At 44.3% G+C, this 1,032,232-nt stretch overlaps 2 protein-coding genes across 3 annotated transcripts; one reads left to right on the top strand and one right to left on the bottom strand.

Annotated features, from left to right (window-relative positions):
* Window positions 1-156,487: 156,487 nt before the first annotated feature.
* DLGAP2 (DLG associated protein 2) lies at window positions 156,488-957,048 on the bottom strand. Of its 2 annotated transcripts, XM_086926407.1 has the most exons (12): window positions 955,987-957,048; window positions 794,390-794,601; window positions 681,587-681,734; window positions 649,915-649,974; window positions 524,088-524,307; window positions 462,452-462,798; window positions 442,305-442,387; window positions 421,617-422,032; window positions 285,056-285,147; window positions 231,011-231,163; window positions 189,674-189,748; window positions 156,488-156,748 (listed from the first exon to the last, which is right to left on the bottom strand). In XM_086926407.1, the coding sequence occupies exons 1-12, from the start codon at window positions 956,983-956,985 to the stop codon at window positions 156,530-156,532; spliced, it is 3,024 nt and encodes a 1,007-aa protein (XP_086782533.1). In that variant the 5' UTR covers window positions 956,986-957,048; the 3' UTR covers window positions 156,488-156,529. The 2 variants fall into 2 exon arrangements, with proteins under 2 accessions (XP_086782533.1, XP_086782534.1); XM_086926408.1 differs by lacking the exon at window positions 649,915-649,974 and having other exon boundaries at window positions 955,987-957,045.
* On the top strand, window positions 547,049-640,295 carry LOC147707368 (uncharacterized). The gene is made up of 3 exons (XM_086925092.1): window positions 547,049-547,475; window positions 547,754-548,321; window positions 640,196-640,295. The coding sequence occupies exons 1-3, from the start codon at window positions 547,049-547,051 to the stop codon at window positions 640,293-640,295; spliced, it is 1,095 nt and encodes a 364-aa protein (XP_086781218.1).
* Window positions 957,049-1,032,232: the final 75,184 nt, after the last annotated feature.

The following is a 1,032,232-nucleotide window of genomic DNA, read 5'->3' as shown; positions in this document are numbered from 1 at the left end:
GGGCAAAAAAGTGGAAGTGTTTATTATTCCTTCCGCCGCTAGATGCATAGCACTACTCACACGCTGTTTCTGCGAAGAGTCGGCAACAGGGAGAGCTGAGCCGTGGCTCGGCTCTGGCTCTTCACGGACGAAGTTTTCAAAATAATTAGCTTGTCATTTAAACAGTAAACATGTTCGAATATGATACGGTGTCTACGAAATTCAAAACACAGCGTATTTCTTTAAAAGGCTAATGCGTTTCACTTTATCATAATATCACAGCATAGAGTAGTATTTATTGAATGTTAGAGTTTTTAAACGTGTACCGAGAAACATTCCTGCCCACACCCTGATGACAATGGTGTTAGTGAAGTAAGAGGCACTTCAGTTTTCGTATATACCCTAGGGTTGCTGCCTGACAAGTTTTCTACCGGCAACACTGGTATTTTAAGCAAAATCACCTCCCTAGCCCAAATCTGTGCATAGCAGAATATATAAATAGGAAGCAATTTTAGATTTGTTTTAGAAATGTTGATTAACCTTGACTAATAATTAAAGGGTAGAAAGGTTGTGTTAGAAATAAATATATATATTGTTGTTTATTTAAAGCCCTTATAGTATCATGTCTGGGCCTTTGCAGAATCTTAAAACAACAAATTGTGTTTTTCTCTTGGAATCGTGGCCCTATAAAATGACCATTCAACAGACTTTTACTCCTTCCCAGTTGGAAACCTAGCTCACAGGGTATTAATAATAAATACATATACTGTGGTAGAAGGGGGGCGCTCTTAACTGGATTTGTGTATCTGCCAAGCGCTTTTGATTACGATACAATAGAAAACTGTGGAGCACCATGGGGTAGTTAGGGCTTTGACCCTGAGACTGTCAACTTGTTGAGTGAGATCTATACAGCCACCACTGCAAAGGCCTTTAATGTCAACAGGGGTGTTAGGTAGGGCTGTGCGGTGGCACCCTTTCTTTTTACTTTATATAACAACAGATTAGAAACGTTGCTGATGGATGCATTTGCCACAGATTGGTCATTGCCCTGTTCCTGCCCTCCTACACGCAGATGATGCTGTCCTCATGGCACTCTCATGCATATGTTTTGCAGCTGGTCCTAAGTGTCCTTACCAGCTTCATAGCAAATTTATATCTGAAAGTTAATCCAACCAAGTCCTTTATTATGTATTTTTTTCCAGCTAAAACTAAATGTTGTCCTATGATTCTCACTGCTGTTCAGTTAAGTCTTGTATCCTCATTTGCTTAACTTGTGGTGCAGTTCTATTCTAGGGCTAAATGGAATCAGCTACATAAGGTATGGTAACTTTAACATAAAACAATCAGTCTCAGCAGTGTTTAGGTTTTCTAGGACACTTTGTGAAAAACAATAAAAGAAATCATTCAAATTTGTAAGACAAAGGGCATCAGCATGGTTATATACGAGGCAGGAGTGGGGGCTATGCAAATATACGTACTAGTATGAGGGTGTTAGAAGATCAATTCTTGAGAAGATTATTGGCAGTTTCCAAGTTCTGCTCCTTATGTGTCAGCCACAAAGAGTTGGGCATGCTGTTTTAGGAGGATCTTATGTGGAAGTGCCCTCTCTTATTGTGACATAAGATTTGGAAATTAGAGAAGGCCTCTTTCAATAGACTTAGGGCCTGCTTTGGATCTCGGCAGACAGATTACTTCTTCGCAATGGTGATGGATATGCCATCAGCTAAAATATAAATCCCCATAGGATATAATGAGGTTTATATTTCAGAAGACTGGGTATCCGTCACTGTTATGACAGAGTAACCTCTCCACCCAGATCTAAATTAGGCCCTAAGTGTTCAATATTGCCAATCCCTGGACTGTGCCTTATATCCCCTGGCTGAAAATCATAAAGGTCTTGTGTGAAAGAATGGGTTGATCTGATATTTATGATGACCCAGAGAAGTTAAAAGAGATCAGTAAAACACCCGTGTTTACATAATTTTGAGGAAGAAAGACGCAAGAAAGAACTCCTTAACCATAGTGTGGCCTCTCCCCTCGAAGTTACTCAAAAAGAGGGATTAGAGCCATAATTGGGGTGGGCACCAAATACTGATCAAAGGTTTTTTTTACTCAGTGGCTGCTCTTCCACTAAGGCAGAGGAGCATTGCCAAACTGCTTTTAAGCAGTTTTATTTATTTTTGTGTTTTACAAAGCGCAAACTACACCCGTAAGGGTATCGGAGCGCTTTACAGGATTGACAAGTGGTATACAAAATACTTAGGAAGGGTGGATACATTTGGGATAAAAATAGGTGCCGGGTGGATATCACTCGGAAAAATCATGGTGAGGCTGTAATAGGAGGTAGAACAAAGTCGCTGAGGAGATAGTACTGCAAGAGTTAGGGGAGGAATTTGCCCATTAGAAAGGTTTTGGCCTCCTTTTTAAAAAAAACTTTTTATTGTTATTTCGTATTCATACATGTCTATACATCAATAAACAGTAATCATCTCCATCTGCAGTTAATTGGTACACAGCACATTGCATTGCATACACGACAATTCTACCTCAACACCGAAATAGTACATTATAACAGGTGACACAATTTTCCCAGTATCTCTCCCATACCTGCATCATCTAGACATATTTATTGCACAGTCTACTCGACCCCTTCTTTATTCATCGGCTACCTTCAGGGGTTGATGCCGTTTGCGGAGGTTCACAGATATTCCCCCGGGATTCATTCCAGTTCCCCCATATTCTGGACCATTTTTTGGGACATCCTGTGGCGGCGTCCATGTCATTTTCCCATTGCTGCTATGTAGGTAACACCCCTGAGCCCCAGTTCTTGGCTATATTTCGCTTAGCAATCGTTGTCCCGAGCGTAGCCCAGTTCTGTAGTGCAAAGTTTAAGTCAGTAGGTTGCCAAATATTTAGGAGGCAGCATCTGGGATCTTGCTGAACCTCTGTCCCCCCCCCCCCCCCCCCCCCCTCCAAGATCTCATTCATCACGCGTTCCCAGTAGGATTGTTATATTTGGACAGTCCCATATTATGTGATAAAATGTTCCAACTTGTCCACAACCTCTGAGGCAGAGTGAATCGGGTGTGTGCCCGAGTTTGTGTAATGTGGTGCGAGGGTAATATATGCGATGTAGCACTTTGAGTTGTATGAGTTTTAGCCTAGATGGGATTGCTGCCTCTCGGGCCGATGCCAGTGCGTCCTTCCAGTCTGAATCCTCCATGTCTCCTAAGTCTGTTTGCCATTTTCCCCTCAATGCTACCATGGGGTCTGGTTAATTATTGACCAGCTTACGGGAGGTCTGTGATATGGCTTTTTTGTCCATGTAGTCCGTGAGGAGTCTGTCTTCCAGGGGCGAAGACTCTGCTAATTGGGCGCCTAGGGGGATAGCGCTCTGGAGAGCGTGTCTAATTTGGACATAACAATAGAGTTCAGTTTCTGCAATCCCATACTTTTCTTGCAGAGTTGCAAAGGTAAGGATCTCTCCCTTCACCCAGAGATCACTGATCTTAGTAATGCCTATGAGGTCCCATTGCCTAAATCCTTTAGTGTTCGCAAGGGTACCCAAACGTCAAGTCTCCCAAAGTGGGGTGGCTAGTGTCAGCACTCCTTCACAACCCAGCACCCTTTGTGCAGTGTGCCAAATTTTAATCATGTGTGCCGTTGGACCTGTGAGTGTATGTCGCCTCTTGTTGGTGTAAAGGCCTTCATCAAGTGGTCTATGGGTAGCAGATTCCTGTCTAGTCTGAATGAAGGTTCATCCTGCGGGACATGTATCCATTGATTTATTACCATTAGTTGTGAGGCCCAATAATATAGTTTAACGTTTGGTAAGGCAATTCCCCCATCGTACCAGCTACGTACTAATTTATGTTGCGATATGCGGGCTGGTTTTCCGTCCCATAGCAGTGAGGAAATTTCTGCTTCAATTGCTTTAAAGTAGGAGAGGGGGACCTGAAATGGGGTATTCTGGAGTGCGTTGGCCTTCTTTTTAAAGTGTGCCAGAGGTGGAATTCTTCTAATGGCGGGCGGAAGTGAGTTCCATATTCTTGGTGCTGCCCCAGAGAAGGCCCGATTGTATGTTTTTTTTTTTCCGCAAGCATGCTGGTTGGAGTAAGAGGTCTTTGGCGGACCAAGAGTTTATAGCTCCTCCGGATACCACAAGTTTCTGGGTGAGAAATGCAGGGAAATTAGTGTATAGAGTCTTGTGAGTGATGTAGGCCAGCTTAAGTTGGATTCTGGCCTCGAGAGGAAGCCAGTTTAGAGCTTCAAGGTATGGAGAGATGTGGTCGAATTTCTTTGAACCTGTAAGGAGTCTGGCTGCAGCATTGAGGCAAGCTTTTAATGGGGCCAGGGAGACCTGCGAGGGTAGAGCATCCATATTCCAGTCTGGAGATGACTAGTGCCTGGATTGCCATTTTTAGGTCGGGAGTGTCAAGGAAAGGTTTCAGGTTTCTTAGGTAGCTAAGGTGAAATCTGGCAGTTTTGGCCATCGAGTTGATGTGGCCGGCATATTCAAGCAGCAGTCTAGGGTTATTTCAAGGGATTTAGCAGAGTCCACTATGGTTGGTGGACAGTTTAATGCTGTGATCGCCTTGATCTATTCCTGAATGTCAGGATTGGTTTTGGGTGGAGAGATTAGAAGAAATTCAGTTTTGTTTTGCGTTCCGTTTGAGCTGGTTAGAGGTGAGCCAATGGATACTCAGCTTCAAGGCCTCATTCAGGGAAAGAATGTCCTCAGGAGAAGAGATTTTGATGTAGATCTAAGTGTCGTCGGCATACATGTGGTAGGAGATATTGGCGGTGCGTAGCAATTCTGCAAGCGGTTTAAGGTAAAGATTAAGGAGGGTAGGGGACAGGGTTGATCCTTGGGGGACTCCCTCCGTGATCGGAGAGGGAGCGGACAAGTTACCGTTGATTAGGAGTCTCTGAGTGCGGTTCTGGAGGAAGGACCTAAACCATTCAAGAACGGGCCATCCAATCCCATCCTGATTTTGAGGCTTTCAAGGAATTTTCCGTGGTTGACCATATCGAAAGCCGAGGAGAGATCTAGGAGGATTAGGAGACATGTTTTGCCTTGGTCATCATCCACGATGTGGAGGAGGGTGGTTTTAGTGCAGTGTCCAGGTCTGAACCCAGATTGGAAGTCGTCTAGTAGGTGGAAGTTGGTGATGTGTTGGCTCAACTGCTGTTGCACACATTTCTCCAGAACTTTAGCTAGGAGTGGAATATTGGATATAGATCTATAGTTGTCAGGGGAAGGAGGATCCAGCATAGATTGTTTTAAGATGGGGATGACTTGGCCGGCTTTAAGAGAGTCAGGTATCGATCCCTGTATGAGAGAGGCATTGAATATTGCAGTCCAAGTAAGGATGATAGCCTGAGAGGCAGCGGCTAAGCAGTTAGACGGGAGAGGGTCATTAAAGTGGCTGTTCGGGTTTAAGGAGGATAGAATTTTGGAGACGGAATGTTCGTCATAAACTTTGAAGTTAGACCAGTGCACTTGATTTTTGGGTGATGTCTGGGAGGGGGGGGGGGGGGGGGGTCGCGCGGAGAGATGAGGCATAGCCAGAGGGGTTTGGGAGTAGGTGGCAGAAGTTTGTTTCCTAAGGCAGTGATTTTGTCAGATAAGAAGGAGGAAAATTCCTCGCATGATCGTGACCCCTTCACTGCACAGACTAGTTTCTTCGACTGCCCCCCCCCACATTGTTATCAGTCTTTTCCGTGGAGGAGAACTGCATCGCCCAGAATCTGATGAGGGGAACTCCCTTGCCTTTCCGTTGTGAGGGTGACCGATCGCGAGGGGGTTAGTAGAGACTTGATTAGAGGCTAAAGATTGCAGGGTAGAAACGTCTGTGTTTCAGAGTTGTCCGCGGAGCCCTCTTTGCATTGCATTTTTATGTTTTACAGTTTAATATAGCGGGAACTTGACCTGGACGTATTGGAGCGCCTTACATGAGTCCCAGTTAGTTACATTACACATTCTTTTTTTCTAGGCATGGGGTGATTAAGTAATTTGCTCAGAATCACAGGATGTTGCCCCGACACGGAGACTCGAACATGATTCCCCAGGTCCAAAGTTAGCAGCTCTGGCCTTAACGCCACATCCTCCACAAGTAATAGTCCAGCTTCGTGACAATGCCTTCTTCAGCGATGCTGTGTTCTCGTTTTCGTTCCCAGAAGACTGCTTATCTCATTGCCATCTAAATACGTAACCTTTGCCGGATAATGAGCGGAGCGCGATGTTTGTGAGCTCATACACACTGTGTTAAACAGATCTCCACTGCAGAGCTAAGGCACACATGCTCTCAGTGAGGCTTTTAATATTTATTTTTCAGGATCTTGTGTCAGTGAAAAAACAAGTTACAGTGTAGCTGTGAGGATAATAGCGGTGTTCAGTTTTAAAGCTGTGTGGATTTCCCAATTTATTTGTCTTTAGCTGGAGATTCGTTGCCTAGTGAAATCACAAAGTTTATTACATTCGTTAGTGATGATGAATGTGTGTCAATGTTTTCACTATCTAGTTATTTTTGCCAGTTACATCCAAAATGGAACATAGACAGCTATTCCTGCTGTACATTAGCTCTAGATGACCATGTTTCAGTTTGTAAGCTTTTATTAGCTGTCGAGAATAAAAATAAACCTCAGGAAAGAAATACAATTTGACAATGGCCCACCCCCAAGCCATTTTTAGGTCTCGCCTACGCAGTGCTCATACGCTACTTAGGAGAGAGACCTAATACCATCAGCACAGCTTTGGGGTAAAAAAGTGCACACATTGCATTGCTTGCAATGGCAACGCGTGCACGTCCGCCGATTTCCTTACGGGAGCTCGCTGCGCCATATGGTTGCACGCTCCCACAAGGGAATCGCAAGCCCCACGCTCTGATTTAGGAAAGACTTTAGTCTTTAAGGGTAAAAGAAAAACACGGTAGCGCGCGGCAACCACCACGGCGCTCCGCGGGGCAAATCGCATTGAGGATTCTACCTTAACGGATGCCAACCGCAGCCGAGGACGCTGATACATTGGAAACCCTGGCAGGAAACGGGAGCCCTCGCAGCGAGCAGCAACACTCCAGCTCAGAAGAACAACGAACAGGAAACTGTAGAATTACGCGCAACAGAGTGCACGCACCGTTGGCTGAAATACCTCCCCCCAGAGGATCATGGGAGATGTAGTTTCTACATGTAATGCAGGCACAGCTGCGTGAAATCCTGACAGTTTTGTCTACTCCTACACACTGTTTACATTTTTACTATAGACAGCTTTACCTGTCTGTTGTGAGGGATGTCGTCAACAATATATCCAATATATCGAAAAGTATCAGAAAGTGTAGGGAGTGAATTAACTTTTGTTCAGATCTCATCAGCTATTGGTTTTCATGGTTTTCAAAGGCATGGTATTTTTAGGATGTTTACATTTTCCATATTTGCTCTCATCAGTTTAGTTGATAGGATCAAGAATTCCCTTTTATAAAACGGCAGATACAACACGACTCGTGGCTTGAAATGGAGGCCTTGTGCATATTCTTTGATGTAGTTATTTTGCTGACGCAACAACATTTAAATTGCTGATTTACATCTTTACTGCTTGCTGTTTTGATGCCCTAGCCGGTCACCAAATAAAGGCACACTGCTTGTCACTAGTTCTAGTGTATTCTTTTCTTTTACTTAGCATTCTTGATAACATGATGGGTTTACATTTGTTTTTGTTCACAAAGTGAAGACGTGTGGGCAGGCTTTATAAAAGATGCAACAAACATACTGGCCTTTTCATCAAAAGTATATACTATGCAATATATATATATATATATATTAATTTTTTTTTTTTTATGTTACAGAGTTTTATGTAGCGCGAAATTGAACTGTATCGGGTATCAGAGCGCTATACATAGCACCATTTGCGTTACGTGAGGACCACAATATTGTGGTGTTTATGCCTATTTAAGTTGACCAGGTACTCTTTCAGAGGGTTCAGCTTAATTCAGCTGTTAAAGAGGGCCCTTGTTAGTTTTCTTAATATTTTTTATATTTTATTTTGTGGTAATAGTGGTATTAATAGCAGTAATCGTTTTAGAAGTAGTACTAATATTATGATGAAAAAGCACCTTGCAAGGTTACTGTTGATCATACCAACTGAAAGCCGTGGGCAAACAAGGAAAAGGAATGAGAGCAAAACAATGGACTGGATATGACTTTCGGAATGGACTGTCACAGACTGGAAGGGCTCATTCCAACTTCAGTGTTTAAAACCGTAAATATCCTTGCAGTTCTGACAAAAAATTCCAAACTATCTAATTTCACAGAATATTAAAATGTAATATAGTCATCAGAGGCAGCTATGTGTTAAGCGAAAGACATCTCAGGAAGTTGACCTGGGAATGCATTCTGCCCGTCTCTTGCCATTGGCTTTATAACTGACTCTTTCTTGCTGGCTTTATTTTCTTGAGGTTCAGTTCATCCCGCCCGATGAGAAACCTGTGTATCACTGTATTCTTCCACAAACTCGTATTCTTTATGAGGATGTCTGAGTGATTAGTATCCCTTCGGGGAGCCAACTTTTTTTGCACTGCCTCGGAGTCTGTTTTGGTCATTAGTGTCTTTTGTTTCTGCAGTTCGCCTTACTGATAGCCATGGCCTAATGTTATGCCACAGGCGCTGACAGAATAAACGCTCTGGTCTACACGCAAAATGTCAAGACACTTCCCTTATATATCACGTGACAACTTAACATTCTTCCAACCACACACTCCTTAGGACATAGAGTACTATTTATCTGCGAACAAAATACAATTACCAATGCTCCAGTCATGGCTTTAATTTAAAAACTATAGCTGCCTAGTGTATTGGTGCCATTGTACAAACTGAAGCGAGTAATGTACCTATCTAGTTCCATGGCATCCGCACACTGTGTTTCCACTCATGGGTTATTCCAGCCATGTAAACAACACATTAATTGTAAACATGAAGTCCTAATTACATTGAGCTGCCTATTAGGTCTTGGAGTGAACCAAAGCTACAATTCCCAGAATGCCTTAATTAGCTTTTTCCTAGTGAGGTATGTATGCTTTCACATGGATTCTGAAGGTTTCCTTACAGGAAGTCTCTGAATTCCTTCGATAAAGAGTAGTAAAAGTATATTTTAGGATTCTTATTAGACAATCCAGCATTGTTCTTGTTGGAGTTTCTATACGTAAATAGGATGGTCTACTGTAAGGTTGCCAGAAAACTCTTTATGGTATGTGACGTCATCTGGAAACCGTCCCGTGAGTTAAGTAAACAAGCATTGGCATAGCCAATATTTCTCGCTTTTGGGACCTTATAAGTACTTAGTTATGCAGCACAATATCCTTGGTGCAACAACATCAACTGTGGCATGGCTAAACACTTATAAGTGCCCAAAGGCGAGACCTATTGGCTATGCCAATGCTTGTTGTTTTAGAGTGGGTCAGTGTTCCATTACAGTATAATGCATGCCTGAGAAATGAACACCCCGGTTCTTGATAACAAGCATTTGCAATGCAATAGGTCTCGCATTTACATGAGTTTAAGCTATCGGCATTGCAAATAGCAATGCCTTTTATGTATGTTTTAAAAAATGGAAACAAAAATAAAAGGCATTGTCATTTACAATGTCAATAGCTCAAACTCACATAAATGCGAGACCTACTTCATTGCAAATGCTTGTTTATTAGACTACCTGTCAATTCTTACAATGTTATAATTGGGAGGGACTAAGAGGTCTAAGCAGGGCGATGAGGATTAATTGAGCCAAGAATCGTTCAAGTTCGCCAAGTCATATTTTTGGCTCAGGATGAGATCGGCGACATCCGCGACATGCTTTACTGCTGAGCGGCAGTTAATTAGGAGGCCGGACAGTGGGGGGTCAGAGTGAGTGCCGAGAGCAGTGTTACGAAAAGTAAAATGATAACAACTCAATGTTATTATCATTTTATTTTTTCTTGTAGAGGGTGTGGCAGCTTTGTGGGGTGGGGATTTTCTGCTGATAGAGCAGTGAAGGGGAGGAGTGATTTTCACTCTCAATGTGCACATAAATGTTTGGCTGGCCATCTCGGCCAGCCAATCATTCATGTTCAAAAGCGGACTCATTAGTAAATAATTCATTATAGAAAACATGATAGTTTGATTCTGTCATTCAAACCTTGTGGCTGCAGACCGACCATTTTACAAATCCAGAAATATTCAGCTCTCAATCTCTGCTTGTGTGGGTCTCTGTCTGGTTGTGGTTTAATTACCTCAAGGATGGTGAATCTTAGCTGTGCGATGTTTTCTATAATGAATTATTTACTAATGAGTCTGCTTTTGGTTTCCTGTGTTCAACGGTGGCCTCCACAACCCACTCCAAGATGGCTGCCATTTTTAGAACATTCACATATGACCGAAAGTATTGTTCATTTTAATTATTGTATATTGTGTTTATTTTGATTGATCTTTATTGTCACCGAGTGCACAGCTTTAAGAGTCATTTGGTTCCGAAAAAAATGTTTTTCATTTTGTACTCTTTTTGTTCTAATCAAGAGATAATGACCCCGCAGCTAAATCCAGTCGATGTAAAATATTGTCTCCTATTTTCGAATCTGTGCAGTTATTTGGACATTTTTCGAGTTCAGTACATTGCGATCACGTGATCGCAACTTAAACCTATCAGAGAGCGTATTTAAGACTCAGGGCTCGAGGGCCAGTTAGTCGATTTCCCATTGGCTAAAGGAACGGGACATGCTGTAAGATCACATTTGTGTAAGTAGATTTCCCCCGCCGTAACCGAAAAGTGAATGTGTAGAAACTTAGCGCGTTTTTATAACTGAGAAAGATGTCAACTTTTTGCTTTAGACTCGAGTTTAGGCATGTATAAAACTAAGAAGTGGCTGGCATTGGGTAGAATTGTGTCATCGGAAGGAGTCCGATTAGATGTTATATTTTTTGAGCTATACTTTCTTTTGAGTTGTTTAATTGGTCATGTGTAATGTAGAGCCCTAACTTAGAGCTTTAAGTCGACCAGGATTGTATGATATGATGTTTTACTGATATATTTACAGTGTACCATCAACAGAAAACGTTTAATTCATGTTGAGCATTCAAAATGTTTAGTATCGCATGTTAGATGATCAGGCCGGACGGCTCACAGTATTTTCCTTGTTTGTTTCTATTTAGACCCCTGAGGAAGGGTCCCAGATGACCCGAAATGCATTGGGAAGACATAAATTGTGTTTCGTGATGATGTGAAAATCACTAACAGAAAGTTCAGAAAGAAAAATTACAGAGAAAAGAAATTAATGAATAAACACATATGGTTTGAAACTAGTTTTGGATTTGAATAAATTTATTTTGAACAAAGATTAAGACCTTCGAGGTCTGTGTATCAAAGTGCACACCACCTCTGAAAGCGGCAGCACCGCTTTCCTCCAATCACAGTTTTCAGAACAGTGTGTTTAGACAGCACACTAGGTAGGATGAGCACACAAACAAAGTACTGAAAAAATACTTAAGCATATGAAAAAAAGGAGTGCCGGATGGATTATCAGTAAGTTTTACACTTTCGAATTAACATCATGCATATTCATGCTACAATTCCCTGGGCTGAATGACTGGACCAGCGCTGATACATGATGCTCGTGTGACAGGCTCTCATCTTAAAACACCTTTCATTTTGTCCTTCTCTGTAATTATTATGGAACATGCAGAAGAAAGTTAATCAAGCTGTTGCTATCAGCTCACTATGCGTAAGACAGCCAAGCTTTTTACGTCAGAAGGGGAATGGAGGGATTTTAGAGTATTTTAAAGTGATGATCTGTCCCAGCAGTCTTATAAACATAATGGTTTTGAACAGACTGACATTTAGAAAAGGTATCAATGTTTAATTGAAAAATGTTGGTGCTTTAATTTGCTTTGAAGGAAGCAGGAGTTACATTTCCTTTTTAATAAGCGTTGTCTGCCCAGTTGTATTTGGGTGTGGGTGTTTGTCTGTGATATTTTATGCTATTGATGTACTTTTATGGTTTTCAGGCACGGAAACCCAATACATTTTTTATTTAATCGAGTTAAGTAAAAGAGATGAACTGGACTGATGGATTACATTCTTGAAAAATATGCAAAACCACCGCAAGATTTAAGTGGTTTTTGCAAATGTTTCTCTGCAAATTCCAGTTCACAGCTTGGATCCGGATAGGCCGAACACATCCTTTCAAGACTGTTGTTGTTACCATTGAGTTGATGAATAAAAAATTGCAAAGTTATCATGCGTCAGGCATGAGAAATACATCCTGGCATGGGTTTTACTTTGCATTCTGGCTCACGTAGTTTGTTTTGCTCACCATAAATGCAGAACAGAAGCGCTAAAAACATTGGGAAAAAGACCTACTCACACCTGGCATGGGAAAACCACAGAGCGTTGTGTTACCTTCTCCATCAAAACTCCATCCTTGTTGGTTTGTCAATTCTCAGGAGTCTATTGTTTGAGCGTTTCATGTTGTTCCAAGAATAGATGCCACCTTTAGGCTGCTTTAGAGGGCTTTGTGATAAGAATATATACAATTTTACAAGATTACAACAATACAACTCCAAGAAACACGGACAGATAAGGTATAGTTTATTACGCATCTTTGATCTGGCTACGGAAAAATCCATCCAGCCGACACATCCGTTATACCTGATACTGAAATTATATTAAACAAGATGTCCTTGAAAGCAATTTTGCAGTGGAGTAACAGAAAATGTTGTCCCCAGCAGGAAACGGTGATGCGCCACTCAGTATTACATATCTAACAAATATTCATAGGCCTTGGGCTGAGCGGAGACCCCTGAAGTGTGGTGCCCTCCTGTGCCACAGGGGCAGCAGGATGCTACAAAATACCCCTGATGTGTGGTAGCCCTCCTGTGCCACAGAGGCAGCAGGATGCTACAAAACACCCCTGCAATGCGATTTTGGGTTAAAAAAAAAGTTCGAGAAAGTGACCAGTGTGGCATGGGAAATTACTGGGGCAAGTCATCTCAAGAGTAAGGAAGAGAAGTCCAGGCCTGCACATTAATGAAGCTCTTCTACCACAGGCTATTCCGCTGCCCGCGTCCCCCACAGGGGGACATCAGCAGGGCAGCCCCCTTAGTGCCCATTAGTGGGAGCCCCCCCGCCAGTCCTCTTAGAGGGGGGAGGCTCGGGCAGTTCACCAGCCCCTTCCCTGGCCGGGTGCACCAGTGACGTGCATCCGGGGGAGGGCACGTTTGGGGGCGGGCCAGGTATTTAGGATCCCTGCCGCCCAGTACGCGACCACTTTGGCGGTCGTTCTGCCCTGCCTACCGCGCTGCATGACCTTGTTGAGTAGCGTTGGACTTCCCCCCTCGTGCCCGCTCCCCCCCTTCTGGGGGTCGCAGCTGGGCCGGGCGGCCCGCTTATCTGCGGGCCGCTGAGGTTGGGGCGGCTGGCAGGGCCTATAAAGATTGGATTACGGTTGGCCCGGAGCCCGTGGATATCCCCCCTCGTCGTCGCGCTGTCTCCGGGTCATTTCGTCGTTGGTGCGGGGGGAACAGGCCGGGATCTTGGCTGGAAGCCGGTGGCATTGTTGACCATCATGGTGGAGCAAGCCCTTGGTTGTTGCGAGGTGAGTGCAGAAACCCTCCCACTGCCTCGCTCCTAGCCGTGCCATCACTAACCGTCGTGCCCAGAGGCCAGCTGGCGGAGGCCACCGTTGGGGAGCTGCTGACATGGAGCAGCGTGGCCCGAGCGGGCTGGCGAGTAGAATCGGGGGGGGGGGGGCACAAGACCCGGAACCCGAGCCTCTAACGCCAAGGCCTAGGGCTGGCGAAAGACCCTCGGTTCCCACGCCTGCTTCGGTGCGTGAGCAACAGGCCCCAGGTGGGTATCGCTTAATGCTATAGATGCTTACAGTGCCTGTGAATGCATTCCTTCCTGCCAATGGAATGGACCGCTAACACGAGTGATGGAATGCTGTGTGTAATGTTACTCCGTTACACACACGCATGTTCGTGAGGCACTTTCAATGGTTAATTTTGCGCAGGCCACCCCAAAAGCATACACACAGTGGGCATCGCAGGGATTGGGCCGGGGTTGCTTGCCCCTGTAGCGCGTTGCAGTCCGCTTCCCCCAGCCTCCTGAGCGAGGCTAGGCCGCACCACCCTCCACAACGGGACCAGACATCCCCGGAGGTTTCCCTCCTCGCTTTCCCCACCAGCCGTTGCCCCTGGGGGTGGTGCTTGCGTTAGGGTATAGCATGGGGTTCCTCGTATACCATCCCTTCCGTCCCGAGGCGCTATGAACTTGCTCGCCACTGCGGGCAAGATTGCCGAGTGGGCTGAATGCTCACTGTGTTGGACGGCGAGTTTGAATCTGCTTGATTTCAAGTGTGTGTGGGGGGGGGGGGAGACACCACCGCGTTTCCGTTTCCAGTTGGGGGAGCGAGTTGGTCGGAGGTCGCGCCTTCTGGGCGATGGGTTGTTCCTTAACTTCCCCTGGGGGAAGCCGCGCTTCAGTCGGGTGGCTCGGGTTCGGAGCTTCCTTGCTGCGTTGTTGGCGGTGCCCCCTCCCCTCCGCCCCCCACCTCCCCTCGAAGCAAAGGGCTTTCCTTGGATATTCTAGTCTCCAGATGCGCTCCCGTCCTTAGAAGAGGGACTGCGCTAAACGGGTATTAGTAGGATGCAGGATTGTGAATTGAACCCCTTATTGATAGGTACCTGGCTTAAAACCTGACACCATCCCCCAATGGTCCACGGAAAGTGTCAAAGGCTAAACGTACAATGTTTGCACAATTCCGCCTGCTGTGGGCGTCCTGGTCTTGCACCTCGCTCGATTCAAATCAGCACAGCGAGGGGGCGTGCGACCCCAAGGCCCCAGGTTCGGATCGCGGGAGCACCCTTGAGCCTGGATCCCCTTAGGCTCACCACGTGCGCTCTGCAAATGGATTATGCTTGCTCGGATGCAGATGATGCACGTACCCTGCTGGCGCCGGGACCCAAAACCCATGTGACCACCATACGAAGCCCCTGCCGCATGGCAATCTAGCCTCCCGAGTTGCTTAGGGAGCGCGAAAAGGAGGCGCCCCCGACCTCTTTGTTCCACCGCTACTTTACGCCACCGCAAATCTCCCTGCCAACCCTGTGCAACTGCGGCAACTGGGCCGGGTGGCAACACCCATTCCGCTAGCCAGGGACAACCAGAGGGGGCCGGGTGGCAACATCTATCCCGCTAGCCAGGGACAACCAGAGGAAATCAGCACAGCGAGGGGGTGTGCAGAATCCCCGGGTGCTCCTGCCGTGAGGGACGGCCAACCGGTTCGGGGAGCGTGGGGGGAAACGACCACCCCTTGGGTTAGGGGGCTGTCAGCTCTGCTCGCCTTTGCTGGGATGCGGCAGTTTGGCCATGCACCTCCCCTGCTTCCGTGGGGCTCGGAGTCCGCTGCCGCCGGGGGGCTCTCTACCACCTGGGGCAAACTGAAGCACCAGGGGTCAGACCGCCTGACTCACCTCGTGCAGCCTGCAAATTGTTCCCGGCCCTCCAGGACTGGGGAGGGGCCGTGGGATTAAGGCCGCGAAAGTGCGGGGTATCCTACACTACTTTACAATGGGAACAGAAAAAAGAACGGGCGGTAGTGTTCCCAAAAGGGAAATGTCCGCACACACCCTACATGAACAATTGTTTTTTCCTTCTTATATTAAGTACACATTGTATGAAAGCAGCGTAATCATTAGGGTGCTTAATAACCTCAAGGCACCTACCACCTGAAGATGCCGTTAGTACACACTGGGAAGTGCGTCACATGAAATAAACCAAATAAAGCGGATAGCACTCCTATAAAGCAATAATTATAACAGTTAGGGCAAAAATAAGTAGCCCCTAGTATGTGAAACTCTAGTATTTATAGAGTAAACACAGAAACATGCAATAAGATAACATTCAATGGCAATAATTCAGATATAGAGTTTTGAGATATAGTCCACTTGTTTTTTATAATCTTCAATCTTTATTCTTATGATTCCAAAGCACAGGTTATTCCAGCAGGATTAAACATCACCAACACGTGTTTCGTCCTACACAAGGACTTTTTCAAGGCTTGTAAAAGGTGAGCTAAGCTGTCCGATGGGTGTCCAAAATAGTGGTGAGCCAAAAATGTGGAAAAGAATAGGATGTCTAGAATTAAATGGTGAAAATTAGAATACGTGAAGTAACATCTAGCAATTTTCCGGTCCAAAGAAACAGTTACGAAGGTCACATAAGACCTGGCTAGTACGCAAGCTGCACAATTAAGCAAAAGTTGTATGAAAGTCGGGTTCTCATGAACGAACACACGAGCATGGACCAGGATAAATGCAGTAGTAGAAGACGACAACCATGATAAGTTGAGACGCCTAAGTTAGGACTGTTACATGACCTCAATCAGACAGTATCTGGAGCGCTCCAGATACTGTCTGATTGAGGTCATGTAACTTTGGACCGGAAAATTGCTAGATGTTACTTCACGTATTCTACTGCTGGAATAACCTGTGCTTTGGAATCATAAGAATAAAGATTGAAGATTATAAAAAACAAGTGGACTATATCTCAAAACTCTATATCTGAATTATTGCCATTGAATGTTATCTTATTGCATGTTTCTGTGTTTACTCTATAAATACTAGAGTTTCACATACTAGGGGCTACTTATTTTTGCCCTAACTGTTATAATTATTGCTTTATAGGAGTGCTATCCTCTTTATTTGGTTTACTACTTTACAATGGAGCTGAAAGTAACTGCAATTCTCAGCACTTATACAATACATCGATTTAGTGAGAAGTGTCTGAACTTTCGAGGAGACACCGGGTACTATGGTTTCTCAGTACCAGGTCTGCTCCATTTTAACACTGTCCCACAGGCAATAAACCCTGTGAGCTGTAGAAGAGCACCCATCCCAGTCTTTTGAAGCAAAAGCGAGCTGGCACCAGTGCACCATCTGCCGCATCCGAACTCAACTGGATGAACAAGAGTAGAAATGCGCTGATCACGGTTGACAAGCTGTGAGGGGGTGGTGGGGGTGGCTAGGCTTCAGGCGTAACCACCGCTCGTAAACTTCTCGATTGTCTTAGGGGAGGCAGGCACTGTCATCATGCCAGTGACGAGGTTTGAAAATCTAGTGGGGCTTAACGTTTAATTGCACGTTCGCGCACTATCAGGTTCGCCGCCGCGCTGGGAGCCTGCTGCCCCCCATAAGCGAGGGGGGTAAAGGGGGAAGACATGCCCTTACTCCAGGGATGAGGCCGCTCGTTGCATGGGTAATGGCAGTGTCAGTGGCAATGCAAGCATTTTATTTGGGATTTATAGAAAGGATGTCTTAGTCCAGCACACTTTGCCACAGGCCCGCATGCGTCGTTGGGATTGTGCAGACCAGGCCAGATGGGACAGGTCCCTAAAGCTGGGATCCATACTGCGCTTCGGTTGCTGTTCAGTCTCATGGCCCCAGATCGGGCACAGGCTGGAAATCAGTGTCAGCTAGGTCTCAAGGGAGCCGAGTGTTCGTAGCCTTCCTGGTGTGAGTATATTGGTTACAGTGCTGCCGGAGAGAGACCACAATGATTTGGTCGATTGGGAACAGACACAGCGCATGGACAGAAGCTTATGGTTTAAGTGACGGGATACAGTTTAATCTGCATTTCGTGGTGTGCCTCTAAATTCTCGGTTAATGGGGCACATAACTGATGCCCTTCGTTGTTTGGGTGCAGTGTATAGTCAGGTCTAAGTGAAATGGGTGCTTTAGTTCCTGTTCGGTACAAGCTCCGTCCACTGTGTCGTCACATGAATATTTCAGTGCACACACCGTGGGGGTGGTGAGGGTTTCGTAGCGGCTCCCGAGTGTCTAATTAGTTTGGCTAGAAGCTAATTTAATATTGGCTTGGGGTGTTTTAGGGACCTGTTTGGAAATATATAGGCAAACACTTAATGAGGTAAAAAGGCCAAAACGGGATAACGCATATTTGTAATGACATAGTGAATGGAAGTTTGGAATTGCTCGCCCACTGTACAAGATTTGGCTATCCGTACGGAAGGCAAGTTGGGCAAAGCTACCTCCCTGGCTTGGCGCCAGCACTATGAGTATTAAAGTTCGGTTACACATTTTGTAGGAGGCAGCTTGTCAGGAGTATGAAGTAGCATGAACAATGGCATTGTCACCGCTTAAATCGATTTCCCAGGGTGACTTCTTCAGATGGACAACGCTATGGCCGGTCAGCAAGCATTAGAGTGCCACAGAGAAGGCAGTGGGGGAGTGACTCTATCATCTTTACCCTACCCTATAAGTTACAGGAGACGGGTACAGTGCTGTTGACTGTACACAGTCGCATTTTTGGCCATTTCGCATCAGTTACAATATTCCATCAACATAGAGGAGGTACTGTTTCTGTCACAGGAATCTGTTTGACCTGCACATGTAACTCTTGGCAGGTAAAAGTGGTGGTATTCACACAAGCCACACCACTCAGAACTCCTCCAGGTGTCTACGGTTCAGAAATTTGTAGGGTTGGTTTTCTTGGTGGCAACAACCTGGGGCTCCAATAATGCAACTACCTGCTTAAAAAAAAACGAAGAAAAAAAAAACCTAAGCCCAACCTTCGTTCCTCTGCTTTCCACCGTAATGCTCTTAGGCATTTTTCCTGTCCAGGGCAATGTGTTGGTGGGCACACTCTTTTGGCCCTTATTTAGCGCAGATGTACCCGTAGGTGTCGGAGCGCGTCTCAATAGGTACAGAGCTGATGCATGAGTGCACCACAAGTGAACACCTCACAAAAGATAACGCTTAGTTACATGAAGAAAGTGACATAAGTGAGCAAACAATACTATAAGTAGCAAAGGGTTCATTACAGGAGGAAAAAGTGACATGAATGCTAGTTACAGAAGCGGACTAAATACAAGTAGAGGTAAAATACTGGAGTGCATGGCAGGCAGTCAAAGACAAGTACTGAAGATTAGAAAGGCAATGGTGGCACTGGTGCAAGTACCGGAAACAAAAAACAAGATTAAGAGGTAGAATACAGTGTGTTACAAGAGTAAATTGACGGGCGCATGTCACATAAAGAGTGCCTAACACAGGTAGAAGGATAATTCTGCAGTCAATGGCACACACTCAAACACAAGAACACACTAGGAGGACACTCCCATAGTCAAGGAGATTGGAACTTGCTATAACGAAAGATCTTCCTTCAGAATAGAGAGGGCATATATTGATTTTGGAAGTGCCTTTCAAGGAGGAGAACGGTGAGGACAGTTTGTAGGCCTGGGATCTTGAGGTGTTCTGGGTAGAATGGTAAAGGGGTCGAGTTATGATGTGATTCTAAGCACACACACCTAAGTGCTATGGCCATTATCAGCTTCGCATTTGAATAATTGACTTAGTAGTAAGACACATCACTACACTACTGCCTCAGGCGCTGGATGTACGCGAATGTTTGCACCGCCCAACTCCTACGAGCATGTAATATGCACTAACTAGTTCTCGTAACTGACAGACAGGCTTGGCCCTGGTAGCAAGGGGGCAGTCATAGCCCCGGTCTCATTGTAAAGAATTCATATTGTTAGATTAGGGGGGGGCGGGGCTTCTAATGGTTGTTTTACGTCTCAAATGCAGGAACCACGCTGCAGAACCGCCCTCTCTCATGGGGGGCCGCCTGAACTAGCAACAGGTAGAAGGGTCATAGCACACTGTTTCCCTGTGAAAACAACTGTTGAGTCTGGGCAAGTTGTTGATGTACTAGGCAAGTATTGTGGGGTTCTATTGGTAAACGATGGCAGAGTGTGAGCAAATCTGGCATCCCCTGTGACAAAATTGGAACGTTTTTCCTTTAAACATTGAGGTGGCTGGACTGATCCTGCACCCATGTGCAATAATGGAATGGGTTCTTTTACAGCAACTGGTAAGGGGATCTGATCCTGGTGATCGAGGTAGCGAGAGGCTTACCGGTCAATGCTGATTAGGGCTGTTTTCATGGATTTGTTCTCTCTTCCAGAAACGCACGGGTTTCGTCCCATAATGATCAAACAACGCCTAGTAGAAAGGCCTGCCAGGGTTTGGAGCAGGACAATAGAATCAAGTACACAGGCACCACTCGGAGAAGGACAGGTGGGAACGGAAATAGGATTTGCCTGGCCGTGCTCCGGGCCAGGAGCCGGAATGCTGTTCCGGGTTAAGTGCTCTTGGGGGTCAAGGTGGCAACTTGGTTCAGATTTCTCGTAGGGGAGAAGTAGAAGCAGTGTTTAGTATAGCGTTTGTGCAATTGACGTTGACATCCTTGCACATCAGCTCAGTTGTGCTCAATTGCCGCTGTCAGCCACTGGCCCCAACCCATAGATGACAGGAGGGTTAACCACACAGGTGATTGGCAGAAGACTGGTATGGTAATTATTAGGGGGTGCCCAGGGGTCTTTCCCAGAAGTTATCTGAAGGTCAGTACGGGTGACACCCTGTTGGGATTGCGCACAGTGGGGAGAGGGCCTGTCCAGGGGCATCGTCCCTCGATTGTCACTAAATAGCACTGTCTGGCTTCCAGAGAAGACTGCTACAACAGCCACGGGGTAAGTCAAGATCATTGGTGACTATTACCTTTGGTTTATTGTAAATTCTGGTGCCCAGAATAGTCACACACTTACGGGCACGTTACGGCCAGATAGGGTTGTGTCTTAGCAGGAGAGCCTGCAATTGATTTGGCTGGGTTTCACTTGTAGGGTCCAGATGGGGGAAGGTAATAAACACAGTCTTAAAACGAAATGCTGGGATTCACAGGCAGTGGAGGGCCCTTGGCTATGTGCACTAGTAACCGTTCGACCTGAGTCGGATTTATTTGGTCGTTATTTAGGACCTGAGGTGGGAAGGTCATAGGCAGTATCTCCACGCCGGGAAGTACACAGTGAGAAGGTAGTAGTGCCCGAAGTTGCCCAACTTGTTATATACATTGGTTAATAGCCACCTTGGGCCCAACGAGTGTCCGACCGGGGTGACTGGTCAAGAGACAGACATTAACAGTCACTCGGCACGGTGTACTGGAAGGGAGATTGCCTAAGTGGGTCCCAACTAGCCTTATACGCTGGATGGTGACAATTATCGACATGCCTAAGAGTAAGCCTTGTGTTGTAGGGATGGGATCCCAAGGGAGACAGCCTTGTCAGCCTACACAGGCAGGTGATCTCAGCAGGGGCTTAGTTAAGCCTGCGGCCAGGCAGGGGCGTGCCCAACCAAGGTGATTACAGTAAGGGCGAGCACGCACCAAGTGATGGATGCCAAGTCCATTCGAGACAGACAATAACACCTGCGCAAGAGCCAGGGATCTAGGCAGTGGTGGTAGCTGCCAGTTAAATTGTGGGTTGCGGTGCAATAACCTGAGGGAACGAGGGGTCAACATACTTTGGTTACAATGATTGATATTTAATTAATTAATCAATAAGTAATGTGTGCAGTGTTTTTCAAACAAATAAACAGAGCGGCAAGAGGGCACCCCCTTTTACTCATCAGGTTGTCAGTAGCACAGGAACCGGTCTGGAGCAAAGCTTCCCATTAAATGTAGACGTATTTGTAAAGCGCACTGATACCCCGGCAAGCAGTGTGTCCTGGCGCTGTACTCATACCGCTAGGGAACCCGTCCTGGCTTTTTCCCCGTGAAATGTCCACTCCTCGACATCCCCGGGGTGCAACCAGGCATCCCCAGTGCTGTAGGGGGCCGTTGTGAAGGCTAAGCAAGCTATTGCCCAGAGTTGCAGCGTGGGACCCATGATTAGAATAGGCACTGAGGCGAGAATATCCAGTCAGCGGAATTTATGAGCCAGAGACCCGCCAAGGCGGGAATCGAACCCTGGTCCCTGGCCAGAACTCTGCATCAAGGTCTGCCGCTCTAACCATTGAGCCACACTCCTCCACCAGGGGTTCCCCGCCCATTGTCTTGATTATCCATTGGGTGGCAATGACTTGGTGACCATGGGGAGGAGGGCACTTATACAGGCCATGGTAATTGACCTCGCCGCAATCAGTAATAGATGGGGGCCGTGCGAGATATGGTTGTCAGAGATTGTTCCAAGGAAGGAGTGGCAGGGGGCCAGGTCCATAGCTGCAGTAGAGCATTCACGAGAAAAAATGGTATGCACTTGTCAAAATTCGGTACGGATATGTTTATCCACGATGTGCAGGATGCACTTGAAACTGCGGGATGCAAATAGGGAACTCTGAAAGGGGGGGCTCTGTCATCGACGATAGCCTCCTCCAGAGCTGTGGCGGAGTTACAGGGCGATCTGGAGGCAGACGGGTACAGTAAGGGTACCTCTGCGGCAGACTGGTACAGTAAGGGTACCTCTGCCTGGCACAGTAAGGGTGTCTGAGCCAAAGACCTGGAGCCGCAGGGAGGTTCCGGGAAAACCGTTAGTCCTTTGGGCGGTTGGGGGCCCTGACTAACCGGGGGTGTGCCATACCACGCTCTGCCCTGAAAGGGGCGGAGTATAAGACATGATCACGTGATCCGGAAGGGGATCTGCAAAGGTGCTGCACTGTCTGGGCGTCGACCGACCGTGCCGGCTGGCTCATAGGGCGGGCGGGGCAGCGAGGGGCTGCCTGCCCTGGATCGCCCGTAAGATAACCCACTAAAACGTCATACTTTTGTTGTATGAAAATAAACCTGCAGCAGTTCTTTACCCATAAACAATGTGTCCGGTGTAATCATTATATGGGCAAATGTAAAATGTGCAGGGGGGAGCGGATGATGGTGTGGGCACTATCAGCCACATGCATCAAGTGATTTAGGAATCGCAAACGGTGCGAATCGCAAAAATCAGCCGTTTGCGATTGCTTAATTACTATTTGGGATGCATCAATCCAAAATACATGAAATCACTATTTTTTGCGATTTCTAAAAATGCAATGCATGACACCTAAAAAAATTGCGAATTCGCAATTAGGAGGAACAAATTACCATGAGGTTGGACCTCATGGTAATTTGCGAAAATTCTGAAAAATGCAATTTTGTGCATTTTTCAAATTGTCATGTTGTGCACACACATGCCCTTAGGGCAAGTGTGTACACAACATATGTGCATAGATTGATTTCAGGGGTGCAACAGGGTGTCCTTTGGACACCCCTGCACCCTTGAAATCGCAATCTCAATTTGCGATTAGCTAATTGCGAATCGCAAATTGAGATTGTCTTCCCATTCATTCCTATGTGCCTTTTGGCCCATAGGAATCAATGGGAAGGGATTCCTTAATTGCGATTCGCAAATTGTGAATCGCAATTAAGGAAAAATAAGGAATCGCAAAAAAATTTGCGATTTTTTGACGCATTGCTGTTTGCGATTCTTTAATAGCGATTCCTTAATTTTCGCAATTAAGGAATCGCAAACGGCACCAATGATGCATGTACCATTATGTGTTGGCAGAGGTTATGTGTTGGCGCTGGTGTTCAGACATATTTTCTTTCCAAAATAATCGCTGTTTGTTAAGATTACGATATTTTTCTTCGAAAGAGGGAGCAATCCCTCCATTGCTCCAGCACTGAGCAGGTGTCTGGCAGGTTTCAATGTGGCACTGCAGGTTTTGAGATCAGTGATCTTCTTTCATGGTATGTTATTGGGCTCTAATTCTGCTCTTCGTTTGTCATTCACTGAAATATTGAAATAAAAACTATACAGAAACACGATCTCTCAGTTTATAGCCTATGCCTTCATACCAGTCTGTTCCATGATCAGCTTATGAAGTGCTGCCACTTGCATTTGAAAGGTCTTTTTGAATGGTCTTACGCAGCGGCCGGAGAAGTAAGAACAGCCCTTGCAGGCGGGAACGCTCTTGTCTCAGGCACGGGTGCACCGCACAGGCTGCAGCAATGCTAACTGTACCCCTGGACAAAAGTACAGTGCCCTCAATGCCATCAGCACTTCACCTTGTGAGGTGAGCGTGAACTCTTCTGGGTAGGGGCAGGAGGAGGCGCACAACATGATGTAACTGCTCGGTCTGGCCAATTGTTATTCTGCATGTGACAGTGGCTCGCTCGGCAGACAGAATGACATTGGGCCGGTCGACAGTCTGTGCCGGGACGAGGAGGGGCTGCTGAAGCCTCTTGAATTTAAAGAAGCAGACCGAGCAGCATTGATAAAAATAAGAGAAAGCAAGCATTTTCAATGCAATAGGTCTCGCATTACTAAAAGTTTAAGCTATTGGCATTGCTAATAATAATGCAACGCCAATAGCGCAAACATTCAGTAATGAGAGACCTATTGCATTGCAAATGTTTGTTTAGTATAACTAATGCTTCTGAACTGTTATACATTTCTTAAACCACATGCATTAATAATCCCTGAAGTTCTTCAGTCGTGTGCTTTTATGGACTAGAATTATGTGATTTTTTTGGGTAAAACATTCTAAAATGTTTGATAAATAGTGTAAAAAAAGTAACAACAAAGGGTGGTATACAGGGATACAGGCTGTTGAATTTCTAGGAAGATGCAAGGCAGAGCAAAACCAAGGTTCTGGATTTTTTTGTAGATTTATATAGCACGGATTCGACCCGAAGGTACTGGAGCACTTTACATGAGCACCAGTTACGTTACATAAGGAGACAGTCATTAGTTTGGTAGGCACTGGAGATTAAGTGATTTGCCCAGTAACACAGGATGCTAAGTCGACACGAAGGCTCGAACCTGGTTCCCCAGCTCTAAAGTCAGCAGCTCTGGTCGTAGGGTAAAGTATGAGCCGAGTCATGAAAGCATTCAGCATGTAAATGATGCATCACACGTCTTGTAAAAACACGATAAGGCGCCATAAAGGTGCAGAATGGAGGGTAAAGTGCACTGGTTGAATGCGGTGCAGACGTGTAATACCTGCATCTTTAAACCAATAGAAATTCTAACCTGGTGCTCATATTTCTATAATTGCAGAACCAAATAGAAAACGAAATACCTTTTTACAAAAATCTGCAAACTGGATGAAAATTAATTTGACATTTTAAATATAAAAAAATACACTATGAACGATATTTTTAAAACAACAATTTTTGTATATCCATGTTCAGTATAACAAAACTAACAATACATGAAGATACAGCGTATGAAGCTCCATTCACCACGCTCCTTAAGTCGTACACAACAGGTTCATGTTTCAGAATGTGCATAAAAATTACATTGTACAGAATAAATCGGGGAGTGCACACAGGAAAGAAACGGTGACTTTGACGTTAAATATTTTGAGGCTCTAAATAAACTGGGATATTTTTGGGCCTGATTTTGTGTCTGGTAGGACTTTCATGGAGGTAGACATGAGGAGGAAAGGCTTCAGACACATTCATTCAGTTTTCATTCAAAAATATTCTGCAGTCTTCAACCCTGTCCTGCGGTCTGCCTGAGAATCAATGGAAACATGGCGTGATTTAGTTTGCTGCTTGCATATGGCAGGCGATACAATTATTGCTGCTTTATTGGCAGGAAACTGCTGCTAAAGCGGCGATAATGGGCTTGATAATATGCCCTTGTGAATTCCCATTAGCAGCCCAGGTTAACACCAGGACCTGGGCTGCTATGGGAATTCACAAGGACATATTATCAAGCCCATTATCGCTGCTTTAGCGGCAGTTTCCTGCCGATAAAGCGGTGATAATTTTATCGCCTGTTCTTGTTAATATGCCCTTATGTTAGTAATGTGGAACTATGTAAGGCAGGGCTTTAAGTGGGATGAAAAAACTTAGGGGGGTCTCTCAAAGGGGCGTGACCCGGCCCACTTAAAGACCTGATGTAAGGAGAACATTGTTTATACCATTATACTTGCGTTATATATTCAGGCTGAAGATGCCACTGGCCGCTACGGGGAAGCACCTTTGTTTCGTTAGGTGAGCACCACACATTGCCCAGCCTTAGTTGGTTATTGGAACATTCACTGATAGCCTTGGCTATGTGTGCATAGGCAAAGCAAAGCTGGCAGGGCCTCAGAAAAAAAGAGCCTTGGCAAAGCCAAAAGAGCTAAAACGTAAACATAAAGCTCAGTGTCCCTATAGCTAGCGGCACTCTTATCTTTGGAAGTAAAAAAAAAGCGGAAATATATAGCTGATGTCCCTGAAGCGGGCGCCACGCTGAGCTTTAAAGTAAAAAAAAACTAAAACAAAGCTCAGTTTCCCTGAAGCAAGTGCCGCCTAGAGCTTTAAAATAAAAAAAAACTGAAACATAAAGCGGTGTCCCTGAAGAGGGCACCGCGCTGGCCTGTAAAGTTAAAAAAACATAGAAACATAAAGCATGGTGTCCCTGAAGCGGGCGCTGCACTGAGCTTTAAAGTAAAAAGAAGCTGCAACATAAAGCACGGTACCCCTGAAGCGTAAAGTAAAAAAAAACAAAAAACAACAGCACTAATAAAGCAGCAAAAGGAGACAGGGCTGTAGCAGAAAGGAGAAGCAAAACTAAGCAAGCAGTGACTCGCAGAAAGCAACATTTATAAAAAGAGTTCTCGCAAACAGCACATAAAGAATGGTTGCGTATGGAAACTGTAATTTGCAGGTGCTCCTCACCCTTAAAGGGAAGTGAGCTTTTGACTGCAGTAACGAATCAGGAGCAGGGGCGGCCTTAGGCATGTGCAAGCTGTGCACCTGCACAGGGCCACCAAACCACAGGGGCCACCATGCCAAAATATATCCTTAATATAATAATCCTCTGAAGATGGATACATATTTGCGTGGCGGCCTCTGGCAGGGATTTGGTGGCCTCTGGCTCTGTTCCACTTCCATACACCCTGACCCCCCTCTTCACTGGCCTCAGCCCCGCCCGAATCCCCTCTTCCGGGGCCCCCTACCTACGCTCCCTGCCCAGGGCCACCATGAGCCTAGAGCCGCCCCTGTCAGGAGGCAGGAAAGAAGACAGACGCTGCACTGAGCCTACGGTAAGCAGCATGCAGGGACTAGAGTAGTAGTATTGATCACAGCAGGTCTTGCAGAAAGCGCATGCACGCCGCCTAGACGTGAACAAAAAAAGGCCCACATCTGCCTCAGGCATTCAACCTCAAGCAGTGGTGAATAGCCACATGCATGTCTGCATGGAATGAGTTGCTTGCGAGCACATGACTAATCCCAAAAACCAATAACCACTGGATCACCCACTAACCTTGGATTATGGAGGAGCATCCTGTCCAGTATAAAGCACCTCAACGCCTTGTCAGAAGTAATAAGCGCTATATAAATGCAAATACAATATAATACGTTTGCTAGATTCTTATTATTGATGAAGCAACATAACATGTAATCTATTAAATCAAACACAAGACATGTTTGTACAGGCTTATACTGAACTCACTTATTTGAAGGTCGGCTGATATGTGATAATGAACAGAAGGAGGCTTGGTGGAGTCAAGTATTTGCCTAGAATCATACAGTTTTGTCATGCAGGGAAGAAATTGTTTGATCCCAGGCTTTCCAGTTTCATGCTTTGCAAGTCCACTTCTAAATGGGTGTCTTGTTCTGGCATCAAATGTGATTGTACTGGCCTTAACTCTTGGAGGATGAGATTAGCAGAAGGATGACATGCAGAAGCCACATTTATTTTTTGGGCAGTTTAACATAGCATGAACCTTGCTCAAGGACATGAGAACACTTCACATGAGGCTGGATTGTGCTTTTTTTGGGGAGGCGCAGGGAGATTTGCCAGGATTTTCAGGATACTGAGCCGAGGCTAGGATTCAAAGCTGATTGCTTGTGTTATGTGGTCTGCATCTGGACCCATCAAGTCACATATCCTCCTCTGAAAAAACGGCTTATCTTGGGCTCGAGTTTTCAAAACGGCCTTGTGTTGAGGCAGAGCCAGGCATCTGGCTTGAGTCTGGTTCGAGCTTTCACTGACTCACCCACCTCTGGCTTCTGTGGGCATAGGCTGAATAAGAAACACTGACTACCTCTTCATCCAGTCGTTGGCTAATTAGCAGTGATACTTTATTCTGCTGCCAGTGAAGAAATGGCTGACTGAAGTCATTATTTATCTGAGAACTGGCTGAGAAGACACTTCCAAAGATGCTTTCTTTAAACAGAGTATGGTCCAAAAAGCTGTTGTCCTTTATTGTATTGTATTGTATTGTAATTCCATTTGTATAGCGCTTACTACCCCTGACAAGGTGTCGAAGCGCTTTTTCGACGAGTAGCACGTTACTCGGAGACACATAGAGTATTAATGTGGAATTAGTATAGTGAAACATGCAAGTGCATTTTAAGTGGTGGATAGGCTAGTCAGTTATTTGGATTCGGAAGTATAGCAGAAGGATAGAAGAGGAAAAAAGGTTTGTATTTATAAAGCGCTTGTTACCCCTGATGGGGTCTTGAAGCACGCTACTCTGGAAACCCATAAAGGATTAATGGTGAATTAGTATGGTGAAATATGAAAGTAATTTGAGTGGTGGATATTAGTCAGTTATTTGGAGTGAGAAGGATAGTGGAGTGATAGAAGGGGAAGAAAGGTTTGCATTCATATAGCACCTATTACCCCTGAGGTGTTGAAGCGCTTTTCTGGCGAGTAGCACACTACTCCGAAACCCATAAAGGTTTAGTGTTGAAAATTAGTATAGTGAAATATGAAGTAATTTGAGTAGTGGATATGTTATTCAGTTATTTGGATAGAAAAGGGTAGGTGGTGGGATAGAAGAGGGATAAGAGTTATGTATTTATATAGCGCTTGCTACCCCTGATGGGGTTTTGGTCGCTTTTGTGGCGAGTAGCACTCTACTCTGCAACCCTTAAGGATTAGTGTTGAATTAGTATGGTGAAACATGAAATTAATTTGAGTGGTGGATATGTTAGTCAGTTATTTGGATTGAGAAGGGTTGGGGAGGGGTACAAAAGGGAAAAAGGTTTGCATTTATATAGCGCTTGTAACCTTGATGGGGTGTTGAAACGCTTTATCGACGAGTAGCACGCTACCCTGGAACTCTTAAAGGATTAGTGGTGAATTATTATGGTGGTATATGGAAGTGAACATGTTAGTCTGTTATTTTGATTGAAAAGGATAGTGGAGGAATAGAAGAGTGGATGATTTCTTTTTTTTTAGTAATGTGGTTGCACCCCCATGCATTTGGGGTGTGTCCCCCGGGCTCCTTTAAATCCTCGTGAAGTAGAGGTTCAATAAGTTCATAACAAATTTTGGTAGTTAGGTTTCACATTTTATTTCTCATTTCTCACTGGTCATTTCATTCATAAACCAATGTTTTCATTTTCATTATTGTACTGAACATTTCATCTCTCCCAATGCATTTCGGCACATCACATGCCTTCTTCCAAGGGATATTTCTACAAAAACAAAATAACGCAACATTTACCGTTTGTTTCATGGGACTATACACAATACATGTTAAAATGAACCATGTTTTACCCTGGGGATTCCTGTAACTGTCTGAACTCCAAAACAGTCATAACGAAATAATCTGAAAACAATCTTGCATACGTAACACAGTGTTCTCCTGTCGAGTATCCATGTGAAGTGTGTATAAACTGAATGTTGAAACGTGATGCGCGTTGATTAAACAAAAAAACTCTTTAGTTACCTAAATTCGCCGAACGAGTTCTAAGAACTAAACTGCACAAGTTTAAACCCTAGAGTTCCTTGAATACTCAAATTAACACATTAACAACATAATTATTTTCAAACAGGAAAGTAACATCCTGAGCAACAAACAGCCACAGCAACAAGCATAGTCCACACTAACAGCAGTCTCAAAGCTCCTCCCCGTCCTCTCCACCTCCCACAAACACACTCAACACAGGCTCAAGCCAACACGTGCCCTATCCCAATGTGGAGCAAACCCCAGACCCCTTCAGGGCCAGAACACCCAGCACAAAAAAAGCCCACACTACAACCACAAAACTCTCCACAAAGAAACACGTCTACACAAGACAACAGGCAAACCCAAACCAGCGTGCGCACACAATGAGCGAGACCGCTAGCAAAAACGACGTGCTCATGTCAACAAAAGAAAACAAGAAACCCAACATGGCACACACTAGTGTCAGCACACCTGATTCAGTCCCTACATATGGATGTTCTATGGTCCCAAGCAAAGTTCAGTTCCTGAGCAGAATCCCTGTAGCACTGCTGCTTTTTTATTCCTACTTGGCACAGCATGTTGCTGCACTTTCTACTACTCTGCACAGCACACTGCTGCTCTGCTTGGTCCATCATCCACCACGCAGTGCACTGCACTCTGCGTCTTCTTCCACCACAGCATGCTGCGCTGGGTCCTTCTCCTACGCACAGCATGCTGCTGCCCAGGTGCATAGGAAGGGGTGCAGTGGGTGCGGACCACCCCGTGTGTCATCACTGAGGGGGGTGACAAAATGGCAAAAATATGTGTTTTAAAAACATATTTTTGACATTTTGTCAAGCCGGGGGTGAAAAGAAATTTTCCGCACTGGGTACCACCTGACATTGCTACACGACTGCTGCTGCCCCTTAAACTCACCTTCAGATGCCCGATGGAGCTACCTGGTTTAGCTATAGGGGAGACAGGCCAGGGATTCCCTCCTTGGACGTCACCTACCTAGTCAGTCTTTAGACAGACTTCCTTTCGTCTCACCTGTCGTCTCTTCCCTCATCCTCCTTTTCTCACCTCCCCTGCCCCATCCACTACTTTTCTCTCTCCTTTCTCTCCTCTCCTAATTGTATAGCCTATTTTTTGAAGTATTATGTAATTGTTGATCTTTTTCTGTTACATTGTTGATTCTCATGTAAAGCGCTCTGATACCTTCGGGTCTAGCCAGCGCTACTCTTCTCCACTTTCCTGCTACTGACCTTTGCCCTCACCTGTCCTGGCCCTTAGTCCCCACCCTGTTTATCTGTGAACTTTCCCTCGTAAATTGAGACCTAGCTATTTTGTCTGATGCCCGATGGAGCTACCTGGTTTAGCTATAGGGGAGACAGGTCAGGGATTCCCTCCTTGGACGTCACCTACCTAGTCAGTCTTTAGACAGACTTCCTTTCGTCTCACTTGTCGTCTCTTCCCTCATCCTCCCTTTCTCACCTCCCCTGCCCCATCCACTACTTTTCTCTCTCCTTTCTCTCCTCTCCTAATTGTATTGCCTATTTTTTATGTATTATGTAATTGTTGATCTTTTTCTGTTACATTGTTGATTCTCATGTAAAGCGCTCTGATACCTTCGGGTCTAGCCAGCGCTATATAAAACTCTTTAAATAAATAAATAAATAAATTGGCGTGCACTGTGGTCGTCTTTTGAGAGCTGCTGCTGACAGACTCATTTTCTTGCGATCCCTTCCCCTGAAGTTATCGAGCAGCCACTTTCTATATTGGGATTGAACACGTGTCATTTTCAGTTTTAGAAAAAACACACCAATTACTAGTGCATTTACCGTCCCTACAAAAAATTATTGCAATTCGATCAGGGCTACTGAAATTATGCAATATTGCAGCTGCAGCATTTGTTTTGCAAACTTATGGATTTGCGGCATTTGCCGCATAGTTCATCGTCTGTTATTACAAGAAACAACGGTCCTGTGCTAATAAATAATTTTTGAGAACACTAATGATATATAGACCACAATGAGTACAATATATGATTTTCCAATGCCCAGCCGGACAAAGGATTTTAATTCAATTAGTTTTCAAGATTAGAGTAAAGGAATATAAGTACATACAGTTATACAGGGGCACAATCCTGTACCCCACATGAGGAAGAAGGTGAGAGGAGAGGACAATAAACTAGTGCACAAAAACAAAAATAGAAATAGAAATAGTCAGGCAAACATTTTGGAGCAAAATAGGCTTGCCTATAAAATATAGTAATGCAAACTCTATAAAACAATATTCCACATCAATATCATTCAATGGTTAATATGTGGTATTGTTTCAAAACAGTCGACGTTTCGATCCCTAGCTCCTAGGTGATTGGGATCATCATCAGGACTAATTTGAATTACAATTGCCTGTTTATTCACGTTGATGCCTGTTGAAATAAAGGGATACGAAAACAGGGGAGAAAGGAAACCTATCAGAAGTATTTACATAAAGAGTTCAACATTATTTCTTTATATCCGTATGCGTGACCTGCACCACAGTTATAAAAACAACTTCAAGTTGGCATCTTCAATATTCAGCACGGCCACCTGTGACATTTATCTAATACTGGCTGTTATCTTCAACATTCACACATGGTGTCATGGTTATCGTGCATAAGTGCGTGGTGAGTGACAGGGCTGGAGACAGACCTATTATGCGATATGCACCAGCGTACCAAGGAGCCCAAGATCAGAGTTAACGTGTTCTAGTGAGTAAGGACTTAAAACGGTGCCTAATGCAAGCTGAGGGTGTGAGAACCAGGAACGTCAGTTCCTAATCTAGAGGAATAGTAAACCTTACCCGGAGTCAGGCGTAGGGTAACGCGTGGGCGGGTGTTCCTGGGGGAGATCTCGCCGCGTTGGGATTATCTAATGAAATTAAGGAGAAGCTTTGGTGTCTGAATAGTAGAGTGGGGGGAAGACAGAAGTGGTCTGTGGGAGCCTTAGATTTACCTCTTCTTCACTGAAAGTGGTCCTGGGATGGTTTCCAAACAGTGATTTCAAACAGGCTGACGGAAAGGTTTCCAGGGAGCCAAGAAGGTACAGACCGCCACGCTGATTAGCGGGTGTGGGGCTGTGGTAGAGCTAGGGAAAGAAAAGGCAATGAGCGGTTCTTATCGGAGACGGGCGCCTAAACAGGGAATTGGACGCGTGACTAGGCTTACCTCTGATGAGTCTCCTTGGTGTATAGTCGATACGATGTCCACCGCGCGATTGCAGGAACATGTGTGCTCACGGGTCAGCGTGTTTTTATGCTGTCTCAAAATTCACATCATAGAGATCGATGACGGTCGAAAGTGAGGACATATGTCGGCCATCTTGGAGTGGTGGTTCGATTTCATGCAAGGATGTGCAAATGGTGGAATGGAGTGGCGGCCACCTTGAGACGGGTCATTCTATACTCGTCACCTGCCCCAGGGCTGGCAGTAGAAGGGGAAGGTAGTTTGCCCTGGCAAGAGTGATTGATAGTTGTGATTTCTATTTGGACCCAGTGGGGGTAAACTGAAATAAAGTGCTGGTGTAGCTATACGATTATTTTCATAAACATCTTGACATGTGGACATACCATTTACTGTATGAGGGACAGAAACATTTTCATATTCTCGCAGTGCACTTACATGGATGACCTGCATCCAGAATTTATAGAGTCTTTTCAATAAAATATTTACATACATGAATAGTTAGACTAGCAGAATACCAGGTACAAGAAAGGCAAAGGGCACAAATTGGTGACATATGCGGAAAGTAAGTTCTGGTACCATAGTTGCCTCTCCCTCTTAAATCTGCCAATTCCCTTCTGGCTTTCAGAAAACTCCTGAAAACTCACCTCTTCACACAGACTGGCTAGACCCCCGTCTCTTCATCTCATTGGCACTCAGCCAGCGCCAGGAAACCTTTCGGTGTCAGTGCGCTATACAAGAATCCCCTAAGATAAGATAAGATAAGATAGTGGAGTGGTGTGGCTCAATGGTTAGAGGCGGCAGACCCGGAAGCAGAGAACGGCCCGGGACCAGGGTTCAATTCCTGAAGCGGCAGGGTTGTGGACCAGGGTCAGCGGACTCGATAATTCTCGCCTCGGTGCCTACTCTAACCAGGGATCACACTCGGCAACTCTGGGCATTAGCTTGCCTCATCTCTACAACGGCCCCCCACATTCGCCGGGGATGCCTGGTTTCACTTTGGAGATACCCAGTAGGGACCATCTCACAGAAACAGCCAGGACGGGTTCCCCAGCGGTCTACAGCGCCACGACGCCTCAGGGCAGCAGTGCGCTTTACAAGACTATTACATTACATTACATTACGTGGCCAATGTTTATAGTAACGTAGTCCAATCCTCCATCCTGTTCAGTCCATTTCTTATTGTGTCAAATTGAATTATTGATTTTAGTTCTTCTCTGTTTAGAAGTTGTGCCATGTTGCCGCCCCTAGGCGGAAGCTTCAAGACTTTTAAGATGGTCCAACGAATGTCATCTTCTCCAAGGTTTGATTCAGTCAAATGGTCCACCAGCGGGGCATTCTGTGTCCTACACCTGATCCGGCTTCTGTGCTGCCCAATCCTGGTTTTGACCTTTTGTGATGTTTGGCCGATGTACAGTTTATTGCATGGACATTGTATTACGTGGATAACGTTGCTGGTATTACAGTTTGACAACATACGGCAATGAATTGTGATATTGTTAAATGGCAGACTTTTACCTTCAATCGTAAATGTACATACATTACAACAACCACATTTTACATGCCCCACAGGTGGGGTTAGACACCATACTGAATCAAGAGTAGCATATTGAGCGTTAGTGGGTAGAGAAGCCCTGACCAAATTATCTTTTAGGTTTTTACTTTTGCGGAATGCAAAGAGGGGACGTTCTATTTTCAGCACTCCTGCATTTATCATTGGCCAGTATTTGATTATCGTTTTTCGTAAGTGGTTGGAGACAGGAGAGAAAGTGGTGACACAGGGTGTACTTTCTAGTTCTTTCTTTGGTTTTGGTGTTCCTTTGGTGTTGGACCTCCCTGGGGCAATACCATGCTCTTTTTGAAGCATTTTTAACAATTCTCCTAGGGTATCCTCGATTTTTTTGTTTGGAGGCTAATGTATTCGCTTCTTTGAAATAGTCCTCTTTGCAGGAGCAATTCCTTCTAATCCTCAAAAACTGAGAGTATGGAAGGGAGTCCATCAAGGCTCTGGGATGGTTACTCGTGTAACTGAGAAGTGTGTTCCGTTCTGTTGGTTTTCTGAACAAACGTGTCTAGAGTTCACCATCTGAGTGGAAGATTGTGAGATCAAGGAAATCAATTGATCTTTTGTCAGTGGGTATAGTAAAAGAAAGGCCTGAGCAGTTTTGATTGAGCCAATTGAGAAACTTGTCTAAAATCGATGTTTCATACTTCCAGATGATGAAAATATCATCTATGTATCTTCTCCAGATGCAGATGCCTGGGAAGAATGGGTTTGTGTCGATGAGAATGGTTTCAGTTTCCAAGCAGTCCATGAACAGAATGGCTAGGTTGGGGGCAAAAATAGCCCCATAGATGTCCCCTTAACCTGTTGGTAAAAATGATCATTAAAGGTAAAGAAGTTCTTGGTTAGACATAGTTCAAGGAGCTGTAAAATAAATAATGTCGGGACTGTGTGGGGGCGTGCCTTGAGTCCCCCATAAATGTTTCTAGCACTGATTGATTAAAAATACTAAACATAACGACACGTGTTCCTGCGAACTAGAAGGCCCTTCACAAAGTTTGACTGGTCATCTCTCAGTTGCTTATTGGTGCATGTGGGTGTTAACATTGGTATTAATCAGGTAAAGCCTTTCAGGACTGTGTTACTATGTGTAAAAATAAAAAAATAATTTGCCTTTCCTTGATGCATAAATTATTCAACCATGCACCATAATTTGGTCTTCCTCTGTGCATTATTCCAGTGGCCCTGAATTTAATACAGTTCGAAAACCTAACATATCAAATCTAAGTAACTTCAGAGGTGCACTAGGAACGCAACTGATGATGTTTTACTTTCCAGAATATATCTTAAGAGCAGCATCTAGTGGCCATTAAAGTAGCTCTCTGGGTGTCTCTAGCAATAATGTAGCATCAGGTAAGAGACGTGAAGTTGCATCTAATGTGAGTGCTCTACTCCCGCCCTCCTAGTGATTTCTAGGTCCCAGGTGAGCAATTGGAGGAGAAGGATGGTAAGCTAAGTGGAAAGCAGGAAGAACAAGCAAACTGGTGTGATAGCATGTTCAAGTTCAAGTTCCAAAATTTGTGTAGCGCACTACTCACCCAGAGGGTCTCAAGGCGCTTGAGGGAGGAAGGTGTTTTACTTATCGAATATCCAAGTTTTTAGTTGCTTTCTGAAGGAGAGGTGGTTCTGTGTAAGGCGGAGGTGGGTGGTGAGAGAATTCCAGGTTTTGGCCGCTAAGTAGGAGTAGGATCTTCCCCCCATGGTGGATCTGTGGATGCGCGGAATTGCGGCAAGGGCTTGATTGGACGATCGTAGTTGTCGGGAGGGGGTGTAGAAGGATAGACGCGTGTTGAGGCATTCGGGTCCTAGGTCGTAGAGGGCTTTGTGTGCGTGGGTGAGGAGACGGAACGTTATTCTCTTGTTGACAGGGAGCCAATGGAGGTCTCAATGGATGTATAGTGAGAAGAGAGCCGACTAGTGGGGAGAAATGGCAGACTACGGGAGAGTGAGCAAAATGCTGGAGTAGCTGGCAAAAAGGGTGGGATTAGGTGTCAAATGTTAGGCTAAGTGCTGAGACGGTAGGCTGAGGAGGGAATGAGCAGAAAGACTGAAGGGGCGAGCAGGTGGGCTGAGGAGGTTAGTGGTTACCCTGAGAGGAGGGCATGGGTAGGCTCAAGGAGTACCTACCCAGGCAAGCTGAGTACAGAGAAGGCAGAACAAGCAGATTGGAAATCAAGTGGTCATGCTTGGAAGGGAGTGAGCAGACTAGAGGATAGCTGGCTTACTGGGCTAAGGGGACACTTGACAGCCTGAACTTGGCAGAGCGTTAGAGGATAAGTAAGCTGATGGGTTTACCGGATGAGCTAAGGGAAATGTGGAAATCCAAGATGAAAGCTGGAAGGCTGAAGGGGAAGCAGGCAGTCTTCAGGGGGACAGTGGGCAGGCAGAGAGAAGAAGTGGCAAACATAGAAAAAGTGGACACAATGATAGTGATAGGAGAGTGGGCAGTCTGAGGAGTTGAGAATGGGAGAGTTGATAGGCTGAGGGGAAAGAGGGAGAAAAACCAGACAGTGGGGGCCAGGTATACTGTAAGGAGAGCAGGCAGGCTATGAGGAGAAGCTGGCTGAGTGTTAGAACAGCTAGGAGAGTGGCTGTTTTAAGGGCATAATCAAGCAGGCTGTTGGGGAGAGTGGTCAGGGTGAAGGAGTGATCAGACAGACTGAGGTGAGAGTGGTTTGGCTTTGGGAGAGTGGTGAAGCTGGAGAGTGAGTATGAGGTGCGAGTAGGGAGAACAGTCACCTAGAGGGAGATGCTCAGGAATTAAGAGAAGGTGGTTATACTGGGAGCTGAGTGAGCAGGTTGAGAAGTGGTAGACTGGAGGAGAAGGAAGGAATGAAGGATGGCACATCCTGGATGAACAACAGCTGCCTAAAGCTCAACTTGGAGAAGACAGAGGTCCTCTTCCTCGGACCCTCACTCTGTGTGGGAAAACACCTGGTGGCTCACCACCCTCGGCAGCCCTCCGTCCCCCATGGACCACGCCCAAAACCTCTGCATCGTACTCGACTCCTCCCTCTCCATGAACCGACAGGTCAACACCGTCACCTCCAGCTGCTTCAACACCCTCCACATCCTCTGAAAGACCTTCAAATGGATCCCCCTGATTCAAGAAAGGCCGCTACCCAGGCACTCATAACCAGCAGACTGGGCTACGGAAACGTCCTCTATGCCAGGATCAACAAGTCTCTGCTCTGCAAGCCCCAGACAATACAGAGCACTGCAGCCAGACTCATCCTCGACAATCCTCGACACAAACACATCACCCAACACCTGCAGAACCTCCACTGGCTCCCCATTGAGAAGAGAGTTACTTTCAAGATACTCACCCACACCTACAAATGCCTCCACAACACCGGACCACTATACCTCAATGTGAGAATCTCCTTCCATGTACCTAAGAGAAACATCTGATCCACCCACCTCATCCTCACTGAAACCCCACACATCCGCAGAGCCAGAACAGGTGGCAGAGCCTTCTCCTACATCTCTGCCAAGAACTGGATTGAGCTCCCAATCGGCATCAGACGCGCCCCAGGAAGATACTCAAGGCCTAGCTCTTTGACAAGCTGCTTACCCTCCCCCGCGCCTTGAGACCCTCACGGGTGAGTAGGGTGCTTACAATTCCCCTGATTGATTGATTGATTGAAGTTATGAGCAGACAGGCCGAGGAGAAAGTGGGTAGGCTAAGGAGAAAGCAGGCATGGTTGGGAGGAGCAGGGAGAGCACGTAGATTGGATTAGATTGGTTTGGGGCAGAACATACTGGGAGGAGAGTGGACAGGAGTCAGTAGTCTGGTGCAGAGCTGGCAAGAAGGGAAAGAGTAGCTATAACAAGCAGACTGGGGAAGCAGTTTGATGGGCAGTGGGCAAGCTGCCTTTTTGGGGAATAGGCAGGCTGAGGGAGGAGTGGGAAGGCAGGCAAGGATAATAGTCTGGCTGGAGGAGAGTGGGTTTGCTTAGGGAACTTGGAAGAGGGAGAGTGAAAAATAAGCAGCCTGGGAGGAGAATTGGCATTTCTGGAAGCGAGTGGGCATCGTGTGAGGAGAGCTGGCAGGCTGAGGGGAGAACTGAAAGACAGAGGGAGAGCAGGATAGTGTTTGAAAAGCTGGGACATTGAGCAGGCCAATTTGAGCTGCCCTTATGAGGTAGTGCAAAAACCACAGTTGATGGACAGAATGCAGAACAATGTCATACATTCACCCCAGTACAGAGATCTGGGCCTAAATCCATCGTTTTTTTGCACTCCACACCACCCCATTTCAGACATGGCCATATGCAAATCAGTCTGACCCTGTGCCTCATGGGAACAGTCCAGCCCGAACTGCCAAGCCATGCCTTCCCTGGACTGGAAACAAGCTTCCGAGGACCGGTTTCTGGCATTCCAGCCGTCTTCAGCCCGGCTTGCTTGAATCCAGTGGTGTGGAGAGCATGGGACTCACGTCTTAGCATACCCATCCCACTCGGGGTGACAAATGCAAAAACCACAGTTGATGGACAGAATGCAGAACAATGTCATACATTCAACCCAGTACAGAGATCTGGGCCTAAATCCATCGTTTTTTTGTACTCCACACCACCCCAGTTCAGACATGACCAGATGCAAATCAGTCTGACCCTGTGCCTCATGGGAACAGTCCAGCCCAAACTGCCAAGCCATGCCTTCCCTGGACCGGAAACAAGCTTCCGAGGACCGGTTTCTGGCATTCCAGCCGTCTTCAGCCCGGCTTGCTTGAATCCAGTAGTGTGGAGAGCATGGGACTCGCGTCTGAGCCTACCCATCCCACTCGGGGTGACAAATGCAAAAACCACAGTTGATGGACAGAATGCAGAACAATGTCATACATTCACCCCAGTACAGAGATCTGGGCCTAAATCCATCGTTTTTTTGCACTCCACACCACCCCAGTTCAGACATGGCCATATGCAAATCAGTCTGACCCTGTGCCTCATAGGAACAGTCCAGCCCGAACTGCCAAGCCATGCCTTCCCTGGACTGGAAACAAGCTTCCGAGGACCGGTTTCTGGCATTCCAGTCGTCTTCAGCCCGGCTTGCTTGAATCCAGTGGTGTGGAGAGCATGGGACTCACGTCTTAGCATACCCATCCCACTCGGGGTGACAAATGCAAAAACCACAGTTGATGGACAGAATGCAGAACAATGTCATACATTCACCCCAGTACAGAGATCTGGGCCTAAATCCATCGTTTTTTTGCACTCCACACCACCCTTGTAAAGGAGGTAGTGAGCAAGAGTGTCATGAAGAGCTTGAGCAGAGAAGCCGAGGAAGAGATCAGGCAGGCTGAGAGGGTTGTTGGACAGGCTTTGGAGAGAGCCAGTATGTCCAGGGAGCATAAAATAAAAATCACCTGGCCTCCAGTTAATTTCTTTTTTCAAAAGAATGATGAAGATATAAATTTCGACTTGGAAGTCGCTTCCTCACTCTTCCAGTTTATTGCTTTCCACTTTTGCGTCTTTCTTTTTTTATCAGGGCCAACATTGTATTGTGCAGGTCATCTTGATAGCATTAGGCGAACTTCATTTCTTCCAGCACTCGTCAGCCGTGTAACCGAACAAACACATATGTGTGTTTGTTCGATTACACGGCTGAAAAAAGAAATGGGCATTGGAAACAAGGAACAAACATGAGTGTTAACACTAAGTACACGTGAAGAATAGAAGAAAAATACCGAATGAGAGCGAGATAATTTAAGGAATATAAGATTACACCGTGGTCCAGACGGGAGGATAATCCCCTAATAAACAGGGGGATTGGAAACGTGTCAGCTTTTTCCTTCTTCGTTTACGAGGGATTCACATTGAATGGAACTCCTGTGAGGGTGTAATAACTTAAAGTATTCCCCCAGAGAGAACCAAAAAAGACCTATTTCCCCGTAGAGAGTCTGTCCTGTGCATCATAAAGCAAATAAGTGAAAATAGTTTTAGCACAGGCAGACTGCTTGTCTATAGTATTGACTGGTGTAATGACAACATTTACAAAAAAAAATGTTGAAGTGATATGGTTTTAATGTTTTTGGTTATTTATTTTTGCACACACTTTCGTTATTGAATAAGTAAATTATGTTGTGAAGAATGAAATGTGTAACCTCAAATGCATCAATTAAGAATAAGTGTTGTTCAAAGGTTATTGCAACAAGGTACAATTGTTAAAGTAAGATACAATGACTAAATGTATTGTATTTCAAATCTGCTGATTTATTAAGCAGGATTTTTGTACTGGAGGCCAGGTGATTTTTATTTTATAGTCATTTGGCACGTCCTACCGGGTCTCCATAATGGACGTAACCCCTATGGAATAAAACAGTATGTTCAGGTAGGGCAGGCAGGCTGAGTGAGATTGAGCTGCTTGAGGGAAGAATTGGTGGACTGGAGAAAACTGGCACAGTGTTAGAGTAGGTTGGCTGAGGGGGTAAGTGAGCTGGATGCAGGGTAGGTGGTGTTGACTCATTAGAAAAGGAAAGTAACACTTCAAGGCTCTACCATCCACACACTGAGATAGGCTTTCGACCAGTGACAGCCTTCCCTTGGAAACAGAAATGTCTGTCCTTGTGTACAGAAAAACACCACTACTCCTAATTAGTTCTAATTCACAACTAGGCTATCAAGGACCATAAAAAGTTTTCCCTTAAACCTCCACTGACACTTTATCAAACTTGAGCTCTTCAATATCCAAACTTTTCCATTAAGTCACATAAAATCAACAATCCTCTTCAATAAAACCCACACATTATAACACATCACAAATACAATTCCATCTGCAAGAAAAAGATACCATGACATAACACGAATACAATCTCCAAAACACACAACTCATCAAAAAAGTTTCATTGTCCGAAACCCTACTAATGCTCACCAATCCAATTCATTAGACCACTGCTATGGGAACTCCGACAATACTCAGATCACCTTCCAGATTCACCAACTCCAAAATAACCTACATTTTTGTTAATTATCTTAATTAGTGTGATTAGCTTAACTAATTAATCTGTTGCCCGCATTCTCCCCTAAAATTAGTCATAAATTTGGTCCCAGGCATTCAATACAATTTGCAGATGACAAGATTCCAAGTTATTAACCTCATGGGTTTATTTAAAGAAAATAATTACTGAAAGCAAAAAGTAAGTTAGTTAATCAAGGAATTAGTATGATCATAAGTATCAAAGTCAAAAAAGAGACTGACATAGAGTTTGCCTTCATAGGAAAATCTCTGGCTTGTCTCCATATTAACACGTCTTTTATAGACTTTTAGCTACAGAAGGCATAAACATTTTGTGGTATGACATGTTAGAACTGGGATTTCTAGTTGGCTGAGGCAGTTACCTAAGTCCAAATAGGGACCCTTGCTTCTAGTCCGGGAACGGCGGAACCCCCTCTTGGATAACCCCTGCTCACCCCCTTGTAGGTTGGCACGAGCAGCCAGGCTTATCATCAAAGCAATGTGTAAAGTATTGACAACCACACTCACAGTGACACAGTGATAACACCACAAATGGACACCACACTGATCTATGAAAATAGCGGTATCTTTATCAAGAAGAAAAGTACGCTAAGACCAAACAATAAAAATCCAACATATCCGTATTCATAATATTTCCCTTTGACGGTTATTAGGCCAACAAACACTTGTAGGTTCTTGTAGTATTACTGAGCAATTCCCGATGTTCAAATGCAGTCCTAATGCATTGCGAGGCAGTTCGTAATGCAGTTCATATTATCAGACTAATGCAGTTCATAATGCAAGAATAATGCAATCCTCAATGCAAGTAATCAGGCAGTTCGGAAAGCAAGAATAATGCAATCCTCAATGCATGTAATCAGGCAGTTTGTAATGCAAGAATAATGCAATCCTCAATGACTAAAATCAGGCAGCTTGTAATGTAGGAATAATACAATCCTTAATGCAAGTAATAAGGCAGTTCGTAATGCAGAAATAATTCCAGGCCAATCAACGCGATTAGTGAAGGCATCACTAGGCCCCAGCCACAGACAATCAGTCCTGAACTTCCGAGGGGGGCCCTTAGTCCTGCCGTGCAGGTCCGGGCCGCTCGAGGACTCAGCATGTCTAATGCGATGCAGTGGGAGAGAGACAGGAGCACTCCTTTACTCCTCCTGCGCCTCCCCAGGCCACACATGCTTGCAGCTCCCAATCAGAGTCCAAGCCTTACCTGGGGGATGCGCTGCCTCGCTCTCTCTCTCTCCTCGCTCGTCGGACGTCCTGCTGGGTGTTCTCGATGATGACGCTGCTCCGATGCAAGGCCATGCTGTAGCCAGACAGGTTACGGTGCTGCCTTCTCCGTTGCTGACGATCTTGGGCAGATTTGTCTTGCGCACAACGATCAGGATTACCTCACGACTTCCTTAGCTTTACAAAATCTTTCAGCACGTTGCGTTTCGGACCAGCAGCGGCCATCTTGATCAGCAGCCTCCTGGATGATGACGGCTCGGGCTACAAACAGCTCCACAGCAGTGTGGACGGTGATTCACGCTGCGGGGGAACTGCAGTCACGGGGCACTTTCCAACCAGCACCACGGACCCCACGGCAGACTCAGGCTGAATGCTGAGACTCACTTGGGTTTTGGGCCACACACTCCCGGGGCAATGCTTACGAAGATCTCAGGCTGCAAAAAGCACACACACAGCATCACTGAGAAACACTTGGAAACTTTTATGTTCCTGAGTTTCTACAACAGGGAGCCAGCTCTCCTCGGGCCCTTGGGGACAAGTTACTTCGGGACACAGCACACAGCAAAGTCCTTTCAAGCAGGGGGACACAGTACACAGCAAAGTCCCTTAGCCTCTCCTTGGTTAAATCAGCAAACTGCAGGCCAGCCCCAGAACACATAGCAAGTGTCAGTCCTTTGTTTCAGTTTCTTCAGCTGTTGTTCCTTCGCTGAGGTTCCTCTTGACCACAAAGGAGTTTTAATCCTTTTCAGTCTTGATCAGTCCTGGAGTTGGAGCCATTCTTTTATGGCAACAGCCCAGGCTTCTTCACATCCAAGGGACTTCCCCTCCCCCCTACACTCCAGATGCAGGTGAGCCTGTGGCTGTCTCACCTACGCCTCCCCTGGGTCAAGACATTTCCCAGATCCTATCACATTCAAATCCAGACAGTCAATCCACAGCCAGGCAGAGACACACAGAATTGTTACGACAAAAAATTGGTTACAACTCCCTGTGCCAACTAAGCTACTCCACTGATACTTCCTGGAAGTCCGGCCCCTTAGGGGTGCTTGTCGCCGGCCAACTCCAGGCGAGGTTACCCTGATGACTTCTGGGGGACCCAGCCCATCTGGCTGGGCCCTAGCCCACGGGTTCTCCCAAGGGGGCACAGCTTCCCCCCTTAACCTTCCATTTAGATTTCTCTGCCTGCCATTTAGGAATGGCAACCACAAACGTCTGAACCGTGGGAGCTCTGGTGACAGACGCCCCACATTCTCCTTATGCTAGGTGTTCTTCCTCACACAGTTGGCAAGTAGGTCCTAGGCCTCCAACCTCCAGTCTCTGGGGTGGGGTTGTGGACCCCCGGGGATGCCGCTTACACTCTCTCCCTCTCCTTTGAGACAGGGTTTTAGCCTGCACGCCTCCCCCCACTGCTCTGAGACCCAACTGCTCTACTTCGCTTCTCTTCCTCCCTAATGCCTCTTCAAACCCTTGGTCCCTTGAGTAGAGGTCGGCTCTTGTGCAAGCTCCCGGGAATCAAAGAGCTCGGACCCTAACAAGTGTTGGCGCAACCCTGGAAAATAATTACTGAGCCTAGGCTCCCTGGAGGGCAAATCGAGCAACCCCTTCAAATCATTTGCCATGCTAACCATCACCCAATCATCCAGTGCACAAGTGTTCTGATCCATACTTGGCACTCGCTGTGCGCTGCCACCATTTGAACTGGACTCCACTTGTTTAGCCTGAATGTCCAGTTCCCTAATGCTTAGTACATGAGCCAAGAGAATCTTGCTCTCTTCCAAGGCGAGAGCTTTCTTGCTCTCCCCTGTTCGCTTTTCACTTTCAATGAGCAACTTCTTCTCCTCTGCTTGGGCCTTAAGTTTTAAAACATCCAACTCATGCGCTCTGACCCTTTGGTTTTCCCCCAGCTCCTCTGGGGAAAAACTCCGCCCGAAATGGTCACTACCAGCCCCTAAGGCTGGCCTGCCCACAGGCAAATCCTGTATGCCAAATCCATTCCCTGGGTCATCCTCATCCACCTCAGCATCACTGGTCTCCTGAGCATCCTTGGCTTCCCACCAGGCCCTCAAGGCCATTTGCAGCGCCTCCTTCTTGGCGCTACTTTTCATGGGATATCCCAAAGCTCTGCAGAATTGCCTCAATTGATCAACTTTGTAGGTAAGCAATGCCTCAATGTCGAACCCTAATTCTGTAACCTCACTGGCTACTTCACTCCTCTGAGACATGATGTGTGGCTTAAAAGTCGCTCAAAAATAGAACCAAAAATCAAAAACACGATATGTGGTTGCGTTGTGGTCTGAGCTAAAAACCAGTGATGTACACCAATCACTGTGAGTGAATTGCAAATACTTGTTCCAATCCCCTACCGCTGACCACCAATGTTAGAACTGGGGTCTCTAGTTGGCTGAGGCAGTTACCTTAGTCCAAATAGGGACCGTTGCTTCTAGTCAGGGAAAGGAGGGAACCCCTCGTGGATAACCCCTGCTCACCCCCTGGTGGCTTGGCACGAGCAGCCAGGCTTATCTTTTTTTTAATTTTGAGTTTATTGGAGAAATAAAAGATTAGAAAGGGAGGGAGAAAGTGAAGCAACAGAAAAAATTATAATTTATTAGGTTACATAATAATAAGGAAATGTTGTAGTCATAAAATATAAATAGGCAAATGAAAGGCATTCAAAAACTTATAGAAGAAAACAAAGCAAGCATAATAATTTACAATACGAAATAAAGTGAGTAATACATTAGATACACAGTAAGTAACAATCAATAATAAGTAATGAGGGAAAAAGGCAAGCTGAGAATCAAGGTGGTTTTCGTAACTTCAACAGAACTAGGGTCAGGGGTGGTGATTGAAGGAGCAGATGAGGAGAGATAAGTTACCAAAGGAAGCCAAATTAGGTCTCTCTTAATTGCCAGAGAAAAGGGGAAACATAATTAGTGTCTAAACGATGATGAAAACATACTGCATTCCACCAGGAACGGAATGAGACATTAGTGGCTTGTTTCCAATTAGAAGTAATAAGATGAAAGGCAACAGCTATCAAAAGGTCAATGAGAAAGTAATGGTGGTGGGATTGGGGAAGGTCAGGAGACAGGGAACTAGAAAAATGTGAGAAGGAGAAAAGGGGACTTGAAAGTGGAATATCTTTTGGAGTTGGAGCCAAACTAGATTCCAAAACTGAAGTATGGGAGGACAATCAAAAAGCATATGATTTAAATCTGCAGAAAGACAAGGATATGACCAGCAAGTAGAGGGAGTGTCTGCGGAGAAAGTTGATAAGTCTCGTGGAGTAAATAAAATTCTATTATAGATAAAATAAAGTGTTTGGGTGGTATTAGCAGCTCTAGAGGTCTTATGAATCTTAGACCAAATCTTATCCCAGAAGGGAATCGGCCAATCTTGAGATAAATCAGTCTACCAGGCAAGCTCAATTTTAGTTTTGGATCTATCCGCAAGGAAACAAAAAGAGTTATAAAGAACGGATGCAGAGGGAGAGGAATCTATCACCGAGGATATGGATCTGTGAGCTGTAGGAATGTCATTGGAAAGAGGTAACGATTGAAGATATTGAATGAGAATAGGGTACAACAAATTATACTGTGAGCGAGAGCTAGGGGGAAGAGAGAATTGGGATTGAAGGTCCGAAAAGGAAAGGGGAGTGTTATGAGAGAGAAGTTGAGAAATCCAGCGTATGCCATGAGAATGGCAGGTCCTCCAGAAAAAGGTACGATCACGAATTTTAAGCCGTTTGTTATACCAGATAGGTTGTTCATGTGTCGAAGGAAGTGAAGGGTAAGATGAAGACAAAAAAGGAAGAAGAAGCTTATGAGAATGAGAAATTATAGGATTATGAAGACGAGTCAAGTTGGACGTAAAAGATAAAATTTCACGAAAGTCAAAAGGTGATATAAAAAAAGACTCTATTTTTAGCCAAAGAGGAGGATGGAAAGGAAGATCAGTTGAGAGCCAGGGAGATGATTGTTTCAGACAGAAAGCACGGTGGTAAGTTTTAAAATCAGGGAAGGGAACACCAGCTTGAATTTTGTCTTTCCGAAGAGAGGCAATAGCAATACGAGAACGTTTACCATTCCATAAAAATTTCAATAAAATGGAGTCAACCTTTTTAAAATAATAATCCGGAATGCGTATTGGAATCATAGAAATAGTATATAATAGAAGAGGTGAAAGCATAATTTTATAGAGTTCAAATGACCCCACCAAGACAAAAAGAGTGGATTCCACCGGGTGATGGCCGCATCTAGCTTCTTAGAAAAATATTCAACATTTATTTTGAGAATGTCGGATGGGAGGGGAGCAAACCAAACGCCTAAGTATTTTATCTTAGTTGGCTGCCATGAGAAACCAGAATGGACGAAAAGATGTTTTTGGCATAGAGAATTGAAAGGGAGAATTTCACATTTGTCAGCATTAAGAAGATAACCAGACACCGCGGAAAAAGAGGAAACTTGTTGAAGAAAAGAAGGAAGAGAAGAGAGCAGTAAAAAAGGATATCATCAGCATACACCGAAAGTTTGACCTGTTGAGAACCAAAGTGGAAGCCAGAAATGGTATCATCCTGACTGATTTTAGCGAGAAAGGGTTCCAGAGCTAAAACAAACAATAAAGGAGATAATGGGCAACCTCGTCGCACACCTCTTTGGAGAGCAAAATAGTCTGAAACCATACCGTTAACAAGATGCATGCTTGGGGGTTAGAGTAGAGTAAGGAGATAATAGAAATGAATTTGGGAGGGAAACCTGCCCAGGTGAGAGCCTGAAACATGAAATCCCAACCAATCCTATCAAAGGCTTTCTCAGCATCCAGGGAGATAGCAGCTATAGGAAGGTCTAGAGAGGATGCTTTACTAAGGATGTTAAAAAAGACTCAAGAATTATCGGAGGATAGACGGCCTTTTAAAAGCCCGATTGTTCAGGGCTGATCAATTCGGGTAAAAAAGGATCCATCCTTAGAGCTAGAATCTTGGCAAGTATTTTGTAATTCGTATTGACCAAAGAGATGGGTCTGTAATTCTTACATAAGGAGTGATCCTTATCGTCCTTAGGGATTAAGCATATTAAAGCTTGCTGAAAAGAACCGCTCGATAGACCAGCATCAAGAAAGGATTGAAATAAAAATAAAAGTTTTGGTAAGAGAAGAGAGGCAAAGTGACTGTAAAATTCGATAGTAAACCCGTCTGGGCCAGGAGCTTTACCGTGACGTAGTTTCGAGACAGCACAAGAAATTTTAGTAAGCGTGATATCAGGATCCAGAGGACCGAAATCCACATGAGACGAAGAAGGGGAAGGACAGCCGTGGTGTGTCCATTGGGGCGTGGGGGCGTAGCCCCACTAAGCCTGCCCTGGACGCACCGAGGCAAGTGAAGTTACGATAAACATTCTCTTCAATCAATTATAGCGCCACAGCGCAGTGCGGTACACACAGGGATAATTAATTATTTATTACGGTGCGGGTGCGGTCCGGAGTGCGCAGGGGGGGGGTCGGGGCTGCTGGTCTGCTGCTGTGAGGGACAGTCTCTGCAGCAGGCCAGCAGCATGAGAAATACTGGGCTGTGACTTGCCCGAGCATGCGCAGATGTGCTGACAAACAGTGAGGCATAGAGAGAGGGTCAAAAGGGGCCGGGGTGCTGTTTCAGCCGGCCCCCGGGTTTTACAAGGGCCGCCAGGGCGAGTACACAATTTGCCCCCCTTACCAATCCGGGTGCTGCATGCAGCGCCAGGATTGGCTGGTCCACCGCGCAACATCCATTATTGGATGCCGCGCGTGGGTGGGGGCAGAGTGCCAGACACTGCTCTCAGCACTTTAATAGATGTGGCCAATCACTGTGTGAATTCGGCATGAAGCAAGCAGTGATTGGCCATTCATTCGGGACGCGCGCGCCACCGTGACGTTGTAGTTACTGTTTCTATTCTAACAGAACAGAACTACTGTTGTCGCCGCCACGTGCAGATTGACTGACTGACTGTGTGACTACTAGTAGAGCCACTGAGCCTGCCAGCAGCCGCCTGAGCCCAGCAGCAGACGTTCGACCAGCGGTCCACACCCCCGCCCCCGGTCACCACACAAGACAACACAGCAGAGAGTCACGTCGTCCACTCGTCAGACTCCTCAGTTGAATCACACAGGTGGGTGCATGCTGCCCATGTCGTCACTGTGGCAGCAGGCCAAAAGGGCTTGTCTCCTTTGTGTGTGTAAAATGTGAGCAGATACAGGCTTGAAGCCATATTTCAACATCCGCCCGTCTTTCGTCGTCTGCATTCCACACTGTAAATTATGGGGTGTCAGCAGCCCTTCCGGAGTTACAAGGAGCGGGACAAAAAGAGTTCAGTGTTTCAAAAGTAGGACTCGAACGTACCACATTGCTGAGTGAGAAGCTGAAATTGAGCCACAAGTGCGTGCCCGGTTCTACTTTCACAGAATCGCCATTAGATAATTTTCGGTTTGCTGAAGTCGGTATCCGCACCAGTGTCAGCACTTGCTTCCACTTCTAGAAAATATTGATTTTGTATTCAGGGTGGGGAACCATTTTATGCTGGAAAGCACTTCTGTATATAATATATGTATACCATTCACATCTATCACTTTCCTAGCTACAGAGAAACGGAGCACTGTACAGGAGAGGAGTATACAATACGGGCTGGATAGCAGCATGGGCTGGTGTGGGACAAACGTGTGGAAAGGAGGGGTTATGATAAGGCGAAAAAGAGGTGATCAGGCGAAGGGTGTGGCAGGAAGAGGGTTATAACAGAGTAATGTCATTCCTGGTTGAGCGAAGAGAGGGTGGTAGTGCGGTTGAAGTAGTAAAATAGGGAGGGGGAGGAGTTGAGAAAATTGAAATAGGATGACAGACACAAAAGAAGAAGCGATGGAGGGCGGGAGACTGCAAGCCCATGGAAGGGCAGGGGAAAGATTTGAGCCAGGATTACTTGAGAGCCATTTGCTGGTAGTGATGATTATTAAGAGCAATATTAGCACGGAAGAAAATGTCATTGTGCTGCTTATTACTTTCTCTACTATACTGACCGAAAGTTAAATGTAGTCTATGGAATGTGCCATTAACTGTGCCTTCTTCATAACGACGTGTATTTTTTTGATGGAACACAATCTCTTTCAGTAATCAATGTTTTATATTGCTTCCTTTTATGTCTTTCTTGAACGTTTTATTCAAGATATATTCCACAGCCATTGATAGTGATGTAAAGTTGATGCTGTGCTATGTAGTGAATATATGAATGAATGGAAACAATATAATAATCTGTCAGTTACACCATAATACACGGGTTAAGTCTCTGTTGTCACACAGGTGTACACTGTCTCAAAATTTAAGATCCCTTGGAGGCGCACTCTTCAAATCTGTTGTACTCCTATTAGTTTGAGAGCCGCTGCCTCCACTATGAGATGCCAAGCTGATTACATTGCTCCATTTACATCCTTAATTGTGTAGAAAGGTACAATGAGTTCACATGAACACAGCAGGTGCGAGAAAGCACAGGAAATTCTAAATGGCTGCCTCAGGGATGCACCCGGTGTGTGCAGAGGCAGGAGGGGTGCAAAGGGATAGTGCAGCAAGAGGAGGCAGAGCACATCAAGTCTGCAGACTGCATACGGAGCAAGACAAAGTACACGAACACAGGCAGGATACAGAAAAGCAGGCCTACCCATGGTAGAGAGACGGGGAATCCCAGAGAATACCGGAAGCAGCTGGACAGGGCAGTAGGTAAGCAGGCAGACATGAAAGTAAGTAGGTAGGTAAGTTGTCAACTAATGTCTGTTTGATGGTTGTATCAAGCGGCAGGCAGAAGGCGAGCTTTGCACATTGGTGTATGTCAGTGACTGGAGTCATGTCTGCAGAGGGGTATACGTCCAGGAAAGGCTGAAAGGTTCCCATTGCCCTGCTTTTGGTGGTCCGTAGACAGGGAAAGAGACAGTTGTTTGAAGATGGACCCTGTGGTATGGGGTTAGTGTGGGCAGGGGAGTGGTTGGCAAATCCAGAGAGGAGGCGCCTGCAGACAGGATGATTAGACATTGCACAGTTGCATCAGTACCCCTGCAAGAGTGGCACTTCTAGGGGCGTGGGGGGCGCTTGTTAACGGGACACAGACTGGCTTAGTTTGCAGTACAGAAAACAGACAGGCCTTCTGCAAGAGAGAGGGTGTGGCTGCAAGCAGACAGGGAGGTTGGGAAGGAGAGAGCTCCAAGAGACACTCCCTAAAACACTACAAAAATAGAGAGAAGCACTCAAAATTCTATGCAACCCTTCAACGCTTTATCAAAATAAAATTCATTAAAATGTCCACACATTGATTGACACTGATAGGGCTGACACATTGATTGTGACAAGTTGAAACGTAAATTGAAGAATAAAACAAAAACATGTTACAGTAGACTGTGGTTGGGATTTGTTGGGTGGGTCCCACAAGACCTGGAATGTTCTTATAGTATCACCAGCAGTTGGAAATGGGATGCATTTTATCTTGATAAAGTGACTAACGGGAGTTTAAGTGTTTCTCTCTATGGGTGCACCGATTGCAGTTTTGTTTCTTAAAGGGGTGCGTTGGCAGGTGAGCCTCGGGGGTTAAGCACCATATTAATGAGCTCTAGACCTCTGTGATAAAATAGTGCCACTGCTGCCAAATGTGTTGATTATTATACTCCCTAAAAAAAGTCAGGAAGAGTTATGCAGAGAGGCGAGCGGATCGTCATAAGGAGGCGAAAAAACATATGCCCACAGGCATCAAGGTATTTAGGAGTCGCAAACGGTGTGAATCGGTAAATTCGGCCGTTTGAGATTCCTAAATATCTTTTTTGGATGCATCAAACATTTTTGGGAAAATCGCTATTTTTAGCGAATTCCAAAAATGCGATTGCTTTTAAGGAATCGCAAATTTGCGATTCCTTTAAAGCAATGCATGATTGGTTTTTAAATTGTGAATTCGCAATTAGGGGGTGCAAATTACCACGAGGGTGAACCTCGTGGTAATTTGCGAAAAAGTTTAAAAATGCTCAAAATTGCATTTTAAACACTGTAATGTTACAGACACACATGTCCTTAGGACATGTGTGTGTGAAACATGCACTTAAAAATGAATTTCAGGGGTGCAGGGGGGGACATTTGGACCCCCCCCTGCACCCATGTAATGCATTAACATTTTACGAATCGCAAATAGAAATTCGCAAAATGTCAATGCCTTCCCATTGATTCCTATGGGCCTTTTGGCCCATAGGAATCAATGGGAATTGCAAAATCGCAATTTAGAATTCGCATAATCCTTGCGATTCGGTAAAAATTGCGATTTTCACCGAATCACAAAAATTATGCGAATAAATTGATGCATCCCATTTTGCGATTCCTTATTTGCGATTCCCTATTTTTCGCAAATAAGGAATCACAAAATGTCCCGATGATGCATGTGGCCGATAATGCATTCTGTCTGCAGACAAACTTCTCCGTCCCAGGGGTCAGTACTCGGCAGAGAGTGGGTACGTGGAGAGAGAGAGAGAGGGGGGGGAGCAGACAGGGATGGGGAGGGATGGAGGGTACCTGGCTTAGACAAAGAGCCTGCCTGAGATTCAGAGGCACTGACGCGCTTAAAGAGAGAGAGTGAAAGACAGGGAGAAGCAGACAGGGATGGAACGCACGTTAGACATACAGCATGAGATTAGAGGCACTGACGGGGAGAGAAGAAGAATTAGACAGCCATTCTGAGTATAGAGGCACTGACGGACTGAGAGAGTCAGAGAGAATAATGGTGCTAGCAGCAGACAATCTGCTAGGGCTATGCTGTCTGTGCTACCTATGTTATGCCATCTATTAATGTAATAACTGCACTTTCAAGATTACTTTATTAACCTTCCTGCTTTCTCAAATTTGCTTGAAAATGCACGATTTTTCTTCTCTTTTTTAAAAAATTTCTCAGGGGGGTAACCCCCCCAAACTCCCCTTATGGGGTTTGGGATCGCTCACTGCGCTCGCTCGCTACGGTGCAGTATGCAAATCAGTTTGCGCCCCACCACTTTCAAATGTCACCAGCCGCCCATGGGGAAGGAATATGTTGGAAATAGGAAAGGAGATCTGCCAGGGCAGGAACATGTTCTGGGGTATAGAGAGTTTTGTAAAAATTGACAAATTCAGTGAGAATGTCCTTATCTTTAAATCGAGATTCGCCTGAAGAAGTCTTAATTGATTCAATTTTGGTACGCTCCTTCCTAATTTTGAGATAATTAGTAAGTAGTTTCCCCATTTTATTGTGACCACCATAGTATCGAGAACTGCATTTCAATAAAAGATTAGAGGCAGCGTCTGTGATACATTTATTAAAAGAAATTTTGGCTTCAATAAGTTCTTTAAGGGAGGATTCAGAGTTAGAGGAATGGTAAGCAATTTCAAGTTGTTTGATATCAGCAAGTAGTTGAGTAGATTTGGCTTCTCTGAGCTACTTTCCCTGCGACACAACATTCATAATAAAACCCCTAGAGGCTGCTTTAAAAGAATTTCAAACCATAACAAAAGGGGAATCGGGGGTCTGATTAAGTAGAAAAATTCAGTGGCAAATGTAGTACATTCAATACAAAAAGTGGGATCAAGAAGTAAAGTGTTGTTAAATCTCCATCTGCCAGAGTGAGGGGAAAAGGGAAGGAGATCAATATCAACCAGCACGGGAGCATGGTCCGAAATTAAAATGGAAACAATGTCAGAGCGGATGGCATGTTGGGTCTATGATTTACTAAGAAAAATATAATCAATGCGGGACTGTGAGTGGTGAGATGGAGAGTAAAAGCTATATTCTCTGAGGTCGGGATTACATAACCTCCAGATGTCTACTAATGCATTGTTCTGAACTGCTTTGGTAAACTGGGAGTGCATCTTGGACGGGAGGAACTTAACCTTCGAGTGACGGTCAAGAAAAGGGTCATATATTTGGTTGCAGTCACCACCAAAAATGATGTAATCATCAGTAAGTGAGGCTAACTTATCTGAAATGGAGGGCCAGAAGGATTTGTCAATACCGGTGGGAGCATAAACGTTGAAAATCACAAGGGGGATATTATCTATAAGTAATTTAACAAGCCAACGACCATTAGTATCACATTCATGCGAAATAGAAGAAACATTTACCTTTTTATGAAACAGAACCAAAACTCCATTTTTCTTATCCACAGCAGGAGAAAAGAATACATGACCCACCCAGCAACGTTTAAGTTTCAAAGCCTCAATCTCTGAGAGGTGGGATTCCTGTAAAAGGGCAACATCAGTTTTAAGTCTGGCGAGATGGGACAACACCCGTTGCCTTTTAATTGGATTATTCAATCCTTTAACGTTCCTAGTAGTAACACGGAAGGTAAAACCAAGAAAAGGTAAGTAGTAATAATATGCTTACTATGTTCAAAGAGAAGAAGGGTAAAGAACATTGCAAAATCAGTAATGAAAGAGAAGAAGAAGCGATGAGAAAGACGAAAGGAAAGGAGAGAGAGAGCCAGAAGAAAAAGAAAGGAGAGGGAAAGAAGAGAAATAGATAGAAAGCAAGAAGACAGTACACGTCCAAAATAGACGACTGAAGATCATACTTATGAACACAAAACTCAAAACGAAAACTAGGGTGGTGGCATCAAAAGACGACGGCGACAACATCAAGAGTGAGCACCAGGCCTCCGCCTCCAGGAATCCAAAAAGCAGCATACAGAAACAATATGACACATCAGGATAGTAAGAAAGAGGGAACATCTGTAAAGAGGAGAGGAATAGAATAATGAATATAGTGATTGTGAAATAGAGGTAAACATGAAGTCAGGATAATTCAAAAGAGAGGGTAAATTTAAAAGGGTAAGACAACTTCAAAAATTGGGACGAGATGAGAACAGAATCAGCATAACCAAAGTATCATCAGGTCCAATTAAACATGTCTGGAGGTGTCCATGGCGTCTGCTCCGTGATGACGAAGGAATTCTTGTAGAGCTGCAGGATCTTCAAACGTGGTGGTTTTATCTTTATAAGTAACCTTAAAAAGACACGGATGAAGAAGACCATATCTAGTGTTAAGAGCTCTCAGCTGTGGACACATGTCCAGAAATGTCTTCGACGGTCAGCAGTGGCCTTGGAAACATCTTGTAACAGGAAAAGACGATGACCATCCCATGTAATTTGTTTCTTGAGTTTGGCGGCTCAAAGAACCTGTAGGAGATCTGTGTATTGTAGAAACAGCATGATGACTCCTCTAGGTTTAGTAGAAACTTTAGGACCAAGACGCTGTGCTCTCTGTATATTGATAGAAGATAGGGCTGGTGCGTCCGAGTTTCAGAAGGAAAGATTGGAAAAAAGTAGTAGGGTTAGACTCCTCCGTAAGTTCAGGAAGTCCGTATAGGCGAAGGTTATTCCTACGATTCCTATTTTCCAAATCCTCCATCTGCCGTTTAAGATGTAGTATTTCAGCCTCCTTAGAGAGTATATGAGAGCAGGAGGATTGAAGAGATTCCGTTGATTGTTCCAAGATTAGAACACCTGAATCCATGGACGACCATTTGTCATGCATAGTCTGTAATGTCTTAGTGGTTGCTTCCATAAAGGGCTTGAGGGCACGCAGTTCCTCCAAGATAAGATCCATGGATGAAGAGGATGAGGCGCTTCGAGGAGAAGGAGGATCTTTTTTGAGGCGTTTAGTAGAAGCTGAAGTTGATGGTAATTTGCTACCATTATGGGATTTGGGAATAGCGCCAGGCATCGTGTCAGGTTTAGACAAAGTGTTATCGTCCATATCCTGAAGTGGAGAGTCTGAGTCTGAACAAGCAAGAACTTTGGTAGCTGTAGAGAGCTTCAAGTTGCGAAGTTTCCCCATGAAGGAGTTCAATAAATTGATTGAGAATAAAGCAGCTGCCACCAATGGTTTGTAGTGTAGTCATAGTTCGATGTACATGGGAAGGGTTTAGAAATGTGATTGAAAATCCATGAACAAAATGGCGCGAAACCCAGTTATGACAGGAATTCCATTGAAGAAAGAGCAATAAGCCATAAATCCCAATGAGCAGAGGGGGTAAGCCCAAAAAACAAGAAAAAGTTGCAGAAAAAATCACCCAGAGGTCAGGGTCGTGATATGGAACAAAGGTAGCATTTCGCACTACATTGAGAGATAGCGAGCTTGAGGAAAACAAAATGGCGTCCAGGATCAAAAGACCCGAGTCGCTGTAGAAAAACAACAGAAATTTCAGCACTTGTTGCTTGAAGAAGGTGCTGGGCTCACCTCAGTTCCAGGGAGCATGTCAGCTTAATGAAGGAAGGTATTTAGGCATTCGTAGAAGATCAGGGAGGATGAAGCGCGATATAAGCGCAAAATGGGGGCCGGAGCTGTGAGACCCGAGTCGCGGCGTTAATCTGCCGAAAATGCACAAAAAAGGAAGAGAATGAGGGCGCTGGGCTCACCTCATGATCCCAAGTCCCAAACAGCAATTGGCGTCAGGAAGCTGCTGGTAAATCCGCCGAAATGTGCAGGAACGCGGAGGCCGATGTCGGAGCTCTGACGCTACGCCGCCATCTTGGCCGACGCGCAAGCCACACCCCCAGCCAGACTTATCTTGAAGGCAATGTGTATAGTATTTGCAACCACACTCTCAGTGACACAGTGATAACACCACAAATAGACACCAGACTGATGTTTGAAAATAGCGGTATCTTTATCAAGGAGAAAAATACGGTAAGAGCAAACGATAACAATCCAACATATGCATATTCATAATGTTTCCCTTGGCCGGTTATTAGGCCAACAAATACTGTTAGGTTCTTGCGGTATTAATGAGCAGTTCACGATGTTCAAATGCAGTCCTAATGCAATGTGATGCAGTTCATAATGCAGTTCGTATTATCAGACTAATATAGTTCATAATGCAAGAATATTGCAATACTCAATGCATGTAATCAGGCAGTTTGTAATGCAAGTATAACGCACTCCTTAATGCAAGTAATAAGGCAGTTCATAATGCGACAATAATTCAATACTCAATGCACATAATCAAGCAGTTCGTAATGCAGGAATAATATAATCCCTAATGCAAGTAATAAGCCAGTTCGTAATGCAGGAATAATACAATCCCTAATGCAAGTAATAAGGCAGTTCGCAATGCTGGAATAATTCCAGGCCAATTGACGTGATTAGCGTGGGAACCACTAGGCCCCAACCACAGACAATCAGTCCTGAACTTCCAATGACTCAGCGCGGCTAACGTGATGCAGCGGGAAAGAGACGGGAGCACTCCTGTACTCCTCTGGCGCCTCCCAAGGCCACACACACTTGCGGCTCCCGACCGGAGTCCAAGCCTTACCTGGGGGATGCACTACCTTGCTCTCTCTCTCTTTCCACGCTCATCGGATGTCCTGCAAAGGCGCTCTTGATGACGACGCAGGTCTGATGCAAGGCAACGCAGTAGCCGGACAGGTTATGGCGCTGCCTTCTCTGTTGCTGACGATTTGGGGCAGATTACTCTTGCGAACAACGATCATGATTACCTCATGACTTCCTTAGCTTTACGAAATACTTCAGCACGTTGCGGCGCGGGCCGGCAGCAGTGATCCTGATCCGCAGCCTCCGTTACGATGATGGCTCGGGCCACAAACAGCTACAGAGCAGCGTGGACGAGGATTCACGCTGTGGGGGCACTGCAGTCAGAGGGCACTTTCCAACCAGCACCACGGACACCGCAGCAGTCTTATGCTGCACACGCACAAAGTGTCGCTGAGACTCACTTGGGTTTCGGGCCACACAGTCCCAGTACAATGCTTACGAAGGTCTCAGGCTGCAAAAAGCACAAACACACAGCGTAGTTGAGAAACACTTGGAAACTATTATGTTCCTGAGTTTCCACAACGGAGCCAGCCCTCCTCGGGCCCTTGGGGACAAGTTACTTCAGGACACAGCACACAGCAAAGTCCTTCCAAGTAGGGGAGCACAGCACACAGCAAAATCCCTTAGCCTCTCCTTAGTTAAATCAGAAAACTACAGGCCAGCCCCAGAACACTCAGCAAGGGTCAGTCCTTTTCTTCAGTCTTTTCAGTTGTTCTTCCTTGGCAGAGGATTCTCTTGACCACAAAGTAGTTTCAAACCTTTTCAGTCTTGATCAGTCCTGATCAGTCCAACGTTCAGAGGTTTCATCTCTCATAGTTATACCCCTAAATGTCTTTGAAGTCTTTGTGTTCAGGGGCACTGACCCCTGTCCAAACCATTTCTGGGTGTCTCCTTGCCAGTGACACCTTCTTCTTTTGTTAGTGGGGGTCTGGTTCCTCAATCACTCAGCAGGAGTTGGAGCCATTCTTTTATGGCAGCAGCCCAGGCCTCTTCACATCCAGGGGGCTTCTCCTCCCCCCTACACTCCAGATGCAGGTCAGCCTGTGGCTGTCACACCTACGCCTCCCCTGGGTCAAGACATTTCCCAGATCCTATCACATTCAAATCCAGACAGTCAATTCACAGCCAGGCAGAGACACACATAATTGTTACAACATAAAAAACAGTCACTTCTAAAAGTGTGGTTTCTAAACACACAATTCAAAAACCACCTTCACAAAAGAATGTGTTTTTAAATTTTGAGATAAGCCACGGTAAACTTCACCTCTCCATCTTAAGCCTATGGGAATATAGGCTGGAAACATATTACACAGCCTTCCCCGTTCTGTCATATGGGCAATATGGCCTTGCAACAGTGAAAAACGAAATGGAGAGTATTACACTATTAGGACATGGTACACACCTCAGTAAATGTCATACCTTTCACAGACACTGCACCCTGCCCAGGGGGTTACCTTGGGCTTACCATAGGGTTGTGTGATGTGCATGGAAATGGAAGGGTAAGGCCTGGCAAGTGGGTGCACTTGTCAGGACAACATGGCAGTTAGCAAACTGCACGTAGGCACTGCAGTGGCAGGCCTAAGTTCTCTCTTTAGGGCTACTTGTTTGGGTGGCACAATTAGGGCTGCAGGCCCACTAGTATCATTTGCATTACCAGCCCTGGCACACATAGTGCACTTTACTAGGGACTTTACTAGTAAGGCAAACATACCAATTATAGACAGCCAAACATACCCTTTAGGAGTGTAATGAGATACAGGCATATTGGGGATTGATTGTGGGGAGCTCAATCACATATTGGAAGCCAAAATAGAACTGGAGCCGCAGTTTCTCCTTTTGCGAATTCCGACAGAAGTAGATATCCCTAGGCCCAAGCTTATTCTCTCTAATCTGGGGTTGATAGTAGCTAAGCGGGATATAGCTAAACTCTGGGGGGCCCGGCAAATACCTACCCTTAACAAATGGAGGGCAAGTCTTTATTTGTAAATGGTGGCGGAACTGGTGACATACAAGGCTCGGGCTACCCCAAGAAGTTCCGTAAAATATGGGCCCGTGGATCAAAGATTACGGTCTGGAGGTGGAGGGAGAAACAGAGGGTGGGAGTCAGTTGGTTGAAGGACCGGGGAAAGAGCCTTGAAAGAGGTACAGTTTGTTCCAAGTAAATGTAACTATGAGAATTGTAACTGTGATTTTGCTTTTTCTTGCTCCCAAGCCCCCCAAGCCCATTTGCAGATGCAATCGGGATGGACATTCTGTTATATAACTGCCCTACACGGCCAATGTGGAATGTTGTGCAAGGTGTATTGTGTATTCATGCTTTGTTTAATGTTTTGTTTTATTTTAAAAAAACGAAATAAAAATAATTTTAAAAAAATGTATGGACAGCCAATTACCATAACACTTTATACAGGGAACACTTGTACTTTGTCACTGATCAGCAGTTGCAAAGTGCCCAAAGCATCTAAGTCGGCAACATAATGTCAGAAAAAGGTCTAGGAGAAAGGCAAAAAGTTTAAGGTACTTTAGCCACAAAGGGCCAAGTCCAACAACATGAAATAGAAGGATTGGGTTAGCAATAACACCCTTGCAGTACCTAATAACTATCATAGCCTATTGGTTATGGTTATGCATAGTTAGGTAATGATATGAGCTTATGTATTATTAAGCACAGGAATACAATGGCTTGTTTAACTAAGGTGAAATTTGGCTTGATAGCTGGAAAGTGGCAATTGAAGAAACATCATGCACAGACAGCTCATCAGAGAGAAAAGCAAAACACAACCTTTGCTTTAGAACAAAGACCATAGCGGAGAAAGTATTTTCCATGATTTTCTGAAAAAGATGAAGACACATTATCTTAGAACGCTCATTTACAAAAAAGAACACACTTTTTCTTCAATGAAATGTACAATGCAGTAGGCTAAAGCCTAGTCATGCCTAACATATGTTTATCTTAATTAATCGTTATTTTCAAGTTAATTAAAACTCTCTGAATCTGGGTAGACTTTAGGCGTCCCACGCACATAGGCTGGGGAGAGCGAGCAAGCCTAGCAGTAAGTAAGAAGAACAAGCAGACTTGGAAGGGAGCAGGCATACTGAGATGAGAGCTGTGGGGAGAAGTGGCAGAGAGTGACTGCAATGGTAGAAGAGCAGATATATCCTGAGGCTGTGAGCCAGCAGTTTGAGGGTGGAGTGAGCATAGTATTACATTATAATAATTGTCTAGTTGAGGGGTGAGTGGGCTGATGTTTCAACTTGTTTGGGGGACCAATTGGCAAGAAGTGGTACTGGTGATTTGGACAAAATTATAATGGTTGAGGCCTTTAGCCACTGCTATCCTTGGGGCTGACCTATGGCACTACAGACTGAACACTAACAACACCTTTCAGCACTTGACATTTAGAATAGCAGGGTTGGGAGGCAATGAGGGGGGCTAGAGATGTAGAGCTCTTCAATTACCAAAAAGCATGCAATAAGGGTTGTCCGATACAGTGCTTAAAAGATAAGTACTTTATTAGACCAAAACGAAATCCTTTGTAAAAGAATATGCCCATGAGTACAGGGTTCTTTAACAGGACTGTGAGAGGGTCGGGTGGAAAAAGAAACGAAAAGGTCTTATTCTTGGATCAATGATGACGTGATTTTATTGTCAGGGGTCAACAAAACACACAAAAAAGCAGGTAAGTGTCTCAAGGGTTATCCGCGTGGTTGATGTCCTTCTTCCTTCCGTCCTCCCTCCTCCAGGCGAGTGATAGCGACGTCCCTGGGTACCGAGGGAAGAGAAGAGATAGAAGGCGGTAAGTTTAACTCTCCAATGCAACTGGGATTATGAAAAGAGAAGACTACCTGTGTGTACTGAGCAGGGTAGAAGTGCTGGTTGGAAGAAAGATTGAGAGGCACGGGGAAGTGAAAATAGTAAGTTTCCCAAACATCTGCCCCTTAATTTCAGTAGGCGAGGAGAAAACGAGCCTAAATAGGTAAAGTCCGAATGAAAGCAAAGGAGGATTGCATTAGCCCTCCGAAGCCCCGAAGTCAGATGATCTCTTTTGGCGTGTGCCCAACCACGTAAAATAACAGCCTGCCCCGTGCTCACCCCCCCCAATAACAAGGAAAACAGACCCGATACTACCAGGTCTCCGTGTTCAACAAAACCCTCCAACTCCCTTCACTCCCACCCTTCTCCCGGACGACGTACCGCGGGAGCTGTAACTCTCCGGAGTTACCGCGGCGTGAAGGCACCTTCAGGGGCTGTCCACCAGTCCTCTGACCAGATCTCAGGTTCAGCATGCATGTCTTCTGCTTCCTCCTCGCTGCCGGTGCCTGTCCTAGATCCTTCGTCCTTTTGTCCCGGTGCGCAGGGAATCCCTTCTTCTGTCACTGTCCTCACTAGGCTTCCTCCTTCCTTCTCTAATCACCTTCCTCCTTCCTCTCTCTGATGTCTTCTGGGTCTTCTCCTTGAGGAGGACGTCCTTCCTTTCTATTTGCCGAGAGCTCTTTCCATTGGCTCTCTTCCTTCCTGGGGTGTTCCCGTTCCTGCATTGGAGAGGAGTCCGGGTTAGTTAACCTTTGCTTGTTTGATTTACTCCCCTCGGCAGAGGACAGGTTGTTCTGTACGTTGGGGTTAGGCGTCATGATGGGGGTAAAGACAGGCTCCTCCTCACATCCCCCTTCCCTAACTTTCTTGCCAGCAAGAATAGAGTCAAGCGGGTATCTGGACAGGTAGTCAGCTTTAGCTTGTTTTTCCCTTTTCTGTGCAAGGTTTGGAACCGATAAGGTTGGAGGGCGAAGAACTACCTTAATATTCTGTCTTTGTGCCCTTTGTTTCTGGACAACCACTGTAGAGGATCGTGATCTGTGTACAAGGTGAACTCTCGCCCTTCTAAGTAGTATCTGAGGGAGTCTACTGACCACTTAATAGCGAGGGCCTCCTTTTCGATAACTGCATATCTCTTCACACGGGGGAACAGTTTTCTCCTTATGTAAAGAATAGGTCTTTCTTGTCCTTGGGGTCGATTTGAGATAGCACGGCACCTAGGCCTGCATCCGATGCATCTGTCTGTAAAATAAAAGGCCAAGAGTAGTTGGGACTTAGTAGAACTGGCCTAGAGGTAAGGGCATGTTTTAGTCAGTGAAAAATCTGAAGGAGGGATGAGGGGTATTATAGCTCTTTCTCAGTTTTTATATTCTTTTGGAGGAGATCTGTCATAGGGGCGGCCATTTGTGAACAATTAGGAATAAACCTCCTATAGTACCTCAGAACCCCAATGAATGCTCTTAGCTCTTTCTTAGTCTGAGGAAACAAGATGGCAGTAATAGCCACTAACTTTTCTTCTTGCGGTTTTATGTACCCTTCCCCCAGAAGGTAACCTAGGTATTTCACAGAACGTGCGGCTAGTCTGCTCTTAGCTGGGTTTATTGTTAGCCTGCTGTCAGGTAGAGCCTGTACGACCTTGGTCAAATGTGTCAGGTGTTCTTCCCATGATGAGCTGTGAATAACAATGTCATCAATGTAGGCTGTCGCAAAAGCGGCACAGGGTTTTAGTACCTGGTTCATAAGTCTTTGGAAAGTGGCAGGGGCCCCATGAAGACCGAAAGGAAGTATGGTGAAGTGGTACAGGTCGCTGGTAGTGGAAAAGGCATTTTTTTCCCAGTCATGCAGTTTTAGGGGCACCTGCCAGTATCCTTTGCATAGATCCAAAGTACTGTACCAGCGGATCGAGCCCCCAAGCTGACGGGCCTGATGGCGACAATCCAAAGCTCATGAGAGGGGCTGGTGGTTAAAATAGACTCTGTAGCCATCGACATGAACTTCCTGTGAACCACAGTCAGAAAAGTGGCAGACAGAGTCACTGAGACGGGGGGGGGGACCGTATCAGAGCTCAAATATGAGATGCAGCAGTTTAAAGATTCTGTGTCTATGTTAAAAAAAAGTTTCAGCACCACTGGAGGACAGAATGGAGGATGGCAGGTCGAGATGTAACAATTTGCATTCTTGGAGGACTGGATCATAAATGTTCTTCGGCCCAAAAGATTGTCAAAATTCTGTAACATATAAATTGCACGCAGGGCGTAAGCCCCACCACCACTGCTGGGGCGCCCCCTAGGGCAATCTTAGCATGCATGTTTAATTTACGAGACCAGGATATTATCTTGCAACATGTCCGAGTACAGAGGCCGCCACAGTTCGAGGGCAAAATCATCTCCATCTTCCGGTACTACACTAAAAAAGTGCAAGGTCTGTGCAGAAATTACATAACAGACAAAAAGTGGCTGTTGGACTACGCCCTTTTTGCAGGGTCATTCCTGAACTTTTTGTCTTCTTCCTGTATTGTTTCTGACCTGTTTTTGTTGGTTTTAGGACTCTGGCACTTTACTACTGCTGATCAGTGCTAAAGTGAATATGCTCTCTGTGTAAAATGTTATTGTAATTGGTTGTCCTTAATTGGTATGTTTGCCTTACTATTAAAGTCCTAAGTAAAGTGCACTATGTGTGCCAGGGCGGGTAATGCAAATGCTACTTGTGGGCCTGAAGCACTAATTGTGCCACCTACATAAGTAGCCCTAAAGAGAGAACTCTGGCCTGCCACTGCAGAGCCTGCACGCAGTTTGCTAACTGCCATGTTGTCCTGACAAGTGCACCCACTTGCCAGGCCTTACCCTTCCCTTTCCATGCACATCAGACACCCCTATGGTAGGCCCAATGTACCCCCCTGGGCAAGGTGCAGTGTTTGTGAAAGGTAGGACATTTACTGAGGTGTGTACCATGTTCTAAAAGTGAAATACTCTCCATTTCGTTTTTCACTGTTGCAAGGACATCCTGCCCATAGGACAGAATGGGGAAGGCTGTGTAATATGATTCCAGCCTATCTTCCCATAGGCTTCAGATGGAGAGGTGAAGTTTAGTCTGCCTGAACTCACAGTTTAATAACACATCTTTTTGTGAAGGTGGTTTTTGAATTGTGGGTTTAGAAACCATGCTTTTCGAAGTGGCTGTTTTTTTGTTGTAACAATTCTGTGTGTCTCTGCCTGGCTGTGGATTGAATTTCTGGATTTGAATGTGATAGGATCTGGGAAATGTCTTGATTCAGGGGAGGCGTGGGTGAGACAGCCACAGGCTGACCACCATCTATAGTATAGGGGGTAGGAGAAGCCCCCTGGATGTGAAGAGGCCTGGGCTGCTGCCATAAAAGAATGGCTCCACCTCCTGCTGAGTGATTGAGGAACCAGACCCCCACTATCAAAGGAAGAAGGTGTCACTGGCATGGTGACACCCAGACTGGGTTGTACAGGGGCCAGTGCCCCCTGAACACAAAGACTTCAAAGACATTTAGGGGTATAACTATGAGAGCTGAACCCCCTGAACGTTGGACTGATCAGGACTGAACAAGAGTGAAAAGGATTGAAACTGCTTTGTGGTCAAGAGGAACCTCTGCCAAGGAGGAAAAACAGCTGAAGAGACTGAAGAAAAGGACTGACCCTTGCTGTGTGTTCTGGGGCTGTCCTGCAGTTTGCTGATTTAACTAAGGAGAGGCTAAGGGACTTTGCTGTGTGCTGTGTCCCCCTGCTTTAAAGGAATTTGCTGTGTGCTGTGTCCCGACGTAACATGTCCCCAAGGGCCCGAGGAGAGCTGGCTAACTGTTGTGGAAACTCAGGAACATAAAAGTTTCCAAGTGTGTCTTAGCGACGCTGTGTGTGTGTGCTTTTTGCAGCCTGAGACCTTCGTAAGCATTGCCCCGGGTCTGTGTGGCGCAAAACCCAAGTGAGTCTCAGTGACGCTTTGTGTATGTGCATGTGCAGCCTGAGTCTGCCGTGGGATCCGTGGTGCTGGTTGGAAAGTGCCCCATGACTGCAGAGCCCCGCAATGTGACTCATTGTCCACGCTGCTGTGTAGCCGTTTGTGGCCAGAGCAGTCATTGTAACGGAGGCTGCAAATCAAGATCGCCGCCGCCGGCCTGAGCCGCAACGTGCTCAAGGATTTCGGAAAGCTAAGGAAATCGTGAGGTAATCATTGTTTACAAGAGGAATCTGCCCAAGCTCATCAACAACAGAGAAGGCAGTGCCATAATATGTCCGCTACAGCGTCGCCTTGCATCGGAGCTGCGTCGTTATTGAGAGCGCCCAGCAGGATATCCGATGAGCGGGAAGAGAGAGAGAGAGAGGCAGCACAGCCCCCAGCTAAGGCTTGGACTCTGGTTCGGAGTCACAACTGTGTGTGGCCTTAGGGAGGTGAAGGAGGAGTACAAGAGTGCTCCAGTCTCTCTCCCACTGCATTGCGTTAGACGCTCTGAGCCCTCGAGCGGCCGGGATCTTCCCGGCAGTACCGGGGTTGCCCTCAGAAGTTCAGAACTGATTTTTTGTGGTTGAGGCCTAGTGGTGCCCTCGCTAATCGCTTTGATTGGTCTGGAATTATTCCTGCATTACGAACTGCCTTATTACTTTCATTAGGGCTTGTATTATTCCTGCATTACGAACTGCCATATTACTTGCGTTACGGATTATATTATTCCTGCATTACGAACTGCCTGATTATGTGCACAGAGGATTCAATTATTCCCGCATTACGAACTGCCTTATTACTTGCATTAAGGCGTGCGTTATATTTGCATTACGAACTACATGATTACGTGCATTGAGGATTGCATTATTCTTGCATTACAAACTGCCTGAATACATGCATTGAGGATTGCATTATTCTTGCATTACGAACTGCCTGATTGCTTGCACTGAGGATTGCATTATTCTTGCATTACGAACTGCATTAGTCTGATAATACGAACTGTATTAAGAACTGCATTGCATTGTATTAGGACTGCATTTGAACATTACAAACTGCTCATTAATAACGCAAGAACCTACAAGTGTTTGTTGGCCTAATAGCCGGCCAAAGGAAATATTATGAATACGCATATGTTGGATTTCTATAGTTTGGTCTTACCGTATTTCTATTCTTGCTAAAGATACCGCTATTTTCATACATCAATGTGGGGTCCATTTGTGGTGTTATCACTGTGTCACTGGGAGTGGTGTTGTAAATACTTTACACATTGACTTGAAGATAAGCCTGGCTGTTCACGCCAAGCTACCAGGGGGTGAGCAGTAGTTATCCAGGAGGGGGTCCCTCCTTTCCCTGGCTAGAAGCAAGGGTCCCTATTTGGACTAAGGTAACTGCTTTATCCAACTAGAGACCCCCAGTTCTAACAGTGGCTATGTGACCTGAGTTAGAAACATAGTCTGATGTACCCAGCACAATTGTGTGTACTGCACAAAGGGAAAGTGTGGTCCTTTTACACACCAGAAGAGTCAAATGACTGGCTGGACACGCTGAAATGGACCCTCACGGATGGACTCAACAGAGCACGATGCAACAGTCAACAAACTGAGGAGACGGACCACACCATCGGCAATCCAGGATATCTCAAGAAGGATGAGGCATATTGTTGTCTGTCCTGATGGTACCTATGTAGATATGGAGGTGGCTCCAGACACGGGGGATTCATTTTCAAGACACAGGGGAGACCTGTGGGTTAGGCAGCAACAGCATGGACATGGGACTGCCTTAAATCCAAGCTGCTTGTTAAAGGTACTCTGGAACACCAGGGACAGCACATGGGAGTGCCTTGAGTAGATATATTTGGAGCGTTGTTCCGGACTGGCCTGCACCCACTGGTAGGAAGCTATTGAGCGGCATGAACATGGGAGACCTGTATATAAAAAAACAATAGCCAATATAGACCTTTTATGAAATAACTGCTCAGGAGACCGGAGCGAAAGTGAGGCCTGTGAACAGGGGAGATAGGCCTGAGGACTGCCGGCCTCACCGCTCCCTCTAGACTGCATATCATTTGCAAACCACAAGTTCCAGTTGGGAGAGAGTTTTGGGTTACTGGAAGGAGGGGATGGGGCGGTGGATGATGTTCCCCAAACTTTTTGTTAGTAGGGTGGGTTGTTTGCATATACTGTTCAAGGGAGCCAATTGGTTGGGGAGAAGTTGGTACAATTTTAGTTTCTTGTTTGTGTGAATTTTCGTGGACTGTTCATGTATGATTTTAATTACACATTTCAGCCTGGGCAGGAAGCGTGGCTAATGGAACCTGTGGAGTCCAGTGCCCTTCAAGACTGTTGGACTGAGCCCTTTGAAATAGTTGACAGGAAGGGGAAGGTCACCTACCTGGTGGACCTCAAGACCCTCAGGCACACCCACAGGGTGCTCCATATCAACCGTCTCAGACCACACTTTGAAAGGTCTGAGGTCACCATGTTGCTGGTGACAGATGGATAGGAGGCAGAGGAGAGTGACACTCTCCCTGATCTCTTAGCCTGCAAAGAGAAAGATGGGTCAGTGGAAGGTGTGAACCCCTTTCCTACTCTGACTTCAGAAAAGCAGAGGGACAGTCGCCAGTTAATGGGGCAATTCTGCTTTCTATGTACTCATGATGTGGACACAGGAGACAGTCTCCCTGTCAAGAATAAAATATGCAGTCTGTGTGACAAAATAAGGGCCAGCATCAAAGATGAGATTTCTACGATTCTGGAGTTAGGGGTGATTAAACCCTCTAGCAGCCCCTGATCCAGCCCCATGATGCTGGTCCTAAAAGCTGCCTCACCAGGCACCACACCAGAACTTGGTCTGTGTTGATTACAGGGAGCTCAATTCAGTATCCAAGACTGATTCTTATCCAGTCCCCTTGGCTGATGAGCTGATTGATAGCTTAGGAGCTTCTCAGTTACTGAGTACCTTTGTCCTTACTTCAGGGTACTGAAGGACTGCCATAAGTGAAGGAGCAAAGAAAGGTCCGCCTTCTCCACTTCAGAAGGCCACTACCAATTCAGAGCGATGCCCTTTGGATTAACAAATGCCCCTGCCACCTTCCAAAAGCTGGTGAATCAGGTTTCGGCTGGTATGAAGGTCATCAGTGCTGCTTAGCTGGATGGCATAGCTGTCTTCAGTAGAATCTGGAAGGATCACCTTTTTCTCCTGCAGAAGTTCTTCAGGCTCCGCAAGAGGCAGACCTGACCATCTAAGCTAGTAAGTGCCAGATAGGGCAGAGGTCTGTGTTGTGCTTGGTACGCCTGGTGGGCAGGGGTAAGGTACAGCCCCTACAGGCCCAAGATAGAGACTGTCATGCTCTGTGAGCCCCCCAAAACCCAACCTGAGGTAAGAGACTTCTTAGGCCTCACTGGGATATGGTACCATTGTTGCCCCCTTGACAAAGCTGATTTCAAAGAAGCAGCTCATAAATGTGATTTGGACAGAGGCATGCCAAAAAGCATTTCACTCCCTAAAGAAGGCCATGTGCACAGCCTCTATGCTCAAGGCCCCTGACTTTTCCAGGGAATTCATTGTACAGACAGATGCTTCAGAACATGGCATAGGGGCAATTCTATCTCAGCTAAATGACGAGGGCCTAGAATAACCTTTAGCTTTCATTTACAGGAGGTTACTTCCCAGGGAACAGAGGTAGAATGCTATTGAAAAGGAAGCCTTTGCTGTGGTCTGGGCACTGAAGAAGTTGGGACCATACCAGTTTCGGAGTCACTTCCCGATTCAGACAGACCACAGACCCCTCAGGTGGCTAATGGAAATAAGGGATGAGAATTCAACATTTTTGAAGTGGAATATCTCACTGCAGGGAATGGACTGTATGGTAGAACACAGACCTGGGATCGACCATGCCAATGCTGATGGTCTTTCCAGGTTCTTCCACCTTAGTGATGAGAACTCTGAAGAGGTTAGACAACTCTCCCTACTTTCAGCTGGGGGGACATATGTTAGACCTGGCAGCCTTAGGGTAATTTTTTCCAAATGTTTTACCTGTTTGCCTCACATTTTTGCTGATTTCTTTTTGTTGGCCTTAAGACTCTGAGTACTTTGCCATTGACAGCCAGTTCTAAAGTGTATGTCCTTCTCCACTAAAACATGGTTTGCTTGACGTATCCACAATTGGCATATTTAATTTACCTATAGGTTTCTAGAAGAGTGCACTACATGTGACAAGCACCTGTAACTTAAATGCTACTAGTGCGCCTGCAGCACTGATATTTCAACCCACACAAGTGGCACTTTAAACATGTATCAGGTCTGCCACTGCAGAGTCTGTGTGTGCAGTTGCACTTCCATGTCCACTTAGCATTTAAAAACCCCTTGCCATGCCTGAAACTCCCCTTTTATTACACACACATCACTCCTAAGGTAGGCTACATGGCAGGGTGCTGTGTAATTAAAAGGTAGGACATGTACATTTAAGATTTAGATATCCTGAAAGTGAAAAACTCCCAAATTCGTTTTTCACTACTAAGAGGCCTACCCCTCGCATAAGTTAACTTTGGATTCCTTCTTATACTTATAAGCTGTAATTCCTGATTTAGAAGAAATAGATTTGTCATGTTTCATATAATTAGAATGGTAGTGATAAATCCTCTTTACTGGTAAACTTGAATTTATCACTTCAGTTAGACCTGGCATCCTTGGCATTGTTTACCTTGAAGTTTTGCCTTCGGACCTCCTGTTTTTACTGTTTTTGCTGACTTTGTTTTTGCTGGCTTTAGGAACCTGGGCACTACACTGCTGACCAGTGCTAAAGTGCATGTGCTCTTTTCTTAAAACATGGTAACATGGCTTATCCGCAATAAAGTGCACTACATGTGTCCAAGGCATGTCATTTAATCACTACTAATGGGCCTGCAAAACAAACACAAGTCACATAACTGGGTTGAATCCATCATCGTTCTTTAGCTTACTTTGCCATCTAGACCCTGTTACTCATGGGAACAGTCCAGCCCCGGACTTCCAAACCAGGTCTTCTCTGGACGGGAAACAAGCATCCTGAGACCGGTTCTGGTGTAACACCCCTTTTAGGCCAGGCTAGCTTGAACCCAGTGTCAAAGTGAATACAGGAACCATGGCTGGGCATACCATGCAAACGTAGGGTGAACAAAACAAACACAAGGAGGTGATGGAAGGAGCGCTGAAACTTTTCCGACACTCACCCCCAGTCACAGATCTGGGTTGAATCTATCATTGTTCTTTAACTCACTTCACCATCTAGACTCTGTTCCTCATGAGAACAGTCCAGTCCGAACTTCCAAGCCAGGTCTTCTCTGGACTGGAAACAAGCATCCTGAGACCTGTTCTGGGATAACACGAAATATCACACGGACAACAAGAAATCCACAACGATATATACAATGGGGGGATTTTCATTGGAGTGGTCGACGGTGTTTCGATCTTTACTTAGTCAAGATCATCATCAGGACAGGGTGAGCAGTCTAAAACTAGAGTAAGAAATTAGCTTATGTTAGCAATGTGCCCTACTGTACATTGCTTCAATCGGTTCAGTGAATTAGAGGCAGTTGACTGACTTTCAGAACATAAAGAGGCCCTACAGTCCCCCTTATCCCTATTCACCCTTAGTAAGCTAATGGATAGTAGAGGAAACCAGTCACCCCTTGATATGAGTACAAGGAAGGAAAGTGAAAAAAGGCCACTGAATAAAAATGAAACCACAAATTTGACTAATACCTTGTGGAGGGAGAATACAAAATGTAATGGAGTAGACACCAGGAATAATGGAAAGCAAACCGCTGTAGATACTAATACCCCCAGAAATACTAAATCTGTAAATCAGGGGAAGGAAATAGGTAATGTTGGTATGGACCTAAACAAAGACATATGGACTTTGATGTTTTGGAATGTGGCAGGTTTGAAACTGAAAATTACCAATCCTTCCTGGGAAACTGTTACAAATGGCCTGGACATTATGGCCGTTCAAGAAACTTGGGCTATAGACCCCATACACTTAAACGGCTATAAAACATTTTGTACCCCGGCAGTAGGTGGCGCATATGGGAGACCTAAGGGTGGCTTAATCACGTACCTCTCCAATTGTTTAATGTACGAGAAGGTACGCTTTTATTCTAAATGTAATTTCTACCATAAATTAGCGATAGATACTAAAATAGGATTGCGCATTGTAATTATAAATCTTTATGATAATATCCCAGGTAATATGACGCGGGATATTTTTAAAATGTTAGCCAATGATTTACAATGTGAAATAGACAGAAAGGAGAAAGAAGTAATGATTTTATGGGGGGGTGATTTTAACTGTCCATTATGCAAAAAAGGCCAAAAAGGCATTTGTGGATTAATGTTGGAGCAGGACATTAACCTCACACATTGTAATAATACTCAAACCGGGGACTTATTGAATGAATTATTGTTTGATTACGATTTGGGTTTTGTAAATGAAATGACTCAACAACCAACACCATTTGTACCAACTTTTATTGGGAGGGGAGGATCCACTACCATTGACTTTAGCCTCTGCTCAAATGGTTACGGTCATAAGATAGGTAGTTTTAACATTTTGGACGCACCAATGAGTGACCACTTACCTCAAATACTCGAAATTGAGAACCTTTTTGTGGCACGACGAAACGATCTGACCCTAGCGCAGGCTGCATCAGATGTGCCGCTAGGCAGGCAAAACAGGTATACACTCAAGTGGAGCAAGGTGGTACCGGAAGAATTCTTTAAAAAGTTGGTAAATACCTTTGCCGATAGTTTTAAAATTTGTCTGGGCGAAGACTCTGATAGTGAAAGCATAATAGAGCACTTTAACATCATTGCATCCACTATCAAAGAGAATTTGAAATTAGTGTTAAAGAATGGGTCTAAGAATACCACAAGATGGTTCGACAGGACTTGCACCAAGGCCCTTACAGAACTCAAACATGCAATACATAAGGTGCCCCGAGATACTGCTCAAATAAGAAATCTAAGGAAATGTTATAATCAGGCACTAACAGATAGGAAGAATGCCATTAAAAGGGTGGTATGGGAAGAACTATGTGCAGCCTCACAAACTAAAGATACATCAGCCTTCTGGAGGGTGGTAAATGCCCCCCTACCCTATGAAAACACCAACGCTCGCTTGGAAATCGCGATCAATGAGGAGGACTGGGTTGCACACTTTTCCACTCTTTATATGTCCATAGATGATATTCAAGATATAGGTTTAAACTCAGTAGATGAGTCAGGAGACGAGGCATGTAAACTGATGGTAACTTTACCCGAGGTCTTAACAAGTCTGGAAGCCACAAAGGGCAGTAAGGCGGCTGGTCCAGATGGGATCCCGGCAGATTTGTACAAGGCGAATAGCGAAATCTGGGGCCCGATGCTTGTACAACTCTTCAATGCAGCCCTAGTAAGGGGACTGAGTCCATCTTGGTTTACATCAATCATTGTACCTATTTACAAGAAGGGAGACAGACAAAATTGTGCCTGTTATAGGCCAATATCCCTTCTTGATTCATCAATAAAGATCCTTGGTAGAGTCATTTTAGCTAAATTACAAAACTGGGCAGAGGAGTTTGGGGTAATAAGCGACCTACAATTCGGATTTCAAAAGGGCATAGGAACAATGGAGCAGGGTCTAAATTTATTTATGATCCAGCAGAAATATACTATGATAAAAAGGGAGCGTTTGTACTTTACATTTGTTGATCTTACATTGGCTTTCGACTTTGTGTCTCATTCTAAATTATGGGACCTGATGTCAAGGCTGGGCGTAGAAAAGCCGACAATTCAATTCCTAAGGGAGTTATATTCAGGAGCCACTGCTATTGTACGCTATGGAAAAGGGGGGGAATGCAGTAGGCCTTTTGGGATAGGGCGTGGCGTACGCCAGGGGTGCGTTTTGGCCCCCTTTTTATTCCTTATCTACATAAATGGCCTTGAAAGATGTCTGTTGCAAGAGTGTGGGGATATGCCTAAGGTTGGAAAAAGGTCTATCCCTGCACTCTTGTATGCAGACGACGCTGTTTTAATGGCCCTTACCCCCATGGCCCTGCAAAAACTGATAACATCTTTTAACAGGTTTATGCTCAGCTTAGACTTAAAAATAAATTGTAGCAAGACTTTTTCAATGAGCTGTGGCACACGCACTAAGAAGCAAATGAAAACGATGTATATAAATAACGCCCCTTTAGAAAGAATATCTACCTTCCCTTATCTAGGAATCTTGTTCCACGAGACCGGCTCTTGGTCAAGTGCGGTGAAGGCGAGAATGTTCCTGTTCTCTAAGACAATAATGGCACTAAAGAGTTTCATAAGAAAACTGGGGAAAAACCGATTAGGGAAATTTTAACTATTTATAATGCAACGTGTGTATCGGTGGCATTGTACGGAGCAGGGCTCTGGGGCTACTCCAATATAAAATCACTCCAAACAGTTGAAAATAAATTTTTACGGCATATCCTGTCAATACCAGAAAGTACAGCGACATTTATTTGCCATGCGGAGCTGGGGTTGCCGTATATTTCAGACATAATTAGAATACAGCCCATTCTTCTGTGGCACAGGGTTTGGACTGTAAATGAATGTGTATTAAATCGCGCCATACTCTAGGATGTGCTAAAACTTGGAAAAGTAAATGGACTTGAATGGTTAAATTACATCAGAACATTCCTGATGGAAATTGGCCGCTCACAATATTACGATGATCCATCTACTATGGTACACATTCCCAGAAAAACATTGAAAAAACTGTGTATGGAGTATTTGAGAAAAAAGACTGCTTGAAGAAACTAAGAAAAAGACTTTCCTCGCATCAGCTAATTTTAACCAGAGACAAATTACAGCCATACCTAACCCTACCTATGCCTAATTATGATAGATCCTCTTAACACGTTTCAGATTTAATATTGTTTTTAGATTATTTACTTTTCCTGAAATGAACTCATGGTCCAATGAATTGCCTGTATGCCCTTGTGATGAATTATCCGTACAATCTAATATGCATGTTTTATTCTTTTGTAAATTTTATACTCTGCCCCGTAGGAAGCTTATTGTCCCTATCCTAAAAGAGATGAACTTGTATAGATGTCGCCCAGCGTTTTTAGAATTACAAAAAATGGACAATGTTTTTACTGTTGCTTCATTATCTGAGTTTTTTAAACAGGTTTTTAAATATCGGAAATCAATTTGTCTGGATGAAATTTAATACTGTAAATACTATGGATTACATGAACTGTGATAACTTCTCCCTTTACAAACAGCTGTTCTATTAATCATCGTAAATGTACTTCTTTTTATCTGTTGCTTTTATGGGTATTGACTTTTAACCGAATAAAGTACTTTTTGAACTTTGAACACTCCTAAGGTAGGCCATTGGTAGGCCACAGGGCAGGGTGCTGTGTAATTAAAAGCTAGGACGCTTCCCGCCCTCCCTCACTATTTAAGGAGTGTTAGTTATTGTGGTAACTGACTACTTGTTTTCCCCTGAGGCGGAAGCCGGGGGCATTTTGCTTTCTTTTCTAAATACTAAATTCGAACCTGTATGATTGTGTGCTCATAAACTGTTTGTGTGGTGACATATGACCTGTATGCAGTCGCGCTGACCTTATTTTAAACACTGTAATTATTTTAATTGTGGCTATTTTAAAAATCGGTTACTGACCACCTGTATGTTTGGACGAGATTAAATCGTCACAGGGGTCCCGATCTCCACTTCTTCACCGGTGCAGCCGAGCACAGCGCTCTCGCCGGCTGGGCAAAGCGGAACCGCCATCTTGGGGGGAGGCAGGGTAGCGCTCCAGCTCCTGGACGCTTCCCGCCCTCCCTCACTATTTAAGGAGTGTTAGTTATTGTGGTAACTGACTACTTGTTTTCCCCTGAGGCGGAAGCCGGGGGCATTTTGCTTTCTTTTCTAAATACTAAATTCGAACCTGTATGATTGTGTGCTCATAAACTGTTTGTGTGGTGACATATGACCTGTATGCAGTCGCGCTGACCTTATTTTAAACACTGTAATTATTTTAATTGTGGCTATTTTAAAAATCGGTTACTGACCACCTGTATGTTTGGACGAGATTAAATCGTCACAGGGGTCCCGATCTCCACTTCTTCACCGGTGCAGCCGAGCACAGCGCTCTCGCCGGCTGGGCAAAGCGGAACCGCCATCTTGGGGGGAGGCAGGGTAGCGCTCCAGCTCCTGGACGCTTCCCACCCTCCTCCCACTCCTTTCACGCTATGGATATAAAGAAACGTTTTTCCCGTCCGCGCAGCGGGCGCGCCGATGGCGCGCCGAAGGCGCGCCTAAGGCAAGCCCGTCTGCGCCCGTCCGCGCCGGACCCGCGCCCAGCGCCAGTCCCCCTGCCTCTCATACCGGCATGATCACCTGGCCCTCGGAGCAACTTATATTGCTACGCCGTAATACTTGCAACCCGCACAAACTTTGTAACCCCCAAACTTTGGACTACTGCTCTTATTCTTGCCCTGAGTGTAATCTTTTTATTCCCGCTTGCATTACACGGTGTTCACCACCCAACAATGGTACTCACTGTTCTTCTTCGCCTACCATTCATGCTGGCTTAATTAACTGCCGATCTCTTCCTGCACATGCATCTGATATTTGGCTTCTACTAGATACAAACAAGTGGGATATTTTATTCCTTACTGAAACATGGCTTAAAGATTCGTCCATGCCAGATATCAACTTGGCCATTCCCTCCGGCTTTCGTGTGGTAAGCATTAATCGTGATGGCACTAAACCTGGAGGGGGTCTGGCGATTGTTGCTAAATCTCACTTGACTTTGAGCTCGACCAAAATTATTAACCTCGGCTCGATCGAGGCCATGTATTTTGTAATTAAGGACGCCGCCTGCACTATCTTTGCTGGTATCCTTGTATATAACCCTCCTCCTGTTACTGCCAGTTCTCTCAGTGCCCTTGTGCACACAATTGCGGACTTTTCCCTTAAACACTCGCACTTCACAGTGCTGGGAGATTTTAATCTTCATATAGATAGTCCTTCTTGTGTTCAAGCCTCTTCAATGCAGGAATCCCTTCAAGGACTGACCTTGTCCCAACTAGTTAAAGGCCCTACGCATAAAGCCGGTCATACTTTAGATTTGATTTTTTCAAATCATCCTTGCATTACTATTTCTCCTTCTCTCCCTCTTACCTGGTCCGACCACTTTCTTATCCCTTTTCATATTGACAGACCTCCCCTTCCCCCTACCTCTTCTCTTAGCAGAGATAGTGGTCGTAAATGGGTCAAGGTGACCTGTGAAGCCATTGAGTCTCAATTTCAGTTCCATTTTAATCAAATGGTGGATCTGGACATGGAAACGGCAAGATACAACTCGGTCCTTACCTCAGCACTTGATTCCATTGCTCCTCTTGCTCCCCTGGCATCTGCCAGATCTCGCCCTTCGGCTCCCTGGTTCACCCCCCTCCTTCGCGAGGAAAAAAGCAAATGCAAAAGGCTAGAACGCATGTGGCGTCAGAAATATGATCCAGAGGCTAAACTGGCCTATAAATCTGCATTAAATAAATTTCAAATGCTCAAACGTTCCTCCATGAGATCTTACTACTCCAACCGTATTCAACAGGCACAGAATTCATCAAAAACTCTTTTTTCAATTGTGAAAGATTTTGTTACTCCTCAGGCCATAAAAACTCAATGCAGCCCTACCCAAGATCTTTGCAATGGCCTCTCTGATTTTTTTCAGGACAAAATAGCTAAACTTGCTTCTTCATTTGTTTCAGCTATGCCCAATTCAATTCCAGACCCTTCTTCCCCTACGCTAAGTTCCTTCAACTCTTTTAATGAATTATCATTTGAGTCTGCTTTATCTCTTCTTCAGCAAGTCAAGTCTGGCTCACCTATAGACCCTGTTCCTGCTAAAATAATGGGCAATCTTGCCCCTGTCTTAATTAACCCCCTTCTTTCCATTTGGAATGCCTCCCTGACCCAGGGTCTTTTTCCTTCAGCTTGGAAACAGGCTAGACTGCTTCCCATTCTAAAAAAACCTAATGCAGATCCTTCCCTGTTCTGCAGTTACCGACCCATCTCGCTTTTGCCTAAGCCAGCTAAGATATTGGAGAAAGTTGTTCAGAAGCAAATGGCCCAGTTCTTGGAAACAAACAAATTGCTTCACGATTCTCAATCTGGGTTTCGTACTGGCTACAGCACTGAGACAGCGTTGCTGGAAGTCTCAGAGACAATTAGGGAATCGGTGGATAGGGGTGAGGAGGCCATGCTGGTTCTCCTCGACCTATCCGCCGCATTTGATACGGTTTCCCATGTCATTCTTACATCTAGACTTCAGCAACTAGGGATTGGGGGCACTGTCCTAGCATGGATCAAATCCTTTTTATCCGGACGGACCCAAAGGGTACTGTTGCATCCTTACCAATCTGAAGATAAACCCCTGCTGTGTGGCGTACCCCAGGGCTCAGCTTTGAGCCCTTTATTGTTTAATGTTTACCTGGCCCCCCTTGCCAAGGTAGTTGAGTCTTACGGAGTCAGGGTGGTCTCTTATGCTGATGATACTCAGCTTGTTTTTTCATTTAGAGACCATTCTGACTCCCTCTTTTCCAACTTTCGAAGCTGCCTTGGCAATATTTGCACTTGGATGGCTGCTAACCATCTTGCCCTCAACACTGAAAAAACAGAGGTCCTTTTCTTCAGCCAGAAAACTGCTCCCCCTTCAACCCTCTGGTGGCCTACCATTCTGGACCCTCCTCCTGTACCAGTGCATTCAGCCCGCAACCTGGGCTTTATATTTGACAATACTTTGTCGGGAAAAATCCAAGTTAATAAAGTGGCGGCTGCTTGCTTCAATAAACTTCGCATGATTAGGAAGATATTTCCCTATCTCCCCCAGTCTTCACGCAGAACAGTGGTTCAGGGACTCATTACGTCTCACCTTGATTATGCCAACTGCCTCTATGCCGGTGCCCCCCAATACCTCATTGATCGACTCCAGATTATACAAAATGCGGCTGCTAGGCTGATTGGCAACATCCCTCCACGCAACTCGGTCAGAGCCTATCGAGAGGAGCTTCATTGGCTCCCAATTGCTCGCCGCATTGATTTTAAGGTTCTGACCCTTGCCTTTAGGGCAGTTAATGGCATTGGCCCCTGCTATTTGAGCAAAAGGCTTAAAATAGCGTCTTCAGTAAGGCATCTGAGATCTAATAGTTTACGCCTGATGACGGTTCCTCGCTTTAGACTCATGCGTACTGGTGGCAGAACCTTTACTGTTGTGTCCGCTAAGCTTTGGAACAGCCTTCCTTTGGATCTCAGGTTTTCCGAATCAGAGCAAGTCTTCCGCCGTAAACTGAAAACTTGGCTGTTTTCTAAACACTAGCCTACAAAGCTTTTGCACACTTTTAGTTTTTTTCATGAACTCAGTATCCCCTCTGTGACAATCAAGTAGTCTTAGCGCCGGGACACCCCCTTTGGAGGTAGCCGTGCGCTTTATAAAATTCTAAATAAATAAATAAATAAATAATAGGACATGTACATTTAAGATTTAGATATCCTGAAAGTGAAAAACTCCCAAATTCGTTTTTCACTACTAAGAGGCCTACCCCTCGCATAAGTTAACTTTGGATTCCTTCTTATACTTATAAGCTGTAATTCCTGATTTAGAAGGAATAGATCTGTCATGTTTCATTAATTAGAATGGTAGTGATAAATCCTCTTTACTGGTAAACTTGATTTTACCACTTCAGTTAGACCTGGCATCCTTGGCATTGTTTCCGTTGACGTTTTGCCTTCGGACCTCCTGTTTTTACTGTTTTTGCTGACTTTGTTTTTGCTGGCTTTAGGAACCTGGGCACTACACTGCTGACCAGTGCTAAAGTGCATGTGCTCTTTACTTAAAACATGGTAACATGGCTTATCCGCAACTGGCATGCTTAATTTACTTATTAGTCCCTAATAAAGTGCACTACATGTGTCCAAGGCCTGTAATTTAATCGCTACTAATGGGCCTGCAAAACAAACACAAGTCACAGATCTGGGTTGAATCCATCATCGTTCTTTAGCTTACTTTGCCATCTAGACCCTGTTACTCATGGGAACAGTCCAGCCCGAACTTCCAAACCAGGTCTTCTCTAGACGGGAAACAAGCATCCTGAGACCGGTTCTGGTGTAACACCCCTTATAGGCCAGGCTAGCTTGAACCCAGTGTCAAAGTGAATACAGGAACCATGGCTGGGCATACCATGCAAACATAGGGCGAACAAAACAAACACAAGGAGGTGATGGAAGGAGCGCTGAAACTTTTCCGACACTCACCCCCAGTCACAGATCTGGGTTGAATCTATCATCGTTCTTTAACTCACTTCACCATCTAGACTCTGTTCCTCATGAGAACAGTCCAGTCCGAACTTCCAAGACAGGTCTTCTCTGGACTGGAAACAAGCATCCTGAGACCTGTTCTGGGATAACACGAAATATCACACAGACAACAAGAAATCCACAACGATATATACAATGGAGGGATTTTCATTGGAGTGGTCGACGGTGTTTCGATCTTTACTTAGTCAAGATCATCATCAGGACAGGGTGAGCAGTCTGAAACTAGAGTGAGAAATGAGCTTATGTTAGCACTGTCCCCTACTGTACATTGCTTCAATCGGTTCAGTGAATTTGAGGCAGTTGACTGACTTTCAGAACATAAAGAGGCCCTACAGTCCCCCTTATCCCTATCCACCCTTAGTAAGCTAATGGATAGTAGAGGAAACCAGTCACCCCTTGATATGAGTACAAGGAAGGCAAGTGAAAAAAGGCCACTGAATAAAAATGAAACCACAAATTTGACTAATACCTTGTGGAGGGAGAATAAAAAATGTAATGGAGTAGACACCAGGAATAATGGAAAGCAAACCGCTGTAGATACTAATACCCCCAGAAATACTAAATCTGTAAATCAGGGGAAGGAAATAGGTAATGTTGGTATGGACCTAAACAAAGACATATGTACTTTGATGTTTTGGAATGTGGCAGGTTTGAAACTGAAAATTACCAATCTTTCCTGGGAAACTGTTACAAATGGCCTGGACATTATGGCCGTTCAAGAAACTTGGGCTATAGACCCCATACACTTAAACAGCTATAAAACATTTTGTACCCCGGCAGTAGGTGGCGCATATGGGAGACCTAAGGGTGGCTTAATCACGTACCTCTCCAATTGTTTAATGTACGAGAAGGTACGCTTTTATTCTAAATGTAATTTCTACCATAAATTAGCGATAGATACTAAAATAGGATTGCGCATTGTAATTATAAATCTTTATGATAATATCCCAGGTAATATGACGCGGGATATTTTTAAAATGTTAGCCAATGATTTACAATGTGAAATAGACAGCAAGGAGAAGGAAGTAATGATTTTATGGGGTGGTGATTTTAACTGTCCATTATGCAAAAAAGGCCAAAAAGGCATTTGTGGATTAATGTTAAGAGCAGGACATTAACCTCACACATTGTAATCATACTCAAACCGGGGACTTATTGAATGAATTATTGTTTGATTACGATTTGGGTTTTGTAAATGAAATGACTCAACAACCAACACCATTTGTACCAACTTTTATTGGGAGGGGAGCATCCACTACCATTGACTTTAGCCTCTGCTCAAATGGTTACGGTCATAAGATAGGTAGTTTTAAAATTTTGGACGCACCAATGAGTGACCACTTACCTCAAATACTCGAAATTGAGAACCTTTTTGTGGCACGACGAAACGATCTGACCCTAGCGCAGGCTGCATCAGATGTGGCGCTAGGCAGGCAAAACAGGTATACACTCAAGTGGAGCAAGGTGGTACCGGAAGAATTCTTTAAAAAGTTGGTAAATACCTTTGCCGATAGTTTTAAAATTTGTCTGGGCGAAGACTCTGATAGTGAAAGCATAATAGAGCACTTTAACATCATTGCATCCACTATCAAAGAGAATTTGAAATTAGTGTTAAAGAATGGGTCTAAGAATACCACAAGATGGTTCGACAGGACTTGCACCAAGGCCCTTACAGAACTCAAACATGCAATACATAAGGTGCCCCGAGATACTGCTCAAATAAGAAATCTAAGGAAATGTTATAATCAGGCACTAACAGATAGGAAGAATGCCATTAAAAGGGTGGTATGGGAAGAACTATGTGCAGCCTCACAAACTAAAGATACATCAGCCTTCTGGAGGGTGGTAAATGCCCCCCTACCCTATGAAAACACCAAAGCTCGCTTGGAAATCTCGATCAATGAGGAGGACTGGGTTGCACACTTTTCCACTCTTTATATGTCCATAGATGATATTCAAGATATAGGTTTAAACTCGGTAGATGAGTCAGGAGACGAGGCACATAAACTGATGGTAACTTTACCCGAGGTCTTAACAAGTCTGGAAGCCACAAAGGGCAGTAAGGCGGCTGGTCCAGACGGGATCCCGGCAGATTTGTACAAGGCGAATAGCGAAATCTGGGGCCCGATGCTTGTACAACTCTTCAATGCAGCCCTAGTAAGGGTACTGAGTCCATCTTGGTTTACATCAATCATTGTACCTATTTACAAGAAGGGAGACAGACAAAATTGTGCCTGTTATAGGCCAATATCCCTTCTTGATTCATCAATAAAGATCCTTGGTAGAGTCATTTTAGCTAAATTACAAAACTGGGCAGAGGAGTTTGGGGTAATAAGCGACCTACAATTCGGATTTCAAAAGGGCATAGGAACAACGGAGCAGGGTCTAAATTTATTTATGATCCAGCAGAAATATACTATGATAAAAAGGGAGCGTTTGTACTTTACATTTGTTGATCTTACATTGGTTTTTGACTGTGTGTCTCATTCTAAATTATGGGAATTATCCGTACAATCTAATATGCATGTTTTATTCTTTTGTAAATGTTATACTCTGCCCCGTAGGAAACGTATTGTCCCTATCCTAAAAGAGATGAACTTGTATAGATGTCGCCCAGCGTTTTTAGAATTACAAAAAATGGACAATGTTTTTACTGTTGCTTCATTATCTGAGTTTTTTAAACAGGTTTTTAAATATCGGAAATCAATTTGTCTGGATGAAATTTAATACTGTATATACTATGGATTACATGAACTGTGATAACTTCTCATTTTACAAACAGCTGTTATATTAATTATTGTAAATGTGCTTCTTTTTATCTGTTGCTTTTATGGTTATTGACTTTTAACCTAATTAAGTACTTTTTGAACTTTGAACTTTGAACACTCCTAAGGTAGGCCATTGGTAGGCCACAGGGCAGGGTGCTGTGTAATTAAAAGGTAGGGCATATACATTTAAGATTTAGATATCCTGATAGTGAAAAACTCCCAAATTCGTTTTTCACTACTAAGAGGCCTACCCCTCGCATAAGTTAACTTTGGTTTCCTTCTTATACTTATAAGCTGTAATTCCTGATTTAGAAGGAATAGATCTGTCATGTTTCTTATAATTAGAATGGTAGTGATAAATCCTCTTTACTGGTAAACTTGATTTTATCACTTCAGTTAGACCTGGCATCCTTGGCATTGTTTCCCTTGACGTTTTGCCTTCGGACCTCCTGTTTTTACTGTTTTTGCTGACTTTGTTTTTGCTGGCTTTAGGAACCTGGGCACTACACTGCTGACCAGTGCTAAAGTGCATGTGCTCTTTACTTAAAACATGGTAACATGGCTTATCCGCAACTGGCATGCTTAATTTACTTATTAGTCCCTAATAAAGTGCACTACATGTGTCCAAGGCCTGTAATTTAATCGCTACTAATGGGCCTGCAAAACAAACACAAGTCACAGATCTGGGTTGAATCCATCATCGTTCTTTAGCTTACTTTGCCATCTAGACCCTGTTCCTCATGGGAACAGTCCAGCCCGAACTTCCAAACCAGGTCTTCTCTAGACGGGAAACAAGCATCCTGAGACCGGTTCTGGTGTAACACCCCTTATAGGCCAGGCTAGCTTGAACCCAGTGTCAAAGTGAATACAGGAACCATGGCTGGGCATACCATGCAACCTTAGGGCGAACAAAACAAACACAAGGAGGTGATGGAAGGAGTGCTGAAACTTTTCCGACACTCACCCCCAGTCACAGATCTGGGTTGAATCTATCATCGTTCTTTAACTCACTTCACCATCTAGACTCTGTTTCTCATGAGAACAGTCCAGTCCGAACTTCCAAGCCAGGTCTTCTCTGGACTGGAAACAAGCATCCTGAGACCTGTTCTGGGATAACACGAAATATCACACGGACAATAAGAAATCCACAATGATATATACAATGGGGGGATTTTCATTGGAGTGGTCGACGGTGTTTCGATCTTTACTTAGTCAAGATCATCATCAGGACAGGGTGAGCAGTCTGAAACCAGAGTAAGAAATGAGCTTATGTTAGCAATGTGCCCTACTGTACATTTAAGTAATACTGTGCCTGTGTGCTCCCAGTGCCAGAGTAATTACAGTTGCCATGCATTTGGTTATGTATAGAGTTTTAATTACATAAAACATCCTAGGGTGCGGGAAGGGATTATAACTAATGCATGCTGGAGTATTTGGGGTAATGATACCAGGGTGACCATCACACTAAGCGCTGTGTCGCATACCTGCACTTACCAATTAAGGGAGCAGGTAAATGGAGAGGAGGAGTGTCTTGTGCACTCTATGTAGGTTCAGTCTCTTCATAGCCTGGTTAATGTATCACTCGAGTATGGGGAGGATCTGGGTTGAGCAAGACAAAAAATAAAACCCAACAAACTGACAAAACTGGTGAGAAAACATTGGTCTTTTAAAAGAGGGCACAACCTAAAAGATCACTTAGTTAGGCCGTCTCCTCCAGTCAGAAAAAATAACACTATTGAGGCTTGTTTCAATATGCCACCAATCGTTGGACACTACAAATGTAATCACTGCATGGCATGCGACTCCACAAATAACACAAAAGTTTTTGAATATGATGACTGTATGCATGTTCTTAAGTCATTTACCAACTGCAATTCCAAAAATGTAATCTACTGCATCAAGTGTCCATGTCAACTATATTACATCAGTCAGACTACACAGCAGATCAAGACCCGAATCTCACAACACAGAAACCGAATCCTTTGCAGAGTACTCACGGCACCACTGGTGGAACATTTTCTGGCCCTGGGACACTCAGAAACGGACTTCACCTGGCAGGTGATAGACAGCCTGGTACCCAGCACAAAACCAAATGCATGCCAACTGTTATTACTCTGGCACTGGGAGCACACAGGCACAGTATTAATTAAATGTACAGTAGGGGACAGTGCTAGCATAAGCTCATTTCTTACTCTAGTTTCAAACTGCTCACCCTGTCCTGATGATGATCTTGACTAAGTAAAGATCGAAACACCGTCGACCCCCCAATAAAATCCCCCCATTATATATATCGTTGTGGATTTCTTGTTGTTGTCCGTGTGATATTTCGTAGATCTTCACTCTCACCTAGTCACGTTATGCACTTTTTTCACTCATGTGAGCACCTGAACGTACTTGTGTAAAACCAACTTGCTATCATAATGATAAAAAAGTACACATGTTGCCCTACATTCTCTGCTCCCTAATGTATTCAATATATAGACAAAATAACTTTTCCTTGTATCCTTGGACCTAACTAGGCCACCCCTGAACCATTTTTCTTTCTATATACTTTTCCCTCTAGTGGGCCTGAAGCACTGATTGTGCCATCCACTTAAGTAGCCGTTTAAACATGTATCAGGCCTACCTCCAGAGCCTGTGTGTGCAGTTTTAAACTGCCATGTTCACCTGGCGAATTAACCTACTTGCCAATTTCAAACCTTACTTTTTATAACGTATAAATCACCCCTAAGGTAGGCCCTGAGCAGCCATGGGCGGGGTGCAGTCTAATTAAAAAGTAGGACATGACATTTTAAGTTTAACATGTCTTGTGGTTCTGGGCACATTACTTAATTTCCCTGTGCTTACAAATGTGCAACTAGTTTGGTTCTCTTGTAAAGTTTTTTAATGCAATTCGGTCAACTTGTTGATCATTAAAACTGCCCAAAAAGATATTTGTAGGGCATACATTTTGAACTCACATATTCTAAGATGCTCTCCAATGTGATAATGAATTATGAATGTAAAAAGGATCCTCAGTGAAATAAAATATTTGCTTAGGTTGACACAATTTAGTCAAGCTAGAATGCTGGGATTGACCCCAGTGTTTCTGTTTACAAATTGTGCAATTCAGCCTCTTGATGGGTATCTCCTTCTTCCCCTTGTCTTACATCAAAGGTACTGCTTTGAGAGCTATGGCGGAGAACATGGCAGCAGCTAGTTGAGCTGCCGCTACACCCGGAGGTCCCGCTCACCTTCTCGCCTTCCTGCTGAATGTAGAGGGGATTTTCTTCACCTGACTGGCGTGTTGGGCTTCCCCGCTCGGTCCGAGCGGCGTAGGGGAGGTTTTCCTTCGCGTGTTGCCTGCGTTTCCTTGGTCGATTCCATCGCCGGCTCCCACGCTTTCGCCTCGCTCCATTACGGATGTGCTTCCCCATGTTACGCCTCTTTTAGCTTCCCCCAGTTTCCCCAAGCTTCCCTCATAGGCATACCGGACCTTGAGGTTGATAAAGTTAGAAAGTTAGAGTTCAAAAGGAAAAAAAATAAAATCTTCTATGCAGTAAAATAAAAAGGAAAGATACAAAAGATAAAAATAAATAAATAAATAAATTATATAGATATACACAAATAAATAAATGAATAATAAAAATGTGTGCATAGGACAGGGTTTTTCCCTTCATTAGTCTTTCCTATCCTGCTGTAGCCAGGACAGGTCAGGGTAAGTTAGGTTTTTCTTTTTTTTATCCCTTAGTATTTTCGGCTTTCTTTGTTACAAGGAAGGGGGAGGGGGTGGGCACCTCCGGGGTGCGACTATCTGGACTCCATTTGTCCAGATGATTGGGGGTAGGGTTCTCCAAGGGTGGGGGTGGGTTGGGGGGCACAAGAGAAGAAGGGGTGCAACAGGGGATAAAAATAAAAATAATCATCATTTCCACTATTTTTGATTTGTCCAACTCTAAATTGAAGGATAAGGGCATTGGTAGGGGGACAATCTGTGTGTTGGTGCTGGTGTCAGTGCCTCAAACTTTGGTTCTGGTGGATAAGCGAAATTTTGAGCCACCATGAGTTCCTTCCAGATTCTCTCCTGGAACCGGCCGGCACACTAGACCGAGAAGAGATAAGATTGTACAATATCTACGGGACTCTCCAGCACAGGTCATTGTCCTCCAGGATACTCATTTACTTGAGGAAGAGACGACCTCTCTATTTAAGTGCCTAAGTTGGGTAGGCTTGTTCGTATGCACTAGCCAGTCAGCAAATATTAGAGGGGTCTTAATTCTATTTAAGAAATCAGCCAGGGACCATATCCTATTTCAGTTAAGAGACCCAAAAGTTGTTATAATGGAGACCTTGCTAACTTTGATCGGATAATATGGTCCCAACCATGATGACCCCTCTAGCCTTAAGGCTATTTTTTCTTCTTTACTCGACTTCCCGGAACCAATGGTTCTGGCAGGAGACTTTAACATTGTTTTGAACCCCTTACTGGACAAATCTCCAAACAATAGAGCTGTAGTCCCTTCCAAATCTCTGGAGTATCTGCTCGGGGTAATGAGGCAGTTCACCTTATCGGATATCTGAATAGATAGATCAGGGCAGCAGTTAGGGGTGTCATATCGAAACTATAATATCGTCACCAATCAAGAATCGACTTTGCTCTGGTCAGCTTCTCGTTAAGAGGCCAGGTCAAGAATATCTGGCACCCCATCTTTCAGATCATTCTGGGGTTCTCCTGGGGATGAAGTGTCCAGTATCTAGTTCAATCAGGACATGGTCTTTTAACCCTGCCCTACTTTTGGAGGAGGAGGAAATCTCCTTTCTCTCACAAGAAGTGGAATGGTTCTTGGAGGTGAATTCTGGCACAACTCCAATAACCTCAGTTTGGGATTCTTTAAAAGCCTTCTTGCAAGGCCAAATCACCAGCAGGTCCTGTTATAGAAACAAAAAGTACAAAGAAGAGATCATGGATATTGAAAACAGGTTGAAGGACGCGGAAATAGATCTATCGAGTCTAGTACCCCTTGAAGTACAGCAAGAGCGGCAGGACAAGGTTAATAGATTAAAAGTCCAGCTTGAAAATGTCTTGAACACCAGGCTTACTCGAAGATGAGAAGCCAGTAAGATCTCCCACTTTGAGTATGGAGAAGGAGTGGGCAAGCTCCTTGCATGGAAGAGTAAATCGGACCGAGCAAGGAGCTACATTAAGGAAATTATTAATGATAACGGCACTCTTTCCCCTGATGAGGAAATCTGTGATGCCTACCAGGCTTTTTTTCAAGCTATTTATTGGGAGGACGACAGCGTAGATAGCCATACCGCACAGAGTGGATGTATTCCTCTTCCTTCTCCCACGCTGAGGTAAGGGACGCTATCTCAGGATGCAAGAACGGTAAGGTTCCGGGCACGAATGGGCTCCCAGCCGAGATATACAGAAAGATAAGCGATAAGATCGTTCCCATCATGATGTACCTCTTTAACCAGATATTGCAAGAAGGCCAAAATAAACCAGATTCATGGAACAATGCCACCATAGTTCTGATCTTGAAACCAGGGAAAGTGCCATCTAGTTGTGGGTCTTATAGGCCCATATCCCTCCTGAATGCAGTTTATAAAATTTTTACTTCAATATTGGCAACAATATTGGGACTGGTGGCAAGAGACATTCTGCATTTAGATCAGAAGAGCTTTGTTAAGGGTCGACAGCTCTCACACCTTACATATGACTTAATCGGAGCGATCGATCTGGCTTCTACATACTCTATCCCTTTGGCAGCCATGACCTTGGATGCTACTAAGGCCTTCGACAGGGTGACCTGTCGGAGGTCTTGAAAAAATTCTACTTTGGAGAGAAATTGCGCCGTACAATACAGTCTATCTACCAGAGACCAACGGCCAGACTTCCTGTAAACGGCAATATCACTGGCTCTTTTAATATCTCTAGGGGGACTAGACAGGGCTGCCCACTCTCCCCTCTCCTCTTTGATTTTCTATATCGAGCCATTTGCTCAACTGCTTAGAGAGGACCCTAACTTCCAGTCTTTCAAATATGGGTAGTGGGAGAGAAGGCAGCCCTTTATGCTGATGATATTTTAATTTTTACAGCCAATTTATATACTGCATTTCCAACTGTCATCAGGCTAGCTCAGGAGTTTGGATTAGTTTCAGGCTATGAAATTAATGCTACAAAGACGGAGGTCATGGTCTGGAATCAGGAGTTTAACCGGATCAGCACCAGATAAGCTCCAGAATGAGATATCTGGGGGTAAACATCTTGCAAGACATCACCAAGATAGCTGAGACCAATATGACCATGGTGGCAAAGGAGTGTTTTAAGCTAATGAAATCTTGGGCTTCCCCTCCCTCTTTCTATCATTGGCAAAGTCAATATGGTCAAAATGTCAATACTCCAGAAAATTACTTTTGTCTTTAATTGTATTCCCCTTAATTTGGAGAAATCGCTAATTGATAAAATTCAGAGATATCAACTTGTTTGTTTGGGGGTACAAATTTGTCTGTCAGGGGCCTTGCAAGATCGCTGTTTTTTTTACGCCATCCTCCTAGCTAGAAGACAGATTTGCATGAAATGGACATACCCCACTCCCATCCCCTCCTTTTTAGATTTTTAGTCCTCAGTCTTGGCAGTTTCCAGGTTAGATCTTATGAGATCTGGCAGCAAGAAGAAGAGAACATTTTGGAATGTTTTGCAATCAAGATGGGGCCCGGAGCTAATTGTTTGATTTTTTTCTCTCTTTGGCTGGGTCCTATGATTATGCTGCCTCAGTACTCTATGGGCCATGTCGGATACTTTCAGTCCGGGACTGGTAGATCTAAGACGAGGGTCATCTAGCTCCTGGAGCTTGGAAAAAGAGTTATCTCAGCTGGTTTCTATATTAGCACATAAGCAAGTTCATGTACCGATAGGCGGGTTCTTCCATTCCCAGACGCCTACGCCTCTCAGCTTGCTGAGTGTAAGTACCGACAACTTGAGTGGGCATTGAAGTGAGATTGGTTGCGAATGAGGATAAAAAAATAATTTTCAAAAATGTAAAAAATTAAAGGTACTGCTTTATCTTCAACTCGTGGCGCATGGCGTTAAAGCACTAGTGGTAAGTAGAAGCTGCATGAACGCTGGGTCCAAAAAGACCTAGAGTTGAGCCAGAGTTAGGCATCAGGCTTACTGGCTCACCCACCTATAGTTTATATGTGACAGGTAAGATTTGCACCCTGCTGGTACTTTGAATGCTTCCAGGAATGTCTGACTAAATATCAAACGTATGTGACATGACTGACTGGGCAAGCCCTATCTCTCATGGCACGGAGAGGCTTTGGTGCTGCTGTGTACACCACTGCCACACTAGGCTATACCTATCATATAGCTCCTCTGTAATTGCATGTTGGGTATTATAGCAGTTTCAGGAACTTCTGTTTCAACTTTCACAGAGTGGATTTTATACAGCTATTATTGATTTCCAGTGACTTGCTTTATTATCTGCAAGACTTTTATGATGCTTATGGCCAATGGTTTAACAGAATAGGCTGTTGCCGACTGTTTTCACTGTACCATCAATGCACTTTCTGACATGGGACTGATAGGTCCTTATTTGAGAGCACACAGTGCCGTTTCTTCCTGTCTCTCATATGCATTTTTCTTCCCAACCGTGACTTTCGTAGGGTGGAACAAGTCTCACATTTAACACCCAAACTGCTGAGGCTTTTCTACTGGCAGTGCTAAGCTCTTTATTTATGTTTCGGCTCTTTGGGCTTAGGCTTTTTTTCTTTACTTTTTGCCCCAAAAGGTATGGAGGCCAAATGTGCGTTCTTTTTTCCCACACTTTATGGATTTTAAAGATACTCATGATTAGTGGATTATGTAGTGAGCGCTCTAGTCTCGCACGTCACGTAATTACGTGACGTGCAGCGGCCATTTTAGGATGCGCGCGCAGCAAGGGCAGATGCGCGAGGGCCGGCTGAATGAAAGACGTGCTCGGCGCTCCTTGTAACGATAATGGTGAAATAAATATAGCGAACAGAAACCCGGCTCCTGAGTATTATTGGGGGAGAAGAAGGACCACCACAGTGGCGACGAGGGTGGGATCCAGCAGCCCCCAACCCCCCACAACATCAAAAAAAAAAAAAAAAAAAAAAGAACGACGATACTGGGAGAACAGGACAGGACCACGCAGCAGAGTGCCCAGAAGGCCAGAAGGGTACACACAGCGAAGATACATAAATCGTGCACCACAAGGAGCGTGGCAGAGCCAACGAGAGCACTGAGGAGTGAACAGTGGACCCGCAGTGAGTATCCTGCCTGGAACTGCGACGAAAAGCGCGCCAAAAGTAAGCCACGACCACGGCCTACAGGGAACCGCACTGGCTACTCCACCCAAGCGGGAAGGGGCTGAAAGGGACAGCCCCCCACCCCTAGTGAGCGGGGAAGAGCAAGACAACGCGCCAGGGAGCCCGGGAGGCCTGGGAAGTACGCTACCTACAGCTAAGGGCGAGAAGATGAGCGTGCAAGCAGGGTTCGCGACGGCGCCCGTCCAGTTCCTTCCCAGACCAGGGGAACCCCTCATGAAATGGGAGGACTGGAAGGAATACATAGACAATTTCATAGAAGTCCTAGAAGATGAAAGCGAAGAAAAGTTCAAACCACCGAGAAAGAAACGTATCTTACTGTTAAACTTGGGCCCGGAAGGCCTGAGGATCTATAAAAGCCTGGTTCCTAAAAAGAGAGAAGCTACAGACGACGATGTGTACGCACACGCAATGGAAGACCTGGACGAACACTTCAAACCATCGATATGTGTCTCAGTGGACAGGTTTAACTTTCAACAAAGAAAACAACAACCAGGAGAGACGGTGGAGGAGTATGTGGCGGCACTGAGGAAGCTGGCGTCCTCATGCAGATACGCCAACTGGGAGAATGAATTTATAAAAGATCAAGTGGTGATGCACACCACGTGCACGAACGTACAAGACAAGCTATGGGCTGCAGGCGACACTTCGCTTAAAGACGTACTGGTCATTGTCAAAAGGGCTGAGTTGGCGCGCCGATGCGCGGCGGCTACGAAGAAAGAAACAGCGCCCAGCGTCGTAGTGAACAAAGTGGACAATGAAGAGTACCGCAGGGACCACCTGACCCGGAGGGCGTCGGAGAAGGGTCCGGGCAGGTGGCAAAGTAATCCAGGCCCCTCTGGTAAACCGGCGGGAAGCAACAAGAGGTCATGCTACAGGTGCGGAAGCTGGTCGCACGAGGCGCACGACCGGAAGTGCCCCGCGTTCCGCGCCAAATGTATGTTTTGCGGCATAGTCGGCCACTATGAGAAGGTGTGTCGGAAGAAATCCTCCAAGAGCACTGTGAAGTACGTCGGCCAAGAAGGGGATGAACAGGAAGAAGTGGCCGAGGAGGAAGTAGTGACGGTGCTCTGCATCTACGATGAAGTCCTAAGTGTGGAAGGACAAGTCCTGGGAGTCGACGGAAGGAGGACGATGAAACCAATTCTGGAGATGACGATAGGAGGTGTCGAAATTCAAGTAGTGGCAGACACCGGATCACCCTACACCATAGTCCAAAGAACCGTATGGGAGGAGAAATTCGCACCACAAATGGGCCCCGAACTGGAGAGATTGGACATCCGCCCTGTCACATACAATGGGGACCGCATACCCATGGCAGGGGACAGGAAACTGAACTTTGAATTCAGAGGAAGATCCGCCCAGTGCAAGTTATACGTGTCCGAAAAAGGCCCCTCAGTCCTAGGGTGGCTCGACCAAGGCGACTTAGGCATCATATTGGACCCAGGAGGCAAGGAACAAATTCTGCTAACGGAACAGGAAAGCGGACCGGACATGGATAAATGGATCAAAGACTTCCCAACTGTCTTCGGGGGCACGGTGGGTAGACTGGAAAAATTTGCGCACAAGATTATTCTCAAGGAAGGTGCAGTACCAGTGGCCCACAAGGTGAGAAACATCCCGTTGGCGGTGAGGGACGACGTGAAGATCGAGCTACAGGAGCTAGAGAAGAAGGGGATCATCGAGCCTATCACGTGCGCCGAATGGCTGGCGCCACTAGTAGTGGTGAAGAAACCCAGCGGCAAGGTCCGTCTGTGCGTCGACCTGCGCGAGTTGAATAAGAACATTGTAGTGGAGAGATTCCCTTTACCCCGAATAGAGGAGATGTTGGCCAGCACGAGGGGCATCAGATGGTACTCCACCATAGACTTAACATCGGCCTATCACCAAATTGCCCTGCACCCGGAGAGTAGAAAACTGGCCTCGTTCATTACCCCATTTGGATGCTACCAATTTCGTCGCATGCCATTTGGGCTAGCCTCAGCAGCGGCAGTTTTCCAAAAACTTATGCATCAATTATTTAAGGACAGGCCTGGCGTCCAATACTTCCAGGACGACATCTTAGTGATGGGGCGAGACAGAACCGATCATGACAGGAAGTTAAGTGATGTACTGGGAATCCTGGAAAAGAAGGGCCTCACGGCGGAATGGACCAAGTGCAGGATAGGAATGGAAAAAGTGACATACTTGGGGCACGAAATCAGTGTACGGGGAGTAACCCTTAAGGCCGAAAACGTGAAGGCGATCTGTGACGCGCCCCCACCGGCTAATAAGGAGGAAGTCCGATCGTTCCTGGGAATGGCAGAGTACTACGGGAAGTTTGTGCAGCACTTCGCCTCCAAGACTCACCACATGAGGCTACTCACGGGAGAAAATAGTGAATTCCGATGGTCGGAGGAGGCTCAGGAAGAGTTTGAGAGAGTAAAAAAGGAAGTGGCAGGAGCCGTCCCATTGCAAGGATTTGACCCTCAAGGAAGCACGGTACTCACAACTGATGCAAGCGACAAAGGATTGGGAGCCGTCCTCATGCAAGACCGAGGTCAAGGAGGATTAGAAACAATAAGCTTCGCATCCCGCACCCTGAGTGACACTGAGAAGAAATACAGTGTGATTGAGAAGGAAATGCTGGCAGTGGTGTGGGCCATGTCTAGGTTCAGACAATTTCTATGGGGCACCAGGTTCCGTTTGAGAACGGACCACAAGCCCCTGCTTAAGGTCCTCACGTCAAGCGGTCATGCCGATGCAACACCGAGGATCTCCAAGATGTCGCTTAAACTAATGGAGTTCAGATATGACGTGGAATACATCCCAGGCAACAAGAACAGAGTGGCGGACTACTTAAGCAGGGCAGCAGCAATGGAGCCCAGTGCGGAAGACAGCATGGGGACAGAAGAATGGGTGGCACTCACAGAAGACCAAGAAATGACCATCAGTCGACAAGAGTGAAAACAGGCATACGAAGAGGACCTGGTGCTTGAAGAAGTAAAATCACACGTGACAAGGGGCTGGCCTGACAAGAACAAGACCCGGCGAGAACTCAACCCGTATTTTGAAGTTAGAGGAGAACTATCGATGGATGACCAGGGCATATTCATGTTCAGGGGTGAGAAAGTCATACCACCCGCCAACATCATCCCCAAGCTGCTGGACACGTTACATGATGGACACCTAGGTGTTGGCAAGTTGAAATTGAGGGCCAAGCAGAACTATTGGTGGCCGGGAATGGACATAAGAGGTGAGAGGCATGTCAGGGAATGCCCGAGGTGCCAAGGTGCAGACAAAACACTCAAGCCATTGCGCCCAGCCATGGGTAAGTTTGACCCCCCGAAGAATCCATGGGAGGAGCTGTCCATAGACATCTTAGGCCCTGTCTTGAACGCCCAAGGGATACAGAAATACATCTGCGTCATGGTAGACCGATATTCCAAGTGGCCGGAGCTGAGAATTGAGGAAGCAATGGACACAGAGACTATTGTGGGTTTCATGGCTGAAACGTTTGTGAGGGAAGGCATTCCTAAAAGTGTCCTCAGTGACAACGGCCCCCAATTTCGATCTGAAAAATGGTCCCAATTCATGCAGAGGAACGGCATCACAGCGAAACACACGTCCGTCTACCACCCTGCCGGGAACGGGTTGGTGGAACGGTTCAATAGAGTGGTGATGGGTTCGATACAAGCTGCCATCTCAGACAACAAGGACTGGGAATCAGAGATATGGCACATGGTGTGGGCTTACAGAATAACCCCCACAAGCACTGGCTACAGTCCATTCCAGATACTCAGAGGCCGTGAGCCGTTCACCCAAGACAACAGGGTATGGAAAGAGAAGATAATAAAGAGTGAGTGGTCACCGGCTGTGGTACAAGCCAACTTGGAAAGAGCCCAAGCAGTATACACCAAGCACTATGACACGCGAAGGAATGTGAAGAACACAGCATTGGAAAAAGGAGAGTGGGTGACAGTTAAACTGGCCACACTGCAAAGGAAGGGTGAAAGCAAGTACAGCAAGCCCATGCAGGTGAAGGAAGTCAGGGGCAGGGCGGCCCTACTGAGCGATGGTAACGTCTGGTCGCAAGACCGCATGGCCAGATGCAATAAAATATTATGCTGGAATGATAACAGGAATGATGGAGGAAATGAGGATGGAAGTGAGACCCCCCGTGAATATGGGGGAGAGGACTTGGACATTGGTGAGGCACAACAAGAGACAGAGACTGAAGGCTCCAGCCTGGAGCAGCAGAATGAGGTGGATCGGAGTAGTGGTGAGACTAGTGCGGCTGCGCTAGGGAGTGATAGCAGAAGTGAAGCAGCAACCGCCATGACCCCGGTAAGACTGACCAGGAGGGGAAGGGCGGTGGTCCAGCCGGCGAGATTCAGAGACTATGACATGAGCGAGGACTTGTACATATAGTTATGTTGGGAAAAAAGGGAGATATGTAGTGAGCGCTCTAGTCTCACACGTCACGTAATTACGTGACGTGCAGCGGCCATTTTAGGATGCGCGCGCAGCAAGGGCAGAAGCGCGAGGGCCGGCTGAATGAAAGACGTGCTCGGCGCTCCTTGTAACGATAATGGTGAAATAAATATAGCGAACAGAAACCCGGCTCCTGAGTATTATTGGGGGAGAAGAAGGAACACCACAGATTCCTCCGGCTGAAACCTAGAAAATAGTCAAAATATCGTAAAAATAGTTTTAGGTGGAAAACTAGAACAAAATCCTGTGCAAGAAAGCATGTGTTCTCTTTTTCAAAAATGGCATCAGCAAAAGGTTTGCAGAGTTGTAAAACAAAACAAAACACAGTTAAGACATTTAATTCTGCCCAGCTGATTAAAATTGGTGGAATTAGAGGTTAGTGTTCACTGCCGGTCACTGCCAGAAAAACACCGACAATAGGAGACATTGAAAACTGCTAAATTCTCAACCCGCCGTGGGAGATGACTTCCATGGCGAGGGGAGCATTGTCTTTTTTTATTTTCAAACTACAAATCCGATTTTGGGATTTTCTTTTTGAAAATCAAAAAAAGAAATCTGTTTGGTGCAGGGCTACATCATGTTGACGAAGCCCTTCACCAAACAGTGAAATGCATTGAGAGGAACCGCTGTGGCGGTGGTTTCTGGCAATTAATTTTTTATGACCGCCAGCTTCACGGTCATTTATAAATCTGTTAGGCGTTCCCTCCACTAAGGCAACACTTCTTTGCCCTGGTGCAACAAAGGGCTGTCCTAAAGAAAGTAATCAGTGAATAAAAAAACAATGAAAATAAGTAGGAAAAACAGCCATTCATGACAACAAATCTGTAATATTTGGTTGGATGGCCGACATAAACATAATGATTTGTATAAGCATCCTGCCTACAACGCATACTTTTACCACGCATACCATTACAACGCGGTATTTACAACGAATACCGTTACAACGCATAGCGCTTAGAGGTGCTGGATAGTGGTAAGTATAATTTTATATTCCAACTCCAGTCCCCGTGGACACTAGGGAAGGTGTTGGATATAAAATTATACTTATTCCCTATCCTAGAGCGCCCCCCAGCGCAATGCGTTGTAATGGTATGCGTGGTAATGCCTGCGTTGTAATGGTAGTGCGTTGTAAAAACTTCGTTGTAACAGTTGTATACCCCCGCAACCACATCCTATGGGACCTCTGATTTGCTGTCAGAGTTAGTCGTTGTATCTCCACGTATGAACAATGGTCCAAAATAGTCCTGCCATTTGGTGATAATTGCAGGGGCAGACTCTTGCGGTGTAGATAAGGTCCTCCTGTTTTGCACAACAGTCTACTCCTGTCTGCCATTCGGATAGCATAGGGGTGTTTGGGGATTTCATCTTACACGCAATGTCTCTTTTTAGCGACCAGTGTTGCCGGACCCACCATTGTGCAGTCTCCAAGAGAACCTTCAATGTTTTCCAGGAAACCCAACAGGGCGGCTTTGGGTGTCAAGTCAATGGGCCGCTCAATGATTTGGGAAAAGCTTTTGGCAATTCCCTGCCAGTTTTGAGTCAACTTGGGACATTGTAATAACATATGAATTAAGTCGGCCTCCTGACTTGGACATCAGATAAAATTGGGCTCCGAAAGGATGTCTGTGCGCCAGAGCCATTGGGTGTGATGTTGCTCTCTTGCAAATAGTGTCATTGAATCATCCACAGGAGGGCAGAGTTGGCAATTTCACTAGGGGCCATACGTGTGGCCCGCCATTTAGTATCTTCTAGGCTGTCCATCTAATGCTCCCACTTCTGTTGAAGATCCTAAGAGTGTCTCCGGGACATGACAAGCCAGGGAACGGTAGATCTGGGAGATGCTACCTCCACTCAGATGGACCATCAATAGTTTGACCTCTTGCGGGTTGTACTCTGGGATGTCAATGAGGACCGCCTGGTGATGCACATGTCAGAGCTGTAGATATTTGTGAAATTGGGCATATGGGAGTTAAAAGTGAGTTTGTAGGCCGTGAAATGCTTTTATGTATGATCTGGTCCAAAGTTGTGCTGTGTGACTCTGCCAACAGCCTGGCCAGAGAGGAGTCTGTTGTGTCAGGTTCTTGTTCCAGACCATAATTCTGTTCACCACTCACCAGGTGAGAAAGATCATCTTAGTGACCTCTATAGTGTTAGATGGGATGGGGTGGCCGTAAATGATATTCATTACATTATTGAGACCGAGGCAAGACAAATCCAACTGATATGCAGGGTCCCTCCAGCCTCCATTCATCCAGTCATTGATAACAAGGAGTTGGGATGCCCAGTGATACAAGTGAAGTCTGCAGTCCACATATATACTAACAGGAGGGGGGAGAGAGAGAGAGTCAGTGGATTCAGTCTCCCGAGTCATATACATAAACAAAGTGGAATCCACTTAGGTGATAGTGATCCCTAAAGTGATGGGGAACACACAGTGTTGTATAAATGCCCCTCACACACCAACAGGCCCCTTGGTGTCATGCTTCATCATCGGGGCCTTCGCACCCCTCTACGGGATGCGGCGTGCTACGACTCGCGAATACGCAGGAGCACTTGACGTGAACTATGTGTGGGGGTGTGTGTTTTATATAAGAATGTGAGTGGGGTGAGGTGAAAAAGTGAGTGGTTAAAAAATACCTGGCACGTGGGAAGAAAAAAACTTGATTAAATCCCCGGCTGGTATTAGTAAAATTAAAAGTGCAGAGCGTGGTTATAAAAAGATACGGATTATGGTATCAAACCACTGTATTAAAAGTCAACATGTTTCGGAGGTCAAAGCCCCCTTCTTCAGGACAAGGGTGTATGCACTTACCCTCCCCTTACTCACATGTAAAAATGTAAAAGTGAAAAAATTAAAATTACCACAATGTGTAATGTTCCTCACAATGTTATATATAAGAGTGAGTGTCGTTGCGCCCAGTTGGCGTAATAACCTGTGGAGACAAAACCATATATAAACATACAGTATATCACAGGTTTAGGGGAGAAGGATAATTCTTCTCTGAAAAAACATCAGGTGAAACCAAAAAAATAATTGGAATCCTGGGAAGAGAAAAAGGAAAAAAAGAAGACACTACACACACATACACACGCATACCAACACAAATTATTGCTCAATTGGAGCAGAACACAGTGAACAAAAGATCTTACTTAAATTTCACAATTAGAGAACTTCATGAGCCTTTAACGTGTATAGGGGAATCCTTCCTAATCAGAAGCCTAGAAAATCAAAGGTTCAGTGATTCAGTCAGAGAACTCAGTTCTGAGCGCCATAAGCACAAAGTGAAAATGCTACTCTCGCAGGTCTACAAAACTCACGGTTACAGCAACAGCAAATCGCCTGCCATCCCTCAACGCGGCTCCGATGAAGTGAGCAGGAGAGGGATTCGGGCCTTTAAATACACTAATCTGAGGATAATTAGTGAGGGTTAATTGATTAACGCAAACCGGTATCTGCCCAAATACGGAGAGAAAACTCCAAATGCCCGGTGTTGCGCTAGAATCCTACACTGATTTCTCGCGCATGCGCGCACGGGATTAAAGCAGGCGCATGCGCGGTAGGCTAATGCGGTGCGCATGCGCACAGCGGAACGCTTCGTGCAAGACGCGAAGCTAGCGATGTTTAGGAAACTGCAGGCTCTAGAGCGCATGCGCACCTAAAAAAGCTTCGTTAATGGACACGAAGCGATAGAAATTATGCTGAAGTGCTCGGTGACGGCCTGGATTAGTTCCAGAAGCCACAGTTAAAAAACCCGATTTAAGGGGTGTGCCTACCATTCTTAAAGGGATAGTTTTTAAGAAAGAAGGGGTGAGGCCAGGTCCATTAAGGGTACAACATACGTCTAAAAACGATGGTATCAAGTTGTGCTGATATAATTCACCCTTATGGTCCACAACAAATTTAATAAGTAACCATATGAGTATGATGACACAAGATCTTAGTAAAGAGTTGGCAGATCTAGTGATTATCTGAGAAGGTTCCATGGTATGGAATCGTTCAATCCAGTGGTGTCGGTCCCCAGCCGAAACACCCACCGTTGTTCCTTTTCCAGCAGACCTGTCTCAGAGGGCAGTTGTTCAATAACTGTCCACTGTAGCTCATTAACACAGTGTTGATTTTCAATGAAGTGGGTGGACATTTTGGTAGTTTGTTTTTTGCACCTGATGTTACTCTTGTGTTCATTCAGCCTGACCCTGACCGGTCTAGTGGTCATTCCCACATATTCCTTTCCACACGGGCAGGTGATTAAATAAACTACATTTTTGCTGTTACAGTTAGTAAATGCACGCTGTTCCCATGTAGTGCCATTGGAAAAGGTTAGGTTCTGCGATTTTGTTGTGAGGTGGCAGTTATTACAGTTGCCACATGGGTGATGCCCATGTATGCCTTGCAGCCTAGTCTGAACTTGGGCAGGAGGGGATGGTCGAGTGTGGACCAGTATGTCCCTCAAGTTCCTACCTCTCCTGTGTGCAAAGAGTGGTTTTTCCAAATTCAAGCCACCACTCGTCAAAGTGCGCCAATGTTTGTGGACCAGTTTAGTAACTTGGTTGCTGACCGGGCTGTATGTGGTGACACAGACCGTCCTGTCGGCGGTTTTCTCCCTTGGTGGATTGTCCTCCAAAAGGGCATCCCGGTTGTTGTTACGTGCTCTGATACAGGCTTTTTGGATTACCCTTTCCGGGTATTTTCTCTGTCTCAATTTGGCACTCAGATCTTTTGCTTGAGTTTTGTATCTGGCCACATCGGTGCAGTTGCGCCGGAGGCGGAGGAACTGCCCATATGGAAGGTTCTCTCTCAGATGACGAGGGTGAAAACTGTCAAATCTGAGGAGACAGTTCTTAGCCGTGGGTTTGAAATGTGTTTCAGTCTTTAACATGCCGGCTTCGTGGTAGATACTCAAATCCAAGAACACCATGTTGGTATTAGATGCCTGGTAAGTGAATTTTAAAAAGGGATTCTGATTGTTGAGCCAGGTGACGAAATCAGTTATCATGGTCGCATCCCCATCCCAGATCACCAGGACATCGTCTATATACCTACGCCATGAACGAATCCTTGTCCTGTATGGATTGTCCTGGTGTAGGATTTTGGTGGTTTCCAAATGGTGGACATAAAGTCCAGCTAGGCTCGGGGCAAAAGTGCTGCCCATGCTGGTCCCATGCTTCTGCCAAAAAAGAGTGCCCTCGTATTCGAAAAAGTTCTTTGTCAGTGCCAGAGAGATACACTCCATCACTACATTCCGTGGGGTGTGGTATTCCCAAGCTGTGGAATGCAGTACCTCCTCAATGATTTGAATGGTCTCATCGTGGGGGAGACTCGTATAGAGGCTCTCCACATCCAGGCTAAGCAGCATTTGCGAAGTTGGGTCAAATGGCTGGTTGTTCAGTATTTGCAATACTGCTTTCGTGTCACGTAAATAGGTGTCAGTGGCCTGTACCAGAGGTCTCAAAAAGGCATCGGCAAACTTGGACAAGGGTTCCAGGATAGATGAAATTCCCGAAACAATGGGGCGTCCAGGTGGATTCACCAGGTCCTTATGCACCTTCGGGATAGTATAAAAGTAAGGGGTGCGAGGGTTCTTCTGGGTCAGAAATTCTGACTCCTTTTTCGTAATCCAGTCATGTGTGAGAGCCTCTTCCACCATACCACCAATCTGAATTCTTAGAGATTCTGTTGGATCCTCGATAAGGATCTGGTAGTTCCTGTTGTCTGAAAGAAGCCGCCTGCATTCTTTATCATAGGCTGTGGCTGTTTGAATGACCACTGCACCCCCCTTGTCTGCTGGTTTAATAATCAAATTTTTGTTCATTGCCAGTTCTTTTATGGCCTCGGTTTCTGTTCTACTCATATTCTGGAAGACCTTCTGACTAGTTTCAAGGCCCTTCAATTCCTGCATCATGGCCTTTTCGAAAGCCAGAACCTCCACTGGAAGCTGGTTATCTAGTGGAGTGAATGTTGACTTGGGTCTCAGACCAGTGTCAGAAGGTTCCGTTGGTAGATCCTTATCTTTGAAGAATGCCCGCAATTTTATGGTTCTTATAAACTCCTGCATTTCCTTATGTAGTAGGAAAATGTCTGGTCTGTTGGTGGGGACGTAACCCAAGCCTCTGTTCAGTACCTCCTTTTGCAGGTCTGTCAAAGGCCACGGGGTTATATTGATGACTAAGTCCCCCTGTGGCTTGTCGACGCCTGATTGGCTGCCATGCTCCTGGTTACGACACGTGGGTCTGCCTCCTCTGTGGGCTGCCAATCCACATTGTTGCCCTTCTTGTTCCGCCCTCTGCGGGATCCCTGGCCCCAAGATAAAAAAGGTTGTTGATTCTGGGGTACATTACTTTGATCTGGGACCCACTGGGGGTACATTGGCCCTATTTGGGGTGGGACAAACTGATACTGCGGGAATTGAAAAGGAGGTTGATAAGGGTTAAACTGAGGGCCTTGGAAACCACGCCAACCTCTTTGTCGTGGGAATTGGGAAACCCTCTTGGGTTACGTCCCCACCAACAGACCAGACATTTTCCTACTACATAAGGAAATGCAGGAGTTTATAAGAACCATAAAATTGCGGGCATTCTTCAAAGATAAGGATCTACCAACGGAACCTTCTGACACTGGTCTGAGACCCAAGTCAACATTCACTCCACTAGATAACCTGCTTCCAGTGGAGGTTCTGGCTTTCGAAAAGGCCATGATGCAGGAATTGAAGGGCCTTGAAACTAGTCAGAAGGTCTTCCAGAATATGAGTAGAACAGAAACCGAGGCCATAAAAGAACTGGCAATGAACAAAAATTTGATTATTAAACCAGCAGACAAGGGGGGTGCAGTGGTCATTCAAACAGCCACAGCCTATGATAAAGAATGCAGGCGGCTTCTTTCAGACAACAGGAACTACCAGATCCTTATCGAGGATCCAACAGAATCTCTAAGAATTCAGATTGGTGGTATGGTGGAAGAGGCTCTCACACATGACTGGATTACGAAAAAGGAGTCAGAATTTCTGACCCAGAAGAACCCTCGCACCCCTTACTTTTATACTATCCCGAAGGTGCATAAGGACCTGGTGAATCCACCTGGACGCCCCATTGTTTCGGGAATTTCATCTATCCTGGAACCCTTGTCCAAGTTTGCCGATGCCTTTTTGAGACCTCTGGTACAGGCCACTGACACCTATTTACGTGACACGAAAGCAGTATTGCAAATACTGAACAACCAGCCATTTGACCCAACTTCGCAAATGCTGCTTAGCCTGGATGTGGAGAGCCTCTATACGAGTCTCCCCCACGATGAGACCATTCAAATCATTGAGGAGGTACTGCATTCCACAGCTTGGGAATACCACACCCCACGGAATGTAGTGATGGAGTGTATCTCTCTGGCACTGACAAAGAACTTTTTCGAATACGAGGGCACTCTTTTTTGGCAGAAGCATGGGACCAGCATGGGCAGCACTTTTGCCCCGAGCCTAGCTGGACTTTATGTCCACCATTTGGAAACCACCAAAATCCTACACCAGGACAATCCATACAGGACAAGGATTCGTTCATGGCGTAGGTATATAGACGATGTCCTGGTGATCTGGGATGGGGATGCGACCATGATAACTGATTTCGTCACCTGGCTCAACAATCAGAATCCCTTTTTAAAATTCACTTACCAGGCATCTAATACCAACATGGTGTTCTTGGATTTGAGTATCTACCACGAAGCCGGCATGTTAAAGACTGAAACACATTTCAAACCCACGGCTAAGAACTGTCTCCTCAGATTTGACAGTTTTCACCCTCGTCATCTGAGAGAGAACCTTCCATATGGGCAGTTCCTCCGCCTCCGGCGCAACTGCACCGATGTGGCCAGATACAAAACTCAAGCAAAAGATCTGAGTGCCAAATTGAGACAGAGAAAATACCCGGAAAGGGTAATCCAAAAAGCCTGTATCAGAGCACGTAACAACAACCGGGATGCCCTTTTGGAGGACAATCCACCAAGGGAGAAAACCGCCGACAGGACGGTCTGTGTCACCACATACAGCCCGGTCAGCAACCAAGTTACTAAACTGGTCCACAAACATTGGCGCACTTTGACGAGTGGTGGCTTGAATTTGGAAAAACCACTCTTTGCACACAGGAGAGGTATGAACTTGAGGGACATACTGGTCCACACTCGACCATCCCCTCCTGCCCAAGTTCAGACTAGGCTGCAAGGCATACATGGGCATCACCCATGTGGCAACTGTAATAACTGCCACCTCACAACAAAATCGCAGAACCTAACCTTTTCCAATGGCACTACATGGGAACAGCGTGCATTTACTAACTGTAACAGCAAAAATGTAGTTTATTTAATCACCTGCCCGTGTGGAAAGGAATATGTGGGAATGACCACTAGACCGGTCAGGGTCAGGCTGAATGAACACAAGAGTAACATCAGGTGCAAAAAACAAACTACCAAAATGTCCACCCACTTCATTGAAAATCAACACTGTGTTAATGAGCTACAGTGGACAGTTATTGAACAACTGCCCTCTGAGACAGGTCTGCTGGAAAAGGAACAACGGTGGGTGTTTCGGCTGGGGACCGACACCACTGGATTGAACGATTCCATACCATGGAACCTTCTCAGATAATCACTAGATCTGCCAACTCTTTACTAAGATCTTGTGTCATCATACTCATATGGTTACTTATTAAATTTGTTGTGGACCATAAGGGTGAATTATATCAGCACAACTTGATACCATCGTTTTTAGACGTATGTTGTACCCTTAATGGACCTGGCCTCACCCCTTCTTTCTTAAAAACTATCCCTTTAAGAATGGTAGGCACACCCCTTAAATCGGGTTTTTTAACTGTGGCTTCTGGAACTAATCCAGGCCGTCACCGAGCACTTCAGCATAATTTCTATCGCTTCGTGTCCATTAACGAAGCTTTTTTAGGTGCGCATGCGCTCTAGAGCCTGCAGTTTCCTAAACATCGCTAGCTTCGCGTCTTGCACGAAGCGTTCCGCTGTGCGCATGCGCACCGCATTAGCCTACCGCGCATGCGCCTGCTTTAATCCCGTGCGCGCATGCGCGAGAAATCAGTGTAGGATTCTAGCGCAACACCGGGCATTTGGAGTTTTCTCTCCGTATTTGGGCAGATACCGGTTTGCGTTAATCAATTAACCCTCACTAATTATCCTCAGATTAGTGTATTTAAAGGCCCGAATCCCTCTCCTGCTCACTTCATCGGAGCCGCGTTGAGGGATGGCAGGCGATTTGCTGTTGCTGTAACCGTGAGTTTTGTAGACCTGCGAGAGTAGCATTTTCACTTTGTGCTTATGGCGCTCAGAACTGAGTTCTCTGACTGAATCACTGAACCTTTGATTTTCTAGGCTTCTGATTAGGAAGGATTCCCCTATACACGTTAAAGGCTCATGAAGTTCTCTAATTGTGAAATTTAAGTAAGATCTTTTGTTCACTGTGTTCTGCTCCAATTGAGCAATAATTTGTGTTGGTATGCGTGTGTATGTGTGTGTAGTGTCTTCTTTTTTTCCTTTTTCTCTTCCCAGGATTCCAATTATTTTTTTGGTTTCACCTGATGTTTTTTCAGAGAAGAATTATCCTTCTCCCCTAAACCTGTGATATACTGTATGTTTATATATGGTTTTGTCTCCACAGGTTATTACGCCAACTGGGCGCAACGACACTCACTCTTATATATAACATTGTGAGGAACATTACACATTGTGGTAATTTTAATTTTTTCACTTTTACATTTTTACATGTGAGTAAGGGGAGGGTAAGTGCATACACCCTTGTCCTGAAGAAGGGGGCTTTGACCTCCGAAACATGTTGACTTTTAATACAGTGGTTTGATACCATAATCCGTATCTTTTTATAACCACGCTCTGCACTTTTAATTTTACTAATACCAGCCGGGGATTTAATAAAGTTTTTTTCTTCCCACGTGCCAGGTATTTTTTAACCACTCACTTTTTCACCTCACCCCACTCACATTCTTATATAAAACACACACCCCCACACATAGTTCACGTCAAGTGCTCCTGCGTATTCGCGAGTCGTAGCACGCCGCATCCCGTAGAGGGGTGCGAAGGCCCCGATGATGAAGCATGACACCAAGGGGCCTGTTGGTGTGTGAGGGGCATTTATACAACACTGTGTGTTCCCCATCACTTTAGGGATCACTATCACCTAAGTTGTCTGCAGTCCACAGGCACCCGTCGTAGACTGATCTATGGCATTTGTGGAGGGCTGTGCGCAGGGAACGATGGAAAAGAGTGACGCAATGCCACAACGTCCGTGAACCATGACTTAGGAATGGGAAGTGGAAAGTTCTTTAGTGCATATAGGAAGTGTGGAAGTGTCATCATTTTGGGGAGCACATACACCCCATGATATTCAGTGGGAGTTTGATTCCTACATGTAGGTTGGCTTTAGTTGCATTGAGAAGGCGGGGAGGTTGAAAGTACAAGTGAGGTTCTGGTATAGTAACTATATGGTTTCCTTGGTACTTCAAGTTTAGCAGCGACTAGGGATGGCTGATTGCCAGGCAGCTGTGGTGTTGTCTCCTGATAGAGGGACAAGAAGTGATTTGACCCAGTTCTAACAAAGGCAAAAGGCCTCCTCAAAAACGTTCAGGATATCTAGGACCGGAGGGCCGGACATTGAGGCGACCGTGAGAAGTAAAAGAATGTTGTCTGCGTATAATGCAATCCTGTCTTTTATCACCCCCTCGCAGTACAAACCTATCGGAGCATCGCCCCAAATGATTTAGGCAAGGGGTTAAATAACCATGGCAAAAAAATAGGAGTTGGGATAGTATGCACCCCACCTGTCCCTTGTATAATTGGAACTGTGTGGGATAACTCATCATTTATAAGTATTTGTGCCGATATTTCTCAGTAGAGGAGGCCGATTTACCTTCAGAAAACAGAGGCAAAGCGCTTGCCTTGGAGGAAAGGGTCCAGGTATGTCCAATTGACCGTGTGAAAGGGTTTTTCAATGTCAACGAGCAGGAGTGCCATGGAATTGGCTGCCTCTATACGTGGGCGTGTGCAGGGTGGAGGCATCTAATGCAATGGTGGGTCTTGCGGTTGGGCATAAAACCGCATTATTTAGGGTGTAATAATGTACCAAGGATCTACTGGATCCTAGTCGTTAGTGCCTTGGCGAAGATTTTAATGTCTGTGTTTATCAGAGCTATGGGCAGTATGAGTCATTGCTGTCTGTTGGGTGGCACAGACTGGATAGCACCATAATGCTAGCAAAGTCAAGGTAGGTGGAAAAGAATCTTTCTGTACTGCTTCGGTATAAATTTGGAGTAGGAGTGGGGCAATGGTATCTTTAAATTTACAGAAGTACTCCAGGGAAAACCCTTTCGGGGCCTTGAGTTTTCCCAATTTTAAGCCTGTTTATTTCATACATTATTTTGTCTTCCATGTGTCTAGGTCCATGCGTTGAGGTGTAGTTAGAAGGGGGCTAGCTTATTCCTGGCAGGCCTCGGTTGGTGGGTGTACAATTTTTCACTGTAATCCGCGAAGGCTTCTGCTATTTTAGTCAGTGTGTGCAGCGGGCATCCTGAGGGGTCCATGATAGAGGGGATCAATTTAGAGCGACATCCCCAGTGGCTATCCAGTGAACGGGTTTGCTGCTGTTATCACCATAGTCATCAAAGCTTAGGGAGGCTTCCTTCCAGCATTGATGCGCTTCATTAAATGCTAAGAGTCACAGCAACAACCAGTGAAGCTCAAGGTGTCGACAGAGGGAGTCAGAAGCATTAGAGGCAGCCACTGTCTCTAACTGCAAGATACAGGTTTCAAGCTGTCACAGGGTTGAATTTGATACTGGTGGAGTGTGTGAGATATGTTTTTGCCAACCCTTGGAGAGTTCCCTGTCTTGGCAACCGATCCAGTGTTCAGCTTGAAGTAGGAGTCGAGCTGCATGGCTAGGTACTCCACAAACTTCTTGTCCACAAGGAACCAGGCATTATCCCACCAAAGGGGCTGTTTGTGACATGTAGGGGTCCCCTCTTGAAGGTTGACTAGTTAATGATCGGAGATCTGTCGTGGGAGAATTGCCGATGTCGGTGGCTTGGAGAAGTATGAGGTTAATGTGGGATGAGATTTTGACCCTTGTGGCTGTGTGTGTGTATGCTCTTTTCTTTGGGTGCCACATCCACCATGCATCACAAAGTCCCAGGGAATCCATCCATGATGCTAGTGCCCTAGATCTGTCTGCTCGGTGTCTGGTGGAGGGGGCCAGACACACCATCTCCTGGTTTAAGTGTAGTGTTGAAGCCTCCGCGTATGAATGATGTCCCAGGTGGGAGGTCAGTGATTGTCATAGTTAGCTCTTCAAGGGTTTGCCCCGTAGCTGCGGCCATACATAAATGCTAAGAATGTTGTATGGTTTCCCTTCTAGTGTCCCCTCCAACCTGGCATATCAGCCCTGTCAGTCACAAATGATTTGTGTAACCACCAGTAGGAAATGCTTGTGAAGTAAACTGGCTATCCCTATGGAACCCCTAATAACACCTGTGTGGAAGACATGGTCATATCCAAATCTACACCGGAAGTGGCATTTGGAGCCTAATAGGTGGGTCTCTTGTAGCAAGGCAATGTCTGGTTGGTGACATTTAACACAGCGGAGGACCACTGTGTGCTTGATGCGGTCGAGGAGACCTTTCATATTCCAGGAGAGAAGATGAAAGCCATGAGGTCTATAGGTGGTGTGACTAGTATCCCATGGTTCTATATGGAGGCGTGCGATGTACAGTCTCAGAGCTGGACTGGCTGTAATGGGCACCAGGCGTTTTCCAGGTGAGTTAGAAGGGTGGGGTCAGTTTTGGACCTGTGGAGGGCGTTTTTGTTACTGGGGGCTGATTTTGTAACAAAAGCAGCAGCAGTGTTTCCCAACAGCATCCCACCAACCCCTTCTCCCTGGCCAGTCCAACTAAATTGCCAGGGCTGATTGGCGTTCTCAGTCCGGCCCTGTCGGAACTCAAAACATTCCGATTCCCCCAATAGTAACGGCCCCCCACCCCATACTTCCACACCAGAAGTATCTGTCACCTTGAAACTTCTATAGGAACAAGGAAGAATAGTACATTTAGGGATGTTCAAGGTGGACCTCTGCCTTTGTAGGATCAAACATTTAAAGCTGGTGGACAACCTAGTCCCTGAGTTGGCGATTGTGCTTAGAGCCCGTTGTCTGAATCATCTGCACTGCAGCTCCATCAACACAGGGACCCGTTCTCATCTGGGAGAACCGAAGGTTGTGTTTCATGAGTATTGTGGGGTGTCGGGGGACAGTGGTGAAGTGGTCCCTCTGTTCGGGAGTAATTGCGGCCGGTGTTGGAGGAATCAGGGGAGCATATACATGGGCCGCGACCAGTACAGGACTTGAGCAATCGACGTTACTTGGGTAGATTAATATCCTTCACCCCCGACGAGGGGACCCCACTGCTGACCAGACTGGGTGGGTTGTGGCAGATCAATGCTCTCTTTTCCACCACCCTGTCCTAGGCCTCCTCGGGGTTGTAGAAGAAGTATAAGCAGAATTAATGGATCACTACCAGCTTTGCAGGGAAGAGCAGCATGTTACAAAAGGATATCTTTTCAGTTTTGTTTTAACTATTGCAAATGTTTTGCGTTGTTTCTGAACTGCCCTCATTTAGTCTGGAAAAATCACTACCTGAGCCAATTGGAAGGATATTTTCCCCTCGGCGCGTGCTGCTTGCTGAATAGCGTCTCGATCATAATACCTATATAAGAACACACATACAGACATACATACATACATACTGCTTCCTGTGAGGTTTGGATGGCCTGCAGGATTTGTAAGACCTGTGTGGCAGCGAGGAGTTTTTGGTAATGGGGGTCTCAGCATGTTGTTTGGTGGCTTCCGTGGAGATGGTGGTATATTAGTAGATTCTGACTTCAGCGTGTGTGGTTGGGGCCTAATCTTTCCCCATGTTTGCAACAGGTGAACTGGATCACAGATCGATGGGCCACCCAGGCTCTTGTATTTATAGCAGAGAGGTAGTATGGAACATCATGCTTTGTATAGGAGAGATGTGCCCATCTCTTGATATAAAGGCACGCTTTTTGGCAGGCACAGGGGGGGCCCACCCACCCAGCACAGTAAGGCTGCTAGAAGGGCCACCCACTCAGTACAAGCTGATCACCTACGCCCTCTGGCCCTCTTACCCCACAGAGGTAGCAAGAACAGCTGGCAGCCTATATACCGTTGGTTTTAATTTGCCCGGGTGGGGGAGGGGTTGAAACACGATGCAGTGGGCTCCTTCTCTGCCCCTCTGACACTTCTGGGTCCGGGCACTGCACGATGTAGAGAGGGAGGCACCCTGGAAGAAACGCTGCCACCGGCCTGCTCACCGCCTGAAGTGGAGAAGGGAGGGGTTGCACCAGTGGCGGGTATAGGAAAGTAGGATCTCTCTGGCATAGTGCCCACTTTTTTGCCTGGTGTCTTTGTGTTTAGACTACTACCCAAGACCCCAGTGAAGGCACTCTCTCCTCTAAAGAGACTGGTATGTAATTTGTACACCTCACAATTGGCATACTGGTGTACCCCTATAAGTCATTAGTATATGGTACTGAGGTACCTAGGGCATTGGTACGCCAGGAATCTCCCATGGGTTGCAGCATGTATTATGCCACCCATGAGAGTTCATGCAAACTGTGTTTGCAGGTCTGCCATTTCAGCCGGCGTGGAATGGAACATGCACCTTTCACCCCACATATAAGGTTTAGCCTTATATCCTGATCATTACACTTTCAACCTTTTTTCCTCCTAAGGTAGGCCCTTGACCCTAAGGGCAGGGTGCAAGGTATTACGTGTGAGGGTGCCCCTTACAAACACTGGCCATGTTGAGATGTCCAGCTACATAATGGCTTCACTGAACCCAGTCATGTTTGGTATTAAACATGCTGGAATCATGCAACTACATTGATTCCAGTGTTAGTTGCATGATACCATGTACTGGGGGTCTCCTTAGAGGACCCTCCATGTTACTTGTGTAGCCTTGCCGGGCCTGCTTGTAAGCCAGTGCTGCCACTTACCCCAGAAACTGTTCTACCCTCCTTCTGGTGAGCTTAACTCAGGAAGGGGAAGCAGGACAATAGATTTCTTGTTGCGCAGAGGTATAGCCCCTTCTCCTTTAGAAATAGGTGCCTCTGTGCTAGGGTGGATATTCCTCCTGGTGCACAAGACTGCTTTGAAGGGCACAGATGGTGCCGTCCTTGCATAAACCAGTTTGCTCCCGTGAAGGGTCCAACCCTCTTACTGGGTTACGTAAGGGACCCTCTAAGGATGGGTTCTTAGATTTGCCTGGAATAAGGATTCCTCTTCAAGACTCAACCTCAGGATCCTGCACAGGATTCTTCTGCTTCTGGACACTGGCCTCTGCTGTTGGGCTGTGCCAGACTCAAGACAAGACTGCTCCTGGTAGGAAGTCTCCCACCTCAACTTTGTCTCTGTGCTCGGAAACCATCTTGCAACATCTGTGGCTGTGCATCCTCCTGAGTAACAAGGACTTTGAGGGCATCAAGCAAGAAGGAATCTCACTTGGAGTGAAGGGGTCAATCCCTTCAACCGCAGGCATCTCATCGACGACTACCGGGTTGTGGATCTTGCTGTCTCTCTGCAACACAGGTGGTGGTTTGGTGGTTCTCCAATGGCCTGACCTGTCTTCTCCAAAACTTGGAAGGGTGTAATCCCCCATGAAGCTGCCTGAACTGTGTCCCTATTCGTCAATGACTACTGTTGCCATGGCTTGTTGACTTGCCAATCTAAAGATCTTCGAGTTCCAAGAAGCCTCAGCCTCGAGCAGCACACAGCTACAAAAGCGACAGCCTCACTGCATCTCCTTCGACATGGGACTCCATCTTCCGTGTGCTGCTGAGGTCTCCCCGTGTCTCACTGTACCTGCTGCAAGAGGGTCCCTGTGAGGTCTCCATCTATTCCTACTGGCTCTCCTGCTGACTGATGGCCAGCTCTGACTTACCTGTCATGGGTGAGTCCCTCTGACATTTCTAGTCTGCAACTCTGCAAGTTCTACTGCAACACATCTGTTGAGTTTTCCCGGTCTTGTTGGTGGTCCTCTGGCCACTGACCCTCCTGTAATTTTTCTACCAGTGTGGGACAGCTCGTGGATGGCTGCTGTGCTCCAACAACTTTGCCTGGACTCCACAGCTGCATCTCCAATGCCTCCATCCTATAGTGAGGGACCCTCAAGAAGGCCTGACATCATGCTCCTGCACCTACTGGGCAACTCCGGGTAGCTTGGACTCTGTCTCCTCTCACTACAGGTACACTTCATTCAGAATAAATACCTGGGTTCCACCAACCTGGTCCTTGTGTTGCTGTAGTAGCTGGACAGCCTAGGTTCCCCATTGAATTTAACGGGCAGTTCTGACATACTTTAACACTTATTCACCCGGGCTCCCTGGTTTAGGTATCCGGCTCCTCTGAGAATTTCCTAGTTAGGGGTGCTCTCCAACCTCCCTGGCTACAACAGGTTTCCTAACAGTCCTCTGGGAAGTTAAGGAATCCATAACACTCCAACCATGACTTCGCATGTTCTTCTATGGACACCGATCCTGGGTATCACCTTTGCATACTGGCGCCTAAGGTCTCATAGCCACTTACCTGTGGAGGTTCTGTGCTTCCCCAGTCTTAAAGATCCTTGGGCGGTAGTCTTAGTTGGGTACTCAACTCGCATTCCATTTTCTTAGTATATGATTTGCCCTCCCCCATTGGGGACCATGTGTTTATATATACTTACTTACCTGTTTTTAAGATATATTAATTGTGTGTTAATATCTGCGGGTAGGAGATATACCAAAGTAGCTTTAGTGTTGGTGTGCTATAAATACTACAGTATTTTTCTAACACTGGTGTGGTCTTTTCTTGTGTGAGCATCACTGACTGTCTTTTGTGGTAAATGCACCGGCCTTACACACTCCTGAATAAATTTTGTTTCTCTCGGCAGCTACCCCTTCAGAGCTTTGGTTATCAGGGACCACTTCTACTATCACTAAAGGTTACCTGGACTCTGTGCCGAGTGAATCACCAATAGGTGTGGACCATATAATGAGCCAGCCTCCCGCAGCGGTTGCTCCCTGAATCTTCTGCGGGCCCTCTGCTGATCAGGGCTGGCTAGACACACTGTCAACAGACAGCTCTATTGGGTGTATCCACCCCCAAGATAGAGCAGGGTTGGGGAGGGGCGAAACCACAGTTCTGCTGCACACCACTAGGTGGCTGTAACGAGGTCGGGAAGGGAGGCCGGGAGGACTGGTGGACCCCTGATGGTATTTCCCCTTCTACTCTACAGACTAAAAGAGCGAGGGATGAGTGGGAGCTTCCGCAGGACGAGAGCGAAGAAGCGTCCCCGGGTGCCTTTAAGTGGGCGTATAGCTCCGAAGAGGGATCCCCGCCTCCTGATGACGTCTACTCTCCCGGATGGATGAATTCGGGGGAAGTCCTCTACACGGCATGTGACGACACCGGAACAGCGAGGACCGGACCAGGCGAGGAGAGGAAAACGGAGACGCGAGCCGAGGACGGAGAAACCGAAGGAATCGACTGTGGAGGAAAGCCAGGAGGCCAACGGTTCTACGTTCCGCCGTGCCATACTCCCGAGGGAGGAGTATGGCTTAGCCAGGTACGGCGGCGTTTGGCGGGCTGGTTGGGGAAGGGTGCCCCTGTCGCTAGCGTAAAGCATTCTTAAGCGTGTGACCGTCTTCCGCAATTCCCACCCCCTCTTACCGCTGCCCGTTCCTTGTACCTTTTCCCTTACCCCTGTACCGCACACGTCTCCTCCCTCTCCAGAGCACGTTAGTAAATACGGGTGCCCCCTGCACATACACCGGGTTCCTTTGGGCATACGCGATAAGGAAGTAGTGGCTAACGGCGTCCCTCTCCTTCTTCTCTTTCCATGACCGGAGCCCTGAGACCTCACTGCAGTGAGAGACGACCCAGGAGGAAGATCAGTACCCCGGGACCATAGAAAGGCAACGAAGACCACCACCACGGATAACTCCGTATTCGCGAGGGAGAGACTAACTTATAGAACACGTCGTACCATAAAAATAAAACCCAGCTTAAAAAAATATACTGGTCAGCCTCTTACTGCTGTAACACCTGTTCCTATCCCGGAGACTGTCCCTAGCACCCCTCCCACGCCTACAGTGGTGTCAGAAGTGGGATCTTGCCCCTCAGTGACAGAGGTGGCCATGGAACAGGTGGTGCAGCAGCTTATAGAAGGACAACAGAAATTAGAATGGGCCATCGGTCAACAGATGTCGGCGGCCGATGCCGACCGCGACATGTTTAAAAACACCATAGCAGCCCAAATTGAGGGACTCCAAAAAGTAGTACAGAACCCTGGAGTGCCTATTCCACTGGAAAGACGGAGTTTTGGTCCCCATCCTTCAGGAATGCAGCTACAAAAATACGTGCCAGGAGAAGACCCGGACGCCTTTCTTCTCAATTTTGAGCGGGCAGCCAGAGCCTGTGGGTGGCCTGAGGAGAAATGGCCTTTCTTTCTAGCACCCTTGTTGTCTGGTGAGGCGCAAGCGGCTTACCAAGTGGCCAACCATGCGGGGGTAACACCATATGCAACAATTAAGGCGGTGATCTTAGACCATTTAGGACTTGATACCGAAGCCTACAGACTGCGGTTCAGAAAAGAGAAAGGGATCGCTGGTGAACACCCTAAGACTTTATATCTGCGACTAAAGATGGCCGCTGATAAGTGGCTAAAACCCGAGAGTAGGAGCAAGGAGGAAGTGATGTCCAGCATATACCTGGAACAATTTATGGAGGCGTTGCCTTATGGTACACAGCGGTGGCTCAGACAACATTCAGGCCTGACCGCTGAACAGGCCATTGAGATGGCTTCGAACTATAACAGAGCCATGCCCCGTACTTTTCCCTGGGAAACAGAAAAAAGTCCCAAAGGAATCCCAGGAACAGCAAAACAAGAAAAAAAACCGAAACAAGCATCAGAGACATTGAAGTTACGCCCTATGAGATTTGAGACCCCACCCACAAGAGGACCTCAGTGTTTTGAGTGTGGGGAGTGGGGGCATATAGCCAGAATGTGTCCCCGGAAAAGGCCAACAGAAGAACCTATGGAGGTCGGATACATCCCGAAGGCCGTGATGTACACTGCAGAGATGGGACGGTCGTTTTACGTAAGGGTACAAGTAAACAGCAAATGTGTAAAAGCCCTTTTAGATTCTGGCTGTAAACAGTCGGTTGTCAAGAAGCAGTTAGTTAGACCCTCCCAGATAGGCCCCAACATGGTGGTGCACATTAGATGTGTACACGGCGACGTGAAGCCCTACCCTGTGGCTCAACTGTCCATAAGACCCCTGGGAGGGAACCCCTGTACAGTAAAGGTGGGAGTAGTGGATACGTTGCCTGAAGACCTCATCTTAGGGGTAGATAATCCAGATTTTTTGAGTCTCTTCAAGAAGAAGATAGAACAGACCAGAGGGATATACTTAACTACAGAACCTTGGGAATTAGACCGGGGTTTCAAATTCGCTCAAAGCAATGACCCCACCCTTCTGAATGCATGGGAGGCAGCTCACATCGGGGAGACCACCCAGAAACAAGGATACCCCAGATTCCGAATTATAAACGACCTGTTGTACAGGGAAGGAAAAGCAGACGAACCACCTCAACTGGTTGTTCCAAACGACTTTAGAGAACAGATACTGTTCTATGCCCACACACATTTAACAGCAGGACATAGCGGAGCTGAGAAAACTCTTCAAAATATCACCAGACTGTTCTTTTGGCCTGGGATTTATAAAGCAGCAGAGGTCTATTGTCGACAATGCGAGGTATGCCAAAAGAAAAATATGTACCGACCACCAGCAGTACCCCTTCAACCCCTTCCCATCATTGGCCACCCTTTTGAGAGGGTGGGGATGGATCTCATCGGTCCCCTCCCTCGTACAACTAGGGGACATACCTATGCTTTGGTTGTTGTGGACTACAACACCAGGTTCCCAAAAGCTTTTGCCCTCAGCGCCCCTACAACCAGAAATGTGGCGAATAAGTTAATCAAACTATTCTCAAGGGTAGGATTCCCCAGGGAAATACTTACAGATCAGGGAACCCCCTTCGTTTCTAAAATGATGGCTGAGGTGTGCAAGACCCTAGAGCTCAGGCATATACGGACTTCAGCTTACCATCCCCAGACGGATGGGTTAGTTGAAAGGTACAACCGTACACTGAAGACAACCCTCAAAAAAATGTTAACAGCAGAGAACAAGGACTGGGACAAGTTATTGCCTCTGGCTCTATATGTCCTAAGAGCTCAAGTACAGAGCAGTCTAGGGTATTCCCCATTTGAGTTGTTATACGGGCGTCAGCCAAGATCCCTCTTGGAAATAACAAAGGAAGCCTGGGAGAAGGAGGAGATGGCAGAACAAAGATCTCTGCTGGAGTACACGAACCAGTTGAAATCCAGACTAGGGAAGCTAAGGGACCTAGCTTACTCCAACCTGGAGAAATCCCAAGAGAGTCAGAGGTATCAATATGACAAGGGCAAGAAATGGAGAGTACTGAACAAGGGTGATTGGGCATTGGTCCTTCTTCCATCGTCCACTCAAAAATTCAGAAGTGAATGGAAAGGGCCATATGAAGTGGTAGAGACTATAGGAAAAACAACCTACCGCCTACAGGTTTCACCAGGAAGACAAAAAACCTTTCATATCAATATCCTGAAGAAATGGATAGGGTCCCCCCCCAAATCAGCAAACCTAACGTTGCCAATAGCAGATAAAAGCAGTACTCTGGAGATGCTTCCCATTAATCCAGAATTGTCAACAGCTGAAAAAAGAGAACTATTACATAAACTACAAAAGTTCTCCCCCATGTTTTCGGATGTACCAGGCCGAACACATCTAGCAGAACACTGCATAGACACTGAACCAGGCAAGATAGTCAAACAGAGGGCCTACCATATTCCGGCGGCACGTAGAGTTGATGTGAAAAGGGAAGTCAGGGATATGCTTCAACTAGGAGTCATTAGACCTTCAAGAAGCCACTGGAGCTCCCCCATAGTGATGGTACCGAAACCGGATGGGTCCACCCGGTTTTGTATGGACTTCCGCGCTCTAAACGCTATATCCTCTTTTGATGCGTTTCCTATTCCCAGAGTAGATGAGTTGATAGAGAGGATAGGAGAAGCCAGGTACATCACGACTCTAGATTTAACCAAGGGTTATTGGCAGGTCCCACTAAGAGAAAAGGACCGACATAAAACTGCCTTTGCCACCGATGATGGGTTGTTCGAGTTCACCGTACTACCTTTTGGACTCCATGGAGCCCCAGCAACTTTCCAGAGGCTAATGAACACGGTGTTGGCTCCACACACTGAGTATAGTTCGGTGTATCTAGATGATATTGTCATCTTCAGCCAGACCTGGGAGGGACACCTAGAACACTTAGAACGTATACTACTGGACTTACAAACCGCCGGGTTACATGTTAACTCAAAAAAATCAAGGGCGGCTTTCCCCAGGGTCAAGTATCTGGGTTTCATGTTGGGAGAGGGGGTCATCGCCCCTCAGGAGGAAAAAATAAGAGCTATCACGAGTACACCCTTTCCATCCTCGAAGAAGGAACTCCGGGCCTTTCTTGGGCTGATAGGATACTACCGGCGGTTCATCATGAATTTTGCTGTGATTGCCGCCCCTCTAACAGATCTCTTAAAAAACAACACCAAAAACAGCATAGGGAAGTGCCCGTCCCAGGAAGCCACCTCAGCCTTTGAAGTGTTAAAAAAGGCCATTACCTCAAGCCCTGTGTTAATACCACCAAACTTTGAGAACACTTTCTCCCTCTCCACAGACGCCTCCGATGTGGGCATAGGGGCAGTTCTGTCACAAACGGGCGAGGATGGATTGGAACATCCCATCCTCTTCATAAGCAGGAAACTCCACCCCAGGGAATGCAAATACCCAACAGTCGAAAAAGAGTGTCTGGCAATCCGCTGGGCGGTGGACAAGTTGAGATATTACTTGGAGGGTAAACCATTCACTCTCTTCTCAGACCACGCGCCCTTGCAGTGGATGCAGAAAAACATGACTCAGAATTCCAGGGTGTTAAGATGGTTTTTGTTTCTCCAGCCCTTTTCGTTCAGGATTGTGCACAAAAAAGGGACTGACAATGGAAACGCTGACTACCTGTCGAGGGCACCCATTCTCCCCGATCGGGAGAATCCAGGGGGGGAGGAGTGTAACGAGGTCGGGAAGGGAGGCCGGGAGTACTGGTGGACCCCTGATGGTATTTCCCCTTCTACTCTACAGACTGAAAGAGCGAGGGATGAGTGGGAGCTTCCGCAGGACGAGAGCGAAGAAGCGTCCCCGGGTGCCTTTAAGTGGGCGTATAGCTACGAAGAGGGATCCCCGCCTCCTGATGACGTCTACTCTCCCGGATGGATGAATTCGGGGGAAGTCCTCTACACGGCGTGTGACGACACCGGAAAAGCGAGGACCGGACCAGGCGAGGAGAGGAAAATGGAGACGCGAGCCGAGGACGGAGAAACCGAAGGAATCGACTGTGGAGGAAAGCCAGGAGGCCAACGGTTCTACGTTCCGCCGTGCCATACTCCCGAGGGAGGAGTATGGCTTAGCCAGGTACGGCGGCGTTTGGCGGGCTGGTTGGGGAAGGGTGCCCCTGTCGCTAGCGTAAAGCATTCTTAAGCGTGTGACCGTCTTCCGCAATTCCCACCCCCTCTTACCGCTACCCGTTCCTTGTACCTTTTCCCTTACCCCTGTACCGCACACGTCTCCTCCCTCTCCAGAGCACGTTAGTAAATACGGGTGCCCCCTGCACATACACCGGGTTCCTTTGGGCATACGCGATAAGGAAGTAGTGGCTAACGGCGTCCCTCTCCTTCTTCTCTTTCCATGACCGGAGCCCTGAGACCTCACTGCAGTGAGAGACGACCCAGGAGGAAAATCAGTACCCCGGGACCATAGAAAGGCAACGAAGACCACCACCACGGATAACTCCGTATTCGCGAGGGAGAGACTAACTTATAGAACACGTCGTACCATAAAAATAAAACCCAGCTTAAAAAAATATACTGGTCAGCCTCTTACTGCTGTAACACCTGTTCCTATCCCGGAGACTGTCCCTAGCACCCCTCCCACGCCTACAGTGGCCCAGCCGCACTCCACACGTAGCACAAGCTTTATCTGATAAGGACCAATCTGGAGGCCTGATCGCCCCACGTGCAGGCCCCCTTTCCACCCATCAGCGAACATCCACTAAAAGAGGTCAGCTCAAGAAACTTGGATCTCCATGGCTAGGTCTCCATGTCAGCGTGATAGTGGCAAATGGCAAAGGAGGTCCAGGAGCATTTTAAAATGGCATCTTGGCCACAATGGCCATGCATCCCCATCAGATCATTCTCACTGCAGAAATAGTGTTTATTGGTTGTGCAAAAACAGGCATTTCCTAGAGCAAATAACTGAACCACAGCTTTAAATGATATGTCATTGTGTACCGGCCATGCAGTCATTTATCTAGTAAAAACCTATTAAATGAAAAATGGGTATGGAGGAAAATTGTGTTTTTGATGCTGAGTTTAAAAGTAGTGGGTATTTGTAAATGTGAAATTGGGATTTCCCACACCATCATGATTCAGAAGACCGTTTGCAAAATATGTAAATGTGGCGTATTTGTATAGTGCGAACAGTGACCCGGAGGCATCCCGGCGCTTGTACTCCTACCACAAGGGAACCCCTCCTGGCTTTTCCTTGTGGGGTGTCCACTCCTGGGCATCCCATGGTGAAACCAGGCATCCCTTGTGTATCAGGGGGCCTTTGTGGAGACTAAGCAAGCTATTGCCCAGAGTTGCAGCGTGGGACCCATGCTTAGAATCGGCAATGAGGCGAGAATATCCAGTCAGAGGAATTTAAGCCCGAAACCCGCTGAGGCGGGAATCGAACCCTGGTCCCTGGCCAGCGTTCTGCATCAAGGTCTGCCGCTCTAAGCATTGAGCCACACTTCTCCATATGTTTTTTCTTGCACTCTAGCTAACGTTTGGAAGCCAAAAATGAAGAAAAATCCAATTGGTAATATCAAATGTTCTACTAGTCTGTGTTTCCACACTTCTACTGATGAAAATGGCACCTAACTTGCATGGCTGGGCCTAGTGCCCATAGTAGGAAAGGCCCTAAGATGCATCATAGAGACATCAAATGTTGGCATTAAAACAGCCTATTTTGGTGACGTAGGTAGATGTGGGATTTGGGTCCAAGCTTCACCACCACCATGGAATTCTATCAACCCAGATATTTCGATAAATTTGATACCCAGTGGAGTCCTGGTTAGGGTGACTTGAGTGGAACTGATGACGTTTTCACAGTGACCTGCAAATTTCAAACTTTGGCTAAAATCGAGCCTTTTTCCTCAATTTCTGTGAGAGAAAGATTTGGAATCCGTGGGCTGCCACAACAATCCTATCTACTAGCATTTCTGCATTTCTCATGATACAAATGGCATCCCACTTGTGCGGGTGGGCCTGTCGTCCACACACAAAGGAAGACTCCAAAACACAACGTGAAAACATAGCATTTTTGAAGATGAAGTTGATTTTGCATGGTCCCTGGTTTAATCTGTAGCTGGCACAGGTGCTAGACTCAACCACATAAGTAGGATACTCTTTTTATTGGGAAAAGTGTAGAAAAGCTGGCTGGTAGAAATGTAATGGATGCCTACAGATTCCAAATGTTTCCCTCACAGAAATATGATGAAAATATGAGTTTTTAGGCAAAGTTTAAGGATGGCTAGGTATTCTACGTAAGAAAATGTAGTGGGGTCCATGCAGGTCACCTTGGACTTACCTGGGTGCTGACATTTCAGAAAAGTCCGAGTTTGACAGGGTTCCCTAGGTGGCAGCCGAGCCTGGATCAAACTAATCACAGCTTCCCACAGTAGGTCGATTTTGATGCGGAAAATATGGTCTCTCTACATTGAGTTTTGGTGTCTATACTGTCGTGGGTGCTAGGCCTAGCCACACATGTGGAATAACATTTTTATCTGAAGAAGTGTGGTGATTTTGTGGTGTGTCCAAGATGGTGGGTGGGACAGTTTGCTGATTTTGAGCTTCAACCCACCACTGCATTTATCTGGTTCCATCCCCTCTCTCATTTGCTATTGGTGCGTTGGGGGCCCAGATTAGATTCCAGGAGGTAAGAGCTCCCTGCCCGGCTCTCTCTGACCATGCTGCTTGGGGCAGAGGGGACCCAACATGATGGCAACAAGAGTGCAACAAGCTGCAGCTAAAGAGGAGATCTGGAGCTGTGCGGGACCAACCTCCTTTATTTCGCTTGCATAGAGGCAGTTCCACTGGAGGAACTGGAGCAGTGAGGGTGAGCTGAGTGCTATGCAAGCAGAGTCAACAAAAGCCCCTGCATCGAGGCAGATGGAACACCACCTGTTCATGCCTATATGCATCTCTGGCCTAAACATGGCTGACCACCATTGACTATCTGCCCGGAGTCAGTGCACTGTAGTGGTACAAGGGCATCATACGCACATTTGATGAATGCATTGTAGCCCCAGCACTGAGATGGACGATCCCCACTATCTTGTCACCCGGTGGCAGCATCGTTGAGCCCTGCAAGAACACAGTGCCTGGAGCATGAGCACACCGACAGGCCCCAGATGAGCTCAAGTATTGGGGCGGCAGGCATTCCATGTGCGGCAGGCATTTTGCGTGTCATTACCCAATGTTTTGTTGCACCTTGCACTCGCACCTGAGAGAGTATCCCCATTACTTCGGACTTCATGCCCTTCACATGCAGATCTATGTGGTCTATATCAGCGGGGCTCTGGTGGGCAAATGTAGTTGGACGGAGTACCTGAGCAGGACGTTGTCTGACCCTTGCCCGTTGAGACTAACTTTCTTGTGGGGGTGGCCCGACTGGTGTTACGCACATGGCGTTTACAACCATTGTCATCATCTGACACATTGTTTCGAGAACATGTGGAGGAATACACTCAGGACGGGTTCTACGATTTTTGGGCCCTGGGCTAAAAGGGAATGTGCAAGGCCCCTCTAATTTCCATACACAACATATTCAGGGATCCAGAAGCTGCTTTGTTCAGACTTCTCCAGGGCCGTAGCTCCTCTGCTCAGCCTCCTACAAGCACCTCTTTTACAGCTCATATCAGGCTGAAAGTGTGAGAATTGCTTGGGGCTGAGAGTTAAACCTGTGGGCACTAAAGTGCTGACAATGGGCATCCTGCAGTGTCTCTGAATGGGCAGCCGGGCAGGAGTCCTAATTGCAGGACAAACCTGCAAAATGCATCTCCATCCATCCCTAAGAGGTCCGGGGAGGTTCCCCTCCCCTCCCTCTCATGGGCCGAATTGCAAAGAGATGCCTTTCTTTCAATTGAATCTGCAGGAGTACAAGAGAGCGCTGGTGGTGTGTTAAAATGGCGTGTAGCAGTATGGAAATAGCGTGCCCTGGTGGGGTCTGTCCCCTTTGGCACTCCTAATTCCCCATCAGCTCGGGTTGATTAGGTATTCATTGTAGAGCATAAATGAAATACAAAAATAACCTTCATTGGTTTTACGACATTTAATAGTTTATTTTCTTATTGAATCCAATTTTCATTTTTTGCTTAATATCAACAATGATGTACATCCATAAGGCTGTTAATGCACAATTCTCTTTCCTTCTTAATCATCCCTCACAATGCATTTCAGACAACCAGCCCTTCATCAGGGGATAGTTCTAGGAATAGTTCTAGAGGAATACATATGTTGAATCAAATGAGGGAAACCAAATCATCAAAATATCAAAATAATCCATGATAATCCGGCATACGTATACGCTGGTGAGGTGAACCCTAATTGCGGGCTAACATAGTGCTGGGACAGCAAGTATTGAATGTTAAGCGTGATAACCTGCTTCATCCGGCAAATATACTAATAGGTCCTTTGAACATGGTTTAATTGCTGCATGTCTCATATCTTGTATTACGTTTATCATCGCACAGACGACGTGAGGCTCATTAAGTTAACATGATGGAGGTTGTTTTTTAGCTAAAAATTACGATGGTCTTTACACTAACACAACCACGATTATTACCTTGCACAACACACTCGTTCCTCGTGATTTTCAACCTTGCCACTTCACCGGTCTTCATCAGTTTTCTTACATGGATTGAATACACGGTTGTACAGCAGTGAGGGCTGATAGTACTTTCACTTCATTGGTTCTTGTTACATACGTTTAGTCTCACAGAATGCACCCGGCTGTAAGGATAATCCGCTTGCTTGATTTATGTGATATCTTTTAATATAGCTATGTTTAGAGACATGGCTAGAAAATTGAGGCATTGGTATGATTGAGTCACTATATTCATCATGGTTCTGACTTGGACCTTTTAGTATATTTGCCGCACGAAGCAAGTTATCACGCTTAACATTTAAGACTTGCTGTCACAGCACTACGTTAGCCCGCAATTACGGTTCACCCCGACAGCGTATGCTGGATTATCATGGATTATTTTGATGTTTTGGTTCCCCTTATCTTATTGAACCTATGTATTTCTCTAGAACTATCCCCTGACGAAGGACTGGTTGCTCGAAATGTATCAGGAGGGATAAGTAAGAAGGAAAGAGAATTGTGCCTTAACAGCGTTATGGAAGGACATGATTGCTGATATTAAGCAACAAATGAAAATTAAATTTAGTAAGAAAATAAATGATTAAACGTTGTAAAACCAATGAAGAATATTTTGTATTTCATTTATGCTCTACATTGAATAACTAATCAACCCCATCTGATGGGGATTTAGGAGTGCCAAGGGGGCCGGACCCTACAAGGGCTCCCTGCTTCCATATTGATCTCTACACTCTTGGATCAGAGAGTGATTCACCATGTGCACACCACAAACTGAATATTTTGGACATCTCATATAAAAAGTTGTGCATGGTCACCTACCCATTTTTTGTTTTTAACTGCTTCTGATCAATTGAACACAGTACACTGTAATAATTATGCACGGCAGAGAAGTGTTAAAACCCTTCTATGGAGGTCGATGGAGGAAAACATGGCGGCAGCTAGCTAGGCTGCTGCGGTGCTCCGGTCCGAGCTACCGTCAAGATTTGCCCAGCTGCATTAATGATCGTAATTTTGGAGGGGTGAGCTAGCGGAACCACAGCGGATTACAGCCATATCAGTATTTGCTCCCTTTTTGCCCCCTTTGAAGAAAACACCTACTGTTACTTTTAGAGTCTTGGTGGGATGCAGGGCTGCGTCCCTTTGTTGGAGGAGTCTGGCCCAGCAGTCCGCTCTCTATGCGTATGCGGCGTATGCGGCTCTGCTGAGGACGGAGAAGGAGACCGACGGGATCGCTGGTTTCACGTTGTTTGTCCCGGGGGCTTAAACGCTCAGACCTGTATACATAAGCTGCTTGGGGATTTTCCCAGCGTTTTCTACCCCTGGGAGGCTCCTGAATTCCCCACTGGTTCTACTTCGCAGATGTCCCTGCCAAAACCGCCAAGGCCGTGGCTATGGCTCTGGTCTGCCGCGCTGGAGCTGAGGAGGGGAAGAAAGCTGCAGAGCCTGGGGCAGCCTTTCCGTGGTGCATCTTTTGCGTCTTTTGCGCTCCGGGCAAAGCAACTCCTAAGGAAGCTCAGAAACAACCTTAGTCACCAGCATCAGCAGCTGATACAGTGGAGGGGTTAACAGCTTTGGAAGGCGGTAAGGTTATTGTTTGTTAACGAACCTCCCACTGTGTTAACATCAGGGCCATTAGGGCCACCAGGCGCGGCAGTTTACCATAGTACATCTGAGGGGTTGTTACCTACCCCCAACAAGGATTACTGTAAGCGGGCCGAAAAATGAAAGTTGCCTCGTTAGAGGGTAAGTCTGTAGAGTCTGGTGAGTCTGGTGTGGATGTGGATTTTAGCTCTGAGGTGCCGGCTAGAAAGAAATCCTCTTCCTATCTAAACACAGAGGTAAAGTCCAGAGGCACCAAACACAAGGCAAATTCCAAGTCTAAGGCCAAATGCCCTAAAACTGTATTATTTACAGGGTCAAAAATTACTCCATCGCTCCGCTCCTACTTTAAAGTGGTTCCTCAAATATGGCACCTGTCGGAAGATCGTACTATGGCATCGGTCTTGGACTCTCCTTCCCCCACCCTTGAGATATCATCTCCCCTACCAGTGGTTGTTCCTGAGGCTGAAGAAGGGGTAATAACATTTGTCGCTCATACTTCTACTCACGGAGGAGAGGAAGGTGTTCAGCTTCAGCAAGGGATTGGAGCAGACCAGGAGGAGGAAATGGGGCTACAGCCCCCTCCGGGCATAGAAACTCAGAGCTCACCGGAGCCGGGCCTCTCACAGAATCAGACCCTGCTTGTAGGGCCAGCTTCTGGAACTCCCTTAGCGGTCCTATCAGGGATGGAAGTTGGTGCCACAGGAGGAGAATGGGGTGATGTGGAGACTGTCTGTGGGCAGCAAGAGGATTGTCCCGACCAAGTTGGCTCTTGGGCAGAGGCCTGTATTACTGCAGCTTCCCTACTGGGAAGGTTTTCTGCCCTTACAATGGAGATAAGAAAGGGTTTTGCTGAGACTTCAGCGAACCAAGCTGAAATAAGGAAATACTGCGAATCTCTGGATAATAAGATCGACGGGCTTACCATAAGAACATGTGTCCTGGAAGAGACATCATCAGTACTTACGACTCATCTGGATCAGGCGAAACTTGATATTCAGAAGCTTTCCAGGGAAGAACAAGCGCTCAGTGAAAGGATGGAGTCGCTGGAAAACAACGCGAGGCGGGGGAATATTCGCATCCTCAATGTTCCAGAAGGGTCAGAGGGCTCAGACATAAAACAGTTTATCACCGTTTTGTTGAAGGAGTCCCTACGCTTAGAGCATCCAATTGAAGAACTGGCTATGGATATCCAAAGAGTTCATAGAGAACCCTTCAGGCGAAATCCCCAGAGAACTAAGCTGCGTATAATTCTAGACAACTTCCACACCTATGTGTTGAAAGAGCATATTCTTAATCTGGCACTCAAACGAAAATCATTGGCCGGGAAGGAGTTTACTTTCCTAATTAGATCCGATCTCTCCAGAGAAACCTTGGAGAAACAATGGGAATTTGGGAGGCGCTTGGATGCTTTTAGGTGCAACAGCCCAGCTTACAATTCCGGCTGCCCTGAAAATTATGCATAATAATAAGAAGTTCAACATCAGATCGGTGCAGGCAGCCGATGAACTACTAATGGAGCTAGGCAATAAGAGTAAAGAGTAAAGAGAGCAGGCAGCATAGGTAGCTGACTACTGTATGCTTAACATCTCTCAGCCAATTTGATACTAGTGACGCTTCCTTGTGCCTTTGTTAAATATTACCACATTTATTGAACAATTGTATGCGATTTTAAATAAATGCTCTCTAGATTTAATCCTTCTGATCATTGAAGAATTATCAAAAATCCTAGAAGACCTCTCAAAAGAGATACAAATAAAAACTGAATTGAACAACACCATGGAAGCTGAAGATTGGTCTAAAAAATTGGCAGACATCAACACCCAACTAACCAAGTATACACAAGAGATCAATGAGAGGAAGATTAGTAAATTCAAGCGAGACACCATTGACTATAAGTTGGGGGAAGTGTATAGTTGGGCAGAAATATATGCCAAACGGTGACAGAACAGACCATATAACTAAAATTCTGAGACTGAAACATCCTCTTCGGACAGTGAAGCCAGTGGTCAACATTGTAGAAAACCAATAGAACAGCCTTCCATCCACACAACAATTGAACAACCACAAACATCGGGTGTCTCTTTTTTAGAGATACAAACGACCCAGGAGGGGAAAAGGAAAAAGAAAAAGAAAAGGAGAATCTAGAGAGAAAGAACATGAAATTAAATGAAATTAAATTAAATTTATAAAGCGCATGGCTGCCCGAAAGCGTCCCAGTGCGAACAGAAAATAGAACAAAAAGCAAACTGAGGATGAAACCAATGATTAGGGGACCTTGGGAAAAAGAATAGTTTTAAGTGCCTTTCGAAACTTAAGATGACAGGGTTTTGCGCGGATCCAGTTGGGGAGAGAGTTCCAATTTTTTGCTGCATTTAAGGAAAAACGGCGACCTCCTGTGCATGCCTTCATAACTCTGGGGACCCTTGCAAGATTACCACGGTCCGACCGGAGAGCCCGGGATGATTTATACGGGCATATCAGGCTCCTGAGAATCGGAGGTCCTTTGCCCTGCAGAGCCCTATGGGTGACGCATAGCGCTTTAAAGATGACTCTTTCGCGTATTAGCAGCCAATGGAGTGCTCTCAGGGCCGGTCTGGCCAAAGATCTTCTTGACGTACCTGCAAGCATCCTGGCTGCTGCATTCTGCACCCGTTGAAGAATGTTAAAGGTGGCTTCAGGGGCTGCCAGAAACAGGGCGTTACTATAGTCAAGCCTCGATAGTATTAACCCCTGAATCAGAAGTGTCCTGGACTGGGGAGGCAAGAGAGGGAGAACTTTCCGCACTGATCGGAGCAGTCCGAAGCAGGTCCCTGCCACTTTCTGTGCATCAGTCTTAAAAGTCAGATCGGGCTCAAGCCACACCCCTAGGCTTTTAATTTTGTCTTTTGGTATGGGCAGCTCACCTAGGCAGGAGGGCCAGGCGGCTTTAGGGAAAGATGTAAGATGATGACCGAGGAGCATAATCTCTGTTTTCGCTCCATTGAGTTTGAGCCGCGAACTGGACATCCAGGAAAATATCTCAACAAGGCAGGCGGAGAGATTATCCAAACATCCTTCTTGTTGGGTTAGCGAGACGACTAGTTGGGTGTCGTCGCATAGGTGACTGTTTTAATCCCAAAGGGGGCGACTACTTCCTCCAGTGGGGCCATATAAACGTTGAACAAAGTAGGGCTCAATGAAGAGCCCTGAGGGACACCACACTGGAGGGGGGTGGATTTAGACAGCAGACCACCTTCCCAGACTCTGAAAGAGCGGTTATTCAGAAAGGATGTAAGCCACTTAAGGGCCATTCCTGCAACGCCCAGTTTGGCGAGACGGTGCGTTAGAATTTTATGATCCACCGTATCAAATGCAGCGCTTAGATCCAGGAGGATCATAACAGCGGATCCTCCTGAATCTAAGATGCACCTTGCCTCTTCTGCTACCACTAAAAGAGATGTGTCCGTCCCTTGCCCCGGACGAAAGCCGGTTTGAGAATTATTCAGCAGCTGATTGTTTTCCAGGAATCCTGAGAGCTGCTGATTCACCATTTTTTCAGCGATCTTACTTAGGCCGGGTAACAGTGAAATCGGGCGGAAATTGGCCAGGTCCAAGGGGTCAAGCCCCGGTTTTTTTAAAAGGGTTTTGACCCTTGCCTGTTTCCAGCTGGGTGGCACGACCCCACTGATTCACATACCAACTACAGGGAAGAGAACGAAGGGAAAGAATACATAGAGCAGAATAACCTTGTGATAAACATTTCATCTTAACAATTTAGCCCAATAGAAATGAGGACACTTTAAAAAGGAGTGTCTTTTGGCCCGACTTGCCAAACTAATAGCCTTGAACTGGAGATGAGTTTATTTAAATTGACGCACAACTTGCACTTAAGGAATGTTTTCAAAAACGTTGTTGATGAGCGCAACAAAGAAGACGAAGAATTATTAAAAGGCCTGAAAATGAAAAGCACTTACATGGCTCTGGTCAGACATCACTTTTGAGCGCCTTGTTAAACATGACATTCAGAAATTCAATTTCCAAAGTAAATCTAGGAATAGAAATCTAACCACAAGGAATATGGAATTTTGAAGAAAATAGCTGACAACGCCACCATCGTTTGTCAAAAAGCGGACAAGGGAGGTTCATTAGTAGTAATCGATACCAGTTTGCTACAAACAATAAATTGAGGCTCATGTATCTGACCCTGAGACGTATTCCAGATTAGACTACAATCCAACAGTACCATTTGTGGATTTACTGAAGACAATACTGCAGAGGGCTGTAAACAATGGCATTATATCTGAAAAAGTTAGGCAATTCCTCACTCAACATCACCCCAGTAGTCTGCAGATGTACATGCTGCCCATGGTACATAAAGACTTACACAACCCACCTTTTAGACCCATTGTATCCACCAGAGGGAGTCTGCATGAACATATGGGGAAGTTTCCTTGATAAACATCTGCAACCATTCGTACTGAGGAAGAGCACTTACATCAAGGACACAACAGAATTTCTGTCCACGATCAATCAAATTATTTTTACAGAGGAAATACTATTGCGCACAATAGATGTGAAATCTCTGTACACGTCTATACCCCACAACCTTGGAATGGAAGCAATTGAACAAGTGCTAGTTCACTCCAACCTTGAGCAACACTTACAAACATTCCTAATGGAATTGTTACAGTTTATGTTATGTCAAAGCTACTTCAAATGGGATGACCAATGGTATTTCAACTCACGGAAACTTCCATGGGCAACTGCGCTGCTCCGGTGTACGCTAATCTCTTCATGGGTAAATCTGAGGAAGATAACATCTTGATGACCACCACTTGGAAAACACATGCCACCCTTTTTTTAGATATATAGATGACATAATCATTTTGTGGAAGGGATCGCAGGAGGAACTCAGCATTGCCCTTACCAACCTGAATACTATAAATGACAGAATTCAATTTACTTTCAACATTGATGAGAACTCTATCACTTTTCTCTAGATGTACAAGTTAGTAAAACGAACAACAGACTGGAAACCAGCATCTTTAGAAAACCTACTGATTGGAACAACATGCTTCACTATAACAGCTTTCATCAAAAGTCATTAAAAAATCATCTTCCATATTCTAAATTACCCAGAGCCTAAAGAATAGTTTCCAATCCAGATACATCAGACAAACAAATGGAAATAACGTTGAAAAGATTTGAAGATCGCAGAAGCACCCATCCTTGCTTATCAAAGAGGTAGAAACATTAAAGAAATACTGTCTCAAAAGAAAGAGAATCCACAGAGAACAGGTTACGAAGGCACAACCCCCTGTTACAATTGTGTGAGGAGTCCGATGATCAGCCAGCCCTGAAGTGGGAGGAAATCAGGCAGAACACGCACCTAACTTGAGAGGCAGTCAGTGGTCTAGCGGTACTGTGGAAGAGGACGGAAGTATCCATGACGTCATCGGTGGGAGACAAACAAAGAGAGAGAGATCCGGAAGGAAAAGACGACGATGGTGGAAGGAGCGTTGCGTAGAAGTCCAACACGGAGGCAGCAGTGTGAGGAGAAGTAAATGGAGTGACTTAGGAGCTCGAGGCAGAAAGAGTCGGCAGACACGAGATCACAGGAGCAGCGGATATAAGGAGCGAACCCGGCGGCCTAGAGAAGAGGGAGGACGCCCTGGGCCCCTACTCCACGGCCTAGAGTGTGGGTCGCGGCACAAGGCGAGTACCGTTAGGTGGAGCATTCTGGTGGGGTTGGTGGGAAGGTGCGGGATCCTAAGACACGGTGTTACGTTTAAAGCTGTAAGCGGGCCAACCCTCACTGCTCACCTTGTTCCTTTCCCACACGACGTCTGCTGGTGATGGCACCAGTGTACATAAGCAAAGAGCTTGACTTTAAACCACGTTTATCCTTTGTTTTTTCCTCTTCCCTAGTATATGTGGGTAAAACCAAAAGGAAAATTAAAATAAGAGTCAATGAACATAAGAGTAGCATACGTAACAGAAAAATGAAGTCCGCTGTAGCCAGCCATTTTGGAGAAAATACCCACAATGTGAGCCAACTCAAATTTTTGATCCTAGAGATCATAGAGAAGAAAGAAAGCAGAGACAACAACAATACTCTGCTCTAGAGGCGAAACGTCTGGATTAAACATCTCAATGCCTTGAAGCCCAACGGTATGAATGACAGGATTGAATTTTTATGTTATCTTTAGAATAACTTGCTTGCCCTTTGATTGTCAACTGTACTGTTACATTTTTGTATTGTTGGTTCTTTTTTGTTCAAAATTCATGCCCATCCTGGCCCTCAACTGCATACCTGTTCACACGTTCATACTATTACAATTGTTCACATTTTCAGCTCCACTGATGGCTCTTTATCACTGTCAAATGTCCACCCTTAAACATTCAGACATATTTTCATGCTTCCCTGTTGAGCCTTGTTCAAAGTACCCATCATATTCCACTCCTGGTTTCTGATTACATACCACTTCCAAGTCCCCTCAGGCCTACAAACTTGTTTTGTCCTTTACTTACCACCTTCCAAAATGGTCCCCAAACCTGCTCTCCCTGCAACACAGTCAACTTAACAGTCCGTTTTCTTTGGTCATTACTCCAATGCCATAACCCCATGAGCGCCCTGTGCTCCTTGCTAACGATATCCCGACAAAGTTGATTTTAAGCCATCTCTTGTACTAGTACCAGCTAAATGATGCGCGTTTCCACGCCATGTGTAATCTGTATTTCATGCATGTATTAGCCACTTTTTAAATCATTTTATCTGTGTTATTCATCTCCAGCATTCTAGACATATGTGTGTAATTTTTTAAATCACTGAACACACTTTAAGCGTAACCAAGCTTATACTTGTCTCCTGTGAACATTGTTTAATTGTTGCATGCACCATATCTTGTATTACATTTATCACTGCACAGACGATTTGAGGCTCATTAAGTTAACATGTATAGCGCCGGGACGCCCCTTTGCTGGGGCAGCCGCGCGCTATACAAATCACCATAACATTAACATTAACATTAACATGATGGAGGTCGTTTTTCAGCTAACAACCACGATGGTCTTTACACTAACACAACAATGATTATTACCTTGCGCAGCACACTCGTCACACGTGAATTTCAATCTTGCCACTTCACCGGTCTTCATCAGTTTTCTTGCATGGATTCAATACAGGTTTGCACTGCAGTGAGGGCTGATAATACTTGTACCTCATTTTTTGTTTTAAACTTGTGTGAAGATTAATGCTGGTGGTCTGAGTGCGAGGCACTGGGCAGCTGCCCACACTGCCACTGCCTAGTGCCCTCGAAGAATACACTGATAGATATTTTGTCGCCAATGAGGAGTCTGCAATGGATGGGGTGGTGGAATGGTGGTTCCTTCAAGGTGGTGGAATGGAATGGCGCTTTCAAGGAGGTGATTCGGGAGTATGCATGACTGCACATATGGTATGAGGAAAGGTCCAAGGAAGGAAGTATTGGGTCTTGAAGACAACAGCAGAAAGGGAATCGGCGGCTGACGCCGCACTGTACCACATGTTAGCGGATATCAAAGTGGAATACAAATAGGCATTTCAATGGTTATCTAACCTTAATCATAAGGAATATGTTATGTGCCATCAGGAAATGGGCAATAAAGCCAGTGGGTATTGCCTTGGTTCTTGAGCACCGAACAGCCATGCTCCCCTATAGGTGCAATTTGGTCAAGGGAAAGGCCCATGGTGAACTCCCAGTTAGCAATTACTGAGGAAATTGAGGCCTACTACAGGGAAATATAGAGGGCTCCCAGGGAAGTGTACCATGGGGCAATCTCGGCCTACTTCGGAACCACAGAGACCCTTTTCCTGGATCCATTACAAAGACAGGAGCTAGACGCCCCTTTGATACTTGAGGAGATCAAGCTGGCCATCAAGCAAATGGCCATGGGCAAGACACTGAGCACTGGTGGGCTGCCAATTAAGTTGTGCACCACATATGGAGCGCAACTGACTCCCTGGCTCCTACGGGTATATGAACAGGCCAGGGAACATGGTTGGCTCTAAAACACCATGATTGAGGCTTTGATTGCCGTGCTACTGAAACCCTGACAAGATCCGCTTGAGTTGGCCTGCTTCTGCCCCCTCTCTTTGCTTAATCTTGATTATTAGGTACTGGTGAAGATACTGGCAAAGAGGTTGAAGCCTCTGGTCCAGAATGTAATCCACTCAGACTAGAATGGATTCATCCTGGGCAGGAGTACATTTCTGAATCTCTGAGGCCTATTGTGTCATGGAATGGGCACACTAAACAGGCACACACTGCTTAGTGGCGTCATTAAATATTGATAAGGTGTTCTAATCCCTCAGGTGAGCCTACATGCAGTCTGTGTTGTAAAAACTGTGGATTGGTCCGGAGTTTCACAGATGGATAGGAGTCTTATTTGAGTCCCCTTTGGCCAGTGTGCGTACAGTGAGATCATCTCCAGAAGTTTCAACTTCAGGCGGGGCACAAGTCAAGGTTACCCCCTCATTCCCCCTGTTGTTCACCCTGGCCATGGAGCCACTGGATTGTGTGCTATACGCTCCTGCCCATTAGTGGGATGTGTGGGTTGCTGGTCACCCTCATGTGGTGTCCATGTATGCCTATGACACCTTGATATATTTGAAGGCAGATCCATTTATTCTTCCTGACATCATGGAAGTTTTGGATGACTTTGGGAACATTTCTGAGCTCTGTATCAACTGGGGAAAGTCGTGTCTGTTCCCTCTATTGCAGACGCCCGAACTCATGCCCAGTGTGGACAGGACTGACTCCTTGCATTGGCAATACGATACCATCAAGTACTTAGAAGTCCAGATATACCACACAGGTAGAGGGTAATTTGGATAAAGCACTTACAACAATTTGACAGACATTGCCCTTTTGGACACAGTTACCCCTGTCACCCACGGATGGAGTGTCAATAGTGAAATATGCTGATTCTCCCCTGGATCCTTTACTTCTTGTGGTGTTGACAGTGGTACTGAAGAAACTGGATCTGCATCACCTGCTCACCTCCTTGATCTGGGGAACAGGAGCCATAAGGTAGTGATTGCTACTTTGTTAGCTGCTTTTGAGGATGTGGGCTTGGAGAGACCTAATTATGAGCTGTATTACGCTGAGGCCCATCTCCAGTAGCCATTACAGTGGATGAGGGATGTAACGAACCCTGAACGGGATATGCTTGGCTTTAATTTTCAGGGTAAACCGCTGCTGGAGTGGTTTCTAGAATATCTCCCTTTCCGTTGCCTAGACACATGAAAATTCCTACTCTATTCAGCCCTGTGCGGTGGCAGTTAAAATGTTGGGTTTTGATGGTGACTTGCCTTTGGAGGCCGGCCCATTGGAAATGATAGTGGCCTCAGCCTCAGCTGGCAGGGAGCTGGCAGGCAGGGGGCAAGTGATGTCAGGTCTTTATGAAGCTCTGCTGAAAGGCCCCATTAATGTGGGTACTCAGGCACTTAAGGGGTAGTGGAAGGAACAATTGGCAATAGAATTTTCAGAGCCTGAATGGAAGAGACGCTTGGGATCAGTTTGGACGGTCACATGGAAAGCCCACTTCTGATTCACTCAGTTCAACTACATACACCGAACCAACACACCAGACAGGATAGGGAAGGCATACCAGGGATGTCTGTCCTAGATTTCAGAGGTTTAAGACAGACTTTTTTCATATGACATGGGCCTGCTCTGTGATTGTTGACTTTTGGCGGGAGGTGATCCATGCTGCTTTCCTATGGTGTGGTAACTTAACAGATGAAACAGCTGGCTGGGTTTCAGGGCTTAGCTCTGGTGCTCACAAAATGCTGCACCGCCATGTCCTGGAAGACGGCATTGACCCCACCTGTTCAGTTTTAGCAGAGGGCTATGGTCCGCTGGGCCTCAGCTAAGTTATCAGTGCATGCTGATGCCAGGGCTAGGGATGAGAGATGCCACCTCATGGATCGATGGGTTGATTTCTTAGAGTGACTGAATGGGATACTTACCAAAGAGACCCATGACAACAATGGTTAATTGCTGTGCCAAGTAGAGATTTATGATCTGGGGTGGCACGCCCTTCACTACCATCCAAGGACTTCTTTAGTAAGAAAGCACATATGATGCCTGTGCATGACAGTAGGAAAACCGCTTGGGGACGCTGGCAGAGGATTCGTGAGGGCTGCAGAATAGGAGTTTTGTACTGCTGATACAGAGGTGCGGATGATGCATATATACACTTATAACGTGATGGGAGAGAGTGTAGGGGGAGATGAGCAATGGGAACTAGTTTTTGTTGTGTTATTTGGATGCTTTGCTGTGATAAAGTGACACTTATTCTGGGGAAGAAGACTGGGAACCTTCTCCACATATAAACTATATGTTCCATTTTATGATACTGGAGAGCCATCCATGTGATCTAAATATAAATAACTTTTTAGGTCAAACAGAGAAGGAACCATATGAACACATCTCTATCCCCAGAGGGGGAACACACTGATTGCAGCTTTTCAAAAATAGAGCTTGGACACTGTACAACTCAACGAATCTTAGCACTTTTGAGATTCTGTGTAAAAAGCTACCTGAATTGTTGTTAAAAATCTTTTTCTTTAACAATCGCTTACTTTTATATAGTCTTGTCATTTGTGTTGAATTTTTTGTCTATTATATTATTTATTGTTTATATTTGTTATATATTTTTTAGACTTCGGATGAAGAAACTGATATAAAATGAATACATCTTTGGAAAAAACGATATAGAATAAAACATTGTGATTAATACAAAAACACACTGGATTCAATTGGATGTTATGTTTTGAAAAGTGTTATATGTTGATGGCCATATGCTGTTTCTAAATATTGTACTGTAACATTGATCCCTCCCCATAGTGTTGGCCTTATTAGATAGTACCCCCTTTTTAGTGGAGTAGGACCCAGGTAAGCAGAAAGACAATTGTGGCTATCAGTGGGAGGATAAACCTGATTCCTTGGCGGTCTATCCACACCGCATATTTGTTTCCTAATAAAATATATAACTATATTTATGTCACTGGTGTCTAAGGGGCATTCTGCCAGGAACTTCTGCAGGGCTGATTGTATTAATCCTAGTTAGTTTAGAAACGTTTCAGGCCCATAGCTCTAGCCTTGCGAGGCTGAAGAATTAACCAACCATGGTGCGATTGATGTGTAAAAGTTGCAACATTAGCGTTTATTCCAGGGCACTGTACCAGCAGTAAATTACAAAGATGGTTTTGCGGTGAAGAAGTTCCATGATGAAGGAAGTAAAACACATTGGCTGTTGACTTTTTAATGTGTTTAAGGAAGAATAAAAAATCAACAACCTTCAAACGGAAACAAGCATTCAAACTTTTATTGAGCGATGGACTCTTCATTGATACTTTGATGTACACATTACTCTGCTTTTCAGGATGCACTAAAGAGTACCTCCAGCACTAAGGCTGTTATTAGTTTTGTTTTAGAGCGCATTACCATCAAAGAAAGCAACACACAACCCTTTGACAACATAGCAGCACACAGTTATATTATGTTAAAGTATTTATATAGCGCATGGCTGTCTCAGCATCGGGGCATCCCAGTGCTAACGTTGAACACAGTGTGAGGAGACACAGAGAAAAAAATTACAGTGGGAGAAAAGCCAGGTCTTCACCAGCCATCTGAAGGTCATGTGATCAAGGTTGCTATGGATGTGGAGAGGGAGGGAGTTCCAATGGTGGGAGCCAACAGCTTGAAGGATCGAGCACCCACTCTGGCCCTCTGTATCTGAGTGACTCTGGCCAGGAGCAGATCTGCCACTCAAGTGTGTGCATAGTAAGAACATAAATTACTCACGATTCTTGTGCCTATGCGAAAGAGAATCTAATGAGTGATACACAGCGTTTTGAAGCACACTCTCTGTTCTAGAGGTAGGCAATGTAGGAGTTTGGAAACATAATGGTGTTTAGGAAGAGCGAAGATAGCGCGGGCAGCAGCGTTCTAAACGCACTGCAATCTTTTGATCACGGATTTGTTGGCACCCAGAAATAGCACCCAGAAATAGTCCAATCTGGCCAGGATGGACGGTTGAATGATCAGCTGCTGAGTTTGAGAACCTAAAAGACCTCGTATTGGCTTTAGGCCACGCAACAGTCCAAAACATTTCCTTGCCACTGATTTGGCATGGACCTCAAAGGTGAGATCTTCACCTATAATTATTCCTAAATTCTCCACCACCGGTTTGAGTATGGGGGTATTCCAAGAGCATCACTCATTGCCCCAGAGATGGGAATCCCTGCATACCAGAAGGATCTCGGATTTGGTTGAATTTAGCTGCAAATAATTAGCAGCCATCCACTCCGAGATGGCTATTAGATCCTCTTTAAATTTTTCCCAGTACTGGCTGGGATTGTTGGAGAAGGCGATCACCAGCTGGGTGTCATCTACGTATGACACCAGGGAGATGCCCCGGGCTTTGGCCAGCAGAGCCAATGGTATTACATATACGTTGAATAAGGTAGGTCTCAATGCTGACTCCTGGGGCACCCCCCAGCATAATGGGTGAGTATGGGAGACAAAAGGAGGGGCAATAACTTGAAAGGTCTGACCGTCTAGAAGGATGAAAACCAGGAAAGAGCTTTGTTATTGACACTGACCTCCCCCTTTCCCTGTCGCTCTACTCAGACTACTCCTTACATAACAAGCGATGAGGGCCAGGGCTGGTATGGTCACAGAATCCTCAGAGAGCCAGGTCTGTCTTAAGACTAAGACCTCACGGGACGGTTCCTGAAGGAGATCAAACACCTCAGCGTGATGTTTATAGTCGGGAAGCAGCAATTTAGGCTGCGAATAGTATATGTTGTGGCGTTGGAGCCAGAGTCTGTGAAGCACACGCGGGGGCTAGACCCAAAGGTGCTCTGACTACAATGAGTGGGGCAAACCTCCGGGGACCACCTGTGTTCCCCGCATGCTGCCTCACCTTGCAGAGAGACCAAAACTTCACGGGAATAAACTCGTCTTTGGGACAAGGGTGGAGAAGAGTGCCCGGCACGGAAGGGCACAGATGGGCTTGCCTTTGGCGCGCCAGCGGCGCGTCCGCGCTGTGACGTGCATTAAAAACCTGGGGGGCACAACTGGCGATGGGCCAGGTTTTTATTAGTTGTTTACTTCAAGAGCATAGTTGAAATAGAAGGGGATTCCAGAGTCCTGGAGGTGCTACAGAAAAAGCAGTCTACCGACCATATATTACACGTTTGAGGTATGAGTAGCAAAAAGTCGACTGGATGATCGTTTGTTTTATACATTTAAATACTATTGTCATTTGGGGCGACTCCGGGGCTAAGGAAGAGGATCGTCGACCCACTGCTCTCAGAGCACGGAAAAATAAAAATAAAATGATAACATCGGTATTATTTTATTTTTCGGAGATATGGGGCTGGGTTGGGGTGGTGGGGCTGGGTGGGACTGGTGCTTGAATCGATTTACTCACATAGTCCCCATTCATTCTACTGCCAATTGCATTTGGCAACATTTGTAAGAATGGGTTTCGAATGAAAAACATGTTATCGATATTGCAGGCTCCTTTTGGGGTATCAGCTGTCTTTTGACGCACGTTGTCTCACCCAGTTGTGTTGCTCCCCTCTCTCGCTTTCCTGCTTCGCTTTAGTTTCGTTCCCTTACACTCACTCTGCAGGCTCACAAATCCTGTTATCGGAAGCCTGGGAGCTTTATGGTAACCTCTTTAATGGACCTCTCAAGGCCTGACACTACCAATGTTTATCGAGGCACCGCAGGCACAAACTTCACACTTGCCACCTCAGAGCAGATGGTGCATCACAGCCGCTTAAATCATTCCATTTTCTTTCCTAAATGACAAGCCTGTGAGCTGCTGTGACATTTGGCAATCTTGGGGTGTATTCTTGGTGTCTGTGCTAAATTTAGTTGCTATTCTGTTGTTGCTCAAGCTCATGGGTAGCTTTTGATTTTATTTCTGCAGTTTGGCTGCCGTTCTAATCCTCTGTGGTTTGTTCCCTTTCTTTGTAATCCTATGTGAACGCTTGCTGAGTACGGAAATCGTCTCACTGTTTAGTGTCTTGCTCTTCGTATACACAGTAATCGGTGTGCTCATGGTTTGCACACTATATTATATTGCCATCGTTTTTTCTAGATAAGTCATTCATCATGTGCTTTTTAGCATCAAGCAACCTTTATAATGCTTTCTTGCCCTGTTATGTTTTACTAAATTGCCCTGTTATGTTTTGCTCATTTGCAGCAGGAAACTCAGTGGAGAACAGCCTTCTGAAGTTTCTCTGGTTTTTCTGCTGGAGGTATGATAAAGACCATAGTAGCAAGGTTGAGGATGATGAGACTTTACAGTTTTTATCCATTGTTGTTGCGGTATGAGTCTGTTGCTTTTTTATTTCTTGCTTGTAGAATCTGACCTTTAGTTTCAGCTCCTATCTGCTTTCTTGACAGTCAGTTATGCATTTTTAATTTGTGTCTCTATATGCAAATTCAGGGACTTCCTATATTCCGTTTGCTTATTCTGGTCTTTAATTTACTTACAATGACACTTTAATAACTAATAAGATCAGTTTTATGTTGTTATGCTAGTGTAAGAAATTGGAATATTTGTTGATAGGGGAGGGGAGTAAGAGTCCACCTCAAATATCAATCATGGTCTTGCCAGGGTGAACCACTAAAGCTACTAAACAAACCTTTGGTTAACTCTCTGATAGCTTGGCACAAAGCAGCCAGACCTAACGTAGAAGCAATGTGTAAAGTATTTGGGCAGTGTAAAATGGCAACATAACAAAAGAAAAACTCAAGAGCATTTCAATAAATACAATTAGATCAAAACTACAAATATCCAATAAGCAGAACCAGAGATATGAACTTTTAATTTTTAATTGAAAATAGTGCCAAAAAGCATAAAGCACAAACTGCTTCATCTGGTTGCACTAAGCCAGGTCAAAGTCAAAAGTTAAGACTGACCTCAATCGAGTGCAATTTGTCTACAGGGACAAAGGCTCCTCCCAGCGGAAAGTTTACCTTCTGAATTAGAAACGCTCATGAAGGAAAAAGTGGCAGTCAACTAGTTGTTGGCAGGGCAAGCTGGATTTGAAGCAGGGCCCAACGACAGTAGATTACTGAAGAGCAGGGTTCAGATGTTAAAGTTCAGAGAAGACAATGTCCAAAGTCTGTGCCCAGGAAGGCTTTGATGTTGATTGGTTGCTGCTCAGTGTCAGTTCAACATTGGTGGCAGCGTCGTCAATCGCAATCCTGGTCTCTGACAGTTCTCCAGGCGGAAAGTTGACAAAAAGGTTCTAAGTCCTATTTCTTGCAATTTGGTACAGGAGGTCTTCACAGCCAATGGTCCAGGACCTGGGGCACCCTTGGGCATTAGGACACACTTGAGAAGAATACAACAGCAGGGTCCAGGGCAGGTCCAGTTGGAACTCTTCAGCCAAGCAACCCTTGGATTCACTTCTGCGTTCCTGGGTTCAATGCAAGCAGGCACAGTCTTCCTTCAGGTTTTTCAGACAGCAGGGCAGCCCTTCTGATTCCTCACATTTCTAGTAGAATTCTGAGGGGAGGTCTGCTAGGTTCACATTTATGCCTAGTGCCAACCTGTGGTTGGAGGGCAAGCATTTGTCCAGCTTGTAAATCACTTCTGGTCATTTCCTTTACATCTACTGGGTTTGATACTAGCCTGACTAAAGAGAGACAAAGTAGAGGCAGACCTTGATATGACTTTCAACTGCCAATGACAAGGTCGGCATCCTTTAAAGCTCAGAACGGGGCTGTGCAAAGCCCCATACCATCCTTCCCTTTTTCCACTGCCAGGGAGCAATACACACCTCACCACAGGAGAGCCATCAGGGGTCAGGGTACAGCTGGACACTGTCTGGAAAGCCCTTTGGCTGGAAAATGACAACTTTCTAAAAGGGTATAATCAAAATGTTTTTTGCATTTGCACAGCCTCAATTTTGTATTGGGATTCGAAAGAATTTGTACTTTTTGACGTGCTCCGGGGTATCACTCTCTGATCGTGAGCGTAAAAGTAATACTGAATGTTAGTTCAACCCCCAAAGAATGGGGTGAATCCCCCTAGGCACAATCACTGCCCTAAAAAGGGTGTAGAACTATTTCTGATATCTGGTAGTGAAGACACGTAATCACATTTTATGTTAAAAAAAGTTGTATTTTGAAATGAAGATGGACTTAAATTCAATCCATGATGCTTCAATCTCGGTGAAGTTCACAATACGATGTATTACATGTAATATTCAAAAAGCAATCCAATGCATTTCAGGCATCGGGCCCTTCATCAGGGAAAACTCTTTGTGGAGGCTGTTGAGAGGAGGCCCTGCCCTGCCACTTCCTGGCGCTGATAGGTGCAGGATGGGTCTACCCTTAGCCCGTGCTTTGCACTAATGAGGTGTATGGCAATTTTACAATGTTTGAAAGGGAGAGAATAAGCAGTTTACCACTGGTTATGAGGGCTAATGTGCGCTGAGTCCTAAAAGCCAACAAAAATGGGTTCAGTAAAATGAGGCAAACATCTGGGGTGATCCTGCAGAAAAGGCAAATTCCCAACAGCCAGTTAACTGCTAAATGGAATACTTTTTCTACTTGTGTTGTATAAAATAATACAGATAAAAATAAAAAAAATATCAGTGTTACATTTGGTATTTATATTCTTCTGATGGTCTGTAAAATGATAGGGAAATATTCCCACAGACAATCCAATGTCCATTCGTTCATCTGTTGTTGCCATGAACATCGTGTTGGACTCTCACTAGCATTTCAATTGGGATGTCATAACCTATCATTTAGTCTTCTTTAACATCTAAATAAAGGTAGAAACTTCAGATCTGTAGTAGAACCTTCTGATCAATACAAAACTCTTTGTCTACCGAAATGTGCCTTGAAAATTAAGATTGTCAGTCCACACTATGTGCATATAATGTAATAAATGTTATTATTGTTAATGTGTTTTCAAATGGAATTTAAAACAATTCAAGGAGTGTGTTTACACGGTCCATGCCTGCTGACAGAGGTCACTGGAAGAGATATTTTACTGTAAAGACTATTGCTGTCTAAATCTCCCTAGTTGCTAACAGATACTGATATCTTCTACAAATGCATGATGACCTCTTATAGTAGTAAATGATGAACTAGAGGCACCTTCATAAAAGTGAGATTCATTTTGAATGGTATAAAGGGTGTGAGCAATCATCTCCAGCTGAAATAAATTGAATAATATACTCTAATATAGAACCCCCACATCCATCAATTAATGCCTTTTGAATTAATGTATAACATTTTAACACAGTACATGGCAGCCTAATGATAAATGTTAACTATCTCTGAGAAACCTACCCACCAAAAAGAAATATTTTTAACACATCCCATTTTGTAAGAGCACCAGACAATTCAGTATGAGAATACAATATATTAAGCATTGATGTATAAATGGGGTAATAAATTGCATGTTTTGAGGAAAAGAAAGCAAAAAGAATAAAATCAAGATGATGACTCAAAGGCTTATGTGACATTCACATCAATGCAAAAACTATCACCTATAATTCTTTTTCCTCATTCATATCTCACTATTATTCACCCGTGCAACCAACATCACCAGTTATGTCTGAGGATTTGAACACTCTGGACATGCTCCAAATTCCCTGTTATTCAATATAACGACATTACTCCGCATTTTCTCAATCTTCCTTTGACACGCAAGTTGCAATTGTCTTTCCTAACTACCTAGGTTTTTCACACACATCCAGTCTCCACAACGCTACTCATTTTCCAGACATTCTTTTTATCATCATACCTCGTATCATATTATTGCTGGTACCGCACAATCAAAACACAATCAGAGCAGTGGAATGAGCTCCGATACTTTCTAGTGTTGTACAAACCTTGATCACTCAATTGGTTCTCTCCACTCCACTGGCCTGGAGAGAAAATACTTTTCTAAGATGTTCCACAGTCATACTTTAAAAAAAATCCCACATCTTCAGAAATACATTTTGCCCTATTATCAGAGATAATAGCCCTCCCTCACTACCTCGTCCTTCAGAAAGGCAATGGATGTTGCTATAGAGCTGTAGTTTTTGCCAACTCCCACTTAAAGTAGTAATCAAGAGACACCAAACTATTCCCCCACTAGCTGGTAACAAGTCTGATAAGTTGAAGGGGACCTTGATATCCAACCCAAGTTTACACCAAAGAATCATTGAGAATTCAACCGAGGACATAGGCCCTTCATATGTTATGTTAAATTTGTCCCAGCATTACACTGATGGCATTCTGTCACAAACTCCACCGCCATAGCACCCATCTCAGTCATGTAGTAAATGTCTTTCACATTCCCTTTATTTTATTTATTTATTTTATTGTTAGTGTTTTGTATAGCGCAAACAAGACCCTTGCCGGTATCAGAGCACTTTACAGGGTAGATATAGGCGGTAGACATAAGCATAATAATACAGTTAGTTAGATAAATACAGAAATGGTAGCTAATATAGTTAAGCACATATATACATGAAAGTAAAAATAGTTCTGGAGAATTTGGCCAAAGTGATTGCTTTCACTTTTTTTTAAAAAAATGTCATGGAGGGGTTCAGTCTCGTTTTCAGGAGGCAAGGCGTTCCAAATCCTGGGGGCCATTCCTAAGAAGGTACGGTTGTATGTTTTCTTTTTGGAAATTCGTTGTGATTTCAGTAGAAGGTTATCGGAATTCCTGGTAGTTCTGATACCACCCGGAGTTTTGTAGTGCTGTGCCTTGTATGTCATGCAGGCAATTTTCAATTGGATTCTGGCTGCGAGAGGTAGCCAGTTGAGGTCACGAAGATCCGGGGAGATGTGAGAATTTCTTTTGGAGTCTGTGATGAGTCTAGCGGCTGATTTGATTTAGGCTCTAAGGGGGATGTCGTAGATCTGGGAAGGCCGCAGAGAGCAACACACCCATAGTCCACTCTGGGAATTACAAGAGTCTGAACTGCCTGTTTAGAGTCATATGCGGGTATGAAGGGTTTCAATCTTCTCAGAGTATTCACCTGAAAATGTGCTCCTTTCCTAGCTGCATGGATGTGATTCTGCATATTAAGCTTATTATCCAAAGTTATTCCTAGTGATTTCAGAGAGTCTATAAGTCGAGGCTGGCCGTTTAGTGAAGATAGGTGTTTCATTCATTTGCGGATGATGGTTGTTTGGCTGGGGGGGAGGGGTGATTAGGAGGAATTCTGTTTTGAGGGTGTTTAGCTTTAAGTGGTTTTTGGCGAGCCAGGTCTGTGTTTTCTGTAGCGTCAAGTTAAGAGACTTGATGACTTCAAGTGAGTGGACCTTAATGTAGAGTTGTATGTCGTCTGCGTACATGTGATATTGGCCATTTGAGGAGTTGAGAAGCACTGTGAGTGGTTCCATTAACAGATTGCGTAGTGTTGGAGACAGAGAAAAACCCTGGGGTACTCCTAGAGTGACAGGGGTGGACTTGGATAAAGATTGATTGATCTTGACTCTTTGTGTTCTGTTTTGGAGGAAGGAAGTGAACCAGTCTATAACTGTTCCAGGTAGTCCCATTCTAAGTTTCAGGAGTTCTTGTAGGTTTTCTTGTTTGACGGTATAAAAAGGCTGAGGATAGGTCAAGCAGGGTTAGCAAACAAGCTTTGTTTTCGTCCAATATTTGTAATGCGTCATCTATAATGTGGGTCATGGCTGATTCAGTACTGTACCCGGTCTGAAAACCAGATTGGAATTGATCGAGCAAGTTGAATTGGTCTATGTGGTTGCTAAGCTGATTGTAAACACATTTTTCTAATAGTTTGGCCAGGGTAGGGATGTTGGATATAGGGCGATAGTTATTCAGGTCAGACGTGTCAGCCAAAGGTTTCTACAGGATGGGGGAAACCTGTCCAGCTTTGTGGATATCGGGGATGGCTCTTTGGAGAAGTGACCCTAGTCCATAGAGGCACTCACATTGGAATGAAGACTTTTAGGTAGGTTGCTGGTAGAAGGTCAATAACGTGATTGGAGGGATTCAGAGTTGTGAGTGTTTTTGGGATATTTTCTTGGTTGTAGAGTTTGAAAGCTACCCAAGAGGCATTGTTTTTGAGGTCATACTTTGCTGGATAAGTAAGCAAGGTTTTCAGCGAGGTCAATGAGGTGAGCATGTATGGGATAGTGGATCGTTAAGAAGCTCAATCTTTATGTTATCGGTCTTGGTTGTGAAAAAGGAGGCAAATTCCTCGCAATTGGGGAGTGTTTCTGAATCGATTTGGGGGGAGTAGGCGACGCCCTTAGATTGAGATTTAATTATTTCGAATATTCTTTTGGGATGATTCTGGCCTGGTTTAATTGTTTGCTAATGAAGTCAGTTTTAGATCATCTAATCTTTCTGTAATAAGAGTTTCTCGTGCTTCTTAAAAGTTTGAGGTGGTCGGATTATGGTGCAGCTCTCCATTGTCATTCAATTGCTCTAAGTGCTTTTCTTTCTTCATTTAGCCTACCATCATACCAGGGGTTTGATACTTTAGAGGTGACTCTTTTCAATTGTAGTGGAGCTAGATTGTCTAATACCAAGTTCATAGCATGGAAGTAGTGATTAGTCAGATCAAGAACATTTTTTAATCCATCAGGTGGGGACAAGAGGGTCGGACAAGCGGTTGCGAGTGAGACAGGATTTACGTTATTTATATTTCTTTTCCATATTTTCGATCTCGTAGTTTGGACAGAGAGTAGTTTAATAGTTTCATTGATATGGAAAGTGATGATGTGATGGTCAGACCAGTCACAGGGGTGGATCGATTCCAGCTGGGTGGAGTCCGTTTTGGAAATTACTAGATCCAACCTTGAACCTTTATCATGGGTGGGACTATCACAAATTTGGGACAGGTTAAGGTCGGATAGGAATACTTTGAGGCTATTGACCTCTGGGTCATCAAGGTCATTCCAGTGGAGGTTGAAGTCCTTCAGGAAAATCTGAGTGTTCCGTTGTCCATCATTAGTAGCTATGATATCTGTTAGAAGGGAACTCTGAGGGTCGGCCGAGCAAGGGGGAAGAGGCCTCCAGGCGAGGGCCCTCTCCTAGGATCGTACAGTCGAGACACCACCCCCCTACAGATGGACACCACAGAAAGGTAGGTTCTTAACACTTTTATCAGTACTTTTAGGCAGGTTATCGTACGATACAGAGGAACAGGATTCAGGGATCCTCTCGAACCTAGTCTTTGTGGGAAGGGGGTAGCGGGACAGTCTTGGTACCGGTCTGGTACAGGGATATCTTGCGCACAGCTCACAATCCTCGAGCTGGAGGGTTCTTTGGTAGGGGCCGCGGCAGCGCCAGCAGGACTCCAAGGATGGTTCACGAAGATGGGCCGCGGCAGCGCCAGCAGGACTCCAAGGATGGTTCACGAAGATGTGCCGCGGCAGCGCCAGCAGGACTCCAAGGATGGTTCATGAAGATGGGCCGCGGCAGCGCCAGCAGGACTCCAAGGATGGTTCACGAAGATGGGCCGCGGCAGCGCCAGCAGGACTCCAAGGATGGTTCACGAAGATGAGTTTGTCTCGGTGTCTCTCGACTCCAGGATACAACTCCCGACCTGCTCTGGAGCTGCCCCAGTTATAGGTCTGGGGTCCTTTGATGTCCGGACCCTCGCACTTGGAGGTCGAAGGGTCCGGGATGTGCGAGTCCAGACACCTAGCAGGGGGGTGGAGCCAGCGCCCAGGGAGGCTGGGGGTGATCGAAACCAGGCGGATGGGGGGACCATCGAAACTCCTTCCCCCATTGATGCGTCAAGTGGTCTCTTTACCCCCTGGTTGGATCGTGGTGCCTCGATGTCGGGGCTTTGCTGGGTCTGTGGTTGAGTTCGGGCCGAGGCCACGAGGCCTGGTCGTGGAGGGTCCAAGATGGCGGCTGGGCCGGAGATGGTGGTCCTTGAATGGGTCCTGGCCAGCCGAGGGGGTTGAGGAGAGGAGGTCGAGTTCCACCGGGGAAGAGCTGGGGGCTGCCCGGAGGGGCGGCACTCGCGGAGGGTGGATGGTGCTGCTCTTGGCCGGGGAACAGGGGTCGAGGTAGTCCGGGACCCGCCATGCGGGAGGAGGGGGCCACGCCACGAGGCCAGGTCCAACACGCGTCCCCCCCAGCTGAAGGCAGGGAGAGTCACCCATCTCCTTGGGTATTCTCCTCACCGAGGCGGAAGAAGAGGGACAGGCCGTCTGCGTTGGCGTGGTCGTTGCCTGGGCGATGCTCCACAGTGAAGTCCATCCCTTGCAGGGAGATGGACCAGCGCAACAGCTTCGGATTCTCCCCTCGCATCTGCATCAGCCATTGCAGAGGTCGGTGGTCAGTTTGTACCCGGAAGCTTCTTGAGAGCCCACACCACGGCGAAGGCCTCCCGCTCGATGATGCTCCAGCGCTGTTCTCGGGCCAGCAGACGTCGGCTAATGAAGGCTACTGGCTGGCCAATTCCCTCGGTATTGCTTTGGGAGAGAACTGCTCCGACGCCATTATCGGAGGCATCGGTTTGTACTATAAATTCCCGGCTGTAGTCGGGGGCTTGGAGCACTGGTGCGGTGCACATTGCTGTCTTGAGGGTCTCAAAGGCGGCCTGACACTAGGGTGTCCAGTGTACCTTCGGTGGGTGTTTCTTTGACGTGAGTTCTGTGAGGGGGCCCACAATACTGCCGTAGTCTTTTACGAAGCGCCGGTAATATCCCGTGAGCCCCAGGAAGGCTCGGACCTCTGTTTGGGTGACCGGGGGTTCCCAGGCCATGATGGCGGCGATCTTGGGTTGGAGGGGGGCCACCTGGCCACTTCCCACCTGGTGCCCCAGGTAGGTCACGGACCCTTGGCCGATCTGGCACTTGCTGGCTTTTATTGTTAGTCCTGCCCGTCGGAGGGCGGCCAAGACCTCCCGGAGGTGTTGGAGGTGTTCAGCCCAGTGGAGACTGTACACCGCGATATCGTCCAGGTAGGCGGCGCTGAACTCCTCGAGCCCCGCCAACACCTTATTCACCAGTCTCTGGAACGTGGCGGGGGCGTTTTTCATCCCGAAGGGCATCACCCGGAAGTGGTAGTGGCCATCAGGGGTGGAGAAGGCGGATCGCTCCTGTGCGCCCGGGGTGAGTCCGATCTGCCAGTAGCCCGCGGTGAGGTCGAAGGTGCTCAGGTAGCAGGCTGCCCCCAGGCGGTCGATCAGTTCATCAGCCTGAGGGATGGGGTGAGCGTCTGTTAGGGTGACAGCATTCAGACACCGGTAGTCCACACAAAACCTGAGTTCGGGGGCTACGCCAGGGGCGGCGGCCTTGGGGACCAGCACGACCGGGCTCGCCCATGGGCTGTCGGAGGGCTCGATCACCCCTAGAGCCAGCATCTTGGACACTTCCGACTGGATGCAGGCGCGTACCCGATCGGGAACTCGGTAGGCCCGGTGCCGTATAGGTGGGCTATCCTCAGTGTCGACATCGTGGAGGCACCATGGGGTGACCCCGGGGGTGAGAGAGAATAGATCGGCAAACTGTCGTAATAAGTCTTGGCAACTTTGGCGTTGTGCTGGGGTCAGGGTGGAAGAGAGGTTGACTCCTTCCACGGAGCCGTCTTTTTCGAGGGTCTTCAGGAGGTCGGGTAGTGGCTCGGAGTCCTCTTCAGCCCCACTGTCGGTAGCCATCAGGAGGCTAAGTTCTGAGCGGACAAAGTGAGGCTTAAGTCGGTTGGCATGGAGGACCCGGAGGGGGTTCCTGGGGGACTCCATGTCCACCAGGTATGTGACAGGGCCCTTGCGCTCTACCACTTTGAAGGGCCCAGGCCATTTGTCCTGGAGGGCGCAGGGTTCGACCGGGGACATGACCCAGACCTGTTGTCCCGGCTCGAACTCAATGGACGAGGCGTTTTGATCATACCAGCGCTTCATGTCTTCTTGACTGGCTTCGAGGTTGGCTTTGGCAAGTTCCCGGAACCACCGAGTCTAATTCCAGAGGGTCAGGAGGTAGCGGTACACATCAGGAGGAGCATTTTGGGTGGTCACCTCCTACCCTTCTTTGAACAGGCTTAGGGGACCCCGGACGGGGTGCCCATACAATAGTTCGAAGGGGCTGAATCCCAGGGACTTCTGGGGGACCTCCCGATAGGCAAATAGGAGGCAGGGCAGCAACACGTCCCATTGGTGTCGTTAGGGCTCCGCCAGGCCCATGATCATACCCTTGAGGGTGCGATTGAAGCGTTCCACCAGTCCGTTCCCTTGAGGGTGGTAGGGGGTCGTAAATTTGTACGTGACCCCGCACCGTTGCCATCGGGACTTCATGTATCGGGAGATGAAGTTCGTGCCCCGATCACTGACGACTTCTCGGGGGAAGCCCACCCGGGAGAAAATCCCCATTAGGGCCCAGCCCACCACGGGCGCGGTCACGGTCCGGAGAGGAATGGCTTGGGTATAGCGAGTGGCATGGTCCACCAGGACGAGTATGAACCGGTGACCTTGTGATGTGCGGGGCTCCAGGGTCCCCACAATGTCAATCCCTACTTGCTCGAAGGGAGTGTTGACGACTGGGAAGGGTTGCAGGGGGACTTTTAGTTTTCTGCCGCTCTTCCCGCTGGCCTGGCAGGTGGGGCAGGCTCGGCAGTGGTTGATCACATCGTTCCTCATCTTGGGCCAGTAGAAGTGGGTCACCAGGCGGCTGTAAGTTTTGTCCTGCCCCAGGTGCCCGGCGAGAGGTACATCATGGGCCAGGTTCAGGAGGAAGTCTCTGAATCGGAGGGGGACTACCAGCACACGGCTGGCCCCGAGCTCGGAAATCTTCTGCTCACTGTAGAGGAGCTCATTGTCCCAATATACCCAGTGGGTCCCCGAGGTATCCCCTGCGCTCTGGGCTGCGGCCTGCTGTCGGGTCCCCTCGAGGGAGGGACACGTTTTTTGCTCTTGGCGGAACTGTTCTTGGGTGGGGCCACCTTCTTGGCGCCACTGGGCCAGCTCCGGGAGGTCGCGGAGCGGGGCAGTAGTCCGGGACCCACCACATGCGGGAGGAGGGGGCCACGCCACGAGGCCAGGTCCCACAATATCCATTATGTGTTCAATTAAAGTCAGGTTATTGCCTGGTGTATGGTAAAATGCATGTGGTGAACATATTGGCTTGTTATGGTTAGTGAGATCTAAGCATAGGTATTCACAGGACGAGAGAACATGTGAGTTGGAGTGGGTCACATCGAGGTAGTTTCAATGTATGCAGGCGATGCCCCCGCCTAGCCTGCCAATTCTATCTAGTCTTGTGATGTGATAGTTTGGGGGAACTTGAATGTCTAGGATATGTGTGGATGATTCATTAAGCCAAGTTTCGGTAAAAATGATGAGGTCAGGTTCATTCGTTAGTATGAGGTCAGCTATTTCTGCGGCATGGAGTGCGGCCGACCTTCAGTTTAGTAGGATACATTTTAGCCAGGTCTTGGTAAGAGTAGTGTTGTGATCATCTAAGATGGGTACTCTCTTGAAATTACTTACCACAACACCTCTGGGAATATGTCTTGTAACTCTAGAGGCATTGGGAGGGATGGGTTGAGTTATGGATGATTTCTGTGTGTTACCCCTTGGTTATACTCCTCCCTAAACGACCTTCATGTGTAAGTTTTGCAAACTTTTCAATCAGTACAACCAATGGAAATATTCTCTCTCCCCAGCCTGATTTCTACTTACATTTATTTATTCTCTCATGCTCCAAAATTCCTCATCTCCATCTCTCAACTTATTCCTGGATGGCCAACGCTGCATTTCCCTATTTCTCTCTTTTCAACACTTCATCACTAACCAGTGCCTTGTGCCACTGTTCTTCACATATAGCTGTTTCTCTCACCCACACAATCTTCTCCCCACACTCTTCTCTCTGATTGCCATACTCTTCACTGCCTATAGGAAACGCCAACGTGCAGTCCGTAACGTACAATTTTATTTTTGCCTCAAGTCCTCACATTGCTCTTGAAGCAAACATAATAACTACCTCCCATTTCTAGTTAATCTGCATTAAAACCACTTCTAACACTTTCCGACCTTCATCAGTAGTTAGTACTATCATCTCTTTCACATCAAACCTATTAAAATTTGTAGTGTTAGCAATCCTATTCTTAGTAATACCAATGGCTTACTGATATTCCTCCGTCCACTCTAACACAACTCTTTTCTTCATCAGTCTTAGCAGAGAACTAACAATGCTTGCAAAATCCCTGACAGACCTAGAGTAATACTCTGCAACGCCCAAAATTGTATAATGCCCCCTTTAATTTAGGGTCCCAGCCCTCTGATACTACCTCTTCCAGGTTCACTCTCCACTAATGATGTGACATAAATTTTTAACTGAGCATATTCTAAACTGAAATGTCTCTGCTTTTACAGGCAAGTCACTCTTATCCAGTCTTCTCAGAACATTTGTCAAAATTGAGTCTTGTCCCCCCACACTATCACTATAACTAAAATGTAATATTGGAAGTACACTGCATTGTCAATGTCAGTCAACATGTTTTTAATGTTGAAATACAACTGCTTCTTCCAGCAGCACCTGATGGAAGGTAGATGACAAATGCATCAAGCTAAAGCAACTTGCAAATTCCAGTACAGTCAAGGCCTCTGAAATATTTGGAAGAGGATATTGCTGTACCCAGTATTTTATTAGAATCATGTAGGTCTATATGTAAGCAAATGCCTTATCTGTCAGAACTATTGGCACCAACCACTCTGATACCTCTATCTCATTGTTATTTGCCTTTAGTAGCATTGCTAGTTCAGTCTCTACTGATATTCCATAAGATGTGGCATTGGCTTTACTTTGTGCACTACTGGTTTGGCCCCCGTTTAAGCATAGTCCCATCCTTAAATCCCCAGAAATCCTACGTCATAGCTTAAAAAAAGGTTGATGGAATGCCTTCGCCCTTAAGTCCTCAATAACAACATTAAAGCTCCTTGGTTGTCAGGTTCACTGTTGTCCCAGGGTCTAGCTGATGTTGCTGGACGCATAAGTTATAACAGTTCTTGGCGACATACACCGTCTCTGTTGTTTTTCGTCTCTGGAACTTTGCTTCCATACATAACGTGCCTTCTAAATCAATGCTGCTTTTCCCTTTTACTTCTGGAATAATTCCTGCACCTCCAAATTTACTTCCACATTTACAAAATTCTTTCTCAAACTCCTTGTCTCCTGCCACCGTGTACTAAGATGCAGAATCTCCCACCACTTTATTTTCTCATCCAATTTTATTTGACGTTGTGGCTTAATCACTCATGTTCCTCTTCACCTCCCACATATTTCACCAAGATAAACTTTTTGTCGTCTCTCACCTCATTAATTTCCCCTTTTACCAGATCAACTTTATTCATCCTCCGAACTCCGGCATAGTTTCCCTTCTTTCCTCATGTTTTTCACATTGAGTTGATGTGTATGAGTGAACCTGAGTAATTGAGGCCTGTGGGGTTCAATGTGGATGCCCCAGGCATGGCCTTGAATGAGATGGAGAGTGGCGACTGTAATCCTAAACAGTGGAATTATGGTGCCTGCAATACTGTAGCTGCAAAGTGGAGCACTCCCTTTACAAATACCATGAGGCTTTTTTGGTAGCAAAGATCTCCTGATTAGTCTTCCTGATCACTGACATTTCATGGATAGTAGGGGCAATTGGTGGAACTGCAGTTTTTATTGTGAGAGGTGAGGATGTTTCTAGCGGAGGCCTGCTATTTTGTTTGTCTGTAATTGCACCTTCAGTTAGGCTGATGCCAGCCAGGTGCAGAAACCTCACACTTTTTTGAGCCTCTCTTGTGGGTGCTTCAGGTTGGGGACAGTCCCAGTGCATCACTCTGCTCAAATACTGTTAAGAGAGTGACCCGGAGAAGTCACTTGAAAGAAGAACAACACCAAATCGGTTCTACAGTTTGATATAGTGGACCCACTCCCTCAGTCAAGAATTTGTGTATGAAAGTTTGACTCAAACCTTTCCCCTTAGCAAGTCATTTAAGACCAGAGAATGGCGTGCTCAGCAGAGTACCTAAATGGCAGCAGTACAAAAAAAGCTGGTATCTTAAAGGTAAGGTGACATCACCTGAAGTCTGCACTTTCTCCTGGGGAGCTGTGAATCTACACTGAAGCATCTAGAAGCCTGCTTAACTAGGGAAGAAGACTCAAATAATGATCCTCATAGGCCAAGCTATGAGCTTCAACTGCATGATAGTCATGTGCCTGGGTCAAGGCTGCACCTCCCTGTAGTCCGATCGGGAACGCAACCTGCTGTGATCACAATTCACCTAGCTCAGACTGCAGCTATCCTCGATCTAGGTGTAACCACCTAATCGCAACCATTCAAGACCACTGTGGTCGGGTCTGCACCTGGGTAGGTGCTGGAAAGGCTTCACAAGCTGAGGCTGGACATGTGTGATGATGGATGTGGCTTACACCATGCTTTCCCTGCAACCCAATGTAGTTACGGCTTGCTACTGACCTTGCAGGACGGCTGCCAAATAACCTAGAGTCAAACAAGGACTCAAATGTGCTACCTATTACTGAGGGGTTAAGGCTGAGTGTGAATTTTATTGTGGGCCTTAAAGCTGCCTTTGCACTAGATTTCCGCTGTCTCCTGATTCCTAAAGAGGGGCAACCAAAGCTGGGGGGGCAGCTGGGAGGGATTAGCAGAGGGGTTAGGATGTGTAGATGATATACAAATTTTTGTTCTGTTAAACATATTTTCCTTATCCTTGTATGCATTTAATATAATGTTGTTCAAATGTGAACCATGAAACACTACCTGTTAGTAGTATGTAGGGCCCTATTAGGGCTCAAATGAAGGGCAATGATAAAAAAATATTAATTTACTGTTATTTCCTTACAAAGGCCTGTTATAGAGTTGGGAGGTAAGGTAAAATCCTCTGATTTGAGGTAGAAAACAGCATTACCTCAGCCATGCTATTCCTCTGGTAGCAGTTATAGCCCTCGAGGATCTCCACTAGTATGGATATACCAATTTGTGACTCAAGTCACTGGATTGATCATTACCACCCAAATCTAAATTGATCAATCAGTCGTAATGCATGATTACATGACTTTCATAATATGATGAGAGCAATGACTCATTTTTGTTTAATTAAAATGAGGAAGAGCAGTAGCAATTCTTTTATTGACACTGATGTTTTTTGATGGAGGAGCTGTATCTCAGAAGAGTTGTGGCTTGTCTAAAAATATTAATTTTATAAAAAAAATTATAGGGATTTTGATTCATTTATCCTAATGTAAAGGATGAAATTTGGACATTTGTTTTTCACTTAGCCACCATGCCGATCCAGTTTTGTAAGACTTTTTTTGGAATGTTGGTTTGTTATAAGATTAGGCATGACATCCTCAAAACCTCATAAAATGATGAACATTTTAAATCATATATGATTTTTACCTAAAGATGTATGCGCAAAACGTTCATAAGTTACAATTTACAGAAATCTCATTCTAAATCTGAGGGTAAATGCTCATCTTATTCTATTGAATCCAGAACATCAGTGTTCAGGTTTGGTTTGTAATGCCAATTAGAGATTCTTTTTATTAAGCTTGAGCTTTGTGGCGTTCTGTAGAGAACACTGTACTGTCTAGGAGGTATTAAAATGAATTGGTAAACTACATTAATAACATGGTTAAATGGAGGATATGTGAAATTACTGAAAAAGCAACACTTTCCAAAGGTACGTGATGATTGATGTGTCTCCGATAATATACAGAAAACATTAATTAAAAAACATTTCAAATTACACTTAGAATTAGGTTAATAGAAAATCATATTTATGGTATTGTTTCCAAGATTGGCTGAATTACTATTTTCTTTCCATGCTAATTTTGAAATCTTGCTCCGGGTAAACTGTGGTGATAAAAGTCTTTGCCATGATCTCAATAAAGGCTCATGGTGCATCCATTTAATCTTGAGAAGCATTTGGAGGAGGCGCGGCTGAGTGAATTGAAACACAAATATTATAAACATCTGTTTTATTTTTTCAGCTAAGTAAATATACAATACATAGATAAACATGGCTTATTATCTGCCTATACTGATAGAATGTTACCTATGCACAAAGTTGAATATATTGCACTTTAAAAATGTAATATGCACTGATAGCATTTTACCATAGGAAATAGGCTTTTTAGAAATATCGCCCTTTGGAACATAGAAAGACAAATAGGTAATTCTCTGTTTCCAAAGGAGTATATTTGTAATATCATAATTAATAAATACATGACCATTCTGAAACTTTGTAGTTCTGATTTGTTCGTAGGACCTTCTTTAGCCCAAGAGTAGCTTGTCCAGCGAAAATATAGTGAAAACAAAATACCTGAAATATTCAATATATGGTATCAAATTAAACATCTTTGTGGACTGCGCCAAGTTAGCACTGTAACATAAAGTTTTAATTTCAGATTGAACAGCTACAATCAGTTTTTACAATAATCTTTCTTTGTACAAATTTTCTATATATTTCAAAGGAAAATAGATGAGATACATGTTAATTGAATCAATTTATGTTTCCCACATCTGGGAAATATCTGTGTTCATAGTTTATCTGTGAATGACTAATTAGCAGCTTAACTTTCAGTAAAATATCATTCCAGCATTAAAAACATCAGTTCCTCTCCTGTACCTCCAAATAAATGTTTTCAAAAAAGAATAACTAATGTAGGAAACACGTTTCAGTGTACACGTTTTGCATTTGTCACCTTCTTGAAAATAACTGAATACCATGGATTATGTTCTAATTTATAGCTGATCTTTAAGGGATTGTTATTCATCTCTGACAATTATACATTCATCTTTAATTGCTTTTCTATGTGTCCAACTGTCATAAGGCTGTTTGGTAATATATATGTATATCTACATATGTTTCAGGAAAGCGATTCATTTTAGAGGCTTTCTTCTAACTGAAATCTCAACCACTGAACTTGATAAATTCATATTTTAAGCTAAAATCATGCCTATATCCGCTGTGGGCAAATATAACTCATGCTTAATTGTACATATTGTGTCCCAGAAAAAGTAATATAAGGAAGCTGTCTAGTATATGCTATATTATGCACAGTTCAGGATGTTTTGACTATATATTTAAAGTGCTCATCAAGTTAAATAAACAAAAGTGCTGGAGTATAATAACGTTTCTCTTTTGCCTATGGGTAACTGAAAGGATTTATCAAAGGAATGAGAGGATTGTTTTGAAAGACACAGTTTTCTTTGTTTACAGTAAGTGGTAATCTGCAGTCATAGTAATAGTCCCCAAGCATCTTGGTCTGTGAGTTATGGGATATGTAGTGTATAATTATTTTAAGAATTGTGATGCAAAATGATGTAAAGAAAGCAGATTAACATTTAAGGACTAGTGATGGTCAGTCTACTGTTACCCCCCTTTTGTATCAGTGAATAACACTCTAATCTAGATTTGCCAATTTTATCATTCTATGAGTCGGAGTTCAACAGGGCTCAGGTAAGCTTTTAATATGTTGATCATATTTTGATATGGTTTGAACATATTTTATATGTGCAGCTCACATCTTCATTTTTCACAAGATCATTTTGGATGGAATGAGGTACTTCTGAAACTTGGCAGACATTCGAGTACAATTTCAGTTTCATATTGAACTTTCACCAAATGATATGGTAACTGTTTAAATTGCAGGAACAGACTATGACCATGATGAAGGAATGTTCAGGTCTGGAGTCTACAATATGGAAACCTCAAGTCAGAATCCAAATGGCTTGGCGATTTTTAAAGAACACTGCCTCTACCCCTTGGATGAAAGGGGGTGGGGAGCAGGTATCTGAACTGGCTTTTTCTAGGACTAACAATGACAACCTCAAAGGGAAAAGGTCAAAATCTTTGGACTGTGGTGATTTACGTATTTGTTTGTGTTACTCAGGGATATAACACTAAATAACACTTTAGATTCAATAGCTGGAAGTCTTTTGCTAAGTTTTGAATTCTTTTCGGTAGGTCTTAAACAAGGGAGTCTTGCTTTGTGACACTGCATAGGAAAATGATTTCTGAAAAAATACAAATGTAAAGCACATTGCACCTTCACTGTACCTTAAAATAACCATTTAAACTTAGATTTACTTACCACTTACATTCATAATTTTTAAACTGGCTAATACAATATCACAACTGGTATTTTAAACAAGCAAACATTCATATTTTTCAAGGATACCCTGGCAAATCAATTGATAAAGCATTGTCTGAGATTTAAATTCACATATAGCTCAAAAGAAAACAATGACTGTATAAAAAGTAAAAAAAGAAACTGTGCAAAATTAACAAATAATGGACAACCAAAATATAAATAAGAAATGAATGTTCTATAGGAGTAAGTATAGCTTTCCACTTCACACTTCTTGCTACAGAAAACCAAAATGTTTAAGGCATTCATTTCCCTTTCGCCCTTCCCCTTAAGTCCCCTTGCATTAAAATTACACATATATATTTATATATATATTTATAAATTGTATAAGTGTTATGAAACAGTATCCAGCAAACATTATACACGACATATTCCTGATAGACCCACCCCTGTACGCTTCTCATTCTGAACCACCTGATAGTGGTGTATGATTGGCTTCAGAACCATGCTCAGTTCCACGGGTTGGATGTGATATCGGAGACTGGCTGTGGCTTCGCAGTAGGAGCTTGGCAGAATACAAAGGGCGAGTTCTTCAGCTGGATTCCAAGAAAGAAAGCTAGAGGTCAGAAATATCGATGGGCTCTTTCTCTCCTGCACTTAAGATGTGTAGCACCTTCTACTGGAATAGCTAATGCCTCAAGAGGATGGTGAGATGCACCCATTTAGTTTGGTATTCCTATTCCTAATTGTCACATGATTTTTTATAAAAATATAAATAACCAAAAACGTTAAGCCGGGTTCCATCTCAGCAGGTGTATTCCGTTGTCCTCTGAGAATGTACTGGATAAGTAGTGCCTCTTGAAGCCCTATCTATTGTTGCTTGTTGTAATGTTTGATACTAAATACAAAAGGTTGTAGTCATTGCAGTGAGCTCCACTAGCTCTGAGAAAATCAAAAGACTCCCACTGCACTTTTGGCACAAAGGACACAATAGCAAGGGCATATTCAGTGGAAGGAATATGACAAAAATGACGAAGGAACTGATAAACTTTATAGATATGTTTTTGTTTTTTAAAAAAGGAGTTTTTTTCAGTGCTGCACTTTCAAAGCCTAGTTTGAGCTTCCGGGATATAGATTTCAATGCTGTCTGCACGGTCTGAGGCTGAATTTTGTCGGAAAGAGGCTGCTCTCTTGACAGCCATTAGCCGTCTCCTTGCCTCCTGGCGCTGTCGGTCAGGTAAGTCTAATGACTTCTCTCTTGTGATGGGGAACTTTCCCCGTGGAGGCTTCTTTGGTATCGGAGGAGGAATCTTCTTGTCATCCTAGCAAAATATATGAAAAGAGAAACATATTAGTCTCACAATCACCACAAAAATACATAATGCCCTTTTAGATGATTATTTGCAACATCACAATAGCGCCCAGATCATGAAAGGTGTCACGGAACGCAGCGCAGCAGCCAAAAATACTGTGCTGCGTTGCGTGACAGGGACAGCGCAGGAGAGTGCCATATTCACAGAGATATGGCTCTCACTTCCCCTGTCCCTAGAGCCAGTGCTGATTTCAGCTGCTGTGCGCCAGGCACACACCTTGTGCCATAGTGCTAGAGTGTGTGCCTGAGTCTACAGTAGGTTTTGTACAGGAATGTTCCCCTTCCTGTACAAAATACTATGGCTAGACACACCTTAAAGCTTTTCCTACTTTGTATGTATGATGCACAGTGCGGCACGGATGCAAACTTGGAAAAAAAGGAGAAATGAAAACATTTCTCCTTTTAACACCTGCATTCCAGTGGCATTAGTTTTTGGCACTAAACCCTGTCTACTTAAGTTAGTATATAGGGTTTAGCGTCAAAGAGCATGGGTGGTTGCATGGGAGCACCCATATACCATCCATGTGACTCCCCCTAGATGCAAGGTAATGCAAAACAGCATTTCGCACAGCTTTGCGCTACTTTCCCATACAAACCAATACTAAATCCGATCAGCGTTGGTTTGTTAAACCCCGAAGAGGTTTAGCCTCAATGTTAGCTTAATAAAGCTACACTAAACCAACGATAAACCTTTGTGAATCTGGGACTATATGCGCCATAGAACAGAACTTTTCAGAGCAGTGCACATGTGCCCATCTGCATGAGTACATGCACTAATGCACATTGGCATTGTCTTCAGTACTGTCATACATTTGGCAGATAAAAGAGCATCCTATAAGGAACATTTGCATACACACTTATCAGTACTTTATGCAAATATAACTACTGGGACCTTGTGTTGTGTCTAGGCCTGTGTGTAAGCTTTTGTGTAATTTTTGTAATGTTCTCCCTGAAATTTTAACCGAAATGTTGCAAAACATCTCTTAAAATTAGGGGCGAGGCAGAAAAGTTTTTGGGAAAATATCACTGAATACTTTCCTATGTGAGGACATACCCCGAGATACCAGCAGTAGACTGAGTAGAGCATAAAATGTCTTTCATCAAAATATTTTCTGCTTACACCAGCCTTATGATAACCTTCAAGGGGCAGATTTATGACCCGGTATGCATTGCGTTTGGACCACGCAACGGTGTACGTGCGCAAGCAAACCTAAGTGAGATTTATGATGCTATGCAAGGTCACTTTGCATGGCCCTGAGTGGCTCCATAAACCTGGAGTAGAGCTCCCATGGATTTTGATGTGTTCCCAAATTTACCAGAGTTGTGAAACCTGGGAATGCGCCAAAACGATACGCCTTCACAGGGGAGGTGTAAGGAGGAAAAATATATTTATTTCTCCTTGTTACTTCCTGTTTCTGTGTGTGCTGCGTGTGCAGCACACACAGAAAGAGAAATATGCCTCAGGAGATTGGTTTTGTGCAGGAAGGTGCCTCTTCCTGCACAAAAACAATCATTCATGCAACAGAGGCACCCTTGCACCATGGTTAAAGGGTGGCTGAGTTTGCGCTAGGCTGCCAAAAGGGTGCCAGAGCAAGAGGAAAGACAGGAATGCAATGTATTGACCTAAATACTGTACATTTATGCCATTTCCTTGTCATGCAGCGAGGCACAGGTGACTTGCTATGCTGTACTGTGTGGCAATTTTGTAAATATGCCCCCAAGTGTATACCCGCCTAATAAAATGCCATGGTGTGCGCAAATAGCAATGACAAAGTAGGGCAAAGAACAAGTTTCCTGCTTTGTATCTCTAATTCTTTCCAAGGATTGTCACTGTATGAATTACACTTTTTCTTTGGAAAGCCCAAAACTATATAAAAAACTTGTATAAAGGCATAAACGAGGGAAGAATAATCGCATGCCCCTACTCCAGCTAGCAGGGCCGTACATGTACTTCTAAACACATCAGATTCAAGATGTCTGGATCTCAAGTAAGTCAGTTCAACAATATGCTAGAAAGCAGTGATCAGACAGCATATGAGAAGAAGTAATGCCTTCACAAGTTCTTGTTCTTTCCATGCATTCAGTTATTTCCATTAATTTTCACTTTTGCAACTAAATGTTGAGTAATGTCTCATATGAGAAGGCCGATGTGCTGCATGGCATCTTTCTATCCAAAATCGTTTTCTGAAAGGGGGTTATTGTTAACCCATTGTGTGTACCTCAAATTTTGTCTGCTTGAACTAAATAAAGTATTAAAATCACCAGCTTTTCACTGATAGTCTGTGTAAATCCAACAATCCCGCCCTTAACATGGACTTTTTGTAAACCTCACGTTTCAAATGTACACCCACTTGCCATCCAATCCCGTGAATATTGGAAGCTGTCAGGATCTTTTTTAGGATGGGGGCTGCAAGATCAAGTGAAACCTTGGAGTCCTCGGAGTGCGTTAACAATTTACTTATGAACAATGGATTTCAGTACAAGTTAATATGCCATTCGTAATGAGTTTAACTTAGCAAAAATACCCTCCTTCTTCAGTAAATCAGCAGACTAAATGAAAGAAAGCATGCCACATATGAATGTAAAAACTGTTTAAGGAGGGAAAACAACACTTAGGAAAACCTTGAAACATATTTTGTGGGAAAACGGAAGTTAATGAAATGCATATGACTAACAGCTGTATGAGAATCAGGTAGTTGCGAACTTTTGCTGGAGAAGCATTCAAACCACCTTTCACAGACAGCAGGATATTGAACTGGGGAGGGATCTGGCTATGGCCCTCAGTAGTACTAGTCATTTCTGAATCTGGTTTGGTTTATTTAGCCTTCAGAAGATACCCTGTTATACTTTTATACTATATAGGGGATTGATGGATGGGAGAGGGAGGCTGCGGTCTTGGTATGAGCTGTGACAGTGCTCCCACCACGTGAAAACAATCTGAATTCTTGCAGTAAAACAATATGAAACCTTGTGCTTACCCCTGGGAGCTTGGCGCAATCACAAGAATGTCACTGATAACAATGCCTGTGTTACATTTTCAAAAATTCTAAGACAAGATTACAATTAGCAAATAAATAACACAATTTCCAACCAATTTAGCAATAGACAGAAATATGTCATGAGAAAATCTCAGCAAATTGAGGAAAAATGATTGTTAAACTGAAGAGGCGTCATTATTGCAGTAAAGACCATTCTATAGAAGTAATAGGAACTCAAAAATAAATGTTTATAATGCTGATGAGAGCCTTGATCCAATCATGCAAGATGAGAGACTTGGGGGAATATTCACAAGAAAATGTCTGAGGTGCGCCAAACTTGGCAGCGCCGCGCTCCGACATTTTCAAACTTTAAGGATGCACCATATTCACAAGGATCCGGTGCACCCCTGTGTTTCCCCTAGCGCTGCTGCAATAAAAGCTGCCTAGCGCCAGTGCAGGCACCCTGCTGCCTTGTTGCAAGGGTGCCTGTGCTGCAGACACAATTGTTTATGAGCAGGAATGGACACCTTCCCACACATAAACAATCAATAATGGCAATTTCCACATCCTTGTGTGCTGCAGAATGCAGACACAGGGAAAGAGCAAAAAGAGGTGAAATTAATCACTTCTCCTCGTTCTGCCATTTTAATGCCTGGTATTCAATGGCGTTCGTTTTTGGCACTGCCTCAGCTTTGTAAAGCTGAGGCAGCGTCAAAAGGCAATAAGTGTTACAGTGGAATGCCCACAGCATCACCCATTGCATGCCCCTTTGCCGCAGAAGACTGCAAGTGAAAAAGGCATATTTACAAGTTGGCATTAAGCCATGCAAAGTGGCTTAGTGTCACCTTGTAAATATGGAAAATGTCTCTGAGGGGCTTGTAAATATGCCCCTAGGTGTTCTAAACAGTACAATCGGCCCTGACTTTACCACAGTTGTTGACCTCACTGGGCACTCTGGAGGGGGTACAGTTTCAAGCTAAAATACCTGTTAACGGGGGCAAATCAAAGAGTCAAGGGGGAAGAGGAAGAAAGTGGACGTGGTAAAATCTAAGACACAGTGTCCCGGACCCATGTTTTACTGCAAAGCCCAGGACTAGACCCTAGCTGTAACAGGATGAGCAAATTAAGGGACTTGGGGCCGGATGTAGGTCGGTCGGTAACGGCCGAAAATCGGTATTTTCGGCCGTTACCGACCGAGATTCACAAAATGGTATGTAGGGCCACATATTTTACAGATTCGGTAAATTTACCGATCGGTAAATTTACCGAATCTGTGAAATACCGAATCGGTATTTTTACCGATTCGGTAACAATGAGATGTAGGTGGGACTCTTCTGAGTCCCACAAGCCTTACAGAATCGGTATTTTAGCATGAAATCCAACTTCATGGTAAAATACCGATTCCGGTGTGCATGCACATGTGTGCATGCACACCTGTGCCATATGACAGGCAGACCTGCCCTTAGGGCAGGTATGCCTGCCACATGGCCCCCGAATCTTTTTTGGGGGTGCTAGAGGGTGTCAAAGTGACACCCCCTGCACCCTTGTCAAAATCGGTATTTACCGATTCGGTAAATACCGACCGGTAATGCCCCATTTATTCCTATGGGCTTCGAAGCCCATAGGAATGAATGGGGCATTACCGGTCGGTATTTACCGAATCGGTAAATACAGATATTTACCGATTCGGTAAAAGGAACATCTGGATGTTCCTACATATCCACCCCTAAGATTTACCGATTTTTAATTACTGATTCGGTAGAATTCGGTAATTAAAATTCGGTAAATCTATTTTACCTACATCTGGGCCTTGGTACATGACTTAGTTAAGGAGATTTTTAAGTGTGTGTTAACATCTTTTACTACAGCCTTGAGGCTGATTTTATCTCGAGTTCAGAAAATCAAGGAAGTATTAACCAACTTGATCATCGCTTTCATGGAACATCATTCTGCAGGGTTACCTCCTCCCGACTCTGGGGGCCCCTCTTCCGATCACAGTGCCATCCACCCTCTTGTGCACTCCAGCACCTCTGCTGGCTGGATCAACCAATCAAGAGGGGACAGACACGAACCTGTGGTGTCTCAGCCGACAAGGCAGCCTGGATGGGAGAAATGGAGATCCGGAGCAAACTAAAGGGCCCTGTGGCTCGATGAAGAACAGATCTGGATGTACTCAAGAGCCCTTGCGCTTGAAGCTCCCTCACAAAGACATTTTAAGCAGGTTCAGCTTTATGGAGTATACTTTTTTCGCCAGTTGAAGCACTCCAACTGGGCTTTTTTTATGGACCCCTTGGCAGAACTACATGAATGAATGAATGAATGAAGGAACATTTGGAGAGCGCGTGGTTACCCAGGGGCATCCCAGCGCTAAGACACCAGGTAAGCTACGAAGGAATTACTGGAAGAAAAAAGTTTTCACAAGTTTTCTGAACTTAAGGTGGTCAGGTTCAGAGTGTATATACAATGGAAAACCATTTCAGAGTCTGGCACCATTATAAGAAAACAATCGGCCTCCGCTGCTTGCATATTTGAACTTAGGCACACAGATTAAACCTTTTTTTCCCTGACCTGACGGTTCTGTTAGGAACGTACGGTTGACTCCAGGTACGGATCAGGGGCGGACCCTTTATTGCCAATGATTTGTAGATAATACAAAGAGCTTTAAATTGTACTCTTTTCTGGACAGGGAGCCAGTGAAGAATGGCCAGGGTCAGCCTAGCAGAAGTACGCTTGGGAGCATTCATCAACATGCTCGCCGCACAATTCTGTATGATTTGTAATCTTTTGATAGTTGCAAGGGGGGCTCCCAGGTATAGCGCATTGGCGTAATCAAGCCGCGACAGTACGCTGGCCTGTACCAATAATCGTCTTGCTGCAAACGGAAGCATTGGATGTATCTATCTAAACCTTCTGAGCAATCCGTAGCAGTTTGCTGCCACTATGCAAGATTGATCTCTAAAATCTAGGTTGAAGTCAATCCATACTCCTAAGCTCTTGACTCGATTTTTCGGGACCGGGGGGACGCCCAAGCAGTTAGGCCACAGATTATCAATATTTACAGTAGCAGATTTTCCAAAGAGCATGAGCTCAGTCTTGGATCCGTTAAGCTTCAAGAAGGAGCTGCTCATCCATCCAAAAACCTTCTAAAGGCAGGTGGCCAAATCAGGGTCTAATCGGTTAGATAGCTTTAGGGAGACAATCAATTGAGTATCGTCGGCATGAGAAATGACCTGTACCCCAAATGGGACTACTATTTCTGCCAACAAACTCATATAAACATTGAACATCGTGGGGCTCAGGAAGGATCCCTGAGGCACCCCACAAGTCAATTAAATGGGTTTTGAAGAGCATTCTCCTTCAAAAACCGAATACACCCTATCCTGGAGAAAGGACTGTAACCACCCAAGTGCCAGTCCTGTCACTCCAGCATCCCTCAGTCTTTGTATCATGAGGTGATGGTTGACGGTATCAAAGGCTGCGCTGAGATCCAACAGGATAAGAACAGCACAGCCTCCACCGTCAAGGGTCTTCTTGATTTCTTCTACTGCAGCCAAAATGTCAGTCTCTGTTCCTTTTTGGGGTCTAAAACCAGTCTGTATAACATATAGACAATTATTATTTTCCAGGAATGCCAATAAGATTGTGTTAGTATATTTTTCCGCTAATTTACTAACCCCTGTGTCAGAAGTCGGAGGGACTTGACAGAGTTCTTCCAAGCCAAATGTCTTCCCCTTAAACCCCCCTTTCTTGTCTTCCCAGCCCTCTGATGCTGATATCCCCTGGACTGAGCTCGAGTGGCCTCCGTGTTACTGGCCCTTTAACTGGGAGCAGGAACCAGTCTTCATTGCAACCCTGGAGGCGGGGCCTCGAGTGACGACAGGACTCAAAGAGCCGCCAGCCAATGAGTACGAGGTCATCGTCGAGAGGAAGCAGGAAGCGTCAGTTGCTGCGGACCCAAGAACCGAAGCTGTAGGACCCGAGCCGTGCTGTGGGACGCCGGAGACGCCAGGAGGAGACTGCCGGTTCCAGAGCCAGGAGGCCAACATCGCTGAACACGCCGAAGAGTACTCAGGCGGCTGTATCCCTTGGCGGCACTGGAACTCTCACCGGAAGCAGCGGTCAAGAGGAGAAAGGTCTCTACACCTGGCCTCAAGAAAGAGACTTTCTTTTGTTTAATTCCCCTACTTTTGTTTGTGGTGTTAACTGATCGAGACTTACCTTAATAAACCACTTATAGACATCATAGTGACTACGTCCTCCTCCCTGCCCCTGCCTCCATGGCGGCTTCAACCTGTGCAGATTCAAATGTAATCCAGAACCGAGCACACCCAGGACTTAATCTGCTCCTGGCTATGCCATCTTCCGGATTGGAGACTGAAATGAGTGACGTGATAGCAGCAATATACAGATGCCCTGTTGGGAAAGCTCCTGGCCGGATGGGATACTGGCCAATCTTTTTAAGGCAAACATACTGTTGTGGGCTCCCCTTTTGACAAACGTTCTTAAGGCCATCTTAATAACAGGTCCACCAAAGGTTTGGTCCCATGCAACCATTATCCATATGTTTAAAAAATGTTCAAAGGGAAACCAGCAGTGTTACCACCCAATATCAATGATGAACTCAACTGTCAAGATAATGGGTAGAATGTTGCTGGAACGTCTGCAAACTTGGGTAAAGTGCACAATGTGCTCTCAGAGCTCCAATTTGGTTTTTGCCCTGACTTAGGGACAATTGAGCTTTGCCTCAATTTATGTCTCGTAATAAATAAATATACAGTGGCCAAGAAAGACAAGCTGTACCTAGCATTCATGGATCTGAGCTCAGCCTTTGATTCTGTAAACAGGACCAAACTGTGGAGTATTATGCTAGATCTTGGATTATAGCCAAATATTGTCAATTTCCTGAGAGAACTTAATATAGAGGTGACCGCAAGTGTGAGGTACGGTCTGGGGGTCGGGGGGAAACAGAATCTTTCAAACTTGCCAGAGGTGTACGCCAGGGCTGTGTCTTGGCCTCCTTTCTCCTCATATGTAAATGGCTTAGAAATACCACTTTTGGAACTTAATGTTGATTGTCCGCCTAGGCAACCGCAGTGCCCTGGCACTAATTTATGCCGACAACACAGTTTTAATAGCCAGGGCGGCAACTGACCTACAGTGATTGCTTGACGGATTTCGCACATTTATGGCTAGTTTGGACTTTTTAGACAATCAGGCAAAAAATCCATGTAATGGATTTTGGATCCAGAAAAAAGGAACGTATTGCCTTCAGAGTGAATAATAATGAAGTTAGCACTTTTCCCACATTCTCTTATCTTGGGATACATTTGATGAGAAACTTATTTGGGGTCCACTGAAGTCTATTAAGGCTGCTGCTCTCACAGAGCCACAGAGGCAGTTCTTAGCTTTGCCACCAGGCTAGGAAAAAAGCCCACTAGAGAGCTCACTACTATATATAAAGCTAAATGTTGTACAAATGCCAGCTTTGGGGCTGGTGTCTGGGGATTCAGTGACCAAACTGGGTTAGAGAGGATCGAAAAGGGCTTCATTAAGAGGTTATTGGCTGTTCCAAAATCCACTAACTCCTTTTCCTGTTGCTCTGAAACTGGATTAGGGTTTATTTGTGGTACTATAAAGATGCAGCCACTTCTTCTCCGATTTAAGATCTGGACAAAGAGCGAAAACTCTTTTAACTGGGCGGTCCTTACTGACTGCCTGAAGCTGGATCATTGTCTGAATTCACTTGACTCGGTACGTTTACAATTTCTGCATTAACCTGAACTTTTAGGATCGCTCCAAGAACCCAGGAATATTAGAATCTAGTTTCCTGAACACTTTGAAGACAAAATTTTTAGCCAAATGCAGAGACAAGAGACTGCGGATGGATGCTTCTAAGCCCACTGTTCAGGCATATGCTGGAATCTGCACTAGCAATGGTATTGAGATGAATTTAACTTTGGTTAGCAATCTGCATCATAGGTTCCTGCTAGTGAGGTTGAGATTGAATAATGTTCGTTTTTTAGTGGCCCATCTTATGCAAGGTACCTATAATGGCAATTTACCCTGTGATTGTTGCTCTGTACAAAGCACATTGCCCTTTATGTTCTTTTGTAAATTCTATGCCTCACTGAGAAAGCTGTATATTTTACCTTTTTTAAAACAAGCCAACATTAGATTCTTTAGGGCCACTTTAACATTTGTCCAGTTATTGTCAACAGCGAGGATTTGCTTTTTAACCGCTACTTATATTCAATGCGCTATACGGCAGAGGGCATCTGTCATATTGTGAACAACTTTTTTTATATGTATTCTATACTGAAATGTTTTTAGATGTATTTTTTGTTTTATGATTCTTTTATGATCACATGTTGATTGAATAAAGGTTGTCAAATGAATGCTAGTCTATGCAGCGCAGTACATTGGTACCAGGATACCCAAAAAAGTTGACATGTTTGTATTAAAGTTGGTGGTTTATTAAATTCAAACGTTATGGAGAACAGAGACCTAAACACCTTTTGCAGGTGACCAGTGATGGAGAGGGGCTAGGGAAGAGTTGGTGTTTCACCTTATTGAAGTATTTATTTCCCCCTTGTATTTAGCAAATTTCTTGTTTGTTGGGCAAAGCCTGAAGCTGTATCCAGGTGATGCTTCGAAAGCTTTAATAATCCCATTTCGCCATCCTGCAGTAGCCTCTCAAACTTTGTAGTCATAAGCTGCGAGTGGGAGAAGGTCCAGAAATTTAGTTAGAGTGACTATTTTTAATTAGTTTGCCTCCTTGTCCCATTCCTTTACAGATAAAACGTTTTTATGTTCCAACTTAAAAAATAAAAAAAAGACGTCCTGTATCTCCTCTCTTTCATTTTCAAAAGTCTCGAGACTTAAGAGAAGGTTTGTTGGACATCAGGCCATGGCCAAAAGGTGCAGGAAGTTCTTATCAAACTGTCCAATTACAACTGTTGCCTTGATTTCTTCTTCAGCAGCTTAAACAACAGGAGCCTCTGGTGTGGTGTCTCTGGCTCTATGCACACATATTGTAGAAATGACCACACTGACTCAGCATACTCGGGGACTGGAACTGGCCCAGGGCACATGCGCCTGGCCTCTTTTATTTGCAGGGTCACCTGACTGGTGACGCCTTTGTTGGATGGGTGTTAGTGTAAGTGTTGTACAGGGTGAAACACTAGAACGTGTCCAGACGGATACTGCATCTGGGGCTTTCTTCGCTCTCCAAGCACAGGGGATTTTTTACATATCTTTAGCTTGAACTAGCTTAAGCATATACAAATGTCCTTGTACCCAACTTACTGGTTCTCCTCCAGGTAGGCATTTCATCCTGTGACTCCAGGTCTGGCTGCACTATTTACCTTCATGAGAGACATTCCAGATGCCAATAAGTTATTTGGGTCAGGACCTCATCCCCTGTTTCTATGAAGAGACCAAGATGCTACCTTTCGTAACACTTGGAGCAGCTTTCCAACCCAAGGGATTTATGATTGAGATGAAGACCTAATTCCTCCACAGTCCAGGCAGATAGGAACTTTAAGAAAGTGAGTTATTAGTCTGGAAGTATGTGAGTCCTTCACAAGTAATACGCCTGCAACCTTCTATCAACTGGGAATCAAGTACCCCTTTGTAGCACTTGGTTCTCTCAGGGTAGTGAGGAAAAGCAGTTCATGGCCTACTCAGGGTAAATGATCTGGGCTAGTACCACAGTCAGCCATCATGCAATAAACACCACCCAATAAATCATTGTCCAGTCACTGCTCTACTGTATGATTCCGCACTGTGCAATACCATGCCTTAATTTACAAATATATACATGAAGTCTGGGGGAAAAACCTATGGTGATTCCCCTCCTGTAAGTTCACACCCCTCGTGATCGCTGAACCCCATAATCAAAATACTCTTCCACCTATACTAGACACAATATAAAGGGGTGTAGTTATAAAGAGTAAGGTCTACTGTTTTGTGAATGTGCCACCATTGTAATGAATGAAGCTATACGTCAAAATGACCCAATGCAAAACCATTATAATACGTAAGGAAGGTACCATCTTACAATGAAACCCATTAGGACATGTAATGTTTCACTGTTAGCTTTGTATTTTTTTCTTTTAAATGACCTTGATTAATACATATCAATTTGTCATTAAACCACTTTCATGCCCTCAAATAAGACATAAGGATTCACTGTTACCTTTGTCACCATCAATAAAGCATTTCATTTGTTGAATAATCTGATTGCATATGTCTTTCACCTTCTTGTATCAGGCTGCAGGGCACCTATAGGAATTGCAATCTGGGTCCCGGAACGTCAGCTTCAGCTCCAGGAGTGCTTGAAAATGCAGCTTACTTCTCCTGGGGTATCTAGTTTGGCCCCTTGGGAAACTTATGGTGGCTTTTTTAACTAGTAACAGGGCGCACCAGTGAAGGCCACTCTACTCCTGGTATCCTCCCAAAAACACTCCTCAACCATCGGGAGTGCCCCTGTCCCTACAATCATTAAAAAGTAATGGGGTAACCCAGTACCTCACAGAACCATGGGGAACTGCAACAGTATACAATAGTGGTTGGTTGTGTCAAGTAAGCCTGAATTTCTTTAGAACTTGTAGTTCCTTTACCCCCCCCCCCCCCTTTTCAAATTTTTCATCCCACAGTGCTTGGTGTGCATGTTGTTAAGGCCTGCGCCACAGACAGGAAATTCATTTCTATTACCTGTTAACCTGCAGATATCACGATCCTTCCCGGTTTGTCTCTCTGGCACTTTTGGCAGACCCATCCATTGGGCTCCATAGGTCCCGGTACAGTTAGTCGAACATACGGTCACCTCTCAGATGAGAAATGTACCTATTCTCACAGATCTGATATAATCTAGTATTGTGACACTCAGCTCCTAAATTCCCATCTTTTTACCATACAAGCTATCCCCCATTACATTCCCAGTCCTGAAGAAGACCTGTGGAGATGTTTTTCACTAACACTCTTGTTCTAAGGGCCGAAACGTCAACGTACTGAACAAGACGTCCCACACTAGCATTCCATATAGTGATGCCTAACAATAAGGCTGTATGTGTTAAATAAGGTGCTAATTGACTGCGGATGCCTAGGGAAGCTTTCTTTACCTTTCCCCTCCCCACTGTGTACTGTACCTGTTTAATGTTGTTTCTTGTATACTGCACAACATTATGTATGCAAATGTTTGTATATGATTTTCTGCTTGTATACATTTGTATGTATGTTTTTTTAATTTTTTTAATTTGTTTTTATTGTTGCATCATCAAACATGGGTACAGAGTAGATCATCTGCTGGCGTGGCGTCAACATTCAGCCGCGGTCAGCCATTCGCGCAACTTTTCTGTACATAAACCTCTGCAATTTGGCATTTCATCCACTGAACATTACAGACCAATCAGACAAATATTCAGGCTGGGACACAGGAAACAAACTCCGCAAGGGAGAAGGAAGATTAACAATAGACATTTGAGTCCCGGCCATAGGGGTCGTTGGATCGGGGCCTGTATAGTTTGCACAGCGGTGTTGCCAGGTAACTGGGGGGACGGAACTGTGGGAGGGAGCATGTAGGCGTAGCAAGAGCACAGCAGAAGTAGACGGGTGTCAGGTGTCGGGTGGCAAGGGGGTCCACAGTATTCGCTCACAGTGAGGTAGAGCGGCCAGAGGGTGGAGGCATCCCATGCATGTGGGTAGCAGGACGGTCGACATTGGGGCGGGGTGTTGACGAAGAGGCATGGAGCACTGGAGTCCGGTACAAGTAAAAGGGCGTCAGTCAAAGGTTATGGTCTCGCTCGGGCGGGGGGGGGAATGGTCGGGGCCTGTGTTGGGGGGGGTGTAGGTGTAGGCGGGTCATCAGTGCGCAAGGACTGCCGGAAGCTATGGAGGAGCATGGCCCATTCCATAGAGATGGGATGTTTACGTGCGCCCTTGGCCTCCTCTTCCCGAAGGGCATCTTCCTCTGCCGCCGCCCACTTACAGACTGCCCCTGTCCATGCCGCTATGGGGGGACCTTCCGGAGATCGCCAATGCACAGCTATACATCTTTTCGCCAGTAGCAACGCTAGGGATACAAAGCGTCTGCGTGCCGGGACCTGTTTAGGGATGTGAAAAATGCCTAGTGCGCTGGATTCCCAGGAGGCCAGGGTTGCGAGGCCTGTGATATCTTTCAGTGTGCCATATACCGTCTGCCACAGGAATTGGAGGTCGGGGCAGCTCCAAAACATGTGGCGGAAATCTGCGTTGGGGGAATGACATCTGGGGCATAGGAATTGTGTTGTGGGATAAAACTTTTTCAGTTGCGCCGGTGTGAGGTATGCCCTGTGTAGTATGTAGTATTGGATGTTTTTGAAACGGGCGTTCCTAGAGACGCGTTTCGGGGCCTCAAGCGCCTTGGTCCACTCCGAATCATGAAATGCGTGCCCGACGTCCTCCTCCCATGTGGCCCGCAGGGCCGCCAGGGGAGCGTGCGAGAGTTCTCGGATCGATTTATACAGCCAGGTGACTAAGTGGCGTCCCGTTCCCATGCGCAGGATAGTGTGTATAACTGGATGCGTGTCAGGTTCGCCAGCCTGGAGATTATGGTAAGGACGGAAACCCTCAAGTAGCTGTCGGTATCTGAGGAATTGACCTGGGGGAAGTTCGAACTCGGCGACCAACCGGTCGATCGATTTCAGCTGACCCTCCTCAAAGAGCGACTCCATGTCCGTGATGTCGCAGTGCGTCCATTCAGCGAGCATAGGAGCCGAGAAATAGGAATCCCGTCTGGGGCAACCAACCAGCGGTAGTAACGGAGAGTACGGGGTCCTCCCGGGGGATATCCGGTGGATCCGCATCATGCATTGACGCGCTATCGCGACTTGAAGGGGGTATGTACGTCGTGGTTTGGTGGCCGGGAGGAGAAGACGGGTGAGCTTCGGGGTCGTGACTCTGCCGGTCAGGGTGTAAGCCTCCTGGGTATGTCGGTCCGCCGTCCAATACGACAGCCATTGGAGCTGCGCCGCCAGGAAATAGGATTCAAAGGAGGGAGCTCCGAGCCCGCCCTGTGTTGTGGGGAGTTGGAGGATTTTCAGGGCCACTCTGTGTCGACCTGAGCCCCATATAAGGGTGCCAAGGAGAGAGTTGAGGTCTCGGAAGAAGGACCTAGGTGGCACCACTGGCAGGCTAGTGAAATGATAGAGAAGCCGGGGGAGCATCACCATTTTTGCCAGGGCTATCCGCCCTATCGGGGCTAGTGGGAGCTTGGACCAGAAGGCAACAGTCGGGCGAAGGCCAGCTAGCGCTTTACGGTGATTACCGTCGAAGATGTCGTCCGGAGAGTGATACAGGCGGACACCGAGGTACCGGGGGGCCTTCGCGGACCATGAGAGTCTATGAGTCCCCAGCCTAACGTCACGGGCCGGCAAATCCAGGTGGAAGGGGTAGATCGTGGACTTGTCCCAGTTCAGTCGGAGTCCCGAGGCATCTGCGAACTCAGTGAGCGTCACCCCTATGGGGGTGAGGTCAGTTTTAATGTCCCGGATGTAGATGAGGAGGTCGTCTGCGTACATAGAGACGCAGTGTGTGACGTCCGCGAGCCGGATGCCCCAGTGTATTCCCTCCTGGCGCAGTCTGATCGCCAACGGTTCGACGGCTAGGGCAAAAAGGAGAGGTGATAGGGGGCACCCTTGTCTTGTGCCATGCCGGACCTCAAATGCAGGTGAAATGTGTTTCCCAATCCGGACTCGTGTTGTCAGATCGGTGTATAGAAGGCGTGTGTATGCTATGAGTATCGGGCCAACGTTGAGACGACGTAGGACCGAGAAAAGGTACGGCCAGGTGAGGGTGTCGAACGCCTTCTCCAGATCTAAGATGAGGCAGGCGGCGCGAGGGAATCTGTCCCGTACCTGGTCCTGGACATGGAAGACTCGGCGGATGTTCTGTGAGGTGTTCCTCCCCGGAACGAATCCGCATTGGTCCGGGTGGATCAGTGGGCATATGACCTGGGCGTATCTGTCAGCCAGTATCTTCCCGAGAATCTTACAGTCCGCCGATAAGAGCGTGATGGGGCGATACGAACCCATGTGGTGTGGGTCTCTGTGTGGTTTGGGAAAGGTAACGATCACTGATTCTCGCAATGAACCGGGTAACACTCCTAGATCTAGGGCCGCAGCGAACACCTGAGCCAGGCGAGGGACCACTAGGGGGGAAAACGTCAAGTAGTATTCTAGCGGGAAGCCGTCTAGACCCGGGGCTTTATTACGAGACAGGGCATGCAGTGCTTGGGTGATATCTGAGGGTGCTATTTTAGCGTCGAGCGTACGCTTGTCAGCATCTGATATCATGGGCAACGACAGTGGACCGAGGAAGTGGTCCACGAATGACAGAGAGAACCGGGTTGGGGCCCCGTACACCTTAGCGTAATAGTGTTGAAATGCCAGGAGGATCTCAGCTTGAGATCGCACTAGTACACCCTCCAGGTTGATGATGTCCGTGATCGGTTTAATCTCAGTGTCTTGTCTCGCCATCCAGGCAAGTAGCGCTCCCGTTTTGTCTCTGTCTTTATGGACTCTGGTGGCATAGGCCCTAAAATTATATTTCCTGAGATCAGCACAGGCTGCCTGATATGTTGACTTCGCCTCGGCTGTGAGCGCGGCATGTTCTTCTGAGTTATCGGTTTGTTTGGTGAGTGTAGCTAGGCGCTGTTCCGTGGCTGAGAGTGCCTGCTCCAATGTGCGGCGAGCCCCTGCGATCTGTTTGATGCATTCCCCCGTGCCACCACCTTAAACGCATCCCATTCCACTAATGCCGATGATGCCGTGTTTGCATTGTGTGAAAAGTAGTCTTGTATGCTGTTTTTGTGTGCGTCCCTGAACACCTGGTCTGCCAAACAGTCCTTAGGAAGTCGCCAAGTGGGGACGGGCGGGTGCGGGGGCGCCAGGCCAGTCGCAGTATATGGGCGTCATGGTCCGAGAGGATCCGACCTAGGTAGTCCGAGGAGATTATTTTAGGGAGGATTGGTGCAGAGCATAAGAATCTGTCCAGGCAGACCCGAAGGTTGTGGGGTATCGAGTGGAATGAGTAAATGCGGGCATGAGGATGTAAGTGTCGCCAAGCGTCAGTAAGCGCCCAGTGCGTGGTCCATGCTCTTAATAGCTCCGCTTGCCGGGGGACTGGGGAACGTGCAGGGGGGGTGTGTGATTGGTCCAATGTAGGGTCCAACGTGCAGTTGTAGTCACCCCCTAAGACCCAAGGAACGGTAGTGAACTGGGCCATTTATCCTGCTCAGTATTAGGGGCGTAAATGCTACCCAGGAGGATCCCCTGTCCATCTAAGAGTCCTTCTAGTAGTGCATATCTGCCTTCCTTGTCCACCACCCATCTAAGTGCTCGGAAGGGGGTGCCTGGCCTAACCCGTATTAAGGCGCCGCGCGCAAATGCTGAGTATGTCGTGGCACAAAAGGTCCCCCGCCATTTGGCCTGTAACCGGCCTAATTCAGTAGCATTAATATGTGTCTCTTGTAAAAGAGCGATACTAGCTGTCATGCGCTTTATGTAGGAGTAGACGGAATAGCATTTGCTGGGCGTGTGGAGGCACCGCACATTTAGCGTGAGGACATTAACGTCCGAACGTGGAGCCGTCATTACTAAGGGATCGTGTATGCGATCGGGCCCCCCTGCAGTCCCCGAGGACATTGTGGTCATGTGTTTCGCGTTAGCTCTTGCGCGCCATGCTTCCATAGGTATGGGGGGGGGGGAACTGTCGGGAGTAAAAACAGGTAGAACCAAGGGTGGGAAACAGTCCCAATACAGGGGATATATCACCGGGGCGGCATATCCAAACTAGTGTCCCACTAGGGGAGAAATATAACTGCGGGGGTGGCAGCATGTGTTACCGCTAGGCTGTGCGCGGATCGGGCTTTTGTAGGAGATGTCCTTATCGCGTGCTAGCGCACACAGTTAATCGGTCATGTAGCTTTGGCTCACAAACAACACATAGAGCGACCAAGAAAAGAGGATACAGTAATTGTCTTTCCGCCCATCATGAAGAGGTGCCGGGTTGTTCAGTCAGGGTAGCGTCCACCGTGTGTGCGACAATGAGAGGGGAAGAGATTGGGCCAAACCCCGACATTGTGCCATCGCTGTCTCGGTCTTTCTCAGGGGTGAACAGATGCGGTTGGCGTTCCAGGTCCGGTGCAAGGGGAGATAGGTGTAGTTCAGCCACCGCCCTTAAAGCGTCTCGTCTCTCCCGTATGATTGCGTAAAGTCGGGTGAGCCCGAGGGGGAGGATGCTTGGCTTTTAGATAGGCCCGTCTGGGTACGTTTCGTGTCCCGTCTTCTGGATCGGCGTGAATCGCTGTTGTGTTCCCGTTGGGGCCCGGCTTTGGGGATCAGCGGACAGTGGAACTCAGCCCAGTCCCGTGCCTCATCCGCAGTGGTGAAGAATATGGCCTTTCCTTTGCGCAGCACCTTGAGGTGGGCCGGAAACAGCAAGGAGTATTGGATATCATTTGCGCGGAGGCGTCTTTTAACATCCAGAAAGGCAGACCTCTGCTGTTGGACTTCTCGGGCATAGTCTGGGAACACCATGATCTGTTGGTCCTCCACCTGCAGGGGACCCGCCGTCCGGGCTGCACGAAGCACCGCATCATGGTCTCGGAAGTGTAGGAACTTGGCCAGCATGGGACGTGGAGGGAGACCCGGCTTAGGTTTCCGGGCGGGGACCCTGTGGGCTCTTTCGATAGAGAAGAATGCCGAGCGCTCCGACTCGGGGGTGAATGATCTGGTCCATGATTCCATGTAGCTCAGGGGGTCTGAGTTCTCGATTCCTTCCGGCAGACCCAGGACGCGGATGTTACATCGCCTCGAGCGTCCCTTCAAATCAACCGTGTGTTCCTCGAGGGCCGCCACGCGGCGCAGGACCCCCTGCAGGTCCGTCTCCTGAGTTTTCACCGTGGGTTGTAATGCGGCCACAATCTGCTCCCCCTCCTTCACCCTGTCCGCCAGCTTACGGTGGTCGTCACGAATCAGGCTGATGTCTGTCGTCAGGACACCCAATCAATCCTGCATTGAGAGTCGGGACAGTTCTATAGCTGCCAGCACCTGGTCCAGTTTCGCCGATAACGAGGGGTCAGTGTGTGACGTGTTGACCTGCATCCAGGCCCGTGTGCGGCATGTTCTCAATGGCCGTTTCAGGGACGGCGGTCACCTGCGAGCCTTTCGTTTTCCCCATGGGGCCGGTGGGAAGGGCCTTGCACCGCTGTGCAGTCAGGGAACAGCGGGCCGCCAAACACCAGTTCGCTGGGGCAGATATCAGCTCGGTAGGGGTTGGTTAGGCAGTCTTCGTTGGTGGTTAGGAGCTCGCCCGCTTAGTGGTCTCACCCCAGCGGTGTGCCGTGTAGTAGAAGGGCGCTGATAGCGGAGCAGTAGGTGCTCAGATGCGGCCAGGCAGCTCTGTCCTCCCGGTAGTCCAGGATCACGGGAGGTGGGACCAGGGGGCCTAGATCCAGAGTGTGCCGGCGGTACGCAGCCGTTGGTGGCTTCCGTGGCGTATTAGGGGGTTATGTGCGTATCCACGGGCCCGCACGGTCTGGGAGCTCTACCCCACTGTCAGGTTTCTCCAGAGGAAGGGGGCCCTTCGCCGCCCGCGATGATGCTGTGTGAAGGCGGCAGGTTCCCGCCCCCCTTTCTGGCACTCAAAGAAGTTCTTGCACCGGTCGCTGGGGCCAGGGGTCAAGTGGTAAGGCCCCAAGGGTCCGGGTGTCGTGGTGGGTCGTCCTCGGTGTGGCGGGCGGCCGCCGCTGATCCAGGGGGCGCCGCCGCTCTCAGAGTGGGAATGTGGCAGCACGCACCGAGCCCGGCGCTTGGGTTCCCGCAGGCACCATGTTGGGGTCAGGCGCCACAACCCGGAGAGCTGCCTGTGGGTCCAGGAATGTCTCGGCCCGCCCGCCCGGGTGATGTAGGGGCGGGTGTCCTCCGATGAGCCCCGGAGAGTGCAGGAGGTAGCTGGAGCACTGGAGCTGGAATCCCCGGGGGGACAGGCACTCACCGCCTACAAGGGCTGCGGTCGTCAGGAGGGTCCGGTGCCGTGCAGTAGGTGTGACCGCAGGCCCAGTCAGTCCGCGGTGGCAGGCGGGGTTGATGCAGGAGTCGGGTCAAACTCCCGTCTGGGAAGGGGCGCTGGTGATGTGGATCCTCGGAGCTGCGGCCGCCATCTTGCGCCCAAACGTGCGGCTCCGGTAGAGAGCCCAATTGCGGCTTCACCTCAGGGGGCTGGATACACCTCACCGCTTGAATCTCTGTGGCGGCCGGCCGGCCGCACCGCTCAGGGCCACCGATCGGGTGACACAGGTGCACAGTGGCGCAGGCATCAGTGGAACGGAGCCGCGACCGCCATTTTGTAGTTCGGCGCGCGGCTCCGGTGGAAGGTGTCTCTGATGGTTCCACACGGTAGCGGGATTCGTGCCACACCAGGGGGGTGCCGCTTGAGGTGGGGGCACTCCAAGTGCCGAATCTGGATGTTGAGGCTCCCGGCGATCGCTGAAACTGGGCAAGATGCTAGCCCGATCGCGGAGCCTCAGCAGAACACAGCCGCCATTGTGGCTTGCTAAGCCACGCCCACTACATTTGTATGTATGGTATGAGATATGATATGTGACGAATAATATATTGGTCACTTTCTAGAGTTTATTTTGTCAGTCTCAGTTTGTCTGGTTTTCAATATGGTATAGGAACTTTATACCATTGATTGGTTTTTCCTACTGATCAGGACAAATACCTGTCCCTACTATAACACCACATGTGTGAGAAAATATACAAATTTATGAAGTCTATGCAGGGGCTTATGGGCTCTTCAATAGCCCTGCTAATTGCCCAACAGTGCACTCTTTGAGCAGGCTGCATACTTTCCTTCTTTAATTTTTTTTTAATGTGGCCTCAGGCTGCGTCTTTCTCAATCAGGTGTCTCTCACATATATTGGGCACCCGGATGTCTCCGAACCTTGGTCCTCACAGGTACCCAATAATGCGTGACCCATGCGGCTCAACATTTGGCCCTCTGTGTGTGGTGCAGGACCCTGAAGCTTTGCTTCTTGTTGGCATCCATTTCGACAGGTGATGATGGCAGTGTTCTCCCCTCAGACACGGGCACAAGGAGTGGGGGGAGCACACCATAATGGTCCTGGGGCCCGGGCTCCCCAGGAGCAGATATTGTAATGATGCTGTGGCACTCCCTCTCCTTTTCCTGTGAACTGGGGTTTCCAAGGGATGCCATAAATTGGTGAGCACAGCAGCACACATTTCTCCTTCATCATGCATCGATCCCTGGGAACTGCGGGCCCCGGAAACATAAAATAGTAAATTCCCGTAAGAGATTCTAAGACATCAGGTGGGGTGACACTTTGCTCTTGGTGGCCAGCTCTATCCACCAGTACAATTAATTGTTGGCTTCCTGGCCTCTAAAATTTCTAAATTTAATTGGAAGCTTGCATTTCCTCCACTTTAGCTCTGCATTCTGGACCTGTCCTGTGTCCAGAGCTTGTTGTTCTCTTTAGCCTTGGGCAACTTTCAGCAGCACTCCACACACTTCAAGGCAGAGTAGCCGCTGTGCCAGCCCTTTCAGGCCATGTTGCCTTCTTGACCACATGGAGGGCACCTGTGTGATAGCAGATGTCAGGGTGCTGACATCTGATAAGGATTACTCTCTGCTGGCACAGTCCACAGAAGTTCCATGGAAACCCTTCTCTTCCACAGTCCCCCAGCAGGTATATTCCTCTGCTATCTTTCACAGGGTGTAAAGGAACCAGTGCCACTGGCTGTAGAAATGTGAATCCACTGAGTCCCTTCCAGGCTAAGTCCATGGTGCTCGAGCCCCCCAGATGGGTAAAATCTTCTTCAGGGTCCTGTGAAAATGTGAAATCTATCTTCACCTACTCTCTCCCCTGTGCAGAGGCTTTTATGACGGGATGGAAAGTCCAATACTGGGATGACACATCATCAGGCCAACCCTATACCAACCCTCGTATAAAGAACTTTGGGAGATTTCAAAATGGCGACCTAAAATGTTGAAAGACCTTGTCTCAGTGTCACTCCAAAAAGTTCCTGTTCCATTCCCTCCACCACATTAAATAGAAGCCCCTTCCATGACTGGGTCCAGATGTCTGGTCTTTCCCCTTGTCCTCCAAGGGCTGAGCTTTCCCAGGCGTGGTGTAGATAAAAAAGTAATTATCACTTGCAGATTCTGCCCCCATTCTTCACAGGAAAAGGTACGAGCAATGGCAAATAGCCCTATTGTGTGATCCTCCAGCTGGCCAGCACAGTAATTAACTTTACCCAGCAGATTGAATAAATTAATGTATAATGTATTTATAAAGTACAAACTGCTGCTGAACGATCTGCAAGGACGCCATTCAAGAAATCGCAGACCTGGATGAAAACTAAAATAGAAGGGGAGAGAAGTAGCTTGAATTCTATTGTGGAGCCCATAGAAAGGAAAAAGACTTGCCTAGGTTTGAAGACCACCAAAAATCAACTACAACTTAGGACTGTACTCGGAACATAAGTTTATATTAGTTTGGCAAAGAGACTGGTAGATAGGCAGCAGATCCAGGTATTTACATAGTGACTTTAATAAGCAAAAACATCTTACTGACCTAAAAGAAAGGCAGAGATCAAATTGTATCCCTAAATTACTAACTACATCCAAAGATTACTAACCCGGGGATCAACTTTTATTAGAGGTGACAAAAAGTATAATCTCTGTTTTACTTGAATTGGGTTGTGGGTAGATTGCATGCATCCAATTAGCGGTGGCTGAGAGACATTTTATTAAACGCTTTTGTGTGTCTGAGCTCAGGTCAGAGATTGAAAAGCCAAATGATTGCACTAATTTTGCTGTAGGAGCAAGACGGGCATTGTTATGGGTCAGGCTTCAATATAATTCTTGCACACTTCGATGTTTTGGTATTGTTGAATTATACCCCAATTGGTCTGCAGAGGAAACTCAATGCCCTGGCATCTTATAGTAAGCAGAACCAGCTCTGCATTAATCTAGAAAAGAGTTTTTCCTGGTATATAGATTCACAGGTGGAGCAAGTGGATCAATATAAAAACCTGGGTTTAATTTTTAGGAGAAATCTGAATTGGGGTGTGCATTGGGATGCCATTAAGCAGCAATCCCTATTGCAGGCATGCTGTCTGACCGGATTCAATGGGAGATTTGGGCGGCTATCCCATATCCCATTACTAAAGGCCTTTGAAGGGAAAATTACACCGTTAGGCCTGTATGGGGAGAGGTATTTTCTCTTGAACCAACCTATGAATGGGACAGACTGGAAGGGGTAGTGCTTAAAGACTTCTATCACTTCCCCAAGGTACCATGGTCCAGGCTATAAGGAGAGAGTGCAGTCTGGTCTCTTGGAGTATGGCGGCCTCTACTCGGGTTTTACGATACTTTAACACAGTGTTGGAGGATGATGAGGTGGTTAAAGTCTCCAAATGTTTTTGGGAAGAGATCCAAAGTAGTCAAACAATGTGGGCAAAGGCTGCTAGAACCAGAATAATTGCAATTAAGAACCTCCATTTAAATAGTGGCACAGTCACATCTTGGCTCACCTTTCCAGGCAAATGAGCACTGAGAGAATCCACTGTTATGGCGTCAGAATCAATCGATCTATTGTATTTAAAGAAGAAAACATCCTTTAGCTTCTGGTTTGCTTCATTTGGCTAAGATAGTGTCTTCCCGTATTCATCACGGTTACCAGACCCAGGTTTGAGAAAAGAAATTTTAAGGGTTCGGTGAGATGTAATCCAATGTACTCATCCCACCCACATAGGACTAGTGTGCAGAATAATAGAGGTCTCTGCCCGCATATTCTTATGGACTGCGTCTTTTATCTCGCAAATCGAATTAAGTTTTTAAGACCTCTGTTTTTTAAATATGATGCTCTTAGGAGCAAAGCGATGGCGTTATTGCCTGAGATGCGACATCTAGATGGGACAGTTGGGATTGTTCGGTTTTTACAATCTGTCAAACAAAATTAAAAAAATTAAATGTAGTGGGTTGGGGGGCGGGGCTGGGCGCGGCAGCGAGGAGGTGGGTTCATTCAAAGGTTTTAATTGTTAATTGTGTTTTTAGAATGTTTTATGGACAATTGTCTACATAAACTTGTTTCTGAACCTTGAACATTGCACACTTCTTGTTTAATCATAGTTTTTGTTGACTTATACAGCTCCAGCATCACATGCACCCGGTTATAAAAGACTGAATCCTTTTTAAAGCAATGGAGGAAAATCTAATTATCAGTCGTCGAGGCAGAAAAATATGACAAATCCTTTCATTCCAAAATGGAGTGCAGATATGACAAACATGACATTGATTCGGCACACATTGTTAATTTTTCAGCTTATGATCAGTAGTTACAGCCAATCTGCCTCTTACCCCAACTGCACAACAGTGGGCTCTGTTTTAAAAAGCAGACACCCATAGCTAATACTCCAGAACTGAGTTTACAATGACTGAGACTCAGTAATGAGACTTGTAGTAAAAGTCTAAGAACTACTGATGACGGATGATATCCAGAAACATATGTCTAGAGATTTACAGCACTAACCTGCACCAACTTTGATGGAACACTCCAGTAAATATTCAAGTAAGTATGTACCATGAACTACATTTACCAGAATTCTAAGGGGTGAACTGTGCTGGGAGGTGAAGCAGTGTGCTCCCACCCCTTTCTGTTTGAAAAGGCTCCCTTGAGCCATTGAGCTGGCAAGCTTGTGGAGATGTGCCTGTGAGAGGTACTGAGACCTAAAAGGATTGTGGCAGCCTGCTCAGCAACCCCAGAATTAATTTGTTTTTATCTCTACTGATGACAGATGACATCCAGAAACTCGTGTCTAGTGATTTACAGCACTAACCTGCACCAACTTTGGTGGAACACTCCAGTAAATGATCAAGTAAGAATGTACCATGAACTGCATTTACCATAATGCTAAGGGGCGAAATGTGCTGGGAGGTGAAGCAGTGTGCTCCCACCCCTTTGTGTTTAAGAACCGGAAAGTCCAAAAGCAAAAAACTCCAAAGAGTTAAATGTATTGGATCCCATTTTTCTTTGGGAATTCTTTGAGCAGAAGTAGTTTTCTTCTTTTGTATGAGGAAGCTCTCTTTTCCACAAAGAGTGCAAATGTGACAAAAGTGACATTGGATCTGCATTCATGATCTGTTTTTAGCATGTTATCTGTAGGTGCAACCAGCCCACCTCCTACCCCAGCTGTGTGATGGTGGGTCTTGTTTTAAACGGCATCTAATATTTTGGATCCATTTTAACAGAGTTTACAGTGAGTGAGACTCTGTGTAACTTGTTGTAAAAGTCTACAAGCCGAGCAGTCCAAAAGCAAAAATCCAAAGGGTATCTGGTCCCATTTTCCTTCAGAAGCTCTTCAAGCAGAAGCCATTTTCTTCTTTTGTACAAGGCATCTCTCCCTTTGAGCATGGACATGGTCATGTAGTACTTTTTAAAAAGACTAAACTAATTTATGATTTGTAAAAACTTCTAAGCAAAAAAAGCTTTGCTAATATTTTCAGCATTGTGACTCTATTCCGATGGATCTGCTTTCTGGCTTTAACTAGCCCAGAGTTTTTTTTTAATTCATGAAGTCTGATTCCCTTCTTTTCAACTCTGGTTAGATCATTATGCCTTTCCTTTTTCCTTCGCGCTTCCACTATCACACAAAACTTTGAACAAGGGGAATAGAAAAGTACTTAAAAGAAACTACAACTGTATTAATAAGGGCTCTCCCTTCATGGCCCTTAGCAACCTTCATTGGACCAATCAATATTACGCCAATTTGGCATCTACAGAGTATTTGAACTGGTTTACGACAGCTATCGACTCCCTCACCCCCCTTAAAGAACATAATGTAGGCAGAAATAGATCCCATTGCTCTCTGGTTTTCAGAGAAGTTGAAGAAACTTAGATAAACCTGCCGCTACCAAGAGGGTCTGGCTGCGACATCTTGACCCGATCGAAAGAGATAGTCACAAAAAGAAGCTCAGGGAATACAAAACAGCCATCAAAGAAGAAAAATCATTATTTTACTCTCGAAAGACAGAATCGCTCAAATCCCCTAGGGAACTATTTAATGTGATCAACTTTCTCGCTTCTCCTCTTGTTCCACTATACAAGGACAGTTTGCAGGACTTCTGTGACAAGATGGCCAAATACTTCCACTCACAAATCCTAGAAATCTTTTCCTCCTTAGACAATCTTCAATCAAAGCTTTCTAACACGACTCAATCACTAACTATCTCTGAATCTTATAACCCTCCTAAATCAGACGAGAGTGAAGCCACACTGCACCTTCTTTCCCCTGTCCCATGAGCAGATGGATCATCTCTTAGGGGGAAATACATCTGGGTCCCCTTTGGAACCCTGCCCCCTGAAGATTATGAAATTAGGAAGGGAGATGATTGTCCCTCATCCAAGGTCCACGCCTAATCTGGCCATCTCATCTGGGCATTTTCCATTCAGCTGGAAAACAGCAGTGGTCAAGACTCTACTAAAGAAAACCAACTTGGACCCTTCAGAACCTAAAACCTATCTGTCCTCATTTCTCACAGATAGGTCACAAGAAGTAAAGATGGACCAATTTTATTCTGAGTACATTCCCACTTTCTGTGGAGTTCCACAGGGTTCCTCATTGAATCCTACTTTATTCAACATTTATGTCTCTCCGTTGGCCAAGGTAATCAGATATTTCGGGCTCGAGGCTCCATCTTATGCTGATGACACACAAATAATTGTGTCCGTCACTATCGGTATTGAGGCATCCGCAGCAAATTTCAACAGCTGCATGCGGGTCATGGCTGCCTGGATGGTAAACAACTATTTACGACTCAATAGGGGACAAAACAGAGGCCCTGGTCTTTGGCAACCAACAATCCATTTGGTCTCACGCCTGGTGGCCTGAAATGTTTGGACCATGCCACTGCCCTGCTGTATAAGCAAAGAATATTGGTGTTATGGTCGTCAATTCACTCTCTTTTTAGCCCCAGGTCAACAAAGCTGCTTCTACCTGTTTTGGGGTTATCAGGATCCTGAGGATGATCTTTCCATGTCTTTCTTTCTCTTCTCAAAAGCAGGCAGCTGTTGCCCTGATTTTGTCCTGGCTGGACTATTGTAACGCTCTCTACCTGGACATTATCAAGGGATCTATCCATAAACTGCAACTTGTACAGAATGCAGCAGCGAGACTCATAATGGATCTTCCTAAATTCCACACGGTCTCTGCTGCAATTTGCAAACTACATTAGCTTCCTCTAGTAAAGAGAATTGTGCTGAAGGCCCTATGCATTGTTGAAAGGGATCTTCAGAATTCTGGCCCTGAAAGAATCAAAAAACTCTTCCAACGGTACGTCCCCACAAAACAGCTGTAGTCTGCCAATAAAAATTGACTGGTAGTCCCCAGGTTTAGGAGGGCTAGGTGGGGGGGGGAAGAACCTTTGCCGTCCCCGCTTCTAAGCACTGGAACACTCTCCCTCTAACGATCTCTTGCCAAGAGTCATATCTACCCTTTCACAAGTCTTCAAAAATATTGCTCTTTGCACTTTAATATTTGAAAGCCTCATCCCCACTACTCATGACCCCTGGTTATATCCCTAGCCTTAACGCCTTTGGGCAAAGTTCGTGCTCTACAAGATGATCATGCATTCATTCATTCATTCTGCTTCTCTTTCTTTTTTCTATCACTCTCTCTCTCTCCAAACTCCTCCTATGGCCTTCGAAATTCTACATATGAACAGTAAACAAATTTCTTTACGTACCCCCAAGTATCATCAGTTCCTGTCACATGCTGTGCGTGGAGTCACTTGTCTGAAGGTGGCCTATATCGATAAAGATACCATATCTTGTCTCTTTTTTTCCAGAGTTTTATATAGCGCGACCTTGGCCTGTAGGTATCAGAGCGCCTTACATGAGCACCAGTTGCATTACGCAAGTACACATTCATTGTTTTTGTTTTTGTTAGGCACAGGGAAATTGAGTGATTTGCTCTAAATCACAGGATATTGAGCATCGTTGTTGAGACTCGAACCCTGTGCCCCAGATTTTTGGTTTACTGCCCTAGCTGTTGGGCCACATCCTCTCCACAGCCTTTTTTTAACAAAGAAATGTGAAACATCTGTGTGAATATGTTCCCTTTCTTTCTGCAGTCTTTTGTATGAGCGGGTATCTAAACCCATAGATATGGCCACTCTAGCACTTTGCTAATACTGTACCAAATCTTCAGGCAGACAAAATGATAGGCTATAAACATACAACAAATAATGTGGGTGATCAAAATCTAATTTGTTTTTGCTCAACAAATTTAAGTTTTCTTTAGCAGCTACAGCAAACAACATAATCTTGTTAGTGAACATATGTCATTTCCCAGGAGACACCATGAGAAAAAAAGATTTGATAAGAGAAGTAATAAAAACCCCAGTATCCCCTCTTTGCCGCTTTACCTGAATCATTCTTTTTGTCTAGCAGATGCACCTACATTTATTTTATAAGTTAAATCAGGTCTAGGACCCACCTTTGAATCAACGTTTATCTTCCTTTTATTTGTGAACAGCTGCAGACACCATTACTGGCAGGATGGGAGTTGGGAGTTGGGCACAGCCTTATTTACTATTGAATCAGCTGTGTCCTGCCTAGACACAAAGGACTGTACAATCCCTGTAAATAGTCTGGTGCAAGGGCAGGGAAGACATGAAGTCTGTCTACTTCAAAGAGAATTTTTAGAAGCTTCTCCCACCTTCCAGAGGTCCAGCACCAGTTATAAAGATTGTATTTCAGACACCACCTCTTTAGTATACTTCTGGGCCTGATGATACTCTACCAGGAAGAGGGACTACAGTGCTGCTGAAAGGACTGCCACTCTGCTGGACAGCTTCTTCAAAGGAACTGCTGCCCTGCTGCAATGGCCTGCTGCCTTCTTACCTGGGTGAGAAGGACTGGACCTGCATCTGTTGAACCCAGGGCCCCGAAGGGACTCCAAAGTTTAGTTGGCAGGCATCCTGACTTGATCGTCATGGACAAGGCTCCAACAACCTTGAACCCAGCACCTGGACTCTGCCATCTGTGAGTCCTACCCTGCTAAGTGGTACCATTTATTTATTTATTTATTACATTTCTAAAGCGCACTATCATCTTGCAGGCATCCTGGCGCTAGCAATTTCAGAGTCACCACAGTATTGAGCCGCACTGCAGAGGACCGCCTAAATCTTTAGGAACAACCATGTTTTAAGTCTTCTCCTAAAAGGGAGAAGGTCACTAACTTGTCTAAGTTCCAGAGGCAGAGCATTCCAAAGCTTCGCGGCTGAGACCCCAAAGGATCAGCCACCTGCTCTCACCTTCCTAAATCTAGGTATCTTTACTAGCTTTGCCCCTGAAGAGCGCAAAGTTCTAGTAGGAACATACCATTCAAATTTTCTTTGGAAGGAGACAGGCCCCCACCCATGCAGGGCTTTAAACACTAGACAGAGAGACTTGAACTGAACTCTCTGTCTCAGTGGGAGCCAGTGCAACTGGGCCAGGGCCAAGGAAGAAGAGGACCTTCTGGACCAGCCAAGCACTAATTTGGCTGCTGTAGACTGAATCCTCTGCAGCCTGTCAAGAAGGAAGTTCGGAGAGTCATGTTACAGGGCATTGCAGTAATCTAATCTGCTAAGTATTGTGCTGCGTGCAATTAGCGCATGCACCAAAGGGAGCAGCAAAGGGAAAATCTTTCGCAAAGATCTCTGTGACCCTGTTCCTCATGGGAACAGTCCAGCCCGAACTGCCAAGCCATGCCTTCCCTGGACCCTGAAACAAGCTTCTGAGGACCGGTTTCTGGCATTTCAGCCGTCTTCAGCCTGGCTTGCTTGAATCCAGTAGCAAAGTGAGCAAGGGACTCACATCTGAGCATACCCTGCCAACTTATGGCGAACAAAGCGGTACAAAAGGGGGTGGTGATGGGGTGGTGAGCTGCTCAATCCTGAGCACAACCAATGCATCACCTCGGCTGCAGGGTTTCTCTCAACTCAATGCATCGACCCCACACCCTGCATTGGAGCAGCTACCTGTGCAGGACCTCACATTGCAAATCTCTCATCAACGGCAGCCTTGATAATGATGCTGTTTCTCCCATTGCAGTAGGATAGGAGCAAGGGAACCCTACTCACGGGGAACCAGGGTAATAAACTCATTATTAAAAAGACAAAGGCTTCTGTGGACACTTAATGAAGTAATCTCAATGTATATGAGCACAATGGCAATATATTGAGTAATAGTGATACTGGAGAGTGAAGGAAGCAAATACACCTCTGATTTGTTTTTGAATCAAAAATATTTATAGAATCCTTGAAATTAAATACTGTTACAAAGTAATACATTTGAACATATAGTTCTGAGTGAAAGGTGTCCTAGTGAAAAACGGAACCTAGAAAATTAGTAACATATATGTGAAATATATACAAGGTTTCCAAAGCTTCATATAAACAACCATTACATATATATGTACAGTATACAGCGTAAGATACAGTGATTAGTGCTGGTGCACCATGGTTCATTTATGCAACTTTCTGACGCCATTTCGGCCCTGTGTGCAGAGTAGGGTCTCTTCAGGACCTATGATCCTAGGGACACCTGAAGGGTAATGGACCGGCTCCTGTGGAGGGTGTGGCACCGTGCAAAGGATAAGAAAGTGAAACTCACATGGGTCCCAGCCGGGAGCCTAGGTGTGAGGTGGGTGGTGAGTAGGCTATTACGTGAATGCGCACAATGTAAGGATACGCGTGTGTGGAAGATGGCACGATCAAAGCGCTGTCAAGATGGGTTGAATTCCTGAGCAGACAGACACATGCTGTCCTGCTACTTGGAAGAATTGCCACATGCTGCAGTTGATTCATTCTCCATGAGAGACACCAAAGTGAGAATATTCTCACCCTCCATATGAAAAAAGTATGGCCTTGTTGTGATTGACGACAGAAGGAAGTAGCAAGCTTCCATGCATGCGCTCAGAATCGGAACATCCCGCAGTAGATGGGGAAGTTGTCCCCAAAGAAACTCCCGTACACTTGGAAGCACATTAAGATATTCGGACACAAGACTAAATAGTCTACCTCTCCAGGCACAGAAATTATAGGAGCCCCTTCCGGGTTGGAATTATCACAGGAACTAAGAGACTACATGAAACTGACCTCAGCCCTGAAGAAGTCACAGGGTAATCCCCTTTAACAGCGACAAAACACGTGTTGGATAAGAAGGCTTAAGATCTTGAATTAAAAACATCTTACAATACAAAGACAAGCATCATTGTGATATTTTATGAAACTTTATGTATTTACTTTCAAACGTGTGCAGAGGATTTGTATATAAATAAATGTGAGGCCCATGTAAACGTGCATTTGGGTTTATGTTGCCCCATTACTCTTTCTTAGGGTTAGGTTTAGGAACTCAGATTTCTATTGGTTTATCTAAATCCCTGGCACTATTGAAAATGCTATTAATGTGCAGTCAGTCAAAATTTTGGGTAAGTCAAAGTCAAGAGTCTGTAGTCCACGCCAACATGATTCTAAGGATCCTGTCCTTTTGCTGTATTTGAAAGACAAATAGTTTGACAGCGAAATGAAACAGAAGTGGGGCGGAGGCAAACCAACCATGTCCCTCTTTATAGATCAATAGGTTTCAGTGGAAGACCATTTACTAATATTCTGCCTTCTAGACCTTTGTAACCAGCCAGGATCAATCACTTCATGCTTGGACCAATACAAGTCTTATCCAGTAGTTATTCTGAGTATCAATATCTAACCCAATGAAATGCCTCTTCAGCATCAAGGCTGGTGTTGCAAGGATGGTGCTGCATTACCAGTGGTTGGACATGTCCGGTGCTCAACTTACTCTAACTTTGAGCTGAAGTCATTTTTTTACTATTTTGGGTACCCTTTTGGCTGTAATAACTTTAAAAGTGCAGTTTCTGAATGGCAATGGGCTTACTCTTTTGTGGGAGGGTAAATATACCTTCCAAATCCCTCCCACGCCCCCTGAGCCTCTCCGTAAACCCCTCTTTTCTCCTCTCTAAACCCCTCCCATTTAGTAGTAAGTATGTCCCTTTTTCCAGCCAGTCCCCCGGTTCCTGCCACATTTACAACTAAGTAACAAACTCACATGTGTAAGAATCTCCCCATAGAAAAGATAAGAGAGGTGGAGGTGAAGATTTACACTCGTAGGTTTGTGAATAAAATTTTATAGCATATTAGTAGTACTATTGAAGTACTGCTAAAGTACTACAAAATGGAGTTTGTGGATAGACAACATCATTTTCTGGGAAAGGAAGATATAGTCAATGTGGGTGTGGGACCTGTGCACATGTAAAAAGACAGAATAATTTTGTATGTTAGGATATATAGTTCATCACATGTCTTCAAAAGCCCTGGAAGCTCCAACATAGCTCTTTCAAGGCTATTCCTAATCTCTACCCGCTGGTGGTCATCCTATCAAGGTCAAGGATCCATTTCCTGTTAAGATCCCCTCCCAGGATTCCCCACTGTGTCATCTATGAACTTGTCTTGCCTTAGTTTGGTACATATGTATTTATAATAGTGATTGCGAAATGAGCAAGTCACATCTGAATCTTAATAAATCTACATTTGGGATCCTTGGTTATCGACCTTTCTCCACTTCATGGTACCTGGGACAGCCTACAGATGATGGTGTCCTGTTTGGAATTGTGAATAGGACACCAGCAGCTGACTATACCTCCACACCTTGAATTTTGCAAAGCTGAAGGCTGACCATGCCCCGTGTTGTGTTTGTAATTGTGAACTGAACACTGAGGCAGCTGCCAGCTGCTACAAACTTATAACTCCTTCACTGACCTGGCCCTCCTTCAACTTAAAAAAAGTGATGTGTTGGAGGCACAAGCTGTCCAGTTGATGATCATTCTGGGGACTCACTCCCTTGGGCATGGAAAGGGTGTGTGCACACTAACCCCTCCCCATCACTCCCCCGTCCTTTGGCTAGACAGGGAAATGAATAGTGGAGACAGAGACAACCAATACTCAAATTGACCAACTGGCAGGGCAAGTGAGGAATTATTGTATCTCCCAGCCCCTTTGATAATAGCAGGATGTTTTTAACCCCTTCTGTTCCTGATCAGGCTGCAGTGGCGGGCTTGAAGGTCCATTTCAATTTTTGAACTTTCACCGGTTTGTCATGCAGGCCAGGGAGAGAACTGCATAAGTGGGAAAATTCAATGTTGGGGAAACAGAATAGTTTCCCTTAGAAAATATGTAGAGTGGTTCCAGCCAATCAGATTGTGTGAATTCTCTAATGTCTATGAACATTTGGAAAATTTGGTCAGCCAGAATGCTTCCTTGATTTTTTAAAACATTACTGATGATAGCGAACATCCAATGGGTGTATAGATATACCAGGCCTGCTTAGTGGCTACCTACATTTTGGGTTATGCATTCAAAACCGCTAAATATAAATACATCAAATTGCACATGCACCAAATGGTAATACCACTAGGTGCCAATTATGTTTTTATGTTTCCATTCAATAATTTTTCTGTTTTTTGTATGTGTATGCCGTTCCTACGTTCGGTGTGAATTGATTGATTGGGTAACAGAGCTATTAATGAAAAACGAAACAATCCTATTGCAAACATATGGAGTAGGGCAACGGAGGTCCAGCAGCAAACTAAAAGCTTTGACCCTTTATCTTTGAACTACTGCAATGGAATGAATATGAACCACTAGTACATTACCACAGTTAATCCCAAAACATTACATTTTTCAACACTTGGTATCAGTAGCCACTGTAGAATATTCATACAAAATACACGTTGCTTTATTATTAAAAAATAATAATTGCTTCCAATACTTGCCCATGAAAATGCTGTATCTGCAAAACTGCGTGCTGTCACAACCCCAAAGCTCGGACAAGGGGTAGTTGGTGAGATCTGAGGGGGAAAGCATGGTCACTGTGATTTGTTGATGGGCAAACTTGACATTTGTATCTAAAGCATTAGTGGGCTCTCAGTTGTAAAAGCCCTAAGCAGTTGGTGGAATTTAAGGTACATTTCTTTTTTTTTTTTGTCACAGGTTTCCATTTAGCATTGCTAATCCCAATATGACTCGAAGGCCAGTCTTGACAAGTTGCACAATGGGATTTCACATTAAATGCTGCCCGAGAGCAGCACTCGTGCTCACCACAATCATCACCGACACAGAAACGAGTACTTCAGGCACGCTAATTCAACCGACACCAAGCTGAAAATGGTTCAACGACACATATTCCACAAACATGAATTGACACTGAGGGAGTACGGCTGTTTTCCATGAATGGTGACTCTCCTCTCTTAGGCTTTCGGTTGAAGTAATAGGACCGGAAAGAGGTGTCTACGTATTTGTATATGTTTTTGCAGAAGCTGCTCCCGAAGGAGGATAGAGAGTGCAGGCGCCATAACGGTTGCCGTGCCCCTGGACCAAACCAGATTTTTGGCCAGTTTTTGGTGCGCAAAGTGCCCAAGTACGAAAACACCCTTGCCGCCGCCTAAGAGGTGCCGGCCCCCCGGCCAATAGGAGCCCAGGCGGCATACGAACCCCGCAATAGGGGGAAGGCACCCAACTAGGCAGGAAAGCAAAATGGGTCGATATAAGCTAAGCTCCTATATTCACGGAGCGGGGAGCAGCACCGACGCAAGAACCTTTTTTGTCCCACCCACCCACACCTAAGGGGTAGTAATGTCGCAGGGCTGAGAAGCAGATAGTACTTGGCAAAGAACTACACGGATAATGGTTGATACGGAGACACACCGCAGGGCGGTGTGCCAGAATAGGACAACTCACCTTAAGATGCCTCACGGCTGGGTGAGTTGGCCTAAGGACAGCGTGTAGGACCACTCACTTTGGGATGCCTCACGGCTGGGTGAGGTGGCCTACCAAAGAGGGGGGTAGCAAACGGAGACGGCGCTTGCAGCCCATTCCCTGCTGGATACATCAAGAATCGGACAAGGTAGAGAGTTGTGGCCTAACACCTGGGACAGAAGCTACTCCCTTCCCGCGTAAAGAGAGCACAAACACAGCCTACCAAAGAAAGCGACCCAGAAGGGCCAAAAGACACTATGCACCAGTACGATATTTGCCAAGGAAAGAATAATGATAGAAGATACAAAGTATATACATGTTTTCATTGTATTCCTAATAAACTGCAGCCAAGAAATGACCACCACAAGACAAACGTGTATGTTGGTTTTTGCATTATGAGGAATACAGAATGGGAATGTTGCATATGGGGGGAGTGGGGCAGAGTGCGGGGGTTAAGGTGAAGCTTGCGATATGGTGGAATATGTTGACATGTAAAGGAACCAGCAAGACAGACAGCCCTAGCCACCTCAGTAGAAAGCACCAGGAAACTTGTCCGGCTAGGATTATTCAATCCGGAGCATACATGCTACATGCTTGTGTTTAACTGCAATCTAAAATCTTATATAGTGCTACGACTCGGTGTCGCAAGGAAACAATGGTAGAGCCAAGACTCTCCCTCACGGGTGAGCTGAATGTTAAGTCCACCTCTTTAGTGGATCGATATTTTTCACCCAAAATAGCTATTAGCTCATGATATGCAGTTAAGGATGAGTCGTAACCCGTACAGTGTAGCATTTGTACATTACATACAATTACTACTTATTCCTACTGCTGTGGGAAAGTTCGCCTTTGGTAGCCTTCCGGTAAGTTTGCTCTTTCACTCATTGTTGACAGCACTCACTGCTGCACTTCTAGTTGTAGTTGGCTCAAACAAACGTTGCCCTAACCTTCGAGAATGCGCAAATTAGCTAAACGGAAATCTGAATTAAATTTGTGATGTCCAGTTGACATGGGCCGCCCATTCAGACATCTGCAGCAGTGGTTGGGCACCAACACATGCTGTTTCTTCACTGGCTCAATTGGATGCTTAGCACCAAAGTCATTTGATCACTCGCAGAGCATGCGCAAGGCGCGAGTGAGCGCCAGCGCCAGCACATAATTATAATACATGCATCACTCCCAATCAGAATCATTGCTGCTAAAAAACACGGTGTAACTGTTCACCGAGTGCTATCAATGACAATCTATACATTATCTCGCACATTAGAAAGTGAGATGGCAGCTAAAAATCTGCGTGCACAGCTAGTGACTTGTGAGGATCTTCATTAAGTGATCAGGCTACTTAATATAAGTAGCTTATACAATTTCTATTGAATTAATCATCTTTAGCCTCAAATAGGAGTGAGATGATTCTGCTGTCTAGCAACCATCTAGTGCATTAATCAAGGTGCCAGGTGTATCGAGCACACACTGAAAATCACCCTAAAGATATTTGGTGCAAAGGCATCTGCCTCCAGTACACATATGAAACTTTCAATTCAAAGGATGTGGAGTATGATATGGATTATGCATGTATTTGGTGCACATATTCTTATTAACTCAAAGTACATAATAGTATAAGTTATTTTTGAGCGTAAACAGCAGTCCGTTATAAGATGCTGATGACACAATGGTTGCGATAAGCAGCGGATGTTGGCTGTGACAGCATCTGCATTGAGAAAAAAAATGTCCCGCCTCCTTCTCCTTGCATGTCGGTTCATTGGTTAACATGGGCAGCACTGACTTTATGGAATCCAACATTTCTTTTCTGACACATACCAATAAGGGGAAGACAACCTGTTATGATGACTTGAGACACATTACACACCTTTGGGCTGTTCTTATTTTTCTTTAGCAAACTGCAGCTTTGAGTGTTCTAATCGCTGTCTTAAGCTTATATACACAGTGACTTACGACATTCTAGAGGTACAATATTTTCAAATAACAGTAGGCATAAAACAAACAATAAACAGTGAGATTTTCAATAAAGCAATAAAGCAAAATTAAAATAAATTGAGATTTTTTCAAAATGTAGCTTTGACAATTTCCCAATTTGTTGAGTCAGTGATGAACCATTGTCCCACGACAATGCAGCATTTTGCAAAAATGCGTTTTGAATATTTGTTTTATTGTATTTATTGACTTCAGCAGTTAGCCCTTGTAATACATATTATTAACAGTGGTACATAGGAGCATGGTCTAGATTGGGTGGCTAACATAAAGAAGATGTAAGGGCAGATGAAATTTGTGTTGATGATGACACAAGACAGATATCGACATATGTAAATTTTTTTAAATTAGTGTATATTTGTGTAACGTAGGCGTTGTCAGCAGGAGTGGGACTGTTAGACCTGTCATCCTTAAGTTGGTATAGGAAAGAATCCCAAAAAATAAATTCCGACTTGCAAAATAAATTAAAATGACAATTTGCCATACACTTTTAAAAATTACCCATAGACATATGGAATATGTTTTTAACTAAGAATAATTATTAAACATGTGTGCAGTGGTAGTGTATAGTTTTTATTTTTATTACCTTAACTCAACATTGTTAAAGAGAATTGCACAAGAGCAGTGACAACTAAATAGAAATAATGGCTTGTAGCTCGCTGGGAAGAAGTTTAATTTGATCTTGCAGATAAATGTGCAGTGAAATAGAGATGCTAAGTATGACCTCAGAACCTTACTGATATCTTAAAGCCTCATGTATTTATTGTAGAAATATAACGCACACAAATTTCACAATGCATTGCCACAATCTGTCTGTTGTAATTGTTTCTGTTTAAATAATAATTTGCTCTTTCAGCTAATGTAATGTGTTTAGTCAGAATAACACAGTTAGGAAATGAAATAATTTGAACTAAATTTCAAATGTGCTGAGAGTACAAAGCGATAGCTAGCGCCTGATGAATTATGTGTGGACAGGAAGAAGGGGGAATATGTGCCTTCCGGAGAAAACTGGATTTCAATTGGAGAAGACAAGAACAGACCATATGTTTTGTAACATTTTACCATTTATACACCTGTTCCTAGATTAGGAGTTTCCGAACTAGAGGGACTGACTTGCAGACCTGAGAAGGAGAGGGGCTGAGAGGAGATGCTGTGCAGACTTCGATTCAGAAGAGGCCCGGGGAGAAGATGGGTTTCCTTTAGACTAAGAACAGATTTAGCTGAAGTGGGAGAGGCAGACCTGCAAAGCAGAACAACAGGCTGTGTGTCGTTTTTGATATTTATTAAAATCCCAAGCTTAATGCTTTGACTAATTGGATTTACCAAGGTGTATTTGCTCCATGCTTTATTTTCTCTTTACCGGAAACTCTGCAGTTAATAATTATTAATTTTAGCTTCATGCTAATCTCACTCTTGTCATTATTTTTTAACTCTCCATGGGTTCTGACTGACATCATTTGTGCCCATTTCTTAGAATAGGGATTCTTTCCTTAATGGAACACACTTTCAGGTCCAACTGACTGACATCATTTGTGCCCATTTCTTAGAATAGGGATTCTTTCCTTAATGGAACACACTTTCAGGTCCAACTTTCAGGTCCAAGCCCGGAAGGTAGCAGGGACTGGTTATGCCCTCATGAGAGCCCTCAGAAAGGTCCTAGGAGTACTTCCCTTTGAAGCTAGAAGGATCCTAGTACAAAGTCTGATACTATCACGACTAGATTACTCCAACGCAGTCTATCTGGGTGCCCCTAAAGGGACAATTAAGATCCTTCAGACCATCCAAAACTGTGCTGCCCGACTGCTACTAAATATCCCACGCAGAACCTCTGCCAAACCAGCATTGAGGCAACTACACTGGTTGCCTGTGCAACAAAGAATTGAATTTAAAGCAATGACTATTGCCCATAAAGCCCTGCATAACTCCGGAGCAGACATTCTAGCACCTTTGTTTACTCCTTATCAAACATCTAGAACCCTGAGATCCAGTAATAAGAATCTACTGGCAATCCCCAAGACTAGGAGATCACGGACCGGGGGCAGACGTTTCTCTCTACAGGCCGCAAAGCTTTGGAATAATCTACCAGATGCTATTCGCATGGAGGAGAACCATCTCAGGTTCAGAAAGTTGCTGAAAACCTTCCTATTCTGCTAAAATCATTGGTGCCGACTGGACCACGTAAGCGCTGGGATGCCTCAGGGTAACCATGCGCTATAGAAATGGGTAATCATTCATCATTCATTCATTCATTCATTCATTCATTCACACAGTATGTTTCTTATAATATGATCTGCACTAATTGAATTTTTCTATTATCAGTTCTGTAACCTATTGATATTTGACTAATCAATAAAGACTCTGAGAAACTTCTGTCTTTAATTATAAAATAAAACCATTTAAATTACTCACAACCTCTCATCATTGACTCAATATTAAGAACTTTATAGTTGATGATGCATAATGTGTGTGTTCTATTTTAGTTGTTGCTCCTTCAGAAAACAGCAGCAAAGGTCCATTGGCCTGAAGGGAAGCTATTAGGATTTCCAAAGGACAAAATCTGTAAGCTGGGGTCTTTAGTCTTAAATACTCATTTGGTCAAATCCTCAAAGAACGTTTCCTGCAGTGGACTTCCCCTAACTTTTTGCCTGCTTACCAACATTTTTTGCTGTATCTTTTTGTTAGCCTTAGGACTCAGAGCACTTTACCACTGCTAATCAGTGCTAAAGTGCATGTGATTCTACCTTAAACATGGTGACATGAGAAAAGAGTTGTAGTAAAGAATGTTCATCTCAGTCACTTTTCTTTATATGTGAATTGTATTATATACCCCTTTATATAATACAGGTTTTTACATACATTTGTACTTTAACAAGTATAACCCCTTTCTGTATTGTTTATTTCTCTTGAACCGTCTTCTGTTTTGCGATTGATTCGCTTTAAAGTGAAATAATTCATTTAGAAAATTAATTATAATAAGCTACTAATTAGGGCTTAAGATAATACATTTCTTAAACCACCAAAGATTTTGATACTAAAAAGAATCCTATATAGGCACTGTTACCTGACTTTTAGAAAGTAGACAGTTATCTGCTCCAAACTTTGCTCTGTGTGCCTGCAGCCTGTCTTCAATACATGTCTGGGCAAGGTGATAGCAACACTTTGTGCATTCCCTCTAGACAGCCACAAACACAGGAAGGTGGGGCTCATCTGTATTCTAAGCACTCATTTGTATTCATCTGCATTCTGATGGATCTTCCTGGGCAGGGAGGAATGGGAGAGGCTGACATACTTCAATAGGTACTGTCCTGTTCACACTAGGAGTGGGTGGTGAACTCCGCTTCACCAGCAGAGTTTGCTGGAGTTTTGCCAACTCTGTGCTCCACTGGGAGCATGGAGTTTGGTTAAAAAAACTCTGATTCCGCAGAATGGCGTAGTTTCACCCCACTGCCCACCCCTCAGGTGGGTGAGTGCTGACCGGGAGTGGCGGGAGCTGAACCTAATATATGTCTGCTATGCATGCATCTACGGGGGCACCTAGTGGCCCTCGAGGAAGGACAAGTGCTGCAACGACCACAAGGAGCGAACAGTGCCACATGCATAGCTCCTCAGCAAATATGCATAGGTGTGTCCTTTATGAGCCACACATGCTTGGACCCCAGTACTGATCTCCATCTGGTGGATACCTCATACATGGGCAAGTGCTGAAATTTTCTTCTGGTAACACTATGCACCCCCTCATGTTGAGTTGACCACTAGCTTAGTGAGACTTTGTTCATTCACAGGATGTTGAGTGTTCTGCGAGTTCGGGAGATTTTGACAGTGCCGGCCACTACCCCATGGATATCTCATTCATTCACCGGTGCTGAGATATTTTGCAGAGGGTTATGGAAGCCGCTTACTCTTCTGGTCACTCCCTCAGGAGACCATGCTCTATCATAGCGGGTGGAGATATTGGAGCACAGCACTGAATTTACCAAACACTACCTCCTGGATGCCTCATGCGCGTGCAGGTGTTGGAATGTTCAGCAGGAGGCAGTAGTGGTCGGGTCACCCTCTGTGTCAATATCTCCTACACTTGGAGGTGCCACCATACCTGCAGAAGGCATTGAGGTCCGGTCACTGACTTTGGGGGTGCCACAGCAGCCCTGCACCTCTATTTCAGCATCTATGGAAGGTACGACCCTTGGCAGCTAATTCAAGCCCTTGTTTGCTGAGACTCTGCAGGCAAAGGATAGGCTATTTTTATTTTCTCACTGCTAACATTTTCTACACTCAGCTACAAGTTAATATCTGTGCTTGCTAGGGCTGCATAGAGATGGTTTAGACAGGTGTCTGCAGTCCAGCACCACATAGTTGGGTGAGCATTACGTTATTTTTGGCAAAGTGCATTGATTCTAGCTCATTTATCAATACATCTAAAATAAATAAGACCACGCAGGTGTTTAATTTGAAATTAAATGTATGTACATAATTTACAATAGAGAGCAATGAGTTAAACATAAGTTCCATTCATGGGAACTTTTCCAGAGAGGTCTGTAAACACGGTGCAGCAGCAACAGCTGAGAAACTGGACAAGCCTAAAGGGTGAAAGTGAATCAATGAAGGACTAAAATCCTTCCTTGCAGTGTATGGAGGTAGAAAGAGGACTAACATTGCATCTCTCTTCCCTGAATGTGGTAAAACTGCTGCCATGAACCCTCAGTACAGCAACCCGCTTACGAGAGGAGGGAGGAGGATTGCATCCCTGAGACTGAGCGACTTCTGCTTGGATGCTGCTAGTAACTGGGGCTGCAGCAGCTTTCACTGGGGCGTTTCATTCGCATGCTCTGCCACACAAGAGCAGGAAGTGGGCTTAAATGAACTTTGGTGGGTAAAAGGCAAACATGGCAGCAACAGTGAGGAGTGGGTGGAGTGGACCTGCATTTAGATCGCTTTGCAGAAGGTACTGGTACTATGGACTGCTGCCAGTCCCAGGCCAGTTAGTGGTGTGTGCTGATACCAGGGCTGCTGCTCTTAAGAAAAGAGGTCAGTCAATAAATACATGATGCTGTTTGCACTACTGGACCTGTAAAGAACTCTGCTGGAGTAAAGACTGCAGTGCTGTAAGGATTGCCACTTTTCTAGGCTTACTGTTCTGATTAATTGGTTCTCTGCTTTACTGAGCTGCCCTGCTACCTGATGATCTATGCCCTGCTGAGGACAAGGCTGGAGGCATCCCACTAGAACTCAGAGCGACTCCAAGGGCTTGTTGGCTCGCCTCCTATATTCTGAAGTCTCAGGAACACAAAAGACTTCCTGCAATCCAGTTCGTGCTGCTGTCCTCTGCCATCTGCGAGTCTTACCCTTGTCTGAGGGACTTCCTCCAGTCCAGAGACTAATTTGTGGGTTCTGCAGCTGTTTTGCTACAAAGCTTAGGCATCATTACCACTGTGCCAGTCGAACCAACACATATTCCCTTCGGTGACGATCCAGAGGCTGTCGATGATTCCGAACCACAGCCTGCGCATCCCGATCACAACGCTCTGCATGGCTCAATGACAAAGCAGTGCATTCTTCTCCATGGAGCTCAACGACGATGCAGAAACCCCGCTGCATGAATCGGAACAGACGCATCATTCTTTCGACATCAATGCTTGCTGCATCCAAGGTACTTTTCAGCGAGACCTAATTGAGTCTCACACCAAGCTTACCCTCCATTGCAGTCGGCCTAAACTGTGGACCTCACGACCTCAAGTAACCTTTTGACCACTAGTGACTTCTAAGCACTATATTTGCATTTATTCTTTAAAAATGAATATCCTGACTTCTTGGAGTTTTGTTGTTTTGGTCTTGTTTTCATCAGATACATTTTCTCTATTTTTGTAAACCTGTGCAGAGTCCTTTTGTGGTGTATTCACATTGTGTTACTGTGTGTGTGTGTGTGTGTGTGTGTGTGTGTGTGTGTTCATTGCACAAATACTTAAAACATTGCCTCTTAAGTCAATCCTGCCTGCTCTGTGCCAAGCTACCAGAGGGTGGGCACAGGTTAATTTAAAATGTGTATTTAGCTTATCCTGACTAGGATTGTGGTCCCTACTTGGACAGGGTGCAAACCTCTGCCAACTAGAGATCCAGGTTCTAACACTGGCGATGAGCAGTGAGGATATGACTTGTGTTTGTACAATACCATTTAGTAATTCATAGTTCACTACAACTCTAAACCTCGGACTAACTCAAGCCTTTTTCAATTCTTCCTGTTTGGCCTTTCTGATTTTTCTGTTATATTATGTCTGTACTCTGGAGAATCCGCACCTGCACCTGCACCTGCACCTGCAGGAATTGAGTTTGAGCTAGCCCGGTTAGAATACTACACTGTGCAGCAGCTGAAAGATTTCTACAAGGACTTCAAAGTTGCTCCAAGGGGCTTCACCAGGAAGGTGTACCTACGGAAAGCTTTGATGGCCTGGGCAGAGACTCACAATGTATGGAATGCCATCCCAGAGGAGGAGCAGGAGATCCATGAGGAGTAGTGTGACCTGAATCTGGAGTCTGAAGTAGCTCTGGAACTGCATGCAGAGGGAGCCAACAACTTGCCAGTAGCAGTAGTGGTTACGAGAAAACGGAGCAGTGTCTCCTCAAAAAGCCTGTCCCCAGAGGAGCTGGCAGACAGGAGGGAAAAAATAAAATTAAAGTTAAAGCTTGCCAAGTTGGAGCAGATTCGTCAAGAGATGAAACTGGGCATGTAGGAGAGGAAACTTACCCCTGAGCTCCACCTCAGAGAGCTGGACATATGATCCAACAAGTGGGGTTCAACAACAACAATGGTTGCAGCACAACTGCAGTGGCTGCTGGTGAGACCAGAGTCTGGATCCAAAAGGATTTGGTGGCAAGTTATGTGGTGGGAGATGACATTGATAAATGGGTTGCAGCCTATGAAGAGGCTCTGAGAGTGCATAAGGTCCCAGAGAAGTTCTGGGGTGGACGTTTGTGGCGGTTTATGCCCATGGTGGGCTGGGACACACTCCTTACACTATAGGTGGAGGACCGGACATGTTACACTGCAATGAAGGCACACTAGTCAGCAAGTTTGGACTGGACCCTGAGATGTATAGGCTCAGGTTATGGGCAGCCACAAGATCTCTTTACAGACATGGGTGGATTTCTTGGATTATGCCAGCAAGGCATTGAAGGGCTGGGTGAGAAGCAGCAAGGTTAATGGTTATTCAGTGCTATACAACTTGATTTTGACAGAGCACATGCTTGATATTTGTTTTCCAACGCTGTGTCACCACCTAGTGAATAACAATTTAATTGACCCCAGAAAATCTGCTGAGGAGGCAGACATCTGGGTCAGCACATGAGTGTCCAAAAAGGCATCTGGGGGGGGGGGAGGGCAAAATGGTGGTCAGGGTTCCCACCAGAAGAAGGAGGGGGAGATAATAAGACAGTATTCTCTAAAGGCCCCCAAAACAACTCACAGGGAAAAGTGTCATTGCCAATCTGGCCACCAGAGGAAAACTACCCTGACAAAGGTCAGCAACCCAAGCCCATAAAGTGCTATGAGGGCTACGAGTATGGACAATACAAGGGGGATACCAAGTGTCTAAAAAGAGCACCACCTCCCAATGGAGGAAAAAATTCAGGTGTGGCTGTTGTAGTGCTGGGGGAAGGGTTTGCCCCAGTTAACTAGGGGAGTATAGTGGGATTACCCTAGTTTCCCTCAGTGATCACGAGATGGTGCCTAAGATCCATATGCCCTCAAATACTACAACATATAGGCCATGGCACCCAACAATGGGCATGCTGTTAAGGCTCTGAGAGATACAAGAGCCAGTATGCCTATGGTAAGGAGTCAGCTGGATCCCCAGAGCAGGTAATTTCTAATGTATTTTACCAGGTTGGGGTGGCTGACAACAGAGAGGGTAACTATCCTCTAACCCTGTCTCCATTTGACAGGGAGGGAGATTTCAGGTCTTTTGAAAGTTGCTGTGAGCCCTGCCATACATGTGGAATATTTTTTTGGGTAATGACCTCGAATACACTATCTGGAAAGAGACAGAGCTCATGGCTCATGTGGATACAAGATCACCCGGAAGGACCGCGTCAACTAGACGGGAGGAGGCATCGCCATCGTACACAAGAACACCATCCGCATCTCAACTAACTCCGACGAAATCTTCACCGCCGCCGAACACCTGCACTTCCAGATATACACTGACCCCAAGACCACCCTCCGCGGCACCCTCATCTACAGACCACCGGGACCACGCACACAATTCAGCGAAGACATCGCAGACTTCATCAGCCCGCACGCCCTTCCCTCCGCCGACTACATCCTCCTAGGAGACCTCAACTTTCACCTGGAGAACAACGACAGAAACACCACCGCCCTGCTGGACAACCTCGCCAACCTCGGACTCAAGCAACTGGTGAACACCCCCACCCACTACGCCGGCCACACGCTTGACCCAGTCTTCTCATTCAGCAAGCACATCTCCTTCAGCCACGCCACCGGACTCCACTGGACCGACCACAGCTGCGTCCACTTCAGCTTCAAAAAAACTACGACCCACCACCACCCGCAACAGGTCCCCCGCCGATGCTGGAGCAAGATCACCGCCGAGCAGCTCACCGCCTCCCTCAGCCAGAACACTCCCACCAGCACAACGGACCCCAACAAAGCAGCCAGCAACCTCACCAAGTGGCTGACCGCCTGCGCCGATGACCTCGCACCACTAAAGAACCCTCCCAGCAGACACGGCAGCAAGAAAACCCCCTGGTTCACCGACGAACTCAAGGAATCCAAGAAGAACTGCCGCACCCTCGAGAAAGCCTGGCGGCTCGACCACACCACAGACAACAGGACCGCCCTCAATCACGTCATCCGCAAACACCATCAGCTGATCCGCACCACCAAGAAGACAGCACTCAAAGAACGACTGGACAACAACACCCACGACAGCAAGGAACTCTTCAGCATCGTCAAAGAGTTCTCCAACCCCAGCGCCGGAAACAACGACATCACTACCTCGCAAGACCTCTGCAACTCACTCGCCTCGTTCTTCCACCGCAAGATCGCCGACATACACAACAGCTTCGACGCACAGACCACGCACCCTACCACCGAACCAAGGCCCGCCACCACCACCCTCTGCAACTGGACCCCGATCAGCACCGAAGACACCACCTGCACGATGAACTCCATCCACTCCGGATCACCAACCGACCCATGCCCACACCACGTCTTCAACAAAGCCGACGCCACCACCGCACCCCATCTCCGAGACACCATCAACTCCTCCTTCCACACCGCCACCTTCCCGGAGAGCTGGAAGCACGCCGAGCTGACCGCCCTCCTGAAGAAACCAACGGCGGACCCCACCGACCTCAAGAACTACCGTCCCATCTCGCTCCTTCCTTTTCCGGCCAAAGTCATCGAGAAGACCGTCAACAAACAGCTGGCCACCTTCCTTGAGACGAACGGATCCCTCGACCCCTCGCAGTCCGGGTTTCGGGGCAACCACAGCACCGAGACCGCCCTGATCGCAGCCACCGACGACATCAGAACCCTGATCGACAACGGGGAAACAGCGGCCCTCATCCTCCTGGACCTCTCTGTGGCATTCGACACCGTCTGCCACCGAACTCTAGTGAAGCGCCTCAGCAACATCGGAATTCGAGAAAAAGCGCTGGAGTGGATCATCTCGTTCCTCACCGGAAGAACCCAGAGAATCCGCCTCCCTCCGTTCAGATCCGAGGCCTCCGAAGTCATCTGCGGCATACCACAAGGATCTTCACTCAGCCCAACCCTCTTCAATGTCTACATGAGCCCCCTCGCAGCCATCGCACGCCAGCACAACCTCAACATCATCTCCTACGCCGACGACACCCAGCTCATCCTCTCCCTCACCAGCGACCCCACCACCGCCAGAGCCAATCTACACGAAGGGATGAAAGACGTCGCCGACTGGATGAGGAACAGCCGCCTTAAACTGAACTCGGACAAGACGGAAGTTCTCATCCTGGGATCATCACCCTCTGCCTGGGACGACTCCTGGTGGCCCCCGGCCCTGGGCACCGCTCCCAAACCGACAGACCACGCACGCAACCTGGGCTTCATCCTGGACTCCTCCCTGTCAATGACCAGACAAGTCAACGCCGTCTCATCCTCGTGCTTCAACACCCTGCGCATGCTCCGCAAGATCTTCAGATGGATCCCCACAGAAACCAGGAAGACAGTCACCCAGGCACTCGTCACCAGCCGACTGGACTACGGGAACACCCTCTACGCCGGAACCACAGCGAAACTTCAAAAAAGACTCCAACGCATCCAGAACGCCTCCGCTCGACTCATCCTCGACATCCCCCGACACAGCCACATCACCGGACACCTGAGAGACCTGCACTGGCTCCCCGTCAGCAAGAGAATCACGTTCAGACTCCTCACCCACGCACACAAGGCTCTCCACGACCTGGGCTCTCCACGACCGCATGACCTTCTACACGCCCACCCGCCAGCTACGATCGACCGGCCACGCACTCGCCACCGTACCACGCATCCGCAGAGCCACCGCCGAAGGAAGATCCTTCTCCTACCTGGCAGCCAAGATGTGGAACTCCCTCCCCACCCACCTTCGGCGAACCCAAGACCATCTCGCCTTCAGGAAGCAGCTCAAGATCTGGCTGTTCGAGCAGTAACTTTCCCCTCCCCCAGCACCTTGAGACCCTCCCGGGTGAGTAGTGCGCTATACAAATGACGTGATTGATTGATTGATTGAGATGTTGGGGTTACCTGATTGGATCTATGAAACATCATGGTCCCAGGATGGAAGTCAAAAAGGGCTGGAGTCTGGAACAATGGCCCGGCCCGATGTTAAGATAGGGAAAGGCAGAGGGTGTGGTAAAACAGCCCTTGAGTGCTTTTCTAGTGAGGTATATGGAACACCTGCAGTGGCCACCCTGGAGCCCATTGAGGAGGGCACTGCTTCCCTTAGTGAAATGCCTACTCTTGCTGGATGCCATGTTGAAGGAGGAACAACCAAGGAGGAGTTATTTAGGGCACAGAGGGAGTGTCCAACCCTTGTGGGCATGAAGAAACAGATTAAGCCCAAGAAGCAGGTGATATCTCTGGGAGTTATCATATTTACTGAGAGGACAACCTCCTTTACAGTGAGCCTAGGGCTCCTGTGCATGGAACAACAAGGTTCCTGGTGGTCCCCTAATGCTACAGGGCCTTGCTACTGGAACTGGCTCACTAGATACCCATGTCAGTACACTTTGACCAAGACAAGACCTTTGCAAGGCTTGTCCCACATTTATTTTGGTCCACGATCAGGACATCCTCAGATACATTCTGCACAACCTGTGTAACCTGCCAGGCTAGTGGAAAGACAGGGCAATAATTTAAAGTCCTCCATAACCCGCTACCAGTTGTTGCCACACACCTTGAGAGGGTGGGTATCGACATTATAGGGCATATGGATACCCAGACTGCTTCAACCAACATGTTCATTCTGCTTCTTGTAGATCATGCCCCTATTTACTCAAAGGCAATCCCTCTGAGGTCCATGACAGATGGGGAGTTTTACCAGAGTGGGTTTCCCCAAGGAAGTTGTGTCTGACAGGGACACGAACTTCATGTCTGCTTATATGCATTCAATATGGAAAGAGTGTGAAGTAACATAAGTTCTCCACTCCCCACCAACCACAACAAATGGGCTTATTGAGAGATTCAACAAGACTCTTAAAGGCATAATTAGAGGTCTTCCTGAAGCCATGAGAAATAAGTGGGACATCCTCTTCCCATGCCTATTGTTTACCTACATGGAGGTACCACAAAAGCCTTCAGAAGCCAGATGGCTAAGTTGTGGAAGCGAGCTTCTGACAGCTTAGAAGCCAGTCAGGCTGTGATGAAAGAGTGTTATGACCAAAGTTCTACCACAGTGGAATTACATCCTGGGCAGAAAGTGTGGGTGATGGAACAGGTGGAGCCCAGGGCCCAGCTGCGGCTGCTGTATAAGGAGGCAGGGGACGCCCCACCCCTCCTTTTAAGGCTCGTAATATAAACGTATTTATAAAATGAAGATACAAAATGAAGATACGAAAAGTGGGAATTATTTCGAATTTTCTGAAGGCCTTCTGTGCCTCCGTGAGCATGTGCCTGATTAAGCACTGCTAGGGCTTGCCCACGCACAGCCCTGGTCTTTTCTCACAGCGCTGTTACATCAGTCTCATTTCTCCACCTTCCCCTAGAGCGCTGCTTAAAAACAGCCTCGGGCGTTTGCTTCGGAGCCTGGGCTTTACAAGTCTGCATGCCACTCAACAGTAGTAACTCCACCCTTCACCATCTCTCCACAGGGTGAGGTGTGGCCCTTAAGCTTCACTGATCAAGCCCATCCTGTGACGTGATGGGAAAGAGTGGATTTTGGAAGCATGCGAAAGACGCCACAGACAAATATATTTCGTAAGTTGGGGTGTCAGATTACCTTTTATTTAGTGTATTTCAGATCCAAAAAGGAGCCCCTTTTATAATCTGTAGAGCACGCACATGAATCCTAGATTCGATCATGCTTTGGTGATGTGACCAATACCCGCCACATGACGAGATAAGCAGCTGTCTCTAAAACAAGTAAGTTGGGAGAAGTAAACTCTGTTTCCTCTCATCTTTCCATTTCTAACTGATGCTCTTTTCCTCTGCAGCAACAATGGGTTCAGAGCTAAACTCTTTACTGCCAAAACTACATGTGCTTGTTTTTATCTCCAGTGCCGTTTATATGTGCTTATTGTTGGGACAGTGGGACATCTAGGTGGAATCTGCAGGCAGAATAAAACCAGCACTAGCAAAGCCACAAAGTGCAGCTCGGTACCCAATGAGTGATGTGTTTTGTGTGTTTGCGTAAATGGGTAAGTTATTGAATGTGGAGGGTTGACTGAGTGGGTAGGTAAAATGTGATGACTGGTTACATGAATTGGGTAAATGATAGTGGGAAGCTTGATGCACATGGGTGAATATAAGTAGGTAGGTTATTGATGTAAGGTGGGTGAAAGTAAATGGATTTTTGAATGTGTATAGGTTGGTGTGTATAATGTATAGGTGCTTGTGACTGATCTTAAGTAGTTGAGTAAGTAACTGAGCGGCTGACTAGGTTGACTAGGCATGATAGGGCGGTTAGACAAAAGCTCATGAATTGACTGGAATAAAACCTGCTGCCTACAATAATATATTTTAATAAATGAAAGTAAAACAGTGAGTGTGTGAGACTATGTGAATTAAGTCAATGAGTGGTATGGTAGATATGAATGCTTGATTGAGTGAATGAATGAGTGCAGTGAGAGGGTAAATGGCAGAATGGGTGGGTGTGTTGATGGGAGTGTATGGTTTAGTTGGGGATTGGGAGTGTGTGGGTGGAGGTATAAATGTGAGTTTATGAGAAATGGTGCAAAGCATAAGCTGGTAATACTGGTGAAGGTTTGAAGGGAATCTAGTCAGTCACTAGCTCTTGCCACTTAGCTGACTCTGAAGGGTCACTAGACTAATGCATCCACTAAGCCTTCCGACAGGGCTGCTGATCTGTATTTCACCCCATGGTTTGAACTTCAGCTCCCCACTCAGTCTTTCATCCTCTTAAGGTCGATATAAAAGACTATTGAGTTGGGTAAAAATGAATATCTGTGTTTATCTTCCCACCCTACCACTTTTTACAATCACCAGCCGCCACTGCCAGGGCCCTCCAGTATTGTTGGAATGGGCCCTATGAGATTATTGAGAAGGGTAAGGCTACCTGCCTGGTGGACCTTAAGACCCCAGACATTTCCGCTGGGTGTTTCATATCAATCGCCTCAACCCCACTTTGTGAGGTCTGAGCTCACCATGCTGTTGGTGACAGATGGAGAAGGATGGGTCTGTGGAAGGAGTGATCCTTTCCCCCACTCTAACTCCTGAACAGCAGATTGACTTTCGCCAAGTGTTAGGGCAGTACTTCTCACTTTTATCCCTTACTCCTGGGACTACCCATGTGTGTGTACCCATGATGTGAACATAGGGGACAACCTAGCCTGTTAAGAATAAATCTTAATGTTTGTTGGATAAGGTGAGGGCCAGCATTAAAAATGAAGTCTTTAATATGTTGGAATTGGGGTCATAGAACCCTCCAGTAGCCCCTGGTCCAGTCCTGGGGTTCTGGTACCAAAAGCTTCCCCAGCGGGCAGCACACCTGATGTTCTGAGTGGATTATAGAGGGCTAAATTCTGTGACAAAGACTGATGCTCCTCCCACCTCTAGACCGCCTGAGCTGATTGACAGGTTAGTCTTACGCACCTTTGATCTTACATCAGGGTACTGGCGGATAACCCTTACAGAAAGTGCCAAGGAGAGGTCAACCTTCTCCACCCCAGGGGCCACTATCGGTTTATATTGATGCCCTTTGGACTCAAGAATGCCCCTAGTAACTTCCAGAGGCAGGTGATCAGGTACTCGCTGGTATGAAGGCCTTCTCGGCTAAAACTGGATAACATGGCTGTCTTCAGTAGCAGTTGGATGGACCACCTTTTTCACCTTCAGGAAGTACTTTGGGTTCTGCAACAGGCAGGTCTGGCTATCAAGGCCAGTAAGTGCCAGATAGGGCAGGGGTCTGTGGTGTACTTGGGACACCTGGTGGGAAGGGGAATGTGCAGCTCCTCTAGGCCAAGATAGAGACTATCATGGCCTGGGAGCCCCCCCCACCAAACACAGACTGAGTTCAGATGATTCTTGGGCCTCCTGGATACTACAGAAGGTTTGTCACAGCATACGGCACCATTGTTGCTCCGTTGAAAGAGCTGCCTTCTAAGAAGCAACCTAGAAATGTGATTTGGACAAAGGCATGCCAAACTTCATTTGACTCCCTAAAGCATGCTATGTGCACAGCCCCTGTGCTCACGGCCCCTGACTTCTCGAAGGAGTTTATCGTCCAAACTGATGCCCCAGAACATGCCATAGGGGCAGTGTTATAACACTTAAATGAAGATGGCCTGGGCCAACCTGTAGCCTCCATCTTCAGCAGGATACTTCACAGGGAACAGAGATGGAGTGCTATAGAAAGAGAAAATTTTGCTTTGGTGTCGGCATTAAAGAAGTTGCAGCCATACCTGTTTGGCACTCACTTTCTGATTCAGACTGACCACAGGTCCCTCAGGTGGCTCATGCATATGCAGGGTGAGAATCCAAAATTGTTGAGGTGGTCCATTTCCATACAAGTTTTGTACTTTAGGGTGGAACACAGACTATGAGTAGACCATGCCAATGCTGAAGGTCTGTCCAGGTTTTTGCTCCTTAGTGGTGAGAACTCCCTAGAGGTTGAGAAGAACTTTCCAATTTCAGCAGGGGTTCATGTGTTAGACCTGTTACCTTCGGGTGGTCTTCCCCCAACATTTTGTCTGCGTACCTCCACGTTTTGCTGTATCTTTTTGTTGGCCTTTGGACCACTGGTAACCAGTGCTAGAGTGCATGTGCTTCTCTCCTAAACATGGTGACATTGGTATATACCTAATTGGCATATTCAGTTTGCTGATAAGTCCCTTGAAAAGTGGTATACCAGCTATCAAGGGCCTGTGATCTGAATGCAACTAGTGAGCCTGCAGCACTGACTGTGCCACGCATACAAGTAGCTTTTCAAACCTGTCTCATGTCTGACATTGCAAGGTCTGTGTATGCAGTTTTATTCCATTTTGACTTGACATTTAAAACTATTTGCCAAGTCTTAAACCCCCCTTTTATTATACATAGGCCACCCCTAAGGGAGGCCTTAGGTATCCCTAAAGACAGGATGCTGTGTAACTAAAAGGTAGGACATGTACATGTATGTTTTACATGTCCTGGTAGTGACAAACTGCTACATTTGTTTTTTCGCTACTTTGAGACCTACTCCTCTCATAGGCTACCATCGAAAATTCCTACAACACTTTTAAGCTGTAATTCCTGTTTACAAAGGAGTAGCTCAATCATGTTACATATCTTTGGAATGGTAATGATAAATCCTCTTTAGTGGCAACGTTGGATTGATAATGCTATTTTCGAAATGCCACTTTAAGAAAGTGTATATTTTTCTGCTCTAAACTTTGCTCTATGTGCCTGCACCCTGTTTCAAATGCATGCATGGGCTGGGTGACTGCTACACTTTGTGCATTTCCTCTAGACAGCCACAAACAGAAAGGGTGGGTTTGAAAGAGGACTCATTTACATTCATCCGCATTCTGATAGCCTTCTCGGGCAGGAAGGGGGAGCGGGAACTCACACTTATATATGAATTGGCTGTGTCCTGTTCTCACACAAAGGACTGATTATCCCCCCTCAATCCACCCCCTCCCCCCACAGATAGCCTGGAAGTGAGAGTTAGGATGAAAGTAGACCTGTGAACTTCAAGGAGCTGCTATGAATTTACCTCCCCCCTCCCACTTCAAAGGTACATTTGGATCTTGATATTGGGGTTCTGACCCAGCCAAATCAGTACACTACTGGACTTACAAAGATCTCTGCTGGAGTAAAGTCTGCTGTGTTGTAAGGATTACCACTTTGCCTTGACTGACTGTTCCGAGTAATTGCTTCCCTGCTGTTTTGCTGAGCTGCCCTGCTGCCTGCTGATCTCTGCCCTCCTAAGAACAAGGAGTGGACCCATTTCACTCACACCCAGAGTGATTCCAAGGGCTTGTTGGCTTGCCTCCTGTTTTCTGAAGTCTCAGGGAGACAAAATACTTCCTACAATCCTGCTGGTGCTGCTGGACTCTGCCATCTGGGAGTGCTACCCTTGCCTGAGGTGCCCACTCCAGACCTGGGCCTCAGAGGTAAGTTATGCAGCAGATTTTCTATAAATTCTAGCACAAAACCAAAATAAAGTTGGTATCCAGTTTGCACTTTGAGTACTATAATACTTCAGAAATATTATCCTCTTTAAACGTAATGAATAGGGGCCCTGATTCAAAAGGCACACTTTGTAGAATTATGTGTGGTTAAAAGTGGATTCACATTGAAACCCTAAAACAACTTTTGTGTAATATATATCGTGTGAATCACAAGAACAAAGTATAGAACATGGCACCCGAAACAACTGTTCAATCATGTGAAGAATAAATTATGTAACAGGTGAGACCCTGGTGTGATGTCATAGATGTCGCAATTTCAAACACGCCGGGCAGGAAAGGAATATCTTTTGAAAAGAAAGGAGAAACAATAATGAGCAACTGATCATACGTGTTATGCGTTGGACGCAAATGGAGGATATGGGTATAGCAAGGCTATGATTTGTTTACAATTGAAAGACCTCTACATTGTGCATTCTATTTAAATACAGTTATTCCAGGGTGAGGTAGGGTGAGATGTTATGTGATAGTTGAGCATTTTCTAAATGTCTGCTTTAACATATGATTAATATTGCATTTTTGTACTGTGCTGCAGGGGCGGCTCCTCCACTATGGAGGAGGAGCGTCGCCCCACTGCTTTCTCGCAGTGCGAGAAGCAGAAACATAAAATGGTAAAACTGCCATTTTATGTTTCTGCTTCTCACACTGGGAGAAAGCAGAAGTGTTTGTTTGGGGCGGGCGGGTCTGTTCTAGGGCAGGGCAGGAGTGGCTTGTCCACTGCGGAGGGCACTGACTGTTTGGTCGGCCCTCTGGAGCCGACCAAACCAGTCATGCGCACTGTGCCTTTTCTACATGTAGGCTGCAGGCAGTCTACATGGAGAAAATGGCCTTCCCATAGGCGCCTAGCTGGGAGCTGTCCTGACCAATCCTAACGCCGCCATTGCAGCATTGCGATTCGTTTAGGGGAGGGATGGCATCTGCCTGCTTCCTTCTCCTGCCAAAGACAGTAAAGCAGGAGCAGACCGAGCAGTGAAGACGCGGGACACTGAAAAGGTAAGTTTGATTTTTTTAAAATTTATTATTCAAACCTCCCCGCTCGACGACTCACCCGTACTCCCCACACCACGCGACCCTCCGAAAACCCACTCACCCATGAGCTATGCCGGCCGCGACTGACGTGTTGAGATACCATCATATGGTACATTATTCTTTAGAATGCTTTTGTCCAATAAGCTCTAATGAGAGATGCCAAAGGTATCTGCACAGCAACACAAAACAATCATATGTTGCTAGGTTTTAGGAAAGGTCTTGGAAGCAAGTTATTTTGCGATGGAGGACGAACAACCAGATGGAAAGGAACACCAAATTTGGCATTGAGTTAACACATCGATTGTTTGTGAAATAATGTTGAAGCTGCATAAGCTTCGAGATTCACTTGACACATGAAATAAAGAATTCATATTAACTAGACAGCCTGCAACAAGTGGCGAATTTGGAATGCTTTTACGCTATCCTCAAAACCTAAAGTTCACCACAGTCTGATGCATGGTGTATAAGACTGGCCCAGGCGGTGCCATTTAGAACATTCGGTGATTTAGACTACCTGGAAGCCTCAATTTTCATCACCTAAACAGTGTCGCTGTACAGCCAAAAAAGCAACTATATAATCAGGGTACCAACACACCATCAAGTACTGGTAAGAAAATACTTGATTCGCAGACGAATTGTATGTTTTATTACAGCACGATCATAAATGTATTCTGTTTACCATGTCTCATGTGGAGTTTCAAAAGTCCCAGTTATCCATCAAGGGGGAATGTATGTACTTTAAAACTGCACTTATACTACAATATATTTGTGTCAACGTGAAGGTCACCAAAACTGTGAGCAATGTTTTAAAAAATTGGAACGTCATAACAAAGTGGAATGGCAGCTTTCAGTCCACACTCTCCTTATTTTCATCTGTACAGCTAAAGGTGATTACACTGTCTTTCATCATTTAATATGACTGTGCATTACAGCTAGAAGTGAAGCCTCTTCAAGGAAAAGTAACATGGTCTCATGAATTATATGCTGGTACATAACTGTCCCTTCTGTGCATACCTGCACCTGTAAGGCACTGCATAGAGCCGGTGAGTGATAATGTCTCACATGCATGGAAATTGTTCATGACTTGTAGGTTGTTAGTGATGTCTGCATAAAATTATCCTTTCATTCTTTTAGCTACCGCTTAGATAATGCCTATTTTTAGCAGAGTGCAGAACATTTCCACACAGTTTCCCTGGTTACTTTGGAGAGAGTGTGTCATTTCATGAGGAAAAAAAACGGGAAGTGATACCAACCATTGCTATCACCTCCACCTTGGCCTAGCATAGAATCGCATTCTAACTCCTACCACCCCTATGAATGTTTGACAATGACTGTGTGCCCCTAATAAATGCACCGATGTATATGTATTATTACTAACATCAACCACGCATTTTGGGACATCATACAACATCCCTCTGTAAATAACATCTCTCTCACTTGAGCATAGGAAGAGTAAACAGACTTCCTGTTTTTTGAGATAGTCGTCCCACCGACGGCGGCCATCTTGAGGTTGCGCTCTAGTGGTTACCGGCACCATCTCACCGAGATGACAATGCAGATTGAACAGGTATAAAGGATGCCAAACACAGCACACCAGAGATCCTCGGAGCAGCACAGGGGTAGGGATAAGGCATTGTTCTTATGCGGTCAATGTAAGTAATAGACTCTGACCATGAGTCTCTAAAAACTTAGTACATGGAACATCAACCCATTACGGCCAAAATCTGTAATTGACAATAGGGTGCGGTTTTGTTTTTCAGTTTACCGCTTTGAATACCCTTCGACTGCAAGCTCATGAGGCTTGGAACATTTGTTGGAATAGTATGTATAACATCTTTACTATGGCCTTACCGATTTCTGTTAAGACTGTCTTTTAACCTTCAGGCTCCCAACCTTCCTCCCAGTAGGGGCTGTTTGTTTGTTTGTATCGAGTCACTGGTTTGTTTTTGAAAAATGATGACGCTACCCTCTAACAAGTAGTGTTATCTAAGACACGTTCGAGTAAAATCTTTCTCGTTCATCTGTCCACAAAGCGCAACACGCTTCACCAGCGAAACACCACTCATAATGAGGGTGGTGATTCTGAATGTTTGTGCTATATGAAACCAATGTGTAATGACATAGTTATGTTTTGTTTTCTTTTTTTTCCCATTTTCCTTTACAGAGACCGCAATAGGTCAATATTTTTGACAATACTGGTAATTTCAACATGCTTCACTAGGGCCAGCTCACGCCCAGAAGCTCAAATAGGCAGCCTATTTTTGCTGCTTGTTTGTAGGACTTTAGGCTTACCAGTTTATAACCGAGCATTGTGTAGTAGGGACCATTAGATGGTCCTGATGAGTAAGCAGTAGGGGACTGCTTATCAAACATGTCGACCTGGTAGTAAGCTACTGCTCTACCTCAAAACCCCCTTCTTAACGTTCCCAGCTAGAGAAGCGAATAAAATATATTTTTTCTACTAGCCAGAGAATTTTTAACCCTTTTATCCTCTCTTTTTCACTAACATATTAGGTCCCTACACTTCACTGACACCTCCTGCACTGACACATAGCCTTCTGTCACAATAACTGAGTGCTCCCGCGTAGCTCCTAGGTCGCAGCACGCCCCGCCCCGTTCGAGGGACGGGAAGACCCCCATGATGAAGCATGACACTAAAGGACTTTTTAGTGTGTGAGGGGTATTCAAAAAAGCACACAGTGCTCTCGTCTTTTCAGATCTAAGAGAGAGCCTAGTATCCCACTAGACACAACAAATATAAAAAATTTTTTAAAAAACAATCACTACCCCCATTGATAGAATCTCTTTGTTTATCCAAGTTTGCCAGGAGGGTGATTCTATCAGTACCTCTACACTTCCTCTATTGTTTTGGAGTGATAATGACTCACATGCATGGAAATTGTTCATGACTTGTAAGTTGTTAGTGATGTCTGCATAAAATTATCCTTTCATTCTTTTAGCTACCGCTTAGATAATGCCTATTTTTAGCAGAGTGCAGAACACTTCCACACAGTTTCCCTGGTTACTTTGGAGAGAGTGTGTCATTTCATGAGGAAAGGATTTCACATCTACGTAGTGGAATAGATATCTCTCCATATTTACCATTGGACCTGTGTCCCACTATATCTTTCACAAAGCCTGTCAGGATCCTGAAGACCATCTTATAACGGACTCTAATTTAAAGGAAAAGGCGATGGAATTGATGGACAACAGGTGTTAGAAGGCTGGTACATTCTTCTTCCCAAAAGATCATATAGAGTCTAATCCTTTAATGAGTTTACCAACCCTCCGTTTTGTGATCGAAGTTTCCCTGAATGCACACTACAGCAATGTGTGAGAAAGAGCACCGTCTCTGAAGGTTGCCACTGGCCACACTACTGTGCTGACTTACTGTGCCTGACTAAAGAGTGATAACATTGTGATCATTATAAAAGTGGACTTAATTTGTTCCTGTGGATCCTTATGGCTTCGGCAAACTTTTTTCAGGCAAATTATTCCATGGTTAAGAAAAACAAAAAGAAGCCTTGGAGTTGCCCTATGGTTTTAGTTGACTACATGTCAGACCTGACATCCTTGGCAAGGTATTTCCCCAGACATTTTGCCTTCACTTCCCTATTTTGCTGAACTTGTTTTGTTGGCTTTCGGACTCTGTCACTTTACCCCTGCTAACCAGCGGTAAAGTGCTTGTGCTCTCTCCCTTATACATGGTAAAATTGGCCTACATCTAATTGCCACATTTAATTTGCTTGTAATTTTCAAGTAAATGGTACTACATGTAACCAGGGCCTGAAAAAAATGCTACTAGTGGGGTGCATGATACGATTGTTCCACCGACTGAAGCAACACTGTAAAACATGTCTAAGACCTGCCACTGCAGCCTGTTGTGCAATTTTAGACTGTCATTTCAACATGTAATGTAATATAATGTAATGTAAATGTAATGTAATGTAAATTGATACTTGTATAGCGCACTACTCACCCGCAAGGGTCTCAAGGCGCTTGTACGAATACCGCTGTGGAACCTGTCCTGGCTTTCCCTGTGAGGCGTCCACTCCTGGGCACCCCCAGGGTGAAGGCCAGGCATCCTTAGCGTTGTGGGGGCCGTTGTGCATGGAAAAATAAACCTTTTACCAGGCTGAAACCTTCCTTTTTGATGAACATTAGTCACTCCTAAATTACTTCCTACACCCACATAGGGCAGGGTGAATGATATTTAATAAGTAGAGCATGTGTACCTAAGCTTTACATGTCCTAGCTGTGAAAACCTCCCAAAGTCGTTTTTCATTGTAGCAAGACTAACAGTGGTTTACCCTATTACACTTATTAAGTGATAACATCCGTTTGGGAACACATATGATAATACTACTCACTTGGATTCTAATTTAAAATCCTCTTTAATGGTAAAGTCACATTTTAAGTTCTTGTTTTTAAAAATACCTCTTTTAGAAAGTTGGCTTTTTTCTACCTACACCAAATATACCTTTCTGCTAGTGCTCAGGGTCACAAGACTATGTACATCTCTCCCGTGGTGTGCTGTATATTTCTTTTAAACAAAGAAAATGAGCCTTCACAACCACTTAGTTTGAACAATTATTTTGAATGGAAATAAACGCAAATTAATCCGTTATTCCTAGCCTTTGATTTAGGCTACTTTAGTATTTAATTATTCAACATTTTTGTAAAGAGAAGGATATGTAATCAACTCAACAGAGAATACATTTTGATGATGTCCTGCTAGAAAAACACAAAGCAACTAAACAGATAACAAATCAATTATACCATTTACAGAAAAAAATATACACAAAAATCACAAATCTTATCCACAACAGCAACTATAGCGTGTAGTGATCTAATCAACTACCTGACGAAAACAGTTGAAACATGATGAAACCATTCTTGCGTGTTTACACAATTCATAACACAAAAAAATGCAACTGTTATGAGTACAATTACAAATTGATGCAAAGATTTCTTGTCATTCGAGATTCAAGCTGTACTTAATCTAGTGGCCACTATTTGATTTGTTATCTGTTTAGTTGCTTTGTGTTTTTCTAGCAGGACATCATCAAAATGTATTCTCTGTTGAGTTGATTACATATCCTTCTCTTTACAAAAATGTTGAATAATTAAATACTAAAGTAGCCTAAATCAAAGGCTAGGAATAACGGATTAATTTGCGTTTATTTCCATTCAAAATAATTGTTCAAACTAAGTGGTTGTGAAGGCTCATTTTCTTTGTTTAGCAATAATCGGCCCTGCCTTCCTTCCCCAACCTTGCTGGGCCAATCCCCTCCTTTGAATATCGTATATTTCTTTTAGACATGAGGGCAAAAAGGGACTTTCGTGTGGGACTGGGATGGGTGTTCCTCTCATGAGCAGGATGGCCTGGGGGGTTGTACTCAGCCCCACCTGAGCTTCAAAGGGTAGCCTGAGGACTGTGTCCACCCCCTTCCAGATCTCTAAAGCTGCCTCCCCTGCTACTTACAAATGCTGGCCGTCTGCCTTTGCTCCCTAGACAAATTGGAGCTAATCCCAGGAAATAGGGAAGGTTAGACAAAGAGGGCATTCCGCACCCACAGACTGGCACTGGGTATAAGAATGGCAGCCTCTTAAGCTCTCATCAGAACACTCCTGGACTTGTGGATGCTTCAGGAGGAGTGCTGGACCTGCCTTAGCCCTGCGGCTGGCCACTGTTGGAGTGTGCCCTGATCCTCAAGAGGTGTCCCCTAGATTCTGAACCTTTGGCTGGCATTAGAGTGTACTTCTACTTCAAAACTGAGCTGCAGGTGGTAAAATCCAGAGCACGGCTCTTCGCGACAGCGAGGGGGCTCCTCACATCAGCAACTATTGCAGTGGCTCCCGCCAATGCAAAGTTCTGATGGCAAAGAAGGAAGAAAGTTTTATCACTGTAAGCATGTTTGTGAAATACAACGAGGAGACTCGCAATGTAGTGGTTTCCATGATGTATTGGGCTCAATGTAGTAGTATGTCTATGTGCTGCTCTCTGTGTATTTGTGGTACACACGGTACACATTACTGGTGATAACGCGGCTAGAATGGTGTGTCAAATGCTGTATGCTGCACTTACAAAAAGATAGTTGTAGGATTAAGTGGCACATAACTTTTAGGGCCTGTATAGGCTGTGACCTGCCATGAGACACGTGTCACAGAAACCGGGCAGAGACAGGAAACACCTAAATCATGTTTGCAAGCTTTAGGAAAAGAAAATACCAGCAGTCTTTAGCAGACCTATGGTAGACATCCACCCTGATTCTGATGGTATGGGAATGTGTAGTCAAGGTTAAGAATGTGCTGTGGAGAAACTTAAACCAATCATTAATCTAGGATTCAATCATAGGTGCAAATGACAGCACATGGACATTAAACGGGGCAGCACATGAAACAAATTATGAATGGAGAAAGTTTTGGCGGAGACAGTTGGCACGAAATTTAGGGACAATACAAATAAAATATGGAACATATGTAAAATTGTACCTGGAATCTCTGGGCATATGCAACCATTTATAAACTGTAGCAAGAATAACACATCACAACAACATTTACGTTTAATAATTCATGTTATTTTTGCTAATTGATATTACAATAAACTACTTCTCAAAAAATGTACAAGAGAAATGTTTGATATGTCCATTTATATAGAAAATCTGATCAGCCACTTTGTACCACACTTACCTTACATTTTGAATGTCTAGTAGCTTACCTTTGTTGGAAACTGAAGTGAGCAGAAACCGAATGCATTTTGTAAGTGGTTTGCCCTTTCTACCATCAATGGCATGGTAACACAGGAATGACCTTAAATTTTACAGGTCAACAGGTTTTGGCACCAAAGTGTTACTATTAATAAACTGTAAATTGTAAATTGGCCGTTCATGTGCAGAACTAGCTCTGTTTGGTATACTTGTGTTAAGCAGAGCAATATTTAAATGTGTTCTATGCCCTAACATTGCCTCTGTGTAAACATTGCCGCTTTGAAAGATATTTCATCTACAGGCCACATGAAAGCCTCTTCTAAAATAATATTCCTACAGGTATCTAACTTATGATGAGTGTTCACTTGAGACTTCATCTATGAAAGCAATATAGACTTTGAAATAAAGCTCTCAAATTAAATGCATGGGCAATTAGGCTAAATTATGTTTGCACTATACACAGCCAATACTTCTAATCCACAAAGTGTTGAGGCCACAGCATGGAGTGAAGGAAAGAATAAAATTCAGCTACTACTCCTGAAAGAGGGAACCGTTTCTTAACAGTAACATACTTCTAACCGGAGGGGATAAAGGAGAGAAACCTTAGTCAGTTCTGATTAACTGACAATTCATGCAAAGAATACATGATAAAGGTGTGTAACATCCCCATTCTTCTTCCAAGGAATATGCTTGAACTGCACCTAGGGGTGCTCGATAAAGGTGGTGATAGTCAGACTTATAAGCAGGAATGTTGCAGGCCTCAAATCAACCTTAAAATGCAAAAAGAACAATTGATGGACAGAATGCAGAACAATGTCATACATTCACCCCAGTACAGAGATCTGGGCCTAAATCCATCTTTTTTCTGTTCCCCCCCCCAACCCCCCCAGTTTAGACATGGCCATATGCAAATCAGCCTTGACCCTGTGCAACCTAAGCATGTGTGAGATTCCTATAAGTGGAAAGACCATTTGGAGTTACATTAGTGGGAAAACTGCCTAGGACAGAGGTTTTTTTTCATAATGGGAGACCTCAGCTAACTTGGGGGTAGTGGTGGGATGCTGCTATTGATAGGTCCGTGATTGATGTCAACTGTCACAGACGTTTGGTTAAAACACTGTGTAGTGAAAGGTGATGTTGGTCAGTTCAGGGATATAGGGGTATTTGTCGAGAGTTTTTTTTTAATAAACGCATAGCTTTTTCTTGTAAACTTGCTTTAATGGACCCACTGACCTTTTTACATGCATGGACAAAGCTTGCTACTCCTTAGTTTGTGAAAATGAAGAGCGCTGTCCCTCATGGACTAAGAATTTAGTATCAGGTCTACAGAATTTAGCCTCCCGACATCACTACTAAGCCCACGGTGGGCTGTACTGGCCTTCATCCCGCTGTTTGGAGCCAAAGTACCTAAAGCTTAAAGGTGCATTCTCAGTCACTTATATTACTGAAATAATTGGAAGCCTTACAGATATTCTCACAGGTCCAGTCTTCATGGATGGTAACAAACATTTTTGGACCTCTTTTAATTTATATTTATTTTTATTTATTTTATCAATTTATAGGGCGCAACAGCTACCCAAAAAGGGTTTCCCGGCGCCTAGACACAGCTAGTTTGAGGGCAGAAAAAGGGGGCGATGGCTGTTAAGTGTTTATTGTTCAAACAGCCAGGTCTTAACAAGCTTTCTGAACCTAAAATAATTTCCTTCCTTTCGGATACAGGGGGGAAGCGTGTTCCAAAGGGAGGGTCCCAGATAGGCAAAAGATCTGCCTCCTGTTCTTGCCCGTTTGAATCTAGGTACGCAGAAACAGGCTGCTGTCTGCGACCGGAGGTTTCTCTTGGGGGTATAGAGGTAGGCAAGGGTTTGAAGATATTTGGGCGCTGTTCCTGCTTTAATTCTGAAGATATATAGTTCAGTGCCTTAAAGCGGATTCTGCTTTCGATCCTGAGCCAATGAAGATTCCGACGATGGTTCGAGACTCCGGAATTCTTCGGAATATTACAGAGTAGCCGGACCGCTGCGTTTTGCGCCACCTGCAGTCGTCCGATCACAGATTTGTTTGCGCCCAAGTACAGAATATTGCCGTAGTCAAGCCTTGATGTAATAAGGGCATTGACTACGGTCTTTTGCATTGACACTGGCAGCATCCAGAGGATCTTCCTCAACCATTTCACTATGGTGAGACATAGGCCAGTCACTTTACTGACCTGTTTGTTCATAGATAGGGAACTGTCCAGTATAAAGCCCAAGTTTCGGGCGTGGGTCACCGGGGTAGGGAAGGCGCCCATCTGGTCAGGCCAGTGTACGGGTTTCCAGAGATCTTGATCTTTTCCCAGAATCAATATTTCCGTCTTGTCGCCGTTTAGTTTTAACTGGTTTTTTGTCATCCAGTTCAAGATTTTTAAGAGTCCTTCCTTGAGTAACGAGGGGGAGTGAGGACAAGAATCAGATAGGGAAAAGATGATTTGGGAGTCGTCGGCGTAGTTCATAAGCGTTAGACCTGATTGTTCAACAAGGTCGACCAGGGGTTTGAGGTATATATTGAAGAACAAAGGGCTTAGAATGGACCCCTGGGGCACTCCATGCGATGCAGGCAGGGTGTCTGAGACGGCTCGTGAAGATGCGATCTGGAAAGTTCGGCTAGCCAGGAAGGATCGGATCCACTCCAATGCCATTCCTCGTACGCCATTTTTATGCAACTCTTTAGAAAGAGTTTCATGGGAGATGGTGTCGAACGCCGCACTTAGGTCCAATAGCACAAGTGCGACCGTCTGACCTTGGTCGAGAAGCTTTCTGATGTGTTCAGTGACTCCAAGCAGGGCGGTTTCTGTAGAGAAACCAGCCCTGAAACCAGATTGCAAAGAATGAAGTAGAGAGTTTTCTTCTGCAAAGGCGGCTAAAGCAGAGTGTACGTGTCTCTCTAGACATTTAGAAAATGCTGGGAGCAGAGATATGGGTCTATAATTGGCCAGCATTTCCGGGTTTGCAGTCGGCTTTTTCAGAAGGGGCGTCACCATGGCGTGCTTCCATAGGGCTGGGACAGTGGCGAGGTCAAGGGATGAGTTTAGAAGATTTGCAATGATCTCCAATGAGTGGTCATCCAGTTTTTTAATGATTTTGATAGGGATGGGGTCTCTAGGGGAGCCTGATTTGATGCTTTTGAGAATTACTTTCAGTTTATCTAATGAAAGAACAGGCCAGGATTCCAGTAAGTTTCCACCCAGAAGAGTAGGTATTGAGTCAGAGGGAGGGGATGATTCTATGTCAGTATTTTCTGCCTTGATATCTAAGATGATTTTATCGATTTTCTCGGAAAAAAAGCATGCTAACGCCTGACATTGTTGCGTGTTTAATGGGGGTGCAGCTAACCAGACAAACTATCCTTTAGTCGACTGGGTTTGGTGAACCAGTCCAGAAGTTGTCCAGAAAATGATTTAGAAAGCACTGTTGCAAGTGATCAAATAATGCTGGATAGTAATTATACAGCTGAGCAAAAATAACGTCTGTGTTTGAACAATCCGGTGCCTGATGGGACCCAGTGGAAGACCTCTTAAAAAAGATTAAACATTTCCAAACTGTACAACTGTCTTGACTCGCTCACTGAAAATCTGTGTCTGCAAAATCTGCCCAAAATGAGATCCTGTGATAGCAATCTGGACTTGTGACTTATTTGTGATTCCCTGCTTGAATACCCCTTTTCAGTGACTACTAGCCCTAACTGAGCTACAGAAATTCTTCGAAACAGAAGGGACAAAGTGAAGGCTTCAGAAGCAAATGGTGTCTTTGCATTGTGCACTGGGCTTGTAAATGTATCTTTTACTGTCTAGAGCTTTTGTTTTGAATGTATGTCTTGCTTCAGTTAACCCTACTCAAGGTATCTGGAGCCCTAAAATTTGGTTGGATATGGCCAGCAATATTTCCCCAATTAACTGATTTTTGCCTCACACTGAAGCCTAAAGGCCTGATTGTGAGCTTAATGGATGGTACTCTGTCCATCAGGGTGCTGGAGGACTTTTTCTTATGTCCGTCAAATTTAGAGATGACGAGAAACCAATGTCACAGCAGTTCCTTTCAATGTACAAAAGTTTAGTGGACATCTGCCATCGTGTTTAATGGCTGTATACCATGTATTTTCCAATTATTTTTATTTAAAAAAAATAAAAGTTTGTTTAAGAAAAACAAAATATTATTGAACCCAATACCCTAGTAGTTTTCTTTCAGGGTTTGTGGTCATTATTGTTTCCTATTCCTCACTTCCCGGTTATGATGGTGATGATGGACAAGACAGAAAAGATACTACACCGCCTACCCTAAATAAGCAGGCAGTGTAATATCCTTCCTCTGATGGCCTCTACTCTGTCAGGCTTCTGGAATACTTTTTCCAATCCACGGACCCCATGGGTGCTCTGTTGACGGAAAACCGAATGTCCACCCATCTCTAAATGGGGAGGTCATAACGAGGGTTCGGTGATAAGGGTACTCAGTCACATTTCTATGTATAAACCTATGAGCATATATTAGTACATTTTAAAATATGTTTTTGTTTCTTGACATTCCATTGTTAAAATGTTTTGTTTTCAGTTGAAGGGATTTAATTTTTTTTATTAATGCCAAGATTTGGACCTTTACGCCTTTCATCTCTTAAATATACTACTGATTTAAGCATGTGTTGATACATTTCACCCTTTTGTAAGCTTCAAAAGGAGAAACTCTCTGGGTTTAGCCAAGCTACTAAATTGTGAGATAGAGAATACCCTAAGGGAAAAAGTCTTCTTTCTTTCTTGGGTGTCAATGAGTGTGGGTGTATTGCCATTGGGCACACCAAGTCTTTGGCTTCTCTACCTATAAGCATGCCAAAAGGATTTCTTAAAAATGTAATTTTCACTCATTGGTCATCAGATGAAAGCGTTCCTCACAAAGGAGATTCATAGCTTAAAAAAATAAGGATAACCACTACCTACAGGACTTTACTAGTGGTGCAAATTTATTTCCTCCACTGGTGTAGTATTCAAGGTGTTTGGCCTTGTTCTGGGAGCTTTGTTGCAGACAGCTTGGTCACTTCCCAGCTACAGGTCCACAGCACCAAGTAAGCCTGCTCTATCATACTGAGGCATTTCTCACTCCATCTGCAGATGATGAAATTGATTGGAGTTCCTAGGGCGCGTACCAGGGCCATATCACCCCAGACATCTCCAGAAGCCGGAAACTGAAGAGTACAACTCAAGGTCTATCCCTTACCCACCATCCTCGCCATGCAGCCTGGCCACATGATAGGACAGGCAAACGTTATCTGGGGAATGTACAGGCTTCACTTGCCAGTAAATGATTGAAGGCTGAGGTGGACAGGCTTCTTCAATGAAATCCTACAGGTTCTGTGCTGGTTTTTGAGGATTAATGAAAGTTCCTGAGCCACTGCTTCCTCCAGTCATCATGTTCGTGCATGGACCAATGATCACCTACCACAACCTGGCATCAGGGGCATGAGGTGAAAAGCCTATACAAGCCATCTGCTTCATAACATTGGTAGGCCTGGCTTGTTTCTGCAGCTGTCTGCCCGACTTATTGTTAGCAATGCTTAAAAATATACACAGAGTGGGATCTGGCTCCACACAGAGCAATATTTTTGTCTCACTTCATGCTATTAGTTGTTTGGTGTAGCAAGCCACGTCCTTTTGAGTGTCTGCACTGCAGTGCCTGAGGAATTATCTCACATCTCAAAAGTACACTGAGCAATCACATGGAAAAATCTTATCTCATAGATGCACTACAAACATAAAACAATAGTTTTATGTTTTTCTTTTCACTATGATTGGCGTTTTTAGAATGTATTAGTGGGTAGCCAAAATGAACGCCAGACCTACTGAATTAGCCAGTGCTCCCCAAGCATGCTTTTCCTCCTCTTTACACTTCCTGCCACTGGTCATCCTACCATACCTGCTCGTTTTTTTTTATTTCTTTGCCACCTCAGATTGTGCAGTGCTCATCTCCATCTCGTTTTTCTGTCTCTCAGTTTTATGGTCACCAGTCCCAGCCCCTCACCCCCTTTCCATTCTGTCACCTCATTTCCTCCTAAGGTTGGGAATGCACTGCACTTGTGGAAAGGGAAGACCACTCGGTCCCCCCGAACGTATGGATGGGTGCCCCGATCCCCCCCGGGAAACCATTTTGGGCGGGGGCGTGGTTCGGCTGGTATGCCCAAAGCGGCGTAGCCGGAGCACGCCCTTCCCGCCCAGGAGGGGTTGTCCTAGACACCCACCTGGAAGACCGAGCCCCGTGGGCGTACCTGAGGAGGGTCCCCGCCCTCCCGCAGACGGATAAAAGAGCGGGAATCCAAAGAAGCGTCCTCTTGTTCCAGTGCTCTGAAGGCTGCACCATCTCGTTGCTCGTGAGCCCTCGACGGAACAAGCGGCAATTTTGAGAACTTGTAATCTTGTTGTTTCTCTTTCAGTTATCTGGAGTGCGAAGGATCTGGGACCTCGTTGATTGACTAGAGCGGAGTAAACGAAGCTATGGCCGGCAAAAAAGCGGGAAAGAGCTCTGAGCTGGAGAAGGTACTGCGCACCTTGTCGAACCGAATAGCGATCATGGACCGAAAACTCGGTAAAGTAGATTCGATCGGTCGAGGTTTGGCCGAAGTTAAAAAGCAGTTAGCGGCCCAGAACAACCCCTCAGGCCGTCCTAAGAAGGTAATAGGCCCGGCCTTGCTGGGAGTCGTCCCTGAGGGTAGGGGGAAGCGTATTAAGAAGAGGGCGGTTTCCGGGGAGAATCCGGTTCCTGAGGTGCCCCCAGCCTCCCCATCACACCGGCAGACAGCCCGGTACCGAGTCCAGATATAGGTCTACCAATCCCGGTTGTAATTACCCCTGTTAATGATGATCAGATGCCCCCGGAACTGGCCATCCAGTTAGCGGCAGTGTTACCCTGGCTCAAGAAGAAAGCGGGGGGGGGGCAGTGGCCGCGGGGGACCCGGCCGAGGAGGCTAGACTAATAATCGAGCAGTTACGGCAGTCGAGAGAAGCCGGGATGGCGAATGTTCCTTTTGTTCCCCCACAGGTGGCGCCAGGAGTACCTACGGTTAGCCGGGAAAAGGCAGCAGACACGACGGTTGAACCCGGTAAGCACCCATTGCCAATGGCGGGGGAAGGTTCATTACCTTCAAGGCGCGAAAGGGTGGCCCAGCACATCCCTGCTGCCACAAAGGAAATTATATGGGGGGAAAAATATGTGAATATGTTTTCATTGTTGACTGACCATCGCGAGATGGAATATGCAAAATCCCAGAAAGATTTATGGCACCCCAGTGTATGGCGGGCCAAGATGGCGGAATTTAGGGTCGATGAGACCGTAGCGAACTGGGTAAAGGCCTTTTCGATATTTACGGCAGTCATGGGTGAACAAAAGCCGGAAGTGATGACCGAGTTGTCCTGTTACCAGAACAGGATTATGGATTTTTATACCATGTATGAGGGGGACGAGTGGAAAGGATATGACATGAAATTCTGAAAAGCGAAAGAGTTTGATGCAACTTTGACCTGGGACTGCCTTGACTCGGTGTCATGGCACAAGCAGCTCTTGCCTGGTGCGGCGGGTACGTCCTCGCCGGGCGGAAGCGGGCCGGGGTCCGTTCGCCAAAAGCCTGCGTTGCCCTTTCGAGCAAGCGCGGGTGGGGAATTTCAGCCCAAGACCGGCGGAAATGGCGGCAAGCGGCGGGATTGTTGGGGCTTCAATAGAGGCAACTGTAACAGGCCCCAGGGAATATGTAGGTTCAGGCATGCGTGTGCGGGCTGTGGGAACTCCTCACACCCGGAGAGTAGCTGTAGATCAAAGAACAGCGGAACGGGAGGAAAAGGGGGGTCTAAGCAAGAGTGAGGTGATGCTTGGGAACCGATTGCCTACACCTGTCGATTTCATGGCTTTGACTCCTTGGTTGAACAAATACCCTGATCATGTATCCGCCGGGGTATTGAGGAATGGATTCCTATATGGCTTCAACATCCCGGCGGGGGATTTTCGGGGGGACTCCTTTTGTAAAAATCAGTTATCTGTCCAACATAATCCAAGCGTAGCAGCAAAGAAAATTTCCAAAGAAGTCAGCTTGGGGCGGGTGGCGGGGCCTTTTCAATGCCCGCCGGTGGCGGATTTCGTGTGTTCACCGCTAGGAGTGGTTCCAAAGAAAGACCCAGGGGAGTTTAGACTCATTCACAACTTGTCTGCCCCAAGGGGTTCCTCGGTGAACGAAGCCATTAACCCGGATATTTGTTCGGTTCGGTACGCATCGTTCGACGATGCCGTTGCCATATTGAATCATCTGGGCCCCAGAGCGCTGATGGCGAAATCGGACATCGAATCGGCATTCAGGTTGCTCCCGGTACACCCGCGGGACCAGCGCTTGCTAGGTTTTGCGTTTCAAGGGAGTTATTACATGGATAAATGCATGCCTATGGGTTGCTCTATTTCTTGTGCCTATTTTGAAATGTTCAGCTGTTTTTTAGAGTGGGCGTTCACCGAGACCACAGGGCATAGGCACGTTATGCACTATCTAGATGACTTCCTGTTCTTGGGAGCGGCCTGCAATACGGAATGTGCCCAGGCACTGCAGGACTTCTGCATCCTCATGCGGGAGTTCGGAGTCCCATTGGCACCAGGTAAGACGGTTGGACCATCTACTTCACTGGAGTTTCTGGGAATTGAGCTCGATTCTGTGGAAGGATGTTTCCGTTTACCAATGGAAAAGGTGGCCAAGTTTAGGGCTTCCTTGACGCAATGCCTGAGCAAGGAGAAAGTGACCCTGCACCAGTTACAGCAAACAGTGGGTCAGCTTAACTTTGCCTTATGGGTGATACCAATGGCCCGCCCCTTCTCACGCTCTATTGCACAAGCTATGGTTGGCCTCAAGGAGGGACACCACCGTACGAGACTGTCGGCAGAGGTTCGCCAGGATATGCGCATTTGGTTGGCATTTCTGGCGGACTTCAACGGTCGAGTTGTGTGGAACAAACCACCAGCATCATCGGATGAACTAGGTTTGTGGACCGATTCAGCTGGGAGCGTGGGATTTGGCGCCATCTTTGGTAATCGATGGTCAGCGCAAGTATGGCCGACGTGGTGGCACTCCAGCGGTCTGACAGGTAACATTGGGTTCTTGGAGCTATTTCCCATTTGGGTTGCTCTGATGGCATGGCCAGACGACTTTAGGGACCGCTCGGTGGTGTTTTGGTCTGACAATATGACTGTGGTTGAGTGCATTAATCAGCAGGCAGCCCGCTGCAAGTGGATTCTGAGATTGTTAAAAGAAATTGTTTTACGTTGCATGAAATTGAATGTACAGTTCAGGGCAAAACATGTGCCAGGTGTACTGAATAATGCAGCTGATGCACTCTCTCGTTCACACATACAGGCTTTCAGGGGCTATCTACCCACAGCGGACCTAGTGGCGGCACCGTTCCCCGAAGCACTGTGGCTGATCGGTGCCCCGGATTACAAGACCTTGTGGCAGCCAGCTTAGCGCCCAGGACGAGGAAGGCTTATGAGGGAGCGTTTCGTTCTTAGTGCGCCTTTTTAGGCCCGGCAGGGAGACATAGCTGGGGGCTGGAGGAATCCTTCCTGGGGTTCCTAGTAGCACTGCACAGAGAAGGCTGATCAGCCGCAACTGCCAACAGACATAAGGCGGCCATATCATTCATGGCACAGCTCCACGGTATAAGGGATCCAACGGGTTCCTTTTTAGTCAGAAAGGCGCTTCGCGGCTGGCAACGCCTGGACGGTCGCAAACGAGATACGAGGCACCCGATTGGTTTAGAGAGATTGTCTCGGCTTTTAGTAAAGCTGGATGAGACATTCTCCTCCCCTTCTGAAACAGTTCTGTTCCGGGCAGCTTTCGCCCTGGCATTTCATGGGGCCATGCGGGTAAGCGAACTCGTGGCGAGGAACAAGAAAGATATGGAGGGTGGCCTTTGCAGGGATCACGTGCAAATACGGGGTGATTCGATGCTAATCTCAATAGCTAGGTCCAAGACAGACCAGGATGCTGTGGGCGATAGTGTGGTTGTGCAGCGCGCTCGAGGGTGTCCCACTTGTCCGATAAAGTGTTTAGAGGAATACTTGGCACAGAGGCCGGCGACATGGGGAGGGAGCCTGCTTAGGCACAAGGATGGCACCCCTCTGACGAGATTTCAGTTTCAGAGGGTGCTAGCACTGACAATCGCCGAGGCGGGCATGGACCCGTGCGATTTTGGGACCCACTCATTCAGAATAGGGGCAGCTACTGAGGCTACGGCTCGGGGTCTGGGTGCAGAAGAAGTGAAACAGCTAGGCCGTTGGTCATCGAACTGTTTCAAAAGGTATGTGCGGCTGCACATGTTGTAGAAGACTGATGAAATGCACTCACGCTTGTTGTCTTTTGCTTGAATTACAGTTTCGCGAGCCTGTGACGCACGGCGGAATCTGGGATCAACCCATCACCGGAGGACCAGCGGTCGAGGATCACCGACTGGAGAGCAAGTGGTATGGGTTGTGGGCCACTCATACGTGAGGCGCACCGGAGACGTATTCATGGCAGGTGACGCGACTCACGCATCTGGGGGATACGGGTTCAGAGTGACCTTCCATGGGAAGGGAGGCCTCTGTTTTGACCAATTTCCATCGTTTATGGAGGGTCTTTTAGGGCGGAAAAGGTCACCGCCATCTATAATCATAGTACACTTGGGGGGCAATGACTTGGTAAGACTGGGAAGACGAGTGTTAGTGGAACACATTTTGTCGGCAGTCAGCTGGTTGGCTAAGAGGCTCCCGGGGTGTACAATTGCCTGGTCCCACATGATTCCCAGGAAAGTTTGGCGGGGGGGTTTCTCTGTGTCAGCGTTGAACCATTCGGTTAAGAGGGTCAACAATAAAATTGGGAAACTGTTTCGCTCCGCGCATCTGCATAGCATTCCCCACGGGTCTATTCGGGGTGATCACTATTATCTGGATGATGGGGTTCACCTGTCCGGGGCGGGAAATGGTTTACTAATAGGAGACTTCATAGCATGGCTAAGGGGTTTGAGCAGGCATGACCTTTAGGAGGTGTGGGGGGCCGGATAGTAGGTCAACTATCCGGCCTGTGGCGGTAAGGTCATGATCGGTGAGCAGTAATTTCAAGGTCCCTAGGGGGGGCGCCACCCAGAATGGATGGGAGCGCCCGGGGGGAGGCGGCCATTGGCCCCTCCCACGGGTAGGCGGCACCCACTACGGATGGGTCGCCTAGGGGGAGACGGCCATAGGCCCCTCCCAGGGGGGAGACGGCTAGATGCCCCTCCTACGAATTTCCCGGGGGGCCGGATATCCGCAACGGCGGAAGAGAGCGTGGGGAAGGGGGGGAGTCCACGCTGTCCTTCTTACAGATACCTCACATGGGGACTCGGACGACCGTTAAGATGGCGTCGAGTGAGAGGGGGCCCCCACGACAAGGGAAGTTACAGTTGGCAACGAGGGTAAAGTCCTCTGCGCATGCGCCACTCACACCGTGAGGGCGGGAGTTTGGTAGTAGGGATCTGACACCGGTTAAGACCTTGCCGTTGGCCCTTAATGCTATGATGTACAATTTTAATTTAGAATGTATACATTTTCAGGATGCTAGACTCGGCTAGGAAACCTTTGTATTAGAGAACTGTTAAGGTTAGCCAAAGAATATGTCTTCATCAAAATGTAACGAAAGTAAAATTGTACATAATTCATGAAACGTTTTAATTTAATGTTTTAAATTTTGTTTCATATTTTAATAAATACGGCTGGGGGGGTAACTCCTCCCCGCCTTCCAAAAGCTCAAACCAGTGTCTGTCTCCTCCCCTTGGGGAATTGGTGTTGGGAGGGGGTGGTGGGCATCCCGGCCATATGGAAAGGGAAGACCACTCGGTCCCCCCGAACGTATGGATGGGTGCCCCGATCTCCCCGGGAAACCATTTTGGGCGGGGGGCGTGGTTCGGCTGGTATGCCCAAAGCGGCGTAGCCGGAGCACGCCCTTCCCGCCCAGGAGGGGTTGTCCTAGACACCCACCTGGAAGACCGCGCCCCGTGGGCGTACCTGAGGAGGGTCCCCGCCCTCCCGCAGACGGATAAAAGAGCGGGAATCCAAAGAAGCGTCCTCTTGTTCCAGTGCTCTGAAGGCTGCACCATCTCGTTGCTCGTGAGCCCTTGACGGAACAAGCGGCAATTTTGACCCACCCACCAGCCCCTATTGCAATGTTTTTTGAATAAAGTGATTTGTTGATGAAATCAGATTGTAATAAAGAGATGCAGTGAAGTTGTTCAGCATTGAATAAATGTGCATAGGCCTTTTTTTTTTTCCTTTGTAGAAAGGTAAAGGAATGTATCGAGTAATGTAATTGTCGTGTGCTTTAGGACCTTTTTCCCTTTGTAGAAATGAAAAGTTGATGAATCATCAAGCTGTTTCAGGTTAGGTGAATTTTTTCTCCCCTTAGTAGGTAAAACAACTGTCGAATTTATTTTTTGGTCGGGCGGTAAGGTCATGATCGGTGAGCAGTAAATTCAAGGTCCCTAGGGGGGGCGCCACCCAGAATGGATGGGAGCGCCCGGGGGGAGGCGGCCATTGGCCCCTCCCACGGGTAGGCAGCACCCACTACGGATGGGTTGCCTAGGGGGAGACGGCCATAGGCCCCTCCCAGGGGTGAGACGGCTAGATGCCCCTCCTACGAATTTCCCGGGGGCCGGATATCCGCGACGGCGGAAGAGAGTGTGGGGAAGGGGGGGAGTCCACGCTGTCCTTCTTACAGATACCTCACACGGGGACTCGGACGACCGTTAAGATGGCGTCGAGTGAGAGGGGGCCCCCACGACAAGGGAAGTTACAGTTGGCAACGAGGGTAAAGTCCTCTGCGCATGCGCCACTCACACCGTGAGGGCGGGAGTTTGGTAGTAGGGATCTGACACCGGTTAAGACCTTGCCGTTGGCCCTTAATGCTAGGATGTACAATTTTAATTTAGAATGTATACATATTCAGGATGCTAGACTCGGCTAGGAAACCTTTGTATTAGAGAACTGTTAAGGTTAGCCAAAGAATATGTCTTCATCAAAATGTAACGAAAGTAAAATTGTACATAATTCATGAAACGTTTTAATTTAATGTTTTAAATTTTGTTTCATATTTTAATAAATACGGCCGGGGGGGGGGGGGGGGGGAACTCCCCCCCGCCTGCCAAAAGCTCAAACCAGTGTCTGTCTCCTCCCCTTGGGGAATTGGTGTTGGGAGGGGGTGGCGGGCATCCCGGCCATATGTTGTATTTTTATTTTATTTTAAATTGTTTCTTTATTTGCCTGTTGGCACGTCTAGCGTTTTCCTCTACAAGATTGTTTACTTAATTCTCCGTCATGATTTTCCTAATGATATTGCCACCTTGGTTTGTTCTACAGTTATATAACTCTATATTCAAGGTGTAGGCAGAAAGAATTATATAAATTCAATAAGACGAGTGAAAGAATAATGAGCGCTTTCTACTTGCTTTTTAAATGTCATGGAGATATATAAAAGAACGGTGCCTGTGTGGAGTTTCCGTTTCACGCCCGATATTACGTACAAACTGATTTGACAGTTTTTCCATTAATGCCGACTATTATCTTTCTTAGGGAAGGACACCGCCTAACGGCTATTAAAGTTTGAAAAGAAGCTGCTCCGTGTTTCTTGGAAGCAACCAAGTTATATGAAAAAAAGAGCAGGAATATTTTATCTTGCAGGAAGCAATTTCTTACAAATCCCACTCACCGTTTTCTCTGGCGAATCTATCGATTTCCAATCACTGGCTTTTAACTGATGCAGTTTTTCAAACTTCATGCTGACATCTTCAATAGACAGCTGCAGCAAATCCCAAAACCCTGCAAGGTCTTGGGAAGTCGGCCTCGGCATAGCACTGGGGTCCTGCAATAAACCAAAAGCGAAACTAAAGTCACCCCTGCATGCTGTTTCGCACGTGTCTCTTTCAAATTCATAAACAAGAAGCAACTCCACAACAGAAAGCAAAGCAAGGCACGAAATTGAAGTGCATGGTTTGGGGAGCAGTAACAAACATACCAACCAGATAATTTTACACATTCTTCTTGACAGCAACCATTGAGGATACAGTTATCTTAAGAGAGATGCGTGAGAGCGACTATATGTATGAAGATGGTACTTATTTCACATGAAAAACGTTTATATATCACTGGCCCGCCAACTCGCCCATTAAATTCAAGTAATTCAGAGAATGTGACATTCTATATTCTATTTTATATTACCATTGCCTGCGTCTTTTTTGTTATCAAATTTTACAGTTATCTTCACAGAGATGTGTGAGAGCGAATACATAGAAATCACTTGTGTTTCACTAGTCCACCAACTCGCCCATTAAATTCACAGAATATGACAATCTATATTTTGAAAACTACATTTCTTTTGCCTACGTCTCTTCTATTATCAAATTGTCAGCTTGGGACTGTTGACATCTGGTATGAGATATCAAATCATTCTCGCAGAGTAAAGATGGATGAACACCTGAATGGAAAGTCTAATTCATGCTAGAGGCCTTGCTTCCCTCAAGACAAAAAGGAACCTAGCCAAAGTGTAAGCACAACCAGTCCAAATCACAAACCTCATCTAATCGTTTCAGCAGCCACACTCTGCCAATGTTGTCACGGCTCCAAAGCGCTACCCTTCTGAGGGTCCACCCATGCTTTGTAGTCAGCCTGCAACAAGGGGCTCCTCAAGACGTTATCCTTTCACCAACCCTATTTAACCTCTATCTTGAGCCACTTTGAGAGACCCATAGGAACCCTGGGATCCTATTTCACCTGTATGCTGCCACTTCCTAGATCTACCTTAAGATCTTATCTCAGTGACAGTATCCTTCTCTCCAACACCTTGGCAAGAATTCAGACATGGATGTCAACTCACCACCTTACACTCAACCCTACAAAAACAGAGGGGCATATTATTAACAGTCAACGATAAATATCGCAAAGCGCGCTTAAAGCAATTTTCATTATCGCCGGATATTTCTGGATTACATTGCCGTGTTGGCGGCGTATTAGCAACGCTTTGCTAACAGGCGATGTGAAATCCAGTGACATACTGCGATAATGATCATTAGCATGTGAAATCCAGTGATGATTTCACAGGGCTAATGTAAAGCTTGGTAATAGGGTGGGGTGTACTTAACCTTAAAATCCACCTCCCATAGGCATTAATGGTAAATCAGGTTTTATTCAGGCGATGGAATATTGCGATAATGGGGGCTTAGCGCGCCTTTTGTTATCGCTTCGCTGTTCAGGAGCAGCGTTGGTAATACCATGATGTAGGTTTTGCGGGCATTTCACTGTTTGTCCTAGGAGGGATCGCCTACTTTGCATCTCATTAGCGATGTATATTGCTAAGATGTGTAGCATTAGTAATTCAGCTGCTAACATGCGCTAATGCATGTTAGTGCTGCCTTGGTAATGAGGGGATAGGAATATTGCCGCTTTAACGGCTAAAAGTGCCGCTAAAGCTGCAATATTGCCCTTAATAATATGGCCCGGAGTTCCTTCTCATATCTCAGGAGAAATCCAACGTACAAGTACATGAATGGATGGAACCCCTCTCTGCCCGGAGTGCCAATGTACATTGTTCTGTTGCTTGGCTTTTTCCTTGACAATTGTCCTAATATCAAGAGTCAAATCTGCCCAAGGGTGCCCAGTTCCACTTAGGCTTTTTGGGGGACCACACAGCTCATTCCTGATTGTAACTTAAAGTTAGTTGTTAATGCATTGGTTCTTTCCAGGTTAGACTATGGGAATATACTCCTCTCAGGTATCCCCAAAGCACACTTAGCTCCACTTGGAGCAATTCTAAATGCTGCGGGCGGCTATGTCCCTCTTATTCAACACAAGAAATTTGACCACATCTCATCTATCCTGCTGTTTCTTCAATGGCTCCCTTTTGAGGCGAGAGCCCATTTTAAAACTGTGTACTCTACACACAAGCCCCATGCTCTCCACTCTGCCTATCTATCTAAAAGGAAAATGAAAATGTCAGGCACAAAACAGGGTACAAGAGACACAGAATCCATTTTCCTTCCACCTTCAAACGAGAACAATGCATGAACCAATCATTCTCAGGAACTGCATTCCTCCAACCCTCTGTGTAACCTCATGCCATGCTACCTTTGAAAAGGAACTTGAGGCTCATCTCTTTTGAAGACACGAGCTAAATCTGTGATCTCCCACACTCTCTCGAATGTCAGCTTGACTGTTTTCCTGTGCTGTATCTAAATATCTCATTGCAATGATTGTTGGTACCTGTGCTCTCGTAAAGTGCTCTGATGCACGTTGGATATGTCTGTGCTATATACAATTACAAAAATAAGTAAACAAAATATAATTTGCCAGTACATAGCATGATTGGAACAAGGAAAGAGTATTTAGAGAAGAAGAGTCTGGACAGGGATGAGAAAGAGAGATAATAGGGTACAGGAAATGGATAGTGGTTAGGGATAGAAGGGGCATAGATGGATTTAGGTGACAGTCTGGTGAGGCACGAGAGAGAGAAAGAAGGGCACTTTGGCACACGGAAGAAATGAGGGCGGAGAGAAGGTAGAGGAATGAAAGAAAGGTTATTGAAGTAGTAAAGCAGAATGAGTAAGTAGTGCGATATGGGCCTGTCTGTGACTGCCTGCACTACCAGCCTATATGGGGCACCTGCCTGCCACAGCATGCCCATAGCCAACAATGAGCCAGCCTGCTTCTGTGTCCCCCTTGTGCACGCCTTCCAGACTGCTCCGTCGCCGCTCTGGTCAGTGAGAGCAAGAGAACGATCATTTTATTGTTGGCTCTGCTTTCGTTTTGGCTCAAAGAGCTAAGCCATATCCTGAGCCTTGACTCGGCTCTGGCTTGGCTGTTCCCATAAATATTCTGACTTGCCTACCTCTAATGCACAGACTGGTCCCTTCCGAGAGGGCGTATGCACCCTCCTAAGACTTGCATGAGGTAATGGCTGAATCGCCCTTGACCCAGCCAAATGTTTCATAAATGTTAAATCATACATCTCGTAGAGGCACGGGGGAAATCTTTGAGTATCTTCTCGTACTGAACCGTTAGAACCACTTTTTACTGCTTTCTCAGACTTCTGCCCATATATATGGCTGAGCAGACACTGCAGGTTACCTGTACGCGTTTATTCCCTACAATACTATTCGACAGGTCGTTCGCAGTATAGACCACTAGAGGGCAGTGTTCTTCTATAAATACACACATTACTTGTAATTCGGTTACATATCTGTTCCCAGTGCAGTGCGTCTTGCATAGGGCACAATTACTTACCACATAATCTTCGAGATATATACAAAGCGATACATTTTTCAGATGTGCGAAAGCTCTGTGTGTAGATTATGAGCTACCCAGATACATTAACAATAGTTGTGGAGAAAGTGTAAGTAGATGTCGGGCCTTAGAAGCTCTTCTGCTAGAGCAGCTGTTCCTTTCTTGGAACACTGAACCCTGTGCGCGTTCCTGATTTCGAGGTTCTGCAAAAATAAACGTGTTTCCAAAGTTTCATTATGCAGGAGACCTCTCCTGCTGCGGATCTCCCCCCCCCCCTGGTCTCCTTGTTAACAAATCCTGACTCGTCACAGGCGTTAATGAACAGCTCGTGTTCACAGATACATACAGGGCATGGAAGAGAGCTACTTTGAGTACTATCACACAATTTGCCGCATTGTGCAGCATAATTTGCCTTTTTTTGACACATAGTTTAATCAACCCTGTCACATAATTTGGTCCTCCACTGTCACATAATTCCAGTGGCCCTATCTCGGCCACATGCATCAACCTATTTAGGAGGTGCAAACGGTGCGAATGGGTAAATTCGGCCGTTTGCGATTCCTAAATAAGTTTTTGGGATGCATCATGCATTTTTGTGAAATTCGCTATTTTTAGCGAATTCCAAAAATGCGATTGGTTTTAAGGAATCACAAATTTGCGATTCCTTAAAAGCAATGCATGATTGTTTTTAAAATTGCGAATTCGCAATTAGGGGGTGCAAATTACCACGAGGGTGAACCTCGTGGTAATTTGCGAAAAAGTATTAAAATGCTCAAATTTGCATTTTAAACACTGTCATGTTACAGACACACACGTCCTTAGGACATGTGTGTGTGAAACATGCACTTTAAAATACATTTCAGGGGTGCAGGGGGGGGGGGTCCTTTGGACCCCCCCCCTGCACCCATGTGTCGTGTCCTACATCAATCATACACGGACACCGACTTGTCTCTTAGCTCTTTATTAACACGTGTGTTCAGTTCCACGTCCCTACTCTAACTGCCCTGGTTCCGGTCACTGGCTCCTCCCGTTCCTGTCCCTCCCTCTTAACTCCACCCCAGCCACTAGACCACATTATACAATCTGACATCTCCCCCCTCCTTAACAAAATGAACTTAATTTCCACAGTGTTTGCAATTCTTCAGCCCACCACGCGGGTTGGCAGACAGCTTGTTCTTCAAGCATCAGTAGCGTCGAATCCGTGGTGGTCCTGACGTTCATCAATCTTTCCGGCGTCTTAGCCAAAACATCCTTGACTATGGGATTGCACTTTTGAGAATGTGACCCATCGTGTATGGGCGGCTTATTATCCAGTTCCGCAGTTGTCATGGTTCTTTCATGTTGTGTGACTGCTACTGGCTCAGCTCGGCAGTGGCAGTCTGCTTGCCTTGGTGACTCTTGTTCTGTTGACGGTTGATCTTCTTTGGGAGTGGGCAATGTTCCGGTCTTCTTCCAAGCTCCCTCCTGTGAGGTTATTTCTCTTTGTCTCGTCAGGTTGGGAGCAACACTGCTCATCTGTGCACCGTCGGGCACGTCAGACGTCAATGTACTCTCTGAGATGTGTGTCCTGTCTTGATTCTTGGCCTCATTGGCTGCCTCTGTTCGTTTCTTCCCTTCCCGCTCGTGGTTGAGGCTGGCGAGACCCTTGACCACCTGGTTATATGTCTGTTTGTCTCTCATTCGGTGGCAGTTCGTCTCTGTCACCACGTTCGGTCTTCCCCGCGGGGTGACGGGATAGTCCTTTACCACTAAGTAGATATTGTCCCATTTCTTTGTTCTCCTTCCGTCAGTTCGTTGTGTCAGCCTCTCTGACCCCATCAGGGGTGACGGTATATTGTTCATGTCTTGATGTGGCGATGACTGACGTGACGTGTTGTCCTTTGGTTCTGTTGTGTGTCCGGGTGATTGATGCCATGGCTGTGGTCGGGACCATGATCCTGTTGACCCAAATGATCGGACAGACATGTCTTCCGACTCGGAGGAGTCGGTTGCCGATTTCCTCTGAGAACGTTCTTTTGAGGGCGTCGTGACTGATACGTTTATCGAGTTGGTATTCTGGGATGACATGCTCCTGGGGTCGGAGCTGTTTACGGAGCATTTCCGTGGGTATGTTTCTTTTTGTGTCTTCTGTGTTGTTGCTGTGGGGGGATCGTTTACTTCATTAGTTTGGTCTCGGAGCATTGGTCTTTACCCTTTTCACAGGACATCAATTTTCCCTCCTCCGCTTTCTCGTTGACACAACTGTCTGTAGTGCATATGCCTCTCCCTTTTCGGTGTCTGAGTGGCTTGCCACTCCTCATGTGGTTGGTGTCTTCTTCTCGTTTGTTGTTTGTGTTAACGTCCGTGCCATTGGGGTGATTTGTCTCACTGCTTGATGCTTCCTCGGACTCATCTGCAAACTTTGGTGCATGGCAGGAGGATGGCCGGGGTTGTTCGCGTGCTGGTTTCCGGCATTGACGGGATAGGTCCCATCTTCCGTAGTTCGTCTTTCTTGCCTTCTTGTTGAGCAATCTGCCATCTTGTCCATGGGTGTGATTTGTCCCGCTTGACACTTCATCTGTTTCATAACCATTCTCATCATCGGTTGACTGACTCCTTGAGGTTGAATAGCTTTGTGAGGTTGTCTCAGTATCATCATCTGTTGACTGACTCCTTGAGGTCGAATAGCTCCATGAGGTTGCATCAGTATCGCTTTCGCAATCCTGATTCAGCCTGGTCTTTTGTGATGGTGACTTGGAGTGTTCCATGACGCTCTGTCTCTGGTTTCTTGACTCTGATTCACCCTCCCTCTTTTCAGCTTTGTTTGTTTCCTGGGCCTCTCCCTTAGGCATAAGGGGTGCCTCTTTCCAGACATCCATGTGTCTGGCATTGGAATGCAAGTCTTTCGAGAAGTCTTTTGCTTTTATTCGCACTCCAGCCTCGGCCCCTCTGATGATTCTCTTTAGCGACCATTGCTCCTGAAGAATCTTGCGCTTCGTGTCTGCGCTTGAACAGCCTTCGATTATTCGGAGCCGAACTGCTTCTTCATTAGTAAATGTGTTGAAGTGGCAGCAGGGTACCAGACTTAGTAACCGAGTAATGAACCTCGGCAGTGGTTCTCCTGGTTCCTGCCGCGCTGTATTGAAAGCGATGCGAGCATGATCCACTTCTACCAGTGCATGGAAATGGGCACATAGCTTCACTTGGAGTCTTCCATAGCTCTCTGTGTCCCTTTTGGGAAATGATCTGATTAGGCGACGGCCCTCATGACCGACTAGCTGGAGGAGTAGCGTCAAACATTTTCCATCCCTGTGTTCACCGATTGCATCAAGAAAATCGTCTAGGGAATCCAGCCACTGGTTCCATTCGGGACCCAAGTTCTGACCGTCAGTCTGTGACACTGGGGGTGGTACTTCAATGCAAGGACTGGGCCGGTGGGTTGCTTTTACCGCCGCCATGAGGGAGGTGTGTTTTATCTGCTATCGTCGTAGAATTGTTCGCTTTGTTTCCCGTCTTGTCTGCTGACTTTCTTCGGCCAGGATTCCGTGTCTAGCCGTCTCCTTTGATTTCGGGCAGGTTCGCCACTCCTGGGTGACTACTGTATTCTGTCCGCCTTTAGCACGACTGTTTCAGGAGGCCTTACTGAGTTGGGCTTGGATTTCCTGATTTCGGAAATGGCCACCACTCAGCTGGTCCACACATGACACTTGGCTCAGCACCTTCCCACTTTTATTGGGGTGGCCTGCTAACTGCAGGTGATTTGGGGTTCTCCTTACCGTTGATCATCTATCTTTGCGTGGCGCTGGAGGGTTGCGTCGGTACTTGCTTTTGTTCGTTACGTTCCAGATCTGGAGTTGCTTGGTGCATTTAAGATGTGCACTCGCCTGTGTTTGCTGACTTCGGGACTTGTATTTATCCGTGTTTGGTATGTTCAGGTCTGTATTGGCTCGTGCTCGTGGCGTTCTGGGTTTGCATTTGCTTACTTTAGTACCATTCGATATTCGTGCCAGCTTATGCTTGTTTGCATCAAGGCTTGCTTTTGCTCATGTCTGTTTGTGCATGAAGCATGTGCTTGCTTGTGCTGGCTCTTGCACTTGCCAGTGCTTGTTGTGTTTACGGTTGTCTTTATTTGTATCTTGCGTTAATTGATGCTCGTTTTGTTATTGGTCTCGCATTCACCTTTGCGTGTCCTAATGCAACTCTTGCATTTACTTGTGCTTGTTTGCCTTTGTTATTGCTTTTGCCAATGCTTGCTCACTTGTATCTGTCACTGCGCATTCATTGACATAGTCCGTCACTTGCCAGTGTTCATTCAATATAGTCATTCCATTTGCCAATGCTTGTTGATCTGCGTGTAGCAATGCTTGTGTCTCTTTGCATGGATCAATGCTTGTTTATGTGTTTTGCCTCTTGCCTCAGCCTGTGCTTGTTTTCCTTTACACTTGCCAAAGGTTGTTTGCTGTCTTTAGTGCATTTCCAGTGCTTCATTGATGTTTCAGGCTCTTTGCCTGACTTCAAAATGGCCGCCGATGATACCTCGCAGGGGATTGGCCAATGCTGCCTGACTCCAAGATGGCCGCCGGGAATCTCGTTTTCAACGAGATTTGGGTCGTCTCTGCTCGTTCCTTCGACCGGAGCCACACATTCACTCGGGACTGCAGTTTTCCACTCACCACTCGTCGTTTTCAGCCGCGATCCACCGCCAGAGTCACTGCTGCAGGTGAGATTTCTTTTCTTCGTCCCTTGCCGCCGGAGTGGGCTCCCGGTTGGCTTTTGGTTGTCTCTTGTCCACCCCTCACACGTGGGGTGATCTTCACTGCTACTGCCGCCGGGTGGGCTCCGGTGGGCACGCTCGAGCCTCCAGGCAAGGGGCGAGCTCCGCTCTGTTCGCCGCCGAGGTGGGCACTCGGTGGGCGTTCTCACTTGCGCTTCTGCCGCCGAGGTGGGCACTCGGTAGGCGCTTTTAGCTCCACGCTCCAGCCCCACACGCAGGGCGAGCTTCAGGCCAGTTGCCGCCGGGGTAAGCTCCCGGTGGGCACTTCTGTTCCTCTCCAGGACTCACGCTTCAGGGTGAGATTTGAATACCTTCTTGGCGCGCGATCGCGCTAGCTCCACAACCACGGAGCTTCAGGAGCGCTTTCACTCGGCGCTCTTTCTTCTGGCGCTTCGGCGCTTTCACATTGCGCTTTCTTCTTCTCTCGGCTCTTCCCGCTTCCAGGGTCTGCTGGGTCACTCCTAGGCTTCTCCCGTGACGCCTCAGGATCGCAGTTGCAGCGGAGCTCTGGACGCTCCACGCCGCGGGACGGGGCTCGTTTGGGTGGGCTTGCTGCTGGATGCCACTCTCGTCGCCAGCTGTCGTGTCCTACATCAATCATACACGGACACCGACTTGTCTCTTAGCTCTTTATTAACACGTGTGTTCAGTTCCACGTCCCTACTCTAACTGCCCTGGTTCCGGTCACTGGCTCCTCCCGTTCCTGTCCCTCCCTCTTAACTCCACCCCAGCCACTAGACCACATTATACAATCTGACACCATGGAATGCATTAACATTTTGCGAATCGCTAATTGAAATTCGCAAAATGTCAATGCCTTCCCATTGATAATCAATGGGAATTGCGAAATCGCAAATTAGAATTCGCATAATATTTGCGATTCGGTAAAAATTGCGATTTTTACCGAATCGCAAATATTATGAGATTAAAATCATGCATCCGATTTCGCGGTTCCTTATTTGCGATTCCCTAAAAATCGCAAATAAGGAATTGCAAAACCTTACAATGATGCATGTGGCCGAAAGTATATTATGCTGATGCCGGACCTGCAACGAGGCTTGAGCTTGGAATCCTTCGGTAGGTGGTGCAATAACATTACAGGCAGATATTCATCACCTCTGCACACTGCTAGATTCTGCGAGTACAGGGAAAATTGGTTAACAATGGAGCTGGCCACTACAAAATACAAGTCTGACCCATGAAAATTAACAAGTCAGTCAATCATTTATTCAATCTATTTTTTTTGTTTTTTTTTGTTTAATACATTTTTATTGAAGAATTTTGCAAATAGAACAGAGTACATGGCAAAAAATGGAAATAAATGAACAAGACTAGGGAAATACAATCAGGCATAATAGTATCTGATAAAATACAGCAAAAAGGAAGATGCAGAGGAAGGGGAGGATAAAATAAAAGGAAAGAAAGGAAAAAGGAAAGGAAGGAGAAGAAGAAGAGAAAGAAGAAAGGAGGAAGTAGAGAGAGGAAAAGAGGAAAAGGTAGATAAGACTCAGCGAGAATGAGTAGTGGAGGAAAGATATGAAACAAAGGGGAGCCAAATAAGATCAGATTTTATTTTTTGAGAAATGGAGGAAGAGGATACAGTAGCAATTCTATGTTCATCACAAATAAAATTCCACCACATGGATAAAGATATTTTGGAATTATCTTTCCATGACGATAGAATAACTTTAAGGGCTAGAGCAATAAAAAGGTCTAACAGTTTAGATTCAGATGAGGTTATATCAATATCAGGCGAAAGGGATCCAAGAAAAACATGCATAAAAGATAGAGTATTATTAAACTTAAAAATTGACATGCAAACTTTCCAAACTGAACTCCAAAAGGAGGAAACCATAGTACATTCATATAGCAAATGGAGTAACGTTCCTGGAGCATTAGAACATAACCAACATAAGGGAGAGGAGTTAGGAGAAAATTTACAAATGCTAACAGGAGTAATGACTGCTCTACTATATACAAAATATAGAGATTGAGTCACACGGGCAGCTGCAGAAACTTTAAATAACTTTGCCCAAATTTTCTCCCACATATTAATAGAAAAAGAGACAGATAAATCATTTTCCCAAGTAAGTTCAACATATTCAATCTATTTTTTAGTATCTCAGGTAAAGGCCATATATTACAAAATGTAAAATAATCGTAACATAATTCATGGAAACTGAAAAATGTTATATTCTTACAATAACTAAAATCATCCAAGGCGCTTTGTAAGCAATGGTCCTAACAGCAGCGTCACCCGCTACTTAAGGGCTGAAAATACAAAATAAAATCATAAGAAAATACTTTTATTATAATTTTATTTTTCTTTGAGGCGGCCGAGTTTGCTGAGTCTGCCCAGTCTGGGGCAGGGCCAGGTCACAGCGCCACCAGCAGGGGGAGGAGGAGTAGTGGGCACAGAAAATCCGCATGTCTCTTTGGCATGCCTTCCAAGACCAACCAAACCGACATGCGCACTTGGATATCTCCAGGCTTTTCCTTAGAGATAACTGCTGGGCTCAGGAGCACAGGCTCCCAGTTCCTGCTGGAGCATGGAACTGGTCAGCTCTGCTCAATCCCAGCTCTTCTCTCATGCTGGGAGTAATAGCATGAGAGAAGCGCTGGCATTCCATGGTGAGCTGGGAACCTGTGCTCATGGGAGCTGCAGGGCCGGGAGCAGAGGAACAGCAAGGCACAGCGCCGGAGCATATGGTAGTGTATATTTATTTATTTATTTTTCCCACACTGCTCCCCTCACTGCCCCAACACGTAGAATACACAGCACCCATTGACAATAATACCTAGATGACATTTGACCATGTCAATTACTTTCGCTTGTCTCCTCCTTGTTACACTTTTTACTAACAAGGCACAGTTTCTCTCTATTAATGGGCATAACAGGAGAGAGATTGAGAGAATGCATAAAGGTGCTGACGTTTTTCTGACTAGACGGTGCCCTTTGTTTTACAGAGATTATACTACATTTGTGGTTTGGCCATACCGCTCAATCTTATGCATCGCAAAGGAGGGTGAGATTTAGTAGTTTTGGAGGGTCAGTCCATTGATGTCACTGGAGGTGAAGCTTTTTTTATTAGAGTGAGGAAAGGTTTGATGCTCAACTCTAAGAGAAGGGGAAACTGGGGAAGGCTTGGGTCCTGTCACTGTCCGGCCTGGACCACTCTTATGAAATAAACAAAACAAAAGCCGGGCAGCTAGCGTCTCTGCAATAATGCGCAACCTAGTATACACAATTGCTAGGCTGGACAACCATTTGTGTTGAATCACTTTTTTTGTTTTATAAAAGATTATGAAAAAAGTTTTTAAGCATCAAAAGATACACCACAACATTTACAAAAATTCACAAATACATTCAATAGACCGAAAAAGACAAATCAAGTCAGGTATTCAAAACAAAACAATTGTGACAAACAATTAACATGGACAACTGTACAATGCCTCAAATTAATCAATCATTGAGGCACCAATCCTGAATATAAACTGAACAAGTGGACTAACGGAATGAAATAATAGCCTACTTGTTACAACCTACACAAGATACACAGTAAATTTATCACATGGTGCTGTAAATAGGAATAACACAGGAACTAAGCAACAATGTAGAAATGTGTTAAATTATATTCCTATTACGCCCTATTTATTTGGTATCTTGGAGGTACAGGACGTCGACGCATTTCGAGCCCAATCACGATTAACGGGTTCTCCTCAGGACATGGACTGGGGGGTCGTTGTCACTTCTTTGCGGGGGGGTCGGATCACTCCCTCAATGTTGTGAAAACTTGAAAGAGAAGGGGGTGCCGGTGCACCTCGGTTGTTCGATGTACGGGTTTAAACGCCTTCGTTTGTAGGCACTTATGTCCTCGCTGCGCGCGTGTGAAGGCGGCAGCCGCCGCTCTGGCTTAATAATTCTCTGTAGGTTAAAGAAGCGCTGCAAACCGGCACCCAACTGATTCACCCCCTTCTCTTTCAAGTTTTCACAACATTGAGGGAGTGATCCGACTCCCCGCAAAGAAGTGACAACGACCCCCCAGTCCATGTCCTGAGGAGAACCCGTTAATCGTGATTGGGTTCGAAACGCGTCGACGTCCTGTACCTCCAAGATACCAAATAAATAGGGCGTAATAGGAATATAATTTAACACATTTCTACATTGTTGCTTAGTTCCTGTGTTATTCCTATTTACAGCACCATGTGATAAATTTACTGTGTATCTTGTGTAGGTTGTAACAAGTAGGCTATTATTTAATTCCGTTAGTCCACTTGTTCAGTTTATATTCAGGATTGGTGCCTCAATGATTGATTCATTTGAGGCATTGTACAGTTGTCCATGTTAATTGTTTGTCACAATTGTTTTGTTTTGAATACCTGACTTGATTTGTCTTTTTCGGTCTATTAAATGTATTTGTGAATTTTTGTATGTATGTTGTGGTGTATCTTGTGATGCTTAAAAACTTTTTTCATAATCTTTTATAAAACAAAAAAATGGATTCAACACAAATGGTTGTCCAGCCTAGCAACTCTAAGAGAGCCATTCTTCTTCTTTGGGTGGTGACTATGAGGCCAATGAAGGTGACACATTCCAAACGGAAGTGACTTGAAAAGTATGGGTGTGGCACCCGAAGCAGTACCAACTCGAAGTGCAAGGAGGTTATAATGCACTAGTGTCAATTTAACACAGCAGCTTTTGGTTACTTTATTAACAAACAGTCTTTCTTGATTCAGCCCCTGTTTACCTTGTGGGCAGTGAACTGACATGCTTCAAAGTCGATTGTCCATCATTATGCTCTATCAGATCACTCCGGTCCTCGGATCAAAACCTGCTCACTGTTCCCAGGTTTAAGAAGGTTAAATGGGGTGGCAGAGCCTTCCCCACGGCTGCGCCCAAACTGTGGAATTCCCTTCCAGAAGAACTTTCTAGTCAGGTCTCCCTTCCGCTTCTTAGAAAAAGCCTTAAAGACCTGGCTTTTTCTAGATTCCTCAGTCCGAGCAGGTTCCCTCTCTCATCGCTTCCTGATGCTTTGCATTCAGCGCCTTGACGCCCTTGGGCTAAGTTCGCGCTCTACAAATTCAATATCCATTCATTCATTCAAAGTACTTTTAGTATAAATTGATAACATTGCACATGTTCTTACTACCGGTTTGGGATAAAGAGCACTATTTTAAAAACCTTATTTCCACGAACAAAATCAATTCTAAGATTCAACATTTTAGAACAGTGTATCCTGAAATATGAGCCTCTCAAGTGTTGTTGTGCTCTCACTCTTCACTATAAGTGTCCACACATTCCTTTACTAGCTCAGCCGATGCACACTTCAGTTTCCATGACGACTTGAAGGTCGTATATGAAAAAAGACATAAGCACATTTCACAGTTTATGCATCCGAAGGTTATTTTTTGAGCATTAACAAAACATTTCCACTATTTGCTTTCGTAGCTGAAACATACTCGAATGCCACCAAAGAGTCAGGGTTTTAAGACAGACACCCACGACACTGGCCCTTTTCTCACAAACCTCTCAACTGTTCAGCAAGATTTCACAAAAATATTCTAACTTGACCGTAAATTATACGCTTTGCAAATAATTGACCTTCTGCAGTCTGATTGGATGTTTTAAAGCCAATTACGCCTGTGTATAAGAAGTGCCCTTTAATATGTCAATCACCAGTGTTTATTTGCAAGTAGATAATGCACCAGATGAATAGACCAGCTGTGCCCGTCCAATCCTGGCACCAAGTAACTTGTATCATTAGCGAATCCATATTTTTGCTGGCCCAGAGGGTCACTTACATGTACATGTGGCAATCCCTTGACAATCTACCAAATCACTGGAATCGAGCTAAGCGAATCTAAACGAAAGGTTTTAGGTTCATTCGGGTTAGCCATGCTTCCAAATTTACATCACTGCATTTCCCCTTTGCTAAGGACATTGCATAAAGGGGATTCACTACCTTTTAGGTCTGGTCTGACTGCATCACCTGTCTGCCAGGCTTCTTTCACTAATTGCTTTGTGGAAGTGCAATTCCTGTGTTGCTTCAGTACACAGGAGAGCACACAGAGAGAGAGAGAGAGAGAGAGAGAGAGAGAGAGAGAGAGAGAGAGAGAGAGAGAGAGAGGAAATGAGGCAATCCTCTTCAGCCAAGGCTTTGCTGCCAGTGTCAGTCACCTTTTGGACCAACACATAAAATATAAATTGTCTGTGTACATCTCATTCCACATTCTCAAGGGGAGAAGCAAAGACGCCTATCTCCGCCACCGCCACCACCACCCTGGCTAGCACATTTCAACCTTGTAAGGAGTTGAGAGCTGATGGGTGCTGCACGGCGGTGAAGCTTGAGTGAACAATGCAGCTTCGGCCTACTGTGATTGTCTGCAGCACAAGCAGGCATGCCACTTTTCACTTGACCATGCAGCATTATTTGAGGTACACTCTGGCACAGTGTGCCCCCTGGGTTGTACTTGCATGAATGAATTCAAGAGTCAACCAACGGACCCAATAACATAATGGCCAGCCCACTGCTTATCTTGTATGTAAAAGGAAAGCACTTTACTCACACAGCAGAACTATGTACTGTACAATTAAACTGGAATAGCAAATCCAAGGTCAAAATCCTGGTTACCATCTGGTGTGAATGCCACACCTCTATCTTTTAGTATTCTCTCCTGCTTCTGTACTCTTCCAGTTATATTATCTATTGAACTGCAAGATTGGAAAGCATGACGTACAGGTGCAGATTACTTCACTTTTAACCCACTGATCAGATGAACAACTAAGTTCAATAGTTCTCACCCCAGGTATGGGCAGAGGAAAGAGCCTTAAGTCCTAGCGCATGATTCGTCAGCATGTGGGCAACCGTTTTTTTTTTTTTTTACTTACATTTTTATTGAAAACACAAAATCAGAGCACATTCAGCAATATAAGCACAAGAGCGAACGGTGGCCATAATACAGGCATCGGGGCAAGTCAGAATCGTTTCTGATAATCGAGGACGCAGTCCAAAAAATAAATTCAATTACAATCATACAAAACTTTCGAAGACAACACGGGGCAATACACACAATAATACAATAATCAATGCCTATCAGTTTGGGTCACTATACACATTTCTCAACCTGTCCATAGCCATGTCTGTAGTGGGAGAGCTACAGATCCCACCCCTATATGCATTCCATTTACCCCACTTCTTGTCCCATTTCTTGGGGCACCCTCTGAGTTTGTAAACTGTTTTTTCAGCGGCCATAGCTCTATCCATTTCTGCAGTCCAACCCACCACCAGAGGACGATCAGGAGAACCCCACTTCATCGCTATGGAACGTTTTATGAGGAGACAGCTGAGGGCCAGCCATTGATGTTCTATATCTGTCAGGTCCGTTGCCCCCAGACATGATTTTGAGTTGTATCAGGCGGAAACGGTGACTAATGGTTGGCTCCCTTGGGGACATCAGCGCCGTCTGCCAGTCTTCTTCTTCTAAGTGTTTCACATCCCCCTCCCATTTGTTGCGCAGGGCCTGGAAAGAGTCAGGCAGATTGTTACAGAGCTTGCGGTAAGTACAGGAGATAGCCTTTGTCAAAAGGGGTTCGGAGAGTAACCTGTCTTCAAGGGGTGAGGCTTCGGGGAGGGAAGGGAGATCGGGTACAGTCAAAAGGTTGGCGTGTTTAGTCTGAAGATATCGAAAGGCCTCCCCTTGGGCAAGTGCATGTTTCTTTGGGAGATCAGAAAAGGATAGGAGCATCCCTTTGTGTAGAATGTCTCCCAGGGTGGATATGCCTATGGTGTCCCATTTATCGAAACCCAGGTGGAAGCACAAGGAGCCAAGGGCCTGAGAGGACCAGAGGGGAGTTGCTTTGGTAAACCTATCGGACCATCTGAAACTTTTTGTGGCGCGGTGCCATATGGCCGTGGTCTGGCACATTGGGCCAACATAGCGGTTATGAACGGGTTTACTGTATAACGCCCCCAAATAACTTTCACGTCCAGTTTGATATCTCTCCAAATGAAATGCCGGGTTTGTGGGTGATCCGTGGATCCAGGAGTTGGTGGCCACCAGCTGGGATGCCCAATAATACAGGTGCCTGTCGGGCAGGGCAATGCCACCGTCATACCATCCCTTGGTGAGTTTACGGAGAGGGATACGGGGAGCCCTTCCGTCCCACAATAGCAGGCGCATTTCTCCTTCCAGCGCGGTAAAAAAGGAATCCGCAATATGAAAGGGGCAGTTTTGGAAAACGTATAAAAAGCGCGGGAGGGCTAACATTTTGAATAGGGCGGCTTTTCCAGGGAGGGACAGCAGCAGTGACCTCCAGTGAGAGATATCATCGTGTAGTCTTTGCAGTGGACCTTTTAGGTTATGGTCATGGAATAGTTTTGGATACGGAGTAACGAAGATTCCAAGGTATTTAAAACCATCGGGTGCCAGGGGAATAGAATATCCCCGGGGCAGAACGGGTAGGGGGCCATGTAATAAGTATAGGACCGACTTTGACCAGTTAATGGAATAGCCAGAATATTTCCTGAAGTTCGTGACAACATGAAATAGGCTATTAATGGAGGATGCCGGGGACGTCATGTAGACCAAAACGTCATTGGCATATAGGGAGATTTTGTCGGTAACATCGTCAGTCCACCTGAGGCCACGTATGGAAGCATCAGAACGGATCCAGTAAGCCAGCGGTTCCAGAGTGAGGGCAAACAAAGCGGCGACACGGGGCAGCCCTGTCTTGTCCCTCTATGTAGCGGAAATTGCCTGGAGATATGATTATTAACTCATACCTGTCCCATTAGGTCAGTGTACAGAAACCGGACCCATTGAATGAATTTCGGGCCAAAACCAAACCGCGCCAGAACCGCAAAGAGGTACGACCATTCGATCGAATCGAATGCCATCGTAGCATCAAGGGAGAGGATGACGGCCTTCTCCTGAAGATACGGCATTCTTCCCACACATTATTGACTCTGCGGAGATTTAGGGCCGTGTTACGCTTTGGAAGGAATCCCGACTGGTCGGCGTGAATTAAAGATGGAAGGACCGTGAGGAGCCTGGTCGCTAGGAGTTTGGCCAAGACCTTGGCTTCCGAGCTAATTAACGAGATCGGTCTGTAGGAGCCACAATCTGTAGGTGGTTTATTTGGTTTGGGAAGGACAACTATGGAGGCCAATTGCTGATATAGCGGTAGAGAGCCTTTCTCGCAGCTCTCCTCAAATATGTGTTTCAGGTGGGGAGTTATACCTAAGGCCGTGGCCATCAGAAATTCAATTGGGATTCAGTTGGGACCCATGGCCTTACCGGATTTAAGCGCAAATATGGCATTGGTGACCTCCTCCGACGTGAGCTCCACGTCTAGTACCTCTCTCTCAGCTTCGGATATAGTGGGTAGGTGCATCTCCTCCAAGAGTTGCCGAGAATCTCCGGCACTGTACTGTGCTCTGGCCGTATAGACCTGTTCGAGGTTTTCCGCAAAGGTTTCGGCCACCTCCTGGGGGTCTGTGACGCGGGAGTTGTCGTAACAGAGAAGCAAGGGGACCCATCTTGATCCCTGCTCACGACGTTCCAGCCATGCCAGCATTTTGCCAGCGCGATCTCCTAATTCATAAATTCTGTGGCGGGTGTGGAGGAGCCGAGCCTGCGACAACTCTGAGGCCAGTTTTCTGAATTCCAGCTGTTTTGTCAGGAGCCGGTGGGCTGCGTCCCCTGAGGGATCGGCGTTGTGGGCAGATTCCAGACGAAGCAAATCAGCCTCGGCTAGAGTCACTTGTTCATTGTATTTACGCACATAACCTATTTTGAGGGCTTGGACCCTGCCTTTAAGGACAGCTTTGTAGGCCTCCCATATCATAATTGCTGACGATACAGATCCAACGTTCTCAGAGAAGTAGAAGTCCGTTTGTTCGATAAGGTCATCTTTGATATCTGGGATCTTCAGAATCCATGGGCTAATGACAATCGGTCCGCGGGAGAATTGTTGGTGGTAGGTGAAGTCAACACTGAGGGGGGAGTGATCGGATATACCGCGGGGAAGTCCTCTCATGTTTCGGAGGTACCCCACATCCGCCGAGGGGCAGAAAAAATAATCAATACGGGACATACTATTATGGGCATTCGAATAGTGTGTGTAATGGGGAGTGGCAGGGTGCTGCAGCCGCCAAAGGTCTTCGAGTCCCATTGCTCGTGTAAAGTCTGCCAAGTATGACCTTGGCTTGTGGGAGCGCCTCTGGGGGTGTCTATCCAGTTGATCGTTCATTGTCAGGTTAAAGTCACCTCCTATTATCAATGTCCCTTGGGGTAGGTCCAGCATGATCTTGCCTAAGGCTCGCAGAGCCTTCCCACCGAGTGCAGGCGGAAGGTAAGCTGAGATTATATTCAAGTTCCGACCCTCCCAAACCGCCTCCAGGACTGCGAACCTCCCCTGTGGGTCCACCCATGTGTTCATGCGTGTTAGCACCAAGGTCTTCTTAACAAGGATACCTGTCCCTTGAGAACCGGAGGTGAAACCGGCATGGATCAGTAATTTATACCCCCCTCGTTGAAGTGCACGACAGCAGTTACTCACCAAGTGTGTCTCCTGTAGGAGGACTAGATCTGGGGCATGGCGTCTAATTAACTGGAGGACCACCCCTCTCTTTATTTTATTACCCAAGCCGTTGACATGCCACGTCATGAATGTCAACTTTCTATCAAGGAGGTCTGACATGGTGATGGTAAGAGTGAAAGCGAAACGGAGGAGCGGGTTTTACCTCCCCCTCCCCTCGAACAGTATCCGGATCAACCTGTAAAAGGACCCCAAATAAACCCCAGTATCAGAACATTGCGGCAAATATGCTTCAAACTACAATATGCTCTACACATAAAACAAAAAAAACAACAATCAAACCAAACCATATCCCCATGTCCCCCCTCCCTTTCCCCCTACCCCCCCACTCTTTCTAATGGAGTTATTAGAATTCACTCTACTCCACAGTTATTTCATATGGAAAGATGAATGGTATCAACAGATGACGGGAACCTCAATGGGCAATTCGGCAGCACCTGCCTATGCGAATATCTTTATGCATAGATTTGAGCAGGGACATATCCTCTGCAAGACCACATGGATCAACCATCTCAAAATGTTTGTGAGATTCATTGATGAAATTTTTTTAATATGGCAGGGTCCTGAAAGCACTTTGCAAAATGAACTCATTCAATTAAATTCCATTGACCAACGCATACAATTCACTCATGAAATACAAACAGATTCCATAACCTACCTTGATGTCAGGATTACCAATACTACCACCAGATTTGAAACAAGTTTATTCCGAAAAAAACCTGACAGGAATAATACTGTACATTACTCGAGCTTCCATCCACAACCCCTCAAAAACCATCTGCCATACAGCCAACTCATCAGAGCCAAAAGGATAACGTCCGATATGAACAAGTTCAGTCAAGAAGTCAAAATTATGACATCACGTTTTAAATCCCGAGGGTACCCACATCAGATCCTCGAGCAGGCCAAGCAACTTTGTGCAACTAAATCCAGAAGTGACCTACTGTCCAATACAGCAACAATCAAAAAAGACTCTATCACCATGGTTTCCAAATATTCGACAGTCAGCAAAAAGTTTAAACAGATCATTAAAAGACACTGGGATATTCTCAGAGTTGAACCAGATTTTAACAATATTTTCGACACTGAGCCCATCTTTGCCTATACACCATCTAAAAATCTGGGCGAACTCATAAAACACCCTAAATCCATTTTCGCCGAATTCAAAGGAACAGTTCCATGTTGGAATTGTAACCACTGCAACAGTGTCATTAAAGGCACAACCATTAATCATCCCATGAAAGGACACCAAATAAAGATTAGAGCCACAGCGACTTGTGATACATCCAACGCAGTTTACATGTTGAAGTGTCCATGCGGTAAAATTTATGTTAGACAGACTGAGAGAAAACTCAAAACACGACTTAATGAACATAAGTCCAACATAAGAACCAAGCAAGCCAAATCAGCAGTCGCACAACATTTTCTTGAAGCAGGTCATGGTATCAGTCAAATGCGCTATTGCGCTTTGGAAACAATCACGAAGGAAGAAGGCAAAGGTAATCACAATGAACTGTTAAGAAGAGAGAACTATTGGATTTTTACATTGTCTAGCATGAAACCACATGGTCTCAATGATCGTGTGGAATACTCCTGTTACTTATAATCTACCCCATGACTATGCAGACAGTTTCCTGAATGTAACCAGTGGTTAGCCCTGTTAGTATACATAGATATTTTTTCTTATAGAAGTAATGTTGATTTTACTTATATTTTCGTCAATTAAGCATTGATGTTTGACTAACTTTTCATTATTTACTTTTGTCATGGTAACTATCATCTTCACAGAAATCACCGTGTTTTATTTAACCAGTCTCCTTTAACTGGTTGCGTATTCAACCATTTGAACTTTACAGTTTTTTTTCACACACGCATTCAGCCTCGCGGATCACACTTCTACTTTTTCCATTTTATTCACTTTTTATTTTTTCCCCGTAGTTCATCCTTTTGACACCGTTCGTAAATGAATCCGATGCCCCGCACATTGTTTACCACAAGTTTAATCCGTTGCGTAGCAACATTCAGGCACTTAAGTCACTTCCGGGGATCAGCCACGCCCAGACCCGGCAGAGAACAGCCGCATCTTCGTCCGTGCACGCCACGGTAAGCATTTACTAACCGCACACCGCCCGTCTCATTTTGAAATATACCCGCATGATCCCGTTCTGCTGTTCACTTGGCACCACCACGGCATTCTAGTCCCATTTTATGTTCGCTTTAACACACTTTCCGTTTTTCAGCCGCCATTATTTCACCGCCCTAATCACGCCGTTTTTTAACACCATCACGGGTTTCAGCATCGATATAAGGCACTCCTTCCAACGTTAACGCTGCACTTTTTTCACAGACTTCTTATCACTAATGGTTCTTAAACAAGCCTTGCTTTATACTACCTTGCATAGTCTGTCACTCTTTCTGTGATTTACTAGTGACATCTTTCACACACATTACTTCTTACACTTATTGCTTTTCTTTGTTGACAGAAAATTAATCCCCAGAAGAAGGCATTTGCGACATGCCGAAATGCATTGGGATTGTTTGAGTGCACAATTTACATTTGGAGGAATATGTTATAACCAAAGATACTCTTGTGAACACAACAAGATGGATTAAAAATTTCAACAACAATTATTTGCATTTACTTTATTATGCTTACTGGTGAAACCTTTGTATAAGGACTTCGAAGGAGCCCGGGGGACACTTCTCATTGCTTGAGGAGTGCTACCTCAGTTTCTGAAGGTGGGCCACTTGCTGTTGGAGGGTAAAGGTGTCATCTATGAGAGCAGCAGTTTTAACCTCCACATCTTTGACCTTGGAGTCCATCTTTCGGAGGTCTGCGCGCAGGAGGTTGACCTCGATATTAACCGAGTCAATACGAGTCTCAACAAGAGAAGTGCGTACACCTGCAATAGCTTCCATGACATCCTCCAGGGTCAGTGTTTTCACGGCAGGTGACGCGGGCGTCGTCTTCGGGTCCCCTTCAGGCGCTAGCTCCTTGGTGTCCCCATGGCGTTCCAAGAGAATTTAGTGATCGATTTTTGTTGCATCAACCTGTTTCCTCTGTTGGACGCCATTGGGGCAACTGACGGGTCATTGCGTAACACAAGGGACAGGTCAGGCAATTTTCTGGTGTAAAAGCAAGTAGGTCGCAGCCAGTCCCCAAGGCAATCACAGTGAGTCCGCAGTGAGAGGGCTCTGCGTCGTTATGGCAGTTATGGAGCAGCACAGAAAAATCCCCACTGTGGCCGCAAAAGGTCAGTATTCGCCTTCTCACCTGCTCCAAGCAAGGTCCTGGACTGCAGCGGTAAAGGACCAACAAGTGTCCTGCAGCACGGCAAAACCGGGGGCTCCACAGGATGCACAACGTGCGTGTCCCCAGCGAATCCAAAGTCGGATGGCCAGCCGCCACTCAGGCCACCGAATCAGCTTGGGCCTCAATTATTTAGGCCTGCCACACCGCCACATCTGCGAGGCTCCAGGTCCCTCCCCGTCTCAGAACCACAAGGGGGGGGGGGAGCGCAGGTCCGTAGGCCAGGTCCGGTGCAATGTGGCAGCGCCGGATAGTAGATGGAGGCCCCAACAGTAGCGATGCGTCGCCTCCAGATACAGGCCCCAGAGCCAGGGGACTCACGTAAGAGCAGCCCCGGCCTGGGGGACCTTGGCGATAGTACACTTCTGGTGTCTACACACAGGGAGGGCGCGGCGCACCTCCACAGAACAGCCGCCCAGTCATCGCCGGCCGCCGGCAGTGCCTGTGACCGCTCCTCCGCTCCCTCGGGCGGCCCAGCATGGGTCTCCCGTCTCAACGCGCCGGAGTAGTGGAAGGAGCTCCGATGCCGGTCACCATCTTGGCCGTGAGTCGGACTCTGCCGCGGGAAGAAAGAGCTGCCGCGTAGATGTCTGGAGCCCCCAAGACTGGCCAAGGCACCTGGAAGGGTCGCTATGGTCCCCCGAAGCAGCGGGGGATCTAATATTAGCAAAATCGGATATGTGTGGCGGATTTATGTGGCGATGGCCGGGGAGCCGCTCTAGATAGCGACCATCCCGTTTGGCTGCTAGCCACGCCCCGTAACTGTTTGTTCTTAACGCAGGCCAAGTCCTGCTTTACCTGTTTAAGGATGCTGCAGATTATGTGTTGTGATGGGTGCAGTCCAGGTTTGCACACTACGCAATGGCAGCTCTGAACTGCAGGGGCCTTGGCAAAAGCTTTCTTTTTAACAACCGGAATCACTGGGCCCTTGATGTTTTCAGCAATTGCCGCCCATCCAGCTGAATGCAGACAGGAACCCAGGGAAGATAGTGGACAAAATTGGTCAAGCATTTAAGGAATCGCAATTTTGGGATTCCTTAAATGCTATGTAGGGGTGCCTTGCAAATTGCGATTTTGGCTTAAGGAATCGCAAAATAACGCCTACTCCAAGTAGATGGTATTTTGCGATTTCCTGTTAAAATGCATTTTTAAAAAAGATTCAAAGTGCCATGTGGCGCACAGACATGCCCTTAGGGAATGAATGGGATACTCATCCCTTAATTGCGATTTGCAATTGCTAATCGCAATTAAGGAATTTTAGAGATACGCAAAAAAATAGCGATTTATTACATACATTCCATTTTGCAATTCTCAAATAGCGATTCCTTAAAAATCACTATTTGAGAATCGCAAAATGTAAATTACATACATATGCCCCATGGTTGTTAATTTAGAATATATTTCTTTGTAAGTGTTGAATGCTTTACTCTTATGCATGTGGCCTCTTACCTTCATCCACTTACCCACACATATTCATCTGCCATATGAAGCATTCTAACTCATACTCATCTTCTAATTTATTAACCCACCCTCCCACTTATCTATGTATTCAGTGACTCAAATACCCAGACAAGCCCATACAGAGGTGCATAGAAACTCTTCCCTCTTTTATTAAACACTTTCACAATCTTTATTGGCATTGTCAATATTTGTTACTCCCTTGTCAAGCGGTGTCTGAAATTACTGCATGTATTAAGATGCTATTTTAATATAAGTGTTACGTCATTGATTGATGACTGTGTGGTTATGCATATGTGTGAGTGGGTGAGTAAGAAAATGAGTCAAAAGGCAGATGCAAGGGTGGATGAATGGAAGGATGATTGGCTGGATACATGGATGGTTGATTCAGGGTATATATGAATGTGTGAATGCATGTTTGGATGAATGGACACGTGATTATATATTCACAAACAACAGAAGGGAACCCCTATCTTGCTTAGCCTATCTCTTTGCACTCACCCAAGGGGAAGCCCCTAAGGTGTTCAAAGGACTCACATCCACTGGGATTCTAAGTGACATGCTTCATCATAGAGTACTTATACAGATAGATAGTTTATCTGGACGGGCTCAAACTTGGTAGCAAACTGAGCTATTTGGTTATTGGGTGGGATCCACAATTTAAAATAATATAGAATGTCTTGAGGGGTATTTCTATTTTCAAAGGGTATCCTGATGGAGTTAGCAACAGGTAGGGCTACACTAAGGAAAAAATTCTCCTTTGTATCCAAGGGTCAACATGTTTCAGCCATCACACCAATGCCTCCATGGGCTAGTTAACTTTTGTCAGGTGTTTACAAGGATCCCATTGGCGTTCTATTTGTGGCCATTCAACTGTGAAACTTCCATTCACCATACTGATATATGCCATATGCACCAACACATTTGATCTCTATGTTCACATTTCTCCCTTGGTATGAGAGAGACAGATATAAGTAATCAAGTACAGCATCATTACAGTTACCCTAAAATATGCATGATGAGTGCAGCGCAAACAGTATCTTGGTAATCACAAGGGTAATACTTGCACACTGTATTAAAACCTAGTGCATGCACAGTTTGTGCACTTTCTTAAATTAACTGTGATGGAGATTCACACTAGTCCTGCTTGATGTGAAATGATCACATTGGTCACTTGGAGAAATGCACATGGATACCCACGGATATATGTAATAGTGAAAATATAGAGACAGTACAGTCCAACCATGACTCAGGAAACAATTGTGGGCTAGACCTTCAGACCTCAACAATGCAACAAGTAACACTCAATGAATAACTGTCCAGCCAATACTTTTTCTTTAAAAAAAGGAAAACATGTTTTAATACATGCACAACTAAATACTATGCACAAAGATACAATGATATATGAAATGGCTATTGGAAAAAACAATTGGAACCCCTCCTAATGGGCCTTGCTATCTACCTGGGGTGCAAGCTTTAGGATGGTCAGACTAGTAAAGTAACCCCCTACCCATTAGGTCTGGGACAGTTTTAATAGTTATTGTGCCAACGGTCCATAACCCCTAAGCCACCATATATCCCATAAAGGCCTACAGTCAATCATGTACTGTATACAATTCTTAAAAGATCTACAACCTCATGGGCTCTGAGCATGATACAGTACTTCCACTCAGGGTTTCTTCCTCACTGTACCCCCTGCGCACGAGTAGCAGAAATGGGTTTAAATACCTCAGGCCATGATAGGTAAAACTAGATGAGGTTTGTTACTTTTTTTTCTGGTGAAGTGGTCTAACCACCAGAAGTGATATGTGAGGTCTCTGGATCACTGAAATTTAAATGTGTGTTTTCTTTCCATTTAACAGCTCCTGGCACTCTTGGGTCCTTTCCTTCAGCAGGAGCTAGCTTTATGAGTTTGGACCTGCCCTCCTAACCAGCCCTGGGACTGTTCTGGGGCTGGATAGGAGGGCTTGAGGCTTTTCTCTAGCACTACCCTATGGTCCTCAAGGCAAACCAATTTCTCTGCCTGCATCCCCCATGCACACAGGCCATCAGCCACTTTCATGGAGCCTTTATGTCCACCTGAGGCCTTTAGTACTCCCTTGTAGTTCACCTACCAATATCACCAGTTCATAGATGTCCAGGGCCCCCTCCTTCACAGTACCCAGCAAATCTACCCTCTGCTGGCAGTTAGGTTCAGCTAACTAGCCTATGATGATTTTGCCCTCCCCCCCCATCGTCCTCTGCCAGAAGAACTCAAATCTCTCCAAGATGAGTCCATTGTTCTGAAGAGACTTCAATCTACCAGAAGGGAGCACAGAGTAAATAATTATCCTAGTTGGGCAGCTCACTGCAGGATTCTCATTAAAGTAGGCTCAGGAAACATACCTGTGAATTAAATCATACAAAGTGAAACTGGCTCTTAAAATGCATTCCCGGCAAGGAATTAATGGAAAAAGACATGTCAGTGATCTTCCTACATTGTGAAAATCAAACGTGAGTTTTCAGGTAGAATTTACATGAAGTGCAAACATCACTTTAGCCTATTCCCTATTCCCATTCCCCAACTGAACAATACATCCTTAGCAGATCATAACAAATTTAATCTGTGTCCCATCTGCCACAGTCCTACCGTGTGCAGATGCCATGCTGAGCCGGACATGCATTTTCTCTGGCTCTATACATGTACACACTCGTGAACATTTGTCGTGCACTACCTGCTTACATCCCATTACTTCAGCTGTCCACAGTGACTGGCCTTATCTTAAAGGGATTGCTGCTGACCGTTACAGCTCAAATCCATTGTGAATTGAAGTTTACAGTGTGTTAGATTCCCTTAGGGAGACTAAAGTAAAGTAGGGGGCTGAATTGTGGGCCAGATTTTTCGAACTTTAACAAAGGCAACGCAGCAATACAACTTGCTGCGCCGCATGAAAGGGCGGGGGCAGGAATGCACTAGATTTAACATTATATGGCGCACTCTTGTCCTTTCCTTGCGCTGGCGCAAAATGTGCTGCCTTGCGCCAATGCGGACATCCTCGCACTATGGTCATTGCAGGCAGGAATATTTTTGTGAAAGAAGGGGAAGCCTTCTGCACAAAGACAATCCTCCTAGCTTTTTCCTCCTTCTGTGTGTGCTGCAGAATGGAGCACGTGCAGAAATAGGGGTAAAACTAAGAGATCCTTGAGCAGGTGCAGCATTTTAATGCATTACCAGGTCAACCCCTAATGGTAAATCTGGGAATGTGACAAAATACATGGGCGGATGCATGGGAAAATCAACACTCCACCCATGGAACACCTCCCTAGGGCAGAGTAGCTCAAGGCAACAACTTGCGCTGCCTTGCTTTACTCCAGATTTGCCCAGCACTTCAAGGCCACACGCGGTCGACTTGCGTTGCTTGGTAAATCTGACTTGAGTGCACTACTATAAACCTGGCGCTGTGTGTTTTCACGGGCCATAATCTGCTTTCCTTCAGCCACCCTACGTAGTCGGATGATCCCCCCGTGCTACGCCACTGTACATTCAACACCATGGAAAGATTGAAGAATGCTGCTCGGCTTATTTTCTACTTTTTTATTGAAAGCATATATTCACCTCATTTAGGCAGAGGCATTTTCTCTGTGTCCTACTTTTATTCCTTTAATTTACAGTGCATATATTTGGTGAATGCTTGTGTTAGTTTTGTGGGTGGATAAGTGGGTAAATGCAATAATGAATCAGTAAACTGATGATGTATGAGTGCAAGGCTGAGTGATAAACTGCATGTATGGTGAGCTTCTAAATGCCTAAAGGTTCTAGTGACTGAAGAGGCACATTCAGTTATAAGCTAGACCTACAGGCTTTGCCAATGCTTGTTATTAAAATCCTGTGGCTCATCACTGCATCATGGACTACTGGATTACCCACATTTCTTTGTGATGTCTGTAGTCACTCAGTATACTTTAGACAACCATAATTTCACAGTCTGTTGTCAGAAGAAGGGAGACGATTTAAGACACTTAAACTGACTTGAGATACAAGGCCAGTTATTTTCAAGAGAGGGCAATTTCCACAGTGCGAGGCGAACTTGCGTAGCATTAAAAGGAGTATTTTTAGAATGTTTAGTAAAACTTGAATAACTGACTGGTCACGAAATCACTAGAAGGAGCTTTGTGCATATGAAATTGTGCATCACTGTTCATTCTGCTGCGGTAGCCAGTGACATAAACGCGAACCAGCATGTCTTCAAGTACACCTGGGTATTATCAACACAGACATCCCGATACCAGTGCTCATGGGCACCTAGTAGGAAGCTACAAAGATACCATTTGTGGAAGTTATTAAAATAGCAGCAACTATTCAGGTATTCAAAGATTTGGGTGTCCTAGTTGTAGGTACATGGTTAGAGACTAGGGAGTAGATGTATCATTGTTCCTATTTGCGATTTCTTAATAGCGATTTTTACCGAATCGCTATTAAGAAATCCCAAAATGGGATGTATGTTTTAAATCGCTATTTTTTTGCGATTTCTTATTATTCCTAATTTGCGAGTTCGCAAGTTGCGAATTCGCAAATAAGGAATATTTCCCATTCATTCCTATGGGCCAGGAGGCCCATAGGAATGATTGCGAAATAATTCTCAAATTGCGAATTCGTAATTTGCTAATCGCAATTTGAGAATTATTGCAAGGGTGCAGGGGTGTCTCATGGACACCCTGCTGCACCCCTGAAACTTACATGTGTGTGCATATGGCGCACATACATGCCCTATGGGCATGTATGTGTGTCACATGCCACCCTCAAAATTGCCAAATGTTGGTTTTTGAAAGGATTTCGCAAATTAACACGAACCTCAAGTTGGTGTTAATTTGTGATTCCTTAACCTGAATTCGCAAATTAAAAAAGCTTCATACATGGCATTTAAGGAATCACAAAATTGCGATTCCTTAAATGCTTAAGCAAAATAAGGAATCGCAAATTTTTGCGATTCCTTATTTTGCTAATTTCACATACATCCCAAAAGATGCAAAATGTCCGTTTGCGATTTGCAATGAATCGCAAAATGCTTGATACATCTAGGCCTTAGGTTTGCATGGAATTGCACAACAAATTGATACATGTAATATTATAACCACCTAATTTACCTCTATGGTACATAAAGACGAAAGGAAGTAGGAAAAGAGTGTTTTGTGCCTTCCCAGTGACACGCCTCTGTGAAGTGTTGTACAAAGTACAAGGTGTGTGATGCACTTGAATTTGCACAATCTGCACTCTCACTTTTTTCATTTGTACAGCCTCAAATTTACGCAATGGGCGAATTGGCAAATATATGTCATTGCTTCTCATAAGGCACATTCAATTGCTTTTTTGTGTAAATGAGCATTTCTGAGAGCACGAAGATCAATTTGCGGTTTTGATATTGTTTCGGCGATAATGACCTTATATCTGAGTGACGAAGATCTAGACTGGGTAACGCAGACAAGAGGGGTTTTTGTCTATCTGTATAGCCCTTGATTTGAGAAAGCACTCAATCAAGTGCATGGGCAAAAGGACGTCTTCATTCAAGATTGAAATGACGCTTCAAACTGATGTTTGAAGGTTTGCTAGTTTTGTGTTACTGTGTACAACACGGCGCCCGCTCTCCCACAGAGCAGCTGGTGAAATGCACAGCTTTATATTAATTATAGGATCGGTCTATCCTCAGGGGGGCTCGGACCTGCCTGTGCAGCTGAGCCAGGAGCAGGTTTGATATGGATCTGTGACTCTCAGTGTCACACCTGTTTTGTCCGCTGCTCATGCCTCGTTTTCACGGATTGCCTTTGCCCCCTGGGGGATTTCTGCTTTTTTTCGCTTTCATTTGGGCGAGAAACAATGCTTGCTGGGCCAGTTATTGAATATGCCGCAAAATGCTGAAAACTGTCTCTTTGACTGCCCAGGCCTTTATCATTGTTTGCTTAGCACCCCCAGATGTGTTCCAACCGCTAGCAGAAGCTGGCAACCAAACAGAATTCTTACTTTCCGTGGCACTACCCTGACCCCCTTCTTATCATGGTATCCTCTCAGCACTATGGGGTAGATGTATCAACATTCCCCTTTGCGATTTCTAAATAGCGATTTTTAAGGAATCGCTATTTAGAAATCGCAAAATGGGATGTATGTAAAAAATCGCTATTTGTTAGCGATTTCTTAATCTTCCTTATTTGCGAATTCCTTATTTGCGAATTCGCTGAACCCCTGAAATTAACATGTGTGTGCATATGGCGCATATACATGCCCTATGGGCATGTATGCGCGTCACATGCCACCTTCAAAAATGCCAAATTGTGCATTTTTAAAAGAATTCGCAACTTACCATCAACTACAAGTTGGTGGTAATTTGCGATTTCTTAACCAAAATTCGCAATTAGAAAATGCTACATACATAGCATTTAAGGAATCACAAAATTGCGATTCCTTAAATGCTATAGCAAAATAAGGAATCGCAAATTTTTGCGATTCCTTATTTTGCAATTTTTTGATGCATGCCAAAATATGCAAAAAGACCGTTTGCGATTCGCAAATGCCGGAATTCTGCGAATTCCGGCCTTTGCGAATCGCAAATGGCTTGATACATTTAGGCCCAAATGACTGCCCAGTGGAGAAATGGAATGGCTACTGAGCACCTAACACTTTCAAGCAGCCTTGTTATAACAGTTAATATTTCCTGAAGCAGCCTTGTAGTCAAACCCACGCCTCTTGGTGCAACATCAGAATTTTAGCCGTTCTACCTTCTACATACACACTTTTCAATCAAACTCCCTCATTTGACATTCCTGCTGGTGATTCCCCTCAAGAACTGAAAACCGAAGCAAAAATTCACCTTCTGCAACTCGAAAGAAGAGCGCGATTACTTTCCTGCTCTCTTGTAAATATGTACTTTTTATATCTGTATGTTAGATACATATTTAACCATTAGGTATGTTCAAGCATTTTAAATTCTTAATAAAAATCATTTATAAAAAAAAAGTTATGTTTAGGCATGCATCCATGGCTAGTGCATTTGAAGAGAGCTCTTCGGTCCTAGGAATTCTAACAGCTACAGGACACTATGACCAATTTGCTCTATATGGAAGGCAAAAGTGGTCAACTGGATATACATTAACATCTTTTGAAGATTAATATTTACATTTGATACTGAAGATTCTTATTTTGCACATTAGGGGCCAGAGGTAGGTAAATATCATTTACCAATTCTAAAATACCGACTTTTACCGATTCGGTTTTTTAGAATCGGTAAATGATATGTAGCTAATGATTCGCTAAATTTTACCGAATCGGTAAAATTCGGTAATACCGATTCGGTATTTACCAATTCGGTATTCCCCATTCATTCCTATGGGCCTGGAGGCCCATAGGAATGAATGAGAATTACCGATTCGGTAAATACAGAATCGGTAAAAGGGGGTAGACTTACAAGGGTGGCAGGGTGTCACATTGACACCCTGTTGCACCCCTGTATAGTGCACGGGTGCACATGTGGCACACATTCATGCCCTAAGGGCATGTATGTGTGCCACATGGCACAGTTGAAAAAAAACACAAAATTGCTTTTTTTAGGGTTTTCGATAATTACCACCAACTTGTAGTTGGTGGTACATAACGAAGCCTTACAAGTGAAAAGCACTCACTTGAGTGCTTCCTACATTAAGGATTCGGTAATTTACCGAATCGGTATTTAAGAATTCGGTAATTTACAGATTCCTTAAATTACCGATTCGGTAAATTACCGAATCCTTAAATTAGGCCCCTACATCTGAAAAAGCCTAATACCAGTCGGTAACGGCCGAAATTCGGTAATTTCGGCCGTTATCAGGTCGGTATCAGGCTTCCTACATCTGGCCCATTGACTCTTACAGCTCTGGCCTAGCAAAGCCTTTTACTTATGTCACTGTGAAATGTAAATTCAGAAGGCTGAGACCTCATCTCTTCCACTTGGTGAGTTCAGACAGGGCTTGAAATCTGCCTGTTTCACAGGTTTGGTAACTCTGTAATTATACAAAAAGTATCCTTAGCACAAGTTGTATGTGTTTGTCTGGCTCTGGACGTGGAATGCAGGGTGTGGCTAACAAAGTTAGGCCTGAATTCCTGTCTCAATGTAGATGTACTTTGCATCAAAGGTAACAATCCAAAAGTCGTATTCTTAAAATTATTCTTGTAAGCAGCTTAGGTGCTGAGAAACAAGCATGGTTGTGGCACGCCTGTGATTTTGTACGCAGTTAAAGATAATACATTGTTTTCACTCTAGGTGAGATTTGAAAGTTCCTTGCTCATTTTATTGTTCATATTCTGACCTCCTTGCGTCTAAACACATTTTTAGCCTATTCTTTCAGGTCGGGTTAATTTGAATGTATTGTTTCTTTTTTAAATGGTTTTAACTAATCACAAATACAAAGTTCACTTCGAACTTGCACTTCTATTTGCCTATCCTACCTCGACCGTTTGAAATGCTACAGATGACAAATAAAATAATTAAACCAATGCCATGCTTGGGCGAGCGCGGCGGCGGTTTAAGGTGGATGCTTCATGAGACGCTCCGCGGCACCGAGCTCTGGTCGGAGCTGAAGGGTTCCTTCCTAGCCTGCGGTTTTGCTTCTTCTACATGGCCCCTTGCTTAAGAAGGCACAGGGCATGCGGAGGCAAGTTTACAGGCCCGTTCATGGTCTTCTTGGGCGCCTTTTCATCTCTGATAGCCTCACCTAACTGATCCCGTTTTCTATGGCCGACATTTTGCTCATTTTTACTGTCGGTGAATCTTTTCAATTTTTTTTGTCTACTACAGCAAAGTTTTAATGCACACATTTTTGGATTCTTTTACCCAATGCCTTCTTTCAAATTTCCTGCTTAATGAATGTCACCAGAAGGCTTCTGTACATGCTGTTCATCTACTGGATTGACTGACTTTCAATTGCTACAAAGCTTTACACGACAATCGCCCTGCTGATGTGTGCGCTCACATGTTTCTCTTTATGCTGCGGCCCCCCTCAGATACTTGGCTCCCTATGTTGACGGCCATAAGGTTATTAAGGCAAGATTCTTGATTTGTTGTGGTTCTGTTTTCACGTTTCTCCATTGAAATTATTTCTCCTCAGAGACTCTACTCCATGTGGCAGCCATTTTGTGTGGTTTGGAGAGTTTATTTTTTGTAATATGAACAAAGAAGAACAATTTTTGGCCTTGTGGAGTAATGTTTGCAAATAACTGACTTTACGTGGTAATGGCTCATCATCTAGCTAAGCCGTTACCTCACACCTATTAGCTGGTCTAATTCTCTCCTATTCATTGGTCTGCTGTGCGGCGCTTTATTTTCTCTTCCTGTGTACTGAAGAACAGAAGCTATTCTGCAACTTTAAAATACGTTATACTAGTGGTTTGTTGACATCCTCTTTACCTGTGGGTTCTCACTGTGACCTTGGAATTTTATTTCCCACAACCTTATCTACTGCTGCGCTGTACACCTCGCCCTGCCATGGATTCCCCACACTCAAACAAGTTGCATGGTACCTCTGGGCCTGGTTCTGGGGGTCATAAGGATTCAGATGATACTACCAAAAAGCGCGCCAAAAAAGACCCGTCTTCTCCATCTATATCACCTTTTCCTCTGACGTTAGAGGATATTATGGATGAACTACGCCATATCAGACCTTTCATAACAGATACCAAGGCTACTCTTCAGAGAATTGAAGAGAAATGGTCCAGACTTGAGTCAAGACTTTCGGATGTGGAATAAAAAATAAGCGATGCACAGGATGTTGTTGCCAGAGTCGATGCCTTCACTAAAGAAGTTTCTAAACTTAAGAAGATTACAGAGGACTTAGAAAATGGCAACAGGCGCAACAACCTATGTATTTACAGAATCCTGGGAGGCTCTGAAGGCTCGGACATGATCTGCTTTTTGAAGTCTTACGTTTGGCAGATTGTTGGCCTCCCAATACCTAAGGACTTTAACATCCAGAGGGCGCACAGGTTGGGTCCTCAAAGTGCTTCTTCCTCGTCCAGGCCTAGAGGTATTATGACCTACTTCCTACTTTATTTTGACCTCATGGGTATTCTTAATGCTGCCAAGCAACACAAACCGATGCTCTGGTCCGGTCACAAAGTTTTTTTCAGCCGGGATATCTCCAAGTCAACTGCCAATCGAAGTAAATAATTTCTCGACCTCAGACCTTCTTTGCGATTCATGAATGCTCGCAATGGTCTTATCCATCTGTGCTTTTTCAAAGTTACTTATAAAGACAGAACTTTTACATTTGATGATCCAGCTGACCTTAGGAAGTTCATTCATGTTCACAAGGGAGAAGCAATGGAGCTGAGCAAGCCTTAAATGTTTTCATGTTCTCTTCTCTGTTTTTTAGGTCCTCCTTGTGAAGTTCCCGATGCAGATGTTCTTATCCATGTTCCCTCTATGTTTTGTCATACATGACTTATTCCATTACGTTGTTTTCCCAATGTCTGGTAAGTAGTTCCCTTCCATCTTGTTTCATTTGTTTGCCACGTTGTCTTTATCTTTGACCTTTTCGCTTTTTTTCGAATGGTAAACCTTTCCTTCCTCGGTGTCCTCCCGCATCGTCTTATTTCTATCCCCCCTCCTTCATTAATGTCCTTCTTGTCTTTGATCACTATGACTAAAGCCTTCTGGCTTTTCGTCATCCTTTCTTTACTAGCTCTTTCTGGGCGACTATACACCCCTCATCATCTGCTCTTCTTTTTCCCTTTTCCTTCCTTTCTCCCTCTCTTCTTGCCTCATTTTTTTGCTCTATTTCTCACAATATCTCTTTTTTCCATTTTATATTTATAGCACTTCATTGTTCACTTACTCTTTTTTTTCATGGCCACATCAAACGATTAGTTCTATTTTCCCAGCTCTTTGTTATCTCCTATTTTTCATCCCCTTCAAGTGTCTACATCTTCTTTTCTTCTTCTTCCTTAACTCTCCTTTACTTTCATGCCTATTATTACTTTAATCTTATCGATGACTGGCTTTCGTGTAATTTCATGGAATGTTAAAGGTATTCGTAATCCTGTTAAAAAATAGAGAGTTTTATCTCATTTTGCAAGATTGAAATGTCATATAGCACTATTATAAGAAACACACCTTATGTTGCAAGATCTGTCTTCACTGTGCATACAGTGGGTAGGAGAGGTTTTCTGCTCCTCGGCAGTGAATAATAAGCACTGTGTTATTTTGATTCATAAGTCTTTAAATGTTCTGGCATTGATTTAATTTTTTGGAATGCATTTTCTACTATTCTCTCTTCTCATGTTGCATATGATTTGATTGTGGGTGGTGATTGCAACCAACTTATGGCCCCCTTCCTTGAACGGAAATCTCAAACTAAATACATTCCTAATAAGATGAAGAAAACGTTTCACAAGGCTATCACCTCTAGAGGACTGGTTGATTCATGGAGAACCTCTCACCCTGACATGTTGGAATTCTCTTTTTCTCCCCGTTCCCTTTTTCTCCCAGTTCATAGATCTCACTCCCGTATAAACTATATTTTTCTCATTCAACATGCTCTTCAATTTATGACTAATTCAGACATTGGCTCCATTCTTATTTCAGATCACGTCCCATTTTAGATATGGATTACCCATCACCTTCTTCTATAACCCATCGCTGGCATTTTAACAACTCTCTTCTCTTGGACTCCCAATTTGTTGAACAATTCACACTTTTTATACAGGAATTTTTTCACAATAATCTCTTCTTTGCATCTCAATATCACTTTATTTGGGATGCCTTCAAAGCTACTGTCAGGTGCTTCATTACTGACTTTGTATCGCAGAAGAAAAAGAAAGCTCTTATGGATTCAACTCTTATCCTAAAACAAATCAAAGCTCTTGAGCATAAATACTTCACTACCAATGGTTCTGACACTCTGTCAACTCTTATTAAATCAAAAATGCAATATAACAAATACACTTGGGGAGGGGCGAGACCTAACAAAATGACCGGCTAGACGTGTTTTCGTACAGCTCCTGCCCCAATGGTACAAAATCCTCTATAATCCTGGTGCAGTGGTGCCTCAGAGCTTGATCCTGTGGTGGGGAGCCCCCCTGACCTCCACGGTACCAGAGCTGCAATTAAAACATCGCCCCCAACTGAAGGAATCCACGCGGCCCGCGGCGAACCCGCAGGAGCCCAAAACCAGAAGATGGCGACCTACGTACTGCTGAGTAGGTGAGGCGCGCAGCTGCGATTGAGGGGGTCCGAAGGCCCGCGGTGTTCCCGTGCCAGAAGGTGGGACGGGGTGTGGACCCCGGTGGTGGAGTGAAGGCAAGCAGCGGCGGTGGTGTGCGGGCGGCTGGCTGACTGCCGCGGACCCCGTCGTCTGAATCTATGCAAGGCCGGTGCGGTGCGGCCTGCTCGCACCCCGGCTGCAACTGCTTGGGGGTGACAAGAAGGCCCGAAGACTGAACAGTGCCTGCAGGGACTGGGCTGCCTGGGTGACATTTCCCTCCCCCTTCCGAAGGAATATTGGGCTCTGTGGAGCTTCAAGGCGGGAGAGATGAGGAGTGCTGGTGCTCCTGGGTGGGCCTCTGACACTGAGGTGAGGTCCTGAACAGGCCTACGGATGTGTGCGCGAATGGCTGTGCAGATGAGCTCCTGATGACTGGGGTCAAAGCCCACGTAAAGCTGGTGCGGTGTGGCCTGCCTGTGCCCCAGCTACCGGTACCTAGAGGCGGCGCGGAGGCCCACAAGCTGGATTGCGCATCTAGAGGCCTGAGGGGCTGCCCAGAGGACCGAGCCTTCAGTGAAATAGTGTGCCCTGGTTGTACCCGATTCAGTGACGGGGCGGAGCAGCGGTGTACCGGCGCATAGCTGTCCCATGGACAAGACTCTGAGGCCCAGAGGTGGGGTTCCCGCAGGGCCTGTGTGTGGAGGCCAGCATCCACTCTAGCTATAGTAACCTGACAGCGATGCGGGGAACCGCGCAGACACCCGTGCCGAAGGTGGCCTGGCCGAAGTACCCCAGGGTCGCAAGTGCGTGGTGGTGCGGCTTTGACTGACGGGGCCCAGGGGTGGCGCAAGAGTCGGCCCAGACTACATTAACGGTGACTAGCGGCCAGAACCGGCAGGATTTGCGTAACCAACAGAGGCCTGGCCACAACTCACGAGGTGGTCACAGCTGAGGTTGCTCCGGATAACAGCGGACCGGATCTTGGGGGACGCCTAAGAGCCGGTGGGGTTGACTATACAGCCGGAAACGCCCGGCAACAGGGGAGTGGAACCCCCCATCTTCTGACAGCACGTTCCCCTGTGAAGCACCCTCGGACAGCCGCCCCAAATATGGGGAGGGACCGGCCTACAAGAAGAGCCCAGACAAATAAAATCGTGCAATACACTGTCCCAGGCCCAACATCGGAGGAACGCCTCAGAATGGACCGGGAGATGGAGACCCATCAGGATGCAGCAGCCCGGGACAAAGCCGATATCTTAGCGGCGATCTGTGACTCCAGGGTGGCGTTGGAAACCAAAATGGAAGGGATGGCTATGGACGTCAACCATCTGCGCCTGGACCTCAGGAAGGTGGCGGACAGGGTTACCACCACGGAGGGAGACCTGAGCACATTGCAATCCGAGGTCCGCCAGCTGAGGGAGACGGTCACAGCTCTCCACGATCATACGGCCCGGCTGGAGGATGGGGCAGAAGATGCGCAAGGGCGGTCCAGGAGGAATAATCTTTGCTTCCTGGGATTTTCGGAATGGGCAGAAAGGCCGGCGGTGGACCTATTCCTCGAAGACTGGATTGGCAAGGTTTTGCCGAACCTGTGACTCTCCAAAATGTTTGCAGTGGAGAGGGCTCACAGGACTCTAGGGCCACCGCCGAAACCGGGATCCCCGCCTAGGTCCATAATAGCCTGGCTTTTCAATTTTAGGGACCTTGACACGATCCTTCAACACATCCGCAACACGGGCCCGCCCAGATTTGACAATCACGACATCCATATTTTCCCAGACTATACGAGGAAGGTGCAAGATCTGCGGAACAACTTTCTAAGGGTTAAGCGAAGGATGCGGAGCCAGAATATGAAATATATCTTGCTCTTCCCGGCCAGGCTCCGAGTACAACACAGCGACAGGACACATTTTTTCGATAACCTGTTGGACGCGGAAGATTGGATGGACTCGCTGGGTCTGGCGGGCCATGACCTAACACAGGGCTGGCAGGAGCGGAGACGTCAGAGTGGGCGGCAGCGGAACCAGCGACGTGGAGAGAGAGATGAGCACCTGAGAGGATGTGATCTTGCAGAGGGAGGACGTATCATGGTGGGACCGGATGGCACTCTCCGGGCGGAACTGGAGGCGATCCCGACCCAGAACCAGTTCTCCCAATTATGTGTGGTACAGGAAACACAATCAGAGTCGGGAGGTGCCCCCAGCCCGGCCGTTGAGAACTCAGGAGACAAATGACTGGTGGACCCATTGGTAAGAGCGAGACAAGTGGAGTACTGGACACTATATCTTTATTCTTTGACCCAGGGTGAGCTGTTCAGCCCCGAGAGACTTGTAAAAAGGGCGGTTCGCCCGGAGACACGGGGGACAGAGGGGGGGGGATCGAAACCTGTTTCTTAAACAGGTTACACTATTGCGCTAAATATCGAATTAACTGGCCGGCTATAGAGTGCTGAGGCGGCCGGGCTAGACCAATAGTCTGAAGGGGCTGCACGGTACCAGTCAGTAGGTTGAACATCAAAACAGGCGGGAGAGGGATTCCTCCGGACTTGAGAACGTACATTTTTGTGTATTTCTACTCATTGATTACAAGTTGAGGGGGTGGTCTAGTGGGTGGGTGGAGCTTTGGGGCGGGGTTCTGAGTCCTCTGACCAGGACCGGATTAGGAGAATGCAGTACTACCACCTGTGGGTGGGGGGTGTTGGGGTTTCTTGTTCTTGTTGTGTGGGGGTTGCTGCTGGGTCTAAACTTAGCTGCTTTACGGGACACACAAGATGTCTGATTTTTGGGGGATCACATTACAATGTTATGGGGGTCCCTTGTATGATAGTTGGGTGCTGTGATATCACCGACTGCTAACAAATGACGGGTGATACACAAAGGTATAAACTGATAACATGGAATGTTAGGGGGCTCAATAACATGATTAAGCGAATCAGGGTGGCCACCTACCTCAGGCACTATGGGGTAAGAATAGCCTTGCTACAGGAGATGCAGCTTTGGGGAGACTGTCTCAAGTATGTCCAACGTAGATGGCGGGGCAGTTTTACACCACATCTTACTCGGGGTTCACCAGAGGTGCACTGATATGGGTGACGCCGGGAATCCCCTTCAAGGCCATGCACACTAAGCAGGATCCGGAGGGGAGGTTTGTGATGGTGGTGGGGACGCTCGATGGGCGTAGTGTATGCCTGGTAAATATTTATGCTCCGAACAGTGATGATGGGGAGTTTCTAGGTCAGGTGCTGGGACAATTAGTCCTGGACCCAGACACAGAACTACTTATTGCAGGAGACTTTAATTGTGCCCTTGATGGGGAATTAGATAGGTACCCCCCAAAATTAGATGCCAAACATAGAACGAGAGAAGCGATGGGCCAGATGCTCCAGAGTTATGGCTTATTAGAAGCATGGAGGCAACACAACCCCGCTCGTCGGGTGTACTCGTGCCACACGCCTGCTGCCAATACCCATAGTAGACTGGACTATTTTTTTCTCCAGGGAACGGCAATGCACCGAGTAGTGGAGATCCAATATTTGGCTCAAAACTTGTCCGACCACTCCCTGCTCCTGCTCACGTACTCGTTAGACAGACCACGGCCTAGGGTCCCACTATGGAGGCTCAACATGGAGGCTTTGGGTGATCTGACCTACAAAGATGCAATTTTACAAGGCTTCGAGGCGTATCTGGAGGTCAACTGGGGCTCAGCTAGCACCAGTGTGACTGAATGGGACGCAATGAAGGGGGTAATTAGAGGGATCTGTTTGTCCACGGAGGTGGGGGTAAAAAAGGTATTAGAGCGTGATCTCCGATGGTATGAGGAATGTCTGGGCGCGCTGGAAAAAGACTTTCCCACAGACAAGGAGAGGCTGCCTGAATGGACGACCACGCACCAGCAGCTGGGGGACACGTGGGCCTCGCTCGGCAAATTTAAAAGAACTACCAGCAGGCGGAGATGGTAGACAGAGGGCGACAAGGCTGGGCGGCTACTAGCACATCTGATTCGGGCAGAAACTCAACCCCACCCGATTCTGGCACTGCAGAACGATGTGGGCCAGATGGTACATACCCAACAGGAGATCAATGACGTGTTTTGGTCCCATTTATGTAAAATATAGTCTGAGTCTCAGCCCCCCACGGGCCCCGAGGGAGTGGAGATATATTTTGAGAGGTTGCAACTGTCCTGTATAGACGCGGACAGTCAGGAGGAATTGGGATGCCCCCTTCGGGAGGAGGAAGTACGAGCAGCGATAGCCCACCTGGAGGCAGCAAAGTCCCCTGGGATGGACGGATTGTCCGCCGAACTCTATAAAGAGTACAAGGGGGTCCTGATCCCGAAGCTCCTCGAAATTATGGCGTAGGCCCACGACCAAGGCTCGCTCCCAGATTCCATGCGGGCAGCAAGGATAGTTATGATCCCCAAGCCGGGTAAGGATCCTCTTCTTCCCGGCTCGTATAGGCCTATATCCATGCTGAATGTAGATCTGAAAATGATCAGTCAGGTGCTGGCAAGTAGACTCCTCCCTTATCTCAGACGGCTGGTCCATGATGACCAGTCTGGATTCATTCCGGGCAGGAATACGCTGCAGAATATTCGTCGCCTAGCCCACGTAATGCAAGCTTTGGGAGGACGAGCCCAGCAGAACACCCTAGTATTTCTCGATATCGAACAAGCGTTCGACTCGATCCGTTGGGCCTAGCTCTGGAAGGTACTTTTGAAAGGGGAAGGGTTTGTAAATTGGATAACACTGCTTTATGCTCAGCCAGTGGCCAGGGTCCGCACGGGACGATACGTGTCGGACATAATACCCATAACGAGGGGGACGCGTCAAGGGTGCCCGTTCTGCCCCTTACTCTTTGCCCTGGCAATGGAACCCCTGCATTGCCATCTCCGCACGGTGCTTGAGGGTCAGGACAAACAAGTGGGGGACATGGAGCACGTGGTGTCACTGTACACTGATGATGCGTTGATTTACTTGAATCTGCCGACGCAGTCATTGCCAACCCTGATGGCCGCTCTGTCGCAGTTTACGGCTGCTTCCCGGCTTGCAGTGAATAAAACAAAATCACAGCTTTACACTGTTGGAGAGCAGACCGACTGGGAGGGGGTCCAACACCCGGAGATGGGACTCCCATGGATAGACGACACGCTTCGCTATCTGGGGATATGGATTGGACAGAACGCAGCAATCTTCTTCCAGCATAACATGGGGAGGATAATCCGGGGTCTGCAGGGGAGTATCGCTTTCTGAAACACCCTTAAGCTCTCACTGATGGGGAAGATCACCTTAATAAAAATGGTGGTCCTCCCGCACTGTCTGTACACAATGCAAGGTTCTTTTTATGAACTTCCGCACGGGGTCTTTAGGGAATATGATTCCCTGCTGGTCCTCTTACTGTGGAATGGGAAGCGGTGTAGGGTGAGTCTAGAGGTTCCGAAACCTAGGTGGGGCACAGGGGGTTTAGAAGTCCCTGATCTAGAACTCTATTATTTTGCGTCACAACTGCAACATGCTATCGCATGGCTAGATACGGACCCCTCTTGGGAGAGGTCCTTACTGGCAGGTACAAATGGGAATGAGTAGTTGGGAGCGCTGCTGTGGCAGGTAGGGGGGCGATGAGACCACGACCCCCCACTGGTGTTGCTGGTGGCCACGATATAGAATTGATTGGTACAGCGCCTAATTTGAGACAGGCCATTCGCCCCTGAAATGGATCTCTGGCTGATGCCACCCTTTGCCCGGATAGAACAGGTCATGTCAACAGACAAGTGGAAGGAGGGGGGCTGCCTGATGCTGTCCGACCTTTATCCGGATGATACATTTATCACTTATCAGGAGGCGGTGACCTCCTTCGAGCTGGGAGTGGGGCGATTTCTCCAATACGCCAAAATAACCGCGACAGCGCGGCAACTATGGCCTTTTTTTCCGAAAGGCTCCAGTGCACACCCGCACCCTGGTTACCATGATTGCGATGGCAGGGGGACGTAAGTTTGTGACTCACCTCTACAGGACATTGAGGGAGGATAAAAAGTTAGGTCCCCTGACGATAGAACACAAATGGCAGCAGGTGTTTCCGCAGGAGATTACCCCACGAGAGTGGGATAAAATACACGAGAGTGTGCGGAAGGTTGCAGTGAGTAACCCCTTCAAGCAAATTCAATATAATATTATACATATGACTTATCTCTCACCCAAGAAGCTCCAGGCCATTGATAACACCAAAGACTCACAATGCCCGAGATGTCGCAGTGCACAGGTGGATTTTATACATATGGTGTGGGCGTGCTCTGTAATCCGGTCGTACTGGGTGTCGGTCCTGGAGGACCCGACAAGGGTGACGGGTGGATAGTGGACCTGGACCCGTGTGCGTGTCTCCTGGGCTTGATCTTTTGGGATCCCAAGCGGAAAGTAAGCAGGCGATTTCTGATGTTGGGCCTAGTTGTAGCCCGGCGACGCATTGCCATCCATTGGTTGTCCCAACGGGGCCCGTCACTGATGAAATGGAGAGCGGATCTGCGGGAGTGGGCACTAGCGGAGGAGGGGCACATGCGGAACACCAGGAGGGAGGACAACCTACCTGAGGACCAACTGGCTTGCGGGGCAATGCTTCAGGAGATGGTGGGACAGGACTCCCAGTAGACACAGGACAGTTCTGAGTCAACGCCCTCTGGGCAGGGGGAGGCTCCAGAACACGATGGAGAGACAAACGGAGACCCAACATAGGGATTAGGTGACTTAGACCTCAATTTGTATGGACCCCGCAGCAGGGGAGGGGGTGGGGGGGCGTTGGGGGGTGGCACGGCTGGGGGTGAGGAGCAGTGAGGTTTCTTACAGTTGTGTTATGTTTAAGCAACAATGAAGCTGCAAATAGGGTAGACAAAGGAATCTTCACAATCATAATCATCTCTATATGTTGCATTGTTGCTGATTTACGGACCACCTCAGCAGAGGCGGTTAAGCTGTATGTTTGCACCTTGCTTGTTTTAATGTTCTGGAGATATAAACCTAATAAATAAATATAAAAAAAACAAACAAATACACTTGGAATTTCTGATTGCAATAATCTCCTTAAATTCCATGCAAAAATGTACGGTGGCAGAATAAAGCAGGTAAATCCCTAGCTATTTACCTTAAAAGCAATAATCTAAAATTATGGTTATCACAGATAATTCCAGAGCCCGACATATTACAGACGCTAAGTCTCTTGACTGCTTTACTCAATATTATTCCTCCCTTTACATTCCAGAGTCCACCCCTTCACCTGAACAAATGGTCTCCTTTTTTCGAACTATCCCTAAACCTCCCGATAATTCCGTCAACTTCACAGCCTTGGATGTTCCTTTCTTGGAGAAGGAAATCATTAATGCTATTAACCTATTACCCAAAGACAAATCACCTGGCCAAGACCGTTTCACCGTTAGACTTTTTCTTCACTTTGAACAACTTTTAGTCCCTCAGTTATTCTCATTGATTAGTCATTTTCTTACTACTGGTGAGTCAAGAGGATCTTTCACTCAGGCTATGTTATGTTTGGGTTCTAAAAAAGACAAAGACCCTTTCCTTTGCAAAAATTATAGGCCAATTTCCCTGATTAAAACTGACTGTAAAATCTTCGCTAAAATACTTGACCTCCGTATTAGTAAGATAAACCCTAACCTCATCATTATTTACCAATTGGGGTTTGTCAAAGGTCGATCAATTACAGATAATTTGAGAACTTTTCTCAATAATATTAACCTTGCTTCCAAAATGGATTCACCAGTTGCTGCCATCACATTAGATGCGGAGAAAGCATTTGATAGGGTCAATTGGGAATTTATTTTTGGTGCATTGAGATGGCATGGCTTCAGTCCCTCTATTATTAAATACAATCAACTGTTATACTCTGCCCCCTCTACTTCCAATTGTGTAAATGGCTGTGAACCTCAATACTTTCCACTCCTTAGAGGTACTAGGCAAGGTTTTCCTTTTTCCCCCCACTTTTATTCATTCTTGCTTTTGAACCCTTCTTAGAGAAACTTAGAAGTTCCACACATTATACAGGTCTCCAATTTAAAAGCATCAACATTAAATTCACTGCTTATGCTGATGATATTTTGTTATATATCTCCAATCCGTCTACTTCCCTGCCTGTTTTTTCTCTTTATTACAAGAGTATTCGTTAGTTTCTGGCTATAGACTGAACATTGATATGTCTGAAGTTCTACCTTTAAACAAATTCTGTCTTTCTCATATGTTTCACGGCTCTGGTTTTGAATGGAATCCCAAAAGTATGAAATGCTTAGGCATTCTAAATGCTAACGCCATCAGTGAAACTATTAAAATTAACCTTGCAGATATACTTATTTTGATCTGATCCCCTCTTTTCTTATCGTGGTGGGGTAGATTGATCACAATTAAAATGATGCTCCTTCCAATTATACATTTTTATCTTTCAATGTTGCCGGTTTCCCTCCCGCTCACCTTTTTTAGCGCCAGCAATCGCACCTTAACCAAATTTTTGTGGATCAACCGTAAAGCTAGGATTTCCCTTTCTCGTCTTCAACAACCCAAAGATTTGGGGGGAAACAAGTTTCCCAATCTCAGACGTTATCATTCTGCATTCACCTTGAAAGTAATATGGACTTTTTTACCCGAATCTCCTCACACTCCTTCAATGGCTTGGAGTTCGTTTGAACAAGCTCAATTCACACCTTTTTCATTTCTTACAGCCACTCGCTTATCTCAACCCCTGAAGGGTTTTTCAACACCCATCTGTACTCATTCGAAAGCTCTTGCATATTCTTTGCTTCAAACTCATCTTTCCTCTGCGGATCAATTCTCTCATACTCCAATCTGGTATAATAAAATCTTAAAGATCAATAACAGAGTGTTATTCTGGAAGGAATGGATTGATAAAGGCATTATTACTCTAGACCATTTGTTGAAGGATAGATCCCCTAGGGACTTATCAGACATTCGTGAATCTTTTGGCATTTCCACCACACATGCTCTTCAGTATCTATTACTGACGGCTTCCCTGACTCATCTCCTTTCCAAGGATTATTCCTCTAATATATCTGCCCAGGTTTCCCCCTCCCCACTTGATTTTTCCACCCCCCTTCAAGGAACTGTTATCTACAAAATGCTATCCCGCTCTCTGGATATTAGGACTAAATCTAAATTAGAACTCTTATGGGAGAAAGATTTGGCCCAAAATGTCTCACTTCAAACATGGGATTCTATTTGGTCAAAAATACACACTTCTTCACGTTCAGCTAGCACTACACAAACTTTATATTTTGTAACAGACTTTTTTTCGCTCCTTCTGAACTGCACACATATAAGTTGTTAGACTCCAATAAATGCTGGTCTTGCTCTTATGAGAACAGTGATTACCTTCATATGTTTTTCATTGCCCTTTGGTTAAGTTCTTTTAGTCTCGTATTTGGTTGAAACTAAATGAAATTTTATCTGCAAACTTTTCTTTTGAAATTGTACATGTATTTTTGGGTAGTTCTTTGCCTCTAAAGGATGTCCAAAGTAATGTTGGCAAATTTATAGACTTGTTTTTACCTATTTCCTTTCAGATCATCACCACCAATTGGAAGGACACTTCAAAAATGTCATTTCAAGCCTGGTGGAATTTGTTATGTCATCATCGCAGGCTTAATCGTGCCTTTGCCACTTCATTACCTCTATTGATCAAAAAAGACTTGTTGTGGTCACCATTAACCTCTTTTCGCTCTAGAATTGCTATCTGATTCACTCGTTTTTATGGTACCATTGTTATCGTTATCACTTTATTATACTCAGGGCCAGATGTAGGTAATTCCGATTTACCGACTCTTAAATGCCGAATCATACCGATTCGGTATTTAAGAGTCGGTAAAGCGGAAGGGGGCAGATGTAGGTAATTATAATTTGAGAATTACTGAATCTGTATGATTCGGTATTTACCAATTTGGTAAATACCGAATCGGTATTGCCCATTGATTCCTAAGGGCTTTGAAGCCCATAGGAATCAATGGGAAATACCGATTCGGTATTTACCGAATCGGTAAATACCGAATCCTGCAAGGGTGTAGGGGGTGTCACTTTGACACCCTCTAGCACCCCAAGTACAGGCTTGTGTGCCATGTGGCACACAGACATGCCCTAAGGGCATGTCTATGTGTCACATGGCACAGGTGTACATGCACAGATGTGCATGTACACCTGAATTCGGTATTTTACCACCCAATTGGATTGGGAGGTAAAATACAGAATTCTGAAGGCCTGTAGCACTGTCAACAGTGCTACCTACATCTGGGTTTTACCGAATCGGTAAAATTACCGATTCGGTATTTTACAGAATCGGTAAATTTACCGAATCTGTAAATTTACCGATTCTGTAAAATAATGGCCCCTACATGTCAAAATCCAATTACCGGTCGGTAACGGCCGAAATCGTCCGTTACCGACCGGTAATTGGCGACCTACATCTGGCCCCCAATGTTTTATAGGATGATTTATTACTGTTTAACTTCTGAATTATTTCCCCTCCCTCTCTCTTTAACACCTTCTTCTTTTTTGTGTCTGCTTCTTTCTCCCTCTTTTATTCAAAATGTTAAAATGCCTTTTTTTCTACATACAATTTTTCCCTCATGAGGGTTTTGGCTGCATTTTGTCATATATACTTTTTTGCTATTATTTCCTTTTGCTATATGACATTGTAATGATGTTTTACTTTGTTTATTATATTAATAAAGCATTCTAAACTTAAACCAATGCCATGCTATAAATCACAACTTAACAAAAGTGTATTTTAGTGGGAAATCTGTGGAAGACCAAAAATAGGTGAAAGTAGTTGTCAAAAATTCCATATAAAGGCCATACTCAAGTAGCCCTTCTCACCCAACAGACTGCAGCCAGTAACATATCAACAGAGACAATGTGTGCTGCATTGTCAACACATAAACCCAGGAAAGAATATATAAATGAGGGTCGCATTCTTTGGGCAACCAGAGGACAGCATTAAGCAAAGCTACAGGTTAAACAGTTCAATCATATATCATAGGCAATATTACACAGTGCATTTAGCCACTATCAGTTATGATACATGCAATGTCAGCAAGCGTAAAACTACTTACTGTATTGCATCTATTGCTCCCTGACTCATTCCAAAACACATGTATACCAGCAGGTAGTATTTCACAATCGGCATTTTCTGCATTTGTACTACATGTTTTGAAGCACTCATGATGTTCAAATGGACCATGTGGGAAAGTGCCCTTTTTGGCAGGGTCACCATTTGTTTTGGACTGGTGCTGCTGATTTATTGACTCTGTGCACTGGGACATTGATAATCCAGTCCCATTGCATGTTCTCTGATCAGTAAAATTAGGTACAACTAGCTAACTCCTAATTTAACTTTCCTATAAAGCGATAATACAGGATGCAGAAATACAACCATAGGATGGAAAACTTAAATGTCACCTGTTGACTGCAGCACCCATCGTGCCATTCACTAGTTTGACAGGGAATACATGGGTTACAGTGTAACAGTGAAGCATGAATGCCGCAGTTCAAACTCTAGTCTGACCTGTTAAAATAATTTTTTTTTTTTTTGAAAGCATGTTTTATTAAGATTGTACACAATGTGCAGGTCTCTGTTCCCCAGAGATAACTGCAGGACAGTTAAGCTTCCAAAAATATAGTGCAATCCAATTTTCTACTGAACTGATCAGTCAAAAAATACAGAGACAAATGTAAACATTACCCCCCCAAACCTCCCCCATCCAAAATCCCCCCTCCCCCAGCCCCCTGCCCCCCTTTCGCACGGTCATCAACCTTCGTCTCCACTTTGGCACGCAAACTCTGAACCCAATGCATACTCTGATTATTAGCATCTCATCCTACACCCACCAGAGGGTCCTGATCCTCCGGAGGCTCGAGCCACATGCCCACCTTTTCCAAATTTTGAAGTTTTCCGTGGGCAGCCGCTAGCAACAAATATCGGCCTCTCCAACCCCATGCAGAAATTGAGCCCCCTCTTCCAAGCCACCACCTTGAGAGATCGCGTATCTTTCCAAGCTCTGGCCACATCCCTCTTGGCCAGGGTGAGGCCCAACAGTAGCAAATATCTCTTATAAATATTCCCTCCTACCCCCTCCAAGACATGAAGGAAACCTAGCTGTGGTGTACGGGGGAGTTCCCATCCAAGCACTTCAGATATCCCTTTCCAAAATCTAGTCAGTGCAGAACAGCTCCAGACTGTATGCTGGAATGTCCCAACTGCCAGCCCACATCGTAGACAGTCCGGGGACAGTATCAGGCCCGCCCACCATAAGCGTTGTCTGGTAAAATAGACCCTATGGAGGTACTTGAACTGTATAAGCCGCAATGTGCATCAAGATGGCGGCACCCCGGGGCCCGGCCAACGCCTCTCTCCAATCCTCCTCCTCCAAGGCACCCACATCGGCCTCCCAGGACTCCTGCAGTTTCTGTAGTGAAGTGGAACAGTGTGTAACTAATGATTGATATATACAGGATATCTTTTTGGGCCCCAGGTCTCCCATAAATACCTTGGCCTCTAGCGGGCTAAACTCAGGGAGGGATTCCAACCCCACCAGAGACGGGGAGAGAGCATGGCGGAATTGAAGGTATTTGAAAAATTGAGTGCGGGCATACCAAACTCCCGGCTGAGCTCCTGCAAGGACTTAAGGGTCACGCTCGATAGCACATCCCCCAGTGTGGAGATTCCGATGCTGTCCCACCCTCAAAAGCCTTGTAACGCGGCTAGGCCGGGAAGTCGACCATTGCGCCAGAGGGGAGTTTCACCTGTCAAAGTGTGCCACCAGCCAAAACGCCGCAGGGCTTGCCTCAAGATCTGAAACACCAGTTGTGTGCTGGGCTGCAGCGTCTTTTGTATCTGCACCGCATAGAGGATAGTGTGGAGCAAGTGGGCACCCATTAGGAGGCGCTCCAAAGGGTACGCCGGGTCTCTCCTATCCCCATACCACCAATCATTTAGAATGAGCAGATGGGATGCCTGGTAGTAGGAGAGGATATCAGATGTGGCTAAACCACCACAATAGGAGGAGAGGAAGCACGTGCGCACTGCGACCCGTACTGCGCCCCCTGTCCATAGGAACTGCCTGAGCGCCGCATTGACCTGCCTAAACCACTGGGAGGGTATCGGGTAAGGGTGATTCTGCAGTTGGTAAAGCAGTCTAGGGAGGGCCACCATTTTAAAAATGGCCGACCTACTGTATATGGTCAACGGTATGCAGGACCATGTTTTTATATAAGCTCTGGCCCGCTCCCACACCGGCACGACATTCTGTTCCCAGGAGATCGCCGGGACATCGGATATGAACACGCCCAGGTATTTAATGCCTCCCACCGCTACCTGTAGCGCTGACGCCCAATCCCCTGCTGGGGGACACCCCCCCAGTACCCATAGGGTGGATTTGCGGTGGTTCATGTACAGTCCTGACGTCTCGCCAAAGATCTGCATGATATCCATGATGCGTGGTCCTGACCTGTCGATGTCTGTTAGGAAAAATAATACGTCATCTAAAATAATTCTTTTTGACAGGGAAATCAAATTTGAAATGATAAAACATCAACCCATGCATGCCTTCTAACCCACAATGTAGTGTGCATGTAATTTAATGTGGGATATGTAGAAAGTTAGGACCTGATTTAGATCTAAAAAAATCTAGTCCTGTCGTCAATTTTCTGACGGTTTCACCATCCGCTTACTTGGTGGTACGCCCACTCTATTTAGTTGTTGGCGGGTCTATGGATGATAGTTCGTCCAAGTGCCACCGTCTCCCTTTCAGAATTTTCCTCCCACGTCAGTGGCATCATAGGCAAAAGTGGCTGTTGGAGGGAGTCCAGCCAACATTACCCGAGGCCAATCATGATGTGCCTTTATGTCAAGGAACCTGTGGCGGGGACACCTCCATCCTTGAGCTGGCAGAATCAAAGGAAATGAGTTAGAAACATACATTTTTTTTTGCTTTCAACTTTCGTTTCTGTCTTGTACCCCATTGTCCAGTTCCTTTCTCTGCTGCTACGACTTGACCATGACGCTAATCAACTCCGTTATAGCTGGGATCTAAAGTAAGCTTCTGTTTCACTTGTTTTACTATGAATCGTGTGTTAACATTTGTTTGGGCTCTAGTATTTTTACATTGCTCTTACATGCAATTTGTTTTTTATGTGTAATGCAGTGGTGTTCATAGTGCAACTTATCAAGGCAAAATAAACGCAAACATATATGTGTAGTGACACATCAATAAGTAGTACTTACCAGCCTCCAGTCCACCAGAGACTCACTCCATCAGCAATCTGCAACTAGGATAATGCTAGCACAAAGGAGAAATCTAAATAGGCTTGGTGCAAACCCGCCGGCCCAGTGGCGACGGAGTACTGTTAATCAGCAGAGGAGTCCGCAGTGTTGACGGAGATGCGCCACTTAAGCAACAGTAAACAGTCCGTTGATGCGTGCAGGGGTTCAACCAGCCCACATCTAGATATGGCGAGTGGGACTCTATCAGCTCGATGAAGCACTTGTAAACGCCACCATGGAGGGACGACGGGAATCCCATCAAAATCTAAATCAGGCTCCTAATGTTACCATGTATCTACAATGACAAGGCCCTATGAGGAAAACTAGATTACAGATTGAATATTAATTCTGCTATCTTGAGTTGAGAACAAGCTAGAAAATCAGATCAACCACTAAATGTAATATTTATTAAAAATCCAATCTAAAGATAAAGTTATATTTTTAATAAATATTTTGGAAAAATAACACTTAGAATGTTCTTTTTTTCTTTGCCTGTAGCTTCTAGACGCTAATTTGCACCAGCCTGCTAGTAGTTACCTTTTCAGTACTTGACCTTAATGAGGCTTGGAAACTGTTCCCATAACAGTAACAATGGCTTTCTGAGGTGTTTTTCTTCCACAAGAAGACCAGACAGGCTACAATGGGAGGGAAGCTACCCCCCAACTGGTTTTGATTGACCAAAAAGGAGGAGAGTACTCACTTTATTGGCCGCACCAATAGGCGGACACACAGACTCAAGGAAGAAAATGTTTCCCCATCTTGGATTGTAGGAGTGTGAGATTGTTGGTACCAGAGTAAACAGGAACTGCTAAAAAAGTGGGTAGTGTTGCCCATGGGAAATTTTACCCCCATTGCTTGGGGGGAGAGCCAGGAGTCACTGCCCACCCAGTAGCTCGTGCCAACCATAAATGTAAAACCACAAGGTACCCTCCTTAGAACACTTTCTGGACATGCCGAAGATCAGAAGAGAACTGGAATTGCTATCTGTGAACTGAAAGGAGTCCTAAAGGACTGGACTTGCTTCGTCTTGTAATCCAGACAAAGAATAGGACTCCAAGGATGATTTCCTGTATAGCTTCTGGAACAAAAGAAGCTGCAAAGGGTCTTTTTGCTGAAGTGACCTGTTGACCATTACCAACTGGACCTAGCCTGGACCTTGCTGTTGACCTCTATTAGAGTGAGTCCTGGCCCCAAAGTTCTGTCTCTGGGGGTCATGGGAGCATTAGATGTGACTCGGAAGAGCTGCTCCTGTAACCTTGAAAAGTTGGGATGCAATTTGTGGGACCGCAAGGCATAGGTGTCCAACTTAGATATAACGTTGTAAGATCCAGCTGAAAGGTATTCTTTAAACACTCAGGCACATGAAACCAATGAATGCAGGCATCAGATGTCATTCAATATGGGCAATTCATTTTCCTGCTACAACACAGTTGAACAGGGGGTATGCATTGAGAACATGATTGAGGACACCATGGAACAGTCAGGCTTAATTTAGAGGCAATGTTTAAAGTATTTATGCAGCACCCAAACAGTAATAACGTTACAACACAAAACAAGAAAAGTACCACACCAATTTAGCACACTAGAGTACAGTTTAATACATTATTTGACACCAAATGACAAAAATCCAATCAGTAGAACTGGAGTTTTGACTTTTTTAAAGTTTAATGTAAAAACTACCTAATAAAAGAGCCAAGTGCCAACTTCATACATCTAGTTACGTGAGACTGGGTCAAAACGGAAAAATGTGGCTGACTGCGATGGAACATGAGTTGGATACAAAAAGTGGATTAGGCTCGATCAGCACATACCATCGGAGTTAGAAGAAATCTAAAGGAAAATGTGCTGAGAAGGTAGTAGTTCAGCAACACGAGGCTGCAGGCGGTGTCCGAGGTGGAGGCATCATCATCCAGGAACTGCGGTACAAAGTCGCAGTGAAGATTTCCACACTCAACTTCTCTTTTTTGGAAGTTTAACTTCTCCAGTAGTACAAGACTGGAAGGCCGACGAGGGCTCTAAAATGCTGAATGCCCCTTTTGCGAAGGACCGCTGAACAGGATTTGCTGCTGCGTGGGAGAATGTAGCAGGAGTCAGGCCGACCGATGAAACACCTTGGGCAAACAGAGGAGCAGGTTGGTTCCGGTACCCTCTCGGTTCTCAGAGCAGGTTATAGTAAAAATGGTCTCTGTCCCAAGAATGAGAGTTTGGCTATCTGGGCATCTTTAGCACCATTCACAAGAGTCCTGGACCCTATAGGCACCACTTTGGAATTTACTCAGGCTGGGTCAGGTACTGGTTCAAGATTGTTGGATCCTTCTCTGTCCCTGAGGCTCTGCTCAGGAGGCCAGCCAACTGGCCCTTGCAGTCACACTAGTAGTCTTGGGTTCAAGAAGTGGAACAGGGCTCAAGCAGCAGGGCAGGCCTCTGAGGGGGTCAAGGAAGGCTTCAGGGAGCAAAGCAGTCCTTCCAGGTGCAGCAAAGAAATCTTCTGAAGTATGCAGCAGGCCACAGCAGCAGGCTCTCCTTAAGTTCAGAAGTGAACTGAACAGTGGGTCTGAGGGTCATATTTTTTTATTCCTTGTGTGCCTTCTTTGAAGAAGGAGAACTTTCTAGTGAATTCTCTCTGAAGGGCTTGAGGCTTCCTGCCTCTCCTGCTCTCACTCCAAGCTGGCTGCATGAACAATTCAGGGCTGACAAGTCTTTCGTGTGAAGGCAGGGCAACGTGGATTGATTTGCAAGTGGGGCTGTGCCCAGCTCCACACTCCCCATCCTTCCAGTGATGGCCCATCCAAGAACATATAATAATTCTATTGTGAGGCTCTTTGGGAGGAATAAATGAGGTCCAACTACAACTTCACTAAGTCGTGTGACCCAGGAACAACTTGCAGGCATCAAATAGTTAGGGCAGGACAATGCCACCTTTCTAAAAGTGGTATTTTCAAAATTGTATCTTCAAATCCAGGTTTACCATTAAAGAGGGTTTTACATTACAATTTATCAGACACCAAACACAAAATGTTTTACCTGTTCACAATCAAAACTTAGCACTAATTAAATGTAATGAGGCAAACCAATGTTATTCTATGGGAGAGGTAGGCCTCACAGTAGTAAAAAATAAAAATCTGTGGGACAGAAATTTCCTGATAACAATTTCTGAGAATCAGGCTCAGTGGACATTCTACCAACAGACTGGGCAATGCTCTTGTGGACAATTGTAACTTTGTAGATTACCCTGTGCTTCACACCTGCAGTTATTTATAGGTAAAGGGCATTCCTTGCCAGTAAGTCAGAAAAAAGGTTGAACACACAAATACATTTTGGTTGGTGGGTAATTCCAAAAGTTATGCATATTTTGTCCCACACTGGAAAGGTACGCCTGCAAAAGTCAGGTTTAAATACATTTAAAGTATTGGGGAACAATTTTTCCCATTTCTACCACACGAATATTCTGCTGGGGAATGTATGCATCTTGTCTTCAGTACCTGTCAAGGATCTACAATATAGGTAGATTTCCATGGCCTTCTCACTAGAATGCTGGGAATTTCATAAAATTAGTCGATCTCCATCCATTATAGTCTAAACGCTATGATGTGTTTGGATTCCCAAATTTTATATGATTGTGCCCCATAATTTTGTATGAATATTTCAGTTAATAATAGAAATACTTCTTCTTTTTCTCAATGATGCATTTTGGGCTCTCTTCACAATTGTACTTATTAACAACAAACACATACATTGTTTTGATACTGTTTGAGTTTGAATATTTTTACAATATTTATTATCATCAATAAATATCTGTTGCTACCACCACTCAGAATTACCAATGAAACATCACTTACCAAATTCTGTTGACACAACCAGTAAAACTGCTGGAACTTCTGAGACATAAGAAGCTGGCCACTTCCCACTGCACTGCGGATTTTACCTAGAACTGAACAGATGAAAATGTTTTGTCAACCTGGAGACTTTATATTTTGGCAATACAAATCTGTTCAATCATTTGATATTAGTAAAGATCATTATTATGATTGATCAATCAGTTTATTTTAAATGCAATTCAGGCTATAATGAGGTTCATCAAAATGCAACAGTAAAGCATGTAACATCGAAACAGAAAAATAATTGTTATGGAAAAGATATTGTAAAGCAGAAGGTATTGCAATGGACCTAGATTATTCCAAAACTGTATATGCCCCTAGAGGCCAGGATGAACAACTTTCAGACTTCAGGAGATTTCAAGAATATACACTCTGCCTCACTTCATTGCCCCCTACACCCACAACTGGACGAATCTCTAGTGGCAGGAAATCATTGGGGACTTTAGGGGACTGGATCTAAGGTACTCCAACACAGACTACACATAGTGCAATGCAATTTCCTGAAAACATCTTACAGCCATCATAGACACCTTAACCACCCAGTAAAAGATCAAATGGGATCTATTCAAAACAATAGATAGATTGTGTATTTTTCTGTTTGCTAGGTTAGTTGGGTAGCATTTGTGGTTTTTTGATTAGTGTAATATTGTTAATATTGTAATTGTGTTTAAGGAATCTATGCATTAAAAAATAAATTAACCTTATGTGACAAAATTCATGTAAGTGATAGCTGCAGGCCAGATCTAGGAAACCAACCTAATGAAAGCAATCCAGAAGAGATTTGATTCCTCAACATGGCAGATCGTCAAATAAGCAATTAATGAAATGTGTTGTTGGGCAGATAATGAGTTCATTGTATTGTACTTACTGTCAGTTGGAAATGGGCTACAGTACACTTCTCAAATGTTGTCCATTGGTGGGGGACCACCCTTCTCTCATATCATTCTAAATGTATGCATCGACCCATTGACTGCGATTTTGCCTGGTGCTATTAAGGAAAATGTGCCACATTGTATAATACTGCCCCTGGTGTCTAGGAGGTGTGTGACTGCAACTTGGAACACTGAAATGATCTAACAAATTCCTTGCTAGATTGTTGGAAGAGAGATAGCAGGAACATGCATTTAAGTGCATGGTTCCGGCAAGAAAACAGTGGATGTGGGGATAAGGCATTAGAACTTTTGCTTAATGAAGATAATGCTCCAGTCGGATGTAGTGCATGAAATAACCTTGATTGGCTATGGAGAGGCACATGGCCATTAGAAGTAATAAGCAAAGATTATATCATCCACTTGGGATAATTCAGGTTGGTATCCTGTGGACAAAGGTAATGCTGCCCTTGCGTGTGAGGGATAGTGATATATTCTGGATCTGAATGCATTGACTGTGGATTGGGGAAACCAATAGGGGAGCTTACCGCCCTCCTGAATAGTAAAACATAACTTTTGAATCTCTGGTCCTCGTATTGTTATCTCTTATTGTGGTGCTTTGTACAAATGGAAATTGCTTGTTAGGAAGACAGCAATGTTGCTGCAGCTGTTTCAAAGTGTTGATCAATGTATTTAACACAGAATTGTATTTGCTGCCTTTTTTATGTTAAAGTGGAATAAAATATTTGGTCCTAGGAAGATGTTCTTTTACAACTAAAAGCTTCTGCCAACATTTGAGAACCCCTAATGAATATTTGCCAGATGTTAAGAGCAGCAGGGGAATTTCTTAGTTTACTATTTTACGTATTTTTGGGAAAATAGTAATAACAAACAAACTATGATGGAAAGAGCAGTATGTATTTTCAGGTATTAAGTTAAATAATTCAAAGACTGCAAACAGAATTTGCACACAATTGGGGCGACTGATACAACAATACAGAATGACAACACGTAACGCAGCATTGCGTTAAAAATTTCGTACATTAAGATATTTTTATAGACAGATTGGTAAAGGACAAAGCTCTGTACAGAAAGTGTCCATTATATTTGCAAATGACTAAGGTACTTTGAGTCTTAATGTAACATTTAGGAAATTTGTATGAAAAAGATCAGCAAAGATGACACACTTGAGGAGTGTGTTCTCATTTAAGATTGCTTAGTACAACACTATGAACTGGTGCTTATGTGCTCCGAAGAAATAATTGGTTCAGTCATGGCCAAGGCCTATCCAGCTACATACAATATTTCTGAGGTCTGGATATTCTACGCAAACAATTCTCCGTTGCTAAGAAGTGTATTGAAAAAACAAACTTGTTGAAAAAAGGGGTTTCTTGAACAATGAACCTTAGAGCAAATGGAAATAATACATTTGTATAATAAATAGAAATATATTTTGATGTATTTTCATACTAGCATACTACCTTTTCTTCCTACAGTGCAGATCTAATTATTATTCATGGCCTTGCATTTACATTCCTATATGGTATGGACTTCAAAACATACTGCACTTTCTAATCTACTATTTTAAGGCCTGATTACGATGTCGGTGGGACCCCCACCAACAAGCAGTTGGTGGCGAGCCCACTGACATAGAGGTTAAGAAAGTGGCTCTATATACTATATACACAATACTTGGCCGCACAAAAAATCTACCACAGAAATATCTGTAGAACGCGAGCCTCCTACTACGCCAATGAGATCAGAACCAGTCAGAACCCCTCAAAAACTATTTTTAAGATTCTGAAGGACCTTAGCGCCAAAAAAGCTGCTGTGGCAACGACTGCCTCCAACATGCATTGTGAAAAATTGGCCTCCTTTTTTATAGATAAAGTACAAATGATCTATAGCTCCTTCCCAGCTACTCCCTGTCTAATCCCCCCTAATATCGGACCAACTAATAAACTTATGTCCATACCTGACATAAGCCAGGATGATTTTCTCAGACTCTGTGGGAAAATCAAATCGGGCTCCCCCGCAGATCTTCTAAAGCCTGCACAATTCAGAGAAGCTTCCACGCTTATACTCAACCCCCTTCGACAAATTATCAATTCATCGTTTAAATCTGCCACTATACACGCCAGATGGAAGCAGGCATGGGTTTCTCCCATTATTAAAAAGCCTACACTAGACCCCACAAGACCGGAAAATTTAAGGCCTGTTTCTCTGCTACCCTGGCCAGCCAAAGTGGCCGAGTCTCATGTTAATAATATTTTAATGACATTTTTCTCCTCCAATTCCACTCTGGACGCCTCCCAGCATGGCTTCCGTGTGGGCCACAGCACCGAAACAGCACTCCTGAGTGTGACGGAACACCTTCAGACCATCATGGATTCTGGCCAGATGGCAGCGCTGATTTTATTAGACCTCAACGCTGCCTTCGATACGGTCTCACACGAGGTATTGCTGTATCGACTGGAGGCGGCAGGGATCAGTGGACAGGCACTGGACTGGTTCAGGGCGTTCCTGACCAGAAGGTCCTTCCGGGTCTCCACCCCCCGTTTCTATCAAAGGAACGTCCTATAGAGCAGGGACTACCCCAGGGGTCTGCCCTCAGTCCGACGTTATTCAATCTTTACGTCCAGCCACTGGCTGAGGTCGCCAAACGGTGGGAGCTATCTATAGTCTCTTATGCGGATGACACTCAGTTAGTGGTGGTGCTGAGTGACGGCTCCGGGCCGAGTGCGTCCAATTTTAAACAGGGCCTAACAGCAGTAACTAACTGGATGACATCTAACTACCTACAGCTCAATGCCAACAAGACTGAGGTCCTGCTGGTAGGAAAGGATGTCTCGGCATGGGGAGATAAATGGTGGCCTGAGATTCTTGGTAGCCCTCCCGAGCTTAAGAGTGAGGTAAAAAACCTAGGAGTTTGGATAGACTCCTCGCTTGACTTTATCCATCACACTAAAAAGGTTGCCGCCATGTGTTTTGGGATTCTTCGGAACCTTAAACTGATTTTAAAATTCTTTGATCCACCCACCCGTCAGCGCATAGTGCAGTCTTCAATCCTTTCTCGATTGGATTATGCAAGCTCTCTACTTCTCTACTTCTAGGGGCTAACCGGGCAGAGGTGGGAAGACTGCAACAAGTGCAAAACGCGGCAGCCAGAGCCTTGATTGGGCTCCCCCGTTTTCACTCGGTCTCTAGCACTCTAATTAAACTACACTGGCTACCGGTGGAGAAGAGGATTCAATTTAAGAGCCTTTGCTTGTCATTTAAAATCCTGAAATCTGCCTCTCCCCCCATGCTATGCCCCCTTTTGACCCCCTATATCCCTCGGCGAGCCCTGCGTTCGGAGGGACAGCACCTGGTAGTGGTGCCTCGAATAAAGCGCTCGCGCATGGGAGGCCGCTCCTTCCGCTATCTTGCAGCAAAATTGTGGAATGCCTTGCCACTCCAAATACGCGGCTTAAACGACCTTCTGACGTTTAGAAAGGCCATCAAAACTTATCTTTTTTGCTAGACTGCCTTGTTATGTTACAGCCGCGACTCCATCCTTGCGGTAGCCGACCTTTATGCTCTCAAAGCACCGGGACGCCCCTTTGCTGGGGCAGCTGCGTGCTATACAAGAACATATAACATAACAACATAACATATATATACTGGACCAAAGTAAGGTACAGTGTGTATAGAGTACCCAGTCTCCAGAGGTATGGCAGAGGTTAAAGTTAGATATAACCTTACTCTCTAAGGTGGTAGCTTGGTCAAGCAGTAAGGCAGTATCAGAGGACAGTGTAACGCATTTGTTGTACACACTCAGTCAGCAAATGATCTCACACACTAAAGAACAATTGTTTTTATATCAAAAGATATAGTTGTTTTATTTTTTGAACCAAAAGGTATCACAATATACTTTTCTCAATATGAGTTACTTTAGGTAGTTACTTTGTAAAAAGGTAATAGACTTGTTAAGTAAAATAGCTACAGTGGTTGCAATAGGCAACACAATTTCAAACACAATTTAACATTGAGCTCAATGGGGTTTTCTACATAAATGCAATAGATTGCTTTATGGATTACTTTTCTAACCACAGGAATGGATACTGGATTCAGCCCCGGGACATAAGCTGTAAACAGTTAAGTAAAAGCGTTTTGGTTGCAGTGGTGATTTTTAAAGAATATAAATGTATTTTCGAAGTTGATAGAAACTTTTCAGTGAAAACCAAGCAATGTTATCCTATGGGTGGAAATTCAAGTCACAGGTAAAGTAGGTTCCCGTTACTTTGGTAATCCAGTACTGGACCCCTAGCTTCAACACTGGGACCTCTACCTAAGACTGGTAAGTAATTTCGTTTTAGTAGTTGGTACGATTTTTAAAGAATATTTGTAGTTGCAAAAATCAAAACTTAGAAGAAATTTCACAGAAAAACAGTCAATGGCTTCCTATGGAAGAACATTCACCTTACTGATAAGTACGGTTATGATGACTTTTTCGGTTCAGTACTGGGCTAAAAGGTACAGTACTGGCTTCTCTCCTGATCACAGGTGAGTAATTCAAAATTCGTTATTCGGCTGATTTTAGATGAATATTTTAAAGTTTCAAAACTCCACATTTAGAAGAAATTTCAAGTGAAACCAGTCAATGTTAACCTATGAAAGGAAAATGAGTTATCGGCTTTTAGATAAGTACTCGACTGATGGAGTTAAGGTTCTGGGTATAGACTCAGGGGCCGCCCAGGGTCAGAAAGGTACAGCAGTTACACCCTCAGCAGCACAGGGGCAGCCAGGTGCAGAGAGCGTAGGCCCAATGCAATCCAATTGAGGGTAGGAGGCCTTTGGTTGGTGGCTGCAAGCAAGCTGGCCACGCGGCTGTGGGAGCTGAGCTCCTGGTCACTTACTCAGGGCAAGTTTGGAAGTAGAGTAGGGTAGTAGTTGCACTTCCAGCGGCACTCGGGCACCTGGGTGCAGGGTGATTTTGAGCTGTCTGGCGCTTAATGTTATCCAGTGGGAAAGTTAAAAAGTGAACAAAGGCTGCAGGCTCGGGGATGGAGATTCTTCAGGTGCAACCACCACTTCAAAAGGTAAGTTGGGATCTTGGAGAAGAGGAAGGTACCTCAGAGGAAGGTACAGGGGCCGTGGGGCGCCGGGTGCGGGGGTGCCTTTTGGCATCGGGAAATCTTAAGCTCAGCTGGTCGCGTTTGGAGGGGTCCCTGGTTCTGAGGCTACAGGCGTCATCTGGTTCGTTGAGGAGGGTATTTGGGCACTGGACTTCAGGTCCCAGTCACCGGGGGACGTCCTCGTGGTCTTGGTTCACTCAGGCACAGGCCGGGCTCGGCGGGTGCAGAGTGGGCTGGAGTCGCGGTTCCTGGCTGGCACCAGGGGTATTGCTGTGTGAGCAGAAACACTGCTCGTGGGAGTCCCAGTCTTTTGGAAGGTTCAAGACAGGCAGGTCCTCTGGGGTTTTCGAGGTTGCTGTCTGCATGAGGCGCCGGAGTTTCGCAGGAGCAGGTTCAAGGATCAACAGGCCTGTAGGGTTCTGGGGCTAAGTCATTGGGCGTCATCCTCTTGTTAGCAGCTGCATGGCAGGTCTTCTTGTTTCTTGTTCTTCCTCTTATTTCAGGTGGGATCTGAGGAAGGAAGGTTCAGGGTGCCCCTAAATACTAAATGTAGGGGCTTTACAGGTAGGGCAAGGGGAGGGACTAAAGGGTCCCTGTCCTGGTTTGGGTACACCCTCTAGCCTGCTCCTCTCCTGTGGGAGGGGGACAGGAGCCTAGCTGTGATTGAGCAGGGCTCCCCATCTTCAAGATGGCTGAAGCCCGGAGTTGTGCTTCACCTCGCCTCTCTCACCTGAGGGGTGGGGTTGGCATAGGATTACACACACCCTTTTCTCACTTAGGGTTTCCTGCCATTCTTCCCACCAGAGTGGGGATCAGACCCGGTGGGGGCCAGTTGCTGAGTACAGCAAGTGGCCTGGAGAGGCTCACAAAGGCGATATGCCTTTGAAGCTTCCCCTGCCCACCTTGGGGGAGGAGGCTTGGCACCTTGTTCCAGGATGTGCATAGTTTCAGGCCCCGAGAGTGGCAGGCTCTCGACCCAGGGGTCCAGAAAAGTGTCTGGTGGTGGCAGCCTCGGTAGCCACACAGTCAGGACACTGGGAGTTGTTTAGGTTTCAGGGGGCATCTCTAAGATGCCCTCTGTCGCGCATTTTACATTAAATACCGCACTGGCATCAGTGCAGGTTAAATGTGCTTGGAAATTTGATAACAAACTTCTCAGTCTTCAGTGAAGCCATCATGGTGCTGTGGAGTTCGAATGACAAGCTCCCAGCACCGTATACTCTTAATGGCAGCACTGCACTTACAGTGCCCAGGAATGGCCCTGGGTACTGTAGGGGCACATGGCTTATGCACCTGTGCCCACAACACTGGCATAGGGCACCCAGCTAGAGGGGTGACTGATGGATGCCAGGGCAGTGAGCTTTGTGGGCGTGGCACACAGGGATTTGTGCCATGTCGACTCTCTGTTTAGTTCTGTACTGAGACACTCAGCCTGCAAAGGCAGTGTGTGGGTGTCAGGGTGCAGGGCCCCTAAGGGTGGCACAATAAGTGCTGCAGGCCTTAGGGGTCTTGTCTGGTCACCATGCCCTGGGTACCTAGGGTACCATTTACTAGGGGCTGACAGGTGTCCAGAGATGCCAATTTGGTTTTAGTTTCAACACAGTTTCAGGGAAGGAACACAGGCCCTGCGCACCTGGTTGGTAGGAGCCCAGGGCACACTCAGTCAAAGCACATCAGCAATTCAGCAAGAAGTGGAGGCATACCTATGCAAGAAAGATGGCACTTTCGCACCCCCTCCCCCCCAAATGAAAGGTGATGAGACTAACCTTGCCCTAGGAAGTCTTCATTGTCTAAGTGGAAGAACCTGGAAAGTCCATATGCATTGGCATTGGCAGTCCCTGGTCAGTGTTCCACTTCAAAGTCCATTCCCTGTAGGGAAATGGACCATTTTAGTAGTTTTGTATTTTCCCCCTTTCATTTGCATTAGTCATCTGAGAGGTCTGTGGCCAGTTTGAACCAGGAAGTGAGTTTCAAACTGGTTAACGGAGAATCATCTACTGCTCAACACCTCAAAAACGGAATTCCTGCTCATCTCCCCGAATCGCATCCCCAAGTTAGAGCTCTGGCTGAGCCACCTCACTCCTTTCAACTGCACGCCTCTTATCCTAGACGCAGCCAAGTCTCTCGGTATCACTGTGGACAAGCACCTGAACATGAAAGGTCACTTCAGCAATTTATGCAAAGGAGCCAACCACTTGATGAGAACTCTAAGAAATATCAAACCTTTCCTTCCCCAAAATGATTTCAAGCAAGTGGTTAAAGTGCTTGTCTTGCCGAGGCTAGACTATGGCAGTGCTACCCGCTGTGGCCTTCCCAAATAAGTTCTGGCTCCACTAAGGGCTGCACTCAACTCAGCTGCTAGTCTGGTTACGGATTCTAAGCGAAAAGATCATATAGCACCAGTCCTTAAATCCCTCAATTGGCTGCCCTTCGAAGCACAAATTCAATTAAAGATTGCTGTTCTCACTCACAAAGCCCTTCACCTAAATACTCCTACGTACTTTGCAGAAAAACTTACTTTATCCTGTGGAGTAAGGGCCTCAAAAAGTGAATCCTCCCTCCTCCTGAAACCTCGTATCCTTAAGAAAAAGAGATGTTGCCACCGAGCTTTCTCCGGAGCCGCCCCAAAAATTTGGAACTCTCTCCCACTGGAAATTCACAGAATCTCCTCATTGACAGCGTTGAAAGTGGAAGCCAAAAGATTCCTAATGAACAAATTCATACCCTAATAGGGTTTGACGCACAGGCCCGTTGACATTTCTCCTTCTGACTTTGTTCTTATTTTGTTACAGCTCCCTCCTGAAGATTGTGTTTCACCCTTGTTTACCCCCTACGTTTGTTTTATTGTATTACCCTGCGATTTGTATTCTATAATGTATTCTCTTTCTCGCCCGTACTCTTCTGGATATTGCCTCTGATATTTGTTGTCTTCCTCCCTTCATATTGTAAAGCACTCTGTTATCCCTCGGGATCTTCTTCGCGCTATAAAAAACTTTATAAATATAAATATAAAAATATATATATAAGTAGGGCCTCAACTTCTTCAGGGACCAAACCACAGAAAGGCCTCCCTCTCAATGGCACTCCAACGCTGCTCTCTGGGGAGTAGCCTCCTGCTTATAAAAGCAACAGGTTAGTCTTGGCCTTCTTCATTGATCTGGGATTGGACCGCTCCTATCCTTAGCTCAGATGCATCAGTCTGCACTATGAACTGCTTGGATTAATCTGGTGCTTTTAAAATTGGTGCTGAGCACATTGCTTCTTTTAGGGTATCAAAAGCCTTTTGGCAGCTAACAGTCCAGTTTCTTGGGCATTTTCTTGGAAGTGATTTCTGTGAGGGGAGTCACAATGGACCTATATCCCTTCACAAACCTCCTGTAAGACCCAGTCAAGCCAAGGAATGCCCTAACTTGGGTCTGGGTTGTTGGAGCTGCCCATTCCATGATACTCTGAATCTTGGGCTGTAAGGGGTGTACCTGGCCTCCACTAACAAGGTGGCCCAAGTACACCACAGTGCCCTGCCCTATCTGGTATTTGGATGCCTTGATAGTTAGACCTACAGACTGCAGGGCTTGTAAAACCTTCCCAAGGTGGACTAGGTCATCCTGCCAGGTGGAGCTGAAGACAGCAATATCATCAAGATAAGCGCACTGAAGGACTCCAGCCCAGTCAGGACGTGATTCACCAACCTCTGGAAGGTGACAGGGGCATTCTTTAACCCAAAAGGAATTACAGTAAACTGATAATCCCCATCAGGTGTGGAGAATGCTGTTTTCTCTTTTGCTCCTGGGGCCATGCCAATCTGCCAGTACCCTGCAGTTAAGTCAAAGGTACTGAGAACTTTGTCTGCCCCCAATTTGTCTATCAACTCATCTGCTCTTGGAATGGGATGAGCATCTGTCTTGGTGACAGAGTTGAGCCCTCTATAGTCCACACAGAACCTCATCTCTCTCTCTTTCCACCCTGTGGATGAGGCTTGGGGACCAGAACCACTGGGCTAGACCAGGGGCTCTCAGAGGGTTCAATAACCCCTAACTCCAGCATCTTGCTGACTTCAGCTTTGATGCTTTCCTTGACTTGGTCTGATTGTCCATAGATCTTGTTTTTGATAGGGTTAGTGTTAGGGTTAGGGTTAGTGTTAGGGTTAGTGTCACCAATTAGGGTTAAGGTTAGTGTCACCAGTGTCCACATCATGGGTACACCAGTTGGTCAGACCAGGGGTCAGGGAAAAAGACTAGTATACTGCTGCAAGTATTTCTTGCAGTCAGTCTGCTGTTGGGCAGAGAGGGTGTCTGAAAAGACTACTCCATCCACTGACCCATCTTTTAGGCTGTAGGAGAGAAGATCTAAAATCCTGTTTCATTGGCAGTCAGAATCGTATCCATACCATTGCCATTGCAGCGGTGCCTGCGCAGTGATTGCAATGTCCTTTTCCCACTGCGTTTTCATGGCTGTCCGACCGCCATGAAAAGGCGTACAGAAACAGACTTTGGGGGCCCCCTGCTAATTGGCCCTGGGGGCAAATATACTGTATCGCACCGTGTGCCAGGCACCAGATGGTGCCTGGCACACAGTGCGTGGTTGTACACAAACTGCTCTTTTCCTAGGCCGCGGAGGTAATGTTGCCCTTGCTAGCAGAAAAAATCGATTTGCAAGTGACACAATGGCAGTCCTATTATAATTGCTCAGTGGGACCACCAACTGATTGTCGGGCAGTCTCCTGTCCACTGCAATGGTGGTCAATGGTCCGACCAACCGCCATTGTCATAAGGGTCATAGATTTAATGGAGAATTCGCATTAAAGGGAAATTAGATTACGTTACTGACAAATACTTTAAAATGCAAAGCCAAAGCGAAAAATTGTGAGACTGAAATACTCCTTTGGACTGAAGCAAGCTGTCTTTGAACATGTCTCAAGCCAATGCAAAAGGTTCTAATGGAAAACGCCAATGGCATAAGCAGGCTGTCCCAAAGCTGAGAAGCACCATAAAACATAAGTAGAATACACTATGTTTTCATGAATGGCAGAAGTGCCCTACATGTTAAACCTAAAAATGATACAAGAAGTATGAGGGATGTTAATAATCACAACTGTTTGTTGGTAGTCTCCTTTCCATATACTAGCTGTGTCTGATATCCCCCTCTCCAGATCTCGCCTCATCTAATCTCATAGGCTCAACATTCTGTCAGTTCCATTTGTTGATGGGCTAGGTTTAACAAAGTAAATTCTAAATTGTCTGTGACTGTCATTGCTCTATGTTTTATGCAAATTACATGCAACATTTCCCTAGTATATTTTCAACATTAAACACACTTAGTGATACATTCATACATTTTCAACATGCTGTGGCACTGCATTTCATTCATAAACACATTTCCTAAGTTTTACACTTGCATGAGGAAGAACATTTGAAAGTGGAATTTATTTTAGATGCACTGGGGCCTGGTCAGCAAAGGCATTTTGCAGGACATTTAATAGTACTACAGTAGTATTAATAATTCACTGTAAAATGGTGTTTCACTAACCTACATGAGGAGATCCACTAGTCTATCTCTCCACTCTTTTGTCTTTTATCAGTGATCTCCGCCCGATGGGGTATCTGTATAATGTACATATATGTTTTAGTAGGGAATGTGGGAGGGACTTATGGAGTTGGGTTTCTTTACAATTAAATTAAAGGGTAGGCAGGAGTTTAGAAAGGGACATGTGCCCACCCTAAAAAAAAATAAGCTCATTTGTGAACGTCAGTTACTACAGCCAAAACAACCCAAAACAGTCATAAATGTTCTCCAGCTGAGAGTTGTAATAAGTCAATGCAATGATGACTTGGAAGATTAGGTTGGGATATATAAAGCAAGGGTGACACAAATATGTAACATGTTTATAGGTTGCTACTACTTAGCGTACTATCTCTTATTGGGAAATCTACATGAACAGTGCCTAAGTAGCCGTAGAGATGGTTTGTAACACAAGATAGGATGATGATATTTCTCACGCATTTGTGCGCACTTTGACTTGTCTCATCTATCAAGGATGTATTGTTGAACTATTGAAGAAAGGGAGGAGATATCAAACTACCAAATTGGAGATCTCATTGAAATATTTACTGCAAAAGCTAGTGAAATGAAAGAAACAAATCGTTGGAGTACTAATGGAAATTGAGGGATTCAAGGAAAACTTTGAACCACTTCATCGTAAATGCCTTCCTGGATGGAAAAGTATCATACCGGATGATTGGGAAATCAGTGCATTTTTAGGCAGTATAAAAAGAAAAGTAGGGACATTTTATATGTATCATCCTTAAAAAAAACAAATAAACGAGATCATATGCAGAATCAAGTCATCCTGCGTTTGTCTAAAATTTTCTTAATGAACAATAAAAGTGATGGATGGTACTTAGGATCTCACTCCAATATGCAACAGCACTAACAGCAGGCTTTCCTGAAAGTTATCCCACAAGGTTTAATTTTTCACAAGGCAAGGTTCACAATCAGACATAATTGAGAACTCAGGGAAATAAGAAACTTAGGAGAACATCAAATTGTATTGGTAACAGGGTCCTTAGTGGGTGTCTGTCTGCCTCAAATAAACAAATCCCGATGAAATCTAAAACACACGTGATCAACACATCAGATACAGAAATAAACTTGTACAGAATCGCAAATAGGTAACACACTTAAAATGTGTTGTGATTCAAATATAATGATTTATGTCTGGAAGTTAAAAGAATGAGGTTTGCTGATTTGTTGAATATGAACTTTGAGACTCTAACCAATCTAAATAAACTAGACACTAAGAGAATAGAAGTCATTTAACATACGCTGTTAGCAAGCTTTACAAGTAGAACAGAATACTGCTAATGGTATGCAACATGGATGTACATGTCTGTAATCAAATGAAAGAAAAGATTCTATTGATGTTTTTGTGAGTTATTCCTGATAGTCCTAACACACATAAATATGAAAAGAAAAATCTGAGTTTTAATTGGGTATTCCCTGGAAAAGCAAAGCATTATATAATAACAGAAGCATCATTATAAAATAAATGATTATAGGTGGAACATTGGTTGTCACAGATAGACATGCGTGTTCCATCTATTGACTAATCCCTGCCTTTTATAAAATAAAATGAGAGGCCTACATTATAATGTAATAGTAACAATTTATTGTATAATGTTAATTGAAACCATAACAATATAAAGTACAAAAATACTTAAATTAGGAAGCACGTAGAGCAACAGCAAAACAGCAATACATAAGAATCAAAAATCAATGATTTAATGGCTTTAAAAAATGGTCCATGAACTTAATCAGATTACATCTTGACTTAATGTGATGTCCATTCAAGTTCTGAATCAAAGCCTGCCTACGCGACTTATATTAAGTACATTAGAGTATGGTTTTAACCATTTCCTACAGGCTCCAGCAGAGCTGGACGGAAGCATACAATAGCCAACAACGACTCCTCTTTAAAGCCACAAAGGGGTATATTTACAAACCCACATTGCCACCGGGGGATCATGTTTTTTTGAACCACTGGTGGAGTAGCGCCATTTTCATATTTACATGGTGGTGCTAAGCCACTTTGCGTGGCTTAATACCACCTTATAAATATGCCCCTTTCCGACGCAGTCCTCGGCGGCAAAGGGGCATTCAATGGGTGCTGCTGTGGACCTTTGCCCCAGACACACTGATTGCTTTTTGATGCTGGCCCAGGTGTAAAGGCTGAGACAGCGCCAAAAACGAATGCCATGGAATACAAGGCTTGAGAATGGAGATACGAGGAAAAATTATACGCAGCTCCGTGCTCTGATATTTTATAGTATATATGCCCCGAAGTCTGCAGTTTGCATCAGCTTAAGTTGGTTTCCAGTGTAGGAATTAAGGGGCTTAATTGCAAGCCTCTTGAATAGCCACTACATCATTTTTTGCACTTGCATATTAAAAGTGCTGCACGGATGATGAAAGGGGCTTGTAAGTAAGCCAGCACAGTGCATATTTACAATAAAATGTGGCAGAGCAGAGCTGTGCCAAATTTGGAAGTGTCGCACACTGATATTTTCAAAATGCAGGGATGTGCCATATTCACAAGAATACAGTTCACCCCTGTTTCCCTTAGTGCTGGGACAAAAAAAGCACTGTAGTGCCAGCGAAGGCACCCTGCTGCCAATTTGCAAGGATGCCTGCGCTGCATAGACGATTCTCTAGGTGCAGGAAGGGACACCTATCTGCACATAAACAATCAATAATGGTGATTTGCAACTTCTAAGTGTGCAAAATGCAGCATGCTTGTAAAGAGCATGTAAAGAGCAAAAAACAAGGATCAGTTGATAATTTCTCCTAGTCTGGTATTCCATCGCATTCATTTTTGGCACTGCCTCAGCCTTGTAAATCTGGGGCAGCATCAAAAAGCAATAGGTGTTGCAGTGGAACCCCACAGCAACACTCGTTGCATGCCCCTTAACCGTAGAGGACTGTGATGGAAAGCAGCATATTTACAGGGTGGCATTAAGACATGCAAAGTGGCTTAAGCCACCTTGTAACTAAGGAAAATGGTCCTGCGTGCAGGTGCTTTTAAAATAAAGACGCTTCAGTGGCAGTGAGGGCTTGTAAATATGTCCCCACGTCTTTTGTTGGAAAGCTACCCATTCTAAGTAAAATTAACTTCTGCTGTGAATTAAGAGAGACATTTTACTTCTTAGTATTGTTGCAAAGAAAGAAAAATGTATACATTTAAACAATTCAGCCATGTGCTTGCTTGGCTAAAACTTTATCAGATAAATGCGAGGCTAGCTTTATGCTTTTGTTAACTATAGGAGATTGGCGCAGGCCTCAGCTCATTCAGGCTCAACTTAATCAATGAGGATTCTAAGGTCCCAATTACGAGTTTGGTGGTGTGAGAGCAGGCTGCCATGCCACCGCCCGCTCCCACATCGCCAAATAGGGCCACCACCCGCCCACCAGATTACGAGTATTATCATGGTCTGGCACTAATAAGTCTCAGAATAAAATCTAATGAGGGGCACCTTAACAAAAGCAAAAAATCAAGATTTAGACTGTGGGCCCGATTCCAATGTCGTTCGGAAGGCCTCCGAATCGGATTTGGATTTTCCAGATCTGATTCGTTTCCTTTGTTTTCACCCGAATTGTGTACAGGTCCGAGCGACCAAGTACGATGCAAAGATCGCGTATGCGTAGACAGAATCGTTTCCGGGACCTGAACCTGTCCGTACAACTTGTTCATAGCCAAATCGTGCCACACAATGGAGGGGAATTCCAACCGAGCTAGTATGATGCACGATTTGGACAGCCGCTTCGCCTTGGTCTCAGGGAAACGAAACAGCTGTCGGAATGGTACTTTGGGGGGGCCGTAGCAGGTCCCCTTTCACCTGGGGCCCTCCGAATCTGCCACAGGGTCTGGCCATGGGTCCCCCCTGTCAGACAATGCACAGTGTGGCGGGCACCCTGGAGTGCCCGCCACAGGGTGTATGCTTTTCACCACCCACCCCTTTTTGCTGTGGGAGCCTGTGTATGCGTTCGGTACACAGGCTCCCATTGAAGTCAATGGGAGTCCTACCAAATCGTATCCGGATGCATTCAAATGCATCGTACTTGATCGGTCAAACTCCCACGACACGAGTTGTACGGGAAGTATTCCGGACATGAGTCATTCGGTTTGCTTTCCGAACGAGATCGGAATAGGGCCCTTTGATTAAAGGTACCCTGATTGTCAAGCATAAATTCCAAGGGGCAGATTTATGAAGGACTTGCGCCGCCGGTGCTTCACTTTTTCCCATGTTAAAAATTACGCACCGGCGGCGCAAGGCCTTCATAAATCTGCCCCCAAATAGGTATAGTTAGCAACTGTTTCCAACTTTTTTTTCCAAATAACACATAGCTGGCTTTTTATATATAAACAGGATGGTGTCTAAAATGTCCTTATCGATAATGCGTAATATTAAAATTAAAGTTATTGCAAGCTTGATAATATTTGATGCAGTATCACGGATATAATGGGGACATGCTTTACTGAAGTACAAACATATGAATTGATTCTATATTTGTGAGGAAATGTTTATAAAACGTGTTTTTATGAAAATATATGTATGGGTCTATCTTTGTATAATATTATTTACGTTTGGTTTTTGTGTATTCTCGGTTATGAATGAAATTAGAATGGCTTAGAATTGGTAAAGTGCTGCCATTTATTTTCAAAGTGGTCACTATATTACTAAATAGACGTAAGAAAATTAAACTTAATTTTCAAATAATATTTCCAATCTAGGTACTTGAGTAGTTATGGCAGTCTAGTTATCTCGATCTCTGAACACAAATAATGGAATTTATGGGCTGAGAGTTTTATAAATGCCATGTTTAGCTAAATGCTACTGCTCCATAGTTTAGGTATCAGTGACACAAATGTATAGAATGATTTAGAAAAGAAACCAGAGAAAATAATCATAAACTGTGTTTGAAGTTTTAAGAAAAAATGTGGCTAAAACTCCAAGAAAACATTTCTTTATACTGACAGTTTGTGGCAGGCTGAGATAAGAACATGTTGTCAAAACTATGTTGTCCAAGCATTTTCATTAAATAAATTCTAATACATTTTGAAAACAGAGATCTGAGAAATGTTTTACAGTGTTAAATCCTGGGAGTATTTTGATGTGAGAGTTGCTGCCAATGAAAATATGCAAATGGAAGTTAAATGTAATATAACCATGCACACTCTTGGTTAAAAAATGATTCAGAACTTACTCTTTATATTTTCCGTGGCCAGATTAGATTTACAATTGAGGTATTGTAGAACTATACGAAAAACATATGAATCGCTCTTTACTTACACACATCTTGGAATAGTTAGACCACATTGTCATGTTTTTTTTGTTTTTTTTTAATTGAGTGGTATAAAGAGATACATGCCGAAATATGTATTCCACCCTTTCATACACACATTTATTGCACTACTATGATGATTTTATTTGGACAACAAGAAGACATATCTTAATATTGCACAATAACAATTAGACAGATTAAAATGAGCATTGTGTAGCTCGTATGCGAAACTATGGGTTTATGATTAGTGAAAATACAGTTCATATGGAGTGAGGCTTCATCTCTAACAATATCTGTGGATCTTCATTTGCATCAATGTAGTGCTGTAGTGTGTAGTGGATGAGTATTTACAGCGCTATTCCGAGTTTTTGATGCAGAACAACACACTAATATAGTGTGGCTTTCATTTTTTTAGGTTCTCAAACTCGGAATATATGTTTGCACAATTTGTTCCAGGCTTAGCCTGCTGAAAATTGAGCGGGCATACACTCCTGGGTGTGCTAATCTGTGCACAACATAGATTCCTGAGTCATGGAAATAAAAGATTTATTGTGTTTCAGTTTGAACTCTGTTAATAGTTTGTTATTGCTTTCTCGCATGATGTGGTACATAATTAAGCTCAAGGGGACAAAAAGCGGACTGTGTATGTCGTGTCACAAAATAGACGTAGCTTTTGAGGATGTGGTGTTTGCAGGAAGGTAGTGATTCTGTGTAATGTCCTTAAGCTAAACTATTTCCAGGCCAAATCTTAATGATTGTGTGGTAAGTATTCAGCATATGACTTTGGGGACAAGAAAGACATGATTCTTTTTGTATTGTCAGAGCCAGGCCGTAGCATTATTGCATAGCAAGAAAGATGTATATCTTCTTCTCCAGCCAGTGCTTAATGTGTAATACTATAAGGGCCGGTGCCCAAAGCTCAGAAACCCAGGGCCTAACTCTAATAAATGATCGTGTGTGAATACCAACTGTGCGCAGTGTTGAATACACCCCACATGGCTCTTCCATACCCTATCAAACACTCCCTGCCCTTTTATCTCATGCATGCAGGTTCCTGCATGTTCCCTTCACAATGTTTTTCTGGCTTTCTCTTCCTATGTCTGACGAGGAAAACAAGCACTGGCGTTGCCAATAGGTCTCGCAGTAGGAAAGTTGGAGCTATTGGTTTTGTAAATGACATTTTATATTTATGTTTTGTGATTTACAATGCCAATACTTTTAACTTTAGCATATGTGACACTTTTAGTATTTGTAATGTCACATGTTTTGTATTGCCTTTACTTAGATGTATTGATATTACAATTAACATTGGCTTTTAATTTTTTTAAATAATTAATACTTAAATAAAAGTGATTGTAATTTTTAATGGCAATAGCTTAAACTTATGTAAATAACTGTTGTGAAGATTATGTTCAGTGACTAAAATCCAAGAACAGAAGTGAAATATTAAAATTTTTTTGTGACATTTGCAATAAAGCTTCAAACATTGAGAGAACATATTTGAACCAGTGATGCTGTGGTAGTGCTGAGTGATGGTGTGGTGGTGCTGAGTGATGCTGTGGTGCCCCTGAGTGATGCTGTGGTGGAGCGATAGATAGAAAGAGGGCGATAGATAGATAGACAGAGTGACAGCGATAGATAGATAGACAGAGTGAGGGCGATAGATAGATAGACAGTGAGGGCGATAGATAGAGTGAGGGCGATAGATAGAGTGAGGGCGATAGAGAGTGAGGGCGATAGAGAGATAGAGTTAGGGCAATAGATAGAGTGAGGGGAATAGATAGAGTGAGGGCGACAGATGTGTGTGTTTGTGTGTGTGCGGTTGTGTGTGGTTGTGTGTGTAGTTGCTTGAGTGGTTGTATGTGTGAGTGGTTGTATGTGTGGGTGGTTGTATGTGTGAGTGGTTGTATGTGTGGGTGGTTGTATGTGTGAGTGGTTGTATGTGTGAGTGGTTGTATGTGTGAGTGGTTGTATGCGTGTATGATGGTTGGGTTGTGTGTGGAGCTGTGTGTGTGTGGGTGTTTGGGGGTGTGTGTGGGTGTTTGGGGTTGTGTGTGGGGTTGTGTGTGTGGGGTTGCGTGTGTGTAGTTGTGTGTGTAGTTGTGTGTGGTTGTGTGTGTGGTTGTGTGTGTGGTTTGGTGTGTGGTTGTGTGTGGTTGTGTGTGAGATTGTGTGTGTGGTGTGGTTGTGTGTGTGGTTGGGTGTGTGGTTGTGTGTGTGGTTGGGTGTGTGGTTGTGTGGAGGCTAGCCAAAATGACTATGTGAAAGTTTTAGTGATGGAAAAACGACTTTAATAAATGGCCCAAAAATAAGCTATACAAATGACATAATTAGTTGGCCACAAACCAGCAAACCTCCTGAAGTGAGAAACCTCTAAAAAACTGCAAATTGTGTTCTGGCTTAGTTCAACTGCTGATTGCCATCTAATAGTCTTTATTGATATTTGAGTGCCTTCTCGTTGCCCAGCAGCAGGCAGTCCCAAGGACTGATCCCAGCCTCTGCTCCTGCTGTGTGATGAGCACTGACACGAACTTCAAAGGACCTGGATATGCTTGCAACCATCATTTTCTTTGGTGGTTGCTGAGGTTGTGGCTTTCTGTTTGTTTGATGCTTATGGTCGTATTCAGTCAGTGTATTGGCCAACAACACCGTACTTGTTTCCACTGTTTGTGCATGTCTGCATAGGGAAAGATGCATGTTTAATAGTAACTATGGAAGGTTCACTGCATATCATAATATCCTTGCACATCACGCGCACCTATTAACGCTGTGTCTCATTGTAAGGATCTTCACGCGTTCCTGTTTCCGCGCCTCTCTTGCACGTCGTCTGCATAGCCGCATGCGCGCGCATCCCTCACTGGGTATTAGCTGTATGAAATGATTACATCGATTCTTCTCAAGCATCTGAAGGGTTTAATGGAGTCGGTCCCAGCCCACTTTTGCTGGCGCTCAGTTAATTGAGGATCGTCTGTGTCTTGAGAGGAGGAAGCCTCTTCGGTTCCCAGCAGATGCTGACACCTCATTACCTCTCGGAGAAGCCCCGCACAACTTCAAGTAGATTAATACATTTCATAAAAAGGATAATGCTAATGGATAAAGTGGTTTGTATTCTGTCTTGGGTTATGCTTTAATAAGCTCGGAAGTGAAAGAGTCAAGCAAATGCAGAAAACAGAAAAGAGAGCAATGAGGGGTGACAGCCTGGCACATATGATGAAATCAAACAAAGGGACGAATAAGACAGACAAACTGAAATGAAACAAACGGGTAGGCAAAAATTCTGGAGAGCGACACAGTTGACACATAAAGATATAGAGAAAGAGGGAGCTGAGAGAGAAAACAGTACAAGAGAGGGCACGTGATAGTGTGAGAGAGAATTAGGGAAACAAGAGCGGCCGGGAAACTGAAAGTACGGCCGGCCAGCCATGAATAATTAGGGGAGGAGAAGCCGCAGAGCACACGCTGGGAGAAGCCCTTTGATGTGGTGGCGGCCGTGAAAAAATGCAATTAGGAGGGAGGGAGGCTGATGCAGGTGCTTGTTTGGTCACGTGATTCACGTGAACTCGAAGAAAACCGCACAGAAAAAAGCCTTAGTTTGACGAGTATTTTGAGCACTAGAATTCTCTCCATTTTCCATTCCTGCGGAATGGAAAAGGCGAGACCTAAAAAGTGGTGGTCCCCACCAGCAACTACTGGCTCAAAATAAGCACTGCAGATTACCAGCTTCCTACACATTGGAAATCTCATGGTTGGAAAGCTCTAACTGGAAGAAAACACTACTGTTGTCTTGTGACAGAGGTAATGATTCAAATTCTAGCATAGTGAGAGCATCAAGGATGTATGATGGTGCCGTTTTCTGTGCTGCACCACTTGTTTGTAATAAGTTTTAAAACGTTTAATTTCAAACCCGTCTGCAACATTGTAAATTGGATGAATCTGCTATTTTTTTCATCAGTTTGCTGAGCAGGCCAGACCTTCTTACATTAACGCTTATTGTCCTTCCCTGCCTCTCTTAGTGCAGGAGTGGTTTAGTTGGGTGCGCTAGTCTAGAAAGAGTCTATAAAAACAGGACTGCTAAACATCCCATAAAGAGAACTATTAATATTTTAACTACAGCACATTATTGTTAGTTATTAATTTTCTTTTTATAAGACTGGACATTTATTTGATTTGGAATATTTTTTTAACATCGTGAATTATAAAAAGCCTTTATTTTCCATCTGGCTGTTGAGCAGACCAGTTCTTTTTACTTTAATGCTTATTGCTATCACATGCTTATTCTTAGTGCGGGAATGGTTTGGTCCGGGGTGGAGGCAGAAAACATCTTCGGGAAGGGAACTGTCTATCTTGCTGCCATTTTTCTTCAGGCCAAGATAGACAATCCTAGATACCATCTAGTCATTTTGACCCTACTGATGTGTAGGCTAGAAGAAACTTATAAAAAAGGACTGCTGTGCACCAAAGACAAGCCCATCTGTGCCTGTGCATGGGCTGTGCACATTGTCCGCCACACTGGTCGTTTTTCATTATATATGGATACTCTGTTTTAATATTCTTCACCACCCTAGACGTCCCAGACAAGGGTGTGAAGAAACAGTAATAGTGAATGCTCTGTGCCCAATCCGGAAACTCACAGTTTTAGAGTTCACCACAATAATTAGACTTCTCAATAGCATCCTGGCCTCAGTTTTTGTTTTTGTGGTGTTTGTTATCGTCTACCAGGCACTGCTGAATACTTCATAGGCCCTTTTTGTAGATCTTTTACCTCCTCTGTCCTTATCTCATTTCAGTTTTATAGTAGTGTGAGGATTTAATATCTAGACAGATCACTGCCGGATTTGTTCGTGGCTTAGTATCCCTGGAGCTGCTTCAGTGAGTCCAACCTATCAAAAGGAGCAATCGCCTGACTTATTTTGGGGTAAATAGAAACAGCACTAGTTGAAACTCTATCTCAGGAATGGACTGACCAGTATTTTTATTTATTTATTTATTTAAGGTTTTTGTAGAGCGCGTAGTAACCCGTGAGCATCCCAGCGCTAGAACCTGGAGAATCAAGAGGGAGCAGCATTGGAAGAGAAGAGAGATCAGGGAAAAAGGAGGGTTTTTAAAGCTTGTCTAAAATGGAGAATGTTTGGTTCAGTTCTTAGTTTGCGAGGGAGACTGTTCCAATGCTTTGCTGTGTTTACCGAGAAGCGGCGGCCACCAGACCTGGCTTTTTTCACTCTATGGACCGTGATGAAGTTCTCTTGGTTTAACCGGAGTGACCTGGTAGCTGTGTAAGGAATGATGACATTTTTGAGAATTGGTGGACCTTTGTTATGAAGGAGTTTATGAGCCAGGCAGAGGGCCTTGAAAACCACCCTATCTCTGACTGGAAGCCAGTGAAGTTGCTTCAAGGCTGGTCAATTTCACTTTTAAGCAAGCCCCCTACGTTTCTTATAGAGGCAGGGTGCCCTTGGGTGTACAATACAAATGCCTATGGGCCACACAATATGCTCCTGACTTTGATAATAGGCTTAGCATGACTTAGAGAACACATAATCTAGTCACAACAACCAAGTGAGATAAGAGGTGTACACAGTGGATGGAGACAGCATTAGATGGAGTGGCGTCTGTACGAGTTCAACCCCAAGCTATAAAGACTTCAGCTCTGTGGTACACCCCCCTACTTGGAGAAGCCAAAGTAACTTGCAAGACAGTAGAAATATCATGGCGTCTGGACTCCTCCACTTGTGCTTGATTTGAGTTAAAAAAAAATCTTAATAAATATAAAAACTTATTGTTTCTTCTAAAGCTGAATTCTACTCTAGTAAGATTTTTGCAACTGAAAACTCTTAAAAATAAATCTTTTAAGTGCACAGGTTTTGCGGTTGAAAATTCCCAGGGTTTGGCTGACAAACTCTCAAATGACTTTGAGGACAAAATTTCCTCCAGCTGTAATTTGATGGTGTGTCTAAAGAGAGTTAATCATCGCACACACAACCTCTGATATATTTCACATTCAGCATTATTTAAAAACACTCAAAGGGTCTTCTAGTACTGATCCTATAACACAAACCAATAAGCAGAATGTTGGTTCCAGAGTAAAATATCTGGACCTACATTTGCTTGAGCAGTTCATCTCTATTGCTAGTTCAGTTACATTGGGTTCATCTTTAGACCCCATTCCACCTAATCATTCAAAAGAAAACAGAACTTGTACCACCTCTGTTAGAGGTATACACTAGTTCTTTAGCCAATGCTTCTGTCACAGGAAAGTGGAGAAAGGGTCTGATAGTGCAGTTTGTAAAAAGACCTAAAGCAGATCATTTAGTTAAATCCAACTTCAGGTCAGTACCATAACTTTCCTTTGAGCAGCATGTTAAGCAATGCAGTGTCTCCCCAGCCAGGGTAATCAGTCAATGTCTACACCACATAAGGAGCTTAGTAATACACATCTTTATTTGTGTGCATGTAACTACAAACTCAACATTCTAATGCAGCTTAACTGCAATACACTCTATTCATTATATCACAGCTCTACGGAGTTCGTCAGGACCCAAAAGGGTTCTGTCATTTTTTAACTCGCAAGATACTACATCTCCCCTTCTGTTAAATGAAAACTTACCAAATATTTTAACAAAAGATATACATGCATATAAATATCTTCAAATAATCTCTTTGGTGCTGTAATGGTTCAACCTGAACATGCAGTGTGAAGTTGAAACCTGCCATCATCATAATCCAATATCTGCTGGAATGGTGAAAAGGTAGCAGCAGCAACTGGTATTTCAGAATCAGTCTCTCCTTCTCCATTGAGATTTGGTGAACTATGAATCAAATGCTAAAAGTGTGAAGAGCATCTGGCAATAGACTTCCCAGGGTGCTAAGCAGTCCCCCTATTTCCTTTGGTCGACACTACATGGAAGGGCTCTGCATCAAACGGAGCATCAGATTTTCTTTTTCGCATCTGCTGTCCGAGCACACAGTCTCTTCTCTGGAAGCCAATGTTTTTCACATGTCGTCTTTGCTCAGCATATATTTTCATCTTTTGTTTCTGAACTAAGCCCTTCAAATGAGTGGCATTCTCATCTCTTTCTCTTTGATTGGTCCACTGGGGTATTTTGTTTGTCATTGCACTCCCGAATATCAGTGTTGTCAGACTTTCACCAGTGTTAGAGTGAGGCGTTGAAAGGTAAGCTTGCAATGTAGAAATTAACACAATTTGTAAATTGAGCTTTTCAAGTGTAGCACACTGCACCAGTTTCTTTAACATACTAATTTTGAACATCCGGCTGTTAAAAGGCGGGCAATTGTCAGATTTTAGTATGGCTGGAACACCCCATGTCGCCAAGATGCCATTCACTCTCTCATTGACTTCTTCTTAAGTGGTGGATAAAAGATCCTTAAGTAATGGAAATCGTGAGTATTCGTCCACCATCATCATCAGGTGATGTCCATTGTAAAGCTGATTAAGAAAGTCAATAGCTTTTCTCGCGCATGCATGCTTCAGGAGTTCTGAAATGTTTAGGAGATGTTGAGAAACTTTTGCAGATAGTTGCATAGAAGACTGACCTTTAATTCCTTCTCAACTCACTCGTAGAGATATGCAAACCAGACTCAGTCTCAGAGTTACACTGCTTCCGCTTTGTCCTTGGTGGGCCACTTCAATCATTTTCTGCCACAGACTCCACAGAATCAAGACTTTGGACCCTTGCAATATAACTCCCTCTGAGTTATGGACAGTTTGTCTTTGATATTTCTGTATTTGTGATATTCTCCCTCCCTGGTGAGAGGTCGTATTTGCTGGTTCCATGACTGATGTGTAATTATATCTTTCAACTTTAGCATGTCACTATTGTGGCTTGTGTGCAGTGATAATTAGGGCTAATGAAGTGGCAGCTGGTTTGTTTGATTTTATGAAGAAGTCGATATAAGCTTCAGCTGAATAGGATAGTGTATCATGACCTTGAATAAGCACTCTAGTAAAAAATACCCAGCAGAGTTCTGATCCTTTTCTGGACACTGCATAATGTTATAATTGTACTTTTGTATTGGTAGTCCTCAGCGTTCAATGCCAGGAGGCATCTTGGCCTTTGGATTGCCAAATCTTGTTAGTAAAGCTTGATGATTTGTCACCAGCGTAAAAGGCTTTTAGGAATAGTTGGAAGTGTTCACACACCCACAATACAGTGAAACTTTCTTTCGCAGGGAGTGTGTATGCACGATCTGATTGGTGGCTCGCCTCTTCAAGTATGGACAGCTCTGTTAGCACAGCCCAAGGAACTTCTCTTTGGGATGCCATGCCCAGTGCTGCAGTATGAAGATTATCTTTAATTATTTATGGTAAGCAGAAAACTGTTTCTTACACCTAGCTCGCTTTGCTTATGATGTCTCTATGTACTTGCTTACACCTGGTTAATCTCTACCTTACAGCTCATATAATCACAGTGTTATCTTGCACCTGGCTGTTGCTTTGAACTTTTTGAAACCAGGTTTATCTCTGCTTGGCAGCACTTTAGTTCTATGTTGCATAGTAGAGTAGTACCTTTATGTATGGCCTAACCAGCAGGTCCTTGGCCAATGACATGTAGATCCTCTGTCAACTGCTTCACAGAGGCTGGAACTGCGTTTTGACACCACATGCATTCAGCGTTGATTCTGTACTTCAACGATGGCACACATGGCATGCATGTGCAGTATGCTTGCACCACAACAAATGCTCTGAGAGAACACTGTCCATCTTCCGGTTACTTATGCCACACTCGTCACCATTTGTAGCGTCTACCCAGCCGGGGTAGCCGCCAATAACTACGCCACACACACAGCTCCATAATACACTTCTTTATTCATATGCGTGTGACCACAAGCTCAACATTCTAAAGCAGCCTTCATTGCAATACACTCTATTTATTATGTCATAGCTCTATGGAGTTCATCAGGAGTCAAAAGGATCCATCATATTAACTCGCAAGACACTACAACGGGCTGCTTGACTTTCTGGATTTTTGAAAATAATCTGATCCTGAACAGTCTGGTTTACATCTGTTCCACAGGACAGAAATAGCTTTGCTGTTGACGTAAGATGACTTGTTAGTGTCAGCAGGCAATGCAGAGGGCACAGCACTTGTGTTTGCAGCATTCAAAACAGTATTGCATTCAATCTTGCTATCCAGACTGTTGGAGATCAGAATCAGTGAGCGTTCAAGTCAGTGCTGCAAGTTCTACCTAGTAAATATGACTCAAGCAATTTACCTGCCTCCTTTTATGCCACATTTCAGGTCGTTAAACCAAGGTGTGTCTCAGAGGTCTGCCTTAAGTCTGACTTGTTTTAAATTCTATATTCATTCATTGGTTCAATTCCTTTTATCTTTTGCTTTAACTACATGAAAAATGCAGACAATACCTTAATTAGCATTGCCATAGACCGATCGGATGAAGTCCCTTTTTAGGTCTCGCTCTTGAGACCTATTGTTGTTGAGATGCCTCTCAAGGGAGACAGACCGGGGCACGCCCGGCGATTGTGGTCTGTGGATGCGCTTACACATACAGCCAATGCTTTCGCTTTGCACACACACACACACACACACACACACCCATGCACACACACACACACACACACACACACACACACACACACACACACACACACACACACACACACACACACACACACACAAACACACACACAGACACAATCAATCAATCAATCAATCAATCACGTCATTTGTATAGCGCACTACTCACCCGGGAGGGTCTCAAGGCGCTGGGGGAGGGGAAAGTTACTGCTCGAACAGCCAGGTCTTGAGCTGCTTCCTGAAGGCGAGATGGTCTTGGGTTCGCCGAAGGTGGGTGGGGAGGGAGTTCCACGTCTTGGCTGCCAGGTAGGAGAAGGATCTTCCTCCGGCGGTGGCTCTGCGGATGCGTGGTACGGTGGCGAGTGTGTGATCGTAGCTGGCGGGTGGGTGTGTAGAAGGTCATGCGGTCTTGAGGTACTTGGGGCCCAGGTCATGGAGAGCCTTGTGTGCGTGGGTGAGGAGTCTGAACGTGATTCTCTTGCTGTCGGTGAGCCAGTGCAGGTCTCTCAGGTGTCCGGTGATGTGGCTGTGTCAGGGGATGTCGAGGATGAGTCGAGCGGAGGCGTTCTGGATGCGTTGGAGTCTTTTTTGAAGTTTCGCTGTGGTTCCGGCGTAGAGGGTGTTCCCGTAGTCCAGTCGGCTGGTGACGAGTGCCTGGGTGACGGTCTTCCTGGTTTCCGTGGGGATCCATCTGAAGATCTTGCGGAGCATGCGCAGGGTGTTGAAGCACGAGGATGAGACGGCGTTGACTTGTCTGGTCATTGAAAGGGAGGAGTCCAGGATGAAGCCCAGGTTGCGTGCGTGGTCCGTCGGTTTGGGGGCGGTGCCCAGGGCCGGGGGCCACCAGGAGTCATCCCAGGCGGAGGGCGATGATCCCAGAATGAGGACTTCCGTCTTGTCCGAGTTCAGTTTCAGGCAGCTGTTCCTATCCATTCGGTGACGTTTTTCATCCCTTCGTGTAGGTTGGCTCTGGCGGTGGTGGGGTCGCTGGTGAGGGAGAGGATGAGCTGGGTGTCGTCGGCGTAGGAGATGATGTTGAGGTTGTGCTGGCGTGCGATTGCTGCGAGGGGTCTCATGTAGACGTTGAAGAGGGTTGGGCTGAGTGAAGATCCTTGTGGTACGCCACAGATGACTTCGGTGGCCTTGGATCTGAACGGAGGGAGGCAGACTCTGTGGGTTCTTCCAGTGAGGAACGAGATGATCCACTCCAGCGCTTTTTCTCGAATTCCGATGTTGCTGAGGCGCTTCACTAGAGTTCGGTGGCAGACGGTGTCGAATGCTGCAGAGAGGTCCAGGAGGATGAGGGCCGCTGTTTCCCCGTTGTCGATCAGGGTTCTGATGTCGTCGGTGGCTGCGATCAGGGCGGTCTCGGTGCTGTGGTTGGCCCGAATCCCGGACTGCGAGGGGTCGAGGGATCCAGTCGTCTCGAGGAAGGCGGCCAGCTGTTTGTTGACGGTCTTCTCGATGACTTTGGCCGGAAAAGGAAGGAGCGAGATGAGACGGTAGTTCTTGAGGTCGGTGGGGTCCGCCGTTGGTTTCTTCAGGAGGGCGGTCAGCTCGGCGTGCTTCCAGCTCTCCGGGAAGGTGGCGGTGTGGAAGGAGGAGTTGATGGTGTCTCGGAGATGGGGTGCGATGGTGGCGTCGGCTTTGTTGCAGATGTGGTGTGGGCACAGGTCGGTTGGTGACCCGGAGTGGATGGAGTTCATTGTGCGGGTGGTGTCTTCGGTGCTGATCGGGGTCCAGTTGCGGAGGGTGGTGGTGGCGGGCGTTGGTTCGGTGGTAGGGTGCGTGGTCTGTGCGTCGAAGCTGTTGTGTATGTCGGCGACACACACACACACACACACACACACACACACACACACAGAGAACCCCCCGCCGCCGCTGCACACACACACACACACATCCCCTCCCTCTACCCCCCACTCACCGCTCACTCACCGGGCTCTTTTCGCATGTCCCTCTCCCTCCGCAGTGGGTCACTCTTGGCGACAGCAGGCTCCAATTCAGAGTCGGAGCTCGGCGTGTCTTCTCCGCGATCCACAGCTTGCGCCGGGACAGCCGATGTGGACGCTCGCGGCGACGGCGTCTCGTGCGCTCCCACCACGGTTTCGGTATCGCGCCCGGCGATCCTCAGCTTGTCTTCCTTGTTTATATTTTTTAACACCCCATCAGCTTGATTTCTTGTTCTCTTTGACTCTGCTTGCCTTTGTCGCCCGCCTCCCTTCTCACTGCTGACCTTGGCAAAAGACCGATTATATAAATTAGCCCCAAAATTGAGTTTTTGTATCCACCGCCGGCACAAATTAAGCGCTCGTGACATGAATTGTCAACGGCGCATTTCATCATTTAGACGTGGATAAACAGTACCTTAATATAACTTATGTTATGGAATTACCAAGAGATGCGTCAGGAAAGCGCCAAGAGGGATTTGAATGTTTAGTACTGCGCAAGGAAACATCCTAGAAGCCGCCTGTAACCACTGTCACCATTTGCCCCACCCCTCGGGTACAGGATGCTCGAGCGTGCCTCGGACAGAGACTAATGTAGGATTAACTAACCCGTGTAGGACTAAAGTCTGTCTCAGTTTGTGGCCATCCAAGCTGGAAGGAGAAAGCATTACAAACAAACCGCTTTTCAGGTGAATCGTTGTCCAGGACTGATGACAGCGGGGGCGAGGGTGAGAGGGCGAGGAACACTGCCGCCCCCAAGCAGACTCAGGTGGCGAGGAGCCATGGGGGTGGGAGGAGGGAAGGCTGATGTGTTCTCCATCCTTCAAGGTTATCGATCAACATGGCGGGCCTTGGATAGGAGTCCAGCTGGTCTCCCCTCCATGTCCCACGGCACTCGACCACCATCGACTTAATCCGGGCTGGGCTGGCTGGCACTGACTCACCAGGCCTGATCCGTGGCTCCTGATCCAATCAAGCATTAACTGGGGTGGGGGGCGTCCGGGTGTTCTATTATGTGTGTGAGAGGTCCAGCGTGCATCTGTGTGTATCAGTGTGTATTAGTGTGCATCAGTGTGTTTCAGTGTGCATCAGTGTGTTTCAGTGTGCATCAGTGTGTTTCAGTGTGCATCAGTGTGTTTCAATGCGCAACTGTGAGAGTTCCAACGTGCTATTGTTCATGTTTCAACGAGCACATGCACGGTCCAATGTTTCAATGTGCATATGTGGGTGTTTGTGTGTATCGTTGTGTTTTTAAATGTGTGTGCAGCTGTGCATTTCTGTCTGAAACTGTGAGTGCTTCAATGTGCAACTGTGTTTAAATATACTACTGTGGTGCTGTGAGTGTTTCAATGTGCAAATGATATTTCAAAGTGAACCTGTGTTTCTATACGCACTAATGAATGTTTGCGAGCAAGTGTACTTATTTGTGCATGCGTGTGTACATGAAAGTTCATATGGGCGTAAATATGCTTGAATGTGTCTGTGCATTTCTGTCTAAATTTGCAAACATGTTATGTTATATTAAAAAGATTTATAAAGGGCGCGATTACCCAACGGTGTCTTAGCGCTGACTGAACCTGAACACGCTAATGCGGGCGCATATAGTTGTTGAAAAGCTATGTCTTAATGTCCTTCCTAAATACAAGGAGGCACGTGAGGGCTCTAATGTGGGCCGGAAGGGTATTCCATAGTTTAGTTGTGCTGACTATTAAGCTCCGACCTACCCAGTTGGCTTTCATGACTTTGGGGATCACTAGGGTATTTAGTGTGCTGTGTATATATACTAATGTGCAACTATGTGTGAGCTTTAATGCACAGGCATGTATGTCATTACACACTTAATATATATCATAATGCTTCAGTGTGCATACCTACATATGTGTTAAAGTGCACTTGTGTGTGACAGAGATTCCACGAGTACTCGTATGCGCCTTGAACACATGTGCATAGGGTAGCTCTGTGTCTCAATATGCCCCCTCCCACACGCTTTAATTGTACCATGAATAACAGTCACACTCTCAGGCCTACCTGCAATTAGGTATGCCTCTCAGAACTCTCCTCAATACACCTGCAAGATCAGACACCAATCTGGATCAGTCTTAAATGGCTCCCACTCCAAGGTGGCAGCACAAACAGAACAGCTTCCATCACCTTTAAAGCTCTGAAACTTCAGCCACAATGCTAGGTAAAGAAGAAGGGAAGCGCAGACATCTCCACCGTACAGACAGTTTTCTCCACAATATGAAACCATGCAACATGACCATAATATCATTTTCTGCCTTTCTGCCCTCTGTTAGACTCGTTTTTGTGCCTTTCTGCCCCCTGTTAGACTCGTTTTTTGTGCCCTTCTCCCCTCTGTTAGACTTGTTTTTCCCTTGTTTTTCTGCCCTTCTGCCAGACCCGATTTTTGTGTTTTTCTGCCCTCTGCATCACCACATCATCACTCAGCGCTACCCCAGCATCACTCAGCATCACCACATTATCACTCAGCACCACCACATTATCACTCAGCACCACCATAGTACCACTCAGCACCACCACTGTACCACTTAGCACCACCACAGTAACACTCAGCATCACCACAGCATCACTCAGCACCACCACAGCATCACTCAGCACCACCACAGGACCATTCAGCACCACCCCAGCATCACTCAGCACCACCACAGCACGACTCAGCACTACCACGGCATCACTCAGCACCACCCCAGCACCACTCAGCACCACCCCAGCATCACTCAGCGCCACCCCAGCATCACTCAGCACCACCCCAGCATCACTCAGCACCACCCCAGCATCACTCAGCACCACCACAGTATCACTCAGCACCACCACAGCACCACTCAGCATCACCACATCATCACTCAGCGCTACCCCAGCATCACTCAGCACCACCACATTATCAATCAGCACCACCACAGCACCACCACAGCACCACTCAGCATCACCACAGCATCACTCAGCATCACCACAGCACCACTCAGCAGCACCACTCAGCACCACCACAGCACCACTCAGCACCACCACAGCACCACCCAGCACCACCACATTATCAGCACCACCACATTATCACTCAGCACCACCACTCAGCACCACCACAGCATCACTCAGCAGCACCACCACAGCACCACTCAGCACCACCACAGCATCACTCAGCACCACCACAGCATCACTCAGCACCACCACAGCATCACCCAGCGCAACCCCAGCATCACTCAGCACCACCACAGCATCACTCAGAGCCACCACAACATCACTCCGCGCCATCACAGCATCAATCCGTGCAACCATTCAACAACAACTGGTTCAATTATGTTCTCTCAATGTTTCAAGCTTTATTACAAATGTCACAAAAAGATGTTAATATTTCACTTCTGTTCTTGGATTTTTATCACAATAAAATACACTGAACATAATTTTCACAAAAGTTATTTACAAAAGTTTAAGCTATTGCCATTATAAATTACAATCACTTTTATTTAAGTATTAATTATTTAAAAAAATTAAAAGCCGTTGTTATTTGTAATACCAATACATCTAAGTCGCGTAAATACAAAACATGTTGCATTACAAATGCTATAGGTGTCACATTTGCGAAAGTTATAACTATTGGCATTGTAAATGACAAATCTATTAATTTAGCTATTTTCAAAACCAACACATAAATAGAAAAATTGTCATTTACAAGACCAATAGCTCAAACTTTCATAATGCGAGACCTATTGCATTGCAAATGCTTGTTTATCCTTCCATCAGTGTGGGCAGTCTAGTCTTGGCTGCAACTCAATATCGTGAACTTTAATTCTGACAAAAAAGTGCTTTGGATAAACCATCCTTATTTGATCCTGCCTTTCCTGTCTGACTTCTGGCACCATATTGGATTGCCACCCCATGTCCAGCAAAGACTGTGAACAAATTAGGCTTCTATTTGGAGCTGGAGCTATCATTAAAAAATAAGCCAGACACCTGTTACTTCTTGCTGAGGGTAATGAGGAAGATCTTACCTTTCCTTCTCATACTGGCCATCCGGGCGGTGATCTAAGCAGCCATTTTGAATCTCCTGTACTATTGCAACTCAGAAATGTTTGTCTTATTATAAGGACTCAAATCAAATCAAAACCAACTTTAATCGGTTTTTCATAATTGTAGAAATACCATAAAAGTTCATAAAATACAGTTTACACACTTTTCACAGTTTAAAAATTAGTTAAAGTTTAAAATATAGTTATTACTATACAGTAAAAAAAAACGTTTATATAAAAATCTCAATTCATAAAATTATGACCATAGCATGCAGTTTTTACAGTGTCTTCATCGGTCCTTAATTAGGCAAACAGGAAGATTCATCTTTTTTCAAAGATTTGAACGATGACGGATACAGAATTTTAAAAAACGCACCATCGCTTTTGCTATTTTTTCATCTTTGAGGTACTGAAGCGCCAGATATGCTGGACGGCATTGGCGCAGGGCCCAGATTTTCAGTATGGGCAATAACCAGTGCTTTCGTGGTACTGTATAACATTTACAGAATAGAGTTGTGTGTATGGTCGATTGTATCGAAACAGAATCACAAGGGCATGGGATTGATTTTGATGACCAATCGTTTTGAGTGGGAAAAGAGACCATTAAGTGAAACATATTAAGTCTAAAACATGTCAGCAACAATTTTTCAAATTGAGTTAATCTGTACATCAAATAAGGTTCAATGGAAAACACAGTTTGAGCTAATAAGCCCTGTTGAACAGATGGTTTCTCTATCTCTCTTAGCAGGCGTACCTGGCCCAAATGTGCCAGGCATGCTTTTTTTAAATCCGCCTTAGAGATCTCAGTTAGCGTTAGCGGTTGTGTGAAAAATGTTTCATACCCTAAGTCTGTTAATAAAGCTTTAACGTATGTTAACCATTTTATCTTTCCACAATGATCAAGTGTCAGAATGTCTTGTATAATTGATCTTGTTAGGTGACATTGTTCAGTTACCCAGATTCGGCGCCACAGCATTACTGGTTGGGTTTTTATGGTGTCTGATATATAGTCTATGCCCAGCTCTAAGTGACAGGCATATGTGGAAGAACTCTTCGGTACACCAAGTAAGTATCTTACAAAAGAGTTTTCTATTTTTTGCAATTCATCCACATTCACAAGACCCCATATCCCCGCCCATACGTGGCAGTACTAACACATTTGGCATTGTATATTTTTAGTAGTTCCAATGTTGGTTTCTGGCCCAGTCTTTGTGCAAACAATTTTAATGCTGTAGTTGCTCTTAGGAAGGCCAGTTTCCTTGCATTGATCGCTGCCTTCCACTTACATTTTTCATCAATTACAATTCCCAGATATGGGTATGTTGCAGTTCTGTCCAGTACCTCTCCTTTTACAAACAAACTTCTAGTCTTTGCAGTTTTGTTCCCCGCATGCATAGTGTATGTTTTTTTTACATTCAGGGTCAGGTTTAGACTCGACATGAAGGCGCAGTATCTATCTAGTGCTCGCTGCAGCTCAACAGGAGTTCTTGCTAGGATAACCACGTCGTCGGCATATAACAGGGCTGGTATCTGCCGACGACCAATTGAGGGGAGATATTTACTTCCTTCTAGCATTGCGGCCTCTAGCCCATTTGTATACAGGGTGAATAAAAAGGGGGCCAGCACACATCCCTGTCTGACCCCCTTTTCCACCCTAAAACTATCCGTGAGTTGTCCTTTAGTCCCAAATCTCACTCTTCCTGATTTTCCAGTGTATAGTTCCCGGAGGAAATCTACAATCGGGGGGTCGACACCCATTGTTAAAATGATTTTCCACAGCCTCGAATGTACTACACAGTCGAACGCTGCAGATAAACCAACGTACACCATATGCAGCGCAGCCCCCTTGGCCTCCACGTATTTTCCTGCCAGTAAAGACAGATTTAATGCTTGGTCTACTGTACCTAACCCCTCTCGGAACCCGTATTGTATTAACGAGATGATGTTCTGACTAGTTGTCCACTCCTGGAGTCGATCGAGAAGAATCCGACCTGCCATCTTCCCGAGCGAGTCCAGGAGCGAGATAGGTCTATTACAAGATGGGCTATTTCGGTCCCCTTTTTTGAATATAGGGACCAATATCGACGTTTTCCAAGATTCTATTAAGCCCTCTTCTATAGTGGCGTTTAGGACGTTTGTCAGTAACGGGGACCAAAGATCTGCTTCGTGTTTAAAAATGTCAACTGGGACCCCGTCTGGGCCTGGGGCTTTGCCTAATTTTGAGGATTTTAGTGCTTTTTGTACCTCGTCATGTGAAAACTGCAATGTTATTGGGTAAGTGACTTGGGTCAGGGTATCTATGTAGTCCATACCCCGTATATTCCCATCACTAAAAACTTCAGAGAAATAATTCACCCATTCACAATCGCTAATTGCAACATCAATGGATGGTAGATCATCTCTGTCTGTTAAAAAAGGAGATCTAATTACTTGCCAGAAAGTTGCGCTGTATTTTAATTCTGAACTTCTACTAAGACGCTCCCATAGGTCAATATTTAGCTCTTGTTTTCTAGTTTTTAAAGCTAAGGCGTATTCTTTTCTTAGTCTGATAACCTCCCCTCTATCTCTCTTTCCCCATCTTAGGGCTTCCTTTAATTTCGAATATGCCTTTGTGCAAGCCGGACGAAACCAGCCTTTTTTCGTCTGACTTTTTTGTTTGTGTGATCTAGTGAGTTCTTTCTTTATGTTTTGAGAAATGATGTTAAAGCTATTCAGAACTTCTCTAGGTTTTGTCCTGTAGTCAAGACAGTTTATTATGACTTTGCCTGACTATTTTTGCGGTTGCAGCTACTTTATCAATATTTCCCCATTTTAATGTGTAACCATTCAAGGATCCTATTTCGAGCTCTTGCTGGTCTAAGATGTTCATTATATCGTGTTTTTTTTTAGATTTTGAATCGCGTAAGGCGATGGTATTTGCGTAGTGATCGCTCAATGGATTTTTAATTACTTCAAATAATTCGATATTTGGGCCTTTACAGGATGAAATCAGTACATAATCTATCAGGCTCATTAAACCCCTGCCATTGAATGTTGGCGAAAAGGCTACTGGGGAGGTCTTTAACTCATTGGCAAAACCCAGTTCCAATTCTGTCATAATCTCATTCATTTTTTCACCTTCAATCGAATGTAAGAAGTGTGTTATACTATTGCTGTCATCCTTGTTAATTCCACACTTATCAGTATCGTTGTTTATACATAGATGAAGGTTGAAATCTCCACCCCACACTATTGTACATGACTTCTTGATGTACTGTGCTCGTAGATCTCGAAGGGCTAGGGAAATCTCTGAGAGAAGGTTGATCAGGTCAACTATATTCAGATTATTGTAAAAATTTACTATTACATATATCTTTTGTTTAGTACTCTTTAGGACAATTAACTGGTAGTTCTCTTCCAATTTTAGGGGGAGAATGTCCTCACTATGTAGAGTGTTTACAATATAGGTGACTAAACCTCCACTACATCTTCCAGAAGATGATTTTTTGGCTGCAGAAGAAAAAGTCTTATATCCCATTATGTGTATTGGATCAATAGCCCAAGTTTCCTGGAGGCAGATGATGTTACTCAGATTAACCTGATTCAGGAAGTTAGGGTTTGTCTGTTTAACAAACAGGCCGGCAATGTTCCAAAACGTAAAATGTATTTGGGAACTAGGTAAATTAGGACTAGGAGGAATTGCTATCTTCGTTGAGTTATCCGTTGCCCTAGGATTGGGAGGGACTGGTGATGGAATAGCCAGATCACCGGTCCTACATTGCAAGAAAACTGTAGAAGTGTGTTTACCAGGAATAAGTGTTATGTCTTTCTCCAGTGTGTCTGAGGTTTGACATATTAGTGGTTCCCCCGTATTTGATGTATGTACATTTACCCCATTGAACTGGGCGTGATGCAGTCAGTCATTAAAGTCCAAACCGGACAATACATTGAATCTATTATGGGTCGGAATACTGTAAGAATTGGCTGATGCCGCGGCACCTTGACGCCATCGACTGTCTCTGTGCTCATAGTGTGGGATTGAGGACAAGTAAGGATGAGTTAACGAATGTGAGTGAATTTGGCCTTGATGCCATTGTGCTGGGCCATTCGGATAGGTGAATTTAGGGTTCTGGTGAAAGAAAGAGGAGTTGGTTTCAGATGCCAGATATTGATCATGGAAAGGAGTAGTCAGATTGGTTACCATAATTGGATGGGTTGTGATCAGATGTCTATAAAAATAACCCAAAGGGAGTAGGGTGGTATTGAATTCCCAAGTAGAGGGGGGGGGGGGGGCCCTAGCCAGTGTTTTTTCGGCCCATTGCGGGTTCTTAAAATTAACAGTTATACAATCCCCCTCAAACTTTTTCTTCAAAGGACCTATCCATCCTACTCTCTGGGTATGAATAATTTCTCCTGAACATTCCATTGGAAAATTGCAGTTGGCTATTAACCAGTGTAAGGTCTTATTTTTCAATGAGGAGGAGGTTTCTTCTTGATCATACCTAAGTTTCGGGACATTAACCAGAACCAACACGTAAGCCCCACACTCGGGTGGCAGAGTAATGCGTGGGGGAATCTGCCTTGAGTTATAAGGCTGTTCATAAGGCATCCGGGCCTTTGAAAAGTTGGCATCGTGTCACTAGTTTGATTAGGTGTCTTTCTTCCACTTTGGGATGTTATTTGTGTCTTCCCTGCCTGTGTGTTTGTGATGTGAGTATTCGTGTCAGTGCTAGGCGTAGAACTACTAGTTGGTACAGATTTATTTGTGACAGTTTCTTTACTTATAGAGATGGTGGGTTTTGGTTTTGCCACAGTGTCTGGAACAGATATAGCTTTCGGTTGAGAGGGTATAGATTTACTAGTACTTGTCTTCAAGCCTGCAATAGTTTTTGGAGCAGCACTAAAAGCTTTTTTATTATAGGCTGTTAGTTCTTCTAGCTGTTTTTCAATGCGGGCAAGCCTAGATTCGATTGGCGACATAAAGATACTTAAAAGGTCGCCAAATCTTTCTACTAATTGGTCGTTTACTGTGGTTGTATCAGGCTTGTCCATGTACACATGAGGGATCCCCTGAGTGTCTTCACTTAGTGTCTCTATAGGAGGATTTATTCGATTAGCATTTAGATGCTTAGTTATGCCTTTCCTGTGTTGTCCTTTTGGTGCATTACGTTTTCTAGCGGCAGAGGGAACAGATTGGATCGATTGTTTTGTTTGCTTTCGAATAGCACCCTCTTGCCTGACTCTTAAATTTGTCTCATTGTTTTCCACTACTAATTCTGGTGTGGAATCTATATTTAGGTCTGGTGTCCTTTCTAGTTCACTGCTCAAATCAGAGTCAATTAGGGGATTGGATGCCGATAGGTAAACCTCATTGGGTAGGGTGTGAAGGTCAGCTCGGGTTTCACGAGTACAACTTGTGTGTAAGTTTTTGGAGCTGACTGGGGTTCTTGCTGATTTAATTCTCCCAAGAGAAGAACGTTTGGCAATTTCTAGATCATGTGAGACCCTACGCTCAAGGAGTGAGATGCTGAGTTCAATTGCATCGTTAGTCCTTGTTATGAAATTGTCTATTGGTCCAATCACAGATGCCCCTCCCGCAGCTGTCTTGCTTCTACTACCTCTGGTAGACATACTGTGATAGATATTGTTAGTTGGGACAAATGTTACAGGGGCCCAATAGACACGGCACGGTATTGTGCAAGGCTAGTAGCCTTCTGATATAAAACCGATATAGAGATGGTAAGCAAAAACAAAGTCAAAAAGCCCTACTTGAAAAAGAAGTTGTTATGGGGGTGCACCCGATCCGACCACTTCGTCCTCTGAGGGCCTCAGAGGGCCCGCCCTTTGCCCGGGCTTAGCCCGGCGCGGTCCCGCGACCCGGGAACCTTGTCAGTGTTTAAATGCGCCTCCTGGCGTGAAAACGAGTGGTGGGCGTGGTCGCCCGCAGGGATTGCTGGGGGTTGTGGTCTCCCCTCTCGGCGGCCGTGCACCGATGGTAACGTGCAGCGGCGGCGGAGGAGACGAGCAGGTTATCCCAAACGGCAGCGTGTGGCAGCGTGTGTCCCCAGACAAGCAGGTAAGTTTCTGGCAAAGACAAAAATGTTCTGTGTTAGCAAGAGTGCCCGCTCCTCTGTAGCTCTGTCAGCGTTTAAATGCGCCTCCTGGTGCGAAAACGAGTGGTGGGCGTGGTCGCCCGCATGGATCGCTGGGGGTTTTGATGTCCCCTCTCGGCGGCCGTGCACCGATGGTAACGTGCAGCGGCGGCGGAGGAGACCAGCAGGGTATCCCAAATGGCAGCGTGTGGCAGCGTGTGTCCCCAGACAAGCAGGTAAGTTTCTGGCAAAGACAAAAATGTTCTGTGTTAGCAAGAGTGCCCGCTCCTCTGTAGCCCTGTCAGCATTTAAATGCGCCTCCTGGTGCGAAAACGAGTGGTGGGCGTGGTCGCCCGCATGGATCGCTGGGGGTTGTGGTCTCCCCTCTCGGCGGCCGTGCACCGATGGTAACGTGCAGCGGCGGCGGAGGAGACCAGCAGGGTATCCCAAATGGCAGCGTGTGGCAGCGTGTGTCCCCAGACAAGCAGGTAAGTTTCTGGCAAAGACAAAAATGTTCCGTGTTAGCAAGAGTGCCCGCTCCTCTATAGCCCTGTCAGCGTTTAAATGCGCCTCCTGGCGCGAAAACGAGTGGTGGGCGTGGTCGCCCGCATGGATCGCTGGCGGTTTTGGTCTCCCCTCTCGGCGGCCGTGCACCGATGGTAACGTGCAGCGGCGGCGGAGGAGACCAGCAGGGTATCCCAAACGGCAGCATGTGGCAGCGTGTGTCCCCAGACAAGCAGGTAAGTTTCTGGCAAAGACAAAAATGTTCCGTGTTAGCAAGAGTGCTCATGCAAAATACACAAAGGATTCAAAACCCAGCTGTAAACTGTTCTTTGACACTCACATGCCACTTCCGCCTCTTCCACATGTGACAATTGCACTGGCTCCAGGAGGAAAGGATTATTTTAAAATCCCTCTGTCACATTTTTAGAACTGTGCATGACACAGGCCCGTTGTACTTGATGAGAAAATTCAGTACCTATGTTCCTTATTTCTTTCTCTGTGCTCTACAAATGCGTTCTAGGGGACCTGTTCCATAGGTATGGCTTTTTTCATTGTTGTGAGCCAAACATCAAAGTGTACTTGCTGTTACTCTTCGCAAAATACATGACCTGCTGCAGTCCAGGAAAGCCTTGAAGACCTGCCTGTATAGCGACATTCTTCATTTAATTTTAGTCCCTATTCAGTTCTCTCAGTACCATGACACATATGTAGGTTCTTGTGCACTTTAGAAAACATAAAACATAACATATAACAGGGGTGTGTATACTTCTTTTGGGCATCACAAGCACATATATTAACTTGAGATATCTCTTAGTTAATGCAGGCTCTCCCAAATTCCTATTTTTATTATGCTCTGTCCCTCTGAAAATACCTAATGTATTCTTTAAAACACTTGAAGGTGCTTTCAGTAGCTTTATTTGGCGTTACAAAAAACCAAGGAGGGCGATTGAGTTGCTTAAAGAGGGATTTGAACAAGGTGGACTGGGTCTTCCAAATTTTAAACTTTACTTCTGGGCTTCTTTTACGGGTCGGTTTTGGAGTTTGCTCGGTTTAGGGCAGAATGACTCCATATTTACACTTATGCTAGGAAAACAGAGAGAAAAAATCCTGTATGGAATCAGAGATCCAAACTTTTACAAAAGGTTAAAATTTAAAGACCATTAAAGATATTGTACATATTTGGCAGGCAATGGCTACAAGGTGCAATTTACCGACATTTCACAAAAATTACCCTATATGGGGCAATCTTTTCTTTCGTGTTGTGTTTTACGATCGAGCAGGTAAATCCTGGGCGACTTTTGGAATAACTAGTCTGGGCGATCTATATAACAATAGAGGGCTCAGGCTATTCAAAGATTTACAGTTAGTTTTTGTTTAAATTTATGCAGATTAAAGACTATCTTACATCCAATGTAGGAGCAAATGAAATTAAACAATCAGATATCTGGGATTGTATTTATGGGGGTAAATCTAAATCTATTATCGGTTTAATGTATGCTCATCTACATAGTTTTAGGCCAGTTGGTAGTGAAAAACTGGCAGAACATTGGGCACAAACATTGGGAACAATTGTTACACCGAGAATGATCAAACAGGTTTTATGTAATGTTAAGGACTCAGTTCACTCTGTTAGTTTGCAGCTCCAGCAATTACGCACTACTTGTATGTTATATTATACTCCGGCAAGAATAGCTAAATGGGCCCAGGGAAACTAGACGGGGATAAGGTAAATTGCCCAAAATGCGGGTTATATGTGGCCAATTTGAAACATCTGTTTATGGAAGCCCAAAACTAGGGGATGTTGGAATAAAATTTAACAAATACTTTATTCTAAACTACGACTGGATCAACCGCTCACAGATCTCAAAACTATGTTGGGATATAAAGATAATGCTCCAGCAATAGCACGCCTTTTTACAATCTTGATGGCTGCTGCCAGGCTGGCTATTGCTAGGATGTGGATCTCTGATACAACTCCTGTGGCAGAAGATTGGCGGGCGATTATTAGGGATATTTATGGCTTAGAAGCAGCCCTTGCAAAGGTAAGGGGAATCGGATCAATGGTCAAGCTAGAGACGCTATGGGGACCATTGGCTTTGGATGGAATATAGTAGGCTGACTTGTCTAAAAAGTTGTAATAATATGACCTCCTCAAAAATTTCCTTGAACACATCATGTTACTTTAAGTTTTTCTACTTTGCTCAATGTATTTATATCTAAACACTCTTTACATTTATGTATATTATTTAGCTTTGATGTATATTAATGTGACTTTTTACTTGATACTCAAAATTATACTAATGCTTAGTCGATGTATATTGTACAAAATATGCCCTTTATGATGATGAATAAAACAAAAAAATGCAGGCTCTCCTGCTAGCAGAGTTGAGAAACAAAAAGAAGCCATTACTGCCCTGTGTTTCCAAGCACTTCTGTCAGTAAAACATGCATTAGATTGGAGATATGGCAAGTTAATGTAAGAACTCAATAGCCAAAAAGATGCGCACAGACAGTGGTGTCTGCTGGTGGGGCGTAAAAGTTGTGGATGACCTATGTTGCAAGTGAAGCGAGCAAGTCTGATTATCATAAGGCAGGTTCGGGGAAGTTTGTTTTGGAAAAAAAGAGTGGGCAAGTCATTGCTCTATAATATTATCAGTAGAAGTGCATGATTGTGAAAATGTAGTGGGCATTTCAATGGAAATGTGCTATCTGTAAATGAAAGTGCACTACTGCACCATCCTTTAGAAATATATATTTGCGATGGTGTGCCCCAAAATGCGCCACCATTTACATACTACACCATGTTCATGATGAACAGATGTAGCTCATTAGTGGCTCTTGTGCTACCCTATGATTTTAGTTATGCAGCACTGATGGCAGCACCTCCACTCTGACAAGTGTTCCAGCACCACTGCAATGTTTAATTATGGCACAGTGATCTCAGTGGTGGCTCCTCCGAAGCAGCAGAGGACCATCTCCCCGCCTGTTGCATGCACAGCAGCACACAAATAAGTAAAATGGTACATCAATGCCATTTTACTTATAAGCGCAGTGTGAGTGCATCGGGTGGGGCTGAATTCTGCGACCGCAGTATGACAGCTACCCCTGCAGTGTGCATGTCAGGTTGGCCAGCTGGTTTGCTGCGGCCAGCCCGCCATGGGCAGTGTGCACCCAGAAGTCCTATAGCTGTGAAACAGCCGGGGGGATTGTTGGCAATGGCCCCCAGCCTCATAATGAGCATGGGATTAGCCTGCTCCAACCAATCCTGGAGCCACTCTCATGCTGAGAGCAGCTCCAGGATTGGTTATTGGAGCTCTACTGAGCAGGAAGGAAGTCATTCCCTTTCCTGATTCAGGACGCTGATATGGAGAGAGAAGTGCCTCACCCAGGGGAGCCTTATATATGGTGAGTTTGATGCCGTTGAGCCACACCATATTGCTTTAGTTGTAGCCGCTACTGAGTTATCATGTCTTGTAAGTGCACTGATTAGAGGCCTGTCCACATTCGGGTTGATTCCAGCTCATATCATACCTCTGCGAACTGTAACATTTTAGAAAGACTAACAAAAAGGTTACTATCATCTAACCCTCATGGCCAGCACAGGGACCATTGATTGTGCCCACGTTATGGGATTTGTCCAACTTCTCGAAAGACTACAAACCAGTGATGCATGTAAAAATGCTTGAATTAATCGTAACTGCTGTTAATTATTACTCCCATACTCATAGTTTTCAGATCATCTGTCATATATTGTCTCTGTTTATTTTTTGCCGAAATATTTTTCATTTGCGAAATCCCTTAAACTTACTCTCCGAAAAGCTGTTGTTTGTGCTGTGGGAACCTTCCCACTGTATTTATGCATCTACTTTGACCTTTGTAGAAGTAGATTTATGTGTGATAATACGGTGGAAGAAACAACTGGAATGTTTGCGAATACTCACAAAAGTACGAGTTTTCTGGGTGTTCAACTCAACCCATGACTGTGGACAAACTGATCTCAGTGCAGATTTTCTTAGGGTGGAGCTTCTCACAGATTGAAATCATATTTCATGGCTCTGGAACTAGAATTACAAATTGGGGCCCTATTGCACACAATGCTAGAATTTGCCTGGTCGCAGATTGCGTGTGTCAATTGCACACCCTCGAACTGGTGGTATCAATGAGCAAATTGCATGTAATTACTGATTGCTAAGTCATTCATTCAAATAACTTTATTTCGATTCAACAAGGAAATCATAAAAGTATACATCAATTTAAAAACAAAACAATTTATCTACCATAGAATCACAATACATATTTACAGGATAAAAACCATAGTACAGCATAAAACTAAATACCATGAACATTCAATATCTATTTCTGATCATCAGAGCTGATCTAATAAAATTCAATACAGCATTACAGGTGTTTGCAGTTGACAGAGATAACAAGAATTCATAAGCTTCTTTGTAATAGCACGTTCCAAAAGATAATAATAATGGTCTGATAAAGGTGTTTCTTGGGACCTTATACAAGGTACAAAAGAGAAAAAGGTGGAGAGTATTTTGCGAAACCTTATTATTACAAGGGCAACAAGGTAACTTCTCCCACCAACCCCCCTGCTTTGGAAAAGCAAAGAGGAAGTGTAAGGTGCCAAGGCGAAATCTTGTAAGATAAAAACGCCATTGTGTGTTCATATTATATGACAGATAAAAGGGTTGAACTAGCCTTCCCCGTACCCGTGATACATGATCATTTGTCTTTAAAGAACCCAGTTTAACACTATAGGCATTTTTAATAACTTCCTTAGCATTCTTACTAAGCATATCAGGATTTGTAAACATATTTCCCAACCCTATCTTACAGAGGGTCTCCCTGACATATCGTAGCCATGGGATTTCCCTGTAATGCTCAAGTTTAAGGCAATCTTGAATCAGATTGCCAAACTTTAGACCATAATATTAAAGGTGCAACGTGAATAATATCGCTTACAAACTCAATTCCAACCTCTCCGTGGCAGAATATGTTAGTTGTGCCCAATGGGACAGATAGTAAGCGTTTTAGAAACTTATTCTCCATAATCTGTATTTTTTCACAATTTTGTGACCCCCAAACACCAGCACCATAGGTCAGAGCAGAGACACATTTAACTTTATATAAAGATGTTATTTCAGCTATACGTCGTTGTCCTAATTTACTAGCAAAGCGAAAGAGAGCTTCAATTGACTGTGTAACCTTCTGAACCCTGGCTGTCAACAAAGGTTCCCAGTTCAATTTTTTGTTAAAAAGGTTTCCCAGATAATTGAAGTTATCAACTTTCTCTATATTAAAGTTCCTCACCCTGTATTTGCAATTTTTTACATTTTTCAAGCCGCAAGTCATGGCAAAAGATTTAGTAAAGTTGACCCCTAAATCTAATTTTCCCATAAATATATCAAAAGCATTCAGACAAATCTGCATGCTATTGGGAGTAAGGGCCATTAGGACAGTGTCATCTGCATATGACAACATTGGAATTCTTTTACCGTTTATCTTCGGAAAATCAGCACCAGTTTCTAATAAAAAGCTCTCTAGACCATTCGTATAAACCAAAAATAGAAAAGTGGCTAAAATACATCCCTGTCGGACGCCTTCGGTGGATAATATAGGTCTTGTTTTCTCTCCTCCAGGGCCATATCTAATTCTGACCATTGTAGCAGTGTGCAACCTGCGGAGCAAAGTAACCAAAGGCTCCTCGAACCCCATAGAGTCCATCATACGCCACAATTTATCCCTGCATACCGTATCAAATGCACTGGACAAGTCCATAAATGCCAAGTGAATAGAACTATTCTTTGCCCTCATGTACTTGCCCATGATCAGTGCTAGATTCAAGCACTGCTCAGTAGTTCCTTTCCCCCTCCTAAAACCATATTGGGATTCTACAATAACCCCCGCCGACTCTGCCCACGATTCTAGACGCGCCAATATTACTCTACCCATTAACTTGCATGATGCGTCAATTAATGATATTGGTCTATAGCAACGTGGGTCAGACTTATCACCCTTTTTGAAAATAGGCACCAAAACTGCCTCTTTCCAGGAGGTCGGAATGGGCCCCAGCACTAATGCCTTAAAAACATTCAGAAGTAATGGGGACCAGACCTCCAGATTATGTTTAAAGAGGTCTAAGGGTACTGCATCAGGGCCAGGGGCCTTTAAAGCCGCCCCCTTATTCAGAGCCAGCTCCACTTCCGAGAGCGTTAATGAGTCACTAAGTATCTTTGCTGATTCCATGTTAACATTACAGTATTCATCCTCTCCCGTGGTAGCAGTCTGTAGTTTCTCCTTGGGATTGAAGATTTGACTATAATGAGTTACCCAGGAGTCTTCAAGTATATGCACTCAAATGGTATTTTCTTCCCCTGTTTTTAAAAAAGGCCTATTTATTATTTCCCAAAAAAGTCTATTATCCCTTAGATCAACCGCTTTATCCAGGTCTTCCCATGCTTTGGTCCTCAAATCATCTTTCCTCTTTCTAATTGCCTCCCTGTATCTTTTCCTAGCCAATATACCCATGTCTCTATCTCGTGGGTCATGGCGTAATGCCTTAGTTAAATTTGTTTGAGCTGAAGAACATTCAGCATCAAACCATTTAGGCCCTCGGTGTTGATTCCTCCCCCCTATTTTTACAAGAAGATGAGTAGCCACATTACCCATTAATATTTCGAAATTCTTAATTATGTGGTCTGGATCAGAAATAGGTGATAGACAAGTTTCTATCTGAATCGTGTTTTCCTTAAAAATATCCATTTCCAATTGCCTGACAGGTACTTTGTTCCACTTTAGAGTGACACCCTGATTCTGACTGTATACTATAGGTTGTTCCGGACCCAATTTTCTTTCAAGGACCATGTTAAAGCTCAGAATTAGGGGATTATGGTCACTGGCTGGGTTCGCCTCAATTTTAAAGTCCTTCAAGAAGTGGAAAAACCCCCTAGATACCATTGCAAAATCGATTGTACTCGTTCTGCCCCCTGTGCCTTGAAAGGTAGGTATATTCACAGTACCTGAAAAGCTGGGCATATCCAGGATACATAAATCATTGTTCATGACAATACTATTTAGAACCTCCCCTTGTTTGGTATGAGTAAAATGGGCCATAGGTTGGTCATTTAGATCCATCAGACCACACGCCCTAGACCCACTAAACTTACATAACTCACAATTAAAATCGCCTGACCATATGATGGAAAGAGGGAAGATCCTATTTGTCACCTTAGCAATCTCTACCTGTAGGTTATCAATAATTACGGTTTCAGGGGGATCAAATATATTATAGTACCAATTAATAAGAAGAACAGTTTCAGGAAATAGATCCTTAATGATAAGTAATTGGTACCAAGGTGATTCCACCACTCTGTAAACATATCTTAGATTATGCTTTACAGAGATTGCTGTCATAAGCCACCCTTAGCTCGTCCTGATTGCGATGGTATTGCAGGAACATTAAATATTTGAAAACCATCCAGACTCTGGTCCACAGTACTCCATGTCTCCTGTAAACAGACTATATCAAAAGAATCTACGTATTCTACCCAAACCGGATCCTCCAATCTTTGCCCAAGGCCCGCAATATTCCAGGAAATTATACGGAAATAGCTAACCTCCTCCCGATTACCCTCCTTTACCAGTTGTGTTTTATTTATAGAATGAGCTGGCTCACACCCATCTACAATATTTCTTGTACCATTAATTCCCACATCAACAACCTCATGAGTAATTATATCATTATTTCCCACAACAACATCATCCTGAGCATTTATAACTCTAAGAGTACATATGCTATCCCCACACCTTCGATCTAATTTTGAGTTTACATTTGATTTGTACAAAAGTCCCATACTCCCTTGAACAGAATCATTCCCATCATTACCATAATTTACAAGATCATTGTTTTCTTCAAAGTGGGTTTGACAATTTTCACTAGCCCAGAAATTCTCTACACGATTTATATTATCATTGGTTGTTATTTTCATTTCACTGCAGAGAGTAAGATGGTAATGGGACGGCACCAACCTAGGCATAGCATCCTCAACCGGAGAAGAAAAGGTAAACTTATTGTTCCAGGGTGATAAGCTTTGTTGAGAAATTGGATTCAGTCAGTCATTTAAGTTCATTGGGGTCAGCGGATGGAACATATTTGATAATGGAATGTTCCAAAAGTCCTTTAGATTTGTAGGATGGTAATTATTTGACCTAGGGTACATATTAGGGTGATTTACCAAAGGAAAAAAGTTAACATTTCTATTAGGGTAGGTAAAGTTAGGTTTATTTCTAAATTGTTTCTGATGGTAAGGGGAGTCCAAACCATATCTATACTGGGGTTTATTTGAAGAAAACATCATGTTTTTCGGATAGAAATATGTCAGATTCCGTGTTGACACTCCTCCATCATTACTACCTACAAACCAATCATTTATATAGGATACCACCCTATGGTCCCTAAAATTAACTATGATCAAATCACCCTCTATATCCTTAGGACGAATACCGACCCATTGACACCTTCTAACTGAGACAATGTCTCCATTCAAATGTACAGGTAATGGTCTATTCAGATGCAACCAATGAATCACTTTGTTTTTTAAGCTAATATTCGATTCCACAGTTCCCTCCGGGACAGCAGGAACGCCTGTTAAAATAATGACAAAATCAGAAGACTCCGGCGGCAGATCTACTGTATCTTTATAATGTAATTTACCTCTGTTAGGATGATTTGTTTGGGAAGCAGGTATTTTGTTGATTTGAGCAGGCTTCGAAACCACTGAAGGGATCTTTTCTTTGGTTGTGGTTTTCGAGGCTGTAGTCACAGGTATGCCTGATGCAGTAGTGGGGTTTTTATTAGCAGGTACATTATTTGGTTTCTTAAGGGGATTATGTTGTCTAATTTGATTATTTGAGGTTTTGTTTTCAGTAACGGTAACTGGGGTGATTAAAGTTGGTTTCTCTGGGGGCGTAGGCTGAGGAAGAAGGCAATCTAGTTTTTTATCCAGCCTTTTAAGCCTTTCAACAAGAGGAAGAATAAGAGCCTTTAAGAGTTTTTCAACAGCATCCAGAAGCCCATCATTAGGAATGCTTTTATGTCCCATATCTACATTCCTTTGTATTACTTCTGTCTCCTCTGTAAGCTTTTCCACCACGTCCTCTAACAGGGTTTCTTTGGGGGCTGTTGTTACCTGTGGCGGCTTCCACGGATTGGCAGACCCACTTTTATTTTTCCCTCCCTTCTTCCGTCTCTTCCTAGCTGGGGAAGATACACCACCTTTAGACTTTTGGTCATCATGTGCACTAGTTGTTGTAATAGTAGGCTGAGAAGCAAGCAACGTGATGACCTCAGTTTGTATCTTCAGGGGGGGAGGTAAGGTATTACTATTAGAGTGGGGAACAGGCTCCAAGGGCAGAGGGGTATTAAGATCTATAAGGTTATTTGATATTACCGTGGACAAGTCACTTGGACCTTCCACTGCCATATCCAGAACCCCCAGCGATGGCGGACTTTCCTGAAAAATTAAAGGTATACTATCTGTGTTAAATAACTCCGCATCTATCTCAGCCTGTTCTGAGGTGCATACAGGAGACTTCGCTTTACTAGGGGGAGGAATCTGCCTCTTAAGATTCTCAATTGAGAGGCGTCGTTCGGCCCTCCTTTCCGCTAGAGCTAACTCTCGGTCAATTTCCTTAGTTGCTTTAGCAAAATATTTATCAAGGGGGCCGAGACGGCCACAAACGGTCCCGCCCTTGTCCCGGGCTTCTCCCGGCGCGCTCCCGCGCGCTCTCGCGCTGCGATAATAGGGGGTTGTTTATGTTGGGTAATTGGTTGATAGGTGTGGCGTCACGAGCAGGGAGAGTGGCCCAGGTGGCAACAATCAGGGCTAGCAGGGACTCCTGGGAAATGGAGTCCCAAGCCCGCCGCTCGCAGCCCTGCTCCACAGCTCTCTCCCACAACAGCCTCCTCAATGGCCCCTCTCCTTCAGTCCAAGAGTCCAGGGGTGTTTCTGGCCGCGATGCGGGACCCGCGAAGCGGGTACCGCGAGGTGTGGCAAAGCGGCACGAGCCCACAGAGAGAAAACAGGATCCCAATCAGATGCGAGGTATTCAGCGTCCCGCCTGACTACTGAAGACAGAGGACTTTATGGTCGTTGGTGGGTGTGGCGTCACGAGCAGGGAGAGCGGCCCAGGTGGCAACAATCAGGGCTAGCAGGGACTCCTGGGAAATGGAGTCCCAAGCCCGCCGCTCGCAGCCCTGCTCCACAGCTCTCTCCCACAACAGCCTCCTCAATAGCCCCTCTCCTTCAGTCCAAGCGTCCAGGGGTGTTTCTGGCCGCAATGCGGGACCCGCGAAGCGGGTACCGCGAGGTGTGGCAAAGCGGCACGAGCCCACAGAGAGAAAACAGGATCCCAATCAGATGCGAGGTATTCAGCGTCCCGCCTGACTACTGAAGACAGAGGACTTTATGGTCATTGGTGGGTGTGGCGTCACGAGCAGGGAGAGCGGCCCAGGTGGCAACAATCAGGGCTAGCAGGGACTCCTGGGAAATGGAGTCCCAAGCCCGCCGCTTGCAGCCCTGCTCCACAGCTCTCTCCCACAACAGCCTCCTCAATGGCCCCTCTCCTTCAGTCCAAGAGTCCAGGGGTGTTTCTGGCCGCGATGCGGGACCCGCGAAGCGGGTACCGCGAGGTGTGGCAAAGCGGCACGAGCCCACAGAGAGAAAACAGGATCCCAATCAGATGCGAGGTATTCAGCGTCCCGCCTGACTACTGAAGACAGAGGACTTTATGGTCGTTGGTGGGTGTGGCGTCACGAGCAGGGAGAGCGGCCCAGGTGGCAACAATCAGGGCTAGCAGGGACTCCTGGGAAATGGAGTCCCAAGCCCGCTGCTCGCAGCCCTGCTCCACAGCTCTCTCCCACAACAGCCTCCTCAATGGCCCCTCTCCTTCAGTCCAAGAGTCCAGGGGTGTTTCTGGCCGTGATGCGGGACCCGCGAAGCGGGTACCGCGAGGTGTGGCAAAGCGGCACGAGCCCACAGAGAGAAAACAGGATCCCAATCAGATGCGAGGTATTCAGCTAAGTCTGAATGTAGAATAGGGCCCAGATTGATCACAGCTAATGATGTCATCCAGCAGAACTGTAATTACAGGTGTGCAACGTGCTTTTAATCAGGCCAGTATGGGACCCACATCCATAGATTGTAATGAATCTGATACTTCCATTTGCGGCAGCAAATATATTTTGTTGAATAAACTTCTAATTCAGACTATCAAAGGTCATGATGGAAGTTTTTTGCTATTACAATGACCTGTCATACATAGGTATAACATTGGTAAATCACAATTTTTATTCTAAAGCATGGCTAGATAAATATTGCTACTAGGTTTTTTTAAATATAAAGGTCACATTGAACTTTTGTTTCATTGCCATTCTCAGCATACCAGCAACATTCCGAAACTCTTAGATTTAATTTGTGCACCCTGGCATACCACAGATAAACTCACGGCCATTTCAGACTGGCTTCTTGTACTTCTAGAAATGTATCAGACACTTTAAAAATAATTAATATCTATTGGCTTGCCGAGGTAATAATTGCTCAACATTCATAGCTAACAAGAGGCAGCTGTGCACAATGAATTCCTTATTTGTTCACCTAGAGGCATAAGAGGCATATAAATTCCAAGTTTCCGGATACCAAAGAGATACCATGATCTGGACTCCAGTTGGTGGACAGGTCTGCATAAATCAGAGGGTTGACATCCTCGGTCAGATTTTCACCACAAAGGAAGATGTTAAAGGCTATGTTCCTGCAGTTTCTGTGCTTTTACAAAATAATAAAAAGCCTGTTTTTTTATCCTGTGCAGGATGCTGAAATAATATTGCACTTATTTCTCTCGAGGGATCACTGACACAAAATCAGCAACAATAATATAGTATAACAAAAAGATAGTGTCAAAAATATTGCTTACAAAGAAATCGTCTCCATATAGTTATAATGGCAAGTACAAAAATATTGAAGAAAATGTTGATTCACAGTAATATTGTTAAAAAACATAGAAAACAATCGTTTTTAAAAATATATGTAGATTAATATAGTAAATCTTAAATCATTTATTATATAGCATTAATCTAATGTAAATTAATTCAATGTAAATATGTACTACCATATATAAATATATACTTATTTAAACATTCATATATGTGTGTGGATGTGTATACATATAAATAATGTGTGTTTATATATATATAAAAATATTAACTAATCAATTGCAAAACATTATAAAAAAAATAACAAATACAGAACATATAAAACATTTTAAATCACCCCGAAAAAAATTATAATATTATAAAACTATTCTAAATGATATAAATATATATATATATATCCATATATATTATAAATATTATAAAATTAAACACACAAACACATAATAATGATAGGTATATTTAAACAATATTAGAAAAAGTATTGGAATCTCTCTATTTCCACTCCAGTCTGTGCAACAGTAGGGAAGGAGATGGACTTTGGAGGGATGAATTTACTATTCTCACCCCAGTCTGTGCAACAGTAGTGAAATCACTTCACTTTAATTTAGAACAAATATACAATTCTTAGTATGAACATTAATAATTAACCCCCCCAAAAAAACAATCAACCAATTTACATGCTTATTAAACAATTCCATTATGAAGCTTCAATTAAAATACAGTGTTATGTATTTATTACTTATTTAATTTCCCACACAATCCCCCTACAAACCTAGCAGCCTACACTTAAAATATAACGAAAATCAGTAAGTATAACATATTTGGTAATCAATTAACTAAATATTTTCGAATTCATAATTATTTGTTAATTATTTCTTAATTAATATCCCACCATTTACCCCTACAAACCTAACAACTCACAACTGAAATATAACTAAAACAATACAGTGTTACATAGTTTACATATTTATCAAATAATTAAGTAATAATAAATAACGAATTGTTATTTAATTATTACTTTGCTTCCTATCCTATATCCCTAAAATCCCAACATCCCACACCTTAAAGTTGAAAGAATACGTTTATTTATGCAAAAAAATAATACAGTCATATAGAAACTTACAAGTACAACAATTTAGGGATGAGGAAAATAAAATAAAAGGAGGGAAGTGGAGGAGGAAGCCTGTACGCAAGTCTAGTCGAAATGCACATATGTCTGATTGTAGATAAAAGATAAGCAATAAAATATGAAGTAAACAATGTATAATAAGCAAATACAATTATGCAATGAGAACTGGAAGTCAGGGAGGTTGCTGTACTTCTTGGACATTAGGTAAAGGTGCAAATGGTCATTAGAAACTGCATAATTAGTGACCAAGGTTTTTGCCATTTTAAAACAAGATATACAGTTTACATATAAGCAGTATCTAGTCTATGATTGTAACATACTGCATACATCCTTCTTTAGATGACATCTGTTTAGAGTCCTTCCAGTGTTTAGTTATTTGCTGTAAAGCAATTGCTAATAAGAGGCCAATTATTTGCTCGCTAAATGAAACCTTCGCCCACACATCAGAAATGCTTTTTAAGAATACAGTATAAATTGAGTAGGGTATATTGGAATAAAATATTACATTGATTTGGGCCTAAACTTGTAAAGAAAAAGTGGAGACAGTGTTGTGTAGAACATGTCCAACAAGTGTCTGAAGTGTCCTAGTTCATCTTGTGGAGAAGAGCAGGTGTTATAAAAAGTGTGTGGCATAAAAAGAAAATTGTCTGCATTTTATTTGCTACGAGAGAGAAATTTCAATCCTGGGAGAGGATGTGGCCTAATGGCTAGAGCGGTTTACTACAGAGTTGGAGAACCAGATTCAAGTCTCGGCAGGGATGCTTAACATACCGTGATTCTGGACCAATCACTTAATCTCCTTGTGCCTAATAAAAAATTAATGCATCCGTCTGTAACGCAACTGGTGCTCATGTGAAGCGCTCTGATACCTTTGCGTCTAGTTCGCGCTGTATAAAACTAAAACCATCAATAAAAAAATCCAAATCTGTTTCCAAGTGGAGATAGGTAAGACAATATGAGGGTCTTCTTCCCAGGCAAGTTCCATATTAGATTGTCAGTCATTGGAATTGCATTGCAGAATTGAATACGTTGAAGAAGCCTTTGACTTTGTATGTAGGTGGTTAGTGAGATTAATGGGTGATTGTGTACTAATTGGAGTGAGGTATTGAAAGTGAGTAAACGATTGTGAGATTATATTTTGTAAGGTCATGAATTTATGACGAGAAATAGATAACACACCAGAGAGTGTTTGGGCTTGTGAAAAGGATATAAAATAATATTTTTGCATAATTGCCTAACCCAGATTAGCCCTTTAGCTAACCAATAAACAGGGCTGTTCCTTACATCTATGAAATGATTATCTCAAATGGTGGAATCTAAAAAGGATTTCAGGCTCATAGGGGAGCATGGAGTAACAGAAGACAGTAATATACAAGTATGTTTAAAAATTGGGTTTGATTGTTTTTGAGGCTTCTGCATGAAAAATAAGAAAGGAGATAAGTGCGTTGTAAGTCTACCCATAATGGAATGTACGTGGTTAAAGACGTGATCCAATGTATAGATTTTTTTTATGTGAATGCCTTGTGGTAGACAGTAAAATCTGGGAAATTAATCCTCCTGCTTTAGGACGTTTCAATTTAAGTAACAGCATGCAGGGTTTTTTCTTACTCCAGAGAATGGACGATAGAATTGAGTAGATTGTCATATATGATTAAGTGGAATATTTAAAGGAATATTGAATATAGTGAAAAGTATAATAGGGACTAACATAATTTTGATGGCTTCTAACCGGCCCCATCAGGATCAATGTAGAGGGTGGGACCTGTTCATTAGGGATGTGATCTTAGAAATGCAAGCATCTAAACTAATGGAAAGAGAATTATTAAGTGACTGAGTACATTTAAGGCCAAGATATTTTAAATGATTAGAGGATAGCATTCCACAGGATGACATGACACAAAGGGTAGAGGGTAAAGAAAGACTAAAGGCACAGTATAACAGATTGCCATGTGAAGTGGGAGAAAGAAAAATCATTTTTAAAGGTAAATTTGTTTGAGGGTAAAATTTCACATTTGCCATTATTCAGTTTGTACCCAGATACTAAAGCATAAGATGCAGGCTCAGACAAGAATGCAGGAAGTGAAGAGTGAGGATTTGATATGAAAAACAGGAGATTATCAACATATGCATCTAATTTAATTTATTGAGTATTACCTGATATGTATGTTTTGTCTAATCCTAAGTAGAAATGGTTCAATGGCTAGGTTAGGAAGAAATGGAGAAAGGAGACATCCTTGATATACTTATAATATGAGAAGGTCAGGCTGTTAGCATAAATAGCAGCTAAGCGGATTACTATAGTAGAGTTATTCATTTGTTGATTTTGCGGGCCAAAGCCTAACCATTTGAGAGTATGAACTAGGAATGAACACTTTACACGATCAAAAGCCTTCTTGGCCTCTATCAAAAAGGCTGCTAAGGGTTCAGACAAGCCAGCAGATTTGGAGATAATAACAAAGAACAAGCAAGTGTTATCTGAGAAATATCTGCCAGAGACAAATCCAATTATAATCTAAGTTGACCAGTGAAATGGGTCTATAGTTCTTCCAGTTGTCCTTTCCATCTTTCAGGATGAGGCAATAGGGCAAATAAGTGCGTCAAGAAAGGATCTGGATGAGGCAAAAGAGTCAGAAAGAGAATTAAATTTAATTTTTTTTTAATATTCTTTTTATTGAACAAATCTGTGGATACAGCAAGATGGAATAGCATAGCACATACACTTTTTTCAAATTTTTTGGTGTTTCATGACAAAGATCATCGTCAGATAGGCATGCACCATATATCCTTTACAGCTCAGTTCCAAATTCCATAGTTCAACCTGGTCCCAACATAGCTTTGTGTACAAAGATGTAGGTGCTCCACAGAAACACTACATAGCTGGCCTCCTCATATTGTACCTGACGGCCGTACACTCAAAGTTTGATTTCAGTCAGAACTGTATTTCCAGTACTATTCCCCTATGCCTGGGGCAGGGGAGTGGGGAGCCCTATGTCCTCTGGTCTCAGCCAGAAGTAAGCTTGTAGTGGCTCCCATCTGTCTCTAAAGCGAGACTGGATAGGCAGGAGGTGCCAGTAAGCTGACAGCTGCCCCTGATAAAAAGCTGGGTCTTTGAGCAAGTCCTCTCTGCATGGAACTTGTTGCCACACCCAGTACATCAGTATGCATCATTTGGCTTGTAGCAGAAGCATGGCTGTTAATTTTATTTTACCACCCACACATTCTTCACATACCCCAGCGGTTATGGGATAGCGTTCCATATGCAGGCCAAACATCTCATCTATGCATTAAAAATTATTTCCCAGCATTCATTGATGGTCAGACATTCCCAGGTTAGGTGTAGGAAGGTCGCACCGTGGATCAGTCATCTGTCAGTCCTGTCCAGTTCTACAGAGCTAGTCAGGTGATCTGTACAGCCTGTCAGCCACGGCCTGTGCAGGGGAGAGGTGGGACCCGGTGGCGGTGATTCTGACAGACGATGATGAGGGAAAATAAATTAAATAATTAATTTCCCCTCATCGTTGTCTGATAAAATCCCCCCCACCGGGCCCCACATCTCTTACTAGCATGGGCCATGGCTGCAGTCTGTGTAGAAGTTTAAAATGAAAAGGCAGAGCTGATAGTTAGGGGTCTGCGCACAGCAGAATGTCCATTGTTCCTGATTTTCGATCTGTAGAGCGAGGTCTCCATTCCTGCCATGCTTTCGGGATGCATATGGGCGCTGTGCACTGCATGACGCATGATCAGCCTACGGGGGAGGGGTACTTTAGAAAGCACTCTGGTGCGTGGAACATAGGTGGCGCGGCTGGGAAGAAGGTGAAGCACAAGCGCAGTGAGGGCCGTAGCTGGTAGTAAATCATTTTTTCCAGTACATTCAGCTCCTCCCCAGAATCTGATGAGGCTCTAAGGTTCCCCTTTGGGAACGCGCCTCCCATTTTATTCAGCTGGAGTATCCTAAGTTGAGCGCAGAGACTTGCCTCTACCAAGAAAGGCAATGCGGATATCTGAGCAATGGGACCTAGGGGGCGTGTAGCACATCCAACCGCACTCTGCGGTGCAACTCATACCATGCACCCCCACTGTGTCCACCCAGGAATGCGACTGGGGCTGCGAACTGTAAAGAATCATGTGCAGACGGTTCTGTGCTGCTTGGTCATGTTCAGGCGCTGCACAGGGGACTTATGTTTCCTTACCAATGAGGCCACCAGGGTATGGACTTTAGGTGGCCCCCCATTTATCCCCGATGCAACCTTTACATTATTAACTTAACCAACCAGCCTTTTTCCAGGGAGGGGCAGAGGAAGAGGATGGGGAGACAGAAGAGGGTCCAGTGGGACAATGTCAACCAGAGGATAACTCAGAGCATGTTCCGAGAGTCAGAGCCAGGAGCAGCAAAGATTAGATCTCATTATGATTCTCAGTAATGTAACTCTTGCACAGGACCAAGAAACAGTACTGATAAAGGGCCTGGGATTTGTTCCAATCAACCAGGTTGATGTATTTAAACTCAAATGTCAGTTGGCAAGCTTCTTTAGAAACATACGTCTTAAAGTATTCTTTGAGGGAAAGGAAGAAGGAAGGATGGAAGAAGGGGACACAGATTTAGAGCAAGGTCCACATTTTTCCCTTTATCATCCCAACTTCCACCGGAGGTCACGGTCTTTGAGCAAGCAGTGCTCAGGAAAATTGTACAATCAGATTCAGTGAATAAGAACAGGAGCTTTTGCAATCTGACAATTTCTGAAAAGAAAACCCTAGAGGAACTGAGAGACAACTCTCAAATGGTAATAAAACCCACAGACAATGGCGGGCCATTGTTATCCAGGGAAAAGAGGCCTATAAAACAGAATGCCTGCGTCTTCTGAATGAGAGGATAAATTACACAATACTTGACAAACATCCTACAGAGGACCTGAAGAGAGAAGTAAGCATTCATATAGAAGAAGCTATCTCCAAATGGCTGGAACCGTCAAAAAGAGGCATCCTTCTTATGTAAACATACATCGAAGGTCCACTATTTCTATACTTTGCCAAAAGTACACAAGCCTACCAGACCCCTTCCAGGGTGCCCAATTGTTTCGGGGACAGACTGTGTGCTGGAACCCCTCTTGCAATTTTGTGATTTTTTTCTTCGCCCTATTGTACAGAAAATGCCGGTGTACCTGAAGGATACCAGGGAAGTACTGAATTTAATCAAGGGCATTGAATTTGACCCAGACACTGAGATTCTGATTGGACTAGATATTGAGTCCCTGTATACGAACATCTCCCAAAGTGAAACATTAAGACTGTGGAGAACATCCTTTCTGCGGAAGACTGGAATTATAAAACACTGAGATCCTTTATCATGTGCCTTGGTCGAAATAGCACTGACCAAGAAATAGTTCCAATATAAGGATACCTTTGATTTACAGGTCCATGGTACATCCATGGGGAGTTCTTTCGCTCCTAGTTGGCATGCCTGTATGTCTAATTTTTCGAAGGAGAGGACATTTATACACGGATGAACCCATTCTTTAATCACATAAGAATTTGGATAAGATACATCGACAATGTGATTGTGATTGGAAGGGAGGAATTTCCTGTATGGCTCAACTTAACTTCACCTCCAATATGGCTTCTGAATGCCTCCCCTTTCTAGATCTTAACATTAAAGCTGAAAATGGAACATTGGTAAGTGGTGTTCATCATAAACCAACTGACAGGAACAATTTACTCTCCTTTAGAAGTTTTCACCCCAAATCCTTGAGGGAGAACCTGCCATACGGGCAGTTCCTGCATTTACGCAGAAATTGCTCAGCCCTGATGGACTTTAAGAAGGAAGCAGAATTGCTGAGTCAAAAACTACAAGACCAGAATTATTTGGACCAGGTAATACAACGATCACTCAAGGGAACTAAAATCAACAACAGAGATGCCTTGCTGGAGACTCAGCCAAGAGAATCAAGAGAAATGATTAATTGTGTTACAACATTCAGCACAGCCTCAAATCATGCAAGGAAGATTATTATGAGAAATTGGTGGATCGAGAACTCTAATGGACTTAATCTAGAGAGCCCTTTATTTTCTTTCAAGAAAAGCATGCGCATATGGGATATGGTGGTACATAAGCGACCTAGGACCCCCAGACCCACAGGACAACGGCCCAATACACTGTGAGGCTTATCACCTGTAAGTGGACATAATGCAGCCACTGCAAAGCCTGTCCACTAACAATTAACAACAAACACATGAACATAGGCCTAACACAGCCATGGGAACTCAGGAACCACACAACATGCAACCCAGAAAACGTGATCTATTTAATTTGGTGCCCCTGTTGTCTCCAGTATATAGATATGACTACCAGGAGGGTGAAGATCCGTATACTGAGACAGATCTCTCTACATTGGGGCGGACCTGCGCTGCAAACAGTGAAAGCTTGACTGAGGGATCTTATGTACTCTGATACTACCAGTGATGTATACGCTACTTTGCTGCCTCTTGCCTCCCACCCAAAGAATGTCTGGGAACCGCTTCGCTCCTATTTGCTATTCCACCCTGAACTCACTGACTAAAGTGTCTTCATACCTGCATTAAAAGCTATGCTTATACTGTAGCACATGAGTTCTATTAGATGTGGGAAGACTAACACCAAATTAACATCATATAACATGGAGAAGAGACACACTGAAAACGATCTGAGGTGGACCGTAATTGATAAACCTTATCTCCCACCCACGGTAAGGGATACCGCTAACCTACTCTTCTCTAGAGAACAGAGATGGGTGCACAGGCTGAAAAGCAGCATGTTAGGGATAAATGATTGTATTCCCTGGAACCAGTTGAACAGCATAAGACTATACGGATAGAATTATGCCATCAAACAGATAGTACCTTCAGTACTGCGAGCCAGAAAGTATAAAAGAATGGGGTGAAGATTAAACTGCTCTAATGTACTAATAGTAAACCACCCTATAGGGCGTATGACCGCTGACAAATGGGGTCCGTACAGGATGTTGAAACGCACTTTCTCTGGGCAACCAACAACTAATCTGAGCATGGCCTGCACATAATATAAAGTCTTTGATTCAATATTGAATTCATTGTAGGGCCATTGTTAACATTCTGTACCTCTGCACTCCTTCAGGCTATAGAGAGGCCCGGTTGGAAATCAGGGATAAGTGTATATTATTATATGATTAAGGAACATAACAGAGTTTGTTATAGTCAAAAACAAGAGGCAGAATTGTATATAGGAGAAACCCCTTTCATTTTTAGAATTGACAAAGAATAGAACACGCACAAGCACCAAAAGAATTCCTTGATGCCAGTGGAATTAAAATGTGAGACAGAGGGAACTGTAAGATGGCCGCCGCTATTTTACCCTCGGGAATGGGGGGTGTAGGTCCAGTGAGCCGACACATGAACCAGAAATGCAGCATATATCTGGTAAAAACGCCGCATATAACGACGTGCTGAACACAACATCAGTGACGGAGGATACGGAGGATACGGAGGATACGGAGGATACGGAGTGGCGTACCTGGAGCACACCGACCAATGACGAAGTATGCAGGGAGTAGGTGGGGGATTGATTACTGTGGACTTAACTTGGCCCGAGCATTCACCGCTCACTGGACAAAACAGGCGCATTAAAATCACCATGCCAGAAGGGTTGGACAACTCACTGGCTGCCGCTGTCCTAGATGAGATTAGGTGGGTGTGGGATTGACCATTTTTCACTACCAGAGCGCAATTTTATTTTGGCTCGCATCTGGAAGCAATAAGAAAAATAACACACAGATGAAGTGATGCTTCAATCTATAGGGTCTTGCAGAGTCCCGTCTTTTTTAAGGGATATCTGCTGCCTACATCACAAATCACAAATATAGATATAGCAATAGCAATGATAAACCTTTTAGGGGGGCAAGATGGCGGCAGAGCGCTCGTTCGAGTGAGCTGGTGTGTCTCACCTGGATGAATCGCCTCCTCTAAGCTTTTCTAGTTGCTGTGGACCCCTCGTTGCTGGATTTGGGCTGGGCGAGCTGTTCACGTGTCAATGCTCAAACTGTCGTCGTGTTCCTCGACTGCTGTATTTGACAGCGCGTTCAGAGTCTGGCGTGTTCCGGCTTTGTATTTACTGGTTTTTCCTTACTGCGCTGATCCCCCCTGTGCACCCCACCCCTGGAGGTGTCTCTGCGGTAGCATGGCCCCCAAGCTTACAGCTAAGACAGCAGCTGCAAGGGCCCGGTCTGCTGCTATCGCGGCCCGGTACAAAAGGAGGTGGTGATGGACGGAGCATCTGAATCAATCAAACACTCACACCCAGTCAAAGATCTGGGTTTAATCCATCACCGTTCTTTAGCGGCTCGAGCAAGCAGCCCAGTGGAAATGGCGGATGCAGCCAAAGCCTCGCATTTAGTTCGAGGGGGAGAAGCTATTGGAGAAGGCGCCACGGGCAGTCATCGGTAAGACCAAGCAGACCGTACCCGCACTTTTTAAGAATGTGACTGCTAAAACTAAAATACCGGTCGATATTGGGGAAAACAAGCAAGCACATCTGAGCCCTTTACAAACGTTTAATGGTGTAAATTTAGCAGGAGACGCATTAGGCCTCCCGGACTTTTCATGAGACGTTGATGTTCTTCCCATGAATGGGGGCCCGAGCAGGTGCTTATAACTGAGCAAGTTCATTCTGTGCAACAGGGGCTCATTACGGAATGCCCAGTGGTGGCTGCCCCTGAAAATTATGAGAACTGTAGTTCAGCAAATTGAGAATAACTCAATCCTGGAGCATCCTCTCCTAGCTGCAAATATTTCTGAGCGCAAGGCTATTGCTACTGGTACTATTGATGGTTTTGAATCTTCCAGGGAACTTGAAGGGGGAATACATTTTTCTCTCTATCTGAACACACTGGGTCTTCAAAGGATGAAGTGGATGATCAGGACACGGAATGGACTGATGATGGCAGCAACGCTGGAGACTGGCGGATAAACAACGTCCTCAGCGATGAGATTTCACCCCGTGGCCCCCGCACAGTTCTCAAAGCTAATAGCTTAAAAGCTCAGGGTGCTTTAAGGGAGGTCGCTGGAGTATCTGGACTACCATCCTGGGATAGCTCTTTCTCTGATCAACCCGGCCCCGGGGGGAGTGCGCCAATAAAGGGCTTGAACACACCACTCAACCAGGCTGAGTTGCCACCCGGAGAGGTAACACTTGCTGTTATCTATCAGACTATCATAGCGCATCATGAAAAGTCTCGTCAGCAGAATGCTCGTACAAAGGGGGTCTGTTGCAGAGTTCAAAACTCTATTCGGAGAGTGGCCAAAACTTGCACGGACATTGCAGCTAGAATCAGAGAGGCCGAGGAGAGGATCTCTAATTTAGAGGATGCCCTAGCAATGCAGAAGGTTGCAACTGATACGATTTGTGCACAAAAAGACGACATTGTATGGAAGTTGACTGATTTAGAAAACAGGGCCAGGAGGAACAACCTTAGGATCTTAAGGATCCCGGAAGGTCGTGAAGGAGGAGACGCCAGGCAATTTGTCGTCAAACTTTTCACGGAGTCATTCCCTGATGTAAAGCAGTTGGATTGGCAGCTCAATGTGCAACAAGCACATCAATTTCCTTTTAAGCAGAGACAGAAATTGGGATCATCAGGGGACAAATATCAAGCAATCTTGATATGTCTTAATAATTCCTGGCGAGGGAGAAGATTTATGTTTTAGCTAGACCTGATAGGAAAAGATTAGGGAAAGATTGTGAGTTTTTTGTCCAGCCAGATTTCTATCCAGCAACAGTTGAGTCGAGGTGGCAGCTCTGCCAGCTGATTTCTCCATTTCAGTCAAAGGGTGCCCAAGCTTTTTTACTCTTTCCCTCTAAATTGAAAATTATTTTTCAGGAACATACCAGATATTTCTTCTCTGAAATCCAGGCCAAAGAGTTTCTGGGCTCTAGATAGCTAAGAAGGTGGTAGGCCTTGTTTTTTTTCCCACATGTCTTTACCACTTGTTTTCAATTCCTATCTCTAGGGGGGTCCCAGGAGTAGAGGTAGGGCGAGTCGATTGCATAGGGTGGCTACCCCTACTTCATTTTTTTTATTATCTTTTTTTAGTTGTTTCAGTAAAGCAATCATCTCTATCCCTTAGTTATAGCTATAAGGGGGTAAGGGAATTCAGGGGAGAACGGCTACTGGCTCATTCCTTTACAAGGACCTAGGTCCTGTTGCCACTTAAGTGGGTTGTAGGGGATGGGTGGGGGTTGTTCAGGGGGAAGAGGTGGGACATGGGGGGTGGGTGGAGGGCTTATGTTTACTTCGGTTCTGGATATCTGTGGCAGTCGTGGCTTTAAATTCGACCAATGTTGTTATATACCAGCTCATATGTCTAAACATTTGGAAAATGCACAGTTGGGCTTAAATGTTTTTTTTTATGTTGATGGGGCAGGGTAAACTTATTTTAAGTTAATGGAACATTTGTGGACTCAATGATTCTAAAAAACTTGCATTATTTTCTAAAATTGTTCACACTATGCAATTAGATGTATTATGTATACAGGAGACTCATATACCCTGGGGGAGGAGTGAGTGCTTAAAACTGCCTGGATATGACCTAATCGCCTGCTCTAAACAGACCACTATGATTAGGGGCGTTGCTATTTTACTGAAGCGTGGAGTCGGGGTCTGTACTAAGGTACATGAGGACAGGATGGGAAGATGGATCATTGCCGAAATATTAGTCGATAACAGACTGTTAACTATATGTACGATATATGGGCCAAATTTAGATGATCCAGAATTGTTTAAATATTTAAACGTAGAATTAGCTACTTGGCCGTCTCCTCTGTTTATTTGTGGGGACATGAATATCAATTTACCTAGTAATTTTAACTTGACAGGGGATCACAAGTACTCTAGTAGGAAACCCAGATTTTTTAAGGCTCTTCAGACCCTAGTGCAAGAACATGGTGTGGTTGACTTATGGTATCGGCATAACAAAGCCGATGACGGGTATACATACTACTATGCCCCTCATAATAAAATGGTTCGGTTGGACTATTTTTTTATCTCTGATTAGGTGGCCGAAACAGCTTCTATTTCTGCTCCTCATGGAATACTATTGGATCATAATCCGTTGATTGTGGAATGCCCCTGGTCTTGCCTATGCAGAGCCCCGAGGGCCTGGACCTTTGAAAGGAAACTCTTGCTGGATGAGGCTTATCAGGCCCATATAAAAAAGTGGTTAGCTAAATTCTTAGATGTTAATAGGGGAACCGCATCCAATCACATGGTTTGGGATGCATTAAAGGCCGCAGTCCGTGGCGAGACTAAGAGCTTTTCCTCCTTTCGTTGGAAGGCAGGACAGGACTTGGTGAAGAGTCGTATCGAGGAGCTTAGGCTCGCAGAGCTAAAACTAACATCCAGAATTAAGAATGGGTCTAATATAGAAGAATGTCAGCAGGCCGTTGCCATACTAAAGTATAAACTCTTTGTGTCTTTTGGACAGGAACTTGCTACTAAGTATCTCCAATACTGCACAACGATGTTTGAATATGGAGAGAACTCTGGCAGGGTGTTGTCCAAGAGGCTCCAACAGAAAAGTTTGCAGAGTTGTATTGTTAAAATTCAGGATGAAACCGGGGTGGTTCAGGACACTCAGGAGGGAGTGGCTGATGTGTTTCAAAAGTTTTATTCAGCGCTCTATACTGAAGACATTGGGAGAACTCAGTGGGAGTCTGAGATTGAGGATTTCTTATTGGGGTTGGATACCTCTAAGATCTCTCACAAACAGAATGAATGGTTATCTGCCTCTATCTCATGGGAGGAGGTTGAGCTAGCTGTAAAGGCTTTAGCTAATGGGAAGGCCTCTGGTCCAGATACTCTGCCCTTGGAGTTCTATAAGACTTTCCTTGGGGAGGTCCTACCTGATCCTTTAACTGGCCTCAGAGCAGCACAGAGAGGTACTGTTACTTATTCGTGGCTCCAGACTACAATTGTCTTGTTTAAAAAAAGGGAAAGCCTGAGCTGAGCCCGTCATCTTTTCGACCAATTTCCCTCATAAAGTGACAGCAAAATATATTCAAACATTTTAGTATCCAGGCTGGTACAGGTGATTGTCCCATTGGTTTCCCTGCGTCAACATGGGTTTATTCCGAGCAGGGACACGGCGGACCATGTCCGGCGCGTCATCGCTCTATTGGATTGGGCCCAGGTCACGGCCTCTCCCCTCGGGTTTACCCTGTTGGACGCCGAGAAGGCATTTGACAGGGTCTCCTGGGGGTTCTTGTGGGCCGTGCTCTGGTGGAAGGGCTTTAGTAATAAGTTTAGTCAGGCAATTCAGGCACTATATACCTCTCCAGTAGCAGCATTGCGTATTTCTGGTCAGAAGTCAGGGTATTTCAATATTAGTGGAGGTACTAGGCAAGGGTGCCCTTGTTCACCCTTTGCTTTTTGCTCTGTACATCGATCCATTCCTGAGAAAAATTGAAGGACATTCAGGCATTTCACGATAAGGATCGAAGGTACAGAGTATCGCGTGCTGGCTTATGCGGATGATATTGTTGTCTTAACATCAGATGTTTATTCTGTATTCTCGGTTCTTAAGGCATCTGCCGAACAGTTTGGATTAGTATCAGGGTATACGTTAAATGTGACAAAACCCAGGTAGTACAAACACCCAATATGTCGTACTCTGATGCCCAGTGGTCAGCAAAGCAATTTATTTAGGAGTTAAGATCATGGCTGCAGTAGAAAACATTCCGGACTTTAACTTAATTCCGGTGGTGGATGCTGTAAACACTAACCTGGAACGGCTGGACCACTTACATCTTTCCCTCTATGGTTGCTGCAGTGTCCTCAGAAGGCTGGTGCTTCCAAAGTTTCTCTACCTTTTTAGGACAATTCCTTTAGAAATCTCACAAAAAAGTTTGGTAAAGGCCGATAGGATTTGCTATAGGTTTCTCTGGGGGTATCGCCGGTCCCGTAGAGCTGCTAAGTGGATGTGTCTTCCACGTGATCGGGGTGGATTGGCTGTACCGAACTTGTTATTATATTATTGGTCTGTGATGGTTCAGTTTCTGGGAGTGCCACTGCTGGGAGAAAGTGTTGAGGTTCAGCCATGCAATAGACCTACGATTTTTGAGATTGGTCTCGGCACGGCCGCTAAGGGTATCCTGACACAAGTCTTGGAACTGAGTTACTTTAAGAAGACCAGGATTACGTTTTTAATCTGGCAGAAGATTCGGCTGAAACTGTTAATTCCCAATGTTAACATTTATACTCCACTCAAAGCCGCTCGACTCCTACCCTGTATCTTTCATGATCAGACTATGTTTAGATGGCAGGCACTTTGTATCCATGTTATAGGGGACTTAGTGGGAGCCGGGCAAATACTATCTTATTTGTTTTTGAGGGATAAGTTTCAGTTGAATACGCATAATTTTTTTAAATATCTGCAGTTTAGAAGTTTCATTCATGAACGTCTTAGTGTAATCCCCTCAATGTTAGATAAGTTTGTGATATATGAGCTGATAAAAAAAATCCAGAATTGGGATAGTGTATCAACATTTATTGTCTAGCCTCCCGGACGATCTTGAGGCGCAAAATCTCAAGTAGGAGGGTAAGCTTGGCAAGTCTGGGTTTGATCTGAGGCCTGCATTGGAGTTAGCCAGTGAAGTTTTGGTTTCTGGTAGTCTTCGGACTCAAAGTTACATGGCAGTGTTTGATCTTTATTATACGCCTGCAAAAATAGCGAAATGAGGCAGTAGAAAGGGTGATCACTGTGCAAGGTGTGGGTTGTACGCAGCTGATGCTGTTCATATGTTTTATTCCTGCCCGAGCCTGCGTGATTTTTTGTCTGATCTTACGCTCAATATTCCGTGTTCACTGTCCTCAGAGATGGTGATAATGGGTGCCGAAGGCTCAGTGGCGGATAGAAATTCGCGGTACGTCTCCGCATTTCTATTCATAGCCATGTCTATGATTCAGCTGTGTATTACCTCACAATGGTTATGCCCTGACACACCTACATTTATTAATTGGAAAGCTAGGTTGCTTGCTATTTAAAATTTGGAGTCTTCAGTATTTACTTTAAAGGGTAGGCAGAGGTAGAAGTTGGCATGTAAGATCTGGGCCCCTGTGGAGGAATGGTTAACCTCTGTGCTTATTATGTGCAAGTTGTTTATCCTTAATCTGTTATAGCTCCACGAACTGTTTTCTCTTTTTTTTCTCTTCCCATCACACTGCTAATTTTGTTGCATTAATTTTTTGTTGTTTCTCATTGTTGATAAAATCTGATGTATGTATTTGTTTTGATTGTCACAACTGCACTGTCTGAAATTTTAAATTAAAAGAAAAGCCAAAAAAAAGAAGAAAAAAAGATAAACCTTTTAGGTCTCACAAAACTTAACTTCTTGGCAGTCCTGGGAAGATGAGTTTTTACTCTATCTTGCAGTGTGTGACTACTGGGCTGTGTGCCCACGACAGTCACGTGTTTGGAGATTTCATTATGAAACTCAGGTAAGACACCATGAGGGCACGCTCACTCCGGAGAATTCTGTGTTTTAACCACTAGTGTGCACAAGATATCCTAGTCAAACCTCCACTGGCTGTTTGGGAGCTGAGAGTGTGTGTTTATCAATATGTGTGTTTAAAGAAACACTTGAATCAGGGGGTTTTACACAGTTATGTTTCCTACAACAGAGAATAAAATGATTTTCTTTTATATCTCTTGGTACATGAGTAGGGGTCAAGAGGGGATTACTTATAATTTTTATCTTTCTTTTCACAGACACTAATGACGAAAGTGTTCCTGAAATACAAATAAGGGTGAATTAACCACCTTGTACATATTGGTCACATTGTGAAATAGACCAACAATACGAGGGGTCTTTTACCCTGATGAATGCCAGTGACCCAAAGGGGCAAATAACTTTGGATGAAACATGTTGGTATGCAGTAGGGGATAAGGAGTGGTAACTCCTCCTATGTACCCAGGCTTTTGAGCTGGTAATCCTGCCAAGGGAGACCAATAATAAAGGAATTTGGTTGGTACTTCCTTAGGTAGTTTTAATTCACTTTCTTTTGCACCAGTGATCCCTCATGGGTAAACTTTTCTTTTCCTGAACTTGCTTCACTTCTCTTCTTTCTTTATTCCCAAAAAATCAGTGCTCCATCCAGCATGTTGGTCTGCACCTGGGCTTCATAAGCGACACTTTGCTATAGCATGCCACTGCATAGTGGGTGTGGGCAGTATTTAAAAATCTGTTGATTTTCATCTCTATATATTTTTTTCCCCATCACAAATCCTTATCAAATTCGACTTAGACAGAGACACTGACAAAACTGCCTCAGGCAGAGTCTCTTCTGTTTGTTTTGGTCCTTCTCTTTTGTGAGTTTAGGTGTACTGATGAGGGGAGAAGTCTCTTTTCTGTGACATCAGGCCCTGTATGCGCCATGAATGGCATTGGGAATACCTAGTGAAATCCAAACTGTGCTTCAGCACACCAATAGTAGAGGTCTAAGTCAGGTAGTTCCAATCTGCCCTGATCAATGGGTAATGTTAGAATTTCCCACAAGACTCTAGGTTGTTTCCCGCCCATGCCAGAGAGATGCCAGAGAGATCATATCTGATCGCAGTCTTCATCTGCAGCTGTTGTTGAGTGGGAGATTAATAAATAAATAGTGGAATTTGGGCAAGATTTCCATTTTTGCAATGGCCAGCCAACCCATCAGGGATAGCGGCAATCCTAATCATCTCTTTAAGCGATTCTCCTGTCAGTCCATCAGGCGGCCATAGTTGGAGCACCATAGTTGCTCAATGTCATGACTTAGCCAAATTCCCAGATATTCACAGGGCCCTCCATCCAATGCAGTGGGAACTCCAATTGGAGTTTCACTGTGACCTACATTAGCTGAAAAATGAGGGACTTCGCCCAGTTGATGAGGGCACCTGATATCCCCCCACATCTCAGAAACTCTGGGAGTAGAGGGTCAAGGTTCTCAGCTGGGTGTTTTACATATAATGTGACATATTCTGCGTATAAGGAGATAAGTATCACCCTGGGGTGAACGCTAGGCCTCGGTGTACATGGTACTGCCACAGGCCGGCCGAAAGCTTCTGCTTTAAATAGCTTTTATTGCTCTACTTTATTTCATATTTTAATTCTCAATTGCCCGCAGGTCTTGTAAACTCATACAACTGCACTCAGTTTAGGAAAATATTAATAAGTAATTGTTAATTATTTATAACTTAGTTAATTTCCTGCTCTATACCACTAAAAACCTAGCAGCTCACACCTCAAATATATCTAAAAAATAATGATTGCAGAATTTACATAATTAATTATCAAGTAAACTAGTAATAAATTAATAATTGATGTTAATTATTTACTACATAATTAACTTCCCATCTATAACCCCTACAAACCTAGCAACCTGCTACAACACTAAAAATTATTATAAGCAATGAAATTAAATTTTTTAAATCACTTAAAATTACAAAACATATTTAAAAATATTATTAATATTTATACAAACAATAATAACATATGAAAGTAATATATAAACGAATTCACATTAAGATAATTAAAAAAACAGATTTTTTATTATTGTATTATTGAAAACAATATAAACAATGATATTCTTAACAATATTAAGTACCTCAAACAAACGATATTCTTTTTGTGTTGAAATTTTTTATTGACATTTTGAATAAAATACAAAGATAAGAGCAAAAGCAATAAAATGTCATAATAAGTGAAGAAAATACAGCATAATAATACATTGTATGCAAACTAGAACAAATATGAGAAAAGAATAAATAAATAATTAACAGCATATATTCCATAACCCAGTACGGGATAACAATAGAAAGGAATCCGGACATGTCTTGGCATGTAAGGCAGGGGAACGAAAAGGAAAGAAAAAATAAAAATAAAAAGATAAAAATAAAGAGGAAGGAAAGAAAACAAGAAAAATAGAGGAGAAAAAAGAAAAAGAAAATGAGGAAGTACCAGAGTAACAATGGGGAAGGGGCAGAAACTGGGAAGGCGGGGGAGAAAATAATAACTAGAATAGAGTAGTATAGAGAGAGTCATTATAGGAAAAAGTTAAGTAGATGAAGCATGGGTAGAAGAAGAAGGAGTAGGTGGAGAATCATCCTCCACCATAGTTTCCCGAAATGGGGACCATGTTTGAAGAAAATTGGAAGCCTGATCTTGAAGATTGTAAATTGTGCATTCGTGTAAAGCCGTTTGCATCATTGCCACCAACCAGTCTACATAAGAAGGAACTGAGGGAGATTTCCAGTGACGTAGACTACAAATCTTGGCTGTGGCCAGAGCAGTATGAAGAAGGCGAGTTTGTGGCTTACAAAGTTTCGGGAAAGCTTGAAAATCATGTAAAAGAATGGTGGCAGGAGTAAGAGGTAATGTTAATGCCATTGTAGCATTCAATGTCTTCCCGACAAAGAGCCAAAAGGATCTGATACGTGAACATTCACAAAAAATGTGTGTTATGTCACAACCAGGAGCAGAACATCTCCAGCAGGAAGTATGCGGTAACAAGTGAGCTTGATGCAACTTGACTGGGGACCAATGCCATTCATGAAGAATTTTAAAAATACAGAATTTAAGGGGAGCTTCTCGAACACCTTTATGTAACCCCTCTAAAATTAAATCCCATTGAGTATTGGAGTATGTAAGTGATAAATGGGATTGCCATTTTAACTGAAGGGTGCGTGAGAGAGGTTGTCAGAAGAGAGAATGTAAAAACATTTTATAAAGACCAGACGTTACTCCTTTAATTGTTAATTATTTATAACTTAGTTAATTTCCTGCTCTATACCACTAAAAACCTAGCAGCTCACACCTCAAATATATCTAAAAAATAATGATTTCAGAATTTACATAATTAATTATCAAGTAAACTAGTAATAAATTAATAATTGATGTTAATTATTTACTACATAATTAACTTCCCATCTATAACCCCTACAAACCTAGCAACCTGCTACAACACAAAAAATTATTATAAGCAATGAAATGAAATTTTTTAAATCACTTTAAATTACAAAACATATTTAAAAATATTAATATTTATACAAACAATAATAACATATGAAAGTAATATATAAACAAATTTACATTAAGATAATTAAAAAAACAGATTTGTATTATTGTATTATTGAAAACAATATTAACAATGATATTATTAACAATATTAAGTACCTGAAACAAACGATATTCTTTTTGTGTTGAAATTTTTTATTGAAATTTTGAATAAAATATAAAGATAAGAGCAAAAGCAATAAAATGTCGTAATAAGTGAAGAAAATACAGCATAATAATAAATTGTATGCAAACTAGAACAAATATGAGAAAAGAATAAATAAATAATTAACAGCATATATTCCATAACCCAGTACGGGATAACAATAGAAAGGAATCCGGACATGTCTTGGCATGTAAGGCAGGGGAATGAAAAGGAAAGAAAAAATAAAAATAAACAGATAAAAATAAAGAGGAAGGAAAGAAAACAAGAAAAATAGATGAGAAAAAAGAAAAAGAAAATGAGGAAGTACCAGAGTAACAATGGGGAAGGGGCAGAAACTGGGAAGGCGGGGGAAAAAATAATAACTAGAATAGAGTAGTATAGAGAGAGTCATTATAGGAAAAAGTTAAGTAGATGAAGCATGGGTAGAAGAAGAAGGAGTAGGTGGAGAATCATCCTCCACCATAGTTTCCAGAAACGGGGACCATGTTTGAAGAAAAATGGAAGCCTGATCTTGAAGATTGTAAATTGTGCGTTCGTGTAAATCCGTTTGCATCATTGCCACCAACCAGTCTACATGAGAAGGAAGTGAGGGAGATTTCCAGTGACGTAGACTACAAATCTTGGCTGTGGCCAGAGCAGTATGAAGAAGGCGAGTTTCTGGCTTAGAAAGTTTCGGGAAAGCTTGAAAATCATGTAAAAGAATGGTGGCAGGAGTAAGAGGTAATGTTAATGCCATTGTAGCATTCAATGTCTTCCCGACAAAGAGCCAAAAGGATCTGGTACGTGAACATTCTCAAAAAATGTGTGTTATGTCACAACCAGGAGCAGAACATCTCCAGCAGGAAGAGCTGAAAAGAGGCTGTAGGAAACTGGAACGCACTTGGAGAGTTTCCCGCAATAATCGGGACAAACTTAGATACCAAGAGGCAATTAAAAAACACAAGGCAGAAATTAGTGACTCAAAAGCCTTGTACTTTGAAAGTATAATTACTAGTGCCTCAAACTCATCCAGGGAAATCTTCAAAATTGCTAAATCCCTCATTGACACCCCCACTACTCCTCTTGACCCCAGCAAAATCCAACTACGCTGTGATAATCAGGCTGAATATTTTTACAAAAAAATACAGAATATCATCGCCACATTTAAACCATCCAAAAGTTCCCCTCTACCACAGCTGGCGCCTTATATGCTGGATGAGTTTCCTCTACTCAATGAGGAGTCACTAGATATTTTGATGCAGAAGATTAAATCTGGTTCACCTACCGATCCGGCCCCCCCTTTTCATTTACTTAAAATTAAAGACACCATTAGGCCTACGATCCTTAAAATCTTAAACTCCTCTATCACCACAGGCACAGTCCCAACAGCATGGAAACATGCCCAAGTTAGAGCACTCTTAAAAAAACCTACCTTGGACCCCGATAACGTGGCTAACTATCGTCCAATTTCACTCCTTCCCTGGATTAGCAAATTGCTGGAGAAACATATTAATGCGTCCGTCACTCAATACTTGGAACATAACCTCTTGCTCCACGATTCCCAAGCAGGCTTCCGCCCAAAATTAGGCACAGAAACGGCCCTTCTGACTGTGACGGAAATGGCTAGGAAACAGATGGATCAAGGCGGCACTGTAGCAATTATGTTGCTTGATCTCAGTGCCGCCTTCGATACCGTCAACACTAGCATCCTCCTTGACCGCCTACGTCACATAGGAATTACAGGGAAGGCCATAACATGGCTCCAATCTTTTCTGGAGGACCGTTCCTTCGAGGTATTCGAGAACGATGCCCACTCAAAAATCTGGCCTCTTGAGCAAGGTGTACCACAGGGCTCATCTTTGAGCCCTACTCTATTTAATGTATACCTACAACCTCTGGCAGACATTGTGCGTTCGTTTGGCCTAGATATCGTGACCTATGCCGACGACACACAATTAGTGGTATCCATGAATCAGCCTAATACCTCTCCCCCCAATCTTATGAATTGCTTGGTAGCAATAAATCATTGGATGACCTTTTCACACCTAAAGCTCAACGGTGAGAAAACTGAGCTTATGATTCTGGGTAACTCACCAACTCCGAGCCTTATACTCGACTGGCCCCCTAGTATGGGGACCCCACCTCAACCTAAGACCCATATAAAGAGTCTGGGCATGTGGTTGGATTCTAAGTTGGACTTCAAGCAACAAGCTACTACCCTATCCGCCACCTGCTTTGGCCTGATGCGGATGCTCAGGAAGGTGCTGCCTCTTCTTCCCTTCCAGGCACGTAGAATCATGGTGCAAGCCATTATCCTGTCCCGTCTGGACTACGGAAACTCATTATACTTAGGAGCCCCTATCTCTACCACCAGAAAACTGCAGATTACACAGAATGCAGCGGCTCGCCTTCTCCTAAACCTGGGCCGACGAGATTCAGGCACAGCTGCATTAAAGAAACTGCACTGGTTGCCCATCAAGGCCAGAATTGTGTTTAAATCCATGTGCATTATGCACAAAGCCATGTGGAAAACTGGACCAGCCATGGTTTGCTCACTTGCAAACCCTTATCTTCCTAAACGAAGCCTGAGATCCAGCTCAGCTTTCCTGGCTACCGTTAACAGAACTAAACGGGCAAGATGGGGTGGACGATCCTTCTCCTGGAATGCCGCGAGAGCCTGGAACTCCCTGCCTGACACCCTCCGTGGCGAGCCTAACCTGTTGAAGTTCCGTAAGGAACTGAAAACGCTTCTTTTTACCTAAACTTGGCTCTTGACTTCTCATGACTCAACAATGTAGCGCTACGAGGCCTCCGGGTAGTATGCGCTTAACAAAACTCCATTCATAATAATAATAATAATAAGTATGCGGTAACAAGTGAGCTTGATGCAACTTGACAGGGGACCAATGCCATTCATGAAGAATTTTAAAAATACAGAAGGGGAGCTTCTCGAACACCTTTATGTAACCCCTCTAAAATTAAATCCCATTGAGTATTGGAGTATGTAGGTGATAAATGGGATTGCCATTTTATCTGAATGGTGCGTGAGAGAGGTTGTGAGAAGAGAGGATGTAAAAACATTTTATAAAGACCAGAAGTCACTCCTTTAAAAGTCCCCCACAGCTATAAATAAGACAGAATTGGAGAGACTTGAAGCAATCCGGGCGGAGAACCTAAGTATTTTGTGATACATTGCTGAAGTTGAATGTATTTAGAAGATTGTAAAGGTGGTAGATGGAATTCTTCACAAAGTTGAGAAAAGGGTTTGAAATCTTCACCACACAAAAGTTGATCTATGGAATAGATGCCAGCCTCTTTCCATAAAGGCCAGAACAAGGTAGTCAATGGATCGAAGAGTAGTCAGAGGGATATGAAGAGGGAGCATACCTAAAACATAAAGGAATCGTGGTAGAGTGACCATCTTAACCGCTTGAACTCTTACCCGAAGAGAAAGGCCCAAGGCTTTCCATTTATCAAAGTCTCTTTACATTTGTGTAAATAGAGGAGTCAAATTATCGGTGACCATATTATCCAAGCCCCTATTAATTAAGATTCCTAAATACTTAAGACGGGACTGTTGCCAATGAAAAGGGAATCCGGAAATTGCTGTCTTTGTGGTACCAATTGACATGGGTAACGCTTGGCTTTTATCCCAATTTATTTTATAGCCTGAAAAGGAGGAGAAATCATTGATAATTTGAAGAAGGGCGGGTAGAGAACGGGGAAGGTCAGTAGCGTGAGAAGAATGTCATCTGCATACAAATACATTTTTGAATGACCAATTGGAAGAGGGACACCTACAACTGTATTGGATTGTCGTTTTGTTGCAGCCAGAGGTTCCATTGCCAAAAGAAAGAGAAGAGGGGACAACGGACAACCTTGACGTGTTCCTCTTCGAATAGGAAAGGGGGTAGATAAAAAGCCACCACAATTAACTTGAGCTAATGGACTATCAGATGAACGCACTTTATCGATAAATTGATCACCCAATCCAAATCGTTGTATAATTGTAAAACGATATTCCCATTCAATGCGGTCAAATGCTTTTTCAGCATCAAGGGAGAGAAGTAAAGCATCATCCGTCAAGTGTTTAGCTGACCACAAGGCATGGGATAAGGTGCGGAGATGATTCCGGGATGAACGACCCGGAACGAATCCTACTTGGGAATTATGGATTAGGGAAGGTAAAACTTTGCTAAGACAGGATGCAAGAATACTAGCTAATATTTTAATATCAGAGTTCAATAGAGAGATGGGCTATAACTGCCACACAGCAAGGGGTCTTTGCCGGGCTTTGGTAAGACAGCTATGATTGCCTTGTTAGAGGGAGAACCTAAAGAGGATTCCACATCGGCTTCTAGAAACGCAGCATGCAAAGTATCGATCATGTTCTGACCAGTCCATCTATAAAATTTGGGGGGGAAACCATCCTCACCAGGAGCCTTATGATATGGTAAGCCAGTTATAGCCGAAGAAATCTCATCTTTTCTTATAATGCCATCAAGTAGAGCTCTACCCTCATCTGAAAGTCGTGGTAAATTTACTTGATCTAAAAAGTTGGACATTTTTGTTTTATCTATGTGATCACTCGGGGAATAAAGAGATCTATAGAAGGAGGCAAATTCGTCAACTATTTATTGAGGTCTAGTAAGTATTTCTCCATGACTAGATTTAATAGCTAGGATCGCCATAGCAGCCTCTCTTTGACGCAGTTGAGCGGTCAATAGTCGACCAGATTTTTCCCCCTGCTCGTGGTGTCTCCCTTTAATTTTTTGCAAAGCATATTCAGCCTTAGATGTAAAAAGACTATTAAGAGACATTTGTGCCTGTTCCAATAACTTACGGCTCTGTAGGGTAGGATACAAATGGGAAAAATGTTGAATGTTTTGTTTGAGTTCTATTTGTTTGGCAGCATTAGTTTTGTTAATAAGAGCAGCGTCGCGCATTAATTGACCTCTAATAGTCGCTTTAGCTGCCGCCAAGATTGTTCTCTTAGGAGAAATTGAGTTTTCATTAGTAGAGAGATAATCTTGAAGGTAAGATTGTAAAAGAAGTTTGCCTGCAGGTGTTTTATATTTGTGTATACCTATTCTCCATGGTATGCGACCTGGTCTACAAAGACCTAAATCAAGTGACAGAAGAACAGGAGAGTGATCAGATATGGCTACTTCCAAGATTCTCAAATCTGTAACCAATTAAACTGCCTGCTGGGAAAGAAGGAAATAATCCAGATGAGAAAGAGTGCCATGTACAGAAGAAAAGAATGTGTATTCTTTATCTTGTGGATGACTAAGCCTCCAATGATCAACTAGGCCATTGTCGGCGAGAATATCTTGTAAAATGGCTCTATCAGGAGCATTAATATTATCAAAGCGGCCAGTCTTGTCAAGGATGGGATCTCAAACCAAATTCCAGTCCCCTCCAATGAAGATTTGAGAAGCATTGATTTCTGTAAGAAGACGATTCAATCAAAGAAAAAATTGTTTTTTAGCATCAATTGGGGCGTATACGGAACCGAGACAAATGAAAGAGTTTCCAATTTTCCTTTTAACGAAAACATAGCGACCCTCTGGATCAGACCATGTCTTTGAAATCGTGAAGGGAAGTGACTTCTGGATAAGGATGGCTACACCACATTTATGAACAGGATTAGGGTTGGTGGGATCATATTTGGAAATACTACTATGAATACCCTTTCAAACCCAATCTCTACTGAGTTTGTTAGATTCAATGTCATCCAAATGTGTTTCCTGCAGTAGAGCAATGTCCACATGTTTTGAGTGTAAATAGGAGAGAACTTTCTTTCGTTTAATATAGCGGGTGAGACCATGAACACTTCAAGAAACTACAGATAAAGGATGAGTTGACGACATATTGAAAGAATTCAAGAAGAGGATAGAGAAGAAAAGAAAAGAGGGCACAGGGAAAGAAGGAGAAGAATATTACTATGGATAGCAAAAAGATAAAGTGTGTAAAAGTCTGAGAAACTGATAGAAGAGAAATAAAAAAGGGAGGAAAAAGAAATAACAAAGTAAAAATTCTGTATGGAAGAAGTAAAAATAAAAGAGAAGAGAGAAATAGGATAGGGGAAATAGAAGAAATGAAGAGAAAATAAAAAGGTAGATAAGGAACCTAAACTGTTAACCGCAGGTCTGGGCGCACTAAAGCAGCGCCGTGGGACAGGACCCCATCTGAGGAGAGAAAGATATGGATCAAATAACTGAATGATAATATGAAATATATGAGTAATGCCAAAGTATAAAGTGTTCAGTGCAACATTATCAGATATTCAATAAACTATAACATATAATAGTATGATATGAAACCTTTAAATAGAAATACTCAGAGCTTCAATAGGGCATAACTTATGATAGAAGAGGAAGAAAAAATGTCGCAATAAGTAAGAATAAAAGGAAGGAAGCAATAATACATACCAGAGGAAATATAAAAAAGAAAAAGAAAACATCCCTGAAGTATCAAAATAAAATAGTAAGACGTATAAATAGTCAAAAACAAACAAAGGTTAAAGAAGCATAAAAGACAAAATACAAGAAGAGAGAACAAGTTGCAGAATGGAATTCATAAAGGAAGAAGAAAAGTATAGATTAAAAAAGGGGGGGAGAAGAAAAACATATATAAGAGGACATTGGAACATAGAGAGAAAGGAGACAGCAAAGTTTACTTTGAGACACAGAAAGCAATTAAACAACAATACTAACTTCAATACTTGGATAACTAAGAAAGTAAATATGCAGAGTCAGATTAAATAATACTAATGTTTCCAAAGGGAGGGACTAAACAATGAGGAAAAGACATGCAAGAGGTGATTACTATAACCTGAACGTGCAATAAGTAATACAATAGTAGGGATATATGCGCTTCAAAATCAGAAAACAGTGCGAACGTGAAAGTACAAAATAGCATTAGAACAGATACTGCAATATGAGATATGAAGCAGAAGTAACTACATTATATAATACAACAAATATTAAAATGAGCAATTGAACAGGAAAGATGGTATCAGTCAGCATTTGCAGTGCTAATTAGAATATAGAGCAAGAAATCACAGAGGAATACAGGTGAAGAGGAAAAAAGTATTCAGTCAGCATTTGAGGGCTTTTTAAGAGATGAACTAGATTTGTCCCTCTGTGGCGCATTAGTAAGGGTGGAAATGGAGTGCAGATCTGAAGCCCTATCATTCTGAGATCGATTCAGATGAGTGAAATCTCTACCACGTTGTTTGGAGTCACTGAAGGTGCTTGAGTGTGGTATTGGCAAATTCGGAGATGGAGAGGGAAATGATGGAGGCTGATCACAATGAGAAGATTGAGTTTCCATGTCGTTGGATTTGATGTCATCCAAAAATTGTTGTAGGAGTACTGGGTCATAAAATTCTTTAGATTCTCCATTTCTCGTGATACGAAAATGGCAGGTTCAAACAATCCATATTTGATGTCCATTTGACGCAATTGGGGCAGCATGGAGAGAAATGCCTTCCGTCGTTCGTTTGTCTCTTTCGAAAAGTCTGCAGCGACATGAATAGTATGACCTTGAAAAAGAAAGGAGCCACGTGAGCGGGCCATGGATAAAATTTGACAAGTTTGTTCATGTCGAAGAAAACAAGCAATAATAGGTCCTGGCCGTGCAGAGGCATCTGGATGTGTAGGACCAAGTCTGTGAGTGCCTTCTATCTCAAGAGGAGGAGCAAAGGAGATACCAGTTAAAATGGGAAGATTATCACAGAGAAATAATTTCATGTCTGTTTTTCTATGTTTTCTGGAAATCCGAAAAAGCGGATATTTTCTCTACGGCTGCGATCTTCCAAATCGATGATTTTGCTATGCAAAAAAAGGAGATCTTGATCCGAACTAAGAATTGTATCCAGTCGGCTCTCCATGTCCAGAATTTTAGAATCAATGTTGTCAATCCTTGTATGAAAAGTGGTGAGCTCTGCTCTAATTGACTTACTTTCTGCAGCCAGTGACGTCATGGTGATATCTAGCCCCTCCAATCGGCGATTAACCCCAGAAAGTTCCTGCAAAATTCGTTGCAGAGTATCAGATAATGTCTTGTCATTCTGAGGTGACACAGCTTGGGATGAAGGAGGTGATGAAGATACGCTACCTTTCGCTGGCAAATTAGGAGGTTGTTTTACCACTTCAGTAAAAAGTGGTTGTTTTTTAGGTGTTCTGCTACCATTCCTGTTGTTAGACATTGTGACACACAGTTGCACAGGTGCTCTACAAAAGCGAATTGACGGAATATTGCAATATGAAGCAATGGTGAAAACAATGGCGCATTAAATGACAAAGTAAAGCCAGGAAGGCAAGTTTCAGGTTAATAATAATAGAACATATGAAACAAATAAATGTCCTATATAGGCTGTAACCTTGTAACTTAGCAAAATAAAAAAGCACCGTACTATTGTCACAGAAATAGCTGACCTTGTCATAGAAACAGGTTCAATACAACAATAGAGAACATTTCGCGCCAAAAGAGCACCATAAGTAGAGCGCTAATAAGAAAATGAGAAGAACTGCAAAATTCCAGTAGGTATATTAGAACAGTGTCCAAAGCATGAAGGCATACATAAGCTGAGGGAGTGCGCCCTTAGAAAGTGAGGAGGCGTCACATGAGAGGACAGTGCAGTCTGCATAGGACCATGTAATAAAACCGCAGAATAAAGTCAGTTATAATAAAATACAAGCATATATTAATAATACAGAAAACACTGACGCTGAAAAGAATAGACACACATTTCTAAAACTATATCTGCTGCGGAGTCACCATTAAAAGACAGTCTGGGGTACCATATGTGAGAGAAAAAATGTTAAATATGGTAAAGTTATCCCCTTCTGCACAAAATGTCATGTAAGGCAATAGAATTAGGTTAACAAAGCACAGTTCGAAAAAAAACAAGGAGCAAAAATAAAGAAGAATATGAGGTCCCTTGTGGACAACTTCATGCGTCATTAAGGCAGTTAATGTCACTATTTCAATTCAGTTCTCAAAATGACTCTGCCGATAACATTGAAGAGAAGCCTCTCTCTATTTCAGCAGAAGGAGGCGCTGTGTAATAATGATGCGCACAATGGTAGGCGAAGAGCGGCCTTGTTGTGTGAGGAGGCACGGCCTAAGATAATGAAAGGCGCGGCCCTGTAGTAGTGGAAGGCGTGGCCTGCGCTGTGAGGCGGCGCAGCGACGCGCGAGACCCGAGGCTCGTGTCAGGTTGAAGCGGCTATCTCACCGTCATGCCGGGAACCCGGAAATACTGCCACTTTTCGCCAAAGAAAGCTACCAAAGCGGACTACATGGCTTCCGTCGGTGGAGCACGAAAAGGAGGATCCGGCTGTACAGGTAGGTGGGGATTACCCGTCAGGGGTCCGTCCCACAGCGGAGCTCTATCCTCAGGCGCCCATCTTCCTGCGTGGCCAGACAACGCCCCCTCCCAAACGATATTCTTATTATATATTATTATTATATTTTTGCATCACAATATTTTTTGTATCACAATATTTGTTTTCTGATATTTCAGTCTCCTGATAATTACAACTCAACATTTTGTCCAAATACTCCCTTGAGTGTATGCAAACATCTCCCCTTACTAAGACAGTGCTAATACAGTGCAATTACCCTGTACTGGGCCTTGCAAGAAAGTTAGATCTAAAACAATTATGACATAACACTGTCTCAATACACCCACAGATGTATGTATATAGAACTAAATCTATGGTTAGCAGAATCAAGACACCACCCATGAACTCTACTCTGTGATCACTGAGAGATTTTTAGGGCCATATTCTCACGGATGTGGCGGAGAGAGGCATTAGCCTTCTTGGCTTAACGCGTCTCTCTGCCACTTCGGAAACACGAGGCTGCACCCTATTCTCAAGGATATGGTTCAGCCTCGCGTTTCCCCCTGCGATGGTGCTAAGTTTCACAACTTAGCGCCAATGCAGGCACCCTTGCACCAGAGTGCAAGGGTGTCTGCAAGCAGGGAGGTTTGTTTATGTACAGGAAGGTGTCCCTTCCTGCACACCTTCCTGTACGTAAACAAATCATGGCATTTTGCTTTTTCCATGTGTACTGCACAAGGCAGCACACATGGAAAAAGCAAAAACGAGGAGAAATAAAGCATTTCACCTCGTTTTGCCACCTTAAGACCAGATTTTTCCTGGTCTTAAGTTTGGCCCTACCTCCTATTTACGCTGCCCTTGTGAATAGGAGGTAGTGTCAAACTCAATCGGTGTTGCAGTGGAATGGCCACCGCAACACCCACTGCACGGCCATTTCACGCTAAAAACAGCATGGAGGACGCTGCCTTGTGAATAGGGTAGGCCCCTATCGCCACAACAGCAGTGACATTGTGGTGGCGATGGGGCTTGAGAATATGTCCCTTGGATTTTACCAGCTGGTTAAGCATGTATTTCAAAGCCCATGCTGCCATTACAAAGAGCTCGAAATAGACGTCTTACGTTCTCATCAGGTAGCCTTTTTCGCTGGAATGTGGACCCTTTCTTGACCCTTCAACGTCTGGATTCCATCTCCTACTCAAGAAGGTGTTCATTGTTCATTTTTTTAACCAATCACTCCCTGCCAAGGTGTAATTGCCCTTCACCCCTTTTAAATTGTAAGGTTTAGAAATGTCACCACTGGATCAACATGTGTGCCGGATGTACTCTTTTATTTGCTACAAACACTTTGTTATGCAGTAGCCACAATTTCCGTCCCATTCAAAATATTTACTTACAAATAAAGTGAAATTTGGAACCTTTAGTCTCAATTTGTCGGAATTTGGAATGTGAAGACCAGCAGTGTGTACCATTTTCATCCAAATTCTCAAATGTCAAGCAGAATACCAGATTCTTGGTTGATGCCCAAGTCCCACCCCTGTGTCCTAGTCATACGTGGATGACTATTGGGGACATGTAAATCAATATTTCCAGCGGGTAATGTAATTTTCTGACGTGCATCATTCTCTTGTCTCTACGAACTCCATCCTAACATATGGAAACATTTCCTTGTTTTGTCTGGGCCATCAGTAGCCTAGCTAATTTCTAACTACTAGAGCATGCTAAACCAATTCCCTATCCTGCTTCAGAGCGCACAAAACTGCAATGTGCAACTAAAGTTTTATTCAGATGAAACATTTAGGAGCAAGTCGTATAAAAATACCAGTTTTGATTCTGTGCTCTGTCCCCCGTCCTCTGTAACAGTGCCTCTAGCAATCACGAGAAAATAACTTAGAGACTGGATAAGTGGTATTACTGCAATGATTATTCATACTTCCTCTAGGACTTGATGAAGAATGATCTTCAAAGAACATTCCGGGAGAAAGGACGCAGCAATAGGAAAATCAATAAGGCGATCAAGCAGTTTGCAGACTCTCAAGGCTATTGTGCGTCACAGACATTTATACATACAATAAAATGAAGCTGACATAGATTGTACAATGTAATTGCATCTGCTATACACTGTGTTCCTTCATTCCCCCTGGCTATAAGTAAATGTACCAAATCCGTTCCAAAATAAATTATGTTCGCATGTAAGTGTATTGCATAGTGTGCCCCCCCAAGACACAATAAAAGCACGCAGTATTTTATCAGCAGTAACTCCTGCAGAAATAACTATATATCAGCCCTCGCTATAAGATTTGCAATCTACTTTAGCATAATCCTACATTACTGATAGTTACTGCCGTAATTTTGCTTTGAAGGAAGCCAAGCACGACTGGAAACAAAAAGTGGTAAAACAAATCACACCCTTGCATACGTTAAGAATCCATGAATGTCAAAAATACATTTCTCTTTCATCTAATGTAGTTGGCACCGGGTCAAATGAAGAGGGGGCTCTGGAATGGCAGCCATACTGTACCAAAACCGTGCAGGGAACTTGGGGCGAAAAAGGTTACCTCGACTAGAAGCAGGGCTGGGTTGCATTTTAACCAGTGGGGAGAATACATCCAATGTTTGTCCCCCAGTGCAAGAGTTTGGAGGCTCCATCTCCAATCAGTTTTGTTTTTATTTCTAATAAAATTATGGGCATGTTGGAAAAAGAGAAGGAGCCATCCTCAAAGTAACATGAGAAACATGTTATATAGATCTCAATGAAAGCACATGTTTATATCTGATTTTGCATGACAGGAATAACAACTTAAGGGAAAAAGAAAAACCTAGCTTCTTTTTGGAGCTATTCCTAATGTCCATATATACTCTTGATCATGTGACCACCTGCGGCGCCATGCTGTGTTTGCATTGTTTGCTTTAGGAGCTTCCTGTGACTTGGGGGTAAAACAAGGGCTCCTCGTTTCATCAACATTTTCAGAAATTTGCCACAGATTTCATCCGGCAGCAACACAGAGCACCAAATGGATGATGATAATACATTTAGATTTGCCTTGAACAGATGTGAGCAGGGTATTCTGAGACAATTGAAAAGACACAGCATAACACAGAATAGGACAGTATACAATTAATGGAGTATGTCAAAGGAAGGTTGAATAAGAGTAAATAATTGGGCACAGTGAAATATCTGTCATGTGACTCAATAATGAGCGCACTTAGAAAGACTCACACATGCACAACATGGGTAACCATGGGCTTTCATGTTTATGGTGGCTGTGGTCAAATAATGCGGGCTAGAAAAGGAGAATTCAATGGGAATGCCACTTGATTGGTGTGTCATCTCTACTACCCCACATGCTTGCCTACCAACCAACTCCGGCTCTGGTGCGCCACTGTCTAAAGAATGACCATGCCCACCCCTCTTCTTTCCTGCATCCTCCTTTATGATGTTGTAGTGGCATCCACCTGTGACCCATCACAGCCCTTTTTCACAGTTTGTCATATTAGTGCATGAACATTAAATTGTGACATAGCACAGTACAGCTCAGAGTACTGAATGGTGAGAACACTGATGGTAGTGCCAAAGCAAGAGTTATGACATATACACATTCAAAGATAACAAAGGACATTTCGTAATTTGTCTAAAAATTGTCATTGTCACACTTATTCCACATGCATGACATTCATTGTTCAGTGACTGGTGTCTGGCGGTGTACTCCCTTTGTGGCACCTTGTCCCTGACCTCTTAGAGGTTGTTTTATGAAGACTCTAAGGTGTTTTCCCCAGCTTCTATATTTTCTCTCTCTCCCTGCAGGGGGCAGCAGGCAAAAATGAGATCATATTGATGAATGGATGACTGTAGCCCTATGGAGGACAGCAGTATGATGCTGTCATTCATCTGACTGCCCTAATGTTGTGCACCGTGAAGTTCATATACCATACTGCTGTTATACTGTCATAAGTCATGCTCATAATACCCCCTCTGTTCCCCTTTTCACTCACCCTTTGCCTGTCTCTTCTTTCATGGCTGTAAAAGAAATCCAGATGCTACCTTTAGGCATTTCCTGACTTTCTGCTTATGTGCTATCGCATGTATGTTATCTCAAATGATACTCTGGCACTGAGAGCAAACTTTAGGTTAATAGTTGATTTACAATAATGTGTTTAAAATATGATTCTCAGCGCAGTTATATTCTTTGCTTTTACCTGACCCAGGAGCCCAGGCACTGAGAAGTTACACATAGACTTTCTATTTTTAACTTGTATTTATGACGAAGTTTCCTTTCAGATGAAATGTTGGTTATGATATTCTGGTAACAATCCACAACCACATTGCTGATTTACATATTGTCTTGTGCTCACTGAGCTGAGCTGAGCTGAGCTGCAGTCATACCTCAGTAACAGCCGCAGTCGGTAGTGGGATGACCTGCAGGGCGGTGACGTGGGGCGGGGCAGGCTGGGGGGTAGTAATGTATGGATTACGGAGTTTTACAGGTAAGTAAACATATACATAAATAAAATGAATTTCGTTGCGTGCACTGCATCACCAAATGCAATGCAGTCCACGCAACGAAATTAGCTTTATTTATTTATATGTTTACTTACCTGTAAAACTCCATAATCCATACATTTGCTAGCTAGGGGTTGTTGATTAGTTGTTCTGGAGCACTGCCATTTATTAGATGGTAGGTGATAATAGCAGGGCTGCAGTTTCTGTTATTCAAGGTGAGAAAGTTTCAACAGGCCTAACATTTTGTCTGATTACAGCTTCAGAAAGACTGATGACAGCCAGGTGGAAAACACTCACACATAATTTTTAGTGTTTTGGGTGTTCCTGCTTGGAGCCAGTCCTTGTGCTACCTGTTGTGAGTAGCATTACTTTGTGCATAGATTGTGTCTGGAGTGCAGCCTATGAATATCACTTGAAAAAAAACATCTCAAACTAGTTCAAAGTGGATCAACATTCTCTGGAAATTATGCATAAAAGAGGGAACTAACCTACTCCACTTTGTTCCAATGTCAAGTTCGGTTTGCCCAAAGAAAAGACTGCTCTGCATAGAACTCAAAGCACTGATGTGTAACTTGTGCTGGCGTATGCCTGATAGCCAGTCTCACAGAAGTGTGGGAAGAGCCCCTCATTTATACACTTGCTGCTGAATTATATGTGGATCTGTCTGAAGAGCCTAGAAGCCTGCCTGCCTGCTGAGAACAGCACAAAATGTGCTTGATTTTGCAGGATTAGATACTGTCCAGAAGGAGAGGTTCGTATGTGTTGCTAGTAAAGGTAACCTTAAAGAAAGCTAGCAGCCCAATAGAGTATAACAGGACAGGTCTTGTGCTGGAAAATGGCCTCCTCAGTTTCTCTGTGCACCTCCTAGAGAGAACTGTGCAAGTGTATGCCCGAAGCGTATAATTTGGCAGCCAGCCATAGGTTTGATCAACTGATGCTACTCATGCAGACGAAGAATGAGGGGTTACTCCACTGCTGATTGGAAATCCTGATCTGCCCAAAGACTGCCACTGCCCAATAGATCTCATTCTCAGAAGCTTTGGCCTCGAGGATGCAGATACCCACACTGAGCCCCTACATATGTATGTACATATCATCTAATTTTGGACATACATCAACATTAAGGGCATCCCTACTTCTGTTGTTCGTCCAAAGACATTAGCCTGATGGGTTACTGATGAAGGCACTATGTCGAAACGCACTTAAAACATCACCACCCTTCAGCACTATGTCTTATGGTCATCATATATCCAAGAATTGGCATCCTTGACAATTGTGCACATTGTGCCCAATTCTGTATTACTAAGATTTAAATATTTATTGTATCTCTATTATAAAATTGACATTATGCATGATGAGTAAATGATGTTAGAAAGTATGAGTGAGAGTATGTCTGATGAACATTCTTATCATAGAGTATGTATTAAAACCGGATCACTGACATATTATCGAATACAAAAATATAGAATTACAAAAATATCGATGACAAAATATAAACTGCAAAAATATCAAAGTATTACCTACAAACAGGTAAGTACAAAAATATTGAATCAAAAATATCGTTAAAAAAATATAGTCAAAATATTGAATTTTTTAAAATGACTTAAAAGTAATTTAAAATTAATAAAATATAAATATAATTAACCTAAACATACTTAAAATACTTAAATAACCTTAAAATTAGTAAATAATTAATTTCAGTTAAAAAAATAAACATACAATTTTTTTAATACACATATATATTTATATATATTACCTACTGGCGGTCGCCAGTAGGTATATATAGTTAGGATTTTTTCCCTATGGCATTTTTGAAAATTCTATGTCTAATAACTTTGGCGTTTGTGGACGGAATCGGCTGAAATTTTCAGGAAAATGGCACATTTTGTTTCTGAGCAGCTCCTGGAAATTTGGGGGGGGGTCGTCAAGGGGGGGCCGAGAAAAAAGGGGGGTCCCAAAACGCGTTTTTCCCATGTTAATTTCCATAGGGCGGTTGGACTCACTTTTAGCCCGAACGGCTGAATGGATTTTCACGAAACTTGGCAAAAATGTAGGGACTGTTAGCCCGATGTGCCTTTGCTAGGTCTCAATATATGTGCTCCAGTAGTTTTTAAGAAATTAACGTTCAAAACAAGATATATATCTGTAACAGCGCTCCGGGCAGCGATCCGGTCCGCTTACTTTTCGCGTTTCGGAACTTTGCGCGCAGAAAGCTGATTGGCTCTCCGGTGTCTGTCAACATTCTAAACAGTCCGGAGCGGCCGCCATCTTATCTCTCGGTAGGATCGAGAGAGAAGAAGAGGTGAAAAACGAAGGGGGAATTTAATGAAAGGGGGCAAGGTATACCCCTCTTGACCCCCTAGGATTGTTGTTGGGGTTATTAAAGGGTCCCGTGGGGAAAATAAAAAAAAAATGATTTTTCACGGTAGAAGCGCTTCACGGGCCGCGAACTGGGCCGCAAACTGGTAGCGAAACGGGAATTCGCCATTTTGTGCTTCGTTAATTAAATTACTAGGTATAAGGGGGTGCGGGAGACGTATCCTAATCCCCTATGTTTCCTGAGGGTGGCTGAGGAGGCTGATATATGTTGATACATCTCTTCCAGCGGCTGTGCGTGAGCTTTTTTTTTTTTTGCTGCGTGACAGTCCGGAGTGGCCGCCATCTTGTCTCTCGGTAGGATCGAGAGAGAAGAAGAGGTGAAAAACGAAGGGGGAATTTAATGAAAGGGGGCAAGGTATCCCCTTCTTGACCCCCTAGGAATGTTGTTGGGGTTATTAAAGGGTCCCGTGGGAAAAAGAAAAAAAAAATGATTTTTCACGGTAGAAGCGCTTCACGGGCCGCGAACTGGGCCGCAAACTGGTAGCGAAACGGGAATTCGCCATTTTGTGCTTCGTTAATTAAATTACTAGGTATAAGGGGGTGCGGGAGACGTATCCTAATCCTCTATGTTTCCTGAGGGTGGCTGAGGAGGCTGATATATGTTGATACATCTCTTCCAGCGGCTGCGCCATCTTGCCTTTTTTCCAATGCCACAATTTTGTCGTGCACGGCAGCCATTTTAGATGCCAGGCTGGTCCCAGGCTATCACCTACCCCTGCGGATGTAGTTTATGGCCCCAGCTGTAGAGAATTCAGACATGCCAACCCTCCCGATTCAGGCGTGAGACTACTGATTTCAGTGCTAGTCTCCCGCCTCCCGATTTCTGCAAGCAAAAACCCGGGGGCATATTACGAACAACTAGCGATAATTTTTGTCTCTAACTTGTTTAGAGACAAAAATTATCGCCGCACATCGGCGATTTTTATCGCAGATAAACCTTGCTATTATCGCAGAAAAGTCAGCGATATTCATGTATTTTCGAGAAAATGCTCTTAGCCATGTTATCCACCTCCCATTGGATAACATGGCTAAGAACTGCTCAGGGCAGGTGTTAGATTTTGGAGATATTCGCGCTTAGCGCGAATATCTCCAAAAGTTGGTAATAGGAGATAGCGATGTTAGGGACTGTTTCCAGTCGCTAACATCTTGGCACGCCACTTTGCATGTCATTAGTGATAAGTATCACTGACATGCAAAGCGGGGCCCAAGATGGTCGCTATCTCCTTTTAGCTGTCACTAACTGGTGTTAGCGACAGCTTGGTAATAGGGAGATAATTTTATCTCCGCTTTCATGGCTTTTAAAGCCAAAAAAGCGGAGATAAACCCCCTTGATAATATGCCCCGCGATTCCTTGGGGGTTTCAGCTGACAGGGCTTGGTATTGTGTTACATGGTAATTTTTCCAGGAAACGTCAGAGGGTCGATGCAGGGGTTCTAGAAGAGGTGATAAACCATTTAAGCCTCATGAACAAGCGCATGGTCTTTTAAAGATTTGTGAAGTACTCGGGGCGGCGGTGTGTGTGTGCTCTCTTTCAGGAGCGGGCGGGGGGGCACTGCCAGCAACTTGCCAGGTCAGGTAGTGTTCAACACGTGCATCACCCTTTCTCTGCCTGCTATTGCGCTCCATGCTTCGGAAAGGTAAGAAAAAGAACGTGCATTTGAGTTTGAAATCTCCGATCCTGAGCAGCACACTTCCAAAGCCCACACATGACAATAACCCGATTCAAGGCCCCATTCACCCGTTTAAAAAAAAATAGATAACACTCCAACAAAGTAAGATTATAAAACTTTATTAACTTTTAACTATAATGAACGGAACAAAAACTAAAAACATTTAAACATTTTTCAACCCAAAAAGCAACAATGGTTAGAAGCTGTCTTTTGTGCGAATAGTCTCAAGGCAGCACAACGTGCAGAGTTCTGGACGGCACCCAGGTGATGTCGCCTGGGTGCCGCACTGGTTTTGGGATCCTACAATGCAGCACAGAAAAACAGCGTGGGGCGTCCCGGGTGGTGCGGGGGGAGGCCTCGTCAGTAGCGGTCTGTTGTGCGAATAGTCCCAAGGCAGCAGAACGCGTTGAGATGTTGATGGCACTGTGTCCAGTGTCCCATGGCTGACACAACATGTACGACAGGCACCCAGGTGATGTCCAGTAAACTGCCGCACTGGTTTTGGTATCCTACAATGCTGCTCCGAAAATTGGCGTGCGGCGGCCCGGGGGGGGGGGGGGGCGTGGGGGAGGCGGCGTGAACGGGCCTCCCCAGGTGGCGGCCATCCAGCTGAGTTGCGCCCGCTCTTGCGGCTACAGCGTCTCGCTCACCATGTTGTTCAGTTGCTCCCACTCTTGCAGTGCAGCGATAGGCGGCTGCCACATGACTCTTAAAATGGCGGACGGCTCCTCGGTTTTGGGCCTGGTCCGCTGAAATGGCCCTGGGACACCTTGGAACTCGGACGCTTGCCTGCTAGGGCTTGGGCTCCATTCTCGAAAAGCGTCCCCTCAGCCGTGAAGATTCTACAAAAGTCTTGGGGGCCCCCGACTCCCGCAGGCTTCCGGTGGGGAGCGGCTGCCATGATTGCTCGCGGAATGACCACGACGGAGCCACGAGATGGTGGTGCTCTCATGCTGACGCCAGCTTCAGTCTGAATGATCCAGAAACAAGGTGGGGCTTTCATCGTTTGGGAAAAAAAAATGTTCTAAACCAATGAAAAGTGTTATTTTTAGGTCATATGACCAAGCCTTCCATCTTTAGGAAACCAAAAGTAAAATGAACCAATGAAAAGTTTTATAAACAAGTCACATGACCTGTTATGCAGCATAGGGCTACAAAAAGCGTAGAAAATCCGTTGGCACATGAGGCGGCGTCAGTAGCGGAACGATGTGCGAATAGGCCGAAGGCAGCACAACGCGCTGAGATCCGGATGGCACCGAGGTGGTGTCAAGCAAATTGCCGCACTGGTGTGGCCATCCTACAATGCTGCGCCGAAAGACGGCGTGTCCAGCTGAGTTCCGGTCACTCTTGCGGTACAGTGAGTCGAACGTGCCGAGATCCGGATGGCACCGAGGTGGTGTCCAGCAAATTGCCGCACTGGTGTGGCCATCCTACAATGCTGCGCCGAAAGACGGCGTGTTCAGCTGAGTTCCGGTCACTCTTCCGGCACAGTGACTCGAACGCGCCGAGATCCGGATGGCACCGAGGTGGTGTCCAGCAAGTTGCCGCACTGGTGTGGCCATCCTACAATGCTGCGCCGAAAGTCGGCGTGGGGTGCCCCGTTGGCTTATGAGGTGATGTCAGTAGTGGACCGATGTGTGAATAGGTCGGAACCAGCACAAGGCGCCAAGATCCCAATGGCAAGTCCTGGATGTTGAGTGCCTCAGTTGAGAGTTCTGAGCAGTGCTTGTAAGATTGTCTGAAGCTTATTTGCACCTACTGCAGCTTCACTATTGCCCTGGTGTGGCCAAAGGTCGCACATGACATAGGCGGTCGGCTCCCGAGGTCCGGCAGAACTTTTTTCCTTTTCCTTTCTGCTTCTTTTCCTACAATCCGTTTCATCTGAAGACACGACCAGGTCCCTGAATGTGTGCAGGGGGACGCTATTGATTGAATGAAAATGGCGGCTTGACACAAAGCTGACTCAAGCGTTACTGTTGATGCTATACAGACAAAAATTGGTTTTCAGTTTGTACATTCTTCAGGTTTTTTTTTTCCATCCAAGTCTGATTGAGAGTTTGTAGAAAAATGGCTTCAGATTTTCCACATACTACTCTTCAACATTCTTCCTAAATGTAACAATGTGAAACTCACTAGGAGAACGGCTGTTTCTGTTTCCTTTCAAAATGCTGCCAGCAATATTTTCTGAATGGAAGACACCATCTTGTAGCATAAAGGGCCGAAAGGGGTTCTGGTCTGGCTGATGGTTGGTGGAGACATTTTGACTATATATTGGACCTGCCCGGTCTCGCCCAAAATGGCGCCGGTATAAATGGGACTCGTAACTCCTTGCCCGCAAATGTATATCTAGAGAATGTTATTGTAAGTGGCCCTGTTTTATTTTAATTACAAAATGTACGTCCACCGATTCCGCAACTGTTAGACACCTTTGTTCTTGCAACCTAATGGCCCGCTCGTTACGTTCTTCTACAGTGTAAATGTCTCCTCATCATATACGATTTCAGTTTGCTCCGTGGCCGGCCCACGTGGTTATAGGCCCGTATTTGTATACTGACATTTTCACAATAAAGGTTTTTAAAACAAAACACGGTAGTAGTATTTATATTGGTAAAGTTTTTACTTTTAGTCACTGTTTTCGAATCAGTAAAAGGCAAGTGAAATAAAGCAGTCCAATTACATGACGGATAAAAGGTATAATATGTAGGAACGCAGTAAAGATAAATGGTCAAGGGCAGTTGTGTTTTTCATGTCTGCAACATAAAGTGATCGATAAGAATCTGATAATCAGGCGTATCGGCGACTAAGACAGCAGGCGGAATCTCTTTTACTCAACGGCTCCGTCATGGAAGGAAGAAACGCCCTTTTTCTCGAAAAAGGAATATATTTTACTTGCAAGACAGTTGTAAATTTTCCGGGAAAGTACATTAGCCTGGAATATTATAACATATGTTTGAAAAAAAAATATTGTTCGAAAACAATAAAAAGCGTAATTTTTAGGTCATATGACCTAGCTTTTCATCATTAAATTAACAAAAGTAAAATGAACCAATGAAAAGTTTTATTAACAAGTCACATGACCTGTTATGCTTACGTTACGCGCTGCGCGCCGCGTCTCGGATCACTTCCGGGTGCGCTAACGCGGCGTGTCATATAACGCATTACGCGACAACGTAGGTCAAGAATATAGTTAAAATGTCTCCACCAACCAGCGTTCGGAACACAACCCCTTTCAGCAGTCCAAAAAGTTCTGTTAAATGACAATAGAGGGGACAGGCAACAAGAACCATCAGTCAAAGAGGGGAGGGCAAGTTCTTCTCTTCCGGGTCATGTTGGGGCGCTACCGGAACTGATCGAATTGGTAGTCTACAGTGTTTCTGGATGTTTCAGACTAAAGCTGGCGTCAGCATGAGACCACTACCATCTCGTAGCTCCGTCGTGGCCATTCCACGAGCAATCATGGCAGCCGCTCCCCACCAGAAGCCTGCGGGAGTCGGAGGCCCCCAAGACTTTTGTAGAATCTTCACGGCTGAGGGGACGCTTTTCGAGAATGGGACCCAAGCCCTATCAGGGAAGCGTCCGAGTTCAAAGGTGTCCCAGGGCCATTTTAGTGGACCAGGCCCAAAACCGAAGAGCCGGCCGCCATTTTGAGAGTCCTGTGGCAGCCGCCTATCGCTGCACCGCAAGAGCGGGAGCAACTCAACTACATGATGAGCGAGACGCTGTAGTCGCAAGAGCGGGCGGTAAACAGCTGAATGGCGGAAGAGGCACAGTGTAGCAAAAGCGGGCGGAATGGCAACTGAAACGGTAAAGGGGCGCCCCACTACAGCGTGTCTTCAGGTCAAACGGATTGTGGGACAAGGTTCAGAATTGAAGAGTCATCAAAAGGCAAAAAGTTCCGCCGGACCCCGGGAGCCGGTCGCCTATGTCGGGGGCGATCTCAGGCTACACCAGTGCTATAAGACTTGGGGAGGGTGTCGGAGCCAAGCGTCTTCTCCGAGTCCATGGCCATCACACCGCCCCTCAGGGGCCTCCGTCAAGCTGTTTAGGAAGGTAACATATCACATTGTTTTCTAATGCAGTCAGGTCCACAAACGACACTCACTTACTTTGAGAATAGTGAAGCTGCAGTAGGTGGAAATAAGCTTCAGACAGTGTTACAAGCACTGCTCAGAACTCTTAACTATGGCACCCAACATCCAGAACTTATGCCACTTGAGAATTGCAGTGACATCGAAGCAACTCAGGGACCAAAACCATTAACGTACTTTCACGTATGAAAATCTTACTTGGGGAGGGGGCAGGAGCGAAGCGCCCCCTCCCAGTCACGGCCACCACACCGTATGTTGAAAATTTGAAGCCATCGTTCTACAAAGTCAACAAAACTTGGATTGAAAAATCTAGAAAAATGTACAAACTGAAAACCAGTTTTGGTCTGCATAGCATCAGTAGCAACGCTTGAGTCAGCTTTGTGTCAAGCCGCCATTTTGATTCAACAAAGCACAGGCATTGAAAAAGGCTCAAACTCAGAACTCTGAACTATGGCACCCAACATCCAGGAGCTTGCCATCCTGATCTTGGAGCCTTGTGCTGCTTTCGACCTATTCACACATCGGTCCACTACTGACATCATCTTATAAACCAACGTTATGTAAATAGTTTTTTAATAAAATGTTTTACCCTGTTTCTTTGCTGGTGTGTTGTCTATATTTTTAATATTTGCATAGGGTTTGTCGTTATTTTGTGCGGGATGGGTGATGGAGCCGAGCTGTCTTGCAGCCCTCATGGTGTGGAGCTCAGTTCATCTCACTATTTTCGTATTTCTCATGAAGGGTTGTTCCTAATATTTCTATTTTAGCGAGGTCAAAAAGAGATCCAATTAGTGGCCTACTGATTTCGCTCGATTACTTTTATTTTTTTACATGATTTTTCACTATCTGCAAAGACTAAACAGAGTATTGCGACTTTGTGCTTGTTTGTAAATAGAGAATGATCCAAAGAGAACCAATTCTAAAACAGTAAATGCTTGGACAACAATCAATCAAATGGAGAGACAAGCAGGCACGACGGATTACAACGGGGGCAACGGCTTGCGTTAACTTCCGTTCACTATCTGCAAAGAGAGAGTACTACTAAGACAAAAGAGGGGAGGGGGGGGTGCAGCGTTCAAAGCACATCAGCGTGCATAAATACGAAAATGTTTTTATCTATCACGTACTTGACATTTTAAAGCTTTTCATATTTGCTATTAAAAAACCAATGAAATTCACAGAAAAAACCATAGGTTATAGTGGATATATAGTTAGGAATTTGCATTTACAAAACCTAGAAAATTCAATGAAAAAACCATTGGTTTTAGGCCATATATAGTTAGGGATTTGCATTTACAAAACCTTATTTTACTCGCATAAAACCATTGAAATTCCATATATAGTTATAAGCGCTAACTATATATCGCGCACCCGCAATCCACTGCTGATGATGTCACATATTACATCATTCATGACATGGTTAGTGACATCACTGATGACATCACTGATGACATCTCAAATGACATCACTGATGACATCTCAAATGACATCACTGATGACAACATCCAGTGACTGTATGTTTCTGTAAAGTTAAAATATGTCTTACATATTGAAGAATGAGTGGATGTATAAGTGTCTGGATGAAGGATTTAGTAGGTGCATGACTGACTGTATGAGTGAGTGATTAAATGTGTCTCACTGAGTGCATGGGTTAGTGACTAAACTGTCTTAATTTGTGCATCAGTATGTCTGTTGTTGTGTAAGCTGCTGCATGTGTTGATCAGTAGCTATAAGAGTGGCTATATGGGTTATTGATTGGTTGCCCAAGTATTTGAATGGGAGGCTGAGTGTGTGTGTGGGTGGCTGGGAGGTGTGTGACTCTGTGCATAGATGTGTAAGCAGTTGATTCACTAGGTGTATGAGTTCAAGAGTGCATGTGGAAACAGCTATATGGGCGGTTGACTGTGCATGGGTGTGTTGGTGAGTGAATGGATATCTTAGTGCTACATGTGCAAGTAAGTATGTATGTAAAACACAATACATGTGAGAGTTGACATATATAAATAACTGTGGATAAGAGCCAGTGAATGTGTGAGTGGCTGTATGAATCACTGTGAGCTTGTATCAGGGATTGTATAAGAGAGTAAATATGTGTTACTATATGTTTGAATAAGTAAAGTGTGTATAACTATATAGTTGAGGAAATGGAGTTGTGATTGATTCTTTGCATGATTGACTAGGTGTGTGAGTAACTCCATGGATGTGTGACAGTCTGTGAGTGCCTGTTTACACTGAGTGTATCTAAGGTTATATTAGAGTCTGAAGATGTATTATCACATAAATGATATCATCAGTGGTGTAATCAGTAATGTCAAATGAGATGTCAGTGATGTCATCAGTGATGTCATTTGAGATGTCATCAGTGATGTCATCAGTGATGTCACTAACCATGTCATGAATGATGTAATATGTGACATCATCAGCAGTGGATTGCGGGTGCGCGATATATAGTTAGCGCTTATAACTATATATGGAATTTCAATGGTTTTATGCAAGTAAAATAAGGTTTTGTAAATGCAAATCCCTAACTATATATGGCCTAAAACCAATGGTTTTTTCATTGAATATATATATATACATACATATATATATATATATATATATATATATATATATATATATATATATATATATATATATATATTAACGTAATATTAATAATAAATATACAAGGTTTTTACTGTAGGATAGCGGTAGGGTAAAATTTACTATTACCACTCCAGTGAGTGCAACAGTAGGGAAAGCGTTGGATAGTGTAGAGGTGAAAATTACTATTCCCACTCCAGTGAGTTTAACAGTTGGGAAAGTAATGAATATATTAATAAAAACAATTTAAATATCAATATCAATAAAACATTAATTAAAATTAATTACCAATTTAATAATATGTAATAATTATTTATTTAGTATACAAATAAATATGAGTTATTAAAAAATTATTACCTATTTATAATTAATTAACAACTAATTAATTTTCAATAACAAAAACCAATCAATAATAAAGATGAATACCAATTAATAATTAATTAACAGTAAATTACTTATCAATACACAAAAAGTATTTTTAATAGGTCATTAATTACAATTAAATTACTTCCCACCCTATTCCCCTATAAACCCACAATCCTCTACAGAAAATAAATTAATTCAATTATCGTCATTATGAATGAATCAATTAGTACAAATTAAATACCAATTAATAAAAATTAATTACCAATTAAAAATTAATAAACAATAAATTAAAAATCAATACCAAAAAATAAATAAAAAATATTTACTTAATTACAATTAAAAGACTTCCCACCCTATTCCCCTATAAATCCACAACCGCTACAAAAAATAAATTAATAAAATTAACACTATTATCAATTAATCAATTAATAAAAATTAATTACCAGTTAAAAATTAATTACAATAAATTCAAAATGAATACCAATAAATAAATAAAAATATTTAATTAATTACAATTAAATTACTTCCCACCATATTCCCCTTTAAACCCACAACCTGCTACAGAACTAAAGCACAAAATTAAATTAAAAATAATTGCTAATTTCTAAAAATGTATATTTAATTTAATATAATTAAATTACTTCCCACCCTATTCCCCTATAAACCCACAACCCACTACAGAATTAAACTACTCAAAAATTAAATAACATAAAATTCATTACTTAAAATAAATTACAAAAATAATATACACTTTTCACACATATACTAACATACAAAACACTTAAAAAAAATCGATATTATTAAAAATGTGATATATTTTAATACCTATATTATACACTTCGATATTTTGACTTTCTATATTTTGAAAATCGATATTAAATTACTTACCTTCAATTCGATATTTTTCACAACTATATTTTGTCCATTCAATATTTTGTCCATTCTATATTTTTACTTCAATATTACGGCTATTCTATATTTTGAATTCAATATTATGTCTAGTTACCATTAAAACCTATATCATCGTTCATTAATTAAATATATTCTTCTACTTTTGTTATAAATATACATGATTTTTCGTGTTGTGTTTTGTGCTTGTTATTTGTCTGACCAATCTATCCAGCTCTCATTCTTGTGTTTTGTGCCCAAAATTTGTTTGTATATTTACTTGCTTAGGAAATTAAAAAAAATATATCGTTATTATCCCTGCTCTTGGCAAGTTATCCTATTCCAGAGGACCCCTCCTTTTTAAAGATATTTGTTCCGACATCCTTTCTGTGTGGGGGTATTTCTTGGTTTCAGATACTGTATTCCTATTCTACACGGTTTGTAGTACTTATTTGCTGGCTACCATTTTTACTTGATCACACTATTTCATTATTCTTTAACCTTTTGCACTAACATTCGAGGGGTGGACTTTTTCCTATTTGTATCCTAATTTGTTTATTTTGTTTTCTATCCTTTCATGGTGAATTTTCAAACCTTTGGGTTCTCTGACGAAAAGTTTGCTTCCCTATTTGGGAATTCTGTGAGTTTTGAATATCAAACCACATCTCAAATAACAGACACAGAAGATATTCAAAAGCTAGCAGTTTCAAGGAAGAAAATCAAACGTATGGAATTACATGGCAAATTCCTGCTAGAATATTTGCGTGCTGGAGAAATCCCACAGGGTTTAAGATTCAGAAGTATTCCAGGACTTTTTGCAAAAGTAAAACACTTTTTAGAATGCAGGTCCATGATTGCCAACTGCTGCTTAAGGGTCCTAATGATGCTAATAGTTGAGACGGGGAAGGAATCAGTACAAACACTCATGGCTGAAATAACAGAACTAGAAACTAATTTTAAAAGCACACTGGCTCTTGAAGTAGCTAAAAAGAAACTGGAAGAATTAGATATTGAAATGACTTCATATACTGATTATATGACAAAAAGGAAAATGGATAAAATAAGAAAAGACATTCGATTTGCCACAAAAGAAAACACATACCCCTATCTAGCAGAAAATTATCATAGCCAAAGAGAATATCAAGTATCCGACCCACAAGGCAATTCAATTACAAGATCACAACATTTTCAGACTCCTCCATTCTGAGAATGAGGGTAGTTTGAACAAGTTTGACCCTGGAGGGAACAGAATTGCACAGAGAGGACACTTTATTGGCCAGCCTTTTTTAGCCAGGCACAACAACCGCAGGGGACAATGGGGAGCACAGTACCAACCCTGATATCGGTGCAATATCTAGTCATGAGGAATGCCCAATATTGTAAGGAATTAAAAAGATTCCTATTTTCAATCTTTCTACTTCATTTCTTGATTCTTCCTCACATTCCTTACTTTCCAAAGGTCTTTCCTTTGTGACCCACACTTGATTAAATACCTTCTAACAATTTACACACCGTATGGCATTTTTTTTTAGAAAAATGTGACTATTGGTATTCTTCAGTTCCAACCAAACACCCATTCCTGACACTATCAGTAGATCAGGCTTAGCTTCTGCATCCACCTTTATGCCTACCCTACACCAGGTAGTACCAGAAGTAGCCATTTTCAAACAGGTAGTATACAAAAAACGTATAGCAGCGATATGCTATTGTTGCAGGGATTCTGCTCCTATACAGAACTGTGCATAGTGACTTGGGACCTCAGTGAATAAGGGTGTGCCTAAACTCACGTTAGTACCCAAAATCCCCTACCAGACTAGTATCAGTGTCTCATTGGCTCCTCCTAAATACCAATGATTAGACAACCCAGAACATGTGACTTAGGTTACCTCAGGCAACGTGGAAAACATGAACACTCTTTTGTTATACTCTCATACCAGTCCAAAACAGGGAGTTAAAGGAGACACGTGCAAGTTTGAAATATTTATTTCTAACGCCGTGTTCTCATGCGCAGCATCTTAGCTAATACAAGCAGACATATTATTAGAAACAAGATTAACAGCATAGTTACTATTCCATAAAATACAAAGGGAGAAAGCACGTTATAATGCTAAATGGAAACAGGTTTAAAATATACCTATATTTCACCCTCCCTTGCTAGCAGGATATTTTATATCTACGGAAGTTCTTTTGGGATTACAAAGGCGGCCCCATACCTTTGGTATTAACAGAAATGTATCACTTCAGATTCTGCACCTGCGCTCAGCATACGAATGTTCTCCAAGTGTGTGTAATCATGCCTATGCAGTGCATTATTAAATTGCGCCAATCTCAGAGGTGGCCCCAGCTGCATATGTGTTATGTCTAGAACAGGCGCTGATAACTCCGAACAACAACCACTGTGTTGAAATAACCTGGAAGGCTTGAAGTTCGGCACTCACTGTTCAGACTAAGCTTACCAAGCAAGACTGCTAATATAGAAAAACATTTTATTCTCGTGTGAAGCAAAACACTCTGCTAAACTCTAAACATTTAATAAAGTGTGTAACGTGTGCAAAAGGCAGCAGAAAGGAAAAATGGCGTTTAAACTTCTAATAAGCTCATGTCAACTTAACACTGTATGAATGCAAGGCTCAGCCCCACGACACTATTTCCCCAAGACATCATATAATCTCCGCCACAAATTTGCTGCCCTGTCAGAGCTTAAACAGACCCCCACTATCACTATTAAGAACTGTGACAAAGGGGTGGTATCGTGGTGTTGGATAGTACTAATTATTTATCCAAAATGCTCGATTTACTACAAGACACAACATATTACGTGCCAGTGGCATCTGATCTGACAACAAGAGTCAAGACCAAAATAGAACGTCTCACCACCAGAGCACTCTGCATCGAGCACATCTGTGAAAAAGAATATACCTTACTGAACACCAGACACCCAAAAATGGCCAGCATATATGGCATTCCCAAAATTCCCAAAAATAGACACGATCTTCCATATCGTCTTATAGTGACAACCATAGGGTCAATGGAGCCATTATCCAAACATATCAACACTATTTTCAGACTTTTTGTTGAAATATTCAATCATATGTCCAAGACACCAGGAACATCATTAATATTGTTGAAGGGCTTCAGTTTTTTCAAGCCAATGACTTAATGGTCATGTTGAATATTGAGGCCCTGCACAGCAATATTCATCAACAAGAAGCCCTAGATGCTGTCTTATGGTTCATTACTACATTCCATATAGACTGTCCCGTTCTCTTCATCCTTGATTGTCTCAAAATGTTTCTCGAGGAAAAGCCATTTGAATTTAATAGCAAGCTTTATAAGCAGATAAAATGTGTCAGCATGGGAGCATCTTGTGTCCCGACCATAGCCAACATCTTTATGGCCAAATTTGAAGCCACGTGTATTTTTAATGAAGTTGCCCCAATTTTCATATTCTGTCACAAGGTGGTCTAGATATATCGATAATATCATCACTATCATCAATTAACTTTACTCGTTCGTATGACTATAAAAGTACAATATACACATTTATCATACATTACAAGTTCCAAGATTTGAGCAAAACATAAAAATGCATAGCAAATTCATCAAATACATTATTCAATTGGTTACATCCAAGAGTAAAAAATATAAAAGACGAACATGTTAAGAGCAGGGCCGGAACATCAGCCCAAGGTTAAAACTAATTCAGTGATTGCATGCTGAGGGCCCTCTGTTGAATTCCCCACGGGTCACATAGACCACAATTTTACAGGTCATCTGCCCATAGCATGGACTCCGCTCAATCCAGATTCTGCAGCAACCACAGCACCGACACCGCCCTAATCGCCGCCACCGACGAAATCAGGACCATACTGGACAAGGGCGAAACCGCGGCCCTGATATTCCTGGACCTCTCGGCTGCCTTCTACACCTTCTGCCACCACACCCTGCGCAGACGCCTCCACGACGCAGGGATCTGAGGCAAAACCCTAGACTGGATCTCCTCCCTCCTCACCGGCAGAACCCAGAGAGTCCACCTCCCCCCGCACCGATCCGAAGCCACGTGACCACCTGTGGCATACCCCAAGGATCATCCCTCAGCCCGACACTCTTCAACATCTACATGGCACTGCTCACTACCATCGTCCGAGCACACCACCTCAACATCGTCTCCTACACTGACGACACCCAGCTGATCCTTTCCCTCACCAAGGACCGGACACCACCAAATCCAACCTCCATGAAGCAATGAAGGCCGTCGTAGACTGGATGAAGACCAGCCGCCTGACACTGAACTCAGACAAGATGGAGGTCCTCATCCTCGGCTACACCTCCTCCACATGGGACGACTCCTGGTGGCCTACTACGCTGGGAGCTGCCCCGGCACCCACCAACCACGCACGCAATCTGGGAATCATCCTGGACTCAACGTTCTCTATGACCCAGCAAGACAACACTGTTTCTTCATACTGCTTCAATACCCTCTGCAAGCTCAGCAAGATCTACAGATGGATCCCCACAGAAACCAGGAGAATGGTCACCCAAGCACTTGTCAGCAGCAGGAACCACAGCTACACTCCAGAAGAGACTCCAACGCATACAAAACGCCTCCACACGCCTCATTCTCGGACTCCCTTGCCACATCCACATCACCACTCACCTAAGAGATCTACATTGGCTCCGGGTCAACAAGAGGGTCACCTTCAAACTCCTCACCTGCTCTCACAAAGCACTCCACAATGCCAGACCAGCATACCTCAACGAACGACTGTCCTTCTATGCCCGAACCACCAGCTTTGCTCTGGCGACCTCGTCCTCGCCACCGTCCCATGCATCCGCCGAATGACCGCAGGCAGCAGATCTTTCTCCTGCGCTAAGACATGGAACACCATCCCCTCCCATCTGCGTCAGACCTAGGACCTGCTGACCTTCAGGAGACTTCTCAAGACCTGGATGTTCAACCAGTAGCTGCCTCCCCCCCTTAGTGCCTTGAGACCCTCACGGGTAAGTAGTGCGCTCTACAAATGCTGTGATTGATTGATTGATAGCCACTCTAGCACCTCAATACTTAGGACGACCAGCAACTCAAGCAAGTGCATTTCTAGCTAGGACTACTTTACAACAGTTTCATACAATGATTTTTAAGGGATGAAGTGCACAATTATCAGCCTCTTCCTCTTTGCATCAATTTCCTCCTTATGCCCTACATGTGGCCCAGGAACTTTGCAACTGAACAAGCTATCATATGATTTGGATTAGATCTTAGTATGTGCAAGTCTTCAATGTGATCACGAGCCCCCAGTTGTTTGTCTAGGGGTGTGAGCCATTTTGCTCTAGGGCAAGAGGAGGCAGGGCACGCAAATAGAATGTGCACTGGTGATTCAAATAATGCAGTGCAGAGAGGACAGAACTGTGATACTACACTAGTGTTGCGCCATGAGCTTGTGTAATCATTGAGTGGAAGCAGGCCAAACCTAAACTATATACAGTCTCCTGTCCAATAGGGGTTTAATATGAAGAGAAACCCAGCCCCTGTACTGAAGTTTTATATTGTTTTAGATCCTCAAGCCCTATGTTGGTTAGCGAATGCTTTAAATTCTATGAGCACCCTAGTTTGTTCTGCTTATCTAAAGAAATAACTTCTTCAAGGGTTTTGTCATATGAGTTTAGCTCGGGAGTTGACCATATTCCCCCCCAAAATAGCACTGGGTGGAGCTTAGCCTTATCAGCATTCGAATTCCTATCCAGTTCTAACCTAAGGATGTGGAGAGGGGTAATCTTTGTACTAGGCTCCACAGGAATTTGTTCCCAGCCTTGGAACTGTTGTCCATCCTGTCGAAACCCCACAGCTATGCTCCATAGAAGGCAGTGCACACCGCTTTAGTTTCATAAATCTGTAAAGGCGCTGGCTGTGGTTTGCTGTATGAGCATCTCTTTTCTTTGCTCAGAGCCCCAGCCATTTGAGAACATTTTAGAGTGGATTTGACCACTTGGGGCTTTCACAACATAGGTTCAGAGTGCGCAATATTTCTAACAGAGACCTGGTTGCACGATGGCTCAGGCCCCGATGTAGCCGCTGCTCTGCCCTCTAACTATGCTATTGTTAGAGCAGACAGGGAAAGACAGGTTGGCGGGGGTATTGCTGTGATCTTCGATAGGGATTTTAACTGTGACTTTGAACCGGTCAATATCCCTGGATGCGAAGCTGCATTTTTTAAATTATCCTTGAACCCTAATTTTATGTTCTCCGGCTTCTTAATTTACCGCCCCCCGGGTAATGGTAATGTATGGGCTGCAAATTTGGTTAACCTTATTTCCCCGTACTTCCTAAATGCCCAAAATCTGACCATATTGGGGGACTTAAACCTCCATTTTGAGGATAAATCTAATTGCATCGCTTCCAATCTTCTGGAAGATTTCAACACTTTGAATATGTCCCTGAGAAATGAGGTCCCCACGCATAAAGCTGGCCACTTGCTGGACCCCATTATCTCCAATATACAGGAGCTGAAATGGTTAAAAACCGACCCTATTTGTTGGTCGGACCATTTCCTAACGCTTTTTAGCATTACGCTTACACAACCTGAGAAGCTAGGTTCTGCCCGGCCCCCAATTTCCATGAGAAACTGGAAAAAGATAGATATGATCAAATTGCAGAATGCTCTACAGGTATCCCCCCCAGTTTTAGGTGATGATATGGAGATCAATGCGCTGGAAGCTCACACCTGGCTACAAAGTGCAGTGGATATTTGCCTACCCGTTACAAGGTGCAGAGGGAATGTCCATCGGCCCCCGGCTCCTTGGTATACGGAAGAACTGAAGCTGGAAAAAACTAAGTGTAAGGGACTTGAGAGGAAGTGGCGCAAGCACTATGATCCTCAATCTAAGGAACTGTACCGTAGGGCTAGAAACCTCTACCACACGGCCTGTTCCAGAGCTAAGGCATTTTATGTAACGGAGACCATTAATATGGCTGCCAATAAAGCACGTACCCTTTTCAGTACTGTAAAAGACTTAGCCGGAGCAAATTCGGCGGCGGTCGCGCGCCCCCTGACCCCTCAAAAATGCCAAGATCTTGCTACGTATTTTGTGGGAAAGGTCGAAACTATTCTTGCAAACATTAACCCCCCGGTGAGGGAGGACAGGGAAGCCCTTCCTTTAGAAAGCCCACTAGGAAATCGGCTGGATGCCTGGCCTTATATTTCCGTGGGCACCTTAAAACTTTTGGCGACCTCCATCAAATCAGGTTCTCCGTGCGATCCCCTCCCTATTAACATTCTGTGCCAACTGGATGACGGTGCCTTAGGAACTATTGCCGAGACACTTAATGCTTCCATCCGTCTGGCAACTGTTCCGTCATCGTGGAAGCACGCTATGGTCAGCCCTTTGCTGAAGAAGCCATCTGCCGACCCAGAGGTTCTTGCAAATTATCGCCCGATATCTCTGCTGCCTGCTTTCTCAAAAATTTTAGAGAAACATATCCATGGCGTGCTCTCATTGTACACGGAGAATAACAACTTGCTCCACTATTCCCAGTCGGGCTTCAGGGCAGGCCATTCCACCGAATCTGCCCTCTTGGGAGTCACGGAGAAGATCAGGGGACTTTTGGACGACGGGCAAACGGTTGCTCTCGTCCTGCTCGATTTGAGCGCGGCTTTCGACACTATCTCGCACAACAGACTGCTTGCCAGGCTGAGTGGGGATGGTGTCGGAGGGGCCGCATTGGACTGGATTAGATCTTATCTGAGCAACCGGACGTTTCAGATCTCGTCCTCACATGCCCAGTCGGACATTTTTCCGTCATCCCATGGTGTGCCTCAGGGCTCAATTTTAAGCCCACTATTTTTCAATCTTTACCTCCGCCCCCTCGCTGATTTAGCAGAGCGAGTAGGTCTTGAACTGATGACCTATGCGGATGACTCACAGATTATTTTTTCCCTCACCAACGCAGAATCTTCATCCCCTTCAGCTCTGAAACTTGGTCTTCAGGAGGTCTTCAGCTGGATGTCAACTAACCAGCTGAAGTTTAACGGGGAGAAGACGGAGATTCTTCTTCTGGGAAAAAATCGTGATCTGTGGCAGGAGAGGCACTGGCCGCCATCCCTGGGAGCTTTTCCCAGCCCATCTACCCAGGTTAGAAACTTAGGGGTGTGCATCGATGATTCTCTATCGATGAAACAACAGGCTAATAAAGTGGCTGGCATTTGTTTCACGATAATTAAATGGCTGCGGAAGATTATCTGGATGCTGCCTGTGGATACCCAGAAGACCGTAGTCAATGCGCTAATAACATCTAGGCTTGACTACGGTAACATTCTATATCTGGGCTCCAACTTAGCTGTAACCAGACGGTTGCAGCTTGTCCAGAACTCCGCAGCCAGGCTGTTGTGTAAGATCCCTAGGACAGCAAGGATCTCGAGCCACCTTAGAGACCTACACTGGTTGAAAGTTGAAAACCGGGTCCGGTTTAAGGCCTTGACCTACATGTTCAAGATTAGAGCGGGAACCGCACCACGGTATTTGCAGAAACTGGTTAAGCCTCATGTACCTGTACGCAATCTTCGCTCTTTAAATGGAGCAACTTTCACAGTACCCAGATTCAAACTGGCCCGAATGGGAGGTAAATCTTTTTCCCGCCTGGGACCAGTTCTTTGGAATTCCCTTCCTTTAGCCCTGCGGAAAGAGGAAAACTATGCCAGTTTTAAGAAACAAGTTAAAACCTGGCTGTTTAATAAATAACTGTTTAAATAAATAGCGGCCAATGTGTTGTCAACAGTTGCTTTCTGTGCTTTGCCCTTTTTAGCCATGGCGCCGGGAAACCCTTTGTGGGTATCTGTGCGCATTATAAATGCAAAAAAATAAATAAAAATAAATTCCCAGGTATTCTAAGGTAGTTGCACTCTTCAGTGGAATACCACCCAATGTTGGTCTTCCCCTTGATTTTAGAGTTGTTAATCTCAAGACTGGGCACATCACAGAAGTCTTTAAAGAGGGAAAGCAATTTCTTTCACCCCCAGGGTTTTTTGGTTACCAGCAAAGGATCGTCTGCAAAAAGGAGTGTCACAATATTTTCACCGCCCAGCATTGGAGCATCAGAATGATCTTGCTGCAGAAATTGAACAACATTGTTTATGTAAAGTGAGAAGAGGGTGGGAGCTAAGACACATCCTTGGCGGACACCACGATTGACAGCTATATAGCTGTCTTTGGTCGCCCCAACACACGTTTGCAAAGTTCGCCGCATGAAGGCGGATTACAATGGACACAATCTTCAACAGCATCCCCATATCTGCTACACATTGCCACAATTCTTGTCTGGGTACAAGATCAAACTCTGTTTTTAGTTCTATAAAGGCCATGTATAGACTTCCCTGGCCAATAATCATGGTCTTCAAAGAAAGTAGGATTAAACTAAAGACCTGATCAATTGTTCCTGCTTTGGCTCTAAAGCCTGCTTGAAATGGGGATAAAATATTGTTATCGCTTATCCAAATTTGTAACTTGTTCAATACCGCACAACTGACCACTTTCTGAATTGAATCGATAAGGCTGATTGGTCTATAATTGCTTGGGGACGATCTATCACCTTTTTTGAAATTCAGGATCACCTCTATGCTTTTCTATAATGGAGGTACTGGGGCTCCCGCTGCAATATCATTAGACAAGATCAGAATATAGGCCAACTAGTTTTCCTTATCATATAAAAACAAGTCTCCGGGAATGCCATCAGGTCCAGGAGCCTTTGCTTGAACAATTATGTAAATGGCAGACTATATTTCAATGCTAGTAAAGAACTCCTCAGGGCAAGTCAAGGGCGGGTGGTCTGAGGTAGGTCCTGGTCTGTGGATGAGGCATCTGCATGTAAGAGTTTAAAATTATCGTGACAGGCAGAGAGTGCTATGTTACTTGCTGCATGTTGGGCCTCTGGACATTCCCATGTCATACTAACTGCCAAAACAGTTTAGAATCTTTAGCGGCTCTTGCCTCTCCAATAAGCCTCCATCTATTGTCATCCCACTCCAATTTAGCTCTTACTTGAGTTTTCCTCCCCAGGTCTCTTAGCATCTCAGTTGAGTGGGATCTAAGGGCAGATGCTAATTGCTGTTTAAACTGTCTGCATTCACGGTTGAACAAGGCAGTCCACGTTGGTGCTCGGCAGCTCTTCCGCAAGTGTGGAGTACTATCGCTAAATTGGGCAGCCTGTTTAAAAAAGCCAGAATGTCTATGAGGAATATCTTCCTGACCTCCTGGTAAACATGCAGATAATTGGAAATTAAGAGCCTCGAGCTTGGCCTCATTCAAAATCACCTTTTGCCACTTTAAGCGGCGGTTGTCATTTGATGGGAGAAGTTCCCTAGTTGCTGTAAAAGTTCTAGGCCTAATGGAAGTCAAATCCCAAGATGATGTGAGGCTCATGCATAGGGAAGTGTGGTCACTGTCTACACTTGAGCCAACAAACATAGCTATTAACAATGACCAGAGCCTCAGGTCAAGAAGAAAATAAACAATACAGCTAGTTTGCTTAGATCTATTAAAGGTATTAGCGCCCATTTTATTCCACTTGCTCTGCCCATTTGTTGCCCTCAGCCCGTGCCCCAGGGTATTGGCTCTTAATCGCAGTTCCACTTGGGGCCATTTCTGATTGGAGGTAGACGAAGTTGGGGGACTAGCCAGTGATCATATTCTCTTCCCTTGCTATCATCTTCCATTTCCAGAGTTTCGAACATCAGGTGAAATCACTTGAATAAGGGATACGAGAGGCACCTTGCTTCTAGGAGCTCCTCAAGATCTTGCTTCGCCTGGGCACTGCTTGTGGTGTTGCTTTAGGGACATTCAGGCACGTGGAGGGTGTCGCTGGGGAACTGGGTAGTCTGGGAGGTATAGTCCTCCCTTGGCTCAGTCTCTGCGGGTAGTGCAGGTGGGCTTCAGGCACCTTCTGGAGTGTCGGTGCAGCTAGGAGACAGGGGAGTCTGGGAGGTGTAGTCCTCCCCTAGCTCGGTCTCTGCGGGCGGGCTTCAGTGGCTGCAGGGGCTCGACGTTGCTTTAGGCTCCTCCAGGCACGTCAATGGTGCAGCTGGGAGACCGGGGAGTCTGAGAGGTGTAGTCATCCCCGGCTCAGTCTCTGCAGGTGGTGTGGGCTGACTTAGATAATAACTTTTTTATATGGACAGGCCACCCTGCATTGCTTTTTTGAATTTACAGCCTGGCTCAATTTATGTAATGATAATATGCATTTTACATCAAGTTCTAGTACTGAACAGGTCGAATTCCTTGACATTATCATAAAACATGAAGCCGGTCTTCTTGAGTTGGATTTATTTGTAAAACCCACTGCCCGCAAAACACTTCTCCACTTCAATAGCTTTCATCCAGAAATACAAAAGAAAATCATATCCTTTTACAGCTGTGGCGAAATTGTACCAATCTTTCAGACTACAATATAAGAGCTAATAATGTGAAACAGAAATATATCTCTAGAGGCTATCCCAAGAATTTGGTCAGAGACTCGGACACTGCTTTAGGATCGCCAACACCTTCTTACAAATAACAGATCCAAAGAGACATCTAGGCTAGTCTTTGTCACTCGACACTCTGTACTAAATGTAAAGATATGCCAAATTGTCTGGTCCAATTAGCATATTCTCAACGTGGAGCGAGAGAAGGCACAACAAATACCTAGACCTATGTTTGCTCACCAGTGAAATAAGACTTAAGGGATCATGTGGTAAGATCCAGTCTCCAAACCACTGAAAAGATTAATTCAAAGAACATAGATGACAGCAATCCCATAGTGGGCAATGCGCATCATGCAAAGCTTGTGATCTAGCGCGAGAAACCGAAAATCTGGGCTTCAATGGCTACAATAACAACCTCAAGACTTTTTCTAACTGTAACTCTAACTTATTTCTCATGTTGTGTTTTATGCTTGTTATTTGTCTGACCAATCTAGCCAGCTAGCATTGTTGTGTTTTCTTCCCACAATTTGTTTGTATATTTACTTGTTCAAGAAATTATTTTTTAAACTTATTTTGGTGCGGTGTGTAGAAAATCTAAATGTTATTCTCTGAAAACTCAAAATGTGTGCAGGAAATCAGCATTTTTTTGTGTGGGCCCTATGTTTTTGTGGCTGTAGACATTGGTGACATTTACCCCAGTTAACCAGTGCTAAAGTGCCTGTGCTCCTCCTTTCAACATGATAACATTAAGATACTCCTATCTGGTATATTTAACTTACCTATACATTAGTGGTATATGGTAAAAAGTGTACCCTGGGCCTGTAAGTTAAATGTGACTAGTGGACTGCAGCACCCATTGTGCCATCCACCACAGTGTTAGTGCAAACATGACTGCAGGTCTATAATTTGTAGCCTTGCTGTTGTAATTTCAAATTGAAAATACATCTTGTCAAAGAAACTCCTTTTGATAGGCCTAAACCTTCCTTTTAAGTATTTATAAGTCACCCCTAAGTAGGCCTTATTGCTCAATGGCAGGGTTTATGATGTTCACAAGTAGGGCATGTAAAGGTCTCATGTTACACATGCCCTACAGTGAAAAGGCCCCAAAAGCAATTGGCGCTATAGCATGGCTGGCTGTTCCATAGGAAAACACTGGGGTGGAATATACAAAATTAATACTGTATCTCAGGAATGGCTAGATAAACATTTGAACAACTCTTTTTAAAATTGATTAAATATTTAATTTAATGGTGAAGTCAGTTTTTGCCAGATATTACAAAAAAATTACTTTCCTGACTGAAGTTGCTGGTGGGTAATCCACCTATTGTTCTCTCAGTTCTGCCAGCCAGTATGTAGCATTTGAATAGCCCCCTTGATTAGGTGTGAAGTGTTCCCAGAGTTACAACAAAGGCCTCTGGTATAGGGACATTGTTTTGGCATAATGGCAAATAGGCAGGTCCGAGAGCCTTCATTAACTTCAAAGAGGCCTACCCTGTTATAAGCAGATGTAGCTAACACTCAAGCTACCCCTTCCTTTAGGCGCCAATCACAGTGGGCCTCTTTGTGAAAGACAGTGTCAAATCCTGCTAGAGGTCAAAACCTGCTTGACAGATCTGCTAGAGTTTTTACATCAAACTCTTCGGGTGAATTTCAAAGGGTGAGGGGTAGATGCCAAAACAATTGTTGTGTATCTACTGTCTGGTTTCTGAAAAACTCAGCTTTAGTTGTACTAGACTTCTTTCTCTACATTTGTGGTGGGTGCAGGGCCTGCATCGAACTGGATTTTACTGTGTTATGTGGGGGGATACTAGGATTACCAGTGTACACTCCCTGTACACACCCTGGCCCACAGATCCAAAGTTTAATGAGGCTGAAGACCTTCATGATCTTGAAAATGCCCAAAGCTAGTGGAGTTCATCCTGGGAACCTTTACCCCATTGGTTAGGGCATGCCCAAGAGTCATTACCTCTAGCTCGTGCCAGGCATAATTTCACAACACTCCTGGACCTGTAGAAAATCCCTAAAGGACTGGACCTAGTCTCCCACTTGTTCCCATAGCAAATAAACTGTACTCCAGGCTGACCTCCAGTTCAAGCTATAGGGATGTAACAAGCCAAGGGAGGACTTTCTTGCAACTACCCAACTGACCAGTGGCAACTGGACCTGTACTGGACCCTGCTATTGACTTCTGCCTGACACTCTGGACAGTGTAACTTAAAGGACTAAGTCAGATGGTAAAATTATTTGCCGATGACAAATCCGGTTGGTATATCCATCCAACCTGCATTCCATTGCGGTCAGCTTTAAATTGCGCCTAGATCTGTTCTTGCAGCACTATTGCCTATCAAGGGCACTTTGCGCTTATTCAAGCTATTTCTAAATAAACTTTTAAACATTCATATTTTCAATTCCATTTATTTGATTTTTGTAATTTTGTTTGTTTATTAAATTCTACTATATCTGCCTAATTCATTTTGAGATTTTTTTTATTGTTTTGCATTTAAACTTTTTTTTACTACATTAGTACTGCATAAATACTTTGCACATTGCCTCTAAGTAAAGCCTGCCCGCTCTATGCCATCTCTACGAAGGGATTGAGCTCAGGTTTATTTAGTGACTGTGAGGGTTCCCCCTGGCACGGACTGTAATAATTACTTGAGTGATTTTCTACCCCTTCAACTAAAGTTTGCAATTTCTAAGAAAGTGTATTTTATTGCACCTGATAAATTTCGAACCCCATGGAGTCTGATTTAATTTACTGCAATAAATAGCACTTATCCCACTAAGGCACTCGTTAATACAGCTTTAGATGAGAGAACATTTTCCGGATGGAAATTTTGAGAGATCTACATGACATTCAAGATTTAAGCTGCTTTATGTAATAAAGAACTTTAAAGGAGAATTTATGTTCATAACATGGATTTTTATATTTGAGATCCTTGTGGAAAAAAACATCTCACTTAGAAAAATGTATAGAAAAAATATTGGAGGGAGCATATGAACATGAAATGTACATTACTGAACAGATACTTGAACTCAGAGGTAGGCCATATTTCTATGGTAAGTACTCCTTACACTAAAACTAATTTAAGATAGCTAGTTGATTGAATCAAGTTAAGAAGGCGGAATGGACCAACCAATTCACTAGCAGGATAATTTTCTTTATAACACAGCGTAGATGAACTTGATTAATTTCCCTTTTCTCTATACAGAACAAAACTCATTCTAGCTTACAGATAAAACCTCCTGAAAACTCAATATCAATGTAGAGACACAAGAATAACTCTTGTTTTGGAAATGTACAACTATTCCATCAGTGAAGCATGCTTGTCTGTTTCTTTGAGAAACATGGAGGATGCACATGTTTTGTATCCTGTTCAAAAAGTAGAGCATCAGATAATGATGTGCACAGAAGCTGATTGTTAGGTGTAAGGTCTTTATACTGGATCCTTACTAACAGTAAATGACTACTAATTTGCTAAAGTACCAGAAGTATTTGTGAGCTTTAGCTATTAAATTACTTAAGTATCTTACAAAGTCCCAAAACATTGGATTTATTTGGATGGGCAGACAGTCTTTAAATTGAGCTAGTTGTTGCCAGTGGGGCCCACTGGCCCTCATTTTTGGGAATGGCACTTAGACATTTATCAGAAGCAAGAGAGGGAAAAACATAGAAGTGGAAAATATACGAAGAGAAAGATGGAAAAACTGTCAAGAAAAAGGAGACAGGTGGAGCCTGCAAGAGAGAGTGTGAGGGACAGCTAGTTTCTCACAGTCGATTACAGAGGCTTGAGGTGGGTTCCGGACTACACAGCCTCGATATTTGATATGACATTTAATAGCACTGACTGGGGGCTTCTGAGTAGCACTTTGAGCACTGGCACTCATTATTTTCCAAATTAGGTATTGTGGGTATAGAAATGTTTTTAAAATACTTGTTCCGGGCTTTCAGATTGATAGCATGCATGGTAATTCAAGTGGAGAAATAATGGATTTTATGTCAGACTCATTGAGTGTAAACAAGGCTTTAACAATACATCTGATATGAAGGTCAAAGAAAGAAAACTCTTACAATGCCTTCATTCTTTTTTTTTCAGTCCAGCCTTCTAAACAGCCTGTCTTAACGGAGGAAAATAAAACTGGGAACGGACAATAGTGGAAACATGTGGCAATAGTTCCACAATTAATATTGAATCCCTGAACAATATGCTTTAGCTACAGCTCATGAACCAAAGGAAGGTAGTTTAAATGATTAGCCAAGTTAAGAGGAGGGATTTGATGACATTGGAGGGACAATGAGGGTAGGGTAAATAAAATATAGTTGGTGTCCTTTGCAGAATATTAAAAAAATACTCTGAACTGCCTCAGCTATGAAAAGCATTTATACAAGTATCTGTTTAAAACACGTTGCTATTAAGACAGTACAGTGCCATTTTCTCCTGTAGAAACAAAAAGTCATTTATTTTTTAAATACATATGTTTTTAGCAGATGAGCTTTTATTAATGACATCTGAACTGGTTTCAGTTTAGTTTCTCAAACTTCTGGGAAGGTGTAGTCTCTTCATATCAGCAAAATATCTGTGAAGCCCCCCCCCCAGTTACATAGTTCCCATGTGAGGCCATTCCGCGTGGCAACATACTGCAACTCAACGTACAATATTTTGATTCTGCGGCTTAAGCGAGAAAATTATCTCTCACATACTCTGTATCTGCCCCTCTTTGTTACAGCTAAGAAATATATTCTTCCTAGAGAGTATGTCTGCTTGGGAGTTTTGACCTGCTGCAGGCTGTAATCGCCAGCCTGAACCTTGACAATACCACACTAAATGTAAAACAAACTTCTTCAGTTAGCTGTGGGGAAATGGAGACCAACATATAGCTCCTTTACAGCAGAACTTGGTTTTAAAATCAGCCCGACTTATTGATCAAACCGCTATTGATCATTCAAAGTAACACAAGGTTAATCCATTGCTTCAATGCACTTGGTACTTACCACTGCACAAGTCCCCAAAAGAAATGCCATGAATATCGTTGCTACTCTGCTGCTAAACTTTCAGCATCAACAGCAATCTGGGACTTCTTGAGCCACCTTAATATTTGCACCTTTAATGTGATCTCGGCTATGGAAATGGCTGTCCAATGATGGCTCAGAATGAACACCAGAAGTAACTATGGATCAACAGTTTTATATATTCTTTTCTATAATAGATCCTGCATTTTATACTACATGAGTCTCCAGGAGGAACGTTGCGAACATTGCTGTAGCACCGCTGTCATTGACCTTTAAATATCAGCAGCAATCCTGGGACAATCTGTGCTGACTCCCACCTGCTCCTTTCTTGTTGACTCTGGCCATAACAATGCCTGCCTAAGGACTGCTAAGAAAAAACATTCATAGCATCCTGGGACTAACAGTTCCCCTAAACGTGTAAAAAATATATATATATATTGGGGAGAGGGGTGGGTGGCTCATTTTGGTAAAGGATAACAGCCTTGTGCAAGCTAAAATAGTCGGCTTTGCACTTTGCACCATCCTGAACTTTCTGGCGCTTTGTTGTACTCCCTTCTCATCCACTTGGACTCTAAACATCTGCTCTATATATTCAATTTTTAATGCACCTGGCACTTTTACTGCATGAGTAAACAAAAATGTATGCTATGCATCTCACTGCAAAAAACAGAGTTGATGGACAGAATGCAGAACAATGTCTTACATTCACCCCAGTACAAAGATCTGGGCCTAAATCCATCGTTTTTTTTGGACTCCACACCACCCTAGGTCAGACAATGGCTTTATGCAAATCAGCCTTTACCCTGTTTTTTGCAAATGAATCTCACTGCAGCACCGTTGATTTTATATCTCAAATAACGGCTCTGGCTCTTAACTGCACTCTCCATGTTGGCACTGGCCATGAAACTCATGGCTTGTTGATCCTTTAGAGCAATCTTCCTCAGTAACTTTGGATCAACTGCTATAACTATCTAAAAATGTAATTAAATATTGTGGGGGTACATCAGGCCTTTCGCAATCATTTTGCACCGACCATAAACTGCTTTTGCACTCTGCACTTTTCTTGCATCCTTTGGTTCTTGCTCTCCATCAGCCATTGTCCATTAAACTTTTGTTTGTTCTGAATAATTTTATACACTCAATCAATCCACTAGGGAATCCAGGGATCCTCGCTATTTTAGGTACACTAATAGCAGCTTAAGTCCCTTTTTAAATTGTGTTTGAATATGTGGCATGAGATGATCATTTGTAAATGTTTTATTTAACTGCACAATAACTTTTTAAATATTAATATTAATAATAATTATACTAATAATAATTCCTGTTTGTAATAATAATAATATATTAATATTAATTCCTATTTGCAAAACGTTAACATGTCACCCTTCAAAGATACGATTGAGAAAGCAGCAAATGAGCTACAGAAGGAGGGAATTAAACTACTAGATGAGAACGAGGTATTTGCAGAGGTAGATAAGAAGGAATGGCAGGGAAAAAACTTCCTAAAATGTCACGCAGGGCTAGGAAAGAGACCGGTCAGGCTATGTGAGCTTGAAGAAGAGTATGTAGAACCGCTAGGAAACATCAAAATAGTAGCAAACAATTCAAATATCGACCATTGGTGGCGGAATTGGAGTAATGAGTCAGGCCAGGCGGGCCCCTCACCGAAATCCGTTGAAGAACAGGGGGAGGAAGGTTGGCTAGATGACATCGAATAGGAAAAAGGCACGCATAGCATAAGATTAGCCTCCTGGAACATAAATGGGCTAGGATATGATGAGAAACTAAAAAACATAAGGGAACTGGGGTAAAATACAAGGATCATGTGTATCCAGGAGACTTGGCTATGTGGTAAGACCCCAATTTTCGATGGATTCTTGTAGTATTGAGTCCACTCAATATTTAGTAGAAAAATGAGTTTATTGTAGGAAAGCACAGGAGCAAGGTAGGGTACAACCTACACAGGACTTCTTCCCAGCAACTGTCCACACAGAGGCTAGAAGAGAATCCTGTGACATAAGGGAATGTCAAAGCAAAACAATTCTAAACAAAACTTAAAGGGGCAACACGACACATCTTCATCCTGATGAACAAAAGAAAAAAAAACGAAATAATTAACAAACAAAATCTCGTAACCATACGGGTTTAGAACAAACAAGTTTCTTACCAATAACAGTATTCTCAGTACAATTGAAATCTTTAGCAGTGGTATTGTTGGTGTTTTGATTAGAGGAACAACATTCATCTGCAATGTGAATATCATTAACATTACCGGTGGAAACCAACACTTCCTTATTAGAAACTTCTGGAACAGCTTCATTGTTAATACCTCCAGAAGTAACAACATTAGAGGTACTAACAGAAACAGACATATTTTCAGAAGGAGCAGAAATATTTTCAGAAAAGAGAAAACCACCATGATCCTCTTTTTGAGCAGTTAGAGGATCCGGAGAGGTATTAGAAAAATTAGAAGAATTTACAGGACAAAAATCCTTCTTTCCTTTGTAAATAGCAACTCTCTTTAAATTCCATACCTTACCATCACTCAAAAGTACAGCATTGCATAAAACTTTCTTAATCATTAAGGGTTTTGAAAACTGAGATTCACCCTTGCGAACCTTCCACGGTTTTTTAACTTTAACCAGCATCCCAGTTTCAACCTTCGTAGAACCAGAAGCAAATTTATTGTCAAAATTCTTCTTATATTGGAGATGTTTATCAACAATATTGTCTTTAATTTCATTCATACAGATATCTAAACAATCTCTCTTATGCAACCAATTTGGATTGTACTTAGCCCTAGTGACACAACCTCTCATAATTTCAAATGGTGACATCTTTAACGCATCATGAATATTGGTTCTATAGGACCAAACAGCTTTATAAACACCAACTTCCCAATCATCTCCTTTTAACATAGCAAGTTGAATGGCATTCCTCAAGACTCTATTGAATCTTTCACATAATCCATTACCACTCGGATTGTATAATGAAGTGGTTTTATGAATTATACCTGTCCTGTCAAAATAAGATTTAGCCAGTTTTGACAAGAACTGGACACCATTGTCACTAATAATTTGAGTAGGAAGACCTTCCTCCATAAAAACTATCAATAAATTCCAAAACCGTAGCTGAGTCAACTCTATCTACAATGGTAATGCAGGGCCATCTAGAAAAAACATCAATGATAGAAATCACGAATTTATGACAATCCCCAATAGGTCCCATAGTATCCATAGCGACAGTATGCCAAGGACCATCAGGAACTACAGGTACACACATATCAGGTTTTAAAGTATTGAGTACTTTATCTGAGTTAGAACAAACCACACATTCCCGTACCCTTCTTTCAGACATGACATCAATACCAGGCCACCAGTACCACTGTTTGATATTTTGTTTTGTCTTGACAATACCACAATGATCCTTGTGGCATAACCCTAAAATGGAGTCCCTCAAAGTTACAGGAGGAACAGCTTTGTCACCACGAAAAATAGAATTATCTAAAACGGTGAGCTCGTTCCTGACCTCCCAGAATGGTTTAAGATCAGATGACAATTTACTCTTCTCCAACCATCCCTCATGAATAGAAGAAACAACAGAGGTTAAAACCTTGCCTTTAACATACTCCTGAGCCCAAACTTCCTTCTTAATGCAAAAAGGATTCTCCTCATGAATAAGAGCAACCTGAAAGGAGTCCCACTCATTAACTGCACACTCTTGCAAATCTGAGGGCATACGCGAAAGGAAATCAGCAATTACGTTGCTTTTGCCTGGAAAATATACAATTTTGATTAAAAAGTCCTGTAAACACATAGACGTCCTAGCAATTCTAGCAGTGGCATTCTAAAGGCCATCAGTGGAGAGTAATTTGGTCAGAGGTTTATGATCAGTTCTAACAACACATCTTTTGCCCCATACAAAACTCCGGAAATGTTCTAAAGACCAGACAACAGCAAGAGTTTCTTTTTCAATAACAGAAAATTTACTTTCTGGCACTGAAAAAGCCCTGGACGCAAAAGCGACAATGTGTTCTTTACCAGAACTGTCAATTTGCGAAAGAACGCTTCCCAAACCCTTGTTACTGGCATCAACAGTAATGACGGAATCAAGGTCTAAGTCAAAAGGGGATAACACTGGGGCATTGATGATGTCGATTTAATACCATTGAATTCATTTTCACAAAGAGCAGACCACTCGAATTTGACTTTACTTTTCAAAAGTTGTCTAATATTAAAAACTTTACTAGAGAAACTTTTAACAAATTTAGAATAAAATTCAACCATACCAAGAAATGACCGAACATCATCCTTACTGGTTGGGGAAGGTGCTTCCTTAATGGCATCAACAAGCTTGGGTTTAGTTGACACACCATCTGAACAAAGTACGTGACCTAGGTAAGTTACAGATTTAACCCCAAAATGACATTTGGAAAACTCAATGGTTAACCCTTTATTTTCCAGAATACTAAGAACCTCTTCAAGGATGGAATTGTGCTCAACCTCATCTTTTCCATAAATTAAAATATTGTCTTGAAAAAATCTAATTTTAGGATGTTTGCCAAATAACTGGTGCATAATACGTTGGAAAACGGCAGCGGCAGAGGCCAATCCAAATGGCATCCTCTTAAATTGAAAACACCTCATAGGGGTAATGAAAGCTGTAAGATGCCTGCTGTCATAATCTAAGGAAATCTGATGGTATGCAGCAGAAAGGTCCAATGTAGAAAACATAGTGGCACCTTTAACGGAAGACAACATTTCAGAAATCTTGGGTAATGGAAACTTATCAAATACAATGTTCTCGTTCAAATGGCGAAGATCTACACATAGACAAATTTTGCCATTTGAACGTCTGGCGATTACAACTGGAGAAATCCATTCAGAGGATTCTATAGCTTCAATTATATCCTCTCCAACCAACTTCTCCAATTCCTTTTTAACATCACTACGAACCAAAATAGGTATATTCCTAGCTTTAAAAATTTTAGGTTTTGCATCACTCTTCAAGACAATACGATGAGAAAATCCTTGAAGATTACCAATTTTGCCACTAAACACTTTGGGAAATCTTTTAAACATGGACTGACCAATTTTTTCACCATCATTAACTACTAAAACTGGTTCCGGACTATTGGGATTCAGAATAATATTTAAATCTCTCTGATCTCTCTATCCAAGGACAGAAGGACCACGTTTAGACACATAAAGTTTCCCCAAGGAATCCCTGTCCTTAAATCTGAACTTTAAAGGTTTGAAACCAATAATCTCACTATTTTCCCCCAAAAACCCTTCAGGAGAAATATCAGAAGCATAAAAATCATTACCCAAATATTGTGCAAAATCAGAATTCCACACTCTCTCATTAACAATTGTGTAAGGAGAGCCGGAATCCGCATAAATATTAATGGGAACCCCACCAATTCACATGTTACAAATTGGTTTTGTAAGGACGTTCCCTTTGAAAGAGTCATTGATGTTGAAAATATAAACTTTCTCAAGCGGTTTTTGAACACACTCATCTTCCATAGAACAATGTGAAATTTTTTTATTGCACTCATTTTCAACACAACAATGTAAAACTTTTCTAATGACGTTTTCCTCATCACTAGAATCAGCGGAATCACAAATCACCTTCACTTTCTTATTTTTAGATCTGTGACAAGCTCTAGAATAATGACCAATTAACCCACAATTTGAGCATTTTTCCTTAATGGCTGGACACAATTTAAAGTAAGCCAAATGCGAACTACTGCCACACCTGAAACAGTTGAGCTTATCAGGATTTTTAACCTCACCAGACTTAGGTTTACTTTGAAACTTCTGTTTATAATTAGACTTACTTTGAACTTTCGAAACAGTATGTTCCGAAACAACATTAGAATCTGGAGAAACTTTATCATTAATCTTAATGGCTTTAGCGCTGCGGCCAGAAAGTTCAGCTTTCCTAACGATAGCTAAAACATCCTTAAGATCAGAATCACCATTAATCCAAAGTGTATCTTGGATTGATGGATCAGATGCGTGCTTCACGACTTGATCCCTTATAGATTGCTCTTGAAGGTGATCAAACTTACAATCATCTGCAATCTTTTTCAATTCAGAAACATAAACATCTATAGTTTCTCTGGGTTGTTGTTTCCTGCGAAAAAATGTATACCTGGTAATACCTATACATACTTTGGGAGAAAAATGATTATCAAAATCTATCAGAATATCATTAAAAACATTAGATTCTCCACCACCAGTACATTTTGACATTTCCTCATATACTTTCAAACCTCCAGCACCAAGAGAATGTAAAAACAACTTTTTTTTCCTTTCCGGTTTCATTTTTGCCTCTTCATCGATGGTATCAATAAAGTTTAGAAAATATGCCTTCCATTGAAGCCACTTCATGCAAGGTTCTGATCCAGACGGCCAAAAGGCTTGAGGAGATTGTATGGTAAAGTTTTGAGTAGCCATGAGGAAGTCACAATATAATCAAAATAAGAGAAGAAGAAAAGGAGAAAATAAATCTTACTTGATGAAACTGGTGGAAACTGGTGGAGAAAGAAAATGCGTTTTAGAACATAAATAAAAAGGTGGAGGTATAATAATTATTGGATGGAAGGAAACGCTGATGAAAACTGCCTTGAAACACTGCTGAACGATGATTTGCGCAGAGCTGGTGAAACGCTGGTAACGTTAAGGAAACGCTGAAGAAAACTGCCTTGAAACGTTGTTGAACAATGCTTTACGAAGAGCCGGTGAAAACGCTGGTAACGTTGTTATAGTAACCATAAAATGGCCGCCGGCGTCTTATGTCGACACGCAACATGCGTCAAACGTAGAGGAAGGACAGCATCAAAAGGAACGTTGCAGCAGATCGGGAGCTCGAAGAGCGAGGCAGAATGAAGGCGCACGAGAATGAAAGCGCACGATCAGTTGAACTGCCTTACTGCAATTTTAAAAGATGCACGCTTTATCAACAAACTTTTAAGGATTGACCCTGCGCCAGTAAAAGGAGATTAAAATAATCTCTAAAATGTTAGCGCAAATAAGGAAGTTCACGGTCAACAATAACGAAGATCCTTACTCACATAGTTGTTGTGGTGCAGAGGCAGTTAGATGAAGCAGTTAGGAGGGAGTCACACGAAGTAGAAGAAAAGGCAGGCAAATCTTGAAGTAGAAAGTCTTTAAAACACAGAGTCTTTCCAAGATCGAGGAAAACAAAAATAGAATTAATTTTCCAGAAAATTATTTTTTCCTTGTAAATAGGAAAAATATTTTAAAAAATCATAAATCAAAATCATCAGGGTTCATGGGTTCCTAGTGCTTCCTGGACCTCGTCGCCAAAATTGTAGTATTGAGTCCACTCAATATTTAGTAGAAAAATGAGTTTATTGTAGGAAAGCACAGGAGCAAGGTAGGGTACAGCCTACACAGGACTTCTTCCCAGCAACTGTCCACACAGAGGCTAGAAGAGAATCCTGTGACATAAGGGAATGTCAAAGCAAAACAATTCTAAACAAAACTTAAAGGGGCAACACAACAATTCTGCCTGCTAAATCGACTAGCCAAGAAGTGTAGATTTGGGCGTCCTGCTGGTGGAATAATGACCTTGGTGTCAACAAAAATATGGAAAAAAGTAACCGAAATAACTGTAAAATGTAAATGGCTGCTGGTCTGTAGAATACTGTTATCGGGGTGCATAAATATGGATACGATTTTGACTATAAAATGTGTATATGCAATTGGCCTCTACGGAGCAGTATGTGGAGGAAATGGCTCTTTTTAAAGAGGATATGGATTTTTTGTGTGAGACGTATTGTAAGGACATGATTATACTACTTGGTGACTTTAATCATAAACTGCATCCTAAGAATGTAGATTGTTGGTTCCAAGACATACTAGAGGCTTATGAGATACCACAAGCAACTTTCCCAAAATGTATAACCGGAGCAAAGGACACGCAGTTGGTTAATTTCCTGGGAGCTAAAAATCTCTTTTGCCTAAATGGAAGAAGCCCCTTAGACTGCCATGCGAAATGAACCTTCAAGCTGGGTGCTCAAATTTGCCCTATTGATTATGTCTATTTGACACCTTGGAGAGAAGGAAGTGATCACAATATGTTGGCCTTAGAGTTCCTCGATATTCAATTAGCACCCGCCCACAAGTTATGGAACAACAGATGGATTATCCCAGACGTTGTACAACTAGGCTAATGGAAGAATATGTCTCAAGATTAATACATTTACAACAAAATCTAGATTTTGAGATAGTGAGTGACCAAACTCTTGATTGGTACGTAGGAAAAATCGAGGAGGAGGTCCAAATACTCAGCAAGGGACTGAAAGATGGAAGCGGTGGAAAAAATAAAACTAAACTGAGCGATAGAAAGATGGGGAAATTAACTAGTTGGTTTACAAGGGAATGTCAGGAGAAGAAAAGAGAAGTCAGGAGAATGGCACGCCGTAATTTCCGAAACAGGGATCAGGTTAGTGGAAAAGATTTAGAGGCACTAAAAAGAGAGTATAATATGCTAACTAGGAGGGTAAAAAGAGAATTTAAAGAAGGCTGCTGGTTAAAGCTTCTTGAGGCGATTGACACAAAGAATCTACGCCAGTTCTGGATATAAGTGCACTCAGCAGCAGATTGCCAGCCAGGGGCAATCAACTGTATAGTGGAAGAAGCTGCTTGGGAGGAATATTTACAGGACTTGTATAGCCCGGGGACAGATCAGGAAGATAATCTGTACTCAGACTGGAGTGGTCTGGTAGTAGATATGAAACTCGATTTCTCAGTCACTGAGGTTAAAAAAATGATAAAGGGCTTGAACCTTACAAGAGCAGCAGGCCCAGATAACCTCCCAGCACAGATAATTAAAACTCAATCAGACTGGTGGGCAAAATTCTTCGAAAACATGTTCCAAATTATTCTAGCCACTGGGAGACTCCCCGATACCTGGAAAGGGGCTATAATACGGCCCATACACAAGAAAAGGGATTTGCAAAGCCCGAAAAACTGTAGATTAATCAATTTACTTGAAATTGGGGAGAAGATTTTCGCTAAAATAGTGCTAGGCAAACAAAAAAACTGGGTAGAAGCTAACCAAATCATACCTGTGGAACAGGGGGGCTTTAAAGAGGGGCAGTTCACGGTGGACCACTGCTATGCACTGTGGGCTTTGGCACGGAGGTCGATAGAACAAAGGGGGAATATGTTCTATTGCTTTGTCGACTTCCGTGCAGCCTTTGACTCAGTGGACCGGGGGAAACTTTGGGAGTGCCTGATTAAATACGACATCCAAGCCTATTTATTAGAAATACTAAAAGAACTACATAGAGGGAACTGGGCCCAAGTAATAAAAGACACCCAGGGGGCACTTACAAGGAAAGTAGATATAGAAAACAGGCTAAGACAAGGTTGCGTCTTGGCCCCACTTCTCTTTACAATCTTTTTAGCAGACTTACCAGCAGTATTGGAGGTGGAAAAAAGCGCTAGTCCCAGAATGAGTGGAAGAAAGATCTCATGCCTGTTGTACGCAGATGATTTAGTCATTACCGACCAGACTGAGCTAGGTTTACAGAGGAAATTAAATGCTTTTAATGACTACTGTAAGAGTAAACTGTTAACAGTAAATATGGAAAAAACAAAGGTCATGTGCTTTGGGAAAAGGTCAAAGAGCTTTTGCTGGTATCTAGATAATCAAAATTAGAAATGGTAAAAGAATATAAATATTTGGGCCTGCTGTTTGAATTCTCTTTAAAATGGGACAAACATGTGGAAAATCAAAATGCAAAAGCTTCTTCCTCCATTTGCGGTTTGAAAAAATTTAACAAGAACTACGGTAATATGTCACACAAACCCTTGTTAAAAGCTTTTACAGCCATGGTCCCCCCCTCAAGTATTGTATGATGCAGAGGTGCTCCTCTTTAGTGGCAAAGGCGGTTGGGATCGCAAGGAAGGCAAGGTTTTAAAAATGCTTCTGTCCTTACCAAAGTCTGCAATGTTACAGGCAATCAGACTTGAAACAGGAATGATAGGGTGGAATACCCAGGCCAAAATGTTGGTGGCAAGATTTTGGAAACCCCAATCCCAGGGGGAAGCCCAAAAGGTCTCACATTGGTGTAGCGAGGAAATCCGACATAGTAGCCTAAGATGGGCAACTGAGGCAAAAAGTTAAATAAAGGAGATAATGTGTTACCTAAACGTGGGTGTTACTCAAAATTCCTTAGAGGTAGACTTTACAAAAAGCTCACTAAGAGCACAAGGAAGGGAACATTCCAGAACACAAGACCTAGAATACTTAAGAAATAAAAAATCGGTCCAAAACATGATAGAAGCATGGGAAGCCGATGCAGGGTACCCTTATCTGGAAGCCCTGCCGAACCATGGATTCAGGTGGGATATCTTAAAAATGAGAATCGGCATCATCCCCTGGCGATTGGAGGGGAGAGTTATGACAGAAATGATGCACCCTGATGGTATATGTATGTGTGGGTTGGTGACTAAGTGCGAAATAATGTACATATTACTCGATTGCCTTGTGTATAGAAATGAGGAAACGTTTTTTGCAACCCCTATTTATAAAATATGACATAGATTGAGAGACCAAGCGATTAATTTACTGTTAAGAATGGAACATCTAGAAATAGCAATTGCACTTGGGTACTATCTGAAAGGGGTTAGTTTACTGGCTAGGGAATAGCTCAAGGAAGCACACTAAATACCCCTTTATACTATATCTAGTAACACTCAAAGGGTAAAACCGAGAGGAAGCAAGGTCAAATGGTCTTAATATTTTACGGCAAATGAATAATGTATAATGTAAATAACTTGCTACTGTCTTAAAGTCTATAAGGACTAGTTTTTAAAAAAATGTATAGAAGTTTTTATGTTTTTAAAGATTTTAATAACTCGCATATTGATTAAATTAATTGTTGAATAGAAGTAGCTAGGTGGAGTGTATAGAAGGAACTGTTAGATTTTAAAAGTCGTGTATCGCTTTGCTATTAAGTGGTTTTGTAAAGGGTTATGAATTTTATTCGATTTTGTTTAAAGACTAAGGTCTAAATAAACACAGTTCTTCTCTCTCACCCTTCAAGGATTTTAAGGCGCTGGGGGCCGTCGAGGAGATTATGTGAGCTATTGACACACTCACATGATGCTGAGCTGCAGCCAGTGCTCGTACTGTGATCCCCGTGATCTAGAGTCAGCCGCTCTGGCATTTGTGACAACTTCTCCCCCATGTGATGCCAACAATGGATACCTCCTGGTGGCCAAATTGAGGTGAACGATCAGAAGAGTGAGATGAGGCTTCTTTGAGAAAATACCCCTTTTTCTCAGACATCCCTATTTTTTGCAGAATTTTATTGCTGGTTTTCAGACTCTGCCCACTGGGGCACTGCTGTTCAGAGCCCAAGAGTATGAGCTCTGACCCCTAAACTTGTAAAAGTGACTTATCCCTAGGAGGGGACTGCTCATTAGGATGGCCACATCTCTAGGTGAATTAAACAACACAGATGCCAACACTGTATTTTACTGTCTATAGTCTACTAGAACCCATATGAACCAAACATACTGGTCTGTTTAGTATAACATCACATCACGTCACGTCAAAAAATATAGAATATGGTTCCAATTGAATTCTGTTTGTAACACTGTTGCATTGAAACAGCCTTTAGGGCACATTAAGTGTATTAACAAAACGTTTGTTTTTTGACATAGGGCCACATTTTTTTGATTCTCTGTGTGTGAAAGGGCTGGTATGACTGCAGAATGAATGACTGGGACTGAAAGGTTGGAGCGGATGAGTTGTAAATATGTACAGTTATTTTCTGTTATTTTTATAGATTGCATTTATTTGTTCTGTTCTGTATATGCACATAAAAAATCTTTTTTGAAAAAACCTAAAAAATAACTTTGGACTAGTGGAACAAATAAATTAATAAACTAGTGACGTTATACTAAACAGACCAGTATGTTTTGTTCATATGGGTTCTAATAGACTATAGAGAGTAAAATACAGTATTGGCATCTGTGTTGTTTAATTCATATATCTGGCTTAGCCTTGCTGTGGTAGGAGCCAAGACCCTGTTTCGTTAAACTTGCTATAGTGCGGGCGCTGGCTCGCGAGGTCTGTAAGGGTAGAATTAGAACTTACATACTGAGGGTTTCTCTCACTAAGTGTTGTCTTGTGTTTGTGTGCATACTGTCGAAACCGTGTTTATGTTTAATTGTTGAGTGAATTGTCCAGAGTATGTCAGAGAGGGACACATTCGCATACAGCGAGGAACACATTCAAAAATAAATTTGAGCGCCACCAGTTTTTGCTTCTGCCACCCTAAGCCTAACAGCAAAACCCCAAAATGAGTCTGACAGACTGATTAGGCTCTGCAAAAAACAGATCAGAACACCTGCGGCATCTTCAGCACCTGCGGGCGGGCACAACCCCTAAGGATTGCAAATTAGGAATACTCCTATGGTATTTGTGGATGATCCAGAATATAAGAAAGGATTCAGCGGGATAGAGACCAAGTGCAGTAGAGACCTTATGGTCCTAACTATTGAAACAGCACATAGAATTTCCCTAAAGCAACTGGAAGAAATCTCAGCTCTTGAAACTGAAATCCAAAATAACCAATTAATCACGGATGCTAAAGGACTCCTTGAGAAAATTGAAAAAGAAATATTAGAATTCAAGTATTATTCAGTCACTCAGAAAGAAAATAAGTTCGAATTAGATAAAAAGAACTTTTCATTGGAGACGGTGTATCCGTATCTTCAACAAGATTTCTATACAAGATCAAACCAAAGAAGGTTCTTCCAGGACAACCAGGGCCGTTCAAGAAATAAGTTCCTAACGTTCTCGGAACTCCTCCTCTTCAGGTGGAGAGACAGATACAAGCGACACAAGGAGTAACTCGGGCTATAGAGGCAATCAACATAATCAACAACAAAATCCCCAGCCTTTTTTAGCCAGAGGCCAACAGCGAGCAAGAGGCCGCCCGCGTCCCAACTACCAACCATGGGAAATAAGGACCAGACAACAGTATTACAGGAGTTAAAATCGTCACCTATATTCAATCTGTCAGACCGCGTGCTAACCACGTCAGAAACAGCTATCCTGGAAAAGGGGCTTTCATTTGTCCCTGTTAGACCCACAGATTTTGTAAGGATGAAATTGGAAGCGATAGAATTCTGTCGGAAAATACGACTGAAAACATTCTACAAAGAGACACCGGAGATTTATAACATGGAAGTTACTGGACTTCGGAAAAAATCAAAGTTCTGCCCGCCGGCTTCTAAGACCCTAAAGAGATTATTACATTCGAGAAGACAATTCTATCAGGAATATCAACCCTGGAAAAGAAAAAACAATATGTTAATTACAATTTATCGAAAAATGAGAAAGATGCCATCATTTCATTAAAAAATGACAAAACGCTAGTAATTAAACAGGCAGATAAAGGGGGAGCAGTGGTCCTCTGGGACATTAATAAATACAAAAAAGAAGTGCGAAGTCAATTAGATGATCCAAGTTGTTATAAAAAGATCGGTTACAACCCTACAAAGGAACTGCAGAATGAACTCTTCGCAATCATCCAGAAGGGATATGAGGCAGGAATCCTAGGATCAAAGGAATTTGGGTTCCTCCAGAATAAGAACCCTAGGATACCAACTTTTTATGTACTCCTGAAAATACACAAGGATGCAGATACCCCCCCAGGGCGACCCATTATATCAGGTTGCAAATCACTGATAGAACCGGTGTCAAAGTACCTTGACTTCTTCCTTAAACCATTCATTACTGAAATTCCGGCGCATCTTAATAACACAACAGCTTTCTTGAATTCAATATCATCTGTTCAGTTCGATGAAACTAGCCTGTTAATGGTGACAATGGACGTCGTTTCATTGTACACCCAGATACCCCAGGAACAGGCACTAGAAACTTTAAAACATTTTCTAGACAAAAGGGAGCATCCCACTAGAGTCCCTACAAATTTCTTAGTTGAACTTGCTAAATTTGCTCTACAAAAAAACTACTTTCAGTTTGACACGGAATTCTTTTTTCAAACCAAGGGGGTGGCCATGGGCTGCCCTTGTGCACCGGAGCGAGCCATATTATTTATGGGTCTATTTGAGAACAGATTCATCTACCATATTAACCCATTTGCAGATTCTATTACCAAATATATGCGTAACATCGATGATGTATTTTTTATTTGGCAATTTATCAAAAAAGAAACAGACACTTGTAACACATCAGACCATTGGTAAGGAAAGTTTTTAGAGTAACCTCAAAAACCCTATGCCAGTGTGGTTTGTGCGGTATATCTGGTTCGTCCGCCCCGCATATGGGTTGTTGGCAGTTATCATTGGTTACTCCAAAATAGTGATGTTGCCAGCCTCAGCCCGAGGCACCTCTGGCCTGTAGTGCAGTGTCCAGAGAAGTGAAAAAAGTGTGTCAAAATTAAAGTCTCAAAAAAAGGAAAAAAGGTTAAAAACTGAAAAATCACCCAGAGTAATTTTAATTGTTGGTGTGATTTCCAGGTTGTTTAAAATAGATACGGTACTACTGGGTAGATCGAGTTACTGGATCATAGTAGTTTCAATACAATTATTACACAAACGTCGACATGTTTCAGCTCTGTCGGCCCACAGGGGTCTATAGAGCCTTCGTCAGGACTAACATATAAACAAACAATGTACGTATTACTCACACCATTTGTGTTGTATTTTAGTAGTATCCTGTACAAATTTCCAGGAATAAAGACTCCTCCAGTTTCTGAAATAGAATAGGGAGAGTACATAGAGAAATACACACTTATTCAGAACATCCTGATTTAGGTTTGTGTTTTAGATTGAATAAAAATATTTTTCATTCGTTCCAGAGACTTATCTCATTGGGGGAGGGGTAACAGGGTTGAGTTTATTTACACTGTGGACATAGTTAAGAGGATTGTAGTTCCATTAATTTGACGCGCTGGCACATGAAAGTGCTAATTTCAAAAAGTTCGTAAAGAAACACTGAGAGGTGGGAAAGGAAAAAACTTTACTTTTACGCGCTGGCATGTAGAAAGGCGCATGGGTAGGTATTTTCATAAGCATGGCAAATGGACTATTTATACACGCTGCGCGTTGTCATACCTTGAGACTGGAAGGCACTCGCTTCCGTCGGGGGGAACCCACTGGGCACAGAGCTGTGTTTGAAATATATTGCATTAGTAGATGATATTCGCGGTCACCTTACCGGGATTCAGTTGTTTGTACAGCCTCGCTCCGCCATTACCCGCGTGTAATTGCAACCTCGTCTTGTGCTGACTCTTCCCCCGGAAATGGGAGACTCAACTGAGCGAACATTTTTAAAGGGGCAGGCGCTCCGAGCAACGTGTTCTGGGTGTGTCAAACGGCGTTTCTTGTTTTTTTTGTTTGGAAACAAGCTTTATTAGTGCCTGAAGTTGTAAACTGGGAATGAACAGTTTATTTAGACAGGATCATTTTGCAAACTGGTACCACGGTATAGAATCATTGAGTCCGTTTTCATAAGTTTTGAGGCGTTCCACCCACCTCTGTTCTTTCTCAAATAGTGTTTTTTCACATCTCTGAGACTTTTCATTTAGCATTTCAATTACTGTCCAATGGATGTCATCACAGGAATGACCTGCTTGCACGAAGTGGGAGCACAATTTGGTGGTATTCTTTTTTAATCTAATATTGCTCCGGTGTTCACCAATTCTAGTTTTCACTTTGCGGCATGTCATTCCGATATAACGTTTGCCACATGGGCAGCTCACCATGTAGATGACATGTGTCGAATTGCAGTTCGTGTGTTGACGCTGCTGCCAGAGAAGTGTGTCCGAAAGTTGTAGTGTTTTGGAAGCAATTGTTGTTTTACATGCTACGCATGATCCACACGGATAATGTCCAGTTACTGGTGACATGGTTATATCTCTTGTAAGGACCGTTTTTGCCTTTCTTATCGGTCGGGTATGTACTAAGACATCCTTGATGTTTTTAGATCTCCGATTTGCAAACCTTGGTCTAGGCCAGTTGAAAGGTCCTGTATGGAGGATATGCCAGTTCTTATTTACCAGTTTCTTTACTTCATAAGAAGCCTGGCTGAATGTAGTGACACAGGTGGTCAGATCTGGTGTTGGTTCTTTTTGAAATGTTTGGAGGAGACATTCTCTCGGCTGATTACTTGCTCTTTTCTTACAGAGTCTAATTGTTTTCTCTGTGTAATCTCTCTGCCTCAGTCTATCGCTTAATTCACTAGCTTGCATTCTGTAATCTGCGTTGTTGCTGCAATTTCTCTTTAAGCGTAAAAATTGGCTGTAGGGGAGATTGTCCCTCAAAGGTTTTGGGTGGAAACTTTTATAGGATAAAATACTGTTTTTAGCCGTTGGTTTTCTGAAGGTCTTTGTATGCAACACATTGTCTTTTGCAAATATAGTTATATCCAAGAAGTCAAGGTTGAAACTTGTAGCTGTGTGTGTAAATTTTAGCCATGGGTCAAGGTTGTTGAGCCAGTTCATGAAAGACTGTAGGTCCAGCTTTTTATCCCAAATCATGATGATATCATCAATGTATCTCTTCCAGTATAATAGTACCTCAAATAGTGGGGCATCACCATCACAAGTGCGGGAATTGCACATGTTGTGAGCAAACAAATGAAGGAGCAGTCTTTAGCTTTACTGGGATACACTGGAGACACGAAAAATTCATAAACTGTCAGACTAAGAATGTGGTCTATGGGATAGTATGCCCGTGCCCAAAATTATACATTGGGATAACCACACAGGAGGTGCGACAGCGTATTACGCAGCACAAATCACATCTCAGGAGAGAAGTAGCAAATGCGCCACTGGTCCAACATTTGCTACTGAAAAAACATAAAGAGGAGGACCTACGCTGGACTATAATTTCTAAAATTGACCATGACCCACGAGGATTTGACCTAGAGGCAAGATTGGGGCAAAGAGAAGCACTACTGATAATGAAGTACAATACGGCCGTAGACGGCCTAAACGAGATTTCCGAAATCTTCAGGAATATACCATAAAACTGGTACACTGCAGACCATACTATTGGTTAATTTCAAAGGTTTGTAGAAGGGATCCCTGACAATGAGCATCGCGCAATGATGTGAACTAAGGAACACCTAGAAATACTAACAGCCAGATTCATGAAGGTGAATAGCGCTCGCAAAGGGCCAGATTCTCAGAATCTGGCCCTTTGCGAGCGCAATTTGTGCATTTGGGATTCATCATCCCAAATGCAAAAATCGGTAATAGCGAATTCGCAAATTTGCGAGGAATTACATTTAAGCAATCTCTATTTGAGATTCCTTAAATGCAATTCATCATCCATTTTCAAATTGCAAATTCGCTATTTCGGGCCGCTATTTACCGCGAGGTAAAACCTCGTGGTAAATAGCGAAAACTTAGAAAAATGCTTTTAAAAGCATTTTTCTAAGTTGCATGTTGCACACACACATGTCCTTTGGACATGTGTGCGCAACACCTGTTTAAATTTGCATTTAAGGGGTGCTACAGGGTGTCCTTTGGACACCCCTGGCACCCTTTAAATCGCTATCTTATTTGCGATTAGCTAATTGCTAATCGCAAATAAGGAATACTCCCCATGCATTCCTATGGGCCTTTTGGCCCATGGGAATGAATGGGGAGTTATTCCTTATTTGCGATTAGCAATTTGCTAATTGCAAATAAGGAATATGTAGGAATCACATTTTTTTTTGCGATTCCTACATGAATCCCGTTTTGCGAGCCTGTAATAGCGATTCCTTATGAATCGCTATTAAAGACTCGCAAAACGTGTCTTTGATGAATCAGGCTGTTAGTTCAGAATTCAGTTCAACTCCTCATGAAAACTTAGTTTCTTAAAGGTAAAAATCTTTCTGGCAAAACCATCTAAAATACATCAAAATCGGTTGTACAGTCAACTTTGTTTTTGTACTGTTACCCCTCGAGGCCAATAAAGTTTTACAACAACGACGGGTCCCTTGGAGAAAAAGACGATCACGTGATCGCTTAGAGAAGTTCAAATGGAAGAAGGAACTTCGCTTCGCCAAACACTTGGAATTGTTACGGAGCTGAAATTGTGGGAGAATGGAAGGAGAAAGGAGGTCTAAACTGCATCATTCAGGGAATTTATCCTCGTTCTATGCCAAGGGAGTAACAGATTGTTCCGTTTTTGACCCCATAGGAACAAGTAAAAAAGACGGCTGTCAGCAATGTTTCCGCCCGGACGGGACGGCTCACGAACGATACCGGGTAAGTGCCGAAATCCCCTCCCCCGACCAAACAAGTCTCCACAGCGGCGGTAGCTCAAACTAATTTCCGCCCCATGGTTTGTTTTGCAGGCACTCCGGCCCCACCAACTGACTAAAGGTCAGTCTTTAAGTTTCATCTAAAACGTGTCCAAACATCCGGGTCTTCGACGCTATTAGTGATCGATTTCCTCTGAAGTAATGCATAGACCAGAGGCATAAAATGTTGTGTGTACATCTACGTCTTCTTTCTGTTTAGAATACTGTGAATACTGTGGTCTTTCTACACAATCCCCTCCTTGTGATTCACATCCTGCTAGGATTAAGGTAGGCAGCATTTTGCGGGCTGGTGGTAGCATGTTTGTTCTCTTTAAGTATGAGTACATTTGGAAATAGGTGACCTAATTTGACGCATTTCTTTCTTGTTTTGTAGAACTATTTGGTCCTGACGAGAACTCCATAACCAGGGAGTTCGAAACGCGTTGACAGTAGTTGGCCTAATGTCATTATTAAAGGATTAGAAGGACGAAATTCTGTTTTATAAAAAATATAGGATATGGTTCCAATTGAATTCTGTTTGTAACACTGTTGCATTGAAACAGACTTTAGGGCACATTAAGTGTATTAACAAAACGTTTGTTTTTTGACATAGGGCCACATTTTTTTGATTCTCTGTGTGTGAAAGGGCTGGTATGACTGCAGAATGAATGACTGGGACTGAAAGGTTGGAGCGGATGAGTTGTAAATATGTACAGTTATTTTCTGTTATTTTTATAGATTGCATTTATTTGTTCTGTTCTGTATATGCACATAAAAAATATTTTTTGAAAAAACCTAAAAAATAACTTTGGACTAGTGGAACAAATAAATTAATAAACTAGTGACGTTATACTAAACAGACCAGTACGTTTTGTTCATATGGGTTCTAATAGACTATAGAGAGTAAAATACAGTATTGGCATCTGTGTTGTTTAATTCATATCTCTGGCTTAGCCTTGCTGTGGTAGGAGCCAAGGCCCTGTTTCGTTAAACTCACATCTCTAGGTGGGCACACAGAGTCTGCACAAGGGGACAAGGGTTTCCCAGTCTTGTGTTATAGGGATTACATTTTGTTTCCATTTTTGTTTTCCTTTCTAACTTAGCATCTTTCCAACTAGGTGGTTTGAACATATTTGTCAATAACACAACAAAATGCTACACATGCATTTATCATAGATAGACATTGTTGTTCTGTAGAATGCACTGTTAGTTTCAGGGAGACATACTATAAGGCAAAGTCCTTGCTTCACGTTGTGCCTGTAAGAGACAACTCTTTTACCCAGACTAAGTAATGCTGTTTTTCTGCATCTCTTGCTGAATGTGATAAGGCTGGTGTTTTATTATTTACACTGCGTGCATTTTGAATTCAGGCAAGAGCCACTTCATGCGGAAATTAACATAAATGTTGTGGAGTGCTATAAATGAGATGCAGCTCCGCAGACTCTTACAAACATTCTAAGAAGGAAGAGGTTTGTGGGCTTGCACACTGAGACAATGTGCATTGGTTAATGCACTAAGGCCTGGGTTCCTGAGACATTGCATTAAGGTATTCAGTTACATCATTCCAACTGGGTCTGGCACGAGGGTACTCCATAATGCTCTCACTATCATAGCAGTATTAGTGATAAACAGTAGTAATTTTAGGAATAATCAACATAGTTGAATTATTTGTATTTTTCACCAGTATTATAAAGCGTATAACAATAATGTGTCTCACCTGTGTAATAATCACATTTCATGTTTTACTTACATGGATTAGACCTTTTCAATAAACATTTCAAAATGTATTATTGTCTCTTCTCTTTGTGAAACCTTGGGCTTTGTAAAAGTGACCTACAAAAGGGTTAGATCTGTTTCCACAAATTCCTTGGGATTTAGAGTGGTAGTAATGTTTAGGTTGTTGACAGCATCTATAACTCTGGAGGTTCAAGAGTTTAGATGCAATACTGTGAGTAAACGAACCAATCTTTTTATGATGACAAAGGATGACTAAGTCTCTGTATTATGAAGTGTTGTTGATCCAATCCACAGTCCTACTAAATTCATAGGAACCGTTTAACACTTGGTTTTTGTTATTGAGCGACTTTGTAGGATAGCTTGCAATACAGCAAACATGCACTGCTGCAAAATGGGGTTGGGTTGCCCCTGGGAAATTTCTACCCCACTGGTTATGAAAGATCGAGGAGTAACCCCCACCCAATAGTTGGTGCCAGGCATAAATGTGGTTTCCCAAGGCAACATCCTCAGAACCCTTTCTGTACCTACGGAAGTACAGAAGGACTGCACCTGCTGAAGAGCTGGTCCTGCTTCATCCCGTACCCAGGACAAAGATGCAAACGCCAAGGTTCCTTTCACTGACTTGTGTGGCTACAGGGACACAGCAAGCTGGAAGATGCCTTTCTCTGATGTGACCAGCTGACCAGTAGCAACTAGACCTGGACTGGAACCTGCTGTTGGCCTCTGCCTGAATCACTGACAGTTTCTAAGTGTCTCCACTGTGGTCCTTAGATCTGCAGACTTGTACTCCTCTCGTTGTTTGGGCAACCAAAGGAAGTTTGGAAAATTATAAAATCTTTTCCACTAGAGCTGCAATGGGCTCACGGAAAAAAGTACCCAGTCACCAGTCCCACGACATTGGATTGAATTTCAGATCTGTCCTGCTCAAAGATCCACGCTACTCTGACAAAAACACTACATCCTATTCTGCTCTGGGACTTTGAACATTTTCAGGGAGAAATTTCCAAATTTCCAAACCACCAATCGGACAAACCTCGTTCATGTATCCACCCTTCAGTTCCGCAGAGGTGGCTACAGATTCAAAAGCGGACCACAATGGGAGCATTTTCTTGTCAAAAAGGGACAACGTCCCTTTGTGCGTTGGGACTTAAAAGAAATTCCAATGGTTTTCTTCAAGAAAATGACATGGTTCCTTTCTGAAGTTGGTCTTAGAATTTTTTTTTGACTACCAGATTTTCAACATGAACAATCCATTTGATGTGTCTGACCTGGGCTGCATCATGGTTAGCCTGAAATCGCAACCTGGTCACAGCTTACTCCACTATTACCTATGCTCACCCTCTAGTAGCTTTGCACAGGGCAATCAGGCTTATCTAAAGAGGCAATGTGTAAAGTATTTGTGCAACACACATACAGTATTACAATGAATACACAACAAAATTATTCCTCACAGATGTAGAAAAATAGCGAATATTTACCTGAGTAAAACAAGTCCAAACCTACAAACATTAAATCAGTGCAAGTCAATATATGAATTTTTACATGTTAAATCCAAAAAGAGTGCTTAGAAGTTACTAGCAGTCAAAAGGTTACTTGAAGTCGAGAGGGACTATTGCAAATCCAAAGTTCAGGCTGACTATGAAGGAGGGCATGCAGGCTTCAGGACCCACGCAGGTCCACTGAAAAAGTGCCTAGGATGGAGCAAAGGATACACATAGTCAGGTCCTGCCTCATCGAGCATCACTGAGAGTAAGGCATGGCATCGTCGTCGAGCCCTGCAGTGTCATTGTCGGGCTGCTCAGGCTGTAGAACGGCTATCATCAAACAGCCTCTGCATCAGTGTTCAAGGGCGATGCATCCATTCTGACCAGCACAATGATGACGCATTGATTTTGTAGGAAAAAGCTGCAGAACCCACATCTGAGGCACATAACTTGGAGAGGGCACCTAGGAAAAAGTAGTACTCACAGAAGGCAGAGTCCAGCAGCACCAGCAGGATTGCAGGAAGCCTTTTGTGTCTCTGAGACTTCAGAAAACAGGAGGCAAGCCAGCAAGCCCTTGGAGTTCTCTTAGAGGTAAGGCACAGCCCAGCTGTCCTTCAGCAGAGTCAGGGAGCACCAGGCCTCAGGGCAACATGCAGAAAAACATTCCTTCCAGAAAAGCAGCACATCAGTCCTTTTGACAGAGGTTCAGTTCAAGATCCAGAAGGGTCTCATTTTAGGGGGTCAGAGACCCAGCATGTGTACCCAAAAGTGCCTTTGATGTTGGGGTGACTTCAAAGCAACCTTCTGAAGTGCACACAGATCCCTTTCAATCCAGTCCTGTCTGGCTTCTTTTAGATATTTAAACCATGGTATATAGCACATTCATGTTAGGTAAAGAAATACTGTCTCTATGGATACGTACAGAAACATACATCGACAGCAGGCAAACTTGCAGGCCATCTGGTCTGCACATCCAGTTTGACAGACTGATAATATCCATACTAACGTGAAGCGTTTTTTCCCAAAACCCTATTTTTATTAGTTTTCCAGATCTTTAGGCATGCAATCGTTTGGGAGAGTGATCTTTTTGCAAGAAAAAAAATTATATTCTCATTTCTAGCACTTACTAAAGGAAGTATGTGTTCATCTGAATTCTATTTGGATCCTCCTGCTATGATACAATGACTTTGTGAATCTATTACAACAGATTATGTGTGTAAAAGAATGTGCAGTCCTTATAACTCCATCAAGAATAGCTCTGTTTTTAGTCAGGCAAACAGTGAAATATCTAAATCAGTCTATTAATGTGTTACTCAACATCTATCACCTGGTCAGTCAGATAAATCCATAGTAAGAATAAATAAACATGGTGCGCCAATGACACCAATGGCAGTGTTCATTCAACCTTAGACCAGAGCCGAGAAACAAGAAAAAAGTGCAACATACCAAAAAGAAATGAAGGTTTCGATTAAATAAACAATGGTTTACAATATATCTAAGAACAAAAATACATGACTCTATTTCTGCAGCTGATGGCATTGGTTTCAGGATTGATATATGATAGATGCACAGGAAGATATATGTGCAGGGAGCATAAAGGACAGGGCATCTCCCAGAGAGTGATTTGGTGTCTCAAAAAACCGGACACAAAACACTTTAATTAGAGAAGAGCTGAATCAATTACGACAACATTTTCCAATTACAATGAGACTGAGAAACAAAAAAACAGGATTACATTGTGCAAAAACTGCAGTACTAAAACACTGATTTAGGTTATTTGGAAGGCACAAGATCACTATATTACCATAGTACCAAAGCTCATAGCAATCATAGATTAGTTGAATTAAGGTAGGATTTGAGCTTTACCTTCAGACCACGCTGCAGCATATAACCCATGATATAATTTTAATTTGTACAGATTAGGTGTAGTGTTTCTACTAAACCCCAATTTAAGAAAAACCGTCATCTTACACACATCTACCCCATGGACGATCTTCATCTAGTATATCGGATAAGTCCACAATCAAAGTCATCATCCTGCCCATGAGCACCCAAAGCGTCAAGAGGCCAAGGAAATGGCATATGCTACCCTGTGCAAAAAATGATACAGACTTCTTTATGATACAGAGAGTGAGGAGATTAGACTTTTAGTCCTTGAGTTGTCCAAATCATCTATGCAAGGGAATCCTACCTTGCAGCTGACATTATTCTCACTCCCTCAAACCCTCTTAGTAAGCCTGAAAAATCCAACTATATCACAAGTTCATAAACTACTATCTCAAGTCCTAAAAACATTCAGGTATTTATCTTTATTTCAACCAGATTTTTTTAGTTCTATTAATTGAACGTTTCCCTGAAACACTTTGACAATTGTTTCAAAAGAACAATAATGTATTCATACTGTACCTTCTTCAGATAGGTCATTTTCTTCTGCCTCTCGCTCCATATCTTTACACCATCCTTCTAACCGCTTTGTTTCTGCGTGCAGTAATTTCATAAACCAAGTCCCATCTTGCCGGCAAGGTGATATTCTGCCTGTTTCCACAATCTCCTGCGTTTGTTCCAACCATGGATCCGGTGGAGGCAGATTGGATGTATCAACTGGAGACCTATAGTCTTCTCTGTAACTAAAGAGTCCCTGTGTTCTTACAGTTCTTACTGCACCATACTGAGTGGGTGTGTTTGGCTCAGAGTGCCGCTGGAATGATGAACCAAACTGAAGCCCCTTGTCCTCCATAGTGATGTGTCCAGGGAATCCCTCCAGTTCAAGATCCGCCTGAACTGCTGCCGTCACGCTGTTCGACCGCTTAAACCTCCCATGTCTGAATGATAATAAAAAACAACTTTATTAACATGTTACTCCATATTATGACATCACTTTGCTTTTCATTCTCTTAGTCTTATGTAGTGAAAAATAATTCTTATTTAAACGGGGAAAAAATGTCTATTAAGGCAAGAGTGTTTTTGACATTCATTTAATAAAATGTGATAAAAGACACATAAAAACGGATGTTGAGCTTATAACTATTATCAGTGGCGGCTCCTCCGCTAGGGCATACAAGTGTCAACCCACTGCCTTGGAGCAGCAAAAGAAAGGTCCTCCTGCTGTGACAACTTGTGTGAAGGGGCGGGGCTGATGAGCAGGAGAGGAGTGGTACAACCCCCCAAGGGCACAATGACTGTTAGGTCAGCCCCCTCTGGCCACCCAAATCAGTCATGCGCACTTTCCCCCTTCTTTATGCAGGCTGCATTACAGCCTGAATGGAGAACATGCCCACCCCTAAAACCCCTGGCTGAGCGCCGTGCATTGCAGCATTGTGATTGGCTGTGGGGAGAGTGGGAGCACTGGTGCTTCCTGTTTCTCACAAGAAGCCATGAAGAGGACCCGGCAGCCGGCCAGCTAGCTGGCAGGGAGATAAGTGACTTTTTATAGTGATATACACTGCTGCTTCCATGCAGCAGCCGCAACTGACTATTATATAGAGCACTGATGCAAGAGGACTGGTACCTCGGTTCAGCAATAGAATTGTATGAGCCATATGGGTGCCTTCAAAGGTCCTAGTTAAACATGCCTCCGAAGAAATGAGAGACATATGTGTGTGATAGAAAATGTCAGACAGCGATGATTCACATAGCCAGTAATATACACTTGTAGGCTTAAGGAAATAATATAATTAACTTCTGTCTCTGCAGGAAATTGAAAAGATTTCTAGGACTTCTCCTTTAAAGATGAGATTGTCTTAGTATTGCAGGAGTACTCACATGGGAATTTTTGTCGTGCACACAAAGAAGGAAAAAAACTGATACGTATACATTTCCGCATGTGGAAAGGGGACAAGCAAGTGGAATTCCACTGTAAAGAAATTATATTTTTCTCTAATTACACACCTACAAGGAAGAACTTTATTATTTTGCTAATAGCTTTGGCACTGCTTTACAAATCTTCACAAAAACTTCTACAAAAAAGTATATCCCCTCAGCATCTTCCTGGAAGATTCAGAGTGATCCATAAAGTGGGAGGGCAAATAAGGGGGGAAGGGGCAAACTGCTTATTTCCTATGCTAGTTACCATAGGAAATGTCTTTTGCAATTACCGAAAAAACGGACTAAACTGGATTACACAAAATTTGTCAGAAAGTTATATCTTTACTCAAAAAGCATGCTTTTATTATTTAGAAATCAATCTGTTCAGATGTTTGGGAGAAATTTGTGTTTAAAGCAGTGCTCAAGGTGGTCCTGAAGGGTGGAAAAAATAGTTATATGTAGACAGTTGGCCTTGGCCAGGCTCTGCTCCTAAACTCTGCGGGCACCCAAACCCCTTGCAAAGTTACCAAAGGACTCTGGCCAGGCCCTGCACCTAATAATGACACAGCTGGCCAAACCGCTGCTTTGCATGGCTGGAGGCCAAGTCCTGTGACAAACCCCCCAGCATTTGGCTAAACCTAGGTGTGCATGACCTTTGGATGTGCACAGTGTGGCGTTATGGGGGTTTACCCACAGAGGCTGACCTCCAGCCAAGCCCTAAACCAGCCACAGTTTTTATTTTGTTTTAGAAAAAATATTTTGTGGGTGCTGCTTTACTCCAGTGGTACCCACTTCTCAAGCATCAACCCATAGTGCTGCGGTACAGTGCAAGCTTCCTCAGGGAAATGGTTAACAGCAAGATGGTTTTTATGATGTCTCTTATTGTGGTATAAACTGTGTATTATTAGGATAATTATAGTGCTTCTTTCATTTAAATATATATTGCCATTTGCACATTCTGTTTTGTCAACTAAGTTACTGAGGCTATTTTTCACATATTGAGTCATCTTCATTCCTATTTTTATAAACAAAAGGGGAATAATTTCACTTTTCAAACAAAACACTTCTAGCACAACAGTGTGGTATTACTTTCTGATTGATATTCATAGTTTTTTTCTTGAATAAGCATGATTTTGGTTACATGATAATTGTATAAAAATAGCCTTTACTCTCAGTTTTTTATGACAGAAATCCTATGTGTGTCTCAAAATACCACGTAATTTCCTATACTCAAAATAGTATTTGTGAAATAGTGTCACATAATTAATACCACACCTCCCAGGAAAAAGAAGTCATCTTTAATTTCACACTTTGATGTGACAGAATTATCATCATTCAAGTTAGGTTGATTTATTGGTCTAAATTCTAAGTTTAATGGTACTAAGGGGCTCATTAGGATAGCGGATTTTCCGCATCCTCTGGGCCGGCAGAAGCCACCGCCAGCACGGAGGATGCGGAAAATCCGCTGCGGACCCACCAAAGACCCACCGCCACATTAGGATGGCTGGTGGGTCCTGGTTTCAGTCCGCTGCTTTTCCGCCGCGGTTGGCTTACAACCGCGGGGGAAAAGCTCTAATATGATGGCGGTGTCTCTCAGACACCGCCAGACATATTAGGATGGGTTTTAAAAAATGCTTTTCCGCTGCGGGTTTTTCGCCGTGGAAAAGCATGTGGAACTTCATTGCAGGAACCCGTGCAGGCCCCCTGGGTGAAGGGGGGTGGGGGGTGCACATGGGGGGGTACCTATGGTACCCCCTGCATTTGTATGCAAAAATCTTTGCATACAAATGCAAAATCTCTGCATACAAATGCAATGTATGCAATTTTACCATTGCAGCGGGTGCAGCTTGAAGCCGCACCCGCAGCAATGGTAAAATTAGAGGATGTGACCGCTAGGGTGGCGGTCACATCCTAATTTCACAGGAGGGAACTCTGCAGGCCATGCGGAGGTTCCCTCCTACTCTGGGGTCGCGGACAGACGCAAGACCGTCCACGATCCTAATGGGCCCCTTAGTCGGCACAACAGTCGTTTTGCTTACATTATTTTCATCATGTCATAAGTCATGTATGTATTCCTTTGTTTTCCACATTCAATATGATAAACAATAACTACCTTACAGGTTCACCTGAATTATCCAGTTATCATTTGCATAATGTGTACGGTTTGTTTGAGAAGAGATCTAAATCTCCAAAATCTTCTGTGGTTTATGATCCATTATTGTATCTTAAGGATGACCAAGAAAAATATGTATTTAGAAGCAATGGGATACAGATGTGCAAAGTGAATAGTCAATTCTGTTGTGGGATAGTATTTGATCTAAGGTTCAATCTACCTCAAAACCAGCAAGTACAATACAAATAATGTTTTTTTGCTCTGCTGTAGGCTGTTGTTGACCCATGCAGTGTTGTTTAAATCACTGTCTGATTGCTGCTGGTCCATAAGGTAGACTTGCTTTGTGATCATTCCTTGGTTAACCCATGTTGTATTTATGTATCAATGTATTTAAGAACATTACAACCACTAGTCTTGTTTGCTATTCACAACATTTTTGAGAAGACACGTTTCTAAGTGGGAGAGAGAACAATATTACTCTTACTTATAACTTGTGTTATGGTTACGGGTTATTGCTTGCTCAAATGGGAGCTAAATAAGGTTGAATGGTTTGCATAGTAGTTCATCAGTCTGAGAATATAAACTGTGGATTCTAAGACAGCCCATGTGGTCTGTATTGGAAATGTGACTTGAGTCCCTGAAGACTGCTTTGGTATTAGATCTACTTTGCTACACACGGCTGTCATAGGCTTGAAAAAGCCACACAATTACACTTTATTAAGGGGCAAACATGTCTTGGCTAAAAAAATCATCATACAATATGCAACCTCTACTAGAAGATTCACCAACTTATGCTCTGAAAATATGGATAACATAACCAAATAAAGAGAAAAGAAACAAGATCAACATTTAAGAACGTTGCTCTATTTATATATGCACGATTGGGTCTTGGCTACAATTAATATGTATAATTTAAATACTTCCTTGTATTAGTATGAAACTTTTACGCACAACTTTTAGCTGTGTACAAGTGTGAACTTTATTTAAGTGTCTAAACATTACAGGATAGTGGGTTCAACAATGCGATCAAATACATTTTGTGGTCAACATCTTATAAAAGAATGCCTAAGTTGGCTGAATTTTTGTTAAGCCGAGTGAACAATACCCATTCACACAGCATACCCACCTCACATCAAGACTGTGGTCTCTCTACCCAAAAGCAAGAAACTCTGATTTTCTAAACTAAGCATGGGCAACCCTAAATCTATTTTTTTTACAGTTATGTATATAACCTTTATAGGAGAGGGAATTTAGAGAGGTTTGGGAATTTTGTAATACTTTGAGTCCACTGTATGACTGAGATGCCTTTAGGCATGGCAAATGAAAATGTACATGGTTGTAGTTGATGCCTCACTATATTGAATATTTGCCATGCTTTTAGAGAGATTAACAGATATGTGTTGAGGTTGGATGTTGCCACCTGAGACCGGTCAGGAGTTTTAGTATGCCTTTACTTTATGTGTGCTGGGCTTATTTTTTTTTTGTAGTTACTTGTGGTAAGATTTTATTGAAAATGTGTCCTTCTTTTGATATCTGCATATTATATAAGTTTAGATACAAACATCGGGAACAATGGTCAGCTGGTGTATGTATGGGCAAATAACTTAAATATTATTTTTGCAAATTCTATCTGCAGGTGTGTCCTAAATGTTCCATCTCCATTTTTCGTCGGGCTGCAAACAGCTATGACTGGCTGATACACTTCAAGCGATCAATTATTTGCAAATTTACAGTAAGGTATCGAGATAAAGAGTTACTTTTTGGGTCATCCTTAATTGTCTTTTTATGTGTCCCATAAAGTGGATTGGCTGTTCATTAAGAGCATGGAAATTCATGGATTGGAACAATGCCACATTTCTTTTTCCATAAGGATTTGGGGCCATATGTATCAAGCAAATTTGCCTTCGCAAAGGCCGAAATTGGCAGAATTTCAGCCTTTGCGAATGGGAATTTGCTAAATGGTATGTATTAAGCAAAATGTGGTGCAAAACAAGGAATCACAAAATTTGTGATTCCTTATTTTGCAACTGCATTTAAGGAATCGCAAATTTTGCGATTCCTTAAATGCAATGTATGAAGCAAAAAAATTGCAAAATGTCCTTAAGGAATCGCAAATTACCACCACCTTCTAGTTGGTGGTAAGTTGCGAATTCTTTGAAAAATGCAAATTTTTGCATTTTTCAAAGTGCCATGTGACGCACATACATGTATGTGCGCCACATGTGCACCCATGCATTTTTCAGGGGTGCAACAGGGTGTCCTTTGGACACCCCTGCACCCTTGAAATTATTCTTAATTTGCGATTAGCAATTGTGAATCGCAAATTGAGAATAACTTCCCGTTCATCCCTATGGGCCTTCTGGCACATAGAAAGGAATGGGAAAGTATTCCTTAATTGCGATTCACAATTTTATAATCGCAATTAGGGAATTTTAAGAAATCGCAAAAAAATGCGATTTTGTACATACATACCTATTTGCGATTCTCAAATAGCGATTTCATAAACATCTCTATTTGGGAATCGCAAATCAGGTTGATGATACATATGGCCTTTGTAATGGGGCTAAAGTAGTCCTCTTAGATGGTATTCTACTAGAATATCATATTTTAAATAAGCTATGATAAAACAATTGCAGCCAAACCAAATGTCATGAAAGTATGTTTTTGTAGCTATGCATAGATATACTGTTCTTAACACCACATATGTGCACCTTAACAATACATATATGATCAAAGTACCTGAATGTGCTGTTTAGTATAGTAAACCTATTCTTAAATAAATGTGGAGTTTAGTACAGTAAACCTATACTTACCTAAATGTGGAGTTTATTACTGTGAATCTATACTTACCTCCGAAGTCAATGTTTTAGCTACAATATTTTGAAGCATTAAGTGACCCACGTGTAGTCAAACCCTTATATTTACAAAAGTACAGTCTTATTGTCTTTGCTAATGCCTGTTTGTTTCTACCTGTTTTATTTTTCTGCAAACACGCTGAGCATTTTGGCAAAGCCTTTATTTGGTTTTCCCACCTTCCTTCGTCTTTACGTGTTTTTGTTGTTGACGTTTATTGAGCTCTTAAACTTTGGTGTATATATCTTTAATAGAGACTAAATCACTTTTATGTGTTTCGACATATCTATAAACCTAACAAAAGGAGGGCTGTGTGGTCGACAAGTGTGCTTTTAAGGTTTTTGAAACAGAACGTCACATCCCAGGTACTTTTTAGTCTTACCCACATTTGGGACATCGCAATATTTAAGGTCCTCGTGTATGGACACTAATCAAAGTGGTGCACAAAAAAAGAGTTTTAAGAATCAGACAATCAATGTCTGAAAATAGAAGTTCCTCTTCTTTTAGGAAGCATTATCTATTAGTATTCCCTACCATGCAAAGTGTTTATTATGCAAGTGATGTTTCAGAGGGACCCCAATTATCTCCACCCAGTTTACAGAGGCGTCGCGCTTTTCCTACAACTCTGTTATGGAATAGATTTTCTTTTCAGCTGGCAATAGCTCTGTTTTAAGAATGTATGTTCCGTTATTTTCAAGGTATCTACTTTTCTATATTCATTGAAAGTGGATGAACCTTGGAGATTTTTTTCCTGTCGCAATTGCCTAAAATAAATAAAATAAAGTACAGATTTTCAAATGAAAATCCATGTGTGGATATCTCTGTAACCTATAGGTGGCAAACATAATATTTGGAATAGTTATAGGTAAAAGCGAAACACTTTGGAACTTTGTGCACTCCTTTTAAGCCCAAGAGTGGATGCATACAAGTAAGCTGTGTAGAGTCATCTTCCTTGTGCCAAAATTCTGTCTAGAAGCATCTCTCCTGCATGATGAATTGCAAAAGCACATTGATTAGAGAATAAGGGAAGAATCCCAATTGGCTGTGGCTTAAGTTAGGTTCAGGATGTACCTCCCTTTTTCATGAGCAAGAAACCACAGAATTACAATAAGATCCTAGTATCAGCAAAATGTATCTACTATTTAATTTAACTGCTTCTTTGTGAGTGATCTGTCTTTTTATATGGTTTTATTGTCTCGTAAGTATTGGCAGTAATTAACTATATTAGGCCTGACTTACACTCCTTTTGGATACTTAGGGCCTGATTTGGATTTTGGCGGATGGGTTACTCTGTCACAACAGTGACAGATATTTTGTCTGCCATAATCTAAATCCCATAGGAAATAATGGCATTTAGATTTCGGCAGACGGGATATCCGTCAAATTTGAAATCTAAATCAGGCCCTTAGAGTCAAATTAAGTGCTAAAAACATTTGCTACTGTAATTCTATTGATCCTGATTAACGTAATATTGGTCTATGGGGAATGGTGTCAGTATCTGACGAGGGAAATTCTGCTCATATGCTAGATTCAGCAAAGCTGAAAGTTTATGGATGAGAAAGGGATAGCAGAGGATCGGTGTTGTGACCCGATAATCTATAGGGAAGCCCAAAGTAGAAAAGTTGAAACGTGGATTCAGAAGTATTTTATATGACCATTCCCAGCCTTAGTTTAAGATTAGAGGAGGATCAACATATTGTCTGGTTGGTGACCATGCAAAATATGTGGACTCCTACACACAAAAATCTATGCCCAAGAAGGATGAATTAAGAATGTTGTTTACAGGAAGTAAACACACTCAACGTTCTTTGGGGTGTTGGGGATGTTCTATACCAGGAGAAATATTCTTCTAGCCCAATAAAAGAAAAAACAGTTTGGTGTTCACATGGACATCTCAAACTATACTCTTCTGGCTTATCCTTTACAGACAATCCACAGACATGTGTAAACAGAGACAGAACTGAGAATTGAAATCATATGGAATGGTTACATTTCCATAAATCTACATAAGACTACGAAGAGTAGATTTCTGATTTCAATAAATGTACGTAAGACTATGAAGAGTAGATTTCTGATTTCCACATATGTACGAAAGATTATGAAGAGTAGATTTCTGATTTCCATAAATGTACGTAAGACTATGAAGAGTAGATTTCTGCCTTTTAAAGCCATCGCCGCGGCGCAAATTTTGCTGCGGGGGGTTAGAGTGCGGCGCTGCTGTGCTCGTGTCGGAAGCACGCCATCATGAGTCACGGGTGGCGTGTGCTCATGATGGCGTGGTTCTGTCACGGCCTGCCCGCTCATTAATTCGCCCGCACAGGCAGGGAATTAATGCCACACTGGAGGAGCATAAACAACAAAAGGAGGTGCCAGTACTGATAAACATAACTTAGAACTGTGATTAATCCTCCACAAACAGAAAATCAAATTCCGGAAGACCCATCTCTCGAGTGAGAGACACGACACCATGGGAAATGAAGACCCGTCGACAGCATTACAAGAACTGAGAATATCCCCTATTTTCAACCTCTCGCAAAGATCATTATCTAAAGCTGAAGAGGGTATTCTGTCCAAGGGACTATCCTTTGTCCCATCGAAAAGAACAGATTTTGTGCGCATGAAAACAGAATTTATAGAATTCTGTAGAAAACTTAGACTCACAATGTTTTTTCTTGGAAATCCAATACCACGGGCAATGGAGGTTACAGGCCTACGTAATAAATCTACATTCTGCCCCTCTGGTAACACGGTTCCAAAAGAACTCATAATCTTTGAAAAGAGTGTACTCTCTGCTATTTCAAGTATGGAAAAAGAAAAAAAGTTTGTTAAACATAACACCACAAGAGAAGAAATGTCAGCGCTAGCAGCCTTAAAAAGTGATCCAACAATTGTAATAAAGCAAGCCGATAAAGGTGGCTCTATAGTAGTATGGGATACTGTAGAATACACCAATAAGATTAAAAGGCAGCTTGACGATCCAATTTGCTACCGCAAAATCGATAAAAATCCCTCCACTGAGTTACAAAATCAACTCTTTAAGATCATCCAAGAAGGCTTTGATCAAGGTTTTGTTGACAAAAAAGAATGCGAGTACCTACAAATTAAACATCCTAAGGTACCCTTATTTTATGTACTACCAAAAGTACATAAGAACCAGAGTAAACCTCCAGGGAGACCCATCGTGGCAGGATGTGGTTCTCTCCTGGAACCCATCGCAAAGTATGTGGACTGTTTCCTCAAACAATTTATGACGCAAGTTGTGTCATACTTGCAGGACACAACGGACTTCATAAATAAGATGTAAGCCGTAACCTTCCGTGAAGGGACAGATTTGCTAGTCACCCTTGATGTGACATCATTATATACGCAAATCCCTCAGGATGAGGCAGTGGCAGTCCTCTCCTTTCTAGATTCACGTCCCAGACCCATGCAAGTCCCCACGAAATTCTTGGTAGACTTGGCCTCATTCGCCCTGAAGAAGAACTACTTTTGTTTCAACAAAGAATTTTTCTATCAAATAAAGGGGGTGGCAATGGGGTGCCCTTTTGCCCCGGAGTTGGCTGTGTTGTTTATGTCGATGTATGAAGATACCTACATACATAATAACAACCCGTATGGAGCACACATCTATAAATGGTATCGTTTTATAGACGACGTCTTTATGATATGGACGGGAGGAATCGACAACCTGATCCAGTTTCACCAATGGCTCAATAACAGAACACCTGACATTCAATTCAGCCTCTCCCACTCTGAAACTAAAATTGCTTTCTTAGATGTGGAAGTATTCCCAAGGGCAGGGAGGTTGGCAACGACCTTATTTACTAAACCCACAGACCATAATAAAGCGTTACTATATCAGAGTAATCACCCAAGAAGTCTAAGGGAGAACCTGCCTTAGGGCAGTTTTTGCGCGTGCGCAGAAACTGCACATATGATAAGGATTTCTCACGAAGAGAGATTGGGCACCCTGACGACAGACATTAGCCTGATTCGGGATGAACACCGTAAACTGGCGGACAGAGTGAAGGAGGGTGAACGGATCGTGACTGAATTACAACCAGCGGTGAAATCACAGGAAGCAGATATGCAGGAGATCCTGCGCCGCGTGACGACCCTGGAAGAACGCACAGTGGATTTGGAGGGACGCTCGAGGCGCTGTAACATTCGCGTACTGGGCCTGCCGGAGGGGATTGAAAACTCGGACCCCCTGGCCTACATGGAATCCTGGACTAAATCGTTTACCCCAGACTGCGACCGGTCGCCGTACTTCTCCATCGAAAGGGCCCACAGAGTCCCAGCCCGGGCTCCCAAACCTGGTCTCCCCCCACGGCCCATGCTAGCCAAGTTCCTGCACTTCCGAGAACGGGATGCGGTCCTCCGCGCGGCCCGGACGGCGGGTCCCCTGCAGGTTGAAGACCAACATGTCATGGTGTTCCCGGACTATGCCCGAGAGGTCCAACAGCGACGATCCACGTTTCTGGAAGTCAAGAGGCGCCTCCGCGCAAATGATCTTCAATATTCCCTGCTCGCCTTAAAGTGATCCACAAAGGGAAAGCTCTCTTCTTCGACACGGCAGAGGACGCGCAGGACTGGACCGAATTTCATTGCCCACTGATCCCTAAACCAGGACCCCAGAAGAAACGCAACAATGACTCCGGGCGATCAAGGAGACGGGGTGCAAGCCGCGCGCGAGAGTCGGGCGTCCTCCCAGGCGGGCTCACCCGATCTCACACAAATCATGCAGGAACGACGAGACGCCATACGGGCGGCCATCGGACTACATTTGTCACCCCCAGCTTCGGACCTGGAAGGTCAACCGCACCTGTTCACCCCAGAGAAAGACCGGGACAGCGATGGAACTATGTCAGGATTTGGCCCAATCTCTTCCCCCCTTGTTGTGGCACACACATTGGACGCTGCCCTGGCCAGCCAGCCTACCACCTCTTCGTGAACAACTGAACTGTCAACTGACATATCCTTTTCATGATTGCCTGTTGTAATGCGCGACGTCTAGAAGCCTAGACTGCTCTACCAGATAACTGCGAGCCCCAGCGAGCGATACACACTTCTCCTACTAGAGCCCGACCCGCACACAGGCCCAGCAGCGACACATGCTGCCACCCCCACGAATTTCTGTTGGTTTTCTCCCCTAGTGGGACACTAGTTTGGATATGCCACCCCCAGTGACGTATCCTCAGAATTGGGACAGTTGCCCACCCAAAGTTCTAGTTGTTGTTAACTCCCCCAGTCCCCCCCCACGTTTGAGGAAGCTTGGCGCGCAGGACCACATACGATGCACATACACGGGCGGCCCACAGGAATTGTAGAGGAGCCCCTCCCCCAACCACACCACCCTAGGAATGGCAGTCCCCCACTCAGACATTAATATCCTTACACTAAACGTGCGGGGCCTACACACACCCAGCAAACGCTACTCTGTATACTCCTACATACGACGCATGGCAGCCAATATAGCGTTTCTACAAGAGACGCACATTAACGCCACTGAACTCAATCGCCTACAAGCCAAATGGCGAGGGACCATTTGTGCCACGCAATATTCGGCATTCGCGCGCGGCGCATTAATCTGGGTGAGGCCAGGTACCCCCTTCCGGGCGCTCCGGCGCATAGTGGACAGGATGGGCAGATACGCACTTCTGGAGGGCATTCTTGATGGGCAGGGGGTACTCCTAGGCAGCATTTACGCCCCCAATACGGATCAGGACCAATTCTGGGATCACCTTACGAGCGTACTAGCCCAGTTCACCACAGTCCCGTGGGTATTGGGAGGCGACTTTAACTGCACACTTGACCCCTCACTGGACCGCTCACACCCTCCCCCCACACACTCCCCGGCCCCCCGGCAGGCGGCCCTCTTTAGAACATGGACCGCACACTGGGCGCTCACCGACGCATGGCGACACCTACACCCACTAGCTCGCATCTACTCCTTCCACTCGATTCCACACAACCTCCGGGTCCGCCTAGACCGTTTCCTCTGCTCTGCTCCGATCCTTCCTAAGATTACATCTACGGATTATCTGGGCCGGATCCTCTCAGATCATGACGCCCACATTATACGTCTTACCTGGCGCCCCCCGCATCCACCGGTCCCCACCTGGCGCCTCCCTAGAGACTGTCTAACGGACCCGGTTTTCAGGGATCCACACACATCCAGCATACGCGATTACTTTACACACAACGAGAACACTGCGTCATCGGTACTGGTGGAATGGGACGCGTATAAGGTGGTGGCGAGGGGAGAATGCATCAAACAGATAGTGGGGGTCCGCCGCACCTTAGAATGGACGCTCTTAACGACGGAATGAGCTTTAGCTGCCCTCACCAAACGACCTGACGACTCGGAGGAACACGCCGTGCTCATGGCGGAGGCTAAAACGGAATATCAGACTGCCTGCGCTGACCTCCGGAAGTACAATTTTAGGGCATACGCCTCTAGGGTACACAAAGACAGAGACAAAACCGGGGCACTTCTGGCCTGGATGGCGAGGCAGGAAACTGAAATCAAGCCGATCACAGACATCATCAACCCGGAGGGTGTGCTAGTGCAATCACAAGCCGAGATTCTCCTGGCATTCCAACGCCATTATATGCGAGTGTACGAGGCCCCGGCTTACTGCTCCCCGTTTCCCGCGGACCACTTTTTAGACCCTCTGACACTGCCCACGATATCGGATGACGACAAGCGCACACTGGACGCCAGAATAATTCCCTCTGACATCACCCGAGCGATGCGCGCCATGTCCCGGAATAAAGCACTGGGACTGGACGGCTTCCCACTAGAATACTACTCAACATTCTCTTCCCTGGTGGTCCCCCGCCTGTCACGGATGTTCGGGGCGTCACTTCATTTAGGGAGGTTGCCCCAGTCGCTACGGGAGTCCGTGATTGTCACCTTTCTTAAGCCTCACAGGGATCCGCTCCACATGGGGTCATACCAGCCCATCACACTCCTGTCAGCAGATTGTAAGATCCTAGGGAAGATCCTGGCCGATCGATATGCACAAATCATACGCCCACTGGTCCACCCCGACCAATGCGGCTTCGTCCCAGGGAGAAATACCTCCCAGAACCTCCGCCGGGTCTTCCATATCCAAGATCAAGTGCGTGACAGATTTCCCCGCGCCGCCTGCCTCATTATGGACCTAGAGAAGGCGTTCGACACCCTCACCTGGCCCTACCTGTTCTCAGTCCTGCACCGCCTTAATATCGGCCCGACCCTCATGGCATATACCCGCCTCCTATACACCGACCTCACCACTCGAGTTCGTATCGGGAAACGCATCTCACCGGCGTTTGAAGTTCGACGGGGCACAAGACAAGGATGCCCCTTGTCGCCCCTCCTATTCGCACTGGCAGTCGAGCCGCTGGCGGTTCGACTGCGTCAGGAAGGTGTGGACTGGGGCGTACCACTCGCAGACGGAACCCATTGTGTGTCCATGTACGCGGATGATCTTCTCATATATGTCCGAGACATAGAAACGGACCTGACCCCCATAGGAGCCGCATTAGCGGAATTTGCAGCAGCCTCAGGCCTACAAGTAAATTGGGACAAGTCCACAGTCTACCCTCTACACCCAGACCTACCCCCCCGAGACGTCGAACTCGGACCACATAAGCTCTCATGGTCAGCGGAAGCTCCCCGATACCTCGGCGTGCGCTTGTACCATTCTCCAGCAGACATCTTCGAAGGCAATCACCGCAAGGTGCTAGCTAGCCTACGCCCGACGGTCGCCTTCTGGAATAAACTACCGCTAGCCCCGATAGGACGGATAGCCCTCGCTAAAATGGTGATGCTTCCCCGGCTCCTTTACCATTTTACAAACCTGCCGGTGATACCGCCCAGATCCTTCTTTCGCGATGTTGATTCCCTCTTAGGAACTCTTATTTGGGGAGCAGGCCGCCACAGGGTCGCTCTGAAAACTCTTCAACTCCCCACGACACAGGGGGGACTCGGAGCACCATCCTTCGAGGCATATTTTCTCGCGGCACAGCTCCAGTGGCTGTCCTACTGGACGGCGGACCGTTACCATCAGGAGACGGTTACCCCTACTAGCAGAATCGCAACTCCGGAGCTCACTCGTCTACTCCTCCCGGGCACCAAGCCACGGCGCACATATCCCCTCCATGTGGCGATAGCGCGCCGATGCATGATGCGGGTTCACCGGCTGTCCCCTGATAGGCCCCCATACTCCCCGCTGCTACCATTAATAGGCAGCCCCAGGCAGGATTCCTACTTCACGGCTCCACTGCTCGCCGATTGGTCCAACTGTGGCATCACAGACCTGGAATCACTCTTCGAGGAGGGACAGCTGAAGCCGCTTGACCGCTTGATCGCGGAATATGGGCTCCCCCCGGGTCAGTTCCTAAGGTACAGACAACTGCTCGATGGATACCGGCCCCATTTCAATCTCCAAACTGGCGAGCCAGACACGCATCCAGTAATACATACTATCCTACATATGGGGGTGGGTCGCCACCTGGTCACATGGTTATACAAATCCATCCGAGAACTCTCATACGCTCCCCTGACAACCCTGCGAGCCACCTGGGAGGAGGACATAGGCCGCGCTCTACACGACTCAGAGTGGACCAAAGCGCTCGAGGCCCCTAAACGCGTCTCTAGGAATGCCCGCTTCAAAAATATTCAGTATTACATACTGCACAGGGCATATCTCACCCCAGCGCGATTACAGAAGTTCTACCCCTCCACACCATTCCTATGTCCCAGATGCTGCTCCCCTGCTGCAAATTTCCGTCATATGTTTTGGGACTGTCCCGACCTTCAACCCTTCTGGCGGGCAGTACACAACACACTACTGGAACTCACGGGCCTTACTACACTAGCCACCTGGGAGTCCAGTGCACTAGGCATCCTCCACATCTCCAAGCAGGAACCTGTCCATAGACGCTTCGTGCCCTTGGCGCTCCTATTAGCCAATAGATGTATAACCATGCTCTGGCGATCCCCAGAGGGCCCCCCCATAGCACAGTGGAAAGGGGCGGTTAGCAAGTGGGCGGCAGCGGAGGAAGACGCCTTAAGAGAAGAAGAAGCCAAGGGTGCGCGTAAAATTCCCATCTCCATGGACTGGGCCATGCTCCTTCACAGCTTCCGACAGTCCACGCAGGCGGGAGACCAGCCTGACCCTTCCCCTCCCCCCACCCGGGAAGACCGGTAGCCTTTACCTGATGTGAGCCACCCCAGGGTTGAACCCCGATAACCCCCACGTCTTGAGCGGCCTCTCGTACGTCCGGCCACCTGACTCCCACCCCGCTGGCCGAGATACAGCAGACCCCCCCTGCCGATCCCCCCCCCCCCCCCCCCCTACACCCTGCTGCCAATATCTCCCTGTTTGGACCCTGCTAGCGCCTACATGCTTCCCTCCCACAGTTCCGTTACCCCTCTGTTCACTGGTCACACTATTATATGCACAGTACAGACCCAGATCCTGCGCCGCTGTGGCAAGCGAGCGCCCGCCTGTCCCTATTCACCGCCCCCACGGCGGTACCGTCCCATCGCTTCCCAGCCTGCAGGCGCCCTCACACGATTATAATGCACTGATTAACCGATGTCATGCTTATGTGTACCAGTTCTATAAAACGAGAAAATGTTGCACACATAGCTGTTCGTGGCTGAATGTTGAGGCCACGTCGGCGGATTGTTTACTCTGTACTGGTGTACCTTTTTTTCTGCAACAATAAAAACAAATTTAAATTAAAAAAAATGATAAGGATTTCTCACATCATGCAGAAAAACTTGTTTCCAAACTTTGTGACAGGGGGTACCCCAAAAAATTGGTGAGGGACTGTATGAAACGAGCTAGGTGGACCCCCGCGAAACACTGCTGGAACGCAAAAAGAAATCTGAACACAAACGCCAGGTCTGTGTGACAACCTTCTGCCCGAATGCTAATCAGCTAAAACGCATCATTGGTCAAAACTGGCATCTGGTGCGAAACCTAGATGACAGCCTGAAAGATCCCCCATTATTTGCATTCAAACGTGAGAATAGTGTTGCAAACCATGTGGTAAGAGCCGCCATGCCTACTCAAAATCAACCATCTCTCCGCCAAATGATGGGTCTGGCACCCGTGCTAGGTCATCATAAATGTGGGACCTGTCTTTGTTGCGAAACTACCATACAGGGCACTGTTTTTCAACATAGGGGCATATCGTGGAAGCATGAGGTATTTAGTAACTGCAAATGGAAATTTGTAGTCTATGGTATCAAATGCCCGTGCGACTGCCTGTATATTGGAAAAACAGAGCAAGAAGTGCGACAACGCATAACACAACACAAATCGAGGCTGAAGAGAAATGTCGAAAATGCTCCGTTAGTAAATCATTGGAACAGAATGCAACATGGACTCAATGATTTCAAGTGGACAGTGATATCCAGGATAGAAAAGAATCCTCGAGGAGGCGATATGAGCCTCCTTCTATCCAAAAGGGAAGCTATGTTAATTGTCAAATTTGACACGGCAGTGTCAGGTTTGAATGAACTCTCAGAAATCTTTAAACTATAAACCTCTGCGGCTATGTTATTGCCACATGTTCTTGCTGCCTGGTTATTAGTTTCAATGTTCCTTCCCCCACCAGGGGTTACAGTTTAAACTTTTAATTTTTATATCATTGCTGCATTTTCCGCTGAATTGTGGTGCTGGGAGGCCGCTGTCCGTAGAGGACCTCCCATGAGCCAACCCCCTGATGACACGGCGAGGTTTGACTATAAAATGCCTAGTCCCGCGCGATAGGGTAACGCGCATGCGCGAGTGACTAGTGCACGCCGCGACGCCGACCGGTTGCAGTGATCCGAAAAAGAAGATTTCAAATTCGGTAAGAGTCTGTCGGATGCTTCTCGTGCTTCTTAGTCCGTCGACCGAGTTGTGTGGAGGTAGTGTTATGACCGCTCTGCTAACCGTTCCCCATCCTAACCCCCTCTGCTGTGCATTTTTGTTTACACAGCATACGCGACTTATGCCTGCCTGTGCTGACGCTGCCACCATCGTCGGATATGCCCGATTGAGACAGGTTCCATACCAACATCGTGATTTAAAGGTGATGCCCTTCACCCCGTATCATGCAGCTTTAATACAGTGTTACTCTGGTATGTCCCCCACTAAAACTTTTGTCTTTTGGTTATACAGGACCCAGAGCCTGCTTTGTATAAGAGACACGACGTTGAAAAGCCTCCGGTCCCCGTGGTCTTCTCCACCTCGGCGCAATCCATCCAGTTTCTCGCCGTTAGGACACATTGCTCTTCCCTGAGCGGTAAGAGAACCCCACAGGGCTCAAACTCAAACTTTCTATGCCAAATTCAAATCCTCCTTAGACTAATTAATACCGATATCCGTTTACGGATTGATTTTTCCCCCTTTTCATCATTTCCTTGTTCCGGACCACCACAAGCTTCCACTGTAGCAACTTAGGTGGTAAGTCTTCTTTCACACTGGCCATCTTTCATAGCAGCTAAACATAATGTGGTTACAGCTCTGAGTGCCATTCTGAGACCCTCCAGCAGCTCACCAGTGTGGTTATAGCACAGAGTCCTGAATGTGATGTTGAGAATCCCTGTTTTACGCCATTCCATCATTCTGTTCTCCTAAAGAGGTCTGTCCATGCTGGGGATTCACTGAGTTTAGAGATTCTGATAGGTGCTACCAGCCAATGATAATTACAAATGTGTTAACCTGTCGCAATTGTCACCGTTGCTATTCTTTTAAAGAAATATATCTGTTTTTTTCTTTCTTTTGTCCAGTTGCCTGAGGCCCTGATGAGAATCTCCAAAGAATTAAAGGGGATTCGAAACGCGTAGGCCCATCTTCTTACTGGTCTGCCATTTGATCTAAGAGTCACGCCCCTGTATAGACTCTTTGCTATTTGTTGTACATTACCCATTTTCATTCATTTTGCAAAGACTGTTTGAAATTGTAAAAACCTTTGGTATTGTACTATTTTTCAATCCAAATCGTAAATGTTGTGTTTAAACTAAGGCAGTACCAGTTATATACTTTTCCCTTGTAGATAATGTAAATATGGTATGTTTGAGCTAAGTCTGTATGTGTTGAATGTGAGGTGAAAGTGATATGATTGCAGTTTTGAATGGTGGTTTGCTCCAATTGATTGTATTTTCATGTGTCCGTTCTCATTTTTGATCTCCTTCTAATGTTTTTTTCTTAAATGTAAAAATGTATTTTATAAAATATTGTTGAATTTCTATATATAATAAAATTGCGATTAAGAAGCATTCCCCTTCCGGAATTTGATTTTCTGTTTGTGGAGGATTAATCACAGTTCTAAGTTATGTTTATCAGTACTGGCACCTCCTTTTGTTGTTTATGATATAGGCTCAGCCTTGCTGATTAGAGCCAGTCCCATTTTGTTTTCACACTGGAGGAGCGGCAGCCGCGTGACGGAACCACGCCATCATCAGCCCACGCCGTCCATGGCTCATGACGGCAAGGTTCCCTCATAAGCAGGCAACAGGTTAACAAATAATTTGTTTATCTACCCTATTCTAGCTTTGTAAAAACACCAGTGCAAATTTAACTGGAAGTAGTGTATTGTTGTTTAAAAGACTTTAGGAGTGATATCTGTGTGGGGAAACATCCTGAACAATGACTCCGGAACAACGATTTCCAGAGTTACACAAGCGGAACAACGACTTGCCCGAACAATGACTCAGCATTAACCATGCATGTGCGTGGTTAAGGCTGATTTTGTCTAGTGTTCATGCAGGGCGTAGTTGGGAGGAGCATCGCAGAGGAACAGGTAAGACAGGTTAATTTTCAATGGGTGGGTGATTTGGGGTTAGTTTTTAGGGATGGGGTTTAGTTTTCAGGGGGTATAGGTGATCGTGTTTGTTTACAAGGTGTGGGAGGGATTAGTTTCATGGGAGTTGAGTTCATTTTTAGGGGGCATTGGTGATCGAAATGAATTTTAAGATGGTGGAATTAGTTTACAGGGGGTTTAGTCATTATTAGGAGGTGGGGTGATCATGATTATTTTTAGGGTAGGGGGAATTCGCTTTATGGGGATCGAGTTCGTTTTTAGGGGGTGGGGGTTTAGGATTAGTTTTTATGGGGCTATGTTTGTTTATATGGTGTGGGGGAATTAGAATTTAAGGGGTTGAGTTCGTTTTTAGGAGGTGAAATAGATCGTGAATATTTATAAGGGGGGAGGAATTCGTTATTAGGGGGTTGAGTTCGTTTTTAGTGGGTAGGAGTTTGGGATTCGGTTTTATCGGAATGGGTGACTGTTAATAGAGTGTGGGGCAAATTCGTTTTTATGGGGCAGGAGAATTTGGGGGGATCGGAGTAGTAGCAAAAAATTTTTTGGGAACACACATTCCTTTAACACGAAAAATCGTGGTAAAGGAATGCGTGGTAAAAAAATCGTGGTTTAGACAAGGTCTTGGTTGCGACCTCGTTGTTAGGGAACTCGTGGTTGTAGAACTCATTGTTCCAACATACAACCATCTGTGTGTATAACACTAAGGTTTTGTGGTGAAATGGCATTTCTGCTGTAACTTACACACTTTATATTCTAGGAGATTTAGACAAGTAATGAATACCTGTGATGCTCACATTTGTCCACTTAGTTATTGTTTATCATAAACATTCCGCTTCCGATCTCTCTAAAGCTAGTCATTTGTATGCCACACATTACTTAACTCTATTTAGTCTTTTGTTTGATATGTACAAAATCTGTAGCAAAAATTAGATACACAAATTTTCCCATTTTAAATGTGACGCACCAGGGGCGCAAGGTATTTGGAAATAAGCGGCTAAATACTTACCCTCTTTTTTTTTGATAAGTGTTACTTTGCAAAAGACGATTTCCTAATTGCCAAATTATGCCATAACTACCATTAGAATGTCTACAAGTATTTTACAATTTTAGAGAAACATTTACAGTTGCACGTTTCAGAACTGTACATGAAATTATCATATCCTCATATATTTCTTGTATTCTAGTCTAACATGCATCGCAAGTCTTCATAGTCCTCATTTCAGTCCATAATTGATGCTTACTGCGGATAGCTGAATGTCAGACTACTGAATGCCTTCCTACATATGATGCCCACGTGCGCTCTGCCGCATCTTAGCAACATTTTCAAACAAGTAATGAACGTACATTTACTATACACGGAATGCATATTGTGTGAGAAATGAAAAACGGGATGCTATTTTAGACTAATAGATTTGCCTTTCCTTGAGAAAACAAAAAATTGCAGAGACCATTTCTAAAAATATTTTTGGGCAGAAAATGTATTTCAGTAAATTGTTATCCTGCTTTACCGTTTATCGTCCTCCACTTGCACTCCAACCGAGTGGTATTCCCGAAGGCTTTTGCTCTCTGTATCTGAATCCGCCGTTTCCACCTAAGGCAACAAGTAAATAGAATCCAAAATGAGGCAAGACATTGAGAATGTTTCTTCTGTGGGTCATTTAGCATGAGTAACATTACTGTTCATTAATCTGCCCTACCTATATGTCTTTGTTTTATTTCTACATCTCCTAATTACATACACAAATTAACTACAATCCTGTAGACATCAATGTTGCTATCCACCAGGAATATTACGCCATATTTGAACATGCCGCTTACACATTACACTACACATCAACTGGGCTGCGAAGGGAAATCCATTACTGAGACCTGATAGTAGGTGGATAAGGATGGATTGAACCATGGAATGCAGGGGGGTTTCAGTGGTTTACGGTTTTAGGTGGTCGATTATGCTGCTGAATTTCACAATGTAGTACACACCTGTCAGCTACCATAAGGGTTTGATGTACATATGTGTAATCGTGACCTGCTACATTTATCCAGGGTAATACATTTCATTTCACATTCATGGACTTAACACGATTAAGCACTAAACCGGCAAATCAACACATAAAAAATGGGATTAGTCCGTACAACATCAATGAAATTATATATATATATATATATATATATATATATATATATATATATATATATATATATATATATATATATATATATATATATTTTCCAGGAATCGCCTCACGGCAAAAGACAAATGTGCACTCAGGAATCCATAATTAGCATATAGAGTTTATTTTCAGGTTAACACGCTACGCGTTTCGACACACTTGTGCCTTGATCACACGTGAACCACCCTGCTCAGTGTGGCTGGTTATGCACAACAAAAAACATAGAAGAGGTGACTAACATTGCTAACGCGCCAGGTCATTTTCACAACAAATGGTACCGCCATCTTGGAATGGGGAACCACGCGCTTTTGCTGAGTTATATCACAAGCCTTGCCTTCAATTGTTACAATACATTGCATATTTAAACGGCAATTTACGTTGATACCTACATTCTTAACTCTCAACATGGTACAGTGCCTAAGAGTTGGGTCGGGTTATATTGCACCCTCATGTATATAAACCAGTCTTTCAAAAAAGATCTTATAAACAAGCAATCCATTCGGTCTAGTGCCCAAGGACTCTGTATTCACATCATACAGATTACCTTATTCACCCCTAAATAACTCATATCATGGTGCAAAAACGAGGCCATACCAGCAGGGACAGAGTGCACTTCTAGGTGAAATAAAGTCCGACTTTCATACAAGTGAAGGTGTCTTTCATCCAATTAAAAGGAAAAAGGTCAGGTGGACCGTGAGGTGACTGTGATGGAAGAGACTTCTCATTCCCATTTTCCTACAAAAAAACACATAAAAAACAGCTGTTAAAATCTCTAAATAAAATCTAGCTTATAAAGAGTTATAACATATTTGCAGTTTCATCACACATGAGTTTATCAAGACATTCTACTACGATTAACTGAACCTGTTTACTTCAAAGCTGGCATATCCTGTATTTCTAACTAGGAGAGGAATTCATTTATAGGGCAGAGTGGAAAATTCATCCCTCATGGAGGTGTGTGGCAAGCTCCTCATCGAGATTGTGCCCCCCGGGGAATTTCGTTTCGAGCTCCATAATCCATTTTGACTCTTTCTTCCTGAGAGCCAGTTCACGATTTCCACCCCTTCTACCTATATTGACCTGTTCAATGGCAAACTACCTTCCTTAGGTACTTTGCCATTGAACAGGTCAATATAGGTAGAAGGGGTGGAAATCGTGAACTGGCTCTCAGGAAGAAAGAGTCAAAATGGATTATGGAGCTCGAAACGAAATTCCCCGGGGGGCACAATCTCGATGAGGAGCTTGCCACACACCTCCATGAGGGATGAATTTTCCACTCTGCCCTATAAATGAATTCCTCTCCTAGTTAGAAATACAGGATATGCCAGCTTTGAAGTAAACAGGTTCAGTTAATCGTAGTAGAATGTCTTGATAAACTCATGTGTGATGAAACTGCAAATATGTTATAACTCTTTATAAGCTAGATTTTATTTAGAGATTTTAACAGCTGTTTTTTATGTGTTTTTTTGTAGGAAAATGGGAATGAGAAGTCTCTTCCATCACAGTCACCTCACGGTCCACCTGACCTTTTTCCTTTTAATTGGATGAAAGACACCTTCACTTGTATGAAAGTCGGACTTTATTTCACCTAGAAGTGCACTCTGTCCCTGCTGGTATGGCCTCGTTTTTGCACCAAGATATGAGTTATTTAGGGGTGAATAAGGTAATCTGTATGATGTGAATACAGAGTCCTTGGGCACTAGACCGAATGGATTGCTTGTTTATAAGATCTTTTTTGAAAGACTGGTTTATATACATGAGGGTGCAATATAACCCGACCCAACTCTTAGGCACTGTACCATGTTGAGAGTTAAGAATGTAGGTATCAACGTAAATTGCCGTTTAAATATGCAATGTATTGTAACAATTGAAGGCAAGGCTTGTGATATAACTCAGCAAAAGCGCGTGGTTCCCCATTCCAAGATGGCGGTACCATTTGTTGTGAAAATGACCTGGCGCGTTAGCAATGTTAGTCACCTCTTCTATGTTTTTTGTTGTGCATAACCAGCCACACTGAGCAGGGTGGTTCACGTGTGATCAAGGCACAAGTGTGTCGAAACGCGTAGCGTGTTAACCTGAAAATAAACTCTATATGCTAATTATGGATTCCTGAGTGCGCATTTGTCTTTTGCCGTGAGGCGATTCCTGGATTATATGGTATCGGCTTTCTGTGGTCCGCCGATCTCTATGCGCCACCTGGCCCGGGAGAAGAATCCCAGCAGGACCCTGTGCTTTGTTTTTGGAATATATATATATATATATATATATATATATATATATATATATATATATATATATATATATATATATATATATATATATATATATATATATATATATATATATCTCGGCTCCGAAATCCTAGCAATACCCAGCCGGGTCCCAGGAATCAGCACTCTCGAGCTCAGCAGTTTCTTTAGCAGGCAAGTTTATTCAAACAACAGACGCGTTTCGGGAGAGCCCTCCCTTCCTCAATGTTTACATCAGAGGGCAGTGCGCAGCGCCATTATCTATGTTTGCACAATCAATTGAAACAAACAAAGGACTAATTCTCGCACACAAAATTGGGCGCCATCTTAGAGTGTGTAATCTCCACATAGTTAATGTTGAATTGCTGTATAGTAAATAACACCTAAATACTGCCGTGTATCGGCACAATTGATATCTTATAAAAACACCATTCTTATGCATATTCTAATCTATTCTATGGTTAAGACAACAATACATTGTTGAGAAATACTCAACCTCCGACAAAATCACAAAGCTTAAATGTGACCATGTCGGTCAATATCTAGCCGTGGATCGGCAATGCAGCCCAATAGGACTGCCACAATTTAGGTGTAATCAAAGAGACTAAAGCAATTCAACTAAGCAAATATTGCTAATGGTACCATCAACCATCATGAAAACTCTCAGGACATTTCTAGATACATTACAAAAACATTTCAAACGGAACTGGATACTCAGTACTGGACTCATTAGTTCTCATAACACAATAATACACATTATTAACCCAAGTGAGAGGCCAGTTCTTCTCCCATATTTAAACCTCCAGGTGCTTTAGTCTCCAGGTCTATAATGTAACGGGACTCAACTCTCCTAAGTGTGAGCAATCTGTTGCCCCCTCTAGGATTTTCTCCTACTTGGTCGAAACAAAAGTACCTGAGAAGGTTCCTGTCACTGTTATGTTTCAAGGAAAAATGTCGGGCCACTGGATATGTGAAATCTTTGTTCACAATGGCCCGCATATGCTCCAATATCCTCAACTTGACAGGATTGATAGTACTCCCAACATATATATATATATATATATATATATATATATATATATATATATATATATATATATATATATATATATATATATATATATATATATATATATATATATATATATATATATATATATATATTCAGTAGAAAGCATTTTACTCCTTATTAATCGTGGTCTAACCACTACCCTTCCTGTACATTTTTTAAATTCTTTGTCAACTTTAAATGAATGAGAATGGTTGCATTTCAACAATCTGTAGTGGAAATTAAACAAAACAAAATACAACTAGAAGTATAACCAGTTTAATATGTCACGTAAAAAAATGTCTGTAATTCGGGGGGGGGGGGGGTAAAATTTAGAGAGATTCCTACTTTCCTGTAATGAACTACAAGAGCGGAAAATAAGCACACTGCCAGACCGTTAACTTCTGGGAAACAGATCACAAAACATGAAAAGCTAGTTCCCCTTTTCATTGTATATGCAGCAGTTGGCTCTGACAACCAGCACTGGGACATCGCAGGTCAGCTTTAATAAGTTATAACAGTTGATCAACTACATCATTTTCCTATTACGGATGACTAGTGATGTAGACACTGGTCTGTAATAGGAAAATCAGAAACACGTGCTTTACAGGGATTCCAGGCTCCTATATATTACACATTAATAGATGATCGAAGGTGTATTCTTGCTCACATCCCAGACACAACAGGCACAGCCGATTCCCAAAGAATGACCCAATTAGGAGATCAAACTTAAAATTACAGCAACCCGAAAAGGCATGTATTTTTGCAGCAGATATCTTGCATTCGGTGGGTTTCATGTGAACCTACTGAGCCCTCTGAAGAACACTGTTTAACAAAATAAGATTAATGGAACTGAAAGGTTTACATTTGAAGGTTTGCTTTCAGCTGTCTAATGATACTTAGCTTAGCTACACGTCAAGAGACCTTCAGTTTGTTTAGGTGCACAATTTTCCGACAGAGTAATATGGTCCTACAATGAACAGGGATGAGTGAGTAATGCTTCAGATCTCAAATGTAATGCAGCAAAATGCAACCAGCTATGGAAATTCTTTTCCCGTGAGAGTGTGAACATTTTCATAGCGACAAATCCATGTTCTACACTTCCAATATTCCTACATTACAAGAGTTCTATTCTTTATATGGCCCCCAAGGCACCCACACAATCTGAGGAACATGTTTTTAATCACAGTAACCACGCACAGCTCATCTTCAAAACCGCTGCTTTACTTGCATTATATATTTTTTTTATATAGTAAAATCGTCATGGTTTTGCATCATCTAAATGTGCTATAAATCGCAAGAAGAGCTTTCAAGAGATACGGTTGACATTTTTTCAGCACCCTCATCTTTTCGTTTATCCTATCTGAACTCTTACAACTGATTATCTGCTGTCCTTCACGAAAACTATGAACCAAAATGCATGTTTTAGTATTTACAACCATCTTGATAAGAATACTATTTCTCTATTCAATTCCTTATGTTGTATGCCCTTATATTTTTAGAAAACTCAGTGAAGAAAACAATGCAAGACTGGTGGGTGAAATGGCAACTCTGAGTTGATGCACGCTGATAGTTTCTAACTATGTGATTGACAATTTTTGTATCCAACTCCGTTTTTCATCGCATAAGTCAAACTACATTTCCATGAAAATAAATGACTGTGAATACAAATCAATTTTCATAAGTCTGGAAAATGGTAAAAAAATAATTCAAATGTCTTTTTCACTTAATAAAACTTGAATTCAATGGTAAAAGTAGATATTTGATCAATTCAGTGGAAGCATACCTTTTGAAAGTGTAGTTTGTCCACCTGAGAACAAACTGGATTACAAACAGTTTGCATGCTATCCTCATGCCACTGTCTGGAATACATATTGCAGAACCTGTAGAAAGAAGGCTCAAGTGGTCAACCATAACTTCTTAGCAGAAATGACTTATCTGGGATTGATGAGGAAAAGATAGGAACACAGAGGACTTGCAGCTCTTCCTTTGAAGCAGAAATTTCATATAGGTTTTCCAGTAACCTAAGCCAACCTTTCCCCTAGCTGGTCCCTCACTTGGTGGCCCTCCGAGTTAGGCTCACCTCCGTCCCCCGTCACAAAGTTCAGAAACCAAGTTGTTATGTTTGATGGCAAGCTATCATTCATGCACCATGCAAATGCAGTGGTCTCGTCATCCTTCTATACCATCAGGATGATAAAAAAACTTCTACCTTTCCTACCATCTAGTGCCGGTAGGACTCTCATTAGCACGCTGGTTATGTCAAAGGTAGACTACTTCAATGGTCTACTCATCACCGCCCAGTAAAGATTCCTTAACAAGCATCAAATGGTGCAAAACACAGAGGCAAGGATTCCGTCAGGCACCCCCAAGTTCAAACCAATCTCCAAGATGGTACGACAGTTCCACTGGTTACTTATCAGGAGCAGAAAAAAGTTCAAGGGCCTATGCATCGCCTACAAGGCAATTCACAACACAGGGCCCGGGTTACTGAGGAAATCTCTCTGTTCCTACATGCCAAGCAGACCCATTCGCTCATCAGCAGCACATTTGCTGTCTGTCCCCAGAACCAAGAAAGCTTACTGGGGTGACAGAAGATTCACTGTCACCACAGCCAGACTATGGAACACACTCCCCCTTCACATCAAGACCATTCCCACTCTGTTCTCCTTCCACAGGCAACTAAAAACCTGGCTTTTTAACCAATAAATCACCTGCTCCCAGGCCTTCCTCCAAACAGCAGTCCGTAGCGCCGAGGCACCCAAGGGTATTTGCACACTCTACAAATCGCTTAAAATAAAAATTAATTTTTTAAAAAAAATTATCAGAGAGAACACAGATGTTCATGTGTGTACACAGCAGAAGAGAAAGCTGGTTGTAGCACAGAGAGATCAGAGGTTTCCTCATTATAATAGGAGTGAGTCTGGAAAGGAATCCCAGGAACAAGCACAAGGAAAAGGTTAGGGTAATTATGAATGACAGACAGTGAGAAGTTTTGCAGTAAAGGGAGAAAGGGAGGGCTGCAAAAGAAGGTGACGTTTCTGTAGGAAAGTTGCCAGAATTGGGGGTAGGAATTCTACAATTACTGGTTAATGAGCAGTATAAGACATGCATCTCATCACCAGGTCCTCAAACCAACCCTGGGACTTAGGAAACACCTGGGAGAAGAAAGCAGATTCCTGCCTGCTGGAATTTTTTTTTATTTCTGGACTCTTGACAGTTGCTGACACCTAGGAACTGGTACTTCTTCCCAAAAGGCAACTATTTGGGCTACTTTGCTCCTGCAAGAACACAAAAGGCATATGGATCCCTGCTCTGAAAAATGTCCAGCTTGCCAAATTAAACTGGACCCTGAAAGAACTACTCAAACATCAAGAGACTGTTGGGGTTAAAGACCTGATATTTCAAATGTTCATTTTCAAAAAGTGGCTGTCCACTCGCAACTTTTTGTAAATGGCAAATAATTTTGTGAACCAACCTCTGTTCTATTAGGTCAGTTCCCAAAATTCAAATTGTAGAGGGTCATAATCCAGCCAACCTGATCAGTATTCATGAGATTGGTGCAAATGTTGACTCACTACATTTGGATACCATTACACATTTCAGTGATGGAGGCCTGTTGGGGTCAGCGGACTATCCAGTCTGTGATTGTATATAAAAAAGTAGTTTTCTTTTCATGCTATCAATTTTCCTTAAAGGAAACAGAGCTGCATTAAAAAAGAAATGTCACATTTTTCCAAGGTTTGTTTGAGAATTGAAAGTGGGCTTCTGGACCACAGTTTACTCTCCAACACACTTTTACTTTATACTCACAAAGTGAAAGCAGTTTCTTTGCAAATGTGTTACTAACTCCCTACTCTGGAGTCTGTAACTTCTCAGTATTTGGCAACTAGATTACAGCTGCAAAACCTTGATCAATACCGTAAGGAATCACTATTAGAAAGGGCACCCTGAACTGGCCCCTTTCAAAAAGTGATTTATTTTGCCTTTCTAAATCTAGTTTGCAATTCGAAAACATCCAAACTGCAAAAAAGGTTTAGTAAATTTAAAAAGCCATTTTATGGAAGCAAACTCTATAATTTTGCAAATTGAAGGTTTTTCGACCAAAAATTATTTTGTACATCAGCCCTGTACAGTTTTGGTGGATGGCCTACCCCATAATAAATGTATTGCAAGTTTATTATCTGTGCCTCATAATCAATGGCACATGTAACACAGCAGTGAGACATCTGCCATGCTTGTGACAGAGAACGCTGTCCACCTAACTCCAGATAAAGCGGTTTAATGTTATTTAACAATATCATAAGGACCCAGACAAGGTGTCCCTTTGTTCTACTTGTAGCTTTTGGTGCGAAAGGAGACAGTTTCAGTAGAAGTGTGTTTGACCTGACAACCTTGATGTGGTTTTCCATCAACTTTTTTATTCCATCTGCTTTTGCTGATTCATTTTTGCTGCCTTTAGGACTCTGCACACTTCACCACTGCTAACCAGTGATGACGTGCTTGTGCTCTCTACCTAAAATATGGTAGCATCTGCTTAACACCTTGAATGCTAAGGCAATTCATCCCGGATGCTGACATCCCTTGAATCCCATTGTTCATGACGAGCTCAGCTCGTCATGAGCACACGGCCAGTGTACTGCATGCCGAGCTGAGCTCGTCATGAGCATGGAAGGGGTTAAACACAATTGGTACATTTAATATACTTGTGAGTCCCTATTGAAGTGAGACTTCATGTGAATTAAATGCTTCTGGTGGGACAGCATCACTAAGTATTCCATCCATCCAAGTAGCCTATTAAACATGTCTCAAGCCTGCCATTGCAGCCTGTAATGCAGTTTTGAACAGCCATGTCACGCTTGTGAAATAAAACGTTTGCCAGGACCAAACCTTCATTTTTAATGCATATAGGTCACCGAAGGGAAGGCCCTGATTAGCTCACAGGCCAGGATGAAATGTATTTGAAAAGTTGGACTTGTACTCCAAAGTTTTACATGTCGTGGTAGTGAATAACTCGTAAATTCCTTTTTCATCGCTGCAAGGCCTGCCTGTCCAACAGGATAAAATTGGAGTTACCTTCTGAAAATGTCACTTTTAGAAAAATGTTGTCCTAAAAATGTGTTGCCTGCAGATTGTTCCTGAGTCATATAACTAACTGTAGCTGGCAGTTGATCTTTGTGTAGTGCTCCCAGACAGTGAGAGAAAGGGAGTGTAGGCGCTGTCGGGATGGGCCACTTTGAGTTAACGTGGGAGAGGAGCTGTCACCTACTACACTTTTACATCACAAAGTCTCAGCCTGAGCACTGTCGCAAAGGGTTTGACACTGGTCTTTTGGGACCCCAGATAAGCTGGGGCTAGGGCAAGGAGTAAGGGGATGCTTTAGGGGGTGGAAGCCTGTAGAAGCTTCTTCTACTTCATAGAGGGCATCTGGTATAAATATTGAACACTAACTCTCAACTCTTCAGTACACGTCTGGATCTGTGGGCTCTACAGGAAGAAGGATAACTGTGCTGTTGAAAGGACTGCCACTGTGCTGACCTGCTGCTCTTGCCGCTATCATGCCTGGCTGATAAGGAATGGACCTGCATTTCTATACCCAGTACCCCAGAATGACTCCAAGTGCTAGTTGCCTGAGCTCCTGATCAAAAGTCTCAGGGACAGAACAGGCTTCCACCACCTTGAACGCGACACCTGGACTCTGTGTCATCTGTGAGTCCTGCCCTCCCAAGTGGTGCCACCTCTGTCCACAACCCTTGGAAGTGGGCCTAAATGTGCTCTGCCAGCCCATCTGTGGATTCAGCAGAATTGACACATCTCCTCTGCGGCCCTGTGCATCTCCCGCAGGACTGGTGCATTGCATATGCTGCTCGACGCATTGTCCTCAGAACCAAAGCATCATCTCTACTGTTCAGACTACCCCGATGCTAGGACTTTGCAATGCCATTCCAACCCATTGGAGCTGCTGCTGCATAACATATCTCCACGCTAAGAACACGTCTCGCCCAATGCAGCCCGTTCAGAACTGCCACTGCACAATGCATCTCCATGCCCAGATCTCACATTGCCTCTGCTGCACGATGCATGTTCAACCTGTTCAACCACTTTTCTGGTTCATTAAAGTTGATTGAATGATTGATTGATTGATTGAATGGCAATATTGCAATGCATACAGTTTGGGACACATTTAAAGCTTCTTCTAGAGGATTTATTATCAACTATGTTTCTGTAAGGAAAAGAAGCTTTGTAACTTGTATATAAAATTAAAACATTAGAACACAAATTTTAAACTATAAACAGCCCCTACAGGAAATTATGAAAGCCAAGATACAATTTAATAAAAACTCCATAAATTAGGCTTTAGGGTATTTATTAAAGGTTAATGCTTGGTATTATGGAGGCAGGAATAGATCTGGCATACTCTTGACCAATTACTTATAATTTGCAAAAGAGAAGACAAATGTCAATTGTATTCTCAATTCACAAGGATCTATTGTCTATAAAGATTTTTAATTATTTTGTCCAATATCATAAAAATGTATATCCTCCCGATACTACTCTTCTGACACTTTATTAAATGATTACTTATGGTCCTTACATAAGGACATTACTAACTCCTTCGATCTTTCTTCCATAGAGAACGTCTTTACCGTCCAGGAACTTTTAAGTGTGCTGAAAATACTGCCTACTGGTAAATCACCGGGACCTGATGGTTTCACAGTAGAATTGTAATTACAGTTCCAAATGTTGTACTTCCCCTTCTATATATAAACTTATTACCGCTTTCTCCTCTTCTAACTCCTCTCAAGGCTCCTTTATTGAGGGCGTGATATGTCTCTTTCCAATAAAAGTAAAGGATTCAATGCTCTGTCAAAATTACAAGCCAATATATCCCATAAGCACAGATTGTAAAACTTTTGTTAAGGCGCTTGCTCTTAGATTAGAAACTTTCCTACCAGACAATTCCTGCTTCCGAACAAATGGGCTTTGTTAAAGGATGCAATATTTCTGATAAGTCTCATACTTTTCTCAACATAATTAATAAATCTACTAAACTACAGTATTTATTGGCAGCATTATCTTTAGATGCTGAAAAATATTTCAGCAGAGTTCATTTGAAATTTTTGAAAAAAGAGTTGCAATGGCGTGGATTCGGTCCTAAATATATATATTTAGTATTTTTACTATATTCTTCTCCTCAATCCTATACATAAGTTAATGCTACACAGCATCTTATTTCCCTTTGAAGTGAGGTACTAGACAGGGTTGCCCATTATCAGCTCTTCTTTTTATTTTGGTCTTGGATCCTTTATATAATGTCAACGTAAGTCCTCTTCATCCTTTTGTAATCTTAACATTAAAAATCAACATATTCAATTTACTGCTCAAGGAGATTGCATTTTAATGTTCATGTCATCTCTCGAATCGTCCGTCCTGGCTTTTTTCAAAGAACTACAACAATATTCTCAAGTCTCTGAGTATAAACTCAACAATAGTAAATCAGCTGTTTTACCCCTCAAAATCTTTGTGTAAAGGGTCAATTTGATCATATGGGATTTGTATGGAATCCTTCCAAAATTAAAGTCCTGAGTATTTGGTACTGTCATTCATTTTGACACTCTTAAAGCCAATATCAATGAATTATGAGACAAACTCAAGTTTCATACACAAAAATTGTCAACTTTCAAACACTCATGGTGGAGCCAATGAGATGCAATTAAATTGATGCTTCGTCCACTTATAACTTTTTTTCCTTCTAATGTTCCCAAATATTATACCACAAACTGTTTTTTCACGGATAGACACCATACTTCTATGGAATTGAAAAAAAGCACACATTACCTTTGCTCAAGTTAAATGCCCCAATATGTATGGTGGAGTTAATTTTCCTGATTTTCCTCTTTATCATAAAGCATTTGATATTAAACAAATTCAACTTGAAAGATTTTTACTATCTTCTACCTCTACTCCTAATACGCTATGGTCTGATTTGGAACTTTCACTTATTCTTCCATCAATATATGTACATATACTATGCATGTCCCCTCCTCCTACATCTTGGATGCTTTCTGTTACACTACACACTTGTAACCTGTTGAGACCTTATATGGTATATAACACTCCACTCTTGGGTCAATTATTTATTAATCCCATCTGGTACATTTAAAATCCTACACTTAAGGTCTATGTACTACATTGGAAAGATTGGATGTATAAGGAACTGATGACGGTTTCACAGTTGATGCATAATGATAGCTTTCTTACATTCTCTGACATGTCATCCAAATTTAATTTACTGAACTCACAGCTCCAAAGGTTTCAATTATTACACAATAAAATCAATCCATTGCTTACAGATTTATCTCAATTTACCTCAGATAGTTGAAAAACTAGGGATCGCGCATTAGGATGATCAATTCACAGTAAAGCATCTATTATAGTAATCTGACTTATCTTGCAAATGGTCTATAGATTTGTGGGATAAGATATGGTTGAAACTCCGATAAAGTGCACGTTTGGCTTCTCTAAACCTTAGCCTTAATCACAAGATCATAAAAGATTGTCTTAATCTAGACCACAGGAGGGATATCCAGTGGCTGTCCTATGTAGAGTCCTTGGCTGTGAAGCTAGGACGCCCTGAGATTTTTGACAGTCCAGAATCCCTGTGTAAAGCAGATCTAGTGTGGGTGAAGACTAACTTTATTAAGCTTTGTGTTGCCGAGCGTGAAACGGTCGAGCTATGCAAACCATCCGTGAGGGTGCATGTAATGATAACTACATCCCTTGAGCTGGCTCCTTATTTGTCAGTGGTTACAAATTTCTTCCATAGATGGCTACTGACTAAGTTCTGTTTCAATCAAATTTATATGGTCCTTTGGGACGAGAAAGATTGGTGTAGGCTTAAGGAGTCGACTCCATGCAAATGTGATGGTCTTTCCACCCAGGATACTGCGCATTTCCTGTTTTTCTGCTCCTTTTATTGTGTACCCCGGAATCGATATTTAAAACCAATATTGAAGGAGATGAGATTTACACAGTACAAGCCCGCAATGTTATATTTACAGATGATGGATTCTCCTGTATCTATGTATTGTACCGCCAGTTTCCTGGCTGCATCTGTAAGAAGTAAGAGATTGAGATTAAGATCGGATTTTCAATGTTGAAAGATAATCAATTTCTGCTTTATGTATTTGATTAATGTACTGTTGGGCTCAAACGGAAATGAAATTGTGTAATTACCCTTTTTAAACTGTGTTTTAACTTTTGCTATGTTTAATACTGTATTAATTGATTTTTAAAAATGTTTTAACCGTTTTTATAAATGTCTAGAATGCCTTTATGATTTTAACTAATCGAAAAAAGTGGTTTTGACTGACTGACTGACTGGCTTCTCTAATCACACTCTAGTTTTCTTTTATAATAGACTATACTACACACCTGAAAAATTACCTAAATGTATACGTGCAGTGCTAGTTTAATTGGTTCATTTGTGCACATGTTTTTTCATTGTTGTAAAGTATTAGAATTTTGGAAGTCAGTTTGGTTTAAATTTAATGGCTTACATATGTTTCTTCAGCAGTTTCATTAGAAAAATGAAAAATTATTTTTAGGCGGGTTGCACAGTATTTGATCTCACAATCGCCTCCTTGGTAAATTGGTACACTTGCTGATTGCTATTGCTATACGTGTCATTGAATCTAATTTCAAAGCAAAGGACGATATACCAATTGAACAATGGTGGAGTGGAGTATGTTACACCCATAGGTTGGATGCATTTCACCTTCGTGCAACCTCATTAGCAATCAAGCATGACAGACTGTGGTCGCCTGTTACTAATTAACAATTATAGTTTCCCATGGTATCATTTTAATTTTCTAGCATGTCTACTTTACTTATAGAAACTATTATTGCATTCATATGGTTCATAACATTTACTATATAATTGCTACAACTTTTGATTTTTATCTTTTTAGATTTTTTAAATAATATCACTGTCATAAGATTTTGATATTTTTCTTCCCCTATTTTTTCTACTTTCTGTCTTATCTTGCTTTTATTTTTTAAAGCATCTCTTCTTTTATCAAGGTTATTAAAATGTTGCCCATATATCTTCATTTGTATTGCAATACTTGATTACTGATGTATACAGCACCTTGTTCTGTATTTTATAATAATAAACATATTTAACTAAAAAAGACGAGCAAACAAAAGGATGCCATACGGTATGACTTTAAATAATGTGATGTTTTTGTCTTTCTAAATAAATTACCATTGTTAAGCTGATTGTGTTTCTTTCCTAAATTCCATCTTGTAAAGCTGAAAATCAAGGCAGTACAGCTTTAAAAAAAAAAATATACCAGATTCAATTAGAGATTCAGAACATTACAGCAAAGAGCTCTACTTCTGCCTGGATGTCCTCTTCTGATGTTCTAGAATTAACAAACATTCCTATACTTGTGTGTGGAAAGCTGCTTCTAGTTTCTATGTGTACTGCTGAGAAAGAGATGTGGCATACCCAGTGGGATCCTCTTCCTATTGTGTGGAGCTCTCAACTCAACTCTGCACACGTAAAATTTGCCCTTTGTACAAACACAAATTGTTCGCTTCTGTGGAGAATCCCCTTCCTTAACAACCACTAGCAAATCAGTGAATTCTCCATTTCCCTTCCCACCCTGGAAAGGGATGCATGCCAGTTTTTGGCTGGAGTAAAAATCCTACTGATTTCAGGGTGGAGTGAGATGAGTTTAAAAATGTCCACAAATGTACATTTGTGGGCTATCACAAACGTCCATGGATAACCACATTGTGAATTGTCCATTGTCTCACTCCTTGAGTGGGATTTAAGGGTGTGGGCACTACTACACACTAAACAGAGAGTTGTGCACTCATAAATTAGTTCACACCTGCGAGAAATCCTTTTATGAGTCCCTGAAAATGGAAAACAGTTAAATTCAGTCACAAACATCTATATATTAATAACATACACATTGTAAGTTAGTAATAGTAATATAGGACAATCAATTATATTGCTGAATGCTCACATAAAATATTAATGCTGTAGTAATCATAGGCACACTTTTACTCAGACCCATGTTGCTTACTGCACTGAAAACCGGACAGTGGCATACTCCATGTATTTGCTGGGCAAAATGTTACCTCACAATTTGACAAATGCAGTCAATATCAGAATTATTAAATATCTTAAAATATAATTTAGCCGAAAACTCTCAACTCTGTAGTCATCTTCGAGGTACTCATTGAAAGCACTTTGATGGGATATTGTGTGCTTAATTAAACTGCCATGGCTTACTGAAATACAGGTATGTAACACTGGCGTTTACACACCTTTGCTAAAAGAGCTTTGCTTCACCTTACACTTCCTGACAGTCATCTTGAATGCACTGACGGTGCATTTGTTAGGTATAAATCTGTTAACACTTGGTTACTTTCTAGCAGACAGTGGCGGCTGGTCTATAGGGGCGCCGGGGCGGTGACCCACTAGGCAGAATCAGCAATAGAATCACGGGCAGCAAGAAATGTGAGCAGACGCAATTCGTCTGTTTACATTTCTGGCCTGTGCTTCACAGCAGTGCGGCGACTGCGAGAGCAGCAGGAGTCCAGCAGACTCCGACTGCGCAAGTGTGAGCTGAGGGCGGCTTAATTTCTGCCCGGCCACTCCATTGACATTACACTAGGTATGCTGCGCATGCCTAGTGTAATGCAGGAGTTTAAAGATAGGATCCTGTCGGGCGGTGACGTACTGTCGCCCGATGCCCTGTCAAATGGCAGGATCTAGCCATGTAGCCACCCTCGGTCACATCCAGTCTTTTGATTTGCTAACGTGACGTCACTGTGAGAGGAGGACTCGGACTAGAAGACGTGATGCAACGCGGGACCGCCGGTAAATTTAAAGTTTTACTTTATTATTATTTTTTTCATACCCTTCTCTGTTACATTATGGTTCTTTCTTTTGGGGTCAGACGAAGTTTTGTTCACATCACGGGGCTCCGAGCCTCCGAAGAGTCTTCTGGCTTCAAAGTCTGCCCCCCTGTGACAGGTTAGGGACGGGTGCAATGGGGGTGAAGATTATCGGGAAGTATGAAGCCATAATTCCTTGATTTTATACAGCGCTACTCTGCCATTGTTTGGGCCTCGAGGCGATGCCTGCCGTCTGAAGGCAGGGTGCGTTTCTGCTAAAGATAAGAACTAGTGCAGGCACCGCCAAGCGAAAGGAAGGAGTAAGAGCTCTTTGGGAGTAGAAGGGGAGTAGGTAGGTAATGCCTATGAAGAAGATGGGGGGGGGGGCGGGAATGATAGGGGAGACATGGCTGGACATACCGAGAAAGAGAGCGAGAGAGAGAGCTGGGAAAAGATTAAGATATGGCAGCGGAGAAGCATGGGGCTGACGGGGCGAGCAGGAGAAAGAAGTGTAGATACGAGGTGGGGGGCAGATAAAGGGCACCGGGCAGATAAAGGGCACCGGAATACGGGAAGAGACACAAACTCAGAGAATTAGAAAAGGGAGGGAAATGGGGCAGGAGAAGGGCATCAAGAAAGTAGCTGACGAGGGGGCACATTGTGGTGGAAGAGGGAATTAAACGGACAGAGATGGGTGAGACAAAGGGAGACATGCATAGAGGAGGTGGGGATAAAGGAGAGACATGTGAAGGAGAAAAGCAAAAGGAGGAGAGAGCTGGGAAGAGATGAAGAGAGGCAGGCAAGGGGAGGATAAAAGAGGGGAGAGGAGGCATAGGGCAGTGACGAGGAGGACATTCATGTAAAGGGACAGAATGAAGAGCTACATGTTGGGGCGATGAAAGGGGAGAGTGAAAACATAGGAACAAATGCAAACATTGCCGAGCAGTGAAAACTAGGAAAAGGAGAGATGTCGCTTGCATCTGGGTCTCTGATACACAATACATTTTAAAGAAGAAAGATAAGACGGAGATACAGGAAACAAATGAATGATACGAGGAGACAGGCAAGAAAGTAGAGATCAGGCACAGATACGGGACAGTAGAAGAGAAAACAGGCAAGGTGAGGCGATGGCTAAAAAGCACATAAAGAAACAGAAAGGATTTATGGGAGAGAACAAAGAGGGGCAGATGTTACGAGCAGAGTGAAAGCATGTACAGAGGGAAGAAATATGGAAGATAAAGAACACCAAGATAGGGACACAGATGGAGGGTGATATGGAGGGGACTAAATATGCATATTTTCTCTATTAGGGGAAGAATAAGCTCAGCTCATTTTATTTTCAATAAATAAAGTTATTGTTGTATGTGCAGGTTATTTGCCAAGTATCAGGATTTATTTCGGCACCATCAATTCCATGCTTCATTTTTACAGTAAATATTTGACTGGTCAAAGTAACAGTGAACGTTGAACTTGGTGATCCAGAGCCTGTATCAAGAACATGTTCTAACTTATTTAGGCTCAGAACTGCCCAGGCACCGGTTTCTGCTCAAATTATGCTATTTGCAGTACCTACTAGGAAACACTGAGCAAGGGCTGCTTCTTCAGGTTTCTAAGATGCACTGTTTGCAGCTCATATACTAACTTGTGGAGTTTCTGTGTCAATGTATGTGTTGCATCTTCAAAGTACGTAGGTGTGGAGTTAAGATCAGTAACTTTTACCTCTGTGCATCTACATAACCACATGCACTTTACTAGTCATAGTCAAAAAGGAGGTGAGCATTGGTCTAGATAAATTTGCTTGAAAATGCACCATTGCCACTCATTTTTCAAAATTTTCTGGGGGGGACAATCCCCCCGATCCCGCCTTAAGACGCTCACTCCACGCGGTGTGCTCAACCACCAATTTTACGCCCTACCACTTTCAAATGTCACCAGCCGCCACTGCTAGCAGAGGTATTTGGCAAGTGAAACTTTTTCTATGCATATCATTGTCCCCTGGGATGGTATTAGCAGAACGTCTGGGAATCTAATTCAAGTGGGCCCTGAACAAGCTATTAGTTTGTGAATCAAGCCAGCATAAAGACATGGCTTCAGAAATGCTCACTAAGTAAGAGTTTTCACATCACAGACCTGGTAGTTGTCTTGGAAGATTTAAGGCACAAACTCAACTGCTTCAAGCTGAATATAAGGGTTTGCTCTTCTAAACTAATCAACCCACTTTCAGACAGTAATCATATCACAACTTTTATCCAAGGGTTTCCTTGATGCTGTGGCCTAGCTATATGATAGGCTAGTGAAATGAATTCCAAAATAAATCTGTTCATTTCTGTGGATTGGACTATGGGAATCTGCCCAAGAGGTTGGTTGCTGTTGTTGGGCATACGTGTGTAATAGCCACTAACCTGCCATCACACTCTAAACACATTTCTTAATAAAGGCAGTTTGCATATGTGTATGTGGTATTCATATTTATAAGAATCTAATGGAAAAGAAGCAGATCGCTGAAGGTGTGCCAAAATATTTCACTTTTTATTTTTTTGGGATTTTTTTCTCCCCAAAAAGATATTGATCTCGTTAACCTGTCTGGGCTTCGAGATAGCCTGAGAGCAGGTCTGACAATTCGGGGAAGAGGGCCCTTGGGATGAAACATGAAGAAAAGCACACTAACTTGGTTGTATTTTTCTGACAAAATGAACGATAGGAGTCAAAGAGGATGACAATGGATTGTTCTTATGTTTCAGAATGTTGGGGGTTATGTTTCTTTTTTTTGTTGTTGTACATACCGCGAACTAGACCTCAGGATATCAGGTATAGGGGGTGCTTTACATGAGCACCAGTTTCATTACAGATGGACACGTTCATTTTGTTAGGCATGGGGAGATTAAGTGATTTGCCCAGAATCACAGGATGTTTAGCGTTGTTGCCAAGACTCGAACCCGGTCCCTCAGCTTCGAGGCCGATCAATCTAGCCGTAAGGCTACATCCTCTCATCCTGGGGCATTTATTTTCACAGACTCTTCTATTACCGAATGAAAACCAGAAATCACATGCACAGAAAACTGTGTAAACATGCAGAGACATTGCTTTAAGAATTGTTTTGGTATTTGCCTTGATTGTTTTTTCAATAAAAAGAAATATATTTTAAAAAAAATTGTTTTGTGCAAGCCCCGACATTGCTGAGGAGTTTTCACACACATAAAAAGGTCATTACACTCATACCTTCTGCAGACAAATGAGCAGTTGCATAAATATCGAGAGTCTCTTGGGGCCCCATTACCGCCCGCCATCCTATCAGAAATCGGTACCGCCCGCCCTAAGAGCAGGGGTCCTGCATGCACCATTAAGATGTGCCCGCCACAGTGGCGGGCACATCCTGTATTTATAGTATTGTGGCGGGCGGAGCTCTCTGCTCCACCCGCCACAATACTGAAAATGCTTTGCATCATTTACATAGTCAAAGCGGCAGGCACCGAGCGGTGCCTGCCGCTTTGATTATGAAAATGCAGGGGGGTACCACAGGTACCCCCCCATGTGCCACCCCCCTTTGGCCTTCACTGCGGGGGCCCACAGGGGGCCCCTAGAGTGAACACCGCCTGCCTTTCCGTGGCGGCATTGCCGCCGCGGAAAGGCATTGCACTCTTGCCATTGTAATATGGCTGGCGGTGTCTCATAGACACCGCCACCATATTAATCATTTTCCGCCCCGGCCGCAATGCGACCGGGGCGGAAAAGTGTCGGGCAGTGTTTCCCTCCGTTGCGGTCCCCCCACCATCTTAATGTGGCGGGGGGAAAGGGTGGCGGGCGGGCATTTCTGTCGGGCGGACCGCCACCGCCACCATGGCGGTGGCGATCCACCCGACATCGTAATGGAGCCCTTAGTGTTGAGGTCTACACTGGCAGATTGTTGCTGCAAGGATCTCATAAAAAGCTTTTTTCTTCTCATCGTTCCTTGACTGATTGCACCTAGCTTATTTGTGTATGCACATATTTGCCAAAGTGAAAGAAAATTTTGATAACTTGGATGTTAACTTAAGCATTTATTTTTTCCTATGAAATACTACAGGTGCACTTTTCACTGTAAATTGTACTTTTCAATGCATGGTAAATTGAGACTCTATTGTCACATTTGTTTCATGGTATTGGCTTAACAATATTTTGTACTGAGCTATTTTATTTAAAAATCTCACTATTTGCAACAGTCACATGCAGGACCGATTTGCAGCCAAAAATACAAACACGTTACTGCAAAATAGAAGATAATAACATTCTACCTGTATCCCTATAGAGGAACGCGGCTTCTTAGGAAATTCCTCTGTTCTTGTCGCGAGAACCGCCTTGTCACTGGTGCTTCGAACTGAACTGCTCTCAGATGCATGGCGCTGTGCTGCTGCTGTCTCCAGGGCGAGGTTCATTGCTTTATTACTATCCAGACTGTCTGTGGAGTTGTACAGTCCTCGGCCATCATGGGGCCATGGGGATATCCTCTGAGTCCTACTGTCATGGTAGGCATCCTGCGTAGATTCTGTGCTGCTCTGTGCCGTCACTGAAATCAGCGGTTTGGACGTTGTGCGAGGCGGGACTGGGGGAGGTGTTTTTTTGTAACTTGTATACGTAACAGCTATAGAGGAAAACAAAAAAAATGACTTTACTTACTACACACATATCTTTCCACATCATGTAAATGCCAACAACAAATGTACTCAGGACTTAAAATGAATGGTTTCTAAAACAAAAACTACCTACCACTGACACAGTTCCAACAACTGAGAGATAGCTACAAAGCATTGCAAAAATAATATTTTCGATTTCTAATAAATAATGAAACAAGTACCTCCAAATAGGACACAACTGATTTTTCCAAATAGCAACTATTTCAATGCATGTGTGTTCTATGCATGCCATTACAGCGTAAGTCATTACAATGACGTGTTGTTACATCGCATGCCATTACAACGAAAGTCGTTACAACGACTTGCTGTAGGGGGGTGCTGGAATTTGGCATTGTATACTTTACTATTCCAACTCCAGTGTGTGCAACAGTAGGGAAGGTGTTGGATTGAAAATCCAACAAATCCTACACCTTCTGCCCCCTACAGCAAGTCATTGTAACGACTAAAATTGTAATGGCTTGCGATGCAACAACGAGTTGTTGTAATAACTGGCGTTGTAATGGCATGCAATGTATTGCATGTGCTGTAAACAATGTTTTCCGTTTTTTCCTTCCACAGGATTTTCAAGACGTCTGATACGCTTGTGTACAGCAACAGCCCACCTGGGCAAAATCATTTAAAGGTCTACTTGAGTGCTTGAGTTACGCAGCCCAATTTTAAGTTGAAAACGAGGCCCTGTATAAAATACAGGTAAATGCTGGGCCTGTTTGCGCCACATGATCACCTCTGCAAAGCCTTAGTAAAGTTAGGACTTCTATGAACTTCTGCAGCACTAGTACCTGGCTTAGGACATGGATAGTTGAGAGTAGTTAAGATCTAGAGAAACATGCATGCCACTGATAATAGCTGTTACTTTCTCTCCTCAAGAAATATGAACATTTTATGGCAACTGGATTACATTGTTAGAATTTGCAAAAGCTCTAATATTTTTCTTCAACGATAATGACATACAATTGCATTAAAAAGTGAATTACTTTTAATTATTTCTTTGCATGTATTCATGTGCGGCATGGTTGCAAATGATGATGATGTACAAAGGATTCTACACTGATTTTGGCTATGGATCATTCTAAATTTTGTTAAATAAAACATACAATGATATTAAAAAATTATGCCAGAGACAATACAAATTATTAACATCAGTAATGATTATGTAGACTAACCCAATATTTCTCATGAAATGATGTTAACCTTTGATACATTTGAATGATTCAGTGAACAAAAATGGTTATGGGAATATCAGAAACTCTTGTATAGAAAATGTATTGCACTCTACGAAGGTGGGGGTGGCTAGTGCAGGCCTGGACATCAACAGAAATGAAATACTAAGAAACAATGAATATAGAGTCTCCTCGCTGAGATAGGAAGTTTGATATGATTGGCCACCTAAGCCACATTCTGCTTTACTAGCTAATACCAATGTTTCAGCAAAAAAATATTCAGATACTGATCTGTTATACAGGACAAATTATGTACTGAGCTGTCTAAAAACAGTTTTTGAAATTCTCTTTATTTAACTCTTACATTTGTTTCTCACTACTGCAAAGCCTGCCTTTACCCTTAGGATAATATTGGGTTACCTTATTGCATTTAATGTGATAACTTTCAATTGGGAGCAGGTAGGAAAGTCACATTTTGTCTCTAAAGAATTGTAATTTAAAACCCTCTTTAATAGAAAAGTTGAAGTCACAATTCTGAAAATGCCACTTTTAGTTGTCATTGTCTTGTCCTAACCATTTGGTCTCTGCAGGCTGTATCCTGGGTCACATGACTAGATGTCGCTGGCTGTTGGTCTTTGTTTATGACTTTCAGGCAGTGAGAGAATGGGGTAATGGGTGTTGTCAGAGTGGAACATCTCTGTCAGGATGAGTGGGAGGAGCTGTCACCTATCACTTGCACATCACAAAGACTCTGCCTCAGCACATTCACAAAAGGTTTCACACTGGTGTTTTGTGCCCTAGACTAGCTGGGCCAAGGTAGGGAGGCAGACAATGCCAGATATCTCTATAGGAGGAGGACTCTATAAGCTTCTTCTAGTTAAAAGGGTGTACTGGATATAAATATTTGACCCTCAGACACAACTCTTCAATACACTGATGGGCCTGTGAAAGACTCAAAAGGATTTTCGTGCTGCTCAGCCGTAAGAAAAACTGTTACTCTGCTGCCCTGCTATTCTGCCGGCCTCCTGCCTGAGTGAGAAGGACTTGACCTACATCTTGAGCCCAGGACCACCAGAGAAACTCCAAGGGCTAGTTGGTTGGCCTCCTGATCAGAACCTCATGGACACAAAAGCTCCAACTTCCTTGAACCCTGCACCTGGACTTTCCCTGCTCTAATTCCTGCCCCGTAAGTGGTGCCACCCCATTCCTGGATCCTTGGAAGTGGGCCGAACCAACGCAGTGCGACACATCTCCTCACAGTTCAGCACCAGAACTGCTGGTGTTGTGGCATCCCGAGGGTATCCCACAGCTCTTTAGAATTGCCGCTGTGCAAAGCCCCCTCAATGCAGGGTCTTGCATTGCAGCCCCACAGCCCCTCGCGGCTACCGCTGCACAACAACAATAACATATTTATCAAATGGCAGCAGCTGTTACCCATGGTACTCTAACTGACTGCATTGTCCACAAGTCCTGATAAGACAGATGTATTTCAACATTATAGGAGTCAGATTACAAAAGCGCTTTTGATGTGCAGCAGGCGTTCCCAAACTATTTTTGTACCCCCAGAGACCCATTGATGATTGCTGCAAGGAGTGGTACCGGTATATTGTTGCTAAAAATATTGTCACCCAATAGGATAACATTTTTGTTAGCTATATTTAGGATACAATATTTACTTCAAATGATATTTCAATATACAATATTGTGACATGCAATCTGCCGCAGATGCTTTTGTATCCTCCTATAATAACCATTGTGTTTGTGCAGATTTTGTCCTGGCATAATGGCAATGGAGTATTCCCTCATTTTCAAATAATGGAATGTCTTGTCTATGAGCCCATGCTATATTACCCACAAGGGCACACAAAGAAGCTGTTCGAAAGAACACTAGATATGCTTCACCTAAAATATTGTGCCCATTTACTGCACTTTATTTGCTGCTTTGGGGCGTTTCATTGAGTGCCCCAGGGGAGGAGGTGCAGCCACACACTGCAACCTCCTTCTGGCCATCTCTGCTCCCCCTCGAAAAGGAAGCTGGTTCTGCAAGTTAGAGCAGTGATTTGAAATTCCCACTATTACTTTCACTAATGCGCACTTTTCAGTTTAACCTCATCATTGCTATTGCACATTCCCGTGCTGTGCTGCAGTTTTAAAAATCCCTTGTTATGTGACAAGGTCAACTCGTCATAAGCACAGCGCAGGTAACACCCATGAAGAGTTGACCTTGTCACAAGCATCGAAGGGGTTAAGCATACATTCTGAAAGTTACTTCTCTCCTGTACTGAAAAACAGCACATCTATTCGGTAGAACAGGACTGCATAGCAGGTTTTGTAATACTGTGCTGCATGTGTGCATTGAAAAAGAGGTTCATAGATTCTATATTAAAATGTTTCAAGCTTTCAAATTTACAGTTTATTATTTGCATCTACCACAACTAATATGGATGTTGGATAGAACAGTAAATAGGTGCATGATATTCCGCACTGGCGATACCCAGTGTATAGTTGTGGTTAGGTGAGAGCGTGCTTTAATATGCAGTTTTTTTGTTTTGCTATTTGGCATCAATCCATAAATCTGCAGAAAATGTTAAAAAAAATCCACTATTTAGTTTTGCCCTCCCATATTTCATGCATATCGTTAACGGGGTAAGCGGAAATAAAGAGAGAGGTGAAGAAAGTGGTGTTTCCCACAGGCATATTTGCTCTCCTCTATAGAAAAACATGACTACCAGAATTATACTAAACTTGGCATTAAACTAGAACTTTACTCAAAGGTGAGCCTTTGCTTTTATAGGTGTATATCCATTCTTTAGTTTTCAACAAACTAGAGGTACAAAATATGATGTATGGGTTTGCATGGTTAAAAGAGAAAAGAGATCTCTGAACTTAAGTCCATGAACAGACATCGAACCCGGGAGATTTTCTCTCCTTTTTAGGTCTCGCCTAGGCAGGGCATGCGCTGTGTTTAATGAGACATGCAGTATATGCTTTAGTGAGGGAGTCCCCACCTCCGTTTTCCTATTTGTTATTGAGTGAGTCTTTCAAAATATTCTTCTTGATATTTGATAAGCATGTTTTATGTCCCTCCTTTTTCCCTGTTGAGAATGCCTATGGGTATTGGTCCCTTTACTGGTGTTAGTACTTTTTTTTGGATCCGTTGTTTTTCAGGGATCTCTTTTTTTAAATGTGCCTTGCTTTTTTTTTTTACTTTGAGGCAAGCTTGTTTCAGTTTTGCGCAAGGCAATTTCTTCCCATCTCTTCCCCCACTCCCGCACTCCGATGCCTTCTCGCTCGCTCGCCATCCCCACCCCCCCTTTCTTTCCTGTTGGTGTTACTCTATTGAAGTGTGTTCAACTTCGGAGCCTGTATTTTTTTTGTAGGACACTGAGGCTCCACCCTGGTTCCCAAACTCCAAAAACTGCAGTTTAACCATACGGAAATATTGTCACCCCTTTTGCAGCAACAGAAACAGCGCCATCCAGGACCCGACGCGCAAATAGCAGCGAGGAAGTGTGTAGTTGGGCGAGTCATGTGTATGCGGGGGCCAGGTGCCGGGAGCCGGGGGAGGCAGGCAGCCGTAAGCAGCCGAGCCCAGAGCAGGGGCAGAGCCTCAAAGCATGGGAGCTCTGCTCGGGGCGCTCAGAGGAGGTGGGATGAGAGGCTGAGTGGGCGAGGGAGATCCGCGCACACCACCGCTTCCGAGCAGCCAGCCCGGCATGGCCAAAGGTGCATTTTGATTTTTCCCTCTCCTTCGTTTCCCTGGGGTACCTGACGGCCTGTACCGGCATACCTGACTTGCTGCGGTACTGGGGCTCGCTCAGTGGAGCCTGTGCTTCTCCATATTTTCTGGGGCATATTATTGCTACATCTGAAGATGGAGGCAGCATTTCAGCCGTAAACGCAGTGGGGACATACTTTGGGCAAATCTAACAATGGAGTCAGTATGGCCTCAACCCAATCGAAGGGTGAGAGGGGCCTCGCACACAGGGAACAAGGGATTAACATTGAGAACAACACATTTTCAAACCAACAGCCTGTTTCAAAGTAAATTTCCATACGTCTCAATTGCTTCATCGTTTGAGGTGGAGATTTAATTCAATTCACTTTGCATGTTTGATATCTTTCCCACCCACACATCGCTTTAAACTACAGAAGCTGAGTAGTGAAAAGTTAGTTATAATGGTTAAGTCTATACCATTGTGTGCTTGGGGGCGTGTTACTCCTGGGGCCTGACTACCCATGGGCACCTGGTTGCTGACCATCTCTTCTTTTCCCCTTGAGGCGGCAGAGAGGAGCGGGTGCCCGGGAGGCTGGCAGGGGAGCTGTCCTCCTTGGAGGAGGGCGAGCCAGAGGATCAGGAACCGGGAGGCATGCTGCGAAGCACTGGTCATCGCTAGTGGTTCAGTTGAATAGGCAAGTTTCTCCTAAATGTGTACACGAGTTCAACCAACCATTGTTGTAATTAAAAAATATGTAACTTTCTAGTATGGCCGCCATGAATCCTGTTGCTACATAAATGGTGTGTGGGCATTCAGCATAGTCCTCCTTTTATGTCATCACATGCTTTGGAGGGGCTTTGACAGTGTTGACGGTTGCCTGCCACCCATGCCAGATCTGACTCCTCCTGCCTCTCCCGGGATGGTTGCAAAGTAGGAGTTCCGGCGAGAACATATCTTTCACATAGCTCTCGTTCTCCTGGCCTCCCACTCCCCCCCACCCCCCGCCCACGAGACAACATAGTAACTGAGTCTCTGATGCTGCTGGTCACCCTTCTATGTTGCTCACACCCAAGGAGCCGAGTGGTACATACCCGCCCTCAGTACCACGTCGTCCGCAGCAAAAAACAGCCCTGCCACTGCTCCGGGAACAGCTGCAATCCTGGGACCACAATAATGAAGAGGTCAGGTCAGTAAAACAGAATAATGTGCCAAAGAGCAGCACTGTGCATTTGTTTTGAGGAATATTTTTCGCCCTTTGACCAAATATTTATGTCTGACATTATCATGCACATTGAGTTATATTCTTGGTCTTAATGAGTAGCACTGGTTTAAATTGCTAATTACCTATATCTGCAGCCATCAACAATGTTAATATATTTTGGGAATGTGAAGGAAAAGGACATATTATTGGTGAAAGCTATTGTCAAAAGGGTTCTGATGTGCACTGCAGTCTATTGGTTATGAGAAAGGCTAGTTACAAGAATAAGTTATGAAATAAAAGAAACTTCCCAACAAAAAGCTATTGAGGGGTGTCTAATTCTTTTCAAAGTGTCACACATAGCAATATCGCACAATATGCATGGTGCGGCTGAGATCATCTTCTATGCAGCTGCAGTGCGTGCCTGCCCTCTGTTGCTGAGCACTGCAATCACGCATTCTATCTCTCGTTAGTGTCTAATCATTTCTGGTGCTTTGCAGTTTTAAGATAGCCTTAGAGTTTTTTGTTGCTCAGAGGGGAGTGATTCCTAATATTTGTATGTTTTTCTCGTCTTCATTGTTTGATTCTGCTCGTGTGAAAGTGTCACTCATAGCCATTGAAATGTCACTCATAATTACACTGGGACAATGCAAATGTCACACACAGCAATCTGAAAACTTGGCAGCTATGGAGTTCAGCTTCCGGTGTGCTGGAAATGGAGGGAAAACCGGAACCATAAAGCAGGACATGCGAATCCCACTGCTGGGGGAAGGTAAAAGGATGTGCTCTAAGGCAGGATCACCTCTCTGAAATCTTACAGATTTCCACCTGTAAGAGGCAACTGGTTGTGCCTTGTACCCTGTGTCAGAAAGCCACAGTGTCAGTTGGTTCATAGTGCGTTGTAGTACGCTGCTTCCATAGCAGGGCATTAGAACGTAAATAGCACCGCACCCATATATTACGAGGAACACATTTAGTCCAGCTGCTGTAGCCAGAGTACTCGAAGCCGTCGCTTGGCAGCAATGTATATGTGCTCAATCAACCCCCATCGTATCCATTGCCCACTCTTCCTATACAGTTTTTTTATACTTCATTTTTTTTACGATCAAAAGGCTCAGGAGCTGCAACTTGTTGCTAGTCCTCTATCTATAAATGGGCTTTTGCACACTGTTCTAAAAAAAATATACGGCTACATCATTACTACTCCGTGTCATTTTCCTCCTTTCTCTAGCATCCTTTCTGTTTCCATATTCTTTCCTCTTTTATTCCTTTAGTAGGTAAAACACTTTGTCCTTTACAACACCAACACATTTAAGTCTCACAAATGCGAGACCAAATTCCATTGCAAATGCTTGTTTCTATTTTGGTCCATCAGGCCATAACTGGGCCCATGATCCTAGAGTTACTGGCTGTCTCTCTGCCGAGAAAATTATGTTGTGGCCTTCATTGCAAGGCATTTTACATTAATTTAACCAAGCAAAAACATTACTATTTACTTAAAACTTTTATAGTTAATTTAGTGGTCTGGGTTGCATACAGAAGAGCTACTAATAGGTAGCTGGAGAGCTACCAGTAGTTCCGGATATGCTTGTTGGAGACGCCTGGTACATAGAATATGCTTATCTTTAGATTTACCATTGAACATGTTAACCCTTTTTTCAGCTGCTACATTTTTACTCAGTAGTTAGGCTAGACACATATTTTATTCCTATTATGTTTTGTGTTCCCCTGTTTACATACTGGGGTCAGATTTTGACCATATCTCTATACTTTAGTAACTGATCATTTCATATCACAGGAAACACCACAGTGGTGGTTTCCACATCGTGGTACTAAGTAGTCGGTCCACAGCTATGAACTTTGAACTCTTCAGCATCAATGTAAAGGTATGTAAGAATCTTCTAGAATCTTAGGGCCAGATGTATCAAGAATCCGTTTTGCGAATCCTAAATAGCGATTTTTTGCGAATCGCTATTTAGAATTCGCAAAACAGTAACACCCACATGCATCAACCTATTTAGGAAGAGCAAACGGTGCGAATCGGTAAATTCGGCCGTTTGCACTTCCTAAATAAGTTTTTGTGATGCATCATGCATTTTTTAGAAATTCGCTATTTTTTGCGATTTCCGAAAATGCGATTGCTTTTAAGAAATCGCAAATTAGCGATTCCTTAAAAGCAATGCACCATTAATAAAAAGAAATTGCGATATTTGAAACTGGAAGTGCAAATTACCACGAGGTTGAACCTCGTGGTAATTTGCGAAATGGTTTAAATATGTATAAAATTGCTTTTTTTAAACTGTTCAATTACAGACACACATGTCCTAAGGACATGTGTATATGCAACTTGTACTGAAAAGTACATTTCATGGGTGCAGGGGGGGGTCATTGGACCCCCTCTCCACCCTTGAAATGCATTCATGAATTGCGATTTTTCAATTGCGAATTCGCAATTCCCATTGATTCCTATGGGCCTTTTAGCCCATAGGAATGAATGGGAATTGCGAATTCGCAATTGAAAAATCGCAAATTTCATGCGAATCGGTAAAAATTGCGATTTTTACCGAATCGCATAAAATTTGCGAGAAAAATGATGCATAGGCTTTTGCGAATTCTTATTTGCGATTCGCTATTTTTCGCAAATAAGAATTCGCAAATGCCGATATTGATGCATGTGGGTGTATGTATGTATAAAATCGCTATTTTTTAGCGATTCCTTATTATTCTTTATTTGCGAATTCGCAATTAAAGAATAATTTCCAATGCATTCCTATGGTCCAGGAGGCCCATAGGAATGATAATGCAATAATTCTCAAATTGCGAATTCGCTACTCGCAATTTGAGAATTATTTCAAGGGTGCAGGGGTGTCTCAAAGACACCCTGCTGCACCCCTGAAATCTACATGTGTGTGTATGTGGCACACATACATGCCCTATGGGCATGTATGTGTGTCACATGCCACCCTCACAAATGCCAAATAGGGCATTTTTAAAAGAAATCACAAATTACCACCAACTATAAGTTGGTGGTAATTTGCGATTTCTAAATACAAAATCGCAATTTCAAAATATTTCTTACATATCATTTAAGGAATCGCAAAATTTGCGATTCCTTAAATGCTATGGCAAAATAAGGAATCGCAAATTATTGCGATTCCTTAAATTGCGATTTTTCCATACATACTAGAAAATGCAAAAAGGCTGTTTGCGAATTTCGGCCTTTGCGAGTCGCAAAAGCCTTAATACATCTGGCTCTTACTCTTTATGCCTCCGTCTTCTTCAATTTGAAGTCGAGGATGTGACCATGAATATGGGTCGGGGGATGTAAGTGCTGGGAAAAATTCAAGTTGCAGAGCAGATCAGTGAACTCTTTGGAGTGGGGATCCTCCCATGGGTCGGAGGGCCAGAAGTTGAAATCGCCCAGCACCAGTAAGCGAGAGTTGTTTGCAACAAGCGTAGCCAACAGTTCCTCGAATGCCTTTGAAAAAAGGGGCATGGACTGCGGTGGGCGGTAAAAAAGAACACAAGTTAAAGGGGCAGTGGTGGAGGTGGAACGAACAACGAGGAAATCGACCGCTGCAATAGTGGGAAAGGGCATAGGCAGAAACTGAAAGTTTGAATGAATAATTATCGCGACTCCACCTCCGGCTTTCCCAACCAGAAGGTCTGAATGTAGAATATAATAAGGGTCAGGGATTGCCGCTAGTATGTCTGGTGAAGAATCAGAGGAAAGCCATGTTTCAGTGAGAAACAGCATGTCGGACTTAACAGTATCCAAATATTTTAAAAGTTCAAGCTGATGCTTGACTAAAGAGCGAGTATTGAAGAGATAAGCTGACATGGTCGTGGAGGCGGGCTGGGCATGGGGTGGCTGGGAAGGAACAGATGCCTTAGCATAGGACAGGGGATATGCCGGCTGACCTATCGGAAGTAGGAGGGACGCGATGGGGCTGGGGTTTAGGATACCAGTTCCTTTAATGCGTAAGAGAGTATGGTCCGGAATATCCCAGTTGCCCCGAAGTGCAACTATTTCTTGGGAGGAATACGCAAAAAAATGGGCATGGTGCCTGGCTCCTAGCCCCAGCCGGCCGCGGACGGGTGCACACGGGCTTGCCTTTGGCGCGACGGAAGCCCTTCGAACAATCGGCACTCAGCCGCGTTGGACCGGGGCTAGGGGATAAAGGAGGTAAGCACAAGTAAAAAGATGTGGTTTAAAAATTACAATTCCTCACAAGTAAGATCATAAAACAAACATAAACCACTGCACGAGCAGCTAGCATCAGCCCTCTGCCACTGGAAACTGATCGCGTCCGCTGCGCGTGCACATAGGCAAGGAAATAAATAGATCTGGGTGCGCAGAGGCTAGAACGCCGACCCAGCAGGAAGTGAGGCTGAGCTCCCCGGAAGCCCTCCGAACAATCAGCACTCAGTCACTAAATGATACACACAACTAAATAAGGAGATCCACACTAGTTTATAACAATAACACTGATCTTTATATATTTTACGCACGAAGATCATCAAAATCATGTAAGAGTCTTTTGAGCTAGCAACATTTACAGTTTTTAAAAGTCGACACAGGGCAATTTCTGGAGAGGTAATGTTATCCTATGGAGTAAAGACATATATTGCATACAGGTACTTTACAGAAACTTACAGGACCAATCTTCCAGGTCTTAAGGTGAGTATGGGGTAGGGTTTAAGGCAGCGCCAACAGGTAACCTCAGGCAGCACTGAGGCAGCTGGGTGTTGAGGTGCCAAACATCATCGGGTGCCCTGTGTGGCACAATCATCGGGTACAGCAGGCAAGCCAGTAGAGTTGGTGCCAAGTTAGTGACTGGTCCTCTGTTCTTGCCTTTGTGGCTCTTCAGTATCCTTCTTCGTCTTACATGTCAGCAGAATCTGATTTTCTGGTGCCAGAGGCTTTCCTAAATACTAGATTCAGGGGCATTAGGGGAGTATAGGGTAGTAACCAATGGGCTACTTACCCCTGGGGTCACTACACCCACTATATGACCACTTTCTGTGGAATAACTCTGTCCCAGAGTTACTAATTCTGCCACCACCAAGATGGAAGACTTTTAATTTTCGTGTCCACATCAGGTAGCCCACCTAAGGGGTGGACCTAACTTGAGGGTGAACACACCTCTCTGACTACTCATTTTTCCACATGTCCAAATGGGCACTGGTCGGAGGGTGGCATCCAATCAACGGCCTCTTTGAAGCTCCCTGCCTTGGAATGCTCATTTATGGGTCATCCTGTTGGAGGGGGTGTACAATACCCCCAGCCAGAGCAGGCTTTGTTAGTGACCTCCTGTTAGTGTGGGCTCTCACCCTCTGATGTCTGTGGTGGCAGGCTGGTCGACACCAGTCACCCAGCACACTAGAGGCTGTTAGGCTTTCAGGGGGCCCTCTGGGTGCATATATTAATAAATCCACAACTGGAATCAGAATGCGGTTTAATAATACAAGGAGACCAAACATCATAGATTTCAGTGAACCTGTCATTTATCAGAGTCCACCAAATGGACTTAGAATGGCTTTCCTGATCACTTTTTTTTGCCAATGTAAAAGCTATATTGTTTGGTTAAAAACCCTTACAATATAAAAACAATTGCAGCATATTCTTTAAAAAAAAACAGTATGTAAAATTACACAGAAATCCAAAATTTGCATTATACATTCGAACTCTGGAGAGCTTCTTGGTGGTTAATGTTCAACTCAAGGGCCAGCTTGGGGTCAGCTGTTTTTTGGTAGTCAGAAAACAGTTACGGAACCCAGAGGTGGGGTGCCACGCTGCCGCAATGGGGAGTGGTTAGGGACATTGATGTTTTAGCTCCTTGGTAACAAATGTTGTTAATCCGATGTTCAGCTACGTGTTGCTCGGGTTTAAAGCTGCTATTATGGCTTGGCGGCATGATCGAATTCCGAGCCTATTCCATTCTTCGTGCAGTAAAAACGTCTGACAGTGAGCATTGCGGGACATAGGCAAACTATGTGTTCCAAACCTTCTGTATGGTGGCCGCACAGCCTACAAAGTGTGTGGTTATCTGGCCGGTGCCATTCTGGCAGATTCATTCAAAAAGGCCATTCACCCATCCTTAGAACCAAGAACTTTCTTTTAAAAAAGAGTGCGAATGTACTAGATAAATATGGGGGTACCACCCCGGGTTTAAAATGTGTGATCACTGCCCAGGCGCGTTTCCTTTTTGACAGTATTGCCCTGTCCGAGTGGAAGGACCACAGCCTGACGCTCTTCTTAATGGCTACTTTTAATGCCTACTGGGAGGGGTTGTTCCCCAGAATCCCTCAACACCAAGTTTCTGTAGACTATGGTTCAGAAGGAGCCGATATTTGTTACTAGCTTGACTTTTCTGGATTTCTTGCCAGAGTCTGGCCTCCAAAGAGCCCTACCGGGCATGACGCGTCTATTGCAAAACTTTATGAATGCGCCAGCCTCTATGCCATGGTGGTCGAGTAGACCAAGTTCAAGGCGAACTTGTGCAGGCGATGCTGACTTTGGCAGGTGAAATGCACGTTTAAAAATGTTGGTTATTCGTTTATTTAGTTTATTTATTAAGAGGGTATTTGTGGTGCCCAGCATGATCTCGTGGCCATACGAGATCATGATGATAGTGATCACCATCATCACCTTCAACAGTGGGATTAAGCTGGGGCCAAGTAGCTTTTTGGAGAGTTTTGTGGCGACAACCTCTAAAGCCAGAGCTTTGGTCCACAAGGCTTCTTTCTGTTTGAGAAATGAACTTCTGGAGTCAAGAAATATTCCCAGATATTTATAGTGAGTTGTTGAGTTGATTTTTACCTTGTTGAAATGCCACCCTCCACACATCCTCTTTTGCTTCCCAAAGGAGATTGTTTTTTGTTTTTGATAGATTCAGCTCTAGTAAATTGCTTTTAGTGCCGGAGAGCAGTTAATCAAGTAGCCTCTGTAGGCCCACTTTCGTATGGTTAAGCAGCACCAGATCGTCTGCGTATAAAAGGTTAGTAATACGTACTCCATCTAGTTGGGGCGGGTGGCTGTTAACACTGTCGAGAATTTGTGAAAGATCCGATATAAACAGGTTGAAAAGGAGTGGTGCCAGCACGCAGCTTTTTTTTACCCCGCTTCTCATCTCAATCTTCCTAGAGACATGAGAGACTTCACCCAGCTTGATTTTAATCCATGTTTCAGAATGGAGTTGAACTATCGCAAGTAGCAGAGACCGGGGTGCGCCCCAAGACTTTAAGTTTTTGCCACTGTAGGTCCCGGGCACTTGGTCGAAGGCCGCTTTAAAATCTACGAAGCAGCAGTGCAATTGGGTTTGTTGGACTGATGCTATCTCTATCAAAACGAATAGGGTTAGTAGATTAGTCGTTGTACCAGAATTGGCCACAAACCCCGTCTGATTGCTTAGTTTCCTTGGTCCAGGCCAGTAGCTAGTCCAATAGAATGCTGGCATAGTATTTAGACTCAACGTCTAAAAGTGCTAACATTCAATATTTACTGGGGTTGTTTCTCTTCCCACCCTTATATTTGGGATGAATGATGGCACCTCTCCAGGACTCGGGGACAGTGTTGTTTAACCTGCAATAAGAAAAAAGGGGGGTCAGATGAACTGATCAGAATTCGGCTTCCGATTTAAACAGGGCCTGGGGAGACTGTTTGGCCCGGGAGCACCATCGGCTCTAGCTTTATTAATTAAACATAGAATCTTATGTTTTAGTTCTTCCGTGGTCACTGTCGTCTCTGAGAGTGGATCAATGTTATTCCCACAAGCCGCATTTATGTGTACTAGTGATGTGCTTATGAATGAAAAGCTGAGGCCCGACCATGTTCGTTTCCTAACCTCCATGGCTAGTACCTTTGCGTTGGGTGTACTAGAAAGGTTGGAGCAGTCTGCTTCCTTATCATTCCCCTAAAATGAAATGATAAATAGAGGGTCCATTCATCCGCGCTGATGTTTGCACTGCCATGGCCGCTTCCACCTAGCTGGCCCCTATTTACAAGACACCAGAATTTCTTTGAGTTTGGGTTCTTGCTTTCATAGAGGAGCTTCACCCAGAATTGATCCGTGGCTGCTTGTTTTTCCCTACGTACTGCGGACTTAAAAGCTGCTTGAGCTTGCTGTAGTCCTTGAAAGCGGGTTTATTACCTGGGCTCTTCCTGCATTTCCGAAGGGCATGATTTCTGCATAACTTTAGCTTTTTTGTAGCTGTGGAGATGTGTGGTCGAGATGCAAACTGCTCAGTGCTCCTCTTAAGTGGAACTGTTTCTAATAGTTGGTTAATAAAGCTAGCCCAGGTGCAGACAGGAGGGGAATCAGTGTCGGATAGTTGAATTAACAATATTCTGCATTTTTCAATAAAAAAGGGTGCCACATCATCTGACCATTTTATCCTTTTTAAATTCTCTGTGTAGCAGGCTGCATGTGTGTGAGCAAGCTCCTGGTAACATGGGATGTTGGCACGAATTGTTATAAATTGCGGCCGGTGGTCATTCTCACCCTGCAATGTGATAACTCTCAATCAAAGGGAGAAGTTCCATGCTCCCTGGGGAAAAGTCCAGAAAGGAGAAGATACGGCCATCAGTTTGAGTCCAGGCTGGAGGAGTATCCGTGGGGAAACAGACATTCAGTAGGGTATATCCTACGCTGTCTAGCTGGGTGACTGCATACTCCCCCAATTTTGACGGTCTGTTTCCTATGGGAATTGACTTTGTGGCAAGGTGTAATGGAACCATAGAATGGGCTGATTCTGGTTCTTCTGAGAAGTTGCAGTGAAGGTTGGTGTTAAAATGTCCTGTGATTATGCTTGGTATACTGCCATACTCACTGAGCAGATTGCAGGCGGTATTGGCCAGGCAATCCAGTTTTGATTTTTTCTCCATACAACGTGGGGATATATAAATGTTCAGAAGAAGGAACTGGCTATTGGTCTGATGATTGCCCAAAAGGATTCCGGAGAGCCAGTTTTTCTCAAATTTTAACTACTTAGTGGACTGAGAAAGTTTGGTTGACACATAAATCGCCAGGCCGCCACTCGGCCTGCCAAACTTGGATTGTCTTGTTGCTAAAGACGCAAATTCAAGGTAGCCATCGATGGGAAAACTGTCTGTTGCCCAGGTTTCCTGCAGTAGAATAGTATCATGTTCCTTTAGAAAACCAAGGGTAGCTGCTGATTGAATTTTGTGACCAAGGCCGTTTATGTTCCAGGAACGTATTGACAGACCGAGGTTGGAGGTTTTTCAGTCTTTCCGACTTCTTACTAGGGCTCCTGGGAGCCATAACCAGTCGGCATTTTCGGGGTTTTGCTGGTTTATTGGGTACTCCTGACTTGCTGTGCAAGAGTGGCTTCTTGCTGTCTTTAATACTGAAAAGGGAAACGAGCTGTCACTTGGGGCTTGGGTCTGATTATTTTCCAAAATTGATGGATAAAGATGGGAGCTAAACGTTGACATTGTTACTCCCAAGTTTTTGAATTGTTCGGGTTTTGACTGGAACAGTTCCTTGATTACTTGTAATGGCAATAATTGAAATGGCCAGCATAGGAGTATGTCTGCTCATGCAGATATGTCCACAAATGTAGTACAGTGCACCCTGCCATAGGGCTGTATGGTCTGCTGTAGGGGAGACCTACCTATACTGCATGCAGTGTCCACAGGCATGGCACATATGGCTGTATGCCATGTTGTGTTTTCATGTTTGTCTCCACCAAGACAAGCAAGCTGCTTGGTGAGGAGTCCCTTAGGGTGGCACAATACATGCTGCAGTCCTTAGGCCTTCCTTAGCCTCCTTCCCCTAAGTACCAGGGGTACCATTTACTAGGGACTTACAGGGGGTGCAAAGGTATTGCCAACTGGAGAAACTATTGTACAGATATAGGGAAAGAGAACTGGCACTGTGGACCTGGTTAGCAGGAACCCAGTGCACCTTCTGTCAAAATTGCATCGAATACCAGACAAAACATTGGGATGACCATATCAAAAGAGACACTTTCCTACACAGGACATGTAAAACATAAAGGTACATGTCCTGCCTTTTCATTAAAATGCACCCTGCCCTATGGACTTCCTAGGCCCTACCTTAGAGGGGTCATATGCAATAAAAAGGGAGTTTAAGGCTTGGCAAGCAGGGCCGGAATGACTACCGGGCAGTTTGTAATGCTGCCGAGCTGGGCGCTGCTTTCACTGCAGTGTGGGCTGATTTCGTTCATGGAGACCTGCGTGTACTTAGAAATAATTAATGCAAAACGAATTTTGTTTAGCATACGCAGGTCTCCATGAACAAAATCACCCCCCAGCTCAGCAGCATGAAATATGCCTAACAGGTGTAAGTCAATTTGACCAAGTTAAAAGGGCAGGCCACAAGCACTTTAGCACTGGATGGCAGCGACAAAGAAATGGGATTTCAGCAAAAAGTGTGGGGTAAAGGCAAAATGCTTGGGGTCGACTACCCTAAGACTGACAGGTCTAACAAATGACAATCAAAAGTCTTGAAACTTCTGCAATGTAGGAATTGTATATATGGAAAATTGACATACTGCGTTAAATAGTGATGTCTGTTCAATGGTCTTCATTCTGTCAGCAAGTGGAAATATTAATCGGAGAAGAGTGTGTGGGTAAAAAAATGGGTCTTTGAGATTTCTTCTTATGCAGCACTTGAGGCATCCAGCACATCAGGACTCATCCTCATACAGGCTCAGACAAGCCAGTGAAGTCAACTATGTGTTTTGAATGGTCTGAGCTCTGTTACTGTTGTTGGAATTTTAAACATTTCGCAGTTTTAGATGTCAATCCCACAATGGTGGCAATCCAAGACATTTTGCAGCTACCAGCAACTGCAAACATCATGTAGGCCAAATGTGTAAACAAATCTTTGAGAGAGAAAGAGAGTGAGAGAGCAAAACCAACTTCTTCATGGAAAGCATCTTTCAAAATGATTTATTCTTGCAAATAAATTGTTACGAGACCTTGAAGCCTTACTGTCTACTCTTGATTCTGGCAAAATTTAAGAAAGAGAAATCTCGCACATGTTCCTTCTCTGGGAATGCACGCCTAATCTGGAACTCACTGCCTCATATTTTACGTGACAATCAGTTATTTCCTCACTTCAAGAAGAAACTGAAACTTATTCTCATCAACAAATATCTAAACCCTCCCCCATAGACCATCCTACTGGTCTGTTTACTCATACCACGCTCCCTCTAAATAAATCTGAGCATCAGTACCTCGGGGAAAATTGTGCCTTAGCTCTACCCATCTTCGCAATGCCCTACATTAGCTGCCTCAGAAAATATATCATCCATCTATACCACTGTCCATCATAAATGTCCATTATATATTGTTTTATGTATTTCATTTACTCCGCATGTAACTGCGGCATTTGCAGCTTTGCTAACTCTGCAAACTGTAACTCCCAAATAATTCACTTATTTATATGCTTACAGAGTCAAAGAAATATTAGCCAATTTCAATACTAGGGAGCAAGTTGTGCCTTTGCCATGTCACTGAGCAATTTTACTAGTATTGGTGAGAGATATTGCATATATTTCACATGGAATGTACAGCACAATATACTTGGTCTTTGTTTCAATCTTTTTGGAAGGTATTGTCTTAGACGATCAAGTTGTTTAACACGACCCCATGGTGAGCTAGGGTCAATTTTTAGCAATTTGTCAGAATGACAGCAGCAGCCTGATGCTGCTGGGGTGAGCTTCATGGGCTGTTCCTCAAAACTGGTCATGATGCAAGCAATTATAACACCTTGGAGGGTGGGCCAGAGGGGCTCCTGCATATGTAGAGCAATACTGCAGGAATGAAAGCAAGACATTTGGCAGTGCGATCCAGGTGGAAGAGGGACAGGGTGCCCCATTTACAGTCCTTGAATGGTCTAAAGTGATACAGTATCATAAGTCAGTATACAGTAATGCAAGATTCCGCCTGACTCAGTTTAATGTGTTACATCAGGCCCACCTTATTCCTCAAACTCTTAGAAAAAGTATATCCAATTAGATCGATTGATTGAATGTCCCTGCTGTCTCTGTGAAGGGGCATATTTCCTTCACATGATGTGGATGTGTCTGATGATCAAAGCATACTGAGAAAAGTTGGTGGCGGGTCTGTCACAGGTTACAAGGTTATTCCTTGGCCCAGATCACATTGTGGTTGCACCCCTGAGTATTTTACTGACCTCTGCTGGTCGTTTTCTATCAAAGTTAAATAGAGGCAGTTGCCAGACATTTTTTTAAAAAGAAAGTCCTTCAGCAGAAACCTTTTTGGTATTTTACTGACCTCTACTGGTCGTTTTCTCCAAAGACAGTAAATAGAGGCAGTTGAACAAGCAGAAAGGAAATCTGGTATTTTACTGACCTCTACTGGTCATTTTTATCAAGACAGTTAAATAGAGGCAGTTGAACAGAATAAAAAGTCCCTAAGCGGAAGCAGACAAGTCCTAGGACTGCACTCCAGAGCCCACAAAGTGCATACACATATAAGTATATACTAAAGTATATACAAGAGGTCTCGAATGCTTAAGCTTAAGCCCCACATGCATCAATCTCGGCTTTTGCGACTTCTAAATTGCGATAAAAAGCGAATCGCAATTTAGAATTCGCAAAAGCCTATGCATGATTATTTTTTAAATATTTATGCAATTCGGTAGAAATCGCAATTTCTACCGAATCGCATAAAAAATGCGATTTTGAAATTGCGAAATCGCAATTCCCATTCATTCCTATGGGCCAAAAGGCCCACAGGAATGAATGGGAATTGCGAATTCGCAATTTCAAAATCGCAAATCCTGATTGCATTTCAAGGGTGGTGAGGGGGGTTCAAATGAACCCCCCCTGCACCCCTGAAATGTATTTTTCGCATCATGTTGCACACACACATGTCCTAAGGACATGTGTGCCCGTAACATGAATGCTTTTAAAATGCGTTAAAAGTGTTAATTACACTTTTTGCAAATTTACCGAGTAGTTCAACTACTCGGTAAATTTGTCCCTCTAATTGCGAATTCGCAATTTCAAAAGTATTCATGCATTGCTTTTAGGAAATCGCAAATTTGCGATTTCCTAAAAGCAATCGCATTTTTGGAAATCGCAAAAATGTTGCGATTTCAAAAAATGCTTGATGCATTCCAAAAAGCATTTTTGGAATCGCAAACGGCCGATTTTAAGGAATCGCACCGTTTGCGACTCCAAAAATGCTTGATGCATGTGGGCCAAAAAGTGCAGTTCATGCATTTCTTGCTCTCTCCCCTTCACTTTGCCTCCCGCCCCTCTCACTCTCCATGTTGCATATCCATTCTACTCAGCAAAGCCATTTCTAAGAAGAGAAAACATCCCTTTGAGACACGCTCTGAAAATACAGCAGTATTTGTTTGTTTATTTAGCCTTTAATACAACCGCCATAAGAAAGCACAGGAGATCCAAGCTAACTCAACACAAAGGGACTCCTTGTCCTTTAACAAAAGCATGTTGGCTTTATAACGTGCATAGATTTAGTATTGAGGCTAACAGTGCAGCTTATTGAAAATTAGCCTTTAAAAACACACACAATGTTATTGAACTCTTTCTGTTTTTGTTTTTGTATTGCCACCAATGTTGTTCTCATTTCCTACACACATCATGGTAGGCAAGCACAATAGATACAAATTACGAACTGCAGGAGCACGCTTCATATTGTCTGGGAAAAACTGCTGCTTAGTGCAGGGAATGAGCATGCGCGTTGGCGAAGCAGTAATTATGACTCTGCCACACAAGGTTTACAGAGTTCAGGTAGACTGCTCTCAAGGACAAACAGTTGCAAAAATACCAATTAAGCACCACTAAACTGAATAATGGTAATGTCTGATATTTATACCACACAGAAACAGCAGAAGTCAGCATAATGCTCTGTATTAAATGTTATTTCACTTTTATGAGAATAGATTAAAAAAAACTTTAAAAAGATCATAAAACCAAGGTGCTTTACTAGTCATGATATGAAAATCAGCCTTTTTGCTTTTTTATATTCTTTTTATTGGATTTTACTTTTATTAGATAATACATGGATAAGTACACATTTCTATGGATGCAACACACATTATTTACAAGAAAAAACATTGTAGCATGGATCTTCAGATTAGTCATGAAAGTAAAAAGACACATTGCGAAAAAAGGAAATACCGACTTATTGTGTTTAACTGAGCAAAAAATAGGAAGAGCCATAGAAAGCTGGCCCCACAATGTTGTAAATAGTGAATGGAGCAGTGGACCTTGGGATATGTGTGTTAACCAGGATAAGAATCTCTGCAGAATTCCATATTATTAGTCGACAAAAAAACACAAGGCACATAATCTAGCTGGAAAACAACTAATGAGAAGCATTAGAGGAAGAATATGCCTCCAAGCGGGGATGGGGTCATGACCTCTGGATGAGCATTCTCTATTTTCGATGGTAGGGTCTCCACATGTCGTTGAAGACTAATAGTTATTCAATTTATAGATCAAGCGCTTGTGGAGAGCCATTTGGTGCTTGGCATCAGACAATCTCTCTAGTGTCAGAACCTTGGTAGATTTCCTATGTCTGGGGAAGCAGAGTTTGACCACGGCTAACGCTTAGTTTTGCCAGCTTTTTATGGTTTGTGAGACCAGAAATGTTACAAGTGTCATGCAGAATGGTCAGTTCTGGGGAGGGAACGATCTGCATATTGCTCGTGGTGCATAGGTGTGACCAAACTGAATTCCAGTAGGGTTGTAGCAGGGGGAGGACCATAATATGTGAAACATGTATCTAAGTGGGAATTGGCATCTCCTTCATAGTGAAATATGAAAGAGTTTTGTCTTTATAACTTCTGTGGAGACCAATGCAAATCATGTAGGATTTAAAGTAGCTGAATTTCAGGTGGGATTCTCTTAAGCTTCAATTGTGATCTTGGAGGAGGTCTGACTAGTCTTCTTCTGAGTATTGCTTTGTGAACCTTGTTCCATTTTTAGAGGACAGATCTTGCAGTTGGTTTTAAGTAGAAGCTGTCAATTTGTAGCTCATATAATCCAGAGACTATTTTCATGTAGTTTCCCCATTTATGTAGGTATGAATGCAGGGTAGAATCTTGGAGGCTGTAAATGTGAGGCTTTGGTCAAGCAAGAGCACAGTTGTTGATCTTGGCCCCAAGGGAATTCAGCCTGCAGAGCCAAGAATAGCTTTAATGAGGTTGGGTCCATCAGTTGTTCTATTGTGTGTATGTACTGCGTTTGCTAGTTGAGACAACTGATACGGAGATCATTGATCTTTAGGTTGACAATGAACCATAAAAGAGTTTGAACAATTGATTTGCTCCAGATATCTGTGACTTTTCAGCCAAGATTTAAATTAGTCCTTTACCATGAGGATGGGCTGCCAATGTGGTGTGGTGTGGTCAGGATTTTCCAGGCCAGGTCAGAAGTGAAATGCCAATTGTGATGGGTGTTCGGCAATTCTATAAATTTAAATTTAAAAAAAACAAACTTTTTTTATTTATATAAAAACAAAGAATAAAACGGCGTACCAAGTGCAATACAGTCAATGATCAACGTTAGATCAAGCAATTGTAAAATCAGGATATTAGTGGGACATCAAGCAGGACACTAAGACCCAACGCCTATAGTTAATCAAAAATACAGGAACAAATGACATTTACGATATACCCTCAGCGTGTAGCACTCAGGTCCCGCCCACCCACTGAATCAGGATATCTAAGCTCGCATAGCCCCCTCGATATTGAAGTCATATACAGGATAAATTATGGACATCAATATATACCATAAATAAGTCAGAATAGTAGAATTTGCATTGCCACCCTATACTAGAATATAAACAGGATATATGACGGATATTCGTACTTGGATAGACCAAGAAAAGGGAAAGAAACGAAAAAGAAAAAGAAACAGCGCAAAAAGCGCAACTCCCCACCCCCACCCTGCACCCCTGCATATAGCTTACGCTCGACCCCAATTAGCAGTGTGCCTGTCGCCCCATCTAAACTACATTAACTAAAAATAGTCATCGGAGGAGGACCTTCGTTCAGGCTCCCGGCCCCCCCCGCCATATTTGAGCCTCCCCTTTATTCACAGAATAACTAGCTATTAATCAAACAGACTGAGAGTCGGGGACTCGTCTTTGGCCAAGTTCACCCCTGTTACCAATGTTTTGTAAGTGAGTCCCACACATCCACCAAGCCAAAAAATGTCTTCTAACGGTCAGTTGTTCTCAGCCTTGGCCCGTTCGATCAGGCGCACGGATGTTTCCTAGCCGGACTGCCGCCATCTCAAGAGAGTTGAAGGGCCAAAGATTGTCGTCAAGCTGCACACGGAAGCAGGCCAGGAACAACTGGGCATATTTGATCACACTGTCTCTGAGTTCCGTCCGTACCGACAAGAACCCCCGGATATATTTCCAGACCAGTTGCTTAGAGTCCGGGAAGGAAGAAAGGGCCATACAGTCAAACCACCCTTGAGTCTCAGTTCGATCGGTCAGTTGACTAGCGCCACGCAGATTTTCCACCACCAGAGCAGCTATTGAATGCCAGGCTTCATCCGGGACCTCCAGTGCTCGGAAATTAGTAGATGTGTAGTCCAGAAACTCCTGCATCTCCCGTTTTCTGGGGTGTACATCGTTGGTTGGTGTGGCAGCTGTGGGTATCATGGCTCTCGATTTTTCAATCGGTGTGACAATAGTTGTTCTCATTAGCCCCAGTTCAGATGTTATAGCGACCAATTTATTTTCCAAGGTTCGGGGTCTCTGGCCAAGGGAAGTGTGTAAGTTACCGATAGCCGCCATGATAGCTCCAATCGTCGATCCAGCCCCAGCCAGTGCTAATTCTTCTCCCCTATGATCGACATTATTACCATCCTTGGACAGGATATATCGACCCAAGTGGTTCATTCGATCTTCCTCAGTCACTTTGGAGGAGCGAGTTTGATTTATGATTAGTGCAAAATCGGGCGCCATTTCCTTCTTCTCAATCGTGATTTGAGCCCCACGTCTATAGATATACACCCCGCCCTGCTGTAAAGTCACAGTCCAGATGTTAACCTATCGATTTATTGGGACATTTCAGGGTAATGTTCAGGATTGCGCCCGTATCCAACGGGCCGAGTCCAAAATAATGTCTGAGTCGGTCATACTCCGGGCTGCGTGAATTGGGGCGATCCAGGTATTTCCGCTGTGTTATTTTATCGCTACACTTGCGCCACGAATCAGTTCAGATGTTTGCCGCTAGAATCGGGCAAAACTCCACCTCCATGCCAGAGGACCGGTCCCTCCCGGACATTCATGGCCAATGTTGTTCAACTAGTGGTCGGCTGATCCCATACTCGAGGCCCCAGCTCAAATGCTGATGTAGGCCGCAAACTTCAAGGCGATGTGTCTCCGTCCTAGAAGCTGGTGTATCGCTCGGGATCACTCGATCAGGCGTCGTTACGATTCATCTGTACGAGGGTGTTGCATAGGCGCAGGATAAGTAACAGGATCTTGTGGCAGGATAAGGAGGTCTACGGAGCCGGGAGCCTAAGTGGCCATCTTGGTCGCCAGCTTGGCTCCTCCCTATAAATTTCTATTTTTGATAGGTGTAAGCTGTCTAATATGGTGGGGCCATGTAGACTAGAAGGAGCAAGTGTCTATGCCAAATGAAAGTTTTGATTCGGGAGTCAATGGATTTCAGTATTTCCAGGGGAATGGTGAGTGGTCATACTTATATCACGCAATGACCACCATTTTGATGCTTTGTACTGTGCCCCAGAGGGAGATTTTGAGCTTATCCCATTTTTGGAAGTTTCTCAGCAATTGATCTATCAGGGAGTCGCGACCTTGTATCATAAAGAGGATGCTGCCACTTGCCAGCATTCCTAGATATTTCCATTTTGAGGGCTTCACTGGAAGGGGTGTTTACTCAGTGTTGCAGATGTAGGGCCCGATTCAGAAAGCTAAACTTAGACCTTTGGTCTAAACTTAGGCCAAACACCTACATTTACAAATTTAGAAATTCACAATAGGTATTTACAAGTACTATCTTTATGTACGCACTCGGGGCAGGGATCCGGCCTGAGTGCAGACATAAAGATAGTATTTGAAAATGCCCTTTGTGAATTCCCAAATTTGTAAACTTATACGTTTGACTGAGGTTTAGACCAAATGTCTAAGTTTACCTATGTGAATCAGGCCTGTAGTGTATTTGGAAATTGGGAGTGCATCACTTTTACTCCAGTTTGTCTCCCAGCACAGGAATACTGAAAATGAAGCAATCATGGTCGTGAGAATGGGTATCAATGTTTGGGGTAATGCCATGGTCAAGAGAATGTCATCTGCGTATAGCATCAGTTTGAGTTGGCCTGCACAGGTGTTGATGTCCTTAATGTCAGGTGATGTTTTTATAGAAATGGCAAGGGGTTCCAGTATAATTAGAAATAGCAATGGGGCGAGATGGCAACCCTGCAAGTATTTTATTGTGGAAGACCGCAAACCATTGCATGAAATTCATGCTGTGGGGTTGTTGTAGAGCAATTGTGTCATCTGAATAAAATTTGGTCCCATGCCCATTCTGGGCATAGTCATATAAAAGTACCCACATTCAACCCAGTCATAGACCTTTTCAATGTGAGCAGAGAATGCCATCTCTTTAAGATCATTCCAGCTTTGCCATATAAGGTGCAGGAACATTGGTAGATGGTTCCTGGAGGAGCTGACAGGAGCAAGGAACACAGCTTACCTGATTTAAGAGGATCAGCGCAGAAATTACTTTATTCAAGTGGGAGGCAAGGACCTTAGCCAGGATTGTCACATCACTGATGATCAATGATATAGGGCAGTAGCTTCTGAATTCCAAATGGTCTTAATGATCAGTGCTTTATTGGATTCTTTAGGCAGGCTTCCATATTCCATTGCATCTCCGAAGGCTCGTCTGTGTCATTATCTTGTAAAAGACTGAGGGGATCCATCTTATCCTGGGGCTTTGCCAGTATTGCTGCCTGAAATGGAACTATTGACTTCATCCCTGAGGGGATTTAGCAAGTGGGGGACACACATGGCTGCCATGAAGACTTTCTTGGTGTTATTTTCAGGTGGGGTTTTTGAGGTGTTTAGAATGAAGCAAATTCTTGTGTGATGTTAGAGGGTGGAGGATAAGCAAATCTTTGTTGTGGTTAGGTTGAGCGATATTCACGTTATTTGAGTGAAAATGCCAAATGTCTACCTGCCTTCTCCCCATGCTTGTAAAGTCTACCTCGTAGATGGTGGTGGACCTTGTGTTGTGAAGAGTTTCTCAAGCTCAACTTTCTTGCATAGTTGTCATTGGAGAGTGGAGGTATTCAGGGAAACACAGTATTGATATTGTAGCTCTGTAATATTTGATCTAGAGATGCTGTGTGATCTTTCATTTGATTGTGGTCGGTACAAGTGTCTCTGATCATGACGCCTCAGGGATATGTCTTGCACACAGCCCATAATGTGTGATCAGATGAGGCTAAGTGTTCTGTTAAAGCCATGAAGTCTTTGAAATCAAGGTCTTGACTAATTGCCTGGCCCTGTTATCCCGGGAACTGGTTGCACTAGAACAGGCTGGGTTTATACCGGATAGAAACCTCACTTATAATATGCGAACGGTATTTGGAACGATGCACCACGTAAGACGCGACACGAAAGCTATCGCGATTTTCTTGGATATGGAGAAGGCTTTCGACTCAGTGGAGTGGCCTTTTTTGCGGCAGGTGCTGACCAGAATAGGACTTGGCCCCGTCTTCTTGCGAATGATAGGAATGTTGTATAACGCCCCAACGGCTCGCATACGGTTGGGGAATCTAGTTACTGAACCCATTGCTATTTCCAGGGGAACCCAGCAGGGATGCCCCTTGTCACCGACGCTGTATGCGTTAATTGCAAAGCCCTTGGCATGAGCGCTATGAGAATATCATGGCCATAGGGGCTTAAGATTCCCTACCTACGACATTGTGGTCTCTATGTGCACGGATGACACATTGTTATACGTAAGGGATCCAGAAAATATACTATCGCCGGTCCTTAGGGAGGTAGTGCATTTTGGAGCACTGTCTGGGTTAAGGGTTAACTGGTCAAAGTCCATAGCCTTTCCGCTCACACCTGCCACTACGCAACTCGGGATGGAGTATCCTCTGCAATGGTCCTATGACTAGGTCCGATACCTTGGCGTCCGACTGCACAGAGACTCCGAAATCGTGTTCCGTGAAAACTATGGTACGGCGGTGGCTAAATTAGTGAGTACGACATCGAAACCTGGATCGGTCTGCCACTATCTCTAATTGGCAGGGTCTCTATTATGAAAATGGTGGTAATGGCCAGGTTTTTATTCTTGTTTGTAAATATCCCAATAGTGTTACCATGCTCTTTTTTTGCCAGAATTAACAGATCATTAATAAAACTGGCTTGGGCAGGCAAACAGGCATGGGTGCAATGGCGAGTGCTTGCCCTGTCATACCATTTGGATGGGCTTGGCGTTCCCGACCTAGAGCTGTATTATAGAGCAGCACAGGGAGCACAGGCCCATAGTTGGATTTATGGCGTGGAGGACATACCGTACCTTCGGCTTGAGAAGCTTTTTGCCAGCCCCTTCCCACTTCTTGCAGTTATTTTTGAGCCGATAGATCGCAGGACGGAGATACTGGACTCTCTGAACTCAACAAGGAATGCATGGCACAGCCTGTTGCAGCAGCAAGCTGGAGCACTGTTGTATTCCCTGGAAATGCCTACAGACTGGATGGTCTGGCTGCCCCCTGTAGAGATGGAGGGGGTCACGCGAGCATTGCAAGCGTTAGACATATACAAGGTGGGCAACCTGTTCTCGAGCGGAGTTGCCAAGAAGACGTGGGTGGAAGCCACGGTTACTATTGATGCTCCCACATTGCGGTAACGGCTTCAGTTCCATAGAGTGCGCAGCGCGCTGCATCAACAATTAGGGGATGACATGAACGAACCCCCGGAGGTACCAGAACTGTCAAATCTCATTAAAGCCAAGTCCCCCCGCAAACTGGTCTCCACCCTATACAATTTGGCAATGTCCCACAGAGCAAATCAGTACACCAAGGCCAGACTGGCCTGGCAACGTGATTTAGACATGACAATAGACGATGCCATGTGGTCTTATTGCTGTAACAACACAAAACGAATATCGGTACATAGCAAGCTCAGACTCATACATTTTAAATACATTAATAGAGTATGCTACACACCGGAGAGACTACAAATATATGGGCTAGGAGAGGAGGAAACCTGTGAAAGATATCACTACCCGTCAGCAGATTTCATGCACTTAGCGTGGAGTTGCCCAGGGGTTTCCCAGTACTGGAGAAAGGTATTTCGCAAGCTAAGCGCCATAGTAGGCTCAGAAGTTCCTCCCGAACGAGCTGTGGCGCTGCTGGTATATTACTGAAAATGTTTGGTTGGAGGGCGCACAGCAATTTGTGTGGGGCTTCTTTTATAATTCTTTAACTGCATCGCTGCTGCGGTCATTTTTGCGATGTGTGGCTGTTTCGCAAAACCGCGTTACATGACGAGCTCAGCTCGTCATCAGCACACGCCACCCGTGGCTGATGACGAGCTGAGCTCGTCATCAGCATCGAAGGGGTTAAGGGTTGGGTGCTACATACAGGTGGCGCGTCCGTCCGGCGTGCGTCTATAATACAAATAGTCACTGTGCCACCATATAGCTTGGTGACATCCCTGATTTTTGTGCACACCTTAGGTGCTCGAACAAACAAGCTTCCAAAAAATAGGTTGTTTATACACTTTAATCGTGTTTCATCATTGATTTCATGAAGTTAGGTTTCTTTTCCTTATTTACATATTATGCATTCTCGCCAATTCAATTTAATTTTTCCATTTATAGTCACTAGCATCAGAGTAAGGTCTAGCAGACCGTATCTCAATTGAAGAGGTTTTAATCTTGGTCTTTGGGGAAGGAAGCTTCTCCAAATTTCGCTGGTCTCAAATGAGAAATCTGCTGGCAGAGGTATTGTGTGGTCTTTGTATGTGTGTAGCCCATGTTGTTTCGCGGTGTGGAAAATTAGCTAGTCTGCTGATATTGGAGGAGGCAGAGTATAACAGGTTTGGGTGAGTCTTTCTTGGCATTACAAGATACTCACAGACGATGAGTCGTCTGGAATTCCAGCGGGGGAATGAATTTGAGGTTGAGGATGGCTCTGGTCTTGTCCTGCCTAGGAGCATTTCCTCTTGTGTTCTCATTGGATGAGTTGTATCCACAGCATTCTTGAGGGGGTTATTTTTTTCTATTCAGCACATGTGATTCTTTGCTCTTTCAGCTTTTTTGCCTATATCCTCCCTTGCACCATCTGCATACTGTCCTCTCCGATGTTTCCCATTCTGCTCCCAATCCCGCCAGCCGTGTTCACATTTTTGCGGTACAAAAGGGGGTGGTGATGGACGGAGCATCTGAATCAATCAAACACTCACACCCAGTCAAAAGATCTCGGTTTAACCCCCTTTTGTACCGCTTTTGTCCGCCATAAGTGTGGCAGGGTATGCTCAGACGTGAGTCCTTTGCTCACTTTGCCACTGGATTCAAGCAAGTCGGGCTGAAGACGGCTGAAATGCCAGAAACCGGTCCTCGGAAGCTTGTTTCCGGTCGAGGGAAGACATGGCTTGGCAGTTCGGGCTGGACTGTTCCCATGAGGCACAGGGTCAGACTGATTTGCATATAGCCATGTCTGAACTGGGGTGGCAGAGTGGGCTAAAGAACGGTGATGGATTAAACCCAGATCTTTTGACTGGGTGTGAGTGTTTGATTAATTCAGATGCTCCGTCCATCACCACCCCCTTTTGTACCGCTTTTGGCCGCCATAAGTGTGGCAGGGTATGCTCAGACGTGAGTCCCTTGCTCACTTTGCCACTGGATTCAAGCAAGCCGGGCTGAAGACGGCTGAAATGCCAGAAACCGGTCCTCGGAAGCTTGTTTCCGGTCCAGGGAAGACGTGGCTTGGCAGTTCGGGCTGGACTGTTCCCATGAGGCACAGGGTCAGACTGATTTGCATATAGACATGTCTGAACTGGGGTGGCGGAGTGGGCTAAAGAACGGTGATGGATTAAACCCAGATCTTTTGACTGGGTGTGAGTGTTTGATTGATTCAGATGCTCCGTCCATCACCACCCCCTTTTGTACTGGTGTTGACATTTTTGTTCATTCGTTTTTTTTTTTAGAGGACTGCAATATGCTTTTGGCCTACTCGCTTTGTTTTTCTCGCTCTGCGCAGTTTTCTTTTTTTTCACATTTTAATTGACCATATAAATGTGTCTGTCCACCATGTTTAAGTAATGAGAACAGTCTTCATGACTCACCAGTAAGCAAACATCACGAAGCACATAATAAGCTCTTGCATCACAACACATTAGTGCAGATTGACTCATCTAGGAAATGTTATTCTTTAGTTGAAAAACCTTTACGTTATTGACAGGTTATAGGTCTACATGCGACTTAACACATGCGTTATCATGCCTTTAGCAACAAACATTGACCAAGCCCGTGGCTCAGGATTTAACAGCTGAGACCTATTGGCTTCGCTAATGCCTATTTAAACTGCAGCAGGACTATGAGTTTGCTATATAAAACAAAAAAATACACTTGCGTTTAACGGAGGTTTGTATATACCCAACGTGCAGTGTTTCTTCCTGTTTTTATTTTATTATACTATCCTAGCATGTTACACTCTAGCAGTACACTGGCATAAACAAGAGCGTCCCATGATAGCAAATAGAAATGTTGCATATATGCCTGTGCACGTTTGAACATACAGGAGTCTGCATAGAACGGGCACCGAGGAAATATGAATGGAACATTAAAATAGAAAAGGAATGGCATTGAACAGGATGTCAGTTTCTTTTTCATAGAACACGCGGATATGTTAATGAACAAAAGGCTAGGCGCTTTTTTCTAGTTTCTAGTTCAGCGGAGTATATGTTTTGGATATAATCACTTGCCTGAGGATGTAACATTTATAAGGCTCGCGCATTACGTAACCACCACGCAGGTTCCTAGATGTTTTTTTAATCGATGCCTTCATGGAATCATTTTCAATTCAAAGGAATGCACACATAACCTAATGACATGGTATTCATCATGGGGCTGAAAGGAAGGGGAATCAGCAGATGCTTTCGGAGAAGCGGACCACTTTAAAGACACCTGGAGTCGCTACTGTTTTCTTTTTCAGTTACACATTCCATTCTGCTTGCAAGATGCAATCGCCTCTCTCCCACGAATCGATATTGCTACCGCACACAATTGCCCAAGGGAAAATGCTCTTATCTTTTGTGACAGAAATAAAGAGAACGAGTTGCAAAATCTATATGAACAGACCGCAATTAAAACGAATAGTTCCTGTATGTGTTCGTGTTCAAGATTGCAGACTTCCAACTACGTTCCAGCTCACCAGTGTATTGTATTAGGAAACCCCCATACACCTTGGATTTTAATAGGAAGAAGTATCCATGAAATTTATAAGCAAAAGGATCAAGTTGCAATATTTAAGTTTACCAGCACTTCTGAGCTTTGGGGAGATGTGCAAATCATCCACCACACCAATCAGTTGACTTACTTGAAAATTGTTATGTTAACATAATAACAAGTTACTCCCCTGTGTAATTTAGTTTAGTAGTTAATATAAACCATAACCATAAGAAAAAAGAACATACATCAAGTAATTCAACATAACCATTTAGTCGAAAATATAAAAACATGGTACAAAACACGAGGTTAAAAAAAATGAGGGGCACTTAAATCCAGACCTAAAAGACCTCTGTTGAAGCTCCCCCCAGCACCCCCCCCCCCCTCCGCCCCCCCACAATAGCAACAGCCATTAAAATAACTAGAGCATGGCCGCCGTGACCGTGCAGGTAAGAGCGGTGGAACCAGGTGGGGTGAGGGGAATTTCGACGAACCGTGACAAGGGAATAATGAATTAATTCATCGTCCGTCGAAATTACCTCCACCCAACCCCACCGATCTAACCTGCAGGTGCTGCGGCTGGAGCATTGCAATTAGCCTGTAAAGTGCACAATGCATAGTAGTGTGTTCCTTGAGGGTGCCCCCCTCAGATAATAATAGTGAAGATTAGAAGAGACCCCGTACTAGCAGCAAAAGTTAGAAATCCTAGCGTGCGGTCTATCATTCTGCAAAGTGCGTGTTGCATGGTAAAGTGCTAAGAGTTCCCCATCCCCTCCTGGGCCCAAATTATACACAGCAAGAACTAACCATACATTTGATAGAAACCCATGCCAATTTTAAACTGATTGGCCTAACCATTCGCTTTCAATATAGAAACTTAATAAAGTTGATCTAAACCAGAACTGACTGACTGGAAGCAGACAACGATCAGAGTGTGTGGTTACAGAGAGCTTATGCCTTGACATGTTAGAGGCAGGGGCGGCTCTAGGCTCATGGCGGCCCTGGGCAGGGAGCGTGGGTAGCGGGCCCCGCAAGAGGGGGTCCGTGCTGGGTGGAGCGCGGAGGCCAGTGAAGAGGGGAGGGTCAGGGTGTTTGGAAGTGGAGCAGAGCCATAGGCGACCAAATCCCTGCCAGGGGCCGCCACGCAAATATGTATCCATCCTCAGAGGATTATTATATTAAGGATATATATTGGCATGGAGGTCCTGGAGTTTGGTAGCCCTGTGCAGGTGCACAGCTTGCACATGCCTAAGGCCGCCCCTGTTAGAGGTGCCTTTGGGATCTCTCTCCACATCATAACAATGGAACATAAAAGATCACCACAAAACAATAAGCTGTAAAGTGCACAGTACATAAAAAGCACAGGAAACAACCAAATCCCCTCCTGAGAAACGCCAACAGAGTCTGACCATGGCGGTTCCCAGGTGCTTTCAACCCTATACAGGAGAGAGGTATGTGGATTTTTTCGTACGCCCCTATGAAACTTTAAAACCTCCACAGAGGAGGTTCAGTATTCTTCTCGCTTTGCACCTAATGTACCCTCTAGCAACCCTTCTGTACACTTCCACAGTCTGCCATTGGCACCTTTCCGATGCCAAGAATCTGGATCCCTACTTGGGAGAGTCTTTGGCCTTAACTAGACTTCAAAATGTCAAGAAAGTGCACCAGCCTAATATTCAGCTTGACCTTTTGAGGATTTCACCCCTTCGCTGCTCATGACGAGCTCAGCTCGTCATGAGTCACACTGGAGCTGTGCTCATGACGAGCTGAGCTCGTCATGAACAATGGGAAATCAGAGAATGCAGCGCCGCGGGAGAAAACCTCTAGCAGCCAAGGTGTTAAAGACTCCATAGCTGCAGACCAAAAGGTTCTTATTCCTAAAGCTATACATTTATTGCATAGCAGGACCCTCCAATGCATAAGTAGGCATAGACAGAGGCAGAGGACATGCAACAATGTTTATTTTCTCAGATGGCACAGACAGCACTTTGTGTCCTCCAATTGTCCCTCCTCCAGACACTTGGGCTTGGAATCTAGGCTAGGAAACAGCTCCAGTCTCATTGCCATACATTTCCTCGTGATGTTCACACAGTAAGCAGCTTCAAAGTAGTACTGTTCATGTTGGACATTGTACGAATTTAACATTAGCCACCTATGTGCTCACTTGGCTAGTGTCATTTTGCCATCCTACGGACTTTTCAGCCTTATGTATTTGTTTACGAATTTATTAAAAACTTGCTCACTTGTGTCCAGGTGCCATTGTTTAGTGAGGTTTAGGGTCTCGATGCTGACCTGTAAATACTTTTTAAAGCAACCTTTCCCTCTTTGTGAGTTGATTTCGTACCATACCTATTGTGCCAGGGATTCCTTGGGGACATTCCTTATTTTATGACATTTTATGAAGGCCACCATCCTGGCTAATGATTGATTTACCAGGGAGAATTCGAGTCTGACTTGTGCGGGCAAAGCTGCCCTTGGCAGCTGAATGATTCGCTTATAGGTCTGAATTATGAGCTTATCCAAGAAGTTTGCATCATGACCAAGCATCATCTAGCTTCCATACGATAGAGTCTGAAACAACAGGATTTGATCACTATGATGAGAGGTTTGAGATTAGAACTCCAGAGGCTTTTTACTAGGGTGAAGGCAAACTTTAGGGCCGTTGCTTTCCTTTGATGGCTTCCTTTTGTGGCCTGTTGGAAGCCCTTGAATCCAATTACATCCAGATATGTGTATGTGGTTATTACTTCTATCAGGGAACCTTAAGGCAGCCACTTGCCCTGCTTTCTAATGCACCGGTTTAATAAAATTACTATTGCCTTCTTGAGACTGATCTCGAGCAGATTGTTGTTGAGGTACTCTGTGAGCCACTTAATCATTCTCTGTAACAATACTCATGTGTTACTTAGTAGACGCAGGTCATATGCGTAAAGGATTTTGGACATGGGCAGACCACCCAGGCTCGGGGCATGGAAACCAACTCATCAAGGCCAGGCGAGAGATCTGAAATGTACATGTTAAAAAGGAGCGACACAAGCATATACCCCTCTTTTAGACCTGTTGATGTACCCACTTCCCTGGACAGGCGAGTCTAGTCCCCAACCTTGACCCTGACCCATGTCTTCATGCATAATAGCCTTATTGTCTTCAGCAAGTTTTGCTAGATTCCCCAGCGCTGTAATTTCTGCCACAATCTGTCATGTGAGACCCAGTCAAAGACAGCCTTCAAGTCCACAAAACACCTAAACTGTTGAGTGCGGGCATCACTTGCTCTTTTCATGATCAGGCCTACTGCCATCAGGTTGGATAAGGTCCCTTGCCTCTTTGAGAATCCCGTCTGTTTCAGGGGCAATCTTCCAGCTTTTACTGCCCACTCAGCCTTGTCTTCAGGAGGTACAAGTATGTGTTCTATTATTTTCCTACTATCTAACTATAGATCTATCCAAACTGAACCAAAAGCCATGGACTGAATACACATATTGGAGCAGTCGAGGCAAGGATTGCTCTGTGACCTTTACAACTCCGTTTATCACATGAGAGTACCTGTACTTTGCAGTTTTGAAGAAAAGTACTTTTGCATGTCTTTTATATATACAATTTTTGTTAATACTTTGTATGCTGATCTTCTTAGGCCACAGGCCCAGGTTTCTCATTTATTTTCCCTCTGTCTGTTCCATGTCCCTTGCAGTCTTTCACAGATAATTACACAACCATTCATACATGCAAGCAGTCTGTTTGAAACCATAATTTATAGTCTGCCTCCTCTGGAAAATCCCAGTGCTCCAAATCTAATGATTCTAGTGCAGGCTCTAGACTGAAGGGATGGACTTGTGAAAGTCGTTGAGCACACAGTGGTTGTGAGTGCATGGTAAAAGCACAGTATAGCTTCTCACATCATCATTTCCTTGAGCATTCCAGATTCTCTCAGAAGGTCCTTCGGCTTCCAAAGTGTTGGGGTAGCAAGACCTGCTCTGAGGATCATAGGCGTATTGTGTTCTCAGCTAGCTGAATCTTGAAGGTGGATAATGCCTAGACAACCAATGTCTTGGAAGCTGCCGGCCTAATATTTCCATGCCGTTCCACTGTTGTGGAGTCTTCTGGTGGTTCCTCAAGACCAATGGCCAAATTGTCTGTGAACTCTCCAATAAGCGTTCCCCTTAATTGGGGAACGTCCAAATTCTCCAAGTTTCCTAATTCCGCCGAAATATAAAACGACTGTCAGTTCACATATTAGGGGCCATCTTGGAATGTGCACGGAAGTAAACTCAACACCAAGTGAACAGTCCTGGACAATATAAAAGGACTAAGTTAAAGCAATACCCCCAGAATGAGTGTGTCAATGTCTAATTAACGAAACATAACGATCATATTTTAACGAAAAGAATAATAAGCAGCACAACAACTATTGGATTTATAAATTGGAAACCCTGAAACCCACAGGGATGAATGATAGGGTTGAACATAGTTGTTATCTTTAACATTACTAAGCATATTGTTTCCAAGCATGGCATCCCTGAGAGATTTCCCATGAGAACTTAAGTTGAATGTGGTGCTGATTATTCTTCTTTAGGTTAAAATATGATTTACTTATTGTTATGATATGTGATCTGTAAAATTACCAAGTATTTTGTTTCTGAGCATGGCATCATTGAGTGTTTTCCCATGAGAACTCATATTGAAGGTTGTGCTGATTCTTCTTCTTTTGGTTAAAATATGATTGTTATGTTTCGTTAATTAGACATTGACACTCTCATTCTGGGGGTATTGCTTTAACGTAGTCCTTTTATATTGTCCACGACTGTTCACTCAGTGTTTAGTTTACTTCTGTGCACATTCCAAGATGGCCCCTAATATTTGACTGACAGTCGTTTTATAGTCCATCGACTATTTCGGCGGAATTAGGAAACTTGGAGAATTTGGAAGGACGTGTTCTTAGTTCACATCCCAAGTAAGTTCATCTTTTAGAGGCACGGACATTGCGCACATTTTATCTGCTAATTTTAATTGAACCTTAGATGAAGTTCGATTCACTGGTGCATTACAGCGTTTCTAATAACTTGCACGCGAACACGTTATTACCAAGTCCTGTAATTGTTTGTAGTCCATACGCCCAATTGCACTAGCGATCCGTTAGAATGAGTTTATTTCGTCACACTGCATGTTTTCTCTATATTGGGTACGATCAGGGGAGTTGGAGTTTTTATCACGCCTCATGGCTTTTTCTGAAATATTCAGCAGACATTAACATTCACATGAAGAGATAACTTTGAGACGAGTCACTTCATCACTGTGATCCTACACTTTATCAAGGTTTAAGGATACTGTCCTCGTGTATTTAAAGCATATATTTATTTGCAGATTGAGGCTGTCTGATGAAGGCTACGGTGTAGCCGAAATGCATTGGAGTTGTTACTAGTATTGATATTGGAAATTTGAATAATTTGAAAATGGAGTGAATTACAACTCTGTAATAGAATGATAAAATAAATCATATGATTGGTATTCATGAAAGAAAGTCAAGCTTCAGCTTTGTTTGAATAATTCCACAACCCCTGCTGGGGACCTTGCAGTGACCAGGGGACGTTCCCCAATTAAGGGGCACGCTTATTGGAGAGTTCATTGACGTGCACTTCGGAGTGCACACCCAGGAGCACGCTGCAACTATTAACCACATTTAATTGGAGTGCGGGTGTATGACAACATTGTGAGCAAATTGTCTGTGACTCACAACCTATTACTGATGTTGACTGCAGAGTCCAGCTCGAAGTGTGCAATCTGAATGACCTGTAGATATCAGCCAGACACAATTTGGCAGATATTCCAATGAGCCAAAGTAAATACTCTCCATTTGATTTGTGATGTTCCATTCCTGCCTTTCTACAGAGGAGGGAGTCCTTACCTTTACGGGGATTAGTAGAGGATATGATATTGTGTTCAAAGCACAGATATGCATAGAAAGAAGATTTTTGTCTCTCAGCATATAAAAATGTTTACGTTCACACTCTTTTTTTCTTTGCCAGGCGCGATGGCGCATTTCTGGGGATGGACGGGCTAGTGACTTCCTCAGTTTGAGTGCCCAAGGCCAATGATGGTGTCGTAATAGACACAGCCTTTCTTTTCTAATGCTCAAAGGTTATCTCTTTATCCATACACAGCAAGCCATATATTGTACTGAAATTAGGAAAATCAAGGAAATGGCTGTCAACTTAACACCCAATTCACTACGGAAGTAATGCCTGCGGCAACGGCAAGGCTTGCTTCTCACTGGCTCAAAAGGGCACAATAGAAATTGCCAAATCTACTCCTTGTCTAGGCTCAGAGCCAGTACGTATATTCATGCATTGCAAAGCATGCAGCACACTAAGAACACTGAATTGCAAGGAAGGAAATGCCACCTGCAGGGAACTGAACCAGAGATGTGCTACATGGGGATAGGTGTAAAGAACAAAAAAAGAAGCTATCAAGCTTCCATCGCACTTTTATCTTATATCCTGGCATTATCTGACATGAAGCCAGTGAATGCTAAAAGAAACAAAAAGTATTGCACCTTAGCTACAAGCCTATAATCCCACATACAAAATAAACAGGGAATAATGTCCCTGTAACAGTAAGTGACACACACTCATGTCATTCACTTGTGTGCTTTGGCGCAGGTACCCTTTCCACAACCAAGCAAAGACATCTTGAAAAGTACAACCAAAATATCTCATACTTGCACATATTAATTGGCCAATTTCAAGTGGTCCATAATCCTATAGTAAATGTTCAAAGAGGAACTTCAAGGTTTCTAGAGGAGTGCGTGTGTCAAGGAGGCCAGAGAGCTTGATCAGATGTAGTAGAAGAAAGAGGACCAAATATTATTATCATCTACTCTCCAGCAAGACCCACATAGAAGTTAGTAGAACATATCCAATAATTTTGAAGTTTTAACCCCTTGTATGCATTGAACGGCCCCCGGCCATCCAACGTCACTGTAGCCGTGTGCGCAGGGCGGCCGGGGGCCGTCCGAAGCCCGCCCACTCATTATTTCCCCAGCACCGCGATGGAATTTGCGCCGTGGTAAAGGGGTTAAAACCCCCCACAGAGGAGAAAAGTAAGTCCACACAATCAAATGGGGACGTGTAAGCTGGCACACAATACATAGGTGCTAGGAAGCTGAATTAAACCATGGGCACACAGAGGGATCTGCTTTAGTAGGCTACCCACATAGTTAAAAAAAGAGCCCCACATTCTAGAAGTAGGAACACTTTGAACCATACTAGGTAGTCTTGCTGATAACATGTAATCCAAAAGGAGAAGGAGAAAAGTCTGAATGCAAGAAAGAATAGAGACTAATAGCATAACAGTGTGATTGCAGAAGTAAATAACCCTGCAACATTTGAATCACATCCATCCTCAGTAACAATATTCTAATGTGGATGGTATGGTATGTGTTTTAAATATCGTCCTAAAAAAATAGAGTATTCAGAACATGGACTACTGCAATATCATGAAGGTAGGCACATTTACTAATCCTAACTTCACATATGCACCATGAATATGCATGTATATCATTAAAATATGTGCACGTGGAGTTAACATTTGTAAACCTACACTTACTTTTCTATACTTACCTGCACAATATTTTGGTGGCTAATATTTTGGCCGCATTTTATTTTGTAGAACATTATTTTTGTATATGATATTCTGACATACAATCACCTGGCTGAATCTCCAGTTTGGAGAAAGAATCCGACAGGATTTAAAATTGGTGAAAATATACTTGCTCAAGGTCGACCAGTATTAGAAGAAAGATTAGTAGCAGTCTGTAGAGAAGGAACTTAAAAAGAGTCAGTGAGAGACATGACAAGGAGTACTCTCTGCTTATAAATATGATGTGAAAACACAGGTAGACAGTAGTGGGCTCACGTCTTGAGATAATCCAACTGCCCATCGTTTTAGCTCTAGGAATACACCGAATGTCTATGGAATGAGAAGAAAGAAATCCCTTAACAGGAATAACTGCACTCATTTAGTTCTCATCATGGTAATTCCCCAACCGCTAACATCACAGCTTCATATAGACAATACAGAGTTACTCTGCTGCTTCTATCACATACACTCTTTCACTTTTAGTTTTGACCTTTGAGACCGCTTTAGCTGTAAAACCAGACTTGCGGTTTTCTCAAGGATTCATATATAATAGAGGGGCTTTTCTTTACAGTTATACAGTGTTTAAGTAAAAATTGTGTCTGTCTGCGATTTTAGTGCTTTGTTATGTGGTGATTTACACCTGCCTCCTTCCAAATATCAATAAAATGAAATTAATGATACATCTGTTTATAAAACATCACTTGTTAAATGGCCACTTCAGTTAAGGCTTTTTAAATGTTACATTTTCAATGCAACTATGTGTCTGCCATGTTTCTGTTTTATTTTTTGTTTTTCTTTTGTTGGCATGTGCTTGCAATAAAGAAAATAGTTATCACACGGCTTCCTAAAGTATTGGCTTTGCCACTGCATTTTGTTTGGCACTGCTTGCCAATAGTTTTTATTCGTACACTTTGTATATATCTGTAAAACCTTATTAATTTGTATTGCACTGCATTTACTCCAATGTGTTTTTATCAATTTGTTTAAATACCCTTGATTAACATATCTCTAAATTAAATTGAACCATAACACTGATAAGTCTGACGTGTTCAAGACAAAGGGGATTATTTAATTCTTGTAGAAGGAGTAATTGCGTGAGGTGGTTCTTGGCATGAAGAGCTCTAGACAGTGACGTCTATATCTGCAAAGGTCATATGTACATACCACAATGGCCTCCGTGAAGTCCCATTGTGTTCGCAAGGAGAATGGGGATGGAGAACGGTTCAAGTGCCCAGAACCGTTCTTGCAGGTCTTGGGTTGAGGAGTACACCCTAACACCAGCCAAGGGTCCAAAACATGATGGGGCACTTTTTTGGGGTCAGGGTTCACTCTAGCAGAGGCTAGAAGAAGGTTCAGGAAGGTCCACTTGGTACTGATCAGCTAGGCACTTACAGGGAAAGGCCTCTGGTAGTGTTTTGTGTTCCTGTAGCTCGGATAGGAGGTCAGCCAACAAACGTTTGTCACCTTTGGGACCTTGGGTTCAAGGCAAGAAGGGCTATACTTTGTTCTGGCTTCAGACAGCAAGGCAGTCCTTCTGAGTATGATATATCCAGGACTGTTCTGATGAGAGGTTCTGATAATGTCAATTTTATACACAGTGCCCGACTGTGTGAGGGGGGTCACCCCCTGTGCCTAACCCTAAACTGGTGCAGGTAAATTCTTCCCTTTTCTCTGGGTTTGGCTACAATCTTTCTAGGGAGACAAATGGCAGGCATGCCTTTGTGAGAGCAGCATTGAGCAGTGACAGGGCAAGCATCTTCAGAAGGCAGAAAGGGGCTGGGTACAACTTTCAAGCTACCCTTTGAAGCTCAGGAAGGTCTGAATGCAAGCCCGAGGCCATCCTGCCCAGAGGAGGAATACTCGTCCCAACACCCAAGGCACTTTTGCCTCCTGTCTGAAAAGAATACACATCACCCCACAGGAGAGCTATTAACAGTCATGTGTCCCTGGATATAGGCACAAAGGTACATTTAGTGTACACTGAAAAAATACTAACTTTCTAAAACTGAAACTTTCAGAATAGTAATTTGAAAATATAACTTTACCATAAAAGAGTATTTTAGATCATACTTCAAATATGTGGTAGAAGTATTTCTCTATCTGCTCCCAAACTAAAGTTATCACTCGCTAAGAGTAATTGTGTAACCCAGTATTAGTATATGAGACCGCTACCCTGCTACATGGAAAAATGGCTTTGGAGGATTTGCACTACCAGGACATGTAGATTATAAGTTCACAGGAACTCTTTTTTAAAATATGAAATGGGAGCTATCGAGGAGAAATGCTTTTAATTCTAATTTCTTTTATGACTTTCCATACAAAGTAGGACAATGTTTAAAGTAAGACTATGCATAGTTTTTTGTACTGGAAGAATATCCACCCAGTACAAAAGCTATACTACACTCAAGCAGACATCTTTACACTTTGGTACAAAGGTGTGTGCATGGCACTGAGAAGCCTGATTTTGCCTGGTGCTAGGGAACGAGGAACGAGTGATCTATCTCTCTAGATATGGTGCTGCCCTGCTCTCTTCTTCTCAAGTAATTCAGAACAGCATTTTGGCTACTGCGCTGCGTTGCTTGAGAATATAGTAAATAGACCCCCGGCTCTTTAAAATACACAGTCTCCAAACCTGAAATGTTCACCTTCAAATCATTGATTTAAGGTATGTTAATATAATTACTTCAATGGAATTAAAACAAGATCAAAGCACCCAAATGGCTAACCACAACATTTCAAGACTGGAAACAGTGTGCATGATGTCCTTGGGGGGGTGGTCTTTTTCTTGGGGAGGACTGAGTAAAGAAAAATATTCTGAAGTGTTGGTACTCTTGCCGTTCAAAGAATGTTATTGCAGTCTTAAAATAAATATTGTTCTTAACAATGTGGTACCTAACAACATTGTTTCCAGCAGATGATGCATGAATCCTGTGTTTTTTTTTTATAAAAGGCCCTTATGGTGTGCAGTCTACCTAAATTATGATTTCGCCAAAGTTTCAGAATTTACCAACACCAAGGTATTGGTTATGTGTTGATGTCCAAACCAGGTAATAAGAAAGATAAGAGCATTCCGATGCATAAAGAAATGATTACTAAGAAAAAACATTGCTGGGATGGATAGCAGTGTCTTTATACTTAAAGCTGACTCGTATTTCATAAAATATGTTGTCGAAGCTGCTTGACAATTTATTTTTATATTGAAGCCCAGCTGGTGAAATCGCTGGAGCAAGGCTCCCTGCAAAGACAATAGATAGCATTAATGTGTGCAAGAAGCAGACATGCTGAGCTACAAAGAGAAACATATTTAAAAGGTGGCATTTTTAAGTCTTTTTGGTGCACTATTGTTTGTTTAGATGCATTGCAGTAATGGGTAAAATGAAACTTGGCGTTTATATTCTTTTAATGTCAACCTAAAACATATTTACTTGTCAATACCACCAGCCAGGACATTAGCAGAGAGGAGAAAAGAAGCTCACATCAACAACATGTCTAGATGAAGTTATTTGTCTTTAGATGAAGTAGCGGAATCATTCAGTTATTTGAGGTGAGTTACTTTTAAGTAAGGAGAAATACATGGGAGCAGGCCGTAACATAAATTCTCCTCTTAAAGGCTTTCAAGATAAGGTACATTTCAGTCCTCTCTTAACACCTTAGCTGCTTCGCAAATATCCCTCCCCAGTGCTGCGCTGTCCATTGGAACTAGTGCTGAATGGACGTCCAATGGTCGTGCGTAGCACTGGGGAGGTAGCGCTCGTGATGACCGTTGGCCGTCAGCAGCGCTTAAGAGGTTAAATTAGGTCAAGTAACCAGCCCCCTCCCCATAAAGATCTCCCTTGCACTTTATGTTTGCTGAGATACACTGTTCTGGCCTCGTGGAAGGACCGATAAAGCTTCTTGTAGCTGTGTTCAGATTTCGGGACAACTTGGGCTGACTGAAGGATTCATCGCAGGCGCAGTCATAAACAGAAGTAGCAGGGCTGGCCGGCAGACTCAGCAGGGCATCGGGCTTTGCTCTAGCCTCAGAAACTGGACTACATATGTTAGACCTGGCCCTCTCTGGAGGGTCTTCCCCAAACATTTAGCCATTACCCTCTACTTTTTTGACTAAATGAGTTTTTGTAGGCCTTAGGACTCTGTGCACTTTATCACTGCTAACCAGTGTTAAAGTGCTTGTGCTCTTTCCTTTAAACATTGTAGAATTGGCTTATACCCAATTGGCATATTCAATTTATTTATAAGTCACTTGTAGAGTGGTATCCTTATACCCAGGGCCAGTAAATTAAATGCTACCAGTGGACCTGAGGCACTTGCTGTGACCCCCACTTAAGTCGCACCTTAAAACATGCCCGACCTGCCACTGCAGCTTGAATGCCGTTTTAACTTGGCATGTCAACTTGATATTTAAACCACATTGCCAAGCCTTAAACTAACATTTTATTACATATAAGTAACCTCTTAGGTAGGCCATGTATAGCCCATATGGTAGGGTGCTGTGTAATTAAAAAGCGGGACATTTACTTTTTAAGTTTTACATTTCCTGGTTGTAGGAAGCTTGTAAACGTGTTTTTCACTCCTGTGGGGCCCTCCCTCCCATAGGATAACTATGGGGGTTTCCTTATTACATTTAATAAGCTGTAATTTCTAATTGGAAGCAGGTAGCTCAGTCGTGTTCTTTGAAAATGCCGCATTTAGAAAGTTAAACAAAGAAATGGGCAACCCAATAGACCCTTTGAGGCTTGGGTAATCTAAACTATCAGGTAATGATGCCTTCAAGGGATTCTTTTTGGAATCAAAATCAGAACAAAATTTAACAAAATAAATTATCCTTAAGCCCCAATTGGTGGCTTAATTAGTTCATTAAATAATGAATCAATCAAGAAACTGAAATACATTCAGTTAAGAAAACAATAATACAAGGGTGTATACTTCAAAAAGATAGACTTTATATAGAAAGTTATATTATATAAAAAGGTACATACGACAATTCACAAAATAGCAAAAATAGCTGAAATAAACCTTTTTCAATCATGTATACTTTTGTCATAACCCATTTCACATATTGAATAGGAATAACATAATTGACTAAACAATGAACTTTTCCTGCAACACTAATGATGAAGAAAATGGGTCAGATTGTTGACGTTTCGATCTTTATAGTGAAGACATCTGTAGGACCATCTTTAGGACAAAAGTTCTTTTGTGTACTAATGACCCCTACAAGAAATGTAATGATCCAAAGAATCGTACATCAAGGAAAGATATAAAGAATAAGGAAGTAATACACCCGAGACGTGAAACAGATTGAGACTGTGATCATTGATCCAAAAGGAAAGTCAGAAAAAACGAGAAGAAACAGTGATCTGATTTGTTGAGAGAAAGTGATAACCTAACAAAATCCATCACCAGGCTGATACAAAAAATGTATCACTGAAGTAAATTACTGATAAATTGGGCACCTAATCGTGAGTTCCAGAATCAAATTGGATGGCAACAAAAACACTGTTTGTGAGGCACATCAAAAATCTGTAGTAAGAACAAGAACATTATTTAATCCAATGTTCTTCTTGCATCAAATGCTCTACTAACATCAAATGAGAAGGATTAAAAGTGAATTAAAACTATGGGACCCATTAGTTTGTCGGGTGGATCGCCAACGCCCGCATGGCGGTGGCGATCCGCCAGACATATTCTGCCACCCACATGCAAATTTCTCCTAGCCACAATACCATGGCGGGCCGACCCCGGCGGACGGAAAGACCGCCCGCCGATTTTCCACCCGGTCTATGAGTCGACCGGGCAGAAAAACTGTTAATATGGTGGTGGTGTCTGGTAGACACGCCCATCCATATTAGCATACATGCAGGGACATGCCTTTCCGTGGCGGCAATGGCGCCACGGAAAGGAATGCGGGTCTCAACATTGGGGACCCGTAGCGGACCCCCAGGGATCCTGGGGGGCGCACATGAGGGGTACCTATGGTATCCCCCTGCATTTGACAGTACAACATGACAGGGACCACGAGGTGCCTGTCACATTGTACTGTCAAATGCACAACTTGCATTTCTGGCATTGCAGCGGCACCGCAATGTTAGAAATGCGGGATGCGCCCGCCACTGTGCCGGGCACATCCTAATGGGATGTGCGGGACCGCCGCATGCATGCACTGTGATTCTTAATAAGGAAATGGAGCATAGAGCTCATACATTTTTGCTAATAGATCTTAAGTGTATGGTTGTGGTATAAGAACCAAATGGAAGAGAGAGCATATGCTGGGTTCATCCTTCAAATCTGATTCAAACCACAATAACAAAAACCCAGCAATGCAGAGGAAACGAATCCTCCATTGGAAAACCCAACGTTTTCTTGTAAAACCCTCTCCCACCAGTGTTACCCCTTGGTGGCATTCTTCATTATCAGGTACATCCCGTTCCATTATAGAGCAGGGCATGCTGCGACCTACTTAATATGTTGGCGCCCTTAAATGATTATACAATGATAAAGGAGATGGTATAAAATATACGGGGGAGTTTTGTGCTGGAGTGAATCTTAAAAATACCTGTCTAGTGGGTTTATCCTATTTATTCTGATCTCTAACCTGTATGATTAAAAAAGTGGGGGGGGGGAGGGTCAATATGTGTCAAGCTGTACCCCTATTGGTTTTTCATCAGGACCTAGGGAAACAATTATTTATAGTGATAATAACTCCCAGGGACCATTGCTGCTATATCACTCGATATGCACTTATTGCATGCTGCTGGAAGGTGTATATACTTATACCACCTATCTGGCGAGCGTAGTCTTTGTTTCTATGGAAATACAAAAGAAGGGTTAGACTTTACAGCCTCTGGGATGTATGCACTCTCCTATGCGTTCAATCTTACCAGTTTTGGTGTAGTGAGCACCCACAGGTGAGGAAAAGGTTACTTTAAAAACATATTGCGAGTGGGCACAACTAGTATCATTCCAATTGGGTAAACAACCTGTGTTCCCAGAAGGGTAATTTAAAAGCACACATATAATAAAACAAGACACCACATATGTTTATATTGTTTAGATATTCCCTCGTGGTTCCTCCGGGGGAGAGCGAAGCCTGCAGTCACACTCTGTAAAGGAAGAATGCAGTAAAAAAGTGCATTGCAGGATTGTGATTGGTCAGAGGAGCCTGGCTGGGCTTCCTGTTCCTGGAGTCCAACAGAGGAGTGCAGGAGCAAAGACGTAGGACCCGGCAGCATGGTAAGTGTTTTTTTTCTAAAAATGTTACATTGCACCCTCTCCAAATGCCCCTCTGCGACCGCCATACCGCCTGTGAGCCAAGCCAGCCGCCATTGGGACAGACTTTCTCTTCCTGTGATTTCCTGTCTCATAGAGGTGGGGTCACTTCAATAGTAATGTCAGGGAAGAGGATAAGGTAAGCAGATAAAATGATATACCTGTTGTAAAAATTTAATTATTTGATGGTTGTTAGACCTGGCATCATTGGCGTGTGTTTCCCCTGTATTTTTTGCCCTTGCCTCCTGTGTTTTTGCTGTGTGTTGGACTTTGTTTTGCTGGTTTAGATGCTTTGGCCACTTTGTCACTGCTGTTCAGTGCCAAAGTGCAATTGCTCCCTTTGTAAATTATTGTAATGGATTGGTGATTCAATTATTGGCATATTTGATTTGCTAGTCAAGCCCTAGTACAGTTCACTGTGTGTGCCCAGGGCCTGTAAATCAAATGCTGCTAGTGGGCTGCAGCACTGATTTTGCCACCCACATAAGCAGCCTGTAAATGTAACTCAGGCCTGCTATTGCAGAGCCTGTGGGCAGTCTAGTACTGCCATGTCGACCTGGCAAGTGCACCCACTAATGAGGCTCTAACCTTCCCTTTTCTCACATTTTAGTCACCCCTAAGATAGGCCCCATGTAGATGCAGGGTATGTGAAAGGAAGCACATGCCCTGATGTGTGTGGCATGTCGTAATAGTGAAATACTGCCGATTTCACTTTTCACTATTGCAAGGCCAACAGTTCCCATAGGATTGAATGGGGAGTTTGCTAATAACATCTTATAAACATAACTACCCCTTGGAACAAGGTAGGAAAATAAAGTTTAGTATGCCTGAGCTCAGAATGTTAAAATGCATCTTTTACAGAGGGTGATTTTTACATTCGGTGGCACTTTCCGAAAATAGGTATTTTCTTGCTTAGCCATCCAGTGTGCCTCTGCTAGCATGTGTATTGACTCTCTGGCTTTGGAGTGACAGGGGCTGGGGATGTGCAATGGCTCCAGAGAGTCTGGATGAGTCAGGCCTTGGCTGAATAACCTGGGCTGCATTTATTGTAGGGGGAGGAGATTTCTTCTCCACCTTCAGCCAGGAAGCTGCACCAGAGAGGACAGAACTAGTTTTGACTGAGCACAGAGGTTCTCTGCTACATAGACCAAATGATATTACAGTATAAAAAGAGGGGCCCAGACACCAGACTTTTAGATCCATTCTGGGAATTCAAGAGGAACCGTTGTAGAGGAGCAGAGCTGGAGAAACTGAGGAGGAATACTGCCCCTATGCTGTTTGCTGTCTGGGGTTGGCCTGCAGTAGGTAGTTTGAGCCAAGGAAAGGGAAAAAGGACTTTGCTGTTTGCTGTGTCCCCTGCTTGAGGAAGATCTACAAGGGATTGAAGAAGAGCTTGCCTCCTGTTCTGAAGTCTCAGGGACACAAAGACTTCACCCTCAGCTCAACTGAACTTCCTTGCTGGGAGTTCTGACCTGCCAAAGGTGCCTGTAGCTGTTCTGGGCCTCTGGACGTTGTTCTGGCGGTTGGGAGCTGGAAAAGCAACACCACAACAAGAAGCATGATGCATCAGCACCTGTTTCCGATGCATCGCTGAAGAAACCATTGCAGCACCTGTGCGCGGCTCGAGAAATCACTTTGCGCCGTATGAAGTGCACCGGTCCTGCTGTACGGCTGCAAGAACCCACGCATCATCCCAGATCATCGCATCGAGGCTTGAGGTTTGTCAAGGGCGACGCAGTAAGAAACCGTTGCATCACCTCCCCACGCAGCAAGAAACCAACACATCACCTCCTCTCCGGTAAGGAACTGGCGCATCACATTCCCTGAGTTTAAGAAACCGACACACCCAAGGTACTTTGTGTGAAAGTGTTGCCTCTGCAATTTGCTTTGAACTTAACTATTTCCACCAATTGAAAGTCATACTTTTATAACTGTATTGTGGATTTTTGTCATTTTGGTGTTGTTTGGTTTAGATAAAGATTACTTAGTCTTCTAAACTGGTGTGGTGTCCATTGGTAGTATTTTCACTGTATTACTGTATTTGTTCACAAATGCCTTACACACAGCCTCTGAGAAAAGTCTGTGTGCTCGTGCCAAGCTACCAAGGGGGTGAGCAGGGTTTATTTTAGAAATGTATGTCCCCCTTACAATGACTAGAAGCAAGGGTCCCTAGTTGGGCAAAGGTACCTATCTCTGCCAACTAAACTCCACCATTTCTAACAATTGTTTTAAACTAAGTTCTATTAAAGCATGCCTCTTGGGTACAACATCTGAAACAACACTGAGTAAACGCACTTGAGGCATGTCCTATGTTGCCTTCACTGACCTAAAGTTTTAATGTTTAAAAAAAAGTGCATTCACATACTATTCACATTTAATCAGACAATAAATACTAACATTTCACTTGAGGGTAAACCAAGCCCTGCTAACGGTAGGTTAATTGATGGATGTTCCATTATAAGCAGTTCACTCAGGTCACTGAACTGGATGGGGATGAGTTAAGTGATGTGTGCATGCTTCTCGGGGGCTTGATTACATGTTTTACATTACTGTTTACCATTAGAGTATAGGTGGTCCCCGCCGAACTGTTAATGCAATGTCACTGCAGTGGGCAAAATGTGTGTCCTAAGCGCCAACATATTTTGCAGCAATGCATTTAAGCTTCTATTTTAGCTACTGTTATTAGAGTGCAATTCATAAATAACGGCCACAATTGATAACTCAAGTCGTGATTTTCATTCTGATTTGCACGTTTTTCATGAATTTGCCTCTGAAAATGTGTAATCTCCAACTATCAGTTTCCAAGTTTTTTTTATTACCTGACCTTAGTACCAAATATTTTCCAATGACGTGGGCATACCATCTGTGATTGTTTTTACTATTTGTATGTTATTTGAACTTAGTCTTTGTATTGTATGAATAATACAAATACAATATATACCCCTTAAAATGTGCATGCTAGACTCAACATAGTATCCATTAAAACTGTATACGAATGCCACTCAGCTTATGTATGTAGATGAACTATGCCATTGAGATGAGAGTATCCAGTCAACGCCCTGATACCCTCACGGGTGATTAGCCACGCTATACAAGTACTGTACGATTTAATTCTATTATTGAACTGATACTATTTTTTATTTTGTTGAAAACTAAGAAAAAAATATTTAAAATCAATGCTAATATATCCATATTTTCCCAGAAAGAAAATAAAATCAAGTACATATCAAACATGATGGAAAGGTCCGATCTTCAAAAACATCATAATCATGACTTCGGTGATAATTACATAGTGACAAATAAATACCAATTTTCATTTCACATGTGTTTTTAAACTGAATGTTTCAAAATAGTCCAAGCTAGCTGCTTACATTTCACCATATCGCCAATTTCCCTGCTCGATCAATAAAACAAACATATTTTAACAACAAAAAACAAACGACAATCTACCAGCAGTTTGAAAAATAGGGTATATATATCTTCACGGTAAGTCTTTAAAAACTGGGCAGCTTCAAAATAGATGCTCAGTTGTTTTCGGCTGATGCTGAAAACAAAAGCTACGTAACATGTTCTTGAAGTCTATGTGACACCTCTCAAGCTAAAATAAAGGTAACGTAAGTCTTTTTAAGCCAAGGTTTCAAGGTACTGGTGAAATATGATTGTCATGCAAAATCTATTATATGATGTCTGTGACAGTATTGTTCACAACTTAAGAGATCTTTTAAAGGATTAATTTCCAAACATGTAATTGTAAAATGATGTGCATTTAATTTCATTAGTAGACACTTGGGGACATATGCACAAGCCCCTATCGCCACCACAATGCCATGTTACGTGACTTAACGCTGCCTTCTAAATAAGGCCCCCTTTCAGGCTATCGTCAGTGCAAAAGGGGTGGGCAGTGGGTGTTGCGGTGGACGTTCCACTGCAACACCCATTGATTTTGACACTTACCCTTATGTACAAGGACAGAGTACATAGGAGGCAGCGTCAACATTAAGACAAGGGAAAACCTGGTCTTAACTTGGCGAAATGAGGAGAAATGCATAATTTCTCCTCGTTTTTGCTTTTTCCATGTGTGCTGAAGTGTGCAGCACACATGGAAAAAGCAAACTTCCATGGATTGTTTATGTGTAGATAGGTCCCCCTTCTTGTACATAAACAATCTGTAAAATAAAAATGCCATTTTGTGACTTTCATTTGTGCTGCATAAAGCAGCACACATAAAATTGACAAAATGGCATTTCATAATTGTTTTTGTGCAGGAAGGGACACCTTCCTGCACATAAAAAATCCGCCCCTGCATGCAGACACCCATGCACTATGGTGCAAGGGAGCCTGCGTTGCCACTACACTGCTAACTGTAGCTCCAGCGCAGGGGGAAACGCAAGGCTGCACCATATAGTTATGCCTGGGCGGTAAATTCCGTTCCGCTCACGGAATTTGGGTAATTTCGTGTTCTGCGGAGAACGCAAAATTGGCCAAAATTCTGTGTTCCGTGACTTTGCGAAATTTTTTGCTTGTTCGCGTTCTCAAATGTGTGTTTGTGAGAAATTTCCCCCCGAGCACGCAAACAGCGATGCGAACAGTAAAAAAGCATCGCGAACAAGCAATTCCGCATGTTTGCGTAATTTCTGTTCGCAAAGATTTTTTACCATTTTGCGGAGATTTCCATAATGCGATTCCGCAAATTCCGCCCACTTCTACATATAGTTGTAAATATGGTGCAGCCTTGCATTTCTGCATTTCAGAAGTGGCAGATTGAGGCGTTAAGCCAAGATGGCTAACGGCTCACACCGCCACTTTCTCATACATATGGTCCTTGATGTTTCAAAATTTAAAGATGTATAAAGTGCACTATTTCTCTATACGTTACTGTTTCTACCTTCTTTCATGTGCATAGTAACTTTTTCATGTGAGCTATCGTTAGTTATCTAATGTGTTTAATAAAGCTTTTAGGAGTATTCTAGAAGTTGTTCAGTTGTAATCAGTCCAGGGGCTATGCATGAGAATATACTCCTTGCTGCTTGAGATTATACTACACAGAGATGTGAATTCTACTATGGAATAATTTCTTACGTATTCATCTATGCACTATAGATTTTCAGCTCTATTGTCTCTCTGAGTACTGTTGAGTTTAAATATTGCTAGAGCTACACAAAATGAACAAATGAAAAAGACAGCAGAGGGCTGATTGTCCCGCCCATTACACCAAGGCTGGACTCAATGGTGAGGTGGGGGCTGAAAGTGACAAAATGATGGTCACTTCCGCCCCCACCCTTGCCCCTCCTCGCCGCACTTACCTGCACGGGCCACCACTGGCTGGACTCCAGTACATTTCACCTGTTTTGACACCTTTTAGGACTTTAATAACCTTTGAAGTGGATTTTATGAATTGCAACTTTTTCACTTTTTGTATGTGTGTGTTCCGTATACCAAAGTCTGTAAATTCCTGCCTATATTTCCCTAACCCCCACCAGTTTGTACAGTTTGTATAAAGTAGTCTTCATTTTCCATCTACTCCTAGTGTCCATCGTACAGTTACTACAAAAATGTATACCTATGTGTCCAGATCTCTCCATCACAGTGGCATAGATCACTGCTCAGAAAAATAGGAGATGTGATGGGGAAGGTCTCTGAGCCCAGGTAGGCTTTGGCATTGTAAGACCACCAGCCATTGCCACTGTGCTATCTAGAACCAAGCTTTGGGCCCTGAATTTACAGTATTTCTGAGCTTCCTTTGTTGTTCCTGGAATATGGAAAACAAGTTCCTAGTGAACCATGTGATCATAAAACGCATTTTCGGATGAACTAAATAAATCACCTCGAGAATGATTTTGGACCATTTTTAAGAGGGTCCTTAATAATTATTGTATTGGTGTGAGGAGCACAATCCTCAGAAACATCAATTTTCCGATAAAAGTGCCAGTTCTCATCAAACAACTGAAAGTCTTCTTTGGACTACCATCATCCCTTGGCTGCCATATGACCGTTTATTTGGCTTAAGATGCTCTAAATAACACACATTATTTGGACAACATGCATACAGTTGTGTCAGTCTGCTAATGGTGGAAAGAAAGAATATGTATGTAAAAGTGACTATATTATTCAGGTACACCCAGGCAGTGTGGCAATCTGAGTGGGTTTGAGGCAATCGTGGGAGGAATAAGACACTAATTGGTGTCAGTGCCATTTGTTTTATTGAGGGTCCTTGCTATTTAGCTGTCTCTGATAGCGCATCATGAAAGTGGACGTTATCTAGCAATGCTACACTCACGGCCCACGATTTAACCTTCAACAAAATTATAATGAATATAGAATTGGCAAAGGCACATGGGTGGAGAGATCATAATACTCTTCCCAGATGTACACTATTTTAATTTTGCTGACACTTTATTAGATGAAAGTGTAAATCTGATTGGAGAACTTCAAAAACTATACCTGATACACTCGTTTTCAAAAAAGTTTCTTAAAGATGGTGTGCACTGAACAAAGAAACATTGTTCACTGCAGGGCATTTCAACAGCACAAGCACTCATTTTTGTATTAAGGCGCACAACATAAAGTGTAAATTCTTAAACATTTACAATAATGTGGTATTGGTCTTTGATTATTACCATTGTATTCTCTGAAAATAAAGATTCTGGACGCAGGAAGATCAAGGCTTTATCTAGTCGACTGGAAACCACATAATGGGAAACCATGCATTGTCAAAAAAGTAATTTATTGTATCACACCTGGGCTGTATCATGATCGTATGAGCGACTGTTTTTTTGTGTGCAAAATGTCTAAATGTTCAATCATATAGCCTGGAATTTCTCTGGGAATAATGCATGACTTTTTAAACAGAAATTGTTAGAAACAGTGACCAAGCATTTCCTCTTTTTGGGGCACATTACCAAACAGTGTTTTGTAGTAGATTTTGCATTGGATTTTGTAGTAGTGCAGTAATACTACAAACATACTACAAAATGCTATTCACAAAATTGTGGGGATTATTTACAAGCTCCTTATGCCGCAGATGCATCACTGTTTAATGTCTTCCAGTGGCACAGAGTCCAGACTCATATTTATGAGACCACTCTAAGCCACTTTGTGTTGCTTTTCATGGCCTCGTAGATATAGTGTAAAGCAGCACAGCGCAAGTTGAGTGCTGACTTACACTGCATCAGGAGAGCATTCCATGGGCGTTGCGGTGGGTTTTTCCACGCAACACCCATGGGTTTAGACACATTCCCAGATTTACAAGGATCTGTAACGCTGGGAATGCTTCAAAACAGTGAGTCTTCCCAGGGGAGGTGTAATGAGGCGAAATATCTTTATTTCTCCTCAATGTTTTCTCTTTCTATGTGTGCTGCAAAAGATGAAAAAGCTTCCATGGATTGTGCTGTTTTTGTGCAGGATGGTGTCCCTTACTGCTCAAAAACATTCCTGCCCACAACGCAAACACTCTCCACCCAGACTGCGGAGTCTCAACAAAGTGTAAAACAAATATATTTTTCATTGTGTATTAATAATGATCAAAAGTGATATATAGAATTACTTGAAATTAATGTAGTTACATTTTAATTTCATTTAAAGGTACATTATTTATTAATGCAAAAAAGTGATATGTTACAATACAATTAAAATATTTTATTTTTAGATAGTTGTTTACATTACATTAAGATTGTGTTTTTTTTTACTATTTTAAATTATTTAATTTAATATAATTTCCTGTACGGTTTTATTTTAAGTTCTTTTCTATGAGAGGGTGTCGCAGCATAAGTGGTTACCCATTTGGGATTCTGGGCTAACTACTGCTCATTTTTTGAAGTAGCAACTATACATGTTCTACTTTGACTCCACCCTTTGTTTCAGGGGGTGGGTACATGTAAGTCTACACTTTTGAGTAATTTTACACTCCTATTTTGTAAGAAGCCCAAAGTAATAAAGTTACGTAAAAGTATAAATGTATTACTGCTACTAAATCTACCCATGTAGATTTATCTTTGTTCTGTCTAAATTTCATGTATTCATTTGGAGAAATTCCTAGTTATAATTGAACTTTAGACACTTTGTGCAAAAAAGAAAAACAGCATCTCCAGCTGATCATGCATGGTACAGTCTCAGCTATTGACCCTCTAATCAATTTTCTTACAAGGGAAGACCATATGTGCAATAGCTATTTAGTGAGGGTAGACTACTCCACTCTAGATATGTGTTTTAACTGTCAATTTGAAATGCATGAAACAGTAAGCCTTTCTTATCCTTATGAGCTCATTCATGGCTTCAGGTGGAACAGAACTATAAAGCTAAACTCATTCTATCAGTTGTTCTTGAGTCATACGCAGTATTCTAAAGCTAAAAATACAAAGCTTAATTAAATTATTTTCTTTGCAACTTTTCTCATTTGCATATCTTCATATCAAACTGTCACAGTGAAGCTTTGAACAAACACAACATGCATTCTAGTCATTTAGGTCTTGCCCTTTTGAAGTACTACTGTTAACATTAATCTGACATATCAAAGTGATTACATATCTAGACAGGAAAATCAATAACATTAATCATTCCTAAAATGAAAAAGAAGCCATGTGTGAAATGATGGTCAGCCATTTTTAAAACCACATAATTTAGCAAAGAGACACCTAATCAATACCAGGCATTTTCTGTAATGAAAGAAAACGAGGGTTGGGGAATACAGCACTCTAACTCAAGCTTTTTTTTCTAGAGGTATATAAATGAACTAAATACACTCCGTACAAGCCTGCACATTATGTTTACCTCTACATTAGGAGACTCAGACAAGCAAAGAGATTGATTTTTTATTAAACCTACCAGGTCATATTTTCTGACACTTGCTCCTTTACTTTAGAGAGGACAAGTGCAGTTGTGAACTGAATCTGTGAGCTATTCAGTAAAATGCAGTTGGCTCAGGGACATATGATGTCTTGTATAATATGTCTATGCTTATAAGATGGAAATATGAATTATACATCAAACTTAGTGAGGTCCTGGCTCCCCCGCTTACAAACCTGTTGAACACAATCTACCTAGAGAAGGGGAAACTCCCAGACTCTTGGAATGACGCAACGATAGGCATTTTGTTAAAACCTGGGAAAATCCCAGCAAAATGTGAGTCCTACCGCCCTATTAGCCTACTTAATTGTGATTATAAAATCTTCACACAAATTTTGGCAAAAAGGCTAGGGATAATAGCAGGAAACTTGATAAAGGAAGATCAAAAAGGGTTTGTAAAGGGCAGGCAACTGCATGACCTACCACAGGAGCTTATTGGGTCTATAGATATAGCAGTAACTGAAAAAAACCTCAGACTATAATCACCCTGGACGCGGCTAAAGCCTTTGACAGGGTGAACTGGGCATTCCTGAATGAGGCACTAAAAAAATATAATTTAGGAGACAAATTCCAGGGAGCGGTCAAAGAACTCTATAGAGCCCCAAAACCCAAGGTCCTAATAATTGGGAATCTGACATAGAATATACATATCAACAGAGGGACACGACAGGGTTGTCCCTTATCCCCGCTTCTTTTTAATTTATATATTGAGCCTCTGGCAAGCAGGCTCAGATCTCATCCCGACATACCTTCTTTTAAACATCATGGATGGGTAAAAAAAATAGCGCTGTATGCAGACGACCGGATGATCTTCACTGACAACTATGAAGGTTCTATCAGTGAAATAGAAGATACCTTAGCCAAATTTGGGAGGGTATCCGGTTATCAAACCAACCAATCTAAAACAGAGATTATGAGCTGGAACACCCAGGTAAACAATAGTTACACCAGGGAGAAAATTAGATATCTAGGAATAGATCTGATTAAGAATCTGGATAAAATAACTAAGATAAACCTGGATAGGATTACAGCGGAAGTGAGAAAACTGTTAAAAGCATGGGGAGGCCTCCCTCTGACCTTTCTCGGTAGATCCAACATAATCAAAATGTCTATCTTACCCAAATTTACGTTTATATTTAGTGCAATCCCATTAGAATATAAATGGGAAACCCTGAAGAAAATACAAGGAGAACTCGCAAGCTTCATTTGGGCGTCAAAAAGCACACGAATAGCCTGGGGAAATTAAGAAGAGGAAAAGCACAAGGAGAAATTGCAAGCCCAGATCTACTGGAATACTATAGGGCCTTCCAATTTAAACACATGAGGATTCTGCTTAAAAACTATGATCAGTACCCGGAATACCTTAAAGCTATAGCTGGAAAGACTGGACATTTCCTGTACAAGTTCGGTCATCCAAAGTACTTTAAAAAAGTGAAACTAAAGACTCTGAGGTCAGCAGTAAAACTATGGTATCAGATAAGAAGCACCCTAAATATACCACATTATAGTGAGTTCGCTCCAATATGGGACTCACCAGGAACCCCTGAATGCCTTAAAGATAAATTGGCAAGCCCTTTGAAAACAGCAGGTTTCCAGGTATGGGGACAATTATTGGTTGAGAATACCATAGTGGACTGGGAAACTCTGTCTACAAAGACAAATGCGTCCCTTGCAAAATTCAAATACTATCAGCTCTCCAGTTGGGCAAAAACTTTGAAGGAGAAAAAGAGTGGATATAAGACCATAGAAACAACTATGATAAAGAACCCCCGAAGAAAAAAGAAATAGGGTGCTGGTATTGGGCCCTTATTGTAGCTGGAGAGGAAGACTTCCTGATTTCAGAGGCGACCTGGAGGAAAGATCTGCCTTCGCTGGATCTCCAGAATCTGTGGCAAGTATCTATGAGCAAATGCTGGTCAATTGTGAAATCTGCTGCCTTAAGGAGAAATCATCTCTTTACCACCCACAGAGCCTACTGGACACCGAAGCGGCTATTTAAATTTGGTGGGTCAAATACAAAATCTTGTCCCAAATGTGGTGTACCGAGAGCAGACTATATACATATGTTTTGGAAGTGCCCCTAGCTTGACGTCTTCTGGTAGGAAGTGAGTAAAATCATAGATACGGTATTAAGAAGAACAACAAATGTAAGTATGGATCTTGTTATTTTTGGGGTTAATAGGCAGGAAGGGTCAACAATCTTAACAAAAAAAGAAGAGAATCTCTTGTTCATGCTGATTTTGCTAGCACGGAGGGAACTTTGTATTAAGTGGATAAGACCGGTTCCCCCCACACTCTTGGAATGGGTTGCCTCCATAAACAGAGTAAATAAAATGGACAGAAATGGAAAACCCAGCAGGAAGTTCAACTACTGGGAGATATGGGAGGATTCTCAGTTTTCAAACCAAAAGCTGTTGTCTAATTACACAATCATGCAAGCGTCTACACATATCCAATGATTATGCAATGGTAATACATATACACGCAAAGTGCTTGTGAGAGCGACCAGGGTGGTCAGCTCCCCCAGAATGGAAAGATTTGTTGAAGGTGTTATGGAAATAAGGGGACCCCGCTCTGAAAACCCACACAAGGAGACTCCCTGAAACCACTTTCTACCCTCGGATCAAATACAAAAAAAAAAAAGGGTAGTGAAGGAACAGAAAACAGAGAAGCGGGTCCCTGAAAACTCCTTATACATACTATTGCAGAATGAGGAAAAAAAAAGATGGAAATATATTTTATTGTAGACTTTTCGCCTAGGTCTCAATGTCTGATTTTCCCAATGAGTGCACCCAATGATAAAATGGCTAGATATTGTACCTAGGTTAGATGCTTTGCCTAATTTGCCTGGGGCATATTATTCCTGTCATCACAGTGGGAGAGTCTTAGAGGACTCACATTATTAGTTAATCCCAATCAAGAAGGAACCAGCTACCAGTGTGTTGTTCAGTTTTCACTGTTAGAAGGTGAGTGTCAACCTATTAGTTAGTCAATGCTTGTTTGCATTGGTGCTGCTGCAAACTTTTACTTTTTTTTAGCACATACTTGTTGGGGCAACAACACTCCTAGCAACAAAATAAATGTAAAATAAATAAAAATGGGTAGAGCAAGAAGTTAGCAATGATAAAGAGGGTGCGTGGTGGGGAAGGCAGGGAGAATAAGAGATAAGCAGACACCGAAGAGAGCAAGATAAGTAGATGTGCTCCATTGGAGTGCTAAATGACAAATACACAACCAGTCAGCTCAGGAAGGTGAAAACTTTTCTGAAAAATGTTCCACATAATGATATAGAGATGTGCATTAACATTAACATAAAAATGTGCAATAAATTAGACGTTAGGAAAATGTGCCTTTATTAAACATGCAAAACTGAAAATGCTGCTTATTTCTACAGAAAGCTCTATTTCTATGGTTTTCACACTGCTATGTCACACTATTCTTTTATTTTTCTCGATTTTTTTTTAAAGAATATAAATGCTTTTTGCAAAAGACTGTAAACTACTGAACTGCAGAACCTGACCACTTTGTGAAATGTGCTGCTTCCTGAAAATTGTGTTTCTCTTTTCCTCATACCATATGATTTCACAGTATTTATATTGTTTCCTCGGTAATTTATTCATAATGAACAAGCATATTAATGAAAGAAAATGCTTACTGCAGCTTAAATTTCATGATCTAACCAGTACATAGCAGATTTAACTGTTTCATTCCATAGAACAGCTCATTGTCCATGATGGAACACCAAGCAGCTAATAGAGTAGGCTTGCAAAAAGGTTCTCATGAAAGTATGTAATAAGCTGTATCCATATCTGAGTAACTTGATATTGACAAGGAATTTCACCATGGAAATCAAGGACAAAGACGATGGACCATCGGAATATCTTCCTTCATTGGATGTTGATGACAAATTCCCCTGTTTTTGCAACATGTTTAGGGTCTTTTCTATATAGTACATGTTCCTAGCTAGAGAGTAGAGGCATTCTATGCACTCCTAACCTGCCCCTTAGCACTTTATGGTGCTGTCTTGAATTACCATAAGCTAGTGCTAATGGTGAATTTCTTCGATTATCCTTGCACTAAGTGAGAAGACTTTCTATCCTGATGTCAATCATAGCTGCTGCTGTTGTTCTTTCCTTCTACCTGTCTTAACGGTTGCTACTGCATCTGTTTGGAGAACTTGGCTGAGTTTCCGAAACTACCTTTTATGGGGAGTTCTACCATTATTAGTTATCTGACTTTACTCCAGATTTTACTTGCTCGTTTCCAAAAGGAACTCTTCATGGGTTCCCGTTAATATAGGTCCTTTTTAATTGGAATAGGGACTACATTCTGAATAGAACACACTGTTATCTGCTATGCTTTCTATGCTTGTTCTAACAAACTTATTTTAAATCCTTTCTGTAATCACACCTATTTGACTAATAGGAATAAAAAAGATAAAAAACGACTAATCTCTTAAAGAGAAAATAAACTTTTGAAACTTCACCAAACTTCACCTTATTGACTGAATATAAAATGGAAATATTGATGTCTATTGTGGGTGATGCTCCATTGTAATACAGTGGCAAAGAGTCATCGACTTAGGAAGGTGTGGAAATTCCAGGTTCTCTAAATAAGTTTTAAAGTGATGTTACTCATGGAAATGTAGTCACAATTTCTGCACTCACACTCCTAAGTACAGCAGTTGCAGGACACGTCTCATCCATATCATCCACTCTGAAGCAATCTATAGAAGCACTGCTCTAGGTGTGGGATAAACTCAAGAAAACGTGTTTTCAACCAAAGACAGCTAAATCTATCTTCATGCATGACCTAATTATTAAATCAGTGTAACTCCTACACAGATTAAACAATACCCAACCTAAGGGTTGTCCAAGCTATCTTTCTTACACATTATCATTTTGTTGATTCACATGTGTAAATGTATATTAGATTAGAGCTTAAATTAAATCCTACTTTAGCATAAACACTAGTTAATCAATGTTGGTATTGTGAAAGAAAAAAGAGATCATGGATTGGTTTATGGGAACACATTACTACCCATCTCAGTACTATACAGGGCTTTGATGCATCACGTTTATACTTGCAGAAATAGAACTTTCTAGCTAATTGTGGTTTGACTGACAGTCTTCAATGGATAAACTACTATAAAAAATCACTTCACAGTGCAAGCTTCCATCGAAATTTGAGCTAACATTTTGCAGGCCACCAGTCCAAAGCATGATTTAAATGAGTGTGTGCTTCAGCCTGTATGGCCTTAATCCCTAATGGTATTCCTCTTACCTCCAATGGATGATGTTTGACTCCTCCTAAAATTTGGGAGCGGTGCATTAATGTGCAAAGATACAGAAGATGGCGTGGTGTGTCCAACACAGAGTTCATCTCAATTCTTGCAGTGGCCACAACATCCACAAAAGATGTTCCTATGCCCCTTGGCTTCCTACCACAAACCCATCTCAAAGGGTACTTATTTTACACACTGGGGCGGATTCATAAAGGAATTTATAAGTATCTGAAGTAATATTCCTGTAGTACTACTTAACGCATTCTTACATGTCTTCATGAATTTGCCCTGCACATCTGAAATTGGATTGAAGTGGGAATATTCATATACTATTAGTACAAATAAAAGCAACTGTGTCCTCTTTGTAATTTTACTAGCGGGGAGGTGTACATTTCAGTACATTTTCATAATATGAGTATTTATTTGAAGTTGTACTCCTGTAGTACTTTTTTACAGCCATATATATCGTTATGAATCAGCCCTACTGTGTCTACACTTCAAATCTTATATGTCTGGGGCTCTCATCTCATTCACCAAAGGCATTCTGCTGCTCCTTAAAACTTGAAACTTGAAACTCAGTCATTGTTTTACTCTTCATAACTCAGTTTCTGCGAGCTTATACCTGCAATTTCCTCTCTGACTGGTTCACCTACTTTTCAAACATTTGACATTTTTCTCATCTACATGTTTTTTCCCAGTGCCCACCTTGGTTACCTTTAGGCCCTGTCACAAGCATGCAGTGCCATAACATTGCCCCTGTCATTGAGGTGGCAGACAACTGGTGGTTGCTTTCTTTCAAGCTGTGAGAGACGATTGTACACAATGCATGGCCATTCAAGCGCCATCTGTGCATAGAATTCAAGGAGAAATAAAACTAACTCTTCCCACACATAGAGCTTTTGGGTATCTTACATTGACACCACGTCCCTCACAAACTCTTAGAGAAAACAAGCATCGCTCATCATCAGTTTCACTTCGAAGCCAAGTCACAGAAAGTTGAAACAAACCAAAGCAGTGGCAGGCAGAGCATTAATGCAACGAAAACATTATGAGAACATTCAGCTGCCATCTGCCAATCTGAATGAGAGGTAATTTAAAGCATATGAGGTCACAATCTAAAATGATCAGCACGGCTGCACATGGCATTTTAAGAACCCTTTCTAAAAAGCATTTTTAATGGGGAAGGTTAGGAGAAAAAACATCTTATACCATGGTAATTGCAGCATGTTATGCTTACTCTTTTAAACTCTCTTTGCAGTTTCGCAGAGATGCTAAATGTCTCCAGTTCATACTTACCACCTTCATTCAACTGTTAGATATAACATTTGAGGTGAATGATTTAGCATTAAAAGTTTGGTCTAATAAATCGTTATATGGAAATTGCTCATGGCTAAAAAGACTATGCTGAAGGTGGATGAAACAAAAACCATGTATTATACGAAATACAAAAGAAGTCTACTCTGAGTTCCATTATCGTGCATAGACACTAGGCTTAGGGTCTTATGTTGTTATATGGCCAGGAATTCTTCTGGTACTCGGGATGCCCTTATCATATATTGCTGTGGGTATTTTATCCCAAATCACAGTCACATGCAGAGTCCACAGATGCATCTATAAAGTACCTATGGTGCCTTCTCAAGGTATTCATGTAGACAGTTGGAAGATAGCTTCTGTCAGGTATAGCAGAATGTTACCTGTGGTTGACCTGATGGTTGAGGTGACATTGGAAGATGTCATTGCGGGGATACAGTCATCGTCTTGAGAGTACCCAGCCTGAATAGCCCTCAGGTAACTGTGACTTCTTGTTCGGAAGCATCCGGGGAGGTCCAGGGCATCCATTGCCTGAGATTCCACTTCACTGAAGACCGATTCACACACAGATTCGTACTGCCCATTGATCTCCGCTTCACTCATCTGGAATAAAAAAATACAGGTTATCCACAGTGTCATCCTCAAAAGCAGGTGTCGCCTGTTAATCACTATTACCTGTATGAAATCATATTAACACAAAAGTATATGAAAATTACTAAGCCTAAAATAACAAATTATTTTAAAGAACATTTATGTAAGATTGGACATCCAACAATATTTGTTTTCTTACTTAAGCTACCTCAATTCGAAGTTGCCATAAAGTGTGAAAAAGTGCGCAAACGATATTTGTGATTATTTTTTACCCTTTGTGGGTCATGCAAGTTGATTAGAAATTGTTCACTGAGTTTATGTACTTGGGTTAACCACTACTTCGGTATGCAATAAATAACAAACGCATTAACTGTTTGCGCTAGTTTTTCGTTAATGGTGCAAAGCGAGTCCTAAAATCAGAGCAAGTCAGAAATAATAGAAGGATGATGTGGTGTCTGGTTTAGCACAAACATGTTAAATAAGGCTTAAAAATTTGCACCACCGCAATTAAATAGCAACTATATTATGCACTTTTTGTAGCTGCATTCGTATTTGGTTCTTGCACCATTTTTGGTGCTTACGTTATATGAAATAGAGAACATTATTTTGTTTTACTTGTCAAATGATTTAGATGTTTTTGTAAGTATGGATCTAAAATAATAAAAAAAATATTTTGCTCTATTGTTGCCAAATGTTATGCTTTATGACTCTAACTGAGAACAATATTTCCTGTTTTAGTCTGGTGCACAAATGTGAACGATATGTCCCACTATACATGTACTTAGGATTGAAATTCAATGGGAGGCACAGAAATATTTTTGCAATTTGCATATAAATCATTCACTGTCACGAATTGCAGACAAATGATAGAACTTTATTGACGGCGGGGGCAAGGGGGACTGGAGCTGTCTCCTAAAAAAATAATTTGCGATGGCAGAACCCCTTGAAAATGAGGTTCCAAATGAAACTTTAATTGTTACACTCTGGCCCTCCACTTTTCCAAATATAGGGGCACATTATAATGGCGGACGGACCCGAGTCCGTCCGCCACCATAGAGTAGGAGGGAACCTCCGCATGGGCTGCGGAGTTCCCTCCTGTGCAATTAGGATGTGACCGCCACCCTGGCAGTCACATCCTCTATTTTTAACATTGCGGCGGGTGCGGCTTCAAGCTGCACCTGCAGCAATGTTAAAAATGCACGCATTGCATTTGTATGTAGAAAGTGGCAGGCACCTCGCGGTGCCTGCCGCTTTCTGCATACAAATGCAGGGGGGTACCATAGGTACCCCCCATGTGCACCCCCCACCCACCTAGGGGGCCCGCAACAGGTCCCCGCAGTGAAGTTACACATGCTTTTCCACGGCGGAAAAGCCGCCGCGGAAAAGCATGTTTCAGAGCCCATCCTAATCTGGCTGACGGTCTCTGAGAGACACCATCACCATATTAGTGCTTTTCCGCCGCAGTTGTAAGCCAACCGCGGTGGAAAAGCTGCGGACGGAAACCAGGACCCACCAGCCATCCTAATGTGGCGCGGGTCTTTGGTGGGTCCGCAGAGGATTTTCCGCATCCTCCGGGCTGGCGGTGGCTTCCGCCGGCCCGGAGGATGGGGAAAATCCTCCATCCTAATGAGGCCCACAGTGTCTTAAGCGCCACTGTGGCGAAGCTCTTTGTTGAGATTCTACTGCTGGTATGCGAGGGTTTCAGAGAGGAGTAAAGACTTTAGACCATGTCCTCCAAATGGGCAACCTCCTACATTCCTTCTCATTCTCCTACCTATAGCCCCCTTCTCAGGAAGGTCTAGTCTTTTCAGAGATTTGGGCTTAAACTACACTGCTGCTAACAATGTCTGAAACTGTCTTGTCAATTATGTCCCGCAGCCCAGTCCACAGAGGAAATCACAAATCCCTAAGCTCCCCTATGACCACGAGGCCATAGCAGCAAAAAGCAATCAGCAAAGAAATAAAGTGCCATGTTCCGTGCAACAGCATAACCAAAACAACTGTATTATGAAATATAGAACACAAACAGGTTTAAGTAAATAGCATCAGAATTAACATGTGTGCAAGCAAAGAACTGTAGAATAATATTTGTGCAGGATAAAAGGTCAGGTGACCGTTGCACTGTCAAGCCAAACCTAACAATCCATGTAGGTTAATGACTGCCTTCCTCCCATCTGTGGTTCTGCTAGAGAAATATAAAATACATCCTGTAGTTATCTAAGACACTTTAATAGTATTGCAATGTCATTTGAGTGCCCCTGAAAGATGGATAAACACAATGATCAAAGATATATGGAGGGCAAGTATTTTGTTTGTGAAAGCCCATAACTTCTTCCCAATCAAAATTTGTTACTGGACCTGGCCATCTTTGCAGAGTCACCCCCAAACAATTTGCTTGTACCCTCTGTACTTTGCTGAAATTAAATCTTGTTGTCTCTAAGACTCTGAGCACTTTACCAATGCTAACCAATGCTAAAAGCTTATGCTGTCTCCCTTAAACCCGGTAATATTGGGTTACACCTGATAAGCAAATTTAGTTTATTTATAAGTCCTTTGCGGAGCGGCATACCATATACCCAGGGCTTGTAAATTAAATTCTACTTGTGGGTATGCAACACTTATTGTGCCACCCACTTGGGTAACGCCTTAAAACATATTCCAAGTGTATCACTGCACCTGAATGCAGTTTTAAATTGTTGATTCGACTTGGCAAAGTAACCCTCTTGGGTTGGCATTTTTCTGCCCAAACTATTTGGTGCCTGCAGCCTATCTTCGGTCACGTGAATGGGTGTAGATGACCGTTGGACTTTCTTTATTCTGCCCATATAGCCACACAATAGAGTGATTTGATGTGCCTGGAAAAAGCCATCTACTGGCCAGTTGGGGGGTGGCGGAGCGAGGCACAGCCCCCACTTGCAACTAAGTAGCTGTGCTCTACCTTCAAACTAAGGACTTGCCACACCTGAATTCTTCATGCAGCCAGCTTGCAGCCAGGGCAGGGTAGTCAGAAAACATGAAGCATTTCAAAGGGAAAGTTCTGGAAACGTCTCCTAATTTACAGACAGCACCAGGTGAAAAAAAAGAAGGGATCATCTGACCAACTCTTCAGTTAACTTTCTGGACCTGCGGAAGGACTCTCAGTAGACTGGCTGCTGTGCTGCTGATGCCTGCTGTGCACCTCACAATACTGTGGTGCTCCACCTGGAAGGACTACTTTGCTGCTTGCCTAGAGTCTGCCTTGAGCCCTCTGAAGCCTGCCCTACTGCTTGAGCCTTGCTTGATCACTTGAACCTGGCACAACCAGCACTCCAAGGGCTAGTGTGCTGGCCTCCTGATCACAGCCTTATGGACATAAAAGTCTCCAACAATCTTGAGTCTGCACCTGGACCCAGCCTGAGTGAGTCCTCACCCCCCAAGTGGTGTCCCTCCAGTAGCGGACCCTTTGTAGTGATGCTAAAGGTGCTCAGATAGCCAACATTTAAATATTTTTCGTTAAAAACTGCTTTGAGAACCAGAAGAAGGCTGGGAGCAACCCAGTCACCTTGACTTTGTGGTAGTTCCAGCTACATTCTTCTCTGCAACAGCTAGTCCTGTTCAGCAGTCCCTTAGAACTCTCGTAAACTACAGCCTCCTGCCTCATCCGGGTGGAGTTTTCCGACTTCCAAAAAGAGACTAAGTCCAGATGTAGAAATTATCACTACAACTTTGTTCTGTGTCTTCCTTACAATGAAGCCTCCTCCTCGGATGCCACCTGCAGCCTTGCCCTGCTGAACTTTAACTTCTCAGACCATTTTTCTTCAAACAGTCTTCTGAGTCTCAAGATAAGCACTGACCGGTCCTAATCCACTTTGCCATCAACTATATTTTTCGACTTTGACCCTGCACTACCAAATGTTTTTGATATTTCAGTCACTAGTTCTGACCTTACACATTAAAAATTCATAACTCTGGTTCCACTGATTGGATTTATGTCACTTTGGTGTCAACTAATTTAAGGACATTTACTCTATTTTTCAAAACTGGCATGGCCTTTTTATTGTTTTATGATTTTACTTTATTGCTGCTTGTCTGGTGCATAAATAGTTTAAACATTGCCTTTAAGTTAAGCCTGACTGCTTTTGTGTCAAGCTAGAAGAGGTTTAAGCACGGGTTAATTTAGTCACTTTTGTGCTTTACTCTGCCAGAGGCTGAGGCTGTTGCTTTACCAGGGTTAACATCCCAGTCAACCAACAACTACTTTTCCTACATAATTACTCTTGGCTCCCAACATGTAGGTCGAGCTAAAGACTCTTTCTGGTCACATAATTATCTGGCTGAAGCTGCACTGTGAAGCTACACCATAAACAGAAGTAATAAGCCAAAGGTAAGGGATAAAGAAGAATATCAAAGATTTAAATTAATGTAGAAATATCCATGCTTGTATAGCAGGGATCACAGGGGCTTCGGGTAATCATTTATAAAAGACCACTTTCTGGAGTAAGTCGATAAGGGGACAACTGGCCCGACTTGCTGTGATTGTAGCTTGCATTACCCTCCAGTAGGTCCAGCTGGCAGACAATGCTTGTTGAGTCAGTGTTACATCGAAGTGGTGAACAGTTGATATGACATTGATTCATAGGTAATTGCATTGTGTTCTTAACATTGTCAAACCTCTGACTCAGAAGGCTAATCATTAAGTGGAAAGGAGTTAGGGTTCAACAAAGGTGATACTCATTAGGAGGTATCAAAGTTAAATGCAGATTGAGTCACCAATTGTTGAACCTGTGGCTCAATGATGGTAAACCTACAGCTCAATGTTTTCAAGAAAGGTATATTGCCTTTAATAGAAAAAATGTGGGCAAAGGAGACTTTCTAATGCCAGATTGATGCTGAGTTTATAGACCATGTTTTCATTCTTCTTCAAATCTCCCATGACAGACAGTATTGCAGTATTGAAGTGGCTTGACAGCTTGATGATTTCAAGTGCAAAAGCAGTTTCAATGGAATGAAATCTTAGTATTGATATTAACACTAGTCTTCTGGATTGGTTCTACAAAAACCATGGGCCATAGGTACAAATCTTTTTTTAGGGTCATGAGTGGTCCGAGTCACAGAATCGGGCTTTCTGTGATCACATAAAACCTATTTTGAAATGTACCCAAGGCAAATTAAGATTTGGCAACTTGTTTTTGACTTTGGTTCAGATATGCAGAACCTCGACAGCAAGAAAGTTCCATGCTGATCAACTCTCTCAGACTAAAGAACGTGTAAAATGATGGTGACAAGGTTTTGCGCCACAAAGAATGGTAGTTTGTGAAAAGGAGCAATGGCACTTGTCTTCTCTATGCACTGATTTCAGTTCATGTGCGCTGAAAATTGACAGCAATATAGTTCCATGCTGATTCCCTCTCTTGATCTAAAGAACACACAAACATGATGGCGATGGCGATGTGTACCGCAGCAAAAGGCAAGTTCTGAACAAGGAGCATTGGGACACTGGACATCCTGATTCCTAATTAAAGTGTATATGAAACCCAGGTATCAACAACGACCGTTTGCAGAGATCCAGCTAACTTAGATGCTACTGCAAGCAAGGTGAGTGCTTGCTTGCAAATTATTCACCTGCTCAGCTCACCTGATCTAACAGGAGCTCCTGAGAGTTGGGCAATTGCCACAATCTCGCACAGCACACCCAGCCTGTTACAAGCCTAGTCAAGGAGCCTGCAGAAACACTGCATTGCTGAAGTTAGCATCGTGGGAAGCCTTGGACAGCAATAAATTAACCTACTTTTCCTACCAGATGTGAGGAATGCATGGGAGCGGGTTCATTTATGTGTCTGGGAGTTTACGGGTCGGAGGACATGGGGGCCTTAGTGCATCATGATCTCCATCCACCATCGATAATGGCTCTTGTGAGGGCAGGCAATGTTTTAGGAACTAAGATTTTGGATGTTAAATATCAGTGCCCCATTGCCAAACTGTATCTAATTCTTTTTTTTTTCTGAGTAGGGGATTTGCTGTACTTTGACTTGAATTAATTGTGTGATACATGAATACTGGTGATCACTTTGCTATTGAACATTAAAACAAAAGGAAGGCGGGGTCCATATATCCCTATAAGGGGGGTTTGTTATTGAACAATGTTTAACTCTTGCCACAATTGTTATGAATATGGCAGAGGGAAGAGATGCCGCGAGAACCCAAGAACTAAAAAGAATACTAGAGGACAAATCATTGTATTTGACTAAGATCAAGATCTGAGGGATAAACTCAAAAAAACTGGAGAACCTATCCAGAACAGAACTTTCCAAACGGTGAGAAGGTACTTTGTTACAAAACTATCTATATAGCAACATAATACCAAGAGGACAGCAGATCTTCACTATGCCATTCAGTGGCGTATCTACATCTAGTGCCGCACATGCCAGTCCTTGTGTTAACCGCCCGCAGCCTCTGCATCCAAGAGCAGAGCTCGGGGATGGAGGCCGCTGCCCTAAAAACTCCTGCTGGCTTGGGTGGACCATCCTCCCACGCCCTTTGCTATGCTACTGATACCATCCTATGAATCTCCTGACCCAAGAATGAAAGAGGAGTAGTCTGATCAGTCTATTAAAAGTTACAGAACCATGTTAGAAATATTAGTGAAATATGCATGGTCTGAGAGGGACAAAATACTGAAAGAAATTAAACAATTGCAAGCAGATCTACAGAGTAGAAGCGAAAAGTATATTATAGATACATTTCTGAAAGAAATAGACGCTAGACTAGCGAAGCTGGGAGATGATATTAAAAAACGTAAACAAAGTAAATACATCAGAGACTATGAGGACTATGAGAGCGGTAGGCTATTGCAGCTTTTTACCTAGCCCGGGCAGTCATAAATGACTGCGCCATACACACAGGGTTGTTTCACACGTCTTTATCCATCAGAGTGTAAACACGAACTCCACATTATAAACCTATCTTCCCTTTCCAACATTCGAATGTTCACATGATCAGTCTACGGAGCCCATATGCAGCCAAAATCATTCTGACTCTTCTAACTCACAAGCCACTACAGAAATATACCTTTAGTAAGAGATACAACGGTGGCTATGATGTTAATAAATCCACACAAGACCTTCCAGAAATGTATGAGACTACAGTATCAGAAAAAGGAAACTGACCTATGTCACGTTGGTGAGACCAGTGCACCAGAGGGAGAAGGGATAAAGAAACTATGTACTTTTCTAGAGCAATACTGCATCATAAGAAAGCGTTGGACAATGCCACAATGAGACCATGACAGACGAGGAGCACACGGGCAGAGGTAGAGGGACAAAAAGAAGTAGTCGGAAGAACAGGAAAAATAACTAAATAGATGAAGAGATCGAAATCAACACTAGTGGGAACACTCAAGAGGGCAACAACAAAGAACCAATAACGGATGGTAGTAAATTACACTGTGATTAAGGTTCCACAGAGGCAACTAACTATTTACAAACTCTCTAGCACTAGGCCTCTCATTTTGCCCTACGACTAGCTGTGACTATGTATAGTCAAGCACTGATATCTTTAGACTGATTAGGAAACAAACACTAAAGAAGTGGCACATGCTCAAATCTAACTAAAATGATACAAACAAGAACTCTTGGAGTTCCAATTGCTTTGCTGATCTCACTATACGTGATATTGATATGTTGAATACTCATCAGGAATTAGAACATGGTGAGGCTGCTAATAATTATGTGAATGATCCTGCTTGTCTGTTAGATGAAATAGGCAACACTGCACAAACCACATGCATCACCTACTCTGCGACACAATTGCTCTCTTTACTCTCTATATCTCTACACCTCTCCTTTCTCTTCGCGCCACCAGGGGAGCGGAAAGATAATCAGACAGTCCACAAAGGGTATGGGGGAAGCCTATATATGTCTTTATTTTCAATAATAATTACTGAAATAAAAAAAAAATTAAAAAAAGAAATAAAACCAAGGTTGCCCCTATGGGTTTTAAACCAACATCCATATTCACTGCACAAATGCCCCATGACTCCATAGATCACTTCCATGAACAGATCAGTAAAGAATTTAAAACATTAAGGCGCAGATAACAATATAAAACACACAGTGTTGTGCAGAAAGAGAGACAAGCTATTGTAAACCTAGCATGAGATCATGACATATTGATTAGCCACACTGACAAAGGGGGAAAACATTGTGATCATTCCTAGATAAATGCTTGTGAAGGAGGCTCTTAGGCAACCCAGAGACAAATAATGCTATACTCCTATCTCTAGGGAGGAATATATTCCGAGCATTGTCTATTTTTGGGCAAAATTGGAAGATTGAACAGTTAGAGGTTTTGTGTAGTTAGAGGAATAGAAGTATTTGAGGAAAGATTTTCTCCACTTACTTGTTTTATACTTCCTCCCCAAGATTCATAAAAGCAAAAGCATTCCACCAGACAGGTCCATTGGGTTCTCAACAAGCATCACCATAAAAACCACCTTAAGATACATAGGTTTCTTTTTAAGAGTTTGTATCTGAATTGACCTCATACACAAACGTTTTCTTCCAAAGAGTAGAAGGGAGTTGAGTGGGAAAGGGGTTTATTCATATGAACCTAAATGTCTATTCCCTTTATGCAGCCTTAGAACACACACATGGGCTACAAGCTAGCAGACACTAACTTAGAGCAAGACCTATCTGTCATTTACAACACACAGAAATGACCATGGAGATGAGCAAATGATGTCTCCAATAATATTTTCATGTTCAATTGAGAAATATATCTTCAACTCAGATTTGCCCCAAAGTATGCAAATTTTTCATGGGCTGGTAGAAGGAGCAGATTCTATCACAGAGGATACCATTACCAATATGGAAAATGTCATTCTTTGGCTGTGGTCTTTTATCAACCTGTTTATTGTATGGAAAGGAACAAGTGAATGTGCTATGAATTTTGTTGACAAACATAGAAAGAATTCCATCAACCTAGACTCCACATGCAACATCAGCACCACTAGCATTGAATTCTTGGATGTGGTGATAGAGGTCAGAGAGAGCAGACTTATGACCAACCTTTTTGCAAACCCACAACAGGTAACCGCCTACTACACACACTCAGCAGTCACCCAAAAACACTCAAGTGGAGCATACCCTGTGGGGAACTGCTGAGGGCCAAAAGAAATTGCAGCTCCAATGAAGCCTTTAAAAGAGAACAAGAAACGATACTCAATGGATTTCATGAGAAGGCATGGGTTCTCGAAATAGCATTGGACAGTCTCTCCTGTAGAGGTTGGGACACATTCCTATTTCAACATACACAAGTTAAGGTCAGTGAAGAGGACAACACTACACAAATAGATTCATCATAACTTACAACAGACAATGCAGGTAAGTGGAATCAAATTTGAGATACATGTGTCAAAATCTTTCAAATGATTTAATGTAATGTAATGTCATTTATAGAGTCCCTGGTTTCACCCAACAGTGTGTAACCGTGTTAAAAACAAGCCATCCAGGGTTGTGAAAGAGATCAAAAGACAACCAAGAGAGTTATGGTATAGACCCAAATATCCATGTTTTTAGGTCCTTGCGGAAAGTTTGTTCAGTCGAACATGCTTTCAGCGAAATCGGTAGAGTATACCAAGCTTTCGCAGCTACGTATCTGAAAGAGCGAGCACCCGTTCTGGATTTCCAGATTCTGGGAGCCTTAACCTGCAGAGTTCCACAAGATCATAGGGTATGTGATGGGCAATAGGGCATGATTAGAGAACGCAGGCAACTGGGTCCTTTGTTCCACCAAATTTTCTGGCAATAACACATTGCTTTGAATGTGATTCTTTTTGCTACTGGAAGGCAGTGTAAGGTTGTCAGTGCTTTCGAGACTGAGGATCTTCTGGTGAGACCTAGTACCAGGCAAGCTGCTGCATTTTGAATGTGTTGGAATTTCATCAGGTACCCTTTGTTGGCCCCCAGGTAGAGGACGTTCCAATAGTCCAATTGTGATGTGACCAATTCATGCACAATAGTCTTTCTGGCTGGTAGAAGGTCAATCAATTTTCTTGGCATGTTAAGAATGGCAAAACATTTGCCAGCAGCTATTCTAGTTTTGTGGTCGAAAGAGAAACCTGAATCAAACCAGATCCCAAGAACTTTCGTTATTTGTTTAGAAGTCTGGTTCTGACCCAGGGCAGTGGGACACCATGTCGAGGACCATATAAAAGGAGCCTGTCCTACAATCAATACATCCGTCTTATTGCTATTTAGCGTGAGGCAATGATTGGACATCCAAGTGGCTGGTTCTTCTAGGCAGAGAGAGGAGCGAGAAGCCGTAGCTCGGGTTCTGAGATAGCGTGACTATCAGTTGTGTGTCAATCAGCATATGACACAATAGCCACATTGTGGCATTCCACAATTTCTGCAAATGGGCCAATGTATAGGTTAAACAAAGTTGGAATTAAAATTGAGCCCTGAAAGAAAAGGCTTTTGAGAAACCTGAAAAATGTAATTGTGGAGATAGGGACATAGCCTTTGAAACGCAGAACCTGCAATCCCACAGCTGCTAAGTGTTTGGGAATGGAGATTGTGGGAGACCGTGTCAAAGGCCGTGCTTAAATCCAGGAGGATCAGTGTGGCTGAGTGACCTGCGTCCGCGCATTGCCTTATAGTTTCAGTGGCTAATAGGAAGGTCAATTCTGTTGAGAAGGAAGACCTAAAGCCTGATTGAGAGGAGTGATAGAGATCATTCTTGGTGATGGAGTCCGTAAGATGGTAAGATGGCTGTTATGTTGATATGATTATAGTTTCCACACTTGACCCCAGACCTAGTGTTATGTACAGGAAGAGTAGATCTCTCAGAGATATACTAGTTTACAGTGAGATCACTGTGAATACCAACAACTGCATGGTCAATCTTGTGTTTTTTTCTACTTGAAAGAAGTGCAAGCACCAGTAGAACTGAATATGAGACCCTGTATGGCAACAGACCCAAGAAGATAACCAAATTTCTCACAAGCAGTTTTCAATATGTCATATATATTCTTGAGTGTCCCTGAAAAAAAAGCTAGCTATGTAGGTAATGCTGTCCTTCAAGCAAAAAAGAGGATTCTAGACAAGACCCCCCTTCAGAGAAAGAGCAGGGCATAGTCCCAACTGGAGTGGGTTAGACTGTCCCGGGATATATGTCAATACTCAAATACATTGGATGCTAAACTTTTTTTTCTTGTGATGTGTGTACAGTTGATGTATTCCAATGCCGTAATTGTAAACACCGCTTATGTGAATCAGAGTCAAGAACGATTGTAACAGAAAATATGTTGGGAGCCGAGGGACTTGCTTTATGTAACAGGTGAACAATTTGCGACATTGATTGAGTGTCGCAGTGTGTGAGTGCTATATTTTGTTTCGTCATGCTATTAGCTCCCACAGCCATCACGCTCCTCCTCCAAGTGGTCCAGGCATTACGGGAGTTCGCTCTGTGAAAAAAATAATATATATATCTTTATGTGTGGGCTTTCTTGCGAGCGCCGCAGCAGATAAATGCATATATATTATGAAAAACCCAGTGCCAGTCACCACTGGGTAGTTATAGTTAGGTCAGCTGTTCCATACGGATCGTGTTTTTTGTGTTGCTTATAACTTTAGCCCGTTTGGCAAATCCCCACAACACTTTCCAAAAAGGTGCTACATTTTGACTAGTTGGTGCATGAATAGATTTGGGGTGATCCTTCAAGCAGGGGCCGAGGAAAAAGAGAGGTCCCAAAAAAAAAAAAACAATGCATTTTCCATAGACTTCTGTAGACAGGGCTACAGCCAATACTGCTGAATGGAATTACACCAAATTAAGCTGGAAGCTAGATCTTGTTCCACAGATTTTATTCTTTGTAATTTCATGTAAATCTGTTCAGTAGTTTTTTAGAAAATTAAGGGTAAAAATTATTCGAATATCTGGACGGTTGGGTCCGCTAGAGTCTCAAGAGACTCCTGCGGGAGTGACAATTCAAACAGAGTGTTCTGATTGGCCAGGTAACTTCATTTCCCTTAGGCTACTTCGCTCCTGTGGGAGTCAGACTCCAGTGGAAGCAAGCACTCTCTTTGGCCTACCCTGCTACCCTAGGCTGCATGGGTGGACCAAAGGGGACCTCCTGGGGCCAATATTGGAAAACAAAACCAGCAATCTTTGCTGCAAACCCACAGGACAGGAAATTAATGGCCTGGGGCAGCATTGGTAAGTTAAAGGGAGGGCGGCATGCAGCCCTCTCCCCAAGCCATTATAGAACCCCTGGAGCCCATCCGCCAGGGCCGCTACTTTAAAAAAAAAAGAGATGATGACATCAGATCAAGACGTTGCTCCCCTGGAGGGAGCAGCAGAAACAGATTCTCACTCCTGGCGGAAGCAATGCTGACTCCTGCAGCATGCGGGATGGTGGCAGGGACTATGAGGCCCCTGGGGCTCCACCAGGCCCCTGACATGGTGCATGTTGGGTGCCTTGGGTGGGCACCAGGGAAACCAACTATATTAAATGTAGGCCCTAAAGGATGGGGACTCTGGGGCCATAATAGGGTTTGGGAGGGGGTTCACATGGACCCATTCCCTTAATCAACAGATTGAGCCCAGGGGAATGGGGCCCCTGTGCCTGAAACAGCTTGGGGAGGGGGCCGTACAGCCCCCCTCCCCTTTAAAACAAACGCAGCCCTGGGGGATGGTGTCCCTAAGGACCTTTTTAAATGCTCTAGGAAGGGGCTGTGCAGCCCTTTGACAACAAGTGGGTTCTTTCTTGTCACCTCCTGGTCTTAGAGCAGAGTCAATGGTTCTCAATTTTAATTGCTCCGCCTGTTTAGCCCGCCCCTTCCACGTTAAGGTGGAAGAACATCTTCCCACTGATCTCAGGGCTGTGGAAAATCGAAAAATAAAATGATAATAAAAAATTGATTGTCATTTTATTTTTATTTTCTGCAGGGCTGGGTTATGGCGGGGCAGGCTGGTGACTCAAGGCGGAGGAGCGGACTGTGCACACTCAATGCCCAGGACTGCTTGGCCGGCTGTCTTGGGCTCGCCGATCCGTCCTGCACACTTTGCATATCCCTCACCCAGGCCGCATGACAGCCTGGGTGGGGAACATGTGCAGGCTCCCTGTCCCAGTCTGAGCATCCAGTCTGCATTGCAGCATTGTGATTGGGTACGGGGAGCCAATCACAATGCTCCATTGGCTCAGGGGAGTGTGTGTGCTTCTGAACTTTTCAGCAACAAGGTAGAAGAAATAGAGGAGGCAGCAGTGCGTGGTTTTAAAAAATATATATTGTGTCACCCCCCTCTCCTGCCCCTCCCTGTTCCCTGCCAACTGCCATTGATTCCTGCAATTTTCCAGGCTGACGGCCAGGCAGTCTACCTCCAATTTAAAATATCAAAAACATCATAGGTTCTTTCCGTTTGGCTCCTCCTCTTACACATTAGTATTATGCAATGGTGTTCCTGCTATTTTCCAGGATGATGGACAGTGTGCTTTCTCTACAATTGCATGCTAAAAAAAGATCTGGAATCCTTTAAAAAAAAATAGATCTATTCTATTGAATATTTTAACGACATTACAACCAGGTGCATGGTTATCCAAGACAGTGGTCCATACTGGCAAAACCAGCAGTCATCAACAAATAGAGAAGTCTCATTACAAATAACATCAAACAAAAAACAAAAATAAAGGAGTATATTCTTCATATTAATCAAATAAGAGTAATAATAACAAATAGAAAGCAGCTGTCTCGTAAAGGACAATCAAAGTAGTATTACTGGCACAGAGGTGCAATCTTTACCCTTACAAAGAATGTCTTGGGCTGTACCTAATCAGTGGCCAAACACTCGAAACAGATCAACAAGTTGTGTGCAGGGTGTATTTTGTTCCCTCAGGGGTCAATGGCATGGGACTGTAGGTAATCTTTTAGCGGTTGCCAAATGTTGTGGGGTCGTGATGAAGCAGGTAAAAGTGTGGCATACGTATCGCACATAGTATCACAATATGTAAGATCTCGAATCCATGACCTAACTAACAGAGATTGTTGCCTTCCCCACTGTAGTGATACCTGGCATTTGGCTAGCAATAATGCCATCGTAGAGAACCTTCAAACGCTCCTCTTCAATGGCTTCACATATCCCAGCAGGGCCATCAGGGGGAGGGAGTTATGGAATGGTCCACCATAATGGACAGTTGTCGGAAAACATCTTCCCAATAAGTGTACATGGAAGCACATCGTCACGCCAAATGCAGAAAGTCTGCTTCAGGCGCACCACAGCGCATAAAAGGGCTGGAAACCGCAGGGCTCATCTTTGCAAGAAGCCTTGGAGTCATTTAGGTCCTATGGAGATATTTAAATTGTAATCTCCATAGGCTGGATCAAGTCCTTCCTTTCTGATAGGTGCTTTCAAGTCAGATTGGGTGACTGCTACTCCAGGGAGATTGAGTTGGGCCAGGGCGTACCTCAGGGTTCGTCCCTGAGCCCAACCCTATTTAACATCTATGTCTCCCCCCTGGCGGCCATCGTGGAGGGATATGGTCTCCGACTGGTGTCCTACGCCGATGACACGCAGCTGGTCATTTCCCTATCGCGTGCGCCCGGCCTTGCAGCGGACATCTTCAGGAATTGCATGAAAGACCTTGCTGCCTGGATGTCCGCTAACTGTTTAAAGTTGAACAGTAGTAAGACCGAGGTGCTCGTGGTGGGGGGTGCACCGTCTGCGTGGTCGTCGGCGTGGTGGCCACCCTGTCTGGGGGAGGTTCCGGCTCCCTGCCGAGAGGCCAGGAATCTTGGCGTGTGGCTGGATAAGGATCTCACCTTTGGCCCACAGGTCGGCCGGGTGGCGGGGATATGCTTCAGTGTTCTGAGAGCCCTTAGGAAAGTGCTAGATCTGCTTCCCATTTCCGCTCGAAAGACGCTGGTGCATGCCCTGGTCACCTCCCGACTTGATTATGGGAACCTGCTCTATTTGGGGGCCACGGGCAGGGTTGTGGGCCGCCTGCAGGTCCTTCAAAATGCGGCAGCGCGGCTGGTTCTCAGACTCCCTAGGAGGTCTTCTGCCAAACCAGCTCTACGGGCCCTCCATTGGCTCCCCATTGAGAGGAGAGTGGAGTTTAAGGCCCTTACCACGTGTCATCGCATCCTGAGCGGCAAAGCACCTCTTCCGCTTCAGAGCCTTGTTTCCCACTATGAGCCTGCACGCAGTCTTCGGTCTTCTCAGACCGGGCTGTTAAAAGTCCCAAGAATATTCAAAGCTCGTATGGGAGGTAGATCCTTCAGATACCTTGCTCCAAAGTGCTGGAACAATCTTCCGCTGGAACTTCGATTCGAACCTTCCGAAGTCCAGTTTAGAAAAAAACTCAAAACGCACCTTTTTAGCAGATAGCTTTTGTGGGAGGAGGGGGGACTGCCACTTCACTTGTCATAGCGCGGGGACACGCCAGTGGCGTAACCAGGCGCTTAATAAATGCCCAATAATAATAATAATAATAATAATAATCATTTATGTCTGTAATTTCCTGAGACATAACACATCTGGGAGCAACAGTATTTCCATATGTCATCAGTAAGTATGATGCCCGAATCCTGCTCCCATGAGGGACGCACCCTGGAGCCCAAAGATGGACGAAGTGTAAGCGATAAATGATACAGGCGTGACACTATCTGTGAACTGTAAGGGGAAGTTATGAGGAGCGTAAGCGGAGGGATATCAGCTGGTTCAGCAGTGGGGTCGGGGAGAGCCTTCAAGAGTGAGCTGCTTGTTCTATAGAACAAGAACTTGCCTATGTGCGCTGCAGGTCCTCTCATGCTCAGGAGGGTGGTCGAGCACAGCTTAGAATCCTGGAACAAGTCTCCCAATTTGAATAGTCTATGCGAAGTTAGCATCCTTTTAGTGAGTGCCTCGGTCGCAGGGGTAATCGATGGGTTATCGGCCAATGGTATGTGCTGGGTATATGAGGATGTGTACTTTAGTTATTTAAGTAATTTCATCCATGCCCAGCATGTCGTGGGGACGGATTGAACTTCCGTCGGGCAACATGGCAGGCCCCGGGGCAGTAATGTAGAGAGTAATTGGGGATGCACTTGGGAGCCATCGGGTTTGAGATATTGAAGGCGGGCATCAGGGTGAAACCAGTGATACGTGAAGGGTAATTAGGCCACTAGGTAATGTAGATAGAAGTCAGGGACTCCAAATCCTGCCCATTCAAATGGCATGGTCAAAGCGGCCCAATTCACTCGCGGTTGCTTCTCCGCCCATACTAATTTTATTAAAAGCGAACGGAGTGTGGTAAAAAAAAATGCATTGTTAATGGAAATGGAATATTTAAAAAAATATACAAAAGTGGGGCAACATGACCATTTTAGTGATAGCTCTCCTACTCACCATAGAGAGTGGGAGTTCCTCCATTTAGTGATTTATGTCTCAAGTCGATCGACCGCTGAACCATAATTTAAGTGGATGGCTTCTGATGCTTTGCAGTGCAAATAAACACCAAGATACTTAGGAGAGTCAGAACACCATTTCAGGGGAAATTCCATATCACTCGGGGTTGTGCTAGGGGTCAATGGAAATATCTTAGATGTGGCCAGTTAATAATCAGCCCCAAGTAGACACTAAAGCGGACCACTTCTCTCAGCAGAGGAGGTACATTTTCAGCGGGTTTACTTCCAAATAGCATCACATTGTCTGCGTAGAACAATGCAATGAGTGGGCCTCTGTGTAATTGCAAACCGCGTTGTAGATGCTGTTCCTAGAGGTAACGGGCTAAGGGGTCCATGGCTATTATAAAGAGTAATGGTGAGAGTGGGTATCCCTGCCTGGTGCCCCTAGTCGGAGGAAAGGAGGACGTGAGTATACCATTCAGCTTTAGTTGCGCCGTAGGTTCAGAATATAACAATCGGACAAGGTTAAAAAAGCCCACAGGGATACCCAGTTTTAGCATGATCGCGTAAAAAGGCCATTCTAAGGAGTCAAAAGCCTTCTCGGCGATCAGCATGACTGCAGCCTCCGATAAGGTGGGTTCCATCTGGTGTAGATCCAAGAAGATCGTCCGAAGGTTAAGGATGGTTGATCTACCAGGAACTTATCCCGCATGAAAGGGGGACTAGGTGGTGTTGACCAGCAATGCCAGTCTAGTAGCAAAGACTTTAGACAATATCTTATAGTCATGGTTGAGTAGTGACAGTGGCCTATAAGATTGACACTTGTTGGGGGGTTTATCTGGTTTGAGCAGGAGCGTGAGGATAGCTTCCGCATTGTGGATGATAATGAGCCACTTTGCAGAGCTTCGTCATAAACCTCAAGGAGGTACGGTGTCATTTCATGCTGATAGGCTTTATAAAAGTCCCCAGAGAGTCCGTTAGATCCAGGAGCGCGACTGCTGGCCAAGTCCCTTATGACTTGTTTGATTTCGTCTGCATCTATGGGGTGAGGCAAGGAATTCCTGCTGTCCCTTTTCAAGCCAGACAATGGCAATTTCATGTAAATAATTATAAATGCCTGTGCCTGTAGGTGGGTGCCACGTTTGATATTGTGTGGTATAGTAATCTAGGAAGGCTGCACTAAGGTCCGATGCGCCAGTGAGCAAATCACCAGAATCTGTAGCTAGATGGGTTATATATACCAATTGATACTGAGGTCTAAGGGGATGTGCCAGTGTTCTACCAGGCCGTTCCCCTTCACCGTACACTCTGGCTCGAGCATATTTTCCCAGATATTTGACCTCTCGGGCAACCGCATCGGTGAATTCAGTCAATAGCTGGGAATGGTCTCTGAGCAATACCATAGACGGAGAATCTTGCATAGCAACGTCAATCTCTTAAAATCTTTCCTCAATAGTTTCCATTTCCCTTCTAATATAATTCAGCACCCTGCATGCTTTGAAATGCAGACACCTCTTATAAAGGCTTTGAACGCATCCCAGAGCACAAGTTGGGATTGGACAGACCAGGCATTTAGCTGAAAATAGTCTGTGATGGTGTCCCCAACTTCCTTGTGGCATACAGTGTCTAATAAAGCATTAGTCAGAAAACTCCATAGGGGCCATTGTGCAGGGACCAAGGGGAGCCCCACCTCTAACAGGACTGGGGAATAGTTGGATATAGTACGGGGTAAGTAGTCCAGTTTCTGTACATTAAAGAGAAGCAATGGTTAATTCTGGACCAGGTACCATGTGGAGGTGAGTAAAAAGAATAATTGCAAGAAACTGGATACTTAATGCGACAGGGGTCGGCGAGTAATGTAGGCTGCAGAAGAGAGAGTAGGTCATTAGTAGCTTGTGGTTTTGTTATCCGGCCAGACCGGTGGTGTCCGTAGCGGGGTCTAATGTGAGATTGAAGGAGTATAGTGTCGGTTTGCAATCGATCTATATGTGAAGCTATTGTGGAGAGAAAAATGCGATGAGTCAATATTCGGGGCATAGACGTTGACCAGTAATAACGGTGTCCCTCCCAGGATCCCTGCACTAAAAACAAACTACCCTCTGGGTCAGACACAATTGATACAACCCTGAAGGGTAGAGACGGGTGTACTAGAATGCACACCTCACTGGAGTAAGTACTATAACTAGAGAAAAAGCGGTTTGGGCACCACGATACTGCAAAGCCATGTGATGGCAGAGTTGCGTTGTGGGTTTCTTGTATGAAAGCAAGTTGAATGGAATGTCATGTCAAATATGCCAGCACTGTCTACTCTTTTTGGGGCAAGATAAACCCTCTACCTTTCAGGTTAAGCACCGAAGGCGCATAGTCACCGTTTGTGCCGATCTAATGCTCATTTATACCCATATATATCTGAGAAAGGCTTGTATGAAAGGTAGGCCGCACCACGACTTGCTACGTATAATGATATACTCCTAGAAAACAATAAACTAACATCAAACCTTAAACGGAAGCAAACAGCCCCAATCAGTCCCCCCTGCCACTCCCATCGGATACAAAAATAAGCAACACCCGGCGAATCCCAATAAAGATACAACAAACAGAAGAGGAAAAAGGGGGAGGGAAATAGGGAGAGAAAGAAGACAGGAAATTATCCTGGGGGTAAGCAATGCTCCGTGGAGCCACCATTTGAATAGACAGTCACTGTCGTAGATGTGGTCACCTGACCTATCAGGTAAAAGTGGTCATAGTTCGATATCTTCGGTAGAGGAGTTAATCAGAGTTACCAGGTCACAATATTAATCTAGCATCTCGAACAAATACAGCATAGTTCCACTGCAATTCAGCACAGCGGTGAGACTGCGATCTGAATGTTTCTGAGCTGTATCTTCACCGGCAGTCCGTGTTGGTGTTCCCAAAAAGAACTCCCTGTGGCATCATCACTCTTCTTCCTGCCGTTGTTTATGGCTCTTCCAAAATTTTGCAACTGCATCCCGGGTGTCAAAGATGTGTGACTTATTCCCAAGTTGCACCTTGAGTCGCACCGGATAAAGCATGGCGTAGTTAATCTTTTCTTTTTGAAGCATGCGCTTCACATTGGTATATTTGCCCATGGCATCTTGCATTAGGGGTGTAAAGGCAGGGAACAAGGAGATGTTCGATCCCTGGTAAGAAAAGGATCCTTTCTCTCTTGAGAGCCTGAGTGCAGTGTCTCTGTCAGCGTAATTAAGAAGCCTGGCGACAATAATTCAGGTTGATTCACCCTCTCAACAACAAATGTAGCTGAAAAAGATTTTCTGCCAAATAAATCAGCCAGGTGGGATTCGATAAATTTGGGCATCGGGCCGGTATTGGTGGATTCAGCTATTCCGGCGATCTGTAGACTATAACTGCATGAATGCTCTTCCAAATCCTCGGCTTTCATCGCCAGCTGCTTGAGGATGTCCTCGACCCTATCTAAGCGTTTTTGGACCGTTGGTTGACTGTCCTCTAACTCCGAGATCTGGTGCTCTGCTCTGTCGAGCCTGGTGTCTTGACTGTCTAGGCGGCTAGTAATGTCATCATGTTGGCTATTTAGGGCGTCTAATCGGGCATCGATAGACTGGGATCTCACTTTCAGCTCAGACAAAACGGCTGCAGCTCCCTTCATCCAGGGTTGATCTTGGTCAGCTGCCCATCATTATCATCCCGTCGCAGGGTCTTGCCCTGTCGAAAGTTAGCTGCCGCTGTTTGGGGTCAGGCGACCCATCTTTGCTGTTGGGGATGATGGAATGACAAATTGGGGGGAGTAAAATGCTGTGCGCTGGCAGGCAATGCGCAATTCATGCAGGCAGCTAGGCAGTGCATCAGGCAAGGGGCTAAGGAAGCCAATGGCACGCCTGTACCACTGCCCGTGGGTGGTAGCTACAGCAGGTATACTTCCACAGACCGGGAATTATGTGGGAGGAGGCATTGAGGTCACTATAGGCCTTGAGAACGGTCCAGTGTTGTAGGCAATGGCGCATATGTGTGTGCACATGAAGCGGACCAAATCTGGAAAAGGGAACCCAGGGGGCAAGATTTTACGTGGCCCAAAATACAGGCACCCCCAACCGTGGGAACAGGAGCAGATCCAAAGGGGCCCGCTGTGTGCAAGCATCAGTTCATCGGGTCCTGCCCCGGGAAAACACTTGCTTGTGGCATGTGGACTTACTCCGTAAGAGCTCCGTAGCAGTGCATCATCATGTTCACCCATAAGGTGGACCGACGGCAAGGAAACAGCCCAGGCAGGAGTTCCAGAGCTGGCCGTCGAGTAGCTGGTAAAGCGGCGGGGTCCGCGAGCTGGGCTGGAAGGGCTGCCAGTACAAGATTTGTGGCGCGCTAGAGTGCTCCAGGCCCCGCCCTCAGGTTCAATCGAGTCCCCTGGTGACTCGGAGCCTCAGAGGGCCACGCTAGGCCCGGAGGTCCAGCACATGAATCTCAGCCTCCTGGGCACATCTAGTCGTCGTTGTTGGGGTTAAAGCAGAGCACAGACATCAGGACATCCGCAGTGGGGTTTAGAGCAGAAGGGTGAATTAAAAGCGGCGATGGCTCCAGAGTTCTCGAGTTAGGCGGACAACTTAGTCGCCTGCTCAGCCACGCCCCCGAAAAAAAATCTAAAATCCTTGATGGAGGTGAATGCATTGTTGATTTATTGGAGCATAATCTCTCCTTTGGTGGCTGTCCATGACAGGTGAGTTCTTCTTTCTCGTCTCCTGGTCTGATGACAGAGTCCACAGTTCTCTCTTTTAATTTCTGTTGAGTATGCAAAGGCAACAAATCACCTACAATCTCCACCCACTTGGCCCGCCCCTTTTACTTTAGTAGTATGCAACAGTGTTTTCACCATTTTTCAGGCTGATGAACAGTGTGTTTTCCCTACAATTGCTTGTTGAAAAATTATCTGAAATCCTTGATGGAGGTGAGTGCATTGTTGATTTATTGGAGAACAATCTCTTCTGTTGTGACTGTCCGGGGCGATTAGGTTCTTTTTTGTCTTCTCCTGATCTGTGAGCAGAGTTAACAGTTCTCCATTTTAATTGCTGCTGAGTATGAAAGGCGCCAAATCACCTACGAGCTAGTGTTTAGAATATTCTCTAATATTGGTTGAACCACTGGGATAAAAAAGGAAATTGCTTATTTTTTGGTAGTCTGTATGATTCTAAACAAGCCCAGATCATTGAAAAGTACGATGCCTTCCCAACTACTGTTAATTTACTGAAGTTGCTAGTGTCAAGTTAGATGGAGAAGTCACAAAGGAGACGAATTGAAAGCACCTAGGAATGATGGATTCCAAGGAACATTCTATAAAATACCTGGCCTTTCTCTTTACCTGATACCGATGACGTGGCTTACTATATTAAACTAATCCCCAATGAGTGTCTGCTGCCCCTCATCGTTATAGGTTGTGAGTAGGGTGAGAGGTGGACCCAAAAATATAGATTATGAATGAATATGAATGAGGGTGCTTGCTGGATATGTGTCAGGTACTTCCTCAAGATCACCACTACTAAGAGACCCAAACATTCCAAACTCTGATGACCGGTGGGTGCTACTGGGCATTTTTCTGTGCATCTGGCACTGCATGACTTGGACCCCTGTTCCTCTCCCCTCCCTATACTTCATATCCCAATGCCCTTATCCTCGCTACTCTGGGACGATAACTCCTCCTTCATCCCAGTCTGTTGGACATGGTTATTGCCCTGAGACACTTGTTTCCTCATGTTTGCTTTATATTTTACCTGAAGCCTTCTATGGAAAGGTGCGCCTGACTGGTTTGGACTTTGACCCACTCTGAAGACCCTTTGGCAATGTGCTGATATATAGCAGATGGAGGGGCTCATGAGTGATTGTTCTTCACCAGCCCTGATGAGGTAACTTTCCTCTGACATTAACTTAAGTTAGTTACGTAGCACAAGCACCTGTTTTTGTTTTATACTATGTCGTGTTGCCTTTGTTTTCCAAAGGTAGGTGACCTCAATGTCTAACCCCTAGATTCATCAAACCCAAATTCTCAGAATTCTAAATTGCGAGAAATACCGAATCGCAATTTAGAATTCGCAGAATGGGATTCATGAACAAATGCCGCAATTGCCGATTGCGATTTTGCCAAAATCGCATAAAATTCGCAGATTCGGCCGTTTTCCATGTTTAAATTGCAATCTCGCAATTACCGAAATCGCAAATTGCGATCTCGCTAATTGCGAGATCGCAAAAACGGGAAGTCGCATTTCGTGCACAGTGATGACATCACAACCAGGAAGCAGGCAGTTCCCTCCCTCATTCTGCATACTGAGCCTGAAGTGGAAGCAGCACTGTCCAGAGCTCCACTCCAGACCACCTCCAGCTCAAATTGAGGAGACACCCCACAGCAGAAAATGTCCCAGGAAGCACCTGGGAAAAGTTCCTCAGGAAGGAAACGAAAAATCAAATTCTCAGAGCAAGAATTGGAATACCTTATTGAGGGAGTGATCAAAGAACATGACCGGCTCTTTGGGAAGGACTCAAGGAGGGTGCCTGAGGCGGACAAAAGACGCATTTGGATGTGCATCCGCGCCAAAGTAAATTCTGTGGGAGTGACCCAGCACTCCATAGATGAATTAAAGAAGGGGTGGTACGACCTCAGAGGGCGTGCCAAGGAGAGGATTGCAGAGAGGCTGGGGGAGCGTGTCACAACAGGAGGAGGAGAGCCCACTGTACCACCCAACACCCCACTGGAGGACCTTCTGGAGGACACCCTGAATCCCCAGGCATGCGTGGGGGTAACCCGGCTGGACTCCTCCCGACCCACCCAAGAATCCCAAGGTAAGTGCCATGTGAGTGCGACCCTGTCCCCTAACAATGGCCATGACCGCAGAGCAACCCATTAGAAACCACTGTCATGCAGCCCATGCACACCAGAAAAGCCCTATTGCATTGCGGGACATGTATTCTGACCACAATTTCCATCTAGCCCCATACAGCCAGACCTGTCCAGTGAGAGTCAATCCTACAGCCAGTCAGGGAATGCTAGCCTGCATGCATGTAGCAACCTTACATTTGCAAGATACATGTCATTAATCAACGTCCACTTTACATGACAGGTGGCGCTGAAGAACCCAGCACTGATAGTGAGGCCCTGCAAATAGATGACAATCCTGCGGACACCGAGGGAGACGTCCATCCTTCCTCTCAACCAGGACCATCAGGACAAGCAGCAGCACCAGCAGTAGTACCACCACCTGCCCCTGTGGACAGGGCCACCTCAGCAACAACAGGCGCGCCACAACCGCAACGTGTGACACCCATGCCAGTGGCACTGGCAACAACAGCTGCAGCACGGAAACAAACTTGGCGCACAGCCACTGTGAGAACACAGTCCAGCGGACTAGTGAGGGAGCCGCGCAACACAACACCATGCGCAGGCAGGGGGCTGAATGTGCGGGTACCTGGCCTGTCAATTGAGCGCCGTATGCTCCGCATACACCAGAAGCAGGCACGTCATCTTGCAGCCATTCACCTGCAGCTGCACAAGACTGCAAGGAATGTGGGACAGCTCTCTGACAGAATGGAGAGGATGACCACTGCAGTGGAGGAAAACACCCAGGCCATGTTGACCCAGCGGGACGTCAACCGGCGCTGCCACCGCCAGCTGCTGACCCGCCTGTCTGCGTACACACGCTCGAACCACATCATAGGGAATGCCACCTCCCAACTCTCACAAAATTCAAATGGTGCAATGCTGCCAGGATGTCGCTAGGGCACTGGAGCAAGTCACCACTGCAGTGCAGGGTCTACAGGAGACTGGCCATGGCCAGGCAGGTGGGGGGGGATGACGCAAGTGAGGGCAATTCAAGCCAAAGCAGCCAATCATTGCCACTGGTGACAGTACCCCATCGCAGCACAAGGCCCACTGCTGCCTCACGGGCAAATGCTGAGGAAGAGGTGGAAAGGCGACTGGGAGCGTCCACCTGGAGGCGCCATTGACAATATATTTCGTGCTATGCAGGGCCATGCTGATGAGACAAGCATGCCCTCCTCCCATACATGGGGATGTATGATTCAATACAGCTCTCATGTAACTGTAAGAAAAAATGCCACATTATTGTGAAAAAAACAATAATATATATTCAGTACCAGTTAATCAGACTCATGTCATTATTTCAATTGTCATGCATGAGTGAAGTGTTGGGTGAGGGGAGTGGGTGCACTAGAAACAGTTAATTGTGATTTGGTTGCGCCGCCTGTGTCCTTCAGCAGGATTCTCCCCGAGTCATGACGCACATGTGCAGGTTGGGGGTTGTCCCCTTCGGACTCACTGCCAGAGATCTCTACAGGTATCCTGCGCTTGGTAGCAATGTTGTGGAGTATTGCACACACGGCCACGATGCGGCAGCAGACCTCAGGCTCGTATTTTAGGGCCCCACCAGTCTTGTGAAGTATGCGGAATCGGCTCTTCAGAAGGCCAAATGTCCTCTCAATGCAATTTCTTGTGCGTATCTGTGCAGCATTGTAACGCCGTTGCTGTGGTGTGGCAGGGTTGAGGTATGGGGTGAGGAGATACTCACGGAGACCGTAGGCGCTGTCACCTGAATGAAAGGAGCAGAGGGTGAGTGCCTGTTATGCGCAGATACATGGTCACAATGTACTATTTGTTGGCATGTGTACTTACCTAGTAGGTGTCCTTCGCCAAAGTCTCCCCTGGCCAGTCGTGTGTGCATGCCGCTGTGCCGGAATATGAAGGAGTCATGTGTGCTCCCCGGGTATTGTGCCACTATGTCCGTGATGATTGTCTTAGAGTTGCACACCATCTGGATATTCAGGGAATGGTAGGACTTGCGGTTCCTATACATGTATTCTGTTTGTGCAGGTGGGCAGATGTGGATGTGGGTACAGTCAATGCATCCTATTACATGTGGGAATTGCGCAATGTTGTAAAAAGGATGCTTGGTTTCATTCAAGCCCTGTTGGGTGGTCGGGAATGTGATGTAATGGTGTAGCCGGGTCAGCATTGCCTCCAGGAAACTCCTTAGGCTGCGGGACATGGTGCTCTGGGAGATCCCCCCTGCAACGGCAACTACCCCCTGGAAGCTTCCGGAGGTCAGGAGGTGCAGGCTGCACAAGACCTGGACATGGGTGGGCAAGGCATTGGTCCTCCTTGTTGGGTGCTGCATCAGGTGGTCTAGGTCCCGGATCAGCTTAGTGATCATTGCCCCATTCAGGCGGTACTTGGAGTAGATGTGCTCCGCAGTTTGGCACAGAAGGGTGATTCGCTGGCGGAATGTTCGCCCCATGGATCCTGCGTCTGTTCCTTGCTGCAGCCTGGAGCCTTCGCCGCCTGACCACCATGTAGAGTCCTGGCATCGTGAAAGTCCTCATGCACCTACTGTGTCTCCTTAAGTATGTTTGGTCAGGCCGGCAACTGTGGCTAGATTTTTTTTTCTTCTTCATGGTTACCACCTGGTTTGGGTTCTCCTTAAATTGCGCGTCACGAATAGTGATTTTCTGATTTTTCGCTATTTGCGAGTTTTCATGAATTGCATTAGCGAATATTTAGCGAGTTCGCAAAATATTTAGCAGAATCCATGGATTCTCGCTAAATCCGATTCGCTATAGGGGTTCCTCCTAGATTCTGCGAATTATTTTGCGATTTCGCAGAATTTCTTTTGCGAATTCACAATTTTATACATTTTCTAATCATGAACTGCTTTTCTTTTGATTGCGATCGCAATAGCTAATTCGCAGCTATTGCGATCACAATTTTGGTTGATGAATCTGGCTGCAAATCTTTGGTTGTATTTAATGGGCTTCGCTATCTTTCCATTTTTTTTTATAGAATGTTTGTTAATTATACTGTACTATGTCAGTGTATTCGGCGAGTATGCCATGATGAAGGTTGCTCTCTGCTATTAATAAGTAATTGTTTAAAATTCGTAAAAAATGTAAAGTTCTAAAAAAACAAGAAGGCTTAGGGCAAATGAAATTTTCTAAGCTTTAGACTGGAAAACATATTTTCTACAAGAAAAATGATGGTGCGTTGTGGTAGTGCTCCCTTTCTATTCACCCTCACAGAAACGTAAATGCAAACTTCCACTAGGGTTACAGTGTCATTTCTTTTCTTCAACACCTATCCAGTCCTGTTAATAAGAATAATACACTCGTTTGGTGTGTTATTTTATAATTGCAAAATGATGGAAAGCTGATTTCCAAATTTTGATCTGCCAGCAGAGAGGTGTTTAACATTTTTCCAACTGTCTGATATGGATAGTCCGTTGAATGAATCACAACTGTTTTAAGGGTAAACCTTCGAAGCAAGCCTTAATGGCACATATGATCTCTGTGTATGTGCAGGCCAATAGATATTTAATTTATAGTTTTAAGATCCCTCGATGTGTGCAGGTGAATGAAGATTTCTTCTGAGTCACTGAGGTTGATTTCTCAGCTAGTTTCACTGATAAAGAATTTTGGGAGAAAACTATTTTTCTCAGTGACTTTAAGTGGGAGCTGTTGTAAGTTAGAATTGTGGTAAGCTGAGTTAGGTTGAATCGAACTGATGGAGGATTTACACCCATGCCTGCTGAAAAATATGCGAAGGCTACAAAATGCATCAGTTACAACTACTGTTCAGTATCCGAAGTACAGAATGGCTCTATCAACCTCTGTGTGAATATAGCATTTTATTGCAGTGAGACACACTTCTCTCTTCTACCTGGCTTTCATAGTTCATCTGAACTTTCAGGAAATGCCTGTTCTTCTTTCGTGAAAACTGGCACAATACCATCCATCAAGAGCCATGCAATTAGATCAGATGTATCTGACAATGGCCCCAAAATACAAAATGTCTCAAATGGATGTCTTGATCTCTTTTACGATCACTTTCTTTTCACAGTGCTCAATTACTCAATCCAGGTCAATATGACTGCTCTATCATCTCGGTCATTACTTGGAAGTTTAAGACTAGGCATACTTCAGAAAGAAGATAAGGGCCTTGTAAAGGTTTTCTTTTATCGATGTGTATTAGAGGATGTATAAAGTAGGACTATGCCTTGGCATCCGGGAATTCTTTTCTACCAGTGAGAGAGAAGTTTGAAGAAAGCAGACTGGTCAATAAATCAGAGATGAATGATGAAGATGAAAGTGTCCACACCACACAGCCAGAACTGAATTTAGATTAACATGACTTAGATAGGATTACCCCAGTAGCAGAGAAAGTTATCATTTAAAAGGATTACATACTCAGTTGTGAGTATGTTGGGAAAATTATCACCCAGTCATAGTCACAGAAACCAGAGAGTGGTTCGAGGATGTGGTTGCATTAATGCTGGAAGTCACATTTGATGTCAAGAGTGTTTAGTAATTATTCACCTGCACTTTTACTATCGGTGTGAGTTGAACCCCATTTTCTTAAAGATTCTCTCCCTGTATTTCCATTTTTATATTCACTATGGGTGCATGCAAGGTGTAGCAGGTAGGAACATTAGGTTAAAACCTGCCACTCCTTGCCTGGTCGTTTATCCTATTGACATTCCAGGTGACTATTTTCGGGTAGTGAGGCATACATGAAAGTATTGTAATGTTGTACGGTATGAGTCCATATTGAGATGGATCCAGCGGATTTTAACTGTTTAAAAAGTCATCAGCTCATAATTTATGGTTTTTTTCAAGGATTTTAGTAGACAGCGGCAGGTGTAAAATGGGCCAATAATTTTTCGCATCTCCTTGGTCAGAGAGAAGTTTTTTCGAATTCAATACACCAGCACCTTTTTCCATGCCGCAGGGAAATGACCAGTGGCAGGATAATTTTCAAGATTTTAACAAGGTGTCCAGAAATCATACTAGAGATCAATTGCCGCACGAAGGGCGGGCAAGGATCCTAGAGGTATCCCGACTTAGTAGTCTCCAGAAGTGTTTTTACTCTATCTTCAGTTGAGTACTCCGTTAAAGAGTCAATGGTGTTCAGGGTGCAATTTTAATTTTCGGTCGACCATGGACATGACATAGGGGCGTATTGATTACGGGAGAATTTCTCATAAACACTATTTACCTTGGTTTGGAAAAAGTCAGCTAGCTTATTACAAAAAACCGTGGTCAGGGGTAAAAGACTTACTTTGATCGAAGTTAGAGAGGATAGTAACAATTTTAAAAAGTTATCTTGCAGATTCTTTGGCAGTGTTTATCTTTTCCGTAAAACATTTCATTTTTGCTGATATTTTTAGTGCTTCTTACTTGTCTAGGACTATTTTGTATTTGTTGTTCTCTTCTGTATAATATTCTCTTTTTCATCTGTGTTCTTTAGCGATACAGATATGTTTATGTTTCCTAAACTCAGGAGAATTCCAAGGGTCTAGTACCAGTTTCTAGAAACATTTGTCGGAAGGGGGTCCTTACGCCCAAAAAGGTTTTACAAGGGGGGTCTCGGCATCAAAAAGTTTGAAGACCTCTGGTCTAGAGGGATTTTTCGTGTTTCTTCTCATAGTTTTTTTTCTGGGGCTACTCTGGTAGCGGCAGAATCTATTCACTTGGTAAAATTGGAGGTGGCAACTTCAATTTTAGTATCAAATACTTGGATAGGAGTTTTTAGTACGGTATCTAACTCAAAATTGTTGATTTTACAGCAAGGGTAACATTTTATGACTTTCTGAGGTTTGGAAGTACAGGTATTTCTAGCAGAACAGCAAGTTTGAAAGAAACTGCTCTGCTATCAGACCAGGGCAAAGGAAAAGCTTTGTCGAAGCTTAAAGAAGGATTATTAATGAAGATTCCATCCAGCATGGTCTGGACCTTATGAGTGGGTTGGTTGACTAACTAAGGCCAAAGCTACAAAGGCAGTCAACCAGATGCTCGGCTTCAGAGCTTTCCTCGACCTCTATGTGAAAATTTAAATTGGGAAATTCCATAGAGTATTCCATGAAGGCTTGTACAGATGTAATAAAACTGTCTCAAGGCCCTGGCGGACGGAACACCAAAGTGCCATCGAACACAACAGTTTTATTGAATTGAAAGGTAAACATTAATGCTTATCCCTCTAAGACGATAGAAGGAATGACCACTGCTTTAATATGATTGTGATAAATAATCACAACATTTTAACTTGTCTATCTAGTCTATGCATGTCATTGCTGTTAGGAGCGGCCATTTTCAAACATGAATGCGCTGAGCTGTTGATCCAGGTTTCAGTAAGCAATGCTAAATCTGAGGCATAGCAGTCCATAGATTGCGCAAATTCGAATATGTTTAATAGCACCTCCAAAATCAGTTCAGATTGGCATCCTGGGGCCTTTGGTGGGAAATTAACAATACCACCCTGGTTAAATTAGACCTAAAATCATAGTTGCATTTAAAGCAGCAGACTAAAATTAGCATTGCTGTTGCAAACATCTCAGCCACTTTACTTATGCTTGTTACCAATAGCCATCAGCCTGTCTCTCGTATAGCCCTCGATAGAGAGCTGACATGTGATCCTGGTGCATGGTGCAGTCAGACCACAGACAGGCACGGGCAGGCTTGCCTTCGTCGTGCCTTCGGTTCACTAGTGGCGTGCCCGCTGTGCATGTCCATTGTGTGGACTCACTAACCGTTCCTCTAAAGGGGCTGGCATAGAGGGGCGTGGCCGGCTTCAGTGAAGTGCTGACAAGCCTCAGGAAGCTGTAATGAATGGGGCAAAAGAAAGGAACAGATTGGAGTCGCGCAACCCCTTCTCACCTCAGCAGCTCCACTGGATAGCAAGAGTACTGTCAACCAAGCAAAAACTAAATAAAAAGTGAGAAAAGAATAGAACTCATAACATCATTCAAAGTGGGCTATGGAGCCCTTTGATCGGCACAATGTAAAGTGGGAACCAGGAACCCTCAAAACATCCACCGCATGTGTTGTACAAGGAAAGTAAATGCCAATTACATGAACACCTCAAAGGACCCTGCGTGGGCGTCCTCTAAAAAGGCCAGCATAGAGGAGCATGGCCGTGGGCATGGCCGGCTTCAGGGGAGTTCTAGCACGCCTCAGGAAGCGATAATGAATGGGGCAAAAGAAAGGAACAAATTGGGGTCCAGCAACCCCATCTCACCTGACAAGCTCCCCTGCAAGGTAAGAGTACTGGCAACCAATCAATATCTAAATGAAAAGTCAGAAAAGAACGAAACTCAAATCATTTTAAATTGGCTATTGAGCCCTTTGAGTGGCACAATTTAAAGCCAGGCAGTAATACAAAGGAGGCTTAGGTGTGGACAGGAAGGGTTATCCTGGCAGAATAACTTGGAGGGGCTGTACCCAGCCCGCTTACATTTCAAAGGGCTTTGCCTCCTGCACACACAAATGAAGCGGACACGAGCCCTGCCCTAAGGGATCGAGTCGGAACCAAAAGCAGCATTGGCTTAAATGTTCAAACTAGCCTACTCCCTTCATCCTTTCTCTCCTGAAGCAAACCCCCACCACATCATCCCCATTGTCGTTTGACAACCTAAAACATTCTGGGAGTTTTAATATTTAGCTATTTCATTGTTGCAAAATATACGACGCAAAATTAGAGCCCAGTCATGGAAACTTGGGGGCATATGTACAAGCCCCTATGGCCACCACAACGTCACCTATATTTATGTTGTGGGGGCAATAGGGGCTGCGCCTGATGTAGGCAGTGTCAAGCCCCTTAACGCGGCTTAACGCTGCCTTGTACATAAGGTCCCCTTTCACGCTATGGTTAGCGTGAAAAGGGTGGGCATTGGGTGTTGCTGTGGGCATTCCACCGCAACACGCATTCATTTTGACGCTGCCCCTATGTACAAGGGTGGCGTACATATCAGGCAGAGCCAAAATTAAGACCAGGTAAAAACTAGTCTTATGTTAGAAAAATGAGGAGAATTGCATTATTTCTCCTCGTTTTTGCTTTTTCCATGTGTGCTGCCTTGTGTAGCACACATGGAAAAAACAAAATACCATGATTTGTTTATGTGCAGGAAGGTGTCCCTTCCTGTACATAAACAAACTTTAAAACAAATGCCATTTTGTCACTTTCATGTGTGCTGCATGAAGCAGCCCACATGAAAGTGACAGAACGGTATTTCTAGGATTGTTTATGTGCAGGAAGGGACACCTTCCTGTACATAAACATTCAGCCACTGCATGCAGACACCCTTGCACTCTGGTGCAAGCGTGTCTGCGTTGGGGCTAAGTTGCTAAACTTAGCGCCATTGCAGGGGGAAACACAAGACTGCACCGCATTTTTGTAAATATGGTGCAGCCTTGCTTTTCAGAAGTGGAGGAGAGAGGCGTTAAGGCAGGTAGGCGAATGCCTCTCTCCTCCATTTCCTAGTACATATCCCCCTTGATGTACTGGTAAGTAACATGGAATAAGTCTCTCTGGCTGTAGTTCAGTGATGCATGCACATATTCCTATCTGGTCACTGGTTCGTATTTAGCTTGACAGCCTTTTGGTGATACTCACATTGCTCAGTCTTTTGTTTAGGTTTCTCCTTGCTCCCATACAGTGGCTTTGTTAAGATTAAAATATGCAATGTGGCAGCACAGGAGGACTTAAATGTTACTGGGAAACATGAATTAGGGCATGCTCTTTTGCTCATTGAAGGAAGAAACATACAGCATCTGTAAAAAGTGGCCTTACACTGATGGGAAGCTGGGGGTACAGCAAATGAAAAATTTGCGTGCCCATTGGAAGCTGTTGCGAGGGGGGCTCCTCTTATAAGGGAAGTAACATTCACCTCTGTTCACAGCAATTGTGCCTTGTGACACATCAGTAGCCATAATTTAGGCAGCTGAATGCAAACGTTTTTTCATTCAGTTGGAACCCACTCACTGGTCATCCACCAAGTTACACATTATAATAGCTATCCACTGTCACTAGGGCTATCAAAGTGTACAAGAGCTGTCAGGCCCTGCCAATCGGCCTGTCTTTGGGTGTATTGTGTTGGCACAGGCATACCCTTATTGACAGTATAAGGGTAGAAATTAAGGAAGAGGTGTTTAGGAATACGTTCGGAAGAGGCATATTGGAAGGGCCTGAAGTACTAAGGTATAGTTAGGGGTAGAGGCCCTGGGGTAAAGATAGGACTAATTCTCCCATGTGTTTTAACCACAGGGTCCTCATATCGTTTTTGATCTCTCCCATCCTCCCTGCTAATAAAGAGATACCTTGGGGCTGGATGAGGAACTTATTTTAACTGTAAATAAAACCCAAAACAAAAGTATTCAAAGAGCTCCCGGAAACATAGTCGAGCCTTTAGGAGTGAGGGTGAACCCGACGATGAAGCATGTCATTACTAGAGTGGGTGAGGGTTTCATTTAAAAAAAAAGTTGCCCCCCTTTATCCCACCACTAAGTGTGGTAGAGTTTAGGCGTGATGTATTTTCCCTCCTCACAAGCACTGCCAACTCTAGGAGAGGAATAATTCACTGGTTATTGTATATAAATATGGTAGACATATTATGAGATAGGTAGGGGCTGAAGTACTAAAGTAGAGGTACTGGGTACAGGTAGGGCTAGTGGTGCTACAGTATTAGCACTAGTAGAGGTAATAGGGTTCAGCCAGGTATATACGTACTGTACTTGAGGCACGAGGATACCCTAATAGGCCCTACTTCACACTTGTTTAGCTGGACCTCAGGTTTCCATTGTGCAATGTTATTGACAAATGTGGAGACATCTGAGAATATCACTCCTATACCTCCGTCTCAGCTTTCGAGCTCTCATGCCTCCCTCATCATACTAATCCATCTTCACGTTTCACCCTTCTTACATCTCTTCGTCCCTCCTCTCATCCTTCCATCCTCACATCCTTCCCTCCTCATATCTTACACTCATTGCATCTAGTCCTCTTTAAAACTCTCTCTCCTCATTTTCCCCCGACCTTGCATATCCCCCACCTGGCACCTCTCCCTCTTACATCCCTTACTCCTCACATCCTTCCCCCATTGCATCGCAAGCAACTCAAGCAACAGCCACAATTTCTGTGAGGATGAAGCCTGAAGCAAATCCCAAATTAACCTGTGCTCAACTCTCTAGCAGCTTCGAAAATGAGTGCTGTTGTCAGTCCTTTATTTCCATGACGACTGACAAAGTCAAGATTTAAGTTTTGCAAAGGCACTTAGGGCCAGATGTAGGTGGCTAAATACCGGTCTGTAACTCCGAAATTCCTTACATTTCTGCGTTACCGACCGGTATTTAGCCATGTGCGATGTAGGTGACTTTAAACCTACATGCAAAATAAGGACTCGTAAAATAGCGATTCCTTATTTTGCTCTTGCATTTAAGGAATCTGAAATACTGATTCCTTAAATGCAATGTACGTAGCACTGAAAACAGTGCACCTCAGCCTTAAGGAATCGCCTTTTACTACCAACTTCAAGTTGGTGGTAAGTAGCGATTTCCTTACAAAAAGCACTTTTTTGCTTTTTTTAACGTGCCATGTGGCACACATCCATGCCCTTGGGGCATGTATGTGCGCCACATGTGCACCCCTGCACATTTCAGGGGTGCAACAGGGTGTCTTTTGGACATCCTGGCACCCTTGAAATACCTCCCGCTATTAACGATTCGGTAATACCGAATCGCTAATAGTGAATCTCTTCCCATTAATTCCTATGGGCCTCCTAGCCCATAGGAATGAATGACTAGGTATTCCTTAATAAAGAATCGGAATCACTGATTTGTTATTAAGGAATGTTAAGGAATCGATAATATTTTAGTGATTCCTACCTACATTTCATTTAGCGAGTCCTTAATAGCGATTCTGTAATAATCGCTATTAAGGACTCGCTAAATGGAAGTTACCTACATCTGGCCCTTAGTTCTGTCATCTTACTTGAAATATCTCTGCCCTAAAACCAGAACTGTCACTAACATCCCACCAATTCACTAAATACCCCCGGGAGGCTCATAAATGAGTGGTACTGCTACAAAATCGGCACCCAGCAACAAAATCAGCACCCAGTAACAAAACCAGCACCCACACATCCTCCCTCCCGGTAAATAGCCCATGCCTGGTACCTCCAGTCTGGGCCTGTCTCCCCTGTATTCGGTCCTCAGACAGTTTGGATCCTTGACAAGGGGAAGAGGAAGAACTTTATAGAACCAGTTGTGGAGACAGGAAAGACATTCTCCCCGCATAAAGGGTAGGACCAGGTAAAACTATTGGCCTTCCAGGCCACTCATCAGAATTCTCCTGGACCTGTAGAAGTTACAGAAGAAGGACTGGCCTGCTGCTGGAAGACTGCCTTTCTTTATGAGAAGGAAGATTAGATCTGCTTGCCTTAGTCCCAGGCTCACCAGATCGACTCTAAAGGTCAGTTGATGGCCTCCTGTGTGAGTTACAGGGACACAACTTCAGACGCTTCCCTGCACCTGTCCACCTGAACTATTGCAACTGGACCTGCCTGGACCTACCTGAGCCCATCTGCTGAGCCCCAAGAGGTGCCCCCCAGGTCCTGGACCTTTAGCTGTCATCAGAGAGTACCCCCTGATAATCTGTGGGTTCCATCAGATCCGATGCAGCGAGATGCAACTTGATTCAGGTTCTCGCATCACAGCCCTCTCAACTTCTGATTGGAACCGGCGCAGCATGATTTAACTTGACACAGGCCTGGCCTTGCAGCGCCACGTGGCTCCTGATGAGAACCGATGCAAAGTGACTAGAAGCCTCCCATCAAGGGCATAAGTTGCAACTCTCACTGGGACTAACCTGGTGCCAGTATATGGCCTGTGGTCCATTGCGGTGGGACTGTACTTGTGACTTTGTCTTGGTCCGGCGCAACCAGATAACCAAAGATGGAGCTTTGTGATTTAGGTGCTACTTTTACTAAAAACTTTTAAATTAAAGATCTCTGCCTAAAAGGCTTGGATTTTTTTCTGATATCATTTTATTTATTGAAATGTACTCTATTTTTCTTGGTTTGGGATTTTTCAGTGGTTTTCACTTTATTACTGTTTGAGTGCTACATAAATACCTTACACGTTGCCTCTATGTTAAGCCTGACTGCTTTGTGCCAAGCTACAGAGGGTTAGGTACAGGTTTATTTATTATTTGTGTCTCACCCTGACAAGTATTGTGTTTATTATTTGAGTGTTTCCTCTCAACTAATAACCCTGTTTCTTACACATACTAGTGCCATTATTTAGAGCTAACAGTGTTCTGTACAGCTCATGGGATCTACTTCGCTTAAACAAAAGATCTTTCCCAGGGCATTTGTATGATGCTTACCTAACCCAACTTCAGTAGGATAGCTGGTAAAAGGTGAGGTCACTTTGAGTTACTGACGACCAGATCTTGAAGCTTGTCACTAGGTCTGGTATCGGGGGGGTTTATTCTTACCTAAAGAAGGAAGGTAGTTTGGGTTGTTGTTGGCATGAAAGGATTAGGCTGGGATATCTCTGTAGACTCTATAGTCTCTACAGCAGTATATACAGACTCGTTTTCACAATCAAGCACTGTAAGAGATGTAATAAGACACCACCTAGAGACATTCTCATTTCTTCACTCAACTAAGAGAGGCAGAGAAAGGGGAGTCCTTGCTATCCATGCATGGGGAGTGAATAGTGATCGATGCATCCTCCAGTGGTGCAGTGTCTGGTACATCTCAGTAAAACCTGATGCAATGTAATTTCCACACGGGTGGTGAGGAAAAACATATTTTATCATTTGGCAGACGATGAACATATGTCTTTATGAATAGTGGGCTCCTGTAAAATTGTCACAATTCCTATTTTAAAAAAATTAGCCTCATTTCTCACTAGCTGCCCAGATATTTAGGCCCATAAATCTAATGGCTGGTGTAAAGCCTGTCATCTAGGACAACGAAGAGAGCTATAGTATAGCAAGCATGGGTCTGAATTAATTGTGTGTGTCTGGTTTGGGTGGATTATTTGATTACCCCATCCTACCTGTCCTACCTCCTTACCTCACTGGAGGAGCTTTTCTTGATGGGTGAGGGGTGAAAGAAATCATCAACACTTAAGGGGCTGGCCATATTGGGCCAATGGCTATGCTCTTCCTTTTCCCTGACAAATGCAAGTGTGCATCCTGCTGAATCAGCACTTAGTGTTTCTGAGGAGCAGAAGGTTGTGGAGAATAGAGTATTTGATACTGACAGAGCCACAAAAGTAGAGTTGATAGCTAGATCCTCAGGGCAAGGAATGCAAGTATTGCAAAACAGACAAAAAGGAAGTTCCACACACACCAGCTATTCCAATGGACTGGTTTTCGATATATCTGGAAATGTTTACGTGCTTGAAGCAGATGGGTTTGCAGTGAGATGCACCACTTTTTACCCAGATACATTTGGAGTGCAAAAAACACCTGACAAAAAGAGAAGCCTAGGGATACGGCTACCATCAAGGGATCCATAGGGTTAACCCTCTGTCGGATAGTCTTTGCGCTCTCCAAGAAATGTACTGCTGAAAATTATTATGATGTGATTTCTTGAGGCAACGGAGTAATGGGAACAATTTTCACCAAAGGGATTCCCTGAGCACTGAACAGGGTGATATCATAGACTGCCCAGACTACAGGCGCCACTGACTCCCCATCTCTAGCCTTTAACCCTGCCACTTAAAAACTTCAGCTGTAAATACTACCATCTAATTCCTACATGCCCGAGATTTGGCGGGCTGAAGATAGATTCAGAGGCGTGGATACATCATCTCACTGGCTGCCTCCACCTCAAATTTGTAATTGGTGGTTGTGATGTGGGTGGTGACACCTTTGCTGAGGGAGGCTCTACTCACATTCTAATTAGCAGCTCTGATGCAAATGGTGGTCCTTGCCCGTAGGAAGGCTACTACCTACTTTCACGAAGGTATTAATAGGGGCTTCTGCATGGCCTCATTTTAATGACTGTGGTCGATTATTAGCTAGGGTCACAAATCAGTGCTCGAGTATTACATGCACAAATCTGGTAGTAGCAAAGAAAGTAGTTTAAATAAAAGATAAGGATTCAATAAAAAGTTTGCATTGCCTTCTCCCAGACTGAAATGTGATTTTACTGGAAAATCATATTTCTTCATTTTGGATCCGAATGCAGAACTTCATGTCTGTACATGATCCATTTCTTACCAAAAGCTTCCATCATACGACTAGCAACTCTCTGAAATATGTTACAATTTTAGGAGAGATGGCAGGAGGTTTGCTGCTAAGCTTGTCACCGAGGTGTCAGATTATGAAGCATTTTTCATAGAGGTGACGCTTTATTCTACTCCTCCATATCAGAGTTCATTAATTAGAAGCCAGGGTGAAGTCCCTTTTGTTTAACTTATAATATGTCAGGGATGACCTGCTCATGGCTGTCACTGTTAGCTGGTTGGCCTGTGAAAAAAAGACAGCTGGTTACATTTCACAGGCATTGTGCTGAGACACAGAATGGGCACTGTCTTCCAACATTGTACATGACCATATTCGGACTGGCCTATAGGGCAATCTGGCATTGCCCAAAATGCTGGCCTGACATGTCAGTGTGTGGGTCCATTTTCTGGCTGCTTGTGAGCCTGTTTTATGGTGTGGTGAGCTATTTTTTCTTTGGTATTGCAACAAAAATTGCCTCCAGCGAGCACATTGTGTGCACTCACCCATGTGTTGCACAACACATACATAGATTGCCTTTACACGTTTAAAACTGACTTGTTTTGCAAATGTAGGCCACGTTTTAGCTATCTGAGTTGATAATGGGGGCCACTTTTATTTTGGTCCCCGGGCCTATTTTCTGTCCAAGTCTGACCCTGTACATGTTTGGCAAGCTGAGAAAACCAGTCTGTCTTTTTTGCATCTGAGGCATCTAAAGTTCATACATATAACTCAAAATTGTATTAAGTTAATATGAACTTTAGATAGAAGGAGTCTTTAACAGAGAGGGGCAATCTCTGCTCACTGTCTAATGTTCATGCATTAACTTGGAAACATTCTGAGTAATACCTTTGAACTTTAGACTTCTCAGGCAAGAAAATGTAGCTGCTCAGCTCTGCGCTGATGTGTTCATGATAAGAACCCATAGGTCAATCGGTCCAGACGCACAAATAAAGTGAAAACCTGAGAGGAAATTTGAAAATCAGTAAATATTCTTAATATTAATAATGTGTCCTGCTCATGTTTCCAAGGATGCTGAAGACAAAAAAAAATAATGTTGACTGTGACTCTGGTTTTTATTTAATGGCATATAAAACACTTAGAAGCCAATTGTCATTGGCCCGATTCTGAAGTATTTTCAACATTGTCCTAAATTTCCTGAGAACCATTAAGTGCATTAAAATCATATGGGAACATATGATGCTTTGCGCAAAGGGGCGGGCAGAGAGAGCGTGGGGGGAGATAAGAGGTGTGGCTAAAAGAAAAAAAATAGTCAGTATTTTTTTCTGTCTATCACCTTCAGGTAACTACATATAAAATAAGGCACAACTTAAACGGAAAATAAAATGCAAGTTAAGTTAATCAGTGGGAAATCACTATGATTGATACATTTTGAAACCTCTATTAGTTGATCCTCTGCAAAGGTCTGTGTCTTGGAATGTCACTTAAAAAGAGGAAACTTTAAGTGATTCCATAATTTAAAGCCCATACCGGATTCCAAACACCCTTTACATTTGCAGATTGACCAGTTGTGAACATTTACATTTCTTTCAGGCAAGCAGGCACTCTAGCCAGATTGCTTGTTCAGCTGTCTGCCCTCCCTCAGTTTCACAGCACAGGAGACTCCCGCTGGATCACTTCAACGGATCTGGGTTTTCTCGTATTGCAGTTGAAGAGTTGTGGAAGTGCTGCCAAAACATGTTTTTCAAATATAAACAGCGACTTATGACAGTTATTACTCATTTCTTACAGTGATTTTAGACTTTTAAATTGATTATTAAAAAGTATTTATATTTTACAAATTCCACTGTGGAATGTAGCCTCAGTAGCCTGGTACTTGGGCATGATAGAAAAGTAGGATGCAAAGATTGTTACTGTGTGATTTCTAATACATTTTATCATTGTGCATGTTGAAACTGCAATTTGTAAATATACAATGCACGTTTAAGGTGGTAAGTATGTTTAACGTGTGTTCTCTAGATGTTTTGGATACAAAGGCATTACACATGCAGTCCTCACAACAATAGTGTAGTACAATGCCACCCTATCATATCCTTCAACTTCTCCTTGTTGATGTGGCTTAAAAGCTAGAGTACCTACTTTGAACTTCTCCGTGTTGCTGTGGCTTAACGGCTAGAGTTGCCTACTTTGAACTTCTACTTGATGATGTGGCTTAACGGCTAGAGTGGCCTACTTTGAAGCTGGGGAATCAGGTTTGAGTCTGACAGGAGGCTCAAGCATCCTGTGATTCATGGCAAATCACTTAATCTCCCCGTGCCTAAAAATGAATGTGTCCGTCTGTAATGCAACTGGATCTCACTCTGATACCTTCGGGTCAAGTTTATGCTATATAAAAGTGCAAACAAAAAAAAAAAAGAATGGATGGTTTAAGGACATCTGGACCAGGACAACAGACCAGGAGCCTTGATATCGTGAGACTGGATACAAAACATTGCAAGAAGGAAAGAAACAGAAGATGAGCCTTCTCCACTGATCTGTAACAGTATTCATATCGACATCAGATAACGAGGATTCCCCTACAATTCCGAAAGAAGCTGAAGTGAGACCTCTTCAAGTAGCTCTACCCCAGACCTAATGGTCTACCCTGGCCTTTTCGCCAATGATTGCATCTTAATGGGGAGCTGTGAGGGTGCATGCCTTCTTTTCAGTCCTCTGTGTATCTTGAACTAGGTTTGCACTCTACAAAGACTAAAACATACATACATGCATACATCAATGTTATTTCCATCTCATGTACCCAATACAATATTTACGCAATCATACTCTGATGTTTTTGTGTTAACAGAACCCATCATGGTGGACTAGAAGCAAAGGTCAAATTCACAGGCAGTGAACTAGAAATGTTGCTAGAAGAGATAAGTGTAAAGGAACTACCACTGGTTGGGTCGTGAGCACATCTAACTTCCATTATACAAGAAAACCGACATTCAGGCATAGACTTTGGCAAAATAAATGCAGTGCATTAGTAATAAGGAATACGTTTAAAAACATATAAGCCAGCTTGAAAACAATTACGGAAGGAATAAGTAAAGTGAAAGAACATGGAATAGGAACAGATGGTGGCCCTCCTATGGCTTTGACATTGACTCTAATAAAAAGCTCTTGCAATAATGTTAGATCAGTTGAGAAAAGTGGCAGTGAAGGCACATAATCTCAATATGCGATTTGTAATCATATTAATAATGTCAAAGTAAAGTATTTTGTAATGGCACATACTTCAAGTTAATCTGCGACTGGACAGTAAAGGCACACAGAAATCTGGTACTTTTATCAGTCTACAATGAGGTAACCCTTGAGTGCTCTAATCTTAAAAGAACGCAGGCGACACAAAGGTGAAACTAGTGAATATTAGTCAAACACATTGTGAACTGCTTGCGGATTGAGATACCTTGCCGGACATAGAGGCACATAGGCTTGGTATTGAATATGCATGGTGAGAGAATGAGAGTGCAGGATGGTATGTCAGGTTAGTATGCAAGTGAGGTCAAGTGATCATAATGAAATGATAAAATTATTGTCTGTGGTAAGAAATCAATGTATATGTCGACTTGCCACAACGGATAAAATTGTTGCAAATGAAAAATAATGCAAAACAAGTATTACCAAAAAACATGTTTATCTTTTATCTCTTTTGTATTATTATTATTATTATTATTGCATTTATTGAGTGCACAGCTACCCGGAGGTTTCCCGGCGCTTGCCTTGGGAACCCGTCCTGGCTTTTCCCTGTGAGATAGCCCCTACAGGGCATCCCCAAGGTGAAAGCCAGGCATCCCGCCGCAGGGGGGCCGTTGTGGAGATTAAGCAAGCTTAATGCCCAGAGTTGCAGAGTGAGTACCCATGATTAGAGCAGGCACCGAAGCGAGAATTATCGAGTCCGTGGACATTTGAGCTCAAGACCCTGCCGCGTCGGGAATTGAACCCTGGTCCCGGGTCTGACCTCAGCTTCCGGGTCTGCCTGCTCTACACCGTGAGCCACACTTCTCCACACAAACGAAAAAATTATGGAATAGTTTAATAAAAAAGTAACAAAAAGGCATAGAAATTGTAGTTTGTATTGTGGATAACCCATAGGGCAGTTGTTAGCCTATACAAAAGTAATATAGGTCTTATGGGAGGTTTTTGTGATTTTCACCATCAATGTTGATGCCCACCCTCTGAAAGGGAGTCCCAATCAGGGTTAAAGGGGTCAGGGAAGCTAAGAGCTTTTTCCCTCACTGCCCAACAATCTGGCATTTGGGGCAGGACTTACAGGATGCATTTGAGGCAGTCTTCATCCAGGGCCAATAGAACAGGTCGACAAGCCTGGCGAAGGTCTTGTCTTGCTCCATATGTCCTGACAGAACATATATCATGAGCCAATCCCAGTAGGAAACCCCTGTAACCCTAAGAGACCACCTGCACATGAACTGCCCCAGGCACAGGAACTTTAGTCTAACTGTAAAGGAGGTCATTCACCCAATAGATTTATTTTATTTATTTTATTTTATGTAGTTTATAAAGTGCACAGCTACCCCCGAAGGGGTGTCCCGGCGCTAGAACCTAAGTCTCAGAGGGGAGAGAAGGAACAGAGAGGGGAAGTAGCGTAATAAATCAGAGTCTAGAGAAGAGCCAGGTTTTGAGTCTGGCCCGGAAGATAGATTCGGAGGGGCAGAATCTGAGATCGACTGGCAGCGAGTTCCATAGTTTTGCAGCAATGACACTGAATCCTCTGCCACCCATTCTGGATAGTCTGAAGCGGGGAGATAAGGTGATCTTCAATGGTATCACCTGCTGCCTGGTCCATAGCTTGCAGTCTCAAGTTCTCCTGAGTGTGGCAGTCTTTCTGCCCTTTGCAGAATTCCTCCCTGTAGGCCCACCATCAACTTGCAATGCAGAAAGATCAGGCAGGTCACCCATGGTGGCAATGTTCTCCCTGGTAGGCTCAGGAGTATCCTCCTCCAGAGTCCTATCAACTTTGACTGTGGGAACTTAAGGGGCTGGTTTCCCATGCCCCTTGTCTTAGTCTTCTCAGTCTCCTGGTGCTCTTGACTAACTTCCTTGGCAGCCATGGACCTTGTGATCATACAGAGCGATTCTGGCAATGCCAACATCTACAAGCTTGACCTGAGCTCTACCTATTTCCAGACAGTATTCTCAAGGTCATTGCCCAACAGACAATCTACAGGCCTGGCAGGCCTCCCAGCTACTTTTAGAGAGTATCTGAGACCCCGGACTCAAAGAGAACCAGGGCCACTGTTAGCGGCTCTCACCGTTGTGTCAACTATGACATGGTGGAACGTGTTAGGGAGGACTTGCTCTGACGACACCAGTTGACACCTCACAGTTGTCAGGCTGACTCCTGTGTCACTCAGAGCCTCCACACATTACCCATTGATGGTGATCCATTTCCTTTACTTAGAAGTATTGGCATGCATATGGGCTTTTGGCAATATCTCCTTTTCCACTGGAGACACTAGGGTAACCTCTGTCTGATCCCCAAAGATAACAGGGACCACCTCCTCGCCAAGAGCCACACTCACCAACCCATGTGTCCCCCCACCAGTGGGGGACTGTGCGTTCTAGGGACATTTAGTGTTCCTGTTGGAATACCCATACTTGGTGGGCTAAGTTTACTGGGGGGAAAATCTCCCTTTCTGTTAATCAAAGAACCCTGTCTTCTTTGGCTCAGATTGGGACTGGTTACTGCTGTTCCCTTGGAAAATATTTTTGGGGCCTTTTTGAGAATTCTTTATTTTTAAGTTTTTCTCCCTCTCTTTCTTCTGCTCTGACACCTGACCACCCTTTTCGCAGTTCCCCCATATGCCTTTTTGGACACTCTGGTAATGGCCCAGAGATCTGTCTCCTCAGCAAGATTCTTGGGGCCAGCTTACTGTCCACTAGAAGCAGGCACAGCTCTGTAAAACAAATACTGAGCTTGCGCTTCCTAAAAATCAAGTTGTCAAGCCCATTTAAATCATTACTGTTAGACCTGGCACCTTGGCGTGAGTTTCCCTTCCACTTTTTGCTGATGTGCCTCAGATGTTTTGCTGGTGTTTGATGCTCAGGACACTGCGCCATGGCCGATCCGTGCCGCAGTGCAAGTGCTCCCAATGTAAAGTGTATGTGTAATTGATTTCCACGATTGGATTATTTGGTTTACTGTCAGTCCCCAGTAAAGTGCACGAGGAGTGCCGGGGCTTGTAGATACAAATGCTGCTAGTGGGCCTGCAGCGCTGGTTGCGCCACCCACAGAAGCGGCTCGTGAGATATGTCTCGGGTCCGCCATTGCTGACCCCGCGTACAGTCCCGTACTGTCACGCTGACTGTGCAAGTGCCCACACTTGCCAGTCCCGGAACCTTCCCTCACCTTCATATCAGTCACCCTTATGGTAGGCCTATGGGCAGGGTGCATTGTAAGCATAAGGTAAGACAAGCCTAGAGTGTGACATGTCCTAGTAGTGAATTACCGCCCTTCCTCATTCTTCACTATTGAAGGGCTACTTGTTCTCTTAGGCCAGATGAGCTGTCGGAGCTATTACACGCTATAGTCCCGGCAGGCTCAGGGAACACGGTAGCAGGTCGAGTTTAGTATGCCTGAATTCCGAATAATAAAATACTTCCTTTAGTAAGGTTTATTTTAATATCCTGTGTTTGCAAATGCTACTTTTAGAAGGTTAGCCTTTGCTCGCCTAACTGTTCAGCCCGCCTCTGCCAGGATGTGTATCTGCTGTCTGGATTTGTGTGAGTGACAGGGCTGGGAGATTCCCGGGGATAGTCGGGTGCTCCAGGTGGTGAATGGGGTGCTTACACCAGGATGGGTGGGCGGAGTAGTCCTTGACTCTGAATAGGGTTGTGCTCCACCACCACAATGTTGGCTCCACCTCCTGCGGAGCGTCTGATGTCTCTGCCCTGCACCCTGAAAGAAAACAGCAGCGTCCTGTCAACAAAGTACTTCAGAACCGGGTTGAACCAGGCTCAGGCCCCCTGGCCTGCAAAGACAAAAGAAACGCAGTATAAATATAGGAGCTCCGCTCCTTACAAATCAGATCCAGTTTTGACCACGACGAACCTCTGCCTGACTAGAAGGACCAAGAGAAGCTGAAGGACGGAAACCAGTCTGGATCCTGTTGGACTGGCCTGCAGTGGTGCCTTGCTGAGAACGGAGAGGAAAGTTTTATTAAACTTAAACCCTCTACCTCTAGCCAAAAGTGCTACCCCTCTTACCCGCATGCCCTGTGTAGTTGCACCAATCAGATTGTATCCAAATGAATTTAATAATTGTAATTGTGACCTCAGAAGTTCATATAGGGCAATCCTCTTCAATGACCATCTGCACAATTTATGGATGTAATAATGATGACCCCATGGTAATTAATAATGTCTCCAGTGAACTTACCAATTGGCCACTACCACTTATAATTTGTGGCGACTTCAATATAAATCTCTCACATGATTGGTCTACAAAAGATAATTGGCGTTACCATGGTCGAAAATCAAAAGTCTTTAAAGCAATTAAGGAACTGTGTATTACCCATGGGCTAATTGATGCGTGGCAGACTTTAAATAATAATCCTGATGATCCAGGGTATACATATTACTCAAATCCACATCATACACATGCTAGACTCGATTATTTTTTGATATCTAGTTCAATTAAAACTCATTCAAAAATAGGAAAATTACCCCGAATCATGTCGGATCATAATCCCTAACATTTGAGATAACATCTCTGATACAGACGCCACAAACTTGGACCTTTGAGAGGTCTTTGCTCTTTGAGAGTGAATACTGTAAACATATGAGATGCTGGATTTCAAACTTTTTGTTGGTTAATAATGGTAGTACTACGGTAAATTTTGTTTGGGACGCTTTAAAAGCAGGTATTAGGGGTGAAACTATACAATATTCACTCCGGAGCAACAAATGTGCAAGAGAATTACTAAGATTCTCACAAGAAACTTTAAAGAGGTTGGAGGAAGAGCTTATAACGGTAACAAGAAAATCTTCTACTATAGAAGAAATAAGTAATGCACAAACTCAGGTTGCAATAGCTAAGGCATCAATTACAAATATATACATCAATAAAGCTATTAAAAAAGCTACTGCTCACCGGGAAAAAATATATGAGGTTAGTGAGTCGGTTGGCCAGCAATTAGCAATCCAGATGAGACAGCAGACTACACAAAATCTAATACAAGAAATTCAAGACCCAATAATCGGTAGAGTAACTGACTCAGAGAAGATCCGAGAAGCATTTTGGCATTTTTATAGTGTTCTTTATACAGAAGAGGCAGAAATAGATCAAGAGAAAATCGCTGAATATTTAGATAGAGATACTTGTGACAAACTTAACACTGAAGACCAGCTAATTCTGGAAAAGGCCCCCGACATCGAGGAAACAAGAAAAAACGTGAAAGATCTTTCCTGTGGGAAGGCAACTGGAGTAGATGCCATCCCACTCGAATTTTACATAACATTTCTGGATCAACTCCAAGAAATCTTGTTGAGCCTATGTTTACACTTATTTAGAGGTGGCCAACCCCCCAATTCATGGTCTATGGCTAAAATTGTGATATTCCCTAAGAAAAATAAACCTCCCGACCAGATGGGTTCGTATCGACCCATCACCTTAATAAATGTAGATTCTAAAATCTACTCTAAATTACTCGCTAACCGTATCTCGTCAATAATTCATAAAGTTACATCTAAAATTCAGCACGGCTTTATCCCTGGGAGAGACACTACCGACCACACAAGGAGAGTAATCAGCTTGTTTGACTACACCCAGGTGGCAGGTGACCCGATGGCACTTATTTTACTTGATGCCGAGAAAGCCTTTGACCGGGTCTCCTGGCCATTCTTGTGGCAGGCAATGTCCAGGGTCAACTTCAATCATACATTTATTCAAGCAATACAAAAACTTTATATTAATCCTCAGGCGACGGTGATGGTTAATGGAGGGAATTCAAAAGTACTAAAAATCTCGAGAGGAACACGGCAGGGATGCCCTTGCTCCCCGCTGTTGTTCGCTCTCTATATTGATCCCTTTATTAGGAGATTATAAAATATTAGTACTATAACTCCCATCCGGATAAACGAATACTCAACAAAAATTCTCGCTTATGCAGACGATATTGCCATTGTCACTGCTAACCCAAACTTGGCTATGCCAATTATTGAACAGGAGGCACTAATATTTGGCACTATTTCAGGATATGCCTTGAATCGAGGGAAAACCCAAATAATTATTAACAACAATTGTGCTATGATAGACTCACGTATAACAAATTCAGCCACTTATCTAGGGGTTACAATAACTTCTGAACTAGAGAATTTAGTCGATCTGAACCTTAAACCTATTTCAAATAAAATACAAAAAGACCTTCGGCGTATTAATAATTTACATCTTTCTTTGATAGGACGGATAAATGCTCTAAAAATGGTCTACTTTCCAAAACTTTTGTTTTTATTTAGAGCGATCAATCTGGAAATCTCAGATCAATGGTTTAAAATAATGGAACGTATCTTTACGGATTTTATTTAGGCATATACTCAACCCCGCCGTGCCTATAAACTTCTCACACTTCCCAAAGAAAGAGGAGGGTTAAGTCTCCCAAACCTCAGGTTATATTATTGGACAACAGTCTTGTTATATAATCATGAGCTTTTTTTTCATGACGGAATAGGGATATCTCGGGATAAAGACGCACCGACTATTCATCAAATAATATTAGATGATAGAAGTATTGGCTATCTTTGGAGATATCTCTTTGATAGTTATCATAAAAAAGTTAAACTAAAAACACTCATAGCCGTGTTTAAAGTTTGGAAATCTGTGAGGAAAATGATAGGTTTGGGACGGTTATCTGTCTATACTCCAATACAAAATAACCCCCTCTTACCAGACATTTTTAAAGATACCTATATTGATAGATGGATCACAGCTGGAATTACTAATATAGGTTGTTTCTTCTCTGCAGAAGGGATATATTCTTTTGAATTTTTGAAAGACAAGTATCATCTTGAATGGAGAGATTTCTTTAAATATCTCCAAATTAGAGATTTTTTAATACGACGAGTGAGGAGAGAAGACAATATGCCTAAAAACATCATAGCTGAATTCCTTAGCCATCATCAGGAAAAAATACGGATTGGGGGATTTTACCAATTATTACTTACATATTTACCTGATGACAGGCAGAAGATTATTCAGAAATGGCAAAAGAAATTTATAATCTCATCTGATGGATTTGAGTATGTAATTGAGCTATCACAAACTGTACTCATGTCAACCAAAATACAAACACAATTTTATAAAATATGCTTCCTCATGTATTATACTCCAGATAGAATTGCCAAATGGGGTAATGGGAGAGGAACATGTTGTTTTCGCTGTAACTTACAAGATGCGGATTGTATACATATTTTTTCATCTTGTCCCGCTTTAACCTCTCTCAAATCAAAAATTGAACATTTCCTCTCATTAATCCTTAAAACTGTGGTTAATCTATCTGATCAAGCAATCCTATTAGGCTTAGTAAACAGTACTAATTTGAATACTGGTCACAAACTGATTTTTATCTCAATGGCCGTTTTAAGAATCTGTGTAGCATCGGCTTGGCTAGATCCTATCGCCCCCTCATATCAACAGTGGTTTTCAAGACTGTTAGCAATTTTTAATTTAGAAATGGCAATATATAAAACTAAAGGTAGGAAACGTAGAATAAAAGGTTTAAAAATATGGTCTCCTATAATAGAATGGTCTGAACTTCAGACATTCAATTAACAATAATTTGGCTAAAACTGTTTAGATGCAATGTATACCCAACTATTCTAATGCATATTTGTATTTTGATGATTTATCTGTTAATTTAAATATTTAATTTTATGTACTATTATGATTTATAAGATTTTGAAATTCTTTTTGTTCTACATTCAATCTGCCCGATCAGAGGGGGGGGGGGCTGGGGGTTGTCTTATGTGTTGTATTGTCTTTTCGTTGTATAAAATCCAATAAAAAGAGTAAAAAAAAAAAGAGAGAACGGAGAGGAAAGGACCAGAGAGGACTTTGTAGACTTGTGCCTGAAACGATCTCCAAGGGCTTGATCGAGAGCTTGCCCCCTGAACGGAACCCCAGGACCATTGGGTTCTATCTGCTTGTGCCCGTCTGCTGTTGGGCCTCAGTTCTTATTCCCTCGCCAGAGTTGTGACTCGGGTGCCTTCGCCCCCTCCCAGGTCGTGACAGCTCAGAGCTTGGTCGCCCCGCCGTAGAGAGCCCCGCTCAACCCTGAGTCGCTCTCCGCTTCAGTGCCGGGCCGCCTGCTCTCCTGTCACCTCGCCGCTAACGGAGCGCGCTGTGTGCCTCTCATCTACTCCAGCCGGAATGTGCACGGAGAGCATTTCATAGCCTCGGACGGTCCGTACGTCGTAACGTACCCGACTGTCTCGCTTTGCACTCCTGCATACCAAGGCTCGTGCCGCACCTCAAGAAGGGCCTCCCCGTACAGTGTTACTGGAAGCCTGGTGCTGCAACCGTCTGCCCGAGAACTCAACGCCCCTAAAAGATCCATGAGTACGACCCGGCGTGCTAAGAAGTAGTACGTCCCGCAGGCCTGAACGGCGCCTTGCCCCGTGAGCTGCATCGATCCCGGATCGCCGCAAACCTCCACAGTCTAGCTCCCCCGCCTCGCTCCTCGAGGGGGACCGAGCCGGAGAGATCCTCTGGAGAACCGTCGGCCTCGTTCGGGGTCCGCCCTCACTAGTAGTCGCGCTTGAAATGCCTCGGACTTCACCTAGCAAGGTACACTTGAACCCCGTCTCGAGTTCATATCGGATCCAGGGTCCGCAATGTTCTTATTTCCCTGTCATCGTACCTTGCTGAAAGAACGAACATTGAAAGACTAAACATGCCTATTGTAATCTGGTGGCCTCAACTCACTAAACGTTATTTTGTTTTGTGATAATCCTGCTTGAATCTATCTTTTATATAAAGTATACGCATTTTTGATACAATCATACGACTGGTGTCCATTTGTGGTGGGTCAGTGGGTTTACTGTGTGTGATCATGAATGCTTAAATTACTATCGACCTGAGGATTAGCCTTGTCTGCTCGCACCACACTACCTAGAGGGTGAGCAGAGGTTAGTCGAAGGAGTAGTTCCCTTGCCCTGACGTGGAGCTGAGGGTCCTTGCTTGTCACAAGTGCATACCTGTGCCAACCAGAGACCTCCGGTTCCAACAATTACTCTTGCTTTCCCTCACCTAGCCAATCAGTGCCTTGCTGAAGTAGTCTAAGATATCTACTTAAAACTAATATGGGAGCTTGTGGCTGTCCCTCAGCCTTCGGCATTACTTTTCAGGGGTCAGCCAAAATTAGCAATAGGTTTGGCTATAACGGGTGCATACTTGGCTGGGTCTTCTACTTTTAGTGTGACTAGTGTGTCCCTACCCACTGGAGGCTTATGTTTCAACAAGCCACCCTCCTCCCTTACCACCCGCCCCCCCCCAGTGCTCCTCTGGCATCTTGTGCACCCTCAGGGTGACCTCATAAGCATAAAACGATTTTTCTGTGTTATCTCCCACCACAAAATTTGGCACCAGGTATGCGAACTGTTAGAAATTGGGTTACTGGTTGATTAAGGTGTGCACCCCGGCCAGTCAGCAACCACAATACTTGTCTGGGTAAGGCACAAGCAAACCATAAATTAATCTGTGCTCAACCTCCTGATAGCTTGCACAAAGCAGTCAAGCTTAACTTAGAGAAATGTGTAAAGTATTTGTGCAACACTTCATACAGTTAAACAAGGAAAACACCACACAAAAATATTTTCACAACAGGTTAGATAAATAGAGCTTAATTGAATAAATAAAACAAGACCAAAAGGCCAAAACTCCAATCATTAGAACCATAGTTTTGAATTTTTAAATAATAAACTGAAATAAAGCACCTTAAAGCATAAAGCACCAACCACGGCTACCTGTTCGTGCTGCATGGGGTGAAAGTAAAAGGTTAAGGCTGACCGTGATGGAGCATGGGTTGGATGAAGCTCCGGATTTGTCCCACTGAAGGTTTAACTTTTCTAGTCTTGTGCCAATAGTCCTGTTTGCATTGAAGAGGGCCATGGTGAGCAAAAAGACCGCTGTGGGAGTTGGTCTGCGTGGTGCAAAGAGTAGGCTGCGTGTCATGGACTGGAGAGCTGGCTCTGCATGGTCGCGGTCTTCCATAGTGTTGATCATTGCTTGGCTAGGATACGGGCTGGCTGCAGCTCGTGCTGAACCTCAGTGCAAGCAGCAGGGTTCTGGGGCCTGTTCCTGGTCACTAAGAGCCTAAAATCTTGATTTAAGAGTCCGCTGAGCAACACCAAGGGTCCAGGACAGCAGGGGCACAACTTGATGGTTAGGCACTCTCTAAAGACTAGTCTAGGAGCTGTTGGAGAACCTTTTAGGTCCATGAGGCTCATATCAAGAGGGCAGCAGACTAACCTTTTGAGTCACTCTGGGGTCCTGCGTGCAAGATCGATGTTGCAGGTCCAGTTCCTCTTCCCTAGGCAAGAGGTCAGCAGGCAGCAGGTCAGCACAACAGGGCAGTAGCTCTTTCAGAGTAGCAGTCCAGCAGAGTAACTGTCCTTGTAACAGCACAACAATCCTTCTTCCTCACAGAGTATTCACAGGTCCAAAAGTGTACTGGAGTGGTGGTCTTTGAGGTCCTTCTTTGTACACCAGTATTTTCGAAAATTGTAATTTCAAATCTGATTTCACCTTATGTTAGGATTTTAAATTAGGATTCCAGAGACACCAACCATTAACCAATGATCTCTTTCAATTTGGAAATTACACTTATGGGTCTTGCTGTGATAAAAAAATAATTTAAGAATTTTTCACTACAGTGACAGGTAAAACTTAAGAGTACATGTCCTATTTTTTAATACATTTCATCATGCCCTCTGGGGAATTACCCCTGCCCTTAGGGGTGACTTATATGTATTAAAAAGGAAGGTTCGTTAAAGGTTTTATCTTGCCTGGTCGACAGGGCAGTTTACAACTGCACACCCAGGCTCTGCAATGGCAGGCCTGAGACATGTTTAAATAGCTACTTAAGTAAGTGGCGCAATCAGTGATTCAGACCCACTAGCAGCATTTAATTTACAGGCTCTGGGCACATGTAATGCCACTTTTCTATGGATTTATAAGTAAATGAAATACACCAGTTGGGTATAAGCCAATTCCACCATGTTTTGAGGAGAGAACACACGCACTTTAGCAATGGTTCGCAGTGGTAAAATGCACAGAGTACTAAAGCCAAGAAAAACAAAAATGGCAAAAATAGGAGGAGGAAGGCAAAATATTTGGGGATGACTATGTAGGAAGGGCTAGGTCCAACATGGCCTTTTTTGTCTCCCTCAGAGGGTCCACCATTGCTGCTGGACCCTGCTTCTCTGGCATTAATGTCCAGCTCTCTGAGGCTCCTTTAGAGAGCCAATATTTTCACCTCCGGAGCGAATTTCCTTCTGTCCATCTTGAGTTGAGACATTCATAGACTGAACTCCATCTTCCTGTTCACCAGATCCTCTCGGGCCAAGCTATGTGATGATGCATTTGTTCCTGCTATGGACGGGAGTTCCAACTCAGGAGATGGGTCAATCTCCTTTCCTCAAGGCTGTGTTCCAGGTCCTGATCCTGCTGCTCCATATCATCATCCTGCTCATTTCCATTCTCTGTATCCTCTGTGACTGTTGTTAACTGGTAGGCCTCTGTCTAGGCCCTTAGAGCTTTTTGATGCTCCAACTTCTTGGTATCCTTCTTCATTTGAAGTTCCCTTTCATCACAGAATGGTTTATTTTCAGGTTGGCCAACTCTAACTCCATTACTGCAGGCATGGTCTCAGAGAGTCTAGTGGCGATGAGAGTAGAGTTGGAAAAAGCAAAAAAAAGCCAATCAAGGAGAATTAAAAAAAGTCTCAAATTATTTATATGGTATGGGGATGTAACATAAAATGACTGTTTTGCACTGCATCAACACAAGTCAAAATCCTCACCGGTGATCATCAGTGTATGAAATTGGGTTACTAGTTGTGGGAGGGTGAAAGCCTACTAAAGCAGGAACCACAATCCTTGTCAGGGTGAAGTCACAAGCAAACCCTCAACTCTTGGGCAGCTGTGCACAGAGCAATCATGCTTAACCCATAGGCAATGTGTAAAGTAAAATGATCTGACACCAGACTAGAAAAACAGAGTGAATTTAATACAAAAATAAGACCAAATGACAAAAATCAGATCAGTAAAACCAGAGATATGCAATTTTAAAGATTTATGAGAAAATAGAGCTAAAAATCATAAAGCACCAATGGTGGATATCTAGACACACCCGGCTGGGACAAAGGCACAGGTTCAGGCCAATCATGATGGAGCATGGGTCCGACCCATTTAGGACCACTGAAAAATAACACCTTAAATCCTGGTTGTGGAGCGTTGCGAGGTCCCATGTTGAGGACGTGTTGTGCTGCAGAGGCGTTGCGATGTATCGATCAGAGATGTGCTGCGCAGCGTTGTCTCCGAGGCACTGTGTGGCTGTGATATGAGGTCCTGCCTCGTCGTTGAGGAGGCTGCCAATAAGAGGACAAAGTCCTGCGACTAGTATGCGTTGCGCACCAGCTGATTTAAAAGATTCTACGGTCTTGCAATACAAAGTCTTGCATTGAAATCAAGAATCCCATAAATGAGGGCTTGAGATGCAAAGGCCTGCATTGGCAATGTGTCGCACAGCATCAGATCCAAGGAGGCCCTGGGCTGTGAGTTCTATGCGAAGTTCTTGCTTTGAAGAATCCTCGCTACAGAAGCGATAAATCGTTTCTGCTCAGGGTTGCGCCATGAAATAGAGGAGATGCTTAGGTTCTGATCCACAGATGGGCTGGCAGAGCACTTTCAGTCCTATTTCGAAGGCCCCAGGACTAGAATGGCACCACATGGCAGGGTAGAACTGTCAGCTTCAGAATCCAGGTGCTGGTTACAAGAGACTGGCTTTTTGAGTCACTCTGGTAGTACTGGGCGCAGGTTGCAGGTACAGTCCTTCTTACCCAGGCAAGAAGACAGCAGGCAGCAGATTAGCACAGCAGGCAAGTGCTTCTGGCCTTCTAGCAGCATTCAGTTTTCAAGCCTTGGGTACAAGTAGTGCCCCTTTACTAGGGTTTTAGAAGAAATTCAATAAGCCATTTCAGGAATAAAAAACAATGCTACTATTTTTAGGGAGTGAGCACACGCACTTTAGTACTGGTTAGCTGTGGTAAAGTGCACAGAGTCCCAAGGCCAACACAAAACAAGATCAGATTCTATATGAAGGAGTAAGGGAAAAGTTTGGTGGCAGACCCGGGCGCAGAGGACGGCCCAGGACCAGGGTTCAATTCCCGACGCGGCAGGGTCGTGGACCAGGGTCAGCGGACTCGATAATTCTCACCTCAATGCCTACTCTAACCAGGGATCACACTCAGCAACTCTGGGCATTAGCTTGCCTCATCTCCACAATGGCCCCCCACATACGCCGGGGATGCCTGGTTTCACCTTGGAGATACCCAGTAGGGACCATCTCACAGGGAAAGCCAGGACGGGTTCCCCAGCGGTCTATTGCTCAGAAATACTCCTTCGGGAGTCGATTCTAGCTCGTTAGAAACCCACAATTAAATTAATTAATTAAAAGACTACCCTCAATCCCACAGGTCTAACACAGCCCCAAAGACATGATGTATATTACTTACAAACCTGGAATGAGCAATTTGCACACTAGTTTGAGAATGGGAACACAATTTGTAATACAACCTATGGACTAACAGGTTCTATTTAAAATTGTGCATAATTATAATATGATTTGCCTGCATACCATTCATTTTGTGGGTCGCAGTTTGTGATCATTATGAATGGCTGCAAATGCAGCAATGGATGCCTACAAAGAACAGTAGACCTCCACCTCTGCATTTGCATTCCCAAACAGAAAACGTATTTCTTTTAAAAGCAGTCTCTGTCTGTGAGAATGCAAGTTATTAGTTTGAGTAGATTGAGTCCTCACCAAGTAATAATGTCATAATTCTGTACCACGTCCAAGTAGGTTCCAATAATTTATACCTGAGCTCTACCGAGCAGACAGGTTTTACTTAGGACAAACGTGTAAAGTGTTTAACAGTTAAAAAGTAGAAAACATAACAAAATAAAAATCCCACTTTCATTTATAAAAACTAGGGAAAATGTAATGAAGAAATAGACACAAAAATGTAAAAAATCCATTAGGAGAAATGTTTGATTTACATTTTGGCACCAAAAATTGCAAAACGCCAAGTGTGGGTAGTTGGCTCGGGACAAGGGTAAGGTTTAAGGTTGACCGCGATGGAGCATGGGTTGGATATGAGACCAGATTGTTCCCGGTCAAAGAGTTACCTTCAGGCATAGAATTTTTCTGATAATGTAGAGTATTCAACGGGGCAAGGCAGCTGTCTGTATCTGAAGATAGAGTTGTGGACGACATAGAGATCTGCTGTATCAAGTATCAGTGAAGCTGTCGACAAAGGTGGGAAAAGCTCCAAGTGGTAAAAGTCCAGCATTCATGCCCAGGAAACCGTTGCCATTGATCTGATGGTGGTCAGCGTTGGGGCCGGTGAACATTTGACCCATCAGGCTTAGTCACTTTTTTTAATCAGATTTCTTCAGTGGGGTAAGGCTGCAGGCTGTAGCGAGTGCGAGGTCAATGTTATTGTATCCCGCTTGGCGCCAGGCCAGATTTGTTGATACTTTTAAGAACGTTTTGACAGCTGCAGTGGTCAGGCCCTCAAATGATGCAACCTAAGCCGATTGGTTTACAGGTTTGTCCCTGTCTTCTGTCAGTTGTTCAGGCAGAAATATTTGAAAAAGTTTCTAGGTCTCAGCTTTTAGAACTAGGCAGGAGGATTACACTCCAAGGGCGCCAGGACTTTAGTGACACTACTTAGGGATGAGGAATCCCTCCAGGGAAACCCACCAGCAAGGTAGAGAGGAAGTCCAGTTGGAACTGGCCAGCTGAGCTATTCAGGAAGGTGAGCTTCTTGCAGCATCTATCTCCCTATAGCTTAACAAGGGGTCAGTCAACTAACACTCCGAGTCTGCGTCTTTCTCCTAGGTACAAATGGGAACAGGTTCAGCCCTTGGGGACTCTCTCCATAAGTTCAGTAGCAGGTGTAGTCCTTCTTCTGTCTTCCACAGGTCCAGATGCCTGCCGGTGGGTGGGGTAAACACCTGACCCCTCCCTAAGTGGTCCCAAGGTTGACCCTACCCAGGACTTTCTGTGGGTTTTACTTAAACTATTACACAGTGTCCCTTTCCATCTAAAATCAACATGGCAGAACCTTTCTCCTCCTTAGTCCACTGCCTGCTTGCCCTCGAGCCTGCCATCACAATTCTAAAAGGTTAAGAAGCATTGGTGGCTGGCAACTTCGAGAGTGGTAGGGTGGGCAAATGGGTGGTGGGTGCATGCATGTGCTCTAAATGCACAGGGCTGTTAAATAAAATAAAAATCCACTTACCTCGAATGCTGCACAATGACACGTCCTCCCTCCAGTTCTCTTCTCTCGACCAGGCTCCAGCATGGGCCCCAACCAACTCCCTTAACCAATCCTAGCACTGCTTTCATGCTGTTAACCAGCTTGAGAGAAGCACCACAATTGGATGGAACGGCCTCTCTCTGCACTCCCGAGAGCAAAGAAGGCCTGTGCATGCTTTAAACCTGGCTGTCCAAGACAGCTGGGTGGAGAGGTTTAAAGTGCGCAGGTCTGGCTGGTTGGCTATCTCAATACAGCCGACCCTAGAGACATGTGCACTTTAAACTTAAGTGCACAGGCAGCCCATCACTCCTCTCTGCTGCTGTCACTCAGCAGGCCCCTCCCAAACCCAATACTCAGTTCAGGATAAGTCGATGAAAAAGAAAACAGTAATAAATGCACTTATTACTATTTTATTTTTCATCTCCGTGGGCATTTTAGTAACTGGGGCGACGCTAACTAAGGGAGGAGCCATACCCGCTAAAAATCCCTATGGGGACAGCCTCTTCTTTGAGAATAATATATAATCCTGTTGAGGTGCTGTTATCTGATCCATGGTTTGCGACAGCAATTGCAATCATAAACTATTGATACATTCCTTTTCAAAATTTTCAATTTGACAGGGTAGTGAAACATCATTTATGAGTTTGAAAGACTTTTCTAACATTGGAAAATTGCTTTAGTGAATAATAAAAAGGTATTTTGCTGTTGCATCCCCTGTGATTTTGCAAATGTCAGGCTTTGCAACAGCAAAATACCTTTATACTTCAGGCCCCAAATATATTGTGGTTGTTGTCTATCTGCTCCCCTAACGACATACCCTAACAAAAACATAATTCAGCACTGTATATTTTACTGACCTATTGTGGAAAGAGAGTGTCTTGATTAATTAGTTAACCCCAAAAGGATTTTCTGAGGAAATTTAGTGGACTACTCATATCTGCCTCATTAACACTTTTGGAAATTGGGTGGTATAGCTCTTGTGTAGCCATTTACCATTCTGTTTATAGATAAATCTTCGGTTTTACTCATTTGCTGGAATATTGCACATGGGAATACTTGATATCTTGAGGAGTAACAATAAACTGTGTCTCAGCTGGCCGCCTTCTGGACTACTTTACTGGTCCTAGTTAGGATTAAATATACTATAGGAAGAAACGGATGAAAGCATCCAGGGGCCAGTAAATCATTCACTCTTACAATAGCCTTCTGAGATGGCAGTAGCAAATTTATTCGGGGGCAGGGGGTCTTTGAATGTCCTATGAAACAACAGACAGATATACCTGGAAAGCTAGAAAATTGCAAGATGGCTCAGCCATCCAAAATGTGTTCTGTTCTCCATCTTTAAATGTAACAAATAGCATGTTGCTGTGTGTTTATATCAGAGTACGTTTATGCATGCAAGAAAACAAACAGCCAAACAAATGAATTATCATGGAAAGGGCTGATACTGATGGTCTGATTGTACTACTCTTCAGGACATCACCGGATAATGCCAAGAAATGTGCTTTAATGACTCTGAAGTGGACTGGGCTAAAAAGGACCTTTCCTCAGCCATTTTGGACTTTGCCTTACGATAGGTTTGGGGAATCTGCAGGTGTGGCAGGTACAGGTAAGAGGGGTGAGGTGGGGGTGTGGGGAATCAACAGGGGATGGAATTAGGAAAATAAAAAAAATTAAAAATAAAACTAGTTACATTGTGCTCGCTGCATCGCCAACTTGGTGGTTTAAAAAAATATATATTTTCCCTGTTCCGTCATCTGTTGACTTCCCCGGCCCGCCCCGCCCCACCACCCCACTGCTCTTACGTGTACCGGCCACGCCTTGGAAAATGTTGGTACTAACGACCATCTGCGGCCGGCAGTGGGAATACCTGCAGGGCGGTGACGTGGGGAGACGGAGGGGCAGGGTGGGGGGTAGTAATGTATGGATTACGGAGTTTTACAGGTAAGTAAACATTTAAATAAAAAAAATGAATTTTGTTGCGCGTACTGCATCGCATTTGGGGATGCAGTGCACTCAACGAAATTCATTTTACTTATTTAAATGTTTACTTACCTGGGAAGCTCCGTAATCCATACATTACTACCCCCCACCCTGCCCCTCCCTCTCCCCACGTCACCGCCCTGCAGGTACTCCCACTACCGTCCGCGGCTGCTACCGACACATACTGTAGCATTAAGTGTAGAAATGCATGCACAGGGAATGTAGTCAACTTTTGGATATTTATAAAGAGCAATTCCCAAAAGCTTGTTAGTTATACAATCTATGTTTCGTCCACTGGCACTTTAGTATCTATGAGGAAGTAAAAAAAAAGGATGGCAATTTTATTAAACATTTTAGAGGACCGAAGAGTTATTCTCACCTCTGTTTTAATCTTTCAGGAGGTTATTGTGAAAAATGTGATAGCCACATAATTGATCTTATTTGCAGGCCAATTATAATAACTTTGCTAGGGACGGCCACTTGCATCCTCGTTGACTCACAGATGGAGAGCCAGAGATACAGGAGACTGAAAACGATTCAGGGCCAGAGGAGGCCAGATTCACAGGAATTTAGATAATGTCTGTCCTACTTAGGAGTCTCCTTCAGTGATTTTAACAGCTCATGACTGCTTAGCCTAGACCAGCAGTAGCCAGCTTGAAAGACCTTCACGAAAGCATGTCGACTGGAAAAATTAAGTTTTCTGAACATTTGCTTGATTTGTGGGACATAACCTTTACAAGTGCATTGTGCAGAAGATGAAGGTGTTAGATGGAGCTCCATAGTGTCAGGTGAGAGCGGAAGACCTCCAATTTGTGGATGTGGTGCAAATTACAGAAAATTACAGATGATAATCTGCCTGTTCATTTGTTTTCTCAATGTGATGATGTGATGGAGTAAATTCCACTGATCTATACACTTCAGGATTTAGCACGTTGCGCAGAAAATGGGTGAATATTGTTTTACCACCATAAATTCCCAATACTGAAAGTGGTAATCTTCAGTGAAACCAGACTGCTACAGCTGATCTAGCAATGACTGCATGACAGGCAGCATCGCCTACCACTGCCCTGCCCCCCCACAGTGGTCATGCATTTCTCTAAATGCACCTCAGGATTGCACTTAATTTACCCAATTGTATTCGTCACCTATGGACACAGACTTTAGCCTGGCCTTGCTTGCCTTTTTAGAAGTCAAAATATTTGAAAAGGTAGTATTCTTCACCAGGTGCGACCACCAACTCTAATCCGACTGCATTCATTTACGGGTCAAGCTCCTGACGAATGCATGTCCCCTTTAAGAATGCGTTTTCTAATCGTTCACACTGAATTTAAAAAAGATTATTTTTCAGTCGGAGAACCTACCTGTTTTGCATACATTTTGAACCCTTTTTTTTCCTATTTTCATTATTTTTTATTTTATGTTTTCCTTCATACTTGCAATTTCTTCGAATCTTGAAGTAATGTATTCTGTAACTGCTTTGTTCTTTGGTTTGTTTGTTGCCACAATACCTCGTTGTCTTAGACAATTCCAAAATAAAATTTTCTGCAAGGGTCGACAGTGGATTTTGCATTATGGGGCTAAAGCTCTGGAGTAAATTACCTGAGACAATTCTCTCTCGTATTTCACCTTATAGCTTCTTGTAGTCGAAATTAGGCTATGATCAGAACTTCGAAGTGAGGGAGTTTGCGTAAATATTATACATATATATGTGCATCCACTCACTTGCTGCCATGGAGTAAATGACTTCCGTTTTTCGCTGTACCAGGGAAAGTAATTATTTATAACAGACTAAACTACATTACTTGGTCTCATTTCAGATACTTGTATGAAAAGCTTTGCTTCCTTTTCATAGCTTATTATGTCCCTCCCTTTACATTATCAGAAGTCAAACCCTATCGAAAAACACATAATTCCTTTGAGCAAAGAATTATAACTTTTGATTTATGGAAAATGTAATTTTTTTTGTTGCTTTGAGGGTTTAGGTTGGTATACACATCCTGTTCACACCAGGCTTCCCATAAATAGATGCGACAACGCTTTTAAATTAGAGAAAACATTAACATAGAATTCGGTAAGAATGTTTATCTTTAATTGCATGTTATGTCAAAAGGTTTCAGAGAGCAGAGCAAGAATTATTCAAAAATATCTTGTGATAGTGTAGTAGCAATCATAAAATCTAGTATAGCTATGCCAGGCCTATCTTCGGTATAAGTATTCAGAAAAGGGAGGTGGTGATGGTTCAGTGAGATAAATAACGGTGATGGATCAAGCCCTGATCTTTGGACTGGGTAAGAGTGGTCTGCTTAATTCAGACACTCTGTTCATCACCACCCCCTTTTCTGAATCGTTATCTTCGGTATAAGATACTGAGGACTCTCCTTTGCCTCCCTTAATCACTGCGTGCTGTTGTCCTTTTGTGGTGTTGTTTCTATGTATATCCAATTGAAAGAAGAAATACGCGGAAATCCAAATAGAAGACAGAGCCTAACTGGAAAGTCTCAGTGGCATAATGCAAAACGCCCCCGGGAGAGCTATCTGGACTAGTGGACTTGAACCAATTTCTGTGGTGAATAGATGCGAAGCCTGCTGCACAATTCCACATAATTCTGAAACATTTCAGTTATGAAACCGTGCATCTTTCTAAGCAAATAACAGGGTGTCAATATGGATGTCATTTGTTTTTCTTTGTTTTTAAGATTAAGGGTCAGGGGCGGCCTTAGGCAAGTGCAAGTTGTGCACCAGCACAGGGCCACCAAATCCCAGGAGGCCACCATGCCAATATATATCCTTAATATAATAATCGTCTGAGGATGGATACATATTTACGTTGCGGCCCCTGGCAGGGATTTGGCTGCCTCCGGCTCTGTTCCACTTTCAAACACCCTGACCCCCCCTCCCTCTTCACTGGCCTCTGCGCTCTGCCCTGCCCGGACCCCTCTTCCGGGGCCCCCTACCTGCGCTCCCTGCCCAGGGCCACCATGAGCCTAGAGCCGCCCCTGGAAGGGTTTTCAAGAATTTGCAAAAAAGGACAACATAGATGGACCAAATTACAAGGTGATATGAAAGGCTTGCTGACTCATGCAGTGGAAAGTCCACATACTGTTCAGAATCTGCTAACAGCTTCTGGAGCTGATGAAACATGTGGAAGAGATTAAGCTTTGTGCTGCCCATTTGCTTTTTCACCTTCGGATTTCGAAGACTGGCTTTAAGCACTTAGAGCACTATCGCGGACTCTTCCCTTAGCATCATCAGTGCGTTGTCTAACCTTGAATCCATAAAAATATGACATTATTCACAGTGCAGAAAATACAAAATCTTTACTGTGGGATCCCATAAATTGTGTGGCAGAACGGGGTGAAGCCATAAAGGGTCGAGTCATAAGAGGCGGCAACATGAGGAATGGAGCCGATGGCAGTTCATGTATGCATTATAATTGAACATACCCAAAAGAAATTAAGAATCAGGATATAAGTGATAGTTAAGCTGTTTACATAAGTGGTCACAGACAGACTGCATTTAAAAAAAAGCTGAGGAGAGTACACAGTAATTTAAGTGAGCTGTAACATTAGGGCTTCTAACGGGGCTGTGGCTTAAGAAGAGAAAATAATACTGTTTATAAGAGGAGTGGTGTCTGTAACTAAGAGCATGTCCTTGTACATGTGACCTATCGCGTCACCTAGGAGAATATTTGCTAGAAATCGGTGGAGTCCGGAGCAACACCCAATGTTGCAGCTTCACGCTCTGACATTTTCAAAACGCTGGGATGCTCCATATTAACTACAATACAGTGCACCCCTGTGTCTTTCCTAGCGCTAAATTAGCTGCCTACTGCCAATGCAGGCACCCTTGCACAATAGTGCAGGAATTGCAGGGAATTATTTTTTTGTGTGCAGGAAGGTGTACCTTCCTGCATATAAACAATCCATAATGGCTATTTGTTACTTCTATGTGTGCTGCATTTTGCAGCACACATAGAAGAGGCAAATCATCATTATTAAATGATTGTTTATTTGCAGGAAGGGTCACCATCCTGCACATAAACAATCAGTTATGCCTTTGTGCTCTTTCTATCAGCACACATACAATAAGCAAAAACGACAAGAAATATAAGAATTTCTCAACGTATGCCACTCTAACGCTTGCTCTTGCATGCCATTGGTTTTTGGTTCTGTCACAGATTTACACCTCCTTGTAAATCTGGGGCAGTTAAAAAAAACAATGAGTGTTGCAGTGGAATACCCACAGCAACACTCATTGCATGCCCCTTGACCACAGAAGACTACAGCTGAAAGGGACATATTTACAAGGCGAAATCAAGTTACACTAAGTGGCTTAGCGCTACATTGTAAATATTAAAAATGGCGCTACACCACTGGAGCATCAAAAAAGGTGATACTCCTGTGGCGATATAGGCATTGTAAATAAGCCCCCTTGTCTTTCATACTTGTACTCTTCTTGGTCATTGTCCTTTCTGCATCTTGGTCTTACTCTGATTACTGTTCATCCTAGTCACAATCCACATGCTTGTCTGTCTAATGCTCCTGATGCTTCTGGTTTGGCAGCCTTGGCCCTCCTTTTACCTTTCTTATAAATCTGTGTCCAGGTCATTCTCCTCAGTCTTTTAGTCTGAAACTTTCTACCTAATATCTGTCCATCTGCTCCCCCTAGCCCTGATCCTCCAGGCCATAGTCTTCCATTTCTTCTTGGTTCTGGTTCTCCTCCAGCCAGTGGTTCTGGTCCTGTTTCTGGTTCATCTGGTCCTCTTGCTCCTGGTCCTCCTAGACCTGGCCTCCTAAAGTATATATTTGCCTGAGCTCATCTGAAGCACATTCCAAAGTCATATATGTTTCTGTCTGGCATACATCTCCTTAACACCTTTTGGTAAACTTGGCCTGCAGTCTGATTTGTCAGCATTCAGGAGATGTAGCAGAGGGAGGGAATCTCTGGGAAATGCAAAAACGGTTATTGTTCATTGTAGGGACCCCACAAGCCTACCAGGAGTTAATTACTAAAAGAGGGCTAGCTCATGAATGAGACCATATTGAAAGTCTGATCTGGAATCAGAGGGAAACGGTAGGTATGGTGACAGGAAAGCACGTCAAACAGATGAGCAGGGGAAAACTAACTAGGTTTTCAGGTAAATGGAATTCTGGAAAACATCCGATGTCACACATATCACCGGGAAATATAGGAAATGCAAAACTTTGTTGGAAGTGAAAACCCTTGGAATTATATTAGGTATGGCTAGACCTCATCACCAATAGCTTGTTGTTTTAGGTTTTAAAATACCCTGGCTAGGCTACTCCAGGGTAGAATCTATCTGTAAATTTAGAGAAAAGATGACCCTTTTCTTCTATATGTAGCAGCAACCAGCTACAGGTACAAGTCTATCTGCACCAGATTGGAATTCAGAATCTGCTGATTGCAACCGCTCCTTCTGCTACCTCCTTCCTCCTGAAGGAGATGGCCAGTCCCACTTGTCCCCTCTCATTGTGTGCAGGAGCACAAGCATTGAGCACTCCTGTCTGGCTCAGTCCTGCTTGCTTTCCTCATTGGTCCAGGTCTTGGATCTGATAAGACCCAGGCTGCACCATCATCTCTTTGGAAACAAGAGAAATAATGAGCAGGCTGTGGAGAGTGAGGCCTCTCATTGGATTTCTTCCTGAACTGCCAGGCTGCTGGACTAAGGGGTCTACTATTGAGAAAAGGTTGCTGGTGGAGCAACTTGGAGTTTACAGTTTTTGGTGTCCTTGTGCCCTTCATCCACTGCACAATGTCCAGAGGTGAGTTTGAACTTCAATGTTAAACTGAAAGTAACATAAGCCATTGATATATTTTTATAGGAATTCTGAATGATCACCCTTGAGTGATTCCAGGCATTAGGACCATTAAGGACAGCTTAAAACCACCTAGTTTCCTCTAATCCTAAATTTTGAAAAATAATAACTTTACAGTGGTGATACTTCTGAGAGATTCTAAGAGACTTAGCAGAAACCAAAATGTCTACTGACAAACATGGAAATAAACCCTCTAAACAGCCTCTTTCCCCGAATGTACTTAAGCAGTCACAAAATACAAATGCCAACAGCTCTTCCTCTACAATAGAAAATTCGATATAAAATAACTTCACCATGCAAGGGCACACCATGGATCGCATCCTACAAGAAATATCAGCGGTCAGTCGCAGATTTGAAGGCATGGATTCAAATATTTTCTCATAAACAGTAGAGACTAAAACAATACGAGCAGACATTGCAGCAGGATTTCAAGCCAAGACAGAGGAGCTTGATCACAGGCTAATAAATGTAGAAACTCGTCTAGACTCAATACAAACAGAGATCAAGAGCTTTTATTTTTACGAAATTAATAGATTTGGAAGACCGAAGCAGAAGGGACAATGTTCGCTTTTTCGGTTTTCCGGAAAAGATTGAAGTTTCAAACGCTAGAATGTTTCTACAAAATATGCTTCCAAAAATTATGGACATTGCTATTGACCCTCCACTGGAGATACAGCGCGCACATCGAATTGGTCCATTACGTAAAGAATCTGCAACAAACTCATGTCCCCTCATTGCTTCTTTTTTAAGGCATGAACAGACCAGGCAAATATTAATATCAGCACGTACTCATGGTCCATTCTCATATAATGGGTATGAAATTCGTATTGCAGCTTATTTTTCCAGAGACACTAACGAGAGACGCAAGGCCTTCCTTTCATTTAGACCTCAGTTACATCAGCTAGATATTAAATATGGGCTATTTGATCCTGCTTGTCTCCTAATTTCTAAGGATGGAATATCTAAAGACTTCTATGACCCTGAGGGCCTTTGTATATTTTTAGACAATTGGAAACCGCAACAAATGAAAACTCAGCAGTCCACTCCAGATCTGTCACATCACAGTTCTTTTCCTCGGGCATCAAGCAATCCACGACGGAGAGGCAGGGATTTTGAAAGGACTATTCGTGGTCATGAGGACAAGAATGCTGCTTTTGAAACTGTTTCTGCCTTCACTAAGGAACAGCATAGGGATAAATCCCGATCGCCATTAAACTCCACTTCGAATGCAGAATGTGGATAACTCAATACCTCTCTACAATTTTTATCAAATTAACCTATGCTCACACTTGTATCCTTAAATGACTAACCATTCTTAACCCTTTCGCTGCTGATGACGAGCTCAGCTCGTCATCACCCACGGGTGTCGTGTGCTGATGACGAGCTGAGCTCGTCATGAATAAATGGCATCAGTGATTTTCCAGCACAGGGCAAAAATCCCCGCAGCAGCCATGTGGTTAAGGAACTCATAACATACAAGAACTGAAGCTGTTATCTTACCTGTGGATATGAGTATTAAAATCTAATTCGAACAGAATGTGGATGATTTAATGTTTTAATATACTTATATTCAGAATTAGCTCTGTCTTCACACTCATTTTCTTCTAGGTTCAAACTTAATGAACTCATGATATAAATGGGGAGAAGAAGATATATCGTCATCAATTTGCTAAGTAAAAGAGTTATTGTACTGTTCTTTATTGCTCTTCCTTTCTTTTCTCTCTTTTTTCTTTTCTTTAAGTTTCATCACATCTATTATATTAACTATATTGCCTTCAAACACTGGGTCTATCCCTCTCCCTGTTTTTACACATATCTGATTGATATTCTTGGCATTTATTTATTTATTCACTCCAGCATTGTGGTTATTATAGCTCTTCATGCTGATAATCCCAATCTTTTAATTCTTCACATATTATCTAATTATCTACCGGGTTACAACTCCCTCTCTTCTTATCCTATCTTTATTTTCAATTTATTACTCTAATGGTTTAACAATGTGTTTCGCAAATATATTATAAGGATATGTTCTTTAATATTACTACAATACATCTTCATATGAATTATAATAATTCTCCTGCTTCTACATATATCATTCAACACAAGAGCCTTATGATTACTGATAAGTATACGCAAACATTTTTTCTCCTTGTATTGATTACGTAATGTTAGTAATACTGTCTTTACTACCAAATTTACTGTTTACCTTCTCCCATTCATATGGTAAATGTTCTCTGTATAGATCAGCCATAGGTTTTAATGTTCCAGGATTACAATTTATTGTTATATTTCTTATTAATAGTATGAATACCTGTTATTATATACATTTTAAAGACATATTTGGATTTATATCTGTCAACCACTGCTTCACTCTCCTGGTGGGGCCCCTCCTCGTGGCGGAGGTCCATTATTGTTTAGACACGTGGTTCAAAGTCCTGAGATCCCTTGTGCCATTTTATACTTGGCACTCTTTCCTCCCTGCCTTTCCCTTTGTCATTTACACTACATATTACTCCATCTGTTGCATACACCTCTACCTATCTCCACACATATATTCTTCCATCATCAAATTGCATTACCATTTGATTCATTTATTATTTACCTGATCATTGTTACGGTCCAAAGTCCCTTTTTATCCTCTTAATTTTTTATTTTCCTTTCTCTTCTTTCTTACTTATTCTTATCTGACATGGCCACTTCACACGATCTTCGAGTAATAACCAGGAATGTTCACGGATTGACACATTATATTAAAAGAAAAAGTCACTCTCTTATTTACAATCCAAGCATGTGGACATAGCTCTCCTCCAAGAAACCCACCTTGACGCTAAAGAGTCGGAAAAATTACCTAGCGACTGGGTGGGTTGGGTTTTACAGAGCAGCATACAGAAGAGAACGGACCCAGATGCGGCATCAACCCGCAAATGTGGAGTTGCGATTCTTATCCATAAATCCTTACCAGTGACAGTCTTGAACTCCTGGATAGATTCAGATGGCCGATATGTCTTTGCCAAACTTCTCATCGGTGAAACACACTTATGCATTGGCTCCATTTATGCTCCCACAGGAGTAAAACGATCATTCCTCCTTCAACTAAACCACCTTTTAACTGAAATAGGTGCTTCCCAGTTTCTTATCGGTGGAGATTGGAACCTAGTGTGTGATCCTGTCCTAGACAAAACAGGCCCTCTAGATAAGGCAAATGCGGCAGATAGGGCTCTAATGGATGATGTGGTGGCAGATAATGGTTTAGTAGACCATTGGCGACTTTCTCACCCGATGGATAAGGACTACACCATCACTTCCCCTACGCATGGCACGCTCTCTCGTTTGGACTATTTTTTAATCTGCCAAAATGTAGTTCAAATAACAGAGGACTCTCAGATACTGGAGGTAGCGATCTCTGATCATTCTCCAGTTCTACTTTCCTTACAAACTGATTTATCTAAGCCAGGTCGCAAATCCTGGTGTTTAAACATTCAACGTTACAGGGCACCCAAAAACAAAATGTTATTACAGTCCCATTTTCAAGACTTCATGTCAGTCAATCAAGGGTCTGTTGACTTCAACAGAACTCTCTGGGCAGCGGCAAAAGCCACTATCCGTGGCCAGCTTATGAGAGATGCAGCTCAGTTTAATAAAAAAAATGCTAAAAAGCAAAAAGAATTGGAGCAAGACATTGTGTCTTACACTAGCTTATATACACTTAATCCAATTATATACCATCGTAAATCATTGGAAAAAGCTTGTATGGCTTTTAACAACCTTTTTATCTCTAAGGCAGAATACGCCCTATATAGAATGAAAGGGAGTCATTATGAGCAGGGAGAAAATGCAGGAATATTATTAGCAGCCGAACTACGTCAGCAGCAAGCAGCTATGGCTATACTGACCATTATGTCAATGAACGGTGTTACCCTAAGTAAACCCCAAGATATTGTTAACGAATTTGCCCAGTATTATCAGTCTCTTTACACTGCTGAAACTCAACTTGACACTGACAAATTGAATTCTATCCTTACAAATGTAACCTTACCCTATCTGCAGCCGCGGCCTGTGGGGGGAGTTCCTTGGGGCAGAACGGCGGGGCGGGGGGTACTAAACACTGGAATATGGATAATTGGAGGTAAGTAAACAATTAAATAAATAAATAAAGTTTCGTTGTGCCCCCTCATCGTAAAATGCTGTGCAGTGCGCGAGTTCCATGGGGCAGCATTTCTGCCCCACGGAACACCCTCCACGGGCCGCGGCTGCCTGTTTGTCAGATGAAGGTAGAATCTTATTGGAAGGTGAAATTACCAGGGAAGAAATATTGAGTGCAGTTGCTGGCTTGTCATAACATAAGGCCCCAGGAGAAGATGGCTTTCCTGCAGAGTTTTATTGTTGGGCAGGAGTGGATGTGCTTGACTCTCTTTTACTCACATTCCAAGAGGCAGAGCGCGAGGCCTCCTTGGGCCTCATATCTAATGAAGCCATTATTGCTGTGTTACCTAAACCTGGTAAAGATCCTCTATTATGTGGCAGCTATCGTCCCATATCTTTATTGAATTGCAACATCAAAATTCTAGCTAGCATTCAGGCCTCCCGCTTGCGTAATGTTATCCCATTTCTCATACACTGTACCCAAGTATGATTTGTTCCGGGGCGTTCTTCTAGGAACCATCTTCCCACTCTTGCCCACACACTATGGTATGCCAAGAATCTTCCTGATGACGCTTTGGCCATGTCGCTTGATGCGGAAAAGGCGTTTGAGCGGATTGAATGGGATTATCTTTTTAGGGTGTTACAAAAATTCAGCCTGGGAGAACAATTCATAAACAAAATACGCTTGTTGTACAAAAATCCCTTTGCACTGGTAAATTGTGGGGGCTTTATCTCAGATCCATTCTTTATCAATCGAGGTACTCCCCTTTACTCTTTCTTCTAGCCGTTGAACCGTTAGCTGCCTCCTTAAGACAATCTACTTATATTAAGGGCATTTCTCTTCCAACAGGTGAATCCAAAATTTATCTCTACGCAGATTATATTCTTCTTACACTGACAGACAGATCTCTCCACCTCTTTACCATCTGTGTTAAAAATAATAGGTGACTTCTCCTCCCTTTCTGGGTACAAAATTAATTGGAACAAAAGCGAAGCGCTACCCATCTTGAATGGGACGACAATAGCGGCCATTCAAGGTTTTCCCTTTCAATGGAAATCTTCTCATCTCAAATATTTGGGCATACTAGTGAACAAAGGTCTAGAGGGCATGGTTAGGGATATTCTCAATCCCCTCATTGCTCAAATGCAACGTGATTTTGAAAAATGGAAGGCATTGGGTCTCAATGTGGGCAGGGTTCAAGCTGTAAAAATGGCTACTCTCTCTCGTTTTCTTTATGTCCTCGGCATGCTCCCTATTCAGGTCCCTTTAACTATGTTAAGTTTAATTGATTCGAAGATAAAGGGCCAGATGTAGGAAGCCTAATACGGTCGGAAATATCCGCAAATACTGAATTTCGGCCGTTAGCGAACAGTATTAGGCATTTGAGATGTAGGGGCCTAATTTAAGGATTTGGTAATTTACCGAATCGGTAATTCAAGGAATCAGTAAATTACCGAATTCTTAAATACCGATTCGGAAAAATACAGAATCCTTAATGTAGGAAGCCCTCAAGTGAGTGCTTTTCACTTGTAAGGATTCGTTATTTACCACCAACTACAAGTCGGTGGTAAATAACGAAAACCGTTAAAAAAGCAATTTTGTGCTTTTTTAACAGTCTCATGTGGCAGACATACAGGGCATGTATGTGTGCCACATGTGCACCCATGCACTATTCAGGGGTGCAAAAGGGTGTCAATGTGACACCCTGCCACCCTTGAATGTGTTCCCCATTTTTCTGAATCGGTATTTACCGATTCGGTAATTCCCATTCATTCCTATGGGCCTGGGGGTCCATAGGGATGAATGGGAAATATCGAATCGGTAAATACCGATTCGGTATTTACCGAATCTTACTGATTCGGTAAAAAATACCGAATGGATACCTACATCCCATTTACCGATTCTAAAATACTGAATTTTACTGATTCGGTATTTTAGAATCGGTACATCTGGATTACCTACATCTGGCCCAAAATCTCTATATGGAACTCTGCCAAACTCCATCTCTCAGCTTCAAATCTAAAGGCTCATCGATCCTATGGAGGAATACGTCTACCTTCAGTGGAACATTATGCTTTGGCATTACAACTTTCTCAAATGTCAAAAATGCTTCCACATTCATCGGATGCGCCACAGTGGGTACATCTTGAACACTACCTTTCATTACCAAAAGCAGGCTCTGAATCTCGTCCCCAAGACTCCACTAATCCTATTTTGTTGGCTAAGTGTGCCGCTTGGCAAAGGGCACACTGCTTACTGGGCTCACATCCTCGTCTCTATAGGAAAGTCATATTAATAGAAAATCAATTTTTTGGCTCTTTGGGAAGCAGCAGGTGTTTCCACCCTAGATCAACTTTTTTCAAACGGTGATATTAAATCATTTGTCCAACTGCAGGAAGAATTTAATTTGCCTGATATTCAACTTTCAAAATATAACCAGGTACGACAATCCTTACGAAGAGGTCTAGGACCTCCACCATGGCTCTTGCCCGACTCACCAATTGTGACATATCTCCACACTTGGGGTAAGATGAAAGGAGCTACACCTGGCTTCTACCAAACTCTCACTTCGCATCTTTTATCTCAACCCTTTACGAACTAAATGGCAAACCTTATTATTGGTCTCCTATACCGATGAAGAATGGTCTGACATTCTTAACAATCTTAATAAGGGTGCTCGCCAAGCACGATTGAAATTTCGCTTAGTCAAAATTTTACACGATTGGCACTGGTAACCAACAAAACTGCATAAAGCTGGCTTGCTTCTCCATTCTAACTACTGCTGGAGATGTGATAGTAAGTCTTGTAACATTCCTCATATCATCTGTGGATGTCCTGTGATCCAACACTTTTGGAATTATGTAGGTAAAATCTTACGTTCCACGATGCCTCTACCAATTCCACTTTTGCATGCTACCATTCTTCTGCATGATACATGTCAATCACAATCACTTTCAAAGCCACAAGCCCAACTTTTATACACAGTCTTAGCTACAGCCAAAATGTGTATATTACGGCAATGGAAATTGCCTCAAGCACCATCACAAGGAACATGGATGGTGGCCATTATCCAAACAGCTTTCTACGAACTATTGATATACAACATACAAGATCAAATATGGTCACCCTTTCTAGCTTCAAATACCGATGCCTGCATTAATGACCCTTCTACGAAGTAATTTAACTTCTATTTCCTCTTATTCTCATTCATTATTCATTATTGGTGGTTGTAAACCTTAACACATATTGTATTTATGCCGTCCTGAGCACGGAAGAGGTTATTGACTATTTGTTGTTGTTTTTAATAGCTATTCACCAGAAATTTTACATATAATTCTGTATCTTTTAATATACATATTTATACATGTGGGCTTACACTTACATTCTCCACAATATGCCTATTGTTTTCATTTATTGTTTGTACATTTCTCTATATTATCCATTCCACTCTCTTTTTCTATCCTCGTCTCGTATTTCCTTTTCCGACCTCATCTCCCTTGGTTCCGTAACAATATATTCATATACCTGTAATATAATGTAATTTATTTAATTTTGTTTATGTCACAGAATATTATTATATATATATATATTTTTTTTTTCTTTCTTTGAATCAGCATAATTAATTTATGTTATGGTAAGTATTTATCGTATCGTATTTTATCTTGCTTTATCTTACCTTATCTTATCTATCTTTTAGAATGTCCTCTCATACATTTATATTTATGTACATCAAATGGAGTTACTTAACCCTTATATTCACCTTTAACCTCTTCGCATTGATTTTCTAGTGTGTCTTTTTCTCCTTGGAACATACTTATATTGTATTATGCAGATTTGTAAATTTTTCACTTATCGATTTCTTTTGTGATCCCTTCTTTCCTTACCTCTCTCCCCCCCCCCTTCCATTAATTCAATTTTTTATGGCCTCAATAAAAATCCAAATATTTGTCCTTGCACTTATATGGTTATGTATTTATTAAATTAGATAATATGATTAATTATTCTGAAAGTTTTACTATATGCGTATATATTACAATGTTCTTATATATTTATTGTATGATAATACATACAGTTATCATAATATATGTATTTTTTCTATTTCTAAATTTCAATGAAAAATTTAAACACAAAAAAAACACCTAGTTTCTCTCAATACCTCTTGCTCTTACCTTGTTTTGCAACAGAGAACTAGACTGATGTGACTGTGCACATTTTGTATTCTCTCTAGATTTATTTAGCTCCAAGGGAAGGAGGGCCTTAAATTCAAAATGATTGATTATTGTTTTGTCCCCCACAATAGGATTACATAAATAAAATAGTCAAAGACTAATTTACCATCAGTTTTGAGCCAACAGAATTGCTGCCTAATTCTTAAAGAATAATGTTTCTGGCCTCAAGAGTTGTAAATAGAACCTAGTGCCTGATTAGGAGTTTAACAGACAGGTTGCACATCACAAATATGGGAGATATCCGCTGCCCACCATATTACCATATGATATAATGCACGTCTAATAAAGCGGACGGGATATCTGCCACATCTGTGATGGAGTAACCCTTCTTTTAAACTCTAAATCAGGTTATTAGTCTTAGTGATCAGAGTCTAATAATCAGATATGAAATAATATTGAATAATAATACATCTGCATAGATTTCACGCTGGTAATGAAGCCAACAAGTAAGGAAATATTCTGCTGGTTTCTAATTAAGGAGAAAAGTGATGTATTCAAACTATAAAATCCTAGTATAAATGTGTAAAAAGATGAAACACAGACACTCTTTGACTGTTTTGTGATTCCAAACACCAGAATAAGTACAATTGTCAGTTGCAGGGATGGAGTCAGTGAGAACAACACACAATATATCAACAATTAAATTATACCAGTTGGGCAAATTAATAGAACTGGGTCAACACAATAAGTAAAACACTTAGGGCCCGGTTATGATTTTGACTGTGTGGGAGTGGGTCCCGCTCCCTCACCGCCAAACAGGACTGCCTACTGCCCATTAGGAGTTTCCTCTTGGTCTGGCGAGGGGCCCTTTTATGTTACCACGGTAGTGCCTTACAAAAAGGCACTGAAACATTAACGTCAAAGCTTGTTTCTCCACGGACCAAAATGAACAATGTTGTGCTTTTCGTTCTTTGGAGCAACTGGGGGTGCACATATACAGGAGTGCAAAACATGTGCCCCCATGCATGCACCCCCTGCGCAGAGGGACAAGTTACCAGAGTTACTTCACTGCCACACTTTCCATGGCGGACTCACTGCTGTGAATAGGGTTGCAAGTAAGGAGGAAAATTGTAGTATGCTTGGCGGTGCCGCAGGGGCACCACCCCACCACCAAGCTTATTGTGACCTCACACCGCTGTGCTACTGCCACTGCCAGGGATTGGGGATCCCTGGCAGTTGTGTGAGTCCCAAAATTTTCTGATTTTTCATTTCATTAGTAGGAGGCTATTTCCCAGGGAACAGAGGTGGATTGCAATTGAAAGGGAAGCTTTTGCTGTGGTCTGGGCTCTGAAGAAGCTGAGGGCCTACCTGTTTGGGACTCACTTCTGTGTGCAGACAGACCACAGGCCCCTCAGATGGTTAATGCAGATGAGGGGTGAGAACCCAAAACTGTTGAGGTGGTCCATCTCCCTACAGGGAATGGACTTCACGATGGAACACCGCCCTGGCACAGAACATGCCAATTGCTGGCTTGCGGAACGCATCCCCGACAGTGCGAGGAAATTCCCGCCGCTACGAAGGTCGAAATCGTCGCAACGCCTGTTGCCACTGCCAGAGCTGTCGCATCCTTCGTTTGCGGGACGCATCAGACCGGTGCGGGAAGATTACCATTGCTGCGAGTGTCGTCGCAGAGCCTGTCGTCGCTGGGTGAGATCGCCGCACCGCTTGCTTGCGGGCCGCATCACGTCGCTGCGAGTGTCGTCGCAGAAGCCATCGCATCGAGGAGCTGCGATAGAGAGATCACCGCTGGTCCGCGCATCGTCGCCATGGAGATCGTCGCAACTCCAAAGATCATCGCATAGTGCCTTTGGGAGAGAAAACTTCCTATGGAACCTACGCACCGGAATCCATACAAGTCCGCCTTCCTCCCCATACAGACCGGATTCATCGCAACACGCCCGCTACTGCAGCGGGGTCGCATCGCCTCCCCAGGGTCTCAGGAGCAACGCATCGCTTGTTTTCCACCGCACCAGCTTCTGCTTTGGAACTTTGTCGCATTTAAAAGGTACTGTTGGCTAAACGTGACACAACTGAACTTTTCACGCAACTGTGGATTATTTTTATGGCAACCTTAAGAACTCTTTTGCAACCATATTCTTGAACTATGTATGTTGGATTTTTGTCGTTTTGGTCTTGTGTAGTTTAGATTAAATAACTTTATTTTTCTAAACTGTTGTGGAGTCAGTTTGTGGTGTTTTCACTGTGTTACTGTGAGTTTTGGTACAAATACTTTACACATTGCCTTTGATAAGCCTGACTGCTTGTGTCAAGCTACCAAGGGGGTGAGCAGAGGTTATCTGAAGAGTGTTTCCTCCTTAACCTGATTAGAAGCAAGGGTCCCTATTTGGACAGTGGTACTTACCCCTGCCAACTAGAGACCCCCAGTTCTAACAAGACCCTCCCAATGAGGAAGCTACTGTATGCCTACTCTCAAAAGCGAGGTACATACCACTTTCCTTAACATTTGGTACCTACAAGCAGAAACTATATGCTGACAGACGATGTTCACCGCCAGACTTTTCTTGTTCTTGGAATGTCCTGGAGGCATGCCTAATTATGGAGGCCAGTAGTCGTCTAGTCAAAGATCTCTCCGACCACTGATTATCAGAATTCTTTTCTGAATTCAGCTTTATCGTGTTACCCCCCAACCATTTCCAAATAAAACGCAGGTTATTTTGAAACAAGTGACAAGTGTAGTCATTGTCATGAAGGAATAAGATTTGCTTCAACCCCCATATAAAATCCAACACCTACCTCTATGTAGGTGATCGCCAATGAGCTCACACAAATAATGAAAAGATGGGGTGGCAGGAAAGAGTCCCGTGGGACCCTATGCTGGACAAGAGCTGTTTGCAGAGCATGGGGTGCTTTGGAAGCATGTAATCTAGGTCACATTGGTGAGGGTTGACTACAAGAGCAAAATCGGACAGTTACAATTGCTACTGATATGTTGTGTTCTGGAATTTTGGTGTCCAGTAAGTTTTATTGCCATTCAGTAAAATAATTTGGCAAACCGGGCCGATCAGTATGTTTGTGAAAGGGAGACTTAATGAAGCGCTTTCTGGTGCTATTTTGTCATCAAATACCAATATTCACCCATTGGTGCAGTAAACACCAGTTTTCGTCTCTCTTTAGATGCACACAATAGAACTGTGTACAATGTAATACTCCTGGGAGTGTCTAATTATCCCTTCTCCCTTCTCATGCATTTTACCTCTCCACAATTCTATGGGATTTAGGAATAGAGTCCATAGAAGGAAGGGCATGGTGGTATGCGATCTGCCCATTTTTTAAAACATAAATATTTCCTCGAAAACATGTTTGAAACGCTCTGACAAGTCTATTCAATAACAGATGTCTCACCTTGACGACCGAATAGCAAAGGGCTGATGCAAAAAGAATATGTTTTATGATTCCGATGCAAATTGTTTGTCCAACGTTTAGGCGAACCCATAACAGCAAAATGTGGCAAGAAAACTTAGGGGCATATTTATCATATTTTCACGCAGCTCAACGTAGCAAGCCACCTTGCTGCACAGCATGAAAGGGCAGGAATGTGCCGTATTTAACATCATACAGAGCATTCCTGTCCTTCACATGTGCTAGCACACTTGTGGCTGCCTAGCACCAATGCAGGCTCCCTTGTATCATGGTGCAAGGGTGCATGCATTGTAAGCAGAATAGTTTTTGTGCAGGAAGGAACTCCTGCACAAAAACAATCCTAGGTGGCATTTTCCTCATTCTACGTGTGCTGCAGAAAGAGGAAGAAATGAGAAGAAATAATTATATTTCTCCTCGTTATACCTCCCAATAGGGAGGCAGAGCTTTTTAATGCATTCCAAGGTCTACTACAAATGGTAAATCTGGTTATGCTTCAAAATTCATTGTTGAATGCTTAGGTACACCTGTGCTCCACCCAAGGAACGTCTCCCTGGAGCAGAGTAATGCAAGGCAGCGATTTGCACTGCCGTGCATTGCTCCAAATTTATCAAGACTTGCAGGACCATGCAAGGTGTCCTTGAGCGGCTTGATAAATCTGACTTTTGTTTTGCATCGCCTTCGCACAACCTTGTGTAGTGCAAGGGTGTCACAACACTATGATAAATATGGACCCGAGGGCACATTTATCAAGCTTTTACACAGCGCAACACAGCAAGCCACCTTACTGCACTGCATGAAAGGGCAGGAATGCACCGTATTCAACATTATATGGAGCACTCCTGTTCTTTCCTTGCACTTGCTCACATTTTGCTGCCTAGTGCCAATGCAGGCACCCTTGCACCACCCTGAATTCAGGCAGGATTGTTTTTGTATACAACCCATAGAGGCATTTTCCTCTTTCTATGTGTGCTGTAGAAGGCTGCACACATAGAAAGAGGAAAATTGAGGAGAACCAAATGCATTTCTCCTTGTTACCCCTCACCTGGGAAGGCGTAGCTTTTTGATGCATTCCCAGGTCTACCAGTAATGAAAAATTTGGGAATGTGCCAAAATCCATGTGTGGATGTGTTGTAATATATTGACGGGACTATAACATACAGTGCCCTGATGTCCGCGGCTGTTCAAGCCGAGGACCGGAACCGAACTAGGTACATTGCTGGGTGAGACCTTCAATTTAAGACCACCCACATGTTGTCCGGCCCTGTGTGAAGCAAGCCGACTTCCCTAATTGGATGCAGCCTGGCAGCACGCATGAACAGCACACATTACACTTGTGGAGCAGCTACTCTGCCCTCATCTTTATGTTAGGATAGGGAATCCCATCCTCCGTTACCTCACATAGGGGGCTTTCCTGCCCTGAAGAAAGTCCCGGACCTTCATGGCCGTTGAGGACTGAAACATGTTGGCACTAGGGTCATAGGACCATAATATCCTTACAAGACCCATTTGTATAAGTAATCTTTATACAGTATTTTAACTTCCCAGATAGACCCCAAGAATAAAGGGAAACCGGGGATCTGTCTAGGTGTTTTTATTTATCTTAAGTAAAGCCCCCTCCTCCAATATATCAGAAGAGCTTCCCAATACTGTGGTTGAGCCCACCCTGACTTATAGGGGTCAGGGTGACCCGATGATGAAGCATGACACCACTAGGGTGTGTGAGGGTAATATAAACAAGATTAAAGTATTCCCCAAACAAACATGGTTGCATTAGAGACAACCAGATAGTTAGACCACCCTATTAGCTCCCACTTCTTTCTCTTATAGATCGCGGGCATAGAACTCTACACTCTACTCAATTGACTTACCTGTGGTCCACTGGAGTATTTTTTCGTGTTGTACTATTTTGGGAGGATATACTCCGGTTACCTCTCTTACCCTCAGGGCACCTGGTTCCTTCCAGTGCCCGTTTGTGTTTTTGTGATGTGTTGTAATACCCATGCTCCACATAAGGAGTGCCTCCCTAGGGCAGAGTAGCACAATGCAGTGCAAATCTATATTTATCAAGCCATGCAGGGCCACACAGAGCCGCCTTGCGTGGCTTGATAAATCTGACTTAGTTGTTGCGTCACCATTGTCCCCCAATTGCGTGGTGCAAATGCGACCCAACTCAATGAGAAATATGTCCCATGATCTCTGGCCAAACTTTGTCACCTCTAACAAGAAGCCCTCTTTCATGCACATCTCTGTTACTAGTTTCCGTAGTATTTCTCTTTCTACCATCAACTCTTTGTACAAGAGTGACAAGCTAGCTACAGCACATCGCATCAATCTGAAAAATATTTTTCAATTCGTATTTTATCTTTATTGTCATTTAACCGGCAGTGTTATCTTTGTTCATATCACCCAATGTTCTAAAATTATTCTAATTTGTTTAGAGAACTATATTAACTGTCACTTTTGGTTATGATTAAAGTCCGAAGACTTAATATAGATTTGATTTGATTTGACAAATTAAATGAAATCTAGTTAATTAATTCCTCTGGTATTCCAATCAGGAAGTAATTTAAAATGTAATCATTACTGTTTAATTATATCACATAACTTGTCAGGCCGTCGGTCTTGGTGCCAGATGATAGAATATTCATATTCAAATCCATCTTGTAATAATCTTCAGTCTTTCTTTTCCAGATTATTTTCCAAAATACCTAGCCTTCATTTGATGCCATTATACTTCAATATGATCTTGAAATAAGGATAAGGTAATATCTCTAGCATTGTTTTATGTATTGTTTGGCGCTTCTGGAAAGAGTATGAATTAAGTGTTAATTTAAAAAAACAAATAAATACAAAAATAGCGTCACAATTCGTTACATTGCCAATTCTAGTCTGCCATAAAAACAGAACTTGTGCAGAATTAAATGGGCTACGTTTAGTGTAAGCTCATCGACTCAGCATTTAGTGGAGGCTCATCGACCCAAAAAGGCAATGCCATTACAATTTCCTACTTCCATTTACTTAACTGCAAAACAAGATGTCCATATTGAATGAACACTGCAAGTATCTGCCGACACCTTCCTTTACTTTATGCTTCTCTAAACACAAGCGATGTCTACCATATCCAAAAGAATACTGCTTATATCTGTTTAAAGTCAAGTCAGTCATCATGGAATCCCTGTTGTTAATAGTGTAATACACACAACAGAGAGGTAGGAATGTGTGCTATGGTTCAGTAGTTGAATGTATGCGGCATGTGCTCTGTGCAAAAAGACTGCCCTCACTCACAAATTGTGACATGCTTCATCATCGGGCTTGCTAACCTCTGCGCAGCCCAACTCCTGGGGTGGAGCAAAGGGGAGGGCAAAACAATGCAAACATAAAATAACAGGATCACTAAAGAACATGCAGTATGTGAAGGTTTAACCCTTTCGCTGCTGCAGCGATTTTCCAACTGTGCGGTAAACAAAAGAAGAGGGCGGGCCGTGACGAACCCCAGCCGTCATCAGCACACGCCCACCGCGGGGCGTGACGGCTGGGGTTCGTCACCAGCATGGGAGGGGTTAAACTATCTCAGGAGTATCCGTGGTACTATTTTATTCCTGGACCACCCGGCCAGGGCTGTCAGTAAAGCAGATGAAGCATGTTACAAATTGGGATTGAGGGCAGTCTTTTTGCTCAGAGCACGTCACACACATTCAACTATTCAACCATAGCACACATTCCTACCTCTCTGTTGTGTGAATTGAATCTTGACTGGGGAGGTCGGAGTAGGAATATAACCTCACTGCCCTTCATTGTGTGGATAAAGTTAATAGCCTAATGCCTGGTTCTTTCAAAATACCAATATTTTAGCAATGGTCTGGCTAAATATTATCTCATAAACAATTTTAAAAGAAAGCAATGAACATAATAATATTTGTACACCATAGAATGACTCCAATAAATTAGAAGTTAGTCACCCCCCAATCTAGCTGTGTTCAAGAAATGACTGCCAGCAAGTCTACTCAAGAGGTTTCTAACTTTCTACACCTCCTCTTAAAGTTTGTGGGACTTGTCCTCTCTGCAAGAATCACAGCCCTGAAGACAATAAAGCGGCTTCTGGGGAATCCTGGAATAAAGCCAGGCAAACCATGAGATGACCCCAGACGCGCCATATTGTATGTGTGCCCTCTGGTGAGACAAAGCATTTTGTTGCCTGAAAAACACTGGATTCTGAACCACCCTAATGGTCTACTTCACTAAGTGCTTAATTTGTAAAACAATAAGTGTCAGGGCCCTCGTTAGGAAGCCACAGCAGCTTGCACCACCCATTGCCCTGGTCAGCGTAGCCATCACAGTACGTACAAACAGTAGCTACACCTTTTGCCGTCTGTGGAAGTCCCTGCGTTAGTCGACCAGAAATGGCCGCTGGTAAGAGCGAGGGGGAGGGGTTAGGGGGGGGCACTGATGATCCCTTTGTTTGCCACCCCATGACGGCCACAGGTAAGAACGGAGGGGTTTGGGGGGACACTGCATCAAAACTCATGCCACCCGGGCAGATCGCCATCCCCATCCCCTTGCTATGCCAACGCCACTGTCTACACAACTACTGATCATCACACTGCTAAAATGTGATGAGTCAGACTGTTTGAGGGCCCCAAAGCTATTAGAATAGCTTGGGCGGCAGATATTGCTAGTCTTTAATATACACAAACAGTGCCACCATGTGGCCGCTGTCATAAGTGTTGTTGCCGAGAACTGGAAACCACCTGGTCAAATTAAGCCCTGTAAATACCCGTCCCTTCTGTCCAAACAGCTATCCCACAGTGCCTACGCATGCATGTTCCAGAGCTATATGATGCAGAGAGTCGGCTATGTGGCTAGGTGTTTCAGGATTATGTCTTCTTTTAGCAACCATTATTTATTGTTGAGAAGAATTTATGTATTAGGGTTGCCCATGCATGCAGGGAATTCACTTTGATCACTCCCCACAAGGGAAACATTGAATGGCCTCCTTCATGACTTTGACTTATTGTCCCTCATGTATTTATCTGACCCGTGTAGCAAAGTCTGTTATTCCATCTTTTAAAGGTAGGGGTGAGGGATCATTTATAGATTTTATTTTGGTATCCTTGCCTCTACTAGATTTATTTCCAGGACAAGCGAGTGTCCACAGTGACCTTAACCCCTTATGCGTTTGTTTTCAAGGGTTTATTGTGCTGCATAGAGGGGGGGCTGGTCAGTGTGGGGACGTGGGACCAACAGACGGTGGGACACAGTTAAAATGGTCCCAGATATCCCCAGATGCATTTTATGAGTACATGTCGGCTTCGTGTGCCAACAAGTTAGCTAGTTGCTGTTCAGTAACCTCAGCACCTGGGGATGTTATCAGCGCATTTAACACCATCTCAGGTAAGATAAGTGACTTCTTAAGTGCCCAGCCAGGCGATCTGTTACTCAGTCCCCCAGATGGTTTGACTCCCTCTGTTCCCAGGAGGCTAGGAGGTTGCGGGAAGCACTAATCAAGAGCCCTATGGACCCCATATTGGTGAGATCCCGCCATAGGGAGTATAAACTGGAACTGGCAAGACAGAAATACTCTATAAAGGATGAAACAAGGAGGGACCAAATCAATGTGAGTGCACTGCGGGACAGTTCCAGATTCTGGAACATAATCAACAGACCCTATTTAAATCCTGAGGAAGGGAGAGCGGTAGGTGCCCATATAACCGAGGAGGAATGGGTTCTCGATTTTGAAGCTGTGTTTGAGTGCCCTCCTGAGTTAACATGTTCTTTAACAAAGGTGGTTGCTGCATCTGACCTGGTTTTTAGTTGCTCTGAGGTTAAGGAAGGTATTATTTGATTGACCAGTAATAAAACCCCGGCACCTGATTGCATCCCAACCGACCTTTTCAAATCAAACCCAAATCTTTGGGCGCTGGTCCTTGCTACAGTTTTTTAATACAACGGCAAAATCTGGCTGTCCTGAGTCTTAGGCAACATCAACTATAGTGCCAGTTTTCAAAAAAGGTAACCGTGACAGCACTCACTGTTACGGACCAATTTCCTTGTTGGACTTGGTGGTGAAGGTGGTGAGTCGAGTGCTCTTGGACAGGTTGACAACTTGGACAGATGAACATGCTCTTCTATCAGATATTCAGTATGGGTTTCACGCTGGAAGGTAAACTATGGCCCAGTGTGACCTGTCCATGATCCTGAATAAATTCACGGTTGCCTGTCCCAGTACGATCTATTTAGCATTCATGGATTTGTCTTCCGAGTTTGATCACATGATCAGGGGCAAACTTTGGCAGTCCATGCTTGCTATTGGGGGAGGTGATAACATTGTCTTTTTCTTAGAAAGTCTCCACCAAGCAACCAGGGAGCAGGTTAGATTTTCACAGGACCTAAGATTCTCCCGCACTGTAACGAGGTGTATGACTGGGCTGTATTCTGGTCCCCTTTTTGTTTAATTTATATATCAATGACCTAGACAACGTATTACAAGCCACTAGGGTTGAAGTTCCGCAGGTAGACCATCGTGGTCTGCCGGTTTTACTATATGCGTATGACTCAGTTCTTATATCTAGGACCGCTAGGGGGCTACAAAACCTGCTTGACTCCTTTTCTGCTTTTATGAGGGATCGGGATCTATATATAAACGATTCAAAATCTTTTGTGATGCAGATGTACCTTACAAAAAAGGCTTTCCAGTTTGGGGTAGGTACAGCAAAGATTCCCTGCACTGAGGTTTTCTCATACCTGGGAGTCACCTTGGATGAACAACAGAACGGGGGCCCTCTAAAACAGAGAAAAAGGGGTGATGCAGCTATTTTTAATTTTGCTACTAAATTAGTCAAAAGACCTATAGCAGCACTTTTATAGATATACCAGGCCAAGTGTGTTGCGATGGCCTCTTATGGCAGAGAAATATGGGGGCATGCAGCTATGGATGATTTGCAAGTGGACGAGAACATGTTCCTGAGTGTTTATTGGGTGTGCCAATCGGAACCTCAAACATGGTTGTGCATAAAGAACTGGGGGGTCCCATATTTGAGTGACACATTGGCTCTCCGTCCACTAATATGCTGGCTAAAAACCTGGCAGAATGATGATTTGTTCTTTGGCTAGCGGATACTTAAAGAGTGTATGTCTCTTGATCATTTGCACCGTATACCATGGCTTAGTTATATAGACTACCTTTGATAGATTGGGCAGAGTAGAACTATACACCAATCCCGAAATGGTATAAAAAAAGGATTTAGCTTGGGTCAGGGAGTCCTTCTGTAGTCTAAGGAAACTGGAGAGTGAAGAGCTGGAACTGCGGAAACCCAGCGTTCGGAATTTCGTAATTCTGAAAACAACATTATCCACCAAAAACTACTAAGGATCCAAAAACCCACTATATTAGCCTATTGATCTCTTTTCTTTTGAAGCCAAACACATTCCGGTGGTTCCCACATTCAGGTACACTCGTGTTGGAGCCTTCCCAATCCCATTCCTTACCTTTATTTTGTTGAATTCTCTGCCCATAAACTGATGGCTAGTTAAGAATACTTAGCATTCCGAAAAAAAGATGTCAGACACCTGCTTAGCAAATTATTTTCTGGTACATAATTCCACTTTTGATTCCAGCTCCATAGTTATTTTTGATGAACATAAACTTTATAAAGCTAGTTTAGACATTCATTTATTAATTCATTCAAGTTTATTTCACAAAGGTTCTAGTTGTATTGGTGATTATAGAAGTGGATATCTACTTATGATAGGATGAGTTATTATGATTGACCACACATAAACTGCTTAATCTATCAAATATCCATCAAATATTATTAGCTAGGAAAGTCATGAATTTCATGAATATTAACCTCAATGCAAAATTGCAATGGAATAATATATATTGTTTATATTGTAACTGGCAGTGGTCCTACTGAATTCAAGCCAGAATTGTTGTGTGTCTTTGTGTGTGTGCCGGAACATCTTCACTTACTCTTCAAATGTGACACCAAACTTCTGTATAAGGGCATCCTTCATGTGAGTGTAGAATCAGCTAATCTTTTAAGAGTCAGAAGTGTATCCCTCTCCAGTGTTGGAACTAACACAGTGCCAACACCTTCAGCCTCTCCAGTGCTGTTGATTAGGTCAGGGCAAAATTTGACTATCTCAGCAATATTGGTGTAATTTTGGTTATTTACTTAAAATTACTGAGATTATGTCATTATGTCACATTGAATAATTTTGGGGAGACATTATACTGACTGTACTGTTCAGGTAATGTGTTGGGTATTTCAAGTACATTTTTTACTCAAGCGGACTGTTCAGGTAATTTTTGTGAGTGAATCTACAAATTCAAATCCAAGCAACAGTGTTTTGAATGCTAGCAGCAGTTTCTTTTAAGTGGGCAGTAAACAATTAGATTTTTTACTTCAGAGGTAATGTTTTAGCATAAAACTACAGAACCAAACATGAGCAGAAGTCTTTTGAATTTGAGTAACTACCAACCTACTTGAAATTACACCGTTGAGTTGTATTTTACCCACAAGGATAGTTTGGATAATTGTTTGAGTGCTAGAAGCACTTGACATAATTAGGTGTATTTTTCAGTTTTTTTTCTGTAATTATACAACAGCAAATTACACCAGTTTTTACACACTTCAACTGTTGACCTCCCATGCTGATTTTTGTTTTATTGGAATCCACATACCAAAGAGTTTTTTATCCATGAATACATCCATAAAATTAATTGAAAATGCCAAAAATAATACAGGATTGTTAAATAGCACCAAAAGGGAGTAAAACTGAAGTCCAGAGAGATAAACAATATAAACATTTGAGCTGTGTTAAAAAAAGACTAAGGAAACAGTATCCACTTCCAACCATTAATACAAACTAAGCAATTAAGTAAACCTCCGGTGCCTAAGGATATATCTAAAAATCAGCGAGTATGTGGAAAATACTAAGTCATACTGTATTCATTGATATAACTAACTTACAAGAGAATATCAAAAAGTTGTATAATAATTAAAATCCTAGGATTACAAGATGTAGGAGTCAAACATAGTGGAAGAACCTCCTAAAAGATCATTTAAATGTTAAGATCTTAATCAAAATAAGCTGCCCAGACCATCACAAACTTCTTAAGTCCCCAATTCGCAATGCATAGGCTTGTTCACTTTTTTTTTAACTTTCTTCATTTTTTGGACCCATTCATATACATAGATATATAGATAGTATAAGATCTGATTGCCATCTCTGAAGGAGAAGTGATCAAGCTTGTAGTGTGGTTCCTATATTCCCAAAATGCTCTGCGCATTGGAATAATATATCACGTAGATTAGACGTAGGACTGAGGTCGACTAGTTCTTTATCGAATATATTAAACTTAATAGTGAATGCCAGCTAGCTCAGAGGTCACAAGAAACGTTCTTGAATTCACAAGAAGGGATTAGTTTCTGATAACCGCATAAACATGACAACTTTGTATCCCAAGAATAAGAAATGTATCTCTAGAGTCGCGGAAACAATAGATAAGTATTTCACTCAGTCACTTGTGCATGCTTCCTTTCTACAGAGGTGCAGAGAAATAGACGGGCGTTTTCAATAAATGGTTTTATTGAACAGTCTTCTTTCTCATGCAAGTAAAGTGAACTGCTATATTCGTAATGCAGACTGCAAAGTGTAATGCGTATAGCGAGAACAATGTTATAAAATAATAGTGTGAGGGCATGGCATGGGTTCTAAAACCATATATAAATACATACATAAATAACAATGGCTAAAAGTACTCAACTGGTGCTTCTAAAATATGCCTACCCCAATGTACCTAACCTAAGACTAGTACGCAGGAAGGAGTACATGTTGTGTAGAATAGGTTTAGTTTTTTCTTTGCCAAGAATCTATCTAAGGTTTCTCTAGGTTCTAATCAGCTTGGAAACACTGGAGCTGGATTCTCGCCGAAAGAAATGCAGCCTCTCAATCAGTGCATCAGCTGGAGGGTCGACTTCCTTCGGCACTTGCTGTAGCGAGCTGCGTCGGGCAAGTAGATAGTCGAACTGCTTCAAACCACCGTATCTTGCTAGAGCAAGTGAAGGTATATTTATACCTTGAAGGTGTCTAGTTTGACGTAAAGTTGGGCATAATAACGTTAATAAAGAGCCCCAAGGGAATAGTAGTTCTTTGTAAAGTACATAAGTTCTTGGACAAATATTGAAGCAAAGGACGGTCCTTGACTGCTTAAGCCGATTTTCCAAGAAATCATTGTGACATTTTGGTACGGGTGGAAGTAGCCATGCCTGTATTTGGTCTGCATGGGCTATGTCTAAATAAGGGAATGATTTCTATGCCTATATTAGGGAAATGTGAATTGTACCTATATAAGTGCATGAATCGGGAAAATTCACTCAGATCCTAAAACGCCATACAACAAGCTACAGCCATTGCAATATATAATCATTTAATAAACTTGTTTGAAAGAAGAAATTCTAGGTCATAGCCAAGTACTATTAGCCAAGTATTCGACCCTACTGAAATACCGCATTCGAGTTCCAGGTAATAAAAAATATCATTCCAGAATCTCTGAATCAAGGGGCATTGTAGTATGGTGTGTGCCCAATCAGCTACAGGGTGGTTAAGGCAACTAAAACACTGCGCTGATTGATTAGAATAAATCTTAGATAGAAACTGAAATTGAGATTGTTAACTGTTGACCACATACTCGCTGTGATTTCCATTACCTCATGTTTGGCCCATTTCGTTATGGCCTTCCCCTCCAGATCGATACCCTTGATAGAGGCTAAATCCTTTTTCAATTCCCCAGGTTTCTTAAATGCTGTGTCTTCTCATAAGTCACACACTATACATTTCCGTTCATTGATCTGGACCAAATCAAGTTCACTCAGGAACATGCTAAAATATTATATAACCCAAGGAGAAGGAAGTTGTTTGCAATTAGATGAGACAATTCAGCTATGTTCAGCCATCTATCGTTCCTTAAAAAATATGAAATTTTCCAAAATTCAGCCTTGGCCCATTTTTGTATATTTGCTGATGATTGTCTAATCCCAGATAATAAGATAGGGCCAGATAGCGGAGTTGAGGAGTTGACTGCAGGGATAGAATATCTTCTATGAAAAGCCTGGCGTTTATGGAAAAACCACTGTACGCACTTATACAGTACTAATTTAGGAGATTTAACAATTGTTAATGAGCTGTGGATCTGATTTTATTTACAAATTACATTCATAAAATAGTTACTAAAGAGACCGATTGTAATTCTGGCCTAAATCTGGACATATATGGTGCAAAATATGCAAAATATTAACCCCTCAATTTCGGGAGAGCTAATCCTCTATTATCCAGCTCCTCATATAAAGTGCTAAGTTCAATTCGGGAGACCTTATTTGCCCAGAGAAAAGATTTAAAAATAGACTCTATTTTGGTAAAAAAGGAGCTCATTGAAACACAGGGAACCGCAGAGAGGTGAAAATTAAATTGCGGGAGAACAGACATTTTAATCAATGCAGCCCTACCCAAGATGGTTAATGGAAGAGAGTTCCATCGAAAGAATAAATCCTGGACTTTACGTAAAAGTGGGACAAAATTCAAATCGTAGCAGTCAGAAATTTGCGCTGAAAAATAAACCCCAAGATATTTTTTCATTTTTGTGTTTAAACAAGAAAGAATATCTAGATGTAAATCCATAGATGCTCCACCACAGCAGGGCTCAGCCAGGTAGAGTTGCAGGTCCAGCCAGGCCAGCTAAGCCGTTGCAGGGTGATGTCTGGAGCTTATTATGTCCCTGTAGCTCAGTCAATCAACAGAAAGTCACTTCAGAACTGGTGTTCAAGCCCTTGTACTCTCACATCTGAATGGTGGTAACGGTCTGCTCCCCTTAAGCCACTGCATGTATCATCAAGGACCTGAAGAAATATAACCACTTCAGCCCCATCCTGGGTAAACCCCATAGACTCCACTTACCAGCTGGACCATCTTCAAAACCAACTACATCATTTACAAAGCCTTCACAACCAGTACCCCCATTATCTTGCAGACAAGCTCGCCTTCTGTGGTGGTACTCAGAGCAACTGCAGCTAGGACATTATCATCCTGTAGAATAAGAATTGTAAAAAAGCAAAAACAGCTTACCGGCCTTTTTCATATATGCTCCAGAATCTGGTATTTCTTTCCCACAATCAGCAGGTCTGCACCCACCACTGCTTCAATGTAGGAAAGAGTTGAAGGTGCACATGTTTAAGGAAGACTACATCACAATGCGTTAACAGTTCTCAATCCAACTATCTTTTTATCTCTCAATAAATGTATCATTGTCTTTGACTCTGTACACAGGGGCATAACATACACCCCCACAGCCCCCTTTGTGTGGGGGGGTCCCCAGATCTTCAGTGGGTGAAAGGGGTCCCCTCAGCTCTTCCATAGAGCTGTGAGAGGTTTGTTCTAAGGCAGCTGCAGTGTGAGCCTGCCCTGAGCTCCTCCCACTGACCCAGGACTGAAGAGAAACAAAGTATCAACTTACATTGTATCTCTTCAGTCAGAGCCACGAGCCAGGCCTGGAAAAAGGATGGGGGTGGGGGCCCCTGATAGAGCAGGTGGCAGCACAGAGGAGGGCTGACAGGGGCAAGACAAGGATTGCAGCTCCAGGAACAGGATCTGCTGGGACACATTGGAATGTAAACAAGCACTTGCAATATATGCATTTGCACATATGCAAGTCATACATGGTTTGGATTGGAATTGTTAGTTGTGGAATTGTGTTGTGTGGATTGGATCTGTGTAGTGAAATAATGTGGCATGGTGTGCAGTGTAATTATGTGGATAGCAATTGTGTTGCATTGAGTGTACTGGAATTATGCAGAGTGAGATTGTGTGTCATGGAGTGGGATTGTGTGTTTTGAAGTGGGATTGTGTGTCTTGGAGTGAGATTATCGGAATGGTATTTTGTGTTGTGGAATGGTATGCAGTGGAGTTTACTTATGTGGTGTGCTGTTAAATATGTAACATGATGTGGAATTTTGTGGTGTGGAATGGATGTATGTGGTCTGTTGGTTTGAATTATGTAGTTTGTTGTTGAATTATGTGAAGTGGAATGGAAATATGTACCGTTGAATTTGTGTGACGTGGAAGTGTGCGCTGTTGAGTGAAAATTATGTTGAGTGTTATTATGAGGCATGGTGTGAAGTGTAGTTATGTGGAATGTTGCTACGTGGCATAGACTGTATTCATGTGGCGTGTATTTATGCAATATGGAGTTGAGCATAATTATGTGGAGGTAAATTATGTGGTGCTGAGTGGTATTATGTGGAGTGTAATTATGTTGTGTGATGAATTGTGTAATTGTGTGACGTGTGGAATGATGTGGCATGTGTGGTGTATAATTGTGCAGAGTGGAATTATGCAGCATGTTTCAGAGTTGTATTTTGTGGAGGGTAGTTATGTTTTTTGGAGTGGAGTGTAAATATGTTGTGTGAAGTATAATTATATAGGTTGAAGTGGGATTACGTGTATTTGAATTGTGTTGTGTGGGGTGTAATTATGTGGTTTGGAGTGTTATTAAGTTGTGTGGAATGTTAGTATGTGACATGGAATATTGTAGTATGGATTGAAGTGGAAATATGTGTTTTTTAATTTTTAGGATTGTAATTATGTGGTATGGAATGTTGTAGGCTTAAATTATTTAGAGTTGAATTGTGTGGCATGGAATTATGAGATGTTCAAATGTGTTGTTTGAGGTAGATTTTATACACCCGTAGTTCGTAGATATTATTTCTGAAAATGACTATCTGTCATTTACACAATATCCTCTCCCATTGCTGGCTCATGCCTCCGCCTGCCTGTTCAAGCACTTGCTACTGTGGAGTTTCTAAGGAAACTTTAGGGGGCGGACACAATCAAGAGCTCTCCAACCGTTGTACTGGGTTTAGGGGGCTCCCTGGGCATACTGGGTTGAGGCTGGCCCCCGGTGCCCCCGCAATGCATGGGCTGTGAGGGCCTGTGTTACACCACTTAGGTCAGATGTAATGGTGTCTTGTTTCTTCCGCTAATAGTGTTTTTGAGGGGGCACACATGGGTCTGCGAGTGTCACTACTTCATTACTGTTTGTCTCGACCCACGGAAACTGAATAATTAACACCACCCAGCGAGGAGAGATCCTTTGACTCTCTGTCTGCTCGGACCAGAGTCACACTGGGACAGAAATTAGCCCAGGCACCAAAATAAAAGTGCCCCACTAAGTAACCAGACCCAACCCTGCAAATTGTGTCAGGTTTCACTCGTACCCATCGTACAAGTGTTTTGCAAGGAGAAGAAGACTTAATGAATTTGAGCCATGCTCTGTTTGTTAATATAACAACCAGGGCCGTTTCTGCCATTAGGCTGGACTAGGCGGCCGCCTAGGGCGGCAAAAGGTGGGGGGCGGCAAAAAACATGCAGGCAGCAGCAGCACCTATAAGTGGAGTGCAAGGAAATAACGAGAACATAGTGAGTTCCGTTTTCGCATGAATGAATAGAACCCCCGTGTTGGCAGACGTTACGCGCTGATAAGGTGAGAAACGATTACATGCCATAAATTAGTGTGACCCGATATGAGAATAATAAATGTGGTGGGGCGGTGTACGGACGTAATTCGAGCAGAGACTGTGTGATAATAACTAAGGGGCATATTACCAACAACTAGCGATAATTTTTGTCTCTAACTTGTTTAGAGACAAAAATTATCGCCGCACATCGGCGATTTTTATCGCAGATAAACCTTGCTATTAGCAAGGTTTATCGCAAATGCGATAAAAAATGGCCGCAATGCATGAATATCGCTGAAAAGTCAGCGATATTCATGCATTATCGAGCAAATGCTCTTAGCCATGTTATCCACCTCCCATTGGATAACATGGCTAAGAACTGCTCAGGGCAGGTGTTAGCTTTTGGAGATATTTGCGCTTAGCGCGAATATCTCTAAAAGTTGGTAATAGGAGATAGCGATGTTAGGGACTGTTTCCAGTAGCTAACATCTTGGCACGCCCACTTTGCATGTCATTAGTGATAAATATCACTGACATGCAAAGCGGGGCCCAAGATGGTCGTTATCTCCTATTAGCTGTCACTAACTGGTGTTAGCGACAGCTTGGTAATAGGGAGATAATTTTATCTCCGCTTTCTTGGCTTTTAAAGCCAAAAAAGCGGAGATAAACCCCCTTGATAATATGCCCCTAAGTTCAGAGGGCCAGTATTTATCGGGCTAGCAGAGCATGCCAAATCATAAACAGTGCGCATAAATAGCTTGTCTACATTAAAGTAGTTTTATATGTATTCCCGGTTTGAGATACAAAGGTTGTGCAGTCTGTGTAATATGCCCAGCGTTTGTTTTGGTAAAGTTAAATACAAGGGGGCAGTAACGCCCCTTAAAGTTACTGTTGATCTCATTTTGCATTCTGTCCGAATAACTAGATGAGATATGCTAATATCCCTACTCCAAGTGAAGTGTGGTGTTTAGTAATGTCGATCGGAACGTGGAGGCAAAATATTAGTGAGTTTTTGACTCGCTGGTGAAAAGTGAAAAACGATCCCTTTTGCAAATAGAGGCGGGAAGGGAATGCATAATGTGTTACTACGACACAGACAGACAGTAAAGAATCTAGCCATAGACTTATAATCTTGGTAAGGGGATTTTCCTGTACAGGATGGCTGAAATGTAATGTTTAGAAGGTCATGGGTCCTTTATTTCCTCAAATAGGAACGAGTGTCACGCTACATGTAAAAAGGTGGTGGATGCTTTGGACTAAGTGGGATACCGGACAGGCTCCGAGATTTTATCATTATTAACCCCACGAGGGAACTTTCAAGATTGAGAGTGATTTTTTTACAAATGGTAAGTGCTCCCTGTCTAATCGGATGGAAATCTTAAACATCTTGAGACTATATGCAGTTAATGAACATATGCATATTTGTACTTTAGGTGGTAAACGAGAACCAATACTAACTGTCAGAAGTGAAGGGAAAAATCAGTAAAAGAATAAATGTGTAAAGGCCTAATTGCATATAAGTACAAGAAGAGGCATATTTGTGATTTCTTAAGTCAGCTGAATCTGTAGGCCCGAAATGTATTTTTCTTTGGCAAGGCTCTTTTTCTTTAATTGAATAATTAGCCTGGACCCACGATTCCATGTTGGGGGGGCACATGGGAATGTATAAAACCATTGTGAGTGCGGAACGTTCCTTTTGGTGGCCCCGATTACGAGATGATGTATCTGACCCCCCTCAGCACCCTTGAAATGCATTAACAAATTGCGATTCGCAAAATGAAAATTGCAAAATCACAAAATGTTAATGCCTTCCCATTGATTCCTATGGGCCTTTTGGCCCATAGGAATCAATGGGAAGGTTTTCCTTAATTGCGATTCACAAAATGTGAATCGCAATTAAGGAAAATTAAGAATTCGCAAAAATATTTGCGATTTAATCATGCATTGCTGTTTGCGATTTCTAAATTGCGATTCCTTAATTTTTGCAATTTAGGAATCGCAAACGGGTGCAATGATGCATGTGCCCCCAAGTTCCTATTCTTTTGGTCAATTCATGTACCAACTCCATTTTGGTTCAAAATGGAAACACAGGAACTTTATTTATCGGTAAGCGCATGTCAAATTCTATAAAATTGCAGCCACAAACAGACAGAAATATTTGAAATTGAAGAGAACTTGTGCCCCCCCCCCGTTATACTCCTGTGTAACAGTTTTCTACCATATATGCCTGGGAGAAATCATCATGCAGTTCTCTTTCCTCGATGTTCCTTATGCTGTCTAAATGCAAAATATTGTTTAGTGGCAGGTTAGGCTTCTCAGCACCTATGGATACAGAATTGATTTACATTGGTTTGCCATGTTATCTAAGATGTCCTGATTGCAAGAGCGGTAAAATATATGTTCTCTCTTAAATGGAGGGACTCCAGAGGGGCCTTTCAGATAAACTGTTTTAGTCTGTCTCCATGTTTCCCTGCTGACCTGCATTGTTTAAAGTTACCTTATTAACAACAAGTCTCCTTGATAGCTGTAGATGTGAGTGGGCTCTTTTGTTTGCACCAGTATTCCTGCTTGACAGTATTGGCTCGTGATAGGAGTGCCGCGTGGCAGTGGGGCGGGGTGGGGGAGGAGCTGGGAGGGGGGTAGTAAACTGCAGAATATGGCCCAACGGAGGTAAGTAAACAAATAAATAAATTAAACTAATTTTGTTGCACGCACTGCATCACATTTGGCAATGCAGCGCGCGCAATGAAATTTGTTTTATTTATTTGTTTACTTACCTCTGGTCGGCCGTATGCCGTAGTTTACTACCCCCCACCCTGCTCCTCCCCAGCCCTGCCCGCAGCATTCCCACCATGAGCCGCTACTGCTGCTTGATGAGTATTATAGAGACACTGCCAAGAGAAAGTCTTGCATTCAAGAACTTGTAGCCAGAATGTCGTAGTCAGAATACAATCTGACAAATATCTTTTGCTAAAATATCTCCCAATTGGAGTTAGTAAGAGAAATTCTTAATTCAATAGACGGATATTTAGGACAATCTACTTATGTCAGACTATATTTCTGACTTTGATCTTATGGCATAACCTCCATGGTGGAAGATAATATGTGGAGGTGTGCACACTCTATATTTCTTCCTCTCCCTCTTGGTCACTCTCTCAACCTCCTTTTTGCTCTGTGAGGGTGTGTTCATGTCCGGTCTATCACACATCTCTTGTACGTAGTGCTTAATTTGAGCAGGTGGTTTCCGGTGCTTAGCACGGACACCTAAATGTCATCACCGGCACCTATGATAGTCTGCCACATGGTAGCACTGGTGGTCTAATTTGGAGATGAGCACAAACACAGTGGTTTATTAATCCAATATACATTAAAATGACTACATCTGCCACCTAAGCCATTCTTCTAACACTGGGGGCTTGGAATATTCTGAATTGTCACTCTGTAGGGATGTGATGATTACTAGTTGTGTTTGTACTGTCATTGGCAAAACTCGCAAGGGGCAATGGGTGCTGCAAGCTGCAGTGGCCTCCTGGCGAGGGGCCTGGCTCTTATGATTCGACGTTCTTCCAGAGCTGGGAAGGGTTCGCTCTGGCTGGTGCGTCTACAATGATGCTGAGAGAGGAAATGTATGTAGTAGCTTCTGTGGCCTATACAGTGTTCTCCAGGTACATGGAATAATTCTTCTAGCACGGATGACGGGGGCGAGAGAGATCGTAGTAAAAGGGAGGGGGGTCATTTTTCAATTCTCGCCTAGGGCGGCAAAACACCTAGAAACGGCCCTGATAACAACCAAATCAACAATTAAAAAAGCCACAGTCAGCAGGCCACAAAACAGAGCCATAAGCAGGCAAAACAACAAGTGCACACACACCAGGCACTGCCTAAGCCCTATAGGCCAGTCGGACCTTAGCTCAGACACACCTTTCAATTCCTCAATGCTTCTGTCACCCGTGACCCTCCTTCCCAGCCTGGCCATAGAACACACAGCTCAAGTGGTGAAGCGCTGACCTGGCAAGTAAAGCAACATAAATGAGAAAATCATTCTTTTACAATAATCTCATGAACATTTCGAATGATTAATACAATTTCAAAATATTTGCCTAGCTGGCGCAGTGGTGGATAGTGAATTGTGTATTCTACTGCTCCAATTTCCCATATGTGACTGAAAGCGGTAGAATATGCACATTGCAAGTCTGACACTGGTAAACATTGAAGCCTTGCAAGGTCTGTCACAGGTTGAGAGGGGCGAGCGCCGATGCCATTTTTATGTCTTCATTTCTTAATTTTGCTCACGCAAAAGCATCACTCATAGTCATTGAATGTCACTCATATTTACACTGAAATTATGAAAATGTTACACATAAGCAATCTGAAACCGTGGCAGCTATGATGTTCTCTGCAGAAATCAGAGGTTTGCCTGCGCCAGGTTACACCTACTCCAGCACTTTAAAAGTGGCAGTTCATTCAAGGTCCATTCAGGCCTCCCATAATGTCTGGTTACTCTGCGTAGAAATGCTGCAAAGTTTTTTTTAAATGCTAATCTGTGGTCAGATTAAACCTTCCAAAAAGAGCTGCTTTCATCTATGATTAATTAGTCCGTTTCTGGAATGCTAAATTCACAGTAAGCCCAGTGACCCACTCTCTAGTACCTATTCAGTGATCTTCTGTCTGAGGTAGGGTCCAACTGAGATATAACGTGTTTTAGGACTATGTGGTCCGGACTGCCCTGGGCTGAAGTGTTTCGTCCATTTAGCCAGGTGTGTGAGAGGGGGGAGATCTGAGCCTGAAGCAGTATGTGCAGTGGCGCCTGTGATGCTCCCAGACTAGAGTTAAGCCACGGCTCAATCCCCTAGCTCCTGTAAGGAGCCAGTACTTACAGATGTCATACTCGAAGCAGCTGACATCCTAGAGTGCTCCTGCAACAAATCCTCAAGAGACCCAACTTTATGGACACACTACGGAAATACAGCAAAATGTTGTGGGCATAGAAAAGGGACATTCATTAGAGGACTATCACACAGGCAGATGTACTGCATAACAAAATTTACCACATGGCGTTTAGGAGACATGGGAAGCACCAGAAAACAGGTGGCGGCCACATGGAAGTAATACTACACCAGCATGGATTAGGAGCACTGGTACCCGAGGAGGCGCGATGTCTAATATGCGTGATTTTGCATTTCAGTGCGGGAATGCTGATCACCACACTGAAATGCGTGGTACTTGGCAGGGCTGAATTAGGTGACATGGATTTGGACAAGCTGTGCACACTAAGGCTTTTATCTTATGGGGTATAAAGTGGACGTTTGTCTAATATTCTTTGTAAAAATAATATGGGCTGTTTCTTTACCTTCTGGTACATTTCCCAACAATTTGTTAAGCTAAATTGTATTGTTGCATTGTGTGCGCATGCGGGGAAGAACGATTGTCTGGCAGACAAGCAAAAAATCATCCTATGTCTCAGTATTAACTTCCACACAAGCAGTAATTCCAATCCTAGATTGAGTTACCTGTTTGCTTTACAACGACAGTTAGTAAAACAAGTAAGTGCTTTGCAAGCCTGTATAAGTAGTAAAGGTTTTAAAGGGACTTGTTTTTGTGCAAGGTATTGCTTTTCCCAGTTCACAGAAGGGATAAAAAACATCTCCAGATAATAATAGGGTTGACAGGATGGTGCGATAGTAGAATATCAATACGTGTGGATCTGGTGAGGACTGCGGGCAGCAAGTGCTGGATACGCTATTTGCATAAGAAAATACTATATATTTTTTGTCATACCCCATTTAGTATTAGTAAGGAAGGGGGAAGAGAAGCGTTCACCAACAGCTTTCGGTTAGTCTTAGGGAGACAAACAATGCTGTGGTCTGTGGCAGAGGCCGCACAGAAGTCATAGGTATATGTATCAGGAGCTACCATTGAAAGGAAGTGGCAATGCGCTTTAGATGTTGCCGGTATTGATGGCTAATGTATGGTTGCAGACTTCGCTGGGCTGACAGTGGGTGGGGAAATGCTACGTTGTCACTGTAGGTTTAATTACATGAATCGTGCATTCTCTCTGGTGTTTTTTTCTTGGGTACTTGCTGACTGGTGCTACACATGGGTTCAGGTTTGCCTTTGAAAGGAGGTATGGTTTAGTGGGGTACGTAGTGTAAATTAATGTTGGTGTGAGGAAACAAAAACTTTGTACAATTAATATTATTGTGTGCATCATGCAGAGGAGGAATAGTAGCAGGAATGTCTTTGATGCTGTAGAGGCTAGCAGGAAGAACTGTTTTTGAGTGGTAAGTTGAAGAGATTGTTTAACATGTTTTAAACTACCACAGTGGCATTGGGGAGGGCCACAGCTGAAAGGCTCAGTCTTGGTAGGTAGAGATTTGATAGGGACCGGCCATCAGTTTTTCAGTCGGTGGTGGACAGGGGAGCAGTGGGCGGCAGTCACAGGTTCACAGTGACACCAGAGGGTGGTTTTAAAGGCGGGTGGAAAAGCATGACTGCGAGTTTCTTAGGGGTGAGAGCAGAGTTCATGGATGCGTTAGTAGCAGGCACAAATGTAGTGGTCTGTGTTTGGAGGTGGTCATGTGAGTGGGCTTCACTTGAAGGTGGGTCATCAAGTAGGAGGATGTGTTTGGTGGGCCGGCTAGTGTTATGTAACTTTGCTGGAAGCCGCAGCAGCAGTATTTACTGATGTATGGAAATCGCCCGATGAGAGGGAAGATGTGCTCAATGGAGGAACCAGAATCCTTTTTTTATGGCTGGGGTGAGCCCCTGCAGTATGGTAGGGCACTGGCCTGGGAGCTCTTGACTGATGCAGTGAATGGGGGGCCCCCTCCATGTACTTTTGCAGGGGGGCCCCTCAAGTTTCGTTATGCCACTGGCAGCGCTGCCTTTTGACGAGGGCTGTGCTATAGAAATACCACATAAATACACTCTTATTTACATAAACACATAATACTTAAAATAGATACCCTCATTATTGCATAGCGCTGATGCTTTAACGTTAGGCATGAGGGGATCCTTAAAAATGCCTTGTATAACATGTTGCTATAACATGTTGTCTGCTTTCATAATATTTACATTTTGTGCATAGGCTATTGCCACTATTTTTCTGTTTTGTAGAATTCTACTCTTTTTTTATTTTTTTCGCTAAAATGGGATTACACTAAAGTGTTTAAAATAACAGTCAGAAGCAGAGTGTCCAAGAACTTTCCCATTGTTTTCAAAGGATATTTTATGGTAATATTTGATAATTTCATAATTCCTTGTCCTCTTAATCAACTATTGTTTTTTATATTTGTGTCTTTTCAATCAACAAATTCTAAATACATTGGTCTGGGGATTTTAACATATTATTTCCAAACTTTAATGTTGTTTTTGATAGTGCTGTTCCTGCATCACTTGCATATTCTTTGAAAAAGACCCGGCAGTTCATGCCAAGTTACCATGGATTAAGTCAGAGTTCCTCATGGAACCAGTGTTTATTTCTTATGTTAAGGCGATGGAGTCTCTCTTCCTCCTTGGACAGAGAGGAAGAGTAGAGAAGGTTGACAGTGTAATTGAATGGACAAAGTTGAAAAGTGATACCACCTTTTTGAAGAACGCTGCCTTGGCCTTTGGTACCAATTTGTCAGGGAAGAAGGTGGTGTACCATTGGTGGAAAGAAAATGCTTGCAGCTCACTCACATGATGAGCTGATGTGATTGCAATACTAGGCCATATGTATCAAGCAAAATTGCGATCGAAATTGCCAAAATGTGCATTGTGGTATGTATGAGGCACATCTGCGTGCAAAATAAGGAATTGCAAAATTTGCGATTCCTTATTTTGCAATTGCATTTAAGGAATCGCAAATTTTGCAATGTAAGAAGCATTTTTCAAAGTGAAATGTGAAGCACATACATGACCTTCGGGCATGTATGTGCACCCATGCTTATTTCAGGGGTGCAACAGGGTGTCCTTTTGACACCCTTGCACCCTTGAAATTGCATTCTCAATTTGCGATTCGCTAATTGCAATTCGCAAATTGAGAATGTCTTCCCATTCATTCCTATGGGCCTCTAGGCCCATAGGAATGAATGGGGAGGCATTCCTTAATTGCGAATCACAATTTGAGATTCGCAATTAAGGAATTTGTAGGATTTGCTAAATTTATTGCAGATCCTACATACATAGCATTTTGCGATTCTCAAATAGCGATTCGCAAAAAATCGCTATTTGAGAATTGCAAAATGACTTTTCGATACATATGGCCCACTTTTTTCAATTAGATAAATCTCAGTGAGCATCTGTGCATAGTTTTGAATGAAGTGCGCATAAAAAATGTAAGAACCAGCTGAGGTCCAACAAGAACATCACAAAGGGCGCTGCCAGGAACATATGAATCAGCCCTTTCAAAAGTCACATCACGTGTGACTTAAACAAAGATGACTGATTAGGCAACAATAGAAAAGCCAATAAGGCCCATAAATATCCTTTGACTGTTGCCACAGCAAGGCATTCCTTGGCTAAAGACAAGGAAGAATAACTTCAGTCAACTGAGCTTGTACACCAAAAAATAAACTTCTCACAACATCCGTCAATGATGGTTTAGGTGGAGGGATGCATGTCTACGAGAATGACATTCATTACTTCAGGAGAAATTAAAAAGCAGTCAACTGTCGCAACTTAATCTCCAAAGTAGTGCTTTGAGTTCTCCAAGTGCAGAAGACACTGTGCATTCTCAGTAGTCCTCAAAATATTGAGGCAGGATTCTTCCCATCGTTGGAAAACGTCATGTGCCACCCTATAGTGTTGCTGCCATTCATGATCTGCAAACCAAGGCCAGCTGAGTTCATGTTTAAAGATCCTGCTAGGTGTTCTGCAACTGCAGACATGCCTTGGTGACTCAGCCATTCACAAAGGAGGAAAGACTCTGGGCACAGGACCCACAGGACCCACAGGACCCACGACCCCACTCCGCCAGGACTGTCTAAGGAGGAAGTTGCCAAAATGCATTAAAATTGTGCGGGGTTTAGCATCTGGTCAAACTGGTTGTCTTAAAGTAAATGGCATCCGGTGGGCTCTCTGCACTTCAATAGGCAAGTTCCTTCCTTCCAAATCAGGAAAAGCTTTAGCTAGCATATCTACTACAAATAGACAGACATCCACCCATTTGTTGCCCTCCAGAATGCCCAGAATCCATAGATTTTTGCGTTGTTGGCGGTTTTCTTGATCCTCAAGCTTCCACTGTATGTCTGTCAGTTGTAGTTTGTGGGCTCATGCCTGCTCATGTGTAGCAGGCAAGTTGATCTCAAGGGCCTAGTCTCCAGACTACTCAGCCATTCACCGATATGACTTCATTTCTTTGGCTTTTTCCTTGACTGTCCCTTGCAGTTTCCTCATTATTGCTTGTTATCTGCAGCTATCATGTCGGGTTTCGTCTTAGCGCACCAATATGCATTGTAGAATTGAGTCTAAGGCCAGGGTAGGGGGTAAGGACCGTCCTGCGTGGTTGTTAAAAAGGTTCCAACCAATTGTTCCGTTGGTGAGTATTCCCATTTCAGATCTTTCTTGTGTTGCTTAGACTGGCCTTCATTTAAAGGGACTTTACGAGCTGTAAGCATCGGGCCAGTTCTACCTGTACTAGTTGCACTATCATCCTCACTAAATTCTGTAAGTGAGCCAGACCCAGAGCCCTCTGCTGACCATGCTTCGTCCTACAGTAAGAAGAAGCACTCGTTAGTCTTAAATTGATTGGACTACAACTCCTTCTCATTGGGCTTGCTACCCCTAGGGTGTGTCACTGATTTCCATCCCTTCCTAGCCATCTGGCTTACTGCCACAGTAGTTTGGGGGTGATTCACCCCTTAATTAAGCACTGAGTCCGGGTAGCTGACCCGGCCCCTTCAGCTTGCACTTCTAGGTCTATGATCTTAGGTTGGACTGAAACACAGACATTTATCTGCTCCCCAACCATTGCCTCCGTAATCTGTAAGAAAGTAGGATCTGTTACCTTGTCCCCATCTGTTAAGCTGATCAGGCCATGAGTTAATTTTTCCAAAGGCACTGCCAAAAACGTCACCGCTTTCTGGTTCAGTGCTTCGCCGATTTCACCATGTTGAGGCAGAGGGGAGGGAGCTGATGTCCCACCGGTGGAAGCACAAAGCAGCTCAATGACAGACTAACCAGGGAGGAGCTGTAGAGATGCAACCCTCCTTTTCCCTTCCTTTGCCCAGCATTCTCCATCTGGGCAGCTGAGACCGAGGGAGCAATTCTTCAGCAGTTTCCTCACCCGGCCGTCGAGCCTCTCAGCATGGTCTCGTATGCAAGGTGCACCGATGGTCCAGATAACGGCGTTCGAGTGATAACTGCCACTGCAGCAGGAGCCGCTGCCTATCATCTTGTGCCTCTGTCTCCTCTGACTTTCAGGCCCATTCTCCAGGCAACAGGCCTCGATGAGCACCAGATGCAAACTTCGTCGTCAGCAAGTTCCCAGAGCAGCTGCCGCCAGACACGGAGCAACCCTGCACAGCGCAGTGCGACCCCCCACTTCTTGCACAAGTTGGTAAGCTCCTCTCCACTTGAGCCAGTGTAATTGCACCATCCATTAGCATCTCATGGGTTACACGGGCTGTTTCCTCTCTTCCATTTTTGTTTCATATATTTTATATTTTACATATTTAGTTGAGCTTTTCGTATTTTGCCATATTTCTGCAACTGGTCAGGGTGCTGCAGCACGGCTGACTCAAGAAACTGCCACCATGCTTTTCCCCAGCATCCCTTGATGGTGAATGCCAAGGATGCCAACAAATTGGCTGTCATCTAGAGGTGCGTCACGACTGTTTGAGACATGCCCACCGTTAGCACGCATTTGTTGACATATGTGAAGACAGGTATTCCGGACCACCTCAGATGGGCAGCGACATCCACCTTCACTTGCAAACACTCAAGGGGCACTGATGAAGGCAAAGTGGAGGAAGGAGAACTGAAAGTGCTTGTACCCTTCCTGAAACCAAAGGTAGTCTATGTGGGGTTGCAGAACGAAGATGTGGAAGTAGACACCCTGTAAATCCAATGCCTCTATCCAGTTGCCTGAATCAAGTGCAGACAGAACTTCAACCGAGGTGAGCATCTTGAATTTGTCCTTCTTCAGGAAGAAGTTTAGGAGGCGATGTTCTAGAATAGGGTGAAGGAATCTTTCTTTCTTTGGCTCCAAAATGTAGTGTGATTAGCAGCCAGTCTTGATATCTGATGACGGCATTCTCTCGATGGGTTCCTTCTCCACTTCACAAGTGTGTGAACTTCTTACTAGAGAATGTACCAGTGGTCTTCCAGAAGTTGTTCTGGTGTAGGTGGGATACCTGGAGGGGTGGGGAAGAAGGTCAGGGCATAGTGGCATTGGACAATTTGAAGCACCCACCTGTCTGTTGTAATGGTTTGCTATTTATTATTCTCATTTAGCCCACTACAGTACTTAACAAATGCTCTTTGTAAAACATTGGGCTACTAGTTGAGGAGGTGAGACCTTGCTCAAACAGCAACTACAATCCTTGTCAGGATAAAGTCAAAAGCAATCCCCCAAATTAACCTGTGCTCAACCCTATCTTGGCACAGAGCAGTCAGGCTTAATTTAGAGCCAATGTGTAAACTATTAATGCAGCACTGTAGACAGTAATAAAGTGAAAACACAACACAAGAAAAATCTCACACCAATTTAGAAAAATAGAGTAAAATCTAATAAATAATTTGACCCTAGAAATGACAAAAATCCAATCAGTAGAACTGACATACGCCACTCGTAGGTATTTGGTCGTTCAGGCCAGCCCCTATGGAGTGCGAGTCAGATAAAGGGACCAGATTAGTCTTGCTAAAACAGTTATTTTCAAAGTTCAGCATAACAAGTTCTGATCATGGGGTAATGGGCCATGCAAAGCAGGGAGAGCATCATGGACAGTCGCCGTTGTAGCACAATGTTTCATTCGGAGTCTTGGATGGTCCTGCTGGCGTTTCATGTTGAAGGTCCCATGCAAGCAGTCAATGTTGTACCATGAAGGTTCACCTGAACTTTGCATTGGTGATGGGGACGAGCAGTGTGGTTTTGGGGCCAACGTACCTGTTCATGTTTCGGAAAAGCTGCAAAAACCTCAGGGGAGCTCAACTGAAGCAATACCAAGGGTCTAGGACCTAAGGGGCACTACTTGGGAGTCAAGAGCTCACTTCAGCAGAGGCCAGCGAGGCTCAGGCAGGTCTACTTGCTGGACCGGACAGCAGGTCAGCTGGGTAGATGCAGTGAGCCTCTGGAGCTTGTTATGTCCCTGTAGCTCAGAGGTCACCTGATTGACTCTTGCAGCCACTTCAGCCTGGGATGAAGGGTGCAGATTCAATCCTCCTTCTCAGCTAGCAGAACAGCATGCAGCAGAGTAGAAGTGCAGATGAGTGGCAGTCCTTCTGCAGCAACGCAGTACAGAAATCCTCATTCTGTAGTAGTCACAGGTACTGAAGAGTTGGTGTCTGAGGTCCAAATTTATACCTGGCCTTTTCTTTGAAGGGCAAAAAACTTCTAGAGGGTTCCCTTTGAAGATGCCAGGTTTCCGGCCACCTCTGCCCTGGCTCAAGACTAACTACAGGGGGTATGCAATTCTTTATATGAATGCATTACATACCCTAATCAGGTGTAAGTAGGGCTGTGCCCAGTCCCGCCCTGCCCTCCCATCCTGCAAGTGATGGCCGTCCAGGCACACCTAAGTTCCCTATTGTGTGTGGCTATCTAGGAGGAATACGCAAAGCCCAACGGCCCACTACCCCGAGCCATGTGACCCAGAGAGAGACTGCAGGCACTAAATGGCTAAGGCACTAAATAGCAAAGGCACAAACATGCCAACTTTCTAAAACTGCCAATTTCAAAATTGTAATAATAAATCCGATTTCAACACGAAAGAGGATTTTTTCATTACAATTCCAAAGACACCAAGCACACACTATTTACCTGTTCCTATTGGGAAGTTACACCTTATTAAATGTAATAAGGTAACTCCAATGTTACCGTATGGGAAAAGCAGACCTTGCAATAGTGAAACAGTAATTTAAGGGTTTTTCATTACTAGGAAATGTAAAGCTTAAAATTACATGCCCTATTTTTAAATACATTGCATCCTGCCCTGTGGCTTGTTTAGGGCCTACCCTAGGAATGACATATGTATTAAAAAGGCAGGTTTGAGCCTGGCAAAAGGTTTATTTTGATAGGTCGAAATGGCAGTTTAAACCTGTACATATGGCTACAATGGCAGGTCTGAGACAGGTTTGCAAGGCTACTTAAGTGGGTGAGACAGCAAGTGTTGCAGGCCCACTAGTAGCATTTAATTTACAGGCTCCGGGTACATGTAGTACAACTTTCCTAGGGCCTTATAAGTATATTAATTATGCCAATTGGCGGGGACAAGCCAATGTTACTATATTTAAGGAGTGGGCACAGAGACTTTAGCACAGGTTAGAAGTGGTAAAGTGCACAGAGTCATAACAACCAACAAAAAACGAGATCAAAGAAATAAGGCACAATGTTTGTGGGAAGGCCCTCCTAAGGCTGAAGGTCTAACACACTTCACATATCTTTATCAACTGCTCACACCCCAATTTCTAAATTAATGACCAGTTCATCTAAACCAGAGGTATTGATCATTTGTACCTACTCCTTTAGAAATCTGCCCTGCAACGAAGGTTTTAAATGCTGACAACAGACGATACCATGATTTTGAGTGTCACACGAGCTCAAATATTGTGCAAACCAACTTATATCACTTGGGAGCCGAGCTGATTTTGAGTTTGGCACAGAGTACTCCGTCGTAACAGCTCATCGAGACTCATGGCACTGTCATTTTCACCGGAGCTACAAATCACATGTGATAATAATTGGGCAAACTGTAAAAACGAATTGTGTACATTGAAACTCGTTTACGCTGGGCAGTACGTTTGGGGCAAATTTGAATGCAGTGTTACTTTGTATCTAAATTTGCACGAAGTATTTATGACGATTCAAAGAAAGGGGTTTTGTCATACATGCATCCCGGGAATCAGACAAGGACCACCTAAAGCAATATAGCTAAATGGATAGCACAATATGTTAATGGGTATCAGAGATCAAATGGCCTTTTTTCGTCTTTGTGTGCATATACCTGAACATGAGGCAAAAATGTTAGCAATTTGTTTATTGAGGTCCCTCCTGGATTACGTTTTGTAAAGTTTGCACTAACGATTTCCTAGCATGGTTCTCCATATGTTTCCAAGCCATTATTTTTCCTCCCCTGAATCCTGTTCATTTCATAATAATTATTCTGTGTTCTGACTTTTTAAGCTCCTTGGGTCTATGTATGAAAAACGTGTTATCTCGGTTGGGTTCTCATTTGTTTGTAGATTTTAATGTGTGCATGCAGTTCAAGCACTCATCAAGAGAGTGTTTTTGATACTATTAATCTACTAAAAAGGAACGTATTAACAGAAAAAAACAGTCCAAAGATTTCTAAAACATTTTCGCTTTTGAAATTGATTGCTTTCAGACAGTGAGGTGGAGGAAACATTTCATAATTTGAACATAACAGACCTTAGTTTCAGACGGCTATGTTCATAAGTGCCCTTTCACTGCCAATGAAAGTAAATGAAACAATGGTATGCCTAATATCTCTGAATGAAAAATATAATTATTCTTATAAATCATTGAGCTCCAAGAATTATTACATGGTTTTACAGTGAAGCATAAAGCATGATGCGTCACTGTCTGTACAGGAGGTGTGTTGTTTTTGGTATCAGCAATATATACCTAATTCTTCTTGAGTGGTATATTTAGTGTGAGATATTTGTATATCGCAAACCTAGCCAAAAAGATCAACGGCAAGCATACAGAGAACGGGTGAGTGGAGAAGTAGCTAGATATTGTATTGTTATTGCATTGTGAAGTAATGTTCTTTAGAGAGGTCCTTCCTAAATTGGAGCAGTGTTGTGGTGTTCCTTATTGATATGGTGCCACTCGACTTGCCTTGCCCTGTGACGCAGCCCTCAGGCACTAGAGCCTCATAAGTTGATGGCAGATGTCCCATAGTGCAGGACCCTTGACTTGCCTTGTTCGGGATTTGCTGCATTGTGCTGGGGAGTAGGTGAACCACGCTCCCCAGCAACCTTTGCCCTGTGACACTGCCTTCAAGCACCAGAGAGCCATACATTCATTGCAGGCATCTCGCTTTCCAGGAAGTGCCCAGGCAAAGAGTGGGCTTATCTGCTCCCGTCAGTGCCAGGATGAGCCGGGGCAGGGCCATCTCTTTTTCATCTGCTACCAGAAGGTACAGATTTTTCAGTTGTCACCTTTAGTCCTTTTGATTTGTTGGCTCCCTGTGTCATAGCCCCATCTCTGTACCCGAGCGCTTTATCGAGTGACTATGGGGAAACAGAAGGCTGCCCCAGTCCCTGCGAACCCTACTTTGGGTTCCACTCTAGACGGCTTTATTCAACAAGCTGTGGGTCATTAGCAGGGAAATCAATTTGGCAGAACAGCATCTGTCCCAGACAAATTTGCCTGATCTGCCTCTAGAGAAATTCCAAGATCTACCTGATTCCCTCGTGCCTGCTGGGTTGCCCTCCCCCAGCTCCGCTCTTTTCCACCTGCCCTGGGCTCACCCACTTCCACCTGCTGTATGACTTTGGCTTATGTTATTACTGAAGGGGCAATGATATGACAGTGCCTGACCAACCACCGACTCGACTAACTAATAGGCCAACAATAACAGAGGGGGCAAGAGGAACAGACTGGACAGGAATGGCAAGTCACAAAGACTTCATCCAGTACCATCTACTGTACCATCTACTGTGCCATCTACCCCAGGCCCATATTCAAATTGTGGTATCAACCCCAAAATTATGAGCTGTATGTAAGAGTCCTTGGTGGCTCTGGCTGTGGAATTGTGTAAAATATTTTTTTTTTCTCACTGCATCTCTGGTTCCTAATATTGACAAACTAGGTAAGGTTGAGGAAGCCTTTGCAAAGCTGAAGAATACTATGCTTATGCAACGCTTTGCAAAACCTTCTCTGCCTGGCTCTTTAGGCTGTTCCACTGATAAGGCCCTTCCGACATACCTCTCATCATACCAGTCGGTCTCCGGTGGTGCACCTGTTTCCTCTCTAGCCATCAGGGGTACAGTCTGTTACTCTAGTCCAGCCAGGCCTACTCATGTACCAGGGGCAGGCCTACACAAGTTTCCTAAATATGTTAGTGGATATGTTAGTGGAGACTGGGCTCAGCAAGCAAAATCGGATAGCTGTGGAAGCAGGCCTGTTGATTTTATCCAGCGTTCTGGTCCTTCCAGGGGTCATACGTTGCAACTGCCCCCTCAGGCCACCCCTTTCGTTGTGATCTGAAGAAACATACGCCCATTAAGCAAGAGCTCATATGAAGATCATGAGCAATTAGCTAATAAGACTGTACATTGGGTCAACAGTTGAGTGTATGGCCCCTTGCTAGGTCAAAAACAGATAAACCTTATGAGTAGAGTTCCTTGGATGGACAACACCCCAAAACCAGATGGTAACAACAGTATTGTTATTAACTTTAAAGATAGAAGGGTGGCAAATGATATCTTGTCTAAGTGAAGTTTTACTCGCCCCTTACCAAATGCTATTGAGACTCTTCCATTGGGCTATTTTTCCTGACTCCAGAGGTGTCTGCCCACCCCGTTACCATCTGAGCCAATTGTGGCTACCTTTAACAGGTTTATTCCTGTTTTGCAATTGGACCTACAGGATTGACTTCCTGTCATAGCTACTTCCTCTGGTTTAAGTGATCCAATAGCTGAGCCCTAACAGCCTGGGAGTTATAATGATTCTAGGCGTCATGTGCCTGCTGGGTCTAGTTCCATCCCCACTAGGACGATCATAAGTCACACCTTGCAAGCATTGCCCATAGCCTCCTGGTTCATTGCTGGTTTAAACAGCAAATGGGCTAGGTTAGATTGGCTACGCTATTATATGTTTACAAAATATGTGGCTTATTGACCCTATTTATGTAAATGGGTATGTTACCTAAGACACGCCAACAGTGGCCATCAATATGGGCAGGGCCAAGGGTGGTTTGACCACACTTGTTTCGCTTTCCTTCCTTTCATACGTGCTATGGACAAAGTGTGATCTTGTTCCAGTGTTCTGTCACAAGAGTGCTGCTGGTAAACCGTCATTATAAAATTTTGGACCACACTAAGGCTGACTTAACACACTTTTTACTCAAGGACATTGAGAAATGTACCTGCTATAATCAAGGTGGTTGAGCTCTGGTACTGCTGGGGGATTTAACTTAAAAATCTGCCAGTTCTCTCATGAAAATACTTGTGGGTTGGAGAATGAGGTTTGGGTTCCTATAACCCATTTTGTACATTATCTAAATTTAACCTTAATTTCTCTTTTGAAGCTCTGAGCCTGACTCCTAATATTGCACTCTCTCTCCATGGGTCACTTATCACTAAAATCCCTACACGTTTATTATCTTCCAGAAAGCACAGGGTGATAAAAGTATCGTCGAAGGTTGATAAACCCCTTTTCTTAGGGCAGTTGGGGTTTTCTACATATGCCTATTCCCTAGTCTGTTTACCTGACATCTACACACAGGGGTGGGGTCCTGCACTCCTCAATAGCTTTGACAGGACCTGTTGTGGAGCTTTTGATCTTCTCTTGGTTTTGTATAATCGGGGACCTATGCCACCTTTAAAGTGGTTTGAGGCTCATTGCACCCAGGCACACAATCAGTTACTCTCTGTGCTGAGACAAACTCCTAGAGAACAGGATGCAGTGAGGAGACATAGAATTCTGTATTTAGACTCCCTTAAAATTAGGAGGAACATTATCACAGAGGAAGCTTTTTCATCATTGGTTCAGGCAAGTGAACGTAGGGACTTTTGGGCGTCAGTGAATCGCAATTTGTTTAACGCCTAAAAAGTCCCTGGTATTGACAATGTTATTCCATCTGAAACCTGGATTGCCCATTTTTCTAAGATTTACGCTGATCCTGGTTTTAGGGAACCCAGATATCCCTGAATATATCTCACTAGTTCTTCCTCAGCTATTGGCACCCTAAATGTGTCCCAGCCTTCCTCTAAGTTTCCTATAGGCCCAGTTATTGAACTGGAAGAGGTTATGTGGATTGTGGTTATTTGTCCAGTTCGTTGGGCCCCAGGCCCAGACTGGTACCCCCTCATATATTTAAAGCTAATATCCCACTCTTGGCCCCTTTACTGGCAAACGTCCCTAATGCTGTCCATCCTAAAAACTGGTCCCATGCAGCCATTGTTCCTTTTTTTAAAAAGGGCTCCCACTGCTATTGTCCATCTCATAGATTATTTCACTGTGAAGATTATGGTACGAAATCTCTTGGATCTTTTGCAACTTTGGGCACAGGAACACAACATGATCTCAGGTCCGCAATTCGGTTTCCGATCTACACTAGGCATAGACAAGCAGTCCTTAAATCTATATCTGTTAATTGTCAAATACACTGTGGCCAAGTGTGGCAAGTTGTATCTGGCTTTTATAGATTTGAGTTCTGTTTTAGACTCTGTCAACAGGTGTAAACTGTCGGGTATGATGACCGACATGGGGATTGATCTACATTGTTATCTTCCTTAGAGATCTGTACAAATATGTTATTGCCAGTGGTAGGTATGGCCCAGGTGGAGAAATGACACCAGCTTTCAGCCTGGCAAGGGGCATACACCAGGGCTGTGTCATGGCTCCTTTTTTCCTTTGCCTCTACATAAACAGCTTGTAAGATAAACTGGTAAAGCTCAGGGCAGACTGCCCTCCTCTAGGTGCCCGGAGTATCCCCACATTGATTTGTGTAGACAATACTGTCCTAATTGCCAGGACTGCAAATGACTTACAATGTCTTCTGGATGGATTTTTTGAGTTTATGGCAAGTTTAGAACTTATGGGCAACCAACATAAGACCGACGTAATGATCATTTGGGGAAGGAAGAAGGATAATGTGTCCTTTGTAGTGAAGAGCAAGAAAATTGGTTCTGTTCCTACTTTTTCCTACCTTGGCATCCCCATGGATACACGTCTCTCTCATGGAGTCTGCTGAAGATCAGTAAAGCTATTGACTTCTCAAAATCAGTGGAGGCCATCCTCAGTTTTGCATGCAAACTTGGTCAGAAACCAATAAAGGAACTTTTGATGGTTTACAAAGCCAAATGCTGTGCTATTGCCTCATATGGGGCAGGGGTGTGAGGCATTGAAGATCAGTGGGCTCTTGAAAAAAATGAGAGTGGTTTTATTAAAAGATTGTTAGCTGTCCCCAAAATTTGCACTAAAATCCAGCCCACATTTATTAGGACTGTGCTTGCAGACTGCTTAAACCTCGAACACCGTTTGAGTATCTCTTGGTTAAAGTATATACAGAATATATGTCATAGTATGGGACAAGAGGACTTATTTTCCTCTCCTAGCAATGCTTTAGCCTGCTCGATTAGGACCCTGAAGAATGTGTTTTTGGAGGGATGCCGGGAGAACAGAATCCTGAGTGCAGTAGATACACCAACAGTCCAGACATATATGGGGATTTGTCCGGCTGTAATTCCTGTGCCATACTTAGTGTGGGTGGCAACATGCATCATACATTTTATACTGACAAAACTTAGACTATGCGAGGTGCACTTTCTTGCTGCTTTTCCTTCACAATGCCCATATTTTTTACACCTTCCTCTATGCCCTAGTAACAACCAATCAATCAACACAAACTTCCTTACATTTTATGGTATTTTGCAAATGTTATTCGATGCTGAGGAAACGTTATCTGTTCCACATCCTCAGGGTGGCCAGTATTCATTATTGTAGAGCCACATTTATCTACTTGCAAACCCTACTCACAGTTAGCCTCTCTGCTGCCACATATATGGAACGTACCATCAAACAGCAGGCTACTGTTTTTATGTGATTATTTAGGAATTTTTAGCTAGATATTTAATGTATTTATGTATACTGATTGCTGTGTTTTTTTATTGTTGTATTAATTGTCTTCTAAATAACTTTTGCTCAGATTACTCAGGGGACATAGTGGAACCCCAATGAGCCCTCTATTTATAATGTTTTTAAGTAGATATACTGTTTTGTACTTTTATGGTTCAATTGAGCCGAAGTACAGTAAAAAAAGAAAGAATACCACCTCCTGGATTCATAGATGGAAAAGGCCTTGTGCCTTGTTCTATCTTGTTACACCTCTTCTCCTGTCTTTAGTGGTTTGGCTATGTGTGTCCAGAGATGATGAGCTTGTCCACAAGATAAGCGAGGGTTCTGGTCATGATGGCTCTGTAAATGATTTAGCTGGTTTTGAAGATGGTGCAGGATGGCAAGAGAAGCCAATGGAGTTCTATCAGGATGTGGGTGGTGTGATCATACTTCTCCTGGCCAAGGATGAGACAGACCTCAGAGTGTAGGGTGCCCTTAGGGGTGAACCCAAGTGACTTGGCATTTGGTGAAAGTTGGGATTTGAAGCCATCAATGTTTATGTCATTGAACTGGGTTTGTACTATTTCCTGTTTGTTGTTGGGAAATAAGCAAATAACCTGAATTCTGTCTTGGTTGGATTGAGCTTCTGGTAGGCGCTGGACATTGAGGTCTGGATGATGTGCAGGCAGTGCTTGGGGTATTGAATGTGCAGAGCACAGGAGACTTTCAGGTTGACTAGCATATCATCTTAATATTGGTGAATCTTGATGCTGTTATCTGCAAGCAGAGTCCCAAGGGGGTCCATGTAGAGACGGAAGATGACTGGAGACTGTAGGGAACCCTGAGGGACTCTGCAGATGAAATGGATCTTTTGGGACCTGACGAGGCCTGCATGATCAAACTGGTATCCTTTATATCTTCTTCCAGCCAACATGTTTCTTCACAGTGGCGGCTGGTAGGAGACAGGGTTGGGGGAATACAGAAAAAATTCAACTTACTTACTGGTGCCGTCACCAGCCAGTACCGCTCTCTCCTCCGCCGGTCAAGAACCGGGGACAGAAAGTACCCCGGCTTTCAGACTCCCCTGAACAATTGTGATGCTGTTGATTGCAGCATTGTGATTGGTATAAGTGTCATGGTTCGGTGCTCAGGGAGAGAGTGGAAGCCTAGACATTTTCTCCACCCAAGCTGTAATGCAGCACAGGAGGGCCGGCCAGATAGTCATGTGCACTTTAGGTTCAGCAGAAGCAGGCTATCCTCCCCCCTGTGATGAAGGGGGCCAAGCCCCACCCTGCCCTAACCTGGCTCCGCAGTAACTGCAATACAAACAAGCATTTGCAATACAATAGGTCTCGCATTTTTTAGATTTAGAGCTATTGGCATTGTAAATGGCAATGTATTTAATCAATGTGTTTTGGTTTGGAGTGGAGTGAATGTATGTGTTTTGGAGTGGAATTATGTGGATTGAATTGGAATAGTCAGTTGTGGAATTGTGTGGTGTGTAGTGTATTTGTGTAGTGCAATTATGTGATACAGTGAATTGATAAGGGTGAGAGCTGCATAAAATAGATAGGAAGATTAAGACAGGTAGGTTGATTGTGAAGTGGTGAACTCTAGATAGAGGTGGTGCTTAGGTGGTGCTGAGTGAAACTGAGGTGGTGCTGAGTGCTGCTTTGGTGCTGGAAAGAGAAGGCAAGTTGTGAGCATGTCCTACTGGTTCCGCCAGCAGATCTGCCAGATGTTAGTGAGTTTTACTGCTTTTGTCTTTGATTATTAAGAAGAAAATCTGTCTTGCTCATGGTTATAGTAATTCTGAGTGTGGATGAGCTGCTTAAAACCTTAAAATAATCGACGTGCCCCAAAATGAATGAAAGCCCACTTTAACAAAGAGGAAAAGGCTTAACACAATAGCCCGTCATTAGTTAATATGTTTTAGGAATAAAAATCCATATACTATAGCTGATAATAAGTTGCACTCTGGTGCATTTTAAAATCAAAACATCAATTACCGAAACACCCAAAAAAACATGCAACCATCTGCAAGGACTGGCTGAAAGTGTCACACGTGCATTGTTGGTGTGCATGAACAAGTACACAACTTATTACATTGAACATCTGTAAACATTGAGATTTTATGTACAAAGGTTAAAGCAAAACTACAAGTCCCAGGGTGCAATACGTTGTTGGTTAATAAGCTAGCATTAGGTAAAGTTGGCAACAATAGGGGGTGTTGGTATCTTTATCTAGTTGGAAACATTTATAACATCAACTTTCAAACCCATTAATGTGGTGTCAGAACTCATGTTTTGTAACATATAAAGCATTTTATGACTGATTAACATGTACCTGACATGCAATAGTTGCTGTCTAGTAGAGAGAAGATAGATCCATGTTTTAATCCCGGCATCAGTAGTTTGAGTGATACTGTGTAAAGCACGCTTTTGCAATGCCACAACCGTTATCTAGAAATGTGGGGTTCATTTGCACCCTAGGTGAGTGAGGATTTTAATCGCTATCTAAAACACACAGTCCTCACACAAACCGCCGTAGTAATGGCAACAAGCAACGCAAACACAGGAGCCTCAACTGAGACATAGAATATCAACAAGACACCGCCCACGCATCGCACCAGGAAATATTCCTCCTACCCTGTGCTTCTCCACTCTCACTTTTTCTTTTCTCAGCCACTGGGACCAGGGGAGTGGGTAATCAACAAACGTGCAAGAGACAATAAGAAGGGAATCAGGGGGGGACGGAGGGGGAAACTAAAGACTATCGATATATACGGAGGCATGAACCAACGGAACACACTGCTAGATCTGCACAGCCACAGTCAGAAGTACTAATTGCCAATATGATGGAATTGTGTCCGGGCCCCCCCCCCGGCCCCCTCCCCCCGGGCGTTTTCTTCTCTTTCCTTTATGAATTACCCCCCATGTATATGTTACGCAACATGTACATATAATTTTCAATAAAATATAACTGAAATAAAAAAAAAAACTCACAGCAGTAAAAAACCAAGACCACAAGGCAGGCTCTTTAAAATGCAAAAATATATTTTACCTGTGAGAGCCTGCAGAAGAGCAGGTATGAATAGGATGCCGAGCACGATTCAGTGAGCTTTGGGGCCATAGGGGCGAGGAGGATTGGATGAAAGTAGGAGCGATTTTAGCAGAGAAGTGCTTTTCCTGTGCCTGGGCTGCACGTGTGCTCTCTGCTTGTATTATCCCACACTCCCATGGCTGTGCATGCTGGTGCTGCAGAAGGTTATATTAATGGAACTGCAGACAGTCAGAGGCCCCCCTACCCTCCCCCTTTCACCATTCCTGTGAGCAGTAGGGGGCTGGTTATCCCCTGCAGTGCCCGTCCTGTGCTTCGCGCCCTGCAACCATGCCGTGCGGTAAGACCAACAAGCATTTGTAATGCAACAGAATGCACAGCAGACACACTATATATAAGTGAGTGTAAATCAGTGTATTGCGATTACCAAGAAGCAATCTAAACATTACATCCTTTTCACTTCTTCCTAATTGTAATCCCATGGCATAAGACTAGGAAGAGGGAGTAGAAACTGAGTCTTGGGGTTACTAGTAAGTAATTGAAGCATTTCCACACCATCGCTAGCTTTGGATTTTAAATATGTTAATGACACACAGAGTCCACGCAGAGGCCTGCTACACTGTGATTGGTGCACAGAAATGATCTGCTCTGTTGGTTCCTGACACACTTTGGCAAGAGTTACACTTCACACGGAAGGGCAGCGGCTACTAAGTGGGTGTGGGCCCCAAAGCAGGCAACAAAAATATCCACCCCCTGCCAATCAGTTGGGTATTAAAATATAACCATAACTAAGTTGCAGTGAGATCCCTTCCATCCCCGGGCCTGGTGCCACTGCACCAGCAGTACAAATAATATGTAGCCTTCAGAAGGCGGAGTTTACCTTTTCTCTCAGCCTAGTTGCAACATCTGTAAATCATGTGCCTTACACTTGGCTCGTGGTGCCCTGAGCGTCCCCTGCCTTGTCGTCTGTTTACACGGAATCCCCTGAGAGAACGGAACAAGATTTGACAGAGTCAGCATGGCATGGGTCACAGGTCACAACAGCCTTTGACTAGGACATATCATCCATGGCCTTTAACGATCATTGTTTTGGTTGGTTAACAAGAAACGTAATAAACATCACTCAGCCTAACAACCAAAGCGCCAACCCGGATTTCCAATCAGAAAAGTGTACATTAGAGTGCAGGCAGCTCAACTTCCGAAGACATGACATCACCACTGAAAAGATGATGAGGCTGTTAGCTTCAGATATTAAAACCATGCACACATTAGCACTGCACACTTGGAAAACAAGTAAGTAAGTCCCAGAGCACGGCGTGGCTTTTGTTACGGACATAAGTTAAAAAAATGCCCTTGCTACTCTCTGACATTCCTTGTTTAAATAAGTGTCTAATACAGATACTTCAGGTCGAGCAGCTCAAAAAGCACAAGGACTCTGGGTAGCTTTCTATTAATTTCTGCACCAGCGAAATTATACACAACTGCCGAGCTTTCAGGTTATGTGACATTTCTGTGTGTGTTTGTTTTTTTGTGAGATCAGAGTGGAAGAGCCCTGGTCAAGAGAGGGGGCGCCAATGGCCCCTTTGTGCGCGCTACCTCGCAGTAACTGCGAGCAGAGGTAGCAAAGGGAGTGTACACGAAAGGGGGCTTTTTTGCTGGGCTCACGGAGAAAGGGCATGACAGGCAGCAGCAAATTTATTAGCGGACAGTGAGGCACTCCATAAAAAGACAAGACAGCGCATTTCACAGCTCTGTTGTTCCACAGCCGAGCTGCGCTGCGGAACCTGCAGGTGGAACTTCAGCTGCCAAGAAGGATCGGCAGAGTGTTGGCACAGCTGGCGGGAGGCTGCGTTTGCCTGGAACTTGGTGCTGCCCTTGTATTAACAAATATCCATAAAAAGAAAGGCATGGGGCAGCGTTCCTTGCCGTAAACATGAAAACATTATTATTCTTGCCCAGTCATGCGTGCGTGATGCCTACATAAAACAAGTAGTCCCTAAAAGAAACGATAACAGCCAGCAGCAGAACTACATTGTAGTTGGTCGGTGCTGCTTCCTGCGAAATGGAAGCAAACCGGAAGTGAGGAATCGGATGACCAGCCAATGAATGAGCGAGTTAAAAACAAGCAATGACACATTTAACCAATGAAAAGTGACAACATGAAGATAAACAAAATGGGTGCAGTTTCACTACTATACAATTACTTATGCCTTGTAGAGGCAGCATGAGCTGCCTATGCGAGACCTAAAAATAAAATGATAAGAAAGCTCCGTTATTATCATTTTCTTTTTTCTTTTGCAATGCTTTAAAGAAGTCCGGCAAATCTCCTCCACCTTAGCGGAGGAGCTGCAGCTGTTTCTTCAAATCATTATTAGTAGCCAAAGTCAAGTGAGCCCTAACCCCCTACCTAGAAGGAGAACAGTCAATATAGGAAACACTCTGTCCAATAGTAGGCAGGCCTGATGTGAAACATAGAAATTTTTACTAAAATGGTTTCTAATGGATGACCTAGCTGGAGAATTAGATAACATACATCTAGCTGAGGCTGGAGATGAACGAGTGGCCCTTTTTAGTTTTTAGCAGTTGGTAAACATGACGTCATCTTTCTGGTTCAGATTGAGATGTCGGAGAAGGTCTCATGTTCACAAACTTCAGTTTAATAATAATAATTATAAGTGGCTCAACATAGATTGCTGCCAATTGAATCAAGATTTACTGTGTACGGAAAATGATTTAATTGCTCAAGAAAAACACAAGGCATCTAGCACTGATGACGGGATTAATTAAAACAAGCGGCTAATGATGATAACATAATGAAATTCTTGCATCCCATAGGTATAATGGCTCAAGGAATGAACTTGATGGTCACATTAAGGCCCATGACTGGATTTGTCAGTTCAAGCACTTGTCAGAAGGCATGAGGAGTGAAATGTGACTGCGATAGATTCAATAAGAAAGGAGATCGCAACCCGTCTTTGACATTCCTATCATTTGAGTTGGGATGTGAAATCCTGAGCCAGAGCCCATATAAGCAGCTTGCCTAGATGTACTGGAAATGTATAGCACAAAGATCAAGTTTAGTCAAGGGTTTTTAATGTTGTTGCAACCTTAGCTTCTGTATTGCTCTCATGGTAGATGGCCATATTAGTCCCACTACAGAAAAAGGGTATCAAATATCATCCTGGCAACTGTAGACTTATTTCCCTGCTGAAAGGAGCTGACAAGATTTTCAGTTGGGTACTGCTTAATCACCTACCAGGGTAGGAAGATTCTGAAGGGATACTGACTAATATGTGGGCTGGCTTCATACAGAGAATTGACAAAGTAAATCAGGCAATGTGTTTATATTGGATATGTTTAAAATATGTCCATTGCCTTCACTCTACCTCCAAAATATCTGACATGCCTGTCTACAACCAGTAGAATCCTGCAATCTGAAGAAAGAAAAGCAACAACACTTGTGGTTAGCAAAGAGAAGATCATTGGTGTTCAATGATATATGGTCAGTTAGAGAGAAACAGACCTACCTATTTCATACACATTTTGGCAGACCGGATCCTAGAAGAAAATTCCCTGCTGAATTAGTTAAAGATAATACTTGCTAAGAGTGTTCCCTCGATATAAATCTATCATTAGAAAGGAAGGACTTGATGAGAATTACTAGAGATTTACGTATTGACGGTGCTGGCAAGGAACTAGAAAAGAAAAAGAAATACTGTAAGTGGCTCATCAACTGGCAGCAGTCAACAGTTGCTCTCCTTAGAAATGAAAGATTGTGCCCCTCACCCTACTATGATCTCCCTATGGTTTCAATCTTACTATAATGTCCAATATGAAATTAAAGTAACTCTGTTAACTGGTGGTAATTATTCAAGTATGAAACTATCAGTGATCAAAGATGTCATAAATAAAAATATATAGTAATTGGAGGATTTCTGTCTGCTTGTCAACTGCTCAGTAAACCAGCCAATCTTTGGATCTGTGGATTGACCATCACTGGCAGGGTTGACATCGCAAAATGAAAATAGTACTATTCCTCAACAAACCTGATGTGCTGATGCTGCAATATTATGCTGGGATGTTTCTGGGTTAGGACCTAAAAAGAGTGATCCGAATTTGATTAGTGTTTTTTTATCACCATGATAAGTATTGCTTTCAGAAGTCATGGACCACTGACGAACAGGGTTTTGTTGTGTACATTGTGTCTTTAACTTAAACTAGTAAAGGACTGTTATTTTGGTAAGTTGATTATGTGAATGTAAAATTTGTTAAAGTTCAAATGTGACAAGGTTAGCTATATAATGCTAATATATTGAAACATCAGCCTAGATAATATTAAATTATGTAGTACACAAATAGAGGTGTACGGGAATTTCCATGTTATGAAAGCACTGAGTGAATCACTGGATGTAGTGATGTAGTGAATATGCAGGAGGGTGATCTTGGACCTGCTGTGCTGTGAATGTATGGCAATTTCTAATTGTGTTATATCAAAATAATTTTCCAAACTAGCTCAGGGTGGAAATGAGGATGGTGCCCGAGGAATCCCTTTAATTTACCCAGGCAGGTCTAAGAGTAATATGGCAGGGACATTCATGGTGGATATAAACAAACACACCAAATTAGATGCACTGACCAACTGTGCTTTAACACCACATATGAGAAGTGGAAAAATGATCTCGTAACTCGTTATTTTAAGAAGCTTATAGAGCACGCAACTACCCCATAAGGGTCTCCCGGTGCAATCGGAGGACAATAGCACACAAGAAGAATATTTAAGAAAACGGGGTTTAATCAAGGATGCTAAAGAGTATAGTTTTTAAGTTCTTATAGAAATAAAGCGGTGAGTTACAAGATCTGAGAGCAAACAACAGAGAATTCCAGAGTTTAAGACCCAGACAGAAAAGGAGCGCCCCTTAAAGCGAGCTCTGAAAAACCTGGTCACAGAAAACAGTGCAAGGTTGGCTGATCTCAGCTCTCTGGTGGGGACATACGGAGACATCAGGGCTTGGATGTAATCAGAGCCTGCATCACTGTTCTTTGTGAACTTAGAGGGATCAGCCAGGGTATTTTCTTAAGCCATTTCAGAATGGAAAAACAGGAGGCTGTAAGCTTGGAGACCTGTGGTGTCAAGGAGAGATTTTTATCTATAATGAAACAAAGATTCTTGACCTTATCCACCAGTACGGGCCAAAGCTCCAACACTGCAGTCCAATGGCTGACTCCCCAGAGATCAGGGTTGTTTCCCAGGATCAGGACTTTGGTTTTATCAACATTGACTTTGAGGGAGGTGCTGTTCATCCAGAGTACGACATTAGCCAAGCCTAGCCTGAGAGGGGAAGGATCTTTGTTTTGAGCATCGGATAGTGAAAAAATAATCTGAGATTCATCCACATATGAGAACACGGTGAGACCAGATTCTTCAATCACATCCATCAAGGGGGGTTGGTAGATGTTAAACAACATAGGGCTCAAAATGGACACCTGCATAACCCCTGAGATCAGTGTTAAAGTAGTATAAGTGTTGTTTGCTGGAAAGACCTGAAAAGTTTGATCCTTCAGAAAGAATGATAACCACTTCCAAGCATTACCGGCAATGCCTAAAGCCTCCAGTCAATCCAAGAGAATGGATTGTGAGACATTATCGAAGTTTGCACTTAGATCCAAGAGGATAAGGGTGGCTGTCCCACCAAAATCGAGTTCTTGCATCAGAAATTCTGTGACTCTGAGTAGGGTGGATTCGGTGCTGAAACCTGCCCTAAATCCAGACTGGGATGAATGCAGCACATCGGAAGTGATCGCTAAGGAGTAGAGGTGAGTAGTAACATGTTTTTCCAAAATTTTGGAAAAACTGAGAGAAGCAAACTTGGCCTGAAGAGAGAAGCAAAATTGGCCTGAAGTTAGACCAGCACTGAGGGTCAAGGTCCTTCTTATTGAGAAGAGGGAGTACCAAGTCATGCTTCCAGTTCTGAGGTATCACAACTGTGAAAAAGGAGGAATTAGGGAGGTCCAACACTACCCTGAGGGCTGCCTCCTCAAGTAATCTGAGTTTTGATGGGAGGAGGGGGTTGAGCAGGGAACCAGACTTAATAGTAGCCAATAAGGTTTGCAATTGTGTGAGGTCCAAAAGAGGCCACACATTAGTTCTCAAGGTCTTAAACATTGATAAACTACAATGTTTGGGCATATTAGGTACACCCAGGGTCTCTCCTAGGTGTCCCTGTGGTGGGTGGGCAATATATTTATTATGAGGACCTTTATGAAATGAGGTTCTTATGCCCTGGGTTAAGTTATATTGCACATTTCACTCCCCACATTGTAGCAAAGTGCTTCACAAAATCAACTACGTTGCTCCGTCCATCACCACCCCCTTTTATACCGCTTTGTTTGTCATAAGTTGGCAGGGTATGCTCAGACGTGAGTCCCTTGCTCACTTTGCCACTGGATTCAAGCAAGCTTGGCTGAAGACGGCTGTAATGCTAGAAACTGGTCCTAGGAAGCTTGAATCTAGTCCAGGGAAGGCATGGCTTGGCAGTTAGGGCTGGACTGTTCCCATGAGGCACAGGGTCAGACTGATTTGCACATGGCCATGTCTGAACTGGGGTGGCAGAGTGGGCTAAAGAACGGTGATGGATTAAACCCAGATCTGTTGACTGGGTATGAGTGTTTGATTGGTTCAAATGCTCCGTCAATCACCACCCCCTTTTGTACCACATAGGTTAACATGGCAAGAAGTTAAAAAATATTAATTCCCACAAGGAGAAACCTAAATATAGCATAGGACATCCTAAAACGGTATAAATCCAATAATATAGTATTTTTTAATTTCTCCTAAAATGTACAGACCAGAAGTTATAAGACTTTCTTGTCTGTAAGCCAAAATCAGCCTTCTAGTGGCCTGTCTTGATTGGTCAGAGTTGGGTGGATTAGCCAGGCTCAGTTGATGAGGTGATTAAGAGTCCCTAGTGTTATCCAGCTCTCCTGGAAGGGCAGGGTTCTGCTACACAGGAAGTCCAGAGCAGGGAAGGGGTTGTAAACAATTTAATTAAATGGAAGGATAAGACGGGTAGAAGACACCAGTTTCATTTACACCTCTACTCTCTGAATCCAGACAGATGCTAGGCTTAAGAAAAGGAATGAGCAAATGCAAGTGGGAGAGACTATGGATATTAGTCATCTTGGAGGTGTGTTTAGCCAGCTCTTCTCTCCCTATTGAAAAATCAGCCATAACGAATGTTGGGGGCATTGTCCTCTCTGAGAGAAAATAGTGCCACACTTTGGAGGATGTGGTTATCCTCTGGAAATCTTAGCAGCAATTAGCGCGGGGACACACTGTCTTCTGTGTAACCAGGCGCTTAATAAATGGTTTATTATTATTATTATTATAACCATGGGTGTTGCCTTGCACCTCATTGGACAGGAGTGACCCAGAGAACTTGGAATAAGTATCTGAGAGGGGTAGAGCCTCTCAGATCTGCTGCTCGAAACTTAAGAAGAAGGGTCCACGCTGAGAAGTTTGATTTGCATCAACCAGGCCCTGCACTCTGAAGCCTGGGCCTGCTGCACAATCCAGAACTACAGCTCTGTGGACTACGTTGTTTTTAAAGGACTAAAGAGTCAACTCCCTGCAAGCTATATATTCTCAGCCTGGAGTACTATCAGAGGATTTGTAAAGGTTTTGTCCAAGTGAATTGCATGAACTAAAGTCCCAAACCTTCAAAGACCATCTTAGAGCTTTCTGAAAAATCAGAGTACGTTTTGAACACTTTGTGACTCTTTGGAGAACTTCAGTAAAAAGCTCCATGAAAAAGCGCCAGAGGTTTTGAGAAGTTTGGAACAACTTTGGAAAAAAGCTCCATAAGTTGACCGACTAGACATGGACAGCCAAGCCGGCAAACCTTAACCACGAGCCGGACTGCCGTCCAGGTTCGTCCCACTAAAAAGCTCCGGAGGTCAGACTTCCAGAATTTGACCAGGAAAAAGCTGAAATGCAAGCCGGCGAACCCTTTCCAAATACAGCCTGGTGAAGAGCAACGAGCGACCTAGCAAGAAAAAGCTGTACAAAAGTTTCTAAGTCTGCATGTAGAAAAGGTGATTGGGACTAAAGGCGAGAACTAAGCTGCTCACCTTCAACGCCGAGCCAGCCTGGATCCCTGGTTCTTCCCGCTGGAAAGCCCCTGAAGTCTGACTTCCAGAAGTTTGACCAGGAGCTTGTCGCAAGGCAAGCTGGTGAACCCCCACCGAATCCCGACTCGCTGAGAGTTTCAGGGACCCGGGGAAAAACGCTCCAGAAAAGTTTCAAAGTCAGAAAGTATAAACTTTGACTGAGACCTACCGTGAGGGGTAGCCGTGTAGGGCTCCATCACGATTGGCCTGAATCTTTGACTTTGACCCTGTCTAGCATGACCAGATGTCTCACTAGGCGCTATAGGTTTCTATGTGCTTTATGGTGCTAAAGCTTTTAAAATGCATTTCTCTGTGTTCCCTACATTGGATTATTTTCGTCTCATTTTAAAGATAAACATATTTCCTATTTTTATAAATTGCAGTTGGATTTTTATTGTGTGTCGTGTCTTAATTCTTAAGTGAATGTTTTAAAAGCTTTACATACCTGTCTTTGAAGTTAAGCCTGCCTGCTTGCAGCCAAGCTATCAAGGGTTGAGCATGAGAATAATTTTCTAACACCTATTCTGAGCCATAAACTGTGCTAGTGGCCTTATTGCCAGTGGCAGGTATACATTTGCCCCTACTTATAATTCAATTTCCAAAAATCATCAACTGTCTATAAAAAGCAATGCATAGAAGGTACACAATATTAGTTTGATGTGAGTTCGAAGGAAGAGCAGGCTCATGCTAAATTACCTTTTTCATGAACTGTAAAGAATGATAGCATCAATTAGTATTCAAATACACTCATAATCCAAACTTAATTTCCCAATTATGTTACGTGTTCTCTTCACACATCTATATCTTTATAGCACAATCAAAACATTTTATCACAGTGGAACATACTGGTGGATAAATGGATGCTAACAAATCACAGGGTACAGTGTAATGATAACAAACATGTATCACAACGTTTATGGGATTGTGTATGGGTGTATCTAACTTGACTGCCTACTTTTGCCAATTTCAAATGGTTAAATGAGAAATTAGAATTTGATATCAAATAGTGGTTTTATGTGAAGAGAGTCTTCTAATAGATCCTCTTTCAGCAAATAGATAATAAGGTGAGGATTATGTCAATCTAGAAGTATATTAATCAAAACAGTTTTTACTGTGGTGATTCCTGACTAAATAATGGGCCTCTGAGTAGTATTGCAGGACAAATGACGGTGATGTAGGTGTACCTTGGATTATTCTTGAGTATATTGAGTAAATGACAGTCAATATAGAACAGGGAATCACATTGCATGGCAAATCCAATAAGGATGGAAGGATGTGTTTGAAGGTTGCTGAAATTAGTACGTTTGAGCACTATGGGCAGCTGCACAGGATCGTGTTGAGTGGCACTGGCTTTCAGGAAAGTGGAATAAGAGAGAGAGAGAGAGATGGAGATAAAAGATTCTTGTTTTTAGAACGAATATATTGCATTGCCAAAAAAAAACATAGGTCTGCTTTTAGTAAGGAAAATATATAGAGAATAGATCTCAACCTACCCACTTTTGATGAAGAGTATTAGAATGTTTATGCAATGAAAACTGCCCTTACTGATGGCACACTAGAAAATAGTAATCAAAACAGAGTGTAGTATAGGCGGGTAAGTATTATGTAAATTTGGATAGCTTTTAAATGATATTCAGGTAGCAATTGCTCATTGGAAACAAAGGATAATGGACAGTGAAACTCACAGTTCAGAAACTATAACACACTTAGCCCCAAAGTGATTAACGAGATAGTTCATTATTGATAGGGAGATTTGGAGGCTGATTTAGCTAGCGTGTTTCTTTGGTACGGGAGGTTTTGGATAAATAATTTCATCTAGACATGTTGCAATGCATGGATCTTTCATGGGAAGTCAATGGAAGTAGGCAAGTGTAGAAGAAGTGATCCTGCTTCTGTCTTAAAGACATTATTTTTTTAAATGTCAACTTGAACAGGTTATCATCTAATTTGTTTATCCCCATTGCAGTTTCAGAATCGTTCTGCAATGTAAGACGACTAGAGAGGCTTTACATTTTTTACAGAGGAATTAAGTAATATATACCTATTCCAATGCATCCTTAATGGGAGTCTGGAAGAAGGGGGATAAGACAGCCTAGGCACTTTGATATTTCCACTGCAGATTCATATTTGTAATTTGTAGAATATGGTGAATTTGATGAAGAGTGATCTGGCAGCATCATGTTTTTATTTAGTGACCCCGATTTCTGATTAGATTAAGAAGCTAAGGGCATCATTTAGTGATGTGCTGTAACACCACAACTACCAAAAACCAAGGCATGATCCTTCTGCCAATTTCTCTTTTCCAAAACCTCATTAAGAGTTCAAGGCATAACTATTTCTAGATAGTGTGCCTCTGCTGGCCCAACTCTCAGAAACTTTATGCAGACGCGGAGTTGGTGAAAATATAATCAGAGGAGTTTACATATTGATGCCTATCCGTGCAAAGTCATACCCACTGCCATTTTTTCTGATGAGGACCGTCATGTAATCCATGGCAGTTCCAGACCAAAAGAGTCCACAAACACCCACCCATAGACAGAAGCAAATTATTACAGTAGATGGAGGACATTGATTATGCTTTTTTCAAAGATGGACCTTTGCTATAGGCATCTGTCTTCATGGTGTGGCAGATCTGTCTACACCTATTTTGTGCTCACAACATGGCTTACATCCTAGTGGTGGGAGTCAATTTGTTCGAAAACATATGAGCAGACAATTCTATGTTTAATGAACTGGTTACGCCTGGGGTGGTTCAGATGGTGCCTCCTGCTCCTCGTCAGCCATAGGGCTGCTGGCCTGCCAAACATGAAATGAGGCTTCAAGCCAGTTGTGGGGAATCTAACGCTGGAAGGCTGAGGGATAGTTGGTGTGGCATTTAATGTCTTCAGTGCCCTCTATTGCTATGTGTCCTTTGATGACACACACCTGCTTTACTAGATAGGAATGATGGAAAAACTACTTCCTCTCCAACCTTCTGATTCAATCCTTCAATTTTCTTATCAGGAAGGCAAACCTGATGAAGATGAGATCTTCAAACATCTCGAGTCAGCTCCCAAAATGGGTAACTAAAAGCAATACTTCAAGAGGTATCGGAAGTACATTTTCCATATTGTGGGAAGTAGAGTAGTGCGATTAACTCAAGAAGCAAATCTTTTAGGAATTCTATGTTAGAAACAGTATAAGGTTGATGGTTAGTCTCTATTGGCACTGAGTAGATTTGTAGCAGAGGTTAAGGAAAGGTGATATGGAAATGAGTACAGAGACTGACAATGGCCCTAATTTCCCAGAGGTGTTGTCAGTTCAGGAATCAGATGTATTTTCGGAAATAAGTGATGGAAACAAGCTGCTAAAAGAGGCATAGTGCTGAAATGTTTCCTCAATTAATGGTATTGCCCGAATCACTCTCCTTTCTCTTTTCTGCCTCTCTTTTGATATGAACTAAAGACCAACCTTTTATGAATCTACGTTTGTCACTAGCACACTTGACTGTATGTATGGTCTCGTGTGATAATAATACTATCAAAGTATATTTTGGTCCCTGCAAAGCTTAATAAGGAAAGTTTGAGAAAAAAAGAGGCATAGTCGAAAGGATATCAATAGTCTCAAGGGTTAGGTCTGAATTGCTGAGACATGAATAGATGTTTCCTTAAAGGAAGAGTACATACCATTCACTTGAGATGCAGCGGGACCAACTTTTGAAAAACAAGGTTTGATTAGTCCGTGGATGAATTGGAAGAGATCACTGGAAGCATTTTTCGATTCTTGGAGAACCCTGGCTCTGACAATCATACTCGTTGATTTCCTTTCATCACGTGTAGTTGGGCTTGATTAGCAAGTGATCTGATTTGCTTCTATTTCCTCTCTTTTTCATGTATTATGTAAAGACCATACATAATATATACAATGTATTTATCTAACCAAATCAAAATAAATCAAAATATAAATTTGCAACCTCAATGGTGGGAACAAACTGCAGGAGGTCGGCCCCCTGTTTTGCTGACATGCAACTCTGTATTCAGCTTTAGTTGCATTACTAAGTAGCACATAGGGCAAGGACAGACTTTCAAATACGTTTCATGATACAATTTGGCATTTTTTGTTCTTAACAGAATGTATTCAGCGAGTAACGGGAGACTTTGACACCTTTTCATGTCTAGGCGAGTACATTTGCTCTAGCTATTTTAATGTGTAATGCAATTTGTGTGATGCAAATTTGAAGATGAAAGTCAGCTATCAGAATTAAACATAGTTAGGAATCAGGAATATATCAGAGCATGGCCTAATCCACCGAAAGCAAACTTGGGTTTAGATAGCTGAGAAATAATGTCAGTTACGAATGGCTTTATAAATGTCAAATATAAGCCTGGGAAAATACAGGGTACTGCCACCTTGATCTCAGGATAATCCTGTGAGGAAAAGCATTCTTGCAGACTTTCAATGAGGAAATCCTGCAAAAAAAAGAAAAAGAAAAAGAATTCTCTTGTTAGATTTTACTGAGATCAAACTGGATTCACCCTGTCCATTTCCACAACCGTAACACAGGTTCCCCACCGACTAAATATACTGGGTGTTCCCAGAGATGTTCCTGGTGCCCTGCTGAAAGTTACACATGATGCTGGGATGACTTTAGCAGAATTTAGAGATGGTTTTAGGCATGGGATGGAATGCTGAGGTATCTTGAAGCGAGAGAAGTGTCCTTGATGGAAGTAGGAGCTGGTTGGCAAAAAGAAGACATGGTAAAAGTATTCCAGTAATTTACATAGACAGGAGGTTAATCACATGCCAAGATGAAAAGCAGAGTTTTAAATATGCCTAACAATGAAGACAGTTTTGCTTCATGTTGCTATTTAAAAGCTTGGCTAATGTGAATAAAATGGTGAAGGAGATAGAACAATATTCGTCCCTATTTCTATGTTTGGTGCAATCTATCTAGAAAACTACTGCAACCAGTAACATATTAACATGTAATCTTACACTGCAGTGAATTACGACAATGTTTTTCACCAAGGGGCTCTGAGGGACATTAAATATTTAACAAGACCTAAGATGTCACTCGAACACCAAGATGAAAAGCATCTTCGTAATTCACTTTTTACCCATCTATCATTTTATGGACCCCAAAATCATCTGCACCTTCATTAAACTGCTATGCAGTATCAGAGGAGTAATGAGGGAGCCATACATAACATGGCGACTGTTTCGTATCCCTGTCCTAAAGGTTAAATATATACCTGACCTGCCATCCTTGACTAACCCCCACAACCTTCATAGCCTTCTTTCCCCCTCCTGCAGCTGCACTTTCTGCTTTCAGTCAAAGCAGACAAGTAGTGCTGTGCTGACAGCCTCTCGGAGAGCCTTAAAGCCATACATAACAAATAGCATCTTGCACTGTGAGCACCTGCAAATATGGTTTATGCCACGCTGTTTTTCATGCACTATTTTTTTAATTAACAAAGTTATATCATCAGAAACAGAGCACAAGGGGCTGAATCTGTGCAGCAAGAACAATTACAATTACTAAGATGTGTATGCATCGGGCCATTTGTTTCCTTCTTTCTACCGACTCTAGATCATAATCTGAGAGACAATAAGCATTTTCTTATTTTAGCTACACTGTACTGTAGCAATTATAAGGATTTGACCTCTGCACTACAGTGGGAAAAGTGATATAAGTGTGCCCGTGTGTGCGTATATTGACACAAACAGATAAAGGGGGTAGTATGACGTTGTAAACCACGAGGCCAAAGTCGATGGTTGTGTAAAGGTCAATAAAATCCTCAAGATATAAACATAGGATCCATTTTGTATTTTATTATACTGCATTTTACCAAATATTTATTTCGAGGTACTTATCTTCAAAATACTGTTTTTTTTCAAAGGGAAGCTGACAATGGACACTTATTTGAATTAGAATGTTCAGGACTTGTTTACATTTCATTAATACATTTTTGATAAAAGAATGCCAATAGTGAGGACAAGTGGATTTATGCAATTATTTAGCTGCAGCATTTACTGTATAGTTTTGTATTTATTGTATTAGGTGCATAATTTGCAGATTTAAAATATATATATATATTTCTAGATCTAATTAATGCAAATAATACTGCCAGAGATTATGCCACATAAATTGAGTTTTCTTGTCTTGCATTTTAGATAACCCTACCGCATAATTTTGTCATCCATTGCTGCATAATCTCTGTGGGCCTGACAATGATAAAGCTATGCATAGTGGTCAGGGGGATGTCATAATGATGTTGATGAAACACATATTTCTGTGAAATGGTTTCCATGTTTCACGATTTCCTGTGAAAGATGGACTTATATTCTACTCAATTGTGTGTAATTAAAGGACGCAAACATGACATACATACATCAGTGTTGCAAACAATAGCTTACCAACTCACCATTTGTTTTCTGAGGTAAATAATTGTATATGCAATTTATAGTATCATGTTTAAGTTTTTTAAGCTAAAGCAATTGATTAACATTCTCCCTAATTGGGGTTGACTCCCATCCTTCATTTGCTTATTCCTCATATACTATTTCCATAAAATTAGCAATTATGCCAGAATTATACAGAATCATGCCAGATGTATGTGTATGAGACAGTATTAGATTTCTATAAACAAAAGAAGTGTCAAGAATGAAGCTAAAACATCTAGTTGCATTGATGGTAACAACCTCAGAATCAGCATATGCTCTATGTATTTGCTCACCTATTTCTATAGAGAGTGAAAAATCATATTCTGTATTCATATTAGTATGCCCACTGCCCCAAAAATTAAATACATGAAGAGCACCTGGACATAGCAAATACCACTAAACCCTTAGTGGATGGACATCAATTGATCAAAATGCTGGGGTCGCAGGTGACATCACATCCTATTTAGCCCCCAGAGACATTCCAGGGTTAATACTTTTTTCTACCCCTATGCCTTCAACAGTGAAAAGGTGAAATATGGAATGAATGCAAAAATATAAATGAAATTCCAAGATAGGAAGTACAGCAATCTTGAATTTGGTCTCACATAAAACAATTTTCATTTAGGTTTAGGCTCAAATATTCTAACCTAGCATACATTATTTGGATTTAGATATGATACCAATTGTATCCGTATGATGAAATAGAAATGTGCTTAATAGCAGATGTTTATGTAAATTATGTTAGAACTATTTGGATCTTTATTAGTGTAATGCACTATGTGAACACAGCTAAATGATATGGCCAGAACTATATAAGTTGATTTTTGTGCATTCCATTAAATGCTAATATTGACATTACTTCTACCATTTGAGCTGGGTCAACTATTGGTTGTCAGTATTTTTTCAAAGTAGCATATGGTTAGAAAACAAGGGGGCCTATTAATGAGGTCATTTGTGTTGCTTCTGCACCACTCAATGTGGTGCAAGAGCGACGGAAACCATTTGACAGATTTTTGAGCCAGTCAAAGACATGGCTCTGAGTTGGCTCCAAAAATCTGGAGCCTTGCTCTGCCTTGGGAAGGCATTCCATGGTCTTTGCATGGGTGTTCCAATATGACTCCCATGGTTGTTCATGCATTCACAGAATTACAAGAACTTGTAAACTGGGAATGTGCCAAAATCATATACCTTCCCAGGGGTGGCATAACGAGGAGAAATATCTGTATTTCTCCTTTTCTGTATTTTTCTTAATTTCTTACTCTATGGGTGCATTCTGCACCACACACAGAAAGAGGAATATGCTTCATAGGATCGCTTCCTAGCGTTGGTTATGTGAAGGAAAGAGCCACTTCCTGCACCAAAACAATCCTCCTAGGATTGTTTTGGTGCAGGAAAGTGCCCCTTCCTGTCCAAAAATAATCCTGCATGCAGGGCAGGCACCCTTTACTCTATGTGTACTGGTGCTTGCGTTGGTGCCCAGACAGCCAAAAGGGCGTCAGACACAGAGCATTGTTACAGTTGGGTAGAAACCGTTTTACAGACATGACACTTCTATTAAGCTTGGACAATATTTAACCGCAGTACCTGAACAATATAACTCAGGAGTCGGCAACAAGTATAACAGGTGTAGAAACAAAGAATCAGTGCACAAAACGCACCTAGGAAAGTCATATGAGAAATAAACAAATAATGGTCAGCCATTTGCGGGTGCATGGGTCCCTTGTTCGCCCTATGCAAAGGAGATCAAGACAACCAGGTTCCATAATGGAGAAGTACTGGAGCGTGGGTGCATCAGGAACCCTATTCTAGACATGTCTGTGTATCATTCCCCCAATCCTGATGGGACTACGGGTGCATTAAGCTCTAGCCTTATGCGATGTACTGCTTATCTGCTACTCAGAGGTGTTCTGGTGTCTGAAAGGCTTCTATCTTTGCTATTGACTTCTTGCACTGTGTTTATCAGAATCCCAAACATCCTGCCACCAGTGAGCTTGACAGCACATTGATTTCTGGAGGCGCCCATTTGCACAGTCCTGGAGCTGTTGCTGCATTCCAGGACATCGCTATGCATTGCTTCACTAATATGAGTACAAGGTCAACAAATCTATACACATGATTCAATCAATCAATCAATCAATCATGACATTTGTATAGCGCGCTATTCACCCGGAAGGGTCTCAAGGCGCAGGGGTGGGGGTCCGCTGCTGCTCGAAGAGCCAGGTCTTGTGATGCTTCCTGAAGGAGAGGTGGTCCTGGGTTAGCACAAGGTGGAGGGAAGGGATTTCCATGTCTTGGCTGCCAGGTAGGAGAAGGATCTTCCTCCGGCGGTGGCTCTGCGGATGCGTGGAATGGCGGCGAGGGCGTGGCTGGTCAACCGTAGCTGGCGGGCGGGCGTGTAGAAGGTCAGGCGGTTGTTGAGGTACTTGGGGCCCAGATCGTGGAGAGCCTTGTGTGCGTGGGTGAGGAGTCTGAACGTGATCCTCTTGCTGACGGGGAGCCAGTGTAGGTCTCTCATGTGGCCGGAGATGTGGCTGTGTCGGGGGATGTCCAGGACGAGTCGTACGGATGCGTTCTGGATGCGTTGGAATCTTTTCTGAAGTTTGGCTGTTGTTCCGGCGTAGAGGGTGTTTCCGTAGTCCAGTCGGCTGGTGACGAGTGCCTGAGTGACTGTCTTCCTGGTTTCGGTGGGGATCCATCGGAAGATCTTTCGGAGCATGCGCAGGGTGTTGAAGCACGATGATGAGACGGCGTTGACTTGTCTGGTCATCGAGAGGGAGGAGTCCAGGATGAAGCCCAGGTTACGAGCGTGGTCCGTTGGATTGGGAGTGGTGCCCAGAGCAGGGGGCCATCAGGAGTCGTCCCTGGGGAGGGCGATGACCCCAGGATGAGGACTTCCGTCTTGTCTGAGTTCAGTTTCAGGCGGCTGTTCTTCATCCACTCGGCAACGTCTTTCATCCCTTCGTGTAGGCTGGTTCTGGTGGTGGCTGGGCCGTTGGTGAGGGAGAGGATCAGCTGGGTGTAGTCGGCGTAGGAGATGATGTTTAGGTTGTGTTGGCGTGCAATGGCTGTGAGGGGGAAAATGTAGACGTTGAAGAGGGTGGGGCTGAGCGATGATCCCTGTGGTACGCCACAGATGACTTCGGTGGCCTCGGATCTGAACGGGGGGAGGCGGACTCTCTCGGTTCTTCCGGCGAGGAACGAGATGATCCACTCCAGTGCCTTCTCTTGGATTCCGATGTTGCTGAGGCGCTGCACTAGGGTGCAGTGGCAGACAGTGTCGAACACTGCGGAGAGGTCCAGGAGGATGAGGGCCGCTGTTTCCCCGTTGTCGAGCAGTGATCTGATGGCTGCGATGAGGGCGGTCTCGGTGCAGTGGTTGGCTCGGAAGCCGGACTACGAGTGGTCGAGGGATCCGTTTGTCTCGAGGAAGGCGGCAAGCTGTCTGTTGACGGTCTTCTCGATGACTTTGGAAGGAAAAGGGAGGAGCAAGATGGGGCGGAAGTTCTTGAGGTTGGTGGGGTCCGCTGTTGGTTTCTTCAGCCTCTTGGCCTTTTGGTACACACTTTCAACCTCAGTAAGTAAGGTACTATCTATTTAGGGACCAGACTTCCCTCTATTTCAGATAAGCACCCTAGCACTTCCTCCCATAAAATCTCTCTACCACTGGACAGAACCACACCATGTGGCTAAAGTCAGTTTCTGCGTCTGTACACCTAGGGCAGTTTGTCAATGCACCAGGGTACATTCACCCTATTCACTTGGGGATCAAGTTTTTATGAGGTAAATATTTGAAGTGCTTGTTCCTTGGTCTGAGGTTTTCGGGGAATAAGCTACACAATGCTAAGGCTAGGGGACAGATTATGGCCTATGTGCATCTCCCTCCACTCCAGCTCTGTCCCCAGCAACTGGAACAGAGCAGCATAAAGATAAGTGAAGGCCTGTCCGGCAGCGCAATGAATTAGCATGACCTGTAAACGTGGCGAGGTATCCAGCTGGCTGTTGCCTGTTGTAGAAGGGCATTATATAACATAAATTGGCCTGCATCCAAGTTATACACCTCCCTTCGGCAAGCAAATCTTCCCAGAATGGTATGCCTGCCTCACTCCATTGTCGCACATAATAGACTACCCCCAGTCTAGCACAACCCTGCAGTAACCACAGTGGGGGTGGGGGTGTTGGTTATTTATGAGTGCATAGATCTTCCAACGTCCTTTTGATACTCTTATTAAGAGATGGTCTCCTTTGGTCCCTTTATCTGTGCTCATCGACCTGTCTAGGATGGGAGGACTCCTCTCCAGGTGCACCATAATGCCCAATCTTTCCGTGTCTCATGGCGCTGCCATCCATCACATGGGCCACTGGAGCTGTGCAGCAGTATAATATAGCTCATAGGTAGGAGCACCTAGGCCACCTCTCTATAGTGGTGCATATAACTACCATAGCGCTGCCCAAAGGCAGTCCCCGTCCCAGACTAAGGAGTTGAGCAGAGACTAGATCTCTGAAAAAGGACTTCTTTAGCACCACTGATAAAGTTTCCAAAATTTATAATAGACTAGGCAGTATCAGCATTTTGACCACTGCTATGCACCTTAGGGAGGATAGCAGCAAGGCTGTCTAGAATGCCAGGGACTGTCTAATCAACACCATTATTTTACTTACGTTACCACTGATCAGGTCCTTTTCTTCATGGAAGATGTTAACTCCCATGTACTTGATGGTTGTTACTTCTAGTCGTAAACCCTCTGCGACAAAGTCAGCCTGGAGTCCCTCTAGTATATTGATTAAAAGGAATAAGCAAGATTTGTCCCAAGTAACTTTCAGCCCTGACGCTATACCAAAGCTTGTACATGAGTGAAATCAAACTGCCATTGCAAATGGGCTGGTTGTGAAGGTAGATTGGAGCATCACTGGCATACAGAGACACTAAATGCCAGTCTCTGCCTACTAAAATTCCTCATTCAGGCCGTTGGTTCTCAAGAGACAGGTCAGGGGTTCTATCGCTAATGCTAAAATAATGGTGGAGTGAGAGAACCCTTGTCTGGTAGCCTGGCCTACAAGCAGCACTTCAGATACTGTCTCACCTGTGCGCATTTTCTTCATCAGTTCCACTTATAGGAGCCGCACCCAACAACGTAATTCCAGGCCCTCCCGTAATAACTGAAAGTCTTCTGTCCGACCTAGCCCTCTCTGCAGGGTCACCCCCAAACATTTCGCCTTTCTCGCTCCACTTTTTGAACATTGTTGAATTTGTTTTTGATGGCCATAGGACTTTGTGCACTTTTCCGCTTCTAACCAGTGCTAAAGCACTTGTGCTCACTCCCCTAAACATTGTTGTATTGGCTTATACCCCATTAGCACATTTAATTTACTTATCAGTCATTTGTAGAGTGGTTTGACATATACTTAGGACCCCTAAATTAAATGATACCAGTGGATCTGCAGCAATTATTGTGCCACCCACTTACTAAGCACCTTAAAGCATTTTCCAGATGTGCCACTGCAGCCTGAATGCAGTGTTAGACTGCAATGTCGATTTTGGCAAAGATACCCTCTAAGTGACCCCTAAAGTAGGCCCTATATAGCCCGTAAGGCAGAGAGCCTTGTAATTGAAAGGTTAGGTTAAATATGTACTTTTTAGTTGCACATTACTGGTAATGAAAAATGTGTTTCACTACTGTGAGGACTTGCCCTCCCATAGGATTACAATTGGGATTTCTTATAGCATTTAATACGCTGTAATTCCCAACTAGGAGCAGGTAGAAATATCATGTTTGGTGTCTTTGGAATTGTAATGAAAATCCCTTTTTAATGGTAATTTTGAGTTCTTTATCACAATTGTGACAATGCCACTTTTAGATTTTTTTTATTTTTCTGTCCTTAGTACTGTCTGCAGCCTCTCTTGGGTCATATGGATGTAACTGGCAGTTAGGCTGTGTGAATTCCTCCCAGATAGTCACAGAATAGAAGGATTAGCTATGCCTGAATGGGCCATCTGCTGGTAGCATGGGGGTAGAGCTGAGTACAGCCCCACTTGCTTTCATACAAAAGACCTCTCATCTCAACATTGTCACTGCAGCCAGCTTGGAGCCAGGGTAGGGGAGTCAGGAAATTCCATGCACTTCAAAACCACTGTCTAGAAGCTTCTCCCATCTTCCACAAGGAGTGCACTAGGGTATAAAAATAGGACCTCAAACTCTAACCCATCACATCACTCATGGACCTGCGGTAGGGCTCTCAGAGGACTGCCTGCTGCTATGACCTGCTGGTCACTCTGAAAGACTATTTTGCTGTAACTGCATCTTCACCAGAACCCAGGACTACCAGAGTGACTTCAATACCTAGTTTACTGGCCTCCTATTCAGAGCCACAGAGACACAAAAGGCTCACACCATCTTGAACCTTCCTGTCTGAGTGAATCCTGAACCCCCAGGTGGTCTGTCCCCCAGTCGTGAACCCTTGATGATAGTAGTAAAGGTGTACAGATAGCCAAATTTCAAAACCAAGGCCTTAAAACATTTTGGACAAAAACTGCTCTGAAAACAGGGAGGATACCAGGGCCGACCTGCTCACCTATCTGCCCTAGGTGCATCACTGGTCAGATTGACTTCAGAGCTTCTCCCGCAGTGCTCTTCTCCTCAACATCAAATCTTTTTTAGTGGTCCTGCGCCAAAGGAGTATGTGGCTTCGGGGAACTGTATTTTACTATATCCCTCTGCTGTGTCCCGCTGGAAATTTATACTAAGTCCGAATGTAGAAATCTTCGTTATAGCTTTACCTTATGGCTCTGTAACGACGTTCGCTTGCACCTCGGAGACTGCCTGCTGCCTTGCACTGCTGAACTTTACTTTCTCAATAAAAATGAGAAAAGGTACATTTTAGGAAATTAGCTTTTTGCTACCTTTCGCCCCTAGAGAATAATTTGCATTAGCTCTCCAGCAGCTGCCCAGTACATGCTTGACTTTAATGAGGTGTGAAACTGCCCCATAATAGAACAATGCTGTATGACTGTGACCGGATATACTTGGTGTGGGGCATTATAGCCCTATCTATACAGGAATTAGAGTGGGGTGGACACTGGAACTTGATTACCTAGATAGGGAAAGATTTGATGCAAGCTTATTCATAGTTTAGTGAAAGACAGAAGTCAGAAATGGAAAGCCATTTTCTCCATGGCCAACACTAATCAGGCTAGTGAGAATGAAGTTATCCCCAGAACTGGTGCAGAGTGGACACAGGAGAGGGGACTACTCATTTCACTCACCACACCTTTGGTAGGACACAAGAGCTCTGCATGAGGAAGCAAGGGTTTTCCTATCATGAAATTTAGCAGTGAAGGCACTGTAGGCTTCTTTGCAGTAGGGCAAACAGGAACTGCTAAACTGTTTCTGAATCGGTTAAAGAGTGTCCAGGAGTCACATCTAGCCACTATTTGGTGCTAGCCATAAATGTGGCACCTCAACAAACTGTCCGCAGAACACTTTCTGGACCTGCAGAAGATCAGAAGTGTTGTATGGCGCTTTAGGATCCTAGCAAATTTTCCCGATTCATGCCCTTATAAAGGTGCAATTCTCATTGCCCTAATATAGGCATATAAATCATTCCCTTATTTAGACATAGCCCAGGCAGTCCAAATACAGGCATGGCTACTTCCACCCGTACCAAAACGTCACAACGTTTTTTGGGAAAATCGGCTTAAGCAGTCAGGGAACTCCCCTTGCTTGAATATTGATTTGTCCAAGAACTCATGTACTTTACAAAGAACTCTATTCCCTTGGGGTTCTTTACTGACATTATTATGCCCAACTTTACGTCAAACTAGACACCTTCAAGGTATAAATATGCCTTCACTTGCTCTAGCAAAACACGGTGGTGCGGAGCAGTTCGACTATCTACTTGCCCGACGCAGCTCGCTACAGCAAGTGCCGAAGAAAGCCGACCCTCCAGCTGACGCACTGATCGAGAAGCTGTCCTTTCTCTCTCTGAGAATCCAGTTCCAGTGTTTCCAAGCTCCCCTTGTGGGTTGTTGGGAAATCGAGTCTCAATACAAGAGATACCAGACCTCCTTCATTCTAACTAAGGTATGGAGCTGATTAGAACCTAAGAGAAATATTGGATAGATTCTTGGCAAAGAAAACCAAACCTATACTATGCTACACAATACTTACTCCCTCCCGCGCACTAGACTTAGGTTAGGTACATTGGGGTAGGCCTATTTTAGAAGCACCAGTTGAGTATTTTAGTCAATGTATTTATGTATGTATTTGTATATGGCTTAGAAACCATACAATACTTTACAGTATTATTTTATAAATTTTGTTCTCGCTGTATGCACTATACTTTGCAGCCTGCATTACAATTGTAGCAGTTCACTTTACTTGCATGAGAAAGAAGACTGTTCAATAAAATCTTTTTTTGAAAACTCCAGTCTCTCTATTTCTCTACACCTCTTTTGAAACTAAGCATGCATGATTGACTGAGTGAAATACTTATCTATTGTTTCCACAACTCTAGAGATATATTTCTTATTTTTGGGAAACAAAGTTGTCATGTTTTTGCAGTTGTCAGAAACTAATCCCTTCTTGTGAATTCGAGAAGGTTTCTAGTGACCTCTGAGCTAGCTGGCACTCACTATTAAGTTTAATACATTCGATAGAGACCTAGTCGACCTCAGTTCTACGTCTAATCTATAGGATATATTATTCCAATGCGCAGAGCCTATTGGGAATATAGGAACTACACTACATGGCGCCCAACGTTTGGTAAGGCACTAATTTAACGCTACATAATAGATTAACTCAGTCGTACTTTTCACAGAAACCTCTTTTTTTCCGGTAAAATACTCCAATAGATGTCTGGAGTGGGTGAAAGGATAAAATATCCGCCATAACTGAGTAGGACGAAAATCCTATGTATTAGTTTTTGGTTTGTTCAACGTTGAAGGATACAGTGTTCCAAAATATTGTGCACCTTATCTTTGTTTCCTTGGTACTTGCTCTGCAAACTTTCATAAAACAATGTCGCTTAACGGCGACAACAATGCAACTGGTGGAGCTGCAGCAGCTACAGCTCAATCAGGCTTAGACGTTTTTAGGTTTCCAAGAGACGGATGCGGATGCTATAATCATCCCAGAAAATTTAAGGAAAACCATCGCTATAAAATTTATAACAAATGGCCTATCATCAAGAGATGGTAGGGTGATTTTTGTTATAGAGGCACATGAATATCGGCAGACAGAGGTATTCTATTCCTGGATTATCTTCCCTGAAGCAAATCCAGTAACACATTTGTTTCACTTCTACAAAGAAGAGGAACCTCCAAAGGAATACACTCCTTTTGAGGATGCTGAAATTCCACTAACATACCAAGAGCATGCGCTCTGGTTTAAAGGCGCCCTACAACATCAAAATCACATTACCAGGCTCGGACCACTAGGTAGACCAGGAGCAACATGGCCGGTATTAGCCAGCTATACCCCACATCCTGCCATTGAAGAAATGACAGATGCAGAACTATTAGTTCAACTAAAACAACTACTCAAAATACATAGACAATTGGTTCAATATGTCATGCAGACTCTAACAGTCCAACCTCCTATAAGGATTCCACAAAACACCCCTTACTAGGGGAACACAGATAAAATTACACCACAGACTATACAATCAGTCATTGGTAAAGTGCCCGCAAAACGGGAACAAATTCCATTCTGGATAGCTCAAAAAATTACTCAAATTGAGGCAGTATTTCCCGATACTACCCCTCATGAGAAACACAGGATTCTAACAATCTCTTTACCAATAGGGATCGCACCACACCTGGAGGACTGTGACACTTGGGGTACAGTCTTTGCTGCAATCTACACAAAAACACATGGTGTTCCGTCTATGGCGGTAATACCAGACATCCTGAAACAGATTCAAAAGGAATACGGGGAAGAGCCTGCTTTAAATCTGGGTATGAAACTACTGGGAGATTTCAAACAGGTCTCAACAATATTATTAGCTAATAATAAAGTTGAGGCAGCATCTGTGGCGATCCGCCAAAAGTTAAGAGAATTTGATGTAACTGAGCAACCATATGAACTGGCCAGAATAAATGAAAAATCCTATGAAGAACTAGGTAGAGACAATTTGGGTGGTAAACCAGTGAAACCCCAACTGACTGAAAGTCTTGAAAAGGTCTTTATTAAAAACACTCTCACTGTTCCTAAAAAGAGGTGGGAGAACACTAAACAAACTTCTAAAGAGAAGAGTTCTCAATCCCGAGGTAGTTCTCCTCAAAAGGAGCCCTCTGAAAAGATGTATAACATCAGGAACAGGGATAATTTGAGAAAACCTGATAGATATCAAGATACTGATACATGTTCCTCTCGTACCATTCAGACTTCCTCACAGAAATCGTAAAGAAGAGGACGGTCAGAACAAAAAGAAGTGAAGTCCAAAGATGATCAACACGTTTCGAAAAATAAGAAAACCCAATTCACCAAAAAGAAGGTAGCAGGTCTAAAAATCAGACATGCCGAGGATCTTGAGGACACGACTCAAGAACTGGGAGTGGGCTCAGACAATGCTGGACAGCGCAGCGGAAGTAACCGTAGCTCGCAAGATCTTGAAGGATCATCTGGAGACAGTGGACTTGAATGAGTACATCCAAGTTGAAACTGCTGATACCAGGGTTAGTGTACCCCATAAGTTATATGAGGTAGCACTCCGAATGGAGGGGGATATAACTAGAAAAATAAGAGCACTCTTTTGGGAGAAGCTCTCTAAGGGTTATGACATTCTTCTAGCTGAACAAGACTGGCCACCTGAATTTGTCAGGGAGTGCCCACATGGTGAAGACATCATTGTGTCAGCCTTCTCCAACCATATTCCAATTAATAAAAAATACACATATGCCAGGAAATGGGCAGTCGCCCAGGCTCCAGCTTTACATACAAATCATGTAGGATGGGATGAGGATTCCCCTCACCAAAAAATCCAGTTAAAAACTCAACCAACCTCACAAAGGCAGTACCCAGTTAAGCTAGACGCTAAAAAACAAGTCAGGGAGATATTAGATCAACTTGAATACCAAGGGGTGATTGAAACATGCACCTCGTCAATTAACAATCCTTTGTTTCCTGTCTCCAAACCAGACAATACATATCGTCTAGTTTTGGACTACAGACATTTAAACTCTTGTTGCAAAACCTTTGCAGTACAAAATGCACACAGTGCAGCACTAATGAATAACATATTGCGTAAAAAATATAAAACCACTTTAGATATTTCTAATGGTTTTTTTTCTGTCAAAACATTGCACCAGCGTCAATTCTGTCGTCTCCCCCAGGGATTCAAATATAGTCCAGGATCATTTTCAACCATGACTTGGACAGGCACTTGAACAGAGTGAACACAATAATACTTGGCTTCGCATCTGAAGGGTATAAATTAAATTTTTAAAAATCACGAATGGCCCACCTCAACGTCCTGTTTCTAGGATATGAATTATCAAGTGAAGGCAAAAGCCTGGCAGCAAACTTTCTAGAGCAATGTGCGCTGCTCCAACCTCCAAAAACGCTGAAAAACGTACAGTCAATTCTAGGTTTCCTAAATTTCGGAAGAACATACATTCTAAATTACGCAGAAAGGGTTAAACCTATCTACGAATTATTGAAAACCTGATTTCAAAACAGTTAATTGGACTCAAAAACACACAGAAATTTAGCGTTCAGTGCAAACAGACATGTTAGCAACAACACATTTACAGACTCGCGTAAACGTACGCAACCTTGTAATCTGAACTAATCCATGAAGATGCAGATTCACGTACTTAACCTTTAATGAAGGAGAAAAAGTACCAATAGCTTATAAATCACACTTGTACATACAAGCTGAAATGAAATTCACCTCTACAGAAAAAATTCTGACAGCGGTTCAAACTTCAGAAGCAAAAGAGAGAGCCCTCGCACAGTGAAAACGCATAATGGTAGTTACTCCTGTACCTGCCTTAGAGGCAGTGACAAAAGCAAGTATTCGGAATGCAAAGGCTTTACATCCGAGATGGATACAATGGGTTAATTCTCTTGCTGCAACAGACATTGAATACGTTTTTGACCCATACTTGAAAACTCAAGAATTTCTACAATACGAACAAGAATGTCCTCTGCCCTCTGAGATTCTGCCTCTTGAACAGTTCGAATGTATAATTTATACAGACGGATCAGCACAACCCACAATTGGGGGTAAACAAGCTTATAGTGCTGCATGCGCGATCGTTAAAGGTCGCTGGCGCGATGGTAAATTCCGACATATGGTCACAAAAACACAATTTCTCGTAGATTGCACAGCTCAGCGAGCTGAACTACAAGCATTCAAGATGGCGCTTGAATTACTGATCGCTAATTCCCCACACTCATAGTGTGCGATTCCTATTACTGCGTTCAATCTTACAATGAATACTTGCAGAACTGGATTCAAAACTGTTTCAAAGATGCAAAAGGTGTCACAATCAAGCATAAGTTGCTTTGGGATCAAGTAGTTCATTTACAAAAAGAACTACAAAAGACTCACGTGATCCATACACTGAGTCATCAACGTGATGGCGTTCTTGTTGCAGGAAATTCATAGGATGATGAAGCTGCGAAGAAAACTGTGCAAATGCCTTCCGTAGCTGCAATCACTCGTTCAAAAACGAAAATAGAGGGCGAAATAATGCTAGCTGTCAATGGTACAAGCAAAGGCAGCGGTGCAGCATTACCTCAAAATGATCCACTAAAATATTCATATATAATTGATGCCAACTCCGTTCCTTTTGTTCAAATCCCTGGAGTGGGGGATAGAGTTATTCCAAAAGGAGAAGTAGAGTAGCTTTGATACCCGAAGCACATTTGGGAGAGGGTCTGATACATCACTGGATCTCTAAATCTATACTAAAATTAAAAGAGACGTAGTGGTGGCCAGGGATGAATGGTCACATTCACACATTTGCAATTAACTACCATGACTGCAACAGAGATCGCAGCAGAGAACGCCGTATACCTGACTACAGTGTAGCCAGCCCAGTACAGGCACCATTGTTAGATAGCATTATTCTATCTACACGCAGACATCACTATGGACGAATGCGGTCCCACAACTATTAGGACAGATTCATTTGGATGTGGCCTCAGCGCTCGGCTGACGCCCGAACAGTTATAAAAGATTTGCGAGTCTTTATCGGCACATACGCAGTCAGCACGCTACATTCTGACCAGGGTCCTGTGTTTAGCTCAAAAGCTTACAAGGAGGCCATGGCCAATCTGGGCATTACATCGCGGTATTCTAGTCCATTCCATCCTGAGGGAAATTCGGTTGTGGAGAGAAAAAAAACGGGACATAAAGCAATCTATAACAGCTAGGGTATTAGGCTCGGGTGACGGGTGGGTCAAACATCTAATAAGTGTCCAACGTAGTCTTAACAATCTACCAAGAAATTCTCTGGGTGGAATCACTCCATATGAAATCCTTTTTGGAACTAGAATGATTGTCCAGGACCTTGATTGTCACACTTCAGTGGTAGAACAAAAACCTTTTGATATCAAAGACTGTTTGGCTGTTTTGCAGGACTTGAATGAAACAAGGAAAAGTCAAAGCAACACATTGCAGAAGCCAACGACCACTGAAGGGGAACCACCCGTCCCAGCAAGACCTTCCTGGATTCTAAAGATTGGGGATCTAGTCAGAGAAAAAATCACGGACAAGAAGGAATTTGGGCCTCCATAAAGACAACCAGTACCTGTGCTGGTAATCCACGGATCTAGAACAGTGTTACTGCCGCCCTTGCTGGAAGAAAGGAGAACAGGTTCGTATATATCGACCTGGTAAAACTACATCATGTGGCCAATCCTAAGTAGTAGGCCAAGTGGACTCTGAAGATGTAGAAGACGACCAGATCTGGCTACAATCCAAGAGGTTCAAACTGAGAGACTGATAACATTTGAAGACTCTGCAGTATAGAATAATGGACCATGCAACAACGCCATGGAACTTGTACCTCTTGAGACCCAAATAACAGTTCGTCAAGAAACACCTGTCTACAATGATATAGCATCCGAGTATAATAACATGACAAGTGATCAAGTGATTCCAGCAATTTCATTAAATCCTGAAGCAATCCCTACAAATGACAGAACTGCCTCTGGCTACTTCATTAACTTTGCTACATTTTCTGAGGATCCCAGTGAACCTGAAACGACGCCAGCAGAAAGAACTTTCAAAGAACAAGCAACAGAACTTTTTCATCAACTGGAAAAAACTTATCTGGTTTCACCATAGATTGAACTTTGGATTGTGTTAGGTGTACTTTTTCCTCTACTTTGGTTGACTCTTGCATTAACTTTGGGATTGCTGATAAATGGAAGCTATAGTAAAAAAGACACAGCAAGTAAGAACATCAACTTACTCCTCAAGCCACGCAAATCATCTCATCGTGAACAAAGAGACTTGTCATCAGTGAATATCGCAGCCATTCCTACACCTGGGAGTATAGCTTGGGACAGAACAGATTATGACATCTTTGGTTCGGCAGAGCTGTTGAACATTCTACACCAATTCAAGGGGTCTGTGAGTGACTTTGCTTCATTGAGTACCTTTTCTGATGATTGGGACTTTGTGACTGTTAATAATATGATGTCAGACTTAGAAATGTCTGCAAAAAATACAAATCATGAAGATTTAGAAGGTTCATCAGAATATGAACAAATGTACTGTTATAATCACTATGGTCATCATTATTTGCATAAATCTGCAAATCCTAGAAATGTTTATACTTATAATCAATGGGAACATTGTCCAATGCCACCAAAGGGTAGCTCAAAAACATTTTATGACAAATTTCCATACTTTTCAGGTGTTAATGTCTCAAATCCAAAAGCATTTTACTTTAAAAATGTTAATAAGACAGGAATGAAAAGTATATTGACTAATACTAAGCAAATTTATTCTGCTGCCTTTTTTGCTCAGCTGTCTACATTAGGTTTTGACTTTTGGAGAGACAACATTGAGACAAAAACTGTCTGGGGCACAAAAGTCTGGCAGGTGCAGGGATTAGAAGCTTTATTTAGAGCCTGCATCATCCCTGAACAAATAATGTTTTTGAATGACACTGTTTAGCAGACATCTTGTCTTGGCCTAGCTAAGATAAAAGATTTAAACTAAGCGTCCATACCTACACCTACACCTGACAGTAAGAACACTACAGAGGGGGTGGTCAATGTAAAAACTATTTTACTTAACAACAGAACAGATCCTGATTGGAAAAAATGGTTAATCTGGCCCACAGACACAAACAACTGTTCTACTCATCTACTTGCATGGTTTGGGTAGCCCCCATCTTTGCACCATACATGAGCAGAGATAGCTTTTTGTTTTTGCAGCGTATGCTGCATTTCAGTGACAATTCTTCTGCAATGACCTGAGAACATCCAGACCATGGCAGGTTGTTCAAAATTTGGCTGTCGTGGAACATTTGTCTGCCAGGTTTCCATAGATTTATAATCCTTGAAAAAATATAGCCATCAATTAGTCCTTGATCCTATACAAATGCGGCTGCTATTCAGGCAGCACATCGTGAGCAAAAGAGCACGCTAGCGCAACAAGTTGTATATGCTATGTGAAAGCTCTACTGGCTGTGTGTACAGCTTGAGAGATATACAGAGAAGGACTCCACTCTAAAGCCTTTAGGGTGCCCTCCCATGCTAGCAATCACTGGAACAACTGTATGGGAGCTTACCCAGCCAATCCTTCACAAAGGATATAACACTTATGTGGACAGTTTCTATACAGGAGTAGAGCTGTTCAGTGAGCTGTACAAAGCTAGCACTGTGGCATGCAGTATAGTTTGTTGTTGCTGCAAAGAATTTCGACAGGAGCTTGTTTGTAAGAAGCTCCAGATATCCTATAGCACTGCATTGCTTCCCAATGAAGGGCTTCCAGTCAAGTTCTCTGATAGGTGTGATGAGAGCACTCCCCCTGCCATGGTTTGGGGACAGATGACCAAAGTTTGCAAGTTCACAAGCCTACCTGTATACTTAAAGACCACAAGTACATGGGCAGAGTGGATAAGAATGACTAGGTTCTTTAGCCATATAATGCGAGTAATAAAACTGACACATGGTATAAGAAACTGTTTACCCACCTGATCCAGATGGCAGCATACAATGCATATGTTATTTGTCAGACCATCACAGGAAGACTAATGTATTTCCTTGACTTTCAGTTGTCTGTCCTTGAAAGTCTTACTGCTACAGAAGCAGCAGCATCCACTTCATATACTCAGGAAGTGGCAAGGCTGCAGAATCAACACTTTGTTGATCACATTCTTAAATAAGCTAAAAAGTATGAACCATGTCGTCATTGTGGAGTCTGCTCTAAGCAATGAACTTGAGTTCCTTGAGTTCTGTTCACTGTCTCAAGTGCCAATACCAGCTAGCCCTGTGTATTCCTACTTGCTGCATGTTGTGGCATACAAAAATGAAATATTGGGAAATTGACTGAAGTGGAGCTGCTGTTAGGTAAACCTTTCATTGGCTGTGCATGCATGCCTACCTTCCATGGGATACTACTTCACCTTTGCATTGTTTCACACAGCCACCTGATCGCAGATCATGCGGCGGCATTACTCAATGTAATGGTGTGCTTTTCCCGAGAAATCAATTTACCTCTACAGGGCCGTCTAAGGAACCAAGTGTCCCATTTCCCATTATTGGCTTTGTCTAGGAATACTCTTTTTATGCGTAGTTGTGACTACCTTCTCCACACAATACAAAGGTGTACTTTTCGTGAAGAATTTGTTTACCCCACTGGAACTGTCCAACTAACCGAGCAGCTCGGTATACATTGTAGAATCTGAGCATGATTTAGATGTTTGTGGATCAGGTCTCACCTTTGCTTTTTCAATGGTGTGGAATGAGGCCTTGGAGGCGTACCTCAGACACCCCCAAATTACATCCACAAACTGGAAGGAGTTGGATTTCGCACAGTGAGTGCGCTGAAGGTGCACTTTTTCTTGAGCTTCAAGTAACTAGCAATGGAAGGCGTTAGTTTAGGTTCACTAGGCAAGTATACAGATTTAGTCAGGACTCTGATGAGGACAGAGACATGAAAAGTAAAAAAAGCTTAGGCTAGTTGTGCTTTCACAAACATATTGCATAGGTAGAAGACAGATAGTAAAGGTAGTGCAGATACACATGCCAACACTGCATCTTTACTTACAGATTCAAACCCATCTGTACCACACTTGCCCCAATACTAAAATACTCCATCACTCAACTAAGCAGAGACTCCAAACCATACAGAACGCAGGAGGCAGCCTCCTCCTTCAACATCCCAACATGCACACCCCCAGCACCTAAAACAGCTTGACTAACGCCCAATCCACAGCTCTTTTAAAACTCCTGAAACACACACTCTAAGTCTTACACAGCACTGGTCTAGCGTACTGCAGTACTGCCTCATATTTCAGAACCATCCAGACACCTTTGATCAGCATTGGCAGCACCAGAGCAAGAAGAATAGACTTATCCTAATTTGCTCCAAAAGGGCAGAATGACGTGGTCTACACATATTCGCCATATCTAAAATTAGTGAATTCTGCACAAAGCTGAACACTTGACTCTTCAACTAGGTTACTCCATGGATCAACCCTGAATGCTGTTGCATCTACGGCAGGATACCTTCTCGGGTATTATAAAAAAAATCATATCATTACATATAACTCTGCACCCAAGGCTACATGTATGGGTAAAAGGTTTGTCCTGCTTGCCATGTTCATCCTCCATCAAAGATTTGTATATGTACAGTTTACTGTATAACATGAGCCCTCATGGGGTACTCACACTGACCTAGGTTTGATCCATTTCTGTCTTAGGCACTAAACCTTGCCACACAAGGGAGGTACAATTTTTATCAGGAAATTTGGTGGAATGCAGGGTGGAAGGAAATTTGTGGCTCCCCGCAGATTCCAGAATTTTCCACCACAGAGATGTGAGGAAAATGTGTTTTAGTCAGTTTTAGGTTTACAAGGGATTCTGGGTAGAAAAAACCCGGTGGTAGCCATGCAAGTCATAACACCCTAGATACCCGTGGGTGTCTAGTTTTAAAAAATGTACAGGTTTGCTAAGTTTCCCTAGGTGCTGACTGAGGTAGGATCCAAATCTACAGCTACCCACATTGGAAAAAAAGGGTCAGTTTTGAATGGAAACATGTGCATTTTGTGCTTGTTACTGTCACAGGTACTAGGACTACGTACATAAGTGAGGTACCATTTGTATCAGGAGACTTGGGGAAATGTTGGGTGGAAGTAAGTTTGTGATTCCACGCAGACTCCAGCCCTTTCCTTCACAGAAATGTGTTGAAAATATGTTTTTTATTCAAGGTTTTACGCTTGCAATGGATTCTGGGTAAAAGAAAACCTGGTGATAGCCACATAAGTCAGTCCACGATGGTTCTCCTAGGTGTCTAGTTTTTAAAAATGTACAGGTTTGCTAGGTTTCGCTAGGTACTGGATGTGCTAGTGTTAAAAACCTACAGCTACCCGCACTGGAAAAAAGGGTCAGTTTTGAGTGGAACAATTTGATGAGTCCATGTTGCGTTTTAGGCTGTTTACTGTCTCGGACACTTGGTCTACCCACTTAAGTGAGGTACCATTTTTATTGGGAAACTTTGGGGAATGCCAGGTGGGAGGAAGTTTGTGGCTTCCAACAGATGGAAGAACTTTCCATCACAGGAATATGAGGAAAATGTGTTTTTCCAGTCACATTTGAGGTTTCTTAGAAATTCCTGGTAAAAAAACCTGGTGTGAGTCATGGAAGGCACTCCACCCAGAATAACACTAGGTATCTGTTATTCAAAACTATTCAGGTTTGCTCGGTTTCCCTAGGAGCCGGTTGAGCTAGGGTCCAAATTCTACAGCGATGGTCTTTGCATAAAAAGGGTCAGTTTTGAGTGGAAACATGTGAAGTGTACATGTTGCGTTTTGGGCTATTTCCTGTTGTGGGGACTAGTCCTACCTACACAAGTAAGGTACCATTTTTATTGAGCAATTTGAGAGAATGCCAGTTTGAAGGAAGATTGTGAATCCTTGCAGATTCCAGAACTTTCAATCACAGAAATGTGAGTAAAATGTATTTTTTAGTCAAAGTTTGAGGTTTGCAATGGATTATGGGTAAAAACAAAACATGATGAGAGCTATTCACAACATGTCACACTGGATACCCCAGGTGTCTAGATTTTTAAAAAATGTACAGGTTTTCTGGATTTCCCTAGGTGCTGATTGAGCTACAGTCCAAAATCTAGAGCTGCCCAAATTGGAAAATTATTGAGCAATTTGAGAGAATGCCAGTTGGAAGGAAGATTGTGAATCCTTGCAGATTCCAGAACTTTCAATCACAGAAATGTGAGTAAAATGTATTTTTTAGTCAAAGTTTGAGGTTTGCAATGGATTATGGGTAAAAAACAAAACATGATGAGAGCTATTCACAGCATGTCACACTGGATACCCCAGGTGTCTAGATTTTTAAAAAATGTGCAGGTTTTCTTGATTTCTTAGGTGCTGATTGAGCTACAGTCCAAAATCTAGAGCTGCCCAAATTGGAAAAAAGGGCAATTATTCAGTAAAAAGAATGTGATGCATACATATTGTGTTTTGGCCCATTTTCTGTTGCAGATACTAAGCCTACCCACCCAAATGGGGTGTCCTTTTTAACTGAATACTTGTGGAAGCATAGAATAGTAGAACGTTTGTTATTTCTAAATGGATTTTGCTGCAGTTGTGCCTTCCAAATGTAAGCCACTGTATAAAAAAGAAGAAATTTTGAAAAATACCCTCTAAATTATACACTAGTATGGGTGCCCAAAAATTCCGAGATGTACAAATAACCACTTCTCCTAAACTCCATATATTGTGCCCATTGCAGAAATAATAGGTTTTCTTGATACCTATTTTTCACTCTACATATTTCACTATATGAATTGGTCAATTCTTGTGCTTGGTGAAAAACCATTGTATGATGTAGATCAGTTTTTGGCCCTGGGCTCCTTGGGTTCTTAGAGAACCCACAAACCCTACATACCCCTGCAATTAGATGGGTCTAGCGGATGTAATTGTGTATTGCTTTTGTAAATCGGCCTTTGTGACAGAAAGATACAGATAAAACAAATAACGTTTTTTCCGACTCCATTTCAATATTACTTTATTTCAAAAGTTATTTTCCTTGGGAATCCCTTGAGGGATCTACACATATTGCCCTTGCTACATTTGCTAATTTATAGAATTTCTTAACGTTCCTGGATTACCCATGGGTTTCATACTGATTTCCACCACAAACGGGTAGTAGGGTGAGAGCATAAAGATAGGAAAAATCGGCTACCTCTTTGAAAAATGCCAAAACTGTGGTACAAAATTCGTTTTTTTGATTCAGATCTACATGTTTCTGAAAGCTGGAAAGATGGTGTCTTTAGTACAGCAAACCGTTTGTTGATGCAATTTTTAGGAGAAAAAAAACAGACACTTTTATTTTGAGCACTTTTTCCGATTTAGCTCACAAAACTCAAAATGTTTCTATATTTTGACTATTTTCTGTATCTCCTCCTGGAGAATTATCCAAACCCTGGGTACTTTTAGAATCCACAGGAATTGGAAAAAAAGGACCCACATTTTGCATGGATACCTTAAGTGCAAAAAAAGTTATGAAGCCCTAAGTGCGATCTACCCCAAAGAGCAAAAATAGACCTCAACACTTGGGGGATTGGGAGGTCCAGCAGATAACAGGTTAAACTAAGAAACTAAGGTATGCAGTAAGCACTCATAAAGATGGCACTGTTTCTATTTGATGGGCTGCTTGAATTAGCTCAGAACTTTAACTTTTAAATAAAAGGAACAGGTTGTGACAATATATTAATGATGAGTACACAGCAGAGCGCTCTGACTGCTGTGGAACTGGGAATGCTAATTTATGTTATTCCTGGCAGAAACTCACATAATTCAATTTTTAGAAGGAACAAGAACATCTTAATCTAGCAAATGCCTTTTGTAAATGGGATCCTTAATATAGGATTGTTGTTCTACCATGTTTCTAAATCTTGTGCATTTTGATCAAAATAGTCTACATTTCCAAACACAAACTTTAACAGAGCAGCATTCATTGAAGGCTTAAATGAAAAGAGTATGCCTTCCTTCAAGACAGTTTAGTAACATGATTTAGACTAGTGAACATTTACAGCTCTATCTTTAAAAAGCCACTTTTCTTGACTTTCACCTGATTCCTTCATTCTCAAGCACAAATGGCTAGTGCTAGTTCTGCTTGGATTTTAATTACTACTCTATGTGGAACAGGTACAACAATATATCTTACAGCTTGGTTTGAAGCTGGGGGAGGGATAGCTCTCATCTGGTTGCTTTGAAAATTTGGTCAAATTCTATGGTATTCAATTGATGCCGACCTTTTAAGACCACTATAAGGCATTCTTAGTGCCCTGTTTTGCTGGTAATAAAGGTCCAACTACTTTATACCTTCTAGCTGAACGGAGTACAGAGCAAAGTTACTCAAGCAATAGTTAATTTGTCATGCAGCTTCTTACAGGCACATTTACACCTTGACTTTGGCCTCAACAGGCTGAGAAAGAGCGGCTGAGGCCTGCTTCTTGAAAACTCAGTATACGTTTATTAGAGACCCGTGTAGGTACCCTGGACCCAATGGTTTGGACAGTGGTTACTCTCTGCCAAACATAGTCAGTATATCCTTCTGGGGGAACAATTTAGTTTTTTTAATGTTGACTCATTATTACACTTTACAACATCTATTAATCAATTTAAATTGATTAATTTTAATGGACATAGGACTGACTGTGCAAAGCATTAGCACTTGCCTTATGTTGCCATACCTATGTTTTGAATAATGACGTTTGCGTAAATAAAGTTAAATACAACGTTTCATGAATATTAAACATGGACATTGTTTGTATAGAATGCAGGTTGTGAGATTTAAGGGAATTTTGCTTACAATGGAAACTAAGGGATTGTCCAATGTGAGGTTTGTGTGCATAGGAATAAAACATAAACTCACATCATCTTCCATTACTGTATTTATTAAATCTCTGGACAATATTATTGTGTCCTCCAATCCTAAAGCTAGAGCTAGCTCTTGCAGAAAACATGTGACATGAAAGGAGAACTCCCTCTATTCCCAGTTAGGGGTATTATATGCATCCACATTATGAAAAAGGATGCAGTAAGACTGTACAAAGATTGTGTAACTGGTATAAATTGTGATGAGTTATTTTGATTTCCCCTTTATTTACTTATTTATTCATTTATTTTTTTTACTTTTGAATCATGTTACTTTGCATCACTGCCCTTACTGCTGTTATTACCACGTTTTTAGCTTCTGTTTTAGTGTCAGTGGTGTAGCGGAAAGAGAAAGTTGTTGGAAATAGTTATTTTCCCTTCTTGATAGTTTTATGATGTTTATGCTTTCTAATTATTAGTTCTAAAAGAAAGCATAGCACTGTAAACACCGTTTTTCTTTTAGGGTGCATCTATAATGATATTCACTCATTCTTTTCAGGAATTGCAGAGGCACCATTATCCCCAGAGTATCATTCGCTTAAGAAATGACTTCCTTTGCTATGAAGCTGCATGTTCGACAAGGATCTTCCTATTAGTGATTTCAGTGGAAACATTAGACAATAATATCTACGGAAACTGTGGTGGATGACAACACCTTTGCAATACTTTCGGCTAATTCAGGTCATAAAAATATCCTGAAGGGATATAAACAGATAGGGCAGGATTCACAAAGCTAAAGTGTCATTAAGTTAAACCTAGGTGCAAGAAATATTTGATTGGTGGGTGTAATTTGTGAATTCACAGAATCAGAGTATGTGGATTTCTATGTCTCCGAATTATATTACACACAGCTGTAGTGTTGTCTCAATCCTATGTTTAGGTATTGATGTGGAAATAGTGTTGTTTTTTGGACAGGGGTGTAAGCATTAAATCGCACCAAAAATATTAACGGAACTTTCCCCATTGTACTGTGAACAACAAATGTACATATTCTCCTTAAAGGAGAAAGGTAGAATAAAACATACAGAACCATCACCCTATTCTTGTAAAATTATTTTGGGCTCTAACACAGAAACATTCTGAAAAGGCGGTGAATGTCAATAGGGGCTAGTTATCCAAATAAACTTGAGCAGGTCTGGGGGACTTGAATGTGATACAACAAACACATTGAATGAAAGGACACCACCAACACCATCGATTGAGAAGAATGAAGGAGATTAATGGTTAATGGGGTGAAAGGCTCACTAGATAGAAGATTATTTATGTAAAATGTCGTTAGCAATGCTACAAGTGCCTTAATATATTATGCATAGTTTTGTCCTATACCTGTCATTCAAGACCACCGTACATGGATCATTAACATGCTGTGTAAATGTGTTCATAGTCTTGATGCTTATTTGGGGCTTAACAAATCAACCACACACATGTACAACACAAGACCTGTTCCTATGGTGGGCTTGTTTCTCCTGATCCTGGCCAACCAATAAATATTATTTAGTTGGAGTAGCGGCTGTGCAATCTAGCCATCTTTTTCTAGATCAAGGTCACCCTTTATTTTAGAATAACTTAAAAAGAGTGTGTTATTGTCTCTGTGCCTCTTTTCTCACTCTCCCTCCCCCAAGAACTATCTGGAGTGTAAGGAGAGAGAAAACAAAAATGAAAAAAGGGAGGAAAGGGAGTGGAGGAGCCTCACGGGAGTAGCACCATGGGGGCTAGCAGGATGGTACTCGCCTGCCGCCTAGGTTCTCATCATCAGCGTCCACCACTCCAACCAAAAAAGTGATACTGTAGAAAGAAGAAGAAAAGTATAAAGGTGCTGAGGAGACAGTGCCTGCCTGGGCTTAACAAATCAAAACAAGTTGAATATTTTTAGAAAACAGAAACATTCATTAAGACTGCCTGGATATACTCTAAATTCAAGAGTCCTAGAAATCAAGACACTGAACAAACAATGTGCCTTGTGCTGAAGTGATGGCCACCAGAAAGAGGGATGTACAAGATAAAAGAAACATTTGAGGATGCTTCAGACAATGACTATGACACTTAACAAGTTTTGGATAAGGGAGGAACGTTTTACCTACAGATTGGCCATGATAAACCGCAGCCCGAACCCTGCATAGATGGATCTCGGACAGCACCAACACCATAGCCCCCCTCAAGAAAAACAATACCCGTGCCAAGAAAGCCAGATGGTTTACCACCGAACTTCGAGAGTCCAGGCGCACATGCCGCCGCCTTGAAAAGGCCTGGAGAAACACCAAATCCACAGAAGCCCACAACAACTTCAGAGCCGCCACCAACGCCCACCATCAACTCATCAGAGAAACGAGGAAAAAAGCGATTGAAGACAGAATCTCCACCCACGCACACAACAGCAAGGAACTCTTCAGCATCATCAAGGAGTTCGCCCAACCCACCAGCGAGTCTACCGACATCCCTCCCTCACAAGACCTCTGCGACAAACTCAGCATCTTTTTCCACCACAAAATCAAGAGCATCTACGACAACTTCGACGAAGACAACCAACACACTGAACCCTCACCAACCACCCCCGACACCCGGAAACCAGTGATTGATGACTGGACAGCCCTCACCACCGAAGACACACTGAAGACAATGAAGTCAATCCACTCAGGGGCCCCCACGGACCCCTGCCCCCACCACATCTTCAACAGAGCCGCCAACACCATCGCACCCATGCTCCGCCAAACCATCAACCGCTCCCTGGCGACCGCCTCGTTCCCCGACGACTGGAAACACGCCGAGGTCAACCCCCTCCTAAAGAAACCCTCAGCGGACCCCAGCGACCTAAAAAACTACAGACCCATCTCCCTGCTCCCGTTCCCAGCGAAAGTCATCGAGAAAGCCATCAACAGCCAACTCGCCACATTCATTGAAGAACACAACATCCTCGACTCCTCCCAATCCGGCTTCAGAAAAAACCACAGTACGGAAACCGCGCTCCTCGCCGCAACAGACGACATCCGCACCTTACTGGACAAAGGAGAAACAGTAGCCCTCATCCTCCTCGACCTATCAGCGGCGTTCGACACAGTCTCCCACCGCACCCTAATACGCAGACTCTACGATGCAGGAATCCAGGGCAAGGCTCTCGACTAGATCTGCTCCTTCCTCTCCGGCATGACGCAGCGGGTCAGACTCCCCCTTTCCTCTCGGACCCCACACCGATCACCTGCGGAGTCCCCCAGGGCTCCTCCCTCAGCCCGACGCTCTTCAATGTCTACATGGCTCCACTTGCCCCCATCTTCAGAACCTACGGACTCAACATCGTGCCATATGCAGACGACACCCAGCTCATCCTCTCCCTATCCAACGAGCCCAACACCGCCAGACGCAACTTTCGAGAAGGCATGGAAGCCGTCGCCAAATGGATGAAAAACAGCTGCCTTCAACTAAACACCAACAAAACAGAAGTACTCATCATGGGCCCAAACCCCGACGCCTGGAGCGACACCTGGTGGCCCACCGCCCTCGGAAACCCGCCAACCCCCACAGACCACGCACGCAACCTGGGAATCATCCTGGACTCCGAGCTCAAAATGGACCGCCAGATCAACTCTGTCTCATCTTCCTGCTTCCACACCCTCCGCCTCCTTCGTAAGACCTTCAAATGGATCCCCCTCGAACACCGAAAGACAGTCACTCACGCCCTGGTCACCAGCAGACTCGACTACGGCAACGCACTCTACGCCGGAATAAACAAAAACCTCATCCGCAAGCTACAGAACATCCAGAACGCCGCCGCAAGACTGGTCCTCAACCTGCCAAAACACTGCCACATCTCCCAGCACCTGCGCACACTCCACTGGCTCCCCGTCGAGGCGAGAATCACCTTTAAGATGCTCACCCACGCACACAAGGCCCTCCACGGCACCGGACCAGCATACCTGAACAGCCGACTCAAATTCCACGCACCCCAAAGGACCCTACGATCAGCCCAGCTTTCCTACGCCGTGGTCCCCCGCACCAGAAAGACCAGATCGGGAGGCCGCTCCTTCTCCTTACTCGCGGCCAAAGCATGGAACGCCATTCCGCTCCACCTCAGACAGACAACATTGCTCCCCATCTGCGCTAGAAACCTCAAAACCTGGCTCTTCGACAGACCCCCTCCTTGATGGAATGGAACCTGCACCCACCCACCCCTAGCGCCTTGAGACCCTTACGGGTGAGTAGTCGCGCTTTAACAAACTCCTGATTGATTGATTGATTGAAGAGATAGAGAGGCAAGCCTGTCTTCTAACTGTGAACCAATTCAAGGCTCAGTGAAGGCCCTTGCACTGCCCCAGTCTCCCATCAAAGCAGATACAGGCAATCCCATGGCATAAGCCTTCTGTAGGAACTACATAGGAAAGCCTGATTCACAATGTCATGTCTATCACACTCATTATTCTCAGACCGCGGCAAGGAAAGGGGTCAATCAGTGGCCATGAACTTTGAAATGTCATTATTTCCTGGAGTTCTAAACTGCACTGCTGGGATAGATGGGCAACTGTTACCTCTGAACCTTAAACCCTTAACCTTCAAACTAACAATTAATGCCTTCGGAGATGATGGGGGCATGAGGTGATTTATTGCTAATGAGGTAATCGACTTTTCAAAAGCAGCAACCCAGCTTTCAGCGAAAACCAGATCACCTTCTTCAATGGAGGAAATGCCGCCTCCACCTTTAGCTTATGTCGAAGGGAACATTCCAACATCCAATAAGAGGACAGAAAGGACTTGCATATAAGAAACTTGGAAACCAGAGCATATAAGATCTATTTGGGGAGTGCCTGTCCAACTGAAACAGGAGGAGAACATTTCCTCTCATCAGCAGTAGTCCTACAAGGAACAGAAGTTGGGCTCAGCCAGTTGCAATCAATATGTTCACAACTCACATGTAGACTGCTCTCAGTGTGAGAGGATAGCCTTATATCCTCTCCTGCCTTTGCCAGAAGTAGCTGATTTGTTCCCCAATTCTAATGATGTAACCCTCTGTTACTGCATTGTGTATCCCGATGCCTGTGGAGAGGGATAAGGGCTGAGAGAGCTATATAGACTGTGATCAGGATGACTGAGGCCCATAAGTGTAGATTTTCAAAATGCGTGCAACACTAGATTTTTAGAGATGATGCAAGGTCAACAGGGTGTTGGAAAGAAAGCACCATGAGAATGAGGCTAGTTCGAAATAGATTCTTGCCAGAATCAGGAGTCTGTGATTATCCTTCAGTTCAGGGGTGATGTCATTAAAGAATAATTTAAAGTACAAGACGGATTGATAGCACTACATGTAGATAAAACACAGTGACCTCCTTGGAAGTCTAGAAAATATTGTTATAAGTTGGAGGGCCAGAGCTGTTGTTTTTGCCAATGATTGTGAGGCAATTTTGATAACCATTTGCGAAGCCAATAGCAAAACTGATGACCATCTTGGATTGTAATTTTCTAGATTTCCAAAATGGCTGTAATGTTGTATTTAGATGCAACATTCCAACATGTCTCGGACATATAGAAAGTGACATTCCAACATGTCTCAAAAGTTATTTTCTATGCTTCTAAGATGCTCCCGAAATTGGACATAAATGTAAGTTGGTGACCATCTTGGATGCCAAGTAAATAACATTCCAAGAAGGCTGTATTTGTTGCTGTTGGCTTTGCAAATGCTAGCAAATTGTGTCACAAGCATTCACCAAGCCAACAGCTGTGGTCATCCATCTTGAACATTATTTTCTAGATTTTTAACTTCCTGCCATTTTGCAATTACAAAAAATAACATTTGAAGATGATTGTCGAATACATTTAGCATTGCCAATGGTGACGGAATTCGCATTGGGAACCAGGTGAAGGGCAGAGTTTAGAAAGAAAGACTGGGGGGAGGTGAGAGGCCTGAGAGGACTAACAGAGATGCACGGAATCACAGCAGTGGTCAATTTCAAAGTGAAGAGCACACTATGAAGGCAGTGTGGGGGCAGGGTTACTGGAAAGTAGCATAACTGATGGAATGGAGTGAGTGAATTGGAAGAGCGAAAAAGAGTGGAAAACAGAAAATGAAAGTGTGCCTAACCTTTGCTACTGCTGAACTAGGAAGGAGTGGCCAGTGCAGGTAAGAGCAGTGGGGCAGGTAGGGGGTTGACTAGACAGATGATGACGAGGTAAAATGTATTATTTATTTAATTTTCCCTCATCGTTGTCTGTCGAAGCCCCCCTACCTCCCACCCCACCCCACCACTCTTACCTGCATGGTCCGCTCCTGATACTAGGATGAAAAAAGTAGAAAGAACATATTTCCAAGACCTCCGCATTGGAAGGATACAATCACCTCAAAAATCATACAGTGAAAATAGAGAGAGAAATTAAAAATTACACACAAATATATATTTTGGTCCATGTCAAGTTGATGTAGGTTTTCGAAAAGGAGATACATTTAGTAGTTTATCAATTTTGATGTGCAAATAATACCATCCCTTCCGACCGATCGGTTGCAAGCGCAGTTCAGTGAGATGAAAAAGGGTCTGATTAGGCACAGGCTTGGATTCTGTCTAGGGATTTGACAAGGTGCAAAGCTTCCACCTTGCCTCCCATCTGCCCACTCGCTCGATCTCACCAATACTGGTGTTGAGTGGTGATGGATCTTCCAGCTGACGTAATGAGTTCCTGTCCCTAGAACTTCGGCACATGAGGACGTTCTGTGGCAGGCAATCAGGCCTTGCAGTCAACTGTGCAGAGTTACTTCACACCAAGGTAAGTTGTACAAAGTGAGCGACTTCACATGGCTTAACTGTTCTCTTTGTCCGACAAAATATCACTTTCTCCGGTGGCGAAAAATTCTAATGCCACTGTTCGCCACTGTAGAGGTGTGTGCATTCAGATTAGGCATGCATCGAAAAGGTAAGGTATTTTGCCTGTTGTGCAGAGACAAGTGGTGAGACGTGATACTACAAACTGAAAGAGACACTTTCAATTGTACAGAAAACATAGATCATTGCATCATGGCACTACACTTGATCTACTCAAACAGAATAGCAGTTTAACTTAGCATAGTTAAGTCTAAAGCTTTCATCATTTTTATAGATTCATAATGAACCTTCCGTTTAGATGCACTCTGTCTCTCCTACATTTGCGTTGATACATCTTAGAAGATGGGAGTGGTCAAAGCAAGGCCATTTAATACTGTGCTTTAACTGAAACCTCTCATCTGTGTACCCAACTTCAGACATTGATTAAGCAAGCATTATTTGGAAACTATTGGCTACTGTGACGCTATTTTGCAATCGTTATACAACTAAGCAAGAAGGCATTATGTAACGAAGTAGTGTAACTGCAAGCCTAACCATGGGTGCATTGTAATATATGTTACAACTCTAGTACATTTTCGTTCACCTTTTTTGGTCCATTGAGCTACTTTTCAAAGCAGAACTGTCATATGCTTGATTCTAGGTATGTTTCTGAATCTTCACAATGATAACAAAACATGTAAAATGATGCATGATAAAGTAAAGCAATAGGTGATTCGAGATATGCAGTTGAGGAAAGTTTCAAAAGTAGGTTCCAACCTGACTGACACAGCTGGCCTGACTGAGTGTGCTCACAGCCCTCATGTAGCTCTGATTTCTTGACCGGAATTTAGGAGAGTTGTAGTTTGGCGAAGGATCCAAGATGTGAACAGTAGGCATTTCACTTGCAGTTTGTAGATAACTCTGGCTATAAAAAAAGAAATACAAAAATAAGCAGAATTATGTTATAGCATTTTGCAGTTCATAGATGTGAAAGATTTTAAACAGAGTATCTGGATTGCATCAGTTACCTGTAACAGCAATATATATTTTATTAATAGACTGGACAATCTAACAAAACAAATCTGTACAAAAGATCAATTTAAATGCCATTTCTCTAAATATTCAGTCACAGGTAACTGTGGGATGACATAAATGGGTTCTGTCAAGGAAAGTTTGTATGTAAGGGTTCTAAGTAACCTTGCATCGGCTTACACTTTTGTGGGTCAGTGTTTGTATTTGCATGTCCCGCCCTAAACACCACTATTCTCCTCCCTAAACCCCTCCTATTCAGTAGTAAGAATTCTCAATTTGACAAGCCACTTACTGTGGTTCATCCAAACATATACTTACATGTATGAAAACCTCCACAACCAGGGAAAGAACTTCGCATAGAAAAGACAGGAGAGGATCTTTGCATATTTAAATAACTAAGTACATGGGGGCCGATTCATAGAACTAACTTACAACAAAATCCTAAACGTACTTGTTTTGGTATACAAAGAAGGCATTTAGTAGTCTTAAATTAGGATTTTGTCTTAAATTAGGATTTTATCCTAAATTAGGATTTTGTCTTAAATTAGGATTTTGTCCTAAGTTAGGATTTTGTCTAAAGTTAGGATTTTGTCCTAAATTAGGATGTTGTCTTAAATTAGGATTTTGTCTGAAATTAGGATTTTGTCTTAGATTAGGATTTTGTCCTAAATTAGGATTTTGTCTTAAGTTATGATTTTGTCTTAAATTAGGATTTTGTCTTCAATGACAAACTTAAGTTAAACTTACGTTTAACTTAAGACAAAATCCTATAAGGGAACGCTGAATGAAAGAATAAATAAACCCACTCTAGATTATACAGTAAGAGTGTTGATGTGTAAAGAATGACATCACTTTTGGTGATCTCCCATGCATTTCCTGATTTTGCTGGCTTTAGAACTCTGTGTGGTTTCCTCTGCTAAACAGTAGTAAAGTGTACGTGCTTCCCCTTAGAAAGTGTTGAGCATTGGAATTCCCTGTTTGGCCTATTTAATCACCCTGTATGTTCATTGTTGTCGATAGTGCCTAAAATGCACCCATGCGTTCCGCAAAACTCCTCAAAAAAATTCTGCAACGGGAGGGTGTTGTTCCTTGTAACATGGGTGGATGGACCACTTAGTTTTTGTAAACCAAAAATGGGGTGCCTCTCATGATATCAATATTACTGAATATTCAATTTACAAATGATCAATGTGCAAACCAATTTATCATCATTGCAATATTCCAAAATTTATTTATGCACAAGAACTTTCGAAAGGGTACACTTCAATTCAGACATCATTTACATTATCATATAACAAATCAAACAAAATCATTTGAAACAATAGTATGTTACCATGCATAATGTGCCTAGTGCCAGCATCAGTCAGTGTTAATCAAAGTGAAATAAATACATAGTCTTTCAGTTGTTCATGGGATGCAGTTCCAGTTCCACAATTCATCAAGAAAGGTACAGTGAATGTCTCGTAATGGCTAGTTCAGTTCAGGCTGTAGCTGTGTCTAAAATCCCTATAGGAATTAACGGTGGAAACACACTTTTTTTGACCCCCCTTTTCTCTGCCCCCAGATGCCGGATGATCCCAAAACTTTCCATGCACAATAAGACCCAGCAGCACACTTTTTTTGTGGAAAAGTTTCTGAAGATTCGTCAAACAGTGCCAAAGTTATAAGCAAGTCAAAAAACACTTTTCCTATAGAAACGAGGTTTCAAAAATAACAACCTACAGGCGACAAACAGTAGGTTATATGTATATGTGTGATCAAGGCAATTGATGCAGAAACGCATTACACAGGTGAATAAACCAAAGCGCTAATATCCGAAGGAGTGGTGTGGTGTCTTTTCTGCAGCCCTCTTATATCTTTTTTTTGTTTTTCAGGGCACAGAGACTAAATCATATAATTTCAGCTGCAGGGTTTCTCAGATGTTGTGGTTGGCCAATCAGAGTGCAAGGTCCCACTGTAAGGTTTTGGTTACCACAGGAACCCATTGGCCAATGGGGAAAAAGATTCCCTCAGCCAATGGGATTCGAATATTGTTTAAATATTTTGTCCAACAACCCCTGTGGGCCAAACAGTCCAGCTATTGCTAACGTTTCTAGATTAACCCCTTAATGACCACCCAAAGCACTGATTTGAATTCAAATTTCTTGAAAACTACTTAACCGATTTACACTGAATGGTCAAAAGCACATTTTCTGGGTAAAGTTTAAATTTTCTATACATTTTTTTTTCAAAACCGTTTTTATTAAGAGTTCAAGCAAGATTCGGTACAGCCCTCCACAGTCAGGAGGAGACTGTCAATGACACTTATGTAAAGGCACAGCAGTGAACCCAGAGTTTTAGAATGACATACCCCAAACCCCCCCCATCCCACCCATCCCCAAAAACACCCTCCAACCCCGTTCCCAAACTACCCACCCCTTATCCCACCCTAACCCAGTGCACGTGATCACAGCTTAGCAACATGAGGTGAAAAGCAAAGGCGGTGTCGGCCAGCAGCCTAGGGTACATCAGGAGGCAGTACATCGTCAATGTCTATCGGGGGGTCAAGGGCCAGGCCCCTGTAATCCGCCCACCGTTTCCAGATTTTGTAATGTTTGCGGGGACATCCCCGGGCTTCAAATACAGGCTGCTCCAGGCCCATGAGAAAGTCCAATCCTGCCTTCCATGCACCAAGCGGGGGGGCACGCTCACTCTTCCAGGCCTGGGCCAGATCCCGCTTGGCCACCACCAGTCCTAGCAGCAACAGGTGACGTTTGTAAATGTTACCCCCAACGTTTTCCAGGACATGAAGGAGACCCAGCCTAGGGGTACGGGGCAGGTCCCACCCCAACACCTCCGACAGGCAGTCCCAAACCCCAGCCCAGAATCTAGTCAGTCTCTCACAGGACCACACGGTATGGAAAAGTGTCCCCCTTTCAGTACCGCACCTCAGACACTCCGGAGCGGCTATAAGGCCCGCTCGCCACAGACAGTCCCTAGTAAAATATGCCCTGTGAAGGTATTTGAATTGGATAAAGCGAAGGCGGATGGCTATAGCAGCACCACGGGGAGATTCAAGGGCCTCACGCCAATCATCTTCATCCAAGGGGCCAACATCATTCTCCCAGGTGGCCTTCAATGTCGAGAGGGAAGGGGAGCAGTGCGTAACCAGGGAGCGGTATATCTGAGAGACCTTCTTGTCGCCCAGATCTCCCATAAAAAGTTTTGCCTCAATGGGACTAAAGTCGGGGAGTTGCTCTAAGCCCACCAGGCTTGGGGCGAGGGCGTGGCGGAACTGGAGGTACCGGAAGAATTGGGACCTGGGCATGTTAAATTCAGAACTAAGGTCCTGAAAGGACTTAAGTATAGTGCCAGTGAGGACATGGCCGAGGGACGAAATCCCGATCGCGTCCCAGCCGCCAAACCCGGACAGAGACGCCAGCGCCGGGAGCAAGCCATTACGCCATAACGGAGTCTCGGCCGTCAGTCTACCCCACCAACCCATACGGTGCAGGGCTTGTCGCCAGACCGCGAAGACCACCTGGGTGACTTTCGGCAGCAGTCTCCTCTGCCTGGCCGAGTACAATAAGGTGTGTAGGGAGGCACCACCCATCAGAGAGTGCTCCAGAGCATAGGCCGGATCACTACGGTCCCCATACCACCACTCGTTAAGCACTAGGAGGTGGGAGGCCTGATAATAAGACAACAGATCCGCGGACGCCAAACCGCCGCAGTATGTAGAAAGAAAGCACGTGCGCAGCGCAACCCTGGAGGCACCCCCGGCCCACAGAAACCGGCCCAGCACAGAGTTAACACTTCGGAACCACTGCGGGCCGATCTTAAATGGATGGTTCTGCAGCTGGTAGAGAAGCCGAGGCAGGGCCACCATCTTGAAGATGGCCGACCGGCCATAAATATTAAGGGGCATACGCGTCCACGTCCTGACGTCCATCTGGACCCGATCCCACACCGGCTGAACGTTCCGATCCCACGCCACCGAGGCCGAGGCCGAGAGGAAAACGCCCAAGTACTTCACACCATCGACAGCTACCTGAAGGGACGCAGCCCATGGGCAGCACACTGAGTCACCCCCCAACACCCATAGGGTCGACTTGCGCCGATTAAGAAAGAGCCCAGACGCCTGACCAAACTCTTGCATTAACTCAAGGATACGAGGACCCGTACGCTGCAAATCAGTCATGAAGAAAAGCACGTCATCGGCATACAAAGCTATGCGGTCTGAGTGATCTGCCCCCCACACAAAGCCTCGATAAAGCGCGTCCCGGCGCACCCGGGCGGCCAGTGGCTCCATAGCTAGCGTGAATAGGTACAGGGAGAGGGGACACCCCTGACGAGTGCCCCTGGTCACAGGAAACCGAGCGGAGATCGCCCCAGAAACACGCACCGAGGCGGTGACATCCGTATAAAGCAACTTTACATAGGAGACAAAGACCGGGCCCAAGTTCAGCAGCGGCAGAAGAGCAAAGAGATAGGTCCAGCTGACCGAATCAAAGGCACTATCAATATCTGCCAGCAGAAGCGCCGCCTGATCCCCGGAAGACCCGATCGCGTCGATCGCGGCCTGCGCCCGCCGAATGTTGTGTCTCGTTGCCCGGCGCGGCATAAAGCCCGCCTGATCCGGGTGGACGAGGGCCGAGATGTGTGGAAGCAGGCGGTTTGCGAGCGCTTTGGCCAGGAGCTTGGCTTCAAAATTAATGAGGGATATGGGACGATAAGACTCGTGGCAATCAGGGGGTCTGCCTGGCTTCTGGAATAACACAATTTCGGCATGACGCCAGTCTGGGGGGAGGCAGCCACGCTCCCGCGCCTGCTCTAACGCCTGCTTGTAATGGTGCCCGAGCTGCAGGTGAAATTTCCTATAGAAGTCGCTGGGGAACCCGCTTGGTCCTGGTGCCTTACCCACATTGAGTTGACCCAGTGCGTCGCCCAACTCCTCGGCCGTCAGGGGGAGATCTAAAGCATCACGCACCTCATCAGAGACAGCAAGCGGAGGGACTGCCGCAAGGTATCCCTCGATGCTGTCGGGGGAAAGGCTCTCCCGAGAGGCATACTGACGCCCATAATAGCGCGCAAAGCTTGCCGCAAGGATCACAGGGTCCGTTATCACCACCCCGGCGTCGTCAACAAGCCCCGGCAGAGTGATCGGCTGCAAAGTCTGCTGACAAAGCCTGTGGAGCATGGTGCAAGACTTGTCACCCTACTGGTAAACCCTACTACGCGTAGCCAACCACGCCTGGCGAGCCTCATCTAATAAGACCGAGGAGTAAGACTGCTGCGCCTGCAGAAGCAGCCGCAACGTTATATCATCAGCCACTTCCCTGTGTTGCGCCTCCAGCTCCTCCACCCGCGCCGCAGCGGTAACAATGCTTTCTTGTCGAGTCCGGCGAGCAGAAGCGCACCAGGCGATATCAATGCTCCACAAGGCGGGCTTCATAGCCTCCCAGATCGTCACCGCGTCCAACCCCCCGTAAGGTTGTCCTGCCAATAGCGGGCAATCACACCGCGCAGATGCTGGGAGTAATCTGGACGCTGCAGGTGCCATGTAGACATCCGCCACCGGAACGGTTGGCGCGCCTTACAAAGATCAATTTGGACCGCCACGGGGGAGTGGTCAGACAGCCCGCGAGGCCGGATCGCCGCCCCTTTCACCCTGTCGAGGAAGGCCCCCGGTACAAACACACAATCAAGGCGCGAGAGGGAGCCATGCACAGCCGAGACGTACGTGTATTCCCGCCTCTCTGCATGCAGGTGCCGCCAAACATCCACCCATCCAAGACCATCAATCATGGCACTCAACCGTGTAGGGGAGGCCACAGTCGCAACCCCCTGTCCCCTCTGCCTGTCCAACGCCATGTCCACCACATCATTCCAGTCGCCACCAATCACAGCCAGGGAACGGGGGAGCTCAGTCCATAGGGCAAACAATCGCTCCGCAAGGGTCCACTGCAGCGGGGGAGGGGCATACACACTACCAAATATCACAGGCTCTACACCAATCTTCCCTTGTACAAACACAAATCGGCCCTGAGGATCGAGCCACTGACGCTCATGAGTGTAAGCCAACCGTCTGTGGATAAGAATGGCCACCCCCCTCGAGCCCCTAGTAAACCCGGAATGGAACACCTGGTGAAAGCCAAATCGCTGCAGACTCAATGCCTTAGTGCCCAGCATGTGTGTTTCTTGAAGAAAGAGCACATCCGCCAGGTCCCTCTTCGCCCAGCGAAGCACAGCCCCCCGCTTAAACTTGTCCAGGAGCCCCCGAACATTCCAGCTCAGAATACGCATGGAAGCGCCAGGAGACGCTAGCCGTGGAACATCAGCCATGGTAACGATGAGCCAATTCCCGCAATCCCCAGCTCCCGACCCAGGCCTCCAACACCCCAGTTGCAAATATCACAAAAAGCACGTGCACCCCACTGAACACAACCCCGAACCCCACAACCCCTCGTAACCAGACCCACCCCACAAGCAACCCAACATCCCGAGTCCCCCCTCCCCCACCCCTATACCTCAAGAAACAATGAAGTATCTGTCGCGGCATACGGTACTTCAGGCCTAGAACATAGCGCCGAAGGCCAGCCATGCCAATGGATCCCAACTAGCCCCCCTGCAACCAACCAGACACACTCCCAAAACCACCCCCCAGTCCCAACAGGAGGAGGCAGCCCATAGAACGTGCCCCAAACCCCCCTCAAGCATACATCAAGGTCAGAAGCAATGCATCACAAAAAGACATTAGTCCGCAAGGGTCCCATGCATTCGCCAAAGAACAAGGTAATACTGCACCAATCAATGTTTGTTCCACCGGCCAGAGTGCAGCCGCCGCAGTGTACGGCCACAGATGAAAGGCAATGAGTAGGCAGTCAGCGGACGTTGATCAGGGGTCCTTGCCAGAGTGATCGGTATCAGGCTGCGTGTCCTCCAGAAGGGGGTCTCGGGACAAGGACCTCCGTCTTGAGCGAGACTTGCGATGCCGTTTCCCCCTGCTCGGCTGATCGCTCCGGTCCTGAGATGAGCTGCGCGATGACCCGGAGTGCAACCCCGGTTGGACGTGTGGTCGAAGTCTGACCGCCTCGTCGGTCCATCTGAAGACGGCCTCCGGAGTATCGAAAAAATGGGTCTTAGAGTTGAAGATCACCCGGAGGCGGGCCGGGTAGAGCAGCGAGTATTGAATTTTCAGGCCTCGCAGCTTGGCCTTGGCTGCCAGGAAGGAATGCCTCTGCTGCTGGACCAGTCTGGTATAGTCCGGGAAAATCATGATCTTGTGATTATCATAGAGCAGAGTGTCCTTAAGCCGTGCCTCACGGAGAATGACGTCCCTGTCATGGAAGTTGAGGATCCGGGCGATGATCGGGCGAGGCCGCTCCCCGGCCGGCGGCTTCTGCATCAAGGCGCGGTGTGCGCGCTCCACCACGAAGCAGCGCGACAGGGCGTCCGGGGGTAGCCAGCTCTCCAGCCACCGGTATAGGAAAGCGTCCATAGGCCCCTTCTCACAGTCCTCTGGAAAGCCAACAAAGCGCAGGTTGTTCCGCCGCGCCCGCCCCTCAGCCTCTTCCACACGAAGTGCTAGGCCCCGCTGAGTCTGCTCCAAGTCGGCAACTTTCTTCTTGAGGGCGCCAACGTCTCCTTCCACCGCCGTGACCCTGGTCTCCGTTTCAGTGATGCGGGTGACCGCATTGCGAAGGTCCTGACGCAGCAGCATCACATCGGCACCCACCGCGCCGATCTTCGCATCCAGCATGTCACGGGACAGCGTAATGGCCGTCAGCAGCGCCGCGTTGTCCGGTCCAGCATTCTGGCCCCCCCGGACGCCCCGGCACCTCCTCCAGAGCCAGTGAATTTATCAATAGGTCCCGTCTTAGCGGCGGCCATGCCACCCCCGCCTCTAGTCATGGCGGCAGCAGAGACAGCCAGGCAACACGCACCTGTAGCAGGGTCGCCCTGCGCGACCGTCTACCACCTAGGCCCCGGCCGGGGCGTCCGGAGCACACCAAGCCACTCGGTATCCACACGCCACCAGCCCGCCAGAACACAGGCCGGGACCCAGGCAATGTCGCTCCACCAAGGCGCAGTAGCCGCCAATCACAAGCCCAGAGCGGGGCCGCCGATATGGCGCCGCCAGTCCATCCGCTCCAGTCGGCTCAGCAAGCCCCTCGACTCCGTCAGAGCAGTATGAACGGGGGGATTGTCGGATCCGCACTGTCGCCTCGCCGGGACACCACTCCGCAGGATGCAGCAGCAGGGTGCGTCGTCCCTCCACCTCCGGCGACTTTGCTCCAACCTCGCGGGCCCAGATGCTCGCCGTCTGCCCGGCGTCCAAGGCCAGCCGGCGGGCGGGACAAAAATTGAGGTCCCGGCTCACCACGCGGCAAGTAGGCCCAGCAGGCTCACCCTCCAACTGACGCGCCAATGGCGGTCCGGAGCTCCAACGACCACACCACCGTGTTCCACCGGTCACCAGCAAGCACCTCCACAGCAGTAGATGAAGGAAGAGGGTTCAGGGCAAGGATAAATTAGGGGATAAAGATCGGGCCGGCAGGAGCTCTACAGAGCCGCGTCCGCCATCTTCGCCCTCGAAGCCACGCCCCTTTTCTATACATTTTTGTGTACTTCTGTATAGCCTAGTGTTCAGCATAGAGTTTAACTCAACACTTAAAGTGCTAACATTCGCAATTCAAGATACAAGTGAGTCACTTCTGAACTTCATCTTGTTGGAACATGATATGTTGAATTTAAAGTCTTTCCTGCGAAGTAGGTGATAATGCAGACATGAAAACATCTGTTTAAAATAAATGTGAGGGGGGATATGGAATTTCAGCCATATTATACTTTTCAGGGCGCTAAAAATAGTTAGAGAGTGATACCTATCTAAGCCCAGCGCCCGCTTTCCAGATATGTTCACTCAGCCTAACCATCTTTTCTGTAGCTTAATGCATCCCAAATTTTAAAAATAATAACATTTTCGTGGACATTTAAGGTTTGTATAATCTTCCATTTAAATGGTGTATGCCTGTATATTTTAAACACGCATTTAGACAAGTCAGAAGTTATTTATAGACAAATCTCAATTTTTAATGGATATGTGCTCTAATGGGCAGTGAGATCTTACAAAGGAGTTTCTGTTTGAACATTTAGGGCCTCATTCAGAAAGGTAAGTTACATTCTGTGTAAACCTAGTACAGAACTGTTTGTTACATGCCTCCACCCTGGCGTATTGTTGTGTGGTGGGCGACGTCTCTCCCTAGCTCCTTTCTGACCCTCCAAAAACCCCTCCAACTCAACCCTAATTCAATAACCCTTTTCCACCCAAATCCCTGTGTCTCTTTCACATTTAGCACTAAAATCTATGGTAGCTGCATCTCCCAGCAGGAATGGGAAATGGCTTAAAATTATTTTATTGTGATTAAAAAATAAAGAAATGATAAAACACAATGAAAATATATACATGTATGGTCGATAACAATGCTGCTCTGAATACCTTATACATGATTGATTTTAAGATCATTAAGTAAAACCTATTTTAAAATAAGCATGATGGTAAATTAGACAGTGAAAACTGTTGTAGACAACGATTTTCAGACTCAGAACAATTCAAAAATCTAATTTAAACAAATGGAAAGTAATTGTTTTTCGGGTCTGGTTTATTTCAGCAGAGGAGCAGCGGAGGCAGGAAACATTTTAGAGTACATATTCAGCCTTCTGTATAGGAATGTAAATTATTCTAAGGTTGTTATCTCAAACAACATGTCTCCCAATGCTGTTATGGGAAGAAGTTGTAGTAAATTGTGGTTGATAGAATAGCACTAACTATGAGTCTTGTGGCCGACCGTCTTGAAGCCAATCAAAATGGAGCATTTTGATAGTGTACAGCTGTCTGATTTACAATTATATACACTGCCCCACAGTAGGCTTTGAAAGGTTCTGCACTGGGAAACAAATAGAACACCACTATAACCTAAGTTCTGATTGTGGTGCAGAGCATATATAGTTATATGAGGAAGCGCAAGGACACACTATTCCATTCCTCAGTTTCCTTTCACTGATTATTCTTTTAAGGTGTGGACTAGAAAAGGTGGGTTTTTATGGTATGGAGACATCTGATAACTCCAGCAGTCTCATAATACTTTGGGACAATAAAGTTATTTTATTACACCTCAGATTGTTATCTTCTGACTGATCTGCTTTCTCACTGCGCTATAAAAAATGATATTTGGGTGTGTCTAATTTAAATCATAAAATTTTCCACAAGAGCTTTTCCAGGGGTGAACAGTGCCAGTAGTAGATTAAATGAAGTCCTTGTACATACAACTTTAAGATATATTAGTGATTTCAAAGATGTCATCTTTAACCAGATTTTTCAACCTTTGCCAGTAGATGCTACCATACACATGCATGTCCTATATTGTGGAAATGAAGAAATATAGCATAATTGTTGTCTGAAAAATTGGCTAAAGGCCCTATTTTGCTCAGAAGTAATGCTTTGAAACATGTTGGAATTAATACTTCTGTGTCACCCTCATATATACCCACATTTCTTAGTGGAAAACTAAAATCTGGAATGTACACTCCCTCTAATACTGTCTTCAAATGCTACAAAATTTTAACAAATGCTGTTGTATCGTTAAGCTTTGGAATGCCTCATTGATGCCACTAATTTTACCCAAATATACTCAGAGGAGAACCCATACCCACCCTCCTACCGAAGTATAGTTGTTTCTAAATCCTACCCAGTTTCAATGAACTCTACTTACACAGTGTCTTTTTAAATTCTCCATGTTCCTCAACCTGTTGTAAGATGTCCTTAGGATAGAAAACCAATTTAGATCTATGTATCTGGTCCAATGGGCTTTAAAAGTGAATTCTGCTTCAGAATTTCTTGAAATTTGTAGATGGGAGAGAGCCCCAAAACACATCGCTAAAATTACCTTCAATGTGTAACCAATATTGACCTGCACTATGGATATAATATGCTTTGTAATAACCCATTTTCCTTAAAATTCTTTAAAAATTATTTGTATGATAACCCCTCACAAACTCCAAATCATCTCCAGTTAAAACCAGTGCTTCTGATCCAGTATGCTTTTACGTAAACCTTTTGCCACGGTTTTAAAATACTTTGATAGTGAAAGGAGCTTTCGTACAGAGTCAAAACCCAGGGCCTCATTTACAACCTTTTGATACACAGCTGCACAGTAAGTCCCTGTGGTGCGCTGCCCTGCGTCAAAAGGAAAGGGCAGGAATGCATTGTGTTTATGTTATATGGCACATTCCTGTCCTTTCCCACAATGCTGGCTCAGTTTTGGCTGCCTTGCGGCAATGCAGGCACCCTTTCACCATGGTTCAAGGGTGTCTGTATTGTAGGAAATATTGTTTTTGTGCAGGAAGGGACAACTTCCTGCACAAAAACAATTAATGGAGGCATTTTCCTCCATGCAGCACACATGGACAGAATGAAAAACAAGGAGAAATAAAGTAATTTTTCCTCATTCCGCATACCCTGTGGAGGTCTAGGTTTTTGACGCATTCCCAAGTTTACAAGTCCTCTCAGAATACGTCAAAATCAATAGGTGTTTCATGGGAACACCCATAGCAATGCTCATGGAAAGCCTCTTAGATGCAGAGTAAGGCAACACAGCGACTTGTGCTACTTGCCTTACTCCATATCTAACAGGCCATGAAAAGCCACTTAAAGTGATAGGTCTGTATTCTGCGCCATCAGTGCAAAAAAATTGATGCACGGGCGACGCAATGGGCTAGAAAATATTCAGCTCTTTATTTAAATTATATGCAGGTTTATACAATAGAAACTGGTGTGTTCTAAAATGTACCCTTTTTTACACTAAAGTCCTAAGTAAGGACCTCATTGTCCCTTTGTAAAAAGGCTTGTCGTCCCGACCACTTCCTGTCAGAGTCCAGCCAATTGAGAATTCTTGACAACATCCATGATAAAGTTATCAATAAAGTACAAGCAAATATGCTTTTTTGAAATCAATGAAACTGAAAATCGATGAAGCCTGAATTTAATACAAATGAATTTGAATGAATAAATTAATTTGATACTTGTAAAGAGCTACTTTCACTCGCAATTCAACATCCTGGGCAAAACATAGGTCCCTAAATAACAGTCTACAAATCTGAAATAAAAGAGTGATGGGATCAAATAAGGGCCAAAAAAAGTGCATCAGGGACAAGAAAAAGCCTGGTTTGAAAGCATTTTTGTATTTTACATCTGTTTCAATGAAGCGGAGAGAGGTAGGGAGTAGATTCCAGGCTTTGAACCCCAACACTATAAAGGATTTGCCTCCCCGAGTTTTTAGTCATTTTCAAAATGCTTTATTCGGTTTGTTTGAATACAACCATATAGCAACATGAATGCGAATACACTACGCATATTTGTACATTTTGATTAGCTAAAAAAAAAAAGTAAATGTTTACTATACTCATTACAACATGTCACATGCTTAGGTCAGTAGATGTGCAAAACTGGCATAATAAAGTGCAAAGTGACTATCAAGACCATAGTGTACATTTTTTGCAGCTATTCATCATACAAATGGCATGTGCAAATTCGCAAATTAACAATATAAAGTGCAAAATAATTGACTATCTGTCATGTCCATAGAATATGGTTAGCAGCTTATTTCACTATGTAAGTGAGTAACATGTGCAAATTCGCAGTATAAAGTGCAAAAAGGCAGTATTAGTAATAGTAATAGTAGGTACACAGTTACTACACGTATGTAAACATTTAGCTAAAATGGCATATTGCTCATCTAAAAAGAGGTTGGGGCAATCAGTGAAGTGCATTAAAGGGAAAGAAGATCATACAATGATTGATTTCCTTACAGAAATACATTTTAAAATATATGTAGCCACATAAAAACACACATCTGGGGTCTCTAAGGTAAACATCAGTTGCATCGCTGTTTTTGTACTGCGCATGTTATATTTTAAGAACAATTGTTTAAGATAAAACTTCCTGAGTGAAGTATAAAAGTTACAAAAGAGTAAAAAATGACAACAGCTCTGTTTAGATTTGCCATCGCATGGGCACAGGCATGTCCCGGGTTTTTTAATTGTGGAAAATGCCACTAAGTGATGCACTATTCCCAACTGCAAACGAGTTAAAACGAAGCGATGGGAGTTAATGCTAACAAAAGTAAGATAAGTTGGAAAACCTGCATTGGAGCTGTATTCCATGTATAAGATGAACGTACTTTGTCTTGCGTATTTATCAGTTCTAGTCCCATTTGCATAATCAAGGTATGTGATTTTGAGCTCACGCTTTGATAAAAGTGTCTCAGATAAAACATCTTTGAAAATATCCTGACCATAAAAAGTCTTATACCAAAGTTGTATATGGCTTAACCATGGTATATTTGAATGATGGTCAAGCTTTATACAGTCAACAATCACATCCTGGGTGAACTTAGTCTCTTCCTTTGCCCATATTGAGCGCCATAGGGACAGGGGTCGTAGGGCTATTAAATCAGTAACATAATTTATTCCAAGCTCTCTGTGTACAATCTCATTTGAGGCTGCAGCTGGGAGACAGAGCAGACGTTTTAAAAACAAATTCTCCTCACGCTGGATTGACTTAGCACTCTGGGAGTTGTAACCCCATATCCCAGCTCCGTATAATGCTGATGTCATGCATCTTGAGTTATAAATTGAGAGCATCTCACGAATTCTACGGCCCCCTAATTTGGCAGCAAATCTAAATATACAATTTACATTCCTGACCATTTTAAAATCAACACTTGCTTGTTCGTTAACCCATCTCCCATCACCAGAAAAGGTGATGCCTAGGTAGCAAAAACTTGTAACAGCTTCCAATTTGTCCCCATCTAAGAAAAATGACCTGCACTTTCTTGGTTTCTTGCCACATGTCATGGTCATTGTCTTACCCTTGTTGATTTTCAATTTTCTGCCTAAAATAAAAGTATGGAACCTATCGATTAATTCTTGCAATCCGTTTTGGGTCCTAGAAATCAGGACCACGTCATCCGCGTATAAAAGGATCGGTATTCGGTTACCATTAATAGTTGGTGCATCTGCGTTGGTTTCTCTTAAGATTTGATCGACTTGGTTTATAAAAAGGGAAAATAAAAGTGGAGCAAGTACGCATCCTTGGCGGATACCTCGCTTAACTTTAAAAAAGGGAGCGCACTCACCATCTGCTCCGAATCTGACTTTGCTTGAGAGGTTGTTATACAGCCTGGCCAGAAGGTGAATAATTTCAATTGGAGCACCCATGGCAAGGAGGGTTGGCCAGAGCAGTGCGTGTTCCACCAGATCAAACGCTGAACTCAAATCGGCAAAACACATAAATAAATTGCCTTCCTTAGCTTTAGTGTACTTGCCGATTATGAGTTCCAGGTTCACGCACTGCTCCATGGTTCCTAGTCCCTTGCGGAACCCGTACTGCACTGGGGATAAAATGTTGTTTTCCTCGACTCAGGCTTCCAATCGCACCAGAAGAACTCGACTCAAGATTTTGACTGACGAGTCCAAAAGTGAGATTGGGCGGTAATTTCGTGCTTCTGACCTGGAGCCCTTTTTAAAAAGCGGCACAATGATTGACTGACCCAATGTAATTGGTAAATTATCTTCTATTGCAGCATTAAAATAGCGTGTCAGAATGGGGGCCCATAAAGTCACTTCATATTTGTAAAAATCCATGGGCACCCCATCTGGCCCATGGGCACCCCATCTGGCCCAGGGGCTTTCCCTCCCTTACTGTTATTAATTGCTTCAATTACCTCGCACAAAGTCACAGAGAACAGTATTTTCTCCCATTTAAAAAAAGGTGTCACCTCAGTATTTGTATTTAAAACATCTATGTTAAAATCAGAATTAAAAATCCCAGTAAAATGCTCTATCCATGCGCGGCAACTGACGTGTGAACTGAGTTCAGGGATATTGTCATTCTTTAGAAAAGGGCTGTTTACAGTTTCCCAGAAAAGTTTGTGGTCTTTTGTTTCTGCAGCCTGGTCTAGTTTCGCCCATGCCTCATTCTGCAGCTCTGTTTTCCTGGATGAAAGTGCAGTTTTGTAATTAAGCCGCTCTTCCCTGATTTTTCCAGCGTCTCTTGGCTTGACATCGAGCGCTGTTTTTAACTTTTTTAATGACTGGGCACAGTGCTTATCGAACCACACAGCCTTGTCTTTCCTTGGTCTCCTATTTCTACATGTCAAGGAGTTCTCAATTGTATTTGTATCTGTAAAAAATTAGATAATAAAGTGGGCGGACATACACAGGTAGAGAGACAGTACTCTATCTCGCTACTGCATTTTAAAATCACATTGGCCATGAATTGAGTTGGGTCAATTTTAATCCATTTCACCCTTATTCCATTAGGTCTCTCAGCCAGGATGCCTTGGATCGGTCTTCAGTATACATTTGTTTTAACGCCCCATCCCACTAGTTCCACTGATATATTATTATGGTCCCTCACTGGCTGTTCTATTACCCAGACATTGGTATAGGCTATACAACTAGATAACATGATGTGATCGATGTTTGATTGAATATCTCTCCCCCTAAATGTTGGGCAATTCTCGTTATTTTTATTCTTATTACACTCTAGCAGTTCCAGATCGTATTTGGCTGCCAGATTGTTCAGGGCGCTACCATAATTATTGTGTGGAAAATGGTTAAAGATACTGATATCTCCCCCTGGATACTCCTCCCGATGTCCACAGGCCCCTTTGTGTGCATTACTACATACTTTGATATTAAAATCACCTACCCAGAGGATTGCGCCATATTTGCTTGATAATGCTAGGATCTGGATGTATGACGTTACCACGCATACTATTACCACGCATACCATTACAACGCGGTATTTACAACGCATACCGTTACAACGCATAGCGCTTTGAGGTGCTGGATAGTGGTAAGTATAATTTTATATTCCAACTCCAGTCCCCGTGGATACTAGGGAAGGTGTTGGATATAAAATTAAACTTATTCCCTATCCTAGAGCGCCCCCCAGCGCAATGCGTTGTAATGGTATGCGTGGTAATGCCTGCGTTGTAAGTGTAGTGCGTGGTAAAAAATGTGTGGTAAACGTTGTATACCCTAGGATCTCCTCAATTGCTCGCTCTATGTCTGAAGTAATAGCTCCTCGTTTGGCCCCCACTATATTATTGTAAAAATTCACTACAACTAAGTCCCTACATCTGCCATGAACCAGGCGCAGAACAGAGGCGTACTGAGTTTTTAGTCTAAATGAGGGGGGGGGGGGGTGGGCTCAGGAAGTTGGTGTCAGAAGATCGCCGTGTTGTATGTGTCTTATAGCGGCAGAACTGGTCTCTAATATATTTTGGTCCCAAACAGAAGTGGCCCATGCAGGTAAGAGCGGTGGGGGGGATTTGACAGACAGCGAGGGCAAATTATTTATTTATTTAATTTTCCCTCTGTGTCGTCCGTCCAATCCCCCCACCCCGCCCCACCGCTCCACCACTCTTACCTGCATTGGCTGCTCCTAGTCCCAAATTGTTAAATAAATAACGATTGATATTCTTGATTTCCATGTATACTTAAATGGTCTAAAAAAGCAAAAGACATATATGTGAATTGCAAAGGCCTTAAATATTATGAAATTACAGACATTTGGAGTTTTTTAATTGGAATATATTGGCTTTTTCAATCAGTTTCCCTGTTAGGTAGTTAGTCATAACCAGTTAGACGCGCTTTTTAGGTCGTGCTTGATCGACCTGTTATATCTCTTATGTGCAGTTTGGCAAACTCACCTATTGCCATTAGTTACTATCTGTACCATTCAGAAATGCTGTCTTCTTATTTATGCATTTCTGTAAAAATCCCTCCTTTGTGTGTTTAGCTCTCTTTCACTCAGGGAGCATTTTGGTTGGTCATCATACAGTATAGTGTGAGTTGGCATCTCTTCCCTCCTCCCATCTGGCTATTGCAGGCCAGGCATTGCTTTTTTTCTTTGTAGTTTTATATAGCAGTCGGGCATTGTTTTTTTCTTTGTAGTTTTATATAGGGCAAAACGATCGAGATAATCAGTTGTGTTACACAAGGACACCATCATAATTTGGTAGGTACGGGGAGATTAAGGGATTTGATCAGGATCACCAGATAGTAAGACCGCAGCACCTTTCTGCCACGCTTTAATTTAAGTGAATTTTTAAAGTTTACGCATCATATGGCTGCATTCAAGTGCTTGCAGTGTCAGAAAAACATATTTTTTTTTTCAGCGGCACTTTATCTTGAATATGGCGCACTCGGCACGCAAACATTGTTTATTTATGTAAAGTAACTACACAGGTGCATTGTTTATTTATGTAAATTAACTACATGCCCTCTCCCGGCTCCAGGTGCCGTGCTTTAAATTTCAGCTCGGTGTCCGTTTTCACATTAATCTGGGCCTACAGTCAACAGTGGTGATCGCCGCCCGCAGCACCCTTCCGCTGCACTTTCATTGAGGTGTATTTTTAATGTTTAGACATCATATCTCTGTATTAAAGTGGTTGCAGTGTAGTAAGAGCTTTTATATAGACGTAGCTAAAGGACAGTCACATTAAAAAGAAAATTGTTCTTAGAAGCCCATTGAGATAGGGAAAAGCTCAAATAGAGGTGTAATATTATACCTGAAGAAGAATGGGAGGGTTCCCCAGGTAGGGCGGAGTGGGTCACAGATAAAAAGATAAAATGTGAAAAAAATAATTGCAGAAGTATAATCACAAAGGGTGGGGAGCATCTGGGGGAAAAAAAGTCCTCAATTGTTATAGCCTTAGTTTAGGTTTTTTAAGCTACCAAGAAAGATGTAGATTGTTTTATTTTACGGAATGGCTCCACAAACAAGATTTAGTGGCCTGAAGATTATGACATGGAATGACAATGGTTTAAGGGTCTTATCTAGAGGACAAATAATTTTAGAATACCTGAAGCTTTGCGACTCAGATATTATTATTATTATTCAGGAATCACATCTTGCAAAATGAAATGAAATGAAATGATTACGCACTTGTATAGCGCACGACTACCCGTAGGCATCTCGGCGCTTGTACGAATACCGCCGAGGAACCCTTCCTGGCCTTTCCCTGTGAGGAGCCCACTCCTGGGCACCCCCAAGGTGAAGTCAGGCATCCTCAGCGTTGTTGGGGCCGTTGTAGAGATTAAGCAAGCTATTGCCCAGAGGTGCAGAGTGGGACTCATGATTAGAATAGGCACCGAAGCGAGAATTATCAGGTCCGAGGAAATTGAGCCCAAGACCCGCTGAGGCGGGAATTGAACCCTGGTCCCGGCCAGACTACTGAATCAGGGTCTGCCGCTCTAACCATTGAGCCACACTTCTCTAAAAGAGGAATGGCCAGAAATACTAAATTATCAGTTATGGTTAGCTCATTGTATTTTTACCTCTCAATCGGTTACAACAAAAGGGGTGGCAATATTGATTAAAAAATCCTGCCACAGTGTATTAGGGGAAACACAGGTTGACCCTTTAGGGAGGTGAGTCATAATAAAGGTAAAGGTGCAGGGGTCTTGGATAGCTTTAGTGGGCTACTATGGCCCCATCATAGATGGCATAGCACCCTTAAAAACATTATTTTTACATCAACTGGAGGTGAATGGTCCTATGGTCTTGGGAGGCCATTTTAATATTCCGCTGGACCTAATTCAGGATTCTACATCTAAGAGGTCAGCAGGGGCAGTCCCAAAAATGAGGGCAGTAGTAAAGCAACTAATGGAAGACTTAGGTCTGATAGATATTTGGATTGAAAAGGGTGTTAGAACTCGACAAGAAACAGGGAAATATACCTTTCATAACAAAAAATATGGCCACAGATCGAGAATAGATTTTTTTTTTGTTTTGTCCTCAATTAGCCAACAAATAAGCAAGGTATCGCATATACCAGAACACCTGTCCGACCATTCCGCAGTTTCTCTATATCGCGAGATAAGAACCAACACAGAAGAAAGGAGATGGACGCTGAATAGATCATTACTGTTAGACTTAACAATAATAGCCGGACTGAAGCACTCAACAAGTGAATTCTTCAGTATCAATCTTGGTTCTGCACTTCTAGATAAAGTTTGGGATTTGTTTAAGGCGTATCTCAGAGGCACATTAACAAGCATCAGTATATTCTATAAGAGAAAGGAAAAGAAAGAACTTCAGGTATTAGAAGAGGCAATTAAACAAGCGCAGGTAAATCTAGAAATTTCTCAAAATATAACCAACACAGCAGAACTGACAAAAACAAAGAGCAAGTTAGCGGATTACCTGGAGATCAGAATAAGACAAAAATGGGAGGCAAGCAAATTTGCAAATCATGAGTATGGGGAAGGCTGCGGTAAACTGTTAGCATGGAAAACAAGGGTAGATCAAGCCAGGAATACAATTAAAGAAATTAAATGTCAAGAATCTGGACTAGGAGTGACTGAACAGGAAGGGATTAAATAAGCATTTTCAACTTTTTTTCAAGACCTTTACACAGAGAACCTAAATCCAGATACGGAACAAATAGCAGCTTTTTTTTACGACATAGATCTCCCTTGTCTTAGTGAAGAACTTAGGGAAGAGTTATCAGCACCTTTTACGATGGAGGAAATTCATAGAGGTATTAAAAGTTTAATGAAAGGGAAAGCTGCAGGCCCCGATGCCTTACCTAACTAATTATACTCTATATTGAAAGAAGAACTAGCCCCCATTTTATTGGATTTGTTTAATTCTATCTATATTTTAAAACAAGACCTGCCCGTATCATGGCAAGCAGCAACTATAATAGTGCTATTAAAACCCAACAAGGACCCAATGCTTTGTGAGTCATATCGACCGATCTCCCTAATCAACTCAGATTATAAAATCTTTACACAATTAATTACAAAGAGATTGGAGAGGGTGGTCGGTCTTCTGATTCACGGGGATCAGAAGGGTTTTATTAAGGGTAGACATCTTCATGATCTAACGCAGGAATTAATCGGTACAATTGATTTGGCCACTGTAAATGCTAAACCCTTAACAATCATGACATACGACGCAGCTAAAGCGTTCGATAGGGTAATTGGGTGTTTCTACAGGAAATAATTTGGCGTTTTAATCTAGGAAAATAATTTCTCACAAGTTAATAAATCTTTATACAATAACCCAGTCGCACGAGTTTTGGTAAATGGTACTTTGTCACCTCAGATTAAAATAGCTAGAGGCACCAGGCAAGGGTGCCCCCTCTCCCCTTTACTTTTCAACGTATACATTGAGCCGCTCGCTATTAAGTTAAGGGAATGCCAGGAACTTATTCCTTTTGCATGCAATGGTTGGGGAAGAAAATAAGGGCCAGATGTAGGTGGCCCAATACCGGTTGGTAATGGCCGACCGACCGGTATTGGGCATTTGGGATGTAGGTGGCCTAAATTGCAAATTCAGTAATTTACCGATTCGGTATTTTAAGGAATCGGTAAATTACATATTCCTTAAAATACCGAATCGGTAAATTACCGAATTTGCAATGTAGGGAGCACTCAAATGAGTGCTTTTCCCATTTTAGGATTCGTTATTTACCATCAACTATAAGTTGGTGGTAAATAAGGAATACCTTTATAGTTGTGATCAGATCCGGAATAGCATTAGATATCTGGGTATAGAGGTAGTACAGAAAATTGATCTAATAGCAAAGGTGAATTTTGACAAAGTAACATCAAAAAGTCAGGACACAACTACAGAAATGAGATTCACTTCCTCTATCTTTCCTAGGAAAATCTAACCTGCTAAAGATGGTAATTCTCCCAAAGTATACTTTTTTATTTAATTCCATTCCTCTGGAGTTCAAGAAGGAATGGATAATTAAGGCTCAAGGTCTATTTACTAGCTTTATATGGGCAAAAAAAAGACCTCGGATAGGTTGTTGAAAGCTCAGAGTAAGAAAGGAGAATGGAGGGATTGCGTCTCCAGATCCTTTGCAGTATCAGAGGGCATTCCATTTAAAAATCTTCAGGCGGGGGGCGTGGCTAGCAGCCGACCCGAAATGGCTGTCTAGCAGAGGAGCTCCGTGGTCACTACGACTCCATCAGCATATCCTTCTATTGATCCGTCATATATGCTCCCAAGGAGATAGGCCCCACGATAAGAGACCAAGCGGCATCCTCCGCCGAAACTCCGGTGTGGATCCGACACCGGCAACAGCTTCCAGGTGAGGTGCTCGACTGCGGCCTACTGCCATCGTGGTCGCACCGGACTAGCCTTAGGACCTAGCTGGCCGGAAGTGAACGTCTGCCGGGAACACTGACCGGAAGTCACCGCATCGCGACTTGGACCCTCGCCCGAGGGAACGCTCCTGCGCCGAAGGGACTAGAGTACTTGTCACGGCGCACTCCTGTTGTGGGTCGGGGGCTCTCCCCCTCCCCAGGCCGGTTTGAGATCAGAGGGGCCGGTGGTGGGGCCCCGGAGGCTGGAGCGTCGCGGACATCATTGGAGACGGGTGAGACTGCCGCGGAGGCATAGCGCCTACACCCGATCCGCCCCTCACCATTCCTCCCGTCCCCTGTGCTACCGACGGGCGGGGGCGCCATTCATCACAGAGCCGAGGCGGACCCGTGACCTCCAAAACATCGTGCATGGTAATTACCCGGCCTGTCTTCACTCCTGCAGCACCGTGCTCGCCGGATCGATACACATCCAGGGACTGCATTGAGGCTTTTGGCAGCAGGCTAGCGAGTCTTCAACTGGGGGCACACAAGGGTGTAGAAACCCTAAACAAGGGGATCTGACACATCAGGCCCTATAGAACGATCACCCTCCCCCACCACTGCTATAATATAGCTTGGGAGCGTGGATAGCGCACTACAGTTACAGGATCACTGTGGGCACCCTGGTCTCCCTAAGACATAATCCAATCAGGGTGGTATTGAGACGGATGTGGCGCAGAGGCCAAAGAGCCACGAAACGATCTACGCTGAGGGGCGCATCTGGCATTAGCCTCATAACACCCCTGAACATCTTTGACGACGAAGGGCATATCCGGACAATAACTTAGCTGGCCTCGGGATAGGAGGGTCCCCCACCCTGTGACGTTTCAGGAGCCTACCCCTGGCGCTTGAACGGGCCCTCCCAGCACGACGGATCAACAAAAGCGCACACCCAAGTCTCAAGGGGCCAGGACTCCATCATGGCTGCAGCCGGAGTTAACACATCTAACGACGCCCCTGAAGGGAGGGAGTATGGCGGGGAAGGGAGGTCGGAACAACGCAGCTCAGTCAAGGCTTGAAAAATATGCGTTCGACAAGACCTCATCGCAAAACTCGGAAGGGCGAACATCCACGGGCAAAGGCCCAGAGGGTGACGGAGGCAAAAAGGTGACACTTGAAGACTTAATGAGGACACTCTCTAATGTCCAGACTACAGTGGGGACCATCTCCTCGGATGTGGGACTCTTGAGGGCAGACCTGCACAAGATGACTGAGAGAGTGGCACAAGTAGAAGTGGTCGCGAAATCCCTGGTTGAGGACACCTCTGAACTGCAGTTGGCCATGGAACGGATGGAGGCAGTCACTAAGAAACTGCAGGACAGGCTGGACGACCAGGAAGGGCGGGCTAGGCGCAACAACGTCCGAATCCTAGGAATACCAGAATCGGAAGGCAAGCGGGCGATGGACCTTTATATAGAAGACCTTATCAAGACCAAACTGCAACCAAAAGGTCTATCGCATTCCTTCTCCGTGGAGAGAGCACATAGGGTCCCAGGTGGAGTACCGAAACCGGGTGCATCACCAAGACCAGTCCTAGCCAGACTATTTAATTTCCGGGACAGGGATGCCATACTTCAAACAGCTCGGAATGCCCCGCCCATCAAAATACAAAACTCAACGTTGGCCTTCTTTCCCGACTATACGGCCGAGGTGGCCCGACGCCGCAAAACTTTCATGGATGTGAAAAAGGCCTTGCGAGCAAAGGAACTGCCCTACTCGATGCTGTTCCCGGCGAAACTGAGGGTCGTGGATAATCATAAAGCTTGGTTTTTTGACACTCCGGAGGCAGCGTGGGAATGGCTGGACGGTTGGCGACAGGTTGAGGCGACTAGACGCACGGGCAGAGGCCAGAGAAACCAACGAATCGAGAGTACTGAAGCTTCACCAGCATCGGCCCGGGGGGAAGATCAGGACAAGGAGCTAGAAGCGGAACTGGATGCCGACGAACAATGACCTGAATCATGAGTTCCTGAATGGCATAGCAAGACCCACAGGTTGCCAAGAAATATGGAAATGCTGCCGCTGGCCTCGGAAGGGGGAGAGCAGACTGAAACCGATGGGGTCGCTGGTACCACGGACCCACTTACCCCGCAAGCAAGTACATTGGGAGGGAATGGAAGCAGGCACTCTGCTAAGTTGGGGAAGCGGGCGGTTCTATGTCCGTATAGCAGGGAGGCAGGGAGGGGGGGAGGGAAGGGGGGTTCGTTTCTCAAGTTCTATTGTTGTTATTTTAGTCTCATGTTCTTACTTGGGTTAAATGTACACACAAGCACAGGACATTATATCGAGTACCCATACAAACTGATAGAAATTTTACACCGACACATACAAGGCTTCATAGTAAGCCTATCGTCATTTGTAGACCACTCCACTCAATCTGGGGACGGCTTTGTAAACACCCTGGGAGGTACTCAATACAGTCGCTGGTGTCGGACCCCGGTCCGAATTTCATATTCGGAGACGCTAACACACCGGCACTCAGTAAGCCATGGCTGTTCATTAGTTAGGTTCAGCTATTGTATCAGTCTCAGGTTCCTAAATGGGTTAGCTATACACACGAGCACAAGACACTTTCTGTGGTGCCTATACACAAGGTCAGGCACTCTGCATCGACATGGGCGAGGCTTCCTACAATCGATGAGGTCGGACTCCGGTCCGAATACCCTATTCGGAGACACTAACACTACGGAGCACCGGCAGACATGGCTGACCAAGAGCGTTTAATGCCTCACCCCCACTCACAAGCACTGGTGTCTCCCCCACTTACTATCATCTCATGGAATGTGAATGGGCTGGGCCATAAAATTAAACGGGGATTGGTCCTCCAATTTCTTAAAAGAAAGGCACCGACAATAGTATTGCTTCAAGAGACACATCTGGTGGGAACAACCTGTAAGGCCCTTAACCGTTGGGGGTTCAAAATGGTCACACACGCTGACTTCTCCTGAGGATCCCGTGGGGTAGGTATCCTGGTATCCAGAAATGCACCCCTACTTATTAAACACACATGGACTGACGACCAGGGGCGTTTTGCGGCGATCAGTTGCCAATGGGAGGGCCGGCCCTACAATGTACTAACGGTATACATCCCCCCAGCGTTGCATCACGGGGCCTTCCAAGACCTGGGTAAATTACTGCTTGAATTCCCGGAAGGGGAATTAATTATTGGAGGCGACTTCAATGCAGTACTGGATGCAACCATGGATCGACAACCTCCTCGAGAAGCTACCAGATCCAACCACCTGTTCAAAGAATTCATGGATGCAATGGGGCTGGTGGATGTGTGGAGACTGAAACATCCACAGGATCGCCACTACACATTTCATTCGGGAGTCCATCATAGTCTCTCCCGGATAGACTACTTCCTGACACTAGCTGTTCCCCTAGAAAAGATCACATCCTTAGAACACCTACCACGGGGAATATCAGACCACTCCCCAGTGCAACTCACCTACACAGTACACCCCACCAGACGGCAAAGGATCTATCCGGTCTATCCTGGTTACTTAAAGAATCATGCCATTGCTAAAGCACTAAAAACTGCTACCACGCACTACTTCGAGGAAAATTTAGATTCGGTCGACTCACCGTCGATCCTTTGGGAGGCATACAAAACAGTGATCAGGGGACAGGCCATCTCCACTATAACTAGGCATAAAAAAGCACAAAGGGCGACCATAGAGTCGCTCGAAACAGCGGTCCATACCGCAGAGTTGGCACATGCCTCTGACCCTACGGAGGACACAGCACATACACTTACGTTGACATCTCAAGAATTCAGGGCATACGCAGAAGGCATGACAAAGACAAGATTAACTGACACGCTGCACAGGGTCTATGAATTGGGTGATAAGACTGGGAAAATGCTAGCATGGATTGAAAGAAAGGAAAGGGCGAGTAGATGGATAGCCACTTTAACACTCTCAGATGGTACATGCACAACCTCTCCCCCTAAAATAGTAGAAGAACTGGCTTCTTACTATGAATCAGTGTATGCAGCACGTGATGGAGTGACGGAAGATGAGTGCGCACAATTCCTACATGACATCCCTCTCACCACACTCTCGCAGGAAGATGCACAGACACTAGAGAACGACTTAACGGGGGAGGAATTGGGAAAGGCCCTAGCAGCCCTAAACACCGGCAAGGCAATGGGACCCAACGGCCTGCCAGTCGAGCTATATAAAACAATGACTCAACAAATTACTCGACATATGCTTCCCATGTATAATGACTGCTTGGAACGGGGTTCTCTCTCACCGGATCAACGGTTAGCCACCATTGTCACCATACATAAGCCGGGTAAACCGCCTGACCAGACGTCCTCATACCGGCCGATCTCATTAATGAATGCAGATGCTAAAGTGCTAGCGAAACTCCTGGCTTTGCGTTTACAGCCCCACCTCACAACACTGGTACACCCGGACCAATCGGGCTTTATGCCTGGACGAAACACCTCCCTTAATTTGAGGCGACTTAACGGAATACTACACCGCATTCCCTCACTGCGGGAAGATGCTGCCATTCTCTCATTGGATGCGACAATGGCGTTCGATCTTGTGGAGTGGCCGTTCCTTTTCGCGGTACTCAGAAAAATGGGCTTTGGCCCGAAGTTCTGTGGTTGGGTTAGACTCCTCTATACAGCACCCCTGGCACAGATCATCGCGAATGGACACACGTCACGTACAATCACATTAGGTCGAGGCACCCGGCAGGGGTGCCCCCTGTCCCCACTGCTATTCGCCCTTATACTTGAGCCACTGGCGGTGAAAATCCGTATGGATCCACAGATCCGAGGAATTTCGTGGGGAGCAGGCTGGGAAGACCGCATCTCCCTCTATGCTGATGACGTGCTGTTGTATTTAATGTCCCCCACCCCATCCATAACAGCACTAATGGCCATACTTAAGTCCTATGGAGAAGTATCGGGGTATACAATTAACTGGACCAAATCGCTCTTATATGTCTTACGCGGTTCAGCACCCACGCTACCCCACGATTGCACCCTACAAACTGTGACCGGAGGGTTTAAATACCTAGGAATATATGCCACCCCACAGGACACGATCTTTATGGAAGAAAACCTCCTTAAACCTCTACAGAGGCTGAAATCAGACGTAAAACACTGGCGGTCCCTCCCTTTGACTCTACTGGGCAGAGCGGCGCTCTTTAAAATGCTCTCACTTCCTAGATTCCTTTATGCATTGCAAAACACCCCATTCCCGGTCCCTCTCACATACCTAAAGTCGATTGATGCGGAGATCGCGGCACTCTTATGGAACGGTAAACCAGCTCGTATAGCACACTCCAAATTGGCCCGTAGCTGGTACGATGGGGGGATCTCCTTGCCAAACGTCAAACTATACTACTGGGCCACACAGCTTATGGTGGTGAATCAATGGATACATGCCCCGCAACAAGACCCAGCCTACATCCTTGACAGAACCGTTCTCCCCCCAGACAAACTTATGAAGGCGCTCTACTCTGGCAGGCATCGGCACACTCTCACAGGCCCTACAGCTCATACAATTAAGATCTGGCACACTGCACAGAGTGCTCTGGGGTGGGAGGGAGTCCTTACGCTAGCCACGCCGCTCTGGGATACACGCAAACTCGGCACACTGGCAAATTCAAAAGGTTTCAGGCAATGGGACCTAATTGGCATCTCTACAATTGGTGACCTCTGGATAAGGGGGGAGATTATTTCATTCCCAGCCCTACAGGAGAAGTATGGCATGGGAGACACTGAACGTTATCGCTATTCACAAATCAAACATGCCTTGCAGGGGGCCATCCCAACAGGTACGACTCTTGCCGAATCCTCCCCCCTGGAGGATAGACTCCTCACTGACCATTTGGATAAGAAAGCGATCTCCCTCACATACCGGAAGCTCATCAACAATCTCCCTGACCCCACGGTAGTTTTACGTAGTCGATGGGAGGTGGATCTGGGAGATATAGCGGATGATGACTGGTTACACGCACTGGCATCGCCAAGAGAGACATCCATACCTTCACGACTGAAACTTGTACAATTAAAAATACTACATAGAATATACTATTCACGTACTCTAATGCACAAGCTAGGGCGCACCACAGAACCTACTTGCCTGAGAGGGTGTGGGTCCCCGGGGACTTTCTTCCATATACTGTGGGCTTGTCCCAAAATACAATCATATTGGGAGGAGGTTTTGTTTGAAATTTCAGAAGCAACTGGGATTTAATTGCAGAACGAACCTAAGTGTTGTATATTGAATATTTGGTCACCTACTGACATGAACAGGGGATTGCAGACCTGGGCGACGCTGGGTCTGGCCATTGCAAAACGTAACATTGCTAGGAGATGGGGCTCTGGACTGAAACCCTCATGTACACGATGGTGTAATGATATGGACTCAGCTATGGTAGCAGAAAGGGCAGTATATGTGCATAGAGGGTGTCCCAAGAAATGGTCAAGAATTTGGAGTAAGTGGAACGAATACCGAGGTAACTTATGTGAACCTCCGGAGGAACTGCCGGAACCTGAAGCTAGCCCGTAGTGGGGGTGTGACAGTAACTTTGTTTTGATACTGACTTTTACTGTGTTTGGGAACACAGAAAGAAATGTATTTGGATTATGTGTGCTAATGGGTGGTAAATGGAACTGAGGTATATCATATATATCATGGAATGCACCCAGGGGGGGTAAGAAATTACAGAAATAAGTATTTCATGCTAGTTGATGGGAGACACAACTTATGGCACACAAGACTCGTTGTATAGCATGTGCTGAGAAATGTTTAAATAATAATATAGTGACACATACGACCCGTATCAAAAATGCTTGTAACAGGTAACCCTACGGAATGTCGGTAACGACTGGTTTGGTCCTAATTTTGATAGAGACAAGTTATGTTTATAAAATATAAAATAAGACAAACTGCGACCGAGAATAATAATGTACGACTGTAATAAGCCAATGTGTCACAGATTTAAGGCTGGATGTAGATGGTCGGTAAAACTGCATTAATAATGGGATGTGTACATACGATAAATAGCGGCCAGCCTCAGGGTTGTGGGCGTGACGCTGTGTATGGCTGAAAGAAACAATAAACGTCTTAAAAAAAAAAAAAAAAAAAAAATCTTCAGGCAACTTCTGAGGGATACAATTGTTTTTTCACCATTATTTCAGGATTTAACATCAGTCTTTAAGTCTCAAGCTAGGTTTTCTTGTTTAAATTCGGCGACCCAAAATACTACAAGAAAGTGAAATTAAAAGTTTTATTGGCAGCTTGTAGGGGTTGGCATCAAATAAGAGTCCTACTGCATATTCCCTACTATAGCACATTGGCCCCAATATGGAATTCACCGGGAACTCCAACATGCTTACAAGTCTCCCTTGCAAACGTAATTAAAGATAATGGAATTGAAAGGTGGGGAGAGCTGTTGGAAGATTTCAAACTAATTTCATGGCAAAAACTTCAGGATATGACAAAGGGGGATGTTTCGAAATTCAAATACTTCCAATTACTAAGTTGGGCTAAATCTCTCAAAAAAACTGGAAATGGAAATTAATTTTTTTAATGGAAGGCAGCTACTTTCCCTGCGGGACGGAAGGAAATTGCTATATGGTATTGGCAGCTGATTCAATCTCATGAAGGCTCTCAGCAGTGGTCCGAATCTATTTGGAGGAAAGAGCTGCCGAGCTACGATCGGAATACCTTATGGCAAGCATCTCTATCTGCTTTATGGCGAAGTGTTTAAGCTGCACCACTAACAAAAACACATTTATTTACTGTTCACAAAGCGTATTGGACCCCGAGAAGATTATCAAAAATTGGTTCTAAAAGAGTGAAGTGGCTAAAGTGTGGGGGAGTAGATGCGGACTAAGCACACATGTTCTGGTGATGCCCTGCTATACAATCGTTTTGGGAAAAAGTAGGTGAGACGATCTCGAGGATTTTGTGGGGTTCGAAGTCAAGGTGAGTCTCCCACAGGTAATCTTTGGGGTAATTCCAGATGAAGATATAACAATTAATATCTTGAAAAATCATAAACATTGGGATATTTGGGACGATTATTGTAAATCTAGAATAGACTGAAGACTGGTAAAAATAGCTAGAAGTAATGACTTACTTATTTCCGACCTCTATCTAGTTGGTAGCTATATTGTTTTATGTTTGAATGCTTTGGAAGGAGGGCTTTCTGAGTTTGGGTACTCTTCCTTTAGTTTTCCTATTATTTGATATGACGGTTAATTTAAGTCCTATGATTATGTTTAGCCGCACAGGCCAGGAAAAGTCCAAAAGGTTTGGATTGACAATCCTGGAGCAGAGTATTCTGTGTGACCTGTTATAGTGGAGAGGGAGATTGGGAGGCGGATAAGAAAATTATGAGGACTAAGGTTTGGGACAGGTGAGGGCCCGAAATGTTAAGAACATGCTCTCTGTATAAAGGAGTGATCGGTAGCCCTCATTCTGGTAAACCTAATGCCGACAGACTTTTGGCCTCTTCCTCTGTTTGCTTTTTCTCTGCTTCCTTATCTGAACTCTCAAATATACATTGGATAACTACAAATGAGGAGAAAAAAAAGAAAAGCGGTCGCAGTGTAAGAAAAACATTTGTTCCTTTTTCAACTGCGCTTTATCTTTAATTTGGTGAACTCGCGCCTTTCTTTTCTTGTGCACTTGGCACCCAAACATTGTTTTTTTTAATTTGAACTAACTACCATGGCCCTCCCACCACCGGGCGCTGTGCATTTGGTTTCAGCACGGTGCCCGCTTTCACATTAACATGGGCGTACAGTCATGACCGAAATTAAGGGAAGGGTGTAGGGCTGCTGAGCTTTCCAGTCGCATCTAATAAATCTAATCTAAACTTCACTAATTGCACAGGCTGAATTTGGACCGTGGCCTGGGAACCTGCATTTACCAGAAAACCTATTCTATTCTCGGCCTTGGAAACTATAAAGAACTACTTTGACTGGAACAGCATTACTATTTTCATATATGCCAGCATGGTGGAGAAAATGATGGGAGGGCACTCTTTCGTAAACGTCTTCTTTGATCTTTGACGTATGGAAAGAAAAGTGATTGTATCCAAACTACTCTGCCTTATCAATCATGGAGACCAACTACTCTGTCACCAGGAACATATGTGCTCAACACGTATTTTAAGGTGATTATATTATATCCCATATAGTTGGCAAGCTGCACTATTTCAGAGCAACAATATTTTTGAAATACAGGGCAAATATGATAAATTAAAATACATTCGACTGTTCAAAGTAAGCCTGCAAAATCACCACTTAATTTTCTAACAATGCTTTTTCGAGTGACGAAGACAGATACTTAATTGTACAAATCAAACACTTCCTTTGAATCCATGTGTCACAAATGATTTAAAGTGAAAGCATGAAGTTTCAACACTGTTTTGGGGGGCTCTGGGGACCAAATAAACGATCAGCTCTGACAGCTTTTGTTGCCATGTATGCAGAGAAGCTACATTCAATTATTTCATATTAAAATGTTAATGGGAAAAGCATTATTTACAATGCAGCAAATTCACTGTTAATCATATCTCACAGTAAACTTTTTAGAAAGAGTACTGCTACCAATTCTATATTGAGAGCAGAAAGTGCCCATCCAAAATCAACAATTAGACGAATCCGCTTTGGGGAGATGATTTGAGCACGTAGGAATTGCAGCAAGGAGGAGGATTTCATAAAAGAGCTGGATATGTTACCGAATAGACTTCTCCAGAGAGGTTACAACAAGGAGGACTTATTGAAAGCTAGAAAGCGAGCAATGCATGTGACTAGAGAGTCTACGTTACAATAGAAACATAAGGGTGTTCCAAAAGAACGTGTGTCATTTGTCACCACTTACTGTACTGAGAAGGACAATATTTTTAAGGCCTTAGGCAAAAATTGGGATATACTGAGAGGTGTACCAGGTTTAACGGATGTGATCAGTGATAAACCAGGAGTAACCTTTAAGAAGAGCTCAGCTATCAAAGATGTTGTCACTAGGAATTATATTGATCCGATAAAGGTGGAAGATTCCAACTGGTTGCCCAAGTCCCCTAATGGATGTTATATCTGTGGAGCTTTTAGTGTCTGTAGTTCTGGACTGAACAGGATTAAGGACTTTTCTTATAATACTAATCGAAGGTTTGTCATCCAAGACTTTATCAACTGCAACAGCACAGGGGTAATTTATGCGATTATAAGTGAATGTGACAAAGTATATATTGGTAGCACTAAACAAGTGCTGAAGCTTAGAATTCAAGAACATAAGCGTGCTATCATTAATCATGATATAATATCACCTTTATACAACATGTGAAAGAAACCCATAGTACACAGACTAATATTAGATTTCATGACATAGAAAAAATCTTGCCAAGAAAAAGAGGGGGAGATTGGGAACTGAGCATCAGACAACAAGAAGCTAGGTGGATAAGCAGATGTCGAACTGTGACCAGGGGTCTGAATAGCGATTCTGAACTCCATTTTTTCCTACAGTAAGGTTGAGACATTAAGATTACACATAGTGAGACTAGTTTATATGGTTGTTACGAATGAGTTGAAATTAATGGATACTTTAATACTTAATCAGACTAGTGGGACTTTTTTACCTTTTGAAACCGGCATCAGATTGGATGAATAGCACAAACTAAGCTGACATCACCTGGAACTTGGAGTGTGTCATGGTGAATTTGTTATGAGATATTTTGGGTATAAGTTTAGTAAGAGAGGGATAAGTACTGGGTATGAAATATTTATTGTCTACCTCTCTTGACATATCAGAGGATTTTTTCTGACAGATCTAGATGTGGCTTACACAAGCGGAAATATTACCCTATACAGACTGGTATAGTATGGACAGTGTAGATACTGTCGGATGAAGTTAGGATACAAGAATGATATGATTAGTCATGTTGATAGCATGTTTTTAACTACTAGCGTCGAGCTTTAAGGTATTTTTTAATGATCACATTGCGGTTCATACAAGTAGAAGTAGCGGTACATACAGAGATGTCAGCGTAGGGAGAGAATTTCTTTTTAATGGGATTCAGTAAACGGCAAATAATAAAGGCATATTGGCAATTAGTTACGGTGCTAGTATTTTCAAGGGGGTCATTGTATGCAGTGCACCTAATGGAATTGATTGGGAAAGAACAGTTAGTATATAAAAGGTTTTCCTTTAATGGGATTTAGTAAATAGAAATAATAAATGCTATATCGGTAACAAGTCACGTTTATGGGAAATCGCATGGGTGTCTCCGAACAGAAATAATTAGCAAAGCAACAACCAATGATGATTGCCCCATGCTGCCGTTTCCGCTGGGGTGCACGGCGCACCATGTAGTCAAAATGATAGCGGACCAGGGAGGGAACAGGCCTAAAAGGAGCTCTGCCTCCTGATTGGCTGTTTTTAAAACCACAACATAGCGTTGCTACTATTACGGACTGCAAAGGAAACTGCAGTCGAATAATTGAGGCTTGAAAGGTAGGAAGTTGATTGGTTCAGAAATAAGTTAAAAGAGAAGTCAGCGGGGCCGGATAATCGCAGCTGATTTATCATGACCCGCTGACAGAGACGGTTGAAGCCCAAGTCAACCGATGAACTCAGACTACAAGGTGGGGTGAATGTAGAGCAATGCTATTTTTAACTTGTTTTAGAATAGGCAATAGTATACTAGTATACAGATTCTGATGCCGTTTTTCTTGATACTGTTTCCGCTTCTTTTTTCACTTGGACAGATAGCGAATCTTACTACATAGGATTGCAAAATATGGAATCTGGGTAGAGCTACGTCTAATTTTTTTGAAGCTACCCCATACATAATTGTAAGTTATTTTTTGGTTCATTAAAAATGCTTTGGGGGTGGTGCAATTCATCTCAGGTTATATAAATTAGTCACTCTGAGCGGAATCAACAATAATTTTACTTTTGACAGATGGCCACTTGAGAGGATTATACTCAGGAAATAAAAGGTTCAGACTTTGGAAGGAGAAGGATTTTGAGGTTGGAAAGATTTACTGTCCAAGGACAGAAATCCATTGTTGTAGGTTTTATTACTCGTTGTCATAATAGTAACTGAGGGGTTATATAGACAGTGGGAAGTGCATTTATTATAGACAGACTTGGTTAAAGTTAATAGCAACAAGTAGTATTTTAACATTACTACGTGGGAATAGTGTGGCCAAGTGAAGGCTTTATACATGGACCTAGTTTATATAGATAAGTTAGTAGGATACAAATGGGCATGTTTATGTTCTTATGAATTATTAAGGGGGATTATCCTTCCCTTTTTTTAAATATTGGTTCCTCTCTGATTGTCCTAGGGTGACGTTCAAACACAGAGGATTAATGATGCAGGAAACAACATTAAAGCTTTAGAAAATTTCAATTATTTGAGGTACGTCACTTTTTGATTCAAGGTCAGAATGAGGAAATTGTACTAAAAATGTCATCAAATGTTTTATGACGGTGGGTGACTACTGTGGAAGCATAGATTGTAAAATAGGCAGAACCAATAGGGTTTGTTCTGAACATAATCTAGAATGTTATTTACAGCTTGAAGACTGTTCATTTTTTCTTATGCAAGTGTGGATAGTGATTTTTTTTTATTGGTTTTCTACTTTGCAGCCCTGATGATGTCCCATGAGGGACGAAATGCGTAGGCTGCGCATAACTCAAAGCTGTACATTTCTTTGGACAAAATGATTTGATTGCAATATGTGCCACATTGATTTGGAATATTCGTTTTTTTGAAATTTCGAATTTGGAACTCCTTTGTGTTGGATCTATTAAAGATTGGGGAGACAGGAAAAGAAAGAAGAATAAGAAGGATAAAAAGGAATTTATATGAATTTCAACTTTTGTCTTAATAATTTCGGAATTTAGACGCTCCTTCTTTTGAAATTTTTCTTTCCTATTTTTACTTTGCAAATCAAGCTTACAAAAAATAAAGGAACTATACAAAACGGAACAAAAGATAGTGTATGTTATATGCAACATTAAACCATTAAGATACTTCCTCAAAAAAAGACACAACGCCAGAGTATTCCGTTAGTTTTGGCCTGCTGTCCACTGTTGACTACATCCCCTCTAGGGAGTTTGGATAACATAGGATGCGTTTTGGCGCAGCAAGATTGCGTCTCGAAGCAAGTTTTCTTCACTCCTGAGCCACTTGATCATGCTCCTCTAATGGAACCACTAGCCTCTAAGAACAGGAATCGTTACCCAAGTCAACAACATTTTTAGATCATGCATTCTAGGTCTTGTTGTCCTAGTTCACTTCAATTAACAAGCATTTGCAATGAAATAGGTCTCATATTTGTCAGAGTTTGAGCTGCTGGCATTGAAAAAACCAATGCCTTTTATTTATGTTTTTGAAAACCTGAAAGTGGTGAGTAAACACACAATTTGTACTTAAAAGAGGTTGCTTACGAGAAGCAAGGCTGGCAAGGCTGGCGGTAACTGCGCCTCTTTTACTGCCAGCCTTGCTTTTCATAAGCAAGGACTAGAAGTACGAAATGCATGTTTACGCACCAATTGCAGATTTTCAAACAAAAAAAAATGCATTGTTATTTCCAATGCCAGTAGCTCAAACTCTCGGGAATACGAGATCTATTGCTTTGCAAATGCTTGTTGTTTGTGCAATCTAATTACTGGAGCAAAGACATGTAAAAATAAGCAAATACAACACGCGAACATCATATAAACCGGGGATGAAATTGAAAGGTACATCAACGATTAAATCAGCTAATTTTAAGTCTCCCACTAAGAAGAAGTCATTCATTTTAAGTGAAACTTTATATGGTATTTCATTTAAATAACTGTACACTTCTTAACCATAATGCTTACTAAACTTAAATGCTTACTGCGCCTATTTATTTAGCACTAGTTTGCTATCCCTAGTTTTTAATATGGGGCAAATGTGACATGTTGGCAGTGCAAGGGGCTTGTGAATTCAGACTCTAAAGCTCATAGATTCTTTGTGATTATTTCCCCTAAAGACCTTTGCTGGCCTCCCTAAGTACGTTTATCAGATGATAATGCTGCCAACTGCGAATCTCCTTAAAGTTCTGAACAACAGCACATGATTGTTCTGGAAATTCTTGATGGAAGTAATTTTTGCCTCTCCCTATAGTTTCATTTCTGAAAACCAGACATTGGGCATTTTTATGAAGAAAAGGTAGAACATAAAGTTTCTGTCTTTTGGTCTAGCACTCATACACCACTGGGGTCAACTGTACTAACTCAAAAGTTAAATCTCAGTTTGACTTTCAGTGTTGGCCTACCTGGGACCAAATAATTGTTTTGTTTCAATGGACTATAAGATTTGCATTGCGTTGGATCAGTATCGGGGCTTTTCACGTGGGTAAGTGGATGCAGCCTTGTCCCGTGAAGACTCTACAGCTGCAAACTCTGAAGGTCAGTCAAAAGCTGCTCTTTACCCACACTTCGGTATTTACATGGTGGCATGTTTTTGTTTACCTCATCCAGGTGGTGACTGACCTACTGCAGAGACAGCCTTGAGAAGCCTGCTCACTAGTGTGAGATCTGGAGATGTTACACATCTCATTCAGGACACTGAGAGCAAAATAACCTGTTATATTCCATATAGGTATCCTAAATAGGCACAGGTAACATTGCAACCTTGCCTACATTACATACATAATGTTTCTTAGGGACTGACCTTTTATCTAGCTACAACACTGCATTCAGAATGCAGGTTTTTTCTTAGTTCGAATCTCATACAATATGCATGAGGCTTCGTGTATAAAGTTCAGGCCCGACGTCATCCTGTAGGCCGACACAGTAACACAGCAAGGTAGGACCCCTTTCGAAGACCTATGGGTAGATATACATCACATCTTGATTGGAAGAAAAGAGGAGACAGAGACTTACCACTGACACACTGACCAGAGATGCTGAGGTTCCTGCATGCAGTCGCTTTAGCTCGCAGGGGTCTAACATCCCTCGCAGGGTGTCCAACTTGAGAACAGGACATGGTCCCATATTCTCTCATTCTCAGGTAATGGGGTTGACTAGATCCTAGAGGGATTCTTGGCATAACACCTACACAGAAGCTAGGCCACATTTAGGGAGGCATCATAGGAGTACGCACTTTTCCTCATGTGTTTTATATACTTGTATGTATTCATGATTATTACAAAATGGTAGAACTTTCCCATCCCTTTACTTTCGTAGTACTTCTAATCATATATCATATATCCCTGCTAGTGTCTAATGGTTGATGCAGCTCATATGTTCTACACTAAAATAACAACTGTTCGGAAATAAAATTATTCGGGCAATACAGGCACTCTATAACAAACCAAGGGCTAGCGTCACCATAAACGGACTACTCACAGACCCTTTTACCATATCTCGAGAGACGAGACAGGGTTGTCCCTGCTCCCCCTTGCTGTTTGCTCTATACCTGGACCCCTTTATCAAACAGATAGAAAAGAACGAGAGCATATCCCCGGTATGCTATCACCAAAATTGCTGCAAAATTTTGGCATATGCCGACGATCTTGCCATCACCTCCACAGATCCCGCCAGCTCTATTCAGGCTTTAGAATTTGAGGCCCAGAAATTTGGCAAACTGGCAGGATATGCCCTCAATAAAAATAAAACACAGATTTTGGTAAACGCGAAAATTACATGGACTGATGAACGGGTGGTACCCAATTCTAAATACTTAGGGGTCCAAATCTCACCCAAACTGGAGAACATCGTAGCAGAGAATCTAATACCCCTCGCAGCCCAAAGAAGGAAAGCTTTACAACAAATAGACAACTTGCACTTAACGCTAGTGGGAAGATGCAACGTTATCAAAATGACGTATTTCCCTAAACTACTGTACTTCTTCCGCAGTATACCCCTAGAATTCACCAAAAATCACCTACTTAAATTCCAACAAATTTTTTCTCAATTCATCTGGGCATACGCTCAACCCAGACGCGCCCTTAAACATCTTACTTTGTCGAAAGAAAGAGGTGGCTGGGCCCTTCCTAACATCATCCTCTATTACTGGGCATCAGTCGCGCAGTATAGCTCAGAGCTGGTTATGGAACCTACTCTCTCTACAGTCGGTCTGCCCTCACCCTTCCAGATCCTACTGGGGGATCAATATTGGGGATGTTTACTTCGAGAAACAACTTACGGCTACTACAACCGGGTCAAATTTAAGACCTTATTGAACTCCTTCAAAGTATTCCGTAACATCCGAAGAATATATGGGATAGGCAGATTTAATTTCTACTCACCCATACTCAACAATAATAATTTACCAGCTATCTTTGACACATCATACTTTTCAGAGTGGTATCGGGCCGGAATAGTTAAACTTGGGGACCTGATCACCACCGAGGGAATCAAACCTTTTGCAAACCTACAAGCCAAATTCAACCTGAGAAACCAAGACTCCTTCAAATACCTGTCTATCCACGCCTTTCTTTCCAATAAAGTCGAGGAACCTCGGGCTTCTCAGAAGTTGAATTTTTAAACACACTTCGAAACACTATCACCCCCCGCATTGGTATAACATACTCAATAGACAAACCCCCGATGACCTAGAGGCCATTGCTGCAAAATGGCACCTCAAACTTAATTCACCAGAAAGTACCTTTTACAACTCCCTCACATTATCACAACAAATTTTAATATCTGGCAAGCTGCAAGCACAACACTTTAAAAGTATCTTCTTTTTATACATGACACCCAGTAGGATCATCAAATGGGGGACTGGTAAAGGAACATTATGCCCACGCTGCTCTGAAATTGGGGCTGACTCTGTACACATCTTTGCGACATGTTTAACTATAGCTCCGACACTACTTAAAATACAGAATACACTTAGCGAAATAGTGAAACATCCAGTCTCCTTAAACCCCACAATTATTCTCCTCGGTACACAATCTGATTCACCAAGAATAAAGGAAGAAGGGCTGGTATTTATCGCTATGGCAATTTGGAGACTATGTATCTCCTCAAGCTGGCTAGACACAGACTCACCCTCCCACGGGCAATGGCTGGCTAGGCTGGCTGCCACTTTCCACTTAGAAAAAGCAGTCTATGCCAGGAAAGGAAGAAGGAAAAAGAAGATAGGGTTGGAAATATGGGAAAGATTCTCCTCCTGGACAGAGCAACGGGGGTAATCAGGCTCAGTAAATCTATAGGAGAATGTTACATGTAAAATATGTTTGAAACTCGTATGGCTCTTATCCTTTCCTTAATTCTTTAATCCTTCACCTCTTTTCTGCTATCAATAACTACTTTCATACATTATCTTGTACATGCATAAAACGATGTTTGTTGTTTTTTTTATTGTTTTTTGATTTTTTGATTTTTTTTACTTTTTGATTGTCATTAATCGGGGAACAATTAGCACCGAAGGAATACCGGGCTCCCAGAGGTGGGCGGGCGATAATTAAAATGAAAGGCTTCCTGATGTTAAGATTATTTGTAACTGCAAAATAAAAAATAATAAAAAAAAAATATAAATAACAACTGTTCAATAAATTCTTATTGAAAACGCCCAGCCTTTCTTATTCTGTGTATCTCTCTGAGACAAATTAAGTGAGTACGAGTCACTGAAGGAAAGGTAGTATATTGTTTCCACGATTCTGAGGGATCAGGGTTGTCATGTTCGAATGTTGCCAAGAACAATTCTCCCCCTGATAAGAGGAGATTCTAATGGCACTGCGAGCTAGCTGATACAGACGGGCTAACACACCCGGTGGGAGTACACGGAATCAGTCGGCCACCAGCCCCACAGTTTGTTATCCGAATGCGCAGGACCTATATAGGTATATAGGAACTACACAACAAACCCAGACAGAGAAAAGAAGCATGCTACTACATCATGCTTTGCAACATTTTAAAATCAGTAGTTCAGCTTAATAATGTATTCTTTTAAAAACGATTATACCGCAATCAAGACTGAAAATATATCCGGTTTATATTGAGACAGTAAAAACAAATGATTACTTTGTATACAGAGGGAGATTACACCTATTTAAAAACAGGGACAGGGTGATAAAAGTGAACAGATGTGGCCCCTATCATCTAATTTTTTGGTTTTCTTTCACACATTCCACATTGTTTCAGTATTTGTCTAGCATGATATAACAGTAATAGTATATAGGTAAATGAGGAGCAGTTGTTGTGACACATCTACAAACACTTTACTATAGTTCCCAAACCGAGCCAGTTCAATTGTGATAGAGAGAGCGGCACTAAAGCATTACACACTGGGCTACTAACGAGGTCAGTATGAGATGGCTGAAAAAAAGGTTTAGCCAATTCCTACAAATAAAATGTTAATGGTATATGTGTGAAAGAGAGATATTCGCTTGCATGGGTATGAGCCCTCGTAAGTTTGAACACACACACTCTCAGTAATTTAAACCAGGGCTCCATGCCTTGTAGCTATGGCACAAAGCAGACAGGCTTATTTTATGAAACGTCTATAAAGTATTTAGCCATGCCAAAACAATTAAAAGGTTAAAACACAACACAATAAAAATCCATCCACTAGTTTCTAAAACCCAGAAAGATTTTATAGGAAAAATTACAAAAACAAATTCTAAAATTCAATAAGGTGAACCAAAGATATGATTTTGAAAAATGTTTTGGGTTAACAAGCACCAAGAAACACCATAGCATCAATGGGTTTACTAGAGCTGGGCTTTGCACACATTGAAGCTGACCATGATGCACCCAAGTCCGCTTACGAGGGCTCGATCAAAAAAGATACTTTTACCTTTTCCTTCTGACTTCTTTTTTCTGCAAATTATAATTCTACAGCAAAGCAGTGTTGAAGGCTGCATCCAGGAAAGTCCCCTGAGAATCCATTAGTTTGGTGGCAAAAGCTCTGAATGGGAAAATTTCACACCCGTTGACGTCCTCTTGTTGCCCGAATAATTTTTGCATTTTCACTCAGTCAGGCTTTCTTCATTGGAACTTAGGTTTCTTTGTTTGGAGCTCAAAATCCTTTAGCAGGACAAATCTGAAAGAAAGCTGTATCCTGGCAGGTTAAACCAAAACTCTATACCTTAGCTGCAAAGGTCTGATGTAGCCTTCCTTTGGACAGCAAAAGGTTCCGCGTGGGGTGATTCAGATTTTCTTGCCCACAGAGGTCACAATTGAGGCAGATAGCTTGGAGTGATTCGTCCCGGTCTTCCAGCGATCAAAAATACTTTAAGTCCTAACTTTTTCTTCTTTTTGGAGCAGTACATAATGGTCCCTTCTATGGCTCTCAGGTCCACCAGCACTGTGCAATCAGGGTCCACTTGTCACTGGTCAACTGGTCACTTCAGCAAAAGCCTCTTGCAGCTTATGACGTTCCTGTAGATACACAGGAGGTCAGCCAACTAACACTTGGAGTCCACTTCTTAGACCTGGGTCTAATGAGAGCAGGCACAGTCCTTCTTGTCTCTGTACAGGTCACAGACAACATGCGTCTTCCTCTTCTGTTCTTGCACTGGTCCAAGTTCTGAGGAACAAAGGATGAGGCACTACTTTTGTACAAATCAGCCAGTAAGCAGGCATGACTTCAGGATTTCTCTAACCAACGGGCAACCCCTCCCAAGTTTGTAACACATCCAGCTGACAACACTGTAAACTATCCCGCAGGGCATTATGCCAAGTGAAATCCAACAGGGCAGTGCCCCTCTGCCTCTGGAGGATGCTGGTCTCCCATCCAGGGTTTTATCCAGAGAAATTAGCAATCTCCTTCTTCCCAACCACACAAAGCAGACTCTGGAACCAGCTCCAATTTGCACTGGGACAGGGTCGAAATGGCTGTGTATCATGAAATCAGAAGGCTCCTCTTCCACAAGTCTCACTTTACACTTAATAATGAATAGGCAGGTTTCACACTGGTCCCTTCAAGTTATTGAAGTTCCTGAACCCTCCCCAACTACCCTTCCTGAGAAAGGATGAGACACATACCTATCACAAAGGTCTTCCTGACAAAAGGCCAGAGACATTGTCTCTGCTCTGGGAGCAGTTTCCACATCATCAAAGGGAAAGCATTGTGTAAGGGCAGCTTCAGGCATTCTGCTAATTAGACTCCTGGAGATTCAGGCAGGGAAATAATAACTTTCTAAACACCATTTTTCCTGTATATTCGAAATCACCATTGGACTGGATTTGAATAAATAATTAACAGTAGTAGTTGAATGGGCTCTGTAGCTTACCAGAGATAAAACTGGCATTTTGACTTTACTTTAGTGTTTCTAGTATAAATAACTAAAGCAGTATACAGTAAAATAGGCTTTACATGTTCCACTTGCACAACACTAGGCACCCTACCTTGTGGGCCACAGGGCCTGGTTTGGGACAACTTAATTAACAGTCGGAAATAGAGCTCCTTCTTGTCAAAAAGAGTTACTTTGATAGGTATGCCTGCAGGTTTAAAGATGCTGCAGTCGGGCTACACATATAGGCCTAAAGTCCTATTTTTCTTGCCAGTTTAAAGGATGATATAATATGTGCTTCAGCCACAGAAGGCATTGAACCTTTCATGCCTTTGGTGTATTCCCTACACCATATACTATGGCTTTACTACAAAGTAAAAAAAAAATTCTTTATTGTTTTAATGTATGTAAATGGATGTTGGACCCTAAGAAACATAGGGCCAATTGTATGAAGCTGTTTCGCAATCGCAAACACTGCGAGTCGCAAAAATAAGGTGTTTGCGATCGCAAAACAGAAGTACCCTAGGTATGAGAGCCATAGCGATCGCGAAATTGCTAATTGCAAAATTAGCGATTAGCAATTTTGCGAGAAAATGATTCTGTAAATAAATCTGCGGAATCGCAATCTCAGCAATGCTAATAGCGAAAATCTCTAAAATGAAATCCCAAACTATGAATTCTCAAAATGAAATGCATAGAAAAATTGCAATTTGCGATTTCCCGAAATTCGCAGTTTTGCTAGTCGCAATTAACACCAAGTCAGAGCAGGTGGTAACCAGGTGCAACCTGTTTAAAGAGGCCCACAATGCCACAGGTCTTTTCCACAATGGCTAGGCTGTATGTGGTAGCCAGGAGGCTGCGAATCAGAGCTGCTGCACAGAGAAAGGATCTTCAGACCGCGCCTCACCCTGTTCCAGCGGACTGTGGAGGAGATCCATGTGAACTACAGGCTGGATGAAGACAGCATCCTGGACTTAATAGCGGAGCTGAATCCATACTTAAATACTCCACATGCAGGACACACACCATTCCCACCCATGTACAGGTCCTATGCTCACTACACTTACTGGCATCAGGGAGTTTCCAGGGGGTGATAGCCACAGCTTGAGGGGTCTCCCAGAGTGGGCTGTTGTGCTTTTTCCATGCGTTCCTTGATGCAATGGTACAAAGGCTGCATCACCACATCCAATTCCCCAGCACACAACAGGCACTAGACCAAACGAAGCAGGAGTTCTATCAGATTGCACAATTCCCCCACGTCATTGGCAGCATGGATGGGACCCATGTTGCTATATCCCCCCCTCTCAGAACGAGTATGTGTTCAGGAATTGCAAGTCCTACCATTCCCTGAACATACAGGTAGTGTGCAATGCCAAGCATATTATCACTGACATCATAGCAAAATACCCTGGCAGCACCCATGACTCATTCATCTTTTGCCACAGTGAGATTCACCGATGACTCACAAATGGTGAATTTGCTGATGGCTACTTACTAGGTAAACACATTGGTAACAAGGACACACCTGTGAAGTGCAGCAGCGGCAGGACAGTGTTTAACCTGATTCTTCTCTCCTACAGTGCGTATGCTGTCCATGACTACATACTGAACCCGTACCTGAATCCTACCACCGCTGGGGAGGGGAGGTACAACAGTGCCCACACAGCCACCCCCTGTACCATTAGGAGGATCTTTGGGATACTCAAGAGCAATTTCCGCTGCCTACACAAGAGTGGCGGGGCACTACAGTACAGCACCGAGACCTGTTGCAAGATCGTGGTTGCGTGTGCCATGCTGCACAACATTGCCACCAGGACAGGCACTCCAGTGGAGCTCACTGATTCTGAATAATCTGATAAGGAGGGGCCAGCTCCAAGATGCAGGCCAGCTGGTGTCATTGGCGCAGCTGGCGGGCACCAGAGGCGAGATGAGATCACACAGAACTATTTCTAGGTGAGAAATGATGACACAATGCTACCGATTGTTGCAAGACTGTGTTTTAATTTCCTTACGTACAGGGAAGTTCACATCACACAGCCTGTGTTATGCACTATATAGTTTAAATGTCCCGCACATGTTGAAAACATAGTGCAAAATAATCATATTTAACATGGGTCTGTGTGCAATGGGTTAGCTCACCCATTGCCATGTGTTAGTCAGGGCACCTCAACGTCGGCGCTGAAGGCTTGTTGTCCCTTGCTCAGAGTGCACAGTGCCCTCTCCTGAAGCATCGCCAGCCCTACCCTGGCGCACACTACGGCGCCTGTCCTGTTGGAGGGGTGGAGTGATGCTGCTGCAGCTTGATTGCCCATCCTCCTCCAGTGAGCAGAGGGCTCCTGTGCAGCAGTGGAAGCTGCCCGCAGCTGGTCCACTGCACATGTGACCTGTACCAGTCCCCTGCCCATGTCCTTGCTGCAGTGTGCCAACTCATGTTGCATGCTGATGCAGCGACGTGACAGCACTGAGGTGGAAGAGGACAGCAGGTTAACAGCCCTTGTATATAAGTCCAGGCGTGTGTGGAGGTGCTGTCTCTCCCTGCGCTTGGCTGCACGGTCTTCTCGCAGCTCAGCACACAGTGCACCCGTCAGGTCCATGAAACCCACCCTCATTTGCCGCTGAATTGATTTTTGCCTGCAGGCGCTGTACCTCCAGCATGTGTCCCTCAAGCCCTCTGAAGACAGTGTCCTCGCCTGCGGCAGCTGTGTTTGTGGACAAACGTGCCCTGCGCCTGGTTGTAATAGCTGGAATGGGACGTGCAGGGGACTGTGCTCTGTGTTGTGGGTCAGACTAACCCTGGACTTGCTTCCCATCCTCATCTGTGTCAAGTTTTTCTGACTCCAGTGGTGGCAATGGTGCTACTGCGATGTGCCGTGGGCGTTTCTCTGGGCTACCTTCCTCGTCCTCCTCTTACACTGACACTTCGCCCTGTGGGATTCGTCCTCCCCTCCTGCCATCGGTCCCTGTGTTTCTGGGTGTGCTGTGGACATAAATGCACACATTAATTTGGTGTCCTGCCTTGCTTTTGTCTTGCAATAAATTACACTGTTCGGAGTTACATGATTCCTAGCTGTCTGTACTTTGCCTTTCCTGATACACTCATACTGATTGACCCTTGCTCGTTGTCACTGCTCCACTGTTTGATGCACGTGACTACATCTCCCATAATGCATTGCTGTGTGTCCTTGTGTGCATGCACTGGACTTGCATTTCTGTTCGATGCCTGGGTCTCTCCTGGGTGTGTGGGTGAAGTAGGGAGGTATCAGGGGTGTGATGGCATGCTTTTTACCTTGTCTGAGGTCTGGGGGTTTGGAGATGTCAAGGTCTGCCACGCCACTCACACTCTCTGGCAGCAGGGTCCCCTTGACCAATTCCTCCACTGGCGTTGAATCCGTGGCAGTGAAGGTCCCACCACTGGTCTTTCTTGCCTCCTCCAGCCTGGCAGCAACCTTTTCTTTAGACCGCTGGTGCATGTCATACCAGCGTTTTCGCAAGTCTTCTGTGCTGACACCAATGGAGTTGACCTTTTTCTGGATGTCAGCCCAGATTTTGCGTTTGCGGGTCTCTGGAACACGCAGAGATTTTTCCCCAAATATCAGCTCATGGCTCACCACCATCTCCTGGATGAGCACCTCCTGATCCCTTTCAGAAAACTTCTGTTTTCTCTTCCTGGTTGTTTCCCCCTGCTGCTTATCCTGTGTGGCCATTTCTCCTATCTCTGTAGCAGTGCACTGGTGTCTCAGCCCTCCTTCCAGCCTCTCACTCTGCTTCTGCAATTCAGGTGCAGCATGGGTAGTCACACTTCCTGGCTGTGATGTCATCAAGCTGCACCTGAATTTCTGATTTGCGATTCCTTAATTGTGATTTTATAATTAAGAAATCACAATTTGATATTTGCATAAAAATCTGCACATTTTTTGGAATTGCTAACTTTTAGCGAAGTTTTATTTACATCAGGTTTTGCGATTCTCAAAATGCGAATCACAAAAAAACGCATTTTGAGAATCGCAAATTCTGCGTTTGATACATATGGCCCATATTCATTAATAGTCCATGTTCAGTTCCACAATACATTTGTGCAAGTACCAAAAGAACACAAAACAATAACTCGGTCATCAAATTGCAGCAGATTCCATACAAAATACATTTACTATAGTGTCAGGCTTGATAGTCAAAAAAAGGAACAAACTGGAAGTTACCTTCTTTAATGCAAAGTAGGAGCATTTCTAGAAAGCAATTGAAACAGCCTCAGTCATACTGCAATCACATATACCTACTATTTACCGATGAGGAAGGGCTGTGTGGGACCTAATCTGTGTTTTTCTTGTAAAGTACTATGTAGGTGTACCCCTAAAAAAAATAAAGTTGGAATTCTCCAGCATGTTATTAATCACAGAGGTCTTTCGTCGTTTCTGTGTTTCGGAGTGTGCAAGAATTTACCCCACATCTTTAACACAGTTGAACGATGCACCTGTGCATCTTTTGATGATAATGAATTGCCTCAGTCCAGTTGTCAACTATCTTAACCACAGATCATTTGGAGGTATGCGCAAGGACTCCATAACCGAGAGATTTGGCCACCAACAGGACAAAGACAATGAAAATATTTGCTAAATTTCATTTTTAGGTCTAGTTTTTAGTCCTAGCATGCAATTCTTAGGAGCCAATAATCCTGTTGCTCCAGAAATCTTAGATAGAATATCATTGACCTTCTTCCAATATCCGCTAAGGGCTGTGCAGTCGGCATTTTGGGCACATGTCTATGGATTCAGGTTAAATTCTGTGAAGTCATTCAGGATATTATATGCTTTATGTATTATCTTATATTGGATTACCTGAAATCTCACATCCCTAGAGACTTTTAAGGGGAATTCAAAGGTCTACACCAATTCTTTATCAATGAGTCGTCAGGTCAAATATATTTCCAGTCTTTCCCACAGTGTCTTGAACATGTTCAGCCATAGTATAGTATAACATCGCAGTGCCCTTTAATTTCGTACTTTGCATCAACCCCACTTGCAATGTCTTGCGCACATGTAGCTCGGTAGTCCCACATTTCCAGACATTTTTAAGAGCTCGGGAAACAGCATCATAGGTCATATATGACTGACATAATCCATCAAACGTTGATAAAATGCGTTCATCATGCATATAGCTTTTTGTTGACAATGCCAGCTCTTGCAAGGGGTTCAGAGTTTGTTTGTGCACTAATTTTCTTGAATTCTGAATAGAGGAACTGTGGCGTTTCCAGAGCGTAGGTCACTGTTGTCTTAGTTTTGGGCAAGTATTTTAACCAGCAGTACTTTGCCGCTGCTATCATACTGCATTGACACTGTTTCTCTGCATTCTTTTTAAATACCTATGGCACCAACTAATTACCAGTGTTCTTATTGAAATTCCTCTGCATACCACCTAACCACCCACTGCTTTTTGAAGTTATGTAGTGAAGCTCATAATCAGTGGCCTTAGGACCACCACCAAAAACAGGGAGTTGTTGTCTCCATAGTGCTATTTTGCACCTTCCAAAATCCCACACCAATTCCAGCAGTAAGGTATTCAACATTTTAAATATATGCTTGGTCACCACAAATGGTATGTTTGCAAAATAAAAACATAAACTGCATGAATTATTTTGTCACTAGCATATAACAACAGTTTGTTCCAAATTGTACAGAAGCTTTCTCTGCACTAATAATCTTTTCTAAATTTCCCTTTATGATATCCACATCTTCATATCAAACCTAGATACCCAGATTTTTAATTGTCCTTTCAGACTACTCTACAGAGAGAGAGGAAAGGCGTTACCCGTGGAGAGTGCCCTGCGAGCTTCTAGCAGATTTATTGGGGACTTTGTCTGTGTTACAAAACCCCCAGCCTTGCACCTTGCTATCCCACCTTTGACGTTACCTGATGTAGAAAGTATATTCTTCTAACGCATGGGAGGTTTGATCGTTATTAGTTGAGGGTCAGTACGGCAGGGCCACGCTCCCTTCTAGAGTCCTGAAGAGGCTGGAAATTGAATGGCAACAATGAGTCGACTTTTACTCAAGCGAAGAACATGGTGATATTGGAAAAGGAAGACTCATGCAAGAATTACCAGCCTAATTACATTGGATGTCCAGCATGTACCTATTAGGAGACGGGTAGGAAGAATGGAAAGTAGACTACCTCAAAACAGATCCATTTGGAATTATGTTTTGAGCCGTCCATTAACTGATGCAGATATACCAGGCCAGTGTGTTGTTGGTTTAAAAGGTTTTTGTCCTCTGAACTATGATAACCATCAAATACATTTTTTATGTTTAGCAATATTTAAAGAAGTGCCAGGATGGATGAATACGTTTGAATAATGTGTGGTAAAAGTTGATATGATCAAATAATAATTCAATTATTATTATAGAATCAATCACTTGCGTCTATCCTGCTAGAATTAATGCTTTTTTTGTTTCTATGTATAATTGCTCAAACTCTAGTGAGTCACTCAGGCTATCCCCCTAGGATAAGCGGTACAGAGAGTAAAGGCAGCAGATCCAGCAACTCCCCCCACAGAGTGGGAACAGAGAATACTTCCCACTATTAGGTTTGAGGCCTGACCCTCTGCCAAATTGATCAAATTGATGAGAAGGTGGTCCAAGTCAACTCATAGGTTCTTAAAGTAGAGCAGTGTCTGCATTTACCACGTTTAAATGACTATTGCCAAACACAGAGATTCCATTAGTCGTCATTTCATTTGTAGGTAGTGATGCCAAAAGTTTGACTGTTAACGTGAACAGCAGGAGTAACAAGGGCACCCTGCCTGGAGTCATTCCTCCCTGCACCTCCCAGGATGCTTAGATTATTTGACTGTAATCTACTATAGCTATAGGCGGACTACAAACGAAAAGGGAGACTGGAGTAAAGTCAGTGCATATACTCCAAATTTTACCATTGTGAGTATATACATATACAAAGTGCTAAAGAAAGAATGAGTAGCCACCCTTAACCCTCCAAGTTAGGGCAAACCCAGTGGGAATGTTATAAAAATTATTTTGAACACTCTTTTCTATCCAGTCAAGTGTGTTCGGAGTTCTTCCAGTAGATATTGGTTATTCCATTCTCTCCATCAAACACTTGAAGCCAATCAAATGTATCTAGCCAAAACATGTTACATCCAGTCTCGCTGCCAAGACTTCATCAGGAATAAAATCACACTAACAATACTCTCCTGATCCTAAATTAATGATAGTATGGTAGAATTTACCAATTTTTTAGAGTCCTTCCTTCAACCATCTTATTTCATAATCATTACTCTGTATTCCAAAATGTATAGTCCCATCAAATGTTACATTTACCTGGTCATTGTAGGATTTACCCCTCATAATTCAACTATTTTGCCACAGTTGGTCTTAGGGAACTGCCAGGGGTTGGCATTGCTCCCCGACAAACAATGGGGACTGTCCCTCCAGTGCCACCTTCATTTTAAGACAGTCTGACAGATAGGTTGCCATATCTGAACCGTTGCTCTGCTTAGGCATCACTCTATTCTTTGGTTGCCCTGGGAGCTTGATTCAAGATTGTAGGTCATGAGGGGAGGAGCTTCGCGGGCAACTAAGATGGCCGCGTGAGCTCGGAGCTCCGAAGACCCTCCGATCCTCCGCATTAATCCTGTAACATATCCTGGTCCACGTTTGTGGAATATTGACCGTGAACCGACGCTGACAAGGGACCCGTTGTCCGAATTAAAATCCAACGTTCCTTGGTGCAGTTACACCGTGTGGAAGTTTGAAGGCTGCAGTGGGACCAGGGCCCGTGCTGAGGCTGGCGTATGCGACACTGCCGGACAGAGGTGACGAGGTGCACGATTGGCGGATCCATCGCATAGCGGAGCTAGCGGAGTTGCGGAGTGTGTGTGTACCAGACGGAGTGCATCGGCTGAGGCAGCAGCTTCCTAGCATCGGCGAGCCGGTGAGGCCCCGGTGTGTGGACGGAAGAAGTGGCCTGGTGACGAACCATGGCTGGCAAAGGAGACCCCGACAGATCGAAGCCTCGGATGAGCAAAAAGTCCACTTATTCGCAGTCCAACAAAATGGAGCGGTACGCTCAGCCGAAGGGCTCGCCTTGAGTCTCTGCGAGACCCAACGACTCGCATCGGGAAGTGTCGCCTGAGGCTCAGGACCCTACGCTCCGCGACGTAATGGGCGCCATTGAAGGCATGAAGGCCGAGATGCACCAACAACATGAGGTGATGGCGCTCAAGGTGGACACCCTGGCAATTGAAGTGAACTTGATTAGAGCGGACTTGGGCAAAACAAATGAGCGAGTCAAGTCGCTAGACATCAAGACCTCGAGCCTCACCACGGATGTCTCGGACCTGCAAACCGAGGTCCGGAACTTGAAGTCGGCTAACGACCTTTTCGCAAAGAGGCTTGAGGACTTTGAGGGTCGGGCCAGGCGGCAAAGCGTCCGCATTATTGGTGTGCCGGAAGGGGCCGAGGAGTCGGCCACGGACCTTTTCGTCGAGGACTTGGTCCAGAACCACCTAGCCCCCAAGGGACTTAGCAAGTTCTTCTCTGTGGAGCGTGCACACAGGCTGCCCGGGGGCCGGCCGAAGGAGGGGGCCCCTCTGAGACCCATCATCGCCCGGGTGTTCAATTTTAGGGACCGTGATTCTATTTTGCAGGCCTCGAGGAGCGGTGGGCCGTTGAAGTTCCAGAACGCTGAATTTAACTTTTACCCAGACTTCACTCAGTCCGTGCAGAGACGGAGACAAAGCTTCATGGGAGTGAAACGGCGTTTGCGAGATATGGGCATGAAATATGCTATGCTGTTTCCCGCAAAACTGAGAATCGAACATGGCGGTCGGGCACTGTTCTTTGACCTGCCGGAGGTGGCGGGGGACTGGCTCGACACCTTGCCCCAACGGCGTGATGAGAACGAGGAGCGATAGGAAGGGGCTACAGGTGGCCGCGACCAACAGGAGTGATGGGTGACTACAGAACTCTTTGGACAATGGGTCTACCTTAAGCAGTTCGGTTTGTTAATCCTGTGACTTGTGGGGGCCTTTTTCCTATAATTTATCTATTAGGAGGCTGGGGGGGGGGATAGGGTCACCTCCTTTCTCCACAGGGGCTTTTCGTAGGTTAGTTCTTTTTTTCTTCTAGGGGCGACAGGCACACTGCGAGTTGGGGGGGCTCTTTAGTCTAATGCAGGGGTGCAGGGTGGGGGGTGGGTGGCTTCTTTGTTTTCGTTTTTTGTTGGATCCTTTTTTCTCTTTTTTCCCTTTTTGGCAAGGCAATTGGCGGTTAGACACTTGTAATGTAGCGACTGTGCCCGCTCGGGGTGGAATGGGTTTGGATTTCGATGATGGGGGGTAGGAAATTGAATGTTTTAAGCTGGAATGTCAATGGGCTGGGGGATCGTATTAAGAGGGGTATTGTATTACAACTCTTCAAGAGGTGTGTACCTGATGTGATACTGTTACAAGAAATGCATTTGATTGGAAACACGTGTCACGCACTCAATAGAAAGGGTTTCAAAATGGTGGCACACTCGGTGTTCTCTTCGGGATCCCGGGGGGTGGGGATTATGGTGCGTTCCACCCTCCCCTTGGAGATAGAATCAAGAGTGGTCGATGAGAGAGGACGCTACGTCGCCGTCACGGGGAGGTGGGAGGGACGTACCCTGGTTTTAGTTTCGATCTATGTCCCCCCTGGGCTACAGACGGCCACTTTTAAGGACCTTGAGGGTGCCTTTTTAGGTCTTCCTGAGGGGCTGCTTATCATGGGAGGAGACTTCAATGCAGTAGGTTCAGGGATGCTACATAGGTATCCATCCAGAGATCTTCGAGGCTTGCAGACCTGGCTTCCCGACTTTTTGGACACAATGGGAATTATTGACTGCTGGAGGATTAAATACACAATTGAATCCTTTTCTAGTGTGTTTGGGTTAAACGTTACATTAGATCACTGTTCTGCTTCGGATCTCTCTAAAGAGAGTCTGAAATCAATCTTCTTAAACCATTGTGCAGAAAGACGAGCCAAGGATGATCTCAAACTTTCCACCTGTATACGTTATAACCAACTGAATGAATTTGTGGGCCTACACCCTTACCTCTCCCAGGTAACTAAAGGGCAACATCGGTTTGTTCTTACCAGGATGAGGATGGGTACGGTCCACCTATTGGTTGCATTCCCTGAGATTAAGATGCGCCCTACATGTCCATGTCGGTGCGACAACATTTCAGAGGAAAGCACAGAGCACTTTCTACTTATATGTAACCTGTATAGCGAATATCGTAAATTCTTTTTAAAACCTTTATTTATTAAATTTGGAGCAAGAACCATCAAGGCGGCAATGAAATTACTTTTTAATTTGCACCACCATGACATCTGTTTTTATACGGCTAGTTATTTACTCAGGGCCATCAGCTCTAGGAAAAGCATGAATTTTTAAACATAGAATTTTTAAAATAATTTATTCATTGGAAATTTTTTAAAGTGTGTCATTTGATTCGTTATATGTATCATACTGTATTTTTTAGCGGATTGCGATTGTTAAGTGTATTTCTTTTTTCTTTTAACATGTATTGTATGTATGTACTTTTATGGACATGATTTACATGTTTCCGAATAAAGTTTTTGACTTGACTTGACTGCTGGAGGCTCCTGCATCCTGCCCGGCGCCAATACTCATTCCACTCAGGGGCTCACGGTAGCCTCTTCAGAATTGACTATGTTCTGGCATCAGCGGTCTCTGAGGCCAGACTGATGGCGAGGGGCATCTCGGACAACTCTCTGGTCTGAGTGTCCTTTGATTTTGATATCGGGGTAACCGAGAGGGTGGCGCCGATTAACCTGTGGTACTTCCGTGATCCCACGATTCGTGGACTCATGGCCAAAGCCATTGAGCTCTACTTCTCCGAAAACTCTGGTTGGGTCACCTCCGCTGTTTCCTTATGGGAGGCCTTTAAAACTGTCCTGAGGGGGGAGGCTTTCTCCTTAATAGCTGAAGTGCGGAGACGCAGGGACGCGGATGTGGTGACGATTGAGTCAGACATTGCGGAGATAGACTCTCAGTTGGAGGTCGGCACGACGCCGGACCTACTACATGCTCTCTCACTTAAACAGTCGGAGTACCGGGCCATTGTCACGGATGCAGCGAAGGCCATGGATAGAGAGCAGCAGGGGTGAATCTACGACTTCGGGGACAAGGCGGGCAAGCTTATTGCCTGGCTCGATAAGAAGGAGAGAGCCAGCCGCGTGGTCCCGGAGGTGCTGGGGGTGGACGGCATGGCTGTTACCGACCCCAGTGCTATCGTCATAGTCTTCGCTGAATACTTTGAGTCTGTCTATGCCTCGGTCTCCGAGATGTCGGAGGAAGACTCTGGCGTCTTGCTGCGAGACATAGAGGTACCGTGCTTGTCGGAGACCGAAAGAGAGGACATGGATAGGGACATCACGGTGGATGAGATTGCTCTGGCGATACTCTCCCTGCGATCCGGCAAGGCTCCAGGCCCCAACGGCATCCCATTGGAGCTGTACAAGATTAAGCCGGATGTCGTTGCCCCGCCTTTGCGGGATATGTTCCTTGAGGCGCGGGAGACGGGTATACTTCCCCCAGACCAGAGGCTGGCCACCATTGTGGTCATTCACAAGGAAGGGAAGCCCAGAGACTTGTGTCGATCGTATCGTCCTATCTCTCTGCTGAACGCCGAGCCCAAGATCTTGGCTAAATTGCTCGCTAACCGGCTGGTTGGAGCGATTAGCGACTCAGTGCACCCGGATCAATCTGGCTTTATCCCGCACCGTAATACCGCCCTCAACCTGAGAAGACTTCACGGGGCCCTCGCGAGGGTCCGCACCCATCGAGAGCCGGCCATCTTGGCGTCCTTGGATGCTACGATGGCCTTCGATTCCCTTGAGTGGTCATACTTGTGGGCGGTGCTGGCGAAGTTTGGATTTGGTCCGGGGTTCATAGGGTGGGTCAAGCTCCTATATGCCAGCCCGCTTGCCAATGTGGCAGTTAACAGCCGCGCATCGGCTTCGTTTACTCTCGGTAGGGGTACCATGCAGGGATGCCCTCTGTCGCCCCTATTGTTTGCACTGGCATTGGAACCACTGGCGGCATGGCTACGAGGGCATCCAGACATCAGTGGGATCCAATGGTCCCCGGGTTTTGAGGACAGAGTGTCTCTGTACGCGGATGACATTCTCCTCTATCTCACCTCGCCGTGTAAGTCCCTTATTGTTGTTTGTGATGTACTGCGCACTTTCGGTAGACATTCTGGCCTTGTCATCAATTGGTCGAAGTCTCACCTGTACGTCCTGAGGGGTGAGATCCCGAGGCTCCCGCGGGACTGCAATATACAGGTCGCGAGGCAGGGATTTAAATATCTGGGTATCTACATTTCTGTAGATCCCAAAATACGTTATGCGAACAATCTGCTTCCCCCTCTTGCGCGCCTTCGGCGTGACGTGGAGGGGTGGCGAAAGCTGCCGCTTTCCCTGCTTGGACGTACGGCTTTGTTCAAAATGATGTCCCTGCCCCGGTTTCTGTATGCGCTTCAGAACACCCAGGATCCGGTCCCGTCTGGGGATTTTAGAGAGGTCGAGGGCAGACAGCGGACCCTGCTCTGGGATGGCAGGCCGCGCATTGCCATTACTAAACTGACCCTCCCGTGGTATGATGGAGGGATTGCGCTGCCTGACATTCGGAGGTATTACTGGGCGTCTCAGCTGGCTGCCCTTAACCACGGCTTCTATGGTCCAGCCATAAGTCTGGGGTATGCCATGGATCGGTGGCTCCTGGGCGACGGGAAATACTACAGGGCTCTGTACTCGAGGTCTCTGGATGGAGGAATGTCAGGTCCCACTAAGACAGCGGTTCACATTTGGAGAGCAGTGATGAAGGCACAGGGGTGGAAAGGCAGACTCACGATGGCGACTCCACTTTATGATTCTGAACTGTTGGGCAAACTGTGGCATACCAAGGGGTTTGACCGCTGGGACTTGATAGGCATCTCTAAGGTGGAAGACATGATAGCTAAGGGGCAGGTCAAATCCTTTGAAATGTTACAGAGGGAGTTTCAGTTGGGGGAAACTGAATTTTTCAGATACGCCCAGTTCAAACATGCCCTTCTGGCAGTACTACCGGAGGGTGGAAAGATCCCAGAATCTTCCCCGCTGGAGGATAGGTTGCTGGACGGCCATATGCCCGACAGTGCTATCTCCTTGACCTACAAGAAATTGATTAATGTCCGCAAAGACCTTCTTCTGGGGGTGCGGAACCAGTGAATCCGTGATGGAGTTGAGTTAGATGACGAGGACTGGCAGTATGCGGTTTCGTCTCCAAAGGAGGTGGCAATTCCGGACAGGTTGAGGCTGGTGCAATTGAAAATCCTGCATAGGGTGTATGTCACTGGCCCCCGACTGATGCACATGGGCCATTCGGTGGATGGCCTCTGTAGACGAGGGTGCGGTTCCCTAGCGACCTTTATGCACATTATATGGGAGTGTAAGGCGGTGGCTGCATATTGGAGGCGAATACATGTAGTGATGGGTGAAGTACCTGGGGTTGCCCTGCCTGCCGAAGCCCGGCACTGCCTGTTAAATGTGTGGGGCCCCACGGATTATAACAGTTCACAGACTCAATGGGTCACTCTAGGTAACATGGTGGCTAAAAGGGACATTGCTCAGAAATGGGGAGCGGCTTTGCCCCCCACAGTGGAGCTGTGGAAGACTAACATGGACTGGTGCATGGTCCGGGACAAGACGGTGTATGTTGCCAGGGGTATGCCCAAGAAATGGAGCAAGATTTGGGGGCCCTGGAATGAGTATAGGGGTGACATCTGCCTTCCGCCAGCCACAGCGCCCTTGGAGGAGCGATTATCCCCTTATCTCTTGACTCCGGCCGAATGATTGAGGTACAATTGTCCTTCCTTCCTTCCCCCCCATTATCTATACACATGCTCTGCTCATATGGTCTACTATTCAGTATACTGACCCAGCCTTCCCCTGGAACGGGGCGATGTCGCATTCATGTTCCTTTGCCTTGCCTTCTTGCACTATTTAGGTGCCTTCTTATTTACTGCATTGTTTTTCTTTCTACATAAAATAAAATAAACCTCACATGATTTTGCCTTTTATTCTGTGTGCACCATTCAAGCTGCATAATGCCTTGCTGCCTAGCCTCCGGGATGTATGGCTGAATAGCTGTGTACTACTGTGTTGTAAATAAAGGTTTTCCAAAAAAAAAAAAAAAAAAAGATTGTAGGTCATTAGTTTTTTGTGAGCCTCTATAAGGTCAGGACGCGTTTTTGCTAGAGTCATTTCCACATGTGTCACTCTCTCCGCAGTTTTATTCTGGCCTGCTCTCAAAAGATTAAATCCCAACATAACAGAATCTATTTTCTGCTTGAGAGCCATTTGTGACTCAAGTATTGTTATAAGTATATTGTCAGGTTGTTGTGATGTGCCTCATCTCCATATGAGTCGTTAGTTTATTTCTCAACAGCTGGGAGAGAGCCATTCTATATTGTGCCCCATTGCCCTGCCTGTAAAAAGTAGCAAAGACTGATTTACCAGTTCTTGTTGGGGTGTTTTATGTTCACACTTTGTGGTCCTGCCCCCCTTGCCCCTAATGTAGGTCTCATTGTCTTCACTGCTGTCACTACCATACAGGGGCCCCCAATCCAGCTACATACCCCACATGCTTAGAAGTGTTTAGCAGTTGACAAAATAATTAGGACACTTGTTGCCTAGAGTAATGAGGGTAATAGCATATCGTTTATGCTGCACATAGGAGGTTGGGGGGTTCTGCTTACATGGTGGAGTCACAGTACATTTCTTATTAGCTCTGGGTTCCTTAGGGGCAGTTAAAATAGGCCTCTTGGGCTTGGCAGGTTCAAAAAAGCCGATTTACAGGACTAAGGTGCATATGATCATTGGGGAAATTACAAATACGATTGGTTATCCATGATAGTCATATTTGATTTACTGATAAGTCTCCAGTAAAGTGTACTGAGTGTGCCAGGCCTGGAAGTCAAATGCTACCAGTGGGCCTGCAGCACTGGTTGTGCCACTCACATGAGTAGCCCTGTAAATGTATCTCAGACCTGCCACTGTAGTGTCTGCATGCAGAGTTGTAAACTGCCATGTTGCCCTGGCAAGTGCACCCACTTGCCAGGCGAAACCTTCCCTTTTTTTTTTACATGTAAACCACCCATAAGGAAGGGCCAAGGTACCCTCAAGAGCACGGTGCAGTGTACGTGAAAGGTAGGACACGTACTAGTATGAATGACATGTGCTGATGGGGAAAAACTGTGTATTTCGTTTTTCACTATTGAAAGGCTGTCTGTCCCATATGCTTATCATTGGGGCAGCACTGTAACAATTTTACATGTGTAACTTCCAATAGGGACAAGATAGGAAATAAGAGTTTAGGCTTTCTGGCCTCAGAATTTACTAACACACCTTTTGGTAAGGGTGTTTTTTAAATTCTGTGTTTAAAAATGGCTCTTTTGAGTGAGGGGTGGGTTGTCCTGCAGTTGCTGCATCTGTCTGTGGTGGAGGAAAAGGACTGACTCTTTTTGCCCTCCTGTGGTATCCTTCTTGTTAAAAATCTCCAAGGGCTTTTGTGTGCTGTCTCCATGCTGGGAGTCTCAGGGATACAAAAGACTTCAGGAAAGATACTTGCTGGATTTAAAAAGAACCTGTCTGCAAAAGGAGAAGGTGAATGTTCTTCACTTTTTTAAAAGGAAGCCTGCAATGTCGCTATATGATTTTCTTCCTTGCAAAGGGTACATTGAGCTCTTTGCTGTTCACTCCAAGCTAAGGCATTTCTGAAACAAAACCAACTACAACAAGCGCCTGGTGAGCGATGTGTTCTTCGTTTCCTTAATTTTAAAGAAAGCGTGTGCCACCGAGTGCACTGAGAGTGCTATTTTTCCAGCCCTAGTGCTGACAAACTGCATTGTCCCCACGTGGCAGTTGCCAGGGAAAAACAAAGGAAGTGTGCGTTGAGTGCTTCTATTTTTTTTGTCTTTTTTGTGCTTACAAAAAGTAGCCCCTGCTGCATGAAAGCCTAAGCACGGCCTGCCTTCTGAGGCAGCTGCACAAGGAGGAGATGGGGCCCATGCCCGAAGTGCCAACGCGAACTGAGGAGCTGGCAGGAGGGCAAAGCAGTCACCACGGTCTCCATAAGAGGCTGCTGGAGTGTGACCAGGAAGCCCCAGGCATTCCCTGGCAACAGCCCCAAGAGCCGAGCGTGAAAGGCAGGGTTAAGGCGGAGCCAGTCACACAGCTGCCCCGGGCAAGAATGCAGTGAAGAGGCCGGAGAGAGAGAGTTCTTTCAGCCGAGCAGGCGGTAGGAGGAGTGCCTCTGCCCTTTGCCAGACACGTGGTATGACCAGGAGCCCTGCGAGGGCTCGAGGCCTGCAACTGCACTGGTGACCGGGTGAGGGTCCTTCCCCCACCTCCTTGCTGAGACCACATGGCAACCCAGAGCAAGCAGCAGCACTTGTAATGAAGCTTAGATTGGATGCAGCAGCCCTGTATGTCCACAGGCAGGTGCACTCCATTGTTTTGAACAATGGGGACCCAGGGAGATCTCCCCACAGGGTCATGATGTGTTTGACCTCCCCCACTCCAATGTAGGCACGTACTTGGGGGAATGGGAGAAGTGGTCTCTGAGAAAAAGATGGGTAGCGATCCTCAACATAGGTCCCGATCCTGCATAGGCTGTTGTCGAGATTACCGGGAACCCTGTTGAAAACAGTACAGGAGGGCTGTGGACTCATGTTTTGGGGGCACCTCCATCTCCTGCCCTGATTTGATTGGTTTTGATGTGTGCCCTAACTACTGCAGATTATGCCCTACTGTGGTGTCATGTATGGTCAGGATAGCATGTACTGTTGTTCCTAGAAACTGCACCATAGGTACAGTGAGGGTGCACTGTAATGATGTACTTGTGACAGGGGACAAATACATGTCTTGATATTATTGCACTACCTATACTGTTTATGATTCTGGCTTGGCTTTATGGCAAAATGTGCTATGATATATGTGACATTATGACAATTGCCTATTGGCAAAGTGATTTATTGTCTTTGTGATATCATGACAACTGCCTAGTTGGCAAAGTGAATCATGTGATTGTAGTCTAATATGTTTTTGGTTTAATACAAAGGACATTTTTGTTTTAACCATGTGGGGAGTTTCTTATTGTGGTGTATGTTGTTTGTCACTGGGTGTGTGTCTGTTGCGCAAACACTTCATACATTGCCTCTGGGATAAGCCTGACTTCTCTGCCAAGCTACCAGGGGTTATCTTGGTTGGCAACTCCCTTATCCTGATTGGAGTGATGGGTTCTGCCTGGCTTAGGCGCATACCCTAGCCAACCAGAAACCCAATTTCTAACAATGGACAAATGTAGAAAGGCTTAACAAAAAAGAGGCAAACTAGTTAATGAGCCATCGATTTATCAATCATAGCAAATATCACCTTTGAACATGAGTCAAATATAACCATAGGAGGACAAAAGGTTTCAACCCTGCAGGTTTCTAAACCCTGGCATATTGAGTCATACTTGGAGGCTTTTGGGCATTGAAATAGCAAGTACATTCATACAGGATATCAGAAACTAGTGCACTATACAGACTTCTGGTATGTTCGTGTTAAGGAAGATCTCACGGTTTGCTGTAACAACGGCAGCAATGTTAAAGGGGCGAGAAATGAGTACTATTAAAAAACACAGTGGTCCTTCTGTACTAAACAATGCTCCATTGATGAGAAACAGGTTTGCTGTGTCACTAAACCGGATAAAATACAAATACCGAAATAAGATGGTATTTGTAGGATTAAAAACAGCTGTATAAAAGAATTTGGCTTAAACGTGTCTAGATGTGAGATAATTGTAATGCATTCTTCATACTTGGAAAGAGATCTATTATAGTAGATCAATAACAAAATGTAACTTACATACTCTGACATACAACATAAGGCAGTTAGCAGTGTGATCAGTACTGTTGTTCAACTGATACATGAATGAATAAGAACGATTTATACACCACAACAGCTGCTCCAATTAGAGCATCCCAGCACTAGTTGCAGGAGTAAGAAGCAGGTGACCAACAGTCCTTATTAGCAAGAAAGGGGAAGAAGAAAGAGATTTAAATGTATTTGCATACTGAACCCGCAGCAGTCTGTTTATCAGCTCTTTGGGGGCACCAAGTTACAAGACATTTGCATAGTCTAGCCTAGATGTGTATTCTCTGGTAGAAATGTAAACATGTTTTAGTGATTTCACTAAGGCAAAACAGATTCCGATAATGGTCTTGACTTGTGGCTTAAGTGACAGTGAGGTGTCTATTTTTACCCCAAATAGTTTGCAGCAATACTGGAGGCTGGAGATGTTCCCAACTCAGATGGCCAGATTCTCAATGTAACAAGTATGGAGGGTGTGACAAACACCAAGATCCCAGATTTATCAGAGTTCAGGCAGAGCAGCTCTAATGCATCTATTCCAACTGCAAAAAGACATCCCTGGACAATTGCTGTGACAGAGTCATCCAAGTAATTAAAGACAAACATCAGTAGTGTATTGTCAGCATATGACACAACATTAAAACACCAGGCTAACAGAAGCGAGGGGGGGGATATAGATATTAAATAGGGTAGGACTGAAGGCAAACCATGCAGCACACCACAATTAACCTAGATATATGAAAGATTCAGTAAGCAAATCATAACACATTCATATTCTAAAACATTGGATAAAATGTCACAGGCCTTATTTTCTTATTTTCAGTTTCAAAACATTTTTGTTTATGTAGAATATCTGAGTTCTAATATCAACAAGTTCGGATAGTTAATGTATTATGTATTTTTTGCACTGCTATATGATAATGGTCAATAATGCAATGTATCTTACATATTTGATATTAAGATATAAAACCACAGTTGGAATCATCAATCAATACGCCAATGAGTCCAAGCAGATAGGCAGGTGGTGCCAGGTGTGGATATGTTCCATAAGGAAAAAAGGGGTACTCAATTTATCTTTTTGGACAATAATATATATGTTGAAATGGTATTCAGGGGCCAATGAAATAATATCGTTCCCTATCTTGACGGATAATCAAATCAAATGATCTTAGTTTGGCAATACAGTTTGCTTCCGTTTGTCTAAACAATTCTGTCTCACACCCTGGAGGTAAGCCTCACAGTGTCAAATCTATGGAACTGAAGTTCTAGTGCATGTTCCTTCCAATGTTATCTTAAATAATGAACATGCTATGCACTTTAGGAAAAATTCACTGACTAAGAGCTACAAAAAATCATACTGTGAAGCATGATTCAAGCTAAGCAGTGATAGAGCTATTCATTTAAAGAACAGACTTTGTTGCTAGATGAACTTGGGTGGCCTAACCCTAACTAATTATAGGTTGTAAATAAAACAAAATATTTGTTCACTCCAAATTGTAAGTTTTTGAATAAATATAGAGTTAAAATGTCACCACCATGACACTAGTACCAACATTTCAAAGCAGGATGTTCATTCTACAAATCCTCCACTTCAATTGTTGTTATCCGATGGTTTCAAGTGAAGTAAACCAATACTACAAGTTGGATATTGGAGTCATGAGGAAACATTACTAAATGTTACTGTTCAAGCTATTGTCCTCTACTTTTTTTAATATATGCTAGGTAACAACATCAGATGCCACTGATATTATCTCATTGTATAGCTTTCCAAAGGGGGGTAACATAGTGAAAGTGTTCTCCATAATTGAACTTTCATTCTGCTTGAAAATCCCTGATATAGATCTAGTAGAGTGAGGGTGGTAAAAGATCATAGCTTGTCCACCGCCCAATTTACTGCATTCCCCCCTCTTTTTATGTAGGTGGCAAAATCTTGAATTCCAGGGATATGAAAGACAGTAATATAGCATGCTAGCCTGTTGCTGAGGGCTATACCAACTGCTAAAGTCCTTGAATATGAGTAATAGGCCTGTGCTGCAGGTGTGCGACTATAACGAGAGAGAGGGTCTTTACCAACAAGTATAGCAACAGAAGTGCTTCAAGGCTATTAGAATCTTCCACCCACTGAGAGTAGAATGTTCTAAATAAAAAGGGAGAAAATAATGATAAACATTGGAATGTAGGAGCAGAAGGAGTAAACCCACCAGCACTGGCCCTTAGCCATTTCTTTCTCTTCCATAATGCTCTCAACATTTATATGTTCTAATAGTGCATATAGAGAATCTGAAAATTAACAATGTGGTTCAGTTTAGGTTTAAATGTAAATGCACATTCAATGTGCTAACAGTTGCCTTTTACCAGGTTTTGCAAAACAGTAAACATGTATATTTGGATAAGATATTATAGTAAACATATCAAGTACAACTTTTAAATCGGGTACGTAATGAAAATATAGGCACAACAAGAAATCACATTAAGTTTTCAGAATAAAATGCATTTATATATAGTATGCTATTCTTAGTAAACATGTCAAAACACAGATATTATATACTATGTTTAGAATGTGTGGGGTAAAATGTAGCTTGGCATGAGCTACAAGGCAATGCTTAGAAAAATCCACAACGGGTTATTAATAAACTATCCAAAAAATAACATGTTCAAATGAATATCAAATATAAAGACCCACACCATGTTTAAGTAAAACAATAACATTTATTAGTAAGAAAAAACATAAATGTAAGAAATATAGAAATCTGTCACAATGTTATAAGAGAAAAGAAATATCATCATAGAGAACAAGCAGGGAAAACTGACAATATCTGTCAATGAGAAAAGCCACAAAAACTCCAGGTTTGGCAAAGTCCCCTATAGGGGACACAAGGTACCCAAGCTAGTCTGACACAGGTGGACTTTTGGATATCTTGGATAAGGGGTTTGAGTCAGTATAACATTTTACATTTTAAGCTCAGTTTGAAGCATTCCCAGTGCGTAAAGCAAGAGAGCCCTGTTTATCAATCTAGAGGTGAGTATAGATGCAGGTGATTTGAAGTCTAAGTGAACCAGGCAGTATCTTCGGAAAGGTGTTTGAATGGGCAGAAGTTGAATTCAATATCTGATGATGAGGAAGACGTTTGACGTTCATGGAGTTTCTTGAAGGTCAGTTGGTCTAACCATGACATGGTGTCCATAAATGCGGCATCAAATCTGGATGTGCTTGATTTGAAGACTTGACCAGCTAGGTGTGTACATTTTTTAGGTAGAGGCTTGAAAAGCTATAGATAGCTACATTTTTAATTGTTCTCTGATTTACTGCAAGAGATAATGTGATTGGTCTGAGTGGATAATGCCAGATTTATAAAAAAATTCATTCTGATCCATAGTTTCAGGACAAATCCCAATGAACCTAGTCATCCAGGAAAATTATTATCCTTATCACTCTTCCCTTGTTATAGTGAACTTTGAAGTTCCATTGAGATTCTTGCAACCCTGCCACTTCATTAACATTAACAGCTGGCAAGTATCTGACCTTATTTTCATGCATGATAATGGTTTCTTGTGTTCCTGAGGGAGCGAGGATCCCTAATTCTCAAAAATCGGGTATATTCATCATACAAACATTGCTGCTGGTCAATCAACCTTTTATCATTGACAAGGAGTGACAATTCTCAATAACACCACCAAACTATCTGTTCCACAGAAAGTACAAATCGTATGGCATTTCCGGCATCCTGGTTGGCTTCCTGCTCCTGCTTTCTGCTCTTGATTCTCTGCTGCTGTGGCCGCACCTCACAACAGCTCCACAAATCTGCACCCAGATTGTTTCTGGGAACTGCAGGATTTTAAATCTCCGGTCACAGCCGCATAGCCACACAACACTCAGCGCCACATTAGCTCCATACCCGTATTGCTCGTGGGGGGTAGCAGGAGCCACAGACTGAGTCTTGCTCTGGGCTAATTCAAGCTGCCCACTGTCGATATCTGATGGGCATGGCGAGTAGACCACCGCCTCCACCCTGGACCAGTATCGGCCTGGGCGTGGGGGCATCTTTATGGAGAAAATCCTGCAGCTGCGGTCACTGCATAACCAAGTAAGCCAAAGCACTGCATATTATTCAGCAACTTTGCCCTCCCCATCTCCCCCCTGACAGCCAGCCCATATACTCCAGTCTTGTGCCAGACTACCTTTCAAGCCTCATTGTGCATGGCACAGCCTAGAGCATTCCTTGACAAAGGGCAGTGGCAAGGAGGGGAGGGGAGAGGGGATTGCCATCTGCATCAACCGGCTCTCCCAGAGGAGCCACTTAACGCTCTGTGGTGAAGAGTGAGGAGAGGTGAGGAAGCAAGCAGTGAGGGGGTAGCAGTCACAGGTGGAGCCGAAACCAGCCACCTAAATTGTGTATGGGCCTCATCAATTGTGGAAGCGGCTCAGCCCGGCCTGGTTGCGGCTTGTTGTTGGCCTGCTCTGCCTCGCCTGGCTGATCCAAACTAATTCTGATAAGCATTGACCATGCAGAATAAATCAGCGATCTTCGGTAATACCTAGCAAAAGACTCTGAGTATTCAGGATGGTCCAAAAGACCTACAAACCCACAAGTCTACAAACCTATAATCTTCAATACAGGGCCAGTGATAGCCAGAGAAGACCCCCCCCCCCCCTGTATATGTTTGGCACATCCCAAGGCAATAAAGCAGGAGAGGGGTTGCTCTTTCCCACAAAGCAAGGGATTCGTGAAGATCACAGGAAGATCACTGAAAGATAACCACAAAATTGGAGGCCTTTTCTTGAAGTCCAGCTCACCCTAGGAAGCCTCTCCTGCTACTGGGCTGTAAGGGCTCCTAAGTTGGGGGATAATCAGATGAGTAAACTCATTTCTTCAGGGGTGGAAACTACCACACAGACTATTTCATCAACAACGTGCTAATGCCATGGCAATAAAGGGGATGGTGCAGTGAGCTAAAAAACGGTGTTGGATCTAGCCCTGATCTCTTGACTGGGTGAGAGTATTCTGCTTAATTCAGAAACTCTGTCCATCACCACCCCTTGTTGTTAAATATTTTGTCCACCCTAAGCGTGGAAGGGTATACTCAGATGTGAGTCCCTTGCTCATTGCACCATCAGGATTCAAGCAAGCTGGGCCGACGACGGCTGAAATGCCAGAAACCGGTCCCCGGAAGCTTGTTTCCTTCCCAGTGTAAGAATTGGCTTGGTAGTTTGGTTTGCCCTGTTCCCATCATGCACTGGGACAGGAACAGACTAATTTGCATATAGCCAGGTTCTGAACTGGGATGGTGCAGTGAGCTAAAAAACGGTGTTGGATCTAGCCCTGATCTCTTCACTGGGTGAGAGTATTCTGCTTAATTCAGAAACTCTGTCCATCACCACCCCTTGTTGTTAAATATTTTGTCCACCCTAAGCGTGGAAGGGTATACTCAGATGTGAGTCCCTTGCTCATTGCACCATCAGGATTCAAGCAAGCCGGGCCGACGACGGCTGAAATGCCAAAAACCGGTCCCCGGAAGCTTGTTTCCTTCCCAGTGTAAGAATTGGCTTGGTAGTTTGGTTTGCCCTGTTCGCATCATGCACTGGGACAGGAACAGACTAATTTGCATATAGCCAGGTTCTGAACTGGGATGGTGCAGTGAGCTAAAAAACGGTGTTGGATCTAGCCCTGATCACTTGACTGGGTGAGAGTATTCTGCTTAATTCAGAAACTCTGTCCATCACCACCCCTTGTTGTTAAATATTTTGTCCACCCTAAGCGTGGAAGGGTATACTCAGATGTGAGTCCCTTGCTCATTGCACCATCAGGATTCAAGCAAGCCGGGCCGACGACGGCTGAAATGCCAGAAACCGGTCCCCGGAAGCTTGTTTCCTTCCCAGTGTAAGAATTGGCTTGGTAGTTTGGTTTGCCCTGTTCCCATCATGCACTGGGACAGGAACAGACTAATTTGCATATAGCCAGGTTCTGACCTGGGATGGTGCAGTGAGCTAAAAAACGGTGTTGGATCTAGTCCTGATCTCTTGACTGGGTGAGAGTATTCTGCTTAATTCAGAAACTCTGTCCATCACCACCCCTTGTTGTTAAATATTTTGTCCACCCTAAGCGTGGAAGGGTATACTCAGATGTGAGTCCCTTGCTCATTGCACCATCAGGATTCAAGCAAGCCGGGCCGACGACGGCTGAAATGCCAGAAACCGGTCCCCGGAAGCTTGTTTCCTTCCCAGCGTAAGAATTGGCTTGGTAGTTTGGTTTGCCCTGTTCCCATCATGCACTGGGACAGGAACAGACTAATTTGCATATAGCCAGGTTCTGAACTGGGATGGTGCAGTGAGCTAAAAAACGGTGCTGGATCTAGCCCTGATCTCTTGACTGGGTGAGAGTATTCTGCTTAATTCAGAAACTCTGTCCATCACCACCCCTTGTTGTTAAATATGGCAATAAAGAAGTCAAAAATCACAAACACAAGCCCAAAGGAAAAAATTGTACAAACCCTCTGATGCCTCCATGGGTATCGAGGAGGATCCACAAACGCCCCAATCCCGAAGTGACAAAAACAAAAATATCTTTAACATAACAGAAGCACTAACCTTGGCAGCACTTGACTCAGTTCCTGACAGATACCAACATATGAAAGAAGTAGCGCAGGCACATGGCCATAGTCCCTTAACTAGATTGCTAACATCATCATCTATAGTACCTACACCAAAGTATGACATGGCCACAAATAAAGGCGCTTCAGCAACAATGTTGGCATCCTAGGTTCAGCAAAGAAGAGAACAATAGCTGATTACTTTAACAGACACACCTACCATCTTATTCACCAACATACAGCTTCTCCAACCGCAAATTGGTGAGTCAATGGAAACCCAATTCCACCTCCTAAGATAGATACAATATCTCTCATAACTCTGCCATGGGGAATCAAAAGTAGACCCAGCCAGGCACTGCTGCAGTAAGGAAACTGCTCCGTAATAGAAATTCCATCAGGAAGCCAACCCTGAGGTTATGCTTGCAGAAATTGATCTGTTTTCTAATAACCTAGAAAATGACTAAAAAAGTGTCTAATCTATTCCACAACTGACCCCCCCCCCCTCCAAACCCAATGGACATTCCACTGCAGACTCATATTCCACTGAAAGTAAGCTATAGAAAAAGTGTCATCATCACAATAGCCCAGATCCTCAATCCAAGGGGGGCAATAGAAGGCACCAACTTTACATCAGTACAAGGTAACCCAGCAATCAACAAACAGGACCAATGAAGCCCACATCTAGGACAGGGCCTGGATGGGGTTGCCCCCAAATGTGAAAAAAAGGAAAATCCCAACCACAAAGGAAATTGTGTAATTAGATAATACCCCCACCCAGAGTATTAACTCCTTTGAAAACCAACCCTCTGACAATAATCCCAACACAGAACAAGACAAACTACTAGCTTCCATAAGCACCACACTGGCTACCATGGTAAGAGCTCTAACATGGCAGCCACACAAATTGAAAACTCCAACTTGACTTAATCCAAGCCCTGGCTATCTCAATACTAAAAATAAAGTGAAAAGTTGATTCATTAGCAGAGAGGACAAAGAACGTCAGAAATACCTCACGCCCATAGAGCTCCACCTGCACCAACCAGCAGATTGCAGAAAAAATGTGCCCTCTGCCAGAGGCACTACATTCAATAGTTACAGTCACAAAATCAGCCCTACAACTACAGATAAGGAGTAGCCCAAGATGGTCTGGCACAAAACTAACAGAGAATGGATTGGGTCAAACGCTACATCAAACTGCCCCCAGACGAGAGCCCGCTGATAAGACAATTACTTTAACACCACCATGTCTGGGAAAGCCACCAATATTGAAAGAAACACCAAATAACCTTCAGCCCACGGAATCAGGAGACTCATATAAGGAGAGTATCCAACTCTCTGAAGTACAAGAACCTGCCTTAGATGAAAACAACAACATCTCTTACGGCCCTCCCAAGGACAGAGTAACCTATGGTGAAAATCAATGCTCTATCGCTTTATCAAAAAGAGCCAAAAAAAAGACAAAAAAGGCTAGGAACAAGGTTGACAAAGAATGACTCTTAAACAAATCTCTCCCAAATTGAATATCAATAGACAAAATTCTTCCCAACGTCTATTAAATGCTCAAAAGCAGCTTGTAGGAGAAGAGTGAACCAAAACCAACAACAATGTCCAGACTCGCAAATCTAGAAATCTGGTTCTTGAATCTCTTCCAACAAAACATATAACTGTACATGACTTAGCACAAAGGACTGTGGTGCATTCGCAGGAGACACAGCATCAAAACATTTGAGAATAGACAGAAACCCTGCCGAGAAACAGCTGCAATATAAAGAAGGATTTAAAATTAGACCAATTACCATCCTGCCCACCCCAGGGTATCGACACACCAGTTCTCTCAGCAATTGCACAAAACACAGGCCTTATAACAAGGCAAAGCTCATCAGCCCCAAATATAGCCCGCCGTAGCCAAATACAGAGGACGCAGTATCCGCCAGCCTGAGTCTTGTCATGAGACCCACAGGAAGCTGCACGCTCTGCGAAAAACCATGATTGTCCACAAGGAGAACTGACCCCACCTGCCAGGATTAGATCAACCCCTTCTAACCATTTCACTTTTGCCCAAAATTCCAACAAAAGTCAATCCGTCACACATCCAAATGGGGATAAATTAACATAGATGGTACTCACTCCATATTATCCATCGGAAGGGAGCCATGATGTCCTGAACCGCTTGAATCTACTAAGGTTGTTCCACGCTACTCCAAGCAAACTCAAAATCAACTGTGAAGATATCCTGAGCGTTGAGTTCATTTTTACGATGGAGTGTAGAAATAGAACAGAAGCTACAGTCATAACACTAAAAACAAACCAATTGGATGAAGCAATTTTGGATTAAAGGCTGGCCTTCGAGGACTGGGGAATTAGAATCTCACAAATTCAAGCACCAAAATACCCAGCACCTCTAAAAATGTCAAAAGACCAACCCAAACAAAAAACTCACACCCACAGCATTCTATGAGGGACCAGGCAATCTTACAACCCCTCCGAGCTAAAAAAGATACACATAGCTCCATCTCATTCTCCAACAAGGGGAGCCATCAAAAAAGTGGAATTATATTCAATTCACCCTATCCAGGGAGACAGAGAGTTGCTCCTAGCATCTAGCCAGGCCCAGCCTGGACACAACAATATATAAAGTTCATGACATGGAATGTTGCCGGACTAGCAAGATTATTAAACTCAGAATCTGCAAAATAATTGCTGATGGCAACTGATGTTCTCTGTTTACAAGAAACATGGTCACTCATCCCGCAAACAAAAACTGGCTTCCAAGAGGTGCATCAGATAGCAAGAAAAAACAATATCTTTGGGAGGCCATCAGGAGGGACTATCAACCTACGTGAATCTCAACTTGAAACTAACAGTAAAAGAATTGCCGAACCAAGACGAGATGTTTCATGTGACCGCACTGAAAGGAACTATCACAACTGAAATTTACTTTGACAGCCCCAGCATGTTTGGGGTGCTAAAGTGGGTGGGGGGAGGCGGGGAGGTGTTGGGAATGTTTGGTTCGGAATGCTGCATTTGAGAGGCACTGCCAGAATCCAAGGGAGGAATGTAATTGTTTATGCATTGCAACTGCTGCAGAGGTTACATTACACATCCAAGACTAGTGGTTACAACCCAAGCAATATGACCTTAGAGAAAGAAAATGGGTGAGAATCTAATGTCGGATAGGCTAAAGTTGATCACTTGGAACGTGCGTGGCCTAAAAAATCCCAAGAAAATAAGGCAAATACTGGCATACCTCACGCGATTACATGTCGACATAACCTTTCTACAAGAGACACACATAGATCCACATGCACAGTCTCATATTGGTAACAGATGGGCGGAAGCGACGTATGGGGCGGCTTACTCCAAATACTCATGAGGGGTCCTAATATTATTCAGAAGAGGGTTGAATTTCGTAATGGAACACGTGCACACTGACAGTGAGGGGAGGTATGTGGCCATCACAGGCACCCTTAGGGGACACAGAGTTAACCTACTGAATATATATGCACCAAACGTAGACGACCCCAGGTTTTACAATAATATTTGGATGAAACTAACTGAACTACCAGATGTCCCGGTGGTGTGGGGAGGGGACTTCAATGTGGCTTTAAATGACGAAGTAGACAGGTCACATTCATCGGCAGAGACCCACAGACAAGCGTTGAAGAAACTTCAAGACATATTGGTAGATAGGCAACTGGTGGATCTCTGGAGAACGAAACACCCAAACAAGATGGAGGCTACACATACGACGGCGGCCTATGGCAGCTGGTCGAGGATAGATTACTGGAGTGGTTCCCCTTAGGTACTACAGTGGATGGTAGACGTCACTCACCTTCCACGAACACAGTCAGACCACAACCCAGTGTTATTCACGCTAGCTTTGCCCAACTATGAGCACCCTTCGTTTAATTCGATATTCAACGGGAAAGCCCATATTTTGAACTAAATGCACCCACAACGGACGACCCAGGGTTATTATGGGAGGCCTTCAAAGCCACAATTAGAGGGGTATGCATCAGCACGAATGCAGGTATATTGAGAGACTTAAGACAGCAATTGACGATAGGTGAAGCAAAAATAAGAGAACTATCTGGATACCAAAAAAGTGCAGAAGCAGAACTAAATTATGTGCATAAAAGACGAGTCGCTAGAAATTATGGTGAGGCTGGGAGACCTGGAGCTACACTGACTGCTAAAATAAGTGCGCAGAGGCCGCCACCAGTGGTGGCAGCGGTGAGCGATGCAGAGGGGGTGCTACGACATGACGCAAAGGGGATATTGGAGTCCTTTAGAAATACATTCGGGAAGTTGTACATGGCAGACACAACGGCTCCGGCGGACGAAATAGCAAAATACTGTGATGATGTGGCCCTGGCCTGGCTATCGGATGCTCAGAGACAGTACCTGTCCCTACCGGTGACGGTGGAGGAGGTCACGGAGATCATACAATCATTGCCGAACGGCAAGGCGCCCGGCCCAGACAGGTACACGGGGGAATTTTATAAGGCCTTTGTTGACGTACTGGCTCCACATATTGTAGCTATGCTGGGAGACGCACATGAGAAAAGGACATTACCACCTTCCCTAAGAGAGGCTATGATTCTAGCGCTGTTGAAACCAGACAAGGATCAGACTGCGTGCGACTCCTACAGGGTCTCGCTAATAAATGTTGATACCAAAATACTCTCTAAACTCCTGGCTACTAGGCTTCAACGCCTGATGACCAGATTAATCCTCCCCGACCAGTCGGGCTTCATCCCAACCCGATCGACATCCCACAACACCAGAACCTTGTTTGCACTCTCCCACTATTTGACGCCTGATACAAAGGCCGCGGCGGTTCTATTGGACGCCGCCAAAGCGTTTGACACCATAGCTTGGACTTACCTGCGCACAATTTTGGGCAGAATGGGCTTCCCACCAATGTTCCTTCAGTGGGTGCAATTGTTATATACGGCGCCCATTGCGTGCATTCGGATTAACAAATATGTCTCGGAGCCCATTGCTATAGAGAGGGGCACCAGACAGGGATGCCCACTCTCCCCCCTACTATTTGCCATAGCGATAGAGCCCCTAGCCTGCAAGATCCGGCAGGCACATCACTACTCGCCATTGCAGTTTCCCCAAAGACCACTCCACATTTCGCTGTATGCGGACAATGTGCTGCTGTACGTGCGAGACCCGAAAGACAATCTGAATCAGTTATTGCGGGAATTTGTTAAATTTGGATACCATTCTGGGCTCAGTATTAATTGGGCTAAATCAATGATAATACCGCTCACCGACAGCACTCTCCCATTCCACACGGAATCCCCCTTGGACTGGCAGACAGACCGGTACGATACTTGGGGGTGTGGTTCCATAGGGACCCCGAGGAAGTGATCCGCACAAACTACGGTAGAGTGATTGCAGGGTTAGAACAGAAGATTGACAGATGGATTCAGCTGCCGCTATCCATGGTGGATAGAATAGCGATTGTGAAGATGGTGATGCTGCCAAAGATACTCTACTTATTTAATAATATTCCGATCAAGCCACCAGCGCCAGTATTCCGAGCGATAAAATCTGCAACCCTTAAGTTGACCTGGGCGGGTAAGACTGCTAGGATAGATCTACACACGCTGACTTTGCTGTTTGCGAGAGGGGGATTCAAGGTCCCTGACTTTCTACTGTACTATCTGTGTGCACAGGCCCAATATGCCCATTTTTGGTACCACAAAGTTCCATTTCTTACGCATGTGGCGGTTGAGGAGGGGTACGCCCTTCCTATACCCCTTGATGCCATACTGACGCATGTCAGACCACCATTGCACAAGCACGATATAAATACAATAGACGCTTCAACTGAAGCATGGCGTCTGATAGCTAAAAAGGTGAACAAGCAGCCAATATATGCTCCAGAACTGCCTTTACATCATCATCCGGCACTATCGGTTACACAAGAGAAGGTGGGGATGGAGCTCCTTAAACAGGTGGGAATAGACACAATGGGGGACTTATACCACGAAGGAGTGGTCAAGACATTAGAGGACCTTGCATATATCCAAAGTCAATCGACGCTTTTTAGATTCACATTCTATAGATTACAGAAAGCACTCAAAGCACATTATCCGACCTACCCAACAGAACCTGACGTGTTATTGATCCTACAAATGCTCCTCAAGTCACCGGACCTCAGACACCTGGTGTCCAAGCTATATGTATCCCTGCAGGCTGAAATAGGTGTTACAGCACATAAAGCGATTCAGAAATGGGATGCTTGTTTAGATACACCACTAACTGAAGACGAATGGAGCGCGACGGGCACAATCACCGAATTACTAACCCCAAACGGAAATCTAAGATTAATACACATTAAATACTTACATCACACATACCACACACCGAAAAGATTGCACAAATATGGCCTGCGTAGAGACTCCAGATGTCAAAGATGTGGAACGGATAGCGCTGATTTTATACATATGGCCTGGTACTGTAGGGGAGTGGTGCAATTTTGGTTGGATGTAACAGATATGCTGAGCAAGATGGTGGACAGCAGGATTGATTGTACTATAAGAACGTGCTTACTGAGTCTCCTACCAAATATTAGAGCAAGCAAACGTAAGTTTAGAGTAATAGCCCTCCTTATGGCCAAACGTAGCATAGCGATTTGCTGGGGGGTTAAGAAGGCACCGCAGATCAAACAATGGATCATAGATATGGTGTATTGTAAGGACACTTTGAAACTGTATGAGGAAGGACTACCGCTACGAGCAGGACCAAGAGACTACTGGCAGTATTTAGTGGATTATTTAACTGGGTTGGATGAACAGCTGTTACATGACTGTGATGTAATGTATATAGATGTGGCGTGCCATGTAAAAATTGTGCCCTATTGGAAATGGAGTGTTGTAATGCAGTAAAGTTGTAAGGGGTATGAATGCCCCATGTTTGGACGCCGGACGTCCTAGGTTGTACTTGAAATGACACTCCTAGCCCGACTCCGTCGTCTTCTAAAAATGGCAATACTACTCTTCTACTGTTCCTTGGCCCTAGGGATTCTTCTTAATTCTTTATTTTATGTATTTTTTACTTCTCTTAAGCAGTAATTTCAGAGTTTCATTTATCAGTTGTCACAGCCTGTTCAATAACTCAGCTAAGACACAGTTCTTTATTTGAAGAAACAATTGTATTGTTGAATTGAATTATTCAAATGTAAAATGAGTTGAATTTCAAATGGCAGTTAGATTAAAATTGTATGTTGAGATGGTGTGGCATTTGTCATGGTGGTTCAAGTGTTTCTGTTCAGTTCATTCGGATCATAGATTGTCAAACTGAATGCACTGCCTGTGTAATAAGTCCACTTAGTTGCAGAATACCTATGCCAAAGTACTCTTGCTTTCTGTGACCTTCTTGGTGTCTTTTGATCTTATTCCTTGTCACTCACATTATTTGAATCTGTCCCTTTAATAATTGTTTTTGGTATGCATTCAGCTAACACACCTTATTTCAGTCGATCTCTGCTCTTTGGACACTCCTCTCTCTTTTGGGCTCTCAATGAGGGTTTATAAAGTGCAGCTAATCACAGGTGAGGAGCTCAAGGTACTGGGGGATGGAGGGCTGCTAGTACAATGCTCTCCCACTCCTTTCTCTATTTCCCTCACCAAGGTAGCTCATTTGCACCTGTGGTTGCACTGCAGTGCTTCCTCCATTTGATCTCGTCTCCTCTTCCTCCTCCTCAGGCGCTTCCACACTACTCTATGAGGTTTACGGGACTTGTACCGCTAGGGAACACTGGTGCATGACACCCCCCTTCGGTCCTTCTGGACGGCTAGACACAGGAAGTTGCACACTTGCTCCAGTTGTCACCACCTATGCGAGTGGACCTCTTACTCTCTGGGTGCAGACGGCAGTTGTCCAGTTAGGTAATACGCCGCATTTCACTGCAGTATTGGTGATCAAGATCACCTGATGGGGTCCTTTCCACCTTGGCACCAAGCACGACTTCTGAACGTTCTTCTTCACTAGAACCTAGTCATCAGGACTAAGGTCATGGCATTGCTCTTGATTCAGAATGGTAGTGACAGTTTCAACCTGCTGAGATACAGAACATTCCACATCAGCAGCAGTGCAGGAGTCGAGAATCATGTAATCTGCAATATTTACAGGTGCATTCACAGGCACAGCCGGAAGTCTCATGGCATTTCCCATGAGTATTTCAGGTGACAACAATCCTGTTCTTTTGTCAGGGTACTTCCAAGACTCATCAATACCAAAAGCAGAGCATCTGGTAATTTCAAAGAAGTGGGCACACACACTTTGGCTAAACAAGACTCCAGTGTACCATTAATCTGTTTAACAATTCTTGAAACTTTTGGTGTGCAGCTACAATACAATCTTTGTTCCACTGCTAGTGCCACACACAAAGCCTTCTAAGGATCTCATTTTCCAGGGAAAGTAGAAGTACGGGTTCTTGCAACAGCAGTTTGGCGACAGTGAGATTTTCATTTCTCTGTGTTGTGTAGGCCCCCACCCACTGAGAGAAAATGCACACTATTACTAAAACATATCTCAGCCCGTTGCAGACAGGCATCTCAAAGAATTCTAACTACATTCTGTTAAAGGGCCCTCCTGCTCTTCCTATGGGACTTATGGTTACTGGTGTTCTTCTCCCTACATTCGTTTGCTGCCAGGACACTCACCTATTACACAAATATTCAGCCAGAACTCTAAATCAGGGGTTGAACCAATTCTGTCTGAACAATGTAACCGTGGCATCTCTCCCTATGTGTGCAGGACCATCAAAATGTCTAGTCATTAGGAACAACAAACTAACAGGAAACATAGGTCTTTCATCGGCTGAGACCCAAATTGTGTTCACAATCTTAATGTTTCCTGCTCTGACCCATCCTTGTTGCTCCGCTTCTGACACCGCTTTCTGCAATCTCTTAATTTCCTCACAAGTATCAGCCACGGACAACAGCATAGCTAAATCGGTGTCCTCTCCAGATTGATTTGTGCACTCCCTATTAAATGTTCATGCCACTGTGACACAATACTGAGTATTTTCATTGGCACATCTGTTTCCGGAGGTTAAATAATCATTTCCACTTCTGTAGGCTATGCATTTAACCACTGCAATCTCATGTATTATCTAAGCTTCCAGTAAATGTATCACATTTTCTGCATAGGAAACTATTCCTAGTTCTAGGACACCCCCGCGCCGCACGGCCACCAGCTGCTGCGTGTGCCTCCCCGCCTTGTGCCTCGCTGCCCCGGCTCCGCCGCGTGACCACGCCCCCTGCCACCGAGCGGCGTGGTCTGTGCTAGCTTCCTGGCCTGTGTACCTGTCTCTGTTGTTGTCATTCGATTTTTATTGATTTGTATTGACTTGTAAGCTGTTCTGTTGAATTGTTTTATTCCCCCATTTGTGCCTGTTTCGCCTTCGTTTTTTGCCGTCCCCGTCTCATCCCTCCCCGCTTACCGCCATCACCGCTAGCCCCGCCCCTTTCTTTGTGTACCCTCCCCGCTCCCGCCTCCCAGCTGCTCCGCCCCCCGCGCACTTGGCCATATATGGCGACCGTGCGACGCAGGTGAGTGTGACCTAGTTCTAGGACACCCCCGCGCCGCACGGCCACCAGCTGCTGCGTGTGCCTCCCCGCCTTGTGCCTCGCTGCCCCGGCTCCGCCGCGTGACCACGCCCCCTGCCACCGAGCGGCGTGGTTTGTGCTAGCTTCCTGGCCTGTGTACCTGTCTCTGTTGTTGTCATTCGATTTTTATTGATTTGTATTGACTTGTAAGCTGTTCTGTTGAATTGTTTTATTCCCCCATTTGTGCCTGTTTCGCCTTCGTTTTTTGTCGTCCCCGTCTCATCCCTCCCCGCTCCCCGCTTCCCGCCATCACCGCTAGCCCCGCCCCTTTCTTTGTGTACCCTCCCCGCTCCCGCCTCCCAGCTGCTCCGCCCCCCCGCGCACTTCGCCATATATGGCGACCGTGCGAACGCGCAGCGGTCACGCGCAGCGGGCGCGCCGATTGTGCGCCGAAGGCGCGCCAAAGGTAAGCCCGTCTACGCCCGCCCGCGCCTGGACCGCGCCCAGTGCCAGGACCCCTGGCCCACGAGGACCCCGGCCGACCCGCCTGACGTACACCGCCGCCACCCTCATCGCTCTCAACACCGGCCGAACCCCAGGATGCTACCGAGCCACCCCACGTCGCTCCCACGGACCCTTCAGCTGTCACGCATGCAAGTTCACCTGCATCCGGACCTGCCCTGCACCAGCACCCGCCAAGCCGAACACCAGCAGCAACCACCTCAAGTGCATACTGCTCAACACCCGCTCCGTCCACAGACACGCCATCGAACTCTGGAACCTCCTAGACACCACAGCCCCTGACGTCGCCTTCCTCACGGAGACCTGGATGAACGCCTCCTCAGCGCCCGACATCGCCATCGCCATCCCAGAGGGCTACAAGATCACCCGGAGGGACCGCACCGCCAACCAGGTGGGAGGAGGCATCGCCATCATCCACAGGAACACCATCCGTGTCACGACCAGCACCGACAACACCCTAACCACCGCCGAACACCTGCATTTCCAGATCCACACCGACCCGAAGAACACCCTCAGAGGCACCCTGATCTACCGACCCCCGGGGCCGCTCACTCAATTCAGCGAGGACATCGCCGAATTCATCAGCCCGCACGCCCTCCCCTCCGCTGACTACATCCTCCTGGGGGACCTCAACTTCCACCTGGAGAACAACAACGACCGCAACACCAGCACCCTGCTCGACAACCTCGCCAACCTTGGACTCAAGCAACTGGTGAGCACCCCCACCCACCTTGCCGGACACACACTCGACGCCATCTTCTCATCCAGCAAAGACATCGCTTTCAACCACGCCACAGAACTCCACTGGACGGACCACAGCTGTGTCCACTTCACCTTCGAAAGAACGACGATCCACCACCACCAGCAACCGGTCGCCCGTAGAAGCTGGAACAAGATCACCGCCGACCAGCTTGCCGCCTCCCTGAGCCAGCACCCTCCGGCCAGCTCAGCGAACCCCAGCCAGGCCGCCGACAACCTCACGAAGTGGATCAGCAACTGCGCAGACGTACTCGCCCCTATGAGGACCCCGCCCAGCAGACCCGGCAGCAAGAAAGCCCCATGGTTTACCGACGAACTCAAGAGCTCCAAGAAGAACTGCCGAGCCCTCGAGAAAGTCTGGAGAAAGGAACCCACACCGGACAACAGGACCACCCTCAAGCTCGCCACCCGGAAGCACCACCAACTGATCCGCGCCACCAAGAAAACGGCTTTCAAGAACCGACTGGACAACAACGCACACAACTGCAAGAAACTCTTCAACATCGTGAAAGAGCTCTCCAACCCCAACGCCGGAAACAACGACATCACCCCATCGCAAGACCTCTGCAACTCCCTCGCCTCCTACTTCCACAACAAGATCACGGACATACACAACAGCTTCAGCACTCAACCGACCCACGCCACGACCACAGCAACGCCGCCCACCACCACCCTCCGAGCCTGGACTCCGATCAGCACCGAAGACACCATCCGCATGATGAACTCCGTCCACTCCGGATCTCCAACCGACCCCTGCCCTCACCACGTCTTCAACAAAGCAGACGCTGTCATCGCACCCCACCTGCGGGACATCATCAACACCTCCTTCGACACCGCCACCTTCCCCGAGAGCTGGAAGCACGCCGAACTCAGCGCTCTACTCAAGAAACCCACAGCAGACCCCACCGAACTCAAGAATTACCGCCCCATCTCGCTACTCCCGTTTCCAGCCAAAGTCATCGAGAAGACCGTCAACAAACAGCTGGCCGCCTTCCTCGAGACGAACGGATCCCTCGACCCCTCACAGTCCGGCTTCCGAGCCAACCACAGCACCGAGACCGCCCTCATCGCCGCCACCGACGACATCCGAGCCCTGATGGACAACTGAGAGACAGCGGCCCTCATCCTCCTAGACCTCTCCGCAGCTTTCGACACGGTCTGCCACCGCACCCTAGTGCAGCGCCTCGGCAACGTCGGAATCCAGGAGAAGGCACTGGAATGGATCGTCTCCTTCCTCGACGGAAGAACGCAGAGAGTCCGCCTACCACCGTACAAGTCAGAGGCAACCGAAGTCATCTGCGGCGTCCCTCAAGGATCCTCGCTGAGCCCTACCCTCTTCAACGTCTACATGTGCCCCCTCGCGGCCATCGCACGTCAACACAACCTCAACATAATCTCCTATGCCGACGACACCCAGCTGATCCTCTCCCTGACCAACGACCCCGCCGCCGCCAGAGCCAACCTGCACGAAGGGATGAAAGAGGTAGCCGAGTGGATGACGACCAGCCGCCTGAAACTGAACTCAGACAAGACGGAGGTCCTCATCCTGGGCTCCTCGCCCTCCGCCTGGGACGACTCCTGGTGGCCCCCCGCCCTGGGCACCGCACCCAAACCGACGAACCACGCACGCAACCTGGGCTTCATCCTGGACTCCTCCCTCTCCATGACCAGGCAAGTCAACGCCGTCTCCTCGTCATGCTTCAACATCCTGCGCATGCTTCGGAAGATCTTCTGGTGGATCCCCACGGAGACCAGGAAGACCGTCACCCAGGCCCTCGTCACCAGCCGACTGGACTACGGCAACGCCCTCTACGCCGGAACCACCGCCAAGCTCCAGAAGAGACTCCAGCGGATCCAGAACACCTCAGCCAGACTCATCCTCGACATCCCACGAAACAGCCACATCTCCGGACACCTGAGAGACCTGCACTGGCTCCCCGTCAACAAAAGAATCACCTTCCGGCTCCTCACCCACGCACACAAAGCCCTACACGATCAAGGCCCGAGCTACCTCAACAACCGTATCAACTTCTACGCTCCCAAACGCCACCTCCGATCAGTCAGCCACGCCCTCGCCGCCGTCCCACGCATCCGGAGAGCGACAACAGGAGGAAAGTCCTTCTCCTACCTGGCCACCAAGACCTGGAACTCCCTCCCGGCCGACCTGCGCCTTACCCAAGACCACCTCTCCTTCAGGAAGAAGCTCAAGACCTGGCTGTTCGAGCAGTAACGGCACCCCCCCCCCCCCCAAGCGCCTTGAGACCCTATGGGTAGGTAGTGCGCTCTATAAATGTCTTTGATTGATTGATTGATTCAAAGTCATCGACCACACCAAAGCATTATTGACTATCAATGAATATTGTCACTCATTGGTCCAAAAGATAACAAGCGACCAGTTCTGCCACTTGAACAGAGGTGACACCTCGGAGCCAGGAGACTTCCATTTTGTGATGAACTGTACAGACAGAATATTCCCTGGGTTAGTCTTTAACATCAGGTATTAGCTTGATGCACAAACCTGTGTCATCGAGACAAACATGCTCAATCTCTGCCCCATCAATTTCACTTTCAAGTAATAGTAACAGTGTTGTTGGATAAGGGGTCTGATATCTTTTCAGAGTAACATTTTCAGCTGCCAAAATCAATTGTTGATACTTTGTTATTCTGATATTGGTGAAATATGGAGTTTTTGTGCGAGTGACTAAAATCTCTACTTAATGCAAGACCCTCACTTTAACAGGATGTCCCATGACTACACCCTTGCATCTCTCAATACTGACACCAACCGCTGCAACCGCTTTAAGACAGCCAGTCACTCTTGCAGATACAGAGTCTTGTGCAACTGAGTAAGCCCCGAGAGAGCACAGCCTTCCCTTTCACTGCAAAACATTGTACATCTTATTGTAATCAGGCATTCCTACCCCAGGTTCTGGAGCATGACAGAGAGTTTCTTTCAGCTCTAGGAATACTTTTAACCAAACACTGTTCCTCGGAAGTGGATCATGCTCATTTTTGTGCATCAGCTTTAGTAAAGGCGTAGCCATTAGAGAAAAGTTGGATATCCACTGTCTACAGTAGCTCACCATTCCCTGGAACATTCTGACTGCTCTCTGCATTTTAGGTGGATTCATTTGCAAAATGGCAGTACTTCTTCCTTGTGTTACCTTTCTTTTTCCCTTCCTAATGAGATGTCCTTGATACAGGAACTTTTTCTGTCAGCACTGCACTTTGCTCCTGTACACCTTGTTTCGATTCTAAGCTAAACAATTTAGTAGAGCAATTGTATCCTTGTGTAGTTCACACCACTATCAGGACATCAATGTATTGTACAGAGTTACAAGGAATTTGAAAAGACACAAGATTCTTTTTCAAAATCTGATTAATGATCAAAGCGCTCTTTGTATTCTCTTGTGGAACTCAGCACAATGCTGAAACTTTATTTTGGAATAAACAATGTGTTAGAATTGGGGGTCTCTGGTTGGCGCAGGTAGGTACTTGTGCCAAGCAGGGACCCTCTCCTCTAGTCAGGGCAAGGGAATTACCCTCTTAAAATAACCCCTGCTCAACCTCTAGGTGGTGTGGCGCGAGCAGTCAAGGCTAGTTCAGAGGCGATGTAAGTTAAGCATTTGTGACTACATACAGTAACACAGTGACAACACTACAAATGGACACCACACAAGGTTTTGTATCAAAAATAAGTATACTTTATATAGAATTATCACAATACCAATAAACGACAAAAAGAATCCACAGTACTATTACATTTCAAGAGCTCTGGTTAAAAAGGTGTAATTCAAAGTTCTGTGCGAGTCGGTAGCCTTGTCCGGCTACGGCCTGCTGAAAGAACACAGAGTCTAACACATCCAGCGGACCGCTGCAGTCCGGGCCCACTCAAATGTCGACAGACTCAAACACAGTACCTTTTCCTTGGGGCGGCTGGCACGGATGTGCGAACCGGGTCCAGTGATCGTAGCGGTGCAGAAAAAGAAAGCGTTGCAGGTCACGGTGTCCCTTCCGTCGCGGTGCAGGCTACGGCTCGTTGACGGCGTCGGTGAGCTTAGAGCTTGCGTTGTTCGGGGCGGACGTTGCTCGTTGCGGTGCTTCCAGCTTTACGGTGCGGCGTTCGAGCCGGAGTTTGGGAGCTGGCGTCGGTCAGTCCAGACAGCGGTGCGAGTCAGGCGGTGTGTCGCGAAGTGTGCGAAGCGGTGCCCAACTCCGGTGCGGTCACAGGACTCGAAGTCAACAGCAGTGACCGCGTCGGTCAGACCAGCTCGATTCGGTGTAGCGAGGCGTTGCACGTTGCGGTGTCCTTCCAGTCGCGGTGCAGGCTACGGCTTGTTGACAGCGTCGAGACGGAGTCAGTGAGTGCAGAGCTTGCGTTGTCCGAGGCGGTCGTTGCTCAGTGCGGTGCCAACAGGACTCCGGGCAGATCGTGAGAGTCGGTCACAGCTTCCTGCCTCTGTAGCCACTGGAATAGTAGCAATTCACAAAGGCTGGTGAAGTCCACTAGTCCGGGTACTTCGGTCAGGGGGCAAGCTCTCTTACCAGCCCTTGGAGATCTTTTTAGCACAAGTTGAAAAGCAAAGGTAAAATCCACAAAGTCCTTTCTCCTCTCTAGGCAGCCAGGCAACCACTGCAGGCCAACCCCCCAAGCAGCACTTCAGCTTGGGAATAGTCTCTCCCCAGTTTCTTCAGGCTCCTTTTCCTCAGCAGAGGTTTCTTCTTGTCAGTTCCAGGAGTGATCTAATTTCATGGGATCAGGGTCCCAATACGTATACCCCAAAATCCTTTGTTCTCTGAGGGGAGAGGGGCCTGTGCCCAGTTCAAGCCAGTTCTGAAGCACTCTGTTTACCAGACTTCTCCTTCCCTTTCACAGCACAGGGCAAGCACATCAGATGCCACACAGGAGGTGGAGCCAGCATTGTGGAAGGCAAGTACAGTCCAGTAGCACTTTGTTGACAGTCTTCCTTCTCTTCTTTCAGTGTGCAGGGCAGAGACATCAGACGCATCACAGGGGGTGGAGCCAGCACTGTGGGGGCGGGCACAGTCCTATTCAGGTCCCAGGTGCAACTCCTCCCTCCCATCTGGTTGCAGATCTCCCTATTCACCACCGGGCTGCCCCAGCCTGTCTCCTGGAATTCCCCAGTCCTGTCACACACAAACCCAGATAAGGAATACACAACCTGGCAGAGACGGGCTCAAATGGTTAGGCAAGCAAATACCTACTTTCTAAAAGTGGTATTTGCAAACACAGAATATTAAAATAAACTTTACTAAAAGATTTATTTTATTATTCTGAGTCAGGGCATACTAAACTCGAATTTCTACCATGTTCTCTGAGTCTGCTAGGATTATAAACATGTAACAATCCAGCAGTCCATTTTAGCTTATGGAGAACAGGTAGCCTTGCAATAGTGAAAAACGAAAATGGCTGTAATTCACTATTAGGACATGCCACACACATCAGGGCTTGTCCTACCTTATACTTTAAATGCACCCTGCCCCTGGGCCTACCATAGGGGTGACTAATATGAATAAAAGGGAAGGTTTAGGGACTGGTAAGTGTGTGCACTTGCCCAATCAGCATGACATTACCAGACTGCACGCGGGCTCTGCAATGGCAGACCTTAGACACGTTTTACAAGGCCGCTTCTGTGGGTGGCACAACCAGTGCTGCAAGCCCACTAGCAGCATTTGGATTAACACGCCCTGGGCAAACTCAGTGCACTGAACCAGGGTCTGACAAGTAAACCAAATATCCGATCATGGAACCACTAATCAACACATCAATTTACAGTAGGGCGCACTCGCACTGTGGCACTGGACAGCAGTGGCACAGTGCCCAAAGCATCTAAAACCAGAAAAAGACATGAGGCAACAGCAAAAAATGAAAGGGAGACCCACACCAATGGTGCCAGGTCTAACAAAATGACTATCTTAATGCAAGTGGGTTGAAAAGAAAAGCCTGGCACAGATAAACCACTGTGAACCACTCGGCATCACAGGGTATATGAAATAGTATTATAGCTGGATTGGTACCACAGGACAACATGGAATGACAATATTTCTGCACTATTCGATACTTGCCATTCGGCTTCTACATCCCCATAATTTGTGAGTTGCACAGACTTCCCACTATCCATCTCGTAATTCCATATCGTATCATCAACTCAATCACTGGAGTAATTCCATCCATTGTCTGAGGTTGGAGATTGTATGGTGGCATTCTTGGAAACTCAGCATTAGGTTGAATTTTTATCAGAACAGATTCTACACCTTTGATAAATCTTTCACTGAAAAATGTCCCATTTCGTGTTTCAGAGTATGTCTCAAATCAGGAATTATTTCCTCTGCTATTCTTAAAGGAAATAATCCAACCACTGTCCCTCTCCTCATCATTTTAAATTTAACATCCTCATCATGAATTTGAAACTAGACACCATCTGGTGTACATCATATAGTGGAATTTAACTTGCACCAAATCTCTCTTCCTCAAATGAGCTTATTTTTACAGGAACCTTCTCGGACACAGGTTTTTTTAATCTGTTTATTTGTAACACCTACAACTTGGATGTTCTTTCCTAAAAGGGGAAGGTCTGGAAATTCTGATGTTCTAACAGGGGTGACCGGTAAGTGTATACATGAGTCTGTGTATCTTGTAACTTTGTAACATTGCCCACCATTGAGTTATCAGAAAAGGAATAAAAGGACGAATGATACATATAACAACTGTTACCCAGCCCGGTGATGATTTGCTGTACTGAGTGATAAGGCAACTGGATATATTCCACGAGATTCCATTATCCTAGAGGTAAGCGACCTCTGGAGTGTTTAATTGGTAATAATAGCTATATTCTTTGAAAAAATGTTCTCATACTTCCTGGGGTGGATATAGACTGTGGTGGTCCTAGAAGTGAAAAAAACACCTCTTACTTAATATAGCCTTATAGCCCGCCATAGAGGGCTATACCGGCTATTAAAGGCCCTCTCCAGCGTTAAAGGCCCCGAGCCGAAGGCGAGGGCCTTTAACAAGGGAGAGGGACTTTAATAGCGGTATAGCCCATCTATGAAGGGCTATAAGGCTATTAGAACATTATGTCACTAGAGGACAGAATGTTCTAACAAAAAAAACAAAGCCTTTTGGGAGCGTGAGGGGATTGGAATCCCCTCAGGTTCCCTGAATCCTTGGTTCACAGCCAGAGCTGTGAACAAAGAAACATTGGAATGTTGGAGCTCCAGGCTTATACCAGCCATTATAAGCCCAGAGCACTCAATTGTTTTCAATGGAGCTCCCAACATTCCAATGTTCTAATAGTGGGGAGAGTAAATTGAGAAAAGGCTTTCCTAACCCATGAGTGAGTGGTATGTATTGGAGGAGTTCTTCCCCAAAATTCATGGGAGTTACAAAACCGTGAAGGAGAATGGTGTATATAATTTTAACAAACTCCCAGGCCTCGTCCCCATCAGGAGGAGGGTGTTTAGGAAGTAGAGGAGGCAGGAGTTTTTAGGTACCACTGAGGGGGATTATACGTGAAGTCTTTTATGATACTGTTATATTCTTTTGTTGCAATAATGTTTTGTCATATATATGTTTTTGTCATCCTACGCTGCTACTACCTTCCCTATTGCGTGTGCCATAGCGTGTGTTCTGGCAAGATTTGTTAAAGATTTGTGGAATGCCCTTTGTAATTTACTTTTTGAGAAGGTAGTAGGGGGTTCTCAGTGACATTAGGAGATGGTGCATTTGGTACATTAGATGTGATGGAGGGTGGTCGTTTTACATTTTCTTGGCATTCAAATAACGAAGTGTCCTGTCCATAACATATTCTTCCGGCACGCGCCGCTGTTAAGTTCCGCTAAGAACCAGAACCAGAATTTTCTTCAAAGATAGGAAGGTGCACCAGAAAAGAAGTCCATGTTCCATTTGATTATTTCCTCATCTTCATGTATTGATCATATATAATGTACAGGTTAAAAACCAGCCAATGCGTTTTGCTCCATGTTACAAAGAAACATCATCAATCTCAAGAGTAATATTTGTGTGGAAATCCTATCTATAATTTGTAGCATACACCCACATGCATCAACCTATTTAGGAAGTGCAAACGGTGCGAATCGGTAAAATCGGCCGTTTGCACTTCCTAAATACGTTTTTGGGATGCATCATGCATTTTTGTGAAAATCGCTATTTTTAGCGATTTCCAAAAATGCGATTGCTTTTAAGGAATCGCAAATTTGCGATTCCTTAAAAGCAATGCATGATTGTTTTTCTAATTGCGAATTAGCAATTAGGAGGTGCAAATTACCACGAGGTTGAACCTCGTGGTAATTTGCGAAAAGTTTTGAAAAAGCTAAAAAATGCATTTTTTAAACGTTCATGTTTCAGACACACATGTCCTTAGGACATGTGTGTGTGAAACATGCACTTCAAATTACATTTCTGGGGTGCAGGGGGGGGTCCTTTGGACCCCCCTCTGCACCCTTGGAATGCATTAACAAATTGCGATTTTCAAAAAGAAACTCGCAATTTGTTAAAGCCTTCCCATTGATCCCTATGGGCCTTTTGGCCCATAGGAATCAATGGGAATTGCGAATTCGCACTTTGGAATTTGCATAATATTTGCGATTTGGTAAAAATTGCGATTTTTACCGAATCGCAAATAATTTGCGAAAATATACATGCATCCCATTTTGCGAATTCCAAATTGCGATTCGCTATTTTTCGCAATTTGGAATTCGCAAAAGGCCGGGATGATGCATGTGGCCGATAGTATCACCACATATTGTAAAACATTATCTTCTTAGAAATCACCATCTTTTCCGCTCACAAATGATGACAGGGGACAATATCACGTCCCAATTTGATACCCAAATCCGGGTTGCAAGGATCGTGTTGTGCGGTCTTCTTTTGAAAAAGGATTTTTATTATGAGTCTTCCAAGACACCCCAAACTGAGCTTTCTTTTTGCCCATATTCTCACAACAGGGAAAGAAACTTTTAAAGCACACACATACTACAATTCAGATAGAGTCACACAGTCCCAGTACAATCTGAACACAAAAGATCTTAAGAGACGAGCCCTAATCCAAAATAGTGGGGACCAATGGATGGGCTCCGGGGGTAGAGGCAGTGCTATAAGCATGGTGAACACCCCTCCTCCGTGCAGCTGCGGCAAGTTCTGGCCTTGGTGCAAACCAGGGGCAGGGAGACCCACCAGTGCGATGTGCAGAGTGAGGGAAAGGCAGCCTCTAACAAAAATAGCTCTATACTATACACTATACACTATAAGTGCGGTGATCACGCCTCCTTCCGAGTAGCAAGTGAAGTAATGTTGGTTCTGTCGGGTATAAAATTGCTTTAACACTTAATAAATAATAAACAATGGTGAAAAACAATTCAATTACTCCAACACTTAATCAGTGAAGAATTCACCAAAGAAAAGAACACACCAATTATGAATTAGTCGCAAAATTATGTATTGAAAGCTTAATCACTTTTTGTTCTGTACACTTTTTGTGCTGTAGTGTCACAAGCAATCAACAAAGCTTTTTTGAAAAACGGCGTAAGGGTGCAAAAAAGTGCTGGACGTAAGTGAAATGTATACAGTGCTGTACAGATTGTTTATAAAAATGCTCATTCAAAAGACGTCCGTCCCTAAGTTACCCCATTATACTTGATATATGTATCCTTCCGAGCAGCTGGGCCTAGTCCTGGCCTCTGTCCACCCTGGGACAGGGCGTCCCAACAGGGTGATGTCCAGAGCGAGGGAGCGAGATAAAGACAGCTCCCAACCAAAATAGATTCATTCTTATGAGTCAGGCCAACACACTTGGGTTTAAAATGAACTGGACAGTCATTTGAGAATGCGAGTTCCTTCTCATCAGCATCAAGTGCAAATTATCCAGATAACAACAGTCTAACTCATACTGGGAAAATCTTTGCTGCTAGTTTGTTTCTGAATTATTGAGTAGGTCGTGCACATCCATGTTACACAGAGAGGTCGTTTGGCAACTGTATTAAGAAAAATATTCCGAAAGTGTCTTGGTTAAGAGTGAATCGAAATTCATCCAGGTATCCAAGCACAGCAAAGCCTCTCATTGTCTTCCAGTGAAAAGGGTGTTATATTTATATCCCTTTGTCTAGTATGCAAGGTATATGTTTGTATTAGCCCTAATTTTGACCAGGAAAAGAATTCATATCGTTCATTGCACTATTATCCTTGTGACAAAAGCCATCCACTAGTGCCCACTTTAAATGACAGAGGGGTGGGCACGTCTTTCTTGAACCTGGCATTATGCTTTTAAAACAAATTACCTTCCTTATCGACACATGAGCAAAACACATTTTACTTAAGTAAAAGACTTGAAATGTATAGATTAACAACTTAGGTATCAACGTGCACGTCTTCTTCTAGTTTTCTGTGGTAACTAGAACTATGCTCTCATAATAGAACATAGAAAAGAACAGACAGAACAGTAAATTAAATGTATGGGTTTTTGTCAATTTGTTAAAGAGCGCATATAAAGGACATGAGCAATACAATAAAATCCCCCTCAGCTTGGAGGCAATGTACTCGTACTTTCTAAAAAAACAAAATATCTCAATTGATAATGATCCGCTGAGCAAAACTCCTCTCTGTGATTGGAATGCACATCAATAATTCAATGCAGTGTTCTTCACAATGCCGATTTAAGATCTGTTAAGATGATATAAATTCAATCGCTATCTCAGAGATAAACATTTGAAGGACATATTTTTAATGCTGCTTGCGAGTTTAATCAGGTGCCTGCTTTTGATTGCAGACAAAATGTATTTTTGGAAGATTACTATCTTTTGTCAGCCTGACAGCAGGTTCTCAGCGTCGGATTGGCCATTTAGCCCAACGGGACATTCCCCTGTGGGACTGAAACCACTGGAGGCCAGTTTTCAAAGGCACAGGGCGCCTCTGGGCCTTCAAAAAGAGTCAGTAGCTCCCTGCGATTTATTGCAGAAGGCACAAAAGGGTCATACGGGAAAAGGAGAGGGAAATGAAAGAGAACAAGAGGCAGAAAGAAGGAGCAAAATAAATTAAGGCAGGCAGGGTTGAGGCAGATATGAACATGTTTAACAGGGGTATTTTTAAATCCCAGTTCTGCCCTGCAGGTGCTATCACAGAATGACATTCACCTGTTATTTTCCAACCTGTTATTTTCACATACAACAAGGATGTATGCCTTATAATCTAACAAACATACTTTTCGAAAAGAACAAAATGTGTTAAATATTGTAAAAATGTCAGCTGTAGTTTTTAGGTCGAGCCTGGGCAGCGCATGCGCTGCTCTTCCAGGCATGCTGTATTCAGGTATGGTTTTGAAGCTCCGCCCACTCTCGCCCATAATTTTAATTGGCTTGTGTTATTGTCCTTTGTAAATGTTGACTTCTGATTTGTTGATAGGCTTATTAGTCCCTCCTTGGTGCCTCCCTGCCTTTAGTTGTTACCTCCCATGAAGACTGGCTCTTTTACTCTTTTACATGTGTCCTAACTTGGGAGCTTTCATTAGCATTTTGGAGAACTATTTCCTTAATGTACACAGGACTCCCGGGATGTCAGCAGTGGTGGCTGCTTCTATGTGTTAGCAGCATGCCATGCGTGCTTTCACTGCGGCTGCCCACCATACTCCTACACTCGCGGGACACCGGCAATGGCAGACGAATGCCCACTGCTTAGCCTGCGTGTGCCTGACTGTGCTGCAGGAAAAATCATCACAAATGTATGTTCACACGGTGCTCGAGCGTGATTCAAGAAGGATATTTTATATCATTTTTCAAGAGATAAACGTTCCATTAAAGCATATAGCAAATGCTGCCTGTAGCCTAACAGGTCCAAAGGCCGTGGAGTGAAATGTGATTGGTCAAGAAATGTTCTGCCATGATCAGGCTGAGATCAGGGATCAGGCCGACTGGTAACCTCCTGCTCCAACAACCTACGTCGGGTGCAGTACAGCTGCTTGGACCCGCTAAGAGGGCTGTGAGTGTCACGCTGAGGGCTGTCAGACTTCTTCCTCACCCTTTGTTCTGCAGTTTGGAACTCCTCAGGCTTCGCTTTCAAACCTCTGTGGCGGACAGAGCTGGGAGGCTACCCTTACACCTACCATAACTCAAAGCTTCAATGGACTTGATTTAAAGCCCACTCCGAGGCGCAAGACATCCGCCCGCTGGTGCTAACTGCCAGGGTTATTTGAGATGCATTGTAAATGAGAGTGTGTTTACACCTTCTTAGTAACCACACGTTTTCGTTTGTTAAAGTGCCCCTGTTTGTCTCTGGTAAAATAATTTCACTCAGTAGTCTATACTACTTTCAGAATTCGTATTGATTACGAAGTAAAATGTAAACACCAGCATCATTTAGGTTGGGACGGAATGGCCCATGTAAAACACCAATATTTGTTTACCAGACAGACCCTGCTGATTTCTTATTATAATGAGCTAGGAATTTAAAGAGACAAATAACTTTTTCTAATCAAGCTAGGAAGGATCTGTGATTGCCTCAGTGCTCGCTGTTGCCACCGGTAGCATGTTTGTGGTGACCCCTGTGCTACTGTTTGAATCTGGCTCCGGGTCTCTTTACCAACCCCTGGGCTTCCATATGAAAAAATTATGTTTTAAGGGAGTTGTATGCATCGCAGCTTTAATTTCACTGAATGACCTGATAGCCATGACTTGTAACCAAAAAGCGCAAAATTGGGTACATACATTCCTCTTTGATCAGGAAATGGCTTGTTACCCTGGAGCTGCTGCACAACAGCCAAGGGAATTTCTGCCCGTTTTAGAAAATAAATATTTTGTGTGGGAAAGCTGTCTACATGGGAAGATTTTTGGGAGGGTAGTGGTTGAGTTGGGTGATACCACATGCAACTGTTTTGTTTCACACGTTTTAATTTAAGTAGAATGGGGAATACCCTGTATAAACATTTTTACCATTATTATGAGCAAATTCTGCTGCCCAAAGATAGTCTGACTATTCCCCATCCTGTTTCAAAAGGAACAACCTTAGATACTGCTCCAATTCTTGGTTCACCCTTTTGGTCTGTCCATCTGTCTCAGGATGGTAACTGGTGGAGTACCAGGCCACGATCCCCAAACCCACCAAAAAGGCCCTCCAGAAATGGGACAGAAACTGCGAACCTCTATCTCAGATGATTATTTTGGGAATTCCATGAATTCTGACTATGTGAGTACTGAAATGACTAGCAAGTTGTTTAGCAGTTGGAACCCCTTTTAAAGCCAAAAAAATAGGTCATTTTAGAAAATGCATCCATCACCACTAGGATTGTGTTATATCCCTGACTAGTAGACAAGTCCACTCTTAGATCTAGTGTGATTGTGTGCCAGGGACCAGGAGGGGTGGGAAGAGGCTGCAACAACCCTTTCGGCCAAACGTTCCTATTTTTCCTGAGCGCAGATTTCACATGTTTTGACATCATTTTCAATGTCTGCAGTCATTCGAGGCCACCAGTAATCTCTCTTGACTAATTCTTTGGTTTTTGCATCTCCTTTATGACCTGCTAGAAGGCTGTCATGACATTCATACATCACGCTGCAATTCTGGAGTAGGTAAATACAGAGCTGCTTTGTGATAAGGTAGTTGGCATCAAATTTCTCTGTCAGGTTCTTCTTTTACCCAATCTTGCATTTCTTCCGGACTCATGGCTTGGATAATATGTTCATTCAAAGCGAAGGCATAGTTGAAAAAATTATTTTTGAAACTGGTATTATTGCTTGATTCTTCTCTAAAGATTTATGACTCTCAGTTCATAACCCGGACAGAGCATCTGCCTTTCCCTTCTGAGTTCCCGGTCTGTAGGTGATGACAAAATCATACTCAGCAAAATATAGTGACCACCTAAGTTGCCTAGGTGTTAATGTTTTAGCAGACTTCAAGAACTTTAAATTCAGATGGTCAGTAAAAACGGTCACTTGATGTCTCGCTCCCATGAGATAATGATGCCATTCCTTGAACGCATCATTTATCGCTAGTAATTCCTTTTCAGTTATTGTGTAGTTTATTTCTGCAGGGGTTAGTTTCCTAGATCAATAGGCCACTGGATGTAGCTGTCCTGTTTCCTTATGTCGCTGGGATAACACCCCTCCAATAGCTTGATCTGAGGCATCTGTTTCTATATAAAATGGCTCTGATGTATCTGCATGTAACAGCACTGGGGCTGAAGTGAAACTTTTCTTCAATAACTTAAGGGCTTCTTCAGTCTCCTCTGTCCATTCAAACCTAACACCTTTCTTTAGCAGTTTGGTGAGAGGCAGAATTTTCTGTGAAATTTCACTGATAAACCTCCTGTAAAAGTTTGCGAATCCAATAAAACTCTGCATCTCCTTTACACTTGTTGGCGACTTCCAGTTCCCAACTGCCTGAATCTTACGCTTGTCCATATTCATTCCAGCAGGTGATAGGATGAATCCAAAAAATTCCACTTCAGAGACATTGAAAGCACATTTCTCTAGCTTCACAAAAAGTTTGTTTTCTCTGAGTCTTTGTAAAATTCCTCTAACCTGTTCTGGGTGCTTACTAGAGTCATCAGAATAGATTAGAATATCGTCAATATATACTATTGTACATTTGTCAATGTAATCCTGAAGAATGCCATTAATAAAGTGCTGAAAGGCTGCTGGAGCACTGTACAGACCATATGGCATGACTTGGTACTCGAACAATCCAAATTTTGTTCTAAAGGCTGTCTTTCACTCGTCACCTTCTCTCATTCTAACTAAATGATAGGCGCCTCTTAAGTCCAATTTGGAGTATATTTGCGCTCCTTTGACTTGATCCAGGAGGACTGAAATGAGAGGGAGTGGGTAACGATTTTTCTTTGTGATCTTATTTATAGCGCGATAATCTATATAAGTTCTCAAATCTTCCTTCTTCAGGATGAAAAACAAAGGTGATGATACAGGAGATTGTGATGGCCGTATGAAACCATTCGCCAAATACTTGTTTAAATATTCTCTCAAATGCTGATGTTCCTTCTCTGTTAATGCATATACCCTACTGCATGGCAAATTGGCACTGGATTCCAAGTCAATTTGGCAATCATAAATACGATGGGGGGGAAATTGTTCAGCTTCTTTCTCATCGAAAACATCGGCAAAATCTTGATATTCCAGAGGGATTTCCTGGGAATTAATGACACATACTGATGCATCAGCCATGCATGAAAACTTAGCAGGGTTAATCTTGCAGTTCTTGTCAGCTTCTCCAAAACAATTCTCCTTACAATACATAGAATCCATTGTTATTGTTTGTGTACTCCAATTTATAGTAGGGTTATGCTCAGTTAACCACAGCAACCCCAGAATCAGCTGAAACTGTGGCACATCAATCAAATTTAACTGAATTATTTCTTGATGTCCATCATTGAATATCATCTTCAACGGCTCCGTGTGACTCACAATAGGTCAAGACGAAAGGTTAGTTCCATCTACAGCTCTCACCGGTTCACTCCTGATTTTCTGTGTTGCCTTCAACCCTATTCTGACTGTGAATTTCAAATCACAGAAGTTTCCGTATGCTCCAGAATCAACCATCACAGAGACTTCAGTCAGAGTTATTTGTCGGAACGTAATTATCATAGACAAGATGAAATGAGGAGATGAAGACAAGCAAGGTATTTGCCAACTGGTGATCTTTTGGAGTTGATTCTAGGTTAGCATCCACTTGTCCAACTCCTCCTACAAGTGGTGCTGCAAGTTTTCCTTCGGCTTATAGGTTGACTTCGGTTTCTTGGTACAGTTTCTCACAAAATGACCGTTGGAGCCACAATACATATACAAGTTTCCTGCTCTTCTTTTCTCCTTTTCTTCTTTTGTTAATGAACCCCTGATGGTTCCAATCTGCATTGGCTCCGGATTAGTTGGTCCTTCAGTAGTTCGACTATTTTCTGACCTTGCTCTATCAAATCTTGGATAGCAGATTTAAAATCTCTCCTCTTTTCACCTTTTCTTTCTCCTTGGCGAAAGTTGATTTCTAACATTAAATCTACCAATTCTGAAATTTCTGTAGATCTATTAGGTATTTGTGCAAGCACGTCTTTAAGTTTTTCTCGTAATCCACAATAGAAAACTGCAGCTCTTTTACTTTCCGGCCAATTCGTTTCAACCACCAGTTTATTGAATTGGGCCAAATATGCCACTAGGTCTCGATTACCCTGTCGTAGTTCTAACAGTTCATTGTTAACTGCTTGCGAGATTCTTCGTCGGTCAAAGCTTCGAAGGAATTCTTTTTTGAACTCGTCATAAATCTGCAATATAGGATCATCCCCTGTAACCAATGGCATAGACCATGACGCAGCGTCTCCACTCAAATAGGATAAAGCAAATACCACTCTAGACTGCGCATCTGGGAAAATGGAAGGGCGGCCATGAAGTGAAGGGAACATTGCGTGAGGAAAATCTGTGCCTTTTGAGGATCCCCACTAAATCTTTCTGGGGGGGGCTAAAGGAATGACTGGAGATAAAGAGTGGATCACTTGAGTGGTTAATCTATTGGAACCTTCAGTGAGCGTATTTACACTTTCTCTTCCTGAGCCTATCGAGAGTCCTATTCTCTGGGTCAACTCAGCAGTTTCTTTTCTAGAGCGGGCCATTTCCAGTCTAAGATTCCTATTATCCTCTCTGACTACCACCAATATGTTTTGTATTGCCTCTAAGACTGTTCCTAAGGTCTGCAAATTAAGGCCTTCTGCCATTCTGTTCAGGTGCAAGTATAAAACGTGGGCACTTCACTCTGTCAAGGAGTTCTCTTACCACCAGACTTGCACAGGAACAGAAGTCGATTAATTCCCAACTCCCTCCACAGGATCCCTCAGAGACCGGTATTAAACTTGACCCTCAGTGACCCCACAGGGGGAAGGGGGAGTGGATAAAATAAGAAAAAACACAGAAGAGACTGCAATAGAATTGTTCTTGCTGCTTCTCTTGTTCAGTCCGTTCCGCAGACCCAACTTCGGAGAAACCTTAAATTACCCAAAAGAAAGATTAGTAAACCACCGTACTACTCTATATTCTAACTCTACTATATCTCGCTGTTTTTACCTAAGATTCCAGTAAACTTGCTCCTCTTCTTATTTCAAGTCTCAATAGCCTTTTGACCTCTTCTGGTGAGATATGCATAAAGAACAAGACAGTGCTTACTATGTTATTAGTTCCTATTACTTAATTTATTTATTTGTTAGTTTAATGCCTTAGTTACTTACCATCTCAACTTCTTTAATTGGTTTTGACTTTCTCCAGAAGTAGTTCTTTGTGAATTTTACTAACCTATACAAAGTACCTAGTACCTGCTCTACACTACCTAATGATAATTCTATTTGTATGCTAACCCTATTCTATTTGTAAACTAATGTGTGCAAACTCTAATGTGACTCCTTCTCTATGAGTATGCCTATTCATTCTCTCACAGGCTCACAGGCGTTGATATCTCTAGTAAGTAGTTCTAAACTTGGTTGATCCTCAAACATTTACTGTGTAAATTGCATTCTCTAATATCGGTTTTCAATGGTTTGTTAACTCTAATGCACTTATCTCTTCTTCTTTTCCTTGCAGGAGATGTGTCGTCGGTGGAGGCCTCTTGATATTAATTATGTCGAAGGTAAGTGAAGATTAACTGCAGCAGAGAAACCGGAATCTGTCCTTGGCTTCTAAACGGATAGTTCTTTCACCATCATTAATATATTTAAACGCGGTAAGATTTCTACCCGTTTTAGCAACTAATACAGGAAACCGCAGGGAGCACGAAAGGCCACAACCGGCTTCGCTAATTCTTTCAGTGAAGTGCGCAATTAATCTTGATTGCGCGCTTCACCTGGAATCACTGATCCTGTGAACAAGCTGGAAACTAGACCACCTTTTCACGAACAGCGTTGGCTGCCATCTTGGAGTTCCACTCGTGGCTCCAATAGCTCCATCCATTACTTTGGGGGCATTTTCCCTTACCAGACCAATTTGGTTTATCTGATGTGGCAGAAATTACATGTCTCGTTTGCTTAAGAGTTCTGACAATAAGCCCCTTACAGAGTGGTATACCATTATACTCAGGGACTGTAAACTACATGTTACTAGTGGGCCTGTGGCTCTTATTGTGCCACCCATTTAAGTAGCCCCCTAAAACATGTCCCAGGTCTACTATTGCAGCCTGAATACAGCTTGAAACTGCTAAATCAACTTGGAAATATAACCCCCTTGCCAAGTCTCAAACTCCACTTTTTATGCTGGTAAGTCACTCCTAAGGTAGGCCCTAGGTAGCCCAACTAAATAGGCTGCGCTCTGCCTTCACACCAAGGACTTGCTACCCCTACATTGTTCATGCAGCCAGCGTGGAGCCAGGGCAGGGTATGCAGGAACTGTCATGCACTTCAAAAGGAGCTGTTTAGAAACTTCTCTTACTTCAAAGAAGGAACCAGAAATAAAAATAGGACCATTCGACCCACTCTTTGGTTCACATTCTAGACCTGTGGAAGGACTCTCAATGGACTGCCTACTACTGTGGTCTGCTGTGTTCTGAACAAGACTGTTTTGATGCACCTGGAAGCACTGCTCTTCTGCCTGGAGCATGCCTTGAACCCTCAGAGGCATGTCCGGCTGCTTGAGCCCTGTTCTACTGTTTGAACCCTGTACTCTCAGAGTGACTCCATGGGCTGGCCACCTAATGAGAGCCTGAGGTACAGAATAGGTTTCAACCCTCTTAAAACCACACCTGGACCCAAGTCTGACGGCATCCTAACCCTCCAGGTATTGCCAATCCAGGCCTGGACCCTTGGTTGTGGTGTTGAAGGTGCCCAGATGGCCAAAATCCAGATCTTGGTACTTAGGTCAGTTTTGGCTAAAAACTGCTTTGAGAACTGAGAGGAGACCGAGATTGACCTGCTTGTCTATCCGCTCATGGTCCATCGCCGGTATGCCTGAATTTGTGGAAGCTCATGTTATGTTCTTCGTCCAAGAAACAAATCCTTTTCAGAGTTCCTTTGCTAAAGGGGTAGTGGGCCTCATAGAACTATCATCAGCTACTACCTCCAACCTCATCCCACTGGAGAATTTTGACTTCAAAAAAGTCTAAACAAACAAATCTTTGCAGTGACTTCATCCAGTGGCTCTCCAGTGACAATGCGTTCTCCTCTGACACAGCCTCCAGCCTTGTCCACCTAAACTTTACCTTCTCCGAATATTTTTCTTCAAAATGTCTTCTAAGACCAAAGGTAAGCGCCCAATCCACTCTTTGTATCTGACTTACACTCCTTCTCAGTCAGCCATATTTTTCAACTTTGACCTAGTCCCGCATTACTGGATGTTCACAGTTAGTGCTTTAATATTTTAAGCACTAATTTTTACCTTAAACTCTAAAAATTCATAACTCTGGATCTACTGATTTGATTTTTGTGATTTTGTGTCACATCATTTATTAAGAATCATTCTATTTTTCTGAATTGATGTGGGATTTTTCTTGAGGTGCACTTTTACTTTATTGCTGTTTGTGTGCAGCATAAGTACTTTTCACATTTCCTCTTAAGTTAAGCTTTACTGATTTTGTGCCAAGCTACCAAACAGTTCAGAACTGATTAATTTAGTGACTTTTGTGGTTTACCCTGACAGGTACTATTGGTTCAACAGGAATAACACCGTCTCACCCACCAATCCAATTTCTCTCACTTATCATAATGTAAAGATTTATCCCATATGACACAAACTATGCCTCTATAACATAAACCACTATCAGGGCACATTCTTTCATAAGGCCAGTTGTACTAAGGTTCCTGTGTGCATTTCTTCAATAATGACTCCATAGGAATTGCTAGTTAAGAAATGCAAAAGGATATGTACAAAATGTGCACTTCCCTAATAGCGATTAGGAATCGCTATTAGGAAATTGCAAATAGGAAATACCATTGCATTTCTGCCTATGGACGAACTAGGGAATGGTTAGCATTTCTTAAATTTGTATTTCCTAATAGGAAATCACTATTTAAGAAATGAAACGCGAAAAGTGTCTCTGAGCTTAAGGCCCCCCTGGAGGCCCCATGAATTACCTAGTGCACATATGTCCTAAGGGCAAATGTGCGCTTCATGTCACTGTCAGTCCTGGCCCTTTGACAGGTTTATACCCAAACTTTTAATATCAGTTAAAGGTGCGAAACATGTTGACAAACCACTGAGGGAGAGACCTGCGATAGATCCCCCTCGCATGACTATTGGATACTTTCCTACCTAGTCGTTACATACTGACTACTAGTTTTCCTTTTAAACCTCTAGGGTTGCACTTGCCTGTTATAGGGTTTTTTCAATGAAAGGGCTGTCCATCCATTAAAGGATAGCTTGCGACCTCCCCTATCAGTTTTAACCCCCAATCATATATCACTACTCCACGACACTGATTGCCTCACTTGCACTCATCATACAGCAGCCTCTCCAAAAGATCTGCCAAAGTGAGCCTTCAGGGGAGCCGTACGGCATTGCAGCACTGGCCTGATAAGGAGCACCGTCCTATGATGAAGCATGACATCCCCTAGCGGGAGTGTGAGGGTAACATAAGGTAGTCCTGCTGACTGTCTCCATGATGTTGGTCCAGGCACTCTCTTCCTCTTGAGGGAGCCTTTCCTCTTTTCTCAGGAAGAGTAGCCCATTTTTGAGTCTTTACTTATTTTTCACAACAGCAGGTGTGCAGTGTTTTTACCTCCATGGAACCGTCAGCAGATGCTGGACTCTAAATACAGCAGATGGAATACTGGATTTTCAACAGATTGTCAGTTACAATCTTCACAAACACTGACAGAAGGTGGGGATATTGAAGGTGTGTGGTGTTCGGATGGCAGGTATTTATCTGTCATGTCACCGCACTCTTAATGCAGGAGACCTTCTTTTATAGCAGATGACTGATAAATCATTGATATTTGACGATTCATCGACATCAGCTATACTCTAAATAAGCCCCTAAACCATGACACAGAGCTGATAGGTTGCTAAAAACATACCTCAATCTGTTGAGCCACAGCTAGGGCACAAAGAGAGCCATCTCAGCATTAAAATGACCAAGTATTTGCATTGAATAAGATGAACATGCAAAGGTGTGAACATAGCAGAGCATTACATTATCATTTGAATGTGAGTATTCCTCCTATTCTTGACTGACTAATAAATGCTGTGACATTAGGAAAGTTCATTAGTTTAAGGACAAGAGTAAGAAATTACAACCGCCTTTTGAAATACTGTCTCTTACATTTTGTTTCAGTAGAAGGAGTTCATTTAACTATATTTATTCTGAGTTATGATATCAAAGCACATGTTAGAGCAAATATTAGTAGGATGGTCATATAACTTCCAACAGCTTCAAATATGATCCATATTTTTATGCAAAATGGGTAACGGTTTTCAATTCCTTCTACTGTATTCGGTGACTGTCACCTTAGCCAAGGTGGCAAGCACAGCTACATACCATCATTAAGTAATTAGCATTCCTGAAAAATGCCGATGAGTATTGAGATGATAATCTTATACCATCACTGATGTTAAGTGGAATCCTTGTGTATGATTCTTAGAAAGGGGCGACAAGTCCGACTAAGACATTCTCAGATTATCACAGTCAGAGCTTTGCAGTGCAAGCGCTTGCTCATATTTGTAATGAATTTATTATAACTTTCAACTTTATGTATACCATAGAAAAATAAGACTAATAACTATAATTCAGTTTGGCTTGCCTGCTTGATATTTGGTTTTGACCTCCAGATGTTTCTGGACGTTAATACATGGTTTAGAAGAACGACTGAAATTACAGGGAGTAAAAACAACAAACACGCTGGAGAGTTTGTCTGAATAGCTTGCTGATTGCAAGCAAAATCAAAGTGTTCAAGACGACCCTTCAAGTTTGAGGCAACACATGCACATGACAGTACAGTTACATTTAAATATTCAGTTTGCAAAAATATAACATTTAATAGTTTGTATCAATATAAAATAAATCATATATCACATTATGATAAGCATATGGAAAATAACCATCAACTATATGTAGTCAAAAAGTGATTGGATGCTATTCCAGATCAATGAAGGTGCCATATTGAGAGAGGAGTTTGAGCTTTAGTCTGTCAATGGAGAGGTCATGAAAGGACAATACATAAGTTGGACCAAATGCCATACAGCACATAACACCATAGCTTAGCGCACTTCTTGAACAATAACAACCGTTGAAAGTCAATACATTTGCAGCTCCTAACAATAAAAGGTTAATCTCTTCTCCATCCGATCAGATAAGTATGTAAAGCAGAAACTACTCTGAATATGCAGAATGTTAAGAACCACATTACTGTGTGCATTAAGGTACCTAACTCATCCCACAAAGAAAACTCTTTCAGTCTATAGATCTTCCTATAAAGCTCCCTAACAAAAAGGGTATGGAAAAAGTTCTGTTCTCACTCTTCTATAGTTTTCTTGTATCATGATAAGTTAACAAAAATCGATAATGCTGAGCATCCTTAGGCATTTCCCTCACCAAGATTTGACTAAAACCAGGGTATCAGGTCATACTGGTCAAAGGGCTTTGACAATCTTTGGTATTCTGTTAGTACCTTCTAGACCCAATAGCGTGCTGCTTCTCAACAAAGGCATTATATTAGTCATTCTAAATATTTAAACTTCTGTGGAACTCCAGTGAATCCCTAACAGAAGTCGGGCACCTTGACCAAACCAATTTCTATGATTTCACTGTGAAAACAGCACACGATAATTCTCAAAAAGGCACATTAAGCAAAGATTCAAGATGTAAAATATGTAATTAAACTCACAAACAGAAAAATTACAAATATCTAAAACGTTATTTGAATGGAAAGGTTGGAGCTTTTCAAAATGTGCCTTAATTTCTAAATGACAAAGAGATATGTTACGCTCTAGCACATCCCTTAATGCTTTTTAGTCCTATTACATGCTCTCTTTTTGTCAAAGTATGCAATTGCTTTAATTGAGGCTGCCAAACCTCCATACTAGATTCTATTTGCTGTACTTGCACTGGTCCCAGAAGTAAACCAAGCTTAATTTTTAGCCACCAATTTCCAATTCATATATATATATCTTACCAAGGAGAGAATAGTTCTTGGTAACTATTGAACATGACAACCCTGTCCCATCAGGGATTGTGGAAACAGTGCTGTACTTTTTGCTCAGTCACTCGTGCTCCCATTGTCTCAGAGAGAGATACACAGAATAAACAGTGGGGATGTTTTCAATAAGCATTTATTGAGCAGTGTCATTCTAGTGTAAACTAGGTGTGCTGAAACAACCATAAAACAGAAACAGATATAAATGATTATAAGCACCAATAGAGTAAATGGGTAGTATATTCCTACCATAGTGCTAAACAATGAATACAGGCAGGTATATAAATACATGACAGTAAGAATGCATACTTCTACAATGCAGCCCTAACCAGATGTACCTAAGTGTACATAGCATGTATGTAGGTGTAGAGCCAAAAATCTCCCTAGGATGAAGCCAACCCCATTAACGTGAAGTGAGAGACTGTGGGACCCCGTCTGTGTTTCGAGATGGACACCCCGCGTGGGATGGAAGACCACTGCAAGCTGGAGTGTCTGCATGCAGGAACCTCAGCGTCTCGAGTCAGTGTGTGAGCATGAATGTTTTACTCCTCTTCCTGCCCTGGCAAAGATATGGGGCTTGATTCAAAGAACTAACTTAAGACAAAATCCTAAACTTACTTCCATTTTGGCATTCACAGAAGGCACTTACTCATTTTGGTATTCATAGAAGGCGCTTACTCATTTCGGTATTCACAGAAGTTAGGAGTCCTAACTTTAGGACTCTTAAATGCCTTCTGTGAATATCGAAAGTCTTAAAGTTAGGATTTTTCTTAATTTAGTAGTAGTAAAGTTAGGACTCCTAACTTTAGGACTCCTAAATGCCTTCTGTGAATACCGAAAGTCCTAAAATTAGGATTTTTCTCAATTTAGTAGTAGTAAAGTTAGGACTCCTAACTTTCGGACTCCTAAATGCCTTCTGTGAATACCGAAAGTCTTAAAATTAGGATTTTTCTCAATTTAGTAGTAGTAAAGTTAGGACTCCTACCTTTTGGACTCCTAAATGCCTTCTGTGAATACCAAAAGTCTTAAAGTTAGGATTTTTCTCAATTTAGTAGTAGTAAAGTTAGGACTCCTAACTTTCGGACTCCTAAATGCCTTCTGTGAATACCAAAAGTCTTAAAATTAGGATTTTCCCAACTTTACTACTACTAAACTGAGAAAAATCCTAATTTTAAGGCTTTCGGTATTCACAGTAGGCATTTAGTAGTCCTAAAGTTAGGAGTCCTAACTTTACTACTAGTAAACTGAGAAAAATCCTAACTTTATGACTTTCGGTATTCACAGAAGGCATTTAGGAGTCCCAAAGTTAGGACTCCTAACTTCTGTGAATACTGAAATGAGTAAGTGTCTTCTTTGTATACCAAAATGAGTCAGTGCCTTCTGTGAATACGAAAATGGTAGTAAGTTTAGGATTTTGTCTTAAGTTAGTTCTGTGAATCGTGCCCATGTTGTATATATACCCAAAAGGTACCCTTAGGGAATTCTACCTTGCTGTGCCATGTCGGTCGAGGATGATGGAAGGGATGACCCATATACTTACAGCCAGATTCATGAAAACCATATTCTGTGAATTCTAAATTGCGATTAATACCGAATCGCAATTTAGAATTCGCATAATGGGATTCATGTAAAAGTGCAAGAAAATATAGTGATTCGCATTCGGCCACAAAAGCCGATAGCAATTTCTCCGAAATCGCAGAAAAAAACGTTAAATCGGACAAATCCCGTGTTGAAATTGCAATCTCGCTATTAGCGAGATCGCAAACACGGGAAGTCGCATTTCGAGCACTGTGATGACATCACAACCAAGAAGCAGGCAGTTCCCTCCCTCATTCTGAATACTGAGGCTGATTTGGAAGCAGCACTGCTCAGAGCTCCACTCCAACCACCTCCAGTTATTGTATTTGGATACTCCAGACTGCAGCTATGTCACAGGAAGCAGCAGGGCCGAGTGCCACAGGGAGAAAGCGTAAAATAAAATTCTCCGAACAGGAGCTGGAACATCTCATCGAGGGAGTCTGTAAAGACCATGATAGACTGTTCGGGAAGGACTCGAGGAGGGTGCCAGAGGCCGAGAAACGGCGACTGTGGTTGCGCATCCGCGCAAAAGTGAACTCTGTTGGAGTCACCCAGAGATCAATTGACGATCTCAAAAAGAGGTGGTACCAAGGAGAGGGTTGCCGAGAAGCTGGGTGAGCGCCTTGCAACAGGAGGGGAAGAGCCAACAGACCCTCCCAACAACCCATTGGAGGATCTTGTTGAAGACACATTGCAACCTGAGGCATGCATGGGGGTAACCCGGCTGGACTCCTCCCGACCCACCCAAGACAGCCAAGGTAAGTGCCATGCGACTGCGACCCTGTCCCCTAACAATGGCCATGACCCTAGAGCTACCCATAAGAAACCCCAGTCATGCAGCCCATGCACTCCAGAATATCCCTATTGCATTGTGGGACATGTAGTCTGACCACAATTTACAAACAGTCCCATACAGCCAGACATGTCCTAATGAAGTCAATTCAACAGCCAGTCAGGGAATGGTATCCTGCATGCATGTAGCAACCTTCCATGTGAAAGATACATGTAATTAATCAACGTCCACTTTCCATCACAGGTGGCGCTGATAACACCAGCAGCGACAGTGAGGGGCTGAAAATTGATGAAACCCATGAGGATTCTGAGGGTGAGAAAGATACATCCACACAACCAGGTCCATCTGGCCAAGCACCAGTGCCAGAAGCCGTACCACCACCTGCAACGCCAGCTACAACAGGCGCACCACCATCAGCAGCTGTGAGACCCATGACGGTGGCATCGGCAACACCAGCAGCCGCCAGGCCACCAACACAACGCACACCTACTGTGCCCACCCAGTCCAGCGGACAGGTCATGGAGTGGCGCCAAAGTACACCACGCACCGGCAGGAGGGGGGTGACAGTGCGTGTGCCAGGGCTCTCAATAGAGTGCCGCATGCTGCGCGTCCACCAACTACAGGCACGACACCTTGCAGCAATACATCTGCAGCTGCACAATACAGGCAGGAATGTTGGCCAGCTGTCCGACCGGATGGACCGAATGACCACAGCTGTGGAGGCAAACACTGCGGCCATGCTTAGCCAACGAGACCTCACCCGCCGCTGCCACCGCCAGCTCCTCACACGCCTCATGGCGTACACGCGCTCCAATTATTTGATTGGCAACGCAACTTCCCAGCTGTCCCGTAGATCATTGGCCATGCAACTCCAGATGGTCCAATGCTGTCAGGACGTGGCACGGGCACTCGAGCAGGTAACCACTGCTGTTCAGGCTCTGCAGCCAACTGCCCACGGCCATGCAGGAGGGGATGACACAAGTGAGGCAACATCTAGCCACAGCAGCCTGTCTTTGTCACAGGTTGGTGTTCCACGCCGCAGCAGCAGGCCCACTGCGGCATCACGTGCTCAGCCGGAGGAAGAGGTCGAGAGGCGACTGGGAGCTTCGTGCCGGAGGCGCCAATGACATTAATGCTCATAGGGCAGGGACATGCTGATGACATAAGCATGCCCACTACAAAATCTGGAGTTGTATGACGCAATACACCTCAAATGTTACAGTTTGAAATAATGCAATATTATTGTGCAACCAACAATAATATTTATTCAATAATAGTACATCAGACTCATGTCATTATTTCCATTATCATGCATGAGTGAAGTGTTGGGTGAGGGGAGTGGGTGCACTAGAAACAGTTCATTGTGATTTGGTTGCGCCGTCTGTGTCCTTCAGCAGGATTTTCCCAGGGTGCATGACGCGCATGTGCAGGTGGGCGGTGGTCCCCTTCCGACTCACTGCCAGATATCTCTACAGGTATCCTGCGCTTGGTAGCAATGTTGTGGAGGATTGCACACACAGCCACGATGCGGCAGCAGACCTCTGGCTCGTATTTGATGGCCCCACCAGTCTTGTGCAGTATGCGGAATCTGCTCTTCAAAAGCCCAAATGTCCTCTCAATGCAATTTCTTGTGTGTATGTGTGCTACATTGTAACACCGTTGCTGTGGTGTTGCAGGGTTGAGGTATGGGGTGAGGAGATACTCACGGAGAGCGTAGCCGCTGTCACCTGAATGAGAGGAGCAGAGGGTGAGTGCCTGTGCTGCGCAGCTACTTTATCACAGTGTAACATTGTGGGGCATGTGTACTTACCTAGTAAGTGTCCTTCACCAAAGTCTCCCCTGGCCAGTCGTGTGTGAATGCCGCTGTGCCAGAATGTGAAGGAGTCATGTGTGCTCCCCGGGTACTGTGCCACTATGTCCGTGATGATTGTCTTTGCATTGCACACCATCTGGATATTGAGAGAGTGGTAGGACTTGCGGTTGCGATACATGTATTCCGTTTGTGCTGGTGGGCAGATGTGGATGTGGGTACAGTCAATGCATCCTATTATATGTGGAAATTGTGCTACGTTATAAAATTGTAGCTTGGTGTCATTCAAGTCCTGTTGGCTGGTGGGGAATGCGATGTAGTGGTGTAGCCGGTTCAGCATGGCTTCCAGGAAACTTCTTAGGCAGCGGGACATGGTGGGCTGGGATATCCCCCCTGCAACAGCGACTATCCCCTGGAAGCTTCCGGAGTCCAGAAGGTGCAGGCTGCACAATACCTGGACATGTGTGGGCACGGCATTGGTCCTCCTTGTTGGGTGCTGCATCAGGGGGTCTAGGTCCTGGATTAGCTTGATGATCATTGGCCCATTCAGGCGGTACTTAGCGTATATTTGCTCCCTGGTTTGGCCCAGAAGGGTGACCTGCAGGCGGAATATCCGCTCCTTGATCCTACGTCTGTTCCGTGCTGCTCGCTGTAGCCTTCGCCGCCTGACCACCATGTAGAGTCCTGGCATTGTGAGAGTCCTAATGCTCCAGCTGCATGTCCTTAAGTGTGTTTGGTCAGGCCTGCACCTATTGGTACTTAGTAAATGTTTTTTTATACTTATTTTTTTTTCCTTACTGGTAACCACCTGGTTTGGGTTCTCCTTAAATTGCGCGTCGCAAATAGCGATTTTCGGGATTTTTGCATTTTGCGATTTTTCATGAATAGCGATTGCGATTTTTTTGCGATTTCGCAGATTAATTCGAAGATTCAATGGTTTCTCTCAAATTCAGATTCGCTAATGGGCTTCTTCCAGGATTCTGCGATTTTATTTGCGGTATTGCAATTTTTCATTTGCGAATTCGCAATTTTTGGAATTACACTGTCATGAATTCCTTCTCATCAAATTGCGATCGCAATTGCTTTTTCGCAGCTATTGCGATCGCAATTTGGCTTCATGAATCTAGCTGATAGTTATTATACAGAAGATGGTAATCCTGCTGCGATTCTGAGAATCTTCATGTATAATTAATGAGGCTGGTTTTCAGATAAAACCACACTACACTTTATGCAGTGTTTAACTAGGTAAAAGGTCAAAACCAAAACCGTTATGTAGTGTAATGGTATGGTAAATGTAGGTGAAGGGTCAAGAGACTACTCAGGCCTATATTGGGGTACCCTATGAAACATAACTACATCACTGATGGCATCATCCATTAAGTATGTTTTTCAAAAGTTTGTGTTAAGTATATATAATAAACTACTACGTTACTGAAAATACTATAGTTTGTGTCCTAATGATGAGTGATACTATTTCAAACATATATTATGTGAGTGGCTGTGTGACTATGTGTATCCATGTGTGAGTGGGTGTCAGAGTGACTGTATGGGTGTGTGAGTGGCTATATGGGTGAGTGAGTGGCTGTGTGACTAGCTGTATGGGTGAGTAAGTGGCTCTGTGAACTGCTGTATAAGTGAGTATGTGGATGTGTGAGTGGCTGTATGTGTGAGTGAGTGGGTCTGTGAGTGGCTTTACAGGTGGGTGAGTGTCTGTCAGTGGTTATTTCGGTGTGTTATGTGTGTGTGACTGGCTGTATTTGTGAATGAGTGGGTGTTTCAGGCGTATATGGGTGAGTGAGTGGGTATGTGAGAGGCATGTAACGGTTAGTGATGGGGTGTGTGAATGGCTATGTTGATGAGTGACTAGGTGCATAAGTGTTATATGAGTGAGTGGGTGTGAGTGACTGTATGGATGAGTGAGTGAATGTTAGAGTGCCTATATGGGTGAGGTGAGTGTGTGCTTGTGTCACTGACTGTATAGGTGAGTGAGTACATGTGTTAGTATCTGTATGAGTAAGTGAGTAGGGGTGAGTGAATGTATAGGTTAGTGAGTTGGCTGTAGGAGTGGCTGTATGGGTGAGTGAATAGGTGTGTGAGTAGCTGTATTGGTGACTGACTCAGTGTGAGTGGCTGCATGGGTGTATGATTGGGTGTGTAAGTGTCTGCATGTCTAAGTAACTTGATGTGTCAGTGACTGTACTGGTGAGTGAGTTGGTACATGAGTGGCTATATGGGTGAGTCAGTAGTTGTGTGAGGGGCTGTGTAAGTGAGTAAATCTGTGAGGGGCTCTATGGATCAGAGTGGATTTTTTAAATATTTGTCTAGGTCTGTGAATAGGTATGTGAGTGGTTGTGTGGCTAAGTGTGTGGACATGTGAGTGGTTATATGGGTATGTGAATAGTTCTGTGAATGATGTCATCAGTGATGTCATTTGAAATGTCATGATTGATGTCACTGACCATGTCATGAGTGATGTAATATGTGAGGTCATAAGCAGTGCATTGCGGGCTGTAAGTAATAGTTAGCTCAGGTAACAATAACTGCTGAATTTCTCTGGTTTTGTATGAGTGAAATCTGAGCCTAGCTATAACACCCCTGTAACCTTTGTTTATTTCAGTGAATTTCTAAAGTTTTTTTTAATTCTACTCTAGCGTTCCAGTAACATTTCATTTTTTCTGTTGATTTCTTTGCTTTTTAAAAATTCTATTTCTTAAACATAACTTCCCTGTAACCTTTGTTTTTTTTAAGTGCATTTTAGGGGTTTTATTTTTATTTCCTAACTGTAGCCTGTAACTTTTGAGATTGAGTGTGTGACTGAGTGCATGAGTGTCTCAGTAGGTGTGAGTGTCTAAATGGGTGTTTGAGTATCTGTATGGGTCTGGGAGTGACTACATAGTTTTCTCACTGGGTGTGTGAGTGGGCGCATGAGTGTCTGAGGTCAGTGAGTGGGTGTGAGACTCTCCTAGTGGGTCTGTGAGTGGGAGTGGGAGTGTCTAATTGAGTGAATGAGTGAGTGTGTGACTGTGTCAGTGGGTCTGTGAGTGGGTACGTATGGGTAATAGTAGGTTTGCGAGTGAGGTGTCAGTGTCAAAATACATATTTGATTTGGAGCTGAGTGGGTCTGTGAGTGAGTGTGTCATTGTCTCAGTGGGTCTGTGACTGGTTGCATGAGTGTCTGAATGGGTCTGTGAGTGGCTGCAAAGTCTCTGAGATGGTCACGGAGTCTGTGTGGTCAAATGGGGGAAGGGGCAGTGTGACCCCCCTCCCTGGGCCAATTTTGGCCCCAGGGAATACATCCTGTGGGGCCGAGACATATACAAATAAGGTATTCAGACTGATTTCAGCCCCGGGCAATCCATGTTCTGGGGCCTGACCATTAACAAATGCGGGGGGCTATGATTTTGGCCCCAGGGGCCCCATCCCCCAGGGCCCAGCTATTAACAAATGGGGAAAAGGGCCAGGCCCCCATCCCTGGGCTGATTTTGGTCTAGGGGAACCCATCTCCGGGGCTCTGTGTTTTGTTTTCAATAGGGGAGGTGGGCCCCACCCCAGGCGAATTTCAATCCCAGGGACCCTATCCCCTGGGGCCCAGCTATTATCAAATGAGGGAAGGGGCCGGGGGCCTCTCCTCCCTGGCCAATTTGGCCCTGGGAACACCATCCCCAGGATGCAGCCATTTGTAATGGGTTCCCCCAGGGCACCGAATGTTCTATGGGAATGTCGGGTTAGCATCAAAGCCTCCATGGTCCCTGCTAGCTCCCTGCCTCCTGCAGGAGCCATCATCACTTTCACATACTAAAAATGCAGCCTGTGAGTGAAAGTATTCCTACCCTGCCCCCTTCTCTTTTCTTTTTTATGTTTTTGGGGGGACTCGGCTGAAAACAAGTTTCATGATGGCTGCCAACACTTCCTGGTTGAATTGTTAGCAGTCCATCACAATTCAGCACAGGGACTACAGGATACTCAGAGTAGCCAAACAGAGGAATTGCTGAGAGGTCTTTGGAGGCCAAGCCCCCTTTCTCCAATGCTCTATAAATGCTCCTCCTGGTGCACTGCTAGTTGGGAGTGAAGTCCCTTTGGATGCTGAGGGTTCTTGGAGGCCCAGAAGCCCTCCTGCTACCTCCAGTAAGTGAGACACAGCAGGATTTCTGAGAGCTGGTCGGAGGCTCGCCCCCTTTCTCCAACACTCTGCAAACACGACTACTAGTTAAAAAATCATAGAAATTCAAATGAAGGGATGTTATAGTTAGAAAGTAGATTTTAAAAACCATTAAAAATTCACTTTAAAGAAACCAAAGGTTACAGGGTCATTATAGCTAGCTAATATGTTATGTTATTTTAATTTATTTTATAATGCGCACTGCTACCCAACAAGGGTTTCCCAGCGCAAGCCAAAAGAAACTCGAAAAAACATCTGAATTAGCAGTATTGATTGAAAAAACAAGTTTTTAATTGTTTACGAAAGTTAGGAAGCAGCTTCCCCCTCCGCATCGCATCAGGTAAAGAATTTCACATAATGGGCCCCAGCAGAGAGAAGGTGCGACCTCCCATTCTCGACAGTTTAATCCTGGGAATCACAAAAAGCTCCTCTGAAGAAGAGCGAAGTAGTCCCTCTGAAGAAGAGCGAAGTAGTCGCGAAGGATGGTAAGGGCGCACCAGATCTTGTAAGTATTTAGGAGTAGAACCAATCCTAATTCTGAACATATAACACAGGCTTTTCATTTTTTACGATGTTCTACCTTAAGCCAATGCAGTTCTCTCAGAGCATTACCCGTGTTGGACATTCTGGGAAGTCCACATAGCAATCTGGCTGCAGAATTTTCCCCACCTGAAGCTTATGCAATACATCTCTGTTAGACCCCCAAAGAAGAATGTTACCATAATCCAGGCAAGATGTTACAAGTGCCTGGACTACCATCCTTTGGGTATCCACAGGAAGCATCCAAATTATTTTTTTTAACCATTTTAAGATGGTAAAACAGGTGGCTGCAATTTGTACTGCCTGTTGTTTCATTGACAATTTATATAGACTTTTTAGAAAACCTTAGAAATTCACTGAAAATAACAAAGGTTAGGCTTTGATTTCATGTGTACAAAACCAGAGAAATTCAGCAGTTATTATTACCTGAGCTATAACTATAACTTAAGCACTGCTTATGACCTCACATATTACTTCGCTCATGACATGTCAGTGGCAGAATCCTATCCACCCCAAGTAGTATTCCACTTTCTTACTGACTACTTTTGCTTCTTTTGATTTTCATTGGAAACTCCTTTGGATGATTTCTGGTGTATCACTCTCTGCCAGTTGAACTGCTTGCTCTGTTTATATTAGTGATTTGCTAAAGCAACAGATAAAGGGAGAATGTGTGCTAACCTCTGGATCCTCACATAACGTTGAAGACATTTTAACGAAATGGCAAACACGGAATTTGTCATCACTGCATCCATTATACACTGTGCAAAAGCCTCAGCTGGAAATCTTGAAAACCACAACTTACCTCAGAGAATAGATAACACAGTTTCTCTTTCTGTGCTACAGTAAACATAGGCAGTATTGATGATTCTGATACTCAAGCATTCAGTACGAGTAATTGAACAGTCAAATTAGTACAAAGAAACAGAACACAAAGGGCATGGAGGCAGCATGATGATATTTCATGTGTGAGCTGCTGTTATACTATAAAAACGCTATTGGAAATGACCAAGGGCCCCCCAAATGTCAGCTTGGATCTGTCCCTCAGGGCCCTACTGGCTGCGGTCCTCACTGGATTCTCCCATGACATTTTTTGTGCCCCCCCCCCCCCGCAGAGAGGTCTGTCCAGAAAGCAATGGCCAATAGAAGCTGTTGTTAGTGAATAAAAAAAGTAGAAACAGGCTCCATCCTATTAGGTTTTTGTGAATGCCTGGAAATCCAAGAGTACATGCTACAACTGAATCTTCAGTTTTGTAGTTATAAACGGATTGCAAATTGAGACACAAGCCATAGGACCCAATAAAACTTCAAGCGGCTACAGTTGATGTTAAAAATATGGTTCCAGGAAACCTAATTTCGTTATTTCCAGAGAAGTGGCAAACCAACCTGGTACAACTAGCAGTAGTAGCTGCTACCGACCAGGCGGGGTGGGGAGGGGGCCGGAGGGAGGTGAGGCCATTCTAATAAAAAAAATGCTCTTACCTTTTCTCTGCCGATTGTGGCCGCCACCTCTTCATTTTCTGCCCTCCTCTCCACCCGCCAGGAAGCACCCAGCCTGCCAGAATCCCCAAATCAATCATAACCCTGCTTTAGCAGCATTGTTATTGGTCTGAGCGCTGTGGTTCAGAGCTCTGACAGGGGGTGGCAGGCTCTGCATGTTCTCCACCCAGGCTGTATTGTTGGCTGGGTAGAGAACATGCAAAGTGAGCATACGCTTTGGCCGGCCCGAGAAGAACGGTCAATGCGTTATGCACACTTTAGGAGCAGCCACTACTCCTCCCCATGAGACGCACGGGGAGCCCAGTCCAGGCCTGGACTGGGCTCCCCGCTGAATAATAATAATGAACATTATTATCATTTTAGCTGAAGCAGTGGGGGGATACTCCTCCGCCTTAGCTCAGAAGTCGCCCCTGGCAACTAGTGCAATATAACTGGGCAGCAAGTGAAAACTCCTGAATGACTATTTTGAATTATTGAAGAACTGTTGTGCTCATTACAAAATTATACAAAGAGTGCCACCATATGGTGGGCTGTCATAAGTGCCAATGTTGACAATGAAGTTGCCTATCCCTAGCACCGGCAACCATCAGCTCAAACTAAGTCAACAAAGCACTGCGTCAGCTAAACGACTCTCCATCTAACCTCATCAACTCTTCTTGACATTAAATACATCATGTTACCAAAATGCTTCTACTCTCTTGTCAACTTGGGGGGTAAACTGTAATCATAAACTCTCATAGTTCATGTTTAAAAGCAACCAACCCTATGGCAAGGGTTCAAAGCAATATCAGATACTGTGCACCGAATTGGCACAATGTTGTATTTGTAATTGTAAATCCTAAATCCTGAGCAACGGTGTGTGGATTTTTTCAAACACAAATCGTACTTCTGTTTGGGCAAGATCTGTAAATTTGGAGGATTATCCATAGTTATCGGTTCATAGAGAGAGACAACAAACGGGGAGGTTAGAGCTGTGTCAAGCTGCGGAAATGCCTACAAAAAACCAACAACAACAGAATTTTCTGGATATTTGGAAACATTTTTCGACCCTGGAATTAAATGTATATCTACTCCGAAATAAAGTAGGGTCAGGTTTTTGTTTCCAGTGAGTAATGATGTCAAACACTAGAGGTGTAATAGGGACCGATGGAAGAGTTTTGTTCATCTGATGAAATATTTTCCAACTAGAGGAAAAAATGGAACAAAATGTTACTTACCACTAGTAAAACCCTTGTCCTCATGCTTCCACCTGTGAATTGGCCAAAACTCAAACACTATGCCTGGCTACTTTTAGGGTGGTTAGAAAATATTGAAAATTCAACTCCTCCATGAGTAATCTTGAGGATTTTGTGGGTCCTATAAACATTGAATATCACAGGAAGAAACCAAGAATGTCGGGGCATTTTACCAAGCATAAGCGATAATTATCGCTATGCTGGGTTAGCGGCAATAATTTTATCGCGTGCTTCACCTATTTTTATCGCTTAGGAGCCTTGCTATTACCAAGGTTTATCTCCTAAGCGATAAAAATTGGCCGAAATGCATGAATATCGCTGAAAAGTCCGCGATATTCATGCATTACCGAGCTAATGCTCTTAGCCATGTTATCCACCTACCATTGGATAACATGGCTAAGAACTGCTCAGGGCAGGCGTTAGCTTTTGGAGATATTCGCGCTTAGCGCAAATATTTCCAAGAGTTGGTAATCGGAGATAGCGATGTTAGCGACTGTTTTCAGTCGCTAACATCTTGGCACGCCCACTTTGCATGTCATTAACGATAATTATCGCTGACATGCAAAGTGGCCCCCTAAATGCCCGCTATCACCTACAAGCTGTCGCTAACTGATGTTAGCGACAGCTTGGTAATAGGGCGATGAAATTATCGCCGCATTAGCGGGAAAAAGTCCTGCTAATGCGGTGATAGTGACCCTTGGTAATTTGCCCCGTCGTTTTTTAACTTTAAAAAAAAAATACTTCGCAGACCTGTAACAATGAAATGGATGCTGAGTTTTTGAACATTTGGAAGGCTCTTAGCACTTGAATTAATGACATTGATCATCACAGTTTGCTGGTATTAGTGCCTCTGTGATTTTGGTGATATAAATAGAAACAATGCACCAGTATTTCATTATTACTACATACACTACTGAAAAAACACACCAGGTAACACACTGCAGCCCAGGACTAGTCTAGATCAACACTTTGAGCAAAGGTGGAAGCTCTTACTTTTGGAGCTCTCCCACAGGCCTGGGCACCAAGGACTTTAGCAGCGGCTCGGGTCGGGCGGACGCCTTTGGTGATGTTTTGGGACTGGTATCAGAATCTCCGCTTTCCTCGTCTCCCATTGCTTTGATGTAGCTCCCGCTCCGCATTCTCCGGCACGGGATCTCGTCATCCTTATTGCCAGCAGGATACCCTCCCCACTCATCTTGAGGCACCTAGCACATGGAGAAAAAACACACACACATTTTAAAATTCTTCGCAGCCTTGCATGCCCCAACAGCACTCTGACATTCCAGTAGTTAAGCCGAGCACACACCGAGAAATCAGAAAAAATATTTATGGACTATGCTTAAATGCCAAGTTGGTTGATGTTTTTCCTCTACTAATTTCCAACAAATCTTTAATACGAAAGCTGTTTCCATCCGGCCTGCCATGTCAGAGTATCCAAAGCAGCCTGTCTGAGAATATGCAAATATGTTAAATGCATGGTCTCTATTTTAATCATAGAAGTAGCTTTACAGTGGCATAAATGCCTTTTTCATGAGCAGCAGCAAGCCGCTCTAAAAGGCACATTTACAGCCGCTGCAGCTGTTAATTGTGAATAATTATCCAAATGACCTACTTGCCCAACATGAAGAGAGCTGGTATTAAGATTATCTGGCAATCCTTCTTCCTGCACTACATGTCCTGCATTGGAAACCATCTAAGCAATGAGTGGCTTTTATGCTATGAATGTCATTTATCTGTAAGTAAGTACCGTGCAGCATCAGTACGATGATTGTGACAAGTGAAATATCACTTCCGTCTCCCAGCTCATTATTTACTTCCCCTTCACGTCCGCATTCGGTGCAATTAGTGTGGGCGCCTACTAATAAATCAGCAAATGACACAGTTAACACTACATGGCGTGTACCCGTGTGCACCAATTGAAAACCATCTTCTATATACTCGATGGCATTTCACAGGCAGTGGCAGTGCGGCCACGTAGTCTGGCAGAGCCCGCCAATATATTCAGACTATGCTGTGAGAGTTTTCTAAGACCACTCGGGAATTCGGGAATTTCCTTGAGCTATTTACTAAGGATCTGCCTGCAAGGGATCATGGGCGCCCAAGACCCAGCCCTGAAAAGCACAATCAACATTTTGAACTCATAACTCATTAAAAGTAATGGACATCATAAACTGGCTCATAATTTAAAACTGATGGTATTTTTCTTGTGATAGGATTCAGCAGGAGCACATATCCTAATTATAATTGTATTTTCAATTATGAGGTGATGACGACCCCTGACAGGGCATTTAAGGGCTTTACACCAGCAGCATGCTGCTCCAGAACCCAAGGTTCAATCAATCAATCAAAGCATTTATATAGCGCAATACTCACCCGGAGGGTCTCAAGGCGCTGGGGGAGGGGGATCTGCTACTGCTCGAACAGCCAGGTCTTGAGTTGCTTCCTGAAGGCGAGGTGGTCTTGGGTCAGGCGGAGGTGGGTCGGGAGGGAGTTCCATGTCTTGGCGGCGAGGTAGGAGAAGGACCGTCCCCCTGTGGTGGCTCTTCGGATGCGGGGAACGGCGGCGACGGCGTGGCCGGTGGATCGAAGCTGGCATTTGGGAGCGTAGAAGTTGAGGCGGCTGTTGAGGTATCCTGGGCCTTGGTTGTGTAGGGCTTTGTGTGCGTGGGTGAGGAGTCGGAAGGTGATTCTCTTGTTGACCGGGAGCCAGTGCAGGTCTCTCAGGTGTCCGGAGATGTGGCTGCGACGGGGGATGTCCAGGATGAGACGTGCTGAGGAGTTCTGGATCCGCTGGAGTCTCTTTTGGAGTTTGGCGGTGGTTCCGGCGTAGAGGGAGTTGCCGTAGTCCAGACGGCTGGTGACGAGGGCCTGGGTGACTGTCTTCCTGGTCTCGGTGGGGATCCACCGGAAGATCTTATGTAGCATGCGCAGGATGTTGAAGCACGACGAGGAGACGGCGTTGACTTGTCTGGACATGGTGAGGGAGGAGTCCAGGATGAAGCCCAGGTTGCGTGCATGGTCTGTTGGTTTGGGTGCGCTGCCTAGGGCGGGGGGCCACCAGGAGTCGTCCCAGGCGGAGGGTGAGGATCCCAGAATGAGGACTTCCGTCTTGTCCGAGTTCAGTTTCAGGCGGCTGTTCTTCATCCATTCGTATACCTCTTTCATCCCTTCGTGAAGGTTGGCTCTGGCGGTGGCGGGGTCGTTGGTGAGGGAGAGGATCAGCTGGGTGTCGTCGGTGTAGGAGATGATGTTGAGGTTGTGCTGGCGTGCGATGTCTGCGAGGGGGCTCATGTAGACGTTGAAGAGGGTTGGGCTGAGCGAGGAGCCTTGAGGAACGCCGCAGATGACTTCGGTGGCTTCAGATCTGAACTGGGGGAGGCGGACTCTCTGTGTCCTTCCGGCGAGGAAGGAGATGATCCACTCCAGTGCCTTCTCCTGGATTCCGACGTTGCTGAGTCGCTGCACTAGTGTACGGTGGCAGACAGTGTCGAAGGCCGCGGAGAGGTCTAGGAGGATGAGGGTTGCTGTTTCTCCGTTGTCAAGCAGTGCTCGGATGTCATCGGTGGCTGCGATCAGGGCGGTCTCTCTGCTGTGGTTGGCCCGGAAGCCGGACTGCAAGAGGTAGAGGGATCCGTTTGACTCGAGGAAGGCGGCCAGCTGCTTGTTGACGGTCTTCTCGATGACTTTAGCAGGAAACGGGAGCAGCGAGATGGGGAGGTAGTTCTTGAGGTCGGTGGGGTCGGCTGATGGTTTCTTTAGTAGAGCGCTGAGTTCGGCGTGTTTCCAGCTCTCCGGGAAGGTAGCGGTGTCGAAGGAGGTGTTGATGATGTCCCGCAGGTGGGGTGCGATGACAGCGTTGGCCTTGTTGAAGATGTGGTGAGGGCAGGGGTCGGTAGGAGATCCGGAGTGGATGGAGTTCATCGTGCGGACGGTGTCTTCGGTGCTGATCGAGGTCCAGGCGCGGAGGGTGGTGGTGGGGGGCGTTGGTTCGGTTGTGGCGTGTGTCGGTTGCGTGCTGAAGCTGTTGTGTATGTCCGCGATCTTGTTGTGGAAGTAGGAGGCGAGGGAGTTGCAGAGGTCTTGTGAAGGGGTGATGTCGTTGTTTCCGGCGTTGGGGTTGAAGAGCTCTTTAACGATGTTGAAGAGTTCCTTGCTGTTGTGTGCGTTGTTGTCCAGTCGTTCCTTGAATGCGGTTCTCCTGGTGGCGTGGATGAGTTGATGGTGTATTCGGGTGGCGAGGGCAGTCATGTTGTCAGGTGTTGGGTCTCTGCGCCACGTTCTCTCGAGGGCTCAGCAGTTCTTCTTGGAGCTCTTGAGTTCGTCGGTGAACCATGGGGCTTTCTTACTACCGGGTCTGTTAGGCGGCGTCTTCAGAGGGGCGAGGTCATCTGCGCAGTTGCTGATTCACTTCGCGAGGTTGGTGGCCGCCTGGCTTGGGTTTGTTGCGCTGGTGGGTGTGTTCTTGCTCAGGGAAGTCGCGAGCTAGTGGTTAGTGGTTAGTGGTTGATTCAGTGTTATTTGTTACTTTTTGGATTTTGGGATTACTCTTGTGTTCAAGCAAACCATCCCATGAATTCACTCCACATTTCTCTGTGGAAGAGTTAATTAATATGAGTTAGGTGTTATTATTGTGGGAGATAGTGCAGATGTTTGGTGGGGTTAATAGATGAGCTAGAGATTAGGGACTCTGTTTACGAGAAACAAATTCAGCACGGTGCCGCAAGTCATTTTGCATTAGTTTTGAAGCACAGGGATGCAACATATTTACAACAATATGTTGCATCTCTGTGATTTGCCCTGCGCTGGCGCACGAACTGCTGTCATGCGCCAGCACTCTTGCACCATGATGCAAGGAGCGATGTCTGCATCGTTGGGAGGTTATTTTTGTGCAGGAAGGGGCACCTTCCTGCACAAAAACAATCAATTGAGGTGATTTCCTCTTCCAAAGAGGAACAAAATGTGGGGAAATTCAAACATTTTTCCTTTTTCCGCCTCGCTTCATCACCCCTGGGATGGTGTAGCATTCTGACGCATTTCCAGGTTTATGATTGCTCGTAAATCTAGAAATGTATCAGTGGACATGGGTGTTGCATGGGAACACCCACAGCAACACCCATGTCACACCCCTAACACGCACCATGTTGCGTGAAAAGGGATGATATTTACAAGTACAAGTAAAGCCCCGCAGGGTGGCTTTACGTGTGCTTTTAAATATCACGCAGCAGGTTGCACCGCCGGGGCGTCACGCAATGTGGCACACTGCGGTGCAAGGGGCTTGTAAATAAACCTCTAGGCATTGGTTGGTTGCAGGGATATGGACTTTAAAATAGGAGTGGTTGTGATCTTAGAAATGAGTTGTGGGCAAATTGCAGAAATATATTAAAAACAATATAAGTGACCTAGAGAAGGTTGTGCCTAGATAGAAAACAAACGAAGGGGATGGTAAAGGAAGAAGAGGGTCAGCTGAAAGAAAGGGGAGAGAGAACAATTAACATTTTTAAGTAAAATGTAAAGATCAGTTGCTCTAAGCCTGATTTTATTAATAAAGAGGATGCTTTTTGCGACCGCAGGCAATTTGAGGATGTAAGACTCAAGACAGAATCAACATTATTTACAAGTGAAAATAGTGCTATATTCAGTACTTTTGATAGGCATTAGAATTGGGTAAACAGTCTGTATGGTTCTAGGCTTGCACTAAGCCATCACTTCAGCAAGGAAAACTAGTCAACTCCGGGGTTGGAAGCTTAAAGTAATGGCTGGGCGCAAATCTTGAAAGAACAGTCTGGAAATGCAAGAGAGGATGTCTACTCAGGTTTGACTCATAGTATTAATTTTAAAGTAAAGCTGAATCAATTTTGGATGGCTCTGGTTTGACATGGCACAAGAAGGAGGGTGAGTACACCTTCCCTGGACAGTACAAATGCATTGCCTGCAGGCTTGTAGCTGGAGGGCGGAGACCCACCCGCTGAAATTTAAAGAAGACGTTGTTAGCAAGAGGCTGCTGAAGAGACTTTCTGAAGCAATACCCTTTGGTAGATGATTGGGGTGATGGGTGGAACAGCAGATTCTGTTGGACAAGGTGCAATGGACCCTTAGGGGAGACTCAGCCTTTTGTTTTCCTCGATCACTGTTGGAAAGTGGATTATTAGTAGGGGCAAATGTATATCTGCAACTGGCAATAAGGCCACTAACACAGTGTAGGGCTCAGAATAGGTCTTTGAAAATTATTCTCATGCTCAATGCTTGGTATCTTGGCTGCGAGCAGTCAGGCTTAACTTCAAAGTCAGGTATGTAAAGCATTTAAAACCACTAATTCAGTAAATAATTAAGACACAATGCACAATAAAAATCGAACACCAATTGTTAAAAATATGGAATATTTTTATCTCTAAAATGACATCAAATCGACAAATTCCAATCTAGGGAACCAGAGATATGATTTTTTAAAGATTAGGGACTAAATGGCGCATAGAAACCTATGGCGCCCTATCCGGACATCTGGTCGAGATAGCCCGGGTCAAAGTCAAAGTATCAGGCCAACTGCGATGGAGCCCTGGGCGGTTTTCCATTTTTAAGTGCCCCAAACACCAAAGTCAAGTTTGGGCACGATTTACTTTGTGAAAGCAGTCCTGCAACACAGGGCTACTTTTAAACTGACCTCAGGCTCAGCAGTGTACACAAGCAAGTGCAGAAAAGGCTGCTGGCCTCTAAACTGTCATGCCCTATTATATGCTGGGGACTTAGACGTAGTTTCAATCCCCCTGCCCTATTGTGTACTAGGGCCTCATAGGGTAGGTCATTCCAATCACAATGGTACCCCAACCCATAGTGTACCCGAGTGTATGTAGGTGTTTTCACTGCATTCTTTTTTTTTTTTAAACCTTTATTGACAAAAATAGTTATACAATAGCAAGCATGCAGCCACTCAGGGTCGGCTGTCAACATTTCCAAGAAACAGAAACTGATGAGTGAGTTACAAGGCACTTTAGCCGACAACCCGAGGGCCCGGCGGCAAATAAACAAACATGTCATAGCCATACATTGAATCACAGGAGAAATAAGTTCTTTTTCTTTTATGTTTTTTAAAAACCAACAAACCAAGAAACTAAAAGAGAAATAACTGTGTAGGATAGACACAAAGCTTATACACAAGTGATCCTTCTGGGGAGGGAGTACCGCATCCAAGGTAGTTACACAGTAACAAGTGAAGTTGAAAGGCTATAGGGAGAGCAGACAGGGGGGGGGAAAGGGGAAAGAGAGCAAGCCAGCAATATATGAACCAAAATCCAGACAAGAAGGAACATCACGCTAAGGGGAGTGCAACACTTCCGGTGGAGGCACAAAAGGGGGAGTACAAATCTCACCATGGTATTGATTCCACTGATTCCACACCCTCCCCCACTTCTTGGGCCTGCCCCGAGCGACGTAGACTGTTTTTTCACAAAACATGCACCAGTCCATGTTTCTGGACCAGGCCCACAGACAGGGTGCCTTTGACGACCCCCATAGTTGCGCAATGTCACGCTTGGCGACCATATTACCCAGGGTGGCCCACTGCGTCTGAGCCACGTTGTAGTCATTTGGCTCCCACACATTCAGTAGACACCTTCGGGCCTCAGGCAAAATCGGAACACCCGTCACTTCTTCCATAACAGCATGCACACGATTCCAGAAAGACACCACCGCCGGACATTCCCACAAAATATGAAGGATAGTACCCACCATTCCACACCAGCGCTTACACAAGCCATCCGAAGCATACCCCATACGTAACAATTGAGGACCCGTCATATACACTCGTTGTAGGATTTTCAATTGCACCAATCGCAGACGGGCCGGGATTGCCACCTCTTTCGGGGAGGATATCGCCGCCTGCCAATCCTCATCGTCAAGCTCTAGTCCATCGCTGGTCCAGGCCGTACGGAGCTGTAAAAGAAGGTCCGCTCGGTCATTTATCAGTTTTTTATATATAAGGGAGATCGTACAGTCCGGGACATGGCCGTCGAGCACTCTGTCCTCCAGGTGTGAGGACTCCGGAATAAGAGTGCCAGTCTGAGAGACCGAGGAAATGGCGTGTCGGACCTGCAGGTATCGAAAGTACTCTTGATTGCTAAGTTTATATTCAATTTGCAACTCATCAAAAGTCTTTATCCTGTCCTTCCGCCAAAGGCCCCCCACCCTACTAATACCAATGACGTCCCATTTTTCAAAGCCATAGTTGGTCCACAAATTGCCTAACCTCTCGGCAGCGTAGAGTGGAGTCGCTCGAGTGATAATGTCCGACCAGCCCATAGCAGCATTAGCGTTATACCAGACCCGCACCGCAACCTTGGTGGGCCCCGTTAACGCCGCATCTGACCGTTTAGAGTAAAGTGCCCTGTTGTAGTCCCCGCCCGGCAGCAGCCATTTGTCCATAGCAAAAGCCGGGTTAGAAGCTGGGCCATACATCGCATGATTGACGGAGCTTAATTGTGAGGCCCAGTGATAGCGTCTGATATCAGGCAATGCTATACCGCCATCATAACAAGGCAGCGTGAGCTTGGCCAAGGCAATCCGGGGATGTCCCATCCACAGCAATTTCCTTTGGCGGCTCTCGATCTCGTGGAAGTAGCTGGAAGGCACAAGATCCAGGGTGTTCTGAAGCGCATATAAAAATCTAGGAAGGGACATCATTTTAAAGAGAGCTGCTCTGTCCACTAGGGACAGCGGCAATTTGCTCCAGGCTTTCACATCTCCTTTTAAGCGAAGAAGTGGGGGGAGCAGGTTGCGCTGATACCTGACTGCAGGATCACGCGAGACATATATGCCTAAATACTTGAACCCGGAAGGCAAAATTTGTATTGGGCAGTTGCGCGGTACGAGTGGCGTGTCATCCGCGAGCGAGTAAACACAGGACTTACCCCAGTTGATGACTAGACCAGAGTTCCTCCCAAAGGAACTAAGGACATCGAACAACACCACCAGAGATTTCCGAGGGGAAGTGAGGTAAAGGAGAATGTCGTCTGCATAAAGTGAGATGCGGTCTTCAAAACCGGGAGTCCACCTGATACCCCTGAGTGATGGCTCCCACCGCAACCAAGCAGCCAGGGGCTCCAAAGCCAAGGCAAAAAGCAGTGGAGACAGAGGGCACCCCTGTCGCGTACCCCTCCCTAGAACAAAGGGAGCCAACACTCTACCATTAACGACCACCTGGGCTAGGGGCTCTTCATAGAGTAGCCGGATCCATCCAATGAAGACCGGTCCGAAGCCAAACTTCGCCAAAGCTTCCCACAGGTACGGCCATTCCACTGTGTCGAATGCCATAGTGGCATCCAGAGAGACCAAAATGGCCGGCTCACGTAGAGTCTCCGCTCTCGCCAGCACGCCGTGGAGACGGTGTAAATTCAGCGCAGTGTTGCGGGTCAGAATAAAGCCAGACTGATCTGGGTGCACCAAGTCACCAATCACTTTAATCAAACAATTAGTTACCATTTTTGCCAGAATTTTAGGCTCCACATTGAGAAGTGAAATGGGCCTATAGGAGGTACACAACTCACGGGGTTTTCCCTCTTTATGTATCACCACGATAGACGCCAACCACTGATCACAGGGAAGCAAACCCCTCTCCCTGGACTCCAAGAACATCGAGCTAAGATACGACGCCATTTTGTTTGGACACAACTTGTACAGCTCGATGGGTATGCCGTTCGGGCCCGTGGCTTTTTCAGAGCGGATGGAGCGAATAGCGAACGCTACTTCATCGGTGGAGAAGTCCGCCTCCCTTAGCTCTCTGTCAGATTCGGACAAGCAAGGCAAAGCGATATCCCTGAGCAAAAGATGTGAGTCCTCCTTCGGCCGGTCCGAGACCGGCGCATACACCGCTCGAAAGTGGCAAGCGAACTCCTCCACGATCTCCAACGGATCTGTCACACGTAAGCCATCCACTCGCTCAACCACCGGCACCACTCGATTCAGTCTCTCTTTCTTGTCCAGCCAAGCTATCAACTTCCCCGCCTTGTCGCCCACATCATACAAACGGCCCTGTTGCTCCCGACTCATGGCTTTCGCAGCATTCGTAACCAAGGCCTTATAGTCCGACTGCTTCAGTTGCAAAACATGTACCTTATCACGTGTGACCCCAGACTCAAGATCTGCCTCCAAAGCTACAATATCAGACTCCAGCTGCTCAACCTCTTCATTGTGGCGCCTCTTAGAACTGGTGATTAGCGATAGCGTCTGACCCCGTATAACAGTTTTAAAGGCTTCCCACAGGGACACAGACGAAGACACCGACCCCACATTTTCGACAAAGTAGTGATCAATGGCTTTAACCACCCCAGCCCTGGTCTCTGGAACACGGAGATGCCAGGGATTGATCGGGGCGACTTGGCCACCTGCGTTCAAATGGAGGTCTATGTGGATCCACACCGGGGAGTGATCCGAGATGCCTCTAGGCAAATGTCAGACCTCTCTTACCGTTGTTGCCTTGGCTGCGGGCACAAGGATATAGTCAAGTCTAGCCAAGCTCCCGTAGGCCCCGGAATGGAAAGTGTATTGAGCCTGCCCGGGGTGAAGCATCCGCCAACAATCAACCATACCAAACGTTTCCAAGAAACCACCCAGGCAGGACTGCGACGGTGTGAAAGCCCGGGGAGGATGGCGATCCTCAAGGCCGCTCACAACCGAGTTGAAATCCCCTCCAACCACCAGAATCCCCTCAAGAAGCCTCAACACCAGTTTCCCCAGGTCGACAAACGTGGTGGTCTGCAAACCCGGGGGGACATATATCGAGAGGATGGCGACCGCTCTCCCCTCCCACCTACCAACAATGGCCGCATACCTTCCCCTATCATCCAATATCGTTTCATCAATCTCCAAGGGAAGGGAACTACGGACCATAACACCAGCCCCTCTGCAGCCCGAAGTGAATCCCGAGTGTGCAACCAACCGGTAGCCCCTCCGGTTCATAGCATGGAACGTGTTCCCCACCAAGTGCGTTTCTTGCAGTAATACAACATCAGGGGAATGGCGTTTTAAATATTGAAGTACAATCCCCCATTTTATTTTGTCCCCCAAGCCGTTGACATTCCAACTCAAGACTCTCAGCCCCCTACACCCCATCCCGGAAAAAGTGGCACGGTCCCCCGAACCCCATGAAGGAAACACAGATCAAACTATGCAACAATACGTAGCTTCTGAAACAATTAAAACAAAATGTCCCGAACAAACAACCCCCTACCCTGCACCCCTGCGATAAAACAAAAAACCACACCAAGTTGCAGTGTGCCTGTCGCCCTACCCGAGAAAACTAATCTACAAGAAGAAAAGGAAACACCCCAAGAGGAAGGAAAGTCCTGAACTCCCCGCCGCCCCAGGGTTTGTCTGCAAGAGTGTCATTGACCCAAAAAAGGATAATAGTCCACCGCAACACGGTACGATGGTGACACACGCCGGTATCCCTACTCCTCCTTGTCCCGTTGGCTTCCTTCTGCACCTCTGGAGTGTTCCGCATTGTCCCGTTGCGTCAATAGTGTGTCCAACAAGTCATTGCCCACCTCTGGCATATCAAAAAACAAGACCCCTCATTATGTTCAATGCGCAATCGGGCGGGGAAGAGCATAGCATACTTCATGCCCAGGTCTCTCAGTCTACGCTTCACCCCAGTAAATTCCAGTCTCTGTTTCTGTACCGATTGAGTAAAATCGGGGTAGAAGCTGATTGACGCATTCTCAAATTTGGTGGGGCCGCTAGCCCTCGAGGCCTGCAAAATGGCGTCTCTGTCCCTGTAGTTGAAGATCCTCGCAATGATGGGTCGCGGGTAGCCCCCTGTTTGCGTCTTCCGCCCGGAACTCTATGGGCTTGCTTCACTTCAAAAAAGTTACTTAGGCCCTTAGGGGAGAGGTGGTTGAGGATCAGATCTTCAACGAGTAAGTCCGTCGATTGATCGGCTGAGGACTCCGGAACTCCGACGATGCGGACGTTATTGCTCCTAGCGCGACTTTCGAAATCCTCAAGACGGCGGGCAAATTGGTCACTCGAAGTCCGAAGGGTCCGGATCTCGGTCTGGAGATCGGAGACGTCTGTGGTGAGGCTGGCAGTTTTGATATCCAGCGACTTGACTTTCTCGTTAGTCTTAGCCAAGTCCGCCCTAATCAAGCCTACATCCACAGCCACAGTGTCGACTTTGATCGCCAAAGTTTCATATTGTTGACCCATCGATGACTTCATACTCGCAATGGCGCCCATCACGTCTCAAAGAGTCAGCTCCTCCAGCTCAGGGGGGCCACCACCAAGGTCCTCCTGGGTTTTGCCAGTCCCGCTAGGCGAGCCCTTGTTGCGCGCAAATCGGTCCATAATGGTGGTCTGAGTAATGCCACCACGAGTCGTGTTCTTGAGTGACCACTTGTCGCTGTCGGACTTGCCCTCCATGGTGGGCTGCGCACCCCTTGGGGGCTTTTGGGACCTGGTGAAAATGGCTCCCCAGCTTGATCAAGAGGCAGCCGTCTCCCAGCCTCCTTAGACAAGAAAAGCGAAACCGAAAGTAGACCCCGGGTAGTCGTCCCCTTCCATACGCCGTTGTTGTTCAACTACTTTCGGGGTGCTTCGGATGCCCAAGTCCCGGGATGACTCACGGTGTAGGCCTTCAGGCTTCAGGAAGGAGCATTTCAGGTGTCCGGCATCCGATTCAAATTTTGAAAAAGGCCATTTAGATCAGGAGAGTCTCAGCTACAAGAACCCGTCGTCAGAAACAGGATTAGTGCCAGGATAGACGGTGGAGGCGGCGAGGGTCTCGGGAGCTCACAGCTCACGCGACCATCTTGGATGCGCGCTAAGCTCCTCCTCTCCACTGAATTCTTAAAGGTTTCTTTCAGGATAGCACTGGCCCTGGGCCTGGCTAGACCAAGATCAGGTTCAGTCTGAGTCAGTTACCACCTGTAACAGTCAGCAAAAAGTTGGGGGAGTTGGGGGAGTGCCCAGGGCACAGGATGACTTTGCAACAATCACATTTTCATTTGGGCTCATGCCAACCAGTGCAGAACCTCACACCTGTCTGTGCCTTTGTCGTGGGTAATGCAGACTGGAGACTAACTTACTGTGAGGGGTATCACTACACAGAGGCTGTGTCTGGAGGGCAGCCTTGAAATGACATTTGATATGGGAACCACTCAAAACTAGTTCGGCAGTTTGTAGAAGCTAGAGACATTATCACCCTTGTTTTAAATCACTCCCTGACTGTGTTAAACGAGCAGGAGTAAAACTCAGCACTTGAAAAGTTACTTGATACACAGTAATAGAGGATGGAGTATGGTCCCATGAAGGATACAACATACACTGTTGCAGGACAAATAAATGAACAACAAGTTCCAGTCATTAAAAATTTAATGTATACAATGGGAAATCTGTCACTAATTAAGGCATCCTCCAGAATGGGAAGAGGAGGTAGCACACCATGAACAGAGATAAGATAACCAGTACATCTAGGTAACGTAAACACAACAGCTGTTGGACGTGGGTTAACAGTAGTGATAAATATGTGTCTACCACTGGCAAAAAGGCTACTAACAAAGTCTAGGGCTCAGAATGGGTTTCAGAAAATTATTCTCTTCAACTATCAGGAGCTATAGAGGGAAATCACAAGGCCACCCTCCTCTCACAAATTATTCATACAAAAAGGCCTGACTACCAGAGAGTATCTTCAATAAAGCTCTTAGAGACTGCGTCAACCGTGGCAATATCACTTTCAACCCACTACTTGGCACCCTGTCCACTTTTTTGCAGGCCCAGCTGGTAGCCTCCCTGGTGTTGCATACGCGAGGTGCCCTCTCACTTTCTCACTTATTTTTGTGAAACATTCTTTACTCATATGTTGTGGGAAAGGATTTGCGTGGCTGGACACTCTAACAGTGGTTTGGGTTGTTGAAGGTTTTTTAAGGCTTTATTAAATTGAGAGTACTGGGACTGTGAAAAAGTGAACAGGGTGCCAAGTAGTGGGTTGAAAGTGATATCGCCACGGTTGACACAGTCTCTAAGAGCTTTATTGAAGATACTCTCTGATAGTCAGGTCTTTTTTATTCAGAAAATTATTTCCATGCTCAGCCCTTGTTAGCTTGGCTGCAAGCAGAGGGAAACATCACTTACAACGCAACTTTTACAACGACATACCATTACAACGGAACTTTTACAACGCAAAAACTTTTACAACGCAAAAACTTTTACAACGCATGTATTTACAACGCATGTTTTTACAACGCAGGTACCTTTACAACGCATACCATTACAACGTAAGTATTGGTAAGTATATAATTATATTTTAAATGTTATATGTTTGGGGTAAAGGGGTATTTTTAGGGTTCAGGGTCAGTTTTGGGTTTTTGGGTAAAGGGGTATTTTTGGGGTTCAGGGTCAGTTTTTAGTTTTTGGGTAAAGGGGTATTTTTGGGGTTCAGGGTCAGTTTTTAGTTTTTGGGTAAAGGGGTATTTTTGGGGTTCAGGGTCAGTTTTTAGTTTTTGGGTAAAGGGGTATTTTTGGGGTTCAGGGTCAGTTTTTAGTTTTTGGGTAAAGGGGTATTTTTGGGGTTCAGGGTCAGTTTTTAGTTTTTGGGTAAAGGGGTATTTTTGGGGTACAGGGTCAGTTTTTAGTTTTTGGGTAAAGGGGTATTTTTAGGGTTCAGGGTCAGTTTTTAGTTTTTGGGTAAAGGGGTATTTTTGGGGTTCAGGGTCAGTTTTTAGTTTTTGGGCAAAGGGGTATTTTTGGGGTTCAGGGCCAGTTTTGGGTTTTTGGGTTAAGGGGTACAGGGTAAAAATAAATTAAAATTAAATTTAAATTAAATTAATTAATATAAATTAAATTAAATTAAATTACATTAAATTATATCTTTTTTCAATTAATTTACGATTATAAAATTAATATATATTTACCAATACTTACGTTGTAATGGTATGCGTTGTAAAGGTACCTGCGTTGTAAAAACATGCGTTGTAAATACATGCGTTGTAAAAGTTTTTGTGTTGTAAAAAATGCGATGTAAAAGCATGCGTTGTAATAACATGCGTTGTATCATCATATATCCGCAAGCAGACAGACTTAACTTCAGAGACAGGTATATAAAGCATTTAAAAACACCTATTCAGTAAATAATTGAAATACAAGACCAATTAATAAAAATAGGAAATATGTCTATATTTAAAATGACACTAAAATGAATCCAATGTAAGGAACCAGAGATATGAATTTTTAAAGATTTAGCACAGTATAGCACATGAAACCTATAGCGCCTATTGGGACATCTGGTCGCACTCGACCAGGACAAAGTCAAAATTTTAGGCCGACCATGATGGAGCCCTGCGGGGCTATCCCTCGCGGCAGCTCTCGCTCAAAGTTTTTACCTTCTGGCTTAGAAACGTTTATGGAGCTTTTCTTCCCGGTGTCCCTTGAAGCTCTCAGCCAGTCCATATTCGGATTGCTTTACGAAGAGCTCCCAGTCAAACCTATGGAATTCTGACCTCTAGGCTCGGCTTGGCTCTCGGGTTGGTCCCAGTCACCTTTTCTATGTTCGGACTCAGAAACCTTTGCGGATCTTTTTCTTGCGAGGTCTCTCAATGCTCTTCACCAGGCTGAATTCGGTGAGTGTTCGCCGACTTGGGTTTTCACCAGCTCCCAGTAAAACTCTGGAAGTTGGGCTTCCTGAGATTTTCAGCAGGACGAACCTGAATAGTAAGGCCAGCTTGCGTTTGAGGGTTGTGCTTGGCCGGCCAAGTCGAGGAAGTCAACTTATGAAGTTTTTTTCTGAAGTTCTTCAAACTTTTGGGACTTTTTTCTGAAGTTCCTTTTAGGAGCCCAAAGTGTTTAAAACTTACTCCAAGGGTCTGAAAGCTCCAAGATGGTTCTTGAAAGTTTGGGACTTCAATTTTCCCAATCCACTTGGACAAAACCCTTATAAATCCACTGCTAGTACTCCTGTATGGAGATTCTTGGTGGTAATGGTCCAGGTGAGCTCTGTTAACATGTAGCTTGCAAGGAGTCCATTCTTTAGTCCGTTTGAAGCAAGTTAGGTCCACCGGACTGTAGCTATAGATTGTAGATCTGGCGCAGTCAGTCAGAGTGCATGGCCTGGTTGGTGCAAATCAACTTCTCAGCATGGACCCTTCTTCTTCCTCTTGTTTCAAGTAGCTGATCTGAGAGACGCTCCCTTTCTCAGATACCTATTCAGTGTTGTCTGGGGTCACACGGGAGGGCACTCCTGTCCAATGAGGCGTAGTGCAACATCCCAGAGCATGACCATTTCCTCCAAAGTGTGGCACAATGGTCTCCCAGAATGCACAATTTCTTCAAAATTCAATATGGCTGAAGTCTGAGCAGAGAGGCAACTGCTGGCTAAACCAACCTACATGATGGCTCGTCTACGTATTCTCCTTCCTACTAGCATCTGCACATTCCTTCCTTATTCCTGCCATATGGCTAGATTCAAAAAGTAGGGGTGTAAATGAAACTGGTTTATTCTGCCTGTCTCATCCTTCTTTTGAAGATCATTGTTTATGACCCCTCCCCCTTGCTCTGCCATTTCTATAAAGCAGAACTCTCTCCTCCCAGAATGGCTCTTCGCCTCAGGGCTACGTATTACCTCATCAAAGCAGCCTGGCTAATCCACTTAACTCTGACCAGTAAGGGCAGATCACTGGAAGGCTGAATTTTGGCTTACAGACAAGAAAGTCTTATAACTTGTTGTTTGTACATTTTAGGATACATTCAACAGCATATTGTTAGATTTATCAATACCATTCTACAGAGTCCTTGAATGATATTACTGTGTTTCCTGGTGGGAGTTAATAATTAATAACTGAATGTCATGTTGACCCATGTGGCTAGGGATCTGCAGTGGGGAAAATGTAGTGGAGAAAATTAATTGGGCAATGTCTCCAACACCAGGGCTTGTAAAAAGTTTTTTATGGACCTTGCCTATATCCACAAGACCGCCTCTCCTAGAACATCTAGGGGAGTCTTTATGGGTTCTGTATATGTCAAAATATTGCAGATCCTCACTCCAAAGTGCTTATAGCACCAAAGTCGATCGATTTTGGGAAGCACTTGACTACAATGAAGGAAGTGAAATGTGCAATTTCACTATCCCCAGGGCATGTAAAACAATTTTATTAGGGTGCGCCTTATAAATACCTTTCGCCTCACCACTGAGACACTTTGGGGAGACCCTGGGGGTACCTAATATGCAAACATATTGCAGTGTCTTCATTTGCAAGTGCCCCAAACAACAAACTCGAGTTTCAGCACCATTTACATGTTAAAGGAACTACTGTAACGTAGGGCTGCTTTTAAACTAACCTGAGGCCTCAGCAGTGCACACATGCAAGTGCAGAAAGGACTGCTGGCCTCTAACTGCCATACCCTATTATATACTAAGGACTTAAAGGTAGTTTTGATCCCCCTGCCCTACTATGCACTAGTGCCATATAGGGGAGGTCATGCCAATCCTATGGGTACCCTAACCCATAGTGTACTATTTTGTATGTAGGTATTTTCACTGTATTCTAAGTGTTTTCAGCGTAGCACTGGCCTTAGGCCTGGTCAGGCAGAGCCAAGTGTCAGTCAGACTCAGGTATTGCCAGTACCAGTCAGCAAATAAGTTGGGGGTACCCTGGGCACAGGATTACTTTTCAACAACAGCATTACAATTTAGACTAGATTTTTTTGTTTATATCTGTGTGCTAGTAAATAAAAAGCTACATTCCTCACAAGCTTAGTAAAAAATGTACCTTTCCCCTTGCCACTTTACACATATATACCCGAGGCTGCTCCCCACACAGTATATGTGCAGCTCTCAGGCCCTCCCTGACCTTTTTATAGAATGCACAGCTGCTTGCTTGCCCCGCTTCTGCATCTCGAATGCACTGCTCACAAAGACAGGTACCGCACCTTCTGTTCCGAGGCACAATTAAGAGCCTACTGTGCAACTAATTTATTTTGTATCTGACAAACAAATTATTTAATGGCACAAACACGTTTTGAAAAATATTTCCATGTGTACAGAGGCATATCATGGAGCACTTCAATATTTCTTAATTATCCCTTATGTGCCACATATAACCTAACACATGTATCCAATTGTTTTGAGACACTGCGCAGCAAGATGTACCGCTTAAAATATTTTCTTCTAAAGTTGTCTTTGGAAGGAACTTGTGAGGGCAAAGCTTGTTCTCTACCCCAAGCGTGCATTGTGGGGATGGTTTGAACATGTTTGCAAGAGCTATATTTGGTTCCCAGTCTGCATGTGGTTGTGTACTGAAATTCCTACGAATATATGCAATCAGTATCTCTACTAAGACCCAAGCAAATGTGCTATTTATTACCAATTGTTACAATGCATGTTAAAGAAGAGGATGGGTGCTCACTGACAGCTGGACAGAGGTCATCAACTCATTTTTATCTTGGAAGCCAATCAAGCAAGGAGATAGTGATGGTAGAATGGTCTGTACAGTCCAAGGGTATGAGTTGTTTGCCTTGGTTTTTTGGTGATGTTGAGACCACACGATACAGGATGTGGCCTTTAGAATGTGTTGGTTGTGTGACATGCTGTATCACGTTGGGTGTGTCTATCAAGTTGAAGAGGTTGTCTCTAGTTGTTTTGAGCTTATATTGCCTAGGAGGTTGCAGTCACCCAAGAGGGTTGTGTGGACATGTCGATGGAAACTGTGGTGAGGAGATATGAGAATTTATCAAAGAAGTCCTTATTCTGCCTCAGAGACATGTAGATGAGATGGACTGTGGCAGTCTGAGTTACAGAAAGAGAGGGAAATGTCATGTCAGCAGCTCAGCGAAGTGGAGTGTTACTAGTTTGCCTTGCGTGCAGGACCAGGAGGGCTTATGGATGACACAGTGGCCTCATCCTTTCTTATGTGCATGGTCCACACAATGGAGGCGGTAGCCGGTGGGAATAAATATGTCTAGGATGTGTGAAGATGTAAGGGTAAACCATACTACGGTGATGAAGAGATCAATAAGCTTGTGATATGTGATGAGGTGTGGGATGTTTGGTGCATGGAGTACTGCAGAGCAGGTATAAATGAGCGTGATTTGGAGTGTGTACCCTGTGGTTTGAAAGTGTGTGGTAGTTGGTGGGATTAATATGAAGTCGGCCCTATGTGTTCAGTGAAAGCTAATTGAATATCTGGGATGTCTAAGTCAGGGTGTGATCATGGGGTTCGGCAGTATGGGGTGCTGAATGAGGCACATGAATATAATCTTATTGTGTCGGTGCCACTGAAATAGGATGCTGGACCAAGGTACTTTCAAGCCCTAACAGAACAAAAAAGTCAACGCCCTTTGCTGGGTGCTCTTGCGTGATGCGACATCCCGAAGAGTTGATTGAAGTAGTAAGAAGACAAGAAGTGATGTCACTTCCTGTGCAGATGGATGATAGGAAATGAAGTGCACTTGCTTGGCTTTTATTTTTAAGTTCTTTTTGCCAGAAAACAGTGATGTCACTTCCTGTGCAGATGAATGTGGAGAAATCCAGTGTTGATGTCAATCCCCACCCCACTTGCTGAGTTGTTTGGTGTTATATACTTATGTGAGAGAGAATTGACAGTTTAAATCTGGAACACATGTAAGGAAGAATATATGGCCTTTACCATTCACACATTTGCTCTGTCTCTGCTTTGTACAATCTAACATTGCAAGCATCAAATGTAGCTACCAGTATAAGAAAAAATAAAACACGTCAGTACTGCAGGGTCGTGTGGTATACTTCTCTGCATTTAAAAGAGGGGCATGGTGTTATATTGACCACCAAGATATCATGCCAGCTATATCTGCTGTACAATCCTATCTATCACTTGATAAACTGGCTTAGGAGGTTTGGTCAGGTTCTAAAAGGGTTACGGCACCTGGTGTTCTTTGAGCACCCAACACCTACTAGTATAATAATTACAATATATTGATCCGTTTGTTAATGCAAATTCCTAAGTCAGCCGTGTGTAATATGCTCCTTTCAAGTGTAAATAAAACATCTTGGTGGGCGAAAGTCGTTGCTGCAAAGCACTGTAGCCTGTTGATCACATTTTCAAATCCAGAAATCCGCCCCAAGAGCTCAACAAAAAGCAAATCCTATACCATTCAGAGTAGCTTCTTTAACAAATGTAAGCCAGATTTGTACTGCCCATTTATCAAACGTGGACCAATAGTGCATCTTGAAAATGCCCAATTACTACGAGAAGCTGTAGTGGTAAGGGATGGGTGTCATACATAGTCAAACAAAGTCTAACACAACTCACCTACATGTTACAAAAAGATGCCCCATAGTTCCCTTGTAAGAGTTTTATTACCAAAAGCCGTCTTTGTGTTACTAAAAATCAACTGACAACAACTGAACATCTGAAACCACTTTAGTTGCACTCGATGCTTTTCTGTGTTTCCAAAGCAAGGGATTAAATGCCTACCAGTGTAGTGGCTCTATATGAAGGATTCTTAGCATGATTTTCATTCAGACGTTCCATTGATTCATATTGCTGCCTTTCAGCATTTCATTTCCAATTTAATCCAATTCAGGGGGAGGCATAATGAAGCTTCTGGAGCAGCTGACGCATTACACCACCCTTACTGTAAGCTTTTGCCAACATAAAGAGCATCATTATTAAGACAATCACGTCCATCACTATTTCACAGGAGCAGATGCACATTTTGCAGCCCTTCCAGGAATCAATTATGCATAATGATAATTAAACATTTTCAGAAAGAGAACACAGTGGTTCCTACAGGAAAATGGCAGGCCTGCTCTGTTTACAATGTGTGCTCTCTGCAGTAGCTGTGCTCAGTGTGGCTTAACGTTTACAGTAGTCATGTCGGATATTTGTAAAATGTAAAGTCAATTCAATTCAATTCAAGTTTATTGTATGATTACTTAAAACCATTACGTAATACATAAATTGATAGCATAAAATAAAACAAGTGCACAATAGTGGACGAGGGGAAAAAGTCTTAAAAGGACTGTTACTCTTCGAAAGAGAACATAACTGACAATAAATGAAATATTGTGCATTAATAAAACAGAGTATCTTACTGTAACGGACACAATGTCAGTTTTTTTTTTTTTAACCCCTCCCCTGCTGATGACGGAACCGCTCCGTCATCAGCTGCGGTGGCGCTGTGCTGATGACGGAGCGGTTCCGTCATGGCCCGCTCGCAGCGCCTGCGCGGCGCTGATTTTGCGCCTGCGCGGCGCGTTCTATTGAGCGGGGCGGGCCATGACAGAACCGCTCCGTCACGAGCACAGCTCAACCGCGGCTGGTGACGGAGCGGTTCTGTTACCAGCATGCGGCCGCCGTGCGGCCGCACCGCCCTGTTAGCGCTGCGGCGGAATAGCCGCTGCAGCAAAAGGGTTAAAAACCATAAAAACACGAAAGTGCATGTCAATGTATATAAATATCTTTACCTTACAGTACAAAGTGGTTTCGAAAGTGCGACAACTTAATGCTGTTGTTCACTGATACCGTTCCAAAAATGTGCATTTATACCATAAAATGATTTGTTGGAGGGTAAACCTAACCGATGACAGGGCAGGATAACCGAAGGCAGGGCAGGATAACCGATGGCAGGGCAGGATCAGGTTAGGCATGGTTAACTTTCAAGCAGATTATAGATTCTAAAATGCGAATTAACAAGCTTTGGTTGTAAAGTGCATAGATGGATAGCAAACTATAGGTACAATTTACAATGCATCGGTTTGAGCACATTGCTGAGGCCATCTGGATATATATGGCTTTTAAAGTGCAAGTAAGTTCGGGAACGAAATCTCTAACACCAGGCACTTTTAGTCCTGAGTCTGTTGGTAATTCACATTAGTTACTGAACATTTTCCAAATTTTGCCATTTCAGTCACTGTTTCCTGGTAGTATAGAAGGGAGACCGCATCCTTGGCCAAGTGGGTTTCATGCCATAAGAAGACAGGCCTCAGAAGTGTTCGACGGGCATGTGCTAAAGCTGGTCAGGAAACTAGTATATGTCCTTATCTAATTAGACAATCTACATAATCTACACCCGATAATGCTTTCAAAGGTTTTCCACGATGAGTTCAAATCACTGATTGAAGTGGAACCAATCTTGCATAAAAAATCTGTTTGAGAGCGAGTTTTTCTACTGCCTTTGGAGATGTGGCTTTGCTGTGTAATTCAGTTGCGACGCTGTTAAAGACTCATGCAGGGCTTTTGCTTGTAAGACTTCTATGTCCAACTCCCACGACTGGTTATACATCTGTTTTCTTATTGAAGATCTGATATTGATGTAATTGATATTGTATGTATCCGAGTTCTTTGTTTCATGTTGAAGATGTTTTTTGACAGCCACAAGATGTTTGGACCAAGGGTTGTTGGAACTTGTTAGAATTCTTTTTATTACGGGCTTCATGGTGGTAGGAGGAGCAACCATTACCTGATTATAGAGTTTTGCAAATGCTGCCAAATTTTTCAGGTTTTACTGTACCAGCCCAAATTCTAATCTGATCAGGGTGTTACTTATGTGAGCGGGAATATAGAATAGCTTATTGTAAGCTGAATACTGGATCTTTTCTAATGTGGTGCTGAGCATTCCTGGAAATGTCTGCTGGGCATAATTGAGTGTAGGGAGTAACAGTGCACCAACCACCCTGCGAATGGCAATGGTCGTTGGACTTTCAATTGTGTTGTTTAACTTGCATAAGGCATATGTGACTATTTTTGCTTTACTTTTCATTTGATGTATATGCAGAGTTGGCCTACCAGATGCTCATATCCAAGCACCCAGGTAGTTGCAATGTTGAACACTGTCCAGCTTCTGTGAGCCCAATCCCCACCTGGTCAATCTTTTCTTAGGGTATCTCTCGAAGATAATAACTTTTGCTCATTCCTGAGATTGTACCTATTCAGGATGTTGAGGGCTTTTTGTAGACCGCTTTTTGTGTAATCAAGCCGCACTAAATCATCCACATATTGCATAAGTGGAATCCACTTGTTGCCAATTCTTGGTGTGACTAGAGTGGCTATAGCTAGTGCCAAATCCAGGTCCCCAGTATAAAGTTTAAATAACATTAGGGCCAGTACACAGTCCTATTTTAGTCCTCAATCTGTGTTTATCTTAGAAGTTGCTTTCTAGTCTGTGAGTTTTACATGGACATGAAAGCTCATAGCAGTTTAAGACAGATGTTCCACCTCTCAAGCTTCTGCCAAAAGATGTTCTGATAAACTCCATCAAAAGCAGCTGAGTAATCGATAAAGCATGCAAACAGTGGAAGTGAATTGTAAATTGCTGCTTGTTGGCTAGATATGAGAGGGCAACGATGTTGTCCAGAGTTGATGCTCCTGCGCGGAACCTTGTTTGATAAAAGGGGAGGAGGCCTACATCACAAGGCCATTGTGCTAATTCCTGAAGTAATGTGTTGGCGAATGCTTTGGACTCATCGTCCAATAGCGCAATTTAGCGATAGTTTCTTGAATCAGTATTGGGGCCCTTCTTGAAGAAAGGGTTGGAGGATGGATCCTCAGGACATCTTCCTGGAGCCAGCATTCAGCGTACAATGGCGCCAATGCAGAGGCCTGAAACTGAGTGTCCTTACCAAATAATGAGCCTGGGAGCTCGTTAGTTGCAGGGGCACCGTCCTTTCTAATCTGTTTTAGATCTTTATGGATTGCAGGTTCCCTAATAGAAGACAATGCTTGCCTCTCTGTGTCCTCTGCGTCTGCTTCTTTTTTGTCCACAGCGACGGTCATGGTGCATTGGTCCAGCGGTTCGCTGTAATGTACTTTAGCGGGAGCAATCCAATCCATTGCTTGCACAGAGTTTCCTCTGCTTTTCACCCTGTGGCTAATGGGATTTAACGTACTGCAAAAATGGCTGTTTGCAGCAATCAAGTAAAAAATGTTGATCCATTAAGCCTCCTGCATCTTTCTCCTGTGGTCCCACACCAAATGTTTGTGTTCCTGGGCCACAGTATGTAGCTGCCCTTTTGTGCTATGGTGTTTAATTTCCTGTGCGCCATTTGTATGGCCCTTAATTGCTGTGCTCTTTTCTTAAATTCCATTACTGGTCCTAGTGTGTAAGTGTTTCTACATTTCGGTACTTTCGGGGGCTTCCCTTGAAGTAATGTACGTAAGTTGGAGGACAGTTTGGACCAGCCTGTATCTCACCCTGACTTTGGGGACAAGGTTGACCACCTCGCCCAGCTTGTTTTGAAAATTACGAACTTTCCTGTGGTCGTAGCAGTCCATTTAAGCCTCTGCGCGAGTATGTAGTGTTCTTCGCCGCTATTAATCCCTAAGGGCTCAGCAAAATAACGAGTTCTGGCTGAAATATCCAGCCCAACCTGTAGGGTGGCGTGATCGCTCTTGTTTCATTGTATCACCTCATTGGAGGTGAGGCACCCCTCCAACAGGAAAATGTAGTCAATAGTGGATTGATTGTTAAAAGAGGGGGGGTGCATTGTCTGTTAAATATTTTTTTGTGGTTATTGCCTCACCCGAGTTGACACTGTACGTGTGCAGGAAGGTGTTGAACCTGGTTATTTTGCTGTTGGGCTTGAAGTCTGCTGCATCCTCCTCCAGGCAATGCATATTAACATCACTCAGCAGCAGAAATTCTGAGGCTGGATACTGTATTATTATGTTTTCTAGGTGCCGTATCATCGGGTCCAGTTTGTCCAAAGTGCCTGTGCCATCAGTATTAAAATGAACATTGATTATTACTATGGTCTAATGGCCGCCAGCTGGGCCCAATAAACCTTTTAGAATACTTGTTTGTAACATTTCGGAGTGACTATTTTGCTGAATGTCCAATGTAAGTTGTTAGGCCACCCAAGGGTCTCCTAAACAGATGTAGTTTTTTTTGTGGGCTTTTGAAATTCTACATAACCTGTCAGCAGTGTAGGGCTTAATGCCCATGTCTCCAGTAAGCACATGATTTTGGCTGTATCGTGAAGTGCGAGTGCACCCTTGCTGTGTAAAATCTTGCAATATCAGCCACCCACATTCTATGTTAATATATTGATGCTGTTAATTTGACTTAACTTTTTGGTTCTCTTTGTGCTAATAATAAGTTGGCTTTCGATGTGCCAGGCTTGTGGCAAACCAGTCCCAGTAGGCAGGGTCTCTTGTCTGCTGGATTGTGCTGCTATGAATTGAAATGGCCTGGCAGGCCAATTCCTGCCCGTTTAGTTTCTAGAGGATTTGAAGATTCTCATAGCTACTTGGGGCCTCATGTCTTTTTGTTCTCTTTAACAGGCCCTTCATTTGGGCTGATCTTTAATGGCGTCCTCAGGATGTGAGGAAATGTTACTTCTTCTATTGGCCTGATGAGTATTCCCTAGTCTTCAAACTGTGCTTTTTCCTTCTGGACCGTGGTAGAGGAGACATCACTTTGGAAGCTTTCTTCCCGAGCTGAAACTGGTTTCAAAATGATGCAGTAGCTCACTATGAAGGCAAATTAATGTTGGAAACTTGACAATGCTAGAGAATATAAACATTGCTCCCTAAACATGCTAGAGTTCTGTGTGTCAGGCCATCAGCGGTTAGGTTCTATTGTACCAGGCCTGCTCAGTGTACCCAAAATATTGGCCATGAATCCATGCAGATGTAAACAAGACCGCTGCCTGAAGTGCTCAGTGTGAGTGAAGCAGTATTGCATAAGTGCTACAAGGTGCAAACAGCGTTTCCGCCCCTTTTTGCACACGTGGGGCACTTCGTAATTGTAGCATAGATCACAGATGCTTATGTGGTCCATTCTGGAAAATGCATTATTTGGAAAGACGTGGAGCCTGTTTGATTCCTTTTAATTTGTATATTAATAACTTGGAGAAGGCCCTTTGAAAGTAAATACTGACTCCCCTCAGGTGGGCAAGCGAAGTTTACCTGTCCTTTTGTATGCTGCTGATGCTGTCCTCATGGCGAGGACAGCGAGGGGTCTACAAAGCTTATTGAACTCCTTTGTACATTTTATGGAGGTCTTGGACTTGTTGGTCAATAACAGCAAATCATTTATCATACAGGTGGGCCAGCGTCCAGCTAAGCCATGCACTTTTTTGGTGGGGGCTACACTGAACCCAAAGGCTGACATCTTTTCATACCTCGGGGTGGTGTTTGATGTAACCCTGATTTGACACCCCTTGACAAGGCAAAAGAAAGGGGATTTTGCTAGGGTTATTGCGGTCATTCTTAACTTTGCCTACAGACTTGGAAGTAGACCAATCGGGGACCTTTTTCAGATTTACAAAGGTAAATGTATATCGAAGGTCACCTATGGAAGTGAGATTTGGGGTTATATTGAGAACGACGTATTGCAGTCAGTTGACAGATTCTCTGCTTACCCCAGTGTATTCCATTGTTCATAGCTTACTAATAACTTGGGATGGCTTTCCTCTCAGATGTGCTGGCCTATAGTCCATTGTCATTTTGGATGAAAACCTGGATGAAGAAGGGAACAGACCTAAGTAAAAAATCCTGAGGGATTCTCTTTCCGTTGACTATTCTAACTGTATTTGCTGCTTGAAGTATATCAGAGAAAGCCTTTCCAGTATGGGAAGGGCTCATCTATTTGAGAATCCAGAAGGAATATGTAGAGGGGATATGTACTGGGTAAAGGAGAATTTTATTCAAAATGCACACATGGGCCAGACAAGAAGAGGAGATGAGGTAGCCCAGTGTTTGTAAGTATTCCCTGTTGAAGACAGTGCAATTCAATGATCCCTATCTGTTATGATTCACAACTGCTTTTTACGCATTTGATTTAGTCTGGACCTCTTTTAATATCTCTTAGCCCATCTCTGTGTTGCATGTAAAGGGCAGTGGGGCATATGTATCATCACTAAGCATGGGCGAATTTTGCGAATCTGGTGTTCGCGAATTTGCAGATTTGCGAACTCGCAATCCGCAAAATCCGCGAATTCTCGCAAATTTGCGGATTTTTTTTTGTGTTCACAAGGATTTCTGCCAGTTCGCGAGGGTTTTGTACCAGTTCGCAATTGCGAACTTACATATCGGCTCGCAACGGTCGCGATTATGTTGTTTCTACGTCTGGTTCACCATCACAGGTTCCCAGCACCCTCTGTTTCACCACTGCCACCCTCTGTTTCACCCATGCCACCCTCTGGTACATCAATGCCACCCTCTGGTTCATCATCACTGTAGATTTTGGGGGGAAAAAGCAAGCACACCTGCCCTGCTTCAACTGACATGAATTAATTTGGGGTTGATTTATTAATGTGTCACTGTTTTGAAATTCCAGTCTGCACCTGCTTCCTTATCTGTAATTTGCTTTCTGTTGCAGTGCAATTTTTTTTTCCAGGACCTTTGTGGCCTACTTGTAGCTATTCTATGATCCGGCTGTGAGGGTCAGAGCAGGGTCATACAATTGTTGCAACTAGCAACTGAACTCTGGAGGGGCCCCAGTCAGGAAGCACTACAGGGAATGGTTACTAATGATGAATTTGAACTTTTGCTCCTGCTGCTGAGTGCTTTCAGTTTAGCAAAACTCGTTTTTCTGCAGAACAGCAAATGTAATGCCAACAAACTTACTTGTGAAAGTTTATTTCTAATCCAAAAGTGATCCAAAGAAAGTCAAAAGGCCTCAAATCCAAAAAAGGGCAGGCAAATGTCAACCTGAGGAGTTATTCTGATAAAAATCATCATTTTCAGAAGGTCTATGCTGCTTGCTAGTGGATTTATTGTGCAGAATTGCAAATTTTGTAATTTCGCGAGTGCGAGATTGTTGCTGCCCGCCGCACCTACATGTTCGCAATTGCAAACTTACACTGCACGTCGCAAAATTGTATCACCAAGAAAAAGAAATCTGCTGCGTGCGAATTTGCGGATTTTCGGTAAATTCGCGAGCGTTCGCGGATTGCGAATTTACCCAAAATCTGCAAGCGGAACGGATTTTCCGCCCATGCTTAATCATCACCATCATTTGCGATTCTCAAATAGCGATTTTTTTAGAAATCGCTATTTGAGAATTGCAATTTGGGACGTATGTAGAAAATCGCTATTTTTTAGCGATTTCTTAAAATTCCTTAATTGCGATTAGCAAACTGCTAATCGCAATTAAGGAATAATTTCTCATTCATTTCTATAGACCAGGAGGCCCATAGGAAGGATTGGGAAGTTATTCTCAATTTGCGATTCACAATTTGCTAATCGCAAATTGAGAATAATTTCAAGGGTGCAAGGGTCTCTTAAGAACACCCTGCTGCACCCATGAAATTTACATGTGTGCGCATATGGCGCACATACATGCCTGAGCGCCACATGGCACCTTTACAAATGCCAAAAAGTGTATTTGTATAACAATTCGCAAATTACCACCAACTACAAGTTGGTGGTAATTTGCGATTTCTTAGTGTGAAATCGCAAAACGTTATTGTTTCTTACATAGCATTTAAGGAATTGCTTTTTGCGATTCCTTAAATGCTTGCGCAAAATTAAGGAATATCAAATTTTGCGATTCCTTAATTTTGCGATGCGATTTTCTTCATACATCGCACTTGCCGATTTTTTTGTCGCAAACGCTGCTTTTTTGCGAATTGCAGCGTTTGCGACAAAAAAACGGATGATACATCTGCCCCAGTGTCTCCTACCCTGAGGCTGCGACGAAAAGTCTCCATGGGATATAATTCATTTTTAATATTTTGTAGTTTTTATGAGGTACCAAGAAAGTCTTTTATTATTCCTATTCTTAAGAAAGCTAGATTTAGGGAGGTTAGACCAGCTTTTTTCTATTTACAGCTGCTTTCAAGGAACTCAATATTACACACTCTTAGCTTTTTAAGGCTGCAATAAGGCTTAGGTCCAGCTGCAATACATTTTTATGGTACCTTGGAATTATGAAATCATTTTTACTATGGATCCATCCAAAGTGTTTGCTATTTACTCTGTATTATGTATTGTTTTTGGTAAAATATTTGATGGAGTCTTTTTGATAGGTGTTTGTTTGACCTTTATGGTTTTCTTGTAAAAACAAATAAAGTTGATGGCGATGATGATAATGATGAACCCAAGGCAAACGTATGTCCTTTGAATGGAAGCATGGACACAGGGGCAAACAGGCCATCAGGAAGCACAGTGATTGTGTGCCACATATAAACTGGGGTACAGTCAATCCACCCGACAAGGGCAACTTTTTGGAAGGGGCAGATACCTTGTCAGGGGCAACTCGGGCGAATTCCCTGCAGACATGTGTGATGCCATACTACAGCTAACTCTAAGGACCCAGCATCTGGATTCTGCTATCTGTAAGTCTACCCTGCCAAGTGGTGCCACCCCAGTCCTGGTCTCTTAGAAGTGGCCCTAAGGTGCTCCCCAAGCCTCTGTGGATCCACTGTAGCCAATTTTTGAAAAACAGGGGACCCCTACAAATACTAAGTTTGCTAGTCGTAGGGAACAAGTGAACAATTGTGGAAATAGAGAGTGCAACACTCTCAATAGCAAACAATTATTACAAAACTGGCCTTTTATTGAATCAACATTTATGATTTAACATGCGACTTTTATTTATTAGTGAACAGACCAACATATTTTTTATTTTTTATTTTAGTTTACTATATATATATTCATTGTTGTATAAAAATAGTTTTTTGCTCTCTTTTCTTACAAATTTTATTTAGATAAGGAAGATATTAGTTGTACAAACAAAAATCCATATAATTACATAACACATACATAGGTGAAAAAGTCAAAACAGACATGAAATTCAGGTCGATGGGAAACTGAGCTAGGCAACAAGATGGGATAAAGCACAAACTTGAGGTAGGTAATGCGGTGGAATAAAACACTACGCGCGTAATTATATGGATTTTTGTTTGTACAACTAATATCTTCCTTATCTAAATAAAATTTGTAAGAAAAGAGAGAAAAAAACTATTTTTATACAACAATGAATATATATAATAAACTAAAAGAAAAAAGAAAAAATATGTTGGTCTGTTCACTAATAAACAAAAGTCGCATGTTAAATCATAAATATTGATTCAATAAAAGGGCAGTTTTGTAATATTTGTTTGCTATTGAGAGTGTTCCACTCTCTCTTTCCACAATTGATCCACTGTAGCCAAACATATCCTCTGTGTTGCAGCGCAAACCTGAGTCGAACAGACGCATTGTTGCTGCTGTTTGGAACAGTCCCCTCATCAAGACCTGCATCGCAGCCCATCCCCGCATCTGAACTGCTAATACACAACGCATCTTCGGTGCAAGCCTTCACATCCCTCATCAATGGCAGCCTGGACGATGATGACGGACTCTGCGTCGTTGCTTTACAGCTCCTTGGAACTGATGCATCGTCCTGACTGTGCGACGCATCCTCAACGTTGGAATTTGCATCGCAAGCCCTCACCTACAGGATCTTCAGCAATGACGCAGGACCACAGCCTTGTTGCATCTCCAAACAGACGCAATTTCGATGGGGACCCTCACAATGCTCTGCAAATCAGGATTTAAGGTACTTTCAGGCACATGCATCATTGTTGGCTTTTGCAATTTCTTAATTGCGATTTTTAAGGAATCACAATTAAGAAATCATTATACATTAATTAATTAAACATTTTCAGAAAGAGAACACAGTGGTTCCTACAGGAAAATGGCAGGCCTGCTCTGTTTACAATGTGTGCTCTCTGCAGTAGCTGTGCTCAGTGTGGCTTAACGTTTACAGTAGTCATGTCGGATATTTGTAAAATGTAAAGTCAATTCAATTCAATTCAAGTTTATTGTATGATTACTTAAAACCATTACGTAATACATAAATTGATAGCATAAAATAAAACAAGTGCACAATAATGGACGAGGGGAAAAAGTCTTAAAAGGACTGTTACTCTTCGAAAGAGAACATAACTGACAATAAATGAAATATTGTGCATTAATAAAACAGAGTATCTTACTGTAACGGACACAATGTCAGTTTTTTTTTCTTTTTAACCCCTCCCCTGCTGATGACGGAACCGCTCCGTCATCAGCTGCGGTGGCGCTGTGCTGATGACGGAGCGGTTCCGTCATGGCCCGCTCGCAGCACCTGCGCGGCGCTGATTTTGCGCCTGCGCGGCGCGTTCTATTGAGCGGGGCGGGCCATGACAGAACCGCTCCGTCACGAGCACAGCTCAACCGCGGCTGGTGACGGAGCGGTTCTGTTACCAGCATGCGGCCGCCGTGCGGCCGCACCGCCCTGTTAGCGCTGCGGCGGAATAGCCGCTGCAGCAAAAGGGTTAAAAACCATAAAAACACGAAAGTGCATGTCAATGTATATAAATATCTTTACCTTACAGTACAAAGTGGTTTCGAAAGTGCGACAACTTAATGCTGTTGTTCACTGATACCGTTCCAAAAATGTGCATTTATACCATAAAATGATTTGTTGGAGGGTAAACCTAACCGATGACAGGGCAGGATAACCGAAGGCAGGGCAGGATAACCGATGGCAGGGCAGGATCAGGTTAGGCATGGTTAACTTTCAAGCAGATTATAGATTCTAAAATGCGAATTAACAAGCTTTGGTTGTAAAGTGCATAGATGGATAGCAAACTATAGGTACAATTTACAATGCATCGGTTTGAGCACATTGCTGAGGCCATCTGGATATATATGGCTTTTAAAGTGCAAGTAAGTTCGGGAACGAAATCTCTAACACCAGGCACTTTTAGTCCTGAGTCTGTTGGTAATTCACATTAGTTACTGAACATTTTCCAAATTTTGCCATTTCATTCACTGTTTCCTGGTAGTATAGAAGGGAGACCGCATCCTTGGCCAAGTGGGTTCCATGCCATAAGTAGACAGGCCTCAGAAGTGTTCGACGGGCATGTGCTAAAGCTGGTCAGGAAACTAGTATATGTCCTTATCTAATTAGACAATCTACATAATCTACACCCGATAATGCTTTCAAAGGTTTTCCACGATGAGTTCAAATCACTGATTGAAGTGGAACCAATCTTGCATAAAAAATCTGTTTGAGAGCGAGTTTTTCTACTGCCTTTGGAGATGTGGCTTTGCTGTGTAATTCAGTTGCGACGCTGTTAAAGACTCATGCAGGGCTTTTGCTTGTAAGACTTCTATGTCCAACTCCCACGACTGGTTATACATCTGTTTTCTTATTGAAGATCTGATATTGATGTAACTGATATTGTATGTATCCGAGTTCTTTGTTTCATGTTGAAGATGTTTTTTGACAGCCACAAGATGTTTGGACCAAGGGTTGTTGGAACTTGTTAGAATTCTTTTTATTACGGGCTTCATGGTGGTAGGAGGAGCAACCATTACCTGATTATAGAGTTTTGCAAATGCTGCCAAATTTTTCAGGTTTTACTGTACCAGCCCAAATTCTAATCTGATCAGGGTGTTACTTATGTGAGCGGGAATATAGAATAGCTTATTGTAAGCTGAATACTGGATCTTTTCTAATGTGGTGCTGAGCATTCCTGGAAATGTCTGCTGGGCATAATTGAGTGTAGGGAGTAACAGTGCACCAACCACCCTGCGAATGGCAATGGTCGTTGGACTTTCAATTGTGTTGTTTAACTTGCATAAGGCATATGTGACTATTTTTGCTTTACTTTTCATTTGATGTATATGCAGAGTTGGCCTACCAGATGCTCATATCCAAGCACCCAGGTAGTTGCAATGTTGAACACTGTCCAGCTTCTGTGAGCCCAATCCCCATCTGGTCAATCTTTTCTTAGGGTATCTCTCGAAGATAATAACTTTTGCTCATTCCTGAGATTGTACCTATTCAGGATGTTGAGGGCTTTTTGTAGACCGCTTTTTGTGTAATCAAGCCGCACTAAATCATCCACATATTGCATAAGTGGAATCCACTTGTTGCCAATTCTTGGTGTGACTAGAGTGGCTATAGCTAGTGCCAAATCCAGGTCCCCAGTATAAAGTTTAAATAACATTAGGGCCAGTACACAGTCCTATTTTAGTCCTCAATCTGTGTTTATCTTAGAAGTTGCTTTCTAGTCTGTGAGTTTTACATGGACATGAAAGCTCATAGCAGTTTAAGACAGATGTTCCACCTCTCAAGCTTCTGCCAAAAGATGTTCTGATAAACTCCATCAAAAGCAGCTGAGTAATCGATAAAGCATGCAAACAGTGGAAGTGAATTGTAAATTGCTGCTTGTTGGCTAGATATGAGAGGGCAACGATGTTGTCCAGAGTTGATGCTCCTGCGCAGAACCTTGTTTGATAAAAGGGGAGGAGGCCTACATCACAAGGCCATTGTGCTAATTCCTGAAGTAATGTGTTGGCGTATGCTTTGGCCTCATCGTCCAATAGCGCAATTTAGCGATAGTTTCTTGAATCAGTATTGGGGCCCTTCTTGAAGAAAGGGTTGGAGGATGGATCCTCAGGACATCTTCCTGGAGCCAGCATTCAGCGTACAATGGCGCCAATGCAGAGGCCTGAAACTGAGTGTCCTTACCAAATAATGAGCCTGGGAGCTCGTTAGTTGCAGGGGCACCGTCCTTTCTAATCTGTTTTAGATCTTTATGGATTGCAGGTTCCCTAATAGAAGACAATGCTTGCCTCTCTGTGTCCTCTGCGTCTGCTTCTTTTTTGTCCACAGCGACGGTCATGGTGCATTGGTCCAGCGGTTCGCTGTAATGTACTTTAGCGGGAGCAATCCAATCCATTGCTTGCACAGAGTTTCCTCTGCTTTTCACCCTGTGGCTAATGGGATTTAACGTACTGCAAAAATGGCTGTTTGCAGCAATCAAGTAAAAAATGTTGATCCATTAAGCCTCCTGCATCTTTCTCCTGTGGTCCCACACCAAATGTTTGTGTTCCTGGGCCACAGTATGTAGCTGCCCTTTTGTGCTATGGTGTTTAATTTCCTGTGCGCCATTTGTATGGCCCTTAATTGCTGTGCTCTTTTCTTAAATTCCATTACTGGTCCTAGTGTGTAAGTGTTTCTACATTTCGGTACTTTCGGGGGCTTCCCTTGAAGTAATGTACGTAAGTTGGAGGACAGTTTGGACCAGCCTGTATCTCACCCTGACTTTGGGGACAAGGTTGACCACCTCGCCCAGCTTGTTTTGAAAATTACGAACTTTCCTGTGGTCGTAGCAGTCCATTTAAGCCTCTGCGCGAGTATGTAGTGTTCTTCGCCGCTATTAATCCCTAAGGGCTCAGCAAAATAACGAGTTCTGGCTGAAATATCCAGCCCAACCTGTAGGGTGGCGTGATCGCTCTTGTTTCATTGTATCACCTCATTGGAGGTGAGGCACCCCTCCAACAGGAAAATGTAGTCAATAGTGGATTGATTGTTAAAAGAGGGGGGGTGCATTGTCTGTTAAATATTTTTTGTGGTTATTGCCTCACCCGAGTTGACACTGTACGTGTGCAGGAAGGTGTTGAACCTGGTTATTTTGCTGTTGGGCTTGAAGTCTGCTGCATCCTCCTCCAGGCAATGCATATTAACATCACTCAGCAGCAGAAATTCTGAGGCTGGATACTGTATTATTATGTTTTCTAGGTGCCGTATCATCGGGTCCAGTTTGTCCAAAGTGCCTGTGCCATCAGTATTAAAATGAACATTGATTATTACTATGGTCTAATGGCCGCCAGCTGGGCCCAATAAACCTTTTAGAATACTTGTTTGTAACATTTCGGAGTGACTATTTTGCTGAATGTCCAATGTAAGTTGTTAGGCCACCCAAGGGTCTCCTAAACAGATGTAGTTTTTTTTGTGGGCTTTTGAAATTCTACATAACCTGTCAGCAGTGTAGGGCTTAATGCCCATGTCTCCAGTAAGCACATGATTTTGGCTGTATCGTGAAGTGCGAGTGCACCCTTGCTGTGTAAAATCTTGCAATATCAGCCACCCACATTCTATGTTAATATATTGATGCTGTTAATTTGACTTAACTTTTTGGTTCTCTTTGTGCTAATAATAAGTTGGCTTTCGATGTGCCAGGCTTGTGGCAAACCAGTCCCAGTAGGCAGGGTCTCTTGTCTGCTGGATTGTGCTGCTATGAATTGAAATGGCCTGGCAGGCCAATTCCTGCCCGTTTAGTTTCTAGAGGATTTGAAGATTCTCATAGCTACTTGGGGCCTCATGTCTTTTTGTTCTCTTTAACAGGCCCTTCATTTGGGCTGATCTTTAATGGCGTCCTCAGGATGTGAGGAAATGTTACTTCTTCTATTGGCCTGATGAGTATTCCCTAGTCTTCAAACTGTGCTTTTTCCTTCTGGACCGTGGTAGAGGAGACATCACTTTGGAAGCTTTCTTCCCGAGCTGAAACTGGTTTCAAAATGATGCAGTAGCTCACTATGAAGGCAAATTAATGTTGGAAACTTGACAATGCTAGAGAATATAAACATTGCTCCCTAAACATGCTAGAGTTCTGTGTGTCAGGCCATCAGCGGTTAGGTTCTATTGTACCAGGCCTGCTCAGTGTACCCAAAATATTGGCCATGAATCCATGCAGATGTAAACAAGACCGCTGCCTGAAGTGCTCAGTGTGAGTGAAGCAGTATTGCATAAGTGCTACAAGGTGCAAACAGCGTTTCCGCCCCTTTTTGCACACGTGGGGCACTTCGTAATTGTAGCATAGATCACAGATGCTTATGTGGTCCATTCTGGAAAATGCATTATTTGGAAAGACGTGGAGCCTGTTTGATTCCTTTTAATTTGTATATTAATAACTTGGAGAAGGCCCTTTGAAAGTAAATACTGACTCCCCTCAGGTGGGCAAGCGAAGTTTACCTGTCCTTTTGTATGCTGCTGATGCTGTCCTCATGGCGAGGACAGCGAGGGGTCTACAAAGCTTATTGAACTCCTTTGTACATTTTATGGAGGTCTTGGACTTGTTGGTCAATAACAGCAAATCATTTATCATACAGGTGGGCCAGCGTCCAGCTAAGCCATGCACTTTTTTGGTGGGGGCTACACTGAACCCAAAGGCTGACATCTTTTCATACCTCGGGGTGGTGTTTGATGTAACCCTGATTTGACACCCCTTGACAAGGCAAAAGAAAGGGGATTTTGCTAGGGTTATTGCGGTCATTCTTAACTTTGCCTACAGACTTGGAAGTAGACCAATCGGGGACCTTTTTCAGATTTACAAAGGTAAATGTATATCGAAGGTCACCTATGGAAGTGAGATTTGGGGTTATATTGAGAACGACGTATTGCAGTCAGTTGACAGATTCTCTGCTTACCCCAGTGTATTCCATTGTTCATAGCTTACTAATAACTTGGGATGGCTTTCCTCTCAGATGTGCTGGCCTATAGTCCATTGTCATTTTGGATGAAAACCTGGATGAAGAAGGGAACAGACCTAAGTAAAAAATCCTGAGGGATTCTCTTTCCGTTGACTATTCTAACTGTATTTGCTGCTTGAAGTATATCAGAGAAAGCCTTTCCAGTATGGGAAGGGCTCATCTATTTGAGAATCCAGAAGGAATATGTAGAGGGGATATGTACTGGGTAAAGGAGAATTTTATTTAAAATGCACACATGGGCCAGACAAGAAGAGGAGATGAGGTAGCCCAGTGTTTGTAAGTATTCCCTGTTGAAGACAGTGCAATTCAATGATCCCTATCTGTTATGATTCACAACTGCTTTTTACGCATTTGATTTAGTCTGGACCTCTTTTAATATCTCTTAGCCCATCTCTGTGTTGCATGTAAAGGGCAGTGGGGCATATGTATCATCACTAAGCATGGGCGAATTTTGCGAATCTGGTGTTCGCGAATTTGCAGATTTGCGAACTCGCAATCTGCAAAATCCGCGAATTCTCGCAAATTTGCGGATTTTTTTTGTGTTCGCAAGGATTTCTGCCAGTTCGCGAGGGTTTTGTACCAGTTCGCAATTGCGAACTTACATATCGGCTCGCAACGGTCGCGATTATGTTGTTTCTACGTCTGGTTCACCATCACAGGTTCCCAGCACCCTCTGTTTCACCACTGCCACCCTCTGTTTCACCCATGCCACCCTCTGGTACATCAATGCCACCCTCTGGTTCATCATCACTGTAGATTTTGGGGGGAAAAAGCAAGCACACCTGCCCTGCTTCAACTGACATGAATTAATTTGGGGTTGATTTATTAATGTGTCACTGTTTTAAAATTCCAGTCTGCACCTGCTTCCTTATCTGTAATTTGCTTTCTGTTGCAGTGCAATTTTTTTTTCCAGGACCTTTGTGGCCTACTTGTAGCTATTCTATGATCCGGCTGTGAGGGTCAGAGCAGGGTCATACAATTGTTGCAACTAGCAACTGAACTCTGGAGGGGCCCCAGTCAGGAAGCACTACAGGGAATGGTTACTAATGATGAATTTGAACTTTTGCTCCTGCTGCTGAGTGCTTTCAGTTTAGCAAAACTCGTTTTTCTGCAGAACAGCAAATGTAATGCCAACAAACTTACTTGTGAAAGTTTATTTCTAATCCAAAAGTGATCCAAAGAAAGTCAAAAGGCCTCAAATCCAAAAAAGGGCAGGCAAATGTCAACCTGAGGAGTTATTCTGATAAAAATCATCATTTTCAGAAGGTCTATGCTGCTTGCTAGTGGATTTATTGTGCAGAATTGCAAATTTTGTAATTTCACGAGGGCGAGATTGTTGTTGCCCGCCGCACCTACATGTTCGCAATTGCAAACTTAAACTGCACGTCGCAAAATTGTATCACCAAGAAAAAGAAATCTGCTGCGTGCGAATTTGCGGATTTTCGGTAAATTCGCGAGCGTTCGCGGATTGCGAATTTACCCAAAATCTGCAAGCGGAACGGATTTTCCGCCCATGCTTAATCATCACCATCATTTGCGATTCTCAAATAGCGATTTTTTTAGAAATCGCTATTTGAGAATTGCAATTTGGGACGTATGTAGAAAATCGCTATTTTTTAGCGATTTCTTAAAATTCCTTAATTGCGATTAGCAAACTGCTAATCGCAATTAAGGAATAATTTCTCATTCATTTCTATAGACCAGGAGGCCCATAGGAAGGATTGGGAAGTTATTCTCAATTTGCGATTCACAATTTGCTAATCGCAAATTGAGAATAATTTCAAGGGTGCAAGGGTCTCTTAAGGACACCCTGCTGCACCCATGAAATTTACATGTGTGCGCATATGGCGCACATACATGCCTGAGCGCCACATGGCACCTTTACAAATGCCAAAAAGTGTATTTGTATAACAATTCGCAAATTACCACCAACTACAAGTTGGTGGTAATTTGCGATTTCTTAGTGTGAAATCGCAAAACGTTATTGTTTCTTACATAGCATTTAAGGAATTGCTTTTTGCGATTCCTTAAATGCTTGCGCAAAATTAAGGAATATCAAATTTTGCGATTCCTTAATTTTGCGATGCGATTTTCTTCATACATCGCACTTGCCGATTTTTTTGTCGCAAACGCTGCTTTTTTGCGAATTGCAGCGTTTGCGACAAAAAAACGGATGATACATCTGCCCCAGTGTCTCCTACCCTGAGGCTGCGACGAAAAGTCTCCATGGGATATATTTCATTTTTAATATTTTGTAGTTTTTATGAGGTACCAAGAAAGTCTTTTATTATTCCTATTCTTAAGAAAGCTAGATTTAGGGAGGTTAGACCAGCTTTTTTCTATTTACAGCTGCTTTCAAGGAACTCAATATTACACACTCTTAGCTTTTTAAGGCTGCAATAAGGCTTAGGTCCAGCTGCAATACATTTTTATGGTACCTTGGAATTATGAAATCATTTTTACTATGGATCCATCCAAAGTGTTTGCTATTTACTCTGTATTATGTATTGTTTTTGGTAAAATATTTGATGGAGTCTTTTTGATAGGTGTTTGTTTGACCTTTATGGTTTTCTTGTAAAAACAAATAAAGTTGATGGCGATGATGATAATGATGAACCCAAGGCAAACGTATGTCCTTTGAATGGAAGCATGGACACAGGGGCAAACAGGCCATCAGGAAGCACAGTGATTGTGTGCCACATATAAACTGGGGTACAGTCAATCCACCCGACAAGGGCAACTTTTTGGAAGGGGCAGATACCTTGTCAGGGGCAACTCGGGCGAATTCCCTGCAGACATGTGTGATGCCATACTACAGCTAACTCTAAGGACCCAACATCTGGATTCTGCTATCTGTAAGTCTACCCTGCCAAGTGGTGCCACCCCAGTCCTGGTCTCTTAGAAGTGGCCCTAAGGTGCTCCCCCAGCCTCTGTGGATCCACTGTAGCCAATTTTTGAAAAACAGGGGACCCCTACAAATACTAAGTTTGCTAGTCGTAGGGAACAAGTGAACAATTGTGGAAATAGAGAGTGCAACACTCTCAATAGCAAACAATTATTACAAAACTGCCCTTTTATTGAATCAACATTTATGATTTAACATGCGACTTTTATTTATTAGTGAACAGACCAACATATTTTTTATTTTTTATTTTAGTTTATTATATATATATTCATTGTTGTATAAAAATAGTTTTTTGCTCTCTTTTCTTACAAATTTTATTTAGATAAGGAAGATATTAGTTGTACAAACAAAAATCCATATAATTACATAACACATACATAGGTGAAAAAGTCAAAACAGACATGAAATTCAGGTCGATGGGAAACTGAGCTAGGCAACAAGATGGGATAAAGCACAAACTTGAGGTAGGTAATGCGGTGGAATAAAACACTACGCGCGTAATTATATGGATTTTTGTTTGTACAACTAATATCTTCCTTATCTAAATAAAATTTGTAAGAAAAGAGAGAAAAAAACTATTTTTATACAACAATGAATATATATAATAAACTAAAAGAAAAAAGAAAAAATATGTTGGTCTGTTCACTAATAAACAAAAGTCGCATGTTAAATCATAAATATTGATTCAATAAAAGGGCAGTTTTGTAATATTTGTTTGCTATTGAGAGTGTTCCACTCTCTCTTTCCACAATTGATCCACTGTAGCCAAACATATCCTCTGTGTTGCAGCGCAAACCTGAGTCGAACAGACGCATTGTTGCTGCTGTTTGGAACAGTCCCCTCATCAAGACCTGCATCGCAGCCCATCCCCGCATCTGAACTGCTAATACACAACGCATCTTCGGTGCAAGCCTTCACATCCCTCATCAATGGCAGCCTGGACGATGATGACGGACTCTGCGTCGTTGCTTTACAGCTCCTTGGAACTGATGCATCGTCCTGACTGTGCGACGCATCCTCAACGTTGGAATTTGCATCGCAAGCCCTCACCTACAGGATCTTCAGCAATGACGCAGGACCACAGCCTTGTTGCATCTCCAAACAGACGCAATTTCGATGGGGACCCTCACAATGCTCTGCAAATCAGGATTTAAGGTACTTTCAGGCACATGCATCATTGTTGGCTTTTGCAATTTCTTAATTGCGATTTTTAAGGAATCACAATTAAGAAATCGCAAAAGCCTATACATGAAGAAATCGCTGAAAAATTTGCGATTTCTAAACATTCCTTAATTGCGACTCGCAAATTGCGAGTCTCAATTAAGGAATACCTCCCTATTCATTCCTATGAGCCTAGAGTCCCATAGGAGTGAATGGGAAGGCATTCTGAATTTGCGATTCGCAATTAGCGAGTCGCAAATTGAGAATGTGATTTCAAGGGTGCAGGGGTGTCCAAAGGACACCCTGTTGCACCCCTGTTAATTAATCTGTGCACATATGTTGTGCACACACATGCCCTAAGGGCATGTGTGTGCACAACATGAAACTTTGAAAAATGCACAAAAGTACACTTTTCAAAGTTTTCGCAAATTACCATGAGGTTCAACCTCATGGTAATTTGCTCCCCCTAATTGCGAAATCGCTATTTTTAAAACTTTTAATGCATTGCATTTAAGGAATCGCAAAATGCGATTCCTTAAATGCAATCGCAATTTGAGAACTCGCAAATACTGCAAATTCTTAAATTGCGATGGCCTTCACCCTTGATGCATCCAAAAGGCTGATTTTGTGATCGCAAATGGCCGATTTTTTCGATTCGCACCGTTTGCGATCGCAAAAAGCTTTGATGCATGTGCCTGTTTGTTCAGTGGGCCTAACCAGATACCTGTAGCTGGCCTCTGCTCCATCGCGGTCAGCCTGAACTTGTGACTCTGTCCCAGTCTGCAAAAAACACAGTTGATGGACAGAATGCAGAACAATGTCTTACATTCACCCCAGTACAAAGATCTGGGCCTAAATCCACACCACCCTAAGTCAGACAATGGCTATATGCAAATCAGCCTTGACCCTGTGCCTCATGGAAACAGTCCAGCCCGAACTACCAAGCCATGTCTTTCCTAGACCGGAATCAAGCATCCAAAGACCGGTTTCTGGCTATCAGCCTTTTTCAGCCTGGATAGCTATACTCCAGTGATGCGGAAAGCCTGAGACTCACGTCTGAGCATACCCAGCCCACTCGGGGTGAAAATTGCAAAAAACACAGTTGATGGACAGAATGCAGAACAATGTCTTACATTCACCCCAATACAAAGATTTGGGCCTAAATCCATTGTTTTTTTCCACTCCAGTCTGGCCTGACCAGATACCCACAGCTGGCATTTTGTGCTTTTTCGTACTAATTTTACTGAAGCCTTTAAAATTGCATATCTATGGTTTTACTGATTGGAGTTTTATCATTTTAGTCTTGCTTTATTTATTACAAATCATTCTATTGTTCTGACTTGATGTGGGATCCTTTTTCTGTGGTGTTTTTTGCTTTATTCTTGTTTGAAGTGTTACACAAATACTTTACACATTGCCTTTAAGCCAAGCCTTACTGTTCTGTGCCAGCCTTAGAGGGGTTGATCACAGGTTAATTCAGAGTTAGCTTGTCCCACATCCTGACAAGGATTGTGATTGCTGCTTGACCAGGCTCATACCGAAGTCAACCAACAACCCAATTTCTCACATTTAGGGCCTGTAAATTAAAGATCACTAGTAAACCTGCAGCATTTATTGTGCCACCCATTGCATCCTGAATGCAGTTTAAACTGCCAATTCGACTTGGCAATATAACCCCCTTGCCAAGCCTTAAACCCCCCTTTCATTGCATATATGTTACCACAAGTGTAGACCCTAGATAGCCCATAGGGCAGGTTGCATTGTAATTAAAAGGTTGCTTTAGACCTCTCAGCCTTAGGGTGGTTTTCTTCCTGTGTTGTTTGCCTTCACCCTTCCTATTTTTGCTGATCTTGTTTTTGAACTGCTAAAACGTGCTAAAGTGCTGGTGCTCTCTCTGCTAAACAAGGAAGAATTGACACACTCAATTGGCACCTTTAATTTTATTGTAAGTCCCTAGTAAAGTGGTACCCTGTTTCCCAGGTCCTGTGAATTAAATGCTAACTAATGGGCCTGCAACACTAATTGTGCTAACCACTTAAGTAGCCATTTAAAACATGCCTCAGGCCTGCCATTGCAACCTATGTGTGCAGCTTTAAACTTTAATTTTAAAAGGCAAAATAAGCCAACACTTTCCTTCCTTTTTAATACAGGTAAGTCACCCCTATAATGGGCTCTAAAAAGCCCAGAGGCAAGGTGCAGTGTATTCAAAAAGTTGCACGCACATGTACTTTTAAGTTTTACAATTCCTGGTAGTGAAAACACTTTCATTCATTTGCACTAATATAAGGCCTGCCTCTTCCATGGGATAACATTGGGTTAACTATTTACAGTTAATAAGTAATAATTTTAAATTGGGAGCAGGTAGGAATATTGAGTTGCTGTCTCAAGAATTGTAATTTAAAGCCTTCCTTAATGATTAAGTCACATTTCTGCAAATGCCACTTTTACAAAGTCTGCATTTTCTTGTCCAAGCCATGTGGTGCCTGCTGCCTGAATTTTGGGTCACATGACTAGGTGTAGGTGACAGTTGGGGTTTGTGTTTTGCTCCTAGATAGTGAGATAAAGGAGCATATGCATTGGCTGGATAGACCATCTCTGACTTGATGAGGGGGAGTAGCTGTTACCTACCACACTTACACATCGCAAAGGCTCTGCCTGAGCACCCTCACAAAGGGTTTGTCACTAGTCTTTTGCATCCCCAGATAAGCTGTGCCAGGGCAGAGAGGAAAGGAATGCTTGAATTGAAACCTCCAGAACCTTCTTCTACTTCAAAGTGGGCACCAGTTATAAATAATTGATCTTCAGTGGACATCTGTGCTTTTGGAAGGCTCAGAAGAAGGACTGCTGGGTTGCTTTGCTGAAAGAAGGACTGCCACTCTGCTGCCCTGCTATGCTGTCCTGCATCCATCCTGCCTGAGTGAGAAGGACTGGACTTGCATAATGAACTGAGGACCACCAGTGGGACTCTTAGGGCTAGTTGCTTAGCCTTCTGATGAGAACCTCAGGGACAGAACAAGCTCCAACATCCAAGACTCTGCAGCCTGTGAGTCCTGCCCTCCCCAGATGTACCAACCCAGTCCTTGATCCTTGGAAGTGGGTCTGAAGGTGCCCTGTCAGCCCGGCTGTGAACCCAGGAGAGCTGATGCATGGCAATGTATCACCTTCTAAAGTCTGCATTGGAATCGTAGAGTGACACTTTGCCTTACAAAACTCCACATCGGAACGGCAGTGCAATGCATCCTGACGTAGGTAGGACTTTACATGGCAGCCTCATCAGAACCGCTGCTGTGTGATGCATCCTCAGTGCAGCTCTTCACATCGCAAGCCCCTCTTTGACACCATCCTCGATGAGGATACTGGGCTACACGTTGCACGTACTGCAACTTCTTTGGAACTAGCCGGTGTGTGATGCATCTTTGATGCAGGACTTCGCATCACAAGCCACTCATGGATGGCATTCTCGCCAACGATGCATAACCTTGCATTGCAACCTTGCAGCCTCATCGAAATTGCCACTGCACGATGCTTTCTGGACACAACCAATATTTAAGGTACTTTGTTTAGCATGCCATTGCAGTCAACCTGAACTTGTGACTTTGTCCCGAACTGGCGTGACCAGATTACCACACTGGTACTCTCAGCATTTTGACATAATTTTCACTTAACATTTTGCAATTGTATATCTCCATTTCTAGTAATTAGGTTTTTGTCATTTTTTTATTAAATTATTGTTAGGCTTGTCAGCCTTACAGTGATCTTATTCTTCCCTGCAGCTTTCTGCCTTTCTCCTCCATCTTTTCTGACTTTGCTTTTGTTGACCTTATTACTTGAGCACTTTACCACTACTAACCAGTACTAAATTGCATGTGCATTCTCCTCTAAACCTGGTAATCTTGATGTATAACCCATTGCCTTATTTAATTTACCTATACGTCCCTAGTAACATGGTACCATATGTACCCAGCGCCTGTAAATTAAATGCTATTTGTGGGCCTGCAGCACTGATTTCAGCACTGATTGTGCCCTTTAAATATGTCTTATGCCTGCCATTGCAGAGCTCTGTGTGCAGTTTAAACCACTATATCAACCTGCAAAATAAACCTACCTTTTAATACCAATGTCACCTTTAGGAGTAGGCCCTGGATAGCCCAAAGGGCAGGGTGCAATGTATTTAAAAAGTAGGAAATATACTTTTATGTTTTACATGTCCCGGTAAGGAAAAACTCTCAAATTTGTTTTTCAGTACTGCAAGGCCTATCTCTCCAATAGGATAACATTGGAGTTGCCTTACTACATTTTATAAGTATAATTTCCAAATGGGAAGAGATAATCAGTTGAGGTTTAGTGGGTCTGGAATCAGAATTGAAAATCCTAACTTATGGTAAAGTCGGATTTTAAATTGCCATTCACAAAATGCAACTTTCAAAAAGTTAAGGAAACCTGGGGGTAAGCCTAAACCTTTGAATTTTCGAGCATCCACCACTTATATAGCTTGAACGATCAAAACCACTTTTTTATATCAATATTGGTATATTTATTTTACCTTTTCTTTTTTGTCTATTTTCATTTTCATTATTCAATTACTAATACATGAAAAAAGAAAACATTATCACTTCATAATTACACTTTGTTCAAAACCATTTCATATTTGCAATTAATCATTAATCATATCATACACAACATTATTAGAAATAGGTGACCATACTTTACAGAATTACAACAAACAATTTATACAAAAACGATATACCTCTAATACAAAAAATAAAACCAATAACAACACATATAGATTAGGTTGCCCTAGTGTCAAACAATCATCTGATTTTTAACCCAAGTAAATATCACTATTCTCCAATTGTAAAGTTTTTTTTTAAGTCCTTATTATGTAAAGTGGCATTATCCACCGTTCCTCAACGTCTTAAGGGATATGCCGACACGTTTCAAGTCCTGTTATTCCTTTCCAGGGCTCTCATCAGGACTTATATTCTTTTATTCTGTAAAGAATTGGGGACATAAATACATTTATAAAAAGTGTGCTCTCGCTGTATTTTATATTTCTCGCTACAGATTAACCAGTCTATGATTTTTACCTTAGTGGCAATATTTCTAATTCCTAAGAATTCACCATAACGTACTCCTCGGGCCGTTTCCATGAATGCTTCTTTCTTACACTCTCTGTTTATTCTGAGGGGCTAACAAACAGCCTTTTAGTATAATTCGGACTACAGCCATGGAAGGAATAAAACTGGCAGCCGCGATTTCAAAATAAGACGCTTTCCCAGTACCTGAGTCATAAATCTTTACACCCGTCTTGTGGGCTTTTTCATTTATTTTTTTTTTTTAAATATATCTTTTATTCGGTGCAAAGGAGAAAAACAAAACAAGCATATGCCATACGGAGTCTTGATGTATGAGGATTCAATAGTTAAAGAAATGCATACATAGATCATGGAGTGGATCGCAAAGTATATTACAACAGTTCGCTGAGAAAGTTAACGTTCAAACATTGCGTGATCATGCCGTCTCTGTTATTGTATCTCGTTAATGGAGCAAATTCAATAAAAGCGTAACGGGAAAAGGATATCAAACTTGGGGACCTGCGGTGTGTGGTGTAACAGTTGGCGGGATCTACGGAAGGGGGGGGGGCAAGGAGAGGGAGGGGAGGGTCCGGTAGTAGTGTTTCAGCCGATTCGTGTCTGTTCTTGCAAGTTCGGGAGCTATGTTGGCGATGTGGGAGGGTGGCAGCAATCTTGGTGTGTCAACGGGGCCGGGGGGGGGAAAAGGGGGTGTCTAGGGGTCAGGAGTGTGGGCGTTACGTCTATTGTCTGTGGCGCCTGGAGTGTGGTGGCCATCTCTGTGTTCCCCATCTGGGGGCGTCTGTCTCTCTGGAGTCTCTGGTGTCTGGGGTCCATTGTGGAAGGAGCGGATCATGTCGTCCCAGAGTGCCGCTATGGGGTATTTACGCAATCCCGCCGTCTCCTCATTATGTAAAGATATACTCTCCGCTTTCGCCCAGTTATCTAGCGAAGCGTGCCAGTGTTCCATCGCTGGTGGTGCCGCCCGTTTCCAATGCTTTGTGATGAGTCTTTTGGCCGTGATGAGGCCAAGATCCCAGAAGCGGGAAGGCACCCTGTTTAGTTTGGTCCTATGGAAGAGGCCCAGCAGGCATGCCTCCCACGAGAATGGGATCGGCATCGCCGTGCAGCGCTTCAGCAGCGTTAGTATCGATTGCCAGTATGCCTGAAGTCGGGGACATCGCCACAGCATGTGGAGGAGGTCTGCTCCCTCCGTGTCACATCTCGGGCATTTGGCTCCCGTGTCCGGGAAGTATGAGTTTATCTTGTCCGGGGATAGATATGCGCGGTGTAGGACATAAAATTGGATCTGTTTGAAGCGTGCATTACGGGGAATGTTGCGGGGGCCTGAGAGTATCACCGCCCACTCCTTGTCCGTCCATGCCTTCCCTCTGTCCACCGCCCATTTGTCCCGGAGAGGTTGCAATGTGTTTTGAGTGTGCGAGAGCAGCGCCTGTGTCAGCCAGTGCACCACATGCGTCCCGTTGCCCATCACGTGCATGCACTGAACTGGCTGGTGTGTGGGCGGTTCGTCAGCAATGTTCCCCCATTTCTGCGTGAGTGTCCGCAGTATTGAGGCATGTTGCAGGAATTGTCCCGCGGGCAGTCCCGTGTCAGCAGTCAGTGTCTCGAAGGAAAGCAGAGCGCCATCCGTGTACAAATCTGTCATTGTTTCTATGCCTGCGCGTGTCCACTGTTCCAGTGCCGCCTCTGTCACGACTGACGTGGCCTTGGGGGTACCCAGGAGTGGCAACGCTGGCGCGTATGGTATGGTGGTTCTAGTGAGACGTAAGCATCTGTCATAACATTTCGTGGCTACAGCTACATGTAGTTGCGAGTGTTTCCTAGGGCTCGTCAGTGGGTGGAATAGGGTATGTATCTGCAGTGGGGAGAGGATGTCTGTGGTCGTAGCCGTGTCCTCGAGGTTCCTGCCTGAAATCCAGGCCACCGCCCATTGCACCTGCGCTGCTAGATAATAGAGCTCCAGGTTCGGGACCGCCATGCCGCCTTCAGTGACCGGGTTGTAGAGTTTCGTCAGTGCTACTCTTGTCCTGCCTGTGTTCCAGATCAGGTCTCTGAGCATGGACTCCAGCTCCCTGAATATACGGACAGGGATATAGAGCGGGAGGTTGGCAAAATAATACAGGAGCCTGGGGAGTATTATCATTTTCGTTAAGGTCACCCTGCTCGGCACATTGATGGGAAGAGTTTTCCAGAAGGCGACCTGTGTTCGAACAGACGTTATGGCCCGTGTCAGGTTGCCGTCCAGTATGTCTGGGGGGGTCCTATATATATGAATGCCCAGGTACTTGAACGTGGTTTGATACCATGGCAGTCTTTCATTATTGATGTGGAGTACAGGGTCCGGGGCGTCAGGGGTGAACGAATATGCCCCCGACTTGGCCCAGTTGACTTTGAGGCCTGACATTAATTCGAACGTGCGGAATATGTCCGACAGTTCCGGCGGCACATTATCAAGGTCTTTGATATACAAAAGTAAATCGTCTGCGTATAGTGACACGACATGTGTGCCGTCTGCTAGCGGGATGCCCCATCGTGCTCCACTGGCGCGCAGCCGTTCAGCCAGGGGTTCGATCGCCAGGGAAAATAATAACGGGGAAAGTGGGCAACCTTGCCTGGTGCCTCTTCTGACATTGATGGACTCTGAGATCAGTTTCCCAGTGCGTACTCTCACCTCAGGTTTCCCATATAGCAGGCCCACCAGTTCTATAAAGTCATCACCCAGGTCGAACTTACGCAGCACTGCCGATAAATAGGGCCATTCGACAGAGTCGAACGCCTTCTCCAGGTCCAGCACCAGGCAACCTGATCTTGGCCACGTCTGGACTGCATACTCCTGCACCCGGAACAGCCTCCGAATATTCTGGGATGTGCATCTTGTTGGGACGAACCCATTTTGGTCTTTGTGCACCAGGGCCGGTACTAGGGCCGCTAGTCTACGGGCCAATGTTGATGCCAGGATTTTGTAGTCCGTATTGAGCAGGGCTAACGGCCTATATGACCCAAGGAGCGTCTCCTCCCTGTTTGGTTTGAGAAGCGATACCAATATTGCTTCGTTCATGGATGCTGGTAAGGATGAGTCGTCTAGGGCTGCCGAATATGTTCTGAGCAGTTCAGGAATGAGGATGTCTGAATATGCTTTGTAATATTCTGCGGGCAGTCCGTCCGGGCCAGGGGTCTTCCCGTTAGAGAGGGCAAATATGGCCTCACGTAGTTCCTCTGCTACCAACGGCGCTCCGAGATCATCTCGTTGGTTGTCAGTTGGGGCGGGAAGTGTGAGTTCCTCTAGGTATGCCTGGATGTCTGGTTGCGGATTGCCCATTTGTGACCGGTATAATGTCTTGTAATGTGCCACGAAGGCAGCATGTATGCCCGCCTGGGTGTACACCACGGTGTCCGCGGTAGGGCTTATGGCCGTTACTGGGGCGGAGCGGTCTTCTCGCCTTATCAGCCAGGCCAGCAATTTGCCTGGCTTGTCGCCGTAGCGGTGTGTGCGTGCCGAGTGTGCAGTGAAATTGACCTGTTTCAGTCTGCCTATCAGTCTGTCATGTTCCGTCCTAGCCTCAAGCAGCTCTGTACCGTCCCCTCCTGTCGCCTCTTGTTCTTTTTGTAGCAAATCCCTTTCCAGCTGTTTCAGGTATGCTTCCAGCGGCGGGTGTGTGCCTGGGTGCCGAGGCATAGCCCTCTCAGGACCACTTTGAACGCGTCCCACTCTAGCTGGGGTGTGGAGGCAGTGTTGTTGTTATCTTTGAAGTACTGTGCTGTTTGTGCCCCTATCGAGGTTCTGAATGCGCCATCAAGTAAGAGGTCTGGTTGTAGTCTCCAGGTGGGGATTGGCGGTCTCGGCTGTTCCCAGGCGAGTGTCATGAGGTGTGGATTATGATCCGAATGTGTGCGGCCCATGTATTGCGTGTTTCTGATCGCCGGCAGTAGGTCTCTAGATACCATGTACCTGTCTAGGCGTACATGCAGGTTGTGTGCCCCTGAGTGGAAGGAGTAGGACCTGGTGTCTGGGTTGTGGCTGCGCCATGCGTCTTGTAGGTCCCATTGCACGGACCAGTCTAGGAGGGCTCGCGCTGCGTGATGAGCTGGGGAATTAGGGAGTGGAGGACGGGAGCGGTCCAGGGAAGGGTCCAGTGTACAGTTATAGTCCCCGCCCAGTACCCACTGTATGCCATGCCATGGCGCCAGGATGTTGGATAGTTGTGTTAAGAAATCCTGTGTCCCTGTGTTGGGTGCACAGATCGAGGCTAACACTATCGGGTTCCTGTCTATCCTGCCCCGGACTGCTACATGTCTCCCCCCGGGGTCCACCAAGGTGTCCTGCACTATCCATGGGGTGCCCTGGCGTATCCACACCAGTGCCCCCTTAGCATAGGAAGAGTGGTGTGTGGCATATAGGTGGCCACGCCATCTGCGGCGTAAGGTGGTGACTTCCGTTGCACAGAGGCGCGTCTCTTGTAGGAGAGCAATCTGCACGTTGTGGCGTTTGAGGTATGAGAATATTTGATACCGTCTGGACGGTGTGTGCATCCCTCTCACATTCCATGTGCATATATTGATCACAGACATTGCATTATATTAACGGTCTCCCCAGAGTGGCCTCCCCGCCCCACCTCCCGCCCGCCCGCTGTTCGTAAGGAATATTGTCTGTCCCGCACGCCATTGCAGTATTGTGAAGGGGGAAAACAGGCAGTTAACATGGCCAATAAAACAGGTAGCCAATGAACATCGCAAACATGCGAAATACCAAAAGGTCGGTGGGCAAACGTGCTCCCGTCCATGCTCTCAAGGAGAGTAACAAAGTTTAGTTCAGTTCTGGGGGCGGCTGTGCAGTGCTAGCAGTAGCAGCTGGTTAAGTGTTTGTAGAGTCATCGTATAGGGGTTGCTCCCCTTCCCGGGGGGTGTATGGAAGCCTAAGCCAGCCACAATCCTAAGAGTTATAGGTACAAAACAAACATTTAAGGCCATACATTACGTGTCTTGATTAGCGTGCAGCAGGATGGCAGGCCGCAGGAGTAGGGTGCCGGCCGTTCAGTGTCCGTTGGGGCATCATCAGAGCAAATCGTAGCTCACAGCTTTCCAGGGGTCACGTCGAGCCAGGTTTAACCAGTCTGAGTCTGCGATCTCCTCGCGGATGGTCTTCCGAGTGCTCGTGTGAGAATCCCGGTAGATATGTTCTGGGAGTCAGTTAGCCGATGTAGTCTGATGTTTGGGGGGTGACGTCTGGTCCAGGATCCGTCACAGGAGAGTCCGACATTCCGTATATTGCTTCGTCGTCGCTTGGGAGGTCTTGTGTGCCGCTGCCAGTTGGTTCGCTGGGCACTGGGGAGTGGCTGAGTTCCCGTACAAGTCGGAGGGCTTCTTCCTTTTCTTGCTGCGCAGCGTCCGCAGGGGGAGGCATCTTCCGTGGCCCTGCGCCCGTTGCTTCGGGCGGCGGCGTCTCCTATTCCCGCCAGGTTGGCGTCCATTTGTGCGGTTTGCCGGAGTCCTGGGGGCTGTGTCTGTGCCGCTGTCCAGCCATGCCTCCACTTCATCTGGGTCTGTAAAGAAATAGGTTCTCTCTCCGGCTATCACTCTGAGTTTCGCGGGGAATAGCAAGGAGTACTGTAGGCCCTGCTGGCGCAGACGTTTTTTCGCCACGAGGAAGGATTGTCTCTGCCTCTGTACTTGTATGGTGTAGTCCGGGAAGAACATTACCTTGGTGTTTTCGATTCTCACCTCATCAAGTTTGCGCGCTTCTCTCAGTATGGAGTCCCTGTCTCTGTAATTCAGGATACGGAGAAGCATGGGTCTCGGGTTAGAGCCTGTCGTCAGGGGTTTGGTCGGGAATCTATGGGCGCGCTCCACCACGAATTGATTTACAAAAGGGGGTGGTGATGAACAGAGTGTCTGAATTGAGCAGACCACTCTTACCCAGTCCAAAGATCAGGGCTTGATCCATCACCGTTATTTATCTCACTGCCCCATCCCAGCTCAGAACCTGGCTATATGCAAATCAGTCTGTCCCTGGCCCAGTGCATCATGGGAACAGGGCAGACTAAACTACCAAGCCAATTCTTTACCAGAAAGGAGACAAGCTACCGGGGACCGGTTTCTGGCATTTCAGCCTCTTCGGCCCGGCTTGCTTGAATCCTGATGGAGCAGTGAGAAAGGGACTCATGTCTGAGTATACCCTGCCACACCTATAGTGGCCAAAATCGATTTACAAAAGGGGGTGGTGATGAACAGAGTGTCTGAATTGAGCAGACCACTCTTACCCAGTCCAAAGATCAGGGCTTGATCCATCACCGTTATTTATCTCACTGCCCCATCCCAGCTCAGAACCTGGCTATATGCAAATCAGTCTGTCCCTGGCCCAGTGCATCATGGGAACAGGGCAGACTAAACTACCAAGCCAATTCTTTACCAGAAAGGAGACAAGCTACCGGGGACCGGTTTCTGGCATTTCAGCCTCTTCGGCCCGGCTTGCTTGAATCCTGATGGAGCAGTGAGAAAGGGACTCATGTCTGAGTATACCCTGCCACACCTATAGTGGCCAAAATCGATTTACAAAAGGGGGTGGTGATGAACAGAGTGTCTGAATTGAGCAGACCACTCTTACCCAGTCCAAAGATCAGGGCTTGATCCATCACCGTTATTTATCTCACTGCCCCATCCCAGCTCAGAACCTGGCTATATGCAAATCAGTCTGTCCCTGGCCCAGTGCATCATGGGAACAGGGCAGACTAAACTACCAAGCCAATTCTTTACCAGAAAGGAGACAAGCTACCGGGGACCGGTTTCTGGCATTTCAGCCTCTTCGGCCCGGCTTGCTTGAATCCTGATGGAGCAGTGAGAAAGGGACTCATGTCTGAGTATACCCTGCCACACCTATAGTGGCCAAAATCGATTTACAAAAGGGGGTGGTGATGAACAGAGTGTCTGAATTGAGCAGACCACTCTTACCCAGTCCAAAGATCAGGGCTTGATCCATCACCGTTATTTATCTCACTGCCCCATCCCAGCTCAGAACCTGGCTATATGCAAATCAGTCTGTCCCTGGCCCAGTGCATCATGGGAACAGGGCAGACTAAACTACCAAGCCAATTCTTTACCAGAAAGGAGACAAGCTACCGGGGACCGGTTTCTGGCATTTCAGCCTCTTCGGCCCGGCTTGCTTGAATCCTGATGGAGCAGTGAGAAAGGGACTCATGTCTGAGTATACCCTGCCACACCTATAGTGGCCAAAATCGATTTACAAAAGGGGGTGGTGATGAACAGAGTGTCTGAATTGAGCAGACCACTCTTACCCAGTCCAAAGATCAGGGCTTGATCCATCACCGTTATTTATCTCACTGCCCCATCCCAGCTCAGAACCTGGCTATATGCAAATCAGTCTGTCCCTGGCCCAGTGCATCATGGGAACAGGGCAGACTAAACTACCAAGCCAATTCTTTACCAGAAAGGAGACAAGCTACCGGGGACCGGTTTCTGGCATTTCAGCCTCTTCGGCCCGGCTTGCTTGAATCCTGATGGAGCAGTGAGAAAGGGACTCATGTCTGAGTATACCCTGCCACACCTATAGTGGCCAAAATCGATTTACAAAAGGGGGTGGTGATGAACAGAGTGTCTGAATTGAGCAGACCACTCTTACCCAGTCCAAAGATCAGGGCTTGATCCATCACCGTTATTTATCTCACTGCCCCATCCCAGCTCAGAACCTGGCTATATGCAAATCAGTCTGTCCCTGGCCCAGTGCATCATGGGAACAGGGCAGACTAAACTACCAAGCCAATTCTTTACCAGAAAGGAGACAAGCTACCGGGGACCGGTTTCTGGCATTTCAGCCTCTTCGGCCCGGCTTGCTTGAATCCTGATGGAGCAGTGAGAAAGGGACTCATGTCTGAGTATACCCTGCCACACCTATAGTGGCCAAAATCGATTTACAAAGGGGGGTGGTGATGAACAGAGTGTCTGAATTGAGCAGACCACTCTTACCCAGTCCAAAGATCAGGGCTTGATCCATCACCGTTATTTATCTCACTGCCCCATCCCAGCTCAGAACCTGGCTATATGCAAATCAGTCTGTCCCTGGCCCAGTGCATCATGGGAACAGGGCAGACTAAACTACCAAGCCAATTCTTTACCAGAAAGGAGACAAGCTACCGGGGACCGGTTTCTGGCATTTCAGCCTCTTCGGCCCGGCTTGCTTGAATCCTGATGGAGCAGTGAGAAAGGGACTCATGTCTGAGTATACCCTGCCACACCTATAGTGGCCAAAATCGATTTACAAAGGGGGGTGGTGATGAACAGAGTGTCTGAATTGAGCAGACCACTCTTACCCAGTCCAAAGATCAGGGCTTGATCCATCACCGTTATTTATCTCACTGCCCCATCCCAGCTCAGAACCTGGCTATATGCAAATCAGTCTGTCCCTGGCCCAGTGCATCATGGGAACAGGGCAGACTAAACTACCAAGCCAATTCTTTACCAGAAAGGAGACAAGCTACCGGGGACCGGTTTCTGGCATTTCAGCCTCTTCGGCCCGGCTTGCTTGAATCCTGATGGAGCAGTGAGAAAGGGACTCATGTCTGAGTATACCCTGCCACACCTATAGTGGCCAAAATCGATTTACAAAAGGGGGTGGTGATGAACAGAGTGTCTGAATTGAGCAGACCACTCTTACCCAGTCCAAAGATCAGGGCTTGATCCATCACCGTTATTTATCTCACTGCCCCATCCCAGCTCAGAACCTGGCTATATGCAAATCAGTCTGTCCCTGGCCCAGTGCATCATGGGAACAGGGCAGACTAAACTACCAAGCCAATTCTTTACCAGAAAGGAGACAAGCTACCGGGGACCGGTTTCTGGCATTTCAGCCTCTTCGGCCCGGCTTGCTTGAATCCTGATGGAGCAGTGAGAAAGGGACTCATGTCTGAGTATACCCTGCCACACCTATAGTGGCCAAAATCGATTTACAAAAGGGGGTGGTGATGAACAGAGTGTCTGAATTGAGCAGACCACTCTTACCCAGTCCAAAGATCAGGGCTTGATCCATCACCGTTATTTATCTCACTGCCCCATCCCAGCTCAGAACCTGGCTATATGCAAATCCACCACGAATTGAGGCGAGAGTGAGCCCTCAGGCAGGATGGATGCCAGCCATCTTTCCATGTGTTCCTCCGGCTTTCTCCCTTCCCATTTCTCCGGAACGCCGACTAGGCGTACATTATTCCTTCGCGCCCTGCCTTCTGCATCCTCGGCCCGGTCTTCTAGGAACTCCACTCGGTTCAGCAAGTCCTGTATGTGGGTATGTGTTTGACTGGCTTGGGGTTGGAGCTCCTTCACAGTCCCCTCCAGCGTCGAGGTGCGGTCAGCAAGTTTTTTGTGGTCTGCGCGGAGGTGCGTGAGGTCTATGGCTACACTGTCGATCTTAGTGGCCAGGGAGGTGCGCGTGAGTTGAATTGATTCTTCCAGTCGCTCCATGGCTGCTAGCATGGTATCGAGTTTCGCTGCCGTTTGGTCCTGATCTGCGGTTTTGCCGGTTTTGTCCATTTTGCCTTTAGACTTCGCGCCCCCAGTGCCGGTCCGCGCCCTGGTCCCGCCAGACATCGGTGTCCGATGGGGAGTCCGCTTTTCTTGTCACGGCTTGGTCCTGTCCAGCCTAGCCAATGGCGGGTGGGTGGTTGTGGGTCGTCGGCTTCCGGTGGGGACTTGGCAACTGATGTCGGTAGATTTTGCTTGTGTGGTGATTGCGTGGCACTTGTTGGGCGCCGTTCTCCCCGGTGCAGCGCGGTGTGTCTGGGCGTCGCTGAGCTTACGGCGTGGTTCCACGTTGTGCCCCCGGTTAGTCACGAGCTTGTTTGTGGCAAGGAGCTCAGGCTCTGTGTGCATCCATGTGGGCTGTGTGCTGCGCCGGCGTGGTGCAGCCCGAATGTCCGCTGCTGTCGGCTGGTAGTTGTCTTAGTGTGTGACCCAGCCGCCGCTACCCATCTGTTCCCAAGGTGCTGAGAGTCCAGTCGCACCCTTTTCCTCTCCTCCGTGCGTTGTGGGTCTGCACGATGTCCGTCGCTGGGGAGTTGCGTTCAGGCCAAGCGGTCGCTCCCAGCCACGGAGCGCGTCCTGCGATCAGCTCCGGTGGGTGCGTGGGATTTCTGGCCGCGTCGTTGCAGTCGAGTCTCCTTGATGTCCCTCCGGCGCGCGGTGCGGGCGATCTCTGGTGTACTGGCGCGTGGGTTCTGCGAGGCTGTTGCGGGCCGCGCTTTTGGGCCCGCCGACCCGTCCGGATCTCCGACGTTCCCTGCGTTCACGCCGGGGCTGGGGGCACTGCTCGTGGTTGTGGGCGGCGACAGCCGCCGTTTCTCTCGGTCCGGGCCTATGTGTCTGGAGTCCGCCGCTCCTACTGCAGGTTTCCGGTGTTATTGCCGCCTGTGAGCTGGGGGTTGTAGCGCCGCGGGGAGGTGGGGATCCGCGTTTGGTTGCGGGCGTGCGGCTCTGTGTTGGCGTTGCTGGTGACCAGGTGAAGAGAAGTAGGGTCCACACCAGGGTTGCGCATGTGGTGCTTTGCGGCCTGCTCGTCCGCCGCCTCCTGCCTGTGGTCGCCGCGCTGTGTGTCACCCCCAGGGATCCAAGGCCGGACCGCTCACCTCTGTGTTCCGCTGTACGGCGGATGCATGCGATGGCCGTCGCGGGAAGGTCGTGTCCAGTTCTGGCTGCTGCCTCCAACTCCGGGGTTCGCCCGTCAGCACTCTTCCGATATCGCAGGAGGATTCCGGCTGGGCTGATGTGGTCTCCTAGCCCCAGTGCTGTCCTGGCCTAAGTGGTGGGCGACCTCCGGTGCGCCAATATGCAGGCCGCATGTGTTGAAGGTGGGCCGCGTTTTCGGGCCCTCCGCCTCGTCCGGATCCCCGGTGTTTCCTGGGCTCACGCCGGGACCAAAGGCAGCGTTCCCGGCCGCGGGCGGCCAGTGTTTCCCGGTGCAGTGTTGTGGGTCCGATCTGCGCCAAATTCGGACAGGCGCCGCGTCGGGACTACCGGAGCAGTCACCTGTGGTTTTCGGCTGGCTTCGCCGAGGATAGTCCCGGATAAAAGCGCCGGGAAGGGGAGCTCGGCACGGAGCTTCACCCACAGGCGGCCATTCACTTCGCGTGCTAAGCCACGCCCCCCGTCTTGTGGGCTTTTTCATTTCCGCTTCTCTCACTTTGTTTCTGAAAAATGTAAGAAGCAAGGAAGTTTTAGTCTTAGCCGCACGGTTCGCAACATTGTTGCATTTCGTGTTAACGTTTGTGACTGATATCTACCTTAAACGGCGGCCGAGCTTGAGAAGACGCTGCTTCCCGGTTCCCAGGATTGATATAAAAAAGTGGTATCGATCCTTCAAGCTATATAAGTGTTGGATGCTTGAAAATTTCCAAGGTTTAGGCTTACCCCCAGGTTTCCTTATTAATGACCCTGCCTAGACCTTGTCCTATTGGGATTTACTTCTTGAAAGTTGGCTTTTTTCTGCTTTATCCATTTAGGACCAGTAGCCAGTCTTTGGTCACATGATTGGATGAGGCTGACAGTAGGGCTTTATTTATTCCTTCTCGAGAGCCACACACATTAAGGAGCTAAGGTGTGCCTGGATGAGCCATCACTGTCAGATGGGGAGGAGATGGGCACAGCCCCACTTACCTTTGAATAGGCAGTGTCCTGCCTCCACACAAAGGCCTGCATACCCCATGTATTTAGTCTGGAGCCAAGACAGAGAAGGCAGGATTCCGGGGGACTTCAATATGAAACCTCCACTTCAGAGGCATACCTGGGTATACATACTAGACTTCAGACACCACCACTTCATTACAATTCAGGACCTGTGCATACTCTGCCAGGAAGAAGGTCTGTTGTGCTGCTGAAGGACTGCCTCTTGGCTGGACTGTACTCTGGTGGACTGCTGCTTTGCTGTGTTGAACTGCTGCCCTCTTGAAAGGATGAGAAGGACCGGACCTGCATCTCTTGACCCCAAGTGACTCGAATGGCTAGTTGGCTGGCCTTCTGATCTAAAGCCTCAGGGGCATAGCAGGTTTCCAACAACCTGGACTCTACACCTAGACTCCACCATCTGTGAGTCTATCCTGCTAAGTGGTGCAACCCCAGTCCTGGAACCTTGTAATTGGGTTTAAGGTGCGTTGCCAGACTCTGCGGATCCAGCGGGCCCAACACATCTCCTCTGCTGTGCGGTGCAACCCCAAGCAGAATCGACGCAGCTCGACTGCTGCCTGGATTGGACCCATCACAAAGACTTGCATCACTGCCACAACTTGCATCGTCTTTGAAACTGCAGCTACGCGATGCATTCTTGATGCATCTCTCATCAACAACAGGCTCAACAACAAAGGGGAACTCTGCAATGCAACTCAGATGCTCCTTGGAACCTGTGCATCAACTTGCCTGTGCAACACACCCCCAGCTCCAGACTTCTCATCACAAGCCCTGTCGACAGAATCCTCTTGGTATGATGCAATACGACCTCTCGCCACGCTAAATCTTGGGACCAATACATCAATTTGGTTGCACAAATCAGGATTTAAGGTACACTGTTCAAGAAGCCTAACTTGCTACATGTAGAGGTCCATCCTCCATTTCGATCGACCTGTACTTGGGACTTTGTCCTGGTCCGACACTACCAGAGATCCACATTTGGTGGGTTATGCTTTTTGGTGCTATTTTCATTAAACGCTTTAAATTTCAATATCTCCAGTTCTAGTAATTGGATGTTTGTCCTTTTGGTCTTGTGTTTTTGACTAAACATCCCTCTGGTTTTCTAATACTGTTGTAGGCTCCTTCTGTGATTTGTTTTCATTGTGTTACTGTTTGAATTGATGTAAAAATACTTTGCACATTGCCTCTAAAGTTAAATCTGACTGCTTTTGTGGCAAGCTACCAGAGGGTTAAGTACAGGTTAATTTGGGGTTTGCTTTTCACTTCACCCTGACAATAATTCTGGTAGCTGGTTGACTAGAATTTCACCCTCCTAAGCTACTAGCCCAGTTTCCCTCAGCTTGAACATGTGCGTTCATGTATTACATGTCATGTTAGTGAACAACTCCTAAATTATGTTTTCAATCAACAGCCAAAACCCTTGTCAGAGTGAACCACAAAAAGTCACTAAATTAAGCTGTGCTTGACCCTCTGGTAGCTTGCTACGGAACTCAGCAGGCTTAACTTAGAGGAAATGTGTAAAGTATTTATAAGGCACTCAAACAGTAATAAATTGAAAACACAACACAAGAAAAATCCCACGCCAAACTAAACAAATAAAGGTACTTTTTAATAAAAACGATTCAAGCAACAACAAAAATCCTAACTGGATTGGTATGCAATTTCAAGGTCTTAAGTGAAGTTAGTGCCAAAAACCAAAAACCACCAACTGGGGTTATCTGTTTGGAATGGACCGGCCAATGTCACATATTCAAGCTGACCCTGAGGGAGCACAAGTTGAGTATAGGACCAATGGACAGTGTACCTGGTTGTCCTTGGATAAAGATGTGAAGTCTTGTGTCACACTGCATCGAGTTATGTCAGTTCCGATGGGACTGCCCTACAGGAGCTGCGACATGCTTTGTAGAGTTCCATCATACTCCGTTGGGTCTGATGAGGCCACCGGTCAGGCTCTCTAAGGTGATGCATTGCAAGGTACTACATCACGCTGCATCAAGTTGTATCATACTGTGTCTGTTCTAGTGGATCCCAGCTTTGGGCCAGGAAGACTACACTTTGATGCCAGCCAAGAGTCTAGAACCTGCTGGCTCCTCTTGGGGATCAAGGCTCACTCCAGCAGAGGCCTACATCGGGGGACAGGCAGGTCCAGTTGAGTCTGGGCAGCTAGGCAGATGCAAGACAGGTCTCTGTTGTTGTTATATACCTGTCATTCAGAAGAAGAGGCCATTCAGCTAGTCATTGGATTCACTCTGGTGGTTTTGGGTTCAAGGAGCAGGCTCAATCTCCTCCTTCCTCAGGCAGTCCTACTTGCAGCAGGTGAGTCCTTCCACATTCAGGGCAGCAGAGCAGCTCTTCTTTTGAGTCTTTGATGGGTTCAGAAGTGATCTGATGAGTTGTTCAAGAGTTCCAATTTGTATATCTGGTGCCAGCTTTTGAAGTGGGGAAGATAGCTAGACCACCCATACATGTGGTTCTGGAAACTTCCTCCCTTCCTCTTTCCAGGCTTCAAGGTGCCTGGGGCCACAATAGGCTGGTGTATATTTGCGCGTGTGTGAAGGGGTAGCCCTATGAAATGTAATAGCTATACAGAACAACTCTGCCCCCAACCATCTAGGCAATATGGCTTGTCTTGCTAACACATAGTCACCTCTTCTGTGTACAATTCCTTTGAGTGTAAACATCACTTTCCCACATGCTTTCCAACATGCTCCCAAACTTAATAAATCACTTAATAAGTGTAATAAGGTAACCAAATGCTATTCTACAGAGACATATGCCTTGCAGTTGTGTAAAACTTAAATCCAGATGTCCTACTTTTTAAATACAGTGCACAGTTCCCTGGGAGCCTTTAGGGCACACCTTAGGGGTGGGTTATATATATTAAAAAGGAAGGCTTATGCCAGGCAAAAGGTTCATTTTTTCAGGTCGACAAGGCAGTTTAAAACTGTGCTACAGGCTTCCATGGGACCTCCCCTACCTCCGCAAGAACAAATCAGAGGAGCGTTACACAGAATGGAGCAGAGCACTGATTAACGCGATTAATGCGAGCGGAGAAGTAAAGCAGTGATTTTCCACCTTCTTGGATCCTTATTATTGCTGCAGTTAGCCGCTGCCGCTTTTTCTTACCTTTCCTTGCTTGCTCCTTTGTTGGGACGGCGGAATCGGCGGAATCGGCTGACCGGCGGGATTGACCGGATTGACCGAGCAGGGGCGGAGCTGGCTGCCGGAGCAATTCTGCTCGCTTAGGCGGGCGGGCGGTGGCTGAATGCGTTCCACTTTCCTGCACCTTTGCCTGACAGAAATCAGTGGGACTGATAGAGAGGGCGAAGTTGGCTGCTGAGCAATTTTGCGGAGCAGAGCAGAGTTGACCACGGAAAACCAATGAAATTACTGAAACCATCGCCGCCCTAACCAGCAGCAGTGGTGGTATTGCTGGATTGGGAAGACGGAGGTGGAGGCTGAGTAAAGCCGAATAACTTGAATAAAGGGGCGGAAACAAAAAAGGGAAGCATACTGACTACTAGCAGGGGGGTGCCTAGTTCTGCAGTAGCAGAAACTGGTGAAAGTGGATAGGCTCGAAACTGGTGAAAGTGGATAGGCAGAGGATTGGCAGCCAAGCAGCAGATATCTGAGATAGAGACAGAGACATTAGTAGACCTGAAATACGCCAGCAGAACAGACGAAAGTGGCGAGAACAAGGAGTAAAAAAAAGCTGGAAGGCAGTGCTACAATTGCCCCTAAAAATGCACCCAAGAACCCTCCTCGGCAGAATAAACTACATAAGGAGAACACTGAAGGTAAAGAGACTGCAGAGCCGGCTGCAATAACAAAAGAAGTAGTAACAACAACGCAAGCAGCGGTAGCGGTAATCGCGAAAACCCCAATAGCAGCTGCCAAATTAATTACTGGATCTCCCTTCAACGCACAAGGCAAGCAAAGCGGTAAGCAAGTGACCATTTGTCTACCAGTAGCTGTGGGTTCTAGAGTGGATGAACCAGTAGTAAATGCAGCTAAAAAAGTGACAGTGACAGAGAAAAATGAAAATGAAAGTGCCAATAACAAAGGGCCAGTTAATTCTCTGGCTCTTTCCAGCTCTGGGGGACACAAGAATATAAATATAACCAGCTCTCATACTAATAAAGACACTATTGCACCCCACACAGCTCCCATAGCTATGACTACTACAGCCATCACAGCCGAAGTTAATTTAACCCAGCCAGGAGTTGATACTGGGGGTCTTATTCAAAAACCTGCAGAGAGACATCGAGCAAATGAGGGGTCAAGCAAGGCAGCACAGACTCAGGACATGGATATAAATATGAGGAAAGCTAATGTGACTGTTGAAGACGCTGAAGACGCAGTCTCTAATCTAAAAGATCAACCAAATAACCAAAACCTAGGCTCCACAAACATAGATACAATAAGTGAGACTATTGTATATGCAGGAAACACCCTGCTGGGATCCTTATCTAGAAAAGGAGAGGACTCCGCTAAAATTGATGTCTCAGGAGCTTCTGGTGTGGAGTCTAATGAGGCTGAATATGAGGATCTGGTTACGGAGGAAGGGGTTGAGGGTGATGAGAATGAGGATGAATCTGTTACAATCATGAGTGGCAAGACTACTGGTCTACTTAAAAGGGGAGGGAAGGCAAAAGTTAAGACCAAAAAGGGCAGAAGCTTGAACTTTAACTCTATGTCATCGACACTAGCATCTGCAAGCGCCAGGGAGAAACTCTTGAAAGATCAGAGCCCATTACGTAAGTAGATACAAGCCAAAGGTGGTGTTAAAACCTTAGCTATGCGTCTTTCTGGTAATAGCCCCACGGAGGATATAAGCAATACTAAGACTCCTTCAGACTCTTTAACAGCAAGTGTGCCAAGAGTGGTAGATGATGATCCTGTCTTAGATATAATAGAAGGTGAGACAGTGGACTCGCCATCTCCTCAACCCTTTGTCTGTGTCGATTCAACCCAAGCTACCTTTTCGATACCATGCCCATCTACGATACTAACTCCCCCCCAAAAATCACACCCAGTATCTGCAACAGCCCCTGCTGCTGCGGGTACTTCTTTGGATCTGATTTTGCAGACTGTTCTGGAGCACCGTCAAGAGGTTCTGCATAACTTCTCTCAGCTAAGGGAAGACAATTGCAAAATGCAGAGTTGTCTGCAGGAGGTCACAGGTAGACTACATATTGTTACAGAGGAGGTAGTCGAAATCCAACAGAGGATTGTTACGGTTGAAGAAACCTTGGCTACTATGGTTGTTTCTTCAGAGTGCCAGGACAAAGACATTGTAATGCTTAAAAATAAAGTCGAAGACTTGGAAAATCGCCAGCGGCACCAGAATCTGCACTTTTTTGGAATTCCCGAGGGATCAGAAGGGGCCGACGCTCGGGCGTACATGGTCAAGCTACTGCACAAAGCTTTCCCAGATCTCTCTGATTGGGATTGGGACTCCCAAGTACAGAGAGCTCACAGATTGCCCATGTTCGCTAAAAACAAGGATAGCAGATATCCAAGGCCCATCCTGATATATCTGGGGAATTTTTTACTGAGACAAGCAATCTCCATAAAGGCTAGACCTAATACTCCAGTGACGGTAGACAATGTTACGTTTTTCACGAAGTCCGACTTGAGCAAGGCCACAATGGACAAGCGGTGGGAACTGAGAAAATTGATAGACCCTTTGAAGTCGAAGGGGGTGGTGGTCTATTTACAAGAACCTGCTAGGCTCAAAATTATAAAGTCAGGTCACACCCGCATATTTAATGATTTCAAGGAGGCAGAACAATTTCTCGCATCATTAACAACCGATTGCTAAAAAATACCAGAAGTACTGCACTTTATTACTTAAAAGACTTTATTAGCTGTTTTGCTTCTCTTCTTTTCTCCTCTGTCTTTGTAAATTGACACTATTATAGGATGTTTTTTTTTTCTACTCCGATAATATGATACTTAAGTATGTATGATAGAATGCGGAGGGGGAAGATCCTGGGAGGGTCCACACTGTCACGCTGCCCAATCAGCGGCAGCAGAAGATAGGGCTAGGCTTCCGGGTAGGTACAGGGTGGGGGGAGGGACTTAGGTCTAGACCTGGGGGTGGTTGTGGGAGGGGAGCGGGGTTAACTAAAAAGAGTATCACAGGCAGGTACGACGCATGCTACAAACGTATAATTTCAGAATGGGTATATATGTCATTAGAAGCGGTTATTCAGAACATTTCTGAATTAAGAAATGTGCCAAGTTAACTATCTTGCATGGAATGTATCAGGGCTGAATAATAGGAGTAAAAGACAGCTTGTATTTGAAGAGTTAAGGTTGTATAATCCTCACTTGGCACTGCTAAACGAAACACATATAAGATATCGAGATAGGAAAATGCTGGTGCAAGGGGGGTATGAGCTGATAGCTAGCACATCTTTAAATACCTCGATACGTGGGGTAGCTATACTAAAGAAAAAAACATTCAAGGTTGAGGTTAATAGGGTAGCATCTGACAAAGCGGGTAGATGGGTTATCTCAAATCACGTTATCAGCTGTTAAATACACCATATGTGTAGTATATGGGTCTAATCATGATGATGCTGCATTTAAATATAGAACTACTAGGGTGGGAGGGAGAGATATTAATCATGGGGGATTTCAACTGTGTAATAAACTATGCAATAGACACGACCAAGAGTACCCCCTCACAGCGAATGTGTAAGACTAGGGCATCCATTTTAGAGCTGGCCCGTATACATAAATTAAAGGATGTCTGGAGACAGCTACACCCTACATTGGCGGGATATACTTACCATTCTATACCTCATAAAATATATTCCCGTATAGATATGGCCTGGGCAACGAGTCAAATTACCAACGGCTGTAAAATGGAGATCTGCCCAAAGGTAACGTCGGATCATAATCCTATAATGGTAATTTTTAAGGTACTTTCTTCAAAGAAAGAACCCAGGCTATTTTCATTACCCAGACACCTCTTATCTGATAATACGTTCATTCCTTTACTGAAAGCTCACATAAAAGAATTTTTAGAGTTTAATATTGATTCGACTAAAATTACTTTAGTTCGGGACTGTTGCAAGGCCAGTATTAGAGGATTTGTACAGCAATATATTATTCAGCAGAATTTCAATCAGAAAACAGAGACTCAATGCTTAATTTTAGGAATTAGAGGGTTAGAAGAACACCTGGCCGAGATTGCTAGAAAAGAAAGTGCAGGAGCCCCTAATAATTTAAACAAGGATAGACTTGAACTTAAAATAAATACGCTGCGTTGCGAGACTAAAAAATTCTTAAGAGATAAAGTTACTGCTAAATTACACAAATATAAAATTACACAGTATGAGAGTGGTGACAGAATAGGAAAAATATTTGCTTATAAAATATCTGACGAACGAGCCACCTCTTTAATTAAGAGTATAAAAGGAACAGAAGGTACTATTTATACTCAACCTGAAAAGATACTGCAGCAATTCGCTGATTATTATACTAAGCTGTATACCCCCGAGAGTGTGCCCTCAACTGATCTAGTGGAGAACTATATCAGAAATAACTGGCAATCGGAGATTGATTCGATATGTATGGAAGAGCTAGAAAAAGATTATACTGAAGAAGAATTAAAATTAGCTATTTTTTCCCTCCCATCTGGAAAGGCTGCTGGAGATGATACCCTCCCTATTGAAATTTATAAATTATGCTGGGAGGAGCTCGTGCCTATACTTTGTTTGGTTATTAATCAGATTGCTACAGATGACGGGGCCCCGACATCTTGGAACACCACCAAAATTATATTTTTTTTAAAAAAGAATAAAACTCCTACGGAATGCGGATCTTACCGCCCAATCTCTTTGATTAATGCTGATGCTAAGGTTTTTGCCAAATTACTAGCCTTGAGACTGTCCCCCATTATGCCGAGATTGGTTAGCAAACATCAGCATGGATTTGTAACGGGTAGAGATACGACACAGTATGTAAATACGGCCATCACAGTGCTAGATATGGCCGCAGCTAACTCCACCCCACTCGGTATTATACTACTTGACGCTGAAAAAGCATTTGACCGAGTGGGGTGGGATTACCTGTGGTCAGTTTTGAAAGCAATGGGGTTTAAAAGCAAGTTCATTACTAAGATAAAAGCACTTTACTATTTACCTAATGCATTAATTGGATACGACTGCCTACTTTCTACTAAATTTCCCATAAGAAGAGGAACTCGGCAGGGTTGCCCTTTATCACCCCTTTTATTTGCGCTCTCTATGGAACCTTTTATTAACGCCATACAGCTTCAAATTATGATAAAACCATTTACATTCGGGGCAAACTCTCTTAAAATAACAGCATACGCTGATGATTTGGCAATCTATACAAGTGATGTGACTGAATCCATGTTAGGTATAGTTAAAGAGGCAGAAATCTTTGGAAAAATTTCGGGTTATAAGCTAAACCTAGACAAAACACAAATTATAGCCAACTATAAACCGCCAATACCTGTGATGGGAGTATGCTATGCTGCTATTTACCTAGGCATTAAGCTGACATCCAATATAAGGGATATTATTTTACTGAATTATGATGCTTTATTAAAAGAAACTGAGGCCCTCCTTAAAAAAATGGCATAAGGTACCTTTAAATCTTATAGGGAGAATCAACCTTATTAAAATGAACATTCTGCCAAAATTTTTAGACTTATTCAGATGTATACCGTTGAAAATAAACACAGTCTTCTTTAGAAAACTAGATGGCATATTGGGCAGCTTCATTTGGGGTTATAAAAAGAACCGAAGAGCACTCTCCTCTCTGAAACTCCCATTTATAAAAGGAGGGCTTAATTTCCCAGATTTCCGATTGTATTATATTGCATCATTTTTGGGGCGGATACAGAGCTTGTTTAACTCCAGCAATCCATACTTTTTTTCATCAATTTATGTTGGGGCCAGATTGCTTGCAGTTTTTGGCTAGAAGTAATGACCCAAACTACTTCAAAAGAGTGAGGTTCAAGACCGCAAAGGACATGATTAACATCTGGAGGATAATTATGAATCAGAATAAGTTATCATTTTATCATCCTCTTTTAAGTCTATGGAACAACCCAGGTTTACCTAGCATTTTTTCCGATTCTGGGTGTAAAATATGGACGAGTCAAGGCATATTGAAACTTGGGGATCTTTACGGCTCCTCAGGTTTTTTGGAGTTCGAAACATTAAGGTTATTGTATAAACTACCAGAGAACACTTATTTTAAATATACACAAATTCGTGATTTTCTTGTAAGAAAATTAAAACTGAAAGAGATTCTGGATTCAGATTTTTGGCAATGTATGTACAAGGGAGAGGAAAAGCAAATAGTAACTATTAGCGAGGGATATAAGTGCCTTACAGAAAATAAACTAGACGAGTGTCTAAAAATAGCAGAGAAATGGGCCTTATGCTTTCTCACAGGTATCACCTCGAATTAAATATCATACTCCTTAAAGAAAATGGATACGCTAGTTCACTCTTCAAGCTTAAAACTACAGGCATATAAAACAATTTGCCAACTTTACCACACTCCTCTACAAATAAGTCCCCGAATAATGCCTTTAACGATCGAAATAAATGCCCCAAATGCCATCTACAGGCTGCTGATCTAGAACACATGCTGGTCCTTTGCCCTGCTCTAGTTTCATTTTGGGACAGTATAGGGAAGATACTGAGATTGAAATTGTTAATTGATGCACCTTTAACATCTGAAATGATTCTGTTAGGTATACAGCCCAATTCTACACCTTTTCAAGATTTAATCTTTATTGTGCTGGCATGTGCAAGGTTAGTTCTGGCTAGAGCTTGGATAGCTGATCAAGCACCTAATGCGAATGAATGGTGGTGTTTGGTTAAAGAGATACATCATATGCAGCTATCTCTAGCCATAAAAAGAGGAGCGAAAGCAATGATTAAAGTAAAGAGAATATGGGGAGGCATGTTTAATACAACTGAAACTAACTAACTTGATCTGAAGCTGTGTCTAACTCTAAGTCAGATAAGATTGTATTTATTTGTGTAAATCTTTCCTGTATTGTATTTATTTGCCCGTTTTGGTAAACTGCTTTTTGTAATATTTTTATAGATACTCGAAGTTATGTACAACAAAATTCTGATTATTCTGTTCAAATCTGCCTGTGATACCCAATAATAAAAAGGTTTTAAAAAAAAAAACTAGAATCCTAACAAAGATCTTCCCTTTCATTCCTGCCGAGCTTCGAATGGTAATGTTTTTTGCGCTTATAGCTTCTCGGCTGGATTACTACAATTCTCTGTATTTAAATATGAATACATCTACCCTCAATGGGCTTAAGATCCTTGAAAATGTAGCTGCTCATTTGATTCTGGTTAGTGATGTAATTTGGGCCTTTCATTGGCTGCCAGTCAGGAAGTGCCTGACTTCCAAATCCTTCTGCTTGGTTCATTCTGTCCTGCATTTGCAGGTCAGAAGATAGCCCAGATTGCCCAGATGTTAGCCTTTCAATGGTATGCTCCCAACAGACTGTTGAGGTCACCCTCGCTCAGGAAGGTGAATACACCAAGATTTTGGAAAGCCAGATGAGGAGGGAGGACCATTTCGGTAGCTGCAGCCAAGCTGTGTAATATGTTACTCCTCTGGATTGGTAGTATCATTTACCCATACAGCTTTATGTAAGAAACTGAAAACTTGTCTCTTTTCCCCTCCATAAAAGTTAGGTTTTTTTTTTTTCTCATGTTACAACTACTTTTTCTACTACTAGTGCTTTGATACCCTTGGGTATTACATGCTTTACAAATTCTAAATACAAATACAAACACAGTGATTGTGATGTATATCAAGGGGCAAGAACCAACAAAACAAGGGTTCCAAATCTAAAGTTGCAACCCAAGAATGAAAAGATGCCCACAAACCAATTTCTAGAAGGACACTCAGAACTGCCGCCCAGAAAGTAGCCAAATACAAAAAAGGATCTTTCAAGAAATTCACATGGAAAAGTACTCCAACAAGAGAGGTCTGGGTAAAAGCAGAACAACACGAAGGACCAGGTCAGGGGGTATTAGAAATGTTGGTCTCTAGTTGGCAATGCTACACACCCTTTCCAAGTAGGGGCCCTTCCTTCTAGTCAGGATGAGTAATGAACACACCTAAATGTGCCTGTTCTCACCCTCTGGTAGCTTGGCACAGAGTAGTCAGGCTAAACGACAGAGGCAATGTGTAGAGACTTTGCATATAACCCACAGTAACACAGTGAAAACACCACAAATGAACACCACACCAGTTTAGAAAAACAAAGTATCTTTATCTAAGCCAAACAAGGCCAAAACGACAAAAATCCAACATACAGATATCAAAATAACACTTGTAAAAATATAGCTTTTAGAAGACAATAGCTTCAACTGGGGCTATCACGACGTTGTGACAGGTACAAATCCAAATAACAGTGCCGACTGCAGGGTGCGCAAGCTGGCCACAGATTCACACGGTCCCCCAGAGAAACAGTAACATGGCATCGCACAGCGTTGGGGAGGTGATACAGTGCACGGCTGTGTACGTTCCTCCTTACTGCAACAGGGGATGTGAGGTGTCAGTTCCTTATTGCCACAAGGTAGGTAAGGTGTTGGTTCCTTTCTGCTATGCAGGGGAGGTAAGGCATTGGTTTCTTACTGTGCAGAGGAGGTGATGTGGCGTTGGTGTTGGTGCATCAGTTCCTTATGACGGAGCAGTGTCGGGCAGTCACCTACGTCAGTTATTGACTCCCGATGGTGTGCAGGAGTTGCTGGCATCAGTCACCGTTGAGTGGTGCTTCTTGCGCTCCACTAGTGGTGCCCTTGGCCCAGGTGCAGGCAGTGGCCTTAATAATGGCCTTGGAGTTGATGCTGCGTCGGCACGGTTGGTGCTGTGCTCATCCTACGCGCAGTGACCACGGCATCGGTGCAGGCAGTGGAATTGGAGACATCATCGGGAATCCTTTTCCTTGAAGTCCAGTATCAAGGAAGAGGTTCCAAGTTGTTGGTGTTAGGGATGATAGAGCCCTGTAGCAGCCCCTGTGCTAGCCCAGTGGTCTTGGGTCTGAAAGCTGCAACCGGTGCAATTCCTGAACTCCACTTCTGTGTGGTCTCAATGTTTGATCTAACATCCGGGTACTGGGAGATTGCCTTGACTGATGAGGCAAGAGAGAGCTCTGTGTTTTCAACACCAGAAGGGCACTACCAGTTTTGTGTCATGCCCTTTGGGATGAAGAACACCCTGCCGCATTCAGGAGACTGGTCAACCAAGTACTGTCCAGGCTGGAGGATTTCATTACCGCCTACCTGGGTGATATTTCTGTATTCAGCTCCAGCTGGGAGTAACACTTGCAACGCCTCTGTGAAGTGTTGACGGCTCTGCAGAAGACATGCCTCACTAGCAAGATCAGTAAGTGACAGATAGGGCAGGGATCTGTGGTGTACTTGGGGCACCAGGTAGAAAGCGGCCAAGTGGTGCCCCTATGGCCTTTAATCAACCCCATTCTGGCTTGGGGGCCGCCCAAGACCCAGACAGAGGTGAGAGCTTTTTGAGGACTCAAAGGGTTCTACATATGGTTTGTTAAGGGGTATGGCACCATTGTTGCCCCTTTGACAGAGCTGACTTCAAGGAAACAGCCAAGGAAAGTTATGTTATGTTATGTTATATTACTTGGCACTTGTGAAGCGCACTGCTACTCCACAGAGTGTCCTGGCGCTAAGAAGGACCCAGGGACAGAAACAGAACACAAACTGACAGGAAGATCTCTACTGAAGTTGGAAAAAACAGGTTTTTAGATTTCTCCTAAAACTAAGGAGATCCTGTACCTGTTTTAAGGAAAGCAGAAGGCTGTTCCAAAGCTGTGAGGCCACCACCTGAAAGGAGCGGCCTCCCATGCGAGAGCGATAGAATTTTGGCACCATCAACAGTCGCTGGGTAGAGGATCTCAGGGTTCTAAGAGGAGCATAGTGTTGAATTCTGTTCCTGATGTAGGGGGGCCCTATTTTGTAAAAAGCCTTAAAGACCAGAACTAGGGCTTTGAAGTGTATCCTCTTGTGCACCGGGAGCCAATGCAAGGATATCAGGTGTGGGGTCATATGTGTCCTCCGGCCTACCATAAGTATAGCACGTGCTGCAGCGATTTGTACCACTTGCAGGAAGCCTAAAAGATAATCTGGGAGGCCTAAGTACAGAACATTGACATAGTCCAGCCTGGATGTAATTAAGGCCTGGGCTACAGTTTTCCTGTGAGGAACTGGTAAGCGAGGAAGAAAAATCCTCAACATTTTAAGTAGTCCGATGCATGTCCCGGCCACAGTTTGGACCTGGGATTTCAAGGACATGTCAGCATCCAGTTTTACTCTAAGAAGTTTCACAGTGGTGACTGGGCTTACTCGGGCAGACATATGCTGAGGCCACTCCTCATCCGGCTCATGCCCAAAAAAAATTATGTCTGATTTTTCGGAATTACACATCAACTGGTTCTGTCTGAACTAGGCGAACACCTTCGACAGGCAAGCATTTATCTCGCTTTCTTTCAGCATACTGTCTTTCTTACACGTGAACAGCAGCTGAATGTCGTCAGCATAGGATATTACTTTGGCACCGCATTCCTCTGCCAGAAATGCCAGAGGTGCCACATTAAACAGGGACAGGCTCAGAATAGATCCCTGTGGGACTCTTACTTTCATGGAGGGGATGAGGGCAGAAAAAGGAGGGGCCCATACTATTTGCTGGCGGTCTTCCAAAAATTAAGTAAACCACCAAAGTACTGTGCTTCCAATGCCACAGGCCTAGATTATGTGCAGGAGTAAATCATGGGGCACGGTATCAAATGCCACAGAGAGGTCTAATAGTATCAGTACAGGTTTACCTCCTCTATCGAGTGTAATTTTTGTTGTTTCTGAAATTTCGAGTAGAGCTGTCTCCATACTAAAGTTGGCTCTAAACTCTAATTGGCTTGGGTGTAGTACATGATTGGCCTCTACAAAGTTAGTGATAACAGTATTTACATATTTCTCCACAGCTTTTGACAGGAAAAGTAGCAGCGATATAGGCCTATAATTGCTTCCTACAGTAGGATCTGCCGAAGGTTTCTTTAGAAGAGGTGGAATTTTTCCGTCTTTCAGACAGGCATAATTCCCTTGGACACCGAAAAGGTTCATAACTGAGTTGACCACATGGTTAATCACCTTGGCTATAGATGCCAGTACTTTTGCAGTGAAAGGGTCCGAAGGGGAACCGGATTTAAGTGCTTTCATGATTTTGAGTGATTTGGCCAAAGAGATGGGGGAAACTTCAGGAGAGCCCCTTCTGAGATAGAAGCATCGGGGGGGACAGGCCTGTGTTACCATCCATTGCATGAGGTAGCTCCCAGAAAGAATCTTGAATAGTTGTAATTTTAATATGAAAATGTTTCGCAATCTGGATGGTCCATTCCTGAGTTGGGGTGAAACGGCTATTTATAGCATTCGGGCTGGAAGAATCTTTTACAATTTGAAAGTGTTCTTTGCTACTGTTTCCAGCCTGTTCGATTTTCATTGACAGGAAGTTTTTTATTTTGCTCATGGACTTTGGCATGATGTGTTTTTAATGCTAATTTATAGGCAATTTTATTCATGGGGTTAACATTCTTCCTCCATACCCTCTCTAGATGCTTGCATGCACTTTTACTTTTTCTAAGGGCCTCCGTAAACCACAGGGCTGAGGCTCTACAAGATTTAGCTGCTCTAGTTTTGGGAGGGGCTAGTTCCATGGAGCGCTCCAGGAGCCAGTTTTCAAGAGAGCGTACGTTGTTCTCTAGGTTTCCACTGACAGGGATAGGATGTTGCCTAAGTAAATTAGCTAATGCCTCCGAAGTGAGCTGATCGAAAGACCTAAAACAGCTCACCCGCGGCTTACCGTATGATTGAGGCCTTCCTAATTCCATGTGTACTTTAAAAATGAGTAAAAAGAGGGGCGTGGCTCCGTGCTGAAGCGAGATGGACGCGTAAGGGAGCAGGGGGCGAGTAGCAGGCCCTGGTGTTTTGCGGTCTGCCTGAGGTGACAGCCTGGGTCCTGTGGTGCCTGTGGAGCCCGTCAGACACATGAGTGCAGGTGGCTGCTACATCACAAGACACTGGAGATTGAGGCCTGACCTAGGGTTAAGCAGTGCCAGAGGTGTATCGGAAGCTGTGCCCTCCCCCGCGAAGACTCTGGGGACTGTGGAGCCACCGAGTGCCCCCCCCCGCCCATCTCTGCATACCTGAACCCAGCATTGAGCCTTCTGGGCCGCTTCGATCGGCGGCGCGACAAGCCCTGCTCTGCCAGCAATCCCAGCTGCCTCTAGTGAAACAAGGGGGTGTCACACCTGGGGCAGCATCGAAGAGAGGCCGGTGCCCCTGTAGTGCTGTAGAGCTCGCACAAACAACAGCCCACTGGGAGAGGAGGAAGTTGCGACCTGTGGTCAAGTCCTGATTGTAGTGCGCTTGACCTGCTGCATACGCTGGAGTTTTTGTGGCTGTAGGACCCGGTGGGCTGAAGTAGGGGGACATAGCCAGAGGGTGCAGATCGCTTGGAGACGGGTCGGCTATCTGGCCTGGGATCCCACCACGAGGCCCTACTCGCTGATCGCGCTCCCGCGTGGCCATATCTCTCAATTCACAAAGCCCTTTGAGGCAGCTGGGGTGTGGAGGTGATGGGCGAAGACCTGCATATTCCCCACCCGTGACTCAGAAGGAATGTGACATGGCAAGTGTGACCCGCGCATGTGTTGGAGGGTGAAGAGCGGTGGACCTATAGTCAACATGAGTGCAAAAGGGTACCAAGCAGTCACAGCAGAGCAGACTGGATAAATACACATTTTCTAAGGCGGCTGTTCCTGAAACCTCCACATGAGAAGCACCAACCGGGGATGCAGAGGATGGCCCACCACGGCCTCACCTTGAAGTTTGTCATGGAGGCGATAGCCGGTGTTCGCACCTCGATGGAACAGAGAACGGATGCAATCACTGTAGAGATGACTCTCATTAGAGCGGATTTTGCAAAAATGAGCGAGAAGGTTCAGCAGCTCCAAGTAACCACAACAAACCTAGTTGAAGAGGTCTCGCAGATCCAGACCGAACTCCGTGACCTGCATACCTTCAGAAAATATGCAGAGGACAAGCCTGACAACTACGAGGGGTGCTCCCGGCGCAACAACATATGAATTATTGGAGTGCCGGAGAGGGCGAAGGGGCAGATGCCTGACCTCTTTGTCGAGGACCTGATACTTAAACATCTTTGCCCTAAGGCACTGTCCAAGTTCTTTGTAGTAGAATAAGCCCACAGGGCCCCCGGAGGACGGCCAAGACCTGGGCCCGACCCCTACTGGTGAGGTTGCTTAACTTTCGTGATCGAGACACGATCCTACAGTGTGCCGGGGAGGCGCCGCCCCTCAAATATGAAAACGCAGTCATCTTCTTTTTCCCAGACATTACTCAAGCTGTTCAAAAACAAAGAAGATCCTTCCTGACCGTCAAAAAGAGACTCAGGGACAAAGGCCTTAAGTACGCCATGCTCTTCCCAGCTAGGTTGCTGGTTGAAGCAGATGGCAAACCATGGTTCTTCGACCGGGCTGAGGATGTGGCAGACTGGCTGGAGGGCTGGAGAGTTGCAAAGGAGCATAATGCCCTCTTAGCTCACCCCGATGGGAGACTTTGACCGTAGGATGGGCTTACCATGTGGTCATGAGTATTTGTTTTGTTCCTAGGGATGGCCCTGAGCGGCAAGAGGTACATAGCTCATCCGACATATCCTATGCCTTTTTGTACTTAGAGAAACTGAAGGGATTCAGTGTCATTCCCCATGCGGGGAATGACACTGATTTGTATTGACAACTGTGGTTGGGATGGGGGTTGGAGCACCTTTTTTCCCCCTCAATTAGCTACTTAGTTTCTGCGTTGGGCGACAGGCACTCCGCAAGTTAATCTCATGGGTAGTTCTAGGCCCAGAGCGCAGGGGAGGGAGTGGTTGGAGTTGGGTGTGGGAGGGGGGTTCATTTGTTCTAGTTCAATCGGCAGCACTATCTATGAGAGCCTCCAAAGGCAGGCCAACACCTGACACTATTTATGGATACACAATGAGATAGGAGTTTCTCCTTGTTGAGTTGGAACGTCAATGGGCTTGTTGACAAAGTGAAGCCCACCTCGGTCCTCCAATACCTTAAACGCCATGCCCCGGAGGTGGTCTTCCTCCAGGAGACACGCCTAGTGGGCAACTCCTGCAAGGCACTAGGTAGATGGGGATATAAGCTAGTGGCCCATTCGGTTTCACCTCTGGATCCAGGGCGGTGGGAATCCTGATTAAAAACTCTCTTCCCTTTCATGTACAATTAACACACACTGATGAGCGGGGCAGATACGCAGAGGTGACGGGACAGTGGAAGGGCAACACACTCACCCTATTGTCAGTATATATACCGCCTGGCCTGCAAATGCAACCCTTTTCCGATCTAGGGACCCAGTTGCTTTCAGATCCCGAGGGTTTCTTACTAGTGGTAGGGGAGTTCAATGCTTAAGTCTCTGGTCCCCTTGACCATTATCCCCCCGGGACATCGGCCCCTCGGGTCACTGGCTCTCAGACTTTCTGGAGTCCTTTGGTCTATCCGTTGTGTGGCGGAAATTTCATCCTGGTGATATCCAATACACATTTTTCTCAGGGGCGCATCGAAATTTCTCTTGCATTGACTATCTCATTACTCGCAAGCCGCACATATCCATGAGATCCAACATCTACCACCGGCAATCTCTGACCGCTCCCCAATATGGAACTGTCTGGCACTGGGCGACATGCGGGTGGGTGTGATTGTGCCCATCAACCCCTGGTTTCTCCGCAACCGATTGGTTTGCAAAGGTCTCCTGCTTGCAATTGACCACTACTTTCAGGAGAACCAGGGCTTGGTCGATTCCCCCCAAATTCTGTGGGAGGCGTTTAAGTCGGTGATAAGGAGACAAGCTCTCTCACTGATCTCTGGAGTTAAAAACAAAAACAACTTGAAGCTATAGAGAGAGATATTCTCTGCCTTGAGGACAGACCTGTTGAGGAAATGGGCCCAGAAACAATCCACCTCCTACAGCTCAAGAGAGACGAATATATAAGTATTGCCACTAACAGGGCTAAGAGTTGGGAGAACGAGAGAGATGGTAGGGTGCATGAGTGGGGTCATAGGGCTGGGAAGCTCCTGGCCTGGTTAGACAGGAAGGTGCAGGCCAACAGAATTATACCAGAGCTGTCTGTCGAGGAGGGCGGCGTGCACACTGACCCCCTTTGAGATGGTCCGCAAATTCGCTACATACTGTGACAGAATTTACCAGTCAAGTTTGCCATTCCTTGAAGAGGACTCCACGGGCCTTCTTCGTGATATCAGTTTGCCCACTCTCTCTGAGGAAGAAAAACTGTTCCTAGTTAGCGACATAACTAACGATGAAATAGCCCAGGCAATCAGGAGCCTACATGCAGGGAAAGCGCTCCGGCCTAACGGCTTGCCCATGAAGCTTTTCAAGCTACGTCCTGACGGCCTGGCCCCATTTCTCCGATCCATGTTTGAGGAGAGTAGAAGCGTAGGTGTCCTTCCTCCGGATCAGAGACTTGCATCCCTTGTCATGATTCCCAAGGGAGACAAGCCAAGAAACAAATGCACCGCCTACAGACCCATCTCCCTTTTGAATGCGGAACCCAACATACTTGCCAAACTCTTGGCCACACGGCTGTCTCGGGTAATAACAACACTGGTTCACCCGGATCAGTCAGGTTTTATGCCCCACCGTAATACGGCCTTTAATTTGCACTGGTTTCATAGAGTGCTTGGGAGGGCTGATACTATTAACGAGCTGGCTGTGATAGTGTCACTAGATGCCTCCATGGCTTTTGATACCATAGAGTTGCCCTACCTGCTGGCTGTCCTGGACAAAATAGGGTTTGGGCCTGTCTTTATAGCATGGGTTAGACTCCTGTACACTGAACCTATGTCCCAGGTGATAGTCAACAATAAGCGATCAAACCCATTCCAGCTACACAGAGGGACCAGACAGGGGTGCCCATTGTCCTCCCTACTGTTTGCCCTCACTCTGGAGCCACTGGCGGCCTGGATCCATGCAGACCCAAGGATTTGCAGAATGTGGTGGTCGAAAGACTGGGAGGACCGCATCTCGCTTTACGCTGATGATATACTCCTCTACCTAACCTCCTCTAAAAAGTCTTTAATCTGTGTGCTGGATATTTTCACAATATTTGGCAAATACTCGAGCTATTCAATTAATTGGAGCAAGTCACTTATATATGTAGTGGGAGGTGAGTCATCCCCATTGCCCAGAACCTGCCTGAATCAGATGGTGAGGGATGGTTTCAGTTACCTTGGGATCTTTATCACAGCTGATCCTAAACTCGATACGATCAATCAATCAATCAGTGACACTTATATAGCGCGCTACCTACCCGTAGGGTCTCAAGGCGCTGGGGGGGGGGGGTGCCGCTACTGCTCGAACAGCCAGGTCTTCAGCTTCTTCCTGAAGGAGAGGTGGTCTTGGGTCAGGCGCAGGTCGGTTGGGATGGAGTTCCAGGTCTTGGCGGCCAGGTAGGAGAAGGACCTTCCTCCCGTAGTCGCTCTTCGGATGCGGGGGACGGCGGCGAGGGCGTGGTTGGCTGATCAGAGGTGGCGATTGGGAGCGTAGAAGTTGATTCGGCTGTTGAGGTAGCTCGGTCCCTGGTCGTGTAGGGCTTTGTGTGCGTAGGTGAGGAGGCGGAAAGTGATTCTTTTGTTGACGGGGAGCCAGTGAAGGTCTCTCAGATGTCCGGTGATGTGGCTGGTTCGTGGGATGTCGAGGATGAGTCTGGCTGAGGCGTTCTGGATCCGCTGGAGTCTCTTCTGGAGCTTGGCGGTGGTACCGGCGTAGAGGGCGTTGCCGTAGTCCAGTCGGCTGGTGACGAGGGCCTGGGTGACGGTCTTCCTGGTCTCGGTGGGGATCCACCAGAAGATCTTCCGTAGCATGCGTAGGATGTTGAAGCACGCCGAGGAGACGTTGTTGACTTGCCTGGTCATGGAGAGGGAGGAGTCCAGGATGAAGCCCAGGTTGCGTGCATGGTCTGTCGGTTTGGGTGCGGTGCCCAGGGTGGGGGGCCACCAGGAGTCGTCCCAGGCGGAGGGTGAAGAGCCCAGGATGAGGACCTCCGTCTTGTCAGAGTTCAGTTTCAGGCGGCTGGTCGTCATCCACTCGGCTACCTCTTTCATCCCTTCGTGCAGGTTGGCTCTGGCGGAGGCGGGGTCGTTGGTCAGGGAGAGGATCAGCTGGGTGTCGTCGGCGTAGGAGATAATGCTGAGGTTGTGTTTGCGTACGATGGCCGCGAGGGGGCTCATGTAGACGTTGAAGAGGGTGGGGTTCAGAGATGACCCTTGAGGGACGCCGCAGATGACTTCGGAGGCCTCTGACTTGTACGGTGGTAGGCGGACTCTCTGTGTTCTTCCGTCGAGGAAGGAGATGATCCATTCCAGCACCTTGTCCTGGATTCCAACGTTGCTGAGGCGCTGTACTAGGGTGCGGTGGCAGACAGTGTCGAATGCCGCGGAGAGGTCTAGGAGGATGAGGGCCGCTGTTTCTCCGATACGAGCGGAACCTGGGCCCGCCCCTGCAGCGACTTAAAAGGGATGTTCCTGGTTGGAGGACCCTGCCGCTCTCGTTGTTGGGTAAAAAAGCACTATTTAAAATGATGTCCCTTCCCCCAGTTGCTATATGCCTTGCAAAACTATCCAGATCCGGTCCCAGCAAGATACTTCAGGGAAATTGAGGGTCTACAGAGAGATCTGCTGTGGGAGGGAAGGCCCAGAATAGCATTTAACAAATTGGTTCTGAACTGGTACGACGGAGGTATCAGCCTCCCTGACATCCAGAAATAATATTGGGCATCCCTCCTGGCTGCAATCAACCCCTGCACTTATCGCCAGCCTGACAACCCGGCTTTTACCAGGCGGCTATTGCCATGTATTCCAACCTCCGGAGACTCTCCTTCACTGGCCCCACCAAACACTCTGTTCTGAGTTGGAACTCCATCAATGAAAGCTTAGGTTGGGCCGAAAGCTCACACTGGCGTCGCCTCTGTGGGACTTCGAGCAGTTAGATAACCTTTGGTCCATGAAAGCCTTTGATGAATGGGACCTGATTGGTATATCCCGTCTGGGAGATTTCTGGTTGAAGAGTGATATGGTTACTTTTGCCACATTCCAGCAGCAATTTGCGCTCTCTAGTACGGAATTCTTCCGCTATTTGCAGATTCGTCATGCCATCACCCCGACCCTGCAGAAAGGCACAATCCCCCCTGAATTCTCACCATTAGAGGCACGCTTACTAGACGGCTACCTTCCCCAAAAAGCGATCTCTCTTACATATAAGAAATTGATTATCAACACCCCTGACCCACTTGAGCTCTTACATGAGTGCTGGGGACGAGACGGACTGGAGTTTGACGACGGAGAGTGGCGGGAGGCGGTCGCCACACCTAGTGAAGTGGCAATCACAGCATGTCTACGATTGGTCGAGCTCAAGATACTACAGAGAACATACATCACTGGGCCCCAATTAGTCCACATGGGAGGAGGTAGGAGGGAGATTGCAGATGCAATTGTGGACACATAGGTACCTTTATTCACATAATATGGGAATGTGATCAGATACAAAAGTATTGGGGTGACATACATGAAGTGATGGAAGAGGTGCTTAATAAAATCATCCGTACGGAGGTTAAAAGGGGTCTCTTGAACATGTGGGGACCCACCGACTTAACAAGTATGGAGGGGCTTTGGTCTACATTGGGGGCTATGGTGGCCAAACGACATATAGCACAGCAGTGGGGGGGGCGGCTGCTCCTCCAATTCTGGCTTCCTGGAAGAGGAGTTTAGACTGGTGCATGTTTAGGGAAAAGACTGTATACATAGCACGAGGATGCCCCAGAAAGTGGTCCGCAGTGTGGTCTGGGTGGAATGACTATCGGGGAGGATTTTATGTAGCCCCTATGCAACTCAATTGATAACTTATCTCCCCCGAAATAATGAATGTTGTCTGACTGTAATCACCTTTGAGTCATTTTCATAACAAATGTGCTAATGCCGACTGTTAATTTTCCTTTGCTCATGTTTAATAAAAAGATATTTTAAAAAAAGGGAGTAAAAAGTGATCAGACCAGATAATGGAGAGGGTTGCATCTATTTCAATCCTAACCGTTGGAAAAATCTGGTCTAGAATGTGACCTTTATCATGGGTGATCTGGACCGATGCCTGTCAGCCTGCTTTTGATGCCCTGAAATCTGCCATGCGCATGGTACCTGTGCTCAAGGCACCCAACTTCTCCCAAGAATTGTTGTGCAGGCAGATGGTTCAGAGCATGGTGTGGGAGCAGTACTCTCGCAGTTGAACAATGAGGACCTGGACCAACCCGTAGCTTTCATTTGTAGGAGCTACTTCCCAGGGAATTGAACAAGAAGATTTTCCTGTCAGCTGGACACTGAAGAAGCTAAGACCCTATTTGTTTGGGACTCACATCTGGGTTCAGACAGACCACAGGCCCCTCAGATTGTTGATACAAGTGAGGGGTGAGAATCTAAAACTGTTGAGGTGGTTCACCTCCCTACAGGGAATGAACTTTACAGTGGAACACCGCCCTGGTACAAAACGCGCCATTGCTGCTGGTCTGTCCACATTCTTCTGCCTCAGTGATAAGAACTTCCAAGAGGGTGGATAGTTCTCCCCATTTTGCAGCTGGAGGGGACAATTGTTAGACTTGGCATCTTTGGCATGGCTTCCCTGACTGTTTGCCTCTACCTCCTGTATTTTTGATGCTGTGCTGGATTTTCTTTTTGTTGGCTTAGATGCTTTGGGTACTTTGCCACTGCTGATCAGTGTCAAAGTGCAAGTGTTCCCAGTGTAAATTGTTATTACAATTGGTTCTCCCTGATTGGCATATTTGATTTACTGGTAAGTCCCTAGTAAAGTGCATGGAGTGTGCCAGGCCCTGTAAATCAAATGCTACTAGTGGGCCTGCAGCACTGAAAGCGCCACTGAGATGAGTAGCACTGAAAATGTATCTCAGACCTGCCACTGCAGTGTCTGTGCCCGTTTTAAACTGCCATATCGACCTGGCAAGGGCATGCACTTCCCAAGCCGTAACCTTCCCTATACTTACATGTAAGGCACCCCTATGGTAGGCCCAAGGTACCCCCCATGGGCAGAGGGGCAGAGTGAAGTGTATGTGAAAGGCAGGACATGTACTGGTTTGCGTGACATGTTCTGATAGTGAAATACTGCCAATTTTATTTTTCACTACTGAAAGGCTATCTTCCTTATAGAATAGAATGGTAGATATTGTGTAACATCTAACAAGTATAATATACCATTCAGACAAGATGGAGAAATAGAGTTTAGGCTCTCTGAACTCAGAATCTTTTAACACATTTTTTAATAAAGATGTTTTTTTTTTAATGTGTTTATGAAAATTGCACTTTTAGAAAGTAGGCATTTTCTTGTTTAAACATTCTGTGTGCCTCTGCCTGTTTGTGGATTGACTGTCTGATTTTGGAGTGATAGGGGCTGGGTATGTGCATTCACTGTAGACAGCCACTGGGGTGGTGGTGGGGGTTGAGGTGTGTCTGGCCCTTTCTGGATGACTCAGAAGTGAGCTGAATGGGGATTGGCTGCATTGAAAGTAGTGGAAGGAGTTTTCTTGCACCTGAATAGGACCAGCCTCCCTTGGACAATGCTGTGTCCTTCCCCTGTGGTCATACTGCACCAGTGAGGACAGAACTGGTTTGGACTGGGTTCAGAGATCCTTGCACAAAGAGAACAAAGACAAAATCGGATATTAGTAGTAGACCTTAAACCCCAGAATTGTAGATCACTTCTGGACTCAAGAGGAACCTTTGCCAAGGAGAAGATCTGGAGAGCTGTGAGGAGGAGTACTGCCCTTTTCTGCTTGCTGTTTGGGTAGGCCTGCAGTTGCTGCTTTGCCAAGGAGAGGATAAAACATGGAACTTTGCTGTGAACCTGCTTGAAGAAGAATCTCCCAGGGCCTGTGTGTGCTCGCCCCCTGTTCTGAAGTATCAGGGACACAAAGACTTTACCCTCAGCTCCCCTGAACTCCATTGCTGAGAGTTCGGGCCTGTCAGGAGGTGCCTATTCCAGTTTAATGACTGCTGGAGGTTGTTCCTGCTGTAAGCAACTTGAAGGAAGCAAGAAAACCTGTCTCTGACGCCGTCAGTGATGCCACTGTGACGCAGCAACATTCACTCCTGCCAGGAGCAGCTCTTGTGAAATGCAAGGTGCACCGCCGGGCCTGCAACGCAGCTTCGATGCCCTTCGATGCCTGGCGATGCCTGGGTTTAATCGTCATTTCCCAATGACACCACTCTCACCAACTCCGTCATCACCAGCATCTGCATCCTGTTGTTGCGGCACAGATAACCTCTGAGTGTGACTCCAAGAACTCATCAACTTCGCATCATCACTGGAACCGTTGCATCACCACCAAACCAATTGACTTCTCCTTTCCTCTCGACATGTCACCTCCTCGCAGACACAACGCCTCGCCCCGTGGCAGCCATAGAGCCAGCCTCAACTTCAGCACCGACGCCTCACCTCCACAACGTGAATCGTTATAGACTTCATTTCCAAGGTACTGTTGGTTTGCGGGTCCATGTGACTCCATGCCTGACGCCGTGCTTCTCGCGGTCAACTGCGTACTTTGAATTTATTGCTGTCACGCCGTCGCAATATCCCCAGGTGGAGCGATTTATTTTCTACAAGCTTTATTTTTACAATAACTGTTCTAAAGTCATATCTTATTTGAATTTTTGTTGTTTTGGTCTTGTTAGGTATACATAAAGATACTTTATTTATCTAAACTGGTGTGATGTCCATTTGTTGTGTTATCACTGTATTACTGTGTGTTTTGAGTACAAATACTTCACACATTGCCTTCGCGATAATCATGTCGGTGCATGCCAAGCTATCAAGGGGTTGAGCAGGGGTTATCTAAAGTGTGTATCCTCCTTACCCTGACTAGAAGCAAGGGTCCCTACTTGGACAAAGGTACCTACCTCTGCTAACTAGGGACCCCCATTTCTAAAACAATCATAATCACAATTAACTTGCACTTTGGCACTGATCGGCAGTGCCAAAATACCCAGAGTACCTAAACTTGAAAAAATGAAACTGAGCACACAGTTAAAAATGCAGGAGGTAGAGGAAGACGGTCAGGGCAAACCATGCCAAGGATGCCAGGTCTAACTGGAGGAAGTAAATAAATAATGGCCAGCCAACCACAGCACCTTCTGTGAAGAATAGGTCCATGTACATAGGATACTGAAATGAAATTAAATGAAAGAGACATTTATAAAGCGCATGGCTACCCGTAGGCCTCCCAGCGCTGAGAAAAGAGCGTACAGGTATGAACTGATTATCTGGCTGGGAATAGATGAGTCTTCAACATTTTTCGGAAGGAAAGATGATCTTTTACCAACCAAATGTGTTCCGGAAGGTCATTCCATTTCTTGGAGGCAACATAAGAGAAACGTCTTCCTCCACTTCTGGTCCTCTTGATTTTTGGTACTATGGCATGCGTTTACTTTCAGATCGGAGAGCTCTTTTAGGACAGTATGGGGAAACCATCAGCTGAAGTATTGGTGGACAATTGGAAGTTAGAATCTTGTGCGTGATGCAGAGAGATTCAAATTGAATCCTCTCAGCAATTGGCAGCCAGTGTAGACGATTCAACGCTATCCTCACAGATTCTCTCAGAGGAGTATGCAAAAGCATTTTTGCTGCACAATTCTGTACCTTCTGGAGCAGGTTTGTCGTGTACTGAGGAGCTCCAAGATAAAGTGCATTTGCATAGTCCAGGCGTAACATTATCAGCGCCTGGAGAAGCAGCTTCTTCGCATAGAAGGGTAAAAGAGGAAGAATTTTTCTCACCATTCTCATCATTCCAAAGACGCACCCTGCCACTTTCTTTGCCTGGAGCCTCATGTTAAGTTTGTCATCAAGCCAAACACCTAGACTCTTTATATGGTCTTTGGGTGTGGGCAGATTCCCCATGCAATTGGGCCAATGAAGTGTCGGACCGGGTTGCAAAGTTTTGCCCACTATCATAAGGTCCGTTTTTTCTCCATTCAATTGTAGGAAGGCGCCTTTCATCCAGGCTGAGACTTTCTCAAGGCACCTAGGGAGATGATGCACACTGTCTCCCGATTGATTGAGGGATACAATTAATTGCGTGTAATCGGCATACGTCACTATTTGTATGCCGAATGGTTCCCCAATTTTTGCCAAGGGGTGCATATAAACATTGAAAAGAGTAGGGCTCAGTGAAGAACCCTGTGGCACTCCACATTTCAATGGCATGATCTTGGAAGTGGTGTCATCTTCGAAGACCTGAAATGATCGACCTTCCAGGAAAGATGTTAACCACCTCAGTGCGGTGATTAGAGCAAAATACTTTCGAGGAAGAAAAAGAAGTGCTATCAGTATACCACAACCTCAGTCATGTTTGTAACCACAAAACATAAGGCAAGAGCAAGACAATTAATAATCAGAAATGCTGACCCCAAGACATTTATGGAAGGCATACTATCCAAGGAAGCACCAAGCCCACTAATATATGCAGACAAGGAGAAGCCACAGTAAAACCCAAGACACTAGAGAATGATGGCCACAGGTGCCAATCTGAAGACCCAAAGCAAGCTCCCCGGTGGAACCAGTGAACGAATCATCAGATTGCCACTGGGCAAGACATGGCATGATATACAGATGTCAGAAGGACAGTCAGGAGAAGCAAAGTAAGATAATTGGGGAACAGTAGGTAAACAGACGTTGCTGTTATTTCCAGGAACTATGACCCCAACTATCTACAGTCAAGTACAACCATTTTGATGATACCCCTCAGAAACCTGGAACCAGAAAAATGTAATCAATAGAAGTGGAGGAAGAGCAAATGAAGTTTTAAAGATCAGACCATAGAGAAGGATGCCACCATCAAGTACCCATGCTACATATAGTAGACAACACAGAACCAACTCTTAGAGGCCTTGAGGGTCCAAGCACAGAACCCACTCAAGGGGCCTAATAACCACGACCATCCACTAAAAAGAGTCAGGGAAACTAATGTCAGGCCAGCAAACCACACATCTCAGTGGACTAGACTGAGTGGCCTAGACTGAAGTAACTACAGAGAAAGGACCTTCCCTTAGCTGGAAGACAGGTAAAAAAAGACCTGCAGCCAGACGTAGAAGCAAAGTAAGCTTTGTAAGAAACATGAACTGAATCTGCAATAATGTAACTCCCACTAAAGCTTGAGGCAGATGTAAAGTCAGCAACAGAAAACAGAAGGGGGCAGTGATGAATCCCAGCTGTCGCCAATTAATGCAGCAAGCCAGAGTGTATCCTACATTTGTCCAGGCGGCAAGCAACATGTTCACTTGTCAGGAGTGCAACACTGTAGACAACAGCAGCACATCCCATCAGCATCTGAAGAGCTGAAAACAGTGATATCATTGCAGAATACCACCCAAAACTCACACCTTCTAGCCAAGTGACTTGCAGAGAACATCTCCACAAGGAGCCCATTGGAAAAGAGTCAAGAATTAAGAGCCCGAAGTCTATAATGAGAGAGGTGTGTCCAATAAGTGCAGAGTAGCAAACATGAAACACTAACTGATGAAGTAGAAACCATAGAACACTGGTAGCTGAACCATTAGCAGCAGAGTAAAAACTTCAGATTAACAAAGCTCCAGGAAAACAGTTCTGCAGAGAAACACTCTACATTGCATACCTGTGAGTCAGCAGAAGCAGATCAAGCTGAGCCCACGTCAAGCCCAAGGACTCCCATCTCCAGGTGAGGAGTACCCCACATCACTAAACTCCTTCAATGACACAGCAGGTCAAGTTGGCAAAGAGAAAGACTGCCCTCAATGCGAGCCTGAGGATGGGAGCAGAGCGAGAGGATGTAATCTCAACAGAATGTCAAAGAGGAGAGTGGCCCAAGATCAAGAAAAAGAGTGAAACTTTCCAAACTAGGCAGCAAAGTTGGAACCCTGAACCATGGTCATCGGAGTCAAATTTAGGTAATAGCCTACTTGTATCTAGGAGAGGCTCAAGCACCACAGCCAGACCGCTGCGTTCTTCAGGCCAAACCAAGACCTCAGTGCAGGCACTCCAAACCCTCCAAGGATGTTTAGGTGTGTAGTCTGCCTAGCTTCACCACGAGCGCTAGTCAGACTCACAAGCGCTAGTCAGACTCTCAGTCTCAGACCACGCCTCCACAGAGGGAAAACAAGCCTCTGCAATGCCACTGTGAGTCTCACTTCCTAGGACGGTGTCCACATTCAATATCCAATTCCCACTGAGGAATTGTACAACACACTGACACTAACATGAAGCGGGAGAGGAGCACATCAAGCAAACACCTCAAGGATGGAGGGGCTGCCATGAGCCAAAGCAGATTTGGACTCTATTTACACCAGACCCAAACCTCTCTTGACACCATAGAGGGAGCACACCACATTAGCACCAACAAACCAGGAAGATAACAACATTCAGCAGACTAGTAAGGCTACAGTCACATCCCCAGCAGCACCTCTAGAACCCCACACTGGCATGTATCAAGTCCAGACTCCTGAGCAAACAGCTCCCGTGAGGTGTGATCACCACCTTCTCACATGCCCGTCACAGCAGGACGAAAGTCCGTGAAGGTGGGAGCCCAAGTACTCTGCACACCCTGAAGCTGCTCTTTTTAGGCAGATACAGAAATGGTAGAGGAGGAACGCTGGGAAGCTAACCCAATGTATGACTCTCCTCTGAGGTGGTAGGATTTGCATTTTCAGCATGATTCTGAAATGAAGAAATGGGTTGTCACCTCATAAGCAACGACTGTGTATAGATATAAGGATGAGGGACGCAGTGGCATAATGGATTAGTTCTTAACTAGTATATGTGGAAAACATTTGGCATTATTGCTGGTAATCCAGTATCTCTATAAACTTGTATATCGACAATTAGTGAGGTGGGGTGAAAATTTGGAAAATACCTTCATGCATAGAGCCTTTTAAACGTTCGACACAGCTTTTCCCCCACCTTCTTTCTACTACGGCAACCTTTATTTCATATCGGTTTTATTATGTTCAGCATACAGCAGCTGCAGCAGAAAGCGAGATTGCATCATTGAAATGTTCTGCTGACTTCATTTGTTTCCAGTGAGTCAGGTAATAAAGACCTCTGGGTTTTGGTTTGTCCGCTTTGATGTGCCTCGTTGTTTGCAGCGGTGCATGCTCATTAAACCTGCCGCGTTAACCTTGGAGCCCAAGGGCTGCCAGCTGTCTTACTCAGCTCAAGGAAGCTCTCATTCCGCGGCTGTTTTTCTGAAATTCTGGAATCGGTGCCTACGAAGTTTTTACTTGCAGCCGAGGTTATCTACCAATCTGATGATACTTTGTGACTCACTCGCTAATGGGCAGCAAATGAACATCTGATGCTAATGACTTCTGGAGGCTGGGACCCTGAGGCGGACGTGACTCACATGCAAGAATTGAACGAACAGCTTTATTACTTTGTGGCAAGCCACCGAGGCATCCAACCCTGTAACCGGCCACCGTGAAAACAACTACACGAGGGTCTGCCACATTTCTTCAATATATAGAAATATTGCCGCTGCACGATGCGAAAGCCATGATGCATTCCCTTGAAACTTTCATTTGTTCCAAAACAGAAGGCAGTCGCCATTCTTAGCACCGTTTGCTATTTTAGTTTTCTGATGACTCAGAGGCCACGGCTTTCGTCTGGCTGGTAACCGCTGCAGGCAACAAGATTGCTAACAATGGCATTTATTGCAGATTCTCATGTTTGAACTTTTTCATATTTCACACCAAGTTAAATAGTGATGTGTTAGAGATAACTGGTTAACAGAGGTTCCCCCTACGAGGTGAACAAAGGCTCCAGACAGACATTTAACAATTAATGTCTGAAAGGTATGCAATGGGTAAACTACTGAGAACACTTCCCTAGTGAACAACTGCTACAAACAAAGGAGACACAGAAAGCCTGTTCACCACTGAAAAATACATACATTTGGGGAGCACTGGGAGAGAGCAACACACTTTCAGAACTTCTTGTGCCACTCGGGGTAGACAGATTACCTGACAGCAACTCTACAATCTGGAATGAGTAATCACTATACAGCTAAGTTACTTTTTTAACAAAACAGACATCTAAGACAGCACAGAAGAAATGGTGGAGTGCAGTGGAATAAATGATCGAATTGGCAATCATGTAAGTAGGAGTTATCTGAAGTCTGGAGTAAAATAAGCTTCCCCACAAAGAGTTTTTACAAACAATGGTGAATTGTGTTGTGATCGATAGCTTATTTTACTCCAAACTTCCCATAACTCCATACATACATTATTGCAAATCTGATAATTTATTCCACAGGCCCCCCTGGTGACCAGCAGCACGAGCTGCTGAGTACTAATGTTCAGAAAAACGGTCAAATAAATGAGGAAGCATTTATTTTCTTGCAGTTAAATGCTTGACCGTTTACTTAATTTCTTCAGATCTCCTTTCACAATCCCTGACTCACCCACACGCCCTAGCACCATCATGTTGGGATCAGTGTGGCCCTCGATAACACCACAGACTGTACTTTCTGACCCCTTGCCAATGTTTGCGAGTACCCATGCTCTAGTTCTCAATGACAGATAAAAAATACAAAACTAGTACAGGGTAGTCGCAGGTGGGCAAGTACTTGTTTAAGAAAACTGCTGTTTTAGTTACGTGCGCCCTAATGCCTTTCTGAGACCCCAAGTAATAGAAGAAAAAACCTCCAAGGATGATCAATTTGTAGATATTTTGTTTGTCCAGTTCCTCTCCTAGCCAATGAGTGGGTATCCTGCACGTGCATGAGTCCAGTCCTGTGGCACAGCATCAGTGGTGAGTGTGCAGCTACATTTCTGTTTCTTATCCCAGTGGAAATTGTAAACTTCCACCGGAAAAGATGGGAATAATTTGTATTGCATGTTGCCCGAATAAATCTCTCCGGATCAAAAAAACACTTTTGCTTTTATCCATAGTTGTAGGCCTCAAGGTAAAACATATGAAGGGGCCCATATGTTTTTAGAGCAGCTGATAAAACATATTACTATATCACGTAAAAAGGTTACTACAAAATGGAACAATAACAGTTCTGTGGTGATTCAAAATTTAGAAAGGGAATGCATATACAGCTGATGAAATTACGTTTTGAAAAACTTTACATTTGGAAACCATAATAGAATCCTATAATGTGACAGTACGGCCATGTTTATACCTATGTATTCAGCATAGACTTTAACACCTTAGCTGCTTTGGAACGTCCAGCTCCAGTGCTGAACGTTCCATTGCGCAGGTGCAGTTGGAACGGCCAACGGCCGACGGCAGCACTCCCGAGGTAGTGGTGCCATCGGCCGCTGGACGGGCGCAGCGCTTAAGGGGTTAAAAGAATTGCAGTGCAGTAGTTTGAGTTGTGCCTGGAGAACAGAGCCCAGGTTGATCTGATAGACTTCTTTAAGCTGAGCATATCCACATTTCATGTAGCTGCTTTCCAGGCTTTACTTTTGTCAGCGATACACGTCTTGTAAATGGAGCATCAGGAGTCCACATGAGCAACAAGAACATCAGCATTCGCCAGCAAGCAGATGATAACCACCTGTAGAACTGCTTCACAACCACCAAACGCTGCACAAAGTAGTCCTACCTTTGGACTGAATTTATTCTCATCCCTATTGTCAGCAAACAAATTCAGGTGAAGGAGAGCCTTGAAGTGATGAACCCTAATGATTTCACTCAGCAACTCATCTACAGTGCAAGGTCCCTGGGCTTCTTCACGGGTACCAACATCATGAAGCACTTTGAGCAAGCGATAAAATTTGCCCATCATCAACTGTTCCTATTCTGAAGAGTGTGGGTATTCCTACCAGATGATATCTTAACAATAGCAACCCAAGTAAGTCCTGGTCCAATCAAATTTTAACTGCACCATTCCCAGGGTCCACATATAACCCTGAAATCTGTTCATAAAGTTGAAGGCCTCAACATAAATTGTGGACTGTCTCTAAGGCAATGTTCATCTCTGCTGGATGGTTGACTAGTTCTCTACCACTTTTATCGCCATTACAATGTATGATTATATTACAGTGTGCAAATCGATTCTTATGTACCCATACCTCAAACCAATCTGAAAACAAAATGGGATTTGGGGGGTTTATTGAAGTTTAAAATAAAAACCTTTACCCTCGTCATGCTGAGTATTCATCCACCCAGAAGTGTTATTAACCATGTACCCCTCCAGCCACTTTGTGAGGTGAGAGGCAGTAGCTCCATTGTAGTCAAAGGTCCAAAAGTCTCTTTGTCACCTAGGAAGCCTAAATCTCTGTCCTGTATCCAGTCTTGAAAAGACATCTGCAAGCAGTGCAGACATACTTAGGGCTCAGCCCTGGCAAAGTCCAGGCTAAGAGCAGTATTCTGGAGGCTTACCCGGAGTCTAGATAAGGGTCTTCTGTTTTCTGAGGTAGAGGCGACTCTTTCCGGAAGCCACAATGTCACCATATATGACATTATATGTGAATATGTAAAGTTGACAACTTCTCTTGGAGTAAAAATTCAAAGGTGTAAAGAATCGTCTTGCTGAGCAAGTCTTCAAAAGTCAGAGAAACCAGGAGTCAGGAATACAGGTGAGGAAGTCCCAAGAGTGAAGAGTGAGGATCAAAGAGGCTAAGCGAGCAAGGAAACAAACAAAGTAACACTACTATGTTGCGATGCACGCTCCAACAAAACTGAGGCCTTTAACCCCTTCACTACGGCGGCTATTCCGCCGCAGTGCTAAGGGGGCAAGGCAGCCGCGTGGCGGGCGCATGCTGGTGACGGAACCGCTCCGTCACCAGCCGCGGTTGAGCTGTGCTCATGACGGAGCAGTTCCGTCATGGCCCCTTCCCGCTCAATAGAACGCGCCGCGCAGGTGCGAAATCAGCGCCGCGCAGGCGCGGCGGCCGGGCCATGACGGAACGGCTCCGTCATCAGCACAAGGCCACCGCGGCTGATGACGGTGCAGTTCCGTCACCAGCATGGATAGGGTTAAATAGTAAAAGAACAAGAAAATGTAATTACATCAAAAACCATAATAGATTGGGAAGGTCAGGAAGAACCAATCGTACAACAGCCAAGATGAGAAGGGAAAAGAAAAGAGAATGAAAATCTGACGTGAACTGCCAGTGGAGTGGCCTTAAAAGGCAGATGTAAACCCTCAGGCAGGTGATACCCATTTTTGAGTTGAAGAGTGAAGGGGAAGCAGCCAGGAGACTATGAACAAGTGATGAAACAGGCCCAAGAAGCATACTCTTCCAGGCTGCAGTTGCGAGCTTCAAATGGCACATCCTGAGTCCCAGGAATTTAAGGACCACGGTTCTCGGGTGACCAGCCAGCTGAGAAGCTGCAGATGTACCAGGTGGGCCCAACCAGTTCTGTCGAAGCACAAAGGAAACTGGCCCAGTCCCTTTTGTTGGCTCCCCATGAACAAAGTACTGTAAAGTTTAAAAATGTTTCCATTTTGCATTTGTTGGCCCCCACTCATCAAACACAAAAGGCTTAGTGCTTTGTTATATGGTGTCTTAGGCTTGTAGCATGACTCAGAATTTGGCAATTTTCTTCTTTCCCAAACATATATTTTAGTTATGGAAAAGAGTAAAGCAGATTCTTTCTTAAGAATGTACCGTATCAATACGTTTTTTGTTCAACTTTGTCCAAGCAATCAAATGCTGTGAATCAGTCGAGCTGATTTCTCCAGGAAGTGGAGTCCGACCAGAAGGAAGGCTGTCATACAAAGGATATTGCATATTGAGCAGAAACTAGTAATATTGATCTCGGAGCTAAACCAAAACTAAGCCACCAAATTGACAGAACTAAAACACCATTAACTAGGACAAATGATTTTTCAACAAGATAGCGAAGAAGAGAAACCCAGTACTCAATACAAGTGGGCTAATGTTGCTGCTTGTTTTCTATCTGAAGCTCTCACATCAAACCCTAAGAACTTTACTGAATTAATAAGTGGAGGTAAAGAGAGATCTGCAATAACCTGTATACACCTAACCTAACAGTATATAGCTGAACTCTCAATAGTTGCTCATCAATCTGCCAGATGTTTACTGCCTCTGAATCACACCCTGCATTCAAGAGCTATTAACTAAAATATTTGATTTGTTACACCAATTGGTAAATAAGATTAACAATTTAGAAAATTGTTTTAAATAAAACAATGAATAGATTGATGTATAATGTTTCACACAATTTGCACAAGGCCTCACCCGATTAGCATTCACACATTTGTCAAGCTGCTAGACCATATTTGAAACAGGCAAATTCTTTAAAGTCCTCTGTTATATACATTCTTGCACAGTTGCTTTTCCAAACAATGGGCCGGGAGCCTCTGGCGGCTCGTGTTCATTTTTCTTTTTTTGGGGGGTGGGCGGAAATAACCTGGTGTATATGTGAGTAATATTTAAAATAACAACCTCTGTTTCTGCAACAATGCAAAGGTGCTGAATAATGTCCAGTTTTTAACAAACCCTTGCAAGTTTTCCCAAGCCCGACTCCTTGTGAACCTCCTAGTATTTGTTGCTCGTTATGCCATGATCTGAATAAACCGAGTTCTACTGAAACCCCTCTGTGTCCCCTTGGAAGAGATTGTTTTGCATATTTGCGTGTATGCCATTGCCGGGCCCCGGAGAAAGCAGAGTCGCAGACTAGTCTTTCCCCGGGGTCTTTCGCGCAGGGGATAGGCCAGGTAGGGGAAGGGGAGGAGTTAGGGGGTGGGTACTTAAGCGCGGGGGAGGAAGGGATCTTCCTCTTTTCTGCGCCTGGCACCATCGGGAGGGAGCTCGAAAGGAGTTAGTTAGTGGTTAGTTTGAGGCCTAGTGCTAATTTTGGGGGATTTTTGCTCGGAGCTGTTCCACTGCAGCTGGGGTTGCTAGCTTTTCCTCTTGTTAGTTCTCTTGCTTGGGTAGGATGTCTGGTGTGTCTGCGGAAGAGGTCCGTGAGGCCTTGTTGCTGCTTGCTAGGGCCGGCCGCGACGATCTTATAAGGCCTGGGGTCATGGATCAAGCCTGGGTGGGGGCCACCAGGGGCACGAGGGCTGCCTCGGCCGGGGTTCAGGCGGCTTGGAGGACGAGCCGGTCCAGGAGGGGGGGTCTGGGGTTAGGAGGGGGGGGGTGTTCCCAAGGATACGGCGGGGGCGGGAAGCACAAGACAACCTCCGCGCGCCCCTTCTCCCCGCTGGACTTTTTGCCTGGGGCCTCGGGTGCGGCCGTGATGGCCGCGCCTTCCGCGCTTCCGCTCCGCGGGCCTCTGACGGTGCCGGCCGGCGCTGTGCAGGGGCGGGGCAGGCGGGCGACCCGGCCGGGCCTGCTGTGGTCCTGGTGGGGTCGCCGGGAGGCAGTAGGGCTTCTGGGCCTTTGGCCCGCCTGGAGGATGACTCTGTTCAGGGGGATGGGTCTGGGCTTGTGCTTCGGGGGCCGGGCGAGGTGTTGGGGGAGGCCCCTATTGACTTGTCCAGGGGTTCCAGGGCAGGCACCCCGGCCGTTGTGAGGCCGCTGGCGCCTGGGTTTCCGGCGGGCCGGAGCGCTTCGCCCGCTCTGGTCGCCATTAGCGGCCCGGGTTGGGTGCAGGGTTTTCAGCAGGTGGGTTTTTTCCCCCGGGGGAGTGATTTCTTTGGCTACGGCCCGCCCCCCCCCCACACCGCCGATTTGGGCTTCCGTTTCCTGGGAAGAGAGGTCGCGTGGGGAGCGGATTCTGGAGCAAATTCAGGAGGTCAGATGGGCTGAGGAGACGAGGGCCAGAGTGGGTGCAGTTTGGGGCCCTGAGATTGAGGGTCCTCCCACCCCCCCTCTGAAGAGGAGAGGGAGGCGGAGAGGCAGGAGGAGGAGGCCAGGAAAGCCAGGTTAAAGAAGTCAGGGCCGGCCGCCCACATTCCTGGGGGCGCGGCCGGAGTAGGGACGGCCTGCACGGCTTTGAGGCCCGATGGTGCCGGGGCCCCACCAGGTTCGAGCGACCTGGGGGGCGGGAGGGGTTCCAAGTCGGCGGTTGTCGGCAGAGCAAAGGGGGGCCTAGCGGGGCGCACCACGGCTCCAAGACGCAGGCCGGAAGAAGTAGGGCAGTCCGCGGCGGCTGTCCCTCCTCCGCGGGATCGGGCGACTTCGACACGAGGCGCCACCGGAATGCGTGGCCGCGGATGTGTGCAGAAGGGTGTGAAGCGTGCTGTGAAAGATGTAGCCTGCGATGGAATGAATCTGGAACCGGTGCTTGAGCTGGATTACAGTGATGAGAGTGAAGAATTGGAAGAGGGGGAGGTGCGGGATGACTTGGAAGGCGTAGGCCGCGCAGCGGGAGACAACGACCTTGGTGTGTTGCAGGTCGAGCCCAGAACGAGGAAGAAGACGGGATCCATGGTGGTCCGTGGAAAGGAGTCCAGAGGAAGGCCCCGGGAGCGGACGGAGGCACTGACAGGTGAGGGTGCCTGGTGGGCGGCTTGGGATGACGCTCCTCGGGGTGGGGATGGCCGTAAACGCACCTGCCGGTCTGTGGGTGTGGGGGATGGGTCTGTGAGGGAGGGGGGGGCGCCGTCAGGCGGTCCACCTGAGGATGGTAAGAAGGTGGATGGTAAGTCGGTGACTTTGGGGGTGCAGACGGAAAATGGGGATGGCAAGGAAGAAAAAGGGGTGAAGGTCCCTAAGAAAATGCCTTACATGGGGTTGGCGATGCCTTTGGCGTCGCATTTGTCGGAAAAAATGAGGGACAAGATATGGAAACACGAATTTGTGGATGTTTTTAAATTGCTGCATCGGGAAGTGCAGGCTAAGGAGGGCTCCAAGGAGGAGGAGTGGGAGTTGACGAGGCGGCCTAGGGTGCCTATAACTATGGAGAACTGCACGTCGGCCTTTTTGATTTTTGCCAGCGTGTATTGCCAGAAGTATCTGGACCGGGCGATTGCGCTGTTCAAGTATATGGATATCATTCGCAAGGCCCAGATGCAGTTTGGTGGGTTTGCATGGTTGAGCTACGACGAGGAGTTTCGGCCCGGGTTAGCGCTGATCCGGAGAAGAGTTGGGGAGAGGTGGACCAAGAGCTTTGGATGCAGTGGATGGCGTCCTCGCACTCGTCGGCCTCTACACACACGGCCAGTGGTTTACCGGTTTTATATCGGTCTTTTCCGACGCGTCCCGCCCAGGGCGAGGCGGGGGGCGGAACTGTGCCCAACACCATTGTGTCCGGTCAGCCGTCCAAACCCGGAGGGCCCGCTACGGGGGTGTTTTGGAGCTACAGTCGGGGTTTCTGCTCTCGGTACCCGTGTAAGTTCAAGCACGAGTGCTCGAAGTGCGGCGGGAAACACCCCCTTACGCAGTGCCTCTCACTCACCACCCCCTCCAAGCAGTGGCGGAACGCGAGGGGTCGGGCCAGCCTGGCCCAAAGGGCGCCTACTCCGGTTAGGGTGGAGGCGATGGCCCCGTGGCTCGCGCGCTATCCTGATCGCGAGGCCGCGGCGCGGCTCTTCTGGGGTTTCACTGAGGGCTTTAGTGTTGGCTACCAGGGTCCCAGGGAGCGTCGTTGGGCTTAGAATTTGAGATCGGCGAGGGAGTTGCCGGGGGTGGTGGCTGCGAAGTTGGACAAGGAGGTGGTAGAGGGGAGTGTGGCAGGCCCGTTTGCGGACTGGCCTTTGCCGGATATGATCATTTCTCCTTTGGGGGTGGTGCCCAAGAAAGAGGTGGGGGAGTTCAGGATGATTCACCACTTGTCGTGGCCAGAGGGGCGGTCGGTGAATGACTTCATTGCAGAGGAAGACTGGAGGGTGCTCTATGCGTCGGTGGACGATGCGGTTCGGATGGTGCGGTTGTGTGGTCCCGGTACGGAGTTGGCGAAGTGTGACATTAAGTCGGCTTTCCGGCTCCTGCCTATTCACCCGGCTGATTTTGCGCTTTTGGGCATGCAGTTCGGGGGAGCCATCTATGTGGACAAGGTCCTGCCCATGGGCTGTGCCATTTCCTGTGCGTTGTTTGAGCTTTTTAGCACTTTTCTGCAGTGGGTCGTGGTGCGGGTGAGTGGGTGCCGTGAAGTCACTCACTACTTGGACGATTTCCTCTTCCTGGGCAGGGCGGGGTCGGGGGACTGCGGCAGGGCCCTGTCGCGTTTCCAGGCCTTGGCCGTGCAGTTTGGGGTCCCTTTGGCGCCCGAGAAGACGGCTGGTCCCAGCTGTTGCCTCACGTTTCTGGGGATTGAACTGGACTCGGTGGAATGGTTGGCGCGCCTGCCGGCAGCTAAGGTGAAGGAGATTCGTGCGTGTCTGGAGTGGGCTGTGGGGGAACGGCGGATCCCTTTGCGGGCGGTTCAGAAGCTTCTGGGTTTCCTTAACTTTGCGTGCATTGTGGTGCGGGCAGGGCGGACGTTCTGCAGACGGCTCGGCATGGCCATGTCGGGGGCAGTGCTTCCGCATCACAGAGTGAGGGTTTCCCTGGGGTTGAGGACGGATTTGAGGACTTGGATTACGTTCCTGCAGGAGTTCAATGGGGTGCCTTTGGATTTTGATGAGGAACGGGCGGTCTGGCAATGCCAAATTTTCTCTGACGCGGCTGGGTCAGCGGGGTTTGGGGTTTTCTGGGATGGTCGGTGGTGTGCGGAGAGCTGGCCGGCCTCCTGGATCAAGCAAGGCAGGAGCATTGCCTTTTTGGAGTTCTTCCCATTGCTGGTGGCACTGGTGGTGTGGGGGGAGGACTTTCGGAACAGGACTGTGCTTTTTCACGTTGACAACATGACGGTGGTGGACCTTGTTAATCACCAAAGGGCGAGGGACCTGCGAGTGCTGCGGCTGTTGCGCAGATTCATGTTGGCGTGCCTGCAGTTGAATGTGGTGTTTCGGGCCAAGCATGTCCCTGGGGCGAATAATGACATTGCGGATGCTTTGTCTCGTTCGCAGTGGCAGCGGTTCCGGCACCTGGCGCCGGGAGCGGACGCCTGCAAGACCGAGCTGCCGGCCGGCATCTGGGCCTTGGGGGAGTGAGGATGATTGGTCTGGTGGAGGGTTCGTTGGCTCCGTCCACGAGGAGGACTTATCGTCTGGCATGGTCTGAATTTAGTACTTTTATGGGCGGGATGGTGGATGGTGTCGTGAGTGGGGAGTCGGCTGTGCTGGAGGGTTTGAGGGGCTATGTGTTGTCCTGTATGGACCGGGGTCTGACTGCTGCTACGATCTCTGGGAAGTTGGCTGGTATTTCCTTTTACTGTGTTTTGTTTTTGGGTTTTGACCCCACCAGGGATGTGGTGCTGGCTCGCATGTTGCGGGGGTGGGGTCGGGAGAGGGGGGCCGGGGTGGGTCGACTGCGGGAGGCAGTGACGTTTGATTTGTTGGTTCGGCTGGTTGGGGTGTTGCGGGATTGCTGTTATGACCAGTTTGAAGTGGGCCTGTTTCGTTTGTGCATGGTGTGGATGTTCTTTGGGGCGTTTCGGGTGTCTGAACTGTTGGGCACGAGACGGGGGGTGGGCAGGTTGTTTGAGGATGTGCGGGTGGATGCGGGGCGTCTGGGGATCTGGCTGGGTCGCTCGAAGACTGATCAGGTGAGCAGGGGCAAATGGGTGTGGTTGAATGAGTCTGGCGGGGCGGTTTGCCCGGTTCTGGAGTGGAGATCTTTCTGGGGGTCGGCTGGGGCCCGGGGTGGTGAGATTTTCTGCCATGCCTCTGGTGCGAGAGTGTCGGCTGGCCAGTTGTTGGCGGTGTTGCGTATGGCTTTGGGACGATTGGGGATTGATGGAACTGGTTACGGTACTCATTCCTTTCGCATTGGGGCTGCGACTGCGGCGGCTCGCCTGGGTTGGTCCTGGGACAGGATTAAGGGGATTGGGCGTTGGAAGTCGCGCTGTTGCGAGAGGTATGTGAGGAAGTAGTAGGGTCCCAGGCTGGTTGTTGATGTTGCACTGTTTTGTTTGTTTGTTCTAACATCGTTTTCTTCGTAGGTTGCGTGGGTGGCCCCGGCGGTAGGACGGTGACTTGGATCGTTGGGCACTCATTCGTGCACTGGGCTTCCAAATATGCGGACCAGCAGGTTTACGGCCGTAACCTGGGACTGAAAGGACAATTGCACGAGGTGAAATGGTGGGGAAAGAGCGGAATGCGATGGGGGGCACTACTGCCCTGGCTCGCGAAGATGGTCCCACAGAGGGATGCCCGAATTTGTTAATCATTCATTTGGGAGAGAACGACCTGGTGCAACTGTCTGGATTGGCATTGTTACAACTTATGCAAAGGGACTTGGAAGTGTTGAAATCAAGGATGGCGGGGGCCTGCATTGCCTGGACGGAGCTGGTCCCCAGGAAAGTATGGAGGGGTGCTATGAAACATGGGGCCATTGAGAAGGCCCGGAGGAAACTTAATCGGGCAATCAGACTGTACTGTGCGGACAGGGACGTTAAGGTCATTTCGCATCCTGGGATTCGACTGGAGGAGCCTTTAGCTTTTAGGGAGGACGGTGTGCACCTGTCTCGGCTGGGTAATGCGTGGTACATGATGGAGTTGCGGGATGTGATGAGCAAGTTGTGGAACAAGTCTATATGGTGTCGGCGGGAGTAACTGTGCAGTGACGGACGGACAGCCCTGTGGGGGGGGTGGGGCAGTGAACCGCCCTACAGGGGGTCCACTGGTTGGCAGGATTCGAAGGGACAGGGGGTCAAGAGCGGGCATACCCATCCCTTGGGGGGGGAGTTGGCACAGGACGGACCGAAGTTTGACTGGAAGTTTGCAATGACTGGGGGCTGGAAGACGGTGATTGACGGCCAAGAGAAGGGTGTTTGGAGCCGCTAGGGCTTAGTGATGACGTGGGTGAATGAAACGAATGGGGGGGGAAGTGTGAGTGGGGGTTTGCTGTTACTGTTATTGTTGATTTATTGTTATGTACAGATTCGCAGTTCTGGTCTAATAAAATGGCCTTTTACGCTGACACTGCGTGGTCTGTTTATTGCGCGATGCCGGGCCCCGGGGAAAGCAGAGTCGCAGACTAGTCTTTCCCCGGGGTCTTTCGCGCAGGGGATAGGCCAGGTAGGGGAAGGGGAGGAGTTAGGGGGTGGGTACTTAAGCGCGGGGGAGGAAGGGATCTTCCTCTTTTCTGCGCCTGGCACCATCGGGAGGGAGCTCGAAAGGCCGCCCACCCACCCGGCAGTTGGAGGTGGTTCTGGGTTGGTCGATAGCGTTGCCAGTTTAGGCCAGAGCTGCTGTAGGCAGGATTCGAAGGGACAGGGGGTCAAGAGCGGGCATACCCAACCCTTGGGGGGGGAGTTGGCACAGGACAGACCGAAGTTTGACTGGAAGTTTGCAATGACTGGGGGCTGGAAGACGGTGATTGACGGCCAAGAGAAGGGTGTTTGGAGCCGCTAGGGCTTAGTGATGACGTGGGTGAATGAAACGAATGGGGGGGGAAGTGTGAGTGGGGGTTTGCTGTTACTGTTATTGTTGATTTATTGTTATGTACAGATTCGCAGTTCTGGTCTAATAAAATGGCCTTTTACGCTGACACTGCGTGGTCTGTTTATTGCGCGATGACGTTCTGCAAGAGTCCAGATGCAACAGTGGCAACAGCGTGTAGGGGAGTTCCAAGGTATTGGAAACCTCAGGACCACCAGAAGCTACAGGAACAAATGTACCCCTGTTAATTCAGTCCATGACTGCACGGAGCGGCACGGTCACTGTATGTGTGTCTCGGGGTATGTTCCTGATCCGGTATTGTGGGAGAACGGAGCCAGGGAGCGGAGTGCATTGTACCGGGGCTGTGAAATGAGATCAGTATACACCATTTCCAGGAGAAATTAGCCCTACTCACTACGAGGATTATTTTTGTGGTTAAATAGAGAAATTTTTTCCTGCCTTGAAAGACAATGCATGTTGGGAACTGGAGTCCAGGGCCGGACTGACTACCTGGCAGTTTGTGATGCTGCCGAGCTGGGCGCTGCTTTCACTGCAGTGGGGGCTGATTTCGTTCATGGAGACCTGCGTGTGCTTCGAAATAATTATTGCTAAAAGAATTTTGTTTAGCACACGCAGGTCTCCATGATCGAAATCACCCCCCAGCTCATCAGCATTCCAAACGACCCTGCTGCAGCCCGTTCCGAGGGACTGCCTATGCTCTATTCCATGGACTGTGTCATCAGCCCCTCCACCAAAGGCAGTGTGGAAGCAAGATTAAAAGGGTGGAGATCACAGTACGCCGGTGTTAGGCATTTGACAAAAGCACATCAGCTGAAATGTGATGATATATATATATATATATATATATATATATATAGAGAGAGAGAGAGAGAGAGAGAGAGAGAGAGAGAGAGAGAGAGAGAGAGCGAGAGAGAGAGAGAGAGAGAGAGAGAGAGAGAGAGAGAGAGAGAGAGAGAGAGAGAGAGAGAGATATTCCAAAATGCACCACTTGGCCTCATTTAAAAAAAAGTATGGATATGAGTCCTATACTCTGCTAGAGAAGAGGTTTCTCAAATCTGTTAAAATAACTGTTATCAACACCAAGATTTTTCAGAAGGCTTGTGATTTTAGGGCATAGGCCAGCACCCCACTCTGAAAAGTGCTCCAGCTCCAAACTCCAGTGAAGTTCAACATCTGCTACTTTTATGGACAGATCAATTATTTGTCCACAGTCTGCTATCGAAGGGTGTGGTCAAGGTTGTGATTTTTTCACACAATTGCTATAATTACATTAAAAACTCGCCCTCACCTCAGGTTCATGAAAGCTAGGTGGGTTGCGATCCTTTGTTGTTCTAAAAATAAGGTTGTTGTTTCTAAACAGTTTGGGAAGCATTGTTCTAGCACTTTCCCATCTGGCAACAGTGTTTTCACGGACTTTGTGATCACCAACCTCCCTGATAATGTTGTTCTAGTATTAAGATTGCTGCTAAGAGTAGAATTATATTTGACAGCCTGTTAGCCTTGGAATCTAGATCTACTCCATTATCATGATACATATACAAATCAAGTACTTTCCTCCTGGATCAAAAGAGGCTAACGTTTTAGACAGTCATATCGCTCACAAAGCTATTAGTTTAACAATGACAGGCTGCCAAGGGCTAGTGGGAGAGATCGCTACCTAATCCCAGGCTACCATAATTCTACCCCCTCCCTTCCAGCACTACCCCCGTTTTTTTTATATTTGAACTTGTTTAAGCATTAGTCTTCATAACTTTGTGTACTTTTTTCATGCATGAAGTAGAATCTTCAGGCGTACAGGGCTTGTAGATTTTCTTGGAAGGAACCAAGAAAGTAGCTAAACTGTAGCTACTTTCTTGGTTCCTTTGAAAAATGGAAAGAATGTGCCTTGCAATAAAGTGCATCACGAAAAAGCTTGTTCTGCTAGGACCATTCACTTCCTCACTTTCAACCACAGTTTTGAAGTTTTCTAAGTGGTAGTCAATAAATTCTATTTGTGCAGTTTATTGCATCTTGTTGTTTTTGGAGGAAGAAATGTGAATCCCATGGTTGAACCCAGATAGTTGTTCATTTATGAATTCATCATGGGCTTACGGTTTTCCCAACACGACTAATCATTGGATCGAAAACTAGAGAACGTAAGAAGGAAAAATAAAAAATATATATATGTCAGTGTATTCCTCTGCATTTTGTTCAAATAGCTGATCTTCAAAAGTAATATACTATTATATCTGTCAGACTTCTCCAGCCAGAAAGGTGTACATTGTTTGTTGGTTGTGCAATCATCCGAGCTTCGGCTTAGAATGATTTTTCATTCTGTACCAACTATGCATCAATTTATAAGGTAAAATGTTACAAATGAAAAATTGGGCATTAAGGAAATCTGCGTATTTAGGAATTGTGGTTATTACCTTGACTCTGAATATGGGGTTAACAATAATATCATGTAATTCAGAGGGAAAAAGATTTCTTGCACAGGGCCAGATTCAAAAACAGGCTCCGCACTCGTGGGGGAATCTCTGTAATGAAAAACTGCAGCGTTAGAGAGTCTGCCACGACTGTAAAGGCTATTTGTGAATCAGGACCATTCTGGAGAAAAGTGACTCCTTTGTGTGTGGTCACTCCCATTGTTCATGGGCTGATGCTTCTGTTTTTTCAACTCTGCACACCGGGCACTTCTGTCCAATCCCCAGTGTACGTGCTCAGACCCCTAAAACATGGTAAAATTGGCTAACTCCTTATTGGCATATTTCACTTCCCAGTAAGGTCAAAGCTTATAGTGGAGAAAATACACCAATGGCAAGGGAATTTACCTGTCCACTGTGTGGACTACAGCACAAGTAGTGCCCTCCCTAGGCTGAAAAAGCAAAATCATGGCTACCTTTGCAGTCTGACTCCTGTAGCTTTTAAATCTACAGGCAAACCTCTCATAACTACCCTTTTGACAAGAAAGAACCCTACTTTTCAATATATATAGCAAGTCGCCCCTTTGCTAGGACTTGAAGTCCATAATGTAGAGTGCTAGTATGTAAAATTGGTACATGAAATAATGTAGTGTTGGCATTTACCTGCAATGATTAGTCCCACAAAAGCAACTTTTACTGTCAAAAGGGCAGTAGCTGTCCTATGACAAAAGCTAACGTTCCAAATAAAATCATAATTCTGCTAGTGGGCAAAAATGGTCAGACAGGGTGCACCACCAAAACTCCTCAAAGCAATAATCAATTTACATAAAGATACCTGGGTATGAGTTAAAATAGGGAGGGGTGACAGAATGACTAAAAAGACATCCTCTGTCATTGGCCTAAAGCACAGATGTGTCCTCGCCCCTGCCTTTTTAATATATATACAACAGACCTGAAAGGCTGTCTATCCGATGCTTTGAGCAACCCACCAAAACTAGCAAAGAGACTGGTGCGTAACCTCCAATACACAGACGATATGGTCTTTTGCAGTCAGACCCCAATCAGCCTCCAGCGCCAAATTACAACTCTCCTTGAATTCACTATATCATCAAAACAAAAATCATTTGTTTCTCGTCAAAAGAAGCTAGCAAAATTTAAAGGGTAAATGGAAAGCAGAAGGGAACAGCCTCGATTTCGTTAACACTTACACATACTTAGGGGTGGAAATGGACACAAAATTATATTTCAAACAGCTGTTAGGGGTGGAAATGGACACAAAATTATATTTCAAACAGCTCTTACTACAAAGAAGGGCCCTAGCTAACAAGCTATACTTCGCTTTCAACTAAATAAAAAAAAGATGGGGAGTTTGTCACCGTCATATCTGTTACAAATTATTCCTGCAAAGTTTCTTCCCTCATAGACCTATGGCTCGGAGTTGCTAAAGGATGTAACCACCTTAAACCAATTACAAGTCTGTTTTATTAAAACGCATCTTCCATTTACCACAACACATTTCTCAAGCAGAAGTGCGTCTTGAATTCAAGCTTTTTCACCAACTTCCAGTAAGGATGACCACCATAACTATACTGTGCTGGAAGATGAGAGCTGCACCCCCCGAAACACTGGCTGCCTCATGTTTTTTGTTGTTGTTTTTTTTGTTTTTGGGGTTCAAATCTGCTTTATTGGAGTAAACAGAGTATGGTACACAGCTTGGGTCGCCTACAACCCGGAGGCCGGCAGCAGGAGAAGATGAACAATACACAGCCTAGAAGCCGGCATCCCGGGGGCCCGGCGGCACATTACAGACATATATGACGCTGGTTCCGCATCCGGTGCTGTAGGACAAGTAAGGATGAGCAGCAGTCGAACAGATTTTTTTGAGCGAGAGAAGATTCTCACTTTTTTTTTTTGTAGTTTGTAGAACAGGAACCAAAACATCCCAACGAGGTAACAACAAAGAGGCAGTGCATGACCATGTAGTAGTGATGAGTGATAGTGGTGTACTGTGGTAGTCCAGGCAGGTAGAGGCGTGTGGGGGAAATTGTGTCCAGAGCTTCCATCCCAGTGCTGTAGAAGTCAGTAGAGTTCCAGCCTAGGAAAGCGCAGGGTGTCTCGGGATGTCGCCCGCCAGAGGTGTGAGATCGTGTCGTGATTGCGAGAGAGGGTGTACATGCTCAGAGAGGAGGAGGGGGCAGATCAATCGAGGCAGGGCAGCCCACATCACCAGGGAGTCCGTGGCGGTAGGAGGGCATATATAGAGAGGGAGGGCTGAAAGCCACATCAGGAGCTATAGGTTAAGTTCTGGGGAAGAGCTCAGGGTGCTGGGGAGTGACAGGTTAGTCGCCCGATTGCGCGTCATCGTTTGAGCGCCTGAGCAGGTAGTGCACCAGAGGATCCCAAATATCCCTGGGCCGACACGAGAGAGGTAGCAGCTTAGCAAAGGTGGCATGCTGATCCTGGCAATATGTCAAATCCGTAAGCCAGTCCTTGAACTTGGGCGCCCTTCCCCTGCTCCAGCGGCACGCAACACGCCGCTTGGCCAAGAGCAAAGCTGTGTCAACGAATTTTCTGCACTCTCTAGGCAATTGCATTGTGTATCCGAGGATGGCTATCAGAGGGTCCGCAGGGATCTCCTCCCCCACCATCTCCGCAATGGCCTCCATCACCTGTCGCCAGTAGCGAGCAATCTGGGGGCAAGCCCATGCCAGGTGAAGAAAATCAGCATGGTCGGCGCGACAACGCTCACAACAATCATTATCAGCCAACCCGAATCTATACTTCCGGACCGGCGTGTAATATATCCTCTGAAGGAATTTGTAATGAATAATTTTCAATCTGCAGCTGGCAGAGATGCGGGAAGTCAGTGTACAGCAGTGTTTCCACTGGTCATCTGAGATATCGATGGCAAGTTCAGCGGACCAGTGTAGCCGGGCAGCGGAGACCTGCTCTGGAGCAGCGCCGAGAATCTGGCAGTAGAGCCCAGAGACCAAGTGGGTCCCGTCTTGCGGTCCCAAGAGGAAGTGCAGCGGTGGCAGGATCTCAGGCTCATCAGGGTAGTCGGGCAGAATGTCACGCATCCCCGCACGTAGCCGAATATAGTAAAAGAGTTCAACGGGAGTATGCTCATGCGTTGTAAAAAATAGGTCAGCGGACTTGAAATGATGCTCGTGAAACAGATCACCCCAGCAGGTGACAAGTAGTTTATCACAGAGTTGACGGAATCCCAGTTCTGATAACAAGGAAAGTTGTGGATGGTAGGTGAGCGGTAGTCTGGGGGAGTAGGGCAGTGGGCACAACAGTCGCCTAGCGATACGGCGCCATGCATCTAGTGTGCAGGAGACCGAGGTATTCGATGTGGTGATGGAGGTCTCAGGACAGTGTAGCAGGCCGTTGAGCGGTAGTGGGTGCACAATCCAGTCTTCCACCGCTATATGCGGCATGAAGGGAGTAGGAGCCATCCAGTGGTAGGCAAAATGCGCCTGGTCGTAGGGAAGGGTCAGTGTCGACCACTTTAAGCGGGGAGAGTTGCCACCCCAGAAAAGCCTGCGCAGCTCCGTACGGAGTGTCTTGAAGAAAAAAGCACCAGGGTAGTAGGGGATATTAAGAAAAAGGTACAGAAAGTGGGGCAATATCACCATTTTTATGAGTGAAGCTCTCCCAAGCCATGGAGAGTGGCAGCGTGATCCATCTATCGACGGAGGCAGTCAACTTGGTTATGGCTACTCCATAATTGGATCGTAGCGTCTCGTCCTTATCACGAGAAATACGGATTCCCAAATAACGAAGATCATCGTGGCACCATACCAACGGATAATCAAGAGGGAAGGCGTGCACCGCATCTGTAAACGGATGAACTCCCGAAGCAGGGGATTGAGATGCATTTCAGGATATTTGACGTACAGTGTGATGTTGTCCGCATAGAGGGATACATCAATTTGCCGCTGCAGGCATTGTACCGCTCCCGCTCGGTGTAATTGACGTAAGCGACAGGCAAGCGGTTCGACCGCAATGGCAAATAACAGAGGAGAGAGCGGGCATCCCTGACGGGTGCATCTCGTGAGTGTGATAGGTTGCGACAACCGTCCATTAATTAGTACCCTCGCCGTGGGGTCCGTGTATAAGAGGTGAACCCAGGCTAAGAACATCTTAGGGAATCCCATGCTAGCCAGGACCGAGAAGAGGTAAGGCCACTCGATAGAGTCGAACGCCTTGATGGCGTCCAGGAACACAGCCGCCACTGGGACGTCCGGGTGGACCGTGCGGAGCAGGGAGAAGAGGGTGCGAAGATTATGGGAGGTGGATCTGCCCGCAACGAAGCCAGATTGATCAGGCAGAACAAGTCTGGTCATCAGCAGCGAAAGTCGTGTGGCCAGAATCTTGGCGAGGATCTTAACATCGCAGTTTAGGAGGGAAAGTGGACGGTAAGAGTCACAGGAGGAGGGATCTTTATCCGGCTTCAAAAGGGAGGTGATCACTACCTCACGCATAGAGCAGGGAAGTATCCCATCAGCAAGGGACTCGGTAAAGACCTCGCGGAGCACGGGCGCCATAATGTTGATATAGGCTTTGTAGAACTCGGCTGGTATGCCATCAAGCCCCGGTGCCTTACCATTTTTGAGGGACATGATGGCCTCGCGAACCTCATCCAGTTCAAAAGGTGATGCAAGAAACTCCCTGTCACCATCGCTGAGCCAGCACAGCGCCACGTCATTGAGGTACGCAGCATATGGCGCGTCTTCCTCTGCCGTGGAAGTATAAAGTGAAGAGTAATGTGTCGTGAAGGTGGAGAGTATCGCATCCGATTCTCTGATGGTGGCACCGGACTCATCGGTAAGCTCTAGTATAGTGTTTTGTACCCGTGATGGACGTGTGATTGCAGCAAGCACTTTTCCAGGCCTATCCCCCTCGCAGTATTTCCGGGCTACCCAGTGTTTACCCCGATACTTCGCTTCTCTGGCCGCCTCCTCCTCTTATTCGGACAGTGTCTCTCTAAAGGTGGCGTGCAGGCGTGGGTCAGTGTCTAACGTCATGCGGAGTTCCAGAGCCCGCAGGTCCCTCTCCAGTGTGGTGATGGTGTGTAGGATATCACGCAGTACCCCGTGGCTTTTTGAGATGCAGAACCCCCTGATAGTGACCTTGAAAGCCTCCCATATGTGTTCAACTGACTCCACCGAGCCCTTATTCCTAGGAAAGAAATCCTCTATCTCCTCACCCAGCTCAGTGCGAAATAGGTTGTCGAGAAGCACATCGGGACGCAGCCTCCACTGCGGTCGCGGATTGTCCCACCCAGGAGTACGGAACTGCAACTTCACAGGGCTGTGATCAGAATAGGTTCTAGGCAAATGGTCCACCCCCAACAACTCTATGGCAATTTCCCTGTTAACCAGAAAGTAATCTAAGCGCGCCCATGTCCCGGTGTGAGATGTGAAGTGTGTACCCTCCCGTCCAAGAGGATGTCGGTGTCTCCAGGCATCTAATAGTCCACCCTCCTCTACGACTCCCCCCAATGCCTCCCTGGCCTTGGGCTTGTAGGAGCTAACACCATCCGCTCTGTCTAGGGGGGGCGCCAGCGCCAAGTTGAAATCACCACCCCAGATGATGTGTCGCGCCCCAACAGCCACAATCTTACCCCACAATGTGGAAAAAAAGGCAGGTGAATCGACATTCGGTGCATACATTGATACAAATAAATAGACGTCGTGGCCCACCCTACCCCACAACAAAGCATAACGGCCCTCTCTGTCCACCGCCTCCCCAAAGCGGTGAAAAGGCACTCCGCGGGCAATGAGCACCGCCACACCTCTTGCATAAGTTGAGTAGGAGGAAAAAACACGGGCACCAGCCCACTTCGACGCAAAAGAGGCACCGCCTCGCACAGGCAGATGCGTCTCCTGCAGCATGGCAACCTGCACATGATGTCTATCCAGGTAGGCAATAACATTTCTGCATTTTTTAGCATTGTTCAATCCTCGGACATTCCATGATAAGCATGTCAGTCGCGCAGTTGTATTCAAAGCAGCCATGGACATAGCAACAGTAGAAGTGATAGCGCCCGAGGAGGCCACATTATGAATCCACATCCACCCCTCCAGTACCAAGACATACACCAGGTTAGCAAATATACATACAGTTTAAGCAACGTTAGCCTCTTGAAACCCAACCCCCCCACCCACCCCAGCATCCCAATCATGCCAGTAGCCATGGACCCCCCCACGCAGCCCCCCTCCCCCTCCCTCCCAACTGTAGCAACGCAAACAGCAAAAAACGCAACAAGGCAATGGGGAACACCCGATAGGGGTACATCATAGAGCGCGCACTGCCACTATCCGGTCCGTAGCTCCAGAACTGTACCGCCCTCGGTGGAGACTAGGGCCGAGAAAGTGGTCCTTGGTGTACGTTACCACTGGGGTGCAGGGTCCATACAGGTCCATCGCTCTCGTATCACCCCAGCTATTAAAGTCCGAGCTGCTGCTTGCAGGCCGGTCGGCGCGGTGCATATGCATCTCAAAGCATGTAGGGATAGTTAGTCATCTTGGTGCACTGGAGGTAGGTCAGCATTCTCCTGTTCGTCTGCAGATACATGTTCGTCCCTGCGTGCCCTACGTATCGTCTTCAGGAAGTCCTCAGCTTTTTGCGGGTTGGTAAAAAAGCGTTGCTTGCCCTGATGGGTAACTCGGAGCTTTGCAGGATACAAGAGGGCATAGTCTATTTGGGCCTCCCGCAGTTTTTTCTTCACTGGAAGGAACTTGCGCCGTTCATCCTGAACCATCGGTGTGAAGTCGGGGTAGATGGAAAAGGTGATTCCGTCGTACTGCAGTGATCTTTGAGTCCGAGCAGCTCTGAGGGCAGTATCACGATCGCGATAGTTCAGGAGGCGAGCAATTATAGGCCTTGGTGGCAAACCAGGCTGGGGCACAGGCGCCAGGGAGCGGTGGGCCCTCTCCACAATGAACTGAGGCGAGAAAGCCTCCTCTCCGATTGAGCCTCTAAGCAATTTCTCCACGTATAGTTCCATCCTACCCGTGGCGGTGGACTCCGGCACATTCGTAATGCGTATGTTGTTCCGGCGGCTGCGTGCTTCTAAGTCCTCATTCTTTGCCGCTATGACGCGGAGTAGATTGTCCATTCTGGCCAGCTGCGTCGTATGGGTCGTCGTGACATCAGTGTTGTCGGATATCCGCTGCTCCGTGGTCGTAATGCGCTCCTCATGGCGGTCGACCTTGTGGACTAGGGCGTCTAGTCGAGCCGTGACACCATCCACCTTCTCCACAACGGTGGCGAAGCCCTGACGCATCTCTTGTATCAGGTTGGTAAGGTCCACAGCAGGGGTCGGAGGCGGGGTAGGCTGCGGAGAAGGCGCGCTAGGCCCCGGGTTCATCTGTGTCAATGTAGCGCCTTTACGAGCGCTGTCGAAACTCAGCTTGGGCTGGCGAGTCTCGGGCCGCCCCATGGCAGCGTCTGGAGGCGAGTTATGGGCCAAGATGAAGGATGGCAGAGCAATTCAGCGCGAGGTCAGGCCCCGCAGGGAACATGCAGCCAGCAGTAGGTAGGAGAATCACAAGCTCGGTATGCCTCAATATACAGCAGTAGAGGCGCCGTCAGGGAAAAGCGCTATGCAGCCTCCAAGCGCTAAGAGATAGTAGGTGAATGTCCAGCCAGAGGCACGTGGTCACAGTAGTGGGCGCTCGCAGCACAGAGCCGGCTGGGGGAAAGGCCAGGGCACCGGTAGCAATATCGGGCAGCAGGGTCCAGATCAGAAGGGCAGAATGCGGCAGTTAGCAGCAGGGTATTGTGTCCCACAGGATGGCGCTGCACAGAGGAGCAGCCACGCAGCGTCTGCACAGCCGACAGCACCGCCGGCACCCGACGCAATGTAGTTGTCCGCAGGCGATTGAGGCGGGACGTGACGGCGGTATGCAGTGCAGGGGGGCCGGCCCGACCCCCGGTCAGCAGGTCCAGCAGTCCGCGCCGCAGAGGCCGGGATCAGCGGCAATGCGGGAGGCAGGCACGACAGTCCGGAGGGGTCGCAGCTCCACCCGCCGTGTGAGGAGCGGCCCCCCCTCAGCGCCAGCAAGGAGAGTCAGCGGAGGCTGGGGGAGGGGGGGGACCCAACGCGAGTCTTGATGCGGCCTGGAAACCTCGTGGCAGTCCCCAGGGTCGCGTGACTGCAGCGGCCGGGTGTCCACTCTCCGCAGCTCCGAAGCGAAAGTCGGGCAGACTTCAGCAGCCCGTAGCTCCGGCCCCAGAGCTCGCAGCGGCCCCAAACTTGAAACGAGTGTGGAGCGTGATGCCTGGATGTGGAATCCGGTCTTTTGGGGGTGATACAGCACCCCGTGGCGCAGGATCTAGGAAGGATCAGTTACCAAGGAGCTGGAGCTGCAAGTCTAGGCAGCCATTCCGCAAGCGCGCCCTCTAGCGCCCTCCACTGGCTGCCTCATGTTGGCCGAAATGGAGAGCCAGCACACCCAAAAAAACGATTGGCCAACAGTGGTCCGACCAGCTTTCACAACTCTTGATCTCTCCAAAGTCTAGGAGTGAAAAATCAGTTTCACAGGGTTTAACAAATCTGCCAACAAAGTGGCCAAGTTAAAATCCTGGATGCTCGACAAAGCAGAAATGTCTAGGTAAAAGCATGGCTGGTCAATGTTACAATCCTACACCAATTGGGGCCCCAACCATACCTCATATGCCACGTTTCTCAACCCACCCAACACTTTCTCCTACTAATCCGCATGGGGGTTTTCCCTTCAAAAGATCAGGTCCCCCCCCCTTGACACAACGTTGGCCGGATTCCCTTTGGCGCTCATGTGGTCAATTGGAGGAAAGCCAGTTACACATTCTATGCATTTGTTTTGCCGTCAACCAACTTTGATAGAAATTACTTTGCCCCACTTTTGGGGCACTCAAGATAAGATCCTGCCACCAAGCCATGATGACTTTACTGAACAGCCATTCAATTCAGCTTTCCTGCAGGGCCACCACGTTTTTACCACAAGTGAACAAACTACTATCAGCACAATAGAAGCCAGGTTAGATAAGAAGCTGGCATCCCAGACAAAGGTACCATCAATAGTTCAACAGGAAGCCATCATTCAGATAGGCCTCTGAGTCTCATTACAAGTAAAATTGTAGCCCTCATTCGATCAGGGGCCAATGGTTCCTAATCCTTCACCTGAACAAAGCCACCCCTGCCCGCAACACATTTCTCTAATCCAATTTAGTTTTATTAGTACATTTTCAAAAGTCAAGTTTGAGAAAGATCTATACACTCAACCAGTTCTTAATTGACAAATCATTTTAAAGCATTCCGTGGCAGAAAGTGTGTAAAGATCAAAGTTTAAAGAGCGTTGTCATCCTGCTGTGATTGATTAATTGTTAACGCGTGCCCATTTTGCACAAATTCAGGTTCGGTTTCAAATCTGTTAAAATAATTGGACACTAACAAGTAACCATTTGAATGACCTTTTTAATTGTTTTGTACATATTCATGATGTTCATATAGTGTAATGAATTATAGTTTTTAACCTGCGAAATTGTTATGGTTTTAACTAACTGAAACAATAAACTTAAACTTAAAACTTAAACTTGAACTTGAAACTTGCAAGTGTTGGTTTGGGAAAGGCTACAGTATTATTCAACCCCCATTTTTAATGTTTACTAAAAATCCAATTCAGTGGTGAAGTCAGCTTTTAAAAAATATTTATGAAAAGTGGCTTTTAAATAGTTACACTATTTCGTATGCCTGAACCACTAATCATCGTATTAGCATTAGCCTCTCGGAGTTGGGCCCTATGATTGCTTTCCCTTAATGAGTTAAGAAAACGTTTCATAGAGCAAAAAAATGGCTTAGGACTTTAGAAAAGAAGACCTGTGTGTGAAGACCTGTGTGTCCTGTTAGCTCAAGAGGGGCAGTTAGGAAAGCCCCAGAAACTTCATTAACTTGAAAGAGACCATGATTATGCCTTTCCATTCATAGGTATGTATAAAGAAATACCTGGGGAAGGAAGAGATGCCTCTGTTACCTGTGCAATCTTTAGTTAGCTTGGCACCAGCCCAGTCAGAGAGCCATTTGATACTAGAACCAGTTTGGTATAGTTGTGTAGGCAGGGACTGCTCATTTCCCTAAACACATCCCTGGCTGGTACAGAAGCAGCCTCATAGGGCAGCCATTTTGGATTTGCCTCATCTCAGAATAGAGCTCTGTGCAATAGCCTGCAGTAAAGCAATCAGGATGTGCTGCAGAAATGGGAAGGGTTGTCCCAGAGAAAAATGTTCTCAAAGGTTACGGAGTCACCCCCACCCAATATCTACTGTGTCAATCCTACAAAAGTGGCACCTATATCCATAGCTCATCAGAACACTCTCTGGACTCGTGGATGGACTGAAGAATATTGGGCTTGCTGTTAGACACCTGTGGAGACCTGAAGTGCTGGGCCTGTTCTCACTGGGTCTAAACAGTAAGAACTCCATGCGCCATAGGGTTGCGGTGCTTAGGGTTTTGAGCCATTATGTTTCTGTGAGCCCGTAACACAGCATTCCTAGTCAGAACCAGAGCCTAGTGTACAGGATATGTGGTCAAGTGAAAGAAATATACCAGATTAAATTGGTCAGGCTGCTATCTTCTTTTATTACCCTGATGAAGACCCAATATAACTAGTTTTAAGGGTTTGAACCATTGATTTATCGGGTTCCACCCATACCATTGAGTGTTGGATTGTACAAATGCAAATGTCTATATCGTTGGGTTTCTAAGCAGCCATTTTGTCCTATTGGTGGGGACCTTTTCTACATATTTTAAATATCAACATTATAATAAATGTTGGCGATTCTTTGGCAGACTTACTTGCAATTACAGTGTGCCGTCACAAGGGGCACCTGCATTTTTTGATTGTTTATTATTTAGACTGTTTTTAACACAAAACATTGACCACTGGTGAAATTGTGTTGAATACATTTGGCCAGTTGGATCATTCATTAAGTCACAGATTGAATGATTCCTATGGAAACACTGTTATTTATGACCTTCTGTATGACTACATGGACATAACAAGCTACAAGAGACATTTTTGTTAGAGTACTTAGATGACCAGTAGAAACTAGACTTCGACTGGACCTGACTGGTGGCCTCTTCTGGAGTGTGTCCTGGCCTAAATGTATTATTCCTTAGGTCCTGAGAGCCTTATATGTGCCCAAGAACAGCTATTCCAGAAAGTCTGAAAAGTTAAGACTCTGTTTGGATGTTCAGACATACAAGACCTCTGGGCTTCAGCGGGACTTTGTAGCAAAGGTGCCTGTCTTCAGGAGGACTTTGTCAGATACAGCTTCTAGGATTGCCCGACTGGAGGATTTTGAACTCCAAAAAGGAGACCAAGGGTCAGATGTACTAAGCATTTTAACAGTCACATACGCTCCAATTCAGTGCTTGTAACCATTAAAATGATTTTGCATAAGTACTTATCCAATTTTAGGAGTTAGAAAAATGTTCTGCCTTCTAAAATAGGATTCTGAATGCTATCTGGAAGGGATGTTTTGTAGGGATCTCTTTAAAAACTGAAATAGGTACCTAATGAATATATCCGGTCGCAGAACATTGATAATTTACAACACCTCCAAGGAGGTGGCAATGCATTCACAAAAAGAATGAGTCTCATTTGGAACCCTTTCCTTTTGTGAATGTAAAAAAGAAAGCTTGTTGAAGAGTAAGCAATGGTCCAGGGTATGACAGCCGCTTAAACGAAAAAAGGAGTAAACTTTCCCTTTAAAGTAAAAAAGATAGAATTTTCAAAAAAGATGGCAGTGAGTCACAATTTCCAACCTACTTCATTAATATTATAGAGTTAGGTTGGATTGCAACTAGTCAGGACTAAAATTACTAAGAGCTGACCTATTAGTACATAGGTCGTATCTTAAATATTTAAGTGGCTGCAATACGTTACCAATATTTTCCCACTAGATTCAAATTATTGAAACAGTGTTTCCTCTGACAGGTTTGTGCCCTTATTCCTTCTGGTGGACTCTCACATCCCCCAAATAAAAACCCACTTTGTTATAGACAGAAACTCAATAGATAATATCAAATGTTCTACTATTCAGTGCTCCCGGATCTCACTAGATAAAAACGGTTCCATTTGCCCTATTTCTGAAGGTCGAAAACATGAAACGTATCTGCCAGACAAGAAACATTTTCCAGCTTAGAGCTTTATTCATAAACCATAATGGCTTCAGTGGGACCTAGTCCAACGGTTATCTGACTTCAAGAGGACTTTGTCAGATGCAGCCTGCAGCACTGCCCTGCTGAAGGATTTCAAATACTCAATTAGAAGATGAAATATTTGACAAGATGACCCACTTGGTACATGTGACCCTCAGTTCATCTCAGTCTGCCTTAAATTGTTCCTGGATACTGGTCAATATGATCAGTAACATTTCTTTTTAATATTTATTTTTATTAAGTATAACAAGCAAGGCAAGAAAACAATATACACAGTGCTTTGTTCAAACGATGCCGGATAAACAGTACATCAAATAATCAGTAATCACTATAAGGAAGGGGTGAAGCAGTAAACAGACAATAATGCAAACATTAACGTGGGGTCAGGGGGAGATTGGGATATCGATGTTATCCACTGCAGATGGTGTACATATGTCTCCACGATACCTGTTCCATGGCCTCCACACTCTATGCCATTTCCGGGGGCGGCCCCGGGCTAGATATACCGTTTTTTCCCTAAATATGCACCAGTCCATGTTTTCCTTCCATACTTCAACTGTAGGTGGCCTCTGGGACCGCCACAAGTGTGCAATATCACGCTTAGCAAACATGACCCCCAGGGTTGCCACTGGGTCTGGGCTACGTTGTGGTCTGTAAGCTCCCAGACATTTAACAAGCAGCGCCTGGCCTCCGGTAAGAGAGCAATACCTGTAACCTCTTTCATTACATCATACACCCCGTTCCAATAAGCCACAACTTCATGATATTCCCAAATAATATAAAGAAATGTACCCACCTGTCCACATCCCCGCTTACACAGATCCTCCTCAGAAAAGCCCATCCGAACCAGACGGGGGCCCGTGATGTACACCCTGTGAAGAATCTTAAGCTGAACCAGCCGAAGTCTTGCTGGAATCGCGACCTCCTTGGGAGAGGAGATCGCTGATTGCCAGTCCTCGCCATCCAATTCGAGGCCGTCACCGACCCAGAGATCACGTAAGGGCAGCAGGAAGTCCGAGTACTGTCTGGAACATGACCATCCAGCAATCTATCTTCAAGCGAGGACGACTCAGGGACCGCCTCCCCTATCGAAAAGACTGACATCAAGGCATGGCAAACTTGAACATGGCGGAAATACTCTGAGTTTCCTAATTCAAACTCCATCCTTAAAGTATCAAATGATTTCACTTGTCCCTTAACCCATAGGTCTCCCACCTTGCTAATTCCAATGAGGTCCCACTTATCAAACCCCTTAATCTTCCACAGTTTACCAAGTCTATCAGAGTCGAACAGTGGGGTCACTTAAGTCAAGCGGTCCTTCCATCCCATCGAATTAGTTGCGTCTTGCCATATACGAACTGCCGTCTTCGTAGGCCCCGACAATGACTTGACCACTGATTTTGAGTATAGTGCCCTATAGTAGTTACCCCCAGGCAGCAGCCATCTATCCATAGCGAAAGCAGGGTTCAATTCGGTACCATACATACCGCGATTAATGGCCCCCAACTGAGACGCCCAATAGGATGTATGTCGTTACAACGCATACTTTTACTCCGCGTACCATTACAACGCGGTATTTACAACGCATACCGCTACAACGCATAGCGCTTTGGGGTGCTGGATAGTGGTAAGTATAATTTACTATTCTAACTCCAGTCCCCGTGGACCCTAGGGAAGGTGTTGGATAGTAAATTAAACTTACCTCTTATCCTAGAGCGCCCCCCAGCGCAATGCGTTGTAACGGTATGCGTTGTAATGCCTGCGTTGTAGTGGTAGTGCGGAGTAAAAAATGCGTTGTAACAGGTGAATACCCTTTGAAGACCCTCAACTTTACGAAAATAACTAGCAGGGACTATATCAAGAGTGTTTTCGAGGGCATAAAGAAAACGAGGCAGAGATATCATCTTAAAGAGGGCCGCGCGTCCCAGCGGCGAGAGCGGAAGCCTACGCCAACCCGCGACGTCCTGCTTCAATCTGGTCAGAGGTGGCAGAAGATTCCGCTCATACCGAGTCACAGGGTCCATAGAGACCGAGATACCGAGATATTTAAATCCCGTCTGTGTCACCTGAATGGGGCAGTTACGCGGAAGGAGGGGGACGTCACCAGAAAGAACGTACAAATAGGATTTTGTCCAATTGATAATCAAGCCCGAGTTTCTGCCAAAAGAGGCCAGGACATCACAGAAAACCATCAACGATTTCCTGGGCGAGTTCAGATATAGCAAAATGTCATCTGCATAGAGCGAGATGCGATCTTCATACTCAGAGGACCACGAATACCCCTCATCGAGGGATCCCAGCGGATCCATGCAGCGAGGGGCACGAGGGCTAGGGTGAACAGAAGCGGTGATAGGGGACACCCCTGACGAGTACTGCGCCTGAGACCAAACGGAACTGAGACTCGACCGTTCACCACGATTTGCGCATGGGGGTCCTCGTAAAGAAGCCGCACCCAGCCAATAAAACCGGGACCAAACCCAAATTTAGCCAACACAGCCCACAGATATGGCCATTCAATAGTATCAAAAGCCATCGTGGCATCCAGAGATGCCAAAATGGCCGTCTCACGTAGCATTGCAGCCCTCACGAGAACTCCGTGCAGACGCCTAAGATTCAGCGAAGTGTTTCTATGGGGAAAAAAAACGGATTGATCCGGATGGATCAGATCGCTAATAACAGTGATCAATCGATTGGCCAGTACCTTTGCAAGAATCTTAGGCTCGGCGTTCAAAAGAGATATAGGTCGGTACGACCCACACTTATCCCTCTGTTTCCCCTCCTTATGTATAACAACAATCGTCGCAAGTCGCTGATCTTGGTGGAGAGAACCACGTTCACGAGACTCTAGAAACATAACTCTCAAGTAGGCAGCTATCTTGTCAGGCCGCAACTTGTATAGCTCTATCGGCAGACCGTTAGGACCCATGGCTTTACCAGACTGCAAGGAGCGGATCGCAAGGGCTACCTCATCAGCAGTTATTGCACTATCCATTTGCTCTCTATCTGCATCTGAAAGTCTCGGTAGAGCAATGTCCTGCAGCAATAAATGAGAGTCCTCCTCCAGTCTATCCGACACAGGGGAGTACACAGTCCGAAAATGATCCACAAATCACTCCAAAATCTCCACCGGGTCTGTGACCCGCGCACCACTCGCCATCTCAATCTCAGGCACCACACGACTAGCTCTGTTCCTCTTATCCAACCATGCTATCAGTTTACCTGCTTTATCTCAAACATCACACAGATGACCCTGTTGCTCTCGAATCATGGCCTTAGCTCCATCCGTAACCAACGCCCTGTATTCCAACTGTTTTAATCGCAATACATGCGTCTTAGCGCGGGTGATCTCCTGTTCCAGATCTAACTCCAGGTCTGCTATTTCAGTCTCCACCTTCACTACAGCCTCATCTCTCCGTTTCTTAAAGCCCGCAATCAGCGACAGGGCTTGGCCCCTGACAACTGTTTTAACCCCTTCACTGCGGCAGCTATTCTGCCGCAGTGCTAAGGGGGTGGGGGGTCCACGCGGCAGTCCCGTGCTCGTGACGGAACCGCTCCGTCACTGCACGCGGGTGAGCTGTTCTTGTGACGGAACGGTTCCTTCACGGCCCCGCCCGCGCTAGAGAACGTTAGCGCAGGCGCGGAATTCGCGCCGCGCAGGCGCGGCGAGAGGGCCGTGACGGAACCGTTCCATCACCAGCACAGCCCACCCGAGGCTCGTGACGGAACGGTTCCTTCACGAGCATGGGAGGGGTTAAAGGCCTCCCAAAGCGACGCTGTGGATGAAACAGAGCCCTCATTCTCTGAAAAATATTGATCAAGTGACTTTATCAAATCATGACGAGTTTTAGGGTTTCGGAGATACCAAGGGTTGATCGGGACTACCCGCCCCTCGGTCCCCGGAGACAAATCAATCCGAAGCCATAAAGGAGAATGATCAGAGATTCCCTGAGCCATATGTTTAACCTCAGTGACAAAGGGCGCCTGTGCAGCAGGCACCAAAATGTAATCGATCCTCGAGAGGCTACCATGAGCGCCAGAATGGAATGTGTATTGCCGCTGAGAGGGGTGCAACAGTCTCCAGCAATCCACCAGGCCTAGAGTGTCAATGAAGTCTTGAAGCCAATTCTGCGCCCCCTTGAGGTCCCTAGGTGGGTGTCTATCAGAAACACCAGATTCGACCGCATTGAAATCACCACCCAGTAGCAATGACCACTCGGGAAGAGCAAGGATAACCCGTCCCAAGTCCGCAAAGGTAGTTGACTGTAGGCCAGGAGGACATAGACGGAGACCAGGGAAAGGGTCCTGCCCTCTTATCGACCAGTAAGAACGACATAACACCCTCTATCATCGAGGACCGTTGCATCAAGTTCCAGCGGGAGAGAGTTTTTTTTGAAGTAGTGCAACAATGCCAATCAAGGACTCCCAATGCAAGTAGTGTACTGTAGTGGTGTGTCAACTGGCAATCCATTTGTCCATATGCTAGACTGCGATCCAACGTCCAGGTTACCCTAAGAAGTTAAACAGCCCCAACAAAACCCCCCCCCCCGCCCGCGTGTGTGTGACAGTGCGCCTGCCCGACCCATCCCGACTATACTACCTCCCAAGTGTTCCTACCCCGTGTCCCCACCCCGTCCCCCCCATAAACCTACTCTTGTACTACTATCCATCAGCGACTCGTCAACTGGCACTCACAGCTACCCTCAGTCAACCAGGGGCCTCCCCCTTCCCGCCTCCCCCGTGTCCCCGATTTCAGTATGGGCCTCGATCTCTACCACCCTATCGTGCAGTTCCACCTCCTCAGCGGAGTCAGAGTCTTCCTCTTCGCTTCTCTGCTTGTACTCTTTGTAGAGGTCCCAAAAATTCTTGGGCCTGCTTCTGGGCGGAAGAAGGTCGCTATACAGTTCTGTCTGGGTACAACAGAACTGCAGGTCTCTTAGCCATGCAGCTTTGGTGGGGAGGGGCCCCCTCATCCAGCACGCCGCCACCACTCGCCTGGCAAGGAGCAGCGCCAGATCCACCAGACGACGCAGTTTCGAGTAACCGAGTAGCGCCAGGGCAGGGGCTCGAGACAACGGCTCCCCTAGTATTTGATCAAGTTCCGCAAAGACCTCAGCCCAGAATGCCTGCACTCCAGGGCACAGCCATGCCAGATGGAAAAAATCGGCTGTCGGAGTCCGGCAGCGCTCGCATTCGGCCGATGCGCGAAGGCCATAGCGATGTAGGCGAGCAGGGGTGTAATACACTCGTTGTAAATATTTGAAATGCACCAGGCGGTGCCGACCATTTAGAGAAATCTTGCGCGTGCTTGTGCAGCAGTAGCGCCACATTCCATCGTCTATGGGGGACTGCAGGTCTGCCTGCCAGGCCTCTCTGGCCTTCGACGGTTGCAGACGCTGCTGCGCCACACCAAGCTTGTTAAGTTGTGTGATGAGTTTCGCCGCAGAGGTGGACTTCAGTATATAAGTCAGTTCCGGGATCTCCTCAGGTTCCTCCAACTCTGGCCCCAGTAGTTCACGAAAGGCCGAGCGGAGCCTGTGGTATTGGAATTTTTGTAAGAGAGTGTGTCCCGCCCCGGCTACTGGTAGCTGGTCCCAGGTTTTGAGTACGCCGCCCTCAAACAGGTCTTCCATCCTGTTGACGCCAAGAGAACTCAGCGCCTTGATGACTCCCTTCTCGCCGAGCGGGTCGAGCCAAAGGGCCCACTCCACCGGTAACAGTGGGGAGTAAAGTAGTGTGCAGCCCCGTGCGTGCATCAGGCAATTCCAGGCGTGGTTGGTCGCTTTCAACGAGACCATTCGGCCAGTTGCGCGGTCCGTGGGCAGGCAGACAGTGGCAGGTAGAGGGAGCGGGGCTGCAAACAGCCGTTCCAGTATAAGGTGCGGGGTCCGTGAGTCACCGTGTACCCAGGAATATAAGTGCGACGCCTGGGCGACTCTGTAATATCGTTCTAGGTCCGGTGCTCCCAGACCCCCCATTTCGCAGGGTAGAGTCAAAGTCTTCCAACTAACCCGCGGCTGTTTCCCCCCCCAAGCCAGTTTCACCAACACCGAGGTGAGTTGTCGAAAGAAGGTTTTAGATAAAACCACCGGCAAATTCAGAAAGAGGAACAGGAACCGGGGGAGCACCACCATTTTCATCAGTGCAATCCTACCCGAGAGGGAGAGTGGGAGACGAATCCACTTATCTACATCGTCCACTAGTTTGGTATAGGCCACTCCGTAATTATCTCGAATAAGGACTTCCGGGTCCGAATGAAGTTGGATGCCCAGGTAGCGAACTGAGTCGGCGGACCATTGCAGTGGGTAGTCCATGTCGAATTGCCGCGTCACTGGAGTGAGCGGGAACGCAATCGACTTGTCCCAATTCACTTTCAGGCCCGATAGCGAGCCAAAACGGACCACTTCTCGGAGGACCGCAGGCAAATTGACTTCCGGTTCTCTAACGTACAGCAGCGTGTCGTCTGCGTAGGTTGATATCCCTATCTTATATGTGGGGAAGCTAACCCCCTCTAGGCTGTGGTACTCCCGCATGGCGCACGCCAGGGGTTCCGCCACCAGAGCGTAAAGCAGCGGCGACAAAGGGCAGCCCTGTCGGGTGCCTCTGCTTATGTCTATCGGGTCCGTTACCCTGTCTCCCAGGCGGAGCCTAGCGAAGGGACGATGGTACAGTGCGCCAACCTGCTGAAGGAACTGTTCGCCCAGTCCTAACTTGCGCAACACCCGAACCATGAAGGGCCATTCAACCGAGTCGAACGCCTTCTCCATGTCTAAAAATATCGCCAATGCGCTATTATTCTGCTTAATATGCTGCATCACGCCTAACACTGTTCTGATATTGTAGGTCAAATTCCTGCATGGGACAAACCCGGACTGTTCCGGGGCGACCAGCCCGGGTATTAATAGGGCCAGACGAGTAGCTAGGACCTTTGCATAGATTTTGGCGTCTACATTTAGTAGACTAAGGGGTCTGTACGATCCGCAGAGATCGGGGGGTTTACCGGGCTTGGGGATGGTGATGAGCAGCGCCTCGCGCATGGTGGTCGGCATTTCCCCGTTCTCGCAGATGGCGTCAAACAGTGTGATTAAGTGTGGCAACAGCAGGTCCTTAAATGCCTTATAAAACTCAACCGTAAGACCGTCCGAACCCGGCGCGCTACACGAGCGCATGCTCGCCAGCGCCTCTAATATCTCGTCTTGGTGGAAGGGGGCCATTAAGAATTCCCTGTCCGAGTTCTTGAGGAATGGCATGGCTAAATGGTCTAGGTAGTCTTCCATCTCACCCTCCACTCCCCGTGTTTTCGTACGGTATAGCTCCGCATAGTAGCTCCTGAATGTCTGGAGGATCTGCTCCTCGTCAGTCACCGTGTCCCCCTCCGGAGTCTTCAGGCCCTCTACGACTAGTGGTCGTCTGGTGTTACGGGCCATACGTGCAAGGAGCGCTCCAGGCCTTTCACCCTCCCCATATTGTCTCGCCGTGGCGTATTTGCCCATGTAAAGGACCTCTCTATCCGCCAACGCTTGAAACTCAGACAGGAGTTGGGACAGGGCTCCGTTTCCTGCCTTGCTGCCCAGCCGCAGCTGTTCTGCCTCCAAATCAGCCATCTTCGTCTCCAGAGTGGTGAGGTCCCTACGTATGGATCGCAGCACACCAGAATGTTTCGATATCGCCACCCCCCTGATGTATACCTTGAATGCCTCCCATACCGTGAAGAAGTCATCTACTGTGCCTACATTTTCAGTAAAGAACTGTTCTATGGCCTCCGCCAGTTCCCCCCTGAAGGCCTCGTCTAGCAGTGCAAAAGGCGGGAACCGCCATGTGAAGGCCGGGACCCCCTTCCTGGGCGTTGCGAGGTGGAGGAGAATAGGAGCGTGATCTGAGAGTGTGCGTGGAAGGACTGTGCATGTGTGAATATTATTAAGTACCAGGGGAGTTGCCAGCCAGTAGTCTATCCTGGTGTGTATGTCATGAAATGCAGAGTAGTGCGTAAACCCACCCGCCCCCGGATGTTTTTCCCTCCAGACATCCAGCAAGTCAGATTTGATCATCTCAGCTGCCATGTACGTGGCCGAGGCAACAGGTCTGCGGGCAGGGCCCGCTGAGCGGTCTAGGGATGGATCAAACACAAAGTTAAAGTCCCCGCCCCACAGTACCCAAGGCTGTGCGTGTGTTCTTGCAATAGCTGCCAGGGTTTTGTAGAATTCAGGGTGGTCATAGTTCGGGCCGTAGACGTTCACTATCAGCATGTCCAACCCCTTACCCACACATCTCGCCAGCACATATCTACCGTCTGGATCCGAGTGCACCAGTGTAAGCTGCAGCTGTGACTTCGGGTTGGCCCAAATTAACACCCCTCGGGCATGTGTAGTGAAGCCCGCCACCACAGTGTTCCCCGACAACCCCCTGGATCTAAGCATTCTGCTGGAGAGTGGTAGGTGTGTCTCCTGTAGTAGAGCTATGTCAATGTGATGCCTGTTAAGATAGTGGAGAACCTTCCGTACCTTGCGGAAGTCGTTCAGACCCCGCACATTCCACGTCAGTAAATTCAGCCCATTGCGGGCATGTGTATGCAGAGTCGGTGTTGTATCAGCCATTGTCAAGTGGAATCAGAGCGTGGACCAGTAAATGGGATAAAGCAGGACACAGTAGGACACCCCCACCCATGAACGCCCTCCGGCGCTCGCAGACAAGGACAGCAGGGCACTTCAATGCACACACATCACCGGCAAACCCCGTCAACAACCCCAACCAAACATTCCCCCTCCCCTCCCCGAGATCGTCTCCCACCCCAAGAACAGCGACCCACCCACAGCCGACCTCCCCCAACCTGGCCAGGCAGACCCCACACTCCCCCCCCATGTACCCCCAATCGGTGTGGTGTCAAATAGTCCGACACCCACCCCTCAGTGAACAAAAAACCAACCAAAAGCTCGAGGGCAGAGCGCACCAATGCAGTTCACTCCTAACTGTATCAAAAGTCTGCGAGTTCTGCTCCCCCACAGCTCCATTCAAATGTCAATGCTCAAGGCTGGATGAAAAGTGTCACTCAGCACCCCTTTGTCCAGCTCCCCCGGCCCAGTGTTTATAGCCACGATGCACATACCCCCTTACCAGCACCATAGGGAACCAGGTTGTCCGTCCCAGAATCGTGGATCAGGCGCTGTCTCTAGGCCGGGGCGTCCCCAATGTCCGGGACCGTGATCTGATTCATGTTTTTAGGGTCGATCCCATCCCCGGTCGCCATTCAGTCCTGTTCTTCCAGGGATACCTCCTCCTCGTCCTCGCGACCACTCCGGTTTTTCTTCCTTTCCCGCATCCAGGTCTTAAGGGACTTGTGCAATTCCTTCGGGTCCGTGAAGAAGTATGACTTCCCTCCAGTGTTGATCCGAAGTTTGGCTGGATACAACATGGCGTAATCCAGGCCTAGCGTTCTGAGTTGCTTCTTGTATGGCGCGAACTGTCGCCGTTCCTCTTGCACTTTGGCTGTGAAGTCCGGGTAGAGGGAGATATTCATGCCCTCATGCTGAAGGTTGCCCTTCTCTCGCGCCACTCTCAGGGCAGTGTCCCGGTCACGGTAGTTGAGCAATTTCGCAATTATGGGGCGAGGTGGCAAGCCAGGCTGGGGCTGCGGGCCGAGCGTGCGGTGGGCGCGTTCCACAATGAACATGGGGGAAAAAACTTCCTCCCCCAGGAGCGCTTTCAGGAGTTTCTCCACATACAGTTCCATTTTCCCCGTTTGCGTGGATTCCGCCACTCCCGTGATTCGTAGGTTGGATCTGCGGGAACGTGCTTCCAGGTCCTCTGTCTTGTCCCTGATGACGGTCAGGAGTCTGTCGAATTGCTTGCGCTCCTTGTCCCATTCCATCTGGGCTTCCTCGGCCTCAGTGAGCCGGCGCTCCGCCATGTCAAGGCGCTCCGCATGTTTGTCCACACGCTCTGCCATACGGTCCATTCTGTACGACAGAGCGTCTATTTTGGTGCCCACCGCTGCAATACTTTCCTGGATGCCTTTCTCCATGGCTGCCAACATGTCCCGGAGCTCTGTTGGAGCCTGGGCCGGCGCCGCCGCCGCACCCTTCGGCGATGAGTCCGGTGCCGGAACCTCCGAACCTTTCGGACGGCGCCGTTCAAAGGAGAGCTTCCCCTGGTTCGCGTCGTTCTTCCCCATCTTATTCACAGTGCGCGGCAGCGCCGTGCCAGGGAGTGCGCCGCACAGGCCGAACAAGAATCCACCACTGTTCCCGATACCTCAGCGCTAGCGGTCAGGTGTCCGAAGCGTAGAAAATGGCGGCTACAATGGCATGCAGCGCCTCTCCGCCCGTAGTTTCCAGAGCGGCTCAGTGCCAGATGGGAGCCGGTCCTGTTCAGCTGTCCCAGGTGCTCAGTCTCTCCGCAGAAGGCGAAATCTCCCGTGTACTGTGCAGGCGAGCAAGGTTGCTACGCCGGGCCCGATGTCGCCATACCACGTGGCGTGGTGCCGCAGTTTAGGTACTCCGCTGCTCCGCTGCTTCTCCAGTCCCTTCACCCACCAGGGCAGTGCCGTGCAGGAAGGTAGGGGGCTTCACCAGCCAGTGCTCGTGCCAGATATGTCCCGGCTTGCACAGCATGCGGCGGTCGCCGTAGTTATGGCCGCACGTACAGTGACGTCGCCCGGCCTCCTCACTAGGATAGTCCGCTGCTCTCGGCCTAGTCCGCTCCGAGCGAGCCTCCAGGCACAGTGCCCCAGGATGTACAGGAATTCGCGCTCCGCAACCAGCCGAGAGGATCTTCAAAGATCGCCCGGGGTGCCAGCAGATAGTCCCTGGCAAGCTATAGCCAATTCGAGCTTATTAAGGATATTTAAGCAGGATAATTCTGGAGCTTTGCGAGGAGCCGAGGGCTCACGCGTCCGCCATCGACGCCGGCTAGCTCCGCCTCCCCAGCGGGAGAGAGTTCTTAATAAGGATACCCACCCCCCGGGAGCCAGAGGAGAACCCCGCATGGGCAACCAAGCGATACCCCTTCCTATTCATGGCATAACATGTATTTCCTATCAGGTGAGTCTCCTGAAGTAGGACTACATCCGGGGAGTGACGTTTTAATAGTTGCTGCACTACTCCACGCTTTATCCTATCTCCCAACCCATTCACATTCCAGCTTATAAGCCTCAACCCCCTACCCCCATCCCACGAGAAAAAGAAGATCCAACCCCGAGAAGAAACCAGCACTTCAATCAGAAAGTCTTGCAATACCATGCCTTGCAGAAAAACAAACTGGAATACCAACAAATCCCCCCTCCCCCCACCAATAACCCGTTACAAACCCCCCCACCCTGCACCCCTTCGTAAGACTAGAAAGCCACCCCAACTTGCAGTGTGCCTGTCGCCTCCACATCTAAACTAAGCTACAAAAAGTCGAGCAGAGGAGGAAATAGACCCACCGATAGCCCCGCAACCCCCCCATGATCAGTAACGTTTGATTGGCATTTTACTTTCTCTTTTCACTTTTTACAAAATCATATTTCTGGCTCCTCTTACTGGACTTCTGTTGTTTTTGGTGCTATTTTGCTCCTTAAATCTTTCTTTATAGTCAGAAATTGGTTGTGTATTTTTTTGTTTTATCTTTATTTTGACATTTTAACTGTTTTGTGGCAGCTAAATACTTTACACATATTCCTAAATTATGACTGTCTGCTCTGTGCTATTGCTGCCAGGGACCAGCGCCCAAGTTTAAATTATTGATAGTGTTTTCCTCTGATAGGTTATCAGCCTTATTCCTTCTGTTGGACTCACATCCACCCCAAATAATGACCCACTTTCTTATAGACAGAAATTCAATAGATAAAATCAAATGTTCTACCATTCAGTGTTCCCAACGTGGGCCTATGACGTGGGCCTATGACATACAACAGGAGAGAACTCAAAATACAAAGTAGAGAAATTATTCCTAAATTAAGACTCTCTGCTCTGTGCTATTGCTGCCAGGGACCAGAGCGCAGGTTTAAATTATTGATAGTGTTTTCTTCTGATAGGTTAGCTGCCTTATTTCTTCTGTTGGACTCACATTCACCCCAAATAATGACCCACTTTCTTATAGACAGACATTCAATAGATAATATCAAATGTTCTACCATTCAGTGTTCCCAAAGTGGGCCCATGACATACAACAGGAGAAAACTCAAAATACAAAGTAGAGACATTAAGATTTTTCAATTCAGTTTCAGTCTTTCTGGAGATGTGGGTGGCTGTGATATTAGTGCTCAGTCTCAGCCGACAATCTGGGAAACCTACCAGCCCCAAACATTGCTGAAAACTAGTCCCCCAACCGAGTCCCAGGTGGTATTTACTGCTGGTCAGACTCCCCCCTTTCCTGTCGGACCCTACACCAACCACTTGCGGAGTCCCCCAGGATTCATCCCTCAGCCCCACGCTTTTCAACGTCTACATGACTCCGCTCGCCCCAATCGTCAGAACACACGGACTCAACATTGTCTCATACGCAGACGACACCCAACTCATCCTCTTCCTATCCAAGGAACCCAATGCAGTCAAGAACAACTTTCAAGAAGGCATTGAAACAGTCGCCAAATGGATGAAAAGCAGCTGTCTACAACTTAACACTGACAAAACAGAAGTACTCATCAAGGGCCCACACCCGATGCCTGTAATGAGACCCAGTGGCCCCCAAGCCCTCAGAAACCCACCCACCCCCACGGACCACACACGCAACCTCGGAATCATCCTGGAGTCTGAACTCAAAATGGACCACCAGAACAACCCCAGCCCTCAGAAACCCACCCACTCCCAAGTACCATACACGCAACCTCAGAATCATCCTGGACTCTGAACTCAAAATGGACCACCAAAACAGCTCTGTCACATTCTCCTGCTTCCACACCCTCCGTCTCCTATGCAAGACTTTCAAATGGATCCACCTCGAGCACAGAAAGACCGTCACTCACGCCCTCGTCACCAACAGACTTGACTACGGCAACGCACTCTACGCCAAAATAAATTAAAACCTCACCCGCAAGCTACAAAACATCCAGAACGCTGCCGCAAGACTGGTTCTCAACCTGCCAAGACACTGCCACATCTCCCAGCACTTGCACACATTCCACTGGCTCCTCATCGAGGCTATAATCACCTTCATGATTCTCACCTTTGCACACAAAGCCCTCCACAACACCGGACCTGTATACATGAACAGCAGACTCAAATTCTACGCACCCCAAAGCACCCTACGATCAGCCCAGCTCTCCCACGCCATGGTCCCCCACACCAGAAAGGCCATATTGGGAGGCTGCTCCTTCTCCTTCCTCACGACCAGACCCTGGAACACCCTACCGCTCCACCTCAGACAGACGACATCACGCTCCATCTTCACGAAAAAAAACACAAAACATGGCTCTTCGATAGACCACCTCCTTGATGGACTGGAACCTGCACCTCCCCTCCTTCCCAACAACTTGCGACCCTCACGGGTGGGTAGACGCGCTCTACAAACACATGATTGATTGTATGGCTTGCATTGATTCAACTGTTTGTTCTCAGACTGACCTGCAACTGTCAAACTTTGGCTAAACTGATGAATTTTCCATGGTACTGTGAGGAAAAATTCTGGAATTTGTGCGGATCAACAAACATCCTACCACCGAAAGTCATCACAAATTCTCCCAATGAAAATGGTGTCCCACTTGTATGGGTAGGCTTAGCACCCACGACAGTGACAGCAAAGGCACTTAAATGCATATTGGAGACATCAAGATTTTTCCATTAAATTAGAATTTTTCTAGATATGTGGGTAGCTGCAAAATGTGGACTTTGGGTCAGCAGGCTCAGTGGGAAAGCTATCAACCCAGGAAATGCATGAACATTAGACACTTGGACGATCTAATGGCTTTTGTGGATGTTATTTCTTTTTCTTACCCAGAATGCCATAAATCATCAAACTTTAGCTAAAATCAAACCTTTTTCTAATGTTTCTGTGAGAAAGTTTCGGAATTTGTTGGAACTGCATACCCGTACTTTTCCTGATAAAAACAGTACCCCACTTGTGTGGGAGGGCCTGTTGCCCAAAACATGATCCAGCTGAATTGTGGACTGTGTGAAAGTAACGTAGTATCAGGGCCGGACTGGCCATAGCGGGCACCGGGCGTTTCCCCGGTGGGCCGCTAGGGTGGGGGCCGATTTTGGACCCCTGGGGGCCGTTTTTTTGTTACCGGAGGTCGGCAATATCGCCCCGTAATAAAATTGGCAGAAAACGGCCCTCGCGCACTGCTTTGCTGCACTACCCCACACCCTAGGGGGTGCTGGCTGAGCAGTGTGCCAGGGCCGGTCTCTGTTCCCAGTCCGTCCCTGCGTAGTATCAAAGTGGTTATCACTGTACCTATGATATAAGTTAGACAATCCAAGCATCTAGGGTAGTGTTTTTATTGAAAGAAGTGTGGAAATGCAGCGTAGTACCTCTGGTCAGGGACTTGCTCTCTCCCCAGCAGCTCAGCTGCTGTGCCTCTGCTTCTGATAGGGATGTGGTAGGTGTTCGAGACTGTTCCGCTGCTTCCACTGTTGCCTGTCTGCCTTGTTGTGCCCATTTTACCTTTGTGTCTTCTTTCTGTCTTCATTGTAGTTATTGTTCATTTCTGTGCTGTCATTTGTGACTCGTTTCGCGCTTATTTCCATGCCCGTTTTCTCGCCGCCCTTTTCTTGCTACTGCTCCCCCGCAAGACCTCTGACCTCTAGTCAGGGACCTGTTCTCTCACCCAGCAGCTCCACTGTTGTGCTGCTGCCGTTGATAGGGATCTGGTAGGTATTTGAGCCTGCTTCTGCTGCTTCCACTTTTGCCTGTCTGCCTTGTTCTGCCCGTTTTGCCTTTGTGTCTTTTTTTTTGTCTTCATTGCATTTATTGTTAATTTTTATACCTGGCATCTGTGACTTATTTTGCGCCTGTTTTATCGCTGCCCTTTTCCTGCCACTGCTCCTCCGGAACCCCCCCTGTCATTCCCGCTCCCGCCTCCCAGCTGAGCTTCCCCTCCCTATTTAATGGTGGCCGCTGTGAGGGTGAGCAAGCAAGACCTCTGACCTCTGGTCAGGGACCTGCTCTCTGCCCCAGTAGCTCTGCTGTTGTGCCACTGCCGCTGATAGGGATCTCGTAGGTGTAACTGTAAATGTTTTTGTACTTGTATAGCGCACAGCTACCCGCAGTGGTTTTCCCGGCGCTTGTACGAATACCGCAAGGGAACCCTTCCTGGCTTTCCCTGTGAAGTGTCCACTCCTGGGCACCCCCATGGCGCAGACCAGGAATCCCTCGCGTTGTGGGGGCCGTTGTGGAGACTAAGCAAGCTATTGCCTAGAGTTGCAGCGTGGGACCCATGATCAGAATAGGCACTGAGGCGAGAATATCCGAGAATATCCGGTATGGGGAGACCCGCCGGGGCAGGAATCGAACCCTGGTCCCTGGCCAGAGCTCTGCATCGAGGTCTGCCTGCTCTAACCATTGAGCCACACTTCTCTGGTGTTCCAGCCTGCTTCTGCTGCTTCCCCTGTTGCCTGTCTGCCTTGTTGTGCCTGTTTTGCCTTTGTGTCTTCTTTCTGTCGTCATTGTATTTATTGTTAATTTCTGTGCCTAACATCTGTGACTCATTTTGCGCCTGTTTCCGTGCCCGTTTTCTCGCCTCCTTTTCCTGCTGCTGTTCCCCTGTGGCCCCTCCCCCTGCCATTCCCACCTCCCAGCTGAGCTTCCCTCCCCTTCCCAATTTAATGGCAGCCACTGCAAGGGTGAGCAAGCAAGACCTGCTCACTCCTCCGGCAGCTCCGCTGTTGTGCCCCTGCCGCTGATAGGGATCTGGTAGGTGTTCGAGCCTGCTTCTGCTGCTTCCACTTTTGCCTGTTTGCCTTGTTGTGACCGTTTTGCCTTTGTGTCTTCTTTCTGTCTTTATTATATTTATAGTTAATTTCTGTGCTTGTCACCTGTGACTCATTTTGCGCCTGTTTCCATGCCCGTTTTCACGCTGCTCTTTTCCCACTGCTGCTCCCTGTGGCCCCTCTCCCTGCCATTTCTGGTCCCACCTCCGAGCTGAGCTTCTCCCTTCACTATTTATTGGTGGGCGCTGCGAGGATGAGCAAGCAAGACCTCTGACCTCTGGTCAGGGACCTGCTCTCTCACCAAGCAGCTCTGCTGTTGTGCCACTGCTGCTGATAGGGATCTGGTATGTGTTCGAGCCTGCTTCTGCTGCTTCCACTGTTGCCTGTCTGCCTTGTTGTGACCGTTTTGCCTTTGTGTCTTCTTTCCGTCTTCGTTTTATTTATTGGATCTATTGTTAATTTCTGTGCCTGTCATCTGTGACTCGTTTTTCACTTGTTTCTGTGCCAGTTTACGCGCAGCTCTTTTCTTGCCGCTACTTCCCCATGGCCCCTCCCCCCTGCTGCTCTCGCACCCCACTCCATCGCTTCCACAGACTACATACTCATCGGAGACCACAACTTCTACCTCAACAACCTCAACAACCCCAACTCCTCCACCCTCCTGGAAAACCTTGCAAACCTCTGACTGAAACAGCTCATCACCACCCCACCCACAAGGCAGGTCACACCCTCGACCCCATCTTGACAGGATGCAACACATCCACTTCAGCCACACCACGCAACCACTCTGGATGGACCACCACTGTGTACACTTCCACATTGACAAACCCACTACTCCCATACCTGCACCCTGCCCACCATGAAGTAACTGGAGCAAGGTCACTGAAAAGCACCTCAATTCCACCTTCAACCACAATGCCCCCTCCACTTCGACTGGTGTCAACCTCACAGCCAAATAACTACACACATGGATCTCCAACTGTGCAGATGAACTCGTATCCCTCCACTACCCTGACAGACCACGCCCCAGAAAGGCCACCTGGTTCACCGCAGATCTTCAAGAATCCATGTGCACCTGCAGACTTCTAGAGAAGAATATGTGAAACAGCAAAACACCAGAAGACCGCACCACATATAAGAACGCCATGACAGAATACCACCATCTCATCAGATCAACCAAGCAAAGCTTCATCCAGAACAAGATCTCTGCCAATGCCCGCAACTTGAAGGAACTCTTCAGCATCATCCAAGAATTCACCAAACCCCCCAGCAAGGCACAAACATCACCCCCTCCCAGTACCTCTGCAACAGGCTCAGCTTCTACTTCCATATGACATTGTCCCTCTACGACAACATCAATGAACATACTCCGGATTCCAAAATAACCCCCCCCCCCCAACAACGCCAACCAATCTTACAACTCCACATTGTTCTGCATTCTGTCCATCAACTGTTGTTTTTGCATTTGTCACCCGGAATGGGATGGGTATGCTCAGACATGAGTCCCATGCTCTCCACACCACTGGAGTCAAGCTATCCTGGCTGAAGACGGTTGATAGCCAGAAACTGGTCCTAGGATGCTTGATTCCGGTCCAGGAAAGACATGGCTTGGCAGTTCAGGCTGGACTGTTCCCATGAGGCACAGGGTAAAGGCTGATTTGCATATGGCCATGTCTGAACTGGGGTGGTGTGGAGGGCAAAAAAATGATGGATTTAGGCCCAGATCTCTGTACGGGGGTGAATGTATGACATTGTTCTGCATTCTGTCCATCAACTGTTGTTTTTGCATTCTACGGCAGAAGCAACAAATCTCTGCTCCGCAAACTTCAAACCATACAGAACACCGCAGCCAGACTGGTCCTTGCCATCGCTCTCCAAGAGTACATCACCCAACACCTGTGGGACCTCCATTGGCTCCCCGTCGAGAAGAGAATAACTTCTAAGATACTCACTAACGCATTTAAAGGCCCCCACAACACCGGACCCCAATACCTCAATGAGAGAATCTCCTTCCACTTACCGAAGAGAAACCTCCGATCTGCCGGTTTCGCCCTTGCCAAAACCCTACTCATCCGCAGAACGGGTGGAAGGTCCTTCTCCTATATCCTGGACAAGAACTGGAACCAGCTCCCATTCGACATAAGTGGTGCCCCTCTGTGAACATCTTCAGGAAGACACTCAAGACTGGATCTTTGACTGAACGGAGTTGCTTACACCCCCTCCCCCCAGCACTTTGAGTCACTCATGTATGAGTAGCGCGCTTTACAATTCCCGGATTGATTGATTGATTACGACCTTGACCATTGCCCAGAAGTGTCAGAGATTTCTGTCATGTATGGCACAAATTGTGTTTTTTAACAAATCCTTTAACACCTCCCCTGCTGATGACGGAACCGCTCCGTCATCAGCTGCGGTGGCGCTGTGCTGATGACGGAGCAGTTCCGTCATGGCCCGGCCTGCGCGGCTCGTTCTGTTGAGCGGGGCGGGCCATGACGGAACCGCTCCATCACGAGCACAGCTCAACCGCGGCTGGTGACGGAGCGGTTCTGTCACCAGCATGCGCCCCCCCGCCCTGTTAGCGCTGCGGCGGAATAGCCGCCACAGCGAAAGGGTTAAACTGTGCTGGGATTCACAGAAGCCACACTACCGTGCATCTCCCTGGGTTTCTAGGTTTAATAAATGCTTAAGATTGGAAGGGATACCTAGTTGCTGGACAGCCCTTAACTGAAGTTTCTCTTCAGACAGATAGAGAGCTTGGGTATTTTTGGCACATCATTTAAGTTTGAAATGAATTCTAGCTAAGAAAACATGCAGGGATTTATAAATGTCACACCACTGAGGATTCCTCTGAGTGTCTAGATTTCAGAAATGCTCAGGCTTTGTAGGGTTCCCCAGGCACTGGGTGACATTCATGGCATTAAGGGGAAGAAAATGAGCTGGGATCCAGGCAAGTCACACCACCTTAGATTCCAAATGGTATCTAGGATTATGAAATGCTCAGAGCTGGTGTGTTCCCAAGGGTGCTTGCTGATCATGAGCTCAGAATACTGCAGCCTTTCTGCAGTATTCAGTTTTTTTATATAACGTCTGCTAGAGAAGGGGGAAACCCCCATTCCACCTCCCGGGTGAAAATACTGCTTAGTATCCCAGCAGAGGCCCCATGCCAAGACTATCCAGCGCTCAACAAATATCTTTTATAACTTTTTTTCAATGGTCGTCTAGTGGGCGTTTAGTCCCCCGTGTGGGTAGAGTGGGTGATTATCCACTATCTGCCCATCCCAGTGAAGAGCATGGCTTGGCCATCCTGGCACTTGATTGCAGTCTCCATCGCTGGGCACAGATAACATTTCTGCCATGCAAGGGAGACAAGATAGGGGAGTTTACTGCTTCTCTGTTTGCCGATATGTAAAAAATATGCCCAAATGAATTCAAATTTCGTCTTGCTTGCCATTGGGATGGCTACAATATTTTGGATCTATGTTCCTCAGTGGCCAATGAGTGTGTAGGTTTTTGGTGTGGAGGGTGTGGAGGGTGTGGCCAAGCACCAGGACTGGACAGCCACAATCTCATTATTTTAATTTCAAAAACTGTATTCCTGTTATCTAATGGGCTTTTTGCAATCCTGGGAAGGCGATAGTGGGTTGATACTGCAATCTACAACCCTAGGGGATAAAAGAACTGTTGGGGCTTCAATGGATCATGGGGCAGCCCAATGCCAGTATGAGCCAGCACTGCCCCATTCTTTTTAAGAAAATAAATCTAGCTTTGTTATTTAATGTGCGTTCTGCCCCACTCACCCCTGTAAAGGGCAAATTAAGTGTTAATTTCCCAATCTATCCCCGGGAGGTGGAGGAGGTACTTTTGGGGTGAGAGTGCACTGACCCATTTTTATTATTCTTGGTGAAATATGCTTCCTGTGCCCCTCCTGGGAGGGACAATTAGTGCTGATTCCCCCAATATGGCCCTCAATTTATCCAGAAAGACTTGTAGGGCTCTAGGAGTGGATGTGTGATTGAATCCCAGGATGGACTGTAAACCATTCTTTACATGTATAAAAATGTATACCGGTGCGTATTGTGTCTTCTATGCAGCTGTTAATGGTAGATTGGGGATCAATTCCTCAGTCCAGCCACAAAGTAGGCTCAGTAAGACTGCCTAGGCTTTATTGTAGGTGGTGCAACCAATCCCAGGTTGGGTCTATCCCTATTTAATTTCTTTAAAAAAAGAATGGATCCATGGTGTCTAGTGTGGTTTCTGCTCTCACATTCTTTATTTATAAATACGAAATTTAGCCCTGATATCTAGTGACCTCCAGCCTGTTGTGCGCTCAGTTTTGGAGTAAAGTTTCTAATCTTTCCCAAGGAAGGCCATATTGGGGTTAACTTCCCAGACATGCCCCCAGGTTGAACAGAAAGACATTTTGGGCTGTAGGAGTAGAAGAGGGGACAGGTGATATGACGGGCCAGCACCCCAATGATTCTTTTTCTTTTTATAAAAATGTATCCCAATGTTTAGTGTGTTCGTCTGCCCTCCCCCAGAATGTTTGGAGGTAAATCCCCCAGTTTTCAATTAAGATGGGGGCAGAACAACTGTTTGGGCATTGTTCTAAAAATATACCCCTGGAGTTTAGTGCGATTTCTACCCTTCTGCCCTCTAGTGGGCAGAAAAGTATTGGGTCTCAATTTCGGAACGACCAGCCCCCTTCCAATTCTTTATTTTAATAAACATTTATATCTGGTATCGAGTTTGCATTCTGCTCTGCACGGAGGGTAGATGTGGGATAGATCGATAAATCACACAAGCTGCTCTTCAATGGGAACAGAAAGACTGTAGGGGCTTTAGGGGTGTGGAATGTGATCTAATGACAGTACAGGCCTAACTCTACCCCATAACAAAAAGAAAAATCCTTAGTATATAGTGAGCTTTCTGGACCTCCTCAGGGAGGAAAACGGTGGCTCAACCCACTAATCTTGTTTCCATTGGGAGCAGGCAATCTATTCTCCCTTCAGGACAAAGCAGTATGGCTTGATACCAGGCCCCCAGGATAACCCTTCAGGACAAGGTGGTATGGCATAATGCCAGGCCCCCAGGTTAACCAGCACCCCAATTTTAAATTAAAAAATAAACTCTAGTTTCTAGTCTGCATTATGTCCCCCTTGGTTGGGCAGTTAGGGGTAAATCCTTCAGAGTGTTCCCTTGGAGGAGCCGTTCCTCCCACCAGACCCTATGCAGATTTGCATAGCAGGGGATGAAGCAGGTGCCCATGACTGTATAAGTTTTGCACTGGAACACCAGTGCTTAGAGGCCATCATAATATCTAATACTTGTAAAAAGTGCTGTTTTGTCTACTGTCATCATTAGAGGGCACGGCCCCCCAAAAACGTCTTTCTGCCGCTGTAGTGGCAGCTACCCCAAGAAGCAGCCTGTGGCTTCACCCACTCCTTGCCAAACCAGAAAAAAGAAACAAAGTTTTACTTCAAATAGTATCTCTCTCAGTTACGAGAATGAGGCTAAAAAATCCTCAGCTTCCCTTACATCTGTAAAAAAATTAGCGTGGTCTCCCTTAATAACTTTTAGCCTAGCCGGTTCCTGCAGATATGCTTGTCCCCCTAGGGCCTTAAATGGATCAATTAACTTGCGTAATTGCCATCTTCTGTCCATTGTGGTCTTACTAAGGTCCGACTTGACGAAAAAGGAAAGCTCTCCTACCGTGACTGGTAGATTAGGACTTGCTTTTAAAGATACAGCCTGCCTTAACAGATGATTTCCGAAGTGGATTAGGAATGGGCGAGGGAATTTATTTTGTTTATTTCTCTGGGTTATTGGTAACCTATGGACTCTCTGCAACTGAGAGTCCCAATCCCAATCTGAAAGTTCTGTAAAGGCTTTCTGCAATAACTCAACCATAAATGCCCTTGGATCCCCACCCTCAACCCCCTCGGGAATACCAAAAAGCCTAAGTTTGGACCATCTTTGGCGGTTTTCAAGATCCTCAACTTTTAACTGCAGTGCTAAAAGCTTGTCATCATGTTGGCTAACCACAGGGCTCATTCCTGCGCTCCTTCCTCTATCCTAACCACACGCTGTTGTAAGTCCCCAATTTCCTGCGTCATCCCGCCCATCTTTATATCAATATCCTGTAGGGAGTTCTGCAATTTGGTAGTTCCCTTAATTTTAAGAAATGTTCCTGCACCTCCTTCCGATTGCTAGCCAAAATCTGTAAAATAGTATCAAATGGCGAGTTTGTGTTTCTCATCTCTTCCTCCAAAGTTCCACTGATGCTAATGTTGCTAGTATTGCTAGTATTGTCCGCTCCTTCTAATAGGGTTAATGGGCTAGTTTCAGAAGAAGAGGTGATGTCTTCTACGTCCTCCAACACCGTTGGGCTATTAGGGCGAGTCTTCTTAGTAGTTAGTTCCAACAGGATGACGTCATTTTCTGGGGCATCTGAGGGTCTCGAAATGTTAGCCGGATGGTTGGATATTGCAGTCTTTTGTAATGCTGTGGTAATCAAATCCGATACGGGTTGCTTAGAAGTATCCTTTACTATAGAGAGATCCTCAATAGGTGTTGCAGAGACTGGAGTAATCTCTTGTTCTGGTGAGCTTACCCCAGAGAGCCAAAGTGTCATGCTCTTTACCAACCCTTTGGCTTGGATACACATCCTAAGGGGGCTTTTTCAGGAAGAATCTACTTCTTGACTGACGGCAATAGGATTGGTACTGATGAATTCTGTAGACCCAGTACTTTCCCTTTTTTTTTGGTCTTCGTTTTATTTTTTGATTTAGGTTTAGGTTTAACCTTGCCGGCAAAGTGATCAGTATTGCCTGATATAGGGGCAGTTTCACTCAGCTCTTGTATTCCTTGTTTGACGCGTTGTCCTCTACATCTCCATTCTCATTCACATATGAGTTTTCCTTGAGAGGGTTGGTTTCAGATAAATCTTGGGAGTTTACAATAATCTCTGCGACAGGAAAAAGAATTTCCATTAGGCAAGTAGAAGGAGCCTTCCCCTGATCATCAGCTTCTTCTACGGATAATTCTTTGTCTACAATTTCCAATGGGGGTGCCCCCCCTGAACAGACGGAGACACGACTATGAACCCATCACCCTTGTTAGCGCAATTCGCCGGACCCAAGTTAACCGGGTTCTTGGTTACTTCTTCAGAGGAAATGTTAGCAGACCCAAGCGCTGGTATAACCGCTGGTATAACCAGGACGAGGGTCGAAGCACTTGTTTACCAAACCAGTGGAGTTGCAGTGGTATTAAGTATTTCTTTAGTTGTGGTGGAGGCGACCGTAGAGGTAGAAGCAACAGTTGTTTTAGCAGCTTTAGGCATTGGAGACACAGCATTTGATTTAAGAGTACTATACTTCGGGCCGTGTCTGTAACCACTGTCGCCTCACCTTCCTCTAAGGCATTATTCTTATTAACCCTAGTGTCCCTTCGATACATTTTAGGGGCCATTTATGAACACCTATTCGACGGTGGGTCCACGCTCACCTGAACTCCATTAGACGGTGTCTCCAACCAACGTCTCGGATCTAGACTGGACCAGCCGCGTGCAGAGCCTCCAGCGAGCCGCGGGTTTAGGTGCCGTAAGACCAAGATGTAAGTCAGAAGCAATGGCTGCATGTGTCCAAGAACACCCTTTCCTTTATTTCGTTAGAAAGTCACAAGGCAAGACTCGCAAGAGTCACAAAAGTCACAAGAACAGGAGCCAGGCAGCAGGAATATATGCTGCAACTGCTGCCAATGCCGGTAAAAATCTCAAATTCCGATTCCGATTCCAGTCCCCTCCTTCAATACATGTCTGGTTTTCTGTCTCTCCAGTCTGTCCTCCCGATGTGCCCAGATGTATCAGCAAGGTCGCCGAGTAAGTTCTGAGGCTTCCGCGTTTTAACCCGCATGCATGCAGAGCCGCCCAGCGCCCAACACACAGCACCCTCCGTGGGCACGCCAGCAACTCAGCCCCCGGACCCCTCCAGCCGGCATCCAGCTCCTCTGCCTCGCCAGCCCCCCTCCACTCCGTCAATCCGTCCGACCGACCACACAATGAGTCAGCGAGTCAGCAAACTCACCCTGGATGCCGGGCCTGCACGAAGCCTGGGTAAAATTTCTTCTGCAATTCTGTAGCCTCTTCAAACACGACACTCCGTAGCCATGACACACCTGGTTAGCAAGGAGTAGGGAGCTGCTCACCACTGCGACTGCACAGCGGGGGGTTGTCCTCTCGTCAGAGGAGGGAGGGGGCAGGAGGGCTGGGGATGAAGGGTGAGGAGGGTAGGTGGAGGGGGGTTTGTCTGAAAAAAGCTGCACAGGAAAATGAAAAACTAGAGCAGCTGGAGAGAAAATCATTAGGTATTATAATATTACAGATTGATAGGATTGACAGCACACATGCAATTTTTTTCTATCTCAAATGCCTCAAATAAAATGTCTAGCATGGAATGTTTCTGGTTTGAATAGTAAGAAGAAAAGACGATTGGTTCGGGAAGAAATAGCTTTGTATATGCCCAACTTTGTTTTTTTATCCGAGACACATGTTGCCTGTACAGATAGGAACATTTTGTCTCACTTGGGGTATGAGGTAATAATTTGCTTGACATTTAATGCATCCATTAGGGGGAGTTGCCATTCTAAAAGATAAACGTTTTAAAGTTGAAGTAGGAAAGAGCAAATGTGAAAAGAAAGGGAGGTGGGCCATCATTCAATTATTGATTGAAAAAAGTAAATATGTTTTTTGTGTAGTTTATGGATCTAATTTTGATGATGACTATATTTTTGATGAGTTGAATGTAGAACTGTTGCAATGTGTAGGCGAATTAATTATAATGGGTTATTTCAACTGCATAATGGATAATAAAATTGACACAACGAGGAGAAACGCCCTTTATCGAATACAGAGAACCAGGGCAGCCATTCTTGAGTTAGGGCGTATTCACAATATTAAAGATGTTTGGCAATCCATTTTTCCCATTACGCCTGGCTACACATATTACTCTGCCCCTCATAGGCTCTGTTCACATATCGATATGGTTTGGGTATCTGACAGAGTAATGAGCACTAGTACTATCGAACTCTGCCCTAGAATCAACTCCGATCATAATCCCATATTATTAACTTTTAACACCGAAAAGAACTATATAACACCCCGTATTTTCTCTTTCCCCAGGCATTTATTTACCAACACATTATTTTTTTCACAACTTAAGTTACACATTATAGACTTCATCAAGCTTAACCTTAATTCTACAACATGCATTATGGTATGCGAATCTTGTAAAGCTAGTATTCGGGGCTTTACCCAACAATTTCTGTATCACCAAAACTCTTAACTCCGTAAAAAAAACAAAGCTTTGGCTAATAATATACTTTCAGCAGAATTACTACTGGCAGAGGCTTTGGGTCGACAGGCCACGAATACAATAGAATTGGAATTACAATTAGGACGACTGAAGTCTGCCTTAAAAACTACTTTCTTGGATAAGAGTAGTATAAAATTACATAAATTCCAAGTGACACCGTATGAGAGCGGAGATAAAGTTGGAAAACTATTAGCTTATAAAATAGCTGATGATCGAGCTAATACTCTGATTAAAAACTTAAGGGGCCCTAATAATACTATAATTGACCAACCAACTCAAATTTTAGAACACTTTGTTACATCATATAAAAAATTATATACCCCAGAAAATTATCCCACAGTAGCGACTATTCAGAACTATTTAGAAAATTTGCTAGAAAAGCCTGACCTCCCAGAGATGGAACAGCTATCTCATTCTATTACTATATCTGAAATTAAGGAGGCAATCTCCCTCTTGCCATCTGGGAAAGAATCAGGAGAAGATGCGATTCCGTTAGAAATATATAAGTTATGTGTTGATGAGCTTATACCTTTTCTTTATCAGATCATTAAATTCGTTGGAGAAAGCAAGGAAGCCCCGAGGTCTTGGAACAAGGTTAAATTGGTTTTTTTTTGAAGAAGGGGAAACCACCTGATAAGTGCGGTTCTTACCGCCCCATCTCGCTAATTAATGCGGATGCTAAAATATTTGCAAAAGTGATAGCTAACCGCTTAGCACCTATTATACCGAAAATCAACACAGGTTCGTAATAGGTAGGGATACCACAGCACATATTAATATGGCTGTGACAGCCGTTGACATTGCAGGAAAAGAATCCACCCCACTCGGTATGATCATGCTTGATGCAGAAAAAGCTTTTGACCGAGTGGGGTGGGATTTCTTATGGCGAGTTATGATTGGCTTGGGTTTTAAGGAAAACTTTTTGCATTGGATACAGTCATTATATGACAACCCTGAGGCCAAAATCAGCTATGCTGGTCTACTTTCCACCTCTTTTACCATAGCCCGAGGAACTCGCCAGGGGTGCCCTCTCACCTCTTTTATTTGCATTATCAATAGAACCATTTCTGCATGCACTACAATTACAACCTGCCATTGCTCCTTTTATAGCTAGTCCTCATTTACTGAAGTCTAGTGTCATCATTATATACTCTTTCTCCCTCCATTCTTCATGAGTGATTTTTTTAAAGCTATCAGAATCTTGTATATACAAAGGTAGATTCTTGACATGATCTTTCAGGAAGAAATCCACATACTTAGAGGTTTTCTCAAATTTAATGGCAGTGGCCAATAGGGTGGGGTGCCCAAGAGTGCCAGTTGCATTTTTGTGCATTTTTGGTATTAAATAGAACACAGAGACCTTTGGATGATCATTTCTCAAGAATATATATTCTTCTTGATTCAATAGCCCATGTTACCCATTCTTTTAACTCCCTATTGTAGTTAAACCTTACCTCACTCACAGCTTCCATAGTGCTTCCCACATACAACGGCTCATCCTTTAGTTGTTTATATGCTTCTTCCTTGCACATATTTAAAGGGCTGAAGTACCACCTTTATCTAATTTTCCTATTACACAATCAGATTTTCTTTCAACTTCTTCACTAAATTATTATACTACTGTGATGTGATGTTTGTAAATCCTTCTTTTTATGACAAGTATTCTTGTACAGATTTTTTATATTGTGTATCTACCACTATTTCTGAGTATACGTCTATTGCATCTTTCTGTTTTGAGGGAAAGAAGGTTGAAATCAATTTGACTTCTGGAACCTTGTCTTGAACGCCGAATATTTCATTCTCTAGTTCTTAAAATTTCATCACCAGATTGAAGTCTGACCTTTTCAGATTTTGTTGAGTGCTTGTTGTGTATTTTTATTCACCTTATGTTGTTTACTGTGCATGATGTAATAATTATTCAACAGAAGCTTTGTTATTAACTTGTAGATATCTATTCTTTTGTTTTGCTGTAATTGAACAATATCTCTGGACAATATGACAAACCTAAAAAGACAATTTTTTCTTATGCTTTTGTCAGTGTTGTTGCTGACAGGTTAATTATAGAATCTAGATTTTCTGATATTACCCTTTTCTCCATTTTCACAGTGGTATTTGTGTTTCTTTTTACCTTGTGCCTCCTTCTGTCCCTCCTCCTTTCAGAACTTTTTGTGTTTCACCCCTTGATCTCTAATTAAAGCACCTGTCCAACCCTAAAAATTATATTCTTAAATTACTAATGGGGCAACATATTTTATAGCCTTATCTCACACCCTCACCATACACCAATAATTTCACACAAATTAGATCTCTTATGTGCTGTTCTGTGATGTCATTGATAACATCACTGCAACACCTGAAACTACATAATTGATGGTGCATAAAGGGTGCATTAGGGCACAAGTTGTAGTAAAGTATAACTTGTAAATTACAGTGGTTTTGTTAATTTAAAACAGTGTATTTCAAGTGATATTTCTACTAAACTATAATGCCTCTCTAACCTTTGTTTTTTCAGTGGAAAGATATATACATGTATATATATATATATATATATATATATATATATATATATATATATATATATATATATATATATATATTCACTGAAAAACCATAGGTTACAGACTACATATAGTTAGGAATTAGCCTTTAAAAAACCTTGGAAATTCACTGAAAAAACCATAGGTTTTAGCCCTTATATAGTTAGAAATTAACATATAAAAAACCATTGAAATTCCTCCTATATAGTTAGCTGGACATTTTATTGATATAAAACCAATGAAATTCAACATATAGTTAGTTGCACTAACTATATATTTCGCGCATCCGCAATCCAATGCTGATGATGTCACATATTACATCATTCATGACATGGTCAGTGACATCACCGATGACATCATCCAGTGTCTGTGTGTTTTTGTAAAGTTTAAATATGTTTTACATATTGAAGGATGAGTGGATGTATAAGAGTATGGATGAAGGATTTGATTATATAAGTGAGTAAGTATGTGTTAGTATATCTGTGAAAATGTAAGCTGTTCTGTGTTTAACTGTATAGATTAAGAAATCAAAGTGTGATTGATTCTTTACAGGACTGACTAGGTGTGTGAGTAACTCCATGGATGAGTGGCAGTGTGTGAGTGTCTGCATAGGTGTATGAGTGCATATGATAGTGTTGTAATGATGAGTGACTGTATGTACGAGTGACCTTATGGGTGAATGAATGAATGTGTGTGTAGACGTAGGAATCAGTGAGTGCGTATGTAGTAAATGGTATTGGTGTGTCAATAGTTTAAATAATGATACTCTGTATTTTACACTAGGTGTAACAGAAGTTATATTAGAGTGTAAGGAGGTGCATTGTATTATCACATGAAGTATATCATCAGTGGTGTGATCATTGATGTTAAATGAGATGTCATCAGTGATGTCGTCAGTGATGTCACGGACCATGTCATGAATGATGTAATATGTGACATCATCAGCATTGGATTGCGGATGCGTGAAATATATAATTAGTGCAACTAACTATATGTTGAATTTCATTGGTTTTATATCAATAAAATGTCCAGCTAACTATATAGGAGGAATTTCAATGGTTTTTTATATGTTAATTTCTAACTATATAAGGGCTAAAACCTATGGTTTTTTCAGTGAATTTCCAAGGTTTTTTAAAGGCTAATTCCTAACTATATATAGTCTATAACCTATGGTTTTGCCAGTGAATTTCATTGGTTTTTTAAAAGCTAATATATATATATCTATCTATATATATATGCTAATTCCTAACTATATAAGGCCTAAAACCTATGTTTTTTTCAGTGAATTTCAAAGCTTTTTTAAATGCTAATTCCTAACTATATAAGGCCTAAAACCTATGGTTTTTTCAGTGAATATATATAGAAAGCCGTCACGAGAGTTATGACATTACAAAGTCTGTTTGTAACTTTTGATTTATGGAAGAATTCTTGCTTTATAAATTGGGAGTGAGGCATGTTGGGATGGTTTAACCCCTGAACTCCCAGGCAGTGATAAAGGAGAAACAAGGAAGCCTGGCCACGAGGTACCGTGTTGCTAACCTCAAATTTGTCAGCATTTATTTCCCGTGAGTTTGATTAGGAAATGCAGAAGCGCTTTTTTGATATAAGAACTTCATGTGCTTCCACTGTGTGCTTATTTGCTAAGCACAGCATCCCACACACATCATACCCATATAACTGACCAGTTCCCGATGGTTTTTCAGTGAATTTGCAAGGTTTTGAAAATGCTAATTCTATTAGCGGATAACGTTTAAATATGTTAATATCCTTGTGGGACCACCTGAGCAGCCCTAGGGATCCGATTTTTGATGCATGAACGATGGTTGGATGCATGATGGATGAATGATTGTTGGGTGGATGCATGGATGGATGCATGCATGATAGATGGGTGAATGGATGCATGAATGATGGATGGATGCAGGATGGATGGATGGGTGGGTGGATGGATGGGGTGCATGAATGGTGGGTGGGAGGGTTGCTGGGTGTTGGATGGATGCATGATTGTTGGCTGGAAGATGGATGGATGGCTGGTGGATGCCTGATGGATGAATGATTGTTGGGTGGATGCAACTCCAAAAGGATTAAATATGCACTTCGCAGCAGAATCGCCGGTCAGCCGCGCCTCGGCTGCCTCACCCCGGGGCTCTAGCCATGGACACAGCAGTGATGGTTTGGTCGGCAACATCACCATAGCTGCCAAGGTTTCAGATTGCCATGTGTGCCATTTTCATATTTTAAGAGTAATTATGAGTGACGTTTTAATGAACATGAGTGACACCTTCTCGCAAGCAAAATCAAGCTATGAATATGAGTAAAACAGAGAAATATGAGAAATAACACTCATTTAAGTAATAAATAATTGTTAAATGACTTCCATGTATCAGAGTCATGTCTAAGTCATACACTTGGAATCATACAAATATCAGAAAGCTCATTTGTAGTATATCAAAACAAGACTGCACAGTAGCCCAGGAGCTGTTTTTTTCGGTTGTATGTTGTTTTGAGGCTTGTGCTTCCAGCCTTTGCCAAACACAGATTGCCAGCCTTTGAGGTGGGCCTCTCCTTCCCGTAAAATCGGGAAAGCATATGGTCTGGGCTTCTCTCTGACATCAAGAGGGAACCGATGTCAGAGAGGCCCCAACAACATGAAACATGCAGTTAAATACCTCACACAGCGCCGGTCCAGCCACCTATGTCACCTTCTGAGCATTACTACCAGCAGGCACCTGATCGCACCGTACGAGACACAGGCTGGTAAATGTAACATATGTCAGCTGCAGATGGGATTGTGGTGGTTATGCTGCTCCATCGGCAGCAGCGATAGACTCTGCGATAGACTCTGCCAAGGCTGGCAAGATCAGGGTATGAACTACCGTGGGCCACTGGAATAGGAGTTTGCCGCCCGGTGGCCCCAGCCCGCCTCCAGTCTACTCCAGGATGGACAGTGAGTTCCGCCACTCACAGGTAGGTAGCCATAGCCACATATAATAAAAATGTGTTATCAAAATATGCTCTTTGTAGTTACATTTGCATTTTAAACACAGCATAGTCGCATTGTCTGTTTTGAAACAGGTTTTGAAACAGGTTTGAGTCTGTTTTGAAACAGGTTTGAGCCACCCCCGCCATTGCTGACAGGAGCCACATCACACACTGCATTTAGCACCTTGCAGTAGCCGCATGCCATTTATTAGTACACCAGCTTGAATATACAGCTCCCACCCAACATCCAATGAGCACCAGACAACTAAACGCCTGAAGTAATTAGGCGTGGACATGAAGAATACACACATTTATAAACTACCTCCGCGAGCTAGCAGGCACTCAGCTGCTCCCCGGGCCACTGCAGTATTCGGTCTCTCTCCTTCAGCTCCTCCTCCGTGTGCATGCAGTAAAGGCAAAATGAGCATTGCCGACGACCGTGGTACTGGTACGTATCAGGGCTATATGGCTGTTCAGCGGGGCCGTCCAGTGTGGGGCCGTCCACTGAAAGGCTGTCCAGGCAGCCTCTGCACCCCGTGTCAAACACTCCTGTCTTGCATGGCTGGGTACGGCAATTAATAATTGATTCGGCTGCGGAGCTGACAGCACATCGGGATGTGCACCAATGCATGCCATGTGAGCTGCAGCAGACAGCGCAATGCTGCGGGCCGCACCATGATTGAGTTTGCGGCCAGCCCCTTACAACAAACTCAACTCCAGTCGAGTCCACTCCGGCCCCGCCTCGCTTCCTGTTCCAGGGCGCGAGATCACATTCGACCCCCCCCCCCACCCACCCACGGCGCCACAGAGCTGCCTGTAACGCAACCCTCCCCGCGTCTCCATGCAGCAGGCGGGCAGATTGTAACATTGTAGAAGGGCATCACCCGGTCTCCCCTCGGCACGGGAGACTGGACGGGCACAGCAAAGGCTTCCCCCAGGCAGGGGGAAGCGAAAACCACGTCCTCCCGGCCCTGCCCACAACCAGGCGGCGGCCATCTTAAGGCAGCTCGGGCGGCGGCGGTGATCTCGGGGTGCAAAACGAGGGGTGGGCACCCTCGAAATTAAATTAAAAACATTGAAATGAAAGAGAGAAGCCCCCCAAGCCCCCCCCCAAGCCCCCCCCCCAAAACAAAAATCACGGAAAATCGCGGGATGCGCGCACGCATGCGCGCTTATAGATATATAATTGATTTCTCTTCTAATTTTCGCAGGAACCACTGGAGGGATTTACACTATTTTACCAAAAGCGTGATCTGCATACCAGACACTACCATTTTGACAAGTTTGGTGTAATTCCCTTCAGCGGTTCAAGCTGTAGCTGAGTCTAAAGGTCCTATGGAAATTGACATGGGGAAAACACGTTTTGGGACCCCCCTTTTTTCTCAGCCCCCACTTGACGAATCCCCCCCAAACTTTCAGGGAAGGAGTGGAGCGGAGCGAGCCATCTTCTTTGAGAAATTTGCGAAGATTCATCAACCAGCGCCAAAGTTATTCCCAACAGAATGTTGGGGATTTCCTATGGAAACTAGGTCCTAACTATATATACCTACTGGCGACCGCCAGTAGGTAATATATATATATATATACATATTCACTGAAAAAGACAAAAGGTTAAAGTAACGTTATAGTTAGGTGCGATAAAAGGATGTTTATTTTTTTAAACACCTTTAAGAAACATTATAGTTGTGGTGAATTTGTCAGTGACAGCATTAACATTTTGAACTAAAAAAAATGAAGAAACCACAGAAATTCACCAGTTATAGCAGTGCTGACTATAACTTGTGCCCCACCACTGGGGGTTAGTTTTGGCAGCCTAAGATGTAGCTCCGCACTGGACAGCCAATTATACTGCTTCATTGTCGACGGCCAGGGCTCTGGGGCTCAGTGAGGGGGCTTGATGCACCGGGGGAGCCCCATGGAATGTCTGAAGCCGCCTGTCACCCGGAAGAACCCGGATGGCTGAGACCTGGGAGCGGGATAGCAGACCACACCCCGGCAATGTCCCCTGATGGCCAGAAGAAGCCAAGGCCACTCCGGTTTGCTGGACTGCAACAGAACGACCTGTCGGCTGGGAGGTATCCCGGAGGAGACCTTCCCACAGTGTGAAGGGAACGGCGAGACCTAAGCAGCCGGAGAGTGGTTGGGCATAGTTGAAGCCTGGAGGAAGACTTGGTGGGACCATACTAAGTCCAGCAGCAGAAGTACGGGTCCCCAGCACGATGGAGGAGAGAGAGGTGGCCTGAGACTGAGGGGCATCATGAGAGAATCTGCATATGAGAAGGGGCCTGGTCGGGGACATCCCACAGGAGAGGAGAGAGCTGTGAGACCCGAGATGACAGGCTGAGGCCTTGGTGTCCCTGAAGCCTGGACGGACCCAGAGCAAGCGAGACTGTAAGAGCAGCCTTGGGGAATGGCCGTGGTTTCTCAGGGCTTGAATCAAGGCCCGGTGGAATCAATGGGCAAAGCGCCACTGACTGCGCACAAAACGGACTCCGGGACACTAAAGCGGGTGGAGAAGCTTACTGAGCTGTAGGACAGTATGAGAGGAAGCCCCGGGAGAGCGACCTTGCCACAGTAACGAGGCCATGAAGGCCGGTACCCTTGGAACCAATGAGAACGTGAGATCCAGGGTCTGGGCCCATGTTGCAGAGACCATGGAACTAGTTCATGCAGGGGGCACCCTCCTGGGATGGACCTGGCTGGAGGGGAAGCACACCCTTGTTGGGGCATGCACAGGGCAACGCAAAGCCTGCCTGATTCGGAAGAAGTTACCAAGGCCGGACCAAAACACTATGTACAGAACAGGCCACACGGGATGCCTTTGCAGGATACGTGACATGTATTGCTGCAACGGAGGGGGTCACTTGGTGAGCAACCTGCAATGTTGACCATGGGCCTGGCAATACAAAGCAGGGGGCTCAGGTTGAGTGGCGGCTTGGTGGGAGTCTGCTGGAGGTAGGACCACTGAGGTGGACTGTGGCCTAGATTGCTGGACTGCAGAAGAGCATATCCAAGATACTTGTCTTGGAGCACCCCTCACACGATGGGCAAGCCTAGAACGAGGCAGACGAGGCTGCCCCAGACCAAGTAGGGAAAACCCAGGAACGGGTGCAAAAAGACTTGGGCAGTAACCCCCCTGAGGACCCTGTGCAACAGCAACAGACCAGAATACTGGATGCAATTGCTGAGTCAAAGGCAACACTACACCAGGACATAAGTACAGTGTCAGTGGGGCTGGGCTTATTGAGAGCAGGACATGTGAAACTAGTGGAGAGAGTGACGCTGACCAGATCCTCTCTTGCAGACATTGCACCGGCACAACAGGCGCTGGTACTTCAAGTAGGAAAAATATCTGATAGGGTCTGTACCCTAGAATGGAGCACAGAGGATGCAGAAGCCCAGAACAGGAGAAACAACATCAGGCTCCTGGGACTGCCTAAGGGAGCGAAAGCAGATGACATGGTTGCTTTCTTGGAGTACTGGCTCCGATCGGTGTTCGTACCAGAGGGCCTGTCAACATTATACACTTTGGAGAGAGCCCATTGCTTCCCTGCCAGACAGCCGGCTACGGGGCAGCCTCTGCGCCCAGTAGTGGCCAGGCTCCTTCATTTCAAGGACAGAGATGCCTTACTGCAAAGGGCACGGGCTAAAGGCCCCTATGTGGTGGACAATAGCAAAGATTCACTTATTCTTGACTATACGCTGTAGGTAGAGAGCCTCTTTCCTCATAGCTAAGAAAGCTCTAAGAGAAGAGGGTCTCCAGTATTTATTGATATTCCCAGCCCGACTGCGTATACTCTTGGATGGAAAGGCCCATTTCTGTGAGGATCCCAAAATGGCTTGGGAATGGATTGAGCCCTATAAGATGGAGGGCCCACAAGCAGCGTGGAGGACGGTAGCGCCGCCCTGGGGACAAGAACGCAGAAAACGACTCAGAAGCAGCAGGGGCGAGGTCCCCCAAAGAAACCGAGTTCCTCAAAAAACAGAGAAAAAGAGAGCTGATGCACTTCTGGCGGAGGTCATGCATTAAAGGGAATCGCCATTGGAAGGAGGATCCCACTCACTGAGATAGATGGAGGGGTTGGAATCGGAATCCTCCCGCAGTGGCAGCATCAATTTGCCTGTGGTGACCCCGAAGACAGCTGATGAGATTATTTGATATTGATGTTTGTTACTGTTCACTGGTGGCTTCCACGGGGGCTGTCTACTGGGTTCCTGGGCACCGCCGGTACGGCCCACTGGGGCTGATGCTCCATATACAGCTTTTGTGCTCTTGGTTTCTTTGTAATAACTGCCACAAATTGGGTTTGGACCTCAACTATTTGCTGATGTTTTACTTAAGGTTTGGGTGGCTGGCTGTTACCAGAATTTTCTGGGATCAGGAAATTGTTTGACATCGGGGTATACTTAATAGTTTTTCGCATTCAGTTTGCAGGGGAGGGTGGGTGTGGATAACTGGGGTCTGGAAATTGGGAGGGCCGCAGAGACAGGCCTGGGCTGCCGTTCTGTGTCATTATGCTGCCTGCACACAATACGTTAAAGTTTATAACGTGGAATATAAGAGGGATAAGAGGGATGGGGACCATGACTAAATGGCACAACATATACACCTACTTAAAGCGGAGAGATGTCCATATAGCCCTACTCCAGGAGACTCCGTTAATTGGCAGCGAGGTCCGAAAGCTGCGCAGGCGGTGGAGAGGGCAGATATAAGCAACTACTTTCTCGGACTATGTGTGAGGAGTATTGATTTGGATATGGCCCGGGTCCCCTTTGACCATACCCATATTGTTATAGATAGCAAAGGTAGATATGTGCTTATTGTAGGGAGGCTGGCGGGTTGGGAAGTGACATTTGGTATTGTATACACACCTAACCTACTTGCATTCCTCTCTGCCATCTCGGCTTTGATGGTTGGATGCATGGGGGATATGTAGCACTTGGGGTAGACTTTACTTGATTGCAGACACCTCAGCAGACTGTTCCCACCCCCCTCTCCCAGAATCGCAGGCTCATCGCATAGCATCACAGTTCCACAGCTGGATAAATAACTGGGGACTGGAGGATATTTGGAGGATGCAGCATATGGTAGATAGAGAATGTTCTTACTTCTCCCCGATACACCAATTGCGCACCAGGTTAGATACATTCCTGTTCACACAGCCTTTAGTACCTCCAGCACACACACAGAATACCTGGGACGTGAGGTTCTTCGATTTCTGACTTTGTCCCGTATTCCGCGGCCATTTTGTGTCTCGTCGCCATTTTGTGTTGCCCTCACTCAGGCAGCATGGTGGACGAAGTGTGTTTGCTTTTCTCAGCTGCTGCGTGTCCTTTCTGTTAAAGAGTAACTCCATTGCCCTTGTTTACGAAACCGATGTCAGGGTCTGGCCGAGTTCATTAATCCATGTCTGGGTTGATTGATCCCAGTCTCGACTGACTATTTGCCTTCTCCTATTCTCTCCTTACATTATCTTATCTGACTGGCCTTCACTATTCTCTCCTTGTATTCTCTTGCTACGCAACTATCCTTTGAGGCACACAAATACGTCCTGCCACCTGCAAATTGGATTGTTGGTACTAGTACTGATTAATTTGTTGGGAGGGGTAACACACGGGGTCTGAGAAAGGGGCGTATTTGAGACACCTGATAGCTTGTTTTCCAATTTTTCTTATTGGTTCGTTTTGTATGTGTAAGGAGTGAACTCTGTAAATGTGTTTCCTATAAAAGATTGTGCGCCACGGATTGAAGTGGGAGTCTCCTCAGAACCCACCTTGGGTGTAACTTCTGGGATAACTGTGCTTGGCTGCAGCTAATAAACCTGGCTTTCCACACCCAACAGAGTGTCTCGTGTCTCTGTTCGACAAGGCAGGTGAACTCGGGGATTTAAGGTGTGCCCTGCGCCGCCAGGCCCATAAGGCCTGGTTCTCCAGATGGACCTTTTCAGACAATAGTCCCTTATAAATTATCCATCAGCATTTGGGGAGACGCATGCATGATCCCTCTATGGAGGCTGCAGCCACTGATGTTGGAATATGCCCACTTCTGGGAATCCCTGGACACCCTTTTTGATGCATTTTTCCCGGCCAATGCTCAAACAGCTTCCTCTGTACTAGTAAAGTGGGAAGCATTTAAAGTGGCGGTGAGGGGACATTGCCTGGGTCAGTCGCTTGGAGCCCAGCTGGAAATCTGACAACAGTTACTAGACCTTGAGGCTAAGATACACCAATTAGTTAACGCCCAGGGACAAAACGCTGAATCTGCGGTGCACCTGCAAGAGACGCGCGCAAGATATGACGATGCATTAAAAAGGTTGAGATGCCATAGTCACAGGGAGTATTTGGATATGGTGCAGAGGGAAAAGGGGAAAGCCGGCCGACTGCTGGTGTGGTTAATCAAACCCAAAATTAGAGGGGCCCGGACAGAAAAACATGAATTGATGTATAGCCCTAAGCAATTAATACCTTGTTCCAGGAATATTATGAGAAACTGTATGATGTCCCCATATCGGCTCCTCAGTCCATGGTCAGAGACTTTCTGGAGGCTCTGCTGCTCTGGACACTAAACATACAAACACAGGATGAGCTGGGGTGCCCGGTGACCCTGCAGGAAGTCCGTGGGGCCATTGCGGACATGGCGTCTGGCAAAACACCAGGCTGGGTGGCCTCCCTGCAGAATTTTATGCGAGATATGCAGCCCAGCTAGTGCTGCAACTAGTGATTCTGTATGCAGAATCTCTATGTCTTGGAAGCCTCCCCGAGTCCACTCAAAGTTCTTTGGTGATCCCTCTCCTCATAACCACAGAGATAGACGCCCTGGTTAGGGAGTGTAGACCGCTGTCTATGCTCAATTGGGACTTAAAGATTCTCAGCAAACTATTGGCGCTTAGACTGCTCCTGCACATGACGCCCCTTATACATTCAGATCAAAAAGGCTTTATTCCCTTTAGCAACACTTCCTGCAATCTTCGTAGTCTATATTCAATCCTTTACCATACTGAGGTAAAATCCATGCCACATGCCGCTGTACTTTCGATTGATCTCGAAAAAGCTTTTGACACGGTCGGCTGGGACTACCTGTTTGAAGCAATGTTGCGGATGGGCCTTGGGAAGGGCTGGGTGAAATGTGTGCCACTCCTCTACACATCCCCCATGGCGAGGGTTAGGACAGGCAAAACTGTATCTCCCCAGTACCAGAACTTGTGTGGAACTCGGCAAGGGAGACCCTTCTCGCCCCTTCTATTTGCCCTGGCAATGGAACCTCTTGCAGAACTGATACGGAAAGGGATGGGTCACAGGGTAGACGGGCACGTACACACCATCTCTCTATATGCCGTTGACCTCCTGGTTTAATTGGGGTAAGCCGTGACAGGTACGGCGGTAACCCTAAGGCTCTTGGAGAGGTTTGAGTCTCTATCGGGCCTACGGGTTAACAAGAAAAAGACGTGCCTATTTACAATGGCAGGACCCACGTCTAGGCCTGCAGATCTGCTTGCTGATATTAATTGGGCTCCACACTCATTTAAATACCTGGGTAAAGCTCCCTTGACCAATCAGAATGCTTTATTTTTTACTGTCAAAATATCCAATTAATCAATTAATGTTTCCTTGATTTCTCAAAAACTAATGAGCTGATTTACACCAAATTGCAAAAAGCTCACTCGGTGGACCAAGATCTAGCTTCCTGCCAAATTTGGTGTAATTCCGTTCAGCAGTTTTTGCTTTAGCCTGTCTTAAATAGGCCTATATAAAATGCATGGGGATTATATGTTTAGGATCTCCCCTGTTTTCTCAGCCTCACTTGATGTATCGCCCCAAAACCTTTCGGGAAGGAGCTGAGGTGGATGAACTTTTTGTTTGGAAAGTTTCGTGAAGATTCGTCAAATGGTGCGAAAGTTATTAGTGAAGCCAAAAATATCAGCCGATTTAAAGTAGACCTAACTATATCTAGCTAGTGGCGACCACTACTAGGTAATATACATATATATTCACACAAAAAACACAAGGTTAAAAAGACATTATAGTTAGATAGATATGCATTATATACTGGGGGTAGGGTGACTGGGGGTGAAAAGGGGAGTTTGGCCACTGACACTCAGGCTCTGAGGCCAAATCTCCACCGCTGGGGGTAACTATAACTTAACTTGCACCCCATCCATGCACAGTTTGTCATCACTGATGTCATTGAAAATGCTGCATGATATTACCAATGATGTCATAGAGTGATATAATGTGTGGAGCAATTAGCTGTCCGTGGTGAGGGTGAGAGTTATATTTACTTTAGTGCACAAGTTATAGTTGCTTTAGAGAACTATAACTGGTGAATTTCAGTGGTTTTGTTAGTTTAAAATGTCATGTATTAAGTGACATTTTTACTGAAATATTATGTCCCTTTAACCTTTCTTTTTCCAGTGAATTGCCAAGTTTTTTTAATGCAAAAAAGATATTAACATATCTAACAATGACGTCACTCTAACCTTTTTTTCCTCAGTGAATTTCCAGAGTTTTTGTTTACATAAAGTAATATTTTATTACCATAGGTAAAACCAACCCCCCATTGTGCATGGCCTTTGGTGGGCAGCCAATTACCCCCCTGCAAAGCAATTTTAAGCAAATTTATATTTAATACACACAATGCAATGTTTATTAATATTGATTCCTTAAAAAATATTTGTTATTAATATTGGTATTAATATTGGTTACTTACAAAAAATCCATAAAGTTATATCAAAATACCGGTTTGTGACTCTTTTTTAATTTGTTTTATTACATTTTGTGAGTGGAAAATGTAAAAATAAATAGTGAGAGGCATATTGGGGCTTATTTACAAGACTCTTGCGCAGAAGGAGCGCCACATTTAATATGGGAAAAGTGACGTACTGGCAGCGCAAGAAGCTTGTAAATAAGCCCAATTCGTTAACAAAAAATGTAAAAACAAAAATGCAAACTTTCCTCTAAGTCTTTTTTTGATGTTTTTCAGCCCGAAAAATTGCAGTTATAAAAACAACCGCAAGAAAGACTTGCGTCTTTCATACACCTTGAGGCCACATAAAACACAGCATAGAACCAGTCCCAAGAGGGTGCTGCGCTCCCAGCTGTAGAGCAGAAGCCTCAGCCTGGGAAGTACTTAAAAGAATATGGTAAGTTTCAGTGACCAAGGAGACTTACTGTTTTTTACTAATGTTTCTGGGGGGCTTCAGAACTCCTTGCAGATGCCCACATACTTGACAAAGAAATTTGGTGGTGCCCCTGCCTTTTCTATGGAGATCACCACAAATAAAAGATATGTAAATTGCCCTCACTGGGTATTTTTTATGGGTTGCTCCCTGACGGAGCAGTGAATAACAAAATGAGCAGCTATTGCTGCTCATTAATGATTCACTTCTTGTGGGATTTATTTTAATTTTTCTGGGTGTATTAGTCCCACCCAGGACTCACACTACTTTGTTTTGATAGGCAGAAACAGGGGGAGTCCCTGTGCCCTGCTGTCTCCCTGCAAGTGGCCCTATTTCTCGAGGCTGAGCAGGAGATGGCTTTTTTTTTATTATTTAAGGGGTGCCTCGGTGCTCACTCAGGGAACCCCAGAGCATGGTTCTCTTTTGGGGCCACATGGGAGCCCCAGGGCCTCCGTGGCCAAGCTGGATCCCTGCTTCTGTGTCCCCACAGCTCATCCCTCATTGGCATTGGCTAGGGCCCCTACAGGCCCAAAGGCTTCTCACATGTACCTATTAAAGGAGCAGCAGAGCTGGCTTTGCGGTAGCAGTCTTCTTTTGCTCAGGCTGGGCTTGGGAAAATTTTTGTTCTACCACCTGGCAGGATGAGCTTTATGCTTTCGGCAGGTGGGAGAACCTCACTTTTTCCCTGCACGCACTCTCAAGGGATGGGGTCGATGGGCCATTGTATGGCTCTGGGGTTGGGCTGCGTGGCCCCCATCCCCATTTAATGACTGTGGCCCTGGGGGATGGGGCCTCTTTAGGCTCAGGATGGGAGCAGTGTGCCCCCTCCCTTTAAATATTTAATATGGCTCCAGGAGTGGGATCTCCATGGCCTCTAACCCCCACTTCTTCCATGCACAGTGTAAGGTTGGCCAGGCCTATTCCAAACCCCCCACGGGCAGTCGAACCCTATTGGGCACATTGATAATTATGTAAGAAAAGTAATGTTTAAAAATGTATGCTTCCCCTGCCCAAAGCCTGTGCAATTTAATTAGCATTTGCCTGTCTATCTGCAGCTGGCTGACAGTGTTGCTTTGATGAGGAGTGAAATGCTGTTCAGAGCAGATACAATGGCTTGGGCCTAGCTGGATGGCTAAGGGGAGGAATGAGGCCCAACTTAAACCAAGCACTCTAGTTTAAAAGGGAATACGAGCAGACCTGAGCTTTTATAGATGAATGATAAGGGAAGCCTGAGGAACAGGGGTCCTTAGATCTCAAAAAAGACCTTAGCCTCCTCAATTTTATTTCAGTGAAAGAGGAAGGTGGGACCAGAGCCAGTTTATAATGTCTGAGTTGGAAGGGATGCCTTCAACCCAGGCTTAGGTTTGCCACAAGCTACCTAACTGAGCAGAAAGATATTTCCAAGTTGGTTATTTTCTGAAAATGGCGCACAAGGGAATAGTTTGTTATGAGGTAAACAGGAATTGCTGCAAACATGCGAAGGTTTAACCCTGGGATCTTTTCGCCCATTCTCCTAGAGCCACCCCATGTACTGGGTAGTGAAAGGAACATAATAAGCACCTCACACCCATCTCTTCAAAACTATTTCTGGACCTGTGGTGGAACTAGAGAGGAATTCACTTTTTGTCTGTCTGTAACCTGCCATGAGACCTGAAAGGCTGGGCTTGCTCCCACTTGTACTCAGGAATAAGAGTCAACTTCAAGGTTTGTTTGCCTTACTTCCTGTGTGGCTTCAGGGACATAAGCTGTAAGAGGTCTCTTTCCTGGAGGGACCAGTTACAACTGGAACTGGACTGAATCTTGCAGGTGAAACCTACTTTAGTGCGTCCTGGCTTCTAAGTGCTGCCCCTGAGTATTCCTGGGAGCCTGAGAAGTGGCTAACAAGAACTACCCCAGAAAGTCTGAAAAGCTTGAACTTTGTTGTTTGGAAAAGTTTGGCCTCAGCAGGACGTTGCAGCAAAGGTGTCCGAATTTCATGAAACTGATATAGCTTCAGGCTGGCTCCACTGGAGGATATTTAGCTACATAAAAAAAATTAAAGGAGAAAATCTTGACTGTACTATTGTAAGTTTATTTGTTGATTACTTAAAATCATTACAATCAGCAAAAACACATAAAACATGAAATCAGATTAAAATATACAGATACGTTATACTTTTATGTCCAAGACAGGATCCCCAACTAAACCCTAACATGGTTTGTTTAACTAGAATCAATCTGTTTACTAATAAACGATTAGCAGCAGGAAATAAGGTACCTTGTTCTCGCAGCTTGAATTACAAGTAAATGATTTAAGATTGATAAGGGTACATGGTATATAACACATCATGACCGGGTGGAGGAGCGAAAAGTATCAACACTGATCAGAGGACTTTGACGGCCACAAAACTTTAATTTTTTCCACTCTGAGTTTTTCACATCAACTTTCCTGATTTGAGAGAACTTTGGCGAATACAGGATTAAAGCTTGCCCCACTAGAGGATTTTGACATCCAAAACAAAGACTAAGTGGGAAGGTTAAATTAGAAGCCAATATTGGTAATGTAACTCTATAAGATCACGCATCATTTGAACTCTCATTGATTGTACAAAGATTAGCGTCCCTTCATCTGTAGATTAATTCCCATTATTTTGGAGAGCAAAACTCGAATTAATTAAATTAATCCAAATATCATAGTATCTCCAAATATACCCTTGGGAAAGTTTAAAATTGTATTGTAAATTTATGGTTTATTGTAGACCTGCCCAGGGTTAGAATCCTTAAATATAGAAGATCAAATCTTGAGCAGGGAACTTCAAGGCATTGAAAAAACAATTAAACGAAGGTACACAGGAAAAAGTTAATGAAACAGCAGTCTTGGCACTGGTGTCTGCTTGATGTAACATTGTATATGACTAACTGGGCAACATAGAAGAAAAAAGCCAGATTTTAAGTTGTTTTCTAAAACATAATAAATTGGCCTGGTCTTTGAGACGCAGGGGTATTTTGTTCCAAAGTTTACACGCAGTGAAAATAAAGCTTCTCCGATCACAAGATGCTTTATCAATTTTAGAAGTTTCCACTTTCCTTAAGCTGGTTGATTGAAGGGCTCTCTTAAGTGTATACCATCTGAATTTTCTCTTGAAGTACTCAGGGCCTAGTGTTATAAAGAGATTTGCGAGCAGTGCATAATGCCTTCCTAATAGGCAGCCAATGTGACTCCAACGATGCATGTGAGGCAGATTTGAAATTAGGAATTCTCATTAAGAGACCGACTGCTGCATTTTGTAAGATTTGCTGTTTATTCAAAGTTTGTTTTTGGATGCTTATATAAAGGGCATTGCAATAATCTAATCTGGAAAGCACCAGCAGAATGACTATCGATTTCTGTAGATCAAATGGAAAATATAGGAGAATCTTTCTAAGAGATCTTAATAGAACAAAACAGGCGAAAGTTTGCATGTTTTTCTGGTCTGAGAAAGTGAGATTTACATTGAAGATGACTCCTAAGCTCCAGACTTTAAAGCCCAGCATGTGAAAGCGGGCCAGATTTTGGGCCACCAAGATGTGTTCCAAAAGGAAGTCTCTCTCTAAAACAAAAGGACCTCAGCTTTCTCTGAGGTTAGTTTAAGGTAATTTTCTCTCATCCATTCAACTACCGCAGTCATACAGTTGTTGAAGTGTTTAGCAGTGTCATCAACATCAGTTGAAACTGACATCACGATTTGTGTATCGTCTGCATAGGAAATAGAAGAAAAACCAAAGGAGTGAATCAACCTGGCCAAGGCGACAATGTAAACATTAAAGAGGGTGGTATTCAGAGATGACCCTTGTGGAAACCCACAAGGCAGGGAGATAAACTGTGTTCTATCTGAGAGAAATTAGTACAGCAGTTTGAATGGCGACCCTGCAATACCAATGGCATCTTAATTATCTACTACACTGTGTGACTCACAGTGTGAAAGTCTGCAGATAGATCCAACAAGATCAACGCAGCCTTCCCTCTATTGTTGACAATTGATCTGATCTCTTCAGTGGCGACTATCAGAATTGACTCAGTGCTATGATTTCTCCAGAACCCATATACTCATCCAAAACATAATTGTCATCTAAGAAGATTGACAGTTCAGAGATGAGGTGACTTTCTAAGATTTTGGCTGGCATTAGTAAACTTGAGATAGTGCGGTAGCCAATTGCCTTGTTGGGGTCAAGAGAAGGTTTCTTTAATGATTGATACATGGATGCTTGTTTCCAGCCCTTTGTTGGTAAGAGGGACTTCTACCGTAGTTGCTATCTCATAGAGAATTTTAGGTGGACAGGGATCAGAAGGAGCCCCAGACTTAGCGGTTTCAATTACTTTGATCACTTCCTCTTCCTTAAAAAGAGGAATCTCATTGAGCTGACTCTTTCTAGTTCCTAGGGATTTGGTTTTAGACCCGCCAGGCATAATATTTCAACTGACATCAAATTCACAATACACTTCCTCTACTTTAGTTTTGTGCCAGTTTATCAAATAAGGGTTAACTGGGAGTCATAGACTTAGTAATGGTGAGATTGGAGGAAGTTTTAACAGTATTAAATACATATTTAGATGATTTTTTTGCTAGGGGAATTTTCTGAGTAAAATAGTTTTTCTCTGAAATAATCATATTTTTATATTCTAGGATGACTTACTTATATTACTTCTTTCGTCAACACTGTAGTTTGTTCTCCACTTTTTCTCCTGTCTTCTTCATTTTTGTTGTTCAATATTCCTTGCAATAACAAAGCAAAATTGCCCCTCTTAAAAAAAAGGTAGTGTTACTTGGAGGGAGGGATGAGGAATCTACTAAACTAATATGTGAAACTAGTAAAGAATGATACGTTTATACTCTCCATTCTCTGTCCAGAAGAAAGTGTAATTAAAAAACAAGAACTATATGAAGTATCTCCTATATTATATGTAAAACTATGCAGAATGCACAGAACTGACTGAAAATATTATTTATTTTTTCAATAACCTGTATTTACCACAATTAATAGAAAAGAACCAACATCTAGTACATGGAGAAGTAACATTAAAAGGAATAAAACACATGATTCACTCTATGCAAGGGGGAGTCACCTGGTCCTGATTGGTTATCATCTGAATTTCCCAAGCAGTTCAAGCATTTGAAACTGGAAATAACCTTGTTGAGTTATATAACCTATACATACGAGACAAAATATATGCTGAATCCATGCAAAGATGCTATGTTATGCTCTTCCCAAAGCCAAATGAAAAACACCAAGACAATTCTAACTATAGACCAATTTATCTAATACATTTTTGAACATATGTTTTCTGTTTGGCATCACCAGGCAAAGGTTGTTGCTCCCAAACAGGAAAAAGTAAAATTGACCCCGTATGTTGAGAGAAAACTTCCATGATGTCAATGCCATTCGTTTTTTGTTTGAAACAACCTATTGCTTTAGGAGTGTGAGTGAAGCTGTTGCAGGTTACCAGCCATTCATTTGGAAAAGATCTGGAAATTCCGGTTATTGCACTCACAAAAATACACCAGCATAGTTTAATGTCTAAAATAAACACACAAACTTACTATATTTTTTCTCTTTTTTGGTCAAAGGGGCTAATTTATTTGTTCCCCACTGAGAAATATCTTCTCATACACCACCACAGTTTTTTTGGACGTAGTTTACTTTTCCCTTTTCACAAGGAAAACATACTTAATCCTGCCCTTGACAGAATAAAAAAAGAACTTGAGTGAACTCCCACATGATCTGTATTCGTTCTCTGTGGGCTTACTAGAGCTCTATGGGCTGACCATCACAAAAGTTGTTAAGTTATAAACATAATTCAGAAAAGGGGGTGGTGATGAACAGAGTGTCTGAATTAAGCAGACCACTCTTACCCAGTCCAAAGATCAGGGCTTGATCCATCACCGTTTTTTAGCTCACTGCACCATCCCAGCTCAGAACCTGGCTACATGCAAATTAGTCTGTTCCTGTCCCAGTGCTTGATGGGAACAGGGCAAACCAAACTACCAAGCCAATTCTTATACTGGGAAGGAAACAAGCTACCGGGGACCGGTTTCTGGCATTTCAGCCGTCGTCGGCCCGGCTTGCTTGAATCCTGATGGTGCAATGAGCAAGGGACTCACATCTGAGTATACCCTTCCACGCTTATGGTGGACAAAATGATTCAGAAAAGGGGGTGGTGATGAACAGAGTGTCTGATTTAAGCAGACCACTCTTACCCAGTCCAAAGATCAGGGCTTGATCCATCACCGTTTTTTTAGCTCACTGCACCATCCCAGCTCAGAACCTGGCTACATGCAAGTTATAAACATAAGCATACTGACCTTTATCATTTTATAAATTTTTGTATAAATGCATTCACATTTTTCAATGAGAATTTCTGATTATACAATGGTGAAAGCATATTTGTGAAGCCACAAATTATTCCTTAATACAGATATGCATTCTTCCACATTATAATACATCAGATGTTTGTACGATCATAATTAAACAAATTTGAAAACTATGCATATGTTGTGAAACATATACCAATTATAGCATACGGTATGCCCCCTATAGCCAACCATACATAACCATTTTAACCTCATACACAACAACACACTATCACACTCTCATCTCATACATGATCTACCCAGCCCCAATTAAATACACCAATGATAATGATGGAGAGAACACTTCAAAGAATGTCTGTAATTGTGTTGTGGGTTGGGATTTCAAAACAACCAGGTCAACACACATTTCGGTGGAATTTCTAATTTGCATCCACCTTCATCAGGAACACCCATTTATCTTTTTCCATGCGAGACGCGCACTATGCAAGATGCGGCCGCACACAGGAACGGCACAACATGTAAGCAGGCTCTTGAGTCAAAACAGCCCTTATCAGCAAACAAGGTTGCAGCCTAGGCATAGGGTGTCCTGTGTAATATTTATTGACCATATGAATAGAGCTAGGAAGATCGAAGTTCCCAACTAGATTGTATTTTTAAACACCTCCTCTATTTATTAGATGAACATGCCAGAGAAATACTTGAATGGAATTATTGCCTCAGGCTGGATGTATTGGCTTCATCTTTGAATCTTTGTGAACCCCCAGAGGGACTTCAAAGCAGGCAGCAGGGACTCTGACAATACCCCCTGCCACTCACCTATAAACATATAAATGGGTGGACCTGATGAAGGTGGATGCAAATTAGAACTGTGCTTTGACCTGGTTGTTTTGAAATTCCGATCCACAACACAATTACGTGAATACCCACAATCAACCAAGTTTGTGAGGGCCCTTAAAAGTCCACACCCCTCCCACCATCAAATTATGCTTGAAAATGTACACACAACAACTTTGTGTGAGCAAATCCTTTTTGGAGTGCAAAATCAACTTTTGAAAATCATATTAAACGCTATTAGGGCATGTAAGTCACACATGAACACACAAAAAAGTATGAGAAATGGGTCCTGTTTACTTATTTACGTACAAAGGAGCCGTCAAAATCAGTTTTACCATTAACAAGGTGCTGTCAAATGTGTTGTTAAAAATACACTCTCATTAGTTAAAGCTGGCATTTTATCTATAACAGTTTTATCATTAACAACTTTATTGGTGATTTAATATGATATGTGTTGTTATAAGTTATTCAATTAATAAAGGAATTGGTTCAAGTCATATAATCATAAGCGATATGTCATTTTGATGTTTGAGTTTTATTTGCAGACATCCTTAACCTTCAATGTAATTGTCTTTTTGTTTTTTTGTGTACACATATTACAATATCACCCCTAAATAACCATTGAGCAATGTTGTGGATTATTCAGAAATGTCACATACCTCTGCTCTCAAACACCTATTTCCTTTTTTCATTATTTTGACTGCAGCACCAACTGTTACAAGAATAGCTGTGAGATCAGTGATCAACTGAAGTTCTAACTTCATGTAGTTCATGCTTTCCACAAATAGCTTGGAGATCTCCACCAACCTACAATGCATGTGTTCAAATCATTTTTGGGCTTAAACAGAGGGAAAATATTTCAGGCATTAGTTCCTATGATTTCTAGTGCAAATAGTGCCTTTTGCCTAAAACATAAAAACATATCCTGTATCTCCAAATACTCTGCCTAACAGACATATAATATCAGCATCTTCAAACCTCCTTTTGGTAAAAAATATTTTAAAATGTACTAAAAGAAGTTGTGGGTTTTCCATTTTGGTTGCAAAAGCTAAAATCTCTGCACAGGTTTCATTTGTCACTAATTCAACCACTTCAAATTCCCAACTGCCATACATATTTAAAACGCTGCTTTCAAATAACATCCTAGCCTGCAACCTCCTCTCTCCATCGGCACATTTCTTGCCACTAACATGAACCCTTATAGGTGGCTCATTCCATAAAGGTACACATTAACAAATATATGTATTCATCCCTCCATACAATACAGGAGACCAGAAAAGAAAAGGAAGTACTCAATAGAACATTGGACACCTTAAAGGAGTGCATTATTATGCAACTATGCTTGATTTTATTGAGCTTACAGGATGAAGAGAATGCACACTTTTTCCATAGAGCTTCACTATCTCTCCCTCTTGAGGACAAACACAAAATGAAGTTGTTTTAAAGTTTAGCTGTCAGTCTTTTCTCTGATCAGGGAAGTTGTAAGTGTATGACTAGGACTGGACACAATTTTTTTGTGACATCTCACAAAAAAATGACCAATGTACTTGACCATTAGCTCAAATGACAATTGAATGCAAGCGCTTATCAACAGACAGATAAGATACCAGTGCCAAACTGGTTCATAAACATAATTTCTCTCGGCTACAGCTCTGGTGTGCCTACAAGACATTATCTGCTCAAATCAATCTTTGTCAGTAGCACACCTGTAAAATTACAATAGATTTTGTGAAGTTCATTTAATGTGAAATCCTCAAATTTTACAAGATTTCGCCTGCACATAAAAAAATATTTTCTACTTACATGGACCTCAACTTGTTTTCCTTTGGCTACCTCATTTGATGTCTGTACTTGGGCTTGCATAGTCACTTATTAAAAAATCATAATTATCCCCGAGTCCAATACAATGTAATAACTAGCAGCCTGGACTTTCTCTGGAACTCTCTCTTTTTTCAGTGCAATGTTATTCTAGTGCATGTTATTCTAGAGCTGTCCTGTGAAAAGACGTTGTATCGTATTAGCACACATTTTTCACATTTTTATTTAATATATTTGTGCTACATGAGCAGTATCCTCAATGTGATCCTCAATGTGATAATAATGAGAAATATTGAAAACACAGTGCCATAACCATGTAGAAATCAATTCACAAAGACGGCATTCAAATCACTGATATTGATCAAAAAAATGTAAATGTCATCTTTGTTAGTATCCGAAACAATATGCTGCGAAGTGCACCAGACAGTGGATGGCTCAAGTTATAGATTGGACGAGGGATGTAGAATGGTTAATAAAATTCAATGTTAACAAATAACTCTAACCTGAAGGTAATGGCATGGCCGCAAGGAAGATTTGATTTCCTGATGAACCAAAGGCTTATCCAGATTTAAAGATGACTTGCGATAGGCTTCCTTTGCCTGGCTTACTGTCAGCGTAGACCAGGAGCTCCTTTTCATATATTTGCCCTCCGGAGTCATGGACAGCCCTTCACAAGCTGAACATTTTACATCATTGTTACTTTTGGAAGTTTTCAGAGAAAGATCTCCAAAATGTCCTTGAAGAGGTTCAGGATAGCAGTGGGAAATATGGTCCACATGATGCCTATTCATCACGCTAGGTGTTCGATAAGTGCTATCACTGTCCAAATTGTCATCAGAGCTCCACCAACCAGTCATCCCAGTTTTATGTTTGTTTTCTGGTTTGCGCTCTTTACTTTTACTCCTTTTACTGTGTTTATGATGGCCATGATGGTGATCATCTCCCCGACTGTCTCCTTTTGTTCCATTGACATTGCTTTTGGATGACCCTTCCAAAGAGTGAGATTTGGTAAAAAGTTTTTGGACAGAATGTACGAGATGACGTATTCTTCCTGGGCTTTCAGTGCGCTGTTCTGTTGCTGTAGATGTCCTCTGATATTGTAAAGTATGAAAACCATCCTGATGAAGGGGAAGCTGTTTCTCAAACTGATCTAAAAGGTTTGCAGGAATTCGATTAATTTTACTGCTATTGTGTGATACTGCACAGTCATCTCTAGTATCAAAATGCGTGTTATAGTGCATTCTGGGAAAAGTACTACTTGACATGTGATCGCTCATCATCATGGGCATTATCATGCATTCCGAATGAATGGAGCTCCTTGGTGAGCACCGGTGATGGTCCATTTGGCAGCTCTCCGTAGGGCTGAGCAGATACGATTGCCTAGGTTCCTGCCCATGGTGCATGTGATCATGTGTGTGCTCACAATCCTCAGAAGGTCCTAAGCCACAAGTATGACCGGGACATAGCTGTGTTTGATTGCGACTACCAGATAATCCTTTCATGTTCTTTAGGGCAGGAGAGTATCTTTCTTCATTGAAGTGCTGAGAAGGTGACCATGAGTGTTCTTGTTGATCTGTTAATTGGAAGAAAAAAACACATAAGTGACCGCCGACTGTTATCATGATAATATTATATGGATTATATAACTGCAAAAAAATCTCAAATGTCAGCTTTCTCACTCAAATGTCATTTTCATATGAATGATTTCCTACTCTAATGGAAAGTATATCATATCCCAGGACTGTTAGAGCAGAGTTGAAAAATCAGCAGTTTGCACCCTTATTAAAAAAAAAAACGAATGCATCCCTTTATGCTTCCTGCTACTGGAGTACATTTCAGGCACTTTCTATTTCAATGGGAAATCCAAAAGTAAATATGAGAGGTTGCAACTAAAATTCATAAGACTTCTAAATTAATCTCTTTCAAGAGCATTTTCACATGCTTAAATACAGCTGGGGCCGTGTTACAATAAGTGCCCTGGGGGCTCAATGGGCATTTGCGCCTGCTTTGCGAGCCCCAGGGAACTTTGGTATTACAGAAAGGGCACAAATGTTTGTGCGTCCCCTTCAGCAATACTGATAGAGCTGGCGCACTTAAAGCACCTGTGCTATCTTCAGGGGTTCCCTCATTTGCATAGGGACGTGCCCTATGAAAATGAGGGGATTCCTTTGCCTCTGTGACCGCGCCATCGCGACCAGACGTCGGTGCAGAGGCAAAGAAGCTCTCAGGGGGTGCAATCACAGTGCACCACCTTCTAGGTGATGCCCTGTGAGTGCGCCCTCTGAGAGCAGCCCTCTGGAGAAGAGAATAGGGTTCCTATGGATCTCCCAGACATCCCCTTTAAAAGCAGAGAAAAAATGGAGCAGCTGCCAGCAGCCTCTCCGTGTTTTCACATGAATGCACTGTCCTGGGGGCAGCACGAGTTCACAGCTGCGCCGGGGGGAAGAGTATACAATATAATAGGGTGCATTGTCATTGTTTGTGCCGGGCGCACCTTTTAAAAGGTGCACCCGGCACAAACAGAGACCATGCGTAATACGGCCCCTTGTGTACATTCCTACACACAGAAATCATGTAGCCCAAGTATTTTTATTTTTTATTTTCGTTTGCCCATGCGGAAAAGATACACAACATCCCTTACACCTGTACCAATTTTGTATGTGTTCACCCTCATTATGGATTTTCTGCTCATGACGAGTACATATCCAACTATATACAAGATGATACACTGCAACACCTCTACTCTGAAATGTCCACAGCTTTCTCCTTGAGCACATTTACTGACATAAAACATTATACTATATTGCCGTAATTTACATAGCCAATGGTCGTCATCAATACTTCACGGACCCTTTGGACTTAGCAAATTTTCTAGAAGGCCCACCCACTCAGGACATGGATTCTTCTTAGTCCTCCTCCAACAAGAGGAAATCATAATATATACAAGGCTTTATTTATCTTTGTTTACAAGTTTGGTGGTCTCTTGGTATCTTGATGGGTAACTGCACTAAATACCTTACTGAATATTTCTACCTACACTATGTGAGTATAGTTGGGACATTTTTCTCCCTTGGTACTAACTTGGCTCATGCTTTAGTTTGTTTATATAAAGTAATCCGCTATTATGTATACAATATTTCCTGGAAATATTTACATTGCTAGTTTAAGTAAATCTCCCTTCGACAGTTGGACGCTCCTGCTGTCTCACCTCCTATATTCAAGGTTTGCAGGGAAGGGTGGGGAGGGAGGGTGGTGTGGGGCATTTGGGGGGAATTCCCTGAATATGAGGAATGTAACAAGATGTGATGTGTTTTGTCATTTGGGTATTCCCTTCTGTTACTTCTTCTTATTTTTTTTTTGTTTTTTCTCCTTTTTTCTGTCTTCTGTCTTTTCTCTATTATTAGTCGGGCTGTATCATGGACCTTTTAGACAAGAGTGCCCATGTTCTATTTCATACATAATTATGGTTGGCGTTTATAGTTTCTTTTTTGCCACAACAGGTTATAGTTATGCAGTGTTTGTGTTTTATGAAAATGATTCAGGGTTTACTGTGGAAGTCAGCACCTCTTCTAAAACGCATGTGTTTAGTACACAATCGTATATGTGATGGCACAATCTAGGTCATGCAATATAGCAGAAGATCTCAGCATAATATCATTAAATGTGAAAGGGCTTAATCACCCAATTAAATGCCGAAAAATATTTGATTATTTAGCTAAAAACAAAGGGGACAACATTTTACTACAAGAAACAAAATTATCTAAAGAAGATGCTACTTTTATTAAGCAAAATTGGATTTCACAAATTGCTTGCTCACCAGTGGATCATAAATGGAAGAGGGTGATTACCTTGATAGCTAAAAAAGCAAATGTTTCGTTAGAATCACAAACTCATGACAGTGATGGTAGACTATTAGTTACCCATCTAAGGAAAGGAGAAGACCTCATACATGTGGTGAATATTTATGGCCCCAACACATATGATCCCGTCTTTTGGGAGGGTATATCGAAAACTATAGAGGATCTTCCTCAGGAGTATCTTATCATAGTTGGTGGAGATTTTAATATCCTGTTAGATCCGATAATCGACAGACAATCCAATTGCAAATACTACCCCACCAGATTGCATGCCATAGTTCACACTATATGTTCTAAATTTAATTACATAGATGCCTGCTCTCTTCAACACTCAGATTCCAGAGATTATACTTTTTACTCTGTCCCACACAATCCATATACTAGTATTGATTACATTCTTATTTTAGGCTCATTCACACATTTAATTGAGCACTCAGATATATCTCCTAGGTTGGTGTCGGATCACTTGTGCATTAGTGTTAAATTGGCAGTCATAATGAACCTTCGCCAAAAAGCTGGCACTTCAATAGTGATGTCTTATCAGACCCTGAGGACAAAAAGAAAATTGAAGAGGCTGTTATAGATTATTTTAAGCATAATGATACTGATGAAACTAATCTTAATTCCCTATGGGATGCTCTGAAGGCCACCTTTAGGGGAATAACTATTGAAATTAAAACAAAAATAAATAAACATATTAATGCCAAACTAATCAAATTAAAACTCAAATTTAAAACCCTGCAGCCCTCCCATGCCATTTATTTAAAAGATCATTCGATCCTCAAATCACTAACGCAAAGGAAATATGAATATAATAAAATTCTGAGCGAACATGATGGAGTATGGGTAAAAAATATAAAGCCCTTGATCTTTGCAAAGCCAATAAGGCAGGCAAATTACTTGCTTCATATCTTAAGCACAAACAGAACAAGAACATTATTTCATCCATCAAGGATGTCAGTGATCATATACACACAAAACAGAAAAATATTCTAAGCACCTTTAAATCCTTCTATGAGGATTTATATAAAAAGGGTCAGGAACTTAACTTAGAGATTTGTATCCAATACTTGAATAGACTTAAAGTGCCCCAATTGACTGAAACAGATAACTAGAGCTAGGAAAACCATTCAATGCAGCAGGGATTAAGAATTCGATAAAAAACCTTGAAAGATAATAAAGCCCCGGGTCCAGACGTTTTACAGACGTTTTTTTATAAAATCTTTTCAGACCAACTACAACCGACCATGCTGAGAGTTGTTAATAATATAGCTAGTGAAGGACGTACGACAAAGTCCATGACAGAAGCCAACATAGTGGTCATACCTAAAGAAGGGAAAGATCATCTACTCCCAAAAGAACTATAGGCAAATATCCTTCATCAATGTTGATTGTAATATCTATTCAAGAATCTTAGCTACAATACCTTACACTGTTCTGCCACATTTAATAGGTAACTCTTAAGTTAGTTTCCTTAAAAGTCGCATGTCTAACGATAACACTCAATTGCTATGTCATGTTTTAGAAAATGCTGCGTTTAAACCAGATCCGGCTACTGTCACTACATTGGATGCTGAAAAGGCCTTTGATAGGGTCTCTTGGGCATTTTTAAAACAATGTATGCATGTGATTCATTTGGGAGAGTCGTATAAAAAATGGTAATGTCCCTTTATGTAGCGCCATCGGCTCGTATTGCGAATAGTTGTTCTCTTTCGGAGTCTTTTACTCTTAAACAAGGCACTTGACAGGGTTGCCCCTTGTCTCCATCTTTGTTTTTGATGGCGCTGGAACCATTCTTTCAGGATATTAAGTTGAATTCGGATATAAAGGGGGTAGGTTTTAGAGATATTCAGGTTAAATTAGCTGCCTATGCGGATGATATCCTGATTATGACTGAAAATATGGGTCCTTCAATTACTGCTTTGATGGCTAAGATTGAAGAATACTCTGTAAACTCAGGCTACAAACTTAATAGAGACAAATGGAAGTTTTAGGTAATTGGGCCTGGCAGGGCAATGGGGATGTATAAAATATATAGGGATTGAAATTGCAATAATTTTGATATCCTGCATCACAACGAGAAGGTAACTTTGGAAAAAATCACAAAACTTTTTAATTCCTGGTCACCAAAATGTATAACATGGTGGGGAAGGGTAGAAACCATAAAAATGATGATCACATCTTTGGTTAATTATCTTATAAACATGCTCCCACTTCTCTTGATGGAGGACTTCCACCATACAATAGATATCCTCCTTACAAAGGTTTCGAAGGCATGGCAAAAAGGCTCACATTGGTATAAAAGAATTGAGACTTGACAAATCCTTGGGTGGGATAAATCTAGCGGATTTTAAATTATATCAATCAGCGTTTCTTGCAAAGCAGGGTTCCTACTGGATTTCGCCTCCTGCCCACTATAACCCGGTGTGGTTGGATGTAGAAAAACCCATTCTTGATAATCTGAATCCTCTGGCATTACTCGCTTCTAACCAGCTCCATCCAAACAGTTCTAAATCTATTTTCAAAAACACAAAATTGGTACTTCTGCTGATAGATAAGAAATTAGACGTAAGGTTTGGAGGATCTAAGATGGAATCTTTACGGCTTAATCGAATAATATTATACAAAGGGAAAAACTTAAACTTTGAAGATTGGATCAATCAGGGTATCTTTTTCCCTTATCAGCTGGAACACTCTTGTATCCTGTGTTGTTTGCAGATCTTCAAACGAGTTACAAATTAAACAATTTAGAATTTTATAATTTTTTTAAAGTAAGAGCAGCAATAACTAGAGCCAAATTTCATAATGTGCTCCCATCTTTACCATTATTTGTAAACTAGGCCACCAAGTTTCACATATATACAAACTTCTCCGCCCTAAAACCTCCAAAAGTAACAATCATCTTGTTACTTTTTGGGATTCGCACTCTACCGACCCGATACCTAATTCCCCATGGCCACAACTGTGGAATTTGATAACAAACATTAAAATATCTCCAGTACTATCTCAAACTAAATATTGGCTTTTGTACAAGGCATTTTGGACACCAGCTCGACAACACTCTCTTCATATTCATGATGATCCATTGTGCTGGAACCGTAAGGAGGAAACTGGTGACTTAGACCATCTTACTTTTCATTGTAAAGCTGTGTTGTCCTTTTGGGACAAGGTTTTTGTCTTTCTGTCCAAAGTATTCAAATGTGAGTTGAAAAGAGAGTTTTCTACATTAACTACTGTTTTTTTAAAGGTTGACTCATGTAATGATTCTGACAAAGCCCTTTTGGATCTCTTACTTATGTCAGCAGTGAAGATGGGACTTAATAATTGGAAGGACACACGCAAGGCCTCATATAAAGGATGGATAAACTGGGTTACTCACCTTAGGGGTACAGACAATATTGCTCTATAGAGCTGGATATTTACTTCAATACACACAAACCTCCGTGAACAATCATACTTAGTTTGTATTCTCTGTAATATTATCTCTGTAATATTTGATGGTCTGTTCTTCATTATTTTTTGTGTTTACAGTGAGCTTCCCAACAGTTGCATACTGATGTTATTAGTCCCTTAACATAGGTTATCTCTTGGTGTTTATTATCTAGTTTTCTTCTCTTTCTTTTCCTCTGTTTTTCAAGGGCCTTTTTTCTTTTTCTTTTTTCTGTCTTCGGTTTACATATGGCTTGGATCAATAATTATTGGAATATTACGAAATTGTATGTGATGATAGCTTGTAACTTTAGCACACATGTCCAGTTTGTACATTATTCAACACTTGTCATTTTTGGTTATTTTTCTTTATCGGAAAAATTAAATAAAGTATTTCAAATTTAAAAAAAAGAATAGTCTGGAATTACCCAAATCCTAGTAATGGTAATATTAAGGGTTGAAATTACAGGGATTTTAAAGGGCTACTCGTAATGATGGCCTTGGAATGGTACCCTATTAGTTTTAAGATAAATGCATGATCACTTTTAAAGCAGTCCTTTAAACTGCTCTATTCCAAACTCTATCCCAAATGTAAAGATGCATTGGCAACGTCAACAGGTATGGCATTAACTGCCAAACTATTGCCTTGCTAGTACTTGTTTCCTCTAAATGTTTTTTTCTAAACTCTAAAAGAAATATTCAAAGAGGGCCAACTGTGCATATTCTACGCTTGAGCACACTTGAGTAGCAATCTTCGAAATTCAAAAACGGCACTTCATGTGTGTTGATTTGTGTTACTGCAGACACAGGCATGGGTGGTAAAAAATATTCAGAGATGGCCAACCATGCATGTGATGCAGGTGCACACAAAAGCAAGCTTTGGAACCATGTTTGAATGGTTTGCGTCCAAGAATAATTAAAAAAGTGTGTTAATGCACACCTATGAATAAATATATGCCATCCAGTATCAGTGTTAGGGGAGCTGCCTGACTCTTGCTAAAGACAACAAATGTTGATCAGAACATTGGAAAGTTGAGAGATCCATTGAACACAATAGAGCAGAAAAAGCCTACATGAACTGGCCCACTACTGTCTACATTTCAATGTCATAATACACAGCCTCTGCCTTTCTTTTTCCCCTGCCTCTCGAAAATATATTAATTGGCAGAGGAAAATGAAAGGCAGGACACATGCAGCCTTCACCCTTCTCTCCTCCTGTAGCTCAGTGTCACCAGTGTAGGGTGTTCCCCAGCCCCGGAGCATGCAAATAGATTATGCTGCATCGTAACTGTGGTTAAGCATTACTTTATTCTCCAGTATTCACTCGCACACTGTGCACTGCATCATACTTCCCATAGCCACATTCTAACATCTCCCCGCATATCATGTAGATCCTGTTCCGGTTCCGTCCCAGAACCAAGAGGGTCCTAGTGCATATAACATCAATATGCTACATCTCCTCCTTTGTTAAGTAAAAAGGGGTAGAAATCATTAAAAATCACATTACCTCTATTAGTAGGCGAGGCGCTCTCAATTGTCTGCTGGCTGATTGGTCATCGGCAACATAGGCTCAGGAGATTAAGACGACCCTGCAGACGGGGGTCACCTCAAACGTGGTTTCACGAGGTAAAAAGTGTTGAAGCAGGTGTTTAAAGTGTGATGTGCCCTGAGTGATGAATTATCCAGGACCGTGTGCTGTCACCATGTGTCCCTTGCACGCCATGACCTGCCGTGGGTTAAAGGCAAAAGGAGTTTAAGTTTTCCGCTTTAATTTCTGTTTTACCAGTACCCAGTCTCCTTTGTCAAAGACTGTCTCCTGGGCATGGTGGCGCTGATCTGCATAAAAGGCAGAGTCTTGAACTTTGTCAGTATTCATTGATCGATCCACAGTCCACTGAGGTAGTTTTGTCCTGATAGCTCTCCCAAATAGCAAAGTGGTTGAACTCTCATCAGTTTTTGAGGGAGGAGTTGATCAATAGGCCCAAAAGAGCCTGGCACATGCCTTAGTTCAAATCGATTTCCTCCATGAACTCTTGTTGAATGACCCTCTTGAGGGTGCCTATGAATCGTTCAACTACACCATTGGCTTGGGGCCAGAAGGGTGTACTCTTTTGGTGTTTGACGTTGAGTCAGACAAGAAATTCTATCAACTCTTTGCTATTAAAGTGTGGCCCATTATCATATTTGAGGATCTCAGGGATGCCCCAGGTTACAAAGATGTCATCAAGCCATTCTATGGCTTTGCCATGGGTTGTGGTTGACGGGGTTTCCACCTAAGGAAAAGCTAATATTTATTGATAACTACCATGAGATGGTGTTCATTTCCTAAAGGCCAAAAGAAGCCAACTGCAACTCTCTTGCACACTTGGGCAGGGAGGTTAACCTCTTCGCCGCTAATGACAAGGGTAACTCGTCATGGACTTTCCATTGATTTCAATGGAAAATCAATGAAAAGAAAAATATTGCCTTAGCAGCCAAGTGGTTAAACATTGTCACTGGGTGCTGCATCACCTTAGGGAACAAATAATTGCAAATGTGGCAATCTAGTCATCTAGTTCAAGAAACCACACTCGATATATTAAGGCTATTTTGGTGGCTACAATATCACAATATCCTTCATGGGCCAGCTCAACGACCCACTACCTTAGGCTCTCTGGTATGACGATTCTGGAAACTTTCAATATTACGCCTTCTTGGCCAACTGCTAACTCTTCCTATACATTTTTAACTTTTGGAATTTAACATCATCGGCAATGGGCTGGGTCATTTTTCTCAATGATTGCGTTGTGATGAGTTCTTTGATGATGGTCATGTGTTGTTGGTGGTAGCAATGATTTGGTCCTCAGACAGAGCCACTGGTGTGCTGCGGACCTCACAATAATACTGAGGTAGTCCTCGGCTGTCCTGGATGTCATTCTGTGACATTGTAGTGGCACTCGTGAAAAGTAATCTGATGGGTTTTAATCCTTCCCAGAGTTGTGTACAATCTTATAGTCATAATCTTGTAGTTTTTCCCTCCACTTCTCAATGCTAGGGGGCAGCTTAGCCTTCCTGTTTCCAAAAATGCTGAGGAATGCTTGGTGATCAGTGATGACGGTGAATAGTTTTCCATAGAGGAATAAATGAAAGGTTTTGCAGGCCCACACCTTAGCCAGGCTCTCCTTCTCTGGCTGAGAGTAGGTACATCCTGTATTAGACAGGCTTCAACTGTCATAGGGGTTCACATCAACTTTTATTCCAGCACGCAACTTGGGGTGGTAATAGGCAATTTCAATTGCATTCTCAATTGCATGTTTAATTTCTTTGAAACTCTGGTCACATTCAGGGGAATCACTGAAACATGATATTTCACTCTGTCAAGTGTCTTTATTGGGGGACTCACTATGGCAAAGTTGTGACTGTATCTTGAGCAATAACTGGCCATGCCTGGGAAGGATTTCAGCTCAGTAACATACGGGGCCAAGGTGGGTAAGTGGGTGACAATGCTTGCACTTTGTTGGGGTCGGGAGTCATTCCCTATCAGAGAATATGTGCCCAAATAAGTTACGTTTGGTTTTGTTAAACCTACACTTTGCAGAATTCAGAGTGAAACCTACATCATCAAGTAACTTGAGTAAGTGATTTGTCATGTTCTTTCTGTGTTTTCCCAAAAACCAGTATGTCTTCACTGTAATTGAAAGTTTGTGTAACAGGTTGGATTACTTAGCAAATAACATACTGAAATATCTCAGCAGCCGAAGATACTCCAAATCTCAGTCTCTTATATCTGAACAAACCAACATGAGTCGCAAAAGTAGTAATATACCTGCAGTTGTCCTCCAACTCAAGTTAATGGTATCCTTTATTCACGTCAAGATGGGAAAAGACTTTGACGCTGTTCAGTTGCATGATCATGTCCGCTATGTGTGGACCAGGATGTCTCTCTCTCTCTCAATTGCATTGTTTGCATGGTGCATATCAACTAGATGTCCACTGCTCTGCTTCTGTCCTTTTTTGATACAACTCCTATGGGCAAAACCTATGGCATGGGGCCTGTTTGCTGGTCAATGATGTTGTGTTTCAAAAGTGTTTTCAACTCTTTCCCTACAGCTTCTTGGTGATGAAAATCAACTCTAATGTGCCACTGAGCAACAGGGTGAATGTCTTAATTGATATGAAGTTGCACTTTCATGTTCTTGAGTTTACCTAGGCCACAGCATAGTGAGGAGGATCGACTTGTGCTTTCAGACCGAGCACGAAGGTTGTAGTTGAGAGATATTAAACCCATGGCACCAGCGGTGGCAAAACTGACCAAGCATGGACTAGATAAGGTCACTTGTGAAATATGAATGGTGGCCTGCACTGAAATATCTTTGTGTGGCATTGTCACTGTGAACCACCCATGGCTTTGTAATGGGTTAGAGGCGGACCAAGTATATATCTTCATGCCAGGCAGAGTGAGACAGAGCACAGGGGGATAGACTTTAGACCTTTCCACTGACATGATATTAATCGACACACCATTGTCTATGATGAAGGTTGTCGGGTGACTGTTCACTTTCAATGTGCTTGTTGGACTTGGCCCTTTTTGCAGGGTCATTCCAGAACTTTTTGCCTTCCTCCAGTATTTTTTATGACCTGTCACTGGTGGCTTTAGGACTTTGGGCACTTTATTACTGCTGCTCAGTGCTAAAGTGCATGTGCTCTATATGATAAACTTGGTAAAATTGGTCTACATCTGTTTGGCATATTTAACTTACCTATCGGTTCCTTGTACAGTGGTATCTCATATACCCAGGGCCAGTGAATTAAATGCTACTGGTGGGCTTGCAGCGCTGCTTGCGCCACCCACCAAAGTAGCCTTTCAAACCTATCTCAGGCCTCTGCCATTGCAGGGCCTGTGTGCGCAGTTTACTGCTGCTGTAATGTGGCACATGAAGTGGTTGCCACGTCTGTGACTCCTATTTTACTACATGTCAGTCACCCCTAAGGTAGGCCCTAGCTAGCGCTATGGGCAGGGTATGGTGTAGGTAAAAGGTAGGACATGTGCCATAAATGTGTGGCATGTTCTGGTAGTGACAAAGAGCCTATTTGGTTTCTCACTGCTGTGAGGCTGCCCTCTCATAGGAATGCATTGGGTATTCCCTGATATGTGCTTCAGTGGTAATTCCTGACATGAGAGGGGTAGTGTGATCAAGTTTGGTATGTATGGAATAGTGGCGATAAATGCTGCATATTTGTGTTCGCAGATTTATGATCACTATTTTAGAAATGCCACTTTTAGAAGCAGTCATTTCTGTGTGCTATGAGTCTTTGTGCCTGCCTGTTTTGTATTCTCTGTCTGGCCTTGGAGTGACAAGGGCTAGGGAGGTGCAGTGGCTCCAGACAGTCTGAATGAGTCAATGCTAGGCTGAATAGGCGTAATCTGCATTTGGAGTGGAGGGGGAAGTAGCATCTGAACCTAAATAGGGCTGTGCCTGCCTTCCACAATGATGGTTCCGCCCCATGTGGTGTGTCTGGGGCCAAGGCCTACATTTACAATAGAGGTGGTTGTGCACTTAAAAAGATATGTGTAAGTGCCCACCAGAACTGGTTTGGACTGGGCACAGAGCCCTGTGCCAGGGGGAAGAGCAAAGACACTTGGTACTATAAGTATTGGGGCTGTGACTTCATGTCTGTGGAACTGGAGCTTGCGTGGAACAGAAGGCTGCATGGGACCAGTAGGAACCGCATGGAACTAGGCTGCAGGAAGTTCTGACCTGCTGCCTTTTTGGGGATGGGGGACTACCACCCTGTCTAAAGTAATCCCACACGGGCCCAGGGGCCACAAACCCTGCCCCCTCCTCAATCCAGAGTAGGACATACAGCTCGGCAGCCATCTACAACATAGGAAGCACAGTTGCTGTCCAGTGCACTCACTTTTATGCACCAACGGAGCTCCCCCCTCGCTGCCCTGACTGCAAATACTCCTTTCGCAACACCACCCCGTCGGCCACGTTACAGAAATACTGTATGTATGCGCTAAATTGCCGATCACTACCGAAGCATAGCACACAAATTGCCCTGTTGCTCGAGGAGCACAGGCCAGATGCCATGTTTTTGACTGAGACATGGCTCACAGCTCAATCTGAGCCAGATATTGTCTCAGCCTTACCCGCTGGCTACCAAATCCTTCGATTGGACAGGCCAGAAGGGAGAGGTGGAGGTCTGGCAATCATACTAAAGGACCAGTATCGCTGCCGAACTACAGCGGAAACTATCCCTGAGTGCGAGAGTGTAGAATTTAGCATAGATTTCAATGCAAATAGCTCATTCTCCAGCACATTGATATACCGCCCCCCTGAGCCAGCAAAACTGTTCCATAGGTCTCTCCCAGAGATCATAGCAAAAAGAATTTTGACCTCTGCCAACCATACGGTCTTAGGGGACCTTAATTTCCATTTCAATTCCTCTTCAGATCACATTGCTAAGGAACTAATAGATGACCTAGGAGCCCTTCAACTATCCCAGCTGGTTACAGCCCCGACTCACGAAAAGGGTAATCTACTTGATCCAATTTTTAGCAATTGCACTGATCTAACTGTAGACCAACCCACCCCCCTCCCCTGGTCGGACCACTTTCTGATTCCGTTCACCTGGGTTACATACAACACCCCCAGTTGTCCCCCCAAGTCACAACAAGGAGGAACTGGACAAAACTCCCCTTGGAATCCTGGACATACAACCTGGACGCCACTCGTCCACCCCCTTGCCAAGACCCCAATGTCGCAAACAAAAACTACGTAGGCTGGATCACCAACTCTCTAGACACGATCCTCCCTCTTCGTAGGTCCTCCTCAAAGAGAATGCAGAAATCAGCACCCTGGTTCTCAGACTCTCTAAGAGAGTAAAAACGCCTTTGTAGGCAACGAGAGAGAGCTTGGCGACTAGACTTCCAACCGGAAAAAAAGGTTCATTATAAAGAGGCAATCAAAGCCTACAGAGAAGGGGTTAGGGCGGCCCAGGCAACCTACTATTCGGACAAAATTCTGGAAGCAAAGTCTAAGCCCAAGGAAATTTTTCACATAATAAAACAATGTACCAGTGTCAATACTGCTCCCCCTCTGGCCAAAACCCAGGAACAATGTGACGAGCTTGCGGACTTCTTTCACAATAAAGTCTCCAAAATCTACTCCACCTTTCCAACAGCAGCCACAATTCCTGACTCAACTGACCTACCTCCCCCAAGACCCCCTCTTCCCCCGGACCAGCCAACGCTTGAGCACTTTCCTCCTCTTGACCTTGACACCCTTGGCAAAGTGGCACGCCAAGTCAAATCGGGCTCTCCTCGCGATCCAGCTCCTCCGGAAGCCTTGATGCAGGCATATCAAGCCACCCTGCTGGTAATCCTGGAGCTACTAAACTCCTCTATCTCCGCATGCTTAGTGCCCACCGCTTGGAAACAAGCCATGGTGCGGGCGCTACTAAAAAAACCCAACCTGGATCCTGACGTTCACTCCAGTTACCGCCCCATCTCACTCCTCCCCTGGGCTAGCAAGGTTCTGGAGAAATATATTAACGCTCAGTTGGTCCAGTTCCTAGAGAACAACTCTCTACTAGACACGTCCCAGACAGGCTTCAGACCGAGCACGGTACTGAAACCGCCCTTTTAGCGGTTACCGAAGAATCTCGAAGGGTACTCGATCAGGGAGGATCAGTGGCAGTGATCCTCCTTGATCTAAGTGCAGCCTTCGATACGGTCAGCTATGCTACCTTGCTGAACCGTCTCTATACCATTGGAGTAGCAGGCGATGCACTGAGGTGGTTTGACTCCTTCCTGACCAATAGATCTTTTCAGATCTTTGACGGTGACACAGTGTCATCCAGCAAACCACTAAACTGCGGAGTACCGCAGGGCTCCTCCTTGAACCCTGCGCTATTCAATGTATACATGAGACCACTGGCTGGGGTCGTCGAACCGTACGGTATTAAAATCATATTGTACGCTGACGATACCCAGCTAGTGGTCTCGCTGGCACAAGAGAACAACAGGCAATCCCCGGAAGGTCTGCTAAAATGTTTGGAGGACGTCAAGGAGTGGATGACTAACTCCTCCCTCAAATTAAATGGAGATAAAACAGAGCTCATGCTCCTAGGTCCAGCCTCGCCAGTGCCTTTCACTTCCTTATGGCCCCCCTGTCTGGGCCCTACCCCCACCCCTAAGGAAAATGTAAAGAGCCTGGGAGTATGGCTGGACAAAAAGCTCTCTTTCTCTACCCAGGCCACTAAGTTGTCCGCCACTTGCTTTGGCCTACTTAGAACCCTGAGGAAGGTTCTTCCGTTGTTACCACTGGAAGCCAAACAGGTGGCAGTACAAGGCCTCATCCAGTCCCGCCTAGACACAAACAATGCCCTATATGTAGGGGCCCCTGAGATGACTCTTCGGAAGTTGCAGGTGGTACAAAACTGCGCTGCCCGTACCCTGCTACAGATTCCGCGAACCCAGTCAGCCAGACCTGGACTAAAAAGCCTACATTGGTTGCCAGTAAGGCAGAGAGTGGCATTCAAGGCACTATGCATTGCGCATCGGGCCTTCTGGGAGACAGGCCCAGCAATTAACGACAATTTAGTCATCCCCTACCACCCAAATAGGAACCTTCGCTCCACAGAGGCGTTCTTGGCAGTGATTCCCAGAGTAAAGAGAGCCAGGGCCGGTGGTAGGATGTTTTCCTTGAACACCGCTAAGCTTTGGAATGCTCTACCTCTACCACTCCGGTCCAACCCGAACCTGCTCTCATTCCGTAAGCAGTTGAAAACCTTACTGTTTGCCAAATCCTCCGAGGCCTAACTCTTCTGCTCCGCCCCATCTCTGTGGGCAGCAACCGCTCTCAACAAATCTATTTACAATTACAATTACAATCCTTGTGCTGGCCTCCATGGGTACACTTTGGTGGTGTGCCTCTGTGGTCTCACATGACTTTGTGGCTTGCCACGTGTGGTTCTAGTACAGCGTGTGGGGAGCACTGTGTTGTTATCCTGTATTTTCAGGACACCTGAAGGAGTGCGGTGCAGAGTTTTGAGGCCACCATCTCCTTGAGCTGACTTGTGGCCATGTGGCCATGCAGCGTGTGTTGGGCTGCATTTCCCGAGCAGAAAGTTGCGAGAGTTTGCTCCATATTCTGCGGCTGTAAGAAGCCACCTGAACTCAGACAGAGGATGCCTGTCAGGAGGAAGAGAGACTCGCATGTGTCCTTAGGCTGTTGTGGGTAAGGCCGGAGGTGAGTTTGGGCCGGAGCTTCGCAGGCTCACCGGGCTGCTAGGAAGGGGTCCTCAGCGGGAAGTGGTCAGGCAGGAGGAAAGAGACCGCCTGAGAGGTCGCAGCACTGAAGTTGAACCAGCTGGGGTCTGAAAGACCTCTGTGCTTCCAGCTCTCTGAGAGAAGGGGCGGAGTCCTGGAATGTTTGGCAACAGCCCAGTGTGGTGCGGGCAGCTGCGGTGAAGCACCCTAGCCCTTGCTATTTGGCCCTATGGGGGTCAGATGAATTCCAATCACCCAGGTTATGAGTCAGCCGTAGTGCCACTGCGGAAGCAGCTGCTGCCCCTTCTAGTAAGAACAAAGGGGGCTGAGATCGAGCAAAGGTTCGGGTGCATGCCTGTGGGAGCACTGGATCTGGGTGTTAGGACAGGGCCAGACCTCGACAGAGGCCCTTGAATCATAAAGGAGAAAGGAACTTCCATGAAGAAGCGCAGAAGCGATGTGTCCCCTGAAGGGGGATTGATGCACTGGCATGGTGCCAGTATGGAGAATGACTTAATAACGTGAACTGGTCATTTTATAAGTGTCATAAAGGACACCAGGTACCCCAAGGGGTGCGCATGTGTTGCGCTAATATGGATGTGTAGGCTTAAGGTGTCCTGCTAAAGTGTCGCTCCTACCAGTAGTTACTGGGTGGGAAACGGTGAGGGTTGTGATTACATGTGCACTGTGGCAGGTTTTTACAGTAGTGCATTGTGCTGAGGATGTATGTATATGTGTAATGTGTTATGCCTATTATTACAATGATGTTCAGGCTTTGTGCTAAGTGCACTCTTACCAGTAGTTACTGGTTGTCCTCACTAACAGTGATTTATTTACTGATTATGACTGTGCATGATTGGCCTGTCAATTTATATAAATACCTGTAACTACATGACAAGTGCCTGGTGGCACAGTGTATATATGTATATTATCTAATGTGTTTTATGGATAATACAAAGGCTATTTTAATATAACCTTGTGTGGAGTTTCTTTTGTGGTGTGACTAGTGTGTCGCTGCAGTGGGAGTGTGTTGGGCAAAAGATTTACACATTGCCTATGGGATAAGCCTGACTGCTCTGCCAAGCTACCAAAGGGGTGAGCAGGGGTTATCTTCAGTGTGTAAATCGCTTGCCCTGACTAGAGTGGTGGTTTCTGCCTGGCTTAGGCACATGCCCCAGCTAACCAGAAATCCCATTAATAACAGTTTCCAAATAAAGTGTGCTACTTTGTTTGGTGAGTTTTCCTTGAACTGTGATCTCCTTTACAGGCAGCTAACCCTACATGTGCACACCGTCCTTTGGTAGATAACATCAGAGCACTCCCATCTTCTTCGCTGGTAGTTGATCATGATGTTTAAGAAGCTTTGCATGATGAACTTGATCATGATCGATTTTGTTTGCTTTCTAATTGTTGTAGCTGATGTTGCTTTTTGGTTGTGTGGGTGTGAGAAAAGTTCTTCTGGAATTTTTTTGCTTCCTTCTTTTCTTTCCATCGTGACACACTTGATTTTTCCTTAGCTCAGCACACAGTTATGAAATGGTTATCTTTCCCACAACCATTGCAGACTTGTACTAGGGCTGGACATTTACCTTCATGAGTAAATGAAAATCCACATCATAAGCAGAGCTTTGAGTTCTTTGAAGACATCGACTTACGTGCATCTTGTTTATTTATGCTTGTGTTTGCTTTTCACGGTCAATGCTAATTCACTATGTGCTGTTCCTGTTTCCATGCCAGCAGCTTGTTGGTCTATTTGTTCTCCTGCTCTTGCAGCCATCAGAAGTGTCTCTAGACTTTGTGTTTCTCTCATCATGCGCCTTCTAAAAGAATCTGAAAGGCATCCATTGATGACTCTGAGGGTCATAAGTCAGAGAACTTGCAATGTTTAATGAGTGCATAATGTATTTCAACATACTGATCCATTGTTTCACCAATCTGTTGTCGTGCTTGGTTAAAACATACCTTTCATAATCAATATTTGGCATTGGATTGAACTTGGCTTCAAGCTTCTCTTTTTTCAGTACTATATTGCATCATTCTGTAAACTTTCTTTAGCACTTCCTTCACTCCATCACCTGCAAGGTTTTTCAAATATTTGATGATCTTCTTGTCATCTTCTTACTCTAGAGCATCTATGAAGTCATCAAATGTTTCAATCCGTGCAGCCCACCTGGCACCAATTTTCTACTTCTTAGAAATGTCGAAAGGCGGTGATGGCTTCGGGAACAGAGCTGCATTGTAAGTTGTGTTGCCTTCTGCCGCCATTGTTTGGGCATCTGAATATGCTCTTCTGAAGGGCCTTCAATTTCTTCTGCTGCTATGTATAGGCTGGAGCAGGGCTTTGACTCCACATGTGCATGTCACAGACTTTGTTGCATCGATTCTGAGCACATGTGGCACTCATGAGCAGTTTGCTGTACCATTGCGAACTCTAAGGTAGAGCAGTCTTGTTTTTCTAGGGCATGTTTCCCCTACTTATCGCCAGTTGTAGCATCTTCCCCAGCCCTAGAGCATGCAAAGAGATTACGCCACATGAGAGCTGCAGCTAAGCATTACTTTATACTTCAGCATTCATTCACACACTGGACACTAGACCTGGCCTTTTTTACAGGGTTGTTCCTAAACTTTTTTGCTTCCTCCTGTATTTTTTCTGACTGTTTCTTGTTGGCTTTAGGACTCTGGACACCTTGCTCTGTTGGGCTTACATGCATTAGAGAATGACACTTTGCTGCAAGGATCCTTGTGCTGGCCTGCCTGCCTCCGCTTTGTGCCCTAAGTATTGTCTAGGGACTGGGTGGTGTCCACACCACCTCCCTGTTTTCCTATCAAGTCTACTTCTAGCACATGGCGAGCGCTTCATTGGGGATTTGTTTTTCGCCCAAAGGAAAAGTGCGTGGTGAGCGCTCTCTCCTCTTTCAGCGAAAGTGGAGTCTGTGTGACTAGCAATAAGTAAGCGCCTCAAGCTGATGTAGTGCGGGTGGAGCGCTCCGACCAGTACCAGTTTTTGAGGGCACACACTTGTGATGAAAGATGACACACCAGCTTGCTGAGTGCTCACTTTATACATGTACTGGCATGTGTTTTAGTGTGCCCCCCTCAGAAAGGGGACCACGACGGTCAACCTGGTAGAGAGCCGTACGGTTCTTAGGCAACCTTTCTCTGAGGCCAAGCCATTGCCCCTTGAGAAACCCCCTGGCGAGTCCCCCTCTTTTGGGCTTGCACTAGAGGACTGGGAAAGGATCAACTATGCCTCTGCATTCTGTTCTGGCCACCACTCTGGAAAAGACAGAGTGGGTCCCCAAGACCTCAAGGACCACTCGCATTACATCATACTCCTGCAAAACCATACCCTAACCCCTCCCTGCAAATCACGTAGTTCCTGTTCAGGATCTGCCCCAGAACCACAAGGGTTCTACTGCTGTATAACATGAATATTCTACAACGAGGGCGTCAGAAGGAGGGAGCGGCGACTGCTGCTCAGTTCCTAGGTCTCCCTGACTTTTCTGAACAACAAAAAGCAGTTCAGCCAACCTGCGGAGAACAGGGTCTGGCTTGAGGCCCCTTTCACAACTCTTGCTGTGGATGTTCAACAGCTAATATTCACGGCCCTGAGCGTGGTTGTCAACTGTAGAACATTCACAGCAAGAGCTGTGAACAAAGACTTCACATCCTAGAGGTCTTTGTTTTCCTAATTAGAACATTATGCCCTAAAGGGGTGCAATGTTCTAATAGCTTTATAGCCCACCGTAGCTGGGCTAATCCTATCATTAAAGGTGTGCTCCCTTGTTAACGGCCAATGCTGTAGCGGGCCTTTTACTGCCGGCATAGCTCACTTTGTTGGGCTATAAAGCTATAATAAAGCAAACATTGAGGCTGTCCTTTGATTTGCACTACTTTCTGAGTTAATGACAATGTTATGCTTTGGCATAACTTCGGCACTCACACAGCCAGTGGCTGAAAAGTGCTCGCTCATTGCTCCATACTGTATGATTCATGCGTGAAAGCAAAATGTGAATGGCATAGCACCAGCCCAATGGATGAAAAGGGCTGACTGAAAGCCCGTGCATCTATGTATGCATGTGTATTTATTACGATGTTTAGAAAATGTAAAGGGTCCAGCCCTAAAAGGTGATAGCTCGTAATGAGCACTCATCATATGCCCACAAATTTGCTTCTGGGTCTATATCGTGATTTCCATCCACTTACAATTGGGCACCAAGCCAATTTAGACAATTAGCCTTCATTGGTGACTCTAAATCATTATATTTATAAAATAGAAAGACACTATTCTGCAGTGCCTGCCAGGGAAATTAGGGCTAATCGTAGAAATATACATTCTGAGGCTATAAACACCAACTTTATTAGATAAATGGAAAAGTATTGGATTTAAAAATAATAATGCACACAGTGCAGAGGAATGCAGACACAATTTTTTCATGCATAGCTAACACATACTATGTGCAAGCCAAATTAAGGACAATTGGTAGCACAAAACAATGAACCAATTCTAGGTTAGAGACAAAAGTGAAATTCTGGTGATTAATTACGGTACTGCGCCATTGGTTTACATGTACTAAATTAACACACGTTTAGGGGACAGTGAACACAACAAATAAAGCTCGACCAATGCATTAAACATGTAGCAAATATGATATGTTATCCTATATCTTATCTGTCTACCCGACTGTGATAAAGGAAATCGAGCTACAAAAAAAATTATAACATACAACTCACCTCCATGATAAAGAAAACAGTGCAAAACACTGCACTGCAGTAACACAGCCTTTGCAGAGAGGATGCGTTAACTATACTGCAGCTTGACAAATGTTCCCCTAAAGACCCAGGTGGACTTGAAGCTGGTGAATTGATTTTGTTTGTTTGCTGAACGTGGTTTTGCTGTTGATCGAAATCGGATTTTCTAAAGCCTTATTATGGAAACAAACTAAAAATAGAAATGTGCCCCTCTATGATTTATGAATCATCCTAAGCAAGGAGCTTCTTTCCAAAACCTAATATTCTCTCTTTCATTCTCTTGATTACTAGCCACTCAGCCCACGTACATCGAGGACAGACATCATGGTAGGGGGGAATAGGCCACCTGCATCCTGCAGCTCTACAGAACAGACGGTTCTGGAGTTTTAATTCATTTAGGCTCCATTCAAAGCATTGCACGTCACTGCCGAGCCAGCCTTGAGCACTTTGGGACAGCGTGATAGGAGACATGTAGATGCGAGGTATCCTATGTTACTCAAAGCATTGGGCACACCACTACTGATTTAGAAAGTGAGCGGTATATTCACATGACCGTGTGATAACTACCGCAAGAGTAGTGTAAAGCAACTTTCAACACCGCAGCCTATTGTGGGAAAATAACCCTCTGGCCACGTGGAATTCACAACAAGGTGGTAGTATGCGATAGTCTGCCGAAATCGCAGTCATCGTTCACGATACAACCACCTCAATGGAGACAAAAACACAAACCACCAAACCAAAAAACCTGCAATGGGCCAAAGGGCGATGAGGAAGTCAGCAATAAGCAGTGTCAGACCTGCAACACACACGTGGCAGGCGTGAAAAATCACCATAAAAGTAGAAAAAATACCCAACCTTAAACTGACCAAAACCCAAGCACCATGGAAGCAGCCGGAGCAGGCGGAGGACAAGCGCAACCCCACAATTCCCCCAGACGACCAGCCCGGGACCTTGGCGACAGGGAAGGGCAAGGACAAGAAGAAGAAGAAGATGAAGTTCAGTCCGCAGGCGAACAGGATCATAGTCACCGAGGTGATTGAACACCATCAACAACTGTTCATCACCTCCAACGTGTCATTGGGAACCAAAAATGGAATATGAAGGGACATCATACACAAGGTAAATGCCGTCAGAGAGCACAAGACGACAATGGACGAGGTCAAGAGGCAATGGAATGACATCAAGCAGAAGACCAAGGAGAAACTCTACGCCAACCAGAAAGTAGCAACTCAGACTGGAGGTGGGGGCCCTGTGCCACATCTCATGCTGGATGACATGGAGGAGCTGGTGTTGACAGTCATCAGTGTGGAGACTGTGGCCGGAGTCGGGGGATCGGACACTGTAAGACAGGACACAACACAACCGCGACAGGGTGAGTGACCACCAGGTACTGGGGGGACCGGTGGAGATGGGCACAATGGCACACATGCACAATCAAGCAGAGCACAGTGCCCACCTACAATGACTCTGGGTCATCGCCAAGATCTACAGACTGTCACAATGTACAATGCCATACTGTCTTTATGTCAACATTTACCATGCAGCTATATACATGCGGACACATTATAATACACCATTTCCCCTTCACATTGCAGGGGCACGTCAACACCTCCTGCAGAGCAGTCCCAGCCACTCTTCACTGATGATGAGGACAACACCAGCATCGACACACAAACCATCCAATACATCATTGACCTCATCCGCCACTCACCTCCAGGATCAGGGCAGCCCAGCGGCATCGAGGAGACCCACCCACTACCCAAACCACCCAGCAAGAGGCACTCACAGTCCCGGCACTCTCCCAAGACCCCCAGGAACAACACATGGCCTTGCAGCGCTGTGTGCTGGAGAGCCAGAGGGAAACGGCTGAGCAGGTGCTGTTGGGCTTCAGCATCATGGCAACCAAACTTGACACAATCCTTGGATGTGTAGGCCCGCTCCATGGTCTCCAATGAGCCCCTACTGACATTGCTGTAGTCATGATGCGGAGACAATAACACCTGTCTACTCAGAGCGGCTCCAGCAATACCAGCCGTGACCTGGCACAAATGCAGAGGCTCATGGAGGCGGAAAGGATGGCAGCCACCGCTGCACATCAGCGGAATGTAGCTGGGATCTACCATGCCCTGCAGATCCTCATCATGGCATTGGTGCCACAAGGCGTGGCGATAATGAATGCTGCTGCCCCCACATCATCCACATCTCCGCCCCCTGGTATGCCAGTGCCTCCTAGTGCGGCAGGCCTAACCACTCCGGCACCTGATGTGTCAGTGGGACACAGTGCAGCTGACAATTCTCCTCCGGCCCCTGATGTGTCAGGATCACACAGTGCCGCAGCCGGTACAGCAACACCCACAGGTGGGGCAGAGCACTCATCCAGGGAAGAGGATGTGGATGTACCTGTGATCAGATGGACGCAGTAGCATACATATCCACCACCTGGCCTGTTTCTGCTTGGTCCAGCACAAGGCCTCATGACCTTCCACTGACCCCGATTCACTCAGATGCACTCACCTTGGACAGCGATATGGATTGCCACATCCTGTTTGATGACCAGACTGCGGACTGTACCTTCCTCTTCCGCAGTATTTGTCATCTCCTGATGGACTCATGCTGACTCTCCACGGCCCAAATTGTGTAGTGTGCTCGGCATTGCCCTGTACAGCTGCAGAACTGCACTGGATGTGCATAAACATCCAGTGATGCTCTGCTGTGTCATGTCTTTCCTCATTCATTGTAGTATGTGTGGATGAATGTAGGGACAGTGATTTCCCTCGCGTTAATGATGATCATCCTGTGGGATGCCAGTCAGAGGATGCTACATAGCAATTTGTGTCCCTTGGACACCACAACACAGACACATGCATCATCCACTTGCTTGTACGGACATGGACTGACCACGCCCAGAGCCCACGAGTCATCGTTGCAAGCCCTGCACTTTTCCAGCATACGGCAGGCCAGACCACTCCGCTAACATTCCGAGGGGGGCCTCATTGCTACCCGTCAAAAGCATACAAGCTGGTGGTGTGCAGGTCACTGGTCTAGTTGTCAGCATGTCACAGCCAATCCCTGAGGGCAGGTTTGCATGCACACCACACCCATCTAGCAGAGGCGTCACAGGCCATGTGACCCCACAAATATAAGGGGCCGACACCGTCACATTCCCCTCTGCCGGTGTTGACTGGATGACGGATGCTCCACGGTGCTCAATCATAAAGGGCCCATGATTTGCTGCGCACAGGGTTTTTGGCACACAGTGCATTGCGGCCGGCACAGGCCTACCACTACATAGCGCTGACTGGGGTTGAACAGGGTTAGTGGCACACAGAGCTTTGCAGCCGGCACAGGCACCCTGCCACAGGATGGTGACTTTGGGTGCACTGAGTCATTGGCACCTTAAGCTGCTGAGCAGGTGTGCAGCCTGCAATGATGCCCTGTCCCGGTGGTCCGGACAGCTCAGGTTTTGTGCGCCCTGCTGGACCACAGTGTAGGCCAGAGCCAGCCGGCAGCGCAGGCCTACCGCCACGTGGCCTCGCTTCCCGGATCACAGAGTAAGTGGCACCCATTGGGCTGAGCAGGTGTGCAGCTTGCGATGGTGCCGGGTGCACTGGTATGTCCTATGCCATGGAATATTCAAGACTCAGCACCAGACGTGAAACCTGGTGGCCTGCACAGCGTGGTTGCATGGTGTGGAGGGTGCCTTGACCGCAGGCCCCGGACTTGTGGCTTCCAGTGGCATGTGGTGGGACGTCCTGTCTACACGCCGGTGGCAGAAGGTGAGCAGTGAGGCCGGGGTGTGCATGGACAGGTATATTCCGATGGGCGGCGGGAGGTACTTGGATGCCTCTGCCTGCGTGTGCCTGGGAGGGTGGGCCATGTTGTCTTGTGCAAGTGTGTGTACTGTGCCAGTCATGTATCTGGACTCTGTTTCAGATGACGGCTCTGACTCTGACTTGTGACCTGGTGTACTGCTATACACACCAGCAAGTGGTTGGAGACACACCGGTGACAGCAGGCGAGCAGTGTGGCCTGGGTGCGCAAGGGCGGCACTCTCCCTTTTTCTCCCCTCTCTTCCTCTCTCTCTCTCTCTCTCCCCCTCTCTTTTTCTCTCTCTCTCTCCCCATCTCTTCTCTCTCTCTCTCTCTCTCTCTCCTTCTCTCTCTCTCTCTCCTCCTCCCTTCTTCTCTCTCCCTCTCGCTCTCTCACCCTCTCTTCTTCTCTCTCTCTCCTTCGCTCTCTCACTGTCCTTTGATGTGCGCAGGACACACCTTCTCATCATGTTTTCTGCCTTGCAGGCTGTGACCTAAAAATTGTCCCGAGGGGAGCAGCCATGTGTCTTCATTTCATTTCAGTGTACATTTCAATAAAGTTGTATTGGTTGCTTTGAAAGTGAATGTGTGATAATCATTTCTGTGATGACACATGCATGTCACCAGTTGTGATTGTGCGAATTCAGGCTGATTATTTTGTACAGGTTTAGGTGTAGCTGATGCGACATGCCTTTGGTCGGGGGGTGCCAGGGAGGGGTGATCCTGGCTATGTTGTCAGTGGGTGTTGTGGTCCTCTTGGGTGTCTGTGCTACATGTTCAGTTTCTCCATGGCCTCTGTTTGTCTTCAGGTGTGGCTCTGGGCTGTGCTACCTTTTGTGGTGCAGGCTGTGGTCCGACTTTACACCAGGTCAGAGCAGGTGTTAAGTTCCTGCTGCTAACGCGCCTTATCACGTGTTTTGTGTTCTTATCACCGATCTGGCTGGTCATTGAGAATGTTGAGGAGTGATGTTGTTGATGCTTTTTGCTCGGGAATGCCTACTCTGCATCTCATTAGCATTAGTTGCCGGAGTCATCCGTAGCAATGTTTGTTGCTGATGCTAACGCAGAAAACGTGGTGCTGTAGGCTGTTTGCACCGGCTTGTGAATGGGGAGATACATTTATCACGACTTTGGCTGCACTATTGGTAAATATTCACAGAAAAAAACAGATAAGTAGTTCATGCCTGGACTCTCTAGAATATGGGCAGACTTGTTTTGTGAACGACTGATATTTTTTTCTTTAAGGATAAAGTTTCTTTCTCACTTTGGATCCAGCATTAGAAAAATCTAAAGAACAATGAAAATAGCATGTTTTTGCCAACTTCTAGTCTAAAAACATTTCTAATATTTAATATTGTTGCTGCACCCACATATAAAAAGCATTATTATCATGTGCCCTATGTTTTTGGCACCTCTAAATGTAATGCATGGCATACGTGAGTTGTAAATTTAAAGCATATGGTTGTGAGTTCATGAAGCCAAGAGGGGACTTTGTAGTCTGACATATCTGGGATATTACATGCCCTGCTCCTACCCCCTGGGTCTCAAATTTCAATTGGACGTTTAATCTTACATTTTCAAGTTCAATTGATATCTACTCTATTCTTTTCATGTTCTAGTATATTTTAAGAAATCGGTTCATATCAAGAATATTGGTCAAAATCTAAAGTTCCTGCCAACTGTGGAAACTTTTGATTAAAAACTATATTGTATTATCAATCTACTTGATGATTAACTCAATCAAAGTGTATACATTTATACAAATCGTCTTCATATAGAATTTATAATTGCTTATATATATATATATATATATATATTTGACTTTCTAAAGGGCAAGATTTAAAAAAAATGGATTTTAACCTAAACAAGTAAAACAATCAGTATATAACAAAGTTTAATACAATGCCATCAATAAATAGTAAGTACATTGTTTCCAGGCTGCTTTTTAGTAAAAGGTACTTGAGGCAGTTCGTATTTTGCTAGACAATGATCCCGTAAACAAATCACATTAATTGCTTGACAGTCTCTCTTCGGAATAGGTGTATTTGAGTTTGAGACTGAAACAGAGAAGGAACAGCTTTGTTGGAAAATGTAAAATGGAATGTTATCTGTCACATTATGACATTTAGTACTGGCTAGAGACCGCTGTCAGGTTTGCAGCTGCTCTAGTTTTGAATAGCTCTACGTGAAATGCAGGCAAAAGATAGGCTTTTATGACTGCTTAGCATCCCTCAAGATGTCCCCTGCGGTCCCAGTCATGGAGTCTGCCGAACAAACACCCAGGAACAGGAGGCACTTTAGGCAGTGAAGGAAGGTGCTTTGAATATATCAATCCTTTCGCTGACCTAGGATACCGATTAAGCTCTGCAATACCATAACCAGTTCCATTTTGTTTCCCAGGCTACTATCTGTTATATACAGTAAAAAGTAACATTGTCAGTAGTAAGGATACCAGTTCTGTTGTCTTATATAGGCAGAGTTTTAGCTAATAATAAACCACAATAATAAATAAATTATTGATTGACAAGTCAATTACTGCAGAACAATCCTTTGTATCTGTTTTCAGGAGCGATAGAAGTTCTGTAGTTTTAGTCAAAGGCCACCTGCCGTCAACAGCATACAGTTGAAGCTATGCCCTCATTTCTTCTAGAATCAGGAGATGCAATGAATGTTGTCATAAATTCTTGTAACATCTCTGATAGTGATGCTAGAGATTAATGAGATAACAATTCTACACCTGACTTATGCATCTTAGTATTATTCTTCAAATTTCCTAAATATTTCTTGTTTTTAAGTGAAAATACAATGCACGCTATACTGTTCCTCAGTCTGGGAGCTCTGGCGTTTGAGGCCAGTCGACCCCAGCTGAGTAGCTTTCCCCTGCCCTCCTTGGATCAGGCTCTCAGTTTGGGAGCTCCGGCGATTGAGGCCAGTCGACCCCAACTGAGTAGTTTTCCTCTGCCTTCCTTGGAGGAGTTTAGCAGCCTAGCCCTTACGATCTCATCTGGCTCGCCTCTTGACCCTCTTCCGCCAAAACTCTGGAGGTTGTTTCAGGAGGAACTTTTCCAGCCTTTACATTCCATCTGCTGTCAGTCATTTGAAACAGGGATTGTACCGGGTTGTTGGAAGAAGGCAGTGGTATCTCCGCTTCTAAAAAAACCTACGCTTGACCCTGCCTGTCTCTCCAATTACCGGCCAATTTCCCTGCTTCCTTTTCCAGTTAAAATCATGGAAAAGTTGGTCACCCGCACTCTATCCGGCTTCTTGGAAGGGAACACCTGGCTGGATGAGACGCAATTTGGCTTCCGCCCAGCTCATGGGACGGAATCCGCGTTAGTGACCGTGCTAGACAATCTACGGGCGCGAGTCGACAGTGGTCGGGCAGCCTTTTTGGTGCTGCTCGACATGTCGGCTGCGTTCGACACGGTCAGCCATCCGACCTTGATAGCGAGGCTGGAAGAGTGTGGGGTCAAAGACAAGGCTAGGGACTGGTTAATTTCCTATCTGGATAATCGTCAACAACGGGTGTCGCTCCCTCCCTTCAGCTCAGAGGAGCGGAGAGTGGGACAAGGAGTACCTCAGGGCTCAGCCATCAGCCCTATACTCTTTAATATTTACCTCCGCCCTCTAGTCCAGCTTATTAAATCATTTGGGATCTCTGCATTTAATTATGCAGATGATACCCAGCTGGTCTTTTCACTGGAGGGACAGGATGCGGTCCCACTGGAGACTTTCCATCGGTGCATGCAGGCCACAGCGGATTGGCTCCGCTTGAACTCGTTACAGTTCAATGGTACTAAAACTGAGGTGCTGCATTGTTCCAGCGACCGAGTCCCCAGGGACCTCCCAAATGACTTTTGGCCCCCGTCCTTTTCTGAGACGGTGTCAGCCACACATTCGGCGCGTAATCTGGGGGTCATTTTTGGGCCTAATTTGCAGCTGGATCTGCACGTAAACAAGACCACTTCAACGTGCATGATGCTTATCCGTATGCTGCGTAAGGTCCTACCTCTCCTCCCTGAGCGACTACTGTAACGCACTACTGTTGGATGCCCCTGCAACACTACTGGGCAAGCTTCAAAGGGTACAAAATCTGGCTGCCAAACTCGCTCTTTCCCGCCCCTACTACAGTTCGTCTACAGCAGCGCTACAGGAACTCCACTGGCTGCCGATTCACCTTCGCGTTCGCTACAAAGCAGCATGTATTGTGTTTAGAGCTATTCATGGCTTGGGACCAATCCCGTTGCGGAGAATGTTTGCTTGGTATTTTCCATCTCGAGCCTTACGCTCCTCGTCATCCAAGCTGTTAGTAGTCCCGCGCTTCCAGAGAGTGAGGATGGGTGGCCGATCGTTCAGAGTAGCGGCGGCCAAACTCTGGAACTCCCTGCCATTATCCCTCAGGAGTCTTGAGGCTCTTTCAGCCTTTAGAAAGGCGTTGAAAACCTACCTCTTCCCGAGGACAGGCTAGTTGCTGAAGTTGCTGGATCAGGGTTCAAAGCGCCAGGATGCCCTTGGTGGTGACAGGCTGCGCTCTATAAGTATACCACCACCCACCACCGTAACATCTGTAAAGGGCATCCATTTTAAGTTCTAGGTGACATTATTTCAGTCTTTAGGGATTTGCACATACGCTGGTTTTCAAAGCTATTAACAAAGAATCTCAGAGATAGTCCTGAGCTACTACAAGATGGGAATGGCATTTATCTTCAGTAAAATGCAAAATGCCCTAGTTAAATGTAATGATAAACCAGTTATCCTGGTGGTGTGGCCACAGAGTTGGAAATACTATTTTCACCTCACTGTTTTGTTTAAAAAAACATTTAGGTCATACATGTGTTGGTATACTACAATTTGTGTGCTACACTATGGGAGTTGCATCTAAACTGAAGTCTGTGCTTCTATAAAATTGAAGGTTTTGCTTGAGAACAAATGAAAAAACATTGAAGGAAACACGTCACATCAGCGAACAGCATTCCACAAAAGACAGATTGCAGAGTACTAGGCTTCTCATCCGTGAGGCTCTCTTCTACTGAGGGGACCTTCCCTTTGAGATTTGGATGAAGGATTGTTCATATGTATTCTGTTGAGAGTTTCCTGCGTGAAGGGTGTCTGATGCTATCCCTGATGCAGTGCTGGCCTCCTAATGTGGAATGGGTGTCTTCAATGTAGAAAGTTGAGAGCAGCATTCTCCTGTAAAAATGTTCCTAGGCAACACCAATTTACCTTTATTGATGTGTACACTAGCAAATATTAAAAACTCAATGTCACATGCATAAAACCTTATGAGGTGAAGTTCAACTGCCTGTATGGTGACATCAGATTTATCAAGACAAGGGGATCCTCATACTGGGCATTTGTGTCTTCCTGGGTACTTAAGAAACCCTAACCATGGCTGGGTCCTTAACACTGATGAGGAAAGCATGCACAGGATAGCACCAGGTAATCATCCTTTATTGCCATTACAATGGCGAAAGAGGGCCCCCTGACTTTGAGTGAAGACAGTAGACCTCTTGTGATGACAACATTCCTGATTTTCCAATGTGATGCCCTTGAGGGCATCATACTGGATGATCAGGAATGCGGAATGATCAAGAATTCTGACTGAAACACAGAAGCCTCTAACTGGGTCAGAAACTTGGCCTAGGCACCATAAAACGGCCCTATTAGCAAATAAGATTGCTAAAAAGTGCAGCAGGTTTGCAAATAATGCAGTTTTGAACTGGTAACGACAAGCTGTACATGTATTTCCAAGATATGGGTAACTGCATGTATTTGTGCTTGCTGAAGGCAATGCTTGTGGTAATACCAGAGGGGATAAAAAGGCTACCAGAGCATACAACAGGCCTTCAAAATACCTGTCTACACACAGGCCTGTCAGACCAGCAAGATTATCCTATGTCAGTCCAACTCTGAAACACAGTCCTCAACTGAAAGGCATTTCACTTCATCCACCAGAAACCCCAAAACTATTTCATCTTTGTTGTACAAAGGTCAATCAGAATTAAGGGTACTGTAACAAAATACTCAGTATGATATTCCTATGTTTTTCACTTGGTTAGAGAAAAGAGTAGGGGTTAGATACATCCAAGTTAAATGTTGTTTTCCACAATCAGCTAAATGTGATAATAGGCGAGATATTCAACATCTACATGGTCCCTCTGTTCATTTATTCCCATGAAATTTGATTTCTCAAGTGTGCAGACAACATACAACTTTAGTATGAAGGCAATACTGGTAAATTATCCAATATATCACAAGGTCTGTACCAAGTCCACTGCTCGATGCAGAAGAAATAGTCATGCCTAAACAGTGAGAAATACATATTGCTGATCTTCACTTGGAACAAAACCATGGGCTGAACCCTACATCCGGCAATTAAACCCTAAAATACAAATGTGTAGGTCTACAATACACTCTAATTTAGTACCCTGATTAATTAAAAAGTAGTTCGTCCACTCCTTCACCTCTCATACCAAATGTCTATAATTCTTTCAGTGTTGATCTTCCCCCTTAGTTACTGCAACAGCCTCTTCATGGACCTACTCGATCAATCAACCAGTAAACTCCCAAAAAGTTAGATTCAATCACGCTGTTCATCTTCAAATTTGACGTAAACACTTTCCCCACATCACACCTCTTCTGAAGGCCTCTCTTTTTGCTTCCTGTAAAGGAAAGAACAATTTTCAGATCCCTATGTATAGGCCATAATGTTGTACATGGTCACTCATCTGGCTATTTGGTCAAGTTATTTGACACTTGCTGCCATTCAAGAAGACTACAAAACGCAAATCTCAAACCTACTGTCTATTTGGTTATTCAGATACATAAATGTGGTGCGCAGGGATCATCTGTGTGCAAGTCACTCCTCCGTGCACCCAAAACTAACTTTATCAAGTTGAAAGGCTTCAAAAACTCCCCCTCTTTATGTAGAAGTATGATTAGCCCATTCTCCTAAACCAGCTGTTGATTTTACTCTCTACAATACAGGCTAGTAGTCAGGTAAACGCGGTGGTGCCAGGCGGGGGGGAAGTCCATACAGGATTTATTTTTTTATTTAATTTTCCCTATTCCTTCGTCTGTCGACTTTACCGCCTCCCGCTCCACCGGGTTTACCTGCACTTACCCCTGCTGCAAGTAGTTAGAACCCTGAAAACTGCTAAATAAATACAATTAATATATGAGCCTTCCTGGAGTATTCTGTACTTCTTTATGGATTCCAAGATTCCATTTTGAAATCACTTAACAATGAAAATAACTGGATCAATAACCACAAATGTTTATATTATGAGACACATAAAAAAATCAAACTATTAAGGCATAAACCCTATATGCAGATCTGCAGAGGGGAACATGCTTTTTATTACAACCGTTGAGGGGGGTGGATATCATGACCTACTCAAAGTTTTACCTCTTATGAGTCATATGCCTTCTCTACAATTAACACTGGTGAAAAATATCACATTGCACTCTACACATCTGCTTATAGAGAGTGTTTGTGTGTGTGTGTGTGTATGTGAGAGAGAGAGATTTTGTTATCGCACTTCCACAGTATAATTCGGTTTAAAGTATTTTTCAATGGTTGCAGAGGTGCATGCAGAAGTCACGTAAAGAGAACTAACTATGTTCTGCTTCATAAGATAATAACCTACATGAAAATCTAGTCATCATTTCAAGTCCTTTCAGATCTTAAATGTTATATCTACAATGTTTGATTGGCACATGCGTTCAACTGAAATTTATTTTAGAGACATAATGGACAGATTTGATTAAATATACACTCAGATTAGTTAGTTGCTATGGTGATTGCGATCATGTGATAGGTACTTATGATTCACAAGTTGAAAACAAGAGCTTTTGAATTGGCCTTCTACTGAAAGCCCCTGTATCTTACTTCTTTATTCCTCCTCTCACTTCCTGCCTTGATCGGTAACACCAGATGTAACAGAACAAACACTTTGGTAAATTAATCACTCGTCTGCCTACTCTACCTGTCCTCCAAATGATGTTGGAGCTGTGGGAAACTTTTTATGCGACTGAATAGGCAAGATAAGTGGTCACACAAATTCCTATTGAAACAAAACACAAAATACAATTTAATTATGTGTTTTTATAACATGGTGGAACCAAAAAGGGCTTCAGAGCACTAGTACATATATAACTTCATAAACTTATCAAATTATGCAAAAATAAGATGCACTTATAATACATGGGATTCTGTAATCCCTGTATAAATGGCAGTCTCTATTTTTTTATAATCAGCGACTTGAGACACACCTCGTTGCTAATTATAAAGAAAAGACATCAGAACTTCACAATTTTAATTTATAACTGTTGAGTTCTGACATCACAATGCCTGCTTCCAGAACCAGCAACTAGGTTAGGTCAATGAACATAATTGAAGCAGCTGTTTAAAACAAAGCACACAGAATGTTGCTTTTATTTCTTCTGCTGTATTTTAATAGCTTACAATGACAAGCAGAAAGGATATGTTACATTTTTACCCCTCCTTAAATAGAGAAATCTTTCTGCATGTTGCTACACATTCCGACCTACTGCAGCTTTAAAAAAAAAACCCTGAACTGTATGGAACAGGCTCTAATATCTGTTTGCAGCAAATATCTAACAGGATTTTGATGTGTTTAGTTTTACACCAGAGGTTTTATTTTTATTCTTCATGTTTGCAAACATGCTCTCTCTTTCATATGAACGAGCAATGCCCCAAGGTTTTACGTGGTCTGTGGGGAAGGTGATGGCGTGATCATGTATTATATGGGATAAAGTACTCTCTGGCTTACATGATAAGGGTATTACAAGTCAACTTGGAGTTCCATAACCTTATAAAGGAACTCAGCCTTCATCCTCATTCCTCTATAATGTTATGGAACTCCTTGTATGGCAGGCGGTACTTTATCCCTCATGTTTTGTACACAGTATACTTTATTTCGCTTAAAATTACTCTGGATATGGTTTTTCAACTAATAGTGACTACAGTCCTCAATTCATGCTGGTGGTTGCACACTGATGACACTGCTGCAAATGTCTGGCAACTGGGACTTATTTTTTACTATTAGACTTTGACGCAGAACGTGAGAAAAAAAGGCAGAAAAGAGGGAAAGGAGAGGTAAAAAGTAGTGAATTAAATGAAAATGAATTCAATGGAAAATGAAAACGTGAAAAAATGAGAAAGCAACAGGAAAAGATCATGCAGGAATGCAATAAAGCGGCAGGAAGTGGTCAGTGGTAGAAGAAAGAGACATGAAGTGGAATCAAGGGTGGGCAGCCTTGGTTTTCCTCAGCCCTGCCTTTCAGCTGCGCTGGTAGCAGGCAGTCTAAAAAACTTTGCCTCCTCCCTTTACAAGTTTTTTAACAAGAAAGCATTGTGTAACTGCCATCAAAATCTAATGTCATCCATGTTATGTCAGTTGCTTGCATAGATTTCATGCCAAGTACAAAAAGCTCTGCCATTCAGAAATTGGGCTATTTATTTTGTAGTGAGGTACTCCTACTGACCTAATAAACATAATCTGGGTAAAGCACAACACATTTCTAAGAGAAACTCTACTCAACCACTAGTAACGGTACCACAAGCAGCAGATAATTACCCAGAGAAATGTTTAAGCAGTACAAAACTAATTTACAGTTAAGAAAGCAACACAATAAAATGCTAAATCTATTTCAGAAAAACTATGGAAAATGTCATGAGTAAAAACACCACAATGATTAAAGTCAAATAAGGGGAAATAAATATATGACTTTTCAAAGTTTTGAGGTAGAACAAAGAAAAGACAAACACCAAAAAGAAGATACAGTTTATGGTTGACAGTGAACTGGGCTCAATTTCCTTGCTGACTGTAATGAACCGAAGGTCTGTAGGCCATCAAGTTGCACTAGTCAAAAAATGTATCTTCTGATTTTTTTTATTTTCCTGGATCATCAAGTTATGTAGCCAGGCGAGGCAAGAAGCTGAAGTCAGTGGCGATCTCTTGATGTCAGTTGTTAAACTCCCACTGAAGGAGTTGTTTTTGATGCCAATGCTTCTGAGATGGGAAAAGCATGAGTATGTAGCTGCCGAGGTCGCTTTGCCACTGGTGCAGCAATGGTCACTTATTGGATCTCAAAATCCACCACTGAGTTATTGCTGCAAGATGTAGCCAACTAGGGCTCCAGGATGCCAGACTCCTTCTTGTTTCAAGTAAAGCTCTGAGCTGGACATACATGATTTTCTTGCCTTCCAAACATATACCATCCTGGCAAATCTACGCATCCTGTTGCAGTCCACAGGGGTGAAAAATTGACCATGTCCCAAAATTCTTCAACTGCTATGAAGGGGACTCATGCAGCCTTAAGGGCCTTAGAGCAGGCTTCTATTCATCAGATCCCTCTAAAAGCCTTGGCTCATGCAGGTTCCGGTATACAGTGCCCAGCTGAGCTAGCTGGGAGGCAGGAGACCTGACTAATGTGGTACTGCAAGTATGAAGAAGCCAACTACTCGACCCGTAGAGAGCAGTTCCAGTACTTGGTTGCCAGCAAAATTCAGGAGTCCATGGGCCTTCTTCTGTTAGCAGCCAGGCAGAGTACCTTCTATTCAATATAATTTTTTTTCAGGCCCAGTAATGTTCAGAGGAGTTGACGGTGTGGTGCCCATCTTATCTTCTGCACTATCCAGTTTCAGGAGGATTTCCTTCACATACCTGGGCTATTTTCTTGCAGAATTCCCAACTCCTTATGTAGCACTTCTTTCTCAATTCAAAGCAAACCTTTCCAAAGTCCCTCAACCAAAATGTCCCTAGTCTTCCTTGACCCTTTATGTAGAGTTGAGGATTCCTGCCCTCTAGGGTGGCTCTTGGAATCAGTCATTCGAGTCCTCGATTACCCCATTTGGCAAATCCACTTTAAAAGAAGAGTTCTGAAAGCAGCCCTTTGTCCCTGAGAAGTGGCCCTGTTATTATCAACCCTATCTTTCCCTGCTTCTAGAGGCCAAGCCACTGTCATGAAAGAGGAGAGTTGATAAAAGACATCCGTGAATAGTATTCTTTATACCAGGACCTTGAGGCAGAACAGTTCAAACCAGTTCTCTCTCAGGCCATGCAAACAGCATCCACAATTTAATTAGAATTTTAGAACTAGTGAAAACTACATTTTATTGACGGTTTCAGGTTTTTCGCACATCAAGCTAGAAATACATGGATTTTATTACTGCCTTTTTTTATAACGAAGACCGTTAATGGTAAAAGCAGCTTTACCTACAGAGAGTGAAAACAGCTTTCTGTAACTATTCACTGTCAGATTATACTTTCCCCTATTTCAAGGATGTCCCATTTTTACATAGTATCAAGCCTTGTGGGCTCAAAGGTACTCTCTATGGAAAATTCAGCTAATATGCAAAAATAGGTTTTGCTACATTGATAAGCAATACACACGGCAGACCACATATGATATTTAATTTCCACACCACTGGTGCTTTTTCTGCTCCACCTTACAATAGCCTTACAGCAAAGCTAAAAAAAACGGTACACAGACAAAATATCGATTTTTAAATATCGATATACAAAAATATCGAAGTTTAAATATCGATGGGACAAAATATCGAAGGTAAGTAATATCGACAGTCTTAATATCGATATTGGTATGATATCAGTAATATCGAAGTTGTAAATAGCGATGTCAATAATATCGAAATTAATAACTTTGATGTTACTAATATCAAGTTTTAACTAAATTTAGTGTATATTATATTGTATTTATTATGTTTTATTATTTATTTTTAATGTAATTTAATTAAATATTGTCTTTTACTACTGTAGCGGGTTGTGGGTTTATAGGGGAATAGGGTGGGAAGTAATTTAATTATGTTAAATAATTATTAATTAGTAGGAATTATTAATTAATTAATTGAGACATAATTTTTAATTATTTGTAATTAATTGATAAATATGTTCTGTAGCGGGTTATGGGTTAATAGGGGAATAGGGTGGGAAGTAATTTAATAATAATTAATTAATTGATATATGTTTGTACATATTTTAATTAATAATTAATTTGTAATTAATTTCTAATAATTAGTTAATTAATTAATTTAATTTTTGACATATTTATAATTATTAATTAGTTGGTAATTAATTAACATTATTTATTTAATTACATTAATTATAGTAATTTCTTTATATTTAATTTATTGTTATTCTTAATTAATTAATTGGGAAAAATAATATTAAATATTAAATTAAATTAATTACAGCAAATGTGCTAATATATTTACTTTATTGTTATTGTTAATTAATAATTAATTGGTAATTAAATAATATTAATTAATTTTGGGTAAAGGAGTATTTTTAGGGTTCAGGGTCAGTTTTCAGTTTTTGGGTAAAGGGGTATTTTTAGGGTTCTGGGTCAGTTTTCAGTTTTTGGGTAAAGGGGTATTTTTAGGGTTCAGGGCCAGTTTTCAGTTTATGGGTAAAGGGGTATTTTTAGGGTTCAGGGTCAGTTTTCAGTTTTTGGGTAAAGGGGTATTTTTAGGGTTCAGGGTCAGTTTTCAGTTTTTGGGTAAAGGGGTATTTTTAGGGTTCTGGGTCAGTTTTCAGTTTTTGGGTAAAGGGGTATTTTTAGGGTTCAGGGTCAGTTTTCAGTTCATGGGTAAAGGGGTATTTTTAGGGTTCAGGGTCAGTTTTCAGTTTTTGGGTAAAGGGGTATTTTTAGGGTTTAGGGTCAGTTTTCAGTTTTTGGGTAAAGGGGTATTTTTAGGGTTCAGGGTTAGTTTTCAGTTTTTGGGTAAAGGGGTATTTTTAGGGATAAGGGTCAGTTTTCAGTTTTTGGGTAAAGGGGTATTTTTAGGTTTCAGGGTCAGTTTTGGGTTTTTGGGGTACAGGGATATTTTTAGGGTTCAGGGTCAGTTTTGGGTTTTTGGGGTACAGGCGTACAGGGTAAAAACAAAAAAAATTACATTAAATCAAATAAATTACATGAAAAAAATAAAATTACTTTAAATTATTAAGTGTTTTATTTATTTTAAATGTATATGTATTACTTTTAATTTTGTTTTAATATTTTTATTTAATAGTTGTAAAATTATATGTATTTTAAATTTATTTTTACATTATTATTAATACATTTAAAAAAACGATATTTTTGATTCCGATATTTTTGTACTTCAATATTATTTTTTCGATATTTTTGTACTTACCTTAATGAAGATAGGATTCCGATATTTTTGCTGTCGATATTTTTGCTCCGATATTTTTGCATATCGATATTCTGTCTGTCGATATTATGTCAGATATTAAAAAAAAACAGATGGGTGAATTGAATGGTACTGTTCAATTTTAAGGACAAAGCATATGCACTGTGATCCTGTTAAAAAAATAACAGCATAATTAGGTCTATAAAAAGTCAAAGAATCCTGACTGACCGGGGTGCAAAGACTAGATTCCTGCAGCCAGTTGCACTACTTCTTCTACATTTGATTGCAAGTGCTATCATAGCACATTTAAAGGTTGCCAAACCTTACATTTAAAGGTTGCAAAACCTTTATGGATATAAGACTAAATATGCATGATTTACAATTAGAATATAACACATAAATAAAAATGATTCACTAGACTTCATCTTATAGGAGTACAAATGTTGAAAAAGACTACTTGAGACTTAGACCTCAAAGTACAAGAGGCAAATACAAACTGAGATTTAAAACCCTGAGTGCTCTAAAGAAGTAAAAACATCCATGTACATGAAGCTGATTTTCCAGCAATTGAGTTATGCAGAGTTGGATCTTTTTACTTTCGGCAAACTCAACTGGTGCCCACTTGTGACTTCACTATGAGGAGAAGTTAACATTAGATGCCAAGAGGAGGACAATTGCCTGTATGTATAATCCTTCTTGCTTTTCTAATAAACAGAACAATTGTTAACACAACACACTACACTTCATTCATTATAGATCAAAAAGCTTCAAAAGGTGTCTCTAATTTTCCCAATCGAGATTCTATTCTATCATGAGCTCCTAGTGTAGCTCTGGAAAAGGAAGTCACTATGTTCAATGAAAAAATGCAAGTCTATCCATTTTTTCTGCATTATCTCTTTACCCTAGTGCAAACAATCCCACAGTGCCCTCGCTGTCAAACATCACGAGAAAGAAACCCTTCCTCCCTTGTGGAGAGGCTTGGTGCCCGCCCAGAGGTGTGGCCAGGGTAATGAGCGGTCTCATCCTCTTTGGTCGCACAAAATCCGATCAGGAGGCCAACTGGACTAGAGGACAAAGGCTGTGGGGTGTTTTGAGGAGTCACCTGACATTTGCTTGCAACAGGGCAGGCCCATTTGTAGTAAAAAAAGTTCCTGGGTCCAACCCAACTGCTGTGACTGCCTGCAGGGAAAAAAACATCTCCCCACTCCCAGGCCATTGGTTCTATTCTACAACCAGTTTTCACACCTCTTTCACAACTCATTCAGGTCAAGTGCAGGCAGGGCAGTGGCTAGAGAGCTAATGCACATTATCCTCTACAGCTTCAAGCAGGGTAAAGTTAACTTTTTAAAAGTTGGATTTCACAATATTTAACAAAACTCCAACTTTTACATTATATTGAATTTTGTTTGATATAAAAATAATTCCTTGAATGTTGCCTGTAGCTGGTACAGGTCAAAATCTATAGATTAAAGTGTGTTACTCTAATTTGACTTTTCCTATTTACCAGCTTCAGGCTCACCAGTGACAATATCATTATGGGCCTAGTTTATATGCCATTTCTAATGTCACACATGTTCCAGTCTTAAGTATCATGCGCCTATGGGCATCAAGGTGTGCTTAGTGGAGGCTAATTTATTAGACTTTCCTAAATCTCAAAAGGTTAATTTTGACAAGTTTGAGCATTATGTATCAACCTGCTGCTGACAGGCTATGCAGGAGAAGTCTGATGTTTTCGCTGACACTGTAGTGTATAGTACAATAGGTGCTGCTGTACAGGTAGCACTATTCTAGGGATCTTTTTCTGCACCATATACTTTGGCTTATTGTGTCAATTAGGTTTAGGCCAAGATCAACAGATTTAGAGGGAGAGCACAGTCATTTTACTCCCCTTTACCATGGGTAAAGTTCACAAACTTCTAAAGCCAGCAAAGCAGATAGGGCAAAAGTGAGGGGTACATTACACAAAGGATGGCCATTTCCTACAGGCAGGCGATGAAACACAGGGGCCACATAATGCAAGTCAGTTGACACTAAACTAACTGATTATCAAAAATTGGTTTTATTTCAAGACTCTAAGAACAGTCCATAGGACTCAGTATAGCTGGCTCCTAGATTTTCAACCAGGGTGCCCACCACCTACCAGCTCCTTTGGCTGCTTTGAAAGGATTTTGAGCTAAGTGCTAATACTGTTCGCCAGGCTCAGAAGATTTGCTGACAGAAATGTCTCCCACTACCAGACTTTCTGAATTTGCCTGCCAAAACATACTGAATACCAGGCTGCATTTCACATGTGTAGAAAGACTCCATTTAATTGTCTACTATGTGTGAAATAACACTGTTAGGTAGAGTGCTCAAGATATTTAGGTTTTACCCTCAGATATTGTTTTGGAGTTCCCACAGATTAGCACAATATTATTTTCTCTATAATATGTACTAACAGTGTGGGGTGTTTCTTTCTTCAGAAAAACAAATGACTACTTTTTAAAGAAAAAAGCTCCTGCTGCTTGAATTTCAGCCCATCCATGTCGAACATGTAAAAACCCTCCCACTTTATTAGAGGATTATGTAAGGTAAAATATGTAGCACCTAAAACATGAAGATACAATTTAGCGTGCAATTAGGGACAAATAAAGTACGATAGGAGAATTAATACAAATCATGAAGTTTTCAATAACCAATGTTTTTTTGTGTAATAAGGGCCTTAGCCTCACTATATCTCAATTGAAATGTATCTGACATGAAATATTTTGCTTCATCTTGTCAGTAGAACATTCCTATTGTCCCTGGTATGTGTGGAACTTAAACTAACTTCATCTTGGTAGAGTGAGGATAAAACCGTAGCATATCCCAGTTTATCTTTGCCTCCTTAAGTCACCTATCACAAACACTGGAGTGGCACTGAGTTCTTGATATGTTATGTTATGTTATTTTATTTTGTAGTGAGCACAGCTATCCAACAAGGGTTTCCCAGCGCAAGCCATAACAGAAGCTAGGAGATATCGGAATTAGCAATGTTGGTTAAAAAAACAGGTGTTTAATTGTTTCCGGAAGAAGGGATACAGCTTCTCCCTCCTCATCCCATCAGGTAAGGAATTCCATAAGGTTGGCCCAATAAGAGAAAAGGAGCGGCCTCCCATTCTCGACAATTTAAACCTCAGGATTTCAAACAGTTCTCCTGATGACGAGCGAAGTAGTCGCCGGGGGTGGTACTCAGGAACCAGATCTTGTAGATATTTGGGGGCAGAGCCAATCTTTATTCTGAACATATAGCATAAGGCTTTAAATTTTATGCGATGTTCTACCTTAAGCCAATGCAGTTCTCTCAGGGCATTTCCCATGTTGGACATTATGGGAAGGCCGCAAAGCAATCTGGCTGCAGAATTTTGCACCACCTGAAGCTTACGCAGTACCTCTCTGTTAGACCCCAGGAAGAGAATATTACTGTAGTCCAGGCGAGATGTTACTAGAGCCAGGACAACTGTTCTTTGGGTGTCAACAGGGAGCATCCAGATTATTTTTCCTAGCCATTTTAAGATGATAAAACAGGTGGCTGCTGTCTGAACTGCCTGCTGTTTCATTGACAATTTATTGTCGATAATAAAGCCTAGATTGCGTGCCTGAGAGGAGGGCGTGGGTAAAGGTCCCATTTCAGATGGCCAATGTTGGGGGCCCCAAGGGTCAGACTCTTTCCCAAAAATTAGAACTTCCGTCTTTTCTCCGTTAAGCTTGAGCAAATTGAGTTGCATCCATGCTGCAATCTTGCGCAAGCCTAATTGCAGATTATAGGGGTCCTGTTTCCCCCCTGCTGATAATGAAAAGATGATTTGTGTATCATGAGCATAGGAAAAGAATGCAAGCCCTGCCACTTCCACAATCATTGCTAATGGTTGCGCATGAATATTGAAAAACAACGTGCTCAAAATGGAGCCCTGTGTTACACCATACAGGGAAGAATAAGACTTTGAAGATGCCCTGGTGGAGAACACCTCGAATGTTCGTTTCGCTAAAATTGAAGACACCCAGCCAAGCGCAGTACCAGCAATACCCAGTGCCTGTAAAGATTCAAGTAATACGGTTTTAGAAACCGTATCATCAAAAGCGGCACTTAGATCCAATAAAATAAGGGCAACTGTGTCGCCGGCGTCCAAGCGCTGGCGTAACATCTCAGTAACGCCTAGCAATGTTGTCTCCATAGAGAACCCTGCTCTGAATCCTCATTGAGAGTTGTGCAAAAATTGTGATGCTTCCCCGAACAAAGATAACTGGCCATTAACGTGCTTCTCCAAGACCTTCGAGAAAGTCGGGAGCAGGGAAATGGGTCTAAAATTAGATGGCATGGTCGGATCTGCATTTGGCTTTTTTAACCCCTTCGATGCTCATGACGGAACGGTTCCGTCATGAGCGTCGGTTGGCCTGTGCTCATGACGGAACCGTTCCGTCATGAGCCCGTTGGCTCATTAGAACCTTCAGCACAGCGCGAGAATTCGCGCTGTGCTGCAGGTGTTAACAGAGGTTGAATCCAAATATGGAAACAGCGTTTGTAGAGTGCACCTGAGAGGGTATTCTGGTGCTGAACACACTTAGGGCACAGTGTAACTACTCGAATAGCTAGGTATTTAGCTCCTTGCGGAATTCAAGAAGTGGGGAAGAGGCTCTTAGTTTTAGCAGCAGTTCAATCCTTGCCTTAGGAGAGATATAGGAGAAGGCTTGACCGTCCGCTATGGTTTTCTGTATGGGTGGGATTTGTAAAAGTAGGAATCTGGATGAGCTGAATTGTCTGGAAGGTATGTGAAAGCAGAGTCTATTGATGAGGTATGTGGGGCTAGTGTCATGTAGTGCCTTAAAAGTGTGGGAGAGAAGTTTGAATTCTGCTCATCTGTGAATGGGGATTCAGTTGAGCTCCTTCAGGTGTGGTGTAATGTGATTTCAGCTTGGGAGATTGAGAGTGATTCTGGTACCTGAGTTCTGAATATTCTGCAGCTATCTGATGAGTTTTTTGTTCATCCTGGTATAGAGGATGTTCCCATAGTCTATTTTGCTTGTGACCGTGCTGTGGGTGACCATTTTCTGGGTGCCGATTAGGAGCAATTTGATAATCTTCCTCAACATCTTCAGGATATGGAAGAATGAGGCAGTGACAGCATTGACTTGGGTGGTCATGTTGAGTTTACTGTTGATTTTGATCCCCAGGTTCTTTCCGTGGAGGTCCGGGTGGGTATTGGTCCTAGCTCAGTTGGATACCAGGTGATGTGCTCTTCCATAAAATCACAGTTACAGTCTTGTCGGTGTTCGCCTTTACACAGCTGGTCTTCATTCATCCGGATACTAGGCATCTTGTCCTTGAGGGAGAGAATGAGTTGTGTGTCAAAAGCGTAGGAGAGGACTTTGATACTGTGAGTGTGGATGATGCTGGCTAGAGGAAACATGTATGCGCTGAAGAGAGTGAGGAAGGATCCTTGCAGAACTCTGAAGACGAGGTTGCGGGTATTGGAGGAATGTGGTGTCAGGCTGATTGACTGGGCCCTTCCATCAAAGTTCATGTACTTGAATTCCGATGTCATGTAGGCATTGGATGAGGATGTGGTGGGAGACTGTGTTAAGTGTTTCAGAGAGGTCCAGGAGGAAGAGGGCAACTGTGTTTCCTCTGTCCAAAGTCATGCGGATGTCATCCATGGCAGTGATTAGGGCAGTTTCTGTTCTGTGGTTTGGTTGAAACTAGACAGATTGGTGTTGAATAGTTGGTGGTTTTTGAAGTATTCAGTGTAGTTTCTGTTGATAATTTTCTCAAAGACCTTGGCCAGGAATGGTAGCAGGGAGATCAGTCTGTAGTTTGGAAAGGTTAAAGGGGAGGCAGAGGGTTTCTTGATCAACAGCATCTGGGAAAGTTGTGAAAGAGGTGGAAGCATTCAGAATGGGTGTGAGCACTGCACTGATTAGTTGCAGTCCTCTGGAGAAGATGTGGTGGGGGGTAGGGGTATGATGGGGCTCCTTAGAAGACAGACTTTATGGTAGCAGCAGTATTCTTCTAGGGTGATGATGGGCCATATGATTAGCATTGAGTCTTAGGTTAAGGTCGGGAGGCTTTTGGCGAAGACTGTTGGGTCCAGTTACGGGCTGAAGTTGTTATAAATGGTGGTGATTTTATTGATGAAGAATTGAGTGAGATTGTTGCATAAGTCCTGCAAGGGGGTGATCGAGTTGAAGTGGCCGATGTTGAGGTGAAATATTTCACAATGGTAAAAATGTCTGCTTTTGTTGGTGCTGGTATCTATGTAGTTTGCCAGAGCATCGCATTTGTAAAACATTGTAGAGTGGCTAAGTGCTAAAGAGCCTGTGTTCTCTCCTCTTACACGCAATTGACATATTAAATTTACTTGTACGTCTCTAGTAAATTGGTGCTACATGTACCCAGGGCCTGTAAAACTAATGCTACTAGTAGGCCTGCGACACTGATTGTGCCATCCACTTAAGTTGCCCTTAAAATATATCAGGCCTGCAATTGCAGCCTGTGTGTGCAGATTTAAACTGCCATTTCAGCCTGGCAAAATAAACCTTTTGATAGGCACAAACCTTCCTTTTTAATTAGTTAATTTATTTTTTGGGGGTTTGTAAAGCACATCAGTCATTCTCTAGGAACATCATGGCATTGATTTTTAATTTCTTCCTGAATCCGAAATGATCTTCAGTAAGACCCAGATCCAAAGGTTGCCAATTCCACTGAGTGGCCGCTAAATGAGAAAAAGAACTTCCTTCAGCTCTAACTCTTTTCATCTTCTTTGATTAAGCGAGTGCAAATTGCGTGATCTCAGATCATTTGTTGGAGTGTAGAATTGTCTGGTTTGTAGGGTTTTAGGCCTATCTTATGCAGCGCTTAATGAGCATGGCAAAGTAATTTGAAATGTGCTCTTTGATGCATGGGCAACCAATGTAGCGTCACTAGACAAGCAGATCCAGAGCTGTTTCTGTCTTCATTACATATCAATTTGGCTGCTGCATTTTGAGTTACATGAAGTTGGGATAACAGATAATCTACCATTCCCACTTACGGAGCATTCCCATAATCCAGCCTACTTGTTATAAGGGCCTGGACTATTGTTTTCCTACAGTTGACTGGAATCGATTTGAAGATTTTCCTTAGTAGTTTAAAGTGGCAAAACATTTGTGGTGGCCATAACTTGATCTTGCATAGATAATGGGTTATCAATGCGAATTTAGAGATAACTCAGGCTTTGGTGCAATTCCCAATGAAGGAGGAAACCCAAGTCAGGTATGCTCCTCTGAAAAGTAGAATATCTGACTTTTCGCGTTCAATTTAAGGCAGTGACATGACATCCAATTTGCAATCTCTGATAGGCATTTGATCAGTTTGTTTATGGTTTTGTCATATATTTTGCCTATTGATATCACCAACTGTGTATCGTTAGTGTAGGAATATTTATCATAACCCCATTTCTTCGCAATCTTTGCCAGAGAGAACACATAAATGTTAAAAAGTGTCGGGCTCAAAGAGGAGCCCTGTGGGACTCCACACTTAACTGTTTGGGGATGTGACTTAAAAGGGCCAAGCTGTACTATTAGAGTACTATTTCCTAGAAATGAACTAAACCATTGCACTGTTTTGGAAGGAAGCTCAATTTCATGCAGTTTCTTCATTAGGAAATTGTGTAGCACAGTGTCAAAAGCAGCAGAGCGATCTAGTAGTATGAGAGCAGATGCTTTGTCCTGGTCTATTAAGTAATCTAGCATGGCTAACAGAATGGACTCTGTTCTATTCTCTAAAGACTGCTGGAGAAGTGGCTAATAAAACTTTGTTCTCCAGGTAAGTGGTCAACCGACCATTAATCAATTTCTTTTTTGGATATGTAGGAAAATGAGAGATTGGTCTGTAGTTTGAAATAATGGGGACATCCATGCCTGATTTTCAGGCCAAGGGTGTAACCAATGCATGCTACCAGGAGTCTGGATACGTTGCCTCAGACGTTAAGCCACTGACACATTGCCTCTGCTGCACTGACTTTCTCAGCACAAGGACTTTGCATCACCCTCACAGGACGCAGCCTAATCGGACCTGCTGCTGTGTGTCATATTCCTGATGCGGGCACTTTGCTTCGCAAACCTCTCATCGATGGCAGCCTCGATGACGATGTTGGACTCCGCATCCCAAGCCATGCAGCTTCTTCTGCACCATCCGGTGCACAGCGCATCCTCGACACAGGTCTTTGCATCATAGGCTCCCTAGTAAATGGCCTCCTTGACAATTATGCAGGACCATGATCATAGCATTACAGCTCCTCGGAATGGGCAATGCGTAATGTTTCCTTGAAAAGGACCTGACATCGCCTCGGCTGTGGATGCATTCTCGACATGGGGCTTTACAACACTTTGCAAGTAGGATTTAAGGTATGTTTGTTAAGTGAGCCTAACTGGATCCCTGTAGGTGGCCCACACTCCATTGCAGTCTGCCTTAAATAGTGAGTTTGTGCCAGTCTAGGGTGATCACAAATCCACAGTTGGTGATTGGTGCTTTTGTTACTATTTTTACTTAATTCTTAAAAATTGCATATTTCCAGTTCTACCAGTTGGATTTTTGTCATGTTGGTGTTAATATGTTTCTAATATTTTACTCTATTGTTCTAAACTAGTGTGGAGTTTTTCTTGTGTTGTGTTTCACTTTATTACTGCTTGAAGTGGTGCATAATAACTTTACACATTCCTTCCAAGGTAAGCCTGACTGCTCTGTGCCAAGCTACCAGAGGGTTGAGTGCAGGTTAATTTGGGGTTTGTTTGACTTCACCCTGGCAAGGATTGGGGTTGTTGCTTCAGTAGGGTCTCACCTCCTCAACCAGTAACCCAATTTCTTTCTATTTGTTTGGCTTGATGTTAAAAAGGGTGGTGAATCTTATCGCAAGATCAAGGGTGCTGGAGCAGAGCGGCTGAAGGTAAACTGGGGGTGATTAAAATATTGGGTTGCAGGTATATATTGGGGTTCAGCTCCCATGATGTTGGTAACAGTGAATGGTTATATAAGATCACCTCCTTCCTATGAGGGAACCCCTTGAGTTGTCCCAAAGGTTTTTGTGCGATGTTTGAGCCTTGAATTCCCAATCCAAGGGAGAAAGGAGTTACTGGAACTCTGCCAAACGTCTGGTGCTGGAGACTCCTGAGAAGGGACTAGCTGAGTGTTCCTGTACAATCTGGAGTCTATGTATGAATAGGGTTAATTGATTTGTATGTGGAATATGCGTTTGTAATGTATGATGGAATTTGTGTTTGATTAATGGATTTCTGTTTCTACTATGAGTTGTTTGGATATGCAATGATGATTATAAGTGCAGTTGGTGGATTTATTATTGTTGTACAGATGTATTATTCATATTTGTAAATGTAGTTGATGTTCGGTTGGTTTCATTAGCGTTATTGGTTAGTTTGGTTTAGTTACCGGATACTGTAAAATCCAAGACCTTGAGATACATTTGGTGTTGCTTCTCTGTAATTGTGGTGTGTAAAGCGAGCAGCAAAACAAAATGATTGGGATTCTGAACTGACAAGTTTTCTTTTCTAGTTTGTGTGTTTAATTTGGGTTGGTGATTCTTGCTCCAGAGTGCACAGGAACAAATGCCCAGATTATGGCAGATTCTGCTGACGCAAGAATGTGGCTTGTGTGAATTGGAATAACTTGTGAATCATTCTTTGGTTTTCCAATCTTGATTTATGAAATGTTGTTCTTAGTTCTGAAGTTTATGGTCTGTGACTGAATTATCTTTTTTGATTTTCTGACTTTTCCTTCCTTTGTCTGGTAAATCGACAAGGGTTTATTTAGTTTAGAGTTAAGTAGAGGTTTTGTAATTGTTTTCCTGTTCACAGATAAGTCATGCTGTGATTGGTTGGTCAGCCAGAGAGCCATGCTGGGATTGGTGATAGTTCATCACAAATTAGTGCTCTGATTGGTAGGTTACTGACAAAGCCTCAATGTGATAGGTTGACTTTTGACTGAGAAATGCAGTTATTGGTTGTTGTTTTTTAGCTTGTTTGTTATGATTTTAAGATGATTTTTTAGCTTGTTTTATGTTGAAATTATGGGAAGTTTGTTAGTAAAGCCTATGATTATAGTAGCAGCTAGAGAGGGGCAGAAAGTACCAGCAGAAGGAACTCCAGCCTGTGAGATGATGAAGAAGATCGGGTGCTATTCTTGTACCTGGATTTCCTATTGGAACAAATATGCTATACATGACACAGTTTTACAGTTTCAACTAGAGAGTACCTTTAATGTCACAAAAGCTAGATTTCTTGAGAAAAACCATGTATGACATAAAGCTGATGCCTAGACCTGCACAATTTGAGGGGCTTAAATAATGGGATTGCATAGCGACAGAGAAAGAGAGAAAGAAAGCAGCAAAGCAGGTTAAGATTTTATTTAAACATTGCCTTGAGAGTAAAATGGATCATTAGGAAAAGAGTTTGAAGGAGGACATGTTTAAATGTGTAAAACATTCCCTGCTAAAGTTAATGAGAAGGGTGCAATAATGTCTGATCCAAGAAAAAAGAGGACTATAAACCTGGTACCATTGCCTTGTATCATCTATGTAAAAATGGACATAAAGTTTCCCGAACCAAATAGCAGTACTGTAAAACATAAGTAATCTATCTTGGGCACCATATTGAAAAGGGTGTGAGGCAAGCCTCACAAAAATACTTTCCCACAATTCTGAAACTGAGTCAGTCCACCATCTGTAAAGTTATGTTAACATAACTTATTGAGTGCACAAATACCCAGAGGTGTCTTGGCGCTAAGGAACTACAGTAAGCCCATAATACTCCATGTCTTAAGACTCTTTCTAAACGAGGTTAGTGAAATTGCATACCTGATAGGTATAGGAAGCGTATTCCATAGCTTGGTCATGCCATAGCCCATGCTTCGTCCCCCCAGATAGAGGTACGAATCCTGGGAACCTTCATAAGCTTGGTACTAGGACAGCGAAGATGTCCGCCTGGACGATACCAGGAAAAGATCTTTCTTAGGACCATAGGTCCTGTATTGTTCAAGGTCTTAAAAGCTAGGCATAGTGCCTTAAACTTGACACAACTTGCTACAGGAAGCTAGTGGAGTCTTCGGCTTTCGGTTGAAACTGATTAGTACTTGGGCAGATTTAGGAAAAGTCTTGCGGCTGTATCCTGTACCATCTGCAGTTTTTTTAAATGTTGTTTTTGCATATTCAAGTACAATCCATTGCAATAATCTAGTTTTGATAGTACCAGTGCAGTCACCACCGTCTTCCTAGAATCCATAGGGATATAAGGTTGGACCTTCCTCCGTTTCTTGAGCAAGTAAAAGGTGGTGGAAAACATTTGCATTGGTTTGCTGGTAGAATGTTAATTTCTTGTCAATTAAAATACTAAAATGTTTCGCTTTTTCTTCTGGTTTTGGCCCATCTCTGTAGGCCACCAAATGCCATCCCATCTGGGTTGGAGGTTGGCAAAAATAGCTATTTCGGTTTCTCCTAATTAAGTTTAAGACGATGCTTGCCCATCCAGCTGTTAAATTACTGCATACAGTTTCTAAATTGCAATACCGGGGAGGCTTGCTCTTTATATGCAGCTACCACAATCTGTGTGTCATCTGCATATGATGTTATGCCAACGCCAAAATACTGGATCAGTGGAGCCAGCTCCGACACATAGATATTAAAAAGGGATGGGCTAAGCGATGAGTCCTGTGCAACCCCACATGGTAGGACATAGGGTGCTGATTTAAAGCGATCCAGGGTCACTGTTTGTCTTCCTTCAGTCAAAAAGATGTTAACAAGACAGGGCCAGTAGCTTTCACAGGCAAGATTGCAGCATGTGATGATTAACAGTGTCAAACGCTGCCAACAGATCCAAAAGGATCAAGGCAGCTGTAACATCCCTCTCCATCATGGCCCTGATCTCTTCAGTAGCCTTTATCAAGGCCGTCTCTGTACTGTGTTGTGGATGAAAACAGAATTGCAAGGAATCGAGTAGATAACTTTCTTGAACAAACTGAGCTAGTTGTTTATAAATTATTTTCTCCACTATCTTAGCTGGAAAAGGCAGCCTGGTGATAGGTCAGTAATTGGGAGGATCTGCTGCATCCAGGCTAGGTTTTTTTTATGAATGGAAGGATTGATGCGTCCTTACAGCAAGTGGGAAAAATTCCAGAGGTAAACATGTTGTTAAAAATGTCTGTAAGACTAGGCCTGACCTCCTTTACTTTAGGTCTTAGTACTGCAGGGGGACAAGGGTCCAAAGGGATCCAGATTTAATTTCCTTAATGAGAGTTTCCACTTGCTCACTGGTAACCCAGGATCAAACCTGAAAAATATTTTTGCAGGGGTCAGTTGTAGGGTTTTCTTCAGTAAGCTCTTGTGACACAGTGGCCTCAAAAGAATCATAAATATTGTTAACTTTGTTCCTAAACGTGTTGGCTATATCATCACAGAAGCCTTGATTCATTTCTATGGCCTTTATACTTGGCAGGGAGGTGAACTTCTTTACTACCCCAAACAATTCTTTTGTTGAATTCTTAGCCTTCTCAATTTGTCCAGTAAAAAAAGTTCCTTTTTCAGTGACTTACATTGTCCAGTGCACTTTATTGTTACTTTTTTCTAGTATATTGTATTGTGCTCTCCAGCGTGTTTCCAGTCTACGACATTTCTGCTTTTCCTGTTGCAGAGCCTCTGTAAACCAAGGGGCAGAGGGGCATTGCCAATTACCTGAAATGTTTCCAAAGGGCACTGCAGTCTTAAAAGCTTCTTTGAGCCAGTCTGTATATTTGTTCGCTGCTAAATCTACATTTGTACTAAGCATAGGTATATAAGTATCCAAGTAGGGGTGGAGCATAGTCTCATATATCTTATTCCAGGCTTTATACGGCTGGACTAAGATATAAGGCATTATCTGCAGCTGGCATTAGAGGGGTAAAGTGATTAAAAAGGATAATGGAGTGATCCGCCAGGTAAGAGGCTGAACATCTTTTACTATCAGGTTTGATATGTATGTAAATATGCCATCCAGTGTGTGTCCTGCCTCATGTGTAGGTTTAAGCATCAACTGCGAAAGCCCTGCAGTTGCAAAAGTATCTAGAAGAGCAACCGTATCTTTATTGGTTAAATCCTCCAGATACACATTAAATCCCCCACAATGGAACAATCATTAGTGGTGAGAAAGGCTTTGAGCAGGGAATCTATATTATTGAGAAAGGAGCTTCTGGAGCCAGGGGGGTGATATAGAAGAATGTCTCTAAAGGTCTTTTTTGAATTCAATTCCAGAGCAAAATAGAGTGCCTCACAGTGGGGGTTGGGGGCTGAGGAAAAAGTGTCTCTAAACCGTTTATGATAGATTACAGCTATCCCGCCACCCCTATTGATGGATCTATCCAGCCTGGTAGATAAAAAACCTAAGGGTACTTCTGTTACGAAATCCGGGTCCTACGGCATGTTGGCCCAGGTTTCAGTGAGGAATAGGATATGCAAGCTTTAACAGGATATATGGTCTGCTATTTCATATTTATGTTTGGCTAGAGATCTAAGAATAATAAGACCACAATAAATTTCTGCCTCAGCTAAAGATTCTAGGCACTTTATTATAGGCCTCATCACTGACATTTGGCATCTCCTAACCGTCTGTTCTGCTGGCAGAGAAAAACCACACACATATCTCTGCCCCTCTTGCACAAGATCGTTACCCACAATAAGACGGCAGCAGTCGTTTCCAAAGATATTATCGGCCAGCTCAAGCAATCCTTTACCTGTATATGTTACAGGTTCTGACATCGTTAGACCAGGGTATCTGGCGCTGGCCCAGGTACAGGAGTGGACGTGCTTGCCTTTGGCGAGCCAATGGCGCGTCTGCTGCGCGTCCGTTTCAGTGTGCTTTAAGTATATGATAGAGGAAGAAAAACTAAACCGCTCACCACCGGAAACAGCCAAGCGGTACAGGAACCAGCCAAGCAGTTCCGGAAACTACGGTGAGACTGAGTGGGCTTCTCTGCGTCCTCTGCTCAAATGCATACAGCTGCAGGGGAACGGGGGCGGGATCCACTCAGTCCGAGACAGCAGGCAGAGGCGAGATAAGGTATCTAACATGCTCACTGTGGCAATAGGCATAGACTGGTATAGGACTTGCTACTATGTTTAGCAAGTATCAGGCAAATGCACACAACACACAACAGTACACAATGGTTCAATCACAGCAGCATAAATGCAACCACACCATTTATCTAAAATAACTATACTCCTACAATCAGATAAAACTTAAATGATAAAAGACAGGTGGAGGTTCGGATGGTTCTTGGAATTGCTGGGTACTGTCATCAGTGGATTCCAAAATTCTTCCTAATTGCAAAACCTTTAAAAAAACTGGCATGTAGCAATATCCAAGGTCTGGCACTATTTGCTGATGAGTGCATTGACACATTCAAGAAATTGAAAGAGAGTTTATGTTATCCGCCAGGACTCAGAATCCCTGATTACAATTTGAAACTTTTTCTGTTCTGTCAGGAGAAAAATGGTTGTGCGCTTTTGATTCTTCCGTGAAAATATGGAGAGTTAATGTGCCCAGTAGCATATCTTTCTGCTGTATTGGATTCAGTAGCTGTAAGTGATTCAGGTTGTTTGAAATAAGTTGCAGCTGTTTGCATTGACCTTGAACAAAATGGAGGGTTTGTCATGGTCCATATTTTAATCGTATATGTCCCACATTCAGGTGAAATCCTGTTGACAAGAAAGAGAGACCCAGCATTGAATGAACAGTAGACAGACTAAATATGACCAGATCATACAGGCAGCAGAAAATATTTCTATTAATAGATACAACACTGCTTCTTATTTCACACAAGAGTTATGAAAACAGAGGAAGTGATGATGAGATTGATGACGAACCAGACCATGATTGTATTTAAGTGAATTAGTTATGTACAAATGCAAGACCAGACATTAAAGAAACACTTTTGGGAATGGCTGACATTATTTGTTAATGGTTCTTATTTAAGAGACCAATATGGAGCATTAAGAGCTGCCTTTGCAGTGTGTTCCATTTCTTAGACACTCAAAGTGTCTTCTCTGCCAAATGTAACTTCAGCAGAAGTGGCAGAACTGGTGGCCGTAACACTGGCTTGCTGGTTATCTGAACATTTGGATGTGACAACTTAAACAGACAGCAAGCATTGTTTTGGAGTTGTCCTTGACTGTGGTCAACTATGGTCACAGAATATATTTATGACAATTTTAGGAGCCCCTATAAAGAATGGTGTTTACATATTGAATTGTGGTTGTTATGTGTATACCTCATTGTGCTGGAAGGGCATTGTTACACTTGATAACAAATATGCGGATCAGGTAGCAAAGTATTGTGCGTTACAAAAAGAGACCGCTGTGTAGGAAAATTAAACTGATTCAGTTCAAAATTTAGAAAATGGGAATTGTTTCTATATGGATTCAATGCAAACTTCTGTGTGCAAACTAAGAAATGTTCAAGAAGACGCCCTAAATCATGAAAAGAGAAAATGGTATGGTAGAGAATAGGCAGCAAAAATATTTATCAGGATTTGAAGGTAAACGATGAGCATAAGTATGTGCTACCAAATTCGATATTACATCCTATGTGTAAGCATTTGCATAAACGGACGCATGCAGGTAGAGATAGTTTGGCTGAGACTTTCAAAATGTACTGGGGAAATGTAAGATTATGAAATGCTGCTGAGGATGTTTGCAGCCATTGTCTTCTGTGTCACCTAAATAATCAAGGCAAAAGAACAGTTACTGTTATGAATCACATTGGCAAATGAATGAATTAATATCATACTATTCCCTAAAAAGGTATTTTTTCGGCACTGACTTAAAAGCCTCTCCACGTCTAGATCCCTCAGTACTTCAGGAAGTGAATGCCAGTATTTTGCTGCCAGATATGCGTCAGGTATAATGTATGCAGGGTGGGTGTTCCATCGCAAGGAAGCCTCGTAAAAGTGATGCATGGAAATCTACAAGATTTCACTGAGTCACTTTTATGACCCCGCTGCGTCAAAACCTTACACCTGCTTGTATCAGGCACAGCAAGTATAGGCTGCCCCTGAGCAGTGCTGGAGTTGTGTCACACTTGCAACATCACTCTAGCACTGCCTCGCCTTTATGCCGACAGATGCGTCACGCATCTGTCTATCCTTGCGCTACAGTACGCTGCATTGTAAATGGCGCGCATCCTTGGTGGAGCAAGGTTTTTTTTACATGTGGCATTTTAACTGGCGCATTCCTGCTAATATGCAGGGGTGCACCAGTTCTTGTAAATCTGCCCCAGAATACTTGCAAAATGTAGGGCTGGTCAATATACCAGGAGATTAGTGCAATACAGCATAAACAGTAACTGTGAAGTTGAGACTAACAGTAAATTGTACAAGAGCAGTTTACAATCAGGAGTAAAGTGAAAATACATAAATATAGATTGCATCAGTGGTACAATATGATCCTAGTCACAATTAGCTGAAAAAGCAGCATGATTGCAAGACCTTGAAGAGTTTGGGTAAGTGGGGAGCATACTTGCTGTACAAGTGACCAGTACGTGAAAAAGCAGCAAAACAGTTATGAAAATTAATAAAGATATACATTTGGGCTTAACATGGGTAAGGAAAATCTAATGGGGTTGCAGGCAACGTTAATGAGGAAGGAGCTGAGGCGTTATGCCTTTTTGACCGTTAAAACGTTTAAGATGAGAACACAGGTTGCAAAGGGAGAGAAAGAAACAAGGTGACTGGGCCCATCAATAATCTGGAGCAGAATTGATAGAGCTGTACTGAAAAGCTACACAGACGTCATGAGGTCTGGCTGCCAAATGCAAATGTTTACCTATGGAGCCCATTCATTCACTGATTAAGCCATGCTGCCCTACCTACACTATCCATCCCTCTATTCAATGATTGTACAAAGGTCTATAATGAACAATGTGTTGTAAAACACATCCTGTTTGCAATTTATTCTGAGGAAGAGTTTCCCGAATCACTCCCTTGCAGTGGTGCGGCTTGTTTGATACATGCAGTATGGGGGCTGGTCTAACAAAATTTGCCAAGACTGGTTTTGGTTCCCGGTCTGATCCTGCACCCTATGGGCCATATTTACCACTTATTCATGCAATGCCGTGTGCAGACGCAAATGCTGCACTGCATGAGAAGGAGAGAGAACTAAATTTACAGAACTATGGCACTCTCCTCCCCTCTCCCTAGTGCAGGTGCTGAAATCAGCTGCAGTGCATCACTGAGACACCTTTGCTGCCTAGTGCAAGGGTGTCTCCTTGAGTCTAGCATAGGTTTTGAACAGGAAGGATGCCTTTCCAGTACAAAATACTATGCATAGACTGACTTTCACCCTTTTTCTTCATTGTATGTGTGATGTACAGTGCAGCACATGTACAAAGTCAGATAAAGAAGGAGAAATTAAAGCAATTCTCCTTCATCACCGTCTTCAAAAGGGCTCAGATTTCTAAATCCTCTCCACTTTATTTAGCAAACAGGGTTTAGCATCAGAAAACTTGGGTGGTGCATGGGAATGCCCATGCTCCACTCATGGAATACCCCTCCGCGCCAAATAATGCAAAGCAGTGCAATGTGCTGCTTTGTGTCACTTTCACGTTATTTCCAGTGCTAAACAAGTTTAGCACTGTAAAGTAAAAAATTTAAATAATTTTGCGCCAATTTAACAAAGTGTGAAATCTTAGTATGTCACCCCCTATATGTTTAGTCAGGCTAGCCATCGTTGACTGTTTACTGATATGTGCATCTTCAGACGTGCAATTCTAACTCTGAAACACCCAAGAAACTACACAGTTATGATCTAACTTCTCATTTGTTGCAACTAGGGCAGCACCTGTAGCTTCTTGATTTGCTTTAATTTCTTTCATCTACTGAAGGTTATCACAGAAGAGATGAAAACTCTTTCTTTGTGGCCAACATACCTTTTTCCCCTGAATATTTTAGGGTTTTTCTATTAAGACAATCTCTAATCCCTTTTGACTTTTATGTGAAGTGAGCCCTTTGACTTCCCGTGGGGGAGGGGTGCTGGCAGATTCCTCGGTCTGTAGCCGCCTCGTGTTATCCGCACTAAAGAGCAGGGGGTCCTGCTGATGAAGCAGGTGGGAGCTGGGGGGCGCCACTACCACCCCAAAACTCATGCTGTCCGAAGCACACCGCCTGCACCCTCCCTTGCTACGCCACTGCTTCTACCCACAGCTCTGCTTCAGTCACTCTTACAAACGAGGTCGCTGCACCTTTTTCTTCTTCACTAACAGCCTCTTGACAATTTCTTTCTTTCAGTAACTTCTACATGACTAATGAACGGAGATGACTCAGTTGGATTGTTTATTTGCTCCTTCCTCCCCTTCCTCTCTCGCCCTCATGTTACATCCGGGGGAGGGGGGTGTTCCTAGTATTTTTCTTTTTCTTTTGATTAGCTACATTTTCCGTCTAGGTGCAATTTAATCGATTTATGCTCACACGTTTTTCCTATTTAATATGTGTTCGCGGTGGAAGGCTATGACGCCGAATTGAAGAAAGTGGATACGAATTGCAGTTTTTAGCATTACCACATGCAGAAGACTGACCCAACGCAGCAGTATTCTGAAAGGAACAGAAGACCTAAGTCCCCGTTTTCAGGTTTACAATTCACTGGCATTGTTTTCTTGTTCCCTAAGGAAACAATTGTCACCTTGGGATTCAACAGGGGCCCTTGTTCCTTTTGGAGACAACAATTCAATAAAGTATGCTCGCTTAGTGTGGGGTGGGCCAAGGTAAAACAAGCTTGATTATGGTGCATGCTAATAAAAGAAAGATGGTAGTAAATTACATTGTATTAACAATTTCAGTTCACAAGACCCTTTCACGCATAAGCATATACATATATGCATAAAACTTTGGAACAAAAAAATATGCATTAAAGGGAAACTTCTCAAGAAGATTGCTGAATGGAAAACATGTGCTCAGGGCCGACTTTAGCACACTGGTGGCGCCCAGTGCGACAATCATTTTTGGTGCCCCCTCCCCATGGCCTTCTCCTCGAATTCTCCCACTACCACCGGGCAAAAGTGCACCTCATCTCTCCAATCATTAGTTATTGCTAAACACAGCACCTCGCCCGGAGGTCAGCGCCACTCCCCCCCCCCCCCCCCCCACAGGTCAGCACCCAGTGCGGCTGCACCAGTAACACGACCCTAAACCAGGCCCTGCACCTGCTTTAACAAAAAATTTGCTCTGTGATTGCTTTGGCCAAGAGAAACAGATGTCTACAGGTTTCACAGGGCGAAACAAGCAAAAGGACGTTTATCCAGAAAAATAAAAACTCAACTCACGAATGCAAGAAGACCCTAGCATAAATCACAATAAAAGTCCCATCTTTTAAATAATGGACAGCAATTTTGAGGTCGAACTTTGACTCTATAATATGTGTACAGCTTCCAACATATCTACACTTCTTCAACTAAGTATGTCAAACGAAGCCTGCCAATCAGAAACTAGGGAGTTCTATCTATCACAACTTCCATTAATCATGGACCACTTAGACTTTAGAAATGGTCACCTTCTCAAGAGACATGCAATTGCTCCAAATGAACATCTGACCCAAAAAGGCATGCTGGTGATGCGATGGTTACCACTGTATAAGACTAATAAAACACGTGCACAGAACAGATGATAGGATAATTATGCCAACACAAGAGAATAGCATAAAGCATAACTCATTTAATGCCACTCCTCATAGCATCCCATTTCAGAGAAGCATAGAAAACATTTCCAGCACATAATGTCTCTCAAAACAGTGCAATGCACTTTTAGATTCTGCAGTCCCACAACTCTTTTAATGCTACTCCTCAGATAGAAGAGTTCTTTATTTTGAATGTCACAGAAGAAGCTTAATGCCAAACATGTGTTCTATGTTGCAAAATGTAAAAAGAAACAGAACGTTGATACAATATCAGTAAATAACGTGACATGTCACAGTATGAGAAAGGTGTGCAATAGCAGTGCCTGCAGACGCTTCAGCCTCTGTCAGGGAGGATGCAGAACAATGCTTAAATCCTAACTAATGAACAATTAAATTCGATCTTAAAATACCCACAAATGGAAGCAGCCATTTCATTATTCAGGCACAATCACATGGTGAAGCTAAACGAGGACTACATGTTGTCTCTGTTCAGAAATCTTAACTTATTATTTATACGGGTAGTCAGAATAAGCAATTTCTAATGCGTCCCAAAATAGATTGCAAGTCAGTTCATTTTTTATCAAAATAGAAAACGCAAAAGTAAACACTTGAAAATAACCTTACTGCAGCTTGTGTTCAAGCAATAGGGAATACAGAAAACAAGATATTGCAACATTGCAGATTTATTTTCATCAACCTGCGAACTGACATAAAGTAAGTACTAGCTGTTCCTAAAAGAACATAGATATGAAAATGTTGACTGAACTCTTATCATTGTTATTTAAAACCATAAAATTTGAACTGAACTCTATTGTTTTAATATTTAAAACGATATTAACCATAAAATCACCCTTAGAACCAAATTCCCTTACCCACCCCTAAACCCTTAAAGTATCCGTACCATATATATGTGTGTGTGTGTATATATATATATATATATATATATATATATATATATATATATATATATATATATATAACTATATAACTATATGTATGCGGGGGGCTCTTGGCCCCCCGCAGCCCCAGGGACCGCCTCCCTCCGGGGCTTCTTTTTTAACATTTTTTTTATAAAAAAAAACCTGTGTGGGGGAGCGCAAGCCCCCCCACACGCTCCAGGGACTGCCACCTCCCCGGGGCTCTGATATTGAAAATAAGGGGGACCGTGATGGACCCCCAGCCCCGGGGACCACCACTCCGCTGGGTTTTTCTATGTAGGGTGGGAGCAGCTGCGCTGCCTTTGATGGCCCTGGGGACCACCACCCCCCAGGGCCAGCTCCTGCAGTTTCCCGGGGTGCCTACCCCCGGGACCCTGCTGTTTGCTATGGTAGGGTGGGAGCCTCGTGGCTCCCACCCTACCACAGCAAACTGCTTTCCTATTTGAAAGAGAGAGCAGGAAACCTGCTCTCTCTTTCAAGTAGGAAAGCAGATTGCTTTTCGTCAGAGAGAGCAGCATGTAAGTTGATCTCTGTGACAAAAAGCAATGCCGGCTCCCGAAGGACGCGGGGAGCCGGCTGGGACCGTGGGGGCATTGGGGCTCCCCCCACGGTCCCCAAAGTTGTATTTCAGCCCCGGGGGTTGGGGTCTCCGGGGATTATAAGAATAAGTGATAGAGCCTATTATTTTTTTACGGTAGATTTACAGTGCGCGTACCATGCACGTACATAATGCGTACTGTGCGAAGTCTGTAAGTCGTCCTGTAAGCGTACCTAAGCAAGAAAAATATATTTAAAAATATATTTTATAGATAGCTATCAAGCTTATGTGTTTAGATGTTGGTTGGTTCTAATAAGAGCTTTTCTCTTTATTGGTACTTATAAGTATGTACCTATACAGAGTCTAAACTTGTTGAGGAGGAGTGTTTTACAGTGTGCTGAACTTTTCACCTCTGTGGACAGTTGACTTTTGCATTATCTGTTGGGGGTAGGGTGAAAAGTTATGTCAGTTGGAAAGGGTTCAAATGTTCCACCAATAGAAATGTGTGTTTGGTTTTGAATTAATGTGTGAAGGAATTTGATTTGTTATTAACGTGTATATGTGTGTAAATTGAGAGGGAAAATGTGCAATTTTTTGGTTCTGCTGCAAACACTGTAGTAGAGAGATTCTGTATAAGAATATCTGCTGTGTGAGTGGCATTCTTCTTAATCTACAAATCAATTTGAAAGGAGAGTTTATATCTTGTAAGGGAATGTGTGTGGTACATTTTGTTTTTAGTATGATTAATGTGTTTATTCTTTTAAAGAGTGTAGAATCATATTCTGAATTTGTCTTTATTTGGATAACTATTGTGATAAAATCATTTGGTAAGTTAATGTGTTTAGTGAGTCACCTTTGTGCAATAAAGTGCAGTACTAAAAAATGTAAAATGTGTGCAGTCAGTTTTTCAGTTGTAGAGTAGTTAATAGTGTTGCTTGTTTAGAATTAGGTGTGTGTTCTAAGTCTACAATTTTCCAGTCAGTATACATACACTGCTGCATACACTTTTGGGCAGATTTAAAAGCCCTTTGTGCCTTTTTGTTGTTGTATTGTGTAACTGTTTTGATGTAATGTTGGCAAAAATAATGGAGTAATTTGCATATGTATTTGCAAAATGAGTCAGTGTTGTCCACCGAAATGTAGTAATTATATACATGGAATGTGTGCAGTCACGTAACAGTTTTAGAGTAGTAAATGTGTTTTAGTAAAGTGCTTGGTCTCATATTTTTTTGTCTAATATCACACTGTGTGTCTGTGTACCTTAATGATTTATATTCACCCCTTTTCCCATATTATCCACCCTCTCTTGTCATACTCCCCCCTCTTTCCTCTTACTCCTCCCTCTCTCCTCATACTACCCCCTTTTTCTTATATTCTCCCCTGTCCTCATACTCCCCTTCTTTATGTTTATAGTCTCCTCATATTCCTCCTCTCTTCTCATTTTCCCCCCACTCTCTTCATACTTCCTCTTTCTGTTCATACTCCCTGCTCTTTCCTCTTACTCCTCCTTCTCTCCCTGCATACACTCTGGGGCAGATTTACAATCTCCTTGCGCATCTTTGTTGTTCTATTGTGTCACTTTTTTGATGTAATGTTGGCAAAAATAATGTAGTAAATTGCATATGTATTTGCAAAATGAGTCAGGGTTGTTTACTGAAATGTAGTGGTTATATACATTGAATGTGTGCAGTCACTTAACCGTTTTAGTGTAGTAAATGTGTTTTGGGAAAATGTATGGTCCCATATTTTTTGTCTAGAGTCACACTGAGTGTCTGTGCACATTAAGGAATTATACTTGCCCCTTTTTCTATAATCTCTTCCCTCTCTCCTCACAGTCTACCTCTCTCTGCTTATACTGTCCCCTCTCTTCTGATATTCCCCCTTTTTCCTTATTCTCATTTCTCTCTCCCCATAGTGCTTCTTGTCCTCATACTCCCCTTTGTCCTCAAATTCCTCTCTCTGTCCTGTTACTCCTCCCTTTCTCCTCATATTCTCCACTGTCCTCATAGTCCCTATGTCTGTGCTTATACTCCGTCCTCTCTCCTTATATTCCTCCTCTCTCTTCCTTCTCCCCTCTTTCCCCTTATACTCGCCCCTGTGTTCATACTCTGCCCTCTCTCCTCTTACTTCCGTCTCTCTCCTCATAATCCCTTTTGTCCTCATATTTCCCACTGTCCTCATACTCCTCCTCTCTGTGTTCATACTCCCCTGTTTCTCCTCATAGTCCTCCTCTTTCCTCATGGTCTCCCCTGCCTCCTAATACTCCTTTTCTTTTTATACTCCCTCATCTCTCCTCTTACTCCTCCCTTTCTCCTCATACCTCCCTCTTAACAATTCCCCAGTCAGTATACATGTATTGCTGCATATACTCTAGGTCAGATTTACAAGCCCTTTGCGCCTCTTTGTTGTTCTATTGTGTCACTTTTTTATGTAATGTTGCCAAAAATAATGCAGTAAATTGCATATGTATTTGCAAAATGAGTCAGGGTTGTCCACTGAAATGTAGTAGTTATATACATGGAATGTGTGCAATCACTTAACCGTTTTAGAGTAGTAAATGTGTTCTGGTAAAATGCATGGTCTCATATTTTTTGTCTAGAATCACACTGAGCGTCTGTGTACATTAAGGAATTATACTTGCCTCTTTTTCCATATTCTCCCCCTTCTCTACTCCCAGTCTCCCTCTCTCTTCTTATACTCTCCCCTCTCCTCTGATATTCCCCCTCTTTCCTTATTCTCATTTCTCTCTCCTCATAGTGCTCCTTGTCCTCATACTCCCCCTTGTCCTCAATTCCCCTCTCTGTCCTGTTAGTCCTCCCTTTCTCCTCATATTCTCCTCTGTCCTCATAGTTCCCCTGCCGGTGCTCATACTCCGTCCACTCTTCTTATATTCCTCCTCTCTCTTCATTCTCCCCTCTTTCCCCTTATGCTCACCCCTGTGTTCATACTCTCCCCTCACTCCTCTTACTTCCGTCTCTCTTCTCATAATCCCTTTTGTCCTCATATTTCCCCCTGTCCTCATACTCCTCTTCTCTGTGTTCATACTCAAAGTGGTTCTGTGAGAGGGTGAATGAGTCTCTTAGTAGGTCTGTGACTGGGTGCATTAGTCTCTGAGTTGGTCTCTGAGTGAGAACATGAGTCTCTGGTTGGGTCTGTGACTGGATGTGTGAGGATCTGAGTGGATCTGTGAGTGTGTGTGCATGAGTGTCAGAGTGGATGAGTGAATGGGTGCATGAGTCTGTGAGTGGGCTGTGACTAGGCGTGAGTCTCTGAGGAGGTGTGTGAGTCTGTGAGTGGGTCTATAAGTAGGGGTGTGAGTCTCTGAGTGGCAATATGAGTGGGCAGATGTGAGTGTGTAAGTGGAACTGCAATTGGGTGACTGAGTCTCTAAAAGGAACTGTGAGTGGGTGCATGAGTCTTTGAGTGGGAGCATGAGTCTCTGAGTGGATCTGTGAGTGGGTGTATGAGTCTCTGCATGGGTCTATGAGTAGGTGCATGAGTTTCTGAGTGAGTTTGTGAATGTTTGCATGAGTATCTGAGAGGGTGTCTGAGTGGCTACATGAGTCTCTGAGTGTGTCTGAGATTGGGTGTGAGTCTCTGTGTAAGTAGGTGTGTGAGTCTGCAAGTGGCCCTGTGAGTGGGGTGTGAATTTCTCAGTCAGACTGTGAATAGGTGCATGAGTGGGTCTGTCAGTGGGTGTATGACTATCTTAGTGGGTCCGTGAATGGGTGTTTGAGTGACTGAGTGTGTGCATGAGTCTCTGAGTAGGTCTGTGAGAGGGTGCATGAGTGTCTAAGTGGGTGTGTTAGTCTCTGAGTGGGTCTGTGAGTGTGTGTGTGTGTCTGAGTGGCACTATGAGTGGTGCATGAATGTCTGAGTCTGTCACTGAGTAGGCGTGTGGGTCTCTGACTGGGGCTGTGAGTGGATGCATTCATCTCTGAGTGAGTCTGTGAATGGGTATGTGAGTCTCTGAGCAGTTCTGTGAGTGGGTAGGTGAGTGTCTGAGCAGGTCTGTGAGTGACTATATGAGTCTGTGAGTATATCTACGAGTAAGTGAATTACATGTCTGAATCTGTCTGTGAATTCATTTTTTTTAATTGTTCAGCGATATTCGTGAATTTGTTGCATTAAACAGGGCCGTGCTTACAGTCGCGGCAAATTCACAATTGCGCATGTGGGAAAAAAACCTGCTCCTCGACATCAGGGGTACCTCAAAATCCATACATTACACCCATGGGGTCAGATCCCATCCAGCAGACCTCTTACACCACTTTCTGCCATTTTGTTTGAGCCCCAGGGACTGTTACGATTAATTAAAGCCGGTGGTTGAAACTCTCTGCTCAGGTTGCGACTAGCCAATCAAGGCATTCCTGTTGACATGCACATTCGCAAATAATCACAAAATCATGGGGAATTAGCCACGATTGTAGATAATCAAATTTGAATTTCCTTACATTTCTCAACAATTACTGAATAGATTCACACCAAATAACTGAAACGTGGTCTGTGAACTGAAAGATACCTTCCTGTCAAATTCGGTGTAATTCTGTCCAGCAGTTCGAGATGTAGTCGTGTTGAACACTCCAGTAGGAATTAACATAGGAAACACACTTTTTTTGACCTGCCCCATTTCTCTGCCCTCAAAACTTTTCATGCAGAACAAGATTCACCTGGGCACTTATTCTGCGAAATTTCGTGAGGATTCGTCAACTTGCGTCAAAGATAGAGGCAAGTCAAAAAACGCTTTTCCTATGGAAACATGGTCCTTAATACCTACTGGCAAGCAGCAGTAGGTAATAAATATATCTATCTATATCTCTATATCTATCTATTTATCTCTCTCTCTCTATATATATATATATATATATATATATATATATATATATATTACCTACTGGCTATCGCCAGTAGGTATATATAGTTAGGATTAATTCCCTATGGGATTTCTGAAAATTCTATGTCTAATAACTTTGGCGTTTGTGGACGGAATCGGCTGAAATTTTCAGGAAAATGGCACATTTTGTTTCTGAGCAGCCCCTGAAAATTTGGTGGGGTTTCGTCAAAGGGGGGCTGAGAAAAAAGGGGGGTCCCAAAACGCGTTTTTTACATTGAGTTTTCCATAGGGCGGTTGGCCTCACTTTTAGCTCGAACGGCTGAATGGATTTGCACGAAACTTGGCAAAATTGTAGGGACTGGTAGCCCGATGTGCCTTTGCTAGGTCTCAATATATGTGCTTCAGTGGATTTTGAGAAATTAACGTTTAAATCAAGATATATATCTGTAACAGCGCTCCGGGCAGCGATCCGGTCCGCTTACTTTTCGCGTTTCGGAACTTTGCGCGCAGAAAGCTGATTGGCTCTCCGGTGTCTGTCAACATTCTAAACAGTCCGGAGCGGCCGCCATCTTGTCTCTCGGTAGGATCGAGAGAGAAGAAGAGGTGAAAAACGAAAGGGGAATTTAATGAAAGGGGGCAAGGTATCCCCCTCTTGACCCCCTAGGAATGTTGTTGGGGTTATTAAAGGGTCCCGTGGGGAAAAGGAAAAAAAAATGATTTTTCACGGTAGAAGCGCTTCACGGGCCGCGAACTGGGCCGCAAACTGGTAGCGAAACGGGAATTCGCCATTTTGTGCTTCGTTAATTAAATTACTAGGTATAAGGGGGTGCGGGAGACGTATCCTAATCCCCTATGTTTCCTGAGGGTGGCTGAGGAGGCTGATATATGTTGATACATCTCTTCCAGCGGCTGTGCGTGAGCTTTTTTTTATTTTGCTGCGTGACAGTCCGGAGCGGCCGCCATCTTGTCTCTCGGTAGGATCGAGAGAGAAGAAGAGGTGAAAAACTAAGGGGGAATTTAATGAAAGGGGGCAAGGTATCCCCCTCTTGACCCCCTAGGAATGTTGTTGGGGTTATTAAAGGGTCCCGTGGGGAAAAGAAAAAAAAAATGATTTTTCACGGTAGAAGCGCTTCACGGGCCGCGAACTGGGCCGCAAACTGGTAGCGAAACGGGAATTCGCCATTTTGTGCTTCGTTAATTAAATTACTAGGTATAAGGGGGTGCGGGAGACGTATCCTAATCCCCTATGTTTCCTGAGGGTGGCTGAGGAGGCTCATATATGTTGATACATCTCTTCCAGCGGCTGCGCCATCTTGCCTTTTTTCCAATGCCACAATTTTGTCGTGCACGGCAGCCATTTTAGATGCCAGGCTGGTCCCAGGCTATCACCTACCCCTGCGGATGTAGTTTATGGCCCCAGCTGTAGAGAATTCAGACATGCCAACCCTCCTGATTCAGGCGTGTGACTACTGATTTCAGTGCTAGTCTCCCGCCTCCCGATTTCTGCAAGCAAAAACCCGGGGGCATATTACGAACAACTAGCGATAATTTTTGTCTCTAACTTGTTTAGAGAGAAAAATTATCGCCGCACATCGGCGATTTTTATCGCAGATAAACCTTGCTATTATCGCAGAAAAGTCAGCGATATTCATGTATTATCGAGCAAATGCTCTTAGCCATGTTATCCACCTCCCATTGGATAACATGGCTAAGAACTGCTCAGGGCAGGTGTTAGATTTTGGAGATATTCGCGCTTAGCGCGAATATCTCCAAAAGTTGGTAATAGAAGATAGCGATGTTAGGGACTGTTTCCAGTCGCTAACATCTTGGTACGCCACTTTGCATGTCATTAGTGATAAGTATCACTGACATGCAAAGCGGGGCCCAAGATGGTCGCTATCTCCTTTTAGCTGTCACTAACTGGTGTTAGCGACAGCTTGGTAATAGGGAGATAATTTTATCTCCGCTTTCATGGCTTTTAAAGCCAAAAAAGCGGAGATAAACCCCCTTGATAATATGCCCCACGATTCCTTGGGGGTTTCAGCTGACAGGGCTTGGTATTGTGTTACATGGTAATTTTTCGAGGAAACGTCAGAGGGTCGATGCAGGGGTTCTAGAAGAGGTGATAAACCATTTAAGCCTCATGAACAAGCGCATGGTCTTTTAAAGATTTGTGAAGTACTCGGGGCGGCGGTGTGTGTGTGCCCTCTTTTAGGAGCGGGCGGGGGGGCACTGCCAGCAACTTGCCAGGTCAGGTAGTGTTCAACACGTGCATCACCCTTTCTCTGCCTGCTATTGCGCTCCATGCTTCGGAAAGGTAAGAAAAAGAACATGCATTTGAGTTTGAAATGTCCGATCCTGCAGCAGCACACTTCCAAAGCCCACACATGACAATAACCCGATTCAAGGCCCCATTCACCCGTTTTTAAAAAAATAGATAACACTCCAACAAAGTAAGATTATAAAACTTTATTAACTATTAACTATAACGAACGGAACAAAAACTAAAAACATTTAAACATTTTTCAACACAAAAAGCAACAATGGTTAGAAGCTGTCTTTTGTGCGAATAGTCCCAAGGCAGCACAACGTGCAGAGTTCTGGACGGCACCCAGGTGATGTCGCCTGGGTGCCGCACTGGTTTTGGGATCCTACAATGCAGCACAGAAAAACAGCGTGGGGCGTCCCGGGTGGTGCGGGGGGAGGCCTCGTCAGTAGCGGTCTGTTGTGCGAATAGTCCCAAGGCAGCAGAACGCGTTGAGATGTTGATGGGACTGTGTCCAGTGTCACATGGCTGACACAACATGTACGACAGGCACCCAGGTGATGTCCAGTAAACTGCCGCACTGGTTTTGGTATCCTACAATACTGCTCCGAAAATTGGCGTGCGGCGGCCCGGGGGTGGGGGAGGCGGCGTGAACGGGCCTCCCCAGGTGGCGGCCATCTAGCTGAGTTGCGCCCGCTCTTGCAGCTACAGCGTCTCGCTCACCATGTTGTTGAGTTGCTCCCACTCTTGCAGTGCAGCGATAGGCGGCTGCCACATGGCTCTTAAAATGGCGGACGGCTCCTCGGTTTTGGGCCTGGTCCACTGAAATGGCCCTGGGACACCTTGGAACTCGGACGCTTGCCTGCTAGGGCTTGGGCTCCATTCTCGAAAAGCGTCCCCTCAGCCGTGAAGATTCTACAAAAGTCTTGGGGGCCCCCGACTCCCGCAGGCTTCCGGTGGGGAGCGGCTGCCATGATTGCTCGCGGAATGACCACGACGGAGCCACGAGATGGTGGTGCTCTCATGCTGACGCCAGCTTCAGTCTGAATGATCCAGAAACAAGGTGGGGCTTTCATCGTTTGGGAAAAAAAAATGTTCTAAACCAATGAAAAGTGTTATTTTTAGGTCATATGACCAAGCCTTCCATCTTTAGGAAACCAAAAGTAAAATGAACCAATGAAAAGTTTTATAAACAAGTCACATGACCTGTTATGCGGCATAGGGCTACAAAAAGCGTAGAAAATCCGTTGGCACGTGAGGCGGCGTCAGTAGCGGACCGATGTGCGAATAGGCCGAAGGCAGCACAACGCGCCGAGATTCGGATGGCACCGAGGTGGTGTCCAGCAAATTGCCGCACTGGTGTGGCCATCCTACAATGCTGCGCCGAAAGACGGCGTGTCCAGCTGAGTTGCGGTCACTGTTGCGGTACAGTGACTCGAACGCGCCGAGATTCGGATGGCACCGAGGTGGTGTCCAGCAAATTGCCGCACTGGTGTGGCCATCCTACAATGCTGCGCCGAAAGACGGCGTGTCCAGCTGAGTTGCGGTCACTGTTGCGGTACAGTGACTCGAACGCGCCGAGATCCGGATGGCACCGAGGTGGTGTCCAGCAAATTGCCGCACTGGTGTGGCCATCCTACAATGCTGCGCCGAAAGATGGCGTGTCCAGCTGAGTTGCGGTCACTCTTGCGGTACAGTGAGTCGAACGCGCCGAGATCTGGATGGCCCCGATGTTGTGTCCAGCAAGTTGCCGCACTGGTTTTGCCATCCTACAATGCTGCGCCGAAAGTCGGCGTGGGGTGCCCCATTGGCTTATGAGGTGATGTCAGTAGTGGACTGATGTGTGAATAGGTCGGAACCAGCAGAAGGCGCCAAGATCCGAATGGCAAGTCCTGGATGTTGAGTGCCTCAGTTGAGAGTTCTGAGCAGTGCTTGTAAGACTGTCTGAAGCTTATTTGCACCTGCTGCAGCTTCACTATTGCCCTGGTGTGGCCAAAGGTGGCACATGACATAGGCGGCCGGCTCCCGAGGTCCGGCGGAACTTTTTTCCTTTTCCTTTCTGCTTCTTTTCCTACAATCCGTTTCATCTGAAGACACGACCAGGTCCCTGAATGTGTGCAGCGGGACGCTATTGATTGAATGAAAATGGCGGCTTGACACAAAGCTGACTCAAGCGTTACTGTTGATGCTATACAGACAAAAATTGGTTTTCAGTTTGTACATTCTTCAGGTTTTTTTTTTCCATCCAAGTCTGATTGAGAGTTTGTAGAAAAATGGCTTCAGATTTTCCACATACTACTCTTCAACATTCTTCCTAAATGTAACAATGTGAAACTCACTAGGAGAATGGCTGTTTCTGTTTCCTTTCAAAATGCTGCCAACAATATTTTCTGAATGGAAGACACCATCTTGTAGCATAAAGGGACGAAAGGGGTTCTGGTCTGGCCGATGGCTGATGGAGACATTTTGACTATATCTTGGACCTGCCCGGCCTCGCCCAAAATGGCGCCGGTATAAATGGGACTCGTAACTCCTTGCCCGCAAATGTATATCTAGAAAATGTTATTGTAAGTGGCCGTGTCGTATTTTAATTACAAAATGTACGTCTACCGATTCCGCAACTGTTAGACACCTTTGTTCTTGCAACCTAATGGCCCGCTCGTTACGTTCTTCTACAGTGTAAATGTCTCCTCATCATATACGATTTCAGTTTGCTCCGTGGCCGGCTCACGTGGTTATAGGCCCGTATTTGTATACTGACATTTTCACAATAAAGGTTTTTAAAACAAAACACGGTAGTAGTATTTACATTGGTAAAGTTTTTACTTTTAGTCACTGTTTTCGAATCAGTAAAGGCAAGTGAAATAAAGCAGTCCAATTACATGACGGATAAAAGGTATAATATGTAGGAACGCAGTAAAGATAAATGCTTAATAGCAGTTGTGTTTTTCATGTCTGCAATATAAAGTGATCGATAAGAATCTGATAATCAGGCGTATCGGCGACTAAGATAGCAGGCCGAATCTCTTTTACTCAACGGCTCCGTCATGGAAGGAAGAAACGCCCTTTTTCTCGAAAAAGGAATATATTTTACTTACAAGACAGTTGTAAATTTTCCGGGAAAGTACATTAGCCTGGAATATTATAACATATGTTTGAAAAAAAAATATTGTTCGAAAACAATAAAAAGCGTAATTTTTAGGTCATATGACCAAGCTTTTCATCATTAAATTAACAAAAGTAAAATGAATCGATGAAAAGTTTTATTAACAAGTCACATGTCCTGTTATGCTTACGTTACGCGCTGCGCGCCGCGCCTCGGATCACTTCCGGGTGCGGTAACGCGGCGTGTCATATAACGCATTACGCGACAACGTAGGTCAAGAATATAGTCAAAATGTCTCCACCAACCAGCGTTCGGAACACAACTCCTTTCAGCAGTCCAAAAAGTTCTGTTAAATGACAACAGAGGGGACAGGCAACAAGAACCATCAGTCAAAGAGGGGAGGGCAAGTTCTTCTCTTCCGGGTCATGTTGGGGCGCTACCGGAACTGATCGAATTGGTAGTCTACAGTGTTTCTGGATGTTTCAGACTAAAGCTGGCGTCAGCATGAGACCACTACCATCTCGTAGCTCCGTCGTGGCCATTCCACGAGCAATCATGGCAGCCGCTCCCCACCAGAAGCCTGCGGGAGTCGGAGGCCCCCAAGACTTTTGTAGAATCTTCACGGCTGAGGGGACGCTTTTCGAGAATGGGACCCAAGCCCTATCAGGGAAGCGTCCGAGTTCAAAGGTGTCCCAGGGCCATTTTAGTGGACCAGGCCCAAAACCGAAGAGCCGGCCGCCATTTTGAGAGTCCTGTGGCAGCCGCCTATCGCTGCACCGCAAGAGTGGGCGCAATTCAGCTGGATGGTGGGCAAGACGCTGTAGCCGCAAGAGTGGGCGCAACTCAGCTAGATGGGACAAGGTTCAGAATTGAAGAGTCATCAAAAGGCAAAAAGTTCCGCCGGATCCCGGGAGCCGGCCGCCTATGTCGGGGGCGATCTCAGGCTACACCAGTGCTATAAGACTTGGGGAGGGTGTCGGAGCCAAGCGTCTTCTCCGAGTCCATGGCCATCACACCGCCCCTCAGGGGCCTCCGTCAAGCTGTTTAGGAAGGTAACATATCACATTGTTTTCTAATGCAGTCAGGTCCACAAACGACACTCACTTACTTTGAGAATAGTGAAGCTGCAGTAGGTGGAAATAAGCTTCAGACAGTGTTACAAGCGCTGCTCAGAACTCTTAACTATGGCACCCAACATCCAGAACTTATGCTATTTGAGAATGGCAGTGACATCGAAGCATCTCAGGGACCAAAACCATTAACGTACTTTCACGTATGAAAATCTTACTTGGGGAGGGGGCAGGAGCGAAGCGCCCCCTCCCAGTCAGCGCCACCACACCGTATGTTGAAAATTTGAAGCCATCGTTCTACAAAGTCAACCAAACTTGGATTAAAAATCTAGAAAAATGTACAAACTGAAAACCAGTTTTGGTCTGCATAGCATCAGTAGCAACGCTTGAGTCAGCTTTGTGTCAAGCCGCAAATTTGATTCAACAAAGCACAGACATTGAAAAAGGCTCAAATTCAGAACTCTAAACTATGGCACCCAACATCCAGGAGCTTGCCATCCGGATCTTGGAGCCTTGTGCTGCTTTCGATCTATTCACACATCGGTCCACTACTGACATCATCTTATAAACCAACGTTATGTAAATAGTTTTTTAATAAAATGTTTTACCCTGTTTCTTTGCTGGTGTGTTGTCTATATTTTTAATATTTGCATAGGGTTTGTCGTTATTTTGTGCGGGATGGGTGATGGAGCCGAGCTGTCTTGCAGCCCTCATGGTGTGGAGCTCAGTTCATCTCACTATTTTCGTATTTCTCATGAAGGATTGTTCCTAATATTTCTATTTTAGCGAGGTCAAAAAGAGATCCAATTAGTGGCCTACTGATTTTGCTCGATTACTTTTATTTTTTTTACACGATTTTTCACTATCTGCAAAGACTAAACAGAGTATTGCGACTTTGTGCTTGTTTGTAAATAGAGAATGATCCAAAGAGAACCAATTCTAAAACAGTAAATGCTTGGACAACAATCAATCAAATGGAGAGACAAGCAGCCACGACGGATTAAAACGGGGGTAAAGGCCTGCGTTAACTACCCTTCAGTATCTGCAAAGAGAGAGTACTACTAAGACAAAAGAGGGGAGGGGGGGGGGGGTGCAGCGTTCAAAGCACATCAGCGTGCATAAATACGAAAATGTTTTTATTTATCACGTACTTGACATTTTTAAGCTTTTCATATTTGCTATTAAAAAACCAATGAAATTCACAGAAAAAACCATAGGTTATAGTGGATATATAGTTAGGAATTTGCATTTACAAAACCTTGAAAATTCAATGAAAAAACCATTGGTTTTAGGCCATATATAGTTAGGGATTTGCATTTACAAAACCTTATTTTACTCGCATAAAATCATTGAAATTCCATATATAGTTATAAGCGCTAACTATATATCGCGCACCCGCAATCCACTGCTGATGATGTCACATATTACATCATTCATGACACGGTTAGTGACATCACTGATGACATCACTGATGACATCTCAAATGACATCACTGATGACATCACTGAAAACATCTCATTTGACATGACTGATAACATCACTGATGATATCATTCATGTGATAATACGATGAACCTTTTCAGACTCTAATATAACCTTAGATACAATCAGTGTAAACAGACACTCACAGACTGTCACTCATCCATGGAGTTACTCACACACCTAGTCAGTCATGCAAAGAATCAATCACACCTCCATTTCCTCAAATATACAGTTATACAAACTTTACTTATTCAAACATATACTAACACATATTTACTCTCTTATACAATCCCTGATACAAGTTCACAATGATCCATACAGCCACTCACACATTCACTGGCTCTTATGCACAGTTATTTATATATGTCAACTCTCACATGTACTGTGTTTTACATATGTACTTACTTTGACATGTAGCACTGAGATATCCATTCACTCACCAATACACTCATGCACACAGTCAACCGCCCATACAGCTGTTTCCACATGCACTTTTGAAACCATACATCTAGTGAATCAACTGCTCACACATCTATGCACAGAGTCACACACCTCCCAGCTACCCACACACACACTCAGTATCCCATACAAATACTTGGGCAACCAATCAATAACCCATATAGTTACTCATATAGCTACTTATCAACACATGGAACAGTTTACAGAACAACAGACATAATGATGCACAAATTAAGACAGTTTAGTCATTAACCCATGCACTCAGTGAGACACATTTAATCACTCACTCATACAGTCAGTCATGCACCTACTAAATCCTTCATCCAGACACTTATATATCCACTCATTCTTCAATATGTAAGAGATATTTTAACTTTACAGAAACATACAGTCACTGGATGATGTCATCAGTGATGTCATCAGTGATGTCATTTGAGATGTCATCAGTGATGTCATCAGTGATGTCACTAACCATGTCATGAATGATGTAATATGTGACATCATCAGCAGTGGATTGCGGGTGCGCGATATATAGTTAGCGCTTATAACTATATATGGAATTTCAATGGTTTTATGCGAGTAAAATAAGGTTTTGTAAATGCAAATCCCTAACTATATATGGCCTAAAACCAATGGTTTTTTCATTGAATATATATATATATATATATAATACCTACTGGCAGTCGCCAGTTCGCAGTTATAGTTAGGACCTGGTTTCTATTCAAAAAGCGTTTTTTCTTTTGCTAATATCTTTGGCGCCGGTTGACAAATCTTCGCAACATTTTCTAAACTAATGGGGCACTCTGGTCAGCTCCTGTCTTAAAAGTTTCGGGGTGATTCATCAAGCGAGGGCCAAGAAAAAAGGGGGGTCCCAAAATCTGTTTTACCCAAGTTAATTTCCATTGGAAACTTTAGACAAAGCTACAGCCCGAACTGCTTAACGGAATTACAGCAAATTTGGCAAAAAGGTAGCCCTTGGTTCAGAAAGAGCCCTTCTTTAAAATGGTGTAAATCCGTTCAGTAGTTCCTGAGAAATTAAAAAAATAAAAATATGTATATCTGAGCACCGAGGAGGGTTCACGAACCTTGCCGAGCACGAGCTTCACTCTGATTGGCTGCCAACACTCCAAACCAGGAAGTGTTGGCAGCCATCTTGTGACTCGTTAGAACTGAGTCACAAGAAAACAGTGAAATACAGGTTAAACAACAAGAAAAATGGGCAGGGTACTAACACCCTGACCCCATAGGCCTGCTCAGGGGGTCCCACAAGGACCCCCAAGGCCAAAAAGCTTTTTTTAAAGGCCCACCCTTGAGATTACTAGTCAGATTCTGACTGCCAGACATGTTCTCTGAGCCCGTTGGAAGCCAGCCGGATTGACCAGCCGGTTTACTTTCCAACTGCCTATATCTTAATTAGGCGGTTGGAAAGTAAACCGAGGAGCCAATTGCGATGTGGCTCGGAATTTTTCGAGCCACATCATAATCGGCCCCTTAGACGATTGTTTTCCATGTTTATCTTCAACACGGTCTAAGTGTCAGGAGCCATGCTGGAAGCAAAAATGGCAGTATGGATTTTTCAATGCCAGTGTGCCCCAAAGATGACACTGACTTTGGGGCTGGAAAAAGAAAAGTAAAATAGATAATTACTGTGTTTCATATACAGAATATATCCTGACTGGATATCTTTTGACCCTAAAGATGATCTGCAGGGTAGACTGTTAAGGAACGGTGGAGGTTCTATGGTGAGGGCAGGTTCCCACCTCGTGCAGTGGTACATTTTTTATATGGACGCCCACATTCTATTGTTGACTGTATATGTCCATGTTAAATAGACAGAAGGAAAGTAAATAATGTTAGGTGAGTTGTCAGGAGCAGTGTAGGACAATTAGAGGTCTGTACTTTTGGACAGGGACATCGTGAGGGGTCTGAGGGCATCCTGTGTTGAACTGCAGAAAAACATTCAGAGATGCATAATAGGCGGTATGAAGAGTGGGTGATGAAAGAAAAGATGTGCATGGCATCAGAGTACACATGGTAGATAAAACGGAAAGAAGAGATGATTTCTCCAAATGAGGAGGTGTACACCGAAAAAAGGAGAGGACCAAGAACTGATGTATGAGGTACTCTAACAGGACCAGCAGTCAATGAGCGTCCCTTGGGGTCTTAACCCACTGAGAAAGAGCAGTCAGATAGATGCAAATAAAAAAATGCAAACTGCTTTGTACTTGACCCCACTGTATTTTTCTTTCTCATGTCAAATGCTGCAGAGTGGTCCAGAAAAAGAGCACAGAAAATTGGTAATTGCGGTCATCAGGATAAATAACGTTTTTTATATGGGAGGGTGCTACTTCCGTTAAGTGAAGGGCTCAGATACTCCAATGGAAGAGGTTGAAAAGGTTGTTTGAGGAGAGCTCTGTAATAAGTCAGTTGAAATATAGGTATTAGTTATCATAGAGGGAAAAAAGGGGAAGTGATACTGGATGATAAAGGAGGAGGATGAAACAGCAGCATTTGTTTTTCTGCAAAGGTAGTGTGACAGCCATTTTGAAGCGTGTTTAGATACCAAGTACAAGAGAGTGAATTAAATGGTGAAGTTACGCAGAGGAGTACTTTGGAGGAAATAGCTAAGGGTTTTAGGGATGACTTGACTAGATAGTGCATATAATGGTATACCTGCTTTGAGAATGAGGATGATTTCTATGAGTGAGGATAGGAAAAGTGAGTGAGCATGGTTAGTTTGAAGGATTTGGGAGATGGCACATTTAGTAACAGTGAAAGTATCTACAACAGTGGTGATTCTGGAGGAAATGTATGCTGCAAACTTTGAGAGTGTAGAGTGAGAGTTTGATGTTTTTCGTGGGGAAAATAAGTTATTGGTAGTAAGTAAGTGATTTGAGTTAAGGATTGAGTATGGAGATGTGGATTTGATCTTAAAGCCATTTAAAAATAACTCTCTTTTCAAAACGGTAGTCACGAATATAAAAACGTAAATAACCATTCGATCTTTCTTTTGCATGTAATATTTCTATTTATTCTCAAAACCCTCAGTAAGATAGCACAGATGAGCAACTGATACTGACAGTGAAACCTTAACCATGACACAATAAAGGAAAAACAGATTTGTCCGGACCAAAATGGAACACTGAAGATCCAAATCGAAAAACACGTCTTGCTTGCATTGATTTTTAGATCTTGGATCCAAGAAATAGGAACTAATTATCTCATTTTAATTATAACCAAACAATCCATAGCGAGGGTAAAACATTGTGCCGCCATTGCTAGTGTGCACAAGTGCCTGCACAATCACTTCATAGTACGAGTGCGATAAAGGGTGCACAGCCTTGCCATTATTTCTCAATCGATAATCATGATACCGCTCAATACTTTACAGTTATTTCACTTAGTAACATTTATTTATATACAAACATACACACTAATTAAATATATTAACAAGGTAAAGCATCCAACATGGTTTTAAGTGAGTAATATTTGGCACCACACTGAAACCACTGAACAACTTCACATTGTACCGGGAGAAAACATCAAGCAACGGATAACGTGTAACTGTTCAAGCAGAATAAACAAAAACCTCAAATATTATAACGTATTTTTAGTGTTCAAATGTCAGAATCTGTGAAACTCTGGATCCAGAGGTTATAAATGTCTACCATACGGGCAATCTTAGACTGATTGAGGGCACATTTGCAGTTGTCACTTTTGCAGTGAATTTTGCACTGTCAACTACTGTAAATGAGCATTGGCAAAGCCATGAGTTCTTGGTTCTTAAAGGCAGAGCTATTGGGTTTGCCAATGTTTTTTTTATTAGTCACACTCCTTCTGACCGATTCGTACAAAAGGTCATCAATTATGAAGTGGGTTTTCTATTTAATAAAACTGTTGCAAGATGTCCCTGCTGATTGTGCGTGCATCATGAAGCATGGGCATGTGTGCTTCATGATGCATGCACGTGTGCATTGGGATGCATGTGTTCACGTGAGGCTTGAGGCATGGTAGCCACTTTCAATCTATCAATATACCTAACATGGCAGACGGCCATGTCAGACTAAAAAATGAGGCGTATAA

The sequence above is a fragment of the Lissotriton vulgaris genome, chromosome 6, assembly GCF_964263255.1.
Source record: "Lissotriton vulgaris chromosome 6, aLisVul1.2, whole genome shotgun sequence".
NCBI lineage: Eukaryota > Metazoa > Chordata > Amphibia > Caudata > Salamandridae > Lissotriton > Lissotriton vulgaris.
Note: the sequence above shows the minus strand (reverse complement) of the source record. Positions and strands in the feature narration are given on the sequence as shown.

What these genes read in the sequence shown, in the direction of transcription:
- LOC147707368 (XM_086925092.1), top strand. Translation starts at nt 547,049, where the DNA reads ATGTCCCAGGAAGCACCTGGGAAAAGTTCCTCAGGAAGGAAACGAAAA. An exon ending in ACCCACCCAAGAATCCCAAG is followed by an intron (nt 547,476 to 547,753) that starts GTAAGTGCCATG and finishes TTTACATGACAG; the next exon opens with GTGGCGCTGAAGAACCCAGC. An exon ending in CTGCTGACCCGCCTGTCTGC is followed by an intron (nt 548,322 to 640,195) that starts GTACACACGCTC and finishes TGCATCCCATAG; the next exon opens with GTATAATGGCTCAAGGAATG.
- DLGAP2 (XM_086926407.1), bottom strand. Translation starts at nt 956,985, where the DNA reads ATGAAAGGATTATCTGGTAGTCGCAATCAAACACAGCTATGTCCCGGT. An exon ending in GGCCATGCCATTACCTTCAG is followed by an intron (nt 794,602 to 955,986) that starts GTTAGAGTTATT and finishes TCCATGTGCTAG; the next exon opens with GTGCCTCAAGATGAGTGGGG. An exon ending in CCTGTGGGAGAGCTCCAAAA is followed by an intron (nt 681,735 to 794,389) that starts GTAAGAGCTTCC and finishes CTTTTTTTATAG; the next exon opens with CCAGAGTTATCTACAAACTG.